The 998,493-nt window shown below is 46.0% G+C and overlaps 2 protein-coding genes and 1 pseudogene across 3 annotated transcripts; 2 read left to right on the forward strand and 1 right to left on the reverse strand.

Annotated features, from left to right (window-relative positions):
• Positions 1-41,887: 41,887 nt before the first annotated feature.
• On the reverse strand, positions 41,888-875,967 carry TBC1D31 (TBC1 domain family member 31). 2 transcript variants are annotated; one of them, XM_085605033.1, is made up of 23 exons: positions 875,614-875,960; positions 859,858-859,912; positions 823,892-824,038; positions 734,777-734,892; positions 707,891-708,069; positions 693,080-693,231; positions 646,067-646,226; positions 570,307-570,507; positions 524,257-524,448; positions 495,645-495,724; positions 466,382-466,528; positions 400,585-400,718; positions 383,417-383,550; positions 381,863-382,042; positions 326,672-326,904; positions 297,211-297,363; positions 286,317-286,452; positions 252,959-253,051; positions 180,494-180,634; positions 157,913-158,107; positions 121,517-121,670; positions 99,707-99,823; positions 41,888-42,253 (listed from the first exon to the last, which is right to left on the reverse strand). In XM_085605033.1, exons 5-23 carry the CDS (start codon positions 708,056-708,058, stop codon positions 42,108-42,110), a joined length of 2,916 nt encoding a protein of 971 aa, XP_085461159.1. In that variant the 5' UTR covers positions 708,059-708,069; positions 734,777-734,892; positions 823,892-824,038; positions 859,858-859,912; positions 875,614-875,960; the 3' UTR covers positions 41,888-42,107. The 2 variants fall into 2 exon arrangements, with proteins under 2 accessions (XP_085461159.1, XP_085461158.1); XM_085605032.1 differs by lacking the exon at positions 859,858-859,912 and having other exon boundaries at positions 875,614-875,967.
• Positions 329,974-331,429, forward strand: LOC146830836 (protein-L-isoaspartate O-methyltransferase domain-containing protein 1 pseudogene; annotated as a pseudogene).
• A 539-nt stretch (positions 875,968-876,506) lies between the features above and the next one.
• Positions 876,507-934,014, forward strand: DERL1 (derlin 1). Its single transcript, XM_085605034.1, has 8 exons — positions 876,507-876,803; positions 904,338-904,449; positions 914,601-914,665; positions 915,062-915,088; positions 916,591-916,686; positions 928,199-928,251; positions 930,574-930,684; positions 932,422-934,014. The coding sequence occupies exons 1-8, from the start codon at positions 876,651-876,653 to the stop codon at positions 932,561-932,563; spliced, it is 759 nt and encodes a 252-aa protein (XP_085461160.1). The 5' UTR covers positions 876,507-876,650; the 3' UTR covers positions 932,564-934,014.
• The last annotated feature ends 64,479 nt before the right edge of the window (positions 934,015-998,493 follow it).

Below are 998,493 nucleotides of genomic sequence, written 5' to 3' on the forward strand. Positions count from 1 at the left end.
TGCCAGCGGCCCCCATGGGTGAACCCAGTATCCCCCCAGTGGAGGGGATGGGCGGAGCACACCCAGCTGAGCCAGACATAGCCGCCAATTTAGCGGTAGTCCTCCCCTGGCTGGAAATGGTAGGGATCTGGTCACACGCCGCAGGGGCGACAACGGGCGGGCGGGATGCCGTTGAAAGGGCTAAGAAATTGATGGCTGAGCTAGGAAAGGGAAAGCCAGGCGAGGTGCCGGCAGTACTGGCGGGGGGCGTAGTACCCGTTGCCCCAGCACCAGCTCCCGGTGGCGAGGTGCCGGCAGTACCGGCAGGGGGGGCAGCACCCGTTCCCATACCACCAGCCCCCAGTGGCGAAGGTGTCCGGGAGATTAACAGCAACGCGAAGAATACAGACGCGGGCAAGACGGCTGATGCAGCAGCACCAGCAGGTACGAGGGCAACACTACCTCCACTGGGTCTGGGGGAGCTGCGCTCCGGGAGGGAACAGTTGGGGCGGCATCTGTCAAAAGAGACTAAAGAAAGGATCTGGAGAGGGGAGCATGTTTTCCCTCTTGATTGATGAGGCAGACAGGGAAGAGGCGAAAAGGAATTTACACACTACAAAGAATGGTCCAATATAGCCCTGAAGTACAGAGTTGAGGAGAACTTGGCCAACTGGATACAGGGTTTCACTATATTCATGGCCGTCATGTTAGAACGTTTTCCAGAAGTTGGATCTGAAATGGCGTGTTATCATAATAGGATCACAGTTGCCCATGCTACACAAGGTGGGGATGGGTGGAAAGAGTATGACAAGGAATTTAGAAGGGCAAAAGCTCAGGATCCAACCCTAAGATGGAGCCAGACAGACATGTTTATTCATCTGAGACATTTGGTGCAGAGCACAGGTGAGAGTGGGCGGGGGCAGGTACCTGATGCAGGGCGGTCTCAGCTCTTTAAGACAAGCCCCGCCGGTAACACGGGGGGGGGGGTTCACGGGTAAGCCAGGGAGCAAAGGAAAGTTTTGACTTCAACAAACGGACATGCAGTAGAGCGCCAGGCACATGTAGGTTCAAACATTCCTGTGGTTACTGTGGTAATGCATCCCACCCAGAGTCCAGGTGACACAAGAAGTCCAGAGGCAGAGGGGGGAAAAAGCAAGAATAGCAACCTGCTACTAAGGAAGGCTATTTCTCCCATTAACATTAGCACTATGATACCTTGGTTGGAGTCTTACAATTGCCCAGAGGCAGCCAAGACAATCAGGAAGGGCTTTGTAGAAGGTTTCAGGATACCGGCCCCGGGTTATAACGGGGTGGCGCATTGCCAGAACCAGCTGTCAGTGAGGTCCAATGTAGGCATAGCAGCAGCAAAAATCTTTAAGGAAGTGAGCCTGGGTAGGGTGGCCGGGCCGTTTGATGACCCCCCCAATGAAGGATTTTGTGTGTTCCCCTCTAGGGGTGGTGCCTAAGAAAGCGCCAGGCGAATACAGGTTGATTCACAATATTTCTGCGCCCAGGGGGACTTCAGTAAACTATGCCATCTCTGACACACTTTGTAGCGTGAAATATGCATCTTTCGACCAAGCGGTAGACATGCTTCGGTCTTTGGGTCAAGGGGCCTTGCTGGCTAAAGCCGACATTGAGTCGGCATTTAGATTGCTACCTGTGCACCCCGTGGATTTTCACTTACTGGGTTTCCAATTCCAAGGGAAGTATTATGTCGAAAAATGAATGCCAATGGGGTGCTCAGTGTCCTGCGCCTACTTTGAGAAATGTAGCTAATTCTTGGAATGGGCATTTAGACGGGTGTCAGGGCATCGCTGGGTGCTACACTACCTGGACGATTTTCTGTTTCTGGGGGCGTCACAATCTGGGGAGTGCGGGTCAGCATTGTCAAAATTCTGTGCATTAATGCAGGAGTTCGGGGTGTCTTTGGCGCCCGGCAAAACAGTGGGCCCAAGCACAACTATCGAATTCTTGGGGATTGAATTAGATGCTGTCCAAGGGGTCTCACGGTTACCCGCTGACAAAGTGAAGGATTTCGGGGCGGCGTTGCAACACTGCCTCAGGAAAGAGAAGGTTACATTGCACCAACTGCAGCAGGTGGTGGGGCAATTGAATTTTGCACTACGCATAATCCCAATGGCGCGCCCTTTCTCTCGCTCTATCGTGCATGCAATTTCAGGTCTCAGGGAGAAGCATCACCACACCAGGCTGTCCGGCGAGGTCAGGCAAGACATGTTGATTTGGAAGGCGTTTTTGCGCAATTTTAATGGGAAAGTGGTGTGGCCCAGCCCACCTAAGTCCATCCCGGAGTTGGGCCTCATGACTGACGCCGCAGGTAGCGAGGGTTTCCGGGCCATCCTGGGGCACGAATGGGTAGCTCAGCGTTGGCCAGACTGGTGGAAGGAATCTGGAATCGCCAACAACATACGTTTCTTAGAGCTTTTTCCAATTCTAGTGGCACTGATTGTGTGGGCAGAGGCTTTAAAAAAAACAGTCTGTGATATTCTGGACAGACAACATGGTAGTAGTAGACTGCGTGAATAGCCAAACAGCCAAGTGTAGCATGATACTGCGGTTGTTGAAGGAGATTGTGTTACAGTGCATGAAATTGAATGTCCTTTTTAAAGCTAAACACGTGCCAGGTATTCTGAACCACGCGGCTGACGCATTCTCTCGTTTTAAAATGCAGGCTTTCAGGTCACATATTCCAGAGGCAGCAGCGCACCCATCACCTTTCCCAAAACATCTGTGGCAGCTTGGTGCCCCAGAGTATCGAACCTCGTGGCAGCAAGCCTAGCGCCCAGAACCAGGAGTGCCTACGAAGGGGCGTTTGGGTCTTTTTGCTTGTTCTTGGGGGACCAGTGGGAGCACAAATGGCAGAACCATGAATCTATAGTTGATTACCTGGTGTACATGAGAGAGCAGGGGCGCACGGTTGCTGGGGCGAGGAGGCATATTTCAGCCATATCGTTTTTTGCAAAAATGAAAGGAAAGGGAGATCGCACAAAGAATTTCATAGTACGCCAGGCGCTGAAAGGGTGGCAACGCTTGCAGGGAGGGCAGCTGGATGTCAGACGACCCATAGGTTTCGAAACACTAGGGAAACTATTGGGGGCTCTGCAGCGGGTTTGCACTTCCTCAGACGAAGTCATTTTGTTTCAAGCTGCATTCTGCATTGCATTTTACGGTGCTTTTAGGGTAGGCGAGTTAGTCACCAGGAATAAGGAAGATTGGCTGGGGGGCCTGCAAATGGGACAGGTTAGCATCAAGAAAGATTCTGTGCTGATTTCCATCCGGCAATCAAAAACCGATCAAGAAGGCAAGGGTGAGAGCGTAGTACTACACAGAGCAGGGAACACACAATGCTGCCCGGTTTACAGGCTTGAGGTTTTCATGGCCCAACAGGCACGCACGCAGGGATGGCCTCTCCTGATACATGGGGATGGGACACCACTCACGGTATTTCAGTTCAGTAAAGTCATGCTCCTAGCTTTGAAGAGTGCCGGGCTGAACCCTGCCGATTTCGGAACTCATTTGTTTAGGATCGGAGCAGCCACCGAGGCAGCAGCAAGAGGGCTAGGGGACGAGCGTCTCAAAAGGATCGGTAGGTGGTCCTCTAATTCTTTCAAGAGATATGTGCAGGTGCACATGCTCTAATACGGTGCGACTGTCCAACTGTTAGGTGCACAAAGGGGGTTACCCCTTTCTTTCTCCCTGTTACTCAGGGAAAGGGGGTGTGTCAGTGTCGCTAGCTGATAGGCGCTTGACGCCGTTCATGGAACTTTGTGTGTTTTGTATGCCAGCATGGCAAGGCACTTACCCCCCCCTTTTGTTTGTTTCATCGTCAGTTGCAGTTTCTTCATCCTGTGACTCAGGAGAGGAGTCTGGACTCTTTCGCATTCACAGAACGCAAGAGCAAGCAGTAGTACGGGGGGCGCAAAGTGACAGACAAACAGCAAACATGGTGGCGCAAGTTCACTCTTCGCACCAGGAGGATCAACGTGTGGATGATAGGGCACTCATATGTTCGACGTTTGAAGAATTTCTTTGCAGGAGCTGCCAAGACTAGGGCCACTCAGCTAGGGATAAACTTATCCTTTTTCGGTCAGGGTGGTTTGTGCGTTGGTCAATTCAGGGAGTTGGTGAACCAAGCTTTGAAAGCAAGTACGGGACCACCGGCAATCTGGATCCTGCACTTGGGGGGTAACGACTTGGCCCGATTAGGCAGGAGAGTGCTGGTCGAGGATCTCCTCACAGAAGTGGGATGGCTAGCAAGGCAGTGTCCCCAGTCGATGATAGCATGGTCACACATGATTCCCAGGTCGCACTGGAGGGGGGGTGAGTCAGTGAGAGCATTGAATTACGCGGTAAAGCGGATCAACAACAAATTTGATAAACTATTTCGGCCCCCTAGACTAGAGTGCATAGGACACAGATACATCAAGGGGCAGCAATTTTTTCTTCAGGACGGGGTGCACCTCTCACATAAGGGGAATCAAGCTTTCATAGAGGACATCTTAGCTTGGGTGGAGAGCGTAAGGCGCAGTGCATGACCTTCCTAGAGGATGGGGGGGTGACCAGGTAGTCGGGCAACTACGCTGGCCTGTGGCGGTAAGGTCATGATGGGTAAGCATAGTCTTCGGTCCTCAACGGTCAGCACCATATAACTCCATGGGGTAGTGACAGCCGGTAGGTAGGCTGTCAGGGTGCGGGGGCTGGGGGAGTCATCCTTCCCAGTGGGGCTGGGGCCACCCTCGCACGCGCATTAAGGCGCCACTATGCAGAAGTCTGCAGCCCCCACGTAATGGAATATAAGGCACAGGGCGTAGGGGGGGCCCGGGGGAAAGTATCCATGCGATAAGCTGTAACCCCCTGAGCAACCTTATTAGTACATGGGGACCGGGGGAGCTGCCAGTCATTGACTTTGCCGTAGGCTCTAGAGGGGACACGCAGAAAGTAAATAACATGTATTGATAGATTTACGGCAGGAGTGTCTTGTGTATTAGACTTTAAGGTTAGCCGTGGAATATCTGACTGTCAAAATGTATCTGTAAATGTATCTGTACTTTCTGCGTAAAGTTTCTGTATTTAATGTTTTTAATTTGTTTTATTAAATGTTAATAAATACGTCCGGGGGGAGGGGGGGTTACTCCCCCCTAATCCAAAAAGTAAAACTATCTGTGTGGTCTCACAAGTGTTACACTGAGGGTGAGGGAAATGTTTTCCATAATCACAGGGTCGGTCGTTTTAGAGTAGGGGACATGGGTAAGTACCAGACCATATGTGTTGCGGCTTACCACCGCAGGAGTTATGCACCCGGAACGAAGTTTGGAGAGAATATATATGAAAATATATATATATATATATGGGAACTGGGTTCGAGCATCGGCTCAGCATCCTGTGATTATGGGCAATTCACTTAATCTCCCCGTGCCTAACAAATAATGAATATGTCCTTGTGTAACAAATACTGGTGCTCATGTAAACCGCTCAAATACCTTACAAAACCTATAGCGCTATATAAATCTGCAAAAAAAAATAGAGTCTGCTGCCTTATTTCTTCCTATTGGTCATATTTTTAAACTGGGGTCATGTGAAGTACAGGTTTTTTGCTGCTGTTTCATAAAGCAATAAAAAGGCTGATTCATAACTTTATTAGAATCATGGTTTCCTTCACGAACTTTAGGAAATTCTGCATCTTAAACAAAGCACATGTCCTTCTTTCACATTTGGTGAACCATGTATTCTCTCCATTTCTCATGATATAAACGCAGCATAAAATAGATTGCAGCTGCTAGCAATATTCCCAGGTGAAGATTTGAATAAAGTGGTACAACTCTGCCATCTATCGAAATGCATTGGTATTGGTAGTTTAAAGCCTTACAAAAATACATATATTGTGGTGTTTTGAGCATTGCATTTGTGATCTGATGAGGTGCATGTTTGTGTAATATGTGGACAAATAGTTGTTTGTGTGACAAGAACTGTAAAAGAAAAAAGCAAATGTAAACACAACTTGCTATCGAGCAAACTAACAACTGCCACGTTTTCTGTTTGCGAATGTATGCCTTTTCCATGTTTTCAGGGTCACTATCTGTAACTTTACACTGCCTTGTGTGTGACGCCATTTACGAGTCATCGCATTCTTCAAATTAGGGATATTTTCTGTATTAATATATACAGAGCAATATAATCTAGAAATGTCACTAAAAGAACGTCAACAGACCAGGAGTACGTGCGTACGGTCACTCACGTGTATCCCTTTTGTAACATAATAACCTCCCTTGCATTGTTAGACTTTTGAGCCCATTCTTCATTATCTAATAGGACCAATGAGGCACGCAATGGATTAGTAAGTACAAACAAGTCTACAAGTGCCTATGAGTGGACATGCACAATTGTTTACATTGGACACTGGAAAGAAAGGCTGCTGGTGATACGCTGAAATGCATGTTCTAGGTTCAGAAAGACGCTTATATTTAGTTATGCCTTTAGTGCAGCCAGGTGACAATTAAGGGCCAGTCCATTCTTTAGAAAAGTGTAAGTATAAGTCTAAAAATGCTTTTTTTTCTAAAAAGCCAGGACAGGTCAAAAGTCAGATAAGACCAAGGGCGTCAAAATGCCTAGGGTAGCGGAAGTGACATCCCATGACAATTTACCTTTACTTTAACTCACAAACACATTCTTTCCATACTCGCACTCACATACTCTCTCGGAGGTTGGAAGGGGCGGACAGCAAGCCCCAGAGTATTCCGCGACCGCTGCCGATGGCTGTCATCAGTTTTCGCACCCGGAGGCGCTGAAAAGGACTCGCTGGTTCCTGCTGCGCGGGAGCCCAATCTTGGAGGTGGAAAGGGGCAGACCACAAGCCACAGAATATTCTGCGGCCGCCGCCTCTGCCTGTGTAGTATGAGGATAAAGTAGAAATAATACTGCAAAATCAGGTTCTTCTTCTTTGTAAGAAAATGATTTAATCCAGAGATATGAACCCACGACTTCTCCAATTCAAGATCCCAGTAAGAATGATATTGTACAAGTTACATTCCAAACTCTAGATTACCCAGCACAAACACATTCTAATCTTTAAAGAGACATGTGTAAATAATAAGTACAATTACAGCATATAACAGCCTGTCATCAGTTTTCGTGCCCGGAGGTGCTGAAAAGGACTCTGGTTTCCGCTGCGTGGGATGCGCCCAGGCGAAGACCCGGCCAAGGCAGGCCCGTCTTAGCCGGTTATAGACCGGACGAGGCCGGGCTGTGCCACCCCCCTTTCTTATATTTAAATCAAACAAGGGAACCCGCAAGGTAGAGAAGGACCTTGGGTATCAGTTAGTTACAAAAAACAAAGATCCTTCAAAAACACAATAAAGTGGCGATAAATATAGACTAGAATCAGTGCTATATTAATGATGTCCAGCCGGACAACCAATTTAATGAATCAAAAACAATTTCTGAAGATTAAACGCACAGTAATAGAGCATCCTAAGACCGGTTTCGGGGTTTCACCCCTCTTCAGCCAGGATAGCTGCGTCCTACAAAAACATAAAACAATTACATATGGACACACACATTTCAGGCAAAACAAAAGTAGCTTATGGCTAATACAGATAATAAGGGCAAGCTTTCAAATAAACAGTTACGGCACTTGTTTTAACACATTGGATTAACTGTCTCCCAGCACTATTTGATATCCCACTGGCTTGTTCATTTATATTCTGGTATTTAATCATTCGGAGAATGGGGAAGAGAAAGGCGGAAATAACTAATGGGGGGTGATAAAAGATCAAGAGCCAGCACCTCGATTCTGTCCTTTCTGAACCAGGCTGTGGGAGTATTATCTGAAGAGATAACCAGCGCTGAAATAGAGCTGGCTGGAAACCATCAAGCTATATCTCAAGAGAACGACACCCTGATCGAGGGAACAGCTGATCCTAGTAACCTCATAACTTGCCCACCTCCTGTCTCCCCCGATAGCCCCCGACACTTTAGCTAGCTCTTCCAATGCGCAGGATTCGCTGCCCACACCTAGGGACTCTATGTTGAAATGTCCTGCCAAAACACTAAAACTAGGGACCACAATTGGCGGTAGGGGGCCTGAAATACCTAGGCGTATGGCCCGGCGGTCTCTTGGGAGCATAACCTGGTTCCGGTGTGGGAACGCATACGGGATGATATCAAGGTCTGGTCACGAATGCCCCTGTCCATATGGCAGATCAGCCATTTTTAAGATGGTAGCACTCCTCCGGCTTCTTTATCAGTTACAGAACCAGCCGTATCAGATCCCGCCCGATGGTTTAGACAGGTTAATGCAGCGCTTGGGCAGTTCTTATGGGAGGGGGGAAGGGTACGGGTGGCTTTGCGTACCTGCTTCCTGTCCACCTACTGTGGGGGGCTGGCATCCTCCAATATTCTATCGTATTATCAGGCCTCACATTTGCTGGTCCTTAATGAGTGGTGGTATGGTAATAGGGATGATCCAGCGTATGCAGTAGAACTTGCGACTTATGGGCACTTACTCGTTGCATACACTCCTTTACTCGCCGCCATTGCGGAGCTCGCTACCACCGGCTACACGGGTGGTATTCCAGATCTGGAGACAGGCGTTGCGACGGATGGGGTGGTGGGGCACGTTGACCCGGGAGACTCCCCTCTTGAATAATGGGCGCTTACCACAGCTGGCGGCCCTACAAGGTTTCCGGGGATGGGACAATATAGGTATCTCAACCCTAGGGGACGCGATGAGGGGGCTGACACTCAAATCTTTTCAGGATCTACAGAAGGAATTCCTTATGCCACAGTCCCAGTTTTATCGTTACCTTCAATTCAGGCATGCCTTATTTCCCAGCTTGGAGGGTGTGGAGTCCCTGCCCAAATTCAGCCCACTGGAGGCTAAGGTATTTATGGGGGATCTCGAGGACCATAAAAACTCCCAGGTTAATCAGTCCCTAGTTACTCATTGCTCTTCCTCGCTTCAGAAACTCTGGGGGTACTGGGAGGGGGATGTGGGTCCTCTGGAGGAGGAGGATTGGACTGAGGCCCTGGCTGCTCCACGTGGGGCGGTCATAGCCATTCGACTCCGCCTCATTCAATTCAAATACCTCCACAGGGTATACTTTACACAAGTACGCTTGTGGAGGGCGGGGCTGATACCATCTCCAATGTGCCTTAGATGCAGTCGGGAGGAGGGCACCTTCATACACAGCGTTTGGCACTGTTCTTCCCTTGACCGTTTTCGGAGGGGAGTGTTCACCTGCCTCTCGGAGGTCTTGGGGTGAATTCCCCCGCACATCGCGGTTGGCTCTGCTCCATGTTATGGAAGGGATAGGGGGTAATATTCATAAGAGGCACCTGATGCAATTAGGCTTCATCTTAGCGTAAAGGGACATTGCCAGGGTATGGAAGGCGCAAAGGCTCCCTCAGTGGCCGCGTGGAAGAATGGCTTGGATGTCTGCATGGGGCTGGAACAACCCATCTTTGTTGCTAGGGGGTGCCCACACAAACACTACAAGATTTGGAAACGCTGGGCTGTTTATCAGGGCTTGTTGTTCGATCCACCACCAGCGACGGATGCTCATCCGTCGGGCTGATTTATTTAAGTAACTGGGAGTGCGGAGGTGCTGTGGGGGGGGGGGGGGGACCCGAGGGGGTAGAACCTCCTGCTGTATTTATAAGCTTTATTCAGGAATGTAAGAACTAAGTGCGATCAGGGGGGGGGAGTTGGGGTTATTCGTTATGTTGTTATTCATGCTTCTTTTGCATTCATGTGAAAACTGTCAAAGATTTTTGTATGGACTGATTGTGCAGTTGTCTCTGGAGTGCAGAGCCTTGCAATATATGTGAAACTTAACAAATGGAAATTTGTTTAAAAAAAAACCCAAAACTAGGGACCAGACGTAAAATCTCCACCCCGGGGTTGTCCATTCTACCACGTCGACCAAGAAAGCTGTACCGGAGCGTGGGAAAGCCCCACCTACTCCCGGTAGCCACTAAATGGTAATTTTGTAGCTATCGGGAGAGACACCCCAGAAGCCATTTTTTTGGCATCCTTTGAAAACCTGGAAATGAAGATCACCACAGCCCTAAATGTGTTTGATACCCGGATTTTCGTACTTGTGCAAACAGTTGGATCACTGAAGGGGTCAGTGGACATTCTGCAGTCAAGCATAAGTAGTTGGCTCCAACTTTCAGAATAATGTTTCAAACACAGGTATGAGCACTATCCCTCATGATGTTATTGACAGTTCAAGGGGTGGAGCAACCCTCCAGGCTCAAGCACAGACACATATCCTATTGGCAGCCCCATCGCAATCGTCTTTGCGCACCTGTATTCACAACCAAACCGGCGCAACTGGGATAATGGAGGCTAACTTTGGGCGGCCAGTGTCTGGCATGGTTTATCTAACCCATCAGGGAAGCCCTAGTAACCCAGACTTGGCTGTCCCTATTACATCTAAAAAATCCCCTTTGGCATATTGCCCTTCTAACATCACTATCCAGCTGACTCTGGCGGCCACAACTTACGTCGCTGTGTTGGTGGATGTGCCTCCTTTGAGGAAGGGCACAGAGAAAAACTTCGACCAACTCAAAAACAAGACAGTTCATTGGCTGGCAACCAGGTCAAATGCTTTATTCCCTCACACAGATGCTGACTGAAGAAATTATAATGGTCCATAGGGTGAGCTGGACAGGCCAGAATCAGAAAATGGCAAAAGGAGATTGCATAATAGTGAATTTTAATAAACCTGTGCAGGCGGGTTCAATTTTTCACACTCTAGGACTAAAGGGCGTATCAGTGGATTGTATAACAGTTCTCCCATTGGGCTTTTTCCACCCGCCCAATAATCCAGACGGTGGGGACACGAGACACTGGAATTTGCCACAGGGAAAGCTGCACCGTGGCCCATTAAACGCTCATGTTTAATTTAACACCAATCCCCTGAGCGAGCTCGACGATCTAGATTGACTGGACCCTATTTCCATCACAGATACCCAGACTTATGTTATTCCATATGAGAATCCTGTGATAGTGACCCAAGACTTTATTAAGGTAATTTGTTGGAATAGTGCTGGGATCCAGAGCAAACTCTCAGATGACGATTGGATGGGCATGTTGAAGAGCTTTAGTCTTATTGGTTTAAACGAAACATGGGACACTAAGGGGTGCTTGTATCTTGACGGTTTTTCCTCCCACTCAGTTTTAGCTACACACTCCTCTAGTGGGCGAGCTAGTGGTGGCCTTACAACCTTAATTAAATTAGAGTATAACTATAAAGTTGAGGTTATAAATTCCAACTGCAAAACTATCTTGGGCACCCTTTTAATATTCCCTAGCAAATGTAGACTGCTCCTCATAAATCTTTATAATGCAGTCTCATCAAAAAATGAAACTGAGGCTATTACCAGTCTTAAATCTTTTATGGATGATTTCTTTCAGTCGGAACCGCCTTTTACTTTAATTATGTTGGTGGGAGATTTTAACTTGCACCCATGTCGCTCCCGTTCTAATAATAATAAATCAGATTTTGAGGGGCCGTTTGAAAATCAGGCACACTTCAAACATACACGCAAGGGGGATGTTGCAAACAGCATGATTTCTGTTTAATTTGGTGAACTTATTGGCGACTAATCAGGATCACTTGGAGGTGAGCACACCCACTTTCAAGGGGGATTGAGGGCATTGTAGTGTGATTGATTATATTTTTGTTTCTGGCTGTCCCCTAGCTAAACTTTTAGATTTTGAGGTTTTAAATCACCATCTGAGCGACCACAACCTCGTAACTGCATCATTTTATTGGGATAATAAAGCACTGAGTTCAACACCCCTTGTTAAGGATCAGGGCCGAAGGGTAAAGTGGGCCAGTATTGTTCCATCTGCTTTTGCCCAAAATCTGATTGCCTCATGTCATGCTGATTCTCAAACCTGTTTGTCAGAAGTAGAGTCACCACAGAGAATCTTGGCGTCATTTACTAATATCTGTAGGTTTATTAAGTCTGCACTCCTCAAACCCGCTGCTTTGCCGGTCACCTGTGTGGAAAGATGGTTTGATAGGCAATGCCCCAGAGCCCATAAAGACTTCTGGAATCTCTTGCATGCTAAACCCCGCTGTCAAGAAAAAGTTAAGGCCAGGACGGCTTTTAAAAATTCCTGCAAGGAACGTAAAGCCCAAATCAAAGAAGAGACCTGGAAGAAGCTGGTAATGGCTAGTCAGCAACGCAATAGCACTGCTTTCTGGGGTGTTATCAACTCATCTCTTTTTCATGTAGACCATCTAACCAAGCAGGCATGTACCATCCCAGCTCAGGCATGGGTGGATCTTTTTAGGGCCATTTACAGTCTTGAAGTGGAGCTGGAGCCTGCAGAAGGACTCCGGACAGAGCGTAATCTAACTTTTAACCTGTCTGAGGTTAGAGTCGCTATTTCCCAGTTGCCTTTAAACAAGGCACCAGAGCCTGATGGGGTACCGGGGGACCTATACAAGGATTGTATAGACCTGTGGGCCCGATACCGACACTACACTTAAACTTTATTGTATCTGATCATTTCCCCTTAACCTGGTCCCAGCCTATAATAGTCCCCGTCTTTAAAAAGGGCAACAGATCAAATCCAGCCTGTTTTAGACCCATTTCCCTTATAGATTCGGAGGTGAAAATTATTCGTAGTATTCTATTAAACCACCTCACGGTGTGGGCCGAGGAGCAAGGCTTTTTGTCTGACCTTCAGTACGGGTTTCGGCCAGGCCGGGGAACAATAGAGCAGACCTTGAACCTCTATCTTTTCATCTGCAAGTACTCCAAGGTCAAGAAGGGGTCCATCCATCTGGCCTTCCTGGACTTTAGCTCGGCCTTTGATAGAGTTAACCGCTCTAAGCTTTGGTTCATTATGGAACAGATGCATGTTGATGTAGTCTTAATTAATTTTTTGAGTGATTTACACAACGGTCTTTCTGCCAGTGTTAGGTTTGGTCCCAATGGGGAATGCACAGAACCCTTTGAACTTCAGCGAGGGGTGCGGCAGGGTTTTATTTTAGCTTCTTTTTTATCTATCTTTCACATTACCATAGAGCAGGCCTTGACAGTTGTGGGTGTTGACGTCCCCAGATAATGAGGCCATTCTATTCCTGCCTTGCTATATGCGGAAGACACAGTTTCAATGGCCCGTACTGCTAAAAGCCTGAACAAGCTTCTTACTATTTTTATTAGTTTTATGAACAGTCTGGACTTATTTTTTAAACAGAATTTTATTGATTGTCAGAAGATATACTGAAACATCTTACAAAGATTATTGAGATTGCACATTAGTCTCATCTTACATCATACTGTAGTTAAACATAAGAACCTTAGGATGTCCAGCTGCAAACAGTCATCAGTCCCGCTAGTGAGCAAGGAAATAAGCGTTCATCCTAGCCCCAGGGTAATCCTCAGTCCTTTGTCGTTTAGTGCTTTGCGGTGCACGCTTTTAGCTATGAATCTCCTCGAGGTTCTTCTTTGCAATCGATGCCCTAACAGAGTTTGCTCCCATCCCACCCCCCTCCAAACATACACCCTTCCCACCCCCAGGCATGCTGCTGTGTTACCAAATCCTCCACATGCGGGTGTTGGTCCATCCAACAGTACACAGTGAGTTCTATTCCATAGAATCTGCTCTACTGGTGAAGCTGTGGGGGATGCCCACCAAACCAGTCAGTCCTATTATGCAGCCAGCAGACAGGGACACCAGATGTGCCAAGAGATCAATCTCCCGCAGTAGGGTTCTCCCCGTCAGGGTTTGCATCTTCGTCATCAGTCGGTTGCCGCAGTAGGTCCACTAATGCCACCCATGCCCTCGCTGCCTCCAACGTCTTTTCATTCCCGGTTCTTCGGGCCATTTACAGTCTGAAGGTCCCTTCAACATTCTGCCCACTGCACAAGCTCCCTCGTCCACCTTGGCACGGTAGGGTCATTTCACCTTCCAATGGCTAGTGATTTCACTTTTAGCCAACACCAACCTCTGGTCTATGAACTTGCTAGTGACCTTATTCCTGGCAGTATGAGGGAACCAGTGCAGCAAGCAACAGCCTGGGGTCAGAGCCACTTCTCTCTCTATCGTGGTCGCCAACCCCGCAGTCACCCCTCTCCAAAACTCTCCCAGGCCTGGGCAATCCCAGAACATGTGTAAAAACCCCGCATCCTCCATGTTACACCTCAGGCATGTGGTCCAGGCCCCAAAATATTTGTTAATCTTACTTGCGGTGAGGTATGCCCTATGCAATACATAGAAGTGAATCAGCTGGAACAGGCGATTCCTAGTGCTCTTCCCGGCCCTTTCAACAAGTTCTCCCCATGGTTTCTCATCAATAGTATCACCTAAGTCCTCCTCCCATTTGAAGCGCAAGGTTGTCAGGGGTCGGCATATCTCCTGCGTGAGGCGTCTATAGAGGCAAGTGACCACCTTAAACGTTCCAGCAGCTATCACTATATATTGACAAACCATGGAAGTCTGCAGTTTCACTATCCCCTCCTGCTAATGCTTTCTGATAGCTATCAGAGTGGCATGTAGAAGAAAATCTCCTCTTGGGAGGTCGTAACACTCTAAAAGATCATTAAAAGGGAGCAAGGTATTTTCCTCGTACAAATCCTCTATGGTGGAGATTCCTACCTCCCTCCATGCCTGCAATCTATGCAAATCCCCTCCATGGGGTAGCGCCTCGCATACAGCTAGCGGGGTGTCCGGGGCACAGGGGCATCGCATCTGCGCCAGTCTGAGTGATCTGTTCCAGCACTTGTGCACTGTCTGCAGATCCGAGGGTGTTGCGCGATCTCTCATGGGGAAACGCAACAATACCCGGGAAAGGAGCCACACGCTTGGATCTTGATACCCAAGGTCCTGTGCATTCCTGAGCCGCCTTGCCATCCACTTCGTAAACCACTGTAATTGTGCTGCATGATAATAGGCCTCGAGATCTTGCAGTGCAAATTCCCCCTCCATTCTGGGCCTCATCATGGTGGTAAGCACCTTCCAGTGCCCCACAGAAACCCCGTAATCAGTGTATTGCGATGAGCAAATATTCTGGGCGGAATCCAGAGTGGAAGCGACCCGAAGTAATAGAGGAGCCTAGGCAGCGTCACCATCTTTTAATTTTTTTTATTTTTTGAACTTGTCTTTATTTTCCTTTTTCTTAACCAAGGTCCCCAATGATACAGCGTTAAGCCTACAACCCAGTTCGGGCCGCGTTTCAGTCAAAGCTCTTCAGGAGGAGTCTATGGAAGCAGTATAAAACAATTTAAACACAGCATGCCGCCTGCAACCCCTGTGGGGCCGGCCGCGTGTCAAAACACATGGCGAGGTAGGGGCGTGATATGTAGCGTCGGGGACCTTTGCAATGCAAAAACAACAAAAACATGGGCAAGGGGCCCATCAAAAGCTGATAGAGAAACCTAGATAAAAGAAAGCCAGACAGAAAGAAGGGAAAGAAGCGAAGAGCAGGACAGCAGCCGTAGTGGCCAGGCAGACGGACGGGAATGTGTACGCAACAGCGCATAACAATAGACATGCTTGCTTTGGGGCTAATCATAGGGAGCGTCCCTGAGGACTGATCTGTTCATACGAGGAGTCTACTGGGATCTGACGGTAGGAGGGCATCGTCAAAAAGGTGTAGCGCTCTAAGCTTGGAGGGTAAGTAACGTGCATGTTCTGTTTTACAAATGTACTGGACTAGGGGCCGCCAGACAGCCGTGAAGCGTGTGTCTCGTGATTGTAATTTCGCTGTAAGCAATTCCATAGTTAGCACATGCCATAAACGCATGTACCAAGCCGCTATTGGGGGAGTGTCCATTTTTTTCCAGTACAACGCTATAGTCTGTCTGGCTGCCTCTAGCATATGGAGTGCTATAGTCCAATCACTGCGGGTAAGGGCTTTCAGACTAACAGGCTTAAGGCCCAAGAGAACTACTGTGGCGGAATCAGGCAGTGGAAACCCCAGCACCCCCTTGATGTGGCTAAGTACTTCCTTCCAGAATAGGGTCAGGAGGGGGCACGCCCACCAGATGTGCATGAAATCTCCAAGAGCCTTCAGGCATCTCCAACACAATGAGGACACGTTGGGGAACATTTTGTGCAGGCGAGTAGGCGTATAATACCATTGCATCATGATTTTATAAGCGTTTTCCTTCTGTGGAACACTGCGATACACCCCAGAGATATCCCGCCAGAGACGACGCCACTGCGCTGAGGGGATTTCCGTGGGGGAGAGCGCCTGCCAATGGCGCTGGTAAAGATGCGGAGATAGGACCGGGGGATGTTGTAAAATCTGATATGTGCGAGAGATCAGGCCCTTTGACTCATCAAAGGAACGGACCAGCCGTTCAAACGAGGTGAATGGACGTGTAGCGGCTCTGTGCATTTCTGGGGAGGACACCCAGTGCCGCAGCTGCGCATACTGTAATCCCACAGTCACTGGGAGACCAAAGTCCTCCCGACACCGGGCAAACGTCTTAAGTATTCCCCCCTTGTACAGATCCCCAATCACCCTACATCCCCCCTGTAACCAATCAGCAAAGGCTGGCGAGTGAAGGGCCGGTGGGAAGGCTGGGTTGCCCGAGATAGGTGTATGAGGGGAGGGAAATGTCATTAAGCCCTTACGTACTGCGATCGCGTCCCATATATCCAATACCGTTTTGATAGGGACTGCCATATAGGCGCTCCGCGAGCGCGCCGTGCGAGAGTGCCAGGCAAGGTCCCAAATGGAACGCCCAGTTACCGTCCTATCCATATGAAACCACACCTTCTCGCTCTCGACGGCTATCCATTCCGACACAAAGCGAAGGTGTGAGGCCCAATAATAGTCCAAGAGGTTAGGGCACTCAAGACCCCCTCTGTCGTGCGGCGACATGAGGGTTCTGTGAGAGAATCGCGGCCTGTGGCCGCCCCAGATAAAGCTAATTATATTGCGTTGAAGGCCCTGAATTTGACGCTGCGGTATGGGAGTGGGGAGGCATTGGAATAAATATAAGATTTTAGGGAGTATTGACATTTTTACGGCATTAAGCCTACCCAACCAAGAGACCGTGAGGTTTTTCCACCCCCGTATATCTTCCAGAACAGTCCTCCGGCATTCCCGCCAGTTTACCTGGGTCCACGTGTCTAAGGTGGGGGTCAGTTGGAGGCCAAGATATCGAATATGCTCCGTGGCCCATTGGTAGGGGGCAAGCGTTTTCAGGACCGGCACTTCTTCTGGCGGAATCGTGTGATTCAGAACCCAGGATTTGCCATGGTTTATTTTGAGGCCCGAGACGTGCTCAAAAGACTGCAGTAGGGTATGGAGCGTTGGAAGAGACGTGTGCGGGCGCGACAGAGTAAGGATAAGATAATCCGCGAAGAGTGCCAGCTTGTTTTGCCGGCCCCCAAGGGAGATCCCATGTATGTCCGGGTGCTGCCTAATCATCTCCGCTAAGGGCTCTACCACCAGGGCAAACAGCAGAGGTGACAAGGGACAGCCCTGTCGTGTACCTCTAGAGATTGAGAAGGGATCTGTAAGCTGCCCATTGACTCGAACCCGAGGTTGCGGGTAAAGATAAGGTGCCATGATCATATTCCCACCCAGTCCGATCTTCTGGAGTACCGCTGAAGGAAGCCCCAATCCAAGCGATCGAATGCCTTCTCCGCGTCCAGCGAGAGAAGACAGGCTGGTATTTTTCAGTGCTGGGCTTTCCCCACCAGGTGCGCGATTCGACGCACATTATCCCCCCCTGCCTGCTGCGGATGAAGCCAACTTGATCCGGTTCCACAAGCAACTGGTAGGTGATATTCAAGCTTCGCAACTTATCAGTCACTGGTTTGAAGGTACGGTGGCGCCTAAGGGTGGTCTGGGCCAGATCCTGGAAAATCTGAATCCGATGCCCCTCATACATGAGGTTCTGCTTGGCCTGCGCCGCCCATAGAATAGCTTCCTTCTCTGTAAGAAGGCCCAGGGACCCGGTGAGCCCGATCCAGGGCCGGGGGAGAAGCGTCCTCATCGCCCCACACTTCATGCAGTAGCTGTGCCCCCCGGATGCGGAGGTTATTCCGGTGACTTCGATTCTCCAAATCCTCCTGCTTCAGCTGCAAATCAATGTGTTGCTCTTCCAGTACAGCCAGACGCTGCCAAAGCTGCTCCTGGTCTTCCATCCGGGCATCCATCGTCTTTTCCAACCCATTGACCCATCCTCCAAGATCCGCGACCTCTTTCCAGAGCTCTGACACAGGAGTGCACTTCAGTACGCAGGGAGCCAATCTCAGTTTTCAGTTCAGCCATGAAGGAGGACATAAAGGCCTGCGTCACCGGGAGCGAGTCGCCCCTAGTCGACGCCTGTCCCTCAGCGGGTGCAGACGAGCCCATCTTGCCCCACAAGGCCGCCACCGAGTTGTCCTTAGGGGCTGGCCCCGGGGCATCTTTGACTCTATTAGTGCACGTCATAGTGGCGGCACAGTGGAACAGCCGGCGGTAAGACCTATCATATAACGAAGGTCCCTCCGCCACCACCCCAAAGCACCGGCCCCACAGAAGGCCCCCTTCCCCACCACAGACTCCGTGAAAGGTGTTCAGCCCCACCGCTAGCCCAACAAGCCCAGACAACACCGAATAGGGGGTCTTAACATTCAATTCGCCTCCACAGCTCTGCAAAATGTAGTAACTCAAAGGACCAGGAGCCCCTGTCAGTCCCCCACAGCCCTTCAAAGCACATGTACCTCCTGTGGAAGCAGGCAAACAGACCCGAGCCCCAACCCACACCCCACCAGAGCGAGAGTGATCAGACCAGGTTCAGGCCAGACCCATGACTCCCCGGGCACCACAGCCCAACACCCGCAGCAGACAAAGTGGCAGTAATAAGCCGTCTATAAGGAGAGGTCACAGATCAATGGGCAGGAGCAGTCTAGCAAAGGGGTCGACCCGGCTGACAACAATATACAGTAGAAGGATCAGACTCCCCACCCCCCACCGGCAAGTAAGCGTCCCCCCAACGGCAAAGCCAGGCACCAGCCACCAGTAGGAACAGGCCCGGCGAGCAGAGCACCCTGGCGTCAAGTGACCTGTGAGGGCAGCATAGCGGGGGATGGGCAACGTCAAAGAAAGTTTCCATCAGAGTCTCGCACCAGTGCAGTCCGGGTTCCAGGCCCCCCCCAGCACAGGGCCCCCCCACAGCACAGAAATGGGGCACGAAAAGCAAGGTCTCTCTGGGGTCTCCAAACTCAAGAGCAGCTCCCCGCCTGCTTCTGCTGCCTCCTTGCACTGGAGATCCTCATGCACCTCTCGGCCCCCCAGCCACCCGAAGCACGGCGAGCGGCAGCGACGGCCAGTCCGCTCTGCAAACCGCCGCTGTCCGGGCCCCACCGCTTCATTAAGTGTCGGGCAACAGGCGTCGTCGCTGGGCGACCCACGAGACCTCCTGCCGCCCTAGCATGGCAAATATGGTGGCAGTGCGGCCCAAGGAGGATCCATCCGGGCCCAGGCTATCTCGCTGTCTCAGTGTACTGCCTTAAAGATGGCGGCCAGAGGCACTCCCATGGGCATCTCCCGCCCCCCGTCCATGAGAGGCACGATGCGAGCTGGGCCCCACTGAAGGCAGAAGCACTGCGTCGAACAGGGGGAGCACCCGCCCCCAAGCCCCCACAGCGCCGTCAGCAAGGGGTCAGGGATGCGCGCCCCCACAGCTTTACTCACAGCGCCGGAGGTCCCACACAGATACCACGACGGCCGCCGCCTCAACCAGCTCCCGGTACACCGCCATCCCCGCTGCCCTCCATGCAGGCCACCGCAGAGACTGCCAACAGGCACAAGGTAGATGGAGGCAGTCTCAACAGGCTCCTTCACACAAGAGCCCCGGATTCCACAGGGAGGGGGGGGGGGATGTAGCAGCCGCGGCCCCTCGCCAGTGCCACCACCAATCGTCAGAGCATATAAAGGCCCCCCCGGACCGGGAGAGCCAGCCAGCGAAGTCCCGGGGTCGGACACACCTCACCGATCCAATCGCAGGAAATGGCGGTCCCAGGTAGTTGTAACTTGACTGCAAGATGCTTTTCTACAAATTCAAAGGTTCATCCCGGTCATCTGTGCCATTCTAAGTAGATGTGTTGCGCCGGGTGTGGAGAGTTTCTTTAAGGCCTGTTTCGGGTCATTGGGCAATCCCTCCTTATGGCTGTGCAGGATATGTAAAAGGTACTGCTAGAAGCAGATGAGGATTCCCTCAATGCCCCCCTCACCTCAGAAGGCAGACAGCGTCAGGCGCCATCTCAGGACACAGGGGCCGCTGCAAATCCAGAAGCCTCCAAACAGCACGAAATGGCGGGCGCATCAGCCACCGGGCCGAGGTCCCGCACCAGACCACCGCCACTGCCGCTACCACGCTGTCCTCCTCCCGCCAAGGGGTGTCGCGCACCAGCCGCACTCAGTGCACCCCCGATTCGAGCGTCAGGGGCCCCTAGCTCTGCTATAATAGCGCTAGTGCGCGGCGGCCTGCCAGAGCTCCTCTAGCGCGCGTCCGACTGCATTGCCAGTTAGACCACGCCCCCAGCATCACCATCTTTAATAATGCTACCCTACCCACTACAGACAGTGGGAGAGTCCCCCAGAACTCAAAGTTTCTTTTGGTGCTGCGTATTGTTCACCCTATGTTGCCCTCCATCAGCTCTACAGGGGCATGGTATATTTGAGTACCCAAATAGGGCAGACATCTGTTTTCCCATGTCACACCCTCCGTTTCCGGCAGCCCAACTCTATCTGAGTGCATAGGGAAAAGGCCCGACTTGGCCCAATTTACCCTAAGCCCTGCGGCTCTCCCCAGGACACTCAGGAGGTCTATGGCTCCTCTAAGGGCATCTCCTGAATTAGCCAGGATCATCAGGAGGTGGTCCGCATAAAGCGCTATATACTGGAGTTGTCCCGTCACCTCCAACCCCTGATAATAGCGGCCTGATCTAGCATGCACAGCCAGAGGCTCCACTGCCAGTGCAAATAACAGGGGCGACAATGGGCAGCCTTGTCGTGTTTCTCTGCCCACCATGCAGGCATCCGAATTCAGCCCCCCCCCTTCCTGACTCTAGCAGTAGAAGTTTTATATAGGATTGCCGTCCATTCCACGAAATGTTCCCCTAACCCAAACGCCCTCATAACCCTAAAAAGATATGGCCACTCAGAGGCTTTCTCAATGTCAAATGCCAAAATACACACCTCCTCCCTCCAGTAAGTGTTCGCTTCTAATACTCGTAGGAGCCTACCTATATTCATCGCTGTATTACTGGTTGGGATAAATCCCGACTAATACGTATGCATTAGCGTCGACATGTGTACGAGTAGTCGGCTGGCCAATACACGGCTTAATATTTTATAGTCCAAATTAAGAACGGCGAGGGGGCGATATGCTGTCCGGTCCCAAGCCAGTTTGCTGGGCTTTAAAAGTGGAATGATTACTGCCTCCCTCGTTGAAGCAGGTAGACAGCCTACTCGCTTTTTCCTGCTATATCACACCACTAGTTGAGGAGCTAAGATATCTACATATGTTGAATAAAACTCTATTGACAGCCCATCTGTCCCCGGCGTCTTATTCCCGGCCATATGTTTAATGGCGCTACATACCTCCCCAATCTCGACTTCTCTACCCAAAGCTTTGGCTGCCTCAGCATCGACCTTTGGGAGTTCTATATCCGCCAGGAATCCCACCTCTCCCTCCACTTGGGGATCAAGCCTACTCTGGTATAGGGCAGTGTAATACTCCAAAAATTGGACGTTGCTATCTTGTTGGCTATAGTAGATCTCGTCCTCCTGTCCTCGTAGTTCGAGTATCGTCGCCCCTCTGCACGCCTGGTTGGCCAACCAGGCTAACACTGCCCCAGATGTATCCCTCTCAGCATGGGTCCGGGCAATGTAAGCCTTATAATTGAAGTAGCGCAACCGTTCTACTTGTGTTGCTAATACCTCCCGAGCTGCAAGGAGGTCTGCTTGCCTATCCATCCTCTCTGGCATATCCTTATCTATCTCCCGGAGCTGTTGTTCCGTGCTTTGTATGTCCTGCATAAGAACCCTCCGTACTCCTACCACTTCTCCAATGCAGCAGCCCCTTATAACAGTTTTAAAGGCATCCCATTCAATGAGGGGACTTGTCGCCATATTGACATTCTCTAAAAAATAATTCTCGATAGCGGAACCTACTGTGGCCTGGACCACCTGATCTTCTAACGCTTCCGGTCGCAGGCGCCATACAGGTATTTTAGGTCTAACCCGTATCTAGTCTAAAGTCACCAACAGCGGGTTAGGCTCGGAAATCGTTCTAGTCAAGTATTCACTTAGTCCACAGTTACTCATAGTACGGCCCGCGGGGCGCCAGCGGCCCGGCAAGCCTTCCTTGGCGGCCCGGCGAGCCTTCCTTGGCGGCCCACGGACCTTGCAGACATCCTACCTGTGTTTTAAAAAAAACACAGGTAGGTGCTCTGTGGGGGCCGGGGGATTCCAGTGATTGTCAAAGTGGAGATGCAGGGGCCTAAGAGGTGAAATACAACAAAGCTTATTAACATGTAAATGGTCTTTTAAAGACCTGTGAAGTACTCGGTGCGGCTGTGTGTGCGCGCTGGGAAGCTGTCTCAGCCCGTGCTGAGGGCTGACACACACACGGGGTGAGATGACAGAGGGTGATGGAGGGAGGGAGAGGGAGACAGAGGGAGAGGGAGGGAAACAGAGGTTGACAGAGGGTGACAGAGAGAGGGAGACAGAGAGGCGCAGTCTGGGGGAGACAGAGGGAGGGAGAGAGACAGTGGGAGAGGGAGGGAGGCAGAGGGAGGGAGAGGAAGGGAGACAGGGAGAGGGAGGCAGAGAGGGAGGCGGAGAGGGAGGCAGAGAGGGAGGCAGAGAGGGAGACAGAGGGAGGGAGACGGAGGGAGGGAGACGGAGGGAGGGAGAGGGAGACAGAGGGAGAGAGACAGAGGGAGAGAGACAGAGGGAGGGAGACAGAGGGAGGGAGACAGAGGGAGGGAGACAGAGGGAGGGAGAGAGAGACAGGGAGAGAGATAGGGTGACAGACAGGGAGAGAGACAGGGAGGGAGACAGGGAGGGAGGGAGACGGAGGGAGACAGAGTGAGGGAGGGAGACGGAGAGAGACGGAGGGAGGAGGGAGAGGGAGGGAGAGAGACGGAGGGAGAGGGAGGGAGACAGGGAGGGAGATGGAGGGAGGGAGACAGAGGGAGGGAGGGAGGGAGACAGCGGGAGGGAGAGGGAGACAGGGAGAGAGACAGAGGGAGAGAGACAGAGGAAGGGAGAGAGACAGGGAGAGATAGAGGGAGGGAGACAGAGAGAGAGACGGAGGGAGGGAGACAGAGGGAGGGAGACGGAGGGAGGGAGGGAGACGGAGGGAGGGAAGGAGACGGAGGGAGACGGAGGTAGGGAGGGAGAGGGAGGGAGACGGAGGGAGGGAGACAGAGGGAGGGAGACGGAGGGAGGGAGGGAGACGGAGGGGGACAGAGGGAGGGAGGGAGACGGAAGAAGAGGGAGGGAGACGGAAGAAGAGGGAGGGAGACAGGGAGGGAGACAGAGGGAGAGAGGGAGAGGGAGGGAGACAGGGAGGGAGAGAGACAGGGAGAAATAGAGGGAGGGAGACAGAGAGAGAGACGGAGGGAGGGAGACAAAGGGAGGGAGATGGAGGGAGACAGAGGGAGGGAGGGAGACGGAGAGAGGGAGGGAGACAGAGAGACAGAGGGAGGGAGAGAGAGGGAGGGAGGGAGATGAAGGGAGGGAGAGGGAGGGAGAGGGAGGGAGGAAGAGGGAGGGAGGGAGAGGGAGGGAGACAGAGGGAGGGAGGGAGAGGGAGGGAGACAGAGGGAGAGAGGGAGAGGGAGGGAGACGGAGACAGGGAGGGAGACGGAGACAGGGAGACGGAGGGAGAGGGAGGGAGACAGAGGGAGGGAGAGAGACAGGGAGGGTGGCTCAGTGGACATCTGCTGCAGGGACCTGTGTTCAACCTCATGGTAACAATTTTTTTTTGCTTTAACCCTGCCCCTCCCCCTCTGACCCCGCCCCCACCGGTGTGGCCCTTGGCCACAAACCACACTGTAAATTTGGCCCCCGAGAGAAAGTTTGTGAGTACCCATGACTTAGTCTAACCCCCCATGCACATCCGGGGAGCACAGGATCGAATCTAACCTAACGTGTAGTTCGTGTAATGCAGAAAAATAAGAGTAATCCTTTTCCTCCGGGTGTTGGGCCCTCCAAGTATCTGTCAGCCCCCAGTGTTAATGCCAATCACGTCTAGCCTCTGCAATTCTCTGTGTGGAAGCGTCAGGAAGTGGCGGTGTGAGCTGTCTAGTCTAATATCAGTAATACAGTTAAAGTCACCTCCTAGTAATACCGATGCTGTCAATACTGACGCTAGTGTCCGTGAAAGCTGCGCTACAAATGCAGGCTGGTCCACATTAGGGGCATAGAGACTCCCTATCACTGTGTCCCTGCCGTCTAATCGCCCCAAGAGGACCACATATCTGCCCTCCAGATCTATTATTTGCCTAGTACACTGAAAAGGGACTCCCACTCGCACCCAGACTAGAGTTCCCCTGGCAAAAGCTGAGTATGCAGTATAAAAACCTGCCCCCTCCATCTCGGCTGTAATGCAGCACCTTCCTTCTGTGATAAGTGAGTGTCCTGTAAAAGGGTGATCTGCACCCCTCTTCTGACCAGATATGCGTTTATTTTATGGCGGGGTAACATGGTGTGCATCCCCCTAACGTTCCAAGATATACATTTAAGACCTATGGCGGGTCCCATTGTACCAGTCGTGGCATACCTTTAGTAATTTCCCTCACAGCGACAAGCCCGGCCCCAAACAAAATTCCCTTAACAATAAGAAACCCCCAACACCCCCTCCCCAGGACAGGTACAGGCAAACAAGTTTCTATCCAAACTAGAACGTGTGAGCAACTATTCACGAAAAGTGACGGGCGTAAGCTGACCCTGCTGGACCCAGATCTCCCCCAGGCTACCCCCCCAAACCTCTTAGGTCAGTTGAGAGCCTCAGTATCTGCTTCAGTGCCATCAGGTTGCTGCTAGAGGGCGGGAGTCATAGCAGAAGTCAACTCCCAGTGGCAGAAGCCCCCCTTACATACGACCTGTTGCACGAACTACAGGCTATTTCATCCGCCTTTTGGGGAGCGACATCCGGGAGGACAATCTCAGAGTCTCCGCTTGTGCTGCCTGGATGGGAGCTTTCAGATCTGTCAATGCCATGCTCGCTGGTGGTTGATTTTGGGCTAACGCCTTCATGACTAAGATCTGCAACTGCCTGTAAAGCTTTGTGCCGCTCTAGTCGGCGTTCTTTAGGTGAGGGAGCTCTTGGAAGATGCAGTGAAGCGGTCGGTGTCCGCTGGGTCAAGTCCGGCGATGAAGTACGGGTTTCCATGTTCTGCCGGGCCTCCAGCCATTCCCATGTGTCGTGTGGGGTTGTAAAGAAATATGTCTCTGACTTATCGATCACCCGGAGGCGCCCTGGGAACAACATGGCATATGGGATTTGCAACTGGCGCAGTTTCCGCTTTATGGCCATAAAGGAAGCACGTTGGCGTTGTACTTCCCTGGTGAAATCCGGGAAGATCATCACTCTGTTATTCCCAATCTGCAAGTTCTGTTTCTCTCGGGCTTGCTGTAATATGTGGTCTCGATCTCGATAGTGAAATAGGTGCACCACCAGCGGTCGGGGAGGAGCTCCAGGTTTGGGTGGTCTAGCTCGGACCCTGTGGGCGCGTTCAAGTGTATAGAAGGAGGAGAGGCCCTCCGGGGCCACCTCCGCTCTAAGCCAGTTCTCCAGGAAGTGCACTGCATCAGCCCCTTCCTCTCGCTCCGGAACTCCCACGATGCGTAAATTATTTCTGTGGGGGCGATCTTTGCTGTCCTCCGCTCTCACTTCCAATACCATGAGCCTGGCCTCTACAGTTTTCAGAGAGCGCTGCAATGTGGAAACTGGTGCCGGGACCTCCTCCAGGTTCTTCTTGTTGAGTTTCACTCTCTATTTAAGCTTGCGGTAGTCGTCTTTCAAAAAGTTAAGATCCGCCTCTATGAAATCTATCTTTGTCTCCAGGGCTTCTCTTGAGGAAGTGATGGCCTGCATAATATCCTCTAGGGTAGGCCCTTCAGGAGCAATACCTTTCTGCCTCTCCGACCTCTCGTCTTCAACATCAGTGTGCTGACCTGCCTCTTCTACATTTAGGACAGCATATCCCTTCTTTTTGACACTCTACCCATTGTTAACAGTCTGTTTGCGCCCTCTGGGCTACTGCAGGGCGATGCCAGCAATGTACGCAGATCACTGGCAACCGATTTGGCTTCAACGTGGGGTGGATCTGTGGGTCTGGCTGCAGGTAGATGAGTTTCCCGCCCTCCAGGCTCTCTGCAGTATATGCAGTCTCCCAACGTGCTACCCAGTAATGCAGGTCCTCAAATAGTTCTTATAGTCGCTCTGCTTGTTGTCTCCTCAGCCCCATGTGCCTGCCATACACACCCAGGGGGTGATCCAGGGCCGCGTCATATTCAGTGTGAGTGCCTCCACTCTTCCACGCTCTCTGGCCCAGTCCTCCGCTTAATAAAATATCTGTGTCCCGAGAGGCGCTTTTCTGCAGCAATGTGGCTTGGAGGTGTAACAATGGGTCCCAACTAGCCGGTCGTAGGTGCCCCAGTGAAGCCTTGTGGATGAGTCGCACGCCGCATCTGCTGTGGTCCTCCCATCCAGCACTCGGTGCAATTCAACGGGCTCGCACTCCCAGGTTGGCAGCCACTCTTCACCCCTCAGTGTTAGCACTCAGTCCTCCCTACGTAGTGGGCTGGCCCAGTGGCGTCTCACCTCTCAGCGCTTCAATTCAGAGTACGAGGTGTATGCTCCAGCGCTCCTCACACGGTCAGCATAGATCGGCATCGCTATCGTCCGGAGCTCCTTCAATGCACCTCCCGGTCCGCCGCGCTCCTCCGCTGCCATCAGGGCCCATTACCACAGCCACCATTTTGTAGGCGCAACACAGCACCGCGATGCCCAGGAGATCGTGTCTACGGCCGCCACTCTCACTGCTCTCTGCCGTATGCCTGCACACCTCACCCCCACCGGGCAGCTCGCGCACACAGCTCAAGTCCGCTGCCTCTGATCTCGCTGGAGGGCGCCGCTTCAGAACTTGGGTGCCATCTTGGGTGTGCCGCACTCGGCGCTCAGTCAGGGGATTATCTGCTTTTGTAGGTCGTCCGAGGCACCAAAATTCCCCGCTAGCACTCCTGGGCACCAGTAATTCCGCAACCAGTATTGCGGAAAGGGGCCTCACTGTTGGGCCAGGATCATTGCTGTTAGGGGAGAGCCACGGACGGAGCTCCGGAGTCCGCTTCCCCTCACATTGGCGCCTAGCCACGCCCCTGAACAGTCTTGATTTATCTACACGTTTTTTTAAATCACATGTTATGAAGTTTGGACCATCAAAAACGAAAACTATGGGGGGGCGTGTCCAAGATGGCGACGGAGTAGGACGTGCTTTCTGTCCCTCCGCTGCCGTGATTGCTTAGCCTTGTCCAGCGCCTTCCCTGGACCCTGCCGGCCGACCCAGAGTTCGCGCTGTTCCTCCGGCTGCCCTAGAGGAGATCCGATGTCGTTGGCGGACCCGGTGGCGGAGCGGTAGACTCCCGGCAGCTTTGGGGCCTGTGGCGTGGCCGGACAGCAGGAGCCGGGAGCCTCGCGTGTAGACGTGGCTGGGGGCGGTGCCATCTGCAGCGCCGCGGTAACGGAGCCGCTGGATGCGGAGCGGAGAACAGCCCCTGCGGAGCGAGACCCGGCACCCCCGCGGGTGGGGAGTGCCTTGCTGGACCCGCAGAAGTGCGTGCAGCAGGAGAGGAGCCTTGGAGCGGCAGACAGACGGACCGCTGAGCCGTACTGAAAGCCAGAGGCTTGGGCCTAGGTCGGGACCGCGACCTTTACAGAGCGGCCGCCCGGGGGGCTGCTGGCCGGGTCGGCGGCCCCGGACATAGTGGTGTGCCTGCCTCTGCCCCAGCGGCGGACGGTGTGGGGACTATATTGAGCCTTCCCCCCGTTCTGGAGTGAGTGACCCGGAGGCCTGAGACGGACGGGCTGAGCAGAGGCGTAGAGCTGCGGAGTTGCGTCGACCGGGCCAGAGACCGAGACCCGAGGTGCAGCGCGGGTCCGTGGGGTCCTTGGTCCGGCCGGGCCCGCGGTGAGCTGGTCACTGGTGGCCTGTTGGAGACTCCCCTTGCGCTCTGCCCCTGTATTCACTATCCACGTCCGGGCGGCTGGTGACGTGGGGGGCATCCTTGGAGCAGATGGCCTGGTCTGGTCCCGAGCTCCGTAGCTGGAAGGAGGTGGTGTCTAGAGACAAGCGGAGGGGGTGAAGGAGCCCTGGACAGTAGTTGCGCGCGCCTGGGGCCACCCGTGGAGTGCGCCAAGGTTCTTGTGGAGCACCGGGCCGAGTGGTGGTGGACTCCGGGGGATCGTGCCCGGTGGCGGGGCCTGTGGGCATTCTCCGCACCCGATCTGGGACAGTGTGGCCTAGTGGAGAGGCCTTGGAGCTGGTGGCGGCCTGGAGTGGCAAAGCAGGGGGCGCTGCAAAAGGTGGATACATGAGTGGACGCTCCCGTCCCTGGTTAGGGGGCGGACGTGAGCATCTAAGGAGGAGGATCTGAGGTGCGGTGAGAAGTGGAGCCACTGGACCGGGGCTCTTGGCTCGCGACTGCGCCAGTGGAGGTGTAGAGGAAGGCCGATTCAGCGTGAAGGCGTCAGGCAGAGAGTGGTGCAATCTGCCTACGGTCTTACACGGAATATAGCCGCCGTACCGGACACGATGTCTAACAAGCCCCGCAATGAAAAGCCGGGCAGGGAGGGGCCTCCGAGGGGTGCGCGGCCGACGACGCCGCAGAGTACCAGCGCTTCCCCCCGGCAGCTGGATGATGAGGCGCTGACCACCAAGGCCTTTATGTTGGAGCTCTTCTCTGCCATCAAAGAGGACATCTCGGAGCTCCGCTCCCAGCTCACCTCGGATCTCAGAGAGGTGAGAAGAGAGGTAGATGGCATCGGCGAGCAGGTAGCAACGCTGGAGGAGCATGATCTGGGTCTAGCGGGCGACGTGCATCAGCTCCAACAGGATGTGCTTAGACTGACGGAGCAGAACCTGGATCTCCAGGCCCATGCGGAGGACCTAGAAAACCGGTCTCGCCGGAACAACATCCGCATTCGTGCGGTGCCCTGGGATGGAGAGGCGGGAGACCTGCGTGGCTATGTGGAAGCTCTCTTTCTGCAGATCCTTGGCGAAGACGATCTCCACGAGGTCAGGATGGACAGGGTCCATAGAGTGGGTCTGCCGAGAGGTACGGGGGCTCCTCCTCCGGACATCCTGGTCTGCGTACAGGATTTTCAGCTCAAGGAGCGTATACTTCGGAAGGCGAGGGGTATAACCGATTTGCTATTCAGAGATCATCATCCCCAACTTTTCCAGGACCTGGTGGCATCAACGCTCCAGAAGAGGCGCGCCTTTAAGCCAGTGACGACCTTCCTGCGCGACCATAATGTGGTGTACTCCTGGGGCCATCCCTTTCGCCTCATCTTCAGATGGCAGAATAGACTGGTCCAACTTAGATCCCTGCAGACTGCTAAGGACCTCCTTGGGTTGGACGATGCTGCCCCTTCTCCGAGGGATGGTCGCTCACCATCGCGGCGACGAAGGCGCTCTTCCTCCTGGCAAACAGTGGGGCGACCTGCGGCGCAAAATAGGCCGGATCCCACGGTCAGCCTGCAAGAAAGAAATGGGGCAGTGGCCTCCGGGGTGAGTGTGACGGTGGCGCCGCCACAGGACAGCTCGTCGGCTGCTTGAGCGTAGAGGGAAGGCTGTTGGGCGTCGGAGGGACACCCCCCCTCCATTCAGGTACCGTGGGTAACTATTTACTTTTGGGGAAGACGCCCCGGGCCGGAAAGCGAATGGGACACTGACTGTTACCTGGGATCCCGCTCTCAGAGGGACTCAACACTGGCCCTCTTTGTGGAACTATTGGTTCTATTGTTTCTTTCTCTTTGGGGTTTGTTTGTTCTCATACCCTTTGCATTTTGTCCTTCTTTGGGTCCTTGTTGGTGTGGTTTTGGGAGAGGGACGGGGGGGGCGTGGGGTTTTGGTTGGGGAGGGGTGGGGAGGGGTCGGTGGTGGTAGCCAGATGTTGCCTGGGGATGTTGTGTGTGAGTCGCGACTTGCGGGGGATTAAGGGGGGGGGCTGGGGAGGGTGGATGTGGGCTGTCTAGTGACGCGGGGGGGATTTGTGCCCTGCTCGGAGGGGGCTTCAGTTCTGGGCGATGTGGAGGGGTGAGGGGCTGCTGTTGGGTGGCGAGACGACTGATGTACTTTGTATGGGGGGGGCCTGGAGGAGCTGGGGGACATGCTGTGTGAATAATGCCTGTTACCCTAGGAACTTGGAATGTGCAGGGGCTGAATTCTCCCCAGAAACGCCAAAAGGTCTGGAAGTACATCCTGGATCACCACCTTGATGTGGTTGGCCTTCAGGAGACCCACCTGGCCCGGAAGGATGAGTCCCGATTGAAACATAAGCAATTCCCCCTTATTAACAGGTCCTCAGCGGCTTCCAAGCATAGGTGAGTGGCCCTATTGATCCGCTCGACGCTTCACTTTCAGCCTCTGGGGGTCCGGAGCGACAGGGAGGGTAGGTGGCTTATTGTCAAGGGTGTGCTACTCTGTAAGACTTGCTCGTTCCTTGTGTTATATGCCTCCAATGTGGGGCAAAATAGGTTCCTCCTGGAGCTGCTGCGCGCTGTGGAGGACTTTGTGGAGGGGGCACTCCTCGTGATGGGAGATTTCAACTTGGTATGGGATAAGGACTTAGACAGCTCTCACCAGCAGAGAGCAGAGGCCGGTATCTTCTCCGACGAGACGTGCCGGAGGTTTGACGAACTGGGCTTGTTAGATGGATGGCGCTCTCTGCACCCCATATCTCGGGACTACACTTTCTTCTCTCATGTGCACCACTCTTATTCCCGATTAGATCATATTTTTTATAGTCAATCCCTCCGGGGGTCCCTGAGAGAGGCCAAAATCTTTCCTCTTTCTGTCTCTGACCATAGCCTATTCGCGCTGGGCCTGCAGTGGGCGCCAGAGGGGAATGCCCAGCGCAAGTGGTACTTTCCGGCATCCCTGGTGAGAGACGAGTCCTCAAACAAGGAGCTCCGTAAGCGATTCGGGAATTCTTCGAGCTCAACCCTGTGCAGGACACCTCGGTTTTCACTACCTGGGACGCCTTCAAGGCATCAGTGAGGGGTAGCTGCTTGGCCCTTAACGTGGCTCTCAATAGATTGAGGAGGACGGAGCGGGAGGCGTTGGAGAAGGAACTCTCTGCGCTGGAGCAAGCCCATAAGGCCAATCCTTCCAGACAAACGTTGAGGCCGCTGACTGCCCTTAGGGGCAGACTCCGGGCTCACTACAACAACAGGGCGGAGTTCACTCTCCTGAAGCTCCGCCAGCTCTCCTACTCTCAGGGGAACAAGGTGGGGAGGCACTTGGCCCGCCAACTTCGCCATAAACGGGAGAGGGATTACATAGGGGGAGTGCGCGATGCAACTGGCTTGTTGCGGCACTGTGATGCTGCCAAGGCTGAGCTCTTCGGGGAGTACTATGCGACGTTGTACTCGGGAGATACCCTGGACTCAGTCGCCCAACAGGACTATCTGAGAGCGCTCCCGCTCCCTCGTGTCTCTAGCGAATGGAATGAACTGCTCTCCGCCCCCATTTCTAGGGAGGAGGTGCTAGGTGCCATCAGGTCCCTGAAACCCCATAAGGCGCCTGGGGCGGACGGGTTCACGGCCCTCTTCTACCAATCCTTTGCCGCTGACATTAGTGGCTTCTCTGTTCAACTGTTCAATGCTATGGCCGACTCGGGGGCCTCCTCGGTCTCAATGGCGGAAGCGGTCATCCCCAAGCCTGGTAAGGACCCCTCTGCGTGCTCGTCGTATAGGCCGATAGCCCTGCTTAACATCGACGCCAAACTTTACTCTTCCATTCTTGCGACTCGTTTGCAGGACCTGATGCCGGCTCTTATCCACCCTGATCAATCGGGTTTTATCAAGGGGCGTCAAACCCATGATAACACTAGGAGGGTGGTCCACCTCATCGAGAAGGCCAACCGCTTTAACATCCCGGCGGTATTGATCGGTCTAGACGCCGAGAAGGCATTCGATCGGGTGGACTGGCAGTTTCTATTCCGAACCTTGGAAGCATTTGGATTCTCGGACAGATTCTTGACCATGCTCAAGGCCAATTATAGCGACCCCCGTTCTAGAGTCACGGTCAACGGATATTTATCATCTTTCATTTCGCACTCGCGGGGCACGCGGCAGGGGTGTCCCCTCTCCCCCTTGCTATTTGCTTTGAGTATTGAACCCCTGGCGTTGGCGATCCGAGAGCACCCGGACATACGAGGATTGCCCTTCACGGGGGAACAACACAAGATCTCCCTGTTTGTGGACGACGTCTTGCTCTCTCTTACAGACCCTGCGCACTCCCTCCCCCATGTGCAGGCGGTTCTGGCGTGTTTCGAGGCGATGGCGGGTTTCAAGGTGAACTACGACAAGTCTTATATTCTTAACCTCACGCTTTCTGCGGCAGAGGTGGACCGCCTCCGACCGCTTTCGCCCCTGCCATGGACTCATTCCTCATTACTGTATCTGGGGTCCGCTTGACCCCCACAGTGGGGAAACTGTATTTGGCCAATTTCCCCCCTCTACTGGCTACAATCCAGGCTGATTTGCACCGCTGGAAGTAGTTATTTATCTCCTGGTTGGGTAGAATCCATGCGATTAAAATGACGCTTCTCCCGAAGCTTTTATATTTATTCCAGGCTCTCCCTATAGTCTTGGACAGTGATTTCTTTCGTCGCATAAAGACTCTTATGCTCCATTTCGTTTGGCAAGGGGGACGGGCTAGATTTTCCTTTGTCGCTCTCCGGCGCCCTCGGGGGGAGGGTGGAGTGGGCCTTCCGGACCTGCACCTCTATTACAAGGCAGCACAACTGAGGATATTGGTGGAATGGACCCAACCCCTCTTGGAGAAACACTGGCTGCACATGGATAGAAGTGTGGCGGGGCGAACGATATGGGACTTGGTGTGGAAGCCCAAGGGGGATAGGCCCAAGAATGCGTACATCAGCACGCCTACCGGTACCACCCTTAAGGTCTGGGACTCGGTGTCTGGAGATGAGCGGTGGACTACGTTCCCGTCGCCCTTTACTCCCATACACTTCAACCCGGCCTTCCCGCCTGCACTGCGAGAGGGGCCCTTTGATGCCTGGAGAGAGGGGGGCTGCCTCGCCCTCACGCATCTGTTTCATGGCTATGCCCCGCTGACGTTTGCCAATTGTGGGCGGGACTACGGGGTCCCCCAGTCGGAACAGTTCCGCCACACTCAAATGCTGCACTGGGCACTGTCCTCGTCAGTTCGAGAAGCGGCGACTAGGCCGCCCACCCCCTTTGAGGCCTTTCTGTCCCGATCCTCGACCATGCGCGGTGCCATTTCCTTTATTTACAGCCACCTCTTAGCCACTGCTATCTCCCCGAGACCGCGTTACATGGGCCTATGGGAGGACATCCTTGGTCGCGCCATCACGAGTGAGGAGTGGTCCCATTTGTGGAGGGACATGGCCAAGCATAATCACTCGGTGGAACTGCGGGAGTCGCATCTCAAGACCATGATGGACTGGTACCTCTCACCCGCCAAGTTACACCGCATCTTCCCTAACTCTTCGGACAGGTGTTGGAGGGGCTGTGGTCTACTGGGGGATTTTCGCCATATCTGGTGGGACTGCCCGATCATCCGCCCCTACTGTGAAGAGATCTTGTCCCATATTAAGGAGATCCTGGGGTACCCGATCGTGGACTCCTTGGCTCACGTGTTGTTGGGCCTTCGGGATCCACTCCTCGAACATCAAACGCGAGCGGACAAAAAGATTCTCTGGCTTTGTTTGGGGGTCGGCCAAGATAACCCTGGCGGCGGCCTGGAAGAAAAGGGAGGCCCCGGCGATCTCCTTGTGGCATGCGAGGTTGTGGAAGTTGTTGAGCATGGAGCGGATGGCGGACATTTTTCTGGGGAACTTTAAGAATTTCATTTTCCGTTGGGGACCATTGGTTCGCTTTCTTTCCACGGGATTACCGGCAGCGGTGTGTCCACCCTCGATTCGAGCCCTCCATCTGTTTCAGGTGTGAGTGTTAGCTGAGGATTGTAGTAAGTATGACTGAGAGCTACCACCACTGGGGGGGAGGGTGGGGGGGTGGGGGCAGTTGGGGGGTAGGGGGGTTTCCTTTTCGGTTTTCGGTTCATTGTGGCATCCATGGACGGCGAGGGGGGAGCCTGATTGCGCTAGGTTTGGAGTGACCGGCCCCAGTAGCTCGAACTCTGCTAAGCCTTAAAGATGAGCGGGAGCTGGGCTCCTCTACTAGCTTTGTACTTATGGCCTGGATTTGGTCCCTCTGTATTTGTGAGGCTTGTTGATTGGCAGGGCCGGAGGACTGAACACTCTTTACTGTCTATGGCCTCCCCTCATATTTTGCGTACCCCCTGCGAGGGAAGTTGTGCAGGACTGGCGCAGTTTTTTTTTGATTATCAATAAAAACACACTTTTGGGAGAAAAAAAACCGAAAACTATGAAATATGTATTAGATGGCCAACATATTAGAATGGTGGATAAGATCAAGTATCTGGGGATACAACTGGATTCTGAGCTTAACTGGCACTCGCTTATAAGTCAGAATGTTTTCTCTTTTACAAGGACGATATTTGGTATTAGGGATTTTCCTGCTGAATGGGGCGCACTCATTTCCAATCGGTTTCGGAGATTTACAGGGCTAAATGTATCCCCTAGTGTGCTATGGTAGTGGAATTTGGGGATACAGCCAGGTTGCACCACTCCAAGCCACAGAGAATACGTTTTAAGGAGTCTCTTGGGAGTTTGCCAAAGCACACCTTATGAAATCATCCACGAAGAATTAGGTATGGATTTTTTAATTGATGGACTTTGCCTTAATCCATTATAACTTTGGAACTCAATTTGGACAAATGAGGAGCTGAGTTTCAGTAGATTGATCTTGCAAGACTGCATGCAATTAGATACATTTCTAAAGATTCCTTGGCTGGCGTACGTGGCACGCAGCTTGTAGGCTATAGGAGGGCCGGATATGTTTGTTGACAACGCAAACTTAACTCGTGCTGACGGTAAATTGGTTGAAACCGCTTTTATGGAAAAGCTGATATCAGAGCGTGAGGATGTTGCTTTAACAAAACACTCTATGCGACATGCGATATTGGTGAAAACAGTTAGCAATTTGGAGCCGTATTTGACTTGGAATATATCTTCCACCAACGACGACTGTTGATCTATTTTAGATTACATTTATTTCCCGGATTGGTCCCTTTTAATCGTGGTTGTTTTAGGTAATCAAATCTGCCTCTTTGCAACTGTGACAACACATCAATAAACAACACATTACACGTGGTTATGTTTTGCTTAAAATACAGTAACTTGCAACACAAATTCATACGCCCAACTTTATTACCACTGAATTCTAACCAAGTTAGGCCAGCTTACTTTTTTTTTTACAGTTGTTGAACTCCCCTTCAATTTGCTTTTTCCTTGTATGCTTTCTGGTGGGAGTTCTAAAATATGAATGATTATGGCACTAAAATGTTGTATGTTGTTTTTAAATGACCTGCCTTTTATGATTTTATTTATAAAATAGAATAAAGATTATGAATTGAATTGTGTTTACTCTCTCTCACATAAACACACTCTCACCCGCAATCACACATACAACATAAATTTTTTACTTACCTTGGATACCAAATAGGGTCTTATCCCAACCAACTGTAGTCCATTTTTTATTACACTAATAGTGAACAACATTATTCACTATTGGTGTAATGAAAAAAGTGATAGAAAACAAGGAAAGTAAAGCCCCTACCGGCGTCCATTAGGACGAGCTGCCCCTGTGTTCCAGGCACTGATTTTGCAACCTCTTAGGCCAGGAGTCGCAGGGGGCAAGCCAGGGGTCGCAGCGGCGACCCCTAAATGACACCCATGCATAAGCCACATCCACTTGGCAGCCATTTCTTGGACTTACTACACCACATCATCATACACAGTGAACCATAAACAAGGAGTCACATTGAATGAATAATGTCTCCAATCGCGCATCTTTTTTTATTTCCTTATAATTTTTTTAAAAGAACAATTGGTCCTGTAAACAACAATATATCATAGTCCTTTTGTCAAATTATATTTCTAGTGTGACCCTCCCACAGCTCACTTTCACTGGGGAGAGCAGAATTCTACCTGCTGGCTTTAAGTCATCATAACTTGGCAGGTGAGCTGCTGTCCTGATCCGTCAAAAGACGCCCATCATCTGTGACATGCTCAGCTGGTCAAGACTTTTCTCAGCCAATATAATATTGTAGTCTGGAACTTGAACTTTTCATGTGCTTTCGTCTAAAATGCCAGAACCTGTTGAAGATGTCACACATGACAGCTTAGGCTATGGTAAATAAATGTTATTTTTCTTTAGATGAAAGGCAGGTACCAAATGTCGCTAGGGAGGGAGTTAGGGGGTGCACTGCACACTTTACATTTTAACATATCAATGACCTTAAAAATCAGCAGTATAAAACAATAATAGCAGCAGCTTCTCTGACCGGAAGTACAAGTGAGCATGAAACAAATTCCTTCCTGTTGGTAGTTGTTGGTCCACATGCTGCAGTGCCCATTTGTCATTCTCAAAGACACCATCTTTACACGGACAAAGTTATCTGCAGGACATGCACACGATTCAGGAATATCACAGAGGCTAATCTGCCCTTCACACAGAGCTGGGGTACCCCTACAAAGAGACATGCGGAACTATCCCTGGTGCTGAAGCCTCTGCAGAGATCCCCAAGCCATACTGTATCAGCAGGCGAGGCCACACTGAAAGAAAAAGCCACAGTGACATTCCGTCCGGCATTGGAACAAGTGCTACAGTCTATGCACAGTAAAACAAACAGAGAACAAATTACAGAAAGAGTTAGGTTGTCAGTTCAACAATACAAAAAACAGAAAACGATGTGATGCATATGGTTAGCTTACACCCCTCCCTAAGGGAAATAATTCGAAGGAAACTGGAATGTAAACCACAAAATATCAAAGTAAAGTGAATAGTGAGGCTTTGCATTTGGATATTGGTGAAAATCAGATCCTCTTGTCCCCAGCACCAGGTGGTTTACATATGTATAATCCTGCTTACCACGATGCCCACTGCTGGGGTGCGAGCTGTGTCTGATGTTTTCAGGGACACATACATTGTTGAAACAAGTACCTTATCCAAAGCACCCTCACAGTGGCACCAGATCACACACACACCCAAATGTCTTCTCCCACGTGGGAAAACTCTACGTAGTCTCCCCTCCTCTTTCCTCTCCCTTACAGCTTTGAAAGCTCCTGTTCCTATTTTGATCCACAGCCCCTTAATCTCTATTCCGACCCCAGCCAGCAGCTAAATTCTACCAGAGTCAGCAGAGGATTCATTTCACCCAAGAAGGATCTGCATTACTATAGGAAAGTAGAATCTGCTTCCATGGTTACCCCCACTTTTTGCTTGTTATCAGTCTGTTTTGACCTAGTCTGGCTGGGATCCTGCTAATCAGGACCCCAGTCACTGTGCTTTCTCCCTAAATTGACCATGGTAAGTGCTTTTGTACATCCAAAATTGGCTACTGGTGTACCCTTGTAAGTCCTTAGTATATGGTACTAAGGTACCCAGAGCATAGGAACACCAGGGGTCTCCCATGGGCTACAGCATGTACTGTGCCACCCACTGGGAGTCCACTTAAACTGTGACTACTGGCCTGCCACTGCAGCCTGCGTGAGTGGGTGCTTGCACCTCTCATGACAGCTATAAATTTCCTTAAATCTGAGGTCACTACACTCAAAACCCATGTCACCCCTACGGCAGGCTCTTCAGTCCTCAGGGCAGGGTGCTTGGTAATAAGTGTGTGGGTGTCTCTGCATAAGCAGAACACCCCTATAAACACCGGAGTCGATTCCCAGGGCTTTGTAAGTGTGGTCATCCATTTTAATAGATATAGTGGACATCAGTCACTACGAGATGTCTAACTATAAAGCCGCTGCACAGAACCTGGTCATGTTTGGTATCAAACATGTTAGAATCATACTCCAACACAGATTTCAGTGTTGGAAGTATGATCCCATGTACTTGGGGGGGCTCCCCTAGGGTACGTACCCTCCTTGTACTCCAGGTAACAGCCTTTCAGGGTCTGACAGCAAGCTAGTGCTGCTGCCAACCAAAGACATGATTCTGACCTTGTGCTGCTGAGCTAAGCTCGAGCAGGGGAAGGTAGAACAATGTGACCACCTCCCAGACAGGACTTGGTGTATTGGGCTGGGGTGGGGGCGCTTGCCATCGCCACCAGACTGCTTTGAAAGGCACATTTGGTGCTCTCTGTTCATACTCCAGTTTGAGCCAGTTCAGGGGAGCCCTTGGCTCCCACTCTGCTGTGAAACTGGAATAAGGCCATGGGAGTACCCTCCCCTCTGTCCAGCCCTTCCTATGGAAGGGACCTTCGAGTTGTTCCAACCCTTCCCTTACAATACTTAAGGACTTACCTGTGGGTGGGTCCCCAGATTCGTCGTGGGACAAGACTCAAGACTGAAGCCATGTCACTCTTTGACCATCTGGACACTTGGACTTTGCCTGGCACCGAGACTGCATCAAGGAAGTCTCCTGGTCTTGCTGTTCTGCAAGTCTTCTTCGTTGTCTGTGTTTCATCCAGGTTCTTGGACAGACTTGTGGGCATCAAGGACACCTGAAGTAATCTCCCTTGGAGTGAAGGAGTCACTCCCCTGCATCTGCAGACTCCGCAACCAGGCTGACCGGTCTACTGATTCTGAGATCCCACGGACTTCCTGAGGCCCAGCAAAACAGGTGGTGCTTCTTCAACTCCCTCGAAGCCTGACCTGTCCTCTCTGCAATTTTGAGGCCAGTATCCCTTGTCGGAACCGAGCCCCTGTGCACTGCATAGACTTCCTTTTGCCAAGGCTTGTTGGCTCTGCACTCTAGAAATCTTCGGTTACTAGAAGCTCCAGCCTCCAGCATCTCTTCCTGCCAAGTACAGCGTCCTCACCGCATCCTGTGCACTGTGACTTTGGCCTGTGGGTCTTCTCCTGCTTCAGTGGGCTGCCCTGACTCTCCTGCTGTTGGTGAGTCCCTTGAACCTTGCTGGTCTCAACCTTGCTCCTTCTTCATTCTCCACGCCAGTTGCGGCTACCAAGGCATGTTGGTGCTCCCGTCGGACACCGACCACCTAGTCACCGACATCTGATGTGGGACAGCTCGTGCACGGTTCCTGGTCTTCTTCAGCGTTGCCTGGTCCTCACAGCTTCAGCGACAAGGTCACTGTCAACACTTTTCAACTGTCAGACATCAGTGGGCTTTGCTCTTCCGTGCCTCCTAGTCCCTCCTGAGTGGGTTAGACTCTGTCCCCTCTGCTTGCAGGGTCTTCACTTCAAGAATCCACCTTTGGATTTCACCGGACTCCTTCACCTTCTTCTCCAGAAGCACTTTTCTCCAAGTCTTCCATTGTCGTCTACGGAGGTTTCCAACGTCTATTCACCCCTATGCACCTGGTTTCTGTGGTGTATATAACCCGGTCTCTGGGCCATCCACAGGTGGGGTGGCTCTCCAACCTTCCGCCCTCCAAGGGAATTCTTCGAGGCCCTCTGGGAAGGGTCCTTCTTCTGCAAAACTGCAACATGACTTCTCCATTGACTTCCATTGGTCACGCAGCTGTGTTCCCACTCTGCACACAGCCTCCGTGGGGTTCCTGGGTACTCACCTTGGTGGTTCCTTCGGTCCCCGGCTTCTCTGGGTCTTCTGGTCCAAGTCCCGTCCTCTTCTGCAGTTCGCATTCCACTCTGGCGACCACTGTATTTTGTGCTACTTACCTTATTGCATTTGAAGTATTATTGTGTATTTGTTTTGATATTTTCGGGTAGGAGATATACCAATGTGTTAGTGAGTGTTGTGTAATAAATAGAAGTATTTTTATAAGTACACTGTCTGGTTTCCTTTCATTTAACTTGCATCCTAAGGTTAAACTGGTAAAACAAGCTGCTTAGATAAGCCTGAAGGCTGCTCTCCACAGCTACCACTTCGAGAGCTTGCTATGGTTGCCTGGATTAGTGCAAGGTGCATCACTTAAATAAGTGTGCACCACATACTAAGCCAGCCTCATACACTCTCCATGACTTATTTATGATTCAGGTGGGACTCCTTGAGTAATACTGCATTGTATGTGGTACATTAGTGCAATCCAAGCACTGCCAAAGCCGACAGATGTGGCTTTAATGAGAACACACGATGATGTAAACAACATTTGTTCATGCATGTTTGTTTTTGAAGCCAGACCTACGGACTGTGCCTATGCTGGTTTCTCTCCAGATCCTGGAGTTTTTTGAGCAGCTAAGATCACATTGTGGTTTTTTAACTCTATTCATTTTTTATAAAGAAAAAACATATTTTCACAAACATTTCTCACAAAAAGCTAAAAAATGTAAACGCAAATGTTGCCTGTGCATAGGCATGATAGCTTTTGCTTAGTTTGTAATGTTTTCCTCTCCACTTTAGAGGTGTTCCCAGATGCTGCACAAGGGTCGAGCTATAATTAAGACAGCCTTGGCTTTTTCTCCCTAACTTTCCTGTTACTCCCATTCTCTACGTGTTATGGCATAGTGGTTACAACCGCATCAATTCCTCCATTTTAAAACAACTGAGGCCCGGTTACATATGAGCGGAAGTCACCTGACCTGTAAAGATGCTAAGAACAATACATTAATAATAAGCAGGATCCTATTATTTTGGCTTCATAAAGTGTGTCACACAGAGGCTAAAAATGCCATATTTTGCATCCCACCAAGAAAATCTATGTTCATGCACCAGCATGCTAATCTAGCTGTATTGGGGTGTCGTGCAGCTACACTCAGGTGAGATGACATAGTTGAATTAAAGCGCCAAGCAGCGAGGAGAGGCGGTCGGCACGAGGGTGGGTGGTTGGTGTTGAGGGCAAACGATAAAGGAAAATCTCATAATTCCTAATGTGGGGCACTGGAATCTGACAAAAAGGCAAAAACCTCTCTGACCATCCAACTCAAATAAAGGTGAATCCGGGAACCTGATAGAGGCTGAATTGCCACAATAGTGAGACACTAACGTCCTCTCGGACGTTTCAGGGCACATAAAATACCCACTGCTCAGTGACCGCAGAACTTGAGGAGAGAGGGAGGGGGCAAGCAGCCCTGGCAGTACAAACCACAAACACCACCTCAGCAGGAGATATCCGCAAGGCTCTCCTATTCCAGTTGATAGTCTCCCATTGCATTGTATTCTAACAGGGGTTTGTAAAATGTAGTATTTTGATAGACAACGTGGCACTCTTTTTGAAAGGCCGGTTTTGGATCCCGCCCATGGATGGAGATGGAGTCGGTGTTTATGAACACTGATGGGGAATTGGACTGACGTTCAGCAGTGACCAGGGCGCCCTCGATGCCGTGCACAGCACACACAGCCAGGCCTTCCCTCTGGGGAATGTCAACCATCGTCGACAACATCTTCAGCGAAATGGCCTCAGAGTTGGGCAACCGTAGATTTCTGGTGCACCTTGGGAAAGCTCGAGCGGTCAACCATAGGGCCCTAACTTGAGTGCTGAAGGAGTAAGCACAGGCGTTTCCATAAGAGTCACAATTCTTTTGAATAAGAACAGCACGTAAATGCAGAACCACAACTACTTAATGCAAAAAACCATGCAACTTGTTACAAAATCAGTAACACAAGACATTAACAACAGCTGTTTTCTTACTAGAAATCCTTTTTAATTTCACAATAAAACACTTCTTTGGTAATAAAAAATATTTCATCAAAACACTGCATTCATATAAAATATTACATTATTCATTCTCAATTTCCAAGTAATTTAAAATGTACTGTACAAAAACGGACAATTTCAAAGTCATTCATAATAACAACTCGAACAGTCTTGGGGTTCTACGCTGACCCGTGCAGCTCGAGTCTCACGTAGTCCACGTCGTCGTTGAGAAGGGCTGTGCGGGGTATCGACCCCGCGCCTGCACCGCCAGCTTCTTCCGCAGTTCCCGCACTTCTGCCATCAGTTCACGTTCTCTGCATTCCAAATCACCTCTTCCACGGTCTAGGGAAACTTAACAGGAAAAACGGTTTTCAATAAAATAGGTCAAAAGTAGAAAATATCTTTGAAGAAAGAGTTATAAGTAAAATACAATTAAAAAATAAAGCATTAGGAAAACATATTAATATTTAGGATTTATTTATTTTACTGTATCTCTGAAGAGCGAATGTTCAGACGTTGGCAGAGTTCAGTTTATACCTGTCATTGTAGAATAACCTCCAGCATAAAAGTCTACACAAACAGCATGGTTTTTAAGAGTACGCTTTTTCTGCTTTCGGAATCAAGGAAGACTATTCCATACTTGAGAAGCAGTCTCCACAGAAAAAAACTCCCCCCTCACCAGGAAGATAAGTTCATGACCCTATGCCTAGAGCAGTGGTTGTCAAACTTTTTAATGCCATGGCGCCTCAGGTGTTAAGAAAAAAAAAAAAAAAACATTTTGACCCCGGCTTTCATTCTGGTATTATTTCATGCTGGCTGAAACATGTCGACGTTTTTTTGCAGAGTGGAGGGGTAGGTGACTCATTACAGCCTTCCATACCACCATCCACTGGTCTTTTGATTGACCTTTATACTCTGGACAGGGAATTCATGATTAAAATAGGATTGAAGATATCCCATGTCCAGTTTTAACCACTATTTCTGCACCATTATTCATTTATCATCCCATTTTCTTTAGTATCTTTTGTGTTGTATTGTCTTCCCCCTCCCTATTGCTCCACCTCCAACATTGGCTTGCGCGGAGGTGTGTTTGCAGTCCTATGATGAAGCATGACACAGTTTACTGTGCGTGAGGGCAGTTTTAAGACACACAGGTGTCTTCCCCCCTTTGCCTGATCAGAGCGATCAATATTATATGGTCCCTCTTCTCTTTGTGTGTTAAAAGAGACAATATCTAGCCGCAGATTCCCTACCTTTGATTTTCCCACGGCAGCGTCCTTGCTGGAAGTGATGTCTGCGTCACCTCTATAGGTGCCACCTTGGCGCTCTGTCAGTGCCTCTCCACAAATTTCCACACCAAGAGAACGGAGCCATGAAGTGCACTGACACTGATGTGTCCAAATTAGCCCCCTGAAAAGGATTAACCCTAACCCTAGAAATCTGTTCGCAGAGCAGTGAAGATCGGTAGATGGGTAAGGAATCTGTGGCTATATATGGTCTCTATCAGATAATTATTATACGACTTTCGGCCCATATCTGTAAAAAGATATCTGGCAGAAGGGCCTATTTACAAATACTAGATGGAATCATGCAGGTATCATATACTGTGGGAATCCTGCGGATGTCATAACAGATAGGGTGCGCCTGGCATACAGTGAACCCCACTGGCGTGAAAGGACAAGGACACACACCTGTATATGTAGTAGTATTCACATTTGAAGTGTTCACTACTGGTTTCACGTGTCAAAGATACATCAAAATAATCAGTGCAAACATCCAGAAGGGCCCAAATCACCACAAATTGCACGTAAACATCAAGCATGACCTCATGACAGCTATTTGGCTCAATCCATCATCAAAAAATGGGGACGTCCAGACATTCCAAAATGGCACATGCATGCCAAGAAACAGCATCTGTGATTTCGATTCACTCATTACTGAGCGAGGGGCTCAACCACAAGCCGCATTTTTTTCTGCGGTTGCTATATAGGCATCACACCAAACAGTTAGGCAAATGACATGTGTCGAAGACTCAACGAGCAATTGGTCCAAACGACTGGAAGGGCCCCACATTGCCAACCTTGGCACATCATGTTAATCCTAAACATCAAGCATAACTAAATGACAACTATTTATTTAATCCATCCATAAAATAAAAGGACATCCAGATATTTGTAACCCACACATGTAAACAAAATAGAAGGCTGCAACTAACGTTAACCTGTTGTCAGCCACTGCTGACATTTATGCATCATGGCATTCATACACAACACGCCTAGCCCAATCAAGAAATGTTGAGTTCAACCCATCCTCGTAATACAAGGACATAAAGAGAAACTACAGTATCACGCACACATGAGGAGGAAAAGAACCACAATAACATTCACTAGTCATACAGCGGGGAATTCAGCAGCCACTGAGGTGAACATCCGCTCATCTCGCCCTCCGCTAGGCCTCAACAGCTGAGTTTGTCTGCTCTGGCGTTTCAGGAACCCGCCAGGTGTTGAACCACCAGGGATATTTCCTGCTGTTCCAGCCATTACCAGAGACTCAGGGCCTCTTGACAAAGGGTCCACGACCCCACCCCACCCTGTTTGTTGCAGTACCACAAGGCGGTGGCATTGTACGCGAACACCTGTACCAATCTTCCCATGATGGAGGGTAGAAAGGCTTTCAATGCTAGTTGGATTGCTTGGAGCTCCAGTATGTTTATGTGGAGCTCGAATTTCCCCGGATACCAGAGTGCTCTGATGTTCACCTCTCACAGATGGCTGCCCCTTCCCAGGAGTGACGCATCTGTCACAACTGTGAGATCTGGTTGGGGAAGGGAGAGAGTTCTGCCTCTGACCCAACTGTGGTCTTTTACAGTTCCCTCTGAGATCTTGACCATGTCGGAGAGATTCCACTGGTGTTGCGTCCATTGGAACTTCAGGTCCCACTGCAGAGCCCGCATGCACCATCTGTCACAAGCAGGTTGCAGGAGGCCATGAGGCACAGCAGCCTCAGAGTCATTCTCACCAAACTCCAAGATAAATGCTAAAACATTAGTATCAGAGCCTGAATATCCCGGACTCGCTGCTCAGGACGATAAGTAGGAAACTGCACTGTACCCAGAACAGCTCAGATGGAAGAGAGAGTCTGAGAGGGAGTCCGGTGTGACTTCTGCACGTTGATAGTGAACCCCAGCGAATGCAGGAGGTCAGCCATAGTCTGGAGGTGGGAGACAACTGCCTGGGGCGTGCCCGCCTTCAGCAGCCAGTCGTTGAGATAGAGGAAGACTAGCACCCCTTTTGTGCGCAGAAGAGCTGCGATCACCGCCATCACCTTGGTGAACACCTGAGGGGCGCTGGTACGGCCAAAAGGGAGCACAATGACCTTAACTGCTCGTGGCCTACAGTAAACTGCAGGTAACACCGATGGGCAGGCGGAACCAGGATATTGAAATAGGCATCCTGCACGTCCAACACTACCATCCAGTCTGCTGGGTCCAGGGCAGACAAAACCAGAGCCAATGTGAGCATCTTGAACTTCTAATTTTTGAGGAAGAGGTTGAGGGCTCTCAGATCTAAGATAGGGCGAAGACCTTTGTTCTTTTTGGAAATCAGAAAGTAGCAGGGATAGCAACCACTGCCTACTTCTGACACAAGAACCCGCTCTATAGCTCCCTTGGCCAAGAGAGCCGTGACTTCCTTGCGGAGCAAGTACAAATGATTCTCCGTCAGCCGGTCGTGAGTTGGAGACAAAGAGGGAGAGGAGGATTAAAAGGAAAGCGAGTAGTTTGCCCGAATAATCTGCAAAACCCACCTGTCCGATGGTATGGACTGCCAGTGGTTTAGATGATGGATGATTCTGCCACCAACTGGACACCCATGATCCTATAGGGCAAGATTAGGAGGGCTTAGAGGCTGAGGCTGCAGGGGGATTGGTGTTTGTGGCAGACCTCTGGCTACCTGACCCACGGGGTCAGTATGAACTGCATCCTCGCCCCTGCACAGTCTGGGAAGCTTGCGGTGGCTGGAATATAGTTGGTGCGCCTGAAAGCCCCTTCTGTACCACAAATGGAGTGATAGGCAGATTGGGGACGATGTGGGACAACTGCAAGGCCCAAGGACTTGGCCATAGCCTGCAAGTCCTTAAAGTGCTCCAGCGTGGAGTCTGCCTTGTCTCTGAAGAGAAGGGTGCCATCATAGGGCATGTCCATGAGGGAAGCCTGGACATCCCCTGGTCAGCCAGATGTTCTCAGCCAGGCATGGCGCCCAAGTACAACTGTTAATGAAACCACTCTGCCCAGCAAGTCGGTCGTATACAAACCACACCTAATGGTTAACTTCGCTGCGTCTCTCATGTCCTTAACCGCTTTGGAGAAAACGGCCAGGGCCTCCTCCAGGATCTGTGGCAGCACTTGCGCAACCAACTCTCACAGAGTGTGGAAGTAGCAGCCCAATAAGCATTCAGTGTTCACAGACCGCAAGGCTGGTGGAAGAAAACATCTTTCCCAAGATATTCAGCTTCTTGGATTCACTATGCAGGGTGCCGCAGGGAACGAGCCATAGGATGTAGAGGTTTGGACCACCAAGCTCTCAGGGGTGGGGTGTTTGGTGAGGAAGATAGGGTCCCCAGGTGGGGCGGGGGGGGGGGATAGCGGGCGGTTGTCCTATTCACTGGACTGTGCTGGGCGGGGTCCAAGTTTCCAGTAGGACATCTGTCAGTACTTCATTAAATGGGAGCAGGTGTTCGAAGCGGAAGCTTACGGTTGTAGCACTTGCGTCAAGATGTTAGTCTTGACTGCCACTGAGGGCAACTCGAGATACAGGACCTTAACAGCCCTCTTCACTACCATTGAATTGAATATGCTACTTACCAGTATGCATCTGTTCTTGGCATGTAGGGCTGCTGACATTCATATTTGTGCATAGATCGCCGCCTAGTGTTGGGTCCGGATGTTTGCACGTTGTTGTCCTGGAAGAGTCTTCGAAGTATCCTGGGATAGGTGACTCCTCCCCTGGACTACAGTGCGCATGGGCATCCTCTCCATCCTCAGATTGTTTTTCGCCATTGTGGCAGTGATGGAGTAGATACAGAAAGTGATGACCATGCTTACAGTAATTCTGAGAGCTGCAGCTGCTACAGGCGCCGGGGAGGAGGGAGGGCGATATGAATGTCAGCAGCCCTACATGCCAAGAACAGATGCATACTGGTAAGTAGCATATTCAGTTTGAGGCATGTGGGCTGCTGAATTCATATCTGTGCATAGAATACATAGCAGTGCCCTCTATTAGCGGCGGCTACCAGTGCCAGCTGCAGCGGTCTGAAAAAGAGTTTTGAGAACAGCCTGTCCTACAGCTGCCTGCTGTTTTGATTGCACATCTACACAATAGTGTTTGGTAAATGTATGTGTAGTGGACCAGGTGGCTGCTCTACATATATCATGCAGGGGAATGTTTCCTAGGAAAGCCATGGAGGCCCCTAACTTACGTGTTGAGTGGGCTCATGGGGGAATCGTTAATGTGCGTTTAGCCTTTTGATAGCAAATTTGAATACATTTAACGATCCATCTGGCTATACCTGCTTTGGAGATAGCGTTACCTTTGTGGTGTGGCGCAAAGGCAACGAAAAGTTGTTTTGTCTTCCTAAAGATCTTAGTCCTGTCGATCTATTACATGAGGGCTCTCTTCACATCTAGTGTATGGAGTGCTCTTTCTGCGACAGTTTGTGGGTTTTGAAAGAAAATAGGCAGTTCAATAGTTTGATTCATGTGGAACTGCGATACCACCTTGGGCATGAATTTGGGGTTGGTACGTAGTACGACCCTGTTGGCGTGAACCTGTATAAATGGCTCTTGAACGGTTAGTGCCTGGAGTTCACTAACTCTTCTTAAAGAAGTGATCGCTACTAGGAAAGCTACTTTCCAGGTAAGAAATTGAAGCTCGCATGAGTGTAGAGCAGGGGTCTTCAATCTGTGGGGCGCGACCCCCAGGGGGGGCGTGGAGTCCCAGAAAGGGGGTCGCGCATTCCCATCGCACTTTCGCCTGGAACTGCCTGAAGCTGCATTCCAAAACGTTCGCTCTTTGTTTTGGATTCCGAATAGTGGCAGCTTCAGGCGCTCTCTGATTGGAGGACATCGTGAAAGCATACAGCGTCATCGGTGATTGTCCTCCAATCAGAGAAATTGCAGATTTAACATCAGGAAATGCCGGCCGGGAACTGCTCTGGCGAAGCGTCTGAAGTGCTTCAATGTTTGTTGTTGCTGCTGCTGCCTTGCACTCCTGCTGCATTTCCTGGACTTCCTCGTTGTCCTTGCTGCTGCTGTGTTTTTCCAGCAGCTGGTGTCCTTTTCGTGCTTCTTCGTGGCTGCCTTTGAAATAGGATCCCTTGGCTGTTTCCTGGTTTCCGCGGCAACCGGAACTTTGTGTTAGATAATAGGATTTTCTTTAGAGAACAATGTTTCTATTTCACATTTATTTGATTTGGACATACATGCGAACATTTCAGAAAAGCAAAGTGGGAGATTTAAAAAAAAAAAAAAATCGGAAGAATGGGGCCGTGAATCGGGTTTCTGTCATGTATGGGCTTTGGAAGTGTGCTGCTGCAGGATCGGACATTTGAAATGCACGTGTTTTTTCTTACCTTTCAGAAGCATGGAGCGCATTGGTAGGCAGAGAGAGGGCGATGCAAGTGTTTGGCACTGGCCTAGCATTTTGCTGGCAGTGCATACCCCCCCTCCCCCCCTTGGGCTGAAACCGTTTCCAGGGCACACACACAGCCCTGGATACGGTTTTAAAGACTTCACAGATCTTTAAAAGACCATTTACTTGCTTACGAGGCTGTGTTGGTACTTCACCCCTTCTAGAGCCCCTGTCGCGCCACTCTGACTATTGCTGGAAGAATTAGCATGTTACACAATACCAAGCCCTGTCAGCTGAAACCCCGAGGAATCGGGTTTTTGCTTGCAGGAATCGGGAGCGGGAGACTAGCCTTGAAATCGGTAGTCTCCCGCCTGAATCTGGAGTGTTGGCATGTCTGGATTTGGAGGCACTAACAAACAGGATTTATATGGCACGTACACTGCAAGTAGTTACAGTAAAACTTTGACAAATACACAACTAACTAGAGCAGATGTTTTATTGAGATCGGGTGCCTCACAAGCAAGCAACGCTGCCAGTGTTTTTAGATCACATTTCGTGTCCTTTGCTATTAAATAGTTTCTCTCTCCCCTAAATCAAGTCCATTCTTACTTTCTCTCCCCGTTCTTGTTTCCATCTAATATCTTTCTTCATTACTCCTTGTATTTCAATTTTTTCTTGTATTAACCACAAAGATATTTTAGGCCCAAGTGTTTATATGAATGAAAGAGTGGGAGGAACAGAAACGGGGAGAAAGAGAGAGCGAGACTGAAGGTGAGAGGAAACAGGGAGATCAATCAGGACAAAGAAAGACAAAACCAGGGATGGAGAGAGGATACAGGAGGCGTGATAAGCACATGGATAGAGAGGGATAGCGGAAGAGAAAAGTGAGCAGTGGGCGAAGGTGCAGAGTGCCTGAGGTGGAGGATAGGTGGCAGGCATGTTTGCAGAATGGCAGGGAAGGACGCAGTGTGGGAGAGAATAGCTTCGGGGGGTGGGGGTGGGAGGTGGAGGAGAAAATGGTCCACTGTAAAGGCCAAGGTCGAGAATAATGAGGTACATTTGGAGGGAAGGTTGGGACAGAGAGGAAAAAATGAGCAGAAAAGTCAAATAAGGAATTGCCATTTTTCTGTACACACTGGAAGCTCTGAAAACCTATTCTCCTCTTCTGTATTTGGTCCTGTACAAAATGTATTTCAAAGGCCACCCTCCAAGTGTAACAAAGATGGCCATTATCTTTTCTTTCACAAAAATAATCCATGTGCTGACTCTCAAATAATGAAAAAGTGGAGAGAGTTCGTAAATGATTACACACAGGTATCCCTGAATTATTTCTTTCTGAGTACCTCTAGAGCAGGGGTCTTCAATCTGTGGGGCGCAACCCCCAGGGGGGGCGTGGAGTCCTAGAAAGGGGGTCGCGCATTCCCATCGCACTTTTGCCTGGAACTGCCTGAAGCTGCAATCCAAAACGTTTGCTCTTCGTTTTGGATTCCAAATAGTGGCATCTTCAGGCGCTTTCTGATTGGAGGACATCGTGAAAGCATACAGCGTCATCGGTGATTGTCCTCCAATTACAGAAATTGCAGATTTAACATCAGGAAATGCCGGGAACTGGGGCCATAAATATGCTCTGGCGAAGCGTCTGGAGTGCTTCAATGTTTTTGTCATTGCTGCTGCCATGCACTCCTGCTGCATCTCCTGGACTTCCTTGTTGTCCTTGCTGCTGCTGTGTTTTTCCAGCAGCTGGTGTCCTTTTCGTGCTTCTTCTTCGCGGCTGCCTCTGAAATACGATCCCGTGGCTGTTTCCTGGTTTCCGCGGCAACCGGAACTTCGTGGAACTTGTAAGTAGGTTGCCTCTGCCCCACCTCCTCCACCATTCCCTGGCTTTTTACCCCTCAGACCTACACACAAGCATACACGCACGCGCACACACACATTCTTAACTCCAAATATTTACGCCCACCCTTTCCCCACTGCTGTCTTTGGGATTCCTCTGCTAAAGTAAGTCACACAACAATAACACGAGGTTGGAATAGTGAACGCAGGCTGGATAGCATTTCTCATAGGTTCAGCCAGGCACCTGCCGACATGCCTTGGCTGTGCTTTCAGATCTTTTATACTTTGCTTGATATCACCAAAAACTCTGCACTGTGTTTTATGACTATTTAAACATTCTCTAAATATGTTATTAGTACATGAGCTGATACTGTATTTCTGTGTTAAAGTACAATTTTCACACATTCCCATTCTCTTCCATCCTCTGCTTGAAACCTCATCTCTCCTTCCACACATCTTTGTCTTTTAATCTCATTTCTTTTCTTTCACTTTTGTCTTGCTGCTGACGTCACCCATATAATGTCAAATGTGCAGCTACCACCATAAAAAGCCCAGGTGGTCCCTTCGCTGTATTTCTGTTTGGAAGATTGTCCATGGCAGGGGTGTGGGGGGTGTATTACGCCCTCACCTCCTTGTCAAACTTCCTGTCTCTCTTCCTATCTCCTCTCCCTTAAAATCCTTCAGGTGGCTTCATCACGTCCGTTTTTGTTTTCTCTACACCTGTCCTCTCACTCCCCCCGCTGCCATCATGTCCAGGGCAGGCATGGCTCTCTGTTTCGCTATATAAGTGCATTTCCCACCATCAGGATCATGTGGGTCCTGTCCCTCATCTCTCCAGTGGTCAAGACCTAGCTCTGTCTTAGACAAGGTCTATCCTTCTGTTCTGAGTAAGGAGTGTCTCTCCCACACTGGGGCTCTCTCAGGTGGGTCCTGCCCTCTCACCCCTCCAATGGGTCTGCCAGGGCCTAACTCTCTATTCCACAAGGTCTCCCTCCGGTGTCTTCCACAGTTGGGGTCTCTCGGTGGGTCCTGTCCTCTCATCCTCCATCTGGCATGGCAAGGCCTTGCGCTCTGTGCCACAAGGTCTCCCTCTGTTGTGAGTAAGGGATGTCTCTCCCACACTGGGGCTCTCTTGGGTGAGTGCTGCCCTCTCACCCCTCCAGTGGGACTGCCATGCCCTGGCTCTGTTCTACAAGGTCTCCCTTCCATTATTATCCAACCTATTAACCAGGGATACTATGTTTTGACATTAGTGGTTTTCTGGAGAACAGGTGGAATTAACCATTTTTTAATTTGCCTCAAACCTCCTGTAGAACCTGGTCTCTCTGTAGAGAGGAACACTGTGTTTCCTGTTCTGCCTGTTTATTTGAACAAAGTATTGCTTTCTGGGAATTGTAGTCCTCCAATGTTTAAGATCAGTTGGATTGCTGCACCTGATAACAATAATTTGTAAAAATGAAAGCCTGAGAGTGGATGCATGGACCCTCTTTTACTAATGTTTTGCATGGGCGCTTGCACTCTGAAAGGGTACACAAAAGTTAGTGTCAATCTACTTACTTTTGAAAGGCCTGTATGCTTTATTGCATTGTTATGCACCCTCCAATATATACTTTAGTAAATAAATGCCATGGTGTTTGGCCTTTATTCTGAGATCTAGATCCATAGTGACCTGGTAGCATAGTGTAATATAGCGTCCCTATGCAAACTAGGGTTCTTTGCGGCGCTCTAAGACTGGCTTCAGAGCCTGGCCTCTCGGTAAAGAGGGATGCAATGTGGTTCCCTGGAAAAGGTAAGTAAGGTGTGCCCCTGAAGAGGCAGGACAGGGTGGTCTGCTCCATAGCACCCCCTGGTAGTATGGAGGTTGTCCATGAGGAGTAAGCAGGTGGTGGTTTGCATCCCAATTTTTATTGATGGGGCAGAATGAAACATGGGGAGGGCAAGAAGCAGTGGCAGTTGGCATGGACCCTGAGAAACAGAGATGGGTTGGTGAGTCTATCCTAGATACTGCATTGTCTGTGGTTGCCTTGTGGGCTGTGGTCCAGGTCCTGATCTCTGAGGGTAGCAACCCTGAGACAGAGAAAGTAAGGACTAGGAGGCAGGTTTCACCTGCAGCAGTGAGGCTAAAGGAGGGTAGTAGGAGAGTGGGCCATACTTAAAAAGAATTGCTGAGAAACATTTTCTCCTCAAACCAGTCTCTTGCTGTCTGTATTTATCCATATTTATTTTGTTTTGTGAATAGATGTGATAACCCGTATATTTCCACATTTACTTAACAGATAGACGTGCACTCATACTTTCATGCCTGTCGCGGTTTAGCATACACTGCCAAAATAATATAATACACACATCAAACAATTGGCATGATAGCACAAATACCTGTTGAAAAATGCAACAATTAATTTAAGCAAATCTCAGTGAGCTTTATAACTCCCTATGCTGGCAATGTGTGCAACTACTGGCCTGAAAGTCAATAAACTCAGCATAGTCACCCAAAAGAAGCCAATTATCAGCATTTTTCCACTTTCAAAAGTAGATACAGACAGGATATACAATGATTTCTGTCTGTAGTTATCTGTAAAAATCTGTGAAAATGGAAAACAGGGAGCACCAATTATGAGGAGTATTAAGTTCTAGAAATTTTCGTAAGGAGGGGGTCCTCATGCCTGAAATTTTTTGACAGGGGGGTCTCGGCATCCAAAAGTTTGAAGACCTCTGGTGTAGAGGTTCAAAGGGTGGACCCATCAGGCGTGTGAGGACCAAGTTGAGGTTCCACATTGGAGCCGGCGGGTGGCTTGGTGGAATGACTCGTTTGAGTCCTTCCAAGAATGCTTTGATGGCAGGCACTCTGAATAGAGAGAGGTGCTGCCTGGTCTGCAGATAGGCTGAAATTGCGGTCAAATGGACACGTATAGAGGTGTACGCCAGATTGCATCGGTATAGGTGTAAGAGGTAACAAATTATGTTTTGTATGGATGCGTCTAGCGGGTTAATGTCATTATTAGTACAATAAATGACGAACCTCTTCCATTTGGCTGCATAGCAAGCTCTGGTAGTGGGTCTCCTGGCCTCCTTAATGATGTCCATACAGTCAGGTGGCAGGTTTAGGTAGCCAAACTCTAGGACTTCAGGAGCCAGATCGCCAGGTTCAGCTGTTGCGGATCTGGGTGCTGAATCTCTCCATGGTTCTGCGTCAAATGCGCGGGTTTGATCCACAGCCTTTGATGCGGCACCACGGAAAGTTCGAGAAAGGTGGTGTACCACGGCTGGCGTGCCCACGTTGGAGCAACCAGGACGAGTGTCAGTGAGTGTTGTCTGAGTTTGCGTGCCACCAGCGGTATCAGTGGTGCTGGGGGAAAAGCGTACGCAAATCTGCCGGACCAGTTCATCCATATCGCATTGCCCTGCGACTGCGGATGTGGGAACCTGGCGGCAAAGCTTTGGCATTTTGCGTTTTCGCTTGTGGCGAAGAGGTCTATCTCTGGATTACCCCACCGCTGGAAGTACGGTTGGAGTACTGATGGGTGCAACTCCCACTCGTGCATCTGGTGGCTGTGTCTGCTGAGCAGATCCGCCATCTGGTTGTCCTTGCCGGGGAGGTGTTCTGCCATGAGGAACATGTTCCTCTGAATGGCCCACTTCCACATGCTCTGAGCCAGATGAGACAACTGTGGAGAGTGTGTTCCTCCTTGCTTCTGTATGTAGTACATGGCGGTCATGTTGTCCGTCCGGATCAACACGACTTTGTTGCACAAGTGTACTTTGAATGCCTTCATTGCCAGGAAGATTGCCATCAGTTCCAGAAGGTTGATGTGCATATTTTTCTGTTGTGTTGTCCATAGTCCCTGCACTGTGTAGTGGAGTACATGAGCTCCCCATCCCTGGAGAGACGCGTCCGCTGTCAGTATTATTTGTGGAACAGGCTCTTGGAACGGTCGGCCCTTGCAAAGGTTTTGTGGATTCCACCAATGCAGAGAGTTGTATGCCCGACCGCTCACCAACACTAGGTCTTTCAGCTGTCCTTGAGCCTGATTCCACTGACGTGCTAAGCACTCCTGAAGCGGGCGCATATGTAGTCTCGCGTGTGGGACTATGAAAATGCAGGAGGTCATCATGCCTATCAACTGCATGAACACTCGCGCAGGAAGGGAGTGTTGGGGTTTGAACTTGGAAATCAGCATTTGCATGCTGTTGATCCTCACTAAATTTGGCTGAGCTGTGGCCGCCAGAGTGTCTATAGTCGCACCTAGGTACTGTTGTACGTGTGCGGGCTGGAGATGGGATTTTGGGTAATTTAGTGAGAATCCCAGACTGTGAAGGAGGTGAATGGTGCGGGACATGTGGCTGGCACATTGCTGGGCTGACTTTGCTTGAACGAGCCAGTCGTCCAGGTAAGGGTAGACGTGTATGTGTTGCCTCCGTAGATGTGCCGCCACAGTAGCTAGGCACTTTGTGAAAACCCTGGGTGCTGTTGTCACGCCGAAGGGAAGGACTTTGAATTGGTAGTGCTGCCCCTGAACAGTGAACCTGAGGTATTTTTTGTGTGAGGGGTGAATGGGTATGTGGAAATACGCATCCTTGAGGTCTAGTGTGGCCAGGAAGTCTCCCTGCTTGAGCAGCGGGAGGACTTGCTGTAAAGTGAGCATGTGAAAATGCTCGGAGAGAATGTAGCGGTTCAGGGGTCTCAGGTCTAATATAGGTCTGAGTGACCCGTCCTTTTTTGGTATTAAAAAGTACAGGGAGTACACCCCCGTACCTTGCTCGTGGACGGGTACGACCTCTATTGCGCCTTTTAGTAGCATGCTTAGCACCTCCTGCTGTAAGAGCGTTAAGTGCTCTGAGGACATAGGACGGTGTTTTGGAGGTATTGTGGGTGGAGTTGAGGTTAATTCTAGGCAGTAACCGTATTTGACAATGTCTTTGACCCACCTGTCCGTGGTGATGGAGTTCCACGTGGACAGGAACCTTTGTAGCCTTCCCCCGACAGGTGTTATGTGGTCGGGAGGAAGGGAGAGGGCGTCACTGTTTGTTCTTGGGGGAGGACCGGGTGTTGCCGTATCCGCGTCCTCTGCCCTTTGTGCTTGAGCCACGATAACCACCCCGGGTGTTTTTATCGTAGGTGCTTTGTGTGTTGCCTTTGTTGTAGGTTTGCTGTGACCCCTGTCCTCTACTTGCTCCTCTATTTCCGGGGCGACGAAAGGAGCCGCTCCGAAAGGACTGCGTTTGAAGGGCCCCCATGGACTTTGCAGTGTCCGTGTCCTTTTTAATTTTCTCTAGGGTGGTGTCAACCTCCGGCCCGAATAAGTAGTCGGGGTTGACAGGCTGGTTGAGGATGTTATTTTGTACCTCAGGTTTGAATCCGGAGATTCGCAACCAGGCGTGTCGTCGCAACATGACGCTAGTGTTTATGGCTCTGGCAGCTGTATCTGCGGCATCCAGTGCACACTTGATGGATGCGTTTGTGAGGAGTTGTCCCTCCCTGATGAGGATCTCTGCACCTTCTTTGAATTGGTCAGGGAGATATTGGAGTAATTGTTCTAGTGTGTCGTAGTGTGCTCGATCGTAGCGGGCGAGGAGCGCCTGAGTATTGGCAATGCGCCATATGTTAGCTGCCTGGGCCGCAACCCGTTTGCCGGAGGTCTCTAGCACCTTGGACTCTTTGTCCGGGGGAGGAGCATCACCTGTTGTTTGCGAGTGTGCCCGTTTGCGAGCATTCGCAACTACAATGGAATCTAGAGGTAACTGGCCTCTAATGTAGGTAGGGTCCCCAGGCGCGGACCTGTATTTCTTGTCGATTCTGGGGTTTAGTACTCTTGCCCTGGTGGGTTCTTTGAAGATGTCCTTTGCTGGTTTGAGGACACCCTTTAACATGGGTAGAGTTTTTATATTCCTTTCTGAGGATGCGAAAGTATCCATGAGAAAGTCGTCCTCCACGGTGTCAGAGTGGAGTTGTACCCCATGATTGGCCGCAGCACGTTCAATTAGGGCGTTGAATGCGGCAGTGTCCTCTGTGGGAGATGTTTTTGTTCCATAGAGTTGCGGGTCCAGTGTATCCATAGGTGCACCCGAGTCTACAGGTTCATCCCAAGCTTGGTCAGGGTCCTGTTGGCCGCCAGGGTCCATCTCTCCGGGGTAGGGGACGTGGTCACCCATGTAGTCCTCCAAAACGTCATTATCGGAGTGTGTGGGAGAGAAGGACTGTGGGTCCTGGTAAAAGGAATGGAGAGGTTCGGAAAGAACTGGTTCCGAAGTCACCGGCAGCTTTTTCTTAAGCGGGATCCGGTAGGAGTCCAAAGCTGACTCTGAAGTTATTCTCCTTTTGTGGAGCACCATCCTGCCGGTGTCGGCGTCGATGACATGTGACGGAGACGACTACGCAGGAGAGCGTTCGGCAGGCGTGAACGTGGTGTGGGTGACCCGTGTTCTGATCTGGAACAGTTTTGGGGCCGTGGATGGCGGCAGGCCAAAAGTGATATTGGTCGGTGCCGAAGAGGCCGTTGGAGCTTTTATTGGCTCGGAGCCTGACGTGTCCTGGAGGACTGCTTTGTGTTTGGTGCGTTGCGCAGCAACGGTCCGCACCTTGAGTGCCATCGAGTCCTTTGTGCCGGCCGTTTCTTTAGAGGCGGGCGTGGACTTCTTCGGTGCCGGCGAGTCATCGAGTCGAGGGGCGGCAATGGCCGTCGACGTCTTTGATGAGTGTGCCTTTGGTGGTGCTGTCGAAGCGGGGTGCGACGCAGCAGGCAGTTTGACCTTTGGGGTCGGATCCGATTGTGTCGGTGCCGGTAGCCGAGGAGGTTTGGTGGCACCGAAGCTCTTTTTCCGTGTGTCGGCGCCGACGTCGGCTGCTGCAAGCTCGGCACCGAAATCTCGTTTGGTGCGGTCGGCGCCGACGGGTTTTGCTGGCGTCGAAGGTGTGGTGGGCCTCGATCCGACCAGCGTTACTTTCGGTTTCGGTTTCTGGTGAACCAATGCAGCTTTCGGTTTCGGTTTCGAAGAAGGGAAACCAGCCTTTTTGGGTAGTAATGGCTGCCGCTGAATGTCCGAGGCCGGGCCAGAGGGCGGGGCCGAAGAACTGCGGGATAGGTCTTGGGTAAGGCCCGAAGGCGATCCCTCGACCGGATCCATAGACTGGCGCACTGGGATATACTTAGTCTGTACGGGTAGGCCTTGCTCGTCACCGGAGCTACTCTCTTCGGCCCCTAAGGCCTCATTGTAGTCTCCTACCTCGGTGTCGGCTTCATCTCTGGAAAAGAGTCGTTCTTCGACGTCTTCCGATACGGAGTCGTGTTCGGAAGCGGGGCTGGAGGGTAGGTTCTCCACGTCTTCGACATCTTCGTCTTCGGCGCTGAAGATGTTGGCTGGGGCCGGTGCCGCTTGCTGCGCTTCGAGTCTTGCTGCTCGTCGATTCCGAAGAGTCTTCTTGGATCGGAATCGGGCACAGGCCATACATGTAGATTCGTCGTGATCCGGTGAAAGGCATTTGTTGCACACCGGATGGACGTCGATATGGGGATATTTCGCATTGCATACAGGACACCGCTTGAATGGTGTCCTCGATTCCATCGTCGATGACGGGTCGATGGTCGGGTAAAATGCGAAAAAGTTGGTTCTGGAAGTTAGTAAACTAACAATATACTATCGATACCGATCGGGAACAGTACCGACGCGAACTAAAGGCCTTTTGGCCTGTAAAAAAGTTTTTCCTAACTTGAGTCAAGATAAGCACATCCGAACCCAATGGCGGAAAAAAACAATCTGAGGATGGAGAGGATGCCCATGCGCACTGTAGTCCAGGGGAGGAGTCACCTATCCCAGGATACTTCGAAGACTCTTCCAGGACAACAACGTGCAAACATCCGGACCCAACACTAGGCGGCGATCTATGCACAGATATGAATTCAGCAACCCACATGCCTCGAACATGATGCTCCCTCCTCTGTAGCCACGGTAGGGGAGAAAGCACCCCAGTATCTGGGGATGTGTCCAGACAAATGGCATCACCGAGTTCCTCACACCAATCCATACCTTCCTGATTTCTAACTGGTATTCTAAAGGGCCCAGTAACCCCTCCCATTCTTTCCTGAGGCCTATCCCTTCAGAATAGGGCTCAGGCGCCAACACAGGTCTCCTAGCGATGCAGAATTGGCATCGGTCGTCTCCGTTTTTTCTATGTGTCAGATTCATGGATATAAATGGGGCTGGCACCGTCGGTGGGCGCGGATGGCACCGGGAGCATCAGCGTCAGAGTCAGGAGAGGTCACTGTTGCACGGCCGCCGCCGGCCCAGATCTGTGAACGGATCCACGAAGGCCCTTTGAAGCAGAGGCCGAAGTGGGCGGCGAGGAACTGGATGGAGCCCCCTCGGACCCAGAGGGGCTGGAGGCGTGCCAATGGGTTTGAGCCGCTCACATACACGGCGCAAGGCCTCGTAAAATTCCTTTACCTGAGCGGGGGTCGCTCCGACTCCTGGAGAAGCTTGGAGGCTCGGAGTCGGCCCTTGCATCGATTCTGAAGCACAGTGCCTCAAACGTTGATGCTCCTTCATTGTGTCAGCAAACAGACAAGGAGAAGTCGAAGCATACTTAGACTTCTTATGCTTCTTCCCCGAATGTCCCGATGACCTGGAATGGGAGGAAGATGACTTAGGGCTCCAGGAGCAGTCCCGCAACCTCCCTCTTGATTGGGACCGAGATCTCTGAGGAGTCGTACAATACAGCAATGCCTGCCGGGCAGCTAGCAGCTTCAGGGACCATTCCCTCAAAACCTTCGGAGCCATGGCCCGGCAGTCAAAGCATAGCTTGGAATCGTGGCCGTGCTTGAGACACTGCAGACACAGGAGGCGTGGGTCTGTTACTGACATGGTGCAATGACAGGCGCAACACAGTTTAAACCATGTCTTTCTCAAAGTCATCCTCGACATAACCAGGAGGAAGAATTCCTCAAAAAACAACTAGTCGAAAATATTCTGTTAAAAACCGACAGAGGGGTAGCTTTTTCTCCAGATCAGTGCTAAAAGCATAGGAAAGAAAAGAAGTGGCATCAGCGTGCCAAGGTTGTCCTATATAGGTGACGCGGACGTCCCTTCCAGTGCGGATGACGCAAACATCGATTGACACTACCTACCCGCACGCAGGGATACTGCTCATGCAAATATCTCCCAGATCCAGTCTGCCACCAGGGAAATTCAAAGGTAAGGAATCTACGGCTAGATGTCTCTATCAGATTTAGGACTACTGAACTAATCATCACTTGTGACTTCAAATTTTAACATTTTTGAGTCACGGACAAAAAACCACGATCGGTCGAGCAACTGGTGGCATTCTGATGCTGATTAACAACCACCTCCGGGTCAATTGTGAACAAATTGGTCCCACCTCAGACTAAGGACTTAACTGTCCTACTAAGGGCCCCAGACAAAATAGGACTAACATTTATTTATATCTTACCCCGAACATGCTTAAGCCATTATTGAGACATACTGCAACTCTACAATCATCCTCACAGGGGTCTTCAACAAGTACCTACTAGAACGAGGCTCAGCAGATACACCCATCGAGGACTCACCTGACGTAGCCTTCAACATACCACCTCAAGGCAAATCAAAAGATCTGCAAAAATGCTAAATACATTCTCAAGCTACTAAGCAATCATGGCTTTAGCCCACTGAACGATCAATTTGGTTGAGACCAATTGGCAAAATTTACCTCTGCGACCAACGATGCCAAATCAAAAATTGATTTTACCTTTCTTCATTATTCCAAATTCTGCACCTACAGAAGTTTGACAATCTCTAGAAATGAGCGCAACTACAATCCTAAACAAATCCTTCTGCACTTTCACACACAAGACATGGCCAGCGTTCACTCTTCTTTCCAGATTAAACATATTTCAACAAAAACAGAACGCTGCTCTGGAAAAGCTACCTTGAATTGAAACTAGTGGCACTGGAACAGCAAGCTGTTATCACATCCAGCTTTTATGCAACAACCTCACTTGACTGGAGTAAGGGTGACTGGTTATCTACCTGGAGAAGGCTAGTCAAAGCGATTCTTCTTTATGTATCCTTGAAACTAACCCTTTCGCCTCATCAGATAATTTAATCATCTTATGCGGCTAAATCACACCATCTTTTCACCAACGTAAAACAACACCACAGGAAAGCTTTATGGAAAGTACTATCTTCACCTTGCTCAACTGATCTTCCTAACCCCTTCTGGCCTTCAGACCCGAATAATGAACCTGAATCTACTTAATCTTGCCAACAACGTATCAACACCTCTAAAACAAAATTTCTGAAATTTGGCAAAAAGGGGAAGCATCTAGGTTGGCAGATAGGTAAACACCGAATAGACATAGTTTGCAAATATCAGGCGTCACAATTGACTCTAAATAAAGCCTGATCGGCTTACCCTGACAGGTTAAAAACAAAGCTCTCACAGTCACCAAAGAAGTCAAATGTTTCTCCACCATCTATGGCAGACATATAATCACGCCTTCCCTTCTGGACTTGAATGTCAAACTCCTCCTGCTTTTTCTCTATGCCACAGTGGATTTCCAGCAAAACAGATCAATATCCTCAACACCATCTATATCTACAACATCAGGCTTTTACTCAACCTAAGTTCCTCCACTCCTCAGACAATCCTTCACCTGGAATTGAACCTATAATAAATTGGCAGCTGATATTTAACTTCTCTCTTTGTTATGAACGCAAAGATAAGCTAAAAACATTGATCCTGATGGAGCTATTGAGCAACACATGGCACCTCCAATTTCTGTCATACTGGAAAACTCTCGGAAGAGCACAATTTGCCTTCTCTGGGCAATTTATCCAAGAGGCATTCGTAAACATCTAATATGACCATCTCTTCAGCTAGGTCGTCACAATAACCTAAAAGCAGTTCTTAAACAAAAACATACACATCTAGTTTTTGACATTTCCTGTGCAACAAAACACGTTTCCTTCGACTCAGACCTGGAGGTAGTCCTAAAAATCAAATATCTATGGTTTCACCATTTTTACATCTCCATCACTAAACTAGAGGGCTCCTTGACTACAATACTGTGCCCACGTGCTGGCTGGTGGCTATGCGGCTACAGCTCAGAAATCTTGGAACACATACTAGGTATCTGCCCTAACCTATTGGACTTGAGGTGAAAATGTCTGTTGGAATCTTTCATTGAAAACAAAATACGAGCGATCAAAGAAGCAATGAGCTGTTGCTTCTCTCATCTTCACCTGTATACTGGTGAAACAACTTGACTTAACCTATCAGAGGCTTGACCTTGTAGTAAGGAATCCCTTAATACGTACATACATTGTTAAGTTAGCATAACCACGTTAGATGTTAGAAAGCCATCTTGCTGCTTTTGCGCACGACACTGCATCTACATGTTATTGTTTAAACAAACTGCTGGCTCGCGCTCTGCCTCACATGAGAGCAATCTGTTGTTACCATCCCGAGCTCTGCGCAGCGACCTTGGTCTGTACATGGTGTAACAAGACCAGTCTGGGTCGTTAGACAATGCATGTTTTCCACTCTAGGTTGATCGACTCACTATTTAGCCATAACATACAGGCAGCTGCGAATACCTGAAAGTTGGTGCTTTTAATATTGCAGACATCATGTTTAATATTCAGACCGAAGATGAGCCTTCCTGCGAGAAGACTTCTGATGCTCCTGTGATGTGATTTCACTAAGCTGATCTTTGAGGTATGGGGTCTCCCATTCAAGCCTAAGAGACCTTTTATTAGCATAATAATAATATTAGCTTCTTAGTAAAGGGAAGGTGGTAGTATCCACTGTCATTTATAACATGATCACTCCCTTTATATTCTATGGTATTGTAACGATGCTGATGGTTTTAATTATAATCATTTGTCTGCTTGTATTAGCCAAAGTACTGCATCTTAGGACACGTGGTCTATAAAATAAACTCGTTTTATTTTCACCGTGTCTTTGTTTATTCTTGTTGTGGACTGATGTGAGAATAATATACAAACAGGTATTTCCGATTCCCACCATTCCTGAGAGTACACTGAGTCGCTTGTTCTGGGTTGTCTTTTCATTGGGACCGCCGAGCTAAACCTCGGATAACGAATGGGACACTTATGCTAGCCGGATACTGGGTTCTGGGTTCTGAGGTGAGTTTCTGGTACACCACAATTCACTGAGGTCCTGGGGTTCTACGCATAGTTCTGTGTATAAGCAGAATCCCTGCAACATGGCGCACCTAACGTTTGGTCTATGAGTTGAAACGCCTTAGTAGTGCTTATATTAGTCCACAGCACCCTCATTCTTGTTTCCGGATAACAAGTCTGACGGATTTAAACCTACCTATTTCTGTAGATATAGGTTTCTTCAAGCTTGATCATTAAAAAGGTTATTGAACCCTTGTGCTACTATTTGCTTCGAGTGTAGCTTGTCCTTATGGCGGTCGATATAGCGGCGCACAGTCGGGCACCTCTGAAACGTCATTTGACGCAGTATGGGGTGCCGGACACTTGTATGAACGTAATCTTTGTGGTAGGAGCCGATGCTGCTCATCCTTATGAGTTGTTTTACTCTTGGGTGACGCTTCCGGCGGTGAGTGAGGACGATAACTCTTTTCATACTTACACTGCCACTGCCGTACCAGCGAACTATACACCGAATAGGACACAAGAAATACCAATATCTGCTTGGCAGCATCTTATTTGGTTTAATGGCGCCCTCCCCCATGCGGTTATACCGCCGAGAATGGGCCCTTTGTCAATTGCAGGGGCCACTTGGCCGGTACTAGCCGGATATACGCCTCATCCCCGTTACCTAACGGTGCCGGGGGCTGATTTGCGTGTACTGCACACTGCCCTTATTACAGTACATAGGGCTTTAGTACAGTACGTGTCACGCAATGTGCAGGTGGGGGCACCTGCTGCTGCGGGGCAGCCTACTGACCACCACGCAGTGGTCATTAGTGCTGTTATGGTTAATTCTGTTATGGGCAAGCGCCCCCCAAATAGGGATGATTTCCCTTTTCGGCTTGCTGAAAAATTTGACCAAATAGAAGCGGTTTACCCGAATACATCTCCTGTGGAGAAACACAGGATCCTTACCATTAGTTTGCCTAAAGACTTGGTCCCCGACATTGATGATTGTGTAAACTGGGGCAAGGTCTTTGCAGCGACGTACTCGCAGTGCTTTGGCACTCCGTCTATGTCGGTACTACCCTCCGTTATTAAACGTGTTCAAGATAACCACGGTGCGGAGTCTGCGATAGAATTAGGCATGCGGCTCCTCGGACAGTTTGACCTGGTGGCTACCATGGTAATGTGTAACCTTAAGGGTGATGCTATGCAATTCCAAGTTCGTAATGAACTGAAAAAGGTTGCTGATGAGGATAAGCCGCGGGAGTTCGCGAAAATAATCTCGACGGCATACAGAGATTTGGGTCGTAGCTCTTTAGGAGTTAGACCTGTTGTAAAAACTCCCGAGATTAAGCAGCAGGGTAAGGCAGAAGCCTCTGGTAAGGATGACCGTCCAAACTTTCCGAAACAGAGTTGGCGGTCAAAACAACAGGGAAAGCAGCAGCAGAAACAGGGGTCTCGGCCTGCCTCTCCCGTTCAGTCAGGTAGTGAGCGCACTTATGATCTGCGTGATCGTGCTACTATTAAGTCTCCTGATAGATTTCAGGTTCCTGAACAACGTTCTCCTCGTTCTTCACAGGAAACATCGGCTTCACAGTCCGGTGGCGGAGGCGGTGTCAAAGGCCGGGGTGCTCCACAAACACGTGACCAACCCCGACAGACTGAAGGTAACGGCAAGCAAGAAGAATTCGCAAGACAAAGACCCCCGTTTCAGAAGAAGAAAGTGGCTGCTCTGACGGCAAGGTATGCCTCAGATAGTGCGGACACGGCTTCGGAACCGGACATGGGCGCTGACGCTACTGGACAGCGCGGCGGAAATTACCATAGTCCGTCAAGCTCTGCGTCCATTTCTGGCGGCGACAGCAACTGATACATTGGTTACTGTTGAGACAGCTGACACCAGAATGGCTCCCCCTGATAGACTCTATGAAATAGTTTTACTAATTGAGGGTGACATGCAACGTACAATAAAAGGGATTTTTTGGGATAATCTGACTACCACCTATGATATCCTCCTAGCGGAGGCAGATTGGCCCCCAGCTTTTATTTTAGAAGCTCCTAGAGGGGAGGAGGTAATCCTCCCGTCCTTTGCGCACACAGTGCCTAAGGACCGGGCTGAAGTGTACGCTGAGGAGTGGGCACTGGCGCTAGCGCCGGCATTGTATCGTACTCAGGTGGGATGGGACCGGTTGTCCCCCTGCCATGAGATTCCATTGCGGTCTATGCCCCAGCCACAGCCCCAATATCCTATGCGTCGTGAAGCTAGACCGCACGTCGCTGCAATCCTTGACCAATTGGAATATCAGGGTGTTATTGAAACTTGTGTGTCCCCTATGAATAACCCTTTATTCACTGTGACGAAGCCTGACGGGTCGTACCGTTTAGTTTTGGATTACCGGCACTTACATTCGCATTGCCGGACCTGCGCGGTACAAAATACTCACAGTTCGGCACTTGTCGATAGTCTCGTGCGTAAGAGATTTAAAACGACACTTGACATCTCCAATGGCTTTTTTAGCCATAACCTGTCCACACTGAGTAGCCAGTGGACGGTGTTTACTTCAGGCGGCAAACAGAAACAGTTCACAAGATTAGCCATGGGCTATAAAAACAGCCCTGGCGTCTTTGCCGCTCGCGTGGTCTCTCTCTTAGAAAGAATGGACCCCGACGCATACTCATATGTTGACGATATCTACCTCACGGATGATGAGCTGATGCCACATCTGTGTCGAGTCGACAATATCATTACGGGTTTTGCGGAATATAGCTACAAATTTAATTTTGCGAAGTCTCACATCGCGGAATATACAGTGTTGTTTTTGGGCTATGAGCTCAACAATGAAGGTAAGGGATTGGCTCCTCACTTTCTGGAGAAGTGCGCATGCCTGCGGGCTCCTACAACACTGAAAAAATTACAATCTTTGCTGGGCTTTCTGAATTTCGGACGTACGTATATTCCTGATTATGCCCAGCGTATCAAGCCGCTTTACGCCTTGGTACAACCTTCTTTTTCGAAGTCTAGCTGGCAGCTAGAACATTCTGCTATTCTACAGTCCTTACAGGCTGATCTTCTTGCTTCACAATACTTACTGACGCGTGATAACCGCACTAACCTGGTAATAAGAATAGTACCAGGCGCAGTGGGTTTCACATACTTGACGTTCAATGAGGGCGATACAGTCCCCATTGCGTATAAATCACACTTGTACACCTTTGCTGAGTTGCGTTTTTCCACTGTCGAGAAAGTTCTGACGGCAGTACAGATGGCGATCCTTAAAGAATGCGCACTGTCACAAGGAAAACGCATACTGGTTGTAACACCGTATCCTGCCCTAGAGGCAGTGACAAAAGCAAGTGTACCAAATTCTAAAGCTTTGCATCCACGGTGGATACAATGGGCCACGACTCTGACATCGCCAGATGTCACTTATATCTTTGACGCCTCTTTACAGACTCAGGAGTACTTACAGTATGAATTCGTTCATCCGGCTCCTCTGTCTTTGCGCCCGCTCGAAGAATACCATTGTGTCATATACACTGACGGCTCGGCGCAGCCGGCGATTGGATCGAAGCATGCCTATTCTGCGGCTTGCGCAATTGTCGTGGGTACATTCGTAAATGGTGAATTCCAATCTGATGCCGTGCATACGCAGTCGTTGGGTGATTGTACCGCGCAACTGGCGGAGCTCCGGGCTCTGGTGCTTGCACTGGAGTTTGCTGATCCCCGAGTCACTACTCTTATAGTAAGTGACTCCTTTTATTGTGTCCAGTCCTACAATGACAATTTACACTTCTGGTCTCAAAACGAATATCGCGATACCAAAGGTGGCACAATTAAGCATAAATTGCTTTGGGTTCGAGAGGCAGACTTTAAAGAACGTCTCCCTCTCGTGAATGATATTCACACTCTTGGTCACCAACGACTTGGTGTCCATACTGTCGGTAACAGCTTGGCTGACGAGGCAGCAAAAACAGCAGTGGCTACATACTTAGTGGCAGCAGTTACAAGATCTAAAAGTAAGATTGATGATGACATCTTGGCAGCTATTGCTGCTACAGAGAAGGGAAGTGATTACCCGAAGGGTTTTCCTTCTCGTTATTTTTATCACTTAAGTCCTGATAACGTCCCGTTAGTGAGGATTAACGACGTTGGTGACAGAATTATTCCCAACGCGGACTGCAGACCATCTCTGATACTAGCAGCGCACGAGGGGTTGGCATCTGCCCACGCCGGCGTGTCCGCTACTGTATCTCTGTTGCAACAACGTTACTGGTGGTTCGGTTTATACAAACAAACGCGCGGTTATGTTCTTGATTGTGACATTTGCCAACAGATTAAACCTTCCACTGTTGCGCGGCCACCACAAACACAGTTGTACATATCTAATAAACCATTTGGTTGTGTTTATCTGGATCACTGCGGTCCTTTTTCTTCGGATACTGCGTACAAGTATATCTTGGTTGCAGTGGATTCGTGCACACGTTTTCTTTGGGTATGGCCACAAAGGAGTGCTGATTCACGGACTGTCATCAGGGATTTGCGTGTCTTTGTGGGAACTTTTGCGTGTGGTACCTTCCATTCTGATCAGGGCCCTGCGTTCGCCTCTAAGGCTTACAAGGAGGCTATGAGAAATTTGGGGGTCCAAGTCAAATTTTCGTCCCCCTACCGACCTGAGGGTAATAGTGTGGTGGAGCGAATTAACCGTGACTTAAAGCAATCTTTGACAGCACGAGTTTTAGGCACAGGCCTGAATTGGCTAGCCCATTTGTATAACGTCCAACGTGCACTTAATAATCTCCCTAGAAGGTCTCTGGGTGGGCGGATCCCATACATGATGCTCTTCGGAATCAGAATGTTTGTCCCAGACCTTGATGGTCTAGACATGGCGGCGTCGGCCGCACCCTTTGACGTAGATGATCACTGTGCTGTTTTGCAGACCCTACAAGAAGCCAGAGACACTCTATCGAAGGAACACTTGCCCTCCACATCTGATGCTGAGCTTCAGATTCCGGTAGTCGGCTGGCTACCCCGAGTTGGAGACCTGGTCCGTGAGAAGGTGGAGAACAAGAAGGAGTTCGGCCCCTCTTATCGTGCACCGGTTCCGGTGCTTGGAGTGCAGGGTACAAGAACAGTCATTTTACCTCCACTTCCTGGTCGCAAAGATAACAGGTACATCTCTATTGACAATGTCAAACTTCAGCGAGTGGCCGATACTTCTTAGTATGACTCCAGCAGTTTCATGCCAGACGATGCAAAGAAATTCAGTGTTGGTTCCTGCTTCTACCACCTTGTCTGATGTTGCCATCGAGATGCAATCAGTTACTGATCCCTTGTTAATACCGCCGGCTGGTGGTCTGCCCGAAGAGACTGAGTATGCTTATCCTACAAATGGTCAATCGCCTGTTTTACAATCTACGGCGGTTACCCAGTCCCGTTTCTCCTTTGACACTAACTCGTTGACTTTCACTTCCCCTTCGAACATTGCTATTTTTGTTAGTTGGTTCAAAAGACATTTTTTGATTCCCCCTTGGACATACATTTGGCTGGTGCTTATAAGTATTTTTTTGTTTATGTCCATTGGATTTGTAATAGTATTTTTCCGTCTGGTGAATGGCCACTATCTCAAAGAGAGATCTACAATTAGACTTATCAATGGAACTTTGGCCCCCCACTCCTCGTCCCACATCATGAAAAGGGACCAGACTTTTGTGAATATTACTGCCTGGCCCGTTTTGGATGGAATTGCGTGGGATGCTGTTAAATTCCAAATTCATGGTCCTACTGAGGTCATCAATGTACCTAATGTATTTTGTGTTTCTATGGGTGATGTGGTTAAGCAGAACATTCGTTCTGATGATTGGGATGTTCATGCTATTGAAGCACTGTTTTCTGATTTGAAATATTATGCCGCTTTTGATGCCGAAGATTTATATGAATATGCGGCTAACTATGCGGAACAGTATTGTTTTCAACATTATGGCAATCACTTCCTGCATAAAGCGAATACGTTTCGAAATTTTATAAATTTTACCCAATGGGAACACTGTCCTACCCCATCTTTAGGCAGTTCACCTACATTGGTTGATAAATATACTTATTTTACTGATTTCAGTGTTTCCAGCCCAGCATCCTTTTATTTTAAAGTGATGTCTGAGTCTGCCTCGAAGGTTAGACTGACACACACCAAATTACTATATTCTAAGTCCTTTATGGATGAGTTGTCAATCAAAGGTTATGATCTGTGGAAGGCTACTATTGATCTTAAGTCGGTTTGGGGTTCCAAACCGTGGCAGTTCAGGGAACTGAAGCTTTACATCGTGCCCGTCTTGTACCAAATCATATGTTGTTTTTAAATTCAACCATCTTCCAGACCACCTGTTTCGGATTGGCCACTTCTAAAAAACTAAATTCCCCCTCTGTTCCAGATCTGGGCGCTTACCCAAATTGGGATAACCAAACAGATCTGTCCCTTCCTGCTTTGCAATCGTTAGTCTCTAATACATCTTTCAATATTTCAAAATTTAGTAGTGAAGGATGGTTAGTTTGGCAAAGCAGTTCAGATGCCTGTCAACGTCGTTTTCTAGGTCTGAAACCGGGGTATACGCAGCAACGCGTCGACCCTCGGTTTGAGTCCTTTCATACAGTAACTACATACTCTGTAGGGAAATTATGTTAATCTTGGCTGCGACATTCCACCTTGGCATCTGTCAAAGTTCATTTATCAAAATTACATGACAAAATAGATTTGAATGATTTTGTTAAAGGTCCTGTGGGTGGCAGATCCAAGAGGTGGGCGTATGCTATTTACAACGAAGTCTGGAAATTGTCGCAAATTGAAGCAGCTTCAAGATTGAGGGCCATTGATCAAGCAAATATGGAAAAGGTCTTGGCCGTTATAGATAACAGCATTAACACACTTTCTTCCAGAATTTATACATTAGACAATATTGTTTCTTCAATTGTTGATATTGTACATGATGATATGTCTGTATTGTATCATGGTCAAAACCAGTTGCGTTCTGTTATGCAGTTTGCATGGACATTACAAACGTTAAAGGCAGGAAAGGTCCCCTGGGACTATCTGAATACGACATCATTATTCCTTCCCTTTAACCTTACTGTAAAGCAGCAGTTCATGTTCATGAAAGATGCTACATATTCATTGTTACACATTGAGAAATTGGAGCCGTTACCTTTCTCTGTGGCGGAATTGAATTCGGCCGTTTGGTTAGTACATGGGTTGATCACGCTCCCTTTCGCGCTTTTTAAGTTTACGTCATGCATGAAACACTATGCTCTGGGTAGATATGAACAGTTAGGTACCGCGTTCCTACATGAGGTTTGGTCTCTCCCTTTTACGTATAGATGTACAAGAGACGGTACAGAGGTTTACCTGAAAGGTGAGGAGTGTACCTCGACACCTGATCATTCTGTAGTATGTAGGCACATTCAGTTACACGGTGCATGCAATGTACACGCCCCAAATTTGGCGTGCGTCCTGAAGGGTATCCTAGTGCCAGTGATTACACCATCTTTCACGCTGCTTGCAAACGGTAGTTATTTAATTTTGAATAATGAAGCTTGCTGCGGGATGTTAGTGGGTATCCCATATATAGTAACTGTATCGCAGAGAGTAGTCTGCTGCAATAATGTTCTATTTCCACCCCCGCATGGGCGGCTGGATGTTTCCATCTGGCCTTCGATTCCGACCTTGAAAGCAGAGTTCAACAAGATGAGCAGAATAAGAGCTCTATTGTCCCAAAAGGAGGTGCCATTGACTTCCTCCCGAGAAACATTTGTCCTTCACGTGGCAAATACACGCACTGAGGTACAGGCGCTTTTGAATACTGACCTCCCCCTGCATTTTGGAGCTTTGATCCAAACAATCTTCAATGCCTCGTCAACAACTGGCCTGGCTCATTTTTTTAAACTTGTAGGCTCAGGCCTCGTGACCTCCTTCCAAACTATTTTTGGTGTGATTCCGGCATTTTTTCATTCTATTTTTTCGAGCATCTTTGGCGGTGTCCCGCTGATCCTGGCGCTGGTGGCAGGTGTGCTACTTTTACTTTTCATACTTCGAAATGGCTGCACTTTCTGTGCCTCACGACAACCTGCCCCGTCTGCATCTTCTTCGTGACAGGATGCTTGAATATTATGGTACGCTGCCATTGGCGACTTTGAGTCTGGCGTATGGATTATCCTTCCGGTATTCCTACTTTACCTGCGTGCAACCTGTCTTTCACTGCCTAGATTGTTCCTTTGAATGGCCTCTGGATTTGTGCTTAACCAACACGGTGTCTCCGGTCCCGGATTATGATCGACTGATGAGTCCCTTAGTGTCTCACGAGTTTGCCTGTTCTGGTGTTCGGATTATGGCCTGTGGTGCGGCACATGGAATCCTGGGTAATTGGGACATCGTAAGGGCTGCCTATGACTTCTTGGATATGAGTTATCTGGAAGAACACGTCGGTTGCCCTCTGATGGTGCTAGAGGCTCCGCTTATTGAAGAACATGTATGTTCCTTTTCTTTGATTAACTGGATGGCTGAAACTATTAGTGGCCGTGCCAACGATTTCCTGTTGGAAGCTGTTGCTACGTATGCTGCGTACACGTTCATGGATTGAGTGTGCTGTCATCCACTATATTTTTTCTACCATGTCTTAAACATTGCCTGTGACTTTGGATTGCTAGCTAAAGCAGCATTTTTCATTTTTTTGTTTGTTTTGCCTTTTTGAGGGTTTTGCTAATCGTTTGTTCCTTCGAACTTTCTCTGAACCGATACTTGGTTTCGATTTGAATATGCCTTGTTCTGCTCTGTCGAATTTGAACTCTGCGTTCTCTCATTTCTTCCCTGCTGGTTAGTGCTTCGATCAAGGGGGCATGTAGTAAGGAATCCCTTAATACGTACATACATTGTTAAGTTAGCATAACCACGTTAGATGTTAGAAAGCCATCTTGCTGCTTTTGCGCACGACACTGCATCTACATGTTATTGTTTAAACAAACTGCTGGCTCGCGCTCTGCCTCACATGAGAGCAATCTGTTGTTACCATCCCGAGCTCTGCGCAGCGACCTTGGTCTGTACATGGTGTAACAAGACCAGTCTGGGTCGTTAGACAATGCATGTTTTCCACTCTAGGTTGATCGACTCACTATTTAGCCATAACATACAGGCAGCTGCGAATACCTGAAAGTTGGTGCTTTTAATATTGCAGACATCATGTTTAATATTCAGACCGAAGATGAGCCTTCCTGCGAGAAGACTTCTGATGCTCCTGTGATGTGATTTCACTAAGCTGATCTTTGAGGTATGGGGTCTCCCATTCAAGCCTAAGAGACCTTTTATTAGCATAATAATAATATTAGCTTCTTAGTAAAGGGAAGGTGGTAGTATCCACTGTCATTTATAACATGATCACTCCCTTTATATTCTATGGTATTGTAACGATGCTGATGGTTTTAATTATAATCATTTGTCTGCTTGTATTAGCCAAAGTACTGCATCTTAGGACACGTGGTCTATAAAATAAACTCGTTTTATTTTCACCGTGTCTTTGTTTATTCTTGTTGTGGACTGATGTGAGAATAATATACAAACAGGTATTTCCGATTCCCACCATTCCTGAGAGTACACCGAGTCGCTTGTTCTGGGTTGTCTTTTCATTGGGACCGCCGAGCTAAACCTCGGATAACGAATGGGACACTTATGCTAGCCGGATACTGGGTTCTGGGTTCTGAGGTGAGTTTCTGGTACACCACAATTCACTGAGGTCCTGGGGTTCTACGCATAGTTCTGTGTATAAGCAGAATCCCTGCAACAACCTTTGACTGCCATCGCACCTTAACTAGATGTCTCACTGAGCTACTTAATCAAGGCCAAGCATAATGTTCCAGGCTCAGGGATTCGTTTTTATGATCATTTGTTTACTGCAAGTGGATCTTCAGACAACTTCTTTATGATTAATTGATGTTTTTTCCTGACTTATTTGCATTTGATCGATTTTAATACAATAAATATTTTTTAATTCCTTCATAAATACTCTTTCCCACCCTCAAGAGAAGTTGTGCGAAATCAGGGAACAGTCATAAAAGCGGTCTTTTCAGCGCAAACTGCAGCCTGGAGTGTAAAAATTAAATATCGAGCTGTTTTTGCACCATCCAGCTCAGAACCTTAGACATGCAATTTTGTAAGTTTGAAGCACAAACCTCAGGATCCCCATGTAATGCAAATAGAATGCGGATATCATCAGCATCAAAGATAAAAAGCGATATTGCTCTATTAGCTGACCTAAAGCGGTCACATAAACATTAAATGGCATAAGGGAGAGAACAGACAGCTGTGGCACACACCCGTTCAACATTTACGGACCGATCTGACAAAAAGCTCTAAAACTAGTAATTGTAAAAAGTACCTGTTGGTCCATGGTTAAAAAGTACCTGGTGGTCCATGGTATTAAATGCTGCACACATATCAAACATTATCAATGATGCCGATATATCCTTCTCCATGTACAGGCACAGCTGATCTAAGGCTATAGCCACAAAACTTTCAGTGCTGCATCCCACTAACAAATCTGCTTGAGTTGAGTGCAGCACTGTTTGCTAGTCCACAAAAGTTGAGAAAGGGTTTCTTTAGGAGAGGTCAAATTCTGTCCTTTTTTAGTTCAAGTGAAATAACTCTTTGTAGTTAAGAGGAATTTATGATAATTTGCGAGATATCCTGGAAGAGGGAGGGCTAATAGATACCTAGCGTCACATGCACCCACGGTCCACAGAAGGTACGCATTTTACGTCGAGCGCGGCGTCATGGGCCCGGATTGATTACTGCCTAACATCGAAAGGTCTGGGACCGTCTATTAGAGGAGTGAATAATTTGCCCCGCACATATTCTGACCACTCGCCAGTGCACCTGTTGCTTGAATTGTTGGGGGGTGGAATGCCAAGATGTACATGGCGACTACAGCCCACAGCCCTATTGGACGCGGCGTTTCATGCTGAGCTGGAGGAGGAGATTCGGGGTTTCTTTCAGAGGAATAGGGGTTCAGTGAGTTCGATGGAAATCATATGGGAAGCATTCAAAGTCCCGGTCAGGGGAATATGCATATCTAAAAATGTTGGAGTACTCCGAGATATTCGGGGACGGCTTCAGAGGCTGGAAAGAGAATTGAAGGCACTAGAGGCGCGAATGACTGGGGGAGACAGGGGGCAGGCACCAATAGAATTTCGGGACAAGCTATTGGAATATATAGACACGGCTAATCGCGAATCCAAGTTTTTAGGGAAATACTGGAAGTCCCGGAGATATGGGGAGGGAAAACGTCCGAGGAGGGCGCTGGCGGACGCCATACAGAAGCCCACATTTTCCAATTATATCCTTGAAATTGTGGACCCGACTGGGGAAATGCGTAGGAGTATGGAGGATGTACAGGCTGTCTTTGTAGACCATTACACCAAGTTGTATACCACACAGCGCGGGGACCCTTTAGAGCTTGAGATGTTTTTGGGCGACGTTGCACTGGGATGGTTAGAAGATCATCATCGTGAGTTCCTATGCGCCCCGTTTGAACTGGATGAGGTGCGCGAAGCAATAATGCAGCAGAAGTCTGGCAAAACGCCGGGTCTAGACGGCCTTCCTGCTGAATTTTATAAAACCTAAAAAGATATTATGGCCCCTATACTGAAGGAACTTTACGAGGAGTCCTTTGAGGGTGGTTCGCTCCCTCCTTCCATGAGAGAAGCCTTGATTACATCTATCCTAAAGCCCGGCAAGGAGCCCCAGTTCTGTACCTCCTATAGGCCATTATCGCTCCTAAACTGTGACACCAAAATATTGGCGACGCTCATAGCAAATCGAGTTCTCCTCCTGATAGATAAACTGGTGCTGCCGGACCAGGTGGGCTTTATCCCTGGGAGGGCGACCTCACATAATCTTCGCACGCTATTTTCGATAGTACAGAATGTGTCGCCTGATCTCCCATTGGCTGCGATATTCCTAGACGCTACTAAAGCGTTTGACTCAATTGAATGGGACTATCTTTTTGGTATTCTGTTCGGTATGGGCTTCCCCCCGGGGTTTGTGTCCTGGGTGCAGCTGCTATATCAACGGCCTACTGCTAGGGTGCTTATCAATGGTCAGGCTTCGCCTGCTTTCCCCATTACTAGAGGGACTAGACAGGGATGCCCGTTGTCCCCCCTCTTGTTTGTCCTAGCGATTGAACCGCTTGCGTGCAGGTTGCGACAGCATCATAACGATAGGGCGCTCCGCTGTCCCTTGCGGCAAATACTGATGTCACTATATGCCGATGATCTGACGCTATATGTCAGAGATCCCCATAATAACCTGAACCCCTTATTGCGTGAATTTATGATCTTTGAGAAACTTTCTGGAGTTAATTGGGAAAAATCGCAACTTTTCCCCCTGACACCGGCAGTGGTTAAATTCCCCCTGGACTACCCGCTTGCATGATGCGACACAGATTTGCGATATTTGGGAATGCGTATTTCTGGGATAGAGACGAAATGATCCGCCTCAACTATGGAACAGCCATAAGTCGTCTTACCGCTAATATCACACGGTGGATCGCCCTGCCTCTGTCAATGGCAGGTAGAGCTTCACTGATTAAGATGGTGATACTGCCATAGTTCTTATACCTCTTTCTAAACCTTCCTTATCACCCCGGACGTTTTTTCTTTAAAACGTTGTGCTCTGAATTTATGCGCCTATTTTGGGGCGGTAGACGGCCACGAGTCCAGTGGACGGTGCTTACGAGGCCTGCAGCGCAGGGGGAATTTGACATCCCGGACTTTGAACTATACCACGCCTGCGCCAAGCCCACTACGTCTATTATTGGGTGCACCCGCCGGCATGCATGCCACAGGTTGCGGCGGAGCACTAGCTAGCGGACCCGATTCCCCTAGATGGAATGATACATGCACATTCTCGTCCTCGAAGCACTGAGCCATCCACAATCACGGGCACGGTGGACGCATGGCAGTATATCATGAGGGTCCTGGGAGTCTCGACTCTTTACTCCTTGGCTTTACCCCTGACATACCACCCACGACTTTCGTTGCTGCAGGAGGAGGGCTTCAGACAATTATGCACTTGAGTGCGCAGACGAACTTGGGGAGATTTGTTTTGTAATGGGAATTTTTGCACGCCCGTTCAATTTTTGGTCGATATACAGCCATCCCCCTTAGAAATGTTTCTATATGTGCGATTGCTGCAGGGTATGCGGGCCATCCTCCCGAGCTTTCCGCGGGATCCAGCGGCCCTCAAGCCGCTGCACCAGATGTTACAGAGCGAGAGCCCTGGGCACCTGGTGTCCAACATGTACCGAACGATCAGAGCAGAGTGTGAGGACCCTCATAGTACTGCACGGGCACACTAGACAGCTAACCTGGGCAGTGACATTACGTATGAGCAATGGCAATACTGCTGTTTACAAACTGCGGAAATCTCAGCTAGTGCCAGAGTGCGTATAATCCATTATACATTTTTGCAACGCATGTATTATACCCCGGCTGGGCTGTGCCGCTGTGGGCTATGGGACACAGACCGCTGCGATAGGTGCGGTGGATCGGGAGCTGGGTTCCTGCATCTGGCCTGGGAATGCCCGAAGGTGATGGAATATTGGGGACAGGTTTTTGAAGCGCTCTCTGAAATGACGGACCTACCGATGGAATGCGACCCCTTAGTTGTGCTTCTAGGTTACACTAAACAAATTCCCAAAGCGCGCCGCCGCTATGTCACACTCTCATTATTATTAGCGAAGCGCAGAGTGGCATGCAGATGGGGTAGAGGGCGGGCCCCTAAATTCAAGGAATGGCTGGAGGACATGGTGTACTGTCAGGACCAACTTACAATCTATGCGGAGACGCTGCCCCGCACCTCGAGACCAAAAAATATATGGGGTCCTCTTACGCAATACTTACTGGCTCGCACTGTAGGCTCTCCTCCAGACAGTCCTGCAGCAGCAGGGAGCGATAGCAGACCCCACCCATGCAATGCCGTCCTGGGAGATAGCGACTTATCATCTCACTGCAGTGGGAGGGAGGTAAATTTGGTAGTGGGCCGATCTAAGCAACATGAACTGTACTGGATATCTCCTGATATCGTGCTTGCACTTCTGGAACTTCAGCACGGTCATGGACTACACTGTGACATGTATTGTATTTGATTTGAGACTAGCTGGGATGGATAATGCGACCCCCCAGGACGTGCCTATAAATACCATCGGACACTTGAAAAAAGATACCCACAACCACAGGCATGATCTACTGTATATCTTCTCATATAATTCTGTACATGCTGTTCTGCCTACTCATTGAATGGGCTGTTCTTACTTGGAAAATTATAAATAAAGGTTTTAAAAAAAAAAGAATTTATGATAGTTTTAATTGGGGCCAGGGAGGTCAATTAAAGCTGTTTGTGCAATTTAGCAAGAACCTGTAATATATTGCTGACAAAACCAAAAAGTAAAAAATCAGCCAGTTGATTACTCTTGAGTACCATGCAATTTTCAAGGGATTTCCTGTAATCTCTTATTCATCAATAGATAAAAACAGTGCCTTAGTGTACTATTAGGTGCCAGTAAAATCTTAGCATTGTAATTAGCTTTTGTCTGTGTTTTTTTTCTTATAAATTTCTTTAATGTCATCTCAAAGTGCGAGAAGAAAACCAGCCACAAATATCGTCAAAATCAAATATCAAAAAAGCATTGCACAACAGTGGTGTTTTTCATCTTGTAAACATACTGGAAAACATTACACAGTGAACTCACCCATGCTACGACCCCCCCTCATGCTTCAAGATCAATATCCATCTCATGATAGCAGTACGTAGTCATAAGACAAGAGGGAGAGAAGCTAAAGAGTCCAATATCATATAGCATCTTCTTGCATGACAATAAATATAAAACACAAAGGATAGTCCTGTAAGGACCATCAACATTTCAAACATGCCCCTTCCCAACCCTCTCTGCTTCCATTTGCCTACTAAATTGCTATTAATCGGGCATTCACGCTTCTTTGTGTATGTCGTGAGAAGGTCACACAGACCCTGAATGTTCCTCCATGCGCACCACCAATCCACTCCACTCGCCCGTCTCAACCACCTCCGCATCCTCACAGTCTGTCGCCTCCGGTGTAGCTTCATTGGGAGACTTGAACAACGCCCATACCATAATCCCCCAGGAGAGTAAGTTGTCTGCAATCTTGTCATCCCCATGGGTTTACCTCATGTGTATCTCCTCCAGTCCAGCCCAGTCGAGTAAATCCCTGCACAAGTCCTCATGTTTAGGAAGTCTATGTATGATCTAGTTGATCACTATGCGCCTCTTAGTAACTATTAGCCCTGAAATTGTAAAAAGTCAGCTCAGTTTCTTTTTTGGGTTATCAGGGAGGAGGTCCAGCACACACTGTTTAATTGTACGTGTCACCTTCCATCCAGTCACTCTATGAAGGTGGTGCAGTATCCCGGTCTGGTATAACATGATAACCGGGCATTGCCACGCCACATGTAGAAAATCAGCCTGACTTCCCCTGCATCTAGGACAGCCCGTGATCTGGAGGGGTAGGTCATGTGTAGCCTCTTAGGTGAGAGATATGTCATGTGCACCATTTCAAATTGAATCAATTTAAACTGTGCGCGGAGACCCTACGTACTGCTGCATGTATCAGTATCCAATCTTTAGGCTCAAAGATCTCTCACAAGGCTAAGAAAAGCACATAACAAGACCAAAAACAAATTCTGTGAAAATGAGTCTGACTGTTAGCACGAAGAAAAACTATTCAACCTTTATATCTAGTCCTAGAGTTAACTGTCAAATAATAACAACAGAGAAAGAAGCCGAGAATTAATCAATCAAAGTATTAAGCTGCCAGGTGGAGATAGGTCCATCGAATTAAGTACCCGAAAAGAAGTTAAAATATTATAGAGGTGGGCTGCCTCACAACGATCCTTCAACTCTAGATAGTAATCAGGGACAATTCTGAATCAGAAACGAGACACTGACTCCCCAGTTAGGCAGGAATTATTTCACTTCATCACCTGCAAATAAGCAACAGCTTGTGCAAAAAGATAACCAAGATAATAGGTCTATTCTTAACGACATTCCTTTAATTGGAGACTCCCATAGGCATAGGGGGTCAACAAAGTATGACAACAAGTTTTGACTGTCATAATAGGAATCCCATAATAAAAAACTCGGATAAAAGACTATCCGACACCGCAAATCTACTCATTATTCCTGGATATGATTCAAGGCGCTTGCACAACATATTAAACCGTAGCAACATATTAAAGCTACTAGCTTCATTTCCATCACTTGCTCATATTACAACTGAATCTCTAGATTCTGTTCAATTCAAATATGATTCTTCTATCTCTCCATGGGAAATGACATGCACGACATGGTTTAATGAGGAGTTATAGTTTTGAAAAATAGGGACCCCTACATGCAAAAATGAACTGGCTAGCCGTAGGGAAATTGACATTAAAGGGAAAAAAAAGACTTGAAGCAAGTATACAATTATCAGAAATTTTAACTTTCAAAGCAACACAACAATAATGATGCATAAAAATAATGTGCATTATTATAAGGTGACAAACATGACCATGTTGATTTATTTATTATCAAAACTTTTTATTTTAGTTTTTAGTTGTTTTTTTATATATATTTTTATATCCAATAATAAAACAATATTCTTAACTTGTGATAAATAATTGATGAAATCATCAGTGCAAAGAAAACAATACAACACAATCCATCATGTATCCATAAGAAACAGTACAATGGATATAGACATAATCCAATAATTTCTTTCATTGTATATTGTGAACAAGTAGGGAGATCCAAATTTACTGTGGACAATGGGAAGTGCCTTGATCAGGGGACCGTCTCAACTTTCAATATTTCTATATCAACAGAGGGCTGCAAAAGATGAAGCCACTTATTCTTGACTGGGTTATTCGTTAGGAGTACCTATTTATGTTAAACCAAAAACAGAGAAAGGAACAAATGACAAATCTTAAAACAACTAGAATTCAGGGAGGGAATGTTAATGTGTTACAAGGTGCAATTGGCCGACTATTCAATCCAGTATATTCTTCTGGAATCACGATCACAAGTTCTATTTCTGGCCCACAAACACAGAAAAGGGCTTAATTGATGATTGGTCATGGCTACCTACAACTCTTGCTAAGGGGAGATTCTTAAGGAATGACTGATGGGCAAACTGTCAGTCAACATCTGCTCCTGGAATGTCCATGGCCTGTTTAGACTGATGGAAGACAGACACCATAGTGTTCCTACAGAACTTTGAAATCCTAATGCTACAGGAAACGTAGAAAACTGATAATGCGGACATCATTGGCTTTCAACAATATTCCAGCCGCTGCAACTCGTTCATCCACATATGGACGAGCAAAAGGTGGTCTTTCAATCTATGTCTTATTGAAAATAAATGCTAAACTAAAGGTAATGGGATTCAAAGTAACATGCAATTATGCATTAAAATGTATGCACAATCCTCAATTATATCCATGAATGTATACCGGAGTACAAAGAGAGCGACCAAAATAACTCAAGTGTCGACACTCTGGGAAATAATCAAAACCCTGACATACCAACATCCTGCTACCAGTTTGTTTATTTCGGGTGATTTTAACATGCATATGGTTTTAGGGAACATTCCAGCAAATACAAATAGAAATACAATCGAGATGTGTTGCCCCCAACTACATAAATTTTATCTAACGCTTCTGCAGGAAGATCCTTAACATAATGTAAGAAGGGTACCTACTTATAAAAATTCAAAACAAAACTCCATAATTGATTATGCAATTATTTCTAAAGATCTAGGGCCATATGTAGGTGGCCTAACATTTACCACTTCATAAATACCGAATTTTACCGATTCGGTATTTATGAAGTGGTAAATGCTATGTAGGTAATCCATCGGTAATATTTACCGATTCGGAATGGGTCGGTATTTTAGAATCGGTATTTACCGATTCGGTAATGGTAACTGGCTTCCCATTGATTCCTATGGGCCAGGAGGCCCATAGGAATCAATGGGAAGACAGTTACCATTACCGAATCGGTAAATACCGATTCGGTAATGGGGGGAGCACAATCAAGGGTGGCAGGGTGTCACAGTGACACCTTGTTGCACCCCTGATTCCTGCATGTGTGCACATGTGGCACACATACATGCCCTAAGGGCATGTATGTCTGCCACATTGCACACTTCTAAGTGCAAAAAAATGCTTTTTCAAAGCCATTCGTCATTTACCACTAACTTTTAGTTGGTGGTAAATAACGAATCCCCACAACACCCACACACTCCCCCTACATCTCATTTCAGGATTCGGTATTTACCGAATCGGTAAAATTACCGAATCGGTAATTTTACCGATTCGGTAAATTACCGAATCCTGAAATGTGCCCCCTACATACCAAAAGCCTGAATACCGGTCGGTAACGGGATTTTTACCGAAAATCGGCCGTTACCGACCGGTATTGGGCTTCCTACATATGGCCCCTAGTAACTAGAATAGGTCGGTACCATGTCGCCCCCCGTTCGGAAAGCGACCATAATCCACAAGTTATAACGTTGTCATCAACTGTACCATATCATCTAAAGTCACAAAATCTCCAGCAATTACCAACCACTTTTAATTTAAAAAGACTGACATTGCAGTTATCAAAACACTTTGAATGTATGGCCTTTTGTAGAGAACCAAATTAATCGGCAGCCTGTGAATCAAGTCTGGGAATACCTATGATGGAAATCTGGCCTCGTCTATGCACCTCATTAATAGACAATTTTTCAACCAATACTTAATCTAGGGGCCACCATATTAGGACAATACATAAAACACGGTACTCTCACAGGATATACTTGCAGAAGAAAGCCCCCAACAGAGCAACAAGGGCATTATATAAGTTATCAAATTCCGCTCTCAAATCTTCCAAATTGCGCACATTGAAAGGCTTGAGAATAATGTATAAACAGAAAATCTGGAAGGACAAAATATCTCACAATGAGGAAATATGGACAAAACTGTACCATACCTGTAAAACAAACAACATAAAAGCCTTCAGGGGAATAATCAAGAACTTGGAATATGGCAGCATGAGGGCAAACAGTGCAAATATCTCCGGAACAGGTTGGGCTACCTACATTTCTAAACTGTATGGGGATCTGTCAGAAACCGATATGGGCAATAACGGGCAGCCGCCTTTTTCAGGAAACTTAACCGACATACATTGTGTGAGCATGGAGAAAGAAAACTTTTGTGATAAAAATGTATTAGATATTTAATCCCTAAATGAGGAAATGTTAATAACAATAATAGGTGGGATCAAAGCAAATGGAGCACCTGGCCCAAATGGCATTCCTAATACCGTTTTTAAAGCCAATAGAGATATCTGGGCTAGAGCTTAAACCCCACTGTTCAAAGATGTAGTAACCCTAAAACTGATTCTGGAATTCTGGCAAGGAAGTGTTATCCAACCTATCTATAGGTGCGGTCCAGCAGACAGCCCACCCAATTATCAGCTAATAGCATTGACAGATGTGGAGGCCAAAGGTTTTGTGACATCCCTACTAAAGGATTTGAAAAAGGGGGCCACAACATAAAAAATAACCACAATTTGTCAATCAGAATTTCGAAGAGGTCAATCAACAACCACAAACTGATTGTCCTTCACATTACTTACAGAAAAGGCGAAATATAAACGGCAAAACCCATATATCTGCTTTGTAGATTTGAAAGCTGCCTTTGACTCTGTTCCCGCAAACTTCTCTGGGCAAAGTTGGCAGCATGGGGTGTACTGCCGAAACTGCTGAACATGATCATATTGCTATACACAAATACATGGGTTAGGGTAAAGCTGGTTGATGGTAGATGTACAATCCGCCACTTTGAAACATTTAGCGGACTAAAACAAGGCTGTGTATTAGCTTCATGTCTTTTTAAATTTGTTTATGGCTGATCTACCCCTCCATCTCCAAAAAGTTTACTCTCATTCACCACATTTTTCTGGCACGGACCTACAATACTTACAGTATACTGACAATACCATTTTTCTTAGCCGTACTGCGGTAGGACTACAACGGTTAATTGATTCACTTCATAATTATATTATAGCCAATAATCTTCAAATAAATGTAAAGAAAATAAAAATAATGTCAATAGGCCATTCCAAACCCGGTATGAGAGTATGGAAAGTAAATGGGTCAGCAATTGAATCTGTTAACATTTACAAGTATTTAGGAATTACATTTGAGGATAGAGTATCTTTAAAAAATCATTTTAACGTTTTAAGAGCAAAGGCTACATCTTTTATATTTGATTTTATAACATTATAAAATAAGCTTTTATGCTAGAGTCATGAGTTTTAGTTAAAGCCAATAAGGTAAAATTGATCCCCTCTTTGGCCTACGGGTCTGTAATATTTTGATGTAAAGATGCCAAACTTCAGCTTGCAAATAAAGTGTTCAAATCTATTTTCAATATTCCAAACAGTATTGATCACGCTAATGTCCGTTTGGAATTTGGCTTGACCAGCAGCCCTAGTGCGACATTTGAAAAAAGTTTATATCCTTTGTATTGCTCTGAAACCGGTACTTAACCAAATAAGTGCTGGCAAGAAATAATGAAATATGACTATACAAGTGCCTGGAGAAACTACCTAACTGAGAGTTTTCAAACCTTTAATCTCCGGGCGTTTGATCATTTGGAAATAAAGAAAACTTCACTTAAGGGGACACTAAATCGATCAACCAATTTTTTATCATTATTTTCAGACAGGGAGGCACTTGTGGGCAAAAAGCATGCCTGATCGGTTATTAATTCATTTAACACAAAAGAGCTGCAACCATATTTATCTACATATCTTCAACTATTTATCAGGGACCATTTCCCAGGTTAAGACTTGTTAGATAACCAACTGTGATATCCACTGTATGGGTAAAAAAATGGACTTCAAATAATTGCCGCCTTTGTGGCGCCCCAAATGAAACTTTATTAAATATGTTGTGCATAGGCCCATGCCTATGCTGAACTTGCTTTTATTAACCAGTGGGTGAGAACTTGCAGACAAGCGATAATATGTTGTGTTTTCAGGCAATTGGCTCGCCTAACCACCCTATTTGTTAAATTAATTCGCATAATAGATGAAATGCTGAACCAGGATTTAAAACCCCCATAGGATGATACACACAGTCACTTTTATTACTTTCTAGGTAATTTACATAAAAAATAGCTACCTTTTAGATTAGAATACGTTTACAATAGCTGGTTTTTAATTGTTTTATCCGCCTTATGAATTGGATTTTTAAGATGTGAATAGGTGGTATTTACGCTTTACAAGGCATGCTATTATTTATTAAAAAATTACTTTGTATATTGTATGTGTATTTAATGTTATCAATGTTCCCAGCACGGCATGCTACCCCGAAAGTATCATAACATTTGTAGTAATACTGTTTTGAGTTCTATGGAATTTCTACGGTATTTTATATCACATTTCCCTGTAAAATATGAATCGATATGAACATGTCGTCATTCTTTCTTTTCTAAATTGTAATGATTTTTATTAATCAATCAATAAAGAGTAAACTGTCTCCACTATCGCGTTGCTAGAATGCCTCCAATCGGAGCGGGGTCAAGCATCTAGCATAGCGTGCTACTCGCCGAAAAAGCGATTCGGTGCCGTATCAGGGGTAGTAAGCGCTATATAAATGAAATTACAATACAATATAATCTGCGCAGAGTGCGCAGTAAATATGTGTAATGAACTTGCGTCCCCCGCCACAGAAAGAATAGTCACCAAAGTCTTTGTAGGGACAGGGGCCTCAGGGAATGATAGCCAAAGCTGTCGGGAGGTGGCTGCTATTTTGGCGTTTTGTGAAAATTGACATCTACCTTGATCAAACGTCTCCATCACATCCATCAGGGTTACAAAGCGACCCGACGGATACAAGTCCGACCGCATAATACAACCTCGCTTCTGCCACCGGTCAACTGCTATCGTTTAGGACATCTGCTCAAAAGGCGCATTATCCATATATCTAATTCCAGCACATAGGCTGCTCTACCTATTATGCACCACACCGCTCTCTTCCACAACCACCCCATCGGACGAATCAGATGTGGAAATATGCAAGAACATAAGTCTCCAAGCACACGCAAAATTATATGATCAAAATACCCATAAAGTGCATTCAGTACATTAGACATACTGGAGGGCAGTGCCAAACCATCTTCTTAAAGTCTCTCAATGAATGACCTCACAACGAGAGGAATAAGTCCTTCTCTTCATCTTTCTTTTTCCTGAGGTATGCCTACGTCTGATAGCTTGGGATTCATTCAGAGAATCCATCCTCTTATGTGTCCACGGTGACGGTCCCATCAAAGGACTCCAAAGGGAGTACCGATAATTTAAGTGGAGTGTGCAAGACTCTTATGAGGGGGCCTATCAGCTCTCTGGCTATGTACATGTGCCAAGTCACCAGAACACCACATAGAGCATTCATGAGTGCAAGTGCGTGACATCACTGCATGCAATAAGAAAATATGTAACACAAATGTAATGTTTTGTGACTGTTTGAACCATTTTACATAGCTGGCAGATTACTCTGAAGTTCCAAGACCTGGGTGTGGAGAAGGGAACTGAAAAAGCCAAGCAACACTTCAATTTCTGCAACAGGGTGGTGGCATGTTCGACCAGTATACAACAGCAATGTAGCAATAACGCATACCAAACATACATAGCTTTTATTTAGCACAGTATTTCCCTTGCATTACTTGAATTGAAAAAAGGTTTCTATGAAATTCCTGTTTGGCAAAGGCAGTTCTATGAGATGTTAACTTTAATCAAAAAATAAAACTAGTCAGATCAGATAAGTACTGGCATGCTGACCACAGACGCAGACATCTGGCACCAAAACACATTGAAAGTAAAATATCCTCTGAACAAACTCTATCCAGCTGCAGATTCCTTACTTTTTGAATATTCCATAGTCATCAGACTGAATCCAGAATCTTTTCCACTGTACCTCTGAGTGCCAGAAGGTAGTGCCATGCGGTGCCACACTGATGCCATTCCGCTCTGGAAATGACAAGCAGGGCCTATATAGGTGCCACTCATGCACTCTGATGCCAGTTGCTTTCGAGACTGTCGCGCCCCTACACGTTGAGCCCCAAAAGCAAATCGATAGACCAGTGTGCAGATTCCTAAACATGGGATATTATTAATGGTTAGAATTCAATCACATAATGGGGACAATAGGAGGATCGGTGGGGAATCTGCAGCTAGATAGAGTCTCTACCAGAAAGAGTAACCAAAGGAAGTAACTTGTTCTTCTGATCGAGACTTCTAGCCGCAGATTCCTCACCTTTTCAATAGGTAAAGCAGTACCTATCTGAAGCAGGTCAGTGAAAGGTCCAAATGGGTAAAGTACCCTTCTCTGTGGACTTGCCTGTCCAGACAATAGTGCTTTCTGAATGTATGGAGGGACGCCCGTGTAGCTGCATGCCAGATGTCTAGGACAGGAACTAAGCATAGTAACGCAGTGGTAGCAGCTTTGGCCCTAGTAGAATGGGCGCACAGTCCTTCTCGAGGCTGCTCTTTTGCCAGTGCGCAGCAGATCTTAAGGCAGAGCACAATCCAGCGCAAGAGGGTATGCTTCTGCACAGGCTTGCCTTTTTCCGCTACGGAGCTCCTCACAAAAAGCTTATTGCCCTCCTGGTGGTCTTTGGCACGAACAATGTAGATTATTCAAAAAATGGGAGCTAAGGGGGTAAAGGAGTACAGGTCGCCCCCCACTCATCAACTGTGACTCAACAATAGACGTGTTCCCTCTATTTGTGTGTGCAACTATCAAAGTTCACCATATGATTAAACAGACAACACCCAACTTTGTGTTATCAAAGCAGAGTAGCCAAATCTCACTTCTACCCCCCTGTGATCAAAATCACTACTTCCAACTGTAGTATGTGCTGTCTAATTCTACGTATTCTCTCACCAATGTGCAGATAAACAAAGATTGTGAAAAAAGTGAGGAAAAAGTGAGGAAAAAGTAGGCAGTGCCTTACGGGAGTAACACTAAGGGAGGTTACAGGCTGGTGCAAGCCTGTGTCCCCAGGTTCTCATCATTAGCATCTGCCCACTTAAAATTAATAAAATAGTGAGGAATGAGGAACCAAGGAATAATAGAAAAAATTTGCTTTGAGTGACCCTTAAAGGAAAACCGGGATCTAACTTAGAAAGCCGGTGTGCCTTAATATTAAAAACGAGCTAGATACACTGGCCATACTATTTTATTCCTTGCTGTGTGTCTGCTCAAATTTAAACCAACATGTTTCATTGCCTTACAAACTTCAGGGCAATTTCATCAGGGTTAGGGTCAGCGTCCTCACTGCACCTCATGTCTCTGTTTGTTATATCTAAAAGAGACAGCACATCACATAACATCAGCTCTCTCCACATGCCGCATCAAATAAAATAATCTCTCTGGGAAATTACGAATATCATGTGTGATATTATTACCATTCAGTTGCCCCACGTCGGCATACCTGCAACCTCAGTTTTTTACTGTAGTACATTCACAGTTCCCGTGCATATTACTGCAAGAAGTCAGTCTGAAACAGGAGAATAAGAAAGGATTAAAACAAGTTGGGGTTATAAATGAGGTTAAAAACCCATTCCCGCTGTAGATGTTACTGCAACTCTGACTATTCAAATGGAATGTGATGTCTGGCTGCATATCTCACTGTGTACCCCCAAGTTAGGCTATTCGTTACGTGTTTCCAAATATATGTAGGGCATCCCTGATCTATAATGTTGCCTGTTTTCAAAGACTGGCTCTCCTGAAATCTAAATGTACCCCCCTCTGAGTTTGCTGTACATAGGCCACTAGCAGGCATGCCTTCCCCCATTCTAACTTCAAAAGGATTCACACGAACAATGTAGAAACTGAGTGTTCTTTTGAGTCCGAGCAATGGAGTTTCTCGTTCTCCTTAGAGGGGTGAGGTGGAGCATAGAACACGGGCAGGGTGATTGTTTGACCAACGTGGAACGGCATCACAACTGTCAGTAGAAAGGATGCCCTAGTGCATAGAACCAGCTTATTGTGGAAGAAGCGCACACACATTTTGTGGCAAGGTGATGGCCATGAGGAACACGGTCTTGATGGTGAGAAGCCGTAGGGATCAGCTGTAGAGTGGCTCGAATTGAGTACACATTAAATATGTAAGGATGAGATTGAGGTCCCATTGGGGCATCACAAACGGGGAAACGTTGCAACTCTTTTAAAAAGCACATCACGGGGAGTGGCCGGGCAAGATGGCCGGGTAGACGTGTTTTACTTCGGCTCCCAGTCAGCGCCAAAATCCCGTGCATTGCAGCGCCATCGCCAATCATCAACTCGGCCCACTGTGCTCCTTACCTGAAGGGGAGTGAGTAGAGATGAGGTGGTTGCAGTGAGGTGAGGCCCCAACGCCCCGATGTGCTGAGTCGGGGTCCGGAAGATAGGCGAAGGAGATTCGTAAGATGGCGACCGCCACGGGTGACTAGGGAAACAAATAATGAGTACAAGTGGCTCCCTCGAGACGGCAAGCTGAAGACAGGGGTGTTCACCCCCTTACCTGACACCAGTAAGAGTTGCAGGGTGATCGCGGCTCCCTACGCCTGAAAGTGCCAGGGAGCATGGCCGTAACGGAGGACCGGCACAAAATGGCGACCGCCACTGGAGAAGCGAGGTAGGCCCACTCGCTGACGGTGGCTGCTTCCGCGAGGCCTGCTGTGAAGAGGAGCCCTCCCTTGCTCTCCCGGGGCACTGGTGATCAAGCCACGGCCAGCTGCAACAATCCGCAACCTGCCGAGGAGCTGGCGCTCCGGACCCTGCGGCGGCAGCTATCGGAGGGGAGTTACACCGCCCCCACGACTAGTGAGCAGGGGGTGGACAGCGAGGCGGCCCTGAGGGGGGCTGACAGTGGCTGGGGATCCCCAGATTCTGGGGGAGCGGTCCACTCCCGGGGCACAGACAGCATTATGGTGCCTTGCCTGGTGTCTGACCCTAACATGGCGGCCGGAGTCACACTGCCATCCTAACTGCACGAGGGTGCTCTAGGGATGCCCCCCCCTGCCGCCTATCTCTGCTCAACTGACACAATATTTAGAACAGGGATCCAGAATCCTGCGCCCCAACTACAGCTGCGCCACTACGAAAGACTCCACCCGGGGTGACGGGGGCCATCGTCACATCCCTGGAGACTGCTTCCCAGGTATATCGGCTGGTCCAGGGTACGGAGGGGGTACAAGGTGTAAACCCCGCGATCAGACCACGGCCCTGGCGTTAAAAAAAGAAGGAGGGGGCGAACACCTTTTGCGACCTGCGCCACACTCACAGACACAGGAGGGCCACTGCGGATGCACCTATGCCACCGAAGAAGATGCCTGCTAAAGTCTCTAACTATTTTCCTCTGGCTGAGAAAGACAAACACCGGGGCAGGAGGACTCCACGCCATGGCGCTTACGCGAGAAGATCTGATGATGTCCCTACGCGAGTTCAAGACAGAGTTGCGCACAGAACTTAACCACAACATCAAGGCTTCCATTGATCAGCTCAAATCTGATCTGACTATGTGGGTGGCGACACTCCAGGAAGATGTGGACTCAGTAGGCACGAGTGTTGGATACGGAGACCCACACCCAAGACCTCGATAAGCGATCCGACGACACGCAAGAGCAGCTGCAGGACTTACAGAAGCAATTACATCTTGCACTGCTGAAGTCGGAAGACTTAGAGAACAGGGCCAGGAGAGATAATATTAGGATTCAAGACCTGGAAGAAGGGGCGGAGGGGCAGAACCTTGAGGCCTTCCTTGAGGGACTCTTCGCGGCAAATTAAGATTAAGCTGGAGAGGGCGCATCGAGTAGGGGGGAAGCCCTCCGGAGACCGACGGCGACCACGTGACATTCTCGCAAAGTTCCACTCCTTCAAGGTAAAAGAAGCTGTACTGCAAGCAGCCAGGACAAAGAGCGACATCTCCTTCCAGGGCTTTCATTGTGATGTTTACCAAGATCTGGCCTCCGCAACGCTGGCTAGGAGGCAGCAGTTCCGGCCCGTAACCACGAAACTCCGAGACAAGCACATCAAGTACAGATGGCGTTATCCGTTCGGCCTGAGCTTCGAATACAAGAATAAGATGCGCCGCATCACGGAGCTCGAGGAGGGGTACGGATTCTGGGTCTCAACCCTGGAGATACCGAGAACACACAGGATACGTCAGGGGGCACAGACCGAGAAACCCAGAAAAACCGCCAGTGGAGCACAAGAATGAAAGGAGGGCATAAATGATCAAAGCCACACATGAAGTCTACTTCCAGACTGTCAATGAATACAGGTTGCGATAGCCTACATAGATAGAGGCCCTCACTGGGGCCATGACCTCTCAAGAGTCATAGGATGGGGCCAAGGCCTCCGGATCCGGTGGACCACCTGGACACTCTCTGCAGGAACTATCCTCTTTTAGAAGGAGTGACGTACTCCCCCTGCCGGGGGCCCAGGGCACAGACAGCACAATGGCAGATGGACTTTAGCCGAATCCCTACCCGAGAAATGCTGGTTTTGCACAACACTTGAACACTAAGAGATGGCGACCTTTGTTGTTATCTTCAGTAGCCGGGATGGGTGCGGGCAGGGACTCCGGTTGAGTCACCCTCCAACATGCCCAGTCATGGGGCGACCCACGCCGGCGCAGATCCAGTTTTCAACCACCACAACTGGTTGCTGGTATTGTTGGGACTTTTTTCTTCCTTTTTTTTACGTTAGGTTTTTGGGTGTCACGGTTCTCCTTCTTGTTTTTTTTTCTTCTCTTTTTGGGTTGCTGATGAAGGGTGGAGGGACAGAAGGGGTTTGCGAAGGGCAAGGGGCTGGAGAGGGAGGGGGGGGCCTAGCGGCTCTGATATTGCTGTCCAATGGCGGGGTGTAACTGTCTGACGTGGAATGTCAAGGGGCTTAATTCCCCTAACAAGAGGCAGCGGATCTGGAAATTCTTACAGGACCATCAGATTAAAATTGGGGGGGTTTGCATGAGGGGACATTATACTTCTTGGGGATTTCAATTTGATATGGGACCCTTCGGTGGATACCACACACGTCCATAGGTCAGCTGTGGGGATTTTCAGCAAACTTTTGCAAGCAACTTTACGGGGGCTGGGTTTGGTAGATGTATGGAGAATTGCCCATCCCACAGACCGAGATTACTCCTCCTTCTCCCATGCGCACACGACATACTCCAGAATCTACCATATCTTTCCGAGTCAGTCCCTCCTCCCTTCGGTGGTGGGTTCTCCGTTTCACCCGATCTGCCTCTTAGATCATGCGCCGTTGGAAATTACCTTCGATTGGCCTGCTCCTTGCTCCAAATTTGCCAGGTGGTACTTCCCCAATTACTTGTGCAGAGACAGACTCCTCCGAGACGAACTCCGAAAAGCAATTAAGGACTATTTTGACCTTAATGTCCCGGAACACACTTTAATAGCTAACAATTGGGATGCCTTCAAGGCGGTTGTCAGGGGAAAATGTATTGAAATAGAAGCTAGGGCAAAGACGCAACGCAAAGGAGAACGCTTCCTCCTCGAGAGCGAACATCGCTCCGCTGAGGACACCCATAAGGCTTCCCCCTCGATAAAAAACCCTCCGTAAAGTCACCCAGGTTAAAGGGAAACTCCAGGCGATCTACACTAACGGGGCTGAAAAAACTCTTTTACGCCTCCAGGCACGCAAGTATGAGGGAGGGAACAAGGTAGGCCCATCACTGGCTCGCCAGTTACGAATACGGCAGGAGAAGAATTACATTAAATATATGGAGGATAGCGAGGGGGTCCTCAACCAGAGTGAACCGGGTAAGGCCAAAGCTTTTGGGGACTTCTATCGCACTTTATATACCGCGGACCAACCGGACAAGCGAGCTCAAGACCAATACTTAGGGGACCTTATCCTGCCTCAGGTATCCGCTCTCACAAACGAAGAGCTGAGTCGCCCCTTCACCGCAAAAGAGGTTCAGAAGGCGATTGATTCGCTTAAGCGTTAAAAAGCGCCTGGTCCTGACTGTCTCAACGCCTACTTCTGTCGTACATTCGCTCCGGATCTCGCCCCTCGCCTGGTCACCCATTTTCAACGATATCGCTGATACGCAACAGGTGACCCCCTCAATGGGCAAACCCCTGCTCTCAGTCATCCCCAAACCAGGGAAAGACCCCTCCCATTGCACCTCTTTCAGGCCGATTGCGCTTCTCAATTTGGATGCCAAGCTCTCTTCAAAAATTATGGCTACGCGCCTAGAAAACGTTATGCCTTTCTTGGTGCAGGCCAATCAAGCAGGTTTTATTAAGGGGAGACAAGCCCATGACAACCTGAGACGGGTCGTCCATATCATAGAGAAAGCGCAAAGGAAAGCGATTCCCACGGTCCTTCTCACGCTGGACACGTAGAAGGCCTTTGACCGGGTGGACTGTTCCTTTCTGACCCGCACTCTCCGCCGGTTTGGTTTTGCTGCATCCTTTATTGGGATGGTCAAGGCGAGCTACCATGCGCCGCGCTCTAAGGTCCTGGTAAATGGGGTGGCTTCGGAATCTTTTCATCTGTCACGGGGCATCCGTCAGGGGTGCCCACTATCCCCCTTCCTATTTGCGCTCCGAATCTGACCCTTTGCGGAGCGTATTAGGTCCAACCCGGACATAGGGGGAGTCCCGTTTGGCTCGGACGAGCACAAGATATCCCTCTTCGCGGATGATGTGCTCCTCCCGGTCAAAAGACCGCAATCCTCCCTTCCGGCGATATTGACAGAGCTTGCTGCATATGATCGGGCCTCGGGCTTCAAGGTGAACGACTCGAAATCCTTTCTTCTGAACCTCACAGTGCCTAAGGACACTATGCGGTCTATTGAGGGCACGACTCCCTTTCGTAGTAGCAACAAAGATATCACCTACCTGGGCATAAAACTTACCGCCAAGCTGGAGCATCTCTACCGGGCAAACTTGCCCCTGCTGTTGCGCCAAATTAAAACGGACTTCGCCAGATGGCGAACGGCCTAACTTCCGTGGATAGGCCGGATTAACGCTATAAAAATGAATATCCTTCCACGCTTACTGTATCCCTTTCAGGGCCTTCCGATTCTGGTGGATAGGGCACTGTTCTCCGAATTGAAAACAATGGTTACTAAGTTTATTTGGCAGGGGCAGAGGGCTAGACTCTCCAACCGAATGTTGACACGACCGAGGGGGGAGGGAAGGATGGCCCTTCCGAACTTCCAGGTTACTACAGGGCTGCCCAACTGAGGGTCATCACGGAGTGGTCACTTCATGAGTTGGATAAACTGTGGCTCCATATGGACAGACAAATAGCGGGTACAACAATATGGGACCTACTGTGGAAACACAAACAACATCGCTCACGCAAAGCATATATTAGCACGCCTACTGCGACCACCTTGGCGGTCTGGGACGTCTTGAACAGAACCAATCCAGAATTACCCCCGGCCTTGCAGGAGGGTCCCTTCGATGTCTGGTGGGAGGGTGGTTGCTTTGCGCTTTTTCACCTGTTCAAGGGGGGGAAATTACTCTCCTTCCTGGAGTGCTCCAGGGCTTTGAAGCTCCCACCTGCTGAGGAATTCCACTATTTACAACTTAAACACTGGATGCTGCAACCCCGGGTATGGCTGGCCGCTACCCGGGAGCTGCTTCCCATTGAGGAATTTGCCTTATCCGGGGCCTTCTCAAAGGGAACCATCTCCTTTCTCTAATCCCTTCTACAGAAGTGGAGCTCCCCACACTCCTTGAGGCACCAAAGGTTTTGGGATACGCTATTGGACACTCCACTGCAGGAGAAACAATGGACCTCGCTATACAAGGATATCCCCAAGTTTAATCGCTCAATGTTTCTCCGGGAGGCCCACTATAAAATCATGTTCGATTGGTATCTCCACCCCCAGAGGTTACACTTCATTTTCCCTAGCGCTTCAGACAGGTGCTGGAGGGGTGACTTTAGATATATCTGGTGGGACTGCCCCCACATCAAGCCCTTTTGGAAGGAGGTCCTAGCTCAAATCAAGCAAATCTTAGGTTACCTGCTTCCAGACATGATTTAACACACACTCCTCGGGATCCGGGATACCAAGTTAAAGCGTCAGACGCAGGGGGATCGCTCGGTAATGTGGCTCTGCCTCGGGCGGCCAAGATGGTAGTGGCCGCAGCTTGGGTCCCCTCCCTCATGTAATGGCACGCTAGATTGTGGCGGGCACTGGTGATGGAGAGGATGGCAGACATCGAAGACACCTGCAAGGGATTTGACTATGTGTGGGCCCCCTTGGTGGAATACTTATCTGAGGGCTTACCCCTGCTTGCATGAGGTCCGAGGTTACAAGCTCTCCACCTCTTTTATGTTTAGATTCCCACTAACACTCAGTTCAGTTCTAGAAGGGCAGCTTCAGATAGAGGGGCACTCTGCTGGCTAGGCTATGCCCTTTTACAGCAACTATTTGTGCAATTCTTCTAATGACCGTGACACCCCAGTTTATGTTTTTGATATTGAATGGTTGGGGGTGTTGGTGGCACCCGCATGCTCTCTGCTTAAGCTAGTTGGAAATTGACGATACTTCGTACACAAACTGTGTATTATCTATTAGCACACTGTACTGTTCGGCTGATATTGTACATTGGGGTTGCCTTCCCCTACATGTTATTTTTGCATACTTTTATATTTCAATATCTTTAAAATCAATAAAAAGATACTTGACAAAATAAGGAAACATCACAACGGTGATTTAAACAAAGTGGGCTGATCGGGCACCACAAATTACTCCCACGACAGGCGTATACAGTTTTAGAGGGATGCCAGGCTGGCAAGATGATATCAACCACCTCCGTAGAAAGATTCAAGGTGTTCAGCTGTCGCTGCTCAATCTCCAAGGATGAAGGTGGAGATTGCAAAGGCCTGGGTGCAGAACCCAGCCCTGTTGCTGTGACAGCAGACCATCTCGAAGGGGCAGCCTGATCGGAGGACAGATGCCCAGGCATTCTAGATACAATACTGTCCATGCCCAGTCCGGAAGCATTAGGATGACTTAGGCCTGGTGTGTCCTGATCTTCTTGAGGACTCAGGGCAGGAGTTTTATCAGTGGAAAGGCATACAGGAGTCCCGAGTTCAACTGCTCAAGTGCTGACATTGCGTGTTCTTGATGGGGCTAATAGATCGAGCCAAGGCTTTTCCCATTCATGAAAGAGACCTTGCGCCACCTCTGAGTGTAACTGGCACCGGCAGCTGAGTTTGTCCACCCTGAATTCAATTAACCCACCGGAGGGTTCACCACCAGGATGATTCCCGGCGGTACAGCCATATCTAGAGGTGCAAGGCCTCCTGACACAGGGTCTGTGACCCCACCCTGCCCTGTTTGTTGCAATACCAAATAGAGTTGTTGTTGTTTGTGAGCACCTGTACCAACCTCCCCTTGAGGGACGGTAGGAAGGCTTTGCGAAATGGGTGAGATGAAGGGGAGCATCTGGGAAGGAGGCAGGTGTGGCTTTAGCAAGTTTATAGTGAATCCCAAAGATGATAGGAGATTTGCCGTAGTCTGGAGGATGTTGACTACTGCCTGGGGCGAGCCTGCTTTTAACAGCCAGTCTTCGAGGTTCGGGAAGACTGGCCTCGCAGACCTCTGAAAGTGTGCTGCCGCCACCACCATCACTTTTGTGAACACCCTAGGTGCACTGGTGAGACCAAAGAGGAGCACAGCAAACGGAAAATGATTTTCTCCCACAACGAACCACAGGTAGCGCTGATGGCCAGCAGGACAAGAAAATGGAAAGATATGTCGAACACTACCATCTGGTCTCCAGGGTCGAAGGCAGACCTGGACCAGGGTGAGTATTTTGTATTTCTCCTTCCAGAGAAAGAAATTGAGAGGGTGCAGGTCTAGAAGAGGCCAAAGACCTTTATCTCTCTTGGGCGCCAGAAAGTAGTGGGAATAACAACTGTGTCCTTTTTTTATACATAAAGAAATCCCGGCACTCTAGAGTCACGTAATATTCTTATTGGTTATTAGCCAAAGAAACAGGGAACACAGTAATAATAATGAAAAACTGGCTGCGAAACAGATTGGGTCCTCACAGGAATATATGTCAAAGAGTAATTTAATACATAAGTTTTACAGAAAGGAAAATCATATTCATGAACAAAAGTCAGAACTCCCTAGTACATTTAGTTCTAGTTGTTGATTCGTAAAAAGGAGACTTGTGTTTTCTAAATCTTGATCCAAAAGGATGACAGCCGACACGTGTTTCGTCACGTATAGTGACTTCCTCAGGGCTGTAGACAGAATGTCAAGATCTTAGTTTAAACTGGACACAGTTAGTGTTTGAGTTTACACATTAGTGGTTTAGTTCATTCTATTCTTGTGAGTTTTATTCTGAAGAATACACAAAATATAGGAGTTCTCAAGATGAAAAAATGGGAGAAAAGATGAAGAAGAAAGACGTAGATTTGTGCAGAAAGTGCTGTTAGGAAAACAAGCAAAGAGAGTGGTGTGAAAAACAAAACAGTAAGATTGAAATATTGTTTGTACCCATCACCACATCAGGTGTGAAAAAGAACAACTGCGTCCTACTTCTGGTGCTAGCACCCTCTCGATAGCCCCTTTGGCCAAAAGGGCTTGCACTTACTGATGCAAAGAGGAAAGATGCCCTCTGTTAGCCGTTGGGTAGAAGGCACGAAATGAAGGCTAAGGCGTAGCCTTTGAAAACAATTTGGAGGACCCACCTGTCCAATGGAATTGCTTGCCAACCCGGACAGAATGGGTGGATTCTGCCTCCAACCGGGAGGCTGTGATCCTGTAAGGGTACACCAAAAAAGTTTGGCTTGTGTGGGTCAGGAGGAGAAGTGGTGGACTGAGCAGCATGCAGACATTGGCCACAGGGGCGGTGGGCAGGCACCACGGCCTTTCCCACGAAGCTGCTGGGTTCACTGTTGGGGTGGGACAGGCTACTGGTAATGAATACCTCGTCCAAAGCCATGAAAGGAACACTTGAATTGTTGCAGGCGAGGAGAGGCAGAAAGGCCCAGCCAGCGAGCAGTAGACCTACTCTCCTCGAACCAGTCAAGGGCAGAGTCCCATCGTCCAGCGTGCACATCAGGGAGGACTGGACACTGCCAGAGAACCAGTTGATTGCAGCCACGCATGGCGACGATGGCAACACTAGGGCCTATAGCCTACCAAAAGGGGGTGTCCAAGCCACAACAAATTATGAACTTGGCTGCATCATGGCCATCCTTGGACAGCCTGTGAAAGAACAGGGTAAAGGTCTTCTGGAGCACCAGGGAGGACTTGTGCCACTGAGTCCAAAAAAGCATGACAATAGCGGTACAGCAAACAGGAAGTGTTGATCAACCGCAGAGTCAAACTGGCTGAGGAGAATAAACATTTCCCAAAAGTCTCCACTCTCTTTGATTCCCTGTCAGGGGGCATAATGGAGAAATAGTTGCTGTTGATCCAGCTATTGCAAGGTTGCACCACCAAACTCTCTAGAGAGGGGTGCAGTGACAAAAAGGCTGGGTCAACCGGAGCAGGACGATGGTGCCTAGCAATTTGCTGATTAACTGGAGAGCTGGTACAAGGCTTAGTCCAAGCACCTAAGAGGGTATCCGTCAAGGCCTTGTTGAAAGTGAGGAGAGGCTCAGAGGCAGCCTAGCCACGCTGCAGGACTTCAGTCAGGATGTTTGTTTTCACCTCCATAGTGGTGAGGTGGAGGTTCAGGACGTCAGCATAATTATGGCATGGGATGCATAGTCTTCAGTGGCAGGGCCTGGAGAAGAGAAAAGGGCTGTCTTTGGGGCAGCATTTAACCCACTAGCTTTTTGCAAGTCATCATACCAATTGTCATCGGCATGGGGTTGAGTGAACTCCTCGCCTTGGTAATAATTATTATCAGAGTCTATTCCAAAAAGGTGGTATAGATGCTGAAATTGTCCTGCTGAATTATCCTCTTTATCAAAATTTGCTACACGCCTGCCAAAAAGGAGCCACTTGAAGCAAATCAGACTATCTGCACCAGAGCCAAGTCCTTGTCTTTTGCACTAGCAAGAGGCATTCCTGTTGCAGACATTTGCAAGACAGAGACACAGGCGTCCCTAAACACTTTCACCAAAGACTTAGAGGTGCACAGGGACAAGCACTTTGCCAGGTCTTACTAGTCTTCCCTATTTAACCATCCATCAGCCTCCAGGGAATGTACTGCTTGGGAATGTATTCAACAGGTGAGGAATCTGCAGGAAGACATATCTTTCAGAAGAAAAAGTTACTTACCTTTGGTAACTATCTTTATGCTGGATACATTACCTACCTCAGATTTCTCAGTGATCTCACCCATCTCCCCATCTGATGGCTGTAAGTACAGAGATTGCTTAATAAGGGTCCATTAGTCGTTTGGCAGGACACTTTATCCAGTGCTCAATTTGAGCCTGTGATTGCCAGTGGGGGCCACCACCACTTATTTTCATCGAGTGGCAGTTACTTTCCACATCAGATATTTACCGAATGCAAAAGAGGGAAAACACACAGATCAGAAATAAAGAGGAAGAGAAAGACAGCAAAAATGTCACAAAGGAGAAAGCAGGAACCTGCAAGAGTGCAATAAAGGGGCAAGGAGTGTCTGGCAGTCGATTAGAGTTATTAGATGGATTTAAGACTACAAGTCTCGGTATTTGCCGCAGCAATGTTTAATTGCACCGGCCATGGGCCTCTAAGCAGAGTTTTGGGCACCGGCACTCTTTCTTTTACAAATTAAACACTGACTTTATCTAATCAATGTTTCTCAGTCAGCTTGGAAAACATGGATGGAAATTGAGGTTGTGCCAGGGAAGTATGACTTTCTTCCAGTGTCGATACGAAGTCAGCACCTCTTACCGGTGACATAGAGATTTGAAAATTTCCAGATCCTTTCTGACACCTAGGATTATTCAACTGGTAAGGAATCTGCAGGTAGAAGTATCCATCAGAAACACATACACTCCAGGAAAAAGGAAAAAAATAGTCCTCTCAAGAGACCAGTGGAAGGAAACAACCCATTCAATCCGAACGCAATGAGACCGAAATGCTCCTAGGCAGAATAAACACAAGAACTGGGAGGCAAACTATAAAACCCAAAAGCAGACACATGAGATATACAACAAAGCCACCCAATCATGAGCAAGGAGCTGACCCAAAGCCCACTCTTAGTATATGCTCTGTATTGGAAACAGTTAATCTGCTAACAGACATCTAAAGCTGCTGTAGTGGAAACCTAAAAAGTGATACCTGTGAAAGAATTATATGCTCAGATAATTGTTTTTAAACTACACCCAGTGAAGATTCGGTTCTCAATTCTACCCCTTGTTTGAATTATTTTGAGAATATACCTTTAAATACCATACAGTTCTGGCGGCCAGAATCACTCTCAACCTCCCACACTGTACTCACCTCAGACCACAGCTGAAGAAGCTCTACTGGCTCCCATTCACAAACGAGCACAATTCGAACTCCTCACCCACACTTTCAAGGCAGTAAATAACACTGGCTCAGCATACCCCAACAATCAAATCTGCTTTCACAAACCTTCCAGACACCTCTGTTCGCCCAGACTGCTACTTGCACAAATCCCACGCATACAAAAAACCAGATCTGGAGGTCGAGCCTTCTACCTCACTTCTAAAGCCTGGAATGATCTGCTACCACACATAAGCGCCTCTTCCTCACCTACTGAATTCCGCAACAAGCTGAAGACCTGGCTTTTGGAGTTATTTCACTAGGTGCCTAGACTCTCACCTGCTTAGCACCAGGACACTCTCCCAGGTGATAGTGCGTTTTACAAATCTGCATAACATAGCATTATACTTTGCAACATATATACAATGGTGTAGATTTTTCTCTAACCACCACTGCAAAATGTGAAACTATGCGAGAGCCCATAGTGTTGATACAAATGTGAAGGACACTTCAATCAAGCAAAGGTTGACGGTAGCTCACCTAAAGCCTTCGCTCGGTGTATTTGTGTGTGTTTATGACATGATTTCAAGCACACTGCTAAAGCAGTCTGCATCCAGAGATAAAGAAGGAAGATGAAGTAACTAGCATTTCAGAGTTGTAACTACCCAAAAAGGAAAACTACTTACAGTGACTTGAAGTCTCAACTGATGACAAATCATTCAAGCATGCATTTCCAGGTTTTTGTTTGGAACCATAGTTGTGAACATTCTGCATTGTTCCAATCTTCATTTCCCGAAGCCTCTCTGTGGTGAAAAAAATAGATATGTCAAAATTGCCAAAAGGTGTGGGTAAGCATATGTAAACGCCAGTCATTATTGAGTGATACCCAGCACAATTTTGACTTGCCACAAGATGGTGAGGAGAAAACGTACATCTAGGCCTTGTGGTTTCTATATCTGTCCTATATGATGAAAATGTAAAAGACTGAGTACTTGGCAACTGCCGAAAGAAATGGAACACGTCCGTTATTCAAATTGAATATATAAAGCGAGCAGCTGCCCTTTGGGCTGCCTGGTACTGAAATTAAGCAGTCCAGCACAGGAAAAAGAGAAAAGGTAGCATCATTCAAATAGCCAGGTCTTCAAGAGTTTTTTTTTTAAACCTTTATTTATAATTTTCAATTGAAAACATCTCAGTCAATGAGCAGACAAGTCAGCATGTACAGAGATTATATGGACAAATATACAGCAAATCATCCCTGTGGTTTCGGGTCTCTTTCCCCAAGTGTTCGATGGTATTTATACGCACGTCCTGGGGGGTCACAATATCCATCCCATCTAGATTCATATCAAGTACAACATAGTATAAAGTCCACGGCCATGTATCTCAGATGCGCAAGTGTGTTATCTGGAGATGCACATTGCAGTTCATATTGTTTAGATCAGCCCACTGTCACAGTTACCTCCTTCTCATTACAGCGAGATGATAAATCACTATCCCTCCTATAATTCCCGGGGTTACAGTGTATGGGGGGGGGGGGGGGGAGTCTGTCATCGCTCCCTGCCACTGCAGGACTGCCCGGAGGAGAGCCGGTAATGGGTAAGAGGGCCCCATATATCTTTTAGTCTCGAGGTGCGGGGCAGCGTCTCCGCATATATTGCAAGTTGGTCCTGACAGTACACCATGTCCTCCAGCCATTCCTTAAATTTAGGGGCCCGCCCTCTACCCCATCTGCATGCTACTCTGCGCTTCGCTAATAATAATGAGTGTGACATTCAATCAATCAAAATACACTTTATTCGATTTTTAAAATCATAAAAGCCATAAAACAACAATATATACAGTTTAAAATACATAACTCTTAAATACAGGTCAGGGCACAGTCATTATATACAAAAATGCAAGTGGGCAATACAAAACAAAATTATGTGGTCACACTTCACAGTTTTCCCAGTTTATACCGCATCAATAGCGGGCAGAGTCCTTGTTTTCATTCTATGAGCTGCCACTAAAAAACTAGCCACAGAGTATATAATACGAATACTGCCGAGAGGCTGTAAATAAACTAGGGCTGGCCTTACCTGGACAAACCCTGCCTCTTTTAAAATAGGTAATAGGTATTTGTTCCTGGAAACCCTATATAAACTGCAAAACATCATAAAATGCATAGTGTCCTGAGTGGAAAACTCATCGCATTTGCACGGCGGGCCCCTTTCCGGTTTGCTCCAAGACTGATAACAGCCTAGAATGTGTGGGATTAAATTAAATCTAAATTTAATTAACAAATGTCTGTGGAAGGGCTTTGTTACAAGACTAAGATAGGGCTCTAAAGACGGGGAAGATATCAACATATAATGTGATCTGACTGTTGTTTTTGTCAGTTTGTGCTCCTCGCGAGCCAGTCTCGCCTTTCCCATGAAGTGTGTTTTAATCCAGTTAATATCCTCTTTCCTAATAGAAGACGGCAAATTAAATAAATTGGGGAGTCCTAACTGTACAAAAGTGTGTCTCACATACTCCAACCAGGGAATTCTCTTCATATGATCAAGAGACATAACATCCTGCAAGATGGCATGGTTAAGGGATAATTCATTATTTAGCCATGTCTTCAGCCAGCATGTTAAGGGGGCCAATCTGAGCTTATCTGTTACATAGTCTAGACCCACCTCCTCATGGATCGAGAAGGTAGGGGTAGACTGGGGAACAGAGAGGGGATGTCTTAGAAACTTGTTTTCTGCTCGTTGTAAGGTTTCCTGGGTAACATACCCCCATAATGACGAACCGTATATGGCTATTGAGATGCACTTAGCATTATATATTTTTAAGAGGGCCTCCATTGGCCTTGCCCCCAGCCTGCTTGCGAACCCCATAAGGGCTGATGTGGCTCTCACCATTGAAAGGTTCTTTATCTTAATCTGGGGTCTCCAGGTACCCTTCTCATCGAATGTTACCCCCAGATAGGGAAAAGATGTAACCCTGGACACTACCTCGCCCTTACAAAAAAATGAAATATTTTTACCCTTCTTACTGTGACGGGCCACCACCATGGTATGGGACTTATTGGCATTAATTTTCAGCTCTAACTGGTCCATGAATGCCCCAAATGAATCCAACAAATGCTGGAGGGCCACCCCGGTGCGTGCTAACAGGACTGCATCATCCGCGTATAGGAGAGCAGGTATTCTTATCTCTCCTACACGCGGCACATCCCCCTCCACGGCCTCAAGATGTTTACCAAGGCCGTTTATATAGATGGTGAAAAGGAGGGGGGCCAAGATGCAGCCCTGCCGCACTCCTCTCTCCGATTTGAATTGACTAGTACACCTTCCCTCTTTTGTAACCCTTGCTTTTGCAAAAAGTTCCTGGTGGAGTGATGCCATGAAGTTCACAGGTGACTTATCAACCCCCAGCTCCAATAGGGCAACCCACAGTTTTGACCTATTCACTAAGTCAAATGCCGAGGAGAGGTCCATGAACGCCAAGAACAAGGACCCCTCCTTGGCAACTGTGTATTTAGATATTAGCATATGGAGATTCAAGCACTGGTCCACAGTGCCTCTCTTTTCCCTAAAGCCATACTGTACATTTGACAGTCCTCCTCTCCTCTCGATATTTTCTCTAAGTTGGTAGAGTAAGACTCTGCCTAGGATCTTAATAGCAGAGTCTAGGAGGGAAATGGGCCTATAGCACCCCGGGTCATCACGCTGGCCCTTCTTAAAAATTGGCACGATGACTGATGTGGCCCAGCTGCTAGGAAAGATATTACTGTTAGCAACTGTGAAAACATGGCTTAAGACCCCTGCCCAGAGTTTTGGGGAGTACATATAAAAGTCACCCGGGACCCCATCCGGCCCAGGGGCTTTCTGTTCGGATGTCTCCAAGATTGCCCTCTCCACCTCAGCTGGAGTAAAAACTAACGGTGCACACTCTAGGGGCTCCCACCGATTATTTATTAAGAGTACCCAAGTCACTAGCACTATAAACTATTCTAAAGTGGTTAAGCCACTTTTCATCCGGGATAACACAATCCATTACCTTATTATCCACATCTGAGAAAAAGGATTGGTTCACAGTGGCCCAAAACTGAGAACTGTCACGCAAAACGTCGCTTGACATTAGTTTCTCCCACGCCGCTTGTTTTATAACTTGCTTTCTCCCCATAATGGTGGCCTTATACACCTTTCTTGCTTCAGCGATCTCAGTCCTATCTCTCGGATTACTTTTCAGAGCCGTCATTAAAGCCTTATGGGCTTTGGAGCACTTTGCATCAAACCACCTATGTTGTTTTTCCACCCCCCGGGTGCATTTAACCATTAGGGCTTCGGAAATTTGCGCACAAATACCTTCAAACGCCCCTATGACTTCGTGTGCTGGGGCACCCTCCTCCTGACAGATCCCCATTAGCCCCTCTATTTTAGGGAGTAATTCCTGCATAAAAATCCCGGGCACCACATTCGCCCATTTGAGCCTTCTACCTTGATCTGTAGGGCATAAGGCTGGTCTCGGAATACTGAGGCGAGACTTAACGTCCAGTCGTTCACCCCACAAGACCACAAGCAAAACAGGATTGTGGTCACTGTGGCTTGAAACTATTGCGTTATAGGACACAACTCTGGATAAAAAGCCTGGGGTCAGGAAGATATAGTCAAGTATGGAACCGGGTATTGATCCTTTATAAGTGGCGGTTCTTGCCCCGCTCTCCGAAATGTCGGCTTCATAGAAGTTATAATTAGCGAGCAACTCCTCAAGGGCTTCTCCCCCCTTAGAATGCTCGAAATGGGATGTCTGTATAGCCACCATATCCGCCTGATCTCCTACCACGCACAGGTCACTACATGGATGAACATTAAAATCGCCTAATAGAACCAGCTCAAAGTTTGTGTGATTGTTTTGTCTGAACATAGAGAGGAAATTGTCCAAGCAATCTAAGTGGTCTGTTTCTGTATCTCTATCCCAGGAATTGTAAAAAGTAATTATGAGAACGTTGCAGTTGGGTGAAACTGCCCATTCTACAATTAAAATGTTTGATGAACCTCTTTGAACCTGCCTAAATGTACCTTTCAGATTCAGAGAAAAGAGGGACACAAGACCGCCCTTAGCCCTACCAGACATACTAGGAACAGCTGGGATAGCAAAGGTAATAAAGCCGTCTAGCCAAAAATTAGAAAAAGTATCCCAGGTTTCCTAGCACGCTATGATGTCAAGGGCACTAATAAACTCAATCCAGGCTATATCTCCCCTCTTGGCTCTTGCCCCTGCAATATTCCAGCTGATCAGTTTACATACTTCAGGCTCACCGGGAGTGGGGGTTCTAGGGCTAATGACTTGTGCTGGGGCTGGCTGTCAATCGATTTCCTCAATGTCAGAAAGGGGAGAAAATCGATTGACCAAAGCCAAACCCTTGCCTTCCTTAACTCTATGCACAGGGTGTGCGGCCAAAACTGCCCGGGTACCAGAATCCCTCACAAGATTATATTGTGTCAATGTCACTGGGCCTACACTGCCCGCTATAGAGTACATACTCCCTCTAACTCGCCCTAGGCGGTTGTCCCAAAAACCGGGGGCTGGCGTTGGGGGAGGGTAGAAATACCCCAGGGGAATAGATCTAAAACGGTCGGTCCCTGAGATATCCGACCCATCCCAGAATAATCTATCAGCCAAGTCTGGGCGATCAAAATTAACAATAACACAATCACCCTGCACTTTCGTTTCCCAATCCACCCTACCCTGCTAGCAAATATCACCTTATTGGCGATTTCGGTCCCACCACTGCTTGCCTCCACGCACCATGACCTTGCCTTTGTAATTAAAGCAGAGGCCGATTAACCCATTCCTTCTGCCAGAGGGGGTACACCAATGAAGATTGCAACTAGAGGGGCTGCCTCCGGGGGCAGATTGGTGTTTAATTTGCAACCCTTTAGCCCCATATCTGCTACTATCTTTCTTGGATTACTGCTCCTCCTTTGAGGTCTTAGCTTGGTCCCCCCTGGCACTGGGCTTAGGTTAGTGCTGTTATTTATTGGGTTTCCCGCCCCCTCCATGACTGGGACCCTCCCGCAACTGGGCAAACTAGGATCAGATGTTTCCCTAGCATTACTAGGCCTTAGGTCCCGTAACACACTTCCCCCTGTCAACTGGGGGGAGATTGAGGAGAAGTCTTTGACCAGTTTATCAATTAAAGAACATTTTGTCAATAACCCGGCAAGGCAAGTGTTCAGTGTCTCAACGATGTCCTTCGCGATACCCAACAATAAGGGCTCGATACGGGCAGTGAACAATGTCTCTAACTGGTCTTCGAGAGTAGCCTCCCGCACTTGGGCTGTTGCTAGATTGCCCTCAACTTACCTTCCTTGGTCAGCGCACCCACCGCTGATGAGAGGTAAGAGATGATGGACTCAGAGTGTCTAGGCACCTTAGCCTTCTTACCTCCCTGGTCTGTAGTTACAGTATGTTTTCGCTTACCCATTATGAGCTCTCAGGGGGCTGGCCCAGCCCTGCCTCCTCCTGCCACAGACTGCCCGCCCTTTGGCCGGGCTTCGCTCGGCGCCGCCCGCGCGCGTCCGCGACACGGAGGAACCAGCTGATGTTTAAGCGCCTCCGGGCGCGCTCAGGCAGTAAGTGGGCGGTGCTGGTCGCCGCTGTGCAGGCTGGGAGCTCTAGTCTCCCCCCACGGCGGCCGTGCGGTGTTGCGAGCAACGGCGACGGGGGAGAACACACAGCGTCAGGGCCCCAGCAGCGAAAGTGTCCGCGGCAGAAAATGCAGGTCTATCCGGCCCCAGACAGTTGGTTAGTGAAGCCCCCGCTCCACCGAGGAACCAGCTGATGTTTAGGCGCCTCCGGGCGCGCTCCGGCAGTAAGTGGGCGGTGCTGGTCGCCGCTGTGCAGGCTGGGAGCTGTAGTCTCCCCCCACGGCGGCCGTGCGGTGTTGCGAGCAACGGCGACGGGGGAGAACAAACAGCATCAGGGCCCCAGCAGCGAAAGTGTCCGCGGCAGAAAATGCAGGTCTATCCGGCCCCAGACAGTTGGTTAGTGAAGCCCCCGCTCCACCGAGGAACCAGCTGATGTTTAAGCGCCTCCGGGCGCGCTCAGGCAGTAAGTGGGCGGTGCTGGTCGCCGCTGTGCAGGCTGGGAGCTGTAGTCTCCCACCACGGCGGCCGTGCGGTGTTGCGAGCAACGGCGACTGGGGAGAACACACAGCGTCAGGACCCCAGCAGCGAAAGTGTCCGCGGCAGAAAATGCAGGTCTCTCCGGCCCCAGACAGTTGGCGTGCCTTGGGAATTTGCTTAGTGTAGCCCAGAAACGCAACTAAAGGGTCACAGGTCTTCAAGAGTCTTTCTAAAGAGATCTGCATAGGCGATTGTTGAAAGAGAACTATTTTGAACATTTTACACAGCATTCCTTCCATCCTGCTTTGACAGTTATAAAAGGAGAGATGGAGTTACTTACCTTTGTGAAGATTTTTGTTTCCCATAAATCATTCAGTCTCCAGACTGTGTAAATTCAAAGTAGAGCAGACAGGACATCTGCCAATTTTTGGTGGTTCCCCCACATCCGCCAAACTATAAATAACCCATTAGTTCTGACTTTCCTAACTGGTTTGCCATTTGAGTTCCTACATTCTAATTTGTTCAAGTTAATAAACCTTTTATCTTTTTGCTCCTACCTGTGCTAGGTGATTAGGTGAGCTACATGGGTAATACATGGAGTCTCCATTTTTTCTTTTGTGCTGGGCTTCATTATGTGTGTTTAACATTACTCAATTTTAGCCGGTGGTTGGCAGAGGGAGGCACCATCACTCATTTCTCCCCACGGGGCTTCTTTAAGCCTCCTGCAGCAGAATGCCCATAGGTATATGGCCAGCTGACGGCCCCTACTTCCTAACAGTTATTTGGGAATAGTGTAGCTTCTCAAGGAGGCTGTGCACTACACCTCTCTCTCCTTTCCTAGACCACAACCTGCCCCTTCTGAGTCAAATTGTGTAGCGCGGAGATGCGTACCATGTGTTGCACTCAGCTCCCTCCTTCTGTGGAGCTCTCTCCATGGAATGGTATTCCTGGCATTGTGTGAACCATTGAAGTACTTCTCTGGACTATGACCAGACCTATACTAAGGCCTATACTCCTCCTTGAAGAGAACAGGAGTCAACAACAGTATCGCACCAGGCCTCATCTGAGACGGTGTGTGACATGAATTTCACAGGATGTGCTGCAATACCTTGGACCAGACACCCCTAACCTGCAGCCTAGCCATGCCTTGGGCTGTCAAGTGCTCCAACCATGGCTGTGGAGCTCAGGTGAGGAAAGTGTGGAACAAGCGCACTCCCATCAATCAACCCTTCGTCCCTTGCTTGACATGAATGTTCCCTCAATGGCTAATGTAAGGGGGAGGGGTTTATTTATTTATGCGGTTTCATATACTGAGGATATTACACAAAGGATATCATTACATGAGGCATGTAAGGAGAATGGTACACTGTAAGCATCTGTTCGCAGCTGGTAGTGCTGTAGAGTGAAATGCTTTGCATACTCCTGGCGTTAAGTATTGAGCTGGAACATTACAAGCTATTTTTCTACAAAGAAGCTTCAAGTCACGGGATGTTGTAAGACTCCTACCTTAGAGTTCCAATGTGTATGGGCACCAATTCCACTTTTCAATTGTCTTTTGCTTAGCAGGTGAAAGTGAAGTGCAGTGAATATTAGGTGTGTGCTTTGCACTTTGTCTTGGAGAAGAGATATGTATTTATTGCAAGAAACGTGTGCTATCATTGCTCACTTCCAAGAAGGAGGTAGGTGCATGTGAATCGTCCGCACTAAAGGGTACACCAGATGCTTACAGGATAAATAACATTTTCTATTTGTAGCATGTGTGGCTGGAGATGCACATGATTTGCATCAACTCTAAAGCAGTTTCCTGCTTTCAGGTGGGTAAGGGGCAGATGATGCAGATGTTTAAATCAATGTTTTGAGTACAGCCTGGCAAACAATGTCTTGTTGACTAGCTAAGATGTCTACACAATACTAGTGTGTGAATGTGTGTGGTGATGACCAGGTAGCAGCTTTGCAGATATCTGCCAAAGGAATGCGAGCTAGGAAGGCTGTAATGGCTGCTTTTTTGTGTGTAGGGTGATCCGTAGGTGGTTTAGGGAGTATATATTTTGCCTTTGCATAGGCAGTGTGATTTCCTTTTTGAAGGCGAGCCTTCTCTTGTTTGGTAGTAGTGGCAATGTGCTGGAAATTTTGCCCTGGGGTGTTGCAGAAATCTAGCCTTTATTGTCTTGCATCCAAATCCTCTCACACTCTGTGCGAGATTATTACCGTGGGCAGAGCACAGAGTATCCCTGACTGTGCTATCAATCACACAAAATGTGAACGCATGCGTGGCTAAAGATATTAGGGGAAGCAGGAATAAGGAGCACATGATGATGACTGAGGAGAGAACAAAAGCGGACTAAGGACAGAGCCCCTGAAGGAGGACAGACAACTAGAGCTGGAAGGAGCTCAAAAGTTGAGCCTGGGGACCTGTAACGATCACTTCTTGAAGTAATCCAATCATGAAGGAGAGTAAAACTTGAATGTATTCATCTTAATTATTATCCTATGTAACAACCAGGTTGCACAGTCCTCCACTAGTTTCTCTCTCCTTCTCCAATTTCCTCTAGAACAACTCACACCTTATGATGGAATACGGTGATCCAACAGGCCAGTCATGAAATTCTAATGACACATTACTAAAGTACAACAGGACCCCTCCTAACTGGCTAGGGAGGTCATTGCCCCAGAGTTTGAGATAGACAAAAAACTGACTGCGGAGCTACTGAAACAGAAGCTCAATCAATCCATGTACTGTGAAACTGGAGTTTTAAGGAGCTTTGGCTGAAATGTCATCTTACTGTGTGAATTATTATGTTACACCCTTGAAGCCCAGAGGATTGGGGGAAGGGTCTTTTGGACTCTTCAGAAGAGAGGAGGCTTTACCGAGTGAGAATGAACTGGGGCGTGTCTGTTCACAGAGAATATTCTGTATGCAGCAGGTTGTGACATCTGTTATAAGAGCATCAACAGAAGTGCCCTGATGATTTAGTACGTTAAAGTTCTAGCTCGCTTGCAATGGACCAACAAAACATGTGGGCAGCTCATTGCTTTAATGTACCTGTTGCAAAATGATTTTTTTTATTTTTATACAGATCAACATACCTTGATATAGCAACTTTGGAGCAGTATATATATATGTATAAATTGAATCACCGGCCCACTAGACTTACAATTGCAGGTCATGATAGCTCATGCTGATGTGGGAATGAAGTCTCAAACACCCGGATAGGGCGAGCAAAGTTAGTTCAAAAATATACAGTTGATACACTATTATCAACATTCAACAAATAAACCAACTAGTTTAGAACAGTGCTATAATGTACCTGCTGCAGTGCAAATAAGGAGAGTACATCTTTCAATAGAGAAGGTAACAGGGTGCAACTAGTGCTACTTTAGTAAACAGAAGCAACCTGCACACAGTCATTAGTGAAGTGCAATAGCAATGTCCAGCCATTTTCAGACTCTACCTGTTTCAGTTTACAAAAAGAGATAATTTCTATACAAATATTACAATGGAAAAAGGAAGCTCATGTTGTGCTTTAATTTTCAAGACCACTGTATTGGGCTGCTAATTGAGTATGATAGCTTACTGGTGTAACACGTCGTACCAATCCAACTCAACCCATAGGGTCATCAAATATATTGTTTTTATAGAGCACCAGCATGCCACCTGATGGCAGAGCCTCAGGGAGCATTGGGACAGTACAAACAAGAGGAATGATAAAGACAGTGGCACCTTTGGATCAGCGTGGGTACTTGGCTGCCCCAGATGGCCTAAAGTAAAACCTCCTATAGAAGTATGGCATCCTCATACCTGGTGAAAGTTCCAGCTAACAAGTAAAATAAGGGTTCCACTGGAGCCAGTGTCTGGCATTAGGAATCTAGGGCAACCACTGAACTGATAAGGAGAAATTTAATTTTATTCCAGTTGCAAGTTTGAACTGTTTTGGTGTTTAATGATACAAAAGCCTGCATGCACATATGGTACAATATAGGAAGCCAGTTTGCTGCAACTGGATGCAAAAGGAAACATCTGTAGATGGTCAGGCCTAATTTCCTTTAGGGTTGTTTTTTTAAATCAGATTAGCTAAATAAATGTGACGATACAGTGGGTAGCAAACAGAGGACAAAAGAAATGAGGTAGCTCGGTGTGCTTATTGAATCGTTCACTATTTTGAACATTTTGCACAGCATTTCTTCTGTTCCGCTATGAAGGTTATAAAAAAAAGAGACGGAGTTGCTTACCTTGGTGAAGGTTTTTGTTTCCCATAAATCATTCATCTCAGTCTCCAGAATGTATACACTCAGAGTAGAGCAGACAGGACATCTGTCAGCTGCAGGTCACAAATTCCACTCAACCTTTCATACTCAAAGTCGATAAAATGAGAATCTTTAAATTGGGTAGCGGGGAGAGCTATAACTTAAAAAAGCATTTAGTCAGTTTGTATTTCTCCATCCGCTGGACCACTAAAGGTGAGAAAAGCATACCTTTTCTCTCCCATTTCTAACAGCTCCCATGTTCCTAACTTCAGAACCCACCTCTCGGTGTTTGATTTATGATCTGGTATGCAGGGTAAACCATAAGAAGGTCAGACTGGTACTCCAAAAGAGTATACCTCAAAGAACTTCAGAAACCCCATCAACTTGTCTATCTCAAAGACATACGGCCCTAGAAATACAGTCTCTGTAACCCTTACTTTGTCTAAAGAAGTGGAGATGATAACTCTCCCTAGGAATTCAAAAGCAAGAGATCACAAGAACTCCCACCTGTACCTGATCTAGTTATCTCTTGACCACTAAGTCTGGGCCATGCAACACTGATGTTTAGAAAGCATATACCCAGACAGAACCATCACCCAGGATCCCTTATATTCAATCCTTTCAGGGACATTAGGTTGGACAGGATTCTGTCTTTCTGCCCATAACAGTGGAATTTGGCCATACCAACTCTGGGGCTATAGGTTTTTTCCCCGATATGCCTACTGAGGACTGTGTCAAATCTCCCCATAAATAACATTAACTATGTCTTTTACCATTAATTCCACTTATCCCTGCGTCTCCCCATGGCCCTCAGAGATACCATCCACCAAAGAAAACAGAGTGCCTCACAGTTATACAGTTTATAATATAGTATATATAAACAATGCATATGAAATACAGGACCACAGACTGTTACAGAAGCAATGAGAGGGGTACTGAGTCAGCTTGCATTGTTACTACATCACAAATTCCAGAAATATTTCAACATGAATAACAAAGCTCAAAAGATACATTCAGGGAGTCTGCATCCTTCTAAAATAATTCTTTGGTTTTAAAGATACTTGTTTGGAAAAATTCCTTTGAGAAATAGTTTGAGTATCAATGTATTTTTATAGCAGGAGAGATTAAACTACTTGAGGGGGTTAAGCAGTCTAAGGCGTCTCATATCTTAGGTGTATGCCCAGAGTAGAAACTGGCAGGGGAGTATGCTTCCATAAAATGTTTGATCTGCACGCAATAGTTTACTTTGCATCTCACCCTGTGTGAAGTCCTGAGGATGGTTTGTTTCTACGAGAGATATTTAGGTGTATTTAGTTGCTAATTTAATAAATGTGCTTTGCTTCAAATGCAGAATAATAGCCTTTAAAGGTGCAAGGGTCTTATTTGTGAGTTCTGTGAGAAGAGCATTTTCATAATTTGGGCAACAGGAGAATCCACTGCAGTTTTTAGATCAGTTATTGGTAGGCCATGATTGTTTTTGTCTTAATGTGACATCTAAGGATTTGGCAGGTTCAGCAATCGAAGGCTGAAAACCTGTAGATTGCCTGCAGTTATCCAATTTTTATTCAGATGAAAGTCAGGTTTTGTATAGAAGTGGGCGAAGTTTGCAGAGTTTTGCCCACTCTGCGAAAAAACTCTGCGAAAAAACTCTGCCAAAGGACGCGTGGCAGAGTTTTTCTCATGCGTTGCTTGCCAACGTTAAGTTGGCGAGAGAGAAAATCGAATGCTAGGACAAGTCATGGCATGATTTCTCAATGCGGGCGGTCGCAACAGGCCGCTTCCTCTTGAGCGGAAAATCTACTTGAGCAGCAGAAAAAAGCAGTGCCTTCCTGCACGCTACTTGGGGCCGTTCGCGCAGATTTTGCAGGGCGGAACAAGCTCTCAGGGCTGCAGATGTTGGCTCTTCAGCCTAGAAGGGAGACGTCTAATCACTTTCACCTTTTACCACAGCTGGCAATAGGGCCGACTGTGAGTAGGATTTTTCCCTAGACACTAACACCAGATATCCACACAGATTCTGGGAGATCAGGGCTACTTCTTACTACTCGCTTCCTACAGTGGCTACTGATCGCCCAGTTTGTAGTACAGACCTTATTTTCTAGTGTACTTTAAAGGCAAGGAAAAATCTGAACCAGCCCTGCCTGAAAAGATGGACCAGACTGTAGACTTGCTGAACCCTCCCATGGGTGACATACTCTCCCAAATTATGCCCAGAATCACTCCAATGAACTTGAGCCAACGGGAAAGACTAGTATATGCATGAAGAAGTTAAACTTGAGAAAAAGGGTGTATGTCATGCAAAATTGATGAGGCGCAAGAAAGCAAAATTTGCTTTGGAAAGTCAGCTCTCAAGATAAGGGCAGATGTGAATGACTGAAAGGCATAAGTGGACTGCCACCAGCAAGACCTTGGTGAAAACCCATGATGCAGAAGTCCTCAACTAATAATGCTGATTTGTCACAACAATGCTTAATGGCAGGTCTACTCCTGGATATTGAACTAGCCTTCATTATGGTTTAGGGACATCAACCAGTCCTGATTTTGATGTTACTGTGCCTGAAACATATAAGCAAGAGTCACCATTTTGAACTTGTGGAAACATATATTTAAATACTGCATGTCCAAAGTGGGATTTCTTCTCCAACAAGAAATACCTGGCTAGCAAATCTTGCCTCTCTGACTCCTGACATACTGGTGGTGTTGCAGCAGTGACAGCTAAATGGGTAGGTATCACTGGAACTGTTGGCTATATAGCTTGAAATGCTTTTAACTCAGAAGAGTACATTACAAGCTAGAAGCCCAATGGAGCACCTACATGAATTTATCTAGGATATTCCTACACACAATGTTGGTTATCAGAAAGGCTGGAGCTTGAAAAGTAAATACCATTGGAGGAAATGACCAATGCTTTGCAATAAATTAAGAAAGGGAAAAGCTCCAGAACAAACGGGTCCTAGGTAGCATACAGACGGGGAAGAAAAAATAGTGCAAATCTTAAAACCAATCATGGCACTGAATAAATATGAATCCTAAAGGCCTGTGTCATTAATTAATGTAGAAGGTAAACAGCCAAGTTATCAGTAAGTAAACCTGTAGGTGATTGAAAAGTCAGTACACCCTGAACAAAGTGCCTTTATTCTGTATAGATCAACTTAAGTTAATGCTTGATGTTTATGAAGGACTACTGGCCATAATCACACTAGATGTAGAAAATGGGGGTATATGTTTAAAATTCTGTTCAAGAGCTGGACTGATCCATGCCTATTGTGCTGGACAATATCATTGTATGCAGAACCAACAAAACGTGTAAAGGTTAATGGTGAAATATTAGGGGCATTTACATTGGCAGGAGGATCATGCAGGCCTGTCACGTCTCCACAATATTTCGCCTAAGCATCGTATCCTCTATAGATGGGCTCAGAGGGATTCATTTAAAGTATCTTGCCCACCTGTGTATTTCTTCTCCATAATATCTTAACCTGGCAGAGGGAGTGATGAGTCACTGAACTAGGATATAAACGCAATGCTTCAGGTGCTACACTAAAAGCAGACATTAGAAGACAATCTGGAGAAGGTGGTGTTAGTATTTTAAACTTGAATGAACTACAACATTGCATGTATCAGAGGACACACAAGTTAATAGTGTAAAAGAAAAGATGAGAAAAAGGGCCTGGTTTAGATCTTGGCGGTGCTACTGTCATCCTGCTGCGCCAGTCCCAAGTACTCCGTCTAGCTGACGGCATTTTGTCTGCAGTATTTAGATGAGGCATCAACAGACTGGGTAACCGCGCATCAGTGGTCTTTTCTGATGGCTACCAGTACTCCGCTGTCATGCCAGCGGGTTTGTGTGGGTGGTGTCCTGGCGGCAGAGTAGTTACGGGGTGCAGCCATGGTGGTGTGGAGACAGAAACGCACTACTTATCATTATTTCTAATTTCTAATTTAAAATACTTCTAGAGCGCAACATACACCTTGCGGTTTCTTGGCGCTGGGGAGATCGGCAACTGAGGGGGAAAGACCCGGGAGAGGTGAAGGGAATTTTGAGGGAGTTTAAGTGAGGAAAGCCTGGCTGAAGAGGAACGTTTTCAGATCTCTACGAAAGGGGAGATACTGAGTGGCAGAGCGGAGATGGTCAGGGAGTGAATTCCAGAAGGTTGGAGCCAGGGTGGAGAAATTAGCCCCGCCCCACTTTTTGCGAGTGAAGCGAGGGATCTGAAGGAGGGACTTGGAGGAAGACCGAAGTTCTCTTACGGGTACATAAGACTTGATTAGTGAGGAAATGAAGACGGGGGCAGTGCCCTGGCGGGCCTGGAAGACCATGCAGCCGATCTTGAATAGGGCCCGTTCCTTTATAGGGAGCCAGTGAAGCTCCCTGAGAAGAGGGGTGGAGTGGTGATACCGAGGGAGACCGTACACCAGCCGGGCTGCTTGGTTCTGGACGGTCTGGAGTCTACGCAGACTGTATGCGGGGATACCGTGGTAAAGAGCGTTAGCGTAGTCCAGTTTCGATATCACAAGTGCGGCCATAATGATCTTAAGTGCTTGGGGGGAAAAGAAGCGGGAGACAGTGCGGATAGTGCGGAGAGAGAGGAAGCAGGAGGACACCACAGAACTGATTTGTGAATGGAGGGTGAGTTGGCTGTTTATTTTGACACCAAGGGTTTTGACCGTGGTGGAGGGGGTCGGTGCAGAGCCAAGGAAGGGGGGCCAGAAGAGAGAGTTCCAGGGACTGGACGAACCACCAGTGAGAACCAACTCGGTTTTATCCGGGTTCAGCTTAAGGTGGTTGTGGTTCATCCAGTCCCTGATAAATGTCATAGTTGACTGGAAATTAGAGACCGAGAGAGGAGAAGGGGACAGATCAAAGATGAGCTGGAGGTCATCCGCGTAGTTATAGACGGTGACCTCCAGCTGCTGTAGTGCAAAGATGAGAGGAAAGATATAAAGGTTGAAAAGTAAGGGGGAGAGAGAGGATCCCTGGGGGACACCACAAGTGACAGGGAGGGGAGTGGCCGTGAAGTCGCCTAGCCGGACCGCCTGAGTGCGTTCCCTCAGAAAGGAGGAGAGCCAGATCAAAACTGATCCCCCGATGCCGGCCGCCTTGACACGGGTGAGTAAGATGGTGTGGTCCACCGTGTCAAAGGCGGCGGAGAGATCAAGGAGGACCAGTGCCTGGTGTTTGTTTTCATCCATACCCTTTCTGAGTTTGTCCAAGGCTGAGACCACGACTGACTCGGTCGAATGCCTGGGACGGAACCCGGCTTGGCGGGATGCCAGTCCCCCATTTGCCTCAACATGGGTGCTGAGCACCGCGGTAACATGGCGTTCCATCACCTTGCCCAGAAAGGGTAGCAGGGAGATGGGGCGATAGTTGGCCGAGATAGAAGAGTCAGCGCCAGGTTTTTTCAGGATGGGCACTATGGTAGCTGCCTTGAGCGCAGTGGGCACTACGCCCTGTGCCAGGGAGCTGTTGAGGAAGGCAATGGGGGGGTCAGGGCAGCTGGAGTAGATTTGCTGCAGGACTCGTGCTGGGCAGACGTCCGCGGGAGACCCCGACTTCACTTTAGGGAGTATCTCCAAAAAAGAGTCCTGAGTGAGGGGGGGGATGGAGGTAAGCAGGTAGGGGAGGGGAGGGGGGGAGGGATCGACGAAGGCGGAAGAAGGTGGAGGGATATTAAGCTTGATGGTTGCTATTTTATCTAAGAAATAAGTATTAAGCTGGTCGCAGAGAGGTTGGGAGGGAGGGATATTGGGCGAGGTTCGGTCTGAGAATGCCAGGTCATTCACTATCCCGAAGATTTCCCTGGGTTTATTTTGAACAGAAGTAATTTTTGACGAAAAGTAGGTGGTCTTAGCAGCCAGGATTGCTGTTTTGTATTTGTCCAGTGCTGAAATGAAGTGGGTTTTTAATAAGGGATTGTAATTTTTCCTCCATTGCCTCTCTGCCCGTCGGGCGCTCAGTTTGAGGTCTTTTAGGTGGTCATTGAACCATCTATTAGAGTCCTTTGGTCGGCGGATGGAGATGCGGCGTAGGGGCGCCACAGAGTCGCAGCCTTCAGCCAGCCAGGTGTTAATGGCCTTGGCTTGAGAGGTAGATGGTAAGCCAACAAGAGTAGGGGTAGAGTCGCGGAGCATGGAGGTCAAGGAGGGGTAATCCAGTCTATTCCAGTTCCGTGCCCAGATGTTTTTGGCATGCGGAGTTTTAGGCATCACGTTACGGGGAATAGAGAAGGAAATGAGGGCATGGTCGGACCATGGGCACGGCGAGACGGTGGCCGAGGCCACGGGGAGGTTAAGGGACCAAACCTGGTCCAGTGTGTGCCCATGGGAGTGGGTGGGAACGGATATGTGCGACACGAAATTAAGGGACGAAAGGCAATCTGTAAACTCTTTTGAGGCTGAGCACTCGTGTGGGTCAGAGGGCCAGTAATTAAAGTCCCCTAGCACCAAGACCGAGGCGTAGTTGACCACCAAGTTGGCCAACAGGTCTTGAAAGGCCGGCAAGAATGCGGGCGAGGGCTGGGGAGGCCGGTACATTAATAGGCAGGTGATGGGGGGGGGGAAAATGAAAGAGAGCGGACTACCAGGAAGTCAGCAGGGGGAATGGGGGGGGAGGGAAGTGATTGGAAGTTCAGCTCGGACCTAGCGATCAGGGCGACCCCACCGCCTGCCTTGCCTGCCGGCCGGTCGGCTCGCAGGGCCACATAGGAGGGGGGTAGGGTGGCCAGGAGAACGGGGAGGGAAGTGTCACAATACCAAGTTTCGGTCAGGAGCAGTAGGTCAGGTTTCTCAGAGTCGAGTAAGACGAACAGCTCATGGTGGTGCTTGACCGCTGACCTGGTGTTGAGTAAAAAGACAGACAATGCTGGCGAGCGGGGGAGGAGGTCGGGGGGAAGGGGGCAGGGTGACAGGGGGGCATGTAGCGGGGGGTGAGGGGCTGTGGGGGAAGAGGAGGCCAGGCCTAGAGAGGAGATCAGTCTGCGGATGGGATCCGGAAGTAGGCATTGACCTTGAAGAGCAATTAGATCCTTGGAGGAGTAGGATGTAGTTTTGGCATGGAGTCGTGCCCCTAGCCCCGTCCGGCCGCGGACGGGCGCAGACGGGCTTGCCTTAGGCGCGCCTTCGGCGCGCGAACGTCGCGCCCGCTGCGCTCGTCCGCTGCGCGTCCGACCAAGACACATGCTTTATGCCGCTGATCGGGAGGTTGGAGGGGGTGTGGCCAGCCGAGGGGGCGTGTCTCGCCTCGCCCTCGTGAATGGCGTCCGAATGAGGGGGTCGTTGCAGCGAGGAGCGCTGTTTGTGAAAGCCCAGGTACAGGTTTAAAAACAAGGTATCACACACAATAGCTAAAAGCAATTTGTCCCCTGCTCCCGGCTTTTCGCCTCAGGAGCCAATCATAAGTGCGGCGCTTGGCGTTTGGCGCGCTCTATTTGTCTGTTTTCCTGGCGGGGGGGCGTGGCCAGCCGAGGGGGCGTGTCTCGCCTCGCCCTCGTGAATGGCGTCCGAATGAGGGGGTCGTTGCAGCGAGGAGCGCTGTTTGTGAAAGCCCAGGTACAGGTTTAAAAACAAGGTATCACACACAATAGCTAAAAGCAATTTGTCCCCTGCTCCCGGCTTTTCGCCTCAGGAGCCAATCATAAGTGCGGCGCTTGGCGTTTGGCGCGCTCTATTTGTCTGTTTTCCTGGCGGGGGGGCGTGGCCAGCCGAGGGGGCGTGTCTCGCCTCGCCCTCGTGAATGGCGTCCGAATGAGGGGGTCGTTGCAGCGAGGAGCGCTGTTTGTGAAAGCCCAGGTACAGGTTTAAAAACAAGGTAACACACACAATAGCTAAAAGCAATTTGTCCCCTGCTCCCGGCTTTTCGCCTCAGGAGCCAATCATAAGTGCGGCGCTTGGCGTTTGGCGCGCTCTATTTGTCTGTTTTCCTGGCGGGGGGGCGTGGCCAGCCTAGGGGGCGTGTCTCGCCTCGCCCTCGTGAATGGCGTCCGAATGAGGGGGTCGTTGCAGCGAGGAGCTCTGTTTGTGAAAGCCCAGGTACAGGTTTAAAAACAAGGTAACACACACAATAGCTAAAAGCAATTTGTCCCCTGCTCCCGGCTTTTCGCCTCAGGAGCCAATCATAAGTGCGGCGCTTGGCGTTAGGCGCGCTCTATTTGTCTGTTTTCCTGGCGGGGGGGCGTGGCCAGCCGAGGGGGCGTGTCTCGCCTCGCCCTCGTGAATGGCGTCCGAATGAGGGGGTCGTTGCAGCGAGGAGCGCTGTTTGTGAAAGCCCAGGTACAGGTTTAAAAACAAGGTAACACACACAATAGCTAAAAGCAATTTATCCCCTGCTCCCGGCTTTTCGCCTCAGGAGCCAATCATAAGTGCGGCGCTTGGCATTTGGCGCGCTCTATTTGTCTGTTTTCCTGGCGGGGGGCGTGGCCAGCCGAGGGGGCGTGTCTCGCCTCGCCCTCGTGAATGGCGTCCGAATAAGGGGGTCGTTGCAGCGAGGAGCGCTGTTTGTGAAAGCCCAGGTACAGGTTTAAAAACAAGGTATCACACACAATAGCTAAAAGCAATTTGTCCCCTGCTCCCGGCTTTTCGCCTCAGGAGCCAATCATATTTGTTGTGTAACTGTCAATATGTATACGTAGGTAATGTGTAATGCTCTTTTTTTGACTTACAGCATTGCACACCAACAAAATACACACACTGTTGAATTTACACCCACAGGCACCACAAGCACAAAGCCCATAACCACCACCAAATAAATATTGTTTTAAGTGTCACTACAGGTGTGTACATTTTACCACGATAAGTGGTAAGATGTACACTTATGCATTATACACAAACATTGCATGCAAGAGCAATGTAATAATACACGAGGCTAATGAAAATGTGACCACACGATTCATAGTGAGACAAGTGTCACAGAAGTGTACCTTAGATGCCGGTGACAACGGGGTGGCTTAGCATTGTGGCAAAGTAGTAGCAGCACAGGAAGGACCTGGACAACGGGGTTCAAGATGGAAATTGAAGTGGGAACATGAAAAATGGAAAGTTTTCACCTCTTTTTCATAATTATGGACAACCCGGGATTGGAGGTTTCCCCACCAGAATCTCCTTGCTGGACTCCATCCGACAGCCACTTCTGCCGCCATCGAGGAGGGAGGGATATGTTGGCAGCGTCAGCGGAACTCGCTTGACCTAACCCCCCCCCCCAATATCTAAATTGAGCAGGCTGACCTCCAGGTAGGTGGGCGGTGATACAGTTGAAAAAGGGACGGCTGGACCAGGTCCACCAACATCTGGATCAGGCCCTAATTTTCAGATCAGCCAAAATGAACACCATAACGTGTGTGGTGTCTATATGAAACTATATGTATATTTCAAATGTCAACAAAATGGATTGCTGCCCTTATGTAATCTCCCGGAGTCTAAAAACACTAGTCAGCCTCCCTTCTAGCTCCTAATATAGTGGGTGCTGATGAACAAGTTACTTTCGATCACTCCATTTCTTGTGGATACTCTACCTAGGCTGCAGATTCCTCACTTTTAGAATATACCCAGGCACCACACAGGATCCAAAGGATTTTTCAGCCTAGCCCTGGCGTGTTGGTAGGTGGCGATGTGTGGCTCTACGTCAACCCAACAAAGTGCTTTACCAAAGGTGCGTAACTCGTTCTTATGATGTATACTGCTACCGCTGACTTTATGACATATTTGGTCATGTTTTGCCCGTCCTGAATAGTTTGTGTTGTTTTGGCACGGGACTGCAGGCACAATCTCAGTGAACATGTACCATTAACACATGAGAATGCCTCTACAAGGCATCTGGCATTGACTGTAAGAAGGGCGAAGCTACCTGAGGAGAACATCCGTTTCCCAAATGCCTTGGTCTTCCCTAACTCTCTATCTAGCGGGGGTTGCAGGGAATGAGTTGGGATTAATACTGCTTGTAGAAGCCTGAACTACCAGGCTCTCAGCAGTAGGGTGCTGCTTCAATAAAGCATGGTCACCAGGTGCAGGCATCATGTCACCTGTCTATTTACATGTGGGAAGGGACAAGGTTTAGCCCAGTTAACCTAAAAGTGTCAGTCATGGATTCACTGGACAGCAGCAAGGGCTTTGACAAGGCCTGTCCAGGCAGCAAAACGTCAGTGAGGAGACTGGTTTTCATCCAAACAGATAGCAACTCTAAGTCCAGGACTTCAGGTGTTCATCCTATGACTACAGCAAATTAGACTGCTTCCACTGTTGAAGGCCCAAGGGAAAGTGTCCAATCCACTGGCCTCTTTTAGGTCCAAATAGAAAGTCAATATCATATTTGGATGGGTTGAGGGATGGGGGGGAATTCCATCTCCATAACATCACAAAAACTGGTTGACTTTGGTCAGAGTCATGGAAGGCTGAAAAGATTTTCGAAGTTCTCCCAAAAGCATCTACAATGCATCACAAGACAGGACTCACAAGACCTTAAGTGAAAAAATGTAATGTTGATTAAGTTCGGACACCGTTATCTGGTGCTGTCTTGTGTTTAAATCCCTACAGACTTAAAGCAGTGAGGAATTTGGTACCTTTGTGGTAATGAGCAATTAAAACACCAAAATGTTTTTTAAAACCCACCTAATGTGGCTAGCCATGGACACCCTAAGCCTGCATATCTATCGGCCATATACATCACTGTGCGTTTCAGCTCCTCTATTACCTCTGACATTGTCTAGAGCCTGAACAGCAGAGCAGAAAAACTCTACAGATCCAGCCTGGCATGGAAGGATATTTTTGCAGCTGTGAGTCTACATGAAGGGTCTATTACTGTGCTAGAGTGTTGCTTTTTATGTTATATACAGCTCAGGAAGCACGTGTGGTCATTCCCTAACACACCTTAGTAAAAAAACAAACACACAAGTGTGAAAGTGTGCTTTCAAAGAGATGATTCAAATGACATTAACTATAGTTAGATGTTTCAGCATACCAATGCTTGCATTTCACTTCAATAAATGGAAGTTGTAACTGTAATAAGAGTAATGTCAAATCTAGAAAAGAGAAAACATCAAAACTTCATACCCTGTTGATGGAGCACAACTTTTACAAAACTTTTCATGCAAAGAAAATTGTCTACCCGGAAACAAATTTAATAAGTGGTAAAAATAAGAGTCTTTTACGAACCAAAACACTCCATTTCAGTACTGCCGTCATTTCCAGCAAATTCGACCACAGAACTGTTTTCATCATTTAATAGATCCTTTCTTCGAGCTTCCAAGACAGCAGTTTGAAATTCTTCAGCCTCAAGCTGAGCTCTTGTCTCTGCAACCTCTGCCCACTAAATAAGAATATATTCATTTAAATGATCACTAATAACTTCTCAGAAACATGACATATACCACTTGAAGCACAGTTTAAAGGTCAAAAAATGTACTGTCACCCTAATAAAAGCACTATTAAGTATATCAAAAGAGCATTTAAGAAATAAGAATATTATATATGTGACAATGTTCTCATATAGTGTTCCTTAGGGCGCTTGCTTATCTATTTCTTACAAAGTGATATTAAGAACATGATTTTGAAGATGAAAAAACACATTGAAACACGCCAGTTATGGTGATCTACACCACTTAATTCGCCCCAGTTCAATGACCATTCTCTCACACATGATGTCAAAGATCACATCACAGATCATTGGTGACATCCCATATCATCTCAAAGAACATGTTACTTACCTTCGGTAACGCTTTTTCTAGTGGATACGGTATCTATCTGGGGATTCCTCACCTTTTAAATATCCCAGTGTACCAGCATACCACGGAAAACAGCATTCAACTGAAACTTTTCTCAACAGCTCTCCCACTTCGACGAGGACATCATAATGCCAGGGCTCTGCATGAGACTGAGTCTTGACATCCCATAAGAATCCCTCGTAGGTATGCTGAGGTCAGTTTCCATCCATATTTCTCGTGCCTTTGAGGAGAATGGTTAAAACCAACAGTACCCAAGTGGAAGCACATGGTAGGTCACAAATGAAAGACCTGAATATATTCATACTGTTAGATCTGGGGGTCTCTAGTTGGCAGGGCTAGGTAGCACTCTACAAATATGGACCCTTGCTTCTAGTCAGGGTAAGGGAGATACACTCTTTAGCTAACCCCTGCTCACCCCCTTGGTAGCTTGGCAAGAGCAGACAGGCTTATCAAAGGCAATGTGTAAAGTATTTGTACCAACACTCACAGTAACACAGTGAAAACACCACAAATGGACTTCACACCAGTGTAGATAAATAAAGTACTTTTATATAAACTACACAAGACCAAAACGACAAAAATCCAACATACACAGTTCAAGAATACGGTTTCAAAAAGAGTTCTTAGCTTAGCGACAAAATCATTCACCTTAGCATCAATTTTAGCCAACAGTACCTGGTGATGCGATAAAAGTTCTTGGCGGCGCTCAGGCGTCGAGAAACAAGCAATAGCGTCAGTCCTGAGACCCTGGGGAGGCGATGCGACAACCCCGCTGCACGCAGCGGGCGTGTGCGGCGAATCCGGTCTGTATGGGGAGTGAGGCTATACTTGTATGGATCCCAAGGCGTAGCTTCTCCGGTAGAAATTTACTCGCAAAGGCACGATGCGACAAAATTCGGCCTGCTAACGAGCGGGGCGACAATTTCACCAGCGATGATCTTGGCTAGCTCTGCAACAATGTTCGCAGCGACACAATTCGGCCCGCTAACGAGCGGTGCGATGATCTTGGCTGGCTCTGCAACGATGTTCGCAGCAATAAAATACGGCCTGCTAACGAGTGGTGCGATGATCTTGGCTGGCTCTGCGATGATCTCACTCAGCGGCGGCAGGCTCTGCGACGATGTACGCAGCGATAAAATTCGGCCCGCTAACGAGCGGAGCAGGGACCTTGGCTGGCTCTGCGACAATGTTCGCAGCGATAAAGTTCAGCCCGCTAACGAGCAGGGCGACAATTTCACCAGCGATGATCTTGCTCAGCGGCGGCAGGCTCTATGACGATATTCGCAGCGATAAAAATTCAGCCTGCTAACGAGCGGAGCGACGGAAATTTTCTCGCTAAGCCGGCGGTGCGTGAAAAAGTGTAGATCCTTTCCTTCTTTCTTCTTGGTCAGTTTCCCAACAGCAGGCACAACTTCCAGAGGCCCCACAATTGGATCAAGCACTCCAGGAAGTGCAGAACACACACAGCAGAGTTCATGGGGAAGCTGGGGGTGAAGTCCTTTTGTTCCTGGGACTTCTTAATAGGAGGCCAGCTCTACTCAGGCCCTTGGAGATTCCTTCAAGCCAGGGGACGCAGCACACAGCAACGTCCTTCCCCTCTCCTTGTCAGCAAAGCAACTGCAGGTCAGCCTTACAGCATGTCAGTCCTTCTTTTCAGTCTTCCAGCTTTCTCCTTGACAGAGGTTCCTTCTTGATTCCAGGATGATCTAATTTCTTGGGCTCAGGGTCCCAATATTTATACCCCAAAATCCTTTGTCCTCTGAGGGCAGAGGGGCCTTTGCCCAGTCCAAACCAGTTCTGGAGCACTCTGTTTACATGACTCCTTCTTTCCTTACACAGTGCAGGGCAGAAACATCAGACGCCCCACAGGAGGTGGAGCCAGCATTGTGGAGGGAAAGCACAGCCCTGGAGCACTTTGTTGACATGATTCCTTCTCTCCTTTCACAGTGCAGGGCAGAGACATCAGACGCACCACAGGGGGTGGAGCCAGCACTGTTGGGAGCAGGCACTGTCCTATTCAGGTCCCAGGTGCAACTCATCCCTCCCATCTAGATGCAGATCTCTCTACTCAGCCCTGTGCTGACTCACCCTGTCTCCGGGAATTCCCCAACCCCCTTGAATTCTCCAGCCCCTGTCACTCGAACTCCAGACAAGGAATTTACAACCTAGCAGAGGCAGGTTTGGATAGTTAGGCAAGAAAATACCTGCTTCCTAAAAGTGGTATTTTCCAACACAGAATGTTAAAACCAACTTCACTAAAAGATGTATTTTATCATTCTGAGTTCAGGCATACTAAACTCCAATTTCTACCATGCTCCCTGGGTCAGTTAGGATTATAGGATGTAATAATCAAACTGCCCAATCTGACCTATGGGGAACAGGTAGCCTTGCAATAGTGAAAAACGAAAATGGCTGTAATTCACTATTAGGACTTGCCACACACACCAGGGCATGTCCTACCTTATACTTACAATGCAACCTGCCCTTGGGCCTAACATAGGGGTGACTAATATGCAGAAAAGGCAAGGTTTAGGGACTGGCAAGTGGGTGCACTTGCCCAGTCAGCATGGCAGTTAGCAACTGCACACAGGCACTGCGGTGGCACGCCTGAGACACCATTTTAGGGCTACTCATGTGGGTGGCACAATCAGTGCTGCAGGCCCACTAGTAGCATTTGAATCACCAGCCCTGGCACACTCAGTGCACTTTACTAGGGACCTACTGATGAACCAAATCTGCCAGTCATGGATAACCAATCATAGTAACAATTTATACAGAGAGCATATGCACTTTAGCACTGATCAGCAGTGGTAAAGTGCCCAGAGTCCTATAGCCAACAACCACGGGTCAGGAAAAACAAAGGAGGAAGAAGCAACATATTTGGGGATAACCATGAAAAAAGGGCCATTTCCAACACATACCATATATGCAGACATACATATATCTATTTATATACATTAAGAAAAATAAACTAAATACTAAATAAACAATATACAAATACTTTTGTTTTTTTGCATATGCAGACATGCACGGGGAAGCGGGTGGGTCAGTGAGGAATCCACAGCTAGATACCGTATACACCAGAAAAAGCGTTACCGAAGGTAAGTAACTTGTTGTTCTGATGAATACACATACCTGTGGATTCCTCACCTATTGAATAGAATCCCCAAGCAATATTGCACCTGGAGGTGGGTGCCTATCTCCCTATACCAATAAATCCTGCAACACTGCGGGCAAAGTGATGACAAAGTGATCATCCCTCCTCACATCAGAGTCTAAACAGTAGTGCTTCGCAAAAGTGTGAAGCGAGGCCCAAGTTGCCGTTTGCGAATGTCAATTACCGGGACACCTCTAGTCCAAGAGGAAGTAGAAGGCTTAGATCTAGTAGAATGAGCTCTAATACCTTCAGGTGGTTCTTGTTAGCCTTGACGTAGCAGATTTTGATGCACAGGACAATCCATCTGGACAATGTGCTCTTATGCACTGCTTTTCCTTTCATCTTGCCCACATAGCCAACAAACAGCGGATCATCCAGCCCGAGATCGCGAGTTCTGTCCACATAAAAGCTCACAGCCCTTTTAGGATCCAAAAGATTAAGCCTCTCCTCCTCTTTAGATGGATGCCGAGGAGGATAGAATGTTGGAAGGATGATAGACTGGGCCCAGTGGAATGGAGTGACCAGCTTTGGCAGGAAAGCATCCCTGCCAACTGATCTGCATAGAAAGTCGTGAAAGGACGTTTCACACTTAATGACTGCAATTCACTAACACGCATGCATGACGTTATGGTCGACCAGAAAAACTGTTTTGAAAGTAAGCAACCTCAAAGGACAACTATGTAAGTGCTCAAACGAAGCACCCATAAGGAAGGTTAGCACCAAATTAAGATCCAACTGAGGCATAATAAACAGACAGGGAGGGAACTTGTTATTAAGTACCTTAATAAACCTTAACACGATAGTGGAATTAAAAAGGGAAGTTTGGTCCGTTAAACAGAGAAATGCCGAAAGGGGAGACAAGTATACCATAACCGTCGCAACCGCACAACCTTGGGCCAGTGCAAAGCGCAAAATGTCAGAAAAATGGTAAAAGCCCATTTTTCTGACATTTTGCGCTTTGCACTGGCCCAAGGTTGTGCGGTTGCGACGGTTATGGTATACTTGTCTCCCCTTTCGGCATTTCTCTGTTTAACGGACCAAACTTACATACTTCGCCCATCTATAAACCGACTTGGTGGAGTGTCTTCTGCCCAATAGTATAACATCCACCACATTAGGAGGAAGAGAAAAGGAACTCAGGTTGCTCTGTTCAATTTCCAGGCTTGTAGGTGCAGGCTCTATAGAATCTGCCCCTGCAAGTAGAGGTCTGCCCAGTGAGGGAGACAGAGGGGACACAGAAAGGGGAAGAAGGTCTGTATACCATACACTTTGCGGCCAATCCGGAGCTATTAATATGACTCGGCGCTGTCTTGGCAAATTTTCCTCAGAACTTGAGGAATCAAAGGTAAGGGGGTAAATGCGTTAAACAGCTAAGTGCCCCAATCCAATTGAAATGCGTGAGTGTGCGCCCTCGAGTGGCAAATTGGTCTATCTGAGGGGTACCCCATAGCCAGAAAATGAGTTGTACCACTTACAGATGGGGACGACACTCGTGATCGGCAGAAAAGCGCCCACAGACTTTCCGCATACGCATTCAGAACTCTGGCCAAGTGATTTGCCATGATGCAGATCTGGTGGTCGTGAACCCAGGACCAAAATCACATAGCCTTTCTACAGAGAGTATACAAGCTCCATCCTCCCGGTTTGTTTATTTACCACATGGTGGTAGTATTGTCTGTTATGACTTGAACTGACTGACTGCGAAGAGGAGGGAGGAAGGCCTTGAGAGCCAGATGTTAAATGGTAGCGGTCGTTTCAGTCGATAACCTTTCAAGTATTGCCCGGCGGTAATCGCCTCTTATACCATTCGATGATTAACCAACAAAAGAGGCAGGCGCCGGAGACTGGAAGGCAGGAAACAAAGTTTTATTCCGTCGGAGCAGAACACATCAGATCGGACAGCAAGGTATCGTCTCGAGGTGCTCTAACCACATCTCTGAGGCCTGGCCTCTTATACACAGGTTCATTGCTTTATTACAAGTTACACATTCTTGTTGAGCCTTTGATGTACGGAAAGACATCCTTGGAATCCCCACTTCAAGCTCGTTCCCACACATATCTATAGTGGAAGTCCCCACCCCACCCATAGTAGGAGATGGCTATCACACAGCTGGACATTCCGCCAATTCCCGGGGGTGTGTGCGACTGGTCGGGTCTCAGGGGGGGGGGCCTTGATCTACTGTAATCCCTTTGATGTGGGGTGTTTCCCTTACAGTAGGGGCAATAAACTGCATCCGCAGGGCTAGGTGATGGCCTGGGATCGGTTCGGACAATCGGGCGCAGAGGAAGGGGGTTATCAAAGGGATGTATGACCATGTATGGGATGAAAGAAGGTGTCGGTCAGGCGTGGGATGTGGTTCGATGGCAGGGTCGCGCAGAAGGAGAGAGTTTATGGCCCATGTATGAGAGAGCGGGGGTGGTCAGCGCGCGGAGGGATGTTCGCAGCGCCAGAGGGACGCGCTGGCGATCGGCAATGAGGTCATGGTGCCTAAAATGGCCGTCGTGCGTTTTCTGCGTGTGGCGCTTGGGGAGAGACAAGATGGCGCAGATAATGTTCAGTTACGAACTAAATTTCCACAGTCCTCCCTTTTAACATATCTCGCCAGCTTGTTTAGTTCGGGTCTATCCCCATAATACCTCGTACTTCTATTTCATACAGGGCTTTCATTCGTTCTGCTTCAACGTTCAGAGTCTTAGGGCAGATGCAGTTCGTGAAAAGTGAACATAGAGGTGGCAAGCATTGAATCCCCAGGCAGCATCCACACAGTACCACAATCGGTATTAGGATAAACGTAAACAACCTCCACCCCCAACTTTTAATAGTGTCCCAAAACCAACTCCCAAGCGACCATCCTTCTTGCTCCTGATGAACCTCTGCGGAAAGTCTGTGGAGGTGTTCAATCGCCTTGTAGACTGGGGGTGAGTTATCCGGTACGTAGGTACAACAGCTGGACCCAATGATGCGGCATGCTCCTCCACGATCAGCCAGAACCACGTCTAGAACGAGGCGGTTCTGAAGAGCTACCAGGCGGACGGCCTGAAGCTCAGCGGTGTTGTTGGTGAGGATGCCGGCTGTAATGTTCATTGTGGTTTCGACTGCCTGGGTCAGGTGCCGGATGGCACGGCTGTTTGCCATTGGACCCCACAGTGGAACAAGTCCCTTTACTGCATCCATGAACTGTGCTCCAGTGGAGTCGGCTTGTACAATGTCCTTTGCACGTTTCTGCCGGTGATGGTTTGCTGGAGCCACATATGTTGGAGGAAGGATAAAAGCGATGTAGCAGGTGCCTCCCCAACCTTTCGGAAGCCAGGTGTAGGCTTTAGTACCACAGACGAAGTACATATTTGGGGAGGTAACAAAGGAGGGTGGGTCAACTGAGTCCAATGTTCGGGTGATGAGACAGGAACTGTGGCCTACCGGCTGTGTTCCTAGGCCTTCGAGGCACACCAGACCTATGATGTTGATGACGGATAGGGCCACTGTTAGGGTGGCGGCCGTTCATTTCCGGAGGTAAGAGAAGGTGGGTCTGGCTGGGTTGTTGAACACCTGCATTTCAACTCGCTCCTTGGCAGGGATGTCCATATGGAAAGAGGTGGTTGATCTCAAAGGACAAAAGGGGGCAGAGGTTTTTCCAGTTTGGTTCAGCCAGAACCCATGATAGAAGTGCGACACAGTTTTGCCGGAAGTGGCATTGTCCTTGTAACTTTCTTGCAGGAGGATTAGCCAAGCGAGGCAGGAGCCATGGACAGAGAAGGGCGAAGGGATGAAAGGGATAGAATGTCCAGTGGCATGTGGTAGCAATCCACAGATCCAGCAGTCAGTGGCATTGGCGGCAAGGTTGTGTTGGTGTAGCAGTTGCACAAAAGAGTTATTCCAGAACTCCTTACGTCTTTCTCGGAGTTGGGGTGAAAGTGAAATCAGATGGTGTTCTTTCATGTTGGTGGGTTGGGCAGTGGTCAGCAATGTCTTATGAGCGGGTGCGTTTTCTTCCAGGATCCAGAAAGTGACCATGAGAAGGAGGCAAAGGAGAAGGGTAACAAAAAGTGCAATGGTCTTTGAGCTGTGCATTTTGTCAGTCTTTGGATTTTTGTAGTGGATCTTCGGACGTCCGGTTGCTTCCATCATCATCATGTCGGGTGCTTCCATCACCTTCAAGGGACTCGGTACTGGGCAGAACCTCAGACTTTGTTTAGTTTCTCCCCTGGAGGCCTTTGAGGTGACTAGGCAACCGCTCTGAGATTTCAACTTAGTCCGTGGTCTGCTTAGCCGAAGTTCCCTCCTTGCGTCGTAGGTTATACCCTTCTTTGGATGGCACAGTGGGATCGGGATATTCAGTCAATTCAAGTGTCTCTGTATTCGGGCAGCAGCTCAGGGATGGTCGGTCTTTGTCCAGAAGTTCCTCGTGGGCGGTGATGTTGTCGGTGGTCGTCAGGGTCGATGATACCTTCTTGCAGTGGTGTGCATGCAGCCAATTACGTTTCCCCTCCACTCGAAGAGCTGTTCGGGTGGTGATCAGGACTTGCAGGGGGCCCGTCCACCGGGGCTCCAGACTCTTGGTGCGCTGGAAGTTGCGCACTAGGACAAAGTCGCCGGGTTGGATGTCGTGTCCGGGGCCCCTGGAAGCATCGGGAATGGCTTGCAGCACCTGCTGATGGATAACAGACAACGTTTTAGTTAGATTGAACAGATAGTCAGACATGAGGACGTCCGGGACGTCGTGAATGGATACTGGTTTTGGTGCAGTCCAAAGGTTCTTGGGTCGCCCGAAGACGACCTCGTAGGGGGTTAAGTGGTGTTTGGTAGGAGTGGAACGCATTGATAGCAATGCTAGTGGGAGGGCGTCTGGCCATTTCAGTCCTGTGGTGGCAACTATTTTGGCTAGTTTGAGTTTCAATGTGGCATTATGTCGCTCAACCAAGCCTGCAGATTGGGGGTGGAAGACCGCATGAAATTTCTGTTTTACACCCAACCCTTTTAAGATGAGTTGGATAACTTCGGCTACGAAGTGGGGGCCGTTGTCGCTCCACAAAATTCGACAAAGGCCGTAACGGGGGAAGAATTCTTTCAGTAGTACTTTTGCGGTAGTCATAGCAGTGTTGTCGCGGGTTGGGTAGGCTTCCACCCATTTGCTGAAGGCGCACACAACGACAAGCACGTACTTCAAGGTTTGGCACCTTTCTAACTGAATGTAGTCCATCTGTAGGACCTCAAAGGGGTGACTAGGAACCCCAAACCCTCCCCGGGGCACAGCAGTTCCTTTACCAGGGTTGTGTTGGAGGCATATCAGACATTGTTGGACTAGGCGTTTAGCTGAGTCTGGGATTTTGTCGTTGTGCCAGACTTTGGAGATGAGTTCAATCATGGGGGCAGACCCTATGTGTGCGGGGGAGTGTGTCATGGTCAGCATGGGAATCAGGTATGAGTCAGGTAGCAACCATTTGTTTGTGTCTCTAGTTCGCCAGCAGCCTTCATCATCTTTCAATCCCACCCGTGCCCATTCAGTCAATTCGTGTGGTGAGCTGGCCAATTGTATGTCTCTAATGGTTTCCCTAGCATCCTTCCATTTTTCAGTTTGTGACCTGGTCACGTACATGCGTGTTGTTGACCTATTCTCGGCTGTGGTTCGGGCAGTGATGTCAGCCAGCGCATTTCCCTGTCCTATAATGTCCGTCACCTTTTTGTGTGCCTGGCATTTGATCACAGCTAGCCGTGTGGGGAGGAGGACTGCTTCGGTCAGAGCGGAGACTAGATCTCCATGTAGGATGGGTGTGCCATGGGAGGTCAGGAATCCCCTCTCCTTCCATAGGAGCCCAAAGTGGTGAACCACCCCGAAGGCGTACTGGCTGTCGGTGTAAATGTTTGTGGTTGTCCCCGCTGCTAGGATGCATGCTCGTGTGAGAGCAATCAGTTCAGCCGCCTGTGCGGATCGCTGTGTGATGCGGGCTGTCTCAACAACTGTTCGGGCCGTGGTGACTGCATAGGCGGCTGAGGTGGTGCCGTCGGGGAGCTTGATGCATGAGCCATCTACCCACAGCTCTCGGTCAGGATCTGGGAAGGCAGTATCTCGGAGGTCAACTCTACTCTTGGTCTGTTCGTCGGTGAGGGTCACACAGTCCTGTATAGGGGGCGCATTGGGGTCATTGTTAGGGAGAGGTAGCAGAGTGGCTGGGTTCAGAATGGTGCATCGTTTCAACGTGATGTGGGGTGCAAGCAGAGTCAGTTCATAACCAGTCAGTCGTGCGCTAGTCAGGTGTTGAGTCTTAGTCTGGTTCAGGAGGGTGTCAACTGCATGGGGTACTAGCACGGTGAGGGGGTTTGAAAGCACGATCCCCTCACTTTGTCGGATAGAGACAGCAGCGGCGGCTACCGCTCGAAGGCAGGCGGGCAAAGCTCTGGCTACAGGGTCAAGAGTGGCAGAGAAGTAGGCACAAGGGCGTTGCTTGGGACCTATGGACTGGGTTAGAACAGACAACGCGCATCCCTCCCTTTCGTGGGTAAGAGGGAGAAAGGTTTAGTGTAGTCTGGGGTTCCTAGGACTGGTGCTGAGCAAAGGGCATCTCGTAATTCTTGGAAGGAGGATTGGCATTCGGGTGTCCAGGGGAGGGGGAAGGGGACATCTTTAGCCAACAGGGAAAGCAGAGGTTTTACAATAATACTGAAGTTTGGCAACCACTGTCGACAGAAGGAGGTGAGGCCTACCAGAGACCGCACTTGCTTCTGAGTTTTGGGAACAGGGGTTTCTAGGATGGTCTGAATTCGGTCAGGTGTAAGCTTCCTCCCATCTTTGGATAGGAGGTGGCCTAGGTATGTCACTTGGGGTTGGCAGAATTGCAACTTCTTCCTGGAGACCTTGTGACCGTTCTCCGCGAGGAAGTGGAGGAGGTGGATGGTGGCTGTGACTGCGAGCGGAGTGGTGTCGGCCGCCAAAAGAATATCATCGACATACTGTATTAACACCACTCCGTCTGGTAGTTGAACTGCATCCAGTTGTCTCTTGAGGGCCTGGCTATATATGCTGGGACTCTCAGTGTAGCCCTGTGGTGCCCTACAAAATCTGTACGAACGGGCTTTTAAGGTGAAGCCGAAAAGGTAGCGGCTGTCTGGGTGGATGGGGATGGAAAAGAATGCGTTCTTGAGATCAATAACGGTAAAGGTAGTGGCAGTGGACGGAATCAGGGTGAGGATGGTGGTGATATCTGAGACTACGGGGTACTGAGGTATGACTACTTTATTAACTTCTCGTAAGTCGACAATGAAGCGGTATGCTTTCTCATCTCCCTCGCCTTGCTTCTTAACAATGGGTAGGATAGGGCTGTTGCAAACATTACTAACTACTTCTTCTACCACCCCTGCATCGACTAGGGACTGGATGATTTCCACCAACGCCTTCGGGCGATATCCGATACTGTGGAAGCTTTGGGAGCACTGCGTCCGGTCGGACAGTTATGTGTACAGGGTCGATCACCATGCGTCCTACGTCTGAGTCGGTTTTAGCCCATAGATGTGTGGGTAACATGTCAAGTAGGGACAGGTCAGCATCGGTTATGGAGAACATACGTCGTGCGAGACAAGGCCTGAACAGATCTGGGTTATCGTGCAGTATGACTCGTACTCCGTCTGGGGAACATCTGATGGTAGCCCGGAAATGTTTTAGTAAATCAAGACCCATAATGGCGTCGGGGGTGTTGGAGGAGAGCAGAAATGTCATGCCAGTGGTGTTATTTTCCAAGTCAAAGGAGATTGGTGCGGACAAGGGATTAGTGGAGGGCGTTCCATCAAAGCCTATTGAGGTTACATGTGAGCCAGACAAGGGTGCCCTTGGGATCAGCCCCAGTGTCTACCAAAAATGGAGACTTTGTGCCCAGGACCTTAGCAGTGACGTAAGGACCTTGCTGGTCAACACGGAGTTCGACTGGACCCCTCCCTTGCCCCTGGCGGTCCTATGCAAAGTCATGGGTGTTTTCGTAGTCGGACTGTTGGCACTGGTTCTGTCGGGGGCAGTCGAAGGTGTTTGGTCTGTATGGCCTGTCACTGGTGGTGTCGTTCGTGTACCCTCGTCCCTGTCCTCTATTTCTGGGGTTGTTTGCTATGTCTCTCGTGTCCCAATCCTTATTTATATCCAGAAGGACCGGGCACTGGGATTTCCAGTGTCCGAACCCTTTACAGAACGCACACTGATTCTCGTCTAAGTCCCTGCGTCCAGCGTAGGGTGTGGGTGCATGGTCTCTAGGGGGTAGTTTTCTAGGAGCAGTCGGTTGGTAGTTTCCCTTGGGAGGTTCCCTTCCTATGGTCACCCCTTGTAACTGTGCGATCATCACCCTTTCCTTCAGCTCCTTTTTCTTTCTCTCGGATGCCCTATCGTTCTCATTCTTTTGGTGTTCGTAGTACTGGGCCATCTGGAGGATAGCCGCGGGTTTGGAGGCTGCCCAACTACTCTCGCTGGTCTGTAACTTCTGGGAGACTTCCTGTGACAGACCCTTCACATAATTCTGGACAAAGAGGTGATGTCCGGTTGCAGTGGTCATGTCCTGGCCACTATAATAGGAAAACACTGTCTCGAATCGAGAGAAGTATTCGGATACATCCTCCTGGGGTTTCTGGCGGCAAGCCGTCACTATCGACCAGTCTACTTTCCTTTCTGGGATTAGGGTCTTTAATTTCTGAACAATCTTGTCTGGGAGTTCCAATATGGCCTTTAGAGGTTTCTGTCCAGGTTCTCGCTGCTTGTCTATGGTATCGAGTTGTACCCAGGTATATCCGAACGGCTCAGCGTGGTCGACTTTCCGGATTTGCTTCCACACATCAGCCGGCAGACATAACCCGAAGAACAAATCGATATCCGCCAAGGTCATTATAGTTGAACCTAAGGCCGTACCTAGTTCTGTGTAAAAGGCAGTTGGGTTCTTTCTTAAGTCGGGTAGGGTTTTTCTAAAGGTCAGGATGTCTTGTCGGTCCCATGGCTGATAGACCCAGTTATATACAACCCTCCCCTTCGCATCTTGGTGGTTGATGTCATCGTGTGTTCCGTGACCTCGTGGGGGACCCAGTAAGGAGCGGCTTCCTTGATGGGCATCATGGTATCAGCTTTTCCTGCCTGGGGTTCAGTCGCTATGGGGGTTTCTGTCTTGGTCGTCTGTCTGTGTTCTTTAAGATGTCGGAAGACTTCGATTGTACGTGTGAAGAGGTCCGTCACATCGCCCTCTCCCTCTTCCCCAATATCAACCTTTCTATACAAGGTTGCTAAGCCTTCGGGACCTCTATCCTGGTACCTATCCTCATAGGCATTCAGAGTGTGATAACAAAGTCGTACGACAAGGTGTCGTCTGTGGTTGTCGGCATATGAGTTATACATATCTGTCACATATTCCTCACTTTCCTTCCGTTCTACTAGTGTTCTCACTACCTTATCGATTCCGTCTCGTTCACCCTTTGTTAGCCGATTCATTCTGGCGGAATCTTTATTTCTCGTCTCGGGGTCATCTAACGTTATTGCTAACGTTGTGTTCAGTACAAGAGGCTCGGCCGGCGCGGAGGCCGTGAGGACCGAGGCCCTGGTACTGCTTTCGCTTGCGTTCGGGGGTTGTGGGTGCTGAACTATAGGTTGGGAGGGAGCGTATCGAGGGGGCATGTAGATGATCGGAGGACCTAATAGCAATTCATCGTTCGCCCGTTGCTTGGAAGGCAACTCAGGGTAGAGCGTAGAGGGGGTCCTAACAGGGCACTGGCCTGACGTTTCAGATTCTTGTTTTTGTTTAGCTTCCTTTCTCTCCTTTATTTCTTCCTCTAACTTTCTAGCGACAAGATGAGCTGCCTTTCGTAGTTCTTTTTCTGCCTTTACTTCTTCTCTCTTTTTCCGTTGCGTTGCTTCTTTGCGCCACATGCCAATACTATCGAGCATAGTGGGCGTCGTTTTATTGCTACGTAGAGCTATTTCTAGCGTTTCTATTTCATGGTCATCAAAGGATCCCATCAGTGGCCACTGACTTTCGGAGTCCTTCTTTGTATATTTATGCCATAGTTTGCTATAGGCTACAGCGACTAGTCCATATTTAGTAAACATGTCCTTATTAGGAGTGCCTTCCAGTGGAGCCGGATGGTTCATCTCTAATAAGCGGTCCGGGCAGACCCAACTACCAATCAGTGGGGAGAAGATAGGCATGACGGGTTACAACGGGGACAAAAGTCTGCACTACCTATCTTTTCACTGCTTGCAAAGACTAGACAGAATATCTCTATTCCACGTTATTTGTAAGCAGAGAATACCTCCAAAGAACCAATATCGAACAACCAGTGTTCGGACAATCAATCAATCAATGGTGAGAAAGAGATAGGCACGACGGGTTACAACGGGGGACAAAAGTCAGCGTTACCTACCCTTCACTATCTGCAAAGACTAGACAGAATATTTCTATTCTTCGTTATTTGCAAACAGAGAATATCTCAAAAAGCACTATTCGTCAAAAACAATCAATGTTTGGACAATCAATCAGTGGGGAGAATAATAGGCACGACGGGTTGCAAAGGGGGACAAAAGTCCGCGTTACCTACCCTTCACTATCTGCAAAGGGAGAGAGAGTATTTCTACTCTTCCCCGTTTGTAGGCAGCGAATATCTCAAAAAGAACAATCAAATAAGCAATACTAGTATTTTCAATCAATCAATCAATCGTTTCGCAGTTTGTCGTGTTACACGACCTTACCCGGACCGCATGGACAGTTTCTCGTCTTCCGCCTCCAGCGCCCGATCGTCCTCTACTCTCCGTATTTGCCGCGGCACTCCTGATGGTTCCCAGTCAGGACCGTAGATCACTCGAGAGAGGTCTGCTCGGAACCAGTGAAGTTCGGATGATCGGCTGCCAGACGAGGGTCTATCGGGCAGGAGCTCTTCCCGATCGTTGCAGTCGTTCACTCTGTCGTTGGGACCTCTCTCATTGGATCCACGTGTCGCTGATGGGCCCCACGTTTGGGACGCCAATTGTTAAATGGTAGCGGTAGTTTCAGTCGATAACCTTTCAAGTATTGCCCGGCAGTAATCGCCTCTTATACCATTCGATGATTAACCAACAAAAGAGGCAGGCGCCGGAGACTGGAAGGCAGGAAACAAAGTTTTATTCCGTCGGAGCAGAACACATCAGATCGGACAGCAAGGTATCGTCTCGAGGTGCTCTAACCACATCTCTGAGGCCTGGCCTCTTATACACAGGTTTATTGCTTTATTACATGTTACACATTCTTGTTGAGCCTTTGATGTACGGATAGACATCCTTGGAATCCCCACTTCAAGCTCGTTCCCACACATATCTATAGTGGAAGTCCCCACCCCACCCATAGTAGGAGATGGCTATCACACAGCTGGACATTCCGCCAATTCCCGGGGGTGTTTGCGACTGGTCGGGTCTCAGGGGGTGGGGGGCCTTGATCTACTGTAATCCCTTTGATGTGGGGTGTTTCCCTTACAGTAGGGGCAATAAACTGCATCCGCAGGGCTAGGTGATGGCCTGGGATCGGTTCGGACAATCGGGCGCAGAGGAAGGGGGTTATCAAAGGGATGTATGACCATGTATGGGATGAAAGAAGGTGTCGGTCAGGCGTGGGATGTGGTTCCATGGCAGGGTCGCGCAGAAGGAGAGAGTTTATGGCCCATGTATGAGAGAGCGGGGGTGGTCAGTGCGCGGAGGGATGTTCGCAGCGCCAGAGGGACGCGCTGGCGATCGGCAATGAGGTCATGGTGCCTAAAATAGCCGTCGTGCGTTTTCTGCGTGTGGCGCTTGGGGAGAGACAAGATGGCGCAGATAATATTCAGTTACAAACTAAATTTCCACACAGATGTATCACCCGCATTTCCATGTGATTGATATGCAACATCTTTCCTCTAGAGGTCAAAGACCTTTGATCCCCAGATGAGTTCCCCACCTGTGGCCACTGATGGTAGAGGGTGAAACGGCTTCCCGTGAGACAGATTGCCGGACCCACCCCACCATTGAATATCCACTGCTGTGTCTCTGGAGATCTTGACCATATCTTTGAAATCTCCATTGCATTGAAGCCACTGCCTGTGGAGGCATCAATATGCCAGCGTGCATGACTGTAAGAAGCTGGCTCTCTATATACTATACTAAAATGAGATAGGACCAATGCTCTCTTTTATTGTAATGTGGGCGAGCAGTTAGGCTTATCAGAGGGTAGTGTTAAGCATTTGTGGTACACACAGTGGCAATAATAAGACTCACACTCAATGAGTAAATCCGAGACAAATTAAAAAAAATAATACTTGGGTTATATTTATTTTTTAGAACTACAGAACTTTGTCATAGGTAAATATGTTTATCAATAGAAATACTTTTCGGTTTAAAAAATGAACACAGTGTATTTTTCAGACTTTACGATCTTAACCAATGGGAGGAATAAAACATTCAGCATTCAGCATACATAGGGATAACATTGACTTACAAGACCGGTCTTCGGAAGTTAAGGTATGTATTGGGCAAGGTTCAGTTCAGCATCATCAGCGCACCACCAGCGGCACAGGGGCGGCCAAGTGCAAGTTCGAGGTCAGGTGCCCAACACAAATCAATGGGGATTGGGGGCAAATGGTCAGAGGCTGCTTACAAGCGAATAACAGCGGCTTGGGGGGAGGGCAGTCTCCGGGGTTGAGGCAAGCACTGGACGGGGCCCAAAGCAGCACCAACCTGACACCACCAGCGGCACACGGGTGCAGGGTGCCAACACAGCGCTGAGGGTCCAAAGTAAAGCAATGGAGAAAACTAAAATTGGAAAAAGGTTGTAGGTTCAGGCCAGGGAGGACGATCGAAGAAAACCTACAGCTGCAGAGGCAGGTTGCGATGCCCGGGGACGTAGGGACACCTTTTGTCCTCTTCGCCAAGGCCTAAAATAGACAGAGGGGTGCAAGGGTGCCTTTTGGTGTAGGAAATGGCTAACTGAAGCAGGTCGCAGTGGGGGAGAGGGAGTCCCGTGCAGAGGCTGCAGGCAATGTTGAGAAGTCTAGGAAAGGTCAGCTTACGGTGGACTCGGGCTTTGGAGCGATGGGGAATCTTGCTGGTACCGTTGGGCCACTTGGACTCGGGCCAGAGGTGTGGGGTGCAGAGGTAGAACCAAGTCAGGCTTCGGAAGTTCTTTAGGTTGCACAGTTCTTACTTGGTTGCTTGGTGAGCAGGTCCACTGTTCTCAGGAATCTTGATCTTTATTAAAGGCAGTTCAGTCCTCCCAGGGTTCTAGAGGCCGCTGGGCTGCAGTACAAGTCGTTTTTTGGTGCAGGATCATCAAGGGCTGGTGACAGGCCAGTAGGGCTGGGGCCAAGTCAGTTGGTCTCTGCAGTCTTTTCTGCTGGTGCGGGTCTGTAGTGTCTGGCTCTTCTTAGGTCGTCAAGGACTGAAGTTCAGGGCTCAGGGGGGCAACCTAAATACTACATTTAGGGGTGTTTAAAGGGAGTACCAGGTAGAAGCCAATGAGCTACTTACCTTAAGGGTGACTGCACCCTCTAAATGCTCATCCCACGTTGGGGGTAGGCATATCCCTGATTCCCAACTGTTGTAGTCCCACCATCTTCAAGATGGTGGGCACTGAAAAGTGTACCGTACCTCGCTTTCAGCATCTGAGGGGTGGAGTTGGCAGAGGGGGACACAACTCATATTCTTATTATCTTTTCTCGCCTGCCCTCCCGCTAAAAAGGGTGTGAGGACAAGAAGGGGGCCTGCTCCCTCTAACTGGGGTCATATTACAAAGGTGGCAAGGCATTTGAAGCTCCCCGCCATGGATGGCTCTTACTGACCTTGGGCAAGTGTGAACACCTTCCCCCAGGAAAAGGATTGTTCTTGGCCTCAGAGTGTGCCGGCACTCTACCCACTCTACCCATGAGGTCAGAACACTGTATGGTGGTAGAAGGCTGGCCCAGGCCAGTTGGTGACCACACTAAGGATTTGTAGGTTTCAGTCCTCTGTGTGCAATTGTTAATACATCTGACACTGGAATTAGTGCAGGTTTATTATGCGGAGATGTTTGGTACCAAATATCCTATACTTTAGTAAAGCCATCATGGAGCTGGGGAACTTGGAATGACGAGTATCCAGTCCCAGTACTTACTATGGCTTCCCTGGTCACTTGCAATATCCAGGAATCGACAAGGATATTGCAGGGGTATATCTGATCATGCTAATATGCCCTTACAGGAGAAATAGTGCACCCTGCCTTAGGGCTAAGGCCTGCTAGAGGGGTGTCTTACCTATATCTCATTCAGTGTCTATGGGCATGCCACACAGGGATGTGTGACTCTTTAGTTTTGTATGAACCAAAAAATGCAGGCTGCAGTGACAGTGTGCATGTGCTTGGTGAGGGGATCTTAGGGAGGTACAATTCGTGCTGCAGCCCTTAGGGAACCTCTTTAACCACAAGGCCTTGGTGCCAGGGGTATCTTTTACTTATAGGTGAGCTAAAGTAGTGTCAATTACCCTGCTTACCCCCCTTAAAATTCATACAGCAAGACAGGGGGGGCCGAGCTTTTTCTTATCTTGCCCCTGCGTCTTGGAACAGGATGCCCTACCATCTTCGCAACACGTCAGACCATAGCTGTTTCCGCAAGAGACTAAAGACCTGGCTTTACGAAAGCTAGTCTCCGGCCGTTCTTTCTCTCAGAACCGTCTGCAAGCACTGTGAGACTCGTAAGAGTGATATGTGCGCTATACAAGTTCTTTTGACTTGACTTGAATTGTGGTATAGGTTTTAGGGAAAGAACACGGATACTGGGACCGGGCTAGCAGGGGCCCGGTACTTTACAGTCGAAAATACATCAAAAGGCAGACAAAAAGAGGTGTGGGTTGGGGGTACTGCAACAGAAACCCACTTTCCTACAATGGGTGACCATCAGAATGCAGGAGACCATCAGATCTAGGGGGCATAAGACCTTTAGGACTGGAACCTTAGCTCCATTGTGAAACATTGGAATCATAGGCTGAATGTCCAGAATCCTCTGAAGAGGCGGAGAGGCTCGATTCACCATAGTGTCCAGTACTGCCCATATGAACAGGGTGTGCTGAGAGGGCTCTAAGTGAGATTTGGGTATGTTGATAGTAAAACCCAGGTTGAATAACAACTACATTGTCAACTGCAAATGACGCAACACCAACTCTGGAGTCTTGGCTTTGATCAGCAAATCATCCAGGTAAGGGAATACTGATATTCCCCACCTTCTGAGATGTGCTGCAACCACTGCCATCACTTTTGTGAAGACTCAAGGTGCAGAAGTAAGACCAAAAGGTAGGACCGGCAAATGATAATGTTGAGACCCCACCGTGAAACGGAGGTACTTCCTGTGCGATTTCAGAATGGGTATGTGAAAATACGCATCCTGCAAATTGATCAAACCCATCCAGTCCTCTTTTGCCAGCTCAAGAAGCACCTGTGCAAAGGTCAGCATTTTGAACTTATCCTGTTTGAGGAACCAGTTCAAAATCCTGAGGTCGAGAATCTGCTGCAAATGACAGTCCTTTTTAGAATATTGGAGTTCCAGGAATAGTACCCTGACACCATTACTGCTCTGGAACAAACTCTTTTGAAGTAGGATGTCTGCCTCCCGTTGGAGGCAGACATCCTTGCTGGGGAGGAAAGGATGGAGGAAACTCTTGAAAGGGTAGGGTGAACCCATTTTCTACAATATTCAAAACCAAGATATCTGTTGTCACAGATTTGCACTGAGGGAGAAAATAGGCCAACCATCCTCCCACTGGGCAAGCATGCTCCAAGATGGTAAAGCTAGGGCCGCTTTCCAGCAACGTTGGCAGGGAGGAAGAAAAAGAAGAGGAGGAGGAGGAGGAGGAGGCCGGTTGATGGAAAGCTCTGCATTGTTCACCCTTGCAAATCCTTCTATAGCTCCTATACGAGGGGTTGGAGGGCGGTTGCTGCTGTTGAAATTGGCTCCTTCCACAAAAGGATAAGTTCCACAACCTGTAAAACTGCCTTTAGTCTTTAGGCTGCGTTTGAAGGCCCAACAATCTCCCCATCACTTTACTGTCCTTAAACATCTTTAAGGCAGAATCAGCTTGGTGCCAAACAACCGTTAACCATCAAACGGCAAATCCAACAATGTTGCTTGAACATCCGGCGAGAAGCCAAACTTCCTCAGCCAAGCATGTCTCATCGTGACAACAGAAGACCCCCTCGCCCTCGCAACTGAGTCCACCAGGTCAAGGCCAGACTGAATAACCTGGTGGGCAGCAGCCTGACTGTCATTCAGCAACGCTGAAAAATGTCCCTAAAGATCACCAGGTAATTTTGGAACCACCTCCTTGGCTGGCTCAATCAATGGGTGAGAGGATGTGGTTTAACGACAAGGGCGGTCAACCTCAAATCTGGAGAACCGGGTTCGAGTCTCGGCAATGACACTGAACATCCTGTGATTCCGGGCAAATCACTTAATCTTCCCGTGCCTAACAAAAATGAATGTGTCCTTGTGTAACGCAACTGGTGCTTGTGTAAAGTGCTCTGATACCTTATACTTTCGGGTCAAGTACGTGTTATATAAAACTCAAACAAAATGCATGGATGTAACCTCCTAACAGACATGTTGCCTCGGTAGACTTCAAAGTCATGCTACAAGAGGAGTAAACCTTTGCAGATTGCTCCACCCTTTTAGACTCTGTCAGCCGGAGTCGTAGGAACAGAACCAGGTGTCAACTCTGAAGCGCAGGATGCTTGTACGACCCAACTCTTGGTTGTTGGATGCATAGACAAGAACAATGGGTCACCTTGAGCAGGCTTGTACTGTCTTGCAAAAGATCTAGACACTGCCGCTAGCAATATAGGCTTATGCCAAACATCAAGAATAGACTCAGTAACATCTTCACTAAAAGCTAACAAAGGCTCAGTTGATGACGTGGAAGATTGAAGCCCCTCTGTCAACAAATTAGATTTTATTTCTATTGAATGCAAAAGCAATTCCAGCATCTCTGCTGCTTTTCTGATCCCAGAACAATAGGACGTGACGTCTGATGGAGCAATACCCTTTCGGGACAACTCCCACTCTGGAAAAGTGTCAATGCCACTTGCTACCTCCAAGGCTTCCAACTCAAGATCCAAGGACATTATCTACCCTTCCTCCACATCCTCATTTCCTCCCAAAAAGAACTGTCCCTCTACCAAAAGTCTATGGACCTCTTCTCAAGAACCCAATTTCAACACTGGCACAGGTGGAAGAGCACCACTGCCATCGGCAATGGCTCAGATGGTTAAGTAACTGGAACAGATTGATGCGGCGCTAATTCAGATCCAGTCGACCCTGGAGAGGGCACAACTGCCGTTGGTGATTCCTGCCGCACCTCTTCTACTGGTGACGGTGTCGCCTTTCTCAGCTTCAGTAGAGGTCAGTTCAACAGAGTCATCAGCATAAATGGCAGGAACGGTGCCTGCTGGTAGTGCCGGAAAACTTTCCAAAGAATAAGCAAGTGGGCCCATAGGGCCCTCAGGCGCACCAGATGGATTCCCAGCCCTTGCAAAAATGCTATACATAGCATTCAGGAAATTCAGCGGATTTTATCCTGGAATCGGGAATGCAGGATACTCTTGCACCTGTCTAGGAAGCACAAAGCGAGGTGGAGGAAGAACTGGATCCAGTACTGGCTCCGGCTCAGGACTCCCAGGCAGACTCACTGCTCTCAGACTCCAAGGTGATGCCGGAGCTACCCCTGGGGATAGAGAAATCTCACCTCTTTCTCCATGGACCTTCATAGCTGTGGACACTGGCTGCGGGGAAACAACCCTCGAAGAGAGATGTCGAGCACCATGATGCAGCGTCTTCTTGTGCTTTCTTTTGGACGACTTTGAAGAGTGGGGAAACACCGACTCCCATCAAGAACAAGCCTTCCGACACCCTCTCTTCTCACGTCTTGCCTTGGCCATAAAGAGCTTCGCCTCCCTCTTCTTCAACGCCTTCAGATTCATCTTCAGGCATGAAGAATAGGCGTCTACATCTTGATCTGAACATAGACACACACCAAAGGCCATCATCGTGTGTGTCCATAATCGTCATCTGGCCTCCCCATTTCCTGCAGTGCTTGAAACTAGACATCCTTGGTGGAGACATTGTCCTTGCAACAATGCTGCAACCTATAAAAGACAAAACTCCTACACTACGGAGAGAGAAAAAAACGTAATGCATCGAAGGACGGAAAAAAGGAACTGACGCCAGCATGCCAACAAGGGTTTTTTATGGTCCCGATGTCATCACATGGATTCACGTGCGGAGCCGTGGCATAATGAGATTCTTAGTGACGTGGGAGAGCTGTAAAGAAAAGTTTCCATGGAATGCTGTTATCCGTGGAATGCTGGGGCACTGGGATATTCAAAAGGTGAGGAATCCACAGGTAGATGTATCCATCAGAATTGACATGACAGATGATACAGACAACTTATCCAATGTGAATCTATTAGTTTGGCAATTGGAGGTGGCTGGGGACTATGGACCTGCTTGATTGATGTACTCCTCCGGCGAACACTAAGATATAGCCAGGCATGGTGGGGTGCCCTGCGGAGCTATAATCACGAGGAGTGACAGTTTGCCTGACTGATCTCAATCGCTGGCAGGCTCCCTCTCGCCAGATTTAAACATACCCCCTGCCTTGCCAGGGCGCCACAGCGACAACTGGAGACCCACTGTACCAAAGACTGGGGACCACACGGAACCCTGCGCTTCCCAGACCACAGAACTCCTGCCTGTTTTGCCACATAAACATCAGTGCCCGGAGGGGCGAGCTGTGTAATCTCATCTAAGCAGGTTGAACTTCCTAACAAAATAGGTCTACGCCGCAAGCGCACTCATGTTTAACTGAAAGGCCCAAGCACTAATAAAGAGGGGATCCTGGGTGCCATCCTGGTCTCTTTATAGTTTAGTGGACATAGTAAGGTCATGATCTTCCCGGACTTCACTAAGGAGGTGCAAAAACAATATGTAACATTCCTGGATACAAAACAGTGGCTCCACCAGATGGGCTTGACATACGCCATGCTGTTCCCTGCCAGGGTGCAACTTCAGAAGGACCCCACAGGAGGTGTGGGAATGGATGGATCTGCAGGCTGGCCCCAGCCAGTAATCCACCACGATGGGTGCCCAGTTGGAAAAAGTCAGCACACAGGGAGAGAGATACCACAGGGTCGCCTCTTTGAGAGAGGAGGTACAGCAGGGGCAGCAGTGGAGGTGGTAGCGGCAATGAGGGGTGGAGGGACAAGCCCGGCTACACCGATAGGTAAAGATGACACCCGTGATTCAGACCTGAAGCATGAAACTGACTCATCTGGCGAATCAGATGTTGAGTTGCCTATAGTGAAGCCTGGCACCTCAGATGACCTCATATAAAGCAGACGCTGTAATGCAAGAGTTGGGCTTTTTGGTTGGGGGAGCCTGCTGTGCCATGTGCAGGGACCGTGCGGATGCTACGTCAAACCCCTAGGTCTAAAACGAATTTGCTTACCAATGGCTAGGTGGGGGGGAAGGTGGGTCCCTAGTCGGGAGCGATTGAGTGGTCACATACCCTTTTGTTTGTGTTTTGTGTGGGTACACCAGAAGCTGTGAGAAATTAGGCTGCAAGTTTGGATGATGGGCATTTACCTGCTTGTTCTGGGGTATGGAAGTTGGGTTGTTTGCTGTTTGACTGTTGTGGATGAGTCGTGCCCTGTAGATAATTCACTTACTGAAGCAATGTTGGATGGTAGAATGTGTTTGTCGGACTGAGAGCCGGTGGAATCGTTTGAAAGTCATTAGTCCCATGAGTGGCAGCTCCAATAACGTACAAAATCTTATCCTGGATAATTAGGGGAAAGCACACAATGGCCAAGAGATATAAAGTATTTTCGTACTTCTAGGAGAGTGCCCCTTTTTGCATGATTTCACCCCCCCCCCCCCCCACTTTATGCATGATATCTGATGCACTTTGATTTGATATGCCCTGCCAATCAGGTTCCCAGAGCCTGTGTTCTTTCCCAAAACTGTACCTTTGTACCCACTGGATAGCCCCTTGTAAAAGGTGCCATGGGTACCAAGGGCACTGTGACTTATTGTGCCACCCTTAAGGACCCTGTACTCTAACATCCCCATACTGCCATTGCAGGCTGCGTGTTTTGGTGCAGAGAAAAGTGAAGACTCGACATGGCACACACCCCTGTTGCCATGCCTGCAACCCACTGCCTGGGACCTAGGTAAGTCACCCCTCTAGAAGGGTGCACTAGCCCCCAGGTGAGAGTACAGTTGCATGAGCACTGTACCCCTAGAGTGTCTAAGTCCATTCTTATACATTGTAAGTGCAGTAAAGCCATAAAGAGTATACGGTGTAGGAGTTGGTCATTACGAACTCCACAGCTCCATAATAGCTTTCTTGACACCTGGGAAGTTTGGTAGCAAATTTCTCAGCACATTAAACCCCCACTGATGACAGGCTTTAATGAAAAATACACTCAGAGGGCATCTTAGAGATGCCCCCTAAAAAGAAAAGCTCATGTGTGGTTCCTGAATGGCTGCTCACCATTTACCACCACCAGACAGGTTACTGGACCCCTGGGTAGAGGGCCTCCGCTCTCTGACTCCAGAAACAAAGCCCATTCTGGGCAGAAGGGTAATGTATCCTACCCCAGGAAGGGCGGGGTCCACGAAGGGAAAGCTTCAAAGGCCTGCCGCCTTTGGAAGCTATCCCTGCCTTTTGCTGCCCCCCAGCAACTGGCTCTGACTGGTTCACTTTGGGCAGGAGAATCAGCGGGAAAACCAAGTTAGGAGGAGAGGTGTGCCCACCTTTTCCAACCCCACCCCTCAGGTAGGGAAGGCGAGGTGGAGCACATATCTAAGTCGACTCTCTATCATGAAGATGAGCGGACCCAGCCAATTACAGAGAGGATCATACCCTCCTCCCACTAGAGAGTGGCATAATAGGGGGGTGTACTCACCCCAGGGAAGGGACCCATTGGTCTTGACCTGCACACCCCTGTAACGGTCATAAATTTAGTATTTTGGGGCGACCCTGAACCTTGCCTCCTCAGATTCGAGGAAGAAAGAAGATGGACTGAAGAGTCATACTGACCCAGGGCATACTGCTTTAGACCCCAGCCCTACCGGCCTGTCCTCACTCTGACCTGCCTACACCAGAAACCCCTGTGTGTCCAGTCCAGAACCCGGACCCAGGCAGCTCAACAGTTCTACACCCGATGCCCACTACATAAGTTCAAGTGGCCTAACACCACGAAGAGGTCTCCCCAGCGATCCTGACATGGGGTCTGGTGATCTCCGACCTACCTTCAGCTTCAAGCAGACACTTTCAGTCTCAACCTGAAGGGTCCCCCCGACCGGAGCTGGTAAGAAGATCCAACTCCAAAAGACACCCATGCACCCGATCCCCAACTGACGGTGTCCAGGCATCCCCCAAAAGCCCAACTTACCTCTACTGCAGGTGGTCGCTTCCAGGAAGCCTCCCTGCCCAAGCCTGCTCATTTTTCTTTGAACCGGAGATCTCCTTTTACAACCCCAGGGTACCCAATGTTTTCTTGGTATTCTGCATCCGGCTGCTTCTGTGCCGTTGGTGGGGCAGCTCCTGTGCGGATTGTTAGCCCCTGCAGTGCTGATCTTAACCCCACACACTTTGCTCCCACACCTGAGTGGCCTGTTTGCAAGCAGCCCCTGACTGAAGGCCCCCTTCACCTCACTGGCTAACAATGGGCCCTTGCACTCTGCACCCGCCTGCCCCAGTGCCGCTGGTGGTGCAATTTGAGAGCCTAACTAGACCCTGAAGAACCTTGGTCCCAACACCCAACAGCCATACTTGCAGGTTGTTTATTTACCTGTAAAACGTTAACTCTCTCTTCCCCATAGAAATCAATGTTACGAGTATTTGTTCCTAAAAATGTATTGACCTGTGTTTTGAACAAAAGGAAAATAACTGCTTTAACCCCAAAAGTGTCTTACTTACCTTTGTATAGTAGGATCCACAGTGTGATATCTAGGCATATCACCCGAGTAGTCGATGTAATCCAAAAGTAATCTAAAAGTATTCCAGAAGCAATCTTTGTGTATTTTAAACTGTTTCAAAAGCAAATACAAACCTGTAACAATTGCAAGTTCAACCACGATTGCATTTTCTTATAAAGTCTTGCATTTGAGCGTATATTTCACTTACATGTGCCAAATCCTGCTTGGTTCTAGAACTAAAACATAAGTATACCTTTTTTATACTTACCTAATTGGTCTGGATTCTGTCTCTGAATGCATGCCATCAGCCTTGATTGAGTGAATACAATAAATGCTTAACACACCCTCCTGATAAGCTTAACTGCTCGACCACACTACCACAAAGAGAGCTGTTAGTGATTATCTAATTTAGCCGATGCTATACCTCTGGGGATCCCCTGGACTCTGTGCACAGTATACCTTACTTTGGTACAGTATATACAGAGTCAGCTTCCTACAGTACCATAATAGGCGAGGGATCCAGATAGCACTCCTCCAGGAAAAGCACCTGATAGCCAAGGAAGGAGCAGTGCTGCAGCGAAGATTGAGGGGTCAAGCCTACTATACTACCCACTCGGCCAATGCGAGAGGTATAATGGTGTGGATATACCCTGTGGTTACCTTCCAAAATACCGGAGATTTGATTGGCCCAGCGGGCAGATTTGTAGTGGTGACTGGCCGCCTCTATGTTCAAGATATACCAATAGTCAATGTTTATGCCCCGAATATAGACGATGGAGCATTCTTTGCAGAGCTATCTAGAGTACTGGACCACTTTCTGATAGGCTCAATCATTATGGGGGGGGGGGGGGGGGGGATTATAATTGGGTAGTGGACCCCCTTCTTAACCGCTCCCACCCACCACTAAGAGACTCTCCTGCTATGAGAATAGCCTGTCATCCCCTCAGGTAGATTGGGACACCTTTAAGATTGTGCCCTGAGGGATGTGTATTGCGGAGTTGGTAGGAGTAAGAGGTGCTTTGCAGGCCAAGGTCTTAGCCTCTGAGGAGGCATTAGGAGTAATTGAACAACATGGACCAGGTCACCCAAATGTCCAACCTGAACTATTAGACGCCAAAGAAAAGGTCGCAGACCAGATAGAGAGGCTGAGTTGCTTTGGCTACAAGGCCGATATGTCCAGAGTGCATGCGGAGTGAGATTGCACTGGATCGCTGTTGGCCTGCAGAATCGGGCTCAGTTATACTGGAGCATTAAACAGACCAAGGGGCCAGAGTATACAGACAAGCAGATATTAATTGTGAATTCTATACTTAGTACTCTAACCTATATTGGAGCGCCACTGACCAGACCGATGATGACATCAATGCTTTTCTAGCACCTGAGCAGGCTGAACAGCTGGGAGGGGAGATCACCTTGTCAGATGTCTGGACAGCTGTAAAGAAAATGGCATGGGGCAAAACGATGGAAACCGATGGGCTCCCGGTTGAGCTCTATGCTGCTTATGCAGAGGAGCTGGCTTCCAATGTAGTTGACCTTTATAAAGTGGTAGGGGTACAGGTCTCTTGCTGTCCTCCACTCCCAAGGCCCTAACACTACCCCTCCTAAAACCAGGGAAACTGGCCTACAACACAAGGGCCTACAAGACGTTATTGATATTGTACATCAATTAAAAAATACTCACCCGGGTCCTTGCCTCCCAGTTTCTTCCCTCACATGCCCACGCTCATACAAGCAGGATTAATCCCTAGCCGTAACACGGCGCTGAATATACGGAGACTACTCACAATATTAGAGGCCGATACCTATGATCAAACAGAAGCTGCGATCTTTGCTGTGGATATAGAGAAGGTTTTTGACTGGAATGGGCCTTTCTCTACGCTGTCATGGAGCGCTTTCAACTGGGGCAAAGATTTGGAACTTTGACCAGGTTGTTATATGCAAACTTCACTGTCAGAATCTATACAGGGCAAACTATATAGGAAAGCGATTAGGTGGGCCGTGGAATCAGACAGCTGTGCCCTTTCTCACCCCTGTTATTCGCCCTGGCAATAGAGCCTTTGGCATGCTATGACAGGAATGCTTATCCGGGCAAAGAGGTAGGTGGACTAACTAAGCACATTGTGCTTAACGCAGACAAGCTTCTTATCTTTTTATAAAATACGACAACGGCTCTTTAGGCGCTGGAGGACTAGTCGAGCAATTTGGATCGATTTCCAGGGTGAGAGTTAATTAGCAGAAATTGCCCTGGTTTACTACGTTGGCAGATCGTGGTCCTCTGGGGGGGATTGATGGTGCTGCATTGGGAGCCCCAATGTTTGCAATATTTGGGGGTACAGATCTTCCATGGCCCAATTGACTCGCTTGAGTGCAATGTCACAAAGGCGATCCAGTCTCCGAGAATGAGCAATGACCGCAGGACACGTTGCACTATTAAAAATGATTGCGCTCCCCGGTCGCTTATTTATTTTGTGGTACTGCTGGTGTGGGGTCCTCAAGCACTGTTTCAAGAGATTGATTTGCTTATCATTGCTTTTATCTGGGGATCGTCCCGCAGACAAGTGGCCTTGGCCATGTTGTAGAGACCGATAGGGAACGGAGGGTTAGTAGTTCCCGACTTTGAGTCTTATTAGCTGGCGGCACAGCTCCAAAGGCTGATACAGTGGTTAGCGGGCAGACTGATGGCTGGGCGGGAGTTGGGTCCTTTTGTCCCCGACCTTTACCGATTGATCAGCATGCTTCTCAGGTACCCTAATGAGGGATATACCACGGAAGTTTGGGTGCTGCAACAATGTTGAGCTCGATACCTTCAGAAAACATGTGCAAAAGTCCCATACTCACCTGACATTCCCATTAAACTGCTAGAAGTATTGCCACATAGAGGTAAGGGGGACTGTAAAGGACTGGCGGAGTGGGTGGCTGTAGGAGTATCCATACTCAGTAACTTGTTTTGAGTCGAGATACTCCTCCCGCTTGAGGAGTTCCGGTCAGGGCATTCTCTGCCTCTGGGCCACTTTCTGCTCCATGTAGCTGTGGCGGTTGCAATAAGTAAACAGTGGGGTGCAGGCATGCCAGACATGTTGCAGCCTCTTACCACCCTCCGAGTTCGATGGGAGGAAGACCTGGGAACCCCATACCTGAAGAGGGAACACCATACCTGAAGAGGACTAGGTCGGTATATTGGAGAGTACCCAAAATCTCGAGAAACGTCTGTTTTAAACGTATACATTTCTAAGTTAGACATGGTCCTGGGCGTATAAATAGATATTTTCATACAAGTGTGACGTGTCCAAGATGCGGAGAGGCAGGAGTGGAATTTATACATATGTACTGTTATGGCCCGACGCTCACTACCTACTGGGAGGAAGTCACTAGTGTGCTTGCTGAGGTCATTGAGAGTGAGGTCCACTGAACTCCAGAACACTGCTTATTAAGCTGGTTCCTACATATTGCTAAAACCAAAGCCACAAGTCAGTTTCAGGATCAGCTTTTATTCTTGCAAAGCAGGAAATTACAAGGAATTAAGGAATTGGAAGGCTCCAGGGGGACCCAGGTGGTGGTATGGCAGAGAGAACTAGAACGATGGGAGAATGTATTGCTATTAAGAACGATATAGTGACTATTGACTCCATCTTGTGTAACTGACTCCATTTTTTGTGCTCACAAGCAGTTGCAGGGTGAGGAGGGGCTAAACATCACTTGTTTTTGCTCCTTACTGTGCAGAGTAAGCTGGAACATGATGTGTGGGATGCACACTTGGTACCTTTCAGGGCAGAGATTGTTGTTGCCAGAAAAATGTGCAGAATGTTCAGCTCTGTCTCCGAGTCAAAATACAGGGGCCTGGCCAGCTTCTGTCTTGCCCTTGACAGAGACCAGTAGGGTCAGCTTGGTTTCTCGTAACAGAAGCAAAGGGGCAAGTTTTCTAGAAACTTCTCCTCAGGTTGAGTAAAAGGTATTAAAGGCTGGAAATCTTGGTACCAAGACGGGAGCTCGCTGTGGAACAGACGTGTTGCCGCAGGGAACTTTAAGTGTCCTGATCGAAACTTCTGTCTGGCTGTCAAGGGCTCCTCCGGCCGAGTTGGCAAGAATGTTACGTGAATGATCAGTGATGTATTTCTTTTACTTACTTAATAACATACGTTTTTCTGCTCCATGTATACATGCCATGCGTTATTATTCTGTTTTCGTGTTTATGTTATTTGATATTTGGGAATCTGCATTACCCAATATATTTTGCCTTCCTTCTCAAAGTATTGGATTAATAAATCTATGTGTTTCATTTTAAATGTACCTGAATCTGTGTTCTTGCCTGCCTTAAGAGACTCTTTTGGGAGTGCTGATTTATGTGTGATATTTGAAAGTGCAGCAGTACATGTGCCTCCTCTCTGGAGTGCTGGGTTTAGTTGTGTCCTAGTGTTTCAAATCAGAAATTATCATTTATTACGAAACACCTCCCCGAAAAGAAGAAAAGATCTATTGACTTTGCCAGTGGTTATTCCTGAATGGTATGGGCAGACCCTTACTTTGGTTCCAGTGTTAAGAAATTTGCATTTCTTAATGACTTGCCTGCAAATGAGGGAATCTCTTTACCTCTGCGTTCACGCCATATTATGGACGCAGGCACAAAGGCAAAGAAGCTGTCAGGAGGCTCATTGACAGTCCGCCACAAAGAGATGGTGCACAGTGTGTCCCCTGATGTCAGCCCTCTGGATGGGGCTTAGAGGGTCCTATGGACCCCCTCAGGCAGGTGCAATCACTCACTGTACCCGCCTGCAAGGGGATCTCTCTTCCCTCTTAAAAGGGCAGACAGGTTGCCACCTGCATAGTGCAAAATGGAGCGGCACTGAAGCTCCTGTCCCATATTTCACTTGAATGCGCCGCCCCCAGGGAAGCACGAGTTCTCTGCTGCCCTGAGGGGGGGCACATTTGACATAATAGGGCACACTTTCCCTGTTTGGAGGTGCACCGTGGCACAAACAAGGAAAGCGATCCCTATATGTAATAGGGCCTCTAGTGCATCCTTGCTCCAGGATCACAGAAGGAGTGCGATCCTGAGGAGTAAGTATCCACCCACTAGGCCACCAGGGCTGTTAAAGGTGGGTGGGGGGGGAGTGATCCCGCTCCCAGGCATAGATAATTGCTCCTCTCACCCACCAAAAGCCATAAAAAGCTTTCTGCCCCCATTCCCTTAGTTGAGTGATTGTGGACATGTCTCAAATCTACCCTCCTTAGTGTGGAGAAAGCCCACTAGAAGGTAGGGTTTAAAAACATATAATAAAGAATGGTGTGGTGACCAGTCTGTCCTGGAATCGGGCGGTATGTCCACATGTAGAGTCCTGAAAGGGTAGATTGAATATGTTTCTTCCAATCTGGTCCGCATGAAGGTAGGGGGAGCAAAAAGCCCACTGGCCAACGGGGCTTTTTACAGTTATAAAACAGAAATTGAGTGGGGATCTGCCTGTCCATGTATTAGGCCATACCCCACTCCTAAAAGCCACCACCAGTCTTTCTTTCCTCAACAGGACTGTTTTATGTATATAAAAGAAGGGATAGAGGGTAGCCAGTATAAACATTGATCCTTACCACCTCTAAAGCCCCAACAGTCTTTCAGTCCTCGCTGGGGACAGATTGGGGACTATATCCCTAACATGCTCCCTAGGGTGGACAGAGAACTCATCGATTGCTAGGAATATATATTTTTCTTTTTAAAATGGGAATTCGGTGGCTGGACATATTCCCTTCTTTAGAGCCTTTCTGGCCCTCCAATGCCCTCTGAGGGGGGAGATCTGAGGATTTCCCCCCAATTTGCACCCAGGGGAACAGAAAGCCCAATGAATGTGAGGAGTATACTTTACAAAAAAAATGGGCAGGGGTTGGCTCGTACTGGCATCAATCCATAATCCCACTACCACACCCAATATACTCCAATAGTCTTCCTGCCCCCTCGGACTTAAAGCCCAAATACTGCAGTCATCCCCATGGCAAGCAATCGAAATTTGGATTATTTTGGGTGTAATTAACACATATAGCCATGGGAAGAGTGAATCCTTGCGATCTGCCCAAAAACGTTTTTCCCAACATAATCAATCTAGTATTCAATTGGAAGATCTTTTGAACATTAGTTATCACATGCAAAAAGTAGTCGTAATTTCATTCATCAAATCACAATTCGCAGTTCCAAAGTTTCCGATCAGAACAATGTAATCGACACAGCCAACACGTATTTCACAACATTGTCGCTTCTTCAGAGCTAAAAAATACAAATTTATAGTGCGACTCCTTATAAACCACTCGTTAATTGCTCCGACCTCATGATGCAGGAATCTTACAACCATGAGTTTTATAGTGCCTCTTTGTGTACAAAAGATTGATTACTCCAACCCCATGACATGGGAATCTAATATAACATCAATAAGTGAAGGTCTCTATCCGACCACACGACATATGGGCTGGCAGAGAGGGGGTAGAGCTCCATTCTCCCTCCCACAAATGACAGGAAGACCATCTTTATGCCAAGGTGGTTGAGCTGCAGTGCAGTGCCTTGACAGGCAAGTCTTGCATCCTATTCTGTTTCCAACTTTATTTTAGGAATCCCCTTCTTGCCCTCCACCCCATCCCCACAGTAAATAGGTGGTTAACACCCTAATTTGCCCACCCAGGAGGACTGAAACTCCATCAGACTATAAGGGGGAAAAAGTGAGAAAAGGATTGAGGTGGGACATCTTGGCATTGTGTCCAGCCCCTGCACACCAGACAGTAGTTCTGTTTCCAGAGCGAGGCAAAATGGCGGGTTCAGCTCACCCTGCCAGCCTATATGTCAAAAGTACTTCCAAATAAAGCCCAATTTCCTCCCACTTGCCATGGTGAATGGCTGGAGTATTAAAGTTCTGAGTCAGCTGGCAACTAGGCAACCATAAGTATTTCTGAGTTCTAGAGATTCAGGAGAATCCAGATGGTGTGGCTTGCAAGGATCTGAGTAATTTTGTTTACCCAGAAGGTCCTGTGAACTTCAAAGCAGGGATCAAAAAATACTTTTTCCCATATTTATGTGACAGAAACTTGGGCACTTCTACTCAACTGGCAAACTCTTATTGGCCTGCGTCGCTATACTTCTATCGCTTGAAACGCTGCCTCTCATGTGTGGGAAGACCGAATACTCATCATAGGAATGGACCAAAACTGTAACCATGTGGAGACCTCACCATTCACACACCAGTAACTTCATATGGTCCAACTGTTGACTGATTGCTGTTTGTAATGGACCCACCCACAAAAGTGGGGTACAGTTTTTATCATGAGAAGTGAGGGAATGCTGAGTGGTAGGAATGTTACCGATACTTGCAGATGCCAGAACGTGGCATCACAGAAATGAGAGGAAAATAAATTATTTTTGCCAAAGTTTAACATTTGCAGAGCGTTCTTGGCAAGAAGTAGTAATGGGATCCATGCAAGTCACATCTCCTGAACTCCCTTGGATGTCTAGGTTTCAGAGATGTCTAAGTTTCCCTGAGTGTCAGCCAAGCCTGAGTCTAAATACTGCAGCTACCCACATCACCAGCATGAATGAACCTGAAAGGAGAAATCTTGCTGTTTCTTTTCTGTGTTTTGAAGAACACTGGGTGGTAGAAATTTTGTGAATTCCTTAAGATTTATGATCTTGTGAGTACATGATTTTAGCCAATGTGTTCGGGTATGCTGTGTTAGCGAATGTACTGAGATCTGTACAAATTACACCACACTGGACTCCCCTGCCGGTGTGTGTCTAGTTTTCAGTAATGTATGAGGTTAGTAAATTTCATGGATGCCGACCAAGACCAGGTCCAAATTTCGCTTCTGCCCACATTACCAGAATGACTGAATTCTTTTTTAGCTTCAAAAGGTGAGCCAGTGTGCAAGAAAGAAAATATTTAGCAAAATGCCCTTTGAATTACAATATTATGGGCAACCCCATATTCATAGTTGCATAAATGATAATTTTTCCTAAACTCATTATTTTAGACACATTTATGAAATTCATAGGATTCTTTCATACCCATTTTTTATGGATTACCTTACTGCAAGAATTACACAATGAAAAATCAGTATAAGCTGCAGCTCAGTTGAGGACTTCTAGTATTGTGAGTTTTTGGACAACCAACAGACGCTGTATATTCCTGAGATCAGAAGAATCTGACAGACATAACATTTCTGTTTAATCAGCCACCAAGGCAGAAAAATACAGATCAAAACATTGTCACTTATTTTTATTTTGTACTACTTAGGATCGCTTCTGTACTGTGGCCAACACGAAACCCAAGTTGTGAAGGGTCCAATAGCTCATAATCCTCAGAAAACGTAATCACTTGCCTATTAAGGTGCTTTTCCAAATTTTTAGTCGGTTTCAGAAGGAGGGATATAGGCCTATAGTTTTTCAGTTCCTTCAGATCTAAACTCGATTTCTTTAGGAGAGGTCTGACCGCTGCTTCTTTCCATAGTTTGTGGAAACACCTGGATACAATAGATTGATTAATAATGGATGTTAATGGCCCGGCATTGGTTTGAGCGGCCCTATGAAAAATGTTTGGTAGGCAGGGTTCAAACGGAGACCCTGATTTGGAATTCAGCAGAGTTTATTCTTCTGTTATGATTTGGAAACAGGAGAACGAAAGTTGATTTTACCTAGATTCTTCCTTAATGTTTTCTAGCATCTTGTGCCCTCTAGCTCTACTAGGATCGTCAGGCAGCTCTTGATCTTTATTTTCCAAAAAATCATTATACAAGGTGATTTGGAGTGTTAGAGGAAGAGAAAGTATTTTTGATTTTAAATATCTCTCTAGAGGCATTAGGAGCATCAACAATTTTCTCAGGACTTCTCTTCAAAAATAGCCTGTTTATACCCTCTAATAAGGGCTCTAGATTTACTTTTTTCCTGTTGGTCATAATCTCTGCGCCAGACACGTTCTGGTCTCCGAAAGGTTTGTCTCAATGATTTAAGTAGGTCAGAAATCAAGGCGCAGAAGATTCCCTCTGACATTAACTAGATTTAAGCTGGGAAACTTTGTCCAAGGCCATACTAAGCCATTTTGAAAATTCTTCGCCAGATAGATCAACATCTCCTTGGACAGAAAAAATATTTCTGTTTAGGACATTAGAGAACGCGATCTGTTGAAAACCCTTCCAGCCATGACAAACTTATTTCTTTTTCAAGTTTCTATAGACCTCTCGACAAGGAATAAAGGACAACGACAAACCAATCGCATGATGATCAGACCAGCTTAGCGCCGGGTGCTTGCTCAGTCTTCAACATTACATTGTTGGAGAAATTCCATCTAATGTGTTCCCTGCCCAATGCGCAAAGTTCTTGGTCCTGAACCTTAATATTACACTAAAGAAATGGTTTGACAGCAGAGGAAAAAGCTTGGTACGTTTCTATGCCTTCCATTACTTGGGCATCCCCTTTGACCATAAACTGACTTGGGCAAAGCTGCTGTAGAAGTAGGCCATATAGAAATGTGTCAGAACACTGGCGCCACCTTTTGCCGCAAGCACAAATTTGATGGAAAATCAATAAGTCTCCATTTCAAATCTACCACATAAAAGCGGCAGCCGCCACCCTATATGGAACTAAATAGTGGGCCTAGTACTAGATCTGCAAAAAACTGAATTTCTTTTCCTGTGATAGATGTTCCACATGGGTCTGGACACTCGGATGATAGCACTAAGATACGAGCTTGGCACAATCAGCTTCTAGGCCATAGTTCATCTTAAACCTGTTCTTTATTGGGCCAGAATATGGACTAACTCTGATGCCCAAACCTATATTAAACCTTTCGCAAACATTATGAACCATAAGAACTCAGTGAAAAGTGGTATGTTGGACCACGTTAAAAATGTTTTACAAAAGATAAGATTTACTGACTTATTTGTTTTATAATAACCCAGTGTTGATGTCTAAATTTAGCATTACTTTAATTTAAAACAGCCATAGAAAGGTTTCTCACCAGAACACACTTAACCCAGTCAGTAAATGAAAGATGATGTGGTCATCCTTGAAATTAAAATCCTCTAGCAACTCTGAATAATATTTAAACCATTTGACACCCAAACTGAAGTTACTTATTTATCTATTTGGCAGACAAAGTATTTAGAACAGAAATGCTCTACAAGAGAACAATGCCGTACACAGTAACTAAATCAAAGTCAAAGTATACAGCGCTGTTTTATCAGTAGAAACAGAAAAAAACAGACATACATATAAATAGAAGTCTGCGGCTGAGAATTTAGACATATAGGCATTGCTTGAGACCTACGTGTGTAGGATAAGAGACTAACAGGATGGCTTCTGTGAAGAGATTATTTACTAATGAAACTACCCCATTCCTCAAGAATGAGGCTGGCATCATAAGCCAATCCAAAAACTAACTATGCACTTCTCACTTCACGGCTCATTTTAGATATTAAATACCACAACATTCGATAAAAATAAATGCTGCCTTTTGGGCTTCAGGGCATTTATTAAAACCAAACTTGAAACAAGGGAAACATGTCTGTGATGTGGCTCCTTATGTACCACCTTAGTGGTAGCAATTCTTAGGGTGGAGATTGTGAAAGAAGTTAAAGGGACCAGTCTAAACCGACCTGCCCACTGAGTGTTTACCCAGAAGATGAACAGTGGTGGGTTTGGATTAAGTATATACAATAGTATGGATGATTCACATGATTCAACTGCGCATAGCACTCACTTTTTTTAGTTCCACTTCTTTCATTACATTCAGCAGCTCTTTCTCTTTGGCTCTGTTGGTATCAGTGAGGTTCATCAATTCTTCATAATGATCCCCACGGTCCAAGTCATCGCACTGTTGTTTGTGCAAAGCCTTGATTTTCCATTCAGCTTCAGCACGCATTTGATCAGCTTGCACTAAACTTTCCTCAAGCGCCTAGAACAGAAATACATTTTTTATTACCACACACCGCCAAGTGCAACATTTCAATCCTCCTAAGAGTACAAACTTATAGACCCATAGGGAGAGACTAAATACTATGCTTTACCTCATTAGAACAAGAATGGCCCAGTTCCTAGTGGTGCCCCTCATGTCAGAGTAAGTTCCAACAATCTTTTATCAGCTACCAGAGTTCCTCCACTTGAGTCACCCTGATCAGAATACATTGCAAGCATTTCCTAACCCAAAGAGTCCAAACCATTGCTTGAAGCTGTGAACATGTGCCAAACCCACAGTTAGCCGTTATATTTGGCCTGATCCTTTCCTCATGCACCTTGGCTTCTCATCACTCCCTCACCACCCTCAGGTCTACCCCAATCAACCCTCTTTATGCTCACCCATGCAAGTCTCCAGACTCGAGTTCCAACTTTCCATCTAGTCTCCATCAGTCTTCCTCAAACCTCTCATCCCTAGCCGCACTGGCTCACAGCAGCAGCTCTACTCCACTATCTGCCACCAATCTTCGTACAACCACTGGTCCCTCTCAGCTCTGCCTCTCCCTCCCTCCCGCCCCTTCCCAAACCCATCACTTGACCATCACATTTAGCCACCTCATCTCTATCCACCATTTACATACCCTAAGCTCTACCTCCTGGCCATAATCTGACTACGACTATTCACCTCCCTCCTCCTGGCGCTTTTCCCTCCATATCTCTCCTTCAAGTCTAATCCCCGTGAGTATGCCTTATGCCCACTAACCTGGGCTGAAGCATATATCAGTAACCCACTCTTGTTTGCCCATCATCTATCCTACCTCCCCAGGTCGTCTTCATCATTCTTGTTGTCTGGAGGCTTTTGCTTTATTCTGAGCTGTAGGTAGTCTTTTCTGGAACAACACCTATGACCAGCTACAGCGTGGCTTACTGGGTGAACTTGTCATACACAAGCATGGCACTATAGGACTTCACTGCGGCACAGAATAGATCTTCAATGCTCTGGTACATGAGTTTCACGAGAGTACCTAACTGGTGCAGTTACCCTGCAGTGTGAAAGAGGGCCAGGCACATAGAACCCCTCTTAACTGTACAGCAGAGGGATTCAGATAGTACTTAATAAAGTGCCTATTCACAAGTAGCAGCATAAGACCTAAGTGTCCACTATAATGCTGTCACTCAGCAGCATCAGAATTTGCCGCACCCTTCCAGTAGCTGTGTGCACTGGGCTAACCTGCTCGGCATGTCTATAGAAACTGCTGCAGACATGAGAATAATTTTTCAAACTTGAAAAAGCAAAGCGAAATCCTGACATTTTGAATCCCACTGTGGCCATGGCCATGACAAATATGTAAATTAAATCATTGTCACGGATTGTCACGCTGCCGCTTCTGAATTACTGCTGCACTTTTAAATATTGTCGGAGCACTTTGCTCCTTTTTAAAATTGGATTTGTTGTGTTGTTAATTTTTTCATAATTCGGAATTGGTGGTAACCTCATTTTTAATTTCATCCTCCTTACTCCCCCCATGTTCGCATTGCCTGCACATTAATAGAAATTAACACGACTCACCACTTGGGTGAAAGTTGCGCCGCCTCACTCCCGACCGCCATCTTGAGTGTGGGCTTAGAGACGCTCCCAAGACGCCTCTGGGGGTAGCGCTCTAGTCTTCCCGAGTGCTCTTTGCCATACACTATTTAAAGGACTAGAATGCAAGCGCGCAGCGCGCGCGCAGCGGCGCGCCGGAGGAGCGCCAGAGGAAAGCCCGTCTGCGCCCGTCCGCGCCAGGACGGGCCCAGGGGCCAGTACCCCTCGTCTGCCTCATATTTACTCTATGGATACCCTTCGGGCTCTAAGGACAGGTAATACGGGGCTAGACACTACAACACTAGCCAAGCTTCGAGAAGAAGCTTTGTTGCAGGGAGAAGGCGAACCTAGACGATCCAGGAGTTCGCCACACCCCCTTAGGTCCCGAGGGCTAAAAATTGCGATGCTGAACACGCGCTCTTTGCAAAAGCACCATTTGGAGGTTTTTTCACTCCTTGTTGATGGCGAGATTGCTATCCTTGCCCTTACGGAGACCTGGCTAGGTACTTCATCTACGCCGGACATTCTAGCGGCATTGCCTCCCGAATTTGATGCGCTATGGTACAATCGCCTCAATGACTGTAGAGGGGGGGGGGGTCGCCATTTTATTTAAAAAAAGTCTCAAGGTGACACAGGTCGTAGCTGAAAACTGTGACTGTGCGTAGCTCCTGGGGATAAAAATCTCACTTAAATCCTTCTGTATTATGTTGCTGGTAGTGTACCGCCCACCACAGAGCTCGCCAGATTTTAATGACGCCTTCCTGGAGCTCCTGACGGATTTGGGCTCCAGATATAAATCCCTTATGGTGTTAGGGGACTTCAACTACCACTGGGATAAGGTACCTAGAGACCTCACAGAGGTAGAGTTCGAAAATAATCTTTCCTCGCTTAACTTACAGCAACGAGTAGTGGGACCAACGCATGTGAAGGGCCATACACTAGACTTAATTTGGTCTTCCATATCCCAGACAGGAATAACTGAGGTCAGTCCCTGCATATGGTCAGACCATTTCCTGATCAAGTGCTGGGTTCCAGGAGACCCCTCACCTGCAGTGTCCAGTCAATTGTGGAGAAAGGTCCGGTCTTGGAAGAAGATAGAGGCAGACTCTCTACTTTCCACGCTGCTTTCCACTTCACTTCCTAAGATGAGGGATACGAACCTAGACTCCGATACTACAGCCCTTATGGCCTGGATCCGTGCTGCTTTGGACAAACTGGCCCCTGAGCGGCTGGAGAAGACCAGAGCAAAAGGAAAGGGAGCACCATGGTTTGATGCCTCACTCAGGGAAAAGAAACAAGCCCTCCGTAAGGTGGAAAGAAGGTGGAAACTCAGCTATAGCCCAGCGGAGTCAGAAACCTATAAAATGCTTCTCTCAAAATACAAGGCGGATATCCTGGTGAGGAAGTCAGCCTTCTATGAGAATAGAATTAGAGGGGCCACGAACAAACAAAGGGAGACCTTTGCGATCCTAAGGGAATTGACGCAGCTGGATGGGAAGATTCCTGCTAGTGACCAACCCGACTGTGACACCTTTCAGAGGTTCTTTCTTCAGAAAGTACAGGACATTATTAGGGACATCACGGAGATCCCAGCTGAACCTCTGCTGTCATCTTGCCCTGATAGTCAGGAGACGATAGGGACGTTGAATAGTTTCCCATGTATTGACGGGGAGAGCTTGGCTGAGCTAGTCGGCCAAGTCAAGTCAGGCTCCAGCACGGATCCATGCCCCCCGAGAATCTTTCAAATGGCCCTGCCTGGTATTCAAACTCAGCTGTTGAGCCTACTGAACGATTCATTAGAGGCGGGCTATCTCCCAGTCCAGCTGAAGGAAGCTAGGGTTTCTCCACTCTTAAAGAAAGCAGGAGCAGACACCAAGGCTTTAAAGAACTATAGGCCTATCTCGCAACTGCCATTCCTGGGCAAAATCCTGGAAAAACATGTTCTGAACACACTGGCTAGCTACCTGGAGGAACATGGTTTACTCCATGCCAGGCAGGCGGCTTTCGGCCCCAACACATCACAGAACTAGTAATGGCCACTGTCACTGATGAGCTGAGAATCAGGGCGGACAATAAACAGCCTTGTGCCCTGATTCTATTGGACTTGTCAGCGGCATTCAATACGGTCAGCCATACCATCTTGCTGGACCGTATCGCAAAGCTGGGAATAACAGGACAAGCGCTCAAGTGGCTTGAATCTTTTCTAATGGGTCGAACCCAGAGGGTGCAGCTGAGAGACCAGTTATGTGAGGCAAGTGATGTGACCTGGGGCGTACCCCAGGGGTCCGCACTTTCTCCCTTGCTCTTTAACATTTACCTACAACCCTTGGTGGAGGAGTTAATGCATAGGAATTGTCAAACTTTTAACTATGCTGACGATACCCAGCTATTGGTCCAGCTGGAAGATACAAGGGAAGCACAGGAATCGGTAAGGAATCTGCTCCGATTCACTGTAAATTGGATGACCAATAACCTTCTGAAAGTGAACGCTGAAAAAACAGAGGTGCTGGTCATCACAAACCGAGTCAATCCCTGGTGCGATCTGTTCTGGCCCCCAGAACTAGGTACAACACCTATTCCTGGTAGGGTGGTCAAAAGCCTGGGGCTAAAGGTTGATGTAGACCTTTCCATGGCCCCTCAAGTCTCGGCGGTGGTGGGGTCTTGCACGGGGGTGCTGAGGCAACTGCGAAAGTTAGCACCTATTCTATCAGCCCCCACTCTGCAGTCCATCGTGTCCGCCACAGTCATCTCGAGGCTGGATTATGGAAATGCTTTATATCCTGGCCTGCCGCAGAAGTTGTTGAGGAAACTGCAGGTGGTGCAGAACGATGCGGCCAGGCTGATCTATTCCCTACCTAGGAACTCGCATGCAACCCCACTTCTCCGGATGCTGCACTGGCTGCCTGTTAAGTTTAGAGTGCTGTTTAAGTGTCTTTGCATGGCTCACAAGGCAATTTTCGGCAAAGCCCCAGAATACATTAAACAGCGCCTGAGGAAGTACATTCCAGGCAGAACCTTGCGTTCGGGTAAGGCCTCCAATCTGATCCAACCCAGATTTAAGTTAAAATCTAAAGGGGGCAGGGCTCTTTCTGTACTTCTCCCGCAATTGTGGAATGAGCTACCGGCCAGCCTGAAGGAGGACTAGCAGCTACTGTCCTTCAGGAAGAACTTGAAGACTCATCTGTTTAAAAAGTCAACATCTTCGCCCTAACTGGGGCGGATGGCGGAGTGATCTAGGAGACAGCAGGTTATGTTCCTTTTCTGTGTGAGCGCTTAGAGACCGGCGGTGATAGGCGCTATACAAAAACACTATAACATAACATAACATCACTTATGCAGTATTTAACTAATGTATTTGAAGCCTTAATAAGCACTTTGCTCCAGTGAGAAGGTTAATATGGTGGGCTCATTGTTTTTCCATGAAGTGTTTGGAAAGATTAAAGCAGTTGATTTAGGGACACATTAAGTCAGGATCACTAAAGACGCTGCATACCAAAGAAGATAATCTTTATTCAACCCAAACACATTCTTCAACACCTAACAAGATTGTACAGCTCAATTCCTCCCATTGCTCAAGCAACTGAGACTACATATTTCCCTTCAAACATAACAAAATAAATACATTTATATTCCTGATGACAAATACTGCAAAACTCAACTCCCGATTAGCCCATAAAATAATCCTCAAATTTCTCATTCAGCATGACGTTCTCTTGTTGAGCACCTCACAGACCTCGAGATTACACACTGCACAGGCTACACTGATGCTGTCACTGCTACATTCTGACTCACCCCCATATCCAGGACTATATTGGTCTCTTCTTCTACCAATACTCTTTCTGCTGCCTTACTTCCAACTCCGTACTGACACTCTCTTTTTGCTTCAAATCTTCCCACCTCCGTTTTCATAGCAGATTTCAAAACTCTAATCACTTTCTGTGGATTCGACCAACATGTCAAACCCTTCCATACCAACCCAGGTATTTTAACCCTGACCATTTGACCTACTCAAATGTTTGGCCATTTATCAGATGCAACCCACAACTCATACAAATAATCATCGATTCTCTTCTGGTACTGCTTGACTTTTTCTCTAATTTCAACATCTTTCCCCAAATTCCACTCAACCTCCTGTCGTCGAATCAACTAGCAAGGTAGCAACTTAGTAGTAGGTTTAAGTTCTCCCAAAAATTCAAAGGGGTATTCCTTAGTAAATATGTTAGGCGTAATCTTATTTGACAAACTTGATTGCAAAGACTTCCTCCAGCACAACACCACATATAATGCAAACTGCATAAACTCCTTACCTACTGTACTGAATCGCTTGACAGCAAATTGTCGTCCGGTTTGTACAATACCACCCTAGAATGTTTGGCACTACTTTTCACTAAGCAATCCTGCATTTTACACTAAATAAATTGCACTCCATGATGTGAAATCTGATTTACGGAATACGATCGACTGAATAGATCTAGGAAATGTATCCCTATTTCAGGATTCACACTACCTAACCTTCCAACCTCTGGCCAGTTGGTATTATAATCCACAGGGGCAATAACAAAATATTCTCTCAGGAAGTAATGAAAATGGACTAATAATATCAATGACCAACTTCCTATATGGACCTGCAGGAACACTAGACGCATTCCAGGCTTATCACTTTTGTCCCAAACTTCACATTCTCTCATAAATCGACAGATGCGTCAATACAAGGCCACCAAAAGTATTCCTTAGTTTTTCTCTTTGTGCCAGATATGCCACAATTTCCATCATGACACATATTGATGATCTCAGAATGTAAACCGCTAGGCACAATCATTTCATTTTTTTTGTTGTAGTTTTATATAGCGCAAACTTGACCCTAAGCTATCGGGTATCAGAGTGCTTTACATGAACACTAGTTGCATTACACAAGGATACATTCATTTTTGTTAGGCACAGGGAGATTAAGTGATTTGCCCAGAATCACAGGATGTTGAGCGTCCCTCCCGAGACTCAAACACAGTTCCCCAAATTGTAGCAACATCCTGTGATTCTGGGCAAATCACTTAATCTCCTTGTGCATAACAAAAATGAATGTATCCAGGTAAGCGTGGTAGGGCGGGCGGGGGTGGGGGGGGGTTGACAGACGAAGGAATAGGTATAATTAAATAAACAATACCTATTGCATCGTCTGTCTGCTTCCCCCCACCACCCACACTACTTACCTGTGCCAGCCACGCCTGGTAATACCCTCCAAATAAATGGCATCAATGTCCAAACTAAAGCAAATAGCCATATACGCCCCAACAGGTTTCTTGACATTCTAGCTTTTCAAGAGATCAAATCTCCTTATAAAGAGAAACATCTGATTGAAAGCAGTAGCGTAGACCCATTTTTCATAGTTGTATTTTTAGGTCTCGGCTATCAGACAGCTTTCAGTTGTTTTTATACAAAAGCCTCTTGCTGATCATACCAAAAATGTACCATGGGAAGAGAGCTCGCCCACTGCTTATAAAAAATAAGTTACTTACCTGTACACTGTGATTCTTCAGTATTGATATCTTTTATAGATTCACATGCTTGTATCTTCCCAGTCGTCATGGTGGGAGTCTCGAGATAGTTAGAAAAGAAGTACATAGAAACCACCAAAAGGAAAGGAAAACTTTGACATTCGTCAGCATCTTTATGTAGGTCCAAACTTTGACCAATCAGAGACCAGCCCTAGACCTCAACTCCCCAGCAGAGCCACCAGACCTCAGATTTCGCGCAAAAGTGTACTAAGGTTAAGAAGTAACATGAGATCAGAAGTGGCAAGCCTAGACTTGGAGGAGGGAGGGCCGCATGTGAATCTATGAAATATATCAGTACTCGAGAACCACAGTGTACAGGTAAGCAACTTATTTTTTTTCCAGCATTTAATCTTTCATAGATTCACATGCTTGTATCAGAGTAGTTAGCAGTGTCATTCCTTAAATTTGAGACTAGGCGAAGACGTTCATATGCAATAAAAGTGAACATATTTAAACATACCAATACATATGAATCATGAAATCCAAGTAAATTGTTAAATAGCAAATACATCTGTGAAAACCACATACACTAGACAAATAGAAGTGATAGATATGAAAGACTGTACCTTAAGCAAACAGATGTCTCAGGACAGCTTGACCCACTGCAGTATCTGCTTTCCATGCCGAGTCTAGGCAGTAGTGCTAAGTGAATGTATGCACGTTAGACCATGTTGCCGCTCTACAAATGTCTGGAAGCGATACCCTGGCAAATAGGGCTGTGGAAGCTGCCATCTTCCTTGTGGAGTGCGCAGACACTTGCAGATAGAGGTTTTCCAGCTTTGTTATGGCAGAAAACAATTGCAGAGGACCTGGGACATGGGTGAAAGTATGGGGCCCCTGGAACGCTTACCGTGGGGGAATCTGTACCCCGCCGCTACTGCCTGATCCGTCACCGGCCCCGTCTCCTTAGCCTGTTTGTCTTCCCGGTTCTGGGCAATGAGTTTACTTAGTCCCCGTCCTGACCTATTCCCCCCCTCGATATTCCTATGAACCAGTGGGGTCCCCCCCCTAGGGGAGCACATGCGGTTGTTTCCGACTGTGGGTTGCCTTGTGGACTTGCTTTTTTGTTGTTATTTATATAAAAATGAAGCCGTCGTGTGGGGTCCGGATGGTGTGGCTGCCAACGCCTCTTTCAACTCCTGTGAAGTCCCTTTTGCCGCAGCGTGCGTTCTATTGTCTGTATTACATGCTCCTTCTGTTTGCTAGCGGCCGGCCTGAAGGTTGTAGGCCCATCTTTGTATATTTTTTGGATTCTGTAATAAACGGTTTAAAAAAAAAAAAAAAAAAAAAAAAACAATTGCAGAGGAGATCCAAAGAGCAATACTGAGCTTGGCCCTTCCTTGGCGAAGTAAAGGAAACAAATAGCTGATCTGTTTTTCTGAAAGTCTTCGTTCTATGAATGTAGAACTTGATGCATCGCTTTACATCCAAAGAGTGCAATGCTCTTTCAGCGGCAGTTGAAGGATTCCCAAAGTACGTGGTGAGCACAACTGGTTCATTCAATTGAAAAGAAGTTGGAACTTTAGGAATGAGTTGAGAATTTGTTCTCAATAAAAGCTTGTCTTGTCTGAATTGAAGGAAAGGAGCAGCTACTGTGAAAGCCTGAATTTCACTGATTCTTCAAGCCGATGTGAGGGCTAAAAGGAGAGCCATTTCCATGAAACATATTTTAAATCAGCCTTGTGTATGGGCTCGGAAGGCGATTTCATCAATTGTGCCAGCACTGTGTTTAATTCCCATGGTACTGCAGGGTGCTTTGAGGGTGGGGAAAATCCTGAAGAGGCCTTTCATAAATTCTTTAACAATTCTTGTTGACCACAAAGAGAGTTCCCCTGGTTTTCTGCGAAACCTGGAAATTGCCGCCAAGTGTACTTTGATTGATGGGTGAGCCAATTTTGATTTAGCTAAGTGAAGTAGGTAAGACAAAACCTGTTCTGGGGTTGAGAGCAAAGGATGTAAGTCTTTTTCCTCGCACCAATGGCAGAATCTCTTCCATTTTGCAGCATATGACCTATTAGTGGAAGCAGCTCTGGCCTGTTGGAGGATGGACCTGCAATACGAAGTGATGTTTAAATCTGTGAATTCATAGTCTTGAGGTTCCAAGCTGACAAACTTAAAGATTTTATTTGAGGATGAACTATTTGACTATTGTTCATTGAGAGTAGGTTTGGTAGTGGAGGAAAAAGAATGTGCGGAGATATCGAGCACAGGAGAAGACTGTGTACCAAAACTGCCTTGGCCATGCCGGAGCTATGAGAATGAGATGACATGATTCTTTATTCATCTTGCTCAATACTCTTGGGATGAGGAGAAACGGCGGGAATGCAAAGCCAAACGTCCCAGTCCACTGCATCTGCAGGGCGTTCCCCCAAGAGTTTTTCTGAGGGAACCTGCTGGTGAACATTTCGCACTTCCTGTTGCTTTCTGTCGTAAAAAGATCCAGTTTAGAAGTGCCCCACAGTTTGAAGACTCGTCTCAGCTGGTTCACGTCCAACTCCCATTTGTGACATTGGGAATTGGTTCAGCTTAGAAAATCCACCCAATCGTTGTCCACGCCCGGAACACGCTCTATTTTTAATGGTATGTTGTGCTGAATTAGCCACATCCAAATCTCCTGGGCCTGGTCTGATAATGCGACATGGTGCCCCTTTGTTTGGCAAGATAGAACATTGTTGTGGTATTGTCTGTTCTTACCAGAACAGAGGATCCCTGGATTCTTGGAAGAAAAGTTTGCAGTCCCAGAAAAATTGCCCTCAGCTCCAAAAGATTGAAAACATTTCTTGAACGGACCATTTTCCGTGGATTTGCAATTCCTGGTGAAGCGCCCCCCAACCATCCATTGAAGCGTCCGTTGTCATAATATACCGAGGCTGTGCTGGTTGAAACGAGAGGCCTGGAGAGATATTGCTTTCTTTTTCCCAACAGAGCCTGTTTTATTGTCTGAGAAAGAGATGATGTTCTCGAATGAGCCGTGCGCCTGCACCCACTGAATGTATAACTGTTCCTGGAGAGGCCTCATGTGCAGCTGACAATTCGGAATCAACGGGATGCATGATGGCAGCATCCCCAGTAAGGATTTGAATACTCTCACAGAAGTGGACTCTCTTGCGGGTAGAAGAGTTGCTAAGCGCCTTATCTTGAGCTTCCGTTCTGAAGTGGGATACGCCTTCATCAACTTGGTGTTCAGTAACGAACCTAGAAAAATACTCTTCTGGCTTGGAATCAATTGTGACTTCTCTACGATGAGTTGTAACCCCAGAAACTTGAAGAGCCGCTGACAAGCTTGCGTAGATTTTATGCTAAGGTGAAATTAGCTCCTTTCACTAGCCAGTCGTCCAGGTAGGGGTAAACCTGGTTCCCTGCCTTCTCAGAAAAGCCGCTACTGGAAGCATAGATTTTGTGAAAACTCTGGGAGCTGAGCGAAGGCCGAATGGCAAAACCTTGAACTGGACGTGATCCACAGCCACCTCGAACCTTAGGAATTGACGATGCTTTGCATGAGTGGGGATGTGAAAATATGCATCCAAGAGATTGATGGACGCTAGAAAATCTCCCTTGTTTATTAGTAAGTAAGTAAGTAAGTAAAGTGAATTTATAACAGCGCGATTGCTGCCCTGAGGCGTCCAACCGCTAAAAAGGAACCAGTGAAGGATAGAAAGGTTGAGAGCCAAAAGAAAAGCAAACTGAGTTAAATTAAACAGAATTGAATAGGTGTGTTTTTAATTGTTTACGGAAGGAAGCGAGATCAGGATTGGATCTCAAGTGAAACGGGAGGGAGTTCCAGATCTTGGCGGCGTTGAAGGCATACGTCCTTCCGCCAGATCTGGACCTTGTGACTCTGGGGACTGCTGCCATGAAGGCTTGACTAGAACGCAGATTTCTACCCGGGTGATACTGGTTTACTAGATCACGGGTGATTAAAGGACCCGAATCCCAGAAAGCCTGGTGGGCAATACACATTGCTTTAAAAGAGACTCTCTTACGCAATGGGAGCCAGTGAAGATTGATCAGAGCCGCCTTTACTGACAATCTACGAGGAATCTGCAGCAGAGTACGCGCGGCACAGTTTTGTACCAGCTGTAGTCTCTTTAAGGTGTACTCTGGTGCGCCCAAATATAGGACGTTGTTGGAGTCCAGCCGTGATTGTATCAGGCCCTGTATGGCTATCTGCTTAGCCTCCATTGGGAGCAAAGGAAGAACTTTCTTCAGCGTCCTGAGTATTCCAAAACAGGTGGCTGAAAGCTTAGTGGCCTGGGTGTTGAGTGAGAGATTCCTGTCCAGCCATACTCCTAGGCTTTTGATGTTATCCTTCGGGGGCGGGGGGGACCTAGACAAGGGGGCCACAGTGAGTTGAAAAACGTAGGGTCGGCAGGGCCCAGGAGCATAAGCTCCGTTTTGTCACCATTAAGTTTTAATGATGACTGAGTCATCCAGGTCTTCACCTCCTCCAGACATTCGGTAAGAGAATCTCATGAAGGGATCAATTTTCTGAACGGCCGATTCTTGATGTATTTGTTTAGCTGTCTGAGGTCCATGACCTGTCTCCATTTCCCACATTTTTTACTTTATTAGAAAGAAATTGGAATAAAAGCCCTTCCCTCGTTGTCCGAAAGGCACCTTCTCTATCACCCCTTTTTTCAGTCGAGTCGAAATTTCTTGCCTTACGAGGACAGATGATGATGATGCATTTTTCTTGGAGGTGGAGTTCGAGGAGGCTTGTGGACAAATTCTAGGGTGTGGCAGTGTTGGATGATGTCTAGCACCCATTTGTCCTTCGGGATGGCTTGCCATTGATTTAGAAATGGAGAGAGCTGATGGGACCGTAGAGGTTAAAAACGAGATGAGGTGGCTGGCGGAAGACGAACGTCACTGACGTCTTGAGGAATCCTGCGATTTTCCTCGTCCTGCAGACTTGCGTCTAGCTGATTGTTGATTGTATGACAGATTGGAGGCACAAAATTGCTTCTGTTGCTGTCCTCCATATTGTGGTTTGTGGTCTGTAACTCTGCTGACCATATGGTTGATATCTATGTGAGTGGTATGATGGTCTTTGCTGGAACGGACCTCTACCTTTACCTCCACGAAAGGACTGAAAACGTCTTTGTTGCAACGTGCCTAGGGAACGTGCAGTCTCAGTATCCTTTTTGATGCCCTGTAGCTCTTCGTCTACATGCTTTCCAAACAGATTTTCCCCATCGAAGGGCATATCCAGAACTTTCAATTGAACTTCGGGGCGGAAGGACGCCGCACTAAGCCAGCCTTGTCTATGAAGAACTGCGGCACCTGCCATTTGCCTGAAAGCAATTGAAGACAAATCCATTGCAGAATCAATCACCTCTGAAGACGCTCTAGCACCCTCCTGCAGGAGGTCCTGCGCTTCTTTCTTTTTATCCTCAGGAAGGTGTTCAAGAAGAGGAGCCAAATCTGACCATAGCTGATGGTCGTACCTCCCCAAAATTGCTAAGGATTTAGAGGCCTTGATAGCAGTAGCGGCCATAGTAGCAAAGCGTTTGCCGATGCTGTCAAGGCGTTTGCTTTCTCTTTCTGGAGGCACCGAACAAGGAGATTGCGGATTCCTAGAACGCCTCTGGGCAGCTTGTATTATTACTGAATCCGGATGAGGATGGCCAATTAAACATGCTGGAGCAGAATCAGGTGCCTTGTATTTCTTTTCCATCCTCAGTAACACAGCAGGAACGAAGGATGGGTTCTTCATCATTTTCAGACCTTCACTCCAAATGTAATCCACAATCAAATGGGATCAAACCGATTTCTTTGTTGCATCCTTAAAATCGTAAAGAAAACATTCGGTTTGTACCACAGGTAAAGGCAAATTTAATCTTCTAGAGGCTCTCTCAAGTACTTCATGGAAGCCCCCAATATCTCACGGGGGATAAGCCGGTGGAGGAGGGGAAGGCAACGGCGAAGATGGAGCCACATAATCATCCCATTCTTGACCAAGTAGGTCCGGATCCTGAGTGAGCTCACCCTCCTCGAGTTGATAGTCTGCCTCACTCTCGATGTAACCATCTTGGATTGTAATACATCGAGGAGCCTGTCTCTCAACCAGCGCAACATGCGGCGGAGTAACTACTGGTGGAGGCGGAGCAACTTGAATATTCGGACCGCCAGGCATCAATGGAACCGGAGCGTGAGAGTCCGGAAATCTTTTAAAATAGTCATTCAACATATGCCTACGGTCTGTTACCAGGGAGACTAGCACCAGAATGGAATCTCTACGAACCTCCTGACGCTCTTCATAAGCCTCATAAGGATAGTGCTCTTGGAAAGAGTCGTAACGTTGGGCCTGAGAGCTACCCGAGAATTAATAATCACCTGCCATATATTCTGAAGTGTCCTGTCCTTGCGCTTCCTCCTCCTCATCAATGTCCTGGGATTTAACCCTGAGCTGTGAGGGGCTGTAAGCGGGGCCAAAAAGACTTTCAGCCCTCGATTACTCTGTATCGAGAAGGTGAGAGAGAAGTAACGGTGAAATCTTGGTAAAAGGTGACAAGATTTTGGAACCAAATGGAGACCTTTAGTGTCCTGTTTTTGATCCGTCGACGACGGTAGGCGCCTGATCGTGATCGTCGTCTATACTGGCCGAGAGGGTGATTTAAACACTGTCGTCGACGGATGCTTCGTCGGCGGGGCCGTCGATGCCCTGGTCGACGGAATTCCTGTCGACAAAGTTGTAGACGCAGTGGTCCACACAGTGTTAGTCGTCGTCACCGAAGACTTTGACGAGGAAATCGTCGTCACCGTGTTCGTTGATGATGCAGTCACCACGGCTGTCGACGATGTAGTCGTCGCCATAGAAGTCGGGGATTTAGTGGAAGTCCTCGACGACGGGTCTGCCAACGGTGCTTTTTTCGGCGACGAAGCCTGTTTGAGAAGTGTGACAGGCAGAGAAGCAGTAGAGTATTTCTTCAGACCGGATTCCTTAGGCTTAAGGGCTGTTTTATTGGCAGTGGCGAATTTCTCTGCCTTTAACTTCTCTGACTCAGCCTTTAATGAGGTAGAACCCTCATTGTTATGCTTCCTCTCAGCTGAGGATGGCCCAGGGCTCCCTTCAACATCGGATCCACAGTCGGACTTTGATTTCTTCTTCTGGAGGCACAACAATAATCTGGCCTCTTTATCCTTTAGAGTTTTTGCATACATACAGCCAAGGAATGTAAATACTGTAGAACCTTTTCAGTTCTACAGTATTTACATTCCTTGGCTGTATGTTTACAGTAAAGGCAATAAAGGCAGTCCTTGTGTGGATCTTCAGAAAAAAGCCTTGCCTTCCCACAGGTTCTACAGGGCCTGAAAAGCCTCCTCTTAGAACCCTCAGACATCTTTGAAGTAAAGAAGGTAGAAATACAATACCTTGAGGTGAATTCTAGCAGGGTCAAAAGTTCACTCACTGAAACTGAGCAGAGCTCAGGGAGACTCCCTTACACACGATGTGTGGTTAGAAATCTGAGGTCTGGTGGCTCTGCTGGGGAGTTCAGGTCTAGGGCTGGTCTCTGATTGGTCAAAGTTTGGACCTACATAAAGATGCTGACGAATGTCAAAGTTTTCCTGTCCTTTTGGTGGTTTCTATGTACTTCTATGGTACTTACTTTCTAACTACCACAAGACTCCCACCATGACAACGGGGAAGATACATGCATGTGAATCTATGAAAGATTCAATGCTGGAGAACTGGTTGGCGTTAATGTCACTCTCACGTGCTTCCTTTTAAGTTAACGGCTTGCCATAGTCTTCTTGTGTTTGTCCCTCCGTTCGAGCACAGCCTCTTTACAATTCTTCTGAATTGGTTAATCACCATGCCCACGGTTTCATCCTCCTTGGCTTATTTTTATATGGTTTTAGAAATTATTCTCCACCAAGCCCTTGCCTTCATTAAAAAAATACATATTAATTGGAGAGCATCATGAGCAGCTACCATTTGCTGCCGGACTACTTAGCGCTTAAAAAGGTAAAACTTATATTTTTTTAATTTAATACGCCAAGTGGCGTCCATTATCTGGGATGGATAAAAAAAAAAAAGGCACCCACGCCAATCAACGGTAGCGCATGCGTGAGCATGTCATATGCATGCCTAATGAATAATGCTGCGCCAGCAGCATCATGAAACACTCCCGATGTGCATCTCACGTCAGAATGCATTTTTTTTTCCTTTTCCTTTCTTTTTTCCTAGATTGCTGCAGGTGACATGTATGCCCCAGACCCAAGGAGCACTGTCATAATTACTGTGCTCTGATGACTACCACAGATTTGTAATTTAGATTTGGTTTTCATGGCACAGTAAACCTTGTGTGTGTGTGTGGTTTTTAGGTCTCGCTTAGGCAGCGCTTGCGCTGTCTCGTTGAGACATGCAGTATATACTATAGCAGGTGAAGCTTCGCTTAAGCTCCGCCCACTCTCCGCCCATCTATTGGATTGGCTTACATCCTAAATGCTGCATTCTGATTGGGTTTCAGCTTGTTAGTCCCTCCTCCTGACGGCCATCTTGTCATTTGTATCCTTCCCCGGCTATTGGCCCCTTTACTCCAACACTATTTTCTGCCCTGTGTTCCTCCCCAGCCCCCTCCTGCAGTTCTGACTTTTCGCATCCCCCTCACCCCCTCCCACTCCCGTTCATGCCTTCTTAAAAGCTGCACTCACATTTGTACTGCAATACGTCTCGCGTAAATGCGAGTTGCATTGCATTGCAAATGCTTGTTTTAAAGTAGTGCGCATTGTGCGCGAAGACCGGAAGTCAGGTGTCTCGCGCCTCAGTGTGGACGGTGCTCCTGTGCACCAAGGAGAGCCCCGCACATTGGCCCTGTTCTCCTGTCCCTATTGCGCCTGCTGCCCTAGAGCGTTAAATGTCATGCACTCGTAGTGCGCTAGCATCATGAACTGAATGCTGCCACTCTTCCGAAGGTGAAGCTCATGCGCTTCACGCTTACTTCCGGGTAGGGCAGGTTCAGGGAAGGCAGGTTGGCTGCAGTGCGCGTGCGCATAGCTTTGATTTCGGCTCAGAGAACAACAGAATGGCGGCGCCCGTGTCATGTAGCCTGCCATTAAAGGTGCTGGTGAGGAAGAGCGCATGGACTCTTCTGCGGACGCCCGTCACTAAGGTAAGCTTTAATTGCACATGAACTGCACCACAGAAGCAAGGACGAGGATGGAAGAAGCTAATTGTAAATCTCCTTCACAGTCAGTTCTCTGCCATTTGATCTCTGAGCCACTGGAAAGGTCTCCGAACTCAACGCTGTACTAGTTACTCACGTAATGTATAACCTCTACAAATGGGCCGATGTTTTCTTTTAAACTATTAACGTGTTTGGTGCAGTTCTAATGGCAGAGAAATGACTGCATAGTAAGAGCGCGAGAACTTCTGATTAGGTAACATGTAGGGACTTTCTTTTGATTCACAAAGCAACAGATTGATTACGAAGCCCTGCGACGAATCAAAAGAAAGTCACTACCTGGAAGTAAGTGTGAAGCGCATGATCACCTTCGAAGCGTGGCAGCATTCTGCCTTGTTTACTACTGCTATGCTTGAGCTTGGCAGCTGCTGAAGTTTAGATTTCTTTGCATTTTTAGCTCATTAGATGGTGGCTACCTTGTTCATTGACACATCACATTTTTGGGCCAATATCCTGAAGACCACTTTTAACTAAATATGACCATTCGCCAAGCGATAGTAATATGTAGTGTATAGCAAATTAATTCTTAACCGTTGCCTTGTCTGAAGTCTGCTAAGCGTAGGTTATGCGAGATAGAGATGCACTCTGATTGTGTTGGGTTTCGTCTTATGTTTGTTTTTTAGTTGCATATTTATATAGCGCGAACTCAACCCGTAGGTATTGGAGCACTTTACATGAGCACCGTATTTACATTACACATTCAGGCACGGGGAGATTAAGTGATTTGCCCAGAATCACAGGATGTGGACGCGACCCCGAGGCTCGAACCCTGGTTTCCAGCATCAAAGTCGGCAGTCTAGCCGACGGACCACATCCTCTCCCTGGTTAAGCTTGATGTGTCCGGAAGAGGTGAGATGGAGTCCCAAGTTCTACACTTCTGTTAGGATAGAAATAAAAGGTTGCAGCTGGTATTAGTTATAATAGTTAGATGCTGCGCTTGAAGACCAAAGGAAGATGTGCTCCTTTTGTTTCGCTTCTATGATGTGGAAGCGCTTGTGGTCCCACATAAACCTGTTGTAATGTGGTTGTTTGGAGGCTTGTCCGGAATCGTTGCCCATAGGTGGTCCAACTAGTGGTAACTGTAAACATGCAAGGTGACCGCTCCATTTGTAGGTCTGGTTTAGCTGTGCATCTGTCATACATTGTGATCATCAGTTTTCAAAAGTACTACTGAAAAAAGTTTTGGCTCCTCCCATGTCTTGTCTGAAGTACAGCATTTAATTATGCAGAAGTTACTTTTTGGTTTGTGGAAAAATTCGGTTCCCAATACTGCAGAACGTGGTTATAGTCAATTATCAAGGCAATGGGTCTGGTCTGTTTATTATGTAATGATGACAGCTGTAGGCCTGACGTTTATTAATAAAAGCATTGAAGTCAGTGACAATTTAAGGCGATTTTGTTATTCGGTTTTAAAGGCTGGAAGCCTATATTTTGTTACTCCGGTCACTGATGTGGTAGGTAAGGGCTTTTGGGTGTTTCTTGCTCCCTGTGACAAACCGCACCTTTAAGTTTGTGCTAATCTTTGTTGGGCCCTCTGAGGAGAGAGAGTATTTTGTATTGCCAACTGTAATATTATGTACATTTGTAATTTGTAATAATATTCCTGGTAGGTGCCTTGTCTTGTGTGAGCTTGCGCAAAATACAGTAAGCTTGCTTTGGTTACGTTCACAAACCAATGGTAAAGACTATGGGCCGGTTTGGAAAGCTATGTCTGTCGTAGGCATGGTTTAGTATGGAAAGTTGTGACAGAGGAAGTAGCTCTGGCATTTTTATTGTGAAACACTTGTTTAAGCCAATAGGCCTTCCACCACAGATTATCGTACCGTTACAGGTTGTAGACATGCATTTTTTTGTTGTCGCTTGAACTCGCACGGGCTAATAAGGGCAGGCGATTTGGTGTTGGTCGCCCTCTAACAAACCGTGGGTGGGGAGAGTAGAAGATTTTCGTTGTGATCCTTGCTACACCATTTTGAGCAAAAATATACAAATATCAACTGTTTTTGTATATATTTTTAGTCTTATAGCTATACGCATGTGAAGTTGCTATTTAAGCCGCACATCAGTAGGCCAGTTATGGCATTACATCAGTGTAAAGGCTATAGGCCTTATTGGCTCACTGGGTAAAGCCATGTCCATTCATAGATTACATTTGTTTATTATGAATAGTTTTGACAAGACAGTAGGCCTGACTTATTGTGAAGAGCGTGCGTTGGACAGTGGCTTTATTGGATGGATTCATAGATTACTACTAAAGGTCAGAATACTGTAGCAGATTAGGGTTACAAGATTTGCACTGTAATGATTATTGTTGCACTCTTAGGAAAACCTGACTGGTTAAGTTATCCACCAGGACAGACGCGCACTTCAGTTCAACCAATGGTCCCCCATATGGATGCCATTTACACTTTATCTATGAAACCATACAAACATTGACTTTCCATTTGAGTAAATGCGTTTGATTGCGTGTGCATCTGTGTGGAAATTAATGCACGTCCGTACTATGGCTGGTGTGCCAGTAAAGGAATTTTCCTTTTCCCCCGTTTAAAAACAATAAATAAATAAGTCCCCTTTGATTCGTTGTAATTTTTAATTGGGTGCGTACTACATGTCCCCTGCCAGTGGTAATGAGACATTTGCTTGCTGCACATTTCATCTGCTGTCGCTCGCAGCCACTGCCTCTAAACATTTTACAACCATCATGGAATAGTATTGGCCATGCAATGCCAGAACTTTACAACAGTGATACACTATTTGCCATACTGTTCAAAGATGGACAACAGCTGATTTGACTTTTATTTTGTTATTGCAAGCACATGCCTGCCATATTTTGACCGATATTATTTCTTCTTTTACTTTAGCTTGCATATTTTACTTTAGCTTGCATATGTTTTATTTTATTTGGGTAAATGCAACAATGAGTCATGCGGATGAATAAATGAATGTGTGCAGGATGACTTTGGGAGCCTAAACCATCAGTGATCAAAGAGGCAATTTTATTTATAAGCTAGGCTTATTAGCTTTGCTAGTGCTCGTTCAAGAGTTAAGGGGCAACGTGTTTAAATAGCCCTCAGGAGTTGAGAGGTGATCTTCATCCCTATAAAATGTTTGCTGACCGTGTCTGTCACTTCTCAAATTCCATATTCCACTATACTAATTCACCATTAATCCTTTATGGGTTCCAGAGTAGCATGCTACTCGCCAATAAAGCGCTTCAACACCCCATCAGGATTACAAGCGCTATATAAATGCAAGCCTTTTTCCCTTTTCTAACCCTTCTCAATGCAAGTAACTGAGTAACATATCCACCACTTAAATTACTTCATATTTTACTATACTAATTTTCAACACAAATCCTTTATGGGTTCCGAAGTAGTGTGCTACTCGCTAAAAAAGCGCTTCAACGCCCATCAGGGGTAACAGGTGCTATATGAATGCAAGCATTTTTTCCCCTTCTATCCCTCCGCTATCTTCTCACTCGAAATAACTGACTAATATCCACCATTCAAATTACTTTCGTATTTCACCATACTAATTCACCACTACTCCTTTATGGGTTTCCAGAGTAGCGTGCTTCAACACCCCATCAAGGGTAACAAGCGCTATATAAATACAAACCTTTTTTCCTCTTCTATCCTTCCAAATTCAAAATTTCTGACTAACATATCCATCACTTAAAATTTACTTGCATGTTTCACTATACTAATTCAACACTAATCCTTTATGGGTCCTGGAGTAGCATGCTACTCGCCTAAAAAGCGCTTTGACGCCTTGTCAGGGGTAGTAAGCGCTATACAAATGCAATTACAATACAATACTTATCAAGACAGCTGATCTTCATTTCCCCAGCACACTTTTTAGCAGCTAGCTTTCCACTTACATTTTATTTTCCAGTTATAGGAAGGTGCTAGGACAAATCATTCATCGTTTCAAAACACCAGCCCAAGTTGAATCAAGAAGGAGATGTAAAACTCGTTAAGGGGGACCCGGAGCTTAACACTTACATATTCGGCACCTCAACTTAATAACATACTCTTAGGGAAAGCATTGCAGGTATCATATTAACTTACTTCTAGGTTACTGAACCAGTGGTGTCTCTGGGACAAATTTTTAGAGAGGACATACATGGGGTCACAGATGGGAACCAAACAAGACATACCCATATGCGAGAATGCTTTATCTTGATTTGACCATTTCATACTTGTGTTTTTTTTTAACGCTTTCTGTTTCACATGGTCGGTCTAGTGGGACTTGTTGTACTTCCATGGCTGCGTTTACTCGCTGTTGCCTGTCTGTCACTGTCTCCCTTGTGTGGTCTTAGAACATCGGTGGAATCCGGACAGAGCTCTTACAGAACCCACAATATTGCAGACAACTTCCTCACTAACATGCATTCGGCAGGACATATGTAGAGGGGTTAGGTACGTCGATTATTTAAAAAAAAAAATTCAAAACTCTCGGAACGTAGTGGCACCACCCTACGCTGATAGTGAGCACCATGCGGATTGGTGTTTGTGCGTGTGCTTCCTTTCTGCAACTTCTAATAGTGCATTCTAAAGTTACCTTCACAACCACTGGGCATATGGGAACTATATCTACTAACACAGTTAACGTAATACCATTGAGAGGTACATGAATTTGTAGGAGAGAATATTTCCTGTTCGTTTTCCAGTCAGGTACCTTTGTCCAAGTAGGGACCTTGCTTCTACTTATGGTAAGGGGGATACACACTTTAGATAACCCTTGCTCAACCCCTTGGTAGCTTGCTACGAGCAGACAGGCTTATCCCCAAAGCACAAATAGACAATAATAGTTTTTTCTAATCTTGTATTTTCAGTGATATGACCACCGAAGGCCCTGATTTTATATTAAAAACAGAGCTTTGGCCTATACCATTCTCCGCTGAAAGGCAATATTTCTCTACAGGTTTTCCCATACCTAGCGTGTCACGCAGTTTGGTGCTTTCTTTGCCTCCATATTAAACAATAGATGTTTCAGCACCCAGGCTAATGTGCTGCGTAGCTAAATGCATAGAAGTCCCCAAAGGCGAGACCGATGCATTGCAAATGCTTGTTTGTTTGTTTTTAACCAATGCCTTCGCCTTAATCTAATCATAGAAATCGTTCACAAGAAATATGATCCGTACCTCTGAGAGTACCGACTTGGACCTGCTGGCATGTATATTTGTCTGTACTGGAGAGCGCTACACTGGGGACAATAGTAATGTGTGTATATGTACACACATTCATTCATTCATTCAGTGTGCCACTGCTCACCTGCAGCCTAACGTTTCCAGAGATGCCATATCTGTTTTAGAAGATCACAATAGCAAGTGAAAGTGCCGTTTTGTATTATTGACACACTCATTGCGGTTTGCATCGCTGGACATCACCAAATGAAAACGTTTGATTGAAATTTAAACGCACATATCGGCGGTTGAACATCAGCCCACGCCCACGCCCTCCAGTCCAGTCCCCCACTTAGCACCCTTCTGGAGACATGGAGACAAGAACGTACATTTTCAGTCGGAGCAATCCAGGAGGATGTGCACAAACGCTACACCCAGGTGCGTTTCTGTCTCACAGTATTCCGTGAATAGCGTGCATCTTTCCAATCCTGGCATTAGTCTTTGCACTGCGGTGCATATTAACCCCTTCAGTGCCCCGCCCTTTCCCCCTCCTGAGCCGGGCATTTTATTAGCGGGCGGGGTTCATGACGAGATAGTCTCGTCATGGGCACAGCGCAACCGTGCTCCATGACGAGACTATCTCGTCATGGGCATAGAAGAGGTTAAAGGCTATTCTATCCCTCATCCCTCTTTCTCCTTATTAAAAACATCCCAGGTGAGACCTTTTGGCTTTGTCAATGCTCGCTTCATATACTTGTCATGTTGTATGAATACTTCCCTTTCGTTGTGTAGAGGTCGAACCCGGGAAAGGAAGGGGTGTCAATATTGGTGTTCAATAAGCTTGTCTTCTAAAAAATGACATACAATTGTATCAGACTGGTAAGCCACAAAAACCTCTTCACACAAGACAAACGGTATAAATGCCCATTTTTCTGACCTTCTGAATTTCAAAGTTCTCTGTACCACCAGCTTCCATTAAACGCCGAAACATTTGCTCTTCGAGTTCAGCCTTTTTTCGATTTGCATCCAGCACTCCTTTTACGTCCTGCGTCCTAGTTTCATGATCTTTGGAAAGTTGCTTGCAAAAATGGGCCAAAGTAATATTATTAAATTATTGCAATACTTATATTCATTCGCCTGTTATCTATTACAACGACAAATTAGAAATCAAATAAGTAAAGTCTTGCTCGTGTGTGACAAAATGGGTTTCACATAATTCTCCATAGTTTACACCTTCATATACATTCGCGACGCTTTGCTCTGTAACATTTCAATGTCAAACGTGCATTTAAATATCTGCCTATGCCAGGGCGAGAATTCCAAATTTATTAAGGTAAAGAAAAACGGAAGTAAGAGTAGTCAGATATATACCATAGCAATAATAAATTCATCAGCTGTATGTATGTAAAAACTTAGCAGAAATGTGGGCTAGCAAAAGTGTTAGACCTGACAGCCTTAGGGTGGTCTTCCCCTGAACATTTTGTCTGCTTGCTTCCAATCCTGCTGAATGTTGGCCTTAGGACTCTGCGCACTTTACCAAAGCCAACCATTGCTAAAGTGCATGTGCTTCGGACCTAAAACATGGTTTGATTGACTTATCCACAATTGACATATTTAATGTATCTGTAAGTCTCTAGTAGAGTGCACTACCTGTGCCCAGGGCGTGTAAATTAAATGCTAGTAGTGGGCATGGAGCACTGATTGTGCCACCCACACAAGTAGCACATTAAATATGTCCCAGGCCTGCCACTTTAGAACCTGTGTGTACAGTTTACACTGCCATGTCGACTTGGCATTTTAAACTTCTTGCCAAGCCGTGAACTCCCGTTTTGTTACATATAAGTCACACCTATGGTAGGCCCTAGGTAGCCCAAAGGACAGGGTGCTGTGTAATCAAAAGGTAGGACATCTACTTTTAAGTTTTGCATGTCCTGGTACTGAAACACACCCATATTTGTTTTTCACTACTGAGGCCTACCCCTCTGATAGGTTAACATTAGGAATTCCTTATTACACTTATTAAGGTATAATTCCGGATTGAGAAGAAATACATCCATCATGATTCATATCATTGGAATGGTAGTGATAAATCCACTTTACTGGTAAAACTGAATTTATCACTACCCTTTCAAAAATGTCCCTTTCAGAAAGATTCTTTATGCAACAGGGTAACCCAATCTTCCATCAAAGAACTGGGTAATACAACGTACAAAAAAGTATTCCCAGAGGAATTATTTATACTCAGTTCAACAATATGTTGGTCAATGCAATGATCCTGCTGTGAACCATCAATATAATTGACATATTCTATAAACGATGTACTTTATGTGAATGTACATCCGGTCCTGAAAGGAAGATTCTCCCCTCCGAAACAGGTCGCATGTCAAGACCCGCAGGCAGGTCTTGTTCTAATTCCTCCTCAGATCTTGACCCTCGATCCTAATTTTCTGTGTGGGTATCGCGATCCTCTACCCATGCTTTGAAAGCTATTTGGAGCTCTGCTTTCCTTTTTTTGACTACAAATGTTGTTAACTTTTGGAATCCACCATGTAAAAGACATTTACATCTGAACAACACCGTCAAGTTACAATGGATTGGATAGCAAATCGGATCTCCAAACCACAGTATTCCCCCCACCTCCCTGGAACTCTGCTTTCATAAGACTCCCTTTGGTAAACAACCTTTTCTCCTGGCAAAATCCCTTGAGCTGGGCCACACTGTACTTCTCTGGCTTAACCAGCTCAAACTTCATCTTGGAAGCTGAGGTCACAGACACAAGAGTAGAAAAATGAGAATTGGGAAAACTTTGGAAAAATACAAAAATTTCAATCAGGGTGAATACTGAAATTGGTCTGGATATGGAGTAGTAGTGTACACCAAGTCCCTGTATGACACTGCACAAACACAAGTCCTATCTTCACCACTGACCACTGATCTTAGAAATTGGGTTTCTAGTTGGCAGAGGTATGCATCCTGTCCAAGCAGGAACCACGGTCCTAGTCAGGGTAAGTCACAACAAACCCTAAATTATCCTGTGCTCACCCTCTGGTAGCTTGGTAGATAGAAGGCAGTTTTAACTTAAGAGGCAATGTGTAAAGTATATGTGCAACACTTCAAAAAGTGATACAGTGGCAACACCACAAAAAATCTCCACTCCAGTTTAGAAAAATAGTTTGATTTTATAAATATAACAAAAACGACAAACATTCAATAATCAGAAGTCAAGATATACATTTTCAAAGATTAAAAGAGAAAAATTGTGTTTAGAAGCAATAGCATCTAGAGGGTTATCTGGTCGCGCTGGGCAAGGGCAAAGTCAAGAGTTTAGGCCAACCGCAATAGAGCGCGGGCCGGATACAGAAGCCACGCAAGGCCCGATGAACAACAGTACATTGATCCTGGTTACAAATAGCGAGATGCGGGGTGCAGTAGAGCGATGTGGAGTGTCAACAGGCATATCTAATGGTGATGCGTCAATTTTCTCCATGAAATGATGGTGATTGGCTGGTTTCTCTGCACAGTCATGGGGATGCTTCGATAGTCTCTCTGCAGGGGCGCCGATGGCGATGTGCTGGTTCTAAGTGCGATTTGCCGGTTCTGTTCCCACAACAGTGGCGATGCATTGATTGTGCTCAAGCAGCAGGGGATACGTCGGTTCCACTGCAGAAAGTACCTGAATCCACTTCCAATGGAACAGGCACAGGAGCAGGGTGTAAAACTTTGATATCCCCGAGTCTTAAAACAGGAGGCAAGCCAGCATGACCTTGGGGATCACTCTGGTTTCAAGCGAGATAGTCCAGTTCTTTCTCAGCTGGGCAGCGGGTAGCAAGCAGCAGGGCAAAAAGGCAGAAAAGCAGTTCTTCCAGAGCAGCAGAGTGGCAGTCCTTGTAGCAGCACAACAGTTCTTCTTCCTGGCAGAGTTCTTCACAGATCCAGTAGTGTCTCATTTAGTAGTATCAGAGACCAAGTACCTTTACACAGTTGTGCTCTTGAAGTGGAGGTGACTTCAAAGAGGGGCTTTAAAGTGCACAGATGTCCTCCCTCCCAGGCTGGCTCCAGACTCACTCAAGGGGGAATGCAGCCCTTTGTGTGAGGACAGAACACAGCCTATTCAGGTGTAAATGTCAGCTCCACCCTCCCATCCTGCTCAGGATTGACCCATCAGGATGTGGATGGCCACTCAGTCACATCCAAGCTCCATTTGCACACAGGGCTAGGAGGAGAAATATGCCATCTTTCTAAACAGTACAAAACAAGTGTTCCCAGAGAAATTATTTTTACTCACATAAACTATATGTTTGTCAATGCAATGATCCAGTATTGAGATGGACTGATGCACCGTATGGCGTAATGAATGATGTTAAAGAGGACAAACCGTCGAAGTTTCAGTCTCAAGTGGCCAGATAGGTCCGCAAGACCATCATCAGGACTCAGTGCTGAAAAGGAACAAAACCTAGAAATACTTGCAGTTAGGTCAGATTCTTTGCAAATGGGCCAAACAATTGCCCAATCCACGAATAAATCCCGATCGCAGCAAATGCAAGCAGGTAACTCAATTATTGCTCTGCAGTCTGAAAGCCTGTGAACAACATCATTAATTACACCATATGGTGCAGTAGTCCATCTCAATACTTGAAACAAAAGGATCAACTACATGGGACTGTAGATTTATAAACCTACGTATTTTAAAAGATATCTTTATTGCAATTTTCCCTGCAGCATAGCGTACTTGTAGTATACATTTTTCACTCCAAAGTTAATACAGTGCCTTGGTGGGGATAAATTTGGTGCAAACAGCCTGTACAGCAAAACATTCACATGCAAATGATTAAAACAGAGAACAAACCAGTCTTACAGCCGTGCCTTCATGGGCCCACTGTCAGCATAAAGAAGAAACACATTCCAAATATAAAAAACAACCAACCCTGCTCGTCCCCCCACGCCCCGCTCCCCCCTCCCCATGTCCAAAATAAATCAGGCAGCAATACCTCATAACACCATAGTAATCAGCAGTATCCCAGGATGCATCAAACAAACTGCCTCACGTCTGAGAAAAAGTTGGTGTGGTCAGGAGGTGCAAGGGTCACATTCAGTCTGGCTAAATACTTATTCCATTGTTCTGTAATATTACGCCTTCTATCCCGTGTTCTGACATCTATTCGAACCGAGAACTCTGCATATGCACAGCGACATCTGGGGCTGACCTTTGCCAGGCTTGTCCCCCAATTTTATTGGCCCGGATAAAGATTTCCTCAGATACATTCTGCAGGACTTGCTTGACCTGCCAGGCCAGCAGAAAAACAGGACAGAGGCTGAAAGCCCCCTTAATCCCTTGCCTGTCATTGGCACCCCCTTTGAAAGGGTGGGTAGTAACATTGTAGGGCCTATTTATCCACAGACCGCCTCTGGCAACAGGAGTATCCTGGTACTGGTGGAAAATGCCACAAGATACTCAGAGGCCATACCTCTGAGGACTACAATTGCACCTACAGTGGTTAAGGCCCTATTGCTTTTTTTTATTTTTATTTTTTTAACCAAAGTGGGTTTCCCCAAGGAAGTGATGTCTGACAGGGGCACCAACTTCATGTATACTTACAAGCAGTCAATGTGGAAAGTGTGTGGAGTTACTTACAAGTTCTCCACCACGTACTACCCGCAAACCAATAGGCTTGTAGAGAGATTCAACAAGGCCCTCAAAGGCATGATCAAGGACCTGCTGAGGCGTAAGTGGGAAATCCTGTTGCCATGCTTCCTCTTTGCTTACAGAGAGGTACCACAGAAGGGGTTCTGGTTTAGCCCCTTTGAGCTTCTGTATTATCATCCTGTGAGAGGACCTGTCAGTCGGGTGAAGGAGGGGTGGAAGAAAGCTCTTAGGAAACCTTCCCAGAATATAGTTGGCTACAAGTTGGCCTTCCGAAGCCAGATAGCCAAGTTGTGGAAGCAGGCTTCTGACAACTTAGTGGCCATCCAGGAGGTGATGAAACAGTGGTATGACCAAACGGCTCCCCCTGTGGAATTACAGCATGGGCATAAAGTGTGAGTGATGGAAGTAGTGGAGCCCAGGCCCTCCAAGACCATTGGACTGGGCCGTATGAGATAGTTGGAAGGAGGGGGAGGTCACCTGCCTGGTGGACCGCAAGATCCCCTGCAACCCCCACAGGCTGCTCCACATCAACTGCCTCAACCACACTTTGAAAAGTCTTAGGTCATCATACTACTGGTGACAGAAGGAGTGGGGGATGAGGAGAGTGAACCTCTCCCTGACCTCTTAGCCGCCAAAGAGAAGGATGGGTCAGTGGAAGGTGGGAACTTCTCCTATACCCTGACGTTAAAACAGCAGAGGGACTGTCACCAGTCACTGGGACAGTTCTCCTATGTTTTCCTCACTCCTGGGACTACTCACTTGTGTACCCTTGATGTGGACACAGTAGACAGCCTTCCTATCAAGAATAAAACGTATAGGCTGTCTGACAAAGTGAAGGCCAGCATCAAAGAGGAGGATTCCACGTTGCTGGAGTTAGGGGTGATTGAACTCTCCAGTGGCCCTGGCCCAGCCCCGTTGTGCTTGTACCAAATGCAGCCCCACCGGGCGCTACACCAGACATTGGGTTCTGTGTAGGTTACAGGGGGCCCAATTCAGTCACCAAGAATGATGCTCTTCCCATGCCCGGGGCTGATGAGGCGTATGATAGTTTAAAGCAGAGATCTTCAAACCTTTTAGTGCCGAGCACCCCAGTGGGGGAAAAAAATCATCAAGGCCCCCCCTAAAATTCTTCACAATTCTAATAAACTGGCAATGTTTAAATATGTCTAGACTTATTTAAACAATGCAGTTAAGTTCTGTTACCATTTTAAAAATGCAAAAAAAGACATGATTGTCAAACATGCTATCCTGGTCAGTCACGTTTTACTAACCTGTAAAAGTATCCACAGTGTGATTATTAGAAAGGGAGGCAGGGTTTTACAGAATATTTGGATTGCCTTCCTTTTTGACACCTTCTCCCAGCCAAGATATAAATGACAAATGTTGCTAGTGATGGCCCATTACAGAGCGGCTTACTGCCACTCTTTTCTTTCCACTGAAAACAAAGCACTGTTATCAGAATGCTGCTGCTTTTGGCCAGAACCTGCCCCCTCCCTTCCCCCCCAGATTACATTAAGCCCCCCCGGTTTGAAGACCCCTGGTTTAGAGGCTGTCCAGTTCGTGAGTACCTTTGGTCTTACTTTCGGAGACTGGCAGATTGCCCTAACTTGAGGAGCTAATGAAATGTCAGCTTTCCCCACTCCTGAGGACCACTACCAATTCAGAGTGATGTCCTTTGCATTAAAGAATGCCCCTGCCACCTTACAGAGGCTGGTGAACAAGGTTGTGGCTAGTATGGAGGCCTTCAGTGCTATTTACCTGAATAAAATAACGGTCTTCAGTAGCAGCTGGAATGACTACCTGTTTCACCTCCAGGAAGTGCTTCAGGCCCTGCAATAGGTAGGCCAGACTATCAAGGCCAGTAAGTGCCAGATAGGGCAGGTGTCTGTGGTGTACTTCGGACACCTGGTGGTGCTGGGATAAGGTGCATCCCCTCCAGGCCACGATAGACTATCATGGCTTAGAAGCCCCCGCAAAATCCAAACTGAGACAAGAGCCTTTCTGAGCCTCACAGGGTTTTATAGAAGGTTTGTCAAGTGATATGGCACCATTGTTGCCCCCTTGACAGAGCTGCCTTCAAAGAGCCAGCCCAGAAATGTGATTTGGACAGAGGCATGCCAAACAGCATTTGACTCCCTAAAGAAGGCCATGTGCACAGACCCTATTGCTCAACGCCCCTGACTTTTCCAGGGAATTCATTGTACAAAGATTGCTCAGAACATGGCATAGGGGCAGTTCTATTACAGATAAATGATGAGGACGTGGAGCAACCTGTAGTTTTCATCTGTAGGAGTTTACTTCCCAGAGAACAGAGGTGGAGTGCTATTGAAATGGAAGCCTTTGCTGTGGTCTGGGCACTGAAGAAGTTGAGACTGTACCGGTTTGGGACTCACTTCATGATTCAGACGGGCCACAGGCCCCTCAGGTGGCTAATGCAAATGAGGTATGAGAATCCATCATTCTTGAACTGGTCCATCTCGCAGCAGGGAATGGACTTTATGGTGGAACACAGACCTGGGGAAGACCAAGCCAATGCTGGTTTTTCCAGGTTCTTCCGCCTTAGTGATGAGAATCACCGAGAGGTTGGGTAGCTCTCCTCACTTTCAGCTGAGTGGGACACGTGTTAGAACTGACAGCCTTAGGGTGGTCTTCCTCCAAACGTTTTGCCTGCTTGAAGTGTTGTACTAATACTTGGCACATTGCCACTTATGTTATGCCTGCCTGCCCTGTGCCAAGCTACCTGAGTGAGCACAGGTAAATTTAGGGTGTGTTGTGACTAACCCTGACTAGGACTGTGGTTCTGGGTTGGACAGAATGCATACTTCTGCAAACCAGAAACCTAATTTCCAACAAAAAGTATAAGTCGAGTATTCTGTATCTCAAATAAATATTTAGCTACTTTTATGAAAACTGCTTGGGAAGGCTTTTTCCAATTGGCAATGTTGGGGGCACACTGCCACCTAGCAGTCGGACCAGAAATTTTGTAGATCTGTAAAAACACAGCTTATCATCTGGTAGCATAATGCGTATGTCCTACACACAAAACCCAGATCATGGCTCATGAGTCAAACTCAGTGCTGGAACTGTAAAAAAAAATCACTCTGGGAACTCATACATTGGGGGTCAAGGTGTGGCAAAGGAAAGGGGGTGGAGTCACGTCCAACAGTCAATTTCTACATTTATATTTTTTAAAAATCAGCTGCAAAGAAATTGGCAACGGAGGACTTGTGTAACAGTAAATATGTTCTAGATTACTTAAAAGGTCACAAAGAGCCTGCATTTTAACATATCTTATAGGGTTAAGACACCTACTGCAGAGACCACTGTGTGCCCAGCAATTATGAGGTGATTATAATAGCAGTAAGATAACTCTAGTGGCTAACACAGTTCTGGCAGAGTTCTCTGTTTTGTCCAGTCACAGATTTGACTCAAAGTAGCACACATGGTTAAATGTGCCTGCTTCAAGCACATCATGTAACCTACAGATCACAGATTTATATTTTATTTAGATAGATAAGTGGCGTCACCATAAAAGTGGTTATCACATTAGTCAGAATGGTTACCAGCAGCATGTTTTTGTGTCTATGAGCCCTATACTGTACTGGACTAGTACTAGGCCAGTACTAGTAATAAGGTTTCCCCAAGAAAAGAGAACTTCAGCTTGAGGCAGAGGAGCATTTGCTGTCATTTGCGAGGTCACCACACGCAGACTTCTCAGCCCAGCCGCTTGCTGATCCCTCGGCAAGGGATGTCCAATTCGTGACCACGACGGGGAACTATCTTTTCTTTCAGGTAATGGGGTTAGATTATCGGATAGGGGACTTCTGCTTCTGTCTATTGATCATTACAACACATATATTTTATACAATAATCACTTTGGTTCAATAAATATTGAAAACGCCCCACTGTGTGTCCTTGTATACTTGTATATTTCTCTGAGAGAAAGCGAGCATGAGTGACTGAGTGAAAGGTTTCTAGGTCTGTTACCACGATCTCTGGGAGAGCTCAGGGTTGTCATGTTTAGTGGTTCCCTAAACCAGTTGCTACCCATCTAGGTTTAGAGGTGCATGTAGAGGTGCATGTGGTGGTGCTGTGGGCTAGCTGGTCTTTGGGACAACATATCCTGCGGGGGTCAGTCTGCAACCATTCCTCTGTTTATGTTGCCCAACAACGCACAGCTCCTACTGGGAAGTGGGGAACTACACAACAACATATGGATGAGATGTGATTTCCGGAAGAGAATGGTAAAGGCAATTCATGCAGGAGGATCATGGGGTGCTGAAGATGATCTGAGCCTAGAGCAGGAGACCAGTCAGCTATCCAAGCATGAAAATACCTCAGCTCTGAGGGAAGCATTCACCAGGGCCAACACTTGGATGAACATTATGGTTCCAGACCAAAGTACAGAACCGTCAACTAAAAGTGGCAGAACTCCGGATAAATAAGTAGCAGCACCGGTTGGTGGATAGGATTGGCAGACCGAGGCAGGCATCAAGTATACACAAACTAATTTCCTGCATTGGGGGCCAACAGAAACTACACCAACAGGTATGCCATTTAACATACCTGTTGGTGTAGAAAAAAGGTTGCCATCTACTTACGCCATCAAGGGTCCTGTCCCGCGACGTTACCTATTAGGTTCGAGTCCCCGGGCTTGCGCTACAAGACCCTGGAGCATTCCAGTTTAAATGCCTCTCATCTACGCGGGAGAAACAGAGGCGCGGAACGCCCTTCCGTCTTACGCAAATGACTAATTCTCGTTAGCAGGCACGTCGAGATCACGTGTCCGCAGTAACAATGGGAAATGTAGCCCCCATTAGTACGATATCAGGATTAACTGTGTATAATTGGGAATCACTAGTAGTGCCAGAACTACATGATGCATAATATGAACATAAAACTCCTATCTCAATGTGTGGTATTTTACATGAACAATCAGCTAATTCAGTGGAGTTTCAATATTCAAAAGCGTGCTAGCTTTTTGATTACAGTCACGCATAGACAAAAACACTTGATGTATGCATTACAAGCGTCTATTCAAAGAGTAGATAGACCCTGCAGGATCATTCACTTTTCTCAGCAATTGATATGTTAAAGGTGGTCGTGAGATGGAGACCCTACTCCTTTCCGTTAGCCTATTGTGAATGTTTACTGTTTCTTCAGGCCGTATGGTTATGGGTAAACCTGTTTAGGGGGTCATGTGCAGGTGCATTGGAAAGAGGGTCTTTCAAGTAATATAATAACATTAATATACTTGGAGTAGAATGTGGAAATATGGATTTTTCTGGTCAGTTATGTCCCCTATCTTGGACCCCAACAGTTCTATGTGCATGTCACAAGTACCTGTGTGTTCCCTCCAGTTCCAGTTATAAAGACGCAAACACATGTGCGTCCACCGTCAACATGTCCTCTGTCAGATCCGCCATGAATAGGCCGGATATTCCATTCCTAAGTATGAAAAGCCACCGGCTTTATATGGTCCACTTATGCCATTTTACAGTCCAGGCAAGTAGGCCCTGATTCTGTCATCAAACTCTTCTTGCCTTCTGCCTCTGAAAGCTCCAGTCTGAGCCTGCATCTGTGACCATGAACTTTGTCTCATTCTCTGCGCGGCTCACGAAGCCTGACATCAGCCTATTCTCTGCCAAGAACTGTATTTCACCTTCGAATTATCTGCTTCCCCCTCAGCCGATGCATTCCTGCCTAGTAGCTTAAGTAAACATTCTTCCAGTTACCGAGCAAAAGGCCGGCTTCTCTGTCCTCATGCAAGTAATTCATAGCCTTGTTACCATGGAATATTCCTACCCCCTCGCATTTAGTGTAGACACTTAGACGCTTGTACATGCACGCACAGTCAGTATAGAATAGATTCTGTCCGAGAGTCCTTCTTTTATGGATAACATAGTTCTTTAAACATAGGATGTTAGATATGATTTGGGATTAGGTTGACTTGACCCCCCAGACTTCTTGTCTCCACATGTAGAGCTAAATGTCAAGTCCCCTTCACCCCCTAGTTACACGTCAATTACACGTCAGACTGCTGCGCGCGCATCCATGCCAAGTATTATCTTATAGATCCACCTATACATGACATCACAACCAATTATGTTCCTTTTTCGCCTTATTACACCCATTTCTGGTTACGCAGAACAACTCGTCATTTTCCTTATCAATTGTTACGCCTACTGCATTTACTTCATTGTCATGTATGTACTATAAAAAAGTCATTTCTTGTCAATAAAGTGTGTGCTTCACTTCCTGAACCTTCGTGGTGACGGAACATTGGGAGCAACCGATTATAATCGAATTAATGGAATAAAGCCCATTCCGAACCTCTAATACCACGGATTCTGCCTCTCATTTTATTGAGCTATTTTACTATGTTCCTGTATCAAATTCAGTCCCGGTAAAGGAGAAATATTTACCACATGATGGCGCCCGAACAGGGACACTTTCTCATCTCACGCGCCGGCGGTGCGTTGCAGGCCCGGTCTCCTGCCACAGCTGGACGGACAATAACGCGTACCAGCAGGATTTCCTGTATCTCCCTCCGGTCAAGCGGGGGCGACTGAGACTGCGATCAACACCCAGACGAGGCGGTGAGAAGTGCGAAGTATCCCGACCAGAGCCTAGCTGAGAGAGCAAGATCCGAGGTATACAGAGACCCACCAGTCCGAAGTCAAGCCCAGTGTCCGACGAGTCGAGTCGAGTCGAGTCCAGTCCGGTTCAAGTTCAAGTTACTGAGGCCTTCCGTTTCCGAAGCTACCCGGTGAGTACCATTGCTGGGGAGGCATTTCTGACGTGCACATAGGTTGTGCCGGTCAAGACGGGTTTGGGTACACAAATCCGGTCTGCACTGTTTTAGCAGTGTATCTGTACTGTTTAGCAGTATATCAAGTATTCCGAAGTATTCCGAAGTGTCTAGTTATTGTCTAGTTATTGTCGAGAATTAAGCTTGGTGATTAGTTATGCAGACGATCATCATTGTTGTTTCAGTTAAAGGTTTAATGTTTAATGTTTAAAGTGTTTAAGTATGTTCTGTATATCGTGGTATGAATGACTGTTCATTATCGTGTTTATTGTATTAAGTCTGTTCAAATTCAAGTATCAGGTCAAAATCAAGTATAAGGTCAGTTCTCAATATGCCGCTCTTTTCGAAATTAAGACAGATCACTACCAGAAAAGGGGTTCTCGAAGAAGCCGTCCCTATTCCTCCTAGGGACACTCCAGGGCACTTTATGTATCACAAACATGGCTTAGACGCTATATTATTTCTTGATTTATGGGTAGACTATACCAAGGGATTACCAGAAAGTCAGAGGTGGCCCACAGCGGGGACCTGGGATGCAGAGTGCATCATGAAAGTCGAGGAAGAGTTATGGAAAAGGAAAGTCAGACAGTCACAGAAAGACGCCGTTGAATTATGGCGTAAAGAATCACATAGACGAACAGAAAAAGCACGTAGACAGGAAGAGAAGAGTAAAGAGAATTCCAATAAAGTTCGAGAGAATCTATTAATTGAGGAAGGTATCCGAGTGAAACCAGAACAAGTAGACAGACAAAGAAATGCCCTTATGAATGGTATGTATCCCCTTCTGGCCGAAGGATTACCTAAGGCTACTCCAGAAACACCAAAAGACTTGCCAACCCCATTGTTCCCAATAAAGGTACATCCTAAGGGGCATCCTAGAACCGCAGAAGATGTTTTTCTTTCCTCATATTTAGATGACGCAGCTCCCGAGTATGCTAATTCCGCCCCACATAGACCGCATACCAGGGAGGTTCAACGCCAAGATCCAGTGCCCGTATCCCTACAGCAACAAATCGAGTCACAAGTTCCGGCAAGCACATCTGTTTCTGTATCCGCTCCTACAGCTACTTCTATGGCTGTGTCCACACCTGTAGTTGCTGTGTCACGTTCGACGAATCCTTTTACACCCGACGCCCCAGATGGGGCCGCGGGAGGAGCTACCAATATCTTTTCTACGCCACCCAGAATAAATAAACTTACTTTTCAAGAGTCAGCGCATTCACGTACACCCAAACTCCTTAGTGCCCGTGCGCTTAAGGAACTTCTTATAGATTGTAGATATGACCCGGTGCCTGGAAAGGAGGACGAAATGACCCTAGCATCATTGCGTATCAGACGAGCCGCAGTGTATTTAGCGAAGTTACCAGGAATGACTGCGCATCTAGATAATATATATCATTTTGTCCAAACAGGGCGAGATCCAGAATGTATTTACAGAGCTATGGAATACCAGAAAGTAGAGATACAGGGGGAACTGTTACGTTTCCTCATAAACTGTGTGATCAGAAATCAAGACCGACCGGGGGTAGACCCGGAAGCAATGAAAATTCTTACAAGATGGAGCCAGAATATATCAGAAGGGAGACATGATAAACAAAATTGTATAATAGCCATGTGCCGAAAGATCCGTAAAGAAATAGAACGCCTACACGAAGAGCGATTAGAGGTAGACGAGTTCGAACAAAACGAGGAAGAAGGGTCAGGACTGCCCACAGGACAGTCGGACACCATAGCCTATGTAGGTAGAGGAAGATCTTGTAATAGGAATCAGACTAGATATCATACTGACTCAATACATCCGATATGTCCAGATAATAACAGGAATTTTCAAATACCTATAATTAATATAAGGTCTAACGAGCATTCGTTCCAAACCGCCGACAAACTACTCCGAGAACGAAGGGGTTATCATTTCCTCGATTCTATGGATGAACAAGATTTAGCCAGGGCAGCTGTCCATTGGGTGGACAGTCCCGGAAAATATAGTGATGATACAGTAGTACGCACATTTTTGAATCTTACCCCAGATGAACAAAGGTTAGCTGGGATTTATATGATTCAACAACTCATTATACTATATCGGAGTCAGCATTCGGACCCTGGTCCCTTGCCTGACATACTGACTGAATTACTTATGAATAAATGGAGAGGTCCAGGTACTGAATTAATTAAAGAAATTCTAGAATCAAGAAAGCAGTATATTCTTTTTGTATGTTCAGAACATGTTCCATTGTCCGTCAAGGAAAGAACTACGTATCACATAGATAGACAGAATCCCTTACGAGAAGTGCACCCAATAAAGGGTGAGGACAATCAGTTTAAACGCGTATTTGTATATACGCCCATATCGAAAATAGAATTGTTACAAATGAAGAAAGTGGTACCCAGTCATGACAAAGACCCAGCGGGTTTTCACCGAGAAATTAAAGACATGTTACTCATGGGAGAGTATACCTACCCCGACATTATGACAATATTAAAGGTATTGATGCCTGCTGGCATTTATGAAAAACTCAAGGAAAAAGAGTGGGAGGTAGGAGACCAAAAGATAGAATGGTCAGTGTTAGAAGCTGAAGAAAAGGCCCGAACTGCAGGAGCAGGGCTTGGGGACAAAACTAAGGCATTACCAGGATTACTAGTACAGGTACTGCCGCGTTTATTAACTACGAAAAAGGAAGATTGGGGTACAATTTCAGCCTGTAAGCAGAAGCAAGATGAAGACACTAGTGATTACTATGCCCGATTTGAAAAATGTTTTGGTATAAATAGTGGCATAAAAGCAAGTAGCGAATCATACCCACATCTGTTTGTAACAAAATTAGTAGAAAATGCTCTGCCCCCAGTAAAGAATAGAGTATTAAAATTCGAGAGTACCTGGCAAGGTAACACTCCATCACAAATGTTACAAATGTTACAGTACCATCACAATAGAATTAGAGAGGAACAAGAACATGAACACAGACGCATGAAAGACACGAAAATGAAAATGTTAGTTTCCCAGACAGTTCCAGCTGAAGGGCATAAAAGGGGTATGACACATTCCGATTCAGCAGGACCTGTAAAAGGGACATGCAATTATTGTAAAAAGCCAGGCCATTACGTACACGATTGTCCAGTTTTAAAACATAATATCGCCATAGGTAAAACACAAGAAAGATCACGGCCACTCAGACAAGATCAGAATGAACAAGGAGCTATGCAGCATGCCCAGGCCATGCCAGCCGCACAACAGCCAATACAGTTTGTGCCAGCTGCACCCCCATTGCCTGTTGCTGCCACACAAACAACAACACGACAAATGTATCAGACCGCACAGTATGAATATCCCGAGTATCAGCGTTACGCATGAACAAGCCTAGAGAGGGAAGTTGACTTACCCCTTATTGAAATCCCAGTAGACCAAGAAGGACCTTATGTACATAGTGAATTATTAGGCCAAGATAGAAAATTTCTACTCGATACAGGGGCAAGTCGAACGACCATAAAACGTAGTGAAGTTCCAGGGGCACCCCTCTCGGGCTCACAGAATATTTCCCTTGGTTTTTCAGGAAAACCTATTGTTAATGAAGTGTCACAACCTCTGCCACTTACGATAGGACCTTTGACCCGAACTACAGATTTATTGCTTACTAAATCATGTCCAGAAAATCTATTAGGAATAAAAACGTTAAAGGCTCTAGGAGCTATAATATGTTGTTCTCCGGAAGGAGTAAGATTGTTTTTACGTGATTTTAAAGGTCACTATGTGTCTAGAGACATGGATCCCCGATTACAGATTTTACCTACACGTCTATGGGCACAAGGCCCTACTGATGTTGGATGCATGAATATTACACCATATCGAGTCACATTAAAGGCAGGAGTGGTGCTACCACGAATGCGACAATACAAGTTACCACCAGATGCTGTAGTGGCTTTACTACAAATCATTGACGAGCTCATTGCCCAAGGAGTAGTTGTGGAAACAGACTCCAATATATGTAATTCACCGATAATACCGATTCTTAAACGAACAGATCCGAAGGCCCCGCCAGTATATCGATTGGTTATTGATCTGCGCGAGTTAAACAAATGCATTGTGCCACAATTCCCTGTGGTCCCAGATATCTCGTCATTACTGACAGCTATTGATTCCGAAGCGACATTCTTCACTGTAATCGATCTCAAGAATGCCTTTTTCAGCGTCCCAATAGATCCGGAAAGCCAATATTTGTTCGGATTTAGTTTAAATGGACGTAGCTTTAAATTCTCACGCGCACCTCAAGGATTTACAGAAAGCCCCAGCATCTATAGCCAAGCACTGAAACGAGAACTTGACAGTATCCACATGCCAGTTAACACTGCTCTGCTTCAATACGTCGATGATCTGCTGATCACCGCCCGAAGCGAACCTGAATGTGAAAAAGCATCACTGACAGTTTTACAATTTCTAGCCGAAAAAGGGCACAAGGTGTCCCCTTCTAAGCTGCAATTCTGTGTCCAGCGAGTTATTTATCTTGGACACTCGCTGTCCAAGGAGGGAAGGCAGCTTACACCAGACCGCATTCAGTTAATAGCTAACATGCCAATACCCAAGACACAAAAGGAGGTGCGGGCTTTCATAGGCCTCACTTCATACTGTAGACAGTGGATCCCGCAATATGCATTTCTAGCAAAACCACTCATTCAGTTGACAACCCAGGAGGCAGCCACATCGACTGTTCTCCCTTGGACTCAAGAACATACACAAGCTTTTGAAAGCCTAAAGAAAACTTTATGTCAAGCACCTGTTTTAGCAACACCATGTTACAGAAAACAGTTTACACTCTTTGTTACAGAACGCGAAGGTACTGCTTTGTCAGTACTCACACAGGATCAAGCAGGAGCACACAAACCATGTGCTTATTTTTCTAGTACATTAGATCCCGTAGCTCAGGCTTTGCCTGCATGTCTGAAATCAGTGGCAGCGACAGCTTTAGCAATCAGACAAAGCGATGCCATAGTGTTAGGACATCCATTGACAGTTCAAGTACCACACGCAGTAGAGGTTCTTGTAAATAGAACACAAACACAACACTTGACCATAGCACGACTTACAGGGTATGAACTTACATTGTTTCAGCCACATATAGAAATAAGACGCTCTAACACATTGAATCCTGCCACACTTTTGCCAGTAACCGGAACAGACCCACTAGCCCATGACTGTATTGAAGTTATTACTGTAACGACAAAACCCAGACAAGACTTGACCGATGTTCCATTGTCAGATCCAGACTTGACATTTTATGTAGATGGTTCATGTATGAGAACAAGTACAGGAGAATTAGTGGCCGCTTATGCAGTCACAACAGATACTGAAGTCATTGAAACTAATCGTATAAATACTTTGTCAGCTCAAGCCGCAGAGCTCATCGCTCTGACACAAGCCTGTATTCAAGCCACGAATAAAAAAGTCAACATATACACTGATTCACGTTATGCATTCGGAGTTGTACATGACTTCGGCGTGCTGTGGCGAGAGAGAGGTTATTTAACTTCCCACGGTGCCCACATTCAGCACGGACCCCTCATTCATGCCTTATTAGATGCAATACATCTACCTACTGCAATATCAATTATGAAATGTAAAGCTCATACGAAAGTTACTGATATCATTTCCCAAGGCAATGATCTAGCCGACAGAACGGCTAAACAGACTGCTCAAACTCAAACTCCCGACATGACAAAGACAATAGTCCCGATGCCGACACATTGTATGACAGTTAAAGATCCTACTCTTGACGTAATTGTCATACAGACACATGCTACACCAGACGAAATAAAGAAATGGACTGAATTAGGAGGGATCCAAACGGACCAAGGATGGATGATGAAGGAAAAGTCTGTATGGTTCCTTCCTGATTCAATGGTCCAAGTTATAATTAACACTATACATAGTCCGGCACATCTAGGAGAAAAAGCTATGCTAGACAGCATTCAACACATTTGGTTTAATAAACATTTACGAGCAGCAGCCAAACAAAAGGTCCGTACCTGTATGATCTGTTGCCAGTTCAACCCAGGAAAAAGTGTTCCCGTAGAACAGGGTGGATTTCATCCTCCTGATCACCCTTTTGAAGTCCTACAGATGGATTATATCCAGATGGAACGATGTCGAGGATTCAAATATGTTCTCGTAGTTGTCTGCGCTCTGTCCCGTTGGACAGAGGCGTACCCGGTTTCAGATTACACTGCCCCGACTACTGCCAAACAGTTGGTTCGAGAATTCTTCCCACGATACGGTTTACCACGTGTTGTTCACTCAGATAACGGCCAGCCGTTCTCATCCGAATTAATGAAACACGTTTCACTTCTGTTAGGTTATCAGTGGAAATTCCACTGTGTCCGACACCCCGAAGCAGCAGGTCTCGTAGAAAGACATAACCAGATACTGAAAATCAGAATGTCCAAAATATGCAGAGAAAAAGGTATCGACTGGGTAGTAGCGTTACCCGTTGCACTCTTTTACATGAGAATGGTAGCACATTCACGAACAGGGCTATCCCCGTATGAGGTGATCTTCGGTAGACCACCAAATATGTGGGGGACGCCTATACCACGCAAAATAACTGATATTGACTGTAATATGCTGACAGATTACTTGGCTTCCTTGATGTCTGCACTACAATCTTGTCGTTCACAGGTAGCTGCAGCCTTTCCTGACAACACTGAGGTGAAACCCCATGACGTAGTTCCGGGGGATCTCGTCTTTGTGAGGAATTTCGACCGAAAGACTCAGCTGGAGCCCAGGTGGAAGACACCCAAGTTGGTTCTGCTGACCACAAGAACAGCCGTGAAGATCGAGGGCCGCAAGGGCTGGATTCATTCAAGCCATATCAAAAAATTTCATGGACAATCCTCGGATATAGACATTGTGCCCTACACTCCCTCACAGACTGATTCAAAACTTCCTTTGGTGGAAAAAACTGAAAGCGAACTTTACAAAGTTAAGTTAAGGCCTAGGACGTCAGACGGTTTGATTGTTTAAGTCCTCTCCTAGGTGAAGCGGTTGAATCTGTCTCTGACATGTATCCTCTAGACCTGAATCATGAACAGTCGCGAAAAATGATGAAACGACAGGCGTATTGTAAATCACTGCGTAGCCATTGTATAGGGACATTATTAATTTTGTTTTCCTTAAGTCTTTTAATAATTATTACCAGTATGTTGTTGCACATATATTACCCTATTGCCAGAAATGTTCACAATGTTATTGCAGAACATTCTTTTAGTGACTTACCCCCGCATGAATTGTCCTATAGACTTGCGCTGCGCAATAACACTTTCATTAGTATGTTACATCATTCCCATCAGACTAGTAATGCTACTAATTGTTGGGTGTGTGGCCGACTCCCTCCCTATCAGAATTATGAAGGAGTCCTGCCATTCTTTCCACACCCATTTACACACAATGGCTCCTGTGGAGCATGGTTCAGTTTAATCAATTCCATAGACTCAGACACAGCAGTTTACCAAGATCATTGGATATGGGGAAACCTGAACCTAGTTTTACTCAAAGTCTGCTACCCTGACAAGGAGGGTCGCCCCAAAAGAACAGGAACTGATCTAGAAAATGAAGTGTATGGATTAGGTAATTTTACACCTAATCTCATGATTCTAAATGTCGTATCCGAAGTTGAGCTAGTCTTACCCACCATGTCAGTATTCCCAGCAAAAGGTGAATTGTGTGTAAGAAAGGTTGGTTCCATACATATGGGCCATAGTCAATGCACTACTACAGTAGAATTCAGTGATCAAGGCAAATCTTCATTCAGAGCTTATCGCCACTCCTACTTTATATGTGGTCAGACTGCATATATGCGTCTACCTCTAGATTGGGATGGTACCTGCTACATAGCATTCCTTTTGCCACCTGTTTTCCTAGCTCCTCCTGATTATTATAGAAATATTCATTTAGTACACAATAGAGAGCGGAGAGATCTCCCAATTGTCGATTATACTGAGACGGCATGGGACAAGTATGTAGATTTCAATAAAGGCATCTTTCCCTATATAGGTACAGTTACCAATAGTAAGCTGATACGTAGATTAACTAGAACCCTTGAAGCAGTAGTGAATGAAACTATTTCCGCCTTAGGCAATTTAACAGAAGAGCAGTCTGCTATGCGGATTGTTGTGCTTCAAAATCGTCTTGTCCTTGACGTCATCCTGGCTGATAGAGGCGGAGCTTGTAGGGTCATCGGATCAAGCTGCTGCGTATTCATACCAGAAAATTCGCCATCTGTATATAAAGCTATAACTCGCCTTCACAAGATTGTAAGCCAGATGCACCAGAACCCAGGCACTTGGACTTGGTCCAGTTGGTTTTGGAATGTGATATCAGCCTGGGGATGGAGAGTTCTATCCTTCCTAGGTATTGGCCTTCTCCTACTATTCAGTTGCTGTCTATGTCTACAATGTGGACCAGCGATCTGTGGTCTGTGTGCCACATCGTGTATTCCACCACCAAGATTTCATTCGTCACGGAAGAAGAAAGAAAAACAAATGATGCTATATGAACAGATCAATGGATTAATGAAGATTGATATCTCTTAACGGGCAAGTAGGGGACAAGGAGGGAATGTGGAAATATGGATTTTTCTGGTCAGTTATGTCCCCTATCTTGGACCCCAACAGTTCTATGTGCATGTCACAAGTACCTGTGTGTTCCCTCCAGTTCCAGTTATAAAGACGCAAACACATGTGCGTCCACCGTCAACATGTCCTCTGTCAGATCCGCCATGAATAGGCCGGATATTCCATTCCTAAGTATGAAAAGCCACCGGCTTTATATGGTCCACTTATGCCATTTTACAGTCCAGGCAAGTAGGCCCTGATTCTGTCATCAAACTCTTCTTGCCTTCTGCCTCTGAAAGCTCCAGTCTGAGCCTGCATCTGTGACCATGAACTTTGTCTCATTCTCTGCGCGGCTCACGAAGCCTGACATCAGCCTATTCTCTGCCAAGAACTGTATTTCACCTTCGAATTATCTGCTTCCCCCTCAGCCGATGCATTCCTGCCTAGTAGCTTAAGTAAACATTCTTCCAGTTACCGAGCAAAAGGCCGGCTTCTCTGTCCTCATGCAAGTAATTCATAGCCTTGTTACCATGGAATATTCCTACCCCCTCGCATTTAGTGTAGACACTTAGACGCTTGTACATGCACGCACAGTCAGTATAGAATAGATTCTGTCCGAGAGTCCTTCTTTTATGGATAACATAGTTCTTTAAACATAGGATGTTAGATATGATTTGGGATTAGGTTGACTTGACCCCCCAGACTTCTTGTCTCCACATGTAGAGCTAAATGTCAAGTCCCCTTCACCCCCTAGTTACACGTCAATTACACGTCAGACTGCTGCGCGCGCATCCATGCCAAGTATTATCTTATAGATCCACCTATACATGACATCACAACCAATTATGTTCCTTTTTCGCCTTATTACACCCATTTCTGGTTACGCAGAACAACTCGTCATTTTCCTTATCAATTGTTACGCCTACTGCATTTACTTCATTGTCATGTATGTACTATAAAAGTCATTTCTTGTCAATAAAGTGTGTGCTTCACTTCCTGAACCTTCGTGGTGACGGAACATTGGGAGCAACCGATTATAATCGAATTAATGGAATAAAGCCCATTCCGAACCTCTAATACCACGGATTCTGCCTCTCATTTTATTGAGCTATTTTACTATGTTCCTGTATCAAATTCAGTCCCGGTAAAGGAGAAATATTTACCACAAGCAGATAACTTTTAACATGGGTCTATTGGGAAAACAGTGCTGGTGTCAGGCTGTTATAGTCATAAACATAAGGTTATAGTTACGGATAGCAGCGTGTTCTACAATCATCTGTTATTAAGATGATTCCAAGGTATTGAATCGTTGAGTCCGTTCTCGGTGTCCTTAACCGATAGACCCACCGCTGTTCGCATTCAAGTAGTTTTTTGGTTAAATTGCCAGTGCCCTTTACCTTTACAATGATTGTCCATTTTATATCTGTCACTATGCCCCTTTTCTAGGTAGTGGGCAGTGAGTTTTGTGGCTGCAATGGCACGCCTGATGGTACTACGGTGTTCACTTATCCTTACTTTTATTCTCCTGCTTGTCAAACTGATTTATCTTAACTGGCAGAGACATTGGATCAGGTATACAACGTTGTCAGTATTACAATTGGTTTGTATTCGTTGTTCCCATGGGTATCTCAGGCCTAAGTCGATTTGTTTAGTATGTTCAGTCAAGGAGCATACCACATAAGACCCGCAAGGATAAATACCCACTACTGGAGGTTGGTTCCAGAGTGTAAGCTGATTGGTCATTTTTGGTTTGTATGCGTCAGTAAGTATCAAAGTATCTCTCAGGCTTTTATTCCTTCTAAAGGAAAACATGAGTCCTTCAAAAGTTAGTTTCTTAGATGTGAGAATAGGCCAATTCTTATTAATAATCTTCTTGATCTGGTTTGAGGCAGTATTATACGTAGTGATACAGATTAATGAGCCTGTCTCACTTTTCTGATTTGTCTCTAGCAGGGCCTTCCTGGGTGTATTACGTGATCTTTTCTTGGCCTTTTCAATGATTTTTTTAGGGTAGGCTCTCTGTTGTAGTTTCGTTGTCAGAATCTCTGCTTCCTTTCTGTAATCAGAGAGCGCCGCGCAATTTCTGCAGATCCTCAGAAACTGCCCCACTGGTAAGTTCTCATTAAGAGAGCATGGGTGGGCACACTATTGAAACGTAATAAGCTGTTTCTGTCCGTTGGTTTGGTATATAGTGAGGTAACCAGTGTGCCACACCTTGCGATAAGATTTATATCAAGGAAGGAGACCGTCTCACTGTTCAAGGACATAGTAAATCGTAAGTGGGGGTTTACTTGGTTGATCCACTCTGAGAACTTAGTAAGGCTGGTTGTATCGCCCTTCCAGATGACCAAAATATTGTCTATGTATCTATACCACTTACAAATGTAATCAGAGTAAGGGTTATTTTGCCAAATGTGCTGTTCTTCAAAATGGCCCATGTACAGACACGCTACGCTAGGCGCGAACGTACTGCCAATGGAAGTCCCATGGACTTGTAGGTACATTTGGTCTTCAAATTAAAAAAAGTTCTCAGTAAGGGTCATTTGTGCTAAAGTGAGGATCCAGCTGACTGGTGCATCCCATTCGCACTCTTCTTGTGTTAATAGTTCTTCAACAACACAGAGACTTTCTTCTTGTGGGATGCTGGTGTACAGCGCTTTAAGCTCCAGAAACATCATGGTGTTTTCCTCCGGGTTGTATTGGAGATCTGTCAGGAGATTAAGCAGATGTTTGGTGTCTTGAACGTATGATCTTATGCGTGTAACCAATGGTCTTAGAAACCAGTCCGTATATTTGGACAAATGTTCAAGGAGGAACCCTATGCTCCAGACAATTGGTCTACTGGGGGGTGGGAATCTGCCTTTTTGTATCTTCGGTATGGTATAGAAGAGAGGTACTCTTGGGTCATCTGCGATGAGAAAATCCTGTTCCTTCTTAGTGATCCGGTTGTTCTCTAGCGCATTGGTAGTCAGTGTTTCGATAGTCTTCTTAATCTGTGAGGTGGGGTCCATGTAGCTTTTCTTCTCATACTTCTCCTCGGCCAAGAGATTCGTGCATGCCATCCAGTACGCATTGGTGCCTTGGATAATCGCTGCCCCACCCTTGTCAGCCGGTTTTATAGCTATGTCCTCTCTAGCGCTCAGGGTTCTTAAGGCCTCTCGCTCTTTTCTGCTGAGGTTGTTAAAGGTATCTCTCCTCGGCTGGAGTTGTTCAACTTCATTTGACACCGCTTCTTCGAAGGCGATGACTTCTGGGGGCATCAGAGATGCTGGTGGAAAGAAGGTTGATTTCAGACGTAGTGTAGTAACTGGCTGTACTCAATAAGTAATTAGGATTCGTCCCAACTGTGTTTCTGGACAAATTCCAGTTGCGGTGTAAATTGAGCGCATTTTTTTGCAAAACTCGCATACAAACGTACTTTCTGGATAAAGCAAACCTGAGGAAGACAACAGACATACTACACTACGTCTGAAATCAACCTTCTTTCCACCAGCATCTCTGATGCCCCCAGAAGTCATCGCCTATAGAAGAGAGGCACCCTTGGGTCATCCGCAATGAGAAAATCCCGTTCCTTCTTAGCGCTAGAGAACAAGTGGATCACTAAGAAGGAACTGGATTTTCTCATCGCAGATGACCCAATGGTGTCTCTCTTCTATACCATACCAAAGTTACAAAAAGGCAGATTCCCACCCCCCGGTAAACCAATTGTCTCGGGCATAGGGTCCCTCCTTGAACCTTTGTCCAGATATACAGACTGGTTTCTGAGACCACTGATTACACGCATGAAATCATACATCCAAGACACCAAACATCTGCTTAATCTCCTGACAGATCTCCAATACAACCCGGAGGAAAACACCATGATGTGTCTGGACGTTGAAGCACTGTACACCAGCATCCCACAAGAAGAAAGCCTATGTGTTGTTGAAGAATTATTAACACAAGAAGAGTGGGAATGGGATGTACCGGTCAGCTGGATCATCACTTTAGCATGAATGGCCCTTACTGAGAACTTTTTTTAATTTGAAGACCAAATGTACCTACAAGTCCATGGGACTTCCATGGGCAGTACGTTCGCGCCTAGCGTAGCCTGTCTGTACATGGGCCATTTTGAAGAACAGCACATTTGGCAAAATAACCATTACTCAGATTACATTTGTAAGCGGTATAGGTACATAGACGACATCTTGGTCATCTGGAAGGGTGATACAACCAGCCTTACTAAGTTCTCAAAGTGGATCAACCAAGTAAACCCCCGCTTACGATTTACTATGTCCTCCAACAGTGAGACGGTCTCCTTCTTTGATATAAATCTTATCGCATGGTGTGGCACACTGGTTACCTCACTATATACCAAACAAACGGACAGAAACAGCTTATTACATTTCGATAGTGTGCCCACCCACGCTCTCTTAAGGATAACTTACCAGTGGGGCAGTTTCTGAGGATCTGCAGAAATTGCGCGGTGCTCTCTGATTACAGAAAGGAAGCAGAGATTCTGACAACAAAACTACAACAGAGTGTCTACCCTAAAAAAATCATTGAAAAGGCCAAGAAAAGATCACGTAATACACCCAGGAAGGCCCTGCTAGAGACAAATCAGAAAAGTGAGACAGGCTCATTAATCTGTATCACTACGTATAATACCTCCTCAAACCAGATCAAGAAGATTATTAATAAGAAATGGCCTATTCTCACATCTAAGAAACTAACTTTTGAAAGACCAATGTTTTCCTTTAGAAGGAATAAAAGCCTGAGAGATACTTTGATACATACTGACGCATACAAACCAAAAATGACCAATCAGTTTACACTCTGGAACCAACCTCCAGTAGTGGGTCATTATCCTTGCGGGTCTTGTGTGCTATGCCCCTTGACTGAACATACTAAACAAATCGACTTAGGCCTGAGATACCCATGGGAACAACGAATACAAACCAATTGTAATACTGACAACGTTGTATACCTGATCCAATGTCCTTGCCAGTTAAGATAAATCAGTTTGACAAGCAGGAGAATAAAAGTAAGGATAAGTGAACACCGTAGTACCATCAGGTGTGCCACTGCAGCCACGAAACTCAGTGCCCACTACCTAGAAAACGGACACAGTGACACAGATATAAAATGGACAATCATTGAAAAGGTAAAGGGCACTGGTAACTTAACCAAAAAACGACTTGAGCACAAACAACAGTGGGTCTATCGGTTAAGGACACACAAGAACGGACTCAACGATTCAATACCTTGGAATCATCTTAATAACAGATGATTGTATAACACATTGCTATCCGTAGCTATAACCTTTTGTTAATAGGTATAACAGCCTGACACCAGCACGGTTTTACCAATAGACCCATGTTAAAAGTTATCTGCTACTCCAAGTATATTAATGTTATTATTACTTGGATGTCCCTCTTTCCATAGCACCTGCACATGACCCCCTAAACAGGCTCACCCATAACCATACGGCCTGAAGAAACAGTTAACATTCACAATAGGCTAACGGAAAGGAGTAGGGTCTCCATCTCACCACCACTTTTAACATGTCAATTGCTGAGAAAAGTGAATGATCTGCAGGGTCTATCTACTCTTTGAATAGATGATTGTAATGCACACATCAAGTGTTTTTGTCTATGCTTGACTGTAATCAATAAAGCTAGCATGCTTTTGAATATTGAAACTCCACTGAAAACTCCACTGAATTAACTGTTTGTTCATGTAAAATACCACACATTGAGTTAGGAGTTTCTTGTTCATATTATGCATCATGTAATTCCGGCACTACTAGTGATTCACAATTATACACCGTTAATCCTGATACCGTACTAATGGGGACTACATTTTCCATCGTTCTCGTGGACAAATGATCTCGACGTGTCCGCTAACGAGAATTGGTCATTTCCGCTATGCCGGAAGAACGTGCCGCACCTCTGTTTCTCCCGCGTACATGAGAGGCATTTAAACTGGAATGCTCTGGGGGTGGGCATTCTCCTGCGATCCTCACTTCCGTTGGAGATCACCAGGGTAGTCTCAGATGACAGAGGGCGTTATGTGTGTCTGACTGGGAGGTGGGAGGGGCATTCCCTTGCCCTGGTCTCAGTTTACGTCCCCCCGGGCCTCCAGAACTCCACCTTCGCGGACTTGGGTCGAATGCTGCTTGAACTTCCGGACAGTCTCTTGCTTATGGGCGGGGACTTTAATTCGGTGGTCTCGGGTGACCTGGATCGTCACCCACCCAGGGCCCTCCCCGCTGCCCAGGTATGGCTAGGTGGTCTGTTGGAGACCTTCGGCCTGGTGGATAGTTGGCGATTAATGCATCCGACCCAATGTCAGTACACCTTTCACTCTGGGGCACATGGGAGTCTTTCTAGGTTAGACTATTTCCTTATGCCCGCGGCGCAGACTGGTCGAATTCGAGAGGTCAGGCACCTGGCGAGGGGTATCTCCGATCATTCCCCGCTGTGGCTGCTCTTTGACACCGAGTCGCGGTCTGCAGGGCGGATCGCCCCCATTAACCCGTGGTACCTGCGAGACCCTACGACTCGCGATAGCCTGGTTAAGGCTATGGACCAATACTCCCTTGAAAACGAGGGGTCGGTGTTGTCTGCAATGTCCCTGTGGGAAGCCTTTAAAACCGTAATCCGCGGACACGCCCTCTCCCAGATAGTGGTGGCTAAGAAGCTCAATAGTGAGGCAGTGGTGAAGCTGGAGACTGACATCTCGGGGCTGGAGTCGGCCTTGGAGGAGGGTGTCACTCCGGACGGGCTCCATGCCCTCAGCCTGAAACAGTTTGAATACAGGTCTCTTGTCACTGACGCTGCCAAAACTATGTATAGGGAGCAGCAGGGTCGATTGTATGATGCCGGGGACAAGGCGGGTAAGTTGATTGCGTGGCTGGACAAGAAGGAGAGAGTGAATCGTGTGGTCCCGGAGCTGCGTGTCTCGGATGGAGTGTGTGTGACTGAGCCTGGTGAGATTGTGGAATGTTTCGCCGACCACCTCCGGGCCGTGTACTCCCCGGTGACTGATAGGGATGAGGAAGACTCTTGCCTTCTACTGAGGGATATTGCTTTGCCCGGCCTGTCCGTCGAGGACCGTGAGCAGCTGGACGCCCCCTTGTCGGTAGATGAGATAGCAACTGCGATTCGATCCCTTCGCTCGGGCAAGGCTATGGGTCCCAACGGTCTACCTATCGAATTATATAAGTTGCGCCCAGATAAACTAGCGCCCTTCCTCCGTCGTATGTTTCAGGAGTCCCTTGAGGCAGGTTCCCTTCCTGTCGACCAGCGACTGGCCACGATAGTCGTGATCCCCAAGGAAGGTAAGCCGCGGGACCGCTGTGCCTCCTACAGGCCTATCTCACTGCTAAACGCAGAGCCTAAAATCCTGGCCAAAGTCCTCGCCAATCGTTTGTTGAGCGTCATCTGCGATCTGATTCATCCTGATCAATGCGGCTTCATCCCGCATCGCAACACCGCCCTCAACTTGCGGCGTCTTCATGGCGCCCTCGCCAGGGCGGAGTACCTCTCCGAACCGGCCGTGCTGGTTTCTTTAGACGCCACGATGGCCTTCGACACCATCGAGTGGCCGTTCCTCTGGGCTGTCTTGACCAAATTCGGCTTTGGGGAGGGATTTCTTGGCTGGGTGAAGCTTCTCTACACGGGACCCATGGCTCAGGTGGTGGTTAATGGGCGGGTCTCTCGGCCCTTCGCGCTCGGTCGGGGTACGAGGCAGGGGTGCCCGTTGTCCCCTCTGCTCTTTGCTCTCGCCCTGGAGCCACTCGCTGCTTGGCTCCGCTGGGAGCCCTCGATCAGGGGGATCCGGTGGGCCCCGGGCTTCGAGGATCGGGTCTCATTATATGCTGACGATATTCTCCTGTATCTTACCTCGCCGCGGCAGTCGCTTAACGTTCTCTTTGATGTTCTGACTTCCTATGGGAGAAATTCGGGTCTCACGATTAACTGGTCTAAATCCTGTGTCTATCCTATCTCCGGTGGCCCTCCTCTCTTGCCGCCTCGGCTTCCGATCCAAGTATCTCTGGCCGGCTTTAAATACCTGGGGATATACGTCTCGTTGGACCCGGTGGCTCGCTATGAGCAAAATCTCCTGCTTCCACTTCGGCGTTTGAGGGAAGACACGGCTCGGTGGTGTAGGCTGCCCTTGTCCCCGCTGGGTCGGGCAGCACTGTTTAAAATGATGTCCCTTCCCAGATTCCTCTATGCACTTCAGAACTCCTTCGATGTCATTCCAGTGGCCTACTTTCGGGAGGTGGAGAGCCTGCAGAGGAGACTGGTGTGGGACGGACGGGCGCGTATCGCCCTGGCCAAGCTTACTCTCCCCTGGTACGATGGGGGCATCGCGCTTCCCGACATTCGCAGGTATTATTGGGCCTCGCAGTTATCGGCCATTAACCATGCCACGTATGCGCCTGGCTTGAATCCGGCGTATGAGATGGATAAATTCTTGCTTCCCGGCGGGAATTATAACAGGGCGCTTTACTCCCGCTCGGCTGGACGGACCCTGACGGGCCCTACTAAGATTGCGGTGCGGATCTGGAAGGCGGCCAATGTAGCCATGGGCTGGAGTGAGCGACTAACATGTGCTACTCCTTTATTTGCCTCCGACCGACTGGGAAGCCTCTGGACGACGAAAGGGTTTGACCGTTGGGACACGATTGGTATTAGTAGAGTGGGAGACCTATGGAGGAAGGGCGCGGTTAAGACCTTCGCGGCGCTCCAGAGCGAATACGAACTCACGGACAGGGAGTTCTTCCGATATGCCCAGGTTCGGCACGCCCTGCTCTCCGTCTTTGGGGAGGGGACTAAGATCCCCGCCTCTTCGCCCCTCGAGGACCGCATACTCGATGGTCATGTCCCCGACAGTACTATCTCTTTAATCTATAAAAAACGTATTAATAATCGGGCTGACCTATTGGTGCGCCTTCGGGAGGCGTGGACGGGGGATGGGGTGGAATTAGACGACGAGGACTGGCAGTCCGCACTGTCGTCCCCTAAGGAAGTAGCCATTCCAGCCCGTCTCCGCCTGGTCCAGTTAAAGATTCTCCACCGGGTGTATGTGACGGGTCCCCGTTTGGTCTCGATGGGATTCTCGGAAGATGGGCTCTGTAAGCGGGGATGTGGGCTCAGTGCCACCTTTCTCCATATCCTTTGGGAGTGCCGCGAGGTGGCGGAATACTGGCGTCGGGTTCATGGGGTCATGGGACAAGTCACCGGAGTTGCGCTGCTGCCGGAGGTGCGTCGCTGTGTCCTGAATGTGTGGGAGCCCAATGATTATAACGCGGCTCAGACTCGGTGGGCGGCCCTGGGGAACATGATTGCCAAGAGGGATATAGCGCAGCTTTGGGGCTCCCAGCGGCCTCCCACCGTGTCAGTATGGAAGGAGAACATGGATTGGTGTATGTTCAGGGAGAAGACTGTGTATGTGGCCCGTGGTAAACCCGGGGCATGGGGTAGAATTTGGGGGCAATGGAACGCGTATCGTGGGGGTATCTGTACTCCCCCCCTTGTGGACACCGATATTGCCTTGTCCCCCTGACCCTTGATAGTTCCTTGCAACTTGTTGTAATAATCGAATATAGATGTTCCTCTCCCGTTACCACCCCCCGATCTTTCAGTACTCCTTCCTCTTGATAGCTAATTGAAGGTCCGAAGTAGAGTCCCCCGGATGTAGCCTGACCCACGTTTTTTGCCCTTATGCCTCGCCTTTTGTTTTTTAGTTGTTATTTATGTTAAATTTATGTCTCCTGCCTCCTTCGAACTATCCGGAGCCATTTACGGGGCTGGGCCCCAGGAGTCGCCTACTGCCTTAACTAATGTACGATCCTTTCTGCATCTAGCGGCCGGCCCTGGTGGTTGTAGGCCCATGCTTGTAACTGATTTATTGTTCAATAAAAATTTAAAAAAAAAAAACTGGAATGCTCCAGGGTCTTGTAGCGCAAGCCCGGGGACTTGAACCTAATAGGTAACGTCACGGGGCAGGACCCTTGATGGCCTAAGTAGATGTCAACCTTTTTTCTACACCAACAGGTATGTAAAATGGCAAAACGATTGTGTATTTGTTCCTGGACACTTACCGTTACTTTTTAATTTGGCTTTTGTCTCTCACCACATTTACTATGTTGACTCCGACGCACTATGGCCCGATGTTGGAAATAACACAGAGTTTGACTAAAGGGCTACCCCATTTTCGGAGTCCCCTGAGACACGTTTACTCTCCGAAGAAGGGGTAAGACAGACAAGTATGAATGTGAATGTGAGCGAACACACAACGATTGATAGTGACTTTTTAGCCGTTTGATGAGAGTAACACAGGCTTGAGTTGGCACTGAAACTGGTCACACACACGGGTGAATATCGATAGTTTGCGACTCATGTCACCACAATACTATGTTTTACCACCGAGTTGAGTGTGTTAACAGTAGATGATACCAGATCATATCAATCGGTATGTAATGCGATATGTTCTTTGCAACCTATCGTTCAGATAGTATGGGTGCATCTAGGAGCACATCACCTGTGGGAAGCATTGAAGTGTCCTTATAAAAATGGTACACTATGATCTTCTTTTCTTTCTGTTTTACAGATGGAGTGAGAACTAAACAAAGTTAAATAATCTGTTATTATTCGGTTTAGGAGCAGCTATCTGCCCTAAAAATAAAAGCAGGATAGGGACCCCCCCTTTCCCACTTTATCCAGGTAGTATTATTGAATTCTCAGGCCTGAAGAAAGTCCAGGACCATTCTGGCCAATATAGGACTGAAACATGTTGGCACTAGGGTCATAGGACCATAAATCTCCTGTTTGACCCCCATTAACCTTTGTTTTTAACATCCCCGACAGATCCAGGAGTAAAGGGAAACTGGGATCTGGCGGCGGGTTTTTAAACTTTAACTCCCCCTGGCCATATATATCCAAAAGTTCCCTGAAATACGGTCAAACCAACCCTGACTTTTAGGCGTCGGTGCGACCTGATGATGAAGCACGACAACACTAGGGTGTGTGAGGGTAATATAAACAAAAGGATGTGTGTCCTTCCCCACTCTCTAGTGGAAATTAGCTCATAACTTCAAGTAGGTCCTTCCCATCCCTTACCAACCAGGGTCACTCTCAGGGAGTCGTGAACTTTGGTCATAAGAGTGTGGAGTACTTTGTTTCTGGAGTAAAAAAAAAACACTTGCCAGGCCTAGACCTTCATTTTTACTACTTGTAAGTCACACCAAAGGTAGGCCCCAAATGCCCTCAGGTCAGGGTGCATGGTATTTAAAAAGTAGGGCAAGAATATATTGCGTTTTATATGAATTGGTAGTGAAAGACCTTCAAAGTAATTTTTCACTGTGGCAAGGCTGACTCCCATACGAAAGTACTGGGTTATATTATAACACCTTAACATGCTTAACTTCAGTTTGGGAGTAGCTAGGAACATGATAATAAGAGTTAATAAATAAATGCACTCATTAGTTAATAAATTATAATTCATAGTAATTTAAAATCTAACTTAATGGTAAAGTCGGATTTTATATTAATATTTTGAAACTAACATTCATAGAAAGTTGTAATTTTCCTTTCTACGCCAAATGTACCTTTACACAAGTGTTCAGTCACCAATCTGTTGATGGCTCTCCTGTTGTGAGATGTGGATTGCTCCCATACAGTGGGAAAAGGGATAGGGTGTGGGGCTAATGTTTTTCCACCATTATCAGAATGGTCGGGCTGTGCCCATCCCAGTCTTGAGCTTCCTAGGATTACTACTCCGTCACAGGCAGATGTGACTCATACCTAGGCATACCTCCCTTTTATTTCATATCCACCTTGTCTCCAAACCCAGTGGAAGGAGAATCTACTCCAGAACCGGTTTGGAGTGACCACAAGTGAGGGTTTTCCCATTATCATAGTTAAGTCACTGGGTAGGCACAGGGAGTTCTGCACAGGGGAGCCAGGGGAAAAAGGTTCTGCCATATTGGTTCTAGGGAGAGAGGGGCACTGTGGGAAGTCTGAAGGAAACTCTATGACTGAGACCTACAATGGCTTCTTATCCGATCCACGCTCCACTGTGGTTGGCCTTAAACTATACCTGTGTCCCAATCTAGTGCGATAAATTGCGCGCAGTTCGCGGTTTGCACTTTTTGGTACTAAAATGTAATTCAAACTTTAAAAATTCACATCTCCGGTTCTTCCAATTGAAGTTTTGGTGTTATTTTGTTCTTTAAAATATTCTCTATTGTTATGATTTGATTATTTGATTTTCTATAGCGCTCGAATCTCTAGAGGCGTCTTGGTGCGGCTGCTGTCTTGTGTTCAGTACTGATAGTCAGGTCTTTACTGATTTACGAAAGGTCAGGAATTCAGAGCATTTCCTTATAGAAATCAGTAGGCAGCTCCATAGTGTAACTGCTCTGAGTAGAAAGTTCCTAACACCCCAGGTAGCACACTTTGCTTTTGGAGGGGTTAGTAGCATTGCGTCTGAGGATCTGAGCCTTCTGCCAGGGGAGTACCAGGCAAATTTCGAGCAAAAATAGCTTGGTTCTGTATAGTGCAGTGCCTTGAAGATAATGCATTAAGTCTTAAATTCCAGTCGTTAAGCTATAGTTAACCAATGCAAATTGACCAAAGCTTATGTATAGGGATTCAGGTACGGAGTCGAGCAGCAGCGTTTTACAGCATTTGGAGTTTTTGTAAAGACTTTGTCCGGATGCCAATAAAAAGGGCATTTCCATAGTCTATCTTGGCCAGAATCAGAGAGGTGACAACTGTTTTTTGAAGTTCACAGGAAAGTATGGACAGATCTTTTTTATTAATTTCAGTGTATAAAACATGGAAGATGTAAGTGCCTTTACTTGATGATCAAAGTTGAGTTTATTATCAAAGATAACTCTCAGGTTCCTTCCTTTCTGTACTGGCGTTAGTACGGGTCCCATATTCTGGGGTCACCAAATTGGTGACCAGAGGGATCTATCATTTCAGAACAGTAGGACTTCGATTTTTCTGGCATTTTGTTTTAAGCAATATGCTTTCATCCAATGATCTATATGGACCATGCAAGCAGGGTCGTAACACAGGCCCCTGCAGCCCCCGCGGTGCGGGGGGCTCCCAAGCTCCAGGGGGCCCCTCAGCACAGCACTCTGGCTGCAGCGCTCCTGATTGAGCCCAGAGGGGGGCCTTTCAGGTGCCTTGCAGCGGGCCCCCTCAAGTTTCGTTACGCCAGTGCATGCAGGAGTTGAATCTATGTCAAACGTCCTCCTGATCTTTGGAGATTGACACAGCAATTTGGGTGTCATCAGCATAGGACACCACTGAGAAACCTAAAGACTTTATCAGTTTGACCAAAGGGGCAACATGCAGGTTGAAAAGGGGGGGTTCTATGAGGAGCCCTGTGGTACCCCACAAAGGAGGCAGAATTGTTTTGATGTAAATTCGCCCATGGCTTCATGCTTTGTTCGGTTTGTCAGAAAGGCTTTAAGTAGAGTCAACGCTGCACCTTGGATTTCCCAACTCCATTAAGCGGTTGATCAGAATGGTATGGTTGACCGTATCAAAGGACACGGAAAGATCGAGTAGTATCAGTAACGCTTGACCTCCATTATACATGATCCGTTTGAGTTCTTCTGTGGCAGTGAGCAGGGCTGTTTCTGTACTGTGTGCCTTTCTAAAACCATATTGGGAGGGATCCAGCACATTATTCCTGTCAATACATGCCATGAGTTTGTTATTCAAGGATTTTTCCAGCAATTTATCTGGAAAAGGAAGTCTGGAAATGGGCCTGTAGCTACTAGGTTCCTGTAGAGTGAAAATTGTTTTTTTTCAGTAGAGGAAGGATTGATGCCGCCTTCCATCCATAGGGAATAAGTTCTGTACTAATCACTTTATTTAAGATTTTTGTCAACTGCTTTCCAAAGAACCTGGGCGCTAAGTGTATGATTTTTGGGGGCAGGGTTCTGATGGGGAACCTGATTTGCATGAATTTATTAGTTTCAGAACCTCCTCTTTATTCAGGGGTGTGAACCTATCCAGTATTGTATCTGATGGCAGTGAGTTATTCATTTGAGGCATAGGTACTTCTTTGTGACTTAGAGTAAAGGAATCGAAAACCTCAGTTACTTTGTTTTGAAAAAAGCTTGCAAGAGTATCACAGAAGGTACTATTTACAGTGACATCTGTTTTTGTGACCATTTTTGATTTGTTACCGTACTGAAGAGTTCTTCGGCTGAGTTTTCTGCTTGGTGAATTTTATAAATGAAGTACTTTGTTTTCTCTGTTTGGATGAGAGTTTTATATTCAGCAATGGATCTTTTGTAGACCTCTCGGTCATGAGGATCATACTTGGATCTCCATACTCGCTCTTGTTTCCTACATATCCGTTTCTGAGCCCTCAGTCACTCAGAAAATCCGGGTTCAGAAGGGGGGCAGCAACATTCTTTTTGCATTTTTTCAGGTGCTAGAATATCCATGTCCTTTTTTACCCATGTTGTGTACCTCTGTGTAGCTGTTTCAACATCTTGATTATGATCTACACTAATTATAGGTAGTGTGGTTAGCAGGGTCTTTTCAAGTTTTGCGGGGTTAATTCTACCCCATGCTCTAATTTCTTGGGTCCTTAAAGGTGTGAATGGAAGGATAACCTTTTTTTTAAAAATATGTTTGATTTCCACCCCCCACAAAAAAAAAAATAAATAAGAGCAAGGACAATCAAATAATGCAACAATATGCAACAAAGCGTAGGTATATGAAAGGCGAGACCACCCCACCCCCCGCTGGCATAACAAAATCGAGAGTCCAGAGCAGACAGAGCAAATCCGCATAACCATAAGTAGATGTAGCAGCCACAATACTGACAATAGTCCAGCATTAGGATAGTGCGGGATTCTGTGAAGCAAGTGGAACGAACAACCCCCCCCCCCCAAAGGCATCCAACGCCGGCCACGAAGCGGCCGAGAGCGGAGCAGCGAGCAGCCCATCATACACAGCCCATGGAACTAGGGATTAAAATAGGCACAGCAAGGCTGGGTGTCTACAGGAGATCCGGGTGGGACAGTAGATAGGTCGTAAGTGGGGCCCAAAAGTCCTTGGGGCGGGAGACTTCCGGTAATTCCTCCTCATATAGCTGCAGCTGCGTCTTGCAATAGCTCAAGTCATGAAGCCACTTCTTCACTGTGGGTACCGTTTTCGCCCCCCAGCATTGTGCAACTGCTCTTTTCGCAAACAGTGTGGATATTGCGACAATTCGTCTCTGGCAGGGCTTGAGGAGTTTCACATAATCCAGTAAGCACAACTCCGGAGTACAGCTCACTGGTTCAGACACCATATCAGTAAGCATTCTTGTCACATCCGTCCAGAAAGCAAACACACCCGCGCACAACCAAGCCAAGTGCAGGAAATCAGCGTCTGCCATACCACAACGCACACAATTAGCAGTCTCACGCAGACCATATCTATAGAGCTGTGAGGGGGAATAGTATACTTGATGGAGAAATGTGAAGTGAATGGTTCTCAGATTGCAGTTAGCAGTGAGGCGGCCCGTGAATTGACAACATGCCGTCCAGACCTCCGGATTCATAGGCGTACCCAGTGTGGCCTGCCAGCGTAAGCAGGAGGGGTGATCTCCTTGATCTCGCTTGCGCAAGGAAGCATTATAGAGTTTAGTAATGAGCCCCTTCCGTCCCGCGCCCAACAGCATCACCTGCAATGCCCGTAGTGTGCTGGGCTCCTCAGGATACGATGGGTACACCGCATGCATAGCCTGTCGCACACAAACGTATGTGAAACCAAGCATGAAACCACGGTTTGTGCCGCCCTAAACCTCTCGCAACGTTTTAAAGCGACCGTCCTTATACAGGTCCCCGAGTCGGGTCACACTCACCGCAGCTAGTTCGCGCAGGGCCAAAGCCTCCCGCGCCGCAAAGATGTCTGGGTGAGAAACAAGGGGGAGTAAGGGAGCGTACAGATATGGAAGATCAGCCCGGGAAGCCAGCACACGCCATGCCCAAGCCGTGCAGAGGGCAGGGTTAATCTCCGTCCGCGGGCCGCCAGATCCTCCAGACAAGGTCACTGCCTGCAGCGGTGTTGGCAGAACGGCATCAGCCTCTCTAGCCACATGGGGCTGGAAGCGTTTGGGAAAATGCCAATAGTGCGCAAACTGGGCCTGCGCAGACAGATAATATAGGCGAAAGTCAGGGGCCTCAAAGCCGCCCCGTTCAAAGGGTTGAACTAAGAGATCCCACCGGCAGCGAGGTTTTTTGCCACCCCATACAAACGTGAGGAGTGCCGATTGAAGGGTGCGAAACAGAGCCACATTCAATTTGATAGCTATGTTCACAAAGAAGTAGAGCAGTTTCGGAAGAAACGCCATCTTCCCAACCGCTAATCTATCGGCTAATGACAGGGGCAAATGTGTCCAGCGCTCACCCTGTACCAGGATGCGCGTGACAGCACGACCGTAATTCTCAGTGATAACCACGCCCGGGTCCCTATGTATCCACACTCCCAGATATTTCACGGGATCTGACGTCCAGGCCAGGGGATACTCCATCTCCACTTCTCTCGTGCGAGCAGTGAGGGGAAACACTACAGATTTCGACCAATTGATGCAGAGGCCAGAAAATTGCCTGAAGCGGACATACTCCCGAAGCAGCGCCGACAGATGCACAGCCGGTTCGCGGACATAGAGCAGCATGTCGTCCGCATGTAAGGAACCGATCAAGGGACGCTGCCTGAACCGTAGAGCAGCATCTGCATGTCGCTGACGCAGCTTGCAGGCAAGGTGCTCAAGGGCCAGAGAGAACAACATGGGGTACAAAGGGCAGCCCTGTCGAGTGTCCCGTTCCATAGGGAACAAGGAGGATACCCACTCATTCACCCGAACCCTCGCCATCGGGTCAGAGTAGAGAACACAAAGCCATTGTAAGAAGAAGGGGGGAAAACCCATCCTAGTCAGGACTGTAAACATGAACGGCCATTGCAGAGAATCTAAGGCTTTTGCTGCGTCGAGCAGCACAGCCACCGCCTGGAAATCGGGTTCGAAATAATGTAGAGTGGAGAATAATGTACCCAAGTTGTGGGTTGTGGAGCGCTCAGCCAGGAAGCCAGATTGATCAGGCAAAACCAGAAGGGGCACCAACGGCTGCATCCTCTTGGCTATCATTTTGGCCAGGATTTTTGCGTCAATGTTGATGATGGAGAGCGGCCGATATGAGCCGCAGTGATTCGGAGGCTTGTCAGGTTTCAACAAGGTGACTATGAGAGCCTCGCGGAGGGAGGGCGGCAGAGTCCCCTTGTCATAAGCCTCGGCATAGACTTCTAAGATCCGTGGAGCCAGGGATGGAGCGTAGGCCTTATAAAATTCGCTGGGCAGGCCATCAGGCCCGGCAGCCTTGCCAGTGGGGAGAGCCATTATGGCTTCTTTAACGTCCTCCTCATCAAATGGCAGCATTAAATACTCGCGATGAAAGTTGGATAACCACCCCAGCGCGACATCCTGCAGATAGTCATCAATCTCTGCGGTCTATGGGGAGCAACGGGCAGCATACAATCGGGTATAAAACCGCAGCACAATATCGCAGAGCACCGGCGTTGAGTGATGGGCCTCGCCTTCTTCATCCAGCAGTTCTATTATAGGTTACTGACTGCTTGGCTCCGCCAATTCTCCCACGAGGGAATGGCTGGGGCGGCTCCCCTCGCCATAGTACCGCGCTGTTGCCCGCCGCGAGGACTGTAGTAGCTCTTGGTCTACCGCATCATTATGCTTCGTGACTAAATCCCTGATGGCAGCCAACTTATAAGGAGAGGGAGCAGCATCATAAGCGCGTTCCAGCGTTGAAATATCTGAGGCCAATTTCTTAATTCTTCTACGAATATCAGGCAGGACACCGGCCTGAGCTCCGATACAAACCCCCCTAAGAGTAACTTTGAAGGCCTCCCACAGCACTCCCGCACTCTCCACAGACCCCTCATTCTCCTTAAAAAAATTATGTATCGCCTCTGCATCTGTCTGCCTGAAAACCTGGTCAGTTAGCTCCGAAGGCTGGAGCCGCCAGGCTAGTGATCAGACAGAGAGCACGCCTCATGCGTCACCCCCTGCACCCAGGCACCAACCAACGTCGACACGAGCCAATAGTCAATGCGAGACCAGAAGCCATGGACAGAGGAGACAAATGTGCTCTCCCTGGACACAGGCTGCAGAGATCGCCAGATATCACAAAGGTGGCCCGCATCCAGTAAGCCCTCCAACACCTCCGCTGCGTGTTTTGTACACTTCTCACCGCAGCCCCCTCTGTCCACCGCCACATCCAAGCAAACATTGAAATCCCCACCCCAAATTATGGCTGCATATGGGAAGGAGGAGATCCTGCGCCACTCATCCAGATAGAAGGAGGGGTCATCAACATTAGGGCCGTACACATTTACCAGAAGCACACTCCGACCACCAAGTTGTCCATGCAGTAACACCATCAGTCCACAGTCATCCGTGTCCGCACGAATCATAGTTAAAGGGACTCCTCTTTTGATCAGGACCAGGACACCCCTCGAATAGGTAGAATAGGATGAAGCGACCCTCACACTCGCCCAGCGTGCCCCCACTCTCGCCGCCGGTTCCGGCGTCAGATGAGTCTCCTGTAGGAGAGCTACATGTACACCCATACGATCCAGACCGGCAAACACTGAACGTATCTTCTTAGGGGTGTTTAGCCCACGTACGTTCCAGGTTACAAGCTTAATGATGTCAGCCATCACAGAATTGCAGGCTGAATCGCTCACGAAGATGATGTGCCATTTCGCTCACCCCTGGAGCGCCGCTACACATACACCCACAGATCAAAATGCTCAGTATAGTTATCAGACCGCCTGCCCCACAGACATATGCATCAACCCACCCCAACCCCAGAATGCCCCAATAGGTCAATTCGATCCCAAAGCCTACCCCCCACCATCATAAGAAACAAACAGAACACCATGAACATATGGTAAGCAGCTCGCAAGGAGCCATAGCACAAGAGTGCTTCAGGACCCTTACCCATCAAGCCACGACGATAGAGCAGCCAATAGTCACTTCGCAAACATGTAAAGTCATGGAAGCCACCCCCTAGAGAAAGCCCACAACCCCCCACCCACTTCAGCGTGCCCAACTTGCCAAAGCCATCCCCACCCCACAAACAGGAACCCCCCAATGCGCAACAAACAAAGCATAAAATTTGGGGTACTCCCATACAGAGGAGCGCTAGAGAGATGCATACCCCTCACAGGAAGAAGGGTGGCTAATCAGTACTATAGTCTGCGCTAGAAAATCCCAGGATTGAGAGCAAGAAAGTAGGCGCCCTATCCAATGCACATAACAGGAGCCATCATCGCCCAGGAGCAACATGGCCATGCGGGATTGACAGCCCCAGACCTCCCCATCCACCCAGCAAACAAAGTGGTCAAAACTAGTGCTCTCATTTCTTCCTGGCCGGTCTCATCGGCGCTTACTACAGTTCCTCATCACCGGTGCCAGGCTGAAGCTGTGATCCACGACGCTTCAATTGTTTAGCGTGTTCCATGGCGGCTTTTGGATTTGTGAAGATTTTGGAGTCCCGCTCATGGCCTATGCATATGCGAGCCGGATACAGCATGGCGAAGGGGATGCGCTCCGCATGGAGGAGCTTCTTCACCGCCCCGAACTCTCTGTGGGCAGCCTGAACAGCGACCGTAAAATCGGGAAAGAAGGCAAGAGTGTTCCCCAGGTGCTCAATGGTGCCCTTCTCTTTGCCATGCGCAGTACACTGTCCCTATCCCGATAGTTCAGTATGTGGGCAATGATAGGACGGGGTGGGGCACCTGGCACCGGTCTAGCTGCCAGCGAGCGGTTGGCCCGCTTGACGATGAACATGGTGGAAAGAGACTCAGCGCCGAAAATGTCCTTTATAAGATTCTCAATATAAATCCCCATCTTCCCAGTGTTGGTCGACTCCGGCAGGCCAGTAATCCGAAGATTGTTGCGCCGAGACTTGGCCTCTAATTCCTCGTTCTTGGCTTGGATTATGGAGAGCACTTTTTCCATGTTCAGGGTTTTGCCAGACACCTCAGTTAAGCTATCTTCCGCGGTGGAGACCCGCTGCTCGATCTCCCCCATTCTGGCATTCGGTTTGGAGAGTTGAGATGACATATGATCCAAACGATGATTGACAGCTGCCATCGTGCCTTCGATCGCCTGGAGGCTCTTTTGCATAGCCATGAGGGTTACCTCCAGCGTGGACGGGCCCTCCGCACCCCTCGGGGCATCCGCCTCCGAGTCCGATGCAGCCTTCTGCAGCTGGTTTGCGTACTTCAAAAGTGAGGCGGGTCTGGGCCTTGTCCGTCCTCCCCATGGTGAACGGTAGGATTGGGGAGTAGGATCAGAATTTGGGGGGTACACCTATGACAGATCGCCGCAAATCTATAGCTAGTCCGAGAGATGGGTGTGGTCAACAGTTAGGGCGAGACCCGCAATACATGCCACACCCACAGCAATCAAGGGAGCCAAGTGACAAGAGCTGAATTCAAGGTACCCAGTAGTGGGCCTGCCAGCCAATGCAGTAGAAGGCCCAGGTCCCCGAAGCAGGCCTACGAGCGCTATATAGCGATGCAACAGGTGGACTCCAATTGAGAATCAGCCTGCACGACAGTTCACAGCCCCCCCTCCAGCGCAGACAGTAAGGAGGGAGTTGGCAAGAGGTCACACCCAGCAGTCGCCCGGTGGGGCCCCAGAACAGCGGCCCCTCCAGAAAGTGTTCCGGTAGCTCACGTCTTCCACAGTAGGCAGCCACCCATACAGGTGCACACCGCGCAGCTAGGCAACGATTTGCGGGCCGCAGCCCAGCGCCAGAGTCCACACCTGCCTCCACAGGGTAGGCCCCAGCAGAGCCACCGCCCACTCACCGCAACCCGCTGCCGGCCAGAGCAGAATCTTCAGTGGTGCAGACGTTGGTCCTCTGCTCCACTGGTCCCCCAGCGCTCCTCAGTTTCCCGCCTTCCGGTCAGATAACGGAGAGGCGGCGGGCCAGGCCCCCCAGCAGTGTCCTGCACTTAACAAGATATACAGCAGCCCAGGAGATCACACCGCAATCACAGGACCCTCCAACACTCCCAGCGAGGATCCGGAAAGGGGTCCAGCCTCCGCACACCGCTACCTCAGCTCGGTGAGTCAACTGCAGCGCAAGGCTGCCATTTGCAGACCAGGCAGGACAGGTCAGGCAGCGGGATAATCTCTCACGCAGACAAGACCCAGCAGATAAGGGGGCCCAGAGTCAATGAGGAATGCCGCACACAATGACTGCTCACCCAACTGTCCAGATGCCCCGCCGCCGGTCCTCAGTCCCCTGCGAGTGCAGCAGGAATACAGGGCGGGCGCTACACAGGCAGCGCAGCTGCAATGACCGGGTCAGCCAGCCAGGGTCAGCGCACCTGCCGGTGCCCAGATCTCTCAATAGTCGCCTCAGCCTGGATGCCAGCACCCTCCCGCTTGGGCTCTGGCCTGCACCACGAACCAGGATCGCCGCTGAGCACGCAATCAGCGCAGCCGGGGTGCCAGTGTCAGGCCTCAGCGACCGCCATCTTCACGCTATCATAGGCCGTTCGGTTGCAGGGCTAAATCTGCCATTCTAGCAGACTCCAGCAGCTGATCAGGCCACCAGCATGAAGCAGGGGCAATCCGCTGTGCAGGGCAGGCGAGGATCACCCGGGATATAGCCGCAGTTCCAAGGATATTAGGCGGATGGTCAATTAGCCGGCAGAGCTACACTAAAGTGAGGTCATCTTGCCCGGCGCCCTCTAGCGCCCCATGGAAGGATAAGTTACTTACCTGTGATCCTAGCTCTCTTCCAGGGGTATCCTCATCAAAGTCATAAGCACTGAATATTCCCGCCCATGTGCGGGGACCCCGGAAATTATAAAAAATATATATGAAAACATATATACAGCTCTATATATATATATATATATATATATATATATATATACATATATCATTTTTTCTCATACCAATGCAGCCCACATATAGGAGGCTAAACAATGCAATAATAAATCACTTCTTTTGTAAACACAATGAATATATATAGACCACAAGAGGGCAAGTTGAATTCTTTTTAATGAGCAAAACTCATGAAAACTGCAAAAAAAAACAGGCATTGTTAGCCTACAGGCTGCATTGTAAACCAATAGCATAGAAACTGAAATCAATTGTACAAAAAACTGGCACTGTGCCTTTAAGGCAGCCATGACACCTAGCTTCCCATCATGCCTCAGGGGTGACAGTTAGGTCAGTTGTTCTTGCAGAGACCCGAAGGTCAGGCCACAAAGATATACCTTAACAAAACAACAGCCTCATTTGCCTGGGGAGGCGCGTGGGTTGCTTATAACTTTGATGAGGATACACCTGGAAGAGAACTAGAATTACGGGTAAGTAACTTATCCTTCTCTTCCAGGGGATCCTCATCAATAGTCATAAGCACTGAATAGAATAGCAAGACCATCTTCCGCCTGTGGGGAAATGAGAAGGAATGACCCAAAAATCCTAAATTATCAACAGATTCCTCAAGGAGGCCTGGCCTACTTGGGTTTCTGGTTTGGTATCTGAATCAAGACAACAGTATCTTGTAAATGTAGGTACAGATCTCCAAGTAGCTGCTTTACAGATCTCAGAAATCGGTACATTATGGAGGAAAGCAGTTGTAGCAGTCTTTCCTCTAGTGAAATGAGCCTTGGGTGTAGAACAGAGCGGCTTTTGAGCTAACTGATAAGCCAATTTGATACATTAAACTATCCACCGTGAGAGGGAACGCTTGGAGGCTGGACAACCTGTTCTGATCAAGCCATAATTAATGAATAGTTGATCAGATTTTCTAATTGATTTAGACCTGTCCAAGTAGAACTTCAGAACCCTCTTCAGGTCTAATGAGTGAAGAGACCTCTCAGCTGCGGTAGAGGGATGAGGAAAAATGGTCGGTAGTGAAATGGCTTAGTTGACATGGAAATCTGACACTACCTTCGGAAGGAAGGAGGGGTGAGTTCTCAAGACAACTCTAGATGGAACACTGTGTATGGCTTTTTTGAGCAGAGAGCTTGTATCTCGCTCACTCTGCGAGCCAAGGTAATTGCCACTAGGAAAGCTACCTTCCACGTGTTGTAGGGTTGCTTTGTGGGTAGGCTCAAATAGGGGACCCATCAGCTTACCAAGAACCAAGTTCAGCTCCCAGGGAGGCCGAACAGGAGGGTAGACCTTCTTTAGACCTTGTAAGAAGTCCTTTACTATCTCTAGTTGAAAAAAGGACGGTTGGGAAGGGGAGCGCCTATATGCCGTACTGGCAGCTAGGTGCACGTTAATGGAGGAAAATGTCAGGCCTGCCTTAGCTAAGTGAAGCAGGTATGGTAAAATCACTTCCTCCTGCCAATTACAATTATTTTGCACACACCATAAGTAAAAACGTTTCCATTTACAAGCATAAGAGTGCCTTGTGGAGGGTCTTCTGGCTTCTTTCAAGATGGTCATGCAGTCTTGAGGAAGTCCTAAATGACCATACTGGAGGACCTCAGGAACCGTGCCGCCAAGTTCAGTGAGGGAAGGTTGGGGTGATGAATGCTCCCGTTCATCTTGGACATCAGGTTCGGTCTGCACGGCAGTCTCCTGTGTGGGCATTCTGACAGTCGCAGAAGGTCCGGGTACCACCATTGTCTGGGGCAGTCTTGAGCAATCAGAATCATTCTAGTGTCTGAGTGCGAGAGTTTGGTCACCACCATCGGTATTAGTGGGAGAGGTGGAAAGGTGTACACAAATGCCCCTGACCAGCTGATCAAAAGGGCATTCCCTTTCGACACTGGTTGGTAGTACCTTGAGGCGAAGTCTCGGCATTTTTTGTTTGTGTCGTCTTCGAGCTCCATTCAGGAGTCAGTCGTCCAGATAGGGGTACACAAAGATGCCCTTGCATCGTAGAGTGGCTGCCACTACTGCCATGCACTTCGTGAACACACGGGGAACTGATTTAAACCCGAAGGGCAGTACTTTGAACTTATAATGGGATGTTCCCACCAGAAAGTGCAAGAACTTTCTGTGATGAGGACTGATCGGGACATGAAAGTATACATCTTGCAGATCTAGCGAACACATCCAATCTCCCTGTTGCAGAGGTGGATATATTTGATGAAGAGCCAACATGCGAAACTTTTCTTTTTTGATGGACTTGTTGAGTGACCGAAGGTCTAGAATAGGTCTGTATTCTGATTTCCGACCTTTCTTTTTCACTAGGAAATATCTTGAATATACTCCTTGACCTCGTTGCGCTATAGGAACCTTCTCGATGGCTGACTTTCGCAGAAGGACAGATACTTCCCGCTGCAGTATTTACATCTGATGGCATGTTGTTTTCACTGGAGGGATCGAGGGAGGTCGATGTCGAAAACGTAGAGAGTACCCATTCTGCAGCGTAGCTAACACCCATTGGTCTTTTGTGATACCACGCCACTCTTCTAGATGATTGGCAATACTCCCTCCCCACTGGCGTGGGAAACGGCGATGGGGGAAGCCGACACTCATTGCTTAGCTGGTGTTTTTGCCGAGGTAGTAGACAGATGAGGTATTCCTCTTCCTCTGGGGGTACGACGGCCCTGGTAATGGGATTTTGATTAACCCTGTTGCTGTTGTTGCCTCTGCCAGTGAGGGGTTTGAACCCTCTGATGGAAGGGCCGTCGATCATAGGGCCTGTAACGGCGTCGGAACTCTTTCTTTTTCTCAAGTCCAACCGCCTTCAGGGTATCAAGTTCCGGTTTCATCCTCGCCATCTCCTCATCAGTGTGAGTGCCAAACAAAGGTGAGCCTGAAAAAGGGAGATTGAGGATTTGAGACTGTGCCTCTGGATTATGTGCAGTAATACGGCACCAGGATGATCTTTTGGTGCCAATTCCATGTGCATATGAGTGTGCAGATAGCGTAGCCCCATCAGCTGCAGCGCTGATCCCTTGGTTTGCTACTAAGATGCCTTCCTATAAGATTTCCTCGAAATCTCTGTGGTTTTTCCTTGGCAGCTTTTCTGTGAACCTTTGGAGGGAGTCCCACAAGGATCTGTTGCAGCGCCCCAACAGAGCCAAAGTGCTGGAAACCTCCATCATGGAGGCGGACGTGCCACAGACCTTTCTCCCCCACGCATCCTGCGCTTTGCTCTCCTTATCCGGTGGAACTGTAGATGAGGAGGCTACTGCATGCGTTTTCTTAGCCGCCGCGATAATCACAGAATCTGGTGGAGGGTCAAATCTGAGAAACAAAGGGTCTTCTTCAGGTGCCCTGTATTTCTACAAATTCTTGCTGGTGCAGTCTTGAGAGTCGCCGGTGTAAGAAAAATGTACATCACAGGTTGGAGTAGACCAGGCACCAAAGGTAGCAATGGCTTGGCTGCTGATCTCTGATACAAAGTCTCGAAGATGACTGATGATGAGCTCTGCTGAGTGGGCATGGGAATGTTTAATTTAATTGTCCCTCTAGCTAGAACATCCTGGAAAGTAACCACGTCATCCACCGGAGAGATCCTCGAAGGTGGGCTGTCTGTCAGAGTCGCCCTCTTCGAGGAATAGGTGGAAGAGGGTGAACGTTTTGGAGACCTGTGTCTTCTCCTTTTTCCTCGAGATCTGGACCTCCTTCTTGGAAAGGGAGTAGGAGTGTGATCCCTACCCCTCGATGGAGTAGAGGAGAAAGATCCGCCGCTTGTACCAGTCGGGTCTGAGGAGATCTGTGAAGAGGGCAGGAATAGTCCTGAACACCTCTGGATTGTGCAATGTCAGCTTTCCTCCAGTGATGTAGAGGTAGCAACCATCTGGGCGAGAGGTGTACAGATGGAGATTTAAGCCTCTCTTCCCGCACAGGAGCCGATTGTGCAGCGTCAGCTTTCCTCCAGTGATGTAGAGGTAGCAACCATCTGGGAGAGAGGTGTACAGATGGAGTTTTAAGCCTCTCTTCCCGCACAGGAGCCTCAGGTGAACGTGGGCGATGTGCAAATGGATATTTCTGTTTCTCCATTCTGGCAGGATCCTCAGTGGGACTGCGTTGTAAAGGTGAAGATGCTGGGCTATTCGAAGTCGAAATGACCACCTGTGACCTTGAGCAGGAAACTGAAGACCGTCTTGATAAAGAGCGGTGAGAAGCTGCCCTCGACCTCGGCGATGGAGAAAAACACGCTGAATGTGAGCTTGCTCGATTCCGACATCTCGATGTCGATCTTTCCGTGGAAGCAGATTTTTGCGATGAACGTCTGAGTTTTGATGCCAACGGAGTCCCTTGTCTCGACGCCGACGGAGACTTCTGCCTCGACGGTGACCGTCTTCGTGATGCTGTCGAAGGCGTCTTCTACCTTGACGTCAATCTTCTCTGCGCTGATGTCGACGGAGGACGTTGAACGCCTCTGCACTGAAGACTGGTGTCTTGACGTCGACCTTCTCTGGGATGAAACCGACGGAGTCCTCTGCTTCGACATCGGCGTCTTATGCCTCGACTTCGATGATCTATTGAAAGATCTTGACGGACACTTGTGCCTTGACTTCGATGTGTGGGACGGAGTGTCCTGTCTCGACGTCGAACGTTTAGCCAACGCTGACGTAGACCTGCTCCTCGACGATGACCGTTGCCTGGTTGACGTCAACAGAGGGTCCTTTACCTGACTCGACGTTGAAGCTGCCGTCTTCGTTCTTGGAGTTGGATGATGCTGGTGCACCACCGAAGACTTTGACGATGACACCTGCTTCTTCGCCGCTGGTAGGTTTGGCGCCGATCCCAGTGCCGACGGTTAACAGATCGGTATCCTGCTTTCTCGATGTCGATCTTGTTCTCCTCTTCTTCTGTCTCACAGGAGACCTACCTCTTTCAGAGAGACCATATTAACGAATTCTGTCTGTATCCTTGAGAGTTCTCCTGGTCAGCTTTTAACAATGTTGACAGGTCCCTGGAGAGTAGAGTCATGGAGACAGAGTATACACACTGAATGTGTGTCAGACCTGGCCTTCTTCTTGCCACAGGCCGGGCAAGGATCGGAAAGTGAAGGCATTCAGACAGAAATTAAATCACTTTCTGCCAAAAAACTGGATACACCTTACTCTAAACTCAAAAAGATGTTGAGTGAAAGGTAGAAACCAATATAAGTTTATAATAATTTGACAAAAGAGTAAAAAAAAAACAAAGCTGGGAATTCCAGGGTCCTGACTGAAGGAGCCAGAAAGAACTGACCTAACTGTGTCCCCTGAGGCATGATAGGAAGCAAGGGGTTATGGCTGCCTTAAAGGCATGGTGCCCGTTTTTTGTACAATTGTTTTCAGTTTCTATGCTATTGGTTAACAATGCAGCCTGTAGGCTAACAATGCCTGCGTTTTTAATAGTTTTCATGAGTTTTGCTCATTAAAAAGAGTTCAAGTGACACTTGCCCTCCTGTGGTCTATATATTTATTATGTGTTCACAAAAGCAGTGATTTAATTATTGCATTGTTTAGCCTCCTATATGTGGGCTGCATTGGTATGAGAAGAAATGATATATGTATATATATATATCTATATATAGATATATATATAGATATATATATAGATATATATATATTATCTACTGACGGTCGCCAGTAGATAGTTATAGTTACAACCTAGTTTCCATAGGAAATCTCAAAATTCTATTTTGAATAACTTTGGCGCCGGTTGACGAATCCTCGTGAAATTTTCAAAACTAATGGGGCGCTCCGCTCAGCTCCTACCCTGAAAGTCTCGGGGTGATTCGTCAAGCGGGGGCCGAGAAAAAAGGGGGGTCCCAAAACGCGTTTTCCCCATGTTATTTTCCATAGGACCTTTAGACACAGCTACAGCCCGAACGGCTGAACAGAATTACGTGAAATTTGGCAGAGAGGTAGCCATAAGGTCAAGGAAGTGCCTTTTGCAGGTCTGGTGTAAATCTGTTCAGTATTTCCTGAGAAAATAGCATTTAAAAGCATATCAATATCTATACGCGCGCACCGTGCGCGCACGGTGCGCGCACCCTGCCGTGCGCGAGCGCAATTCTGATTGGTTGTTAGATGTCGGTAAACATTCGAATCGGTCGAAACCAGGAAGTGTCGGCCGCCATTTTTTCTCTCGCAGTCTGAGGGGGTGAAAAAAAAGGTGGAAACGTGAAAAGGGGGCAGAGTGGACAGTTCCTGACCCCCTAGCCTTGGTCAGGGGGTCACAGAAGGACCCCCAAGGGAGAAAAAAAACATTATTTATTTATTTTTTTAAATCGCGAGGTGCGCGCACCCTGCGCGCACGGCACGCACTGCGAACCGTGGGTGCTCGGTGCGTGAAGCGCACCGAGCGCCCACAGGGTGCGCGCACCTCACGCACCTCGCGATTTAAAAATAAATAAATAAATATTTCACGGTGCGCGCACGGTGAAAAACCTGAAAAAAAAATAATTAATAAATACATAACTTAGCATTTAAAACAACGTACAAATTCACTGAAAAAACCATAGGTTTCACACACGTTATAGTTACGAATTAGCATTTAAAAAACCTTGCAAATTCACTTAAAAAACCATAGGTTTCACACATGTTATAGTTAGCTGGACATTTCACTCGTAAAAAACCAATGAAATTCCCCCGTTATAGTTACTGCAGGCAACTATAACTCACGCGACCGCAATCTTCTGCTGATGACGTCAGATATTACATCCCTGATGACATATGTGTCTTTATGAAAAATAAATATTCGTAATATATGTATAGCTAAAGATTAATGGAAGAAGACATGGGTAAATAAGTGTCTAAATACAGTGATGTAATATCTGACGTCATCAGCAGAGGATTGCGGTCGCGTGAGTTATAGTTGCCTGCAGTAACTATAACGGGGGAATTTCATTGGCTTTTTACGAGTGAAATGTCCAGCTAACTATAACATGTGTGAAACCTATGGTTTTTTAAGTGAATTTGCAAGGTTTTTTAAATGCTAATTCGTAACTATAACGTGTGTGAAACCTATGGTTTTTTCAGTGAATATATATATATATATATCGCGAAGCACTCTTTCACAGCCGCACCTTTTCGCTGGCAGTCGGACGAAAAGAGCACGGACCACAAGATTCATAAAATACCGCTCGGTTTATTAAGTTCCTCTCACAAACAAAACGGCAGCCATTACGCGTTTCGTCCCTCCCTGGTGACTTGATCACATGACACGCATCAACCATTGGCATTTCTTTTTAAAGGTTACAATTTTTTCTCCGTTTCCTTTTCCTCCTTCCCCTTTTGTGTTTTTTTTGGTGTGTGTGTGAACCACTTGATTACATCTTTAAAGAATCCAGTGCTGGAAAAACAATCATCATCACACTGATAGGACTAGGGTCGATTCCTATGTACATTGGACCAAAAATTAAACTTATTTTCGGGATTTTTTTCCCAAGTTTGAATTAGTTATTCAATGTGCAAATATGCAAATAAATACATAAATATACATATAAGCAAAATATGTATATATACCAATTTGTGGCCACAGTAAAAGCATTAGTAATGGTTAAACAAATTTCATTATTTAAATATATAAAAGCATATAAATAAATACATAAAATCTAAATATAATTGGATAAATCCATTATCATTGTTACAGCATTGTTGCTGGCCACATTACATTTCCTGTATATGTGAAATTTATGTTGATCTTTTGTTGACCATGCATAGATGCCTAGTTGTTAATTGTTCGGTGGCGATTGCATTGGGATTGTGCTTATTCTATGAATCTCATCAGTTCCTAGGTCTAGGCTTAAATTAATATCTAAGTCTTGTCCTTTGTGGTCACGTATGAAAAAATTATTGGTTGCCAATTGACAAAGTGCAAAATAATGTGCCTACTATAAAAAGTGCAATGTGCCTAAAATGGAAAAAAAATGGTGATTTAGAAAAACAATAGGGAGGTTTATAGCATGTATAATTATCTTGCTAAATGCGGAATCTCTAGATAAGTTTTGTAAGAATTAAATCACATTAGATATTGCAAATTGTCTAAATTTTGTTAATTCTTTATGGTCAAGTAATTACTGAAGGGGTTTGCTGGTAGGGTTCCAAATAGTAAATCTGAGGGCCATTATTTTTGTAAACTGGCATGTAGTTCTTCCGAACTATTTAATCCATTGGGATGCTTCGTATCTAAATTTAGGATATAGTTCATTTCTAATATACGGAGGGTCTTTTCCCTGATCCCTCCTCTTTTGTCTTTTGGAACAGAATCCAAAAGGAAATATTTAAGGTCCTTCGGATTGTTCTCATGCCGTTCATGAAAGTGGCGAGCCACCGGGTAGGCCTGATCATTGTTTTTGATGGCACGTATGTGCTCGAGTACCCGCTTGTGTCCCTGTAGGATTGTACTCCCAATGTATCTCAGTTTGCAAGGGCACTCCAGCACATACACCACATAATCCGTTTTACAGTTTAAGGCCTTTTTAATTTGTCTGTCCGGTCCTCCAAAAGGGGTCGAATAGCTAGTGGTTGACACCCCATACTGGCAGGCTTTGCAGGTTTTACATTTATGGAACCCCAATCTTTGGGTTAGCCAAGATCCCTTCACTAGAGGGCCACAAGGATCATTGTCCACCAGAGTGTCTTTCATTGAAACGTTCCTCCTATATGTTATGGAGGGTCGTTTGGGGACTGTGTTGCCAATTATTGGGTCCTGTCTGATCAGATACCAATTTTTATTGATAATGTTTCGTACTGCTGACTCCTGTCGATTAAATTCCAGGATAAACCTGAAACTACTTGGGATTTTATCAGGGTCACACTTTTGCGACTTTTGTTTCAATAAAGTTTCCCTTGGTTTGAGATTACTTTTAGTCAGTGCCTTGGCCAGACATTTGTTGCTGTATCCTCTTTGTTTAAATCTGGCTAGACATTCCAATTGTGCCAATTCAAAGTCTTTGCTGTTACTGCATATGCGTTTTAAGCGCAGTAACTCTCCATATGGTATGCTTTGCACTAAGTGCTTTGGATGTGAGCTACTGGCATGTAAAATGTCATTTCCCGCCGTAGGCTTCCTATGCAATTTAGTATCTAATTTGCCCTGATTGACATAAAGCTCCACATCCAAAAATATTATGCTAGTTTTACTGACGTTGGCAGTGAAGCTTAGATTCAATCCGTTGGTGTTAATTGTATCTATAAACATGACTGCTTCATCCTCCGTACCTTGCCATACCAAAAATAAATCGTCAATAAATCTCCATCAGCATTTGACATGGTTGGTTATGGTTTCCAAATAATTTTCCATGAGAACCAGCTCCTCCCACCAGCCCATGTGTAAACATGCATAGCTGGGGGAGAAGCTGGCTCCCATGGCTACTCCTCGAAGTTGTTGGAACACAGCATTTTGGAACATTAATATGTTATTCATTAAACACATTTCCACCATGTTAACTATAACTTTGGTGTGCTCAGCATATTGTAACCCTCTCCTGGACAAATAGTATTGCAAAGCTCTTAGTCCATCCTTGTGTTTGATGGAGGTATATAGTGAGGCTACGTTGAGTGTAATCAAAAGATAATCCTCTTGCCAAGGGAAGTTTGTCATTTTAGCTAAAAAGTCCCCCGTGTCCTTGATGTAGGAGGCTAATTTGTGGACATGTACCTGTAAAAAGAAATCTACATAAATTGAGGTGTTTTCGAAAATACTGTTTCTAGCCGATATAATCGGCCTGCCTGGGGGGTTTCTTTCATCTTTGTGTACTTTAGGAATAAAGTACATTATGGGAGTTGTTGGATTAGCAGTCCATAAAAATTTAAATACATCAGTTGTTATCAGGCTGGTGTCACGCCAGCCCATCAATTTCATTTTGTACGTTGATTGCACCACGTTTAGAGACATTCTGTTGCTGCTGCAGTAGCAGGATTTATCATTCAGTTGACTCATTGCCTCCTTTAAATAGTCCTCTCTTCTCCACAGTACAACGTTGCCACCGTTATATGCATTTCTGACGACTATATCCTTATTAGTTTTTAATTTTGTCATAAGTCTGTGGTATTGAAGCTCTTTTTTGTTTTTTATAACATTGTTTTTTGCTTTATGCGTGGATTTATTCAGGTGTTTTAGACCAATAGTTACTTTCTCCTGGAAAATATCAATTGTATCCTTGATCATAAGTGGATAAAATGTGGAAGGTGGCCTGAATGGTGTCTGACATAACTTTGTTTTGGTTGGAAGTGTGTTGCCAACATTGATTTCACTTGCATGATCTTCCTCATATATTAGGTCATATAAGGTATCCACCATATTTTGTGATTCTAGGTTATTTGTGGATTTCATATGTTCTTCTTGTGTTGGCTGACTGTTTCCATTTGCATTGGATTCTACATTGTCAGGTTTGGATGGTTTGGCCTGTGCATGATATTTTAGGATATTTTAGGAGCTTAAGTTTTCTCTTACATATGTCAACACGCGATTTGGCATAATTGAATGTGCTTTCGGGGCAGAAGGATAGTCCCAAGGCAAGTAATTGTTTTTCTGCAGTGTTCAAAACTGTGTCAGTTAGATTGATCACTGTTTTCTCACTGATTGCTTCTATATTAGTTGGCCCTATTTTTTCCAGAATTTCTTCTGCTGCCGTTTTGGTGGCCTTTTGTTTGTTACTTCTTCTGTCTGCCTTCCTTCTCTCCCTACGTTTTCTGTTTCGCCTCGATTTAGATTCACTTGTTGTTTTCTTGGTCTGAGCGATTGAAGGCGTTCTCTGCATAAAAAATCCACTTCCTCAGTTAGGGAGTGTCTGGGAACTGCCGGTTGCTTTGTCTTTGTTCGAGTTTCGGCTTCAAATACGCTTTCTACCGCAGAGCTTAAATCCGATGCAGAGGTCAGATCTGGTTGCAGGTTTTCCACCCCGGCCCAATGTGATTGGCTTTGTGTTATACCGGTTTTGCCAGCTTTTAATACCTCAAACTTCTTCGCGAATGTGAAGATTTTTCCGTATTCATAATCGCACCAGTCCCGATGAAATTTGAATGCTTTTCGTTCCCTAATTAGATCTTCCTCTTTTTTTTAGACGTTTTTTCATGTCAACTTTTAATTTCTCGATTTCCTCCTGTTCTTCCATTGTTTCCAATTCCTTATTGAGGTTTTCAATGTCCTCTGCCAATTTTGTACGGTCATTTTCAGCATACTTGACCAAAATGAATAGTAGTTTGCGCAATGATTCCAAATTTGATTCTGCCCATTCCTGCATCATCTCACATCGGGTACTTTGTAACTGGGGGAGATTAATATCCTAAGACCGCGGGGAACTCTCCACACGTCTATGTAATGTTGCAATGACTTGGCTTCCCACCAGCGTTTTTGCTCAGTTCTCATCAATTTTTCCAGTTGTTTGCATTTGTCTCTAATGCCTGCATTTTTTCCCATTGTTGATGGTTTCTGGGTAACTGAGTCTTTCATCGGCGCATTATCGTCACTAAACATCACTCCCGCCGCTTCCTCCCTTTCTCTAAGCGCGTCAGTTGCCATGGTGTTGATTGTGAGTTGTATTGTGCTTCATATATATTTATTTATTTTTTCCGGGATCCCCGCACATTGGCGAGAATATTCAGTGGTTATGACTATTGATGAGGATCCTTTATTGTATGGTACTTTCAACTTTTTAACTGTTTGGGTACTTCTTCCTGCTTTACACATTTTCTGAACATAAGCCTGTCTTCTCTGTGCCATAGATACCAAGGGGTTGAGCTCAGGCTTAAATTACTGAAACCTTTACAGGACCTAAGGAGAACAATGATATTACCATCCACCTCAATTAAAACCAACTTTCTCACATTTGCCCTTTGGAAATGGCCCACATTTGGTGAAAATGCCTTGCCATGGAGTCCAGGCCATGTAAGGTTGACGTGGTGAGGCTGTTCTGAAAGCGTTCCAGGGCAGAGAGGGCCATCTCCCTGAAGAGCTGCCTACTACTGAAGTGCATGCTAAAAAAGGTTGCCTGAAACTCTTCTGAAAAGCCTGTGAAGCACGCAGACAAATCTGTGCAGAGTGACTGTCACAGTCATGGACCGAGCCACCGTAATACCATATTGTTGGTGTGTGGACCTCTGGGCTTGAACATGTCTTCAAATCTGGCTCAGAAAGTGCCAATGAGCGCTAGTTCCCATCTTTTCTTTGAGGATTGACTGGACCTGGTAGCAGTCAGGTAAGCACTGTTCTTGTTCGAAGTTAATGCTTCTACCTATGGAAATGGTAAGATTACTATGATTGCTGCTTGGCCTGGTGTCGACTGCCCTGGACTCTGCCGAATGGTTTCTACAATGTAATAAAAACTGTTGCTCTTTAAAGTTTCTGCCATATTGGAGGGCTGATGAGATTTTGCGGAAGCTCACAGTCACAAGAGTTAATATAGTCAAAAGGTGTGTACTTGATATGGGAAGAAGGTGTGGACAGAGATGTCCACAGAAGAAAACATTAGGTAAATTACTCTTGACCATTCCCAGTAGAAGAATCATAAGGAAAACCACTGCATCCATATGCGCAGTACTGTATTAAGACTAAAATGCAGATTGCACTCAATGTGAACTTTCACAAAACTTTCATAAACAAAACATGGCAAAATGCCAATAACAAAATATAATAGCACAAAATCACCTTGAATCCAGTTGATAAGAATCCTATAATCAAACAGAAATGGTGCCTAGGCTCAAGACGTTCTAGGTCACAATACAAATGTGCTAGATAAGAGTTGATAATCTGACGCACAATTGATGGATGGAATGCAGAACAAATCAAAACATTCACCCCAGTCAAGAGATCTGGGTTGAATCCATCATTCTTTTGCTCACCATGACACCCCAGTTTAGACATAGGCATATCAGTCTTGACCCTGTGCCTCATGGGAACAGTCAAGCCCGAACTGCCAAGCCAGGTCCTCCCTGTATCAGAAACAAGCATCCTAGGACCAGTTTCGGGGTTTCACCCATCATCAGCCAGGATAGCTTGAATCCAGTGGCACAGTGAGCCCGAGACCCACGTCTGGGCATACCCAGCGCATTTAGGGCAAGAAAGCAAAAGACACACAATTGATGGACGTAATCTGACAGCACATTGTTTTTCTGTCTTGGGACTGGACGATGCATTTTCTGGCAGCCACAGAAGTATCCATATTGCCAGAAGATCTCGCCTCAAGGTAAGCCAGATAGAGCACCAGTGTTGAACGTGTAGCTGGTCCATTGACCAGCAGTGATATTGTGAGGCTGGTGACATTAGGTTGGCTGAGGACCTGTGCTGTTCTTAAATGTCTGGATACCTCTCAGGATAAAGATGGTCAGTGGTAAGCCACAGAGGAACTTCCACAAACAATTAATGTAGGAGAGTAGGGTCTGCTTTCTATGTTCACCCCCACTTTTTGCTTTTGCTTTACTGGTTTTCGACTTAAATGTGGCTGTGGGCCTGCTAATCAGACCCACAGCCCTGCTGTTCTCTCTCTAAATTAATACTATGTACTTTAGGTGCATAACCCATTTGGATAGGATCACCTTATTGGCCCCTGTACAGTGTACCCTAGGTACCCAGGGCATAGGTGTACCCTAGGCCTACCAGGGGCTGCAGCATGTATTATGCCACCCCTGGCCTGGCCTTCCATTCTGACACAACTGGCTGATCACTCAGCTGGGGCAAGGTCGTGTAATCACCCCTTGCTTAGGTGTAGTATTCCTATACCTAACTTACATATAGGCACATGTGTACCTATCAGTCACTCCTATGGCAGGCCTTAACAATCCTGGAGGCAGAGTGCTTGGTAACATGTGAGATGGTGCTCTAGCATGAGCTGAGCCTGTCTGCAGCTTTCGGAACCAAGTCCTTATAGCTGTTCTATGATATAGCCTACCATATACTCTTAAAGTGCCTTATAATCTTAGACGGTTATGGTAACTATGGTTTGGCTTTATCGAAAAAAAATGTCGTGTAAGGTGTCTAACACTGTGGAATAATACCCCCATGCCATTTCTGGACATGAGGATATTATTCCCCCCTTCTAGAGGGAAAGACATGTTAAAATCATACTTCACTGTTAGCCTCTGACCAAAGCCTCAGCATCACAAAATGGATGCTGCTGCCACGACACAAGTCTGACCTCCTGCAGCTGGGAGTGATCCCAGCCAGGGAGGCCTGGACAATAGGTTTCCTGCTTGGGGAGGTGCTAGCACCTCTCCAGACAGCCTTTAGTGTATTGGGGCAGGGTGGGCTGAAAGGAATGAGACATGCCTGGGGCACACAAGGTGTTCCTTGCATAGTCCAGTTCAAACCGGCGCTGGGGCACTCCAGCCCCAGCTCTGGCGCGAAACTGGACAAAGGGAAGTGGGTGTAACCACCCCCTCCCAGGTCCCACCCATAAGGCGTGACCTAGCAGGTATCCCAGCCCCCCAGATTAGTATAAGAGTGGGAGTTGGGCCTCAAGACTTTAGATTATCCTGAACCTGCAAACTTGAACAGAAACTCTGGACCTTCGACAGTCGACGAAAGAAGAAGACTGAAGAATCTCCCTTGTAGCCAAGGAGTGGCTACCCTGTGCAAACAGGCACCATCAAGAGACTACCCTTTGCTTTGCCCACGTTCTACGAGGAACCGACTGCAGAGCCCGACCAGAGCCTTGACTTCCAGACTTCTCCGACCCTGATCCACATCCACAGCAAAGCTGAGATCCGTGGAGGCGACGAGCGACGTGGGACCGGCTACCTGGGAAAAGTGGCTAGTAACTTAAAGCGCAGCTTCTGAGGCACCCTCGAAGTTGTGCACCGGGGATTGAGAAGCCCCAACCCCAAGCACCATCTGCACCGAAGATCAGCCCCCCACACTCCACGAGTCCTGCGTGGGGCCCTTCTGCATTTTCCTGCTTGCCGCGTCTGTCCGGTTGCTTGCCCGCTGGCTAGTGGCCTTTGTGACGACGCACCCCGAAATCTTCTGCGCTGGTTTGGCTCCTCCAGACTGGCTCCCGCTTCTCTGCAAAGAAGAAGCACCCCAGACCTTCCTGGTCTGCACCAGAAGCAAGTCCTCCGTGGGTTCCGCTTGCCAAGGCTTGGTGAGTCCTAGTCCAACTTCGACGCCGCCGACAGCAAGAGCCTTCGTGGGACAGCTCGCCTCCTGGTCCTGGTCGTCCCCGACGCTTCCTGGTTCTCCTGGCTGCAGCGACAAGCTTCACCTTCACCTGCAATCTTCACGACATCGCCTGGTTCCTTCCTGGTTCCACGTGGTCACTGGCTAGTGACCTTGACTCTGTCCCTTCTGCTTGCAGGTTTCCTCTCTTCTTGATCCCAGCCTTGGGATCCACCGGACACTCTTCACTGACTGCCTGTCAGCATCTTTCTTCAGGCATCCATAGGAGTCGACGACGAAAACCGACGCATCTTCACCCCTATGCACCCACAGCCTGTGGGCTAGGTAACTTGGGTACTCCGGTGCTCATTAGGATAGTGACTATCCTAGTGTCTAGTTTTCAAGTCTCAACTTCCTAGCTACTCCGGAAGTGTCCTAAATCTACCGTTTTCTAAACTGTACTATTGCTATTGACTTTTACGCATTACGCGTGAGTGTTTCCACTCTGCACACGAATCCCGTGGGCCTCCCACTTCCTAACTAACGCTAGTGTAGTGTAGCCCCAGCGATTCCCTAGGCCTAGGCCTATTCTATTTCCGTGACAGTGGTCCTTATACCACTTACTTAGTATATGGTTTGCGTGGCCCCTAGGGCCTAACTGTATTACTTACCTGTGTGACTTAATGTATGCTTAAATAAGACTGTGTTGTACTTACCTCTAATCTCATAAAGAGTGCTGAGGGTTTGACTAGAATAAATACACTTTATTTTATATATATATCTGTTGTGGTGTCCTTTCATTTGGTATTCAAGGGATTATATATGGTATCACAGCTGGCTTCACATGCCATTCAGAGTTTAGCCTAAGACTGCTCTTGTCCATGCTACCACTAGGATAGCTGGTCTATAAGGTTGACTTTACAACCAATCACCATAAGGGTATTTGGACTGATATAAGGTGTACACTAGAACTAGTGACATCATACATCAGGCCAACTTCTCACATTGGTGAGCAGCGGTTGGGATCTGAGCTTGCTGTTGTAATACCATTGTAATCTTGAGATACTAAATTGAAAGATCACACAGATATTGTCTAGGTACATATAACATAGATTATAATACTTAAGTCCTACTGGACTTTGTAGTTGTAGGTTGAAGGGAGTAACACACCCTGACTACAACTACTAGAGAGGTTTAGTAGAAACAACTAGTGTAGGTAGGTGCACACACCACACCCTCACTAGATCATGTCTCTGAGAGGAGATCAAGTAGATGCTCTCTCAGGAGGATCAGGTCTGCAAAAGACCCCCTCTAGATATGATACCTTAACATTCCAGGAGATGAGACACTTGTGTACCTCCAGAGGAATAAAACAGGGTGCAAACCCTACCCTCCTTCAGTTAAGACAACTCCTAGAGGAGTATGACACTCTTAGGGCATCTCAGGCAGGTACCCTAGGTACAGAGGAGGGTCTACCCACCACAGAGGAGTCAGATGGGACTTCAGATGAAGAGGTAGACAGCCAGGGCCAAGTAGGAAGACTTAGCCAGGCTAACCTCAGCTTACATGGGAGTTTGCATGGGGTCCCCCCATACAGACCCCCAAGTAGACTTACACAGAGAAGCAGGAGGGACAGATCCCCTTCAAGGGAATCCATCCACTCCCATGTCTCTAACATCTCTAATGCTTCCTCTCACAGGGGAATGACTTCCCCTGCGAGAAAGGAGCATGAAGCCAGAATGAGGGAAGCTAATCTGAGGATTCAGAGGGAAGAACTTGCCCTTGCCAAGGAGAAGCTTGCTCTGGCTAGAGAACAAAAGTTAAGTGGGTCAGAACCCACTGGTGGCAGCAATATCCCTAAGGATAGAGACAGGCACTATGACAATAGAAACCTGAGCAAGATTGTCCCTCCCTACAAGTGTGGGGATGACATCCACAAATGGATAACTGCTTTGGAGAGAGCTTGCAAAGTACAGCAGGTACCCCAAAGTCAGTGGGCAGCTATCTTGTGGCTCTCCTTCTCTGAGAAAGGTAGAGACAAGCTCCTCACAGTTAGTGATGAGGATGCAGATAATTACACTGTCCTGAAGAGTGCTCTGATTGATGGGTTTGGCCTAACCACTGAACAATACAGGTTGTTGTTCAGGGATACCCAGAAGACACAGACTCAGGACTGGACTGACTTTGTAGATTGTGCCACTAAGGCTCTGGAAGGCTGGCTAATGGGAAGTAAGGTTAAGGACTATACAGGATTGTATAATTTGATCATGAGAGAGCAAATACTTAACAACTGTCAAAACCAGCTATTGCATCAACACCTGATTGATTCTGATCTGACTTCTCCCCAAGAATTGGGAAAGAAGGCAGATAGATGGGTCAGGACTAGAGTTAAGCAGAAAAACCAGAACCAGGGCGGTGATCAGAAAAAGGCAGACCAGAAGGGTAATGATCAGAAACAAAAAGACCAGAAGTCTTCACCAGGCCCCCAAAAGGCTCAGGGGAAGGGTGGTCCCAAAAAGGATAAAAAGAAAGATGGCCAAAAGAAACCATGGTGCAACTATTGTAAGTCCAACTCACATTGGTTTAGTGAGTGCACCAAAAAGGATAAGCCCCCAGCCACCATTGCCCCTAAGGCAACTGTACCCCCTAGTTCAGCTGTAAGTGGTGGTTCCCAGCAAAAGGGTGTAGTAGGGTTAACCCTGGGAACTGAGGAGGATTCTGGCCTAGTCAGAGTACCTACTCAGGCTGTTCTGATCTGTGATGGGGACTTAGCTTTGTCCTCTACTGTAGGCCCCAGTAACCTGGGCAAGTACAGACAGACTCCTTTTATCAACCAAAGAATGGCTCAGGCCTACAGGGACACTGGGGCTAGTGTCACAATGGTGACACCTGCTTTTGTGGACCCTGGACAGATCATACTAGGTGAGAATTACCTAGTGACCAACGCTAGCAATGCCACTACCTCCCATAGTGTGGCTATTGTTAACTTCTCCTGGGGAGGGGTAACTGGCCTCAAGAAAGTTGTTGTTAGTTCAGACCTTCCTGTAGAGTGTTTACTGGGCAATGATCTTGAAACTTCAGTTTGGTCTGAAGTGGAGTATAGGACCCATGCAGAAATGCTGGGGATAGATGCACATGTCCTTGCTGTGACCAGGTCACAGGCCAAAAAGTGCACCACTGAACAAGTGCTGGATCCTGAAACTATGGACCAGTCACAACCCAAGAGAAAGAGCAGTAGGGTTAAGGCCGTGCCTTCCCCCCTGCCTCAGGTGGTGGATCAGCCCTCCCAGGAGGATGATTCTGAGAGCCCTGAAGGAACTGTCCTAGAAGAACTTGAACCTGATCAGGTTGAGTTTCTTGGGACAGGGAGACCTTCCAGGGCAGATCTGAGGCAGGCTCAATTAGACTGCCCCTCTCTTGAACCCCTCAGACAGCTGGCCGCTGCTGAGGCTGCAGGGAATGCTCAAGGTACCCATAGAGTGTATTGGGATGAAGGGCTACTGTATTCAGAGGCTAGAGACCCCAAGCCTGGTGCATCCAGGAGGTTGGTCATACCACTGAAGTTCAGAGGCTTCCTTCTTACCTTGGCCCAGGATATTCCCCTTGCAGGACATCTAGGCCAGAACAAGACTTGGGACAGGCTTGTCCCTCACTTTCACTGGCCCCATATGTCAGAAGATACTAAGGAGTTTTGTCGCTCCTGTGTCACCTGCCAAGCCAGTGGCAAATCAGGTGGCACCACAAAGGCCCCCCTCATACCACTACCTGTGGTGGGGGTTCCCTTTGAAAGAGTGGGCATAGATATTGTAGGACCAATGGACCCACAAACAGCATCTAGGCACAGATTCATACTGGTGATAGTGGACCATGCCACCAGGTACCCAGAAGCAATTCCCCTGAGGACCACAACAGCTCCTGTTGTGGCAAGGGCCCTGCTTGGAGTATTCTCCAGAGTGGGCTTTCCAAAGGAGGTCATTTCTGACAGAGGTGCCAATTTCATGTCAGGATACTTGACTGCAATGTGGAAGGAGTGTGGTGTTAACTACAAGTTCACCACACCCTATCACCCACAGTGCAGTGGGCTTGTTGAGAGATTCAACAAGACCCTAAAGGGAATGATAAAAGGATTACCAGACAAGCTTAGGCGAAGATGGGACATCCTTTTACCCTGCCTTCTGTTTGCTTACAGAGAGGTCCCACAAAAGGGGGTTGGCTACAGCCCTTTTGAGCTTTTGTTTGGGCATCCTGTAAGAGGACCCCTGTGTTTGGTGAAGGAAGGATGGGAGAGACCTCTCAGACAACCCAAACTTGACATAGTGGATTATGTACTTGGTCTCCGCTCCAGGATGGCAGAGTATATGAAGAAGGCTTCTAAAAACCTTGAGGCAAGCCAAGAACTCCAAAAAGCTTGGCATGACCAAAAGGCTGTACTGACTGTTTACCAGCCAGGACAGAAAGTGTGGGTGTTGGAGCCAGTGGCCCCAGCAGCACTCCAAGACAAATGGTCTGGACCCCACACTATTGTTGAGAAAAAGGGAGAAGTCACCTACTTGGTGGACCTTGGGACTCCCAGAAGCCCCCACAGGGTGCTTCATGTCAACAGATTAAAGGCATATGTTGACAGGGCAGACATGGGGCTACTCATGGCTACAGATGAGGGGCAGGAGGAAGAGAGTGACCCTCTCCCAGACCTGTTGACTCAGAACCCTGATGATGGCTCAGTTGATGGTGTGGTCTTTTCTGACAGCCTCACTGTCCATCAGCAACAGGACTGCAGACAGGTTCTGCAATCCTACAGACATATGTTCTCTCTGACCCCAAGTCAGACAAACTGGTGCACCCATGAGGTGGACACTGGTGACAGTCTGCCTGTGAAGAGTACAATCTACAGGCAACCTGACCATGTCAGGGACTGCATAAAAGTTGAGGTACAAAAGATGTTGGAGCTGGGAGTCATTGAACCTTCAGAGAGCCCTTGGGCTAGTCCTGTAGTTCTTGTGCCAAAACCTCACACCCAAGATGGTAAGAGAGAGATGAGGTTTTGCGTGGATTACAGAGGTCTCAATGCTGTCACTAGGACAGATGCCCACCCAATACCTAGGGCAGATGAGCTCATTGACAGACTGGCAGCTGCTAAGTTTTTGAGCACATTTGACCTGACAGCAGGCTACTGGCAAATCAGACTAGCTGAGAGTGCAAAGGCCAAAACTGCTTTCTCGACCCCAGGAGGACATTATCAATTTGTGGTAATGCCCTTTGGTTTGAAGAATGCACCTGCCACTTTCCAAAGGTTGGTGAATCAAGTCCTTACTGGGTTGGATGATTATTGTGCAGCTTATCGTGATGATATTGCTGTCTTTAGCTCCACCTGGGAGGATCACCTGGTCCACCTGAGGAATGTTTTAGAGGCCCTGCAAAAGGCAGGCCTCACTATCAAGGCCACTAAGTGCCAGATAGGGTAGAGCAAGGTTGTATACCTGGGCCACCTAGTTGGTGGGGGTCAGGTTCAACCACTGGAGAGCAAGATCCAGACCATAAAGGACTGGGCTCCTCCAACTACCCAGACTCAGGTCAGAGCTTTCTTGGGCCTGACTGGGTACTACAGAAAGTTTTTTAAGAACTATGGGTCCATAGTGACACCACTTAATGACTTGACCTCCAAGAAGATGCCAAAGAAAGTTCAGTGGACAGTAAGCTGTCAAAAAGCATTTGATGACCTGAAGCAGGCCATGTGCAGTGCACCTATTCTGAAAAGTCCAGACTACTCCAAAGAGTTCATTGTCCAGACAGATGCTTCTGAGTTAGGTGTGGGAGCTGTTCTTTCACAACTGAATGTAGATGGTCAAGACCAGCCCATTGCTTTTATAAGTAGAAGGCTGACCCCTAGAGAGAAACGTTGGTCAGCTATTGAGAGGGAGGCCTTTGCTGTGGTTTGGGCCCTGAAGAAGCTGAGGCCATACTTGTTTGGCACTCACTTCAAGATTCAGACAGACCATAAGCCCCTCTTGTGGCTAAATCAGATGAAGGGTGAAAATCCCAAACTTCTTAGGTGGTCCATTTCCCTACAGGGGATGGACTTCACAGTGGAACATAGACCTGGGACTGACCATGCCAATGCAGATGGACTCTCCAGATATTTCCACTTAGAACATGAAGACTCAACTGGTCAAGGTTAGTTTAATGTCCCTAAGTTTGGGGGGGGGGGGGGTTGTGTAGGAGAGTAGGGTCTGCTTTCTATGTTCACCCCCACTTTTTGCTTTTGCTTTACTGGTTTTCGACTTAGATGTGGCTGTGGGCCTGCTAATCAGACCCACAGCCCTGCTGTTCTCTCTCTAAATTAATACTATGTACTTTAGGTGCATAACCCATTTGGATAGGATCACCTTATTGGCCCCTGTACAGTGTACCCTAGGTACCCAGGGCATAGGTGTACCCTAGGCCTACCAGGGGCTGCAGCATGTATTATGCCACCCCTGGCCTGGCCTTCCATTCTGACACAACTGGCTGATCACTCAGCTGGGGCAAGGTCGTGTAATCACCCCTTGCTTAGGTGTAGTATTCCTATACCTAACTTACATATAGGCACATGTGTACCTATCAGTCACTCCTATGGCAGGCCTTAACAATCCTGGAGGCAGAGTGCTTGGTAACATGTGAGATGGTGCTCTAGCATGAGCTGAGCCTGTCTGCAGCTTTCGGAACCAAGTCCTTATAGCTGTTCTATGATATAGCCTACCATATACTCTTAAAGTGCCTTATAATCTTAGACGGTTATGGTAACTATGGTTTGGCTTTATCGAAACATGTCGTGTAAGGTGTCTAACACTGTGGAATAATACCCCCATGCCATTTCTGGACATGAGGATATTATTCCCCCCTTCTAGAGGGAAAGACATGTTAAAATCATACTTCACTGTTAGCCTCTGACCAAAGCCTCAGCATCACAAAATGGATGCTGCTGCCACGACACAAGTCTGACCTCCTGCAGCTGGGAGTGATCCCAGCCAGGGAGGCCTGGACAATAGGTTTCCTGCTTGGGGAGGTGCTAGCACCTCTCCAGACAGCCTTTAGTGTATTGGGGCAGGGTGGGCTGAAAGGAATGAGACATGCCTGGGGCACACAAGGTGTTCCTTGCATAGTCCAGTTCAAACCGGCGCTGGGGCACTCCAGCCCCAGCTCTGGCGCGAAACTGGACAAAGGGAAGTGGGTGTAACCACCCCCTCCCAGGTCCCACCCATAAGGCGTGACCTAGCAGGTATCCCAGCCCCCCAGATTAGTATAAGAGTGGGAGTTGGGCCTCAAGACTTTAGATTATCCTGAACCTGCAAACTTGAACAGAAACTCTGGACCTTCGACATTCGACGAAAGAAGAAGACTGAAGAATCTCCCTTGTAGCCAAGGAGTGGCTACCCTGTGCAAACAGGCACCATCAAGAGACTACCCTTTGCTTTGCCCACGTTCTACGAGGAACCGACTGCAGAGCCCGACCAGAGCCTTGACTTCCAGACTTCTCCGACCCTGATCCACATCCACAGCAAAGCTGAGATCCGTGGAGGCGACGAGCGACGTGGGACCGGCTACCTGGGAAAAGTGGCTAGTAACTTAAAGCGCAGCTTCTGAGGCACCCTCGAAGTTGTGCACCGGGGATTGAGAAGCCCCAACCCCAAGCACCATCTGCACCGAAGATCAGCCCCCCACAATCCACGAGTCCTGCGTGGGGCCCTTCTGCATTTTCCTGCTTGCCGCGTCTGTCCGGTTGCTTACCCGCTGGCTAGTGACCTTTGTGACGACGCACCCCGAAATCTTCTGCGCTGGTTTGGCTCCTCCAGACTGGCTCCCGCTTCTCTGCAAAGAAGAAGCACCCCAGACCTTCCTGGTCTGCACCAGAAGCAAGTGTTATACTTACCTCTAATCTCATAAAGAGTGCTGAGGGTTTGACTAGAATAAATACACTTTATTTTATATATATATCTGTTGTGGTGTCCTTTCATTTGGTATTCAAGGGATTATATATGGTATCACAGCTGGCTTCACATGCCATTCAGAGTTTAGCCTAAGACTGCTCTTGTCCATGCTACCACTAGGATAGCTGGTCTATAAGGTTGACTTTACAACCAATCACCATAAGGGTATTTGGACTGATATAAGGTGTACACTAGAACTAGTGACATCATACATCAGGCCAACTTCTCACAATTAATACAAAACCGGTTTTAAAAGAATCCATTATGTGATGCTCTTGCATTTGATCCACAGTGCATCGCCAGATCTCCGACTGGTCCCAGGCTGCAAAATGGCGTAGAGTACTGCCTGGTTGAGATACTAATCATCAGGTGTGAATAGGCATCTGTTTCTGTTGGACCTGGCCCTTTTTCCAAGGTCACCCCTAGATTTTTGCCTTCTGTTGCTGAGCCCGTTTCGGTTTCCATTAGGACTCTTTGCACTTTTTCGTTGCTAGCCAGTTGTAAAGGGCTTGTGATCTCTCTCGCTCTAAAACATGGTCCAGTTGGCATCTACCTGATTGGTACATTTAATTTACTTGTAAGTTCTCAGTAGATGATACTGCATGTACCTAAAGCTTGTAAATTAAATATTAGTAGGCCTGCAGCACTCATTCTGCCACCCGCTAAAGTAGCCTTTCAAAACATGTCTCAGGCCTGCCACTGCAGCCTGTAGAGCAGTTTTAAGCTGCCTTTTCAACTTGGCAAATTAACTCTCTAGGTCCAGTTTCTAGAACAGCTACAATGGAATAAATGCACTTGGATGGAAACAAAGCTTTTAAACCTACAATGAGAACCCTAAATTCAAAATGCAACAAAGAACGATGGGTGAGCTGGATGCGATTAGGTTTGAGATAATGTTATCAGGCAATTGACTAAATAAGAAGAGAAGCGTATATTCTGGAACCACAAGAAGGCTACCACTGGCCCACTATATTTCTTTTTAGTTCATCTGGATGTGGGTTAAGATCACATATTCATCAGGCTGATCTTGTATAAAACTGATGGGTTCAGTAGGAAGGCACATGAAAGTAAAAGTAGGCATGTTCAAATATCTTAACCGGTTGTTGTGTTGTGTTGCTGCGCTGAAGACTTTTGTGCTCAAACTAGGTCACACTAATGTTCAGCATCATAAGCATCGTTTTTAAGCAACTATTGTTGGATATTCCACCTTTTCCTTTTCTGTTTGGATCTGCAATGGTTCTATTTCAAATTTAGCATGGGTCTATTGCCAACAGTTCAGAGAAACTATTCCACATCTGCTAGAATCCTCATTCAATAGCATTCCGTGCCTTGTACACAACACTTCTGTATGGTATTATCACAACACACTGCCATTTTGCACTAATAGCTATGTACTTTTTGAAGCACTGTATAAAACTTATTGGAAAAGTTACTGTTTTGTTCAAGTTATAAACCCCAAATTAAAAGAAAACAGTTATTTTCACTTTGTTCTTCTTGGCACTCAATCTCCGTTGAGCTCTATGATGAGGCATGTTTTTGGCCTTCATAACATGAAAGCAAGTTGTGGCAGACTTAAAGCAATCGAAGAGACAAATGTCACCGAACAACATCTAGCTGTACAGAGTAAAATGCATATATTTAAATACAGTGTGAGTAGATTCTTAAAGCACAAGTTATTTACCTTTGGTAACGATATATCTGTAAGAAACATTAGTTAGTGACAGATTCCTTTCCTTAGAATTACCCCCAGGCATCAGACTGGATACGGAAAGTTCTCGTCAGCAGTACCCCGGAAGGTGGCGTCGTGGGCGTCGTGGTCGTCGAGATGACGTCACGGCAGCTACTTAGACGCCGCCCTCGCGCGCTGACGTCAGTTCTGTACAAGACTTTCCACGCCAGGAACACAGAGCCATGCAAGATATCGACCACTGGTGCCTTGAAACTAGGGCCCTGAAATTACCTTAACCCTAGAAATCAGTTCGCAGAACGGGGAGGATGGGTGGGGCGGTAAGGAATCTATCACTAACTAATGTTTCTTACATATATTTTGTTACCGAAGGTAAGTAACTTATGCATATGAAAGAAACATGTTAGTGATAGATACCTCACCTTAGAATAGATACCCCCGCAATTCCAACCATGGTGGTGGGTCTGCGATCCAAGATTACACCAGGAAGTCACACAGAACAGAACGGCCAAAGAAGCCGTCTCTCCAGACTTGGCTGTCCAGGCAATAATGCTTAGTAAAAGTGTGCAGCGTGGCCCACGTAGCTGCCTGACAGATGTCTGGTAAGGGGACACCATGTCCCAACGCCGTAGTGGCAGCCATCGCCCTGGTGGAATGGGCACGCAGCCCCAACGGAGGCTCCTTCTTTGCCAGAGAATAACAGGCTTCAATACACAAGACGACCCATCGGGAGATAGTCCGCTTGTGTATGGCCAGACCTTTCTTGGCGCCTACGTAGCCAAAAAAGAGATGGTCATCCACCCGGAACTGTTGTGTGCGGTTCAAATAAAATGAGAGCGCACGTTTTGGGTCCAGACGGTGGAGCCTCTTTTCCTCCCTGGAAGGATGCAGAGGCGGGAAGAAGGTGGGCAAAATGATGGTTTGCCCAATGTGAAAAGCAGTGACAACTTTTGGCAGAAAAGATGGACGGGTTCTGAGCACAACCTTGTCCGGATGGACAGATGGAAAAGGAGGTTTACAAGAGAGAGCCTGGAGCTCACTCACTCTCCTAGCAGAGGTGATGGCAACCAGGAAATCAGTCTTCAAGGTTAATAGAGGTAAAGGACAGTTGTAAAGAGGTTCAAAGGGAGCGCACATCAAGTATGCGCGAACCAGTTTCAAGTTCCACTGCGGCATCACAAAAGGAATAGGAGGAAAAAGGTGAGTAATGCCTTTGAGGAATCTATTTACAACAGGGGACTTGAAAAGAGAGGGCTGATCAGGGAGCCTGAGGAAGGCTGAAATAGCATAAAGGTAGCCCTTGATAGTGCTCAGAGCAGAGCCCTGCTGGGTCAAAGCAGGAAGGAACAAAAGGACTTCTGAAAGAGGGGCAGAAAGGCGATCCAAAGCCTTTGCTGTGCAGCACAAATTTGTTCCACCCGCAGGCGTATACCAACTTAATGGAGGGACGCCTGGCTGCCAGAATGACATCACAAACTTCAGGAGGCAAGTCGAAAGGAATCAACTGCTGCCGCTCAATCTCCACGTGAGAAGGTGGAGACTGGACAGGTTCAGGTGGAGGACTGTCCCCTGCTGCTGCGACAGAAGATCCTCCCAAAGAGGCAGTCGGATCAGGGGATCGATGCTCATACTGTAGCTCGGGATACCAAACTCTTCAAGCCCAGTCCAGGGCCACAAGAATGACTTGGGCCTGGTCGTGCCTGATCTTCTTCAGCACTCTGAGCAGAAGTGGTATAGGCGGAAAGGCGTAAAACAGCCCGCAACTCCACTCGCGACTAAAAGCGTTGACTAACGAGTGCCGCATTGGAAATTCCACACGCAGAACTGCTAACATTGCGCGTTCTCTTCGGTGGCGAATAGATCTAACCAAGGCTCTCCCCTGTTGAAAGAGTCCTTGCGCCACGTCCTAATGAAGACGCCATTCGTGATCCATCATGCACCTGCGGCTGAGTTCGTCCGCCCTGGCATTCAGTGAACCTGCCAGGTGTTGATCCACCAGGGAAATGACCAGATGTTCCATCCATGTCCAGAGGCGCAGAGCCTCCTGACATAGGGTCCACAACCCCACCTCGCCTTGTTTGTTGCAGTAACACATGGCGGTGGTGTTATCTGTGAACACCTGCACTACTCTCCCCTTCACAGAGGAAAGTAATGCTTTAAGTGCAAGTCGGATCGCCCAGAGCTCCAGAAGGTTGATATGGAGCCGGGACTCCGCCGGAGACCAGGGACCTCTGATCTCCGCCTCTCCCATGTGGCCGCCCCATCCCTGGAGGGACGCATCCGTCACACCACTGTGTGCTCCGGTTGGGGAAGGGAGCGGGATCTACCAATGACCCAATGCTGGTTTGTGAGCCACCACTGCAATTGTTGTGCAGTGCCTTCCAAGATCAGGACAGACTCGGACAGGTTCTCCTGATGCTGCGCCCACTGAAACTTCAGGTCCCACTGCAAAGCTCGCATATGCCATCTGGCATGATCGGCCAGCAGGATGCAGGAGGCCATGAGGCCCAGCAGCCTCATGGTCATCCTGACCGAAACCCAGGACAGAGGCCGAAAGTTCGGAATCAGAGCCTGAATATCCTGGACTCGAAAGTGCATCGTATCCAGAACTGCTCCGATGAAGAGGAGCATCTGACAGGGAATCAGGTGCGACATTGATGGAGAAACCCAGCAAATGCAGGGGGTCGGTCGTAGTCTGGAGGTGGGAGACGACTGCCTGGGGCGAGCCCGCCTTCAACAGCCAGTCGTCGAGATAGGAGAAGACTGGAACCCCTGATCTGCGACCACCGCCATCACCTTCATGAAAACCCGAGGGGCACTGGTAAGGCCAAAGGGGAGCACGGTAAACTGTAAGGGCTCGTGGCCTACCGTAAACCGTAGGAAGCATCGGTGGGCCGGCAGGACGGGAATATGGAAATATGTGTCCTGCAGATCCAACGCTACCATCCAGTCTCCATGGTCGAGAGCGGACAAGACCTGAGCCAAAGTTAGCATCTTGAACTGGACGTTCCGGAGGTCCAAGATAGGATGCAGGCCCTTGTCCTTCTTGGGCACCAGAAAGTAGTGGAAGTAGCAACCACGTCCTACTTCTGGCGCAGGAACGTGCTCGATCGCCAAGAGGGCCACGACTTCCTGCTGAAGAAGTGCCAAGTGATCCCCTGACATGCGGTGGTACTGGGGTGGCATGGCTGGAGGGGTAGTCTCGAAGGGGAGGGAGTAGCCCCTTCGGACTATTTGTACAACCCACCTGTCCATAGTGATGGTGCGCCAGTGGGGGAGGTGATGGTGAATACTGCCGTCCACTGGCGTTTGATGGGCCTGAAAAACGGGACCAGGAAGGTTTGGAGGCAGTGGTGGCCGGGGTGGAGGTGGACTGACCTGCCCGCTGGCCCCCTGACCCACCTAGGCGGGTCCCACGTCCGTGGCCGCTCTGGGATTTTTTGCTGCGCCGGCCTGTGGCTCTGAAGTGAACGGGTCGGGCGCCCCTTCCGTGGCCGCGAAAGGAGCGAAAAGCTGAAGGTGGAGTAGGGCGAGTGGCCGAAAGGCGAATGCCATCAAAAGGCATGTCCATGAGAGTGTTCTCGACATCCCCTGAGAAGCCAGTTGTCCTCAGCCAGGCGTGGCGGTGGAGCGCCACTGTTGTCGAAGTCGCCCTGCCCAGCGAGTTAGCGATGTCAAGACCACAATGGATTGTGAACTTGGCTGCATCCCTTCCTTCAGCAATAGCCTGAGAGAGCACTGTCTGGGCCTCCTCCGAACACTGAGGCAGCACTTGCGCCACCATATCCCAAACAGAGTGGGAATAACGGTCCAAGAGGCATGCGGTGTTCACAGACCGCAGCCCTGATCTGGCGGAAGAAAAAATCTTCTTCCCGAACTGTTCCAGTCTCTTGGATTCCCTATCCAGGGCTGCGGTAGGGAATGCGCTCTGTGACATGAAGGCTTGGACAACCAAGCTCTGAGGGGTGGGGAGTTGGGAGAGAAAAAGGGGGTCGGCCAGGGCCGGGAGATGGCGTCGGGCCACGTTCCTATCCACAGGAACCCCTGAGATGGGCCTGGACCAGGTACCCAAAAAAATGTCAGAAAGTGCATCATTAAAAGGCAGCAGTGGCTCCGCAGAGGTAGCCGCCGGCTGAAACACTTCTGTCAGGAGGTTAGCCCTGACAGCCACTGTAGGTAGGTGGAGGTGGAGAGCCTCGGCCGCCCTACGCAACACCACTGCTTAACTAGCACCCTCCTCCGTAGCCACGGTAGGAGGAGTTAGCATGCCAAGGTCAGGAGAGGTGTCTAGACCACTGGCATCCCCCAGCTCCTCTGCCAAGTCCGGATCATACTCACACTGAGCTGTGAGAGGGTCCTCAGACCCCTCCCAGTCCTCCCCTTCCTCCGAAGGCTGATCTACAGGCCGAAAATAAGGAGGGTGAGCATAGGTGTTGAAAGGACCCATCGGCGTCGCAATCTGCGCTGAGCGACGCCGTTCCGGCGCTGTGTCCACATCGGGGCTGAAACCGGGGGCGACGTTGTCCGGTGGTACGGGGGACGACGGAGGTGGTGCCGGTGTGGTCGACGGAGGTGGAGGTGTTACGAGGTCAACCGGCATCGACCCGAATCCAGGCCTGGATCCCGGGGCGCCCTGCGGGGCCGGAGCCGACAGCGATGCCGCCGACAGTAAAGGGCAAGGACCCTGAGTCAGGCCCAAGGGGCCCGACAGCCCAAAGAGGCAGGCCATGGCTGACAGAAATTCCTGCAGCTGGGCCGGAGTGGCCAACAAACCCAGGAAGGTGGGGTAGGCCAACGGCGACAGCGTAGGCTCCGCCGGAGCCGCGGTGGAGGCGCCAACTGCACCCTCAGCCACGTCGGGCGTGAGGAAGTCGTAGAACGATTACGCTTCTTCGACTTCTTGTGATGCTTTGTCCTACCTGAACCCGAGTGTGAAGACTTCGATCCCGACGAACAATGGTGATGGCTCCGCGACCGGTCCCTCAACCGCCCACAGGTCCAAGACCTTGAGCGGCGCGGCGTGGAGCCGACTGCCGGACTTCAAGCAACTTTCGGGACTGCTCCCGCAAAGTCTTTGGCGCCATGGCCCGGCAGTCGGGGCACGACGCGCCCCAGGCAGTAGAGACACACGCAGTGTGGGTCTGTCACCGACATCATGCGATGAGAGTCCCCGCAAGACTTGAATCCGGGCATCCTCACAGCACCAGGAGTCGATCGACTCGAAAAAACAGAGACAAAAAGCCTAGAAAAAACTCAGTCAAATAGTGTCTGGGGGTACCGCTCTCTCCGGATCTGCACTTGCTGGCGCGGAAAAAGAAAGAAATGATGTCAGCGCGCGAGGGCGGCATCTAAGTAGCTGCTGCAACATCATCTCGGCGACCACGACGCCAACGACGCATGTGGAGCTGCACGACGCCACCTTCAGACACGCAGGGGTACTGCTGACGAAAACTTTCCGGATCCAGTCTGACGCCGGGGGGAAATTTTAAGGTAAGGAATCTATTACTAATGTGTTTCGTTCAGATATGTAAGCTTTCACAAGACTTACATTAGCATGAATTATAATGATTCAAATTAAATATTTCAGAAATATTTCAAAATCACAAAGCTCAAAGTTTTGAAAATCATAATTCTTATACCTGTTCGAAAAATCGCCTTTGTGCCTCAAGTTCCAGCTCTCTGACGTCTATATCTTGAACTGCAGCAGCAGTTTCCTGTTCCCGCATACGCATCTAGAAGATATACATGCAGAGTACAAACAGTGTAGTAGCAATCTAGATTAAATCAAAGTGTTGAATGAAATGGACAGTGCATAATACATTTTGGAATTAGAAAAGGCCAAAAAGAGTTTATTACAGAAAATTAGCGGAAAGAGCCTTATTTATTTTCAGCAGGATTTTTATTTTTTAATTTAAGCTTTTCCATACTCCATATTCAACTGAACTGCATGAGTTTCTATTTCGAAGATGTAAAAGTAAAACATGATGGTAATTCTTATGGACACTTACATAGTACATTAACCTTTAAACTTAGTGGGAGCTCAGTGTAAACAAACTTAGATTAAACTGTTTCTTGCACTATAATGAATTGGCTCCAATGGTAATATTTGAGGGCTGATTCTCCGTTCGCTTGATATTCCTGCGTGTGGGATTTCCTAGAAAACATTCATGTAAAAGAAGGAAAATCATTTCTGAAAAGAGATGGGCTTTTAGTCAGTAATGTCTCCGTTGTTTGCCCAGCCTTGCAAAACGACCGCCAGAGGTACCCTCTCGCAGATTACATGTTATTCCCTAGAAGTGCTGGGAAAAATGCTTGCCAGACACCCAAGTCATCTCTTACTAAGCCAAAACAGATGGGGCACCTTTGGCTTATGGTACTGTCCTGGTCAATGCTGTAAAAATCTTTAATTGGAGAGCTTAAAGTTGATGGCCCCTTTGGTCTGAATACTTGTTACCTGGCAGGTCACTTGCAATAGAGGTCAAGGAAGAAATGCAAGAGGATAAAACATCAAGAGATTTCTTCAAGTGAAACTTTGCCAATACTTTCTGCAGACAAGTAGGTTTCACTCTCAAGCTCTTTTTACTACACAAGAAAATAGCATGAGTAATAAACAATAAAAGCTCCCGAGGAAGGCAGAGTTAACCTTTTGGATTAGACAGCTGCAAACATTCATTTGCTGTCTGCAATGGAAGCTCAAATACCCCGAATACCAGGATGGAGTAGTTTCTTTTCTGTAACTCCAGTTCTGTAGTAGGGGTATCTCTGTTATAGTCATAATCTAGTGAATAGTCCCGCCCATGTGCGTGGACCCCGGAGCAATAAAAAAATAATCTCTAAAAGGTGACAAATCATGCAGACCTGCATACACCTTTAAGAGAGAATTTAATTTAAAGACAGACAATGCAGCCTATACCCACAGGCTACACTGTCCAGTACTTCAACTAGAATTCCACCAACATCCACAAACAGCACTGCCTGTCTAGTTTTTCTCCACATAGGAAAAAACCCTGCCTCTACCAGCAAAAGCCTCTGGAATGATAGAGAGGAAGGAGTGGACAGACAAGCCCCATAGGCTGCCATTATGTGGCTTAGAACAGGATACTGTGCCTTTAAGAAAACTTTCCAGATTTCCAGAACTTTCCCCAGTATCCCAGAATGCCCAGCAGGTCCCATTTACTTTCAGTTCTATTTGAAGGCGTAGCACGCCAGACCTGTAGCATTCTTCATATGAATAAATATCTCTCCACCGGGGAGGAGGGCGGGCGCTTATGACTATAACAGAGATACCCCTACTACAGAACTGGAGTTACAGAAAAGAAACTACTCCTTCTGTAGTAGGGGATCTCTGTGTATGGTCATAATCTAGTGAATAGAATGGCAAGCCCATCCCCACACAACAGCAGCGGTGGAGAACAAACAAGACAAACCCACTACTGTGCGAACAAATTTCGCAGCGAAGCCTGCCCAACCTGAGCATCTGCCCTGGCATCCGAGTCCAGACAGTAATGCGCAGCAAAGGTATGGACCGACTTCCAAGTGGCCGCCTTGCAGATTTCCGCAATAGGAACATTACGCAGCAAAGCCGTAGTGGCAGCCTTGCCCCTGGTGGAATGAGCTTTAGGTTTACCCCCTAAGGTCTTATTAGCCTTTTGATAACACAATTGTATGCAGGACACAATCCACCTAGAAATGGACTGCTTAGAGGTCGCAAGACCAGTCCTGACTGATCCATAATTAACAAATAATTGGTCAGACCTACGAATATCCTTGGTCTTATCCAGATAAAATTTCAACACCCTCCGAACATCCAGGGAATGGAGAGACCTTTCCGCTGGCGAAGAGGGATTCTGAAAGAACGTAGGTAAAGTTATGGTCTGGTTGACATGAAAATCAGAGATAACCTTAGGAAGAAATTTAGGGTGAGTACGCATCACAACCTTAGCAGCATGAAATACAGTATAAGGTTCTTGACAACATAATGCCTGAAGTTCACTCACCCTGCGGGCCGATGTAATGGCCACTAGGAACGCCGCCTTCCAGGATAGGTGCTGCAATGAAGCCTTGTGAATGGGTTCAAAATACTCCTTCATCAGTCTGGACAGCACCACATTCAAGTCCCAGGAAGGCGAGGGAAGTCTGACGGGAGGAAACACTTTCTTCAAGCCTTCCAAAAAATCCTTGACCACAGGGATCTGAAAGAAGGAAGTCTGTGAAGGGCATTTCCTGTAAGCAGTCAAAGCAGCCAGATGAACCTTAATGGAATGGAAATTAAGGCCAGACTGCGCCAGATGTAAAAGGTATGGAAGGATGACATCTTCCTTACATGTTGTCGGATCAAAGTTCTTGGACTTACACCAGATACAGAACCTCTTCCACTTGTAAGCATAGGATGTCCTAGTGGAAGGTCGTTTAGACTCCTTCAGTATGTCCATACAATCGTCCGGTAGATTCAGATGGCCATATTGCACTATTTCAGGAGCCATGCAGCCAAACTCAACGACGAGAGGTTGGGGTGCACCATCCGCCCCCCGAACTTCGTGAGAAGGTCCGGCCTGCACGGCAACCGCATGTGAGGAAGGAGAGACCGGTGAAGAAGGTCCGTGAACCACCACTGCCTGGGCCACTCCGGGGCGATCAGGATCATCCGCGCCCTGGACTGGGACAGCTTGATGAGCACCGCCGGAATCAGGGGAATGGGTGGAAAAGCGTACAGAAAGCTGTTTGACCAATTGATCCATAGTGCATTCCCCAGCGTCCCCCGCTGGTAGTACCTGGATGCGAAGTCTCGGCATTTGCTGTTTTCGGCGGTGGCAAACAGATCTACGTCTGGAGTCCCCCACCTTGCGAAGACTTCTCCTAGTACTTCGTCGTTTATGACCCATTCGTGGTTTTCCTGAATCAGCCTGCTCAAGGCATCCGCCTGAGCATTCTGCACCCCTGGCAGATGCGTGGCCGTAATCGTCAGTCCTCGGGCCAGCAGCCAGCGCCAGATCGCCTGCACCTCCTGCGACAGAGTGCGCGATCTTGACCCCCCCTGCTTGTTGAGGTAATACATCGTGGTTGTATTGTCCGTCTGTATCAGCAGCGAGTTGGTCTGGAAGGACGGAAGGAAGGCCTTCAGTGCCAGGAAGACAGATCTGAGTTCCAGGAAATTGATGTGGTACGTCGATTCCAAAGGAGACCACTTTCCTTGAATCTGCAAGTCCCCGGAATGCGCTCCCCAGCCCTGGAGAGAAGCATCCGTCACTACACTCGTCGTGGGGATGTCCTTGTGGAAGGGAACCCCCTTGAGTAGGTTTTCCGCCGAACACCACCACTTCAGAGACTGAAGAGCATGCAGCGACAGTCGTATCTTATCGTCCCAAGAGCCTGTCCTCTGATCCCACTGATCCTCCAAGCACTCCTGCAGTGGTCTCATGTGTAGCCGTGCGTGAGGCGTGAGGAAGATACAGGAGGCCATCGATCCCAGTAGAGAGGACACCTCCCTCACTGTCGTTGATGGAGCAGTCCTGAGGTCCTGAGCCTTCCGAAGGAGTGATAACCGTCTCTCCTCCGAAGGAGACACGCTTGCTGACCGCGTATCGATGGAGGCCCCCAGGTACTGTATGCACTGGACCGGAGTCGTGACCGATTTGGACATGTTGACGTGTAACCCCAGCTTGTGCAAGAGAGCGCACGTCCATCGGAAGTGATCTTGCGCTTCCGAGAAGGATGAAGCCTTGATCAGCCAATCGTCCAGATACGGGTAGACAAACACCTTGTTCCTCCGCAGGTGTGCCGCCACCACCGCCATGCACTTCGAGTGGCAGTACTGTGTATTGATAGTGATTGGCGCCGACTTGGAATCGCAGGAACTTCCTGTGCTTCCGTGCTATGGGCACATGGAAGTACGCATCCTGTAGATCTATGGCACAGAGCCAGTCTCCCCGTTGCAGCTGAGGGTAAATCTGGTGCAACGATAGCATGCAAAACTTCTCTCTGCGAATCCATTTGTTTGCCTGTCGCAAATCCAGAATGGGCCTGAACTCGTTCTTGTCCTTCTTGCGAACGAGGAAGAACCGAGAGTACAGACCTCTTCCCCTTTGAGACAGAGGTACCTCTTCTACCGCCTTTTTTCTCAACAAGATGTCTGCCTCCGCCTGGAGCTCTCTCAGCTGGAATCGAGAGCTGACCGGCGGAATCGCTGGAGGCGGGCTGATAAACCGAAGACCGTATCCATTGCAAACAATATTCAGCACCCACTTGTCCTGAGTAATTTTTCTCCACTCTGCCGGAAAAAATTGAATGCTTCCCCCCACTGGAGTGGGTAACGGTTGAGGGGGAAGTAGCCGCTCAGGGCCGAGACCCGGCCGGGCCCTTGGTAGTGGTAGTAGCCTGCTGTCCTCCTCTACCCCTCTGGCGCTTCTGGAAGGGCTTGCGGAACTGCTGCTGTTGTTGCTGCTGCTGTCCCGAACCCTGCCCACGCCCTCTGCCCGAAGACCCGAACCGCCTCTGGAACGGGCGCTTCTTCTTCTCGGCCTTCTCCAACCCGACGGCCGTCAGGGTTTCCGCCTCCGCCTTCATGCAGGCCATCTCATCATCCGCATGTTTCCCGAACAGGGTTTCCCCCGAGAAGGGCAGGTTGGCCACTCTTTGCTGCGCCTCTGGCTTGAGGGACGTCAGGCGCAGCCACGAATGCCGCCTCTGGTGGACGCCATGACAGTAGGCGTGGGCGGCCAACAAGGATACATCCGCCGCTGCGCCGATCACCTGATTAGAAACCAGCATGCCTTCGCGCACTGTTTCCAAGAAGTCCTCCTTCTTGTCCCGGGGCAACAGGTCCGCATACTGCTGCAGGGACTCCCACAGGGCCCGGTCGTAACGGCCCAACAAAGCCCCTGCACTCGCCGCCTTCATGGTGGTGGCGGCGGTCCCACACACCTTCCTGCCCGCAGAATCCAGCCAGCGGCTTTCTTTGTCAGGCGGGACCGTCGATGAAGGGGCGGTCGCATGTTGTTTCCTCGCCGCCGTCACGATGACCGAATCCGGCTTCGGGTCCACCCTCAAAAAGGTAGGGTCCGACTCCGGGGCCCTATACTTTTTCATGAGCCTGGAGGGGGCGGCCTTCGTCACCGCGGGAGTGAGGAACAGCTCCAACGCGGGTTCCACCAGTCCTGGTACAAGAGGCAGTAGAGGGCGAGACAGATGTTTCTTATGAAGTGTCTCGAATATCACGGACGTCGTGGGTGTTGGAACCGTCACCGTGTGTCAGCTCTTATAGCCTCGAGTGGAATCCGTGGACCTCTTCAGGATTGGTTCGTTGCTCAAAAGGGTTCCACCCCTTGATCGTTTCCTCTCTGATAGCTATAATAGCACAAGAGACAGAGCGGATCAAGTGAGGTAAGGAAAGGATGGGGACAGCGGGGAGGGAGACCTGTATAAATGTAAGCACAAGGTTATACACTAGATCTATGAGTAGTTGATACAGTACATATGGAACATGTAAAATGCCTGGAGTGGGTTCAACTACCTGTAAAAGAAAAGAACCAGGAATTTCATTGAATGTCATGAACAGTGCTGAGGTTTAGAGGTTAGCTGCAGCCTAGCTGCTTGTCAGTAATTACTTTCCCCAACTAAGAACCTGCCAAAGTACCAAAAGGATTAATACATCCATGAAAATTTTGATACATCCCCTTTTGTTTCTTCCTTCACATCCACCGTTTCTCAACACGGCTTCGCCCACGGAAGATTCAGGCACATAGTTGCCGGTTCGCAACCCGGCTTCGTCACTCTGTGCTTCCCAAATTAAATACAGCATGTATCGCCTCAAGGCTCAGATGTTTTTGAGTAAGGCGCAAATAGTTAATCCTATTTCCCTATCAGCGGGAATTCTCTCTCTCTCTCTCATTCACTCGGCACACACTTCGTCTTAATGGCCTAGAGTGATAGTGTTCGTAAGTTCCAAAGACTGTGGCAGCAACAGGAGCAATGCACAACGAACAACAGGATCCCCCCCTGTATCATATATTACTCAGAGATTTCCACAGCAAACATCCCGGTGCGCCAAGCACCCTTACCCCACCGCGACAGCCTCTCGCCAGAACGTACTCCACCTCAGGAACCGTTAGGAATATCCGGCGCAGCCTTGCGCGTCCGCTCCCTTCTTCACCTACGCGCCGCACTGAAAACGTCATCACGTGCCGGAAGAGCGAAGGCATGTCCCGGGCGCGACGCACAGACTACTGGGTAATGTAGTTTTCCTTCCGAATTTCCGCCGTTCGATCCGGACAACGAACCCACGGAACGGCTTCTAACAGTACATCCCTCCCCCGAGGGACGTCGTCAGGGCTTGGGCTTATCCGGATGCAGCTGATGAAACCGTCGCACTAGTCGCGGAGCGTGGACTGCTTCCGCGGGTTCCCATGAGTCTTCCTCCGGGCCATATCCTTTCCAGGATATCAAGTACCACACCTTCCTCCCTCTCTGCTTGGAGTCCACCACTGCACGTACTTCGTACTCTGGTTCATTGTTAATCAGGATGGGTTTTGGGTGTCTGGGTACTGGATTGTGAGCTGGTTTCAACAACGAGACGTGAAAAACCGGATGTATATGCATATGATTCGGTAATGCCAGTTTCACTGCTACCGGGTTGATGATTTTAATGATCTTAAAAGGACCTATATAGCGAGGATTGAAGATACTGTAGCACCGAAAACGTATGTTTCGGGTGGATAACCACACCACCTCTCCTTCTTTGTACCCTGGTTCAGGTCTTCGATGTTTATTGGCTTGTCTTTTGTACACGGTCTTTGCCTTCTGAATGTTTCTTTGCGTGTGTTTTAGAACCCTCTGGATCTTTTTGACCCTCGTTTGTACTTCTGGCACCTTTGTGGCCTCTCTTGGGAGGATAAAGGGTAGAAACCGGGGATGGAAGCCATAGGTGACAAAAAACGGGGCCTATTTAGTGGTGCTGTGTTGTGCACTATTGTAGGCTATTTCGGCGAGCCATAACCATTCAACCCACGCTTCGGTATCACCGTGTACGTAAGATCTTAGATATTGTTTCAAGGTTTGGTTTAGCCTTTCCGTTTGTCCATCCGTCTGGGGGTGGAAGCTCGTAGACAGATTTGAATCAATACGTAATGCGGCGCACCACACTCTCCAGAACTGCAACGTGAATTGTGTGCCTCTGTCTGTGACAATCGTCTTTGGAAGGCCATGCAGCCGTACTATATGCGTGAGCAGTAGTTGTGCTACTTGTCCAGCAGTAGGTATTCGAGGGCATGCTATGAAGTGGCCCATCTTGGTCAAGCTATCAATCACCACCAATATAGTGGTACATCCTTGGTCTTTCGGCAACCCCACAATGAAGTCCAACGTTATGTGTTCCCAAGGCAGATCAGGTGTGGGTAACGGTCGGAGCAGCCCGTAGGGTTTCCCCCGATCGGGTTTGGTTTGCATACATACGAGGCATGTCTGTATCAGGGAGTGCACATCCTTGGCCATTGTTGGCCACCAGAATTGTCGTAAGAGCCTTTCTTGTGTCTTTTCTCTTCCGTTGTGTCCTGCGGTGGGAGAAGCATGACACCATTGTAGAGCTTCCTGCCTTAAGCTCGGGGTAGGTATGAATAACTGTTTCCCTTTCATAGGGAGGCCTTCACGGATTTTCCAATCCGGGTGGTCCACTAACCATATTTTCCATTTTGGCCTCTCCATTTCGGTCTTTACTTTATTGAGGAATTGTTCGGACTTCACCACACAGATTGCTTGCTCTGGCGGTATAATGGATCGTGCTATAGGTTCCAGAGGCGCTGGAGTGCTTTCTTGTCTTGAGAGGGCATCCGCTTTTTTGTTCACACTCCCCAGTCTGTAGGTGAGTATAAACCGAAATTCCTCAAAAAACAACATCCACCTGAGTTGTCGGGGGGAGAGGAGGCGAGCTGAGGTCATATATTGCAAATTCCGATGATCGGAATATACTATAGTGGTATGTTTGGCCCCCATTAAATAGTGCCGCCATTCCTTAAATGCGTCTCGTATGGCGAGCAGTTCTTTTTCCGCTATTGTGTAGTTTATTTCTGATCCACTGAGCTTTCGTGACATGAAGGCGATGGGGTGCAACAGGCCGTTCTGGGGATCTCTCTGGGATAACACCGCCCTGATTGCTACTTCTGAGGCATCCGCTTCCACCAAGTATGGCCTTTCCGGATCAGGGTGGGCCAGCACTGGGGCCGTTGTAAATGCCTCTTGGAGCTGGTCAAACGCCTGTTGGGCTTCTGGAGTCCAGGCGAATTTGATCTTTTTCCGGAGTAGTTGCGTGATTGGGGCCACTATATCCGAAAAGTGAAGGATAAACCTTCTGTAAAAGTTGGCAAAGCCAAGAAAGGATTGGACATCCTTGACGTTTGTAGGGATAGGCCACCTCTGCACTGCCTTGATCTTTCTTTCGGCCATGGTTTGTCCTTGTGCTGACAACATAACCCCCAAAAATTCCACCTGGTCAACGTGAAACTCACATTTACTGAGTTTACAGTAAAGTGCATTGGCTCTCAAAGCACCTAACACCTTTCCTACATGTTGTTCATGCTGGTTGACATCTTCTGAGTATATTAAAATGTCATCAATGTACACTATAGCGAATCTATCTAAATACTCCCTTAACACCTCGTTTAGAAAGTACTGAAATGCGGCAGGCGCATTGCACAACCCGAACGGCATTACTTGATACTCAAATAATCCGTATCGGGTGCGAAAAGCCGTTTTCCATTCGTCACCCCTTCTCATGCGAACGAGGTGGTATGCACCTCGGAGATCGAGTTTGCTGTAGATTACCGCCTTTTTTACCTGGTCCAGTAGGACCGATATCAGAGGAAGGGGGTAGCTATTTTTGATGGTCACCTTGTTTAAGGCGCGAAAGTCAATGCAAGTTCTTAACTCTCCATTTGCTTTTGGTATAAAAAAAAGGGGTGACGCAGCTGGGGATTTGGAGGGCCTAATAAACCCATTCTCTTGATATTCTTCCAAATAGTTTCGCAAATGCTCGTTTTCTTTCTCTGACAGTGCATAAATCCTCCCACAAGGCACTACCGCCCCGGAACAAGATCTATCTGACAATCGTATGGGCGGTGTGGAGGAAGCTTGTTCGCCTGTCTTTCATTAAAGACATCTACGTATTCTCCGTATTTTTCAGGTAACACCACATCCTTTTCTGCAGCGGTGGCGATCATGTATTCCTTTCCTACTGACCTGTCTACGGGACTGTGTTCCGGAAGACAATTATGGTCACAGAACGGGGAATCAAAAACTATGCTGTGATCTGCCCAATGTATGGTAGGGTTATGTTTCGTTAACCAGGGTAGTCCTAGTATCACCCCATACGAGGGTGTCTTGATGATATTAAAGGTTAACCATTCAATATGGTTTTCCCCACAGCAAACCTCAAGAGAAGGGGTACAAAAACCAATGGGTCCTGAAACCAGGTTCCTACCGTCTACGGTCAGGACGGTTTCCAAATGTTCTTTAGCTACCTTGGGGATCTCTAACTTCTGCACAACGTCTTCCTCCATGAAGATGCCTGTCGCACCAGAATCCAAAAGAGCGTTTACTTCTACTTTTTCTCCTTGGAGACGCAAGTGCAGACTCACAAAAAATGTATCTTTCTCGCCTATCACAGAAGGAATTTCATACAGGCCCTTGGCATTTCCTCCCCCAATCCCTGGGCCTATTAGTTTTCCGCCTTTGGTACGATCGGGGAAGTGGCCCTCGCATACCCTCCTTCTCTAGCCTTGGGTTTAGCCAAGCAGTCTTTTACGTAGTGCCCTTTCTTCCCACAATACATACATAGGCCTTGCTTTCTCCTCTGTTCCCTTTCTTCCTGGGTAAGGGTCGCCCTTACGGACCCTATTTCCATAGGTTCCGTTACTGAACCAGATCCCCCCACCGGTAAGCGGGGTTTATCACTCCTCACAAAAGGACGGTCATATTTCTTTCTATCCCCCCGTCTTTCTGACAGACGATGATCCAACCGTCTCGCTAGGTTAATGAGTTCGATACAGGATCGGGGTTGCGGGTCTATTTGGGCTATTACGTCCTTCAACTCTTCCCTCAGACCATGGTGAAAGATAGCTGCTTGTTTATCTTCAGGCCAGTGTGTTTCGGCCACTAAACGCTGAAAAGCGTTCACATACACTAATAATTCCCGATTCCCTTGTCTTAATTCCAACAATTCCCTGTCTACCGAATACGACTGGGTTCGTTGATCAAATACTCGTTCAAACTCCTCCCGAAACCCATCCCAGTCGTACAAAAAAGGATCATCTTTCCTTACCAAAGGAACCTCCCATTGAGCTGCATCCCCTGCCAAATATGAGATCAGGAAGGCGACTCTCGCTTGATTTGTACTAAAGACCTTGGGACGACAGGTGAAATGCATCATGATTTGTGTTAAAGATGCCTGGACCTTCTTTTCATCCCCATGAAATCTTTCAGGGGCTGCTAAGGGAATGGGCGTGGGAATTTCTACAGTAACAGGAGTGGGTTGCATTGAGGACGAGCCTCCTCCCCATGCACCTCCACCCTGAGCTCTACTCCCTACTGCGTCAAACCGATTACGCTGTAATCGTTCTACGCGCTCATGCAACGCCGCTGTTTCTACTCTAGAGGCTGCTACCTCGTTTTGCACTATTTGTAAAGCGGCTATGACCTCTTCTAGGGTGGCCATTGTGCCCCGAACCAACCGGGAAGTAAACCTGGTTAAAGGCCGGATATTCTGTCAGCTCTTATAGCCTCGAGTGGAATCCGTGGACCTCTTCAGGATTGGTTCGTTGCTCAAAAGGGTTCCACCCCTTGATCGTTTCCTCTCTGATAGCTATAATAGCACAAGAGACAGAGCGGATCAAGTGAGGGAAGGAAAGGATGGGGACAGCGGGGAGGGAGACCTGTAAAAATGTAAGCACAAGGTTATACACTAGATCTATGAGTAGTTGATACAGTACATATGGAACATGTAAAATGCCTGGAGTGGGTTCAACGACCTGTAAAAGAAAAGAACCAGGAATTTCATTGAATGTCATGAACAGTGCTGAGGTTCAGAGGTTAGCTGCAGCCTAGCTGCTTGTCAGTAATTACTTTCCCCAACTAAGAACCTGCCAAAGTACCAAAAGGATTAATACATCCATGAAAGTTTTGATACATCCACTTTTGTTTCTTCCTTCACATCCACCGTTTCTCAACACGGCTTCGCCCACGGAAGATTCAGGCACATAGTTGCCGGTTCGCAACCCGGCTTCGTCACTCTGTGCTCCCCAAATTATATACAGCATGTATCGCCTCAAGGCTCAGATGTTTTTGAGTAAGGCGCAAATAGTTAATCCTATTTCCCTATCAGCGGGAATTCTCTCTCTCTCATTCACTCGGCACACACTTCGTCTTAATGGCCTAGAGTGATAGTGTTCGTAAGTTCCAAAGACTGTGGCAGCAACAGGAGCAATGCACAACGAACAACAGGATCCCCCCCTGTATCATATATTACTCAGAGATTTCCACAGCAAACATCCCGGTGCGCCAAGCACCCTTACCCCACCGCGACAGCCTCTCGCCAGAACGTACTCCACCTCAGGAACCGTTAGGAATATCCGGCGCAGCCTTGCGCGTCCGCTCCCTTCTTCACCTACGCGCCGCACTGAAAACGTCATCACGTGCCGGAAGAGCGAAGGCACGTCCCGGGCGCGACGCACAGACTACTGGGTAATGTAGTTTTCCTTCCGAATTTCCGCCGTTCGATCCTGACGACGAACCCACGGAACGGCTTCTAACACCGTGATACCCAACTTTGCTGCCCCTCTTAACAGCACCTCTTGGAAAGAGAGCAAATCGTCCACCGGAGACACCCTAGTCCCCGGCGAGTCCGACAGCGTCGGGGAAAAGTCTCTGGTCGAGGATCGCGTGTGCGACCTGGACCTGTGCCTCCTACGGCGTCGTCCTGAGTCCGACCATGACCGTCCATGGCTCCGTGATCTTCTCCTCCTGAGAGAGCGGGAGCGCGACCTCTTCAGCTTCGGTCTGCCCGCCGGTCTAGCCGGTCCCGGCGACCGCGGGCGTCGTGGCTTCGGAGTCCCCTGCGGCGGAGTCGGGTACCTCGGAAGGGAAACCGACCGCGGGGGAACCGCCGGCAGCCCCACTGGAGTGCGTGGCAACGACCGAGGTGGGGGCGGCGGAGGCAGTGTCCGCGGCTGTGGAGGCGGTGGTGTTGGCGGTGGTGGTGGAGGCGGAGGTGGTTGGATAGGAGGCGGTGACGTAGGCATCCGAGGAGGCGTATACACCACAGAGTACACCGATCCCGATGACTCTCTCTTCCTCGACGTCGATCTTCGCCTCGACGTCTATCTTCGCCTCGACGGCGACCTTCGCCTCGACGGCGACCTTCGCCTCGACGGCGACCTTCGCCTCGACGGCGATCTTCGTCTCGACGGCGACCTGTGCCTCGACGGCGATCTGCGCCTCGACGGCGATCTTCTTGACCTCGAGCGTCTCGACGTCGATCTCCTCTTCGACGGCGACGTCGACCGTCTCCTCTTCAGCGACGGCGAACGGCGATCTCCCCTCGACGGCGAGCGCCGACGCCGGGTCCGATCTCGACACCGACTGCTGGACGGCGCCGTAGACGGCGTCGTCGCCGAAGATGCCGATGTAGTCGACGGCGGCCTATTCAGGTCCCTCAACGTCGACCGTCGACGCCGCTTCTCCCCAGAGCCCTGGGGAGACGGCGAACAGATGGTGGTCATCCTCCTCGACGTCGACGCCCTCGACGGGGAGTGGGAGCGCTTACTGGTCTTCCTGCCCCTGGGGAGCCCCCCAGAGGCCTCAGTATGGGCCAAATCAGCCCCTCCAGACCCACCTGGTGCCTTCAGCCTTCTCTCCTCCAGAACTTGAAGCCTGATTTTCATTCTGTCCCTCAGGGTCCTGGCTGAGAACGAGTGGCAGATATCACAGTCTTCAGGCACGTGGGACTGGGGAAGGCAACCTATACACACCTCGTGTGGATCAGTTTTAGCCTTCTTTCTACCACATTCCGGGCACTTGTCGAACAAGCCAGGCATGTTGACAGTACCAGCTACTAAGCACTTGAAAAAGTGACAAAAATTGACAAAAAACTCCAATAAACCCTTGAAAAGGGGAGAGCTCAATGCTCCAGGGTCCTGCTAGCAGGAGCCGGAAAAAAGAACTGAAAGTAAATGGGACCTGCTGGGCATTCTGGGATACTGGGGAAAGTTCTGGAAATCTGGAAAGTTTTCTTAAAGGCACAGTATCCTGTTCTAAGCCACATAATGGCAGCCTATGGGGCTTGTCTGTCCACTCCTTCCTCTCTATCATTCCAGAGGCTTTTGCTGGTAGAGGCAGGGTTTTTTCCTATGTGGAGAAAAACTAGACAGGCAGTGCTGTTTGTGGATGTTGGTGGAATTCTAGTTGAAGTACTGGACAGTGTAGCCTGTGGGTATAGGCTGCATTGTCTGTCTTTAAATTAAATTCTCTCTTAAAGGTGTATGCAGGTCTGCATGATTTGTCACCTTTTAGAGATTATTTTTTTATTGCTCCGGGGTCCACGCACATGGGCGGGACTATTCACTAGATTATGACTATACACAGAGATCCCCTACTACAGAACAATGGTTACTGTTCCACCAGTTCCAGAGTATCAACCACCTGCTGGAATAAAAACATGTCATACTTGTATGTCTAGCACGCACAACCTGAAAATCATAACCTCTCAGAATCCTAAAACAACTGGGAAGGAAGCAAGGGCAACTTGTCTGAGGAAACAGAGATCCTTCTTCCTTACCCTCCTGGTAGAGTTCATTGCCACTAGATTCATGAATATATGTTTTTTTCTGAATCTCCATAATATTAGAAGACTAACACCGCATCACTCCGAATCCACTTAGTGAGTTCCATAAATCCACAACATCGCCAAACAACTTTTGGGTAAAAGTTGCAGATGTGCCACAACCGCCAAAGGCAACTCAGAGAATCCACTTGGACCTTGGTAGCTCATTTTAGATGAACAACATAAATGACTGCCTGATGCAGACCAAACAACCACACTTCTTAGTATGGTGCATGACGGGTGTATTAGCTTTACGTTTCAACAATTGCCTCCTCCATACAAGAGGGAAGAACATAGTAAGTGCCTGACTACTTTAAAGGTTTCAACTGAGCTGTCTCTCGCGGTTCAACAAAGGACCACACACATCAAGAACTGTCAAGTAAGGTTACTATCCTATTAATGATGCATCAAATACCACCTTATTTTAGGGTTAGAAGAAATGTCAGACCTTCCAATAGATTTAAATAAGTCCATATATGGACAAATAGTTATGTTAACCACCTAGTCTGACAACTTAGGCATGACCAACTGAAGAGGCCTTACACTCCAATAGATTACACAACATCAGGAGACATATCAAGGGGGGGCGTGGCCAAGATGGCGGCTGGTACGGACGCTCAGTGAGGAGCTCCGTCCGTACCTAGGCTAAAAAATCCTGAAAATACAAAATGTGGACAGACTCTCAGGGGAGATATATATTTCTCAGAGGCACCATTTGTTAGGAGCAGTTGGTTTTGGGATGTGTCTATGCCCCCCGCTGCTGTCCTCAGTGCTAGTTGAGCGACTTACAACCCTGTGGGCGGATATGCCAGATGGGCTGGCAATAGTAGGTGGTGATTGGAATGATGCAATGGATGTGGCTAGGGACAGATGGAGACCGGGGAGACTCTCCACTGCCCGTCAAATTACTAAATTGTATTCCTTGGTGAGAGGACTGGACTGGGTGGACCCCTGGCGTTGGTTACACGGAGAGAAACAGGGCTACACATATCTCTCGGCAGTGCATGATTCATACTCCCGGTTAGACTACATATTTGTGCCTTCAGGTGCTGTCAGCAAAGTGACAGCGGCGGAAATCCTCCCAAGGGGATTATCAGACCACTCTCCAGTTGTTCTCACTTTACAGTTGGGCCCAACGCGGCAACCCTTTAGATGGCACCTATCAATTTGGAATTTGCAGAATCAGGAGTATAGGGCACATCTTGAGCAAGCTATGGAGCACTACCTGGATCTCAATGTGGGATCGGTAGCAGGGGACGAACCCCTTTGGGAGGCAATGAAACCTGCCATATGGGGAATTGATATCTCGTTATGCTCAGCAGCACGCAGAGCCCGGAAGGAATCGCTTTTGAAATCGGGGGCAAACATCATAGAGCTTGAGCGCAGTAGCAGCAAGGAAGGGGGAAGTCGGATGCGTCGCCAGCTGCTGCTGGCGCAGCAGACACATGCGGACCTCCTGTTAGACGAGGTCCATCTGGTATGGTTGGCGTCCCGGAGCAGGATCTATCAGTGGGGGGATAAGTCCAGTAAGCTTCTCCATAGATTGTGCCAGGGAGTCTGGTGCTCTGATGGAAAGCCTCTCGGGGGCCCCTCCGAGATCGCTGAAAGCTTTGCAACATATTTTAGGGAGCAGTACGCCCCCTAGGGATGCCTGCAGGAAGACATGATTTACCGCTTTCTTGATGATCTTCCGCCCAAGGCCATGTCCGACGAAGCATGTGCGGAACTCGATCTCCCACTCACGGAAGAGGAGTTGGGTACAGCCCTAGGGGACTTAGCAAAAGCCCCTGGTCCCAATGGTTTCCCGTGTGAATATTTCAAGACATATTTATCGCATCTGGGGCCCACTTTCTCAGAGTTGTAGATGAAGCAATAGAGTGAGGATGTCTCCCCCATGACTGGAGGCATGCAGAGGTGGTCATGTTCTACAAGCCGGGTCGACCCCCGGACCAACACGCCTCCTATCGTCCTATCTCCTTGCTGAAAGTGGAGGCAAAAATGTTGGCTAAAGCTCTGGCCAATCGCCTTCGATTCCATATTACTACCCTGGTACATCTCAACCAGGCTGGTTTTATGCCCCAGAGAGCAACGCACATTAATATTCGTCATGCACATGTTGTCATTGCCACCATTCAGGGATTGGGGGAACAAGCGGCACTGTTGCTGGCGGATATGGATAGGGCATTTGACTCCTTTAATTGGGTTTACCTGTTTGCACTTCTGCATCGCGTGAATATGGACCCACGCTTTTTGTCCTATCTGACACTGCTTTACACAGATCTTACGGCATCGGTGCGCATTGCGGGCTCCACTTCCTGCACATTCTCCATTGGGCGCGGCACCCGTCAAGGTTGTCCCTTGTCACCATATCTATTTGCTTTGGCAAAGGAGCCCTTGGCCACATGGGTGCGGATTGGATGCACAGGTGGCAGGCTTTGAATGGGCACATGGGCTCTCGCACCGCATTGCATTATATGCCGATGATGTACTGTTCTTTTTGACAAATGTCAATAGGACGTGCCAAGGCTGCTCTGCATAATGAAAATCTTCGGGAAGTCGTCGGGGCTCTTCATGAATCCCTGCAAATCTATTCTGTGGGTGTTGAGGGACATGACGAGGCTGGAGCCTTGGGCATCGGCAGTGCAGGTCACTACGGGAGGGCTGAAATATTTGGGTGTATTTTTATCGCACTCACCCAGTGTGTCTTGGGACAGAAATATTGCTCCTGTATGGGCACGGGAGGATTTCAAAGCTTGGTCGCATTTGCCCCTATCCATTTATGGTAGGTCGGCCATTTTTAAGATGGTTTCGCTGCCACACTTGCTTTATCAACTACAAAATCATCCGTATCTGGTCCTCCCCAAATGGTCCCAGCAGGTTAATGAGGCATTGGGGCAATTCCGGTGGGCTGGAGGAGCGTCCACATTCGCGTTGCGGACATGTTTCCAGTCCACTTACTGTGGGGGGTTGGCTACCTCAGATATTCAGTCATACTATATGGCCTTGCACCTGCTCGTATTGAATGAGTGGTGGTAGGGAGACAGAGCAGATCCCGCGTATGCAGTTGAGCGACGGTGCATGCAGGACTCCACTTTGCATACAATCTTATACTCGGCACCCCTGCGTAACTCCTTACCATCGGCCACAAGGGTGGTGTTTCAGACATGGAAGCAGGCTCTGAGCAAGATGGGATGGTGGGACAGATTGATGAGGGAGACCCCCCTGTGGCAAAATGGGCGGCTGCCACAATTAGCTACCCTATCTGGATTTCGTGGCTGGGACAATATTGGTGACTCTACCCTGGGAGATGTAATGCGAGGCCCGGTCTTGAAATGCTTTCAGGACCTACAGCGGGAGTTCCAGATGCCAAAGACCCAATTTCATAGATACCTTCAATTAAGACATGCTGTCTCCCCCAGTATTGCGGGATTGGAGATCCTTCCTGAAATCAGCCCTGTTGAGGCCAAAGTGTTTATGGGTGACCAACATAATCATAAAATCGCCAAAATCTACCAATTACTGGTCACGAATAGCTCTACCACACTACAGAAACTTAGAGAGGCTTGGGAGGGGGATCTAGGCTCATTAGTGGGGGAGGATTGGATAGAGGCGTTGGCCTCCCCTCAGGAGGCTGCAATTGCAATGTGGCTACACCTCATTCAATTTAAATATCTCCACTGTGTATATTATACTAGAGTCAGGCTATGGAAAGCGGGCCTTGTGGCCTCCCCTGTATGTTTACGGAGCAAGCGGGAAGAGGGAACTCTTATACACACAATATGGCACTGCTCTGCACTTGCGAAATTCTGGAGGGAGGTCATGGCTTGTCTTGCGGAGGTATTGGGGTGGGACCTCCCCTCTTCACTAAAGCTGGTGCTCTTGCATATCATGGAGGGGGTTGGGGGCAACATCTATAAACGTCATCTCATGTTGCTAGGATTTACATTGGCAAAAAGGGGCATTGCAAGGCTATGGAAAGCATCAGTTACACCTTCTTTGTCCGCTTGGAAGAATGGCCTAGACTTCTGTATGGGTTTGGAAATCCCAATTTTCAAAGCGAGGGGATGCCCACACAAACACTTTAAAATCTGGAAACCATGGGCGGACTATCAGGGCCTGCAGTTGGAGCCATTATCCGCTGCGGATTCCACAATCTAAAGTTAATTCTTCAAATGTATGCAATAAGGGACCAAAGATGTAGCGATGTATTCTATATGTTGGTGTGGGTGTAGGAGTGGCGCACAGGTTGAGGGAAGATAATAGTGCAATGGAAGGGGGGGGGGGTTTCATTTTGTTAAATGTTTTTTTTTGTATTTCCTTTTTTTTCTTCTTGAACATATAATCTAAATGTCTAGGTCATGTCCCTGTAAAGTTCATTGTGGCAGAAGTCTTCTGGGTTACAGAGCTCTGCATTATATTTGATATTTGACAAAATAAAATCTGTTTACACAAAAAAAAAACAACTGAAAATAGGAGTTGGGGGACTGGCTGATGCCCAGCGGCTGTTGCATACCCCCACGGGGGCCACCGAAATGTGAGAATGAGAGCCGGCGGGTAGAAAGACGTTGTATGCTGTAAGACCCGAGAATGAGAGCCTGGTCCTTTCTGCGACGCGGTGAGAAGACATGTCGGGGTCGTAGGAACGTAGGAAATTGAGAGCACGACCTGCAGGTGCGAGGCCACACTGGCCTACAAGTACCACCAGAGCACAGAGGAGCTGTGGGGGAACACCCAGACACTGGTGGTGGCCTGTGGCCTGTGGCCTGAGCGTCGCAGGCATAAATAAAAAGAGCGAAGCTGGCCTCTGCCTGCGGGGCGGAGAGGTCGCCGGCGCCGATACAGAGGCTGCGACGGAGGCTGGCCTGTGCCAGGGAGGATTGAGCAGCCGGCCCTACCTGGGGAATGGAGGTGAAGTGAGCTGGCGGAGAGCATTCGGAGAAGCCGTGATGGTGGTGGAACTGCAGCATGAGGTATACAGTTGAGGTGGAGCCGGGTGCCAAAGAGCAGTGTGCCACAGAGGAACTATATATGAAGCGCTTACAATTCCTGTGAAGGTGGGACGATTCATACGCCTGATGTGTGTGGCCATATCAACATAGAGCATAATGTATCCAATGGCGCCGGACGCTGAATGAAGGGAGAATTGCGATGGGGCCTACCCAGCGGCAACACCGGTAAGCCAAGGCTGAGTCTGCTGGGACTGTCGCAGCTGGGGCCTGGGTGAACGGAGAGCCCCTAAGCGCATGCCCCTACTAGGACGAGTGGGAGCCACTTAATGTTAGTAAGAAGTGAGTGCCGGATTTGGGACTGGCTTGGGGGACAGGAAGCAAAACCCGACGCAGCTGGGAATGGAACAGGCACAGAGTGGCTGAGGGAGGGCCTGAGAGCACTTTGCAGTGCAGGTAGGCTTAAGCGCTCAACCAGCCGGGGATCTGTTGTAGGGGACACGGAGACACTGACCACTGGAGGGAACTGTGAAAAGGCAAGTTGCTGGCAATAAAAGAGGCCATTGGGCGGCATGGTGATGTCAAGGGGACCCAGGTCAGTGTATCCCTACAGGAGTAGGGGAGAAAGAAATGAGTCCGGCATGCGTTGGGGCTGGGACTCTGCTGTCGCAGTAGTTCAACGATTGCAGATGGGGAAGACTAAGCCCAAACAGGGGAGCGGAGCCCTGGAAATGAAGGAAATCCCCCGGGACCATATAATTGCGGACATGGAGGGCCCAGACAAACAGGGCCAAAATATCCATACTCACCTAAACAAAATCCTAGCCGCCATAGCGGACACAAAAGCCACCTTGCAACAAGAGATTGGGACAGTGCAGGTGGGGTTGGGGCTACTGCAAGCTTAACATCAGAAGTTAGCAGACAGAATGAAGGACGTTGAAACAGCGCTGGAGGAAATTCAACCAGAGCAGAAAAAAGCAGCACAGCAGCTGGAAGAACTAACGAATAGGGTGGCGACACTAGAAACGCGGGAAGAAGATGCCAAAGGGCGCAACCGCGGTATTAAGATAAGAGTGGTAGGGATTCCGGAAGGTGTGCAAGGGACCGACATAGTGGCGTTTTTGGGGCAATGGCTTTTGAAGACGATGTCCTCGGAGACTCTTTCAAAGTTTTTTGCACTCGAGCGGGAGCATAGGGTTCCATCACGACAGTTGGTGCCCGGACGACCCCCACGAGCAGTAGTTATTTCATTATGTGGATCGAGACGAAATAATTCAACACTCACGAGCACATGGGCCAAATATCGTAGAAAACAGTAGAGTGGCAATGTTTCCAGGTTTTACAGCAAAGGTACAGGCCCACCGTGCATCATTCCTGGCAGTTAAAAAGGAGTTGAGTGCAGAAGTAATACAATACTCGCTGCAGTTCCGGGCTCGCTTCGGCTTGCAGATAGATGGGAAAACTCACTTTTGTGACTCTCCGGCAGAGGCTCAGCTCTGGCTGGAGAACTATAAGACAAACTCCCACAGCACGGCTCAGCGACACATCCCGAAGGAAGAGCCGGACCCCAAATGGAGGAGATTACGGCAAACTACAGCGCGGCTCACATCGCAAAGGCCTACGTCGTCGCAGAAGGAGAGGGAGAGACAAGCGGCTCTTAAGGCGGTGGCAGAGGTACTGGCAGCGACACCGGAAAATGCCAAAACGCCGGACTCCTCTGATCAGGGAACTGTACAATAAGACACCTGAGACTCGCTGAGGAGTGAAGCGCAACTTCCGGTGGTTACTCCAGGATCACTGGATGAAGTGATATGAACTGGGTCTGAGAGGTCTACAATGAAAGGTGACATAGGTATGGAATCAAAAGGTGGCTGTGGAAAGCTGTTGTAGAAGTTCCTGAGGGTGGCAGCTGGTGGAGTAGTAAGACCAAAAGGGTAGTGACACTACTCTGGACACTAGAGTACTCAGGTTAATGGGGAAATTGTATTGCAACAGTGAGAAGGAGGGAGCGGAATGTGGATAGATGTGGTGCCACCATGGCCTAACGTTGAAGCCTGGGCAGGACAGGAGCAAAACGGATCGGTCCTGTCACCCCCTGAAGATAGGCGATACCATGCAATGGGTCACTGCCTTCTATTGCTATAGTTTTCCACCAGCGTTGCATGTTTGGGCAGCCAGCTCTTGCCCTGGGGATGGGGAGTTGTTGGGATGGTATGTTTAGTTTAAATCCAGTGGTTGTCACACAATTTAGGCAGGAGGAAGAGGGTGGGGAATGGCAACGGAGAGGGGAAAGAAATGATTTTATTTTATGTCCCGGTTGAATAGGCATAATTCCAAACAGGAATTTAAGGTCATATCATGGAACTTCAGAGGGATGGGTTTGCCTATTCAAAGTAATAGAATATACAACTATCCCATTAGCTGGGGTGCACATGTAGCCATGCTGCAGGAGACGTACTTAACAGTGGAAGAAGGTACCAGACTTCGCAGAAGAAGGCGAGGGCAGATTTATGCCATTTATGCCACCTCCTATTGCGCATTCTCTAGGGGGCGTTGATATGGGTCAGAGCCGGGGTGCCATTTGATGTAACGCATACAAGTATAGACAAAGAGGACAGATACGTGTTGGTTCGAGGGAGGTTGCTGGGTAGGGTGATCATATTGGGGAGCACATATGCACCCAACCACGATCAGATTAACTTCCTGGAGACACTGTCCGCCCCACTCGCCTCGCTAGGCCCGGGAGACATTTTGCTGGGGGGAGACTTTAATTGTGTAGCTAACATTGAATTGGATAGATCTTCTCCCCCGCTGCATAGTGCGGCAGTATGCAAACTAGCACACAGATTTAGCGAATGGCTGACCAAATGAAGACTAACAGATGTCTGGAGAGTACAACATGGTGTACAACAAGATTACTCTTATTACTCATATTAGTATGATATCCACACGAGACGAGACTAGACTGGTTTCTTTGCTCGGGCCAACTGAGTAAGGTAGTAACACATTCCGAATATCTGGGGCGAACAGTTTCTGATCATAATCCCATGCTTCTTCAACTCTGCCCAGAGTCCGAACCAACTGTGGTCCCAACCTGGTGCCTAAACACCAGCCTTTTGACTGACATACAATTCAAACAATCTCTAGACGTGGCAATAGCAGAATATTTGCAACACAATGAGCGCTCATCAACCTCCAGAGCAACAGAATGGGAGGCGTTTAAAGTGGTGATGAGAGGGCACTGCTTGGGGCAAACAGTGGGCCTTAGGAAGAACATAATGACAGAGCTAACGGAGCTAGAAAACATATTACATTACCAAGGCCTTCAATTATCGGGAGATGTACAGACACACAAAAGAATGAGCACCATAAGAACAGAATAAAATCGGGCTTTGGAGAGGCAGCAAACCCTTGACCTCTGGGAATATCACAACAGAGTACACGAGGAGGGGGGGCAGTGCAGGCAGATGGCTGGCGTGGCTGGTGAGGCCAGAATCTAGAGGAACACCCATAACTCATATCTCGGATGGGAATGGGGGAGTCTTTACCCCCAAAAGTAATAAATGAGGCATTTAGTGCATATTATGCGCCCCCAATCCAGTACAAATTCAGGACATAAGGGAGTTCTTGCTGCTTCTACGGCTAAAGATGTTGGACACCAGGGCGTAGGAGGGGTTAGGAGGCCCAGTGACGTCCCATGAAATAAAGGATGCCATTCGTGAGATGGCATCAGGAAAGAATCCTGGACCGGATGGTTTGCCAGTAGAATTCTATTCAACAATGGCACACATGCTAGGCCCTAAATTAGCAGTGGTGTATGCTGAGGCTCTGGTGGAAGGCATATTGCCAGAGTTAACTAGGGATGCACTGGTAATCCCACTACCAAAAACTAGCCAGACGGGGGCGCGAGTATCAGGCTCCGCCCTCTTTCCATGTTAAACGTTGACTTTAAAATGTTGAATAAGGTGTTGGCATTGCGACTCCTACCATATATGCAACATTTGGTCCACCCGGATCAGAATGGGTTTATTCCAATGAGGGCCACATCTGCCAACATTCGTAGATTATATCATATTATGCACCATCCAGATGGAAAGAATTACCCAGAGGAGCGGATAATGTCCATTGGCATGGAGAAAGCTTTCGACTTGATCAGATGGGACCTTCTATATGCTACAATGTTCAAGATGGGTCTGGGGGAAGAGGTGGATAAGTTGGGTGCAATTATTGTACAGAGCTCCACTGGCTAGGGTGAAGGCGGGAGGGACGATATCTCAGTCATACCATATTTTCAGGGGCACAATCCAAGGGTGCCTGTTGTCCCCAATCCTTTTTGCCCCGGCCATTGAACTGCTAGCGGAAGTGTTCCGTATGAGTGGTCTGTTACATCAGATGCAATTAGGGGGGAAAAGCCACTTCATTTCGCTGTATGCGGACGACCTTTTGGTGTACTTGGGGGAAGGGGACCAGAAGTGGCCTGGGCATTAGCCCTCTTGGAGTCCTACTCGACAGTATCTGGGTTATGATTGAATAAATCAAAAACACATATCTTCCTGCTCCACGGAGAGGATCACACCTAGCCAACTTGCCGGCAGAATTGTCTTGGGCTCCCCGTTCCTTTAGGTACCTCGGAATACAAGTGTATCACGAAATAGATGACTTGAGAGAGGGAAATTTAAAACCAGCCCTGAGGTCCCTTGGCACATGCGTCCCTTTTTGGCGCTCGCTTAAATTGCCCATGATGGCTAGGATCGCACTGACGAAAATGATTATGCTACCTAGACAGTTGTATTATTTTGTGAATTTGCCAGTGATACTTCCACCCTCGTGGTAGGCTGGACTCAATAGCCTACTGAGAGAGCTCGTATGGGACGGGGGCGCCATAGAGTATCATTGGCGACACTACAGAGAATTCTGGAGGAGGGGGAGGTGGGAGCCCCGGACTTTGTGTTATATTATTTGGCGGCCCAATTGCAGTGGCTGGCGCAGTGGTTGGACGGTTGGAGCCTAGAACTTCTGTATGTAGACAACATGACTGACACCAGAGAGCAGCTACTGACTGGGCTGATACACTCCTTGATCGCTCTTCGAGAACCCAGGATACTTTTGCAAGCAGCATTATACAGCTGGAAATTGTGTTGCAGACGCACAGGGGGAGTCACATTGTACTCACTGAATCTGCCCCTGGTGGGGCTTCCAGTAGGGACGCCTCCCACCCTGCTTAAGAGTGCCCAAGAGGCTAGATGGACGGAAGCTGGGGTGACAACAGTAAGATGGGATGCTGATCCCACTGGATGATTTCCTGACACGGTATGAATTGGCAGGCGGCCAATTTCTAACATATTATGCAGTAACCAAAACACTTAAGGGCTTATGGGGCGGGGACCGACAGGAACCACAAACCACTACAGGTGTTGGTAACACTGGGATCGGCCAGACATCTGGTGAAATGGCACTATAGGGCGCTGATTGGAACAGTAAAAACCCCCTTAAAACATTTGAGGGCGAGGTGGAGTGTGGCGGGACTTACAGGACAAAGAATGGTCTCAGGTGCTGAGAGGCCTGAAAGGAATATATAGAAACACAGCATTAAAACGTATTCAATTTAATTATGTACATTGGGTTTATCTGATGCCCCATAGATTAAATGTCATACATGGAGGGGAAACCTGAGGGTGCCCTAGATGTGGAGTTCATGCACATGACATGGGGGTGTGCGTTGTTGCAGAGAATCTGGGATACAGTGCTAGCACAGGTCAATGCAACATTGGGGTGACAGCTTATATCTACAGTAGAGATATGTCTACTGGGCCTGTTCCCCCAACCGAAAGCCAAGCGGGTGGGCTCCTGCTTTGTAGATCCATCCCTTGGGCTGGCACATAGGCAGATCGCTAGGAGTTGGAAAACCCAGACAGGCCCCTCAGTTGTAATATGGGAAAAGACAGTGGAAGATTGGGCCAGGATGTAAGAAAGGGCAATTCAAAGAGAAGAGGTGAGAGGGATTCGAAAGAAGCCTATCGCTGAACTGTGGACATAAATTTTAAGGGCTTGGGCGGGCAGGAAGGACGAACACAATAATACCCAGGAAGTCACGGACGAAAGCGTAGAGGTAGAAAGTGACTCATCTGAAGGGCATTGAATAATGAAAGAAATAGATCCCCATGTATGGATGCCCCCCTGACAAACCTGCCAATAACCTAAAATGGAACATGAAGGATATATATGGGCAACCACTGGACAGTTTTGAGTTATATAAATTACCCAAGAATGGGGGAAACGTTTGTTTGTTTTGCTCTCTATATTTTTTTTATATACACATGATATGGGATTAGTAATAAAAAGCATTAACAGCTCTCGATGTAGTATTAAAAAAGGGATTGTATTAAGGCACAAAAGATCTAAGGCACAGCGTTATAGAAAGACTATAGTGGTGGAAAAAACACAAAGATGGAAGGTATAGTGATAATGAGGTAATAATAGATAGATTGTTATAGGAGATGTGTACCAAGGATGTACATGAGGTAATGTGATCATAAAGCGCATGCTCAGAAATATGTAATTTTGGAAGATTGCTGGATAAATGCTGATAAAAACAAATCTCACCCAAAAAAAAAACCAGGAGGCATATCAACATCTAGACGAAAGCTGCTTTAGCTGAAATTTAAATAAAAAGCAGGAATCACTACCTATGCGTACACGGTAATGTCTGGATGCAGGAATGCTTTTTTAAAAGAAGTGGTCATCATGACACCAATTCTGTGACCTCTCGTTTAAGAGAGGATCTTCATTATGAAAAGTTTGTAAAAATTCTAGTTCATATAAAAAAGTTAGGGGCTTATTAGGATGGCTGGCGGACCTGAGCCCGCCTGCCATCCCCGCAGTGTCGGGACCGGCCGCCAGACATGCGACGGTCCTGCACCGTGAATCAGGACGGGACCACCACCTTGGCGGTCGCATTCCAAATTTTAACATTGCGGCGGGTGCTGCTAACAGCAGCACCCTCCGCGATGCAAAAGTCGCCCGTAGTGCATGTCACTGCACCACAAGGCAGGCACCACACAGTGCCTACCACTTGGTGCAGTGACATGTTGGGGGGTACCATGGGTACCCCCCAAGTGCACCTCACCTCCCCCCAACACAAGGGGGGCCAGCAAGGGCCCCCCATAGCAAAACTCTGCATGCCTTTCTGCCGCCATGGAAAGGCCGTTTTTTACATGTATCCTAATCTGGTGGACGGTGCCCACAGACCTACAAAACTACAGACCCATATCCTTGCTCCCGTTCCCAGCAAAAGTCATCGAGAAAGCCATCAACAGCCAACTCACCACATTCATCGAAGAGCACAACATCCTCGACTCCCAATCCGGCTTCAGAAAAAACCACAGTACGGAAACCGCCCTCCTCGCTGCAACAGACGACATCCGTACCTTACTGGACAAAGAGGAAACAGCAGCCCTCATCCTCCTCGACCTCTCAGCGGCATTCGACACAGTCTCTCACCGCACCCTAATACGCAGACTCCACGACCCAAGACAAGGCCCTCGACTGGATCCGTTCCTTCCTCTCAGGCAGAACGCAGCGGGTCAGACTCCCCTCTTTCCTCTCGGACCCTTCACCTACCACCTGCGGAGTCCCCCAGGGGTCCTCCCTCAGCCCTACGCTCTTCAACATCTACATGGCTCCGCTCGCCCCCATCGTCAGAACCTACGGACTCAACATTGTGTCATAAGCAGACGACACCCAACTCATCCTCTCCCTATCCAACGAACCCAACAACGCCAGACACAACTTTCAAGAAGGCATGGAAGCCGTCGCCAAATGGATGAAAAACAGCTACCTACAACTAAACACCAACAAAACGGAAGTACTCATCATGGGACCAAACCCAGACGCCTGGAACGACACCTGGTGGTCCCCCTCCCTCGGAAGCCCGCCCACCTCCACGGACCACGCACGCAACCTGGGAATCATCCTGGACTCAGAACTCAAAATGGACCGCCAGATCAACTTTGTCTCGTCCTCCTGCTTCCACACCCTCTGCCTCCTACATAAGACCTTCAAATGGATCCCCCTCGAACACAGAAAGACCGTCACTCACGCCCTGGTCACCAGCAGGCTCGACTACGGCAACGCACTCTATGCCAGAATAAAAAAAAAACCTCACTCGCAAACTACAGAACATCCAAAATGCCGCTGCAAGACTGGTCCTCAACCTGCCAAGACACTGCCACATCTCCCAGCACCTGCGCACACTCCACTGGCTAGAGTCACCTTCAAGATGCTAACCCACGCTCACAAGGCCCTCCACGACACCGGACCAGCATACCTGAATAGCCGACTCAAATTCCACACACCCCAAAGGACCCTACGATCATCCCAGCTCTCCTACGCCGTGGTCCCCCGCACCAGAAAGACCAGATCGGGAGGCCGCTCCTTCTCCTTCCGCGCGGCCAGAGCCTGGAACGACATTCCGCTCCACCTCAGACAGATAACATTGCTCCCCATCGTCGTAAGAAACCTCAAAACCTGTCTCTTCCACAGACGCTCTCCTTGATAGACTGGAACCTGCAACCCCCCACCCCCCCAGCGCCTTGAGACCCTTACGGGTGAGTAGTCGCACTTACAAAACACCTGATTTGATTTTGCTAGGCACCGCCACCATTTTGGGCACCCTGCACCGTCCGCCAGGCAATAGGTACGATTGCTGGCGGCATATGGACTTTGCGTCCGCTGGGGACGCAGTCAAGTTCCCACCCCCATCCTAATCTGGCAGTGGGAAAAATCTGTTTGATGGCGAAACGACCGCCACAGCACGGCCAGCGGTTGCCACCGCCGGCCCTGCGGTGGCGGTCCTTTCGCCATCCTAAGCACCCTCTTGGTTTTTTCAGACAATTGAGCAAAAGACAGGTATATAAAGTCATTTGATATTTTAGATCAGTTGGGGAAGTGACCATCTACCTCGGAGGTCAATAATCCAACTCTTATTTAGGATCACTACTCATTCTACTAGCCCTCACTGCAAACCTCCACTTGTCCTCCATACAGATCTATCATATTCCATCAAATAAGAAATTTGGGGGCCACATTTGAAAAACCGCAGATAACAGGACAAAATGCGCATCTAAGCAACTATGATAACTCAATTAAAGCAGTTTAAATAGGCTGTCTGTTACACAAAGTGGGAGGGAGGTGTAAATATTTTATTGGTTTGATATTAATTGTGGACTTAAGCGTAGGGAACAAAGAAGGGTACTGTGGCATACTAGGGAAAGGTGCAACAATAAAACGGATGAAGAAAAAACATAGATACAAACAGTACACAAGTGGCTGCAGAAAGGTTATAAGTTGCTGTATAAAAGAAGGAAAAAATCTCCAGTGTGTACTAACTGGCAAAAGATTAACAATGCCATCAAGAATAAAGATCAAAGTAATTTTGGAAACTAGTAGTTGATGGTTTTACAACACCAAGACACCACAGTATCTCCCTGGTCACAAACTCCCATGGAAAAGAATATCTAGGCAAACTGTATGCAGCATCACTTGTGCTGACACAGTGTTTTGAAAACTTGGATTTGCATTTTAAGGACTTCCATCAGGTAGTGATCAGTCCAAAGAAATTAAGGAAGCCGTCTATACGATTAAGTCGAGTAAAGAGTCCAGACCTGATCATAATCCAAATGTGGTTTACAAGAAAGGGACAGAAATATGGCCACAATTTCTATGTCGACATTTTAACCACATACAAAAAGCTGTTAGTACTGTACACATTTGGCATGGTACCTTAATAACTCTGTTTAAAAAAAAGGGATAACAGATCATCCGGCTACAGACCACTTTATCTCTTTGCTTCATTCATCATCCAAAATATCCGCTCACCTTTTGCTGCAAGAAGTTGAGAACTAGGTAACAACTAGTTCTCTCATACCCAAGGTGCAAGCAGGGTTTAGACCAGGACAGTTCACCACACATCACAACTTTGCACTGAATTACATTACATGCAAAGCTGCCTGCAAAGGAACTTTGTTGATGTAAAATCAGCCTCTGATGTTAAATCAACCTCTGATATAGTGGACCAAGGACTCCTCTAAATCAAGCTCGCAAGTTTGTATATCTCAAGTGGCTTACTCAAACTCCTAACTGCACTTCACACACGCACAAGTTACAGTAGGACCTTGGAGTACACAGACAGCTAGGGTCACAACACACAACTGTTTTAAACAGGGGTGTGTGCTGTCACCACTTCTATTTTCCTTGTTCGTAGATGATTTACCTTCCTGCTTGAAAAAAGCTGTTTGTTTTCCACCTGTTATAAAACTGTGGACCTGTAAATGCTTTATGGTATAGGGATGATTCATTCATTTTTGATTGCTCACCCATAAAGTTGTAAATACACTGGCATGCCCTGGAAAATAATACAACCAAATACAAGGTAATGCAGCAAGGGAAGAAGACACCTCATTTCTCCAATTTTAAATTAGAGGAGATACAATCCTACAAATATGTGGTAGTGGCATCTGATGTGACTATGCACTTCAAGGAAAATGCTAAACAACCTTGGTGCAAGCAGCCTTGACTGGCGTAAACAGATTCAATTGGAAATATGAGAGTTCCTCAGATCCGCCATTTCTAACAGCTTATCTCACAAAGGTTGCACCTATGACCTGAAACCATTCTGCATTGTTTTTAAGCCCATCTGCAGATCTCAAAGCATCTGAAGGCCACCCGCTTCGTAAGGTGTTAAACATTCCAAGCATGGCCAGAGTGATTTCAGACAGTTCTCTAGCTACTTCATAATCAATGGGGAATGGATCACTTATACCTGCAACCAGGGTCCAAATTGCTCTATCCGTCAGTACTCAAAAATAGGTACTTGGAGAACCCTCATTCACGTAAACAGGTCGTGGGGTGATTTATCTTGATTCTCCGCCTTTCTTTAAATACGTGACAGCATCATCATTGGGTCTCTTTTTTATGCTTCCTCCACCAGGAGGGAACCACTGGGATTCACAGTAGTGATCAGAGATTGATAGTGAAAGGTGCTCAAGTGAAGTGTGATGTTAAAAATGTCTTTCTCATACTCCCTAAGAACTAATACTTTTATTCTGTATGGTGTATGGGAAGACTATTAAAAAGATGAAATTCATGCAGAAGGGACTATTTATGAGTCCGCTGCACTGTTAATGTCCAGATCTAAGGTCGACATGTTTCAGCCCTTAAGGTGCCCCTGATGGGTCAATGGGCTTTCTTCAGGACCTAAAAAAAGTTGTGAGAAGAGGCATTGTCCAGTTCTGTTGATATAAGAGTAAATACTCTAAGATCAAGGTCGATAGTACCTTAAGGTTGGCAGTACCTAAAGAGAAAGAGAGACAAACAACAAAAACGCGTGTACTTTCTAATTGTTCAACTTATGTACAGGTTAAAAGATAAGCAGACTAAAATAAATGGCAATTATTTAAGATTCATAAGCAAATAAGAAAAATGGCAAATCTTTATATATTGTTTGATCTGTAGTTGGTTAAGAGCGGCTTATTGTACTTGAGCGGGTGATAGTAGCTGTGTTTTCGAAGCTCGGTTAGCGTATGGTAATTCTTAGTAGGCTCCATTTAATTTTGACGAGCCACGGTTGCCAGTAGCGTGCGGTTAGTTGTGATTAAATGAATTGAGCTGTGGTTGCGAAGTGCTCGCAAACATTTTTAACATCATACTTCACTTGAGCACCTTTCACTATCAATCTCTGATCACTACTGTGAAACCCAGTGGTTCCCTCCTGGTGGAGGAAGCATAAAAAAGAGACAATGATGATGCTGTCACGTATTTAAAGAAAGGCGGAGAATCAAGGTAAACCGCCCCATGACCTGTTTACGTGAATGAGGGTTCTCCAAGTACCTATTTTTGAGCACTGACGGATAGAGCGATTTGGACCTTGGTTGCAAGTACAAGTGATCCATTCCCCATTGATTATGAATTAATGACAGGAAGCCGAATGGATTATAGCTTCTTCTAGCTCCCCCCCTCTCCTGATTGTAACAGTTCTCTAACTACCGCTGTAGAAGTGGCCGCAATTACATTTACCTCAGCTTTATCAAACAGAGTCCCAGTCGCTCGCTATGATCGGTGTAAAAGCAAGTTTTTATTTGTACACAAGACAAGAGTTAGCTTGCCCAAACTGTGCTCTAATCACAGAGTAATAGTTAAGGTTGAAAATTACTAAATGGGAAACAAATATTAGCACCTAAAGGGCCACTTAAGTCGAAAGAAAAAGAATAGTCTTTTAACGCTGACTTAATACACTGTAACAATAAAACGGCTCTTGAACACTTGCACAAAGTGAAGTTTACGTTAGAATCTCACCATGTCTAGCCCAGTCCCAATCCGAGGCATGAACTTCTGCTCTTTAGATTTGGACCTCAGCAACAATCAACACATTAAAGTACGGGCAAACCTTTTAGCAAAGTGCCATTGTTCTTAACAGAGACCTGATGGCCAAGTGATTATTATGCTGCTATGCCCTGGTTTTAAAATATTAAGGGTAAAGTATTTTAAACCTTTATTTATTGAAAATAAACCCAACACAGTTACCGCTGCATTTAGATTTTTGATTGAAAGGATAGCAAGAGTGGCTGTCCTATTTCTGAATGCTTGTAAGAAGGTTTTAACAAGATTTCTTTTATCCTTGATCTTAATATTTAGCTGTTGGATGGATGTGTTGTTTTTATTATTTAATTGTACTTTTAATTTTCTTATGCTATATGATATCAAATGTACCGTATTAATAAATACGCTTAAAATAAATGGTAATTGTGATGTGGACTACCAATGAAAATCTCATACCGAAGAAGGAAAAGTTATTTACCTGTAATCCTTGTTCTCCTTCATGGGAACCTCCCCTTAAGTCAAGCAGCCCACCCTCCTCCAGGGTAGTGACAATGAGATGTATTTTAGAGTTTGTTCACAATGCCAGGGTTAGGTAAATCAGCACAGCGAGCTGCAACTTGCCTAAAAGGTATTGTATGGACTTTCAACTTGGCAAAGCCAGTGGCTATCTGACCCAATTCACTATCACTTCTATCAAATTTTCATTTTAAAAACGATTATTATCTCATGCATTCGCAGTCTCATTACATTGCAGAGAGAGGTTTGCTTTGATGGCAATTGGTCGTTATTTGTTTTAAATAAAAACAAATGTGCTTAATGTAGGCTAGTAGACAGAGTTGCAAAAAGAATGCATGGGAAGCAAAACCTGACTACTTCTACAAATGAATAAATAAATAGATTAAAAAAAACACCATGGGATATTAAAAAAATTGAGTTTCCATGTTTTCATAAAGCAATCTGGGATGTTAGTGTCATCCACACTTCAATTTAAATGTTTTTCATTCTCATGTGTTTAGTATTGGGAGGTGCAGGATTGCATGAAAATTTGTTACAAAGCAGGGGTTTATGTTTTTTTTCAGATTTAGGGCCTGATTATGAGATTGTCGGACACACTGCCAGCCTGTCAGGGTGGCGATCAAGAGGACGGCGCCAAGCCGGCGGCCATATCACGAGTTTACTGCAGGGCAGTTGGTGTGCCAGCGGTGCAGCCACAGCGGCGGCATGCTTCGGCTCTGCTACAGAGCATCAATCCGTTGCCGGCCATGCGGCACTTCCCACAGCAAGTCGGGTGCACTTTTTCTTGCAGCACATACTGCATGCAAAACAGTGTGCGCAAACGATTCGACGGCATGGGGAAAACAGTGCTGACACTGACAATTTATCTCAAGGGGAAACTCGCCCTGGAGACAGTTGTGCCCCCCAACACCTGCCTTTCCGACGACCTTTTCTCAGCAGTGTACCTGCCATGAAAAGGTCTGCAGAAAGGCAGGTCGTAATGGCAACGGCAGTGCTGATGCTGGCACCGCTTAAACTGACCACCTCTGTCCACACCACTGCCGCCACAAGAGCTACGATCTTGACAGTGGCAGCAGTCTGGAGGCAGTCGTGCTGTAGTCCGACCACACCCCTCATAATCCAGCAGTCGGACCGCCAATGACGGTACGGCGGCCCCAGGAGCGCTGTAATCTTAATCGGGCCCTTAGTATTTACTACTCCTAGACCTTGCTAAGGGATATTGTGGAACCTTCGTTGTGCAAAGCGTTTCTTCTTTTGAACAGACCATTGTCAGGGAATATGAAGGCGAGATATACAAACCTTCCTTTCAATCTCATCATCCAGCCTCCTGAGTTCCATTTTGCGTTGATCCTGCTGGTACTTCAGAAATCGGCGTCTTGCGGCATCCAGCAGTTGGAGCTCCTTGACTCTCAGCTCCTTTTTCATTGCAGCCAGTCTTCAGGCAAAAACACATGAGGACAGTTTCATAAGTCGATACTCATAACTGAAGTACTATCAGCAAATTTGAAAAAACACTCCTTTTATCTTTGTTGTGAATAATTTTCAGTAACAGTATTGCACATTTAAAAAGCTCCACAAATCTCAAACTAAAACTTATTTAATAACACTGTAAAGTTGTGAAAAGTCAAGAAACATTGTTAATTTGCAAGACAATTGGTAACCCAATTAAAACAGAAAATAGACTACAAGATAAGTGTTATTGAAATCTTTACTATTGGTGCATAAGTAACAACAGAAGTAAATAACTATAAAAATGCTTTAAAATAAATTGTCTCCATCAGTACTGGGTCGCTCCTTGCCTAGAATAAGACCAACTGATCTGATGCCTCGGCGTGGGAGGGAAGGAGCGGGGGAGGAGAGAGAGATGTGGTGTGGCATTCAGAGATAGGGTTCAATTCACTACTGTATAGGCTGTGTGAAGCTAAACCACAAAGTGTGCGCCAAAAGCAAACGGCCCGAGTTCTCCACTGGTTCCCTTGTTGTGATTCATGGTTGCATGTTTATGTGGGTTAGTCTCAGGGTGACACAGGGCCATGATGAACAACTTACTTACCTTCATTAACATTCTTTCTTGTGGATAGTCTAATCTACCCTCAAATTTCACACCTCAACAATATCCCCAGAAGCCAGACTGGATCCGGAGAACTTTCTTAGCAATGCTCCTGCATGCTAATAGGTGGTACTATGCAGTTCCACAATTACTCCATACCGCCTAGGAAGTGGTGGAGCAGCAGATAAGCACCACCCCTTCCAGTTATCAGTTTTTTAAAATACTTCATGCCCTCAGACGCGCAGTACTATGAAAAAATGCAGAAGTCATTAGACCAAAATCTAACTTGAAACCTTATTATAATCTGACAGGGAGGTGGGTGTGCAGTGAGGAACCTGTAGTTAAATAGTGTATCCATCACCAAAGGTAAGTACTTTGTTCTTCTGATGGATACTTCTAACGGCAGATTCCTCACCTTTAGAATAGATACCACAGCAGTAACTTCCAAAAGGTGGAGGGTCTGTGAAGTGGACTCATATCAGAAAGTTCTGCAGGGCCAGGTGGGCAAAATGGCTCTCTTGTCAGACCTGTCAAGTCAGCAATGTTTCATGTATGTGTGCACTGATGACCACCTTGCAGCGTAGCGGATGTCCAGAAAACAGCAACACTCTTGCCACTACCTTTGTAGCAGCATTGGATCCGGTGAAACAAGCCCAAAGTTTGCTTACCGGCCAGCGCACAGCAATTTGTGGAGGACTATCCATCTTCACCAGCTTTCTGCACTGCTTTCCCTTTCTTTACTTCAGAAATCGACACAAAGGTCTTTTGTGAAGTCAATGTAAAAGCTTAACAGCCGTTTGGGGATGATCTGATGGAGTCTCTCTTCCTTCAAAGTGTGAGAGGTAGTGAAAAACATTGGAAGAGTGATAGATGGCCCTGCCCAGAAAGGTGTTACTACTTTGGGTAAGAAAGCTACCTGCGTTCTCAACACAAACTTGTCTGCACAGCAGGTGGTGTACAGCAGATTGCAATGCAAGCACCTGCAGTTCATTCACATGGCACGCAGTGATGATGGTGTAGGAGCTGGCTCTGTATATACTATACCTACGGGAGGTATTGTGTGCACAGAGTCCAATGGGTCCCAAAAGGTAGGCAGAGGTTAAACTAGACAATACCTTACTCTCTATTTTGTGGTAGCGTCGTCGAGTAGTAAGGCCTTATCAGAGGGTACTGCTAAGTATTTATTGTACAACCCAGGCATGAGATGATTTCACACACTCAAGGACTGAACTTTGACAACTGGTTTGTATGAAAGTATTATTTTGTTGTATTTTGTTTTCTAGAACCAAGCCAGGCCTGGTATAGGTCAGTATAAAATACTTGCCAATCATAAGCAGTTTAAATACAGTTTGTATGCAGTGAATTTGTTACAGTAGAAGTACTCTGGAAATACAGTCAGAATTACTTTGCAGATACTTTTCTAGCACAGCCAGGTATCTCTAGATACAAGGCTGGTACATCTCCTGAAAGGGAGAAAAATTAGTTAATGCGTTTTGTAAACCTAATACAGGTTTAAAGTATTACTCATGAGCGACATTTAGTCCTGAAAAGGCAGAACTGAGTTTACTGCTCCGCGGGTAGCATTCGGTCAAACGGGCACTCGGGTCGCACTGCCTGTGGCACAGAGGCGGTCGGGTGCAGAATGCAGGGATGACACGTTAGCCAACGAGCTAAGCACGGCCAGGGGCTTGGGGACTGTTTCAAGCAGGCCACAAGATTGGGGAGAAAACAGCTCCTGGGGTCGAGGTCATCACTAAAGGCCGAATTGCCAACACAAGGACTACACCACTAGCGGCACCGGGGCGGCCAAGTGTAGGATGCGCTCTTGGCTGAGGATTTGGTCGCGGTTCCCTCGGAGTCGGTCACCGCTGTTGAGGCGAATTGGGCTTGGAATAGTCGTTCTGTGACCACAGCGTATGGTGAGGGAGTCGACTGGATGGTCGCAGTTGCTCCTTCTGGACCGTATCGGTTACGGAGTCGGTTTGAGGGTCGCCTTCGGTTGCGGTTGAGGGGACCTTTCAGTTGTTGGCTGCAGGTTTGTTTCTTGGAACGTTTGGAGGTTCAGGAGCCCTTGAGATCCAGACTAGGATCAGTGGGTGGACCTCCTTAGGGTATTGGGTCACTCAGGCTGAGTGGTGCGGACTCACAGAGTCAGTTGGAGACGGTCACTTTTGATCAAGTCCAGTGCTCACTAGAGACAGAATCTTTGGTTTGGAAGGCAGGGCAGATCCTCCAGGTTCTTAAGGGGCTGCTAGCTGCAGGAGACACCGGGATTTTGCTGTAGTTGGTCGAGATTGGGACAGGCCGGTAGGACTGGGGCCAAGTCAGTTGTTATCCTCCTCTTCTTTCTCAGCACGGCTCTTCGGTCCTTCTTCTTTCTTCTTGTCTGCTTGTCTGAGCAGGCAAGGTCTTGGTTGCCCCTAAATAGTAAGTTTAGGAGCGTTAAAGGTAGGTAAGTAGAGGTTGGGACCAATGGGTCCCTTCCTTAGGATGGTCAGCCCCTATTATGTCACCCTCCAGTGGGAGGGGGGGTATAAGCCTCACACTGGTTGGCTGGGTCCTCCATCTTTAAGATGGCTGGGACTAAGAGTTGTGCTTCACCTCGCCTCCCCCACTTGAGGGGTGGGGTTGGCAATGGTGGGCACACCTCTCCTCCTAACTTGGTTTTCACGCAGATTCTCCCTTTCAAAATGGGGGTCCGAACCGGTGTGGGCCAGTTGCTAGGAGCAGCAAATGGCTGGGGTTGCTCACCAAGGCGGCAAGCCTTTAGAGCTTCCTCTTCGTGGGCCCTGCCCATCCTGTGGGAGGAGCCTAGGCACCACGTTCCAGGATGTACTTTGTTTCAGGACCTCGAGAGCGGCAGGCTCTCGACCCAGGGGGTCCAGAAACATGTAGGTGATGGCAGCTGGCGAGCAGCCACTCAGCCCGGACACTAGACTTAGGTCGTTTTTCAGGGGGCATCTCTAAGATGCCCTATGTGTGCATTTTTCATTAACTCCCACATTGGCATCAGTGCAGGTTTAATGTTGGAAGTTTGATACCAAACTTCCCAGTTTTCAATAAAGCCATTATGGTGCTGTGGAGTTCGCATTGACAAACTCCTGGCACCATATACTCTTTATGGCACCTGTACCCTCACCACTGGTATAGTGCACCCAGCTAGAGGGGTGGCTTACCTATGCCAGGGCAGTGGATTTTAGGCATGGCACAACAGGGATGTGTGCCATGTTGACTCTTCACTTTGTTCTGCACCAAAACACGAGAGCCAGAGACCTCTGATTTCACCTTTGCCTGATGACGCATAACCCAGAAGTGATGCATCTGTACCAACTATGAAGCTTAGGTGAATAAAGAAGAATGGCATGCACAGGTCAGGTTGGCACTTGTCTGCCACCACAAAAGAACCAGAGCCATCTAATGCATGATCTAGATGAGGTCGGCTAGGTAGTCCTGATGCTAGGTCTACTAAAACGAAAGGTTCCACTGCAGGACCTGTATATGCCATCTGCTGCTTGAGATGAAGAGGATGCACAAAGTTAGGAGTCAAGAAACCTCAGAGTCATCCCCAAAGAGACCCAGTATTGAGCCTGAAACATCAGAATCATATCCTGAATGTCCCATGCAGGCTGAGGCAGTAGAAAGGCCTTGAACGCCACTGTGTTCAGGACAGCTCCAAATGAATAATCCTCTGTGTGGGGCCCAGGTGAGACTTCTGCTCGTTAATGGAGAACCCAAAAGATGTGAGGAGCTCCACCATCATCTGGATGCTGCTTTAAGCAGCCAGATGTCAAGGTACGGAAACACGTATATCCCTGACATCTGAGCAGGCAAACCAGCCAGTCTCCTGGGTCTAGAGCAGAAAGAATCAGAGACAGGATTCGCCTTTCTGGAGAAAGGCTTTCAGTGGGCAGAGGTCCAGTATAAGCCTGAGGATTAAATTCTTCTTCGGGATGTTGAGGTAGCACAAATAGCACCCTTCCCTTTCTCCAAAGCTGGTACACACGCAATGGCACCCTTGGCCAACAGTTGGTTGAGTTCTTGCAGCAAGATTGCAGAAAGGTCCGTGGACAGTCGCTGTGATGTGGGAGGTAAATGGGGCAATGAGGAACAAAAGATCAGGGCGTAGCCCCTTTAAATGATCTGAAACACCCATCTGTCCAACGTGATGAATCTACAGCCAAGTAGGAAATGCTGCATCCTGCCTCCTATTGGCTGAAAATGTGACTGTGAGGGCAGTTAAAGTGTTATGGAAGCTGCTGCAATAGGGTAGGAGGAGTCCGAGAAGTGCTGTTCCAGCCGGAGGATCAGGCCTCCGCTACCACCATATCTACAACGAAGGCCTGCTGCTCTACAGGGTGAGATGGACTGCACTGCCTGTTGGCTACTCCCTTGGAATAAACTTTCAGTACTGCTGATGTCTTTGTTTGGCGGGAAACAAGAGTCACAAGGATGTTGCTGTGGTTTGAGTGACCATAACCTTTTAAGTGCGGCGACACCTGTACTCCCTTCCCAGTGCATCAACCGGCCACTGGCTGGAGCTCGGGAGGGCTTTAAAGGAGCCTCTAGTGCTTGTACCAGAGGGTTACCATTTTTTTTTAATTTAAAGGTCTTTCTTATCTCTTTCTGAAATAACGATCCGGGTGCATGATGTGCTGACGTCATTTCAGTTAAAGTGAAACTAGCCGATAAGCGAATTCACTTTCAGTGGATAGGTGCCCAAGGGCATAACTCTACCTTTCGAGCATCGATTTTCATGGAGGCGGTAGCGCTGGAAAAGGGACAATGTCCTTGTTTCAGTTTTATTTCTACCTAGTGGATTTTTTATTTGGCAACAGCTGCAAAAGGGGTATTCCCCAAGCAGAGTCTACCCACCAAACACCAGGGATGAGGATTCGCGGAGGGGGGGGGGGGGGGGGGGTGGGGGAGGTGCAATTGCAGCTGCTGTCCTGGATCCTATTAGCCAGTGGGGATAAAAAGCCCACTAGACACCAGGGATTGTTCACTTGCATTATTTCTGGGAGTGTCGGGGTAAGGGGCTGGCCTCAATACCATGGACCTCTGCTTCCTCCTGCCCCAGGCCCCATTTGTCTGCCCCGGGATGCTGGGGATGGGATGCTGACACCCAAAATACCACCCCAGGTACAGGTGGGCACACTAGACACCAGGGATTTTTTAATTTGCAGTATTTCTTTTGGAGGTTGCCGTCCCGCCAGGGCACAGGCCTGTGCTCTCCCTGCACCAATCCCCATAGAATTTCTTCCCCAATGATAACCCTCAATCGTCCCCCTTGGGGCAGAAAACACACTAGACCACCAGTGAAAATGAGGATCCAAAAAACAGAAGGGGTGAGGGGGCCACCTGGCCAGGCATCGGACTATGCTCAGAACCCTGAACGCACCCAACAGACTTCAGGAAGATTACCTCCAATCTGTCCTTTGAGGGACAAAAAGCCCACTAGACACCAGGGTTGTATTTTATTTTTGTAGAAAAAAGATGGTGTGTGTGTGTGGCCCACACTACCATTGGGTTTATCCTCCAGCCCTAAAATCCTAACAGTCTTTCTGTCCACCTGGGGCACATGAGAATAGGGGGACAGGATGAAGGCATTTTGTGGATCCCTGCAGACTCTGGAAGTTTACAGTTTTTGGAAATGTCTGTGTTTGGTAGGTTTCCCTAGGTGGCCGACGAACCAGGGCCCAAATATCGCAACTCCCCCATTGACAAATCAGCTAACTTTTGTTTTCCAAGAAATGTTGAGGTCTCCAGTTTGGGCCCCTTCCTGTCAAGGCAGCTAAGCCCACCCACACAAGTGAGATACCAATTTCTATCAGGAAATGTAGGGGAATGCTGGGCGGGAGGACATTTGTGGATTCACATGGATTCTAGAACCTTACCTCACAGAAATGTGAGGGAAATTAGCATTTTTAGGCACAGCTTGAGGATTGCAAGGGTTTTTGGTTAAAATGTCTTGTTAGCATCACAGAAGTAACACCACCATGGACAACCCCAGGTGTCTAGTTTTTAGAAATGTCAGGGTGTGGTAGGTTTCACTGGGTGGCAGCTGAGCTAGGGTCCAAAATCTGAAGTTACCCAGGCACAAAAAAAAGCATGAATCCTGCCGAGTAAAATATGATGCCTCCAGGTCTCATTTTGTGGTGTATTGTGCCTCAGGTGCTTGGCCCTGCCACAAAAGTAGGGTACCATTTTTATCGGGAGTCGAGTAAGAACATAGCAGAGTAGAACACTTGCTATCATCAACTTGATTTCACTGCCGTTGTCCCTTCCAAATGTAAGCCAATATGTATGAAAGAAGAAATTGTGGAAAATACACTCTGAATTACATGCTAGTATAGGTACCCACCAATTCAGAGATGTACAAATAACCACTGCTCCTAAACTCAGCATACTTTCAGAAATACATAGATTGTTCTGCATACCCATTTTTCACATTTTACTTTTTACCATATGAACTGCTCTATACTCTGTACACAATGAAAATCCACTGTAAGTTGCAGATCAGTTGTCGGCTCTGGGTACCTCGGGTACTTGGAGCATCTATAAACCCTATATATCCCTAGAGGTTCTAGAGGACATAAAGGCGTATTGCTTTTGTGAATCGGTCAATTTGACAGGAAGTTAAAGATAAAAACGTTGTCATAAACGGCTGTTCCTACTAATTTTCAATATTTTTTATTGCATCGGTTAGTTTCTTTATGAAAACCTTTGGGATCTACACAAATGACCCCTTGCTGAGATCAGAATTGTGTTACTTTTAAGAAATATATAGCTTTTTACCATCACCCATGGGTTTTACACCTGTGTCCACCACAAAGTAGAAGTAGATTGAAAGCACAAAAATTAGGAAAAAAGTGCTACCTCTTAGAAAAATGCCAAATCTGGTGTAAGATTAGTTTTTTTTAAATACGGCTCTGCGTGTTCCTGAAAGCCGGGAAGATGGTGATTTTAGCACAGCAAACCTTTCAATTATGCCATTTCTAGGAAGGAAAACTGACACTTTTTCATCGGGAACTTCTTTCCCCCTTTTACCCAAACATCCAAAATATAGCAATATTCCAGTTATTTTCTTGGTCCCTCCAGGGCAATCCTCAAACCCTGGGCCTCTTTAAAATCCCCATTATGGTTTTTCCTCAGCAGTTACGGGTATAAAACGTTTGAGAGCAAAATCAGCCTTCTCCCTTAATCTCAAGGCATAAAAAGGCATGTCCATAAGAGACACTTGGACATACACTCAAAACCGGTTGATCGTATTCAGGCATGCCTACTAAGCACTACACTGGTGTCCATAGCTCTGACCACACATTCTGCGGTGTCAAAACCAGCATGCAAGACATTCTTTGCCCTGTTCTGGCCTTCATGTATTGTTTGAGCCAATGAGGCTCTGAGGCCATCCAGGAAATAGTAAGGCTAAACTAGCTGAACAACAAATTATGTTTCCGAATGTAACAATACCCTTTAACTCTTTATTTGGAGGGTCAGGAAAAAGGAATTTGGAGTGACTTTACATGTCCATGCATGAACGACTACGGTTTCAGGTATAAGATGCCTTGTCAGAAAATCAGGAACACCTTGGTAACTGGCCCACTGACTAGAGGGCTTGAGCACAGCTTGGACCAAATGGCAATAGGAGCCTTGTTGAATGGCAAAAGTGTCTAGCCAATAAAGGTTTGATCAGAGATTCAGAGAGCCTCACTGACACTAACGGAGGTCCTGCTGGTTGGGAGTCAGCTAAGGCTTCACCGACCTCCTTGGGGCCGAGACGCGCACCAGAGGGAAGTGGAGAACCAAAAATACCATAAAGGGAGAGACAGTATTCCCTCACATGAGCCAGACTCGCCTTAGCGCCAGTAAACGCTGGAAGGCGCAGGACAGATTCTCACTCCGTCCCGGAAATTGGAGGAATAGGAGGCATGTCAGGGGCGCTGTGCATACGTGGTAAAGTCGGGGAAGGACGCAATGCTAACCGCGTACAGTATGACTTACCAGCCAACAGCGTGGACGAGGGACTTGAGAGCTGGCCATGAAGCGATCCACGGAGGAAGAAGAGGACTGCGACCGACAAGGGCCTTCGACCACCGCGCCACTAACAGTATAATGGAGTGCTCCTACAACGCGGACGACCGAAGCTGAAGACATGAGCCGCACTGTTCGGAGTCAGGGTGCACACTCAGACACCACATGCAAATAGATTGAAGATGCGGGGTCGACATCGTAGTGCACACTGTTTCCTCGACAAAACTGGCCAGAGGGTCTGCTCTCTGGATCCGCGTGGAAGAGCAGAAAGGAAGAAACGGACATCAGTGCATTAGAGAGGGCTTATATGGACTCTGCTGACGTCACATCCGGTGGACGACGTAGTTACGGAGTCGCTCGACGCGCAGAGGTACTGTTGTAGAAATGTTTGCAGATCCAGTCTGGCACCTGGGGATAATTCTAAGGTAAGGAATCTGCAGCTAGATGTCTCTATCAGATAATAATAACAGTGAAAAGATTACTTTAACTGTATAGTTAAAGTTGGGCTGAGGTGAAAGTTCATTACATGAAACTTAACCTCTGGTTCTTCAATTTCTCTAATATGTTGACATTTTCCACAAAGAAAAGAGGCACCTGTGCAATCTGTGATTTACATTCTTAATTCCTACAAAAACAACCTCAAACTGTAATTATGGAACTAAATCATACTGTTCTCCCACCACTTTTCCACAAGAGGTAAGGCAGAGAAAAAGTACCCTATCTTGTTTTAGAATTAATGAACATACAAAGTTAGGATTGCCCGTGTTGGATGAGGAGGAGTAGATTATGCTTGTTTAGCTGCTCCTTTAGTTGGATTACAGCATCTAGGTGACTTTGGTAAACACATGATCATAATCAGCCACAGTAACAATCCGTGATTCAGTAGAGCCATGAAAATGATATCTGTAGTAAATGACAGCAACAGCTCAGCCTCTACTTTTACTAACCAGCAATTATTTTGAAAAGATCAACTTTTTTTTATAATAGAGACCATAAAGACACTTCTGAAAATTGAGCAATCCTTATTATGCACTTGGTGTGGGAGTAGACAATCAGCATTGAGGATGTTTGAGATGGAATCAAGGCAATCAAACGCAATTTTTAAAAGGTTTTACACTACGGCAGATCTCCTTGAAACTGGACTGATGGGCTCAAAAGCTCTTTGACAATTTTACCAAACATTTTTACCAAACCTTTTGGTGCATTTCCTCCCACAATTTGGGCCGCTGTGCTCTTTTAGTATACTGTCCGTGTCAGCCCCCAAATAATTTCTGGTTGATTTTCCATTAAAATTTGCTACACAGGGGATGCACATTGTGCCATTCATCAATCAGTAAAGCAGTACACAATCCTCATCCGTGTAGGTTTTACACACACTATGCTGCAACGTAAGCAAGCCTTAAAAGTCCAAAAGGGGTATTTTCATCCAAGATGATTGCTTGATGTTTTGGTGTGAAAGCCCCATAATATGACAAACTACAGGAACAGCAACTCTTGAATTTGCAATCCAAAACCATTCTAGAGCTGCCTTTACAGAACTTTGAATGACAGTCAATGTGCATCTATTTTATGGTTTTCAAGCAAATGAATATAGTAAAGCCAGTACCCCGTTGGTTCTGGGAAACCGATTTCAATGTGGATATGCTTGTACGAACGAGTATTTATATAATGCAAACTAATCTATAAAGCAACAGAGTACTATACATGAGACGAGGAAGGGGTGCAATGAAAGGGAAAAAGGAACCTGCTTACCTGGAGAAGATTCTTTTATTTAGCATCTATGTCTGCTGAACAGTCGATGTGGTTATTTCAAGAGGAGCTGATTTAATATGCAATTCTTCAAATAAATATATTTTCTTCAAAACTTCACATCAATTTTATTATTAAAAGTATATGGGAGGGAACAAATTATTTATCCCTACAATTATAATCAAATCAACTCTACAGACATAGGCACCATTATAATGTATTTTGTCTCTGTAGCATGAGAGAAATGGCTAATTTGTCAAGAAAATAAGGAACAACTTTAGCAAACATAAATCGTAAGGGGTTTGTTGTTTCACGAATTAATGAATAATGTGCATCATGCACCTATTAGAAACTTGGAACTACCTTTGTCTCTGTTCTGCAAGCTTTTGTTCCTCTTCAAACACAATTTTTCTCCTTTGTTCTTCTGCTCCCTTAAGAAGTTCTTGCTGTTGGTACCAAGCATCATCTTCCACTTTACGTTTTAAAGCCTCAGCTTGAATTTCGTGTGTCATCTGTCTATACAATACAATGTATCAAAGACATGGAACGGTATAGAAATGTCATCATGAACTTAATAAACTAGATCAGGGATATCTCAAACATAAGTTAATATTATCTACATCTGCCATGGCAAACAATGAAATCAATTGAGACAGAAAAGTTCTGTATACAAAAACAATGGCGTGAGAATAATGGACCGCTTGTTCTCCCAAAGCAAGAAACATGCTTAGAACAACCCTAAGACAGCCATATCATTGTTGATACTGACAGCACGATGCCACTTTCATTTTACGTCCCGTCTGCCAGCTCAAAATGCCGAAAAGCTAGTCTATTGCATTTATTGTAGTGGGACCCACTCACTCTTTAATTTTAGATGGATTTTCAATATAGTACAGAAAAAGAAGAGACACACACTTTGTTGAACCAATTACACATCATTTCTAATATCCATATTTTCCCTTTAAGAGTTTATGTTTCACATCTCACATCTGTTAAGTGTTGAGCATCATGGATTTCTGGATGTTTAGGCCTGAGGTGTGTTGCTGTGGAAGCCCATCATTTATTTTCAAGACAGATCTTGGCTGCAGGTATATCGGTGTTGTGGGAGACAAATTTCTTCAATGATTTTTGAGTAGTAAGGCAGTGACATTGGGTTTAGTATGGGTGCCCTTTGTCTAAAAAAATATGTAATCATCTCCATGTGCCCCAACTCTTACTTTTGCCCTCCTCTATCTTAGTGCTGGTGGTGCCTCTGACAGTCACTTTACCGTTATGCATTTACTCAACAGTACAACCAAGATTCTCAATAGATATTTATTGGTGTTGGTTAGTTATGTTGAACACTGGGTGCTGAAGAGAGAGAGGCATGGTTTGTCACTTAGTGCTATTGGTCAGTTCTGTTGAATACTCGGACTAAAGAAAAAGAGGAACAACTAGTCAGTGAGATGTCTGTCTGGAATTCTATTTATTGCACTCTTCGGTTTTTGTATGAAGAACCAGATCTTAGGGCATGACCAGACAACATAATAAAGTACCCACCTTTCGGTGCATTTCCTCCCACAATTTCGGCCACTGTGCTCTTTTCAGTATATTGTCTGTGTCAGACCCCATAATAATTTCAGTTTGATTTTCCATAAAAATTCACTACACATGGGAAGCACATTGTTTCATTCATCATTCGATAAAGCATCCGTATAGGTTTTACAGATCACCATGTCTCGTCTTTCACATCCCAAAACACATTAACCGCTTTTACTTGAAGAACTGTCTTGAAGTATGAGGAAACTAATCCTAAAAGCAGGATTTGCTGATTATATGACTGAATGGGGTCCACTGATTTACCCAGTAGACTGTGTATAGAGCTAATTCGAAGAAACATGAAGAAAGGGTAATTTGGCATATTGAATTTCACTATAACAGGGTGAAGCCTGCCACAAGCAAAGACAGCCGGCTAACACAAGAGCTCCCAGCCAGGGACAACAACATCCTAAAAAAAGAGATATGCCTGAGATACAAAATATCAGGATTCCGGAAGGCAGAAATGATCCTGACTGTGTCACAGTTCTTTAACCATCTATATAATGTCGGAGAGCTGACAAGACCATAGAGGTACCCCATTCCCCTCCCCTTCTGGGGCAAGTGATTACTGCTGCATTGACATCTGTAACAAATTGGGACACAAGGAGAGAGAAAGCACCAGGCAACTCAGAAGGCCCAGTGGAACGATTTTGCTGCTCAAGAAGGGTACAGAGGAACATTGGGTGGTGACTGTTGAAGACCTGGGCTGTGAGGAGTCTGTGTGAAGCGACAGCACCAAAGGAGAGATGAATAATATTGCACCTACGTGCAGACTTGGAGAGGGTGATCCTAGTGAAAAAAGGAATTGAAGAACACACAGGATTTGAAATCTATGAAGGAACACAAAAAACAGCTCAAGAAAAAAGTAAAGTCTCTGACCGCAAAAAGTGGAGTATGCAAAAAGACTGATCACACCAAAATAATACTCAAATTGTAGATGGCCCGGAATGAGATGAGATACCCATATTTGAATTGTTTGCAGAAACTTTCATCAAGAATACCTTCCAGCCGTAAGATCTGTGTAACTTTGTGTTTGTTGACAGGGCGCATCAAGCCCAGTCCCATACCAAGACTTGGTGCACAGCCCAGTGTGACTATAACTTGACAATTCAATTTTAGAGACCACAATTTAATATGGTTGTATGTGATTTCATAGATAAACGATTTCATGGAATGTCATTACTGAGAAGCCATTTCATCCAAACTGTTTAATGGAAATTTTCTGAATGAATGGCAGTTACGTTTTTGTAGAAACCAATTCATAGAAAGTTGTTTTGGTCTTTTTGGTCGAAATTGGCTTTTGACTGCTTATTTGTTATGTGTAACTGCAATGGTTGCAGGTTTTAATTTCAGAAACAATCTGCCGGAGATATTTATTTCAGTGTTTTACCTCAGGGTACATTATTTCATATTTATATCGCCTACATTGTCAGACAAATACTGTGGATGCTTTTATTTCTCCACTACCACCATAAACAAAATCCATTGCTGACCCCTTACAACACCTAAACATCATCAATTCCTGTCCCCTAAAGCCCCTCACCACACCTAAACAACACTCATCCCTGAAGCTTAAAAGCCCTTTCTACCTCAAATATCCACCATCCATGAACCCTAAAATCACTCACTACCCCAAACCCCACCCATTCCTGAACACTAGAACACCTTTCTATGCCTAAACCTTACCCATCCAATACCCTTAAAACACCTCAACACATCCAAACTCCAGCCTTCCCTGAACACTAAAAAATCCCTTAAACACCAGCCATCCATGACCCATAAGAACTTATCACCCTAAACTACTCATGCCTGAACCCTAAAAACCCCTTTCTACATTTAAACTCTGCCCATCCCTGAATCCTTAAAAACCTTCTATACTCCAATCCGAAAAATTCTTCACCAGCCCAACCTTAAGATCCCTCATCAGCTCTAAACTCCACCCATCCAGGAACCCCAAAACCTCGAAACCCATACACTCCACCTGTCCCTGAAACCCAAAAACACCTGGCACACCTAAACACCATTCATCCATGAACCCTAAAAAGCGCTCTCCGCCTCTGCACTACACCCATTTCTGTACCCCTAAAAATCCCATTCTAACTCCAATTATTCCTGACCTCTAAGAACCCCCTCATCACCCTAAACATGATCCATCCCTAAGCCCAAAAACTTACCAAGAGTAATGTAATTTTGGATTTTCTTCAAAATTATCTTTCATTTAAAATGCAAAATGTTTCCATCAATCTTCGATTTTTTTGTATTTCCTTAAAATTGTCTTTCCTCAAAATTGGTTTTCCACTATTGTCTCCAATGTGGTTTCTATGTTTTCGTTTTTCTATTAATTCACCTACTATCATATAATACTACGAGTTTGCAAGACAGTCTGGGTTACTGAGACTGTAAAACACTATTGTGCTCATCTTTCCGTCTTTCACACAAGTGTATAGAACCAACAAAGAACGTTTGATGCCATCAAGCGGGAACCGAGGTCTAAGGACATCTAATACATTATTATGTTCCCAGACACACTGTGGATTCCTACCAGGGGAAAGCCCTGGCATTTAATATCCCCAGATGATATATTGGATTGGCTTTAAAAGGAGCAGAAGAAAATAAGTTACTTACCTGTAACTATGGTTATCCAGTATTGGTATCTTTCATAGATTCACATGCCTGATTAATTCCCCGTCGTCAAGATGGGAGTCCCACTGTAAAATATCCAAGCAGTGCCGTAAATCCTTCATAGGCTATAATGGCCCAAGGCCATCTAAACCGTAGCCTATCTATGTCCTTTTTTTTAAAAAAAGGACTAAATGTTGGCATCCAGCCAATCAGCAGTTAGCACCCTCTAAAACACTCCCAGCAGAGGCCAGTTCTCCTCAGATTTTCTAAGCACAAGTGGGAAGTAAGGATCCCAAATTCAAAGAGAACTGACTCCACGGGGAGGAGGGCAGGTTACATGTGAATCTATGAAAGATACCAATACTGGATAACCATAGGTAAGTAGCTTGTTTTCTTACCCAGTATTGGGGTAGCTTTCATAGATTCACATGCCTGAATCAGATTAGCAAGCAGTACCATGAATCTGTACTGTTAGCGGACGGTGGGAGACATATAACCTTAAACTCCCAATGCCATAGACATATACCAGAAACATTTCTAGTAATCATTTAAAATCTAGCATAAAATGTGTGCACTAAATGTTCCAGCAAAATAAAAAGCTACAAACACCACTGTTTAGATAAATATTTCAAGATACACGTATATTAAAAACAGTCATACACAGTTATATATACAGTTCCAGATTAACGCAATACCTTTATTAGAATAAAGAAAGAGCTCCTCTTATGTCAAAGAGGCTGACCTTAACTGAAGAGATGCCGTAGCACCGCTTGACAAAATGCTGAATCCTCTCGTTGCGTAGACTGTAATGCTTCGTAAACGTGTTGACATTCTTCCATGTCGAAGCACGGCTTATCTTGTCTAATGTCACTCCAGCAAATAAAGCTACCTATGCAGAAACTGTTCTTGTGGAGTGTGCTTTAGTTCTTGCTGTCAGAGGCTTGTCAGCCTTTACGTGACAGAACTGAAACGCGGGTGAGACCCATCTGGCGATCTTAGCCTTTGTTACAGCTGGTCCTTGTTTTCCTTGTCCGTAAGCGAACAGGAGCTGATCTGTTTTCCTTATCTCCTTCGTCTTGTGTAGGTAGAATTTCAAGCACCACTTGATATCCAACGTATGCAATGCCCATTCTGCTGGGCTACATGGATTTGTAAAGAAAGATTGCAATATCACAGGTTCATTGAGGTGAAATTGTGTTGGTACCTTTGGAATAAACATCGGGTTCGTCCGTAAAGTTGCATAGTTTTCAGTGAAATGTAGAAAAGGCTCCTTGACTGTAAAGGCTTGTTTTTCACTCACCCTCCTTGCAGAAGTAAGAGCTAGTAAGAGGGATACCTTACATGTGAGAAACTTAAGCTCCACCTTGGGAATTGGTTCAAACGGTTGTCTCATCAACTGCGCCAGGACCACATTGAGCTTCAATTCTGGAGGAGGCACACGCACCGGGGGAAATGTGCGGAAAAGACCTCTCATGAACGGCTTTATAAGACTAGATGCACAAAGAGAAGGAGCTTGAGGAGATTTCCTATACCAGGAAATTGCAGCCAAGTGATCTTTTACTGAAGAGAAAGTGAGACCTGATTTAGCCAGAGAGAGGAGGTATGGCAAAGTCTGTTCAGCAGGGGCTTGCAGTGAGTGAACATTATTTCTTTTGCACCAGAAACAGAATCTTCTCCATTTCAAACAATATGTTTTGATAGTGCTTTCAGGATAGGATTTATCAATGATTTCTCTACACTCTTGCAGTATATTTAGGTCCCTAAATTCTAGGAATTCAAGAGCCATGTGAGTAAATAAAGAGAGTGTGGGTCCGGATGATTCACTTGGCCTTTGTTCCTCAATAACATTGTTGAGGCTGGCTTCATGTGAATGGGCCTCGCCTCCGACAGCAGGAGCAGTTCAGGGAACCAGTATTGCCTGGGCCACTGTGGCGCTATCAGGATCAGACGACAGCCTTCCGATTTCATTTTGTTTAGCACCCTGGGAATTAATGGGATAGGGGGGGAAGTGTAGGCATATATCCCTGACCATCGCATTAAAAGGGCATTCCCCCTTGACCCTGGTAGAGGGAAACTGCTGGCATAATACTGGCATTTGGCGTTCTCCTCCATTGCGAAGAGGTCCAACGCTGGTTTCCCCCATTTTCTAAATACCTTGTACAGTTGAGATTGTTCTAGCTCCCACCCGTGGCAACTGGACTGAGACCTGCTTAACGTGTCTGCTAGGGTATTGTGCAGACTCTTGACATGCTCAGCCTTTAACGAGATCCCATCTTGCGTTGTCCATTCCCATAATTCTTGCGCTTCTTGATATAGCGTAATGGATCTTGTTCCTCCTTGCTTGTTGACATAATACATGCTGGTCGTATTGTCCGTACGAACCAACACTGATGAGCATGCTATTCTTGGCAGGAAAGCTTGGAGAGATGGGAATATGGCTTTGACCTCTAAGCTGTTGATGTGCTGCTTTCTCTGCCCGAAGACCATTTGCCTTCAATTTGCAAGTCCTATAGGTCACCTCCCCAGCCCTGCATGGAGGCGCCGTTGTTAGAATGAAATCTGGGGTGTTCTGTAGGAAATTCAGGCCTTGAACGAAATTTGTTGCCCGAGACCACCACTGTAGTATTTCCACCATCCGTGCTGTGATTTAAAATACATCTTCGAAGGATCCCAAAGTTTGTTGCCACTGTTTCTGTAGTTTCTCTTGAAGAGGCCTCATCGTCAGTCTGGCTAGAGGTACCAGATTTATCGCTGAAGAGCACATCCTCAGGAACGATTTGTACATTCGCACCGAAACTGACCCCTTCTTTATATGGTCTTTGCAATGCTTTTGCAGACGTATCCGTCTCTCCTGAGACAAGAGCGCTTTGCATTGAACGGTGTCTAAGGATGCTTCCCAGAAAGATATTACTTGAGCTGGATGCAAAACTGATTTTTCCCTGTTTAGGGTAAGTCTCAACGTATCGAACGGAGACAAGCTCTCGTTGTTGATCGGCCTCCTGCACTGTTGCTGTTTTGAGCAGCCAATCGTTGAGGTGCGGAAATATTCGAAACCTGTGAGACTGCAGGGTCGCCACTACTGGCGCCATTCACTTGGTGAAGATCCGTCGTGCTGATTTGAGGCCAAACAGGAGCACTTTGAATTGATAGTGGGTGCCAGCCACTGTGAATCTTATGAATTTAAGGTGCCTCGGGTAGATTGGGATATGGAAATATGCGTCTTCCATGTCAAGCGAAGTCATGATATGTCCTTTGTTTAAGCAACCCTGCATATCGGAGAGCATTACCATCCTGACCATCTGCTTCTTGAGAAACTTGTTGAGATTCCTTAGGTCCAGAATTGGTCTCCACTCTCCAAACTTCTTTCTTATTAGGAAAAAACGAGAATAAAAACCTTTTCCTTTCTGAGCGAATGGTACTTCTTCTATTGCCTCCTTGAGAAGCATGGCCAAGACTTCCTTTCGTAATAAGTGAAGACGAGGGGGAGGAGGACCCTTGGGTGGAGAGGTTGGTTGCTGCTGAATAAATTCTAGAGTGTGACCATTGGTGACTAGGTCCAACACCCAGTTATCTGATGTTATTTCATGCCACCGTTGTACATAACCAGAAATGTTTGCACCCTCGGGCAGGGAGGGAAGATGGGCTGGTACCCTGACATTAAAATTTCCAATATTGAGATTGGTATGGCTGATATTGTTGAGCCCTCTGGTATCCTCCTTTGTAAGTGGCGAATCCTCGCCCTCTAGCACCTCTGAATGGTACTCTTCTGTACTGCACAGCTCCCAAAGACTTTGCGGTGTACGTATCATTTTTGATTGCCAATAGAGCGTCATCAATATGTTTTCCAAAGAGTGACTCACCAACAAAAGCCATATCAAGAACCTTTGCTTGTACCTCAGGTCTAAAGGTGGTTGCTTTTAGCCATCCTCGACGTCGAAGTACAGCAGCTCCTGCTAACTATCTAAAACCAGCATTTGCCACGTCAAGGGCACAGCCAATTGTCTCTGAAACTACACGCTCACCCTCCAGCAGAATCTCGCATACATCTGCTCTGTTTTCCTCCGGGATGAGGTCTATTAGTCCTGCCATGTTGGACCACATCTGGCGGTCATAGCTGCTGATAATGGCTACAGCATTTGCTGCTCTGATTGTCACAGCTGCCACTGATGAAAACCTTTTCCCAAGGATGTACATCTCTTCCTTGGTGTTGGGGGGGGGTAGTAATCGGGGTCACCGGGATCTTAGAGCGCCTCTGTGCAGCCTGGAAGATGACAATCTGGCTTAAGATGTCCAATAAGGCAAGATGGAGAGTCATCCGGAGCCCTATATTTCTTCTCCACACGAGGCAGCACCAGTGGTATGGATGCTGGTGTCTTAATGATCCTGATGCCCTCCTGCCATATATGGTCATTGATATGTATGGAGCTTACCACTTACCTTGGGTCCTCTTTGAAATTGCATAGGAAACATTCTGTTTGTTTTACAGTAATAGGCAAATGGAACCTGTTGACTGCCCTTTGCATTAAGTTGTGAACCCCCCCCCCCCCGATATCTTCTGGAGGGGAGTCTGAAGGGAAGTGCGGAGGAGGGGATGGTGGTGGAATCACTTAGTCGCCCCAAGGATCAGGAGCATATGTTGGATCTGGCAGATCACCTTCCTCTACCTCTTCTTCCGAGGAGGAAATGTTCTGTGCTCTGGGATCGATTGCCCCCGAGCCTGGTATATTCACAGGTGTGGTCGGCCTTCCGCTTAAGGAACCTGGTTTTCTGATTGATGTTGCTGAGGAGGGAATCTTTGTCTGTAATCCGGCAACATGGCTTGAAGATTCTCGATTAATGATGGCGGTAGATGGGCCATATTCCTGGGGGTGGTTCCTGTTGGAAGTTAAATTGATAACTATGGCGTGCAGCCATATACCCTTCATGGTAATATTGTTCCTCATCTTGATAATCTTCATCCTCTTCATCATCCTCCTGGCACTTACCATGAAGCTGAGATGGGCTGTGAGCTAACCAATAGAGGCCGTCATCATCATCATCATCATCCTCTTCTTCTACATACCCTTCCAGCAGATGAGATGGAAGCAAAGGCGACACCTTGCTATAGTCCTGCATAGACGGGTGTAAAAAAAGTTTTGTTACTCTAGTGACCTGAGTAATCCTCCTCGACGGTGCAGAAGTTATAGGCAAGGGCACTTCCTTCGTCGACAGTGCAGTCGTGGACGGTGCTGTTGTACACAGTATCTTCGCTGATGGTATTTTAGTTGACGGTGTCTTCGTCGATGGTGTCTTTGTCGACGACGTCTTCGTCAATGGTGTCTTTGTCGATGACGTCTTCGTCGAGGATGTCTCTGCCTTCGACGGTATCTTCGTCGACGGAAATGTAGTCGATGGAGGGGTGTTGACAGTCTTTGGAGCTCTTGTAGTCGAGAAAATAGGAGACTGAATAACCGTCGTCGTCACAGTTGCCGTCGACGATGTTACACAAATTGTCGTCGACGAGAGAGAGAGATTGTCATCGACGATGGCTTTTTCAATGGTTTTTTACTTACAGGATCAGAAGAGGAAGCTCTAGGGCGATCTCTTTCCTTCCTGACAGGTGTAGAGGGCACAGATAAAGTTCATTCAGAGGAGCGTTTGGTAGTCGTCTCCTTAATTGAAGCCCTTTCCTGGGAAGGTTTAAAATGTTTCCTTCCCTCACCTGAAGAACTGTCCTGGGATCTAGCCCTCTTCTGGGATGTTGAAGCTCTGTCCTCTTCGTCATCAGAAGAGCGAGATTGCTGTTTTGTAGTTTCGAGCCACAATAACAATCTTCCCTCTCGGTTCTTGAGAGTCTTGTTACAGAAGGTGCGACAGATTTTACAATCTCTCACCTTATGCCTGGGATAAAGGCAATAAATACATTCCTTGTGTGGATCATCCACACTGACCCTTTTCTTTCCACAGGTCTTACAAGGGCGGAAAAGGCCTTTCTTGTCTGACATGATGTCTAGATTTGCTGAACAGAAGAAAACGCAGTAGCACTCAGGGAGACTGCCTTCCACATGACGTGTGGTGAAACTCTGAGGAGAACTGGCCTCTGCTGGGAGTGTTCTAGAGGGTGCTAACAGCTGATTAGCTACATACCAACATTTAGTCCTTTTTTAAAAAGGACATAGATAGGCGACTGTTTAGATGGCCTTGGGCCATTGTAGCCTATGAAGGATTTAAGACGGGGAATGATTCAGCATGTGAATCTATGGAAGATACCCCAATACTGGATAAGGTGAGAGACTAAGACATTGTGCCAGACAAGAATACTTGCAAGGTAGGGAACTGACTGCAGATACTATGAATCATGGATTTGTTAGTAATGATGCCTCAAAATGCAGTGTCAAACTTTTGGGGAACACATTGTCTCCATGCTGGTAGAGTTGTTAATGTTGTTTCTTGTCCCTCTCATATAAGAGTGCCTAAGAAAAACTGGGCACCTTAGCTGAATATGACATAAGTCTAAGAGCAACAGTTTGTGAATTGCGTGGTGGGCAATTGTAAGCCATACAGGGGATACAGCGTAGGAGAAAGTTGGTAAAGAGGTTATATTAACTGATGTTGTACTTGTTTAAGTTTTAGTGACATTGTTGTTAAGCATGTTTGTTGAACGTGGTAGAAGACTGGTAAAATGGTGTTGACTGGGTGGATGTATATGATGACAAGTCAATCTCAAACTAATCTGGAATGTTAATGGACTGGGCAACTTGGTTCAGATGTAGTTTTCCTGCAGGAAACGCATCTGAGAGGTACCAATAGCCCAGTGTTAGATGGGGCGGTTTTTTCCTATTACACCATTCTGGTGTAATGTCAGACAACAGAAATGTAGCAATTTTATCAAGAGACCAACCACCTATATATTAGAGGCAGTGCTTTATTTGAGCTGGTTGTTGCAGGCGGGCCCACTGGCACTTGTTTTTGGGCACTTAATTTTTCTCATCAGACTTTGACCCACAGCAAAAGTGAGGAAAAAAAAAGGAGGAGGAAGAGAAAGACAAAGAACTGTTACAAAGGACAAAACATGGAAGAAAATGAACATGCACGAGTGAAATAAATGGGCAGGGAGGTGAAAGAAAAAGGAAAGGAATGAGGTGGAATCAAAACTATGCAGCACTGGTATTGGGCAATCCCACCATTCGTCAGTGCCGGGTATGGAGTTCTGAGAAAAACTTTGGGCACCAGCACTTATTATTTTACAAATCAGGCAATGAGTGGAGCAGATTTTGGAAGTATCTCAGGGATGCTATGTAGCTGTGATAGGTTCTTGGGACGGAGAACGAGTTATCCTAGATTCATTGTATATCCCCACCAGACTACAACCAACTTTGCTAGCTAATAATGGGCCTCTATGTAAGCAAATGTGAGACAGTAACCTGATACGGGGAGGGGCTGTGAATTCTGTGATGTCAGAGGAATTGTGGAAATGACATACCTGAACACGCAGTGCGGCATCCATGTTGCCGCATTCCACTTCAGCCCTACATTTGGCAGCTAAAAGGAGCATAAACCTTCTTCGCACTAGATGATACTCATATTCGATTCTCTGACATATGAATTGAAGCAAGAGGAATTCCAGACAACTACCCACCATGGGCAGTGATAGATAGCCCCGATAGCAGATAATTCATCCAGATCGAGATTCGATATATGGATACTGCAAGACAAAGCAGTGGTTGATAAATTGTGCTTGAACCCAATTCTCTTTCCTACAAATTATGGCTCGGCTGGGTCAGAGGCTTCTTTATGGGAGGTCTGTAAGACTTTGATAATGGCTTAATGTTATAAAAAATGTATACAGCGCACGTACACCCAGAGGTTTCATGGTGCTAACTCTAGAACTTGCCGGAACCAGTAGAGAGTGTTATTCGTGGGCCTGCACAAACAGCCAAGTTTTAAGAATTTTCCTAAAATTCAGAAGATCAGTACATGACCGAATCTCCATAGGCAAGGAATTCCACAGTCGTGGGTCCAGGGATGCAAACCTGCATCCTCCCTGTCGTTTTAGCTTGAAGGCAGGGGTGGTCAGTAACTGGAGATGTGCTGATCGGAGGTTGCGAGAGGGAGTGTACCTAGATAAAAGGCTGTTAATGAATTTGGGGCTCCGACCGTATAAAGACTTAAAAATTAGACATTGAGGAGGAGCGTAGCGCGCAACCAAGATGGCCGCGTAGGCACAGGGCTCCCGAGGGCCTCCACAACTCCCCACGTCTATCCTGAATTTATCCTGATTCTATCGACGGGCTTCCACGGGCGAACCTACGTGGAGGTGATACCTGTTGTCCAAATTTGAATCGGACATCGGGAACCGGAATAGCATCGAGTCCAAGTTGGCGGCCTGCTCCGGACCTTGCCCCGGACTAGAGTTGGCATGGTGCCCGGGCTGAAAGTGAACAACAATGGCATGCGGGACTTGGACCGTTGCGCACCCCCTACTTTCACTTTCGGTTTCGGGTCTCCTCGCTGAAACTGAGGGGCCTTGGATTGTCAGCACAGATTTATAGTGGGACGACTGGGTATCCTGCCTGTTCTTGGACACTAGCCTGGATTACCTTTCGGGATCACCGAGGCTCCCTAGATTGGCTCTCCGGGGATTGCTTATCGTGTTAGTGGCCGACACCCTTGGCGACCATCAGACAATGGCGGCTAGATTGGACGGAGATAAGCAAAAATCCAAGACGACTAGGCGGGGAGCTCATACTCAAGCTAACAACATGGATCGCTATACCCAGCCGAGAGGTTCCCCTGGTGGCCCTCATAAGTCACCGGAGGGACCCAAGGATGGCCCGGGATCTTCGACGGAGTTAACATTGCAGGACGTCATGGGTGCCATCGATGAGATGAAAGTGGCGGTCGGCCAGCAATTCGAAACATTGGCCCACAAACTGGACGCGGTTTTGATCGACGTTAAACTAGTCAGAGCGGACCTTTCACAAACAAATGAAAGGGTCAAATCCTTGGGTCTGACGACGTCGAGTCTGTTAACGGACGTGTCTGACTTGCAAGCCGAGGTCCGTAATCTGCGGACGTCCACTGCTTTGTCTGTCCGCCGACTGGAGGATTTTGAAAGTAGGGCTCGGCGGAACAATGTGCGCATAATCGGGGTGCCGGAGAAATCGGAGGTCCCTGCGGCTGACCTCTTCGTGGAAGACCTTGTGCTCAACCATCTCGCACCCAAAGGCTTGAGTAAATTCTTTGCGGTTGAGCGGGCCCATAAAGTTCCGGGTGGCAAGCCCAAACCGGGCGCTCCCCCACGGCCCATCATCGCCAGAATTTTCCATTTCAGGGACAGGGATGCTATACTGCAGGCCTCGAGGGTGAGTGGGCCGACGAAGTTCGAGAACACTCATATCAGTTTCTACCCGGACTTCACACAATTGGTCCAAAAGCAGCGACAGGAGTTCATGGGTGTCAAGCGGCGGCTGAGAGACATGGACCTGAAATATGCGATGCTCTTTCCGGCCAGGTTGCGTGTTGAGTTTGAGGATCGGACGCACTTCTTTGATCGGCCGGAGGAGGTTGGAGATTGGCTTGATACCCTGCCTCAGCAACGACGTCGAGAGGGACATACCGAAGGGAACGGAGTAGGCTTGGATGGACAGGAATAGACTTTTGGTTCCCGGTGACTGACTACTGTGATGACACTTTCATATCTTGGTTCACTGTTTCTATTCAATGCCCGGGGGTTGTGGGGAGCTCAGTGAGGCCCTTCCTCCTTTGGGGTCTCTTTTTGTAGCGTAGTTAATGTTAGGGCGACAGGCACACTGCAAGTTGGGGGGGCTACATGAGCTCACACAGGGGTGCAGGGTGGGGGGAGTTGTAACGGGAAGGTTGGAGGGGAGGGGGGGGAGTTGGGGAATGTTTGAATGTTCTACAAGGCAACGTCACGCCATACGATTGGTGGTCGGGATCGTGTTCTCTGGGGGGGGGGGGTTGTGCGCTGGGATGGGATGGGGGGTACGGGATTGAGAGTACTCTCGTGGAATGTGAATGGCTTGGGGGATAGGATTAAATGCGGAGTAGTGCTGCAGTTTTTGCAGCGGCTGTCGCCAGATATCGTCTTTCTGCAGGAAACGCATCTAATTGGGAATTCTTGCCATGCTATGAATAGGAGGGGATATCGTCTCGTTGCGCACTCTGGGTTCACTTCTGGCTCACGCGGGGTGGGCATCCTGATTAGAGCCTCTCTCCCGTTGGAGGTGGACGATGTGATCCATGATGATAGAGGGCGGTATACTGCACTTGTAGGCCGATGGGAGGGCAGAACCATCTCGCTCGTTTCTGTTTATGTCCCACCAGGATTACAGACCGTAACTTTCGCTGATTTGGGGCGAATGGTCCTGGGGCTCCCGGGGGGGGTTCTGGTGGTGGGGGGCGATTTTAACTCCGTCGTATCTGGCGGGGCGGATCGTTACCCTCCCAGGGATCTCCCGGGGGCACAGGCCTGGCTGAGTGAGTTTATAGATACCCTCGGACTGATAGACTGCTGGAGACTAATGCACCCGGGGCAGGCGCAATACACCTTTCACTCAGGAGCCCATGGGAGTTTGTCGAGACTTGATTATGTCCTTATGCCGGCGGCCCAAGCTGTGATGATTAGAGAAGTAAGACATCTGGCCCGGGGTATTTCCGATCACTCCCCATTACTGTTGCACATTGAGGTCACCCACGGGGCTGAGGGGAGGGTGGCACCGATAAACCCCTGGTACCTGCGTGATCCTAAAATCCGGGCGGACCTGGTCAAGTCTATTGACCGCTTTTTCACTGAAAACGTGGGGTCAGTGTCCTCTGCTGTTTCGTTATGGGAAGCCTTCAAAACAGTGCTCCGTGGGCAGGCTCTTTCTCTCATTTCCCACTCCAAGAAAAGCAAGACAGTAGAGGTGGTTCGCCTCGAAAACGACATAGCCAAGTTGGAGGGGGACCTGGAACGGGGTGTTACGAAAGATACGTTGCATGTTCTCAGTCTTAAGCAGCTTGACTATAGAACGTTGATTACTGACACAGCCAAAGTGATGAGTAGAGAGCAACAGGGGCACTTATACGATGTGGGGGACAAGGCTGATAAATTGATTGCATGGTTTGACAAGAAGGAGAGAGCGAGTCGAGTGGTGCCGGTTATTGAGAGAGCGGATGGCGTGCGTGTGACTGACCCTGTGGAAATTGTTGAATGTTTCGCGACTTATTTCCGTGACGTATATTCTCCAGTCTCGAATGGTCTTGAGGATGACTCTCATCTGTTGCTGAGAGATATAGTGTTGCCGTCTTTGTCAGAGGCGGATAGGGCACTGATGGATGCGACGTTGTCGCCTGACGAGATTGCTTTGGCCATTCGCTCGATCGCTTCTGGCAAGGCCATGGGTCCCAATGGCCTTCCCATTGAACTGTATAAACTGCGCCCGGACAAGATGGCGCCTCATCTCCGCGACATGTTTCTTGAGGCACGTGACGTGGGCTTCCTCCCCTATGATCAGCGTCTCGCTACCATAGTCGTGATTCACAAGGAGGGGAAGCCGCGGGATCGGTGTATTTCTTACAGGCCCATCTCCTTATTAAATGCTGAGCCTAAAATTCTTGCTAAGGTTTTAGCTAACCGTCTAGTTGGGGTCGTCGGCGACTTGATCCATCCGGACCAGTCCGGTTTCATACCTCACCGTAATACGGCCCTGAACCTGAGGCGTCTTCATGGAGTGCTCGCCAGAGCGGGGTACATACGTGAACCGGCCGTTTTGGCGTCCTTGGATGCCACTATGGCGTTCGATACCCTAGAATGGCCATATCTTTGGGCGGCGCTTGCGAAATTTGGTTTTGGCCCCGGGTTTATCGGTTGGGTGAGGTTGCTGTATGAGGAACCGTTGGCTCAGGTAGTTGTGAATGGCAGAGCGTCGGCGCCCTTCGGGTTGGGAAGAGGCACGCGGCAGGGTTGCCCGCTGTCACCCCTCCTTTTTGCGCTTGCTTTGGAACCTCTGGCTGCCTGGTTGCGATGGGAGCCCTCATTGCGCGGCATTAGGTGGACGCCTGAATTTGAGGACCGCATTTCTCTTTATGCGGATGATATTCTCCTGTACCTCACATCTCCCCGGCAGTCTTTGATAGTACTGGTTGATGTTCTGAACTCATTTGGTCGCAACTCCGGCTTGGTCATTAACTGGGCCAAGTCATGCGTCTATGTTCTCTCTGGGGACGCTCCTTTCCTTCCGCGTGGCTGCCCTATCCAGATTGCGCTGTCAGGGTTTAAATACCTGGGAGTGTTCATAACTTTGGACCCTGTGGCCCGTTATGAGCGGAACCTACTCCCCCCACTCCAACGACTGAGGGCCGACGTCTCGAGGTGGCGACGGTTTCCGCTTTCGCCGCTCGGGCGCGCGGCGTTGTTTAAAATGATGTCGCTGCCACGATTCCTGTATGCACTGCAAAATACACTCGACGTCATACCGGCCCGCTATTTCCGTAAGGTGGAGAGCCTGCAGAGGCGGCTGTTCTGGGACGGGCGACCCCGAATCGCTCTCACAAAATTGACACTCCCTTGGTATGATGGAGGTATTGCACTCCCCGATATCAAGCGTTATTATTGGGCGTCCCAACTGGCGGCGGTGAACCACGGGATGTACGGGCCGGCCCTGAACCCGGCGTTCGAGATGAATAAAATGCTATTGCCTGGGGGGGACTATAATAGAGCACTCTATTCGAAGTCTCCTGGTGTGCAGTTGACCGGCCCAACAAAGATAGCGGTACGGGTGTGGCATGCTGCTAATGCCGCGATGGGTTGGAAGGACCGCCTGACTCGAGCGACTCCACTGTATGCTTCTGAAAGGCTGGGCTGTTTGTGGAAAACCAAAGGGTTTGAGAAATGGGATATGATTGGCATATGTAAGGTGAGTGACCTCTGGGTGAAAGGGGAGTTTAAAACGTTTGAAATGCTGAAAGCGGAATATAAGCTAAACGATAGGGAGTATTTCCGATATGCCCAGGTCCGTCATGCGTTGTGCTCGGTTTTCCCTGATGCCACCGCTATCCCGGAAAATTCCCCGCTGGAGGATAGGGTGCTCGATGGCTACGTGCCTGACAGCACAATCTCCTTGATCTATAAAAAGCTCAACGATCGGGCGGATCTGTTGACCCGCTTGAGGGAGATCTGGGTGGCTGACGGTTTGGAATTAGATGATGAGGACTGGGTCTCGGCAATAGCCTCCCCGCGGGAGGTGGCAATTCCGGCCCGCCTTCGGTTCGTACAACTAAAGATACTCCATAGAGTGTACGTCACTGGTCCCCGCCTGATGCGCATGGGTCTCTCCGTGGATGGGATGTGTAAGCGTGGCTGTGGTTCGCTGGGTACTTTCCTTCACGTTCTGTGGGAATGCCCTGAGGTGGCGCTCTTTTGGCGTCGGGTGCATGCGGTAATGGAGGAAGTCACTCACGTTGCGCTGCTTCCAGAGGCTAGGAGATGCCTGCTGAACGTGTAGGAGCCAAACGATTATAACGTGGCACAGACGCGGTGGGCGACTGTGGGAAATATGGTGGCCAAACGTAACATTGCTCAGTTATGGGGTTCCCAGAGGCCGCCCACGGTCTCGGTGTGGAAGGAAAATATGGATTGGTGCATGTTTAGAGAAAAGACGGTGTATGTAGCGAGAGGCAAGCCGCGGAAATGGACTGGGGTGTGGGGTCCGTGGAATGCTTATCGCGGTGACATCTGTGCCCCTCCCCTGGCTGTTGTACTGGATGCCTCTTCGTCCCCCTAGCCGAGCATTCTTCGTCTGTTGAGTTACGAGTGTGTTACAGTTTGCTTTTTCCTCTGCTCCCGTGCCCCCGTCCCTTCTCTGCCGCTGATCATTGGTTCCCTACCCCGGGGAGCACGTCCTGCTATTCACAATGTCTATTGCCTTGTTTGTGTGTAATGTTTCTCAATTTTAAATTGAAAATTGAAACCGTATCTAATATTGTCACTCAACTGTTGCTTCTGCCTTCATTGGGTGCGATGCTGGACTGACGGGCTCCCCGGACTGACCAATCTGTATAACGGTGAATGATACGTCTCATGCTACTTAGCGGCCGGCCCAAAGGGTTGTAGGCCCATGTTTGTAACCCCTTGAAGTCCAATAAAGGTTTCTTTAAAAAAAAATAAAAAAAAAATTAGACATTCCGTCTTAAAGGCAGTGCATTGAGGGATAGGGAGCCAGTATAGTTTTTTCAAAAGAGGTCTGACCGATTGCCATCTGGGTTGATGGTGGATCAGTCTCGCTGCTTGGTTCTGGACCATCTGTAGCCGCTTGATTAAGAAGAGTGGCATGCCTAGGTAGATTGAGTTGGCATAGTCTAAGTTTGATAGCACCCGGCTATCACAACCTGATTCAGTGCTGCGTGAGTGAGCAGATGACTGATTTTTCTGATCTTTCATAGCTGAAAAAAACAGGACAAGACCACCGCACCAACTTGAGATCCTAATGATATTTTGTTATTTATAGTGACCCCGCGGCTCTTGACAGAGGTAGAGGGTACGGGGGGATCCAAGTTCCGAAAGCCAGTAGTGTGGGCCCCAGAAGATCTGACTGTTCCCTGTCAGAACTAGTTCAGTCTTGCCTGGATTGAGTATTAAATGGTTTATGTCCATCCAGTGACGAATGTGAAGCATGGTGGCCTGGAGTTCAAGGGCTGAGTTAGGTGAGTTATCTATGGTGAACGTTAGCTGGAGATCATTGGCATAATTTAAGGTAGTCACATTCCTTTCCTTCAGGGACTGAATCAAAGGTAAAAGGTAAAGATTAAACAGATGGGGGACAGTGAGGATCCCTGTGGGACTCCACATGTGGATGTTAGCTTAGGGGCTGTGAATGGGGCTAAGCGTACCGCTTGGGTGCGTCCTTCGAGGAAAGAGCTGATCCAGCCTTCGCTGAGCCCTGGATGCCCGCCTGCCTGACACGGTCCCTCAAGATGCCATGATCGACCGCGTCGAAGGCGACAGAAAGATCTAATAGCACCAGGGCCTGTGGAATGCCTCTGTCAGCTTTATCTCATAAAGCGTCCAGGACTGCAAGAATCACTGTCTCTGTGGAATGGGCGGGACAGAATCCCGCTAGGTGTGGATCTAGGTAGTCAGAAAGTTCCAGGAAGTTAGACAAGCACTTTGCCACGTGGGCTTCCAGTTCTTTGGCCAGGTAAGTGAGCAGGGGAATGGGACGGTAGTTTGCCAAGTTTTGAGGGTCTGCTCATGGTTTTTTTTAGGAGAGGGACCACAATTGCGAGCTTGAATACTTTAGGGATACGGCCCTGCGAGAGAGACTCATTCAGGAGGGTCAAAACGGGACTCGGCAGGGCGGAGAATGTGTCTTTTAAGATATGAGGTGGGCAGCAGTCCATGGGGGAACCGGATTTTACACTGGACAGCAAGTCCATGAAGGTCTCGGTGCTGACGGCCGGGAAGTGATCCAAGGTAGAATGGTTTCTCGTCACAACAAGGGGTGTCTCATTGGGGATGGGTATTGGGATGGTGGCTTTAATAATAGAGATTTTTTCCAAAAAGTAGTTGTTTAAAGAATCACAGAGTTCTTTGGTAGGTGTGGGTTTAGGTAGAACTCTGTCTGCGTTAGATAGTTCATTAACAATAGAAAAGATTTCCTTAGACCTATTGTTAGAGTTTAAAATTCTCGAGGAGAAGTAGGTGGCCTTGGCTGTAGTAATAGCTTTTTTGTATTCTTTCCGTGCTTCCGAATAGTGGCATTTTCCTTCTAGAGAACAGTTCAATCTCCATTTCCTTTCTTTTTGACGAAGGGCAAGCTTTTGTTCTTTCAGTTCGTCAGTGAACCATTTCTATGCATTAGAGCGCCAAGCACGTATACATTTTTTAAGCAGGGCATGCATATCACTAGCCTGGTACAGGAAATATTTTGCACATCCACTTTAAAAAAAGTCAAGAATATCAAACCACCCAGGTGAAGACAGAACTCCTCGTGTTACAAGCTGAGTGAATACCCACAAAGAATTGAGAGGTGGGCTGCTGTCTAGACCATAAACATCTGGGATCTCAGGCACCGTCTCATAACAATGCACACTATTACTTTCTAGCTATTCTGATGACAGTGACTGAAGTAGGGAATTAAGTTGGTAAATTGGCTGCAAAGTTGAAGAGAAATGAGGAGAACAGAAGGAGAAATTGACAGAGAAACCATTACCGAAGGTGGATTGGCTCGGGGCAAAGCAGAAACTGTCCAAACATTTGGGGACTACTTTCAAACCCTATCCGGTACATGACTTACTGCTGCACAACTCTGTGATCAGAGGGGAGATTAAACCAGACCTAATCCTCCCTGAACTCTAGAGTGAAGATAGGGACATGTTAGAAGCAGATCTTGTATGAGAGGAAGTCACAGATGCAATAATTCCTTGGACATCTCAACCTGCATTTGACTTTTTCTGCAGCCATGCAGCAGCCTAAATCTGATTTCCCTATATGTATCTTTGGAATAATTATACACACTCGCCTCCCCCCCCCCCCACCCTCCCCCCTCATCACTTCAGGCACCTCATATTAGGAGCCTTGCCTCCCTTTCTGATAGAAATTGTCACCATCTGTTAAAGATAGCATCTGGCCCCTTCCCAGAAAGGCTGTATGAGGGGACGCGACTGTAAGAATGGAAAACGTTTCCCACCTGACCAAATCCTCTTAAGCAGAGGTCAGAATCGGTCCTATTGAATTTAATCACCTGTGTTCTTGTAAGTATATTCTATGTAGAATTTGGATTTCAGCCAACCTGAACCCCACTCTGATGGCTTCCTCTGTTAGGATTATTTATTGGGGGTTATTTATTGGCTCTATATGGTTTCTATTGGAGCAAACTCGGAATGAGGTGTGGCCTGGAGGGCTGCAAACACATACTGAGATGTTCAGCTCTAGCATGTTCTAGCTGTCTAGCTCAGGCATGCTCTAGCTGTCTGTGTCCCGCTAGATGCCGTAATTGAAGACAGTTCCCTGCTGGAAAATAGGATCTTATTATATCTATATAAAAGGCAATACCCTACACACACAAAAAGATAAGAAACAACTTACCAGATACAACATTTCCAGGTTGAGTCACTCTCCATATATCTGAGAAAGACTAGGGAATATGGTTCACAGATCTAGGAGAGTCACATGATTCAGACTGAGACGAAGCTCTTCAATATCCAACAGAGGAAGCCATCAGAGTGGGGTTCAGGTTGGCTGAAATTCAAATTCTACATAGAATATACTTACAAGAACACAGATGGTTACATTCAATAGGACCAATTCTGACCTCTGCTTAAGAGGATTTGGTTAGGTGGGGAAAGTTTTCCATACCTTACAGTCGCGTCCCCTCATACACCCCTTCTGGAAAGGGGCTAGATGCTATCTTTAACAGATGGTGACGATTTCTATCAGAAAGGGAAGCAAGGCTCCTAATATAAGGTACCTGAAGTGATGAGGCCTCTCCTTAATATGTGAAACTACTATGTGAATTAAGTTTAGTGGTGGCATGAAATAAATCTGCCCAGCATTGGGGTGAGGGGGGGTGGAGGGGGTGTAAAATTCTCCCAAAGCTAATATGGAAATCAGATTTAGACTGCTGCATGGCTGCAGAAAAAGTCTAATGCAGGTTGAGATGCCCAAGGAATTTTTATAAGATTTAAGGTCCGGGGAAAGTACTGAGGCCTCAGAAAACCATTGAATGTTTAAATAAGAGGAAAGAATTTTCAGATTTATATCCTGAAGACTGTAGATGAATGCAGAGTTGATGTATATTGTTAAACACCTGACTTGTTAGACAGCAGTATAGTGTGAAGATTACCATAATTGTATATGTAAGAAGAGAAATGCCTGTCTAATTATTTTATTATGCACAAAATAGGTAATAAAAAACGAATTGGATTTCATATATTTAAAGTGTAGAAGACTGATATTCTCTACAAACAGTGAAAAAATGATTGAGGCCTTGTGTTTCTCGTCCGCCACCCTTGCTCCACTCAAGCCCCCTTGAAAGTCATTATTGCATCCGACAGGCACCATAAGGCCCACTTTGGAATGTATCCTAGATGTCTGCCTAGTTTACCGATGAGGTGGAAGGGTTCAGATATATGGCTGCAGCAAAGATTATTTAGTAGAAAGTTGCTTTGGGGGATGTTTATCAATACTAAAAGGGTCAGGAGAGCGTGGTGGAGGTAATTTCAATCTCCATCTGTACCTATGTTCTGGTTGTAGCCTCCAGTAATCCTCATCTACGCAAATACCAGTGCAGATACTGGGAAATGCATTATTAGATAGCAAAAGAAGGGAGCTAAGGAAGGCAGAGCATTACCCCAGCTTAAATAAAGACCACGTAATTATACCCAATGATTCCATTTAACAAGAAGATTGCACTTTAACATTTGATTGTTCCAAATCAACAGAACTAATTTCATTTCAATAAACATTCCTGAACAAGCAGATTCAAGCGGAACTGTTTCCAGTCTTTTCCTGTATCTCACAGACCCCTTGTTTCTACTTTGCAGGAGTGAACCAACAGTACATCTCTTCCTCTCCTACCTGATTAGTCACTATTTTTGCCTTCCCTGTTTAATTCAATCTTTCTTCCTCTCTTTACTGCAGTTCCAATAACAAAGTTGGTTTCACAGCTTTGTCTTCAAATATATTTTATTTTTCTTTACTCGATTCTATAATTCCACCTAAATGCTTGTACAGTTTCCCAACCTATAGCCTAATTTCAAAAAGTCTTGCCACTGCAATTGCACATCTACTCCTACATACGCCATGTTATCTCTACCCCCACTCATCCTCGTACTTTAATCCTGATCCCTACTGTTACCCTAGCACTTGTACAAATTCTACCACATTAACACAATCATTTTGCAAACCTGTTTTTTTTATTAGCGTCTGCCTTTTCACACTCATCCACAGCTGACCAAAAATGTTCCAAGCGGTACAAAAGGGGGTGGTGATGGACGGAGCATCAGAACCAATCAAACACTCACACCCAGTCAACAGATCTGGGTTTAATCCATCACCGTTCTTTAGCCCACTCTGCCACCCCAGTTGGCTGAAGACGGCTGAAATGCCAGAAACCGGTCCTAGGAAGCTTGTTTCCGGTCCAGGGAAGGCATGGCTTGGCAGTTCGGGCTGGACTGTTCCCATGAGGCACAGGGTCAGACTGATTTGCATATGGCCATGTCTGAACTGGGGTGGCAGAGTGGGCTAAAGAACAGTGATGGATCAAACTCAGATCTGTTGACTGGGTGTGAGTGTTTGATTGGTTCGGATGCTCCGTCCATCACCACCCCCTTGGGTACCGCAAAAATGTTCCAAGGCAGCAACAACCATCCTCTCTTTCATCCACATTTCCCAGGCAGACTTTCCATGTTATGTAAATTTGTATAGCGCTCTAATTGCCTGTGAGGGTATCCAGGTGCTTCTCTGGTGGGTAGGCGGCAGTCAACCAAGGAGAATTTATTTGAAAAGCTGGTATTCACCTTCTTGTGGAATTCAAGAAGCGATGTGGAGGCTCTGATGTGCGGTGAGAGGTCGTTTCATGCTTTGGGGGAGATGTAGGCGAGGGCGCAATCTCCTGCTCGTTTTTTGTGTATGCAGGGTCCCTGTGCTAGTGAGAGTTCAGTTGAGTGGAGGTGCTTGGAGTGTTGATAGAAGTGCATGTGGCTGTTGAGGTAAGCGGGCATAAGTTGAGTAGTACTTTGTATGTGTGTCAGAAATTTGAACCAAGTGTGTTTGTGTATTGGGAGCCAGTGAAGTTCCATGTGGTTTGGAGTGATGTGGGTGCACCATGGCAGGTTGAGGGTGAGTCTTGCTGCAGCATTTTGGATAGCGTGGAGTCTGTTTAGGAGCATTTTCGTGATTCTCGCATAGAGTGGGTTGCCAAAGTCAAGTCTGCTGGTTATCAGGCCCTGAGTGACTGTTTTCCAGGTGTTCTCTGGTAGTCATTTGAAGATTTTTTTCAGTATCAGGTGGTGGTCACCACTTTTACTTAGGATGTCATGTCGAGCTTATCGGGTAGGTTGATTCCTAAGTTCCTGGCGTGGGTGGTGGGGGTTGGTATGGTATGAACTAGAGGTCTGCCAGCCACCAGGTGGAATCCCAAGCAAAGGTCTTCTATCGGAAAATCACAACTTTGGTCTTGTTTGAGTTGAGTTGAGGCAGTTGGATCTCATTCAGGTGGCTACCATGGTCATGCAGGTGGCAAAGTTGTTTTTTGTCACTGAAGTCTCGTCAGTCAGGGAGAGTATCAGTTGGGTTTTTTCTGCATAGGAAAGGATGTTGATGCTGTATGATCAGATGATATTGAGCAATGGGGTCATGCAGATGTTAAAGTCGGGCTGAGAGATGATCCTTGGGGGATTCCACAAATGAGGTTCCTGGCTTACAACGTGTAGGGTGGCATGCTGACTTTATGTGTTCGTCCTGTGAGAAAGGAGCAGATCCAATTGAGTGCGGGTTTCATCTAGTCTTTTGATCAGGGTGTTGAAGGCCCATGACAGGTCACGCAGGATGAGGGCCGATGTTTCTCCTCAGTCAAGGAGCACCCTGATGTTGTCAGTTGCTGCGATGAGGAGAGTCTCGGTGCTGTGATTGGGTCAGAAATTTCACTGAGTGGTGCCCAGGAGTTGGTGTATGTTGAGGTAGTGGGTGAGGTACTTGTTGAAAACATACTCCATGATCTTGAATGGGAAGGGTAGTAGGGGAAATGAAGTAGTAGATTGGGTGGAGTATGCCAAAGATCTCTTTAGTAGTGCGTTGACCGCTGTTGTTTTCTGGCCTCTGGAAACATTGCAGTGGTGATGGAGGTGTTCAGGATCCAGGTGAGTACTTCACTGATGGGGGAGGATCCTATGTTTTAGATGTAGTTGTGGCAAGGGTCCCCAGAGTGGATGGTTCCCATGATGTTAGCTTTCTCTTCTTTGGTGATTGTTTTCCTTGTAGTCAGGGTGCTTCTGTGGTTTTTTGTGGGTAGGCTGGAAGCGAGGCTGCTGAGGTTCATTTGAGGGTTTAAATTGGTATAGATAGTATTGATTTGTAGCTGACGAATTCCGATAGCTTGTCACATATGTCTTGTGAGAGGGTATTGGTGCAGTAAGTCTTTGATGTTAGCAAAGATCTCTTGACAACTATTGAAGCTGTTACTTATGCACTCGGCTATGGCCTTCCTTTTGATGTCTCTGTTGGTAGCGTTTTATTGTTGCATTGTAGGCGTCCTTCTCTGTTTCCTTGGACTTAGCTGTGACAAGTCCGCCAACCGGTCTAGGCCCTTGTGGACCTGGCTCCTGCACCTCGAGGCACCCACCTCATCTACCACTCTCACACGTTCTCTCACTCTCTTTCTCGGGCCCCTAAGCCTTCTGCATCACCCTCTCCCTTTCTCCCTGTTCTGCCTTTTCATTCTTTGCTCTTTTCACCTCTTGCTCTTTTAGTCTTTTTTCACTCTTTGCTTTTTTCACTTTTTGCCTTCTGTGGGTTCTCACTCTGTTCTTTTTGCCTCTTGCTCCTTCGACTTTGGAGCCTTTCAGCTCTGATTTTTGCTCTTTTTCCTCTCGCTCTTGCCCCTCTTGCTTTCTTGCCTTTTGTGCCTTTTGCCTCTTTTTTTGCTCTCTTACCATTTCCTTATTTTCCTTTGCCATTTTGCCATCTTTGTTGCCTCCTTCCCAAACTAATTTTCCCACCTTCTGTGACTCTCATCCTCCACCCTACTCCTTACCTGTTACTTTTAGCACCTCCCGCTACTTCCCGCGCTCCTGCTAAGCCCAGTCCACTCCCCCCTTCGCTCCTCCAAGGACCTACTTAATGGCAGCTAAAGCACAGATCCACAGCGGGCCCGCAAAGGCAAGCCTGACTGCGCCCGTCCACACCTAGAACGTGCCCAGCACCACGAACACTGGTCAAACTGCTCCCCAATGGTACTCTGCAGCATTCCTCCGGTCATTAAAATCGGGACCCTACCCCCTGCTGCTGCAACACCACAACACACAGCACAAAAGGAGACTTCATTTGCACCCACTTCCATTTCGAGTGCAACAACACACCTGCCATGCTAGCACCACCTACACACGCACCACCTACACACACCCAACCTACACACAGCACACCTCCCACTAGCAAACACGCACCCCCATGGCAAACTATCATGCATACTCCTCAACACCCAAATGCTCAGCAAACATGCCACAGAAATCTAGGACATACTGCACAACGACACCCAGGACCTCCTCTTCCTTACGGAAATGGGGCTGAACAAAGAAAAGAAAAATCAAGACTGAAGTAAGGAAAATAAGAAGAAAGGAAAAAAAGGAAAAAATAAATTAAAGAAAGAAGGAAGGAAAGAAGGATCGGATCAAATGAAAAAGAAAGAAGGAAAGAAAGAAAGGAATCAAGAATGAAACACATTAGAAAAAAGAAAGAAAGGATGAAGGAAGGAAAGAAGGAAGGAGGGCAAGAAGGAAAGAAAAATGGGAAATAAAGGAAAGGAAGGGAAGAACAGAAAGGAAAAGAAATTAAGTCAGAGAAAGAAAAAGATAAAAAGAAGGGAGGAAGGAAGGAACAAAGTAAAGAAAGCAAGAATGAAGGGAAGAAGAAAAAAGTAGGAAAGGAAAGAAAGATAGAAAGAGAATGAAAGAAAGATGGAAGGCAATAAACAAGAAAAAGAAAGGAAGGGAGGGAGGAAAGAAGGAAAAAATAAAGATATGAAAAGAGAGAAAGAGAAAGAAAGAAAGAAAGAAAGAAAGAAAGAAAGAAGGAAAGAGAGAAGGAAAGAGAGAAAGAAAGAGAAAGAAAGAAGGAAAGAGAGGAGGAAAGAGAAAGAAAGAGAGAAAGAAAGAAAGAAAGAGAAAAAAAAGAAAGAATAATGTCAAGAAGGAAAAAAGTAAGAAAAATACAGGGTTGGCAAGATTGATAGACCACACTGATTAGCAAGTTCATGTGAGCGGATGGGAAATAGCAGCAGTCAGATAAAAAAGGCCACTTGGAAAGGAATTTACAATGGCATTAGCAGGAAATGGAATCTGATAAAGCTTGAATGTGACCTGTGTTTACTTCAAAAGCGCCCTATCATCACATAAGGCTCTAAATACAAAGACAACACTAAAGTAATTACAAAGTAAAAACACTGGCACTGGCACTGAAGAGAACTATCTTGTGTGCGGATGTGCTCCTTGTGTCAGAGCACAATGCAGTCGCTCAAAGTGAAGTTAACCAGTGGCTTAAGTAGGCTGACCCTTTGCCACATGCTGTAGTGGGCGGAAGTAAAAGGTGAATAAACACAACAATGGACTGATGGAAGAAGAGACGTGGCTGAAAGCCCCCTTCAGTAAGTATATGATAAATATAATTTTAGTAAAATCAAAAGGTCTTGGATAATGCCAGACCTAAAAATGGGGCTACATCAGGAGAAAGGAATTATGAGAAAATTATGGAATTTAAAGCAAATCTGTGCATTTGATTTCATGAACCAAAAAGTGATTGAAAGATCACTAAACATGGCCGCATGATCTGAGACTACAAATGAAAGTGCAACCTCTGCAACTGAGGTAGAAAAGGGGATTTCTTTTTTTATATAAACTGCTATAGTGAATTTGTCCTTTCGGGTTCCAGTGCATCCAATCACACTAAGAGTTTCATGTTTGAGGCACCATGTTTTGAGATTTGACTTCTCAGAAAATCTGGAAAATTGCTGACCTCGCAACCTCTCATCTAACATTTAGACTAATGCCCCCGATCTTCCACAGTTACCCTACTTACAAACTGCACATGCTGTGCCCATACAGTAGCATGGCAACTTTTTCTTTTAGCCAGAGAAATGTTTTGCTCCACAGACCATTAAATAGCTGCTTATATATTTTACTTGGCAGCTTAGTGATCACAAGATTTCTGGCGTCAATTACGAGGGACCAAATTGTCTAGTCTCTAATATGTGGCGTAAACAACATAGATCCTGGCAGTGAGCTTTCAGGCATCCAGGTCATTTTTCCTATTTACAAACAATTGCCATAACCTCTTTGTAGTTTCCTATTAAAGGAGGCCTACTGTGTGGTGCTGTATGTTTCACTTATATCCTTAGTTCTTTTTGAGTGGGGGTCTGTTTGAATTGCTCTCCGGCAAGATCGTATTCCAGAGGAGAATTACAGAGGGTTACTAGGCTGAGCTAGTGTAAGAGACGAATACTTGATCTTGTCTGTAATTATCTATTTTGATAGTTTTGAGGGATCACTCTTTGCAGACGAGGAGCATGATTTTGTTGATTTGGAGGAATTTGACTGTGCAAGCTTAGTTTGTAAGGTTTTTGGCTTCAATGGTGGCGTCATGATACCACTGGTATCTGCATCTTCAATTTTAGCTCAGCTCCTTAATTCCCATAGTAAAATGGCAGTTTCTGCATTATAGGCTAGGACTATGAGCACTAATGTTTTGCAGAAATTGTTATCCATTTGGACTTGCGGGATGGGAAGCACTAAGATTTGTCACTTGTGCTTGATTGGTGGCTGCTGTCAGACCCTCACTGACCTTCTGGCTGAAGTCCTTCCTGTTCTCCATTTCCCCTATTATACACCCCTTGCGTGGGAAGATAAGCCAGTCCTGCTGTGCAGATTGCAGTTAGGGATTCCCTACAGTATATTTTGGTTAGCACTGGGACACTTAAAGTTGTTTATTTCATGATAAACATATATATCATTTTTACAGGGCACATGGTGATGGCAGATTTAAGCTCAAAGCAGTGGTTAACAGTAAAGAATGCCAAATAAAATAGGATGTCTTTTTTTACGTATCCCTCAAACAATGAAGCAATATTAACCAATCAATGTAAATGTTTACAATAAAACATAACTAAATTTGAGGTTATATTATTGACATATTTTAAGTATTTGTACTTAAAGCAACATAATCCTATCATTTAACCAATTTTTTTTTTTTTTTTACAAAACCTTAGTGGGTTACCTGTATATAAAGCCACCTGGCTTGCACTTTAAATAGGTTACCACTTTTTTAAATACACAAAGAGATTGAAAACCGGTCATAGACTATATGGTAGATGGGTTTGTAATGTTAACTCAAGAAAACATCAAATATTTATAAGACTCAATAAGTTCATGCATTTTGTTCTTTAAAAACCACACACACACACACCCCGCCCCCATGGTTTCTATGCTGTATCATTCTGTGAATAAATCTTGAAGTGATTGACAATTGTATCTTTCACTTTTTTTTTTTTAAAACAGTCTTTCCTTTCAGTTAATGTTATAGTCAACAATTGAGTATGAAACATAATTGATGGGAAAAATGCAAAAATTCCAATTGTAGAATTCAAAGGTTTGCTGTTCTTTCATATGGCTTGTCTTACAGCAAAAAGTACACAGGGAATACATTAATGTATGGGGAAAAATACACAGAAATTACAGATTTGGTTAGTAGGAAATATAGCCAAATCTGAACAACATATGTTTTCAAGTTAAATAATAACAGTTTCAGAGGCAATTAAGCCTACTATTAGACAAATTAAATAAATGGATTTTCCCATGCCCAACACATACTTAAAGTGGGCTATTTTCAGGAGTAATTTGAGATGAGTCCTAATGGAGACAACAAAAATCGAAATACCTTTCACGTAGATATTCCATTTCCTCCTGCCGGATTCTTTCTCGCTCCTGATTTTGATAGTCTACCACAAACTTGGGATATTTGTTGTACACAGGATACTGTCCCTTAGTCAGAGGCACAAAGTCTTCAAGCAACCTTTGGGGATGGATGTCTGCTGGAGTGGCATTCATAAGATGATAGGTCTCTTTAATCATAAGGTTTATATCCAAGTTGTTCCGGTGATGAAAGAAATACTGTCAAACAAAGTTTTATCCATGAATTAGTTCCAGTAATCCTCATTTTTACTAAATTTATAGAAGGTACTCAGCATTGATTCTATTGCCATAATTAATGTTTTCAAGGCATTATTACAACCTTAATTGCTATGCTTTACTTTGTAGACATACCGCTGAAGTGTGCATTCAATCAGAGTCTCATATTTCTGTTTCATGCTATTGCGAAACTAGCAGGTTTTATTTTCTACACTATGGGAAATTTTAAATTAACAAAATTGCAAAAGATGGCGACGCTACCTTACCTTGGAAAGTTGCCATGATGAATCTTCAAATGAAATTACCACAGAAGTGCCAATCCAAAATATTATTTTCCCTAGCATCAATAGGTCTTGGCATGACCTTACATCATGCTAGATCATGAGTCCATACCACAACAACAAGTTCAGGTGTCAACAGTTTTATATTTGTATTATGTGGATACATTTATGAACTAGCACCTTTTATTACAGCAACTATTGCACATTAGATTTGTGAGGAGGGGAGGGGTTCACAAGTAAGCATGTACAGTATAAAATACTGTAGAGCCTGTGCCTATTGATGTCCAGTCTTACTTCCTTCAGACTCATGGGACTCATTAGAATCTACAAGGAAAACAAGGGTGCAGGCAATCTTAGTCTGTAAGCCATCTGAATAGGGTCTTGAGGAGATCCTAACATAGCTTAGCATCAGTTCGCATACATATTTTTACAGAGCATTGTTATGAAATCATGTAATATAGCCCACAAGGCCTATTGCAGATTTTTGTGCAAATGCCCTCTGAAGAAGGCAGTCTAGCAAATCGATCCCACCAAAAAACGTGATTACCAAATGAGTGGTGTAAGGCTCTTAGGCCTGTTTCTTAGAAACAGCCACCAGAGGTGACAAATAAACCGGGACTAGGGCTTCACTCTCAACAAGATGATACTTCAGAAATTATCATAACTGATCACCGACACTTGGTGGATGGTGGGGAGGGACAGGTGTGGCAGAAGATTCTGTTAGAGATAGGAACATTTGCAGGCAAAGGCTATTCCTTTTATCTTTTCTTGAGCGCTACTTTAGGAAGGCTGATTCAGGAGTTCAAACTATTGTGCTCATCTGGTGGCTCTTCCTGCTTGGAGCCAGCATTGTCACTATCTACTGTGAGAGACATTACTGTTACATGGCAGTCAGAAAATGTAAAGGAAGCACCCAAAACCGGTTCTTGAACTTTTGACAGTGGAACGACATCCTGTGCCTGGAAAATCACTAAAATGGTGGGACACAAATCATGCCACTCTGTACGTTTTTCTTAACCACGGAAGGGAGTTCTCTCCGAAGTATTCGAAGAGCTGCTGTGATCTGCCAGTGGTGAGGGGAGATCACCAGAGATCTTGCCAGAAAAGCGGAGGTATTCCTAGAAGGAAGGAGTGTGACATGGTTCTGGGACGACAACCTTAAATGAATAAACTATTATTTATAAAGCATGACAGCTGCCTCAAAAAGGCGTCCCGGTGCTTCAATAAGGAACACAGCATCCTAACCAGATTTTAATTAATGGAATAGATCATTTTCAGCACTTTTTACACTTGATTTCAGAAGGCAATATGAATCTTGAGCACAAGTCAACTGCTACCATAATAAATGGGTACTTATCTATGGACTGAAGTGCACAGGCGTGGTGCAGTGCACGATTTGGAAGTCATGCACTGATTTGTCCAACAGAAATTGTGGTTGGGGGGCTCACAAGAGAACAGTACTTTGTTTTTGACAGATTTCACATTGTGACACACAATCTTTTGCTTGTTTTGACATCAACTGTCACCAGTAATGTTCATTTAGAATACATAAGGTTGAGGATGCCCCAGCAGAGCTTATTCTTTCATGCACAGCTTTAAGGGATAAGAGCTAAGAGATTTTCGTCTAGAGAGACAGTGGAGGGCAACCAGCATCAAGGATAGGAAGATCTCATGGGATTTGGTATGAGCTAGATTGAGAAACCGGGCATTGGGGAAGCAACTGATGTACTCTAGATAAGGTACCTTGGTAGGACCCAGGCAGGGAGTGCTGTTAGTGCTCCTAGCCCAGGTCTTTCCCAGGCATACCCCATGTTTGTACCCAAATTTGCTTTCGGTTAACCCCAAAATATTTTCCGACCCCTGGATTTCAAGGGTACCAGTGTCACCAAATCCAAGGATTATTCCATTGAGTGTTTTAAGTAGGCGTTACAGAAGGTTAGGGCAAAAGGCTAAGGCTTGAGAGACTAAGAAGTAGAAGTTGCGATTAGCATACTTGGAACAAGAGGAAAGGAGGCGGGAGATACAGGAGGAATGATTCAAAGAGGAAAGGAAAGAGGAGACAGGAGATGCAAAAGGAAAAGTAAAGAGAACGAAAATAAACATGAAGAGAGAAAGAGAAAAAGGATAGACTTTGTTAAAGATACCCTCAGGAAGGAAGCAGAGACCGCTATTTCTGGGAAAAGCGATTCTGTGCAAATATGTGTTTGAAAACAGCTTGTGGACATATATGTGCAATGCCAGAATACTTTGGAATGATTTATAAGCATTGAGATTGCTTGCAGATGACAGTCTGTAAATTACATATCTAAGGCAGCTGTTTTAATGAGATGCTTGTGTATGGAGGATACAGCTGTCAGAGGGAGAAGTTCTGTGGCTAATGAACAAGATGCTTACTTTCGATAACGCCTTATCTGGTTGAGACTCTATCTAGTCACAGAATTCTTACCTTAGAATTTTCCCCAGGCGTCATACTAGATCCAAAACGTTTTCATGAGCAGTACCCCGGTGTGCCGGTAGGTGGCATCATTTGGCTCTGGGTTAACAGAAAGCAAATTTGGGTACGAACGTGGGGCTCCGTGTGGCGTTGGCGGCGGTGATTATATAGGCACCACCTCAGCGTGCTGACATCAGTTTATTTTCTTGACTTTCCACACCAGGAGCGCAGAGTCACGAAGAACACAGACCACTGTTGTGTAAAACTAGGGCACTGAAAGGGGAACAGCCCTGTCCCCAGAAATCCATTTGCAGAGGGAGGATGGGTGAGTCGATAATGAATCTGTGGCTAGATAGTCTCAACCAGCTAAGGTATTACCAAAGGTAAATAACTTGTTCATCACACAGAGACTTCTAGCCACATATTCCTTACCATAGAATCAATACCCAAGTCCCCAGGATTATGTTTTTCATCTCGACCGTGAGAGCTGAGGTACAGGGGGTGCCGGTGCTGGAGCCCTTTCCCCGGTCATGGCCTGACATGCTTACGTCTCGCCAGAGTTACAGGTAACGTGGAGCGGCCAGGCAATCCAGGGAAAAGGTGGCACATTGCTGAATTGTTGAAATAAGGAAAATCACACGGCTGACATGAATTGAATTTTTTAAACAGACCTACTAATGGATTTTGAAGTTATTTGAAACATCCATATGACTTGATATGGGGAGCAGTAAGCGATGGGGAAGACAATGATGATTTAATTGACAACCTGAAAGAAGCACAGTATATTCGTACTGAAAGAGTGGCGCAAGCTTCCAGAGCCATTGACCGGGGGGATTATTACATGGAAGGATACAGGGACAATGCGTACACAGACTTGGCCTGGAAGCATGGAAATATACATCTATCAGCCCCTTGCATATATTCTGAAGTCATGGAAGCACGGAAGCTTCAGCCTGGATTGTCATTCCACAACCTGGTCAGCGGGACCGTGTATTTGAGCACGATGGTGGGCTTAATATTAGGTCCTTTTGGCATAAATCATGGTATTGAACTTCATTCAGATGTAGTGGAGTAGGCAAAGGAAAAGCTAGAGAGTTTCATCAAAAATACAGATAGCTTTGACAAGTTTGAATTTTGCGAACCAGCCTTTGTGGTAGGAAATTGCCTAGAGATCTCATCTGACAGTCATCAGTATGATCGGATCTACTGTGGAGCTGGTGTGCAGAAGGACCACGAGAACTACATAAAAATATTACTGAAAGTTGGAGGCATTTTAGTCATGCCTATAGAAGATCAGTTAACTCAAATCTAGAGAACTGGGCAGAGCACTTGGGAAAGTAAAAATATCCTGGCTGTGTCATTTGCTGCTTTGGTGCAACCAAGTAAGAATGACAACAACAAGGCTGACTTCGTTAGATTATCTGAATGTGCTGTTAGAAATCTGCAAGACTTGGCCCAAATCTACATCCGCTGTACATTATGAAACTTCATTAATGAAGAAATGCAAGCCAAGGGTATCCCTCAGAAAGCACCACCAAAACGAAAGAGAAGAAGGTGTCATAGGCGTAGAATTAGCACCTATGTGTTTGTAGGGAATCAGCTAATTCCCCAACCTCTGGACAGTGATGATGATGAAAAGATGGAGGAGGATAACAAAGAGGAGGAGGAAAAAGAACACACTGAAACCTTGAAGCCAGAGGAACCTCCTCCGAATTTAGTCAGAGAAAAAATTATGAGTCTGCCTCTGCCAGAATCTTTAAAGGCATACTTGACATACTACAGAGACAAATAATGTGCCTGAATTAGAAACTGATGCCTTTTGATGTTTCATTCCTAAATGAAAATGTAGCATTTATTAGGAAATAATTTAGCTCAGCAGATTTCACTGGTGTTCAAACTACAAACAATTTTAGATATCCTCACTTGGCTGCATACAGACTTTAAACTCAAAAGTCCTAGTATTTTTTGGGTCTTGGGCAATGATTACCACTGTTTTAACTTACAGGAACAAATTGATTTGGTATGTGACATTAACCAACCTTTTGCATGGAACATCTTTTTTGACTTGCAGTAGATAGGTACTGGTAAAGGGCAAGTCGATTTCCAAATGTTGCTGGTTGAGGGATGAATTGGCTTGAATTGCCACAGTCTGCATTTCCTAACACTGGGAAAGCTTTACACATGCAAAGCATATATAATCTGATAGTGTGGGCATAGCTTTTCAATTATTTTTCGTAGGGTTGTGTTGTGCTCCCTAATTCTATTTCATGTGTTGATGTATTGTGAGGAATACCCAAGTACTATAGGTGTATGAGAATATACTCTGGCATTATTGAGTTGTTTATTCTGAATATTTAAATTCTTTAAAAGAGAGTAAGGTAGCACCACCTGCATCTACCCTATTTGTTTACATGAATTAATTAACAATACCAGCATCAATTGATGTAGTTGGCGATAAAAGCAATTCAACTTTCCGGTACAAGTTCAGTACATTTGGTTTGCAATGCTTTAACTTTTGACTATGCCGTAAGTCTAAAGAAGTATTTGTATAGTTTACTGTGCCCGCCATGAAAAAAGGATGAGATTTTTTAAATGGAGGCATAAAGAAAGTGATTTAAAAAAAAAAAATCAAAATTTTCTACCTGAGCTCCCGCCCATGTTCAGAGTCGTAAGCACTGCACTTTGTGAATACCGGTTTAAATTTGAGTGTTCTTCAATGATAAACATATTTGCTACTTCTATAAGATAGAATTTGATCCAAGTAATAACCATGTTTTTGTTTTTCATGGGCCGCTGTAGAAGCAGCACTTCTAAAGTATTTTCAGATGCACTTTAATGGATGGATTTCCTACTTCATTAAAATATGTTTCCTTTGTTAAGGCAGAACTGAACTGACCCGGTTTTATTTAGGGCAACTCTGTCTTAGCATTGAAATAGTTTGATGGTAAATCTTATGTATATACAATTGTACTTGAAAGATTAGTAAGAGGTATACATTTATTTTGACGAGGACAGTCACAGTGCTAGTCACAATTCTCTGGCAACCACTTTTTACAATCACACTGGTCCTGCAATTTCTGTGACGCTTATTTTCAGATTTATTTGTGCTTTGTCATGCCTAATTGGCTGGTATTTTTACACTCTGTTGAAATAAAGGTGACAAGGCTTGTATGTTTGCATGTTTGGCCTGATATTCTGTTGATCTCTAGATGAAAATACTTTCTAAATAGAACAGTGGCATTCTGTGGTATAGTAATCACCAGCACATTTTAAGTGTAAAATGCTGTCACATGCAGTTTAATATTCTTAGATTAAAGCAATAATAAGCCATAATCGGGAAAAATAAGTACACATTATTTCTTAGACTTCGAATTCATTGTGTGCCACTGTATGGATCTTGAAACTCTATCATAAAAAAATGTATTCTGCAGACGATGGTTTCTAGTTGACTCCTATCAAATTTGATAGGATATGATAGAACTAGTCTGTATCCTTCCCAATCCTTGTCACATTGTATTAATTTTCTTGCAAGCATATTTGTAAGCCGTTGGTCACATTACTTTGTTTTTGTTTTCAAAGTGCATGCTTTGACAATAATTGTGAGCTTGAACTTTCAAGTTCTTTTTACTAGAAGTAAAAAGACTACTATTTCACATGGTGGCCAAATGGCACTTTATATTATATTCTTGTGTATTGGATTTTTAATCAGTGCCGCAATTTTATTTTTTCTTCAGTGTTTCTTTTTTACTGTCAATTTATCTTGTGTTCTATTTACATTTTCAGAAAAATTCTCTTAGTTGTCATGAAGCATACTCATATCAATCGCTCCCTGAAATGATAGTCAATTGAGGGTTTCCACCTAAGAAAGATGCAATCTTGTATGTTACTAAGACTGTGGGTTCAAGACTGTCAGATGAGAATATTTTTTGTCTTTTGAATTGAGAAGGGCTGATTGTATCCATTTGTTCCTTTTTCTTTCGAGACATTTTGATGCGAAATAGGTGCAGAAGATCAAGGATGAGGGAGGTAGAAGACGCGATGATCCCTTCGGCTTCCTAATAGTCACTATCCCAGTTTGCCGACCACTATCTAAGACCCATGGCACAGAAAACACCAACTTACCTAAAAGAAACCCGTGACTTACTTAACCTCCTGGAAGAAGAAACATTCACAAATGACACAATGATCCTGGTAGGATTAGACGTGGAAAGCCTGTATACAAGCTTACCCCAACAAAAGACGATGAAAACACTGGAAGAACTACTCTTTGACTAGCTTTGGGATCACCAAACACCAAGACACTTCGTCTTAGAGTGCTGCAGGTTAGCCCTTACAGAAAACTATTTTGAATACAACGGCACACTGTACCAACAATGCTACGGAACTTCCATGGGGAGCACATTTGCCCCTAGTGTGGCGAGACTATATGTCAGTGCATTCGAAAAAACGTTTATCCAGAACAACAACAACCCCATCCTGTCTAAAATACGGTTTTGGACATAGACAACATCATATTCTGGGAAGGCACAGAAGACAGTCTATAAAATTTCCACAAGTGGATCAACACACAGGATGAATGTTTAAAACTCACCTACACTGCAAACAAAAAACAACTAGATTTTCTAGATTTAACCATATACGTGGAGAATAACACCATTAAAACCAAGGCCTTCTTCAAACCTACTGCAAAAAACAGTCTACTTTTCTACAAAAGCTTCCACCCACGTCCGCTCAGAGAAAACTTATCATACAGTCAGTTCCTCCACCTAAAAAGGAACTGCAGTGAACTGACAAGAGTATAAGACACAAGCAAAAGATCTCTGTTCCAAACTATCAAGACGAGATTACCCAAACTAAACAGTGAAGAAATGCCAGAAGAGAGCTAGGAACCAACCACGAAAGAGTCTGTTAGAATCATCACCCAAGACGCCTACACCCAATATCGTGACCTGCGTCACGACGTACAGCATAGCGAGTAACACAGTTAAAAAGATCTTAAATAAGAATTGGCGAATACTAACCTCAGGCTAACTAGACTGGCCCAAACCGGGATTTGCCAACAAGAGAACAAGAAATTATAAGGACATCCTAGTCCATACACGACCTCGAGAAACAAGAGTAAGGTGAACAAACAACACTCTATGGGACATGCAGCCAGTTACTGGCCATTACCCCTGTGGATACTGCTCAGTTTGTAAACTAACCACCATCACAAAGTCAATCCACCTAACATTTGATTTAAACTGGACCATGAGGCAACACACTAATTGCAACACGACACATGTAATCTATATGATTACATTTCCTTGCAACCTCAGGTACATTGGCATGACCTGTCGCAAAGTAAAGCAAAGGATTTGTGAACATAGGAGCAATGTGAAGTGTAGGAGAGGAACCACGAAAATGAGCATTGAAGAACACACTGTTGATGACCTTCGCTGGATCATCATTGAAACCCTAACGGGGATCACCCAAAACACAGAGAAAATACTATTTGAAAAGGAACAAAGATGGGTGCACCGCCTAAAAACTAACCTCATAGGTTTGAATGAAAAATATTCCCTGGCTCAGCATCACATGATCACCTATAACTCTCATAGAGACAACATGAGAAAATCATTCCCAATGGGAGTTACAACCAATCTATGGCTTAATTCCTAACCCCCTCGCCTCTTTTTAACTCCGTGGACCCTTGTATCGTTTTTAATAATTTTCTTAAGAAATTGAGTATTACACTACAGCTACTTTAATTTTTGTAACAAAACGTGGGTTACATTTTTCTGTAACGTCCCCAGTCTTTCTTCACTTTCATCAGTCATTTAATGGAAATCTAGCCTTGCCCTTAGTGAAACCCGGGAACCGGAAGGCAGCATCAGCACAAGTTACGGAAAGCTGTGAAACATGGTACGAAGAGCATAGAGACTACATCGCCTGAGGAGTACCCGTAACGTATCATACTTTGAACTTATATTGAATTGTATCCCCTCTCTTAACCTTGCAACAGTTTATTGCACCTCCAGCAAACTCCTGAAGGAGTCCGTAATAGGACTCTCCGAGGTACGCACCAATTGATTTTCTTAACCGCTATACAGATTGCCTTTACAAACGTTCCGCAACACTGACGCCTCCACAAATTTCTTTTCAAGTTACAGCAGGGTCACTTAAGCTACATATTAATTATACACCACCTCACGAGTGCATCTAGACATTGAATGCATACGGGTCTTAGTTTATACTTTAACTCGTACCCACATGAAGCCTCTATATGAACGCTCCGCAACCCCAGCATCTTAAGCTACAGCGCTATCCCATTATGTTGCCAGATTACCAACTACGTGCCTAGATTGCACTTATGCTTCAACCATGACTTGTTAGATGCTACCCGCTTGGCGCACGAACCGCACGCATGAAAAACGCATATCAACACACAGGTGGCACGTTTAATACAGCATTTATAACGCTACTCACAACGCAATCTGAAGTTGTTCCATATGCAAAATCCTAAAAAGTACTAAAGAATTGCCATTTTCTTATATTTTATTATAGTGTACACTTTGTCAAATTTGAAAAGTGATTACCATCATCATGAGACATTGTTTTTACGCATTAGAATTATTCTTTTTTGTCTCCTTTTGTTTCTTTTCACATTATACTTTAGGTACTCTTGACCTCTGTTCAGAGAAACCTTCTCAGAACTAAAATTAGGATTTGGACAAAATCCATCTCCCTCACACATTCTAGGTCCTGACGAAAGCCCCCCGACCCACATGGGCAACTAAAGGGCTGAAACATGTCGACCATCACCCTGGGCTAATCAGTGCAGTGGGCTCATAGCATGTCCCACCATGCACGACACTGTTTTTACCTTTTCTCATGCTCCAAACTGAATAAAGATTTAGTTTAGGTGGCATGATGACTGTCTTTTAAACAACTCACCTCACTTGAGCACCCTCACTTTTATTTCTGATCACTACTGAAATAACCAGTGGTTCCCTCCAGGTGGAGGAAGCATAAAAGAAACCCAATGATGATGCTGTCACGTATATGACCAGGACGGTGAATCAAGATATACCGCCTATCGACCTGTCTACGTGAATGAGGGTTTTCTAAGACGGACACTACCCCTGAACCCTGGTAACTCGTACAAATGATCCATTCCCCCTTGATTTTGTATGCCAAATAGGTGCCTCAAGGACCTTCTCCACAAACATAAATGATTCTTCTTTTCAGATCCTATTTATATTCAGTACTTTCCAGATTTTTGTTTGTTAAATAAATGATGGAAAAAAAAAAGAAATCAATACCCAAGCAATACCTTCCCTTACGTGGGTCTGCGAAAACAATTCACACTAAAAAGTCCTTAAGACTGAACGGGCAAAGTGCCCATCCCGACAGACCAGACTCTACACACAGTAGTGCTTAGTGAACGTGCGCAGAGAGGCCCTGGTTGCTACCTGGCAAATGTCAAGAACCCTGACTCCCCGTGCTAACGTAGTGGTCGCAGCCTTAGCTGTGGTGTAATGAGCACGCAAACCCTCGAGGGGTTGGTTCTTGGGCAATGCGTAGCAGATTTTATTGCAAAGTACGATCCACCAGGAAATGGTTCATTTCTGCATAGCCTACCCTTTCTTGGCCCAGACACACCCCACAAAGTTGATTGTCCACCCGGAATTGTTTTGTGCGGTCAAGGTAGAACGACAACGCTCTTTTTGGGTCCAGCCATTGGGGTGTCTCCTCTTCCTTAGAGGGATGAGGCAGAGCTTAAAAGGTAGGCAAAGTAACGGACTGGCCAACATGGAATGGGGTGACAACCTTTGGCAAGAAGGACGCTCCAGTCCGAAGGACCAGTTTGTGGGGGAAAAACAAGATGTAGGGAGGCTGGGACAACAGTGCCTGTAGCTCACTGACCCTCCAGGCCAGATGTAATTGCCACCTGAAAGACCGTCTTGATGGTGAAGAGCCTAAGAGGATAAAAATGAAGCGGTTCAAAGGGAGTGCACATTAGGAAAGTAGGAACCAAGTTAAGGGGTTGTATGATGGAACCACACATGCGATTACTTTGCATGCCTTAACAACGAGGTCTTTACCAAGAGTGCGACTTTATCACACATGCTTTTACTACAAATTTCGTCCTAAAGGCATGACTGGTAAGGTAAATGAGTGGTAAAGGATACACTCTAGCCTCCGGCCCTGAGCCCTAAAACCCGGCTCCCACTCCTTAAAACTACCCTGATCCCAGCCCTAAAAATACCCCAACCCCCCACCCTGAGCCCCAAAATTTCCCCCCAGCCCTAAAAACTACCCCAACCTCCAGCCCTGAGCCCTAATCCCAGCCCCCAGGCCTGAAAACGACCCGACCCCAGCCCTGCCCAAAAGACTACACAACAAGCCGCAGGCAGGGAGGAAACACGGAGGCAGGAAGTCTCCAACACCTCCCACCACTGCCCCATTATCTCCAAGTCAAGAGCGCTAACACCCTTTACCACGCATATGCCTTTACAACTGAAATCACTGTAGAGGCATTCACGGTAAAGGAATATGCGTGGTAAAAGCAATCATGGTAACGCTAGCGTTCATACGGCACGCGTGGTTTCAACTGCGTTCTTAATGCAGTTTCCCAAGTTGAGGTCCCACTGAGGCATTACAAAGGGAGTTGGGGGAAAATGCTACTGACCTTTAAGGAACCTATTTACAATAGCGGACTAGAAGAGAGAAGGCTGATCTGGCAGTCACAGAAAAGCGGAGGCGGTAGATAAATGGTTAGTTGGGTAGTTTTTTAGGGGTAGGAGGGGGTCGGGTAGATTTTAGGGCAGTGGAAGGGGTTGGAGTAGTTTAAGGGACAGTGCAGGGAGGGCGGGGGGGGTCAGGGTAGTGTAAGTTACGGTGCCGGGTTTTAGGCCTTAGGCCAGTGGCAGGGTAAAGGGTAGTTGGGTTAGTTTTTAGGGCAAGGGAGTACGGGCAAGTTTTAGGGCAGTGGAAGTTGTTGGGGTAGTTTAAGGGATGGCGCAGTGTGGTGTAGGGTTTTAAGCCTTAGGGCAGTGGGAAGGAATGGTTCATTTTTAGGGCTGGGGTGTTGGGGTAGATTTTAGGGCAGTGGAAGGGGTTGGGGTAGTTTAAGGGGCAGTGCAGGGGGGTTGGGGTAGTGTAAGTTAGGGTGCATTGTTTTAGGCCTTAGGGCAGTGGGAGGGGAACAGATAGTTGGGTTAGTTTTTAGGGCGGGGGCAGGTTTTAGGGCAGTGAAAGGGGTTGGGGTTGTTTAAGGGACAGCGGGGGGCTGAGGGGTCGGGGTAGTGTAGGGGTTTAGGCCTTAGGGCAGTGGGAGGAGAATGGGTAGTTGTAAGTGTTGAGGGGGTCGGGGTAGTTTTATGGAGTGGAAGGGGTTGTGGTAGTTTAAGGGACAGTGCGGGGGCAGGGGGGGGTTTGTCGGTGGAGGCGGGATAGTGGGGGCCCTTAGCGACACATTTCCCTTTACCATTTGTGCCTATACCAAAAACTTTCATGGTATAGGCATGCCTGGTAAAGAAATGCGTGGTTAAGACGCATTTGTGGTTAGACTGCTTGGTAGAGGCACAAATGGTAAAACCATTCTTGCTTCCATTACACAACCTCTCCCAGCACAGTCCTGGGCCACAAGGATGACTTGGGCCCTGTGGTTCCTGATCTTTTTGAGAACACTGGGCATACAGGAGTCCTGAGCTCCACTCGGGACGAAAAGCACCTCTAAGCAGGAGCCGCCTTGAAAACTCCAGTGTGCAAAACCGCGGACATTGCGAGTTTCACGGCGGCGGTGAACAGATCTAACCAAGGTTCTCTCCACTGCTGAAAGAGACCTTGCACCACCTCGTGATCCGCAAGGCATCTAGTTGCGTTTCTCCGCACTGGTGTTCAGAGAGCCTGCCAGGTGTTGAACCACCAGGGATATGTCCTGATGTTACAGCCATGTCTATAGGTCCATGGCCTCTTGACAAAGGGCTCATGACACCAACCCACCATGCTTGCTGCAGTACCACATGTAGGTGGTGGTGTAAGTGAACACCTGCACTAGCCTTCTCTTAATGAAGGGTAGAAAGGCTTTTAATGCCAGCCGGATGGCTCAGAGCTCCAGCAACTTGATGTGGAGTATGGGTTCCGACAGAGGACTCTGATTTTCACCTCTCCCAGATAGTCGCCCCCATCCCAGGAGAGACGCATCTGTCACTACTGTAAGATCCGTTTTGGAAAGGGACAGGAGTCCGCAGCTGACCCAAAAACAGATTGTTAACCGCCACTGCAGATCTTTTGCAGTACCCTCTGAGATCTGGACCATGTCAGAGAAATTTCCCTGATGTTATGCCCACTGGAACTTCAGGTCCTACTGCAGAGCACACAGATGCCAACGGGCATGTGTCTCACTCAGGATGCAATGAGGCCTAGCAGCCTCAGAGTCAGTCTCACCAAAACCCAGGATAGAGGTTGGAAGATCTGTATCATAGCCTGAATATCCTGACTCGCGTTCAGGAGGATAAACCAAAAACTGCACTGTGTCCAGAAATGCTTTGATGAAAAGGATCATCTGAGAAGTGGTCAGGTATTACTTTGCAAAATTATAGTGAACCCAAGCGAGTGCAGCAGGTCCGCTGTAGTCTGGAGCTGGGAGACGACTGCCTGGGACAAGCCCGCCTTTAGCAGCCCATTGCCGAGATAGATGAAGTTGGCATCCCTGATCTCCGCAGATGTGCTGCATACACCGTCATCACCTTGGTTATCACCTTGGTTAACACCTAGAGGGGCGCTGGTAAGGACAAAGGGGAGCACGATGAACTGACTGTGCTTGTGACCTACCGTGAACTATAGGTAACGTCTGCAGGCAGGCAGGACAGGGATGTGGAAGTATGTGTTCTGCAAGTTCAACGCTACCATCCAATCTCCCGGGTCTAGAGAAGACAGGATTTGTGGGAGCGTGAGCATTTTCAAATTCTCCTTTTTCAGGAAGAAATTGAAAGGGCACTGGTCTAGGATGGGACGAAGGCCTCCATCCTTCTTGGGCATCAGACATTAGTGGGAATAGCAACCACGACCTACTTCTGATGCCAGCACATTCTCTATGTCTCCCTTGGCCAAGGGAGGTGGCATTTCCTGGCGGTGCAAGGAGAGATGTTCCTCCGTCATCCTGTCAGAAGTTGGTGGCATGGGTGAGGGGTGGTCACAAATGGGAGGGAGTAGCCCCTTAGAACAATCTGGAGAACTCATTGTCTCATCTTATTGACCTTCAGGGGAACAGGTGAATGTGTGGCAACCTGCCCACTAGTTGCCCATTGTGTTCAGAGGGCAAACTAAAGAGGCTTGGAAGCTGCGGCTGCTGTGGGGCTAAAGACTAACTCGGGCTGCCTGACCCACATTGTCACTGGGTACCGCGTCCTTTGCCACGCAGGGACTGGGAAGCTTGCGTGCCATTGTGGGATGGGTATGCTCAGACATGAGTCCCATGCTCTCCATGCCACTGGAATCAAGCTATCCTGGCTGAAGAGGGGTGAAACCCCAAAACCGGTCCTAGGATGCTTGGTTCCAGTCCAGGGAGGACCTGGCTTGGCAGTTCGGGCTGGACTGTTCCCATGAGGCACAGGGTCAAGACTGATTTGCCTATGGCTGGGTTCAAACTGGAATGGCATGGTGAGCAAAAAAACGATGGATTTAGGCCCAGATCTCTGTACTGAGGTGAATGTATGACATTGTTCTGCATTCTGTCCATCAACTGTTGTTTTTGCATTTGTCACCCTGAGTGAGACGGGTATGCTCAGACGTGAGTCCCGTGCTCTCCATGCCACTGGAATCAAGCTATCCTGGCTGAAGAGGGGTGAAACCCCGAAACCGATCCTAGGATGCTTGGTTCCAGTCCAGGGAGGACCTGGATTGGCAGTTCGGGCTGGACTGTTCCCATGAGGCACAGGGTCAAGACTGCTTTGCCTATGGCTGGTTTCAAACTGGAATGGCATGGTGAGCAAAAAAACGATGGATTTAGGCCCAGATCTCTGTACTGGGGTGAATGTATGACATTGTTCTGCATTCTGTCCATCAACTGTTGTTTTTGCAATTGTGGTAGGGTGGGTACAGATGCGGCTGAAAGCCCCTCCAGTGGCCACAAAAGGCTGATTCGTGTTGACAGGGGGACATGAAAAGGCCCAAGGACATGGCCATATTTGTATTTATTTATTTGAAATGTTTTTATAATGCTGACTCGACCGGGGGGTATCAGGGCGCTTTAAATGTGCACAAAAAGATTACAGGACAAAGAAAAGTCCTTAAATAGCAGAGCATTCAGACAGGTAAAATAAAACAAATTAAACAGAATGGGCAAAGAGCAATATACATGAAAAGGCGCTTGTGGAAGCCTATTTTACACAGTAACAACAATCGCAGGTAGAGTTACGTACAGAGTGAAGGTGGGAGAAAAAAAGATTCTGGGCTGCGGGTGAGGCATAATTAGATAAGAATAGATGGGAAGAACCAAATTGGGTAAGAGGAGGAAAAGTAGAACAGAGAGAGATTTTTGGAGGAAGGGGTAAGGGTAGTGGATGGAAGAGAGGTGAGAGTAGGGGGGTAGGGAGAGAATGAACAGGTGAAAAGATAAAAAGAGGGGGGAGAGGTGAGAGGTGAGAGATAGGAGTGAGATAAAGTAAGATCAAGACGTGGGAAGCAGAGTATAGGGTCAGATGCCAGGTTATGGACCTCAATACTTGCGGAGAAGGTGATGTTTGAGGTCTTTTTTAAAGCTGAGGTAGGAGGGGTTACATTGGAGATTCTTGAGGAGAGCATTCCAGATGTTCGGTGCATTTCCGGAGAACGACCGTGATTGTGTGGCTTTCTTTTTTGACAAGGGGGGGGACGAAGAGTATTAGTGCTCCTCATCGGTCTGGAGCAGCCCGCTTTTTTGAGTTTGTTCGTGAGGTACAACGGGGTATTTTGGTGGAGAGCTTTATGCGTAATGCATGCTGTCTTGTAGGAGGATCGACCTTCAACAGGCAGCCAGTTAAGGGCCTTAAGGGCTGGGGAGATGTGGTCAAAACGTTGATAGTCAGTGATTAGCCTGGCCGCTAAGTGGAGCACAGATCTGAGTGGAGCTCGGTATACTATGGGTTCCTGTGAGGATAGCGTTACCATAGTCAATGTTTGAGCGAACTACAGATTGGACAACCCATTTGAAGTCTTCAGGTGGAATGAAGGGTTTGATTTTCTTCAGATGACGGACAGTGAAGAGAGCTCCTTTAGCTGAGTTTTTTATGTGGGCGTGAAGAGTTGGGTTTTTGTCAATGGTGCTGCCAAGTGATTTCACTGAATTGGATAAAGAGAGCAAACAGTTGAGGGCATTAAGGTCAGAGATCCAGGATTGGATGGGGAGCCTGTTGTTTTTTGGAGAGGAGAGGAGAGGATGGCTTCAGTTTTTGGGGGGTTTAGTTTGAGATGATTGGAGTAGAACCGTATTGGATCTTGCTTAGTGTATTGTTAAGATGAAGTATATCAAAGTGGGACCTAATTTTATAGTAAAGTTGGGTGTCATCAGCATAGAGGTGATAATTGATTTCAGCTTGTTTCAGAATGAGGGTAAGGGGTTCCATAAAGAGGTTTAGGAGAGACGGGAGAGAATAGAGCCTTGAGGGACACAGGGGGTCAGGGGTTTGAGAGGCAGTTATTGGTTTAGAATTGTTGTCTTCTGTGTTAGAGATACGAGGCGAACCATTTGAAGACCAGACCATTAAGGCCAAAGCGGGTCTTGAGCGAGTTAAGTAGGGAATTGTGGTTGACTGTATCAAAGGCAGCAGAGAGGTCGAGGAGAATGAGTCAGCAGGACTCACCATTGTCAAGGGAACAATGGCTGTCATCAACTATATTTAGCATGGCAGTTTCAGTAATGCAGCCTTTTCTGAAGCTGGATTGAAAGGAGTCAAGTAAGTTAAAATTGTTAATGTGGAGGAGGAGCCTAGCGCGCAACCAAGATGGCCGCGTAGGTGCGAGGCTCCCGAGGACCTCCGCAACCTCCCACGACTATCCCGAATTTATCCTGTCTCGGATGAGGGGAATGTGTTGGTGAGCCTGAGCTGAGGTGGCACCCGTTTCCCGTTGTCAAATCGGACCTCGGACACCGGAGTGAGCACCGATTGAAGTCTGCGGCCTTCTCCTCGCCAGACCCCGGATTTGCGCTGAGGGGTGACCCAGTGACAAAGTGAACAACAGCGGCGGGCCGGGCATGGCGAGTCGCGCACCCCGCGCTTTCGCTTTCGCACCCCCTTGCAATCACTGCAGGGTTGGGTCGCGGGGCTCTTTGTGTTGGTGTGGTCTCGCTGGGAGACTTGGCCTGCCCGCCGGCTGTGACCCACCCCGCCGATCGGGGGTGGCCCCCCCCGGAGCTTGTGGCCCTGATTGCCTGCCCTTCACGACGTGACTGGTGCGACCGGGAGACTAGTGGCCATGGCCACCAAACAAGGTGGAGACCGGGCAAAGACCAAGCCGACCCGGCGTGGCACCACCCATCAGGCCAACAGTATGGACCGCTATACCCTCCAGAAGGGATCTCCCGGCGGACCGCACAAATCCCCTGAGGACCCTCCTGATGCCCCGGACCTGCCCACGGATCTGACGCTGCGGGATGTCATGGGCGCCATTGCCGAGATGAAGGCCTCGGTAGGCCAGCGGTTCGACACACTGGCACAGAAGATCGACTCGGTCCTCGTGGATGTTGGCCTGGTGAGGGCCGATCTTTCCAAGACCAACGACCGAGTTGATTCTTTGGCCCACACCGCATCGGGCCTTACTACTGATGTGGCGGCGCTACAAACAGAGGTGCGCCGGCTTAGTCAGGCGAGCGCGCTTATGGATCGGCGCCTGGAGGACTCCGAGAGTCGGGCCCGGAGAAACAACATCCGCATCATCGGAGTACCCGAGGGACGGGAGGAAGCGGCGGCGGACTTATTTGTGGAGGACCTGATCGCTACCCATCTCCAGCCACGGGGGCTGAGTAAATTCTTCGCGGTGGAGCGGGCCCACAGGGTTCCCGGGGGAAGGCCGAAGGTCGGAGCCCCTCCGTGGCCCCTCATTGCCCGGATTTTCAACTTTCGGGACAGAGACGCTATCCTGCAAGCCTCCAGACTGTTGGGGCCGGTTAAGCTTGACAACATGGAGGTGAACTTTTATCCGGATTTCACCCCAGCGGTCCAGAAGCAGAGACTGAGCTTCCAAGGCGTCAAGCGCCGTCTTCGGGACTTGAACCTTAAATACGCAATGCTCTTCCCAGCCAAGTTGCGAGTGGAGGTAGAGGGTCGCACGCACTTTTTTGATCGCCCCGAAGCGGCCGGAGACTGGCTGGACACTCTGTCTGGGGATCGTGACCTGGGGGGCAGGGGGGGCGGCGGGGGGAGACGGCACACTGGATCGGGACTGAGGGGGTGATGTTGGGCTTCACTCTGGACAAAAATGTTGCCACTCTCGATTAAGCATCTGTCTGTATAATTTCCCCTCCTATGGAGGTTGTGTGGGGTCTCTTGGGGGTTCTCCCTCCTCCTCTAGGGGGCTTAGCTAGTTTTTATTATATATATGGGGCGACAGGCACACTGCACGTTGGGGGGGCTGTTCGGGCTCATGCAGGGGTGCAGGGAGGGGGGAGTTTTGTTGGGGTGGGTGGGTAGGGATGGGGGGGGTGTTGTTCGTTTTCACCACAAGGCAAAAGTATCATTGTGCTAGCTCTATAGTGCTCTCGGGGGGACGAATGGTGGCTCTTGTCTATGATGGGGGGTAGGGAACTAACTCTGTTGTCCTGGAACGTGAATGGACTGGGGGACAGGATTAAACGTGGGGTGGTCCTGCAGTTCTTGAAGCGAATCTCGCCCGATGTAGTTTTTCTGCAGGAGACACACCTCATTGGCAACTCCTTCTGCGCCATGAATCGGCGTGGCTATCGCCTAGTGGCCCATTCGGGCTTTACGTCTGGCTCAAGGGGTGTGGGCATCATGGTTAAGAACTCGCTTCCGCTGGAGATTGATGAGGTGCTCCATGACGACAGGGGACGTTACGCGGTCTTGGTGGGAAGGATGGAGGGCAAAGTGGTGGTTTTTGTGTCAGTATACGTCCCACCGGGGCTGCAGTCGACTACCTTTGCGGACCTGGGGCGCCTCCTCCTTGGCCTTCCGGGGGGGGATTCTGGTGGTGGGGGGGGGATTTCAATGCGGTGGTTTCCGGGACTGTGGATCGTCACCCCCCTAGGGACCTCCCCCGGGCCCAAGCGTGGCTCTCTGGTCTTTTGGACACTTTGGGATTGGTGGATTGCTGGCGTTTAAAACATCCCACGCAGTTACAGTATACCTTCCATTCGGGGGCCCATGGTAGTCTCTCACGACTAGATTATGTCCTGGTCCCGGCGGCCTATGTTGGGAGGGTGGGAGAGGTGCGCCATTTGGCACGGGGTATCTCGGACCATTCCCCGCTCCTGTTACACCTGGACCTTTTTCCGAGGGGTGAGGGTAGGGTGGTCCCGATCAATCCCTGGTACTTGCGAGACCCCACTATTCGCGCTGAATTGATTAAATCCCTCCAGCGCTACTTTGACGAGAATGTGGGGTCCGTGCCTTCGGCTGTCTCACTGTGGGAGGCATTCAAGACAGTACTACGAGGAGAGGCCCTGTCCCTTATTTCCCACACCCGGAGGCGCGAGTGGGAGGAGGTGACCCGGGTGGAAGCTGAGATAGCCGAGTTGGAGGGTAATCTAGAAAGTGGGGTGACGGATGCCGTATTGCATGTCCTCCAACTTAAGCAAGCGGCCTATAGGGCCCTCGTCACGGAGGCAGCCAGGGGCCTCAGTAGAGAGCAACAGGGGAGATTGTATGATGTGGGTGATAAGGCTGGTAAATTGATTGCGTGGCTGGACAAAAAGGAGAGAGCGAGTCGTGTAGTCCCGCTGATTGAGAAAACAGACGGTGTGTGTGTTACTGAGCCGGAAGAAATTGTCTCCTGCTTCGCGGACTATTTCCGTGGGGTGTATTCCCCGGTGTCTTCCTGCTCTGAAGAGGATTCCCGTACCCTGCTCAGGGATATCGCGCTGCCTTCCCTTTCGGAGGAGGACAGAGTGTCGTTGGACGCCGCTCCAACCTCCGACGAAATCGCCCTCGCCATACGTTCGGTCGCTTCCGGCAAGGCCATGGGTCCTAATGGTCTCCCCATCGAGTTGTACAAATTGAGACCGGATACGCTGGCACCACATCTCCGATCGATGTTCCTGGAGGCCCATTCGGTGGGCTCCCTCCCGCTGGACCAGCGTCTGGCTACAATCGTGGTTATCCACAAGGAGGGGAGACCTCGGGACCGGGTTACATCCTATCGGCCCATTTCGCTACTGAACGCGGAGCCTAAAATTCTCGCCAAGGTCCTGGCCAATCGGCTGGTCGGCGTGGTGGGCGAACTGGTTCACCAGGATCAGTCCGGCTTTATTCCCCATCGTAACACAGCTCTTAACTTGCGGCGTTTGCATGGGGTGCTTGCACGTGTTCAGTACATACGGGAGCCGGCCATTTTGGCATCCCTGGACGCCACCATGGCGTTTGATACGCTTGAATGGCCATACATCTGGGCGATGCTTGCGAAGTTTGGCTTTGGCGCAGGGTTCATCAGTTGGGTCAAATTGCTGTATTCGGGCCCATTGGCGCAGGTGGTGGTGAACGGTAGAGTATCGGCTCCGTTCGAGCTGGGCCGGGGCACGCGGCAGGGCTGCCCCTTATCGCCGCTCCTTTTTGCGCTTGCCTTGGAGCCCCTGGCAGAGTGGCTGCGGTGGGAGCCTTCCATCCGTGGTCTCCGTTGGACCCCCGAGCATGAGGACCGCGTATCCCTATACGCTGATGACATCCTCTTGTACCTAGCTTCCCCACGTAACTCACTTATAGTACTGGTTGATGTTTTGCATTCATTTGGTCGTAACTCCGGCCTTGTCATCAACTGGGCTAAATCGTGCGTGTATGTTCTCTCTGGGGAGGCGCCCATTCTCCCGCGGGGCTGTCCGATCCAGATCGCCCCGCAGGGATATCGGTACCTGGGTGTCTTCATTACTCGGGACCCGGAGGCCCGGTATGATCGGAACTTGCTTCCCCCCCTCCAGCGCCTGAAGGAAGATGTCACGCGCTGGCGGCGCTTGCCGCTCTCGCCGCTCGGCCGGGCGGCATTGTTTAAGATGATGTCTCTGCCGCGCTTCCTCTACGCTTTGCAGAATACTATGGACCCCGTCCCAGCGCGCTACTTCTGTGAGGTGGAGAGTTTGCAGCGCCGCCTGTTCTGGGACGGGAGGCCGCGTATCGCCCTGGCAAAGCTGACGCTCCCATGGTATGACGGCGGGATTGCCCTCCCGGATATCAAACGATACTATTGGGCCTCCCAGCTGGCTGCGATTAATCACGGCCTGTATGGGCCCGCTTTAAATCCGGCATTCGAAATGGATAAGATGCTACTCCCGGGTGGGGACTATAATCGAGCGCTCTACTCCAGCACGCCCGACGCTCGGCTGACCGGCCCCACGCGTGTCATGGTGCGAGTGTGGCACGCGGCTAATGTGGCGATGGGGTGGAAGGATCGTCTGACCCGGGCGTCACCACTATACGCGTCCGAGCAGTTGGGCTCCCTGTGGACCTCGAAGGGCTTCGAGAAGTGGGACATGATAGGCATTAGCAAGGTGGGGGATCTCTGGACGAGGGGAGGATTTAAAACGTTCGAGATGCTGCAGACGGAATTCCACTTGCATGGCAGGGAGTACTTTTGGTATTTGCAGATCCGTCATGCACTGGGCTCCGTCTTCCCGGACGTTGCATCCATCCCGGAGTGTTCCCCCCTTGAGGATAGAGTGCTGGATGGACACGTTCCGGACAGCACGATCTCACTGATCTACAAAAAACTGATCAATGACCGCACGGGATTGCTGACTGCCCTTCGTGAGGCTTGGGTTGCCGATGGACTGGAGCTGGATGACGAGGACTGGACCCTTGCGGTGGCCTCCCCGAAAGAGGTGGCCATACCGGCCCGCCTTCGCTTCGTCCAGCTCAAGATACTCCACAGAGTCTACATGACGGGGCCGAGGCTTCTGCGTATGGGCTATGCTGTGGACGGGTTGTGTAAGCGTGGGTGTGGCGCTTTGGGGACCTTTCTGCATATATTGTGGGAATGCCCGGAGGTGGAGCGATTCTGGCGTGGTGTGCATGAGGTCCTGCGTGTGGTTACGCATGTTGTGCTGCTGCCCGAAGCGAGGAGATGCCTGTTGAATGTGTGGGAACCTACCGACTACTCGGCGCCACAGACGTGGTGGGTGACTCTGGGATATATGGTGGCCAAGCGTGATATTGCTCAACTGTGGGGATCTCAGAGGTCCCCGACTGTCTCGGCCTGGAAGGAACATATGGATTGGTGCATGTTTTGGGAAAAGGTGGTGTATGTTGCGAGAGGTAAGCCTGGGACATGGGTGAAAGTCTGGGGCCCCTGGAACGCCTACCGCGGGGGAATCTGTACTCCACCGTTATTGCCCGATCCGTCGCCTGCCCCATCCCCGTAGCCGACCCATCTTCCCTGTTCCGGGCATTGAGTTTTACCCAGCCCTAACCCTGATCTCTTCCCCTTCTTGATACTCCTATGGATTGGTAGGGTCCCCCTCTCAGGGGAGCACATGCTGCTATTTCTGATTGTAGATTGCCTTGTGGTTTTTGTTTTTTCTGGTTGTTATTTCAGTTTAAAATGAAACCGTACAGTGGGGTCCGGAAGGTGTGGCTATCAACGCTGCTAACTCCTGTGCATCTTCCTTAGCCGCAACGCGCGCTCTACAATGTGTATCATATGCTCCTTTTGTTTACTAGCGGCCGGCCGGAAGGTTGTAGGCCCATCTTTGTATATTTTTTGAGTTTTGTAATAAACGGTTTCAAAAAAAAAATTGTTAATGTGTTTATCCAATTGTAGCAGAGCACATTTTTCAAGAGCTTTGGAAAGAAGTTAGAGATAGGGCGGAGATTGTTCGGGTCATTAGGGTCAGCAGTGAGGTTTTTAGGAATGGGCGTAATTTGTCTGAGTTGAAGGGAGTCAGGGACACATCCTGTGGAAAGGGATGTGTTGATAGTGGTCCAGTAGGGGGCAATAATGTGGTTTAGGTCTTGGACAAGGTTGGAGGGGAGAGGGTCTTTGGTGTGTGAGGTCAGCTTAAGTTTGGCAATGATATGAAAGACTTCGAGCTCAGTCACAGGATGGAAATTAAGCCAGGATGTATTGTTTATCAGTTGTAAGAAGGTAATGTCAGCGGCAATTGGGGGATTGGGTGGGACCAATTATTGGCGATATTATCCGCGAAGAAGTTGGCAATTTACTCACATCTGTCGGTTGAGGCAGTTTGCTTAAGGGGGCTGAAGATGTTTGATTTCGAACTATGTTAAACAGTTCTCTGGGTCTGTTTTTGGCATGATCGAGTTGAGTTCTGAAAACGGAAGCCTTTTCATTGAAAATGTGTTTCTTGTAAGTAGATCTAGCGGCTCGGAAGTGGGCTAGATGGGAGGGGGAGGTGTGTTGTCTCCATGTGGCTGAAAGCCCCTCCAGTGGCCACAAAAGGCAGACTGGTGTTGACAGGGGGACACGAAAATGCCCAAGGACATGGCTGTAGCTCTGCTGTCCTTGAAACGCTTCACGGCTGAGTCAGCCTTGTGTCATAAGAGAAGGGAGCCATCAAAGGGCATGTCCATAAGCAAAGCTTGTACATTCACTGTAAAGCCAGATATCGTCAGCCAGGTGTGGCAGCTCAAGGCCACTGACAAAGGACCCGCTCTCTCTAGCGAGTCGGTCGTATCCAGCCCACATCGGATTCTGAACGTAGCTGCATCTCTCCCTTCAGCCATAGCTTGGAAGAGTATGGCCCTGGACCCCTTTGGGACCAAAGGCAGCACCTGCGCAACCAAATCCTCAAAGGGAATGGGAGTAATGGCCCAAAAGGCATGCAGTGTTCACAGATCGCCATGCCAGGCCTGGGGAAGAAAGCCTTTTCTTGCCTAAGGTGATCAGCCGTTTGGATTTCCTATTCGTTGGGGTGGAATGGAATGCACCAGGATTTACTCTAGAAGTGGAGGCTTGGACCACCAAGCTCTCGGGGTGGTATGTTGGGTGAGGAAAGAGGGGTCCCATGGGGCGGGCGATGGCGGCAGGCAATTGTCCTGTTCACACGAGCCTGAGCTTGGACCAGGCCCCGAGTAGGAACTCCGTGAGGGCTTTGGTAAATGGTAGGAGTGGTTGGGATGGGGAGACTCCCAGCTGTAGCACCTCCCTCAAGACATTCGTCTTGACAGCCACAGAGGTTAGCATAAGGTCCAGGACCTCGGCCAGCCTCCTCACCACCATAGTAAATGAGGATCTCTCCTCCGTAGTTATGGTAGGAGGAGAGACCAAGCCAGTATCTGTGGAAGTGTCCAGGCCACTGGCATCTGCAAAATCCTCACAAGAGTACATATTGGGGTCTACGGGCTGGTATTCTTTAAGGTCCAGTGGCACCTCCCAATCTTCCCCAAGTTGTAGCCGATAGGAATAGGGCTCAGTCTCTGTCCCGGAGGGAATGGCTTTAGTCGGAGACGGAGTCTGCGTTGGACGACGCCCTTCTGGCTCTGTGTCAGAGTGGGGATAAGAATGGGGACAGCACCACCGTGAGTGTTGACAGCGGGACCCGTGCCGGGGAAAGTTGAGGTGGTTCAACTTGCCCATCTTTGGATCCAAGGGGCCCGACTGGTGCTGAGGGGGGGACCTGCTGAAGGGGAACCAGTGGGGCTCCTCCTGAATCTGCGGGGCCCGCAGACGGTTCAGAGGGGACAGGCCACCAAAATATGAGGTGCATGGCCTCATAAAATGGGCGGGGGTTGCTCAGATTCCCAGAAATTCAAGGAGACTTGGAGACGGCCCAGGCACAGGCTTAACCGTGGAGCCAGGCCTCAAGTGACAATGCTCCCTCGTCTCGTCGGATGACTTCGACAGATGGGGTGAAGTCGAAGACCTCTTCGACTTCTTGTTCTTATTCTCCTCGCAGGACTTACCGCAGTGGGACAATTTAAACTGCAACGTAGACCAATGGCTCTGGGACCAATCCCAGGACCTTCTTCTCAAATGGGATTGAGACCGTCGCAAGTCGAGCAACAAGGAGGTTGAGAGACCACTCCCTCAAGTCCTTTGGGTGGATGGCGAGACAATCGGTGCAGGTCTTGGCATCGTGGTAGAGCTTAAGACACCAGAGAAAGACGAGGTGCGGGTCCGTTACCGACATTTGCCGGTGGAAGGCACTGCATTTCTTGAATCCAGCCTTCCTCATTGACATTTCTGCCACACCAGGAGATAAGTCTAAAAAAACACTTGAACAAAAAGTTGAAAAAGACCGTCAAAAAGCGACTGTGGGTAGCTCTCTCAGGATCTGAGCTGATGGGTGCAGAAAGTAAAGAACTGATGTCCGCACACTAGGGTGGCACAGTGCACATCACTTCAGGCGCAGATAACGCCAGTTATGTCACGTGGAGCCGAAGGACGCCCCCGACTAGTGTGCTGGGGTACTGCTCACAAAAAAAGTTGGGATGCAGTCTGACGCCTGAGGAAAATTCTAAGGTAAGGAATCTGCAGCTAGAAGTCTATCAGATCTGATGAACTATGAGAGAAGAAATTAATCTCCGATAACACTGTTTGGGTTGAAGCCAATTCAATATCTTCAGACATATAGGGAAAGCAAGAGAAAGGATGATGTTTTGTTTGAAATCTTAATACCTGGTGTATTGTGTGACTGGAATGAGTGGATGAAAAGTATAGAGGTAAAGGAGTTTCCATCTCTTACCCAACTAATTGTTACATAGCGACTCAGAGAAAAGTGCTGCACTTCAATTGGGGGATCAAAGTCTGACTTGACAGAGAGGGAACCAGAGAAACTTGCAGTATTGGCTGACAAGTGGTTAGCACAGGGCTGGAGCAGCATAGTTTTAAGCCAAAAGGGGCAAAGAATTCATAGCAGACAGTTCCAAACCAGATGGTTTGGGCCTGGACTATTCCCAAGGATCCAGGGATGGACACAGACACTAACAGAACTGGGTCCCTAGATAGTAACATAAAAGACAAAGAAGGAAGGGAAGGTTAATTTCACGCCCACAGGGGTTACTTGCTAAAGGTCCCACAAGCAAGGGAATTACACGAGAGACAGACTGTCAGGTGAAACATCTTGTACCCACAATAAGACATATGATAACAGAGGGAAAGGGAGGAGGAAGGGTATAGTCCTGTGAAGCAAAGTTCTTACAGAGAAAATATTTCAAACCGGAGGAGATTCTCCCAAGTGACAATGGTAGAGGTTTCGTAGAGAGTGGGGGTGATAAGGAGTATATGCTCACCAGAGTAGAGAGAAACAGGGAGCTGCATGTTTCTTGGGCAAAAATTAAATTGTGCCCAGATCAGTACCAAGGCCAGAAGCCCACATGGCTAGGAAAGCATCAGCAGTGCTGATTATAGCATAGGCTGCACTTCTGTTTCAATGGGAGACTGTGACATTCCCAGATTTGCAGCAACCAGAGAAGGGTAGCAAGTGGATCAGGGCAGACTCTAAGAATGCAGAGGTCATGGTGCCCATTGCCCCTTTTCCAGACAGAGAGGAGGATGAGGCACGTGAAGCACACCACCTGCTGGATTCTAAGCCACTGTCAGAGCTGTAGGGTTTCTTAGCTGCTTGATGACCAACCTCAGAGGAATTCAGTTAGGCACAATTTAAGTGTGCTACTGTTGTGGAACCTCTGAAGGGAACCCAGGAACAGGTATGCATGGGAGTGGTTGAAAAAGTTACATTGGCTGGAGGGAGGTACTGTTTTATAGTGAGCCTGTTAATCCTGAGCCAGGAGCAAGATAAGGCTACAAGTTCCCATAGTACAGAGGAACTTCTTGATGTCTATGGCTCATTAGGAAGACTTAGGATAAGTTGAACATTGTTTTACTGGTCAGGAATGCCCCGGGACAGAGAGGTTATGCAGGACCTGTCATACGTGCCAAATTAAAGGTAAGGGAAGATCACAGTGTCAAAAGTGTCGCTGCAGGTAGCAGGTGTGCCATTTAAGTGGGTGGGCACTGTTGGTAAATTTGATCCCATTGTCAGCATCAGTCAACAAGTTCATCTGTCCTGTCACTAGGTACCCTGAGGCGACACCATTGAGGAGCATAACCGCTAAGGGAGTAGCGAGAGCACTATTAAGAATCTTTTTTCAGGTTGGATCTCCTAACATGGTCATTTCCTACCAGGGAAAGAATTTAATTTCCTCTTACATGAAAGATGCGAGGTCAAACTGGCTTAACCCACCACTTTCAATTTGTCACAATATACAACCTGCAGACCAAGGGTTAGCCGGATGCTTTAAGAAGACTTTTAAGAGCAGGATGGGAACGTACCAGAGCACCTCCGGAGAATAAGGGATATTTTCCATCCATGTCTCTTACTTGCAAACAGGGTAATTCCAAAGAAGGGAGTTGGGTTCAATTCATTCCATCACTTGTTTGGGCATCCAGTTTATGCCCCACTCACCTTATTCACAGAAGGTTAGGAAGGAACTTCCAAACCACACCAGAAAGACATGGTGGACTATGTTACTGGCCTCCAGAAGCTAATGGCACAGTTCATGGGTAAGGTGAAGAAAATCATTTAGGTAAGCAAAGAGCTGATGAAGGGAGATTATGACCATATAGCAATGTTGATTGGGTAATGGAAGAGACAGGAGGTGTTGGTGAGGAAGCCCATTATAAACAAGCTTTAAGTGGTGCATGCCATGTAAGGTTGTGTAGAAGATTTCAGAAGTAAATTACTGGGTACTCACAGGTGCCACACAGGAAACAAGAATGATGTTCTATATGAACCAGCTGAGGTCCTACCCTTAGAAAGACTACTGTAAACATACTCACAATAGCAGAGGAGATTCAGGACTACAGTGAGCCACTTACCAGCCTATCGTAGAGTGATGAGAAAGATGTTTCTATAGAAAATGTACAGTTTGCCAGCAACGTGACTTATAAGCAGCAAGAGAGGTACAAGGACAATTGTAACAAGCATTGGCATAGCCAATAGGTCTCGCCTTTGGGACCTTATAAGTATTTAATTATGCAGCACAATATCCTTGGTGCAACATCAACTGTTGAATGCCTAAACACTTATAATGTGCCAAGAATTATATGTATATAAGAATTCCAGCAAGGTGTCAGCCCTTTTTAGCTATTCCAGATTGATAAGTGAGCAACACTGCTTATGGTAAACCTGGCAACTGCTCTCCTATTTGCTACTATTCTCGTTCTACAAATGTTGTGTGCCAAATAATACAACTTTCCCCTTCCTACGTTCTGTTAAAATTACTTTCGTCCTGAGCTTGCTGTGGTTTACAAGAGTTTGAGCATGGGTAGTAACTGGTGTTGCTTTCACCGCATGCCAAGGTACCATCTGTGCTCCACCACTTTATGTAACACCCTCATTAAATAATGTTTAATGTTGCAGAAATTTGGGTGTATTGTAGAATTCGGATTTGACATCTTAACACTGCGGAGTCCTGCCTTGTGTTCTCAGGTTGGTAACACGAGTAAAATTGAGTTGCTTAATAGTAAAGGCTATTATTGACAGATCTATGAAGCCCCTGTCGTGAATTTTGTTTGTTGTGCTTCATAGAAGAATGTATAGTCCTTCTGTGGAGCATGTTCTCTTTTTAGAGGGAGGGGTTGACTCTGTAGCATCTTTTAAGACCAGGAAGACCTTTCTTAAGGGGCTTGTTTTAAATTTGGTTTTAAGGATAAAATCGGTTAGTTTCTCGGGTCTGAAGTTTCATAGTCTAGCACCAAAGAATTCTGATTGTTTATTTTCCCACTGTCTTTCAAATGAATCTGTTTGGAACAATCCAGTTTTCTTTGCCTGATCTGAGGGTATTTTGGGTCGAAAACCCCTATTGTTTAGAAAATTTAGCAAAATGGTTTGAACTTCATTCTCTGGGCAAGTGAGAGCCATTGCCGTTCTCAAGAGCAGGGGTAATGTGAACAGAGCTCTTCAAGTTGAGACATAGTTTAGCAGTTTGATTTTGTATCCACAAAATTTTGAGGATGACCTCTTTGTGTGTTGCTGAGTAGATGACCTATACATATGCTGTTGTCTTTACGACATTGGTAATACTTTCCACAGGTGGAGAGGATTGCAATACATGAGAGGTATACAATAGTAAATTACTCCCCATAATGAGATTGAACCATAGTCAGCGAATACACATTTGTGTAAAACATGATAGTAGCTGCGCAGTGGGGGGCGAGATGAGAGCGTGTTTCATGTTATGATAGACATGACGGAAAACGTGAATAAACGATAAAGGAACCGTGGCATTGAGCGGCCTCCTGGATATTACTGTGTATAGCAGAAGAGGAAGGGCAGATCATAGGTGACAAAGCGCAATGAAGCCAACGGTGTAAATAGTAACACAAAGGTCCGACCATTCGTACCAGGTTAAAAATGAGAGATATGAAAATACATGTTGTGCTACGTGGGTGACTCGACAAGATGGGGCAAATTGATGATGTCACCGGTAGAGACCGAAGGTCCGATAAATCTTAAAATAAACCGAATAAAACAATAGAAAGTGCATGTTGTGCTACGTAGGTGATGCGACAGGACGGGCCCAGTGGGGAACCGTGCTGATAACAGGCACAGGGGCGGAAAGACAAAGGCCGGCGTGAACGGTGTGTACGGCGTATGTGGTATAAGTCATAGTCCGCCACAATATAAAGTAACATGAAAGAGTGGAGCGTGTTATGTAGGTGATGAGGCAAGGTGGGCCCCGTGTGGAACAATGTCAAAATGTATTTAGGGGGGGGCCGGAGAACGAAAAACCCGGTGTGAACAGTATGTGCGTCGTGTGTGGTATGAGCCGTGGTCCGTGATCGAAAAAGTGGTGGTTGGACCGCAAGACGCATCTCATGCCTAGTGAGTAGTGCCTATCGTGGCAAGGCAGGGGCCTTGGAAGCAAGCCTGTGACTATAGGTGAAAACTACAGCTAGAGAAAGCCGTAGTGGGGGGAGTGAGGCTAGGCACGGGGCGTGGGGTAGGACGCGAAAAAGAAAAGCTCGAGAGAGTGGCGGCAAGGTTGCAGGTGCAGCCGGAGAGACATAAATTATAAAATAACTATATACTAGAGACCGGTTATAAATCTGATGTCGAACAAATAAACAAGAGACAAAAATGACAGGTGATAGTCTTGGCGCAGTAAGAGTGATTCCTGGAGGAATCCTACCTGGTGAGCTGGAGGCTGCCATCGGCTTCGATCGAAAGCGGCGTTTGCCAATGGGGAAACAGACAAATATTTGTTGCGACCGTGTGGGAAAACGTACTGCACTTACTGGTATACGTGGACTGAGCGACATGAGAAGGATGGGTGAGGGCTGATAGTGGCTAAAGAACGTGCTGATGAATCTGTGTCTCAGTCGCCAGGTCTGGTCGAACGGCAGTGTCAGCACAAGAAGTGCTTAGTACAGAAGAGTTGTAGGAATGGGCAGCGTCAGAACATGTAGACGCAGGTCAGGCAAATAATAGGGAACAAGTCATCGCGATCACGATCGCTGTGAAAGCGAAAGTGATCGCGATGACGCAGAAAGGCGTTCATGAGTGCTGCTGGCTGGCCTAGCGCATGGCGGCTGCGTGCGTGCACGCTCACATGCACGCAAGCGCTAGGCCAGCCAGCAGCACTTAAAAAATTCACATACAAAATGTCTCTCCGAGCCAGCGCATGCGCTGGGCTCAGCGAGACCTAAAAACTCTTCCCATTGACCGAAGAGTTGACACTCTTATGTGCACATGACAGACACATAATAGCTTGCCATGGAAGAGCATGGTGTACAGGATGGCAAACTGGGTACAGGAATACTTCAGGGCACCAGCTGCTCTCAATAAGGTCACAAAGACCGACGCACACTAAATCCCAGTGAGCAGATGAGTTGATCTACGGATCGGGTGCTGCCTGCTTCTATGGAATATTTGGTCTGACGAGTGGCTACTGGAAGATCTCACTGGCTCCTAGTCCCAAGGAAAAGGACACAATAATGATGTTGGAGGGTCTGTATCAGATTAGGGACATGCTTTTTAGGTTCACACATGCTCTTGCCACTTTCCAGGATCAGGTTAACAATGTTCTATTAGATCTTGAAGAGTTCCTTGTGACGTACTTTGACGATACTGCCATCTTTAGCAATTTGTGTGAGAACCACCTGAGGCACCTATAACAGGGGCAAAAACTGACCATCCAGGAAACCATGTGGGACAGTCCTCTGTGGGCTATGTACATCAGGTGAGCAAATGGGAATGTCTGCTGTTGGATGCCAAGATCCAGTTTGCATAGAAGGGGGACACGCCACTACCTAAAGCCAGGTGAGAGCCATTCTAGGACTCGCAGGATATTACATGAACTTTGTTTCCGACTATGGGTCCAGCGCTGATACCCTAAAAGCAGCCTAGGAAAGTGATCTGGAGAGAGGAATGTCAGAAGTCACTTGAGAACCTGAAGGCAGGACAATGCAATGCTTCTGTGCTGAAGGCACTTGACAATTGTCAACTATTCAGTGTACAGACTGACGACTCAGACATGGGTTTTGTAGCAGTCCTGGCTCAACTTGACACAAAGGTAGAGAGCATCTGGTGGCATCCATCAGGTGCAGGCTGCTTCTAAGGGAACAGCTGAGTTGCCATTGAAAAGGGATGATTTGAGATAGTGTGGGCTTTGAAGAGTTTCCAGCTTACTTGCTTGGTAGGAAGTGTGCGATCCAGAGCGATCACAAAGCACTAAATTGGCTGATGGCAATGAAGAGTAAGTATCAAAGTTGTTGAGATGGCCTGTCTCATTTCAAGAGACCAAATGAATAAAAGAACTAAGCACATATTTTAGGTTCCTCAAGTATGATAAAACATAAGTTAGGTTTTAGATACAGCTGTTCACTTAAGTAAACAAACCCTTATATAGATGGTCCTTGAGGATGAGAAAGTTATGTGGTGCAGTGCTTCTGGGAAGGTGAAGCAAATTGTGCAGGAAATAAAAAGAAAGTGGCAAAGCTTGGCTCAGTATATACATTTTAGTGCTAAAATACAAACACTACAGTTAGTGGTTTTGTTGTATCATAATTATCATCATCCAAACAAATATGTAAAAGGAGTGTCAATGTTTCGACCTATAGGAATATGGTTTAAGGTAACTGGGTCTTCAGCTGGATCAAAAACATGGCTGCAACCTGTATAGTAATTGAATCACATAAAAACTGTAGTCAATGTTATGTAAATATCAATTTAAAAGTCTGCTAAAACCTAATATGGAATAGAAAAAAAACTCAGCTCCAGGTGTTATCTAAATGCCAATGGCACCAAATGGTACAAACAGTTCTCTTCAAGAAAAGTGAAAGGAGGAGAGGGGGGGCATTGCACACAGTTTCCTTAGGGTGTAAAACATGACTTAACAGGAGCAGTAGAATTACTAGAACTAAATCTGGCTCAGAAAAAGGGCAAAAAAGATCACCACAGCATCAAAATTGGTGGCTTCGCAATCATTCGAAAAGGACCAATGCAGTATCCTGTAGATTATGAGATGAGACCATAAGAAGATGTAACAAAAACTATTAAAATTTTTCCAAAAAGTTGACACAGGAAGGTAGCCGACATGCCAACACAACAGTATCAGTGTCAATTCTTCCCCAGGATGCACTATAATGTTAAAAAACACCACATATTAGAAAGACAGGATTGATGGTTCAAACTAATTTACTTAAAGTTAGAGTGGACCGCGAGAAATGCGCATCCTGCGCTCGGTATCGTGTCAAAGTTTCACACAGCTGCAACTCTGAATCGCTGACTTTTGCTCTATATAAGCGCAGACAGGAGCCACATGTGAACATGCATGCGAGTAGCAGCGAGGAAATGCAGAGCATCATCCTACTTCGTATCACAAAGAGCGAAATGGAAGAACTCATGAATCGTAATGCGTTGTAGTAACAAATTTAAAATTAAATAATGGAATTTTTGATGATCATCTTAACTTCATGGCACATGCAAACAAAGTAGCAGCCACAGCCCATCACAAACTCAGAATGATAAGGAAAATCATTCCTTTCCTCCCGGATGCTGCTGCCAAAACACTGGTCAGCTCCCTAGTACTTTCATCCTTGGATTACTGCAATGCACTCTTCTTAAATGCCCAAACCAGAGTAACAAAAAAACTGCAGACAATACAGAACGCAGCAGCTCGTCTGCTGTCCAGAACACCTAAGTTTGCACCCATTTCCGAGACTATCAGGACATACCATTGGTTGACGATTCAAAACAGGATCAAGTTCTCTTTGTTATTAGTGTGCCCTAGGATTTCTGTTTATATGATGCACTATCACTGTAATGAATCTAGCCAGTGATTATTAAATATTATGTATATGTTAAAAAAAGAAATGTATTAAGCTGATCTAAGACAAATAGAAAATGGTAAATAATAAAAATTAAATTATCAAAAATTTTAAAAAAATATCCTTTTGTGTGTTGCATCACTGTTTTTAGGACTGGTTTTCCTTTACTGCAATTAAATTGCTTTGTTTAAAAAAAAGAGGTCGCGAGGGAAGCTGTACTATACGTTTGTTTCTATTTCCCCTTTTTCCCTGACCTGAAGTATATTTTAAGGGGGTCCCATTTCTTTTGCTGTGCAGCTCCCTAGTACTTCCATCCTTGGATTACTGCAATGCACTCTTCTTAAATGCCCAAACCAGAGTAACAAAAAAACTGCAGACAATACAGAACGCAGCAGCTCGTCTGCTGTCCAGAACACCTAAGTTTGCACCCATTTCCGACACTATCAGGACATACCATTGGTTGACGATTCAAAACAGGATCAAGTTCAAATCCCTCTGTATAGTTTATAAGGCACTTCACGATCAAGGTCCACGCCCTCTCAAGGACCAGCTTATACTCTATAGACAACTTCGATCTACAACTCTCAACCAACTAGTGGTTCCACGTTCCAAAACAGTCTCCTGGGGTGACCGCCGATTTTCAGTTGCGGCTCCCAAGATTTGGAATACTCTGCCACAACATATTAGAACCAGCTCCTCACTTTCCCAGTTTCGTAAGAATCTGAAAACCTGGCTGTTTAACCAGTAACACTGCCCTTGTTCCTCCGATGCTGGGGAGAGATAGCTGCCTTAGTCAAGCGCTGAGACGCCTACGGGTATTCGTTCGCGCTCAATAAATGCCAGAAATAAATAAATAAATAAATATTTGGCACAAATTGTTTTTTTCTATGGGAGAAACGAAAATAGAAAAATACTTCACAATGGTACGGGGAATGCTAGATCTGAAAAGTGTACTATTCTTTTTCCAAACAGCTAAACATCACATGCTGTTGTACACCGTAGTTCAACAGACATGTTACAGATAGGTAAGTAATGAGGAGGAAAGACATCGATTTAACCACTTGCAAACCTTTCTGAAAAGAGTTGCTCTATACACTGAAGTGTGGATGGATGTAGACAGGGCTGTCATTAGAAATTCTATGAGGCTCGTTTAGCAGGTGATTACTGATTAGTCTTTCCGAGCACTGCCATTTGGTTTATGGTAGAGTACGGGGGTCAGTCAGCAGATTCTGTTGTTAGAGGTTGGGACGTTTCTAGGTAGGGCCTGCTTTTTTTTTGTCTTTCCTCGAGTGCTACTTGAGGAAGGCTTTTTACTCCTAATAGGCAGATCCATATTTCTGATATCTGGTGCCAACAACATCACTACCTGTTGTGAGAGCCATCAGCATTAATAAAGACTGTTTCTGTACTAGTCAGAATATGAAATACGAAAAGGAACCACCCCAAATTGGGTACTGAACTTTAGCCAGTGGCTCAAAATCAGTTTAAAGGTAAAACACATACAATTAAGGTGATGGCCAATGTAGCCTTTAGGACATTTGTACATATGACTATAAATGCCAGGATGGCGAGGGGTCTGATGGGTAATTATGTTCATTTGATATTACTTTATTATTTGAAATACTATTAATTTGGAATGGCCGAGTTAGCTGGGTTGTCTGGTTAACTTTCAAACTCAATAAAATATGTTCAAAAAAGAAAAATCTGATCCAGAGTTGGAGTCTGTTCAAAAGCCAGCCTCTCGGAGGTGAGGAACATCATCGGAAGCCTGTGCAACTTTTTGGAAAAGCTGTGGGTCTGCCTAGGATCTAGACAACAGTTTGTCTGCTCAGAGTGGGAAGGAGTGTGCCTGGCTAGGCAGGAGGAGTGGAAATATCCAGGAGGAGAACCCCAGCCATGTTTCTGCAACAAGGAGCACCCACAGAGTGCACTTCCTACAGAGAGTGTAATTGGCACTGACCCAAAGTGTGAGGGGTCATCTGGCCTCTCCCTGCATGGTTCATGTGTGCAATACCCAAGCAAGAGCATGCCATTGGTCATCACTGCCACAGGACAAGAGAGACCTCTTATACTGCTGGCCCTGAAGTACTGCGAGTTTTGACATCACTGGCGAGGCATGCTGTACTTTTTTCCCCCAGTGGCACGATCCAAGAGGCAGCGCCACTGCCTGCCATCCCAAGCCCACTTGGAGGTGCTGACTGCAATTGAGAAGGGCGCACACTGAGATCTGCTCCGAAAGACGAACAGGTAACACTGAGCCTCAAATGAGAGGCTGAGATACTGCGACTTGGACGGAAAAAGAATATCCTGCATGTTGGGTAGAATAGGTAACCCCAGGTGCATAATGAAATGTCCTATACGTTACCAAGAAGAATTGCTGCTAACCCTAGCCCAGTTGTGAGGTTGCACCTGGGCTTGGTCGCGCCTAGGACCTGTTCATTGTTTCTAGTCCCAAAGTAGATGTAAGAACTGTAGAACCAAGCCTTCGTCACCACTTGCTATCCTCAGTGTCAAGTACGGAAGGGGTGGATTTGGCCCTATATGAAAAGCTGTAGCAGGACAGACCGCCCCAGGTCACCGGAGGCACGCAAGCCTCAACAACCACAGGTGTGGCCCAGTAATCTCTAACTGCCCGTGGCTCCTACAAACAAGGCTTGACACGCGACTCACATAAGTAGCAGTAGTATTTTTAACTGGTGTTGCTGCTACTAAGATGTCTTGATGCTAGGAACCCCAAATATGAAATGCCTTTTACTTCGTCTTCACCAAATGAAAATGTTGCTGCAGCTGGGCCTTTTAAGAGGTTAAAGACAGCTTTTAGCTGTATGTTGTAGAAGAAGGATACCTTATTTACCTGCAATCCTAGCTTTTCATATTAGATATTCTCACTGAAGTCATAAAAATAGAATAGTCGTAATATATATATATATATTAGTTTAATTATTAATGTTCAATTAATTAAAATCATTACATGTATGAAGCTGTGCAGTACATTTACGCATAAGTAAAATAGCCAGCAATTGTTGATAAGAACTTTTAAGAGAATATAAAATACTATCAATGGTATTTCTAAGTGGAGCACAATGCCCAACATAAAATACTATCAATGGTATTTCTAAGTGGAGCACAAATTCCATATATATTCAGTGTTTATTTTTGTGGATTTCAGTGGTGTTTTCCAAATCTTTTGAAAGTAATGCTTTTCAGTGTTTATATAGCTGCCCCCATTCAAAATATACAAAACTGTGTTTTCCCACTGTTTACAAAACGTGTTGTTCTTGGAGTGATTGTTATGTAGTACACATTTAATTTAAAGGAGAAATAATGCAGGTATGTAGGGTCTTCCTAGAGACAGTGTGTCCAATAGATTTGTGTTAGACTGCTCTAGGAATATAAAGTCTTTATATTGCACTCTCACTCACATCTCTTTACCCTCTCTCACATCTCATTTACTTTCACACTCACTCTGTTAGGACTCTGGGCATGATTTTGATCTTGGCAGATTTAGTCCCGCCGTAACTTTTACGACGGTTTCATCGCCCGCCTAGTTCGCGGTCCGCCCCCTCTATTTAGATGTTGGTGGTTCTATAGTCAATAGTCCGTCCAAGTGCCGCCGTCTCCGCCAGAATTTTCCTCCCATGTCGACGGTGTCATAGTCAGAAGCAGATTTCGGAGGGAGTCCCGCTGAGATTACCACCGACCCAATCACGATGTGCCTTTCCATCGATGAAACTGCGGCGGGGCACACCTCCAAATTTGAGTTGGTGGAATCGAAGGAAACGAGGTAGAAACTCACCTTTTTTTCCTGTTTTCCATTTCCATCTTGACCTCATTGTCCAGGTCCTTCCTTTGCTGCTACTACTTGACCACGACGCTAGCAACTCAGTTGTCGTTGCGATCTAAGGTAAGCTTCTTCTTCACTTATCTTACTATGAATCATGTGTTAACATTCACTTTGGCGTCGGTATTTTTCCTTTGCTGTTACATGCAATTTGTTTCTTTTGTGTAATGCAGTAGTGTTCAATTTACAACTTATCAATGTAAAATGAACAGACCTGTATTGACACTTAAGAAACTATATTTATTTATTGTGGTGCTGGTGGGTGTACATTCAATAGTGCATGTATGTTGTTTGTTTGTTATGCTATATGTAAAATAAGAGGCATAACACATTACCAACATATATTTTTGAAGCAAACACAACAGATATATGTAGTGTCACATTATTAAGTAGTACTAACCAGTCTCCACTCCACCAGGGACTCACTTCGTCAGGAACCCGCCGCTAGGACAACACCACCACAACGGGGAAATCTAAATAGGCTTGGGGCAAACCCGCCGGCTAAGCGCTAACCCGCGACAGAGTACTGTTAGCCAGGAGAGGAGTCTGCCGTGACGACGGAGGTGCGCCGCTTAGGCAATGGTAGACAGTCTGTTGATGCAGACGGCGGTTCAGCCAGCCACTACGTCAGCTTGACGGAGTACTTGTAACAGAGGCCACCGAGGGACGACGGGAGTCCTGCCAAGATCTAAATCAGGCCCTCTGCCTGGTTTACAGGACTATTAATGGATTTTTAAAAATGTTTTAATAAATATATTCCTGGACCACGTTGGGGCTTATTCACTTATTTCTTACGGAATATTATAACATTATAGGGGTGGTCAACCCTGCCAACTGCATAATAACTTGTAAACGCTTTAAAATTGTGAATTACCCCATAGGCACTACGCAATACCTCTGAGGAAAACAATGTATTCACATTCCAGCACCTCTGCTGTACTTGCCACCACTCCCTTTAGAGTGGTGCTTCTGGTTTCCACTGGGACAGGAAAAGGCTGCTGCAGGGGCCTTGCGCAGACTGGGGATTCGGCTTATGGGCGACCTTTTTGACGCTGGAATTTTACGAGATTGGCCCTAGGTTAGTGCACAATGTGACGTACCTACTACACTTGCGCAGTTCCACTACTACTGAGCGCGTCACAAGATGTAGGCCCTCTTAGATGACACACTGGCAGAGCTTTCGGAACTGCCAGCACTCACATACTTGCTACAGGCATCGTCACCAGCGTGTGCGGTCGCAATGTTATATGCTTTCCCGCAGGGGGCAAGGCACTCTGACAACGTAAAGGCTAGTCGCACCTGGAAAGAGGATCTGAGCAGAACTATTTATGACATACAATGGGCATACTGTTGTTCTGTAATCTGCACAGTGTCACTAAATGGCGCCATCGCCTTGTACACTTCAAGTACCTCAATAGGCTACAGCCTACGTGAAGAATCCTGCGGCTAGCGCTGCAGAGGATGCTGATTTCACACAAATGCCATGGCACTGCCCCGGTGTGCACTGCTTTTGGTTGGAAATGCACCAGATCGTGGGAGAGATCAAAGGAGCGGTGGTAGTTCATACACCTGTCAGCATGGTTGGGTTACGACAGGGAAGTCTCCAAGGACAGTCGGTGCCTTGTGGCTATAAGTCGCTTGCTTGCATGACTTCAGATAGCAATGTGCTGGATGAAGGGACCCCTGCCTACCGTAAAAGCGTGGCTCATTAACATGACATACTGTAATAACCAACTAGATACCTATCACAACCTTATGCCACCACGCAGCCATCAAAAAGATATCTGAGGCCAGGGATGTGAAATTCCTCGAGCCGACACCCAGGACATATTGTTTGGGGTCAAGGGCAACAAGTTTTAATGTGTATTTTGTCCTTTGGACAATTAGGTCCAACCCCCTACAGCACAAACCCTTTGGCTGCCATGTTACAGTAATATTTTATGGATCAGGGAAGGGCATTGTCTGCAGTCAAGGTCATATTTGTGTCCATGTGTTAATGCGGTTCAAACTTGTATTTATGGTTCATTAATGCAAAGCCTTTATTATTAGGGTGAGCGCTCTTAGTAAATGTAAGCTCGGACTGCACTACTGATAGTGGTTCCAGTATAAAAATGTGTACACACGTTTTCAAGGTTTGGCAATTTGAGTCTATGTATAATGCTCCCAGAATGCTCTCTGATTGATGCAAATATTTGCAGAAGCTTCAAAGCAAGATTGATGAGCCTTTGCTTTCAAAAGAAAATGTTCACAAAGAAATGCAAGTAGGAAAAAAAATATTTAGCTAAACTACTGTAAGATTTTAGGCAAAATTTCTTTGCAGCATCATTTCTTAAAATGTGTTGATGTATGCTAGTATTTCCCAAATATATTCAAAATGGAAAAGCAGTGTAACTAGTTTCAATAAGATTATGGGAAACATATAAATATACAAGCCGTGGCAAAGCAGGCAGGTCTGAAATTGGCCTTTTAGCTTTTTCAATGTGTTTTTTTGGCATGCTTTTTGTGAAATCTTATTGGTGTGGGAGCTACCGGGCCCTCACCTTTATAATAAACATTGGCCAAAGCAAAAATTGTTTTTGGCCTCAAAATACATATTCCCACAGTAGTTCTTGGCAATAAACAAAAGTACTTTGTGCTCAGATATGATCCATGTGAAAGAGCAGAATGCTGTCACTCACAGTGAAGCTAACCAAGAGAGAGAGAGACAGACAGAATTTTAATAGATAAAAAAATGGCATAGTTTATGCCAGATTTTAATAGGGGCCCAATTAGTAAAGAAAGTCTCAAAAGTGCACCCATTGTATATGTCCTGGCATTAAGTGCATATACACAACTTTCGTGGAGTCACAAGAATTTACAGAAGTAGGCCAAGAAATAATACTCTTGGAAAATATTTGTGAACTGCATTTTAGCATGAGCAAATACGCAGGTGTAGATTTGATCATGCGCAAAACTGAGTGTTTGCAAGTTCACTTTCCCTCCAACCACTTTTTTCAAAAAACCCTGGAAGAAGTTTCACATCTGCCATTGTCAGGAGTAAAGTTCCAACCTTTCTCAGTATGGGAAAATATTAGAGAAGTATTGGTGAAAACCCACAAAACATGCAATGTAGTATGTTTGCACAGACTCAATAGGGCATTCCAACCCTGGACCTATTCCTTAACGCAACCTTCAGCCCCAGTATGTAGATCTGCGGGAACGTGGAAACATAAGAAAATGGCTAGTATTCAAACCCTACTATGGTATGAGCCCTGGCATAATCAGAGTGGCTATATCAGCGCTCTTATATTGTGAGATTGTTGCCATGATTTGTCACCGCATTACATGGCACAAAAGGGACAAGTGGATGTTGTCACAGGACAAGTAGATTTATGAAGCAACCTGCCCCATGGACAAGTAGATATTTTATTAAATTCCACACCCCTGTGAAGCTCATATCAGGAATACCTAGCACGCCTCCAGAATCCAGGAGATACGCATGAAGGGTTGAATGACACTGAAGGATGACTCATGAGCCATTGCCACACTTGACTTAATTCTGCCTGAGACTGAATGTGCTTGTAGTCTGCAGAGGATTGTGTTATGCAAAGAAAACTCTCCTGGTATGGATGCGGACAGCTGCTGTATAAAAGCACACTGTATATGGACACCCCCTGGTGACTGTGTAGCAAACACTTATATCTCTGTTGGTGATACCTGTGATTATTGTCATGTGTACAACCCTGCACTTAGTATTTGGCCAGACTCGCAGCCTGTAAGTCACATATTTGCGATGAATCTTCAATCTGTCTGTAATGTCACGCCTGTGCCGGAATTGCTATTCCATGTTGCTGGAGTGTTAATTTACTCAAAATGAAGATAAAGTTTTTTTTATTTTTTTTATCGTGAATTACATCAGATTCATTTGTAGCTCTGGAACTGGAAACTTGATGCTCTTTGCTCAATTACTTTAAGGTGATGCTGCTGTTGTGAGGAAATGTATAGCTGTGAAGTTGTCCCCATGGAAAATAACTCACTTTAAGTTAGTCCTGACCTTTTAACAGACATCGCATTGTATTCTGAGACTTGAAACTTTGCTGTTATCATTGTATCTATGAGCTAAAAAACTGCAGCAGTAAAGTGATATTGGCAAAAAGGCAGGATTAGCTGAAAGTATCATATATATCAGTGGGACATCTGGCAGCTATGAATTTTGTTGTTATGTGGGAAGGATTGTTTCATGTTTTTATCACTTTCCCATTCTGTCAGCACTCTTTTCACTGGTACTTGTCACTGCATGTTGCTTTGAATGTTTAAAGCCTGGGGTTGACCAGTTATCAATATGGACTTATTATAAATAGAGTATGGTGTTTTAAAGGGTTTTACACATTCTGTGTCTGTGAGTAAATGTGATAGTACATATTGGCCAAGATTCCTATGAGCCAACCATTTTACCAATCAGTGTAAGAATTCAACACAGCCAAAAGACCAAATATGATTTTAATATTCCTAGGTTCTCTATAAAACAATCAGATCAGACCTAAAACATGCTTCTAAACACTGAACCTTTATTCCAAGCACACAAAACTGGAGGATACAAAAGGAAGAAGAAACAATATTTTAGTGACATCCCTAAACAAAAAAAATCCAAGCAGAATAATCTTAGACCAGTCTTTTTGTCTGCTACCTTGCATAACAAAGTTACATTGTGTTGGAAGAGATGTAAATATTAGCCTATGATCAGTGGAATTTGTATCTCGGCTGCGCGGAGGTAAGGGTTATGTAAGTTGATGTGATACACTTGTATAAGATGTGCTGTTATAATGCAAATGCCAATAAAAACAAAACAAAAAAAAGAAAAGTTACATTGTGTTTGTTTTCCCCTTCAGGCCGAAATAATACGGACTCATTCTCTCATGCTCCCTTTCTTTGAATTTGGGGTTTAAATGTTTGAATTCGGGGTTTAAATGTTTGAATTCGGGGTTTAAATGTTTACACTGAGGGAAATAAGTTTTAAACTAAAAAAGGAAGGGTGGAAGGACGGATTTCTGACGCTGGTGGCAAGACACCTCATTGTCGACCAGTTCAGTAACAGTGTCATTAGTCTGTGACAGGCCAGCTTTTCCTGCACTTTCCAGTACAAAACTACTATATTAGAAATAAACGCAAACCACACTGCAGCATCTAGTCGTAGAAATGTCCTACATAGTTAAAGTAATCTGACACTCTGCTGTAACTACAGAGAAAAAAAAAGGGAAAAGTGCCTGTTCGGTCAAAAGTGCACTACCTGCCTTCAGCGAGCACGGTATCTTTAAAGGAACCGGCAGCTTCTATTACTCAGTATGCATTGTACTGGCAGCTTGCCTCACAGCCTCAGTTCCTTTTGAAAGGGAGAATATGACGTCCAGTAGGGTATGACACCAAGAAAGGATAACCTACAATGACAACTGGGGAGGAAGAAGGATTTTTTTATGACTTCAGTGAGAATACCTATGATGCAGAACTAAGATTACAAGTAATATTTCCTTCTGCATCTTAGGATACTCTCTGATAGCCGCAAATGTAGAACAGATTAGTAGGTATACTCCTCCTACACAATTGTCAATGTAATGAAAACTGTTGTTCATTGAGGCATGCACTATAGGTGTGGCAAGCTTGAGTGGCTAATTAAACCGTTCCGTGCTCGCGTCGGCCAACGGCCGTCGCAAGCACTACCTCGCTAGTGCTGCACACGTCCGTTGGCCGACGCGGCCCCGCCCACTCATTAGAACTCCGCACCGCGGCGGAATTTGCGCCGCGGTTAAGGAGTTAATTAAATTATGTAGAGTTGCATGATCCACCAATGTGCCAGCTTGAGATTTTTCATCAAGACAGTAATATCTAGTGAATGTATGAATAGATTTTTAGCTTATCGCCTTACAGATTTCGAAAAGGGGGACTTTTATGACCAAATGGTGGAAGCTGCATTTGCTCTAGCAGGGTGGGCTTTGGGTCTGCCATGTAGATGTTTATTTGCTACCTGGCAACAACCCGCACTGCAGGAGACAATTCATCGAGCAACCAAAAGGTGACTATAGAAATGCTGGCAATCACTCAAGGTAGCATTCCAAGCCACCAATCTTTTGCCCACCCTATCACCTCAGACCCAGCTGTATGCAAATCAGTCTTGACCCTGCACCAAAAAGAATAATCCAGCCTGTACTGTCAGGCCAGGTCCTCCCTCAACCAGAACACAAGCAACCCAAGACTGGTTACGCCCTGATTTGGGCTTTTCAGTCAGGTGTGACTTGATTGCAGTGGCACAATGAGCAAGGGACCCATATCTGGACATAACTTTGCCACTTAGGGCATTAAATCAAACCCACAAAAGGAAAGCGAGGAATGCTTACAACAAGTCCAACCACTGGCAATACCTGGGGTAGCATTCCAACCCATCATCATTTTGTCCACCATGCCACCTCAGTATCGACCCAGCCATATGGAGTTCAGGCTGACTGTTCTCACTAGACCAAGATTAAGACTGATTTGCATATGGCTGGATCCAAACTGAGGTGGCATGTTATGCGAGAAAGAATGGATTGGGATGCTGCCCAAGTGTTTGCAATTAATTCAAGCATTTCAATCATTACCTTGTTTTCTTATGATAATTAATCAAGGAATTCAAAGGAAGGAAGGAAGTTCTGCTTGGAAGAACCCTATCCAGTCTGTAGAGGACTATAATTTACAAAAAGATGACTTTCCTTTCTGACGGATTTAGTCTTATACAGATAAAACTTTAGGACCCATTTAAATGTAAAGTTCGTTAGAGATGACAGACGGGGGGGGGGAAACACAAGGAGAGAAATATAGTTTGATTAATATGAAAATCCGATACAGCTTTGGGCAGAAAACAGGGAGGAGCCCATAACACTACCCTATTGAAATAGAAAATCAAGTAGGACTCAATATTAGATAAACCTGCAACTCACTAATCCTACTTCTTTATGTAATGGCAACTAAGAAAGCAACTATCTAAAAAAAGATGCTGCAATGAGGCCTTATGAATAGACTCGAAGGGAGGAGCCATGAGTTTAAAAAGAACCAGATTTAACTCCAATGGTGGAGCAGATCTTGTAAAAGGATGGTAGGTCTTTTTTCATCCTTCCAAACAGTCTTTGATCACAGGGATGGTGAAGTATGGCCTTTAATTTGGGCCTTTGCAAAAAGTGGTGAAGGCAGCTAGATGACTTTGAACAAATGTAATTGTCTTTGATCAAAGAGTATCGAAGGTCCGACTGGGCCAAATACAGCAGGTAAGGAAGAATACAATCCACCTAACATGAGAGTGGGTCATGAGTGTTGTTAAGGCACAAAATCACGAATCATTTCTACTGGAAGCATTGGAGCTGCTGGTAGATGGTCTATTTGCTTCTTTAGGAATCTTCATACAGTCTGGTGGTAGATTTAGTTGTTGATACTGTATGACCTCAGGAGCCATGCTGCTAAATTCAAGGATTGTATGTCAGGTGAAGCATCTTCCCTCCCATCCTGGAAAGTACATTGTGGTTGCATGGCAGTCTCTTGTGGGAATTAAGCAAATGGGAAGTACCTCTGGAAACCACCATTGCCTCGGTCACTCCAGATCTAGGAGGATCAGTCTCACAAAGGATCCTTTGAACTTCATCATGACTGATCGCATCAGTGGTATTGGTGGAAAAGCGTACAGTAATCTGCTCAACAAAGGCATCAAAATGGCATTACTCCTCGACTCTGGGTCCCACACTCTGTGTTTTGCGCTTTGTCCAGTGGCAAATGTTTGGGAAACGATGTCGTAGCCAAACTTACACTCGTGATTCTTGTAGAAGTATCTGCTGAGTAGGTCTGCATGACAGTTTTATAGACCCGGCAGATGCGACACTTGTAGAGATTCCTCACCAGCACTCAATGCCAAATCACTTGGGATTCCATATATAGAGTTTTGACCTTGTTCCTCCTTTTTTGTTCAAGTAGTACATGGTGGTGTAGTTGGTCTGTGTGCTGCAGAGATAGGAAAGCCCTGAGGGTATGGTGTACTGCCTTGAGTTTCAGAACTCTGACGTGGTATCGTTGTTGTTTTGCTGACCCCGGACCCTGAATTGTGGGATCGTCCAGATGTGCAGACTGAAACTGGCATGAATAACGAAGGAGTTTGGCTTAGGCACTAGGCCGTGCCTAAATGTTATAAAATCACATCAATGCCACAAAGACATACATTTGATGTCTTGTATATCCGCATGCACCCACAAGTTTCAAATTAATAGGGTTCACCAGGGGAAAAGTGTTGGGAAGCAAAGTTAGCAGCAAAGAAAGATCTTTGGTGTCTTCCTAAAGCACAAGTGGGCCAATATAGCATGTAATGGTAACTTGTTCCAGACCCAGGGGGGAATTAATCTGAAGGATCTACAACTGCAATGCTTCCTTATTATCTCGAGGTTTGCAGAACAAATAAAGTAAAAGACCACAGCGACCGAGTACGAACATGCAGAGCACATAACGAGCTCAGCACTGAGGCCTGTGGATCACAGAAGGCATTATAGACTAAAAAGGGACGTTTTACGCTGTACTCTCTTTCTAACAACTAACCAATGAAGATCGCCCTTAGTATGCGAGACATGATCACTTTTCTTCAGATGGAAAAGCAGACACCACTGAACTGTGAACACATTGTAATTTCTTCATGGCATGGTTAGCTGGACCCTAATGCAGGCTGTTTTAGTAATCAATCCTCATCAGAACCCATGCTGCTCATGAGCAACATGTTGCTAAGAGCACCATAAGGTGTTGCTCGCCAGGTGACCCTTACAACCATCTCTGTTTTGTCACTGCTACACTGGGCAAGCATTTACATTCTTTTAATTAGGATGCTGAAGGGGCTGCTCTGATCGGTTCTTCCCTCTCCAGCTACTGCCCTGACACTGGTTTCCTAAAGGATTGTCTGGAAGAAGTACAAAGGTTTGAAGATCCAAAGCTTTGAGGCAATAAAGGCAGGGAATCCTTAATGAGGAGGAGCCATCTCTAAAAGGAGACTGCTTTCTGCTGAAGACGCCGCTGGAGTCAGGAGCCGCAGTCCCCAAGAGGCTGGTCGTGAGTAGGACATCTTAGGAGAGCTTGACACAGATCTCAAGGTCTGTTCCTCCTGCCTTCCAGCTTTTAGGACTGGGCCTGCATCGGTGCCACGGTCTTGCCAGTGCTGATGCCTTCTCTTTTGAGAGCAGGCCAGCCAGTAGAATTCAGGCTTTGACCCCAGTGAAGGGACTGTATCTAGTGAGTCGCATCTCAATTAGCTAAGGCGTGGCATGTGTTGTGCCTGAAAGAGCATTACAAAGCTTCTGACGTGTGCATAGTAGCACTTACATGGAACACAGCGAAGGGTGCTGGTTAATGCGCTACAGAAAGCTGCAAAAGTGTGATAACTGAGATATTATTGTATTGCAGTTTGTTAACTGATGGCATTGTGAAAGAGTACAAAGTGAACCGACAGAAGTATGACAAAATGTAAAGAGATAGCAGGGATTGGTTTTTAAATTCTGTGCTCGCCGGGCATAGCCAAAAAGGCATAGAGGACAACTGGATAATTCTGGAAAAGGCAAGGTTTCCCCTGCAGGGGAAACTGATAGATTTCCCTGTTCACTTTTATTGTTGCACCCGAAGAATTCTGACCTCTTCTGTTGACTGAGACCTGGTAAACAGAACTCTGTCTCATGTCCTTCAAAAAAACTGCACCTTGGTTCTCACATGGCTGCCTTTGTCATTGTGTGAATGGCATAACATTCTGTGAGAGCCTCAGGTGCACACCAGGGATTAGTTTAATATAAATGTCTAGCCCATTTTAAAGCAACAGCAAAGTGCAGTCCACCCTAACCATTGCATCTGGATCCGTTATGGAATTGGGGAGCCGGATGTTATTCCCTATATTTCAAGGTTCATGGTATGCTGCTTACAAAGCTACACTGTTCCTACCAGCCCTGCTCACGACTCACTACTATACATGTAGTTTACTTCTTAATTTAGAACTCAGAAATAGTGGCTACAATATATGGATTTTGTGGCATCCTGTTTGCTGCTGCAAGCAGTGGAATCACTTCTTGGGTTCCATCACTGGGCATTCTTGTGCATGTTCCAAGATCTGTGCTGATTTTTCAAACCTGTGAGTTTACCTGGAAAATATGTGGTGCCTAACCGAGGCAGCTGGAGCATACCCTTGCATGCTGTGGTTTTCCTTGGACTTTCACAGACTTTTCTGGAAGGCCATTACAGAATTAGAAAAGTGTGCATAGCAATGCTTGCTGAGCAGAATGTATCAAATAGGGCTTCATTAAAACGTGCTAAGTATGGTAATTGGGATATTATGGAAAAGTGCAAAGTGTGCTAAGACCAGAGTGTAAATTAGTCTTGCACCCTACCAATTTTTCATAAACGTATTGTACTATTATGCTACAATATGCCGTGGTACCTCCCAAAGCATCCTTGGATAGGATACCTCCACCCCCCAGAAAGTGGTCTTTGTATCCGATCAGGTTTTCATCAATACTAATAAACTGTTTAGTCTAGATTTATTATAAAGTCCATGGAGAGAAACCTCCATATTTTGATCAGTGTTTATGGTAAAATATGTTTTAAATGGTATCATTTAACAATGAGGCCCTCATTATGAGGGGCTGCCTATTGATTGCACCTGATGAAATCCATCACTGCCTTCGAAATTCATCGCATGTGATAAACAGCAGCTCTTAAAACCTTTTGGGAATACATTGAGGATGTTGGTGCTTACCATGCCAAAATACGAATGTTCTAGTAATTACTGTGTCTTTTCTTCTGTTAAACTGTTACATTACTGCAGGTTTGACCTGCCAAAACGTAACAGGATATACAAACTTCATTGCACCTAGTAATTACGAGGTGTGATATAATCATGTAACTTGTAATTTTGATCCCTTCGCAAAGACAAGGGTTGGAATAATGCAAGTCACTTATAATGAAGGCCTAAATGACAAAAGAGTTCATAGTGGTAAAGGGCCTCAAGCCTCCTTTTTAAATTGTATTTAAATACCAAATTTTAGTGCCCCAATGTGCTTCAGAATGCACCATTTGTCACTAATATTCCAAAAACCTGTAATGGATAGCAGCCAACATCTTTAAGAGTGGTCATTAAATCATTTCAGTATTAATCACTCTTCCGAGCACAATATTCTTTAAAATTTGACAGTATCCTTTAACAATTTCTTTAGAAGAACCCACGTCTTTGTAAATCGGGCTTTAGATTCATTCTAATTGTGATCATGATCAATGGATATTATCCTTTAAATTCTTAATGCAGCAGCAACTCCCCTTATATCCCCCCAAACATAATATTAATTACTGCAAATGTAAGTGCTTTACATATGTGTAATGGCTCATCACCTTACTCATTCATGTTTCAATTCTTTTACAGCACATCAAAACATATCCGTTCACTTGTGGTTCAGATGACAACTGACAATTTACCTAGGTTTCTCTCTGGTAGCAAGGGAGGTGGATACATGATAGCGGCAAGTCAACAAGAAGGCACTAACGCTCTTAGACATCGAACGATGCATCACATTTGTTCATTCTTTTTCTTATGGTATCCATTGGACTACTTTCTTTCTAGAGGAGATGCAGAGGAAGGGGTCCTCTTTTCAACCACTGACACCATCAGGGGCTCAAGAAGAAGGTCCTTCTGCAGAAAAACAGGATTTGACTTTGGAGCACTTTATGAACTTTGTTAATGTTTCTTGAGCTAGCAAGGGGGAGCTGACGCCAAGGATGCCTCTAAAATAGTCCTCCGAAGTTCAGAAACAGTTGACAATGGCAGAGGAGCATCTCAGACTTGCACAGTCTTAGAGATTATGAATGTTTCCTGGCTTGAAATATATGTAGGAATATTAAGTTAGTAGCTGCTGAAGTCATTAGTTGGAATGGTGCTGAAATTAAATTGTCGATGTAGATCTGCAGAGACAGCACCCATTTGAGAATCAGGGCTTGTACTGGTACATAAGAGCATCTCCATGTGGCCACAGAAGGAATCCTGTCCATGAAAGAGTCTGAAACCACAAAGGAGACCTGTGCGCCTTTTCCTTGAGTGAGACTTTCTTGAAAACGAGGGATAGTTTGTACCTGGCATTTTAGGCTTGACATACCAGCTTGGTTCACCGAAAAACATTCATGGGACAAGGCCTAGGCTCATTTAGGATGTTAGAAATCAGATCCTGGGATGATCCTGGGATGATCTACGTACACTGGAGGCCCACAGTTGAATATGTCTTCAATATCAAAGGACAAGATGCCAACTGCCCCTACATCAAAGGTCTTGACACTGAGAAGTATCTTCATGTCAAAATAACTGTTGACATCAAACAAGTAGCAAGTGAGCCCTTCCTAGCAGATATGAGGCGGCACATTGTTTTGGCTACTCCACGATTTGTTGTAAGGAGTCCCAGAAGGGCGAGTAGTAGGGCCTGTATCCTTCCTTGGGCTGTTAATAGGCAGGGACACTGAATTTTCCAAACGCCCCGCAGCATTCTCTAGGGTGGCCGTATGGATTCCTGTTTCTTAGTCTCTAAAATGGTATTTGAACCATGTACAATCTCCCACAGTATAACATTCTAGCAGACAAAGAATAATGACTGTATGGTCAGCTTTCAGAGACATTTTGCCACTACAAGAAATTTACCTGTAAGAAATGTTGACAGGGAAACTGGGAAAGCCCTGAGAAAAAAACTTTGAAAGGCAAGGGCCTTCATTAAACTGAACAAAGTGGACAAAAAAGTTCAAAAACTTTAACTGCAATGGCTGTACCAAAGACAATGAATGAGACTAAGAATAGAATGAGCAGTCCCTGTGCCAAGCAACTGCCCTCTCTTGTTTGTGCTGCCAATACATATGCCACCAAACATATGTTGTCCCAATCCTTCCCCACATCCTGACTGCAAACCATGGTTGGCTGAGAAGCTTGGATTCGAATTGGAACACCTTCTGACTAGACAATGGTTTTCAACCAGTACATTGGAAATCTTTTAAATGCTGGGCTTCTTGAGCCAATGTTTTACACTAATTTGACTTTGAGGAGAAGATCCGAAGAGCCAGCTGGGAGGAGACGACCTGCCAGGCCATGACCTTGTAACCATTAATCTCGAGGTTGAGGCTTATTTCATGGATTTCAGATGCTGACGGTCCTGTGCTTTGTGGTAAGATATGATGCTGGTAGGACCGGAGCTGCACCCCAGGACCATGTGTGGAAATCCAGCTGAATTTTTAACCTCAATACGACAGCCTGATGCCAAGATACATAACAGTTGGCCACAGCAGGTACAAATATTTTCTTTATGATGAAAGGAAAATCATTACCCAATTCATAATTCACCCAGTTGTTTGAACAGTTACCGGATAGCTCTAGGCTTCCTTCCACAGTGCCGAACGTTTGAGTGAAGGCCACACACCAAACCATAGAACTACCTAATAGTGTTCACCTGGTATTATGTTCACTTGCATAATCTGAACACTATTGATTCGTGATACAAGATGATGAAAATGTCCATTATCATGAGGCCTCAAGAAAAAAAGATTAATGAATATTCTAAATGTAGGAGTAATAGCTGTAAGCTATGTTGTCTGACAGAAATGGATCTAGGATTATGGCCTTGAAGCACTTCATTACTTGTAAGGTCTTGGTTTTTAAAAGATTTGTTCTGGAAAGCAGAGAAGCCATGATCAGTTTCAAGCCTCAGGTCCATAACATGAACTACATCAAGTAAAGAGGACATACAATCCCCCCCACCCCCAAGAACCCTGGTCAGAAACATCAGATATCTACTATGTCTGATTGGGAAAATAAGGCTTGCAGGAAGGTTAAAAATTGGACTGGAAAGAACGATGGATAAAAGTTACTCTCTGTGACAGGGAGGGCTAAACTTGGAACTAAATTTAGACCCACAATGCAGGAGGCTGTGACTAGAACAGGGCCATAGGCTCTTTCATGGCTAGGTCAAAGAACGTTTTTAAGTTTGTTTCAGTTAGTTAAAACCATAACAATTTCGCTAGTTAAGCAATTATGATTTGTTACACTGTATAGCCATCATGAGTATGTGTATAACAATTCAAAAAACGATTCATCTAGTTACTTGCTTGTATGGAAATGTTTTTAGTGGATACGTTTAAAAAAAGAAAACATGCATGAACTTGTGCAAAACGGGCAAACATTAAAAATATAATTCAACGAAATTCAGAAGATCATTCTGGTAATTACGTGTTGATATGCAATTATTTTAGCAGTGTAAGGATTAAAAACCAAAATCTGGATTTGTGCAAACAGGGCAAATGTTAAAAATAATTTCATCACAGAAAAATGACAACCGACTTTCAACTTGGCTCTTTACACACTTCCTGCCTCTGAACACTTTGACATGCTTTTGACAATAGGGAGGCGGTCAAGTGTGTAGGCCTTGCTCGAACTTTAAAATAATTAATAAAAACGTTCTGCAATAAGTTAAATTAAATTAAAGGAGGGCTTTCCAGGCAGGAATGGCTTTGACCAGGAAAAGGTTTTAGGGACCGTCGGGCCCTGGATAAGGGCTCTGACTTTGCTTGTAGTGAGTCTCGGACACCTATCAGAATAATGGCTTCCGGTCAAGCTATTGATAGAACGCTTGCCTAGGAGGGCAGTCTCTTAAGTGGCTCACCCGTGGTGGTAGCTTTGACCTTATTCCAGAGAGTATGTGCCGAAATGTCTGGTTGAGCATTAATCTCAAAGTAAGTAGTAAATTAAGTAGTGTGGATTGCCTCAACATCCACTGGGTCCCGTAGAAGTTTGGGGGGTAGGCGCTAATATAGGTGGGGGGCAGGGTACGTCTCATCCTATTCTAAATCAATTCAATGTGTGCGTGGTCAGAGATCGAGATGTCAGAAATGAGTCGAGGAGGGAGTGGGTGAGGAAGAAGTTGTTGATATGTGAATATGACTGGTAGAAGAATAAAAAGTCCCTTGTGTCAGGGTATCAGTGTATCCAGGCGTCTACCAAACCCAGGTCTGCTATTTAACGCTTGAGGGCCACCGACATGGCGATGGTTCCCTGGAAGGAGGCCGAGCTGCGATCCACAGAGATGTCCCAGACCAAGTTGCAGTCTCCTCCCAAGATCACATTTCCCTTCTCCCAGGACAGGTGATCCCTGGGTAAAGACCGGAGGAAGGAGTTTTGTGCCTAATCGGGAGCATATAGATTCAGAAGCGTGAGGGGAAATGAGACGCACTGTATAGTGAGTTTCAAGTAGCAATCCTCCCCGTCCTGAAACCGCTGGATCTTAGAGCTGAAAGAGGCATTCCGGAAGATTGCAACTCCAGTTGTTTTGGAGGTTGCAGTGAAGGATGATATATTTGGGGTGTGCCGTACGCAGGGTATCATGTTGGAGGAGATGCGTCTCCTGCAAGAAGATCATTTCAGCATCCTGCTGGAGGAGATATCGCCACACTTGTTTCCTTTTGTTAGGCGAGTTGAGCCTTTACACATTGAGTAAGGAATTTAGCCCCAGTGACTGTGGATATTGGGAAGGGTTAAAGGATAGGGTGAAGTGTCCCACGCAAGTAGGCAGCCTGAAATAAATACGTGAGCGGAGGGGGGAGAGAGAGAGAGAATAGGGCAGCTCTGCGTGTAATGATTAGGCCAGAACCCCAGCTCACAAAGAGGAGGGAAAAAGGGAGCAGGAGGGATGGGACAGTGGGATGCAGCCCATGTCAATCCGGTCAGGAAGAATAGCAAGGTAAGGCGAGCGGGAAGGACAGAGAAGGTGCCCCCATTGTGGCATGCAACCTAGAGAGGAAGAAGTGCACATTAAGTAAAACAATAACATCAGGCCAACGGGGCCACAACAGATGATCCAGGGGTGTAGGGGGCCAGTGCAGGAGAATGCCAGCCGGCCACAGGAAGTTGCTCCTCAAGAGTCTGGATTTGAAGGATAGGTTGACAGCAAGAATTGGACCGGGGCCCATCGAACCCCCAAGGCCCCAATGATCGGGGCCCGTGATAACTCACAAAGTCAGGCTGGAGATGTCTATGTCCGCACTAACGACTGAGAAAGGATAGCCTGCAGTGATGGGCGTCGTTCACCCTGATCAGGGGACAGGTACTTCGTTGGCTGACCCCAGTTTTCCAAAGCCATAGAGGGGAGGGGGGGGCTGTCAGTAAGTGTTCGAGCCTGTCAAAGATGTGTATGATGGCGCCACTCAGGGCTGCCTTGTGGGCTCCCTGTGGAGGAATAGAGGAGGACATGTTCAATCATATACCGCCTGCTCTTGATGCCGGAGGGGTGGAGAGGGCCTCCAGATTCCACAGGTGCTTGATAATGTCCTTCTTGGCTTCCTGTAACTGGAGGTCTCTGCTTCACTTTCAAGCATTTTGGAATGTCATTATAGACCAAACGGTGAAGGGCCCCTGGTATAGGCGGGGGTGCAAGATCGCACAGGCAGAAGTCACAAGGCAGAAAGGCAGAGCCCGGGGGTGAACAGCACTAAAAGCCGGAGGTGCAGGCTTTCAAGCAGGCCCGGGCGGTCCGAAGTACGGGTGAAGGCTCTGGGCGAGTGCTTAGGGGGCGGCCCCACCCCTCTACCATGCAGAGGGGAATCCCTCCTCACGGGCCTCACCTCTGTGTAGTGCTCAGTGCAGCTCTAGACCCTTGCACGTCTCAGGGCCCCAAGCCCTTACTAAGGCTACCCAGTAAGGTCCCTCCTGTCCAGACAAGCCACACAGTTTGACAGAGTGCTCCGCAGGTGGTGTGCGGGGGGCCAGCCAGGATTCTCCCCCGGGGCCAACAGCGTCTCCCCTCGTGCAGCTAGTTGCTCCTCTTGAGATCCCTTGGAAGGGTCAGGGCAAGGACCCAGGCCATCTGTAGGCCTAAGCACTGGGGCCCAGTCCTTAGCACCCTGCTCCAAGTTCAGCAAACGGGGCTGGGCAACAGTGTTCCTAACAACCTCAGGCCCTCCAGTCATCTGGTGTCCATGGGGACCTCTTTGTCTGGCGTAGGGCCCGCTGAGGGGCAGCCAGGCCTCACCTCCGGGCACACCCCTGAAAAGTCACACTCACCGCCGCAGGCCTAGGGGCTGGAATGGAGGTCACCCAGTTGGGAAGGCGTTGTCAGTGACTTCGCGTGGTGGCGCGCTGTCCGGTGGAGCGTGGACGAGCCCCGCACTCCTCCAGCACCCATTCTCTAGGCACTCTCGATCACCCTGTGGGCTCAGAGGCAGCGGGCACACCCCACAGCAAATGTGAGGCGCTGGAACTCAGTTAGGGTGCCAGAGCAGGCGTCACGGCACCCCCCAGCTGGTCCAGACAGGTCGATCCTCGAAGGGCTCTTGCAGCCAGCAAAGTCTCCCAGAGACTACAGGGGCTGCACACGGCCACAGCATGGCACTCGGGAGGCAGGATGGAGGTCCAGATGCAGTGAATGGCGATGAGTAAGGTCCAGAGCCCAAAGAGAACACGTCCTATGCCACTGAGAGTCAGGCCACACACCCCTAGAAGTCAGTTTTAAGTGGCATGACGTTGCTGAGAGACCCCAAAAAAGGAGAAATTCAAACATCTTCTTACAAATAATAAGCTAAATGAAAGTAGTTCAAACTTTTTCAGCATGGAAGGACGTCCCACACATAGCAGTAAGAACAGAAAACATTCAGTATTATGGTTCGTGATGTCACCTGAACCCTCAATGGTATAATGCGATACACATTTTTTTTTCTTTTGCATAAGCTGATTTTGCTCACAGAAGAGAGGCATCTTGTCTCATTTGTCACTACTGTGCGATATAACAGTGTTCAAATAATTATAGTGGGATTTTACTTTTACATGTAGCTGGTCTGTATGTTGGTGGTGGTGTTTGGGTGAAAATCAGAGACGGCGCGGTCTGGTAACATATTTTCTTCTTGAAGACAAAATATACATGCACACTTTAAAAAAAAAAATACCTCAAAGTCGTCTTTCTGGTTACAGTGAAGCAATGGAGCGCGGAAGCATATGATGTAGGCTGCTACTGCCATCACAAAGAAAGAAGGGTGGTTGGAAAATATGTTATCGAACAGTTTCAGCCACTCTTCCCTTGTTAAAACTTCAGAAAACAGGGTTTCAAGAAGAGGCCAGGCATAGATCTAAAACAGAAATCGATATTTAAATGCTTAACACTAACAACATTTAGCAAGTTAAGTCAAAACCTAAAGACCCTGTAAAGAGTGAATGCACTTTATTCTGTAAAATGGAAATAATTCTATGTTGTTGTATTGAGAAAGCCACTCAATCCCCTCAAGAAGCCCAAATCATATTAATAAGAAAGAGGAAGAGTGTCAAGGACTAGAACATAGCATAACATAATTACAACCTGCGGTATGAAGGGGACACACATTTTATTTTTTTAACATATTTTATCAGAGTCATAATTTAGCAGATTTATCAGAATTTTCATCAGAGATGGGTGAGAAGTGATTTCAGCAACATTGTAAGTGGATGCTATACAGATAATTATGTCAAGAGTTACAAGCAAATACATTATTGGACCCTGGAATATATTGTCATTTGTTCCATCCCTGGCACGTTTCCCCAACATCCTGACACCAGATCGCTAATCCACCCATTACATGTCCCACGGAGCCCACATTTTCCCCCACTTACTAGGAAATTCCATTACCTCATGTGCTGCTTTTCCACGGACATGCAGCTATTCATTCTTAATTCGCCACGTGTCTATGTCAAGGACCTTGGAACTATCCCATACACGTGCTATGTCTCTACAGTTCCACATTAGACATTAAGCACAAATAAACCTTGTGCACTTGGCTAGATCAATCTCTCCCAACATGGTCATGAATGGGAGACCATTGGGGGTGTCAGTGTTTTCTCTACACCCAGGACAGCCATCATTTCAATGTTCACCTTATGCTGGAATGATAATCCTGAAGTACACCACCCAAGTTCATGGACAAAGATCCCCTTATTCCACAATTAAATGCTTTTCTAAAATCATTGACCATAATGCATGCAAGATACTGAGGGGTTCCGTCTCAGTCTGATTTGATAGAGTTCAAAGACATGTTGACCAACCCGAGGAACCATTGTATACAACAAAGCAGGACATGGAAACTCATCATAAAAATATTATACTCCTGTACGTAGCATCACTTAGACGCATGTAGAGCTTTACTCAACATCAAAAACGTTTGCCAGATTGTTAGGGATAATGGTGCTGTCAATGGCACCAGACGTTAGTTAATCAACATTCTAGAAATTCCACAAGTCTCATTAAACAATTCAAAAGAAAAGGTATTGAGTCCCAAATACCAACCAAAAGGAAAAAATCAGACGTCTTGAGAATCTTATATTAGCCACGGATTCAAGTTATTTGTGCTCAAATCAGTGCCTGTTTGCAAGCTTATGACTAGTCGAATTATAATAAACTGAATGTAAATATTAAAATCCATATGCAAAAAAAACAAACACAGAAAGATAATTTTAATTTGCTTTGCCCATACCTGAGAAGTGACTCCATGATTTACGAAATGCTTAAGGATTTCCTTGTCATGGTGGGTCAACACATTTTCAACCATACTAAGGATGTTGATAGGAGGGTTAGGAAAGTACTCAAACCAATGTTGGCACCAATTAACTATATGAAGGATAAAATAAAAAGTAGATTTTGTGTTTGTTCTATTATAACACTGTTCAAGGCCAATACATATGTCAATAATGCATCGAGTGACAGTTTCAACAATTAGCACCATCTGCTTTTCGGCACACGCTAGAAAGACAATATTGAAGCTCTTGCTAGGTCAATAATATACATCTTCATTTAATGGTATGGATATTAATAGTATGCTATTCATACCATAAATGGTTTCTTGGCATTAAAACTGCAACTGCTGTGTTGAGACATGTGGTACAGTCCTTACCTGATGATAGAGCTCTTTCATCAACTCAGTGTTAGGGGGATCATGTTATGCATACCGCAAAGAAATTGGCATGCTGGCTGACTCAATCGTGAGTTTGGAAAATTGTGCATGACCTGCTTGGAGCCACCCTCTGTCCTCTGCTTTCAGCTTATTTCATTAAACTAGATGGCTACCAGCCGATGTGTGACAACTCTTTTGAAAGTGAAGGGACATTTAACTACACTATATGACCTTAGACTGACTGAGGACAAAGCCTCTTATTTGTGCACCTGACTTTCCATGTCCTCATCAAGACCTTCCAAGCAACTAATTATCAACAAAGTCCTAGAAGGAAGCAAGCATCTCTCTCAACTGACACCTGAAAATGCCAGATGTGATACTTGGTGCGACTGTGAAGGAGCTGTCAGTAATTTGTTCTAAGGTGGCCACAACACTAACAGAAGGAAGACGTGCCATTGGTATGAAGATGTGGAACCTTAAGTGCCACGGGAACAACCAGAGACTCTTTCCTAAGGATTTCCTTTCTTGCCATTCCTATTAAAGTGTAAGTGGTTTCTTGTATATCCTGACTGCTCAGGCACGATGCTGAGTAATATGCTTATGTGTTGTTAATTTTCTGTATGTTGGATCTCTGCTCCAACAATTACAAATGATATCAATCAATCAATCAAAGCTTTATTTCGACATGTAATGTCATAAAAGCACAAAGTACATAAAAAACAATTTCATAGCAAATGCATTTTAAAACATGTCGTAAGAAGATCTAGTTAGCTAATATACAATAAATATCTAAAAATGTATTAAATTTGGCAGCTTTGGAAATAAAAAAGAGGGGATTTAACTGGGACTAGTAAATCTCTGCCTTATCAACCATGCCCAGCCTAAGAATTTGGCCACCCCGCAGACTATAGTGGTATTAGTGGATGTTTTGAGGATTCTCAGGGCTTCAATGTGATCTCTTGTTCCTAGGTGTAAACAGACAGGCCTAAGCCATTTCATTCTTGGTGGTGTATAAGCTGGGCAGGCAAAAAAGAAGTGGGAGATATTTTCGGCAGCACCAGAGCAGAATGGACAATCTGAAAGAGTCTTATGGGGGGGATTCCACTTACTGGTGCGGTCACGGAGGGGGAGGGTCCCGAATCTGAACTGGATAACAAGAGATCTATCCTTGGGCTTCGTAATGAAGTCCAGATAAGGTTCTAGAAGAGGGATAGATTTATGCTGGCGAAATGCCTCTGTCAACCTACCAAGATTAGGATCTCTTATTTCCAAGGCATCCATCCATACCCAAAATGCTAGTTTGGCTTCCTCCTTGGATATTGGTGCCACCAAAACCCGGTCAGATGCGAGGCCAGTTGCGACCAAAAGCTTTTTAATATTTGTGAGCCACTCAATTTTATGGGCTCCTCGCATATTCATAACCTCCCTTAAACCATCGGCGTAGTTGGAAAGCTCAGGGGTACGCCACAACCGCGCCCAGTATAACAGAGGGCGAAGGGTGGCTAAATCTCTAATAGAGCGCCTACCGAAGTCGCTCAATAGTGGTTTAGTTGGGGTACCCCTAGGGAGTAATGCAAGTTCTCTAAAGAACTTGTTTTCATTGGTCACAAGGGCATCTACACAACTGAAGCCCCATAGTTCCGCGCCATAGAGGGCACTACCTACCGCCTTTGCAGCATAAATGTCTAATACTGGGGCAATAGGTTTGGTAATAGAGGCACGGAATTCCTTTCCCAGGGCTCCAGTTACCCGTTTATGGTTGAGGGCCATTTTATCTATGTGGGGCTGCCATTTGAGCCTGTCAGAGATTCTAATCCCCAGGTAATCAAACTCCCTGACACGCTCAAGTGGTTTCCCGTCTAGAGTCAGGGTGGAGCCAGAGGATCTAGTTGGGTTAAAATAGAGGAGTTTAGTTTTGGAAGTGTTAATGACAAGACCTCTCAGCTCGCAGAACAAGGAGAAGCGCTCCAAAAGCTTCTGCAGTCCTGTGGGCGTTTTTGAAATTAGAAGCGTGTCATCCGCAAAAAGAAGGGCGGGGACTTTGTCACCCGCCAGTGTGGGGACATCCGCTTCAACTTCGAGCAGATAGGAGACTACGCCATTCACAAACAATGTGAAGAGTGTTGGTGCCAAAACACAGCCTTGGCGAACCCCTCTATTCACCAGGATTTTGTTGGTTTTTTGACCCTGGGTCCCCCATCTGATGCAAGCAAAATTATCTTCGTGCATCCGAATAAGAAGTTTCAAGATATAAGGTGGGATCCCCAACTCCTCCAAAATCAGCCACAGGCGATCACGAGGGACCAGATCGAAGGCGGTCTTAAGGTCAATGAACGCCAAATATAGGGCGCCCTTGCCAATGGTGACCACCTTCCAATAGAGAAGCATTAGCCTAAACGCTTGGTCTATTGTGCTGGTGCAGGCCCTAAAGCCTGCCTGGAACTTTGTCATGATCCCTTTTTCGTCCACCCAGGAATGGATCCTCTCTAGGAGGACCCTACCGACCAATTTCTGACCAGAATCTATAAGGCTAATTGGGCGGTAATTCGCTGGGTCTCCCCTAGAGCCCTTCTTGAAAATGGGGATTACTTCGGCTCCTTTCCAAGACTCAGGCACCGGTGATCCATTCAATAAGCTGTTGATAAAGATTGTGAAGTACGTAGCCCAACCATCAGTGTTGGCTTTATATAGGTCACCCGGGATGCCATCTGGTCCTGGGGCCTTGGCAGATACAATCTTGTCAATGGCAATTTGAACCTCTTTCTTCTCAATCCTTTGGAATTGGATAGGGTCAGAGAGTGCGGCTGTGGGCCTCAAGCAGGTGGAAAGGTCCTCCACGTGCTCCACCCCCGCATACAGGTTCCTAAAATGGTCAAACCATTCCCTGTCTGTGATATAGTTAGGGATTTGAGCCTGGTCGTCATTAATGGATCTTCTTAAAATAGACCAAAAAAGCTCGCCATTTTTTGCGTGGCTCGCTAGTTTTAAAGAAACCCAACGCTGCTCCTCCCAGTCTTTCTTTGCGGAGATAAGTGCTTGTCTATAAAGCAACCTCGCTTGCTTGACCTCACCTGGGTTGTTAGATTTGATCGCAAAGATTAGACTGTTTTTCTTTAATCTACAGTCTTTGTTAAACCACTCGTTTTCTGGCTTAACTCTTGGGTTGGGTTTTTTCCTGTGGTCAAGGAACAGAGTGCCAATCGAGTCCATAGTTTCCTCATAGACTTTAGTATGGCTAGGCATGTCCTTGGGTACTAGAGAAAGCCTAGTGGTATAATCAATGAGGGTTTTCTCCAGCGTAGCAAGTTTTGTGTTGCACAGGACAAATTTAGACCATTTGAGGAATCTATTGCAGTTAGAGGGCTGGAGCAACTTGGTCATCATTTGCATTCCATAATAAGGGGTTGTGTCTTGTCTATGCCAGATCTCCCGCATACTGAGGGACAGAGGGTTATGGTCGCTATTGATTGATGGTGTTACAATCATGTCAACGACAAATTTCCATCCCCTCCTGTCGATCAATATGTAGTCGATTCTGCTTTGGCTGGCGACCCTATTAAAGGTATTGGCACCCACTGGGTCGGAAGATGTACGCCCGTTGGTAGCTCTTAAGCCGAATTCTAATGCTAGGGCATTAATTTGAATCACGACCGGGGACCATCTTTTTACGGGGTTGAGAGAAAGTAAGGGAATGCCCCATCTGGTGTCCTCGTCGTGTATTCCCAACATGTCATCTGTGGCGAGCGGTTCAAAAGAACAGTTAAAATCGCCAGCGACAAGAAGAAGGGAATTGGAGAGCATTTCTGAGAGGGCTGTGATGGTAGAGGACTTAGCACCCCCTTGGGTTCCACGGGCATAGACATTAAAAAGTTCCCAAGAGAAACAACTCTTGGTACCTTTGATGGTAAGTCTCATTATGTCTGGCGTGGAGCAGATATTAATGGTGACCCTAAGGTTAAGATCTGCCCTAATCCAGACCATGAGTCCACCAGAGGGACGGCCACGGCCAATTGAGATGGCTGATATAAAAAAAAAAAAAAACCCCGGCTTGTACAGTGGTTCGACACTCCAAGTTTCCTGGAACATGCATATGTCATGTTCCTCGATGAATTCATTCCAGTCTGGGAGATTTAGCTTGTTACGTAGGCCTGCTACATTCCAGGAGACAAGCTTAAAGAGGCTGGAGGGGATTTCCCGGGGAGTAGAAGCACTTGGGGGATGGTTTTGGGGGGGGTCAAGATTAATAGTGGGCCTCTGAGGTATCATTAATGAAGTGAATGGGTCCAGACCCAGGTGGTCAGGAGATGTAGTAGACTCTAATGTACGACAACCTGGGGGAGGCGAAGGGATAGATGGTATATCTTTGTTACCCTGCAGTCAGTCGACAGCCTCTAGGCTGCTAAATCGATTTTCCGTAGGTATAAAATCTAGCGGCAATGGAGGTGTAGGCCAGCTCCCCAGTGAGGGACCCCTCCCTTTCCGATGTACAAGCGTCCAAGGTTCTGTGAAATGACCAGGGGGATAAAAATAGGTTAAAGGAAGAGCTGTAATACATGTTCCTGGGGTAGTATATCTCCAGTAACAAATGTGCTCGACGGTTTTGGGATCATTAAAATTAATTAAAATGCAGTCCCCCCTTATGTTCTTAGCTAGGTGGCCTACCCATGGGACCCTTCTTACCATGAGGATTTTGGAGCTATTGTGCAATGACAGTGGTCTGTTTTTATTGAGCCAGTGTACCACCCTATTCCTCAGGGTTGTGGGTGACTCAACTTCGTTTTTGGCCAATTCGGGGACTCCTGCTAAAATTGCAACGTAAGGGGCGGTTTCAGGTGGCAAGTTGGGGATGTTAGCCCTGTTCGGGGTCCTGGGTGTCGGTGTCCTAACAACCTCTTTCAGCTGGATTGTACTAGGCGGCTTGGATTTCCTATGGTCAAAAGCTGAAGTGGGCATGTTAGTTACAATTGTTGGTTGACATTCGGAATGAACTGTTAACGGAACATGGGGGACCACCAGGTCTTTTTCAGCTCTTAAATTAACCAATGTATTTGGGGCCCCTGGTTGGTGGATGTTGTTTGGAGCGAAGGTCAAAACCCCTAGGCTGCGTTCAATCCTGACTAGATGTTGTTCAATTTTAAGTAATCTGTCCTCCACAGGACGAAGGGAAGACCTGATTACATCAAGTATATTGTGTGTGTAAGATAGATCTGAGGTCCCTCCTTGGCCTACTTCGTTAAGCCCCCCGGTATCATCCTGACATATTATTCTAATTGGTGATAGATGTGGTTGGAGAGCAGCCTTGTCCAATAGGACCGCCTGTAAGGGTTGCTCAGGGACATCAGGGGTTTGTTTCGATTTTCCAATTTGGTTTGTCACTTTTTGCTTTCTTTTAGTGCACTTGCCCTTTCCACCAATAATGGGTGGACACCCTTGTTTGCTTTTGGGAATTGCCCCGGGGTTACGTTCTCGAAGCTGCCTGGTGCCAAACTCTGGGACTACACTAGGGGCAGTCGGCAACAAGCGAGGGGATGATAACAGGGAATCAAGGGCCATGGACTGGTCCTCCACGGAAACAGCAGCGACTGTTTTCCACTGGCTGGCAAATCCTGGGCCGTTAGATCCACATCAGATCCAATAGTGGTTGCAAGAGTTAGTATTTGTTGTGCAGGAGAACGTGCATTAGCGAGGTAGCCCAAGGAAGACCTCCTGGCTGCTGCAAGGTCCTGCGAAACACGGCGCTCCAGGAGCATGATTTCTTGGTCAATAACACAATTGACCTTGGTAACAAATTGATCCATTGTACCAGTAAGGCGTGCATTGGCCACCCTGTCTTTGGGGTCTTTTGGTGGCATAATAAGGTCCAAAGGGTAGGTTGAAAAGCTACCTGGAACAACAGAAGCAGTAGCAATAACTACGCAAATATACAGCTTCAGATGACGGTGTTGCTTACAATAGATCTGATAGCATAGGGGGACAACAGTACCTTAGCACGTTCGATGAATATGCGGCGTTAGAGGGATTGCCCAGTCCAGTCCGCTCCAGGCAGTGATGGGCAAGGACGGGCCCGCCCTTGGCCCGGGCTTCGCCCGGGCGCCGCCCGCGCGCGTCCCGCGCTGCGGGTCTCGTCCGTGCCTTTTGACCCTCCCCGGCGCTGCCTGATGACGAGATTGGCAGGCGCCCGGGTGAGGGAGTGCTGGGGGATGTAGTTCTTGGTAATTAACCTCGCAGTTCCCCTCACGGCACCACGAACACAGTGAAACACCAGGACAGAGGTTCGAAGAAAAGAAACGCCGTTCTCCTCACGGGTGGAAAGGGTATGCCCAGACGTGGGTCCCTTGCTCTCCATGCCACTGAAAATCAAGCAAGCCTGGCTGAAGACGGCTGAAATGCCAGAAACCGGTCCTAGGATGCTTGTTTCCAGTCCAGGGAGGACCTGGCTTGGCAGTTCGGTCTGGACTGTTCCCATGAGGCACAGGGTCAAGACTGATTTGCATATGGCTGGGTTCAAACTGGAACGGCATGGTGAGCAAAAAAACGATGGATTTAGGCCCAGATCTCTGTACTGGGGTGAATGTATGACATTGTTCTACATTCTGTCCATCAAGTGTTGTTTTTGCATTTGTCACCCCGAGTGGAAAGGGTATGCCCAGACGTGGGTCCTTTGCTCTCCATGCCACTGAAAATCAAGCAAGCCTGGCTGAAGACGGCTGAAATGCCAGAAACCGGTCCTAGGATGCTTGTTTCCAGTCCAGGGAGGACCTGGCTTGGCAGTTCGGTCTGGACTGTTCCCATGAGGCACAGGGTCAAGACTGATTTGCATATGGCTGGGTTCAAACTGGAACGGCATGGTGAGCAAAAAAACGATGGATTTAGGCCCAGATCTCTGTACTGGGGTGAATGTATGACATTGTTCTACATTCTGTCCATCAAGTGTTGTTTTTGCATTTGTCACCCCGAGTGGAAAGGGTATGCCCAGACGTGGGTCCCTTGCTCTCCATGCCACTGAAAATCAAGCAAGCCTGGCTGAAGACGGCTGAAATGCCAGAAACCGGTCCTAGGATGCTTGTTTCCAGTCCAGGGAGGACCTGGCTTGGCAGTTCGGTCTGGACTGTTCCCATGAGGCACAGGGTCAAGACTGATTTGCATATGGCTGGGTTCAAACTGGAACGGCATGGTGAGCAAAAAAACGATGGATTTAGGCCCAGATCTCTGTACTGGGGTGAATGTATGACATTGTTCTACATTCTGTCCATCAAGTGTTGTTTTTGCAGTTCTCCTCACGGCTGGCAGAGCGAAAGGCACCTTTGGAGATGTGCTGCAGGGCGTCCCGCGCTGCGGGTCTCGTCCGTGCCTTTTGACCCTCCCCGGCGCTGCCTGATGACGAGATTGGCAGGCGCCCGGGTGAGGGAGTGCTGGGGGATGTAGTTCTTGGTAATTCACCCCGCCGTTCCCCTCACGGCACCACGAACACAGTGAAACACCAGGACAGAGGTTCGAAGAAAAGAAACGCCGTTCTCCTCACGGCTGGCAGAGCGAAAGGCACCTTTGGAGATGTGCTGCAGGGCGTCCCGCGCTGCGGGTCTCGTCCGTGCCTTTTGACCCTCCCCGGCGCTGCCTGATGACGAGATTGGCAGGCGCCCGGGTGAGGGAGTGCAGGGGGATGTAGTTCTTGGTAATTCACCCCGCCGTTCCCCTCACGGCACCACGAACACAGTGAAACACCAGGACAGAGGTTCGAAGAAAAGAAACGCCGTTCTCCTCACGGCTGGCAGAGCGAAAGGCACCTTTGGAGATGTGCTGCAGGGCGTCCCCTGCTCTGTTGGTATGCTGATGTTAGTCATTATAGTTAGACCAGCTGCTCCAACATGGTTCTTTTGAGCACTGTTAGGGACCTTCACTACTGTTGGCATGAAACCTGCCCTCTGATTCTTACATTTTGATAAACCCACATAGATGGCATCTTACTGGTCATCCATTAGACTTCCCACTTAATGTTGCTCCTTTGTATCCTTGGACCCTCTACAATCACATTTGTACTCTCCCTGGTAGTCCCAGCAGGTATGATGAAAGAAAGGACTACAATTTAAATCTACTCACCTTGTTGACCAACTTTTGCATTTCTTTGCCCTTTTATTTTTGAGGGTCCTTGCCTCTCTCAAAACCCGTTACCCTTTCTCTCTTTCTTCCTGTATGTAATTCCTATATCCAAGACACCTTGTGTTCCCACAGAAATGATACAATATTGCTACCTACACCTCATTTGCTCCACATGACAAAAACCGCTTCTTGTTTGCAAGAGGCCCGACATATGTCACTGCTTCCACCTCTTGCCCATTTGGAGCATGCACCAACTTACACCATGAACCTATAGACCTGCCATATTAGGCCTCTATGTTGTTTCTAGGCAAGTGAATTGTATGTGCACTGTACTAAGAGGAAGAAAGCATTATGATATTTTAATTGGGAAGGTAGGGCACATGTCATAACTCTTTTTCAGAATCACCTATTTCTCTACCTATAATGGAGAAACTTACAATGAGACCGACTGTCAAACATAAACTGTCCCCACTGCAGAACCACCAACTCTTGGCAGTGCCAGGATATGTCGGGTCGCAATAATCATCAAAAAGTCCCTGCCAGATGCAGTTTTTTAGGTTTTGTTTAAGGCCCACAAGGGAAGTTAAGCCTTTGTTAAAATGAGAACAGTTGAAAGGACCCAGGGTCTAGATTTTGTATGTTCACTAATTCTAACAAGATGGGTTTCGACTCCTGCAATCCGGACTGCTGAGTTGGGTAGAATGAGGGTGCTCCTGAGGGGTGACTTAACCTCACTACTGACCCAATGACATACTGGGTTCTACTGATAAATTCAACAATGACGACAAGACACTACAACCCAACCACATCTTTGTAGATGTGTGGAGCCTACCCAACCCGTAGACAGGGTTAACACATTTTTCTACTCTGTCCTTGGCATGTCTTTATGCTTTATCTATTTCCTTGTTCAGGGTACTTTACTACTGGTGACTTTCTACTGTGAGATAATGTAAGAAGGCATATCAGATTAAGACCTCATTCAGGTAGATATTAATCTGGACCATGAAGCCCTCCTCCAGAAAACTGGAGAACACAGGTATCTAGATACAAAATGCTAGACGAGAAAAATCCCTAAACATACAAGTGCAGCTCTATAATAAAGAGAATGAGAACTTTGTTTCCCTTGCATAGATGTTATGGACATCACACACAGTTATCTGGAGGGACACATTGATGCACAACTCTACCACTGAAAAGAAAAAACTTGAGAAGAGCAAAGCAGGTTACAACAGTCTAGTACACCACTGACAAAAGAGTACAACAGCTTCTCACCAGACCGCTAGCACATATTGGAGGCTGAGAAGATTGCCATTACCTAACAAGGTACTTGCCTTCGGAAATACCTTATCTGGTAGAGACTAACTAGCTGCAGACTCCTTACCTTAAAATTATCCCCAAGCATCAGACTGGATCTGGAAGTGTTTTGTGAGTAGTGCCTCTGCATGCCGGTAGGTCGCATCATTCGGCTCTGTGTGGGGTCGTCAGCGCCAAAAGTGACATGCGTGGTGTCTATATGACACCACCCCACCGCACTGACATCAGGTTTGTCTGCTCAACTTTCCATGCAACGGAGCGCACTGCCACGAAAAACACTGAGCAACTGTTGTGTAACAATAAGGCCCTAAAAAAGGGGAAAAACCCTGTCCCTAGAAATCTGTTTGCAGAGCAGGGAGGATGTGTGGGTGGTAAGGAATCTGCAGCTAGACAGATTCTCTACCAGATAAAGTGCTACAGAAGGAGAGTAACTTGTTAATCTGATAGAGACTTTTAGCCGCAGATTCCTTACCTTTGAATAGATACCCAAGTAATGCCTCGTGGAAGGTGGGTTTGCTAAACAGATTCATACCAAAACATCCTACAGGACTGAACGGGCAAACTGCCCGTCCAACATACCTGACTAGTAAGTCAGTAGTGCTTTGTGAATGTGTGCAGAGAAGCCTGCATTGCTGCCTGGCAGATGCCAAGGACTGGGACTTAGCGTGCTAATGCAGTGGTCTCTAGGTGTTGCTTATTGGCCAATGCAATTTTAATGCACAGCACAATCCATCGGAGGATGGTCCATTTCAGCATGTCCTTCCCTTTCTTGGCTATGGCGTACCCCACAAAGAGTTGGTTGTGCACCCGGAACTCTTCTGTGAACGACAACGCTCTTATTGGGTCTTGTGGGTGAAGGCGCTCCTCTTCCTTACATGGATGCTGCGGAGCGAAAAAGGTAGGCAGGATGAATGATTGACTTACATGAAAGGGAGTGCCCACCTTCATAAGGAAGGAGGCCCTAGTGCGAAGGACCAGCTTGTAAGGAAAGATGTTGAGGTACGGAGGCTTAGATGACAAAGCCTAGATCTCACTAACCCTCCCGGCAGATGTTATGGCTACCAGAAAGGATGTTTTGAGAGTAAGGAGCCTGATAGAACAGTTGTGTAGTGGCTCGAAGGGAGTGCACATGAAAAAGTGAGTACTAAATGTAGGTCCCAATGAGGCATGATAAAGGGTGAAGAAGGGAACATGTGTTGGAGACCTCTCAAAAACCTATACACAATAGGGGATTTGTACATGGATAGCCGATATGGCAACTGCAGAAATGGTTGAAAGATAGTCTTTTAAGGTGCCCAAAGCAGAACAATGCTTGGCAAAAGAAAGAATAAACAGAAGCACCTGAGAGAGGGGAGCAGAAAGGGGAATCAACTTGTTTTTCTGCACACCGTGCCACGAACATGCTCCAACAGCAGGCCTATACGCCTTGGTGGAGAGACGCATGGCTGCCAAGATGACATTACAGATTTCGAGCAGAAGGTCGAAAGCTGTCAACTTTTGCCACTCTATCTCCATGCATGACGCCGAAGCATTGACAGGCTCATGTGGAGAACACTCTCCTGTTGCTGCGACAGAAGATCCTTCCAAAGGGGCAGCTTGATCGAAGGACAAATGGCCATGATCAACATCTTGGGACACCAAACTCAACGAGCCCAGTCAAGAGCCACAAGGATGACTTGGGCCCGGTCGTTTATGAGCTTCTTGAAATCTCTGGCTAGGAGTGATATGGGAGGAAAGGCTTACAGGATGCCTGAGCCCCAGTCGAGACGAAAAGCATCTCTCAGCAGAAGCGGCCTTGGTAACTCCAGCATGCAAAACCACTGACATTTGATGTTCTCGGCGATGGAGAACAGATCTAACCAAGGCTCTCCCAATTGCTGAAAGAGACCTTGCACCCCCTCCGCTGGAGATGCCATTTGTGATCTGCTAGGCATTTGCGGCTGAGTTTGTCCGCCCTAGCATTCGAAGAGCCTGTCAGGTGTTGAACCACTACGGAAATGCCTTGATGTTCCAGCTATGTCCAGAGGCACAGGGGCTCTTGAGAAAGGGTCCAATGACCTCCACCCCAACCTACTTGTTGCAGTACGTACTACATGGTAGTGGTGTTGTTTGTGAACACCTGTGCTAGCCTTCCCTAGATGGAGGGTAGAAAGGCTTTCAGTGCCAGCGGGATCGCTCAGAGCTCCAGCAGGTTAATGTAGAGTCCAGATTCTGCCGGAGACCAGAGGCCTCTGATCTCCACCTCTCCCAGATGGCTGCCCTATTCCAGGAGTGACGCATTTGTCACCACTTTCACATTTGGTTGGGGAAGGGAGAGGGGTTTGCCACTGACCCAATCGCAGTTCAGTAACCAACACTGCAGATCTTTCCAGTACCCACGAGATCGGGACCATGTCAGAGAGATTTCCCCCGATGCTGGGCCCTCTGGAACTTCAGGTCCCATTACACAGCCCACATATGCCAGAGGGCATGTGTCACAAGCAGGATGCAGGAGGCCAAGCAGCCTTAGAGTCAGTCTCACTGAAACCCAGGATAGAGGTTAAAACATCGTTATCATAACCTGAATATCCTGGCCTCGTTGTTCGGGAAGATAAGCCAGAAAAGGCACTGTGTCCAGAAAGCTCAAATGAAAGCTAGTGTCTGAGAGGGAGTCAGGTGTGACTTCTGCATGTTGATTGTGAGCTCCAGCGAGTGCAGGAGGTCCCCTGTAGTAATGACTGCCCGAGGCGAGTCTGCCTTCAACCACCAGTCATTCAGATAGGGTAAGACTGGCACCCATGATCTCCGCAGATGAGGTGCAACCACCGCCATTACCTTGGTGAACACCCGCGGGGTACTGGTAAGGCCAAAAGGGAGCGTGGCCAACTAAAAGTGCTCGTGACCCACCATGCAAAGCTGGCAGAGTAAGGAGAGATGGCCCTCAATCAGTCTGTCGCATGTGAATGGCATGGGTGGAGGGGTAGTCACAAAGGGAAGGAAGTAGCCCCTTTAGGCAATCTGAAGAACCCAGCAGTCTGATGTTATAGACTTTCAATGGTGCAGGTGATGGCATATCCTGCCTCCCACTGGTTACCCAGGATGGTTGGAGAGCAAACTGAAGAAGCTTGGAGGTTGTGGTTGCCGGGGTATGATGGTGTACTGACACAGCCTCTAGCTGCCCGAACAAAGGGGGGCTGTGTATACCATGTACATGGCCACACAGGAGCTGGGAAGTTTGCATGCCGTGGTGGCTGGGTGGGTAGGGGCGAGGTTGGAAACGCCTTCCATGGATACGAAAAGCGGACTGGGGTTGCAAGGGGTGATGAAAAGGTCCAAGGACCTTGATGTAGCTCTGCTATGCTTAAAGCGCTCCAGCGCAACGTCCACATTTTCTCCGAAGAGACGCGAGCCATCAAAGGGCATTTCCATAAGCAAAGCTTGGATATCTCCTGAAAAACTAGTTATCTTCAGCCAGGTGTGGCGCTATAAGGCCACAACTGAAGAAACTACTCTGCCTAGCGAGTCGGTTGTGTCCAGCACACATCTGATCGTGAACTTAAATTCAACTTTCTCGTCAGGCATAACTAGAGTATGGCCCCGGACTCCTCAAGGACCATAGGCAGCACCTGAGCAACCGAATCCAAAAGGCATGCAGTGTTCACAGACCGTAGTGCCAGGCTGGTGGAAGAAAATATTTTCTTGCCCAAGTTGTCCAGCATTTCGGATTCCCTATCCAGTGAAGTAGTAGGGAATGTGCCAGGGTTTTGGTTTACTCAGGGGGTGGAGGCCTGAACCACCAAGTTCTCCGATGTAGGGTGCTGGGTGAGGAAATTGGGGTCCCCTGGGTCAGCAGACAATTGTCCTGTTCATAGGAGCCCCTGTGTAGAGCTTGGATAAGGCCCCACGCAGGATGTCCGTGAAGGCTTCATTAAGTGGAAGAAGTGCTTCTGAGTGGTTGACTCCTGGCTGAAGCACCTCGATCAAGATGTTAGTCTTGACTGCCACAAAGGGCAGGTTAAGTTCCAGGACCTCTGACACCCTCTTCCCCACCATAGAAGATAAGGGTCCCTCCTCTGTAGCAACGGTAGGAGGAGAGACCAAGTCCGTATCTGGGGACTTGTCTAGTCCACTGGCATCTGCCAATTCCTCACACCCAGTGTCCTCATTGGGGTCTAGCAACTGGTATTCATAAGGGTACAGTGGCCCCTCCTAATCTTCCACAAGTCCCAGCCCATAAGAATAGGGCTCAGGCTCTGGCCTGGAGGGAATGGCTCCAGCGGGAATAGGTGTTAGTCGATGCCCATCCGGTTCCGTGTCAGAGATCAGAACAGAGGCGGCGCCGCCAGCGCCGGAGAGCACCGGGAGAGTCAGCAGCAGGGCCGGCGCCGGGGAAGGTCGGGTGTCTCGACCAGCATCGGTCCGGATCCAACTGTGGATCCACAAAGCTTTACTGGTGCCAGGGGAAAACCTGCCGGTGGAAGATTAGTAGGGGCCTGTTCGAATCCGTGGGCATGAAGGCACTCCAGCAGGGACGGGCCGCCCAAATATGAGGTGCATGTCCTAAAAAAATTAGCAGAGTTAAGCGGGGATTACTCCGGCTCCCTGAAACTCGGGGAGGCGTGGTGGTGACCCTGGCTCAGGTTTAACTGCAGAACCAGGCATCAAGTGTCGACGCTTCCTTGTCTCATCAGATGACTTCGACAGACGAGACAAAGTTAAAGATCTCTTCTTCTTCTGCTTGTGGACTTACTGGAGTGGGACGAATTCGACCGCGAAGACCGTTGGCTCCGCGACCAATCCCAGGACCTTCCTCTCAAATGGGATTGAGATCTTCACGGTGTAGCACGTCGAGCAGCAAGCAGCTTGAGGGATCACTCCCTCAAGGCCTTGGGATAAGGGAGCAACAATCAACGCGGGTCTTAGCGTTGTGGTTGCGCTCAAGACACCAGAAACAGACGAGGTGCAAGGCCGTCAAAAAGTGACTGGGAGTAGCTCTTCTCCGGAGCTGCGCATAAAGAAAAGAACTGACTTAAGAGCACTGGGGTGGCGCCCATAAAGGCACAGTGCACGTCACTTCTGGCGCGGATGATGCCACGCAGAGCCGAACGATGCCATCTACTGGTATGCAGGTGTACTGCTAGCAAAACATTTCTGGATCCCGTCTGATGCTTGGGGACAATTCTAAGGTAAGGAACCTGCAGCTAGAAGTCCATCTGATTTCTTGTTCATCTACATTGCAGTAAAAAAAGTAAAGTTGAGGAACTACAAGCGCAGCCAAAAAGTGGGTAGGCTGCTTATGTTGAAATAATGCCAGGGCAACACCATCTAGCCATACATGCTATATGCAACAATGTGAGGTGCATACTGACACACCATGAGGAGAATATTGAGGACTACTTCATGGAGCACTGTATGACTCAGATCAGACATGACACTAGAAGAAAACTACTTGAGCCTTTTGTCCCCAGACTCATTGAATTCGAAAAGGAGAGTCTTCATCAAATGAAATATCACCTTGGACGAATTCACCCCTATGATTTCTGATCAGCTAGCCTGTAGATCTGCCAGTGAGGAGGGATAGATAGTTCTATACAATGTGCAAAACCCATATAGTGCCAATGCTCTATAAGGCTTTTAAAGTGGCCAAAACGACTGGCTCTCTAGGCCAAGTTTGGAATAAAGTCATCATAAGTTCTACTTCTAAAAACGAAAAAGACACACTTGAATGCAGTAGTTGTAAGCTAATCTGCCATATCAATGCTGGTACCAAAATTCTGTACAAAATCTCGGCCACTAGGTTGTGTAGAAACATCCCATCACTGGTATACCCTTCCAAAGAGGGGTCTGTACCTGGACAGACTTCTGGGAAACCACTTGAGGACACTAGTAGATCTCTTGTGCTGGCTTCAGGGTCGCAGAGGAGGATAGCCTCACTCTATCTCCTAATGCTGGAAAAGCATTCAACCATGTTGCATAAGTCTGAGAGATTTGGCTCAGGTCACGATTTTATCTACATGGTGAAATGATTATACAATCACCCTACTGAATTGAGGGGTAATTCCATCTCAACCTATAACATAAACATGGCAGGAATGCCCTTTATCCTCACTCCTGTTTCTGCTTGTACCAGAGCTCTTGTCATCTCGCGATTAGAACTTCGGAGCAGTTGCTGGGCGTTCCCACCCCTGCAGCCACTCTAAAATCCTTTCTATATGCTGATCACATTCTTAACACCAATGTGTCTCCTGAATCTTGCCCATTTATCTAACTTTCCCAACTAGGATTTTTGTCTCATTTCTCTGAATATGAAGTTAATTGATGGGGGAGGAAAACTGGAGGGGGGGCTTTGTGATGTAATGCCCATGTTCTAAGCTATGTCGAAAGCCCGCAGTAAAGGATTCTGCATGAAGAGGGTACAGATATTCTTTCTCTACCTAGGGAGACTAAATAAGACAGTTGAAAGTAATCTACAACACCTCTTAAAAAAGACCCTTAACAACTGTGCGCGATGGCCACATGAACGTCTCTCACTCTGGGGGAGGGTACAAGTGATCAAGATAGTAGTAGATGTCAGATTCAAATAGTTGTTTGTATGCTGCCAGTGTTGATGCAGAAAATGGCCTACATTTGTTCAGAAATCAAAATGTTTAACTGTAACAGAAAGAAACCGAGACTGGAAACCTAGCAAACTACAAGCCCACACTATTTCCGGAGGTCTCTGCCTTCCGCATATGGGGTATTACTACATGGCACACCAGGTGCCCCAGCTGACATGTATGTTAGTCGATGGAGAGACTATACTTCTGAGCATCACCAAAGGCTTTAACAGGTCACTACCAATCACAATTGAAAATCTGATTTTAAGAGCCATGTTGGGCAAATACAAAATAATTTTTAAATATTTAAACGTTGACCTGTGGTTTCACACTTCAGTAAATCTGTGGAGATTTGACCTTAAGAGACGAGACCATTCAATATAACCACTTGGGGGACTGAATGACTAAAAGAGTTGGTATATAGGGGGATGTCTCTTTAATGCTCTCTGCGTCGAGATTTGGCTTACCTAATTCGTGTCAAAGTCAACTGCCCCATGCCATTAAAGGTCGCCTGGGAGAAGACCCCATGGTCATTTTAGTCTCACATACAGAACTATCTCAATAATAGAGGATGATCCAGGTGTAGTCTTAGTGCCATACTGAGTTCCTATTGATCACATTCACGCAAAACCTGTTGTGTTGGCCACTAGAGCTTTCTGGCATTCAACATTGTAAATTTACTCCACAAACGAAGACTGGATGACTTTATTTACCTCCCCTGACAAATACATTAACGAGATCAATTCATACACGGTACTCACTCACCTATTACAGTGGCAATAACTTCAAAGCAGATCAGTTGGTTGTTCTGGAATAATTTCACAAATGGGAATGCAAGTAGGGGAAGGTATCGTGTCTCACCAAAGATGGCTGACCAGTGAGACAATGCTGAAAGAGTTCTGTAGAGAGTGAGAAAAAGAAAGACAGTCAAACCTATTTGTTTAGAAAACATTTCAACTTTAACTTTGATAACTTGATAAAAACACTATTGAACTGAAAATTGTACACAATGTTCATATTAACTGGCCCTCTATTCAGTGAGATCCACTCATTCTAAATTTTTGCTCTCTTATTTTATTAAATACCACATTAAAATGTAATGTGCAGTACTAAACTGAAAGAAATTGATCACGTGACAGTTCATACTTTAAATGAATTTTTATCATTCTATCAGATTGCATACACACACTAATGACGGACACTCAGTTGAGTAATATTGCTTCTTTCTAATATCTATTACTGATCTATCTAATATTTAATATATCAAATTACTATATGTTTTTTAATATTATTACGTTCTACCATCTTGTAAAACATCTTTCTAATGTTGTTAATTCTATCCATGTGTCAAAACCTCAGCGACGATCGCACAAGCTTTTGCTGCTTGTCTGGAGGGTCTGTACCAAACCCCGACCGGAGGGGATGAAAACAGCCTGAGGGACTTTGAGGTAGACCTCCCAATCCCCTAGTTGAGGAGGGATGCGAGGAACGTTTTAGAAGCAGGGCATACGGAGATGGAAATCTCTGAGGCTACGGGCCAAATGAAAGGGCAGAAATCTCCAAGCCCCAATGGTCTGCCCGCCGAGTACTTCAAGTGTGTTCAATCGCGCGTGGCGGGTTCAATGCAAGATATGTTTTATCAAGCCCATCAAGACTAGGTCCTCCATTGGGATCTGAGGAAGGCCACAACATTGCATATTCACAAGTTGAGGAAGTCCTCTGGGGAGTGTGCCCCCTATCTGCCAATCTCCTTGCTCAGCTAGGAGACTAAGACTTTGGTGAAAATCCTTGCAAATCGCTTGATGCAAGTGATAGACTGCCTGGTGGAGACAGACCCGTTTGGAATTGTTCGACTCCCTTGAATAGCTCTATCTGTGGGCACTACTGCAAAACATGGCATTTGCTCAAACTATTTGCCCTGGGTATGGATACCCTATAAACATCCAATCGCTAGTTGGAGGAGGGGTCTCTGCGGAATACGGCCTCAGCAGCAGCACTTGCAAGGGGTGCCCCTTATACCCACTACTTTTTGCGGTGGCAGTTGAACCACTGGCAGTTTGGATACACCGGGACACACTCCTTAGGGGGTTGCGATGGGACCCTGGGTGGGAAGATGTTATATCTCTTTATGTGAATGGCATACTGCTCTACCTGGCTGACCCAGACTGCTCCATACCACAAATCCTCCACATTCTGACGTTTTTTGGGTCTTACTCGGGACTCTATAACAATTGGTGCAAATTGATAGTCTACCCACTCTCGCAAACGGAGAAGAAAGGAGTCTTAAACTATACCCCTAGATGGGAATGGGAATGGGCTGGACGTAAGTACCTGCGCATCTTTGTGACCACGGACAAGGAGATATTTATCTGGGAAAAACTCACCAGGGTCCTGGATAACTACAGAGGGGATGTGGGTCGCTGGTGGAAACTCCTGTTGTCACTGCTCGGCAGAGCTGCCTATAAGATGAACTGCCTGCTGAAATTTCTTTAAACCTACAAAGCATTCCATTTGAGGTTCCAGAGGAGTTTTTCAAAGCATTGGACGATGTGACCAGAACCTTATTGTGGGATGGGGGCGCTGCGAGGATAGCCCTGCTCACGCCGACAAGGAAACTCCTAAAGAGGGGGATTCCCCTTCGTAACTTGAGTCTCTTCTACTGGGCGACCCAGCTCCAGGTAGTTAATTATTGGGCTTTCGCATCCCAACAAGAGCCATTACTAATGGCGGACCAGCAGGCAATAGACCCGGAGGGCTATGTCCGCCAACTATATGAGAGTAGAGGGAGGGCCCCTACCAATGGTGATGGTGGTAAAATTCTGGATGAGAGTAACAAATGCCCTGGTATGGAAAGGTAAACTGACACTGAAAACCCCGCTGTAGGAGGCAGATGTCCTCAAGAGGGGTTGCACAATAGAAGGGTATAAAAAGTGGGACCTGTTGGGCATATCCTAAATAGGAGACATCTGGCGCTATGGTAACACCATTTCATTTTCTGCGATGCAAGAACAATATGAGCTGGCAGGCACTCAAGACCTCTGATACCTACAACTGTCATATATCCTACGGAGCTACAGAGGCCTCATGGCAGAGATCCCAAAGGAAACCCCTCTGGAATATGGAGTCCTACGATCTCCCCTGATTAGTCACACGGTATTACAAATATACTCAACCTTGCTACACAATAGTCTTCCCCCACTCCACTGCCTAAGGGGTAAATGGTAGGAGGACCTGGCCAGGTAGGAGATGACGATTGGGGGTGGCTAGTCGCTACCCCCTTAAGGTGGCTATCAGGACTGGATTCCAGTTGATAAAGCTGAAGATTCTGCACTGGGCAGGCTGTTTAGTATGGGTATAACAGTCCTCGGCGCACAGGTGTCGACCCAGAGGGACACTACTCCATACGATTTGGAGCTACCTGAAGATTCAGGGCTTTTAGAAGGGGTGCGGGATAATATCTCAGATACCCTGGACATTGTGATACACCTCTCACCCCAATTAGTGGTCTTGGGAGTGCGAGGAGACCAGACACTAGAGCGATATATGCTCCAATTTTGCAATGTCGCTCTGATAATGGTGCGACGTGACTTGATCCAGAGATGGGGAAGTGAACTAATCCCATCACTACGGGAATGGGAGATGGGTATGGATTCGTGCATGTGGGCTAAAAAAAATTCGTTAAAATCTGGGGCCAGTGGCAGCTAGCAGAGGATGAGGCTTCCTGAGAGCTCCAGAGGCATACACTGATATGGTGGACTGGGATGTGGGGTTGAGATAGGAACACAGGGCGGAGGGGGCCTCGGTGATGGTCTTTCCGACTGCACCAAATCAACAGCTGCACTCTTGGGGTTGTATCATTATGTGTTTTGATAAAAGAGGACATGTTGAAATAAAGACTGGGCTAGTTAGCCTTGCACAGCTGTTTTCTTTTTGTACATTAAACCTTTGTACGCTGTTACCACTGAAGCGCAACTTCAGATGTAAAATTTAATAAAAGAGGTTGGGGGAATCTATCCATGTGTCAAGGGTTTTCCCAGTCCTTGGAGTCGTACGGACAAATTAGCAATATCCACACCAAGATAAAGATTGTAAGTGTTTCACATAATCATAGATACACTATCTGCTTTTAAAAGTTGGCTCCTCGCAATTACTTATCTCTACAGGTAGCTTGTCAAGCAGTCAAAACAGCTCAGAGGAAGTGATATGAGGTAGAGTTGAGGTACATTGCAACATAATCGTGACAGGTGCAATAAAATTGGAATCGTTTAGCCAAAATACTAGAATGCTTAAAAATATATAAGATGTTTAGTCATGCCTCCATAGTTAAGGACCAGACCGCACTGTTAAACATGTAATCCTTGGTATGGTCTTCCCCCAAACACTTTGCCTTCTGCCCTCACATTTTCAGAAATACGTTTTTGTTGGCATTAGACTCTGTGCACTTCACCACTGCTAAATCAGTGCTAAAGTGCTTCTGCTTTCTCCCACAAACGTGGTATAATGGCCCTGCACCTGATTGGCATATTTATTTTACTCATCAGTCCCAAACATATGGTACTACATGTATTCAGGGCCTGCATATAAAATGCTACTCCTTGTGCCACCCACTAAAGTAGGACTTTAAAACCTGTCTCAGCCTGCCATTGCATCCTGTAGTGCAGCTTTAAAATTACCAATTCGACATGGCAAAATAAACCATAATGCGTCTTTTCAGGCCATTTCCGTTTAGTAAGTTAACTACAACATTATCATGGTTACCAAATAACATATGATGGGCAATTGTCTTTCCGTCACTCAGCAGCTATTTTTGCGTTTATTCACACCAGTGGAAGTGTTTGATTCAGTCACAAACAACAGAGCATGGTGATTTTGCATGCACTTTTGGATGCGGTAGTATCTTCATTACCAATTCTTTTTCTTCTCGCTCCACAATTTGTTGTCTCACTTAAAGGCTAACCACACCATTTGGGACATTCTTCTTTGCCTCTAACTGAACGTATATCAGCCTTTTTTCCCTCGCTGGGTATTGTATATAAAGCTGTGCTTGATTAACTTTTGCATCTGTGTTCTTTAGATCAACTCTTCAATATTGTTTTATTGTTGTTCATTTATTATAAGCCCTGAAGAAGGGATTGTCATATCCCGAAATGCATTGGGCAAGAAGGGCAAGATGACACTCTATGTTGATTGTATAACTACACAGAAATGTTTCTGGTCAATGTTTGTTCTGTGTTTGACATCATTGAATAAAAATTCTATTTTCACGTTTTAAATACGGATGCTGTTTCTTCATTTTGTATAAAATGTACCAATTTCCAGTTTGTTGCACTTAGTATTATTCATCTCTGAATTAATAGTTTGATGCTTTTGATGCCAATTGTGAAAAATATATACTTATAATTACGCTGTGCACCCAGTACACTGGTGGTTTTCCACCAGCAGAATTGTAAAATAAACCATCTGCCAGGCCATGCACATAACTCACCCCTAAATTATGCCCCTGCATTGTATTTAAAAAGGTAGGACATGTGTTTTTAGGTTTCACGTGTCCTGGTAAAAACGCCCATATTTGTTTTTCACTACTATTAGGTCTACCTCTCCCATAGGATAACATTAGGTTGCCTTATTATATTTAATAAGTGCTAACGTTTGAATCAGAACTGTTGGACTTGGCCCTTTTTGCAGGGTCATCCCAAAACGTTTTGCCTTCCTCCTGTATTTTTTTCTGACCGGCTGTTGGCTATTTTATGACTCTGGGCACCTTACCACTGCTGATCAGTGCTAAGTTGCATATGCTCTCCCTATGGTAAAATGTTGATGTTCATTGGAGTCCATGTTTGGCTTATTTGGTTTACTATCAGCCCCTAGTAAAGTGCACCAGGAGTGCCAGGGCTTGTAAATACAAATGCTGCTGGTGGGCTTGCAGCACTGGTTGTGCCACCCACAGAAGCGGCCTAGTAAAATGTGTCTAGGATCTGCCATTGCAGAACCTGCGTGCAGTCTGGTACTGTCATGCTGACTGCGCAAGTGCACCTACTTGCCAGTCACTAAACCTTCCCTTAACTACATATTAGTCACCCCTCTGGTAGGCCCAAGGGCAGGGTGCATTGTAGGCATAAGGTAGGACATGCCCTGATGTGTGTGGCATGTCCTAATAGTGAATTACAGCCATTTTTGTTTTTCACTATTGAAGGCTACCTGCTCTCCATAGGCCAGAATGGGCTGCTGGAATTATTACACACTATAATCCCAGCGGACTCAGAGAGCATGGTAGAAAGTCAAGTTTAGTATGCCTGAACTCAGAATAATAAAATACTTCTTTTAGTAAAGTTTATTTTAATATCCTGTGTTTGTAAATACTACTTTTAGAAAGTTAGTATTTACTTGCTTAGCCATTTCAGTCCGCCTCTGCTTTGTGTGTGTGTGTGCTGCCTAGTTTCAGTGAGGGGCAGGGCTGGGGAATTCCAGGAGACAGGCTGGCTGCCAGGTGGTGGGTAGAGAGATTACACCAGGATGGGTGAGAGGAGTACACTTTGACTCTGAATAGACCTGTGCTCTGCCACCACAATGCTGGCTCCGCCCCCTGTGGAGCAGCTGATGTCTCTGCCCTGTTCACTGAAAGGAAAGAGCAGAGTCACCACAACAAAGTGCTCCAAAACCGGACTGAGCCAGGCACAGGCCCCCTGGCGAAAAGAACAAAAGAAACTGTATAAAAGAAGGAGCCCTGCTCCTAAGAAATCAGATCCTGTTTATGCCAAGAAGAACCTCTGCCCGAAGAGAAGGACCTGGGAAAGCTGCATGGAGGAGTACTGTCTCTAAGCCTGAGAGACTGGCCTGTGGTGGGTGCCTTGCTGCTGGAAGGAGAGGAAGAAAAGACTGAGAAAGACTTTGAATTCAACTTGTGCTTTAAAAACAATCTCCAAGGGCTTGCTTGTGAACTTGCCCCCTGAACTGCGCCCCAGGAACAGTGGGCGCTACCCTCCCCTGGAAGAAGAGGAAGCTGCTGTGGGTGGATTGCTAACGCTGACCCCTGAGAACCTGTGTGCCCCCATCTCGCTGAGCAACGTGACTCCTGATCGGCTGTGCTGCTGTGAGCACCGTGAAGGCCTGCCCTGCCTGGCCTGAGCAAAGTAAACTGCTGCCCCCTCGAGCCGGAGCTCGCAACGTAAGGAGAGACTGTCCGGCTCCAAGCGCCAAGCCTCTGCGACCCCCGGCCATAGAGAGCACTGCGAGGACCGACGACGCACTGGTTCGCCGATCCTGGCCAATGCCGACAGCGCTGTGCGCTGAAAATCACCCCCGAGCTGCCCCTCCTGCTTCCCCCTTCGAGGTGTGCCGTGACATCTGAAAGCGCCCCACGAAGCATCGCCGTCCACTGATCAAGTGGGACTGCAACGCAACGCGGGACGCCCTCAAGAAGACTGCTGAGGCCGCCACGAACTTTGCCCCCAAGAAATAAGGTACTGTGAGCCCAAGCGTACTTTCCTTTGTACGGTCCGTACTGCGCTGTCGTACCGCTACGCTACTCACGCGGGAAGCGTGAGGCTTTGCGCGGTTCGTACCCGGCTCGTACGACGCGTCCCCGCGCCTGTACGGTCCGTACCGGGTGCAGATATAGCCGTTTACCCACGCGGGAAGCCTGAGGCGTTGTGAGGTCCGCACCAAGCTCGTACGGCACGTCCCTGCACCTGTACGGCCCGTACCGTGTGAATACATAGACGCTGCTCACGCGGGAAGCGTGAGGAGTGGCAAGAGGCGTACCGGACTCGTACGACGCATACCTACGAGGGTACGGCCCGTACGGCTTGAGTCCCAGTACGCGTGCTCACGCGGGAAGCATGAGGAATCGCACGACGGGTCCAAAAGGGGCCTACGAAGCGCACAGAGTGCAGATTGCACCAAAAGTGACCATTTAAAGAACTGTGGCCTCCTGATAAGTGATAACAAGTAACTGGAACCTCATTTTTAAGTGAAAGACTGTATTTGAAGCCTACCTGAAGAGTTTTATATAAAGAACCTTATATTTTTATAAATACAGTCTTGAGTCTCTGTGTGGCAAGTTGGTGGTTGTTGTGGGACACCCTAAATGCTTAACCTCATGCCCTCTGGAATCTAGCCTGACTGCTCGTGCCACGTTACCTAGAGGGTGAGCAGGGGTTATTTTTCACGAGTAATCCTTTGCCCTGACTTAGAGGAAAGGGTCCCTGCTTGACGCAAGTGCATACCTGCGGATTCTAACAAGAACAGTTAGCATGTTTGGTATCAACTGAATTGTAATTTCAAATTCTCTTTAGTGGTAAAATCAGATGTTAAGTCACAATTCTGAAAATGTCACTTTTGAAAAGTTGTAACAACAACAAGGTGTTGGATGGAATGCTTGATTTAATCTCAGCAACTGGCAATCGCTTGGGCCGTATCCCAATCCATAGTTTTTTGTCCACCATGCCACCTTAGTTTGGACCAAGTCATTTACAAATCAGTCTTGACCCTGCTTCAATGGAAACTAGCCTGAACTGCCAAGCTAGGTCCTTCCTGAACCAAAATATAAGCAACCTAGGATTGGTTTTGCCCTGATCAGGGCTCATCAACTATGTATAGCTTTATTCCAGTGGCACAGTGAGCACAGGACTCATGCTTGGGCATACCCGTCACACTCAGGTCATCAACTGCACCAGCAACAAAATGAGCGACTGCTAGCGGCTGAGATTAATTCAAGCATTCCATTCATCACCTTGTTGTTTTTACTTTTAGAAAGTTGGCATTTTCTTGTCTCACCCACTTGGTGCATGCAGCCAGCATGACTGTGAATAGCTTGCTATAGCCTTTGTGTATTCCTCCCAAACAGTAAGGCAAAGGAGTACTAGGTGTAGGCAGGATGGACCGGTTCCCTGCCCCACTTGCATTTCAAAGGACTGCCTCAAGCACACTGACAAAGGAACTTGACACCAGTCTATTATTACCACAGACTACTAAGAGCCTTGGAAGAGGAAAGGAAGTACGTTCCAGATGTTGTGGTAGCCAGACTGCACCTCCGCTTCAAAGGCTGGAACCAGGTATAAAAATTGGACCCCCTGAACCAACTCTTCAGTACACACCTGGATCTGTGGAAGATTCAGAAGGAATGCCTGCTGCCAGAAGGACTGCCAAGCTGCCTTGCTGACTGAAGGAGGACTTGACCTGCTCCTTGAATTCAGTAACACCAAAGAGACTCTAAGGACTAGTTGGCTGGCCTCCTGCGTGAGCTACAGGGATATAACAAGCTCCAGAGATCTTGAATCGTGCCCATTGACTCTGATTGGAGTGAATCCTAGCCCCCCCCCCCTCCTCCCAAGAGGTGCACCCCAGATCCTGGACCCTTGGGAGTGGCGTAAAAGGTACTGTTCCTGACTAACCCTAAAACTTGGGATTTAGAAGAAAATCTAGCAAAAAGTGGAAGAAGAACTGACAGCTCCTGGAATCCCTCGCGGGTGATTAGCCGTGCTTTACAAATCCTTATTGATTAACAGAAGACCCGGACCTACCTGACAGCCGATCCACCTAAGTTGCTTTGCTGGCAAGCCTAACTATCCGGCAGCTCAAGCTACATTCTTCTCCACAGCAGCAGCAGATCCTGTTGCTGGACCTCTCACTGAAGGTTTCTGGCCTCGTGCAGCCCTGATCTACTACAGCCTGCAGTTTAATCCTACCGGAGGTTTTCGGCTTTAAAAAAAAAGACAAAGTCCGAAGGTAGATTTCTTCACCGCAACTTCTTCCAATGGCTCCCTGATTATGACGACGCCTCCTCTGACATTGCTGACTGCCCTGCCCTGCTGAACTTTACCTTCTCATAAACTTTTCTAAATAAATTCTTCTAAGTCTGAAACTGCGCATAACTTTTGACTTTGCCCCAGTCTCACACGACCAGATACCTGTGGTTGTCGCTTTGATATTTTAGGCGTTATTTTACCCATAAAACTTTAAAATTCATAACTCCAGTTCTAATTATTGTTATGATTTATTTATTACAATTTACTCATTTTTTCTAAATTGATTTGGGATTTTTCACTGTATTACTGCTTGAATGCTGCATAAATAGTTTACACATGAAGCCTTTAAGTTAAGGCTGACTGCTTTTGTGCCAAGCTACCAGACGATTAAGCACAAGTTAATTTAGTGACTTTTGAGGTTCACGCCAGCAGGGACTGTGGTTGTTGCTTGAGAAGGGTCTTCGCCCCCATCTCAATCAAAAACCCAATTTCCTACATTAGTACTATGTAGGAAATAGCAATTTTATGTTTTTTGTAACAATACCCTGTTGATTAATTTGCCAAAAATTTTCTGAAACATACCTTCAGAATTCAACCTTTCAGCGTGCTAACTTTAGGGCAGTCAAAATTGATAAACCAGTTGCTTCTGCAACTAATGTGGAAAATAACTTTAAAAAAATATATATATATTTTTTTATTTATCCTTTTACAAGAGTGCACATTTACAAACCAATACATAAGAGGATCGGCTACGTCAACCAGTCCCTCATCATCCATGTCATGCTACAAGACCCGTAAGTATCCATGGCAGAATGTGGGCCCTCACCCTCCAGTGAATACATTATTCGCACAGCCCTACCTCTGTCATCCAACATAATGCACATTCTTTCCTTTGTCTGTGGATATACCATTCTCCATACATGCTCTGTCATGTCTGCCCACCCATCTGGCCTTGTTTGGCACCAGTACTCTTAGGCAACCATCTCTGAAGGCTGAGATGGAGTGTATGTCTGTTCCACCATCATACCCACCTCCTTGAATGCTTTCAGTGTCTCTCTCCATATCCCTAAGTTCTCATTCACCTTATCGTCTCTTCGGGACATCGTAATAGGTCTCTCCTCTGCCAGTGCCTATTCAAATGTGTCTCTAGTCCAAAGTGACACTGCCATGCCTCTAGTTCCCAGCCAACTGATGGTTATTTGCCATTTCCCTAAGAGCAATGCCAGGTGGAAAATTTTTAAATTGTATCTTCCTCTTCTGGGGTTTACTTATGATGCCCAATAGGCACTGCCGAAGAGAGAGATCAAGAACATCCCTGTTGCTCTGTGTAATCGAGATACTAACACCAGTCAGCCAATAGGCCAAAATCTTGTCACAGTACCATGCTAGATGCACAACAGCAGCTCCTTCCTTATCATAATGCGGAAAAGCTGTTGACCGACCCAAGTAAAGGCTACTTAATTTAATCGTGGTAAGATAGGTACAACGCACATAACTGAAATGAATAAGACTGAATCTTGAATTACCGGCTACGCCCTTTATTAAGGTTCAGGTCTTCCTCCATTCATGAGCTGTGTCTGTCTGCCTTGAGGGTTTTATACATCAAAAACCCAAGTGCCCGCCCCCTCCCATATCAAGAGTCACTAGAAGGGTCTCGGCTCAGGGGTTGGGTTGAGCCTCCGGAAATTCAGTCCAGATCTCCTGGCAGCCCTTGCAATTTCTGCATAAAGCAGATAATGCCCCGTCCCCTCAAAAAAAGTCTCCGTTGCCTCCTGCAAGGAGATACACTGTTCCCAGGGATACAGGTTGCCCAGTAGTTGACTTACTTCCTGCCACTGTACAATTGACATGTCGATGCCTAAGTCTCTGAATTTTTTTCACATGTCCCTTGTAACAATCGTTTCTCCCAGTTATCTGTATCTGCTGCCCATTCAGCCACATTTTGTATATGCGCTACATAATAGTGCAGTTTTATGTCACAGAGCCCCAACCCACCCTCTTCCTGATCCAGTTTAAGTGTATATAGCACCTCATGATTTCTTTTTCCAGCCCATACTAGTGAGACCAGAAGGCTGTTCAACATTCTGAAAGTTTCTTGTGGCAAAGGGCATACAGTGATCTGCACAACGTAGAATGGGCATTTGCAACCCCTTAATCATCTTCCTTGCGTTATATATCTATCTGCTTCTTGGGTGTTGCCGCTACCATTATTTCTAGGTACATAAATGTATCCACTTAACATTTAAGACCAAGTTCGATCAGGTTATCTACAGGACATCCTGCCAGGGTCCCCAGGGGCTCCAATATGGTTTTTGTGTTGTTGATTTTGAGCCCCGCCGCCGCGCCAAATTCGCCCAAGTGGGCTAAGAGCCCAGGCAATGACTCCCTTGGCCGTGACAGGTAGAACAAGGCATCATCCACGTACACGGAAATCACATGAATGGTAACTCCCACTTTTGATTACCCAGTATACAACAACCTGACCCACGTACAAAAAGTTGGTCTGAAGCCCATCCATCTCAGAACCTCCAACAGGTAGGATCAACCTATAGTGTCAAAGCCTTAGCAATGTCGACCGACACCAAGGCTATCCCAATCCAGCACAAAGTGTCTCACATGGGACAATCTGCGTATCATCATGGCTGTACTTCGGCCAGGTATTAAGCCTCATTGGTCCTCATGTACCAACAATCCTACCACTGATCTCATGCACCCAGCCAAAAATTTAGAGAGAACCTTGGTGTTCAAATTAATCATGGTCAATGGTCTATAGGAGGAGGGAGGTGATGAATCTCCTCCTGGCTTTAGCATCATACAAATAGGGCCCTCTTGCATCATAGGAGGCAGTACTTCCAGTCTACAGGCCTCCATAAAGACTGGTAGAACTCTACAGGGAAACCTTCCCTACCTGGTGCTTTGGTTGCAGACAATGCCCCCAAGGACTTTCTCAACTTCTTCAATGTGCTCTCTGCATCAAGTTCCTCGCGGAACGTCTCAGACTCATGGCAAAAAGAAAGCTATAAGATCCGGTTCAGCCCGATCAACACTCCAATCGATACATGTCTTGTAGATGTTCCAGAAATGTAGAAGTAATAACAGCCTTCATAGTGACATCACAAAAGAAGGACAGGGGAGTGCCTCCATCTTAATTTTTATAATCCAGGCTAATAATTTACTAGTCTTGTTCCTCCCAATGTAGGTGTTGAGGGTAGTCTCTCAGAGCCAGTTTGTCAACCTTGACCAATAATTCTCCCAAAGTCCTTCAAGTGCCCACTAGCTCAGTCTCTGCCTCTTGCTGTTATGGTTCCCCGCCTCCTGCAGTACCAGGTCTCTCTCTGTTTTTGTTGCTCAACATTGTACACCTTCCCAAAGCACACACCCATTGAGACTGCTATCAGTGCCTCCCACTCATTCCCTCTAGTGGTCGTGGAACCCCAGTTAGTCTCCAGATAGGTGGAGAGCTGGTCAAGTAAGTCTTCCCGGCACTCTGCGTCCAGCAATACTCCTGGAGACAATTTCTAGGAAAAAAGCCCACCATTCCTACTCCCCCTAATCGAATTCCACTAGTAGTGGGTAATGGTCTGACAAAAACCTTGCAAGGTATCTCGCCCCCTAAACCAGACACGGAAACTCCACAGACACCATTACTCGATCCAGTCTGCTAGAAGTGTTGTTGTGTCAATGAATGATGTGAGGATTACCTACCTGTTAGGCACATGTCCCCCCACACATCTATGCTCCCTGTGTTGAGCATCACATGCCGCAGTGCAGAGGCCACAATAGGGTTTGTGTGGTGTTTTGGATGTCACCTTTTTAATTCTACATCCAATACACAATCAAAGTCACATCAACACCACCAGGAAGTCTATGTACCTAGCCAGATCCTGAATCTTGAAAAACAAACTCCCCATTGGTAGTAGTAGTGGCATAGAGATCATGAAAACAGATGTCTCTCCCATCAAGCACCCTCTGAGGAGGATATACTGTCCCTCCAAGTCCGCCTCCAAGTACGTGAGTTACAATGGCACTCCAGTGGCCACCCATATAGACACACACTAGGATATGCTGAGTAGGTTCACTTCTTTAGAGTCTATCAGGTGGGTCTCCTGCAAGCCCACAATGCTCACCTTATGGCGCCTGAAGTATGACAGGGCCCTATCGCTTTTCGGATAGCCAACTAATCCTCGGTCATTTCATGTAATCTGTTTGTACTAGGTAGGCATTATGGTTTCTGTAAGTGAGCTGATGGGGCAATGCCCTCTTTAAGTACCCTCCAGAGCTGAGGCGCCCATCCAGCCACCTGCTGACCACCTTGTCAGAAAACGGGAAAGCACCATCACACAGCCATTTAAAATAGACAACAGTAACTACCACCCTAAATCCCTTTCATCTCACCCCGGATAAATGCATGTCAACATCTTAAGATGCTAATCTATTTTATACAATATGCGGAGAGAATCACACCCCCATAGGCCTCCAAACCAGAAGGGTCAAGGCACTGAGGAGGGGACCCCCTCAGCTGCCCTGGTTAACACCATGATAAGTGCCCTACTTATGCAAGTCTTTGATCAGCATATTAAAGCCACAAGTTGCCCTTGCAGTGTCTGGAGCCAAAAAGACTCCCTGTCCTCACTGACAATATCCCCCTTCCCCCAAAGAAGCCAGACCACTCTCCCCCTCAGCAGCTACCATTCGATCAGTTGTTGACAGTTTAGCTGGAGGGCACAGAAAGTACCAACGTCAAATCCTCCATTTGTTCAGTAGATGCCCAAGAGGACCAATTCCCCAATAACATGCTCTTTTCCCTGCAATCAAGGTTCCATCCTTCTACACCATCACTCTCGGCTCCGTCATCCTCAGGGATCCCATGCCTTAGGTGATCTGTGATTCTCTGCCAGTCGTCCCCTGGGCTATCTCCACTAAGGTGGGTTTGGGATCTCCCATACCCCAACTGAGATACCATGTCCTAGAGTTTTAGCCATGACAATACCTCTTTAGGCAGTACATAAAATGTATTTTTTTCATTTGCTACCACCAGGATTCAAGCTGGGTACAGAAACAAGTAAGGGAAGTTCATGGCTCTAAGCTTTTGCTTCACATATAAAAAGGAACTTCTTTTTGATTGGACCTTTCTGGAAAAGTCTGGATATACGGCCATTTAAAAAAATGTGAAACTGTACAGCGCTGGCCTCCCTGGCCACTATTAGGATAGCGTTGCAGCCCTTATACTTGAAAATCCTCGCTTTGAACTCCATATGAGGGGCACCCAGTGGTGGCTTTGCAGTGAAGGCTCTGTCCGCTCACGCCATAGCAAACATCTTCGACAATCCCTGTGGTGTAAACACATTGAGCACCCAATCCTCCAGGAAATGTGTGGTGCGTTCCACTTAGAGATCACCAATAAAGTTCTTAGCAGCCCAAACTTTGTCTGCCACATTGCGTAGGTCAGTGCGAAGCAGGTTAGCTGCAATGGGCATGAGTCGATTTTTTCCCTCTAGTGCTGTCCATGCTACGTATAGTTGCCAGCGATTCCACTCTTGATGGTTCTTCAGCCATGTCACCCGATTCTTCTGGGGGCCCAGCACTGGCCTGGCAAGTGGTACACTAAGCAGAACTCTGCGTATATTGGGCGATAGTGTTGCCCTGCGGGACCCAAGCGGCCTTGTCCTTCCCCATCACTTGGGTCACTCTCTGCACACACACATACATATGGGTGGACACCACTGTTGTCCCAACACTGGATCCCACTCCTTTAGTTTTCAGCAGGGACACCTCGGGATCAGCAATCTTATGGGTGTCACAGGTCAGGGATCCGCAGCCTCGTATAGAAACCAGCCTCATAATCCAGTGATAAGGACTGCCAGCAAGCCACTATGCAGTGGACCACTGGCAACCACCTCACACTTCTTCCTGTATAAATCCGTTCCCCAAGTTCTCCCCTAGATAAAGTGATGATGGCACTATGACCATCTGCTGTAGGATCTGCTGTCTGTTGTCCAACAGAGGAATAAGGGTGTGGGCAGGAGGCAAGGATCAACATGCCCTCTACTTGCCCCCACCACTGAGAGTCACCAAGGAAATGTCCGCAAGGTCTCCTCACTGGGCCACACGGATCAGACACTAACTCGGTGTCAAGTGCTCCCGGTAAGGCCAGAGGAGCCACAATCACAGGCCCAGGAAAGGCCAGTGTAAAAAGTGTAATGTCTCGCTGCTGCTGTGGCAATGCAATCCAGGGCTGCCTCAGCAGTTTTTCAGGCACCAGGCTCACTTTGGGGGCTTCCTCCCCCCCCGCCAGAGCAGAGTAGACAGCAACAGGAAGTAAGTCCCTCCGCGATGCTCAGCATAAGGGCTGATCATGGTCACAGTTGTGGCTTCTCCACTCCACCAGTACAGCGCTCGCTGTTCCGACTGAACAGGCCGCAGCAGCCTCTCCATAGCAGCACCACTGCAGCCACCAGTTCCAAAGATAAGCGGCCCGGTCCCGACACAGAGCCCTGAAGCTCTCAGGGCAGATCAAGCCTGGCATCCTGGGCACCGCGTTCACCGTGTGTGCAGCGGTTCCAATCCATCACGTTCAGCACGCGTGGGTGACTTGGGGCCAAAGCGCTCTCAAAGTGCGCATCATTTCTATCTTTTAGGGCAGAATGCAGCCGGATATTTTCACTGGGGCGACGGAGCGATCTAACCACTTGTCCGATCGGCCACCTTGCTAGACCACGCTCCCCTGCAAACTACTTCATGTCAGTTTCATTGCCAATTCCTCAATAACTGCTGAACGAAAGTCTAGCAATTTTGCTGCCACATACTACTTGGCCACTTTTACTGCCTTTTCTTTAGTTGATGAATCTTCGTCTAGCAATTTCTGAATTATTAAGCAAAACCATATTTCCAGTGCACGTGGGCCAGTGATGTATCTGGCCCTTAATTATTACAAATTACTGGTATATACCTTTACAAAAAATGTAATGTGATACCAAGAAGCATGCGCTCAGTCAGAGCTTGCATATTTCACACTGGTCAATGACAATCGCAAAAACTGGTGGTCATGAACATTACTGGCCATGAACATCACACTCGAAATCACGAAGAAACCGGCTTGGGAGAAAGCCTCCCCTGAGGGACCACAAAACCATGTATGTCACAAGTTATGTCGTGCTCAAATACACTCCAATGTTCGCAAACATTAAAATTAACACAACAAAGTTTGTGTGGTCAAAAGTAACCCTGGGCGGACAACTATGCTACGCTTGCATAGTTTGTGCTACTTCGCGCTACGCGAATTGCACATAGCACAGTGCAAAAACGCGTAGCGTAGCATAGTTGGCATTTTTTGCTCGCTCGCGGTCCTCAACGTCAAGTTGGCGACCGCGAGCGAGCAAAATGACATCCCAGCGAGACTTTTTCCTCGTTCGCGATCAGCAACATCAAGTTGCCAAATCGCGAGCATGGAAAATTAACCTCCCGGCGAGATTCTCAACGCGGGGAGGTCAGGTTTCTCATTGCGAGTGGTCGCATATGCACGCGACCGCTCTCGATGAGAAACCACCAGTCCGCGTTGAGAAAGCTGCCGCTCGAGTAAAAATCTATTAGAGCGGCAGAAAACGACAGCTCGCACTGTGCAAGAGCCCGTTTTCAATGATCGCACAGTGTGGACAAGCATCCGGCACTGTGCAATCATCGCAAACAGCGCACTACGCAGTTCGCGTAGTGCTACGCGTATCTCACGTAGTGCGAAGTGCACTTTGCGTAGCTACGCGTAGCACTACTACACGAACTACGCCCAGGGTTAGTCAAAAGTCACAACCTGGTAGGAACAGCTCTGCGATAGTGCTCCTCATTCCTCACTAATCTTGCATATGAGTATGTATACTTAAACTTCGTTAACAAAAACTGTCAATTGTGGCACCCCGCAGAGCTCACTGCCTTTTCCTCTACTCTTCAACATATGAGACACTTGAATCCGGATAGCTTTCTCTACAGCATTAATTTCTAAATGCACTCAGACTACATTCTACCCCACATCCAGCTTGATAAGACACTCACAGCCACTACTGGATAAAAGACAATTGCATTCCATTAAATGGACTAAACAACTGAATACTCATAATGGGAAACTCCAGGGGTGATCCTATCCCATTTGTATGGCCTGAAGCGCTAGGACACGCCCCAATCCCAGACAATGAAATACATTTCAGTGTCATTCGACACATATCCTTCCTTTGCATAACAAATCTTTGCAGTGGTCAGACACACCAACCACCAAATGAAAAGATGCTCAGTTGTATCCTTTTCCCCCTCCAGTTAAGAAAATGCATGAAACTCACCAGTACTTTGGTGACATCAAGTCTTGATTCATGCAATATAATACCAGAAAAACAAATCAAAAATATGCAGAGTGAAACACAGCCAAGCAGCACAATTTTGCCTTAATCTGGCAAAATCTTCGCACATAAACCCAGCTCTTGAATGACCTTACTGACTACATGTACGACACAGTAACGTGTTCTGTGCTCAGTATTCAAACGAACATTGCCGTCTGCCAAAAACCACCTACAAAAACGAACAACACATTCCTTCCTGAATCATAACCTACACTTGAGCATGGTAAACTTGCTCCGGAATTCAGATTTAAGCACAAGACTTAAGGAGACAGAACGGTCAGGGATTTTGGCACAAAACTCTGGAACTAGTTCACCCAGTCCTGAGGAACTGTCTTAACAAAGATAAGAAAACACAAGCCTTCTCATCGAGACCGCCCCCTCTGATGATAAAGAAGATAAACAAGCTATTTACCTTCAGTAATTGTCTTTCTGGTGGATACTTTATCTAACCACAAATTTCCCACCTTAGAATTTACCCCAGTCGCCAGACTAGATCTGGAGGATTTTTTTTAACATTGGTACTGTGTGTTGACAAGCAGCGTTGTGTGGCTCAGTGCTGACTCTATAAAACCCTGGGAACAATGACTCTCACCTGCGCAGCAATATCAGGTGCTTGACTTCAATTTTTGTCAACAGTGTGCAGAGTATTGATCTTTTCAGACGGTAAAAAAGGCCACTCCACAGGCAGGGAGGTGGGAAGGTAGTTAAGAATCTGTGATTAGAGTACCCATCAAAAAGAGCATTACCGAACATAAATAACTTGTTCTTCTGATTGACTTCTAACCGCAGATTCCTCCTCTAGAACACATACCAAAGCAGTATCTTCCCAAAGTGAGGGGTCTGAAGTGAATGGAACCAGAGCGTCTTGCAGGACTGAGTAGCCAAAGTTTCCTGCCTGCAAGACCTGCTGTCAAGCTAGTAGTGCTTTGTGAGTGTATGAATAGGTGTCCACGTCACAGCCTGTCAATATCAAGGTCAGGTAAGATCAAGAAATAGCAGTGGTAATTACCTTAGTATGGATGAGATGACTCTGACATTGCATGGGCTGCTTCTTGGCCAGTGCATAGAAGATCTTAATGCTAAGTACTAGCCATCTCAAGAGGGTCACTTTGGAACACCATTCCCTTTCTTTTGCTCCAGTGAACCCCATAAAAAACTCATTGTCTACTCAATAGTGATTGGTACAATCGATATAAAAACTAGAGCCCTTAAGGGCTTCAACCAATGAAGCCTCTTCTCCTCCTATTAAGGTAGATCTCCCAATGTGGAAAAGAGTAACAACTTTAAAAAAGAAAGCCGCCAGATTGCACAAAATCAATTTGTCGAAGAAAACGGTGGTGTAAGGCGGTTGCACTGAAGGTACCTGAAGTTCACCCATGAGACGAGCTGATGTAATTGCAATGACAAAGATAGGCTTCAAAGTTAAGTGATGTAGCGAACCGCACGCAAAGTATGGTCTCGAAATGCATACACATGAGAAATTATGGTCCCACTATGGCATCGCAAACGGTTTGTGTCAAACCTTCAATAAAACTTGCCACTACAGGTGATTTAAACAGTTGGTCCAACAAATGTAAAAAGGCAGAAAGGGCTGACAAGTAACCTTTTTCAGTGTCCTCTGCAAGGCCTTGCTAGGCAAAAGACAAAATCAAACAAAAGGAAGTCCAATAGCTTTGCCTGAAAGGGATCAGTGTACCGAGCTTCACACCAGTTTACAAATTTTCCCCAGCAACTGGCATAGATGCATTTTGTGACGGGGAATCTGGAGGTTTCCTACTAGGCCTTTAATATTTTGGGCAAGAAGATTGAAGCAGCTGGTGCACACTCTTTCACAAAGCAGACACCGAGTCAGTATGAAGTGACTTTGGGAGATTAGAGAGCTTGGTTGAGAGGGTTCCCATGGCATGGCCTGACTGGGGACACTACAATAAAATTGAACAAGTGGGCCAGAAAGGATAATCATGGGCAGATCATGGGTGGTTTTAAGCTTGCCAGTGTTGGGCTTCTCGGCCAAAGAGAGAAATAGTCAAGTCATCAACTGGGTTCCTAACCAGGAAAAGAACGAAAAATTAGAGCAAGTTGAAGAAGGCTCCTCTGGATAAAAGGGAAGGGATTGCATTCACCACATTCGAAGTTATAGCACAGGTATTGCCTAAGGCTATGTGCATCACAGTACGAGACTTTCTTGTGTCACTGTGCTTTTGCCCTGTCATTTTTTATTGGGGTCTGAGAGTCAATGAAGTATTGGTTTCATGGGTATGCTCAAGCGGGGCATGGGTGGTTCTGAAGCAAGTATGCTGGGTGGAGCAGAATATAATGAGCCTAAAGATACTGTGCTCTAAGACAGATCAGTCAGTTGCGGGGTGCATGGGTGGTCCTGCAAGATCAGCCAAGATCAGAAATATGCATGGTCAGGCTTATAGGAGACTACATGGCAACACAGCTTAGGTTAGGGGAAACACCGATGGTTCACAAGGGTGGATCTCCAATGAAGATATACCAGTTCATGATGCCTTAGTGCGTATGGTAATCACAACTTTATTTTCAGGTCTCCCAGTAATCAAACAAAGTACATGTGACTGCCTGATACCTAAAGAACATTTGACTGCATCTTGGCAGTCACATCAGCAGAAACCTAAGTGACTAGAGAAGGTTGCTGTTACATCAAGATTGACCTCCATTGGACCACCGCGATGACCCATTCGCCATGCTTTGTTTAGATAGTGGATATATGTTTAGTCCCAATGAGGAACCACTAGCAAGAACATACATGAGACCAAACAGGACCAGTGGAGCATGATCTCAATCCCCCTAGTGCTCATGCTGTCCTGTCTCCCTAACCGAAGTGTGTGTATGCGCACCAGATACTACGTTGAAGGCTTCAACAACATTGGCCTGGCGAGAGCCAAGTCAGCATATCTGTTTTTAGTGGGGCGTGCTGAACGCAAACCATCATGAGCTGTGCCGGCCCTGCTGGCAGCTGGCGGAAGCAGCCAACCCGCTATGAACTGAACAGTAAGGTACAGTGTATTCTACAGACATTGCAGGGGGATATGGAATTTTCGGGACCAAAGGGATGTGTGACAAAGAACCTATAAAAACTACCTTTGGGGAGGAGAAAGTGAGAAATCAGAAGGGCCATGAGAGAGCCATACCCTTAATCCTACCAGAGGGCAGATTGTTCTATCTTTCCATGATTCTATTTTGCTACAAGATATGATCATTGAGGAACAGCCCAGACTAATACCATGTGAGTCACTCACATAGCAATTATTATATGGTAACCAGTGGTCAAGTTGTCTCACATTTGAATATTATATTTATAGTAAGGCAATGTCTGTTAGAACAAAGGGCTTTACATTAAATGCAAAAAGCAACGGATTGCCATTTTTTATCCAAATTTAGAATGACAACAAATGGTGTCCCCAGGGCTCTTTTCTCAGCCCTATTTTATTCAATATTTATATCTAACCCCTCATCTCACTTATTAAAACCCACAAAATTTAGCTAATTAACTATGCAGACGACACTGAGCTAATTGGGTCACTCAACAATGACCAGGAGGATACCATAGGTAATTTCCAGTCATGCATCTTTGACTGGATGAATGCAAATTCACTCAAGCAAAACTGAACTCCTCTTTTGCTCATCCAATTAAATCCCGGTATCCCCATCATCGGAACTGCCAAGGTGTGATCATTGATCATGGTCTGTCTAGGGAAAATCAAGTGAATGGACTTACCAGGACATGTTTTGCACTGATCCGGGCCCTTAGGAAGCTATATCCTCTGCTTGACCTGCCAGCCAGATCACTGATTTCCAGAGGTGTAATACTAAGTAGGCTAGACCATTGCAATGCCCTGTTGCTAGGAGCCCCAAGCTATTTGTTAAAGGAGGTAGAGCGCATCCAGATAACCACAGCTCAGCTAACACTGAACAGACCTCGATACTCATCTGCCAGAGAGGCCTTGAAGGATCTCCACTGGCTGCCTATCAAGCAGGGAATTATCTTTAAATCTCTCTGTATTGTCCATAAGGCACTACACAATAAAGCACCAAAACCCTTACAAACCAAACTAAGGAAAATATACTCCTGGCAGAAACCTTCGATCAACCACAGGCAACTATGTCAAAGAACTCAGATTTCAGAAAGTCAACAAGGAGGACGTACCTTCACCGTTAATGCAGCTCGGATATGGAATAAATTACCAGCTCCATTAAGATCTCACTCTGGGGAGCGCTAGGTGGCGCCTGACCGTCATGGAAGCCTTTCACTGAGGCTCCCGGCATCGGTCCCCGCAAATCCTGCTGACTCCTCTCCTGAACTGCCCTGGCCGGCTCGCTCGGAGTGCGGGGGCCTGTGAAGCTGCCCTGCTGCCCCACACCGAATCCTGGGGCGCTGCGGGCATTGGGAGCCTGCCTAGCCGTCGCGGAACCGGACCGACGGCGGAAAGTGGCGGCTGTCGAGCCGCGGCTCGGGCGAGCTGGGAAATTTAGCCCGCGGCGCCCACGAGGGGCGCAGGCCTGATCCTGCTGAAGCGGAAGACGCGGTGGCCGCGGGGCTGCCGCGGGTGCTGCTGGCGCTGGCCGGGTGCTGCCCTGCCCCGCTGCTGCTGTCCGGAGCCCCGGGACTGCTGAGACGGACCCCCCCCCAAGCGGCACAGAGCGGCGAATCAGGCGGTGAGTGCGGCTGGCTGCGACCGCTTCACCGGGGCAACTGTGGGGTTGGCTGTGAAGGGGGGTCCCCCCCCATCGGGCCGTGTGTCGGCGGCCGGGGGGGCCGGGCCCCCAGCCCCCCCCCTTCTCCCTCCCTTCTCCTCCTGGCTGCAGCGCGGAACCGGCTCCATTGGCCCAAGACTGACTGCGGACTCCGGGTGCGGGGGGGGCCTACCCTGATTCGGGCCGCATACCGGCGGCCGGGGGGTGTGTGTGCTGTGCCCCCCTCTCCCCCCCCCTCTCCATCGCTTGGACTACCGGCTGAGGACCCCGACGAGTGGCACCGTGCCCCCCCTGGGGACCGCGGGGAGACTGAACTGGCGATCTGTCCCCTTGGAGAGGTGGGCTGCGACGGAGGTTGCGGCCTTGCGGCTACCGGCTGGGGGGCCTCCCGAGTGGCGGACCAGTGGCCTGGAACTGGGAACTACATTGCTGGACCTCGCTTTGTTGAAGGGAGCCTGCGGGCGCCCCTGCGACCAGGGGTTGGACGGGCGGTCCCATTGAGATGCCCGGCGGGGCTTGACTGTTGAGGCTGGTGCTACCCAGCCGTTTCCAGCCGCGGAACCTCCCGGCCGGGCCTCCTGCTGGTCCCGCGACAGCCCGACCGCCCGTTGCAGTCCCGCAGGGGTGTCGCCGGCCCGTTGCCCTCCTCCGCTGACGGCCGCCCCAGAAATGGGTAAGGACAGGGCCACCAAGCCGTCGTCCGGGGCCACCCAAACCAGGATGGACAAATTCACGACCTCCGACAAGGGGCCCGGCCCCACGGGCGAACAGGTCCCGGCCCCCGCTGCAGACCTGGCTGCCATCCTGCAGGCTATCAACTCGTCCCGCGCCTCACTCGAGGGCATGGTGGGAGAGGTCAAAGTGGACGTCGCTCTTCTCCGGCAGGATCTGAGGAATGCCACCGCCCGCATTTCGGAAGCCGAGTCCCGGATATCCACAGCTGAGGATGACATCCGCCATCTACAAGATCAGGTTCGGGAGCTGACCACCCACTCTAAGGAGCTGCACCGCCGGGTCGAGGATGCAGAAAACCGCGCTCGGCGCAGCAACCTGCGCTTGGTGGGATTCCCGGAGGGAGTTGAATCGGGCCGGGCGGACGACTTCATGGAGCGCTGGTTCCGGTCCTGGATGCCGGCGGACAGCCTGTCGGCCTCGTTCGTGGTGGAGAGAGCCCACCGCTCCCTGGCCCCCAGGCCCCCCGGGGCACCACCCCGGCCGTTCATCCTCAAGCTCTTAAATTTCCGTGACCGAGATGCCATTCTCCGCGAAGCCCGGCGCACGGACGCCCTCCACTATCAGAACCACAAAATCATGGTATTCCCGGACTACACCCGCGAAGTCCAAGAGCTGCGTCGCTCCTACACTGAAGTGAAACAAAAGCTGCGCTCCCTGGGACTCCAATACCAGCTCCAGTTCCCGGCCCACCTCCGGGTCGTCTTCCAGCAAAAGACTCTCTTCTTCGATACCCCGCGGGCGGCCTGGACCTGGTTGACGGAGGAGCACCCCCTGCAGCGCTCTGGGCGCGGATCGCCTCCGGGTGCACGGGGGAGACGAAGGAGACCCCGGACATCGAAGACCCGTTGGCGGCATCGCACATTACCCCGGGAGCGCACAACGGGGGAGGCGATCACCACGCGCTCTGGGGGACGGCCACGCCAGGGATCGAGAACCTCCTCTGCCTCCTCGGCCGCACACGCCAGTCCCGTGGCGGATGGGCGGCGGGCCGCGTCACCTCGGCTCACAGGCCCTGCAACCCACCCGGTCGAGTTGGTGGACACTTCGGACCTCTCTCGCAGCCCTAACATTTGACTTTCTTTGCCTCTTTTTGGGGAGGTGCCTGGGCGGGGGGTGGACTGCTCCGTTGTCAGTGTTGCTCTTGGCCAGGGCAGGTAGATCAGGCTTGACTTTTGATGTATCAGGGGTCCACTAGCGCTCAAGCCCAAGCGTTTTAGTTTGGTGGTTCTTCCATTTGGTTCGGGCGACAGATGCTTCCGTTTTCGAAGTATAGGGTGGGGGGTGGGGGGTTGGGGTTGGTTTGGGGTTGTTTCTTCCTCGTTGGGGAGATTTTGTTGGTGGGGGATGACTCCCTCTTATCTGTTGTGCTAAGGTATCATGTACTGTTTGTCCTGCTCTCTCACCCGATGCTCCGCTGTCCTTCCTCTCTAGGAGCCTGCTCAGACACGCCTCCACTGGCCCCCTCTTCTGTCCTCGACTATGGATGACCCACCTGTCCCTAGGGCCGCCATGCGCATACTTTCCTGGAACGTCAATGGTCTTCTGGACCGTTTCAAACGCATGGCTGTCCTCAAATATGCACAACGTGCAGAGATCGATGTGCTCCCCCTCCAGGAGACTCACCTGTTGGGTAACAACTGCCCCTTCCTTGGCCGTTACGGTTATGATAGGGTATGGCATTCAGGTTTTGCACGGGGATCCCGGGGGGTGGCCATATTGCTTCGCAAGTCCTTCCCCTTTGTCCTGACCCGGGTGCTTTTAGACCCCCAGGGTATGGTAGTGGTGGTATGTGGCACTCTGGAGGGGCGACCCCTTACCCTGATGTCCCTCTACGCGGCGCCGTCCCTCCTGCCGTCGGCCCTCTCCCATGCAGCGGGTATCCTCCCGACACTCCCTGCGGGTGCCCTCATTCTCGGCGGGGACTTCAACGCTGTCTACTCGCCCCACCTGGACTCGACGGGTCCGGTCTCCTTGACCCGCGTCGCCCGTGCAAAACAGCTCTCATCTTGGGCGGAATCGCAGGGCCTCTGCGATGTCTGGAGGATCTGGCACCCGCAGACGCGCTCCCATGCCCGGATCGACCTCATCTTCGTACCCTCCACCGATTGCGCGGGGGTGCGGGACGTACGCATTCTCCCGAGGGGCCTTTCGGACCACTCGCCAGTGCTCCTCGCTCTCGGCCCCCCCCCCCTCTCTACCCGTCCGATGTGGCGTTTGAACGCCTGGTTCCTCCACGACAAGGCTTTTCGGAAGGCGGTCGGGGGCGAGATAGCCGACTACTACTCTCATAATGAGGGCTCTGTCATCTCCCCCGCCGTCCTGTGGGAGGCCGGCAAGGCGACTGTTCGGGGCGCCGCTAAAGGGCATCTGCAACGCCAACGGCGGGCTCAATCCCAGAAGCTCGCGGAATGCGAGGCCCAAGCCTTGGAACTGGAGCGTAGTCTGGGGGACTTAGCTGATGCCGCACGGTCTCGTCGCTTGGCCTTCCTGCGGGAAGAGATTCGCCTACACTCCCTGGAGGCGGCGAAGATTCTGTGGCGCTCCTCGGTGGCCCGGGTGTACGGTTGGGGAGACAAAAACAGCACTCTTCTCCACCGCCTGGCGACCTATCCCCGGGCGGGCAGGATCATTCCAGCCATCGCGGACCCTGCGGGTGGCGTCCACACGGTCTCGGTGGCGATAGCCCAGGCATTCGCTGACTATTATTCCCAGCTGTACCGTCTCCGGCCGTCCACGCTCTCCCTAGAGGAGTTGCTGGGGACAAGCGGGGCGACGCTTGCGCGGCTGCAGCCTGAGGTTTCCGAGACCCTTGATTCGCCGATCGAGCTGCAGGAGATTGAAGAGGCGATCGGCCGCCTGGCACCTGGGAAGACCCCGGGACCCGACGGGTTCCCCCAGGAGTACTACGCTCACTATCGTGAGACTCTGGCCCCGAGGCTTCGGGACCTCTTTGCGGCCGTGGTGGAGACGGGTTCGTTCTGGCCCGAAACGGACACAGCAACCATAGTTGCCCTCCCCAAGACACAGCCTCCCTCGCGGTCCTGCTCCGACTACCGGCCGATATCCCTTATTAACACCGAACTCAAAATCTATGCCACGGTCCTGGCACAGCGGTTGCGCCCATCGCTCGCCTCCCTGGTCCACCCGGATCAATGTGGCTTTATGCCGGAGCGGGGGATCAGACACTGCCTGCGGCGCCTCCACCTCGCGATGGCGCACCGCGGCCGCCTTTCCCCCTATCTGGCCCTCCTCTTGGTCGACTTTGAAAAGGCCTTCGATTCCGTGGGATGGGCGTACTTAGCGGATGTCCTGGAGCGTATGGGCTTCGGTCCCCGGTTCCGTGCCATGGTAATGGTCCTATACGCGCACCCGCGGGCCCGTGTGTTGGTCAATGGGGCACTATCTCGCCCATTTCCCATAGGTCGGGGGACGCGCCAGGGTTGTCCGCTCTCGCCCCTCCTTTTCGCTCTGGCGATGGAACCCCTGGCGGTGCTGATTCGCGCGGATCCCGTTCTTCGCGGATGGGAATGGCCAGATGTGGCCCCCGACAAGATCACCCTATACGCGGACGATGTCCTCCTCTATCTTTCGGACCCAGCGACCTCGGGACCCCGGGTCCGCCGGATCCTCCATCGGTTCGGCCAAGCGTCGGGTCTTCATCTGAACCCCCAAAAATCCGTTCTAGTCCCGCTACACCCGTCGCGGGAATGTTTCGACTGGCAATCGGACATTCCCCTCCGGAGACTCTCCTTTAAGTACCTGGGGATTTGGGTCACCCTCCTTCCGGAACTCTGCTGGGCCCTCAATGTGGCTCCAGGAGTCAACAAAACCAGATCAGATATGCTCCGATGGCAGTCCCTCCCACTGAATCCGCTAGGGAGAGTCGCTCTATATAAGATGATGATCCTCCCCAAGTTTCTTTACATGCTACAAAACACTCCATGCCCTTTTCCGCGCCCGTGGTTCCGAGACCTGGATAAAATGGTGACCAAATTCCTCTGGGGCGGCGGTAGGCCTCGGCTGGCCTTGGATCGATGCAGGGTCCCCTCCTATGACGGCGGACTGAGCATGACTAACCTCTATCTTTATTATCTGGCCACCCAGTTACTGGTGATCCATGACTGGTTCTCGGGGGGCTGGGGCGACCCGGCTTATCGACTCGAGGTGCACTGCCTCGGGTTCTCCTCCATCCAAAACATGCTCTATGGCACAACGGTCCCCCTGTCACTCCCCGACGTCGTGCGGGCTCCCTTTCTCGCGTGGCGCGCGGCCCTGCGGCACACTAGATGGTCGGGGACGTCCACGCAACTCACTCCGCTTTGGCACGGGACATGGCTGCGGGAGGTGGTGGGACTAGCGGGCTTTCGGCTGTGGGATCTTCTTGGTATCTCCTGTCTGGGCGATTTATGGCGTGGGAGCCGCATGTGTTCCTTCCAGGAGCTTCAGACCCGCTTCTCGCTGCAGCCCTCCCAATTCTACCGCTACCTTCAATTGCGCCACGCGGTCCGGGCTCACGTCCCTCTAGACTCCAGACTGCCTTCCCATAGCCCACCTGAGGCTCAGGTGATGTTGGGGTATCTGGGGAAGGGGGGTATATCCCGCATTTATAAATCCCTGATTAACAATACCCCGGTGGACTGGAGCGGGCTCAAACAGCGATGGGAGACCTGGGTGGGACCCCTGGATGAGGCGGACTGGAGGGACGCCCTTATGGGCCCTCGGTCGCTTACCACCTCCGCTAGGCTGCGGCTCATCCAAATCTATTACCTCCACACAGCCTATCTGACTCCGGACCGCCTGTATCGGGCGGGCCTCCGTGTGGACGCCTCCTGCACTCGTTGTGGGGTGGCTCCGGCGGATTTTTTCCACATGGTGTGGTCTTGTTCCCGTCTAGAGGACTACTGGGCAGCGATCGAAGCCGAGCTAGCGGAGGTCCTGGGATGGGAGGTTCCCCACGAGCCTAGAATGGCCCTGCTGGGCATCATGGACGGGATGGACGGGTCCCGTAACGAGAAGTACTTCATCGCCACTGCCCTCATGGTGGCTAAGAGAGATATAGCGGCAGTGTGGTCACAGCCGGACCCGCCCAGAGTGGCTACCTGGAGTAGAGGGGTTGATTGGTGTGCGGCCCAGGAGCGGTCGTTATATGCTGCACGGGGCTGCCCCAAAAAATTCCGCAAGATATGGGGGAAATGGCTGGGGGGCCTGGTTTGAAGGGTGGGGGCGCAGAGGGTGGGGACGGAGGATGGGGGAGGGTGGGAGGGTCTTTGCAATTGTTTATGGATGCTTCCCCGATTGAAGTTACTAATGCCTTGTTCAATGCACTGCTGTATATCATTCTTGATACTGTTCTTTATGCCGCAAAACACAATAAAAATTTGTTTATCAAAAAAAAAAAGATCTCACTCTGATTTATAAAAATTTAGGAAACCACTGAAAACCTGGCCATTCCCTCATTAATTACCTGGTCTTCAGTTTCTCCATCAGTAGGTTCTTTTTACACAGTGGTTATAATTTGCGCCAGGATATCATTTTGGTCACAGTGCGCTTTACAAACACCTCATACAATTCAATGCCATTGATGAACTGTTAATCTAGCAATATTGGTATATACACCTCCTGACTTTTTAACCTTCCCTCTTTCTTGAAAGAAATGCCACTCTTACATTAAAAATGGTCTCGATTTGTGGTTTGAAATTCCCACTGTCCCAGCTATGAATCTAATAAAGTATATTTATGTTCGAAATCTAGAAGAGAATTCTGAGCCCACACATTTGGCAGGTCATTTACTGGATCCCATTTTCTTCACTTCAATTCTAGCTAATAATGCGTGATGTCATCTTCAGGGACTGGCCTAACACCGGTCTTTGTTGCCAGGCTCTCAAACTCTCTGCCTCCAGATCATTACACCAAACAGAATTTGCTTTATTTTAGGCAACTGCTAAACACCTGGATTTTTAACTTATAATTTGATGTTTTATGTTAGCCTAGAGCTCTTACCTTTGCCAAGATGCTTTCAAGTATGCTGTACGCTACAAATAACATTAACATACCATGACATTAACATATGTCCTTTGAAAGAAAGGATATTGTAACAGTAACAGCCTTTTGCCACTGGTGGCACTGGGGCTTAACCTTACTGTTAAGCCCAAAAGGGAGTACACAACTTTAGGACTTGACCTTCAGGGCAGCGAAGGTGGGCAACTGAACATAGAAATTCAGAACTCAATAAAATGTTTATCACTAGTGTTCAAGGGGACAAGACTCTACTAAGGTTGGCATCCTCTGTATTCTTGACTCTCTAATGATAGCTTGGTCAATCAGTCAAGGCTTAATTTAGGATAACGGCTTGCATAAAACACAACAGATCTTGGAGTTGCTGTGGCTTGAAGGGGGGTGTAGTTCCCCCAAGTGGGTATGATGATTTGTGCTCCTATGGTCCTTTGAAAATTCTGGCTACTGGCTGTATACCATTTTTAAGTGGGGTGAAGCCCCTGATGAACAAGTTGCTTACCTTTGGTAACTCTTTTTGTGGCGGATACAGTATCTGCCTGTGGATTCCTCAACTTTTGAACTACCCCAATGCGCAGTATTCCACAGAAACGTTTCTCCATAGCTCTCCCACATCGACGAGGACGTCACAATGTATCAGCTCTGCACGGGACTGCGTGACATCATGAGAGCCACAAGAGGACCTCAACGTCAGTTCCACCCATTTTTTATCTGTGCCTTCGGAGCAAACGGGTGAACCGTCAACATTTCCAAGAAGTATACATATTATACATTACATAACATAATAAGAAAAAAACAACTCACAACAGGATTTCCAAATCTGAGCATCCTCTTGATCTAAACAGAAAACCTCACAGGAAACATTCATATAAAAGATATACACAAATGTATTTTCGGTATGAGCAGACAGACAACAGTGAGGCAGGTGTGTCGGTGAGGAATCCACAGGCAGATACTGAAACCACCAGAAGAAGCGTTACTGAAGGTAAATAACTTGTTTTTCTGATGGATAGATCTGCCTGTGGATTCCTCATCTTTTGAATGGAATCCCCAAGCAGTTTCACACTCGGAGGAGAGTGTCTGCCTGCCTAAACCTAAAATGGCAGTCCCTCCTCACCTCAGAATCAAAGCAATAATGATTTGCAAAAGTGTGGAGGGAGCCCCAAGTTGCCGCTTTGCAGATGTCAATCACAGGGGCACCTCTAGCTAAAGCAAATGAAGAAGATTTAACTCTGGTAGAATGAGAACAAATAGCTTTAGGAGGCTCCTTCTTAGCCAAGGCATATCAAATGTTGATGCACAGGATTATCCAACTGGATAAAGTTCGCTTGTGGACAGCTTTGCCCTTCATCTTGGCCACATATCCAATGAATAACTGGTCATCCTGTCTGAATTCTCTGGTTCTGTAAAGTGGAAGCTCACTGCCCTTTTATAGTCTTGAAAGCAAGAAACCTTAACTGGCAACTATGTAAGGGCTCAAAAGGCGAACCCATTAGAAACATAAGAAAAAGATTAAGACCCCACTGAGGCATAATAAACGGAGCGAACGAAAGCCTATTAGTGACAGGCTGCCCCGTTCATCAATGCATGAAGAAGCAGGCTCTGGAGGTGGGGTGTAGAACCTGCCCCTGTGATTGCGAGAGGTCTACCCCGTGAGGGAGACGGAGCAGAGGGCACATAGAGAGGTAATGAAGATCTGTGTACCCCACCCTTCTTGGGCAATCCGGGGCTACTAATATGACTTGGGCCCGGTCTTGGTGAATCTTCCTCAAAACTCGAGGAATCAATGACATGGGGGAAACGCAAAAATAAGCTGGCAGCCCCAATCTAACTGAAGAAAAGCCCCCCAGAGCTCTCTGCAATGGATACTGAAGACTGCAGAACAACGGGCAGTGCGCGTTCTTGTGAGTGGCAAACAGGTCGAACTGAGGAAACACCCACATCTCGAAAACATGAAGTATCACATCCGGATAGATATTCCACTCATGGTCAGCTGAATACTGCCGACTGAGGCAGTCCGCACATACATTCAGGACTATGGCCAAGTGATTTGCAATGACGCAAATCTGATGGCCCTGAGCCAAGGACAAAATTCTCAGAGCTTCTCTGCAGAGAAGATACGACCCCACTCCTCCCTGTTTGGTGATATACCACATTGCTGCAGTGTTGTCTAATAAGCCCTGAACTAACTGACCACGAAGGAAAGGGAACAAGGCCTTGAGAGCCAGACTTATCACCCACAATTCCAAAAGATTGATGTGCAACAACATTTCCTCTGGAGCTCCCCACCCTAGAGTGGAAGCATCCGTTATTACTGTGGGTGGCCACTAGAGAAGGAGGGTAAAACTGCTTCACTCGAGACAGGTTGCCTGAAACACTCCACCAGTGCAGATCCACTGCACTGACTGGAGATTTTGACCACCTCTTCGAGATCTCTGTTGTTTTGAAACCACTGCCTGTGGAGGCACCACTGAAGAGCCCTCATATGCTAGTGTGCATGGTTGACAAATAGAATGCATGAAGAAAACAGACCGAACAGGCATAGGACCTTCAGGAATGGAAACAAATCTCTTTACTGAAACAGTGGAATCATAGCCCCTATGAACAGGTTGCGCTGAGAGGGCTCTAGGTGAGATTTGGGTACATTTATTGAAAACCCCAAGCTGAACAACAGTCGTCAACTGCAAATGGCATAAAACCATCTCCACCGACTTTGCTTTGAGCAGCGAGTCATCTAGCTACGGGAACACTGGCATCCCTACCTTCTGAGATGTGCTGCCACCACCGCCATCACCTTTGTGAAAGCCCGATGTGTGGAAGTAAGACAAAACGGAAGGACTGCAAACTAGTAATGTTGGGGCCCTACCGTAAAACGTTGATACTTCTGATGCGATTTCAGAATGTGAATGGAAAAATACACATCCTTCAAATAGATCGACACCATACAGTCTTCCTTCTCCAGCTCAAGGAGAACCTGTGCTAGGGTCAACATTTTGAACTTCTCCTGTTTGAGGTAGAATTCTAAACCCTGAGGTCAAGGATCAGCAGTAAACAACCATCCTTTTTGGGAATCAGGATATACCTGGAATAACATCCCTGGCCTCTTTCCTGCTTTGGAACTAACTCTATTGCACCCTTAAGAAGCATCAATTGCACCTTGTGCTGGAGAAGCAGAAGATGCTCCTTTGAAAAGGAGGGGGACATGCCCATTCTCCAAGATGTCTAAAACCCAGAGGCCTCTGTAGTAACAGACCTTCATTGAGGCAGAAAATAGGTCACCCGTTCTCCCACGGGGCACACATGCTCTAAAATGGCAGAGCTACGCCTGCTTTCCTGCAACAACAGCTGGAGAGGAAGAGAAGGAAACTTGCTGACAAGCCGAACCCAGCAAACGATCTCTGACCTTTCCCTGTATTTCTAGTTAAGGGGATTTGCAACTTGCTGCTGCTGTTGCTGCTGCTACCAACTTCTTCCCCGAAAGTCTGGGTTTGAAGTCTCAAGGATCTTGCAGTCGCCCTGCTGTCCTTAAATCGCTGAAGGGTAGAGACAGCCTTGACCCTAAACAACCGAGACCCATCAAACGGCGAGTCCAAAAGTGTAGCCTGGACATCCGGTGAAAAGCCCGATCCCGTCAACCAGGCATGATGTTTAGTACCACATAAGAACCTATGGCACTTGCCACTGAGTCAGCAGTGTCCAGCCCTGATTGTATAACTTGGCAGGCAGCCTTTTGAGCACCCAGCAACAGCTTAGAAAAATGATCCATTAGATCAGCTGGAAACTTAGGAACGACTTCCTTGCCGAGTTCATTAACGCATGCACTTAATGCCCCAAAAGACAAGTCTCATTAGTAGACTTAAGGGCCATACTTCCTGAGAAAAACAATCTTTTTGGCCTACTGCTCCATCCTTTTGGACTCCCTATCAGCAGGCGTGGTAGGGAAAGAACCTGCAGACAACTTTGAGGAGCAAGAAGCCTGGACCGCTAGACTCTTGGGGGAAGTTGAGATGACAGGTGCCATTCTATATCTTCTGGACACTGACCTAGAAACTGCAGCAGAAGTCATAGACTTTTGCAAGATTTCCAAGCTAGGCTCTGTCAATACATTATACATTATTGAATGGCAATAATTGCTCTGATGGAGAGGCAGACAAATGGAGTACTTCAGTAAGGATATTGCACTTTAACTAGGCAGATGAAAAAGGCATGTCCAGTAACTCTGGAGCCTTACGTACCACCACATAATAAAACGTCATTTCTGGAGGTGGCAAACCCTTAGGCGACACTTACTCCCACTCAGGGGAGGTAGCAAATCCACTCGCCTCCTGCAGACCTTCGAAATCAGGACCCAAATCCACAATGTCATCTTCTTCAGCAACCTCATGCTCTTCATGATACCTTTCCTCCTCTAACAGCCTCTGATCCTCCCTATTGGATCAGATTCCTGGCGCTGGTGACTTCGGTATCGGTGTCGAGGGACTATCCAAAGGTAAAGTCGGTGGAGCTGGTTGTGGATAAACCGGCCCCAGAGATGGCTCATTCAATAAAGATTCATGCCCTTCCTGTAATGGCAGCGGAGTGAGCAGTCTCTGCTCCGGCGGAGGCCAGGTCAAAGGCAACATGGGCATGAATCGTAAGAAATAAGCCTTCTGGAAGAGAGGTGGGAAACCTCCCAGAGAATAAGCAAGAGGATCCATGGGGCCCACAGGTGCACCAGATTGGATTGCAGCCCACGTAAAAATGCTAAATATAGTATTGAGAAAGTTGGATGGATTCGACGCCGGAGTCGGCAATATTGGATACACCGGATCCTGGTTCGAGGTTCTGGCACCATATGAGTACGTTCTGACTCCGGCTGAGGTGTTGAAGTCCTCGGCCCTGGTACTGGAGGTGGACTCACCGGCTTCGGTGCCGGAGGTGGAGTCGCAGGCTTCGGAGCCAGTAGAGGACTGGTTGATCGTGCAGCTGGAGATGAAAAAGGAGACATTCTCTGAGACAGAGTTGGATATAGTTTATCCCTACACCCAAGTCTTGGAATCGGGGATGCTGACTTCGGAGACTCGTCCTTAGAAGAGTGACGCCAAGACCCATGGCACTGCTTCTTCTTATGTTTCTTTTAGGAGATCTTGAAGCATGGGGAGACGGCGACATCGAATGAGGTAGAGATCTCAGACAACTTCAATTCTGCTTTTTGGCCCTGGCCATAAACTATTCAGCCTCCCTTTCCTTCAAGTCCTTGGGGTTCATCTGCCTACATGACCAACAAGCCTCAACGTTGTGGTCCGATGATGAATACCATAGGCTATCCTCATGGACATTTGACTATCGCATTCCCTACATGGCTTAAAACTCGACTTCCTCAGTAGAGACATTTTCAACTGCTACAAAGTTGCAGCAAGATATTCCCTAGAAATCTCCCAGAAATGGAGACACTGAGGAAAAAAAAAAATATTGCATGCACGGAAAAAATAAAACTGACGTCAGCACGCCGACGAGGTCCTCTTATGGCTCTGATGACATCATGCAGAGTAACATGCGCAGCAGATACATTGTGATGTCCTCGTCGACTTGGAAGAGCTATCAAGAAAGTTTCCAAGTAATGCTGCACATTGAGGTAATTCAAAAGGTGAGGAATCCACAGGCAGATGTATCCATCAGAAGCTAGTTTACATAACACTGTCATTGTCCGCCTGGGAGAAGCACGGCTCCTTTTCGCCATTTCAAAGTTCTGTTCAATCTCAACGCCACTAGCCACCAGAGTTTTGGTTTGGGGGCATTTAAATTTAGATGGAAGCGACCCCTTTGGCAGGAGGGGCAGAAAACACCGCTAGCCACCAGGGTTTGTTTTGGGAGATTTCAATATAGATGGAAGCGACCCCTTGGGCAAGGGTCGCTTCCAAAGTGGAGGAAATTGTTTGGATGTTTTTTTTGCCCCCTCTCCCCCAGATTGGCCCATTGTTTTGGCCTTTCTGCCCTCCCCCGCACCACTAGGGATTGTGTTTTGTAGGGTGTGGAAGCGACCCCTTGGGCAAGGTTCGTTTCCAAAGGTGATTATATTTGTGGATGTTTTTTTCTGCCCGCCCCCCCTGGTGGCAGTCGGTCCTTTTTTTGTCCTTACTGCCCCCGTGTATGGGGGGGGGCAGAAAACCCCAGTAGACACCAGGAATTTTCTTTTTTAGGTTATGGAAAGGACCCCTTGGCCAAGGGTCGCTTCCAAGGGGGTTAAAATATGTTTGTGTATTTTCTGCCCCCGACACATCTGCCCCATTGTTTTGGTCTTTCTGCCCTAGGTGGGAGGGTAAGGCAGAAAACCCTACTAGGCACCAGGGATCAAATTTTGTTTCCAAGGGGCGGCAAATATCGGTCTGTTTTCTGCCCCACCTGGGGGATAGAGTGACTTGGTAGAAAACCTCACCTAATCCCCATTTTCCTCAGACCTATTTGAAGGCCCATCTGGCAGATTGACCATTTGGGTAGCGACAATGTGTGTTATAATTTTAATTGTATTATTGTTTGTGAAATGTAATAGTAATTTTTTTATTTCTCTATTTTATTCTAGTTCAAGGCTTTTGCTCTTTAGACTGTTCCAGGTTGCGGTTTTGTTACTGCTGGTTTTGCAGCTTGTGTAGTTGCATGTGCTTGGTTAGAGAATTTTTTTGTACTATTTACTCCAAATTAGTTTAATTTCCCTACATGAATGGGTTTTTTGCAAATGGTGTAATAATAGCTGTATGTTTGGCTTCTGTGTTTTGAGTGTCAAAAACTTTTTCCATTAGTCCTGGATGTGTACTTTGTTGTCTTATGAGTAATTGGTTTTGTTTTTTCTTTCTAGTGGGATATCATTGCTTTTTGCTGTGTCTCTGCAGAGTATGTGCTGGTGAGTGTAGCTATCTTTGGTAAGAGAGTTATATTGTTTTTGAGTATATAGATCTTTGTGCTAAAGCCACACTTTGTTTACTACTTATTTTGCACAGTGTTGGTTGTTGTTGACTTGTTTGTGCAGTCTCCTTTATTAGTAAGGATAATGGATAGCCGCAGGATTACTGCTCAGCAGGTTGTTGGTATGCTTTGTGAGTCTTCCTCTGACCATGGTCCAGAGACTGACTCTGATTCTGAGGCAGAGGTGGGAGGGGAAGATTCAGGCAGTGAGTTTTCTCTCCACATGGCATAATCGGATGATGAAGCTACTCTCAGTGCGGATGAAGCTACTCTTAGTGCGGATGAAGTGCCAGTGTTAGAGGGGGACATTGATGTGCCAATAGTGCGGCCAGAGGCATCTGGGCTGCAGCCTGCGGCTGCAAGGCTTCACGATGGTGTAGTGCGGCAAGAGGCATCTGGGCTGCAGCCTGGGGCTGCCAGGCTTCCCGTTGAAAGTGCTGACATCTGGGTTGCCCCAGGCATGGTGCAGCTGGCATTGCCAGACTTTACTGGTGTTCCAGGGTGTAGAGTGAATACTGAAAACTTTTTGCCAATACATTTTTTTCAGTTGTATATGGACGATGTGTTTTGGCAGAGATTGTTGAGCAGACTAATTTGTATGCCGAACAGTTTTTGAGGGACAACAGTGCCAGCCTTAAGCCCCACCGGGTGGACTCCCACAAATCTGGAAGAGTTGAAGAAGTTCTTGGGTTTAACTTTTTTGATGGGCTTGCTAAGGAAGCCATCAATGTCTTCATATTGGTTTACTAGTCCCTTAATGGCAACGGCTATATTTCCGGCAGTCATGAGTCATGAAAGGTATTTGCTTCTGCTTCGGATGCTGCATTTTGTCGATAATGGTTTAGCGTTGGCACGAGACCACCCTGATTGTGACCGTCTTTTTAAGATTCATCCTGTTCTTGATCACTTTGTTGATCAATTTTCTAAGATCTATGCTCCAGGAAAAGAAATAGCAGTGGATGAGTCTTTGGTGTTGTTCAAGGGCCGCTTGGTTTTTAGGCAATACATTCCTAGTAAGAGGGCACGCTATGGAATTAAGCTGTATATGCTGTGTGACAGTAGGACTGGATATGTCTCTAATTTCAGGGTGTACACCGGTAAGGAATCCATGATTAACCCCCCTGGTTGTCCGTTCACTTTTGGAGTGACTGAGAAAATTGTGTGGGAACTTGGTAGAGGATTATTTAGCAAAGGCCACCATTTATATATAGATAACTTCTACACTGGTGTGCAGTTGTTCAGAGAATTGACCAAAGTGGGCACAGTTGCTTGTGGCACAATCCGCTCTAACCGTAAAGGTTTCCCAAAAGAACTTGTTTGTCAAAAGCTTGTGCGGGAACAGTGCAGTGCTTTGCGTTGCAAAGAGCTTCTAAGTGTGAAGTTTTCAGACAGGAGAGATGTCTACATGCTGACTACCATCCATGAAGAAAGCACTGCACCTGTGACTGTTTGGGGTCACATTGCTGAAGTGTGCAAACCTGTGTGCATTTTAGACTATAATAGGCACATGGGTGGTGTTGACAGAGTAGATCAGAGGTTGGAACCTTACACTGCTCCTCATAAGGCTTACATTTGGTATAAGAAGTTGGCTATCCATATTTTCCACTTGGCAACCTTTAATGCTTTTGTTGTGTTCAAGGATTCTTGTCCTGAGGCAAAGATGACATTTGCTAAGTTTCAGGAGTCTGTAATAGGCAGCCTTGTTCTAGTGGAACAGGCAAGTGTTCCTAGAGTTGGAGTGGTGGAGGATGTGGCTAGATTGAAAGATCGCCACTTTCCTGAATACATTCCTCCCACACCCTCAAAACCTCAAATGACTTTCCCACTAGGAGATGTAGAGTCTGTTGGCGAAGAGGTATGCGGAAGGAGACTTGTATGTACTGCCCAGAGTGTCCTTCTAACCCTGGGCTGTGTGTGCCTGCTTGTTTTAGAACATACCACACGCATAAGAATTTTTGAGAGCATCCATGAGTGGTACAGTGAACTGCCTGGTCTGTATTGTTTAAAAAAGTTTGTTCTGTTTCAAGGTTGGCATTACTATAATATATTTAGTTTCAGATTTTGTGGTAGTAGATTTTTATTTATTTGCAATTTGTTTGTGTTTTCTTTTTTGTATAAAAAAATCCTAAATGTGATGGCGGTGTGTGTAGGCTGGCGCTTAGCTGGTGGTGTGCGTGGACTGGCGCATGGCTGGCGGTGTGCGTGGACTGGCGCATGGTTGGCGGTGTGCGTGGACTGGCGCTTGGCTTGCGGTGTGCGTGAACTGGTGCTTGGCTGGCGGTGTGTGTGGACTTGCGCTTGGCTGGCGGTGTGCGTGGACTAGTGCTTGGCTGGCAATGTACGTGGACTGGCGCTTGGCTGGCGGTGTACGTGGACTGGCGCTTGGCTGGCGGTGTACGTGGACTGGCGCTTGGCTGGCAGTGTACGTGGACTGGTGCTTGGCTTGCGGTGTGCGTGAATTGGTGCTTGGCTGGCGGTGTGCGTGGACTGGCGCTTGGCTGGCGATGTACGTGGACTGGTGCTTGGCTGGCGATGTACGTGGACTGGTGCTTGGCTGGCGATGTACGTGGACTGGCGCTTGGCTGGCGATGTACGTGGACTGGCGCTTGGCTGGCGATGTACGTGGACTGGCGCTTGGCTGGCGATGTACGTGGACTGGCGCTTGGCTGGCAGTGTACGTGGACTGGTGCTTGGCTGGTGGTGTACGTGGACTGGTGCTTGGCTGGCAGTGTACGTGGACTGGTGCTTGGCTGGTGGTGTACGTGGACTGGTGCTTGGCTGGCGGTGTGCGTGGACTGGTGCTTGGCTGGCAGTGTGCGTGGACTGCGCTCGCTGGCGGTGTGTGAGTAGTGACTTGCTGCTGGTCACTACACACACTGCTAGCCGAGCGCCACTCCACGCAATCTATCAGCTTGTGTGGTTGCTGTGTCAGGAATGTGGGCGTGTGAAAGTGATGGGCCCTTGAATGGCACTGTCTGCTGGTGTGAGTGTTGTAATGTGATGGGCCCGCGACTGGCTTTGTGAATGGTTTTGTATGTGTCACACGTATGAAAGGTGTATGAATGGCCTGTAAAGAGGTTGGTGCCTTGCCGTGGCTTTACAGCTCACAAGCTGTGAGTCAATGGTTCAGTTTCTCGTCCTTTCATTATTAACAGTGCATTTCATTTTTGTGAAATCACTTGATAATACAATTGTATATACTGAACCATCACTCACCCTCGTGCCAAATCCAACCAGTATGTGTGTGTGCTTGAGGATTAGATGAGGATTAGATTATTTGTCTTTTTTGTCTTTCTCAAGCAGGGTGTACCTTATCTCTTTTTGTTAATGATTTAATGTGTTGGTTTCGTGCCTGGTGGTGTGAATGGTATTGTGTGTATCACGTATGAAAGGTGTGTGAATGGTCTGTAAAGCGGTTGGGGCCTTGACGTGGCTTTACAGCTCACGAGCTGCGAGTCACTGGTTCAGTTTTTTGTCCTTTCAATTATTGACAGTGTATTTCATTCCACGTTGCGTTTTGCGCCGCTTCCTGTCGCGGGCACTAGGCCGACCCACACAAGTGAGGTACCATTTTTCTCGAAAGACTTTGAGGAACGCGGGGTGGATGGAATTTTGTGGATCCACGCAGATTCCAGAACTTTCCACCACAGAAATGTGGGGAAAATGTGTTTTTTTTTACAATTCTTTAGGTTTGCAAGGGATTCTGGGTAACAGACCCTGGTGGGAGGCAGTCAAGTCACCCCATCCTGGATTCCCCTGGGTGTCTAGTTTTCAAACATGTATATGTTTTCTAGGTTTCCCTAGGTTCCGGCAGAGCTATGGTTAAAAAACTACAGCTAGGCACTTTGCCAAAAAAGGGTCATTTTTCACTGCGAAATTGAGGTGTGTCCACGTTGCGTTTTGTGCCGTTTCCTGTTGCGGGCACTAGGCCGACCCACACAAGTGAGGTACCAATTTTCTCTGAAGACTTTGGAGAACGCGGGGTGGGTGGAAATTTGTGGATCCAAGCAGATTCCAGAACTTTCCCAAGACAGAAATGTGAGAAATATTTGGTTTTTTGGACACCATTTTAGGTTTGCAAAGGAATCTGGGTAACAGAACCTGGTGAGAGGCAGTCAAGTCACCCCATCCTGGATTCCCCTGGGTGTCTAGTTTTCGAAAATGTATAGGTTTGCTAAGTTTCCCTAGGTGCCGGCAGAGCTAGGGTTAAAAAACTACAGCTAAGCACTTTGCAAAAAAAGGGTAATTTTTCATTGTGAAAATGTGGTGTGTTCACGTTGGGTTTTGAGCTATTTCCTGTCGTGGCCACTATGCCTACCCACACAAGTGAGGTACCATTTTTATTGGGAGACTTAGGGTAATTCAGATTAGTAAAGCAACTGTTATTACCTATTGACTTTCGATACATTTCTGCCTTCCAAATGAAAGACATTGTGTAAAAAAGAAGTAATTTTGAAAAATGACCGATAATTCTCATGCTAGTCTGAGTATTCCCAATTTCGGAAATGTGCAAATATCTACTGTTTCTAAACTCTATATTTTGTTCCCATTTCAGAAATACATAGGTGTCTTTCATACCGATTTTTTCATGTATACATTTTCCCACAATAATTGCTATATACCCGGTAAATAATAAAAAGCCATTGCAAATTGCGGCTCAGTTTTTGACTATGGGTTCATTGGGTTCTTGGTGAACCTACAAGTCTTGTATATTCCCACAACCAGTAAAGTCCAGCGGATGTAACGGTATATTGCTTTCAAAGAGCTGTCATAATTAGAAGAAGTTACAGGTGAAAACATTGACACAATAGGCTGTTTTTTTCAACTAATTTTCAATTGTTCCTATATTTAACTGTTAGTTTCTATAAAGAAACCTTGATGGATCTACACAAATGACCCCTAGCTGAATTCAGAATTTTGTCTACTTTTCTAAAATGTATAGCGTTTCAGGATCCATTATTGCTTACATAACCATTTCTACCATTAACTGGAAGGAGGTTGAAAGCACAAAAAATAGCAAAAATAGGCTATGTCCCAGAAAAATGCCAAAACTGTAAAATGTAGGTTTTTTGACAAAGGTCAGTCATTCCCTAAAAGCTGGGAAAATGGTGATTTCAGCCCCACAAACCCTTTTTTGATACCATTTGCAGGAAAATACCCAGATGCTTTCATTTGCAGCCCTTTTTCCCATTTTTCCCCAAAAAAACAAAATGTAGCTGTATTTTGGCTAATTTCTAGGACCGCTCCAGGGGAATCAACAAACCCTGGGTACCTTTAGAATCCCCATGATGTTGGAAGAAAAGGACACAAATTTGGCGTGGATACCTTATGTGGTCAAAAAGTTACAGGGGCCTAAGCGCGCACTACCCCAAATAGCCAAAAAAAAGGCTTGGTGCGGGGGGGGAAAAGGCCTAGCAGCGAAGGGGTTAAGGCCCTATGTATCTCTCACAAAATTCTCACCGGTCAGGGTCCCCCCCCATCCTTGCTAATTTGCTCTGCCCCTATGTCCCTTCTTGTGCCTTGCGCTCGACTAAGCTCCATTTAGCCTATGTTTGTCAAGTGAGAAGAGCAAGAACTGGAGGGCGCGCCTTCTCTGCGAAAGCTCCCACACTTTGGAACACTTTGCCTTTGCCCATTAGATGCATCCAGAATCACTGGGCTTTCAGAAGGGCTGTGAAGACATGGCACTATTTTCTGTCTAACCTCTGTTCATCTAATGATCTTTTTTTCCAAAACTAGCGCTGGAATGCCCCGTTGCTGGGGCGGTCATGCGCCTTACAAATACACAAACAACATAACATTCAATGACTGACCAAGAGTCTGTTTCAGTAAGATATGGCAAGAGTTTGCTGGGTAAGTATACCTGGGGCTATGCTGTCAGATTTATAAGGTTAACTGTGATATGAAGGCTAGGTTGTTATTGATGATGAATTCTACTGACTTTACATCATCCAAGAGCTGTGGCGAGAAACTGTCAAGGTCTGTGCTGTTGAACAGGGATTTGTTAGTGCTGTTTGCACCAAAGAGGGTTTACCATCAGATAGCCATTTGACATCCAGATCGAGTGTGAGGCAGAGTCTGAAAATGTGAATGTCACCATAATTTGAGATTTTCAGATAGAACCAGGTGATATTAGCATATTGGCAGCATATCCTATTGTCAGTGTTTATTTTCTGTGAATTTCAGTTGTGTTTTCTCAGTGATTCCCAAACTTTTTGAAATCTGCGTTGATTCAGCCGTCCAATCCCAAAATAGACCGGAACAGTGTATTCCAGTGTTTACAGCACAAGTTGCTTTTTTGCAGTATATTTCTAAGGAAGATATTTAATTTAAGGGGGAATTATTGCAGGGTATTTATTGCTTTCCTAATAGCAGTGTGTCTGATTAACCTAAGGTAGTCCCTGCTAATCATAGAAGTCTATGTATTGTACTCTCACTGAAACTCTCAGACTCTCACATGCCCTCTCGCAAATCTCAGTGCCACTCATTCTTTTTGGACTCTCTCTGGTTCACACAAATATTACTGGATCACAAAATTAAGAAAGTTATCTCTAAATGTTTTTAATTCACAAATGTATGGATACAGTTTGATTGGGGGAGAAGGTGTAAATTCACCAACTTCCTATTAAATATTATGATATTGCAGGGGTGGTCAACCCTTCCAACAGGCAGAGTACCTTGTGGAACTTCTACAATTTTAAATTATACCAGATTAATTTGTAGCAGTGCATTGTAAATCACCAGAAATCTGAAGCTTTCAGCTAACCTGATACTGCTTTCCTACAAACTTTGTCTGACTACATGAGCGTGTTGCTACTGTTGTTGTGTAGACTTTTAACGACAGCACAATGTATGTGTCAGACTTGAAAATGTTGCTGTTAACATTGCATGTATGAGCTTTACCCTACCATTACAGTGTTCATGGCTAATAAACAGTATTATCTAAGCGTGTCACACAGGACAATGTTGTTTGGCTGCTTTGATATATGGAAACTCTTGTGTAATGCTTTCACTATTGTCCAATAATCACAGTGAAAATACACTTTTCAAAGATACCTGTCACAACACCTCGCATTGAATGTTTAAAAGCCTGGAATGTTAAGTAAGCAAAAACATTTGTAAAGCGCACAAATGCCGAGGTGTCTTGGTGCTTATTGTGACGTGTACCAAGAACTACTCAGAAAGGGAGATGTAGTATTCTTACTTATGCGGGAATAGCCAGGTCTTTAGCATTTTCCTGAACTGGAGACTATTTGGTTGCAACCTAATAGTTACTGGCAGCGTGTTTCAGAGCTTACCTGCCCAATGGGAGAGTCTTCTTCCCCCCTATCTATCCCTTCGAATTCTAGGGCCCTGAAACGGTCCTTTCCTGGAGAATCTCAGGTCTCGCTCTGGAACATACCAGGAGAAGAGTTTCTGTAGGTCCAGCGCCCTAATACTCATAGTGCCTTATGCACCAGACACAGAGCCTTAAATTCAATTCTTTGCTGGGCCAGTATCCAATGGAGGTTCCTAATACTGTTGGAGATAGAATGGAATTTCGGGATGTTTAGCAGTACCCACGCTGTGGCGTTCTGCAAGGACTGGAGTTTTAGTAGTTTACGTTTGTCAATGCCCAGAAGGAGTGCATTGCTGTAGTCAATTCTGGAAAGAATTAGGGTGACTACTACACTTTTTCTGAGTTGTTGAGGAATTAACAGGAGAATGAATTTTGTGCAAGTTCTTTAGGAGGAAGAAGTATTAGGAAGTCAGAAGATTAATTTGAGCTGCAAAATTGAGCTGATCATCAAACATAACTCCCAAATTTCTGACCTTCTCAATGGGGTCAGGACAGCGTCCAGCCTCCACTGGCCACCACCTGTGGTTCCAGAGTAATGGTCCCTTACCGAACTCCACTACCTCTGTTTTATCTGTATTCAGTTTAAGATAATTCAGATGCATTCATCCAATAATATTCTTCAGACAGTTATAAAACTTCCCAGCCACTTTTTCTGCACTGTATGAAAAAGATATAACTATCTGGGTGTCATCGGTGTAAGACACCAACGAGAACCCATGCGCTTTCATCAGCTTAGCTAGAGGAGTAACATAGATGTTGAACAGAGTTGGGGACAGTGCTGAGCCTTGAGGGACTCCACACAGGAGTGAGAAAGCCTCCGATGTTGGATTACCCCAGCACAGCTTCTGTTCTCTAGAGGTAAGGAAAGAAGTAAGTAGGGCTAGAGCCGTCCCCTTTATGTTATTCCGACTGCCTTCAGCCTCTGCGTTAATACCAGATGGTTGACAATATCAAACGCTGCTGAAAGGTCAAGTAGGATGAGGACGGTCCTGTCTACACTTGTCAAGCTGTTTAAGTATCTCCTCGTTGGCCACAACGAAGGCTGATTCTGCCTAGTGGTATGGTCTTAAGGGATGTAGGATGGTACATCGCAAACGCTTACATCGTATGCCATTACATCGTAATTGTTACATCGCATGTTCCCTTAGATCGTGAGTAATCACAATGCATACCATGAAGTCGCATTTGTATAGCAATGCATGCAAAATACATTCACACCGCATACAGACACCCCGCATGCTTTTAAATCGCGATTTTTACCCATATGCGCATTTTCCTTCACCCGACCCTAAACCCTATTCCTTGAATCATAAAACAGTACCCTACAATATGGCACGCTAACACTTCCCTAAACCCTAAGCCCTAAACAGTAAAGGCTGTATAACAAGCCTACACTACTACCTCAACCCTAAGCCCTAATCCCCAAAGGCCAAAACAGTACCTACACAGCAACTAGCCCTAAGCCCTAACGCAACCCCAAAATAGAACCTATACTACTTGTAGCCCTAAGCCCTAATGCCCGAAGCCAACAACAGCACCTATACTACCATTAGCCCTAAGCCCTACCGCAATAGCAAAACAGTACCTGTACTAAAGCAAAAAACAGCACCCCACACTCTAAGCCCTAAATATGAGCAGCCTCCTTACCTGTCTCTTGTCGCTGTTCCAGCGTTGCCTCCCTGTCGTCTGTGTCCCCCGTAGCCCGTCTCGATGGCCCCCGTAGCCCATCTCGATGCACGTCCATTACATCCCATGCGTTGGGAATGCATGCGTTCTGAAAGCGCATGCGATGTAATGGCGTGCGTAGACAACGCACACATCGTGACGTCGTGTGCGTTGTAAGTGCACGCGATGTAAACGCATGCGTCATAACGCATGCGTTGAGATGGTTGTCTCCCGGTCTGAAGCCATGTTGGGTGGTGTCTATAAGGTCGTTTGAATCTAGGTATCCTACCAGTTCTTGATTGATAGATTTCTCTAAAATATTAGCTGCGAGGGGTAGGCAAGATATGGGCCGGTAGTTTTTGACTTCTGTGGGATCTAATGAATGGGTTTTTTTTTGTTTTTTTTTTAAATGGACCATATGCAAGCTTTCTTCCAAGAAATTGGAAAGGTACCTGATATCAGTATGTTATACAGAAGTAGGGCCAATTGGGCACTAACCCTTTCTGAAGCCATGCAAAGAATTGAGGGAGGACATTGGTCTGATGGGGAGCCTGATTTGATGGCTAACAGTAGGTCACTTACTCCCTCAGAGGTTTTCAGAGAGAAGCCTGACAGTTGACAGGTAGTAGGCATATCAGCTATAGCATACTCTATTTGATATGTGTTGGCAGTGTCTGGAGCACTTCCTGCGAGTTCCTTGAAACTGTTTTTACTTTTGTCAGGAAATAGTTGGCCACTTTATTACAGAATGCTTGATCCGGGGAGAACGTATTCTTCCACTAGAGTTTGGACAGGAAGGTGACTGTTTAAAAAAAACTCCCTAGTTGAGTTTTTGTCCTTCTCCAATTTGGAGGTGAATTAGTTTTATTTGGCGGTTATAATTGCTTGTTTATATTCAGCTAGGGCTAGTCTAGAGTTAGGTTTTCTCTGCTCAACATAGTCTAGCCTCCAGGTGCGTTCTAGGTGCATACTCTATGATTTTATATTTTTAAGTTCTGGACTATACCATGGGGCTGATGCTTGATTTCTACATTGTTTGGAATATTTTTCTGGGGCCAGAAAGTCAATAGCTGATCTGATACAACTGTTGACGTTATCAGCAGCCTTGTTATTATCGTGTACCAAGAGAAGGGGTATGTTTAGCACGGGCCTTTTCTAGGTTGACTTTGTTAATTTTGTGCCACTGTCAGGTTTTAGAAGGAGGCATTTTGTTTTGTTGGGGAACTTTGTTCCCTAGAAAAAGAAGTTTAAAGAAGATGGCCTTATGATCGGTCCAGGTCAATGGAAGTATTTTTCACAAAGTGATGTTTGGGTTCTTGGTAAAGATAGCAACTAATGTATGATGGGCCTTATGGGTGGGCTTCGTAACAATCTGGGACATCCCAAATGCTGCCATATTATCTAACAGGAGGGATGTGTCCGCGTTGGTTCCGCATTCTAGGTGGTAGTTGAAATTTCCAAGTACCGTGAAAGTGGGGAAGTTTAGGCATGATTCCATGAATGTTTGGAGCGATTGTGTAAATGGGGCCCTAGGCCCCAGGGGCGAGTATAAGAGTAGTAGAGGGAAGGATAGAGTGTTAGTAAGTTTGAAATTGAAGGTCATAACTTCTACTCCCAGATGCTGGATGGGATTCAATGTAGCTTTTAGGCTTGAGCAGTAGATAACTGTTATGCCTCCTCCCATTTAACCTTGCCTGTCTACACGGGCCAGTTCATATCCTGCTGGTAGCGCCATGATCCAGTCGGGCTCAGAGGTTTCGTTGGCCAAGGTTTCTGTTAGGAAAACCAGATCAGGATTGGAGTTTTGTATCAAGAACTCAAACTCGTATTTGTGCTTGATTAATGATCTGATGATTAGCAGGATAAAGGATAGTGATTTGCTTGTGGAGTCGAGGGAGTTGTTTTCCCTCTTTATGAGTTTATGTGTATGTGCCTCTAAAGATATGGCTACTGGGACATTTACCAATGGGGAAAATGTGCATACGTAACATCGGTATGAACAGTAATGCTTCTCCCCATCCCATGCAGGGGAATTACAGCACTTACTTTTGTTAAGTGCAAGTAGTTGCTCCTGTGAGTAGACATGGTAATGGAAATGACCAGGGTTTCTGGCGCATGGGCATTCCGAGCACAGATGGGTTTGTCTTTGGCGTGCCTTCGGCGCGACCACGCATTATATTCCTGCATGCCCAAAGCATGCTAACCTCTTATGTCGCATTCTAGTGGCGGGCCCGCTCTTACTTACAGGTACTGCACAGCAGTTTAAAACAAGCAGTTTAGGGCAAAGTTCAATAGAGCAAATCTAAAACAATGGCTATGCGGGAAATCGCTGCTTAGTCAGCGTACGTTTGAAAATTAAGCATTTGTCCTGCTATCAATACTGACTAATGAGCAAGGGGGTTTGATATATCAAATAGTTTTACTCATCCTGTGACTATGGGAAAATGTTACAGTATTTATTGACCAAGATTCCTATGAGTCATCCATTTCACCAATCAGTGACAGAATTAAACTGGGCCAAAAGATCAAAAATGATTTAATATTACCAGGTTCTCTGCAATGTATGAAATAATAAGGTCAGACCTGAAAATATGCTTCTAAACCCTGCACCTTTTTATCCAAGCACACATATTTGGTAGAGGCAAACGGAAAAAAAATTTTTAATGACATTGCTGAACACCAAAATGCAAGCAGACGAGTCTTACTACCTTGAATACCAAAGTCGCATTGTGTTGGCCTCTTCAATAAGAAATAAAAATTGACAAATTCTCTCTCACTTTATTTTCTTTGAATGGTGTTTTAGTTTGTGAATGTGTAGGTATTCATCAGTATTTATATGTTTACACTAACAAGGTGTAGTTTTATCAGTTATTATAGGTTTAGAGAGACTTGGACTGGATTCCCTGAGACGCCTCCGCAGGTAGAAACCCTTTAGGGAATCGTTAGTTTGGGCATGGGTCACCATTTAGTAACGTGGCTCTATAAAGCTTAACAGCGGAGGGTTAACACGTCTTTCAAAGCCTAAGCAGCCTGGAGAGACAAACTAGATGAACATATTATTGATGATGATTGGAAGAGGGCTTGCATGCTGATAAAAGGGGTTTCCGAAATCACAAGGTTTAAGTTGATCCATTTCAACTACATTCATTGTATGCACTTCACCCCAATTAAAGTGAGCAGAATCTATCAAGACCGACCGGCAACTTGTGTGAGGTGTGGGTTAGGTGTTGGGGGTTGGCCACTTTTCTGCCTTTTGAACTTGGCCTATTGTTAGGAGGTGGTGGGATGGCTGTGGAACATGAGGGCCTGGGGGCTTACTTGTCGCCACGGTCATGTCTGCTAGGACGAACTCCAAAACCTTACAATAAAGAAGCCTGGTGTCTCTTTGGGTCAAAGACACAACTGAGAGGGAGTTGCTGAAGAAAAGCATGTTAGATAATGCTGCAGGTACAATACAATGACAGACGACATGGCCAGCTGGGCAGATACTCTGAAGGCATTTGAGGGGGATTTGATGCACAATCTCAGAGAGCAGATGATGGATGCTAGGCATGTACAATAAGGACAGAGATGGGAGATGGTAAATAAAGAGAGGTGCACCAGGGAACTTAACTATGCTCACAAACTAAAGGGCAAGACAAGCTCCACACTCTATTTATGGTATTGCAGGGGGAGGGATCAACAGCTGGCGCTGACAATAAATGCATTCTGGAATGAAGAGTATACAAGGGAGAGGTTTACTCAACACTCTTCTTTCTGTGTGTTATGTGCCACTGTCTATCTTGTAAAAGGTAAACATTAGAAATTAATAACCACCCCCAAAAAAGGAGGAATATTCCCCCAGGGTGGATGGTAAAACATCTGTATTTTAGAAATGTATTCCTATTATTCAACTAGTTTGCAAACTCACACACACACAATGAGATTAAACACAAAAGGCTAAAAGCAACAAAATGTAACGAGCAACACAACTGAAAATATATTTTAATTTTTCAGAATCAAACTTCCAGAAACATTTCAAACACAGACCAAATCATTAGCAGGTCATAATATGCAATTTGTATTTGATAACCCCCATGCTTTACTATTTACTCAAACACCTTATATGGGAAATGCCAGACAAATATGAAATCAATCTCAATCTCAATCTCTCAATCTCTATCTCTCAATCTCTATCTCTCAATCTCTATCTCTCAATCTCTATCTCTCAATCTCTATCTCTCAATCTCTATCTCTCAATCTCTATCTCTCAATCTCTATCTCTCAATCTCTATCACTCAATCTCTATCACTCAATCTCTATCACTCAATCTCTATCACTCAATCTCTATCACTCAATCTCTATCACTCAATCTCTATCACTCAATCTCTATCACTCAATCTCTATCACTCAATCTCTATCACTCAATCTCTATCACTCAATCTCTATCACTCAATCTCTATCACTCAATCTCAATCTCTCAATCTCAAACTCTCAATCTCAAACTCTCAATCTCAAACTCTCAATCTCAATCTCTCAATCTCTCAATCTCAATCTCTCAATCTCAATCTCTCTCTCTAGATACTGGCTCGGAGGAAGAAGAACAAAGAGGAAGAGGAGTAAGAGATGTAAGGCTTGTTGTGATGGATGAATTCCGTTTTTTACAATTGGAGCAACAGACAGACCATCGAGCGACGAGAGGTTGCGGGTAAGAAAGAGGCAGAGGAAGTGAAAACAAAGAAGAGGAGGAGAAGGATATAGGAGCACAAGAATGGCAAACAAAAAGATCCATTCGTTCCAATACGAAGAAACCAATGAAAAAGTAAGCAACAATAAGACGATTATAAATTTAAGTACTATGGTTTTATCTGAAGAAGAACAATCGGTATTGGAACTGGGACTTTCCTACTGTGACTAAAATGATTTTAATTATCCTAACAGTAGAATGGATCTATATGGATTTGTACGGAAACTCAAACTATCAAAAATGCAAAAGATCAGAAACCTTCAAAATCCCTCTGTACCAGGAATAAAGCCATGTCCTCAGGATGAACCTAACACTTTAAGCGTAAATGATGCACCAGTCTTACAAGATCTACTATCACTATATAATGATGGCAATGAGATAATTGGAAACACAAGTGAGCCACTAGAAAGTAATGAATCTGTGGGACTCCTAACTTTTACTTTGGAGAGAGATGATCATACCCCATTTCGGCCACCTTCCAGATTCACACCACAGTTGGCACGAGATAACCTGGACATTTTCAGTGAGAATGTAACGAAAGATCTCAAACAATTGTATCATAAAGTAACTCAACAAAAGAGGAAAATCAACCCGAAAAAAGCTTTAATACAAAAAACTGTGGCCAGAATACAGAAAGAAGATAGATTACTAGTGAAACCCTCAGATAAGGGAGGAAATGTTGTGCTTTGGGGTCGCGAGTTATACAAAAAAGAAGCACTCAGTCAATTGAATGACCAAGATTGCTATTGCAGGATTGATAGAAAGGAATATGAAGGGGTAAAAGAACAATTTTTTGCTAGATTGGAGTTGTGGAGACAACAAGAACTGTTGAGCTGGGATGAGTATAAGTTCATCAAACAAGAGAATCCAGTGATACCGGTCTTCTACATGCTCCCGAAGGTGCATAAAAGCACCACGACCCCACCTGGGAGGCCTATAATATCTTCATGTGGCAGCTTGTTTGAAAATGCGTCTAATTATATTGATTATTTTTTAAATCCCATTGTAGGAACACTAACATTATTCATCAAAGATTCAACTGATTTTTTGAAATGTATATATGGCATACGTTGGAATGAGACAACTATGATATTGGTGACTCTTGATATTGCTACTTTATACACCAGTATAAGGCACATTGACAGTTTAAAAGCTACTGAATATTTTCTACATAGAAAACCCATGAGATTTTTTAGACATAATCACATGATTTTGGAATGGATGAAGCGGTGCTTGACTAAAAACATATTTTTATTTGGTGAGGAATTGTTACAGCAAGAACAAGGGACGGCGATGGGCACCTGCTTCGCCCCCAGTTATGCTAATTTATATCTTGGCTGGTTGGAGGAGCAGGTGCTCGGCGGACCGTCACTGGAACAGTAGTCAGAACATATCCTATTGCGGGTTAGGCTCATAGATTACGTTTTCGTGCTGTGGCAGGGCACGGAAACGGACATAGAACTATTCATCAGGGACCTCAACCTGAATAATCTCAATTTAAAAATTTTGGGACATTATAATGGAACCTCCATAGATTTTTGGGATATCAGGATAAGACCGGTGGAAGGGAAACTAGAGACCACCATTTTCAGGAAACCAACAGCTGGTAATACTATTCTACATGCGGGGAGCTTTCACCCTGCCCCACTTATCAGAAGTATACCCTTTGGGAAGTTTAACAGGGCGCGGAGAGCATGTAGTGACCCGAAGGAATATTGTAGAATAGAACAAGAAATGACCAGTAGGTTTATCCAGAAAGGTTATGAAGTATTGGGTTTTTCAGAACCAACCCAGCGGTGCCAGGGAACACACCCGAAGACTTCGAGTTCTTCCTGTTTCAGACTACAGAAACACAGAGTCTTCTAGGTGAAGTCAAAGATCGTATTTTATTGGCTGCAGACCAATCACAGGTATCCGAGAAGTACAGCACGGTGTATGTTCTCAGGAGACTGCTCCCGAACCAAAAACCAGTCTTTTCTTATATACAGAATATTACGCTCTGGGCAACACCGCCCCTATTTTACAAGTGGTCATTCACATATTTTCGTTTCAAAGAAAGAGCAAAGTCATGATGATAATCCCACATTTCAGCTCGGTCAGCCCATGATTATTTACCCAGCGAGGCTCAGAACCCTCATCAGATATCAGCAGACCCCAATAAAACGGGCACCTCCTGCTCGTGAAACAAGCCATAAAGTAGGAAACAGAGTCAGGTGTGAAAGAGATTAGTCAGGGTTCGTGTGGGAAGCATGACTTTATGATGTGTCGGGCCCTGATGCTAATCCCATTTGGCCGCAGTAAATGGAACCGGCCGGACAGGACTGACCTCGGGCAGCGGAGTCAGTTTTCACAGGTCACAAAGAAGTCATGGGAGGATTGCGTGTCCATTAGGCCTAAATGGCCTTAATGCGCAGCCTATGTGAGGGCAACCACAAAATGGTTACCATTCTAAAATGGAACCCGAGGGTCGCATATGTAGTATACATATACGCGGTGAATTCATCGGGGAAACATGATGAAAACACTCAAATACCGCATTAGTCATTTTCGGTTCGCTGATACCAAAAATCGGCATGGTAGGACCATGCTACCAACATGGTTCCGAAATTTACAGTACCACAGACACTCACCAGGAGTTGTAAGTGGAGCAGCCACAAAAGCTAGGGATTTGGAGAGACAAAAGGTGTTAATCGAACTATCCAGAACCCAACAGAGAAAAAGTTAAAAGCAGCAAAAGGGACTGGAAAATCATAGATTTATAACAACTTTTAACACCAAACACAAAGAGGTCAGGTCCATTTCAAATAAACATTGGCATCTTGTAAGGGATGATCCAATATTGGGCCCTAAAGTGAATAAACTCCCGGATGTAACATACAGGAAGTCAAAATCATTAAAATATCGGATTGTGAAGTGTGAATATAAAGAAAGGAGGGGGGGGGACCATGTGGCTTCAATAGAAAATGGGTTTTAGAAAGTGTTTTAAGTGTAAGGTGTGCCATCATGGAATGAATCGTATGCACTTTAAGACATCTTTTAATAAAACCATCACTATTAAGGGCTTTTTAACCTGTAGATCAAGTTTCGTGGTCTATATGTTGCAATGTTCGTTCATGAAAATCTATATAGGAAGTACCACTCTGCCTGTATATAAAAGAATTTTACAACACCGGAGAGCAATTGTCAATCAGTATAGGACGTATCCGATTGCTAGACATTTTGAAACCCGTCATCAAAGTAATCCCTTGAGCTTGCAGTACAGCGGCATAGCCGAAATCCCCAGGAATAAGAGAGGTGGGAATAGGGAGAAGGAACTCCGTAAGTTAGAGACATACTTTATATTGGAGTTCGATAGCAAGTAAACTCATGGGCTCAATGTAGATGAGGACTTGTATACTTGCTTATATTAAATGGATGATAAAATTAAGAGAATAGAGATGAGCCTGCACATTCTAGAACCATTTGTTTTTGGTTTAAGTTTATTTTTGTAAAAATCTAATATGAAGAACATTGGCACTTTAAATTGATGACATTTTTTGACATAGCACTTTATATTTATTAGAATGCAGTACAATATTCGTTTAGATTGGAGGTTCGCGAGGAGGAGCCTAGCGCGCAACCAAGATGGCCGCGTAGGTGCGAGGCTCCCGAGGACCTCCGCGACCTCCTATCACTATCCTGAACATATCCTGTCCTAGATGAGGGGACTGTGTTGGTGAGCCCGAGCTGAGGTGGCGCCCGTTTTCCGCTTCCAAATCGGACCTCGGACACCGACTTTACCACCGATTGAGGTTTGCGGCCTTCTCCTAGCCGAACCCCGGATTTGCGTTGTGGGGCGATCCAGTGACGAAGTGAATAACAGCGGCGGGCAGGGCTTGGTGGCTCGCGGAGCCCGCACTTTCACTTTCGTACCCTCCTTGCTGTCTAGGCGAGGTTGGGTCACGGGGCTTTGTGTGTTGGTGTGGCCTCTCTGGGGGACCCCGCCTGCCCGCCGGCTGTGATCCGCCCCGCTGATCTGGGGTGGCACCCCCCCGGAGCCCGTGGATCGGCTTGCCTGCCCTTCACGACGTGGCTGGTGCGATCGGGAGACTGGGACCATGGCCACGAAACAAGATGGCGATCGGGCAAAGGTAAAATCGACCCGGCATGGCGCAGCCCAACAGTCCAACAGCATGGATCGCTATACCCTCCAGAAGGGATCTCCTGAGGTGCCCCGCAAGTCTCCTGAGGGCCCTACTGATGCCCCCGATCTGCCCACGGATCTGACTCTGCGGGATGTCATGGGCGCCATCGCCGAGATGAAGGCCTCTGTGGGCCAGCGTTTTGACACACTGGCGCAGAAGATCGACTCGGTCCTCGTAGATGTTGGCCTGCTAAGGGCCGATCTCTCCAAGACCAACGACCGAGTTGATTCTTTGGCCCACACCGCATCGGGCCTTACGACAGATGTGGCGGCCCTGCAAACGGAGGTGCGCCGGCTTGCTCGGGCGAGTGCGCTGATGGATCGTCGCCTGGAGGACTCCGAGAGTCGGGCCCGGCGTAACAACATCCGTATCATCGGGGTGCCTGAGGGACGTGAGGAAGCGGCGGCGGACCTTTTCGTGGAGGACCTGATCGTCAACCATCTCCAGCCACGGGGGCTGAGTAAATTCTTTGCTGTGGAGAGAGCCCACAGGGTTCCCGGGGGAAGGCCTAAGGTCGGAGCCGCTCCGAGACCTCTCATCGCCCGGATTTTTAATTTTCGGGACAGAGACGCTATCCTGCAATCCTCCAGACTACAGGGACCGATTAGACTTGATAATATGGATATTAATTTTTATCCTGACTTCACCCCTGCGGTCCAGAAGCAGAGACTGAGCTTCCTTGGTGTCAAGCGCCGTCTTCGGGACCTAAACATCAAGTACGCCATGCTCTTCCCAGCTAAGCTGCGAGTGGAGGTGGAAGGTCGCACGCACCTTTTTGATCGTCCCGAAGCGGCCGGGGACTGGCTGGATACTCTGTCTGGAGATCGGGATCGGGGTGGCGGAGAGGGCTCGCCGGATCAAGACTGAGGGACTAATATTAGGCCTCGCTCGGGACAAAAATGATGCCATTTTTGACTATACGTCGGATTGCTTAATTTCCCCTCCTATGGAGGTTGTGTGGGGTCTCTTGGGGGTTCTCCCTCCTCCTCTGGGGGTCTAGTTAGTTTAACTATCTATGGGGCGACAGGCACACTGCACATTGGGGGGGCTGTTTGGGCTCATGCAGGGGTGCAGGGAGGGGGGAGTTTTGTTGGGCTGGGTGGGCAGGGATGGGGCGTTGTTTGTTATTATCACAAGGCAACCCTTTTTTTGTGTAGGCTCTACTGTGCTCTCGGGGGGACGAAGGATGGTCTTTGTGTATGATGGGGGGTAGGGAATTGACTTTGTTGTCTTGGAACGTTAATGGACTGGGGGACAGGATTAAACGAGGTGTGGTCCTGCAGTATCTGAAGCGACTCTCGCCTGATGTGGTCTTCCTGCAGGAGACACACCTTATCGGCAATTCCTTCTGCGCCATGAATCAGCGTGGCTACCGCCTTGTGGCCCACTCGGGCTTCACGTCAGGCTCGAGGGGTGTGGGTATCATGGTAAAGAACTCGCTCCCGTTAGAAATTGATGAGGTGCTTCATGATGACAGGGGACGTTACGCTGTCTTGGTGGGGAGAATGGAGGGCAAAGTGGTTGTCTTTGTGTCAGTGTACGTCCCACCGGGGTTGCAGTCGACCACCTTTGCAGATCTGGGGCGCCTCCTCCTTGGCCTTCCGGGGGGGCTTCTGGTGGTGGGGGGGGATTTCAACGCGGTGGTTTCTGGAACTGTGGATCGTCACCCCCCTAGGGACCTCCCCCGGGCACAGGCGTGGCTATCCGGCCTCTTGGATACACTGGGATTGGTGGACTGCTGGCGCTTAAAACATCCCACACAGTTGCAATACACTTTCCACTCGGGGGCCCATGGTAGTCTCTCACGGCTTGATTATGTCCTTGTCCCGGCGGCCCATGTCGGGAGGTGCGCCATTTGGCACGGGGTATCTCGGACCACTCCCCGCTACTGTTGCATGTTGATGTCTTTCCGAGGGCTGCGAGCAGGGTGGTCCCAATCAATTCCTGGTACCTGCGCGACCCCACCATTCGCGCTGACTTGATTAAATCCCTCCAGTGCTATTTTGAGGAGAACGTGGGGTCAGTGCCTTCAGCTATCTCCCTGTGGGAGGCCTTCAAAACAGTACTTAGAGGGGAGGCCCTATCCCTTATTTCCCACGCCCGGAGGCGTGAGCGGGAGGAGGTGACCCGGGTGGAGGCTGAAATAGCGGAGCTGGAGGGTAATCTAGAAGATGGGGTGACGGACGCTGCACTACATGTCCTCCAGCTCAAGCAGGCGGCTTATAGAGCCCTAGTTACGGAGGCGGCCAGGGGCCTTAGTAGAGAGCAACAGGGGCGGCTGTATGATGTGGGTGATAAGGCTGGTAAACTGATAGCGTGGTTGGATAAAAAGGAAAGAGCGAATCGTGTGGTCCCGCTGATTGAGAAAACGAATGGTGTGTGTGTAACTGAACCAGAAGAAATTGTCTCCTGCTTCGCGGAGTATTTCCGCGAGGTGTATTCCCCGGTCTCTTCTTGCTCGGAAGAGGACTCCCGTGCCCTGCTCAGAGATATCGCACTGCCTTCCCTGTCCGGGGAGGACAGGGTGTCGCTGGACGCCGCTCCCACCTCCGACGAAATCGCCCTCGCCATACGCTCGGTCGCTTCTGGCAAGGCCATGGGCCCGAATGGTATCCCTATCGAGCTGTATAAGCTGCGACCGGATACATTGGCGCCTCACCTCCGCGCAATGTTCCTTGCGGCCCACTCAATGGGCTCCCTCCCGCTTGACCAGCGTCTGGCTACAATCGTGGTGATCCACAAGGAAGGGAGACCTCGGGATCGGGTTACTTCTTATCGGCCTATCTCACTACTGAATGCGGAGCCCAAAATTCTTGCTAAGGTACTCGCCAATCGGCTGGTCGGCGTGGTGGGAGATCTGGTTCACCAGGACCAGTCTGGCTTCATTCCCCATCGCAATACAGCCCTTAATCTGCGGCGTTTACATGGGGTGCTTGCGCGCGTCCCATTCATACGGGAACCGGCCATTTTGGCGTCCTTAGACGCCACCATGGCGTTTGACACGCTTGAGTGGCCATACATCTGGGCGATGCTCGCGAAGTTCGGATTTGGCCCAGGATTCATCAGTTGGGTCAAATTGCTGTATGCGGGCCCATTGGCACAGGTGGTCGTGAACGGAAGAGTATCGGCCCCGTTCGAGCTGGGCCGGGGCACGCGGCAGGGCTGTCCCCTGTCGCCGCTTCTTTTTGCGCTTGCCTTGGAGCCCCTGGCGGAGTGGCTGCGGTGGGAGCCTTCCATCCGTGGTCTCCGTTGGACCCCCGAGTATGAGGATCGCGTATCCGTATACGCTGATGACATCCTTCTGTACCTAGCCTCCCCACGCAAATCACTTATAGTCCTAGTTGATGTTTTACACTCGTTTGGTCGTAACTCCGGTCTCGTCATCAATTGGGCTAAATCGTGTGTGTATGTTCTCTCTGGGGAGGCTCCTATTCTCCCGCGGGGCTGTCCGATCCAGATCGCCCCGCAGGGATTTCGGTACCTGGGTGTCTTCATTACTCTGGACCCGGAGGCCCGTTATGAACGGAATCTGCTTCCCCCCCTCCAGCGTCTGCGGGTAGATGTCGCACGATGGCGGCGCCTGCCGCTTTCGCCGCTCGGCCGGGCGGCATTGTTCAAGATGATGTCTCTGCCGCGTTTTCTGTACGTTTTGCAGAACACTATGGACTTGGTCCCGGCGCGCTACTTCCGTGAGGTGGAGAGTCTGCAACGCCGCCTGTTCTGGGACGGGAGGCCGCGCATTGCTCTGGCTAAGCTGACGCTCCCATGGTTTGACGGGGGGATTGCCCTCCCGGATATTAAACGGTACTATTGGGCCTCCCAGCTCGCTGCCATTAACCATGGCCTCTACGGGCCCGCCTTAAACCCGGCTTTTGAAATGGACAAGATGCTCCTGCCAGGTGGCGACTACAATCGAGCGCTCTACTCTAGCGCGCCCGACGCTCGTCTGACGGGCCCCACGCGTGTCATGGTGCAAGTCTGGCACGTGGCCAATGCAGCTATGGGGTGGAAGGACCGTTTGACCCGGGCATCACCACTATACGCGTCTGAGCGGTTAGGTTCCCTGTGGACCTCTAAGGGCTTTGAGAAGTGGGACATGATAGGTATCAGTAAAGTGGGGGATCTTTGGACGAGGGGAGGATTTAAAACGTTCGATATGCTGCAGACGGAATTTCAGTTGCAGGGCAGTGAATACTTCCGGTATTTGCAGGTCCGTCATGCGCTGGGTTCCGTCTTCACGGATGTTGCCTTCATCCCGGAATATTCCCCCCTGGAAGATAGAGTGCTGGATGGGCATGTCCCGGACAGCACGATCTCACTTGTATATAAAAAGCTGATAAACGACCGCTCGGGCCTGTTGACCGCCCTTCGTGCGGCTTGGGTTGCCGACGGGCTGGAGTTGGACGACGAGGACTGGACCTCCGCGGTGGCCTCCCCGAAGGAGGTGCCCATACCGGCTCGCCTTCGCTTCGTCCAGCTCAAGATACTCCACCGGGTCTACATGACGGGGCCAAAGCTTCTGCGTATGGGCTATGCCGGAGATGGGTTATGTAAGCGTGGGTGTGGTGCTTTGGGGACCTTTATGCATATTTTGTGGGAGTGCCCGGAGGTAGAGGGGTTCTGGCGTGGTGTACATGAGGTGCTGCGTCTGGTTACGCATGTGGCGCTGTTGCCTGAAGCGAGAAGATGCCTGTTGAATGTGTGGGAACCGACTGATTACTCAGCGCCGCAGACGTGGTGGGTGACTCTGGGATATATGGTAGCCAAGCGTGATATTGCTCAACTGGGGGGATCCCAGAGGCCCCCGACGGTCTCGGCCTGGAAAGAACACATGGACTGGTGCATGTTTCGCGAAAAAGTGGTGTATGTGGCGAGGGGTAAGCCTGGGACATGGGTGAAAGTATGGGGCCCCTGGAACGCCTACCGAGGGGGTATCTGTGCGCCACCGCTGCTGCCTGATCCCTCGCCAGCCCCATCCCCTTAGCCGACTCATTCCCCCGCTGCCGGGCATTGGGTTCCCCCAGTCCTCGCTTTGCTCTCTTCCCCCTCTTCACACTTCTGTGTATAGTTGGGATCCCCCCTCTTGGGGAGCACGTGCTGCTATTTTTGATTGTGGGTTGCCTTGTGGGTGTGGTTTTAATTTTTGTTGTTCTTAATTTAAAATGAAACCGCATAATGGGGCCTGGATGATGTGGTTTTCGACATTGTTATCTATTGAGAAATACTCCTCCTGTAATACCACGTGTTCCATGTATAAATGTCGTGTGTTCCTACTATTGCTAGCGGCCGGCCGGAAGGTTGTGGGCCCATACTTGTATACTTTTAAGACCTGTAATAAACGGTTTCAAAAAAAAAAAAAAAAAAAAAAAAAAAAAGATTGGAGGTTCGAGAACGAAAAGAATTGGAGAAGGAAGAAAAATAAATCCTTTTTAAAGCAAAATGTTTTTTATAAGTGTAATGTGGAGTGTACGAGGCATTCTCGCTGGTATAAAATTAATATACTGAACAGCACTTGCACTTTAGAATCGTTTGGAGAAGGAAGAAAAAGAGATCCTTTTTAAAGTAAAATGTTTTTTATGAGTGTATTGTGAAGTATAAGAATATATTTTTATTTGTATAAAAATTAATATACTGAAAAGCACTTGCACTTTAAAATTGTCGAGTACTGTAGAGAAGTATACAAGGGTAAGGTAAAAAGGAAGTGATTCCAGTATACTAAAGCACTAGCACTTTTAATAAGATGGTACTGTATAATGGAAGCACTAGCACTTTTTGATATAATATGTAGGAATTGCCAAAATTAAGCACTAGCATTTTAATTTGAGGATTGGCTGTCAAAAAACAAAGCATAGACCCACACTACAAATGGGCAACCATATGACTTGAAAATGATCAATCAGATACCGAAGTGTATTATTTTACTGCAAAATATTTGAATCCAGATTTTATGATTGAGTACAATAGTTGTACTATGTTGGTCAAATGTTAATTCAATACTTGTTTATACATGTTGAACAGAGTATATGCACTAGCAGAACATGCTACATTGTTTAAAACATGGTTGAATTGAACATGTTTAAAGATGGCGCCCATTTTGAAAATGTGAAGAACTCTATGGTGCCAAACAAAAGTTCAGTTCTAAGTTAATTTCTTTAGCTATAAAAGTTATTTTAATGTGGAAAAAATTGCACTTTTACATCGTGAACAAGGCAGCATGAAGCTGCCGAAATGCATAGATGTTGTTATTGTAAAATAAAAACCGAGTGACTAGTACCCCTTGGAGTGCTGGATGGTTATTGCAACGAATTATGATTTTATGGAGATTTATATATATATTTAGCAATTGTGTTTTATTTGCTGACTTCCCTCTCAACACAATGTGCAAGTGCTCGCACAGATGAACACTTAATACTGTATCTATCAATCAACTTTCCTAGGGACAGGCATAGCTGAAGCAATGATCCTAACAGTATAGTGGGTTTTTTTAATCTCTTTTTATTGCAATGTGCTAAGAGAATAAGTAAACAAATACAGAATGTGTATGGATCTGCAAGTCAAAACTTACATTTCTTTTCGTTTGTTACAGGAGGGAGCAAAGCAAGGATCTACATTGTAAACTGTTGTACATCTCTAAGGCACCCAACCCTCCCCTTACAGGCCTCGGTACACCTGCCAGAACCCCCAAACATTCTCCCATTTGCTGGGGCACCCACTACTCAGATATTTTGAGTGTTCTGCCTGCTGACACCAGTCCAAATATGATTACCAGTCCGAGATCCTTGGGGGGCGGCTATTCCCCAGTTTTTTGCAATGTTACGTTTAGCAATGGCTGCGGCCAATGTTAACCAGAGCCTTGTGTCTAGGCCAGACTTCCTCACCTGGTATCAGGAACCATTTGGGTTCTACTGGGACCTCTGCTGCCGCTACTCTGGCCATTAATCTACCTATTTCGAGCCAATACTGTTTTATCACCAGGCAGTCCCAAAGCAAGTGAAAAACAGATCCCTCCTGTCCGCAGCCTCTCTGGCACAATCCGTTCCCTGCTCGCCCCATTCGATGCAGCACTGTCCAAGGATAGTATACCCGATGCAGGATTTTTAATTGGATCAGTCGGAACCGGGAACTTATCGCGACCTCCCTCGGGCCCTGTATGGCTTCAGTCCATTCTTCGTTTTCTAGATGGTCTAGGTCACCTTCCCATGATGCCTTTTTGCTCCCAGTGAGTCAGGGGAGTTATTTAGTATTTTCTTGTACATTAATGAAATTGCCTTTTCCGTCAGTGGGTCTGTCAACAGCCGGTCCTCTAGTGGGACACTTCCTCTAGGATCACTCCTTCCCAAATAGTTTTTAAGAGCATGTCCTAGTTGGAGGTATTTCAACCACTCCCCTTGTCCCATTTCATACTCCTGTTGTAGGGGGACACATGTGATGTAAGCCTGTCCTCTCCACACATCACCCAAACTATTGAGGCCCACCAATTTCCATTTATCGAAGTTGCTCAACTGTCCCACCCGTCATAGCTGATCGCTGTCCCATAGTGGGGTCATCCTGGTTAGTTTCCCTTCCCACTCAGAGAACTTCGTCGCTGCTCTCCATGCTGTAGGCTGGTTCACTCTGTCGCTAAAAACCTAGTCACTCACACGCACTAATTGAGCCGCCCAGTAGTAAGTTTTGATGTCAGGGACTGTCAACCCACCTTCATATACTCCCTTTTGCAGTTTACGCAGAGCTATTCCTGTGGCACTTCCTCTCCAGAGCAGGAATCTCAGTTCGGCTTCAACTTTTTGAAAGGAGTTGGGGATTTCATACGGTGTATTTTGTAGTGTAGATAGTAGGTGTGGGAGCGACATCATCTTAAATAAGGCTGCACGTCCCATTAACATGAGGGGAAGAGACCGCCAACGATTGTCGTCCCTTATAAATCTGTTCAGATGCCCCTCTGTGTTCTTTTTGGTAGAACTCCTGATGATTTCTTGTTATGTATATCCCCACGTATTTAAAGCCCTGAGTCTCAATTGGCACCATGCATCTAGTTGTTAGTTTGGGTATACCTCCCGCCCGAGGAAACATCAAAGATTTGTCCCAGTTTATGCGGTATCCCGAATAGTCTCTGTATATACTGAAAATCTGTAATACTCAATCAATGGACTGCTTCGGTCTCCTTACATATAACAGAATATCTTCCGCATATAGGGATATGCGTTCCTCCCATTCTCCTCCCACCGGGATACCCCATATCAATAGGTCTTGCCATACCCATGCCGCCAGTGGCTCTAGGGCTAAGGCAAATAGTGGGCAGCCCTTCCTGGTCCCTTTCTGGAGTGAGAATGCCCGGAACACCGTAGCGTTGACTTGTACTCTTGCCAGTGGTCAGCAGTAGAGAAGCCTAACCCAGCTAATGAATTTTGGTCCAAAGCCCATTCGGTCTAGAACGCCAAAAATATCGTTTTACTCCATGCTATCAAAGGCCATTCTGGCATCTAGGGACAGCAGAGCTGCCCGGTCCGTTGTATTTGTGGTTGTAGTGAGTAGAACCCCGAACAACTGGCTTATGTTTAGCCTCATGCTTCTATGCGGCATAAATCCAGATTGTTCCCGATGTATGAGAGAGGTAATTATTTTATACAAACGTAAAGAGAGGGCTTTAGCCAATACTTTGACCTCGTAGTTTAGTAGCAATATTGGTCTGTATGACCCGCAATCTAGGGGGAACTTGCGCTCCTTGGGGATTATGACAATCACAGCCGTTTGTCAGTCATGCGGGAGAACACCCATCCCCCCAGGCTCCCATATACATATTAAAGAGGTGGTCCGCCATTTTGTCGAGCATGCATTTAAATAACTCTACAGGTAGACCATTTGGTCCCTCCGCCTATCCAGATTGGAGTGCACGGGTTGCAGTTTTGATTTCTTCCACTGAGAGGTCGCCCTCCAACAGATCTCTCTCCGCTATGGACAATGTTGGTGTCTTTACATCTTGAAGGAATTCTATGCAGTCCACCTTCGTCTTTCCGGATGTGGAAATGTAGAGCGTCTCGTAGTAAGTGGCGAACACTTTTGCTATTTCTTTACCCATCCCATGTCTACGGACTGCACAGTCAACTACCCCTGGGACCCATTTGCTTTCTGTCTTTTTCTTGTCAAGCCATGCCAGATAAAGCTTACTTGCTGTATCCCCCACTTCATACAGTCTGTGTTGGGTAGCCAGTGACTGTGCTCTGGCACTATCTTCCATTAAATCACGAAGCTCCCTCTGACGTAGCTTCAGCCGGTGCCTCATTATTTACCACTTGGGCCTCCAAAACTGAGATGGTGGTTTCTACAGCCTGGCCCTGAAGCCACTTTTCTTTCTTCAGTGCCCCAATTTGGGCCTGGGCCTGGCCCCTGATCATCATTTTAAATGCTTCCCAAAGCGTCACCCCGAGGCCACGGAACCCTTGTTTTCTTTGAAGAATTGCTCTGCCCCTTTCCTGATAGCGGACTTGAATTGATGGTCTTTGAGGTAACATGGGTAGATTTTGTGGGGTAGTGTGTGATCCCCACGGGGGCCCTCCGGGACAAACTCCACCGGTGAATGATCTGACACCCCTCGTGCGATATGGGCTGCTCTATGGAATTCTCCCAGTCCCTTGGCTTGTGTCAATATGTAGTCTAGCCTGGAGCAACTCCTATGTGCTGCTGGTAGATGTGTGTATTATCCAGCGAGGGGGTGTTGGTGTCTCCAAATGTCACCTAGGCCCATTGTCTGGAGAAAGTCTCTCAATGGAATTAACTTTCGTCCTGCCGCTGCTCCCCCATGGCGCCCTTCTCGGTTGAGAAAATATCATTCATGCCCCCTTCCAACCCCCTTCCCATTATCATTAGGTCCTCTGGAAGCTCTAGGAGTAATGGGCCCAGTAGGTCCAGAGTGGCGGCTTGGAGACCTGGTGTGGCATATACTGAGCAAAAGATAAATGTTTACCCCTCCTATTGGCCATTTATCGCCCGCCACAGATCACCCCAACAGGTCTGTCCATGATTTGTTTCAGGCTCTGCATAATATTCCAACTCCCCTTGATTCAGTGGTGTAGCCTGTGTGTGCTCGCAGTATGTATCCTAGCCTATTCAGCGCCCTGTACCGATTTCCCCGGAGATGTGTCCCCGTATTAAAATTATATCTTTTGATAAATTGTAGTACTACTGTCTGTTTAAACCCAATGTTAAGCCCGTTGAAATTCCAGGACCATATTTTTATTGATTTAAAAGATGCTTCAGGCGTTGCCATAATGTAAGATTATCCTCCCAACTCCCCTTCCGCTCCATCTGTATGCAACTCCTGTAGATGACTCTTTATATCTCAGGTGATATTTGTTCATCTTAAACTCCTCCCTGAGCATGTATCGGTGTGCTAAGAACATGATAATAACACAAGTACTTCCTCAACCTATAATCTCCTCCTCCTCTTCCTGCTACCCTGCTGAAAAGGCTGTACATTCCCCAACTTGTCAACCCATAGCGAGCCTGTTGTCCAATTGCTAACATTTACTAAACACAGTTGGGGGGAGGGGTGTTTCAGCCACTTCCGAATTTCCGAGTTACTTGTGTTGAACCCCAGAGTATACAATTATGTTGTGTAGTTCCCTTTCTTTTACTTTACTGTCCTCATTCCCTTTGGATAGCACTAATCTCTCAAACCTTCATTAAGTACTGCTTACAGTTACAGTTGCATGCTACCTTCCTCCGCGTCGGGCTACCCCTAAACCGGGTCATCAGTGTTCTAAACTTGTACTACTCCCTTCAATGGCCGGCTCTGTTGCATGTGCCTCCTCTGCTTCTTGGTGGATTGGCTGTTCTCCATCCTTTTATTCACTGTCAGGGCCTCCTCGGCCCGGTCTTGTCCCCTTGTCGACGCTTCTGTTGGTAGTACGCCTCCCCTACAGCCTCTCCCAGGCCTCATCCGGGGAAGTAAAGTGCCAGGCCTTCTCCTCTGCCATTATGCTGAGCTTTACTGGGAAGAGCATCATGTTTTTAATTTCCCACTCTCGGAGTTTCCTCTTCACTGCCTCAAAGAACCTTCTCTGTCTTTGCACCAGCCACGTAAAGTCGGGAAAGAACCGGATCTGGGTATTTTCAAAATTAAGGTCTCCTTTTGCTCTGGCAACTTACAGGATGGCACCGCGGTCGCAGTTATTAAAAATATTGGCAATTATGGTCCTCAGCGGGGCCCTAGGTTTGGGCAGAGGCACTGGGGCCCGATTTGCTGTCTCGACCGAGAAAAATCTGGACAGCCTCTTGGGTCGCAGCATATTCACGATGAATTCCTCCAGGAAGAGGTCAACCCTCGGACCCTCCTCCCCTTCAGGGACCCCCACCACTCAGATGTTGTTTCTTCTTGCCCATCCTTCCTGATCTTCGAGTTTGGCTGCCATTGTCTTGGTCTGCTGGGTTAGAGATTGTATTTGTGCCTCCAGGCGTTTAGAAGTGGATTGTAGCTGGGCGACGTGCGTCTCAGCTGTCGCAACCTTATCCCTCAATTTTGAGAAGTCTGTCCTGATCAGGTTGACATCAGTAGTCACTATCTATTTTGGATTCCAGTGTACCCTTCAGGTCCTTTATAGCAGCCATAATGGACCGGAGGGAGGGCTACGCTACCCCCTCCCCGCCATGGTGATCCCTCACTAACCCCATCCCCAGGTGCGAATAAGCAAACCGGCCAAACCACTGATTGAGGCTTTATCCTTTTGTTGTTTACTTTTCTTTCTATATACCCTTCTGGTAATTTGGGAGAAAACGCAGAGTATCCTGGCCGGATCCTCTCTTGTGGCAACAAAGCAGACTGGGGACTTGAAGCTTTGCCAAGAGTTAAATTGGAAAAATAAAAGCTACTCAGTTCAAGTACATCCTTGCCTTTGGGTTCTCTGTTCTTAGGCTAGAGTGCCGGGCCCTGGGGTCGCATCCCAAAAATATTGTTCTTAACTCATTTGAAACACTTAGCCGAAGAACGTGCCCAAATACCTTGCCAAAGCCCCACACACTGCACTTGGAAATCAAACTGCAAATTTTCTAAACAAATTACATTATCCTGAACCATAAGCATGTGATTGGAACAAATCAATAGGTTTGAAAATCTCACTTACCTCTGCAACACTCGCAATAGCTTTCGGCTTTTTATAGGGTATTCCTCTTGAAGGTGCAAGTATGCAGGGTGTGTACCTTTGTCAATTAAACTACTAAAGGCAGTGTTGTTTTCTGGCAGTCGCAGCAATGAGCGCCAAATAAACATCCTGCAATTGAAAATGGATGTTAAACAAACATGTCTCTAAAATGAATTAAAACACTGAAATGAAAAATAATAAACTACCTACTGGTAAATGTAATTCTCCAGCATTAAGCATTAATATCTACCATGGATTAAAATGTTTAAAATATTCCAAATCCATATTTTGTAAAACTTTATTTAGGGATTTGTAATTAAAGTCACAACATATAAACAGAATAAACCATATTGTGTTTCTTCCCCTCCCTGGCCCCCAGTGCCTAGTAGTAAATGATGACCAGCTGTCCCACCAGGCGTCAAACTGGATCTGGAAAGCTTTTTTCTCAGCAGTACCCCTGCACGTCGAAGGTGCCGTCGGTTGACTCAGCGTTCGTCATTGGTGTCATAGTTGCCAAGATGATGTTGCAGTAGCTACATAAACAACGCCCTTGCGCACTAACGTCAGTTCTGTACACAACGGAAGCGCAGAGCCATGCAAGACACTAACCACTGGTGCACAAAACTAGGGCCCTGAAAGGAAGTCCTTAACCCTAGAAGTCAGAATGGGAAAGATGGGTGGGGTAAGTAACTTGTTCATCTGGAAGAAACAGTTAGTTATAGACTCCTTACCTTAGAATAAATACCTCAGCAATACCAACCCCGGAGGTGGATCTGCGAACTAAGTTCACACCAGAAGGACCTGGAGAACAGAACGGCCAAAGAAGCCGTCTCTCCAAACGTGTGCAGCGATGCCCACGTAGCTGCCTGACAGATGACATTTAGGGGGACTCCTCGTCCCAAAACAGCAGTAGCTGCCGCTGCCGTGGTGGAATGGGCACGCAGTCCCACTGGAGGCTCCTTCTTTGCCAGAGAATAGCAGGCTTTGATGCACAGAACGACCCACCTGGAGATGGTCCGTTTTACACGGCCCGACCTTTCTTAGCGCCCACGTAACCAACAAAGAGCTGGTCGACCACCCGGAATTGTTTGGTGTGATCCAGGTACAAGAAAACCGCACATTTTGGATCCAGACTGTGGAGCCTCTATTCTTCTTTTGAAGGATGCGGAGGCGGAAAGAAGGTGGACAAAGTGATGGTTTGGCCAATGTAGAAAGAAGTAACCACCTCGGGAAGAAAGGAAGGTCTAGTTCTGAGGACGACCTTGTCCGAATGGACAGCCAGAAAGGGAGGCTTGGAAGAAAGACCTTGTAGCTCACTCACCCTGTGCGCAGAGGTGATGGCCACCAGAAAGGTAGTTTTCAAAGTAAGAAGCATGAGAGAACAGTTAGGTAGCGGCTCAAAGGGAGCGCACATAAGGTAGGTAAGGACCAAGTCCAAGTCCCACTGAGGCATTACGAAGGCAACAGGAGGAAAGAGATGAGTAATGCTCTTCAGGAAGCGATTTACAACAGGGGACATGAAAAGAAGGCTGATCAGGAAGTCGAAGAAAGGCTGAAATGGCTGAAAGGTAGCCCTTAAGAGTGCCCAGAGCAGAGCCCTTCTGGGCCAAAGAAAGGAGGAACAAGAGAACCTCAGAAGGAGAAGTAGAAAGGGTATCCACAGCCTTTGCTGTGCACCATGTCACAAATCTGTTCCATCTGCAGGCGTATACCGTCTTAGTGGAGAGATGCCTGGCTGCCAAGATAGCATCGCAGACTTCGGGAGGCAGGTCAAAAGACGTCAACTGCCGCTGCTCAATCTCCACGCAAGGAGGTGGAGGCTGGACAGGTTTGGGTGGAGGACCGTCCGCTTCGAGAGAAGATCCTCCCGAAGAGGCAGTCTGATCGGAGGATCGATGGCCATGTTGAGCAGGTCGGGATACCAGACTCTTTGTGCCCAGTCCGGAGCCACAAGAATGAGTTGGGCCCGGTCGCGCTTGATCTTCCTTCTGTACTCTGGGCAGAAGTGGTATAGGTGGAAAGGCGTATAGAAGACCGCAACTCCACTCGCGACGAAAAGCTTTGCCTATCAAGTGCCGCCTTGGAAATTCCAACGCGCAGAACTGCTGACATTGCACGCTCTGTTCGGTCACAAATATATCTAACCAAGACTCTCCCTACTGCTGAAAGAGACCTTGCACCACCTCAGAGTGAAGACGTCATTCGTGATCCATCATGCACCTGTGGCTGAGTTTATTCACCCGGGCGTTCAGAGAACCTGCCAGGTGTTGAACCACCAGGGATATGCCATGATGTTCCAGCCATGTCCAGAGGCGGAGGGCCTCCTGACATAGGGTCCACAACCCCACCCCACCTTCTTTGTTGCAGTACCACATGCAGTGGTGTTGTCCGTGAATACCTGCATCTGATCGCCGCCTCCCCCATGTGGCTGCCCCATCCCAGAAGTGATGTATCGGTCACCACTGTGAATTCTGGTTGAGGAAGGGAGAGGGATCTGACGCCGACCCAATCCTGGTTTGTTAGCCATCCCTGCAATTGGTGTACGGTGCCCTTCGAGATCTGGACACAATCAGACAGGTTCCCCTGATCTTGTGCCCACTGGAACTTCAGGTCCCACTGCAGAGCCCACATTTGCCATCTGGCATGGTCCACCAGCAAGATGCAGGAGGCCATCAGGCCCAGTAGCTAGGGGGTCATCCTGACCAAAACCCGGGATAGAGACTGAAAGACTGGAATCATAGCCCGAATATGCTGGACTCGCTGTTCGGGAGGATAGACCCGAAACTGCGTCGTGTCCAGAACCGCTCCAATGAAGAGGAGCTTCTGAGACGGAATCAGGTGTAACTTCGGCACGTTGATGGAAAACTCCAACGAATGCAGGAGGTCGGCCGTAGTCTGGAGGTGGGAGACGACAGCCTGGGGCGAGCCCTCCTTCAACAGCCAGTCGCCGAGATAGGGGAAGACTGGAACCCTGATCTGCGCAGATGAGCTGCGACCACCACCATCACTTTCGTGAACACCCGAGGGGCGCTGGTAAGGCCGAAGGGGAGCACAGTAAACTGAAAGTGCTTGTGGCCTACCGTGAACCGTAGGTAACGCCGGTGGGCCGGCAGGACGGGGATGTGAAAATAAGCATCCTGAAAGTCCAACGCTACGATCCAGTCTCCAGTCTCCAGGCTCGAGGGCTACAAGACCTGAGCTAGTGTCAACATTTTGAACTTCTCCTTCCGGAGGAAGCTGTTGACGTTCCTGAGATCCAAGATAAGACGCAGACCTTTGTCCTTCTTGGGCACCAGAAAGTAGTGGAAATAGCAACCACGACCTACTTCTGGGACAGGAACTCGCTCAATGGCCCCCTTGGCCAAGAGTGCCGAACCTTCCTGTTGCAGAAGGGCCAGATGATCCTCCGGCATGGGATGGTACTGAGGTGGCATGGCGGGAGGGGTAATCTCGAAGGGGAGGGAGTAGCCCCTTAGGACTATTTGCACAACCCACCTGTCCGACGTGATGGTGTGCCAGTGGGGGAGGTGATGGAGAATCCTGCCACCCACTGGCGTTTGGTGGCCCTGAAATGTTGGAAATAGGAAGGTTTGGAGGCTGCTGCAGAGGCGGCTGTGATGGACTGGCCCACCCGCTGGCCCCCAGAACCACGCCGGTGGTTCCCACGTCCCCAGCCGCGCAGGGGCTGAACAGCTTGCGCCGGCCTGTGGCTCTGGGCGGGACGTGGCGGGGCACCCTGAAAGGGGGGATAAGCAGGCTGCACAGGGCGGGTGGTGGAGAGCCTCAAAGACCTGGCCATAGCCCGACAGTCCTTAAAGCGCTCCAGCGCGTTGCCAGCCTGTCGCCGAATAGGCGATGGGCATCAAAGGGCATGTCCATAAGAGTGGATTGGACATCCCCTGAAAAACCAGTCGACCTCAACCAGGCGTAGCGTCGAAGGACTACGGACGTGGAAATCGTTCTGCCCAGTGAGTCGGCGGTATCCAGCCCACAGCGTATGGTAAACTTCGTTGCGTCTCTCCCTTCAGCAACTGCCTGAGAGAGCACGGCCCGGGCCTCCTCCATGCACTGAGGCAGCACTTGTGCAACCGTGTCCCACACGGAGTGGGTGTAACGGCTCAAAAGGCATTCAGTGTTTACTGACCGCAGTCCAAAGCTGGAGGAAGAAAACATATTTTTCCCAAGATGGTCCAGCTTTTTGGATTCCCTATCAGAAAGGTGCATTAGGGAATGCACCCTTGGAGTTGGAGGTTTGGACCACCAAGCTCTCAGGGGTGGGGTGTTGAGAGAGAAAAGTGGGGTCGCCCGGGGCTGGGCAGTGGCGTTGGGCAATCATCCTATCCACAGGAGCCCATGTGTTGGGCCTGGACCAGGTGCCCAAAAGGATATGTGTAAGGGCTTCATTAAATGGCAGCAGGAGCTCTGAAGAGCTTGCTGCCTGTTAAAGCACCTCTGTCAGAAGGTTAGTCCGGACTGCCACCGTAGGTAGCTCAAGGTGGAGAGCCACTGCCGCCCCACGCAACATGACTGTGTACGATGCTCCCTCCTCCGTAGCCACAGTAGGAGGAGACAACATGCCAAGGTCTGGTGAGGTATCCAGACCACTGGCTTCCCCCTGGTTCTCTCTCCAGTCCGGTTCATAACCTAACTGGTTGGTTAAAGGGTCTACAGACCCCTCCCAGCCCTCCTCACTCTCCTCTGGTTGCCAATTGGGTCTCAAAGAGCCAGAGTAAAACAGGGGCACAAAAGTACCCGTCGGCGCCGGATCCGGCTCCGTGTCTACCTCAAGGAGGAGGCCGGGGTCAGTGTTGGCTGGGGACACATCCGATGTCTGTTGCGGACGTGGTGCCGGTGGAATCAGCGCCGGGGGAGGTGTCACAAGATCGACCGGTGCTGATCCGGATCCAGGCCTGGATCCAAGGGGGCCCTGCGGTGTCAAGGCCGGAGCCTCTGGCGTCAAAGGCCCAGGGCCCCCAGCCGAGTCCACGGGGCCCGAAGAAGCGCCGGCGGAGTCAGGCTGCCCAAAGATGGCATGCATCGCTTCGTAAAATTGACGAAGCTAGCCAGGAATCGCTACGGGTCCCGGGAAGAGAGGGAAGCTATACAGTCAACTGTTGGTTGCTGCTCTTTATTTTGGTGTAAACAAGCTTGCAAGCTGCCCATGGCGGCCCCTTAGATCTTCCCTAAACTGTAACATAGCAAGACATTGTGAGTGGTTGTTACTACCCCTGATTCCCTCCCTTTGGAGAATTTCAAATGGTTTACTATCCTTCTGTTGCTTGTGCTACTGCGCCTAAGGGACTTGGTCAGCGCAGGGCCTTCTAATTAATAAATGTACTGTCAACTTCGGCATTCAGTTAGAGGTATCTGCTTGGAACTCCCTCAGCGACAGATGCCACATGACATATTTAATTGCCCCTGAACTTTCAGATGTGTGCAATAACTGTTGCTGCGATCTCCGAGCCTTGGTGCTGCTCATGCTGCCATATCCATCAGTTTAGTTGGATATTGGCAAGTGCACTCAGGTGGTGGCCGTTGTTGCCTTGGACCGGACTGTTGGGGTGCGGTGAAATGGGTCGCCAACGCAGAATTGCGCAGGTTGCACCTTCGGTGCCCCCTGCTGATCATGACCAGCTGCTGAGTGGTGCGAATTCCTCAGATGGAGCTGCTCCTCTGCTCTCTATTAGCGACAAACTGGACTATGTTCTTGCAGCGGTGAAGAGGATTGGTACCACTCTGGACAGGAGCGGCCCATTCAGGTAAGAGCAGTGGAGCCGGGTTGGGGGGAGGGGGGAATTCGACAGACGACCATGAGGGAAAAATGTAATAATTATTTTAATTATTTTTCCCTCGTCACTGTCAAAATGTTCCCCCCCCCCCCCCAACCCGGCTCCACCAGCCAACAGCTCTTACCTTCACAGGCCAAGGCTTACTCTGGAGACCATGCGGGCATCACTTGAAAGCAAAATAGATGCGGTGACAATGGATCTGATGCTGTTTTATGTTGATCACTGCAAACTTGAGGACAAGGTTCATAATGCTGAGCTGACCATCACAGAGCTTCAGTCGAGGACTCATGAAATTGACTCTTTGATAAGCCTGATTGCAGAATGAGTGGAGGTTCTGGAATGCAGTGTAGAAGATGCGGAGAGCCGCTCACTCCACAATAATGTACAAGTGATGCATTTACCAGAGGAATCAGATGCCGTTTCATTTGTGGAGCAACGGTTGCGGCAGCTGCTACCTCAGGATACTTTTTCATCGCTTTTCTTGGTGGTGCACGCCCATCTTGTTTTGCCACACCGTACGCAGCCAGGCTCCAACTCCAGACCATTTTTGTTTCACTCACTACTCTACAGAGACAGGGATGCTATCTTGCGTGAGGCACGAAAGCTACGAGAGCTCACAGTGGACAACGCAAAGATAATGTTTTTCCCGTACTACACTGTACTGGTGAAGAAACAACACAGCTCCTTTCTCGCAGTCTAGCGGCGGTTCTGTGACCTTGACATTCAATATGCTCTCCTCTTTCCGGCATGCCTAAGGGTGGTAGCTGGGAGAAAGACAAACTCTTTCAGCTCCCCTAAAGAATTATGGGACTGGTTGGAGGCAGCAGAGCACTTCACAACTGATCGGGCTGTGCAGGCTGGCGTAGCGACTCATGGCGGGACAGCTTTGTAGTGGCATGGCAGACGTCCTCGATCACGACATTCTTTTCAATTGAAGAATGCACACCTGACTTGGAACAAGTTATACGACAGAGGTGTCAGGCTTTGCTGAATGCTGCGGCGATAAGTGAACATGGCGAGGGCTCAAAACCAGACAAGGATTCTGACAAGTCAATCATTTAGAATGGTTCCTCGACTACGTGGCCCTCTAGAGCTGACTTATCAGCCCTACCTGAAGTCACACCACAAACATCTGAGGACATTATCTAATGCCTAGAATGCCTGACAGCTGCTGTCCAACATTTCCACTATATCTACGGGGCATGTATGGATACATTCTCCCCGAATAACGTACAATTCATTTGTCTTTTTTTTTTTTTTGCAGGGGTAAGGGAATCAACGTTAAGGGCCGCCCCTTAGTCTGATTTTAGGTCATATTCCTTACACCTATGCTTGCCTCACTGACCAGATAGTTGAGGTTCTGATACATGTATGGGTTCCTGTGAGTTCCTCCTCAATTGTGCGGGGTTACTCCCCATTGGCTGCCTAGCTTTCCCCCATCAGTTCTACAACAGGTTCACTCTTGCCGATTTTGGCTATTCAGTTGTTTGGGTGGAAACATGTTGTACCTCTGCTCTACTGGTATTTACGTTTTTCTGTTACTGGTTTATATATTTTCAGTTACTACCCACGGCTCCAACTGGTCCAGCTCTCCGCCAAAAGCTACTCGTATGCACAGTATACACCACTACACCCTCGATGACAATCGTGCAGCACCTGAAGCACGTGCAAAACATCCCAGCATTCATGACCCATTTTAACATACTTACATAGAAGGTGAGAGGCATGCATTCACCTTTGCGCTGCTACTCAGTCTACTCCTACCTGAAGAACCGTGCAACGCATATTGCAAACGGCAAAGCCGCTGGCAGGGGCAGGTGTTTCCCACCAAATATTCCACTTATGGCCGGGGGGTGCCGCTATGGGTCAGACCTGGGACCTTATTTTTTGCAAAGGACATGATAATAGACCCAGAGGACCAATACGTCATAGTGAGGGGCCAACTCAACTGTTGCTCTGTGCTATTGTGTTCTACTTATTCCCCGAACTCTGATCAGATCACCTTTTTCCTTGCGCTTTCAAACACTCTCTCTCTCAATGGGCCATTATGCCTTGGCTTATCGGGGGTATTATAACAGTGTTCTGGACACCAACCTTGATCACTCCTTCCCCCACTACCCAGCACAACTGCAACCTCCAATCCTTCCTGGCACTTACAGCCTACACTGCTGGAAGAATGCTAATTCAGAGCCTTCCGTGGGTACATGATTACAGAATACTTCAACAATGTTAAAACGGCCTACACTAATTTGATGGAATGGGATGCCTTCAAAGTGACGCTGCGGGTACACCGTCTTGGCACACAGGGAAACATGAGGCAACTGATTAACAAGAACAGGATCAGCCTAAAGGCCCATACTGGCTCTACGCTCTGATGCAGATTCCAGCCTCTATCCACGATGAGCTAATATGACACTATTCGTAGGTGTATCAGTCAGTTACAGACGCAAGCCTGGATGCCTGCAAATCCTTCTTTGCCAACCAGATACTGTCCGCATTACCATAGACCAGCAAACAGAACCGAGTTGATGTGAACACTTGTTCTGCTGGGCGGTAAGATTAAATCCCCCTTCTGTTACGATGCGTTTACAGATGCGTATGTCTCACGTGTTCCATCTACCCCTAGGCACATTGTGTTATCGGCACCCTGCCGGTTTTATTATCTCGCCCCAGCCACAAACTAGCACATTATCGTTCCTAGGCCTCTTCAAACCCCCTGATTAATTGCCAGCAACGCTCATTGCTGCTGGCCCCCTTCAAGATTTTAACGTGCCCTGGCGCCTCGCTCCTTTGTAGTTATTCTAATGGAAATAGCTAGCACACTGTACGTCCGTTCCTTTATGGGTTCACCTAAGAACCCTTCCTCATAGACTCATTGGCGGTTAGCTATGGTTAATCTCCTATGTTTATTCACATCCTACTGGTTCATGATAGGAAGGCATTTTATTCATTTCATTTAATATAAGTTAGCTTCTCGGGCTTTCATGACATCACTGCTCTAACCTCTAAATTGGCACTTACCTGCTTCTCTTGTGTATACAGTCGTGGGCACATTTTCGAGCCATTGTACCTTTTTTGATTTGCTATGCAGTGCTGGACGACCACTAATCTAGACGCCAACCTCACTACCCTCCATCTATTGGACAGAATTCTAGTCCGGACTCATGATACTTTGTACAGTAAGTATCTCCCTATTACCCTCACAACATTGTTTTATCTGACCTCTGTTCCTCATACTCGCCTCTGTTCCCACAGCCTCATCCCATTCGTAGACGTTTACTTCCTCCAAGCTGCCCTCAGCCGGTAATTGACCTCCCGGTGGATTCAGCCAGTCTTAGCCTTCCGCTCTCTACTGAGATTGACCCTGACTCAATCATCCCTTCTTTGTGCCCTCATAGTGGGCCTTATAAAGGTGTTTCTGCCTAAAACGCACTTCCAGGCATCTATGGCCAAGCTAGCCTTTTCACCTGTTTCTGCTTCATCTTTTTTATTTTCTTTCATTTCCTCTCTTCCTTTCTAGCACTTCTAATTCAATGTAACCTGGTCCTGATGATGACCTGGACTTGTACCAGGTCGAAACGTCGTCGACTTCCTAGCGCAATTTACTAGGCACACCTGTGTCTTGGTACTTCATTCATGTAAATTGTTGCCTAGTGATTGTTAACTGTGACTGGACCATTACTAATGTCTTGTATATAACGTTTCACTGTCCCCCTTGCACCGTTCCTAGTTGGTTTTCACTTGTCACTCTGCGCCATTCACTATCTTCACAAGTACAAATTTGCACAAGTGGTACAGGTTACATGTAATAAAATGTAACCCAATGCTTTTTTTGTTCCTTTTTTTTCTAAAGCTGTACATAAAAAACGCTCTCAGCATTTTCGCTAATCGATTCATGACTCCGTGCTTGTTTATCCCTTTACTCCTCTACAAATATTGTGTACACATTTACACTTGCCTTGTTGTATATGCTTGCTACCCAGGTCTCAACTGGGTTTATGGGTTACCTCCTGTTTGGTGTATTGTTATTCATAATGAGGGCAAACTGTCTAGCGAAGAGTGGGTATCTGAATCAGACAATACAATTGGATCTTCTTTCATTTCTGAGACATCAGGATCGGCATCTTTGTGCCTGCAAATGCCATCGGTCATGGTGCCAAATGTGAGACTATGGAATGCGATGGTCGTGGGTTAAGCGGAGCAGAAGTTGGAGACATGGTCAGCATCAAAGCGAATTTGAGGGGCACAGAAAACCTCAAGGGCTGCTCTGCTGATGGTAAACAGATTGGAGGCCCCCTCAGATTTGTAGGACCTGAAGGAGCTCAAGAGGAATACGTTGAAGCCCCAAAAATGTGGTGCTGGAGCTGTTGTGGAGTTGTAGCACGTTCAGGGTGGGACTGGAGCAGGGCTGGTGTTGAATTAGGATCATGGTGGGAGACTTCCTGGCCTAGAGGTGCCTGGGACATTGTGCGACTCCGAGTGGTGGCAGTCGCAGGCTGAAGGAGACCTGTTTTGATTTTTATTTATGTTTCTAGTAGGACTTACTTGACTTACATGAGCCCTGTCCCTTCGATGATCACTTGTCTTGGGAACAGCCTCAGGAATGCGACCGTGCCCTCGACTTTTTGACCAGGGCAATCATGGTTTCAACTTCAACTGTTATCGCTTTATCGACCTCAGGAGTTCAGCAATTGCACGTTTGGCCTCACGGTGGCGAAGAACAGGTTACTTACCTTCGGTAACGCTTTTTCTGGTGGACACAGTATCTGCCTGTGGATTCCTCACCTTGTGAATATCCCCTGCGCCAGCAACATTCGGAAACTTTTGCAGCTCTCCACGCCGACGAGGACGACGTCCTAGAAGCACGCCTCCGCACGCGGCTCCGCTGACGTCACAGGATCCATAAGAGGACCTCGTCGTCGTGATGATGTCAGTTCCGCCCTTTTTTCCGTGCTTTCGAGGCACACGGACCGACTGACAACAATATATATACAGTATACACAGTACATAATATAAACCAACACACACTGTGAAGAGCATAGCAGGAAGGCAAAAGAAATAACACAATTCCTTTGACAGTAATAAATACATTTCGAAACATCATCACTATTGTAGGTATACAAGGGTGGACAACGGGCAGATACTGTATCCACCAGTAAAAGCGTTACCGAAGGTAAGTAACTTGTTCTTCTAATGGATACATCTGCCAGTGGATTCCTCACCTTGTGAAAAGATTCCCACAGCAGTCCCACTCCCGGAGGAGGGTGTCCACCCTTCTATACCAGAAAGTCCTGAAGGACGGAACGAGCAAAGTGTCCGTCCCTCCTCATCTCGGAATCCAAGCAGTAATGATTCGCGAAAGTGTGGAGGGAGGCCCAAGTTGCCGCTCTTGAAATGTCCTCCACAGGAACACCTCTAGATAAGGTAGATGTAGACGACTTTGCCCTGGTAGGATGAGCCCTTATACCCGCTGGAGGTTCCTTACAGGCCAAAGAGTAACATATCTTGATGCACAAGATAATTCATCTGGAAAGGGTGCGCTTGTGCACCACTCTGCCTTTCCTGCAGCCAACAAAACCCACAAAGAGATGGTCATCCACTCGAAAGTCTTTAGTCCTATCGAGGTAAAAGCTCACCGCCCTCTTAAGGTCCAAGCGGTGAAGCCGCTCCTCCTCCTTGGAAGGGTGAAGGGTAGGATAGAAGGTAGGAAGGGTAATGGACTGCCCCAGATGGAAAGGAGTTACAACTTTAGGCAGAAAAGCAGCCCTGGTCCTGAGTACCATTCTTTCAGCATGAATGGTCAAGAACGGGGGTTTCGAACTCAGAGCTTGAAGCTCACTTACCCTCCTTGCCGAGGTAATGGCAATGAGAAAAACTGTTTTGAAAGACAACAGCCTTAAGGGACACTTGTCGAAGGGCTCGAAGGGAGAACCCATCAAGTAAGTTAAGACAAGATTTAAGTCCCATTGAGGCACAATATATGGAGTAGGCGGAAATGTGTTGGTCAGGCCCTTAATGAACCGCAATACAATAGGTGATTTAAACAAGGACGGCTGATCCGGCAAGCAAAGGAATGCCGACAAAGCCGATAAATAACCCTTCACAGTAGCTACAGCAAAACCTTGCTGAGCTAGAGAGAGCAAACTGAAGGATGTTGGATAAACGAGCCCTCAAAGGTTCAAAAGACCTCTCTCTGCACCAAAGAACAAATTTAGACCACCTATAGGAATAGATAGATTTGGTGGAATGACGTCTGGCAGACAAAATTACATCCACCACGTCAGGCGGGAGAGAAAAAGAATTCAGGTTGCCCAGTTCAATCTCCAGGCATGAAGGTGTAAGCTCTGGAGGTGGAGGTGTAGAACCTGCCCCTCCGACTGTGAGAGGAGGTCTGCCCTGAGAGGGAGACGGAGCGGGGGGCACGAGGAGAGGTGGAGAAGATCTGTATACCACACCCTTCTTGGCCAATCCGGGGCGATCAATATGACTTGGGCCCGGTCTTGGCGAATCTTCCTCAGACCCCGAGGAATCAAGGGTATGGGAGGAAACGCGTAAAGGAGATGTGAGTCCCATCTCAACTGAAACGCGTCACCCCAACGCTCCCTGCATCGGATACGCGACCCCACTCCTCCCTGCTTGTTGACATACCACATCGCGGTAGAGTTGTCCGTCAGGACTTGAACCGACTAACCGCGAAGGGAAGGAAGGAAGGCCTTGAGTGCCAAACGTATCGCCCGCAACTCCAAAAGGTTGATGTGAAGCAACCTTTCCTCTGGAGACCAAAGACCCTTGATCTCCAGATCCCCCAGATGCGCACCCCACCCTAAAGTGGATGCATCCGTTATTACTGTGTCCACCGATGGAGGTAGATGGAAGGGCTTTCCTTGAGACAGATTGCCCTCCACGCTCCACCAAGACAGATCCGCTGCAGTTTCTATGGAGATCCTGACTGACTCCCTGAGATCTCCGTTGTGCTGATACCACTGCCTGCGGAGGCACCACTGGAGCGCCCTCATGTGCCAGCGAGCATGGTTGACCAACAGAATGCAGGAAGCAAACAGACCGAGCAGACGAAGGACCTTCAGGACTGGAACGACCGCTCCATTGTAAAACAAGGGAATCATTTCCTGTATGTCGAGAATCCTTTGCGGAGGTGGGAATGCTCGACACACAGTAGTGTCCAGTACCGCCCCTATGAACAGGTTGCGCTGAGAGGGCACCAGGTGAGATTTGGGCACGTTTATGGAGAAACCCAATTTGTACAACAGCTGGGTTGTAACTTGCAGATGATGAAGCACCTTCTCCGGCGACTTCGCTTTGATTAGCCAGTCGTCCAGATAGGGAAAAACTGGAATCCCCGATCCTCTGAGATGGGCTGCCACCACTGCCATCACCTTGGTGAAGACTCGAGGTGCAGTAGTAAGAGCAAATGGAAGGACCGCAAACTGATAATGTTGCGACCCTACCGTAAAACGGAGATACTTCCTGTGCGACTTCAGGATAGGGATGTGAAAATACGCATTGTGCAAGTCGATCGACACCATCCAGTCCTTCTGTTGCAGCGCTTGAAGAACCTGCGCAAGGGTGAGCATCTTGAACTTCTCCTGCTTCAGAAAAAGGTTCAAGATCCTGAGGTCCAGGATTGGACGTAGCCTGCCATCCTTCTTCGGAATCAGGAAATACCGGGAGTAGCATCCCTGACCCCTCTCCCGCTCTGGAACCACCTCTATCGCACTTTTTTTAGTAATGCAGGAGAAGAAGGTGGTCCTCCAAGCAAGCACCTTGCCAAGGAGGGTAATTCGGAGAGAATTCCCGAAAGGGGAGAGCGTACCCATTTTCTACAAGATCTAGAACCCAAAGGTCTGTAGTGACCGATTCCCAATCTTGTAGAAAATGGGTAAACCGACCCCCCACAGGACCAACATGATCCAGAATGGTGGATCTAGGGCTGCTTTGCAGTGGTGGGAGGGAGGGAGGAAGATGAGGAGAGCTGTCGACCTTGAGCACGACCCCCTTGAACCATTCCAAGGCCACATCCGCCTTTTTCCCAAACAGCCCAGAACTATCAAAAGGCAGGTCCAGAAGCGTTGCCTGCACATCAGGGGAGAACTCCGAAGATTTCAGCCAAGCACTCCTCCTTGTGGCGACCGAGGAGCCCATAATCCAGGCAACAGAGTCCGCAGTGTCCAGGCCACTCTGGATAACCTGATGCGCAGCCGCCTGAGTGTCTGACAAGACTTCATTAAAGTTCTGCCTGTCCTCCTCAGATAACTTAGGAGCCAGCTGTTTAGCAGAATCCATGAGAGCGTGGATATAACGGCCCAAGAGACATGTGGCATTTGTTGACTTTAAGGCCATACTCGTCGAGGAGAAAACTTTTTTGGTCGATATGGTCGAGCTTTTTAGAGTCCCTGTCACTAGGAACCTGTGAAAAGGCCCCGGAAGACCTCTTTGAGCAGGCAGCCTGAACCACCAGACTTTCCGGAGAAGGATGGGAAGTAAGAAAGTCTGGATCTCCTGGAGCCGCCATGTACCTCCTAGCTACAGTCTTAGAAACTGCAGGAGCTGAAAAGGGCTTACGCCATAACTCCATGACTGGTTCAGCGATGGCCTCATTAAATGGAAGTAAAGACTCAGTCACGGTGGAGGGAGAATGCAGAACCTCAGTAAGGATGTTAGGTTTAAATTCAGCAGTTGGTAGCTGTAAATCCAAAAGCTCAGCTGCTTTCCTAATGACCGTGTGATAAGGAGCCACATCTTTAGAGGGAGTATCAGTTGGAGGAGAAATCTCCCATTCTGGTGGCCACTCGCCTCCTTCAATTCCTCAAACAAGTCATCTGACTCCATAAGCTCACCCTCTTCCATCTCTTCCACCTGGTACCTTTACTCCTCCAAAACTCTTTGTTCTTCTCGCTTGGACCCAATACTCAGGACCGGCATCGGCGGCGCCGCAACCGGCTCAGACGGAGCCGGCGTCAAACACGGATCCAGAGGAGCAGCCGGAGTCGAACGAGGTCGAGCTGGAGCCGGAGAAGATGGGAGCGGCGTCGACATCCTCGATGCCGGGAAATGCCAAGATGGCATCGCTGGGAAAAATGGCATAAATGGAGCCTGAGCATAGGCTTGAGGAACCCCCAGATTAAAGGCCATGGGACCCATGGGACCCGAAGGTGCTCCAGAGGGGTACATCGCTCTCGTAAAGACACCATACATAGCATTTAAATAATGCAATGGGTCTTTTCCAGGGCCTGGAAAGTGGGGTAAGGCTCAGATTGAGGCACTACCAGACTCGGGCCAATTGGCGCCGACAGTGGAGCCAGCGGAGTCGAAGACTCATCAGGAGCCGGAGCCTCTTCAACTGGAGCCGGAAAATGCGTCGGCGTCGGTGATGGAGCCGGAGCGTGCTCCGGTGAAGCCGCAGGCGAGGTCAGGCAAACAGGAGAAGCAGGATTTGACACATGAGAGGGAGAAACATAGTGCTTACGACGTCGAGGAGTAGGCGAAGTCGATCTCGGAGCAGTCTCCTTATCCGAACGGCGGCGAGATCCATGCCTTCTTCTTTTTATGCTTCTTGGACGTAGAAGCATGACCCGATGTCGACTTCGACCCCGACCTCGACCTTGACCTCGATCGTCTTCGACCTCTCTTCTCTTTTTTCATCCTCGCTATAAATAACTTGGCTTCTCTTTCTTTTAAGGACTTTGGAATCATCTTGCTGCAGCAAGAGCATCCCTCGACGTCGTGATCCGACGACAGGCACCAGACACAGTCCTCGTGTGGATACGTGATGGACATGTGCTTACCACACTCTCTACCCGGCTTGAATCCAGACTTCTTCGTCGACATCTTGGAACAAGAAGCAAGAAGAAAGTAGAAACACCAGCAGAAACACAAAGTAACTAGCCAAAGCTACGGAGAGTCCCAGAAAAACGTTAGCGTCGACGGCGTGGAAAAAAGGGATCTGACGTCATCACGCCGACGAGGTCCTCTTATGGATCCAGTGACGTCAGCGGAGCCGCGTGTGGAGCCGTGCTTCTGTGACGTCGTCCTCGTCGGCGTGGAGAGCTACAAAAGTTTCTGAATGTTGCTGGCGCAGGGGATATTCACAAGGTGAGGAATCCACTGGCAGATGTATTCATCAGAATGGAATATTCTTGTTCATTTTTGTGCAGCACAGATACACACTGATGAGTGGTGTTGAGAGCCGAAGCACCATAAACTGACATCATGGGTGTCAGTCACAACACGTTTCAAATTTTGTGGTTTTAGAGGGATGACATTGTCTGCACACTTTGAGAAGATGTGAGGTAAAAATGGCTGCCAAGAGTGACAGAATTCATTAAGCTTCAGAATCGCAAAGAGTGGCCTGACATCACGTCAAGGCCGGGCTGGACCGGGCAAAGCTGCATAAGGCCACCTGTAGAAGCGCAAGATAATTGCTATGAAAATTTGTGGATCCAGTCTTGTAGCTGGGGAAATTCACAAGTATTTTTTCTCATGTTTACATCTAGGTTTTTAAATTTATTTATGCATGACAGGCTTGAAGCAGTAAATTATTAAAAGACAAACTCTCAAGCTCTCAGTTGCATTGCCACTGCTGAATTCCCAGCTTCAAATTCCAGAATGTGACCTACAGACTGTTTAATTTATCTGGGACACCTCATTTTTTTTTTGTAAACAGATTTTTATTCACTTGCATCCTGTCAATTAGTAGCAGTACATATCAACAAGAGTGTCCCATCATATCTTAAGCAGTGGTTGTCAGCACTCATGGTTGTAGCCATACAATTCTGCTCCCGGCTCCTCACCACCTGTACCTGTCACTGCAAGGGAAACTGCACTCTACTTTCCTAGCAACTTTTGCAGCCTTGCATTCAATAACTCTATGTCAGAGATCAGCTTCTCGGTTGTCTTTTTTCATCTTCACGCATACCTATCTAAACAACAAATAGGTGAACAAACCCCTCCCCCCCACCATCCCCCCCCTCCCCTCCCACCCAGGCATGTCGCTCTATCATGTAGTTCTCAGTGGGTTTCAGTATCAAGTCATGCATTACATCCAGGTGTAGTATTCTAGTCTTAGAGTGATCACAAAGAGGAAGCCTATGTATAGTACATGCATGCCAGCGGCCTGTTCAGGTAAGGTCGCGATTCAATCTCTACCCATAAGTCCGCTTACTCTGGAGGGTGGATCTGCCTCATCAGTCGGATCCTTGAGTAGATCTACCAGCGCCATCCATGCTCTTGCTGTCTCCAGTGTTTTTTCATTACTTGTTCTCTGTGCCATCTGTAACCTAAAAATCCCCTCACAGTCAGGCCATTTCGTGAATTCTCACAGCCATTGTGAAATATTAGGTGCGGTGGCCGCCTTCCAGTGAGTGGTAATTTCCCGCTTAGCCAGGACTAAGCACAGGTCAATGAATTTGCTGGTCACTTTATTGCGGGCAGTGTGGGGGAACCAGTGTAATAAGCAATATCCCGAGGTCAATGAGCTGTAACTGTCCATTATGTCTCCTAGTTTAGTCGTCACTGCTCTCCAGAACGTACCCAGCAGTGGGCACTCCCAAAACATATGCAAAAATTCTGCATTTTCCAACCGACATCACGGACAAAGTGTACGGGTCCCAAAATATTCGTTAATTTTGTGCGGGGTGAGATATGTTCTGTGGAGGACAAAGAACTGGATTAGCTGGAATCTCGTGTTTTTGGAACACTTCCATGCCCTCTCTACCATTGCCTCCCACGGCTTCTCCTCTATCGGTATCCCAAGGTCCCTTTCCCATTTGTCACGCAGGCTCTCCAAGGGCCGCCGGAGCTCCTGGGTGAGTCGTCTGTAGAGGCAGGTGACCGCCTTGACCGTCCCGGCTGCTGATACCACATACTGGCATGGCAAGGAGATCGGTGGTTCCACCATCCCCACCTTCCAGTGTTTACGGATGGCTGTCGTCACTGCGGCATGCAAGAGGAAGTCCCGCCTAGAGAGTTCGTTCCTCTCTAGCAGGTCATTAAAGAGTAGCAGGGTGTTGTCCTCATATAAGTCACTGATGGTGGATATTCCCGCCTCCTCCCAGTTCCGTAACCCCTGCCAGTCCCCCCCATGTGGTTGTACCTCGCAGATCAGCAACGGAATCTCAGGTGCGTATGCAGGTCCCTGTTTGGCCCTTTTACTAGCCCTGTTCCAGCATTGACGCACCACCCATAGGTCCCTCGAGGCCTCTCTTTCACTCAAGGGGAGCCGGAGTAGAACTCCAGAAAGCTGTCGTAGGTCCGGGTCCATTCCCCTGTGAGCTTCTCCAGTTCGAAGACTTCCCTCTATCCATTTTGTTAACCACTGTATCTGGGTAGCATGGAAGTAGGCCTCGAAGTCGGGCACCGCAAAGCCTCCCTCTCTCCGGGGTCTCAACATGGTGGTGAGCGCAACCCTACGCCTCCCAGAGCCCCATTAGAATCCCGTAACCATAGTGTTGAGTTGGGCAAATAATTTTCGCGGTATCCATAGCGGAAGTGTGCCAAAATAGTAGAGCAGCCTTGGTAAAGTGAACATCTTTAGCAGCGCTACCCGTCCCGCCACCGATAGCGGGAGAGTCACCCAGAACTCAAAGTTACTCCTGGTAGTGAAGAAACTGTTACTGGGGTTTTAGGTTTAGGTAACGGCGCCACAGGGAAACTTCACATATGTTATCTATTTGCTTAAGTAATATGACGGTGCTAGAAGGTGGGAAGTACCGCCCGACTTCCCAGAAAAGAGAGCCTTAGCTCTAAACAGTTTTGCAATCAGTCCTTAGCACACGTCCTTTTCTATCAAACATCAAGTTATCTCGTGTTTACACAATGACAGTACAAATCAGTAGGCAAAAGAAATAGATTAGTCTCCTCTTATGGGTGGTTCTTTATTCGTTAGGTGTCTTCCGTGCGATACACAACATCCAGCCGACACGTGTTTCGTCGCAACAGGGGAAAATTAGTCCCGCGACTTTTTCAAGGCTGTGTTACAAAAGAAATTGAGAACCTATATAGTACATAACTTGAAAACATGTACTTAATGGCAATGCCAAAGCAACTTGGTGGTGAGACTCAAGAACCGACTATCAACGGGTGAGCAAGTAGTCCATTGCAAAAAACACTAAGCATTGAAAAGTTTAACATTTCTTAATTAAAGAAATCTTAGTATAAACATAACCTATATATGATTCTAATAGGAAGGAGAGAGCTGGAGAAACGTGCTGAAGTGGGGAAATACGCTAAAAACCAAAGCTAATCATAATTTAGAGTGGCAAAACCCACGTGAACAGTTTTGTGGTGTGATGTGGCTAGGTTCAATTCCATGTGTTTAAAAACCAGACATAGTGCGTCTATATGTGTGGTCATGCGAGGATATTTTGTGTGCCATATATCAGTGAAGACAAACGTGAACGTGAAATTGGGAGTCATCCGGTCATAGCTACCTATTCTTTGTTTGGTAAGTATTTCTGAAAAAATGATAAATATAACCTTATTTAGTTCTCGTAAAAGGGACTCAGAAAATCCAGGACCGAAAATAAACATGGGCAGTGTTTGTTAAAGTAAAAACACCTACTTATTAAGTGGTGATAATTCCAAACCACCTATGGTTTCAGTAGTGGTGGCATCAAATTCTTCCTCAGTATTTGTTCAATGGTCAGGTTCAATACAGTTATATTTCCAGTACTGTGAAAAATAAGTTAAATGAGTTAATTAACCTATATCATATGCTGCATACTGATTCTAACGTCGTTGTGCGGTGTGTTATATTAAACGCTAAAGGCTGAGCTTGAATTCAAAACTCAGTCCTTGTATATGGATATGAATACTAAAATAAATATTAAAAAACCGAAATACGGCTGGTCTCAAAAGTGACAAAACGTCTTTCACGTATAGTGGCTATGGGGTTATTAAGCGCAAAAGTAGGCGCCGGCTCATAATGAAAAGAAAAGCCATCATTGGCCAATTAATCAGTTATCGGAATGTATTCTTAAAGACTTAATCGTCCTGTTACGAAAATGGTGTTGGACGTCAAGAAATGATTGCGTATATCCCCATGTGAAGGGCGTTGATGCGGAGTGTAAGCAAGCCCTGGTCAGTATCTGTCCCCAAACTAAAGTGTACCTGATTGTATTTAAAAATAGCGCAAGCCCCCAATTAGTGCTTAAAAGGCTCTATTGGTACATCCTGACATTATTCGTGTCATGACCTGAAACCCGACCTGAGTGCGGGATGAGGTTTCTACACTGTCTTCTCAGCTCACTGGGTAAATATTCCTAGTAAACTTAAACGCCTGAGGGACGTATGCTACGCTTACCTTATTAGACTGAAAAACGAGCCGGAATAGTGCCCGTCACTGGTTTCCCGTTCGAAGTGTTCGCATGCGAGTGGCTTGACTTTTCTGAGTCCCTTTTACGAGAACTAAATAAGGTTATATTTATCATTTTTTCAGAAATACTTACCAAACAAAGAATAGGTAGCTATGACCGGATGACTCCCAATTTCACGTTCACGTTTGTCTTCACTGATATATGGCACACAAAATATCATCGCATGACCACACATATAGACGCACTACGTCTGGTTTTTAAACACATGGAATTGAACCTAGCCACATCACACCACAAAACTGTTCACGTGGGTTTTGCCACTCTAAATTATGATTAGCTTTGGTTTTTAGCGTATTTTCCCACTTCAGCACGTTTCTCCAGCTCTCTCCTTCCTATTAGAATCATATATAGGTTATGTTTATACTAAGATTTCTTTAATTAAGAAATGTTAAACTTTTCAATGCTTAGTGTTTTTTGCAATGGACTACTTGCTCACCCGTTGATAGTCGGTTCTTGAGTCTCACCACCAAGTTGCTTTGGCATTGCCATTAAGTACATGTTTTCAAGTTATGTACTATATAGGTTCTCAATTTCTTTTGTAACACAGCCTTGAAAAAGTCGCGGGACTAATTTTCCCCTGTTGCGACGAAACACGTGTCGGCTGGATGTTGTGTATCGCACGGAAGACACCTAACGAATAAAGAACCACCCATAAGAGGAGACTAATCTATTTCTTTTGCCTACTGATTTGTACTGTCATTGTGTAAACACGAGATAACTTGATGTTTGATAGAAAAGGACGTGTGCTAAGGACGGATTGCATTACTCCTGGTAGTGTGCAACGCCCGACCAACATTACCTTCCAGCAAGTCAGGAGTCGTGTGGTAAATACGCACACCTAAATACGTCTGGCATCTACTTTCCCACACCACGTCAAGCGCATCTGGTGGGTCCTCCCTACCACTTCGAACAGGAAAGATACACGTCTTATTCCAGTTGACCTTGTGGCCCTCCACCTGTCCCAAGAGGGTCAACAGTTCCCTGGCACCTCGCAGATCTCCTGCGGAGTCGGCCAGGAACATTAAGAGATCATCCACATATAAAGCAATAAACTGGGATTGCCCCATCCCATCAAGGCCCCGAAAGTACTGTCCTGATCGCGCATGTACAGCCAACGGCTCCATCGCTAAAGCGAACAGGAGGGGAGAGAGCGGGCACCCCTGCCTCGTGCCCCTGCCCACACTACAGGCCTCCGAGATCACGCCCCCGTGTGCACCCTTGCAGTGGAGTTCTTATACAGTATCGCCATCCAGGCAACGAATCCCTCACCTAATCCAAAAGCGCGCAGCACTCTAAAAAGGTATGGCCACTCGAGGCTGTCGAAGGCCTTCTCAATGTCAATGGATAGTATGCATGCCTCGTCTCCTTCCTGCTCGGGCCGTCTAGTAGCCGGAGTAGTCGGCGTATATTCATGGCTGTGTTCCGGGATGGAATGAAGCCCGCCTGGTCCACATGTACAAGGGTCGTCATGTGAATCATCAGACGACTAGCCAATACGCGGCTTAGTATCTTGTAGTCTAAATTGAGCATAGCGAGAGGCCGGTAGGCAGTGCGATCCCATGCTGGTTTATCCGGTTTTAGGAGTGGTATGATTATCGCTTCTCGTCTAGTTGATACCGGTAGGTGGCCATCCCTCTTTGATCTATTGTACAGAGCCTGTAAGCGGGGAGCCAATTCGTCCACGTACGTGGCGTAGAACTCAACCGGGAATCCATCTGTGCCAGGGGTTTTGTTCCTGGCCATGTGCTTTATGGCGCCTCTGATCTCTCCTAGTTCTATATCCCGACCTAATGATTCTGCCACTTCAGCCTCAATTTGGGGAAGTTCTATATCCAAGAATCCATCCTCCTCCAGTACCATGGGATACAACTGGTTTCGATATAGGGCACTATAGTATTCCAGAAACTGTGCGTTTATAGCTTGTTGACCATAATGAGTTATCCTGTCCCTCCCCTGTACCTCCAAGATTGGCGTCCCTCGGCGCACCGGGTTGGCCAGCCAAGCCAGCAGTGCCCCAGATTTGTCCCTCTCAGCATGCGCCCGATCCGTGTATGCCCTGTAGTCAAAGCACCTCAGCCGTTCTACCTGAGTTGCTAATTCCTCCCTGGCTCTCAAGAGATCTGTCTGTTCGTCCTCTTTACCTGGCCAGTCCTTTTCCACCACTCAGAGTTGTTGTTCCGCTTTCTGTACATCGTTCAAAAGGGTCCTGCGTACACCCACTGCCTCACCAATACATCGAACCCTTATAACCCCCTTAAAAGCGTCCCATTCAACGTGGGGGCTGGTGGCAGTGTTAGCATGCAGCTCAAGTAGGGCGGAGAAATAGGAGTAGTCCCTCTCCCCCGGGTGATGGGCTTTCCAGCTGTCTGTCAACCCCCAATGTGGTTGCCAGTTTCGTCGGGCTTCCGCCACTCTGTGTGTAGGAGCGTCAGGGTGGGGTGGATGAGAGCGGTCCAAAATAATGTCAGTAATGCTATTAAAGTCTCCCCCCCTAGGAGCACGGAACCAGTCAAATCCTGCGCCAGTGTCCGTGTAAGTTGAGCGAAGAATGTTGGTTGGTCAACATTAGGGGCGTATATACTCCCTATGGTAATATCCAGGCCATCAAGAGGCCCTATCACTACTACAAACCTACCTTCAGGGTCTATTACCTGTCGAACACATTGAAAAGGGACCCCCGCCCTCACCCATACTAGCGTCCCCTGTGCGAAAGCTGAGTACGTGGTATGGAACACCTGTCCCCTCCAGCGGCGCTGTAGAGCTGCTCCTTCAGTTTGTGTCAGATGGGTTTCCTGTAATAGTGCAATTTGCACTCCTCTTCTTATCAGGTAGGCATGTATTTTGTGTTGTCTACTCATAGTGTGCATCCCTCTTATATTCCAGGTCATGCATTTGATACCTACGGGGAAACCCATTCTAGAATCACCAAGTCGTGTCTGTGTGTCTCTCTTATAGCGACATGGCTGACCCCTATCCAACTTTCCCCAACAATAAAAATGCCCAAACTCCCACTCCCCAGGACAGGCTCACGAGAACAGATCCCCATCCAAACTGAAGTAATCAAACAAGAAATCTTAAAAGCGGTGGTACGTGCTCTGCTCTCGATGGACCCAGAACCCCCCCGGCTCCCCCTCCCCTATGTAAGGAACCATCAGCAAACCCTCATATTACAAACGTGCCCCCTTGCAGTAAACGCCTCTGGCCTCTAAGGCTAAGGGCCAGCATTATGCAACCGACCATCCCCTGTGTCTACATCCCGTGGTCCAATCAGCCAAAGATACCATCCGCCGTCTGTGGAGTGATGACCGGTAGTTCATTGTTCGAGAGCCCCTGTACACTACTAGATCTTGAGCTCTCTGATCTGCTGTGCTCGGGGTCTGTGGCATTGCTGGTCGGGCTAGCATCTCCCTGGCTAATGTCCGCCACCGCCTGCACCGCTCTATCGCATTCCTGGCGCCGTCCAGCAGGCGAGGGAGCCCCCCGAGGTGGCGAAGAAGGGACCGACCTTGGTCGTGGCGAGGGCTCATGTGGGGAGCGTGGGTCATTGCCGCGTCTAGTTTCCAGCCAGTCCCAAGCGCCTCGTGGGAGGAGAAAGAAGTGCGTCTTCATGTCTGCAGACACCCGGAGTCGGGCCGGAAACAACATAGCATAGGGGAGATGAAGCTGGCGCAATTTTCGATTTACCGCCAAAAAGTTAGATCTCTGCCGCTGCACCTCCCTAGTATAGTCCGGGAAGATCATCACCCTGCTGTTCCCTATCTGTAGGTTCTGCTTCTCCCGGGCTCGCTGTAGTAGAAAATCTCGATCACGATAATGTAGAAGTCGCACCACCATTGGGCGGGGCACCAGGTTTAGACAGCCTAGCCGGGACTCTGTGGGCACGTTCAAGGGCATAGAAGGGGGAGAGGCCATCCGGGGCCACCTCTGTTTTTAGCCATGTCTCCAAGTACTGGACCGCATCAGCCCCCTCCTCCTGCTCCGGCACTCCCACTATGCACAGGTTATTCCGTCGGGAGCGCCCTTCACTGTCCTCTGCTCTCACCTCCAGCACTTTGATCCTGGCTTCCACCGCTTTCAGGGCATCCTGCAGATTGGAGACCGTGTCCGGAATGTCCTTCAGTGTGGTTTCATTAGTTGTCACTCTGTCCTTTAGTTTGCGGTGCTCGTCTTTCAGCAGGGGGAGATCTGTCCCTATGGCGTCCATCTTTGTTTCCAGGGCCTCCCGCGAGGAGGTGATGGCCTGCATTATGTCCGCCAAGGTAGGGTCTCCGGTTGGTCCTCCCGTCCGCCTCCCAGACGTATTCTCCTCTTCATCAATGGGCTGCCCTGGGTCGTCCATCTGCAGGACCTCGTATCCCTTTTTTCTGGATACCCTGCCCATTCCGCAATTCGTCAGTGGAGGGATCCAGGTGGTGTAAGGGCCTTGTAAGCCTCGGGTGCGCAGGCACAGGCTCGTTTGAGGTCGGGTCACCAGTCTCCGCTGACTTCCACAGGAAGCACAGGCGTGTCACCGTCTAGTAGCCAGAAGAGAAGTCTCCTGGGCCAGGTCTCTATGGGTAGCCTCCGGGGAGTCGCTGCAGGACGCCTGGCTGACCCAATCAGGGGTAGCTGTTCGACGCCACACAGGGGAACCCCAACTAGGCGCTGCTTAGGCACAGGGACCGGATCCGGCGTTATCTACGAAGACTGTGGACCTGTGCGATGACCAGCAGTCTCAGGGCACGTGGCGGCAGGGCTCCTCTCTAGGGCTTAAAAGCGCGAGGCGGTAGTGCTATCACTTTTGACCTGTGGCGTTATTCAGGTGCGTGGGAGAGCTCCACGTGTTCTCCTCCACTCGACGGGTCACAGTATCTCAGGCCTCCCGGTATCTCGCAGCTCCCACCACCAGGACTCCCAGTGCGCCCCCAGGTCCAGCCAGCAATGCAGCCGCTTCGTGTTCAGGTCAAGGAGCGCAGGCTCTCGGCGGGTCCGCGTTGGGGGAACAGTTGTGACGATTAACAGCCTCGCACCGCCATTTTGTGGTCAGGCATCCTCCCCGGGCTTTTTGTAGGGCGTGCTTCAGCGCTCGTCTGGATTCGACTGTGTCTGCTATGGGTGGATTGCCCAGGCCCCATATGCCAGTTCTTGGCAGCGAGAGCAGCTCAGCAGTCAACTGCCCAGTGCTAGCGCCTCCTCAGTCCTCCGCGCCGCCATTTTGAAGTCAGGCAACTGCAGCTATGCCTGTGTGCAGCGCCCTTCCGCCCTCACCTCGAGACTACGACACCGTCTGGGTGCTCCACAGGGGGATCAGTCCCGCTCTCCGGGTTGTCGGTCAGGGGCCCCCCAGGTTGTTGCTGTCCAACTCAGCAGCGGGATCGTCCACAGCAAGACGCGGCCGCCATTTTACCCTCATCAATGTCGGAGCGCGGCCGGAGGTAAAGTCGCCGTTTTCTCTGCTTTCCGCAGCTCCAACTCACTTGCAAGGGCAGGTAGGGCAGCACCAGGTATTACGCCACGTTTTCCCGTGGCAGTGGTTGCCTTAAAGGTACAGGATCGCTTGCGACGAAGGGGGGCCACGGAGGAGCTCCGAGGTCCGCTGCCTTCTACATCGGCGTCAAGCCACGTCCCCTTATCTGGGACATCTCATGTCGTGAATACATCAAACAGTACAATTTGAAGAATTACAGAAAGAAATATATTGGGCTTTGGGTCAGCCTGCTATAGTCATTGATTGTCATGTATTGTTCAAGGATTGCCATTGCTTTGATGGGCTGTCCATCAAACCCATGCCATTCCTGTTTTCGCTACCTGAAGAAGAGGCTTATTTGTTACCCTCGTACCTCTCCATCTTATCATAGCTTTCCCTCCCCACATTGATTTTCCCTCCTACACTTTTCGGTCATTGCTCCCTAAAATTGCTCTCCCTCCCTTTAGTTTCTGCTCCTTAATGTTGCATCCTGCCTGGCCCCCACAGGCTCCTTGTCACCTTTGCACCCCTTCATTTCTGTCCTTTTCTTCTTCGACTTTGCCTCCATTCTAACCTCTCTCGCTCCCTCCTTCACGTCAACCTCTATCTAGGTCCTTAGTACCCTTCACCTGCTGATATTCAAGCCAATATTCAGCACACTCCACATTCTCACTTTTACCTGTCATAAATCGAGTAAGATTACTTGTAACTGTAACTGTGTCTGCATCCTTTGAAGATGTCAAGTCAAATTGCTTTATTTCGATAACAAGTATCATAAAAGCGTCCTTTATAAAAAAAAGTCTGTGCAGGTAAAAATTATCATAAAAAGACATAACAAATACATGATGTTTGATCGATTGGGACACGATAACATCATTTCGTCGGGATAAAAATATTTCATTTTTGATAAAAACAAGAGTTAAAAATTATATTAAAAGAAGGGAACCCAATGTGCATTATATAAGTGACAGTGCATAGGTATTTGTTCGAGCAATATTTGATCATTCATCTTGTGCTCTAGTGTATTCTCCATGGGGCTTATGATGTGAAATTAGGCCGCCCTTCGTAAAGCTTTATGTCTGACTATCCAGGCGCAACTTAAAAACTTGGCCACTCCGCATACAAAAAGGGTTCTTGCATCAGATTTTAAGATACGTAAAGCAGTGCGATGATCAAGGGTACCTAGTTGTTTGCAGATAGGTGTTAGCCATCTAGACTTAGCTTTTTCGTACGGTGGACAATCAAACATAAAATGGGCGACACTCTCCTTCGGAGCCTTACAACAAGGACAGTCTTCTGTTGTCTTTTTTGGGGGGCGCCATTTAGCAGTCAGTTCGTGGACCGGGAGCGATCCAAATTTGAATTGGCTGTAAAGCGCCCTGTCTCTTGGAATCTGGATTGTATCCAAATATGGTTCCAGGCTTCTACATTGTTTCTGCTGGAAAAAATTCTTCCGTTAGCCTTCCCACATTAGGATTGCTAAAATGCCAGGTATCAATCCAGTCCCAATAGATACGTTTAAGCTCTGCCTTGCTCGGGGGGTTTTGGTTATCCCAGGAATCCTTACGGCCGAGAGTTGTCATTCATTTCTTGACATTAGATATCCACTTAACCCCATGGTTAAACTCATTACTTCTGTGAGTGCTTTAGCATAAATTATGAGTTCAGTGGTCCGCCTAAGGCAAGCCCAAAAGAGCAGCGGGGGTAATTTGGCAATATCGCTGAATACGCGCCTACACATATCATACATCAAGGGGGTTAATGGGAAATTCCAGGGTAGCATAACCAAATCCCTCAAAAACTTGTGCTCTGACCCGAATATCCCATCAACATTGTCAAATTCCCATAGCTCGGCTCCATAAAGTACCGAGCTAACTGCCTTGCGTCATAAACCGTGAGTGCCGGGGCAACTGGCCTACTTTGCGAAGAGCGATGTTCTTTACTTAGTGTCCCGACCGCACGCTTATGGTTCAAGAGGATTTAGAGAGTCGAATACCGAGGTAGTCAAACGTGCTGACTCTCTCCAAATGTGTCCCATCTAAGGTGAGATTATTTCTGAAGGATTTGTGGGGGTTAAATGTCATAAACTTGGTCTTCGAAGTGTTTATGACCAGCCCCCGGGAGTTACAGAAAGATTGAAATCTGTTCAATAGTTTCTGTAACCCGGCTGGGGTCTTAGAGATGATGTACATATTTTGCTTCAGACATTAGCTTTTGACAACAGCAACACACAAAGGCCAGAACCTGAGTGGCAAACACACAGAAGAAAGCTACACCTGTATAGAGACCTGAGAGCGGACTCAGGCGTGTGTGAACAGACGAATTAGACATAGCATACTGTAATCTATTATTATTAGACCAGCCTCTAGGGACACAGCTATTTTAGCACTCTCTCCAGTATGGTATTCCAGGGTACTCTGCTGTACAAGTACTCTTCTTGTTTCCATTGAGGATGGTGTGGAGTGCTGTCTGGAGAGACTGTTCTAGATGAGCATTCTGCACAGCAGGCTGTAGTGTAGAGAGTTACAGATGCTGTGAAAATGCAGCTGTCCCTCTGAATAACAATAACAATCTTACACCTAAGGGAAAAGGCGGATTTGATATGAAGTTAGGAAAGGTGCCCTAAAAGGAGGATGCACCCACACCCTTTGAACTTCAAAGAAAAGATATTTAGCATTATATAAAAATAAGGCAAATAAAGTGTGATGTTCATTTCCAATTTTTTAAAGAATATTTCTAAAAAGTGGGTAAGGGTGTTCATTTCAATTCACACCCAGTTCGCATGTAAGCATCATTAATTACCAGCAGCATCTATAGCCAGTGCCTAAAATTTAAATGGATATGCTCGTTTCGCTATAAAACTATTCTTCAAATATATATACTTTATTTTTATTACTTGCGTGGGCATACAACATTCTATAAATGTAAAACTTTCTTTCAGGCATACAAATGTCCACCTCTGATTATAAATGAAAACCAGGGTCAAATTTATAAGCATGTTTGGTTCACTGTATGAAAGGCAGCTTTTCAACTTTAGATCTAATGTACACAATTAGAATTGAGCACTTTTGATTCTGGGGTCCAGGATACCTCATCTCAACTGAAAGTTCTCATGTGAACTTGTTCTCCTGCTGGCAGAGGTAGTGCTTCCTTGACTGTAGTCATTTGCAAGACGGGTATTTTACTAGTGTGACAACTCTTCTCTTATTCTTTAAAGGTAGAGAAGAGACAATCTGAAGTTCAATTGGATGTGTGTGATTTTTCGGCAAGGATTTGAATTATAATGACAAAGAATGCTAGTGGCACTATGCAAGAACCCACTCCTCCTTTCCTCATATACTTCATTTGGTTACCAGTACATCAGAAGACTCTGTCTACCCTGGCCCTGTTTTTCTTTGGTGATAGTAAGCAAGTGTTAAAAGCATCCAATTAGCAGGAGGCATGACTTCTGGTAAGCTTCCAGGATCTCCTTACTGACTACTTGGGTACAGAGGTACAGCACAAGCTCTAGTAACACAATTCCGCCAGTGCAATAAGCAGTGGAAAAATGAGACGTTTGGCTTTTCCAATGTTTGTTCATCGGCTTTCTACGCTGAACAAGGGAAAACTAACATGATTACCTGTACTTAGTTGGATATTCTCCAAATCCTTTCAACAAGGCATGTAGGCGGGTTTTATTTAGTCCATCAGGCAGATCATTCTAAAAGTAAAAACAATAGCAACAGTCAATTTAATTTTGATGCGAATTACACTTAGTTTGCGTGTAAAAAAGCAGTGCATTTATTAAAAGAACATTCAGTGCATGAAGTCAGACTTCATTATAGTCTTAAGTTGGAATGCACTTTAGCAGAGCATGTCAAATAAAGCTACTATAGAAATGCATAACTGAAAATTAATAGAAAGGACCTAGAACCATCCTGCTTGACTTGCGCTCTTGAGAGTTAAAATTAGTATTCAGCTTTGTCAGTGCTATTGTATTATCATTGTGCACGAGTGAGTGTGAAAAGGACTTTCAATTTGGTTACTTGTTTTTTCAGTTCAAAGTCTCAGGGAAACCTTTCTTGCTCACAAGACCAGTTTTAAGATGCGGCCTAATAAGGACAGATCAGTCTACCACATTGATGGATACCCTGGGCCTGCTGACAGAACCCAGTTATTATTATTATTATTATTATTATTAACCCGTTCGACGCGCATGACGGAACGGTTCCGTCATGCACATCGGCTGGGCTGTGCTTATGACGGAACCGTTCCGTCATGGCCCCGCCCGCGCACGGAACCTTCAGCGTGGCGCGGAAATCCACGCCGCGCTGAAGGGGTTAATGAGTTTTATAACGCGCCTGGTTACCCTTGGGCATCATATTGTACAGTGTTTCAGGCCTCTTAAAAGGTTGCGGTTTTAACCAACCACAGTGGAAAAAACATTCCACTTCATTCCTGAAATTATCAGCGCATGGCAGAAACGCATGGGATCATGCCATTTGTTTGGTAAAGATGAGAGGCTTAGGGGTATTTTACATTTGTGTTTGTTTGGTCTACCCCGGACCAGTACTGTTGGGAAAAGCAGTTAAATGCATTTGCAGTACTATCTGAAGAACTGTCTTATGTTACTCCGGAGTTTAATTTGTGGTCTGGGCTCCAAGATATGTGTGTTTTTAGATCGCATTCCTATTGCTAGGTTATATTGTATGTTAACTTTTGTGTATTTATATAGCGCACTAATAACCCATGAGGGTATTCAGACACCTTGCATGTGATGGGCAGCTGTCTCCTGGTGAGGTTAATCGAAAAGCCAGATCTTCAGCTTCTTGCAGAACTCAAGAAGCCAAGAGGAGAGTCTGATGTGGTGAGATACATGGTTTCATGCTTTGGGGGAGAGGTATAAGAAGGAGCGGCGCCGGCTGTGGTTTCGCAGATGAGAGGTATGCATGCTAGTGGGAGTCCTGCTGAGCGGAGTTGCCTGGGAGGTGTGTGAAAGTGAATGCGGCTGTTGAGGTGTTCAGGGCTGGTGTTGTGTGGTGCTTTGAATGTGTGTGTGAGCAGTTTGAATTGGGTGTGTTCATGGATTGGGAGCCAGTGCAGTTCTGAGTTTTGGGGAGATGTGGGTGGGACAAGGTAGGTTGAGAATGTGACTTGCTGCTGCATTTTGATTAGTCTGGAGCCTTATCAGAAGTTTCTTAGTGATTCCTGCGTAGGGTGTGTTGCCATAATAAAGTCTCTGGTGATCAGGGCATATATGACTGTTTTCCTGGTGTTGTCAGGAAGCCATTTGAAAATTTTTAGTAGCATCCTAAGGATGTGGAAGAAGGCGGAGGTCATTGTGCTTACTTAAGCTGGCATGCCGAGCTTGTCATCTAGTATGATTCTGAGATTTCTTGAGGGTGAAGGTGAGGATCCAAGGTTAGTACATTGTACATCATACATTGTTGTTGGATTGTCTGTCCGAATAAGAATTAAGCCTGCTTTGATCAAAGGAGGAAACTAAGTCAGAGCTAGATGAACTACATAGAGCTCTAGCGGAACTCTTTTTATGAGGATTTGATCTGTGACAACGTGCCCTGGATTTTGATGAAAGCAATCAAAGCCCTACTAAAGAAACCATCGGCAGACCCCAGAGAACTCAAGAACTACTGACTGATCTCCCTGCTCCTGTTCAATCAATCAATCAAGAATTTGAATAGCGCGCTACTTACCCGGAGAGTCTCAAGGCGCTTGGGGGAGGGGGGTCCGCTACTGCTCGAACATCCAGGTCTTGAGTTGCTTCCTGAAGGAGAGGTGGTCTTGGGTCAGGCGGAGGTGGATGGGGAGGGAGTTCCACGTCTTGGCAGCCAGGTAGGAGAAGGATCTTTCTCCTGTTGTGGCTCTTCGGAAGCGGGGGGACGGCGGCGAGGGCGTGGCTGGTTGATCGAAGCTGGCGGGTGGGAGTGTAGAAGGTCAAGCGGTCGTTGAGGTATCTTGGGCCTTGGTTGTGGAGAGCTTTGTGTGTGTGGGTGAGGAGTCGGAATGTGATTCTCTTTCTGACGGGGAGCCAGTGCAGGTTTCTCAGGTGTACGGAGATGTGGCTGTGTCGGGGAATGTCCAGGATGAGGCATGCTGAGGCGTTCTGGATGCGCTGGAGTCGTTTCTGGAGTTTGGCTGTGGTTCCGGCGTAGAGGGAGTTGCCGTAATCCAGTCGGCTGGTGACGAGGGCCTGGGTGACCGTCTTTCTGGTTTCGGTGGGGATCCACCGGAAGATCTTACGTAGCATGCATAGGATGTTGAAGCATGATGCAGAGACGGCGTTGACTTGTCTGGTCATGGAGAGGGAGGAGTCCAGAATGAAGCCCAGGTTGCATGCGTGGTCTGTTGGTTTGGGTGCGCTGCCAAGGGCAGGGGGCCACCAGGAGTCGTCCCAGGCGGAGGGTGATGATCCCAGGATGAGGACTTCCGTCTTATCTGAGTTCAGTTTCAGGCGGCTGTTCGTCATCCACTCGGCTACGTCTTTCATCCCTTCGTGTAGGTTGGTTCTGGCGGTGGCGGGGTCGTTGGTGAGGGAGAGGATCAGCTGGGTGTCGTAGGCGTAGGAGATGATGTTGAGGTTGTGTTGGCGTGCGATGGCTGCGAGGGGGCTCATGTAGACGTTGAAGAGGGTGGGGCTGAGTGATGATCCTTGTGGTACGCCGCAGATGACTTCGGTGGCCTCGGATCCGAACGGGGGTAGGCGGACTCTCTGTGTTCTTCCGGCGAGGAAGGAGATGATCCATTCCAGTGCCTTCTCCTGGATACCGATGTTGTTGAGGCGCTGCACTAGGGTGCGGTGGCAGACCGTGTCGAACGCCGCGGAGAGGTCCAGGAGGATGAGGGCCGTTGTTTCCCCGTTGTCGAGCAAAGCTCGGATGTCGTCGGTGGCTGCGATGAGGGCGGTCTCGGTGCTGTGGTTGGCCCGAAGCCGGACTGCGAGTGGTCGAGGGATCCGTTCGTCTCGAGGAAGGTGGCCAGTTGTCTGTTGACGATTTTCTCGATGACTTGGCCGGAAAAGGAAGGAGCGAGATGGGGCGGTAGTTTTTGAGGTCGGTGGGGTCCGCTGATGGTTTCTTCAGTAGGGCGCTGAGTTCGGCGTGCTTCCAGCTCTCTGGGAAAGTGGCGGTGTCGAAGGAGGCGTTGATGATGTCCCGCAGGTGGGGTGCGATGACGGAGTCGGCCTTGTTGAAGACGTGGTGAGGGCAGGGGTCGGTTGGAGATCCTGAGTGGATGGAGTTCATCGTGCGGATGGTGTCTTCGGTGTTGACTGGGGTCCAGGCGCGGAGGGTGGTGGTGGGGGGCGTTGTTCCGGTCATAGGGTGTGTTGGCTGTGTGCCGAAACTGTTGTGTATGTCTGCGATCTTGCTGTGGAAGAACGAGGCGAGCGAATTGCAGAGGTCTTGCGAGGGCGTGATGTCGTTGTTTCCGGCGCTGGGGTTTGAGAGCTCTTTGACGATGTTGAAGAGTTCCTTGCTGTTGCGGGCGTTGTTGTCCAGTCGTTCCTTGAATGTGGATTTCTTGGTGGCGTGGATCAGCTGGTGATGTCTTCGAGTGGCGAGCTTGAGGTATTAGAAAACCTCATCAACCAACAACTCTCTTCATGTCTGGAATGGAAACGTCTTACTCGACTCCTCCCAATCCGAATTCCGCAGCAACAACAGCACCGAAACTGCCCTCATCGCGGCTACCAACGACACCCAAGCCCTACTTGACCGAAGAGAGACTGCGGCTCTAATCCTCCTAGACCACTTGACAGCTTTCGATACGGTCTCCCACCGCAGACTCATCACAAGCCTGCACAACATAGGCATCCAAGGAGACGCTCTCTGATTGATTGCCTCTTTCCTCAATGGAGGAATTCAAAATGTCCACCTTCACCTCTGCAACCAAGGAAATCATCTATGGAGTACCTCAAAGATCCTTGCTCAGCCCGCCCTCTTCAACACTTATAGGACACCTCTGGCTGGAATCCCCAAAACCCATGGACTCAACATAATTTCCTACGCCGACGACACACAACTCATTCTCTCCCTCCCAGAAGACAACACCAACACCAAGACCAACTTCCATAACTGTATGACAAGTGTCGCCAACCATGCAGGTAACTGTTTTCTTGGGAAGACAGTGAAATAATGCAGGTTTAGGATGAATCTCCATTCTCTTGATCATTTCTGTCTGATGAGAAAACATTGCAGTAAAAGCCTACATTCCAGTGATTTCTTTCATGGCTCTTTTCCACAGGATAAGAATTTTAGCTTTAGCAAGCGCAGATGCTGATGCTTAATCTTGAGTGATGGTGTGTCTAGAAAGCACTGGAGAAACTCCAGAGTGTACTTGAACTGATGTAGAGCCAATACCCATTTGTCCAATGTGACTAGACTTGACAGAAAGCAAATATCCTCCCGCCTTCGAGGCCAACTCTCCAGTAGATAGAAACAGTTATAAACAGTGCGGGGGAGTAGAACAAGAAGAAGTCCTGTCTTCTGCAATTCGAGTGACTTGCCCCTCTACATTTGGATTGTGTTTTGTTATAGGATTCTGCTGGTGGTGCTCTATAAGCTTGTTGTTGTGGAATGTAAAAATGTTCCTGCTATTGTTGCAGTTAATATGGATGGAACTGGCAGTTCAGATAACCGCCACAATATGTCTCTAGCACCTCTAAAGTGCTCATAACATCACTGCAGCATGGCCCAAAAGGATCTATCAGTATATATGTCAGTCTATATGCTCTGGAGTGCATCACCGTTGTGCTTTTAAACAATGGCTTTCGGTGAAAGGGCATATTAAAAAATGTGGTTTTGAACTTTAGGTTTGAAGAAGTCATCTTAAGCCAGCCTTGTTTACACAACGCTGCTCCTGCGAGCTAACTGAAACTAACTATTGTCACATTAATTGTAAATCGATGGTAGCTGCCAAAAATCCTATTCTTCCTGGTATGGATGTTCTGGTACACTCTGAAAAAGCAGTTTATAGAGGAAGCACAAGCCCAAATTGACTTGCTGAAAGTATTGCTGACAGTGCGAACACACAGGCTAGTAGCAATCTTTTAATTACATTTCGGTGAATTTTTATCAATTTTAATCTTTTATGCTTTATGAATTTTCATTGCACTGGCACTTTAGCAGAGCTATTTTGACCTTTTAGTCTACTCGAGCATTGCAACTTTGTCCCTTGCCTTCAGTTCCACATCGTTGCTGCCGCTTCTCAACTTTTCCCGGTCCCGCCCGCTCTCCGTTCCAGTGCAGGGTTTCGCATTTGAGTGGAGAGAGCGAGAGAGTATGAGCAAGCCCTCAATTCCAGTATCGGCTGGGGCTACAGGAGTCAGCGGCCTAGCTGCTCTCTTGGCCCTTATTTAAACTGCATGGTACTGCCGACGCACAGCGGATGCGCTGCTGGCGCGCCAATTGCAAGTATGTCTGCGCCCGTCTGCACCCAGCCATTGCCAGGAGCCAGGACCCTTGCATCTTTTACGCCAGATATTGCCACTTTGCCGAGATGCTCATATTCGGGTGAGGAACTTGCAGGTATTAGACTTTCTGGTAGGGCTTCTTGCTTGGACAATTTATGTTGCATGGCCGATGCCTTTCCCATTATTGAGGGACCTTTCTCCTGCATATATTGTCACTAGCAAAGTCTCAGACTGAAGCAGAAGGTAGAACTACAGCCTGTCCCTGACAGGTTCCCATGAAATCAGCCCTTGATCTATTTCCTCTCCCTTCTAACACCCTTCCCTCTAAGCCAGCTCAAGTTTAGAAGTGTTTCTTGAGCAACGTGAGATCCTTGGCCCGGCATGCTGTGGAAATATGGGACTTGCTTACCTCAGAAATACCCGATCTTCGATTCTTTACTGAGACATGGCTTAAACCTGCCTCCACTCCTATTACTTTGGCACTCCCTGAGAACTATTGCATTCAAAGGATTGACAGGGAGGACAGAGTGGATGGAGGCATTGCCATTATTCATAAAGATTCTTTGAAAGTATCCATAATTGATCATCACTCGGAGGATAAGATAGAGATTTGTATTTTCGGAATTGATCTCTCGCCCCAAGATTGTTGGAAAGGTGCCCTTGTGTATCCCCCACAGGACCCCTTTGCGATTTCACACTCAATTAATGGAATGGATTGCTATCCATAATATTTCCTCTAAACATTGTGTTCTATTAGGGGATTTTAACATACACCCAACCTCTAACACGGAATCTGCTCAGCACCTTTCCGACTTGGCCAGCTTAGGCCTGAAAAAGATTGATCAACGTCCCACTCATTCGACAGGCCACACGCTGGAGCTCATTCTGACCAACTCTTCTTGCATCCACACCGAGGCCCGCCGCCCGGTAGTATGGTCTGATCATTTCCTGATTGATTTTCAGATCATGGGTAAAAAGGTGATTATTTCCTCAAACAATGTCTCTCATAGCTTCAGGAGACAATGGTGAAAAATCACTCCGGACGCCTTCATGAAAGAGTTCACGGCGCTGACGAAACGGAAGTCGGGGATATTAATTTAAGTTTAGATTGCTATAATAATGCGCTAAAATTAGCTTTAGACAGTCTTGCACCTTTAAAACAACAACACAGACACACAAAGACCGCATGCGGTTTGGTACTCACCTGAATTGCGTAAGGAGAAAGCTAATTGCAAAAAACTGGAGAAATGTTGGTGTCAGTCACCCAATCTGAACAAGAAAGAGACCTAAAAGATTACCATAGCGCTTTATCACAAGAATATAAAAAAAAGCTTGAATAGCCCACATTGCCTCCCAACTTAGCCAGGCAGGGAATTCTTCTAAAGAACTCAACAAAGTTCTTAAATCTTTCAACAATTCGAATGCCTGTACCAAAGACACCCCCCTTCTCAAGCACTATGTGGTGCTATTGTTAACCACTTTGAAGAAAAAATCAATCTGATCTATGATATATTTCCTGGGGCTAATGACGTTTTGAGAGAAGCATCAAGTCACACTCTATCCAATTCAGACAATGCCTGCCTCCTAGAAAATGTTACCCCTCTTGGGGTGGATACATTGGAGGAAATGTGGAAATCAGCCACATTAGGGTCACTTTTGGATATAGTACCAGCTAGGATTTCCTCTTTGTTATCCAAACAACTTGCTCCTTCCATTTGCCCAATATTAAATCTAATATTGAGTGAAGGTCAACTTCCAACAGAGTGGAAAGCAGCATAGGATATTCCAATTTGCAAGAAGGCGAACTGCCCGGCATCGGATCTATTAAACTATCGACCCGTCTACCTTCTTCCTTTGATGAGTAAACTTCTAGAAAGTTACATTAACAAACAATTTACAGAAAACATAGAGTCTACTGGATGCCTGGACCCTTCACAGTCTGGTTTTAGACCTATGTAAAGTACTGAATCTGAATTGATAGCAGCAACAGACATCAGACATTTTCTTGACAACAACCAGGCGATGTTGTTGGTGTTGTTGGATTTATCAGCAGTTCTGGACATAGTATCCCATCGTATACTACTCCAAAGATTGGAGGAGATAGGGTTCTGTGGTCGAGCTCTACTATGGTTTTTGAGCTTTTAATCTCCAAGCAAGGAGACCGTTCATCTCTGACCTTTGGGCTGTCGCGCCTTTGAGCTAAATAAAGGAGTGCCACAGGGTTCTTATCTTAGCCCCACATTGTTCAACGTTTATGTGGCACCCCTAGCGAAAATTATCAGAGTGCTCGGATTTATTCCAAATTCATACGCAAATGATACCCAGTTTCTCTTATTGCTTGATAAAAGAATTACGACCACTCAATCACGCTTCTCGGAAGGCATGAAAGCAATCTCATCTTGGATGAGGGAGAACTTTCTCCAGCTGAATGCTGGTAAGACGGAGATTATGCTGTTTGGCAATGCCTAATCGCTCTGGTCTCCAAAGTGGTGGCCTCTTGAGTTGGGTATAGCACCTGTTCTTAATACAATGGATCAGACTCTCACTATGAAAGATTAAGTAGTGGCTACCACTAGCACCTGCTTTCATACGATGAGTCTTTTGAGTAGAGTATTTCCTCTCCTTCCACTCTCTGTGTGAAAAACTCTCATTCAGGCGCTGGTGATCAGTCACCTGGACTATTGTAACGCTCTCCTGGATGTGGTAAATGATTCTTCATTGAATAGACTTCAAGTGGTGCAGAATTCAGCAGCTCAACTGGTCCATAACATGCATTCCAGTTTGGCTTCTCACCCCCTTTTGCGACTTCTGCACCGGCTTCCCATACATAAAATAGTTAAGTTCAAGATCTGCTGTATAGTACATAAAGCTCCGAATGGCAGAGGACCCAGTTATTTGATAGAAAAACATATCCCTTACCAACTGATCAGATTTGTACGCTCAGGAGAGAAATCCCTCCTTGTTAATCCCCGTTTTAGTAAAACACGTACTGGGGGTAAAGCCTTCTCCTACCAAGCTCCCCACTACTGGAATCAATTACCTCCCCACGAACTGAACTGTTCGGAACATCGTTTTAGGAAGCCACTTAAAACTGAGCTCTTCTGCAACTAATTCCCTCTGGTTTGTGTCCATTCCCCAGTAGCGCTGAGGTACCCCTTCGGGGGTGATTCAGGCAATTTATAAATTAATTAAATCAAATCAAATTAATACCTCTCAGACAGCACCCTGCTCAAGAGGAAACTGTTTAAGCCATGATTGCAGTGCTTACTGCTATAAAGCTGTGACTGGCCTTCAGCTTCAGTGGGCAGTCAGAGAGGAGGCTGTAACTGCAATGGAAAATAGACTGAAAATCCTAGGACTAAGAAGGAAAGACTATGTAGAACCCTCACAAGATAATACAGAAGACCCAATGGAAGATGGTGCAGAGGGTTGTAAATCATCACCACCACAGATCATCCATCTGAAGAAAAACTTAGGGACTGGTCCTAGGGGAGCCTCTAAAGAGCTCGAATGATAATTCAGGGTTTGTGAAAGATGAACTAGATGTCTGGCAGGTCCCCACCCCTCATGCATACTTCACATAAACACCCCTAGATTCGGTCATGGGCAAAAAGGCCCCTAGAACTTGATGTCATTATATTGAGGGAGGAGTGTATTTTGTGGGACCTTTTGTCACACTTCACCTACCTGGTTGCTCATCACTACTGAAAATTACTCATACATCATTAGTCTTGTCTTGCTTTCGCACTCTTCAACTTTTTGTATTTACCGGATACACACTTCATGCTCTCGGAGTCAACGTGATATTTTTTATTGCCAATGATATCCCCCACCCCAATAATATAGGTAGTGGGCTGAAGATTCAAGTCTGATTTGTTTAGTTAGTGTTAGTACTTCACTTGATGCCGTTTCGTTCTGTTGTGGTCTGGGGGAGCCAGAGGGCATGAGGAAGTTCCCAAAATGCCCCGAAAGGTGCTCCATAGAAACACCAAGGATGTTTTTAGCCTCAAGGAAGGTTGTGCATGATAATATGCTTTACTTTGTTAAACGTAAGAGGCCTCAACTCTCCAACCAAATGCACTACTAGTCGGTGACAGTATCTCAGGTTGCTAGAATCAGAGGTCAATTCTATTTAAGAAACACATCTATTGAGGTCAGTTTCGCTTATGTCACAAAGCTTTCCAAATGCAATGCCACACATCTGCCCCATAACATGTAAGAGGTGTTGTCATCTGTTTAGCAACTCTGTATTATTATAACATGATCATTTAGAAGACGAGAGATCCTAATGGTAGGTTTATTGTAGTTATCGTGGCTGCAGTGGGGGGGGAGAAAGTTTACAGCAGTCAACACATCCACTTCTATTGCTAGGGAGGAATCCGGTACGTTCTTTCTTAGAAACAAAAGGTGACATAGTAGAAGGGAATGAGATCCTTGGGGCGACTTTGGTCTGCAATGCTGTCTTGGTTAGGTCTAGCAAATGATATGACACATCTCACATGTTAAGTAGAGGCCTGCATGACACTGCCTGAGGTATGGCATTAGTGGACATACGGAGAGCACTGAAAGGAAAGAAACACAACCTAACTTTCCTCTCCCATGTGCATAAAACTTACACATATAGTGACTGCTTTGTTTCTCTTCCCTGGGCGTGGTGGGGGAAGAGACATATACGGGTACCATTTCTTTGTCAGATCATGCAGACGTAGGACTTATCTGGAAATTCGGCAATCGTCGCCACTGGCCAAGGGGATCCCAAATCAAGAGTGCTTATTGACCCAGTGCCAGATCTGAAATTAGATAGGTCATTTACTCATTACTCATTTCTGGAAATTAATGGTAAAGGCCCCATCTCACTAGTTATGAACTGGGGTGCACTGAATGTGGTCAAACATGGATACTTCCAATTGGTGAAAGCCTTCTGAAAACATAAGCAAAGCTTAGCAGAAGTAAACTTGAAGCAGAAGCTTGGGGCCTTTGACTCTTGAGTTAAACACAAAAAACCTCTGACGTTACATCCCTTTATGCCAAGATGACCTGAGATCATGCCTACATGCAACCCAAATACCAGAGTCAACATTCGATCAGTTTGATGAACTAGATAACCTAATAATGAAGGAAGAAGGCCCTTGTGGTGTCTAAAGTGATGTGCCCCAACAAGGCTCCAGGCACAGACTGCTACTCCGTAAGATTTACAAGACCTCTGGGAATCTTGTTGCCCCAGTTCTTTTAAATACTTTCACTGTGTAAGAATGTGTTGCACAATCAATGGCAGAAGCCAACATAACCAAAATCCCTAAGTCTGACAAGGACCCTTCAGACTGCACTTCTTACCACCACATAGCCATGATTTCACTGATGCCAAAATCTTTGATAATATTCTGGCAAATAGACTGAAGGAGATGGGGACCAATCAGGCTTTATCCTTGTAGACAAACACACAGAAAATGTTCATCAAAGTGCCTGTTCGTAATTCTTTTAGCTTTACATTTAGAAACAGTGTTTGACAGGGTTAGTTTGTCCTTTCTCCATTAATTGATTTCCAAAACTGTATTTGGGTGACACTACATTGATTGGGTTCCGCTAAATATATATAGGGATCTCAAAGCCAGAATATTGCTAAAGAGTGATTTTTCTGTTTTGCTTATGTAGAAGTACACACCAGGGATGCTCTCCATCAGCTCGCCTCTTTGCTCGAGCAACAGAATCTTGTGTTGAGGGTGCGGTTACACCATAAAACTGTAGGTATTCTCTTTGGAGATGCTTCATACAAAATCAGCTGATCTGAAAATGATCTTTCTGAGCCAGAGATGCTCTTAGAATTCGTATAGACTGAACTTAAAGACTTTGAAGCAGCATCTAGGTTTAAAATTTACAACGCAAACTTGGAGCTCATTAACATTTTGTTGAGCTTTGACACGGTGCAGAAGTCAGTCAGAGTGAAGACTATATGTGTCTTGGCTGACAAACTAAATGTAGTTAAGGTGAAAAAGTTACTTATCTTTTGTAGTGCTATTTTTCCGGTGGATACTCGATCTACCTGCATGTCGAAGACAGTCTTTCGGATCACTATAACGTCATCTAGATGTGCTAGCGAGTTGCTTTAAGTGTCAAACCTCCTTCTTTCCTCACAAGTTGGTGTTAAGAACCATGGTTGCCATCCTGCCAAAGTTGGATACTCCCTTCCACATAGGCCAATCCATCATCCTGTCAACTTTCTTCCTTTTTCCACACCCAACAAAGGAAGAAGAGCGAATTCATCTATTTGACTCTAAAAGAACAGTAAGCTTTTATATGGACAGAACTTGTGAGTTCAGACTAGATTACTAGCTCTTCGTTGACTATATAGGGTACATGAAAGGCACGGCAGAGCAAAAGAGGAAATTATCAAGTTGAGTAATATGCCTCAAGTTATGTTATGCTCTGGCGCACAAAAACCCACCAGAATGTATTTGAGCTCATTCCACCAGAGCCAAATCTTCTACTTCTGCGATGGTGAAAGAAGCACTGGTAGCAGACATCTGTAAAGCAGTGACCTGGGTTCCTCTCCACACTTTTGTAAATGAGAAGTGAGGAGGGAAGTTCACTTCAAATGCTCAGTCCTTCAGTACTTTTTGGTATAGCCGGCCATACACCCACCTCCTGGTTGAGGACTGCTTGGCAAATGTATTCACAAGGTGAGTATTCTGCAGGTAGTAGTATCCATCAGAACAAATAGTTACTAACCTTTGGAAACTATCATTCTGGTGGACACTATGTACTTCACTAACCCATCCTCCTTCCTGTGGGATAACCATGGCTGGTTATTCCACGTCTTCTTATTGTGGTCCTATCATAGTACAAAACACTACACCTGTCTTGCTGAGGTTAGTCTTGAAGGCACATAAAACATGGAGGGAAACGGACGTCAGCATGCCGACAGGGGTGCTTTATGGCTCAAGTGATGTCACAGATGATGTGTATGGCGCCGAAGTGGAGCCAGAGCCCCCTACAGGTATGAGAGAACTATTGAAAACTTCCCAGATCCAGAATGGCGGCTGGAATATTTAGAAGATGAGGAATTTGGAGTTAGAAGTATCTGTCAGAAGAATGTTTCACCCTGAATCCTGTAAACGTTTGAGGTGGTGCCCAAGGCCATCCCCCATACTGAGCTATAAGTGTTTCAATCATTAGTTATTAAATATGTCGGGGGAGAGAAGAAGTGGAGGAGGCCCACATTCAAATAGGGTCTACACTTCTCGCTTGAGACTATTAAGGGAATGAAATAGCTAGGATAACAAACAGTAAATTGACATGGACCAGATCATAGCAGATTGGTTTGGAACCTCTTATGCTTACCTAAAGCAGATAGACCCCACATCTTATATATTATTAGGCGTGTGGTCAGTACAATACTTGATACTTGGGATGACTTAGCATCTAGGGAGGAAATTATGTTGCACTAAATGCCTCTCAAGCCTCGAGTCTTCGATGCTCAATTTGTATGGCCAGGAGCTGGCACAAATGGGATTGCAGAATGGTCAGGGACTTTTTTTAACAAAAGTTTAACAAAGTGCAACAAGGAATACATACCTAAAGAGACTGACCGACATGGTTATGTCCAGCTCTGACACTGGGTTATGGATCCAGCCATTAAAATTACTTACCTTTGGTAACACCTTATCTGGTAGAGACTATCAAGCCGAAGATCCCTTAACTTAGAATTATCCCCAGGCACCCAACTGGATGCAGACATTTTTCGTGAGGAGTACTCCCCAGAGGGGGGGGAGGGGGTCTGCCAAACAATTTCATACTAAAAAGTCCTGCAGGACTGAACGGGCAAAGTGCCCATCCCTATGGACCTAACTGTCCAGGGAGTAGTGCTTGTATACGTGTGTAGAGATGCCCATGTTACTGCCTGACAGATGTCCAGGACTGGAACTGTGCATGCTAATGCAGTGGTCACAGCCTTAGCTCTATTGGAATAAGCAAGTAAACCGTCAGAGTGTTGTTTGTTGGCCAATGCGTAGCAGATTTTGATACAGAGCATGATCCAACTGGAGATGATCCATTTCTGTATCACCTTCCCTTTCTGGGCTCCAACATACTCCACGAAATGTTGTTCATCTACCCGTAACTCTTTTGTGTGGTCAAGGTAAAAAGACAACGCTCTTTTTGGGTCCAGAAGGTGGAATCGATCCTGTTCTTTAGAGATATGAGGCAGAGCTTTAAAGGTAGTCAGGGTGATGGACTGGCCTACATAAAAAGAGAGTGACCACATTCGGTAGGAAGGAAGCTCTAGTGAGAAGGACTAGCTTGTCTGGGAAGATTGAGGTATGGTGGCATAGATGACAAAGCCTAGAGCTCAATGACCCTCAGGGCAGATGTTATTGTAACTAGAAAGACCGTCTTGAAAGGAGTGCACATCAGGAAAGTGAGGACTAAATTTAGGTCCCACTGAGGCATGATGAAAGGTGAAGGTGCAAACAAGTGTTGGAGATCTTTCAGAAACCTGTGTACAATAGGGTACTTGAAAAGGGATGGCTGATCAGGAAACCGCCGAAATGCCGAGATGTCAGAAAGATAGCCTTTTAAGGGCCCCAAAGCAGAGCCCTGCTGGGCAAAAGAGAAAATAAACAGAAGGACCTGAGAAAGAGGGGCAGAAAGTGTGTCAACCTGTTTTTCTGTACACCATGCCACAAAATTCCTCCAACGGCAAGTGTATACCATCTTGGTGGAGGGACGTCAGGCTGCCAAGATGACATTACAGACTTCGGGCGGAAGCTCGAAAGCTGCCAACTGTCACTGCTCAATCTCCACGCATGAAGGCAGAGTGTTGACAGGTTCAGGTGTAGAACCCTCCCCTGCTGCTGTGACTGAAGATCCTCCCGAATGGGAAGCCTGATAGGAGGACTGATGGCCATGCTCAGTAACTCGAAATACCAGACTTTCCGAGCCCAGTCCAGAGCCACAAGGATAACTAGGGCCCGGTAGTTCCTGTTCTTCTTGGTAAATCTGGGCATGTGTGGTATGGGTGGAAAGGCATACAAGAGGCCAGAGCTCCACTCAAGATGAAAAGCGTCTCCGAGTAACCGCCTTGGAAACTCCAGGGTGCAGAACTGATCACATTGCGCGTTCTAAGCGGAGGCAAACAGATCCAACCAAGGTTCTCACTACTGCTGAAAAAGACTTTGCAGCACCTCTGGATAGAAATGCCATTCATGATCCGCAAGACATCTTCGGCTGAGTTTGTCCGTCCTGGCATTCAGAGATCCCGCCATGTGTTGAACCACAAGGGACATGCCCTGATGTTCCAGCCATGCCCAGAGATGCAGGGCCTCTTGCCAAATGGTCCACGACCCCACCTCGCTCTTTTTGTTACAGGACCAAATGGTGGCGTTGTCTGTGAACACCTGCACTAACCTTCCTATGATGGAGGTACGAAGGCTTTCAATGTTAATTGGATCGCTCAGAACTCCGGCAGTTTGAAATGAAGCCCGTATTTCCACCTCTCCCAGATGGCCGCCCCATCCCAGGAATGAGGCATCTGTCACTACAGTTAGATCTGCTTGAGAGGGAGAGGGGTTAGCCCCTGACCCAATAGCGGTTTGCTAACCACCACTGCAGATCTGATCCAGTGTCCTCCGAGATCTGGACCATGTCAGAAAGATTTCCCTGATGCTGTGCAAACAAACTTCAGGTTCCACTGTAGAGCCTGCATATGCGGGCAGGCATGTGTCACAAGCAAGATGCAGGAGGCCATGACACCCAGCAGCCTCAGAGTTATTCTCACTGAAATCTAGGAGGCTGAAACATCAGTATCATAGCCTAAACATCTTGGACTCGTCGTTTGAGAGGATACGCCTAAAACTTATTGTGTCCAGAACTGCTCCAATGAAAGGGAGCGTCTGAAAAGCATCAGGTGTGACTTCTGCACATTGATGGTGTACCCCAGTGAGTGCAGGAGGTCCGCCATAGTCTGAAGGTGGGATACAACTGTCTGGGATGAACCCGTCTTCAACAGCCACTCGTCAAGATAGGTTAAGCCTGGCACCCCTGACCTCCGTAGGTGGGCTGCAACTACTGCTATTACCATGGTAAACACCCAAGGGGTGCTGGTAAGGCCAAAGGGGAGCACGGTGAACTGAAAGTGTTGTGACCTACCATGAACCACAGGTTCATGTGTGCCAGGCAGGATGGGGATGTGGAAGTATGCATGCTGCAAGCCCAACGTTACCATCCAGTCTCCTCGTGACATCCCCGTCACACCAGGATACAAATCTCAAAAAACATTGACAAAAAGTAAAAAACAGACCGTCAAAAATTGACTGGAGGTAGCTCTCTCCAGATCTGCGCTGACTGGCACAGAATTAAAATAATTTTGTCAATCACACTAGGATGGCACATTTATAGGCACCGCCCAAATAATATTGACGTCGGCAGGCGGAGCTGAATGATGCCCCATACTGGCGTTCATGGGTAATGCTCACAAAAAAGATCTAAATCCAGTCTGATGCCAGGGGATGATTGCAAGATAAGGATTCTGTGGCTAGACACCAGGGAACTGACCCACTGTGAAAAAGTTTTTAAGTCCTGTGTGGGAACAAAGGGCTTGATCTCAACCCTGTATCATAACAATAAACCTTGGGGTCAAAGACGTAAAATTCAACTCCAGTGTGAAAAAATATCTGGGGTGTAACAACTGGGCCTGAGGAGTTGGAAGGCCTATGGAAATAGATTCCGCATTGCTACAAAAGCATGCAGAACAGGGAAACTCACTATAGTTGATGACTCAATTGTATCTCACTCCCTTATTTATTTATTTAGAAAGTTTTATATAGCGCGAACATGATCCCTTTAGGCTCAAAGGTATATAACCAAAACATGGGGACACATTTTGGAGATGTAGGGGGAGATAGCACCTTTATACATATGGTGTGTTCTTTTGGCAAAATATGTTTTTTTAGGAAGGATCTGCTGGGGGTATTTCATGAAGTCTTGGGAAACTCGGTCCTGAGGACCCAAGAATTCTATTGTTGGGTGTCCTGAAGGAAGGCTGAAAATACTGCTTACTCCTTAGTGTTTTTGATGAGCTAAGCAAACATCCTACCCAGCGCCTCAAAGAATGAGGGCCTCTGATCTTTACCCCTTGCCAGCTTTAGCCAGACTATAGCAAAAAAAATAAACCTGAATGTGCTACATAACTGGGAGTTTGTGTCTTGCTTCAATTCACTGACTCAGGTCTTGCTGACTGGCTGGGGAACTGAGAAAGAGAGGAGGGGTTTCATTTGCAATTGGCATTGTTTTTTGGGTGGATTGGCTACACCGTGCATTTTTGAAACATTATGCAATGTAAAGTTTTCAAATCTTTTTCATTTGTTCGGTTTACAAATTTTTTTTAAAAAAGACTTTAAAAAAATAAATAGATGTAATTTGGCCAGTACAACCAATAGATAGGCTGCATCCTCATAAATACTCTTACAACAAAGACTTTGGAGATATTGTAAAGTTTACTGGGATCCTACATATGATGAGTACAGGCCCCAGCTAGGCCCGCAGGACACAAGGGTTCGCTCTCCTGTAATGGAATCTATAAGGAAGTTGGCACGGAAACTGCAAAGTATAAAGACAGCATTTATTAACCCTTAAGGGTGGTCCTACAATCCACACAACACTCTTCAGTATTGCATAGAGTAGCACAAAGAACTTACGTACATGGTCCCCTTTTATACACAATAGAGGGGCTCATAAGTGGGTGGATACAACATGAGGCCGAAGAACATTACCATTTATGGTCATTTTCGATACTGAATCAATATGTGGGCGGAGCTAACACACTCCTTGAGCCCGCGAAAACATGGTCAAGCAAGGCTAACTGATAACAGATGTGGTCAAGTCTGGGCATGTACCAGATGGACAAAAGAGCTATTTATAGACTGTTACTAGGCAGATTACAAGAGCAACTAACACAGAGGTTGGACTCTTCTCGTGGAGAACACGTGGAAGCATGACAATACAAAATGGAGTCCGAACTTCGGTCAACATAACAGAGAAAACATGATCTAGAGGAAGGGGATTAATGTCTTTAGTAAATGCTTAATCACATCGTTGTTTCAATTTACAACAGACGACCCTTTCAGCATTTACTGAAGACATCCGGTTTATTAGAATAATCATCATATATGTCAATTGTCATCATTTCTTCAACTTCTTTAGCTAGACGTTTCTGGTGAGCAACATCGGCAATAGCTTTCTTATCAGGGGTACAGAATGATACACATAGGGAGCAGAGCAAGGGACCACATTGAACACAGATACAGCACGAAAACAGAACTGCTACAATAATGCAGAAACCAGTTAAAACCTTCCACCCCCAGGCAGTAATTAATGCCCAAAACCATCCAGAAAAGGACCAAGTGCCGTTTTCTGTATGGATTTCAGCTGCAATTTTATGTAGCTTGTTGATGGCATTATAAACTGATGGCGTATGATCAGGGATAAACACACAACAGCTACTTCCAATAATTTTACATGCTCCTCCTCTGTCAGCTAGCATAACGTCTAATACCATACGATTCAGCAATGCAACAATTCTAGTAATTTGCAATTCCTCCGTAAGATTCCCAAGAGCAGCAGCAGTCTGATTTGTCACAGCCTCTACCACTCTTGTTAATCTTCGGATCTTCCTACTGTTCAGGGCAGCTCCAACAAAGAAAAACAATCCTAAGTTAAAATCAATATACTGTTGCAGACTGGTATCAGTCTGATCTACATCATCAATTGATAAAGTACGTTTATACCTATTTACAGTCACATTATTCAATAATTTCAGATCCTTATGATAAGATGCGGGTGCTAGGAATACAGGAGGTAATAGAAATGATACATAGCATACCCCAGACCATCCAGCCGGTAGACGGTAATAACCTTTATTTCCACACACAAAGTACGTATTATGGGAGGCTAAAAAGGTACTATTGTTCAACCCATCAATGTTCAGAACAGTAATACAATCACTAACACCAACAGGGATAAAACCCACACTCTGGACACACAGGTCCGCTTGGGCTTGTGCTACATGAATCACAAATTTGTCCTTTCCCACAGTGTCTCTTGTGTTCGTGAAGATGTAGGGAATGGATTCATTGTCTGGTCGGTACTCTTCCCACTCCCAAATTGTCCCATTCGCTTGCGGATACCCATTCTTATCTTGGTGACATTCTTTATTGAGTCTGAAGAGCAATCGTCCCACTGTCGGTTTCCGAGTGGCAAAAAGCAAAGTATACCATGCTCTACAAGAGCCATTATGAGAGAAAGGAAGTGGTATAAATGGCGTTCCTCCTTTCTTCTGATGGGCTGGCATCATCCCACATATCCAACAGTTCGTAGCGTTCGTAGCAACGTGGGTATGATGCAGCATCTGGATGAAAGTGTTATTCAAATAAGACTGTCGATGCTTCAACTCTTGATACGGTAATGTATAAAAGTAGTGCTCCTCAGGCACCGGAGTTGTCAACACAAGTATTTTCCGAGCGGGAGTTACATCCTCCACAAACCATGTAGTTATCCCAACAATAGCTACTGTCAACATGAACCCTAATGCACAAAGGATTTTCTTTTTCTCCATGTCAAAAATGAAAACCCAATATCTTCCTGAAACTAAAAGTCTGTCAGAACTCTTCCCCTTGGGCAGCGGTCGATTTCTTCACCAGCGGGCCAAGACGGGTGTCGCTACACTAATGCAGGGCTGATCCCCCCCCCCTTGCCTCATCGGCTCTCCGTTTCACTAACCCAAGGGCCGTTCTGACAGTATGTCCCGGTACTGGAGAACTCACTTCCTTGGTCGAAGATGATATCGCCTTCCTCCAGGAGTCACGTGGTCCGGAAAGAGCTCCTCAGTGGCGTTTGGCTCCGCAGCACGGCCTGTCTCTGCAGCCAAGATTTCTCGTTGATCGGTCAGCACGGCAGGTTCCACCAATCCGGGCGGCACCTTCCTACAGTGCAGGGAATGGATCCAATTCTTTCTGTTGGAGACTCGCACAGCCGTCCTCGTTGCGAGGAGGACCTGCTCAGGACCCACCCATCTCGGTTCCAAGCTGTTTGTTCTGTCAAATATTTTCACCATCACGTGGTCACCAGGTCGAAGACCATGTCCTTCACCGGTGGACCGATCAGGGAGCGCCTCTCGGACCTGTTGATGAATAGAAACCAAGTTATCCGTTAACTGTGCCAGATAATCGTTCATCATTACACAAGGTACATCATACACAGCTTTAGGTTTTGGTGGACCCCAAATATTCATTGGGCGTCCAAAGACAATCTCGTACGGCGTAAGGCCAGTTCGAGAGTGTGGTACCGATCTAATTGACAATAACGCCAGTGGTAGAGCATCTGGCCAAGTCAAAGACGTCGAAGCTTGAATTTTAGCGATCTTGAGCTTCAGTGTACCATTATACTTCTCGACTAGTCCCGCAGACTGAGGGTGGAATACCGCGTGAAACTTCTGGGTGATGCCCAGGCCCTTCAAGACATACTTTATAACATCCGCTACAAAGTGAGGCCCATTATCACTCCACAGAAGTCTACAGACGCCATATCGAGGGAAGAACTCTTTCAACAGCAGCTTCGCAGTAGTCATTGCAGTATTGTCTTTCGTAGGGTACGCTTCAACCCATTTACTGAAGGCGCAAACCACTACTAGAACATACTTCAAATTGTTACAGCGCTCAAGCTGGATGTAATCCATCTGCAAAACCTCGAAGGGTGCAGTGGGTGTCACGAATCCTCCTGCTGGAGTTCGAGTACCCTTTCCTGGGTTATACCTCAAGCAGATCATACAAGTCTGCACCACCCTCTTTGCCGTGCTAGCAATCTCTGGATGCTCCCAGACTTGGGTAAGCAATTTTACAATTGCGGAAGCTCCAACATGTGCTAGCCCATGTGCCATCTGAACCATAGGTTGTACAAAAGCCGTGGGTAATTTCCATCTATCCATCTGCTTATTTCTCCAGCAGCCCTCGTCATCTAATTCTCCCTCACTAGCCCATTGTTCCCGCTCTTTGTCAGAAGCGGCCCTTTGCATTTCCCGCACTTCCTCCTTCGCATCATGCCATCTTTCCACCTGTGACTTTACTACATACATGGCAGTAGCACCGGGCTGCATCGCAGTTTCCCGTGCTACTCGATCTGCCAACGCATTCCCTTCTCCAACTTTGTCAACTACTTTCCTATGGGCGCTACACTTAACGATGGCAATTTTCTTTGGGTATGTCAATGCAGTTAAAAGATTGTGAACTAACTCTCCATGCATTATCTGTACTCCATGTGACGTTAAAAACCCTCTCTCCTTCCAGAGTAGGCCGAAGTCATGTGCTACTCCGAAGGCATAGCGGCTATCTGTATAAACATTCACACACAATCCTGTACTGAGCTCACATGCTCGTGTTAATGCTATCAGTTCCGCTGCTTGAGCTGATTTCTGTGGTATGCGTGCAGTCTCCACTATCGTTTGCAACGTGGTAATTGCATACGCTGCTGAAGTCGTACCATCTGGTAGCTTCAGACATGATCCGTCCACCCACAGTTCTCCATCTACATCTGGAAAGGGCGTATCCTGGAGATCAATACGACCCTTTGTTTGTTCCTCAGTCACGAGAATACAATCATGTGCTCTCCGCGCCTCAGGCTGGGTTTCGGGGTATGGCAACAATGTTGCCGGGTTTAACGTTACGCACCTTTTCAACGTAATATGAGGAGCCAAAAGCGTCAACTCATATCCCGTTAAACGGGCACTGGTCAAATGCTGCGTCTTCGTTTGATTAAGCAGGGCATCGACAGCATGGGGGACTAATACCAACAGCTTATGGGATAACACAATTCCCTCACTTTGGCGTATTGACACAGCTGTCGCCGCAACCGAGCGAAAACACCCTGGTAATGCTCGGGCGACAGGATCAAGTACAGCCGAAAAATATGCACAAGGGCGCTGCTTATCGCCGTGCATCTGCACTAAAACTGACAATGCACATCCATCTTTCTCATGCACATACAACGAAAAGGGTTTTGCATAATCAGGGGTCCCTAACACTGGTGCTGAACAAAGGGCCTGTCGTAGTTGCTGAAAAGCAGTATCACACTCATCTGACCAAGGGATTGGGATAGGCGTGTCCTTTGTCAAGAGGGCTAACAATGGTTTAGCTATATGTGAAAATCCCAATATCCATTGTCTACAAAAAGAAACAAGACCCAAAAATGCACGCACGTCCTTCTGCGTGGACGGTCTCGGTGTGTCCAAAATTACTTGGACACGATCCGGTGTGAGTGCACGTCCCTCCTTAGACAAAAGGTGACCCAAATAAGTCACCTTTGGTCTACAGAATTGCAACTTCTTCCTAGATACCTTATGATTGTGGGATGCTAAAAAGGAAAGTAAGGATAACGTACTTTTTTCACACAACTCCAAGGTGTCAGCCGCCAGCAAGATGTCATCGACATATTGAATGAGGGCGACCCCCTCGAGCAGAACAAAGGAATCCAATTGTCTTTTCAAAGCCTGACTGTAAATGCTAGGGCTTTCTGTATAGCCCTGGGGGATCCTACGAAAACGATAAGATCTATTATTTAATGTAAACCCAAAAAGATATCGGCTATCCGGGTGAATGGGAATGGAAAAGAAGGCATTCTTCAAATCGATCACTGAGAACATAGTCGCCGTAGGCGGGACCAAAGTAAGCAACGTCGTGATATCGGAAACCACTGGGTACTGAGGTATCACGATCTGGTTTACTTCTCTCAAATCAATTATAAACCGATAAACTCTGGCATCCGTGTCCTTTTTCAGTATGGGAAGAATCGGACTGTTACAGATGTTGTAGGGAACTTCCTCCACTACCCCTACCGCCATCAAATCCTGCACTATCTGTATGAGAGCCTCCTCGCCCTCCTGGGAAATACGGTATTGTGGGAGGCGTGGTAACACCGCCCCCTCCTGGACACTAATGTGGACCGGTGGAATCACCATTTGTCCCACATCAGTATCCGACGTTGCCCACAAAGCACGAGGGAGGGTAGCTAACAGCGCATCCTCTGACATCACACACATCCGTTCAGACCGGGGGTAATTGTCATTCAATATTACCCGCACACCAGCAGGGGAACAGCGGATCGTAGCCCTAAAATGCTTTAACATATCAAGGCCCATAATGTTGTCCGGTGTGTACGGGGCAAGCAGAAACGGACAGGGTGCAGAAAAAGAATCAACCTTAAACATGAGGGGCTGTGAAAGAGGGCTTCGGGAGAGTGTACCGTCAAACCCTACCGATGTGACCATTAAGCCGGATGGGGGAGCCCCCGGAACCAATTGCTTAGACAGCGCACTACGTGTCGCTCCTGTATCCACTAGGAACTGATCAGTAGAGCCCAAAACCTCAGCCGATACATAAGGACCCTTCTGATCGACCGGCACCTCAACTGATTCTAACCCCCATCCAATGCATTCCTATGCATGCTGAGAATCATGGTATCCCGCTCGGTCAATCCCCGACACTTGATACTGATGCTGGCGATCGAAAACATTTGATCTATCTCGGTGCTGCCCAGCAGAGTCAAAACGAGCCTGTTCGTTAGAATTCCCTCTAAAGTTCGAGAAACCCCCTCTACCTCGCGGGCCACCCTGAGTATGCCCCTGACGCGAAGCATGCAACACCGGGCAGTCCCTAGCCCAATGACCCGATTGCTTACAATACGCACATTGGTTCCTATTCAAATCAGATCGGCCCGAGGGAGGACCATAAAATCCTCCCCTACCTCTATTACTACCCCGTCGGGGCGGGCCATATACTTGTGCCAACATCACCTTTGTTTTTAAATCCTTCGATTTCTTTTCCTCCTGGTCCTTTGCTTCTTGCTCCTGACGCTCATAATACTGGGCGATAGTCAGGAGGGCCGTCGGTGTTGCGGAAGACCAAGAACTTTCACTCGCTTTCAAACGGGTCGCAACTGCCGGCAGCAGATTAGCCACATATTTATCCGCAAAGAGGTGGCGACCCGTATCATCAGTAAGCGACTGGCCACTAAAATCATGAAACGTCTCCTCGAAACGCGTAAAGAAGTCCGCAACCGACTCGTCAACTTTCTGTTTACATGAAGCTAACATATTCCAGTCAATCTTTTTAGGGGGGATAATTGTCTTCAACTTAGTCAGAATAGCAGCAGGGAGGTCTAAGATACTCTGGGGTGGTTTCTGCGCGGGCTTCCGTTCCCTATCCTCATCCTCAAGGTCAGACCACCGAGCCTTAAAGGCAACTATATCATCTACCTTTCGGACAGATCGCCACATATCCGGTGGTAGAATAAGGCCAAAGAACAGGTCTATATCTGCTAAGGTCATAACGCAAGAATTCAAGGCCCCCTCGACTTCTTCGTAGAAGGCCGCTGGATTCTTGCGGGGATCAGGCAACGCATTCTTTAAGGCCATAACATCAGTTCTATGCCAAGGAGTATAAACCCAATTATACACAAAATATCCCTTAGCGTCGGCGGAGGTAATGTCCGAGCTAGTCCCCGCTCCTTTAGGGGGAACATACAAAGGCGCCGCCTCTCGCATTGGTTTAACATGCACTATGCCATCCTTATCTGACTGGGAGGTGGATGAGTGGCCTTCTGTTGTACACGGATCCGACTGCTTCACCTCCCCTGCTTGTTGGCGCGCTTTTCCTTTAAGGGCCAGCACCGCGTCCCGCAGAGCGAACAGCCGCCGAGCCGTGTCAGGAGCCTTAGAGGGAGAGAAAACACCATTATGCAATGCTTTAGCATCCAATGTCACATCATCAGGCTCAAAAACACTGGAATACTTCCGGTAAGCAGCAGTCACTTCATCAGCAAAGTGACCCAAAAAATACAATTTCTCTCTCTCCTGCCACGGCCCCCAAGTATGGAACAATTCATCCAGGGACACCTTGCCCTTAAGTGCACGGAAGGAAACTTGCCGAAGCTCAGCCATTTGCTCAGCCGACAGCATGGACCGCGTATCTACCTTACCCGGAACCGGGTCAGAATCTTGTGGCCTCGGAGCAGATGCGCCCACATAAGGGGGCGGAGAGCGATCTAGTAAATAAAAATCATCATCAATATTATTAAGGACAGGATAAAGTGGCTGCCGAACAGCATATTGACCAGAGACTTGCAGCCTACGCTCTTTCTCTTGTCTCTCCGTTTGTTCTTTGTCCTCCCGACGCCTCGCTTCCTGTGCTCGCACATGATCATTCTTCCGTTGTTCTTTATCAAACAGCGCTTTCTCACGCTTCTCTCGCTCACGCACTTCCTTCACCCACAACCGCACACACTCAAACATATCCTGCCGAGCACGCCGTTTACACATACACTGTTCCACATACTCAATCTTACGTATATCAAACGATCCATACAAAGGCCATCGCAACTCAGGATCTTTTTTAGTATATTTCCTCCATACTGTGCTGTACATTATAGAAGAAAGACCATGCTTCACATACATATCCCTATTAGGAGTCCCCTCTGGGGGAGCTGGAGCAGATTCCTCGAGGTTCAACCGGTTTCCAAAACAGCAACACCACTTACGGAGTGCGCTAAAAGCAGGCATGCTCAGAAATAATGCAAAATATGCAATATTATAAAGAAAAGGGCACTTAATCGTTGCGCCGTTCAAGGTTACACAGCTCCGGAGAAATCTCTCCTCATTACCTGCCTATATGTGTTGCAACGCATATATTTTCACAAAGACAAATACAAAATATGACTAGTCATCACAAATCAAACTCAAATAGCCAGACCAGGCTTCAAAAACTCGGAGCAAGTACCGTACAACGGTTCTTACCAATCAAGAGTCCAGATTCCAACTGCCAAGCTCCAAAATCGCCCAAACGGCTTTCACGGCAGGACCGACAGAAGAGGTCTCAGTCGAGGACCGGCGCCACCCAGACGGTCAGCTCGGAAGGGAAGGAAGAAAAGACCCTCGGGATGCCAGGGCTAAGACGCCGCTGGCAGTGATCACGTCCCTGGCCAAATTCCTCACCTTCGTCGCGACCAGTCCTTCGAGCATCCGAGTCGCCGATGAGCCCCACGTGACGGGCGCCAATTGATGAGTACAGGCCCCAGCTAGGCCCGCAGGACACAAGGGTTCGCTCTCCTGTAATGGAATCTATAAGGAAGTTGGCACGGAAACTGCAAAGTATAAAGACAGCATTTATTAACCCTTAAGGGTGGTCCTACAATCCACACAACACTCTTCAGTATTGCATAGAGTAGCACAAAGAACTTACGTACATGGTCCCCTTTTATACACAATAGAGGGGCTCATAAGTGGGTGGATACAACATGAGGCCGAAGAACATTACCATTTATGGTCATTTTCGATACTGAATCAATATGTGGGCGGAGCTAACACACTCCTTGAGCCCGCGAAAACATGGTCAAGCAAGGCTAACTGATAACAGATGTGGTCAAGTCTGGGCATGTACCAGAAAAGAGCTATTTATAGACTGTTACTAGGCAGATTACAAGAGCAACTAACACAGAGGTTGGACTCTTCTCGTGGAGAACACGTGGAAGCATGACAATACAAAATGGAGTCCGAACTTCGGTCAACATAACAGAGAAAACATGATCTAGAGGAAGGGGATTAATGTCTTTAGTAAATGCTTAATCACATCGTTGTTTCAATTTACAACACATATGGTTGAGTCTATTCAGTATTTACTACTATTAATGAATATAGAAACATCTGGAACAACGGGATCCATGGCATGAGCAGTCAAAGCAAGTTACTAATGCCAGTGTTCCATTAAACCGATGCCTTTCATCTGAAAACCACAATCATGTCGAGGTCTTTCATAGATTATACAAAAGTACTAGGGAAATACTGATTTGGGATGGGATGTATGGATTAAGAAAATGGGTTAGGAAACTACTGTTTACACCGAGGCGGCATTTTCTGGTACATCACCTGATGCCACATTAATACATTTGCCTGTGTGATACTGTATTATAAATACAGACAGTTTGTATATGGAGGTTTTTTTTCTTTTTTACGACAGGTAATAGATACAAAATTGCATGCCAGTACAGCTCTTCATTAAAAAGCATTACATTTTTATTTTTGTATCTTGAGGACGGTACACAGTACAATGCAATCACAAACTGTCTTTATTACACTTCAGGACATATCAGCTATTGTAGTCTTAAGTGCGTATGCATCTGAATAAATATATATAATTTAAACCCCCCCCCTTAATGTTCTGAAATTAGGATCAACCACACAGCATCAAACAAATGTAAATACATGAATGATTCTCCTATTTAGGCACACATCAAATTATCTTTGGCTATCACATGATAAAATCTGCTGTTTGTTCAAGTAATAATAAAGGACCTTTGATATCGTTTATAAAACAACTGCTCCACACAATTCTACGATCACAATAGCTTTATGTTATGACACCCATTATCACCTCATCAAGTTTCTCCAGTATTAGCAAAAGAGGAGACCTTACATCATCAACTATTTCAGAGTACTCCTTCAGTAACAGGTACCGTGTTGCCAGTAAATGTGAGTTCATTTCATGTATGTGTCTCTTACATTATGCAACTCCCAATTCACTCTACTTCAATGGGACATCTATTTTCTTTTTAGAAATCTGCTACAAAGACATTTGTTGCCTTTAGCACAGAATATCAGGACTGGATAATTGTTATCTTCTTATGGCTCATGGTTAATCAAGAGGGTTCAACTATATCAGCACTTACACTAGATCTGTAATCCATCCCAGGATCTCAAAAGTACTTCAGATCCATCAACATAAAGCCACATCAGACAAGCTAGTAAGAGTCCTTCACTTCATATATTCTCTTAAAGTCAATGTATCCGTGTACATTTTAGAAAGCCTCTGTAGTATGTGGTGCCACAGGCAAATTTAATCTTTGTTCCTGTTTACATAGTATATTACAGAGATAGGGAGGCACAGTTCATACTAAAAATACTTACTGTTTCTCAATTTTATCCAACTGAACCCTGCAGAAAATTAGTCACATTTGGCCTGTTCTTGTGTCTCTAGATGGAGCTCCACAAGTTAGACATTACCTTTCCTATTGGTGTCTCACCTCATTGTGTCTTGTAACAAACTACTATGGAATATGATCCAGCCCCTTGGATGGAATTCACAGAGAAGTGACAGCCAAAGGCTATATCATTAATCATTAATTTGCTTTCACATTACAATGATTTTTCCAACCGTGGTCAACATCAGGCTATTGAGGAATTTAATTTTGAAGGCTCTTCTTGAGGCCCATTGCCAAGGAGATCACGAAAATACTGTTAAGGGTAATGCTCGGCTCTGCCTTGAACAGTTTTCGACTCTCTATCAGGGCCATAAGAAGGTTGTCCCATAAAACACTCTAAAATCCCTACGTTCCAACCCTTCCTTTCATTTCATGAAGGAACAACATCTTCATATTTATCCTAAATTTAGTTTTACCTCCCATCAATTGACCCAACCTGACGACCAATTAACTAAGAAATTAAACCATGCATTACAATGGGTAATGATGTATACTTTGCCATGAATTGATTCCAGACTAGAAAATCATCACTGGCATGCAAATAATTACATATCTATGTTAGCAGCATAAATAAACAAAAACAATTTGCCACTTTTAGTTTTATGTAGATATCACATATCGCGTATTCCTTTCAACTTTACCGATGTTAGTAATTAATCATAGAAAAGACCCCAGGTGAAAATATATATATTTTTTTTAAAAGAAGCAAACTGGAATTTTGTTTTGCCAACTCAAAAAGACAATGCACTTACCTCTTTATCTTCAACTGTAGAATTGACAGCTGACTTCAGAATTCTGGTCTGAACTTTACCTCCTTTTGATTTCCAAGGTCTTTCTGTCAGCGTGGATGATACCTTCACCATAAGTTTCGATGTCGCTGAATTGTCCACAGACGCTTTGCCCTTGGGTAGATTGTCAACTACTTTAACCAAAGGTGGAGGTGGCTAAAGTAAAGAAAGAAAATAATCAGAGAACTCAAGGTTGTGTGGCCACAATCATACAAAAGGATAAACAGACATTTACAATTGGCATTCTAGTATCACTACGCCGTTGTATGTCCACATTGACTTCTCTTGATTACAATTAGAGTAAAAAAGTGTAGTTTAGAAGGAGTCTAGGACATAACACTCTAGGTTCAATAGGGCTGTAAATAATGGATCAAACATGACTATGCTGGCATAAATAAGAGTCATCAATGGATGGGGAGGCAGCAGAGAAGGAAGTGAGACATGGGTGACCAGCAAAACAACGACCTGAGAGAGTGGCAGAGTAGGACATGAAAGAACAGGGCTGGATGACTGGATGGAAGTATACTATGGCAGAGAGTTAAGGCAGGACAAAACGAGTGCCGCTTGGGAAAAACATAACTAGGTAACAGCTGGATGGAAAGAGACAAAAACATAAAGGAGGAATTAAATGATTCACTATAAGTGAAGGGTGTCACAGGGACTGAAGCAATGAGAGGCAGCAGTGTGCCAGAGACAGTTAGACTGTGAAACTGAGTGGGTCGGCAGACATGGCAATAGTAAATGAGGACAGTGCAGGCAAGCAAGCCAGACAATGGTCACAGCTAGTGAATGGCCAGGGAGTGGGGTACAGTGTGAGAGGGCAGTGAGGAGTGTAATCATAGTTAATAGAGTACCAAGCATAGAAAAAAAGCGGATAGAAATCAGAGTAAGTAACCAACCAGACTCTTTCGGATAAACCAGGCCTCTTAAAGAATGTCTGCCTGCAGTGTGAGAGGTCCACATGAGAAAGGCTAACCAAGTCAGGCTTCGTATCACATCTGAATTGGGCTAAGGGTACATGAGACGAGCACTTCAGGCAAGGAGTATTTCAGGAAAAAAGTTCTCACATGAGCACTGTGGGGACCAGTGCAAGGCTCCTACAAGCCCCCTTCTCTCCTCCCAAAATGAACCAGTCCATTATTTTAAAGAGCATACCATTCATGTGCTTTACTTACCTATAGCTGGAAACCAGAATTATTAGTGATGAAAAGATCAGGAAATATTAATGGTGTGTCTGTGAGGTCCATGTGCTGAGAATAGTGGGTGGGGTGGAATTCATAATCATAACACAGCTCTGCCCCGTTCTCTCAAATAATTTTTCAAGGGGCTCAAATGCTGAACGTCCATATGTCTCGTCCATACTTAATCATGGACAACAAAGATAGATTTGGGTGGTATAGATTACTTTCCCCAACAAACTGACCTACAAGGGGGCCACATTTTGGCAAAATAAATTGGTAGAACATGAACTCTGGCCTCTAAATGGCAACTCCTATAAATAATCCTCCATTGTTTGCACTAAGGAAAGCAGGCTTGATTTAAAGTTACTAACCTTCAGTAATGCTCGTTCTGGTAGAGACTATCTTGATGCAGATTCCTTACCTTTTGAAAATTCCCCAGGCATCAGACTGGATCCGAGAAACTTTTGAGCAGTAAAGGATTTACAAATGAGGTCTAAGATACAATACAGCACTTATCTATATCTCGGGAGTGTTGTCGGCTTATGGTGCGAAGATCAAGGAAACAAGACCCCTTGGTTTCCGAAATGAGTGAAAGAGACTTTCACAACAAACAGTTGCACAAAAGATTTGATCCGCACACAATAAAATGTAAGAAAGCAATTCCACCAAGTTGTCGTAGTTTATATAATCCTTTATTCTTTGAGTTATCAAATCAAATCAGCTTTATTCGATTTTTTTTTACAATTAAAAATCATAAAAGCACAAATGTTAAAAACAGATAACAAAACTTATTACAGTAGTATTACATGATTCAAGGAAATAAGGAAGACAGTTATTTTTTTCATAATTACGTTATGTGCTACAAAGACCATAGAGGCAATCCATATATATACACAAAGGGCTGCAAAAAGCTGATTTTAGCAAAACCTTCACATTGTGTGCAGGTACCTGATAACAGTCTTTAACAAGCATTTACAATGCAATGGTCTCGGCATTGTTAAAGTTAGAGCTATTGGCATTGCTCATGACATTATTTTTTGTTTATGTTTTTTGTTTTTAAAACATTTAAAGAAACGGCATTGTTATTTACAATGTCAATAGCTTAATCACTCTCACAGCAATGAAAGAAAGTAGAAGAGAAAAAATAATGAAGCGCCTTCTCAGAAAGTTAAAATGTATAATTTAATTTGTGGAAACGTAGAGCCCAACAATACAGTTTAGAGGAAAAGTAAAACCCAGATGGTATTGCTAATGGATTAACAAGTGCATAAGAAAGAATAACAGTATGTTGCTTAGGGTGGTTCAAGCATGGTTCAGCAAAACAAACTGGAGAGGAAATTGCACCTAAACACAAACAAGGAAAACACTGATAGAGAAGCAGAGCCCGGGGGTAAGGCAAGCCCGGCAACGTATGGGAGGAGTGGCTGAAAATGCCAGGCTAGTCCGGAGAGATGAAGCAACCTCGCAACACACAAAATAAAGGATTGCTCCCTGCTCACTAACAAAACACGCATGCAAAAGGCTATACGGGGGCGACTGGTCTAGCTATGTTATAGGTATGGAAAAGGTAGGAACGGCAGCAAGAATGGGACAGAAGCGATGATTTTTTGGGCAGCCCAAGTTCCAGTGAAGTACCACAAATAAGTACATTTAGTAAGGCCATTCTGGGCGAGAGAGCACGGAATCTAGAGTGGTACGTGGGAACGGGTGGACAAGCGCAAGAAACTGAAGAGTTCAAAGGAGGCTACAAAATAGTCATAACAGGGTGCGAGCTGCAGTGATTAGGCTTGATGACAGGAGAGGTAAACAGTGGTCGGAAGGGGGCTAGTTGCTGGCTGGGACTGAGCAGCATACACATGAGGGGGTCAATAAGTTGATGCGGTGAAATTTAGTATGACAAAACAGCGAGAGAAGAACAGGGGGTGCAGATAGAGATGCTAGGAGGGAGCACAAGAGAATACACGTGGGAATATAGGATGATAACAGGGAAGCATGTGCAAGGAAGGAAGCATGCACGCAAAACAAAACGGACGGAGAAAATGCATGAGGACACAAGGAGTGAGCATGCACAGTTCAAATGTGCAGGAGGGCATGATTATAAGGGAGTGCACGTTGCGATCACACAGAAGGGCTTCCAGATGTACATATGGGGGCGGGCGGGTGTTCATGAGACGGGAGAGCATGAAGAGAGGAGCAATACACAAGGGAAATAAGAAATAGCACTGAGAGGGCAGGATCCAGATGCATTGGATGAAACAGATGAGCAAGGAGAAATCGTCTAAAGGAAAGGGCGCATTTAGGACGGACGAGAACGTGAACATAGGGCAGAAGGAGTTGGTATAAATACACATGGGGCAATGGATGACATGCACTAGAACCGAGATAGTCAGCAGAGAACATGCATACAGTATACATGCATTGGGCGACATAGAAGGATGAAGGCGAGGGCAACCTCAAGCCCATTTTGTTGGGTGACAGCAGCGCGAGAAAGGGTTGCAGGGTCACAGTAACACAGTAATGCATCATCCCCAGTCTGACTCTGCGGGCAGCCTCAGCCCAGACCCTCCTTTACCTGATCATCGAACCTGTTCATCACGGCCTGCACCCACTCCATCGGCTTGTGAGCCGCCATGTCCGGGCGCCCACCCGCCCTCCGGGCTGCTGTGGCCGCGCTTCCTGTCCGTGCTCAGCGCTATTTCGGGGGCCGCGACTCTCTAAGCCTCCTCCGCCTCCGTGCTTAAGACAAGTGAGATGTGACTAGAATGCGCGCCGACTAAAGCCATTGTCTGTATAACAAGCAAAAACCCAGTCTGCTCATTAATTTGTAAAAGAAAAAGACGATCTGAAAGCAGTGTTGGCTGGCCCAATTTCTACTGAAGAACGACTCGGTATAAAATATTCGTCTGCGTTTCGCTTGCAGTGGTGTTTTCCTTGCTCTCTCAACTTTAGTTTCAGACACTAATGCCCCGCGCGATGTTAATAAACACTGACAGCGTCACTGTGGGCCCCTTTCCATCTCCGTGACACGGAGTCGGCCATTACGCAGTGACTCTCTGAGCCGCTTTAACGACACAAGGAGTCTCCGATTGCTAATTCCCAGGCCGAAGGTTCGGAAGGGCGCCCGCAGGCAGGAAGGTCGCCAGTTCAGGGCTCACTGCTTTCCTCCAGAGTAGACCAGAATGAAAGTATTGTTCACAAAACGGTCATGCGAGTCACATATTCATACATGCCAATTTGGAGGCCAGTGCCCTTAAAAATAAACTCTGCTCCTCACGGCTGAATTAATATTTAGCATACAGAGTTTTTTTAAATAATTGCTTCATACACAACTGTAGGAAATTATATTGGAAGCGACGATTCACTTCCGATGAACTAAGAGTGTATGTGTCGATTTTAGAGAATTTCAAACATCTGTTTGCATAACTGGGAAGTTAGAATATCAATATTTCCTTGTTTTACCTGTCAAGATAATGTGCTCCAGAAATTATTTTACCATCGCACACAGAATTAAAAATAAATGTAAGTCAACTTGTTAATTGGAGTAAAAATAAGCGGTAAGCGTCTATGTGGATCTTAAACCAGGTAAAACATTAAAACTCTTCGGTTCCCATGACACATTCCAAGATGAAATGAAGCTGAAAGGATGCCAGGTTAGCGCACGCATGGACTTATAACATTCACATTTTTAAAATAAAAGAGTAACACTTTTAAGTGGACTTTGCGGATTTTGTGAACAAAAAGTGTTTGTAGAATGCAACATATTGGGGGATCAACTCTTTCAGGTTTCTGATGTTTGCCTGCTAAACCGACCTCCGTCTATTACCTCGGTTGGTTAGTACACAATTGATGAAGTGAGACACCTACCTTCAAAGAACAGAAAGCGGGAGACTGTATAAACACACTAACACAACCACAAAGCATACTTTCAAAACATTTTATTTATAAACAATATGCTGATTTTTTATTTTATTTTAAACACAGGGGGAGAGGACAAGCACACCACTGCCTTTCTCCGAGGCGAAGCAGAAATGCCTCGGAGAAACGCAGCGTCGTTTTCGGATTCGGGGGCGTGTTTTGCTGTTATCTCCTCCAGCCATTGGCTGGAGGAGATAATTAGACTTTCTGCAAAAAACACGCCCCCCGATCCGAAAAGGACGGGGCCTGATCGGAGTGACGGGACCTCTTCTCCAATGGCTGGCCAGCATTGAAGAGGCCAGCCAATGGAGAACAGGGGAGAAGAGGGGCGGGTTCAAGCCCCTCTTCTCCAAGTCATTAAATCTCGGATCGAGACTGCGCAAGCGCAGCCTTCAAGCCGAGACCTAAAAAGGAGGAAATTATCATGATAATTTGTTCATTTTCCAGCAGTTGTAACCTTAAAAAAGCTGTTCTACATTGTCTTGGACCCCAGCTTCTAAGTGTAGGCATTAAAAACTTTCTCCTGGTACAACATAATATTTACAAAACAAAGTGCAGTGCAGGGTTGCTTGTATTGATATGTCGTCACATGGGCATATGGGCAACTTTTTTGTCCAATCATTAGTTTAAGGGAATGTAACTAATCTAAAAAAGGACCCACAGCGGAAACGAGCCAGAAGCATATGACAAAAACTGCTCTGTACCAATGCCAGGTAGGGTTGTAAACCTGTGCATGTGGTCATTAGATGGTTGTCCATAACTGATTTTTCCCTCTCTCTTTTAACCAGCGCTTATTCTCTAGATGGTTCAGGCAGTGTTTTTCTAGATACCTTTTCCATGCTGCTCGGGGAATCAAAATATTCTGGGTGGCCAATTTCATGTGTAATATTTTTATATAATTAATCCATGCCATGTTTGCCACCCTATCTAAATTGAGACAATCGGAGATTACATCTCTATTAAAACCAGTCTCCGCCAACATTCACACCTTATGCCATAGTAATAGGGGGTTTATTTTAGTAATATCAGTGATGTAAGAGAGACCAAGTTCCCTATGGCAGCTAAAAGTGGCGGTAGAACTGGGGACAGCCAGCAAGTAACGGATGAAAGCATTTTCGCAGCCTTGGATTTGTTCTACTTCTTCGATGCCCCAGATACCAGCTCCATATGTCCCTGTTGAAATACATTTAGATTTGTATATGGCCAGCAATTCTGGGACAGGTCTGCCACCTAGTTTCTTAGCAAAGTTAGTAACTGCTCCTATGGCTCTTGAGAAGTTCAGTTTTCTTGCCTTCATGGCCGCTTTCCAAGAGCCCTTTCTATCAAAGATTATACCTAGGTATGAAAATGAATCCGTACTTTCAATTTTTTAGCTGTCAATAAAAATGTCACATATTTTTTTCCTATTTGTTCCGCAACACATGGTATATGTCTTGGTAGTATTTACCTTAAGGCCCCTGTCTTTCATATAGGCAACAAAGTTGGTGACAGACCTTTGTAATCCTAGTTGCGTCGTCCGCATACAATAGGATAGGGACGGGGCTATCCTTTATAGTTGGGTAGTCACATTGGTATTCACTCAGATGTTGTCCTAACTGATAATATAAAGTGAAAAAGCAGAGGGGCAAGTATGCACCCTTGCCTCACCCCTTTTTTTATAGGAAACTTAGCTGAGCACTCCCCCGTCTCCCATATCGGACCCCCGCCCCAGCCCCCCTATACAATTCCTTAATAAACGTTAGCAATGGTGGGTCAACCTCTAGATCTTTAAGAATGTTCCACAGCTTGTCGTGTTTGACGCAATCAAATGCAGAACTTAGATCCACAAACGTAAGAAAAAGTTTACCCTTCTTTGCTCTCGTATATTTGTCTATAATCGGTGCCAGGTTAAGTCCCTGCTCGGTTGTACCTAATCCTGAGCGAAACCCATATTGAAAATTTGATAGGATTCCAGAATCTTCAACTCATGCCTGTAACTTATTTAAAATAACCCTCCCTGCAACTTTCATAAAAGCATCCAATAAAGAGATGGGGCGGTAGCAGCTTGGTTCGTTTCTATCCCCCTTTTTATATATGGGGATCGCAATAGCGTCAGTCCAAGTGGGAATAAACCTATAATGGTTGCAACTGTTCAAAACATTCGTTAAAAGTGGGACCCACAGTCCCATATTAGTTTTATAGACATCTACTGGTACGCCGTCGGGTCCCGGTGCTTTCCCTGGGGCATTTTCCTTTATGGCTCTAGTGACTTCCTCAAGGGAAATATGGATGTCTAGGGGAAAGGGTCCCTGTTCGGTGTTATCTTCAGCTCCCAGTGCTGGTGTTGCTATGGTGGTATCAATAGTAGTCTCGTCATTATAGAGGTCCATAAAAAATTCTACCCGATTATCTCCTGTGATGGCCATATCTATCATATCGGTCTCTTTATTAATGAAAAAGGGAGCGTTAACCGCTCTCCAAAATCCAATATTGTCTTTCTCCAGACATACCTGATGTAAGGCTTCCCATGCTTCTCTTTTTAATAGTTTTTTCCGTTTATTTACTGCTAAGCGAAACGATATTCTGGCCTGCCTTACTTTTTCCTTACATCTAGGCTCACTGTGCAGGGTATTTTTGAAGTGGGTGTGCGCCTTCGTACATTCTTTATCGAACCAGCCCTGTGGGCTGCACACTCCATCTCGCTTTTTCCTCGTTAATAATTTCCGAGCCTTATCTGTAATCTTGAGGAAGGCATAAAAAATGTAATCGTCCCTGCCCTGTGAAAGACATATGTCTATTTCCTCTGGCGTTTTTTAAATTAATTGTGGAAGCAATACCCCAGAATCCACTTTTGCCCACTTTAGGGTATACCCATTGGTGCTAGCAAGATGAATATCGAAGTTATATAGTGTGTTCCTATTAGTTTTTCTCGCCAGCCCTCTTAAAGAAAGGTCTAAGCAGATTGGGTAGTGGTCGCTCATTAAAATGTCGACATTACAGGAGTACCTCTTAGACATTAAAACAAAATCAATGGTTGAATTACATCCCCTGCCATTAAAAGTCGGTTGAAAAGGTATGGAGGGTGAGCACAGGTCATTTGCATATCCTAAATCAAATTGGAAAACCATTTCATTTAACAGATCCCCTGTGCTTGTGTGACTAAAATGTGGAGATGTATCTTCCTTACCCCTGCCCAAACCACAGATGCCCTGTTCACTATGCCTGCACAGGAAACAGTTGAAATCACCAACCCATATGATGAACATATCCCCCGGCATTTTTCCTTCAATATGTTTTAAAAATCGACATAAGTCGGTAAGAACATTCATTGTCATTGTTTTAGGGATATTGTTATAAAAATTTATCAACACAACGTCCTTTTCCCCACCCAAGTTCATTGTCAATATCTGGTAAAACTCACTTTCATTCACACTTTTCACATTAGAGACCCCTGCAGAGTTAGAGACTTAAATGCATAAGCCCATGTATGGTTGAAGTTGCTGAGATGTTAAAAGTTTGGAAGCCATTTATATGTATATCCCTGACTGCCCACGTTTCTTGGAGACAGAATATAGCGTATTCATCTATAAAGGTTAACCACACGGGGTCTCTTACTTTAGCTGATAATCCTGCAATATTCCATGTTAGTATTTTACATTTTCTACTGATGTTTGACTTAGTTAGCTCCCCTTCAACGATCCTTTGCAAACTAGATGTAATATGTTTGTTAGATCCCTTATCAATACTATATTGAGTTTCAACTAGGTATGTACGTTTATCCACCTCCTCCTTGTTGTTATCTTTATAGGGTGATTTACCTCTTGCTTTCTCATCCTGTGTAGAGGTATCATGTCCCCTTGTGTACACAAAGTTACCCCTTTGAAGTGTTGTGTCCACTTTCCTCTGGGCCACCTCCCGCCCTAGATTTAAGATTGGTCAATCTAGGTCCTCCAGTGAAGTTAACGGTTCAAAGTGGTTGCAAAGTGGGATGTTTCCTTGTGTTATGATTTCTCCGTGGGAGTCCCCTGCAAATATTCTGGCATGGGGAACCCCTGTGGGTTTTCTGACATCAAGCCTGCGTGGGAGCGGATAAGGTGGATAGAAAGCCCCTAACGGCAGAACATTAATTTCATCGTTCTTATAGGAAGTGTTCCCTGTCCTAGTTAGGATGGCGTGGACTAACATGGGGTTGCTGAACGTCAAGACTATGCAATCTCCCTGGAGCTCTTTTCATTCTTTACCCAACCATGCAACTCCCCTTACCATTTTAAAGTTTTTAAATAGCACATCTCTGAGACCAGTATGCTTTTCCAACCAATGGAGTGACTTATTACGCAGTTCACTCCATGATTCATATACTGATGTCTGCAAAGTGGGGGCGTTGGCCAGGATTACGACATATGGTGTTGCTGCCAGGGGCAGGTCAAGGCGATTACATACTGGCGGCTACTGGTTGGGCCTCAGTCCCGCGGGGTTGTCCCTATACTATTATTGGGTCTATTCTTTTCCGCGGTCGGTCTAAATAGCCCATTTTTATTGAGTAATCCTTTCGCATCTGGGGTAGGTCCGTGAGGTATAGGTCTAATCGTGGTGTCCCTCATGGCTATGTTTGAGGTGGCTATGTGGTTCATGCTAGTGGGCCCATTTAAGTGGGATCCTGTCTGTGTAGTCAGGAAAGTACCCACTTTGTTGGTGTTACTTTTTACCGGCTCTGAGTCTTTAAGAATGCTGTGTCTGTTCAAAGATGTTATGTGAATATAATAGTGATGATGTTTCACTATCGCTGTTGTTTTTAATTGTTATGCAATTTATGTGGTTTAGGTGTTGTACATTTGTATATAGAGTGATATAATATATTTGTCTGTGAGAAACTGTGGTTTAATTGCTCGACCCTTCGGGTGCCACGTGCGGGCTGGTGGCTGCCCTTTTCTAGTTCACTTGGATTGGTTTGGGATGATTACCCATTTAGATAGAGAGGAAATGTTGTTCGATTTGGGGAGAGTAGATTTTTTGAAGTGTACACGCAATGCTTGATGTTTTTAGTGTTGTGTTGTCTGTTTTCACGCAAGACTGGAGAGATAATATATTTTATTGAGGGTCTAATGGAGATGTATTGAATACATTAAACGATTGGGCATTGAAGGTACACTGCCTATATGTTAAGGCACTGGTTGGTGAATAATGTGTGTTGGACCTCCTTCATTGTATATGTAGAGCTTTATGACCCTTTGCTGTGTCGTGCGGGTGGTCGGAATACAGAGGCAAATTGACAATGGGTTTGGATTATTTGTGGTCCATGTGGAGATGTTTGGAAGTGGGCATCGATTCAGTATGCCGAGGGACATTAGTGGGAGGCATTTACGTGTGGTTTTGACTGTACCGCTGCTGATTGTCCCGAGTTGGAGGATAATGTTCGTGGTGACTGGCAGTCCTGTTTCGTTGTTCATGCACCTCTGACGTGATTACGCACGTCGAGGAAGGGAGTTACTTTATTGAGTGGCGGGCCATCTTGAGATGCTTGTTCGACCCGGCGCGAGTCTTACGGAGAGCCAGAGGAACGATTGAGTTCACTGTTGCCGTTTGAATGGGTAAGTGCTGCGTTTTTAACGCGGAAGTTGCACGCGATCTTCCCGTGAAGAGAGAGCGGAATGGAAGATAGTTACACATATATGTTATTTTATGTATCCCATATATGCAGGTTTAATATTGACCCCTGAACATATGGTGCAAAGAAATTAAGAGGGGTACATACAAATAAAAAATCCCCATATATTGGATGTGGGATTGTTCCAAGGAGGTAAGCAAAGGAAGGCGAGATATTTTTAGGCTCAGTACAACGTGAGCTTGTAATGAGGTTCTTGAGCTTACAGGAGGTGTACACATTGTTGTTTTTTCAGGGGCAATGCTTCCGGAGCGTCTAGAACGCTAGGAGTTGTAGATGTTGGTGAACTACTGGGCACTCTGATAGTTGGAGACATGTAAGTTTGTGAGGTTGTTTGTTTTGCACACTGGGTAGTTAGTCATATATATAAAGATGTACTTTATTTGGACTATGGGCACAGGGACGCTTTCTGAAGTCACTTTTTCAGTGTAGTGAAGTGAGTAGATATCTGGTCACTTTGGTATTAGATTTGTATATATAGTGACAGGAGTTGGGATTAGATGACTTTTGATAAGTGGAGCAGAGGAGGGACACTAGTGCGTTGGTGAGCACTAAGGGTAGTCACCATTCTTAATCGGCCCCTTCTGCACACTACGAGTGGTCGAAGTAATATTGTGATTATTTGTTATTTTTTTTTTTTCCAGTTTTGTGTATAGTAACGTTATCACCCTGTCCTGAGGAGGCCTAAGAAATGTTACGGCTGAAACGTGGTCACCTAGACACTTCGTCTGGAGGAGTCGATGAAAATATAATGATTGTTTACAATATGGTGGTACACTAGAACGATTTATATTAGTTGGCTATTTTGTAGTGTACTACATGGACTACCTCTTAGTGGTCTTTCCAGACTTGTTAGGAGGTCACTAGTGAGAATAATTGTCTTAGGGTTACTAGGTCATATATTGATGTTTTGTTTGTCATTTAAATACAGAATGCTGTGATTGATGTCATGTTTTCTTGTATATATATGTGGTGTTGTCTTCTTGATTAGGTGCTATTCTATGCAGAATATATAAAAAATGTGTTGATATACTCCATCAAGAATAATAATTACAGAGAGGGTAATTAAATATGCTCTACTCAGAAATGTTCCAGTATTGATTCCTTTATACCACTTGTGATTGTGTAAGATTATGTCTTTACCCAGGTATAAAAAGGGTTATTTGGGTATATCCCTATTGTTTTTTGACCTGTTCTTTACACTTTGTTAAGTGTGAGGTGTTGCTTTTTAAAAAAAAGATTATATTGTTTGTTTATTGATAAGAAGTTTTAATAATCTCTGCATATTGTGGCTTCTGGCCAGTGTGGGATAATATTTACATATGTTCTGATGTTTTGTTATTTCTTGTATGTGTATTGATCTGGCGATAGTGAAGTGTCTGAACCTTATATGGTCAGCTACTCTGAAGAAGACATTAATAGATTAAAACTGATCCCGTCACTGTTGGGTGGAGATATACCAGGGACTAGTAACATTAGTTCAGACAAGGGAGAACGTCTGATTCAACTCAGAAAAAAGAATACTAGAACCCAGTTGCATGCCCAAGTATTATTGGAATATCTTAAGTCAAATACAATACCTGCAGGATCGCAGGTAAAGAACATCCCTGTCATTTTTATAAATGATAAGAAGTACTTGGTAGATTTCAGTGGTGTCGGTACTAAATGCTCCCGCAATTGGATTGTCCTTTCAATCCAGACCGCATTGCGAATAAGCGAGGAAGAACTAAAAAAAATAAAGAAATTGGAGGAGGAAATTGGGGGAGACTCTACTATATCAGATGCTAAATCACTGTTGGAGTCTATAGAGAAAACCTTGGTAGATTTCAAGACACATACTGTTAACTTGAAGACATCCAAAGTTGTGAAAGACATTAAGAACTTTAAACTGGAGTGGGTTTACCCATATTTGAAGGAAGAGTTCTTTAGAAATAATAATCCCAGCAGTTTAAATTTGCAATATAGAGGGAGATCTCGTACCAAATTTGTAACTTTCTCTGATTCCTCCTCAGATTCAGACCAGGGCACTGGGCCGGTTTTTCAACCATATCCGCAATATCAACCATATTACCAATACCCTAGAGCCCACCCACCCCCTTTTTTAGACAGAGGAGGGAACAGGGGACGGAGTTTCAGAGGAGGGTGGCGAGTACCGACACAACAGAATCAGGAACAGGGCTTCTTTCGGACACAGCACCGGATCTACAGACGGTAGATCACATGACGATGTCTGATAATCACACTGAGATGGATTTGATGCCAATATATAACCTGTCTAAACATTCTTTAACTGATGTAGAAATAAAAAATACTTCAAAAAGGTTTATCCTTTGTCCCCACTGTAGTGCAGGACTCTGTGGACACCAAAACAGAAGTGTTACAATTTTTACGGAAAATTTGATTTAAGGTTTTTTTCTCTGAGTATAATGAGACGAGTGAGATTAACATCAGTGGATTAAGGAAAAAAATCCTCCTTTTGCCCTCAACGTATGGCTATGCCCGATGAGGTATTACTTTTTGAAGATCAAATTCTACGTGAAATAGACCAGCTCAACACTAAACATATCGCTTTCAAATCCAATTTCTCTAAACAGGAACAATTGGCCTTAAAAGAACTTTCCTGTAATCCCTTTATGGTAATTAAGCCAGCAGATAAGGGAGGGGGGATAGTGCTATGGGACAACGAAAAGTACGACGAGGAAATTATGCGTCAATTGAGTAATAAGGATCACTACCGCCATATTACAGAGAACCCTACAGGTAGATTGAGAGCGCAGATATTACATCTTACTACAGAAGCCATGGAATTGGGATATCTCTGTAAAAAGGAACATGAATATCTCAAATTTACTGAACAGAAGGTGCCCAATATATATGTACTCCCTAAAATACATAAAAATGTATCCCAACCTCCTGGGAGACTGATTATTGCAGCCTGTGGGTCTATTCTGGAGCCATTGGCTAAGTACATTGACGTTTTCCTGAAGCCTTTTGTAGTGCTTACAAAGGCTTATATTAGAGATACGATGGACTTTATTTTCAAGGTAGAACTCTCGTTGTTCGATGGATCCCAACAGCTGTTGGTGTCCTTCGACATCGAGAGTCTATACACGAACATACCCCAGGACGAAGCTTTAACAGTCAGGTCTCTGGTATTCGATCAAAGACCGAGGCCCCATCGGGTCCCGACTGATTTTTTGCTTTCGCTAGCCCGGATCTGTCTGAAAAACAATTTCTTCATTTTTAAAAAGGATCTGTCCTTGCAGGTTAAAGGTGTCGGGAGGGGTTGCTGTTTTGCGCCTGAAATTGCGAATTTGGTAATGGATCAATTCGAAATGAGACACATCTTCAATGAAGCGTCCCCTTTCAAAGAGCGTATTCTTGAGTGGGTGCGCTTCATTGATGATGTGTTCATGATATGGAAAGGCACACAGGAAGAACTAGTACAATTCCATCTGTGGCTTAATGCCCGGACGACTGATTTAAAATTTACTATGACATCAAGTAACAAGCAAATTAATTTCTTGGATGTGTGGATTATGGATAAGGATGGGAGGTTGGAGGTGGATTTATATACCAAGCCAACCGATCGGAATACTTCGCTGGAATACACGTCCGGACATCCCCGTAATCTTAGAGATAATTTGCCCTACGGGCAGTTTTTGCGAGTGCGGCGTAATTGCACTAATAAAAGTGACTATTTTAGGAACGCTAAGACTCTGCAACAAAAACTCATTACAAGACGGTACCCGAAGAAGCTGGTAAGGGCAGCACTGAAAAGAGCATGGTATACCCCCAGGGAAAATTTATTGATTCCCAAAACTAAACAAGAGTCAGAGCAAATGGTATGCGTGCTTACTTTCAATCCTAAGGCTAATAAGGTAAAGAAAATTATCCTAAGAAACCTTAGGTTAATAGAGCACTTGAATATTCCTAAGCCATTGTTTTCTTTCCGTAGGGGGAAGAACTTGAGGAATTACTTGGTCAAAGCAACTCGGCAATCCTCAACACCAGCTAACCTGAGAGAAATGCTGGGCTTCCCGACACTAATAGGGCACTATAGATGTAACGGGTGTGCAGCATTTCCACAAACTAAAGACTCTAAATTTGTAGAAATAAACAGTACACGACATGTGCAGTTGGGTTTTTCCAACTGCAACACTAAAAATGTGGTGTATTCAGTGACGTGCCCCTGCGAAAAAACGTATATCAGGGAGACCACACAAGCTATCAAGATGAGGATTTTACAGCATAAATCACGTATACTGTGCAGGAACTTAGGGGCGCCTATGGTCCAACACTACACTGAAATGAAGCATGACGAGAATGAGTTTTATTGGTCGGTTTTGGCAGTGGTGAAAGCCCCCAATAGAATAACCCTGCAAAACAACTTGAATCGCCTTGAGGCGCGTATGATAGAACGTTATCATACTTCTGTGCAGGGACTGAACGACCATGACGAAATTTGGGCACTAATTTGAATAATTGAAAAACTAATAATGCCATCCTATGAAGAAGAAAGGATTAAGGTTTATCCCTGATTTTATGTGAATATAATAGTGATGATGTTCTCTATCGCTGTTGTTTTGAATTGTTATGCAATTTATTTAGTTTAGGTATTGTACATTTGTATATAGAGTGATATAATATATTTGTCTGTGAGAAACTGTGGTTTAATTGCTTGACCCTTCGGGTGCCACGTGCGGGCTGGTGGTATTGGTGGCTGCCCTTTTCTAGTTCACTTGGATTGGTTTGGGATGATTACCCATTTAGATAGAGAGGGAATGTTGTTCGATTTGGGGAGAGTAGATTTTTTGGATCGTACACGCAATGCTTGATGTTTTTTAGTGTTGTGTTGGGTGTTTTCACCCAAGACTGGAGAGATAATATATTTTATTGAGGGTCTAATGGAGATGTATCGGATACATGAAACGATTGGACATTGAAGGTACACTGCTTATATGTTGAGGCACTGGTTGGTGAATAATGTGTGTTGGACCTCCTTCATTGTATATGTAGAGCTTTATGACCCTTTGCTATGTCGTGCGGGTGGTCGGAATGCAGAGGCAAATGGACAATGGGTTTGGATTATTTGTGGTCCATGTGGAGATGTTTGGAAGGATTGGGCATCGAGTCAGTATGCCGAGGGACATTAGTGGGAAGCATTTACGTGTGGTTTTGACTGTACCGCTGCTGATTGTCCCGAGTTGGAGGATAATGTTCGTGGTGACTGGCAGTCCTCTTTCTTTGTTCATGCACCTCTGATGTGATTACGCACGTCGAGGAAGGGAGTTACTTTATTGGGTGGCGGGCCATCTTGAGATGCTTGTTCGACCCGGCGCGAGTCTTACGGATAGCCAGAGGAACGATTGAGTTCACCGTTGCTCTTTGAATGGGTAAGTGCTGCGTTTTTAACGCGGAAGTTGCATGCGTTCTTCCCGTGAAGAGAGAGCGGAATGGAAGATAGTTACACATATATGTTATTTTATGTATCCCTTATATGCAGGTTTAATTTTGACCCCTGAACATATGGTGCGAAGAAATTAAGAGGGGTACATACAAATAAAAAATCCCCATATATTGGCTGTGGGATTGTTCCAAGGAGGTAAGCAAAGGAAGGCGAGATATTTTTAAGCTCAGCACAACGTGAGCTTGTAATGAGGTACTTGAGCTTACAGGAGGTGTACACATTGTTGTTTTTTCAGGGGCAATGCTTCCGGAGCGTCTAGAACGCTAGGAGTTGTAGATGTTGGTGAACTACTGGGCACTCTGATAGTTGGAGACATGTAAGTTTGTGAGGTTGTTTGTTTTGCACACTGGGTAGTTAGTCATATATATAAATATGTACTTTATTTGGACTATGGGCACAGGGACGCTTTCTGAAGTCACTTTTTCGTTGTGGTGAAGTGAGTAGATATCTGGTCACTTTGGTATTAGATTTGTATATATAGTGATAGGAGTTGGGATTAGATGACTTTTTATAAGTGGAGCAGAGGATGGACACTAGTGCGTTGGTGAGCACTAAGGGTAGTCACCATTCTTAATCGGCCCGTTCTGCACACTACGAGGTGTCGAAGTAATATTGTGATTATTTGTTATTTTTTTTCCCCCAGTTTTGTGTATAGTAACGTTATCACCCTGTCCTGAGGAGGCCTAAGAAATTTTACGGCTGAAACGTGGTCACGTAGACACTTCGTCTGGAGGAGTCGATGAAAATATAATGATTGTTTACAATTGTATGGTGGTACACTATAACGATTTATATTAGTTGGCTATTTTGTAGTGTACTACATGGACTACCTCTTAGTGGTCTTTCCAGACTTATTAGGAGGTCATTAGTGAGAATAATTGTCTTAGGGTTACTAGGTCATATATTGATGTTTTGTTTGTCATTTAAATACAGAATGCTGTGACTGATGTCATGTTTTCTTGTATATATATGTGGTGTTGTATTCTTGATTAGGTGCTATTCTATGCAGAATATATAAAAAATGTGTTGATATAATCCATCAAGAATGATAATTACATATGCTCTACTCAGAAATTTTCCAGTATTGATTCCTTTATACCACTTGTGATTGTGTAAGATTATGTCCTTTACCCAGGTATAAAAAGGGTTATTTGGGTATACCCCTATTGTTTTTTGACGTGTCTGTTCAAAGTGTCTAAGGTAGTGACCAAATAATGAACCTTCTCCCGTAAAGGGGCGAGATTTTTATCAAGTAAATCTTGAAGGTGGACTAATACTTTCCCCAGTACTTTGCCTAAGATATTCTCTATATCACCAGGAAATGCCACACCCCTGGCGATGTCTTCCGTTGTTGCAAATAAATTGGTATCAGTCTGTGTACTGGCAATGTTGATGGTGCCGTGGTCTGGTGCACTTGAGGCAGGGGACACTGGATTAATCGGTTTAGTACCAGTTCCTTTCGTGCTGATAAGTTTTTGAGTGGTGACACCCCGCTTCCTTTTAATTAACGATGCATTCGCCTTAGTTTCTGCACGTGGTTTTTTGACCTGTGCTCGGGTGACACTGGTAGTTGTACTAGGCTCTTTGGAGTGTGGCGTCAGTGCCATTGGTGTTACTTCTGTAGGTAAGGCTTGAGCCTGAATTAAGGGCGAGGAAGAAATTGGTGAGCGAGGGCTGTCAGCCAATTTAGAAATGCCGGATGATAACTGACCATATAGTGTACTGGGGTCTAAGGAAAGTCGTCTTTCAGTCATCGCTATTTCGTGGGTTAGCAGAGATTCAGCTCTCACTATAAATGCATCCCCGCTACACCTTTGCGCTTATTCATAATGGCAATATATACACAAAACCAGGCCCAGGTCAGATGAAGACTAGCAACTAAAGGCGGGTATAAAACACAACAGTACCTAAGTATTGGAAAAGATCGGGCGCAGTTCTTAAGCTTGTGCACTATCAGCCGGGTTGCAGGTACCAGATGTCCGATGTTAGACGGGTGGCCCAACCCAGCCTTGACCGGTCTCGGACGGGCGCAGATGGGCCTGCCCTTGGCCCGGGGAGCCTGCTAGTGCTTTAATGCGCCTCTGGGCGCTGGTGGTATGACGGTGCAGTGCTGGGAGCCTGGGGGTTGGAGTCCTGTGGACCCGCTGAGTGGGACTCTCACCCCGGTGCTGCTGCCGGTACTAATGGCGTCTGCTAAAGCATCCCGCGCTGCGTGAGCCCGCTGGTGCTTTAATCCGCCTCCGGGCGCTGGTGGTATGACAGTGCGGTGCAGGGGAGCCTGGGGGTTGGAGTCCTGCGTGGCTCTCACCCCGGTGCTGTTGGCGGTACTACTGACGTCTGCTAAAGTCTGTGGTCATTTTCGACTTACCACAATATGTACAATGTACACAGTACATTAACTGCTCTAGGGGCTGTGCAAGGTGAAGGATATAGGCGAATGTATCGGAAGTGCCCAGGGCAGGTATTATAGGGGTATACTTGCACCTAAGCACAGGCTATTCTTTGAGGTATAATTTCTTTCTTCACAGTAGCCAAAGCGTTTCGCCCTATTTAAGGACTTCTTTAGGGTACATCAATTGTTCTTTGAATAGTGCACGGTTTCTTCTTGCTTTGGTCCCATCTACCTCGTATTATCCTTTCTGTACAACTGGGATATCGTAATCCCCGATCTCATTGAGGTATTTTCTTATATATCTTTTCTATGTATCCAATTCGAAGTAGTGGCAACGCTCAAAGCTGTACATCCGTCGTACACGGACAGAGGGACAGTTTGTCTGGGACGAATTTTACGATTTAGGAGTCGACCATGACTTGAGCTTATCGAAGGAACTTCCTTTTAAATATCTGCGTAATTACGGATTTTTGGACGGATGTACAGCTTTGAGAGTTGCCACTACTTCGAATTGGATACATAGACAAGATATATAAGAAAATACCTCAATGAGATTGGGGATTACGATATCCCAGTTGTACAGAAAGGATAATACGAGGCAGATGGAACCAAAGCAAGAAGAAACCGTACACTATTCAAAGGACAATTGATGAGCCCTGAAGAAGTCCTTAAATAGGACGAAACGCGTTGGCTACTGTGAAGAAATAAATTATAACTCAAAGAATAAAGGAATATATAAACTACGACAACTTGGTGGAATTGCTTTCTTACTTTTTATTCTGTGCGGATCAAATCTTTTGTGAAACTTTTGAGCAGTACCTCTGTGCCCTGGTAAAAACAGGGCAGTACAGCTCCCTGCAGATACCGCTCTGCTCTGAAATAACAGAAGGAGCCTATATAGGCGCCATTTCGAGCTATGACATCAGTTAATTTCAAGACTGTCTGCACTCCCAGAAGCAGAGTCCCAAAAGCAAATTGGTGTGATCAATATGTAGCTTCCTAGCCTGGGGATCTTATTAAAGGATAGAGGCCAACCACATAATGGGGATGATGGGAGGGTTGGTGAGGAATCTGCTAGACAAAGTCTCTACCAGAAAAAACTTTACCAAAGGTAAGTAACTTGCTCTCACGACAGAGACTTCTAGCCACAGTTTCCTCACCTTTTGAATAGACACTAAAGCAATTCCTATTTAGACGTGGGTTTGTGGATGGACTCAAACCAGAAAGTCTTGCAGGACAAAGCAGGCAAAATTACCCACTCAGCAATCCAAACCATAGTGCTCTGTGAAGGTATGAAGGTAGCCATCTGGCAAGTTCCAGGACAGGGACTCCGTATGCTAGCAGCTTTGATCCTGATGGAATGAGCATGCAATCCTGGATGCTGCTTTTTAGCCTATGCATAGCAGATCTTAATACAGAGCTCAATACAGCAGGAGTTGGTTCTCTTCTGTACAGCCTTGCCTTTCTTTGCTTCAGAGAATCTCACAAAGAGAAGATCGTCCACCCAGTGTTCTTTGCTATGAATAATATATAAGCTCAGTGCTCTTTTGGGATCCAAGCAATGGAGTCTCTGCTCCTCCTTAGAGGGTTGAGGCAGATCACAGAAGGGCAGCAAGGTGAGGATTTTTACAGGTATGGAATGGAGTTACAACATTAGGCAAGAAGGATTACCTTGTCTCTTCAAAACTAGCTTGTCTTGGCAGAAGGTGGTGTACAGCAGGTTAACATAAAGAGCTCGAAACTCACTCACACACCGTGCCGATGTTATGGCAATGAGAAACACTGTCTTGAGGGTGAGGGGCCACAAGGAGGATAGAGAAGACCTGGGTCAGTGTGAGCATTTGGAAGTTTTCCATTGGGGGGGGAAGGCCTTGGGGAGGACGCAGGTCTAAAAATCAGACAAATGCCTCCGTTTTTTTTGGGCACCAGAAAGCAGCGAGAACAACAATAACGTCCTACTTCTGCACGGCGACCCTGTATAGCCCCTTTCACCAAAGAGAATGCGCTCCAGCTGCAAAAGGGAAATATGGTTCTCGGTCAGTGACTAGGGGGCGGTGGAAGGAGCAGCAGTGCAAAAAGGAAAGGCAAGGCAAAGCATAGCCCTTCTGCACAGTTGCTGGTCCCACCTGTCTGATGTTATGGCCTGTCAACCCGACAAGAATCATTAGATCCAGCCTCTTACTGGGTTGATGTGCTCCACTAATGGCACTCTAAAGGGGACTGGCAGGTTGGGGCTTCATGGAGGGAACAGCACTAGGTGGTATGTTGACCTTGAATGCAGGGAGTGGGCACCATGTACGCAAACCCAACTGCTGGGTGCTGTGCTGGGGTTTGATTGGGTAATGGTATGGGGTACCTCTGCCGAAGCCACAAAAGACACAGTAGGGCAGATGCGGCTACAGGGGTTAATAAGTCCAGGGGGCGTGCAGAAGGCCTGATCTCCTTGAACTCCAATTTTCTATCAGCTCCCAATTGGAAGATTCCTGTGTAAATTGCCACAGGGCAGCTCCAATGCTAACCTATGGGAGAGATAGGCCTTGCTGTAGTGAAAAACAGCTCAAATGTGCTTTTCACTACCATGACATGTAAAACTTAAAAGCACATGTCCAGCCTTTTAAATACACAGCACCCGGTCCCTGGGGATACCTAGGGCCTCCATTAGGTGTGCCTTACATGTAGCAAAAGGGAAGGTTCGGCCCCAGCAAGTAGGGGTACTTGCCATGTTGGCATAGCAGTAAGTAATTGTGCACAGAGGCTCTGCAATGGAAGGCCTCAGATACGTTTGGAGGGCTAATCATCTGGGTGGCACAATCAGTGCTGCAGGCTCACTAGTAGCATTTGGCAGGCCCTGGGGACATGCTGGGCACTGTACGAGGGACTTGCTAGCAAATCAAATATGCCAATCATGAGAGAAACCAAAAGTAATTACATTTCAGGCACAGAGCACATGCACTTTTGCACTGGTCAGCAGTGGTAAAGTGCCCAGATCCAAACACCAGCAAAAACAAAATCCAGCACACAATCAAAAACCGGGGGCCAGAAGCAAAAAGACAGGGGAAACCACACTAAAAGATGCCAGGTCTAACACGTGTCCCTCCCCAGCAGGTATTGGGGAGACCTACCCAATCTCTTGTGAGTCCTCATCACTAAGGTGGACAAACCTGGAAAGACCATCAGTCTTGGCGTGTTCTGTTCCAGGACTGTGTTCCACCGTTAAGTTCATTCCCTATAGGGAGATGAACCACCTCAACAGTTTAGGATTCTCATCCCTCATCTCCATTAACCATCTGAGGGGCCAGTGGTCTATCAGAACCCAGAAGTAGGGACTTAGCTTCTACAGTGCACAGGCCACAACAAAACCTTCCTTTCTATTGCGCTCCACCTATGCTTCCTGGGAAGTAACTTCCTACTAATGAAGGCTACCAGTTGATCTAAGCTCACTTCATTTAGCTGTTACAGCAAAGCCCCCATGCTTTGCTGGGAGGAATCAGTCTGCACCACGAGTTGCTTGGAGATATCAGGAGCCCTGAGCACGGGCGCCGTGCACATGGCTTTCTTCAGGGTGTCAACAGCGGTCTGGCACACCTCTATCCAGATCACTTGACAGGGCTACTTCTTGGAAGTCAGCTCTGTCAAGGGGGCAACAATGGTGCTGCATCCCTTGACGAATCTCCTGTAGTAACCAGTGAGACCGAAGAAAGCTCTTACCTCCGTTTGGGTCTTGGGAGGTGCCCACGCCAGAATGGTATTGATCCTATGCTGCAGGGGCTACAGCTTCACCCCCTACTTGGTGTCCCTAAAAAAAACACCGACCCCTGCCCTATCAGGTACTTACTGGCCTTGATAGTGAGGCCTGCGCTCTGAAGTGCCCTCAACACTTCTCCCAGATGGTGCAAATGGTCTTCCCAACTGGAGCTGAAGACTGCAATGTCATTTAGGAAGCCAGCACTGAAGTTCTCCAACTCAGCCAGGACCTGGTTAACCAACCTCTGGAAGGTGGGAGAGGAGTTCTTCGACCCAAATGGCATGACACGGAACATGAAGTGCCCTGCTGGCGTTAAGAACCCTGACCTCTCTTGTGCCCCCTCAGTCATGGCAATCTGCCAGTACCCAGATGCTAAGTCAAACGTGTGGAGGAACGTGGCATCTCCAAGCCGATCAATAAGCTCATCAGCTCTGGTGATGGGGTGCGTTCGGGCTTCATGACCGCATTGAGTCCACGGTAGTCAATATTGAACCAGAGTTCAGGTGTGACCTGAACCACGGTACTAGATCAAGGCCTGTTGGAGGGCTCAATAACCCCTAACTCCAGCTCTTAGAGACTTCCTCCTTGATGCTGTTCCTCACTCAGTCAGACAACCTGTAAATTTTGTGCTTAACAGGAAGGCCATCCCCAGGGTGAATGTCACGAGTGCACCAATGGGTGAGTCATGTGGTGAGTGAAAACAGCGAAGCAAACAGTCCCAACACCTAGAGGGAGTCTCTCTGCTGTTACTTACCGCGACAGTGTCGAAGAGAGGATCACAACCTTTCACTGACCAATCCTGCTCTTTGGACGACAGGAGGTCGGGAGAGGTTCATGCTCCTCTTCCACCCCATCATCTGTGACCAAGAGCATGGTCAATTCAGACCTCTCAAAATGTGGTTTGAGGGCCCTCAAAGGGTTCCTAGGAGTCTGCATGTCCACCAGGTAGGGGACGTCCCTCTTGTGCTCCTTCACCTTAAATGGACCAGACCAGAAGACTTTTAGGGCACAGGGCTCTACTGGCGCCATCACCCACACCTTTTGACCAGGCTGAAACTCAACCAGAGTGGTATTCTGGTTGTACCAACGTTTCATGTCCTCCTATCTAGCTCCCAGGTTTTCCTGGGTGAGTTTCCGGAAATGGGCTGTCTGAATTCACCCAGGGGTGGCTCCTGGAGTGCTTGCTCCCAGTCCTCCTTCACCAAACTTAGAGGTCCTCTCACAGGGTGCCCATAGAGAAGTTCAAAATGGCTGAAGCCAACCCGCTTCTGTAGTACCTCCCTGTAAGTAAACAACGGCATGGCAAATGGATGTCCCATTTACACCTCATGGGCTCTGAGAGACCCATAATCATGCCTTTCAGAGTTGGATTGAAACTTTCAACCAACCCATTGGACTGAGGGTGGTCAGGCATGGAGGACTTATAGGTAACTCCACATGCATTCCACATGACCTTCATGTATAGAGCCATGAAACTGGTACCGTAGTCAGATACAACCTCCTTGGGGAAACCCACACGGGTAAAGATCCCCATCAGTGCCCTGGCTACGGTGAGAGCAGTTACAGTGTGGCATGGTCCACAAAGACCAGGACAATCCTGTTGCCCATGGCTGTCTTGGGATCCAGAGGCCCCACAATGCCAATGCTCACCCGCTCGAAAAGGATGCTCATGACAGGAAACGGTTGGAGTCTTGCATCTTCCCCCGCTCTTGTCACTCGCCTGGCAGGTAGGACAGGACCTGCAGAACGAATCTGAGGCCTTCCCCATTTGGGGCAAAAAAAAGTGGGTGATAAGTCTGTCAAAGGTATTGTCGTGTCCCAAATGACCTGTCAGAGGCACATGATGACCCAGAACCAGTAGGAAGGCTCTGAAGCATGGGGATACCACCAGCACACGGGCTCCCCAGGCTAAGCAACCTTTGGCTCACTATACAGGAGATCATTCTCCCCATAAATCAGGTATGTTCCAGAGGTTCTCACAAGCTGCCTGGGCCTCGGACTGCTTCAAAAGACCCACAAGAGTAGGACACTCTTTCTGCGCTGCTCAGAATTCCTTCCTGGAGGGACCTCCATCCTGCTGCCACTAGGACAGCTTAGGCAGGTTACCCAGTTCAGCCACATCTTTCCCTAGTTCTGGGGTATTCCTCTCAGGTTCAGCCTTCTCCCGGACCGTGGGAAAGGGGCAGGCTTCCCACACACCTTGCCCTTTCTCTTCCCGGCAGAGACATTGGCCACTCTTTCAGACTCTATGTCCTTCTGACCACCCTCACGTGCTGCCATGGACCATGTGGTCAGGAACATCCACTCAGGTAATCCCAGCATCTCCAAGTGCGACCTGAGCGCCACCTCCATCTAGGTGGTATGCTCCAGGTTGTTGCCCAGCAGACAATCAACAGGAATGGATGCACTCACAGCTACTCTTAAGGAACCTGAGATGCGCTCCCCACTTAAAGGGAACCTGAGCCACCAAACATTAGTGCTCAGTGTTGTCTACAGCAACTACTTGGTGGACCACATTAGGAATTATTACCTGCTCTGAGGACACCAGGTGACGGTTGTCATGTTGCCTCCTGTGTCTCTCAGAGCCTCCACCTTCCTCCCATTGATGGTCACTCACTGCCTATACTTCCTAGTGTTATCAAGCATAGGGTTCTCTGGACCATCTTGTTGTCACCAAGGGAAACCAGGGTCACCTCCGCTCGCCCCCCCACCACTAATTGGGACCAACTCCTCCCCAAGTGCTACACTCACCATCCCCAGTGACTGCCCATCGGTGTGGGGCTGACTACAGGAGATACACTTCAGGGGTCCCTTCCCTGCAGGCTGTTCTTAAAGGAACCAACTCTTCTTCTCAACAGGGGGTTGTGAATACTTACCCTAGGAACTAGTTTGGGGCCCTTTTGAGAACTCCTTAATTTCATTTTTGTTCCCTCCACTTCTTCTGTTGGGCGCCTTGCCCACCCTTGACTGAGTCTCCCACAAACAACTTCTTTTGGACTCCTGTGCTGAGCCAGAGGTCCACCTCCTTAGCAAGTTTCCTGGGGTCAGTCGGCTTACTATAAACCAATTGCTGGCGCATCTCTGGAAAACAAAGACTAAACATATGCTCATGTGCAATCAAATTGTACAGCCCCTGATAGTCTGCTACCTCACTGCCCTTCACCCAGCAATCCAGTACTCTGGAAAAAGAATCAACACACTCTACACAAGTCTGAGGACCAAGTTACATACCTTCCATAAACTATTTCCTGTAGTTTTCTGGGGTCGGACCATATCTCCAGACCAGTGCTTTCTTCATGGCGGGTACCTTGTTAGGTCCTCAACTCGTAGAGTCTATCAGCAAAGCTATCTCATAAGCCCGAAACCACCGATCTATGTCGTCTCCCACAACATAATCAGGCACCAGACTTTTGTGGATGTGTAACTTTACTTCTGTATGTACGGAAGAAATGCGGTCACCGTCTGTGCTGAACTTGGCTTTCACATCCAACTCCTTCAAACTCAGCTCGAGCTAAAAGCATCTTCCTTTTCTCCACAGCCAATTTCAGCTTTTCCACATCGAGTTTTGCCAACTCCAACTGGAGCTTCCTTTCTTCCCGCCTGTCTCAAGACGCAATGTGTGAACGAGGATGATACCACCAACACCACCGGTACCACCGATACCACCACCGATGGCACCACTGATACCACCAATAAAACCACCAACACCACCACCACCACCATCGATACCACCACCGATACCACCACCACCGATACCACCACCACCACTAATACCACCACCACCACCGATAACCCCTTCCCCTCCGGGACGAAGCATTGCGCAAAGGAGGTGAGGAGTCAATGTAGCAAAGTGATGTGTTGGTTCCTGGAGGCAGTGTACTATCATTGAGCCTCTAACACCTGGGGAGCATGCAGGGCACAAGAGAGGTGAAGAGTTAGTTGCAGGTGCAAGACCTCGGGTCCTGAAAGCAACGCGGTGTCAATGATGCGTCTATGTCACAGCGCGGTATGTTGATGTCGAACCTCCAGGAAGCAGGCACTGCTTCAGTGGTGCATTGTAGACTTCGGTGAAGTGGTGGTCGAGACTAACGCAGCTGCGGTACTTCAGAGGCGCTGTAGCACAGTTAGGGTTAGCGTTGTAAGTCGTGGTCATTGCGCTGCGCACTCAGCGAAAGGGGACCACAGCTTCGGTGCAGGCAACGGTGATGTGTTGATTTCACAGGGATACGCCGGTTCTTAAGTGATGCTTGGAGTCAGTGCGTAGACTTCTGGGTTGCAGCACCTCCAAGCATCCAGGACTGGATTTGGCACCACTTGGCAGGTCAGGACTCCACAGTGGAGCCCAGGAGATGGTAGCAAGATGCAGGTTAAGTCTTTGATGGCCTGAGACTTCCAACAGGAGGCAAGCTCAACAGCAGCCCTTGGAGAAACTTTAGAAAGTAGGATGCAGAGAGCAAAGTCCAGTCCTCTCACTCACAGGCAAGAAGCAGCATACGGCAGCGCAACACAGCAACGCAAGCAGCCAAGTTGCAGTCCCTCCTGGCAGTCCAACAGCTTTTCTTCCTGGTAGAATGTCCTCCGTTCGAGAAGTGTTCGGAGTGTATGGTGTCAGAGGTCCAGTGCTTGCACCCATTTTAGCCCTTGAAGTAGGGGGAATTCAAAGAAAGGTCTTTGTAGTGCACCAGACCCTGCCCTTCCTAGTCCTGGCTCCAGACACACTACAGGGGGGTATGCAACTCTTTGTGGGGGGAAAGGCACAGCCCTATTCAGGTGCAAGTGTCAGTTTCTACCTCTCCCCCTAGCTCAAGAAGACCCATCAGCCTGGTGATGGGCCATCAGGATATGCCGGGCACACCGTAACTCCCTTTGCGTGGCTGTCTAGAGGGAATGCACAAAGTCCAGCTGTCTCTCAACCCAGACGTGTATTCCAGAGACAGGCAGAGGCACAGAATGGTTAAAGTAAGAAAATGTCACCTTTCTAAAAGTGGCTTTTTCAGGACTGCAATTTAAAAACCCACTTCACTAATGGATTTGTTTTTAAATTGTCAGTCCAGAGACACCAACTCCCAATTTTCTATCAGATCCCAATTGAAAGATACTCATGTAAATTGCTACAGAGCAGCTTCAATGGCAACCTACGGGAGAATCAGGCCTTGCTGTAGTGAAAAGCTAAGTGTTGTGTTTTTTCGCTTCCAGGACACGTAAAACTTAAAAGCACATGTCTCACATTTTAAATACACAGCACTCGGTCCCTGGGGTAACCTAGGGCCTACCTTAGGGGTGCTTAACACATAGTAAAAGGGAAGGCTTGCGCCGGGTCGACATCGCAGTTACAAACTGCGCACACAGGCTCTGCAGTGGCAGACCTGAGACATGCTTGGAGAGCGACTAATGTGGGTGGCACAATCAGTGTTTCAGGCCTACTAGTAGCATTTGGTTTACAGGCCCTGGGCACATGTACTGCAGTGTACTAGGGACTTACTAGTAAATCAAATATGCTAATCATGGAGAAACCAGATTCCATTACATTTCAGATGCAGAGCAGATTAACTTTAGCACTAGTAAGCAGTGGTAAAGTGCCCAGAGTCCAAACACCAGCAAAAACTAAATCCAGCACACAATCAAAAACAGGAGGCCAGAAGCAAACATACAAGGGAAACAATGCTAACAGCTGCCAGGTCTAACAGTAAAGTCATGGTTTAAGTCACAAATCTGTAAAATGCCATTATTAGAAAGTAATGTATTTAGGGGTTGGGCTCTTCTATCTACAGCCAGATTGGGCCTCTTCAAACTTTTTAGATACCTTTGAGTGCAGCTGTGTTGATTAAACAAACATCTTTGGAAAAACCAGGTATAGTAAGTTACTTTTTTTGCTCCATGTATTTATTCACTCTTTTGTTATTTCGAAACATTTTATGCACATGTGGCATACCTTGAAAGGCCCACTATTGAACTTTTTTTTAATACACACAAATATACCCAAAAGAACTATACAAAGTTGTTGAGTACTACAACCTTAATTGCAAGCAATAAAATAAACTGTGAGTTGTGTATAAAGCACCACAACATAAACTAAATGGTGTTTACATTTCAAATTGTAAACTTTATTAATACACTTAAACCAGTCAAATGATCTTTTCAAAAAAAGAGGTTACAATCACTATTGTAATCTAAGCTATGAACCTCTTGTTGATAATCTCACTTTGGGGTTTCAAAATTATTTAATTATCGTGGGATTTCAGTTCATAGCCCACAGAACAGACTATGATCTTGTAACATACCCTCTAAGGGTTTTCAATGATGCGCTTTGAACCACAAATTATTTGGGGCTCTCCTCAGGACCATGACTGGTCGTGATCTGAGGAGGAATGATACATAAAGTGTATTAGCTGATAACCACCTGACTCTTAGTTGTTCAACTAGATATTCCCAGTACTAGATATTCCCAGTACGTCGACATGATTATGTACATTATGTCTTCTGGGACTATACACTCTTATGGGCTTTTCCTTTGGTTCCTCTTTTCATAGCTGATATTCAATATATATACACAATTCGCCTTCATTCAGCTTCTGTAAAGAAGGTAATGATTATTGGTACTTGCTCATTTTTTAATTTTTTTTAATGCATTCTAGCAATACGGCTAGGAGCTTTGCTGTTTGACTTCATTGCCTTAGATTACACATTATGCCAGGCGTGTGCTTTAATTTCGAAATGCCAATTTAAACTACATCTTTCAACCTCTCGTAAAAATTAGCAAACGCTGCCTGCCGTGTGCTTGTCGCAGCTAGTGTTGGCAAAGAACAAGTGACTTACCTTCGGTAACGCTTTTTCTGGTGGATACAGTATCTGCCTGTGGATTCCTCACCTTGTGAATATCCCCTGCGCCAGCATTCCACGGAACTTTTCTTCCCCTGCACTCCACGTCGACGTGGGCGACGTCATAATGCATCGGCTCCGCTCGCGACTCCGTTCGACGTCACCGGAGCCATAAGAAGCCCACGTCGGCGTGATGACGTCAGTTCCACCCATTTTTTCCCCGTGCCTTCGAGGCGAACAGGTGGACTAACGACAGACTCAAAGTATACACAGTATACAATAAACCATAACATATATGTATATAATATACAAAGGAAAGGAATGCAAAGAAAAACAAGCATTTCCTACAACTGTACTATACAGCAAAAACACATATCCACAAGACCTTTTTCATGGCATATGAAGGTGGACAACGGGGAGGCGGGTGGGCCAGTGAGGAATCCACAGGCAGATACTGTATCCACCAGAAAAAGCGTTACCGAAGGTAAGTAACTTGTTCTTCTGGTGGATACATCTGCCAGTGGATTCCTCACCTTGTGAATAGATTCCCACAGCAGTCCCCACTCCCGGAGGAGGGTGTCCACCTTCCTATACCAGAAAGTCTTGCAGGACAGAGCGCGCGAAGTGGCCCTCCCTCCTCATCTCAGAGTCCAAGCAATAATGCTTTGCGAAAGTATGGAGGGAGGCCCAAGTCGCGGCTTTACAAATATCTGCCACAGGAACACCCCGGGCCAAAGCAGACGTAGATGACTTAGCTCTAGTTGAATGAGCCCTAATGCCCTCAGGAGGGGTCTTACCAGCCAGGGCGTAGCAGATCTTGATAGCCAGTATTATCCATCTCGACAGCGTGCGCTTGTGCACCGCTTTACCCTTAGAACGACCAACGTATCCAATAAAGAGCTGGTCATCAAGGCGAAAATCCTTGGTTCTGTCCAAATAAAAACTCACAGCCCTCTTTGGATCCAGGCGATGGAGTCTTTCCTCCTCTTTGGGAGGATGAGGAGGTGGGTAAAAAACAGGGAGAGTAATGGACTGCCCCAAATGAAACGGAGTGACAACTTTAGGCAGGAAAGCAGCCCTGGTCCTGAGAACCATCCTTTCAGCATGTAAGGTAAGAAAAGGAGGTTTGGAACTAAGAGCTTGAAGCTCACTTACCCTCCTTGCCGAGGTTATGGCCACAAGAAAAACCACCTTAAAGGACAACAGCCTCAAAGGACAACTATGTAGAGGCTCAAATGGGGACCCCATTAGAAAGGTTAAAACAAGATTAAGGTCCCACTGAGGCATTACAAATGGAGTGGGAGGAAACACGTTTGTAAGGCCCTTGATGAACCTCAGAACAACCGGAGATTTAAATAGTGAAGGTTGATCTGGGAGGCACAGAAATGCCGATAAGGCCGAAAGGTAGCCCTTGACCGTGGCCACAGCAAAGCCCTGCTGTGCCAAGGAAAGAGCAAACTGGAGCACATTGGAAAGATGAGCCTTTAAAGGGTCAATGGATCTCTCTCCACACTATTTTACAAATTTTGACCACCTGTAGGAGTAAATGGACTTGGTGAAGTGTCGCCTGGCCGATAAAATAACGTCCACCACATCAGGTGGGAGAGAGAAGGAACTCAGGTTGCCCCGTTCAATCTCCAGGCATGATGGTGTAAGCTCTGGAGGTGGGGGTGTAGAACCTGCCCCTCCGACTGCGAGAGGAGGTCTGCCCTCAGAGGGAGACGGAGCGGAGGGCACAAGGAGAGGTGGAGAAGATCTGTGTACCACACCCTTCTTGGCCAATCCGGGGCGACCAAAATAACTTGGGCACGGTCTTGGCGAATCTTCCTCAGAACCCGAGGAATCAAAGGTATGGGAGGAAACGCGTAAAGGAGTTGCGAGCCCCAACTCAACTGAAACGCGTCCCCCAACGCCCCCTGCATCGGATACTGGAGACTGCAGAATGACGGGCAGTGCGCGTTCTCGAAAGTGGCAAACAGATCCACCCGAGGAGTTCCCCCACGTCCGAAAGACGTGACGAACTACCTCTGGATGAAGCCTCCACTCGTGGTCGGCGGAGAACTGCCTACTGAGACTGTCCGCACGCACGTTCAGCACCCCGGCCAGATGATTTGCCATCAGACAAATCTGATGGTCCTGAGCCCAGGACCATAGACGTAAAGCCTCTCTGCAAAGACAAAGAGACCCCACTCCTCCCTGCTTGTTGACATACCACATCGCGGTCGTGTTGTCTGTCAGGACTTGAATCGACTGACCGCGAAGGGAAGGGAGGAAGGCCTTTAGTGCCAAACGAATCGCCCGCAATTCTAGAAGGTTGATGTGAAGCAACCTTTCCTCTGGAGACCAAAGACCTTTGATCTCCAGGTCCCCCAGATGAGCACCCCACCCTAAGGTGGATGCATCCGTTATCACTGTGGCCACCGATGGAGGAAGATGGAAGGGCTTTCCTTGAGACAGATTGCCCTCCACGCTCCACCAAGACAGATCCACTGCAGCTTCTCTGGAGATCCTGATCGACTCCCCGAGATCCCCGTTGTGCTGATACCACTGCTTGCGGAGGCACCACTGGAGCGCCCTCATGTGCCAGCGTGCATGGTTGACCAACAGGATGCAGGAAACGAACAGACCGAGCAGGCGAAGGACCTTCAGAACTGGAACAACCGCTCCATTGTGGAATAAAGGGACCATCTCCTGAATGTCGAGAATCCTTTGAGGTGGAGGGAATGCTCGACACACAGTAGTGTCCAGTACCGCCCCTATGAACAGGTTGCGCTGAGAGGGCACCAGGTGAGATTTGGGCACATTGACCGAAAAACCCAAGTCGAATAACAGCCGAGATGTTACCTGCAGATGACGCTGCACCATCTCTGGGGACTCCGCCTTCAGAAGCCAGTCGTCCAGGTAGGGGAAAACTGGAATCCCCGACCTCCTGAGATGAGCAGCCACCACTGCCATCACCTTCGTGAAGACTCGAGGTGCGGAAGTAAGACCAAACGGGAGGACCACAAACTGGTAGTGTTGCGACCCAACCGTAAAACGGAGATACTTCCTGTGCGACTTCAGGATTGGGACATGAAAGTACGCGTCCTGCAAGTCGAAAGACACCATCCAGTCTCCTTGCTGCAACGCTTGAAGAACCTGCGCAAGGGTCAGCATCTTGAATTTCTCCTGCTTCAGGTAAAAATTCAAGATTCTGAGGTCCAGGATTGGACGCAATCTGCCGTCCTTTTTGGGAATCAAGAAATACCGGGAGTAGCATCCCTGACCCCTTTCCTGCTCCGGAACCACCTCTATTGCACCCTTCTGAAGCAAGGCTAGAACTTCTTTCTGCAGGAGAAGCAGATGGTCTTCAGAGCAATAACCTTGGCAAGGAGGGTAAGGGGGAGGATATTCCCGAAAGGGAAGGGCGTACCCAGTCTCTACGAGGTTCAAAACCCAAAGGTCGGTAGTAACAGATTTCCAACCCCGTAGAAAGTAGGACACCCGACCCCCCACAGGGCTTACATGATCCGGGATGGGGGATCTAGGGTTGCTTCCCTGAAGCTTCATTGGGAGCAGCAGAGGAGGAGGAAGAAGAAGAAGGGTTGCGCCCAAAACCTCTCCGACCCCTTTGTCTCCCTCTATAGGACTTATAGAGGGGATTCTGCTGTTGCTGCTGCTGCTGTTGGGGCTGCCAGTAAGAGCGAAAAGAAGATCTTCCAAAACCCCTAAATTTTCGAAAAGACGAACCCTTAGATGGAGCTTGCAGTCCCAAGGATTTCGCAGTCAACCTGCTGTCCTTAAATCGCTGCAGGGCAGAGTCCGCCTTTTCCCCAAACAGCTTCTGTCCGTCGAATGGCAGATCAACCAGCGTAGCTTGCACATCAGCTGAGAACCCAGAGGTACGGAGCCAAGCCTGCCTCCTTGCGGCAACAGACGATCCCATGATCCTTGCCACAGAGTTCGCAGTATCCAACCCTGATTGAATAACTTGTCTGGCAGCCGCCAGAGTGTCTGCCACAACCTCCAAAAAGGACGACTTATCCCCCTCAGGCAACTTAGGGGCCAAAGACTTAATGGAGTCCATTAGCGCATGCACATAACGCCCCAACAGGCATGTAGCATTAGTTGATTTTAACGCCATACTTCCAGTGGAAAAGGTCTTTTTGGCTGCCTGATCAACCTTTTTAGATTCCCTAACAGCCGGAGACTGAGGGAAGGCACCCGAAGCATGCTTGGAACATGAAGCTTGCACAACCAAGCTGTCCGGAGATGGATGAGTTGACAAGAAGTCAGGATCCCCTGGTGCAACCTTGTACCTTCTTGCCACCTGCCTACACACCGCCGGAGATGAAAGGGGTTTCTTCCACACCTCCAAGACCGGCTCCAAGATGGCCTCATTGAAAGGCAACAAAGGCTCTGATGTTGATGATGGTGAATGCAACACTTCGGTAAGCAAGTTGGATTTGTACTCCACAGAAGGCAGCTGCAAATCCAAAAGTTCTGCCGCCTTTTTAATCACAACATGATAGGGAGCCAATTCCTGAGGTGGAGAAGACCTGGCAGATGCATGCTCCCACTCTGGGGTTGTATCCAAACCACTAGCTTCATCAATGCCTTCAAATTCATCTGAGGAAGAGTCAACCTCACCTTCTTCCACATCCGTCCGATATCTCCTTTCCTCCAACACCCTCTGGGCCTCCCTCCTCGACCGGATCCGGGGAGCCGGTGTCGACGACGTCGTACGCGGCGTCGGAGGAGCCAAAGGTACCGGAGTCGGCGGCGCCATAGGTGGAGTCGGCGCCGCGTCCGGCGCCGCCGACTCCACCTATGGCGCCGCCCTCGGCGTCGAGGAAGGCTCCTAAGTCCGCTGGTCCTTCCGAGGTCGAATCGGATCCCCAGACGGCGCCGGAAACTGCCAAGATGGCGCCATCGGCATAAAGGGCATAAAGGGGGCCTGAGCATACTGCTGCGGCACCCCTAGTGTAAATGCCATTGGACCCACGGGACCAGTTGGTGCTCCGGATGGGTAGGCCGCCCTATTAAAAATGCCATACACAGCATTTAAGAAATTGGTAGAATCTGTACCTGGAGCCGGGAACTGAGGAAAAGGAACAGGCCCTGTATCCCCTTGTGGAGTCACCGGCGTCGGCTCCGCAGTATCTTCAACCGGAGCCTCAGACTCTTCAGGCACCGGAACAGACTCTTCCTGCTCCTGTTCATGCATGGAAGCATCCGACTCCACTCGAACCGGAGTCGATTCCTCAGACGGATCCGATTACCGCGTCGGGGACTGAGCCGGAGTCTGTTTCTTCGAAGGAGAACACCTCGGTGACTTCAAAGGTGAAGGTGAAGGAGACAAGCATTTGCTCCGGCGTCGAAGGGGCGAAGCCGACCTCGACCTCGACTTCCTGGACCTCGAGGACCGACGTCGAGAAGAAGGTTTCCTCTTCTTGTGGTGCTTCTTCGACCTCGAAGACTTCGAAGACGATGACCCCCTCTTCGACTTCTCCTTTTTCCTCCCCCTCTTCTCCTCACCGATTCTCTTCATGAAGAGCTTAGTCTTCCTCTCCTTGAGTGCTTTCGGGTTCATGCTTCTACAGCATCCGCACTCCTCCATATCATGTTCCGAAGAGAGGCACCATAAACAGTTCTGGTGTGGATCTGTCATCGACATCCGACCTCCACATTCCCTACAGGGCTTAAATCCCGACTTTCTAGTCGAAGACATACTTGAATTAACAGATTAACACGGCTAAACTACAAAGTAGCCAACGAGCACTGGGAAAAAACCGTTGCGCGTCGAAGGCGCGGAAAAAAGGGAACTGACGTCCTCACGCCGACATGGGCTTCTTATGGCTCCAGTGACGTCGAAAGGAGTCGCGAGCGGAGCCGATGCATTATGACGTCGCCCACGTCGACGTGGAGTGCTGGGGAAGAAAAGTTCCGTGGAATGCTGGCGCAGGGGATATTCACAAGGTGAGGAATCCACTGGCAGATGTATTCATTAGAAGCCTTCCGTACATTATAGCATTCAACTGCAGGTCTGTTTATACCTCGAATCTTGGGCTCCAGAATAGCATTCTAAGACTCAAGCAGAGCGCTGATGGAGTCCGGGCACGAATGAGCAATGTCACTTTGTACTTCCTCGGTATCTCGCTTTATTGCCTGCTTTACAGATGTACATTCTATAAAAATGCTTTTTCGTAAAACCCATTGACTTATAAGAGGCCGTGCTCCAATTGAACGGTCTAAGCGCCTGATATTTTAATGCATGTTGCTGAAACAAACTTACTGCCTTTCCTTTTATCTGAAGCTCGCGCCACTGCTGTCCTTGCCCCTTCCTCAGAGCAGGCTGAAGTGATCGCCCTCCGTTCAGATAATTTATTCAGATCCGAGTTGTGGAGCACTGCCGTAGCCTCCCACTGAACCCTGGTACTTGTACTTAGAAGGGGCTTTTTAGTGAAAAAATACTCTCCAGCCATCGCGTGGAAGTCCGAATTGGCCGAGGGGTTCACAGAATTAAACTAAGGATGAAGTAATCTGTAATTTACAGTCGATTTACTTCAGACATTTCATTAAGACCCCAATTAACAGTGTTAAATTTTAAAATTTAGTATGTTTCTTTTTTTCATGAGGTATGCTGCTTCCAAGTCACCACCCCTTGGATTGGGCTGGATCACACTCAAAACTGTCCATTTGATGTTTTTCTCAGTGTGCTCCTTACTGGCAAAAAGGTTTACTAAGGTGGCTGAGACTGTTTTAGTTTTTAGGTCTCGCCTAGTGACGCAGCGCATGCGCTGCACGCCTTGGCGAGATCTATTGTTGTCGGTTTCTTAACTGAAAGCGGAATGGACATGTGCACGTGCCCAGAAGACAGGACATGTGCATGCCTACGGCTGAAGACGTTAGCATAAAAGACAGCAGGCATGCGAGGACAGGAGATGTGCACGCGCGTACGGCTCGGCCGCTCGCTTCCTCTCCCTCCCTGTCTGCGTGCACGCAGGACAGGAGATATGTATACGTTCAGCTGGCAATGTCCTCACCCTTCAGCTCTGCCTCTGCCCAGGCATGGAATCGCGTGCTGCCCTGCTTCACAGCCTTTCAGGTACTCCTCCAGGCAACCTTCTCCACCACCCCAGCTTCTTTGCTGCACCCCCAAATCTCCCATCACTTCCCCAACACTCACGGAACTTGCTGGCAGTGGTGTTGATGTTGAGGGCAGTTCCGCTTTTAGCTGCCCTACTACCCAGGGGCTCCCCGTTGGCGGGCAAGGGCCAGGGGCACCCTTGGTCGGTGCTGTCTGCTTCGCAAGGCTGCCCCTGCCGCTCCCAGCTGTTGTGGTTTGGGTCCTCCATGGTCCATACTTGCTTCCTCCATGCTGCCTCTCAGCCTCCCGGCCGTAGGTCGCGCTCCCTGCGGCTCATACTGACCCTCCTCAGGCCGCCACGGAGCTCTACGAAGCCCACGGGCCGATAAGGTAGTGACTGTTTCCAATTAAAGAAAAGCCACTTGGCCGCGACGAAGCGTCACGTGACACTCACGTCAAGTTACATGTTATTTGTGCGCCGTATTTATACACTTGGCAGCGTGTCTAGACTATTCACATAAAAAACCCAGTTGTTGCAAGTTAATTAAGAAGAAGTAGTTAGGTGTTGAACGTCGCAGAATGGGGACGTGTTGGGTTCCGGGAGTAGTATGGGCAGCGCTTTAAATGGAAATATAGAAATGCAGGTACTCACTATTCAGAGTATCTATTTCCTTCCGAGAAGTGCCCATAAAATGTATTGCAGTCGTGAAGGCACTGACACTTTCAAATTGAAAAAGCACAGGTACCCGGTACCGGGCTGTTCCTGGTCATTTAAAGCACTGATTAAGGGTTTACGGGGCAGCTGAGGATGTCAAAGGGTTGGTAAATAAGCAGAGGTGCCAGGCGCGCGCCACTCATGCCTCCCCATGCTGCACACTGCGCAGCAGGCTCCCCCTCCTAACCTCAAAGCCGTTCCCTGCAGAAAAGAGGTAAACAGACCTCTCCTCCATCGGCACGGGCTGCCATGAGTTGCTACACGTGGCACGGGCTGGGTAAATAAACACACCACCGCATTTCCAGGGGCGGAGAACTTTTCACAACAGAGGCATTGTGCAAAGAATGCAAACACAGAAACAGCTGGTGCGCCGAGCACCCACTACAGCCATGCATGCCGTCCAACACTTCCCACTTACACCAGCCGACACGCCCCCACTGTTCCCACCAAGCAGGGACGTCACCCAACCGCCCCAACACGGAACATATCTAAGCAAGACCACCCCACATCTCCTCATGCTTAAACGCAGCCCTAAGATCCCCACAGCACGTTTAGGGAGCCTCTCTTAAAAAACACGCACAACACTGTGATATGCGTGTTAGACTATGACTAATCATCCTAATTAGTAACAAGCATTTGCAATGCACTAGGTCTCACATTTGCGAGAGTTTGAGCTATTAGCATTATAAATGAAAATGCCTTTTATTTATGTATTGTTTTTTTGTAACATAATAAAAGGCATTCATTAACAATGCCAATAGCTTAAACACTTGCAACTGCGAGACCTATTGCATTGCAAATGCTTGTTTTGCAAGGCTTGTGTTGCACTATTCATTGCTTAATTTCTTGGTTGGTTTTACCGATGTACATTTTGTCATAAGGCCGGATTATGGCATAAACAAAGTTTCTGGTTCTGCAGTTCGAAAACTCTGTATCTTTCTATTGGGTTTGGCCCTTTAAAAAAACTGAATCTTCTACTGTCTGTCCACAAACTGTGCAATTGCCACATTTGTGACGGCCTTATATCGGTTTCAAATTCCATTGAAAATTTAAGTCTCCTTTTCCGGTTTTCTGGGTGCAAGCTCTTACAAGTTGTTTGCCTACACTGGCATTTTTCTTCATTGCGAATAATGGAAGGTCAAATACAGACTCCCAATTTTTTTTATCAATTACCAGTTGATGCGAATGCTCTTTTTGAAGTTGTAAGTCTGTGGACAATAGGTGGAGACAACACATTTTTCTAATAGCTTTTTTTGTTTATTGTCTAGCAAGCACTCACGTGCAGGAACAACGCTCATTTCATTGAGTGTTTTAAAGGTTTGTGCGGATAGCCCCTCTCTTTCAATTTGCCCAATAATATAGCCACATAGAGAAAATAATCCTCTTTTCTAGTACAATTTCCTCAGATTCTTAGCAATTAACCGTAGGGCAGATTGTCTCATAAGTTCCGGGGGAGAAAGGTTCTGTAGTGGAGTGAACTGTTCTTATCAATTGGCTTTTTTGTGTAGGGTTACCAATGTTTCTTCTATTGGCCTGACTTCAACATCTAGAAATGTCAAACTAGTTTTGTGTTTGGTCATGCTGAATTTTATTGCTGGACTTTTGTTATTGAGCCATTCATAGAAGGCAATCAGCTTTTTTTCATCACCACTCCATAGGCACCAAATGTCATCGAAGTATCGTAGCCATTGTGTGATATAGATGGAAAATAAACTGTTGTTGTAAATGGGAGTTCAGAACAGAGCCATGAAGAGTACCACCATTTCCAGTGCAAGAGGATAGCCTATAGCGGTCCCCTTGGTCTGGAAGAAATATTCATTTACAAATTTTAAATAATTCCTTTTAATGGCTATAGTTACCAGTTTCATTAAGAATTGTGTAGGGACTCTGCAGTTGTGGCCTTGTTTCAAGGTAATACTCAATAGCCTTTAAACCCTCATCGTGAGGGATCGGAGTGTAAAGTGAAACGACATCTAATGTCACCATTCTTTGACTTTGTGAGGAGAATTGATGTCCTTCTACTCTGTTAATAAAATCCATTATGTCCATTAGGTAAGAGGGGACTTCTTTGAGGAATGGTTTCAAAATCATGTCTATGTATTTTGAAATTGGCTCAAAAATTGAATCAAAATCCGAGACGATCAACACAGCTGGACTCTGGTTATGCAAAAACTTTTAGAAAGTTGGCATTTTCTTGTCCTAACCATTTAGTGCCTGCAGCCTGCTTCCTGTGTCACATGACTAGGTGTAGTTTTTAGCTTGTCTTTATCCATTCCTCCCAGACGGTATCACAATAGAGGGTATGGGTGTTGGCAAGATACCCATCCTGACTTGACTTGGGGAGGAAGGAGGCTTTACCTACCACATTTGAACTTCAAAGGCACTGGCCATGTACCCTCACAAAGAACTTTAAACTAGCCCACTGTGACTCTAGACAGAATGGGAACAGGACGAGGAGGTAGGAAATTCCAGACACTTCTGTAAGGCGAAAACTCCTGAAGCTTCTTCCACTTCAAAGGGAGCACCCTGTATAAAAATAGATGCCCTCTTCAGTGAACCTGTGGATATTACACAAGCAGGACTGACCTGATGTCAGGGGACTGCCCTGCTCTCTGAGGAGGAGACTGGACCTTCACCCTTCATCCCAGGCAACCCGAGTGACTCGAAGAGCTATTTAGCTGGCCTCCTGTTCTGAGCTACAGGGACACAACAAGCTCCAGAGTTCGCTCTGCAATTGACCAACTGACCTGCTGTACTGGACCTGCAACTTGACCTGCAGCAGCCCTGCTGGCCTCTGCTAGAGTGAGTTCCAGATTGCCAAGTGGTGCCTCCCAGGTCCTGGACCTTTAGTGTGGCATCAGCTGAGCTCGTCCTAAAACAAAAGGAGAAATCCTGAAGTCCTAAGCTCTTTACAACCGGGACCGTCCACGCCAAAATCTTGCCGCTTACGCAAGTTCCGGGGAGCCCAACTCTTTGCACTACAGCTACCACCAGCAACAACCGGCAACGCAAGATCTGCACTTCATACAACAGCATCAACGGCCTGAAGTGACCGCCACATTCAGTCTCCTCTTCGTGCTACATCGATGACCATCGACAACTTTCTCCCTGTTTCTCACGGCCTCCTCCACCATTAATAGAGCTCTTCGTGCTGGATTTGAGTGTAACTCTTTCAATGGGACTAACCTGGTCCCTGTATCTGTCCCACGCTCATTCGTGGTTGGCCTGAATTTGTGACTTTCACCTAGTCGGGCATAACCAGATAACTGTGAGTGGTATTTTGTGATTTTGGGCACTATACTTACCGTAAATCTTTGAAATTGTATATCTCGGTTTCTACTGATTCGATTTTTGTTGCTTTGGTGTAAAATAATTTATTACATTTTACTCTTTTTCTAAATTGTAGTGTTTTTTTTTTCTTGTATTGTGTTTTTACTTTATTACTGTTTGTGTGCTGCGGTCCAGGGAAGGCATGGCTTGGCAGTTCGGGCTGGACTGTTCCCATGAGGCACAGGGTCAGACTGATTTGCATATGGCCATGTCTGAACTGGGGTGGCAGAGTGGGCTAAAGAACGATGATGGATCAAACCCAGATCTGTTGGCTGGGTGTGAGTGTTTGATTGGTTCTGATGCTCCGTCCATCACCACCCCCTTTTGTACCGCTTTGTTCGCCATAAGTTGGCAGGGTATGCTCAGACGTGAGTCCCTTGCTCACTTTGCCACTGGATTCAAGCAAGCCTGGCTGAAGACGGCTGAAATGCCAGAAACCGGTCCTAGGAAGCTTGTTTCCGGTCCAGGGAAGGCATGGCTTGGCAGTTCGGGCTGGACTGTTCCCATGAGGCACAGGGTCAGACTGATTTGCATATGGCCATGTCTGAACTGGGGTGGCAGAGTGGGCTAAAGAACGATGATGGATCAAACCCAGATCTGTTGGCTGGGTGTGAGTGTTTGATTGGTTCTGATGCTCCGTCCATCACCACCCCCTTTTGTACCGCTTTGTTCGCCATAAGTTGGCAGGGTATGCTCAGACGTGAGTCCCTTGCTCACTTTGCCACTGGATTCAAGCAAGCCTGGCTGAAGACGGCTGAAATGCCAGAAACCGGTCCTAGGAAGCTTGTTTCCGGTCCAGGGAAGGCATGGCTTGGCAGTTCGGGCTGGACTGTTCCCATGAGGCACAGGGTCAGACTGATTTGCATATGGCCATGTCTGAACTGGGGTGGCAGAGTGGGCTAAAGAACGATGATGGATCAAACCCAGATCTGTTGGCTGGGTGTGAGTGTTTGATTGGTTCTGATGCTCCGTCCATCACCACCCCCTTTTGTACCGCTTTGTTCGCCATAAGTTGGCAGGGTATGCTCAGACGTGAGTCCCTTGCTCACTTTGCCACTGGATTCAAGCAAGCCTGGCTGAAGACGGCTGAAATGCCAGAAACCGGTCCTAGGAAGCTTGTTTCCGGTCCAGGGAAGGCATGGCTTGGCAGTTCGGGCTGGACTGTTCCCATGAGGCACAGGGTCAGACTGATTTGCATATGGCCATGTCTGAACTGGGGTGGCAGAGTGGGCTAAAGAACGATGATGGATCAAACCCAGATCTGTTGGCTGGGTGTGAGTGTTTGATTGGTTCTGATGCTCCGTCCATCACCACCCCCTTTTGTACCGCTTTGTTCGCCATAAGTTGGCAGGGTATGCTCAGACGTGAGTCCCTTGCTCACTTTGCCACTGGATTCAAGCAAGCCTGGCTGAAGACGGCTGAAATGCCAGAAACCGGTCCTAGGAAGCTAGTTTCCGGTCCAGGGAAGGCATGGCTTGGCAGTTCGGGCTGGACTGTTCCCATGAGGCACAGGGTCAGACTGATTTGCATATGGCCATGTCTGAACTGGGGTGGCAGAGTGGGCTAAAGAACGATGATGGATCAAACCCAGATCTGTTGGCTGGGTGTGAGTGTTTGATTGGTTCTGATGCTCCGTCCATCACCACCCCCTTTTGTACCGCTTTGTTCGCCATAAGTTGGCAGGGTATGCTCAGACGTGAGTCCCTTGCTCACTTTGCCACTGGATTCAAGCAAGCCTGGCTGAAGACGGCTGAAATGCCAGAAACCGGTCCTAGGAAGCTTGTTTCCGGTCCAGGGAAGGCATGGCTTGGCAGTTCGGGCTGGACTGTTCCCATGAGGCACAGGGTCAGACTGATTTGCATATGGCCATGTCTGAACTGGGGTGGCAGAGTGGGCTAAAGAACGATGATGGATCAAACCCAGAACTGTTGGCTGGGTGTGAGTGTTTGATTGGTTCTGATGCTCCGTCCATCACCACCCCCTTTTGTACCGCTTTGTTCGCCATAAGTTGGCAGGGTATGCTCAGACGTGAGTCCCTTGCTCACTTTGCCACTGGATTCAAGCAAGCCTGGCTGAAGACGGCTGAAATGCCAGAAACCGGTCCTAGGAAGCTTGTTTCCGGTCCAGGGAAGGCATGGCTTGGCAGTTCGGGCTGGACTGTTCCCATGAGGCACAGGGTCAGACTGATTTGCATATGGCCATGTCTGAACTGGGGTGGCAGAGTGGGCTAAAGAACGATGATGGATCAAACCCAGATCTGTTGGCTGGGTGTGAGTGTTTGATTGGTTCTGATGCTCCGTCCATCACCACCCCCTTTTGTACCGCTTTGTTCGCCATAAGTTGGCAGGGTATGCTCAGACGTGAGTCCCTTGCTCACTTTGCCACTGGATTCAAGCAAGCCTGGCTGAAGACGGCTGAAATGCCAGAAACCGGTCCTAGGAAGCTTGTTTCCGGTCCAGGGAAGGCATGGCTTGGCAGTTCGGGCTGGACTGTTCCCATGAGGCACAGGGTCAGACTGATTTGCATATGGCCATGTCTGAACTGGGGTGGCAGAGTGGGCTAAAGAACGATGATGGATCAAACCCAGATCTGTTGGCTGGGTGTGAGTGTTTGATTGGTTCTGATGCTCCGTCCATCACCACCCCCTTTTGTACCGCTTTGTTCGCCATAAGTTGGCAGGGTATGCTCAGACGTGAGTCCCTTGCTCACTTTGCCACTGGATTCAAGCAAGCCTGGCTGAAGACGGCTGAAATGCCAGAAACCGGTCCTAGGAAGCTTGTTTCCGGTCCAGGGAAGGCATGGCTTGGCAGTTCGGGCTGGACTGTTCCCATGAGGCACAGGGTCAGACTGATTTGCATATGGCCATGTCTGAACTGGGGTGGCAGAGTGGGCTAAAGAACGATGATGGATCAAACCCAGATCTGTTGGCTGGGTGTGAGTGTTTGATTGGTTCTGATGCTCCGTCCATCACCACCCCCTTTTGTACCGCTTTGTTCGCCATAAGTTGGCAGGGTATGCTCAGACGTGAGTCCCTTGCTCACTTTGCCACTGGATTCAAGCAAGCCTGGCTGAAGACGGCTGAAATGCCAGAAACCGGTCCTAGGAAGCTTGTTTCCGGTCCAGGGAAGGCATGGCTTGGCAGTTCGGGCTGGACTGTTCCCATGAGGCACAGGGTCAGACTGATTTGCATATGGCCATGTCTGAACTGGGGTGGCAGAGTGGGCTAAAGAACGATGATGGATCAAACCCAGATCTGTTGGCTGGGTGTGAGTGTTTGATTGGTTCTGATGCTCCGTCCATCACCACCCCCTTTTGTACCGCTTTGTTCGCCATAAGTTGGCAGGGTATGCTCAGACGTGAGTCCCTTGCTCACTTTGCCACTGGATTCAAGCAAGCCTGGCTGAAGACGGCTGAAATGCCAGAAACCGGTCCTAGGAAGCTTGTTTCCGGTCCAGGGAAGGCATGGCTTGGCAGTTCGGGCTGGACTGTTCCCATGAGGCACAGGGTCAGACTGATTTGCATATGGCCATGTCTGAACTGGGGTGGCAGAGTGGGCTAAAGAACGATGATGGATCAAACCCAGATCTGTTGGCTGGGTGTGAGTGTTTGATTGGTTCTGATGCTCCGTCCATCACCACCCCCTTTTGTACCGCTTTGTTCGCCATAAGTTGGCAGGGTATGCTCAGACGTGAGTCCCTTGCTCACTTTGCCACTGGATTCAAGCAAGCCTGGCTGAAGACGGCTGAAATGCCAGAAACCGGTCCTAGGAAGCTTGTTTCCGGTCCAGGGAAGGCATGGCTTGGCAGTTCGGGCTGGACTGTTCCCATGAGGCACAGGGTCAGACTGATTTGCATATGGCCATGTCTGAACTGGGGTGGCAGAGTGGGCTAAAGAACGATGATGGATCAAACCCAGATCTGTTGGCTGGGTGTGAGTGTTTGATTGGTTCTGATGCACCGTCCATCACCACCCCCTTTTGTACCGCTTTGTTCGCCATAAGTTGGCAGGGTATGCTCAGACGTGAGTCCCTTGCTCACTTTGCCACTGGATTCAAGCAAGCCTGGCTGAAGACGGCTGAAATGCCAGAAACCGGTCCTAGGAAGCTTGTTTCCGGTCCAGGGAAGGCATGGCTTGGCAGTTCGGGCTGGACTGTTCCCATGAGGCACAGGGTCAGACTGATTTGCATATGGCCATGTCTGAACTGGGGTGGCAGAGTGGGCTAAAGAACGATGATGGATCAAACCCAGATCTGTTGGCTGGGTGTGAGTGTTTGATTGGTTCTGATGCTCCGTCCATCACCACCCCCTTTTGTACCGCTTTGTTCGCCATAAGTTGGCAGGGTATGCTCAGACGTGAGTCCCTTGCTCACTTTGCCACTGGATTCAAGCAAGCCTGGCTGAAGACGGCTGAAATGCCAGAAACCGGTCCTAGGAAGCTTGTTTCCGGTCCAGGGAAGGCATGGCTTGGCAGTTCGGGCTGGACTGTTCCCATGAGGCACAGGGTCAGACGGATTTGCATATGGCCATGTCTGAACTGGGGTGGCAGAGTGGGCTAAAGAACGATGATGGATCAAACCCAGATCTGTTGGCTGGGTGTGAGTGTTTGATTGGTTCTGATGCTCCGTCCATCACCACCCCCTTTTGTACCGCTTTGTTCGCCATAAGTTGGCAGGGTATGCTCAGACGTGAGTCCCTTGCTCACTTTGCCACTGGATTCAAGCAAGCCTGGCTGAAGACGGCTGAAATGCCAGAAACCGGTCCTAGGAAGCTTGTTTCCGGTCCAGGGAAGGCATGGCTTGGCAGTTCGGGCTGGACTGTTCCCATGAGGCACAGGGTCAGACTGATTTGCATATGGCCATGTCTGAACTGGGGTGGCAGAGTGGGCTAAAGAACGATGATGGATCAAACCCAGATCTGTTGGCTGGGTGTGAGTGTTTGATTGGTTCTGATGCTCCGTCCATCACCACCCCCTTTTGTACCGCATAAATACTTTAGACATTGCCTCTAAGTTAAGCCTGAACGCTTTTGTGCAAAGCTACAAAAGGGTTAATTTGGTGACTTTTGTGGTTCACCCTGATCATGTGGCTGTTACTTGAGAAGAGTTCACACCCCCCTAAATCAACAACCCAATTTCTCACAGACTTGTTCACTTCCTGGAAGACCATGACGTGAATATGCTTGTAAAGTGTGCACTGTTATTGGATATGAAATCTGTGTCACTCACAATAAGTCAAGCCACCTAGAGCACCTCACTGGAGCTTTAAGAACTTCTGGGTAAGAATGGCCAAGCAAACGCCACTAAGTAGCCTGCCACGAACAAATCACATACAAGCTCAATGACAAATTACACACGTTAGATTAAGCCACATGGAACAAACCCCGGATGATTAAATAAACACTCAAAGGAAAATCCATCCCTAATATCATGAATTCCCTAGCTAGATATTTTGGCAGCATTAGCTGTCCAGAAGGAACATGGGGACATGAAAAAGAAGATGAGACCACAAAGCAGTTAATTTTAAGTATAGTGGAATCCACATTGATTTTGTTTCAAATTCTAGAGAAACATTTCACCATCATCTTGTAAACAGATGTCTTCCCAACATGAACAAGCCAGAGAATACATTGCCAAGCAAACATCAATATATTAAAGGCAGAACACTTTACAACATATTCGCACGTCAAATAAGCACAAAAATAAAAACATTAACACAGATGTCCGTTCTGTTAAATTGTACCTTATTTACTTCTTGGGACAATGCCTGTACATTGTATATGTTCAGGCTACCATCTTCCATTACAGAAGCAATGTATCGCCCGTTTGGACTAATTGATGATGTGCTGATCCCCTCATCATGGCTGCCAATATCAAATAGGACTTTGTAGGTTTCTATATTGATAAAGCGCATTATCCCATCTTGACTTAATACTCCAAGAACCTGAAATAAAAAACGGATATTGCGTAATTAAACATGATCAAGCATTAGATAACATGAAGTTTGTGTTTTGCACTTTAAAATCATGAAGTTCTTTTATCAATATTAACAACTATATGGCTCAGTCTTACAAAAAAAGTAATAAGATAAAGAATCTTTAGGAATTTCTAAATGGCACTTGGATTACTGGAAGTGTTCATTATGCTGATATCGGACTAATAGTCTGACAAATATCAATAAGCAGCACAACAAAAAATATACACTATTGCAGGCACTTTGAGGAAGTCTGATGTCGACAGATATCTAAAAAAGATTACCAGCAGTAGCACTGAGGTGAATATGCGTTAAAACCTGCGTATATTACTTTGTGGAAGTGGCTGTAAACGAAGAAAAAGTTAATTATTTGTTACAAATGCATTCCATATGAGGATTTTGTGGAAGGCTGTCAGAAGAAGCCATTATCAATAGCCATTATTAATAAAACTGGTTTCATTATCTTGTTATTCTACCAAAGGGGGGGGGGGAGGGGTGACTGGAATTAAGGAAGCCCCCGCACAACCTCCCTATCTAAACTGTACCTCCCAAAGACTGTGGCAACCTGCATCAACAGGGGACTAGCAAGGTCCTAAAGGATCCAGTCTTTCTGGATAAGGAAACCTCGCCCAATCTTTTGTGACATGTTACATCATCAGAAACCTAACTTTATCCTGGTAAGATGGTACTACCTGGACAGACTCTACCTTCTTTTGGAGAAAGTTCCGGATAGCAACATTGGATAAAGAGATCCAGAAGCTATTACCTTATAGATAAGCCTAAAATGTTTTCTATTAAGGGTTCCAAGCTAAGATTAAAAAAAGAGAGGAAGTTGTCCAGTGAGCCCTTTGACTAATGGATCCTATGAAATGCCTATATGTTGTTTGTATGGGTCAAAGGTCTTCTTCAGGGCTGTACTTGTTCCTTACCTGACTAATGTATACTCTCACACACACAAGGCCTTAATTAGGGGACAATGTCATTTATCACTGGGTCATGAGTTTGTGATTTGTGAAATCTAGGGAAACAAAAAAAAATATGCTTAATCATCATAATATTTCATGCACCCCTAACATGAAAGCAAACAAGAAAGTTGTGCCAATGCTCAAAGGCACATAGCAAAAAAGAAGAGGGGTGAGTATATATTTATTTTATTTATTCTGCATTTGTAGAGCATCTGGTTACACCACTGGTGTGTCCCCAAGCTATTTTCTCTATCTCACAACTTCGGTAATCAGCACATTAGAGGACATAGGGAACTAAAAAAAAACAATCACAGTTGAAAGAGCCACGGTTTTAATTTTTTACGGAAGAGGCTCTCTGATGGTTTCTCATGGCGGGGCAGGGGTAGGGCGTTCCAGCTTTTCGTGCCAGGTAGCCAAAAGGATGGGCACCCATTTGTGCTTTCTTTATCCTGGCAACTTTCACCAGGTGAGTCCCAGTGGATCTAAGATGCTGTTCTAGATTATAGGGAGTCAAAAGGTCCCGTAAGTATAGTAGGTCTTTGCCCTGCAAGGTACGGTGGCAGAAGCATAGTGCCTTGAACAAGATCTGTTTTTGAATGGGCAGCCAGTGAAGTGAGTCCAGCGCTTTCTTTGAGGAAGCTATTCTCGGCAGACTCAGGACCAAGCGAGCTGCTGCATTCTGGATACACTGCAGCCTACGGAATCCCTTTTTTGTTGCATCCAGATACAGCAAATTTCCAGAATCTAATCGTGCTGTAACGAGGGCATGGGTCAGGGTTTTCCTAGCCGACACAGGGAGAATGTTGAGAGTTTTCCTTAGAGTCTTCAGGATTCCGAAGCACCTGCCTGCAACTTTCTTGATGTGAGTCTCAAAGGAAAGGGTGGAATCTATTTAGACTCCTAAGTTCTTCACCTCTGTCTTAGGGGTGGGAACTGTGCCCAAGATTGGTGGCCACCAGGCTGAGGACCAAATGGATGGAGTGTTCCCTACTATCAGTATCTGTCTTATTACCATTTAGTTTCAGGAAATTGACTGTCATCCAAGAGGCCAGATCTTTTAAGCAGTCTGCAAAGCTACTGGTTGCTAGCACCGTATTCGGAGCCTGGGTGACCACTAGCTGCATGTCATCTGCATATGACACTATTGTGACACCGTGTTTTTTCACAATCCTAGCTAAGGGGGCGACGTATAGATTAAAAAGAGTAGGGCTCAGGATTGAGCCTTAAGGCACCACCTGCGCAAAAGTAATGTGTTTGGAGGTGTGTGGAGGTTGTGTAACTTGAAAGCTACGGCCATGCAGATAAGAATACATCCAGTTAAGGGCAGCATCTTCCATGCCCCCCCTTCTGAGTTGGTGCAGCAACAGCTATTGGAACACCGTGTTAAAGGCTGCACTAAGGTTCAAAAGGACCAGCGCAGTCGTCAGACCTTCATCCACCCTCCTACGCACTGCATCAGTAGCATGGAGCAGTGCCGACTCTGTTGAGTAGGTTGTTCTAAAACCTGATTGAGTGGGATGTAGAAGGTTGTGTTTATTGATGTGTGCCGCCAGCTGTGAATTTACCACTTATTCAGCTATTTTTGAGAAGTAAGGGAGCAATGAGACCGGCCGCAAGTTCTCCAGTTGATTCCAAACTGCTGTCGTTTTTTTTCCAAGGGGAGAACAATTGTTTGCTTCCACATGCCTGGGGCCCGCCCTTCCCTAAAGGAGATTTCTAGCAGCTGTTGGACAGAGGGTAGTATGGTATCTATCCCCATGCAAATCACTTTTGGTGTAGATGGATCTTTTGGGGAGCCTGATTTTATGCTCAGAGCTACCGTTTTCAGCTCTTCTAGAGAGGGAAGATGAAATTGTGAGAGGCGGTTTTCCCTCCACTCCAGTATTTGTTCGGTTCGAGATACAGAGCCAAATCAAATCAAATCAATAATCTTTATTCGGATAAGAAAAGATATCCATAAAAGATGCAGTTCATGCTACAATCGTACAATCCATTAAGAGTAATATAAATCAATTATACACATTCCCTATAAAATCAATGATTAAAAAAATCCCTATATACAAACAAGTTAAGAATAAAACAAGGCAATCTAATACAGTAAGCCTTTGTGTACGACAGTCATTTATATCAGAAAAAAGTAAAATGTATCTATATGCGTCCAATCAGTCCCAGACAATTTTCCACTGTCTACTTCAGTGGGCCTCTCCTTTGGTCAATCTTAATTTAACTGCAAGTCGCAAAAAGTGCACAGTGCTAAATAAGACAAAAGGATCGATCGACATTTTAAGAAACAAGAGGGCCACTTTGGCCTGTCTAATTTTGGCTCGTTTTAAGACAGTTTTTAGAAACCGAGACCTTGGAAGTGCGTAAAAGGGACAGAGTAGGACGAAGTGTAGGGTGTCTTGCGGAGATCGTAGATCGCAGCCGCAGCACCCTTTTGTCCTAGCATCGCTTACAAAACCGGCAGGGACTGACAGAATGTGGTGCAAAAGATTTAACCTAAATCTAGTCATCAGGAATCTATCCTGTTTGTTATATGTGTTAGACAGGTAGAATTCCATCCCCACAGAAGTTTTTGTGAGCTGATAGTCACAGACACTACGTTTTCGCCCTTCTATTTCTTCTCTGGCCCTGGCTATATATCGTAGGTGGTCAGCCTTTACAAGGCCCAGGTCCTTTTTGGCCAATGTGGATGGGTTATTAAAAAAAGGTACGTGGCCCAATGAATCTAGTGCATCCCTGACGTATTTAAGCCAGGGTATTAGCAAGCCCTTGTCCCCCCCTCACACAATCCTCCAAGATTTGTCTAGTTAACAATGCCTCGGCATTCATCCAGATCTTGATCCAGCAAATTATGGGGTTGAGCTGAATCCTGTCACTGAGGTGGGGAATGCCCAGTTCCTCATGGGCAATATGTGAGGGGATACATTGGGGCACTTGCAGGAGTCTCCTTAGGAACTTATTTTCTTCCACTTGGATTTTACTTACATCTATGAAACCCCATAACTCGCTTCCATATAGAGTCTTAGCACAGCAAACTGACCTATATAACTTTACTATTTCATTAGGCGACCACCGTCCAAGTCTACTTGCATAGTTCATGATTGACCCTACTGCTCTCGGGTATTGACTACATTTATGCTTTGCAAGGGGTTTAAAGGAGAGGTCCTTGTCAAACATGATCCCCAGATAGTTAAAGGTTTTTACCTTCTCAAGTTTATGGGTGCCTATAGAGAAGGTACAATTCCTTGAAGGAGTTTTGCCTGCTTCCATGACATAAGATTTTGAAAGGTTGGGAACTAAGTCTAAGTCTGCCATAAAGCGTACAAAGCCGCTGATGAGAGTCTGCAAGCTCCTTCCTGTGCGCGCCAGGAGTACCGCGTCATCTGCATAAAGGAGGACTGGTATACTTCTCCTCCCGATGCAGGGACAGTCGGCCTCCAGTTCTCTAAGTGCCTTATCAAGCCCATTAATATAGAGCGAGAACAGAAAAGGGGCAAGGATACACCCTTGTCTCACCCCTCCACTGCACCCAAAGTCCTCTGTGACTTCCCCCCTCTCGCCAAATCTGACCCGTGCCGTGGTGTTTAAATGAAGTGTTCGTAAGATATGGATCAGGCCCGGTTCAACGCCCAGCACATCCAGGATCTCCCACAGCCTTCTTCTGTTCACGCAGTCGAATGCTGCTGAGAGATCCATAAAAGCCAGATAAACAGTGCCTTCCCTGGCCACAGTGTACTTTGCTACCAGGAGGTACAGATTGAGGCACTGATCAGTGGTAGAACGCCCATTTCTAAACCCGTACTGCACATCCGTGATGATGTTATTATCATTGGCCCAAGTCAACAGACGATTTAAAACAACTCTCCCCAGAATTTTTGCCGAGACATCAATGAGGGAGATTGGGCGATAACACTGCGGGTCGTTTTTATTGCCCTTTTTGAATATGGGTACGATAGTGGACCAGGATCTGGGCATGCCTGCTTCAATAGCTGTGTTCAGCACCCTGGTCAGTATCGGGGCCCAGAGGTCTACCTGGCTTTTGAAGAGGTCAGGGGGTATCCCATCTGGTCCTGGGGCCTTCCTCACCACCAAGCCCTCAATTCCCAGTTTAACCTCCTGGACCGTAAATTGTGACCAATCACCACCAAGGGATTCTGTGCCGATAGTTGGCAGTTCCTCAGGCTCGCCACGATTGTATAGGCCACTGAAGTGCGCCATCCATTCATCTGGCAAGATGTGGGAAGCGACCTGAGGCTTATTCGGGGGTTGAAAGCAAGGAGCATTTATAATCCTCCAAAAGCTGGTCATATCATGGAGCTCCGCGGCCTCTCTCAAGGATTCCCAGGCCTCTGTTTGTAGGAGTCTTTTTCGCGACTTAATTGCCTTTTTGTACCGGGCCCTACAATCAGCAATCTCTCCTCTGTTCCTAGGGGCAGTTGATAGTGCCAATTTTAGGTCCCTATGGGCTCTGGAGCAGTTCTTGTCGAACCATCTAGGGCAGAGATCTACCTGTGGCCTTGGTTTGCTTCTTAAGAGAGTGTCTATATGCTGTGCGGTGCCCTCAAACGCTGCAATCAGGTCCGTCCCCTCAACAGTGAGGTCTAAACATCTCCACAAGTGATTCTCGGCGTTGGCAAGGAGTGCTCTATGGAGTTGTTCCCCATCGATATTTTCCCATTTAATTCTTCTTCCTTGATCCTTTGCCTTAAATTCACCCGTAGTGGTCCTTCTGTCTGTTTTAGTACCTGGAAAGATATCCACTAGTGACATGGCCAAGGGATTGTGATCGCTAAACGCGCTGGGTACTATCGTAAACTGGCCTATTCTAGTTATTAGGACAGTGGAAATGAAAATATAGTCTATTACTGAGTTACAGCCTCTTCCCTTAGAGGAAGGGGCTATGTTATCAGACTTCCCCAGATCAATCAGGTCCATTGCCTGGGTTAGGGCGAACTCGCTCAGTATTGTACTCAGGGACAGACCCTCTCTGGTGTGCTCCAGGTGCCAACCTTTAATAGAAGGGCAATTATCCCAAGAGCCACCTTCCCATTTCAGATGTGGGCACTGGTGGCAATTAAAATCGCCCATGAGAATTAACTGATAGCCCTCATCCCCTGAGTTCTGAAGGGTGACCAATCTTTCCTCTAACTCCATCAAGTTTGTTAAGGATTGTCCCGCGTTATAAAAATTTATAAAAATGAGCTTTAGGCCCACCGATGAGTGTTTTACGCCCTGAAGGCAGCCGGAGTCCCACCCCAGATCTTGCCATTTCCCCTGCAATGACAGCGCTACATACATTATTAGTCCGCCTTTGGCTCTTCCCATATTAGATTTCCGGGCTGGCACAAAAAACAATTTATATCCTTCCAGGAATGGGACAGTTTTGTTAGTTTCCCATGTTTCCTGTAGGCAAATGATTTGGAATTTTGTTATAAAGGCTAACCATTCAATATTTTGGATCTTGGTTGCAAGTCCTGAAATATTCCAGGAAATAATCCCCAGATCCCTAAGGTTTGGAGCTATACCCCTAATCGTGCTAGGCATCATTCTTAGGGGGGGGGCTCTTGTCCAGACCGTGTGGCGTGTTTGGCCTGGCTTCCATTTCCGTCCCTTGCTCTACCACGGGGACGGATGCTGCCGCTTGCTCTGGGATCCCCTTGAAATCTACGGTATTACCCGGGGTAGGATTTGCCAACTCAGGCTCCATATTCCCTATTTCCATCAGTCAGTCCTGTTCATCCAATACGGACGGACAAGAAAGCAGAGCAAATCTATTTGTGTCATGAACAGGTGCCACCTCCCTCCGGTTTTTGGGATCCTAGGGCCCCCGCCATCCCTGTCCAGTTTCAAGTGCACTGTTCCTATAGAAGAAATGCAGGGGTAACATCGTTATACTTGACCCGAAACCCCCATCCATGTGTCGGTTATCAAGTAGGTCTCTCACCATCTCAGGGTATTTGAAATTAGCTATAATACAGTCACCTGTAAATCTTTTTGCGCTATTCCCAATCCAGGCCACCCTCCTGGCCATTAAGATGTGCCTATGTTGGAGCCTCATCCCATGTGGTTTATTTCGCACTCAGTGTAAGGTCTTATTTATCAGCGTGCTAGTTGATTCCTCAACATCTTTATTAAGGCCCGGGACACCTACTAACACTAGCGTGTAAGGACTGGATGCGGGGGGTAAATCTAGTATCGGGAGGCCTGGGGTGTTCTGAGCGCAGACAGTATTGTTACTAATATTGGGCCAAACTGCGTTCTCTTTTGGGCCACAGGGAGCGGTTTTTGGATCAGGGGGAGTCCGCATATTACCCTTAGTTTTTTGTCCAGAGTGCCTATTACCAGTGTTTGTTTGTTCTAAAACGGCTTCCCTGCAATTACTTGGCTCGAATTCGGTATTGATGGTGACCGTTTTATCACTGGCAACCCTATGTGACTCCTCTTCGCTCCCACCACCCTCTTGCCTCCTCTGTGGAATGATCCCAACTGGCTTTTCAGGGACTGGATCTGCCAACCTCCCTAATGTGCATTCCAAACTAGAAATTGCTGCTAATACTGGGCCTAGATGTTGAACTAGGAGCTGTTCCAATTTCCCTTCCAGTACTGGAATGATTTCATGCAGCCCTGTAGACCCATTTGTAGTTTTGCAAGTTGGGCATTTAGAGCACTCGAGGTTCTTGGTGGCCTTAGTTGGTCCTCTGCGGCTAGGCCTACTCGAGGGGTTAGAGGTGTGCGTCCCTCCTATGGTTAATGGGTCTGCCTGCAATTGAGATCTTTTCAATCGAGTTACCACTTCCCTGGTGGGCGATTGCTTAGATTCAGTGTCTGGTGCTGTTAAAAGTTCGCTGGGTCCCCCCCTTTCTGCTTCTCCTAACACAGTGTCAGAGTGTAGCGAGCCAGCTACTTGCGGCGCCCTGAGAGTGGGGGAGATAACTATAGCAGACGGGCTTGCTAGATCTAGAGTCCCTCGTGGGCTAGGGTCTGCCACCAGCAGGGAGTTGGGGAGAACTCCACCCGGCGTTACGCTGAGGGTTAAGTTGCCCAAGGAGGACCGTTTCTTGGCTATTAAAGAGTCCAAAGAGAGCCGCTTTTCCGTCAGTAAAATTTCATGAGCTAACAGGGACTCCGCTCTTACAATAAAGGCGTCCAGGGTCCCCTTTACCCCTCCCTCCACCCTGGGCTGAGGGTTCTTACTCTTTACCATGATATTAATGTAATGAGTGGACCAACTATTGATTTAATGAGGACCAAAGGGGCGGTACTGCGCACGGCCGAGATCTCCCACCACTACCTCGGACCAGTGTATGGGGCAAGGTGGATACAGAACTTTAACAACAGGGGAAACAGTCAACAATAAGCAATTGATACAACCAATATGGCAGCGACCGCTGCAACAGTCTCAATGTCCCAGGTCCCGTAGCAGCGGTTGCGTACTTGCCTTGCAGGATAGTGCCTGGTAGAGGGAGGGAGCGCGATAAGGGATATGGCCCGGCCCTGCCTCCTCCGGCCCCGGACGGCCACAGACGGCCCGCCCTCTGCCCGGGCTCAGCCCGGCCCCGCCCGCGCGCGTCCGCGAGGCGAGGGGGCTGTCTTCTTTTCAACTCCTCCGGCACGGGAATCAGGCAGTGGGCGGAGTCGCTGGGCAGGCTGGGAATTGTAGTCCGCAACACTCCGCGGCCGCGCGATGTAAGGGCACGGCGGCGGGTGCGACCACGACTACAGGGCTCTTGGTCTACTCTGCTTCAATGTTACCAAGTGGCCAAGCAGGTAGTTAATGTCAGCGTGTCCTCCTCCAAATCAGCTGATGCTCTTTAATGCTCCCCCGCTCCCCAGTGGGAGCTGCCCTCTTTTCAACTCCTCCGGCGCGGGAATCAGGCAGTGGGCGGAGTCGCTGGGCAGGCTGGGAATTGTAGTCCGCACCACTCCGCGGCCGCGCGATGTAAGGGCACGGCGGCGGGTGCGACCACGACTACAGGGCTCTTGGTCTGCTCTGCTTCAATGTTACCAAGTGGCCAAGCAGGTAGTTAATGTCAGCGTGTCCTCCTCCAAATCAGCTGATGCTCGATAATGCTCCCCGATACAGAGCCATTGCGAGCATCAGCAGGGAAGGTGTCATAGATTTTTAATACTTTTTCAGCGAAAAAGTCGGCACTTTGATTGCAAGACTCCTCTGAACTTGAGGCCGGCACATCTTTTCTCTCTAGTGAAGATAGCTCTTTGAGAATACCGAAGAGTTCCCTAGAGGAATTATCTGCTTGCTCAATCCTCTCCGTATAGAAGGCAGCCCGTGTCTTCTTTATAAGTGAGTGATAGTGCTTTAGATTGAGCTTGTAGGCCGCTTTAGCTGAGTCTAGGAAGCCCAGCCTCCATTTGCTCTCTAAGCGTTTACAGGACTTTCTAGCCATCCGTAAAGTCTCGTTAAAGCATAAGCACTCTAGCTAGAAAACCCTCTGCCATTCTCCTTACCCTGACTGTGGGTTATTTCATCCTGGTTATGAGGAGGAGCATCCTCTGAAGTCACACACGCAGGTAGAAAGTTCATTAGTCAATAGCAGCTGATGCTAGTGGTCTGAGCTCCGATAAAATGGTGACCATTTTCTAAAGAAGAACGTTCCTTAAAGGTGGGAATTCTAAAAATGTGAGAGGAAATCATTACTGTGGTATGCCTCTTCATAAGAAAAATGAGGGACTATCTTTCAGCTGTGTCACACAGCTGGAATATGGAATTGTAAAGCCAAACACAAACTTGGTTTGTTCCATACCCATTCAATATTGTTTGTCAGTGCTCACCATGATACGTATCTTAGTTTGCCTTGATAGTGGCGTTAATCTCTCTCTTTTTTTTTTTATTTCTTTGTTTATGTTTTATGGGGTATAACCCTGAAATACAGCTTTTCTACTGCTACTCAGTTTTATTTGTGGAAAATTAAAATGACGTCGATAAAATTGGTTGTTGCTGGAAAGTTGCCTTATAGTGCTTTAAGTTCCAAAGTTCTTGCATCACTAATACTTTCTGTACTTTCTCAAAGGCATCTCATGATTTGCGCCTTCTTATGCTTCTTATGCTAACCACTTCTCTGATCGTACTATTCATGCAGAGTAGGAGGTCATACTCGCAAAGTGTGTCCTGACTTTGTATTGATACATCAAGCAGGTAATACTCGTACTGCTTCCTTTCTTTCTTCAAGAGCTGGTGCTGGTAGCTGCCCCTGCTTATTGCCCCCGTCCGTCGCAATGGTAAGCGACTGGCTGTCGGAGAGGAGTTTAGAAGACTGCATTCGCTCATTTGTTCATCAGGCACTGCACCCCAGTGTTGGATGTCATCCAGCGGCGCGAGAACTGGAACGTCAGATTGGCGGTAGCAGTGAAGAGGCTTGGGAATGGTCCAACTAGTCCCTGTGTGTCAGTGACTTGATAGCATTGAAGGGCACGAATTCTGCCCCATGTAATTATTAGAGCAAAGTATGAAGTAGGAAAAAAAGGAAGAGAAAACACCCTTTCATCCTCACTAAGGATATTTCCCTGCCACCCAAGGATGACCGAGAAAAACAATATTCTGATAGGGAATGTTTGCGTTTAGTCAAAATTGGAATAGATGTATCCCTAACGAGTTATTCAAGTTGTGCTTGTAGCAATGGGTGATCTCATAGAAAGGTGAAAACCTGAAAATAATGTTTTACGTGCTGCTAGGAACTTAGCTACCACATCTAAAACACATGTGTTCTATTGGTGTTGATCCTATTGAAATTGTGACCAAGGTATATCAGCCCACATACCAGAATAGAGAGATTTGGTGGAGTGTCTTCTGGCCGATAAAATAACATCCACCACATCCAGCGGGAGAGAGAAAGAGTTCAGGTTGCCCCGTTCATTCTCCAGGGATGAAGGTGCAAGCTCTGGGAGGCGGGGGTGTAGAACCTGCCCCCGCGAGAGGAGGTCTGCCCTGAAAGGGAGGCGGAGCAGAGGGTGTCATGAGAGATAAAGGAGGTCTGTGTTCCGCACCCTTCTTGGCAATTCCGGGGCGATCAATTTGACTTGGGCCCGGTCTTGGCGAATCTTACTCAGAACTCAACGAATCAAGGGTATGGGGGGAAAGGCGTAAAGAAGCTATGAGCCCCAATCGAACTGAAACACATCCCCCCAATACTCCCCGCATTGGATACTAGAGACTACAGACGACGGGCAGTGCACGTTCTTGTGAGTGGCAAATAGATCCAACCAAAGAAACCCCCACATCCTGAAAATGCATTGGACCACCTCCAGATGGAGACGCCACTCGTGATCGCCCTAGTACTGCTGACTGAGACTGTCTGCACGCACATTAAGGACTCCAGCCAGATTATTCGCAATCACGCAAAACTGATAGCCCTGAGCTAAGAACCAGAGCCACAGAGCCTCTCTGCAGGGGCAATACGACCCTACTCCTCCCTATTTGTTGATGTACCACATCATGGTAGTGTTGTCCGTCAGGACCTGAACCGACTGACCGCGAAGGGAAAGAAGGAAATATATCACCCACAATTCCAGAAGATTGATGTGAAACAATCTTTCCTCTGGAGACTAAAGGCCCTTGACCTCCAGATCCCTCAGATGAACTCCCCACCATAGAGTGGAAGCATCCGTTATCACTGTTGCCACTGGAGAAGGAGGGTGAAACGGCTTCCATTGAAACAGGTTGTCTGAAACACTCCGCTGCAGTGTCTCTGGAGATTCTGACCACCTCTTGGAGATCTCTATTGGGTTGAAACCACGCTGTGCGGAGGCACCACTGGAGGGCCCTCATGTGCCAGTGTGCATGGTTAACCAACAGTATGCAGGAAGCGAACAGACCGAGCAGGCGCAAGACCTTCCGGACTGTAACAGCCCCTCCATTCTGTAAAAGTGGAATCATAGTCTGGGTATCTTTAATCCTCTGTAGAGGCAGGATGGCAGGACTCACAGTAGTGTCCAGTATTGCCCCTATGAACAGGTTGCGCTGCAAGGGCACCAGGTGAGATTTTGGCACGTGTATCGAAAAACCCAAGTCGAACAACTGACGAGTTGTTACTTGCAACTGATGCAGCACCATCTCCGGCGATTTTGCTTTGAGCAGCCAGTCATCCAGATAGAGAAAAACAAACAGGAATCCCTGATCTACTGAGATGTGCTGCTATCACCTCCACCATCCAGACCTGTGGTGCGGATATAAGACCGAACGGAAGGACTGCAAACTGGTAGTGTTGAGATCTCTACTTCCGATGCGACATCAGGATGGGTACGTGAAAATACGCATCCTGCAAATCGATTGACAACATCCAGTCTTCCTGCAGCAACGCCAGAAGAACCTGAGCTAGGGTCAAAATCTTGAATTTCTTCTGCTTGAGGTAAAACTTCAAGACCCAGAGGTCTAGAATCGGCCTCAGTTGACCATCCTTTTTGGGAATCAGGAAATACCGGAAGTGAATGAATGAATGAATGAAGCAGATTTGTGTTGCGCAACTAAGCCCAATGGGGGTCAAGGCGCCTAACCAAACAATACTAACTCGGAACTTACTGGTAGGCCTTCACAAAATACCAGGTTTTGAGTGCTTTCCTAAAAAGGACCAAAGAGGGTTGGGACTTAATCTGCAAAGGGAGAGAGTTCCAAAGTCATGGAGCAACGATGGAAAACGCTCTACTACCCCATCTCACCTTCTTACTTCGGGGGATTACCAATTGATTAGCCTCTGAAGAGCGGAGACATCTGCTAGGAATATAACGTACCAGAAGGGACCCCAGAGCATCAGAAGGGCCAGCGGAAAGAGCTCTGTACGTAAGACAGAGAAGTTTAAAAGTAATCCTGAAATGGATGGGGAGCCAATGTAAGTGCTTCCTAGCAGCAGTTGCAGAGGAATCTTTCGGAAGAGCCAAAACGAATTTAGCCGCAGCATTCTGCACGACCTGAAGGCGCTGGATGAGATGTTTATTAGTATCCGCATAGAGTGCGTTACAATAATCCAACCTCGAGCCAACAAGAGCAGTCACAGTTTGCTTGCGTGCCAATGGTGAGAGATAATGAAGAATTTTCCTTAGGGTCATAATGACACCCCAACATGTAGAAACCGTCCTGCTGACCTGGAGATTCATAGTCAATGAAGTATCAAAAATGACTCCAAGGTTCCTAGCAGACTTAACAGGGGAAGGGCAGGTTCCTAAAGATGTAGGCCACCAATCACTAGACCAGATATCTTGGTCTTTACCAAAGACAAGGACCTCCGTTTTGTCGGGGTTCAGTTTTAAGGAGTTTGACACCATCCAGTCCGCGACCAACTGCATACAGGACCTAAAACTGGACGCCGAAACACTGACAGGGTGGGCTAGGGACACCATGATTTGTGTGTCGTCAGCATAGGAGACTACCTCCATCCCCTGAGATCTTACTAACCTAGCAAGGGGGGCAACATAAAAGTTGAATAAAGTTGGGCTTAAAGCAGACCCTTGAGGCACCCCACATTGCAAAGATTTAGCAGGGGAGAGGAAGTCTCCAAGCATGACTCTTTGCTCTCTCAGATGTAAAAAAGAGTCAAGAAGGCCTAAAGCCGGCCCAGCCACCCCTGCCTCCCTTAACCGAGATGTTAAGATGGAGGGAGACAGGGTATCAAACGCTGCGGTAAGGTCCAGGAGAACTAAAATAGTTGTCTGACCCCCATCAACCTTGCAGCGAATGTTATTTACCACAATCGTCAGAGCAGATTCAGTGCTGTGGAATTTCCTGAATCCATGCTGTGAACTGTCAAGAAACTCAGAGGAGTCAAGAAAAGTGGATAGATGGAAATTGAGATGTGCTTCAAGCATCTTGGCAGGAGCAGGTAACAAAGAGATTGGTCGAAAATTCTTCAGTACTCCCGGATCAAGGGAAGGCTTTTTAAGGAGAGGTCTGACTATAGCCTTTTTCCAAGTCACAGGGAAAGTACCCTGGGCTATGGCCTCATTCATCACCTCCAGCATGGGAGGCAGAAGGATCGTCCTGCAATCCTTTAGGACTCTTAAGGGGCAGGGATCAGCAGGAGAAGCAGACTTAGTCCTATCAAGAAGGGCATTGAGACTCTCAAGAGAGAGCGGCGGAAAAAGAGTAAGGAGCTTACTATTAGGTCCCTTCCTCCAGGACTCTGCGGCCTTAATCGCAAGGAGGGAACTATCATCTGATAGAATCCTCTGAGTTGCCAAGTCCTGATGAATATCCGAAATTTTCTTGTAAAAGAATTCGGAAATATTGTTGCATAGCTCCTGCGAGTCCACAACTGGGTCCGGTGACTGAGAAGAACACAAAGAGTCAACTATTTTAAACAATTCTTTAGACGAAGAGAGGGAAGCCGTCAAATTAGAAAAATAGACTTGTTTTTCCTTGATCACATTAAATTTATAAGTTCGTAGAGACAGCTTGTGATCCTCTCTGTCAGAAGGATCCCAAGACTTACGCCATTTCCTCTCCTTGGCTCTACAGGTTTGTCTGAGGAGTCTTAGGGACTCTGTAAACCAGGGCGCTGAGGGTTTACGACGAGCCACATATCGCAAAGAAGCGGGGGCAAGCACATCAACCGCTCTGCTAATGGAATCAGCCAACTCCTGGGCCGCCACGTTAACATCTCGTGAGGACAGGGCCCCAGAACCTTTTATCAGAGGAGCGAGGGCTTGAGTGGTAATATTTTTATAACTCCTTTTCCAGACTCTATTATTGATGGCATAACTATGGGGGTCTTCAATAGGAATTGTGAGTTCAAGGGGTACAGCCAGATGATCCGACCAGGCCAAGGGAATGGGAGAGCCAGCTGAAAGTCTAGGGTCATTAGTAAAGACCCCGTCTAGTGTATGGCCCGCTCGATGAGTGGGGCCTTTCACCAGCTGGTTAAGCTCACAAGCTTCTAGCGAGTTAATCAGCTGAAGTGTGTCACTTGCTCCAAAATTCTCCAAATGAAAGTTTAAATCCCCCAGAATAGTGAGCTGCGACTTACCAAAATAAGACTCTAAAATTCGAAGTAAATCGGAGCAAAAACTCGTTCTGGGACCAGGCGGTCTATAAACGAGAATGCCCGTGAAAGAAACTGTAGGTGAGGAAGAGATACAAAAATACATACCTTCGAAAGAGTCCGAGGGCTCAGAGACAGTCTTTGTCACACAGGAGAGTGGGGCTCTACACAAAATTGCCAGCCCTCCCCCTCTACGTCCCACTCTATCCTGTCTATGAATCGTAAAGCCCTCCGGAATAGCCAGTAATAAATCATGACCAGAGGAGTCGGAGGCCCAGGTTTCCGAAACAAAAACCCAGTCTGGCTGCCTATCAGTGACGAACTCATGGAACGCAATATTATTCTTGATAAGCGACCTAGCGTTAATCAAGAAACCCTTTTTGGTTTGTGTAATAGTCCGACTAGCTAATAGATTAACAGAACCTCCCCCAATCCCTTAGATGGAGAAAAAAACGCCTCACAAAGGCGACAATAGGAGGAAGATCTCAAATCCTCAGGGGAGAGGGAAAAATGGCAAGCTAACGATCGAGGCCTGAAGGAAAGTAACTCACCTCTAGAATAAATCCTCACTATCTGTGGCGGGCAGTGCGGAGTTCGGTCGGCCAGCCCGCCCAACAGCACGTCCTCAGCGCGGACGGGCGCAGACGGGCTGAACTCAGGCGTAACTCCGGCGGAAGTCCGGCAAGCCCGCTGCGCGAGTCCGCTGCGCGAAGCCATGACTCCCTTATCTAGTGTCTATGGCCCTACGGAGAGCTAGAGCGTCCAAGCCACACGCTCAGCTCCTAGTACTCCCAAGATGGCGCCCTATCAACTACAATGCAACCGGGAGGTGGACCCGCCCAACAGCGGTGAGCCAAACAAATTATAGTGCAAGCAGGGGACCTACAGATTAAAACCAGGGAATAATTCCAAATAAAAATTAAATAATATAGCAAAATGAGGGAAGTTTAAAATGCCAGAGGCCAGTAATTCCAGGTACCCAGCGCTCGCAAAGCGCCAGCGCTACAGCAGGTTTCTCAGATTAATAGTCAGCAAGGGAGAGCAGACAGTTTACGTCCCTTATCTAGTGTCTATGGCCCTACGGAGAGCTAGAGCGTCCAAGCCACACGCTCAGCTCCTAGTACTCACAATGCGACCGGGAGGTGGACCCGCCCAACAGCGGTGAGCCAAACAAATTATAGTGCAAGCAGGGGACCTACAGATTAAAACCAGGGAATAATTCCAAATAAAAATTAAATAATATAGCAAAATGAGGGAAGTTTAAAATGCCAGAGGCCAGTAATTCCAGGTACCCAGCGCTCGCAAAGCGCCAGCGCTACAGCAGGTTTCTCAGATTAATAGTCAGCAAGGGAGAGCAGACAGTTTACGTCCCTTATCTAGTGTCTATGGCCCTACGGAGAGCTAGAGCGTCCAAGCCACACGCTCAGCTCCTAGTACTCACAATGCGACCGGGAGGTGGACCCGCCCAACAGCGGTGAGCCAAACAAATTATAGTGCACGCAGGGGACCTACAGATTAAAACCAGGGAATAATTCCAAATAAAAATTAAATAATATAGCAAAACGAGGGAAGTTTAAAATGCCAGAGGCCAGTAAATCCAGGTACCCAGCGCTCGCAAAGCGCCAGCGCTACAGCAGGTTTCTCAGATTAATAGTCAGCAAGGGAGAGCAGACAGTTTACGTCCCTTATCTAGTGTCTATGGCCCTACGGAGAGCTAGAGCGTCCAAGCCACACGCTCAGCTCCTAGTACTCCCAAGATGGCGCCCTATCAACTACAATGCGACCGGGAGGTGGACCCGCCCAACAGCGGTGAGCCAAACAAATTATAGTGCAAGCAGGGGACCTACAGATTAAAACCAGGGAATAATTCCAAATAAAAATTAAATAATATAGCAAAACGAGGGAAGTTTAAAATGCCAGAGGCCAGTAATTCCAGGTACCCAGCGCTCGCAAAGCGCCAGCGCTACAGCAGGTTTCTCAGATTAATAGTCAGCAAGGGAGAGCAGACAGTTTACGTCCCTTATCTAGTGTCTATGGCCCTACGGAGAGCTAGAGCGTCCAAGCCACACGCTCAGCTCCTAGTACTCCCAAGATGGCGCCCTATCAACTACAATGCGACCGGGAGGTGGACCCGCCCAACAGCGGTGAGCCAAACAAATTATACTGCAAGCAGGGGACCTACAGATTAAAACCAGGGAATAATTCCAAATAAAAATTAAATAATATAGCAAAACGAGGGAAGTTTAAAATGCCAGAGGCCAGTAATTCCAGGTACCCAGCGCTCGCAAAGCGCCAGCACTACAGCAGGTTTCTCAGATTAATAGTCAGCAAGGGAGAGCAGACAGTTTACGTCCCTTATCTAGTGTCTATGGCCCTACGGAGTAGCATCCCTAACCCCTTTCCTGCTCCGAAACAACCTCTATCGCACCTTTCTGCAGCAAAGATAGAACCTCCTGTTGTAAAATCAACAGGTGGTCCTTTGAGCACCGACCTTGGTGAGGGGGAAAAGGAGGGATAAACTCCCGGAAGGGAAGGGCATACCCATTTTCTACGTGATCCAAAACCCAAAAGGTCTGAAGTAACAGACCTCCAATTTCGTAAAAAATGGGACACCCATCCTTCCATAGGACCAACATGCTCTAGGATGGAGGATCTAGAGCCGCTTCCCTGTGATATCAGTTGGAGGGACAGGAGAGGGGGCATGAGGAGGAGGAGGAGGAGGAGGAGACTTGCTGTCGCGCAGTGCCTCGCAGACGACTTCTACCTTTTTCTCTGTACGGCCTGTAGCTGCTGTTATAACTGCTGACGCTGTTTGGCTTGAAAGGAAGGAGTCCTGCCAAACCCGCGAAATCTGTGGTAAGCAAAACCTCTGGGCTGGGACTGAAGACCCAATGATCTTGCTGTGGCTCTACTATCTTTAAAGCTATGTAGCGCCTAGTCCACTTTGGCACCAAAAAGTCGAGAGCCATCAAAAGACAAGTACAATAGGGTTGCCTGTACATCAGCTGAAAACCAAGACCGCCTTAACTAGGCGTGCTTGCCTCCTGGTTGCCACAAAGGAACCCATAACTCTGGCGACAGAGTCTGCAGTATTAAGTCCTGACTGAATGACTTGACGGGCCGCAGCTTGGGTGTCTGATAGAACTTCTGCGAAATGTCCCTGAACATCCTCCAGAAACCCGGGGAGCACCTCCTTTGCTGAATCTATCACAGCGTGGATATAGCGACCCAGCAGATATGTCGCAATTGTCGATTTCAGAGCCAAACTGGCTGAAGGAAACACACTCTATGCTGACTGCTCCATCCTCTTGGATTCCCTATCTGCAGGTGCAGACGGGAAAGAGCCTGCAGACTGTTTAGTAGAGCATGACACTTGGACTACTAAGCTCTCAGGAGATGAATGTATGGAAAGGAAAGCAGGATATCTAGGAGCCAACTTATATCATTGGCTTCTGCCACACTTCTAAAATGGGCTCAGTCAACGCCTCATTAAAGGGAAGCAGAGGTTCTGAAGGAAAAGAATGAGAATGAAGCACTTCTGTTAAAATATTTGATTTAAGCTCTGCAGTAGGTAACGACAAATTCAGTAGCCTTTCTTATTATTCTACCATCTGCAATGGTAGACCCTTTTGGTGAAGAGAGCACCCATTCAGAAGATGTGTCCAATCTACTTGCCTCCTGCAGTCTGTCAAATTCCTGCATAGGGTCAACAATCTCACCCATTTAAGCCTCTTGCTGCTGCTCAGGATATTCTTCCTCCTCCAGCAGCCTCTGTGCCTCCCTTCTGGATATCATCCTAGGGACCGGAGTCGGCGGCCCCAGACACAACGCAGGTGACTTCGGGACGGACGTCGATGGAGGCTCCACAGGAATCGTCAAAGGCGCCGGGCGAGGCTGAGTCAGCATCAGAGCCAGATGGCGCCAGAGAAGACCCATCCAACTGCACTCTTCGATCCAGGGTTTGCACAGGCATCGAGAAATCGGGGTCGGGAGAGGTTAACTCCCTGGGGCCCTTGGCATGAAAAGCATAAAAAGTGTCTGTGTGAAGTGAGGTAGCAATCCTCCAAAGTTAATAAAAGCGGTCCCATGGGGCCAACCGGCACACCAGCAGGGTTAGCAGCTTTGGCAAACATGCTAAACATCACATTTAGGAAATGCGATGAATCCGTACCTGGATCCGGAAAGCGTGGATATGGATCCGGTACCGACGGTTCAGAAACGACTCAAGTAGGCAGTCTAATTGGCTCTGGTTGCGGCACCGACAACTTTGGGATATGTGGCGTCGGCGACTTGGATCTCGACCTCCTCCGGCCCCTTTTCTGCTTTTTTGCCATAGCCATAAACAGCTTGGCCTCTCTTTCTTTCAAAGCCTTAGGATGCATGCGTCTCCATGACGAACACCCCTCGATGTTGTGGTCGATGAGAGGCCCCATAAACAATCCTCAAGGAGGTCAGTGAAAGACATATGACCCCCACATTCCCTACAAGGCTTAAAACCGGCATCTTCTGGTTAGCCATGACACTGCTACAATTACAGGAAGAATCTGCAACACAGAAACTCCAGAAAAGGAGAGCCCTGGACAAAAAACGTTACGCGTCTAATGGCACGGAAAAAAGGGAACAGATGTCAGCCCGCCGGCGAAGTCTTCTTATGGCTCCGATATGGCACGCGGAGTCGCGTGCAGAGCCGTTCCAATGTGGTGTCCTCGTCGACGTGGGAGAGCTATATAGAAAAGTTTCAGTGGAATGCTGCGCATGGGGAAATTCATAAGGTGAGGAATCCACAGGCAGATGTATCCATCAGAAGTTGCGGTGTTGTGAATAAGCATGTTTGGAACGAATCCACGTGTAGCTCTGCTGTACTCTTTGACATGTAATGCATATGCGTCTGTTTGGTAGGAACTTTGCCAGCATTGCTCTATAGTGTAAGCTAAGAGAAAGATTCTTGCATGAGCCAGGTGTTTAGTGGTTTTTGAGAGAAGCTTTTCGTTGAATGAAAGCTGGAAAATATATAGTGGCAACTTTTGTTATCACATGAAGATGTGGTGAGCTGTATTTATTTATTTACTTATTTGGCTGTTTTATATTGTGCTAACTAGACCGTGAGGTAACGGAGTGCTTTATCTAGGAGTATACACGGAAGGTTAGTACATCCTGTTACAGTATTTACTTCATTGTATAGTATGATGCAGGGTGCCATCTCACTGTGACAAAGGGGTCTATCTATTAGATTGACCTTTAACCCCTTCTGTGCCACGCCCTTTCCCCCTCCTGTGCCGGGCGTTACATTAGTGGGTGGGGTTCATGACGAGATAGTCTCGTCATGGGCACAGCGCGACCGTGCTCCATGACGAGACTATCTCGTCATGGGCACAGAAGAGGTTAAGCAACATCTTTATTTTTCATTGCCAGAGTGGCGTCGCCTCTGGTCCAGGTACAAACCTTCAGTGCTGCTCTGTAGCAGAGCTTGGCATGCTTGATCGGCTCCAGGCAGGGTGGTTTTGCAAATCCTGGTACACCATTGCCCCGTTCTATCCCTCAGCCCCCATCCACCCTCTGCCCCTAGGCAGAGAACGCCACAGCCCAGGATGGAAAACATCTCCCCTGCCCACCACATGTGTTGTAGGGGGGGCAGAGCGCACGACCTGGCTGTAGTAGCATCTAAGCAGCATTTGCGATGTCCCAGTGCTCCTCAATACATGGACTCCTGAGGCCTGTCTCTTACTTGTAACTCAGCAGTTTCAGGTGAGCAATCACCACGCACAGGAGCAGGGAGGCGCCGTCAACATACTGACTACATGCTACCATTTGCGTTGCAAGCAGCAGACTAAAGAACAGCATCGCTGAGAACAGCAGACACTGTGTGGCCGCAATAGAGAACAGGTCTGTAAAAAAGCCATCGCAGAGTAGCACTGTGCATTAATTTGATGTATATTCTTCCTTTGTTTGTCCAAATAATTATCTTGAATGGTATTCTTAGCGCAAACAAGTTATAGTCTTTGTCCTAATCAATAGCACTTGCCTGAACTTAGGTCAATTATGCATCGGAAAAGAAATTCAACTAAAGCTATTTTCAAAATGATTCTCATATTACACTGCAGCCGTTGCGCTTGAAGAAACGCTGGTTAAAAGGAGTTAAGGAAAAAGAAAAATGCATGAAGAAAGCCATTGAAAAATCATCTTACGAGGGAAGAGACACACGCGGAGGAGGCAGGGGACTTAGAACGGTTTGAAACAAGGAAAGGAAGGGGATGCGGTATGCGATGGCGCCTGCTCCAGTGCACTCGCGTATGAAGCAATGATCAATGAAAGACGGTGCCACAAGCGGGGAGGGGGGGTGGGGGGGGGGGGGGACAACCCTGAACCCCCACGGCGGACACAAAGTCACTGGATAATTGGTACAGGTGGCCTGTGCACACGTAATCCTAGTTAGCAGCACAAATACTGAGTGTGTAAGGTTCAAACATGCATTTGTACACTATTATGACAGTAATCCAATGTTGCGTTTTCTCTTTGTTTAATGCAGATCAGATGCCCAGCCAACACGTGTTTCGTCAGGGTAAGGACCCACGACTTCTTCAGGGCTAAGGATGTACAATGGCAGGGTATCAGACACTGTTACAAACTAAAAAAACAAATGTTGATGCTAGGCGAACACAGTGACTCAAGTGTAAACTACACCTGGGGTGACATACCCAAATATGTAGATAAAGACAAAAAGAACGGTATCGACCTGTGGATGGATCATGAGCCCGTGAGGTGTGATTGTCTCAAAAAATACAAAGCGATTTTAACAGCAAGAACTATGTCAAAGCAGATGAATGGCGTCATATTCAAACAGTGACTAACGGTCTTAATAAATATACAGTCATCATGTGCATAATATGTTATCGTGATTCTGTTCACAGTGAACATAGAAATTAGCAAAACAAATGGTGAGCAATGAGTTTGTACAAGTAGAGAGCAGAACAGAGGATAGAATGAGAGTAGAAGGGATTTGAGGGAGAAAAGAACAAAAAGGAGGAAAAACTGTGTAAAATTAAGAGTGTCCTAAATATTCTGAGTGGTAGAAACTTTCTAACAGCACAGGGACTGCAGTTTCAGTTTTATGTACGAAAATTCAAGACATAATATTAAAAAAATGCTAGTTCATTATGTGTTTTAAAAAAAACATTTTAGAAAGGATAGTTAATTCATACTGTATCAAATTGGATTAAAATACCTATTGGCCAATAATTGAAAGATTCATGTTTACGATTAAAGAAAATAAAAGGCAAACTGATCGCCCAAAAAAAGTTGCAGCACTCTGACTGGGACATGGTTGCCAAATTGACTGATACAAGTCAAAATGCACATAAAAAAAAAGATATCTGCAGTTTTATTCCCTTTCAATGAAAAAGTTTTAATCCATATAATGTTGTAGTCTTTTAAATAGTTTAAAATGCGTATGTAGTTCGCATGGCAATTTGTTAAGCGTTTTTGTGTATCAATTACCAAGTCTTATCTTTACTTCAACACTTCAACTGTTCTATTTTTGCGAACATGAATAAATATGTTAACTCCAAAGATAATGGCTATGATCTTATAATCAAAATCTATACATATGGTGAACATCCACTGCATCCTTATACAGGCTTTTTTAGAAGATTACTTTTCTCCAAGGAGATATTTGAAAAAGGTAGCCACATATTCAGGCAATACTTTTATAGAGATGGACAGCCTCTAGAAAAGGCTGTGAAATATTTTTGTTCTAACATTTTTAAATAAATATAATACGAAGCTCCTCCAGCCTAAAGGTAAAACATACCTTCACTTAATATCAGATGCCTTAAGTTCTATAAACCTGAGATGTTTTGATTGATCTGCATTATCAACTACAACATAATGAACGTAAGGGGGTAAGACGGCAGTACATTAGGAGCAGACGAGAGACGCCTCCACAATCTGTGTGGCTTCTGTAGTTTTGCACCCTGTGCACTGAACTGAAGGCTGCTATACCGGCGCGGGGTAAGGCTGCACTGTGCATCATCTTCGCAAAGTCATCATGTCTCCAAGAGTATCATTTCACTTCTGCTTCCTTCATTTTAGGTAGTTGGCAATTATATTAGACCGCAGGATAGGTCAGTGAGTTGAACGCTCACTGCTGAAACATGCAGTGCTCTGCAGGTCAGAAGTTTGTGTCCCAGAGTCTGCTAAATTGAGTGGCAAATTGGATAATGTTAACACCTGTAACTTGCAGGGTTTAGAAATGACAGACCCATAGTATAAAGTGCTGTATAAAATACCATAATAATGTAGTGGTGGTTGCGGCCGTGTCATGGCACAGAATTTAACAAGATGATTCGTTTCCGAATTCAGCCCCCTAGAATGCCTCGTTGTAATCATATTTAGCCATACAATTCGTTCTGATGTTTTATGAACGTTTATACCCTCCCAACTATGATCGCTTGTCAGTTTGGTAATAGATTACTTTAAAACACTAGATTATACATTTACACGTGTGGGATATCCTACATGTTTATATATCTCTAAAAACTAACTGTGCATTTTCCCTTTGTATTTTTCATTTGTCATCCGAAAACAAATATACTGCATTTGGCATGACTAACACAGGAAAGCAATGTCCTGCATCCCACAGCCTTAGGGTGGGACAATGGGTAGGCAGAGTAAGTGCTTGTTCAAAGCACCACTGTGAGGATCGGGTTACACTGTGCAGCCATTAACAGGCATGCAGTGCTTAGGATACTGCTTCATGTCGGAGTAGGAGTCTGTGGCGCAGATAGGAGGTGTTTTACTACGCAACAGAAACGAGCATTGGCATAGCCAATAGGTCTAGCTTTTGGGACCTTATAAGTATTTAGTTATGCAGCACAATATCCTTGGTGCAACAACATCAACTGTTGCATGGCAAAACACTTATAAGGTCCCAAAGGCGAGACCTATTGGCTATGCCAATGCTTGTTTATTTACCTAAGAGCCTGCTGTTGCATTGCGGTAAATAATTATTGTGCTTATGAGGAGGAGACACAACATATAGTGCTGCGAGGGCTTGACTTGGAGCAGGATGAAGGCGCTATAGAAGCCAGACAAAATGTTGGTGGGAAAGACAGATCAGCTGAAGGAGTGAGTGTATGACAGCAAAGAAAGGAGGGAGAAGAATAAACTAATGCGATAGAAATCAGAGCGGCTAAGCTTAGGTTTGCCAAGGTGAAGTCTGAGTTACTGTTCTGAGTCAGTTGATACAATTGACCCAACAAGCCTGAAAACAATGTTTTTCAAAATAATATAAAAAAATAACAGAGGTCTGGGCTTTGCAACGGGAAGCAGGCTTGCAAGCAAATAGGATGAAACAACAACAAAGGGAAAAGCCACAAGGAACACAAGCATTAAAAATGCAATAAGTCTCGCCTTCCATTAAGTTAAAGCCATTTGCTTTGCTATACAATACTATTAGCAAAGCAAATGGCTTTAACTTAATCAAAGGCGAGACCTATTGTATTTTCAATGCTTGTTTTATAGACTGTGGCTGTAAAACAATGGGAGAGGCGGACCAATGAGGAGGCGTCGTGCGCTGCCCTTGTCCACCAATGAAGATGCTGAAATTTAGATTCAAACTAACCGGAAAAGAAGGCGCAAGATTAGAGTGACACTGACAGATGTGAAGAGGTGTGTATAGTGTGTGCGGAGCGAGACATTGATGCATATGACTAGGAAGGATCATTTTTCAAAAGTGAAGGTCCCTCACAATTGGCTCAGGGACGTGAAGGAGAGTCAGGGGCAGATGTCACAGAGGGGTTGAGTTTGAAAAAGTGTTATAAAAGGGCCATTGGTCGATGTGAAGAGGTGATAAAAGGTTGACATGTGAGGGGCGTCGAAAGGAGAGGACTACTCTGAAATGTAAGTAGTGTGGGGCGGGAAGAAGAAACATTTACAGATGCGAACGGTGAGAGGCGAGCAGCTGGGCAGATGAGGGCTCAGGAGGAGGGGGCCCATGGGAGAGCAGTGTTCTGTGTTGGAGGAAAGTGTATGAAAGGGGTGTAGCTAGAAGCACTGACAAATGTGAGAGAAATGTAGAAAGAAAAAGTAACATACGGGGAGTGTAGAGGAGAGAGGCAAACGCATCCCACAAATGTAAGGAGCGTGGTGAGAGAAAAGGGCTTCAGGCGTATAGAGGTTAAGTGAGGCTTCAGGCGTATAGAGGAAAGTGAAGCGCTAAGGGAGACTGACAGAGGTGAGAGTGGAGGAACATAGGAAAAGCATGTTGGACAGATGCGAGCAGTGAGAGGAGGTGATCGATGACAGGTGGGTTGGGAGAGAGGCAAGTTATGCGGACTGTTGTGGGGACTATGGAAGGCACAGAGACGATAAGACCTATATGTTTACCGTATGCGAGGAGTGTGGGGGGCAGAGCTGAGCTGTAAGAACAAGCCCGGGAGTTGTGTGCGTGTACGCTAAAGGGATTTTTTTTTCAAAAGCACGCGAGTGGTGCGCTTGCATGGCGGCAAAAGTGAATGCAGCTGCAGCGTCCCGCGAGTGTAAGGGTGCCCGCGACCATGACGAGAGAGGAAAGCCAGATGGCACCTGTGCGCGTAACCGCACGCTTTAGGCCACACAAAAAGTGTGTGGTCGGATTTTTCAAGCCCATACGCTGGCTCAGGCGAGACCTAAAAAACAGGAGTAATTTGCTGCCTGAAGAAAAAAAAAATTACATTATGTTAGGGACACGATACGCACTTTCACTGCAGTGCACAAAAAAATTCAGCAGGACTCATTTTAGAACCTTTACAGTAATCTTGTTTAAAGTATCCCAGTCGGAAAAGTCGGAATGTCAGTAAACCGGATATCCTCCCTCCGCTATCCAGGTAGTCGAGATCGCCCGTATCAGCCGTACTTATATAAATACAATACAATAAATACAAGCACGGCTTTAAGTGGGCCGGGTCCTGCTGATACGGGCAATGTAGGTGTGCCTCGAAGATTGGGCAAGCGCTGTGCAGGATGACGTGAGGTAATTCGACAGCGCTCCAAAGCAGCAGCAGGAGTTTGGGTCGGAATTGCTGTGCCTCGGTTATGGGGCCAGCATTTGGCAAAGTAAAAGTCACCCTGCAGCCACGCTGTGGTATGGGCCGCAATAATTTAAGATAAAGCACAGCATCGGCATTTTGTGCTGGATGTGCTCTGTGTCTGTCTCACTGAGCACGTCCTGCCTGCAACAGCGTTTGGCAAAGGGAAAGTAACCCTGTAAGCCACGCCATTGAAAATAAAAGAAAGGCGGGCTGCCGAAATCTGAGGGTTCACTTTATGGGCAATGCTTTGCAGCGGGCACATTCACCCCCTAAGCTGCTTTATGCTGATTGAAGATTTACACAGAGTGCACTGCTGCACGTGCACTGATTTACTGGTGACCCGGAGACCTCCTGGGTATGCGTGGACTCCACAGCAGCAGCCTCTAAGGTGTCTTAAAATAAATGCTGTTTACAAGGCCAATTTCACTACACATCCTCTTCTTTGGGAGTAGAGTTTCTAAAATCAACGCCTTTCTTATGGCAGACCGTGGGGGGGCCTTACACAACCTCGCACAAGAACCAAACTATTTTTAATACTATATACATCAAAGTTATAGGTGTTGCTAATTTGTACGTTTAATGTTACCTGTTGCATTATATATCTGGATGAATCGACAGAAGCAGCAAAATACCAGTTGGGTGGCACACTATGCTCAGCACAGAATTTTAGCATAAGAGTTTTAAGCCTCATCCTTAATTACATTGACCACGCCCCTGTGGGAGGAGACTCAATTAATGGACAGCAGAAAATGTGTCAGCATACACCGTAAGTAGAAATCTGTACGACTGCCTTCTTGGGCCTTGGGAGAATTCCTGAAATGCCTGTGCCCCCGAAACACGAAAGAAAGATTATAATCAACAGATTAAACAGCTTAACAGCACTGGTTGGGTCCCGCAAGCAGTATGGAAGCGAAGAGAGCTGAAGAAGCTAACGCTGTCTCTGCTACTTGTCCCAGAATCTTAAAATACGACGTGCAGGGCAGGCTGGCAGTAATTTAAACTCTCCCACCCAGCTGTTCCCAGGGTCCCTGCTGGCACGGGTGCACAAGGTCGTAGCCCAACACACACACAATGAAGCAGCCCCGCCCGCGCTGGGAGATCCGGCAGCTGCATGTGGGTCTTAATGAGGATGGGCAGGCGGGGCTGTCAGAGAGTGCGAGAAACAATGTAACCCTGTGTGGAATGTTGCCATGACAAGAAGCTCTCTCAGCCCGGCGTAGGAAACCATAATTCCATGGAGGTAGAGGGCAGCGCCGGGACGAGCAGGAAACCATTAAAAAAAACAAGCAAGGTCACTGCTCAGATAACAAGAAAAAGCGAAAGCGCAAAAGCACGTGACCCCAGGAGGACTGCAGCTGCCAGCCTGCTCACTCCCGAGAGCAAAACACCATGGGAGTGAACACCTGCCTTTGGCCAATTGCGTGCTTTCATTTTTTGAAAGCCACACGCAAAGGCCTATAGAATGTGACAACCACACGCACGAGCTTTCAGAAAGCTTTCAGTATGTCTGAAGTGATTACAAAAGGCCCTCTCCTAGAGCAACGCATGCGCGCTGCGCTAGACTCGACCTAAAAAGGACCAATTTTAAGAGAGGAAACTAAGATACACAAGGAGCAGTGAGAGGGATGGGATGGAAGGAGAGCGACGTACTTAGTAAAAAGACAAAGATGGGAAGGGAGGCAAGACTGGTAAAAGGAGCAGAAACGGACAGATAACAGGATGGAGAGAAGAAAAGACAAAGGAAACAAAAGCTAGGAAAGCAGCAAGAGGGAGAAGATGGAGTGAGAGAAAAGACTGAGTTAGAAAGGGGGGGAAGAATGAGACTGGAAACCATGAGTGGAGGGTGAGATGGAAAATTGGGAGAAAAAAACACAACAAAAGAAGAGAGAGGAATCAATGGAAAGTTGCAAGATGGAGACAAGGGGGAAGAGGAGATGATCTCTAGAGAGTTCAGATTTGTAACAAAAATGGAAGACCGGATTGTGCTAATTCCTAATGTAATTTTATCTGCATTAAGTGCTGAATCTGGTGGAGAACCTAAAGTTTATTTCAATTAACTTGCCTTAGGGATAGTACTGCCCAGGAAATGCCACAAGTGGATTACCCTCCTTTTGTCACTTTCTAGAAATCTACGGATTTCCCATTGAACACAACTCAAAATAAAGCCCAAGGACAGCCAGGGCCAAAGACAAAAAAGGTCCCTTCCCTCCCAGGCACCCCCTGGAAGCATGACGCTTAAAACACAAAACAACGAGCCATTAAAAGTATAAGGGGAATGGTTCACACCTGCAAATGTTGAGGTATGTTACTGCAGGCAATCACTGACTGCTGCCATATGTGTTTATTTTGGACAGGGTGCCACTCGGTATCGATCGTGGTCCAAAATCGTTCATCTACACAAGGCACCGGTATACACAGTGGAAAGAACATTTGGTAACATAGGTGCTAGGTGGCCTCTGCCCAGTAAGGATAGGCATAATTAGGACCTCAAAAGATTAGGAGCATTGCATCTGCTTAGAGGTGAATCCACCCTAGTCACATTTTTTACAAAATGGGCCCTCTCCGATTGTTACTTAATTATATTTAATAAGTGCTTTTTTAACTCGCTATGAAGTGTCCCTCAAAAGTCACACATAAGACAGTGAAATGTCACTCAGAAATGCACTGGAAACATGTAAATGTCACAAATACACACATTAGAGAAAGGACCTTACAGTAGCATTTGCAGTTTAGACCCCAGTGCAACTGAACATTAACGTAACAGTAAACGTGTGCTGAAACTGCACATAAGTTTTGCTTTTGGGTTTAAAAATGAGGTGTGATTGCAGATTTTGACTGAATAATTGGCTAACACATCTAATGCGTTGTCCACAAGAGTAAATATTTTATCAAGTGAGAAGTTGCTGCTTCTCTAATCCAAAAACAGTCTTGTGAAAATGAATATAAATAACTGTATGATGTGGCAAATGTGGTGGAATGTGACTGCATCCGTAGCTCCCTGTGCCCTGGTAGCCCATGACAAGGAGGACTTTTGGCTTTCTGCTGTCTGGTCAGTAAGGCCTCTTCAACCTGTGGTGTATCCTAAAAAACGACAGCAAGAAACTGATGATTCCCTGGTGATCTATGCACAACTGTCGCGGCGATTACCATCAGCAGGAACGTGAATCACGGAGTAAGAAGAGATGAAGCCACATATAAGATATCATTTAATTTTACAGTATTGGAGACAGAAAAGGAAAGCAGATAACAAGTGGTGACACTGAGATCGTGCTGGATATAACTTGTTTTTATTTATGAGTGAAGATAGTGTTGTTATCGACGCAAGCTGTTCTCCAACAGGCACAGTCACCTGCAGTGATTTCTATCCACGTATGTGGAACTCTGCGTGCGCATCAGCTTACCCTAGATATGTCAGTATAAATCGACCATGCTCACATCCCTGCCTTCTCAAGCATCAAGATAAAAGGTGAACTATTGTCATTATTGGAAGCAGTCTTAGGCAGTAAAACAAGTGTGCTTCTCTTAACCAACACTGCCACCTACTGGTCAAAAGAATATTAAACTTGGTACATTAAATAAAAGTGGAACCGGCAAGAGTGCAGCAGAACTAAAGAAAATGGTTTAAAGCCAAGGCATTGCTCAACGCCCACAGCTTTTAGCCAATCCCCCCGTTCACCATCCATTCAATTAGAGGAATAGAAAGACAACTTTGAGAAAGAACTATTTAATAGCTTTGATTGGCCAAGATTTCAGACAAATTAGGAACAAGCATTGGCAAAGCCAATAGGTCTCGCTTTTGGGATCTTATAAGTATTTAGTTATGCAGCACAATATCCTATAACTGTTGCATGGCCAAACACTTATAAGGTCCCAAAGGCGAGACCTATTGGCTATGCCAATGCTTGTTATTGCCTTGGAAACGTTTCCACTTCCAGGAAACCAAAGATGCCGAGATAAAATCAACATTTTTGTCTGCAGTTTTGGGAATATGTCCGCGTCCGTTTTTTTCCCCGTATAATTGTTTTACTTTCTTCTTTCTCTGCTATTTGGTGCGCAGCAGGCGGGCAACTAGGGCCAAATTTCGGAGGGGGAGAGGCTGAAAAAGATTTCGGGTGGGGGGGCTAATTCTTCCAGAGGCAGAGTGGCTCTAAGAAGAGGTGAAAACACAAAAAAGCCTCATTAACACGTAGTGGTCTTTTAAAGACCTGTGAAGTACTCGGGCGGCTGCAATTAGACGGTCGCCAGCCCGTGAAGCTGTCTCAGCCCAGGCGGCCATGCACGATAGGGGTGGGGGCGGCTGAAGCCTGGGTGTTGTGCGCCTGGTGCGCAGTGTGATGGGTTGAAGATTCCTATTGCCGCTGTCAAGCGTGAGGTGACCGCCCATCCCCCTTTGCTTTTGTCAGGCTGTTTAACCTTCCTGCTGGGCTTGCGGGACTGACACTCTGCAGCCTCATCAAACGGCGATTAATAAAACTACCAGCACAAGTTACGCTGGCCAATGCAGTCTACCAAGGAGACGAATCAAAGAACACTTTGCAGGCTCACTACAGACTTTAGTTTGGTAAAATCTTAATGTAGGAATGCATGAATGCGTAAACTTCAAGGGAACAAGGGTAGGCGTGTTAGTGACGGAATTGAGTTCTGTACATGTTATTATTTACGCAACCTGTGTATGTTGAAGAGCCGTAATTTCTAAATGGGTTACAAAGACGAGGAAGTGACCTTTGAGTATGTTTAGAAGCGCAGCATAGGAGGTGAGAAGCCGGGGTCTGTTGCCAGCGGGTAATGATAATTTGCTGAATGGCGCAGGCTTTTGCCCTCCTTCACTGCTCTCTCGGCCCTCATTTGTTAACTCAACCTGGTGACTCTGGACTCATGCCGACAGCTAACAGCTTTGTTCTTTTGTGGCACTCCTGCTTTAGCTGTGAACATCGTAAGCTAAATCACAGGTGCCGCAATTGCTTAAAATGTAAAGAAGTAGGAAAAAAATGTGTTTCTATTTTTTTACTTTTTGAGCAATCACGGCACCCTCGCTTTAGCTTACGATGGTGCCGCGATTGTAACAAAAGTGCTTGAGTCACAGAGAAGACATTTTGTAACTTGCAAGGCGTTATCACCAGCGCATGGAGGTTGACAAAGAGAAAAGCACGGATATGAAGGATCTGCCCCCATTTCCTAGCTAGAGAATGTCCTGCACCCTTTCGGCGCTGGTGCCAGTAAATGCACAAACTGCAAGTCCCCGTCCACTGTTTTTATGGCTGAGAGTGAAAAGGCTAGAAGTACAGTGAGCACAAATAGTTTTAAATATTGAAGAAAAAGACACGCACACTTTAAAGCTTTTCAACAAGCAGGAAGGGGGTGGCAAATGGTGGGCACTTTCACGGCCGCTTTGATGTCCTCAGTGGCCGCGCGGCTCACTGAGGACATCAAAGCGGCCGTGAGTGAAAGTGATCACGCAGTGCTTTTCAGGCTGCCAAATGGTGCGCGCGCCCGGCGCACATGCACTGTATTTGGAGGCCTGAAAAGCACTCGTTTGCACTTCCAGATCCCCCTTTAACAAAAGCTCTCGCGAGAGCAGCGCTAAAGCGCTGTCTCAGGCGAGACCTAAAAAAGCATTAATGCTGAAAGCGTTAAGTAGAGAAGGTCAGCGCGTCTTGAGATATTTACCGATATCGCTGGACAAGGACAATAAATTGAAGACATAAATAAGGAAGCTAAACAAAGATTAGGGTCTAGATTTGCCAGGGCTATCAACATAGCAGCGACTCACCACAAGTTCTACAGACAAGTGCAAATACAGAACGACTCAGCTGAAGAATTTGTAACGTGTCTGAGCAAACTGGCCATTAACTGCTAATTTAGTGAAATGACTGATGAACTAATGAAAGATCTACTTATAATTCAATGTTATGGCAAAAAGATGCAGAAGAGGCTTTGGGCTTCTGAAAATCCGTGTCCAGTGTGTGCATGTTGGACCTAACGTCCTTGAGGTAGCTTGGCTCAGGCTAAAGGGCTTTTATTCCAGTATGGCATATCGTGCTTGCATCACACCCAACTCACACCTTAACGCAACACCACATAAAAATGACGCTACACCGACTAATTATAAAGTTTGGAAGAAATCTTTATCTTTCCTTCTTCAACGTGGCTAATCAGTTTCTTGTCATCCAGCACATTTCAGGATAAAACATTTCATTACATTTCACTTGACAGTAACAGTTCCTTCGGTATTAACTCTAGCACAGCAAATATTTAAACACTCTCTGAGGTTTCCCCCTGCGCCTTGACTCTGGAGGGAAAATTAAAATCCTCACAGGCCACGCTCTGAAGAACACTCACATATTACACAGTTCAGATGTTCATTTCAAACTATACGGCGCTCTCCTGATAGACGGTTTCCCTGTCTGCTGTACTTTCTGAATCTTACACTGTCATTATTAATCAGCCCTTCCCATCTTGGGGTTCTGAATTAGAGATTAACAATGCTGCTGGCAGTCAATTAGTCAAATCTAAGAAATTTACTTGCAGGATACCTTCTCACCAATATGGATCCATTACAGTTAGGCAGTACATATAGATTTTCTGTGGCTAAACCTCCAACGGCTACCTCTTGCGCTATGCTGGAAATCGTCAAAGGATTAACTTTAGTCACACAGGGGAACCTTGCCAACGTGCCGGTATTAATACTCTGAACCGGTATCTCTCCAATCCCTTCCCCCTCTTAACATGCCCAGCTTACTGTTTACACCTGGGATCCTCCTCACGAAGCTGGGTTCTCTTGTGGCCCAACAAGAGATTTCTTTAAGGAGATTAAGGACAGTGCGCACTTTCCGTCCACCTCCCCCAAGGACTTTCCCGAAGAGGGGATTCCTCAGTTGGCGGGGTCCCCGCTCGTCCGCTAACTCCCACGCTGCCGCTTCACTCTGTACAGACTCCCAGGCCCGGCGCAGGCTCACTTCCGCTCCGCTTCCTCAGTTCAGCGCTCCCGCAGCCGCCAGTAACAGCGCGGCTTGCGGGGGCGCGGCCTCCTCTCTCAGCTGGCAACACCGGGGCGGCGCGGCCTCCTCTCTCAGCTGGCAACAGCGGGCAGCGCTTCGGCGTCTGCCCCGCTCACGTGACTCTAGGACGGCGGCTTCAATGCCGGATCCGCCCCGCACTTCCTGGATGCAAGTCTCTCCTCAGCCGACAGTCGCGATGCCTGCTGGCTTACACCAAGGAGTCCCGACACCTCTCCAGACCTCCCGGCGATCTCAGGCCTCTCCCTGGGGTTACAGGCAACCTCACAAACCTGATGTGGCGGCGGTGAGCGTTCCAGGTAGGGCTCAGGCAGTGGGGCCGGCAGAAATTAAGGGTGCCAGGCTCACATCAAGCAGATGAGTAGGCCTACGAGTCTCTGCACCATTGGGCACGATCACCTCCACTACGGCCAGGGACAGTGGCCAGTCGCTAGGGCCAATTGGGTTCAGAATCCTAGACAACACCAGGAATAGGGCCAAGGTAGTCCCGGACGGCGATTCTTCCCCTGGTCCTCCTTCAGGATTTCTGTCCACGCTGAGGGCCCCGAGGTAACGATGACCCCCAGAGTCATTGGCGGTGTTCAGGGACCGGTCAGAAGGTTAAGGGTGGTGTCAGCTGATGAGGGAAGTCGTGCAGACCCTAAGACCTGTCAATTCCCTATCTAGCGCAGCCACCTCTCCACTCAGGTGCCTTACTCCTGTCTACCTCAGAGCTCAACAAAATCCTAAAATGGCCGCCCCGCCCTCACCTCTATTTATCACCTGGGGCCTGACTGGCCAGAGTGGCCCAGAAGGTTCCGGAACCTCTCATGGCAGTCTATGGCCCAGGTTCTGAGGCGACAGTTGGAACCACCATTTTATGAGACTAACCTCCCTCTTCCTGTTTCTTCAGTGAAGCGCCTTGCGCCGCTCCCTCAGATAGTGAGAATGGGGCGCCCAGAGCCTCTACATCAATACCAAAAAGAGTTAATGGACAGGAATAAAAAATGAGAGGGTAAAGGGAAAAAAATATAAATGAGGAGGGAACAGCCAAAGGGCTGACAGGTCTAACACGCGTCCCCCCCAGCTGAAAGTGGGGAGAGCTACCCAATCCCTTGGGAGTTCTCTTCACTAAGGCGGAAATACCTGGAGAGACCGTCAGCATTGGCGTGGTCCACTCCTGGGCGATGTTCCACCCTAAAATCCATTCCCTGTAGGGAGATGGACCACCTCAATAACTTGGGATTCTCGCCCCTCATTTGCATCAGCCACCTGAGGGGCCGGTGGTCGGTCTGAACCAGGAAGTGCGAGCCAAACAGGTATGGCCGCAGCTTCTTCAGAGCCCACACCACCGCAAAAGCCTCCCTCTCAATCACACTCCACCTCTGTTCCCGGGGGAGTAGTCTCCTAGACAGGAAAACCACGGTTGGTCCAGACCCTCTTCATTGAGTTGCGACAGCACTGTCCCGATGCCATGCTCCGACGCATCCGTTTGGACAATGAACTCCCTGGAGAAGTCAGGGGCCCTGAGGACAGGTGCCGCACACATTGCCTTTTTCAAGGTGTCAAAGGCTTGTTGACACCCCTCGGTCCAGATTACCCATCGAGGGTGCTTTTTAGACGTGAGCTCAGTCAAGGGAGCCACGATAGTACTGTATCCCTTGACGAAGCGTCGGTAGTAGCCAGTGAGGCCCAGAAAGGCTCGGACCTCCGTCTGAGTCTTGGGGGGTTCCCAGGCCATGATGGTTTCAATCTTGGCCTGGAGGGGTTGCACCTTGCCCCGACCCACCAAGTGACCGAGGTACACTACCGACCCCTGCCCGATCTGGTACTTACTGGCCTTGATCGTCAGACCCGCCTGCTGCAAAGCCTGAAGGTGACACAAATGGTCCTCCCAGCTGCTGCTGAAGACAGCGATGTCATCCAGGTACACAACCGAAAAGGCCTCCATACCACAGAGGACCTGGTTCACCAGCCGCTGAAAAGTGGCAGGGGCGTTCTTGAGCCCAAAGGGCATCGCACAGAACTGGTAGTGACCCTCAGGTGTGGAGAAGGCTGACCTTTCCTTTGCTCCATCTGTCAGGGAGATCTGCCAGTACCCGGATGTAAGGTCAAAGGTACTCAGATATTGGGCAGCTCCCAACCGGTCAATGAGCTCATCCGCCTCGGGATAGGATGAGCATCGGTCTTTGTCACAGAGTTCAGTCCCCTGTAATCCACACAGAACCGGTGTTCTGGGGTAGTGCCCGGCGGGGCAGCTTTGGGTACCAGTACCACCGGACTGGACCAGGAACTGCTTGATGGTTCAATTACTCCCAGCTCTAGCATCTTGGTGACTTCTCCATGGATGCTATCCTTCACCTTATCCGATAACCGGTAGGACTTGGACTTCACAGGTGGGCTGTCCCCTGTGTCCACATCATGGGTACACAGATGAGTCCTTCCCGGGATAAGTGAGAACAAGGAAGCATACTGCTCCAAAACCTGGCGACAGTCCCTCTGCTGTTCGGGAGTTAGGGATGGTGAAAGGATCACTCCCTCCACCGACCCATCCTTTTCCTGGGACGCAAACAGATCAGGAAGAGGTTCACTGTCCTCCTCCTCTGATCCATCAGTCACCATCATCAAAGTGACCTCTGGTCTCTCTTGGAGGGGTTTGAGGCGGTTGACATGGAGCACTCGATGGGGCTGCCTGGGGGTCTTAAGGTCCACCACGTATGTGACCTTACCCTTCTTCTCAATCCCCTCAAAGGGGCCTGACCAGCGATCCTGGAGGGCACTAAGCTCCCCAGGCTCCATAACCCACACCTTCTGGCCAGGCTCCAGCTCCACCGGGTGAGAATTTCGGTCATACCATTCCTTCATGACCGTCTGGCTGGCTTCTAGATTTTCAGAAGCCTGCTTCCACAACCGAGCCATTTGGCTACGAAAGGCCAGCATATAGCTCACCACATCCGAGGGAAGTATTCTGGGAGTTCTTTCCCATCCATCCTTCACCAGGCTGAGGGGTCCACGCACAGGGTGTCCGTACAACAGCTCGAAGGGGCTGAAGCCCACTCCCTTCTGTGGTACCTCCCTGAAGGAAAACAACAAACAAGGTAGGAGGACGTCCCATTTCCTCCGCAGGCTCTCGGGCAGACTCCTGATCATGCCCTTTAAGGTTTTGTTAAACCTTTCCACCAGACCATTGGTCTGGGGGTGATAAGGGGTGGAGAACCGGTAAGTGACTCCACACTCTTTCCACATAGCCCGCATATATGCCGACATAAAGTTGGTACCCCTGTCCGACACAACTTCCTTGGGGAACCCCATCCGGGTGAAAATCCCCATCAGAGCCCGCGCCACCGCAGGTGCAGTAATGGTCCTCAGAGGGATAGCCTCTGGGTACCGGGTGGCATGATCCACCAGAACCAGGATAAACCTGTGACCGGCAGACGTTGGTGGATCCAATGGCCCAACAATGTCGATGCCCACCCTTTCAAAGGGGATGCCAACGACAGGCAGTGGTTCCAGGGGAGCCTTCAGCTTCACCCCTGTTTTCCCACTAGCTTGGCAGGTTACACACGTCCTACAAAAAGTGTCGGACGTAATCCTCATCTGAGGCCAGTAGAAATGAGGGACAAGCCGAGCAAAAGTCTTGTCCTGTCCCAAGTGTCCTGCCAAGGGTATTTCGTGAGCCAATCCCAACAGGAAGGCTCGGTAACGCTGGAGAACTACCAAGGCCCGGGATGACCCATGCACCGGAGCCTTGGGTTCGCTATACAGGAGACCATCTTCCCAATATATGTGGAAGTTCCCCGAATCGTTACCCGCTGCCTGGGCTTTGGCCTGTCGCCGCAAACCCTCAAGGGTAGGGCACTCCTTCTGGGCCCGACAAAGCTCCTCCCTAGTAGGTCCTCCCTCCACCTGCCATTCTGCAGGGGTAGGTAAGCCCTCCAGGGAAGTCACATCCCCCTCTGTGGACTCCAGGACCACTTCAGTCGCCCCATCCAGCTTCTGAGGTGCAGATGCCGGGGCAGGCTTCCCCTGTCCCCGTTTACCCCTTTTGGCAGCTGGTTGGGCCTTTGTCCCAGGCTCCAACCTCTGTGAACTCCCTCTTCGGGCAGTCACAGACCGTGTGTTGGCACAAGTCCACTCAGGTGTCCCCAACATCTCCATGTGGGCCTTGAACTCGACCTCCTTCCATGCCGTATGTTCAAGGTCATTTCCCAACAGACAGTCGACCGGCATGGCAGGGCTTATCGCAACTCGTAGAGGACCCGCAACCCCTCCCCACTCAAAGGGAATCTGGGCCACCGGATAGTGACCCTCTCGGTTGTCAGCCATCACAACCGGGTGGACTACGTTGGGAACCACCTGCTCTGGGGACACCAGCTGACTCCTTACCATAGTCATGCTGGCTCCTGTGTCCCTCAGAGCCTCCACCCTCTGGGCATTGATGGTGACCCATTGCCTGTACTTAGTAGTATTCGAGGGCACCTGGGTCTTAGGAACCATCTCACAATCCCCGAGGGACACTAATGTTAGCCCTGCCCACTCACCTCCCCTATCTAGGGGCAACTCCTCCCCGAGCACTACACTCGCCACCCCAGGGGTCTTTCCTCCAATGGGAGGGTGTGGTCTCTTGGGACACTTGGCATCCCCCTTGTAGTGCCCAATCTCGCCACACTCATAACAACGGACAACCCTAGGCTGCTGACCACGGTCAGGATAAGGGGGTTTGTGGGGGCCAACCTTAGAAGGGAATCCTAATCCCTTTCCTTGCGAACTCTTTTGGGGGCCTTTAGAGAACTCCTTCTTTTTGTCTCCCCCTCTTTCTTCTGGGGGGCGCCCTGACCAGCCCCTTGGAAATTCCCTCCAGTCCCTTTTGAGGATACCCGGGTACTTGCCCAGATATCCGCCTCTTCTGCAAGCTTCCTAGGATTAGTTAGCTTGCTGTCCACCAGGTGTTGACGCAGCTCCGGAAAACTTTTCTCGAGGAGGTGCTCCCTCAAAATCAGGTTATACAACCCCTCGTAGTCTTTCACCTCACTGCCCTGTACCCAGCCCTCCAAGGCCTTCTTGTCGTAGTCCAGGAAGTCCACCCAATTTTGGGTGGCCAGCTTTTGACTACCCCGAAATCTCTGCCTGTATTTCTCAGGGGTCAGCCCAACTTTCTAATTAGGACGACCTTCACGGTGGGGTAATCGGTCTGTTCTCGCTGCTCCAGAGCTAACAGGGCATCCCTCCCCATCGGAGGCATATACCTATATAGACCACCCCCCACTGAGCTTCGGGGATCCCATGGGCTCGTAAGGAGACCTCATAGGCAGCCAACCATTTAGCAATGTCATCCCCGACACCATAGCTGGCGACTACGTCCTTTGGCAGATAGGGTCTGGGTTCCCTGGTGATCTCTCTATGTACGCTGCCACCAACGGGACTGCTGGGGGTTCCAAACTGTAGGGCCTTGAGATCCAATTCCTTTAAATGGAGCTCATGGAGGAACCACCTCTCCTCCCTTTCTTTCTCTAAGTGGGCTAGATCCATTTTGAACTGCCTCTCCTCCCTCCTGTCAACTAAGTCAGCTGAAGACAGGCTCCCCCCCGAAGCGCTACTACCCGCTCTTGAAGAGGCACTAGGTCCTATGTCCTATGTCCATGTTGCCGCTCTCAGGGGGGAAAAGTAATTCGGTCCCTTCCGTAATGTCCGGTCCTGGCCCCTCCTCCTCCCGTTTTCGGCTAGGGTGGGCCATAACCCAGGCTCTCAAGCTAGTTTGGAGTTCTATTTTCTTCGCCCCCTGCTTGAAAAATACCTCCCTCTCCTGGCAGAATTACTTTAGTTGGGTTACGGTATACTCTTCCAGCCTACCCAACTCAAACTCCATCCTACCAGGTGGGACCCAACACTGCAGAAAAGAACTTCACGAAAGGAGACCCTTTCTTTAAGAGGAAGTACACCACAGGACAGGACAATTTCAAAAAATTCCAATCAGGGAGACAACCTGGAGAAAACTCCAATAAAAAACAATCAGGTGTAGGGTGTGGCGCGCGCTAAACTGCTAATGAGTGGATGCAAGCACAGACTCAGTATCCCACCGCTGAACACCAACTTGTTGGACCTAACGTCCTTGAGGTAGCTTGGCTCAGGCTAAAGGGCTTTTATTCCAGTATGGCATATCGTGCTTGCATCACACCCAACTCACACCTTAACGCAACACCACATAAAAATGACGCTACACCGACTAATTATAAAGTTTGGAAGAAATCTTTATCTTTCCTTCTTCAACGTGGCTAATCAGTTTCTTGTCATCCAGCACATTTCAGGATAAAACATTTCATTACATTTCACTTGACAGTAACAGTTCCTTCGGTGTTAACTCTAGCGCAGCAAATATTTAAACACTCTCTGAGGTTTCCCCCTGCGCCTTGACTCTGGAGGGAAAATTAAAATCCACACAGACCACGCTCTGAAGAACACTCACATATTACACAGTTCAGATGTTCATTTCAAACTATACGGCGCTCTCCTGATAGACGGTTTCCCTGTCTGCTGTACTTTCTGAATCTTACACTGTCATTATTAATCAGCCCTTCCCATCTTGGGGTTCTGAATTAGAGATGAACAATGCTGCTGGCAGTCAATTAGTCAAATCTAAGCAATTTACTTGCAGGATACCTTCTCACCAATATGGATCCATTACAGTTAGGCAGTACATATAGATTTTCTGTGGCTAAACCTCCAACGGCTACCTCTTGCGCTATGCTGGAAATCGTCAAAGGATTAACTTTAGTCACACGGGGGAACCTTGCCAACGTGCCGGTATTAATACTCTGAACCGGTATCTCTCCAATCCCTTCCCCCTCTTAACATGCCCAGCTTACTGTTTACACCTGGGATCCAACAAGAGATTTCTTTAAGGGGATTAAGGACAGTGCGCACTTCCCGACCACCTCCCCCAAGGACTTTCCCGAAGAGGGGATTCCTCAGTTGGCGGGGTCCTCGCTCGTCCGCTAACTCCCACGCTGCCGCTTCACTCTGTACGGACTCCCAGGCCCGGAGCAGGCTCAATTTCGCTCCGCTTCCTCAGTTCAGCGCTCCCGCAGCCGCCAGTAGCAGCGCGGCTTGCGGGGGCGCGGCCTCCTCTCTTAGCTGGCAACAGCGGGGCGGCGCGGCCTCCTCTCAGCTGGCAACAGCGGGGCGGCGCTTCGGCGTCTGCCCCGCTCACGTGCCTCTAGGACGGCGGCTTCAATGCCGGATCCGTCCCGCACTTCCTGGATGCAAGTCTCTCCTTAGCCGACAGTCGTGATGCCTGCTGGCTTACACCAAGGAGTCCTGACACCTCTCCAGACCTCCCGGCGATCTCAGGCCTCTCCCTGGGGTTACAGGCAACCTCACGAACCTGATGTGGCGGCGGTGAGCGTTCCAGGTAGGGCTCAGGCAGTGGGGGGGGCAGAAATTAAGGGTGCCGGGCTCACATCAAGCAGATGAGTAGGCCTACGAGTCTCTGCACCATTGGGCATGATCACCTCCACTACGGCCAGGGACAGTGGCCAGTCGCTAGGGCCAACTTTGGATCAGAATCCTAGACAACACCAGGAATGGGGCCAAGGGAGTCCCGGACGGCGATTCTTCCCCTGGTCCTCCTTCAGGATTTCTGTCCACGCTGAGGGCCCCGAGGTAACGATGACCCCCAGAGTCATTGGCGGTGTTCAGGGACCGGTCAGAAGGTTGAGGGTGGTGTCAGCTGATGAGGGAAGTCGCGCAGACCCTAAGACCTGTCAATTCCCTATCTAGCGCAGCCACCTCTCCACTCAGGTGCCTTACTCCTGTCTACCTCACAGCTCAACAAAATCCTAAAATGGCCGCCCCGCCCTCACCTCTATTTATCACCTGGGGCCTGACTGGCCAGAGTGGCCCAGAAGGTTCCGGAACCTCTCATGGCAGTCTATGGCCCAGGTTCTGAGGCGACAGTTGGAACCACCATTTTGTGAGACTAACCTCCCTCTTCCTGTTTCTTCAGTGAAGCACCTTGCGCCTCTCCCTCAGATAGTGAGAATGGGGCACCCAGAGCCTCTACACCAATACCAAAAAAAGTTAATGGGCAGGAATAAAAAATGAGAGGGTAAAGGGAAAAAAAATATAAATGAGGAGGGAACAGCCAAAGGGCTAACAGGTCTAACAGTGCATGAAGGAGATGGAAGAGAATGCAATAAGAAAAAGTCTAGAGGTGGAAACCACTACCACTGATCCTCAAACTGATCAACCAAATGAAGACGTGACAGTAGTCAACAGAAGGATTTTTACCAGCACGAGATCTTCCAGTAATTAACTGTGAGGAACTAATAAGACATATGAGCAGAGTAAAATGTGCAGTAGATGTGATAGTACTTTCCACAATTCAGGCTCAAAGAATTGTTTTGAAACTATTTAAGAGTGCATGAAATGAAGCAGGAGAGGGTATTTGCCAGGATGTGTAGATCCAAAGAGAAAAATAAGATTGCTTCAGTTGACAAAGATGAGAGACTTTTGTTGAAAAAGTGTTGAGTGTGGGGGATGAGAAAAATGCTTTGAATAGAAAATATAGGCCAAAAGTAGAATTTTTGGTGAATGGTAACCGTGTTGAAATGTATCAGCCTATGACGCCCATGTAATGAAATGCGTTTCATACTCTCACAGCAGTACTTCCATGTTGTATCATCAATCACTCAACCCAGGTCTGCCTGCCACGCCAACCTAGCCTTAGTGTTGAGGTTGGCTCTGTATCCCTGTGCTGTGTTATAAATCCTTGAGACAATTCGTACTGGCGATTCAGCCTTAATAACACATGTGAGCGGAGCTACCTCTGGTGGCTCATCCAACCCGCTGCCCAGGAGCTTCCTCAGTGAATGCCTCACCCTGTGGAAGCGGAATTGAGTCAGTGTGGTAGCGGTCTGTCCTTCCCGTACTGTGTCTTCCTATGATATAGTTTTCCCCTCAGCAAACATCTCTCATATTGTGTGGCTATTTATAGCGTTTAAGGCCCTAATCACCCGTTTATCCCTGCACAGGGGCAACCAGTGGCAACACTCCAGCAGAGGCTTAGGGGAATAGAGCATGGCGCCAGCTTGTAATTTCAGAAGGTGTAGCCAGGCGTGTGTTGTCGCGTTAATGGAGTCAAGGATACCAGTCCTGCGATCAGGCGGTTTAAACAGAAGCGCTGGCAATGGGGTTGGAGCCGCCACAACAGTCTCGATTATAAACATGCAGAGCATCCGTGGGGCCGTGCATCCAGAGGTGCGCATGGGCTCCCTGCACAGCCCAATAGTACAGCCCTAGATCCGGAGCTCCAAGCCCACCCAAACTGTATGGGAGCATGAGAATCTCCCACTTAACTCGAGCGTGTTTCCCAGCCCAGGCTAACCGCACCATCAGGGTTGTCAGTAATCGAAAGAAGGATCTCAGGAGGACAATGGGAATATTAGTGAATAAGAATAAAAACAGTGGAAGGACTACCATTTTCATAATAGATACTCTACCCACTAATGATAGGGGTAAGCATATCCATCTATCCACGTCGTCTTCCAGTTTGGACACCGCTTTCCCATAATTTACTTTGAAGACTATATCCAAATCAGTATGCACTCTGATGCTTAAGTATCTAACTGGCGCTGTCGTCCAGCATAGGGGGTATTCCGGCGTAAACTGGGCCGTCTCTGCTGTCAGCGGGAATATGAGCGATTTATTCCAATTCACCTTGAGGCCGGACCTGGCTCCAAAAAGAATCACTTTGCACAGTACCGTTGAGAGATTTTAGTCAGTCTCTAACATATAGTAATGTATCATCTGCGTACGTGGATATAATCAAGTTACATTTCGGAAATCGTATAACCCTATGGCTGTGATATTCTCGCATCGCACAGGCGAGAGGTTCGGCAACCAGGGCGTATAGCAATGGGGAGAGTGTACACCCCTGCCGTGTGCCTCTGGTAATGCGGATAGGGTCAGTAAGCAAGTCACCAATCTTAATCCTAGCTGTAGGGGAGTTGTAGAGCACTCCCACCAGTTGCAGAAAGACACTCCCGAGCCTCATTTTCGTCAACACTTGGGTCATGAACTTACACTCCACAGAGTCAAACGCCTTCTCCATGTCAAGGAAGACTGCCACCGTCTGAGTATCCAGTCAAGTATGTTGTATAGCCCCAAACACAGTTCTCATGGTATAAGTAAGCTTTCTACCGGGGGGGGGGGGAGGGGGGGAGTGGGGCGCTAGGTGGCGCACGACCAAGATGGCCGCACACCAGTGAGGCTCTGGACAGTCTGCAGCATAATATTTAATTTATCCTCCTCTAATCTGCATTAACCTTGCTAAAAACCACTGCCTCTTTGCCCTCTGGAGCTGTGGCTCATCCGGTGAAAAAAATAGCCGCTCTGCAACCCTGATCGGAACTCCCAGGACCAGGTTTGAGCGAGAGCGGGACGTGAGAGCTGCCCTACCTGAAGACCTGCGTGGACCCCGCCGCTACGCAAACCCTGGGATTCCACGTGGCTGTCGGCCCGGACGCGGCCATTTCATCACCACTTCACCTCTCCTCCTGCCGGCGGCCTGCGGACACTGGGGCGGGCTGCCTCCCTGCTACCATCTGCAAAAACTACACAGCCCTTCGGACAGACACAGCGGAGATTGTGACCCTTTTCTGCTAGTTGCACATCCACGTCTCCGGATCCCCTCCGGAACCATGATGAGGGCCTGAGCTCTCCTGCATCAGCGATCATCCGTTGCGATCCTCACGCCATTTGTTTCACCGCTGATGTTGCTGGATGGGGCGGTAAGTGGGGAGAGTGATACTGCCTTGGCCACAGCATTCCTGAATACCCGCAGCACTACCAGTCGCCCTACTGCACATAACTGTCTGCTGGTGACATATCGGCTGCCGCACCGTTACATTGCGGTGACTACCGAATACCGCCAGGCCTCCCCGGATCGTACCCTGAAGAGGCCTGTTATACGTGTGGCCTGCTCGCCACACCAGCTAGCGCTTCACACCCCTCTGCTTGCAGCACCCCAGTATGCGGCACCATCCTCGAACAACAGGCGCTGGAGCGGCTGAGAACTGTGGGCCTGCAACATACTTTGAGACCTCCTGACACCGCTGCTGGGGGACCGTCTTTCTCTGCCGCTGGTCATTTTGGAGCGAACTCCCTTTGCGACCCCATCGCATGTGGACATCCTCCTTTGGTGCCCTCCTTTGGTGCAAAGCCTACTGGGCCCTACTCCTACGCCTTTCAGTGTTGTGGACATAGATTGGACTGCACAATTTCCTCCTCGGGGAGGCTTGCCCTATTGCGCCAAACTGCTGCCTGAGCTCCGCTCCTAAGCCTATGTCTTTCGAGGACACCACCTGTAACGCCAGACATATCCCGCCAATGCCCATACGCTCTAACCTGGGCCTCGGGCAGGTGGCCTCGCAGTGGGCTAGAAACTTCCATATGCCTGGAGCACTCTTCTAAGTTACTCTCCTTCACGCCCCTGGTGATCCCCTAGACGGCCACCACTGTGCTCTACATCAGCAGCCCTCACCTACTCCTCCATACACTGCAGATACAGTGGCGTTAGCAGATAGCATGGGTAAACCGGACAGCCGTCAGCCCAAGCTGGTCTTAGACGCCAAGAAGGTGGTCACGCGGTTCAACCCAGTGGAACCTGACCAATCCAGCAGGGAACAAATACAGATGCAGTCTCCAGAGCCTGAGGTGGAGGTCAAAACACTGCTCCTCGCTATGCAGCACAGCCTCACTGACCTATCCGGAAAGATGGACACTATGAACAGCCGCTTAGACTTCTTAATTCAGAAGGTAGACAAGTACGACGAGCAACTCAAGGAAGCAGAACGTCAGATATCAGACACCGAAGACACCACCTCACAACTACAGCTTCAAGTGTCACAGATGGATAAGCTGTTCAAAGTTATCGCTGCAAAGAATGAGGATTTGGAGGCTCGTAGCCGTCGTTATAATATCCGGATAATGGGCATTGCAGAAAGTACAAATACGGGCCGCATGGAGGACTTTGTGGAATGCCTCCTGAAGGGTTCATGCGGTGATGGAGCCTTCTCTTCGCAACTTGTTGTGGAGCGGGCACATCGTACCCTGGGCCCTAGGCCCCCACCGGGTGGTGCACCTGGACCCATTGTGGCTTGCCTCCTTAATTACAGGGATCGCGACACCGCACTAAGAATGGCCGAGAGAACAGATTGCTGCGGCATGAAGGGATGGAGTTCACAATCTTTCCGGACTTCACTACTGCTGTGCAGGAAGCGAGGCGCAAATTCCTGGTTGTTAAGCAGAAACTTCGAAAAGCGCAGATAGAATATGCCCTCCTATATCCGGCGCGCCTGCGAATATCCTACCAGGGCAAACACACCATCTGCTCCAATCCACAACATGGGGAGGACTTCCTTAAATCCGTCAACCGTAGATCACCGAGAGGCACCTATGACAACCGCGAATCCAGTGCTTCATTTCCCACTGAGGATTGACCCCCAGGAGGGCACTGTATCCTGATGTACCTCTTCTGCACCTCACGTCCTCTGCTGTGATCGTTGTAACCAGAAACTCGGAGGTGAAATTGGAGCCGCCCTCTGGGGCTACATTCATCTTACTCATCTCTGAAGTTCCTGAATGGCTCCAGCACATATTGGAGAGATAAGTGCAACTTTCTATATGCGGACTTAACATGTTGGGTAAATGGCTTTAATATAGGGTTAGAGTGTTAGTCCTTAACTATGCAGAGTACCCTCCCTCTCTCTTCCTTCACATCCCCACTCCAGCGGGTAGCTGCCTAGCAGCTCATGAGAGAACGGAGGACTCTGTGACCCACAAGTGACCCCCCTCTATGGGAGATCCCCTCTAATTAGCTGGACTTCTGTTTTTGTTGGACTTGATAGACCTGGACTATTATGTCAAGATTTCCTGGGAAGTGGGATGGGTGATGTCTTACCGGCAGGACTGGGGTGCTGCTGTGGGTGGGGGTGGTTAGGGATCACTGTTGTTTTTTTTTTCTGTTGCGCTAGTTATGCATCAACAGATATTTATGCCAGCGTACATTGATACATATAGCACTCACCATCATGATGTTCTAAGTGGCCACTTCTTTCTCCCAGAATAATGGCCACGCCTCCTGCAACTGCTTTGCCTAAAATTGCTTACTTGGAATGTCAGAGGACTTTGTGACCCCCGTAAATGTCGGCAAATCCTTGCTTATTTAGATAGGTATCAGATACATATTGCGATGCTTCAAGAGACGCATTTTGATCCGCGCCGCCCTCCTCAATTTGGTAGTAGATGGGCTGCGGAGCAGGTATTCTCCTCTTACTCTACCTACTCCCGCGGTACTCTAATTTTAGTAAACAGAAACACACCCTTTATTCTGGGCGGCACTTTCAGCGATCCTTCTGGTAGGAGTTGCATGCTCTGGGGCACACTGGTTATGCAATCAGTTACACTAGTCTGTTGTTACGGGCCCAATACTGATGACCCGGACTACTTTACTACTCTATGGGGACCCATTCTTAAAGTGGGATCTACTCACGTCATCTGGGGGGTGGGGGGAAGAATTTAATACTGCTCTGTGCCCTTCTGCTGACAAGTCCAACCCTCTCTCTCATCACTACACAAAAACTCATGAAACACTAGAGCGTTTGCTTCCTGACCATGGGCTGATAGACGCCTGGCACCATGTGCACCCAGATGCGAGAGAAGGCACATATTACACTACAGCACATGCCTCCTGGTCGAGACTTGATTACTGGATAGTATCCAGAGGGGTTGTTCCTTGGATTCACTCAGTGGAACACATGGCCAGAACCTCATTCGGACCACGCCCCAGTGTGTATGACGATTACGCTCCCAAGCTTGATGGCCTCCCCACGAATCTGGCGGTTAGTGCCAGAAGCGCTATCAGACACTGCCTTCAAGGCGGAGTTTGAGGAGGAGATCTCTGACTTCTTCAATCGGAATAAAGGTTCAGTCACTCCCATGAGCACCCTTTGGGAGGCTTTTAAAGTGACGGTGCGTGCTTTTTGTATAGCAAAAAGCTTTGGAGTCCTCCGAGATATAAGTCGCAGATTGCGCTGCCTCGAAAGGGAAATAAAGCAACTGGAAACAGATATGTGGCAGGAACCAACTGGGGCTCAGAAAGTAACACTTAGAGATAAAATCACTGACTATATTGACACAGCTGCGCGGGAGGTTCGCTTTCGCGGCAAATACGTCACTGCTCGCAGATATGGGGAGGGGGTAAGGCCTGGCAGGTCTCTGGCGATGGAGATCAGACTGCCCCGCTTCACCAACTACATTCCGGATGTGGTAGATGACTCGGGGACACATCACAGAGATTGTCTAGTAATATTACATGCCTTCACTGAATTTTACACAAACCTTTATAACTCCTGAAGGACCGAACCCCCAGACTTTACTTAATTTCTTGAAAATATCACATTAGGGTGGCTAGGCGATAATCAAAGGGAATTCTTGGCAGCTCCGTTTGAAGATGATGAATTCAGAACAGCCATCATGCAGATGAAATCGGGTAAGGACCCGGGCTCTGATGGCCTCCCCATTGATTTCAATAAGACTTACCCTGAACAACTGCTCCCGGTGTTGAGGAAAGTATACATGGAGGCTCAAGAAGCCCAGATTCTCCCTGGATCAATGAGAGAGGTGCTTATTGTTTCCCTCCTAAAGCCTGAAAAACTAGCTGCCCGCTGTGACTCCTATCGACCCCTATCCCTCATTAACACAGATGGGAAAATCCTTGTCAAACTTTTAACCAACCGCCTCAATTTATTGATGGAGAAGCTGGTACTGCCCGATCAGGCGGGATTTATTCCCGGAAGAGCTACCTCTCATAACCTCCGTACTCTTTTCTCCATCCTGCAGACTGTGGACCCTAAATTAGCGCTAGTGGCTGGTTTTTTTCGACGCCACAAAGGCATATGACTCAGTGGAATGGGACTATCTTTTTACTATCCTTCAATGCATGGGGCTCCCCATAGGCTTCTTAGCATGGATTTGCCTGCTTTATGCCTCTCCTACGGTGAGGATTTTAAGTAATGGTCATTCCTCCCCCTCCTTCCAAATCACCCGTGGCACTCGGCAGGGCTGCCCACTTTCTCCTCTCCCGTTTGCCCTTGCAATAGAGCCGCTAGCGGCTAAAATTAGACAGCACCATCAGGAAAAGGCCCTTCGATGTTTCCTTCGCCCGATTCTTATTTCACTCTATGCAGATGATGTTACCCTGTCTATAAAAGAAACTCAGCAGAACCTCAACCCGATCCTCTGTGAATTTGTTCGATTCAGAGGCCTCTCTGGTATTCATATCAATTGGACTAAATTACAAATTTCTCCACTCACAGCATCCGCGGTGCAATTCCCTACTGATTTTCCCATAGAATGGTGCGCCACGGAGGTGAAGTATTTGAGGATACATGTCACCATCGATCGCGAGGAGTTAATGGGACAATTATGGGTGCACACTAGAACACATCAATAGCAGTATCACACAGTGGAATGCCCTTCCCCTCACTATGGCGGGACGGATCTCGCTCATCAAAATGGTTGTTCTCCCCAAGCTCTTATATCTTTTTTTTTTAAATATACCGTATGATCCGGGCAGACCGTTCTTCTCTCAGCTCCGTTCGGAGTTAATAAGATTAGTTTGGGGCGGCAAGCAACCACGCTTGCAGTGGGATACACTCACACAACCTTATTCTAAGGGGGTTTGATGTGCCCAACTTAGAATTATATTATCTTTGTGTTCAAGCACATTATGCCCATTATTGGTTCCAACCCCTAAATATACACCTCATGTCGTAACTGAACACTGGCTGGCAGACCCTATCCCACTCAACGGGGCCATACTGACTGCAATCACACCGCGAAAGCCATGCCCGACATCTGTCGACTGCACAGTCATGGGGTGGAATCGCATCGCTCGTCACTTACAAAATATCATATTATATTGTCCACTACTCCCGCTTACATACCACTCAAAGATGCCTGTACTGCAGGAAGGTGTCTTCAACAAGGATAAAGTTAAACAAAACATTAAATGCTGGGGGACCTCTATCTCAATGGCAAGTTCCGCACCTCGCAGCAGTTATTTAAAGATACACCAAGTCCCCCATGGATCTTTTTCTCTATGTTCGCCTGAGACAAGGTTTTAAGGAGTATACACCTTCCTACCCTCAAGAGCCCACTACTGTTGCTCCCATGCATCACGTCCTGCGTACTGACAGTTCATCCCACCTGGTGTCCACACTCTATCATAGCTTGTACACAGACGCAATTTACAAACCCTGCACATTCCGGGATAAGTGGGCCGCTGAACTCGGCCATGAGGTCACTGACCAACAGTGGCTGTATTGCTGTAAGCAAACCGAACAAGCATCTTCCAGCAATCGGCTACGTATTACTCACTACTAATTCTAGCACCGCATCTATTACACCCCAGTCAAACTGCACAAATACAAACTACGCGAGACAAATCAATGCAACAAATGCAAGGCGGAAGCCGCTGATTTTTTGCATCTCACAGGGAGCTGTAACGCAGTTCTTACATACTGGCAGCAGGTTTTCAAAGCGCTGGAATTAATGACTTCCCTGCAATTTCAAGTTTCCCCTCTTCTCGCAATACTAGGGCACACAGAGGAGATACCAGTGGCGCACGGCAAGTTTGTCTCATTTACTCTCCTTCTTGCCAGACGTCGTGTGGCCTGCTGCTGGGGCCGCAGTCGTGCACCCAAATTCAAGGAATGGATCGACGACCTAACACTCTGGCAGGACCAAGCGAACATGTATGCCGAGCTGCTCCCACTCTCGTCCTGACCTCGAGATATTTGGGACCCATTTAAAAGGTATCTCCTGGAGCACCCAGTGGAGGCTGAAAATGCACATTGATATCCCCCCTTCCATTGTAACTCACTACTGTAACTCTCGTACTGATCGTGGATGGTCGATGGCTGGGGCCTCTTAATCTGATCATGTTGATATTTGGCTTGATACTTTGTACCATTGTATTTGATATCTACGGGTTTGCGCTGACATGCAAAAATTCTATGCTGACTTTGTATTTCAGGTTAAGTACTGCGGCAACTGGAGACCCAAATTTTACTGCTATGGGTGTGCACATCTACATATTGTCGTTATCATGCTGGTGTTTTTCTCATTACGCTTTGATCCGCTGCCATTGGCATCCATGTATATTTCTTATGCTCAATTTCTTTGGAAAAATCAATAAACAAATAAAAAAAAAAAAAAAGGTTTCTACCAGGGACAAAGCCGGCTTGCTCTGTTGATAGGAGCGGCACTAGGGGGGACAATCTGGTCGCCAAGACCTTTGCATAAACTTTGGTATCCACATTGAGGAGTGACAACGGACGGTAAGAGGTGCAGGCGGTCGGAGGATTTTCAGGTTTGAGTATGGTAACAATCTGCGCTTCCCGCATTGAAGGTGGCATCTCTCCATCCACTCTGGGGGCGCTATTGGATTTCATTCCTGCTAAGGCTGAAGTTATTTCTTCTACTTATAGTGGGCGCATCAGGTATTCCCGGTGTCCATTCATCAGCCAAGGCAGTTTAATATGTGTAAGATAGTCTAAAATAGCTTTGTCATCACTCCCGCCCTCAGAGCTATATAGTGATGCGTAATATTGCTTAAATCTGTTGGCTATGCCGAGTGGGTCAGTTAGGGGCTCCCCTTCTGCATCATTAAGGACTGTCACATTAGACTTCTCCCTCCGTTTTTTAAGCAATGAGGCCAGGACCGACCCGGACGATCTCCCTCTCCATATATGCGAGCTGTTGCATATTTGCCCAAGTGCTTTAGTTCCGCGTCTGCTGTAGAGTGATACTATTTCCATCGTACGGTGCAGTTCTTGTATGACACTGTTGTCCGCCCCTGTTAGTAATTGCAGCTTTAGGGTTGCTAAAGTGGCCTCTAAATCCGATCGGCACTTACGAAGGGTGCGGAGGACTCCGGAGTGCTTAGCCATGGCGATCCCACGGATGTACGCCTTAAAGGTGTCCCACACCGTGGCAAAAGAGTCTACAGACCCAGTATTAGTCTCGAAGAATGTCTCAATGGCCTCAGCCAGATCCACTTTAAAAACGGGGTCGAGTAAAGAATACGAGGGGAACCGCCAAGTAAAGGGAGGTAAAAGTGTCTGCGGGGGTCTATGTCAATCTGTATTGGAGCGTGATCCGAAAGCGTGCGAGGCAGCACCATACAGTCACGAATCTGTGTAAACAGATCTCTTGAAACAAACAGGTAGTCAGTCCTAGTGTGGAGGTTATGATACACTGAATAGTGTGTGAAGCCTCCCGGGCCCTGTGAGAGTGTAAGCCATACGTCGCATAACTCAAGTTGAGTGGCAGCCGTCATAATGGACCTAGCGGTGGCAGTTGGGCGTCTTGGCAGACCGCCTGACCTGTCTAAGCTGGGGTCTAGTACACAGTTAAAGTCACCCCCCCCCCAGAGTTGGGAACACGTGCCACAGCGACTCATTCCATCTAATAAATTTCTAGAAAAGGTGGGGTTATCGTAGTTAGGACCATAGATATTAACTATAACCAGTCTAAACCTCTCCCACTACATTGCGATACCGCGAAGCGTCCCTTGGGATCGGTCTCCAGTGCTTCCAAGTGAAGATCCGATCTGAGATTCACCCATGTTAGTACTCCCAGGGCATGAGATGTGAACCCCCATGGCGTGTATGTTACCCCGCAATCCTCTATGCTGCAACAGTGCACTGTGTAGAGGCAAGTGTGACTACTGCAGGAGAGCAATGTCGACACCACGCCTTGCGAGAGACGGCAGAACTATCTGCAATTTCCTATGGTCATTAAAACCCCGGACATTCCAAGTTGAAAAATGTATCTGACGAGTCTGTGATTGCATCTAGGAAGTTAGTAAAAATTGAGGTGCGTTGCGCGGAGCTGCCTCTGTGTAACCATGTGATACTTCATGCCTATACACTAAGTTGCGTTGTATCAAGTCGGCTATTTCGACATATTTTGCAACAAATGACTTTGATCTCTGTACCTTCCCCCACCCCCCACCCCCACGGCATGCCTTTCCCAACTGTGCACGCACAGAATAACACCCCCCCAACCCACATCATTAGAAAAGTAACATTTCTAGGTTCCATAGAATAATCAAAAATAGGCAGATCGCCTGTGTGGAACACACATGTGGGCGGATGTAACCTGCTCCACACTCCATCCCACTCCAATAATACCTGGTGGCATTAACACCTGTCGTCAAGCATTATAATGGTTATCTGACTACCAACACCATGTCTATTCTAGAGTACTATGCCGACAACATCACAAAATAACATGCAAATTGCGTTATCCCATATCTCTCCCTTAGAAACTGTTATGACTGGTAACTAAACACATTTCGTAACATCTATGTCACTAATCTGCAGAATTCGTGAGGCATACAGTATAAACCTGTTGTTTCAGGTATACACAATGCATGTCATGAAAAACAATGAGTCTTATCTGCCCGTAAGAGTGCTCCGATTTCAGTCTTGCTCATCCAGACTGCCTCCGGCTGCTCCATCACGATCTGGTGATCCCGCAGTGCGAGCCGTGTCTTTGGCCCACTCCTTTAGCGCTTTCTGCAATTGTCTTGGGTCCGTAAAGATCAGGAATCGGCCCGGTCTATTCACCCGCAGTCGTACCGGGTATAGCATAGTGTAGACCAAGTTCTGGTCACGCAACTGTCTCTTCAGAGGTTCGAACTGCCTGCATGCTTCTTGTACTTTGAGCGTGAAATCGGGATACAAGGAAAGAGATGAGCCCTCATAGTGTAGAGTTTGCTTTTCCCTTGCCGCTTTTAACGCTGCAGCTCTGTCTCTGTATTGAGCAGTTTGTCGATGATCGCCTCGGGGGAGCTCCCGGCGGCAGTCTCGGACCCAGTGAGCGTGCGCTCGCTCAACCATGAACATTGAGTAGAACTTTTCCCTACCGAGTAATGTCGCTAGTAGCTCAACAAACAGCTCCATGTTTCCCACATTGGTGGATTCCGGAAGCCCTGTGATGCGAATATTCCTGCGCCGTGACCTCGCTTCCAGACCTTCAGCCTTATCCTGTAGAGACTGCAGTAGCTTCCCCATCTGTTTTTGGTCAGTATCCATTTCCGTCTGCGCCTCTTCGACCTCCGTGACCCGTCACTCAGCCATGTCCAACCTCTACGCATGTTTGTCCAAGCGCTCTGTCATTCGTTCCATACGGCTGGCTAAGGAGTCGATCTTACTATTAATTGTGGACAGGCTTTTCTGAAGACTCTTCTGATTCGCAGCTAGCATGGTTCTGAGATCTCCCTCCTCCGGGTCCGGATCCGGGGCCTCCGATTGTGCATCCGCGTCCCGAGATAAGGTCGAGTCTCTTAGTCTCGACTTCCTCTGCTCAAAGTTCAGCTACGCCTCTGTTTTTTCCATTTTGACCATAGTGCTAACTGAGGTATACCAGCACAAGAGCGGTGCAGTAGGGAGCTAAGCAAGTCTCAGAGTCCGTCAGAGTTCACCAGACTGCCAGTGATCCCCAGAGGCCTAAAGCGCGTCGAGTCAGCCTGTGGGATGCTTCTCAGGGGGGGCAGCGTGAGTATTAGAAGAGAACTGCGGTCCCAGACCCCGTAGGCCGGTTGTTGTTGTCTGCAGGGTTCCAGGCACATAGAATTCCGTCATGCTAATCTTCTGGATTGCGACAGATGTCTTAAAGGGACCTAAACACGTGTCCGGAGAGGCGTCAACGCACCAGCCATCCGGGGGCCAGGAGACTGCAGTACGCACCCAAACCCGCAGCAAGCAGGCGTATATTGAAGGGCAAAGCAGAGGCCCAGTATTCCTCCAGGCTCCCACTGTCACAATATGGCCAATGGGTGGGCCAAGACCACATTCTTCAGTGCTTATGGCGTGGCCGCACTGTGCCCGGCCTCCACTAACCCTGCGTTGTCCCCCACGGGGGTGGCCCAAAAAACTTCACCAGACCCCGCACTCCTGCACAGCCTCCGCTCTGCCCGGCAGTCCCACTGTGCTGCGGAGGGATAGCTTAGGCCCCTGGGGTGTTTGAACACTCACCGCTTGTGAGTCGACGAGCTCGCAGCAGGCTCCGATCCTCCGATCGCTCCCAAGGACGCCTGCACAGCAACTTTGGTAGGCCCAGGGCCTCTCTCATGATGTACGCAGCTCCTGTAGTGCGACTCACTACCGGGGAGGCCGGGGGTGCGAGCGTTCACCCCGGACAACAACGGCCTGAAATGCCAAGAGCACAGTTCGTTCAGCAACCCTCAGCATTAGCCGGAATCCTGGCGCACGCATCGTCGGCACGTCTGACACGCAGCGTCGCTGGTCTCAGCCGAGCCAGCCCAGGCCTCTGCGGCAGCCTGCGGTAAGGATGCCCAAAGCCATTTCAAGTTCTGCAAAAGGTGCTGTTTATGTTGTCGATGCCTCCGCATGCGATAATCCGTCAGAGGCAAATTTGGTAATTCAGATGCAGGATATATGCCGGATTGTTAGACGACGCGGCAGAGCTCACAGTCTAAGCCGCCATCTCGGAGTCAGGCTAGCTCGGCCCCATCATGAACTGAGGTTGTTCATGGGTCTTGTTAAGTATTATGCCAAATTTGTTCGGAATTTTCCAGAGAAGACGGAGGCGTTAAGAAGCTAGTTGAGGAACAGAAAAAAAATGATTGGCAGTGGGAACAACTTAATGCTTTGAAAACAGTGAAAAAATACATTATCATTGCCAAGATATTGACTCCCTTTGACTTCAAATGTAAAACCATTTTGACCGTAGATGCCATCGCAGTTGGCGTTGAGGTGGTACTGTCACAAAACCAAGCAGGTAGTGAGAAAACTGTAGCATTTGCATCCCACTCCTTGACAGATGCTGAGCATAATTATTCGGTCATAAAGAGGGAAGCTTTGGCTGCTGTGGTGGATATGAATTATTTTATGACCTATGTTTGGGATGTAAATTTCATACTACATACTGATCACAAGCCTTTGTTATGTGATCTACAACCTCGTGGAACGTCTAATATATCTGCAAGGTTAGCTTCTCGTTTGCAAGGTTATAGATATAGGTTGGAGAACATCCCGGGGTGGAACAACAAACAAGAAGACTGTTTGTCTAGGTTACTACTGCCTTGTTTATTGAGTGGCAGTGAGGAAGATGGTGAAGATGTGGTGGCTAACATGGAAGATGCCTTTCGAGAGCGCAGTTGAGCCATTTCCAAAGAAAAGATGTTGAAATAACAAGGCAATGATGATGCATTGAAAGAAGTAAAGAGTCTAGTGAATAAGGGGTGTGTGAGAGAAAGCAATGTGAGTGAGACCATTTGTCAAATTATTTGGAGAGTTAACCATTAAAGGAGAAGGTGTATTGAGGTTTGTGTTGTCGTTTTCCTAGAGAAAAAGAATTTGCATAACTGCCCACGAAGGTCACTTATGGCAGTCTATGAGGGACAGTTGGGTAGCCTAAAATGTATGGGGATATAATCCAACATGTACGGGAGTATGTAGCTTGTCTTGAAAGAGAAAAAAGATTGAAAGTTAGAGGTGGTATTGAGCTACATAACCAGGATCCTGATACAGCATGGAAAAGGGTGTGATTAGACTTTACTGGTTCCATTTATGCTCTGAGGTTTATATTTTGAGATTTGTGGTGGTACCAGTAGATATACATTCACATTGGTTGTAGGAGGAATTTTTGAATAACATTACCACTGCCAACACCATAAAAGTCCTCTGGTGTTTTTGCACATGAGTAAGTTCCTTCATACTGAGTCTCTGACAATGGGATGTGGTTAACCCAGAAGGAAATGAGGGAGTTCTTGAGGAGTATAAGTGTCAAGCACTGTAAGATGTCCGTTTACAACCCTCAGTTCAACAGTATGGTTGAAAGGGTTCATTGCATGGTCAAGGGAGTGACAGAAATGGCTGTGTAAGGTAGGTTAGATGTAGTGAAAGCTGTATTGGATGCGGTCTGAAGACATTGCTGTTGTGTGAATGTGACAACTGAACAAACAACTTTCTTCATGATTAGAGGTCACATTGCGCAAACCAAACTTATTTCCACTTGGTTGAAGGAAGTTACTGAATGGGATCAAAGCCAAGGTTCTCAGAATGTATGTGGGGGCAATCAGAGAAGCTGGGTGAGTGCAGGAGAATAGGCAGAGCGGCGTGGATACCCTCAAACATATTCAGAGGGGCCGCAAATTGTGGTCTGTGGTGAGCCCAATTGATGGTAGCAGGATGTGAGTGTAGCTTTGTGGGTGGTTAGATGTTGCAAGATACTTCATTAGAATGTATTACTTAAGTTCACTTAGCTTGTAATTAAAAGCTTCACCGTTTATTTAACATCTTGCTGAATGTTCGTGCTCACTGAAGTGAACAGCAGCCCAGCTCTGCTGTTAACCCGAGGGACGATTGCGAAGGTCAGGAGGGCCGCATTTTGAGTATCACTGGAGCAGAGGGTAATTAAGTCAGGGCATGTGAATACATGGTTATCAAAATTTAAAGGTCCTTACAGGGTTGCATCTGCAAAAGGAAACTATGTAGAGCTGGAAAATGGGCACAAATAGGAACAGCTGTAGCGAGGCTGTCTTGAAAAGTGGGTTATTAGTAATGGTAAATATGCATCTACCACTGGCAATAAGGCCAGTAACACAGTCTAGGGCTCAGTACAGTTCTCAATCAATTATTTCCATGTTCTTGGCTGTGAGCAGACATGCTTAATTTAGGAGGCAGGTATTTAAGCATTTAAAAACACTAATTCAGTAAAGAAGTATGACAAAACACACAATAAAAATCCCACACCAATTTATAAAGATAGGAAATATTTATATTGTTAAAATGATATAAAAATTGCCAAAATCCAATAGAGGGAACCGGAGATATGATTTTTTTTAAAGAATAAACACTTTTTAGCACTTAGTCACCTTTTGAAGTTTTTTTGTTTTTTTTTAATTAGCACATCCATAAATCTTTTTACAGAACACCATTAATGACCACAAAGAGATATATATTACACAGCTCGAACATTAGAATTAGAAAATAATACAACTTCCGTATACGTATATCCATTTTACCCAAAATATAATAATGGAGTGCAGATTATCCCTCATGCATGTGGCTTCATCCTACCCCAATTTTATCCTCATACCACTTGCAACATACCACCATATTTTCCTTCCTTTCTTTTTAGATCTTGCTCCTCTACAGGCATACAAAGGCTTTTCCTGGTTATATGTGTCAAGCAATCTTGCCAGCCACATCTGAAATGTTGGAGATTCCAGATCCTTCCAGCGTGAGACTATCAGTATCCTGTATACCGCCATACCCATAAAAACACAGTAAGCCTGTTTATTACTCAAACCCAGAGTACAGTCATAACCCAAAATAAAAACCGTTGGGGTAAAATCAATACAGGGGCCAAATAATTGTTGAAAAAACCTAAAAATATCCTTTTTCAACGGTACAAGCTTGTCGCATTCATGGAACATGTGTTTCATATCAGCCGGCCTTCCCCGCACCTCGGACATCGATCACCCACCCGCATCCCCCACTTATATAATTTAGATGGTGTATATTACAAACTGAATAGGGTTTTATATGACTGGGCTTTCAAATTGGTACTTATAAAAACCTAATCGAACATTGAGAGGCTCATACACACGTCTACTTCAGGATCCAAAAGTTTGTCCGCCCACGACGCCTCTACCTTTTCCAGATCATCAGAGATTTTCTCCAGTAAAAGAGCATAAAGCCCTCTTATTCTAGACGAGACCCTACCCAAGACCTCCAGCATGGGGATCTTGCTCCAATTAAATCTAGGCCTTATGCCTGCTATATAGCTCTTAATCTGGAGATTCTTCATATAATCCGCACCTGACATACTGTAGACTAATTGTAGTTCACTAAACGAAAGAGCCCCCTCCTCGTTACCAATATCACCAAACGTTCCTATTTTCCATTGCTCCCATCTGCCTCCGGCTCTGTCGAGTGTTAATGCCGGAAATAATGGCGATCGCCAAAGGGGGGTATAACGATTTATCTTGGGGATAGCCATCAGTTTGATGACATACCTCCACACCTTCCCTACTCCCTGTATAGTTTTAAAACGCACCTTGTTATAGTATCCCCTCTCAATTTGCCGAAGGCAAAGTCCAAGTGCCTCGGTGCCCAGGGTCAATTCGTAGCAAGATGGGATCCTCTCTTTAAATCTCCTGGTCTAGATAGTACAAACAGCGGGATCATCTGCTGTAGCAGTGCGGCATAATAATACAGCCTAATATTTGGGACTAAAAGCCCCCCTCTATCTAGAGGGAGTGATAGTAGTTTCAATGACCGCCTGACTTTCCCAAATCGCCACATAAACCCTGAAAAGATAGACTCCGCTCGTTTTAAGGCTGCTTCCTCCATTGCCAAAGGGATAGACCTAAACAGATATAGCAGTTTGGGCAGTACATTCATCTTCAGGTAATTACCCCGCCCTATTACCGTGAGATGAAGATTATTGACTCGGCGCAGGTCTCCTGTTATTGATTCCAGAAGAGGATCATAGTTTAGTTTATTAATGGTGCCGATATCCAAGGCAACTCTTACCCCCAGATAAACTGCCGAGTCAGCTCGCCTGGAATCGGTACAAACAGTGCTTTCCGAACAGACCACTACTGTCTTCCCCTTATTAAGTAAGTAGCCTGATAAGAGCCCGTAGTCCTCTGCAATACGCTCAACCTCCTTGATTGCCTCTACTGGGTTTGTTGTAATTACGGCTACGTCATCTGTGTACGCAAGAACTTTAGCCTCAAAGCTATTAGTCCTGACTGGGGTGATTTTGTCACTCCCCATAATCAGAGACAAAAGGGGGTCTATATAAAGGGCTAAAAATAATAGGGGAGCAGGGACACCCCTGCCTAGTTCTCCTAGAGATAGATATGATCCCGGACTCCAACCCCATCATTTGAATCCGAGCCTTTGGTTTAAAATACATGGCTCCGATTGTCCTAATTATATTTGGGCCGAATCCCTTAAGCTGAAGAACACCCCATAGGAAAGCCCAAGACACCCTGTCAAATGCCTTCTCGGCATCCAGAAGGATCAAAGCCAAACGCACCCCCCGTGACAGCCATGATGTCAAATAGGCTTATTACCCTACGGATATGATCCGTAGTATCCCGTCCTGGAATAAACCCATGCTGCCACGGGGAGACCAATGAAGCTATAACCCTCCTGAGCCTATTAGCTATAATTTTTGAATAGATCTTATTATCCGAATTTATTAATGATATAGGCCGATATGAGGACAGGGTATCCACAGGCTTCCCTTTCTTAGCAAAAACTATTATGTCAGTGTCCTGCCATGTGGCTGGAGGAATTCCACTATGCTCTATTCCACTGAACAGGTCAAGCATCAGTGGCGTAGTGACTTTATCCAATAGTTTATAGATCTCCATTGGCAACCTATCTGGCCCCGGGGCTTTCCCTACAGCAAGTTCTTTTAATGCTAGGTCGATCTCCTCCCGCGTAATTTCTGATTCTAACTCAGTTCTTGCATCTGCGCACAAAGGTTCCCCAAAGTGTTCTTTAGATATTTTAATCAGAAGGTACTCCAAATCAAGTGTATTATCCCCCACAACTGGACTCTTATAGAGTTTTTGATAATACTTCTGGAATTCCTCCGTAATACTAACCGGGTCCATGTATTGTTAATCGGCCTGTTTGATTACCCTAATTGTACTTTGGGTAGCCTTCTGCTGTGTACGCAGTGCAAGTATTCTGCCTACTGCCTCCCCATTCTCATATAATTTATCATTCCTGGTTTGAAATCTTTCTGCTGCCACCTTAGCTAACCAACTATTGGCTTCGGATTTAACTGCGATTATTTGTTGCAGTGTGCTGGAAACATCCCCTCCTTCTTTAATGAGCTCAACATGCTTCTCCTCGGCCTTAGCCAATCTCTCCATCAGTTCCTTCTTGCTAGTCTCTTGCATCTTCCGTTCCCTAGCCACAAAGCTCACTGTTTCCCCCCGTAAAGCCGCCTTAAATGAGTCCCAGACGGTATTTCTACCCGTGCTGTACCTATTGAAATCAAAAAATTCTTGAGCCCAAGATTTCATATGCTCAATATAGTTGCGATTAGCAAGGAGCCGCTTGTCGAATGACCACCTGTTATATCTCCTGCCGAACCCCTCAACTTCCAAGCTAATTACCAAGGGATTGTGATCCGATATTAACTTAGGATGTTTCATAATATTTAAATTGGTTATCAACCCCTTTGCCCCAAAGCAGTAGTCAATACGCACAAACTTCCTGTGGGGGCATAAGAAATAGGTATAGCCAGGATCCTGTAGGTATTTATGTCTCCAAACATCCACCAGCCCATGACTCTCTTGTAGTGATGATAATGCTCTGAAAACCCTATGCTTCCTGCCCTTATACCCAGTTCTCGATGTTCCATGTACCCCCCCCCCAATATTGGATCTATTGATATATTAAAATCTCCACATATAATTAAGGGAGTAGGCCATAGTGCCAACTCGATTTCCAGCTCCTCCAACATCTGAGGATCATCCTGGTTAGATTGTGCATAGGGTTGTTCCTAACATTAACTCCACTACTGCCCATCTTCCCTTTATGTCGGCTGCGCTTCTATTACTTTGCCCCACCGAGTTCCTTGCTAGTATAGCAACCCCCTGGTATTAGAGCTCTGGGATGAGCAGACCACCGTAGTATACCCTGTTATATCCAACAAACCACGCTTCCCCCAAGAAATATGCGTCTCTTGAAGACATATTATATCAAACCCGCTAGATCTTACATAATTCGCCAAGCGTCCTCTTTTAGCTCTGTCATTTAGCCCTGCCACATTAATAGAACAAATCTTTATCCTACCCATAAACCTTAATTTTTTTTTTCCGCCCTGCTTGATTCATCCTCTTCTTGTCCTCCTCTCTGCCCCATACTATAAGACTGAGAAAATTAAAGGTAGCAACAACAACATTTCTCTTCATTACTTTTCCCCAAACATTCAAAATTACATTCAGTTTAATATTTTTAGAACCCCATCTATCAAAACATGGATGCGCACTTTTCCCCTTCTTGCCCCCAACCCACCCCCCTTTTACCCTCCTACACCCCCTCCCCATCCCCTCCCTGAACATCCCCAAAAATAGGAGCACAGACTAAGTCTGTTGCTTGATGGTCGCAGAGTGCATGTGTGTGTGAGCCCCCTTTGATTCACCTAATGACTAATATATAGAAATACTCGTTACCCATTCTCCCCTTTTTCAAACCTCTGTGACACCTTGCCTCTTTACATTCCCCCTGGTTTTTGTTATTGAGTCCGCCCCCCTCCCCAACCCCCAGCAGCATACAAAAAAAATAAACTCGATAAACACCAGCCCGCCCTAAAAAATTCTACATTATTACATTACAATTGCTGGCATTTCCTACAGGCTGTCCAGATAATCCTTCGCTTTTATTTCCGAGGTAAAAAAATGGGCCTGTCCTCCAAAGACAACCTTAAGGCGCGCAGGGTTATTTAAGTATGCTTGTGCCTGTTTGTCTTGAAATGGCTTGAACAATTGGCGAAGGCGCCATCGCCTTTCAACAGTAGTGTGGCAATAATCGGGTCGGGAGAAATAGGAGACCTCCCCCCTCACTCTCTTAGTCTCTGGTCTTGCTTTCTCGTAAATAATCTGACAAAGTAGAAAATTCCCTATGAAAACTAATACCGCCCTGGGGAGTGCCCCCTCCCTAGCTGGCTGTTTTAGAGTAAATGGGACCCTGTGCGCACGCTGCACCTCCAAGGGCGAGTTCCAGTTGTTTAGTTCCGGAAAAGTGTCTTGAAATAAAGTCATGATATACCCCCGGATGTTAGACCCCCTCGGCTCCCTCTGGGATACCCAGCAGCCGCAGATTGTTCCGCCTCCGATAGTTCTCTTGCTCTTCCAGCTTCCACTGAATGTCAACCAGGCGAGATTCATGAGATTGTGCAAGGGCCTTAGTAGCAGTACCTTCTGACTCAACCAGATCAATTCTAGCTTCAGCCTTAGCGATACGAACCCCAAAGGAGCTACACGTTTTCATCAGTTTCCTTACCACTCCTTGTACCTTCCTCAGGCCAGTCTGAGCCCGTCGAGCATCTTGCCGTGTTTCATCCCTATGAGTATTAATGGCCTGTAATAGTCTCCAGAGATAGTGATACATCAGGCGTATTTGATCTAGAATTTGCTGATTCTTGCATATAGGGGCCAGCGAGATGTATAGGAGGGCTATGATCCCAAGCAAGTTCCTTTTCACCCGGTCTCCCCTTTTTCTTCCTTATAGTTTTAAAAGGATTTTCACCACCCTCTTCTTCCTCACTGTAGCTACGGCTGCCACTCTTGTTGCTACTCGAGGAGATGCCTGAGCGATCAGACCACTAGCCCTCATCTGACAGTGAAAAAAAAATCTCACTAGTGACTTTCTCCTGCTCCTGATCCGGCCTAATGGCCTCGCTCATCGTGGGACCACTACTACTCTGCTCTGGGTGCTCCCTCATGACTCGACACTCCGTATATACTTGAGCCCCTTTAAGTGCCAATGATGATTTGGGCCCCATACAGTCAGTTGCCTTAGCAGAAATAGTGATAGAGGAATCCACTATACCCACCTCGGTCTCCATATTCTCCACCCGGCCATCAACAGTTCCGAGTTCAATCCCTTTTGCCACACTGCCCTCCAGATCAGTGTTTGCTTCTGGCCCAGGCGGGCCCTGTTTATCCCCTACCTGCGTCATGGGGGGACCGCTCCGGATATCACTGTTCACCTCCTCATCGTGAATCCCTATTGAGCCAGCCTTAAGTCCGGATTTCATCTTCGGTTTGTTGTTTTTACCCCCCCCCCCTCCATTGCCTAGATCCAAAATACTCTGCTTCTGTGCTTGCACCTCACCACGATCCTGCTGCTGTAACGGGGGGCCCTCTGCTCTGCCCCCCCGCCCACCGACCCCCTGCAGCAGCTCCACCACTGTCGGTCGCGTCTTGCTCAGGGCCCCTCCTACTGCTGCTGCTGCTCCTTTCTCCGCGGGATCACACAGCTGCAGCTGCGCTTGGCGTCCTTGTCTCAGTGTTCCCGCTGAATGGGGATTTTCTGAGGTCTCCACAGTCTGTGGCCCCCGAGCTGCTCTCTCTCTCGTCTTTGCTGTTGCTGCCGCTGCGCTCAGTTTAGGCGCCATAGCTGTGGGAGCTCCCGGGCGGCTGATATCCCTGGTGTCGATAAGATCCCTCCTTTGACCCCGGGGAATCCCACACACCACCAGCAGCAGGAAGCGACCGCGAACGGCCAGGTAAACGGATGCAGTAACCAGCTGCCAATAGAGCCGGGTTAGATCCGCTGGGTTTGGGCGCGGATTAACAAGGTTTTCTGCCACTGTCGTTCCTGTAGTCATATCGATCACCAACCGTCGCTCAGTGCAATTCTTAAAATAGATCTCAAAAACTCTCCAAAAAAACTGCTTATGTTGCACTGAACCATGAAAAGACCACTGGGCTCACATCAGCACAGCTCTTCGCAACGGTCTACTCGACCACCATCTTGCTCCCCCAAGAGAAGCCGGAGTATTTTTTTCCAAAGTTGCTCCAAACCTCTGGAACGTCTTCCTGAAGTTCCTCTCGTGGGATCAAAGGGTCCAAAACACAATCCAAGGTTCTGGAAGCTCCAAGATGGTCCTGGAAAGTTTGGGACCACAATTCCCACAATGCACCTGCCCAAACCCCTTAAAAGTCCACTGGATGCACTCCATGCAGGGGACTCTTGTTGGAGTTGATGCAGGTGAGCTCTGTTACCTGTAGCTTGCAGGGAGTCCCCTCTATATTCCTCTTGAAGCGAGGTGCATCCAAAGGGCTGTAGTTCCAGATAATGCAGCAGGCACAGTCAATCAGAATGCAGGGTCTGATGGTGCAAATCACGTTTTCCTCTCAGCGTCCCCTCTTTATTCCTCTTGAAGCAAGGTACACCCAAAGGGCTGTATTTTCAGATCATGCAGCAGCCGCGGTCAGTCAGAATACAGGGACTGATGGTGCATATCAAGTTTCCAGCATGGCAATCCTTCTCCTCCTCTTTGTTTCAAGCAGTAGAGCTGAGAGGCTCTGCGCTACTCACATATTTATGGAGTGTTCTCTGGGGTCAAGCAGGAGAGCACTCCTGTCCAATGAGGTGCAGGTCAACACCCTAGAGCATCACCACTTCCTCCAAAGTGTGCCATAATCTTCTCCCAGAAAGCACTATTTCTCCAAAATTCAATATGGCTGAATTCTCAGCAGTGGAGCAAGAAAGAGTTACACCAACCTCCAGTAAGGCTCGTTTCCATAGCTCTCCTCTGCCTATTAGCTGCTAATTCCTGCCTTAAGCCTGCCATCTGGCTGGGTCAGAGGGCTGAGTGGTAGGTGGGCCTGGCATTCCCTGCCTGTCCCATTTACCCTTTGAAGCTCCATGCTTTACAAACACTCTTGCCTGCTCTGGCATTCCTGTGTAGCAGAGCTCTCCCTACCAGATAGCCTGGCTAATCCTCTTAACTCTGACCAATCAGGGGAGACCACAGGAAGGCTACATTTTGGCTTACAGACAAGAAGGTTTTTCTGTATACTTTAGGATAAATTCAACAATAGCATGTTGTTGGATTTATCTATACCATTCTCCTAAGCCCTTGAATGACAGTTTTCTTTAATTCATAGAGATAGTTATGCATTCATAAACTATTGCCATTTTATCCTATGGGACTAGGCATCTACAATGGGGAAACGGCAATGTGCAATTTCTCCATCCTCAGGGCATATAAAAAAAATGTATAAGGCCCCTGCTTATAGTTACATGACCACCACCCCTGGGACACCTTGGGGAGACTTTAGGGTCCTAAATATACATAAATAGTGTAGAACCTCACTCCACAGTGCTCCTAGCACCAAAGTCGATTTAGGGAGGCACGTTACTACAAGGAGGAAAGTGAAAGGTGCAATTTCTCTATCCCCCGGGCATATAAAACCTCTTTTATAAGCGTCCTCCTTATAATTGCATGGCCCAGTGGATACCTAATATGCCAGAACATATTGGAGTGTCTCACTTTTTAAGTGTCCCTACCACCAAAGTCGGGTTTGAGCACACTTTACATTTTTAAAAGCAGTGCTGCAACACAGGGCTGCTTTTAAAATGGCATAAGGCTCTTAGAAGTGCACACATGCAAGTGGCGCCTCTAAACTGCCATGCCTTATTATGCACTAGGGTCTTAAAGGTGGTTTTAATCCCCATGCCCTATTATAGGTAAGGTAAGGTAAGGTTTATTGTACAATTAATAAAAATTCACAATATAAAAACTTCAAAAGAGTACATATTAAGACTTATATACGTTTGTAATACAATTATAAAAGAAAAATAGTTATTTTCAATAAAATCATGAGTTTCATTACTTTTTAGTATTGTCCATTTGTAAGTTTATAGAGTCAAGGTGACTTGGTTTGCCAGTCGAAGCTTTAACGTGGCAGGTGAGTAACCCGCTGTCCTTTATTTGGTTGAGGTGCCGTTGCTTGCTGTTCATTAAGCGAGCCGTGTGGCTAGTTCGGAAGTCTTCTAGCCACTATGTCAAAGAACTTTGTCAGTCGGCAGTTTAGCTGAGTTTCAACTGGATTGAAGCACAGCATCACAGCCTGCCTGCAGCTTCTTATGCCCTTTTGATTCCATGAAGTTCGAAGTAAAGAGCGCCTTATGTCCATCAAGATTGGACAGATGCAGATTATATGTATAAGGTCCTCTTTCCCTGCTCTACAAAGTCGGCAGAGATGGACTTCTGTTCCCCTTTTCCAAGGTGGCAAGTGGGGTAGTATTGGTAGGATGCCGAGACGCAAGTTTAAAAATTTGTTTTTTGTCACCTGCGTAAGGCCCGTTTTCAGGTAAGCCTGCGATTTCAGAGCATTATAGTCTTTCAACACTGCCCATCCATGAGCCCTCTTGGCCAGAATTTCTTTATCGTCAATTGATGATATCATTTTGGTTACTTTTGTAACCACGTTTTTAAAGCTTTTGATGTCTGTTGATGACTCCCAGAGGTTTATTAATCCCAGGGACTCCAGGGATTCGTTTAAATACTTCCTAGCGGGAGAGTTCTCTCGGGTGGAGAGTTCGGTCCAAAGATGAGCGTTTAAGGATCCTTGCTCGGCGCCTCTGATTTTTCGCCAGCTTTTTATGTAGGCTCCTCTTCTCTCCACCGTTTGTCTCTGGAGTCCAAATTCGAGTCGAATCTGGGCAGGGGAGACGTAGTTAGGCAGATGGAAGATTGCCCTGTAGGCTTGACTGATGGTTTTGTCTAAGACCGTGGCGTCTTTCCCTTGCATTGATTCGCTGCCGTATGTCAGCATAGGCTGTAAACGTGCTCTAATCACCTGTAAAAGGGGATCCAATGACCGATCAGGGAGGACTTTCTTCAAGGGCCTCATTGAAAGGTGGAATATTGTACCCTTCCGTCGAATGGCCTCTAGTTGGTTTTTGAATGAGCCTCTGCTGTCTAGAAGTACGCCTAGGTATTTATAAGTGGCTACACGGTCTAACCTCTGTCCGTCGAGAAACCATTCGTGTTTCTTTGTTTTGTTATAATTTACTGACATGACTTTTGTTTTTTTCAAGTTAATCTTTAATGCGTTATGTATTGAAAATGTGTTGGTGGTGTCCAGAAGATGCTGAAGTCCAACGGGGGACCGACTAATAAGGACCAGGTCGTCTGCATATAAGAGATTTGAAAGCGTGATGCCTCCCAGCCGCGGGGCGTGTGAGTTTATTTTCTCCAATTCTCCTGGGAGGTCTGCAAGAAAAAGATTAAACAACATAGGGGCTAGGACGCATCCTTGTTTTAAGCCTTTGGTGGTATTGATTTGCCTTGAGAGGTGCGTACCGGAGCCCAGCTTGATTTTGACCCAAGTATTGGTGTGTAGTAATATCAGCTGTTGTAAGAGTGGCCCGGGAATCCCCCATTTTTCCAGCTTCTGCCAGAGTTTGCTGCGGTCAACGTGGTCAAATGCAGCGCTGTAGTCTATAAAACATAGAAATAGCGAGCTCTTGGCTGTTTTTGCCGCGTCTGTCAGAAGGGTTAGCGCCATGATGTTGGTTATTGTACCCTGGCCTCTACAGAATCCGGTTTGGTTAATTGGAATGATGAGCTTGTGGGTGGCCCAAGATGTTAATTCCTCCAAGATAAGTCCCGCATAGTACTTTGCTTCTGTGTCGATTAAAGCAATAAGTCGGTAGTTGCTTGGGTTGCTCCTGTCGCCCTGTTTGTAAATTGGGCTTATAGTTGATCCTCTCCAGGATGATGGACTTATTGCTGTTTCCCTGATTTCCTGGAAAACTGGCGCCAGGGTGGCACTCCAAAAATCGGCGTCTTGTTTGTACATAATTGGGGGTATTCCGTTGGGGCCGGGAGCACCCTCTAATCTCCCTTTTGAAATTTGTGATTTGATCCTGGCCGCCGTTGCGGCAAGAGTTTTTTCCTTTCGGTTTAAATTTGTTTTGAAGATTGTTGTTACTGCCTCGTCCGGATTAGCAGTTATACGTAGGGGCTCTGTCATGGTAAAGTCTTCATGTTCTTCGTCAGTGTGGTATCCAATTTTATAGGCGCTTGAGTTCATTTCGATTTTCCAGGTTTCACCACTGAGTGGATCCCCCTCTGGGTTATTATCGTTGAAGTGGTTCAGTAAATGATGCGCCCATTCGGGTTCTGATATATATGAGTTAATACCTGTATAGCCTACGCTTTGGAGGCTATGGATTGTTTTCCAAAATCTAGCACTGTTCTTCTGTTTTGAATCGTATATGATTTTTACCCAGAGTGCCTCATTCAATTGCCTTTTCCTTTCCCATTTCTTCTTCTTTAACTGTGTCTTTAGGGTTCGCAGCTCTTTTTGCAGGGTTTCATTGTTTGATTGTTTGCGAAGCTGTCTAAGGATCTGGGTTATTTGCCGTTTTAGATTTTTTGTCTCTGGTGTGGTTACCTTACCGAATATATTGCACGGGATATTCTCTTTTCGGGTTTTTTGCTCTGTGGCGTATGTGGTACCGAGTGTTGTTACGAATTCTTCCCATACCTCTGTTGTTTTCTTTGTCTGGCTTGCTATTTGGTGGAGGATTATTTTTGCATTAGTTGATAATTCTTCTGCTTTGTCAGTCTTGCACCTTATGCGTCTATAGTTGGTGGTGTATTCTGTGCCAATGCTTCTCCTTGCTTCAGTTTCGTTCCCACTGGCGACGCTCAATGTCACTTCTAATGGCAGGTGGTCGCTTTGGCCGTTCACTCCAACCTTAAATGAATGTATTATTTCAAACAGTGGCAGTGTTGCGAGGGTGAAGTCGAGATGAGAATAGGTGGTTGGGGAGAAATATGTTGATGCTGGCGGTGTATCCTCTTTAAATCTTCCATTGAGTACTCTCAGGTTTAACTGCTCGAGGTCTTTCAGTAATTGATTTGAGCAACTTGTTTGCTTATGTAGATGAACTGTAGATTGGTTTGGTATTCCCCACGCAATATCCATGTCCAGAGATATTTCTTCAGCTGTTTTCTCTCCGAAGAGGTGAAGGTTGAAATCGCCTGCTAGAAGTACGTTCTCCATTTCTCTCTCCTCCATGAGTCTTGCTATTTCCCTAACTAATTCACTTGCCCCTGTTTGTCTGTGTTTGGGGTGTATATATATGTTTATAATGTAGAGTAATTGTGCCTCCTGATTTTTTTCAATTGATATTGCTAGTGCCTGTATCGCACTAGGAGGGGTGATTTTTACATTGATTTCTTCCATTGTACCAATTGTTGGTATTGAGGCGAGTGACGCCAGGCCTCCTGAGCTTTGACCGTAGGAAGAACCTCTGGTGGCTGGGTGGATTTGAGTTGTATATCCTTGGAAGGGTATCTCTTTCTCTTCCCAGGTTTCTTGGAGTAGGATTAAATCAAATGATTTTAAGTAATTAGATGTTTCTGGGTCTTCTAGTTTTTCAGAAAGACCATTAATGTTCCAGCTGCAAATTTTAATGATGGGGATTTTCTTTTCCGTAGAGGTCTGGCCTGTTGCCCTTTGTCAGTTTGTGTCTTCTTTAATTATTGTCCGTCGTATGGTTACCTTATTTAAGTCTGATTGCTGGGTTACTAAGTGTTCTATATATGAGGGGTTACTGTTTAGACCTGGGGAATGGCTACGTGCTCCTTTTAAAATTGATTTAGCTATTTGTGGGCGCTCTTTTTTACTTTCCTCTAGGAGCGGGGTGGGGTATGCTGGTCTTTTTCCTGCTACTAGCTTTATTCCCCATTGAGAAAATCTAAACGTTTGCCCCAGGATTTGGTCTGCTGCATCATTAGTATTCCATGTTGTCTTTGTAGTGTCTTGACCTTGTGAGACTGGGGAAGGGAGAAATTCAACTGCAAGCAAGTCTGTTGTGTTAATATGTTTTATTTGTTCGATTGAGTGGATTAGCCTTAGTATGTTGCCCCTATTTAGGGTGTCCACTCTTCCTCTGGATTTGAATTCTGGAATGAATAAAATAGTGTCTGTCTCTATTTTTCCGGGGGACAATATTCGAGGGAGTGTTAATACCTCTTTTTGTTTGACCTCGTGTTGAGACTGGGTTTTGTATGTTGTGTCATTGCTTTCTGTACTGATCCCGTGAGGGTCCTCTATGGCCTGTTCGATGGCGGACTTATTCGTACAGTGTGTGCTTGCCTTCGTCTTTAGTCCCTGCTCGATGGCAGGCTTATTTGTGCTGTGAGTACTTGCCTTTGTCATTTGACCCTGTTCAATGGCAGGCTTATTCGTGCTGTGTATGCTTGCCTTCGTCTTTTGTCCCTGGATGGTTGTTTCCTTGAGATATTTAGTACGGTTTATAGGTGAGTCGGTGTTTGTGTTTTCCTTATTGATTAGTGAGGGCTCAACAAAGGCTTGCTCTGTGACCGCCTTGTTAGAATGTGTTTTTGCTGCTGGCGGGTTTTCTACGATGGGCCCTCTTTTGTTTTGCGTGCCGTTCGCCTGTTCAGATAGATTACTAGATTGACTATTTTTGGCGTGACCGAAAAGCTTCTGGTCTGTCTGTGTGCTTATTTTCTCTTTAAAGGGTGTCGATAAGACGATCTCTGCTGCGTTTTTGGATTTTATGTCTAGTGGATTTTTATCTAACGGTGATGTAATTCTACAGTCCATAAGCTCCGTGGTATGGTTTGTGGCGTATCCTATTTGCTCCTTTCCCCAAGGTGTAATCATTGGCTGATTCTCGTTTATGCTGTCTGCTCCTATAGACTTTTTATTCCTGCCCTTTCTCTTTTGTTTGCGGCGGGCTCGTGCGTTCGTAGATGACTTTAGATCGGCTCTTTCTTTGATCGGGGTATTCGGAGGGGACGCTTCTGATGTGCTAGTAGATTTTAATGATGAGTCCCTTTGCTTGGAGGCTATGTGGTTGTCATAGATGGTTCCTAATGGTTTATCACAGAAGGTTGTATTGCCGAGCTTGTTCTCCTTTATGGGGTGCGTTTGTATGTTTTGTTTTAGGTCCCCTAGGAGGTTCCCCAGCATCATGGGTAATGTAGATAGTTTGTCTACTAATGGGGAGCAGGCGCAGTTTGTTCTTTCTATTTGGAAAGATTTTGCTGCTTCTTGTCCTCTTTTTATGAGGCCGTTAAGGTCGGCGAGTTTCCTATCTATCCCAGAGGTAGCTTCTGCTAGCGTTTGGAGGACTATCAGCTGTAAGTCTAATTTGTCAGATTGATACTGTAGAGCTGTTGATGACAGCTGAATTGAGTTAAGTAAGGTTGCCCAAAAGGTTTCAGTGGGGCCTCTGCTCCCTTCAGTGTGGTGAAAGGAGCATTCCTCAGTGATGCTGTTAAGAGGTGATTTAACGTTGTAGGATGCCACTAGGTCTTCCCACTCTTGTGAGGCCAAGAAGGTCATTTCACTATCTGTTATGCACGAATCCACGCATGGCGAGTGTGGAGGAAGGTTTACAGGGTCCATTTCCATTTGATGTTTTTCAACTGTTAAAGTGTCGTCTTGTGTTGTCTGGTGCGCTTGTGGAGGGCTGTTTGTTAAGTGTGGTATTTCAATCTTGTCATCATTTTTGAGCTTTATGAGCTGATAAGGTGGTGGGGTGAGAGATGGTTGGTCACTTGAAGCATTACAGTTTTGATGTCCCGGGGAGCCTTCTAATGTTACGGCCAGCTTGCTGACGTTCTCCTTCTCGGGCACTAGCCCCCTGAGTTTTATTTCTTGGCCGCATAGGCGATTCTGTGGGTGGTTTTGGCTAGTGTTTTCCTCAGTTATTCCTGTTGTGACGTCTGCCTGCGCCCGTTGGACTTCGGCCCCCGTTGTGCTTCTTGAGGAGACCATGGACTCCTCTGCGAACTCGTGTACTTCTGCAGTTGTTGTGAGTGGTTTTTGGGGCAAGGAACTGACTGCGATAACGGGTCGTAGTGGGGATTGAAGACCAGTTATAGTGTCGTTATTTGAGTAGATTGCTTTGCCGGGGTCTTATAGAAATGTGAATTTCGTGTAGATTTTTGGCTGAAAATAATTTGTAATCTTCCTTGGAGGATGCCCTTCTATGTTTATAAGTTCTTGCGAGTTTTTTCTTGTGTCAGTATTGCACGTGTCTTTTATCTGAGTTACGTTGTATTGCTCAGATGTCGAGGCTGGACCGGTCCCTCTGTTAGTTGTCGGGAGTTCTATTGAGCTCGTTTTTGTGTCGTTGAGCTCTCCTTCACATGTGTTGGTTCTTTTAATGTCCTTAGTGCTGTTTTCTATCAGGTTGTCGTTTTCTAGGGCCTCTTTACGTCCACCAACATTCGTTCTTTTCCGTTTAGGTGATGGTCTTGTTGTAGGTTTTCTTACTCTTCCGGACCTCATGATAATCCCACTTACCCCTTTATCCCCTTGCTATGTTGCTCCGGGGCAATGGGGGCCTCTGAAGTGAGGAGGGGAAGGGTTTCCTCGTATGCTCCTAGTGCGCTGTGTGATCCAAGAGTACTTCTTGACCTTGCCCCTGGGGAAACTTCTGTTTGGACCTTACAGTTTCTCTTTAGATTCTGAATGCTTAGTAAAGGCTTTTTTTTTTTTTTTTTTTAGATCAGGGCTCGCAGAGTTGCCCACAGGCTGGGCCCGACCTAGTCAGGTTGCTTCCGTGGGCCCCCCTCCGGGCACACACTCACACTGTGTCTCCTCCTAGTTGACGTGCTTGCTATTCTCCTCTTTTTCCCACTTTGGATTTGTTAGTTTTATGGCTTTGTTGTTGCCACGGCTGCTTGCTGCCGCACTATTAGCTTTAGCTTCCGCAGTGGCTGTTTCACAAAAGTTGACTCGAAAGTATTGTCAGTTTCTAGTAGAACAGATGGTACTGCGCCTAACAGAAGGCGTTGCTTGAGGGGGGGGGGGGGGGGGAGGAGTGGGAACCTGTCAGTGAGATGTAAGGATACTGGGATGGAGCTTGAAGGGAAAGGAAGCAGTAGCGCAGAGACTCGGCTTAGCTCACCTCAGTTTATGCAGATTTGTCCGGCACGTAGGGAGCTGGTACTCGCCCAAGTAACTGGGTTCAAGCCCCTGGCTTCGGGCAGGGTTGAGAGATGACTAACAATGACCAGAAAAGGTGTCAGCACAGCACAGCACGGCTCTGATTTCGACGTTCCGCTCCCCCTGTACAGCTCTAGGCTCTAGGCAATACCGCTCCACTGCCCTCCACTCTACAGAGCCGCCTGACTTCCGATTCTGGATGCAGTCTAGGTTACTGGGACGCCGAGCGGGTATGAGCGGAGTTGAGGGTGGAGGCGCAGTCTTGGGAGGGAGCCTCTTCAAACTTGGGCAAAACAGGGGCCCGTCGGGAGCACCCACGGTGATGGTCCGCTAGGTACAGCGGCCTCCGCAGTTCTCAGCGGCCCTCCGCGGCTCTGCTGCCGCGGCCCCTGCAGGCTCTCTCGTCCTCTGCTCTGGCTCCGGCTCCGGCTACCACGCCGCCACCACTACCGCCACCACTACCCGCACTCCTGTCCGCTCGGCCCCCCGTGGTCACTCGCGGGATGAGGCCAGTGCAGTATGGGGGCTGTGGAGAAGAAGCACCGGGCGGCGGAGCGGGCAAGCTGCGGACAGCAACAACGACAGCAAGCGGCAAGCAACAGCGGCGTCGAGTAGCTCCTCCCGTACGGCAGGGAGAACACGTGAATGAATCCCTATTATGTACTAGGGACTTTCAGGGTAGGGCATGCCAATCTTAGGTGTGCCTTAACACGTAGTGTATCCTAATGCATATGTGTGTGTTTGCACTGTGTGTTCAACATAGCACAGGGCCTGCCCAGCAGAGCCATGGGCACTCTCAGAGTCAGAAAACCAGCATCAAGGAGTAACAAATTGGGGGGGGGGGGGGGGGGGTTAACACTGCAACCTGGCCCTAATTTCTAACACGCTCTTTTTCAGAAAAGAGGTGTAGATAATCCTATCTGATAGTTGCAGTGGCCCCAAGCTGATGCCCGATGAAGAATGCCTGAAATGTGCTGAGAATTTTTTATATAAACAAGAAAAACAGGAGCAAGCCCGTTAGCCCAGTTGAGACCGGGTATATGTAATAGCAAAAACAATATCTCAACAGGGAAATTATGTACAGGGACCAATAAGCACAAGATTTAATCAAACAGCCAAGGAGGGACAAGGGAGACCAAAGGGAATGAAAAAGTAATGATTTATAATTAAATACACAATTGGTATATACAGTTTGAAGTAACCATAACAATCATATGTGCACTGATAGTGAAGTGAACAAGTGAACGGCGCAGTGACATAAGTGTTAAAAGGACAACATAGTGCGGCAAAGAACTATTCAAAAATAAATTCAGGGTCAAGACAAAGTTATATACAGTAGACAATTTACAAAACGATATTTTTTAAATCACAGATGGCCCTTTAAAAAGCCGCGATTAATGCTGTCAAGTCGACGACGTTTCAACCTCCTTACGTTGAGGTCATCATCAGGACTATGGTTACCAGAGTATTAAAAATACCTGTGTATGAAGTTGTTTAATTCACAGCGTCATGGCTGAGTACAAGGGAATATAAATCCAATTAAGGGGTTGAAGGAAAAGTGTATTAAACCATCAATGGAGGTCCGCCAATGAAGGGAGGCACGTATCTGATAATATCAGTAATATAAATGGGGTCTGGGAATCGAGGGCGGTTGGAGCAATCGGCAGTGAGAGTTTAAGGCACTGTATCAATCAGCAATTCGAGGTGTCAGCCTGATTTTCAAAAACGGGATCAGTCCGGGGGGAATCACTTCGTCGTGACGACCAAAGCGTCTGACCCTGAATTTATTTTGGTCTCCCTTGTCTCCCTTGTCCCTCCTTGGCTGTTTGATTAAATCTTGTGCTTATTGGTCCCTGTACATAATTTCCCTGTTGAGATATTGTTTTTGCTATTATATGAGACTTTTTAAGGGGCACATGTAGGGGGTGGTGATCATGTAACAAACAGGCTGTAGATGGGAAACCAGCATTGAAGCTTGGTTGAAAGGTGTGATGAGAAATGTTCAACCCAGGTTCAGGAGAGCGCCTGCCAGACTTGATGACTATGTTTGCCTGATAGTTGTTCAGTTCATATAGTTCAATGCTTGTTCTGAGAACCTTTGTAAGCTTGTTTTAAATTTTCAGTTATCCGCGATTGTATCTTGTCTTATGCATTTCTATTCTTTGCCAGAGTTTTTATTCTCTCTCCCATTTAATATCTCCCTATGTTACCTTATCGACTTATTATTCACATTAGTTATGCGTTTTATTCTGTTTCTTTCATGGGAAAATGGGGAATGTGTTGTGATGTGGCACTTTAAATAGAATAGGGTGACATCTGCTGGAATGTGATTGCATCAGACGCTGCCTGTGTCAGAGTAGCCCATAACACATGAACGGTCAATATTCTGCTGTCTGTCCAGGACGGCCTCTTTCATCTGTGGTGTACCCTAATAAATTACAGCAAGAAACTGATGTTCCCCTAGTGATCTATGCACAACAATAACCTATAATACAAGCTAGCTACCTTTTCTTAGAACTAAGATAGTGAAATGACTAATTGAATCTCTGTTTTAGATATTAAATATACGCGGTTTGTTTTTCAGAATCTTTATCTTGTATTCAATGTACGGCCCTAAAAAAGATATCCATGAATCGCAAGACGCGTGTTCGTCATGTGTGGATTGCATACTTTTTGGGACTAAATAAACAGGGATTTTGGATGCTCTGTTCAAAGTTGCCCTCATTTCTGAATAAGACTGCTGAGATGTGAACCTGTCACTGTAGGTTGGAAACGCATGTCGGCAACTGGTCAGCAACCCTCTATCTCAGTGAGTAATGTCTGGATGGTACTTAATCATCAAAAGCAAGGACTAAAACAGTCTTGATTCTGGTACTGATTTTTGTTTATTTCTATAGTAAATTTCTTCAGTTAAGACAAAACTCACCTGACTTGACCCACCATCAAAACTATCAGGAAGAAATTCCAGCTGGCGCACAGCGCGCACTTTTGTAGGCATTTGAATTACCCTTAAAAGCTGCTTTGTGTTCAAACACCATAAATGAAGAAGGTTGGACTTTCCTCCAGCTACAAGGACTCTGCCATCCCTGCAAAAAGGAAAGATAGATTGAATGCACTAATTTCCACATAATGAAAATGCCTTTTCACTCATACATACAATACAGTCCAATATTCTTAAGGTAAGTTTGTAAATGTACAATAATTTCCTTGGCGTTAGAAGACTCAAGATTCACAACAACAGGAAGTAACTGATGAACTACAGATCCATAATGCTTTGAACACATATGTTGTACAAGAGGGGCACAGTTCTTTTCAAGTTGTTTCATCCCCATTTACAAACTGAACATTAGGCAGAGGTTCCTAAAGCTAACATAGACATCTAGTGTTGTCCTAATCCCCCTGCTAATGTTGTGGGCTGAGTGTGAACAGGTTGTTTAAGCATGGACCACCCTTGCTTCTCAGGGCCGACTTTAGCGCTGGTGGCGCCCGGTGCGAGAATCATTTCCGGTGCCCCCATACCCCAGGACCGCCTCCTCTGATTCTCTCACTACCACCAGGCATAAGTTCCCCTCATCCCTCCAAACATAAGTTATTGCTAAACACAGTGCCCCCCCACTGAGTTTGGCGCCCCCTCCACAGGTCAGCGCCCAGTGCGGCCGCACCAGTCGCACTGCCCTAAAGCCGGCCCTGTTGCTTCTGTATGTCCAATACTCGTAAATGGGCCAGTTTCTTAGAGACCAGATATTCCTAACATGCCCACTGTCTATGGAGGGGCTGGTGCTGTCAATGCAGCTATTTGGGATCTGGGTGCTGCAGGACTCTGTTCGGTGAACCCCTAATCCCAGGTGAACATCAAAATGTCACAGGTCGCACATGGCACAGTTGAGACACACTTGGAATGCCTGACCCTCACTGATTGGCCATTGACTGCCTGGACTAGCAGTACAACTTAAGGGCCATCTCACGTTCTTTTATATCAATGTAAAAGCAGCTCTGATATGACCCCATGGCCCATACGAATGTTTGGTTCTGGAGACTATGTGGCACCAGAAGCCTGCTCCATATCGGTCAGTCACTTGGCATATATGGCTCTCTGTTACTAAGAATCGGTGTCCCAGCTGGGCACAATGTTTAGATAAATGGGGCTGGATCCATTGGACTGCACGAGCCTGCCTTCGACCCCGTTGGTGTGAGAGATGGAGTGTTTTACGTGACGGACATCAAAACATGTCTTCGAGGGTCTTAAACCCATGTTTCCACAAACAACTTTGACACATGAATTGTTTTTTAGTTTCCAATATTTTAACAGTTTCCTTACTCAAGGTTCGGAGGGCAATATTTGTATATCTAGTTATGCATTTTCATTGGCTAGATCTTTTCTTTCTTACACATGAAATAAAAAGCCAATTTAAACAAGCAGAGCATGTTCATTAAAAGTCTAATAAAATGTTACATATCCAACATCCTAGCGATTCCTTTTTTTCAGCTCCGAATGACTATGAAAGGAACGGCCAAGAGCAGTTGTCATGATGGACAAGTTGGTGAGGAGTTCTGAGGGTTGAGCTGTTGACACACGCACACATTCCAGAAGCAGCTTCTACCAATGGAGGTAAGCAACACGCACTGCTAAGGTGACAGCCCAAGAGGCACTGATACCTTCTGAAGCCAGATATGCTCTTTCGGCAGATAAGTAACTGATGGTTTACAAAGCATGTGAATGGGCTTTGGTCATGCTTGTTGGAATCAGGAGAGGAGGGGAAATGCTTGGATTTAGGTCCAGCCTTGAGACATTTTTAGTTATCTGCCAGACCTCGTAATATAAAAGAAAAATTAAATAAGAGTATAACAAAAGGGGCTTTGGGTCAGCCCCTTTAGCAATTGCTTTATTGAAGCGTCAGTCACATTCTTTATCCTCCCAAAGTTAGCATGCACAGCATGTAACGAGTCAGCTCTCTTCAGCCATTAGCTTTGTCACAACAGCCATTTCACATTTGGAAATGCTACCTGAGGAGGTTTGAAGTGTCAGGCACTATGTGTGACAGCATGCTGCCACTTTACCCCAAGTGTCGGACTCAGAAAGGAACAACCTTAAGCAAAAGGAGTCCCTCAAAGCAACACTGCTGCCCACTGGAACCCCCTACTGCAAGAAGCTATTAAGTCTACAAAGTTTAATTGTGGTGTGTCTTAATGGTATTTAGGAAACAATTACTTTCATCCAACAAACTCGATATTGTCAAAGCACCATATAAATGAAGGTCGTACATCAAGATAGAACAATTGAGAAGGAATTACAATATTAAATTTTCTTGCTTTCACAGGGAAAGAAAAAAAAAAAAAAAAGAGGTCAATGATCAAATGATCACACGTGTTGGAGAGTTCAAAGTGTGTGTGTGTGTGTGTGTGTGTGTGTGTGTATACAAGAGAAGGCAATGGACCATGCAGCCGTAAGAAACTTTTACAAAGAAAATCAATTGCAGTACAGTATAATTTAACTTAATCAGATCAATTTTAGATCCATTTGCAAATTATGCTGACCGTGTTTTGACGCACAATGATTTACAAAGTCATCTTCAAAACAAAACAAACAAATTGAGTAAAGAAGGAGATCTTCAAATAAAAAAAAATAAAAAAAAGCATTTGGAAACAAAAACAATTAGGCATCTTGAGAGTATGGCCACAGAAATTAAACAGAAGTATTACTTAAAAAGTGGCTACACGGTACCCGTGATCTGAACATAAAAAAACTGAAAATAAGACTAAACTAAAAGAAAATAGGATGTGACTAAAAATTGAAGATACCCGACAAGGAGAGAAAGTAGAACAAATTGCACTGCGAATATTGTGAGATCGTTGCTAACAGGCACTTGCTCACTTCTGGTACCCTGCAGGGATCCGCCTCAGCCCTTTGCTTTTCAATATGTATGTCTGCCGTGGGCGGGCCAAGTGGAAAGCTGTGGCCTTACTCTATTCCACCCCGGAAGTTAACTCCTGCCTTGGCTTGGTCTCCACTTGGATTAATTCCAGCTCTCTCAAATTGAAAGGTGACAAGATTGGGGTCATGGTTCTGGGTAAAGACCTCAGCTCTAGGGGTCCCAACACTGGCCCGCCTTGCTGGGTACCCTTCTTGTCCCTGCGGACAAGGTGAAGAACCTCGGTTTTTGGCTAGAATCCACTCTGTCCATGAAGCCTCAGGTTGCCATTGTGGCCGCCTCGTGTGTTGCTGCTATGAAGTGGCTTAGAAAGATCTTGTGGCTACTTCCCTAAGCTGCTCAAAGAGGCGTCATCCAGGCTTTGATTCTGTCAAGGTCAGTCTATGGTAACATCTTATAACTAGGAGCCGACAAGTCTGTTATCAGGTGCCTCCAAGTGATTCAGAACTCTGCTGCCAGGCTCCTATTCCAGCTTCCTAAACACTCCTCTGCGTCTGGCCTTCTTCATGACCTCCACTGGTATCACTTTCAAGGCACTCTGTTATATGCACAAATTATATTCCCACTTCAGACTTCAGTACTTGCAAAACCTAGACTCTCCCTTCCACCCCCATTCCCTGTACTCTACGTTCCAGCAATCAATCTCCGAGTATCCGTTCCTAGAGTCAGGCGCACCCGGGTGGGCAATCACCCCTTTGCTCTTTTGGGACCAAAGCTATGGAACACATTCCGGAATCTCTGCTTGCTGCACCTCTCTGCCCACCTTTCGGAGGGAGCACTGGGAAACCCTCTGGGTAGCCATGCGCTCTACAAAAACTAAATAATAATAATAATGCACAAACTGTACATGCAAAAAACAAATCTGAAGAAGAGTTTAATTAAATCATTTTACAAAGCTCATGGTACTAAATTGCTTAAAATTAACTAAACTAAGGATTACATGTCAGCTACATGATCACAGAAAATGTGAAGCAGGGAAGATGAACATTCCAGTACAAGACAACTTAATCAGGTGGACGATGCTCAAGAAGGAGCAGAAGGCGTCCAGAATTGAATCCGTGGAAAGCAGGAATGGTTGGAAGGCAATAGAGTACATCGTAAGTTGGATCTTCTTTTCTCGTGCCCATAAGAAGATTCCATCTGCCCCTATGAACTGGGAGCGCACGAGCCTGTTCTGAATTGTTATCTTGCTAAATTCATATACTGCTGATGTTATTTTTAAAGTTTATTGGAAATTAATGTGTATAACTTTTGTAAATTTGTTTGTCCCGTCCTATACATGAATATGATGTCTGAATGAGTGTGTGTATGTTTGTTCTATGTGTGGCACTTCCGTTTATATGTAAAATGGATTGTATGTTATATTGCTTATCCTTTATGCAAAGATTATCATCTTGATTATTGTCATTGACATAAACTGTGTTTTGTTATATCCCTTTTGTCCTTTTTATCTTCCCGAGTCTGTCTTGGCCCCTGGCTCTTTTTTATAAATCTGACCCATGATTGGGCATAGTGAAATCAGTTTAGTGTAGACAGTGGGTTCAGTTCCTCTCTTTTGATACATCGTAAGCCTAGTCAGAATAGCTATACAGAGGAGTCAGACAATAACTACCTCAACCGGCTGTGCATTCAAAGCTAATCTCAATCTTGAGGCACTGCCCCCGTCAGCATCTGCGTCCAATTGGGGTTTGGTAGCACCACATACAAAAACATTGGCCTTTAAAACCGAGCGCTGTGTGATGTCGAATATTGCCAAAAGAGGCTGTCTGACATCAAAAAAAGGCTCAAACTTATTAATAATGCAGGCACATCTTATTACATGATATAATAGTAAATTGTAAAGGAGAAACTGAAAAAAAATTAGAAAAGCAGTTAAAAAGTTAAAAGGTGCAAAAGGAACACTTCAATAAACAATTATGCCTATTTACAATTAAAAGACAAATGCAGTGTAAAGAACAAATAAATATATATGTACAAAAGCATCACATTCAGGTACAGATTGAAAAACTAAAACCATCCATTCTCTAGTTGCATCCAAAGATAAAAAATGAAGTAATTACAGAAAGGGTGAATACATTATTCAGATTAATTAAAAGAACATTATGTACAAAATCCTCAAAGATCAACGGTGCCTAATTCCAGCTTAAAAGCCAATAACAGATTATTCAAAATGTGTCGTAAATTCAAATATAACATAAAAAAGGCAGTTAAAAGCCACTGTGTGCATAGGAGAATCTATCCTATTGAATTAAATTACTTCACCGCAGAATAAATATTTCCAACCTATATTTACAGCTTTGTAAACTTGATACAATAACATATAAACATGAGGAGGAAATAATTATGCTGTTTCATTCTTGGATGAAGTTCTCAACAGTGTTACATTTGATAATCCATTTACTTTCAGCTCGGTTAGCAAGGGTAGCAGGTCGTCACCACTCGCAGGCTTTTCCACCACTGTAAACCACAGATGGCTTAGACAATATTATAAGGAGGCTAACCTTTTTGCATCCTTCGGGAAGAAAAGGGGGCCATACTATTGGAATGGTGATCTATCTGCATCTAGCGGAGTGCGCACTACACCCAGATGCTGGGCTTAGATTGGAAATGGTCTGGATGTCCTTTGAAGCATGGCACCATTGCAAAGGTATGGTGATTTCATCATTGAAATTCGTAGGTACTTGGTGTTGATACCCACCAGAACCATCAATGACTTCTGGCTTAACACCAACCTTGGGTTGGAAAGAAAATCGGTCCTTCCCTGTGGAAGAGAGGATCATAGTCTGGTTCGGACAGTTATCAATATTATTGCACCCAGGGCTTTAAGTGGGCCGGGTTTCACCGGGTCTTAGCACCGGCAGTTTTTTAAAGGGGGCCTCCAAATGGGTCTCTATCCGGCTCTGTTTTGTGCCCTGGCACAGGAGGTCCGTGTTTTTTACCGGACTACTGTGTGAGCACCACACTGCTCACTTCTCACTAGTGGAGAAGTTACGGCATGACGTCATGCCAGGGGAGCGTTATAGGGGAAGGGAAATCTCTCTGGATTTCCCTTCTCTTTTTGAAAACTCAGGAGCAGCCACATCGTTGTGGTGTCACCAGGGCTTTAAGTGGAAGCGTTTTCAATATTATATACAACAAGCCATAGTGATGTCATTTGAGATGTCATCAGTGACGTCACTGACCATGTCATGAATGATGCAATATGTGACGTCATCAGCAGTGCATTGCGGGGGCGCGAGTTACAGTTAGCTCAACTAACTATAACAGGGGAATTTCTATGGTTTTCTATGAGTGAAATGTCCAACTAACTATAACATCCCTGAAACCTATGGTTTTTTCAGTGAATTTCAAAGGTTTTTTAAATGCTAATTTCTAAATATAACGTGCCTGAAACCTATGGTTTTTTTCAGTGAATTTCTAAGGTTTTTTAAATGCTAATTTCTAACTATAACGTGCCTGAAACCTATGTTTTTTTCAGTGAATTTCTAAGGTTTTTTAAATGCTAATTTCTAACTATAACGTGCCTGAAACCTATTGTTTTTTCTGTGAATTTCTAAGGTTTTTTTAAATGCTAATTTCCAACTATAACCTGCCTGAATCCTATGGTTTTTCAGTGAATTTCAAAGGTTTTTTAAATGCTAATTTCTAATTATAATGTTCATTAAACCTATCAACCCATTCTCAACTTGGTGAAAACTGCAAATCTCACCACTCTTCCATCGATACCTTACGCCAACAAAATCGCCACAAACGAGAGCCACAACTAACGCTAATGAAATGCAAAGTAGGCGTTCCCGTGCAAAAAAAACACGAAAACACCACTTCCCCATATTTTCAACGACCAGCCGAATCTGCAATGCGATCCACAAAGCAGGCGATAAGCGGAGTTAGCAGTAACAAATTAACATCAACCTTTTACTGGTGTAAGGAGGTCGACTAGCTACTCCGTGAATTGGACCCAACTCATAGCCACATCTAAAGACCAACACGTGATAGAGCTACTGATCATGCAGGTCCGACACGCAGCAAGACCACAACACCCAGCGCCACCACCACCAGAACCTCTCCCCCGCACCACCCCCCCTACTACCACCAAGGCAGCGCAAAACAGTACAACGGACCTTCCCAAAACACCATGCCCCTCAGCCACCCAATAGCTGAATGTTGGGAGATGTGGCAACCAACTATATATGAAGGAGGCAAGTCACCCTTCAACAATAAAGCACACAATGCCAAGTGTAACGCTGATGTGCTGCACAGACCTCACTATGCAAAGCAAAAACCTCCATGTGGAGATCTACTGTTGATACTTGCAGTGTAGTGCACAGTGGATGCAACCATGTTACCTCAGGCAGTGGGGAAGATCTCGGTCATGTAGATGTGTTGTCCCCCCCTGGAAGCGGAAGCGGAGTGGGCTGCTCCAACTTACAACACTTCAGTGTAGCAGTATGAATAAATAGGCCAGGCCCTAGGCGTGGTTCACTTGAGGGAAGACCAACGAGTGTCACAGCGGCAGCCCTCACCCTGGCACATGGCTGTCGCCATAACCACGGGCCTCCCCGACACAGGCCCCCTGTAAACCCAGCGGTACAGCACCGCAGACTTATGTCTGTACCGACTACTGCCTTCGATCTACACTGCGGACAGCAGCGCTCACAATTCAGATGCAGTGGCGATTGCAGATGTCGCAGTCCAGTTCGCAAGACACTTTGCTTCCAGTGCGGCCCGCCCAGACCATGCATCACTGCACGGTGCGCACACGCTGTGTGCTTCAGGTGCTACTAACTCACTGCACCATAAATCATCGCCACGTAGCTGTGCGCCCATCCTGACCGCTGCCTCCGCCCTACACTTGGGTTACACGGTTCACAATTCAAGATTAGTAGCGACGCAAATTGTGTAAGACACTATAATGGGTTAAGAAGACCACATGCTCCCAATCTGTGCAGCTCAAGTCATTATCACCTGCCTGTGGGCCTTTGCTGACTGCTGCCTCCAGCCTACACTGTGGAAGACCGACGACACGTGGTGCCAACTAACCCTGTTCAACACCAGCCGTTCCCACATGAGTAAGTGTGTCCTGAGTTCTGAATTGCAGCGACCACAGCACCAGACTCCCTTCGGTCAGTGAGGAGTATTTCCATATGGAAGGCCGGCGACACGTGGTGCCACTGAACCTGCACTACGCAGGCCGGTGGGGCCACCAACGTATGCACGTGGCTGTGGGCCCTTGCTCACCGCTACCTCTGGCCTACACTGTGAAATAACGGCGACAAATGGTGCCACTAACCGTCTTAAACATAACCCGATCCCACATGTGGAATTGTGACCCAAGTCCTGAATGGTAGTGACCCTAACTCCGTGAGACAACCACAGCACCAGACTCCCTTCGATCAGTGAGGCATATTTCCATGTGCAACGGCGGCGACACGTGGTGCCAATAACTCTGTTCAACACAAGCCGAACTATCCCACATGTGGAACTGTGTCCGGAGTCCTGAATGGCAGTGACCCCAAGTCCATGGCAGCGACCACAGAAGAATACTCCCTCTGCTTAGTTAGGCATATTTCCATATGCATCAGCGGCGACACGTGGTGCCAATAACTCTGTTCAACACAAGCAGATCCCACATGTGTAACTGTGTCCTGAGTCCTAAATGGCAGTCACCCCAAGTCCGTAGCAGCGACCACAGTACCACACTTCCTTCGATCAGTGAGGCATATTTCGATATGCAAGGTCGGCAACACGTAGTCCCACTAACCCTCTTTAACACAAGCCGATTCCACATGTGTAACTGTGTCCCGAGTCCTGAATAGCAGTCACCCCAAGTCTGTGGTAGCGACCACAGCACCACACTCCCTTTGATCAGTGAGGGGTAAAAAGATCTGCCATCCATACTGAAGGATATTTTGCGGGAATGCAAGCTCGCCAATCAAAGTACCACCAGTACACTAAATGGAAGTGACCTAATTTCCTTTGTGCAATGTATAAACCCTTTAACCAAGGATACAGTCACACTCAAAAAGAGCAATAAAAACAAAACAGAAGTGTTAGTACAACAAATATTGGACCAAAGTATTAAGAATGATGAATTAATAAAGCTAAATGACGTTACATCAGAGAGAATAAAAACATCACGAACCGAATCCCCTATCGGACTTTCCAACTGTCATAAACCAACTGAGAAAGATCAACCAGAGCTGGACGGGATGGAAAATCAGATAAATCAAAAAGGTCTAACGAAGCGGCAAAAGAAACGAGCAAGAAAAAACAGAAATCAACTTGCAAAGTGTCTACCTGCCGAGAAGCAGGTGTTGATCAGCTACCCCATTTTTCATTGTGTAAAAACACAAAAAAAAACTGAAATTGATCCAAACCTGAGGGCACAGATATCACCCAAAAGGGCAAAGAACGATTGTAAAGACCTGAAGCATACACCCCAAAAAGAGAGATCCAAATCCATGCCCAAAAGACCAACTGACCAGATGCATAGGGTGTCATCCAAAATACCTATGAATCGTGAGGGGATTGCACAACCACAAACTCTAGGTACTAAAATCGACCTAACGACCTCACCTTCTGTCTCAAGTAGTGCAGATTGGAGCATGGAACAAGTAGACAGCGACGTATCAGAACAAAATCAATCTGCATCGAGTCCACAAAGTGATTCGCATCATAAGGTGATTACCCCTAACAAAAAAGCGTACACATTGCAACAGAGCAAAAAACTCAACATTAATGAGCCTGATCAAAATAAGCGTGAGGCCACCAATCAGGGATGCCAAAGGATGGACATTAAAGGCACGGAAAATAACAAGAAGGCATTGCCCATCCAGATCACTATTCCAAATGCCAATTGCAGATCAGGCAAAAGTGATAACAAAAACGTCAGGACCATCACAGCCAAGGTTGATAAGGGCTGTTACGATCAATTACAAGTAATATTAACTTCAGGGAATAAAGAATTACAACAAAACATTAAATTAACAAATGTAGTAAAACTTGGACCCAGTTCCACGTCTGTTGCCAGGGAAAAAGGGCACTATACACAAAATGGCGGCCTAACACGAGATTGCAAGGATGGAATTCCCAAGGGCAGTACACCAATCGAACAGCCTCAGAAGGATGCTAATAAGCAAATTACAAAACACCCGTGTGTTGACACAAAGGGCCACGGAAGCCATAAAATAAGAAGGACTTGGCCAATCGATAAAACACGCCTCACCTGTGAACTAACATCAGACTCAAAAACTGCAACAGTAGGAAGGCTACTCTTCATTCCAAATTACAAAGTACATGGTACACAAGACTATCTAAACCGAGGAAACATTCTTCATTTGACATCCACAATCACAAGTCTCAGCCAAATAACAACAGCCGATCTACTCTCAATAGAATTTATCTCCCTCGGAGACAACGTAGCAAAGGAAGGCACATTGACAACATGGAGCAACAAGGGAATTGTCAAGAGTATTCTTGCTGAAACCACCAAATTCGAGGAGTGGGGAATTAGTCTGAAAGAAGAAGCAAAACCGGGATATCCATCTCCCCTCCTAAGGAAGCATGGCAAAAGAGAAGATCACACACGGGCAAGTCAACCCACTCATTCTGTATTACATGGTGCCAGGGGGGCAGATAACGACAACAATGATAGCCGGGGTCTGATACAGTGTATTAATGACGATTGAACCTGTCGCCAGGCAGACAAAGTAGAGGGTAATTCGATCAAACTCCTCTCCTGGAATATCGCAGGAGCAAAAGCCATTTTAAATAATACTAGAAAAACAGACACCTGGGGCATGTATGACATCATAGCCCTCCAGGAAACATGGTTAATGGAGCCAATCGATGTACCAGGTAGACTATGTTTCCATGCTATTGCGACCCGTACTCAGCGCCACGGGCGTGCCAAGGGGGGACTGTCAGTATACTTATCCACCGCACTTAAGATCAAGGCCTCTCAATTGCCGACATCATCGGCAGATATGCAAATTATCAAACTGGATGGGATGTCCCACGGTAAAATTGGAACAATCATCTTAATTAATGTATACGCCCACCCGAAAAACGCATCTAAAAAAGAGCTCTTTAAACGCATCAATAATGTCATCTCCAACCTTCGCCTTGAACAACCAAAATGGGATATTATCTTGACAGGCGATTTCAATGCCAATCTTCTGCATTGCCCGGAAGAAGAGGATCACATCATTATAGCAAATGAGCAGTGGGGCGTAGAACCCCAGGAGATTCCACCCGCAAAGAAGACGGATACAGCTGGTAGGCACTTGATGTGGGACCTTGAGCATATCGGGTTAAGGGTGTTAAATGGAAGATACTTGCAAGATAAACCACCTTCTACAACCTACATAGGTCACAACTTACTTTGAGAAGACGCTTGTGGAAATCCACAAGATGAGCACAAGGCCAAAAGGCAAATTCAAGTTCTTGGCAGGAAGTTCGAAGAATAAGGAAACTCTATAAGAAGCTAATCTGGACGGAGAAAAAACATCAAGCCAATGTGTTCTGGACTAAACTTTTGCATAACATAAAAAAAATCTGACACCAGGGCCTTTTGGTTGCAAGTCAACTCCCTGAGCAGATCAGCACAAGTTATAAGTATGACCTGCATAACCGAAAGTGCATGGGTCCAACACATAGCCGAGACCTTTTCAATAAGCTCAATCTTGCAGCTGCCAGCAGCTACCTCGAGCATAGTGGCCTTGAAAAACATGCCTTATGACTGGCCAAACAAGTACAAAATCCAACAGGAAAGTCTAGACCAATCGTCGGGGACAAGCGACGAACTTCAAATATCACAAATAATCAGAAGAAGTAGGCAAGACAGCGCGCGCCAGGACCGAATGGCATCCCGCTGGCAATTTACAAGGAGGACCCACAATATTGGGCTGGTAAATTTAACCACCTGTTTCGATCTATAAACAACACAAGTCAGCTCCCAGAAAGTTGGAGGGGAGCAATTATTAATCCAATTTACAAAGGCGGAGATAGCAAAAACCCGGCCAATTACCGGTTGATAGCTCTCATTGATGCAGAAGCTAAATACTATGCATCCCTAGTATTAGCGGATCTTGCAAAATGGTCTGAAACCAACAAAAAAATCCAGATAAACCAGACAGGGTTTCGCCGCGGAACAGGCACGATGGCAAACATAATGTTCTTGAGCCTAATCGCGGAAAAAAGTCTACAAAATCACCAAGCACTTTATGCCTGTTTTGTAGACTTCAAGGCGGCCTTTGACCGTGTTAGCAGGCATTTACTCTGGTATAAACTGAAGCAGCAGGGCCTGCCAGACTCAATCTTAATTCCAATCATTGACCTGCACACCAACACCTGGATGCAGGTAAAGATTGACAACGGCCAGCGGCTAACTCGAAAGATCAGCACCCTTGATGGTTTAAAACAAGGCTGTGTGCTGGCACCACATCTCTTCAATTTATTTATGGCTGATTTAACATTAAACTTGGATCAGATCAATGCACATCCACCACGGCTAGGTAACCTGCGTGTTACACATCTATCTTATGCCGATGATGTGGTTTTACTCAGCCAGACAAAAATTGGTTTACAACGTCTATTGCAAGAACTGACCAGATACACAAAATCAAACTTATTAGAAATAAACAGTAAGAAGACAAAGATCATGGTTATAACTCGCAGCCATAAAGCGCCACCAGCATTCGCAATAGATAAGAGCAAATTGGAAGTGGTGGAAAGTTATAAGCATCTGGGGGTACAACTAGACAAGCGCCTAAACTTCATAACGCATTTGAATGCCATCGAAAAGAAGGGGATTGCCTTGTTACACACTTTCAGCAATTTAGCAACTAAACTCAAAGGCCCTATGTTCAATCCGCTCTTAAATGTAATGAAAGCAAAGTTATTGCCAACAATATCTTACGGGAGCGTATTACATCACGGGATGAGTACACAGCTTATAGAAAAAATACAAACAAAAATCTACAAGCGTGTATTTGGTTTGCCAATTAATGCATCACCCGCACAAGTGCGGCTTGAATTTGGCCTGCAATCACAAGTTCTGCTAAAAAAATACGAGACTGTCAAATTTTGGTACGATGTCTGGATGAACCAGGAAACAGAGATTTATCGTTCCATGTGGGAAGCAATTCATAATAGTCCTAATTCCCAGTATGCCAAATTTTTTAAAAACCTCTTTAGAAACAACAGAATTGGCCCCACTTTGGGAAACCAGGCTTTCGGTATCACTGTTCAAACAAATAGCAAAGAAGGCGGCCAGCAGGCATTCGTTACTTAACGATAAGTCATCCCTGAGTCATCGTGAACATGCCTGGATGACAATACAATCATATAAAAAGCTGGTTCCGGCAGCATATCTACAACTTGCCTTCTCAGCATATAACAAATCTAGATATCTTACATTGAGACTGGGTAACTTACAAACAAACTTTGATCAACCAAAATGGCGGATGCAAGAAAATAAAGGGTGCGAACAGTGTGGAGCAAGAAAACAGGACTTAATTCATCTGATCTGCATCTGTCCCGCCATGAATTTGGAACGTCGGAGCAGACTAAAGGTGAAGTTCAATGAAATTGAAGTACGTACTTGTCGGTCCGCTATTATACAAATACTGTGTTCTGTGGACCCTCAACTAATTTGCAGAGTAGTCCAATTCATAACTAATTTTGAGAAAAAGAGAGGAACCCTGGTAAAGTCCTAATCTCCATCATGAACTTGTACATTAAACATGTCCCAGACACGGCAATTTTTTAAGCACGAGATTAATTTTCATAAATTTTATGACTCATTACCTGTTTATTTGCTGTCTAATGTTCATCTTCTGTCTTTTAAATTCAGGTATTTTAAATATTTGTAATGTTTTTTATTAACTGTACAATAAAGCTATATCAGTGAGGGGTATTTCCATATGCAACTACAGACTCCAGTAGGCAACTATCACAGTCTTACACCCTACATATTATCCTTTTAGTAGCCTCGCTTCGAGAATTTATTTTTTATATCAGTTATAGCTTTACTACAATGACCAAATTAATCTTCAAATGCAAACTAACATGGAATAGCAGTCTACACTACAGGCAGTACAGCTCGCAATTCCAATTTTAAATGCTAATTTATAACAAGATTGTACTCAGAAAATACAACACTTCGTCAATGTATTCTATACTTATTTCATCTTCTCATCATACGCCTACACTGCACTCAGTAGGGCTCACAATGAAAATGATTTCTTCATTCATTAACTACAGAGTTCACTAGGCAAGTAACTATTAAAGGCCTCAAATCTACATAATCTCCTTTTAGTATCCTTTCTTCATGAACATTTGTAGGTCTCACCTGCGTGGGCTGCGCACATGCGCAGTCTGGCTGGCGAGATTTAACGTTTTGAGGTATTTTCTGTAAACGGCTTTAAGCCCCGCCCCTCTTTCCCATTGGCCAGCGTCACCGTTTATGCTAAACGGTGGCCAGCCATTGGAAAAGAGGTGTTTGTGACGTTTCCTTTTGGCTTTCTGAGCCGTCCCATTTGGAGGGGCTCGTCTGCCTTACTTCTGCCGTGAAAGCTTTCTTATCTTTATGGGGCCATGTGTTTCAAAACACATGGCCCCATAAAGACAAGAGATCGGTTTTTCCCAGTTCTCACCCTCCTCGGCGAGGGACTGCTGGAATCCGATCAGACGCGTTCGAAGCTGGTTGTTTCAGCTGTTCGTTTATATCATAGTCATTCCCCCACATTGTGGTGCCTGAATTTCTGAGCTAGTGTTATACTTTTATTTTCCCTTGCGTTTTGTGCTATTTATACTTGTTTTTCTGTTATATTCAGTATGCCTCTTGGTCATGTAGTGGGGTCCGTACTGTTTGTATAATATTTTGAGCAGTTTATACTTTCTCTGCCAATCTTAAAAGGGTTTGTCCTCACAGAGATGGCTGCATGTCCACCACTGTCCGCTGAAATCTCACTTCCTGTGCGCTGCAAGTCTGCTGCCCGCCCAAACGCGCTTCACTTCCGCTCCGCCATCTTGTTCCTGTTGCAGAAGGGATTGCTGCAAAAGTTTGTGCTACGGGAGGTAGCGAGAAGCAAAGCGGGCTAGCAAGGCGCCAGCTGAGGAGGCACAGAGGGGAGCGACACCGTAGTAGATGGCGTCCCGGTTGGCAGTGGGTGAGATAGGGGAGGGTTTTGAAGCACTGTCGGGATAAGGGGAGCCCCCACAGGAAGAGGGGGGGCAACCAGAGCGGTGTTGAAAGAGAAGCCATAGGGGAAAGGAGCCCCAAGGCTCTGAGGCTGTCACGGTACGGAAAGTGGACCTGCACGGACACCCTACGGTAAAAGGAAGGACCTCTGGAGACAGGGAGGAGCCACAGCAGAAATCAGTGCTTCTGTGAATAGGGGAGCGCCAATAACGGTAGGGTAGGAAGAGGGAGGCGCCGCAGCTAACTCAGATAGACAAGGCACCTTGATGGTGTGTGGGTCAGAGATTCAGCCAAGAGCGCTGCAGAGGCACCCCTAGTGCGTTGGTAGTAGAGCACTGGGTTATAACTGCGGACACGCCCAATCGAATTCGACGCCCCACAGTGATGAGGAACCATTCAATCCGTAATGTATTAAATGGTTAATATCCAGTTAAAGGCCATCTGCTACCAAAGTGGGCTCACTTAGGCGGAAGATCTTCTATAGGTGCGACAGGCACCTAAAGACAGACAAAGGTACTGTACACTATAAACACTGCTGAGGAGTTTTTGCTGAAACAAGCTGACATGACCCCATTGTGCATTTTGGGAAGAAAAGTATACTCAGCCGTGTAAAGTTAAGGACCCAGTCGTGTAGAAGATTTCTAGAGGCACCCCAATGGTACCAAAAAATCCCAGGCGACACCCCAGGGTGCTAGAAGTAGTGGAAGACTCTTACACAGTGGCCTATGGGCAGCATTAGAACACCGAAGGCACTCTGTCACTCCATTATGTCTTTTATGTTTAAAGTACACTTAAATACTTGCCCGGTATATTAAGAGTGCCACTCAGGGGTGTAAACAGAACTCCGTGGCGCTGCCTCAAGGGTTAGTAGGCTGAGGTAGTCAAAGGCCTGAAATGATCCGGAGAGCCACCAATCGCGAAACAGTGCTTACACCCCCGGATGTAGGTGTGTGTGGTTTCCTTTTCCTCATCAGAAACATGCTTCTGTAAGTGCCAAGAGCTTAAAAAGCCAAAGCATCTCACCTGCCGGTTATCCAGAAAACAATATCCCAGGTATTTATAACCCAATATATTACCATTGCATGCTTGCTGTTTTGAGAGAGATAGCAGTACTACACAGTGTAGACATTATTTTGGCACAGGACAGTGCTGGTGGTAAATGCATAGTATTCCTGTGGTCTAAAGTAACACTGTAGTGGTATTGGGTGACACTAGCAAATGGTTTACGAGTTTACCAACATAACCACCCACAGTTGTAGACCGCAGCGCAGTTAAACTCGAAAGGGAATGTGGTTGCCGTGGCTTAGAGTTTTATTTAGCTTTCTTTTTTCGCTTTTAACCTTGTGCACTTTGTTCACAGACTATCATTAAACCCTGTTACTCAGTTGACGCCCAATTGCTCGCAAGGAGGAGGCATTCGAGTGGAGGGGCACTGCAGCGCCGCCGTAATGGCTTCCAGTTTCGGGGATCAATATGACTGGTACTTCGGGCAGCTGAGTGGTAGCTATGTTGCAAGAGCTTTGGCATGGCACCTTCCTAGTGAGGGACAGTACCACCTGCCCAGGGGATTTCGTTCTGTCCGTCAGCGAGAACAAACAAGCATTGGCATAGCCAACAGGTCTCGCCTTTGGGACATTAGAAGTATTTAGCCATGCAACAGTTGATGCTGTTGTACCAGTTATATTGTGCTGCATAACTAAATACTTATAAGGTCCCAAAGGCGAGACCTATTGGCTATGCCAATGCTTGTTTATATCAGTTATAGCTTTAGTACAATGACCAAATTCATTTTCAAGTACAAATGAACACTCAGCAGTCTACACTGCGGGCAGCAGACCTCATATTTTGAATTTTGGACAAGTGGTGCCAACTAACACTGTCCAACACAAGCCGATCCCACATGTGTAACTGTGTCCTGAGTCCTGAATCGCAGTGACCCCAAGTCCATGGCAGCGACCACAGCACCAGACTCCCTTCAATCAGTAGTCCCACTAACCCTCTTTAACACAAGCCGATCCCACATGTGTAACTGTGTCCTGAGTTCTGAATGGCAGTCACCCCAAGTCCGTGGCAGTGACCACAGCACCAGACTCCCTCTCATCAGTGAGGCATACTTCCATATGCAAGGACAACAGCACGTGGTGCCACTAACCCTGTTCAACACAAACCGATCCCACATGTATAACTGTGTCCTGAGTCCTGAATGACAGTGACCCCAACTTCGTGGCAGCGACCACAGCACCAGACTCCCTTCAGTCTTATTTGTTGTTCTTTTCTTTAAATAATTTGTTTTATATGTAAATCTATACATGAATAAGATTGTTCTTTGTCCAACCGCACAGGGACACTTTCAGGCCCAAGAAGGTTGTTGGGGGTATGATGGTAATGTGGGAAGAGGGTGCATTACCTGCTGATGTGGGGAGAAGCAGTGTCAAAGGGGTATCTATCACAGAAAGAACTCCGATATGTTTTCACAAATGCCTCGGACAAATGCCAGCTGACGGACTGAATCACAAAATGGTTTTTCAATGCTTATGTAGTGTGAGTTATAAACAGTTCGCACCCAGGCTCGCAGAGGGCCAGCTGCGGCCCGTCCGCTCGACTCACAGACGCAGTACTACGAGCCATTTGCGTTATTGTAGCTTTCCCTGTCCTGTTCGTCGGACGCTACGCCACGCCGCTGCGATGACGTTCCGACGTTGGCCCCACATAGCTACCTGTCGCAGGCGTAATCGCTGTGGGTGTGCAGGTCAGTGGTTTAGTTCTCAACATCTCACGGCCACTCCCTCAGGGCAGGTTTGCAAACACACCACACCCATCCGGCACATGCGTCACAGGCCATGTGACCACGCAAATATAATAGATCGACAACGTCACATCCTTTATTGCCGGTGCTGACTAGATGGCGGACGCTCCACGTGTCTCAACCATAAAGAGTATTTGAAAAGTTGTGCAGAAGGTTAGTCGCACCCTGATCTGTATAGCCATTAGGGGCCTACCACCCCCTTGGCGCGGACATCAGATGCACAGGGTTAGTACCACCCAAACCTCATATGGCCATCAGGGGCCTACCACCACGTGCACACACTTGAGTTCTTCAGGCTTAGCGGCCCCAAAAGCTGATGTGGTCTCCGCCATCAATGACTCAGGACTCAGCGACATGTGTGAGATCTGCCGGGACGTGGAGAAGATGATGTGGTCTCTGCCATTCAGGACTCAGCGACATCTGGGAGATCTGTGGAGAAGCTGATGTTTTCTCCGCCATTCATGACTCCGGACTCAGCAACATATCTGGGATGCGCAGAGTTTTGACGGGCACGTGGGTTGCCCACTGCTGCACACTCCGGTGGCACCAGGTAATTATTTGCTCATGGATGCGCAGAGGCGGCAGTGTCTGTGTCTCTCGCTCTCTCTCTCTGTCCGTCTCTCACTCTCTGTCTCTCTCTCTCTCTCTCTCTCGCTCTTCCTTCTATCTCTCTAACTCTCTCTTCCTTCTCCCTTTCTCACTCCCTTTTCTTTCTTTCCCTCTCTTTTTCTCTCTGGCTTTTTTTCCCTTCTTTGTTTCTCTTTGCCTCTCTCCTTTGATATGCCCATTACACAGGTCCTTATTTTGTGCTTTATTTTCCAGGCACTGTCGTCGACATCCATGGTCCCCACAGGAGTGTTCCGCCTTCTTATTTTCTATTATTTTTGTTACATTTTGTTTATTAGTTTATCATTTATATATATGTTAATAAAAAAATTAATTTTGCAAATAGTTTTTCGTTTATCGTTTACATATATATTTATAAAAAAATAAAGTTTAAAAAAAAATCTATAAAGTTTTTGGTTGTTCTCTTAACTGCTGTGTGACTCTTTCTTGTTCTTATTACTGTAATTTGATGGAGTCCGCCATGGTGTTAAATTTTGGGGCACTTATCATGGGGATACTGGTGATGTCTGAAGTTTACACCAACTTCTGAATAGTGTGTTAGATTTATCTCACCTTTACTTCCATTAAAGTGCTGATAATGAAATGCAGACTAGCCGTTCCCGTACAAAAAGACACGAGGTGCACCTTTGCGATTTATTCTAAATACTAAAATCCTGTATTGAATTGAGGTAGTGGCTGCACTTACAGTGTACACACAAAATCAATTAAGAACTCTCATTGTATTTATATTGATTGGGAATAGTACTCAAGTGCTGGATCTTGTCGAGATACAGTGCTCAGTTGGTATATTGTTCTGCACACGAAAAACTTTCACAGCAACTGCAATGCGAAACAAATTCCGGTGATAAGCCACGTTAGCACCAGGTATTTTACACCTGCTTTCTGCTGGTGTTAAGCAGGACGACTACCTACACCATGAAACGAAACACAGCCAAGAGCCACACCAGAACACCCACAGGTGCCATAGAATCAATGAGCATGATGCAGGGATACCCATGAGGGCCACAAGACTCATCGCAACAACTCCAGGACCGCCAACGCCGCCCCAAACCCGCATCTGAGCAAGTGTGTCCCTGTGGTCATTGTCTTAGCATGATAGGCACGAGCCCTGCAACATCACAGTGTGCTGTCACCTCAGCGTTGGCAGTGAGCCTGGACATGTAGCTACGCACGCATCCTCCTGCATGCACAACCGGCATGTGCTGGTCCGGAGTACACAGGTCAGCGCAGGGGTATGCCTATCCGGCAACGGTAACCGGGTGTCTCGGACATGTCCGTGTACAGGAAGTGTGGTAAGTGTGTCTCTGTGTTCTGGTGTGGCCTGCCACAAAGGCCGCAGCACTCGATGTTGTAAAGTGCCATGTACCACCTCCAAACGGCACTGTGATGGTGTAGTTTGAATGTAGCAGGACATGCGTGAATAGGCATTACAATGGTGTGCCGTACGAGTGCACGAGATACAACAGCGCACCGTAGAAAAGTGTGGGGGCTTGTGGGAGGGAGAAGTAGCTGTTTGGCAATATGACACACAGTGAACTCGCCCATGTGCTGGGCATCTCATCCATGATAACGACGGTCGCAGACATCCCACAACACCAACGACCGGCCTTTGTACACATCCTGTATGAATGCAGCGTGGTTTTCACTTCTATGCTCGTTCAGTGGTGCGATGTTGGCGGGTTGTGTGACTTGTGCTCCTTGTTGGTGTATTTCATTTTGGCCATTGTTTATCTATACTTGTGCTGTACTTAATTGTGCATGTGTGCCATTCTGCCCATCTCCCCCCGTCCCCCCACTCCCTGCTTCTTCCTCTTCCTGGTGCTGTTGTGTCTATAATTTTGTTGCTCCACACATAAACACATGTAAAGAACAAATTAGAATAGTTCCTTGATGCTTTTAGGTTTCAAAACTTCTCTCTATTGGTTTCTTTTTAATTGTCCATATAAACCGTTCTTTTTATATTCAACAACACATAGAAGTCAGAAGTGCAACTTATTCTATCAACACACTTTCTAGAACATTCTACAACACGTGCAGGTTAAAAGTTCCTCAATTGTTTTAAACTTAACGATATTTTTTTGCAAAATTTTCTCGAACATTTAACGGCACATGCAGGTTAAAAGTTCACGATTGTTTTAAGTTCGAACAGTGCCTTCCAAATGCAAGTAGCAGCTGTGATTCAGTTGAGCAAATTTTATCCTATGATATGTACTCCACGGTCAAACTGCTTTTCTTAACCAATCACAAAGATGCAAACGAATGTGCACCCTACTTTTAAAAAAGAATGCTTTTCAACTCCCAATCACGTATCGTTTTGTATGGCAAAAAAAAGTGCATCTTTAACCATATCTCTTATTCTACCAAGGAACTGCATGAGCTACAGACATCTTTCCATACCTTCCAACCATACCTTCAAAATGCTAGTGTGGATCGTGGGACATAGCTATATTTTCAGGTGCAAGAGGTATGCAGAATACAGAATTATTGACTTAGACCTAGGTTTACAAAATGTGGACATTGTATTGTTTTGTATACAGCTTTTATGAAGCGCAGCTATCACGCAACGGGTACCTTGGCGCTACGTTACATGATTGGTCATCAGACGGTAGGGGGAAGAACGAGAAAAAAGCTGGCGGGACAGTTCCAGGACCGTCATATTCTGGGAAACAGCCAAGTTTTAATCTTCCTTCTGAATTGCATAGGATCATGAGATTGTCTAAGTTCCAAAGGAAGGCTGTTCCAGAGCTTAGCTGCCGCATAGCTGAAGGACCTACCTCCTGACCTACCTCCCCGAATCTTCGGAACTTCCACCAAACATGCAATGGCAGAATGGAGACACCTTGTTGGTATATACCATGCAAAGGTCTCTTGGAGAGGTATAGATCCAAGGCCATGTAGGGCCTTAAAGACCAGGCATAGAGACTTAAACTGGACCCTCTGCAATCGAGGAAACCAATGAAGCTCTGTGAGGGCCAACAAGCTCGATGAACAACATTAAATGGTTTACACAGAAAAGTTTGAAGTTGCACCAATTGCTACCTTTGGTTAAAACCTCTTTGCATCTTCCACACACTGACCTCATGATTGTGCATTGTGGTTGAAATTACCTAGGCAAATTGACTGGGGTAGGTTTGTAAATGCTTATGAAGGACACCTTTGGACACCTCAGCTCAGCACCATGTGAGACTGGGCAATAGCTCACTTAATAGCTCACATAATTTCCACGCCGGCCTCGAGGGCCTTCAGACCCATAGGGGTGAGTAGTTTGCGCTTTACAAATACCGTATTGATTTGATACGCACAAATTTACCTTCTCACTCCCTGTATAACACCCCCTAAGCACCATACACAAGTTACAATGTTCAAAACAAAAGTTCCTCCGAGTAGGTATAACTACATGCTGACACTACTTGACAGATGTGGCACAGCGGCCAGAGCACATGACTTCACAGCATAAGACACACAGTTTGGACTCACGCTTTCATCCCAGACTCCGGCAGCACCTCAGCTTAGCACCATGAGACTCTAGACAATCCCTCACATATTTTCCGTACCCCAGGACTTTCAAACCAGTAGGAGTCAGTAGTTTGTCCTAGTAGGTGTAAACACATGCTGACACTACTTCCACAGGCGTGCTGTCGCGGCCAGGGCACATGACTTCACACCATAAGACACACAGTTTAGGCTCACGCTTGCATCCCCAACTCCCGCAGCAGCTCACCTTAGCAGCATCAGACTATGCAATACCTCACTTAATTTCCGTCCCCAGCACTTTCAGACCAGTAGGTATGAGTAGTTCGCCTCGCACCCCCTCTATAGCACACCCTAAACACCCCATAGAGGTTAATGTGCTCCTACCCTCCTCTTGCCCACATTTTTCGCCCTTTTTCCCCCTTACTCGCTTCAACTGAATCACAAAATGGCTGCCAACACTTCCTAGTTGCAGCGCTCGCAGCCAATCAGCAGCAAGCACGTGCTCGTACCGCCTCAGCCAATCAGATGGCAGAATTTCCAAATATCGATATCTGTAAATTTCGATATTTCTCAAAAACTACTGAACGGATTTACACCAACTAAACAAAAGCGTGCTTTCTAGACCAAGACCCTTCTCCCTGCCAAATTTGGGGTAATTCCGTTCACCCGTTCGACCTGTAGCCTTGTCACGAATTCCGCTGAAATTGTTTAAAAAACAATGAAGCACAGGTTCTTGTGTTTTATTTTAATGAGGCCCCCGGGTGGGCTAGGTCCCGGGGGCATTTCTTAAAAACTAATAGCAGGGGCCCGCTGGGGCCCCCGTAGCCCTGGGGAGCAGCACCTACCCGGAGCTTCACTCATGTTGGGAGGGGGGGCGCGCGGACCTCCTCCTGGAGCCCGTGATGGCCCTGGGGACTGCCACCACCCAGGGCCTGCTCCTGCGGTGTCCCGGGATGCCCACCCCCGCGACACTGCTGTTTGCTACGACAGGGCAGGAGCCGCGCGGCTCCCGCCCTGTCATAGCAAACTTGCTTTGAATTTTGGAAGTGAGAGCAGGGAAACCTGCTCTCGCTTCCAAAATCCAAAGCGGATTGCTTTTCCACATGGGGAGCTGCATGTCAGCGTGGAGCCGGCGGGACCATGGGGGCATTGGGGCTCCCCCCACGGTCCCCAACGGTGAGGCCAGGCCCCGGGGGAGAATTGGCCACGGGAGGGGAGCCGACGCGGCCCTCTTCTCGTTTGTTTTTTGCGTGGCTCTCAGCGCGGCACTCGTGTACTTCTTAAGTCTTTCAAACATCGAGGGGTATATTCTGAAGGTCACATCGTTGAGTTAACAGCACTTTCTCGCAACCAAAATGGCGATTAATTTAACGCACCATTCACTTGCTGGAGCAAAGCCCATATCACCAGTTTACCAGCGATAGCAGCCTCAAAAAGTATCGTCACGGATGACCCCAGCAAATATTGCAAATGAGATGTAGAGTAGGCGTACCTGTGCAAAAAGCAGCGAACACATCACTTCACAAGTTTCTCAAACACCAGCAAGATCGTCGAAGAGAGTACAAAACAGGCGATAAGGTGTGTTAGTAGTGGGAAGTTTACACCTGCTCTGAGCTGGTGTAAAGTCGGACTACAACCTGCAACATGAAAGGGAGCCCAGCCCAGAGCCACACCTGAATGACAACAAATGCAATGGAGCCAACGATCATGCAGCTTGGACACCCAACACTGCTCCGTCACCCCCAGCCACTAGCCCCTTGTCCGCCATCCCCCCCCTCACTGCCACCCCCAACAAACAAATGTGAGAGCAATCTAGGAAATCTGGAACGTAACAAATTGGCTGATGTCGCACAATTAGAATTAAGAACATGCATGTGAGGTTGGACAAATAAGAATCTCAGTCATCTATGTAGGTACAGGCATGGCGTGTCATCCCTCGACAATTTGTGAATCACAGCCTGCAAGACAAAAAGAAAGATAAGATTGTGCGTCATGTGTCCATCAAAGGAGAGAGAGAGAGAAAGAGTCAGAGAGGAAGAGAGAGAAAGAAAGGAAGAGAGAGAAAGAAAGAAAGAAAGAGTGAGAGAGGAAAAGAGAGAAAGAAAGAGAGAGAGGAAGAGAGAGAGAGAAAGAGTGAGATACAAGGAAGAGTGAGAGAAACAGGGTGAGAGAGAGGAAGAGTGAGACAGAGAGGAAGAGAGAAAGAAAGAATGAGAGAGAGAGGAAGAGACAGAGAAAAAGAGAAAGTGTGAGCGCAAGAAAGGAAGAGATAGAAAGTGAGAGAGGGAAAGAGTGTGAGTGACAGAAAAGAAGAGATGGAGAGTGAGTGTTGACACTGTGGAGAAAATCCTCACAGCTCACCTTTCTGCCACCGGTGTGTCTCCAACCACATGCCAGGACATAGTGGAGCCCTCAAGCTCACTCATCTGAAACATAGTACAGAATCAATAATGGCAGAGTACATACGACTGCGCATGCCTAAATCGCTGTCCCGCCTTTGTGCATCCAGGCTGCTGCACCCCATCCACTTCCACTGCCCAAAGGTGTCTCCCCGAGGCTGCACACCAAGGCTGCTGCACCCCATCCACTCCCTCCGCCCAGAGGTGTCTGCCCACCCCTGCGCACCCAGGCCTCACTGCTCACCTTTCCGCGGACAGGGCACCCTCCACATTATGCAGCCCCGCTCCGCAGGCCACCAGGTCTCACATTTGGTGCTGCGTCTTGATTTTACCATGGCAGAAGACATACCAGTGCACCCGCCATCATCGCTGGTTGCACACCCGCTCGGCCCTTGCGGTGCCCCTAACTCTGTGACCAGTGAGGCCACGCCACGTGGCAGTATGCCCCCGCTGGTCGATGGCTCAAGCCTACACTGCGGTCCAGCAGGCCACATAAAACCTGACCTATCCGGACCACCAGGATGGGACATCTTCGCAGGCTGCACACCCGCTCAGCACTTACAGTGCCCCTACCTCAGTGCACCGAAAGTCACCGTCCCGTGGCGGTGTGCCTGTGCCGGCCGCAGTGCATCCGGTGCACCAAGTCTGAAACGGAAATGGTGTGTTGCACGTGCGCACGGTCCTTTTTATTGGCAGGGTCACGTGTCCTGTGATGCCTGTGCTTGATGGGTGTAAACCAGCCGTCAGGGAGTGGCTGTGGAGTACTGACAACTAGACCTAAGAGCAGCAGATCACTACAATGAAAATCTGGGCCATGTAGCATTGTTGTCCCTCCCTGTAAGCGGATTGGGCTGGCCTGGCGTATGCCAGTCCTGCTTGAGGCTGTGAACGACGACTCCGGAGCTCTGGCCGTGGTTCCGTCCTGGACTGTATGAGAAATCAACTGATGCGGGTATCCCTGTTGTAGTGCTGCCGCCACCCAGGCCGCAAGCGCCAATGTGTCACCCTGTGACCCAAGTCCTAAAACATGGCCAACATGGAAGGTAGGGGGAATCACTGACCCTACATTCATCCATATTTCCACACATGAAAGATCGTACACATGACATATCTGTGTGGATATGAATGTTTATTGCACATTCACTGGAGTGTTGCAGCTGTAGCAATACAGGGCCATGCAAAGCCCAAAATTCCGTTTTTGGCAGATGGATGGCAGCCAATTAGAGCCAAGCTCGTGCTCGGGGGTTAGGCTCCACCAACATATGTACTTATCCAATCACTCCTCCAATTCCGAAGCACTTAGAAATTCACTATACACTCTCCTTGCAGTACTCTAATGATCCAGTCTCGACCTATGTACTTATACAATGACCGAGACAAAGTTACATAACCAAAGTTTTCCTCACTTGCAGAGGTAACATGGTTGCGAGCGCTGTCCACAGCAGAATGTAATGTCGTTGGGGCAGCATCATGCATACATAATAAACACACGGACACAGTTAGATAGATAGTGGAACTGGGTACGGGCACTTGCGCTCGGACCCTTTTTATTACCAGGGTCACATGTCCAGTGACGTCTGTGCTGGATGCGTGTGGGGTGAGTGTAAGCCAGCCCTCAGGGAATAGTTGGTGCTGGCAACAAGTACAACAGTAATCATCGGATCACACACACAGAGATTCAATCATAAAGGGTCCATGACTTGTGCTGCACTAAGGTAGGGGTACCAGATGTGAAATAATACACAAAAGATTCTATCGTAAAGGGTGCATGACTTGTGGTACACTGAGGTAGGAGCATCAGATCTGAAATCATACACAAAAGATTCTATCATAAAGGGTCCATGAGTTGTGGTACACTGAGTTAGGGGCATCAGAAGCATTCCGCGTGTGCACAGCTAGCGATGATGCGTGGTCCGGGAGGGCCACACTGGTAGCAATGTCTGTTGCCTACTGGACTGTGTCATCTGCAATCGCAACTCGATCTGAATTGTGAGCCCTGCAGTCCGCAATGTAGATGGAAGGCAGTAGTCAGCACAGACATCTAGGAATGCTTTTTGTCACTTCCTCTTGACGAACGAGGACATAGAGTACAATTCTGTCTGCAATTAATAAATCATGTCTCAATGTAAATTGTGAGCTCTGCTGACCGCAGTGTAGGTAACAAAAGATTAAATATGTATGGAATACATTGTCGAAATGTGTAGGTTTCGGGGACATCATAGTTAGTTGCCTACTGGACTCTGAAATTAATTAATCAAGACTGAATTCGAACTGTGAGCTCTGCTGGCCGTAGTGTAGAATGCCATTCAGTGTTCCTTTGGACTTGCAAGATGAATTTGGTCATTGTACTAAAGCTATAATTGATATAAAAAAAGTTTTTGAAGCAAGGATACTAAAAGGATATTGCGTAGGTTTCAGGGACATTGTAGTTAGTTGCCTACTGGACTCTGTAATTAATGAATCAAGACTCAATTTTAATTGTGAGCCGTGCTGACCGCAGTGTAGGCCAGAGGCAGCGGTCAGCAAGGGCCCACAGCCACGTGGCGTTGAGTTGAGCTGCTCAGTTAGTGGCAACAGAAGTATTCAGCGTGTGCGGAGCCTGCGATGATGCGTGGTCTGGGCGGGCCGCACTGGTAGCAATGTCTTTTGTCTAATGAATTCTGCCTTAATAAGGCTACGTGGCGATGACTTTTGGTGCAGTGAGTTAGTGGCACCTGAAGCAACCAGCGTGTGTGCACCCTGCGATGATGCGTGGTCTGGGCGGGCCGCACTGGTAGCAATGTATTTTGTCTAATGAATTCTGCCTCTGTAAGGCCACGTGGCGGTGACTTGTGGTGCACTGAGTTAGTGGCACCTGAAGCACTCAGTGTGTGCGCACCCTGCAACGATGCGTGGTCAGGGTAGGCCACACAGGTAGCAATGTCTTGTGTCTAATGAATTCTGCCTTAATAAGGCCATGTGGTGTTGACTTGTGGTGCACTGAGTTAGTGGTACCTCTGGCGCTCAGTGTGTACGCAGCCTGCGATGATGCGTGGTCCGGGCGGGCCACACTGGGAGCAATGTGCGTTGCCTACTGGACTGCATCATCTGCAATCTCGACTCCATCTGAATTGTGAGCCCTGCTGTCCGCAGTGCAGCTCAAAGGCAGTAATGTGTACAGGCTTAACTCTGCGGTGCTGTGCCGCTGTGTTTGCAGGGGGCCTGTGTCGATAAGGCCCGCGGTCATGGCGGCAGCCACGTGGCAGGGTGAGGGCCGCCGCTCTGGCAGACGCGTTGGCCTTCACATAAGTGAACCACGCCCAGAGCCCCGGCCTATTTGATCACACTTCTACGCTGGAGTGGCGTACGTTGGACCAGCCCGCGGCGATTCCACTTACAGGGGACGACGACACAGGTACATGACTGAGATCTTCCCCACTGCCGGAGGTAACATTGTTGCGTCCACTGTCCACAACACTACAAGCACCGGCAGTATATGTACACATGGAGAGGTTTGTGCTCTGCATTGTGAGGTCTGTCCAGCACATCACCGCCACACTATTGTGTGCATTATTATTGGTGGGTGACTAGTGTCCTTCACACGTTTGGTTGCCACATCTCGCAACATTCAGCTATTGTGTGGTTGAGGGGACATGCCATTTTTGGAAGGTTTGCTGTCCTGTTGTGCGCTGCCTCGGTGGTAGTAGGTAGGGGGATGGTCTGGGGGAGAGGTCCGGAGGGTGGTGGCAGTGGGTTTTGTGGCCTTCTTGGGTGTGGGGGGTGCATGATCAGTAGCTCTATGACATGTGTTGGTCTTCAGATGTGATTCTGGGCTGGGCTCCCTTTCACACTGTAGGTAGTCATCCTATTTTACACCAGTAAAAGGCAGATGTTACATTCCTACTGCTAACGCAGCGTATCGCCTGTTTTTGGATCGCACCGCAGATTTGGCTGCTCGTTGAAAATATCGGGAAGTGGTGTTTTCGTGTTATTTTTGCATATTATTAGCGTTAGTTGTTGCTCTCATTTGTGGAGTTTTTTTTTTGCGGAAGCTATTGCTGGAAAACTGGCGATATCGGCTGTTTTCACCAGGTTGAGAATGAAATGATAATTTAAAATCCCTAAAAAACTATAGGTTTAATTAACATTATAATTAGAAATTAGCATTTAAAAAACATTTGAAATTCACTGCAAAAAAACATAGGTTTCAGGGACGTTATAGTTAGAAATTAGCATTTAAAAAACCTTATAAATTCACTAAAGAAACCATAGGTTTCACGGACGTTATAGTTAGTTGGACATTTCACTCGTACAAAACCAGAGAAATTTGAACGTTATAGTTAGTAGAGCTAACTATAACTCGCGCCCCCGCAATGCACTGCTGATGACGTCACATATTACATCACTCATGACATGGTCAGTGACATCACTGATGACATCACTGATGACATCTCAAATTACATCACTAATGACATCATCCACGTGATAATCTGATGCACCTCCTCATACCCTAATATAACCTTTGATACACCCACTCTAAAATACAGACTACCATTTTTGAAACCATAGACAAATCAATAGCAGTTACTATATACCCACTGACTAATTCCTAGCTATACATACACATTCATTCATTCACCCATAGTTACTCATACATGCAGTCACTCATCAATACAGCACTATTATATGTACTCATACACCTATACAAACACTCATACACTGTCACTCATCCATAGTTATTAACACACCTAGCTAGTCATGTAAAGAATCAATAACACTGCCATTTACTCACCTATACAGTTATACATTCACCATCTAACCTATTCATACAGTTACTAACATATACTTACTCTCTTATACAATCACTGACACAAGCATACACTCATTTATACAGCCACTCTCACAATTACTCACTTATATACTCCAACACTCACATATACTATCTTTTACATATGTAGTTACTCACACATATACCAGTGAGACATACATTCACTCAACAACACACTGATACACACACTCACTCACCTATACAGCTATTTCCACATGCACTATTGAACCCATACACCCAGTAAATTATCCACTCACACATGTAGGCAGAAAGTTGCCCACCCACCCACACACACACACACACACACACACACAAACACTGAGGCACCCATATAGATACTCATGCAACTAATACATAACCCATATAGACAGTCATGTACCTAATCATCAACACATGCAGCAGCTTACACAACAACTGAGAGATTGATACAGACATTCACACAGTTTAGTCACTGACCCATGCATTCAGTAAGACACATTTAATCACTAACTTATACAGTCAGTCACACACCTATTAAATCCTCCACCCATACACTTATACACCAACTCATTCTTCAATACACCTTGGCATTAACATATATAAAATATATTTAAACTTTACAGAAACACACATTCACTGGATAATGTCATGAGTGATGTCATTTGAGATGTCATCAGTGATGTCACTGACCATATCATGAGTGATGTAATATGTGACGTCATCAGCAATGCATTGCAGGGGCACGAGTAATAGTTGGCTCTATTAACTATAACGTTCGAATTTCTCTGGTTTTGTACGAGTGAAATGTTCAACTAACTATAACGTCCCTGAAACCTACGTTTTTTTCAGTGAATATATATGTGAGCAAGGGCCAGGAGGCCCGAAACGTGCATGAGCTGTGCACTTATCTGTTTAATTTAATAAACTTTATACCTTGGCACCGACAATAGAAGTTGTCTGTTCCTCTCTTTGTGCGCGACTGCACATTTGGAGTGTAACCAGATATAGATATAGATATATATATATATATATATATATATATATATATATATATATATATATATATTACCTACTGGCGGTCGCCAGTAGGTAATTATAGTTAGGACCACGTTTCCATAGGAAAACCTCAACATTCTATTTTGAATAACTTTGGCGCCGGTCGACGAATCCTCGCGAATTTCTCAAAATAGGTGGGGCGCTACGCTCCGCTCCTACCCTGAAAGTCTCGGGGGGATCCGTCAAGCGGGGGCTGAGATAAAAGGGGGGTCCCAAAACGCGTTTTTCCCATGCATTTTTCCATAGGACCTTTAGAACGAGCTACAGCCCGAACGGCTGAACAGAATTACTCAAAATTTGGCAGAGAGGTAGTCCCTAGGTCAAGGAAGTGCCTTTTGTAGGTTTGGTGTAAATCTGTTCAGTAGATTCTGAGAAAATAGCCTTTAAATCAATATATATATCTGAGCCCGCTTACGGTACGCTTACCGTACGCTTACGGTAAGCGTACGGTGGCGTGCGCGAGCGCGATTCTGATTGGCTCTTAGATCTTAGTAAACATTCGAATCGGCCGAAACCAGGAAGCGGCGGCCGCCATTTTGTGTATTTCACTCTGAAAAAAAAGAGTGAAAACAAGGAAAGGGGGCAATGAGGAGAGTTACAGACCCCCTAACATTTGTAAGGGGGTCAAAGAAGGACAGAAAAGTACAAAAAAAACATTTATTGATTTTAAAAAAAATCACGGGGTACGCGTACGGTAAGCTTACGGTAAGCGTACGGTAGAAAAAAAAAAAAAAAAAAATGAAAATCAGATTTAAGTGTTTAGATATTAGGGGGCTCTAAAAAGAGCCTTCATCATTGAAGTGCACACCATCTCCTCTATAAATGTTTTGCATGTCATAACGCAAGTTGTTGTGGTAAATGGCACCCATACCATAGTCACGGAGGAAAGCAGAAACAGATTTGTTGACGTGCTTTCTTGCTTTGTCATCGCACCGCGTGCCCACCGTGCGTGCACGGCACTAACTGCGTAAAGTGGGCGCGCGGTGCGCGAAGCGCACCGCGTGCTCACTGTGCGCGCACGGAACGAACTGCGTTAAGTGGGCGCGCACGCCACGAATGGCGTAAAGTAACTTAGCATTTAAAAAACCGTACAAATTCACTGAAAAAACCATAGGTTTCACACACGTTATAGTTAGGAATTAGCATTTAAAAAACCTTGCAAATTCACTGAAAAAACCATAGGTTTCACACATGTTATAGTTAGCGGAAATTTTACTGATAAAAAACCAATGAAATTCCCCCGTTATAGTTAGTGCAGGCAACTATAACTCACGCGACCGCAATCTTCTGCTGATGACATATGTGTCTTTATGAAAAAAAAATATTTGTAATATATGTATAGCTAAAAATGTATGGAAGAAGACATGGGCAAATAAGTGTCTAAATACAGTATTAGCATCAGCAGAGGATTGCGGTCGCGTGAGTTATAGTTGCCTGCACTAACTATAACGGGGGAATTTCATTGGTTTTTTTATCAGTAAAATTTCCGCTAACTATAACATGTGTGAAACCTATGGTTTTTTCAGTGAATATATATATAGATATATATATAGATATATATATATATATATATTATTTTTTTTCCACTGACAAATCCATAGGTTTACAGATGTTATAGTTCAGAATTAGCATTTAAAAAACCTTAGAAATTCACTGAAAAAAACATAGGTTTCAGGGACGTTATAGTTAGTTGGACATTTGACTCATATAAAACCAGAGAAATACGCCCGTTATAGTTAGTTGAGCTAACTATAACTCGCGCACCCGCAATGAACTGGTGATGACGTCATATATTACATCACTCATGACATGGTCCGTGACATCCCTGATGACATCTCAAATGACATCACTGATGATATCATCCAGTGAAAGTGTGTTTCTGTAAAGTTTAAATATTTTTCATATATATCTATGCCAAAGTGTATTGAAGAAAGAGTGGATTTACAAGTGCCTGAATGGATTATTTAGTAGGTGCGTGACTGACTGTATAAGTGAGTGATTGAACACGTGTTACTGAATGTATGGGTTAGTGACTAAACTGTGTGAAAGTCTGTATTAGTGTCTCAGTTGGTGTATAAGCGCCGGCATGGGTTGGTGAGTAGCTACATGAGTGTCTATATAGGTTATTGATATGTTGTCTGAGTATCTGTATGGGTGCCTGAGTGTCTGTATGGGTGGGTGGGGGGGGGGTGACTATGTGCATAGATGTCTGAGTGGGTGATTCACTGGTTGTATGGATTAAAAGTACATCTGGGAAGGGCTGTATGGGTGAGTTAGAGTGTGTATGGGTGTGTTGGTGAGTGAATGAATGTCCCAGTGGTATATGTGTGAGTAACTACATATGTTTTAAGACAGTATATGGGAGTGTTGGAGTATATAAATGACTACGTGAGAGTAAGTTATTTGAAGAGTGTCTGCTTATATCAGTGATTCTATAAGACAGTAAGTATGGGTTAGTATCTACATAAATAAGTGATGTGGTGTGTGTATAAATAACGGAGTTGGTGTGTATAACTGTATACATGAGTAAATGGGTATGTGATAGATTCTTTGCATGACTGACTAGGTGTGTGAGTAACTGTATGGATGAGCGGCAGAGTGTGACTGTATGTATAGATGTATAAGTGCATATTGCAGTACTGTATTGATGATTAACTGCATGTATAAGTGACTGGATGTGTGTAGACCTAGGAAATAGTGGGTGGTATGTAGTAACAGACATTCTTGTGTGTATGGTTTCAAAAATAGTAGTCTGTATTTTAGAGTGCGTGTATCAAAGTTTATATTAGGGCACCAGTATGTGCATCAGATTATCCTGTGGATGATCTCTTCAGTGAGGTCATTTGAGATGTCATGAGTGATGTCACTGACCATGTCATGAGTGGTGTAATATGTGACGTCATCACCAGTGCATTGCGGGCGTGCGAGTTATAGTTAGCTCAACTGACTATAACGGGCAAATTTCTCTGGTTTTATATGAGTCAAATGTCCAACTAACTAGAACGTCCCTGAAACCTATGTTTTTTTCAGTGAATTTCTAAGGTTTTTTAAATGCTAATTCCTAACTATAACATCTGTAAAACATATGTTTTTTTCAGTGAATTTCAAAGGTTTTTTTAAATGTTAATTTGATATTTTAATATTTATAAAACCTATTTTGTTTTCTATTTTTTTTTGTAATATTTGGGAACTCATCTTTTTTTTTTATATGAAAAATTATGTAATTTTTTATATCTTCAAAAAAATATATGTATATATATATTTTTTGGGGGGGAGAAAACTAGACTCCCGTACCGGTAGTGTACCAAGCTCCATCACCACAGGAATCCTATCCGCCATACTGCGAAACTCGTTAAGGATACACATTTCGTATCCGATGGCTTCGTAGCACAGTGTCCCGCCTAACATCATATACGTATAAGGTAGTTTGGTATGCGAAGGGTGCGCGGTACCAATACGCGTGTTACGTCATATACGTATAGAGTCGCACCGGCTGCGCGTTCCATATGCGACAAGTGCACACTGCCAGGCCCTGTGTTAAGTCATAGACGTATGGTATTGCGCCGGGTACGCCATTCCCTCATTTCTTTTTTTATGTCTGAAAACGATATCTAAATAAGTTTAAAGTATATATTTCTAACTGTAATAAACTTATATTATGGTAAATACATTTTCTCAAAATCACGTCGGGTGCGGCCTCCTTGCGCGCTTGGTGCGCGTTTGCCATGTGACCTTAAAAAAAAGCTTTTGATTGGTTCAAAACATTTCCCATTGTAACAGTTGGAGGACCACACCCATTTTGGTCATTCTCTCTACACCGTTTGATGAGAGACACCTATTCTGCTTACAGAGCTTTTTTGAAAAGTTTTTTGCTGTGTACACATATCTTATAGTACACACAACATGTAACGATCATCTTGATCAATAATCATGCTCTGTACAGTAGCCTTCCACGTGTGATAGACATGCATCTGAAACGTTACATCAAAAAACAAATGTGTGTTACACGATGCCCCTGGTGTGTGTATTGTGCTGCCTTTCGGCCTGGGTATTGGTGGCTCGAAGGATTATCATCAGCCACGGGCAAAGTGCACATCCTAGATCACATGTGACAAACAGTAAAGAGTAATGTGTAGATTTGAGTTGCAGTATGCTCTGTTGTCAGGCTTTACCAGTATAGTAGTGTGTCATATGTGAGACTTTCAGCTTCACGTTGGACATGCATTGCTGGACTGTAATGAGCGTTATCACTGTGTATGACGTAACCTCACTGCTGATCCTCCCTCCATCCGAGCACATTCACATGTGTGTGCTTCGCGACAGCAACACTTTCAATAATACCGCACACCATTGATATGCGTGTCTGCGCATATCCACCAGCTTGACAACGACATGTGATGTTGTCCATTCAATGTTTTCGGACAGCATCTCATTGGCGATAGTTGCCGCCCTCCCGGTACATGCTACATTAATGTAAATTGCGGATTGTACGACGTCAAAACTGCAACAGGGACACACACATAAGTACACTTCCTGCCCAGTCAGGAAGTGAACAACGCCCAGGTCCCTGGAATAATTATTCACACCCCTACGCTGGCCTGGCGTACACAATCCCAGCCCACTTTGCGTACGTATAAATAGAATAACAATGACGCCACATGTCCCAGTTTTTCCACACTGCTTCAGGTGATATGGCCGCATCCACCTCGCATATCACAATGGGCAATAAAAAAAAGGGATCCATGAGGTGTACATCATCCTGGCAATCAAAACTTCATCTGAATTGTGAACCCTGCTGGCCGTCGTGTTTGGACACACACCAATGACAGCAGGTGACCAGTGGTGCCTGGGTGCACAGGGGCTGCAATTGAGCGCGTTGCGGCGGGAGGGATTGGGTGCATCAGCCTGGGTGCACAGGTGCAAACAAGCAATGCTGCCGTGCGTAATGATGTGATCTCTGACCTCATTCAGTCACATCTCGGTCTCATTTTAAGGACCTGCTGGACCGTACTGTAGGCCTGAGCCAGTGGGCAGCGCTGCCCTACGGACACGTGGAGTTGGGTTTTGGGGCACTGTAGTGAGCTGTCTACTAAGTGTACATGCACACAGGCTTGCGCCACTGCATTGCATGCGCACATCATGCTTCTAGCATGCGCTCTGTTCCTTTGTATGTGAACGTTGGCATAACATATTATTTACCCTTGTGTATTCTCGTGCACTCCAACTCCTCTTTGAACCACAATTACCACTAACAGTTGGTAGATCATACTTCAAGAAGGAAGGATGCACTCAACTGCTGTTCTCTCTTAAGCTTGAAATAAACCTTAATTTACCTTAAGACGTTTCTACCATTATATTATTTCTCCCTTTTCAGACACTGAGTTAGTTGCACGAAAAAGCACGCAGCAGGTGCTCAACCGTTGATGATGCTCTGGCCTTTCTGACTCCTTCCATCTTGGAATCAAGACACCGTCCCACACTGGAGACCTGCTGTGCCACGCTGAGAGGCACCCCGGAGTCAGAGCTCGTACTGGCATGTCGTTGGACACACCGGTTGTGGCAGGTGAGCAGTGAAGCCTCGGTGCGCAGGAGCTGCATTTGAGCACAGTGTGGGGGAAGCGGCTGGAGTGCAGCAGCCTGGGTGCACAGGTGCAGGCAAGCGATGTTGTCGTAGATAATATAATCTCTGGACTCATTCATATCTCTGTTTCATTTTAAAGACTTGCTGGACCGCACGGTTTCTCGCGGACCCCAGCATCCCAGACACACAGGTGACGGGAGGTAAACAGTGAGGGCTGGGTGAAGTAGGCCGATGCGGTCTCCTCCTCCCTCTGTTTTTTTTACTCTCCCTCCCCTTCTCCCTTCCACCCACTCGCTCTCTGTCCCATTCTCACTTTCTTCCTTTCATTCTGACTACCTTTCTTTTTCTTTTGGACATGGCACACATACTTATGTTTCTTTTTTCTCTTGCAGGTTTTGTACGCTGCTTCTGGAGGAGTCCCACCCACTTCTTTCATGCTTTACTGTTTGTTCGAATAAAGTTATGTTTCCATTTATTTGTGTTGTTTTAATAAAAGTTATTTTTTTACCAATAAATAAGTGAGTGTATGGATCTTCTTTTTCTGACAACACTCGTCTGTAGTTTATTGTGAAAAATCGTCGGTTGATAGGCGGTTATGAGGAAAAACATTTGTAATTTTGCGGTGCACCCACCAAATATAAACCAACAGACTATTACATAAATTAAGCCTGGGTAATTGTACAACGGCAAGGGTTCTATGAGTGTATCACTTTATAACACCACGAGTACTGCCCGTGTGATTACAGAACCAATAAGGCACTGCCTAGGGCCACCGAGGCTTCAAGGACTGGTGAGTCCCACCCTGCATATTTAAGTAAAGACCCGGAGGTTGACGATCCCCGGTCTTGAGTTGGCCTCGAAGCCCCCCGAACAATTCATAAACAATACCCGGGGAGGTGTCGATCCCCTAGGCTGCGAAACGTCTCTGTGCCCTCCCGCGCCCAATTTACATGCGAGATTAAGGTCCCCAGTGCTGCAGAGACCCAGCAATATAATAATAGGATTGGCCCCGTAACATTACCCACCAGCGGACTCATTTAAATGAACGGGTGAGACCCCGCTTCATTTTTTTTTCTCCATTTTTACTATCCGGATCTGCTTAATTGAAGCAATATGAGGTTTTCCTCCTCTCACTTCAACGAGGCAAACAAGAATTTACTATCACAGGGTGGAAGCCATGCTCCCGCCCTGTAAGAGCAAACATAAATGTCCTGCGGATGCACACCCCGGGACATTGTAGGAGCTGCGCCTGGGAGGTGGCACTTCATAGGGCCATGATGCATTGGTTACTGCTGAACTTCAGAATTAGTATAAACGCATACTAACACTACTTGCACACGTGTAGTGAAGAGGCAGAGGAAGCCCAAAATCAAAAAATATAAATCCTCCCAGAGGTAGGATCAAATAGTTCGATGAGCCGACGACCCTGGGATGAGTAGAAACAGCTTCACCAAGAAAACGGGTCTTCAGCAGAACGCAAGCAAGCTCAAAATCTTGGTGAGTGCTGCCTTCTTTTTACCTTCTCCCGCTCGTCGCCAAATTTATGTAGTGAAGAGGAAGACAGCAGTGGATCCGATAAGTAGATTTATTGCAGGAAAAGAAGACAGCTTAAACAGCCACCAACAGAATCAGACATCAAGGCAACCATCTTCTCCAGCACCTTGTACAAACTCCCCAACATTCCCTTCATGACAGCCCTACAGTCTAACATTACATACTTACATTATAGTAGCATTACATACTAACATTCTACTATGACTTACATTAGAATACTACACAGAGCACATGACTTTACAGCAATGAGCTCATGGTTTCATCCATAAGTTTTGAGACCGGTAGGGGCGAGTAGTTCGCTTCCCACTCCCTGTATTGTATAAACGCAAACTAACACTACTTCCACAGGAATGCACAGCGCCCATAGCACATCACTTTACAGCAATGAGCTCACGGTTTAATCCCAGAGTCTTCAGACCAGTAGGGGTGAGTAGTTCGCTTCCCACACCCTGTATAGTATAAACGCATACTAACACTACTTACACAGTTATACTACAGCAGCCAGTATGCTACAGTGCCCAGAGCCCATCACTTTACAGCAATCAGCTCGGTTTGATCCCCGAGTCTTCACACCGGTAGGCGTGAGTACATCGCTAGTATAAACGCACGGTAGAGGTCAGTAGTTCGCTTCCCACTCCCTGTATGGTATAACTGCCTACTAACACTACTTCCACAGGTATGCTACAAAGACCAGAGCACATCACTTTACAGCAATGACCTCATGGTTTAGGCTCTCGGTTTCATACCCGAGTGTAGCAGCATCTCATCTCAGCTGAGCAACACCACACTTTCAGTCCGGTAGGAGGGACTACTTCGCTTCGCACTCCCCCACAGAGGTTACAGTGCTCCTATCCTCCTGTTTCCTACTCTTTTCGCCCATTTTCCCCCTTACTCGTTACAAAGGAATCACAAAATGGCTGCCAACACTTCCTATTTGCAACAGCTCGCAGCCAATAAGCATCAAGCTTGTGCTCGTAACGCCTCAGCCAATCAGATGGCAGAATTCCCAAATATCAATATCGGCAAATTTCAATTTTTCTCGAAAACGACTGAACAGATTTACACCAAATAAACAAAAGCATGCTTTCTAGACCAAGACCCTTCTCCCTGCCAAATTTGGGTTAATTCCGTTCACCCATTCGACCTGTAGCCTGGTCTAAAGTATCCTATAGAAATTAACATGGAGAAAACACGTTTTGGGACCCCCCTTTTTTCCTCGGCCTACCTTGACGAATCCCCCCCAACCTTTCAACATAGGAGCTGATATGAACAAAGAATTAGTCTGGAAACTTTCATGAAGATTCATCAAACGACGCCAAAGTTATAAGCAAAACAAAAACAATTCTTCCCATGGAAACTTGTTCCTAACTATTACTACCTACTGGCTACCGCCAGTATGTAATATATAAATATATGTGTATATATTCAAAAAGGCATATCTACCGTATACATATCTACTGTAGAGGATGGTGGGTAATATATATATATAATAATATATATATGTGTGTGTGCATATATTCAAAAAGGCATGCCTCCCAATAATCCAAAGGAAAGCGCAGGACCGCACACAGTATTTCAGTCAATAAAGTTTATTGCGGCAACGCGTTTCGACCTGAAGAGGTCTTTGTAACAGCCAATTACCAATTGTGCCCAACCAACACTAGAAATAACCTCTGGAGTGATAGACAACAATATGTTGCCTGATAAATGGAAAATGTGAAAGCAGATTGTTGAGAATGTTAATTTACGATATGCACAAAATAATGTAATACATGTTTATCTAGACAAGTTTTCATACTGAATTAAACCAAAAAAGTATTTATAAGACTTAGCAGCATATTTGGCAGAAATTTTCATGTGCAAGCAGGTAATTATAAAAACATTATTCCTTGCCAAGTGGCTCCAGAGCTTAAGATATGCGCAACATAATAAAAAATTACAAAATGGTGAATCGCTTTTGATCTGAAAGAAACATATGATCATCATATTATTATATTGTTAGCCACATGGCTCACAACATGTAATTCAGAACAGCCTGGTCAGACACATTACGGTCAAGTGACAAAGTAACACATTCTATAACCAGACCGGAGCAAAGATCCAAATGAGGTTTGTTGGCCAAGTGGCCTGTTGTGCAAAACAAAGTTTAAAAAACGGTGCATAAAACAAAAAACAAATAATATCTCAGTCTTATACATATATGATTACAAGTCCCCATTCTCAGTATGACAAAAATCTGAAAATAGTGATCCCCTGCTCAGACTGAGCAGTCCGCTAGAAAGTGCTATAATAATTATTTTTGGTTTAAAAAAAAAAAAAAAAAAAAACACAAATACCCTTGGTAGTAGGTACTCTGGAAGCGGGAGGTCAGTATAAGGATAAATATCATATCAAAGAGATGCTCCAATGTATCGAAACAGCCATGGATACACTCAACCATGGCTGAATAACCTGTAATCATGTAGGGAGGGAAACAGCGAGAGGGGAAAAAAGGGACTCATGTTCTAGATCAAATGTAACATCTGCATTCATCATGGGGGGAAAGGAGAGAATGAGAAATACTTTAGTAAAGTACCACATCAACTGATGTGTATGTGAAGCTCCTCGCTCTCATTCAGGCCTCCAAGGTACTTGCTGCCAAGCAGAATTATGTATTACCGACTCCTTTCGCCGCAAACACCTTTCCCTGTTGCCACCTCTGGCTGTTTTTTCAATTCTGTCAATTGTAAAGAAAACAAGGAGATTAGCATTTTGTTGATGTTGGCTGGACCATTGTCTCACAACAGGGTATGTCTGGTCCAAGTTCTTAATTGCCCAATAGTGTTCCAAAATGCGTTTCTTACCAGGGCCTATTGTGCGGCCCACATACCTGAGACCACATGGGCACACAAGGACATACATACAAAAAATCGTTCGTACACGTCCTAATTGTGTTGATGCACCTTTGTTTGCCAGTGGCAATGATGAATGTTTTAACATTGCTGCTCTTTTTGCATGCCTTGAATCTTCCGCATGTAAAGTAACCCTGTTGTTCATGTAGCCAGCCCTCTCTCCTGTTATCTGCATCTGTATTGCTGTGTACCAAAATGTCACGTAATGATTTGGGCTTCCGATAGGTAATCTGTGGACATTTGCTGAACGATTTGCCTATCATGGGATCACTTTTGATCAGATGCCAGTGATGTGATAAAACCTTCCTGACCTCTTGGCTGCTGTTATTGAAGGTGGTAATGAGTTGCACCGGTTCCTGGCCCCCTTCTGTCTTTTTTTTCTTGCTCATCAGTAAGCTGTCCCTAGCCACTCTGGAAACTTCGTCAGCAGCTGTTCTCAAAACTTTGGCCGGGTAGCTCCAGAAGCTCAAAATCGACCCAACATTCTTTTCTGTTCTTCCTCAAACATGGCTACCGTGCTGCAATTACGTTTGGCCCGAAGTAACTCGCCATGCTCCACTTAAGGTTCAGAGAATGGTGACTACCGACGCATACGCCAGACATAATTTTGCCAGAGGTAGGAGATAAGGCAAGATTTGTTCTGAAGAAGAGAAAAGAGGATGAATGTCATTCAGAAGGCGTCAAGAACAAAAACGTTTCCATTTTCGTCTGTACGTTTTAGTAGTGGACTCAGGTCTAGCTCTGGACAATATATCTCTACAGTCTTAGGGAATGACTAAATCTTTGAACTCATTGAACTCCGGTGCCAAGCATGCAACTGAAGAGAATCTGGTTGCGGATGCAGGATTTGCCCCTTGATCATGGATAGCAGAGTCGCTACTGAACGGCGATAAGGCTTGGATTGTGACAGCAGGAGTAGTTCCGTGAACCAATGCTGGCGGGGTCAACGTGGAGCAATGAGGATGAGTTGGCACAGGTCGTTTTTCATTTTTATCAGAACTCTGGAGCTGAGAGGGCATGGGGGAAAAGTGTACGCAAAGATTCCTGACCTTCTTATCAAAAACGCATTCCCTTATGACCCTCTCTGAGGTTCCCTGCTGGCGAAGAACCTGCATTTCTGCATCCCTTGAGATGCAAATAGGTCTAAGTTGGGTGTTTCCCATTTCTGGAAGATGGAATCGAGAATCAGCGGATCAAGTTGCCATTTGTGATTTGTTTGACTTAATCTGCTCAAGGTGTCTGCCATGTTGCTCTTTACTCCAGGGAGATGCTCCACCTTGATGGTTATATGATGGCCAGATCCTTTGAGCTTCCAAAGATAGTACTAGAGATCGTGTTCCTCTCTGCCTGTTGAGATAATGCATGCAGGTGGGATTGTCTGTATGAATGAGGACTGAGGGTGCTCGTATCCTTGGGAGAAACGACTGGAGGGCTAAGAAAATTGCTCTCAGTTCCAGAAAATTGATATGCATTTTGGACAGAGATAGATTCCATTTGCTGCTTGTTTGAAAGTCCTGAAGGTTCGCCTGTTTTGCAGGGACTGGAGCCAGAGATAGAATTGTGTTCTGTCTTTCTGTGGATAAGAATGCCTTGTTTTGGAGGGTATCCAATGCTGCTCCAAGAAACGTTATATGCTGTGAAGGTGTGAGAACGTATTTTTGATAATTGACTGACAGCCCTAGAGAGTGGAAGAGCTGTAGGCAGAAGGAGACGGCATCCGAGGCTTAATGAAGAAAAGAAGCCTTCACTAACCAATTGTCAAGATATGGGAAGATCTGCAGGCCTTTTAATCGTAGGTATGCTGCCATGGGAGCAAGACACTTGGTAAAAACCGAGGAGCTGAGCGGAGGCCGAAGGAAACTACCTTGAATTGATAGTGCGCACCTGCCACAGTGAAACTGAGAAATTTTCGATGCTTGGGATGGATAGGGATATGGAACTATGCGTCCTGCAAATCTAGGCTGGCCAGAAAATCCGAATGATTCAGAAGCTGTAATTTCTCCTGGGAGTTACCAATCGAAAGGACTTTTTCTGCAGGTATTTGTTGATCTTTCTGAGGTCCAGAATGGGAAGCCATTCTCCCGACTTCTTCTTTACCAGGAAAAAAGGGAAGTAGAACCCATTCCTCTTCGAGAGCGTGGCACACATTCTATTGCTCCTTTCTGGAGCATGATCAGTGCCTCCTTCTTTAGCAATTGAAGATGGAGTGGCATTGATTTTGAGGCGGATGAGATGGTGCTGTGACAAACTCTAGGGTATGACCATATTTTATTATATCCAGAACTGATTTGTCTTTGATTATTTTCTGCTGACCTAGATAACGAGAGAGAGAAGTTTTCTTGGATGAAATAATCGGGGGAAGAGCGGCAGGCGGCGAGACCTCGTCAGTGTTTTCTGACAGCATCCCTGAATTGACCTTGTTGCTTCTGCCTGGGCTGTCTGGAGTATGCAGCCTGTGGTGGTGCATGATATTGCTTCTGATGTTGGTAGGAAGGGTGAAATGAGGTGTAAGCCTGAGGTTGGGTATTTCTGGTAACCACCTCGAAATGAATAGGCTCCTCTGCCACATGCCCCATGAAAGAGGGGTCTTCCTGTAAAGGAGTATTCCCAAAGCCTTAATGGTCTGTAAGGCATCATCAAATGGCATGTCCAGTATTTTGCGTTGCACCTCAGGACGGAACATTGTTGCCTTCAGCCAACCCTGACGCCCGAGAACAGCCGCTCCAGCAAGCTGACGAAAGGCTAGGGAAGCCACATCCATAGAAGCATCTATAATCTCTGATGCAGATCTTTCTCCCTCAAGAAGAATCTTTATTGCTTCTAGTCTTTTATCTTCCGGAAGGAGGTCCATGTAAGGAGCGATATCAGACCACATTTGGTGGTTGTATTTTGGTAATAATGCTAGAGCGTTAGCCGCGCATACAGTAGTACCTGAAGTGGTTGTAAATCTCTTGCCAATATTATCAAGACGCCTTCCCTCCTTGTCAGGTGGTGCAGTAATAGGCGCTAAAGGATTTCTTGATCTCCGTTAGGCAGCCTGTGAGATAACGGAATCTGGCTTAGGATGCCCTACCAGACAGACTGGAGCATCATCAGGAGCTCTATACTTTTTGTCAATCCTGGACAAGACCAGGATAACGGTGGAAGGTGTTTTCATTACCTCCACACCCTCCTCCCATATGTGATCTATAATGAGAATCACTCTCACGGTCTTTCTGGATAGAAACTTAAAATCATAAAGAAAACAGACTGCTTGACTGTCATGGATGACTGAAAACGAGAAGCCGCCCTTTCCATTAGTACTCGGAAGCCACCAATGTCTTCTGGCAGTGAATCAGCACTTTGAGGAGATGGAGAAGCAGGCGTTGAAATAACATAGCCCTCCCATTCATGACCTGCTTGCCTTTAGTCCTGAGGTTGACCCTACTCAACTTCTCAGTCATCAGAAGTATCATGCTGTTATGATGACAAAACAGCATCCGTTACAGGGGATGCCATAGGAGAAGGCTCAGACCTACGTGGAGGAGACGCTAGTGGTATAGGTGCAGGCGGTGGCAGCAGCGGAGGTGGAGGAGTAGTTGATTAAGGAAAATGAGTGCAGTAGTCATGTAGCATGTCCTGTAGAACTTAAACCAAAGCCACATGAAGACGGACCATGGGCTCACCAACAGGCTTTCATAGTCATCGTCCTGATATTTAACAAATTGCTGAGAGGGATTGTGAGCAGGACCAAACACTCCATCATCATCATCAGATTCCTCCAAAAATGTTGAAGGTGGAAGAGGTGAGACCACTGAAGGATCTTGGAAAAAAACACCTCGTCGACGAGAACGTCGTCCATGGGTATACAGGCATTAATTGCAACGTTGACGGTCGTTTACGACCAGTCGTGGGATACAGCATTGTCAGCCTCGCCGACAGCAGTGGTGTCTGTGTCGTCGACGAGGACATGATAGGAGCAGGCGAAGAAATCGTCGTCACTATCATTGACGATGCCGAAGCAGCCGTCGTCGACGAAGAGGATGTCGTCAATGGAACCAACGTCTTCGACGAGGAAGTCGTCGTAGTCGTCTGAGTCATCGTCAACGAGGAAGTCATCAGAGGTGTTAAAGCTTTCGTCGTCGCTGGAAGCGGCGGGGCCGTCGCTGACCGCGCAGTAGTTTCGGTCATCGACGATGTAGTTTTCGACAACGAGACCTTCGACGACAAGGTAGGAGAAATGCCTTCTGATGGTGATTTTTGTATCAACAGGGACCCAGAAAATAACACTGTCGACGATATAAGCTTCTTAGAGATAGTAATCTTCATGGATGATTCTGAAGATTGTTTTTCTTGTTTATATGTTAGATGGCTTTTCTCCTCAGTAGGAAATTAATACTTTCTTTTTGTGAGGTGCCTGCATCTTCCTGATGAGACTTTTTAGAAGCCTTTTTTTCTGGGAAATTTCAGGAGATTCATGAGATCCTTCTCTCCTTTTAGATGTTTCCTGTGAGCCCTGTGAGGTAGAGCTCTCCTCTTCCTCAGAGACATCAAATTTACTTTTCAGTCTCTGAAGCCAAATCAACAACCTACCCTCTCTATCTTTAAGGGTTTTCGTTGAGAAAGTCCTACAGATCTTGCAGTCTTGTACCTTATCCTGAGGGTAGAGGCAGTAGATACAGTTCTTATGGGGATCTTCAGCATGCAGCCTCTTCTTACTGCATGTTTCACATGAGTTGAAGAGACCTTTCTTTGAAGAATCAGACATTTTGAATAGAAATCTAGAAAAATTAAGAAGAAACTGAGCAGAGCTCAGGGAAACTCCCTTTCACACGACAAGCAGTAGAAAATCTGAGGAATCTAGCCTCTCTTGGGAGTGTTCTACAGGGTATTGTCACCTGATTGGCTACTACTTCAGTTTGGATCTTTTTACAAAAGAAAATGGATAGGCTATTGCCGTGAATATTCATTGCATTGTAGCCTATAGTAGTGTTAACTACTGGTGTTATAGGTATACCGTGGGACTCCCACTACGACGACGGGGACGATTCAACCATGTGAATCTATGAAAGATCCAATACTGGGCACTTGGAGGACCATAACATTATATGATATACCAAACACTGATCACCCATAGCGCGGCAACACTCGAATCCCTTCGGGAGATCTGGCAAACAGATCTAGGTCCCATCGATAATGATGACTGGAGGGAGGCTCTGGAGTCCTCCAGCTTGGCTGCCACCTCCTCACACAAGATACAGCTAAAATACATACAAAGAGCATACTATACCCGTGTGCGGCTTTACACAGCGGGTTTTATTGAGTCTCCAACATGTCTACGCTGTGGGGTGGAGGAAGCCACTTTCATCCTCACGGTGTGGGAATGTCCCGTTCTAGACAGGTTTTTGAGGTGTGTTCACAGATGTTTGGCTGAGGTGTTGGGGTGGACAATACACAGTACACCACGGCTCGCGTTATTACACATTACGCAGGACATCGGGGCAACAGTTACAAACGTCATCTACTGTTTCTGGGTCTGACCTTGGTCAAACGAGATATCGCCCACTCTTGGAAAGCACTTTCCTCTACCCTGTTAGGGGATTGGAAGCGAGGACTAGATTTTTGCATGGGTTTGGAAGAGCTGGTATTTAGGGCCCGGCGGTGCCCCCAAAAACACACACGCATACGGCAACGCTGGGCAGACTTTAGGGGAATTGTCCTGATCCCACCGACCCCACAGCCCACATTGTTGGACCCTGGGGTTCTGCCTCATGTATAGTGTAACCTTCGCATTCACTGCCATCGAGTTGATGAAGTGGATGATTGCCGGACCATCATCCAGGGACACAGTCATAACTTAAAGAGGTTAACCTTTTTTTTCACTTCTAGCACAGCTAGTTTTCTTTTCTTTCTTGTGTTTATGTTTTTAAAGCACAAAAGCGCTATTCTCCATATGTATGCCAATATTATCTCCTGTCTTACATGTATAAAATGGCTCCTGGAGCATGGATTTGGCAGAGAAGATTCAATAAAGTAGTTTTATAAAAAATACTGGAGAAAATGACTTACAAAACTCAACTAAACAGCTACAGGATAGATATCAGGCATCGGAATTGGTCTTGTGTTCCGTTTCCCATCATCCGGACACTCACCAACTTACCCTGCTTTTGCCTTGTTCGGAGGGGTTCTGCAACAAGTAACGCCGCCTTTTTTTTTGTTTGTTTTTTTAAACAACAAATTGAAAAAGATCTGTGACAGAATAAAAGATTCAATGTAATTCGAGGACGCCTAGTTAGGGCCTTTTGTGGGCCTGGATACTTCATGTCAAAAGGCTCGTGCCAGGGCGCGCACTCCTTTCGCCACATAGTCTCCAAGATGTGGAACAATCCGTCTCGGCATTAAGGAAGATTGATAACTATCTGGGCTTCTGCTGTGCCATGAAAACATTTCTGTTCTGTTAGAACCTGCCAGCTACAATCATGGTTTTGACATTCATTGTCCCTGCGGTTGAGTTAGTGATTCGATGATAGCTAACAGCATGCTTTATGAATACAACTAATTAATATAAGACTCAAAAGTAACAGTTCAAAGAAAGAAATACAAAAGTGATATAGAAAAGTACAAAAGTAAATGCTTTTGAGTTATTTGTACCTGCTTACTGCAAAAGCTTTGTAATCCAACTTTGCTCCTTCTTCTAGAGCTGGTAATTGGTATTTACAAGTAAGAGTGTCGCTTTCCCAGGCAAATATGGAGCCGTCTTTAAAACAGCTAAGCATGGTGTTACTCATTGGTAGAAAGAAAACCTTTAAGGAAAACCAAACATAAATTTAAGATTCAGTGGGACCAGTCAGATATACATAAAAAATAGCAGTCAACAATTTATTAACATTAAACCAGATTGGTCGCACACTGCTACACCTACCAGGCGTGTTCCCCCAATGAAAATGGTCCCTGAAGGTCAGCGTCGGCGGATACACCTATGCTCGAGTGTGAATGCAAGTATGCGTGGCGTGTGCCATCCCTGGACACGTGTTTCGAGGTAGTTGCCTCTCGTCAGCAGGGAGTAGGAAAATGTGTGGGGTTGCTGTGTAAGCTGCTTAAATCGTTATCAGGTCTAGTACCTCTCGTAGCGCGCAGGTGCGTAACCATGAGTCCGTCGACTCCACCGGCTCAAGGGAGTCTGAATATAAAGTTAAACCAGATTGGTCGCACACTGCTACACCTACCAGGCGTGTTCCCCCAATGAAAATGGTCCCTGAAGGTCAGCGTCGGCGGATACACCTATGCTCGAGTGTGAATGCAAGTATGCGTGGCGTGTGCCATCCCTGGACACGTGTTTCGAGGTAGTTGCCTCTCGTCAGCAGGGAGTAGGAAAATGTGTTTATTAACAGATTGTTGTATGGGTCATAAGGCTCTAACAAGGAGACGCATACAGTAGAGACAAAACATCGGGATTATTCTAGCAATAACAGGTAAGACAGGCAGCACAAAGCTGACATTTTGAAAAATAGAAAATGCATCTTTAATAACCACATAATTCTTAGCACTTTACTTTGACCTCTGAAATCCTAGTTAGAATAAAAAGGTATACATAGATTGTATATCCTTAAATGCATGCAATGATGCTACTTCAGAATGACAAAACAACCTGCATAAACTGTCACTGCAGCAGGTCCTTCCCTAAGAGATATAGAAAGAACTCTTAGTTATAGTTAACACTAAACATCCGTATGCCTTTAACTTTCATTTTATTCTAGTCTGTTGGGTATTCTTTAATCTGAAGAATGGAAGATCAGGCTCTTTCACTGCAAACCCAGTTGGTACTCATCACTAAAGTATTAGATACTGCAGTTCAAAATAATTGCAATAACAGCAGGAAAGATGAGGGCATGTGGGGATCATATGTGTGGTGAGGTAGGAGAGAGTAAGGGGAGGAACAATGAGAGCGAAATTAAACACACAAAAGATGCTAAATGAACTAGACAATGTATCAAAGGAGTGATGTGGTCCATCTATCTATTTCCCTTGTACTGGAAACAGCCACGACCTGGAAGTAGTTGTTGCTCTATCTTCAAACGTAAGACACCCCTTAAAGGCTGGCTAGCACGTCTTCAAAATCCAGCCTGGGAAACACGTCTATATGTGGTAGAACACCTAGATATTTTAATAGCTCGCATGCTATATAGTAAGCTACAGAGTTAAAGATTCTAGATAGCACAAGCTGGCAGAAAGAAAAACTTAAATATTTTGATTCATTGACCCTCAACTCAGAGGCAAAATCAAAAAGTACTAAAACGAGCCCATCATGTCTGCTACTGTAACGTTTGGTGCTTTGGTATCCACACAAATGTAGTTTACAAACCTGCTTCTCAAGAATATACCGGTGTTTTTCAACACCACTGCAATTATCCATGAAGAGAATTGGCACCTGTCTAACTGTTAATAGGCAAACAACGGTTTCATAAACATTTACCCATCACACAAAATACAGTCAATGCTCTTTTGGCCATCAAAGGAGAGGGCAGTATAATCACCAGGTTTCTCCTTCTGCTGCAAATACGGTCTGTGGGTGTGTTTGGGATTTTGGTTGGGAAGGGTAATTTGAGAGTGGGTTCAGGTTTTGGGGTGGGAAGGGTAATTTTAGGTGGGTTCGGGTTTTGGGGTGGAAGGGTAATTTTAGGGTGGGTTCAGGTTTTTGGGGTTGGAAGGGTCATTTTAGAGTTAAGGTTTTTGGGCGGTGTGGGGTTTAAAAATATATATATATATATTTACTTTTCACCACTTTTACCAAGTGTATGCCTTTACCACGCATGCCTTTGCGTTGTAATGGCATGCGTGGTAAGGGCATATGCGTGGTAAAAGTTTGCACTGTAATAGTAGTTTGTGGTAGTTCATGGTAATGGCATTGGCGCAGTAATACCCACGTTGTAATAGAATGCGTGGTATTAGTACACATTGTATTGTCATATATTCCCCAACCAGTAGTGCACCACGAGGTGTGCTTGCAGAGTGGTGGAGAAAGGAGGCATGAACTCCAAAGACCTCTTAGCAATCCCGCATTGTGGGATTTACTGGAGATAACAAGAGGGGTAGTTGGCCCTCCAGTAAGTCCCACACAGCAGGATTGCTAAGCCTGGTAGGAGGCCACACCCCATTTCTTCACCACCCTGCAAATGTGCCTCCTGGCGCACTACTAGTAAGGGGATGAAGGCCCCTTCGGTATTGAGGGTCCTTGGGGGCCAACTACCCCTCCTGTTACATCAAGCAAGTCCTACACAGTGGGTTTGCTGAGAGGTTTTCAGAGGCCACGCCCCTTTTTACCACCACTCAGCAAAAGTGCATCCTGGCGCTCTTACTAGTTGATGGTTGCTGTGTGCCAAGAAGCGCGTTTGCAGAGTGGTGGAGAAAGGGGGCATGGCCTCCGACCACATTTCGGCAACTCCACTGTGTGGGGCGTACTGGAGGAAACAGGAGGACATGTTGGGCTCTAAGGACCCTCAGCAGCCAAGGGGACTTAAGCCTCCAACCAGTAGCGCCAGGAGGCGAGTTTAAAGAGTGGTGGAGAAAGGGGACGTGGCCTCCGGCGAGTTGCTGGCTTTTTTTCTTCTTTTTTAAGACAGAGGGGGGGGCGCGAGGCCCCTGTCTACTGGGCCGTTATGGGCCCCGGGGACCCTGCCTATTTTTAAATAAACTTTTTTTTTTTTTTTAAACAGGTGGAGGGGTATGGGGGAGGCTGAGCGGTCCTCCTCCTCCTAGGCCAATTTCGGCCCGGGCACCCCATCCCCTAAGACCCGGTCCTCGGGGTCTGAAAAGGACTCCTTTCATTAATGTATTTGTGCCCCAGGGAGGTGGTGATCCCCGGAGCTGCATTGAGGGGCTGGAGCCACTCCACGCATCATTACTTATTTAAGCAGCAGGTAGGTGGCAGTCCTGGGCTACGGGGGGAGGCCATAGGGCCTCACCAGCTTTAAAAAAAATGTTTATTATGTATGTGCCTCGGGGAGGTGGCGGTCCCTGGGGCTGCGGGGACGGTAAGGTAAATTTATTTGCATAATTAATAAAAATCTTACAATTACTACTTTCTTTGCGAAAACGCACCAAATAGAAATATAGTTAAAAAAAATGTTTTTAATTATTAAAGTTAAAAAGTTTTTAGACATAAATACAATATATAAACATTACATCAAACCATCAGCTTTCCAAAACTTAATATAAAATATATCAATTAATATTTCTATAACTTGTGCATGAGATCATAAATTTCGTCCTAAGTTTAGTCCTTAGCTATTTTGGACTTCCAGATTTCCTGGGGCCAACTCACAGGCATTCAACTTCTTTTTAGCAAGTATTAAAAATGTTGTAAAATTGGAAATCATTTGAATATCCGTTGGTCCAAAACAGACTACCATGGCGTGTCTGCAGGTACGAACACCTCTGTCATAAAGCAGTTTTTCAAGTATCTTTTTCTTTCCACCATCATTACTGTACATATACAAACAAGATGTAGAATACTTTCATCCCATAGATTGCATAATCTGCACATAGACGGCTTAGATGGTCTCAACCAGGGCATTGCATGTTTTAAGCCAGGTAAGTTGCCAAATCGCGCTTTCATAAAAGTGTTTTTTGTTTCTGCAGAACATGATATTTCTAGGTATGGTTGGACCTTAAGATTTGTATATTCCTGGACCAACATCCATGCATGGGATCTCTTAATAAACAGTTCTTTATCTTTTAAAAGGGACAAATGTTTAACTGATTTGTTTATTATTTTCTTAAAACTTTGTGCTGTTAAGGACATTTCCCAGATTTCAGCAACTGACAAATCTTGAAGCACTTTTTGTAAATATTTATGGAAGGACAGTTTATTATTTTGTTCCATTTCTTTCCACAAGAATGTGCACATTGGATAATTAATATTAGTTTTAATTTGTCTCCAGGTCTTAATGTACTGACCCATTCTTGCATATTGTTGATTACAAAAGCCAAATTCTAGCCTTATTTGAGCAGGTGATACATTAGGTGGAAGCCGAAATAGATGTTTAAATTTATTTGTAATAGCATTATTTAATAGTGCAGAATCTGTTCCACACAGTATTTCACTTTCGTATGTAAGGCTTGGAAGCAATTTCGCTTTTATAACTTTTATTAATGGGGTATAAGTTGGACCTCCCAAAGAGCTATAAAGTAGACGGAAGGCCCCTTGGAGACTTTTAGCTCTTTTCCTCACCTCCTTTTTATGGAATGTGAATGTTCCTTTCTCATCAAATAGTATCCCAAGATATTTGTAACATTGTACTTTTTCTAGTTCCCGCTTTTGATGATACCATTTATAATGACTGTCCTTCCTTTTCTTGTTATTAACTTCCATTACTTTTGTTTTTGTTTCGTTTATAGTCATTTTGTTCTCAATTGAATACATTGATGTTTTGTTTATTAATCGCTGCAGCCCTATCCTGGTTTGGCTTAGCAGAACGACGTCATCAGCATATAATAAATTCGAAACTTGTTTCTCCGACAGCTTCGGTGAGTCTGCTAGTTCATTATTCTTTTCAAGGGTGAAATCTGATAAAAATAGATTAAATAAATATGGGGCTAAAACACACCCTTGCTTTAGGCCTTGAGTTGTTTCAATTTTCCTCGAGAGCCTTGATCCATTCCCTAGCCGGACTCTTGTCCAAGTGTCAGTATATAACATTTGTATTGCATTTAAAAGGCTGGAGCTAATGCCACAACGATTCAATTTCCTCCATAAAATTTGCCTATTCACACAGTCAAAGGCAGCTTTAAAATCAACAAAACATAAATATAATGGCTGTTTTTATTTTTATATTTTTCCATTAAGATTCCCAGTGTTATCACATTTGTTGTTGTACCTTGCCCTTGTACAAAACCCGATTGGTTTGTTGGAATTAAATGATTTTCATTAGCCCAGTCAGTTAATTCCTTAAGTAGGACCGATGCAAATAATTTAGCTTCAATATCTTGGAGCGTGATTAGTCTATAATTGGATGGGAGGGACCAGTCCCCACTTTTGTATATAGGTGAAATAATAGATCCCTTCCATGAATCCGGAACTATTCTTGATTGGAGGGCATGGTTAAAAACTGGAGTTAAATAGCTCGACCAGTATGAAGCTTCCTTCTTATATAATGCTGCGGGAATCCCATTAGGGCCAGGGGCACCATTGGATCTCTGATTCTTTATTAATTTACATACTTGGTTTTCTGTTATATCAATAGAGTTGTTATTCTTTTCTTCTTCTATTCCATTTATAGTCCTATCAGTAAGACTCTTAACCATATTAGGGGTTGGATTCAAATGCATATCTATAAATGATACCCATTCAGATTCAGTCACTGTTGATGAAGTAGATTTGTTACTAGATCTCCTTAGTTTGTTTACTAAAATCCAGAAGTCTCTTGAATTACTCCTTTTACAAGAGTATAGAGCTTTCGCCCACAACAATTGCTTTTCTTGCATTTTGTCCTTCCAGACCATTTTCCTAACTTCTTTATTTATCCTTTTAAGTTTCACTCTATAAACTAAATTAACTGGGAATTTTTTTACCAATCTCAAGATTCTGTTACGTTCTCTTTTTAGTTGATGGCTTTCAAACGAAATTTTCACCATAGAGCATGCTGATTTATTTCTCCAATGACCTTTGTTAGCATATTTTTTAGTTTGACTGGTAATTAATTCCTTAGTGAAGAGAGACCATTTTTCAACAGCGTTCGAGTAATCTCCTTCAAAGTAAGAATCAGCAATTGCCTGAGCAGTGTTTGTAATAGAATCACTGGTCCTATCTGACCAATAAAGTTTCTTATAATTAACTGTCGCTATTTCTCCCGGAAGTGTCTTATAATTTTCGAATCTTAGGCCATTTAGGTTTAACTCAATTAATTGTTGGTCGTGGTCACTTATATCTGTTCTCTCTATCCGATAAGAGAAAATTTTATGGAATAGATTCAACGATGCTATGGTATAATCTATTCTGGACCTATGGTCCCCAGCTTGGAAAGTCCATGCAGGTGGTGAATCTTGAGGAAATCGACCATTCAGCACTCTTAGGCCTATAGTTTCTAATTCTTTTACCAGAGACTTGGCTATTTTTTCATTCTTTTGTTCCTTTGTAGCCTTTGTTAAGGATAAACTTGGAATTGACCATAAGTAATTTTGCCGTTGTATATCAACATCTCTAATGTAAGACCATAGCATGCTCATGTTATAATCTCCGGTAATAATGAGCTCTGATTGGATATCGTTATCCAGTAACTGTAATATCATAATTATCAGATTGCTCGCCATTGATCTTCGTGTCTTAATATCAGGATGAATGTATATGTTAATTATTACAAGAGTTTGTTACATTTTGTTCCTTATATCGTATTTTAACAATTAAATAATCCTTTTGACTTTGAACTTCCATTTTACTTTCTATCTTTAGACCGGTTGATATAAAAGTGGCCAAACCCCCACATGGTCTGCCATAGTTACTTGTTCTCCTAGCTAATGAATAATAGCCTTTATACCCTTCTAATCTAAAAGGGACTAAGGCCCACGTCTCTTTTAAACAAATGATTTGGAAACTACCCAGGGTATCTAGTTGGTTATTTTGAATTTTTGCTTGAACCCCGTTTATATTCTGAGAACATAATCTGACCCTTTTGTTCATAGTTATTGGACCTCTTAAAGGTACGTAAGTTAGTAGGTGTCAGTCCTGCCTGCCATTATGGAGAGCAGCTGTTAGCCAACCTAATTTGACAATGTCAAGTAGTGGGTCTCCTTTTTTTTTCCTCTAATAATTTTAGAAGATGCCCATTGGTCATTCCTATGGAGTTTTTTAATATTGAGTACTTCTTATTATTCTCAGTTCTTATCTGATTATAATTTTGTAATTTTGATAAAATAAAGGGGCTAGGATAGGAAGGTTGAGGGGGAGTTGTTATTTTTATCCCCCAATCCTGAAAAAGTTTATGTTCTTGCATAATAAGACTGGCAGCAGTAGATGATGTCCAAGTTACTAATGTTGATTCTTGATTATTGTTCTTAATTGTGAAAAATTCAATTGATTCTATATCTGTACATTTGATTTTCTTCAATGCGGGTACTGCGTTGCACATTTGTGTGGTTTTATTTTCATCGTGTTTATTTTTTTCCATTGGCACTAGCTCCATAGATTGATTTTTCCCATTCTCTGTCATTTTTATCCTATCTACTTGCTTATTTGAATTTTTATTTTTCCTAGTTACTTGAGCCTCCATTAGATCCTTATTAAATAAAGGATAAAAAGGTTTTGTTGGAGACATTTGTTTTCCATCACCCTCGCAATCTGATAGTTGGTCGCGGTTATTACCTATATCCAATCTCACTATATTCTATGTATTTATATTTTTTGTACTTTTAAAGACTTTGTTTCTTGCTTTCCGCAGTTTTTTTCTCTGTCTTTTTGTAAGGTGGACTTCCGGAGCTGCATCCGTCACTGTTGATTGTGATGAACATAAGTTAATCACTTCTTGGTCTTTTGTTTTGTCAACTGATATTTATTTAGCAACCATGTTATTGCCCTTACTTTTTATTATATCTTTAGAAGGGCAGTCAACCTTAGTGGGTTGGATTCCCACAGTAGAAAAATTCCCTTTTACTTCGTCTATTATTGTTTTTAAAATATCCGGAATGGTAGACAGTTTATTAATTAGTGAGGCACAACTACATTCTGCATATGTAGATATTGGCTGGGACTGTGCCCTTACTATTAAAATGTTTAACATTGTTATCTTCTGCTCAATTCCGGCAACAGAGGAAGCCATATTGCTCAGGAGATCTATTTGGACCTCCATTTTATTGGATTGATATGTTAAGGCTTCCAAGGTTAATTGCGAGGTTTTGAAAAATAAATCCCAAATTGCTCCTGTATTTCCACTTCCTGGTTCCTGAGTTCCTGGGCTATGATATTGCCCATTTATGAATGATAGATCCTTATACTCCTCTTTTTGTGATCCTTGAAACTCATGACCTTCGTCATAAGAATTAATAAATTGCGCACTACTATTCAAAACATCTTTTTGATATGGAGTACTCCAACGCTGCAGAGATTCTGGGTTGCTCTTATATTTGTCCTTATTAGTTTGAGCTCTGTTATTTTAAATACATTTTGGCTGGCCCAATTTTTGCTTGGGGTTTATTTTAGACAAATTGAGATCCGACTTCAATGGGGTATTAACATCCCTTACAGTTTTCACCCCACAATTTAAATCATTTGGGGCTTCTTGATCTGGTTGATTTGATTGATCTGGTTGATTTGTTTGGCCCAGATTAGATGATCCCTCTATTCTATTAACTTTTCTGATTTTTACTTGCACTTCTATTGGCATTGGGTGCCTTGTTGGTAATAATTGCTGAGTATCTCCTATCATTGGGCTCGTGCACTTCGGATCCTCTTGTTGTGAACAACCCATTAATGGGATAGTTAACATCTCTAGGTCCGTTATTTGACCCCAATGGCTAGTCTGGTCTTTAGTTAACTGTATGATACGATCGGCTTCAACTTCGTACTCGGTGTGGGCTTATTCACTTACTCCTTGCTTTGGAGATATCGTTTTCTCTCTATTCAATGGTTTAATTGGTGTTTGAAGATCACATGAGTTCGTTAGCATTGTTAGCATAGCACCAGTTGGATCTTTCATATAGTCGAACTTTGACGGCGATTTTCCCAATTTCCCAAATGTATGGACCTTAAATGGTTTAAGGGGCTGTAAGTCGCCTGTCTGTTTTATTTTAAACGTGTCCAGTATTAGTGTTGGTTGTATTTTTCTTTTCCTTTTGATAAGGTGGCCGCTCCTTTCCCGACCTCCTAGTACACCCTCTGTTTAGACCTTAGATGCCAGTAACAGGAGCAGGAATTAGAGCAGGTCCCATAAACGGTAGATGTAAAACACCTCCCTCCGCTCCACTCCACTCCTAGACTTGACTCTGCTCTTAGTGTATCCTTAGTGTTACAATGAACCAAGCAGCAGGCAACAGACCAGGGCTCCTCTGATCCTCTGCACCAGGAATGCCACCAGCCAGGGATCCTCCTCCACCGTCTTAGCACCACAACAGCAGCTGTTCCACCACCGCTTGAGATAATCGTGTCACGGGACAAAGTTCCTTAACGTCCCCTCCACTCCACTCCCGCAGCGGCAGCAGCACCGTCAATGGCCGTTAATGGCCTCTCCTGCCGCCCCACCTAAGCGCCAGCACGACAGGGCGCAATCAGGAGGACATGCCAGGCCAAATTGAGTTTTAGCCAAAGGTTACACAGCTCGTAACTCGTTGGTCGTCGTTCCACGGCCACACCGCCACTCTGGACCAGCTCCTAGCTCCGGCTCCACTCCTCACTCCTCCCAACGCAGTTCGGGGGCCGCCTCCCGCCGCCAGAGGAAGGAAGGAGGAATGAATAAAGACGAGAAATGGCGAGAAATGGCGGGGCAGGGCAAAACCAAGCAAAACTAGGCAGACGTGGAACTGCAGACGGACTAAAGTTCCAAGCGGCCGCTCCTCCCGCAAGCCGCACCAGACTGCCTCCACCTCCGCCTCGATCGAGCAGCTCCCGTGCTTGTTTTTTCCTCCGGCTTCGGTCGCGGTCTCAACGGTCTCAGCGGCAGCCGGCAACCGTTCCTGCCTGCTTGCTTGCTCGCTTGCACTGCGGGGAGGGTGGCTTTAGGCATTCTAGAAGGAGGGACCCATGCACCCCCTCCTAAATATTTAACCATGCCCCCAGGACCTGGACCCCACCCAAAGAGGCCTAGGGGGGTCGGGGTTATTTTACCTTTTACCCTGCCCCCTTTCTTGTTTTGAAATCTTTTATCTTGTGACTCAGCAGCTATCTTGTTACTCAGTTGAATTAACACTTCCTAATTTGAAGTGTTGGCAGCCAATCAGATACCAGCAGGAGATCGGGAGGGGTCATGGATCCACTGCATCCCTATATATACAAGTGGGAATGTCTTTACATTTCTCAGTAACTACTAAACGGATTTACACCATTTAACAAAAAAGATTGCTTTCTGGACCAAGAGCTACCTTTCTGCCGAATTTGGTGCAATTCTGCTCAGCAGTTCGGGTTGTAGCCGTGTCTAAAGTTTCCTATGGAAATTAACATAGAGAAATGGCGTTTTTGGCTGCCACCTCCCACCTCTTTTTCTCTGCACCCGCTTGACGGATCACCCCGAAATTTTCAAGTCAGCAGCTGAAGTGTGAGGTAAGCTAGTTGTGAACATTTCATGAAGATTCATCAAACGATGCCAAAGGTTTTGGCAAATGAAAAAAACGCTCTTCCCATTGAAAAAACATTCTAACAATAACTACCTACTGGCGACTGCAATACACACATACATGCACACAGAGCATACATCGGTCAGCAGCAGAAGCCCTTTCTGTCAAAGCAGGGGCTTCACACTGGAGACTTACAAACCCAATAGATGCACTCACCCAGTCCCCTGCTACTAAAGGTGGTTGTCTCGGGGTACATCTAAGCAGAGCTTTTAACACAACACGATCTTGAACAACTCAATCATCACAGGGCGCCTAAACACATGTCATGCCACAGTACTCCCCTCAAGAAACCCTCTACAGACCCACAGACGTATGTCCACTCCTGGCCAATATCCCAGCTAAATAACCACGCAAAAATCATGGAACAGATGATAAACAGAAGGCTTGCCACCCCAGTCACTGACAACCACCTCATCAACATAACTTGATCAGGATTCAGGCCCAATCACAGTACAGAGACCACACTCATCGCTGCCACGGACAACATCTGGATGGTCAGAGGTGACACCATGGCCCTCATCCGCAGCATTCAACAGTCTCCCACACACTCTTTACCCTTCGCTAGGAGTTGTCTACGATACAAATACACATACTGTAACAGAACAGGGGAAGTGGGGCGTGTTAACTTCGCCGATGCTTCTTTTAGCAAGTCCCTTAAAATGAATGCTCCATCAATCAAGGAGAGAATGAGAAACTCGTATTCAAACACTGTAGATACTAGTTCACTAGAAAAAAAGTAAAGGAAACTTACATAATCTTTTAGTACATGTCAACGATTGTTGACTACAGCCTTAAAATTCATGGGGCTTAAACATTAGGATGTTCTGTAACACAAACTAAAGCACATCTATCAACAAAATGAGCAGCCTCACTGGTGAAAACAAGACACATGCCATGTTAGCCCACAAAATATACAAGCCCTCTAAGTAGGGAAAACTCGTAGTTTACATTTTCATTCATGTAACAAGATTGGAAAACACTCAATTTAGTATCTTTCGTTCTATAGTGTTTTTGCCCCTTGCCAATGAAGCATCGGACTGTGGAGAGGGAATTTATGAAGTGTTTGAGCCTGCTCTGAAGAAAACCAAAAATGGGTATAGCCTGCAGGCACACGTTTTTTCATTTTTTGCCAGTGATAAAATAAGTTTTAATTAGTCATGAAAATTGTTTCAAGCAATCATTCTCACATGGAAAGAACAAACTGAAAGCCTCTTCCTCTCCAGGAATGGTAAAGAGCAAAAGAAACAAAAAGGGAAGGTGCCAGAGAAGTGAAGTCCTGTGTCCTGCATGACAGGTGGACGAAAAGGACAGAGAATTGCCACAAAAGATTGCTTGCTTTTTGGGCTATCTGGTCTTACCTGCAGCCAGACTGGAAATAGAGAGATAAGGAGAGCAGCGCGACTAGGGTAAAGATGAAGCAGGGGACCGTTGGAAAGACACTCGACTGTCAGCGGAGTAAAGTCCCTCCTAAAGAGAATTTCTAGCTCTAAACTCTACTATTTGACTGAAACATCCAGGATCAGGAAGGCAGAATAGGTTTTAACCAGAAGTAGAAGTGCATTAAAAAAAGTAAGGGAACTATGATGCTGTGCACAATGGCGGCGGAGCGAGTAAGCGTGGGGGCAGGTTCAAAGGTGTGGCTAAAAAACTAAATATTCTGTAACTTTTTGGGGTCTATCACCTTCAGGTATGCACATATATAATAAAACACAGCTTAAATGTAAAACAATACAAGTTACGTTAATTAGAGAGAAATGCACTATTGTACATTGTGAAACCTCTATTAGTTAATGCACTGCAGAGGTCTGTGTCTGTAACCACAGAGACACAGAATTGAATCCTGATTGGAGCAGTGGAGAATAGTTAGTGTGCAGCGCAGGAGCCTGTGTTACGTCCCTTTAAAAAGCACACAGAGTTGTAACTCCTTTCCAATACCACTCAAAAAGAATACATCTGTGTCATCAGGAAGTGTCAATTGATTCCACTAATTAAAGCCAATACCAGTTTCCTGGCTCCCTTTACATTTGCCGATTAACCTGTTGTATACATTTACATTGCTTTCAGGTAAGCAAGCACCCTGGCAAGAAGGCTTGTTTAGCGGTCTGCAGAATTAACCGTCCCGGTACGGTTATCTTTTCACAAGTAGGGGAACTGTTTTACTTAAATTAAAAAAAGTATGGATATGTCGCGCCCTTCCAATCCTGCCCAATTCAACCTCTGGTTTTGACACAGAACAAGATGTATCCTGCATACGAAGGGCCTGACTTCGATGTTGACGGACGGGTTACTCTGTCCTACCAGTAACGAATATCCCTTTCTGCTGAAATATAAATCCCATTGGCTACAACGGGATTTATATTTCGTTGTGACTGAGTAACCCATTCGCCAACATCTAAATCAGGCCCTTATTCTCATTACATACACAGCAAGTACATTTAGACCTTATTTATGAACTATATTAACATGAAGGGCGTGTGGATTTCTAGGCTGTGCTACAGGGTGAACAAGAGAAGAATGCAAGTGTCATGCATGAAAAATAGGGTTTCACCTATGCACATTGTAATTTTACATCTGCTGTGTTTTTTAGTGGCGGCGCTGGTCAAAAAAAAAATCACATCTGAAATGAAGGCATTGAGGCAGGTAAGATGTAACAAAGCCTGTAAGTGTATGAGAAGTGCTCTGAGTGACCAACAGAGCAACATTCTCAGCTCTTATTTGACCAGTAAACATATCTTTTGCGAAGGACCCTTAAAGAACTGCTAAAATGTAAGATTTGTAAGTAGTCAAATACTAAATGATAAGCCTACAGGAAATAAAAATCAACTACTAAGTGTTTACTTAGAGCAATAAATTGCATCTGCTATAGTAAATATATGAAATATTCAAGTAAAAATAGTTGCTCGACCTCTACATGGGATACTTTAAATACCACGTTCCTAGCCCTAGGTTTGCACTTAAGAAATGAGTGCATTCTAGGAGTTGCAGTTTTCATTTGCTTCATCCGACCTGCACATGTTTTAACAATGATTTGCAAAACATAAGACCAAAATGGGATACGCAGACAGATCTCACAACCCTAAGTGCAACATATTTTTGTCCGGAAGATGGAAGGTAGTGAATGGCAGTGCTGTATATTTATGACTTTACCAAAGGAGTCAAGGTTGAAATGGGCATAGAGTGCACTGCATTATTAGGCACATCTGTAGACTATGATGAAGGCTAGGATTGGGTGAGCACAACAACTGAAGTCTGAGTAGAAGTGAATTGAAGAGGAATCAATCTGTGTTGACAGTCTACAAATTGATCCACCTCAACCATAATCTATAGTAGAATAATTATCTATTTGGAAACAAGGACCATACAACCCCTTAACACAATCAAGCACCCAATCCGTCTGTCCAGTGAGCCATTTGTCCTCCTGTCTGTGTTAAGTGGGACTTGAGCTGAGACAGTGTATGTGAATGTTGTCTGTGTATACAAATAGTTGAAACATTGTTGTCTCTATATTGTGATGGTTGAAAGGCTGCTTGTGTGTGTAGATAGACGTATATAGATATGGTGGCCTGTGTGCATTTAGCTTGGTGTATAGGTACCTGTAGGTGGGCTGCTCTGTCTTCATATACATGTGGTCTTATGAAAATATACACATGTATGTTTGTGTATGCGTCTGCGTGAAAGCACCATAAAAATGTCAAAACCGTTGGTGTCACAACTCTTGCTTACTTGTATACTTATCCAAATAGCATTATGTCTGTTTGTGGTTCAAGCATTCTTGGTATTTTGGGAAGCATGTCGTACTATAGGCACTGGGAATTAATGTCTACTCATAAAACGTCTTGTAAAAGAAAACAAAACTACAGGAAGTTACAGTTTGTTAAAATAATAAATGTGCTTTTAAAAAGACAACAAGGAAAATCTGTGTAATGAAATAGTACATGGAGTTCCTAATGCAGTAGTTCTAAAACTTGTAGAAAAAAAAAAAAGTTTTCTTTAACACAAAATCTCGCGTAGGGTGGGACGGAAAGTTATGCAACCTATCACTGACTGGAAACCTAGCCACGAGATTATCAGGCTTTGGACTACATTACTTAGAAACGTGAAAGCTGGAGTTTTAATCTTAATATTAAAACAAGTTATTCTATATACCTTTTGGATTCCCACAGACTGGCGGACATTCAGCTTCCTCTTTCTCTCAAAGGTATCCAAGTCCCAAAGCTGAGCGGTGTCACTCGATGTTGTGACTGCATACTTCCCAGAGCCGTCGACAGATATTGAAGAGATGGCAGAATCATGGCCTCGCATCCAGCTAACCATATCCTTGGTATCTGCGAAGACAATAGGTGTGAGATAACTAGATAAGGCAGCCGTGATCCAACTTAGAAGTTCAAGAATTAAAGAATGCAAAGAAATATTATATATTTGTGTTAATTTAAGGACTTAAAAATAGTTACAATATTTCTGAAGAGGGTGTTTCCAGAATTTGCATGTCGTTGCATATCTGCTGTGACAGGAGTGAAACCCTGAAACCCACTGAGAGCTGATCTGAAAAAGGGAAATTACACTAAATCTGCCAAAAACATCAAATTTACCTTAATGCATCCAGCAGCATATCCACCCTCTTTATTGTTCTCTAGACACAGGGGAAATCATCTGGCTCCACCACAGGCTATGCTAATAAACAGAAGTAATTTCACCGGAACTGATGGTAGTCAACTAACCAACCCAGACTAGCTAATCCGCTATCAGGACTCTTCAGTTCTTTCTATGTTAGTCCATCATGAGTAGACTTTCAAGTAAAGATAAGTGTAATGTGCCTTAAATTCTAACACAAACCAACATGCATATGAGTAACAATACTAATGTGGATACTGACAATGTACAACACAAGTACTTTCATCATTTTAAAATAAATAAATAAATACTCTGATTTGTAGAGCGCAGCTTATCACCCTTGCGGGTATCCAGGCGCTGTCCTTAGGCACAGAGAGATTAAGGGCCATATGTATCAAAAAAGAGTTTTGCGATTCTCAAATAGCGATTTTTAGTGATTCGCAATTAGAGAATCGCAAAATGCAATGTATGTGGGATTTGATAAAACTTTGCGAATCCTGCATATTTCTTATTTGCGAATCGCAAATTGAGATTCGCAAATAAGGAATACCATCCCATTCATTCCTATGGGCAAGGAGGCCCATGGGAATGAATGCAAAGACATTCTTAATTTGCGATTACCAATTAGAGAATCGCAAATTGAGAATGCCATTTCAAGGTTGCAAGGGTGTCAAAATGATACCCTGTTGCACCCCTGAAATATGCATGTGTGCACATTTTGCGCACATACATGCCCTAAGGGCTACATATGGCACTTTTAGAAAATCGAAAAAGTGCTTTTTTTTTAAAGAAAATCGCAAATTACCACCAACTTAAAATTGGTGGTAATTTGCAATTCCTTAAGGCCAAATAGCAAATTTCTGGTGCTTCCAGAATTGCATTTAAGGAATCGCAATTTGCAATCCCTTAATTGCATTCGCAAAAGAGAGAATCGCAAATTTTGCGATTCTCTATTTTGCGGTGGTCTTTTGGGATGATACATCCCAAAAGGCTTTTTGCCATTCGCAAACGGGCAGATTCTGAGATTCTGCCCGTTTGCAAATGGGAAAAAGGCTTGATACATATGGCCCAGATTTGCCCAGAATCACAGGATGTTAATGCCGATGCTGAGACTCGAATCTGGATCCCCAGCTCCTAAATCGGCAGCTGTGGCCATTACGCCACATCCAAATTGAAATCCATATTGGTATAACTGCAGAGGGTTTTATTACATTTCTTTGCAACTTGTTGCCAGTTATTTCAATTAGTGTAGTATTAATATTGACGCTTCTTATGAAACAGTTCAACCTTTTCCCACCTACTTTAAAAAGATACCTAGACTTATTACATTCTTGACCTGTTGTCCACCCGCTTTCCGTGCTAATGTTGCTTCTTAGCCTACAGACATCAAAGAGATTTCTCTTTACACAGTGGGCTTGCAAGTCGTTAGGCACCTGGGGATGCGCGAAAAATCACCCTCAAATAATTGTACCACTTTAATTTAGCAACTTTGATCACTACTTCTTCAAAGTTCAATACAGTGCTCAGTTGCGCAATGAGGGGATATTTTTTACATGTATTTATTTATTTTAAAATGTATATAGCACCAGCTTGTGAACGTTCGACACAAATAAGCATGTTGACTTTTTAAGTTGTTCATTATATATGGAGGGTATTGTAACATTTTGTTTGCTAGGTAATTGTTAGAAATTGGGTTATTGGTTGACTAGGGTATGAGTCCAAGTCATACAGCAACCACAATCCAAGTCAGGGTAACAAGCAGGCAAACCCCTAATTAACCTGTGCACACTCTGGTAGCTTGGCACAGAGCAGTCAGGCTTAACTTAGAGGCAATGTGTAACGTATTTATGCAACACTTCAAACAGTAAAACAGTGAAAACACCACACAACAAAGACTTCACACCAGGTTAGGAACATATAGCTTAATTTAATAAATAAAACAAGACATAAATGACAAAAATCCAAAAAGCAGAACTTGTGATATTCATTTTTAAAGAATAGATTGCAAAATATCACTTAGAAGCAATAAACACTTGGGACATCTGGTTGCACCAGACGGGGACAAAGTAAAAGGTTCAGGTTGACCGCGATGGATCATAGGCCTGATACAGGGATCCAATGAGGTCCAATGAACAAAAGAACATTGATCCTGGCTGCATCAACGTCCAAGATGTGGGGTGCAGCTGAAACAATGAGTCGGAGTTGATCCATGCACCGGGGGGGGGGTTGTCGATGTGCCGTTCCTGATCCGCGCAGCAGCGACGATGCGTCCTCTCCAATCAAAGCAGATATGCGTTGCGGAGATTCGTCATCGAGGATGCCATTGACTGAGATGTAGAGACCTTGTGCAGTGGTGGTTCCAAAGGCGATGCATCGGGCCGATCCACGCAGTAGAGTCGATGCACCGGTTCTGGTCATGCAACACAAGCGACGAGCTATTTCCGATCCACGCAACAGGAGCGATGCGCCGGTTCCGATCCACACAACAGGGTTGATGCCCTAGTTCTGATCCACACAATGGCGCCGATGCACAGGTTCGACAGAGGATGTATGGTGTTAGGAATGGGGGTCTCTAGTTCGCAAGGGTTTGCACCTTTGTCCAAGTAGGGACCCTTCTTCCTAGTCAGGGTAAGGGAGTTACACTCCTAAAATAACCCCTGCTCACCACCTTGGTAGGTTGGCACAAGCAGTCAGGATTATCTCAGACGCAGTGTGTAAAGCATTTGCACATAACCAACAGTAATTCAGTGAAAACACTACAAAAGGACACCACACCAGTTTAGAAAAATATCCAATATTTTTATATATCCAAAACAAGACCAAAACGATACAAATCCAACATACAGTACTTTAAAAATATATACTTTGCAAAATAACCTTAAAATTGCTGAAATGCCTCAAAAACACAGTTCGCACTAGTCGGTAGCTCCATCCATGGCAAACTCGATGCTGAAAACAACAGAGTCTAACAGCTTCAGCCGACGGCGTCTGTACGGGCCAGCGACAGTACCTTTCTCGTTGCGGCTGGCACGTTGGTGCAAGCCGGTCGTGGCAACCGTTGCGATTGGGTTGCAAAATTGAAGCGGTGCAGGGTGAGGTGCCCCCTCGATGCAGTGCAGGCAGCGGCTCGGTGACAATCCTCCAGAATGTGTCAGTGAGACCAAGGCTTACAGTGCAGGACAAGGCGGTGCTCGATGCAGTGCTGGCAGGTTGCGGTGCAAGCGACAGAGCTGGTTAGCAGGAGCTGGCATCGGTCAGCCCAGACTGCTGTGAGGGACAAGGCGGTGTGTCGTGAGACTTACGAGTGGTGGCCCTAGCCACAATGCGTAACACGTGTCGAAGGCAGCAGCAGCGACGGCATCAGTGAGACCAGGATGACAAAGCGAGGCGGTGTGGAGTGCGATGCCCACAGCTCACGGTGCAAGCAGCGGCTCTGAGGCATCGGTCATCGTCGCCGGTGAGACCAGGGTTGCAGAGCAAGATGCGGACGGTGCCTTCTGCAGTGCCGTAAGGACACAGAGTCAGCGATGGAGTTGGTTGCGTTTCCCTTCTCTGTGGCAACAGAAACAGCTGTTTCAAAAGTGGTACCCAGAGGTTGGTGAAGTCTTTGCAGTCCCTGAGACTTCAGAAGAGGAGGCACGTTCTACTTCAAGCCCTTGGAGATACTCAGCACAAGTAAAATAAAGGTCAGTCCAGTCCTTTCACTGCCCAAGGCAGAAGCAGCAACTTCAGGCCAACCCAACAAAGCAACAACACAGCAAAGGGACAGTACTCCTCCTGGCAGCTCTTGCAGCTCTTCTTCTTGGCAGGCTCCTTGATTCCAACAAGTTCTAAGGTTCAGGGGTCTGGGCCCCAATATTTATACTCACAATCCCTTTGTTCTCTCAGGCAGAAAGTGCCTGTGCTTAGTCCAACCCAGTTCTGGCTTCTCTGGCCCAGCTTCCTGGCAGGAGGTGGAGACAGCATTGTGGAAGCAGACCAAGCCCATTCAAGTGAAAGTAAATCCCCTTCCCCTACTCTATATGCAGCCAAGGTTTATTCAGCCCAGCCCATACTCATACAGACTCTATGGTGCCACTGCACATCCCTAGCCCCTGTCACTCCAAAGCCAAACAGGCAATACACATCCTAGCAGAGGCACACCGGTTGGCTAAGCAAGACAATACCTACTTTCTAAAAGTGGTATTTTCAAACACAGAATGTAAAAATCACCCTCACTAAAAGATGCATTTTACCATTCTGAGTTCAAGCATGCTAAACTTTATTAACCTACCTCGTTCCCAGGGGTAGTTATGCTTATAAGATGTTATAAGCAAACTCCCCATTCCATCCTATGGGAACAGGTAGCCTTGCAATAGTGAAAACGAAGTTGGCAGTATTTCACAATCAAGACATGAAACACACATCAGGGCATGTCCCACCTTTCACATACACTGCACCCTGCCCACAGGGGTACCTTGGGCCTACCTTAGGGGTGACTTATATGTAGGAAAAGGGAAGATAAGGGCCTGGCAAGTGGGTGCACTTGCCAAGTCGACATGGCATTACAAACTGCGCACAGACTCTGCAGTGGCAGGTCTGAGTTACCTTTAAAGGGCTACTTCTGTGGGTGGCACAATCGGTACAGCAACCCCACTAGTAGCATTTGATTTCCAGGCCCTGGCACACTTTGTGCACTTTACTAGGGACTTACCAGTAAATCAAATATATCAATCATGAAAACACCAATCCATAATAACACTTTACAACAGGAGCACCTGCACTTTAACACTGAACAGTAGTGAGAAAGTGTGCAGAGACACTAAACCAGCAAAAACAGAGTCAAAAACAGAGTCAAAACCGGGAGGTCAAAAAAGCAAAAAGACAGGGGAAACACACCTAAAGATGCCAAGCCTAACACATGGGTTTCGCTGAAGCAAGCACCTTAGACCTCAATTTCAAGGGCCCAGGACTGGGGTGGCACCAATTGGCAGGGCAGACTCACAGAAGGCAGAGTCCATATGCATAAGCAGGTAAGTTGGAAGTCTTTTATGTCCCCGAGACATCAGACCAGGCCAGCCAGCTAGCCCTTGCAGTCACCCTGGGTTCAGGTGATACAGATCCCGTCCTTCTCACCCAGGTAGGGGGGACAGCAGACGGCAGGGCAGCAAAGCAAGACAGGGGTCCAGCAAAGCAGCATTCCAGCTGTCCTTCTTCCTGGCAGAGTCTTCACAGGTCCAGAAGCATACTGAAGTGGTGGTGTCAGAGGTCCGGTACTTATACCCAGTTGTGCCTTTGAAGTGGGGGAGACTTCAAAGACATTCCTTCAAAGTGCACAGAGGACCTCCCTTCTGGTCCTGGCTCCAGACTCACTACAGAGGGGTATGCAGCCCTTTGTGTGGGGACAGGACATAGCCTATTCAGGTGTATGTGAGGCTGGGTCCAGCTCCTCACTCCCATCCTGCTAGGATGGCCCATTAAGTCACACCTAAGCTACCATTGTGTGTGGCTGTCTAGTGGTAATACAGCTGTCACCCTCACCAGATGTGTATCAGAGATTGGCATCAGACACCAAATGGCTAAAGAAAGAATGCTAACTTTCTAAAAGTGGCATTTTCAGAATTGCAATTTAAAATCAGACATCACCATAAGTTTGGAATCCAGAGACACCAAACTTTAAAAAAGTACATCTCTTCACGATTGGGAATTACACTTATAAAATGTAACAAGGTATTCCCAATGTTATCCTATATGGAAATAGGCCTTAAAGTAGTGGGAAAAATGAATTTGAGAGTTTTTCATTACCAGGACATGTAAAACTTAAAAGTACATATCCTGCCAATATATTGCACCCTGCCTTCTGGGGTGCTCAGGACCTACCTTAGGGGTGACATATGTATAAAAAGGGAAGGTTTGGGCCTGGCAAGAGGTTTTTTTTGCCATCTCGAAATGAGAGTGTAAACTGCCCACACAGGCTCTGCAATGGCAGGCCGGAGCCATGTTTAGAGGTCTACTTAAGTGGGTAGCACAATAAGTACTGCAGGCCCACCAGCAACCTTGGGCAGACATTTTTTGCTCGGTCGCGGTCCTCAATGTCTTTTTTGCGACCGCGAGCGAGCAAAATAACATCCCGGCGAGACTTTTCCTCGTTCCCGATTAGCAACATCAGGTTGCCGATCACGAGCATGGAAAATAAGCCTCCTGGCAAGATTCTCAACGCGGGGAGGTCAGGTTTCTCATTGCGAGTGGTTGTGTATGCTCGTGACCCCTCGCGATGAGAAACTACCAGTCCGCGTTGAGAAAGCTGCCGCTCGAGTAAAAATCTACTTGAGCGGCAGAAAACAACAGCTCGCACTATGCAAGATGTCGTTTTCAATGATTGCACAGTGCGGACAAGCATCCAGCACTGTGCAATCATTACGAACTGCGCACTACGCAGTCCGCGTAGTGTTACGCGTATCTCGCGTAGAGCGAAATGCACGCCGTGTAGCACTACTACGTGAACTACGCCCAGGGTTACCCACCAGTAGCATTTAATTTACAGGCTCAGGGCACATGTAGTACACTTTACTAGAGACTTATAAGTAAATTTAATTTGCCAATTGGGTATGAGCCAATATTACCATGTTTAGAGGAGAGGGCACATGCACTTTAGCACTGGTTAGCAGTGGTAAAGTGTTCAGAGTCCTAGGGCCAACAAAATTGAGGTCAGAAAAGTGGAGGAGGAATGCAAAGAGTTGGGGGGGAAAGACCACCCCATATGCTGTCAGGTCTAACAGTAGTGATATGTGAACACTCTGTAGAAACTAAAACAAGAACAAGCATCAGCAAAGCCGAAAGGTATGGGCTTGACTGTTTTGAGCATTTCCGGAGCAATGGTTAACTCTTTTGCCCAAGATCACTCATGCTACAGGAAACAAAGAATGTAGCCTTTAATAAGCACACAATGAAACATTACAAATATATGTTGCAAAACAGAAACACTGTCACTACCTAGATTATATCTTATTCACAACCTACAGTGCTTAGAAACTGCAATAGTATGATATGTTTCACTATAACAAACTATTTCGTATATTATTATGTTACGGTCTAAGGATTACATTTATTTTGCCACATAATGGAAGCTACAATTTAGTAAGGCCGCAGTTGATATGAATTACTTTTACATGCAAGGTATTGCTTGTACATGTACTCTCTAATTTCATTATTCGAGCAAAGTAACGTGGAATTATTGTTTTCCCTTATTTTCATGGTTATCGCACTTCAGTCTTTTTCTCAGCCTTTGCCCACATAAAAGAAGGACTGATTGACTCCATACGAGTCTTTACCCAGGTTGATGTCATCATTTGAGTTCCTCTGAATGAGGCGCTCCGATACGAGATTAGGCTGTAAAATGTTTTAAACACATCATATCCAAGATCAGGTAATGATTTCAGTGAGAGCATTCACATTTTGAGCAATGACGCGATTTAAACGGGGGAAAAAATCAGGTGTTAGGTTTTTCCAATCAGACGTTCTTTTAAACAGATTACGTAAAGGATGTCTGTGGTGTCACGTGACATGGTAGTGCTGGCCCCGCTCTGTGTGCCAGCTGTAGGGGGGCAGGGTGGGCATCCTGCTGAGGAGACCCTCTGAGAGGCGGACAACACCAGTACTACAGGTACGATACCCTTTTATTCTGAAGACTGATTCTCGAGTACTGTAAAATATAGATTGTAATGAAAGAAAGACGCGAAATCAGTCATTTAAGTAGTGCAAATGCAAGATTTTTCATTTGTTTAAATCAAGTATTTTGAAGCGTGTCACTTTCATTCAAACGACACATCAGGAAGCAGCGTGTTTTTTCTTTTGCCGTTCAAGCTTCTTCCAAACATGACTCGTCCTTTAGCTTTTTGAGGTCAAATAAATTAGCAAATGTACTAAAAAATTCATCCGACCTGTAGCACTTAAGACAACCCTTTTGCAAGCGTCTATGCATGTGTATGCACCCAATGTATGGAATGATGTGGTGGTCAGAATAAAAATGTGAATGACACTCGAGCATGCCAATGGCTGAAGACGGCTGACTTGTTTTTTTTCCTTAGAAAAAATGAGGCCGACAAAACAGCTTAAGCTGTTTAAAGCACAGACCTACAAAAGGCGTAAGAAAAACATCTTTCGCAACAACACATGTAGTTAAAAACACACTTCGGTCACAGGGCTGCTGCTAAAAAAATGAAAAAAGAAAGGCCATGACACAGGTTGAAGTGACCAATGGACTGTGAAGTGGTCACAGCTAAGAATGCACAAGTGCAACTATATTATTGGGCGTCTCAGTTGACAGTAATCAATCAATGGATCCACGCCCCAAAAACAGATCCCGCATTTAAAGCAGACAGACATGGTTTGGGGGTAGGGAGGAATATTTGGGCATTATACACTAGAAAGCAGGCTACCCCACTGATTAGACCCACGGCACACACAGTCCAGATTTGGTACACAGCACTAAAAAAACTGGGCTGGGACGGTGTCTTAACCCAACTCACTCCACTCTGGAAAACACAACGATTAGGACGACTTTGGAATAATAAGGGCTTCCGCCGCTGGGACTCTATCGGAATATTAACGGTGGGGGACTTATGGATCAAGGGAGAGGTAGCTAACTTCGCCCACCTCCAAGAACAGTATGAACTGGCACCGTCTGAAATATTTAGATACACACAGATCAGGCATGCACTAAGGGCAGCTATACCAGCTGGTACCACACTTCCGGAGGCCTCCCCCTAGAGGATAGGTTGTTAACAGATTACATGGCTAAGAAGGCCACTTCCCTCACCTACCGCAAACTTGCCAACAATTTACCAGATCCTATGACGGCCCTCCGTGAACTATGGTCCAACGAACTTGGGGACTTAGATGACACAGACTGGCAGGAGGCACTCTCATTACCGCGGGAAGTAGCAATATCCTCCAGACTAAGACTGGTACACCGAACATACTATACCAGAGTAATCCTACATAAACTAGGGGGGGGGGTGGGGGGGGAAGAAACTCGCTTGGTCTCTGTAGCTGTGGGACGGAGGGTAAGTTTTACCACACAATATGGCAGTGCCCAGGAATAGTGCCCTACTGTACGGCAGTTATGCAAACTATTACTCAAGTGGGTGGGGTCTCAGTGCTACCTGAGCCCAAGCGATGTCTCCTAAATGTCTGAGAGCCCACGGATCTCACTCATGTTTCGCAGGACTGGGCAACGCTTGGGATGATGTTCGCCAATCGAAATGTAGCTAAATTCTGGGGGTCACAACCCACTCCAACACTCCACGACTGGTGTAAAGATATGGATGGGGCCATGGTGGCAGAGAAGGCGGCATATGTACGCCGCGGCTGCACCAAGAAGTGGGAGAGAATATGGGGAGCCTGGAACACGTATAGGGGGAACATCTGTACTCTGCCTCGGGCCGTGTTGGATACAGCTTCTGACTGAGAGTTGCGGGCGGAATGAGACGGCTCACAACTGTCTACCAAATATACTGTATTGAATTAATGTGATCATGTGTATATTAATGTGAGAAGAGACGTGAAATGTTTAACATACTGCAACTTGAAACCGCTTGAAATTACGCCCTGTTATCAATAAAAAGAGTTTAAAAATAAAAAAGAATGCACAAGTGCAACCACGTATTGCAACTCTTGGCTTCAGTTTGATAGTTTGACTTGTTTCCAAGAGAAACAAGCATTTGCAATGCAATAGGTTCCGCATTTGCGAGAGTGAGCTATGTAAATGACAATGCCTTTTATTTATGTGTTTTGAAAACTTGCAAATGGTGCGTAAATACTTATAGTCCTTGCTTACGAGAAGCAAGGCTGGCAGTAAGTAGGCGCAGTTACTGCCAGCCTTGTTTCTCATAAGCAAGGACTATAAGTATTTACGCACCGTTTGCAAGACTAATTACAAAGAATGTCGGATGCGGTATGTCCTGCATAGAAGATGATGGTTGCGGTGTGCAAGTTTTAAAGACATTCTTCAAGCATGATGTGGGTTATGTTACTATGCACATAAGCATGAAGTGTTGCAAACAGTGTGCGTTTGCAATTTTCATCTTCTGATTATCTCGCTGGACGAGCCTGTTTGAGATTAAATGAGGTAAGGCCTTCATGGTGTTATAATAACAACAAAAAAACACTTTTATTTTCATCTGCTTGATGTCAAATGTTGCGGTGAGCTCTTTTTATACACTTCTAACAACATTTACATGCATCTTTTGAACTCTTTGCTCGTTATTCACATTAATACTCCTCCTAGATAAATTTATGTCAAATCAAGAGTACACCATTCTTTTGTTTTACATGTTTGGCAACGTAACACATTACCGCTTTAAATGATAGATTCTCGTTCTCGGTAATTGAAAGTACATATGAACAGACATCCACAACCAACCTTCTCGGCTCTTCAAAAACCCCGAAGCTACATACTGTCTATAAGGTGCCACCATTTTATAATTGGTTATGCTCGACACATCACATTAACATCTCAAAATGTTCCTCAGCCGCTGTGCCCCAAACACATCCAAGTAATCAAGAGCTTCAGCACCCCCACACCTCTGCTTGCATTCGGTAAGAGCCAGACATCCCATCAGAGGAAGAGTGTTGTCTTGGTCTGCACACAAGTTGAGAGCAACTGCCAAGCACCTACAAAGTAACACAGAACACAATTGTCAACACTTTCCTCAGTATCAAAGTAAGCTATATTCAATGAGCCGGTGTAGCTGGTTGTGTGGACTGGTTATTGCCACCAGTTTAGCGCGCATTACCCACCAGTATACTCAATATGATCAAAAACAGCGCATGTGATCTGTCAAAGTAGCAGAACAAGCCATGCAAGCTGCCCAAAAAACCGTGTTGTGAGAGGAGATGCGATCAGTTCTCAAAGGTAAAGGTAATACCATATACCATTTTGTATGGAGGCTATAAGGAAACACAACAACGTCCCATATGGAACCAAAGAGCACTATAAAGGGAAGCCACCTGTGGACCACTCAGTGCACCACCTGTTTCAATACAGGATTTGTCACCATGCGTTGGATTCTAGTCTAAGAAGATGTGTGAGCCTGAAAGATAAGCAGTCTTGGTGTTACAGTCTTCCAATGGTGAAAATCCCTGGAAAGTAGCGGACAAATGAATAGTGGACACAATTAGAAACCACATAAGAATGTTGGAAGCTCTTTTGAGGGCAGTGGAGCAGCTCATGGCAGCTAACAGCTGCTAAAGGGCTTCTCCTCCGACATTACAATATCTGTCTCTCCCTGTTTGATTCTAGAATATTCTGCCCTCGGCGGATGGAATGTTTTAATAGATGCAGACACCTTCTGCCTCAGGCTATTCCAGCTGCCAAAGCCTCGCTTCTTTGGTATAGACCCTTGCCTACAGCTCAAGCCAATAAATAGAGTACAGGGGCTTTAACAACCGGTACAGCCCTTGACAGGAGCCTATAGGCCTATATCACAAATGTTATAGACTCATGTTAACTTGAGGTAAATGTGCTCACAATAGGATGAGGAACCCAGCACAGTGACCTTCCGACATATGGGTGAGAAAAAAATATAGTGGAAGGCCCTGAGAAAGAAGCAAATTACACAAGACATCTTGTCACCAAAGTGAAGGCCTTCATTCTTTGCACCTTTTTTCCAGGCCGGGCTGGTGGCTAGGTACGGAGCTTTGGGTCTCACACCTCCAGACTTCCACCATATTTAGAATATGTTGTCGAATATAGTGATTCAAAGTAATGGATAGATGTAAAATGTTTCAAATGTCACTTTTAGAAGTCGAAGATTCAAACCGATCACAGCAGAGTTGTTTCGAGCAGCCTTCCCAGTTTTAAATCCCCAAATCTGAGCTGCCAGTTGTGCTGTAAAGTTCCAAGATGACTCATGTCACGAAGCAGATCATATTACAGTCCTAAGAGGTCCCTCAACAGCCCAGTTATGGTAGATGTAGTCTTGATTCATTTCAACAGATTCAGTCAGAATAACATACCTGAGAAAGATTTGTAATTGGGAAGCCCTGGATGGAAACTCGCTTTCCATGACAGAGAGACATCTAATAACCTGCCTCTTGGTGCACATGGCCCTGAATTAACCCTGAGGAATGCAGAACGACATCTGGAAAACTAAGCTTTAGAAACGGGAATATTCAATGATATTTAATGACTGCATATTCCCGTTTCTTATTGCTCCTTGCTCCACCGCTTTAAAGGATTTTCTCCTCGAAGCGAGCACACAGCATGACAAAGTGTTGCACGGTCCAGCTGCTGCCTTTAAAAGTACTTCCTTTTGGACACACCGCGGTCTCTTTGATGATACCATCGCAGCCTCCTGTGGCCAGTGCTATGACATGCTCAGCGTGGCCCCGGTTCAAAGCCTTCCTTCCTCGCAGTCTGAGCCGCAGGAAACCCCCTGGACGCGCTGGGTGCTATTAGGGTTAAGTGAGCATTTGACCAGATCAGAAGCCGCTAAGCACCCGCTTCGCACGTGTTTTTTGTGATGGTGGGGTATTATTGTGTTCGTGGGAGGCAGCCACTGCCCTTAACCACCCTGAAGTCTGGTCGTGGGGAAAAAAAACAATGCAGTAGGTCTTGCATTTGCTGGCGTTGCGAGATCTGCTGAAGAGTCATGTACGGGGAACTGTTCTGAACTTTGAAGTGTTGTTGAGGACACAGTCACCAGGCACACGGAGCCGAGGCAGGTAACAAAGCGGGTACTGTGCTAAAATATAAAGCGCAGCGCCTGTGCCAAGGTGAAATAAAAAAACACGAAAGAGGAAACAACTAATATAAAAAAAAGCGGGTGCCGTGTTAAAATATAAAGCTCGCCGACCGTACATATTTAAGTTATGTGCATAGCGGTCCGTGCAGCAGGCGCCATGGTGATACATTTAAAAACAAAAAAAAACACACAAAACCTTGCGCTGGGCTACGTGCCGTGGTGGCACAATACAAAATAAAGGTAGTCTCAAAACAGAACAAGCATTGGAAATGCAACCAGTTTCGCATTTGTTTGAGTTGGAGCTATTGGCAGAGTAAATGGCAATGTATTATTCTTATGTGTTATGGAGTGTATGTATGTGGCGTGTAGTGGAACTCTATGGGTTGGATTGGATTAGTTAGTTGTGTGGTGTGGAATTGTGTGGAGTGGATTTGTGTAGTGGCATTATGTGGCATGTGCTATGGAAATATATGGTTAGCAATTATGTGGCATTCAGTGTAGTGGCATTATGTGGAGTGGGATTGTGTTGTAGAGTGGTAAGTAGTTGAGTTTAATTATGTGTTGTGCTGTTGAATTCTGCAGCACAATGTGGAATTGTGTGGTGTGGATTGGATGTATGTGGTGTGTTGTACAATTGTGTTGAGGTGTGTTATGTGATTTGGTGCTAAATTATGTGGTGTGGACTGGAAATGTGTGGAGCTTTTTTTGTGTGGCATGGAACTGTGTGTATACCTTTGCATTTTTGGTGACGGAAAATAACAAATAGGTAGGAGCTAAGCACCAGATCTGTGAGTTTTTAAAAAAAGGAAAGAGTTGGAGTTATTGGCATTGTAAGTGACTCTTACCTATGGGTTATGGATTGAAATGGATGTATGTTGTGTGTACCAATTATGTGGGTTGGATTGGACTTGTTAGTTGTGGTATTGTGCGGTGTGTATTGGAATTAAGTGATATGATGTGCAGTTGAATTATGTGGATAGTAATTATGTGTTTTTGAGTGTATTGGAATTATGTGGAGTGGGACTGTGTGTAATGGAGTGTAAGAATGTGGAACGGTATTTTGTGTTGTGGAGTGTTATGTAGTGGAGTTTAAAGAAGACATTATGTACAATTGAATGACTATTAAAAATAATTAACAAAACAGGTCTTCTAGTCTTTTTGTCCTTGCAATGCTGGCACCCTCTTCCTGACTATTGTAATGCTTGTTTATTATAGCTTTTTTGTTGTTATGAATGAAGGGACATAAACAATAGGAGGGTGGAGATTGAGAAATAGTACCTGAATTACAACACGAGCAGCGGACCGGCACTAGGAGAGAATCAACAGATGCAGATTTCGAGGGCACACTGAGGTGGTGCTAAGTAATGCTGAATTGGGACTGAGGTGGTGGTGTGCTGGTGCAGATGTGATGCTCAGGTAATGCTGAATGATACTCAGGTGATGCTGAGGTAGTGGTGTGCTGGTGTGGAGGTGATACTGAGTGTTATTGAGGTGGTGCTGAGTGACGCTGCGACACTGGGTTTCGCTGAGGTGGTGGTGCTGAGGTTGTGCTGAGTGATGCTGTGTTGAGTGATGCTCTGCTGATGCTAAGATGGTGCTGCGTTGGTGATGCTGAGGTGATAATGAGGTGGTGCTGAGTGATAACAAGGTGCTGGTTCATGCTAAGGGAGTGGTGGTGCACTGGTGCTCAGGTGGTGCTGAATGATGTCGAGTTGGTGCTGTGTTGAGGTGGTGGCGCGCTGAAGTTGTGCTGCGTTGGTGCTGAGTTGCTGCTTAAGTGGGGCTGTGTTGGTGGTGGTGCACTAATGCTGAGATAGTGCTGTGCTAAAGCTAAGATGGTGCAGTGCTGATGTTAAGGTGATGCTCCGCTGATGGTGAGTTGGTGCTGCACTAGTGGTGGTGCACTAATGAGGAGGTTGAGCTGCGCTGGTGCTGAGGTAATGTTGAGGTAAGGCTTAGTGTTGCGCATTCCTTCATCACCACCACCCTTTAACAGTGTTTCTCAAGGCTCCATAATCACTAACGTTCAGATGCATTTAATTACTTATAAAGCGCCACTCAAACCAGTGAAGGGTGTCAAAGCACTTTGCATCACACAAAAATTACACAGAGGTAATCAATCATACGTGTATAAATTAGCGTAAAGGAAATGTTACATAAGGTAGTAGGAGTCATGCATATTGGTAGGCAGCAATGCTAAAGAGTGCTTGGGCCCCAGAAGCACAAACTCAGAGTTGAAAACAGCACACACTAGTTGGGATTGCTCTTAAATAAAAAGAACCGATTTCTACCCGGATGAACCCTTTTTGCAAAATTAATATCTGCTCTAATCTATACTTTGCAGCGCATGCAGTTCTTTGATGACAGTTATACATTCACAGTTCTAGGCTAGGATTTTAACATATAAGCTGCAAGTAACAGAAAAGCAGTAACCCACTGACCTATTTACATTTTATGCACTTTGTGTTCTGCATGGTACACTTTCTTTGCAGCCGGCATATTAACCCTCTGCTACCTTGCAACGAGCCAAAGCTTCTTTCACTAGACAACTCCATCTCTCCAGCAAGAACATTAATCACTGGAGATATCTTGACATTTTTATTGTCTGGAATTGCTTAAGGCCAGGAATGTGTCAGCGAGTGCTTTTAAAAGCAAAAGAAACTCGGAAAGCAAAATAAATTCGGAAACACGGCCCCTCTGCTCTGAAGTCAGTATCCAGTGGGATCGTACCACGCTTGTGCCGTCCCTGCGTTCTTGTTCTGCATTTATTTAATGTACTCCATTCAAATGCACATTTACAGGGGACATTCTTCCTGAAAGAAACATTTTGGCCGCAGCCCTAAACCAAGAGCAGAGACTTCCAGCCCTTCATCCAGCAACCAAGCACAGGTCCTGGAGGGTAGGAAAGAAGACAAGCAGCATGCATATTAAAGTATCATTTGAAGCATTGATTTAATGGAACTGAAACAATGGCTGTTTTTAAGTAGTGGTTTAACTTTTTTACATGATTTAAAGCTGCAGTAGCTAGATGGCATGCTGTTGCAGTTTTTTTGTGCCCGTTTCCAGAGGAAATTAAAGGAGGCAGACTTAGACTTAAAAGCACAATAATTAATTGCTTGCATTCCACGCCAGCCTGGGAGCTGTCTTCTGGAAGAATACAAAAAAATGCCAGCCACATGGAAGGAACTGGGAGGGTTAATGCTGGAATAAAATGTAAGCCGCTACAGGTCTGAGCAGCCACAGTGTAACACAAGGTTGAAAACATGTTAAAATAGTCCCCCCACGAGCAGATCAACAGAACAAAGCGTTATGATATTGTACTAAGTCCCTGCTCCTTGGAGGAAAAAGGAGGGACAAAGAGACAGGGTTGGCCACTAGTAAGCAAGGATTTTTAAAGGTCATTGAAACAAACAAATGAGAAGCAAGGAATGGAATTTGGCCCATAGAGAAATATGTATACTAAAGTATACAAGAGGACGTACACTTACGCTCGACCTAAAAAATAAAAACTTTCAGCGTAACAAGACTGTAGCTGGTAGGTGCTCCTTGCGATACAATGGAAGTGATGTATCAGGAGCACCAACTAATAAGAAGCCGGCAAAGAAGGCTGACTCAGAAGTCAGCCTGAGGTAAGCAGCAGGCGGGATTACACGCTGTGTACCGACTCAAACATGTCTTGCAGACAGGGCATGTGTGCGGACGTTCAACCTAAAAACGATTTGTAAAAGTTGGAACGATAAGGTCAGAAGTAAAGGTAATGAGGGTATAGAGAGATTAGAAAATAACTACCCATCGACCACGGATATAAACATGACAAATAGGTTAGTTACCCTTCGGAAGTGCCCTTTCTGATGGATACTCTATCTACCCGCAGATTCCTCTTCTTTAGAATAGCCCCAAGTGCCAGACTGGACCCAGAAGACTTTAATAGCAATGGTCCAACATGCTGGTAGGTGGGGCCTTGCAGCTCTGTATTTCCACATAACCATGAATAACTTTATTTCGGTCATGAGACCATAAAAGTACAATAAAATATATACAAGTACAAGAATAAGACCATAAATACAAGAAAGGTTTAAGAAAATTATTAAACAATGGGTTATCATGGTTATTTAGAAGTGAAAAAAAAAAAAAAAAAAAAGATAAAAGGGAAGGGATTTCTTTAAATAAAATTCATCCTTCTCCGCCACATGCCATGTAAAAAGCGGGAAACTGCATAAACAATGAGAGGATTGGTGTCATACGTCAAGACTCTGCAAGCTTGTGCACACTGTCTGAGCCCCAAATTTTTGCACAAGGGAACAAGCCAACATTTTCGAATCATGCTGTAAGCTGGACAGAAGAACATAATATGAGTAATGTCTTCATTACAAGTTTTGCAAACTGGGCAAGTGCCCTCCATCAATTTATCCCATCTAGATGTTAGCGCTCCGATTGGCAGGGAACCATGTCTCATCTGAATATATAATTTTCTTGCTAGAGGAGGCTGTACTAAGTCCAAGAATACCTCCAGCCCAGAGTCGTTTTTCACCATTAAGAACTCAGAGGTCAACCTACCCAAAGTGGTCGAGCAGCATGAAATTTTGAAATTGTAAGATCTAACAGCCGCCAATATCTCTGACCTTTGAGTCCTCACGCAGCTAGTACCCGGGGTATCCCAAAGATGGGGCAAACCAACTTGATAGAGGGAAGTCTTTATATGGAGTAGCCATGGTATTTTCTTGTAGTTTAGCTGTCCCCAAATTGCAATAAATTCCGCTCTGAAAATTGCAAGTTCTGGGACAGACCAAAGCCTTCTCCAATAAAGTAATGGTCGTGCAGCCGTCAGTTCACTGACGGATTCTAGGTCCATGTCCAGACGCAGTGGTATAAGAGGTGAGCTCTGGGGGAGGCCAACCAGACAACGCATAAAAGCTTGTTCTACCTTCCGTAAATTGGATGTATTTATGTGGCCCCACAGTTCAGCAGCAAACAGGGCTGCTGACCTCACCTGTGTTTTGTAGATCTCTAGTACAGGAGTGACAGGTTTGAATATAGAGATTCTATGGAATCTTCCGATACCTCCCGTTATCTGGGTTAGCCTCAGGGAGGATTTAGCTACTTGAGCATCCCACACGAAGTGCTCAGTCAACGTGACTCCCAACTATATGAAGGTCTTAACTCTTTCTAGGGGAACACCACCTAGTGCAGGGTTCGGGCGTGTGTGCCTCGGGGGATTGAAGATCATAAACGTAGTTTTCCCCAGATTGATCTCCAATCCCCTCGAGGCACAAAAGGTCATAAACCCGTCCAGAACCCGCTGGATGCCCGATGATGTCCGCGACAGCAACAGTGTGTCGTCCGCGAACATCAGAGCGGGCACCCGACCAGAAGCCAAAAACGGGGCGTCACTATCCCTGAGACTATTTAGTTCGTTAATCAATCCATTAACATATAGGCTGAACAATGTAGGGGCCAGTACACAACCCTGACGTACCCCCCGGGTTACAGGAAAGCGAGCTGATAGCTCCCCATTCTTCCCACACCTCACCTGTGCGAAGTTCCCTGTATGAAAACGAACCAGCACATCAAGTAGGTAGGGTGGGAGACCAAGTTCCTTCAGCACCGTCCAAAGTTTCTCCCTGGGAACCATATCAAATGCGGCCCGCAGGTCCACAAAAACAAGGTAGAGGCTGCCACCCTCCACTCTTGCAGTTTTCCAATACAGGACCTGGAGCCGGAAGATCTGGTCCAGGGTAGAAATACCCGTTCGAAAACCGGCTTGTAAGGGAGTCAGTATTTTGTTCACCTCCATCCAGTCTAATAGTCTGTTCAGAAGGATTCGGCCCATCAGTTTTTGAGTGGTATCCAGTAAACTGATGGGTCTGTAATTGGATGGGGCTAATGGACAACCCTCCTTAAAAATTGGAACAATCTCGGCTCCAAGCCATGTGTCCGGCAGCGCGGAACCTTGCAGAACCGCATTAAACAGAACGGTCAGGTATGGAGCCCAGATTTTAGGTTGGGAACGGAAAAGGTCCCCCGGGAGCTTATCAAGTCCTGGTGCTTTATTTAGGGGCAGTCCCTCAATTGCAGATTCCACTTCTTTAAGAGAAATTGGATCTGAGTAATTGGCCTCATTCCCAACGTGAGGGTCCTGTGAGCCCGTCCCTAATCCCGAGTGACTGTAATCAAAGGGGGGGTCTACGAATACAGCAGTCTCTAGAGATGGTATATTATCCTGTGCCTGGGAGACAAAAGCCCTCAACTCGGGACTTGAATAAAGTTCTTTAAAATGCGCCTCCCACACTGAGGGAGCAATATTAGGGACCCCTTCCTCCCGATTGCCTCTCAGTGTTAAAGAGACAATGGCCCAAAAAGTCTTGGAATCCTTGGAGAGGAGTGCTTGCCTCAGATCATTCCATCTGGATTTCTCCCACTCTCTCTAGGCCCTGGTCAATTCCTTCTTATAGGATATCCTGAGTGCTCTAATTTTAGATGTAGCCTTAGATTTAATTGCTGCAAGCATATCTCTCTTTGCAGTTTTACAGGAATGATCATACCAGGGATGTGTTCTGGGCCTTGACTGCCGAGTCCTGGCAACTGGATAAAATATTTCACCTAGACTCGTAGTCAACTTCCTGTGTATATCTGTAGCCTGGCTAGGGGAGACAAAACCCCCCATTTCACTAATAAGTGGGATGGCAATCTGATAAATTGCTGCAAGACGAGTTGGTGAATCCAGACATGTTGGCCATTTGACCCTTCTCCTATTATTAGATATAATAAAAGGTGGTGCGGCCATCTTTGTACTTGGATCTGGGTTAGATAGGCCAAAAGCACCTGGCTTAAGCGTCAGAACCAGGGCATTATGGTCACTGTCATGTCTGTTTACAACCCTAAAATCTTTGAGCTTATCTCAGTGTTTAGCTTCCATTAGAATATAGTCTAAAATAGATGTACTGTTAGACCTATTAAATGTGGGTAGACCAGAGCTAGCATTACCAAACCTTCCATTGCACGCCCATAAGGACATTGCAAGTGTGAAGGATTTGATTTGCAATACCAGCTTGGTCCAAGCCCTTACTGGGGTAATCGCGGGGGTTGGAATGCACCCAAGCGAATCAACTTCATCATGGTTGCCATAATCAGGAATACTCAGGGGTTCATACTGGCAATTAAAATCACCACCCAGAATTATCGTTATAGAAGGGTCAAGAGAATGAATGAAAAAGTCAAGTGTGGTAATGGTGCTAGATTCATTTCCATTCGTAGTGGGCCTAGAATAGATATTTATAATGGCCACTCGTGACTTGTCAGGAAGGATTAATAGAACACATTGGATATCTAAAGAGTTTGTTCCGAGCTCAATGGCCTGTATACCCAAGTGTGTTCCTACCCAGATAGATAGGCCACCCGAAGGGCGGCCCTTGCCCCTGGAAACTGCGGGAATATCAAAGGTCGCAAAACCATGACATACACTCCCTTCCAGGGCCCAAGTCTCTTGCATCAAACAGATATCATACTTTGCCATAAAGGTAAACCACTCCGGTACTAATAGTTTGTTCTTTAGTCCCGCTATGTTCCATGAAAGAATCTTTATACATCCTTGTTTCATTTTATCAGAACCTTGCTCACTCCCCTGTTCTTTTAAGGGTGCCTGATCTCGGATGTCTTCTATTCTATTTTGTACCCTCCTAGTACCAGTAGGGCAAGGATCAACGCCAAAGGGTAGGGATGAAATATTCTCCACTAGTCCAGAACCACCCGTATATTCACTATTATTCGGTTCTGGGATAGGGGTTTCACTGTGAATCAGTCAGTCAACCTCCTCTAGGACGCTAAACCTGTTCCAATGGGCATGTGACTGAAAGGGGAGAATAGGATTTGAGGGGCGTTCCATAAATGACTTCCAATGTCGAGACCCATTAGGTGGCAGGAACTGATTCCTATCATATTGGGGCCTCTGTATACAATTCAGATTAAAACTTGAGGTAGGGTAGAAATAAGACAGATGCAGGGGAAATATCTGGGAGTTCCACCAAAGAGGGATTCTACAGATATAATCCACTGCGGCAGGGTCCCTAAAATTTATTGTTATGGCATCTCCTGCCACTGTTTTGGGACCCCTTCCTATCCAATCTATTCTTCTTTCTCACTGCCAAAATGTCCCTGAAATATTAGGAGGGAGAGGTCTGTTTATGCTTAACCACTGAATGCATTTGTTTTTAAGATCACTCTCATATTCTTTTTTCCCCTCTGTAAGGGCCGGGACACCTACTACAACTACCACATAAGGTTGTGCTTCTGGGGGCAGGTTTATTGAAGGCAACTGGGAAGAAACTACCCTAGACTCCTCAGATCTCTTTGACTTAAGTGAGGCAGTTTTTAGCAGAATTGCATCCTCCTTGGAATGTGGTCTGTGATTATCGGGTAAAGCCCTTGTGGGCTGGAAAGTAGAACCCACTACAGTTGGTGCAGGAGGGAGTGGTGGCATGGAGTTTATACGCTTGTGAATACTTGTTGATACTCCTAGGTTTGAATTCTGTGCTACTGGGATATCATCTGTTGCTACCCTCAGACTACCAGATGCGGGTGATGGTATCTTATCCTGAGGAGTTATGGACTTCACTGTTCCCCCCTCCCTCTTATTTAGAATGGAAACAATTCTACCTAGTTTTGAAACAAGGGGTTTAATATGGGAGGCAATAGTCTGTTCCAAGCATGCCTGTAGATCAGCCACCATATTGGTGACCCAACATGGCACCCCCAATTGACGATGCAATGTACTGTCAGATGGGGTCACCAAATTGTGGTTGGCCTCCGTTTTTTTCCTTGTTTTTTTAGGGAGACTATTTTTCCTCGACTTAGGGCCTGGTTTCCCAGATTTCACAATCGATACAGGGGAGGAAAGAGGCAGGATAGGATGAGGGTCTTCAGCATTATTAGAAGACTCCACTAAGGCCTGCACTAGTTCCTCGTTTCTCGAGGATTCGGGAAGCATCTGGGAACATGGCAGCTCAACATAAGTAGGAACAAGATAAGAGTCGGAGACCATAGGATCAATAGTAATTGCTGAGCAATCCCCACCATAGTCTTGTAAGCATACTGTGGGAGTGATAGATAGTCTCCTTTCCGTATTTTCTATTGTAGTGGCCACAACTCCGATAGTTTGTTGCAACATTTTATCAATGGCCATGAGTGTTGGTAAAGGCTGGGGCAGGGCTGCATGTAATCTAGTATTAGGGCGGGACGCAGCAAGCTTTGATACCTTGCCCAATTTACTCATTTTCTTTCCACAATAGTATATACAGCTTCCAAAGGAGTCCAGAGCAGACTAATGCAACACAATAGATGGGCGAAGCTATAACGGGCAGATCAAATACAGGACTAATGTCAATGACCCACACAAAGTACCTTCATATATTCCGACCAGTCTTAGCCAATCCCAGGGATATCTGGGGCAGGATGTTAATGAAGTGGCCCAGCCTGGACCCCACCGTCCCCGGACGGCCACAGACGGCCTGTCCTTTGCCCGGGCTTATCCCGGCGTCGCCCGCGCGCGTCCCGCGTAGCGGAGGGAGCTTCATTCTTTTAAGAGCCTCCGGGCGCGAAAGCAGCAGGAAATTGGCCGCAAAGCAGCCTGGGAGCTGTAGTCTCCCCCTGTCGCGGCCGCGATGTGATGAAGCGGCGTCAGGGGAGACCTACAGCGTCAGGTACCCAGGAGCGGCGAAATGACCAGGTTAACGGGCAGCAGGTCCACAGGTCCGCAGGTAAGGGAAAAAGAATCACATCGCTCTGTATTTACTTCGTCCCACCCCGCAATTGACGATGGCGCTGAATATAAGCAGCACTCCTATGTGCCAATGTCAGTTTCTTTCTTGATTCTGCCTATGCCCTCAGACTTGGAGTACAACCAAATCAGAGGAGCTAGTGTGTACATTCCTAAATTTGGAACTTTTTAGATGAACAAGAAACCATTCAACAGGACGGGGAGGTGGGAGGGCAGTGAGAAATATGTGGTTAGCTACAGCATACCAGAAAACGTTTTACCTAAGGTAGGTAGCTTATTCTTCTGAAGGATACTTTTAACTACAAATTCCTCTCCTTTAGAATAGATACCAAAGCAGTACCTTCCAAGTTGGTGGGTTTCTTGAATTGCTCAGATCAAAAAATCCTGCAGGACCAAACACTTAAAATAACCACCCCATCAAACCTGGCTATCAAAGCAGTAGAGCTTTGTGAACATGTGTATCGACATCCATTTCACAGCTTGACAGAGGTCAAGGAAAGGCACGTCGACTGGTAGCTCAGTGGTAGAAGCCTTGGCCCAAGCGGACTGGTACCAGAATCCCTCTGGAGGCTGCTTCCTTGGGCAGTGTGTAGCAGGTCTTAATGCTGAGAACTATCTACATTGAAAGAGCTCTGTACTGCCGTGTCCTCTTTTGCCACAGTGAACTACACAAAGAGCTGATTTCAGTGCAATCAATGTAAAACCTTAAAGCTCTTTTGGAGTCAAGCGATAGAATGTCTCCTCCTCTTTCGAGGAGTGAGGAGAAGCAAAGAATATGGGGATGGTGATGGATTGTGCAACATGAAAAGCAACAAGACTTTTGGTAAAGAGGCTGCTCTGGCCCTCTACACTACTTTATCTGTGAAAAAGGTGGTGTAAGGTACTGTGCGGAGTTCACTCACATGACGAGCCACAGTCACCACAACCAGAATCAGTATTCAGAGTCAGGAGACATAGTGGACAACTGTGCATTGGTTTGAACGGCGTGCATGTGAAAATGAGGACCAACTTGTGGCATCAACAAAGGTTTTGAAGGAAACAAACAAGTCAAGCTTTTCAGAAATGTCACTGCAACAAGTGATTAGAACAAGGACGGTTGGTCAGCTAAATGTAAAAAGGACAAAAGGGTTGATAAATAACATTTACTGATACCCAATGAAGGTCCCTCCTCGGCCAGAGATAAAACGAGAGGAAGGACATTTGACAGTTTGCCCTGCAATGGATTGGTATTGCAGGTGCCACACCAAGCTACGAATTAGTCCCAGCGCCTGGAGTAGACAGACTTAAGAGCAGGATGCCTGGCAGCGAGGACAACATCCACAACTGCGGGAGGAAGATCAGATGCTGTTAACTGCAGCCACTATTGCAAAAACACTAAGGACCCCCTGCAATAAATGAGTCGACAGGCAGGGAACAACAACTCAAAATTATTTTAAAAACCTTACCTTATCAGTGGATCACCATCATCAATTTGACTAGAATGTGATAGAGGCTCAGTACGTTTAGTTTATAGATCAACAATGTTTATTTCTTCATTTATAGTGATACATTAATTCCTGATTTGCTATAAAAATGATCCTTTTCGTCATATATATTTTGTTATACTTTTTTTGCAAACAATTAGCGATTATAGAACAAATTCATTTGACAACACATTAAAACACAGACATCCACTCACTCTCATCCACATACATACCTTATTCAACTCCTTCACACAAGGATACTCCATAACTCACAGGACTTAAAGGGAAAATGTAATTCTTTAAAGAGTCTGCTTGAAGATATATTTTTCTCAATAGAATCATAAGTGCCATTCACCACTAAACACTGCTCCTGTTTTTATACATGAAAATATCATGCAAGGGAGAACAAAAACATCAGGTCAATTCAATTGTACATTTAATATATTTTGACGCTCTTGATTCTTCTTATTTTAGTGTTGTTGTGTCCTAATGTGGCCCAGCCAATCTTCCATTAACTGCTGCCACTAAATCTCCACACATGGCCATACAGATTGTGCAGGTTTGGGTGTAGGACCCTGCTCAAGTGCTGTAACCATAGGTCTTTCTGAAGAGGCATCCTGATTAGAAGACAGATGCTCATACCCAAAAGTTTCAGTACCACACCCTCCTTGCATAATCCAGAGCCATTAGAATGACTTGGGCATGGTCATTCCTAATCTTCTTCAGAACTCAGGACAGGAGAAGCAGTGGTGAAAGTCATCCAGGAGTTCTGTGGTCCACGCTATCCATTTATGAGGGACCGCCTTCTTGGCAAGTCCAGCGCGCAGAACTATTGACATTGCGTGCTCTCTGCAGTGGTGTCAAGTTCTAGAAAGCATTTTTCCCTTTGCAGTAAGATGTCCTGTGCCGCCTTGGGTTTAACAGTCATTTGTGATCTGCCAGGTGCCATCAGCAGTGTTAGGTTGCCCTGACATCCAACTATCCTGCCAAGTGGTTAACGACCAGAGAAATGCCCGGACTGTTCAGTCACCTCCATAGACGAAGTGCCTCCTTGAACAGGACGCAGGACCCCACCCACCTTGCTTGTTGCAGAAACAAGTGGTGGTTGTTTTATTGATGAAAACCTGTACCAGCCTCCCTTTGATTGACAGTAGGGAGGCTTTCTGCACTAGGCGAATGACCCACAACTCCAACAGAATGAGGTGGAGGCTGGTCTCGCAGGAGACCAGAGCCCTCTGATCTCCACCTCTCCCAGACGACTTCCCATCCCAGTCTTATCAGTGACGCATCTGTCACCACCATCAGCACTGGGTGGAGCAGGGAGAGGCATTGGTCACTGGTCGAATTGCAGTTGAGACCCCACTGCAGGTCTTTTTTCAGTCTGCACCGAAACCTGGATGGAATTGAAGAGGTTCCCAAGGTGCTGAGCGAACTGATACTTCCACTGCAGAGCATTTGCCACCTGACATAGCTGACAAGCAGGATGCAGCATGTCAAGAGACCAAGAGACCCCAGAGCCACTCTCACTGACACCCTAGACCAAGGTGGAAATGTCAAGACCATAGCCTGAACGTCTTAGACTTGTTGTGATGGAGGGAAGGGACGAAACTGCACCATATCCAGGATAATTCTAATAAAAGGGAGCCTCTTTGAAGGAGTCAGATGTGACTTCGGCATGTTGATAGTGAAACACAGCAGTCAGGAGGTTAGTCGCTGTCTGAAAGTGGTGCACGACCGGAGTTAACCTTTAACAACCAGTCATCGAGGTAGGAGAAAACTGTAATCTCCAAAGGTTTACAGTGACTACCACCCTCACTTTTGTTAACACTTCAGGGACACTAGTGAGGCTGAATGGGAGCACATATAATTGACAATGCTCCTGGCACACTTGAACAGAAAATAGAGTCCATGGGATTGCAGGATGGGTACATGAAAATAGGCCTCCTGCAGGTCCAAAGCCACCATCCAGTGGGCAAGATCCAGGACCTGGGCTCTTGAATTTGTCTTTCCGCAAGAATGTGTTTAGAGGGTGAGAGATAAAAGCCCTGCAATTTTAGGAGGAGGACACAGTTCTCTTGCACACAGGAAAAGAGAATTTTGAAAAAGAAATTGTCAAGGGAAGAGGAAAAAATTTGGGAGCGAGCTTCAGATCTGCATATGAAGGCACAGAAAGAAAGGAGCGGATGTTGATGTGCCGGGTCGCCGCTTATATCCAGCTCCATTGTCACATTCGGGGCTGGATGCAGTCAACATGTAGCCGCAGGGTGCCACCAACCGGCATGAGGGATCATTGCTGTTAAAATCTTCTAGCTACAGTCTGGCGCCTGGGGTATGCCAATGGTAAGCAATCTGCAGTTAGAAGTATCCATCAAAGAGCAGTTTAAAAACATCCCAATTACAAAATGTAATGATACACAAGATGAGTTCTACATATACTTGACCTTTAATGCAATGCTCGTACCTGTATCAAAGCATTTAATCGAATAATCAGCAAGAGCCACAAGATACTCAGTTTTCCGGCGAAGACTGAAGGACAATGCAGTGCATGCTTGCAGCGTTCGCTGCACAAGATCAAACCTTTAAAAGAAAAGTGACAAAAAGAGGTCAAAATGAAGAAACTTCTGCAACCTCCAAAATAAAATAGGCATAACATTCTTCAGGTTTTTTTTAGTTCACAATGAAAAATATACAACGAGACAGAAGGATAAACTGTCAAAATGTAATTGACAAGCATACACTTGAATGAAATCCCTTCATTTTATTACCATGCCCAACGATTTGCAACCGCTCTGTGGCCATTACAAATATTAACATTGAACTACACTGCCGGAAACCACACTAGACCACTGAGTCACTCGCCTCCTCCTCATTGCTACTTACAAACCAAACTCAACCCTTAGCGATGCAACCGGTCACTCATACTCTACTCTCTTATAACTATTCTGCAGGTAACACAGCTAAAACTCTATTTCAGGTCCCACTTGGTATGCCCTGATTTTACAGTCCTCAAACAAACAATTCACAAAGGGAAAACAGCCTGGAAGGTTTTCATGTCAATATATGGATTATCCAAGATACAATGGCATCTTGTACTAGAGGAAATTTCCTTTCTAACAAATGTTGCAGCTCCTCTAGCACCTCATATTCACCACCACACATAAGGTATAGACCACTGCAGCACCAGACTCCTCATAGAGAAACGTCTACATGGTGCCTCTTTCTCACCATTTAACATCACCGCGATGGCTACCATATCCTGCTCCTAAATCAAGCTGATCATTCTATACATACTTGCCTCAACCATAATCACTCTGTAACTTTGTTCCAAACTCAACACAATACAACAAAAAGGAAAACCAAGTCTATAAAAACCTTGTCCTCACCCATGCTCTACCCAGCTCGACAAGCGGTCACCAACTGAATTTGCACTCCAGATCTGTGCCATTTTTAATAACTCCCCATCTAGAGGTAAGCTCCCTGACTAGCTCAATTAAGCCCATACATCTTTTGGGATTCAATTTCAATCTTTAAATTCAATTATTTGAATAAATAAATTGTTCCCTTGGTCCACAGCTATCCTCCCAAATGAGCCCAGGCAAGCTCATGTAACCCTTCGGATTAAATATCTACCTTCAAATCCAGAGATCTGAGTGAATACAAAAGCCAGTTGTCAACACCTACAAAATCACTTGCTTATTTCACAGCCTTCTAAATGACTGCCAGTCCAACATCTACCTTGACACAGCAACGAGATAGGGTCACTCAGTTGAAAATGAACTTCAACATCTGTTATGCTTTCCGTTTTTTATACAGCTCATGTCTGACAATTATTTGGCCTAGAAGTGCCCTTGCCAGCAGAAGTATGCATCTCTGAATTTGGATTTGCCTATAGTCGGTCATTCGTGCGGCTGTCAAAGAACAAACCACAACCAGTATAGGAAATGTGTTCTCTTTGTTGTGTGCTGAGTTTGAGATATCTGTTAGGGCTTCTAACTAAACCAGATTTTGCTGTCACTTTGCCAGCAGACTTTTTTACTCTACGGTGTTCTAAAACAGACATGAACACCTCTGCACATCTTTAAACAGCTTACACTGCTCATTTTGCTGACTTGTTCTAGAACATGTTTGGGGCTTTTAAAAACAACTAGAATCTCCAAAATATTATCACTAGGATCCTTGTACTTTTATGATTATATTTAGGGATATCAACTCGATCTCTGTGGCATTAACATGAGTTTTGCTTTCAGGAGTCTACCATTTTTGCTAATAGGTGTTGCTCGGCTTTTATTGCTACTCTTCTGGAGAAAATCAATGCCTTATATCGGACTACACATCATTGTCAGCTCATGATTAAAAGGTATTTTAGAGCATAACTCCACAAATAATGTTTAAAATAATGTAATTTTTGAACTAAAATATTTTGTTAAATTTCAACGCAAATCATAAATTTGAAAAAAATAGAGGCATACTTCTAAAGCGCTCTCTCACTTTCAATCAATTGTATTCTTGACTGATAAAAGAACACTGTCTAAACAGAAACTCTTTAGTATAAAACTAAGTGTTTTTAAAATACCCCTCACACACTACGAGTCCCACAGTGTCATGCTTCATCATAGGGGTCTTCCTGTCCCTCTGTGGGGCGGGGCGTGCTACAACCTGCGAATACGGGGGAGCACTGTTGTTATGAAGGAATAGGCTATGTGTGGTGCGGGAGTGGGAAAGGTAGGGTTAGTGAAGATTACAATAATTAATTAAGAATTCCCTGGCTAGTAGAAAAAACTATTTTATTCATTTCTCCGGCTTGGAACATTAAAAAGGAGGATGTGTAGGGGGTGTGTCTTAATGTGTTACCCCCTACTGGGTCAACATGTTTCGTAAGCAGCCCCTACTGCTTTACTCATCAGGACCGAATGTGATCCCTACTACACTCAGAATATCAAACTAGTTTATATGTTTAGTATGCCTATTATTCCAAAAACCAAACCGCAAAAAAATGTGTGGGTCTGGAGAAAGTTTTTTACAAGGGTACACTGACCTCTGTATTTTATAACCAACTTGGTATCTGAAAAGATAAGAAAAAACAATGCAAACAAACTTATGATAGTTTCATCAACACATCACCATACTGTGGAACGTCCTATTTGGATTAATTCTCGTGATATATTTTTCCTGATATATTTTTCTCTCTATGGCAGCGTAGGTTTTTGTTCTAAAACCGGTGAGCTACTGCCCGTTGATTGCAGAGTATTATGGCAAGTTTGTTAAAAACGTGTACTTCGTTAGACAAGAAACGACATTCACACACATTCCTCAAAAACGCCCTGTTTTGGTTTGTAAGAGTAATCAATCATTCATCCGTAAAATCAGACATGCCGGTAGATATTTAGATTTTTATTGCCCGTATCTAATTATACAAAAAGCATCATTAAGTGAAATCGTTAGGTACATACACTATTTGGAGTAATACTCGGGCTTCATGAGCTCGCACTGGAGGGGAGGATGCCTTGAATAAACACTGTTGGTAGAATAGGAAAGCACATAGTGTTAGCTTTAAGCGATCAGGCCGTGTCTTAGCGGTGGGATCGCAAAACTGTCATTGCAAGGGGCAAGCGTGCCTAGTTTAAAGACTTGGCATAGTCTTACTCACATGATACAGGATCTTACCTCGCCTCTGTATGCCTCCGTGTTGCTCCGTGGATGGCAATACGGAAGTGAATGCTGAGTATTTAACTGGTTAGTTAAACAGGATGCAGCGGGAAAAAGCTCCTTTCTGATTGACTAGAGCGTGGAACTTCTTCAAAATGGCTACCTGTTTTTGTGCCAAGGTGGCGATTTTGAGAGACATCACTTCTTGGTATAGCGAGGACCGTAAAAAAATAAAAATAAAGGGATGAAGCGAGAGATTACTTAAAATGAAATGTTCATAATGTACCACTATTTTGAGGCCAGAAAGATGTTTCCCGGTTTTGCGCGTGAATCGGGAAAATTAAAAAAGGAAATAGAAAAAAGAAAGACAAAGGAACAGGGCGTTGCCTTGGATATGTGGGCGGACCAATGACCGAGGAAGATTTATATAAGCAAAAAAACTTTTGGATTGTTTAGATTTGCTAAGAATGCTCGTTTCACTCCCAAAAAAGGAAGGGTGACTTCCTGGTGGTTCGTTTAAGGGATGATTAGGAAAAATATTGTGCCTGGGAAATTGTAGTTGAAATCAAAGGGAAAAATGAATAAAAATGAAAGTTTCTTTGTCTTGTAAATGAGATTTATTTCTTTATGAAGACTCTTTTGATTGTTGATCTGTTGTTCTGGCTGTGCGATATATGTGGATGCCCCTCCACATGGTTGTCTCACATTCTGGAAACAGGCAATTGGTGAGAGGATATATGGTAGTCTCTCATTGTGGATAACATAATGTTTAATATACAGTGAAAGTGTCCGGTTCCTAATATGGTCATCGCTGACCCCATGGAATTTCTTCGTTCAGGCCTATGATATTTGTCTTTAGACGGAACACCCATCTCTGTTCTTTTTCAAAAAGGTATCTTTCATTTGGGACTTGTTCGATTACTGTCCAGGATATATCTTCGGGTGTATGGCCAAGTTCTATGAAATGCAATGCCATTTTCGTTCTGCTTATTTTACACCGGATGTTACTTTTATGTTCTCCTATCCTTGTTTTCACTGGTCGTGTTGTCATCCCTATATATTCTAATAGGCATGGACAGGTGACGAGGTATACCACATTGCTACTGTTACAAGTGGTAAATTTTCTCTGTTCCCATTTGGTACCATTAAGGAAAGTGATTTCCTTGCTTTTCTTAGTGAGTGGGCAGACTTTGCATTTCCCACATGGATGATGTCCATGTATGTTGGCCATAGCTGTTGATTGGCCAGTGGGTTCATTCCTGCGAGGTCTTGTGTGGACAATCATGTCACGAATACTTTTTCCTCTTCTGTGCGAAAAAACTGGTTTAGGGAGATCCAGACCTCCACTGTTGAGGATCCGCCAATGTTTATTAACAATTTTAGTGACTTGGTTAGAATTGGTATTGTATGTTGTAATACAGAATGGCCGTTTCTCATCTGGCTTGGGGTTGGCAGGTTCAAGGAGGCTCTCTCTGCAGTTGGGACTCATAGTGTGTGAGGGGTATTTTAAAAACACTTAGTGCTTCTCCATGACATCTCATGGATCACAAAACACACCTCATTTAACATCACTTAAAACAAAAAATACTAAAGAGTTTCTATTTAGATAGGGTAGAATCACATTGTTTATTGAAAGTTATACAGGAGGTAGATTCTATCCAGACACCTCTCTACTCCCTTATTTGGTACTTTTTCTGATAAAAGAACACTTCTGGTATTCAGGCAAATCACAAACTTCTTCACCGTCCCCCAACTTTCTTGCCTTCCATATACACCACCCTGTCCATCACGGTCACAGTTTTGTTAGGCGATCAGGGATCACCAGCCACAGTTTCTCATATTATGTTGTTAGGCCTATGATTCCATACACCATCTTGGACAGGCTGCAGGGGACCTTTTCATTTTTGTATTTCACAGTATGTGAACAGTTTCAGTGTCTTTAGCTTCGGTAGGTTTGTCATTGGGGGAGTTCCTTCCGACAGATAGTTTAATAGTAAACCCCAAGATGTTTCAGAGTCCAACGCACTCTCTGACATATGGCATGCCTGTTTTCCATGGTCATAAAGTTCCAGAGTCAAGAGTGCCAGTGTGTAACAGTTGGGGGTTATTGTTTCTTCCAATGTGCCTGCACGGTGGTTTTTGCAGCTCCCAAGCAGTGTCACGGCAGTGTAGCCTTGTTTAGATCTTTACAGATATGCGTCAAATGAGAAAACAAACATTGGCATAGCCAATAGGTCTTGCCTTTGGGACCTTATAAGGAGAACAAGTAGGCACTAGCGCTTGTATATGCTACGCCTGCTACTGGCCTTATGCAATCAAGGAGAATGGGTCCCAATCAAGCAGAATGGGTCGTCAGGCAATGGGTTTCCCTGGTTAAACTGCACTGTGAGCAGGTCATGGACACAGTCCGTGTATGTATGGCAACAGCCTGACGAATCCATGCGGCTGATCCACTGGCGACTGAAAAATCCATCCGCGGGGGTTAAAGTAAAATGTTCTACATTTAGTGGGCGTTTGGCAGAACACAAATGAGCCAGGCATGCTCGTGGGAGGTTTATACAGCATTTGCTGGTCACGGTCCCTACTTCTCTACAGCTAGTTGCTGTTGTGCTGAGTCAAACTTACTCGGCCATCTACCATTTTCTTAATCTTATTATGTTGTTAAATTATTAATGTCATTAACAGCGACCCTGACATACAAATTCCCTGACATACACTTATAAATTAAACAGTCATACCTTTTGTTTGGAAAAATGAAAAAAAAACCTGTTATTTTGCCCCATAAAATCCCTGACGCTTCAGACTGAAATGTTTACCTGCGTTTTAAATTGCTGCTACAGATGTTTGTGGTGTGTGTGGGTGTCGAAATATCTGCGCGCCTACAACCACATCAGACAGAGCATTAAAATACGGAATAGTCACAACTGGTAGAACAAAATGATTTGTAACTGAACTAGCGAACAGACATCAACATATACAACCCTTTAAATAATGAAAAACTTCGAAGTTGGAAAAGGTCAGTTTTATTGGCCTACAAAGTGAGGGGCCGTTCACACACAACAGGAGAACGCGTCGAGTGATTTGGCCAAAACTTAAAGCAAAATAAACACGCTGTTCAATGGATTGGTGGCTCTGGCATCGTTTATTTTTGGACTACAAATAAACGATCGTGGTGGAGATTAGGGGTTTGCGATCCCGCCACGGCCCACCGCTGAAAAGAGGCTCGGATATCTGCATGAAAAAGAAGCTGTATATATATAACTATATATATTATAGTTAGGACCGAGTTTCCATAGGAAATCTGAAAATTCTATTTTGAATAACTTTGGCGCCGGTTGACGAATCCTCACGAAATTTTCAAAACTAATGGGGCGCTCCGCTCAGCTCCTACCCTGAAAGTCTCGGGGTGATTCGTCAAAGCGGGGGCTGAGAAAAAAGGGGGGTCCCAAAACGCGTTTTCCCCATGCATTTTCCCATAGGACGTTTAGTCGAAGGTACAGCCCGAACGGCTAAACAGAATTACTTGAAATTTGGCAAAGAGGTAGTCCTCAGGTCAGGGATGTGCCTTTTGCATATATGGAGTCAATCTGTTCAGTAGTTCCTGAGAAAATTGCAGTTAAAAGTACATAAATATCTATAGGCGCGCACCGTGCGCGCAGGGTGCGCGCACCTTAACGTGCGCGAACGTAATTCTGATTGGTGGTTACATGTCAGTCAACGTTCGAATCGGTCGAAATCAGGATGTGTCGGCCGCCATTTTGTGTGTTTTGTGTGTGACAGTGAAAAAGAAAGGTGGAGAACGTGAAAAGGGGGCAGGGTAGAGAGTTCCTGACCCCCTAGTCTTTGTCAGGGGATCCCTGAAGGATTAAAAATCGCGGGGTGCGCGCACGGTGAAAAACCTTAAAAAAAAAAAAATATATATATATATATATATATATATATAAAATATAATAAAACATACATAACTTAGCATTTAAAAAACCTTTGAAATTCACTGAAAAAAACATAGGTTTCACACACGTTATAGTTAGGAATTAGCATTTAAAAAACCTTGCAAATTCACTTAAAAAACCATAGGTTTCACACATGTTATAGTTAGCTGGACATTTCACTCGTAAAAAACCAATGAAATTCCCCCGTTATAGTTAGTTCAGATAACTATAACTCGCGCAACCGCCACTCTATCACAAGGATGATGTCATCAGTGATGTCATGAGTGATGCCACTGACCATGTCATGAGTGATGTAATATGTGACGTCATGAGCAGTGGATTGCGGGCGAGCGAGTTATTGTTATCTGAACTAACTATAACGGGGGAATTTCAATGGTTTTTTACGAGTGAAATGTCCAGCTAACTATAACATGTGTGAAACCTATGGTTTTTTAAGTGAATTTCAAAGGTTTAAATGCTAAGTTGAGTTATTATATATATATATATATATATATATATATATATATATATATATATATTCACTGAAAAAACCATAGGTTTCACACATGTTATAGTTAGTGGAAATTTTACTGATAAAAAACCAATGAAATTGCCCCGTTATAGTTAGCGCAGGCAACTATAACTCACGCGACCGCAATCCTCTGCTGATGCTAATACTGTATTTAGACAGTTATTTGCCCATGTCTTCTTCCATACATTTTTAGCTATACATATATTACAAATATTTTTTTTTCATAAAGACACATATGTCATCAGCAGAGGATTGCGGTCGCGTGAGTTATAGTTGCCTGCGCTAACTATAACGGGGCAATTTCATTGGTTTTTTATCAGTAAAATTTCCACTAACTATAACATGTGTGAAACCTATGGTTTTTTCAGTGAATTTGCAAGGTTTTTTAAATGCTAATTCCTAACTATAACGTGTGTGAAACCTATGGTTTTTTCAGTGAATTAGTACGGTTTTTTAAATGCTAAGTTTTTTTCCCTTATAATAAGCCCTGTACATTTGGTGGCCTACGGCCACCAAAAGCACAGGGGGTGGGGTAAGTGTGGATAGTGTTTTTTTCCATTGTAATAAGCCCAGCACATTTGGTGGCCTTCGGCCACCAAAAGCACAGGGGGTGGGGTAAGTGTGGATAGTGTTTTTTTTATTTTTATTTATTTACCGTACGCTTACCGTAAGCGTACGGTAAGCGTACCCCGCGAAATTGCCGAAAAAAAAATAAAACCGTTTTTGCACTTGGGGGATGTTTGGGGACTCCCTCAACATGACTATGTGGGAGGGAGTTGTCAAAACAGCCCCTTTACATGTTTTTGGGCTTCCGATTTTAAAAATCTCTCTCAGTGCGAGAGACAAAATGGCGGCCGCCGCTTCCTGGTTTCGGCCGATTCGAATGTTTACTAAGATCTAAGAGCCAATCAGAATCGCGCTCGCGCACGCCACCGTACGCTTACCGTAAGCGTACGGTAAGCGTACCGTAAGCTGGCTCAGATATATATATTGATTTAAAGGCTATTTTCTCAGAATCTACTGAACAGATTTACACCAAACCTACAAAAGGCACTTCCTTGACCTAGGGACTACCTCTCTGCCAAATTTTGAGTAATTCTGTTCAGCCATTCGGGCTGTAGCTCGTTCTAAAGGTCCTATGGAAAAATGCATGGGAAAAACGCGTTTTGGGACCCCCCTTTTATCTCAGCCCCCGCTTGACGAATCCCCCCGAGACTTTCAGGGTAGGAGCGGAGCGTAGCGCCCCACCTATTTTGAGAAATTCGCGAGGATTCGTCGACCGGCGCCAAAGTTATTCAAAATAGAATGTTGAGGTTTTCCTATGGAAACGTGGTCCTAACTATAACTACCTACTGGCTATCGCCAGTAGGTAATATATATATATATATATACACACACACACAAGGGGCCGAGCAAAGGAACTTACCTGGCATGCGGTGAGAATTGCATGTTCGGACTTGTAGTCAGCCAACGCGACTGCTGGTCCGTTTGGAACTTTGACCCAGCCCCCCTGGATGGCCACCAATGGCTGAACGACTGGGGCTATTTCAAAGATCTGGTGGGAGTGCTGTTGAAGCTGGCATTTGAAAAAGGAAATTGCTCCGAAACACATCATGCCTTAAGCTTTTTTTAGTGAAAATAAATCCTTTCCCTATTCCCCGCTGTGTCCCTCCCGTTCTTTGTGAATTTCAGAACGTTCTGTGGCATATGAACAAGTTACTGACCTTCGGTAACGCTTTTTCTGGTGGATACAGTATCTGCCTGTGGATTCCTCACCTTGTGAATATCCCCTGCACCAGCAACGTTCGGAAACTTTTGTAGCAGTCCAAGCCGATGGGGTCGAAGACGACATCACAGAGACACGGCTCCGCTCGCGACTCCGCTGACGTCACCGGCTCCATAAGAAGACCTCATCGGCGTGATGACGTCAGTTCCGCCCCTTTTTTCCGTGCCTTCGAGGCACACGGACGGACTGACAGCAATATATATACACAGCATACACAGTACACAATATGCAAATCAACACACACAGTGTGGAGAATAAGTAGAAAGGCAAAAGAAATAACACACTGCCTTTGACAGTAACAAAACACATTTTGAAATACCATTAATAGAATTGCAGGTATAGAAGGATGGACAACGGGGAGGCGGGTGGGTCAGTGAGGAATCCACAGGCAGATACTGTATCCACCAGAAAAAGCATTACCGAAGGTAAGTAACTTGTTCTTCTGATGGATACACCAGTGGATTCCTCACCTTGTGAATAGATTCCCACAGCAGTCCCCACTCCCGGAGGAGGGTGTCCACCCTTCTAAACCAAAAAGTCCTGAAGGACGGAACAAGCAAAATATCAGTCCCTCCTCACCTCGGTGTCCAAGCAATAATGTTTTGAGAAGGTGTGGAGGGAGGCCCAAGTTGCCGCCCTACAAATGTCCTCCACAAGAACACCCCTAGACAAAGCAGAAATGGAAGACTTTGCTCTAGTGGAATGAGCTCTTAAACCCTCTGGAGGTTCCTTACCAGCCAAAGAGTAGCATATCTTGATGCACAAGACAATCCACATGGAAAGGGTGCGCTTGTGCACCGCTCGACCTTTCCTGCAGCCAACAAAGCCCACGAAGAGCTGGTCATCAAATCTGAAGTCCTTTGTCCTGTCCAGGTAGAAGCTCACCGCCCTCTTAGGGTCCAAGCGATGAAGTCTCTCCTCCTCCTTGGAAGGGTGAGGGGGAGGATAGAAGGAAGGAAGGGTAATGGATTGCCCCAGATGGAAGGGAGTTACCACCAAAAATGCAGCCCTGGTCCTGAGTACCATTCTTTCAGCATGAATAGTCAAAAACGGGGGTTTTGAACTAAGAGCTTGAAGCTCACTTACCCTCCTTGCCGAGGTGATTGCAATGAGGAAAACCGTCTTAAAGGACAACAGCCTCAAGGGACACTTGTGTAAGGCCTCGAAGGGAGAACCCATAAGATAAGTCAAGACAAGGTTTAAGTCCCATTGAGGCACAATAAAGGGAGTAGGCGGAAACCTGTTAGTAAGGCCCTTCAGAAATCTAAGCACAATAGGCGATTTGAACAATGACGGATGGTCCGGCCAGCAAAGGAAAGCCGACAAAGCCGATAAGTATCCCTTTACAGTAGCCACAGCAAAACCTTGCTGGGCAAGAGAAAGGGCAAACTGTAGAATGTTAGATAGACGAGCCTTCAAAGGGTCAATTGACTTCTCTCCACACCAAAGTACAAATTTAGACCACCTATAGGAATATATAGATTTGGTGGAATGACGTCTGGCAGACAAAATTACATCTACCACATCAGGTGGGAGAGAAAAAGAATTCAGGTTGCCCCGTTCAATCTCCAGGCATGAAGGTGTAAGCTCTGGAGGTGGGGGTGTAGAGCCTGCCCTTCTGACTGCGAGAGGAGGTCTGCCCTCAGAGGGAGACGGAGCGGAGGGCACGAGGAGAGGTGGAGAAGATCTGAATACCACACACTTCTTGGCCAATCCGGGGCGATCACTATAACTTGGGCCCGGTCTTGGCGAATCTTCCTCAGAACCCGAGGAATCAAGGGTATGGGAGGAAACGCGTAAAGGAGACGTGCGCCCCAACTCAACTGAAACGCGCCCCCTAACGCTCCCTGCATCGGATACTGAAGACTGCAGAATGACGGCCAGTGAGCATTCTCGCGAGTGGCGAACAGGTCCACCCGAGGAGTCCCCCACATCCGGAAGACGTGACGAACCACCTCCGGATGAAGCCTCCACTCGTGGTCGGCGGAGAACTGCCGACTGAGACTGTCCGCACGCACGTTTAGAACCCCGGCCAGATGATTTGCCATCAGACAAATCTGATGGTCCTGAGCCCACGACCATAGACGCAGGGCCTCTCTGCAAAGACAAAGAGACCCCACTCCTCCCTGTTTGTTGATATACCACATCGCGGTAGTGTTGTCTGTCAGGACTTGAACAGACTGACCGCGAAGGGAAGGGAGGAAGGCCTTGAGTGCCAAACGTATCGCCCGCAATTCCAGAAGGTTGATGTGAAGCAACCTTTCCTCTGGAGACCAAATACCCTTGATCTCCAGATCCCCCAGATGTGCACCCCACCCTAAAGTGGATGCATCCGTAATCACTGTGGCCACCGATGGAGGTAGATGGAAGGGCTTTCCTTGAGACAGATTGCCCTCCACGCTCCACCAAGACAGATCCGCCGCAGCTTCTCTGGAGATCCTCACAGACTCCCTGAGATCTCCCTTGTGCTGATACCACTGCCTGCGGAGGCACCACTGGAGCGCCCTCATGTGCCAGCATGCATGGTTGACCAACAGAATGCAGGATGCAAACAGACCGAGCAGGCGAAGGACTTTCAGAACTGGAACGACCGCCCCATTGTAAAACAAAGGAATCATTTCCTGTATGTCGAGAATCCTTTGAGGAGGAGGGAATGCTCGACACACAGTAGAGTCCAGTACCGCACCTATGAACAGGTTGCGCTGAGAGGGCACCAGGTGAGATTTGGGCACGTTATATCGAAAAACCCAATTCGTACAACAGCTGAGTTGTATCCCGCAGATGATGCAGCACCTTCTCTGGCGACTCCGCCTTTATCAGCCAGTCGTCCAGATAGGGGAAAACCGAGATCCCTGACCTTCTGAGATGGGCTGCCACCACTGCCATCACCTTCGTGAAGACTCGGGGTGCAGTAGTAAGACCAAACGGAAGGACCGCAAACTGATAATGTTGCGATCCTACCGTAAAACGGAGATACTTCCTGTGCGACTTCAGGATGGGGATCTGAAAGTACGCATCCTGCAAGTCGATCGACACCATCCAGTCCTCCCGATTCAGCGCTTGAAGAACCTGAGCAAGGGTGAGCATCTTGAACTTTTCTTGTTTTAGAAACAGATTCAAGATTCTGAGGTCCAATATCGGACGCAATCTGCCGTCCTTTTTCGGAATCAGGAAATACTGGGAGTAGCATCCCCGACCCCTCTCCTGCTCTGGAACCACCTCTATCGCACCTTTCTGAAACAACTTCAGGACTTCCTCCTGCAGGAGAAGACGGTGGTCCTCCGAGCAAGCCCCTTGACAAAGAGGGTAATTTGGAGGGAATTCCCGAAAGGGAAGGGCGTACCCATTCTCTACAAGATCCAGAACCCAGAGATCTGTAGTTACAGATTCCCAATCTTGCAGAAAATGGGTAAGCCGGCCCCCCACAGGACCAGCATGATCCAGAATGTCGGGCTGCTTTGCGGTGGTGGGAGGGGCAGAGGAGGAGGAAGAAGAGGAGGAGAGTTGACGGCCACGTGAGCGACCCCTGATCCTACCTCCGTATCCTTTGGACAAAGAACCTTGCTGTTGTTGCTGCTGCTGTTGCTGGGTCTGTCTGTAAGAGCGAAAAGTCGCCCTTCCCAAGCCTCTATATCGCTTGAAAGATCCCCTTGGCTGAGATTGAAGACCCAACGACCTAGCCGTAGCCTTGCTCTCCTTGAAGTGTTCGAGAGCAGCATCCGCCTTCTTACCGAACAAACCAGACCCATCAAATGGCAGGTCCAACAAAGTTGACTAAACATCCGGGGAGAATTCAGAGGACTTTAGCCACGCACCCCTCCTGGTGGCGACAGAAGACCCCATGACTCTGGCAACTGAGTCCGCTGTGTCCAGTCCACTTTGAATTACTTGATGTGCAGCTGCCTGGGCATCAGTCAGAACTTCATTGAAGCCGGCCCTATCCTCCTCCGACAACTTTGGTGCCAAAGTTTTCGCTGAGTCCATAAGCGCATGGATATAGCGCTCCAACAGACAAAGTTGCGTTCGTCGACTTTAGGGCCATGGTAGCCGATGAAAAGACCTTTTCGGCCGACTGGTCTATCTTTTTGGCCTCTCTGTCCCCTGGAACCTGAAGGAAGGCACTCTTGGATTTTCCCGAACAAGCAGCCTGAACCACCAGGCTCTCAGGCGATGGGTGCAATGTTAAAAACTCAGGATCTCCTGGAGCCGCCCTATACCTCCTTGCGACTGTCCTAGAGACCGCGGGAGCCGAAAAAGGTTTACGCCATACCTTTAATACTGGGTCAATAATGGCCTCATTAAAGGGCAACGAAGGCTCCGAGACTGAAGTAGGCAAATGCAGCACCTCAGTAAGAATATTAGACCTGAATTCCGTGGTTGGTAACTGGAGGTCTAGCAGCTCCGCAGCCTTCCTGATGACCGCATGATACGGCGCTGCATCCTTTGAGGGCTCATCTGATGGTGGAGTGATTTCCCACTCAGGAGACAAATCCAGCCCACTGGCCTCCTTTAGCTCCTCAAACACCTCATCAGACTCAACCAGCTCTCCCTCTTCTGCTTCTTCCAAAAGATACCTCCTTTCATCCACCACTCTCTGCGCTTCCCTTCTGGATCGAATCCGCACCAGGGGCATCGGCGGCGCCGTGTTCGAATCCGACGGTGAAGAGGGAAGCGGCGTTGACGTCCTCGGTGCCGGTAGATGCCAAGACGGCGTCGCCGGAAAGAACGGCATAAATGGAGCTTGAGGATAGACCTGCGGCACTCCCAAATTAAAAGCCATTGGACAAATCGGACCCGCAGGTGCACCAGTGGTATACATGGCCCTCGAAAACACCCTGTACATGGCATTTAGATAATGCGAGGGGTCCTGACCTGGTCTAGGGAATGCAGGGTACTGGTCAGGTATCACCGGATTCGGGCCTGCCGGCACCGACGGTGGAACAAACGGCGTCGCAGGCTCACCCGGGACTGGAAGATCCTCAACCGGGCCGGAGACGGAACCGGAGATGAAGCCGGAGCCGGAGATGGAAGCGGCGTCGGGGATAGCACCGGAACCGGAGATGAAGCCGGAGCCAGCGAAGCCACTGGAGAAGATGGAACTGGAGGTGAAGTCGGGACTGGAGAAGGAGACACGGATTCCCTCCGGCGACTTCGGAGCCGAACTCTTATCGGAGTGATGATGAGAAGAATGCCTCCTCTTCTTCTTATGCTTCTTGAAGCATGCCCCGAAGTCGACTTGGACGCCGACCTCTATCTGGACTTTCTTCTTCCTCTCTTTTCTTTTTTCATCCTAGCGATGAAAAGCTTCGCCTCCCTTTCTTTTAGAGCCTTGGAGCTCATCTTGCGGCAGCAAGAGCAACCATCCACATCGTGGTCGGATGAGAGACACCAAACACAGTCTTCATGTGGGTCTGTATTTGACATGTGTTTGCCACATTAACGACAGGGCTTGAAACCAGACTTCTTTGTCGACCTCTTCTCGAAGAGAAACAGATGAAATTCAGAAGAATACACAAAGTATCAGTAAAGCTACTAGCAACGATTCCCGAAATCCGTTGGAGTCGACAGCGCGTAAAAAAGGGAACTGACGTCATCACGCCGACGAGGTCTTCCTATGGAGCCGGTGACGTCAGCGGAGTCGCGACCCTGTGACGTCGTCTTCGACCCCATCGGCGTGGACTGCTACAAAAGTTTCCGAACGTTGCTGGCGCAGGGGATATTCACAAGATGAGGAATCCACTGGCAGATGTATCCATCAGAAACATATATCATATCGTAACACATACACACTAAACACACATACACACTAAACACACACACACACTAAACACACACACACTAAACACACACACACTAAACACACACACACTAAACACACACACACACACACACACACACACACACACACACACACACACACACACACACACAGTATAGCGGGAGTGGAAAGCAAACTACTCACTGGTTCTGGTGTGAAGACTCGGGAATGAAACCGTGAGCGTAAGCCGTGAACTGATTGGTGTAAAGTGATGTGTGTGGGCGCTGTAGGATACTGGCCGCTTTAGCATATCTGTGTAAGTAGTGTTAGTATGCGTTTATACGATACAGGGAGTGGGAAGCGAACTACTCACCTCTACTTTCTGAAGACTCGAATGCAGTGTTTTAGGAAGCAGGAATAAATAAATAATCGTGAAGAATATAATGCAGAATGTTGCAATGCCACAGAAGAGAAATGGTGAAATCAGGTGTGTCTAAGAAAGTGGCTGTGTGTAATAAAGCGATGGAGTCTGAAAATTATATAATGAGTGTCTTTATTTAAGTGCCATAAATGGAGCCACTGGTGCAAGAGGTAAGGCATTCAGTTGAGGCAAATTCTAACCGCTTCTGCTGTATTCAAACGTAAGCTCCTGCATCAGTGAATTCCACATTACATGTTACAGTTCCATGTGACAAAAACAATACCTACTACACTTGAATGACTCGAAATTCTATAATGAAAATAAAGATAGGATATGATTAGCACATGTATCCTTTAAGAAAAGAAACAAAAACAAAAATTGCAAAGTGTATCATCAAACTTCTTCGGTACCCGGGTACTCCTTTGGTGTAACACAAAATTATCAACAGTAGAACAGTCAGCAATCTCTTCTACGGTGGATTCAATCTGGTGCGTGTCAGAATTGGTAATAGTTCTAGTCACATCGGAACTTTGAGGAGAAACACAAAATTGTGCTTCTGAGAAGCACATTAGGTACCCTTCTCGTCAAACCATACATTATTGTCTTCAGCTCTTTCAATAAAAAATTCTTGTGCAAAGAGCTAAGGCACCGAGCTGAGGCAAACTCCAACCGATTCGGTTATATTCAAATCTGAAGCTGCTGCATTAGTGAATTCCACATTACATGTAACAATTCCATGTGACATAAACAATAGCTATTAGACATGAATGACTCAATTCTATTGTGGTAAATAAAATAAATATTACCGGACTGAATTTCATGCGGAATCTTAAATTAAAGTAAAATAGCTCAAAATAACGAGAGGCAGAATCCGTGGTATAAGAGGTTTCTAATGGGCTTTATTCCATTCAAAATGGCCGACTCGAGTCGCGGCCCTCAGGTTCCGTCACCACGAAGGTTCAGGAAGTGAAGTACAATAATTTATTAACAGACATGTATTTTTATAATAAGTACATTACAATGAAACGAATGTAGAAGGCGTAACATTTGATAAGAAAAATGACGTGACAGTGACATAATCGAAACTAGGCGTAATAAGGAATAAAAGAAACATGATTGGTTAGAATTATCAGACATAGGTGGATCTATAAGATAATACTTGGCATAGATGCGCGCGCGGCAGCATGACGTGTAATTGACGTGCAACTAGGGGGTGAAGGGGACTTGACATTTAGCTCTACATGTGGAGACGAGAAGTCTGGGGTCAAGTCATCCTAATCCCAAATCATATCTAACATCCTATGTTTAAAGAACTATGTTATCCACAAGGAAGAGACTCTCGGACAGAATCTATTCTATACTGACTGTGTGCGTGTACAAGCGTCTAAGTGTCTATATGAGATGCGAGGGGCAGAAAACTTTCCATGGCAACAGGGCTATGAATCACTTGCAGGAGGACGGAAAGGCTGAGTCCTTTGCTTGTGAGCTAAAGGAAATGTTTACCTAAATCACTGGACAGGAATGCATCGGCTGAAGAGTAAAATAGATAATTCGAAGGTGAAATACAACTTCTTGGCAGACAGGCGAAAACTGGCCGAGGCAGGCACCGTTAGCTGCACAGGGAGTAGGACAAAGTTCATGGATACAGATGCGAGCTCAAGCTGAAGCTGTCAGAGACAGAGAGCAGGGAAAGGCTTTGAGGACAGAATCGGGCCTACTTGCCTGAACTGTAAAAATGAAGTAACTTAGCCATATAAAGTCGGTGGCCTTTCATACTTAGGAATCGAATATCCAGCCCATTGATGGCGGATCTGACAGAGAACATGTTGACGGTAGACACACATATGTTTGCGTCTTAGAAACTGGAACTGGAGGGAACATACATGTACTTGTAACATGCATATAGAACCGTTGGGGTCCAAGATAGGGGACATAACTGATCAGGAAAATCCACATTTCCACATTCCCTCCTTGTCCCCTTCTTGCCCTTCACGAGACATCAATCTTCATCATTCCATTGATTTGCTCATGGAGCATCATTTCTTCTTCTTTCTTCTTCCGGGATCTCGAGCGAAAACCTTGATGTGGGATACACGATGTGGCACACAGACCACAAATCGCTGGTCCACATTGCAGGCATAGACAACAACTGAAGAGCATAAGAAGGCCAATACCTAGGAAGGATAGAACTCTCCATCCCCAGGCTGATATCACACTCCTAAACCACCCGGACCACGTCCAAGTGCCTGGATTCTCGTGTATCTGGCTTACAATCTTATGAAGGCGTGTTATAGCTTTATATACAGATGGCGAATTTTCTGGTATGAATATGCAGCAGCTGGATCCGATGACCCTGCAAGCTCCGCCCCTATCGGCCAGGATGACGTCAAGGACAAGACGATTCTGGAGAACAACAATTCTCATCACTGATTGTTCCTCTGTCAGATTGCCTAGGGCGGCTATAGTCTCGTTTACTACAGCTTCAAGAGTCTTGGTGAGTCTGCGTATCAGCTTACTATTTGATATAGTACCTATATAGGGAAAGATACCTTTATTGAAATCTACATACTTGTCCCATGATGTCTCAGTATAATCGACAACTGGGAGATCTCTTTGCTCTCTATTGTGTACTAAATGAACATTTCGATAATAATCAGGGGGAGCTAGGAAAACAGGTGGCAAAAGGAATGCTATGTAACAGGTACCATCCCAATCTAGAGGCAGACGCATATATGCAGTCTGACCACATATGAAGTAGGAATGGCGAGAAGCTCTAAATGAAGATTTACCTTGATCACTATATTCTACTGTAGTAACGCATTGGCTATGGCCCATGTGTTTGGAACCAACTTTTCTAACACATAATTCACCCTTAACTGGAAATACTGACATAGTGGGCAGAATTAGTTCAACTTCGGATTTGACATTCAAAATCATAAGATTAGGTGTAAAATTACCTAATTTATACACTTCATTTTCTAGATCAGTTCCTGTTCTACTGAGGTGACCCTCCTTATTAGGGTGACAGACTTTGAATAAAACTAGATTCAGATTTCCCCATATCCAATGTTGTTGATAAACTGCTGTGTCTGGGTCTATGGAATTTAATAAACTAAACCATGCTCCACAGGAGCCATTGTGTGTGAACGGATGTGGAAAGAAAGGCAGAACTCCTTTGTTATTCTGATAGGGAGGGAGTCGGCCACACACCCAACAATTGGTCGCATTACTAGTCTGATGGGAATGATGTAACATACTAATGAATGTGTTATTGCGCAGCGCAAGTCTATAGGATAATTCATGTGGCGGTAGGTCACTAAAAGAATGTTCATCAGTTATATTGAAAACACGTTTAGAAACAGGATAATACATATGCAACAATATACTTGCAGTAACTATTAAAAAACTCAATAAAAACAAAATTAATAATGTCACAATACAGTGGTTACGCAGTAATTTACAATAAGCATGTCGTTTCATTATGATTCTGGACTCTACATGATTCAGACCTAAGGGGTACATGTCGGGACAGATTCAACCGCTTCACCTTGGAGAGGACTTAAACAATCAAATCGTCCGACAGTTTAGATCTGGACCTGAGTTTCTGTTTATAGAGTTCGGTGCTACTGGCCTCAGCCAAAGGTAGCTTTGAGTCTATGGGGGAAGACACACGGGCAGTACTGTCTGTGTCAGGAGGAAGTCCATGAAATTTTTTTACGTGACTGGAATGAATCCACCCTTTTCGTCCCTCGATCTTCACGGCTGTTCTTGTGGTCAACAGGACCAACTTGGGTGCTTTCCACCGGGGCTCCAATTGACTCTTCCTGTCGAAATTTCTCACAAAGACAAGATTACCCGGAACAACGTCATGGGGTTTCGCCTCAGTGTTGTCGGGAAAGGCTGCAGCTACCTGTGAACGAGAAGATTGTAGTGCAGACATCAAGGAAGCCAGGTAATCTGTCAGCATATTACAGTCAACATCAGTTATTTTACGTGGTATAGGCGTCCCCCACATATTCGGCGGTCTACCAAAGATCACCTCATACGGGGATAGCCCTGTTCTAGAGTGTGCTACCATTCTCATGTAAAAGAGTGCAACTGGTAATGCTACTATCCAGTCGACACCTTTCTCTCTACATATTTTGGACAGTCTGATTTTCAGTGTCTGGTTATGTCTTTCTACGAGACCTGCTGCTTCGGGGTGTCGGACACAGTGGAATTTCCAATGATATCCCAACAGGAGTGAGACATGTTTCATTAATTCGGATGAAAAAGGCTGACCGTTATCTGAATATACAACACGTGGTAAACCGTACCGTGGGAAGAATTCTCGAACTAGCTGCTTGGCAGTAGTCGAGGCAGTGTAATCTGATACGGGATACGCCTCTGTCCAACGGGAGAGAGCGCAGACAACTACGAGGACATATTTGAATCCTCGACAACGTTCCATCTGAATATAATCCATCTGGAGGACTTCAAAAGGATGGTCAGGAGGCTGAAATCCACCCTGCTCTACGGGAACACTCTTTCCTGGATTAAACTGACAACATATCATACAGGTACGAACTTTTTGTTTAGCTGCTGCTCGTAAATGTTTGTTGAACCAAATGTGCTGAATGCTGTCTAGCATAGCCTTCTCTCCTAAATGTGCTGGACTGTGAACTGTAGCTATAATGGCTTGAACCATGGAATCAGGGAGAAACCATACAGATTTCTCCTTTGTCATCCACCCTTGATCTGTCTGGATCCCTCCTAGTTCAGTCCACTTCTTTATTTCTTCTGCTGTGGCATGTGTCTGTATGTCAATTACATCAAGTGCGGGATCCTTAATTGTCATACACTGTGTTGGTGTCTGAACTATTGGCTTTGTCATGTCTAATGTGCGATTCTGAGCAGTCTGTTTAGCTGTTCTGTCAGCTAAATCATTGCCTTGAGAAATGGTATCAGTAACCTTCGTGTGTGCTTTACATTTCATAATCGATATAGCAGTGGGTAGATGTATTGCGTCTAACAAGGCATGAATGAGGGGTCCGTGCTGAATATGGGCACCATGGGACGTTAGATAACCTCTCTCTCGCCACAGCACACCGAAGTCGTGTACAACTCCGAATGCATAACGTGAGTCAGTGTATACATTAACTTTCTTATTTGTGGCTTGAATACAGGCTTGCGTTAGAGCAATAAGTTCTGCTGCTTGGGCTGACAGAATATCTATACAATGTGTCTCAATAACTTCAGTGTCTGTTGTGACTGCATACGCGGCCACTAAATCTCCTGTACTTGCTCTCATGCATGATCCGTCTACATACAACGTCAGGTCTGGATCTAACAATGGAACGTCTGTCAAGTCTTGTCTAGGTTTCGTCTTTATTTCAATGATTTCAACACAATCATGAGCTAGTGGGTCTGTTCCAATTACAGGTAATAGTGTAGCAGGATTCAATGTATTACACCGTCGGATCTCTATGTGTGGTTGAAACAATGTCAGTTCATAACCGGTAAGTCTTGCTATGGTCAAGTGTTGCGTTTGTGTTCGGTTCACAAGAACCTCTACTGCATGTGGTACTTGAACTGTCAATGGGTGTCCCAATACTATGGCATCGCTTTGTCTGATTGCTAAAGCTGTCGCTGCCACTGATTTCAGGCATGCAGGCAAAGCCTGAGCTACGGGATCTAATGTACTGGAAAAATAAGCACATGGCTTGCGTGATCCTGCTTGATCCTGAGTGAGTACTGACAAGGCAGTACCTTCGCGTTCTGTAACAAAGAGTGTAAAAGGTTTGCTATAACATGGTGTTGCTAAAACAGGTGCTTGACATAAAGCTTCCTTTAGGCTTTCAAAAGCTTGTGTATGTTCCTGAGTCCAAGGGAGAACAGTCGATGTGGCTGCCTCCTGTGTGGTTAACTGAATGAGTGGTTTTGCTAGAAATGCGTACTGAGGGATCCACTGCCTACAATATGAAGTGAGGCCTATGAAAGCCCGCACCTCCTTCTGTGTCTGGGGTATTGACATGTTAGCAATTAACTGGATACGATCTGGTGTAAGCTGCCTTCCCTCCTTGGACAGCGAGTGACCAAGATAAATAACTCGCTGAACACAGAATTGCAGCTTAGAAGGGGACACCTTGTGCCCCTTGTCGGCTAGGAAATGTAAAACTGTCAGAGAAGCTTTTTCACATTCTGGCTCGCTTCTCGCGGTGATCAGCAGATCATCGACATATTGAAGCAGTGCAGTATTGACTGGCATGTGTATACTGTCAAGTTCTCGTTTCAGTGCTTGGCTGTAGATGCTGGGGCTTTCTGTAAATCCTTGGGGAGCGCGTGAGAATTTAAAGCTGCGCCCATTTAAACTGAATCCGAACAAGTATTGGCTTTCCGGATCTATTGGGACGCTGAAAAAGGCATTCTTGAGATCAATTACAGTAAAGAATGTTGCTTCGGAATCAATTGCTGTCAACAATGATGATATATCAGGGACCACAGGGAATTGTGGTACAATACACTTGTTTAGTTCACGCAAATCAATAACCAATCGGTATACTGGCGGAGCAGTAGGATCAGTTCGTTTAAGAATCGGAATTATCGGTGAATTACATACATTGGAGTCTGTTTCTACAACTACTCCCTGGGCAATTAGTTCATCAATGATTTTCAACAAAGCCACTACAGCATCATGCGGTAACTTGTATTGTCGCATTCGTGGTAGTACCACTCCTGCTTTCAATGTAACTCGATAGGGTGTAATGTTCATGCAGCCAACATCCGTAGGGCCTTGTGCCCATAGATGTGCTGGTAAAATCTGTAGTCGGGGATCCATGTCTCTAGACACATAGTGACCTTTAAAATCACGCAAAAACAACCTTACTCCTTCCGGAGAACAACATATTATGGCTCCTAGTGCTTTCAGAGTTTTAATTCCTAACAAATTTTCTGGGCATGATTTAGTAAGCAATAAATCTGTAATTCGTGTCAAAGGTCCTATCGTAAGTGGTAGAGGCTGTGATACTTCATTAACAATAGGTTTTCCTGAAAAACCAAGGGAAACATTTTGAGAGCCTGAGAGGGGTGCCCCTGGAACTTCACTACGTTTTATGGTTGTTCGACTTGCCCCTGTATCGAGTAAGAATTTTCTATCTTGACCTAATAATTCACTATGTACATAAGGTCCTTCTTGATCTACCGGAATCTCGATAAGCGGTAAGTCAACTTCCCTCTCTAGGCTGGTTCATGTGTAACGCTGATACTCAGGGTATTCATACTGTGCAGTCTGATACATTTGTTGTGTTGTGGTTTGTGTGGCAGTAGCAGGCAACGGTGGTGCAGCTGGCACAAACTGTATGGGTTGCTGTGAGGCTGGCATAGACTGTTGCTGAACTGGCACGGACTGTCCATGCTGCATAGCTCCTTTTTCATCCTGATCTTGTCTAACTAATCGTGGTCTCTCTTTTGCAATACCTATAGCTATATTTCGTTTCAGGACTTGACAATCATGTACATAATGGCCTAGTTGTTTACAGTAATTGCAGGTTCCTTTTACAGGAACTGCAGAATCACCAGAATGTGTCACACCCTTTTTGTGACCATCTGCTGGTACTGTCTGAGAAACTAGCATTTTCATTTTTGTATCCTTCATGCGTCTATGCTCGTGTTCTTGTTCATCCCTAATTCTATTGTGATGATACTGTAACATTTGTAGCATTTGCGACGGAGTGTTACTTTGCCAGGTACTCTCGAATTTCAATATTCTATTCTTCACTGGAGGCAATGCATTTTCCACTAATTTTGTCACAAATAAATGTGGATATGAGTCACTACTTGCTTTTATACCACTATTTATACCAAAACATTTTTCAAATCGAGCATAATAATCGCTTGTGTCTTCATCTTGCTTTTGTTTACAGGCTGTGATTGCACCCCAATCTTCCTTTTTTGTAGTTAATAAACGTGGCAGTACCTGTACTAGTAAACCTGGTAATAGTTTAACTTTATCTCCGAGCCCTGAACCTGCGGCTCGGCCCCTTTCTTCCTCTGCTAATGCTGTCCAGTCTATCTTTTGGTCTCCCACTTCCCACTCTTTTTCTTTCAGTTTTTCATATATGCCAGCAGGCAAAAGCACTTTTAAAATCGTCATAATATCAGGAAAGGTGTACTCTCCCATCAGTAACATGTCTTTAATTTCTCGGTGGAAACCCGCTGGGTCTTTGTCATGACTAGGTACTACTTTCTTCATTTCTAATAATTCCATTTTTGATATGGGTGTGTAAACAAATACACGGTGAAACTCATTGTCTTCGCCTTTTATTGGGTGCACTTCCCGTAAAGGATTTTGTCTATCCATGTAGTACGGTGCTCTTTCTCTGGGGGGCAGGGAGAGAGAATCTGGATTTACAAAAAGGACGTACTGCTTACGTGACACTAATATCTCTTTAATTAGCTTGTTACTAGAACCTCTCCATCTGTACGTAAGTAGTTCCGTTAATATATCAGGTAAAGGACCAGGGTCAGCATGTTGGCTCTTATATAATATGAGGAGTTGCTGAATCATATAGATTCCAGCTAAACGTTGTTCATCTGTACTGAGGTTGAGAAACGTGTGTGCTACGGTCTCATCACCGTATTTTTCAGGACTAACAATCCAGTGAACGGCTGATCTGGCTAATTCTTGCTCATCCATGGAATCGAGGAGGTGATAACCCCTTCGTTCTCGTAGTATTTTATCTGCGGCTTGAAACGAATGTTCAGGAGATTTCAGATTTATTACAGGCGTCGGATACGTTCTGCTATTATTTGGACATACAGAGTGTATTGGATCAGAAAAACATCTAGTATTTTCACAAGATCTTCCTCTGCCTACATAGGCTATGGTCTCTGACTGTCTTGCAGAGTCCCCTGATTCGGACACTTCATCTTGCTCAAACTCGTCTGTTCCCAATCTCTCTTCATGAATACGCTCTATTTCTTTACGTATTTTTCGGCACATGGCTATTATACAATTTTGCTTATCGTGTCTCCCTTCTGATATATTCTGACTCCATCTTGTAAGAATAAGCATTGCATTCCGGTCTACCCCCGGACGATCTTGATTTCTGATCACACAGTTTATGAGGAAACGTAACAGTTCCCCTTGTATCTCTACCTTCTGGAATTCCATAGCTCTGTTAATACATCCTGGATCTCGTCCTGTTTGAACAAAATGATATATGTTATCTAGATGCGTAGCCATCCCTGGTAACCTTGCTAAATACTCTGCGGCTCGTCTGATACGTAATGATGCCAGGACCATTTCGTCCTCTTTACCAACCACCGGGTCATATCTACAATTTACAAGAAGTTCCTTAAGCGTACGTTCATTTACGAACTTAGGTGTACGTGAATGTGCTGACTCTTGAAAAACAAGTTTATTTATTCTAGGTGGTGTAAAAATACTGCTAGCACCTCCCGTGGCCCCATCTGGGGCGTCGGGTGTGAAAGGGTTCGTCGAACGTGATACAGCAACTATGGGCGTCGATACCCCTGTAGAGTCGGCTGCGGAGACAGATGCGGAAACAGATGTGCTTGCCGAAGCTTGCGTCGGGACTTGCTGTTGCACGGGGACAGATACCTGATCCTGACGTTGAACCCCTCCGCCAGACGTTCTATGTGGTGTGGCGTTAGCATACTCGGGGGCTGCGTCGTCTAGATATGAGGAAAGAAAAACATCTTCTGCGGTTCTGGGATGCCCCTTTGGATGTACCTTAATTGGAAATAATGGGGGTGGCAAGTCTTTTGGCACCTCCGTAACAGCCTTAGGTAGTCCTTCGGCTAGAAGGGGATACATACCATTCATAAGAGCATTTCTTTGTCTATTTACTTGTTCTGATTTCACTCGGATACCTTCCTCAATTAATAGATTTTCTTGAACTTTATTTGAACTTTCTTTACTCCTCTCTTCTTGTCTACGTGCTTTTTCTGTTCGTCTATGAGATTCTTTACGCCATAACTCAACAGCGTCTTTCTGTGACTGTCTGACCTTTCTTTTCCATAACTCTTCCTCCACTTTCATGATGCACTCTGCATCCCAGGTTCCCGCTATGGGCCACCTTTGACTTTCCGGTAATCCTTTGGTATAATCTGCCCATAGATCAAGAAACAATATGGCATCTAAGCCATGTTTATGGTACATGAAATGTCCTGGAGTGTCTCTAGGAGGAATAGGAACTGCTTCTTCAAGCACCCCTTTTCTGGTAGTAATCTGTCTTAACTTCGAGAAGAGCGGCATATTGACAACTGACCTGATACTTACTCTTGAACTTGCTTAATACGAGAAACACAATAATGAACAGTGAACAATGAACAGTCATTCATACCACAATATGCAAGACATTTTCTGAATACTTTAAACATTAAACATTAAACATTATAACAATGATCGACAATGATGACAGTCTGCTTAACTAATCACCACGCTGAATTCTTGACAATAACTGAATACTTCGGAATACTTGATATACTGCTAAACAGTACATATACACTGCTAAACAGTGCAGACCGGATTTGTGTACCCAAATCCGTCTTGACCGGCACAACCTATGTGCGCGTCAACACGCCTCCCCGGCGATGGTACTCACCGAGTAGCTCCTTGAAACGGAAGGCCTCAGAGAATGGACAGGACTCGATAACTGCGGACATCGGACCCTCTGGACGTCGGAATTTCGGAAAACCTGGTGGGCCTCTGTATACCTCGGATCTTGCTCTCTCAGCTAGGCTCTGGTCGGGATACTTCGCACTTCTCACCGCCTCGTCTGGGTTGATCGCAGCCTCAGTCGCCCCCGCTTGACCGGAGGGAGCTTACAGGAACTCCTGCTGGTACGCGTTTATGGTCCGTCCAGCTGTGGCAGGAGACCGGGCCTGCAACGCACCGCCGGCGCGTGAGATGAGAAAGTGTCCCTATTCGGGCGCCATTATGTGGTAAATAAAATAAATATTACCGGACTGAATTTCATGCGGAATCTTAAATTAAAGTAAAATAGCTCAAAATAACGAGAGGCAGAATCCGTGGTATAAGAGGTTTCTAATGGGCTTTATTCCATTCAAAATGGCCGACTCGAGTCGCGGCCCTCAGGTTCCGTCACCACGAAGGTTCAGGAAGTGAAGTACAATAATTTATTAACAGACATGTATTTTTATAATAAGTACATTACAATGAAACGAATGTAGAAGGCGTAACATTTGATAAGAAAAATGACGTGACAGTGACATAATCGAAACTAGGCGTAATAAGGAATAAAAGAAACATGATTGGTTAGAATTATCAGACATAGGTGGATCTATAAGATAATACTTGGCATAGATGCGCGCGCGGCAGCATGACGTGTAATTGACGTGCAACTAGGGGGTGAAGGGGACTTGACATTTAGCTCTACATGTGGAGACGAGAAGTCTGGGGTCAAGTCATCCTAATCCCAAATCATATCTAACATCCTATGTTTAAAGAACTATGTTATCCACAAGGAAGAGACTCTCGGACAGAATCTATTCTATACTGACTGTGTGCGTGTACAAGCGTCTAAGTGTCTATATGAGATGCGAGGGGCAGAAAACTTTCCATGGCAACAGGGCTATGAATCACTTGCAGGAGGACGGAAAGGCTGAGTCCTTTGCTTGTGAGCTAAAGGAAATGTTTACCTAAATCACTGGACAGGAATGCATCGGCTGAAGAGTAAAATAGATAATTCGAAGGTGAAATACAACTTCTTGGCAGACAGGCGAAAACTGGCCGAGGCAGGCACCGTTAGCTGCACAGGGAGTAGGACAAAGTTCATGGATACAGATGCGAGCTCAAGCTGAAGCTGTCAGAGACAGAGAGCAGGGAAAGGCTTTGAGGACAGAATCGGGCCTACTTGCCTGAACTGTAAAAATGAAGTAACTTAGCCATATAAAGTCGGTGGCCTTTCATACTTAGGAATCGAATATCCAGCCCATTGATGGCGGATCTGACAGAGAACATGTTGACGGTAGACACACATATGTTTGCGTCTTAGAAACTGGAACTGGAGGGAACATACATGTACTTGTAACATGCATATAGAACCGTTGGGGTCCAAGATAGGGGACATAACTGATCAGGAAAATCCACATTTCCACACTATAATGAAAATAAAGGTAGGATACGATTAGCACACTGTGCCAACCAGTTCCTAAACAATGTTGTGTTTTTTTATGTTGAGCGTCAGCTCGTGAATAGAGGCTGAGGATGAGTAAATTTGTGTGAAAGGGCTTTGTGGATAACAGGCAGGCAGAGAGACGTGTGTACAAAGAATAGAGATGGTTTCAAAATGGATGTCGGGTTTAGGCTAATTTAGGAAGTAAATAGCGTATTTGGATAGGCCATACATCACCCATCCCTGGTTAGACTGGAGACGCAAGGGGCATTAATGAAAACAGAGTTCAAATTCCTGAGCATACTTAGAAAGCTATTATATGAAAATAGTTCAATTGAAGTGTATTAAAAAAATTGAAAGGAAAAAGTCAAAAAAGTTGGTAAAAATCAATCCAGTAAGAACGTAAATTTCTTACAAGTCTTGGAGATTGCAGTCCAGAAGTTCTTCAGCGGCTTGAGATGCGTAATATTCCAAGAGGTCATTGTTGCCATCGTGTGAGAAAAGGGAAGCAATCCAATTCATATCTTCGAAGGGACAGTACTGTTCCACGAATGTTGGAGCGGCAATTTGATTTGGCAGGCAATCTGCGATGTTGTCAAAGGTCGTACGTTGCAGTAGATCTTTTGCGGCTGTGCAGAAATCCCATTCCGCCACGATACCTTTTTGCGTTGCATCCGCCATTGCTCTACTGCCTGAACAATCGAGTTCATGGTTTTCAAGATACTCCATTACCTGCTGGATATCGGGAGCGATTGTTAGGATGTTGGCAAGGCATACATCCATCCATTCGCCAGTCGAATGGGCAAGTTTTGCAATAGAAAGATGGTTGGACGCACATTGGATATGTGTAAAAAAATGTCATGTTGTAGCTGGCTCCAATAATAGATAGAGGCAGGCAGCCGAAAAGTAGTTCCATTTTTTCACGGTATTGATGTAGCTTCACGTAGAGGCGTATTCTGTCGGAGATGCTTGTTACCACAGGGAGCGCAGTCATTTTTTACAAGCAAAAATAGTAGTAGGATGGCTGCAAAGACAGCGAGAATTTTGGGCACTGTTCCTGTAATTCCAGAGATGATCGAATGAATGAAGTGTGGTATTATACCAAAAACAGTTTGAAAGGCTGTGAGAAGGCCGGAGGAGACCATATTAAAAAAGTGTGCCAGACCTTGAGTGTGAGATGTGTTGAAAATTGGGTAACAATTCACAAAGTATAATGGGAGGTTCGAATTTAAAAGGGACTGTATTTTACTGGAAGTTAGTGCGATCCGCAGGATGATAAATTTATTTTGCAGAAGTGAGGGACACTTCTGTTCGGAAGAAAAGCGCTTTAGTTTGGTTAGTTTAATGAAATCTGTTTGCAAAGTAGGGATTCAAGGAAAAGTTGAAGTTTGGGAGTTAGTTTGTGTGGGTAGGAATAGACATTGCTACAGGAAGTTACTCGGTTTGAAACAGTAAGGACATACGGTATGCCACCTCACATTCCGTAGGTGTGCATGTTATTGAGAAGCAGATAATTACCGTTAGAAAAGCTGTGTGAATGTTGGAGTGATTGGGGGAGTTGGCGTGCTTTCAAGAAAGCAGGCAAGATTGGGGGCTGTAAGCTTAGAAGTGTCGTGCAGTTGGAAATTCTTGCTTAGTCATGAATGACTGCCATTGTGGTCACAGTTTGCACCTGTGAGAAAAACTTCTGTATGCTCTTTAAGACAGCGATATGTAAATGGGAGAAACCACTGCTCGTGAATAAACGCGCTACCTTATATAATCGCATACAACATGACAAACAACATGTACACCTATCAGACACAACAACACTACGTACTGTGGGAACCGTGGCTAGCCATGTACACAAAGCAAACATGGCATAGCACCTCTATTACACAATGCAGAATGCGGGGAGAGATGGGAGGAAAGTATGTGCGAAGGTGGCAAGTGATTCTCGATTATAAAAGTATACAATGGAAAGTGTTGAGGGGATGTTGCGGACAGACTTGAGTATGCAGAGCACACACATGTACATGTGAACATACACTGATGGACCATAATAGTACAGTTAGTAGGGAAGATTTCAAAAACATAGCACGTAGCTGCCCCCCCCCCCCAAAAAAATCTTTTGCGTAGTGGGCTGGCTCGGCGTACACAAGGCTAGCGTAGGGGTATGAATAAAAGGCACCTTTCTCTGGGTGTGGTTCTCTTCCGGAATGGCGAACGTGTCTGCCAGGTCTGCGCAGCTTACACCGCCAGGAGGTTGACCTCGTGAGTGAAGGTGGTTGCGTGAATGATGCTCTCAGCCTGCTGGTACTCAGAAACCGTTGTGGCCGCTGCGACGCACGTATGCCCCTCAGTTCACCTTTCGCTACCGCATTATGTTAAAGAGGGCCCACCACGTGCTGGCGGAAGCTCCTGGGGCGAGGTCTGCAAGGTCGGAAGGTTCCTCAGATCAACGCTGGCTACTGTGACACAGGCACACAGTGTTCCGTTTGAGGCCCAGCAGCGTGGAGTGCTCTGTATACTACTAACACAGTAGTTGAACAGGTACCAACAGTGGAACGGTGTCTTGAACCCACAATGGAGGATGTTAGAACTGCATCTGAGAGTGGAGATGAAGGTACTCCCTTGGAGCAGGTGCAACCAACTTTAGGTCACAATAGTGGAACGGTGTATTGATTCCAGAATGGATGATGTCCAATATTACTTGCAAGTGGGTTTTCACAGAACTCCTTCTGTTCACGTGCATCAGATTCTGTGCTTCCGTAGGTAATTGCTGCACACGATTATTGGGCTAGGCTGACTGCAGTGGCTGGAGTACACCGCGCTATAGCAGGTCCAAATAGTGAAACGGGGTCTTGATCCCACAATGGACAATGTTAGAACTGCATCTGAGAGTGGAGATGAAGGTACTCCCTTCGAGCAGGTGCTACCAACTCTAGGTAATAGTGGAACGGTGTCTTTATCCCACAATAAACGATGTTAGAACTGGATCTGAGAGTGGAGATGAAGGTACTCCTTCGACCAGGTGCAAGCAACTCTGGGTCCCAACAGTGGAACGGTGTCTTGATCCCAGAATGGACGATGTCCGATATTATCTGCTGCTGGGTTTTCAGAGAACTCCCTCCGTCGAGGTGCATCAGACTCTGTGCTTCCGTAGCTAAGTGCTGCACATGATTATTTGGCTTGGCTGACTGTAGTGGCTGGAGTACACCGCAGAACAGCAGGTCCGAAGAGTGAAACGGGGTCTTGATCCCACAATGTACGATGTTAGAACTGCATCTGAGAGTGGAGATGAAGGTACTCCCTTCGACCAGATGCAACCAACTCTAGGTCCCAACAGTGGAACGGAGTCTTTATCCCACAATGGACAATGTTAGAACTGCATCCGAGAGTGGAGATAAAGGTACTCCCTTTGACCAGGTGCTACAAACTCTAGGTCCCAACAGTGGAACGGTGTCTTGATCCCACAATGGACAATGTTAGAACTGCATCTGAGAGTGGAGATAAAGGTACTCCCTTTGACCAGGTGCTACAAACTCCAGGTCCCAACAGTGGAACGGTGTCTTGATCCCACAATGGATGGTGTCCGATATTAACTGCTGCTTGCTTTTCACAGAACTGTTTCCGTTGAGGTGCATCAGTGTCTGTGCTTCCGTAGTTAACTGCTGCACATGATTATTAGGCTTGGTTGACTGTAGTCGGAGGACTACACCGCGGTACAGAAGGTCCGAACAGTGAAACGGGGTCTTGATTATATGATTGAGGATGTCAGAAGTTAAAGTCTGTGATGATTGCTGTGTACCCCCTCCGACCAGGTGCAACCAACTCCGTGCATCCGAATGCAACGGCACGTGGCTGTGAGGTGTTAATGACTACTGCCTCTGGCTTACACTGCGGTCAGCAGGGCTCACAATTCAGATCGAGTGGGGATTATTTAGTTACAGAATTCAGTAGGCAACTAACTACAACGTCTTGAAATATACAGAATATTCTTTTAGTATATTTGCTTGAAGAATTATTTTTAGATGAGTAATATGTTTAGTACAATGGTGAAATTCATCTTGCAAGTTTAAAGGAACACTGAATAGTCTACACTGTGGACAGTAGAAATCGCAATTCGAATTGTTTTGATTTATTTATTGCAGAGTTTTCTGTAATTTAGGTTGTTGTATTTTGGGAAGAGGACGTGAGAAAAATTATTAATGGATGTCTGTGTGACTAATGCCTTCAATTTACACTGCAGACAGCAGTGTTTGCAATTCAGATGGAGTCGGTATTGTAGATGACGCAGTCCTGTAGGAAAAGACATTGCTGCAGTGCACGCTGTCCGCACCATGCATACACGTCATTGCAGGCTCCGCACATGCTTTTTCTTGCTTCGCGTACAACAACCTGTGTAGCTCAAGTCCACCTTACGTAGCTGTGGGCCCTTGCTGACCGCTCTCTCTGGCCTACACTGTAGACAGCAGTGTTCACAATTCAGATCGAGTCTCTATTACAGATGATGCAGTGTTGATGGCAACAGACATTGCTGCTAGTACGGCCCGCTCGCAGCACGCTTCATCGCTTGCTGTGCACATGCTGAATGCTTTTGATGTGGCTATCTGAGTGCACTAGAACTGCTGTACCCTTTATGATACAATCTTTTTGTGTATTATTTCAGATCTATTGCCTGTGTCTGGATATAGCACAAGTTGTGGTTCTCTTACGATAGAATGTTTTCTGTATTATGTTACATCTACTGTCCCTACCTTACTGCAGCACAAACTATTGACTCTTATCATTGAATCTCTGTGTGTGATCCAATGATTACTGTTGTAGTTGATGCTATCAGCAACCATTCTCTGAGGGCTCGTTTACACTCACCCCACACGCATCCAGCACAGACGTCACTGGATATGTGACCCTGGTAATAAAAAGGAGTCGAGCGCACGTGCCCGTACCCAGTTCCACTATCTATCTGTGTCCGTGTGTTCATTCTCTATGGATGATAGTGCCCCTGGGCCGTCCCACATTACATTGTGCTGTGGATAGCGTATGCAAGCATGTTACCTCTGGCAGTGGGGAAAACTTCGGTTATGCAAGTTGTAGGTGTGTGCCTATCACAGGTGGAAGGCTACTTTACAGACCATGAATATTGATGAAGATGATGGTTGCATGTTGTGTGTAGTGTAAGATATGTGTATATAGCAAAACATTTTCAAAAAAGCTCTCTAAGCAGAAGAGGTGTGTCTCATCAAATGCTGTAGAGAGAATGACTAAAATGTGTGGCGTTTTCCAACTGGTAGAATGGGAAATGTTATGGACCAATCAAATGCTTTTTTTTAAGGTCACATGGCAATCGCGCACTCAGCTCGCAAGGAGACCGCACCTGACGCGATTTTGAGAAAATATATTTACTATAATATACGTTTATTACAGTTAGAAATATACAAATGTTTAAAATATTTTAGATTATCGCTTGCTCTCATATACACTTTAAAGTTATGTAGATATAGTTTTGAGACATACAAAAAAAATGAGGGAATGGCGTACACGGCGCGGCACCATACGTCTATGACGTAACACAGGGCCTGGCAGCGTGCAGTCGTTGCATACACAATGCGCAGCGGGCACGACCCCATACATACATGATGTAACGCGTGGCTTGGTGTTACATTCCGTGTTATAGTTTAAATGCTGTTTTGACATTTAGGTTTTATGTCTTTAAATGCATGCGACATGTGTATCTTTGCTTGGGGTTCTAAGTTCTTTCAGAACTTTCTTGATGTAGCATTCCACTTGGTTGAGGCAGTTGTATCTGTCCTTCAACTAATATGGATGCATGTAGCCGTGCTGGAATAAAGCTTCATACTTTAAGAATCTTTGGATTTGTTGGATTTTAATATTGGCGACGACTATTACTCCTGCCTTCAAGCAGCACGGGAGCGGAGTGTAACCCACGAGGAGTATTTTCTAACGGAGATACTATTTTCATCGTAAGGAAAAGCAGAGCCTCGTCTATTCTGATGATCGTTATCTGGTCGCATTTGGTGCGGTGTGTGACGTGTCCAAAATTGTGCATTTTTCGGAGGTCAACCAAGGTGGTAGCGGTGAGTTTAGACTCTACATAGTTGAGTACTGGCATTTTTTGAAATTCTCCGCTAACACACTCTCACCTGTTAAAGAATTCTCGTAATTCAACCTTCGACTGCTTGGAATCCTGCCTACGACGGGAATGAGCATTGTGGACTTTAGCGCTTGACATCATCGCGCTAACGTGAGTACGTGTAACGCACAGCGGCCATTTTTGGAGTTGGCATAGCAACCATCAGTCTGCTTACGGAAACACTTGTACTTCAAGAACGCGTCAAGAATTTTTACGCGCAACGGAACAATTACATTCGGAGGTCATCGGGCACGAGTACATTTGGTATTTGACAATTTTATAATGCAAATTGATTTCAAAAACGTAAAATGTGAGTGATCATATACTTTGGTAACTAAATTTGTACTTGAAACCTGTTCGCTTCTAAGCCAGTTGGGTTGATTAATTGTGTCAATATCACATTACCATTTTACTTAAGACAACATGCAATTTGAAGCACCAGATACATTTTTACAAAAAAAAAGGTGACCCTCCTATTCCCTGGCCGAGATGGAAAGAGGAGTTCTTTACATACATGAAGGCTATTGATGGGGAGCGTATGGGTGCAGAGAGGAAAAAGAGCATTTTGCTGCACTGTTTGGGATCTGAAGGACAAGAAATTTTTAGGGCGCTACCCCAGATAGTACCACAATTGGGTGAAGGTGACAACATGAATACATATGTGGAAGCTCTAACTAGACTTGAGAAAAGATTTAAACCTACTTCAAATATCGCAGTAAACAGATTTAAATTTTACACAAGGTCTCAAAAGGATGTCGAATCTTTCGATGATTTTTTAACTTCATTGAGGTCTTTGAGTTTACATTGTAACTTTGGAAATATGACGGATGAAATGATTCGCGATCAGATTATTGTCCATGTCAAGAACAAAAAAACTCAGGAGAAGTTATGGGTCATGGGTAATCCCAGTTTGGATGAAGCAATCGCTGTAGCGAAATCCACTGAGCTTTCAGAGAAATGGATGGTGGTGGTTAGTTCTAATCCCAACAAACAGTCTACAGAAGAGGACATTTGTGTGGTCAAACCAAAGAATGAACCTAAACCTGATACGCAGCAAGGGAAATCTCAATTTAAATTTGGTGTCAGTAAAAAATATGAACCATCGACTAATGTCATTGCATGTTATAGATGTGGAAGCAGAGCTCATATTGCTTCTTTCCAAGGATGTCCTGCGATATTTAGGGAATGTAAAATTTGTGGTAGGAAAGGACATTTCAGCAATGTGTGCAGAGACAGACGTTATAATAATTACACACGCACCTCGACTCCCAGCAGCTCAGACAATTACAAAGTTACTAGTGTAAATGATATTCAAGATTACAACAGAGGGCATGTGGTGTCTATATTACAGTATGGTACAGGGAAAGAAAACATGAGTTCTCCTAAATGTCTGTTTCAAATTTGTGGAGTGGATGTAAATCTCATGGTGGACTCAGGTTCGCCATGGACTATCATAACTGTACAATATTTCAATGAAAGGTTGAAAAATGTATGTGATTACAATGAATTACAACAATCTGACGTATATGCTGAAAGTTTTGATGGATCAAAAATTGAGATGGAAGGTTTTTTCAGGGTTCCACTGCACTTTGGAGGAAGAAGTTCAGTTATCAAATTGTATATTGCTATAAAAGGGGTTAATGTCCTTGGATGGCGTGACCAGTGGAAGTTGGGTGTAACCCTTAACCCACGTGCTGAAAATCCAGTTTCACTGTGTGACGATTCTCTAATGGGTAAAGTAGCCACACTTAATGTTGACATGGAAAATTTAGATAGGGAAAAGAGATTGGTAAAAAAATATGACAAAGTATTCTGTGATAGGTTAGGTAAACTGAGGAACTTCACACATAAAATAGTGTTGAAAGACAACGCCCTGCCCGTTAAGCAAAAATTAAGGGGTGTTCCTATCAATATTAGAGACGAACTCAAAGAAATGCTTAAAGATTTGTTGGATGAAAACATTATCGAACCGATTGAATCGTCTGAGTGGGTTTCTCCCATAGTTTTGGTGCGGAAACCTGACCAAAAGTTGCGTGTGTGCGTTGATTTAAGAGCATTAAACTCTAATATTGTCATAGATTGCCACCCTCTACCTAACATTAATGAGTTAGTTTCATTATTTGATGGTGCACAAGTATTTTCTACGTTGGATTTGAGGTCGGCTTACCACCAAATTGAGCTTGCAGAGGAGTCTAAAAAGCTGACTGCTTTCATTACTCCAGTAGGACTGTACCAATATAGGAGAATGCCTTTTGGTTTAGCGTCAGCGGCCTCTGTTTTTCAAAGGGTAATGTTCCAGATTTTCAGAGACATTGATACATATGTCAAATGCTTTCAGGATGACATATTGATTTTCTCTAAAAATGTAGTAGAGCATGATGTACATCTCAATGAGGTGTGCAAAAGACTTGAGGGTAATGGTTTTACTCTTAAGGCGCATAAGTGCAATCTATTCAAATCGTCGGTTGAGTATTTGGGGCATACCTTGTCAGGTGAGGGTTTAATACCTAAAAAATCAAATGTGGAAGCCATTTTAAATGCTCCTGCTCCCACAAACAGAGATCAATTATTATCATTTTCAGGTATGTGTGAATACTACAGTAAGTTCGTTGAAAATTTTGCCACTAAAATGGAGCCTTTGAGAATGTTATTAAGGCAAAGGGTTAACTATGAATGGAAAGAAGAACAACAAAAGGCGTTTGCAGCAATCAAAAATGACATCATTAATGCTCCCACTTTAAAGCCGTTTCGCACAAGAAAGGAATGTATTATAACGGTTGATGCCAGCTTATATGGTTTGGGAGCTGTACTATCTCAAAGTGATGGCAAATATGAATGGAATGTAGCATTTGCTTCAAAGACTTTGAATGAAACTGAACGCAAGTATGCAGTCATTGAGCGGGAGTTACTTGCATGTGTATGGGGCGTGGAACACTACAGGATTTATGTGTGGGGCAGCAAATTTGTTTTGAGAACAGATCATAAACCACTTGTCAATATATTGTCAACAGGGGGTGGATGGAACTCTACAGCTAGAATTGCCCGACTATCTTCTAGACTTCAGGAATACAATTTTACTGTTGAGTATGTTCCTGGGAAAAAAAATGTAACGGCAGATTGTTTATCACGTCTGCCGTGTGAAGAGGATGATGGTAAAGTAAAAATGGTTAAGGAATGCGATTTTGTTTTAGGCATTAATGATGTTGTGCCTCCACAATATCACGATATCACTGAACAAAATTGGAAAGAGTCTCAGATCAATGATGATAGGTGGGTAAGTCTTATGAAATGTGTGAATGAAGGTTGGCCAATTAAGAGCAAAGTGAGTCCAGAATTGTTGCCTTTTTACAATGTGGCAGATGAGTTGTTCTGTGAGGGAGAGTTTGTATTCAAAGCGGGTAAGTGTATCCCGCCAAAAGGGATGCAGGAACTGATTCTCAAATTGGCACATAAGACACATCCCGGCATTTCATCTATGAAAAGGTTAATTAGAACATACTTTTGGTGGCCTGGAATGGACAGATTTATTGATCGGATTGTTAGGGAATGTCAGGACTGTTGTTCCAGTGATAAAAATGCTAAGAACACAGGTACCACCTCTAAAAATGGTAGATTGGCCTACTGAACCGTGGCAAAAGGTGGCCTTTGATATTTCAGGTCCTTTTAATATGTTACCTGAAAATTCCCGTTTTGCGTTGGTTATTATTGATTACCATTCTAAGTGGCCTGAAGTAAAGTTTGTCCCACAAGCGAATACCAATGCGGTTATAAATTTCTTCAAGGAGATTTTTTCAAGAGAAGGGTGTCCTTCTACTTTGATTTCGGACAATGGAGTGCAACTTATTTCGAATGAAATGGAGAGTTTTCTTAAGGTTTGTAATATAACTCACAAGTTGACCTCATTGTATGAACCACATGAGAATGGCCAAGTTGAACGTTTTAACGGTATTGCGTATCCGTCGCATACCAAAGTAGTAGCTGGCGCGACCTCATACGTATACGTTCTTATGCGGGACATGGTGCCACGAACTCGTCGGATACGAAATGCGCATCATTTCAATATGGCGGATAGGATTCGCGTGCTGATGGAGCTTGGTAGACTACTGGTACGGGACTCAAGTTTTCTCAGAAAAAAAAAAAATTATAGAGATTCTTTTTTTGAAGATATAAAACATTACATACTTTTTAAAGATAAAAAAACGTTTATCGAGTTCCAAAATATTATTTAAAAAATTTGAAAAAAACTATAGGTTTTATAAATATTAAAATATGAAATTAACATTTAAAAACCTTCGAAATTCACTGAAAAAACCATAGGTTTTACAGACGTTATAGTTCGGAATTAGCATTTAAAAAACCTAAGAAATTCACTGAAAAAACCATAGGTTTCAGGGACGTTATAGTTAGTTGGACATTTCACTCATAGAAAACCATAGAAATTCCCCTGTTATAGTTAGTTGAGCTAACTATAACTCGCGCCCCCGCAATGCACTGCTGATGACGTCACATATTACATCATTCATGACCTGGTCAGACACATCACTGATGACATCAGTCCCACCCGCCAGCTACCCCAACGTCAAAACACTGGGACAATACTCAAATGAATCACTGGTATCTTACAGAGCTGTGGTAGGCCTCTGCCTAGTGCAAGTCATCTGAGGCCATAGAAGTGGCTATTCTGCGCACCATAAATTTGGAGCAGTCCATACGGCCACTTCAATCCTAGGGGCCACCTTGGGTTGCATATTGGATGCTTATTAAGTGCACATGAAATAAATTTTAAAGGCTATTTCCCTGCGTCAGAGTATAACAGGGAACAACCATTACAACGCTGTTTTTACCACGCGTAGCCATTACATGCATGCGCTACAATGCATGCGATGTTACAACGCGTGGTAAAAACCACGCATACCATTACATCGCATGCGCTTTTACAACGCATGCGATGTAATGAGTAATGGCGGCTATCCAAGTCGTTGTGAGGAAACTGAGGCGGTTTCCTCACAACGACGTGCACCGCCCCTCGAAGCAGGAAGGAGCAAGCAGGAACCGAGAGCAGAGACGGCGACGCTGGAGAGGAGAGAGGTAAGGGGATTTGCGCTTGGGCTGACTTTTGTAGGGTTTAGGGTAGTGTAAAAGTAGTGTTGTAATGTTTGTGTTGTGTGTTTTTTTTAAATGTTTTATGGTGTTTTTTTGTAGTGTAGTGTTTTAGGGTTGTGTTAGTGTTTTAGGGTTTAGTGTAGTGTTGTAGTGTTTTTTGTGTGTAGTGTATTAGGGTTTAGGGAACTATTTTAGTGTTTTAGGGTAGTGTTGTAGAGTTAGTGTAGTGTTGTGTTTTAGGGTTTAGGGTAGTGTAGTAGTGTTTGTGTAGTGCATTAGGGTTTAGGGTAATGGTGTAGTGTAGTGTTTTAGGGTTTAGGTTAGTGTAGTGTTGTAGGGTTTAGGGTAGTGTTGTAGTGCTTGTGTAGTGTAGTGTTTTAGGGTATAGGGTAGTGTTGTAGTGTTTAGGGTAGTGTTGTAGCGTGTGTATAGTGTAGAGTTTTAAGGTTTAGGGTAGTGTTGTAGTGTTTGTGTAGTGTTTTAGGGTAGTGTTGTAGTGTTTGTGTAGTGTAGTGCTGAGGGTTAAGGGTAGTGTTTGTGTAGTGTAGTGTTTTAGGGTAGTGTTGTAGTGTTTTAGGGTTTAGGGTACTGTTGTAGTGTTTGTCTAGTGTAGTATTTTAGGGTTGGGGGAAGTGTTGTAGTGTTTGTGTTGTGTATTTTAGGGTTTAGGGTAGTGTCGTAGTGTTTGTGTAGTGTAGTGTTTTAGGGTAGTGTCGGGGGGGTTGTGCGGGGAGTGTAGTGTAACTGTAGGGAGAGAACTGGGGGTCGGGGGAGGGTTGTGCAGGGGTAGTGTAGAGCCACCTACCTTGAAAACGTTAACCACGAGTATAGCTTTACCACGCATGCCTTTGTGTTGTAATGGCATGCGTGGTAAAAGCATACTCGTGGGAAAAGTTTGCGATGTAATGGCATTTCATTGTCATTGACATCGTGTAGTAATACCCGCGTTGTAATGGCACGCGTGGTCTTAGTATGCGATGTAATGACATACATCCAGTATAACATATATTCTTTTCTTCCTAGAGCGAAACAGTGAGATAGACACATTTTTTTCAATAGTAAGGGAATCTGACTCACTCTAATTCCCTTTGCATCTCTTTGTGCCTGGATGTGATACTGAGACATGTCAGTTGACATGTCAGTTGTGTTAATCCCGCTGGGTTTCTCCCCATGGTCCCTCCTTGATTCTCCCCACCCAGGATCTCTGTGAGCGGGGAACACTACATTAAGTCTGTTTGGATGTCACTCTTCACATCTTTCTGACAAAGGGTCGGAGGTGTCCAACAATGATTCCTCTAGTTGAATACCCAGGATTCCTGGGGTCACTGACCTGTCAGAGGACCGCTAGGACTTATTTTCAAATTCAAATGCTATGCCAAATGGAAACAGTAACTGTTTTTGTGTTTTGAATTGCCAAAGCTTGTCAGTATTCGTCCAACATTGCCGATATCTAGATGGCTTGGTGGGAGCAATACCTTGGAACAGGACTGCTCAAATCTGTTGTGGGCTATCTGGGGCATACCCCTCACATTTTTGACACTTTCTCTTTAACTCTTTAAATAGGCATCTTGTTAGTGTGTGTGTGTACATCAGTAAGCACAAGTCCCACTGCCAGATATTCCAACAGTCAAAAATTGTAACAATATTCAGATTAATCATTGGGATCTTACAGTGCTGTGGTAGGCATCTTCCTAGTGAAAGTCCCTTCGCTTCCACAAAAGTGGCCAGTCTGTGCACCGTAAAACTGAAACAATCAATAGTCCATGGTAGTCATGAAACTTCTTCAAGACATTGCAGGGCTTGCCTGATTCCCCAACGCTTCTCAATTGTGTTTTACCAGCTGAATCTAGATCGGTTCTCAGCGCAGCAATTCTTTCTCCAAAGTCAGACTGCAAGTTGCCAGCTCTTTGGTAATACTGATCTTGTGCTCGTCCCTTAAAACTCTTGAATGATTGGAGGCTACCAATTAGTTCAGCTTTCTTCAGCACCATGTTGGTTGGTCTCAGAGGGTCTCTCTCACTTCTTGAGTCCCATCACGGCGAGTCCTGGTCAAATTAATAGGGTCTGCAACTTTCTTATGTATATACAAGTTGAATTTGGGCTGCTAGACTAGCTTACCTGTTCATCTTTCAGTTGGCCAGTCATCCCGCAGCAATGCCACCTACAGGGATGGCGCTGTTGCAGCGCTCATGTTTCCATGTCTAAGTTAGTGTCTGTCCCTGCCGTGCTCACAACAACCAATGGGGAGTGGTCTGTGGCATACAAGACACCCTCCCCACATCGATGTCAGTCTATGACGTGGGATCTCCATCCCCTGCCTCTCTCTCTTCTCTACTGCAGAGCACTCAAGCTGCAGGATGGGGATCTCAGCATAGCTTATCTTCCTCTATCTTTTGGATATGGAGAGTCTCAACTTGTGCATCTTAGTGCCCAAGGTATGGCAATCATGGGAGAAGAGCACCTTAATTGGTCTCCTGAGCCTCACATGCAGTCCTCTCTTAAGACAGCCGCCATCTTGATGTCAACTTACCCTGGAGGGCCAAAGCACAGCAGAGCTTCCTGAGCTGTTGGCTTCCTTCTTATCCACTAAGAATCCAGATTATTTTCATCACAGAAGTGGCAGATCTGGTTTCTATCTCAGCATCTTCAATGCCTTCCCACAAGGGTCTCTTCAGCAATATAAGAATGCAGCCATCTTAGATGAGGCTAGAAATAAGTACAAAGCCACACAACATAAGATCTATTAGCAGGGAGATAGGTCAGGGAGACTGCTAGCTTGGCTAGATAGGCGAGAAAGGGGCCAATAGATGGGTGGGGGAGTAGAGTCACCAGACGGAGAGCGTCTGAAAGACCCACAAGTTATTGCAGAAGCATTTGCTATCTATTACTCCCAAATATATTAGTCGGATGCATCGATCTCGGAATAAGATTCCTTGTCCTTCCTTGAGGATAGGCCTTTCCCAACCCTGTCGCCAGATGAGGCTGCACATTTAGAAAATGACCTCATGGAGGATGAAATTAAACAGTCCTTCTGATCACAACAGCCGGGCAAAGCAATGGGACCTAATGGAATGCCGGTGGAGTTGTACCAACTTATGGCATCCACCATAGGACCCTATCTCCTGAAAATGTTTGAGGAAAGTAGACAAACAGGCATACTCCCAGTGGAACAGCGACTGGCCACAGTGGTAATAATTCATAAAGAAGGTCAGCCCTCAGATCAATTCGCCTCTTACAGACCCATATCCTTACTCAATGCTGAGCTGAAAATCCTTGCCAAAACCCTGTCGCTCCATTTGATTCCATTGATGACCTTTGGTTCATACGGATCAATCGGGGTTTATTCCTGGCTGCAAGACCACGCTAAATTTACAGCAACTCCACAGAGTGCTTGGACAAAAACACAGAATCAAGAAAGACGCACTGATTTTGTCTCTTGATGCACACATGGTCTTTGAGACGATTAAGTGGCCATAATTCTTTGCTGTTCTCCAACATATAGGTTTTGGCCCAAATTTCCTCTCCTGGGTGTGACTGTGTGTACCAAAGGACACTCTCTGGAGCAACCGATTAAAAGCCTGAACATGACAGTTTTAGAACCTAGTCGCCTTTTTGACAATACGCAAGGTCTACAGGCTGAAGATCAAAGCTTTGAACAAAAGGAACATCTGGATCTTAACATACTGCGGTCCATACTAAATAAAGCGGATAATGCCAACACGAGCAGCATCCAACAAGGAACAGTCAACCCAAATAATAGAGACAAACTCGTCCTTGCACTGCCAACAGTTCATCAGAAGCCTGTATATGGAAACACAAATTACAATCAAAGGGAGAAAAAGTCTACTCAAACGAATACCGACGACCTTACCCCTCCCCTCCCCCCGCTCGCAACTACAATTCCAGAAGAGATGCACAACTGTGGGCCCCATGTACAAACCAGTCCGGGGAAGGTTCGGTCTCCTGGGGTATCAAACCCGGAATCCGAAAGAGCCCTTGGGTGCCCAAAAGGTAATACTGAAACATACCCAGCCCTTCGAAGACCATGCAACTGCTTTAGAAAATCTAAAAGTATTGCTATACCCGGAATATATCTCGCAGGGCAATTGGGACATCCTTAATAGAGGAAACCTTCTGAAGCTTTGCACAAACATCCCGGGCTTAGAAAACATAAAAACGACTGACATCGATAGCGTGGCTTTCTTCACCCCCAGGGCCAAGTGAAATAAACGAGACAACAGAGATAACTTTGACCAATCCGGCTATGGCTGAGGCCCTGAGGGGATACAAAATGCAACTGGAGAATTGGGGAATAAAAATCAAGACCCCGCTTGTTACAAAATATCCAGAAATCCTGAAAAGTAACGGGCCAAAGGAATTGCAGGGAACCCATGAATTAAACGACCAAAAAAGGATGAACAAAAAAGATCCATTACGGCCAGCAACTAGGTCCATTCTACACGGATCCAAAGGTGGCCCAAAAATAAACCTGAGGAGCGATAGCTCAATCCAAATCACAACACACGTAGAAGGGGGCAATCGCTCCTGTTTGACCAAGGGGAATACTATTAAAGATTGGTCCTGGCTCCCACGGGCCTTGAACCCCAGTCCCTGGTACCAGGCCCCCCACCAAGTAATGTGTCGACATCGCCAAAGGTCCAGCCCCTTTTAAACAATGGCCTCGCCCTGCACCGATGCCCTTCAGATAACATCCAAACAATTAACATCATGTCTTGGAACGTCGCGGGGATCACCAAGGTTCTGCTGAGTCCATCTGCAATTACATTCCTTGCTGGAGCGGATATAATCTGTGCCCGAGAAACATGGGCAACTACATCTATACCGATAGGAGGCTATGCGGAATATTTTAAACAGGCAATTAAAGGCAACATTTTTGTGAGATCCTCGGGGGGCGTCTCTAAATATATTAAACACGCTTTGAAAATAAATTTTACAGAGATAAAGAACCCCTCGGACATGTTCCTGGCCTGCACTCTGAAAGGCCTGAACACGGCTGACGGCCCATTACCTATACTTCTAATTAATGTCTACTACAATCCCCATAGGCCGGCCCGAAGGACAAGCTCATTCAACTGATAAACCAGATTGAAACTCTGCTTCTACAGTATGCAGCCATGGACTCTATCATCCTAAGGGACTTTAACATGCATGAAATAGGGCTGAATGTACATGAAGTCACCGCAACGGGAGCACCAGGAGATTCAATGCCCTCATGCGGGCATATAATTTGGCAACGACTCACTCTCGAAATATAAAGGTCAACCCAGGGGCTCTTTTGGCACCCACTTACAACAACCAGACTACAATAGACTGCATATTATTGAGCGAGAGATTACAATCACATATGCAAATCTACACAGTGCAACCCCGGAATGAAAGTGACCATGCTGCCCTAGCTCTGCAGCTAACCATCACATCGAAAATTCGCCCCACACTCTGCTGCATTGGAACAACCAAGGGGGAAGAACAGTATATACTCCTTAGAAGAATCAAATGGGGCCCGCTCCCAATTAACAAATTTGACTCACGGAAAGCAACGTGGAAATGCTGGCAGACAGGCCTTAACAGCTGGGGCCTTATAGGGGAATGGGGTTCACTTGCTTATGACCTAGCTTCTTTGCTTCGGGGGAGCATTACATATAGAACTACCGCAAATCCTCCACACAAATTGGGATATCTCCCACCAATCAAGGAAGGCACTAAACAATTAAATGCCAAACGCAGGGCCTATCGGGAAACTGGGTCTGAGTCTGCCAAAAAAGAACTCTAATTAGCGGCCAAGAGCCACTCACAACAGGTCTGGAAGGCAAAACACGCACTTACAGAGGCAAAATGGCTGAAGATCTTTGAGCTGCTGGCACCAAACAAGTCTCAAGAATTCTGGCAACATTTAAACAAGCTAATTCATGGGACCACTAATAGAGATAACCCACTTGATGCGGGCACTTGGGTAGCCCACGTGAAAACCCTCTATACTGACGAGCCAAATGTAACTCTTTCAGAGAGAACTACAATACAAAGGGAGCAACTTGGCAATGTTGCAATAAACCTTACTACATCCCTGGATGACTCTACCGCCAGAGGTAAACAAGTAATTTGTACCATCTTAAAAAAGATACAACATAATGGAGCCTGGCCCTAATGGAATGCCTGGCTCCCTCTTCAGGGAGGACGTTGACTTTTGGGCAGACAATTTGGCTCAGCTATATGCTGAGTGCAGACTTTTGGAGGACATTCCAGACTCCTGGAGGGGGTCGCTGCTGCATCCAATATATAAAAAAGGGCAAAGCACCGACCCTAAGAACTATCGTATGATTGCCCTACTGGACATCGAGGGCAAGGCCTATGCAAGCGTCCTTTTGGCGGAACTAGCACGAAGGTCTCTTGCCCTTTTATCAGACCGGGTTCAGATCAGGTGGCTCCACCATGGATAACATCATTGCCCTGTCATACTTAGCCCAGCAAGCGGTGGCCCATTGCACCCCGCCGTTTTTTGCCTGCTTCATCGATTATATAGCAGCTTTCGTTGGGGTAGATCGTACCATCTTATGGCAGCCATTGGCAAGTTTGAACATTAGCCCGTCATTGCTACAAGCCATCAGATCTCTGTACTCGTGAACCTGGGGGAGAGTTAAACTATCAAGTGAGTCCGCCACAGAAAAAAATCGCCACGGACCAGGGGTTAAAGCAAGGCTGCGGCCTCGCCCCCATGCTCTTTAACTTATACATGGCAGATATGGGCAACGCTCTGCATGGAGCCACTTTAGCAACCCCAAGGATTGGCCACATAAAGATCCAACTGATGCAATACACTGATGACCTTGTGATTTTGGATCACACCAAAATCAGCCTTCAAAAAGCGCTGACAGCCCTATCAGAGTACAATGCCAAAAACAAGCCGATTGCTAACCTGACCAAGTCCAAGATTGTGATCTTTGGCCCCCACCTGAAAAAAAAGGTGGCAAAGTGGAGGTTGGGTTCGTTAACTTTGATCAGTGTACATTCATACAACTATCTTGGGGCATGGATTTGCGAAACGGGTCGCTCAAGGGTCCACCTACACAAACTGCAGCAGAAAGGAAAAATGGTAATCTACGCTCTTTGCAAACTTTATGCCGTCTTGGATAGCCCAACAGCAACGGCTATTCAAAGAGTGCTGAGGGTGAAATTACTACCATCTCTCAATTATGCGCAACAGGCGTTTCTAGGTAAATTTGCACAGTACTTAGAAAAAATACATTGTACAGTTTACAAAAAGGTATTTCACCTATCAGCCTGCACCAGGAATACCTTAATTCGCCTGGAATTCAATCTTAACCGACAAACATTAGAAGATCTGGTCGCCTTGGCGAAATACTTTTATCTAACAATGGCGGCACCATAGAACTCGATTAAGGCTGCTATAAATTACATCTTCCAACAACCTGCCAATCCCTGGTCTACCGTTCTCGCCTCTGCTAAAGAACTCTTGCAATTAGCCATAGAGAACTGGGACTCCAGCATAATTAAGTACACTACCATCAAAACATTAATAAAAAACACAAGTACAATCACACTCTCGTATGTTGGACTTTGAAGCCCTGGCAGCCAGAGGCTTTCATGAGACCCAAAGCTACCCTCACAAACTATCCGGCCTCAAGCAACATCTCACGCATCCAGTGGGGAGAATAGCCTTACATAGGATTCTTGCGGACTACACCCTCTACCCTTAAAAGAACTGTATCCAGTGGTGAAAGCAAGGCCAGTCATTACGGAGTGTCGTCTTTGCGATTATAAACAAGAGTCTCTGGCTCATATTCTACTTTGCTACCCTGCTCTGCGGCTAGCTCACCGAATCCACCTTAAGCCCATTCTCCTCCAACTGGGCACGAGCACAGCAAATGAGGCAGTCCAGCAGCTTTATACGTTGGATACTGTGAAGCATATGGCCAATTTTGCCAAATGTATTTACTTCACCCGTACAGCATTGCTGGATAAGTCCCTGTTGGTCGACTGTGGCAAACACCCGGGCGGTTTTTAAACCTTGGGGGAGCTCACTCAGTCTGGCCACCATCGAAGGACTACTTGTCGTGCCTAAAAGACTGTTATTATTCTCATTGTTTTAACTAAAGATAGCAAAGGAGGTTTTGCGAATATGCTGTGTATATAAATTTATTTATTTTGTTGCTTTTTAAAAAAATTGCTAAAAGTCTGCTTTTCCTCCTTTTTTATATACATATGCTGTTTTTTTGTAATGGTTTTTATTAACCATACAATAAAGAATTCATTCATTCATTCATTCCTGGGTGCGACCGTTATACTTACATCCCAGGGCACGTGTGGTGGTTAATGGCAAGGTCTCTGGGGTTTTTCCCCTCAGTAGAGGAACACGGCAGGGTTGCCCTCTCTCCCCTCCTATCTTTGCCATGATCCTTGAACCACTGGAGGTATGGGTCAGAGAGGACCCTCTGATTCGGGGCATGCGCTGGACAGAGGAATGGGATGATAGCATATCCTTGTACGCGGATGACATCCTTCTATATATATTGGCACGCCCAGGTCCACGATCCCCAGGTTAATGAATATTCTCTTGATTTTCAGGAAATATTCTGGATATTTAATAAATTGGTCTAAATCAGTGATGTTCATCCTCTTCGGCCTAGAGCCCTGCCTTCCCCCGGGAAACGAGTTCCGAATCGCCAGGAAGAGTTTTTGGTACCTGGGTGTCCATGTGATCTCTGAACCTAAGATTTTTTATAGACAAAAATCTGACCGGCGTCCTGACGCGCCTCAACAGTGATGTGAGACACTAGAGATCCCTCCCACTCTCCTTATTGGGAAGGGCAGCACCGTTCAAGATGATGGCGCTGCCTTGTACCCTTTATATTCTACAGAACTTCCCCTTTTCGGAGCCGGACTCCTATTTCAGAACAATTAATAGCGAACTCAGGACCCTGCTCTGGGATGGAGGTTCCCCCTGTATAGCCTTGGCAAAATTGACCTGTGGTTTGTATGAGGGAGGAATAGCACTTCAGTATCTCCCGATGTTCTACACAACAGCCCAACTGACAACAGTCAAATACTCGGCCCATTGCTCCAAAGACAAACCAGTCTATCGTATAGATCACCTGGTCCTAGGAACAGGGGGTTACCGCCGCACATTACATACCAAATCACGCCACCTATCCTGGAGGCACCTCCTGCCCCAACAATGGCCCTCTGGCATTCAACCCTACGAAGACTGGGATGGGAGAAGAGGATCACACGAGCTACCCCTTTATGAGACTCAGAACTCCTCTGCACGATGGCAAATAGACAGGGATTTGACAGGTGGGATTTGATAGGAATGTCCACGGTTGGAGACATGTGTACCACTAAAGGGGGGGATCCCATTTGCTAAGCTGCAGAACACATACGAATTAGCCCCCACAGAGACCTTCCGCTACTTACAAATCCGGCATGCCCTCATGGCAGTACTTCCCCCGACGAAGCACTACCAGAATCGTTTCCCCCTGGAAGAGAGATTGTTAGAAGAACATTTATCCACCAAGGCAACCTCACTTTTATACTGTAAACTTATCAATAACTGCCTAGACAGTCTGACACAGCTCAGGGACTAATGGAAAACAGATTTAGAAGATATGCAAGAGGAGGACTGGGCAGATGCCCTGTCCTCCCTGAAAGTGGTCGCTATACGACTGCGTTTTCGTTTAGTACAACTAAAAATACTACATAGAGTCTATGTCTCCAGCACTACACGTGTCAAAATAGGCACACAAGCAGACATGGGGTGTCTAAGGAAATGTGGCCAACCGGGAACTTCCACATTTTGTGGGAGTGCCCGAACATCCATAAATACTGGAACGATGGGTTAGCATGCATCAGCGAGGTTACTGACACCACTATAGGACCATCGGCCAAACTATGCCTCCTCAATACCTGGGAAGCCACAGACCTGCCACAAGCAGACCAAATATGGGTAAAGCGGAATATAATGGTGGCCAAGCGCAATATTGCACAAAAATGGGGGGCGAAGGCGACTCCTTCACTAAGCGTCTGGTGCATGGTGACGGAGAGATAGGTATATGAGAGCAGAGGGTGTCCCAGAAAGTGGGAGAGGGTCTGGGGCAGATGGAACACATATAGAGGAGACCATTGTATGGACCCAATAGCAGCAACTACTGGCACAACTTTATACGTCCTACGTTCTGATAAAATTAGGAGGGATGACTGGATTGCCCTACTCACGTAGCAGTGTTAATGATGCTTACAATAGACTTTCTCACCACAGACCTTTATTTCAAGGGTGAAAGATAGAAATTTCCTAGAAATTTGATATCAGTTTTTACCAATTGTATACAAACCAACGCTCATATTGCAACAAACAATGCCATGTGATGTTTACCCCTATGTTAATAAAAAGAATTTACAAAAACAAAAAAGAATGCAGCCATCTCGGTCCATGTCACAGCTCCACCCCTAAACATTTTAGCTTGACCTTTTACAAAATGCCACAATTACCAATTGGAGGCCAAGTTTTCCAGTACAGAATTTGCAGAAAAGAATCATTATAATAATTGTAAGGTCTTCACTAGATTTAAGGTGACCTAAAAGGCCTTCAAGGTCTCCCACAGATAGGTCCAATTGACTTGGTCAAAAGATTTCGCTGCATTGATTGTGGCCACTGCTAATGGGGAGTTAAGGGTTCCCGCTAAATCAATAGACCCAATGAGTAAGTGAGTTAGTTCATGAAGATGTCTAACTGGAATAAAGCCTTTTTGATCTGCGCTGATCACTGTATGGATGGCCTTAGATAATCTTTGGGCGATAATTCCTGCAAAGATTTTGTAGTCGCAGTTTAATAGCGAGATTGGTCTAGAAGATTGCGCTTTCTTAGTATCTTTCCCTGGCTTCAACGACAAGACCGCAGTTGCCTCATGCCAAGATAGACAAACCTCTTTATTATCAAGGGACTTGCAAATGGGAACCAGATTCTCACTCAAACATTTATGAAGTTCAACCCGAATCCCATATAGCTTAGCCACCTGACCCCTAATCTCCGCCTCACTAATCTCAGCCTCCAAGTAGTCCCTATATTCTTTAGATAAACTAGGTAATCCCCCTATCTGCCACCCAAGCGTATGTATACTGGGGATCTAATTTTTCATATAACAGCACTCAGGGTTTTTAGTAGTTCTTCTCTGAGCTCTTTCTAGGTCTTCAACACCCTCCCTGTTCCTACTTCTACCAGAGTGTCTATTCTATTTCTGGCCAGATAGGTCTTAGTCTTCCACGCCAATAGCATCCCACTCTTCTCCCCATATTCAAAATGCTGCAATTTATTTACGTTCCACTTTTCATGTGTCTTGTGCTCAAGAACGGTCCAATTTTCACCCTGTAAACTTTCTAACTCATCTTGATTTACATCCTGACTCAACTGTGCTGAGGCCTTAATTGCCGGTTCTGAACGGGCAATTTATTCTGTCAGCTCCCCCAACTGTTTCTTAAAACCTGAACGTTTAACAGGGGCAGCCTTTATTATAGCCCCCCCCTCCCCCCCCAAAAGGCCTTACTGGCATCCCACACCATCTGCTCACTTGCACTACTCCTGTTGCACTGAAAAAAGGAATTTTGAGCTAAGCCCTCTATTAATTCAGATTCTTGCAACAAGGATCTATCCAAAGTCCACCTTCCATAGGTTTTAAAACCGGTAACTCCAACTTAAGGTGAACTGCAGCATGAACAGAGATAGTGGCGGGAGAGTGAGTGGCAGACTTGACATATTGGACCAAGGACCTATCAAGCAGGCAGCAGTCAAATAAAAAATGATGCCCGTACTTCTTGCTGTAGAACACAACCTTTCTGGGTGCCCGCATACACTCACCATATATCCAACAGTGTCAGATCTTGCATTAAATCCTTAATCCGGACTTTAACTTTTAACATGCTCATATATTTAGCCTTAGACATCTTGTCCAGCCACATTAAAATCACCACCTAAGATATATGGGGAGAAAATTTGAAAATGTGAACCAAGTGATGCACCATAGAGCTCAGATGGCTAGGGTCATCATAAAGAGCCCATAATAGCCCCCACATGTCCAATTAAAATTAAAACCAATTAAAACCTCCAACTTCTAAAGTATCTAAGTTCCATATACCAGAGCAATCTGACTTATGACTTAATATTTTGATACTGCAAATTTTCTTGATTAATATGGCAGGTCCTTTGGTGTTACAAGATTGATCCAAGCGCACCACATCTTGAACCCAAGAACATCTTGAAAACACACTCAGGCCCTCTGATTTCCTCAGATGGGTCTCCTGCAGTATTACCACATGGTCCTTGACATTCTCCAAGACTTACTGAACCAGCTGCAATTTTTTCCTGGTTGGCCATTCACGTTACAAGTAATCAATTCTACCTCTTTCCCCTGCATCTATATTGGAAAACCAATACTCTAAACACATGCCATTCCTGTCCTATAATAATGCTGGGACACACAGTGTACCAAGGACATATTTTTGTATTTTTTACGCACATGCTCCCCACCTTTGTACACCCTCCCTGAGGGACCCTCCCAACAGTATCTGGCGTTAACATAACGTCTTTAGGACCAGATGTACGACGTAAAATTGCATGCGCAAACGGGTTTGCGCCCCGTTTGCGCGCAATTTTAGTCTGGGCCATCTACTTACACTATTTTGCGAGTCGGAAATATTTTGAGCCACGCAAAATAGTGTATTGCGACTCGCTATTAGGAAGGGGCGTTCCCTCCCTAATTGCGACCGCAGAGCCATGTATGAATGTTTTGCAACCGCAATTGCGGTCGCAAAACACTCGCAAATTACTGCCCTTTTCAAGAGGGTGGTAATGAAGTCGCAAATGGGAAAAAGGTCCCGAGGGGACCCCTAACCCCTTTGTGACTGACTCCAAAAATATTTTTTAAGGGAAAGGCAGGGGCCCCAGGGACCACTGCCTGCCCTTAAAAAAAATGAAACAAAAACGTTTCCTTATTTGTTTTTTAAATGCATCCCTTTTTCCTTTAACGGAAAACGGGCTGCATTTAAAAAACAAACAAAAAACCTGCTTTATTTAAAGGCAGTCCCAGACATGGTGGCCTGCTGAGCCCACCAGGCCACCATACCTGGGAGGGCCCGTCATTCCCAATGGGCTCGCAAATTGCTAGAGGCTCATTAAATTATATCATAATATTAATGAGCCTCACAATTTGCGACCCCATTGGGAATCGCAAACAGTGTTAAACACACTGTTGTACATGGCAAATTGCACCTTGCAAATTGCGACTCGCAAATGAGTCGCAATTTGCGAGGCGCAGTTTTGCAGGTCGTACATCTGGTCCATAGTGCTTAACCGGGAAGAAAAGCCAGGATCCCAATCTCACCTCCCTCACACTCACCTTAGTAGCATAAATAGTACTTATTTTGCTGGTCATAAAAATAGATCTGTTACACCATATATCTTTCACACCCTATCTATGCCTGGCCAAGGCAAGTTTCAAAACTACCAGTTAATAAGGTTGTAATATTCTCAGCCTTTGCTTCTATGAGCTTGTATTTGCTTTAATTTTTATGATTAACGCACCCACCTCTTCCACTTCCCTCACATTACACATCTCATTATTCTACATCTCTTTTTAAGCTTCTGGGAATTTGAACTGGACTGTGGCACCTAGATCTCTAAGCTCCTTCACCCTTCCCTCAAGTTCCCACTGCAGTTGCACTGTAATCCTGGCCGCATCCGATCGAATCAAGTATGGAAGCGATTTAAAGGAAAAGGATTTGTGTTTCAAGGCAGCTGAAAGAATACATTCTTTTAAAGCGTAAGTCTGGACATTTATCAGGATAACCCTGAGCGACTTCCGACTGAGATTCCACTTGAAAGGAACCTGATGCACCCTCTGAATGTCCAACTCTAAGTTCACATCTGTCCTTGCCTTAAAAAAAACCTTCCCTCAGCAGGTCTACTACAAACTCCTTGATGTCCACTCCTTCAGCTCCTTTAGGAAAATTCATCAGTCTTACATTATTTCTTCACATACTCCCGTAGCTGCTTATTTTGAGATTGTAAAGTTTGAATTTCCTTCACATTAGATTGTCTTTAATCTGCGCAACCCCCACTTACAGGAGATCTGTATGATGGGACAGGGCATCCAATTTATCTCCCAAAGCCTGACAGACACAACGTATTTTTTTTTGATTCTGTGTTGAGGTCTCGAATCTTGGCATTATTTTGGCTTTCATCATATGGAGTAGTTCTGCCAGCAATGGACTTTCATCCTGCTGAGCATGCTGCACTTGTGACCCTCCACTGACTCCTGAAGAACAAATGGGAGAAATCTCATCTTCTGTAATAAGAATTCATTACTAGACCCCAGCATCGAATTCGTGGATTTCTCTACCGAACTCAGACTTTCCCACAGCAACTCCACCTGTAGTGGAGTCAGTAAGGGCCTGAAACCTATTTGTCAGGGGTGATCTCACTCCCACCCCCTCTGCCTGTCCACTGCACCTTTCATTGAAGAAAAATCCGATTGGCCGCACTCTGCTAGTCCTACCAGCGTGTTACCCCAAAGAATTGTGGTCCATGAAGTAGCGTCGGCGGGTACGCCTATGCCAAAAGTTTAAAATGAAAATGAGTGTTGCGTTAGCCATCCCTGGACACGTGTTTCGAGGTAGTTGCCTCTCGTCAGCAGGGAGTTTCATTGAAGGCAAACATCTCCTGCCATGCTCCTCTCTCATGCTTTTTTCACCTTCAACCGCGCGGTCACGGCTCTTAGACAGGCTCCCACAGCTAGGGTCCTGGTTAAGGGAGAGCTTTTGTTACCCTTATCAATTATGAGGGGTACTAGGCAGGGGTGATCGCTTTTACCATTATTGTTTAACTTTTTCATGGAGCCCCTAGCCCAAGCAATCAGAGGCGATCAATCTATATTTCCCTTTATATATCAAGGCCGCTCTGTATGCAGACAATCTTATTTTGTATACTACCAACCTAGACCACACAATCGGGAAATTAGAAAACCATGCAGACAAATTTGGTGAGTTATCTGGATACCTAATTAATAAGGACATACGATAGGGGTGATGGGGTGGCCAGGCAGGAATTCGGCTTTCTGCTTTAAGTTCAAATCACACAGTCTTGATGTGCACCCCGGGAAAAACTTGGCCAAAACTGCAAAAGGTATCGAGAGGGTATTGAGAAGGTGGGAGAATTTGCCATTAGGTATTTATGGCAGAGTGAACATTGTAAAGATGGTGATCATCCTGAAAGAGACTTTACTTTTCCACACTATTACATTGAGTTTCCCAAAAAAGCAGATCGGGAAGTTGCAAGCCAGGATAGCTAGCTTTATCTGGGTGTCCAGGGGTGCCAGGACTGCCTAGAAGAAACTAAGGGGAGGCCAAAAACAGGGAGGGGGAGGGGGGGTTGGCCCTGCCAGATTTCCAAAAGTACCCCCCTAAAGATGGCCAAGACGGGGCAAGGTGTATCAACGTGTAAGAGGTGCTGTGTGTCAGATGCCAACGACAAGCATATGTTTGTGAGTGACCTTGCCTTTCCTCCACACTCTAGTAGCCATTCTTAGATCCCTTTTATGGAAGGATGGTCACCCCTAATCTCATTTGTCAAGTGCTGCAAATCAAATCCATGTATGACGGGGGTGTTGCCATGATAGTCTCCACTTCCTATTATCATGCTGCTCACTTAACAATCATTAACAAGAGGATACATTCACCACAAGTGAAACTACCACCTGATTTGAGAACATGGCAGAATTGTGGGCATGTGCACTGGACACACAATTAAACTTCTCCATGGAAAGCAGCTTCTAAGAAAGGTTTTCCCCTCTGCCAATGTAGTGATGGCGGTTTTGACGACTTCAAACTGCCAGATTGTGTGGAGCAGCAGAATCACAGGCCAAACCGCAGTTTGGCCAGGTACCATCTTACTCAAGGTAGCCTGACTCAAGGGCTTCAGAGGGTAGGATCAACAAGAGATATCACCTTTGGGTGATGGTGTCCATTGGAGTCCTGCAATACTTAGCCGAAATGCAGGGCGAATATTGTCTTTTACACTCACAGCTCTACAGGTACCTTCAGCTCCAGCATGTGTTAACCCCATACTTGACCACCTTAGATTACTTGCCTGTATTTTGCACTATGGCAGCAAAAATGACAATGACTCTACTACCACTTAAGGGAACAATAGCCTCTTTATACAAAGCTCTATCAATACCTCCCCTGACACCTTCCTCATACTCAGGGAGGCTTTGGAAAGCGCCATACACTCTCTGGAGGATGAATAATGGAGTTTTACACTACTGGCCCCTAGAGTGGCAGCCATTTCAAATAGATGCCATCTGATTCAGTTTGAATACCTACATCAAAAACTCATGAAAGACTGGCAGTTTCAGAGAGGCCTTACAGCAGAATGTTTTAGATGCCAGGTAGAGGTCGGAGATTTTAATCACAGAATTTGGTCATACCCTGCGATTAAACCCATTTTAACAGAATATCCTGAACATTCCAACACATCCTGTGCTCCCCCTCAATATGACGCCCAAACTAGCATTATTGAGTTTAGTTGATGACAAAGGATTTACAGGGGCGAAAAAGTCTCTCTTGAGATTGTGACTCACATTAGGGAAGCACGACATCGCCGGGAATCGGAGGAAATAATCCCCCCAAGCCTAACCCAATGGAGAGAGGGTATGGACAGATGTCACATTCTAGAAATTGCTAATTAAAAGTCCAGAGGTTGTCCCTGCAAGCACAGAAGGGTTCGGGGAATCAAGAGGAATACCAGGTTGACAAGGGACCTCCATGAGTGGATAGCATGCCTAGAAGGTACAGAGGCTGAGAGGGCAACTACTGCATGCAGAGTAAATGTACTCAAAAATAATGTAAATGGGAATATTGAAGGGACAAAGTTTGATATCCTGTAACCTAAAACATATGTTTGAACTCCATGATGCCTACAGATCATAAATAACGTTGAATTGTATATTTGAAAAAGAAAAAGCTGATTAAGAAATTTGTAAATAAAAAGATCTCTACATGGCCTATGCATTTCTAGGTTCTATCTTAATATTAAATGGCGATGATGTAGTGTCATTTATTATAGCATTATACATTAGGTTTCAGAAGAGGCTTGGCCATAGATAGCTTATTGCATGCTAGCTTTAGTGAATGTTCAGTTCCGGGCAATGAGGCTGCATAAGGAGAAAAGGCAATGGGGGTGTGGGTGGATGGGAATTCAATTATATGTTAGTCAATTAAACACAAATTATCTCTCAATAAAGAAATTAGGATGATGGTAGGCACACAATTTTGAATCTAGTTTGCTGTTAATAACTGTTTATTTTAGGGCCCTTTTTAAAACGTAGGAGCACCTTCCCATAACCCAGCAGAGCTTTTGTGCCAACTGGAAGAAAAAAAAAGACACTGAGGTCATGAGGAGATTATTATGAATGGAGACAATTAGCTCGTATGTAATTAATCCTCCAAAAGAGGAGTGCTTAGATTGGCAGAACAGGTTTGGGGCCATTCTCTCACCTTCATATCAGTACAATGAAAGAACAGATTGGAGGATTATCTACTCCATGTTCATCGTTTAAGAGCTCTAAATGGAAGGTATGTTGGGTAATTCCCCAATTAATTAGATCAAAATGTCATTTGTACGTAAGCCTGCACTTGACTATATCTTTTTCTCCTTGCCATTATTTTCTACTGTTTTTAATTTTGGGCCTTTGCTGAGGCAGGAAAGTGACCACTACCCAGTGGTATTTACAACCTTTTCACTGCCCTACAGAAGTATAGATACATCAAGAAATAATGTCCACAGGACAGTATAATATGTATATATTTTCATTCACTGAAAAAACCATAGGTTTCAGACATGTTATAGTTAGGAATTATCATTTTAAAAAAACCTTTGAAATTCACAGAAAAAAACATAGGTTTCAGGGGTGTTATAGTTAGCTGGACATTTCACTCGTACAAAACCATTGAAATTCCTCCGTTATAGTTAGTTCTACTAACTATAACTCGCGCGTCCGCAATCCACTGCTGATGACATCACATATTACATCTACTAGATGATGTCATAAGTGATGTCATCAGTGATGTCATGAATTATGTAATATGTGACATCATCAGCAGTGGATTGCGGGCGCGCCAGTTTTGAAAATTTCGCGAAGATTCGTCAACCGGTGCCAAAGTTATTCCAAATAGAATGTTGCAGATTGTTGGATAATAGGTCCTAACTATAACTACCTACTGGCGACCGCCAGTAGGAGATATATATATATATATATATATATATATATACACACTGAAAAAACCATAGGTTTCAGGGGTGTTATAGTTAGCTGGACTTTTCACTTCTACAAAACCATTGAAATTCCCCCGTTATAGTTAGTTCAGCTAACTATAACTCGCGCGCCCGCAATGCACTGCTGATGACGTCACATATTACATCACTCATGACATGGTCAGTGACATCACTCATGACATCACTGATGACATCTCAAAAGACATCACTGATGACATCACTGATGACATCATCCAGTGAATGTGTGTTTTTCTGAAAATTAAATATGTTTTATATATATGTATATCTCAAGGTCGATGGAAGAATAAATGGGTATATAAGTGTCTAAATGGATGATTTGTTTTTGAAAAATTGATTGTGTAACTGACTGATTAAGTGTATCATAGTGAATACATGGCTTAGTGAGTAATGTTTAAATATGTAAATATCTGTATCAGTCTCTCACTTTGTGTATAAGTGGCTGCATGGGTTGGTGAGTAGCTACATGGGTGTCTATATAGGTTATTAGTTGGTTTTTTGAGTATCAGTCTGAGTGTCTGCATGGTTCGGTGGGGGGTATTACATAGTGCATAGTTGCATGAATGAGTGACTCACTGTTTGTATGTGTTGAAGACAGCATGTGTGCAGGACTGTATGGGTGGATGAGTGTGTGTATGGGTGTGTTAGTGAGTGAATGACTGTCTCAATAGTGTCTTTATGAGTAACTACATATGTTTTAAACTAGTATATGTGACTATTGGTGTATATAAGTGAGTATATGTGAGAGTGAGAGATTGAAAGAGTTCCTGTATGAATAAGTATGTGTTTCTATAAGTGATTGTTTAAAAGACTAAGTATGTGTACGTTTCCGTAGAAGTAAGTGTGGTGGTGTGTGTATAACTGTATATGCAAGTAAATGTATGTTTGATTCTTTATTAGCATGAGTGACTATGTGTGTGAGTAACTCTATGGATGAGTGGCATTGTGTAACAGGATGTATAGGTGTATGAGTACATGTGATGAGTGAGTACATGTATGAGTGACTGTATAGGACTGTTGGTGAATGAGTGGATGTGTATGTGGATCTTAGAATTACTGAAGAGGTTGTTGTAACTGGTATTGGTATGTCCATTGTTTTGAAAATTGTAGTCTCTATTTTTGAATGTGTGTATCAAAGGTTATATTAGGGTGAGAGGAGGTCTGCCACTCTATCACAAGGATGATGTCATCAGTGATGTCATTTGAGATGTCATCAGTGATGTCACTGACCATGTCATGAGTGATGTAATATGTGACGTCATCAGCAGTGCATTGCGGGCGCGCGAGTTATAGTTAGCTGAACTAACTATAACGGGGGAATTTCAATGGTTTTGTACAAGTGAAAAGTCCAGCTAACTATAACACCCCTGAAACCTATGGTTTTTTCAGTGAATTCTGAGGTTTTTTAAATGCTAATTCCTAACTATAACGTGCCTGAAACCTAACTATGCCTACAGAGATAGGACATGTGCAGAAAGAAGAAAAGATGCACAGAAATAAAAAAAAGAAGTGCAGAAAGAAGCAACAGAAGTCCTTAAAGACGAAGAAAAGTGCAGGAAGAAGGATAACGTGCAGAAAGAACAAAAAGAAGAGTAGAAAGAAGCCTTGTTGCAAAATCATCCTGTACCCTCAACTTTTTCAGACGGATACTGGTGGTAACTGAGTCTGACTAACCAGTCCTAGAGCCAGTGCTATGTTAAAAGACACTTAGAATACAGGGAAAACACCTACATACACTAGGGAACATTATGCGTTGGGGTCCCCCTGTGATTAGCATGACCTCCTCTGTAAGCCCCTAGTATATAATAGGGCAGGGGGATTAAAACTACCTTTTAAAACAGGCCACAGGGCGTTTTTGCACACGTTAACTCAGGCCCCGTCCCCTCCCTTCACCACTGTGTAAACACGCCCTGTGTCCGTTTTTAGTTGGGAGATTAAGTTCATTTGAATCCTGAGGGTACCTAGGGTCCAACTAGCCCACTAGGTACCTCCAGTAAGTGCCACACAGCTGCGTTGCAGAGAGGTGTAAAAAGTGGCACGGCCTGGACCACCTCTCTGCAATGCAGCTCAGTGGCGCTTACTGGAAGCACTTGGTGGGCTAGTCAGCCCCCAGGGGCCCTCAGTATTGAAGGGAAATTATATCCCCAATTTAAAACGTGCCATAGTGCGTGTTTGCACACGTCACCTCAGGCCCCGTCCCCTCCCTTCACCACTGTGTAAACGCGCCCTGTGGCTGTTCTAAGTTGAGAGATTAAGTCCCCTTGAATCCTAAGGGTCCCTAGGGTCACTAGACCACTAGGTACCTCCAGTAAGCGCCACAGAGCTGAATTGCAGAGAGGTGTAAAAAGGGGCTTGGCCTCAGAACACCTGTCTGCAGCGCAGCTCCCTGGCGCATACTGGAGATGCCTGTTGGGCTAGTTGGCCCTCAGGGACCCTCAGGATTCAAATGAACTTAATCTCCCAAATTAATTCCTCAACTTACAACTCGCCAGGGGGCGCGTTTTCAGAGTGCTGCAAGGAGGGGGCGTCGCCTCCGGCACGATGCCAGTCTTTTATTTATTTTAATTTTTTAAGAAGGGGGGCTGTGTGGTTCCCCTTCTTATTCTAATTTATTGGCCCTGATGACCCCATCCCCCAGGGCCTGTCTCCTAATTATATTTTTATGACCCCAATCCCCAGGGCCGGCCACTGTTTTTTATTATTTTAAAAAAATATATATTTATAGACACACCTAGGACATGCTGGACAAACCGTACGTACCTATCACCATGACGATTTGCGTGATATTCATTAAAAGGCGACTATGCATACAATGAATCCACGTGGAATGTATTTACACCACTAGTGAAGCTCTGACATGTCTGATGCCCTACCGTGCCTAATCCCGGTAGACACCCTTGTCGTTTATTTATACAAACATGGGTAGCTATTGACGGGCACATTTAATACACATGCACACCAAGCCATTCAAAGGGAATTCGACAAAAATTCGACCAAAACTATGCAAGAAACCCCCCTCACGATTAATAAAACACACATCCACTGCCGGATGTGTAATACTTTTTATTTTACTCTCTGGAAAGGGGACGAACATCACTTGAGAGTCACAGCGCGCTCCTGGCAGAGCCCAATGCTGTGTTACACCCACCATTGCCTGCTGAGTGCCACACACCTCTGTGTTGTATTCCACTAGCTAGTGCATATGCTATGACACTCTCTAGCCCATGTGCACTGTAACACCACCCCGTGAATATGTCATGCCACACTTGTCTTCGCACGGGTTATATTGCCCCATCTAACGTGCCTTTCTCGATGCCTATGTTATAACGCACAGTGCTATGCCATACATATTACAATCTGGGATCCATATCTTTGTCACAGTGCATATGCAACGTTACACTCCCCAGCACATATTTTATATTACAACTTTAGAGACTAGTTAGGTTACACAACACTGCCCTGTGCATATTACACTCCAAGGCGCATATCGCATAGCACGCGCTAGTGCCTGTGCTATCTCGCGCTCTCCAATGAATCTGTCATTGCGCACAATGTATTGCATATTATATTTCACGCCCGGTTCATCTTATATCACACTTTTTGGTGCATAGTTTATACCATACACTATATCTAGTTTTCATTTTCAATCGTGCTCTCAGGACTATGTTCTATATAACACTGTGTTCACCTACCCTTTTCACGGGCATTACATTTTGCGATAGGGGGTGGAGGGTCAGGGGGTGTTTCTGCCAAGTGAGCCCGGAGTCACAGTCACAAACGTCCTCTTCTTCCTGAATAAAAGTGAGATTATGCTGCATACTAGTTCATATTTTAAGTAGTTCGCACAGACACACGTTTTAAAAACAATAAAGTTCCTAATACCCGCCTTCTCTGAACAGTTAGCTTGCTGCCCCATCCCCCTCCTCCCTATCCTCTGTTGTGTGAATCCATGGACTAGCCTCCTCTCTCCTGCCATGCATGGTCTGATGTGCTGCCACTGCCCTCAATTTAGTATGATGTACCAGTCCACTCCTCCTGCCCTCCATGGCCCAATTCTATGTCCCATCATTGACCTCCTGCTTAAACTCTGTGCGTAGCTTGCTGCCCCTATTCTCCTCCCCCCTGCCCTCCGATGTCTTTGTGCATGCCCCTGCTCCATCCTTTATGCCCACCATGTTCCATGGACCTGCCACTCCTATCTACTCTGAGTGTTCTGTTGAGCTGCCACTCCCCTCCCACCTGCCTAGCATTGTCAGATGACTGTAACCTGTCCCTGCCACCTCCACCCTGCCTGTCCACATGCCATGCCCCTATCCTCTTCCTCCTGTCCACATGGTCCATTGTACTGCCACACCCTTCTGCCCTCCCTGGTCTGTTGTGCTGCAACTGCTCCTCCTGCCTGCCCCGTGCGGTCTGTTGTGAGGCCCCTTCCCCTGAACTTTCTTGTCTGTGCACAGGTCCTGACCCTCCCTTCTATCCTCCATCATCCTTTGTGCATGCCCCTGCACCCTCCTTCTTGCCCATCATAGCCATTGTGCTGCCACTAACCCTCCCACTTGCCATGCATGGTTTTCTGTGCTGCCATGGCCCCTCTCACCTTCCCTGTGTGGTCAGTTAGCTGCCCCTGACCCCCTCCCACCTTCCCTCCATGGTCTGTGTGTATGCCATCACAGTCTCACTGTTGCTCTTCATGGTGTGTCTTGCTTCTAGTGCCCATCCTGCCTGACCTCCATGGCTATCTTGCTGCTCCTGCCCTGCCCCCTTGCCCCCAGCCCTCTGTTTACATGTGCAGACCCCTACTCCCTCCCTCCTGGCTTGTCTGTTCCATTGTAATGCCCCTGATCCGTCCCTCCTGCCCTTTATGGTCTGTTATGCTGCAGCTTTCTCTCCTGTCTGTCCATTATGGTCAGCTAGCTACCATTGCCTCTTGCCCCTCTGTTCTCTGTTGTCCATGTGCATGGTCCTGTCCCCTCCCTCTTGCTTTCTATGGATTGTTGTGCTGCACTCCCGTCCCGCATGCACTGTGTGGTGTATTGTGCTGCTGCAAACCCGGATGCCTGCCCTGCAGGGTCAGTTTGGTACACCTCTCCATGTCCCTACTGTCCTCTGTTATCCAAGTCCATGTCCCTACCCCATTTCCTTCCATGATCCAATGTACCATACTTGCGAACATTTTGAACTTGGTAAAACTGGGGTATTGATTTTCCCCTTTGAGTTACATTGAAAAAGAGGAGATTGTAGACAGGAGACAGATCAAATAAAGCCCGTTTGAGCTTAAAAACATTGGACGTTTCCTGGCTGAATCGGGTCTGTTGGCATGTATGGTTGTACTACCATTGCCTCTTCCTTCTGCCCACAATGGTCTATTACATTGCCACAGCCTCTCTTGCAAGTCCTGTATTGTTGGTTTGTTGCCCCTGCCCCCCTTTCCACTGCCCTCCATAGTCTGTTGTGCTGCCACGGCCCTTCCTGCCTGCTCAGGGTGCTTAAATTGTTTCCTTTGCACCCTCCTACCTGCCTTCAATTTTCAGAGTCCGTGCCCCTGGCCTCTGCCTCTCAACAGTATCCTAATGAACAACTAGATTGCTAACATTCTATATTTATTACAAAAGATTGGAACGCCTGACGTCATCTTGATGTAATCAAGACTGTAATACCTAGAGCATTTCCTTTAGAAATTACATATATGAGAGGGTCTTATTGGCATCAAAAGTATGGTTAGTGCTCTAAAAGACTAAAATAAGGACATATTTTCTGAGTTTTCAAATAGCGACAAAGCACTTTTAAATTATTTGTTATCTTTATGTTTTTTTATCCAGTTGACCACTTGATTAAATGTTGCACTTTGGGGAGAGGATGTGGTGTTACTTCCAGAACTGCAGACTTTGCAACTGGGGACCAGGTTGGAGTTTCTGCTTCAACTCGACATTCTGTGATTCTGGTCAAATCACGTAGTCTCCCCATGTCTACAACCAAAATGAATTTGTTCTTGTGTGATGTAACCAATGCTCATGTAAAGCACTCCAATACCTGACAAGTCTGCACTATATAACACTGCAAAAACACAAAATAATAAGTGTTTTGCACACTTCTGTCATTGGGCTATACTTGGGCTACATCTGGGTGATATTTGGGCTACATTTGGGCTCTTTTGTCTCCGGTGGCCATTTTGGGAGATTTATTTGTTATGAAGTTTCCTAATTTCCTCATGTACTGCAGTCTCCTCAGTAGGAAATGCTTTCAGTTTTTTACTTTGATTCCATCATGAAGGTATTCAGATATGTCCCACATTTGCCATAAATTCTGAATGTTAGCACTCTAGTTGCTCATTAGATCACTGTAGTAAAACTACTGTTCACCATGGAAGTCTGTTCCTGGTATTAAAAGTGCATGTTTCAGTCTGCATGTCAGAATTTTTTAATGAAATAGAAGAGGATTTGAGAAGTCACTCAAAATGTGCCCTCATTTTCTTTCTTCAGCATTAATCATAATTTCTATGGCAAAATGAACCCCCTCATTGTGTTCCTTTTTAAATTAAATGTTTTAAGTGTTAAATCACGAATACAGGAAATAATAATCGCAGTGTAATTATTTTCGCAGCCAAAACGTCACCTATAAAAGTACAGGCTGATAGAATACATATTCTAGATATGGGTTCACAGCAGTGGTTTTTGAATAGTGTTTGATGAGGGCACTGTTTATCCCATGCATTCAGTACATAGCATGAGTGTGGAGTCGCAGCCGGCATGATGGGTGGTGGGGGAGGGAGAGTAGCATGGGTTCATGGGGGGGAGCGGCCCGGTAATAAAATAAAATAAAACTTATCTCTAACTTTCCACGTTTTTGTAGAACGTTCTCTATGTGTAGGCCGGGTCCATGCTTTTGGTCCATCGTACCGGGTCTGTGATCCAGTAATCTGCCAGCTTCAACGTACATGGTATTTTTGGCTTCTACAAATATTCTACTTACTCCACGACTTCTACAAATATTCAGCATAAAACACACAAAAAATCAACTCTTTATGCTGCGACTGCGAGGAAATATGCTGACACCCTGATCCAACCTTGCCTCATGTGAATATTGAAAGCAAAATCGCTGGCGTGACTGCTAACGTTCTCTTGATCAACGAGCGTCTGTGTCCCTAAATCTGAATCATGATTCCATCAGAGCAGCCACTCTCATGTCCGAGTGCTTCCCTGTTCTGTTATCGACCTGTAAACATTCAATTCAATACACGTAAGGGCCACTGCAGAAACCTACGGAAGAGGCAATTAACACATATCTAAGGCACTGTAGCATATTAGTGTGTTAAAAATGTTAATCATTTGCTTAATTCAGGATTGCATTTCTAGGTGAACTTTTCTCAACTTATTTTCTCAGTTTTGTAAAACACACAAAGGGAGGAAATACCAAATGTACAGAATTGTATGCTTTTAGTAGATTTCAGAAGAAAGCATACATTTGTTGTTTTCAATCTTACTCTGCATCTATGGTTGCCTCCTCCCCACCCACCTTCCCACATCAATGAAACCCTCGGTCTAACCCTAAAACGGTACCTGTGCCAACCCATCATTTTTCGCCAACTGTGCCACTACTGACATAGGCCCACCTAATGCAAATCTGTACTGGCCCTGTTACTCAACAGTTCATCCCAAACCTTTGCAATCTCTCCCGACCTCACTACAGCCAACTGCTCTTTTAGTTGAGAAGTTTGAGATGGACACTTCTCGAATTTCACTGGCTAGGCTATGACGCTGACTGCAGCAGCAAGCGCATTTATGTTCAATATTTGGAAAATAACGCTTCATCACGAGCCAGAACACCCACAAACTTTTGCTGGTATACGAAAGGAAGCCCTGCACCTCTTTCTTCTTGCCCTCTCAGGCTTTTGCATTTATGGCTGCAGTGGATTAAAAAAAATGTTTGCACTTTTTTTATACAGTGTGAACTCGACCCCAAGGCATCAAGGCTTTACATGAGCACCAGTTGCATTACTCACAGACACGTTCATTTTTAGGCAGAGGGGGGGAGATGAAGTGATTTTCCAAGAATCACAGGATGCTTGAGCCTCTCCCACCAACCTCAAATCTGGTTCCCCTGTGTCAAAGTCGACTGCTCTAGCCGTTAAGCCACACCCATTAGTCCTTCCATTTACATTGTCGGTGAGGATAAATATTACACTCACGCCTGTTTACATGCGTCTTATTTCCTCGGCTAAGCAGTCGGGCAAGCGTTTATTCTCAGTGACAATGCTCAAGCCAGGAACATTAAAGTACGATAATGCAATATCGAGGCCGTTTGCGTCAGTGCGAGCGCGACAGATGCTGCACCTGACAGTGAGGCCTACTTGCACGGCGTGAACGCGGCACCCCAGGGGCCCGGCGAGCGGCGGCCATTCTTTCAGAATTTAGATTACCAGCAGGTAATGATTACCTGCTTAACCATAACCAGGGCGCGGAGCTGGAGGCGCGGGGCGCGCGCCAAGGGGCACCTACAGGGAATAGATGTCAGACGGTTGCCTGCTCTAAATGCCCACTGAATGCCAATGTGGCGGCACTGTTAACTACCACACAAATTGCTGGTAAATCGGTGAAAGTACCTGTGCGTATGCTGTACCGTCAGCAAATTCAACGCAGTCGCGGCTCGTGTCGTGTGGTGGGGGGGGAGGGGGGGAGGGGGGGGGGGAGGGGGGTGTCACGCGGGAGTGTTTTAAAAAAAAAAAAATCCTACCTGTCCTGAGCAGGTCCGGGTCCGCGCTGCCTCGCCTCAGGTCCGTTACTTCTGGCGCAGCCGCCTACACACTCACTCACCGGAACAGGCGCAGCCCATCTGACCCCTCTCAGCGAATCCTGGTGCTGGAGCAGCACCAGGATTGGCTTAGAGCAGGCTTATGCTCCGCCCGCCTACCCATTACGAGACCGAGGTTTGAGCCTTGGCTCAACCTCGCTCTCCTAATGGGCATGCGCCAGATTCACGGGAAACACTAGTGCGCATGACTGGGCACGGTGCAAAAATCGCCCTCCGTCCCCACTCATGCGCACTTGTGTGCTGCTGGCTGCCTGTCAATCAACATGACGCCAGACCGCCCACCCCCTTCAGACTCTGAAGGGGGTGGGCGGTCCAACGTCATACTGACTGACAGTTCTCCCTCACCGAGGAAGCTGCGGGCGCGAGGCGCGGAGGCGGGGACGGGGGGGCAACGCCCCAACGCCCCCAATGGACGGACCGCCACTGTTGAAAGTGCATGTTTCAGTATGCATGTCAGAATTTTTTTAATGAAATAGAAGAGGATTTGAGAAGTCACTCAAAATGTGCCCTAATTTTTCTTTCTGCAGCACTAATCATAATTGTTATGGAAAAATGAACCCCCTCATTTTGTTCCTTTTTAAATTAAATGTTTTAGGAGTTATCACTTTAATCCAAGCAAGATGGCTTCAGGTGTGCCATACGTTTATCATAAGTAGGACTGTTAGCGCTCTAGTTGTTCTTTGGAACACTCTGGGAAGCTGCAGTAGAACACAAAGGAATCAACTGACAGTCTCTGCCCTTGTTGGATGTACATGTTTTACTGAGAATGTCAGACTTCATTCTCACATAACTGAGAAAGATAATGTGAATTTACAGAAAATATGCTCTCAGTTTAGCTTATAGATCACCTTCCAAACCTCTGTGGGAAAAGCATGAGAAAATATTTTTCTCTCAATCATGATATCCCAGCAGAAGGCTTTTTCACATGGTGAAATCACCTTAGAACATACCACAATTCCTAAAATGAGTATGGTACCATCAACAAATGATTTATAATGTAACTAAAGTCTTAAAACCTTCTATTAACTGCAATGCTTTTTAATGAGGTGCTATCATGTATATTGGTCCCAAGATGGCTGCCAACACTTCTTGGATGAAGTGCTGACAGCCAATCAGATCTCAGGATGAGATGTGTGGTTAGGCTCCGCCCACATATATGATTTTACTTTTGATTTTCTCAGGAACTACTGAACAGATTGACACCAGACCTGCAAAAGGCACTTCCCTGACCTGAGGACTACCTCTCTGCCAAATTTCAAGTAATTCTGTTCAGCCGTTCGGGCTGTACCTTGGACTAAAGGTCCCTATGGAAAAATGCATGGGGAAAACGCGTTTTGGGACCCCCCTTTTTTCTCGGCCCCTGCTTGACGAATCACCCTGAGACTTTCAAGGTAGGAGCGGAGCGGAGCGCCCCACCTATTTTGAACATTTTGCGAGGATTCGTCAACCGGCGCCAAAGTTATTCCAAATAGAATGTTGCGGATTTCCTATGGAAACACAGTCCTAACTATAACTATCTACTGGCGACCGCCAGTAGATAATATATACACACACATACATATATATATATATATATTCCATATCTTCCAACTGCCTTTTTGTGCCAATGGGGGACAACAGCCTTCATTACTTGAGGGTGGAGGGTAGACTGCCAGTGTCCAAACCTTTTTGGGCACTAACGAACTCCTGAATGAGGCGGCCCGGTGCTTACCTCTGGACCACTTTAATAATATGTGTACTAATATCACTAGTGACGTCACACACACTTCTTAGATGGGCCTTGGGAGGGATTCCTAAGGTCCACCCAAAAATCAAATTGGTGGACGGAGCTAAAAGCAGCTTTATTGCCCGCAGCCCCTACCTAGCCATGGCCACCAATTCAGCTACTTTTTGTGTTGGTGGGAGAAAGAGAGAGAGGTGGTGTGATAGAGGCAGAAAGGAGCAGTAGAGCTCCTCCCACCCTCTCTCCCTACCAACAGAAGAAATTAACCAGGATGTGGGGATTGGAAGGGGTTAGACTAGGACTACTCCAGTTCCAACTTCCTGATTCAGTTTCAGGCAGCTCCTTTCCCTCCCAATGCTTCTCTGTCAAAGAGAAGCACTAGGAGACAAAGCAGTTATGCATCTGTAACACAGCAAGGAGACAGACATGGTGTGGATTGTTTCTTAGGATAAGAAAAACATTTATCAGCGCCATTCTCCTCAATGGGGCAGGGACACATACAGACTGCACCACAGAAAGGAATCTGTACACGGTTTTAGATTTTTTCAGAGGCTAGGATAAAAAAAGAATCCCAGAGTGCCTATCTCCACACTGGAAGTGAGGGAGGGACAGGCAGACACACACACAGACAGACACGTTTCCAGACACACATCTGGCATGTTTCCATATAGCCCAGGAGCAATATCTGTGACCAAAAGACAGGTACAGCTTCTTTCCAAATTAACAGTTAATGATAGCCTGCATGATGCATAAGGCTTTTCATCATAACACTCCCATCTACCTGGCAAAAAAACTTGAACTATATGGTGGGAATAGTTCCCTAAGAAGTACTAACTCTCTATTGTTGAAGCCACAGAAGTTCAACAAAAAGAAAACTTAGAATCACTCCTTTTTCTGGTCTTGCCCCATAAATATGGAACACAATACCTCCAGAAACCAGATCTAACCCCTCAACTACTTACTCCAAAAACTAAGTAGAACTGATGTTGTTGAACAGTTACCTTTCAGCAGTAGTCCTGAATTCACTAAGAGTAACTATTTTTCCGGAATACATTTCTTTAAAAAAAAACATTTAATTGAGATTTTCGTATCGCATATAGGTACAATATCAATGCTCGTCAAGATATAATCTTGATCTTCTCATAATGTAATAACGAAAACAACATAAATGAAACAAACACGATACAGCGTTCCCCTTCAATTGGAAAAAACTATTATCACCACCATTCGCCACAGTATACACTGTGTCCGTGAGTATCAGTATTGAACAATCATTTGTCATGTGTATACTCCTTAGAACATTTACAGTTCAGTGGGATATGCAATGCAGATCCCACCCAATGCTATAGCCATCCTCCCTCTAAGAGACATGTCACAAGTTCACAAACTGATTGCATCCATTATGCACCAACCACCCCCCCCGACGTCTTCCCGGTAAGTATTATACTTCAGCAATATCAAGGGGCAGCGAGCAGTTTATCCCCAGCCCCCACAAAGAAGGACCCCGCATGCCAGAGTCTGAATATTTTCCTTAATCCATCTCCAATGGTTATGCCTGTAGGCAAGTCCTCAATGGTTGCCATATGTCCTTCGGGCGCATGGCCGGTTTTTTGCAGTGTGATGTATATGTCACCAGTGGTATCACAGTATATTAGATCGCGTATCCATACCTTTGCTCTCAGAACCCGGGCGCTACCCCAGTGTAATGAGATCTGACCCTTCACCACCAGCAGGGCGATGACAGCGAACCGACATATTCTTTCTGAACAGGTTTAACATGGCCCAGTAAGGCCATTAGTGGTGTAGGTTGTATGGTCTTTTCTACCACCAGGGACAAAACCTTAAAAACCTCACCCCAGTACGTTAATGTGGGGCCACAGCGCCAAGCAAGGTGTGAAAACCCCGCCTGATCAACAGCACATCTGGAACATAGTGTGGTATGCTGGGATTCACCTTGGCCAGAAGCCATGGTGTGATGTACGCTCGATGTAGGTACTTAAAGTGTAATAGTTTATAATGGTGATTATTTGATATGTATCTCGGTTGTTCGCAACAATATGACCATATTTGATCGGTCAGTGGGAAACCCAGGTTCTGTTCCTAGGCTTGATGCACCTTGCCTCCGACAGCTGGACAAAGGGCTAGGGCTGTGTGGTAAAGTTGTGACACGAAATGTGCCCCGTCCGATGCAGTGATAATCAAAGTAAGCGGTAAGAAATCTGCCGGTTCTGTCGCCGTGACTGGGAGTGCGCCATTTAGGGAGCTATGCACCCTGTGTAGAATAAACCTATCCATATATGACGCGTCCCTATCCAGAACTAGATCTCCCACAGTGCGCAACTGAGAGTCATTGAAAAAAATCGCCTACAGTATGCAACCCATATCGAGCCAGTGTACGCCTGGTAAATTCTTCAGTTGTCAGGAGTAGCCAAGGATTATTGGCCAGCGGTATATGAGGGGAATATAGGCCTTTGGCATGTAAGTATCTCTGTAGTTTGGATCATGCCCAGCATGCAGTAGGCAGTGTATGGATCTCATCAGGGTTACGCAGCAGCCCCAGTGGCAGAATGACTGAAAGTGTTCGGGTGGACTGGAGAGCTTTCTGGCATCAGATATTTCAGCCTGGCATCCACGTGGTACCAGTAATGCATGAAATGAATTTGGGCGATCAGATAATAGAAATCGGGAACTCCGAATCCTCCAAGCTGATATGGCATAACTAGTATGTTCCATTCAATATGCGGTTGTTTGCCTGCCCATATCAATCGAATAAGCAGGGAATGCAATGTGTTAATTGCCTGCCCATATCAATCGAATAAGCAGGGAATGCAATGTGTTAAAGAATTTTGCAGTAAGCACAATGGGAATGTTTAAAAAGAGATACAAAAAACGTGGAAGCACCACCATTTTCATAATGGCAATTCTACCTGCAATCGAAAGAGGGAGTTTGATCCAGCGCTCAACTTGCGTTGTGAGATTGATTGACGAGCAGTAGTTGAGGCGAATCACCTCAGGATCACTACAATGTAGAAGATGCCTAAATACTTATGTGGGTCCGTGCACCACCGTAATGGAAAATCTATATCCACCTGGGCAGTGGCCGAGGTCAATGGAAAGATGTCTGACTTATTCCAGTCGATTTTGAGTCCATAATATACTCGAAATCGTACTACTTCGCGCAGCAACGTGGAGAGGTTAATACTCGTCTCTCTTACAAACAGCATTACATAGTCGGCTTAAAATGAAGCCACTAGTGGCCCACGATGGAATCACAACCAACGGGGGACATGCTTCTCTTGGATTTGCCTTACCAAGGGGTCCATAGCAATAAAGAAAAGCAGGGGTGATAATGGGCAACCCTGCCTGTTGCCTTACATGAATGTGAATTAGGGGAGATCACACCATTTAATTTGAGGCGGGCTGTAGGGTTAGAGTATAGAAGCCAAATCAATCTGATGAAGCCGATCAGACTACCCAGTTTCTGCAATTCCGAGTACAGAAAAGGCCATTCCAAAGATTCTAATGCCTTTTCGGCATCCAATAGGATAGCCGCCGCTGGGAGTGTAGGTTTCAGCTGGTTCATGACAGCAAAGATTGCACGTAGATTCACAGAGGTTGATCTGTTGGGAACGAACCCTGGTTGGAAGGGGCAAATGATCTTGTCAATTAATAGAGAAAGGCGGGTGGCCAGGATCTTAGCTAATATTTAGTAATCTTGATTAAGTAGTGACAGCTGCCTATATGATGCACAGCTGTGGGGTGTTTTACCTGGCTTAAGTAGAAGCGTAACTATGGCTTCGAGCATAGTGGAGGGGAGTGGGGGGGAGAGTACGCCATCATACAGCACTTCCTCATATACCTCTGCCAATCGAGGGGCCAAAAGGGCCTTGTAAGTTTTGTAAAGTTCGTCCGTTAGGCCATCTGAACCGGGGGCTCGGTGACCAGCAAGACTCTCAATAGCCAGTTTAATTTCATATTCATCAATGGGGCCAGCAAGAAATTGGCGCTGTCCATCGTCTATCCAGTACTTGATTATCTCTTCTAAGTAGTCTGCAAGAGCTTGTCCAAGTGGGGGATCACAGGAGGTGTAGAGTTTGGCGTAGTAAGCTAAAAATGTCTTAGATATTTTCCTTCCGTTCTGTAGTGTTATCCCGTCATCTAAATCAAGTTGTGTGATATAACGATTGATATTGGGGACGAAGCATTCTGGCAAGCGCCCTACTGGGCCGTTCCCCTTCGCCATATGTTCGTGCTCTAGCGTGTTTGCCCAAGTAATTTACCTAGCACACCGCTTGCTCACTAAATTCTGTTAATAGTGTCGCTCGGCATGCTTTTGATGTTTCAACTTGTTTGCTATTTGTACAAACTTTGCAATCTGTATTTTTATCTGTTTATTGCTCGTTTCCTTTTTGCATTTTTTATGTTTAACTTGTATAACTTGTACAACACTCTTATACCTGGACAGGTCATGTTTACGCTATATAGAACTCCTTAAACAAATAAATAAACAAATGCTTATGATCTGCATTCGAGCTGCTGGAAGGCCTACATCCGATCCTCATCCACACTAGGGCCAGAAACTTGGGTTTCAGCTGCCCGCAAACATGAGTAAGCTCTGACAAAGATAGGTTATATGTTCCTTTGCAGGCCATCTTTGCTCTTGTGAGATCTTTTTGGGAAGAGGAAGATAAGATGACCACTTGTGCTTTTGGTGTTTTGTTTCCAGAGAGTTCTTGTTTGACAAAGTTCTTGACTTCGATTTTCCAGACACAAACAGAAATCTCATATAACACTCCCCTTATACTCTTGTTAATCATGATGGTACATAGCTGTGGTGCCAGAGGCACTCATATGTATTGGGGCCATGTGATGATCTTTCACTACCATTGTTTTAATTGACTTTATGTGTTTCACTTGTGATTTCATTTTGTGTCTTCTTGTAGCCTCAGAGTGGGTAGTGTTTGCTTTTTACAGTCTTGCCTGGAACAAAACGTGTGGGATGTGCGGTTGAAAGCATAAGAGAGAGATAAATGTGTGGAATGCACTTCTCTGTCTCAGAGTGTAGTGTTATAGGCAGTGGTGCCCAAATGTGCATTGTGTTGTACATTGGGAATTTGTATGACGTTTTTACTATTTCTTTTGACATGCCCTCATGCCATCTTGAATTAGGACTCCTTTGCACACATAGGCAGGCACGCAGGTTACTTGCGGTTAATCAGGTTATTTGCGTTTAAGATTGTTTTCCTCTTTGAAGGGTGTTTTGTACTTTTTGAAATGTTTTGTACTCTCTCAAACTGCTGCAAGATAAGGGAAACATCCTTTGCCTTTGGAATGCTTGTGGGAGAGACTGGCCAACTCTGGTAAGCTTCATTGGCACAGAGATCTTCTCGGAAATTTCTAGTGCATTGAGAAGATTATAAAACTGGGGTCCGTTGACTTGGAAACTGGGTCCTCTTCCTGAGGGACAGACGCATCCACTTAGTGTTGCATTTCCCGGCATGAGAGGTCGCTTGACCCCAGGGCTGTACCGTCATTCAGGATCTCCCGGTCTTGTGTGGGCTTAGATGAAGCTATTTCAGCCGGTGAGGTATTTTCTCTGATTATTTGTATTGCAATGTGTGAATGTGTCTGTGTGCACATTCAGGTATTCAGTGGTTATAATCACCTGATGTATTCTGTCTATATATTTTATATGTTTCCATGCTTTCCTGTGACATGGTTTATTTCTTGTGTCTGATTATTTGCATTTAAGAGTGCCTATTTCTTGTAGTGGACGTCCAGTATTAATATCGTTATTATTACTTGCTTGTGTTCTATTTCTCTTGCATTTGATTTATGAATGTTCCAGTATTATAACCTGCATGATTGTGTGTTATTATTGCATGCACACACCCAATATATATATTATATATATATATATATATATATATATATATATTACCTACTGGCGGTCGCCAGTAGGTAGTTATAGTTAGGACCCTGTTTCCATAGGAAATCCGCAACATTCTATTTTGAATAACTTTGGCGCCGGTCGACGAATCCTCGCGAATTTCTCAAAATAGGTGGGGCGCTACGCTCCGCTCCTACCCTGAAAGTCTCGGGGGGGATTCGTCAAGCGGGGGCTGAGATAAAAGGGGGGTCCCAAAACGCGTTTTTCCCATGCATTTTTCCATAGGACCTTTAGACAGGGCTACAGCCCGAACGGCTGAACAGAATTACTAGAAATTTGGCAGAGAGTTAGTCCTCAGGTCAAGGAAGTGCCTTTTGTAGGTTTGGTGTAAATCTGTTCAGTAGATTCTGAGAAAATAGCCTTTAAATCAATATATATATCTGAGCCAGCTTACGGTACGCTTACCGTAAGCTTACCGTACGCGTACGGTGGCGTGCGCGAGCGCGATTCTGATTGGCTGTTACATCTAAGTAAACATTCGAATCGGTCGAAACCAGGAAGCGGCGGCCGCCATTTTCTCTCTCGCACTCTGAGGGGGGGCTGTAAACAAAGGCAAAAAACATATAAAGGGGCTGTTTAGACAGCGCCCATGCACATAGCCATGTTAGTTGAGTCCTCAAAGATCCCCCAAGGCCAAAAACGGTAAATTTTTATTTTTTGAAAATTTCGCCGATTACGCTTACCGTACGCGTACGGTGCGCTTACGCTAAAAATGTTAATAAAAAAAAAACACTCTCTGTGCATGGCATATTATTGTCATCACTTACAAATTAAATTTAACAGATTACCTATCACAAGGAAGCGCATAATATGTCCTCCATGTGCGCACGGTGCCCACCTTGCGTGTACGGCACTAACTGCGTAAAGTGGGCGTGCACGCCACGAATGGCGTAAAGTAACTTAGCATTTAAAAAACCGTACAAATTCACTGAAAAAACCATAGGTTTCACACACGTTATAGTTAGGAATTAGCATTTAAAAAACCTTGCTAATTCAATGAAAAAACCATAGGTTTCACACATGTTATAGTTAGCTGGAAATTTTACTGATAAAAAACCAATGAAATTCCCCCGTTATAGTTACTGTAGGCAACTATAACTCACGCGACCGCAATCCTCTGCTGATGACATATGTGTCTTTATGAAAAAAAAATATTTGTAATATATGTATAGCTAAAATTTAATGGAAGAAGACATGGGCAAATAAGTGTCTAAATACAGTATTAGCATCAGCAGAGGATTGCGGTCGCGTGAGTTATAGTTGCCTACAGAGGACACTGCCTACCAGCCCCATGGCTGACAAGACTGGGGTACACACAGTGGCTCTACTGAGAGGACACTTTTCTGTGGTAGACCAGGACAAGTAACGGGGAGTATGGTGGCTGATCTTCTAAGGGGTTATTCCCTCCCAATGGCCGACACCCAGAACTGTGTTGCGAGACTCTATCTAGGAACTTATAGTTAGTATGCGGGGGGAGGGAGGGGGGGGTGAGGACAGAGAGGCGGCACGTCACGTCCCTACACTTTCTTTTAGTTTAATTACAGGGCGACAGGCAATCTGCAGAGTTTTACATGGGCAGTTCCGCGCCCAGAGTGCAGGGCAGCAGGGTGGGGGGTTGTTGGGTTGGGGGTCATGTTCATATATAGTCAAGGTTTTCACATCGGTACCTGCAGTTGATTATATGTCAGAGGATGTTGATATCTTTGCGCTAACCAATGGGTACACAGGGAGACAAAACAAAAGATATTGAATTGGAATGTTAACGGTCTTGGGGACAAAATTAAGCGCAGTGTTGTGCTCCAATACATTAAACAGCAGGCCCCAGATATTGTCCTATTATAAGAGACACACCTAATCGGAAATTCTTGTAAGGCGATGGGGGTATAAGATGGTGGCACATGCGGGATTCACTTCCGGCTCGCGGGGCATAGGTATCATGATGAAGAATTAATTTCCCCTTGCTGTGAGCGCCACTTGGACGGATGATTGGGGCAGGTGCATTGGGGTGTCAGGCATGTGGGAGGGACGCCTCATCACACTTATGTCTATATACGTACCACCAGGACTGCAGAATACCACATTTGCAGACCTGGGCTCTGTCCTACTCACTATTCCAGACGGCCTATTAATCCTTGGGGGTGACTTTAATGCCGTGGTTTCCGGCTCACTGGACCGATATCCTCCGCGGGAGGTGGGGCCTTCTTCACGTTGGCTACCTGACTCTCGACGCCATGGGGTTAGTAGATGAGTGGAGAACGTATCATCCAGATCAAGCACAATACACCTTCCACTCTGGGGCTCACCAAAGTCTCTCCCGCTTAGACTACTGCCTAGTTCCCGCAGCACAAGTCTCCTACAAACACAAAATTAGGCACTTAGCAAGGGGCATATCTGACCATTCGCCGGTATGGATACACATAGTTCTCAACCAGAATGCAGTGGGGAGACTAGCTCCCAAGAACCCATGGTATCTCCGAGATCCGAAAATCCGCAAAGACCTCTTCAAAACCGCAGATAACTACTTTTTGGAAAATGAGGGGACTGTGTCCACGTCCCAGTCATTATGGGAAGCGTTTAAGACTAATTTTGTGGTCAGGCCTTGTCTTTGATTGCTGGAGCGAAGAGAGAGAAACACAAAGAAGTCTTAGATATTGAGGCTGACATTCATAGATTAGAGGGTGCTATAGAGTCGGGAGTGACACCAGAGAAGCTCCATTTGTTGAACCTGAAACAACAGGACTACAAGGCCTTAGTGAATCTATAGGGCTAAGGCTCTGAGTAGGGAGTGAAAGGGCAGGATCTATGACCTGGGAGACAAGGCAGGGAAACGTATAGCATGGCTGGATAAACAGGAATGGGCGAGCAGGCTGGTTCCTGAACTTAAAGTTGATGGGGGCACCCCACTCATAGAGCCGCAGGAAATAGTAGATAGATTCGCCAACCATTTTGTACTGTTTATACGACTGTCTGCTCGCATACGGAAGAGGACTCCCAAGACTTGCTACGAGATATTAGGCTCCCCCCAACTTACATTAGCAGACCGTACATATATGGATAGAGACTTGACAACGGATGAGATAGCGCTAGCAATCCGATCCTTAAACTCCGGAAAGGCCCTTGGCCCCAATGGACTTTCTACTGAGCTGTACAAACTTCGACCGGATAAATTGGCACCATATTTGAAATCTATGTTTGAGGAATACAGGGAGAGCGGGACGCTGCCCAGGGAACAGAGGAAGGTAAACCCAAGACTGACTGTGCCTCGTACAGGTCCATTTCCCTCCTAAATGCTGAGCCCAAAATTTTGGCCAAACTTTTAGCTACCCCCTGGTTAAAGTAGTCAATACTTTGGTCCACCCGGATCAATCCGGCTTTATGCCTCACAGAAACACGGCCCTGAACTTGCGCAGAGTACATGGAGTGGGGAGTAGAGTGCATACCATCCAAGAGCCAGCTGTGCTCGTGTCTTTAGACGCAACCATGGCGTTCGACACCATTAAATGGCCTTATCTTTGGGCTGTGTTGACTAAGATGGGTTTCGGGCCAAAATATATCAAATGGATTCGCCTTTTGTACAGTGAACCCCTGTCTCAGGTAGTGGTCAACAATAAACTGTCAGCCACGTTCCAACTCAGTCGGGGAACCCGCCAGGGATGCCCGCTTTCGCCACTCCTCTTTGCCCTCGCTCTGGAACCACTAGCGGCCTGGATCCGCAGAGACCCAATGATACGAGGGTTAGGATGGTCCACTGATTGGGAAGACCGCATCTCACTCTATGCAAATGATATTTTGCTCTACCTGGCCTCCCCTAGGAAATGCCCAATAGTGGTTCTAGACATCCTGGCTACATTTGGCAGATTTTCCGGCTTTACTGTCAACTGGGGTAGATCTCTTTTATACGTCCTCAAGGGGGATCCACCCATCCTGCCGAGGAACTGTCCAATACAGATTACCACTGCTGGTTTCAAGTATTTAAGAATCATTACCTCCCTTGACCCCTTACTCCGATATGCCCAAAATCTCCTCCCACCCTTGCATAGGCTCAGAAGGGACATCACCAACTGGAAATCACTCCCCCTCTCTCTATTGGGAAGGGCAACCCTGTTTAAAATGATGTCATTACCCAGATTCCTTTACGCCCTACATAACACCCTAGACCCCGTCCCTGCGCAATACTTTAAGGAAGTAGAGGGCCTCCAGAGAGACCTGCTGTGGGAAGGGAGGCCTCGTATAGTCATCAATAAGCTGACGCTAAACTGGTACGACAGAGGCATCAGCCTTCCCGATATAAAAAAATACACTGGGCGGCTCACCTGCCAGCCGTTCTTCATAGCACTTATGGTCGCCCTGACGACCCGGACTATGCCATGGATAGATGGCTCCTCCCCGGAGGGAGCTATGGCAGGGCACTATATTCACGGCCTAAACGATACACACTAACAGGCCCCACCAAATATTCCGTCCAAATTTGGCACAACGCCACTAATTCTCTCGGATGGGGTAACAGGTTGATGTTAGCAACTCCACTTTGGGATTCGGAGAGGTCGGCAGTTTATGGAGGTCAAAGGGGTTTGCTAGGTGGGACCTAATCGGAATTTTGCTTATCAAAGACATTGAGGAAGGGTGAGGTCAGGCCCTTTGTCGAGCTGCAGAAGGAATACGAGTTGGCGGACATTGAATATTTCCGATACGCACAGGTTCTACAAGTACTTCATTCTCATCTACCACGGGGTTCTACTTCTCCAGACTCCTCACCGCTGGAAGACAGAAAATTGGACGGTCACCTACCCAAAAAGACTATTCCCTAATATATAAGAAACTAATAAACAACATGGAGGACCCCCTCCAATCATTGCGAGAGAAATGGATAAGGGACGGGATTGAGCTGGATGACGAAGACTGGTGAGAGGCGGTGTCCTTCCCTAGAGTGGTTGCCATCCCAGCACGACTTAGATTAGTGCAGCTCAAAATCCTTCACAGGGTGTATATTACAGGTCCCCGTCTGATATGTATGGGGAGAGCGAACGATGGGGCACGCAAGAGGCGTTGTGGGCACATGGGGACATTCATACACATAATTTGGGAGTGTGCTTCCATAAGCTCCTTCTGGAGCAGCGTACACCATATCATCAACATGGTGCTCTCTGTTGGGTCTCCACCCGGAGGTGCGGAGATGCTTACTAAACATTTGGGAACCAAATGACCTGAACACTTGCCAAAAACAAAGGGCAACATTAGGGTTTATGCTTGTGAAAAGGAATATTGCACAGCTATGGGGCGCAGCTCAACCACCCACGATAGAAGCCTGGGAAAACGATCTCTTTTGGTGTATGTATAGGGAGAAGTCGGAGTACTTGGCCAGGGGCTTCCCCAAAAAGTGGTCCCGTGTTTGGGGCCCTCAGAATAGCTACCGGGGAGAAATATGTTTGCCACCTCGTTGTATTGACCACGATGATAAACTTTCCCCATAACATTCCCTTTCCATGTAATGGTGTACCATAATCCCTTCTCTGTCATTGCAGTGCTTGGATGTCTTGATTCCTCTGTAATGTTTTCCTGAACCGATCTATGTTTAATAAAAAGATTTATAAAAAAAAAAAAAATACCATGTCCTCAAGGGGTAGATGTAGATGCCTATGCCCGCCTGAAGCAGGCGTTTTCGGTGCAGGTGCCCCTGCAGCCTGATCCGGTGTCCCCCGCGGACTGCACCCCAATGCCTCCGTGTACTGCTTCTCCAGACCCCTTTGATAATGGTGACTCCCCCGGGGACACGGATGAGGAAGCGGGATCCTCTAGGTCTTGGCTCCCGACACCCACTCCTGCCCCAGTGGGGGCTTCCGATATTTTGATCCGGACGACATTGTCCACCCCAGGTCTTCGGATTGGGTTCCCGGGGATAAAGTAGCCCAGTATGTGGCGAGCCGTCTGCGTAAGCCTATGGACAAGGACGCTCGCAACCGCCTACGGGCAGAGTGCCCCCGCCCTAGTTTGGAGGGAAAGGTTGCATTTACACCAGAGATTGACTCCAGGATGGCAACCTTCCTAACGAAATTCGTACGGGACCCTAAGAAAGGTACTCATTGCTCCTGGCGTACGTGCCAGGATAAACTGCTCGATGCAGTAAAATTGATACTTGTATAGCGCACAACTCACCCGCAAGGGTCTCAAGGCGCTTGTACGAATACCGCTGTGGAACCCATCCTGGCTTTCCCTGTAAGGCGTCCACTCCTGGGCACCCCCAAGGTGGAGGCCAGGCATCCTTAGCGTTGTGGGGGCCGTTGTGGAGATTAAGCAAGCTATTGCCCAGAGTTGCAGAGTGGGACTCCATGATTGGAATAGGCACCGAGGCGAGAATTATCATGTCCGTGGAATTTTTGAGCCCAAGACCCGCCGAGGCGGGGAATTGAACCCTGGTCCCGGGCTAGACCTCTGCATCAGGGTCTGCCGCTCTAATCATTGAGCCACTGCCGCTCTAATCATTGAGCCACAGTGGGGCCTGTCACCAAAATTCTAGACATGGCCGAAGAGGCCAAGGTGTCAGATGCCCTTATCTCCCCAGAGGTTCTCTCCAGCTGGGCTCAGCGCGCAATTGTGTTTATTGGTAATGCGAATTGCGCACCCTCCAAGGAGAGGAGGCGGTCCCTTTTAATTAAGATGGATCCCAAGTTAGGGGACCTGGCTTACTCGGAGCCAGGCGCTGTGGCCCAGGGGGGCTTATTTGGCAACTCGTTCGTCAAGAACTTGGGAAAGTTTGTGGAGACTTTCACCTCTCTGGACAGGACCCAGACAAACATCAGAAAGGTCTTTAACCCCCGGGTTTTCCAAGGGGCAGGTCGTGGTAGGGGCCGCACGACCGGCCGCTTCTCCAACTCTGACAAGGTGCAAGCTCCGGACGAGGGCAATATCAAGACAATGCCCGCTTCAACAATTTCGACCCCACCAGAGGTCAGGAGTTCCGTGGCCGTAGAGGCCAAAGAGGCCAGCAACAGGGTACTGGAAGAGGTGAGTGCAATACCCTCGGCGAGCTTGCAAGTGGGGGGGGGCGCTTGGCGCAGTTTCTCCCGGCTTGGGCTTCCCTCATGAGCGACGCTTGGGTGCTGCAGACTGTCCAGGGCTTCCAGTTGGAGTTTCATGGCCGTCCTTGTCAGCTAACCCGTCCAATCTCCTTCTCGCAGCGCGATACCGAGCTTGTGCGCGAAGAGGTCGCCACCTCCTCCAAAAAGGGGCAATTTGCCCCGCATCAGGGCATCCCGGTGGGTTCCTCAGCAATCTTTTCTTAGTCGACAAGGTCGACGACGGCCGGTTATCAACTTGAAAAGTTTCAACGAGTGGGTGGTTTACCGCCACTTCAAAATGGAGGGAATGAAATGAAATGAAAGAAACATTTATAAAGCGCATGGCTACCCGGGAGCATCCCAGTGCTGGGCCGAACACGAGAGAGGCAGAGAAAACTTAGGGGAACAAAAATGTCTTCAGTTGTTTTCGAAAGACAAGATGACTGGGTTCCCTGCGAAGACACAGCGGCAGGGAGTTCCAGAGTTTGGCAGCGTTATATGAGAAAAGCCGTCCACCGCTCTTAGCCTTCTTAATCCTGGGGACTTCAGCCAGATGCAGCTCGTCTGAACGTAATTTCCTATTGGCCTTATAGGGACGGATCATGGCCGAATTAATTGGAGGCCCATTCCCTTGCATGGATTTATGAACTAAGCACAAGGCCTTAAAGCGGATTCGTTCCTGCACCGGTAGCCAATGGAGGGAGTGAAGTACAGGTTTCGCCGATTGTCGATTAGAAACTCCCGCCAACAGTCTGGCTGCACTGTTTTGAACGGTCTGGAGTTTCGCGACTACTGCAATAGGGGCACCCAGATAGAAGGCGTTTCCATAATCTTTTCTGGAGAGTATGAGCGATTGGACCAATATTTTTTTTGGCTTGGAAAGGGAGCAGAGGGAGTTCTTTGCGGCCCATTCTGAGCAGGCTGTAACAGATAGCTGCCATCTTCCTGGCCTGTACCCTGAAGGGCAAATCCTGATCCAACCAGATACCTAGGCTCTTGATCTCGGACTTAGGAACCGGTATGGGACCCATACAGGCTGGCCACATGGTGCTGGGTTTAAAGCTTAGGAGGTTGCCCAATATCATGAGCTCAGTTTTTCCACCATTAAGCTTAAGATGAGACGCATCCATCCAGTTCCATACTTCCTCAAGACAAGAATAGAGGCCGTTAGACCTCTGATCTACTTGGTTTAACGCTACCACCAATTGAGTATCATCGGCATAGGTCACCATACGGATCCCAGAGGGGGCTACAATAGCCGCTAGTGGGGCCATATACACATTAAAAAGTGTAGGGCGAAGTGATGAGCCCTGAGGGACTCCGCACAGTAAAGAGGTGGGTTTAGATGCGGTGTCATTCTCGAGTACCTGAAAAAATCTTCCCTCCAAAAAGGAACACAGCCCTTGCAGCGCAGTGCCGGTTTCTCCTATGCTCCCGAGACGGTGAACCAAGGTACAATGGTTCACTGTGTCAAATGCTGCGCTCAGGTCAAGGAGTATAATGGCGGACGACCCTCCTGAATCTAGGATCTTTCTGCTTTCTTCCACCACCGCTAACAGGGTAGTTTCAGTGCTCTGTCGCGGGCGGAGTCCTGTTTGAGAGGTGTGAAGCAGATTATAAGACTCAAGGAAACAGGAGAGGGTATGATTAACATATTTCTCTGTGATCTTGCCTATTCCTGGCAGAGGGGAGATAGGGCGATAGATGCTCAAGTCCGCAGGATCCAGATTAGGTTTTTTAGTAATGTTTTCACCATAGCCCCTTTCCAGTTGGTAGGGACTATTCCTGTGGACAGTGAGGCATTAATCAAGTCCATGATGGTGGGGGCAATTATCAGCGCTACCCATTTCAGGATATTTAGTGGTGCGGGGTCCCTAGGTGATCCACCTTTTACCGATGACAGCAGAGTAAGAAGTGATTCCTGGGATAAAGGGGGAAAAGTCTCCAATAGGTGTTCAGTTACATATGGACCCGAATCCACATACTTGTTGGAAGTGTCATCATTGTCATCCTTTCGTGGTAGAGATTTAAGAATATTCTGAACCTTGGTGGTGAAGTATTCTGCCTGTTTGTTGCATCGTAGGCCTGAGACATCCGGTGCTACTGACGGGACGGGAGCTTTAAGTAGTTTTTTTATGATGATGAAAGTTTCTCTCTGAGAGTTGGCGGCTGACAGGATCTTTTCCTCGTAATAAGAGGCCTGAGCCTTTTTTATTTCTGGTTAATAAACGCTAATAGCTGCCCTATATTCCAGCTTTTTGTTGGGTAGAAAGTCTTTGCTCCAGCTTCTTTCCATTACCCTACAACGCTGTTTTAAAATGCGCAGTTCGGAGGAAAACCAAGGGGACTTATGAGGCCGCCAGTCTTTATCAATGTTTTTGGGAAGACCACATTCAATGAATCCTCTATCCAGTTAGAAAAGTCATCATTAGCTTTGACTGGACTTAGGTCTGGTCCTTTCCAGTTCTTGGGTCCACTTATCCAGGGAGTGCTGTGCCCAGGAGCGACTCCAGGTCCGTGTGGATTGAGTAAGGGGTATAGTAACCTGTGGAGACCAGGAAAGGGGGATAAGATCTTTCCCTTTAAGGTCCTCTAAATTAGAAAACACCGGATCAAGAAGGTGTCTTTTGACATGTGTTGCTGGTAGAATTTTTTTGTGGCAGTTGAAAGGCCACGAGATCTCTAGCTAAATCGACTGCATTTACTGCTCCCAAATCATCGAAATGAAGATTGAAATCTCCAAGGAGAGTAAAGTTTGCCGCAGAGCTGGCTAGGTTAACTGCTGCTTCTAGCAGCGATTTACCGAATATCCCTACCGCCCCAGGGGAGTGATAGATAGGAATGCTTGTGAAAGAGAGGTGTGGAGTAAACTCTATGGTGAAGTGGGCATTCTCACAATCTGAGAGGGGGTTACCAAGCAGGCGACAAGTGAAGTGTTCTTTATATAGAATAGCAATCCCACCGCCCTTGCCTGTTCTGTCCACCCTCTGCATCACAAACCCCTGGAGGAGTGCTTGGACAATATCTGGCTCCGAGCTGGGGTTGAGCCACGTTTCCGTAAGAAACAGGACATCAGGGTCAGAATCTTTTAGGAGCATCCATATCTCTGCCATATGTTTAGGCAAGGATCTACAATTCAACAAATTAATTTTAAAAGGATCCTTAGATGAGTTGGGCGCAATAATATTAGAAGAAAAATTAAACCTGCAGTAAGGACATCTTTCGGGAAACGGGGATCCATCTCCTACGCGATGTGCTGAGTTCACTCGACGAGATGGTCCGGCTCGACCTGAAAGATGCGTACCCGACGGTCCCTATCTTTCCCCCTCATAGGCGTTTTCAGCAATTCAGGTGGGAAGGTCAGGTTTTCGAATTCACCACGCTACACTTCGGGCTATCCTCCGCTCCGTGGTGCTTCACAAAGGTTCTCAGACCAGCAGTGGAGTTACTGCGAGCGCAGGGTGTTCGAATGATAGTCTACCTGGACAGCATGCTCTTCCTGGATCAGTGCCCCAGAAGGCTATCCAGCCAGTTGAGGACTGCGGTCTACCTCAAGGGACTGGGGTTTGTCATAAACGAGAATCAGTCCCTGTTGGTTCCAATCCAGTGTGCAACCTTTTTAGGCTTCAATGTGGACTCTGTGTCTTTCACTCTGAGTCTGCCTGCCAGGAAGATGGCGAAAATCAGACACGAATTGCGCCAGACCTTGGTGAAGACACAAATTTCCTTGCGCCAACTGGCTTCTCCTCTCGCACTCGATACAGGCCATTTTTCCCAGACCTTTGCACTACCGGTCAATGCAGCGCCTGAAGGCACATCACCTCAGGAAGGGTTCGACGTACTCCCAGTCGATACCTCTGACGGACGATGTGAGGGATGAGATGGAATGATGGCTCTCCCACATGGAGGTGTGGAATGGTCGGGCCATATTCGTTTCAGTGCCGGATATGGTCATCGAATCCGACGCCAGCCGCTCCGGGTCGGGAGCAAGGTGCGGAGAGTTCTCCACGGGTGGAGCCTGGTTCACTCACAAACAGTCATTGCACATTGCCTGGAACTGCTGGCAGGGTAGTTTGTGGTGCAATGCTGGACAACATCTCTGCGGTCCGGTACAGTAACCACCAGATCCAGGATGTTGGCGAACCTAGCCAAGGATTTTTGGCACTTCTTCCTAGACAACCAGATCTCTGGAATGGCGGAGTACCTTACGGGGCGGAAGAACGGGGTGGCCGACTGGCACTCTCGTCATCTCGTGGATGCCAGCTTCTGGAAGCTGGACCCTCAGGTCTTCTCTCAGTTGTCAGAGAAATGGGGCCCCTTCTCGGTAGATCGTTTTGCATCACGGCTAGATCATCAGTTACCGAGGTACTTCAGTTGGCGGCCAGATCCTCAGGCGGAGGCGACGGATGCATTCCTCCAGGACTGGCAGCCGCAGCACGGCTATGCCTTTCCCCCGTTCGCCATGATCACGCGAGTGTCCGCGTTGCTTCGCCGCCAGCAGGCGGAGGTGGTGTTGATCACACCCTGGTGGAGGTCTCAAGTCTGGTTTCCAGTTCTTCTGGAACTTTCTTGGGATTTTCCAATCCGACTCCCCCACATTCCTCACATTCACCTCAATCCCGATCTCGTTCCCCATCGGCTGGTAGCGGACGGAACGTTGAGGATGATGGCTTGGCGGATCTCCAGCATCTCTGGTCGCTCCCAGGCCTTTCGGGAAAGGCTGAGGACTTGCTCACCAAGGCATGGCCGGACAGCACGACTAAGAGATACTGGTCAGCCTGGCACAGATGGCATCGTTGGTGTGAACAACAGAGTGTCGATCCAGTGGGGGCAGATGTAGTCCACATCCTTAACTTTCTGGCGAGTCTGTCGGAGGATGGTCTGGCCTATAGGTCAATCAAATCCTTCCGCTCTGCGATTTCTGCTGGTCATATTATGGTACAGGACTCTCCGGTGGGCGAACATCTATTGGTTTGCCGGCTTTTCAGAGGGTTTCGCCTCTCCCTCCCGCCAGAGCCTTGGTACTCTGTCCTGTGGGACGTGAACCGGGTGCTGAATCTTTTTCTTTCTTGGCAACTGAACAGATTTATGTCCCGTAAAGAGGTAACAGCCAAATTGGCCATGCTGTTATGCCTGGTTTCGTGCAGACGCGTCTCTGACGTGAGGGCCTGGGGCATCTCAGCGAGAGTGTTTTCACCGGATGGGGTATCGTTCACGGTAAGTAGAAGGCCCAAGACTAATACTTGGGTAATTTCGTACCCAGCGTTTCCAGATTCCCCTAAACTGTGTGTAGCGCAGTGCCTCCGTGCTTTCGAAGAACTAACTGAGGAAACTCGCCCTCTAGGTGAGAAGCAGCTGCTCATTGCGCTATGTAAACAGTACAGAGCAGTCTCGTCCCCGACCATCGCAAGATGGGTGTGTTGGGTTATGCAGGAGGCAGGGATTGATACTAAGCAGTTTGGTGCTCATTCGGCGAGAGGAGCGATGGCCTCTAAGCCTTTTTCCCTAGGTGCGTGTTTGGAAGATCTGATGCGCGCAGCCGAATGGTCCTTTGACTCCACCTTTAAGAGGTTTTATTTCAAACCAGTTCTGGAGGAGGCAAGGCTAGTAGTCAACAAGCTTTGAACTGGCATAATCGGAGCCTCCGGCCCTGACATAGAATGAGAATTTGCCTAGCTATAGTGCTTGTAAGTTCCAATTCTATTAAGGACACAGAGGCGAGGATTATCCCACCCAATGACCTCTGCAGATGTGGACCTTCCCCATTCTAATGTAAGTAAGGCATTCATGGGTCTTTCGATTTTGTGGTAATGAGTTGTGAACGTTACTCATGTGTTATTGCTGCAATTGGTTCCAGCTTAGTCCCTGACACTTCCTGTTTTGCAGGAAATGATGGTTCCAAACAAGAAGTGTGATATCTGACAGGAATGGTTCGCGCGAAGGAAGAGGAGGAGGAGGAAACAGCGTGGAGGGACTATGCTGGCTGACTGAGTGCGGACAGAGAGGAAGGACTCCTGTTTGAGACTTTTACTTTCCCTATTGTTCATGGGAAATGTAGTGGTTATAAGTGTAAATGTGCTGCTGTGACAATAAAGTGAAGGAAGAAGGCATAATCATCGCTTCCGTGTCCTTAATAGAATTGGAACTTACCAGCACTACAGCTAGGCAAAGTCTCATTCTGAAAACTGTCTCTTGATGTGCCGCCTTTATTAAGTGCGGGGACCAGGTGTTTTCTTGCTTTATGTGGGGAGTGTCTACGTTTGGGAGCGGATTTCTTTCATTTAGGAGTGTAAAGCATCCATGCCAGGGCAGACCATGCATTTGCTGTAAGGATCTGTCACCTACATATACCAGTAACATTTAGAACACTTACCTTTAATGTCGGTGAGCTAAAGTCTCAAAATCCAATATTTTATTGGTCTTAAAAAAAGATTGAATAAATCGATATCTCCTGAACTGTATAAATTAGGGTGCAAAAATCATTGAACTAGCATACCTGGCTAATGAGATACAAGACATCGAATTAAGTAAGTGGAGTAAGACAGGGTCGCCTAATTGGGTAAGGTAAATGGTGTTTAGGACAAGTAGTTCTTGTGTACATGTAGCCGATACCAAAAAGAAAATATGCTTACAGGACTTGTTAAGACTGTGGTTGCTTTGTTGGCCCTGTTCTGTGTTGCTGTAGATATTCAGATATGAAATGTCATCTCATGTTATTCTTTGAGGCGGACTGACTTACTAAGAACAACTGTAGGCATGAAAACATTGATTGAACTGGAGGATGGAGTTAACAAGCGATGCTGGCAAAACTCTCCAGGGTAGAAGCAGTTATGCCTGCTGTGGTAGAGGAGCCCAAACTTGCCAGTGCTGCCTGGATGTCTCTAAAGATAATAAAAGAGATTTACCTTTGATTTGGACTGTGGAGGTGTATGGGACATTACAAAGCAGGTCTTCTAGAGACACGGACTTGGGAGCTGCAATCCTTTAGTTGATGTTAGGGGAAGGAGACGGATGCTGGAGTCCTACTTTAATTCCTTTCTAAATTGATTAGTGCTGCCAAATGGACTGGAAAATCTGTTGACTGTTGTTTTGCAAATAATTCAGCGGCCAGAGGATTAAATCGCTGTATGACGCTTAGTGATCAGCACAGGGTTTACTTCACTGTGGGATTGCAAGCTCCCTCCTAGAACTAAGCACTCGACCCCTGTATATGCTTGGATCTCGTACCTTGCTGCTATGTGATGGAGGTCCACAGTCTAACCTGTCTAGCCCCCTTTTACAAACTGTAGCAGTTGAATGAGGCATGGAGTTTAGTGGGGGCACTTGTTGCAGAGAAGCATCCCATTTCTAATTTATGAAGTGTGGATTATGCCTTTTTTCAATTCTAATTGTTTAGGCTGTTTGAGGCCACCCCAGTTACAGTGTAGATCAACCGCTTAAACCGATTCTCTTTATCTACTGAAGCTTCTTGAGGCTGTGCCCAGTCAAGGAAGATGGGTAATCTTTTGATGTATGAGGAAAGCACCTGAATGATTTCTGAAACAACTGCTAACCAGAAACTAACTGGAAGCAGGTAAAAGGAGCGACTTCCCTCTGCCTCCTCCATCTCTCTTTTCCCCTACCACCACAGGTTCTTGTGACAAACAGGCTGCACTGGGATAATGGCAGCAGAACTTGAGGAATACCGGATAACCCATTTTAATGGTTTGGCAGCAGTTTAATCAACATTGCGGTAGATAAACTTTGTGGAGTTTCGATTGCTTCAATTCAACACTGCTGCGCCAAGGTCAAGGGCATACAATTTGTCTGGTACTGGAAAAATACATTTCTGCAACCAAGGATTCTGGTACCCATGCAACCACTCCCTTTAGAAACAGGTTGCCATAGAGAAGACAGAGGAGGGATGCTCATTTCCCCTGCACCATCACCCCCACAATACTGCAATTCTCACAATAAGATAGCTTTAGGAATCACATTATTTATGTCACAACTATTAAGTAAGACTTAAACAAGCACAAAATCTTCATAAACATAAAAAAATAAAATACTACATAGCCTGTCACTGTGTGCCTTGCTATGCACGCTGGAGATGTAAGCTGTAAGAAGAAGTTGGCAATAAAAGTGTTTCTAATGTTCCCATTGTGACAGATCTCTGCATCATGGCATATCTCTTAAGACTAAGGCAAGATGTTCTACTAGATGTGGGCACTCACCTGTTTCTGTTCAAGTTGAAAACATAGATATTCCCCTGGTGGTCTCCTGCAAGAAAGCTGTCTCCTGTACTGTCAAAGGCCACGTGCAAAAAACGTATTGTTTTAGAGTGGTAGGATGTGGCACTATGGATAACATTCACGATGACCCTGAAAAGAGTATAAAAAACAATTATGAATACTACGTTTTCAGCATACATAATTTGATTGCATTTGCCTCAGGGTTTAAAAATAATAATGATTTTAAGTGTTCTAGACATCATCACATTATTGATGGATAATATCTTCAATATCCAAACACAAAGCCACGATTCAAGACAATAAAAAGTGTTCAATAACAATGACTTAATAATCATTTTCATGTGGTGCTTCATACGGTATTGCTGCTTGGTCTGTGACTAAAGGTTCTTACTATTACTTACTTATACTTACTACCAACTTCAGAAGGACCAAAGTCCTGTAGGAAGAAAGCTCCACAAAGTAAAATGATGAGCCAGGCAAGTTCCAAGTTGGACAGTGCCGCCTACAGAATGGTCAGAACTAGACCCTCGACCAAGGTAAATAAACAAACAGCTATTAGAAGATTCCTCCATTTTAGGTACTTTCATTACTTAACAAAAAGGACACCTGTTTTTTTGGTTAGAACACTTAGTCAGAAATCATTAGACTCAACTTAATGGATACTCATCATGACCAGGTAGAGACAGAGCAACTGTTTGCACCAACACTGTGCCCAATTTTTGCCCACCGTGGTGGTTTGTGGCAAAAACACGATGCTAGTGCTTAACCTAGTCACTAAATCTATCCGTTTTAGAAATGAGAATGAGGAGCAACAGCATAACCCTCACAATTTAGGAGCCTGACTTTCATCAATGATAAAGCCCCAAATAAGGTAGTTTCATGAAACTTTACTCTATAATTTATTTATTTATTTTTTATTGACTTTTCACAACAAGTATCCAGACATTGAAATGCGAGACATTGACGTTTTCGTGCATAGCACTGTTTACATATAGTTATATCAAAGCCGAAAGAGTACACAGTAGTATTTCGGAGGATCTGGGACAGTCCTTAAATATCATTGCAAGAAGTTTTCAAACTGTGGAATGAGTCCTTGACTGCAAAGCATTATGTAAATTTACAACACACTCGCCTGCATCAGAAAAGTTCAGTATATCATATTCGGTCTACAAAATCAATCATCTCCTTTTATAACTATACCACTCGAACAAAACTTACCAGCCCTTCCCTCTCCCCACAAGCCCGGCCAGTAACTTCCAATAGCAACAAAATCATATGCCCAGTACATGGTCCTGCGTGTACCCTAACTCCACATTCAGTCCCGTGTGTAACCTGGAAACTTCACTCTATAAATGCGAAAGTACCTGGATCAATTAAGTAGATTTAGGTCATCACACAATTTCTAACAGTAAGACTTACGTTTAACTGTTATTCTAAGAATACCTATTTTGATCGCAGTTATCCAATATAAATCAATCACCTCACCATTATCGCCAGCATTACTATTTATGTGTTATAACTGAGAGCGCCTGGTAACATGGAGAAAATTATCTGTAGGGAATACACCAAATTACTAAGCAAGGGTACAAAAGTTATCGTCACATCTAAGACTCATGTAAGAATCCAGATGAAACTGTGCCTCATTTAAAAGTAGGCAAGACAGAAACGGAGCCAGTTATCTGCAAGCAACAACGGTATTAGGGGGGGGAGAGGGACGGGGCAAGCAACAATGAGGGAGGAATTGGGAGATGGAGCATTTAGGAAGGGGGGCAGAGGAAATAGGGAAGCAACAACACAGGAGGGGGACAGGGCAAACAACAATTTGGAGTGGGTTCAGGGGAGTACAAGGAGACGACCGGCAAACACACGTACTCTTAGTGAGCGCTGCAAGTAGAAGAAAAAAGTAGGCATGGCCAGCAAGAGCGCATAGTGGAAGGACCTTCACATAGAAAGGAAGCCGTACTTGGGCCATGCTCCAGAGGAGGGATAAACGCACGAAGAGGAAGTGATTGGCAACAAAGCCAACCAATAATAAGAAGTGGGCAGGCACTAAGCTCATAGTGTACAATGGAAACATGTAAAATCTGAATTCTACCATGCCACATGAAATTTTCTTCGGTACCATGATAAGGCTGAAGTGTAAGTATTTTAACCGAGAGTAATAATGATGGATTTCTCAAATACAGTTGGACAGCTATAGGGCTAATAATGTAAAATATGCCCATATCGTTGAACAAAGGTCTATCATGTTCCCTTTAAAAGAAGCTAGGTTAAAATTCTTTATTGGCTCCCATTTAAGGTTCTTATTTAGCCCTTGGGTGGTCCGCTGTCCCACCAGGGGGGTGGAAGTCATGACATCTACCACCCTGGTAGAGACCAGTCCATCGTAAATAGCGACCAAGCAAGTGGGGATATTCCTACTGTGAAAGGAGCTAGAGCCCTGGCAGCTCTCTTTACAAGAGTGAAGTCTGCTGAGCAGGCACCATGTTTAATGGAGATGGGTGCCACATGTCAAAAGCCAAAAAAGAAATTCAGTTGAGCGCCACCAACACATGGTCCTACTGATCCCATACGAACTGCCACACGAAAAATTGTATATACATGATCACATGCCCATGCTTCAAACAATACATTGACATGCCTAGCGGACATGTCAAGATTAGAATACCAGAACACCGAAGTCGTGTCACCACTAAGATGAGCTCACACTACAGAGAGAAAGGACACTAACCAGATGATTTGAACTGGACAGTCCTAGAAACCCATACACCCACAAAGCGGACTTGCTCCTCAAAGATCAACGCTGGATTTGTGACTGTCAACGAACCTAACAGGGTTAAATGATGAGATACCTTGGAGTGAGCTCCAATGATAGAACCAAGTCTTGTCTGGTTAACTATTTTCCTAGTAAGGATCATTAATACCCATACAAACTGGTTCCGAGTAATTGCATCCCCACTAAGGGGTTTAGAAATCCATACAATCCGGCTCTGTCCCACATGATTTGCCAACTCGGAGGGGGTCGATTAACATTTCTAATGATATATTTTCAATAACGTATATATCACTATGTCTGGGATCACCCACTACACCCTCGGACAAGTAACTCACTTCATGTACTCCAATTACATGCAGATTAGTCCTTCATGGCCACGATGTAACACCACATTATGGTCAAACCGGACACACAGACGAACCCAACGAGGAAAAAATTACCCCCCTTTTTTGCCTCTTTCATCCGCCTGCCCCGTCTTAACTCCTGGTGGATAGAATGTGAGAGACCCTGCTGGCCTTACATTTTAGATAACTGCCCAGTGTTTCACCGACACACAGAGGTGCTTCTACTATGTGACCAGAGACATGGTTTATCAATCACTCCGTGAACCGCACCCATTCCAAAATGGCACCCACACCACTCCCCAGCTGTGGTTAGTAGCCCCGCTATGTCAAGCCCTAGCTGTTTACCAGAAGTAGCAAGACTCCAGCACGGCCCTTCCGGTCGAAAGATGTGTCCTTAAACATGAAGAACTATGAGATCCAGACTGGACTCTGGAATTGACAGAGGGTAGGTTACCCGCCACAACCAAACGACTGTGAGTACCCTCTATATTTCCCTAATTCCCTTCGCCCCCGGTTTTTCTTCCCAACCAGAAGTCGAGCAGTACTTTGACTACGCGCTCTCCCCTTGACTTGCAGGAGTCGGTCTTGGCGCTTCAACACGTCTCATGACTCCGGAACCTTCGGCTCCCTAAACAGCTCTCACCCAGTAAGTTACCTGACTCTAGCAGAGTCTCCACCCTAGGAACTTCATCCAACCTTGTTGAAGGACCACTTGTAGTCACGAATATATTAATCGCCCGTCACTTGGTGGGGGTTGGGTACCAATACGTAAAACAATTAGACTTGCACCTCTCCCTTATGCCATCTAGTACGTTGACCACGCACTGTGTTGATTGAAAACATTTACAACTCACATTAGAAGGCACTCCATACTTGAGGTTCCTAAATTGAAATAGATACAACACAAACATAAATAAGATATAAGAAAGACACTACAACACAGACACAGGGTGGTTTGTAGGCGCATGTGAAGTTTTGTTGTAACTTCACCTTTATAGTATACCAGATTTATGACTTGCACACTGTTCATCAGGTAAGGAATCAGGTCACACGATTAAAGCAGTAGACGCCAGTTGACTAAATGTTGATAACCTAACAAACATTTGTTTGTTGACCCTTTACCTATTCTTTCCCTTCCCTCCCCCTTTGTTTCCCCTTCTCCACTTTGATTTACCTAGGGTCCCGAACTGGGAGGACCCATGAAGCTGTTGAGCGAGGGCATGGTTTTCTATTCCTACACCTAGATGTGAACAACCATCTTATGAGTAGTTAACAGTCACTCTATGTCCTGATGAAATCTCACGATCTTCAAGACAACATAGGGCATGAAACATGTCAACCGCTATCCTCACTTAATGCTTGATGGGATTATTAGAATCACTGCATGCAAGCAGCTAAATTTCGTTTAATCATGACATGGAACCTGCCAATTAGAGTTAGTCCAGCTGGTTCCCATAGTTATTTTTAAACTCACTCTCCTCTCATACTGCTCACATTTGTATATACACCACACACACCTGCTTCATCTACGGCCAGGATTATAGGATAAAAGAAATCCGGCAAAGAGCCCCCCTACGGGCCTAACGAGGAGCTGCCCTATGATGAAGCTTAACACTCTTCGGTGTGTGAGGGCCCTTGCTCCTTATAGGAGCTATTCAAACCTGTGCCCTTTTCTTTCCTTAGGAACAGCACACCCTACTACTCTCAGTTCATTTCTTGGGGCTTGTGTGCTGGACCTTTATTGCCCCCAACTCCCCTTTTGATGTGTTACCATGTTTAATGAGCCCGTTGGACAAACTTTTTTGTTCTGAGTACTTTCTCTGTACAAAAAGTAAATGGCCCCAATGCACAGAACATTTTAGCCTGTGCTTGGGTTCAGTGATTTGTCTGTCTCTAAATAGAGCAGATGAACTGTATGTTTTGTGGGGCAGGATGACCACCAGCGTATAGTATTCCTTCTGCTCCTTTAATCCTAAATAAGGTTGTAAGTATTTTTAACCTAAAAATCAAGCCACAGAAAGACTCAAAATTAGTCATAAAGGTTAAGAAATAACAAGACCGTCAATCAGAACCATGCAGATTGTTATTTTAAACTCCTAGACAAATAAGACTCTATTTATCCTGCTGTACTTTGTGCACTAAACATATAGGACCCTATTCACCAAGGTAAAAATCGGTAATAAATGTAAGTTTAAGGTTTTTACATTTGCCATAAATTGATTTCTGGCAGCATATATCCAATTACTACTGCATCCCAAGTGCACTGAAATCCGCAGTAGTAAATCCCATTCAAAGGATGGGGAATAGGTGCTCCAAAACATGGTTTGGCTTGACAGTTCTGGAACACCCACAAACACGTATGTTTGTTAGCATCCCCAAACTCAGATCCAACCGCTTTCCACTCCAGAAATGGCTGGAGTTTTTACTCCAGTCAAAAGCTGGAATAACTCCCATTCAAGAACGAAAGGGGAACAGACCACTCCCAAAATTGCTAGGGGTCTAGGGAAAGAGCTTTTTTAGCAGGGAAAAATATTTTCCCTGTAGAGAAGGAGCTGCATTTGCACAGGAAGCTTCCATTGCCCCTGCAAGGGGTTCTTGGCTATGTGGAACTCAGAGCAGGGGGAATAGGAGCATGTGGAAAAAGTAACATCATATTACAAAAACAAACGTATTCCTGGAAACCCACGCCTGGTACAGCTTTTAAGTTGTTCTTTGGAAAATATCCTCCAGTGACTGGCAGGATCTAGGACTTCACCCGTGCGCATTAGGAATCACCTGACTTAGCAGAAGCTTCAAATTGTGCCATAAGGCTGGATCCTCTGCCCTGAAACGGTATCAGTGGAGAGGTACAAGGTGCCCAGCCAAAGAATAAATTTAGGAGATGATTCTTGTGGCTTCTATGTGGAAGTCTAAGCAGTGAGGATGCACCTCAAAGCCACTGTTGGATTTATTGCCTGGAGGTTTTGAGTCACATCATCTCTATCTTCCCTTGCCTCATAAGCTTTCCATCTATGATGCCCTGCCCCCTGGGAGGTAGTGTGAAGATGCCTCAAGCTCAGAACACAACAATCACCCAGCAGCAGAATAACAGATTGTTTAGCTTTTTTCGAAGACAGTATTTTAATACTCTCACAAACTAGATACTACACGCTACAATATACAAGCAATCTACTTGCGCTGTGCCAGTGTACACAGGATTTAAGGTCTCCTTTATCTCCCATACTCCCTTAATTCTCTGTAAGGAATCTACGACGTTATTCCGCCGCCTTTTTCCCCGCTTGAAATTGTGATTCTGCATACCATTTCTCCGCAAGTCGGAACAACGACTTGCGGGGGGGGGGGGGGGGGGGGGGGAGGCGGCCTGGATGTTGGAAATGTTGGAATAGTATAATTTACTATTCAATCTCCAGTCTGTGCGGACACTAGGGAAGGTGTTGGATTTTAAGATTGATCTTAAAGTCGGTCTACCGACTTGCGGAGTAATGGTATGCGGAATCACAACGCGGTCGTTGTAACCACCGCGTTGTGATTCCAAGCGGGGAAAATGTTTCGGGGTAAACATTGTTTACCCTCTGTAAGTGCTATCCCTCTGGCATATAGAGTGCATGGTCTCAGTTTTAGAGTTACTAATCCAAATGTCAATTTCACCTATGGGAATCTTGCAGTACTCCAATGGCAGCAGTCGGGCCCTCAGCAGGCGTGTTGTCATTAATCCCCATTCCAGGAGAACCATGTACTGGTTACGAGTGCAACAGCACTCTTGCTCCAGTCTTGAATGTAACATCCGTGGGGCCACTACCCTGGGACTGCCTGTAGGCAGTCTGCGCTGTTGTTGACAGGTCTAGATGGTCTTAGCCCCTCTTCCAGGCAGTGGTGGCTAGAGCTATAAAAATATGATGGGGCACGATGGCGCTAAACTCACCATAGATATAGCTCCCCCCGGTGCGGCACTTCTGTCCACAATCAGCGTCCTCGAGCAGGAAAGGACTTCTTCCTGCTTAGTGGAACGACAACAACCAATCTTTGAGCTGCTCTCAATTTCAGCTCGAGAGAAGCTTCGGGATTGGTGGGAGCAGGCTAAACCAGTGCTCATTTTGAGGCTAGGGGCCTGTGCCAGCATTTACCCGGCTGTTTCACAGCCATGGGATTGCTGGGTCTACAGTGCGCATGTCAGGCTACCCGACCTGTACTGCAGGGGCAGCTGTAATCCTGTAATCGCAGTATTCAGCCCCACCCCCTGTGCTCACACTGCGGCTTATAAGTGGAATGGCATTGTACTTATATGTGTGTGCCTGCTGCACTAAGGGCAGGCGGGGCAACATTTCTCCGCTCTTGAGGAGGAGCCTCCCCTGCTTCCAGGCATGGGTTGAAACAGACGGGGTCAGAAGCAATGGGGTCCGTGTAAGAGCTTTTCATGCAGCAGGGTTGCTCTAACTTCTCTCGTTACAGTGACTTGCTCTATTCCATATTTTTCATTGATATCCTTTTACACACAATCACCTTGTCTTACACTAACATAGACGTAATGATTCATTTACATTCAGTGAGTGACACATACAACACAGTTCAGAGTCCTTTCCCTAAATATTCAAGAACGCTATCCATAGGACAAATCATATGATTAGCTTGAAGGAGTTCATCAACAGCCCATTGGTGCATTGAGAAGTGAACTTTGTACATGACCCCCCTCTACTGATCCCAATAAATTTTTCAGTAATGCTTGTCACTTGATCCTTTCAGGGGTAGAAGAAGGGCCATTCAGGGATTCCTCATGCCATGTTTGCCAACGCCTTTCAACCTCTACAAACTCTAGGTATGCTTGTTATTAGGAGGTCATCATCAGGGCGTTGCATATTTCATCCGGATTTGAACTCTATAAATGTCATGCAAACATAAAAGGGAGGGACAATATGTTAAGAAACTATACCCACTCAAATGTTTACATAAAAAAAAAAAAATTATATTGCTCGTAAAACTCTGATGTGGATTTCATATGATTTCGAGGGCTGCCTGTATATGTACAATATGTTATACTCATCCCCATATGCAAGTGACCCATGAATCATACATGAAAAAATGCCCATGGTGCATACTTTTCTGGAGGGCTCCCCTCGAGATGTAACTGGATCTCTTTTTACACATAACCATGCTGTGTTAGTGTGCCTGTTGAAGGGGGTCCCTTCAATCCTTTTTACATGCAGTCTTTGCACAAAGTTTTCATCTAGAGACACACTTGTCACTGCATTATATATGGTTGTATACTATTTTATCACATCTATTGATATTGTTAGAATTGGCTCTGATGTGGAGGCCTGATGTTCAGCTAATGTCTTATCTCAATCCGACCATCTAGAATACATTGCCAATTTTTAACATCCGATGTAAGTCAATTACCGCTGTACGTGAACGTAGTCCTTTGTTTCATATAGGTGTGGAATTATGCCTGTTCCTGAAGGGATTCTCTTTAATCCTTTATATGCATTGTATTTCCACGAATTATCATCTGAAACACTACTTGGTGCTACAACTGTATTTTTTTCTGTCTCATCTATCAGTATTTTTAGTTAAGTTCCTAATGTGTGGACAAAGCATTCCAGTTGCTCTCTGTAGTAACTGGGCTTATATTTGTTAAGGTAGAATGTTGGAATGTAGAGTGTTATTAGGTCATTTAGAATGGGTATATATGTTGGAATGTGTATAGTCTTTCTGTCTTTGCCCTGCTTGCTGCTGCGTGCACCCTTATTGCTGTACTATTTTACTTATAATAAAGAAGAATAACCACTATGTGGTTACCACAAGAATTTTAGCGATGGGCTGGCGAACGAACTATCTTGCAACACTGGTACATTGGAGCGATTTAAAAAAAATGTGTGGCTCACAACTACAACCTAGGCATATTATTTGATAAAAACCTAGCATCTTTATTTCTACTACAAGGTGCCACGCTGCGACGAACGGAAGCGCACAACTGCGTAAAAATTTGAAACCATGGATTCTCCATTAAAGTAAGTGCAGCACCGCAATGGCCAGGCCTTACTTACAGTTACTTTTAACGACTTCTTTGGAGGTTTTTAAACCCCGTAGTCATTTCACACTCCTCAATTCTAGCGCCATGGCTCTTCACCTCACTGTGACGCGGCACAGGTTGTGACAACAGCATTTCCAGAGCTTCACAACGCGTTGCATGTCGTAGAGGTCAGCTGACGATAGCACGCTCTAAGGTCACGCACAGTGGCCATTTTTAGTCGCATTAGTGAGTCGTTCCTGGTGCATCGGCACTCGGCTCACCACCGAAGTCCACATTTCTGTTGAAAGTACACAGAGAACATAGATTTTCTCCAAATTTGATGGTACTGTTCGGAATTTCTCAAAATTTTATGGTACAGTTCTATATTTTATACTTACAAGGGTGTTTTGCAGCACATTATGTTTTTTGGTTGGCAGTTTGCATTTGTAACTGATTTATACACTTACTGACTGAAAGGCATTCATTACTTCCTTGGGTGATTTTCACTGCCAAACCAGTCACAGTTTTGTAAAAGGTTACATTTTACTGTGGAGTCTTTTATTACACCAGAGAGTGAAATAACATTTTCTAGCAAATTGAAGTTTTTATTGTGCATCATAAGTACTGTTCTTCCCTACCATGTCTACAAGTACAAGCACAGTCGTGGGTGACTTTAAAGGATCCGCTATGCACATTAACATTCCGAAGGCATTTTTACCCACTCTGGGGAAACAGCTTGTCTCATGGAGTACTTTCTTAATTATATTGCTAATCTTGAAGATCTAAGTGGAAATATTTCTCCAGAAAGAAAAAAAAAAATCCTATGTATTGCTTAGGACCAGAAGGTTTACGATTATATAATGAATTGCAGAAACATAGAGTTGGGGGGGATATAGATGTATTTAAAGAGGCAATTTTAGATCTTGATGATAATTTTTCTACCACTGTTTGCATAGCTGTAATTAGACATACTTTCTTTCAGAGGAAACAAGAAAAGCATGAAAATATTGAAGAATACGTTTCAGCTTTAAAGAAGTTAGCAAGCAAGTGTAGATTTGCACAATTGCACAATTAATTCATTTGAGAACAGGTTGTTATGTACACTAAAAACAAGACCATGCAAGACAGATTATGGGTGGAAGGTGAGGGGAGCCTTAAATATATAGTTGCCATGGTAAAAAAGGCAGAGTTGTTTGAACGTTGTGTGAAACCCACCCTATCACATGACAAGAAAGATATTGATGTTGTTGGTTAAATCTCTGAGAGTAAAGTAAGTTACAAAGGTAACCGTGACTTTAAGGTTGAAAATAAGAAAAGTGAGAATTTTGAACCTAGAAAAATAGGTAATTTAATTTGTTTCAGGTGTGGTAGTCCTTTTCTCTCAGCCAAATAAGTGCCCTGCAAAGTGTCTTGAATGTGGTATTATTGGACACTTTGCCAGAGTTTGTAAAAGAAAGTCTAAGAAGAAACCTTAAAGCAAAGTAGCATGTGTACAGGAAGGAGAGCATGATAGTTATTCTAGCTCCAGTAATGAAGAGGTACAAACGCAGTTTAAACAAAAGAAGAAGGTTGTGCTGAATATTTCTGACCGTTCTTCTTCCAAAGCTATGTGTCAAGTTTCTTTAGGTGGAATTTCAATTCAGCTTGCTGCAGATTCAGGGTCCCCATACACTATTATTTCACAAGATGTCAGGGAGAAGCATTTTATGAGCAATATTGATAGTTGGCTAGAACCAAATGATTTATCTCCTGAAAGTTACACAGGAGAGAAAGATTGATCTTTTAGGCTTTAGAGTTCTAGTTTTCCGATTCAAGGGAAGACATTCTACTAGTAAATTGTACATTGCCAAAGAGGGGCCATCTGTTTTAGGATGGAAAGACCAGAAAGATTTAAACATCATCTTAGATCCCAACAGCAAGGAGCAAGTACTAATTTCATGCGACAGCGAAGATACTAAGAAATGGGTATTGGAAGAGTTTCCTACAGTCTTTTCAGGTAATATGGGTAGACTGAAAGGGTTTACTCACCAAATACGACTGAAGGAAGGAGTTATTCTAAAAGTTCATAAAGCACATAATATCCCTTTCATTGTCAGGGATGAGGTCAAAGCTGAATTGGAAAAATTGTTAGCAGCTAATGTGATTAAGCCAGTGGAAGCATCAGAGTGGGTTTCACCATTGGTTGTTGCCCGCAAATCTAATGGTAAGGCCCGTTTATGTGTTGACTTAAGGTACCTAAATAGCAACATCTTAGTAGATCAATTTTGCCTACCCAGAATCAATGAGATGTTGTCTTTGACTCGGCATGCCAAGTGGTTTTACACTTTGGATTTGTCTGCATCGTACCATCAAGTGGTTTTAGATACAGAGAGTAGACATTTCACTATGTTTTGCACACCCTTTGGATGCTATAGGTTTAAACACATGCCATTCGGTTTAGCATCCGCAGCGGCAGTTTTCCAAAGGTTGATGTCAAAATTGTTCCGTCACATTCCTGAAGTTGTCTTCTTTCGGGATGACATCTTAATTATGGAAAAGAACAAAACTCACAAGAATGCTACTCTCAGAGAGGCTCTCATGATTTTAAGAGAGAATGGTTTGGCTGCCAAAGGTAGCAAATGTAAGTTTGCTGAAAGATCTGTCACCTATTTGGGGCATGAAATTTGTGACAGTGGCATCAAACCTAAAACCAAACTTGTTGATGCCATTGTCTACTCTACTGCACCCAAATCCAAAGATGAACTCCGGTCCTTCCTGGGTTTAGCTTAATTTTATTCTAAATTTGTCAATCATTTTTCTCAGAAAACGTATGAAATGCGCCATTTGTTTTACGTGATGCTTGGCAGAACGCGGTTAAGGAAATTAAGACTGCCATTGCTAATGCTCCCACTTTACAAGGTTTTGACCCGAGTGTGGACACCTTTTTCACCACTGATGCTAGCGGTACAAGTTTGGGTAGTGTGTTATCGTAAGTGGCTGAGCAAGGTAAAGTAGTTGTAGCCTTTGCATCATGCTCTTTGTCCCCAATGGAGGAGAAATACTCCGTGATTGAACGGGAGACTTTAGCTTGTGTTTGGGCCATGGAACACTTCTGGATGTTTATTTGGGGAAGAAAGTTTGTTCTTCGCTCTGATCACAAACCCTTAACCAAATTGTTTACAACAGAAGGTCTATGCAGGGCCTCTGCTAGAATCGCTAGGTTATCCATGAGGCTACAAGATTTTGTTTATGAAGTACATCATGTTCCTGGTGTTAAGAACGTTATTGCCGATTTTCTCAGTAGATTGTCTCTTCCTCTGAGAGAATTGGATCAGAATTCTTGCAATGATTATTGTGTTGCCAGTATTTTTTCAGATTCATGTGGTTTGCAAATGGAGGAATGGGAACAGGAGTCTGTGAAGGGTGAAATCTTACATATGGTAAAGAACAGAATCACCAATGGATGGTCTAGTGACTGCAAGAGCAATACAGACTGTAGGGCATTTTGGGAAGTGAGGGTCGAGTTAAGTCTTGATGGTGAATTTGTGCATAGAGGTGATAAAATCATTCCTACTAAAGCAATGCGGCAAATAATTATTCGCATTGGTCATGAAGGACATCTGGGGGAGTCTAGGACCAAAAGAAACATTAAAGCATTGTATTGGTGGCCCAGAGTGGACTTGGAGATCTAAAGGTTTGTACGTTGTTGTGTGAGCTGAGAATGTTCTGACAGACTAAAAAAACACTTCATCCACCCAGGTCTTCTTTACGTTGTCCTAAATTACCTTGGGAAGAAGTTGCCCCGGACATCATAGGACCCATGGAATGGCAGGATAGTCGTTACAAGTACGTTTTGGTGTTGGTGGAATTATTTTCTAGATGGATTGAGGTGGAAGTTGTTGAGAATGTTTATACTACCTCCGTGATTACATTTCCTGAAATCTTTCATTAGAGAAGGATTACCTGTCTCCATTCTTACAGATAATGGTGTGCAATTTAAGTCTGATAGCATGAAAAGATTCATGGAATCTACTGGTATTGAGCAAAGATTTACAGCTCTGTACCACCCAAGAGGTCATTCTGTGGTAGAAAGAGTTAACAGAGTGATCAAAGGGGTGGTTACAGTTAGCGAGTAAAGGAAACAAAAATTGGAATGATGAATTGGACAATTTAATTTGGTCTTATAGAATTAAAGTTCATGACACGATTGGTGAAAGTCCTTTAGGACTTATGAGAGGAAGATTCCCGTACTGCAAGATTAATCCTGGATGGATGGGTAGAAGTAGGAAGCATGTTTGGGACAGCAATCAAGTTAGGGTGTGTATTTCCAACTCCCAGAGCAAAAAGAAAGCTTATTTCGATGCCAGGCATGGCACTAGAGAAGTGTGTTTGGAAGTTGGACAACTTGTCAGAGTTAAATGTGGAAAAAAGGTGGGAAAATTACATGGTCGTTTTTCTGAACCCAGGACAGTCACTAAGGTCATGCGGAACACTGTTATGTTAGATGATGGTAGTGTTCACCAGAGGAGTCGTATTGCCTTGGCACGACAACATGTTTCTTTGTCTGGGAAAGATGTTAAGGAAAAGGCAACTATTGGTGGATTGATTATTTTCCCACTGGGCCCTTTACCTAGTCTGTGAACAACCACTGATGATCGTGATGTTGAACCCGATTCTGGTAATGTTCGTGAAGGTGAAGGTCAAGACTTGTCAGCACCTATGTGTGAATGTGAATTACCTGGTGAAGCTGAAATCACAGCAAGATTGAGTAGATGTGGAAGACGCATCAAGACGCCAAAGACTTTGCAGGATTTCATGTGTGACTAAACATGCATCTTCTGCTTAGATGTTCAGTTCTTTCTTGCATCCAGTTTGTGAATTAATTGCAATTTTCTGGTCTCTTTGCTTTTGTTTTTTTTTGTTTTGGAAGGGGAATGCGTAGTAACTTGGCTTATACTTGTTAAGGTAGAATGTTGGAATGTAGAGTGTTATTAGGTCATTTAGAATGGGTATATATGTTGGAATTTGGAATGTGTGAAGTCTTTCTGTCTTTGCCCTGCTCGCTGCTGCATGCACCCTTATTGCTCTACTACTTTACTTATAATAAAGAAGAATAACCACTTTATCCTTTGTGTTGTTACTACACTCTCCATTATTCAGCCACTGGTTTTCTCCAAAACGCCGTTGGACTACTTGAAATCAATAAAGCTATTATGTTGTCTTATCGCAGGCTTTGATTATCTAGAATGCACTGCCAATTTCTGACATTTCATTTAGGCAAGTTTCTTCTGTACGTAATTTCATGATCATAAAGGCTTCTTGTCTTAATTAGGCCCTCTCATTGCCAAATTGTATTTTCCTTAAGATTGCCCATTTAAAATCAGAATCCAGTTTCCAGAAAATGGTGAACGAGTGGAGCGAACATTGTTTGACTTCTTATTCTGGATTAATGTTGGCTGATACGGTGTCTTATTTCTTGGGTTGTCTGTCTGTTGTCTATTAGGACTACTACTAACAAATCACGATACAAAAGAAAGTACAGATGTAGCACAAGGAGTGTTCCAGATGATAAATCATGGAATTGCAATAACCAGTGGGTCGGCAGCTTCCACTTTTAAACATATAAAGCACACAGGAGCAACCGGGCACTCTTTTTGAGTAACTGTAGCGCTACAACTAATTTGGTTCATTCCTTCATTCATATTCTTTACACTTGCAGAACCGGTTTGTGTCTTTTTTCCCCTTCATGTACCCTTTCCAGGCTGTTTTTCAAACTCAGCCTTTGTGTAGAGTAGCGATTCTCCACCTGTGGTCTGGGTACCGCTGGGGGTAGGCGAAGCCTAATCAGGGGGTCGATGTCTTCTTAGAAAATGTAATAATATTAACAAGTTAATAAAGTGTATATGAATAAAGTATCAAAATGTAAAATTGGAAATGATAAAGTATGAAGTAATTTGAAATTGGCAGCTAAAAATGAAGTTAGTATCCTCATATTGATTCGTGGGAGCAAAGCATCTGCATTAAACAAAATACAGTATGGACCATTACGTGGCCTCAGGTGAATTTAGAAAAGCTCCAACCTTTCCATCAGAATTAAAATATTGATTTTTTTTTTATATTTCTTTGGGGGGGAAAATCCTTTGATGCTATTTCTGTCATACACAACAAGCCCCTTTCATGTTGTGAACCACACAATGCGCCCAACGTTTGTGAGAAGAGTGCTAGTTTTGGCTATCACACGTTGAAGAGTGAAGGGTGTAAAACCAACAGCATCTCATTTTCAAATAAAATATTTCATCATTTGCACACTTATTTGATAAATGCTTGTTCCTATTTTTTTGTGTATTGTTTTATGGTTCACATCATCAAAAATGCCTAGGCCTGGGTCCCAGTCATCCAGTAATGAGTCAGTAGGGGTCCCCGGATTCCGATAATGGTTCAGTGGTGGTCCCCAGACTCCAGTAATGATTAAGTGAGGGTCTACAGAAGTCAAAAAGATAATAAGTACTGGTGTAGAGTGATGCTCCTTGCAGCACGGTCCCCTCCACGATGGAGAACACACAGAGGCAGAAGGAGGTATGACCATTCTGCGCTTGGCTATAAACAGTCACACTTAGGAGGGATCAGTAAAAGAGACGCACTCTGCACAGAAATTACCGTCCCAGCATTTATCCCCACCATCTCCCAAATGGCAGTGCTCAGGCGGACTAATAAACAGCTCCTTAAGGCAAAGGGATCTAATTTAATTTATAAAAGGAAACCAGTCTCCTCTGCAGTGTCTCGGTCTCCTCTTGCCAACATTTAGGAATGTTAGGGAAAATATTTTCTCACGTTTATCTTGTGCATATTAACAGCCTAGGGACTTCCAATGTGGAATCAACTGGCTTACTTTACGGGGAATGTGTGAGAGAGAGGCAGAGCGCAAGTATCTGTTGGGCTGATAAAAGTGGAGGAGGGAGTTGATGGATGCAGGTCAAACGTATGGACCTTGCAGGTCTCGCACAGACAGAAGCAAGCATGCACCCGATATTAGTGCTAGCTTTGGGTTAGCATGTAGCAGTGGAACTTTGCGCAAGTTGATCAAACGGCCTCCACTCCTGCAACACAGATAAAAAGGTCTGGTGGCAACAACGGATTCACAAAACATAGTGTAGGTGCCATCTCTTATATAATCTACATGATAGTCAATGTTATGTATTGTTATGTTACCGGGGTTTGTAAAGCGTGATTAATCACCCGAGAGGCAGCCAGGCGCTGCAGTAGGTGTGAAGGTTGTATGCAGGGTCTTAGTTGAAGAGAGAGGTATTCAGCTTTTTAAGGAATTTCAGAAGCGAGGATGAGGCCCTTGGGGTTAGAAGAAGGTTGTTCCATGTTTTGGATGCAATATATGAGAAGGCTAGCCCTCCTGTTCTACTTCTGCAGATGAGGGGTATGTGGGCAAGATGGAGACAGGCAGAGCGTAGTTATATGGGGGGCTGTCAGAAGTGGAGGCAGGAGTTGAGGTATGCTGGTCCAATGTTGTGCAGTGTCTTGTATGCTGTGTGCGGATTTCGCATTGGCAGCATTAGTGTATCGGCAGCCAGTGAAAATCTTGAGGTGAGGCGTGATGTTGATGCGTCAGGGGAGGTCCAGGACAAGTCAGCCAATGGTGTTCTGGAAGGTCTGAAGACAGTGGAAGAGGTGGTTGTAAATTCCGCCTGGTGCTCTTGGGAATCCATCCGAACATTTTTTTAAGGATGCGCAACATGTGGAAGCAGGAGGAGCTAACGGAGTTCACCTGTGCAGCCATGTTGAGTTTGTCATCTAATATGATCTACAGGTTACGTGTTTGGTTGGTGGGTGATGGAGTAGGGCCGAGCTCGAATGGCCATCCCGAAGATCAGTCCTTCGGTCTTATCCATGTTGAGTTTTAGGCAGTTGGTTCTCATCCATTCTGCTACATGGATCATGCTTTCGGTGAAGTTGGATCTGGTCATGGGGGGTTTGCCAGACAGAGAGGGTGAGCTGGGTGTCATCGGTGTTGGAGATGGAAATGCTGTAGGATCTGAGGACGTCCATGAGTGGTGTCATGTACATTTTGAACAGAGTGCAGCTGAGGGGCAATCCTTGAGGGACTCCGCAGATCAGGTCCTTGATCTCCAATGTGTAGGGGGAAGGTGTGTGTGGGGGGAGGGGAAGAGTCTGACAAGCTGAGCTCTCCTTGTAAGGAAGGAGCACATCCTTTCAAGTGCTGGGCCTTAGATGCTTATATCATGTAATCTTTTGATGAGGCTGGAGTGTGAAACATGTAAAATGATGATGAGAAGTCCAGCAGTATGAGGGTGTCTGTGTCTCCTCAGTTTAGAATGCTGCGGATCTCATCTGTGGCAGCGATAAGTGCTGTCTCTGTGCTGTTATAGATGCGAAATCCGTATTGGGAGTGGTTGAGAGGATTGAAGAGATCCAGGTGGTGGTTGGCGAGTTGCCGGTTGATTGCTTTCTCGATCACCTTTACTGGGTATGGTAGTAGAGAGATGGGTCGAAAGTTGGTTAGTTTGCTGGGGTCAGCCGATGTTTTTTTTAGGAGGGCTGTGACTGCAGGATGTTTCCACTCCTCTGGGGAAGTTGCAGACACGATGGAGGAGTTGATGATTTGAGTGAATAATTTGCCCATCACTGGACCTTCTAGGTTATAGATATGGTCTGTGTGGGGTCTCCTGAGTGGACTGTCTTCATAAATGAAATGGTGCCTTCCTCAGAGTGTTCTCCAGTTGGTTAGGTGTCCGTCTTAGTGGTAAGTGTGGAGTTTGGTGATAATGTTGTGGTATCCTGGGTGTCATGGTGATACTTTGGCTGTGACACCTAGATCTCTCTAGTTCATTGTTATGACATGGGAATGTTCTATGCTGTGTTTCCTATGTTTTAGAATGTAATTATTTGAATTGTGGTTCCAACAGCAGTAGCTGTTATGGAGCTAGAGCTGGCTGTGGTATTGGATGGGTCCTTATCATACTTTGGATTAAAACCTCCATGTTCCTGTTGAATCTCCCGAGTCAAGTGTTTTATTCTATGCAAAGGAGATTCCCACATTGGCGTAGTCGGCAGCTGGACCAAAGAAGGACCCAACATCCCCAACGCTCTGCTTTCCTTTCCATACAAGGTACTGTGATCGCAATAAATTAGGGGCTGGGAGCATTCGCTGTGAATGTACATAATATGGCTTTTATGTAGATTAATCGTCACGGGCTCGTCCCAATCATACTCAAAATTATTACTTTCTAAAATAAGGGAGAAGTTTCTCTGGTCAATATTTCATTAATAAGAGAAATTTTGCCATCAACTCAACTTTCATTTCTTCAATATTGTGCTCCTTTGAAGGTCAAACTTGTGTTGACTATATTGGGATCGGCAACCCTATCTTCTGTTGTTTGTCTCACACGGGATCTCTTCATCCCTCGACCTTGCAAGATTAATGATGACGTGATGGAATTGTACGAGGGGATTCAGCGATCAGTGTGAGTCATCGTTGTTACGAGAATTCGAAGTGCCTCTCATCAAGATCTCATCTACGTAATCTTTCTGTGTCAGCAGATTCGTCACACTTGTTAAAAAAAAAAAAAAAAAACACACAGGAGGAAGAACGTCTTTACGCATGCAGAGGGAGCGTCGCTAAGAACAGTCCCTTCTTTGAACGTGCGTTTGTTAAAGTAGCTGCATTTCGTTTCCGTTGCCCGGCGCTTCATTACTGGATACTTTTCAGGTACATTTTTGGCAAGTCTCTTTGTTTGATAATTCACATAAAGTGATTATCGGATCGCTCCTGTTACCGGGGCGCTTCATTCCCAGTGTGTGTAAAGCTTCAAAGGATTGTGCACTTTTCAGATACTTTGTGCAAGTCTCTGTTTTGGCATTCACAGGAAGTGAATTTCGTTGATCTAATTACAACGTGCATCTACTCAATTCATTTAAAAAAAAAAAGATACTCAGCTTTATTCTTTTAGAAATTCTGAGCGGTGTGGTGTCTTCAAATTCATCTAATGGAGTCTTTACAATTTTCTTCGTTTTATTTGTGAACTCTAATAACACTGCAGCTCTAGAAGATGGAGGTTTTGGACATATTCTTTGCTTAAGTCATACTGCCATCTAGTGTTCAATAACTTGAACACCGTTTTCTTTGTCTTCAAGGTTTTTGTATACAGTTGTTAATTTCTTACATCTTTAAATGTGTTTTGTAATTTGCATTTCCACTCAAGTTGCAAAGTGACTGAAGCATATCTATCTAATTAACAATTTCTTCCTTTTGGTTATTTTGTTGTTTTCTCATTTGGTTTGTTTTCACGTTGCATTTAGTTATGCAGAATGTGACTGCTCCCCCCTTCTTTCTATCTGAACCTGGTGAGCCCACTATCAAATGGAAGAAGTGGAAAAAGGTATTTGAGCGATATGCCAAAGTTTGTGGGGTGAGTCTTAGTGCAGAAAGAAGAACCGCTCTCCTTTTACATTGTCTCAGGTCAGAAGGACAAGATGTTTTTGATCATCTGGCAGATCTTTCTGATGCGGAAAGCAGTGGTCTTAATGAATTTGAGATCTGTATTAAGAAATTAGATAATCATTATCTACCAAAAGTTAGCACGATACTTGAGAGGTATCAGTTCACTAAAAGGCTTCAAAATGATGGTGAATCTGTGGAGGTGTAGGTTACTCAACTCAGGAAGCTTGCGTCTTCTTGTAAATTTGATCATTATTAGATGAGAGAATAAGAGATCAGTTTATGTTAGGGTGCAATTTAGAGAAGGTTCGAGAAGAACTCTGGTTAAGAGATAAACCATCCTTAGATGAGGTATTACAAGTCGCAAAAAGGATCGAACACTCCTTAAAGTGTGTTGACACTTTAAAGAAGGATGTGCAGGTCTCTGTTCAAACCGTTAAAGAAGGGAACACAAGTAAGAGTGTGTCTAAAGGTGATGATACTGTCAAAGCTAAAACTAAATCATTTGTTTCAAAATGTTTTAGGTGTGACAAACTTGGGCATTATGCCAACGACAAAAAATGTCCTGCTTTGAAGGTAACTTGTGCTAAGTGTAAGCGAAAGGGTCATCTCTCAGTGGTTTGTAAAACAAAAAATTCCTCTAGCAATGTCAAATCTGTTGAAACTGAGATTTAGGAAGAGGACTTTGTATGTGGACAAATAGTAGTTCAGATTGAATCTGATGTACAACAAAATGTATCCAGGGAACGGAAATCTTGTCCTTTAGATGTAATACAAGTAGAGGGTGAATCCACCAAAGTACTTTTTGATTCAGGGGCCAAAATTACTATTGTCTCTAAAGCATTTTATCAGACAAAACTTGCAGGGAAAGTCAATCTGCTTAAAGCAGACATACGCCCTTTGGCTTATGGGGGTGAACCCATACCACTATGTGGTTATTTTGTAGGTTTATTTGAATACTGTGGGCGATATGTGTCAGGAAAGGTGTATGTCTCCATAAAGGGTGACAGTATCATCAGCTGGTTCCACCAGGCTGATCTAGGGGTTATGTTGGATCCAGAAAATCCCTCTCCCATCATTCTTAAACAGAATGTTCAAACCGTTTATTTCAATTCTGATGGCGATGTTGTGAAAGATATTAAAAGAAGGTTTCCAAAAGGTAGTCAGAGACGATTTAGGATATCTTAAAGATTTTAAATTGAACATTACTTTACGTCCTAACTCACAACCTTCTACATGTAAGGTTAGGAATGTACCTTTAGCAGTGAGAGAGGAGATGAAGAAAGAATTAGAGAAACTTAAAGATGGTGGTATAATTGAAGAGGTTACCAACACTGAATGGCTTGCTCCGGTTGTCGCTGCACGCAAGGCGAATCGGTCTCTACGCTTATGTGTGGACTTGATACAACTAAATAAGTGGGTGATTGTGGACAAGTATCCACTGCCTAACATCTCTGAGTTACTCACATTGCTAGGAGGTGCTAAAGTTTTCAGCACAATTGATTTAGCTTCTGCATATCACCAAATTGAGCTGGAGACGTCTTCTAGGAACCTGACTTCCTTTATCATACCTTTTGGAACTTTTAGATTTGTCAGGATGCCGTTTGGGCTAGTGTCGGCGGCATCCGTATTTCAACGTGCTATGGAGATAGTTCTTGAAGGGTGTGATGGGGTTTGTGTCTATCAGGATGACATTTTGGTATTTGCCAAGGATCACAAGGAGCATAGGAAATTGCTTTATGAAGTTTTAAGTAAAATTGAGAATGCCAATCTAACCATTAAATTAGAGAAGTGCCGTTTTGCGACCTCTTCTATCCATTATTTAGGGCACACGATTTCAGGTGCAGGTATTTCTCCGAAACCTGATTTAGTTGACACAATTTCTCTTATGCCACCCCCATCTTCTAGGGAAGAACTTATGAAGTTCTTTGGCATGGCAGAGTACTATAATAAATTTGTTGAGGGATTTGCAGAACATTGCTCAAGTATGAGAGCACTTTTGAAGAAAGGTGTAGAATTCAAATGGTCTGAAGAATGTGATAAGGAATTTGTTTGGCTTAAGAAGAAGCTCAATGATGCACCTAACCTTAAAGGTTTTAATCCTTCTAGGACGTCTGTAGTAACCACGGATGCAAGTGTTAAAGGTTTGGGTGCAGTGCTACAACAGGAGAGTGAAAATGGATTGGAGACCATCACTTTCATTTCTAGAGGTCTTAAAGATACAGAATCACGCTATTCTGTAATTGAGCATGAAGCTCTTGCAGTGTTTTGGGCCATTAGAAAGCTAAAAAAAAAATTGTGGGGAACCAAATTTTTTGTTAGGTCAGATCACAAACCCCTATGCGAGATATTTGCAAAGAAGGGTATTGACCAAGTTTCTGGGAGAATTAGTAAGTGGGTCATAGCTCTACAAGAGTATGTGATATACATCCCTGGTATTGAGAACACAGTAGCTGATGCTCTTTCTAGGCTTGTAGAAGGTTCTGGTGATGAAGATGATGCAGATGATTGGGTAAAGACTCACTCACGTGTATGTTTGGTGAATGCTGGTATAATTGACGAGAATCAATGGCGGATTAAGTTATCCCAAGATCCGGTATAGTCTGAAGTAATGGATCTAATTCGGAATGGATGGAACAAGAAAAATGTTGGGTCAAGTGAAGCTTCAAAGTTTTGGGGCGTGAAAGATGAGTTGGGAGTTCAGGAAAGTTTTGGTAGATATGGCTTACGAGATGCACTCAGGTATGTCCAGGACCAAAGAGAGACTTCGCTCCTCTCATTGGTGGCCTGGTATGGACTTAGAAGTTGAAAGGGTTATCAGAGATTGCATGGTGTGTGCCACAAGTGAAAAGTCAAAACTTGTCAGAGTTCAACCTATGATTATCAGGGAACTTCCACGTGGGCCTTGGAAATAAGTGGCTCTGGATATTGTGGGTCCCATTTATTCCAACGGGCAACACATTTTTATTTTGGTGCTTTTGGATTTGTTTTCAAGGTGGCCTGAGATACACTTTACATCTGGTATAGAAACGATTCATGTAATTAGGTTTCTTGAAATCATCATGGCTAGAGAGGGTTTCCCCGAGTCCATCTTGACAGATAATGGAGTACAGTTGGTTTCAAAAGAAATGGAGACCTTTCTAAAAAATAGAGGCATAAAACATAAAAAATGTTCTCTTTACCATCCAGAAACCAATGGAATGGTTGAGAGATTCAACAGGGTAATCAAGGAGACACTCTCATTGGCAAAAAGTTCTGGGAAAAATTGGAAAGAACAAGTTTTAAAGAAAATTGAAGACTACAGGATGACTCCGCATAGTTCAACAGGTCAGTCTCCTTTTGTTCTTTTGAAGGGGAGGGCTCCTTGTACTCATGTTGAACCTTCTTGGGTTAGACGTTTGGAAGATTCGGTTTCTAGCTCCTCATCTAAAAAAAACACTGAGGGGTGGATAAAAAGAGAAGTGAACAAATGTCTAGATAGGAAGGCCAATTTTGATGCAAGAAAGTCTACTAAACGTACGGAAGTAAAGGTTGGAGATAAGGTAGTTATCAGACATCCAGGATCCAAAGTGAAATTCCCTAAACCTATGCATGTTGTTAAAGTCTTTAATAATGCTGTAAGAACCAATGACCACCGTAGAATGAGGTGATTTTGGGGGAAGATGGCGGCCGGCTAAGGAGTCCGGTCGGACGCTCCTGAAACTCCGGACCTAATGGCCAGATGAGGTGACTCGACGTAACACGGGATATCTGCCTGATAACTGCTTGATAACTGATAATCCATGCCGATGTGTGGACCGTAAGTGGCTGAAATTAGGGGAGCGTTTGAATTGCCGGTGGAAAACGTTTCCCTGGGAACCAGCGTTGGAGACAGGTGAACGGGAGAACACGAGAAAGCGGAAGACTCCTGTCCCTACTGTCCCTACTGCTGTCGGAATCATTTTCCCACTTTTTCCGGTAACCAACATCAGTTAGTTGGACGAAGATCGGACGAAGATCGGACGAGGATCCCAGGGGTTGGGTGAGCTGAGGTGAGGGAACGGGTGGGCAGGCGTGCGAGAATAAGAAACCAGCGACAAGCAAAGAATTCGCTTACCTCTCGTCGTCTCAGAGTGTCTTGGACACGGAAATGCGCGACAGCGCCACAGCACTGCTCTCTACTCTTGCCGGTAAGCCCCCGTTTTCTCCTGCCTCAGCATATGCAGCGAAGTCTGTCGTCAGCGCTTGGACCGCAGCGCTCTACGCCCGGCGAAGCTATCGCCTAGCAACGGGGAGATTTTCCTTTCGGGTTGGGCAGTGTAGAGCCGCGGCTTCAGCAGCGTCAGAGTCAGCGTCAGCACTCCCTCTCTCTCGGCGGTTTCTCAATCTAACTCCCCTGCCCAGCTCCATAATAGAGGTGGCGAAGAGCATCCAGAATCCTCAAGCCTGCATGCATCGAGCAGACAACACACGTAGGGTGGTAGGAGGGCAGACTGACTCTGTAGGAGACCCCCAGAGTTCTAAACTCAATAGTGAGACCTCAGGAAAAATAAACAGTCAGTTTGAAACTTCAGAAAAGGGCAGTGGAAACAAAGGGTCTAAAGGGATAAGCTATTGCCTTAGAAGCAAACAGTTTTTTGCGAAAAATCCTTTGAGCACTACGGATTCAGGCATTACCCCTCTAAATACAAAGAAAAAAACTAAGAAACTAAGTGGTCTAGAGAGAAAACCACTCAAATCATTACCTAAAGAAGGAAATAGACCCAAGGCGCCCTACACCTCAACTGACTCAACCTCCCGAATAACTCCTTCACTCAGAACCTTTTTCAAGTTACAAAAGGTCGAAGGGCCAGGAGAGATGAATTTACCGTCAGAGGCTTCCCCACTCTCCGGCGCTGTGATGCCTTCCCCGTCACCTCCCAACGTAACCTCTCGGGGGTCGAGTCCACTACCCGATCTTACGATGCCTTCTTCATCATGTCCAAGCATAACTTCTCAGGGGCCGGTTCTCCCGGTTCCGTCGACATCAACTGAGCCCAGGGTCTCAAAAACTACCCCTGATATTCCAGTGTCTCTCCTCGCTCCACAATCTCTCCTGATGTCCCCATATCGGGAAGCGGCCCTAAATGGGGATGTAGTGCCAGATGTTGACGCAGGACTCACACGTGAAGAAATGAACAGAGGGGGGGCAACTAGCGAGAAAGAAAGAGAAGTTAGACAGACATCAAATACGAGAATGGAGGTGGAAGGCGAAGGTGAAGAGGAGGATAGTACCCCCGAGAAAATAGGCAAATCCAATTCAGACAAAGTTCTAGCTCTACTACTGACTGAGATTAAAAACAAATTTGACGTCTCGGAAAAAAACCAGTCAAAGATTCAAGACACCTGTGAAGCACTAGACAGCAAACTAACTGCCCTCACAGGGAGGGTCACAGAAGTAGAAAAGGAAATGGAACTCCTTAACAAAGAGATCAAAATACATCAGAAAGACATTGACGTCTTAAAATTCAATGAAGGTTCCTTAAAAGAAAAGATTGAGTCGCTGGAAAATCATTCTAGACGTAATAATCTAAGACTTCTGAACATTCCAGAAGGAGTGGAAAATGAGGACATTAAGAAATTTGTCCTTTCTTTGCTGGAAGAAAGTTTCCCTTGGGCTAAATCTGAGAACCTAGCTGAAGACATTCAAAGAGTACACAGTGATCCTTTTGGGAGAAATAAGTTAAAAAAGAATCCAAGGAAAATATTAGTAAACTTCAAATCTTACACTCTTAAAGAGAGATTACTGTCGGAGGCTCTGAAAAAAGGTAACCTCAGAAATAGTGACTGGACATATAAAATACGCTCAGACATCTCGAAGGCCACGCGGGACAGACAATGGGAGCTGGGCCAGCTGATACCTCAACTAAAAGCCCTGGGGGCCACCGCACAGATGCGATTTCCAGCTAGCCTGAGAATTATGTGGCAAAATAAAATGTTCAACATAAGAGAACCCAGAGAAGTCGTTTTGCTAATGGAGAAGATGAAGAACCCATAAGAAACAATAGAAACAGCAGAATCCCACTGTACTTATGCAATTAAGGTCCGGAGCCAAGGAGCATGAACAGGGCCTGTATGAGGCCCAATAAAGGAAAAAGGGAGGTCCCCCATGGGTGGGCAAATGTGAAGAAACATAAGAAACACAAAAAACAAGAAACAAAACACACAAAAAAAAATCTTCACAAGGGTGGGGTGCAAAGTAGGGAAAAAATCACATAAAATTAGTCCTCAAGTTGCAGAGTTTACAAAGACCGCAGGAAACCAGTGCCACAGCCACTTTGTTACGAAAACCAAGGCCAAAGGAGAAAAAAAAAATGGCCAATTATGTAAAGACTAGCATTCTATCTTGGAATGTTAATGGTCTAAGAACACAAAAATGGAGAAAAACCATATTCGAATATCTTAAAGACTCGGCATGTGAAATTTGAATCTTACAAGAAACCCATCTGTTGAAGCAGGAATGGGAAGCTTTCACTAAAAATCTAAGGTGGATAGATACCTCAATTTGCACAAACCAGGCATGCAACATAAAAGGTGTGGCAATTATTTTTAAAAAGTCTTTGAACATGAAAATAATTTCTTCAAGGGTAGATAGTAAGGGAAGCTGGGCAATAGCAGAAGCAATCATACATCAAAAACTATTCACTATAGTGGGATACTATGGCCCCAATTTAGATGATCCAGACCCCTCCAGAGTTTATACTCACAGTTACTTGATTTTACATCACCTATAATCTGGGGGGGGGGGGGATTTCAATATCACCATCGATCTGAAAAAGGATAGAACCCCAGTTAAAAAAGGCATCCCTCTCCCGAAAATGAGAGAATGGCTGAAAATAGCAATGAAAGATCTAGCACTCAGGGACATCTGGAGTCTTAAAGGGGACCAATTAACAAGGTTCACTTTCCAAAATAAAAGATTGGGTCACTCTTCTAGGATCGATTTTTTCCTCCTCGATAGTACCCTAGCCATAAAGGTAGAAAAAGTGGAACATTTACCGGCACACCTATCAGACCACTCTGCTGTTAAAATAGATTTGAAGTTAGAACAGCTACCCACTCCCAAAAGGTGGATGGTTGATAGATCCCTTTTTTTAGATCAAGCCTTTATAAACCACTTGAAGCTAGAAACTACCCAGTTCTTCGACCAGAATAGTGATGGAATGAGCAGTCAGGTAGTATGGGACACTTACAAGGCGGTGATGAGGGGAAACATCAAGAGCTTTGCCACTTATAAGAATAAAATGGCGAGACAACTGATAAATAAATTAGAAGGAGAAATAAGAGCGATTGACATACAGCTCCATAGGACCAACTCTGATCCAATAATTAGGTCCTTTAAATCAGGAGAGGAAGGAGAAAGAAGCATCCCTAAGAGATTCCCTGGAGGCGAGGGTAAAAGAAAAGTGGGAGACGAGTAAACTTGCTCACTACGAATATGGCGAAGGATGTGGTAAGCTACTCGCGTGGAAAATAAAATCAGATCAATCTAGAAATAAAATTAAAGAACTTTTAGTAGGGAACCCCCCTAAATAAACCCTAGATGAAACAATCATTAAGGAGGAATTTAGGCAATTCTTTGGGGGCCTCTACTCAGAAGACAGCTTTCCTACAAAATCACAGATTGATCGATATTTAGAAAATCTAAATCTCCAGAGTATTACTCCAGCCCAGATTTCAGAGCTAAATGAAAAAATTTCAGAAGAGGAAGTCACCCAAGCACTAAAAGACCTTAAAAAAGCGAAAGCGGCAGGCCCAGACTCCATCCCAAATGAATTCTATACAGCTCTTCAGAAATCCTTACTTCCCCATTTAACACTCCTCTTTAACGATATTTTTGTGGATAAAATAAAACAACCAGCCTCATGGAATGAAGCAACAATAACCCTAATTTTAAAACCAGATAAAAACCCCAGTAAATGTGAATCTTACAGACCCATATCACTTTTAAACTGTGATTACAAAATTTATACTCAGATCCTCACAAAAAGGTTGAGCAAATGCGCAGAGAACTTAATTCACGAAGACCAGAAAGGCTTCATAAAAGGTAGACAGTTACAAGATCTCACTCATCAACTTATTGGGGCAATAGACATTTCAATCCAACAAAAGGTACCTCTTTCAATTGTAACACTAGATGCGGCAAAAGCCTTTGACAGAGTTAACTGGGTTTTTCTACATGCTGTCCTAGAGAAATTCAAACTAGGGGCTAATTTCTTGGAGGCCATTAGAAACATCTATAGTTCCCCTTCAGCCAAGATCCTTGTAAATGACAGCCTGTCGGAAAAAATTCCCATCAAAAGAGGCACTAGACAGGGCTGTCCGCTCTCCCCCCTCCTTTTCAACCTATACATAGAACCCCTCGCCCTATCCATTAGAAACAACATAATGATAAAACCATTCTGCTACAAAAATTGGACAAAAAAAGTCGCACTGTATGCCGATGATCTAATGATTTTCACTGACAATTTCGCCGAAGCAAGTCTTGAAATTGACCAAATGATAAAAGACTTCGGAACTATCTCAGGCTATCAAACAAACCAAACAAAATCAGAAATCATGGAATGGAATACTAGGAGCAACTCGTCGCTGGTGAAATCAAAGATTAGATATCTCGGGCTGGATATAGTCAAGGATTTAGATGTACTCTCACAAACAAATCTTAATAGAGTCATAACAGAAGTAAAGAAACTCTTAAGAACATGGAGTGGTCTTCCTTTAACATTTCTAGGTAGATCCAACATTATCAAAATGGCTATACTCCCAAAACTCACCTTTCTATTTAGTGCAATTCCCCTGGAATTTAACAAACCTGCCATACTCAAATTACAGGGAGAATTAAACGGCTTCATATGGAATTCCAAATGCCCGAGAATAGCCTGGAAAAAACTCAGAAGAACAAAAATCCAAGGCGGAATAGCAAGCCCAGACTTATTAGAATATTGCAAGGCCTTCCAATTCAAATACACCAGGATACTTCTACAAAACTATGAGGCATATCCTCCACACTTACAAGCGATGGTAGATACAGGGGGACACTTCCTATATAAATTTGGCCACCAAAACTTTTTCAAAAAGATTAAAATGAAAATTCTCCAGTCGGCAGCTAGGTTATGGCTGCAAATCAGGAAAACCACAAAAATTCCTTATTACAGTCAATATGCACCACTCTGGGATTCCCCTGGAACTCCGGATTGCCTTAAAGATAAACTGGCCTTACCGTTAAGGAGAGCAGGTATCATGACCTGGGGGGCACTAATACTAAATGGCAAACTAATTAGCTGGGATTTGCTGATGGACATTACAGAAACTCACCTATCAAAGTTTAAATATTACCAACTATCAAGTTGGATAAATTCAATAACAGAACCTCTTAAGGGAAACCAGCAACTGGAACTTAAAATGCTTGGATCTGGCCCCCAGAAAAAAGAAGTCTCATTGTGGTATTGGTCTCTAAGAACAGCGGGAGAAGAAAATTTCACGACTCCAGAATCGACCTGGGGAACTTCACTGCCGACTACAGACCTTTCAAATATATGGCATGCATCAATGGGGAAATGTTGGGGTATTATCCAGTCCGCCGCACTAAGGAGAAATCATATTTTCACTATTCATAGAGCTTATTGGACCCCAAAGAAACTCTCAAAGTTCAAAAGTCAACAACAAGTGAAAAAATGTCCAAAATGCGGGGAAGATAAGGCAGACGATATCCATATGTTTTGGCAGTGTCCTCAGCTCAAAGACTTCTGGATAAAAGTTGGTAAGACACTGACGGATCTCTTCGGCAAACAAATACCTGTAAGTATGGAACTGGTGTTTTTTGGGATCCATGAAACAGAGGTAAATACAAGTAATTTAGGCTTAAAACAAGAGAACCTACTTTTTATATTAATACTTTTGGCACGTAGAGAAATATGTATAAACTGGGTTTGCACTACACCACCTAACCACTTAGATTGGTGGAAATCAATTGGTAGAGTGAATAAATTGGACAGAAGTGGAAGACCTGGAAAAAAATACAACTTTTGGGAATTATGGGAGTGCTTTCACAATTCTTATGACCAAAATCAAGTCCAATGATTTTACTTCTGGCAATACCCTAAACGATTAAGGGCTATTGGTCTCCCCCGAGGTGTCGAGGTGCTAAACAGGTTTCCAGTAGCAAGGAAAACTCTTTGTGGATGAAACTTTGAGTTGTGGACTTAGGAATCTGAAACGATAGCACTGGTCTCCTTTATCAAAACCTGACACATGTATTGCAAAATGAGGACAAAAAAAAAAAAAAACAATGACCATAAGATTTGGAATTTACGAAGAATCTCTGTGTGTTCTGATTTTCATGTGGAAGGAGAGAATACATTGAGAGGTGGTAGTATCGTGCGTGACTTTCCACAGAAATCATCTAGGCCTCTCAGGAAGCCAGAATATTTGAAAGATTATATTTCTTGATTTGTTGTTTTCTTTTATTGTAAATGTTAGCTTCTCTTGCATACATGTGTAATTACTCATGCAGTATATATGTGTTTTTTTTGGTTGTTAACGGGGGGAGGTGTGTGGTATCCTGGGTGTCATGGTGATACTTTGGCTGTGACACCTACATCTCTCTAGTTCATTGTTATGACATGGGAATGTTCTATGCTGTGTTTCCTAGGTTTTAGACTAATTATTTGAATTGTGGTTCCAACAGCAGTAGCTGTTATGGAGCTAGAGCTGACTGTGGAATTGGATGGGTCCTTATCATACTTTGGATTAAAACCTGCATGTTCCTGTTGAATCTCCCGAGTCAAGTGTTTTATTCTATGCAAAGGAGATTCCCACAAATGTCTTCTGGGTTCAATTGCTTTTCAAAAATTATTTTCGATTTTCTCGATTATGTTGCTGAAGTAATGTGAAAGGTCGTCGCAGAGTGCCTGGGAGGGGGTGACGGAATTGGTTGAGGCATCTGGGGAGGTGAATTTCTTGATGATGGCAAATATCTCTTTACTGCTGTTGAACTGGCTTCAATCCTATTGTGGAGGGATCTTCTCTTGGTAACTCTCAAGAGGCAGTGGAGGTGCTCGAGGACGGTCTTTGTAGGTTGATCGGATGTCAGAGTAGTGGTTGGTTCTCCACTTCCTTTCCAGCTTTTTGCTGAATCTTTTGGAGTCCTGGAGTTCTTACGTGCACTAAGAGACCTGGTTGTTGGTTCTGCAGTGTTTGCGGGTTTCGATTTATGTGACAGTGCCGAACATAGTTGGAGATCCATTGGTTGAACTTGGTGATGTTCCTGATAGACGTTCTTGGTGGTGTGGGGTTGGTTTCCTTCAAGAGAGTAGCAAAAATCTGTTTCTCTTATTCTGCTTCAGTTCGAGCGGGTTGGTTGGTGGGAGCTTTGGCTTGTGTTGTGGAAATATTGAATTTGATGATGTAGTGGTCCGCCCATGTGAGTGGTGAAGAGGCAGAGCGGGAGATGATGCAGTTAGCAGAGGTGAAGATCGCATCTAGAGTGTCCATGTCGACGAGCTGGGAAAGTCCTAGGTGGTGTAGACTCTCGAGGAGGTCGTGAAGCAGTGGTCAGAGGGGTCTTCCAGGTGGAAGTTGAAGTCACCAAGAAGGGCGCACTTGAAGTTGATGGTGAGGGGGCAATAAGTCTGAGATGAGGTGCTGAAGTTGCCTCGTGGACCAGGTGATCTGTAGTTTAAGGTGCCCTTCACTATGGTGGTGTTGTTGCAGGTTGAAGTACATGTGTTACATGAAAGGGGTGTCCAAGTCAGTGGTGGTTGTGCATTTGACAGTGTATTGGCAGATGATGGCGATACACCGCAGTATTTATGAAGGCAGTCCTGGTGTGCAACTTTGTTTCCTGCTGGGACTGCCATCATCAATGTCGGGAGCCGAGGCGGGCTTCATCCAGGTTTCCGTTCAGAAAGGGAGGTTCATTGTGCCTTTGTTGAGGAGGTCCCGAATTACAATTACATCTTTTACTGAGAGAGCGGGTATTTATCAGCATGCATGTGAGGGTGTGCTGAAGGTCAGATGTGGTGATGGGTCAGGTGAGATTGTGAGCTGGTGACGTGGGAGCGTGAGTGAGGAGTGTGTGGTGCTGAGTTGCTGCAGGTGAAGTGACAGTAGGAGCAAGAGAAAGGTCCTACCATGCTGTGCGGTGTGATGCAGTGTGGTGCAGCCAGGGTGGAAGAGCGTTCAGGGTCGAAAGCGTGGAGGCAGAGTAACAATGGTGGGTGATCTGAACAGGGCTCATGGCTCTGGGCGTGGTCCAGGCATAGACGGGTTTGCCTTTGGCACGCTAGCAGCACACAGGTTGCACAGTCATGCAGTGGTTGCCATTAAGTAGGTCCTGGGGTGAGGGAGTGCAGGGGGCGGTGGGCGGGGCTAAGCGGTGGCGTGAGGAAGACACAGGAGAGCAGCTAAGAAGCGCGGGAGGTAGGAGAAGGAAAAGCACGGAAGGGAGTTGAGTTGTGTTGCACTTTATCCTGCACAGATGCGGCCACAGTTCAGACCTTTTCAATTCGGATTACTGTACCAGATATCTTTTGGCATGATTTGCCCTGACTTTTTGCTTTCTGATCTCCTGATTTGACTGCGTGCTGAACCACGTTTTTGCTGGCTTTAGGACTCTGTGCACTTTTTCACTGCGGACAATTGCTAAACTGCATGTGCTCTGTGTCTAAAATAAAATGGGATTTGGTTTCGCCATGATTGGCATATCTGATTTACTTATAAGTCTACACTGCATGTGCACAGGGCCTCTAAATTAAATGCTACTGGTGGGCCTGTAGCATGGATTGTGCCTCCCACAGGAGTAGCCTTTCAAAACATGCCTCAGGCCTGTCACTGCAGCCTCTGTGTTTGTAGTTTTAAACTGCCATTTCAGCCTGGCAAGTTCACCCACTTGCCAGGCCAAAACCTTTCCTTTTATTACATATAAGTCACTCCTAAGGGAGGCCCTAGATATCCCTATGGGCAGGGTGCAGTGTATTTAAAAGGTAGGACATTTAATTACGAGTTGTACATGTCCTAGTACTAGAAAACTCCTAAATTCGTTTTTCACTACAGCAAGGCTTATTTATCCCATAGGTTAGTATCGGTGCTGCCTTGTAACACTTTACAAGTGTAACTACCAATTGGAAAAAGATATGAAGAGTAGGTTTGGTGTCTCTAGACTCGCAATTTAAAAACACGTTTTCTAGTGAAGTTGATATTTTAAATTGCAGGTCTGAAAATGCCCACTTATAGAAAGTGGGCATTTTCTTATTTTAAGTATTCACTTCCTCTGCCTGTCTCCGGAATATATTTCTGGGTTGGGTGACAGCTGGGGTTAGTGCATTTCCTCTAGACAGTCTCACACACAGGAATCTGAGGTGTTCCCGGCATATCCTGATGGTCCATCGCCAGGCTGATGGGTCTTTTTTACCTAGACTGAGAGGTAGGAGATGACAATCGCATCTGGATAGGGCTGGGCCTGTCCCCATACAAAGAGGTGCATAACCACCTGTAGGGTGTCTGGAGCCAGGGCAAGGAGTGGCAGGGCCTTGTGATCTACAACGACCTTTCTTTAAAGTCTCCCTACTTTAAAGGCTAACATGGGTATAAGGGCTGGATCTCTGACACCATGCACTCAGAACACTTCTGAAACTGAGGACATTCTACCAGGAAGAAGAGCTGCTGTGCTGCCAGGAGGGGCTGCCACATGGCTGCTTGCTTTGCTGTGTTGGCCTGCTGCTTCTTGCCTGAGAGGGAGAGAATTGTACTTGATTCTCCACATCTTTAAAGGTTCTCCAAGGGCTTGCGGGGCGTGCCTCCTGTTTCTGAAGTCTCAGGGAGGTCTAAGGCTTCACCAGCATCTTGCTACCAGCACCTTGGCTCCTCTGCTGTGAGTCCTGCTCTGCCAAGTGCTGCTTAATCCAGTTCTGGGTTCTTGGAAGCGTTGATCGGAGCAGGCGCATTTATCTGCGATATTGACACATCACCGCTGCCTGCACTGAAGCCATACACACAACTCACCAACTGCTCGACGCAATCACTTTGACTTACAACACAACCTAGAATTTGCTGACGCAGTGCTCCCGAATCACCTCATGAACACCGCATCGACAACGTCTGTGATGTACCTTCCCAACTCTAACGCATTCCCGTCCTGCATTGCTTCGTACCAAGGCATCGCCTACAGCCCAGTAGTTTGGCCTCAACACCTCGGCACAACGCACAGCGCTCTTGACATTGACGCATTAACGACGTTGCCCGACCTTTGAATTGATGCATTGCCTCCGACAAGGATGCATCCCCTACTTTGTTCAAGGCATCGTCACCAAGCTTTGACGCATCCAAGGTACTGTCAGCAGTCTGCATAACTCCTGTATCTGGCCCATGCTCCATCGCAGTTGGACTCAACTTTTTGATTTGGCCTGGTCATGCGCAACAAAATAGCCCCAGATGGAGCTATTGTTTTCTAAGCACTGCATTTTGATTGGCTCTTGTAAAATTAATTTCTTGACTTGTGTATTTTTGATTTTTGTTGCTTGGCCTTGTTTTAATCAGATACATGTTCTCTATTTTTCTAAGCTGGTGTGGAGACTTTTTATGGTGTTTTCACTGATTTACTTTAACTAATGTGCTGCACAAATATTTTACACATTGTTTAAGTTAAGCCTCACTGCTCTGTGCCAAGCTACCAGAGTGTGAGCACGGGTTAATTTAGGGAATGTGCCCAACTTACCCTGACTAGAGTGATGATCGCTACTTGAACAGGCTGCATACCTCGGCCAACTAGAGACCCCATTTCTAGCAATATTTGAAAAAGAATATGAGGATAGCTCAACAACATGCCTCTTGAAGTTATCTGTATGTTATGTTAATTCAATAAAACTTTAACTTTTTAAAAATAATTTATATTCAAGTGCTAATATACACACACACACCATTATTACATAACACGCCCACCATTATACACTAATGCATAATTGTGTGGACATAAGTCCACAGAAACAACATCATGTGCCAACAAAATGAACATCATTGATTCATCATGCACTACAATCTATCTTAAGGAGCTATTTATAGAAAAAGCACTGCCATATCACCAATAGACATATAATTCGTATGGAAAGTCTTTCATTGCAATTTATTCAAGACTTTTTTTCTGTGTCACATTTATGTTCATTATTGCTATACCTTCATAACACACTACTGTCCAATATTGCTCTTTTTATAATTAAAGAAGGCAATATGTGTTAAAATCTAATCAAAACAATGATGCAACCAAAATTACAATGTGTTAGGAAAAGGAGACAAGAACTTTTGATCAGCCTTTATCATGTTTGCCACTGTTCAAATTGTTCCAGCCAAAACACATGTTTCGCAGCGACCTATGCCTCTTCTTTAACACAGACATTTTTGGAAGAAAGAACAATACATTTTAATTTGCTTTGTTATTGAACTCATGTATATTATATCCAAAACAATATAACAAAAAATATACAAATTATGGACATGAGCCTGTGTTTTTCTGCTTAGGGACCCATTGATACCTGTCCCAATTACTCTCAGTACATTGGCCCTTCCCACCTTTCTTTTCTTCTATTAACAGCAAATTATTAGCAATTGCAGTCTTCTTGCCAAAATTGATGATAGGGAGAATAATGACCTATGCTCAATTTATTGGCCCGGTTCTCGAGGTTTTCTATTAATGTTTTTGGTTTAGATTATGTACCTTCGGCATATGGAGAGAAACATCAAAGTTCTAAATCTCTCACAGTTTTTTAATTCAATGTCTTTAAGTGGTCTCTCACTCCCCCAACTACATAAAATGCAGTCAACTGCTTCACTGGTAGCTTACCAGTTTCTTATAGACAGGTTTCAGTTATAAATCTTTATACTGACATCTGTTTCGTATTGTTTAGCAACTGAAGTATTCATATTTCTAAAAAGAAGCATCAGAGCCAGATTTTAGCAGAACAGAAATTCAGAGTTTCCATGTTTTTCCTCTTATATATCAGCACCGTCATTCAACCCCTACAACTATAGCTTTCAATTCACATAGACCTCCACAGTCTATCTTGCAGCCATCTTATCATATGCATCGCTGACAGCTGTTCTACATAATGTCCTTTATTACAATTTAAAAATCCAAAGTCTCCATAATGAATCTCTCTGTACTATAAGTGACCTTCCAGTTTTCCTTTTTCGCTGCGTTCTTATCATTTATGTGAATACAACGTATTCTTTATGTGTCGCGCTTCACATCATAAATCTCAACCTGTCCCACACATTTCGTTCTGGTCAACTCCAATTCTCTATCGGCATATTAATATTATTGTTTTCTCCATAAACCGTTCAGCAACGTGGATTGCCCACACTCACCATATCAATTCATGTTGCCATGAGACTCAACATATTCGCAGCCGTGGCTTCTATTCTAAACAAAAAAGAGAAATAAATGAAATGCAACAAAAGTCTAGTTAAATGAATGTGGTTAAATTCTTACTAAAGACACTCTAAATTGGCATTGCAATATTGACATAATCACGGAGGGTCTGACTGACTGGGTCCAATTTTGGACCAATCTCCTGCTGCCCCTACTGGGATGAGTGGCGGTAGCCAGGATGATGTTTACACCACGGTGTCTGTATACTATGCACAATTAGTCCGAAACTCGTCTCCAGACAACATTTCGGAGATTGCACTCTCTTCTCACAGCACTTGTATGGGCGGGCAGTAGGCGTCGGGTGGCACATGAAATCCTGTTTTTTTTCACCACACGGGAGGCTGGGTTGATGGTTCCAAATATGGAGATGTATTACCTGGCCTTCCAGCTGCAGCATGTCGCTCATCGAGTTGGCAGGTGGGGGCGGGGGGAGGAGAGATGGCGCTTTTGGCCAACGAGAAATGTGGTACTACTTTCACTTAGTTGTGGCTATCAGTGGGACGGGATGAAGCCCTGTTTATTACCCTATTAGGCACACAGTGTCCCTTTGGGAGCGAGCTGTCAAGGTAGTGCTGAGGAGAGCCCCCTTTGCTCATGCGTTTCATTTTTGGGACTAACCAGATTTTAGCACACGTGCTGAGTTCGTCAATGTTACTGCCTGGCTGCAGCGTAGAAGAGAGATCCTTGGAGACTTGTATCCTACGGAGGACTGTTTCCGCTTTGAAGTGGCTCAGGAGGCCTTTGGAATACGATATGGGCAATTTTAAACGCATGCCAGTATAGCTGCCATAACTAGGGAAATATGGCCTACGTTTCTCGCTGCTCCGTCCACTTCACTCTTGTTTTGAGAGTTGTTACAGTTGGGGAGTGCCGGCCACTTGGTCTCGCACCTAAATAGGTCCATGATCACTGACAAACCCTGAACCCCACTCCAGGCAGTGTTGCGAAGTAGGAGGAATTGGAGGTGTCTCTAGCAGATGAGCAGTGGAGCAGGTCCAGTTCTATGGTCCGACGGTATCCAGTAATACACAATTTAAACTTGTCCTTTTTAATTTCCGGCACCGTACGTATATCACTCCAGCACTGCTGCATAGGATAGACCTCAGTAGGCCCAATGGTTGCCATCGTTGTCAGGCTCCAATGGCGTCTTTCTTTCGCCTAACTTGGTGCTGTACTTTGTTTAACACTTTATGGGAATCCGTCATGAGGCGAGTGGCCGCGGTCTTTGGGGCTGCGATAGTGCTGATGATGATATAGTTAAAGACAACCTGCACACTTGGGGTACACTGCTGACTACGTTTGTGGGATGGAAAGGTGGTGAAGGGGGGGTGGTTGCCAGAAGATTCCTCTGAGGATGAGCTGGAGGTACCACCCATCACCGGCGCTCTTGCGCCTGCCGTGCCATGAGAGGAGTGTGTTGGGACATGACACATCATTTTTCCTTCTGTGGGCTTTGATCTGTGATAACTTCCTACTGCATGTTAAATGTTTGGGGATGGCTGTAGTCATTGTACTGGTAACTTTAACTTTATTTCGATTGAATTTACAATCATAAAAAGTACATTTAAAACAGTACAACATTATAAAAATCAGTTTGCTCATTGACTGCTAAGAAAGGCAGGCATTTTACATATAAGCACTAACACTCTAAATACAAAAATAATAACACAGTAGTCAATAAAAATTCGATTTGCTCAGTGGGTGTTAAGAAAAGCAGGCATTTAGAAGTAAACGCTAACACTCTATATACAGAATAATCGGTAAAATCTTAGGAAACAGTTGCCAATAGTTGGGAATGAGTTTTCAAGCAGGCTTTGAGAAAGCAGGCTACGGTTTTGGCAACGTACGGGGTGTCTAGATATTGAAGTGCCAAAAGAGCCGGTCTGCATCTTCTCAGTCCTAAGTGTCGGAGCAATGGAACCAGCCATCGTTTCCGCGGGGACTTATAGAAACCGCAGAAAAAGGTTACGTGCAGAGTTGACTGGCGAGTGAGACCGTCACAGGGACAGTTTGTTAGTTCCCGTGACCAGTCTAAGGGCACAGGCAGTGAGACAAGGCGATAAAATACATCAAACCGAAATCTGGTTAAAACATACCTCTCATAATTTGACAGAAAAAATGACAAATAAAGTTGAATGCCATGAGGAGATTGGACCATCGTTAAATGAACATTTGACTTTTTGACGAGTTCAGAACACAAACGAAGATCACTTAAGTGGTCAGCGCATAGCTTTTTCAAAGATTTTCTAGATATATCCGATAAGGATTCAGGGTCAGTGAAATATGCAGGGTGATTCAAATCTGCCAAAAATCTTGAAACATATAGCAGCCAAGGAATCTTTTTCCAATGGGACAAAGTGAGACAGTCAGATATTAGTGACCTAGTTAGATGACATTGCTCCTGAGTCCATATACGGTGCCATAGTAGAATCGGCTGGTAACTAATGATATCAGTCAGATACTCCCGACCGAGTTCCACATGGGTGCCGAAAGTATGAGCACTACGGGGGAGGGCTAATATGTATTTCAGAAAGTAGTTTTCTATAATTTGTAGCTCGTCTGTGGACACATAGCCCCAGACTCCGGCGCCATATGTAGCCACACTCATGCATTTGGCTTGGTAAATCTTCAAAAGCACAGTAGGAGCGGGCTTACCCAGTTTCCTAGAGAACGAAGTCAGTGCAGATGTTGTGCGTTGAAACTGCAGTTTTTTGCTGGATATGGCAAATTTCCAGGACAGATGGTTATCAATAAGGATACCTAGATAGGGGTAGGTAGTGGCAGTTTCTAGTCTGGTCTTCTCAATGAAGAGAGATTTACATTTTTGGGCTCTCTTCCCGATATTCATTACGAAAGTCTTGGATTTATTGACTTTGAGACCAAGAGAAGACATAAATTCGCAGTATTTTTCTAGTTGGGTCTGAAGTTGATTGGGTGTCCTTGCTAGGATAACTGAATCGTCTGCATACAGTAATGCAGGGATAGGGCGGGAGCTTATGCAGGGTAGATCTTTGCTATCAACCAACATCGCTTGCTCCAGTCCGTTAGTATAGATGTTGAATAGGAATGGAGCAAGGACGCATCCCTGCCTTACGCCTTTTTCGATATTAAAGGATTCAGTAAGCTCCCCTTTGATACCGTATCTCACACAAGCTTTTGCATCCGAGTATAACTCTCGGAGAAAATTCAGCAGTGCGAGATCTATGCCCAGATTTTTCAAAATCGCCCATAGCTTGGAATGGATTACGCAATCGAATGCGGAACTCAAATCCACATAGACTAGATGAAGTTTACCGCCTTTGGCCCCAGCGTATTTGCCTATGAGTAAAGTCAGGTTTAAGGCCTGTTCCACGGTGCCCAGGCCCTCCTGAAACCCAAACTGTAAGTCAGTTAAGATCTTATTCTCTGTAGCCCAGTCCCTTAATCGCTCCAGAATTAGTCTGCCAGCTACCTTGCCTAGGGAATCCAAAAGGGAGATGGGCCTGTAGCAGGCTGGATTGTCCCGATCTCCCTTTTTGAAAATGGGCAGGAGCACAGAAGTAGACCAAGAATCAATAAGGCCGATCTGGGTAACTGCAGACATGACCTGTGTAACAATTGGAGACCAAAGATCTATATTGCTCACAAATATGTCTAAGGGGACCCCGTCTGGACCGGGCGCCTTACCGGTCTTTGAGGCAGTCAGTGCTGTAATTATCTCCTCTAGATCGAAGTGGAGGTCAATGGGGAAGATGTTATTACTAGTAGGAGCTTCCGCATCTGGTCTGGGAGCCTCCGTTGTCAAAGGATTATCCGCGAAGATCTGCGAGTAGTGTGCTACCCATTTATCAGCAGGTACTGCCACATCTAGATGCTGTATCGCAGTTTCATCAGCTAGGAAAGGGGCCCTAACAGTTCTCCAAAACATAGTGGAGTCCTTGGTTAGAGTACTCTGGTGTAGTTGGGCCCAGAGATTATTTTTTATTTCCCCGTTTACGGGATTGCTGTGCCATCTTATAGTTTTTCCTCAAGGAGGCAATTTGGGGCTGGTCCCTAGTCTGTTTGTGTAGAGCATTTTTCAATGCACGCTGCGCTTTACGGCAACGGAAATCAAACCACCCTCTTGAGTCCTTATCATTGTCATGAGTCCTATAGGGACGGGTGAGCTCTTGTCTGATGACTTCTAATATCTTGATGAAGCTTGAGAGGATCAGCTTGGGGGAAGAAGACGTCTCCAAACAGTGGTGGATAAAAGGAAGGGTTTTTTGGATGATCTTACTAGTGATCTCTGTGGGATTGGTCATCGTCCACTTGACAGTATAACCGTTAATTTTATTCATCTCCAGAGAGTGCTGCGCTAAGAAGCTTGTTTTTGGGCAGGCTGAGGATGGAGTATTTAATGCTATTGTTATGCTATTTGAGTAGTGGTCGCTTGAGGGGTCGGTGCCAGTTGTAAATTGCTTCAATCGGTTTTTTAAGGATTGAGAGCATAAGATAAAATCGATGGTTGTGGTAGCACCTCTACCATGAAAAGTCGTCTTGAACTCTACAGCAGGACATACTAAAATGTTCGCGAATTCAAGTTCTAGTGCGAAAATACAGGTGTTTAGTGCGTGACCCACTGTACTATGGGTGAAGTGGGCTAGGGGGACATCATGCTCGTCTGAAAGCCCACAAATACCTTTGCCATGATTGTTACACAAATACACATTAAAATCCCCACCCCACACAATATGACAATTTAACTCTTGACTCATAGCTTTTTGGTCTTGTAAATACAAAGTAATTTCCGACAGAGATTTTACACAGTCGCTGGGTGAAGAGTTGTTATACATATTGATGAGATAATAACAGGAGTTATTGTCTGGAACTATTTTAAGGATTTGAAAAATTGACGAGACTAACGGAACTTCCGTGATCGTAAAGGGAATTAAATTGGAAACATAGATGGCTAAGCCGCCCTTAGGTCTACCATGAGTGGACGGTAAGGAAGGAAGGTGAAATGTTTTAAAACCCTGAATATGAATAGGGTCAATTGCCCAAGTTTCTTCTAGGCAGATTAACTTAAATTTGTTAGTTACTTCCACCCAAGACTGAAGATGGATTTTCGATCTTAAGCCAGCTACGTTCCAGAATATAATTGGAAGGTCCTGGGTTGATAAAAAAGTAGAATTTGGAGGCTGAGGTTCGGCAGAGGAATGTGGGAGTTGGGACAGGGACTGGGTGGTTATAGCAGAAAGAGGAGGGTTGGGTTTAGACTCACTGGGTTGGGGAGTAGTAGATTGTAGGTTTGGGAGCGGGTCTGCGGGGGTAGCTGACATGGTGTAACACGCGACCTGGTGAGGAGAAGATGACTGCTGTTGGATCAGGGTATACTGGGGAGGGGAAGACTCAAACTGGGTACCATACGAAGATGACGAGAAGGAGCCGGCCGCCCGAATGATCTTACAGGGGTCTTTTGGGTTAGGAAAGACGCTGTTGTAACTGCTGTCTGTCATGGGTAAAGATGGTAGTCAATCCACCATATCCAGGCAATCATATCGATTGGATAGTAGTGGACCTCTCCAATTGCTAAAGTGGCCTGGTGGTGGGTTGCTAAAGCCATACCCCGACCACTGGTTTCGGTCTCTGATTCCGCCCCAGTTTCCTACCCTCGTCCAGGACCACGGAGGGCCTGCGTTACCTCGTGTATTAGGTGGATAGAAGTACGACAAGTTATGGGTAGCTATCCCTTCGGTAGAGGTTTGATCACCCCAAGAGCAAACATGCTCGACTGTATTAGGATTTTCAAAATTTACTATTATACAGTCGCCCTGTATGTTTTTTGGTTGGTTGCCTAGCCAAGGCACTCTACGCACTGTAGTAACTCTGTTGTCCATAAAGATTGGAAGCGGTCTATTGTTGGACAACCAGAAGATTACTTTATTTTTTAGGGACCAAACCGGTTCATCCTGGTTTGGGGGGAGTTCCGGAACCCCAGTCATTATTACTACATATCGAGAGGCCTCGGGTGGAAGATGGATAGGGGGAATCTTTCTATTACGGTTATTAGGAATGATGTTGAATCCAGTAGCAATATTGGGTTGGACAGGAGCGGGAGTGGGGCCTATTGAAGTGGAAAGGGAAGAAGGAGGGTTTGATAGGGAAAGTACTGTTGATTTAGGATTGGTTACAGGGCGGGGTGGTGGAGGATTAGAGGATTTAGAAGGTGGTTGCGGCTTGTTTATAGATGCTAGGGGATGATTTTGAGTAGGCTTCTCAGGGACTTTTTGTTTGTTAGAATTGGGATTCAGCACGAAGGTTCCTGGTTTTAACGCTTTGGCGTTTGGAGTGTTTGAAGTAATGGGCCTGCCTTTCGCCAAATTGGGATCCTTCTTGTTTCCTGTACTTTGGGATAGTACAAGGGACAGTTGGGTAAGTTGAAACTGAACCATATGTAGAGCCTTTTCTATGGGTTCCAAGTGAAATTTAAATAGATCGCCAATTCTGGTGAGCAATAGACTGTCGTTGGTACATGCATTGATTGTAAGATTACCATTCACCATATCTCCTCCGCTGTAATTACTACTTGAGCTAGTGGAGCTAATGTTCAGATTAGCAGGAGTAGAATCCTCTATTTGAACATTTGACAGTGAAGGAGAATGATGGAGAGATGAAAGGTTAGGGTTTTGCGGGGGAGAATTAGAGGCAAGAGGAGTTACAGAGATGGTTGTAACAGAAGGAATGGTGGAATGGGGAAGCTTAGTGGTTGTCTTCCTCTTTGATTTTTTAGGGATAGCTCCTTCTCGTATACCCCTAGCCATTGAGGAAGAGGGGATGTTATCTGGTTGGGTAACAAAAATAACAGGAGATTTTTCCAGGGATAGATGGGAATCAGACAAGTTCAAAGATGCAGAAAGGTCCACCGTGCAGGGAACGGTGTGCGTTTCTGCATGCACTGTCACTGGAGGAGGTAGATCAGCAGGACGTAAGGGGGTTTTTGCAGTGCCCAGTAGGCCCATCGAAGAGCGTCTGGCAATCGTCAGGTCCTGTGAGATCCTTCGATCCAGTAAAATAATGCCCTGCTCAATAGCATCGTTGGCTTTAGTTATAAATTGGTCAATTGGGCCAATGACCTCACCAGCGGATTGAGCCTGTTTTTTAACTGTGTTCCTAGTGGTTCTCGGGGACATTGTACCGCGAAAAGTTATTACGATAGTAAGGAACAATGAATATTCTCAAGCCAATATTAATAAAGTCAATGTGAAATATCAATGGCAGAATTGCGTTTGGGGCTGGTCAATTTATAATAAGACAGTTAGGGGGCGTGGCCTCCGGGGGAAGAGGCACCAGCTGTTGGATATAGGGGCTGCTGGTCCTCGCAGTCCCCCGGTGAAGCCAACAGGTAGCCCTGGAGTCTAGTGCACGCTGGGAGCGTGCAGGCTGTCCGCCGAATGCGGAGAAGCTCCCACCAGCGGCACGACCCTTCTTGGACAGGACAGATAGCAATGGGACCTCCGTGGGCAGCGTTCCGTGGTCCTTCCTAGTAGTAGGGAGAGTACTTGCAAAGTGAGCGGCACCCGCGAAGCGGGTGTCGCGAAGAGTAAGTAGGCGGCTGAGGGGGGCGTGGCCTCCGGGGGAAGAGGCACCAGCTGTTGGATGTAGGGGCTGCTGGTCCTCGCAGTCCCCCGGTGAAGCCAACAGGTAGCCCTGGAGTCTAGTGCACGCTGGGAGCGTGCAGGCTGTCCGCCGAATGCGGAGAAGCTCCCACCAGCGGCACGACCCTTCTTGGACAGGACAGATAGCAATGGGACCTCCGTGGGCAGCGTTCCGTGGTCCTTCCTAGTAGTAGGGAGAGTACTTGCAAAGTGAGCGGCAAAGTGTAGTCATTGTATTTCTCTCATTAATATTGCTGTTTCAGGTCCAAATAATAAAAGATGCCAAAACAAAAATGCTCTAAGTTACATATCATTTAATGCTCATCATAAATAATTATTTCACAAACATCGATGTGCATTAATTAAAAAGAGCCTACCATACATATCCCGTCCTCACCAAATCGGCATGACTTCCCCCTATATTCCTTTAATCCTACTATTCAGCCCTCTATCACAAATCATGTTTCCTCATGCCTGATGCCTTGCAACTACGTGTTAATTTCTAAATAGAGATCAAAACAATAAGCAGTCCATTTACTGGGTGCTGCTCATTTCTATCTATAACCATTCTAATTATACTCGGCTACAAAGGATTACTGTTATTCTTTCACCTACTAATTCTCCAACATGTTGTTGATTCCCTGTGTTGATAACAGTTTCCCCTTGCGTTCCGACAGTTTAAATACCCAAACCAATTAGAGCAACCATTACCTTAATTAAATTCAAATATCCAACTTGTCCTCTATCATTAATAAAATCTGGACTGGATTGTTATTCAATGGCAGCTTCTATATCTACTCATTGCACTAAAGATATCAATACCTATGTTGGTTTTGGAAATCTTTCTTTATATTTTTTTTTAACATAAGCAATGTGAAAATGTTTCTAGAACTATATTTGTATTGCATTTTTGGTGACGGATCAAATATTCTACTGTCAAAGGAATACTGAATTTGCTTTGGGAATCTAAAGCAATGAGTCTTCAAGTGGTATTAAAATATTCATGCCTATAATTTGATTATTTTTTTACAGTGTTTTGGATATAATATACATAAGTTCAATAACAAAACAAATTAAATCATTGCTCTTTCTTCCAAACATTTCAGCCCTAAAGAAGCTGCATAGGTCGTCGCGAAACACGTGTTGGCTGAAAAAACTTGAACCGTGACAAACAATATAATCGCTGGTCAAGAGTTCTGCTCTCCTTTTCCTTATTGTAATTTTGGTTGCATTACTGTTTTGTTTGGATTTGAATACATATTAGCTCAATTCATTATAATAAGAGCAATATTGGACAGTAATGTGTTATATGGTGCTGTAATAATGAACATAAATGTGATGCAGAAAAAATGTACTAAGAATGAATTGCAATGAAAGACAATCCATGCAAATTGTATGTCTGATATGGAAGTGTTTTTTTAAATAAATGGCTCCTTATAAATTAAGTTGTAGTGAGTTTCATATACCTACCTGGTTGGGCACCAGTCAAATAGGTAGAGCTTCCACAGGGCCATTATTATCTTTGCCCAAACTTTTTGATACTATCATACACCAATACAATGGAGTTTGTAAGAAAATGTGGTGTGTAAGAATTCAACATAAGAGTTTATGAGCCACTGAAATGTTCATGAAGGAAAACTATAGTTATTTATTTACACATATGTATGTATGTATGTTCTTATATAGCGCTCGACTTACCCTTGGGCATCTCGGCGCTTGCATTGGGAACCCGTCCTGGCTTTTTCCCTGTGAGATAACCCGTACTGGGCATCCCCAAGGTGAAAGCCAGGCATCCCGCCGCGGGGGGGGGCGTAGTGGAGATTAAGCAAGCTATTGCCCAGAGTTGCAGAGTGTAAACCCATGATTCGAGTAGGCACCGAAGTGAGAATTATCGAGTCCGTGGACACTTGGGCTCAGACCCTGCCGCGTCGGGAATTGAACCCTGGTCCCGGGTCTGACCTCTGCTTCAGGGTATGCTTTCTCTAACCAGTGAGCCACACTTCTCTACATAAATGCACAGAATTGCACTGAAATTAGCTTCATCCACTAGGTGCCACCTGTTGCAGCAAATCTTGCTCAGCGTTATATACCCAAGTTACGCCCATGTAGCGAAGCACCTTAGTTCTTACATTGTCCTCACAAATAACATTTTCAGCTGTGACCTTTTTACACATATTCGCGTGCACCAAAATGTTGGATTCGTTTCTCCTTGTTGAGAGACTTGAGTGCTGGCGACCGTGCCAAGGCTGGGAACCCTCAGGACTCGGATCACGAGCTGGGAACTGATTTGACCTTATACCCTGACTCTTGGGTGAATATCCTGGCAAAATTACAACAACTATCTAGAAAATTGTGAATACACTACTTGATGAATAAAGCCCTGATGAAGTTCCGAAGTGATATGAACGAAACGTGTTGGCTGATTTTAACTCATTTACAAACAAAGAAGGATGATGGACTAAATTTGCTATTTAGATTACATTTCTGGTTCACCTTCCATTGAAAGTATAATGTTGGATTAGTTTCCCTGAAACTAAACTTGTTTACACATCTAGCTTCGCACATTATCACAACACCCTGAACATCATGTACAAGGTCTCGTTTCACACTATGAATAAATGTGATCTCAATCTTCATCCACGAAGCGACAGGGCTATCTACATATCCATGACACCACTAAACTATACGCACATCGCAAGCTTTCTTTCTATTATAAAAGATGAGCATCCCAATAGATAAGCAGAGGAGGCACTTCAGCTGACACCGAGGATCCTCGCACGCTGAGAAATCACCATGCAGCGGTCTGACATCTCGATGGGGGGAGGGGGGTGTACAGTTTGTGACCAAGATGGCGTCTTTCATTCTATCCCATTAGATAATGGGGCTGGATAGTTCCTGGGGTAGGGGGGGGGGTTTGCCTTTACACCTACACACACTCTAGGTACACTTAGAGTAGGGTTTGCAACGTAGGAGTACGCCCAATTACTGCTTTGTTTTATATGCCTGCATGTATAAATTGTTTTAGCACCATGGTAAAACCAGATCTACTATTTACACTTTTGGTGCTTGTAATCACGTTTATCTGCTTCTGTCTATTAATCATTGCAGCACACGTATATTATGCAAGAATAACGTTGGTTCAATAAATGTATTGAAAACGTCCCACTGGGTATTCTCTGAAAATAAGTGGCACGAGTGACTGAGCGAAAAGTTCTGTATTGTTTCCAAGATCCCTGAGGGTTCAGGGTCATCATGTTCAGTGGTTGCCAGAAATCTTGTGTTTCCTAATAAGTTAGGGGGGCTTACAGTGGGCACTGTGAGCTAGCTGGTCTATAGGCCAACATATACTGCGAGGAATCCGGAACCAGTCTTGGCACCAAGACCCTAGTTTATGTTGTTCAAACAACGCGCTGATCCTACGGATTAGTAGGAACTACACAACATCAGACAATTTGCACAAGCTTAATGTACAGGATTCACCATTTAGCAATACAGTATTAATTTAAATGACTGGTGATGGGGTGGAAGAGTTGGTACATATTTTTCACGGATATGTTGCTTTGCTTGGGCTAAATACTCAAGCACATTGTAGGGGGATGTGGTATGATTGAACAACATCATAAACATTTAGGAGCCAATGTGATATTCTTTTAAGAAAGGTATGATTACTAATGAGGATGTAATTGCATAGGAATACATTGCGGTGTGGTTGACCAAATTGGTGAATCTATTGTGTCAAATTTTTCTTTGCACAAATATTTAACATAAAGATCGGGTGTGAGATGCACCATTTATTAGGATCAATATGAAAATAAGTAAGTAAATCAGATCTTCATGAGAGGAAAGGATGAGTACATATTTGTTTATAACACCATAGGAAACCTGGCTGGGGGTTGCACAATGAGCCCATGTTTTTGTAGAAACCTTGCTTGGCTCAGGCCAAATGATCATGCACCTTGAAGAGGGATGTGATGTGTTTGAAAGAAGAAAAAAATATTTGTGAGCCAACGCAGTTCTCCTACATGGCAAGTATGGCTAAATATATAAGGTAAACAGTGGTTCCGTTGGGTGAAAGAATTACTTTACACATTAGGCATAGTCAAGCGTTATTCAAAAAATGTACAATATTCCACTGTAAGCAACACACAAGACAGTTCATTATGCAAATTCTTTATATATAAATTACGTCATTCATATATGTATGCAATGATATTTCATGAAAGGCCGTCAAGCAATAGTGTGATGATACAAGTGACACAGTGAATAAGTGCTCGGTGACAGTGTGCGTGATATGTACAGTTGTTTAAAATCGAGGATATTCGAAAGTGGCCAGAAGGTTCTATAGTAAAGCTGCGTAATGGAAGAGTTCCTTTTTGGCGCAGATCCTATGTAAAGGTCCACATAATAGTCGACGTTTCAACCCTAGTACTGCACTCTTGATAGGTCAGTGCGGGTCTTCATCAGGACTTGGATAAAGGGTGACGGCCTTAGTAAGAGAGAAAATCAATTCTATTCAGTCTGGGTCTGTGGACGATCACCGGATGGGGTCCACTTAATTGTCAAGGGGCCTATGTTGATACAATGGTCCCGTCGCATTCGGGGCTCCACAGTAGTAAAAGGTCGCATCTAAGTTTATGCGCAGTGCTGTATAAAATCCAGGCGCTTCTAATCCCTTAGTGTGGGTGATGTTGGCTCTTCAAACGAAGTTAACTCATTCGGATGATCGGACGGCAGGCCTGGGGGTCCTGGCTCATCTGATTGAATCGGCCGATTCAATCAGATGAGCCTGAATTTTATGTAACAGATTTTGCTTGGTTCAAACACTTGACAAACCGATTGGGTAAAGGAATGCTACATTTATTATTATCAATGGAAATACTGGTAAGCCAAGTTGACCTTCATGACAGAATGGATAATTACTGTTTAGTCAAAACCTCCATATGAGAGTTGGATGATGGAGCAAAGCGGGGGGAAACTTTGCATGCCTTTACCATGCGTTGTTTATATAGATATTCATATATATCAAAATAGATATTTATGGGGGGGGGGGGGGGGAGACCCCCCCCAACTTAACATACATGCGTGGTAAAGCATGTGTTGTAAAAGCATATACATTGTATAAACATACATGGTAAAAATGTGTGGTAAAGGCTCAACGTGGTATAAACAACATCATAAAGGCTGTTGTTTACCCATATGAATACATTGGCTGGAGGGGGCACAGTTGGCACATGTTTGGAGGGTAAATGTTACTTGGCAGAGGCTAAATACTCAAGGACCTTGTAGGAGGTTATGGTGTTTTTTGGAAAAATGACAAATATTTGAGAGGTAATTGATTTTTCTGTAGGATAAGTATGATTACTTATTCAGACGTTAACTACATAGAAGAGTCACCCATTGGGGTCACCTCTTAAGATAGTTTTTTTAACAGCTCCCAATATCTATATGAATCTAGAAGGTGGCACAATTGACCAATGTTTTACAGGAAAATGTACTTGGCTCAGGATAAATCTTAATATACTTTATATGGGTATGTGTCTTGTTTGACAAAAATATATTCTTAGTATGACAATGCAAAGTCTGAACAAACAAAGTTTTTTTTTGTTTTTTTTCCATGTGAACCACATTGCTACGGGCATTTCCTTATGTTTATGTATTTTACTTTACAGGGATGTGCCTTTACATTACATGCTTCTTCACACTTTAAGTGTGTTGTATCTCTCCTACTACGTATTACAGTGCTTCCTTCTCAACGTCTTGTAGGAGAATCTTCATTGTTCCTATTATACTATTGTTGCAACGTTACTCGATTCAAAAATTCCATATGGAATTCCTTATCGAGATCTACGAGCGATTTTTGCTCCTATGTTTCGTGACTTGTCAGGTCACCTACACTGTTATGCATTACTATATGTTACTTTGCCATGTTTCGTGACTTGTCAGGTCACTTACACTGCTATCCATTATGTTACCTTACTTTACATGTGCCTTATCCTCCTGTCTGTGGATTCGTCACTCACAATGTTTCTTACATACATTAGAGGTTTACATTACTTTACGTTACATTACTTTACAGTGCCTTCCTTTAGGGCATATGTTATATATGTTAATTGTGTTGTAATAGCCTATGTTTTCATAATTATTGTATCTTATTTACATATTCCTGTTCATGGGATCTATGACAGTCAGTATTTTCATCTTACATGGTACCTGTACGTTGATTTTACATTTTATTGCTGTCATGTATCACATTATTATTCTCATGTGTATTTTCTAAATCCTAATGAGTTTTCCTTACACATCTCTCTTACATTTTGAGAGTGTTTTTCTTGTCTTTAATCTGCACTATCTGTTTTTCTATTGCTGTTTCTGCATTCCATCTCCATACTGGTCTGCCCAACTGTTGTGTTTTGGTGGTGAATTGGAGCGTCAATTCACTTTTTTCTGTGTGTTACGTCATTATTGTTGCGCTATTGTTTTCTTCCTTACTTAGTTAGTATCTCTGCACTTTGTTAGTATCTCCTTATCTTGTTAGTATTTCCTGCTTTTCTTCCTCTCTGCCCTTCCTACACATGATTTTTTTTTTATTTAAATCTGTGTTTTCTCTATTAAAGGGGGAAGATGGGCGTGGGTTACTATTTGTCAATGTATACATGGCCTTCATCTTCTTATGTTCTCATTGCATGTCTACATTATTACGGTATGTTCTTAGTTATATACCTAATGTTATTTTCATGCTGACTTCTTGTGTCTTTCTTTGTAGTGTTGTTATTATGCTCATTTCTTGCTTCTTCTTTTCTATTATTATAGGGGGAAGAAGTATGGTATATGCTTCCAGCTTGCTGCTCAGCCAGTGGATGTGTGTAGACTGTTGTATGAGTGAAGAGGTGATAGAGTGTTGGATGTGTGGGTGGGTGCCAGTTGAGTGTTGGGCTGAGCAGCAATGAGGCTGCTCCTGTTGGGGTTCTTTACTTCCTTTGTTATTTACTTCTTAGTTTATTACTTTGTTTCTTCCTGTACCTTGTCATCTTGCTTAATAAACTACTTGAAGATACCACTTGGATCGGACTATTCTTCCGTTACAACAAACAGTACCTGTAAATATGATACTAGTCAAATAATATGCTAACTTCAGCTTAGTTCACATACGAGTAGCGTCGAAGGGTACTCCCAAGAGCTACATGAATCTAGAAGGTGGCACAATTGACCCATATTTTACTAGAAAATGTGCTTGGCTCAGGGTGAATCTTAATATACTTTATATGGGTATGTCTCTTGTTACACCAAATATATTCATAGTATGACAATGCAAAGTCTGAATAAATGAAGTTTGTAGAAAAATGTAAGGTTCAGTAAATGGATAATAGTTTATATAAAACAGTACCCGGAAATATAATGCTAGTCGAACAATATGCTAACTTCAACTTGTGAATAATAAGTGAACTTCAACCTGCAAACAAGTTGTTACCCGAAAACAGGCTAACTCTAGCACCATACCCCTTCTGAGACCAATAAATAATTTCAAGATTCGCAATCCCACTGCACGCCACACAGTTGGTGCCTATGAACTGGTGTAATTTTCTGTCTATGTATCAGCTTCCACTGATGCAGTCTGTGCTCTACCTGTTGAATGCATGAAAAATAATATTGCACTACTGTGCACAGGCCATGAGTTCCAGTTTTTTTTTCTTTGGATACTATTACCCACAGTCTTTTTGTCACGCTACACAATAAGGACTATTAAAGTACCAATGAAGATTCCAAAGAGAAGATCTGATCGGACAATGGTGCATTGAGCTGGCAAACTGGAGGTTGCCTGCCTGCCAGCTTGTCAAATTATGTTTAAAAAAATCTTTCACTTTACTGAAGCCATGACTTTTGGTTTTTTTAAATGCCTGTTCAAGCGTGGTTCTGTTACTAAGGATCTTCCTCCAATTCGAAGGAGAGAAAACATTATACCAGAAAGACTATAATACAGGAACAGGCTGCAGCAAACGAAGGAGTGTAAAGAACTCTCAATACTTTAATGTTGCCCCATTCCAGGTATTTCGTGAAGCGCTCTAACCAAGTCCTTACCCTGCGGTGGATGAAGGGATAGGCTTCCTGTGCCAGATCTTTCCAGTCTCCTTGCATGCTATGTCTGTGCTCTGCATCTTGGATCTGGCCGATCTCAGAGTCCCGATTGCTTACTCCCTCCCCTACGGTAAGGGAAGCTGCACGCCGCACAAAAGTTGAAAACGGTGTCTCAGCTGCACTCGTGAAGCCCGTAAGGAAAGGTCGGTGGATCCAGGAACAACCTAACGTCTCTGTGAAAGCTGGACAGAGGAGCAAGAATGTAGTGGCAGAACGGTGATCCTGCAGGTCAATGCCTTAAGCTCCAGCAGCTGGTTCACGCACACAGCGTGCCCGCCGCACGCAAAGCTGACAGTTGGTCGGTAACCAGGAAGAGTATCTTGGTTACTAGGAGATTGAAATGCATGCTGGGAAGTACGGTATTTGTAAATAAAGTTTGGAGGGAAAACCCAAACTTGTAGTTTGTGAACGTCGCTGCTGAACAAAAGCGAAATACCCTGCACAGATAACCCAGTTTTGAGGCTTGCAAATAAACGTGTCAAAAGACCTACTGTGCTCTATGTATGCCAAGCGTTTTAGGTAATTTCTTATAAAACCGCCACTGTCACATAAAGGACTTGAAACATTCGTGCCATATTTATTAATTTTAGCGAACACCGTGCCCTGGCAGGGTATAGCTCCCATACTCCGCTTGTGAGTTTCACACGAGGCAGTAATCGTGCGCGTCTTTCCTGTGAAGCCATTCTAAAGTCATCAAACCAATATTAGGCCACACAGTATCAAACGTGTTACAAGAACTGGAGGAAGATACACGCTCCGCCCATTAGACGGCCAGGCAAAGCAAACAAGGAAGTTCCTGAATCTATAACCCGGAAATGGCGTGTGTTGTCGAATTCTGAGTGGACACGTCAGGGGCGCTGTGCGCATGCGCACTGTGCCCGCTGGTGCCAGCCTGGGACAGTATCGGGTGGATGTCTTTTTAGGAGAAGCCGCTCCTTCCCAATTGAGGAGCTGTAGCGGTGCCCGCCCGGGTTGCCGTCATGTCGGACATCGGGGATTGGTTCCGCAGCATCCCTTTGCTGACGCGCTACTGGTTCGCCGCTTCGATCGCAGTGCCGTTAATTGGAAAATTGGGTCTGATCAGCCCGGCCTGGCTGGTGCTGTGGCCCGACGCTTTCCTGCATCGCTTCCACGTGAGTGCGCATCAGAGGCGCTTGTCATCCATGTGACAGCTTGTCTAATTTATTTACTCATTTCTTAGAGACCTGGCCGTAAATACCCGCAACACCAACTTGTTTGACCTGACAGTTTCCCTGGTTTACTGCACTGCTTTCTCCGTACACCTTTTGACGTTCATTTCTCAGCCCTGCTCTGCACTCTGCCCACCTGCGCGTTCTGTCTTGAGTCAGGCATTTACGTAGAAAAGTCACGCTTGATGCCTCTGTATTTTACAGAGTTTCTAAAGTAACTGTGAACGTTGATAGCGGAGTGCATCTGGCTTGCGAGTACTCATTGAGTTTCAGTTCCCTTAATACATTTTCCACTTCAAATAGTCAGTCCCCATTTGTATGAAAATTATGAATGCCAAAGGTGTAATTGTAAGAAGAAGAAAACACAAACTACATGAAATACGGAAAGTCCAATATTTGGGATTTATGAGAGACTACGTTTGAGTAAAACCAAAACACTGTAGCCTGGTTCCTTACTGGTTCGCACCCGAAGCATGAAATGCCTCTGGTGATTTCCTTTTACTATTTTAAGCCTTGGGAGCTGGAGAAGAGCTTCCTCAGCACCCGAGGCTGTGTTTTTTATCTTTCTGTGCAATGATGATCGTCATCTCACAGGGAGTGAAAGTAAAATGAGCCAATGGGTTTTATACTTGCATCGGTGCTCCAGGGCATATCTCAGCCTCCCAGCACCGATTTGGACAGGGGAGGTGTAGCTAGAAAGGAGAGAATCCCCCCTTTTCAATGGTACCACTCCCTCATGAATCCCTTCTTGGAGATCGCAGCAGGAGGACAATCCCCAAGCAGGAATCTACCTATTAGACCCCTGGCACTATTTTTTGAGGGAGCGAGCGACCCTCACGCAGTGGCCTAATGCCTGCCTCCCAGGCCCAAAAGTCTTTATGCCCTCTGCCCACGGGGGGGGGGGGGCAGAAAGCCCACTAGACACCAGGGCTTTTATAGGGAAGTACGTGGGTGGGGATGGCCCACTCAGGCATTAGGCCTAACCCACACCCATCATAAAAAACACAGCAGTAAATTGGAGGTGTTTTCTGCCAATCTCCCCTTGGCGGGGGGCAGAAAACCTGGTAGACCACCAGGGTGTGAGGTTTAAGGAGTGGAGCGGCCCATCACAATTGCCTAGTGCTCTCACTGGCTCAAACATCTCCCCATCCTCAGGGGGCAGATTGGAGGTTGCTACGGAAAGCCAACTTGTCAGAAAGCCATCTAGACACAAGTTTTTTTTTTTTAAATAAGGAAGTTGATGTGTGGGGGCGGCCAACCCAGGCATCAAGCTAGTCCCCATCCCTCCTTAAAAAAACAAAAAAAAAGTGTGCCTTTCTGGCTCCCCTTCTGGGACTGAGTCAAGACAATTATAACACCTGGGAGTGTATTTTTAGGGATGAGCGCCCTCTTTGCAATGGGCTAGTGCTCCTCCAGGCCCAAATGTCTTTCTGCAACCCGAGAGTAGATTGGGGGTTGTTGTGGGGGGTATTGGAAAGCCCGCAAGCCATCAGGGATCTTATATATGTACATAAATGGGTGGGGGGCTGTTGTAATCCCTCTTGGTGTGCCCCGCCACCCCTCTGCCCGTCCACCCCATGGTACAGCCCAGGCAAGAATGTGAGAACATTCCACAGCTGACTGGAACCTGTGATGGTGTTAAGACAGAATAAAGAAGACTCATCTAAATATCACGTGTACCTCGTCTTTGTAACACTGGCGACGAACAACCGTGTGGGGACGGTTCATCATCAGCCCCAATACGTACTCCAGTGACAGCCAGTACTTCACCAATGATACAAAGGGAAGCAGTGAGTACTAATCTTACCTGATCCCAGTAGTGTTTGTCTACAAGGGATGTGTAGTTTTCGCTAGTGTTGAAGCTGTTGAGTGCTAAACGGAGAACAGAGCGGTCTGTGTGGCGTCGTGGAAGTCCTGTCCGAGTGCTGCGTGGGACTTGTTCCTTCAGCTGACAAACGGAGAACTGAGCGGTCTGTGTGGCATTGTGGAAGTCCAGTCACGAGTGCTGCACGAGTGCTGCGGGGGGCCTGTTCCCTCTGATGGAGTGTCTGAACATCCAAGTCTCCGGTGGTGATACGGCTCAGGAGGGGGCGCGTGTTATAGCGCATAACCAAGGTCTCCAGCGGGGAAGCAGAGCACCGGGAGAAGTCGCGTGACCTGAGGGCACTGTTAAGCCCTGTACAAAGAGGTGGCCGGCGTGGGAAGGAGGAGCTCATTGCGAGAGTGTCGCCTACCTCTCCTGCGGTGATGTGCGCTTTGGTGGACGATGGTGGTAGCCGCCTCCAATCCTCCGTCTAGAGAAGATTTACGTGAGGTGAGGTGCAACGGGTTTCAATTGTCTGGAGGCGGTCCCGGGAGTCAAGGCTGAAACGGGTCCTGCCGTTCATGAGGGTTCCTCACAGAGCGGGCTCCCGCGTGTGGGATATTCTGTGGTAGCCGCCTCCTACCCTCCTCTTGGCAAACATCAACGTGAGGTGGATACAGCGAACCCTGAGCTCTGCGCCAAACGTTTCCCACTGATCAAGTTTCCTCACAGAGCGGGTTCGACGTGTGAAAATTATTCGCCAGGCAGCCTTCCGCCTCAGCGCGTCATCGCCTACGGCGGTAAAGCACGCTGAGAGGCGGCCCGAGTGAGGAATTCTTACAGATTAACCCTTCTCTCACTGTTTTTGCTTGAGCCTGCTCCGATTTCCTCGCTGACAGGCACAGCAAGCAAAGCTATTTGGATAATTAACTCTTTGTGGGGACAACATGGAGATCGGTGGGGATGTCCAGCATTAACCTCTTCTGTGCTATACACTGGTCAACCATAATACACTGACTAACACAGCAGTAAATTTTCACAGGGGGTACGTCAGTGACTGGAAGCATCATTCACAACAAGCTTCCTTAGCATATGGTGCTACAGAAAAATAGAGTTTTATTTTTCCTATCTGTTATGGCTATCACAAATATTTCGCAACCACCCCCTTTTCTAAACGAAGTGGGGGAACCAATCTTACCATGGAAGCAGTGGTTTGGACTGCTGGAGTCCTACCTTATTGCAATAGGCGGAGAAAAGTTTTCTTCACTGCGGAAACTGCATACTCTGCTTTATAACCTAGGGATTGAAGGGTGTAAGACATATGACAACATCACAGCAGAAGCGGATGAGGATAGCGATGATGAGGAAAATGTATACTTACTCGCAGTTAATAGACTTGAAAAGCATGTTGGGAAAACTATCAACGTAGTACTAGAGAGACACTAGTTCTTTTCAAGGGTACAAGGGAAACATGAAAAAGTTAAGACATATATTGCGGCTTTGAAGGGTTTGGCTAACACTTGTGAATTTGATGCTTTGCAGGACTCTTTAATTAGAGATCAGTTTGTAAGGTGCACCAACACCACCAAAATACAAGAAAGGCTCCTAGTTGCTAATCCAGATCTTAAGCAAGCTATTGATATTGCGGTGGGTATTGAACACACTGCAGATTGCATGGTAGCCATGAAGGGAGAGGGGGAGAAAAGGGCTGAGGTAAACTCAATAAGCAAACAAGAAGTCACCAAGGAGAACAAGAATAAGGGACCCAGGGTTCTTCCCACAGGGGCTACACTTAAGTGTTACAGGTGTGGCAGCCCTAGCCATTTGGCCAATTATGCAGGGTGTCAAGCTAGATCAGTCACCTGTCACAAATGCGGGAGGAGGGGTCACTTGGCCAGATTCTGTAGAGATCACCAACCTAAAGCGGTTCTGACTATTGAGCAAGAACCTCCCCAAGAAACCAAACTGGTGTTCCAGTTACAAAACGACTGTAAGATAAATGATTCCTTGTCTTGTACCATCACCTTGGACAAAAGAGAGGTGACTGTGTTTGCCGATTCTTGCTCACCCTATACTCTGGTGGAAGCTGAGATGTTTACTAAGATGTTTTCCTCGTGGCAACAGAGCATGCAGCCTCCCGACATACATCCCGGGGGTTACAATGGGGACCCCATACCCTTGATTGGCATGACAACCATGAATGTAGGGTTCAAAGGCAGGAGTACAGTGGGAAAGATTTACATCACGCAGAAAGGATCCAACTTGTTAGGGTGGAAGCACCAAAGGGAACTGGGTATCGAGTTAGACCCCAATAGCCCTGACCAGGTGCTCCTGGTGGGCCTGTCTGTGGGGGGTACTGAGGTTTGTGATGATTTCCCTAGAGTCTTTACTAATGAGCTGGGCCTACTAAAGAACTACCAAAACTCCATCAAGCTACAAAACAATACCAAACCAGTAGCCCACAGAGTTAGGCCAATACCACACTTGATGCAAACACCCCTGCAGGCCGAGTTAAACAAACTTTTGTCACAAGGGGTTATCAAACCCATAGAAAGCTCACAGTGGTTGGCCCCAATCGTCCTTACAACCACAACGTCTAGCAAGGAAGTCAAACTATGTGTGGACCTTAGAGACTTAAACAGTAATATATGGGTGGATAGGCACCCATTGCCACGCATACAAGAGGTTCTTGCCCTAATCAAGGGGGCTAGTTGTTTCAGTGTATTGGACCGCTCGTCTGCCTACCACCAGGTAGAACTGCACCCAGACTCCTGCCATTTAACCTCATTCATAACTCCTCTGGGGGCCTTCCAGTACATCCGCATGCCCTTCAGGTTGGCATCAGCAGCCGCTGCCTTCCAGAGGATCATGCAACATGTACTGAAGGACCTCCCTAGTACTATGTGCTTCCAGGATGATATCATCATTTACGGGAAAGACCTGGAGGAACATAATACCATCTTGAGGAGAGTGTTGACCAAATTGGAAGCAGCAGGTTTGACATTAAAGAAGAAGTGCTGCATAGGGGTAGGATCTGTAGAGTACCTGGGTCATACAATTTCTGAAGATGGTATAAAACCAAAAGTAGACCTGGTAGAGGCCTTTCAAGGGACAGCCGCTCCAGCGTGTGTGGAAGACTTGAAATCATTCTTAGGGCTATCTGAATACTATGCTAAGTTTGTGAGAAATTATGCAAGTATTGTGGAGCCTTTGAGGTCTTTACTCAAAACAAGGACCCCTTTTGTATGGAATGAGAAATGTCAAGCGGCGTTCATCACAGTGAAGGAGAGCATTGCCTCCGCCTCATCGTTGGGCAGATTCGATCCCACCAAACCCACTGTCCTGTGCACTGACGCAAGTAATAAGGGGTTGGGGGCCAGCCTCGCCCAGATTGTCAATGGCAAGGAACAAATGGTTGCCTTTGCTTCGTGCGCCCTTGAAGGGACAGAAGTAAACTACTCCGTGGTGGAAAAGGAAGCGCTGGCATGCGCATGGGCCATCAAACATTTCCGTTTTTTCCTGTGGGGCATTCCCTTCACTGTGAGGACTGACCACAAACCCCTCATGTATGCTTTCACAACTAAAGGGTCTGTAAAAGCCACACCACGGATCGCAAGGTGGATTTTGGGACTTATTAAAAAATTTAAAAAATGTGGTAGCAGATTTCCTGTCTCGCTCACCTACTGATGCAAATGATTGTGCAACTCTAGCTGAAGAAGAGGAAAAGATCCTAAAGCTGTCTTGCCTAAGCAAATAGGAATGGGATGAGTGCTTACGCAATGACAAGGAGATGCAAACCCTAAAAAACCTCATTGGCAAGGAAATCCCCCGTCTTGGTGCCTGACAGTCCCTGGTCTAAGCTAGCTCTTGATATAATTGGTCCCTCAACCTCAAGAGCTTGAAGGAACTGTTCATACTGGTCATGGTGGATTACCATACGAGGTGGGTGGTTTATAAATGTGTCCACCAAATAGACACAAAGGTACTCATAAGCTTCCTGAAGGATGTGTTCTTTGAGGAAGGCATCCTGGATATCCTTGTCACCGATAACTGGGTGCAGTTTACCTCAGAAAACATGAGGGAATTCCTAACTGACATGGGTATCGCCCACCACAAAACTGCCCTCTATTGTCCCCATGCCAATGGGTTAGTGGAACGCATGAACCGCCTGGTAAAAGAGTGCATACAGCGCGCAGAGATATTCGGTATCTCGGCAGAAGACACATTGCAAGAAACACACTGGGCCTATCGTACGACTCCCAACCTAGTCGCAGGGGTATCTCCTTTTAGCTCATTAAAAGGGAGGGTTCCTAAAACCAGACTCTTACCGCCTTTAAAAAGGCAGAATACGTGTCATGTAAATCGTGAAGAGATTGGTAAGCGAGTGACCGATCACCAAGCCAAGTATAAAGCCAGATATGATGTAAACAAACATGTAAAAGCTGGCATGGTCAGGGAATGCGATTGGGTCCGGGTGGACCTTCCCAAACCACGCAGAAGGGAGGTTCCAAGGTTCTCTGAACCCATGAAGGTAACCAAAGTGGGAAGAAATGTTGTCCAGCTGGCCAACAGACAAACATGGAGCATGGGCAGGATTGTCCCTTACAGGGAGTGTATGTCCCTCAAGTAGAGGCGCAAATGTGTAGTGCCACTAGTGTGGCCCCAAGGAAGTCATTAAGGCCTACATTTGCAACCAGGTGGACAAAACATTACTGTGTCACATGAGAACTCTGTGGTTATCTATTGCCAGATAATTATTAAGACCTTTGTTATATATGTGGTCCCTCCGACCTGGTTTGGTGTAATAATTATGACCTGAAAGCAGTACTGTTACTGCCCTGCACCCCGGTCGGTCCTTCCCTTCCCTTCGTAAGGAGATGTGTTGTAATCCTTCTTGGTATGCCCCGCCACCCCTCTGCCCTTCCACCCCATGGTACAGCCCAGGCAAGAATGTGAGAACATTCCACAGCTGACTCCAGCTGACTGGAACCTGTGATGGTGCTAAGACGAAATAAAGAAGACTCTTCTAAATATCACGTGTACCTTGTCTTTGTAACCGGGGCCCATTTAGGCATTGAGATAGCGCCCCCCTCTCCTCCGTAACACCATCAGTCTTGTGCAGATTGGATGTGTTGCAGGGATCCCATAAAGTCTTCTTACCCACAATGCCCTGCAAACATCGCCAAAATTGCACATTTACATTGCTTTTCTGGCAGTAAACTTCCAGAATAATCAGGAATCTACTTATCCTAGTGCCCCCGACAGGCACAAATCAAACCAGGGTGAATGAGTTGCACTGCAAGACTCCATTTGGCCTTGATTTGATACATGCTTGCTGCATGCACTAGGCCCAGCCATAGAAATGAGATAGCATTTTTATCGTGACAAGTTGGAGAACTCCGCATGGTAGGTATTTTGTGAATTCCTGCTCATTCCAGATGTTTACATCAGAGAAATGCAAGGGAAATGTGCACATTTAGGCATAGTTTGAAGTTTAAAGGGCATTTTGGGTAAGAAAGCGGCGTGTGATCCATGCGAGGCATACCACCCTGGACTTCCCTGGGTTTCTTCTTTTCAGAAATGTCTAGGTTTGGTATGGAGGATGTCCATCTTGCCTCTAGATGTATACTGCCAAGTAAGTATTGTTCTCTAAGAGGCATCTTCATCTGCGATGCCACTTGTTGTTATTGCCCAAGAAACAGATGCCCTAGATGGTTCCCCCAAAAGGGGTCCCAGGATGTATCAGTTTTGTGTTGGAAAAAACGCTTGGGCTACATTCCTTGTCCTGGGTGAATGGCTGGTTCCTCAAGCCTGCTTCCCCTCCATCAGGATTAGCTAGTCCCTTGTTCATCGAGCCGCAAAATGTCGTCTACACTGTTGGCTTTTGTGATTAAGGTGTTTGTCCTGTGATCTGTGTTTTTGCGCAGACATTGCCAGGCCTACGTTATTCCAAGGTGGGCCTGAGGATGTACCCAGATGATTAGTTGGAGTTGGTCTTGTTCTGATCCCCTTAGCTTGCAGCGAATTAACAGCGGGGGTGGCTCTTCTTCATAGGGCGAGTCTGAACCCTGCACGATGCCTAGTCTGAGTGCCCTAGTTGGTCCATAAGGATCACCATTTGTCATTGGGGGTCGCAAGGCCGGGAGCTTGCACAGCCTAGGGTTGAGTCGGTTGATGCGTAAGTGTGAAGATGGTCCTTAAGGCCTTTTCATCGGGTAGAAGGTGGCGGCCATTCTGTTCCGCGTGGCCGTTGAATTGGTTGTCCTGGTGCCTATTTTGTCAGCTCTGTTACCTTCTGTTGGGGGGGCCCGACATTGGGCTTTTTTTCAAACATTGGACACAGCCTAGGAGTCAGCCCAGAGATGTTTGGTGGTTGAGCTTCTTCAACGTGTTATTAGTGCGGACTCTCTCCCTGGTTGTTAGTGCACCCATTCTCGGTGTCTGCTTTTTTTCCTGCTTCTTGCGTTTTATGCAGGCATTTCTTTGCTTTCCGAGTAAGGGGGTTTGTTGCAATAGGTGAGGCTTCCGCCTCCTCATAGGTCTCTGCTGTACTACCTATGTTGAAGACTCAGTCGCTGTCAGTTGCTGCTTTATTATCGTAGAGAGCCACAGTTGGATTGGTGGCCGAAAGGTGTTGGTGTGGTTGATTTTGCACTGGTTCCTCACTGCCAGTTTTTGTAAATGAGGGGACTTTTGAGATGATATCCAATGGCAGGCCTCCCATGTCTGCTTTGTGGATGCCACCATGGTTAGCCCCTGTGCTGTATGGACAAAATTGCCTCTCGTTTGTAGCTTTCAGTTTGGTGACTAAAGGGGTTCGAATCGATGTAAGCAAACCTATTTGTCCTCAGTGTTGGGACATGAACAGACTGTGGGCAGCTTCACACATTTGTTTGTTTCGTAAAGCGTGTCAACTTTTCTTGCCATATTCGCCATGGCCAGGGTCATTACTTGAAGAGTTTCCATCTGAATTTCTAGCTTTTGTGATTGCAACGTGAGGGCGTTTGTAGCCAGTGTCAAAGAGGCATGATGGACCTGAGCAGATCATCCTGCGCGTCGGAAAGTTCAAAAGGCGGAACAACTGGTGATGTTCGGAAATACATGTAAAGAATCATTCAATTGTGTCTGAGGGTGGTTTTAAGACCAGCTAGAGCCCCCCCTTTGGGGAGGCCTTCCTAATTGTGTGGCTCCTTTTGACTCCATTTCTGCGGAGACCACGGCATCTGAGTATGCTGCCAACCTATTTCTGTCCTCGTCTTTCTGATCCAAGGGTGGGTGATGGACTTGTGCCGTGGTTAGCTCCCTGCATCCTACTGGATTTTGCAGTAGGCTCTGAATGATTCAGAAATGCACTGGCTCCATCCTTCCTCAGCTGTAGTGATGGGTAGGAATCCGTTGTGGTTAAAGATAATTCAGTGATTGAGATTGTCCCGTTGATATCGCCAAACATTTGACAGGAGCTGGATTTTTTTCTTCCCTACGGGTGAGTGCCCTCCACTAACGGCCTTACTGCCATCTGTATGGTTGTTGATAGGGCTTCATAAGAGTAGAGCTGCTCAATGCTCCCCACAGAGTTTGAATCCCTGCTCGTTTCCTTGAAGTAGACCCTTATCTCCCTGTCCTTAGCTCTGCTCCAAGGTTCAGCCTGACTTGACTCGATGCCGCTCCTAGCGCTCCACATCCGGCCGGTGTTGATGCAAGGATAGGGGAATTATGCACTGGGCGTTGCATCAGTCTTGCTTTTACTTTTTTCTTTACTCCCGTCTTCTGGGACCCCTTACTTTGCATTCAAAGAGGCCTCTTATAGAGGAAAATTTGTGAGGAGAGTTTCCAGAAGCTAAAAGGGCACAATCTAGCGGTCCTGCTGGCCTTGAGCTTCTTTAGGGCGCTGGTAGTTCCAGCCTTAATTTTCTTTGGTTGGAGGGTGAGTTGAGTGTATAAATTGTGCCTGATGCCTGTGCCAATATCTTGTAGCATTGGCCGGCAGTTCAGCTTGATGTTAGCTGTTGATCTCTCTATCTTGATTCTTGTCAGAGCTCTTGTCAAAGGTCTCCTGGAAGATGGTGTGTCAATTGTTTGAGTTGCTTGCAGGGGGCCACTGTTTTTACTCCTTGTGAGTTTGTGTCAAGTGAGCTCATGAAGGGGGTGAAGAGAGCCGGAGTGACCGACTATCACTTTCACGCTGCCAACTTATCCTATAGTCGATTGGAGACTGTAGGGAGCCTCCACACCACCTGGAGCAACTGGTGAAAGGGGAGAGGCATGAGAACGCCTGGTCTTGACTGGTTGAGGCTTATCCGATAGCTGGTTGTAGACTGTGGGGCGCCTCTGCTACATCCGGAAGCAACTGGTGGAAAGGGAGGAGCAAGAGCATGCCTGGACTGGACTCTTTGAGGAGGGAGGCTTGGCCTGGACTAGTTGGAGTGGGGGGGGGGGGGGGAGGCACAGCCAACGCTTCCTCAGAGCACCCTGTACCTTTCTTTCTTTCCTGAGCCCCTCTCTGAGCCTTATGGCCATTCCCTGATAGCCAATTCCGTCAGTTCCTCCGTTGGATGGCCTGTATTCTGCATGGTGTTTGGGGTAACAGAGGAGGCTGAGTACACAATTTAAGAGTAGCTCAAGCTGATCCAGTGATCCCCCAAGGTGTGCTAATGTGGCAGTTGTGGGATTTTAAGATGCACCACCCCTAAGGTGGACACTTCTGCCACCAAGCGCTAACTTCCTCTAACCACTGAAGCCTATGGTTCCCAAACCGTGCGCCATGGGTCCCTGGGGAGCCATCAAACCTAACCAGGGGAGCCACGCACCAAGCACTTTAATGCATTTAATGTTGAAGGGTCTGTTGGTTTCAGTTAAACTAATTAGACTTAAACGCATGATGTTGATGATTTGTAAGTGACTTGCCTGAAGCTGTAAATGTAGTGCTTAATTGATGGCATGTCAAAGGAGATGTCCTCCATATTTCACTAGATCCCCACGTTCCAACACTCCCAAATCAAGCGGAAGATGCCTGAATTATTTTGTTAGACTCGTTAATAGTTCAGTTTTTTTCCAAATGCATTTTACACCAATGTAAGTTATCAGGAAAGTACAGTTGTCCTGTCTATTAAACACACTAAGTATCATTAAGTATTGACATTTGTACTTGAATCATAGGTACTTCCAGTACACATTTCTTTCAGTACACACACATTTCCAGACAGGCCTGCTCTCTCCTTGAGTACAGGGAAGTAAAACACCATACAAAGCATAATGGAAGCAAGAAAGAGGGACGTTAAAAAAAATAATCAGAGGACTTTATTTTACTTGCATTGATTTGGAGCCAATTTTAGGGAGGAGACAGCAAAAATAAAGCTGTATGTGGTTTAAAAAATCGTGAGTCACCCTGCTGAGACAGGTGTGTTGGCACATATGACATGGGTAGAAATGGAAGTGCAAGCAAATATTCTTCAAGCGCAGAAACTCTGGCAATGGGGCCTACATGCATAGGAGTGTTATCTAGCATAGTCAGTGTGATAAAAAGATGTGAGATGTTACTCTAAAAAAGGCATGGGGAAAGAAGTGTGACTAGGAATTTTTTTATTAAATGCACTGCCTTAGTGATACGACATACCCTGCGTATGTGATTATACTACCGTCATCAGCTTCATCCCAATTATTTTCAGGGAGAAAAATGCAAGTACTCCAGATGCCGGGCTTACATCCACTCTACCCTCCCAAAAAAAAGTAACAGTGGGAAGTCACGGTCAATGGCCAATGGGTCAAGGGGGCCACGGGTCGAAAACATTTGGGAACCACTGCACTTAAGCCCTTTTGTGTTCACACTGATGGTCACACTGGGATGCTTGGAGTTGGCGTCTGGGTGCCCCTCACCTGCCCTTCGCCTGGTCTCTACCTGTCTCGCCTCAGCCTTCTGAGGGCCATGTGTCACTGTGTTGGACAAGGCCTAACAATTGAGCCATAAATGTGGGGTGTTCCAGCGTCCTGAGGGCCAGCCCCGCAGCATACCATGTGCAAGTGGCGACAAATAGCAATAAGCCAGAAACGGGGCCTCAGCAAGGCACAGGTGGGTGCGCAGACGAGGGGGACAAAGCGAGGCAACAGTCTGATGAAGGAGTGGAGAGGTAGGGAAAGTAAGGGAATTTTGCCAAGATCACCAAATTGTGCCAGATGCCTTGATGTGGTATTTCCACTTGTCTGACTTGCTTCAGACTCTGGTTTGCAGCGTGGTGCAGAAGCAAATATGGAGCAGAAATGGCCCTGTTGGTACAGGCCCCCAGACTGGGGCCAGACTGGGAACCAGTCGGCCGAGCAGACCAAAGCAGGATGGCCACTACAAGCGGCCAGACAGAAGCGGGGAGCGGAGCAGCAGAGCTGCAACCTTGCCTTACAGGAACGCGCAGGACCTCGGAGCACAGCGTGTGACATCACCACGCAAAAGCCGAAAGACAGAGTACAGTAGAAGACATACATATTTTTCTTTCACAAAAAGAATTCAGTAAAGGGCAATAAGTCATCTCACTTCATTGCAAATTATGGTATTCTACCCTTTCACAAGGAACACATTCACACACAAAGTACTCCCCTTCAGTGCTAGTGTCTACTATGACGATGTGAAGTTTCCTTTTTTAGATCGGGATAATATTTTTGCTTTTAGACAGTTTTTTAATATATTTTTATATTGAAGATGGTCCAGCAGCCAACAATAAAGCATTGACAAAGCCAAAAGACTGTCAGCGAGGACAGGTGGATTCTTCCAGGAGGGAACTATTATAGATCGTTGTATTCAAAACCTGCCCGGCCTCCACTGTCAGGCCCTACTGGACACTTGATAACTGTCTGGCATGCTGCTAACAGGTCGCTAGGTTGGGAGGGTAAACTGACGTTGGCCACCCCCTTATGGGATTCTGCGCAGCTGGGAAACCTGTGGACGACGAAGGGATTTGATACGTGGGATGTGATCGACATCTCTCGTGTCCAAGACCTGTGGGAGAAGGGAGACATAAAAACGTTCGCCGCCCTCCAGGGTCAACATGAACTGGCCGACTCAGAGCATTTTTGTTATACACAGGTACGACACGCCCTACGTTCAGTCTTTCCTATGGGTTCCCCACCCCCACCCCATTGGGAAGTAGGTTATTAGATGGACACCTCCCGGAGGAGACCATTTCACTGATTTATAACAAATTAATTTATAATATGGATTAAACTCTGGCACTGCTACGACAAAAGTGGGTGGAGGACGGCATTGAGCTGGATGACGAAGACTGGCAGGAAGCTGTGTCATCTTCCAGAGTGGTGGCGATCCCAGCAAGACTGCGACTGGTTCAACTTAAAATCCTACACAGGATATATATGACGGGGCCTAGATTGATGCAAATGGGAAGGGCACTCACCGGGGACTGTTGTAGGCGCTGTGACCAAATGGGCACTTTTCTGCACATTATCTGGGAGTGCCTGCTCGTCCAGTCCTACTGGAGGGAGATACATGGAGTGGTGGGGGCGGTCCTGGGGTTGCCTCTACTCCTGGAAGCGCGTAGATGTTTATTAAACATAGGGGAACCAACTGACCTGAACACACACCAAACACAATGGGTCACGCTGGGATTTATGGTGTCAAAAAGGAACATAGCCCAGGCTCGGGGGGGCTACAGCTCCTCCTACGTTGGGAATGTGGAAGTCAAATATGGACTGGTGCATGTTCCGTGAAAAGACAGTATATGTTGCTCGGGGCTGCCCCAAGAAGTGGTCCCGGATATGGGGGCACTGGAACTCGTATAGAGGGGACATTTGTACTCCACCTCAGTTGCTTGCACTTGAGGAATTGCCTTCTCCTTGAGTTGTCCCAACTGTGTACAATGTGCATAATTGTCAGATTTTGCCACACCTGATCAGAGATTGTATCGCCCCAATGATTATTTGTAAGTCAATGATTGTTAATAAAAAAGAGTTAAAAAAAAAAAAAGACTGTCAGTGAATGCCACACCCATTGGCCTTGCCAGTGCTTGTTTCATAGTTGTCACCGCAAATGATAAACAGTTTGGGCTTCTTGTAGGCATATCTTAAAAAAATAAATAACCTAGGTGGGTTCAATAGCCACGACTTCAGACCCACTGATCATCTGAAGCCCTGTGGATAGACATGATTTACAATTTATGCTACAAATAAAGTAGGTGAATTGACACAGGACCCCTCACTCAAAATAATGGTGATTGGCTCTTGACTTGTATTCAGGTTGATTTGATGCTTTTTATTAATAAGTGGAATCTTTCGAGGTTCTTTGATTTGTGTTAAACCAGTGCGCATTATGGAGCTTAATGCCAGAGACAAGTACTGTTTAATCTAATTTTCTCGAGCGTGCACACACTGTTTATATGCAGTCCGCTAATGCCCTTGCTGCTGCTTAGGTCGTAAGTTCTTGGCTCATTTTACCTGTTAAGGCATCTATGAGATCAAATAAATAAAAATTGGCAGGCAACCCAAAAATACATTTTGTCAGTTGACATGAGTTGGTGATCCATCTAAATGAGGACTGAAAACAATCAAGTAGTGACGGAGGTGAAAATAAAATCTATGCGTACCACTCTATTGTCTTTGCCAGCACAGAATCCTGTCCAACTAGGGCAGAATGGATATAAAACGTAAATCTTAGAAACCGGATAAGATTAGCCTTCCAAAGTTAATAATTACCAATAGTTTTGTGGGCCTGCGCAAGTAATTGTGCCACCCACACCAGTAGCCTTAAAGAGAGATCTCGGGCCTGCCACTGCAGTGTCGGCGCGCAGTTTGTTAAACTGCCTTGTTGTCCTGACAAGTGCACCCATTGCCAGGCCTTACCCTTCCCTTTTTATGCACATCAGACACCCCTTTGGTCGGCCCAAGGTACCCCCATGGACAGGGTGCAGTGTATGTGAAAGGTAGGACATGTACTAAGGTGTGTACCATGTCCTGACAGTGAAATACTCTCCATTTCGTTTTTCACTGTTGCAAGGCCATCTTGCCTATAGGACAGAATGGGAGAGGCTGTGTCATATGTTCCCAGCCTATCTTCCCATAGGCTTAAGATGGAGAGACGAAGTTTAGTGTGCCTGAACTCACAATTTAATAATACATCTTTTGGTGAAGGTGGTTTTTGAATTGCGTGTTTAGAAACCACACTTTTAGGAGTGGCTGGTTTTGAATTCTAACAATTCTGTGTGTCTCTGCCTAGTTGTGGATTAACTGTCCAGATTTGAATGTGATAGGATCTGGGAAATGTCCTGACCCAGGGGAGGAGGTGAGACAGCCACGGCTGACCTGCATCTGGAGTGTAGGGGGGAGGAGTAGCCCCTGGAGGTGAAGAGGCCTGGGCTGCCGCCATAAAACAATGGCTCCATCTCCTGCTGAGTGATTGAGGACCCGGACCACCACTGTTAAAGGAAGAAGGTGTCACTGGCAGGGAGCCACCCAGAACTGGTTTGGACAGGGGTCAGTGCCCCCTGAACACAAAGACTTTAAAGACATTTAGGGATATAAACTATGAGAGCTGAAACCCCTGAACGTTGGACTAATCAAGACTGAAAAGGATTGAAACTACTTTGTGGTCAAAAGAAACCTCTGCCAAGGAAGAAACAGCTGAAGAGACTGAAGGAAAGTACTGACTCTTCCTGTGTGTTCTGGGTCTGGCCTGCAGTTTGCTGATTTAAACAAGGAGAGGCTAAGGGACTTTGCTGTGTGCTGGGTCCCCCTGCTTGAAAGGACTTTACTGTGTGCTGTGTCCTGAAGTAACTTGTCCCCAAGGGCCCGAGGAGAGCTGGCTCCCTGTTGTGGAAACTCAGGAACATAAAAGTTTCCAGGTGTGTCTCAGCGAAGCTGTGTGCGTGTGCTTTTTGCAGCCTGAGACCTTCGTAAGAACTCCCCCGTGATCGTGTACACCCAGAGTCCAAGTGAGTCTCAGCGATGCTGTGTGCGTGTGTTTCGTGTAGCCTGAGACCTACGTGAGGATTGCCCTGTGACCGTGTACACCCGGAGCTTAAGTGAGTCTCGGTGACGCTGCATGCGTGTGCCTGTTGCAGCCTTAGACCTTCGTCATTGCCAACGGCCCTACCGGCATCCCCAGAGGGTCCGTGCCGCCGGCCCGAGCCTGCTTTCACCAAGGAGGGACCTCAAACCATCCCTGTCGGGGGGGGGGGGGGGGGGGAGGGAGATCCACTGCCCAAGATCAACGAAGTCGCACCGGAGGCCCAAGTCGCGAGGAGAGTGAGATTGCACCCCCCAGGTAAGGCTTAGCAGACGTGCGTGTGTCGCCGCCTGGGGCGTGGTGCGGGCTACGAGAGAAACACTCCTCTTGGCCTTTCCCATCTTTGCAGCGCGAGCCTCCGCTCAAGTCCGTATTGCAGCCCGTACGTGCCAGGGGGTGGCAGTACCGGAGTCGGAGTGGGGAACTGCTCTTTGTTTTCCATCCTAACAGTGTTGGGGGCATGTTTTTGCAGTAGCTGACGGCAAGTCAGTAAGAGTGGCATAGAGACCGTCCAGAGCACCGCGATCGGTGTCGAAGTATCTTATTGTTGCATTACGAAGGGCCTGATTGTTGCATTACGAATTGCATTGTTTTTGTATTACGAACTGCCTCATTGGTGCATTACAAATTGCCTTATTCTTGCATTGCGAACTGCATAATATTGCATTAGGACTGCATTAGATCATCGAAAACGACTCATTAATACTGCAAGAACCTACCAGTGCTGGCTGGCCTAATAACCGGCAAGGTGAAATACTACAAATAGGCATATTTTGTTTTTTTATCGTGTGGTCTCATCGTATATCTTTTTTATTTAAACATATAATTGTTTTTTATGAAACTCGTGTGGAGTCCCTTTGTGGTGTTATCACTGTGTTACTGAGAGCGTGGTTGCAAATACTTTGCACATTTGCCTTGGAGATAAGCCTGGCTGCTCGTGCCAAGCTACCGAGGGGGTGAGCAGGGGCTATCTGAGAAGGTGTCCTTCCTTTCCCCGACTTGGAAGCAAGGGTCCCTATTTGGCCTAAGATACCTACCTCAGCCAACTAGAGACCCCCAGTTCTAACAGCTTACATTCCCAGCCTGTCTGGCTATTCTAGAACTGATGCTGGCTACTACCCTGTATTATGTTGTAGGAAACCAGTATTACTGTTAAAAGTCAGTGCTTCCTTTGAGTGCATTACAAACTGTCCCTTAAGAAGAGTGTACCATACACATTGTGATTTCTGCTTACTTGGTGGCACCAGTTGTCAAATCAAAAGATTAAACCATGACTTGAATTAGGCATTGTTGGAAATGGGGGTGTCTAGTTGGCAGAGGTAGGTACCTTTGTCCAAATAGGGACCCTTGCTTCTAGTAGGGGTCAGGGGGATATACACTGCTCACCCCCTGGGTAGCTTGGCACGAGCAGACCGACTTATCCCAAAGGCAATGTGTAAAATATTTGTACTCAAAACACACAGTAAAACAGGGATAACACCACAAATGGACACCACACCAATTTAGAAAAATAAATTATCTTTATCTAAACTAAACAAGACTAAAACGACAAAAACCCAAAATATATGTAATAAGAATATCGCATTAAAAAGGTTTCAAGCAACTGGGTCCATAGAAAACTATGGATGCATGATTTCTCACAAAGTACCTGTAGATGCGCCAAAATTCACAAGGCCAAAAAGCCGCAGAGATGGTTAGCGTCGAGAAACAAAGAGATGCGTTCGTTCCTGAGAGCATGTGGAGGCGATGCGACAGTTCTGCTGCACGCAGGATAAGTGATGCGTCGAATCCTATCTGTAAGGGGAAGTGATGCGTCGATTCCAAGACGATTCTGGTCCGCGGGTGATACATTGGGAAAACTTGCCACACAGGTGCGATGTGTGGAAATCCTGTATGTGGTCTCAAGCAGCGCTGCGTTGGTTACTTTAGACGCGATCCCTTGATGCATTGATTCAGGCAGGCGCTGCGTTGGTTTCGGCAGCGGCACAGGGATGCGTGGAGATTCTCGCACAGCGGTGCTGCGTCGGATAAACAGCCGCAAGAAGAGCGATGCATCGATTTCTTCAGTTCTTCTTTTCTTTCAGCTACCAAACAGGAACAAACTCCAGAGGCCCAGAAATGGAACAGGCACCTTCTGGCAGGTCAGAACCCTTCGCAACAAATTTCAGGGGGTCTTTGTGTCCCTGAAACTTCAAAACAGGAGACCAGCACACACAGGCCCTTGGAGATCTTCTTCAAACAGGTTAAAATCAAAGTTTCAGTCTTTGTCCTTTCCTTGGTAGAAACAGCAACTGCTGGCCAACCCCACACAGCAAAGGGGCCCTCACAGCTCTTCAGCTCGGCATAGGTTCCTCTTGAGTACAGAAGTGTTTGTGCAAGGGAGACAGGCCCTATTCAGGTGCAAGGTAATCTCGTCCCATTACTCTAAATGCAGCCAAGCACCATTCAGCTTAGCTCTGAGTCATCCAGGAAGGGCCAGGCACACCTCAACATCCTCCCAGTCGCTGTCTACAGTGAATGCACATCCCAAACTCCTGTCACTCCAAAACCAGACAGTCAATACACAAACAGGCAGTGGCACACAGAATGGTTAAACAAGAAAATGCCTACTTTTTAAAAGTAGCATTTTCAAACTCACAATTTAAAAACCTCTTTACTAAAAGACGTGTTATTAAATTCTGAGTTCAGAGAGCCTAAACTTTATTTCTCAATCTTGTCCCAATGGGAAGTTATACTTGTAAGATGTTACAAAGTATTTCCCATTCTATCCTATGGGGCAGATAGCCGTATTTCACTATTAGGACATGCCACACACACACCAGTACATGTCCTACCTTTCACATACACTGCACCCTGCCCAGGGAGGTACCTTGGGCCTACCATAGGGGTACAAATAACCTTCAGAAGGTGCAAAGTCCGTAGAAAGAAGAATAGCTAACCAATAATTGCTATAGAGGAGTGCATGAGATCCTACAGGTAATCGGGACACCACCTAACAGGAGGTGAGAGTCCATCAGCCCACCCTTATTGGCGGAGCATCGTCATCTGGAACTCTGAGGAATCACGGTCTGAGCCCAGAATCGCGGGTCACAGAAGACTCTGCTTGGTGCACAGGCCAGTGATACCCAAAAGAAAGACAAACTCCTGCCAGGGTTTGTACCCAAGACTTGAGGACTCAAGTGATGTGCAGTGCTTATATGTGATGTGAGATTAAAAATGAATACTTGGTCAAAAAGTATGTTTAATGAGAATTAACCAGGTTTCATGTCTAAAAGAACCTATAGTCTTTTTTTAAAAAAATTTATAGACTAATTCTTGGTTCAATTATAGTGTGGTCGACATGTTTCAGCCGGAGTGGTCACTTGACCCGGCTTTCTTCAGGACCGAAAAACAAAACACAACTAAGATGCTACTGCTGAAGTAATAATAGGTGAAAAAGTGAAAATCAAAACCCATGCAATCCAAACGTGAATGTTGGGTAAGATAGTGGCAATTGCCACCCTACCAGACAAGCAGTCTCGTGCTTGAGCGCAAGAACAATGTCTCCATTCCTACCATAGGGATGCCTTACATGTAAGAAAAGGGAAGGTTAGGCCATGGCACGTGGGTACACTTGCCAGGTCGACATGGCAGTTAACAAACTGCGCACAGACACTGCAGTGGCAGGTCTGAGATATGTTTTCAGGGCTACTCATGTGGGTGGCACAATAAGTGCTGCAGGCCCACGAGTAGCATTTGATTTACAGGCCCTGGCACACTCAGTGCACTTTACTAGGGACTTACCAATAAATCAAATACGCCAATCGGGGAGAACCAATTGTAACCACAATTTACACACAGAGTACTTGCACTTTGACACTGATCAGCAGTGGCAAAGTGCCCAAAGCCAGCAAAAACGAAATCCAGCCCAGCATACAAAATACAGGAGGTAGAGGCAAAAAGTCAGGGGAAACCATGCCAAGTCTAACAAGCATGTTGACGTATGAGTCTAGGTAATGATAACCTGGCATGGAATGTACGTTCTTCCACCTGTAATCCTAATGGTTCTGACCAATTGAGAAGGGAATAGAAACAAATTAAAAGAACCATCACGGAGATGGGATTTTGGAGGAAAGGTGGTAATGCAGGGTCTCCACGTAGCAACACTTATCTCCCTTTTAAATAGCCCTTGGTTGGCCATACTGTTTCCCTGGCTTGTATCCAGCATGCAGGTATTGCTTACTAGCCTTCTAGAAAGCGGACAGGTACAGCTGATGCAACTAGGTGTAATCTTAAGTGTCTTTTTCCATTACTCAGGCTGGAAATGAGCCTCTTAAATGCTTATACAGTACTTGGGCTTATATATATTTCTTTGGAGAGACCAGCGTATTATATAGAATAACTCTGATTTAGATTTATTTTAATTTTCATGAATACCTTTTTTTAGTATTTTTTAAACATGACTTGGGTTGTTTTTAAGCAAGCTCAAAATAAGAAATACATAAAAAAATAAAAACACAGAGATCTGCACAAGGATTCCTTCTTATCGTGGACAACTACAGCACTCCCAAATGCTTTAGAAAGGGGCGACGGGCAGCAGGGAAAGATCAGTACTGACTGTGGCAGACACTAGATTATTTGTGGCTAATTATGGTTGATGAATGCAGATTCCTAATCCAAACATAAAGCACATTAAGCCATTTGAAAAAGTCATATTGTGGTAATCACTGAATAAATTTGATATGACTTATTTAGTTTTCGCACAGACTTTTGTTGTCTTCTTTATCAGTGTCTATTTTGTTTCAGGTTCAGTTCTTTTCATAGGTATTTATTTGAACTGTTTTCTGTGACATGCCCATGTATCCTGGCCATGGCTTATGAGTACTTTGCTGTTCGAATACGCATGATAAACAGTGTGGAATTAGTGTAGGTAAGGTAATACTTTCACACTGCATATTTGAATTGTTATATAGATTAGAATTGTACTGTATTCCGAGGGTGGTTAGATTATAGGGATTGATGTGGTTAGTGTAAGGCTTGTAGATTATAGTGATTGATATGGGTAGTGCAGGCTTGTAAAGTTGTTAGAAAGTTTAGGAAGGGTACGTTCAGGAAGGGTTAGTATAAGACGTTGCTCTTAACTCTAATAAATCTATTGTGGCAATTCTAGAGTCTGGGACCTTATACTCCTATGGACCTTCCATGTTTTTTGATATTTCCCCCCCCCCGCCCCCCCTCCCCCACCAATCCCGAAGTTTCCTGCTATGAATTGAAATATATTTTCGGGTTTTTTGTTTTATTTTGCAGGGGGTACTGAGGAAATAGATTTCTGAAAAACCTGTCTTGACCCTGGCTTTGCTTCCTTCATAATCTTTAAGAATTTTGTTTGAATTCTGTTCGACATACCCACCACCATCTTCCTTTCAGCACTGGAGTCAAAGTATTGTTCCAGCCATTGTTTATTACTTTGCCTGACCACTTAATGTTCATGCTCATTAGGAAAGGCCTATATCCATTTGGTAAGAAATGTAATCCTTCAAAAGAAGTCCAAATTCTAACCATTTGAACAGAGTGGTCCTGTTTATCCTTTTGTTTAATAGCCCTATTGTAACAGATCTTGAAAGAGCATGATCGTTGTTCCATTATCTCTCGTCACTATCTCTTAAATCTGAAAATAGTGATCTCTTGTAAGAACATTGGAATGTAGCCCTCTCCTGTTTCTGAATCAATTCTCCATACTTGGACGGGGTTATTTTCTTCTGTGCTGTTTTGCCATTATTACTTTAATCCTGTGTATTATGTGTAGAGTGATTCTCCTGATCCGCAGTCTGAAAATCTGCTCTTCATCTTTCCCATTAAATCTACCTAGTCATAGGTTTTATCTCCGTGGTCACCTCTGTTTTCAAGAACCCTTGCTACCGTAGGTGCTTCAACTTTTGTTTACTCCACTGTGGATTGTGTAATGTATTTCTTTGTGGTGTTTGTGATGTAATTTAATTAATAAAATGTTGAAGGTACCTCTTCTGTTATTGAGACATTGCCAATACGCTCCCATGTTTGGTCTTCACGTTGCCATGTTTGGTCCTCACTGTTTGAAGCACGGCCACCCTAGCTTTCTTTTGTGAGCCTAAACATCTCATTGGTTTATCATCTTTTAACCTACTGATGGTTACTACATCGGTCTGCTGCCTGGACTATGTGCATGTACCTTCTATTAGTGGGGTGAAACTAATTACAAGGGCAGTGCCTGTCCCGTCCCATCGCCATCCTCTATCGCTTTTCCTTTGTGGGTAGACAAGTGTTTACTTGAGAATTATGGAAGTGCTATATGTACCTTACAGAAAACTGCAAAGTTTGCTGGCAGCTTTTCTGAGGCTTTATGGAAAAAAGCAAACTCTTATTTGGGTTACCTAGGAGATTGACACGTGTGTCTGTGTAATGGGAGCATTATGGAACCCTGCAAAGTAGACTTTGCTAAGTCGTCTATTATGAAAATCTTTATCTTGAAGATTGTACCAGTATTGGTTGATGTTACCACTTTATGCCACAGGAGTGACTCATGATCTTGTGGCTAGGCGACTGACTTTTTAATTCGGGTACTTTGGTTTTTAACATGGCTCCAGTATTTGAGTGAACACTGTGTGAGGCTCCTGAAATTGAAATGTATATGAAATACTTTACAGCTTTAAATATGTGTAGTGTAATGTTGTTTTGCAATTTAAATAAGTGGAATCTCCAGTTGATGGACATAATCTAGAAACGTCTCCTACCAGCTCCCATTAATGTACAGCATACTACTCTATCCAGCTAAGTTTAAATACCAGTGCCAATCATTATGAGTGGCCTTTATAATTCTGATATTTGTGGTAGTTCATACATATCATAAATATGAGTCACATGTATTTTATAGCACCTTATAAATATCCAGTGCGATAGTCAACTCCTGAGTTACATTTTAGCAGGTCAAACCTGCTGATACTGATCAGAAGAAAAATGCCTAGGAAATATGCATGCAATGTGCTTTTGTGTGCAAAACGTGTTGTAGGTGATAATTCTCATACCCAATCAATACTGAACACAGATGTGCACGCGTATGGTATGAGCAGGCGTTGCGATAACGCAGCGAGCCGAACACCTGCACATCTCCTGTCGTCCGAGTTGTCTTGTATGTAATGCAGCTGACGTAAGCACGCCGCGCCCGGACAGGAGATGTGCACGCGTATGGTGCGAGCAGGCGTTGTGATAACGCCGCGAGCCCTACACGTGCACATCTCCTGTCTACCATACGCGTGCACATGTCCTGTCCCCTTTCGGCCAAGAAACTGACAACAATAGATCTCACCAAGGCGATCAGTGCATGCGCTGCGTCGCTAGGCAAGACCTAAAAATGGGCAACCCGATATCCGCCCGGGTATTAAGTAGTGTAGGAAACAATGGTTCACAAACATCCATATTTCATCAAAACAATTTCAAGAACCACAATCAATTAGTGATATGCATAAACACAGTGTATCGATCATCCAAAGTCCTATTACAGCATTATCCAGGTGCTCCAAATGCCATTTGGTGCCAGGCAGGGGAGGTGAAATAAAGTGAAATGTGCACTACAAAAGTGTGTCTTAAGTGTTAGTTTTGGTTGAAGATCACATTCATGTGAGCGTAGGATTTTAGTACTTTACAATTGATATTGATGTAATTCATAATCATTTAAAACAGTAAAATATTCATGTTTCAACCCCCGAAAAAATAATTTGTGCTAGGGGTCTTGCTCAGAACATAAATCAGTAGCACTCTGGAAAAAAATGTATACAAATAAATATGGTCCAGGCTAAGTCTAGTCAATCAAGTGTGGACCTGAATGAAAACCTTATCTGTATATAATGTCATACATCTTGGACAAAAAAAGAATAAAACATAATTTTTTTTTTGTTAGTAATAGAGGGAAAATATTTTTAAGAATAAAAATATGTTCCCCTAATCGACCAAGTCCTAAATTACCGGAGTGAACTTTTACTTTAGTAATTTGCACTCTCTGGAAAAGTTAGTGTTCAAGGGAGTGAATACAAATAATTTCAATAGGTAGAAGTAGTAGTGATAGCTATGTATCAAGAAGAGAAGATTCAGTAATGACCTGGGATTAGCCTTTCAACCACTCTCTTATCATGTAGGCTCTGATGAGACAATAACAAAGAATCTGCAAGTGAAAATGCGATTGGTAGTTGAAAACAAAAGGCAAGCACAAGGAAAATTCTTTCTTCATGCCGAGTATATTATATTCACATACCACTCTGCTCCACTTCTGATTTTACAAGACAAGAGGGCCAAACACACCCATGCTTTGAAATTATTCGAAGGGCAGATGCATCATTGCTTGCACACTAACCCAAAGTCATTAATAGTGCACAGACTTTTGATAAAGCAATCTATTGTCCTTGCTACCATCTTGACTAACAACATAACCTTTATCAGACTTTCGGCAATTAAGGGTCCTTGTTAAACGCTTTGAGTAACTGTTGTGCCTCAAAAAGAAAACAGACTAAAGATATACAAAAACTTTAACAACTTACAAAAAAGTCTTATTCATGTCAGAATCTTCATGTAAAATGTAGTTTTAGATCACCTTGAGAAAATGGAAATCCCACTTGAAATTAATGCATTTGGGTTTCAAAAAGGCCACAAATGTGAAAGTGAAAAAAAGTACTCTTCAAAAAGATCTTAACATATTACAAAGATGTAATTTATAGGAATAAGGAAATGGGGCTTGTCTCTAAAAGAGCAATGTGTGAAATTGCAGAACCAATCAACAATAGATCTCATGGCTAATAACACAGGGGCATGAGTAAAAGAAACCAAAGATTGCACATTGGCCGTATCGTGAGGGAAAAGGCATATAGCAATGTAGTGAGTGGACAAAGGAGGAGCTTATATTTATATCACAATATGTTGGAGGAACATGACCAGAATGAAGGCTTCACATACGTAGACAACTTTACATTAGTAATATCTAGACACCACCTAACACCACAGACCTACAGAAGTCAGAGTAAAGAATCCATATTACCTAAAGGTCATGTTTGTTCAGACAAAATTCTACAGATTTCAAGTAGTCAATCCATTTGGATACAAGGAATGTCAAAATAGTAGAGCTATCTCCCCCTAGCTAGATGCATAAACTCAGCTCAGTCACTTGCCAGTACATTTCATCATGCATATGTTAATTTTCCTTGTAATGTTCCACTGTAATACATTGGGTTATTGGTTGAAGGGGGACGGGGGTGGAAGGCTCACTAGGGCAGCAACCACAATCCTGGTCAGGGTGAATTACAAAAGTCACTAAATTAACTTGTGCTTAACCCTCTGGTAGCTTGGCACAAAGTAGTCATGCTTAACTTAGAGAGGCAAAGCATAAAGTATTTATGCAGCACACTAACAGTAATGAAGAAAATAAACAATGCACCAGAAAAATCCCAAACCAATTTAGAAAAATAGCGTACATTTGAATAAATAAAACTACAAAAATCCAATCAGTAGTACCAGGGATATGCACTTTTACGTTTTAGGTAGGTTTAGCACCTAAAAGTGCCACTCTCAGTCATCTGGTCATGCAAGACTGGTAAAAATCCTTCAAGTTCAAGCCAACCGCGATGGTGGGTAGGCCGGATACAGGGACCAGGTTCGTCTTGCTGAAAATGTTACCTTCCCAAAGACCCCCAATAAGTCTTGAACTTCAGGATTTCTCCTTTTCTTGTACAGAAGTACACTCTGACATCAGACTTGGGCCCAGGACCTTGGGAAGCACCTCTTGGGTATCAGAGACTCACTGGCATAAGCCAGCAGGGCTTGGGCAGATCCAGGTGCAAGTTCAGGCAGGTTCAGTTGCAGGCAGTCATCAGCTGGGCAGTTTTAGGGAGGCCTCTGGAGATTGGTGTGTTCCTGTTGCTCGACAAGAGGACAGCCAACAGATCCCTGGAGTCAATCATAGTTTCGGATGAAGGGTGCAGGTCCATTCTTCCTTCACAGAGAGCAGGACAGGCCTTAAGCAGCAGGGCAGTCCTCTGGCAGCAGCAGGACAATCCTCTATGGAACAAGGCAACCCTTAAGCAGTCCTCTGGTAAACAATGCAGTCCTTCTGTAATGTCTGCAGCTACAAGCGTGTTCTGAAGAGTGCCCAAGGATGTCTAATATTACATTTTGGTCACAAAAGACTAAAGGTGGGTTTCTTTGTGGGTGCTGGACACATGTAAGTGGAGCAGGGAGCAGCTCCACCCCCAACCATTCTGGCAGGATGGACCATCCCGCCCATAGCTAGGCCCCTATTGTCCTATGTATATTCCTAATGCTCACTCTTAATGGCAGAGCAATTATCAGTCCCTGGCAGCTGGAAATTCCTAGAAGGACTTAGAAGCTTTTGGGTATGAAAATGGCAAATTTATTAAAGTGTCATCTTCAAAATTGTAATCTATAACCAGACTTTACTGTTGAAGAGGATTTAAAATTACAATTCATTTAAGTCCAAACATGACATTTCTACCAGTTCCTTAACAAATGTTAGCACTTATTTTATGTAATAAGATATCCCAATTGTATCCAAAGGGAGAGATAGGTCTTACAGTACTACCATGACATACAAAACTTAAAAATACGTCCTACCTTTTAAATACAGTTCACCCTACCCTTGAGCTGTTTACAGCCTACTTTGGATATATATTTAAAAGAAAGGTTTATGCCTAGCAAAAGCTCTATTTTGCCATGTCGAGATGGCAGTTTAAAGCTGCACTACAGGCTGCTGTGGTAGACCGGAGACATTTTTTTAAGGGCTACTTTAGTGGGTGGCACAATGACGGCTGCAGGCCCATTAGTAGCATTTAATTCACATCCCTGGGTACATGTAGTACCACATTACTAGTACTTACTAGTAAATTAAATGTGCCAATCAGGTGTAAGACAATAGTACCCTATTTTCGGGTGAGAGCACAAGCACCTGGTGCATTTTACCATTGCTAACCAATGCTAGAGTTCTAAAAGCAACAAAAACGGGTTCAGCTTTTGGAGGGAGTGAAGGGAACAAAGTTAGTGGTCCAATATTCATTTAAGGTGCTACTTCTGTGATGCTTTTAATCTTGCTTCAAAGTTTGAGAATTCTTGTTTTTACTTTCAGAGTGGTTCGTCCTATGTACATAAAATCAGTTGGACACCAAATTGCGTATATGAAATTCCCAGAATTACAATTTGTAAATTTGAGACAGCATTTAGTTCCACCATGTTCAAAAGATGTGGTTACTTTGCAGTCTATACATTGTCTACATGTATACTGACATGCAACTGGGGGTAGGCCCAGCTGAGAAGACCAGAAGGGGTATCATCTTGAGGTAGAGTTTCTTGCACTATTATATCATGTATATTCTGACCACGCTTAAATATGACCACGTACAATATCCTAATACACCCGTTATTTCCTAAATGTTGTTGCTGAACATTTTGACAGTTCTCACACAGTCTAGGGGGTCATGCCGATTTTTTTTTTTCTCGTCTCATCTGCAAGTGTGGTTGCAAATGACAGGATAAACTGATTACCATTTTATGCTGCATTATCCTGTCTTTATTGTAAATACTGATGAAAATAGTTCTGTAAGACATTGAATAAATAAATGCATCATAAAGAAATGACTTGGGTATGTTTTTCTTGTTTGAACAGATATGGAGACCTATTACTGCAACATTTTATTTCCCAGTTGGTCCTGGAACAGGATTTTTGTACATGGTGAATTTATATTTCTTATATCAGTATTCAACACGGCTTGAATCAGGTATGTAACTATTGTAATTAAAACTTTTAGTTGCTCCCTATGCCTGTTCCTCTTTCAGATATGAAGTTTTACATGTATGAAAATGATTAAGATAACCATCCCATTGGCCTGCTACCTTTGCGTGTATGTGTTTATTCACATGTATGTCCTCAAAGATCTTAACATAAGGTTAAGAGAAGAGATGTCTCTCCACAACATCTTGTCTGCGAGTTCTCTATTCTTCAGGACTTTACTCTGTTGGTAAAACACACTGAATTAGCCCCATTCCGAAAGGAGGTAGACATTACTTTTTGATTCCATATTTCAAGCCCAGTTCATTGGTAACTGTTTATCCTTACCAACAATTAGAATAGGCAAGTCTCTCTGTCTGAGTAACTCCTACAATGCTTTATATTGTTACTATATCTGTTTGCAGGGACAGCAACACTAATTCATTTATCCGTTCCTCAGTTAAAGGGATTGTTAACCTCTTTCTGGGTCTCTGTGATTGGATTTTACTATTTGCTGACTCACGTTTTTACTCCACAGTTCGACTGTAGGCTGAAGTTTATGACCTTCCCGTATAATCTGCTTACATTCTGATTGCTCAGTCTACTTTTTGAAAGACAGTCGTTCGATTTTCAGGGTACCCAACATGGCTTTATCTGTAACAATGGTTCTCATATTTCTACTTTTGTCATGCTTAAGAATACTCATGGTTATTATTTTGGATGCATTCATGTTCGTTTCAGCAATGCAACTCTGGAATTCTGGTCAAGAATTGAAGGCAAGTAGCAACTCTGCCCCAGGTGTATTCTTGTGGCATTCTGAAGAAAAAGAGTGATCTAAGCCTGATGTCCTGAGCAATCAGTTATTCTTCTTAGACAGGAATAGCTACAGTCCGGCAAGGATATGTTACAGAAAAGAATCTGTCACATTTGCACATGGCTTGAGCTTCACCAAATTTGCTTGAGTGGTGATATTAACAATCTAAAGTGCTAGACAGAAGCGGGAGAAGAAGGCAGGCAGCCTGATGTCCTGAGCAATCAGTTTTTCATAGACCGAAATAGCACCAGTCTGCAAAGGCTATGTTACAGAAAAAACCTGTTGCATTTGCCACATGGCTTGAACTTCACCAAATTTGCCTGAGTAGTGATATTAACAATCTATAGTGCTGGGCAGAAGAGGGAGTAGAAGGCAGGCAAACAAAGATGCTGCTTACAAGTGCAGGAGCCTGGTTGCAAATTAGGTATATATTGAAATGTGGAGATTTGCAAACAGTGAGGCAGAGCCTCTCCTGTGTGCATTAGGAGAACACGGTATTAATACGTTCTCTAGGGCTACCCCCTAAAGTCGTGTGGTTTGGGACCCCCTGACACCAAAGACTTAGCCAGTGTACCAACCCAAATCAGAAATCCAGTTGGACTGCAACCCAAATACAACCCACACTAGGCAATGTTGAGCAGGAAGTGTTTACTGGTAACTGTCCCATAAGATAAATTCACGGATAACCAGGGAGCTCCCAACCTTTTTTTGTAAATGAGTAACACTCTCAGAAACCGAAAAGCAAGAAATGTATTTTAAAATTTATATTTTAAAATTCTAGCTTAGTAAATAAACTGTGAATGGTAACTACACAGAATGTAAATAGTAAAGAGGCGATACAGGTTATAATTATTTCTGTTATTCTAATTACCTATAACATGTTTATTGAAATCTATACTCTCATGCTGCTAATTCTAGATGCTGTGCCAACTTTAGCTGAACCAGTTAATAATAAGCCTATGTCTCAGTTTCAGATATGGTGCTCACAACATACCTGCTTTCAAAACGGGAGCTGTTGCGTTGTGTTGTAATAGAAAAATAGCAATTTCCTATCACCTTTGTGTAGCTCTGGAACACAAACAGCAACCTGTGAAGGTACCTGTGATGGTTCCCCGGTTCTGGGCTCCCTCCCCCCTTTTAGCCTGACAAAACAACGCGGGCCGCTTTAGGAAGGGATACTCTTTTCCTTTTTATTGGCAGCGTTTGTTAGTCACACACGCTATATATAGCACAGTAGCCAGTCTGAAAGTCTGGGAAGGGAATCGAAGCTTCTTGCTTGATTAATGATGTCGTCTCGGGGAGCGAGGTCTCCGTCCAGCGACCGGCACTCGAGGACCCAAAAGAAAGGAAACAATAGGATATACTTAGGATGGTTTCCACAATGAAAACAACAGGGGGGGGGGAGTGCACACCGTCACCAAACCCTGGTATCTGTGCTGTGACTATCGCGTAGGGGAATTAGTGCTTTTATCTAGGTGCGCCCCTCACGCGTGTCCAAAGCCCCTGTAACATGGAAGAGCATACGCCCGTCACTTGCCTGCTTCCACGACCCCCATGGGCCGTGGCGAGGGAAGACCCAGTCTCCTTGGCTTCCAGGAGATCAGTGGTCCCGAGCGCGGTGCTCCTCGAGCTGTCTCTTTCGTTGTCGGCTCCCTCCCGATCCGGAGGTCGATACTCCTGGGTGGTCCCTCTACGCCAGGCGACGGTCTCGTCTCTCTCGTCCTCTCCTTGGCTCGCTCTCCACTCTTCACCGGCTTCCGTCTTCTCACTTCAACTCTCGCTCGCCTCTCCCTCCTCGCTGTCGTCCGCTTTTGCGGGCACTTCCGCTCCGCCCCCGTAGTCCGCTAGACCGCTGCCTTCAGTTCCGGGTGTTTTGGCGGCGGCCATCTTGGGTTGGGCTCCGCCATTATCGGATGATCGTACTCCATCACAGTACCTCTCCGCATTGTCTCTTTCGGCTGAAGCGGGTGCAGCAAACTAGCGTGACCTCGTGTGCAATATCCCTGGCGAAGTTCTCCAACCTATAGCCTTATACCAGGTTTTTTTTTTATAGGCTCTGATAAAGAGAGATGTTGAAAACAAACCTATATTTTTTTATCATTTTACTTCTTCTAATGAAAACAACGAGAAAGCTTTCAGACATCTATGTTATGATTAACTTTGCAAGAGGACAGACAATCATGGATGTAAATGTGTCCTCTCCATTATCACATTTATCTGATATATTTTATTTATAACAAACAATCTTCGAGAGCAGGTGACGCAAGCATTTCGGTGCATAGTTGGCTGTTCACAGGTTCTATAAAGGAAATAGAGTTTAAACATACAGTATGTTAAAAATAAGAGAGTCTCAAATCATAGTGTTTATATCAGTAAGTGGCTTTCTGCTTGTGTTTCACTTGGTGTGAGGGCGTAGATAGTGTGAGAAAATGTCATGAATGCTGCTGCTGCTTGTTCTCACAGCACATGTGTAGGAGAGTAGGGTCTGCTATCCTATGGTCACCCCAAATTTTTGCTTTTTGCTTCACTGGTTTTCGACGTATTGAGGCTGTGGGTCTGCTAATCAGACCCCCAGCCTGCTGTTCTCTCTGCTAAATTGACACTATGCACTTTAGGTGCATGACCCATTGGAACTGGATCACCCTGTGAGCCCCTGTACTAGTGTACCCTAGGTACCCAGGGCATTGGTGTATCTGAGGCCTACCCGGGGCTGAAGCATGTATTGTGCCACCCCTGGCCTGGCCTAGCAATTTGACACAACTGGCTGATCACTCAGCTGGGGTAAGTTGGTGTATCCACCTCTTACTTAGGTGTAGTATGCCTATACCTAACCTTAAATGGGACACATGTTAACCTATAAGTCACTCCTATGGCAGGCCTTAACAATCCTGAAGGCAGTGTGCTTGGTTTTAAGTGAGATGGTGCTCTGGCATGAGCTGAGCCTGTCTGCAGTAGTCGGAACAACTTCCTTCTACCGTTTCCAGATATTGTCATACCATATACTCTTAAGTGCATTATGAACCTCGCGGTTAAATGCTATCTTTGGTTTGGCTGTATCTAAACATGTCGAGTAAGGTGTCATACGAATTGGAATACTAACCCCTCGCCAATTCTGGCGACGGGGTTAGCATTCCACCCTCCTAGAGGGACACGACATGTACAGAACCTGAAACCCGGGTAAAATCAGACATAGCCTCAGCTCCACAAAATGGACGCTGCCACCACAGACACAAGTCTGCCCTCCTGCTGCTGGGAGTCCTTCCAGCTTGGGAGACGTGGACAAAGGGTTTCCTGCCAGGGGAGGTGCGAGCACCACCCCAGACAGGATTTTGTGTATTGGTCAGGTAGGGCTTGAAAGGAAACAGACATGCCTGAGGCTCACAAGGAGCCTCGGCGCATATGCCAGTTCAATCCGGTCCTGGGGCACACCAGCCCCAGACCTGGTGCGAGCTGGACAAAGGATTGGGGGTGTAACCACCCCCCTTCCTGGTCCCACCCTTAGGGAGGGACCTAGCAGGTAGTCCGGCCCCTAGAATCCGCTTAAAGGTAGGAGCTGTGTCCAAAGACTTTAGACATCCTGGAATCAACTTACAACTAAGAAGAAGACTGCCATGAGATGTAGCTGATCAATCACTGCAGCTTGACAGCTGGAATAGTGTTTTAGTATACAGCAATAGTCGTTCAAATTAATCCCTGCTGCTGAAAGATCTGTTCTACTTAGGCAGGACATACACCCACAGGAAGTTCTCTGGTACATTGCACCCAATAGATCTGTGATGAGCATAAACGTCCTCAATATCACACGAATAGCAGAGGAGTGATCAGTCGCTTCAAAGATACACGGGGGTGAATGGAAGTTTACGACACCGCCTCACATCTTAAACACAAAACAACAGTGTCCTAAACAGGGAATTGTTTGATACATTAGTGTCCTACTATGTTAACACAAGTCCACAGTCATCCTTGATTTGTTTTTTGTAAGATTCTCACACACCCTATTGGTGTCATGCTTCATCATCAGATCCAATCCTGGCCCCAAAAAACTAGGCTGGATTCAACCATATTCCAGGTAGCACTTAGGATAGTTTCCTACTGGGGTCTGCTAAAAATACCTCAGAACACCTAGGTACCCCTTTATTAGGGGTGTTCCTGGTATGATTTAAACGATTTAGAAGGGGTGACTATGGAGATAATTTTCCTACACCCTGTGTAAAGTCGATATGTTTCAGCCCTTTATGAGAGGCCTAAGGCTTCTTCAGGATTATAATTATACGCTTGTCGGTGCATTATCACATCGATCAGTGCGGAAAAAAGGTATGGAATTGCACCCAGTAGATCTGGGATGAGCCAGGTGAGCATAAATGTCCTTAGGCAAAGTCAGTAAATTTCACCCATCTTGGCAATGGGCGAAGTATCCTGACTCTACCCCCTTTTTATTTATTTATTTTTTGTTTTTTTTAAGAGATTTTATTTGGGTTTTATTTAAGTGTACTACATTTATCATGTGTTCAAGACATATAAGCATCTTCCCAACTTACATTCCCATCATCCCTGTTCTATTGCAGTTTTAATTCAACTCCCCTCCCCCTAAACGAATCGCTTAATTGCAACCTGGTAAATCTAGCAGTGCATGAGTACTTCTACTAGCTCATCTATTGCGCTTATTGGGATCCGATTGTGTCTAGAGAGGCCATGTGCTGTTAGCTTTTTCCTATTCTCTTTGGGCCATTGCGCCTTCTTCTCTGTCCGGCGGCGGTGGGCCCCAGCGGTTTGCTGCTGTCTCATCCGAGTCTAGCGCATGTACGTCATCTAGTCTCGCCCAAGCCCTTGCAGTTTCCAGTGTTCCTATACCCCGTCCCACTTCTCTCAGCAGGGTTCTGCCTCTGCGCATGCCCACCTCTCCAGTTCTCTTTTTCAAGTCCCCATTCTCTGTCCCTCTGCCGACTTCCGGTTTTTAGCAATTTCTTGCTTAGCTAATATATATGCACGGTCCTGGAACCTCCCTGTAACTTTCGTCCTGGCCGTATGTGGTAACCACCTCAATTACCAGTGGCCTGGCGTGTGTGTTATCTCTTTATCTATAATATTTCCTACCGTGTTTACCACCTCCTCCCAAAACGTTCGGAGGGCAGGGCAGTCCCAGGACATGTGCAGTACATGTGCCTCTCTTTACCCGCACCTAGGGCAAGCCGCCTCTTCTGCTTGGAAGTATAGTCTGATTCGCGCGGGTGTGAGGTAAGCTCTGTGTAAGACATATTAGTTTATCAACTTAAGTCATGCATTTCTTGATATCTTAAGGGTCTTTTCCACAATGGTCCCCAGCCCTCCTCCGGAATCTGTACCCCCAGGTCCTCCCACTTTACCCTTGAGTGCAAAATTTCCATTTCGCTCAGACAAGGCTATGCTGAGCTTTGTGATCTTAATTTTAAAAAAAGGATTCCAGCAGGTGTATACGAATTTCATCGGATATGAAGAACTGCAATGTGAGGGGCTTCATGCACAAGATATTCACCAGGATAGGTCATTCGACTAAAGGCATGCTCCAGTTTGGGTTAGGGTTTATTTTAAAAATGCACGGTAATGCACTTGACATTACTGCAGAAAATTCTGATAAATATTAGTATAATGTAAAAAATGACAACTTGTAGCCTTTCTGGGGCAGACCTGGTATTCCTATTAAATTATCAAAATTAGCCAATAAATATATCCTCAATATATATACAGATGATATTTAAAGCATTTTAGTGGCAATAAGCACATTTAATTATGCAAAATGCAACAATTAGAGGGATTTCACTTGGGCTCCTTTAATTACTTATTGTGCGTCCTTGGGTGTATTTACAGTCCTAAAGATTCTTACAAAATATAATTTAATGTAAATACTCAATTGAACAGAACAAAGTGTCTGGTTTTCAGAGAAACTGCAGGTTTTATATTGCTGAAAACTCTTTTTTGCCAGTTAACTTTTACGTAAGTGGAACTTGGAAAAATACTGCTGTGGTAAATATTGCACATAAATTGTTACAGTTGTTATGGCTTTCTCCAGAGACGTTATGCAGGTGCTTTCCATAGGTTTTATTAAAAAAAAAAAAAATCTGTCACAAGTTTAGTGTCCTCTCCAGAAAACATCAATCTCGGTTTCATTGTTATAGGAATGTTGTTTGTTACCTTTGTGCTCAGAATAACGCTTTATCAATCGATCCTATTGCTATTCTTTAGTGTTTCCAACCCAACAGAGTTTTTTATGTGATATCCTTAAATTAAGTTTCCAGGTAATTTCAAGGGGATATTGTCACATTGGTTTCAGCCTTGAATGTTATTCAGTCTCTTTTATCCCACTAGTTTCCTTGACACATTAGTGATATAGTGTCCACACATTTGTATTGCTTAATGCTCAGTGAGATGAGTTTATATTTCTTTATATTAAATTATATGGAAAGGTTCGTACTTTTCCCAGTTTCCAGAGGCATGGAGTGCGGGCCCCGCAACATCAGTGGTAAAATGACCCAACCTCCACTGTTTTGGCCCAGCAGGCCCTGTATGGCCTGTGGGAACTAGGTCTGACATTTGGCAGCAAGTGTTGGAATATCGTACAAAGGCCCGCTTCAAGCCACTACAGCAGTTCCAGCCTTATTACCTGTAAAACCTGCACATCAAGAATGTCGTATACAGGGTCAAGGGAGTAGACCTTGGCACCTTGCCTAGATAGGTTGAGGGATCTGTGTCTGGATAGAGAGCGGAGGGCTCCCAGAAGCAAGTACAGTGAAATACTTGTGAGCTTAATGAAAACCCAGTGAGAAAAACGGGAGTGGAGAATAGAAACTGAAGTAGATTCTGGGGAGGGTATATTGATACAAACCCAGGTTGGGAGTGTTGTAGAATCAAACTCTCTAAGCCCCACAGTTCAGTTTGCTCCTGGAGACACCATGTATTTTTCTCAAAACTGATTTCTAGTGTTTAGTTGGCACAGACTCAAGAAATTATCCCCTTTGAAGGGTTAAGTATAGCAGAGACCCTGAGCTCGAAGTTGGCTCTCCAGTGAGTGGATGTTGAAGAAAAGGCCCATGATTTTGAGAGGAAAAAGTTAAGATTAACTTGCCTTGTACTAGATAACAGGAGGAGGGAGAAAGAGAAGAATGGGTCCGTGCAGAGAACACAAGTGAGAGGGAAAGGCAGGACAAGAAAAGGGAGAGAGAATGGACCGGGATATAATAGCTTTCGAGGATGCAATGCTTAGGATGGCAGCTGAGACCGTTGCCCCAGGAAAAACGATTTCATTTCACACTCTTCTGAAGTGCTCTTTCAGGTTCCGAAAGAACTTGTACACATGTATGTGAAAGTACAAACTATTTTGGAATGTGTTTTTGAGATTTGCTTGTAAGGCTCAGTCTTTGCATGATGTGTCTAAGCGACATCATGGAAGAGTTGGTTGCCACTGAAAGGGATAGCAGTCATTGGAAAGATGCCTGTGGCTGAGCAGATGATGTATTGAAAGAAGCTATGATTAGGCAATTTGGGCTGAAGCCAGTTCCACACCTGCAGTAGTTTAAAGACGGCAAGCGAGGGAATGGTGTTCTATTTGAGACTAGGATTCACAGTGTTGCATCACTGGAATGAGTGTGTGAGAGGAATGAAGACTACAGATTTTCATGCCTCGAACCAGCTAATGGTTCAAAAGTGACTCATTGAGGCGTGCTAAACCCCACTTAGACAATACTTCTCAGATCTGACCGAGAAGGATCCAGGGAAACTTGCAGTTTTGACTGACAAGTGGCTATCCAACAGAGTTAACAAAGGGCTGGAACAGCGTGAATCTACGTCCAAGTGTAAGAGGATCTCTCCACAGACTGGTTCCAAATCATAGGGTAAGGGCTAGAGCAATCCCCAAGATTCCAGAGGGGGACTGAAACAAAAATGGAATTGGGTTCCTAGTCCAGGACAAAGGATGGAAAAAGGGGGACAGAAAGATACCCCCTAGCCCAAAGTGATAAATCTCTTCAAGTGTCACCGGAAGGGACATTTTAAAGCCTCCTGTCAGGTGAAAGAGCATGTACCCTTTATATGCGTAATAGCTAGCCATTATGCTCTGAAGCACTCGTGCCCAAACACAGTTGGGTTTGGGCTGGAGGCTAGTATCAAGGAGTAGAACGTTTCTGCCCCAAGGGATACAGTAGCCAATGGCACTATTGAAGAAAGGAAGTATCTCAAGCCAGAAAAGATTCTACCAGATGCTAAAAGCTGAGGCCTATTAGCCGATGAAAAGGACATGGAGTATCCAATTGCCCAAGTTAAGTTGGAGCTCAGTGGTAGATAGGCCATAGTAGACTTAGGAGTGCGAGAGAAGCAATATGCTAGATGTCTCTTAGGCAGGGATTGGATTGCTCTTAGTTTAGTACCAGGGCTAAAGCCAATGTGGCCTGGACAATATCTACTGTTTTGACTAGAGTACAGGCTGCACTTCAGTTTCAGGAAGAGACTGGGCCATTTCTGATTTGAAAACTCGAACAAGGTAGACAGCGGATCAGAGCAGACTCTGAGAGGACATCGACCTTGGCATCCACTGTGAGAGGAACGTGAGATATCTGAAGCGGACAAGGTGTTGAAGTTTGGGTCACTGCTAGAGCTGTAGGGGATGTTAGCTGGTGGGTAATCTACCCTGTATAAATTCCACAAAGCTCATGTTAAGTGCCCTACACTTGTGTGACTTCAGAAGGAAGTCCAGGAACAGGTTAGCAAAGAAGTGGTCATAAGACACTGTCTGCTAGGACGATGGCATACTGTAAAGTCTTGTGCCGGTTCCTAGCAAGAGGCTAGTGTAGTAGATTTCTTTAATTGCTGTGTAATAAAGTGCTGGTCTTTTATATAAAGAGAAGCACTGGGCTGGACTTTGAACTTATTGTGCTGCTATGGAGGTGATTTTGATTATTGAGCTCCATACCCCCTCCCTAACCTCCCTAAGAAGCCTGGAAAAGATTGCCCTTGCTACCACTCACTGAGAGTCCAGTGCAGAAAGGGTTGTCCTTGGTACAGTTTGCAGAGCCAACTTAGGGCATATCCCAGGACAGCAGTTGTAAAAAGCTTCAACTTCCACAGTTGTGGCCCAGAAACCCCTTCCTGCTCCGTGGCATACTGAACTAGGATTGACTCTGATGTAATGTCGTTTCCTTTAGAGCTTGGACCATGGCACTTTTGCACAGGTGGATCTTCTTATTGATCTTGGTGAACTGTCTGCATGGGTTATGTTTCTCTCCAGGTATATGTAATTATTTGTATCAATGTTTACACTTTACTTGCTAAAATGGTTTAGGTTTATAACATTTGTAAATTTTCTTTCTTTCACAATTTAGGTGCTTTTGATGGGAGACCCGCTGATTATATGTTTATGCTCCTATTCAACTGGATTTGCATAGTGGTATCCTTTCTTTGAAGAGTAACAATTACTTGATACTGTTTGAAATGGCCAAATAAATTAAAAGGTGCTGCACGCTTGAAGAATAAAATTCTGTTACTAGAAACACACATCACAGAAGTAAAGCTTTCATAGTTGGAAGGTTGCTTTTCTCTCAGAATTCTGCTACGTCTAAATACGGTTATTAATTTACAGCAAAAGGTAGATCTACATTTGTAGCCTCCTTTACTAAAAAGCTGATTTTAATCTTTTAAAAACTTTTTTTTACATGCTGCTGTTTTTCACTTTACCTAGCTCCCAACTCTTTGTGCCTTGATTTCTTTAAAGTAATCATACTACTTTAACCAACTTATATTTCTGTTTGTCAAGTGAAATGTTTCTTTAACCATTTAATAACAGATCACTGGTTTAATAATGGACATGCAGGTGAGTGGGCGCATTTATGTATGTATAAGTGTCATTTTTGGGCAAGCAATCATGTTTTTTAAAAATTCTGTTAAAAAAAATGTAGTGAAATTTTGCATTGAACACATCAATCTTGTATACATCCAATTGAAACTATAGGTGCAGGGGAATAACTTCACAATTAATCATATAGACATCCACCCATATTCGCGGCCATCCAAATATAATAAACGGGCAACTCCAAGACAATAAATCCGTTTTCATTGTCTGAGGGTTGTGTAGGATGGGGTTGTCTTCACAGTCCCCCCCCCATGGTAATTTTTTTTATTGTTGGTATTATTTTAGGCACCTCAGGTTGCCTGCCCATTTTCTCTTTATAGTTTTCTTGTGTTCATTCTCTTGAGGGTACATTTGCAGTTTGAACAGCCTGTTCCTCAAAACATGATCATCTAATCCACACTTTCAGTGACTTCTGCCATACTCCAGCTTGTCTCCTGCTTTGTAATATTCTCACTTGTTGAGAATGGAGGGAGCTGGTTTCATGTGGAAATAAAAATAAGAACACATTACTTGCCTTCAGTTTCCTAAGCCATTTTCCATTATCAGAATCCTGCTGATAAGTGGTTTTAGGTGAATTCGATTACAGGATTTTTTGGTAAAATTGCACCATATGAGTTTTGTATGGACACATTTTGGCACTTTTGCCTCTCGGACAACACATGAGGCAAAGTGCCCAGGATGCAGGAGAGTCCTTTGGAAACCGCTGCATAAACACGTACTTCTGCAGATACCACAATCTTCTTTAAGTGAAACCTGTTAATGATCTGGTAATACTGTACTCCTAAATACAGTATCCCATAGTATTGGTCATTTCGATTGCGGTATTAGCACATCAGGTTTTCCTGATGAGGACTTATGTAGTCACCAAGCATACATGTTCTTGTATTACAAAATCTGATAGGCACACTCCTTGCTTACATCATGGGCTGAAGGAATCACCTGATTTGATAATTGCTCGATAATGTCCCAGAGCTGCTGACTCTTAATATGTATCAAGTTTATATTTATTTACAAGCTTTTAAAATGAATAACAGGACATGAAAGTGTACCTATTTACAATATGGTCTACACAGTTCTAGACATATGAATCCTATATTTATTTACAAAGGTTTTAGAGTTAATACCATAAAAATCAATTACATTGTATTTCACAATGTTCTGGATAAAAATACCTTGGTTACAGGTTTCACAGAAGAGGGATTTTCCCCTGAATTCTAAGCTAGAGAAAATCAAAGAACCAATTTGTATACTACACGATACAAACTGAATGGCGCCTTAGATATTAAATAGAATTTTATTACTCCACTCTGAAGATCTTTCTTCGATATTCAGTGTGTTTAAAGTTTGTCATTGCTAACCTCTTTGAGTGATTATATATTGATCAAACACTTTATAAAGAAAAAATCATTGCAATTGTTGAAGTTGGTCTCACTAACTTTTCTTGGTTTTGATTTATTTTCCAGTTGCTAATGATTCCTCTGATCATGTCCGTGCTATACGTCTGGTCCCAGTTGAATCGGGATATGATTGTATCATTTTGGTTTGGAACAAGATTTAAGGTATGATAGATATATTGGACATGTATGTAGCTAGGTTGATGAGCAAAATGTTATGTACTGCATCCCCTTGAAAACAACTTTGTGAAAAATATACACCAGTAAGTAATTTGCACTAATAAATTAATAGGAAAGGAAGGCGATTGTTTTGTGATTCTCTTCTCGCTTAAAAACTGTAGGGTAGCTTGTTTTTAGCAGAATTCACTTATGGGGCTCAAAATCCAACCTATAATGATTTTCCTATTTCATGCCAATTTAGGGCCTCTTCACTTTCTTTTGCCAATGGAAACGCTTTCTCCTTGTATACAGTCTCTGCCGGACTGAAAGTTGATTCTAGGACAGAACTTGCGTATTTCTCAGTACTAATAAGCTACAATTGTTTGTCATAGGGGCTGATTGTTTTCCAATTGCATAAATCCATTGCAGATTATTTTACAATGAATCGGAGGTTAGGTGGGCAAAGTTCACTTGTTTTAGTCTAAACATTTTTAAAGTTGTTTTCTCTAACCATGTAAGTGTTCAGTAATGAGACTTATCTATGCTGTTGACTGTGTTCCTATACTCTTTTGTGCTTTAGATATATATTTTTCTTAGATTTGGTCACAGGAAATAGATGGGAAGACGTCTTTACACTACAGCGTTTTTCCTTGATGGAGACTCCTCCAATTTGTAGTTGTTGATTTTTAGAAAACAAAGCTGTACTAGCTTTTTTGTAGAATTAAGCGAAAAAAAATCACACTTCTGAGACAAGAGCACTGGGACCTTTCATGCTAAGTGCTTGGGTATTTGAAATTCTTAAACTAAGAGCCATTTTGGAGTCCTAAGGATGGAATGAGCATTGCGCTTAAAGGTCTTGTGGTGAAGGGCACCTTCCCAACGGATGTAGCTTTTTGAGGACTCAAAAAAGTGTCATCAGTGGAGCAGCACCAAATACCTGCACACCAATAGACCAGAAAATCCTTCCACCTCTAAAAAATATTTTACATGATGCATGTCACAAAAATTGATCATAGTGTTGAAGGAGTTTAGTAACATAGTTCCAAAATGTTCACCGCTAATGGCAGAAATAGGCATTGTGACAGCGTGGGCCAACTTAAAAATATAATGATAATGTTAAAGAGAACATCAATAAGTATTTCAAAGAAACCATGAAATGTAAACACAGCCTGAAAACATTATAGAGACATACAAGGACCTTTTGATGCAGCAATATCATTCAACTCAAAGTCACAAAAAGCATGGCTTTAAATGAAGCTTTAGAATCTGCCACACATTTAGAAACATATTATGATGGACTTAAGGAGAAAATAACCACCAATAAACCTATGTATGAGCAATGTACCATTACCTAAGATTCTCAGAGAGTATTCCATCCATCAGACTCAATTCTTGTTTTGTGCCTGGCTTCGAACTAATGTGACGGATGAAGTGGAAGGTAAGACGGAGGAGGAAGAACATAGTCTAAAGGAGAATTCTATACCTGAATCCATATACATTGTGTTTGCCTGTTTGCGTTCCTGCAAGGTAGCCAGAAGTGAACTCTTTCCTTCACAAATGAAAGCTGTAAACAAAGAATATTGCACCTAGATAGAGTAACTTGGTATCTACCAAAGTGTGGTCACATAGGAAAGTTAACGAAGGACGTATTTGCAAAACCAGGAACCATTTGTTCAGTAAAGCCCCTGCCCGAGATCTGCTATTTGGTGCAGCAGGGCCCGCCTCTGGTTAACAAGAGCAGAAAATCAGAAGTTTTTCAAAAGATGTAATTCTATGCACAGTGACCGTTCAGCTGTTCTGTCTACAAGGTACATCTGAAGTCAGTGTGGTAACATGGAGGAGATTACAGAACCACTTATCACAACAGTCAGATTTAAAGCACTTACATTATGCTAAATGATGCAATTGCAAATCCAAGAATCAAAACAAACAGATCAAGCTCAGAAATTGGCAATACAGATACGTCGGGCCATATCTTCCAAATATTGTTGACTAAGTATCTGACTTGCGTCCAAGCACAGAATACACCTTTTGACATAACCACCCTGTTTGGTCAACAAACGACTAACTGGTTGAAGAAGATAAACAAAGCAAATTACATTTTTAGTAAAAGTTCTGACAAGGCATATTAGAGAGGCAGACCAATTAACTGACTCCGTGAAACATGAAAAATCATTACTGATGCAAGGATAAGGTCATCAACATCCACCAGCACATATTAGTAAACTGCACAGCATATTTCTAGAGGATGATGGAACTTAACTTTTACCCGACGAAGGGAACCATCTGCAATAAACATCAGTCTGTCACATGCCCTCATGCCCCATTTGCCAACATTCTCAGAGACAGGGAAATCTAATACTTTCAGAGAAAGGAATGCCAGATACAATAAGTGACTGGTACTCTCTCGCTCCACTATTTTAGATCACAAATGTGGATCAGTTAAATGTGTGTGATTTTAATTGTAAGAAATTAAATCTTAAACAATCTGTTCTGTTCCTAGAATTTAATCACGTTGTAAGAGAAATAGTTTAGATAGTGAGAGTCATTCCAGTCCAGCATTTCCCCCAATAGTGGTCTCACTGATGCTTTTCATTTCCAGTTGGCAAAGTCACTTATCTGATGGATAATTTCAAAATGGGAATGAATCCTGCTTTGAGGTCTGCTTTATCAACAAGCCTTTGCACATTTTATTCATTAAACAACTTGTGAATAGTGTTACTGCAAAAAAAAAAAAAAGGTTTCTCGTCCATCATTCATTATCCATAATCCATATTCCTGCTTTATGCATTGAAACCACAACCTGCATCGAAACTGCCTTCTTAGCACCGGAGGGAAATGGTGTAATCTCTCACCTGTATGGTACTCCCACAAAATGTTTCCCTCCATATGTTACTTAGTCCTGTTCATCACAGAACATACAGGATTATATTCTCTAGAATATTAAACTTGTGGGCAGGTATGACTAATCGGAGCTATTACGTTCAACTGGATGTTTTGCACACTCAGTCTTTTTCTATGATATCCCTTGAATATGATGAACCCTTTTTCTTCTCTCTCTCCATAGCATTCTGCCTACCTTTCAACCACAACTTCATACCTTTTACGAGCAGCTGAATGTGATTTCCCCCTAGTTTGATTTAAAACATGTGCTTTCCCTCATTTATCTGAGAAGTAAAGTCTTAATTGTCTGAAAGAGACTACTTTTAGAAGGGAACCAACACAACCAATGACTTGAGAATAAATTTGAACTATTATTGGACAAATCTTTCCCTAAAGGGCTCTGCTACAGAGAGCAAGATATGTTCCCTGGATAATGCCAGTCCCTGTGCGTCCCAAAGGAATATAGAACATACGTTTGTAAATTCAAAGCCAATTGAGAAGCATCTCTTGCTATTCCCAAAACACTCCTTCCATCTCAAACTGCGTTTTCCTCAAGGAAATTACAAGTTAAGGGGAAACCAACAGCAAATGATCACTAAAATGGGATCTTTCACTGAATATGCTGAGGTGAAGTAATAGTCACTTCGGTATCTACAATTAAATCCTGATGTTCCTCTGCTGTTGTGACAGGCAACTGTCATTTTACAGTTAGTCCGAAGGCATATATCATTCTTAGCTTAGAACATATAACAGTAATCAAATGCATCTACTATTGGTTTATTATGGAGAAAAAAAAATACAATTGCTTTACAAATCATCTGATCTAAAACTATCCTTCTGCAGCCTTAGCTCAGAAAGCTCTCTAGATGAATCAGACACGTCTTAAGATTTTCACTCCTTATGTTATATGATCAATTGAACGTCACAATCTGGAGTTAGTCTTTATTCCGAAGGGAATGACCAGAAGACATTGCATATTTTTTAATCATTAACATAAAAGTTTGGATGATTAGAAAACCGTAGCTGTTTAAAAGTTCTTTTTTGTTTTTAATACTTGTTAAAGCCAAAAAACAAACCCATGAAGGAGAACATGTCTGCTAGTTGCTTTTAGAGCACAAACGGTGGAAACAAAAATAAGCCACCATAGTAAGTTTTAGAAAAGATTGAAACTTTGTCGTTCAGTCAGAAGCAGTATGACATTCCACGGTCTACAATGCAAAATGTAGACCACCAAGTGGATTCGTTATTGCTGTTTACTGATGAAACTGTTAATCAGAAACCATTGCAACTATGATAAGATTTCCCTTGTGGATTGCCAGGTTGTTTAACAAGACATTGATATTTGATGAAAAGGCATCAGTATTTCTAGCAAAACACTGTTGAGGTCAACCTACCCTAACTGATTTGCAAATGCAAGTTATTTCAAAATCCAAACATAGTTTGAGGAATTTCAAAGCCCCAGCAAAAGATCTCCATGGCCCAGGACCTCCATGTCATTGCAGATTGTGTGTCTTGCCAGTAAGAATAGTTCCAAAAGAGGTGGATTTCATCCAGATGGTGTGACCACCACTAATTATAGCTCCTGTCTGCATTCTTAAACTAGCCACAGGGGGATTTGTTAGTAATTTTGAAAATGTACAGGTCACCCTTTGTAACAGGTATTGAAAGAACATATCCTTTGCTAGTGCTCTTAGACCCAGTCTTTGAGGAACGGACCCTCAATCCTTTTAAATCTAATAATACTGCTTCACAAATTTTCCAAAGTTGTCATCTAGGTAAAGCTTAAAGTGCCATCCTGCTGGTAAGTGGGGCACCCTGGTAAGAAAGTCCATCTGAATAATAATTATGACTTTGATGGAAATGCCTTTTTTATAAAAAAAAAAAGTGTTTATCCTAGTTTGAGCCATGTCGCAGAGGCTTTTTCCCTAGTCCAAAGAGAAACTGTCCATCCAGTGAAGGATACGACAACTATTTTCTGAAAATTCAAGCCAGCAGAGGATCCTACCACCAGCTGTAGTAAACAGCTGCTGTTCATTGTGGACTTTCCCACCCCACTCCACCTCCGCTGCTTCAGTCTTAAACATACTCCCTAAGATCCAGATTCTAAATGGTTAGCATCTAACAGTAACATGAGGGATAAAACAAAATGGCTTTCGTGTTCCAGGTGACCCAGCTACAATTCTTTTTAAGTGAGTGTCCAGATCAAATGTAATGTGTACAGGGGAGATCTATAAATGGCCAGTTTGTAATCCATAATGTAAAAGCCTCTGCATAACATCCTGGATAGAAGACACTGGTATTCCGACAGTCTGGCAAGTAGACGGAGAGAAATGTGAGATTGAGCCAAAGGCCCTCTAAATTCCAATTTGATGATCTTTGCCTTCAACTGCAAAAGACTACCATGACTGAGTTTCCACCAGGATATTCAAAACAAGAACTTCAAATGATCACACATTCCAGTTGCTAGAGAAGTTCAAAAGCGAACATTACAGGATTACATGATTCCACAGCATTGCTTAATCCTTTACCCTAACCAAAACATATGGTCTAAATAATAATACAGACACTTATAAAGCGCAACAGCTACCTCAAACAGAGGTGACCCGGCGCTAATGGATCGTCGCATGCATGTCCCCAAAATAACAGCAAAGTCTTAAAGAGAAGTGTAGATACCGCAGAGCTGAAGAGAGATTGCAAGGCAGACACCGGGTATTGTCAACACCAATCTTCCATGATTAAGTGGAGAGACTCGAAGTATGCCAGCCAATCTTCTTGAAGAAGGGTTACCAGAAAAAGGCATAGTTCTGCTTTTGGATAAAGATACAGTACATTTTTGGAGCCCTATAAATGTATTACAGGGTGTGATCTCTTGTTCTTCATTTGCTCAAGAATAATGTTTGTGAGAACCCACAGATATTAAAAAACATTGTACCCTCAATTCCAGATATGTTTCTTCAAATCATCTCAAACCACATCTGAGTCTACCTTTAATGATTTTCAGAGTGCAGTCTAACTCTGTACCTAAACCATAAAACATTATTAGAATTCTGACATTTAGTGTAATTAATTGCAAATTGGCTTGCAAAAGGGTAGTCTCTGCCTAGGGGGGGAAAAAGAGGAGCATTGTCTTTTTCCCAACCTTGTTACGCATGGTTGTAAAATCCTAGACCTTTGAAGGAAGAGATTGCTTTTTTTTTATCACTGTAATAGGTTGATCTTTCAAGAAGATGCTTTCTCTACACTCTAATCAAATTGCAGTATTTATGCTGTCCAAAATAGAGCAGTATGGTACAATACAGTACAATGATGTCCCCATTGTTACAGTACCTTTACACCCACTGGAATGCCCCCAAGCCAAACCTACGCCAAGTCCAAATATTCTGCTAGTGGACCTAGTCTTAATCATTACCCTCTTGTAAAAAGAACACAATACGTTAGCATCTGTAACAGGAATTTGGAAAAATCTATATGAAATACTCTTGTTACAGGCTATTTGGTGAATTAATGTTCCAATCCTGTGATGTTATGTTAATGAGATTTATTAAAAAAAAGCACACGAATACCCATGGGTGTCTTGGCGCTGGGGACTCCAATCAGCAAGCTCTGCGCCTAACACTGAAAAAGCCAAGTTTTAAATTTTTTTCTAAAGCCAGTTAAGGAGCTGGCATTCCTAAGTTCTGGTGGAAGAGAGTTCCAGAGTCTAGATGTACCGTAATGGAAACTGCGGCCACCCCAATGTGCAGTACGAATTCTAGGCACCAACAGCAGTCTTGCCCCCATCGACCGAAGATGTCTGGGGCCTGTATAATTCAAGGCTTTGATGACGAGACACAGTGCCATGAATTTGATGCGCTGAAATACAGGGAGCCAGTGCAAATTGCGGATTTCGTTAGATACCGTTATATGCCTGGGAATATTGAGCAATAGACGTGCCGCAGAATTTTGAATCATCTGAAGCTTCTTTAGGCACTGATTCTGGGCATTCAGGTATAGCCCATTGCAGCAGTCTGGTTTAGATTAAATAAGAGAAGTGACTACTGTTTTCCTAGTATCCACCGGGATGTACGGAAATATCTTCCTTATTTTCTTTATAAGAAAATATGATGCAGAGACCACAGCATTGGTCTGTTGACAGAGTGTTCATCTATTGTCAATCAGTACACCCAGATTCTTTACTTTCGCCGCTGGTTTGGGTGGTATGCCCATCTCCGCCGGCCAAACACATATTGCTCCAGGTTGGCTGCATGTTGCCAAAAATCAAGACTGCCGTTTTATCGGAATTAAGTTTGAGGCAATGTGTAATCATCCATTTGTTAATAGTACTCATGCAGCTTTGAAACTGCCGAAAAGGGGAGATTTGATGTTTATATGCAGCTTCAAAAATCTGGGTATCATCGGCGTATGACGTCAAACTAAATCCGAATTCCCGGATCAATGGGGCCAGTTCGGAGACATAGATGTTAAACAAGGTGGAGCTCAACGAACTGCCCTGAGGGACACCACAAGGCAAAACGTAAGAAGCAGAGTTGAAACAGTCAATAGACACCGTAGATCTCCGATCCTTTAAAATGGAGGACAGCAGCGCCAGTGCTGCTTCACCCACTCCCAGCTTCTCCAACCGATGTTGCAAAAGGGTGTGATCAACCGTATCAAAAGTGGCAGACAGATCGAGGAGCACAAGAGAAGCTAAGCCTCCTCCATCCATCACCGCTCTGATCTCTTCAGTAGCTTTAATAAGTGCTGTTTCCGTACTGTGTTCCTTACGAAAACCGAACTGGGAATGGTCCAGCAGGCTGTTCTCATTGATAAATTGAGACAGTTGAATATTCATAATTTTATCCACTATCTTAGCTGGCATAGGTAGTCTGGCGATAGGTCGATTAGTTGATAGTTGATGGGGTTGGTGGCCTCTAAAGTAGGCTTTTTTAATAAGGGCAGGATGGACGTTTTCTTCCAACTAGTGGGAAAGATGACAGAATCGAACATCAAGTTAAAAATTTCCGCAAGCCCAGGGCTCACCAAATCTACTAATCCTTTGAGAAGTGCTGGTGGGCATGGGTCCAAAGGAGATCCTGACCTAGCTTCATTGATATGCTTTTCTACTGCTTCTGCAGAGACCAGAGAGAAATTAAACAAAGTACAATTGTTAAGGTCTGGACCACGCATTTGGGGTGAAAAACAAGGGCCAGATCCATCCTTAAAGACTTTGAAAATATCCAGAACCTTGGATTTAAATGTTGCAGCAATGTCGTTGCAATATGTTTGATTGACCTTCTTTTCTGTGTTATTGGGCGTAGCAAGTTTATTGATAACCAAAAATAGTTCCTATGGGGAATTATTAGCTGACTCAATCTGTTGAGTGAAATCATTTTTCTTTTCTAGTAGAAGAAGTTTTTTATAATCCAATAAGGCTGTCTTATATGCTTGCTTTCCCAACTCACAATAGTTTATTCGCCAACGCCGTTCCATTCGGCGACAGTTTTATTTTTCCTTCCGAAGTGATTCAGAAAACCAGGGGGCAGATGGAGTAGTCCTATTTCCGGACATTATTTTTGTGGGTACCGAGGCGTTAACTTCCTCAGAAATCCAATTAGTGTAATTGGTGACCGCTGAATCCACATGGCCCTGAAATTGAGGACATGAGGCTTCCAAGTGGGTGCGAAGAATTTATTTGCTTTATTCCATGCTTTACAGGTAGAGACAGGTGGTTTAATAATGTTAGCCTGTCCGACCATAATGCATGGAAGACTAAACTTAATAAGTGAGTGGTCAGACCATAACAGAGGGAGGATTTCTTTCACTGTAAGCTCGTGGGCTGAGGAAAAAACACCATCCAACGTGTGACCAGCCTCATGAGTGGGTGACTGCACCAGTTGGATTAGCCCTAGCACTCCTAGGGCATCTGAAAGCACCACCGTCTCTCTATTATCTAAATCTTCCACATGGAAGTTAAAGTCTCCAAGGATGGTAAAGTTCTTATTTAAGAAAATGGGTTCAAGCAGAGTGTCAAGATTGGTTAAAAAAGCACTTCTCGTACCTGGTGGTCGGTACAATAGGATGCCTTTGAAGGTCAGTTTAGGACTAAGTACAAAAGTAAATTGGAGAGCCTCATAAAAAGGAGTAGACACAGGATAGTAGGTGACTAAAAAGTGTTCTCTAAAAATAATAGCCACTCCACCACCTCGTTTTAATGACCTGTCCACTCTGATCGCTCTGAAACCCGAGGGAGTAGCAGTGATGAAATTGGGATCTGACGCAGCATCGGGCCAAGTTTCTGTTATAAAAAGGATGTCCAATCCCAAGTTTTCTATAGTGTGAGCTACTTCATATCTATTGAATGGAATGTTGGAAATATTTAGTAAAGTCTCCCTTCCCCATCTAAAGGAATGTATTCCTTTTATTATTGTTTGCATCAGATGTTGACATTAGCCTTGTGCAATTATGCATTGGTTGAATAAACCTCCTGAAATTCGCTTTGGTCTGGTCCTTGACATTAGTGGAAGAGGAAACTCCTCGTCTGTATCAGAAAGTAAAGAAAAATATGAACATCTCCAGTTTTCTGAAACTTCAAAGGTACCTCAAGCCTTCAGGTTTACATGTGTGCTTTGGATCCATTACCAGCGTGTGGTGAATCACTATAATCAAAACTCCATGAAGATTGCCTCCGAGAAGGATTGTTCCTTCTAATGCCCCGCTGACATGCTTGTGCAATGTTCCCCCTATTTTGGTGGCAGAGCAGATCTATTGCTATTCTCTATCATCTCATATACACTTTTACCTCTAAAGTGACCCTGTCAAAACTCAAGATTTTACAACCCAGCAGAAAAAAGTTTGCATTTTCCAGTTACCATTTAGAGTCCAGATCGGGCTTATACTTGCACCATTGAGTTCCTAATGACTTTGGGAACTTTGTGCATGGGAGAAGACTGCTGATGTATAGCAAATCTTTGAGATCTTCTTGGAAAATTAGATGGCCTACTCCCTTGTTATCCCTCTCCTTACCATCCATGCTAATGCAGATAGATACAAACAAACAAATGTTGAGGAATGGCAAGCAAATATTTTAAAACTAGTACAGTAATGAACAAACGGCTCCATGGCATTAGGAAAACAACAGTTTAAAACTTTGATAATCCAATGTTCCTGCACATCTGGTGGTCCTGCTCTGTGATTCAAACATACTTGAAAGAAATCCTGAGGTGTATTAAAGGTGTCTTGGGATACCCCCTCCGTAGGCATGAAACCTTGCGTACTGGAGGGCACGACGCACGCCAACCAGGCACTGACGCAACAGGGGCGGCCAAACAACTCCTTGCACTATACTGGAAATGATCGGATCTCCTTATCAATTGCATCCTTGTTTTACAAACTTTCGCAGACACCGGTGATGGTGCACATATCCCATAAGCTTTCACTAAGAAAAGAGATTCACCAACCTATGGCAACCTTTGATAGCTTACCTCTCTAAGCTGGATCTCCTGAGTTCCCAACCCACCACAAGCATATCTGCTGTTTTTCTCCTCCCCCTCCTTTACACCTGGGACTGTTGTAGTTAGTTTTGTTGTACTGACATTCACCACGACACTGAATACTTTCCTGTTCTACACCAAGGTAAGATTGAACTTTCCTCATTTCTGAAATTATTGGTTATGCTCACACGACCAAAATCAACCCCACTAAAATATTGCTTCTTATATAATGCTATATTGAATTATGTTTATTAATGCTGTTTATCTCTGTTTAATATTTTTCAAAACCAAACTATCAAAAAAACTTTAATATTTGCCTGCATTATGTCCAAATAGTGAGTGGAAATACTTAATGCAGACTATGAGCTCAGGGGAGTGGGAAGACAAAAGAGTACATGTGGGCATGATTAACTTAGGCGGGCAAGGGCATGTACCAGAGTCCATAGGATTGGCATCCTCATGAATACACACTGATCTGCTCTGTACACCGGCCAGAATTCGGCTCCCGTTTAGTGCAGCATTTCCTCACTGTGCTCAAAGTAGTTTAGTGCTTGCACTCGTCATAACAGTAGAGAGTTGCAGTCTGAACATTAGGGGAGAGATAAAGTGGAGTGCACATAATCACAGAAAACAACTATAAACATGTAAACTTCAGAAACATTAAGTTAAATAGAAGATAAAAAATGTAAGTAATTTATTCAGATCATTGTAAGAAATAACGCTGAAGTTTAGGCCTATATAGTCAGTCATAAGCTCACTTGGCGAAGCAAAAAAGGGCTTGTTTGTTGCACTGGAGTATTTCAGAATTTCTGGTCTTGCCATAATATTTTTCACAGTGAATTTGATGTGATAGTTTGTATATGAGTATTCTGCAGAAGGTACTCAGGAGACTCTAGTGTCTGATTGGCACAAACTGTGTGCCAAATATGGATACAGCCACCTGTTCTATAAACAAAATTAACCATACAAGGGCTAAAGATGTTGTGAATGCCATGCATTAAGAGTAATTTACATTCTCTGTTTTCGGACAGAGTAGCCTCCCTTTTCACTGAAATGCTTTTGTCATGAAGTAGATTATATAGAATGAATGAATGCTATGATATAACCTGACGTAAGGGTAGTTCAATTATGTTCGTTCATTTGGGTATCTTTTATGTTTCCACTAGGCCTGTTATCTACCCTGGGTCATTCTTGGATTCAACTATGTCATTGGTGGATCGTAAGTATTTGTAGAGCCCTGTTTGACTCAAATATGAAAGGACTGTAACCAGTTTCTGACCACCTACTTTCAAACAGTCCATCTACTCAGTTTTGTAACATTAGTATTTCCTAAATGCCATTCGTCTTATGAAATTATAATAATGTTTGTTAGTGAATCTGAGAGAGACTTTTGTTTTTCTCAGGATCTGTGTTCGGTGGTAATAATTGGGCAATCCTGTGGGATATATAGCTTCACCCACTTAATCTGCAGTTCATTTATGCATTTTATTAGATCCATTTGTTATCCTAATTCATTTTTAATTGGCTTATAGACAGTGTATTTGTCCATCACAGGAGTGTCGAAAATGAGTGCAACAGTCAACCCTGATCTGGCATTTGTCATTGGACTGTGTTTAATACTACACATTTTTTCTAAATATATAAAGCTTCACATTTCTGTCAACACATGGGATAAGAGGGGTACGGAAAAATCCTCCTACTGATAAAAATAATAAATAAAAAATATTTGTGAACTTAAAGGCTGTGGAGTGTCTCGCACTCCTGCTGTGAATACATTGGTCACGTTTTCAAAGCAGGAGTTGACGAAATCTTTACTTTCCATCTAGAACTTGTGTTGCGGACAAAAGGAATATAAACCAATGTTAACAACTTTCTATAAGACCTCTTCCACATACTTATTAATTGTACCTATTGTTTTCCAATTTTCAGAGTCTGGATTTGAGACTCGGGAAAACACCAAATGTTAAAAGGGACAGCAGATTAAGTCTCCTATAACTTGGGAGCGCTGTCTTGCTGCTTTTGTCTCCTCATCAAATTTCCATTAGAGCAGTCCTCCTGTACATAGATCATCTAGTACCTTTTTCATGAAGACTTTCTTTTCTGTCTGCTTTTAAATTATTGTAGAGGTATATAGCTTCACATTCAGTAAAGCCCTAATCATGTACATTTCAAATGTAGTTACTCATAGGAAAGTTAATGCAATATACTCCATTTGTAAGATTTGTGTCGAGTACCACTTTGCAGGTAGCAGTCTCCATCAATACCATTGTCTGCACAGCTTATGCTGCTTGTAGTTGCAGGATATTAACTACCCCTTTTCATGGTCTTTCATTGGTGCCATAGATCATGTTTGATTTATCAGTTTTTGACTGAGAGCTTACTTTATTATCAAAACGTATCGGCCTTTTCGCTGGGGTGCTCTATTACACTAAGTACTGATGTACAAGCACCTATGTATTTTCAGCGCTTTAAATGTTACAGGACTCTCTTTTAAAAAATCTGTATACATCTGTCTCATGAGATGTTCTTTCGAGTATTGTTTTTGAGATAAAAGGCTTGCTCCACCTCAGATAGACTTTTTGGAGGAGTTTTTTTCTTCTAAACAGACTGCAGAGATGTGAAGTTAAGGTTCACATTAGCATCTAATTCCATAAAAAATAATAACACGTCTAGGCAAGAATCATATTTTTGTGATATTTTCTGAGATGGCTTTTGAGGGTAGAGCAATAGAAGTGTTACAGTTGAGACCAATTTTCGTTGTATTGCCCTTCCTCGCTCATTCTCCATTATTGCGGAGGTTTGATGTTCTAGTATCCTGTAAATCCCATGTAGGATGTGCTTACATTAGTGCATAACCATGTATTGAAATACAAATCCAACATTTAGTATTGTAAATGATTGCATTTTGATCGATCATTAGGAGCAATGATCACTAAACACATATACTTTCAATATTTGTAACTTCTTTGTTATGTTAGTTAGAACAACATACTATTTTTATTTGTCACCATGCCATCTCATACAGAACTAGACATATACACATGAGCTTTGGCCCTGCTTCAGTAGGAACCGTCCAGCCCAAACTGTCAGGCCAAACACACTCTGACCCAGAACCCAAGCAACCCTGACTGGTTTTGGACTATTTGGACAGCTGGGTATAGCTGGAGCGCAATGGAACAGTGAACCAGGGACCCGGGTCTGGGCATATCTGTCACACCTAGATTGTTACATTAGGGAAACAAAAAAAAATATCTACCATATGTCTTAAGTTCTATATTTTTTTTAACTTACTACAGTATTACTCCACTGATTGCAGTATACCTAAAACAATAGATGGCCACTCTTTTTCTTGCATATTTCTAATGGTTTGATTATGCACTCTCAAAAGTGTTTGACAAAAATATTTTTGTAAAAAGTGGAGAATGTCAAATGATTGATATTTGCCTTGCTTCTTGATTTCATTACATATGTGTGGTGTACAAAAATACATTTTAAAATATCTCTTGCAAAATGCAATGTTATTTGTTTTTCTCTCTTGCAGCATAATCAATGAACTAATAGGAAACCTAGTTGGCCATCTTTACTTCTTTTTAATGTTCAAATATCCAATGGATTTAGGAGGAAGGAGTTTCCTGTCCACTCCTCAATTTCTGTGAGTTTAACTATATTTATTTGTATTCTATAGTATTCTTTTAAACAAGAACTCCAGGCTTATTCTCTTCTTTTTCATTATAAAAACTTGCCGAAAAAGAGTCAACAGGTAGGGATTTTACTAAGAACTTTAAAAGTACTTCTATGTTGGTATTTTGGTTCATGCACTAGCTATTGTATTGCTACCATATAGAGAGCAAAAGTGTCTATTTGGACTTTCCTTGAGAGCGGTGTAAGAACAAAGTAGAATTCTTAAATACTTAGTGTAGTGACCCAGCTATAAAAGTGAAATTTACATACTGATTGTTGTGTGCAACTAATATTAAATGGGAGCATAGCAAGACAGTCCAACATCAGATCAGTGAAAAGTATTCAAAATGAAAAAGAAATACTGCAATACAAAATATTTCGGTATTATGGAACAGTGTTTATTTTTCCAATATACTCTGTTTTACTATTTAATGTTTTTGCTTAATTCTGCTCAAATGTGCATACACAAAAATGTAAAAAAGCATTTGGAAGAATTTCAGAAAGTAATCAGTGGATGGGGGAGCTGGAGAACAATAAGAGAAGCAAGGTAGAATAGAGTAGTATTGTAGGTTCCCCTCATTTATTTAAAAAAAATAAACGGCACAGACACAGATGATAATTCTATTATCCTAAAACCGATAATATAGTGAATCTCACCAACATTCAGATATTCCTAGCACAACCAATGTGTAATTTTCCTAGTTCAGATTTGGATGGAACCTCTTTCATGGTGGGTGATAAAGAAGGTAAAAAATGTTTTTGCTGACCTTGCTTAAGTTGTAAGTTTATGGAAATTGTTACAATTTAAAGCATTAAGTTTAGATTAATATCTCCCCTGTACAACACACATTTGGTATGACAAGATTTTTAACATTTCCACGTTGCGAACAGGCGTTTGCGCCCGCTTTGTGCCCCCCTAGGCACTTTGGTATTACAGAAGGGGCAGCAGACACTTGTGCGGCCCCTTCTGTAAAACTAATAGTGCACATAAAGCACCAACACTATCTTCAGAGGGCATTCCCTCATTTGCATGGGGGTGTGCCCCATGCAAATGAAGGAATCCCTTTGCCTATAACAGACGCGGGCGCAGTGGCAAAGAAGCTCTCAGGAGGCACACTGACAGTGTGCAATCTAAAAGGGGGCGCACTTTCAGTGCACCCGTTAATGGCAGACCTTTGAAGTTGGGGAAAAAGGGTTCCCATGGACCCCCCCAGACATCCCTTTGCGGGCGGGTGTAGTCCACTCAATACACTCGCCAGCAAGGGGATCTCTGTTCCCACCGCAAAGTGCATGCAGGTTGCTGCCTGCACTGTAAAAACACGGAGCGGCTTCAAAGCAACCGCTCCGTTTTTCACATGAATGCGCTGCCCCCAGGGCAGAACTTTCATCATAATATGGCGCATTTTCCTTCATTGCGCTGGGCAGACATTTTAAAAGGTGTGCCCAGCGCACTGAAGGAAAATGCCCTGCATGTATAATACGGCCCCTAATGCAGCACGTTTAGGTGTGTCCATGCTTGTAAAACCTCACACATTATCCATTTTAATAATATTAATGAGATGCCTCTTGGAGAAGTTGCTGCTTATCTGGTATTACAAGCGAAAGCGTTAGTTCACATTAAATTTTAGGCCATGTCCATGAAGTTTAAATTTAAAGATGTGCATTACAATTGTTTCTAATGCTACTCACATATGTTTTATGCTTCTAGGTATCGATGGCTTCCTAGTAGAAGAGGAGGAGTATCTGGATTTGGTGTTCCACCAGCTAGTATGCGTCGGGCTCCAGAAGATCAAGGAGCAGCAGGTGGAAGGCATGCCTGGGGTCAAGGATTCCGGCTAGGTGAACAGTGACCCACTTTTAGCACTTTTCACAAAAAAACAATGCTATTGCACATAGAACTCTGGCGCATAATTTTTTGAGGACCGTTCTTTCTAGCGCTGTTGGATTTAACCCCTGAAGAATACTTTCTGATGTAAGGCAAAGTAAACATTTTTACGGAGGTAAAAACCCTTCAAAATAGTGAGCAATGCTCTACACAGCCTTTTCATCTTAACATATCTTCAAAATGTTCTTTTGGGAGCATCTTTCAATTTGTCTTTGATATGTTTTTTTTTTCTTTATCGCTGATGCGATTTCAGGACTCCTTAATGAATGGGTTTCTCTATTTTTTGCGGCCTGGCCTCTATCAATGGAGAATATGATAGTCATCTTGCTTGTGAGAATATTTTGAATCTAAAGCTGATTTTTAGAATTACCCAGTATATTTTTTGAGTTCAATATGCCTCTTTTGTAAACCTCTTACATGCAAACCGTATTTCAAAATTGCACTTCCTTGATTTTTTAGTTTTCTTGGTAGGCTCTTCACTTCTACAGTCTTCCTTTAGCGCTTAAGGAAGAAAAAGCATAGATGCCTTCCTAGGGAAAATAAATACTTTGATATTGGTAACGTGACAACTCATCCAAAATATGTCTCTAACCCAATGTCATTTCGGAATGTTTTCCAAAACTCAAATTTCCTTGATGCGCTGCTGTCAGGTGAAATAGCTGAATTTTTTTTTCTTTCAAGTATGAGAGATGGAAACTTAGTACAGTGTTTGATAAATGACTAGATGACAGCACCAGGGAACAAAAAGGTAACCACACTTGACCTGTATATAATCCTGTTTTATCTGTTCATTTATATTGGGCAAAAATCCAATTAAAATCTTCTTTTCAAATGATAATTGGGGTAATCCTTTTATATGTATTTTGATAAATCTGTTTGTATGTCCTTTGTTCCATTTCCACAAAGTAAGGTGATTGTGATCCCACATAGTTTATGTATTTCAAATCGATGAATGTTCCAAGTCTGTTATTCAGAATATGGATGCATTGAGTGTGGCATATTCTTGAAGGAGACTGAAGTGCCCTCTTTCAATGATTTAACAGTTCAGTCTTTTTTTTTTTTTTTACCCTGATGCAGTACCACTTTATTTATCATTAGCACAGGTAGAGTGAGAATTTATAAAGGACTGCTCTGTGAACAAAATTGGCTCAAGGCATTCTCCTGATTAACGGAAGGTGCGATGGTGTAATAAAGTACAGGTTTTCGGCTTTTGTCTGAAGAAAATATGAAGTTGGTGATCATCTTAAGCAGTACATTTGAAAGTGTGTCCATAGCTATTGCAAAGTCTCTTCCTTCGATGAAGCACCCTCTGAGCAGACAGGGTGAAGAATCTGCATGATTTGTAAATTTGATCAGATACTCCTGTGTTGTACAAATGTTGCATAATAATTGCATTTAATAAAGGCTACAAATCAGCTTATGATTTTAGAGCACTTAATGCATGTTAGTAGTGCATTATATAGCAGAGTTAACATACCAAGTTTTTATTTGTAGTGGAACAAATGTAATATATTATTTTGTATTTATCATGATTAGAGAATCAGATTTTTAAAATAAATCCTGCTTTGATTCACTCAAAGCATTGCAAAGGTAAGTTCTTTTTATTTGCATTAGTTCCAGACGTTTCTCTCAAAATCCTTTTTTTTTTTTTTTTACTTAAAGCAAAAAGGCATTTTGGTGTTTCTTCATTAGAGAAAATTTTTGAAAGTGCTGCAGAAGGTGGAGGCGGGATGAACAGCACCCGATGCCAATCACCTTTGTTTTGTAACTTAAGACACGTAGTCACAATAGTTTGCATCGTCTTACATAGCCTTGCTACTTTTAACAGGTTGCGAACTGGAAAATATCAAAGCGATCCACTCATAATGTAGTCCGTGGATTAGAAGAACGAAAGAAGGCTGGAGGCTTGTGAGCGCCAGAGATGCTTGTGGCATAACTCAGTGGCAGAAAGGAAGTTGTGGCCTAAGTCACTTGCTGATATGAGGCTGCACGGGAGAGGTTCCGGTGGTGCCAATGTGCCAGATCTTACAGACCAGCAAACCACCTCTCGCGGAAGCTTGAGAGACACCACTGAGAATACAGATCAGTTATGTTATGTTACGTAGATTTATACAGCGCAACATTTACTCAAGGGTATCTTGGCACTAATAGAAGGCAAAGTAACAGAACTGGCTGAGAGATTACTAGTTGAATAGCCAGATCTTGAGGATCTTTCTAAAAGCCAGAAAAGAGAATGCAGATCTAATGTGGAGAGGAAGGGCGTTCCCGAGCTTAGACGCTCCTACTTGGAAGCTACTACCTCCCCATCTAGCTTTCTTCAACCTGGATGGAGTAACGGAGTGTGAACCCAAAAATCTGAGGTTCCTCTTAGGAATATATCATGAAATTTGAGTTTCTCAAAAATTCTGGACCAATGCCATGTTAGGGCCTTATAAGTGAGACAGGGTGTTTTAAATTTGATGCGGTTTCTGACCGTCGACCAATGTAGGTGTTTTATGGGGGAAGACGCTGACTGATATTTTGGCAAATTTAGCAGGACTCTGGCAGCTAAGTTCTGCAACACCTGTAATTTGTTTAAATGTTGTTTCTGCAAGTTGGAGTATAGGCCATTACAATAAACAATTCTAGATAAAATGAGTGATGACATGACTAGTTTTCTTGAACTGACTGGAATATAGGGCAGAATCTTTCTGATGATTTTTAGCATATTATAGGAGGTGGATATGTTAGTATTAACTAGTTTATTAAGTTTAACGTCAGGAATCAACCCTAAGCTTTTAGGCTTAGAATAGGGAGTGGGCCCATTTCTGATGGCCAGCAGTCAGGTGTCCAAAAACAGGGGTCGTTTCCAAAGAGCATCACTTCCGTCTTTTCTGAGTTCAACTTAAGGTAACCTCTGTCCATTAGATACAGATTTATTTCATACAGCAGTAAGTGAGTGGAACTATGACCGAGGCACAGACAGGAACAGCTGAGTGGTTGGGCTGATCAACAAGTGTTGCCTGTTAGGCCCTACTAAATGCAGCTTATCAACCCCTTCAGCAAGCCGGTAAGCAGCGCACCACAGATCTGCCATTTTGGATTGGGCAGATCACCCAATGAAGACGTCATGCTAAGAATAGGAGGCTGCCAACCTTCTCTCCTGCTCCTTTCCAACAGGAGTGCAGATAACACCCAAGACCCACAGGCAGAACTGCATGAACACTATTCAGTGTTTTTTTATAAGCTGGGGTGGCGAACAGGTAAATTCAGCGTTCAAAAACACAATTGTTAAAGCTTAAATGCAAATGTGTGCGGTGCTTGAAAGAGGAGGAATGTCAGCCCTGCTTTCCTTAAACCAGAAGGGTATAACAATTGACACAAGCCTCTAAGCGCACTCATCTGTAAAAGTACAGTAGCATAAATCATCCAGACGTCCTTGTATTCCCAAGTTTCTTCTTTATTAATGCCAAATTTTTCTGCCAGCCAACATGTGTTTCGTCATTGAGAAATTCACCCCATGACTTCCTCAGGGCTGCTACGTATAAATCAAATCTCTAATCTGGATAAAATCTGCTCCCGGCTGAGGTCCAATCCTAGCGGCATGCTATAATTTTGGGAGTCAAGACTTCCCTATCAACAGTGTTCAAGCGAGTCCGGTCCATATGTATCAGTATTAGCCTCTAGTCGGGATAAGTTCTGCTCCCGGCTGAGGTCCAACCTTGGTGACACAATCTGTTATAATTGTCAAAACAATCAACAATATTCCGGCGAGTTTGTTCGGTTCGTATCGGTGTTTGCCCGTAGTGTAGCTCAATCTCATAGACCCATCGGGGGCGAGTGCGCCCGTTTCGGCGTTTGTGTCGGCTGGCAGAAAAATGTGGAATTAATAAAGAAGGAACATGGCAATACAAGGACGTCTGGATTATTTATACTACTGTATTTGTACATATTTCCGTGTCCTTAGACGCTTGTGTCAACACTACTCAGCGTGACCTGCTCTCATGTGCTAGTGCCTGCACATTGCTTCATTTACAGTGGACAATTACAAGCTATTCCATACGATTCAGTGACAACAGACCAACTAATCCTAACAATAAGCTAATATACAGCCAGACCTCCGAGCATGATAACGTTGGAGGCATAACACTAGAGGACTTATGATTGAATTGAAGGGGCTTTATTTTTCCTGGGACACGGTTGTGGTGTCCAGTCTCAATCAGCCAGGAACTGAAAGCCTTATAAGGGGGAACTTGCCAATTTCGAAATACATTTACACACCACAGATCAGCACCTCGAGGATCTGCAGCACAAAATCTATACTGACTGAGGTGAAGAATTCCCCAACACTACAGTTATTACTTGTTTATTGCAATGCCAACATGTGTGAAGATTACTCCTGGACTTTAAGAAACACAGCCCCTTTGATTACACAGAAAGCAGAATATTCATAGCGGTAGATTACTGGTATTAAACAAACATGGTCAGGAATACATCTTTGGCGCTTAGCCCATAGTGGGAAAAAATAGACATATGGTATGATCTCTTGGAAGTAGAAACCATGATAATTACATGGGATGGTAAAACAAGAAACTTTTACGACCCAAGAGAGCTGGAACAATTCTTGTTTAAAATGGAGGACAGTACAGTCGATATCGACTCCCTTGCACTGGCAGAATCCCTTAATTCACTTGACTGGGACCCCACCAGTGTTCAGTACCTCAACAACTGCCTGACCTTCTACACGCCCACCCGCCAGCTACGATCGACCAGCCTCACCCTGGCCGCCGTACCACGCATCCGCAGAGCCACCGCCGGAGGAAGATCCTTCTCCTACCTGGCAGCCAAGACTTGGAACTCCCTCCCCATCCACCTTCGGCTGACCCAGGGCCATCTCTCCTTCAGGAAGCAACTCAAGACCTGGCTCTTCGAGCAGTAACGGACCCCTCTCAGCGCCTTGAGACCCTTCCGGGTGAATAGCGCACTATACAAATGCTATGATTGATTGATTGATTGATTGAGGGATGCCACCTGTGAGACAAAGATGCATTCCACAATAAGATAGCCGGCAAGGACCCATAGCCCCACATCAATGAATCTCGATCCCTCTGAAGGCATGAAAATTCATCAATGACTATCACACTCGGTATCACTGAACTATAGAACATACATAGTTACCAAAGTCTTAGTTCTTGATGGCTGCCCCATAGGACAGTGACCTACTTTTGCAATTAGCTACTGGCTCCAAGCGAAAAGCACAACATGTGATTAAAGCTCATGATGCTCCATATTTGAATAGATGTGGAAGGGAGATTAATTTTTGCTAAACTTGATTCAGACACATGTTATTGTAGCTGGATTGGTTTACACAGCCAACACCCTGAAAATCGGTTTTCTATCGAGACTCACCAGGCTCTATGGATTTTGGACTCCAACAAGTATTTATTGTTGGTGTCTCGAGCTCTACTCTGGACCATGTATTGGATAGATAGGGCAGGCTGGACTTTGGCTGGAACTGTGATGGATGCATACTCACTGATTTAATTCCTGACCATGGCCTCGACGATACTTGGCGTCTGCACCACCCAGTGGAAAAGGACTATACACTATTTGATGACCACATGGTACGGAAAAATTAATCCATTTCTTTTTGGCTGTAAAATAACGCCTACCCAAGGTGCAACACAGTGCTATAGTAACAATGGACATCTAAGACCATACCCCGACTGTGCTTTCCTTTAATCTTGGTATAGTTGCCCCAAAGACCTGACTAATTAACTCTCTCTTCTATTGGTAACCGCAAAAAAAGAGAACTCTATGCTCCCAGGTTCAGGATTATTTAGCTAGAAATCAAGGCTTTTGCAGTCCCAGCAAAGCCTCTTTCGGCGGTATAAATGTGCCTTAGAAGCTTGATGATCAGAGATGCGTTGGCAAGACAAGTAAAAATAAGGCAATAAAGGATGGCTCTAGAAACTGAAATCATACCATTACAGCGGATTTACAGGAGGACTCCCTTCGGATGAGACACTCCCGCTCCTAACCAGAAAAAAGTATTGACTGAACACAGTTTTTTCCAGAGAAGACCCCTCACTGGCTAAGCTGTGTCTATTGTTATAATCACTGATGAAGTGTACTTGTTCAAATAACGAAATTTGGTCAACAACACTGGTTATCAGCATTTACGAAAAACAAAATCAAACTGCAATTAACTACTGTTGTAATTAATTTAATGTTCATTGCGTCTGTTTAACTAAATAGTAACTATTAATGTTATGACACAAATTGGGATTTATATTGTTAAAAAGTATCCTTTGTTTAGTTCTCGGTTGCCCTTCCTGGTAGGAAGATGCATTGTTTGTGAGCATGGAAACATTCCAGATTAATTTATGTCACTAGATGTGAATGTGCAACCCAACCACACCTACAATTGTTATGGTTACACACAGATCTACCTAAACCACGAAGGTGGATCTGGAGTACACTTTTATGTGCAAATCTACCGGAAAGAGGTCCATGACCGAACCAGCCCTGTCTCAAAAGCAAGAAGACCAAAACTCTACTTTCTGCCCTTGCTATCTTCCACATCTCCTATTCGGCGCCCCAACTCTTATAGGACTTTCATTGATTCTAATCGTGAATATGCATACCCTGAGAATGCAGTTTGCTCATGACCGGTTAATCACTCCCCCAAGTCACTTCAGCCTGCAAGAACATGTTAATCCATCTACCCTTTGGCCAAATGCAATGATATTGGTACTAGCAATAGTGGTATCCGTATTCTACAACTGCAACATCATTCTAACAGCCCTCGCAGAGAAAGCTCCTAAGGATACAGAGCAATGCTCCTTTACAATCGTGTGCATCTAACAAACTACTACGGCCTGCCCACAGTTGATTTCTCCCTTAGCACCACACTGCAAGTGGCATTTAAAAAAGAATAAAAAAGCAGGTATATATTGCACATCTCTCCCATGCAGAAATAATGAAAGACAGCGACATGAGCTGCTGTGACTCAAAAATAAAAAGTCTTCAGTGACGAGCATACATGTTAGGGGCCTAGGGTTCCTCCACAAGAATTAAAGCAGATTTAAAAAAAAGGGTGGCTTCAAAGGATATCTCAGAATCTGTCTTCCCCAAATCCTCCACCAGTTTCATCCCTATTAAGCAAATCTTTAAAAAAAAAAGTGGCTGCTTGTGTGGAAATGAGCATGTGAACCTCAAAGACAGATGAAAAAACAGACTAGTACAGGTGATTCTGATGGATACATCTGCCAGTGGATTCCTCACCTTGTGAATATCCCCTGCGCCAGCATTCCACGGAACTTTTCTTCCCCAGCATTCCACGTCGACGTGGGCGACGTCATAATACACCGGCTCAGCTCGCGACTCCGATCGACGTCACCGGAGCCATAAGAAGCCCACGTCGGCGTGATGACGTCAGTTCCCTTTTTTCCGTGCCTTCGACGCGCAACGGTTTTTTCTCCAGTGCTACTTTGTAGTTTGGTTGTGTATCTCTGTTTATTCGACTAGGAAGTCGGGCTTTAAGCCCTGTAGGGAGTGTGGAGGCCTGATGTCGATAACGGATCCTCACCAGAATTGTTTATGGTGCCTCTCCTCGGAACATGATATGGAGGAGTGCGGATGCTGTAAAAGCATGAACCCGAAGGCACTAAAGGAAGACCAAGCTCTTCATGAAGAAGATTGGTGAGGAAAAAAGAGGGAGGAAGAAGGAGAGATCGAAGAGAGAGTCATCGACTTCGAGGTCGAAGAAACACCATAAAAAAAGTAAACATTCTAGACGTCGATCCTCGAAGTCCAAGAAATCGAGGTCGAGGTCGGCTTCGTCTCATCGACGTCTGAGTAAAGGTTTGTCTCCTTCTCCTTCACCTTCAAGGTCTCCGGAGGGTTCTCCTACGAGGAAGCAGACTTCGAATCAGTCTCCGACGCGGTCTTCGGCTCCGTCTAAGACGTCGACTCCGGTTCGTGTGGAGTCGGATGCTTCTATGCATGAGGAGCAGGAAGAGTCGGTTCCAGTACCTGAAGATTCTGAGGCTCCAGTGGAGGATATTGCGGTGCCGGAGGCCCCACAAGAGGTTCCTTTGCCTCAGTTCCCGGCCCCAGGTACGGATTCGGCTAATTTCTTGAATGCTATGTATGGCATTTTTAATAGGGCGGCCTACCCATCCGGAGCACCAGCTGGTCCCGTGGGTCCGATGGCCTTTACAATGGGGGTGCCACAGCAGTATGCTCAGGCCCCCTTTATGCCCTTTATGCCGATGGCGCCTTCTTGGCAGTTTCCGGCGCCGTCTGGGGATCCGATTTGACCTCGGAAGGTTCGGCAGGCTTCGGAGCCTCCTTCGACGCCGAGACTGGCTCCATCGACGCCGAAGCCGACTCCATCGACGCCGAAGCCGACTCCATCGACGTCGAGGCTGACTCCATCTGCTCCGTGTCTGGCGCCGTCGAAGCCGGTTCCTCTGGTTCCTCCGACGCCGCGTACGACGTCGCCGACGTCGGTACCTCGAACCGGTCGAGGAGGGAAGCCCAGAGGGTGTTGGAGGAAAGAAGATATCGAGAGGTGGAGGAAGGTGAGGTTGATTCTTCTTCGGACGAATTCGAGGGCATTGAGGAAGCCAGTGGGCTGGATACGACCCCAGAGTGGGAACATACATCTGCCACGTCTTCTCCACCTCATGAGTTGGCTCCCTATCACGTAGTGATTAAGAAAGCAGCGGAGCTTCTGGATTTACAGCTGCCTTCTGTAGAGTACAAATCCAACCTGCTCACAGAAGTGTTACATTCTCCGTCTTCGACATCGGAGCCCTTGTTGCCTTTCAATGAGGCCATATTGGAGCCGTTATTAGAGGTATGGAAGAAGCCCCTTTCTTCTCCTGCAGTGTGTAGACAGGTGGCAAGAAGGTACAAGGTTGCACCAGGGGATCCTGACTTTTTATCTACTCATCCGTCCCCGGACAGTTTGGTTGTGCAGGCTTCATGCTCCAAGCATGCTTCTGGTGCCTTTCCTCAGTCTCCAGCTGACAGGGAGTCTAAAAAGGCTGATCAGGCAGCCAAGAAGACCTTTTCGACAGGAAGCATGGCGTTAAAATCGACTAATGCTACATGCCTGCTGGGGCGTTATGTGCACGGTCTGATGGATTCCATTAAGTCCTTGGCTCCTAAGTTGCCTGAAGGGGATAAGTCATGCTTCATGGAGGTTGTAGCGGACACACAGGTGGCTGCCAGGCAAGTTATCCAGTCAGGGTTGGATACTGCGGACTCCGTGGCAAGGATCATGGGGTCTTCTGTTGCTGTGAGAAGGCAGGCATGGCTCCGTAACTCTGGTTTCTCAGCGGATGTTCAAGCTACGCTGGTCGATCTTCCATTTGATGGTCAGAAGCTGTTTGGGGAGAAAGCGGACTCTGCCCTTCAGCGTTTTAAGGACAGCCGATTGACTGCAAAATCCTTGGGCCTGCAAGTACCGGCAAAGGGTTCGACCTTTCGAAAATTTAGGGGCTTTGGGCGGTCGTCTTTTCGCTCTTACCGGCAGCCCCAGCAGCAGCAGCAACAGCAACAGCAGAATCCCCTCTATAAGTCCTATAGAGGGAGGCAAAGGGGTCGGAGAGGTTCTGGACGCAACCCCTCTTCTTCCTCCTCCTCTGCTCCCAATGAGGCCTCAGGGAAGCAGCCCTAGATCCCCCATCCTGGATCATGTAAGGCCTGTGGGGGGTCGGGTGTCCTACTTTCTACGGGGTTGGAAATCGGTTACAACAGACCTTTGGGTTTTGAACCTCGTAGAGACTGGGTACGCCCTTCCCTTTCGGGAGTTTCCTCCCCCTTACCCTCCTTGCCAAGGTTATTGCTCGGAAGACCATCTGCTTCTCCTGCAGAAAGAAGTTCTAGCCTTGCTTCAGAAGGGTGCAATAGAGGTGGTTCCGGAGCAGGAAAGGGGTCAGGGATGCTACTCCCGGTATTTTCTGATTCCCAAAAAGGACGGCAGATTGCGTCCTATACTGGACCTCAGAATCTTGAACTTTTACCTGAAACAGGAGAAATTCAAGATGCTGACCCTTGCGCAGGTTCTTCAAGCGTTGCAGCACGGAGACTGGATGGTGTCGCTCGACTTACAGGACGCGTACTTCCATGTCCCAATCCTGAAGTCGCACAGGAAGTATCTCCGTTTTACGGTTGGGTCGCAACATTACCAGTTTGCGGTCCTCCCGTTTGGTCTTACTACCGCACCTCGAGTCTTCACAAAGGTGATGGCAGTGGTGGCTGCCCATCTCAGGAGGTCGGGGATTCCGGTTTTTCCCTACCTGGACGACTGGCTTCTGATGGCTGAATCCCCAGAGATGGTGCAGCATCATCTGCAGGTAACATCTCAGCTGTTGTTCGACTTGGGTTTTTCGATCAATGTGCCCAAATCTCACCTGGTGCCCTCTCAACGCAACCTGTTCATAGGGGCGGTACTGGACACTACTGTGTGTCGAGCATTCCCTCCTCCTTAAAGGATTCTCGACATTCAGGAGTTGGTCCCTTTATTCCACAGTGGAGCGGTTGTTCCAGTTCTGAATGTCCTTCGCCTGCTCGGTCTGTTCGCTTCCTGCATTCTGTTGGTCAACCATGCACGCTGGCACATGAGGGCGCTCCAGTGGTGCCTCCGCAAGCAGTGATATCAGCACAACGGAGATCTCAGGGAGTCAATCAAGATCTCCAGAGAAGCTGCAGCGGATCTTTCATGGTGGAGAGTAGAGGGCAATCTGTCGCAAGGAAAGCCCTTTCATCTGCCTCCATCGGTGGCCACGGTGATAACGGATGCATCCACCCTAGGGTGGGGTGCTTATCTGGGGGATCTGGAGATCAAGGGTCTTTGGTCTCCAGAGGAAAGGTTGCTTCATATCAACCTTTTGGAATTGCGGGCGATTCGTTTGGCGCTCAAGGCCTTCCTCCCTTCCCTTCGCGGTCAGTCGATTCAAGTCCTGACAGACAACACGACCGCGATGTGGTATGTCAACAAACAGGGAGGAGTAGGGTCTCTTTGTCTGTGCAGAGAGGCCTTACGTCTATGGTCCTGGGCTCAGGACCATCAGATTTGTCTGATGGCAAATCATCTGGCCGGGGTACTGAACGTGCGTGCGGACAGTCTCAGTCGGCAGTTCTCCGCCGATCACGAGTGGAGGCTCCATCCGGAAGTGGTTCGTTACGTCTTTCGGACGTGGGGAACCCCTCGAGTGGACCTGTTCGCCACGCGCGAGAACGCGCACTGCCCGTCATTCTGTAGTCTCCAGTTTCCGATGCAGGGGGCGTTGGGGGACGCGTTTCAGTTGAGTTGGGGCTCACATCTCCTTTACGCGTTTCCTCCCATACCCTTGATTCCTCGGGTTCTGAGGAAGATTCGCCAAGACCGGGCCCAAGTCATATTGGTCGCCCCGGATTGGCCAAGAAGGGTGTGGTATACAGATCTTCTCCATCTCTCCTCGTGCCCTCCGCTCCGTCTCCCTCTGAGGGCAGACCTCCTCTCGCAATCGGAGGGGCAGGTTCTACACCCCTACCTCCAGAGCTTACACCTTCATGCCTGGAGATTGAACGGGGCAACCTGAGTTCATTCTCTCTCCCACCTGATGTGGTGGATGTTATTTTATCGGCCAGGCGACGCTCCACCAAGTCCATTTACTCCTACAGGTGGTCTAAGTTTGTAAAGTGGTGTGGAGAGAGATCCATTGATCCTTTAAAGGCCCGTCTGTCCAATGTGCTTCAGTTTGCTCTTTCCTTGGCTCAGCAGGGCTGTGCTGTGGCCACGGTTAAGGGCTACCTTTCGGCCTTATCGGCTTTTCTGTGCCTCCCAGATCAACCTTCTCTATTTAAATCTCCGGTTGTTCTGAGGTTCATCAAGGGCCTTACAAACATGTTTCCTCCCACTCCATTTGTAATGCCTCAGTGGGACCTTAATCTTGTTTTAACCTTTCTAATGGGGTCCCCTTTTGAGCCTCTTCATACTTGTCCTTTGAGGCTGTTATCATTTAAGGTGGTTTTTCTTGTGGCCATAACCTCGGCAAGGAGGGTAAGTGAGCTTCAAGCTCTTAGTTCCAAACCTCCTTTCCTTACTTTGCATGCTGAAAGGATGGTTCTCAGGACCAGGGCTGCTTTCCTGCCAAAGGTAGTCACTCCGTTTCATTTGGGGCAGTCCATTACTCTCCCTGTTTTCTACCCTCCTCCTCACCCTTCCAAAGAGGAGGAAAGACTCCATCGTTTGGACCCGAAGAGGGCTGTTAGTTTTTATCTGGATAGAACCAAGGACTTTCGCCTGGATGACCAGCTCTTTATTGGCTACATTGGTCGTTCTAAGGGGAAGGTGGTGCACAAGCGCACGCTGTCAAGATGGATAATTCTGACCATCAAGATCTGCTACGCCCTGGCTGGTAAGACTCCTCCTGATGGTATTAGAGCGCATTCAACTAGAGCTAAAGCCTCTACATCTGCTTTGGCCCGGGGTGTTCCTGTGGCAGATATTTGTAAAGCCGCGACTTGGGCCTCCCTCCATACTTTCGCAAAGCATTATTGCTTGGACTCTGAGATGAGGAGGGAGGGCCACTTCGCGCGCTCTGTGTTGCAGGACTTTCTGGTATAGGAAGGTGGACACCCTCCTCCGGGAGTGGGGACTGCTGTGGGAATCTATTCACAAGGTGAGGAATCCACTGGCAGATGTATCCATCAGAAGAACAAGTTACTTACCTTCGGTAACGCTTTTTCTGGTGGATACAGTATCTGCCTGTGGATTCCTCACTGACCCACCCGCCTCCCCGTTGTCCACCTTTGTATACCATGAAATAGGTCTTGTTGATATGCTTTTATGCTTTGTTGTGCAGTTGTAGGAAATGCTTGTTTATTTAGCTTTCTTTTCCTTTGTATGCTATGCATATGTGTTGGTGTATTGTATACTGTGTATACTTTGAGTCTGTCGTTAGTCCACCTGTTCGCCTCGAAGGCACGGGGAAAAAATGGGTGGAACTGACGTCATCACGCCGACGTGGGCTTCTTATGGCTCTGGTGACGTCGATCGGAGTCGTGAGCGGAGCCGGTGTATTATGACGTCGCCCACGTCGACGTGGAATGCTGGGGAAGAAAAGTTCCGTGGAATGCTGGCGCAGGGGATATTCACAAGGTGAGGAATCCACAGGCAGATACTGTATCCACCAGAAAAAGCGTTACCAAAGGTAAGTAACTTGTTCATTACGAAGAACCGTCTAGAATGCTGTGATGACACCACACCCATGTTGATTGCCAAATATCTGGCTCCCTATTAAATGAAATACATAGTTCAAGAAAACGTGGCTAACTCTCATGACACTGATGGTGTGTGCCGTATCCACATGACTACCTGTTCTACAGGATCTCTCTCAAAGGGTTAGCAATCCTATCAACCATCGAAAGAATTGAGATTGTCGCCCTAAAATCGCCTTGTCAGCTGGATTCTTCGGTAGATTCCATGACATGCAAATATCAGCACTTGGGAATGTTTTCGTACACCTCTGAGAGTTCAAGGACACATCCTAAAGTTTTGCAAGTGTCCTAAAGACCCATATCATCCGAACAGCCTGTTCAGTAGTTTTGTCTACCACTACAAATAATCCATCCTCTGCTTCACACACACACACACACACACACACACGCACACTCTGTCTCTCTCGCTCTCTCCCTCTCTCTCTTTCCCTCCTTCTAGTCCCTGCCACATTTTAACACAATTGCCTATTCAAATGACTAAGACAGAAACCCAACAAGTTTGGCTAGGGGACGATTTTTGCCTTACCCACTGTTTTTACCACTAAATAACCGTTGAGAAGCTTGAGGAAGAAAACACATTCCACCGACCAGACTAAATGCTGCACTTTGGTATTTAATAATTATTAAGAATACTGGGCCTATCCAATTCATAGAATCAGCACATTTTATATGTTGCATTTTAAGCCACTTGAAGAGAAGTCTCTAAAAGTTTAGGCTCTATTATGTTGTTTCTTCTAATAGCTCAACTGCTCGGAACATCATCATAGAGAACAAGAAGTAGTCATGGCCATGGAGCACAACAGGCCATTTTTACCCATGAAGTATTTTCCTGCTTGAAAATACAACCTGAAAGACAGTGTGTGTTTTTCCCCAGTTTCTCCATTGGGAAATCACTTTTCCCTGTGGTGAAGTATCTCCCCATAAACCTCCCCACCAAGTTTTGGTGTGTTCCATTCCTCTTTTCACTGTGGATGAGAATTTACTCCAGTCTTTTGCTGGAGCAAATCAACCATTTCCAGGTTGGAAAAGGATGAGAGGAGGTTTTCTGATTATGCCTTGGTTCACTCACTTCCCACACCTTGCATTGGGTTTACTACTCCATAAATGAATACCGTTGTAGCATACAATTACAGGAAAGGCATTTTTGCATGATAGGTTCCTTCTGTGGATACCTGGCAGATGTAAATGAAGCCATATTAGACCATAAATGGCTTTGTGAATCATGGCTACTGTACTTTATTGTTTGCCAGTGGAGCGCAATATCTATGCCTGTGAACTGATGTGGCAGGCAGCATAAATAATGTTGAGTTTGTAATTTTGGCTTTATTTTAAAACATTAATGTGCTAACTTTTGTTTTGATTCCATCTTTATTGTGTATGAATATCATCCCTTGCATGGTAAACTAAAAATTCTATCATCCTGCTTCGTGTTCGTTATGTTTTTAAGGCAACTCTAATGAAAATAGTAACAAATCGACAACTGCTGGTGTATTGAGACACATTTAAGAATATGTGCAGTATGAATATATTTAGGCCCTGCCCAGCTGTTGGGAGTATCCCCAAGTTACATACTTTTGTGTGCTTCAGCACTCCTTATCTTTAATGTGAAATGAGCTTGTTATGTGATTTTCAGATGGGTTGCTGGGTCATTATTTGAGTGATCAAAATTCAGTGTAGTGATGGTAAAAACGTGGACGTCTAGTAATAACTCCTCCTGTGTTTCCATTTCATTGAATCGTATTCATTCTGGTAAATAGCTTTAGTACTGTAAAGTGAGTGACTGTTGAAAAAGAATATACAAGTTTTGTAAATTGGCGAAATGTTACTGTCCATGGTAATCCATTCTTAAATGAATTAGTGTATTTTTGAATCTGTATCTGAGTGGTGGGAGATGCTTTAACAATACACAATTGATTTGGCTGTCAACAATGGAAAATACTTATCTCGTTTTAAAGAGTTGTCTGCTTTTAGTGTCTAATGATACCATAGTTCTGATATTGAGTCCTTAATCTTAAAGGCCATGATTTTGCTATGTATGGATTTTGTTGATAAATGTATTTACATGCTAGCCTTTCTGGCATGCAGGCTGAGGGAATAATTAATTTTGGTAAATTTAAGACTATACTAGTTCACTGGTACGGAATTTTCAAACAAAATAGTTTTAAAACTTTCTTTAAAATATAAGCTTTCCAAATGAGCAACGTGTAAAAATCCATTTTATCGCAAGCTAGAATTCTGTTATTTTGTATTGGGGTTCACATTTGTGTATTGTTTTGTATTGTTTTGTTAATGTTTTAAATTAAAGCTTTACATTAAAGGTTTTTGCCTTTCTCTTGTTGCCATTGTATCAAAATGTGTGGGTAAATATTGAACTAATGGATACACCATTTGTAAGCATGTTTTTAATTTTTAATTTTATTTTTGTTTCATGGGTGGTGTGCCATTTTGACTGCATGGTCAGCATAAATGTTTTCTATAATCGGTACCAGAGGTATATGCATGCATAACAATTTATATTTGCTTGGTTCATTGTTTTCGCTCAATCTTTTAATGTTCATCTGCAAAAGTTTTGTCTGCCCTCCTCCCATTCTTTGCTGGATCTTCATACTTACGAATTTAGTGATCCAGAGATGTCCATGAGTGTATGCACTTCAACATGATTGAAGTCCTTGGAATTATTATAGATTAAATAAAGTCTAATTTAGTTCCGAAGTCTTTTTTGCCCTCCTGCCAACAAGAACATCTGTACATACAGAAACACTTACACAATTAGTGCTGCAACTGAGGGAACGGCAAAATAAAGTTAGGACAATAATTCAAGTGTTCTAGCACAGATCCTCATTACACTACAAAAAATACCTTTAATGAAGAGGCCACTGAAAGATAAGTGGGTGCAGTCAGAAAAAAGTTTGATGCCATCGATAGAAAATGTAAGGTTTTTCCAAGAGAGTAATGTCCAGAGAAACAAAGGAAGAAAGACCCTTGAGAGCTGTTGCCAACAGAGAAAAATTGAAAGTGACATGGTGCTTAGGAGATTTCAGAGCAAGAATGAGGATCTAGAAGATCACTCTAGGATGGTGAGCATTCATGTTGTGGCAGTACCAAAAGGAGTGGACGGAGGTGTATAAGTGGAAGCCTTCCTAAATCATTGAAACAATCCTCCTAGACCCAACCGGGATCCTAAAAGATTTACCGAGAGTTAGAATGCCATGCTAGAAACCAAAAACTGGCTGACCAGCTTGAGCCATTATTGCCTACTCCGTAGATTTTCGTGTAAAAGAACACATTCTAGAAAAGGCCTGAAGCACTAAGTCACTTACTTCTATTGGCGGCTTCTCTTTTAGGATTTCTTCGGACCTTTCATTTGAAACCAAGAAAATTGGTAAAGGGATCTTAGCCCTTGTTTCTGAGTCCAAGAATGATGGTTCACAAGCACAGACCATACAACAATTTTTGAAAATCCTCTGGCATGGTGACTATGAAGTATTTATAGAAGTTGAAGAAGCTTGATTCTGCCTTGCAAAAATGTGCGCTGACCAAAAGTTGATGTAGCATCCCCGTATACACCACACACACACACTCCAGGTAGATTTGGGAAGCGGGGGAAGAAGCAATGATGCAGCCAATAAAGCAGAGTAAACTGGGGTAAAACTACAGCTGGGAAATGTTTTGGATAATAAATATGTACACAATGCATAGTCTGTATCGTATGGATGTAGGTTTATGGTCTTGCCAACCCCAAGGTCATCTTCCTTATAGTTGAATAATGATGAAGCATTCACCTGACCTTCAGCACTGGGCTACATGGACCCTAGCCAGTAACATGGTGGATGAAGAGATAAAAGAAAGGCTGATGAGGGAGAAAATAATAAAAACAGTTGGTGTAGAAATCCTGTGTAATCCACTATATTTTGAAAGAGAACTTGATCTCAGATAAATAGTATTAAGGTTATTTCAGTGCACGTCAATAGTCTTTATAATGTGTAAATGTCAAGCATTTATGACATAAGTCTAAGATTCTATTGCATTAATAAAAATGATGCACAAATTCCATTGCATGAGAGGTGAGGGAAAGAGGCTAGTATTCAAATGCTTTGCCGCGAATAAGTGAGGTAGACTGCATAGTTGGGAGTGGTGGTTAAGAGTGGAGCATCCCAAGATTGGTAGATGGATCATTGTGCACCTTGTGATCGGGGAGGGTGCAAAATTGTGCAGAAGTCAACTACTGTGGGCCTGTCACTGATAAACCACACCCTCTAGAAGAATTGCTTCTGGAGCTAGTAATGTTCTCTCAAAAGCAACAGATGGTTAAAAGAGTAACAAAAGTGTGGTGAATATTTAAACCATACATCAAAGCTGGAATTTAATCGATGTTTGGCACACACAACATCCGCAGGTGCTGATTATACCCACCTTAATAAAAATATTTAAGTCAAGCAAGATTACTTTTTTCCTTTTCTCCAGGATACGTAGATGCATGGAGACAAATATGCCAGGCAGTTTTGTCAGGACACTTCTCTATTTCTTACATACTAGGTCACCCCTGCTAGGAAGAGCAGTGCCATTAAAAATACTGTAAGGCAATGGTGGCAGACGTGCTCGGCTGAGCTGCCATTCGACAGGCCCCAGAGCCAAGAATCCTGATATGTCTCCTACTGGAGCTGCACCGGAGGCTAGATATCAATCTATCGGGGAATTGTGAAGCGTGCTACTCACCCGTGAGGGTTTCAAGGTGCTGGCTCGGGAGGTGGGGTGCAGTCCTGAGTCAGCCGAAGAGCCAGGCCTTCGGCAGAGTGGGAAGCATCTGATGTTAATCGGGAGCCCGTTCCAGGTCTTTGCCACGATGTAGGAGAAGGCTCTTCCACCCGCTCTGGCTCTGCGGATGTGCCAGGTTTTGGGGAGGTCGGAGGAGCGGAGGTTTCGCTTGGGTACGTGGAAGGAGACTCTTTAGTTGAGGTATTTGGGTCCAGTGTTCTGGGGGGATTTGTAGTTGTGGGTGAGTAGCTTGAAGGTTACTCTCTTCTTGACGGTGTGCCAGTGGAGGTCGCGCAGGTGTAGGGTGATGTGTTCATGTCGTGGGATGCCGAGGATGAGTCTGGCCGCAGTGTTCTGGATGGTCTGGAGTTTGCGTAGCAGGGATTTGTTGATTCTGACATAGAGGGTGTTTTCGTAGTCCAGTCTGCTTGTTATGAGTGCGTGGGTAACGGTCTTTCTGGATTTGGGGGATCCAGTTGAAGGTCTTGTGAAGGATGTGGATGGTGTTGAAGCAGGTGGAGGCGACGGCGTTGATCTGTCAGGTCATGGTGAGTGAGGATTTGAGTATGATGTTGACATTCCGGGGGTAGTCCGTGGGGGAGGTGGGGTTGCCGAGGGCAGTGGGCCACCAGGTGCTGTCCCATGCTGAGGGGGTGAGCCCAAGGACAAGGACTTCCGTCCTTTCCGAGTTGAGCTTTAAACAGCTGTTGTTCATCCAGGATGCAACGTCTTTCATTCCTTCATGGAAGCGGAGTCTGGTGGTGTTGGGTTCCTTAATGAGGGAGAGGATGAGCTGGGTGTCGTCGGTGTAGGATTCTATGCTGAGTCAATGCTGTCTGACGATGGTGGCGAGGGGGGCCATGTAGATGTTGAAGAGCATGGGACTGAGCGATGATCCTTGGGGTACTCCGCAGTTGATTTCTGTGGGTTCGAAGAGGAAGGGCAGCGGTCTGATTCTTTGGGATCTGGCAGTGAGGAAGGAGTAGAGCCAGTCGAGGGCGGTTCCCTGTATGCCGACGTCGTGGAGTCTGACTGTGTCGAAGGCAGTGGAGAGGTCCAGTAGGCTGAGGGCTGCGGTGTGGCCTTGGTCGAGGAGCGTACGGATGTCGTCTGTGGCGGCGAGGAAGGCGGTCTTGGTGCTGTGGTTGCTGCAGAATCCTGATTGGGAAGGGTCGAGGGTGGAGTTCCCTTTGATGAAGTTCGACAGCTGGACTTTGACGATTTTCTCAGTGACTTTGGCCGCGAAGGGGAGGAGAGAGATGGGTCGTAGTTTTTGAGGTTCATCGGATCTGCAGAGGGTTTCTTGAGGAGTGGCTTGACTTATGCGCGTTTCCAGTCATCGGGGAATGTGCCCGATTTAAAGGTGGCATTGATGGTGCATTGTAGCTCGGGTGCTATTGCGGCGGTGGCTCTGTGGAAGATGTGCCGCAGGCGCCCCATACACAGCAATAGGAAAGAAGTCTGGACATGACGGCCCGGAACCTCTGCAAAATAGCACCCGGACTGCAGCGTTAAGCGAGGAACAACCCAGGCCTCATCAGAGGCTGCTCTTGAAGCCATGAGTGCCAACAGAGGAGCCCTAGAGACAGTGGATACTGGAAGACGACTGCTGTCACCAGGAGGAGCAGAATCAGTGGCGCCGTCTGAGTGCGATCGGGCGAGGCCCACATACTGCTGGCTGACCGAAGGTGGGTGCGGTCTGTACCCACGGACGGGCTGTCAACCTGGATCGAGCTGGCATGGTGAGATTGGCGACCCTCCCCTCCTGCCTCCCCCCCCCCCCCGCCTCCCTGGAGGTGGACAGAACCAGGACATTTGGGCCCCCCAAGCTCTATGGGGACATTGGCAGCAAGGATGGAATTGCAGTGTGGGGGTGGAGCCACACAGTGATGCTTGGGGACCCACTGCACTGTATAATTGAGGACCCTGACTACTTTGTAGACCGTGGGGGCACAGTAGCAGTGTTTGGCACCACCAGGAATCGCCTATGCCTCCAGCACACCTTGGGAGACACAGTACTGAGGAGTGGTTGATCTTAGGGATTCTGTATTGTTCTGCAACAGGCGCCTGGAGCTCGGGGAGAATGGAGTGAGATGTGGCTGGATACGCTGTAAGGCATCACAACGATACAACCAGTGACCCTTGAGGGAACCCCTAAGCTGCATCACTGTATGCTGTGAACTTGACTGATACAGGATGGGGAAGCCCAAGGTAGCAAAGTCCACTGTGGTGGAGGCCCCTGCGGTCTCGCCCCTAGACTCTGAGAAGAATCCGCTTGCAGCTCACACTGCGGCCATTCTTGCTGTTATTAATAACACAAGGCTGTCCCTGGAGGTGCAGATTGCATCTGTGGCGAATGATGTCAATATTTTATGAGGAGACCACAAGAAACTATCGGAGAGGGTCCGAGACGTTGAAGTGTAACTGGATGTGGCCCACCTGGAGATTCCAGACCTCACGAAGTGCTGCGCAACACTGGAAAAGATATGGCTCTCCTCCTGTTTCTTTTTGAGCATGCGGAAGGGAGGTCTCAGCGGCACAATGTAAGACTTGTGGGGTGTACCTGAAAAGGCTGAGGGCCAGAATATCATATTCTTTGTAGAGGGCTGGTTGGAAAAGACACTTTTTGTTGGTGGTGAGAACACACCACATACTGGCTAGGGCCCTGGCCCCAGGGCGCCCTCCCTGTCTGATAAGTGTATGCCTACAGGGACAATATTCTTCAAATCTCCTGACGAAACCGGTCTGGGCTGCTGAAGGGACAGGAAGTTAACATATACTTCCCCCGACTATACTTCTGTGGTCCAAAGGGAGGCTTTCACACCTTTCAACGAAACTGCGGGCGTTTTATCAATAGAGGTCATATTTTCTACTGTCGGTGAATGAGGCACGGCAATGGCTGGAGGCCATAGGACTCAAATCCGAAACCGCAGAATCCCAGAAGATCGATTCAGAATGGCAACAACAAAAACACAGGAAACGGAGAACTGCAGGCCGCAGATCTGCTACGAAGGAGCAGATGAAGGCAGAGCAAGCAAGTTGTGAATGCCGTCAAGACTAGCAGGGATATTTAAGACACAACGTACAGAGAGCTCTGGTTGTGGAGGGGGGGACTAAATCTGCAGGCACTAGCACAGAGACTGATGATGAGACCCTGCTTTTGAATACCCCAATTACGTTGGATCATATTGTCTGAATGATGCCCGTATGTGCAGGCAAACTGCAACCACTGGTTATGTGGTAAGGGCTAAGGAGATGGACAAAGTGACTAATGGATCCCGGTGGGGAGCGAAAGATGCCTTGACGGGCTCAGAGACTGCTGTCCGAGACTGCTGTGGCCAGGAGGGGACAGGTGGTCTACCAAAAGGTGGGCTATTCTATCTGAATAGGTGTCTGTGGAGAGACTCCCTGTTATGTAATAAAAGCTCTGAGACTTCTTAAGGCTGAGGGTTTGAAGTTTATTCCAATTTCAGCAAGCACCCAGAACCAGACGCTCCCGCTGCGCATCAGGACTCCAGACAACTGACTTAACGTTGTCAGAACCCTGGAACGCATCGAGCAGCATCCGATCCTGGAACATCATTCAAATAAATACATTAACCTCGTGAGACATCCTCGCGCCAGAGTGCAGCGCAAGGATGGAGCACAACACACTATAACTTCTCCCTCTTCACAAGGAAGAAGAGCAATAACTTAAGGAGATGAAGACAATTAAAAATGTAACAAGAAATAATGCAGGAAGTTAAACAAGAGAAATGCAAAAACATCAAATGACATATCAGATCATGATAACACGTAATCGTTCAATTTGGCAGGTAAGTTTCTGCTGCGAATGCCTAATTCTGGTGTGTGACGGATCCTTTCCCCCGGTCCCCAATCCCTCACGCCCACCACCCGGACTACCTCCTCTACAGAGCTATCCCTTCCAGGACTCACAAATCCGAAGGATCTCCAAAGCGTCCGTGACAACGGAGTCCCCACCCCTCTCTCTCTTTCAGGGTCCAATCAGGAGTGACGACGGAGCGGAAGGAGTCGCCCGGTGCCCCGGAAGTCCCGCCTACCTACAACCAGACGCCCACAGAAAAGGCGGACCCGAAGAGACTGGAGTCGTCGAAAGATCGTAGCAGGAACTCTCGGCTGGCGATAACGGGGAGAACGAAGACGGAAGTGGAGAACTCGAGGAGTGGTCGGAAGACTGGTGGAGTCCCACGGAGGAAGCTGAAGAGCGGCCGTAACTCGGAGGAGAGTTACGGCGGAGCGCGTGAGTACCTCCCACCATACCCTCAGTCTCTTAAAGTACTCTATGTACATACGTAATCTTCCCTTGTATATAACGTCTCTCTCTTCACCATCCCGTCCCGCCACCTTGTAAATTGTGTACAGCACCCTACACCGTGTACATAGCTTGGTCTCACGAACCTTTCCGAGCACTCTTCCTGTACCAACCCCTTGCCTTTCCCCTTCTTACCCCTTTTTCCCACACAGTCTGCTTTCTCCTCTTCACCTTTTGGTAACGGGGCCAGCGTCTTCATCTGAGTCCCAGCAGGACTAACGGCTCCTCTTTCTTTCTCTTCCGGTCCTCCGAGGAGCACCCGCTCTGTCTACTGTCGCCGGTTGCAACCAAGAACGGAGACGTCCCTGAAGTACCGACCCCGACGACCGCGACGAGGGACTCTTCCACAGCTACCTCTAAACCCTCCACCCGTGTAAACAGAACTTCTGTTCAATAAAAAAACACTATAGCCCACTATATCTGGCCTCCTCGTCTGACTTTCCGGCCCGCAATACCCACACGCCGACAGGTGGTAAAGAATAGGTGTTAGCATTAACCACATCAGTGTCAGAAGTGGATGGACCAGACAAGTTGGAATGTGTACCTAAAGTACATGATGTGGAAGAACTTATAATATCATATGTTGGAGTTTTAAAGTTGGAATGTGTAATTGGGATGCAGGATGTGGAAGAACTTGCAAATTCGACAATTTTCAAACTCCTTTTTGGTCAAATTAAGTAAGGAGCGAGCCTGTGAGACAGAAAGATGTACCAGAGATCTTTTGTTCCACCATCCTTTAACACCAAGTAAGGCTGAACTTCTGCTGACACTGGTGACTTGTACTGGAGGGGAAAATTTCGACAAACCCTTGCTTACTTTTTTAGGATTTTTGATTTGTAATTCGAGTAAATCAAATTATTTTTTAGAATCAAACACTGACTTCATTAGATCTTGTTTTTTTTTTTAAGACTTTGGATGCCAATTCTTGATTTCCAACACTCCTCTTGTTGTTCTTTCTAAGTAACGAATTGGGACATAAACTGGTGTGAGCAGTCCTGTTTCTTAATAGTGAAAACGGAGAAACACCTGTGGTGCACTGTGGAAAAATGTTAGAAGACCACAACTTTGCTTCAAGAAAATCTTGTACATCTTGATGAGAAGAAATGGCCGCTTGAATGGCATCTTTAACCAACCTGTTTGCTCTTTCTACTAAACCATTTGAGGTCGGTGAATATAGTGGAACTTTAAAATGTTTAACATCTCGTTCAGCCAAGAATGAACTAAACGTCTCAGAAATGAAATGGGTGCCATTGTCTGTAACCATGACGGACGGTGAACCTTCTACCAAAAATATATTTTTTAAGAACTTAACGGCATTAGTGGAATTAGCTGAATCACAGAACATATGGTAAACCCACTTGGAGTGATAGTCAATCAGCAAAATGAGATATCTTAGGTCATGGGAAAGAACATCATAAGGCCCAGAGAAGTCTAGCCCGACTTTCTCCCAAGGTTTATCGGGGAAAGGAACAGGATGTAAGGGCGTGTTCATAACTTTCCACTTTTTGTCAGATAACAGACACTCAGGGCACGAGTCAATGTGGAACTTGACCTGAGATTCAAGAGATTGCCACCAATAGTGAGACTTAATAAGTTGTGAAGTCTTTGAAATTCCAAGATGACCATGGTGTGCAAATTGAATAATATCATTTCTGAGACTGGAGGGAGGTACAAAAGAATCATGTCTCATTACTAAACCATTAACCAAAGATCATTTTTATGCTCTCAACTCATTAGAAAGTTTCCTATTTTCTGGCCAACCCTTGACAATATATTCAGTTACTAATTTCCAATTTTCATCCTGATTATGAGCTTCAAACCAGGACTGTTCAGAAATGCAGGGGCATAATTTATTTGCATCAAGAGCAGCAACCACACATTCAATGTCTTCCAACAGCCTCAAGTTCGGAGGGATCCTGAAACGGCATGCGCGAAAGACAACCCGCTCTGAAATTTTTTTCCCCCTGAAATATGTTTAATAGAAAATTGAAATTCATGTAACTTGGACAGAAGTCTGACCAGTCTGGCTGAGGCTTTTCCAAGCCCATTACCATTGAGCAATTGCGTGAGGGGTTTATGATCCGTGAACAAATCAAACTCGCGTCCCCAAATGTAATTTTTTAATTTATCGATAGCCCAAACGCATGCGAGGGACTCGCGTTCAATGGTGCTATAATGTGTTTCGGAAGGTTTGAGCCTTTTTAACGAAAAAGCTATGGTGTGCTCCTTTCCTGATACCCATTGGCCCAAGACAGTCCCCAGACCCGTGAGACTAGCATCCACCATTATGAAACATCTAGAGGAGTCATGAAAGGGATGTAGAGCCGGCGCTTCAATTTTTTTACTTGATCAAATGAAGAAGCAATTTCTTCAGACCAATCAAACTTGGAGCCTTTTCGTAAAAGGACACGTAATGGCTCAACTGTTTGAGCATATCCTTTGATAAAACTGGCATAGTATTCTGCTAGGCCCAAGAATGATCAAAGTGAATCTTTGTCCTTTGGAGGGGTAGCATGACTGATGGCTTTAATAAGGGATACTTTGGGTTTGATACCTTCCGGGGACAAGGTATGACCCAAATAATCCAATAATTGTGTTCCAAATTTACACTTGTCGGCTCTGATAGTCATACTCGCCTCATCTAATTTAGATAAGACTGAAGATAACTTTGACAAATGTGATTCCCATTTATCTGAAAAGACCAAAATGTCATCTTGGTAGGCCTGGACTCCGGGCAAGTTCTGAAAAAGATTGTCCATGATCTTTTGAAAAACACTGGCCGCGGAGGCCAGACCAAAGGGAAGTTTGAGGTACTTGTAAACCCCAAAAGGTGTAATAAACGTGGTGAATTCTTGTGAATCCTTCGTCAATGGTACCTGATGGTAGGCTGAGCGCAGGTCAATGATTGAAAAAAAAAGTTCCTCCAAGTTGGCAAGAAGTTCGTGAATTTTGGGGAGAGGGTGGCGGTCGACCAAAATGTTCTTATTTAATGTGCGCAAGTCCGCACATAACCTGACTTCTCCAGATTTTTTTCGGACAATAACGATGGGAGAAACCCACTCCGAAGAGTCAGAAGGGGCAATAACACCATCATTACACAGAGAATTGAGAACTGACTTGAGTTCATCCTTCCCACTAAGGGGCACAGGACGCACCTTGTGAACGACAGGTTGGGCTTGTGGCTCGAGTCTGATTTGGTGTTGAAAACCTTTAACAGTTCCCAACTTATCTGAAAACAGTTTAGGAAATTTATCCAAGATTTTTCTAATGTCAGAAGTGTGGGCAGTGAGACTTAAACAGTCATTTGTGGAATGTGGAACATTTCTAAGACCAGCGGGCGAATAACCTTGTGGGGGTTCACCAAGGGCAATTGGAATTTTCGGAACCTGGAATCAAATAAAGACCCATTTTTGCAAGGTCTTACCACCCAATGATGTTGCGTCCTTTGACTGCAACATATACTTTTGTGAAAATAGACCTTCCTAAACATTCTAACCTAGAATTAAAGTAGCCCAGCATGTCAATGTCAAACTCGCCAAATGCTTTTGGGTTGACGTCCATTTGAAATAAGGATACTGATCCTTGCCATTTTTCCAAAAATATAACATCTGACAATATAGTAATTGGAGATCCAGAATTAGCCATGATAGGAATCTCTATGTCATCAAAGAATGCCGTACCTAAAGGACCTTTCACCAAATGTGGGGTAAAATTAGAGTTACACTCAATTGAGACAACCATATCCTGGAAATGATCTATAAAATCATCAACAGTTTCTGAGTATTCAATGCTGTTGATACTGGTAGGTCTTTTAACAGATCTACATGAAGTTTGAAAATGTCCTATTTTCTTACATAATACACATCTCTTTCCAATGGCAGGACACATGGGATTATTTCCCAGGTGTGATTTAGATCCGCATCTATAACAAACCGTATTAGTTTTTCTAAACACTTGTTTAAAAGGTTTGTTAGCGCTAACAGCATTAACTGAAATGGTAACATCTTGAAATGGCGTTTTAAAAGAGCTGGAAGATTGACCATTTTGAAGAACTTTGGAAGTAGTAATAGACCTCTTGATGCTCTTGGCGATATCTATAGTTTCTTGAAGTGTAGGTTTCCTACAACTCAGTAAGCGTTCTTGAATTTTTCTTGAGTGGCAAGCAAAAACAAATTGATCACGTATGTAATTGTCTGGATTTGCTGCAAATTCGCAAGTTGAAGCTAAAACTCTCAATTGTGCAATATATTCTTCTACTGTCTCATCTTCACGTTGTTTTCTCCTAAAAAAATTGTGTCTTCCTAGCATTATATTTGACTCTTCATCATAATGATTTGCGAGACGAGATAATGCCTCATTATAAGAACTCCAATGATCTGCATCACCAGCCTCTCCAGTCGGAGTTGGAAATTTGGGTAAGTTCTCAAATACATGTTGTGCTGCAACACCTAGGCAACCATACAAAATTGCAACTTTGCGTTGAGGAGAAAACTTGATGGCATCGATAGCGACAATATGGTTTTCAAATGCCTTTACCCACTGACGCCATGGAATGCTTGGTTTTCCAGGATGCTGTAAAAAAGAAGGAGGTTGCGCAAACTGTTGTGATGAAGCCATAGAAGAAAGACAAAGTATTGTATAGTTTTAGCCTTAAAAAGTTAAAACAGCACTAAAAATCGAAAATAACGCTTTCTTATGAATGCCAACGCAGTAAAATGTGAAAAGAAATAGATAAATAAATAAGTGCAACTGTTGATGAATAATAAATCAGAAGGGTGAAAGGTGCAGGCTTAAAAACATAAAATTAAGATGAAAAGTGTGCCTGTCACCGTTAGATTGCACAGACAGAATGGAGTAACCTGGTTAAATTCCTTTGAAATATAAGGTAAAAGGTGTGCCTGTCACCGCAGAAGAATGCAGGCTAGATCCTACCTTCATAGAGGTGCGAAGGAAAGAAGCCGCGTATGAATGCGTATCTTCCTGCTCCGGTGGAAGTGTTTACACGCGTTGCTAAGTGACCGGGAGTATTCAAAATGGCCGCTTGACGCTTGCGCAGTGGTGTTCCCTTGACGCTCCAATCCGTTTCGCGAAGTGTGATCCCGTGGTTATGACAACCAACGAAGGGCAGCTGACGTCATCAGGGGGTCCGTGAAAGGCCAAATCAGCCGAGACTGGTGAAGGCGAAGCGGAGTCGTCGAACCCAAATCCAAGTCGAGGACAGGAACTCGACGAAGCAGGATGAGGCCAGCAAGGCAGGAGCAAGAGCAAATCAGGAGGTGGCAAAGTAAGTACAGCTTGGCTGGTGGGTGCTGGGGTGGATTCTTCGTCCTCTCGTTGCCAATGTTATGTAATAAAAGATCTGAGACTTCTTAAGGCTGAGGGTTTGAAGTTTATTCCAATTTCAGCATGCACCCACAACCAGACGCTCCCGCTGCGCACCAGGACTCCAGACAACTGACTTAACGTTGTCAGAACCCTGGAACGCATAGAGCAGCATCCGATCCTGGAACATAATTCAAATACATACATTAACCTCGTGAGACATTCTACTGCCAGAGTGCAGCGCGAGGATGGAGCACAACACACTGTAACTCCCCCACACAAGTAGTGTAAAGTTGTAGGGTTATCATGTTTTGGGGTTTGAGGATTAACACATACAGTAAATTTGGGGGGAGAATGAGTTGTGGATTACAGCACGGTGAGGTGGGGGAATGTAATAGTTCATGCAGGAGTTGACACACGGACACTAAATCAGGATACGGGGCAGCAATCCTCTCCCCTCAGCGCAACTAGGTACAGAGTACAGGGACGATTGTACCCATTATGGCTGAATCACGTAATTTAACCCTAGTCTTGTGCAATGTAACCAGGCTGGGTAATAAACTGAAGAGAAGTTTAGTGGCTGGAGCCATAAATAGATCCAAGGCAGACTTAATTCTCCTTCAGGAGGCCCATTTGATGGGCGCACAACACAGCCACGGAAGGCCTCATTTGCACAATATACTTCCAGTTCACGTGGGGTGGTCATCTTATTGAAAAGATCCCCGACTTTCTATATCCTCCGTACCTGGTTGGATGAAGCAGGTTGTTACAAGTCGCTAAAGGTGGAGTTGGAGGGCGAAAAGGTGATTCCCCTCAATACCTATGCACCACTAGTTCTTCATTTACCTACACTACAAAAAAGGTCCACTTTTAATGAGCTTCCCACAAGGCATTCACGATCATCAGGGGTGACTTTCATTTAGTCTTTGACACACTACTGGACAGAATAAGTACGAGATTGGAGGGGGAAAGCACGAAAGGAAAACTGGAAGGCTTTATGCAGGCCTTTGGCCTTCTAGATTCATGGAGGGGTTTACACAGTCAAGAATTGAGATTCTATTTTTACTCCCACATTAATATTCCAGATTATATTATGGTACCCAAGGGCAGTGCAGAGAGAATTTCAGACGCCAGATACCTAACAAGGGTGATATATTCACATGCTTCTCTACAGGTTACCATAACTACTGCCAAAGTCAGGGAGGCCCATTCATGGCGGATGGCCACCTAGAGACTAGCAAACAAACATGCGATGAAGAAACTGAGCAAGGCCAGAGATCTGTATTTCCGTGAAAATGTGGGTACTGTTGATAGTGCCAGTTTGATATGGGAGGCATATAAGGCCACAATCAGGGGATTGCTGATTGCTGGGGAGATATGAGGGACAGGGAACGGCACCTAGGGAAGCCAGAAATTGAGATCATAGATTTGGAAAGAAGGCATGCCACACACCTGGATACATCCATCTCTGTGACACTAGAGTGCAAACGTACAGAATATAAGGAGGTAGTGCGCCACAAAGTCAAAACTTCCTTCCTAGTCAAGCTGAAGTGAATTTATGAAGTGAGTGACAAGTGAGGCAAACCGCTGCCATGGATTGGTAGCAGGGAAAGGGAATCCACGGATGTCAAGGAACTAAGATTAGACACTGGGCAGGTGGTGAAGGAAAGCAAACAGATCGCAGAGGCATTTGCGACATACAGGGATGCATTATATGGAGATGGAAATCAGAAGATTTGTGACTGATTGCCCCATCAAAATCTTGTCTGTGGAGCAGAAAGAATGATTGGAGTCGAACCTCACTGAGGGGGGAGTTAATAGAGGCCCGATGCAAATGCAAACAGGCAAGGCACCGGGCCCTATCTGGCTGTAACGTCGGTCGGTCCTCATGATCGGTTTGTAGCTAGGAATGGTCCACCTCTTGATCTAACCAAGCCTACAAGCCGTAATGGCAAAGGACAGTGGAAGGATCAAGTGGAGGAAGGAAATGGAGGGAACAGCAGGGAAGGAGATCTGGAAAAAAAGAAAAGAACACCAGCTTGAGAACACCTTATGATACATAAATGTGAACAAAGGCAATATCAAAAACTAACCCCTACCAGGGGTTAATACACCTCTAGTACCTGTAAAGAAAAGGAAAACATCTTTGTAATGACTGTTGCTTGGATAGAAGGGGATGCCTTCTATCTGGATGGACTGGAAGGTTATAACTGCAGGGAGAAAATAAGAGAACATATAGCCTTGTATGGACAAATACACACTCCTAGGAGCCAGAAGAAACTGTCACAACCTCTGCTATGCACAGAGCACAAACCTACCCTTGTCTAGACTCCACCGCACTTCACAGGGATAGAGCGTAGGCTCCTACCACTCATAACAACCCCTGTTAAAAGATAAGAGCCAGAAGAATTACGTATAACCAGACTTTGTAGCCGACCTCCATACAAGAAAACCAACAGCAATCCAAGACTGTTAATATTACAGTGGTGAGATAGTCTTTTAGGCTTTACCCTTGTAAAACATAAGTTTTGCATTTCAAAGTAAATGGCACTGAAGAACCTCTAGCGTAATGCTTCTTACACGTAGAGTCATAGGTACTGCAGACACATAAGCTCAGTGCCCCCAAAAGGTAGAGGACTGTAAATCAAACCCCTCGCCGCTGGACGGTACTACCAGCCGAGGAAGAAATCAGGGAAGTGCCCCATCCTCCGCATGAGCAGCTGCTCTCCAACAGAGGTTGGTGAAGCAAATCCGGGAAAGACCTGTTTGAACCCCCCGCCGGCCGACAATGCAGGCCGAAATAATTCCAAGGACATTAATTCCTCGACGCTGGACGGTAAAAGCCAGCTGAGGAATCTCTCAGGAAGTGCACCAGCCTCCGCATGAGCAGCCGCTCTTCAACGGAGGTTGGTGGAAACAAGCCAGGGGAAAGTGGTTGGTGCTAGGCACCCTTACCGTTCTGCAAATCACCAAGAACTGGAACGAGACCAACTACACCAGGGACGAGGAATTTCCTACGCTGTTCTCCGGACTCCATCGGTCTTTATGCCGACTTCTCGCGACTTTTCGATGTGACGCGCGAGTGCTCATGGGTATTGTAGTTCGATAAGTCGGCACTGATGCGCTCGCCATCTGTGCTCATGACACTGGCTCCCTGTGGAATTTTTACGCAAAACCGTTGGAATAACATCCAGACCAATGCTCCTTATGTTTGAAGACGCCCTTCGTAAGTAAAAGTGGCAGTATCAGTACAAAGTGCTTGTTTATGCACCGCTTGCAGGTTTTCAAATCACAAATAAAAGGCATTGCCATTTACAATGCCAATAGCTCAAACTCTCGCAAATGCAAGACCTATTGCATTGCAAATGCGTGTAAATCCTGCTTTTGGAGAAGATGGGCTTTGGGCCTTGCTTCGTTAACTGGGCAAAATTGCTCAATCAGGAACTCCATGCTAAAGTAAAAGCGATCATTTTTCTTTCGAGGGAATCTCCTATTGGGAGGGATACGGGACAGGGTTGTCCCCGCTACCCGATGCTACTCACTCCGGAGATAGAGCCCCTGGTGATTCGAATGAGGGTGGGTGCCAGAATATGAGTCTGGACAGGGGGACTTAGGATGGGAAGAACAAACATCATTATATGCAAACGATATAAAGCTTTGACCCGCACAGACCAGTGGTACGGATCCATGAGATTTTCCAGATCTACAGGGAGTTCTCCAGGTTCACGATTAACAGGCCCTCATAGCATTGTCCATGTTACAGCGGTCTAATACGGCAGGGTCATCGCTCTGCATAATGCTAGGAAGCACTATAAAGCAGCACAGGTGGGGGAGTGAGTGATCGGACATATACAGGTGTGGAGGACCTGGTGGTTCACGTCAATAACTAGGGAATAGGAGACCATAGTTATATGCATGTGTTGTATAGGGGCTCTTTAGATGGGCGAAAATCACCAGCAATGACCAATGTTCAATATAGCTGGAATCGCCTGCTTTCGGGAAATAAAGTGGGACAAAGGCTCACACCCAAAACTCCCCTTAGGGAGGGCACTCGTTTGAAAAGAGTGGCTGAATTGAAGGGCTTCTTAGGCTGGTATAGAATAGGCATCAACACATTGGCTGAGGTATAGGAGGCTAATGGGGTCGTCCCTTTCGACCATTTACAGGGGACGACTCACAAAACCAACCATTCGTTTCATTACCAAATACAATAATGGCCACCAACACATTCGTAGAATTCTCAAGAAACACTAGAACTTACACGCCGATAACCTGACAATATCAGATGCTCTCAGTGATGTACCGCAATTCTGTTTCCAACTATGTAAGAATCTCAGAGAAGAACCTTGCCCATCCTACTTTCAGAAACAATACCCCAAATCCTTCCTACATCAACCAAAGGGATTCTACACCTTCTCCAATTGTTCAGTCTGTAAACTGGGCAGCTTAAAAACCAAGAAAGTATCAGAAAAAGGTAATTCCTATCAAATTACTGACTTCATCAACTGTGAAAGCACAAATGTAATTTACTTGGATACCTGGCCTTGTGACCAACACTATATAGGAAGTACGATCAGGCCATTAAAAACTCGAATTCAGGAGCATTATAGCAACATACATAAAAAAGATGAAAAGCAACCTTTAGTTGAACATTTAAAAAAAATATCATCCTCATCAGCGTAACTTCAGCTTCTGTGGTCTGACCAAAATGAAACACCACGCAAGAGGAGGATATCTGGAACTAAAACTACGCCAACAAGAAAGCGCCTTAATTATTCGCTTTGATACAGTATCTAAAGGTCTAAATAGAGACTTTGAGTGGCACTACTGGCTATGATAAGGAACATGAATAACCAAATCATGTTCCACGGTTCGAACTCTTGGTCTGTTTGATGGCCTTTAACATATATGTCTTTTACTGTAACAGTTTCCCTGGTTTGTTTCACAAACTTGGTTCTACAACAGTTCTTTCTGCTCTATCTTGTAATGTCAAATACTTTCTGTCTAGGGTTTGACCTTGAAAAATCAGATCTAAAATTACTGCCACATTTGTTGATCATTAACGTAGTTTTTTTCTCAATAACAAATGTTTCTTGCTTAGGATCTGCACCCGAAAAATTGTATTTACTGTTACTGTCTCGCTTTGTGACAGCTGTTTAACAATTTTATCATTAATTTTTGGTTTCTAATGTTTGGTTTCTAATAACAGAACCTTATAATTATATTAATTTTCCTTCTCTTATCTTTAAAACCACACTAATTGTGAGGATTTCCTAATCGTGTACCAGCAAATACCCCTAATTCCTATTGTTCGGTCGTCTCTTACGAGATACCAAATATCTTAGCATAAGGCAGTGATCTATATTATCCATATCTCAGTGCATAAAAATGCCAAATTTTTCTGATAATGACTGAGCTTAATATTCAAGTAGTGTTATCAAGTGTCCTACTAGTTGGACGCAAACAACACATCGAATGTAAATTGTGAGGTATATTTCCTTTAAACTCTTTTTCTCCCACACCGTGCTGATGGAGTATCAATTCATTATATCTCTACCTACAACTTGTATTTTGGTCATTTAGCTATAAGATTACCAATACTTATAATGCATATATCTTTTCAGCCACAATGCTACAAATTAACAATCAACAGTTGTTTTAAAATGAATCACCATCTATGTGATTAAATAATAGGACTTAGTTAAAAAGCATTCCCATCTCATGACTAAATAAACAAGTGTTATCACTTTTAAACATACATACCCTTGAGCCTGAACCATTATAAGATGGTGGAACCTTTTTTCACAGAAAATAACGTGTACGAAATCCAATAGGACCATCTTATCTATCATAATGGTGTCCGCATTCCACGAGGGTTCACCATTTACTAACTGGGATATAGCAGAGAAGGAAGCAGTGCAAGAGACCACAATCAAGTAAGCATAGGAGAGCTCATATTTATCAATATAACACACCACTCAGCTATTATCTTGTTACTGTTTGCGTCATGACTGGGCTTTACAACGTCCTTACCCTGAATCATACAATTTGGAGTTCTTGCACACAGCATTTTAAAAATACTCATGCTCCTGTACCAGGAGATACCCAGTACGCTTGTCAGGCGAAAGTATAAAGTAAGGACGAGACACACTATGCTCGCCTATTTTAAATAAATAATGAGTCCAATAAGTAATAGAATCAATAACAACGATGTATCCCTTTTTTGTTGTATTCGGGCTCTAATCTAGATACGCGCTGGGATGTTGTTAATGACAGATTTCACTCAAGCCTATTGAGATAATCCACGCAGTCATTGCACAATACATGATGGGACTATACTAAAATTCTGTGTTAACGATCAAATAGATGCCGTTTTTGCACTCGGAAGTAAAGAAATGATCAATGAGAGAATGTCGCACAATTTCCAATATAATGCACTATTACTTTATCTTTTCTGTTCTAGATTTTTGCCTCTGATTTACTGAGCTCAGCGAAATATGAGTTATACCTGTAAAAAAGGAATATTAAGAACCCCCTTTACAAATTGTAAAAGGTATCTGTTCAAAATAATGTGTCTCCCATCATCTGACACAAATAGGCTCAAGGAACCTAATTTATTTTTAAATAAACATAATGTAACTTCAGCCATACTCATGCTTTGTAAATGAGCTTTTACCAATATACTAATGTAATGCATGTCGTATTTTACTAACCAGAAGTGCATGAATGAACTAAATTTTATCTTGGAAGATAAGCATTCCTAACATACTAATGCAAGGCATGATACATATTTCTAATTAAAAAGACATGAACTAGGCATTGTGGACAATCTATATCCATGTTGCCAGTACCTTTGAAATCCTCTCTTCATTCTTATCCTTCCTTCTTTCACTTTTCTCCTCTTTTTTCAGCATATTATTTTTGGTTTTCTACTTTTTACTAATGGAGAACACAGCATCTAAAAAATTTCTTTTCACACATCACTCGGTGACGGTTACGAGGGATCCTATAAAACTTTGAATCATAGATTTTTGTTATATATTTATTACAGCCTTGAGGAAGCCCTGGTCCTGATGATCATGTAAGGGCCAGACACGTGCCGGCTGTCAGAAATCATATACTGAATATTGTAACATCTTGAAAAAAATCATGAAAATCATTAATAAAAGGGTAACAGAAAATCATAATCCGAGACCTTTAAGTATTCTTGATGTATCAATGTTGAATAAGGAAGAAGATGCACTCATATACCTCAAACTAGTTATATTTTGATGGTAAATAAGGTCCAATACCTCGAGCAAGCATCCTCTGAACAAAAGAAAAGGCAATTAATACCCAGGAGGAGAACCCTTGGACCTATGTTTTAAAATGCAATTCTAGCCATGTACTCACATGCAGTATTACTAAGGAGGAAGAGACCCAGGAGGAGTCCCCACTGGAGCGAAGGTTATTAGACGGGCAGATTAGGCACAAACTGATATTGCTGACGTATGGGATGCTAATGCGTAATACGCAGGTGTCTTTGACCAACCTCAAAGAAAGGTGGATGGCAGATATTGAGGACTTTGATGACGAAGATTGGCAGGAAGCCCTGGTATTCCGAGTAGAAGAGGCCATAAAGGCAAGTGTTAGGCTAAAACAAATTAAGGTACTGCAGAGGACTTACTATACTAGAACACTGCTTCACAGAAAGGGGAGGGCTGAGAGCCCTTTGTGCCTCCGCAGGTGCGGGGCGAAGGGGACTTTCATTTACACCGGGTGGCAGGTCCCTGTAATCTGTACATTGTGGGACAAAGTGAATAAATCTTTGGAGAAAGCGGTGGTTATGGACAAAGACTTATCACCTTGCAGGTCTTTGTTGGGTGTATGGGACCCCTCTGCCTCAAAAGGTACAAGAAGATCCTGGTGAACATGGAAAACATGGTGGCTAAGAGGGATGTAGCTCAAAAATGAAGCGCCTCCTACTTTCAGACACTGGGAGGAAGGATTGACACACTGTAAAGTTATCAAAAAGGAGATCTATTAGAACAGAGGGTGTGAGAAAAAAAAGAAGATATGGGGCATGGAAGAAGGGGAGACATAGGAAAGGACCACCTGACCGTACTCCTTATGGAGATATACAGTAGAGAGTGGAGACGCAGGTGGAGAGTTACTTTATTAGGTCCCACTTGAGACTGCACTACATGCCGTGATCATGCCAAAACAGGGAGGGCTTTCGGAGTGCAGGCAGTAGGGGGGGCGTGATGAATACAGTATCAAAATGTACTGCTGAATTTATGATCTGTCGAAGTTTTGATGTACTGCTCTTGCATTCCTTTTGTGTTTGAAAACAATAAAAATATAATTTAAAAAGTAAAAATACTATGAATATTTTTATTGTTATTACATGCATGCGGACAGTTTGAAAATGAACACAAGAATTTCTGACATTAACTGATGAGATGGGATCTATCAATAAGCTGGGCTGTGCGCGGTAAAAATAATGTATGACGACTGGTTGTGGTTATCATCTATCTCTGTTGAACATGTATCTTTTTGAAAAATAAATATAATCAATGATTAAAAAAAAATCGAATTAAATGAGGGTGCATACACTAGGCATTTTGATTTCCTAAGCAGACTTCAGAAGAAAATGCATCTGAATTAAAATCTATCAGTTAAAGATTAAAAAGCAAACTTTGAAAAAAAGTTAAAAAAAAAAAATTTAAATTAAAAAAATAAACAGCAGGTCTTCGGAAAAGAAAATAAAGTAAGTGATTTTTTATCTTAGAAGTTCAGGCTCAAAATACCAACAATCCTGTTTAACAAAATTATAAATAAAGAAACAGAAAGGGCAATAGAGATGTCAAGCCTGACCGATGTGCTGCAGTGAGGCGCTGATGCCGAATGCAGTTTGATTTAGGCATGGCAGGTGGGCAAGCCTGCAACTTCCTGCCAATGCTGACTAGTGTGTGTGTGCGTGGGGGGGTCCTCCAGGGTGCTGTCTGGCTAGTGGGAGGGGGACACTGGGGTTGACATCCAGGAACCATTTGCCATGCATCCTGGTTGGCATATTCTACTTGGCCACATGGGAGCAGGGCTTCTTATACTCTCCCAAACTATCACGGCTGCTATTCAATGTTCCCTATGGAACTTTCCCAACTAAGATGGAAGGGTTTTACTTCCTTAACGGACCTAATTGCGTTCAGTTTTTTTTCCCTTTTAAATGCCTTGGAAGAGTTGTCTGATGCGTCACAATGCTCCCAGATTCCTGGTTTCCGGTTTGTTTTTTTCTTCTTCGTTCCCAGTCTGCTGCTGTTGTATTTGTGAATTCCACAGGTTTTTTTCTGCCTTGTAGCTTTTTCCTCCTGGCAGTTTCCTTAGAGGGCACATTCCAGTTTTGTGTTTCTTCACTGGCTAGCAAGGTAGAGTCCAAAGGTGATCATCATGCTTCAGTCATCGTACCATCCAGTCCTGATGATCTGCCTTGCATCCAGCACTTGAGAGATTGCGATGCCAGCATCTCCAGGGAAGGATGGATCCTACTCAAGCCCTACAGGACTCCATTCTGCAACAATCAGTGGAGTTGGATTGGTTTATGCAAAAAGAATACATTATTACGCCAAGCCTTGACAGCTAGGGTGCCCGAGTTACTGCCTGTTCCTACAGGAGCCCTGAATTTTGATGGAGATCCTAATAAGTTGAAAGAATTCTTTGATTCCTGAACAATACATTTTACATTCCCACTTACTCATTTTGCTCAAGACAAAACCAAGGTAGATTACCTTATTAGCTGCCTTACGGTAGCTGCTCTGGCCTGGGCAACACTCTTAGTAACCGCTGTGGACCTTAGACTGGATGATTGTTCTGCCTTTGTAGTAGCATTCTGACAAATGTTTGAGAGACCTAATCTTGAACGTTCCGCAGAAGTGCTTTGCAAAATCCAACAAGGAACACAGAATGTGTTATCCTATGTGACCTACTTTAAGCGCCTGGCTGCAGAAACAACTTGGCTGGAGTGAACGTTGTTAACCTTGTTTCGCCTGGTCTCAAAGAAGAAATTAAAGACAAATTTATGGATACGACCCACCCCAGTCCACTGACAGAAGTTATCGAATCAGCATTATACATAGAACACGACTCAATGAGAGACGAAGAAAGAGAAAAAGGAGTCAGTCTATCTTCTACCTCCACTCTACAAGTATCACCCCTATCCAGGAAGGCTGAAAATCTTCGGCCACTGTCAGCCATTGAAAAACCCATGCAGATTAGAACCACGAGAGGCCCAATCTCTGAGGAAGAAAGACCTACATGCAGTGAAAAGAAGCTCCGTCTGTCTGTATTGTGGAGAAAGTGGATATTTTCTTCGTCAATGTCCTATGAAGCCCAGAAGGTTGTTCGGAAACTAGTAAGTCCTGTCCTTGAGAGAAAGAAAGGATTAGGCCAGGAAACTCTCCCTCAAATAATGTCTTCAGGGTCCCCAGATACTATGGAACATGGTCATTTATTTCTGTTACCAATAACTATCAGAAGCACGTCTCAGTATGTTCCCATCCTTGCATTATTGGATTCTGGTGCCAAGGCATGTTTATGAATAAGCAATGGGCATTATCAAATCATATTACCATCCAAGTGAAAACAAAGGCTGAATTGGTATAGACTGTGGATGGCTCCCCCATCATTTCAGGCCCAGTAACCCAGTGTTATGCGACTTGCATCTAGCTTCCATTTTAGTTCTCATGTTAACTTGACCTCATTTTCTAATGGTGCTTAGTGTATGTTTTTCTATTGCTAGAATGGCCCTTACACACAGTTCTTCCTGATAGGCATTGACGCCCTATAGTCTGCACAGTTAGTTCCAGGGTGGCACATATTCAGAACATGTGGTATTGTTTTATTTTCTGTGCTTTCAAAGAGTACTCTTCTGCTTCAGTCTTATTAAAACACTGTCCTGCACCTTTGACACAGTTCGATTAGCTTTGTTTTATCATTTAAACCACATCCATGCTGAAGTTGGTGAGAGGTGCACGTGTGCCGAAGCCATCATGGAATGCTGCAGGAAGATACAGCTTCGTTGTCCCTGCTCTTCACCTTGAGAAGGTAGATAGCTGTATACACGGAGTTGCATCCGTGGATGCACTTATCCTGGGTTCTTGACATGCATTATCAAGGCATGGGGTTAGGTCATTCCAACAGACCTTGCAGATGGGTACTCCCAATATGCTCTTTTTAGCATAGATGCTAGCAATAGATGGAAGTGACAACGTTACAAACAAGTTACCATAATTGGATTGTTTTTATTTTTCACTATTCTAATAATACTCATTACAATTTGTCTATTCTTTCTTAAAATCGCAGTTCATGTTTATTTGCAAAGATTAGAGCTTTTCAATAAATGTTTGAAAATGCAATATTGTATATTTTCTTTGTGACCTCTTAAACCTTATATTAACTGGATATCTCGGATTATATTTTTCAGTTGAGAATATTGTAATCATCACTGTATTTCTTCCAGTCAGAGCAAGGTACATGCTACTTTACCTACTCCTATGGAACCGACAGCTCAGGTGGCTAGCCTGTCCTCCATTCCTGCACATTATCATGACTTTTAGGAAATCTTTGAAAGAGTGAATGTGCAAATGTTACCTCCACTTCATCAATGTGATTGTGCTATTAATCTTGTACCAGAGGCAGAAATACCATGTGACTGGATATATATGCTTTCAGAAACAGAAGAAGGTTCTTTATCAGTACCTGGATGAAAATTTGGACAATGGGCTCATTGTTCACTCTACATCCCCGACAGGAGCTCATCTATTCTTTGTACCAAAGAAAGCCAATGATTTAAGACTGTGCATAGATTATAGACTATTAAACAAGATCACGATTAAGGATCGGTAACCTCTTCTATTAATCAAGGATATTCTGGAGTCTGTCAGAGGAGCTCAAGTGTATTCTAGGCTAGATCTTACCATTCGTTGAGAATACAACCAAGAGATGAGTGGAAGACTGCCTTTCGAACTCCATTTGGGCACCTTGAATATAGGGAAATGCCATTTGGGTTATGTAATGCCCCTTCTATTTTTCAACGTTTTGTGGAGTCTATCTTTTCAGACATCATAAACCTCAACGCAGTCATATATATTGATGACATCCAGGTCTTCTCTAGATGAACATTGTCAACCTGTCAGACGTTTTGCGTAGATTATGAAAATAATCATTAACATGCAAGCCTGAGAAGTGTTTGAACAAACCGAGGTGGAGTATTTGGGGTTTATTCTCTCCTCTAGAAGGATTATGATGGATCCAAAGAAAGTGCTAGCCGTTTTACAATGGCCATCCCCTTCCTCCATCAAAAAAACTCAGTTTCTTGGGATTCACTATTTTTCATCCATAATTTCCCCAATTATTCCTCCCAGATTTCCCAATTATTTAAGAAGGAGAATCTGAGTACAGTATTGGAATCAGGCTGCTGAAGATACCTTTTAAGCCATAAAGAAGGCCTTTATTTTAGCACTAGTCCTGGGACAACCAGATCCCAAGAAGAAATTTATAGTGGAGACTGATGCACCAGGAAACATGTTGGACGCCATAATGTTACAAGTGAAAGAAGATGACAACCTTGAACATCCCATCTTCTATTATTCTCGATCGCTATCACCATCAGAAAAAAATTATTCACTGATCAAGATAGCACTGTTAGCAATGAAGGAAGCTTGTGTGGAGTGGAGACATCTTCAAGGAGGTCAATATCCTTTTCAAATCAGGACGGATCATCGGAATCTGCCGATTTTGCACGTTTTCAATGTCGAAACAGTTGACAAGCCCTTTGGGCATATTTCTTCTCCCAGTTCGGTTCTGTGGTTACTTACATTCTGGGTTCTCGTAAAGTTATAGCTGATGATCTATCCCGTCAAGATTCCCTTATTCAGGATACTCAACCACAAACTTTGTTGGCCCCAGAACAAATAGCTTCATTCACCTCCTTTGGAAGATGTCAAACAAGCATATTCCTCATTGACCATGGATGAATTAAGGACAATTTGTGATACTTTTGTTCTAAGCAAACAAGATGATTCGTATTTGTTTATCAGGAAATCTCTGTTTATTCCCAAGTCTAGACTGTAGAGAGCAGTCTTGCATCAATGTCATGTTACTGTAAGTGCTGGACATTGTGGCAAGAAGAATACCCTGGAGTTAGTCCTTCGATCTTTTTGGTGGCCTACCATCGCCAAGGATTTGGAACAGTATGTGTCTTCTTGTCCGCCATGTAACCTGAACAAAGTCCAATATGACAAATACTATGGCCTCCTTCATCCACTTCCTGTGGCCCCCTTAGACCCTGGCACACTATATCTACATACTTTATTGTAGAGCTACAACAGGCAAAGGGCTACACTTTATTTATGCTAACAGTTGACTAGTTTTCCAAGATGGCTCACTTTTCGTCCTTTAAGAAAGTTCCTACTGCTGTGGAGATGACCCAATGTTTTATATCTGACATCTTTCGCTTATATGGCCTACCATCCATCATCATCTCCAATAGGGTACCCCTATTAATTTACCCTTTTTGGAAAGCAGTATGTACAGCCCTTGGAATCTCCAGAGCCTTGTTGTCTGGATTTCACCCCCCAAACTAATGGGCTCACCAATCGTACACATCAGATGCTGGAACAATACCCATGTTGCTTTTGTAACACTATCTATGATAGTTGGACTTCCCTCTTGCCATATGCAGAGTTTGTCTACCACAACCACACACAGTGTCATTGAGGTGTCACCCTGTAATTGTCTTTAAGATTGCTATCCTATGATGTGTTCAGAAATTGTTCCTAATGATTCCCTCGTGCCTGCTTCTGCAAAGTTCCTACAGCATCTAGTGTTAGTAAGTGACTCTGTTAAACACAGTTTATCTCTAGCTAAAAATAGGATGAAATGCAAGCAGATAAACATTGGTGCCCTTCCCCAATATACTCAGTGGGAGACGGAGAGTGGCTTTGCTCTCATTTTCTGCCTTAGCAGGAGCGACAGCCAACCACTGGTCCCCATTTCCTTGGCTCTTTCTCTATTGTTCATATCAATAATTTGGTTCATGTTCGCCTTTAACTTTCCCCTTCATGGAGGGCTCATCCAGTGTTTCAAGTCTCCCAGTTGAAACCTGTTATTCCAGATCATTTGAAATGTGTGTTTGGTTAACCCCATTTCTTGTCCTTGTCCATAGGGTTCTTGAATTTGAAGTCTTTGATATCTGTGATTCCCGCATGAGGTGTGGAACGTTGCACTTATTGGTCTGTTGAAAATTAATGACCAGTCTTGGGAACCAGCCTGTGCAGTTCATGCCCCTCAGCTCACTCATAGGTTTTGTTGCTTCCACCTTGACAAACCTGGTGCTAGGGGAGGGTATACTGTCAGGCTTGACTGTGGCTTGACCAGCGGGATGTGCAGCGAGACAGGTTTGCCAAATGTATTTCACAGTTGGATTCAGGCGCGGCAGGTGTCTGTGCCTGCACCTACCTGACAATGCTGGCTCTGTTGGCGGGGGGGCTGCCAGGCAGGGCACCAGGGTTGACATCCAGGGAACAGTTGCCATGCTTCCTGGTTTGCATATTCTACTCAGCCACGGGGGTGCAGGGCTTCATATATCCTCCCAATCTATCATAGCTGCCATTCAGTGTTCCCTATGGAACTTTCCTAACCTAAGGTGGAGAAGTTTTACTTCCTCTACGCACCTCATTGTGTCCAGGTCTTCTCTTTCTAATTAAAGGCCTTGATTGGGTTTTCTGATAGGTCTCGAAGCTCCTGGATTCTTGGTTTCCACTTTTTCTACCTGCGTTCCCACTTTGCTGTTGTTGTATTAGTGAATTCCAGAGGTTTTTTTCTGTCTTGTCGCTTTTTCCTCCTGGTGGTTTCCAGCTTCGTGTTTTTCCACTGGCTGGCAAACTGTCTTCCAAAGGTGATTGTCCCAGCTTTAGTCATCATACCATCCATCTCCGACAATTTGCCTTGTGTCCAGCTCTTGAGAAGAGGATCCTAAAGGAATGCGTCAAACATTTTTGATGAAAAATTTTATTCAGCAACTATTCCGATCAAGGCAGGCGATTTTTTAGCAACAGCTCACAGAAGAATTACCAACCGATTCTCAAGAAGCTTTGATTAGTGAAATAACAGAGAAAGAATTAGATCAGCCATTATGTCCCTACCCTCCTCAAAAAATCCTGGCCAAGGACAGCCTTCCATGCAAAGCTGACAAACTCCTTGAGAATTACAAATCTCTTAAATGCTATGCTCAAAGGTGACCCATCTCCACAAACGACTTGCTTGGGAACGCATTTATCGTTTCTAAATCCTGGTAAAAGTGCAGCGGTGTGCAGATCATATAGGCCAGCAGCACTGTTAAACACTGATTAAAAAATGCTAATAAAATTAATGTCATTAAATTTAACCAATCTACTGTTGAATTAAGTGCATCCCAACCAAACAAGTTTTTAACATGGGTACTGTTTGGTGTTTAATAGTACTTGGCCAATGGGTTGAGGTAGGGTAGGGTTTTAGTTGGGCTCAGTTTTGTGCGACAGTTAGGGAGAGATTCGCCTTCCAGTTCACTCAGTTGGTGGCGATCTGACGCTTGTGCCTCAACAGGCATTTTTAGTTTTCTTACAGACTTAGAGTACATGTTTTACTCTGGGCTACACATGACATTGGGGTACACATGACATTTTCTCACCTTGACTATTTCGTCATCCCTAAGCGTGGGGGGGTCACATATACTGCCCAATTATTGGGGGTGGACCATACAATCTGATCTCAAGGAGTAGACCCGGCTGTCAGAGTCTGCCTCATGCGTCAGGACATGGAGGGAGTGCCCTCCCTCAACCAGATGAGAGTTCCACTGGCGTAGGCTGATTAGTTGATAGAGTATTGATAATACATGAGATGATATGAAAGGTATGGATGTGGGTCACAGAGTAAGGGAAGTCCCGATGGAATTACATTTGGGGGTTTGCGATCCACTGCCAGCAGGATATCAAAGGTCTCTCATGGAGGAGGGTGTGGGATATTGAGGAGGTGCTATCTCCAAAGGAAAAACAACTACATGAACAATAAACAAGTCAAAGCGAAGAACAAACTCAGGAGACAACAAGCTAAATGGGCATCATCTAAACCAAACAGTAACATCTCCAATGGGGAAGTAGGAAGGGCCCCAACGGTCCTCCTCCAGGAGTGGCACCACTATCACTTAGGAGGGCTATGGGGTTGATTCTAAGGCAGTGCCACATGGGAAGATGCGTCCCGGCCCTCCGCCCAGGCATCGGAAGAGTCTGAACAGAAGCGGGTTTGGGTTTTCATATCTGCAATGAATTTGCACTTTGCAGTGAAGAGCAGGGTGTATTTAAGTCCTATCTCTCATAGCTTCCATTTGACTCTCGAGATGGAGTCCCTCTTCCGTTATACTGGCAATGCATAATCTAGGAATATGAGGATATTATTGTTGTCTTCGAGAATGGGGTCAGATTGTCAGACTTATTTAAGGATGGGATCTTTATAGTGAAGACACAAAGGGTGATCCCTCCCTCTCCACAGAGAAATTGGGGGTAAATACCTGGGAGGGGACCAGCTCTGTTAGCCAAACTACAAGAAATTCTTATATGTTGCAGCCTATGATCGGCATATTGCTGCAGCTGGAGTGACCCTCCGCTCTTCCTTCCAGGAACCAAACACTCTCAGTGAGGTCCCCCAGCTGGGCCTGCAGATCGGCAGTTGGGGGCATTAAGTCTGCTAGAGTCTTTTCAGATTGGGTGACCCAGTCTCGTAGTTTACAGTGGCCATCACACAGTAAAATCATGTCTATGGCCTCAGAGTCATCTTGGCCACCACGGAGATGGGGAAGACTCTATAGCTTTTAAGATGGTGACCAGTTTGTCTGAGGCATTGGACCTGGCCAAGGGCTCTGGGTGCTTAGGGGAAGACTTGTCCATTGTAGTGGGTCTAATGTTTTCCATGATGTGGAGCTCCGGGCAAAGGTCTATGATGCTAGCGGTCCACAGGAGGGCTGAGTAGCATGCGGCCCTGCTTGCAGCTGCTGACACGCGGTAGATGATCAGCTCAATGTGCCTGTTGAGCAGCGAGTTACTGAGGAGACACCAGTGGGGGCCTCAGGGGATGGTTGACCTGCACCCAAGTACAGAATCGGGAGCCTCATGGGGTCCCCCAAGGGAGATAGGAGACACCTCAGGGTCCCCAAAGTTTGGGCCAGACTTCCCATATGGGAGGTGGAGGCAGCAAATCCAGCAGGTTCACCAGCTTCGGCACCCCCGTCTAGAGATGTGTATGTTGCAGCCCGCTAATCTGTCTGTGCTCCTTAAAGACTAGTTGGGAGATGGGGGGCCAGTTCAAACAAACGAGGTGTGCCCCTGACAATGGGCTAGGTCACTGCCCAGCCGCTGCTGGGTCTGCCTTCAGGAAAAGGGCCCAGGCGGGTAACTAGCCACACTATGGCTTGCAGGGCAATTCACGGGCGCAGGTGGTGTCCCACACCGCTGCTGTCTCTGTCCTCCTTTCACTGCTGCCCCATGCAGCTCCATATAAGCACGGGGAGAGGGCAACTGGGCAATTCCACTCAGACACTGATAGGTCCCGCCGCGCAGCTCCTGAGCCTCACCGCTCAGTTGTGTGCCATCACCAAGGCATCACCGTAGTGAAGAGGGGAGTCTCTCAGGCCCCCCCAACCTCCCCTGAGTACTGTTACCCAGTCCAGGAGGTAGTGAAGTCCGGGAGTCCTGGACCAAGGATGATGTGGATTATGGAGTCTGAGGCCTGGAACTCTTTAATCAGGCAGCCGCCATTGCAGACAGACTAGCCACTCCCTCTCTGAGATGAGCTTCTAGTGGCTCCCTGGTCCAGAAGTCTATATATATTTCAATTGGTGATGGTTCATTGAGATTGTCAGACATGTCCTAACATAATGTACATGTGGAATGACATTTGAGACACACGGTGATGCTGCATCGCCTGACTAAGTTTGACATGATTTTACCATCCCTCTTTTTGTATTGTGTGAAAAGCTAAATATATTTAAAATAATTTTTAAAAAAGATCTTGGGACAGTTTACAATAGAATGAGAACAAATTAATTTACAAAACTCAGTATTTTAAACTTTACAAGGATACAATATTATTTGATTAACCAATTGCATTATACTCCAAAGCATCTCTCAAATGTTTCGAACAAGTATTCAGGTCAATGCATACAATATGATCTGCTCTAAGTTCAGCCATTGTTAGCAAATGTTTTTCTTCAAAATGAGTGAAATAAACCAAACCAAACTCGCTTCAGACCATATTGTGGGCTTGCCCGGACTCTCACGTGATTCCGCATACCTACTGTGGCTAAGGTCGAGGGAGCTTCTTATGCTATGGTTTTGAATAGGGCAGCAGAGGTCCTTGGTCTAGAGCTGCCGTCGGTGCAGGTCAAGACTAAACTCTTTACCGAAGTGCTTCAGCCTGGGGATTTCTCATCGAACCCCTTTTGCCCTTTAATGAGGCACTGATGGATGTCCTTATAGGCTTGTGGTCCAAGCCTAGCACAGGGGCTCCTGTGAACAGGAATATAGCACACCGCCACCGACCTGTCCCAAGTGATCCAAGTTTCCTCAGGCAACATCCTACCCCTGAGAGCTTAGTGGTCCAAGCCTCAACATCTTGTGTTGCATTCCTTCTGCTCCCCCGGACAGGAAATCCAAGAGGCTGGACGCACTTGGGAAGATGTTTTAGGCCATTTCTCGCATACCTTATGAGAAAGGGTTTCACAAGTGCTGCAATAGGTCCTGGTGGAGGCACGGGCTGTGGTTTCAAGGGCAGTGAAGGATAGGAGAGAGGCAGCAAAGTTATGTGTGGTCTGGATACAACTGACTCGCTGGGTCGAGAGGTTTTGTCGACGGTGTGCTTGTGGCGCCATGCCTGGCTAAGACCATCTGGATTTTTGGGGCATGCCCAGGTTATTCTCATGGACAAGCCTTTTGATGGGACTCATCTCTTTGGAGAGAAAGCAGACTCTGATAGAGTGCTTAAAGGACTCGCAGGCTATGGCCAAGTCCTTGGGCCTCTCAGTGACACCTTGCACCCAGTCTGCCTTTCGTGGCTATGGAAGGGGCTTTTAACCACGTCAGCCATACCCCAGTCACCGCCCTGCACAATCTTCCCAAGTTGTGTGAGGATGTGGTCATGGTGCATTCTGACCATGTGGGAATGGTAGCCAGAAGTTGTCGACCACCATCTCCCCGGCAGCTGCAGCCTCTAAGCCTTCCTATTTGGGCTGGAAGACCATGGTTGTCAGGTGGAGGGAAAATCCAACATCATCTCCTCAACTGGCAGTCTAAAAGATCGATGAAATGGGTCTTGAAGATCATTCGGGATTGCTACTCCCTTATTTTTCTATCTTTTCCCCCTCCTTTACTGCCATCAGAAGAATGGCGGGCAGGGGATCATCTGATCTTGCTCAGAGAGGAAGTTACAGCTCTCCTGGTCAAGGGGGCTAAGGAGAGGGTTCTGATTTCAGAAGTAGGCAGTGGTTGTAATTCTCGCTACTTTCTGGAACCCAAAAAGAACAAAGCTCTTTGTCCTATTCTAGACCTTCGGACCATCAGATCTTCCTCAAAAAATGAGAAATTCAGAATGCTCATGTTGGCTCAGGTCTTGTCTGCCCTATACCAAGGAGACTGGCTGGTAGCATTGGACTTGCAGGATGCGTATTTTCACATCGCCATCCCGTCTGCTCACAGGAGTTACCTGCAGTTCAAAGAAGACCACGAGCACCTTCAGTTCACTGTGCTACCCTTTGGCCTTACCAGCACCCCTCGGGCGTTGACCAAGTTGATGTCGGTGGTCACAGCTCACCTGCGCAGGGTAGGGGCTCCAGTCTTCCTTATCTCGACACGTGGCTGTTAAAGGCATTCTCACCCTAGACTGTCGTTTCCCACCTCCAGACTATGGTGGACCTCCTGCATTTGCTGGGGTTCACTATAAATGTGCCAAAGTCACACCAGACCCCTTCTCAGATGCTCCCTTTCATCAGAGCTGTTCTGGACACAGTGCAGTTTCGGGCTTACCTCCCGAGCAGCGAGAACATAATATTCAGGTTATGATACCAATGTTTCAGCCTCTAACCTGGATTTCAGTGAGAATGACTGAGGCTGCTGGGCCTCATCTCATGATTGCCTGCATCCTATTGGTAAATCATGCCATAGGGCATATGCAGGCTCTGCAGTTGCACCTGAAGTTCCAGTGGGCGCAGCATCAGGGGAATCTCTCCAACATGGTCCAGATCTCGGAGCCAACTGCAAAGGACCTGCAGTCGTGGCTAACGGACTGCAATTGGGTCAGAGGCAGACCCCTCTCCCTTCCCCAACCAGATCTTATAGTGGTGACAGATGTCACTCCTAGGATGGGGCGTCTATTTGGGAGAGGTGGAGATCTGAGGAATCTGGTCTCCGAAGGAATCAGGGCTCCACATCTACTTGTTGGAGCTCTGGGCTATCCGATTGGCATTAAAAGCATTTCTTCCCTCTGTGAAGGGGTAGTTAGTGCAGTTGTTCACGGACAATGGCACAGGAAAAGTACCATGTGGTACTGCAACAAGCAGGGCAGGGTGGGGTCGTGGACCCTTTGTCAAGAGGCCCGGCGTCTCTGGATTCGGCTGGATCAGCAGGGCAGCCCCAGTGGTTCAACACCTGGCAGGTTCTCTGAATGCCAAGCAGACAAACTGAGTCATCGATGCCTAGTGGATCACCAACGGTGACTCCAGCAGGAGACGGTGCAAGTTCTCTTTCAGCAGTGGGGAGAGCCTTGGTTAGATCTGTTCACCTCCGAAGAGAATGCGTAATGTCATCAGTATTGCACATTGGAGTTTCTGAGGTGGATATCGCTCTGTGATGCTTTTCAGCGCAAGTGGAGCTTACACCTTCTGTACGCCTTTCCACCCACACCACTTCTGCCCAGAGTTCTCAAGAAGATAAAGACCAACAAGGCCCAAGCCATTCTTGTGGCTCTGGACCGCACACGGAGGGTCTGCTGTCCCGAGCTTCATCGAATGAACATCAATTCTACGATCAGGTTCCTTTGGGAAGATCTTCTGTTGCAGCAGCAGGGGAGGGTCCTCCACCTGAAACTGTCAACTTTGAACCTTCTTGCATGGAAATTAGGCAGCGACTTGACAACGCGTAGGGGTACTGCTCCGGAAATTTTTCCGGATCCAGTCTGATGCCTGGGAAATTAAAAGGTAAGGAATCTGCAGCTAGTTATTGTCTAACAGATAATGCATTACCAAAGGTAAGTAACTTGTTCTTAAAAAATCTCCCTGCTAAGCTTAATGCCTGGGCCTAACTAAATGTGTAACCAAAGCGCAAGAGGACAGTAGGCCACAGTGCTCATTAAGTCGCCTACTCCTAATTGCTTGTGCACTCAGGTGATGGTACTTTGGGGGACACACGGGATCCACATCAAAAACGTATTTTCCACTATCTACACAGCTCAACCAGATTAATGTGTCCCCAAATTTCACTCTCATCAATAACTTTCAAGATATATTTGGTGCTATAAACTTGCAGGAGGGCAACAATTGGTCTACTGCCCAATCTTGAGGCAAAAATACTACAAAGTGCAGGGTTCATGCGTTTAAAATCTTCCTTTATGTTGTTAACAGATTTCCAACGCTGCTTCTAGCCTATTAGGAATACCTGTGTCCCGGGTGCACAATAAGTCACCTAGATGGTTTGATCCTGGTTGTTCTAAAGCAGTGAGCGACCTTAAAGTAGCCCTGAGTAACAAGCCCAGAGACGCGGCGCAAGTTATGTCCTGTCACAATTTATATAAATGAGAGCAGGCCGGGTGTAAAAATGATCTAAGTTGTCTAAAGTGAGTACCCTGAAATTTAGCTCAAAATTGAAGGTATTATTAATGGCCCTCTTTTTGGCCCAGGGTAGCTGCACTCCCAGAGGCACACATTACTGAATATTCATGGATGGCTTATTTTTAGAATATTTATAATTCAGTCCTTGATGAACCTAGGGAAGGAGAGGGTGAAGTGGAAGGAATCACCTCTCTGGCATTTACTTGTAAGGAAGTGGAAAGGGGCATTATGGGTCTTTAAAAAACAAAGCCCCTGGACCGTACGGAATACCGCCTGACCTCTATGTAAATGACTTGGGGGTTTGGGCCCCTATACTGACAGGGCTTTTTAATGCAGCGGTGAGGGCAGGTCCCCCACAGTCGGGCCTTGTTCATAATTGTGCCCATTTTTAAAAAGGGGGACAGAGACAGCCCATATTTGCAATGTGAAGGCCCAGCAGAATGGTGTCAGGTTCCCAGGAACAAGACAAGCAAACGGTCTGCACTCCCAGGGCAGACTTGAGTTGCAGTATCGAACAGACTCAAGCATCGGACTCTGCTGGACTGAAACTAGCATTCAGAAGGGTGAATTAGTAGTTGCCTAGAACAGGAAATGACATCTATAGGCCACTACTGTTTAAAATCAAAGGCCCTCATCTAGAGATGAGAGCAGAGTTAATGGTGGGGTAGAGAAAGGGTGGAGTGTGAAGTGACCACTCAGAGAAGATCAGAATGAAAGTTAATCTTTAGGAGGCCCAGATTCCACCCACACCACAGCGTTCCCCTTGTTCTCCCGAGTAAAATGATAATTCACGTGTGTGGGTGGGCCAAAGGCCTGTGACTGGGAAGAGCCCAAAACATAGGGATTAAGGATATAGCAACAAGAATTCTAAGCGCTACATTTTTTTTAAAAAATACGTTTTTAGCCAATTCTGCATTGGACACCCACACAAGTGAGGTATCATTTTACTCGGAAGACTGAGGGGAACGCTGTGGGGTAGGACATGTGTTCCGGCACAGTGATCCCATGCAAAAATGTAAGGAAAAAGTGATTTTTCAGCTAAATTTGAAGTTTGCAGGGAATTCTGGGTAGGAAAATGGGGGATCCACGCAAGCCATACCTCATTGGACTGCCAAGGGTGTCTAGTTTTTAGAAATGTGTGGGTTGGGTGGGTTTCACTATATGGCGGCGACCACAGGGCAAAAAAACATGCCCTCCCCCTCCCAAAACCAGGTAGTTTTGTTATAGGTAATTTTGAAGTCTCCACAAAGATTTGGGCCATTTCCTGTTGCAGCCACTATGCCTACCCACACAAGTGAGGTACCATTTTTCTTGGGAGACTTGGAGGAACGCTGGGTAGTAGGAAATTTGTGTCAGCCTAGTGATCCTACAACTTACCCACACAGAAAGGTGTGAAAAATGTGATTTTTTTCAGCACAATTTGATGTTTGCAGGGGATTCTGGGTAGGGAAACGTTGTATGATCCATGCAAATCATCCCTCCCTGAACTCCCCCCGGATGTCTAGTTTTCAGAAATGTGTGGGTTTGGTAGTTTCCCAAGATGGTCGCCGAGCCCAGGGCAAAAAACCACGGTGACCCCCCTTGCCAAACCAGGTTGCGATGTGATAGGTAATTTCGATGTATCCTCAATACGTTTTGGACCCTTGCCTGTTGCGGGTACTTGACCCACCCACGCGAGTGAGGTACCATTTTTATCGGGTGACCTGGAGGAACACTGGGTGGTAGGAAATTAGTGGATCCACGTAGATTCCAGAACTTTCCTACACATAAATTTGAAAAGAAAGTGATTTTTTCAGCAAAATTTGAGGTTTGCAGGGGATTCTAGGTAGGAAAATGTTGGAGGGTCCACGCAAACCATACCTCGCTGGACTCCCCTGGGGGTCTAGTTTTTAGAAATGTGTGGGTTTGGTAGGGGTCCCAAGATGGCCACCGGGCCCGCCGGGGCCAAAAACCCAGGTGACCCCCCCCCCTTGCAAAACCAGGAGGATTTTGTGATAGGTCATTTTGCTGTCTCCTCAATACATTTTGGGCCCTTGCCTGTTGCGGGTGATTGACCCACCCACACATGTGAGGTATCATTTTTATTGGGAGACCTGGGGGAACGCTGGGCAGTAGGAAATGTGTGGATCCACGGAGATTCCAGAACTTTCTATCACACAAATGTGAGGAAAATGTTTTTTTTTTATTTTTTAAACAAAGTTGCTAGGTTTCCCTAGGTGCCTGCAGTGCTAGGGTTCAGAATCTACATATTTTATATCTACGTATAAAAAAGCCAGCATAATCGCTGGCGCATAGTGGGCTCTGCCCCATCTGACACCTGGGAGGGGTAGAAAGACTGTGCATCTTTTTTGGGTTGAGTGGGAGCATTGGCATGCCCATTCCCCACTCCGAACTTTGGGAAAACAAAACCCCTGGTGCCTAGTGGGCTTCCCCCCCCACCGGGGGAGGGGAGCAGATCAGGGGCTATTGCCCATCTTATTTTAACAATTGTTCTCTGGAAAAATGTCTCTTTTAATTGTATGGACTAAATGTTGAATGTATAACTACAATATGGTCGACCATAAATCCCTAGACATAAGTGTACATGCATGCATTTTGAGTTTTACAGAATAACTGGTCCAATGTATTGGCAATGGTCATGTGAAAACGCTAAAAACATATATTGCGAGGCATGTGCATATTATTTGTATAAAATCGAAAGTATCAACAAAGGTCTTTATACTAGAGTAATGAACATATAATTAAAAATTGGATACAATGATCAAAACAAGACCTCATCTCTATTAATAGGGTTGCTCCTCCATTTGATTATTAAGGGAAATAGGTAATGGGACTGTTCATATCTTTTGTATATTTTTAGGTGGGAAATGTTTTCCCAATATAAAAAGTGGTCAACTAATGCGGATGTCTGTTCCAGAAATTTGTCCTGGATTTTCTATTTTAAATGTTTGTCGTCAATGTTGTAAATAGTGTTTTGTTTTTAATGTACTTTTGTAGCCCTGAAGAAGTCAGATTGTGAACGAAATGGGTTGGCGGTTGCAAAAAAGAAATGCTTTTAAAAGGAAAATTAATAAAGGATGAAGTAAAACATTACAAGATCACATCGACTCTTATTTGGGAAAACACGTGTCTTGAATCTATTTTATTGTGTATTTTACACATTTGATACTTATAAGTGTGCTGGGCTGGTTTTCTGCTATAGGCTATTGCCCCATCTGTCTCCCGGGGGGGCAGAAAGACTGTAGCTTTATTTGGGGTGGGGGCATTGACATGCCCATTCTGGGCAGTCCCCACCCCTACCTATATATAAGAAAAATCCCAGGCGCTTAGATGCCTTTCTGCCCCTGGGGGGGGGGGGGCAGATCAGGGGCTATTGCCCCCATCTGCCCCCTGGGGGGGGGGGGGGCAGAAAGTATTTTGTTTTCTTTGGGTGGTAGGGTGGGGGCATTTGCATGGCCATTCTGGGCAGCCCCCACCCTGGGCCTATAAAAAAAAAGAATCCCTGGTATCTAGGGTGCTTTCTGTCCCCCCCGAGGGGGGGGCAGACAGATTGGGGGTTACTGCCCCATCTACCCTCCAGGGGGGGGGCAGAAAGACTGGAATTTTGTGGGGGGGGGGAGGGGAAAGCATTGGCATGCTGTTGTAAAGTTTATGCTTCAGATTGTCAGCTGTCTATCATGGCTGTGATGACATCTGAGGGTTCTAGAATGGATAAGAGAGCTTGGGGTTGGGGAGAATCTTGAGGAGGGGAGTAAGAGGCAGTTGGGTGGCTGAGCTGTTGTACCTTTATACTTATGAATAAAGAACCTATGGAAATCTACTTACTCTCATCTAATCTTTGATGGAAGAATCTACCATTTAACACTGGCGACGAGGATGGGATATCCACAAGTGTTTGGTGACAAACTTGGATGTTTGAAAGGGTATTGTCACAAAATAAAACTGTCTCCGGGGTCCGTCCCAGTGTCCAGTAAGGTACGTAATGTTCCTTTCGCTGTTAGGGAGGAGATGTTGAAGGAGTTAGAGAAGCTCAAATCACAGGGGATTATTGAGGAGGTTGAAGGAACGTCATGGTTGGCTCCGGTTGTGGCCGCAAGGAAGGCTGATGGTTCTTTGAGATTGTGTGTGGACCTCAGACAACTCAACAAATGTGTTCTTGTTGATAAATATCCTCTTCCAAATATAACAGAGCTGTTAAGCATGGTGAGTGGTGCTAAAGTGTTTAGCACGATAGATTTAACATCTGCGTACCATCAAATTCTGCTTGATCAGTCATCCAGAGATTTAACTGCATTCGTTACCCCGTTTGGTACCTTTAGATTTGTAAGACTTCCTTTTGGTCTTGTCTCTGCCGCTTCTGTTTTCCAAAGAGTCATGGAAAAGGTGTTAGTCAACGTTTCTGGGGTTTGCGTCTATCAGGACGATATTTTAGTCTATGCATGTGATGAATTAGAACATGGGAAAAGGGTCCGACAAGTGTTGGATAGACTTTCCGCTCACAATCTCACTATTAAGCGTGAGAAGTGCAAGTTCGGCCTTGATAAAATTGATTACTTGGGTCACACGGTAACAGCTGATGGTGTTGTCCCCAAGGCCGAATTGGTAAGCACTATTAAAGATCTAATTGCCCCCTCTTCAAAGGAAGAACTCATGCGCTTCCTGGGGATGGCGGAATATTACAACAAATTTATTAAGAATTTTGCAGAAGCTACTTTCAACATGAGAAATTTGCTTAAAAAAGGAGTAAAATTTGTCTGGAATGATTTGTGTGATAAGGAATTCATAGATATAAAGTACAAGTTACAGAATGCGCCTAATCTCCGTAATTTTGATCCAGCTAAATGTTCAATTATCTCGACTGATGCTAGTCTCAAGGGTCTTGGTGCTGTCTTATATCAAGGTGGCAAGAATCCTGACAACACCATTATGTTTGTGTCAAGGAGTCTGAAGGGTGCAGAATCTAGGTACTCGGTCATTGAAAGAGAAGCCCTTGCTGTCTACTGGGCTATTAAGAAGTTTAAAAAATTTCTTTGGGGAACTTCGTTTGTAGTTAGGACGGATCACAAACCATTGTGTGAGGTACTAACGAGTAAGGGTATTGACTCAATTTCTCCGAGAATCTCCAGATGGATTGTTGGGTTGCAAGGTTTTAATTTCTCAGTTAGGTATGTTCCAGGTTCAGAGAACTTGGTTGCCGACACACTTTCAAGATTGGTTCCTGTTACCCAATCTAGTGACAGTTTAGATTCTGAATTTAGTCATTCCCATGATTTTGTGTGTGAAATTGATTACAAAGTAATTTCTAAAGATTCCTGGCTAAACGCTTGTCATGAAGATCAAGTTATTCAAGAGGTTTTGAAACTTATCCATGAGGGTTGGCATTGTAAGGAAGAAGGAAGTCAAGCTGTTAAAGATTTTTGGTCAGTTAGGGAACAGTTGTCCTGTTGTGAGGGAATGTTATGGAGAGGTCACCGACTAGTTCCTCCGTTGTCTCTAAGGAAATCTCTTCTAGATCTAGCTCATGAGGCTCACTTAGGGATTTCTAAAACCAAAGAACGAGTGCGTTCTACTTACTGGTGGCCTGGGATGGACATTCAAATTGAGCGTTTGGTAAGGGAGTGTGTCCAATGTTCTCTAAGTGAGAAGAGTTTAAAGATCAGGACTCAGCCCATGGAAAAAAGGTCGCGCCCCAGTGGTCCTTGGAAGGACATAGCTCTAGATATTTTGGGACCAGTGCATGGTGATGGGTCGGATACTTTTGTTATTGTTGTCATGGATCTCTACTCTAGGTGGCCTGAAATTTCTTTCACTAGAAACACTAATACTAAAAGCGTTATCGATTTTCTGAAAGTGTTAATTTCAAGGGAAGGTATACCACAGACTTTGCTGACTGACAATGGTGTCCAGCTGGTGTCAAAGGAAATGGAAGACTTCCTTGTTAATTGTGGTATTGTTCACAAAAAATGTGCCTTATATCACCCTGAATCTAATGGCACTGTTGAAAGGTTTAATAGGGTCCTAAAAGACACTATTTCCCTGGCTAAACAGAATGGTCTTGACTGGAAGGAGGAGGTTTTTAGGAGAGTTGGTGTCTATCGCTTTGCGCCTCATACCATGACTGGAAGGTCTCCCTTTTCCTTGTTCAGGGGGAGGCAACCTGATACTTTTTTGGAACCACCGTGGGTTAATAAATGTATCTCGGCCAAGGGAGGAGTTCCGGATGTAAGCTCGTGGGAGGAAAGGGAGGATTATAAGTGTTTGAAAAGTAAAGAAAATTATGATGCGAGACATGCTGTTAGATCTACTAAAGTTTCTGTTGGTGATTTTGTCATGATCAAAAGACCTGGTTTCTGGTGCCAAATTCACGAAACCTTTAAAGGTAACTAAGGTCTTTGGCAATGCTGTGAGGACTTCTGACCACAGAGTGTGGAATTTAAATAGAGTCGCTGTATGTGGCAAGATGCGTCATGTGAGTGATCTTTCAAAAAATATTGATAGCAATGATGGCTCACGAACCTTAAGGAAATCTAACAGAATTTCTCATACTCCTTCATATTTGAACGACTATGTAGTAAAATGATTTAGTCATATTTATATGTTAATTGTATAGTGTTCTTTTCTTTCTTTGATTTTTCGTCCAAATGTTAGTGTGTAAAGGAGGGAGATGTGTTGTAAAGTTTATGCTTCAGATTGTCAGCTGTCTATCATGGCTGTGATGACATCTGAGGGTTCTAGAATGGATAAGAGAGCTTGGGGTTGGGGAGAATCTTGAGGAGGGGAGTAAGAGGCAGTTGGGTGGCTGAGCTGTTGTACCTTTATACTTATGAATAAAGAACCTATGGAAATCTACTTACTCTCATCTAATCTTTGATGGAAGAATCTACCATTTAACACATGCCCATATTGGGCAGCCCCCACCCCTAATTTGCATTTAAAACAAAATCCCTGGTTTCTAGTGGGCTTTCTCCCCCCCCCCCACCCAGGGGAGCAGATTTGGGGCTACTGCGGGGTGGAGGCATTGACATGCCCACCCATATTTCAAAGTATAAAAAAATCCCTGGTATCTAGTGGGCTTTCTGCCCCGCCCCCCCAGAAAGGGGGCAGAAAGACTGAATTTGGCCCATAAAATATGGGGGAGCAAAGGCCCTTGCCCAAGGGGCTGCTCCACCCTCCCTGGTGCCTTGTGGGGGATCCCTGCTTGGGGATTCTCCCCTTTCCAAGGATACCTCTCCTGACTTACTACGTGGTCAGGGGGCTGAGATAGCCCCCTGAGCACGTAGCAAGCGAAACTGAAATGAGCCTCTTGGCTCATTGTAATTTCGGTTTCACTGAAATTACGTCAGCGCGACGTGCGCGCTGTTCATCATTTCGGGGAAACCATGCATGCAGACTCGGTAGCTGGGGAAGCTCCTCCCCAGCTCCCGAGGCTGTTGGGCGGTAAAGGGATACCCTGTGCCATGTGCAAGGACGGCCGGGGGCCGTCCCAAAAACATGAGTACTGGTGTGTCAAATGGCCCGTCCGACGCACCAAAGGGGTTAGCCCTTGGTTTGTCTTGACCCTCACCCAAGTTGATGTATATAATGATATAATGGCATTAAAGCAGAACACTTGGGATACCCCACACCTGGAGTTTTCTCCATAAATTACCTCGGTCCACCAGGTCGAATGCAGATGAATAGTTCACAGAGCATGCGTGAAGAGCTGAGGATTTCCAACTGTTTGCCTGCTGAGCAAGATAAGATAGGGTAATTATGTTGTCCAGTGTGGAGGAGTTGGGTCTAAAGCCTGTTTAGCAGAAAGAAATAATTAAGTTTGTTGTTGCCCAAGTCTCTAGCTCGTTTAAAAGCGCAGCTGCGTAGATCTTGGCCTCAATGTCCAATAAGGCTATCAGACAGTAGTTAATAGGGTTCTGTCGATAGCCCTTTTTAAATATCAGATACAGTATTGAACGTCTCCAGCAGTCGAGCACTTGATGGAGCTTGGCGCAGATGGTAAACAATGGAGAAAGTATTGGGGGCCATAGTGCTAAATCTTCTTTGAACAGTTGGGCCGGGAGACAAATTGGGCCAGGTGCACCTGAAGCTCTTATTTTACGTAGTGCTTTTTGGATGCTGGTAATCGTATGTATGGAGACATAGTCTTTTGGATCATCAGTGGGGTCTGAATGTTCGAGCTGGAAAACTCTCGGATGATCAACTACGTATAGCTTTTTTACATGCGAGGACCACGTGCCTTCATTGATGGCATTACTCCTTATAACTTCCTGGCATGTTTTGTTTTTGATATGCTCCATAAATCGACCTGATTTATATTGCCAATCCTTTTCCCTCTGCTGTTTTTTCCCCTAATATATCAATTGCTTATGTGGTTTTCTTGCGTCTTGAAGTTCCAATATCAGCACGGCATTGGCTTACTCGTTCCGGGTTTTCTTACATGCCCTCGTCAACTTTCGGATGAGCCATCAACTAGTCAGTATAAATTGATTTTTGTTAGAGGATTTTAACTGATGTCACACACAGTCTGTGCGGGAATTCATTGATTTGTGGATGCCCCTGGTTAAAGATGCCCAGTGACTTTGATTTTCCTGAATCGATATGGTATTTATCCAGGCACAGTACCCACAAGTCTTGGAGTCGTGTAAGGGCCCTAGACATCAGAGACATACCTTGCAAGGGTGTGCCACAGTCCCTACAAGGCTTAAATCTTGTAGTTTTTGGAAGGGGCATATTCCCTTGCACACTGTGGGAAAAATGTTAAGAAAAGTTCATCAAAAGGCAAGAAAAGATCAGGATCCACGTCCAAAGGTGCAGGAAGAAAGAACTGACATTAGTACGCAGGGGTGGTGCAAATATGTGGCTCCAGTGTCACCTATGGGGTGGGACAAAGTCCATTCGGAGCAGCATAATGCCACCTGAAGGAGTGCATGAGCAATGCTGAGAAACCTCTCCAGATCCAAAGTGAGGAATCTGCAGTTGGAAGTATCCATCAGAACTTTTATCATCACTGCATCAATGTCCCAATTTCAGTGTTATGGTGCTCCCCCTGTAAGTGTACTAGTGCTTCAGCATTACTGTAGTGTTTCTACCCATGTCCAACCCAAGTCTGTTTCCTGCTGTCAGAAGCATTTCACAGAGTCCCTGTGATATATTTTTTATTGTTCGCCTTGATCCTCAATGTATTCTACCATGGACTGTCTGTGATACAGGTAAAATATCCCTTGTGGATTTAATGCATTACATTTAATACATGCACGTAGTGACTATTATAGCAAAACTTGACGACTATCTTGAAACTGCAAAGCATAAATTATTTTAGTCAGTAAAGCAGTGGAGAAAGGAAATTAAAATGAAATGATTGATTAGGTTGAAAAAATGCATTAGTGATTAATACTTTTTGCATTGGTAGAGCCATTTTGCTAATTGTATTCATACATTTGACTGATATTTATGCTACATTAAACACGAAAAATGTATTGGGAGGAATGGTTGCAATAAGTCTAACCACTGCCAATTGCTCAGGTAGCATTCCAACTTATTCTTCCTTTGCCCATTAGGCCACCTCACTTTTGGCCTTGCTCTAATAAGAACAGTTCAGCCCAAACTGCCAAGCCCGCTCCTCCCTAAACACAAGCACCCCAAGACCAATTTTGTCCTGATTGGGGCAGGTCAGTTAAGTGTAGCTTAAATGTAATGGCAGAGTGAGCACGGGACCCATGTACAAGGCAAAAACTTGCCCACCTATGGCATTACATCCATCACATTTTGTGTTTGATGTAATGTTGCCAAGGTTATACTTAAGACATGGATCCCTTGCTCACTGGAACCAACCTACACCTGACTAGCCCGGTCATGACAAAACTGGTCTTGGGTTGCTTGTGTTCTGGTTCAGGGAGGACATGGCCAGGCAGATGGAGCAGGGTCAAGACTGATTTGTATATGAATGGGTTTAAACTGAGGTGACATGGGTTGGAATGATACCCCGAGCAAATGCCAGTGGTAAGACATATTTTATTGCATCCATACATTTATATATCACTTTTTGTGTGTTTGGTACATGTTTCATTGCCTTATGAAGCATTATGTTGTCCTCAGGCTCGTTTTCAAATCTTTGCCCAAATTTAAACAAAAAAGTTAACAGGTTTAGAAAGGTTCGTCTTTTATTGCAGCACAGGCTTTAATCTTATCTTCCATGCTTTAATTATTCACAGGTGCAAAAGTTTGAACATGAGCTACGCAGCCCATCTAGAACAACTGTATTGAGTAAACGATCTTTTATAATCACAGAATCTTGACCTGCCTGCCAGTGACATTTATGCAAACTAAGCATAAATATAGATCAGGTGAATGCTGCACAAGTGGTTTTGTTTAGTTTTTGGTTTGGTTTTAACAAAGACTTGTTGATTTTAATAAAAAGATATGTACAATATACTTACTAAAAAGGGTTTTTATCAAGCTTTCTTTAATCATTGGGCTGTCATTCACATTTTGCTTCCATCATCTCCAGCATATATCCTGGTGGAGTGAGTCAGCGTACTTCAGGAACCGGTTAACTGCATTTTGCTCTCACACAATTAACACATCCACACACAATGTAGTTCCCTTCAGAGCCACAGTTTTTATTTCATAATTACTGACTGATGTGATAACAGGAGCTTTGTATAAGATGCAAGCACAGGGCACAGTCAAGGTTTGTCCGTTCTTGCTGTCAGTTCCTGTCTCTTGCCAATGCTGATGTAAATTCCTTTTATCTATTTCACAGCACTCCAGATTGTGTCCATTTGAAACTGTCCTGTATTAAATGATCCTTTTCCCCCTTTGTACAAAGTACACACACTGAAACTGTCACGATCACAGAATGTGTATTCATAAGCAGACAATTCTTCAGAACTCGTTAATTCAGAGCTCAGTTTCACCAATGGTTCTTTGATACATTTTGTCAAGGAAAAAAAGCAGCCTTTATAATGTTTAATTCACAGCAGTTGTAACACTTTTTTCTTTCTTGCTTACTTTACTTCTCCCTTACCCTTTTCTGTTGCTTCTTTTTTCCTTGGTGCCTTATTACTTGCTTTTCTTTATCTCCTTTATTTCCCTTTTCTTGCCTTTGTCATATTTCTTTTTCCCCTTTTCCTTCCAGCTTTCTTTTTAGGTCGAGCTGTTATTTCCTCTTTAATGAGCTCTAGCCCACCCACCGATTGCCATTGGTTATCAGTGGCATTCAGAAATGCTGGCTTGTTATTGGTGCATTTCTGTAAAAGTCCCTACTTTGTGTGATAAGTTCCCTTTCTGGCAATTTCACTCATAGAACATTTTGGTTGGCCATCACACTGTACAGCGTGTGATGAACTCTCTTCCTGTATAGGCATTGCAGCCCCATAAACGGCTTCTTTCCCTCCCACCTCGCTGTTCCCACCTGCACGGGTCTTCCACGCATTATTTTATTTCTAGTTGGTTTCAGCAACAGAATACAAAAGCGCTCTGGTTTATTTATTTTTTAACTTTACATCCCCGTTTAGCAAAGTTTAGGAGCAGGAGAAGCGTGGATTTATCACACCCACCATGGCTCCCACAACACACATTTGCAGTCTAGTGCCTAATCACCCATGAACTGCTCAGTGTTTACCCCAGGGCACCACCCCTTCAGTCATATCTCCCCATACATCACTTCCCTGTCTCCACCCCTGCCCCCCCCCCCCTCCATCGTGGAGTACACTGGTCTGCAGGAGCTCATGCTATTAGTTTCATGTCTTGATTTAAAAGGGATGTCAGACACCGTTTTTATATACATATATATTTCTTAAATCTCCTATCAGCCTCTCCTTGAAGCACTGACAGGGGGGGTTGGGCTACTCGTACTAGGGACAGGACAGCCAGAGACTTTGACATCCGCCATGTTCCCTACCCCAGGAATGAGTGCACCCCATTCCACAGCTCAGCAGACATGTATTCTGCAGCCAGCCCTTATGAGAGCTCTTCTTACTCTATTGTGTCTGCACACCCGTGTGGGAGGCTCACTCCGCGCCATCGGACTGCAGCCTAGAACACTAGCTACTGGCTACCTGCTGTGCTAGATCACAAAGAGAGGCAATGAGTGGTCTACCAGAGCCAGGCACAGGTGGGGTGGCCCGTGACTCATGGCTTCCAGGGACAGACTTCCCTGGGATGCTAGTGTGTCACCGTCAGGGTACACTTGGGACTGACACATGTACTGTTTACTGCATCTCGCCGCGCACCTTTGTATAATACGACAAGCACCCATTTCACTAACCAAACCCTTATGAAATGTGTTGTGAGCCCCACCCCACCTTCGGACGTCTCGCTGCTCTTTCAAGTTTCCACTAATCCTGACTGAGGTGATATTTCTAAAGGCAAATGGCTTTCATTTGTATATGTTTGTTTGTTGGGGGCTACCTATTGGGCAGATACCACCCTACTGGGTGTCAGAGCGCTGTTAAGAGCATCGTGCATATAATAGAGTGAAGGCAACAATCATGACTAAGGCTCCCTGTTTTCCGTTTTTACTAATCTTTACAGGTATATACAGACAGAAAACATTTATTTTCTTGTCTGTATTTATTTTTAAATGTGGATGAAAACAAATTGAGTTACTTTTTGAGTAATTGCAAATACTGTCCGCCATGACTGCCAGGCCAATAGCTGTGTGGATTGATAGGTAAATGGGCTTAAAAAGAAAGGAATTTTAGTAAAGAGGCTTTAATAGCAGTAGATATGCACAAGGTTGATACTGAAATTTGCATATTTTATCAAAAGTGCATTAATTTATCTTCTGCAGGTGGTTACAGCGTTCAGGCACGAGTGTATATCTACCGGTTAAATAAATGTGGAAATATACTAATTTCAGCTTAATTTTTCCACAAATGCCTATATAAATATGGATAAATACAGATAAAATTAGCAAAAAATAAATATGGATGAATACAGACAAATGTAAAAAAAAAAAAGAAATACCATAAAACCGGGAGCCCTAATCAGGACGTAGTCAGAACTGCAACTCAGAACTCAAAAGATTGACAAGAGTTCAAAACTAGGTGGAAAGTACAGAGAGGTGAGCAGACACGTTTTTGAAACGGGTATTTGTTTATACACTCTTTAAAAATGATTTTCCTCTCCGGGTCGTTAGTGGCATTCACTTGCAGGAAACAAAGACTACAACTACCAAAACGCAGTTGTTTTGACTGGATTATATGTAAATTAGCCACAGTCAGTCCAATGTATGCTAGATGTCTTGTGCACAACCTCCGGACCGCTTTCAGAAAGAGCCGGCTTTAAGCCCATAGTATTTGTATGTTCCCTTTTTCCATCATTGAAAGTGGACTTCAAGTCTGTTCGTACTTTTCAACTTGCTTGAAATCACGACTAATGTATGATGTTTGCTAACGGATAGCTGTGCTTGTTGCGAGAGTCCCATGGAGTTTTACACGGTGGGGACATCACATGCGTTTTGCATGCGATGTTTTTGAGCCCATGTTTGAAGCAAAATTTACCGGCCCAGAATGCATGTCGTTATTGACATTAGCACAAAATTGGCTAAAGCGGCCGCAACTGATTGCTGGGAACTCAGAAGCTGAGAGTTTGCAGCACAAATAGGAACATTTTAGTTTTGTTCTTAGCGCTGCACAGAGGCGAGTTAGCAAAAGAAATGGTAAAGTTGTCAAATATCAACCGGGAATCACCACATAAGTCTCCAACAACTGCACAGGTTCTGTCCACAAGATGGCTCCAATCTTCACACACTTTCTTAAATTTTCACTCTTCATCATTGTGCTGGAGCCGAGGGAAGGAAGGGGGTGGAGGTGGAGGTGGAGGTGGTGGGGGGGGGGGGGGGGGGGGGGGGGGGTTTGGGTGGATGAGCCCTATTTGAGTAGTGGTCTGCAGGAGCCTCTGGATGGGGCATCCTTTTAATAAGCAAGTTACCGACATGCAGTCTTTTCGAGCAGGTAAGCTGAAGATTTAGGGAAAGGCACTCAGAGAATTAGATTTCTCCATTAACTTTAATTAAAATGGGGTAACTTTGAAGATGAGAAAATTAATAAAACAAAGCCATTTTAGCCTTAAAAAAAACCCTTACCGTCTCCTGCTGAAATTTGGAGAGGTGATAACTCGTAGTGCGCCAGCGTTGCTGCTTTGAACCTGTTCTATAGATAAGGCCCCTCAGTGCCCTGGGCGTGTTACCGGCAGTCACAGAAATTCTTCGGTGGTATCATAGGTCACAGACACCGCTGACCTGCAACTGAAGGGTTGGTCTACCACACAACTTCTTTTCCCCAGCCTAGAAACCTTCCACCCAGGGCACACCCCTTCACCACAGTGGGCACCTTTCTACACCAGTGTGGGCACCTTCCTTCACAAGCCTTGACACCTCCCGTCAGCAGCTGGGCACCTCGTCTCAAGCCTGGCCAGGGGTGCCAACAATCCTGGCTCTTTAGAGTCTGCCCCGGTGCAGGTTGAGAGGGAATCCAATCCGCTGTCTACCAGCGGAAAAGACCATGCTTGGGCAGAGTTGAAAAACAGCTAACTGTGTGAGCAGCACACCAGCAGCACCACTTGACAAGCACAACTTTTTTTTGTAATTGCATTCATATGGAAAGTCATGAAACTGTGTGTAAAACAACAACAAAAAAAGCGTGAGTACTTCACCTCTTTCTCTGAACAAATATATCATCCCTATAAGCATGTTGAAACACCCACTTGATAGAAGGCAATATAACATTTTCTTTTTTTTAAACAAAAACAAATTAGGGACAGGCGTGGATCACCCATAGACCCAGACTTACAGTATTTTCTGTGCACTTGAGGGTGCAGTGCCGGGAAACCAATTGTGCAACTTCCCTCCTAACAGCGGAAGGGAAGAATCCTTTAATACAACCCCCCCAACCCTTTGGCTTTGATTGTGGCCTTAGTTTTGGAAAGACTGCTCAGGATAGTTTTAAGTGGCATCCTCCAGCATGTGAATGTCTAACCATCTTTCTCCAGTACCTTTTACCCCTCCCTTGCTGATAAACTTCCAGGTATCAACAGATATAGGAAACATTAGCCGCTTCTCCACAAGTTTAAGCTTTGCAGTGTAACTTCGCTTGTGAAGCAGTAACATTTCACAGACTGCACTCAGACCGTGGAAGCTAGTCGGTGCTTTACATCATAGTTAAAAGGAACGGAAAGTAACGAGGACAAAAGGCTGGTGTTCAGCAAGATGAACGCTTTATCGCTATTTGACTGGCCAGCCGCTCCTCCACCACACAGGTTTTGAGGCAAGTACCCAGAGGGAACACCCGCAGTTTTGCACATTGAAAACCCTTCCATAACACCACAGGATTCTTCACGGTGGGAGTGGTCCAATGCTCACATGACTGCGAGGTAGAAACGTTTATATTTTTCCAAATTAAGTTCAGATGCTCACATTCGCATGCAAGAACTTTTTAGCTCCACTGGTTGCACGGCAGTGATGCGCAGCAGTTTTTTTCCTAACAAAAAGCCAGGCTGACTGACTTTTTGTTTGTTCATTACAGAGCTGTCTCTAACATATCTTTGATCCTTTTACCAGCAGTAGGAGTCAATCCTGATCTATGTGAACACTAGGGGCGTAGCTTGGTCAGTGAGATTCGGATGGGAGTAAATTTTAATCACGATGACTTCTTTGGGAGATCCCTATCATGCTTTTAAGAACTTGTGTCCCATTTCCATTTCTATCACTTGTGTATATAAGACACGTTCAGATTCAGCACGCTTCTCGTGTTCTGTTAAGTGGGATTCCTTCTGCACGCTGATCCTATTACTGAGGGTAAGGGCAGTGTTTTGCTGCAGTGTTTCATTCATGGACTTGGCACCTTGTTAATATAGTGTGCCAAGTACACATAGGTAAAAGACATTGCCATTTACATTGCGCTAACGCAAACAATTGCAAGACCGATTGCATTTACAATGCTTTTTTATTTCTCATTATCTTGCCATGTTTATTGCCTTTTATCTTCCTTACTTTCCTTCCATCTTTATTCCTTACAGCTGGTCTTTTTTCCTTCTCTCTTGCCTTCTTTTTTTCTCAAAGGCAAGAGACTGGAAGGCAATGGCAGGACGACTGGCTTTTTAAATTTCTGCTAGCCCAGACTTTTTGATTTTACTTCAATTATGTGCCTGATTTAGTTACTTAAAAGGGTTTCTGGCCACGCTTCATTCGTTCGTCTGTGGTTGTGTTCAGCGTGCATCAAGGCACAATACAACAGTCCACTTCAGCCATCATTTTTTTTTTAGTTGTACGAACACCCGGCGGCTTCACAGTAAAAGTTTTGCAAAAACCATGAAAAAACTAACAAGAATTGCCAAAAGGCTAGCA

This window comes from Triturus cristatus, chromosome 5_1, assembly GCF_964204655.1.
Source record: "Triturus cristatus chromosome 5_1, aTriCri1.1, whole genome shotgun sequence".
Classification (NCBI taxonomy): domain Eukaryota; kingdom Metazoa; phylum Chordata; class Amphibia; order Caudata; family Salamandridae; genus Triturus; species Triturus cristatus.

Coding starts and splice junctions, on each gene's coding strand:
- DERL1 (XM_085605034.1), top strand. CDS start 876,651: ATGTCGGACATCGGGGATTGGTTCCGCAGCATCCCTTTGCTGACGCGC. Junction 916,687..928,198: donor GGTTTGGAACAAGATTTAAG/GTATGATAGATA, acceptor TGTTTCCACTAG/GCCTGTTATCTACCCTGGGT. Junction 930,685..932,421: donor CTGTCCACTCCTCAATTTCT/GTGAGTTTAACT, acceptor TTATGCTTCTAG/GTATCGATGGCTTCCTAGTA.
- TBC1D31 (XM_085605032.1), bottom strand. CDS start 875,690: ATGCAGAGCACAGACATAGCATGCAAGGAGACTGGAAAGATCTGGCAC. Junction 693,232..707,890: donor AGTCTGTGGGAATCCAAAAG/GTATATAGAATA, acceptor TTTTCCTTAAAG/GTTTTCTTTCTACCAATGAG. Junction 400,719..466,381: donor CTATTGCGAGTGTTGCAGAG/GTAAGTGAGATT, acceptor CACTCTCTACAG/AACTCTTTCAGCATTGTCTC.